This window comes from Canis lupus, chromosome 17 (assembly GCF_048164855.1).
Source record: "Canis lupus baileyi chromosome 17, mCanLup2.hap1, whole genome shotgun sequence".
NCBI lineage: Eukaryota > Metazoa > Chordata > Mammalia > Carnivora > Canidae > Canis > Canis lupus.
This window is the reverse complement of record NC_132854.1, coordinates 53696422-54667274: the sequence shown is the minus strand read 5'-3', so window position 1 is coordinate 54667274 and position 970853 is coordinate 53696422. Positions and strand designations below refer to the sequence as shown.

Genomic DNA, 970853 nt, shown 5'->3' with positions numbered 1-970853 from the left:
GGAGGAAGGTTGGTAGTGTAATTTTGGCTTGGCAAGGCCACCCAGCCAGGTTGATGCTCTGCATCCTGTGTAGTGCATGCAGCAGGAAGAAGGAGGAACTTCTAATTGGTCAGCCCAGGAGGGCTTTCTTCCTGATTGGTGGACCTAAATGGGTACCATTTTAGAAGGAGGAGGAGCCTGGGATGCAGTCCTGCATCTGTCCCCTATAGGGACCTTTCCTCTGCTCATCTCTATTGATGTAGGACACTGTCCCTCCCTCCCCCAATTGCCTATCTTCTTTTTTCCCTGTCTTTACATAGGAAACCTTTGGGAACCATGTCTTTTCTTGTATGTCTCCATTTCATCCCACCTCCAATTCCAGAGCAGAATTGAAAAATTTCACTGTTCACTTAGGGATGAAAGGTGGGAACACTGTTTATGAGTCACCAAAACCTAGTCCCTATCCCAAGGCTTGGTGTCTAGGAGGAGGTTAATAAACACTTGTTCAGAAAAGGAACTGCAGAATATTGGTATCTCTTTTGGCCCTTTTGCATTTTTGTCTTTCTGTTATTCTTTGCTATTCTGATTATCAGTGTGGTACAGTGAAAAAAGAGCAAGTATCAGAGTTAGATCCCATGCCAGAATCTTGATAGTCACTTGTCACTTGTTAAACCCTGGTCAAGTTGCTTATCTCCAGTTCCAGTTTCCTCAACTAAAATAGAGATGATACTATCTTCCTTGCAAGGGTCTGGGGAGAATTATATAAACAAAATGTATGTGGCTCCTAGAACAATATTTGCACATAGCATTGAACATTCATGCATTTCTCCATTCATGCACTTGATAAACAGAATCCTGGGGAGGGATGTATTTGTAATCCATAAATGTAAAAAAAGCTTTTACTTATAGAATTGTAATAGAAATATAAGCAGGGATATCTATGTATTCATCATTTAGCTGTTCAGGCATCCATTCTTCTGTCTTCACATGTATGTGATTCTTCTATCTGCATCTGTTGTAATAATATCAACGACTATGTGTGTTTGCTATTATTATTAATGATAACATTACAACTGCACATAAAGAAAAATGCTATGAAAGTTATAATTATATACACCGAGGTGTTTATATTATAATTACTTCTGGGACATAAGATTTGAAGTGGGTTTTTCCATTTCTTCTTTCAACTTTTCTATATTGTTTGAAATATTTAGCAGTAGGTAACGTTTTCAAAAAATTAAAACACAAAGGGTTTTATGAACTAAAAATTTGAAAACCTAGACAAAATGGAAAATATAGTCAGTGCCGAAACTGACATAAGAAATAGGGAACTGGAAGAGATCAATAAGTTTTAAAGAAATTAAATTACAACTGATAACTTCCCCTCTCAAAAAACTGAATGCCCAAATAGTTTTCCAGGTGAGTTCTATCAAAGTCTTGAGGAAAAATAAATTTTTATCTGCATTATAAATTATTCCAGAAGAGATAAAACCGAAAGCTGCAAGCTCATTTCATAAAATTGGTATGATGATATGAACACAGCATAAAAAGAAAGAATGAAAGAAGACTATATCCTATTCTCTTATGCAAGTAGATGAAAAATCTTCTCAAATATGAGCTAATTGATCCCAACAGTTTGTTTTAAAATAATACAGCTTGGCTAATTGATGGTTGATCATTAGGAATTCTGCCAACATAATACAGAAAATTAATAGATTAAAATTTTAAAACTCATGATAGAAAGAGCATTTGATAAATTCTTTACTTATTTATGATAAAACTCTTAGCAAACTAAGAGTAAAAAAAGGATTTCTTTAATTCCCTTAAATGGATGATGGTTATATTCCAAAACCATTTTTACTTAATGGAAAAGCTTTAAGGGCATTCCTGCTAAGATTGGAACAGGAGAAATATTGTAATATATTACAACCAACACTATAATATTGGAAGCCCTGGCCAACACTGAAGAAAAGAAAGAAAGAAAAGAATTGGAAAGAAAGAAACATAACTATCAGTTTTTGCAGGTAATATACTTACCTACTCAGAATAACCAACAGCATCAACAGGTAAACAGTAAGAACTTGATGGGTATATGGTCAAATTATGAAAGCATTTCCAACAGCAAACAAGTAGAAAATATTATTTTAAAAAGGCAAGATACCATTCACATAGCAACAACTGAAAAATGTTGGGTAATTAACCAGGAATACATAAGGCCTCCTTGAGAAAACTTAAACACTCTAATAAAGGACATAGAAAAACCTCAGTGAACAAGGCACATTCCTTGTTCTTGAATCAGAAGACTTAAAATTATAAAGATATCAACTCCCCCACATTTACCTAGTAAATATAATGTAATTGCACCAAATTCCAGTTCGATCTTTGAGATACATGATAAATTTATTTAAAAATGTGTCCGATGTTGATGCAGTAGAGGACCTTTTAAGAAAAAACTTCCAAAAAACATATAGGATAAAATTGATTAGAGAGTACATCAAAGTTAAGGATTTCTGTTATACAAAGGGAGCAGGGATAATGTTAGAAACACTTCAATATGGGAGAAGAGCTTTTACAAAGTTCCAACTGGATAAAGGGTTCCTATCTAGAATATAGAAGAAGATAAATCAAATAAGGAAGCAAATCAAACAAATCAACAAGAAAAAGAGACCTCAATAAAAAAAAAATGGGCAAAGTACATCAACAGGCAATTTACAAAGCGATACACTCAGAAAGCTAACTTAACATGAAAAACTCAGCAGATTGACATAACAATGAGCTATAATTTTGTACCCGTTTGGCTGCAAAAATTTCAAAAACTGAATTACACTCTGTGTGGGCTGGATATGGACCTATGTCCTGCTGATTACTCAAGTAAGGACCAGCATGGCCATGAGGAAGCACAGTCAATACTATTCAGGCAAAGTAAGAATACCCATGTCTTATAGTCAGCAAGACTGAAAGGAGGCATGGTAAAGAAATGAGAATAAACAACAAGGTTTCTGGCATACTTGACAGAGTAGATTCAGGTAACAGCACCTGATATAGAGAAAGAAGAAGGAATGAAGAGCTGGTTTGGGGATAAAGATGTTTTCCAATTTGGATCTGTTAAGAATTATGAACTTGTGGGACACCTGATGGGATTAGTAGGCGTTCATTCAGTCAATATTAACATTCCCCCATCAAATAAATTCCATTTTCCTCTGTGTTTAGGAAAAATGGAATCTTATTTTGTAATTTTTTCCAACTTAAATTCTGTTAGTTTTTATACTTTGTAGTGTAAGGACCAATATTTCTATTCACCCCTTGTCAATAATAAAAGAATGAATAGATAACAGCTGATTTTTAAGGTCATGGAAACTTTGAAGCTATCATTAGGAACTGACTGGGAAGATATGCCTATTTTTTCCAAGTCACCGAATGTCCATGTTCTTGGACATATTTTTTATTTTATTTTTATTTATTTGTTAAAGATTTTATTCATTTTATTTTATCTGAGAGAGAGAGAGAGGGGAGGGGAAGGAGTAGATGGAGAGAGAAAGAATCTGAAGTAGACTCTATGCCCAGCAAGGAGCCTGGCACAGGGCTCAATCTCATGACCCGGACTCAGGACCTGAGCCAAAATCAGGAGTCAGATGCTCAACTGACTGCACCACCCCAGGGCCCCTCTTGGGCATATTTTTAAAAGTGGGGTAAAGAATGCTTAAGAGACATAATTTTAGACTGGAAAGCTCATGTGTTTTGGTGCCAGAAAACCTGAATTCAAAATCCAGCTCTACCATTAGCAAGTCATGCACTTCTGGGGAAGATAATGGAGCTAATAAAAATTACCTCTTTGTAATGTTATTAAGGTTAAATAAAATCATATAAATCAAATATCAGACACAGAGTACATGCGTCATGAAGGCTATTATTATTATTTTATCATACTGTTGTCTTCAATTCTTATTCTGTTTTTGTTTTTAAGTAGGCACCATGCCCAGTGGGGAGCCCAACATGGGGCTTGAATTTACAACCTGAGATTAAGATCTGAGCTGAGATCAAGAGTCAGACACTTAACCAACTGAGCCACCCGGGTGCCCCTCAATTATCTTATTAATTTGAAATGTCACAGAATAGTCTATATTAGCACTGTCCAATAGGAACATAATGTAAGCCACACATGTCATTTAAAATTTTTAGTAGCCATATTAAGAAAGTAAACAGAAACAAGCCAAATTGATTTTAATAATCCACTTTAACGCAATATATATAAAATATAATTCCAACATGTGACCAATATGAAAGTTATTAATGAGATATTTTACATTTCTGTTTTTGCATAGTTTTCAAAATCTGGTTTGTATTTTATACATCAAACCTACCTCAGTTCCAATGAGCCACATCTCAAGTGCTTAAAAATCACATGTGACTAGTGGCTCCTGCATTAAGCAGATCTAGATGCAATGTTTTAGATCTTGCATAATTTAGACGTTCTCTTTAAAATCCATAAGTTCCTCTGTATTGTTCTCAGACGATAAGAATTTGTCTAACACACAGCATGTCATGTTTTCCCACCTCTGTCATTAGAAATGGAGATTCTTTGGAACAATCATTAGGCAGTTAGTACTTCTGGCAAGAGGTCTTTGCAAATTCTCCCTCCTTCAGCCAGACTGACTGGGGCCTCGGAAGGATTCCCTGAACCTGTCCATGAAGCAATTTTGGCTGCACTTTGAGGGGCTGCAGGTTTTCTCCTCCGGGTTCAGAATATGAATTCTAAAACAGATCTTATTCCCTTCCAGACCTGGGAAGATCCAAACCGCAGTAGCCATGAAACAAATGGGAAGGAGGGAGGCAACTTTTTCCATTTGGGGCTTACTCACGTTCCAGTGCAATCAAGCAGACCATTTGTTCTGTTTGGAATTAGTTTGGAATGAGACAGAGAAGAAAGAAATACATATTATATAAACTTACGGTAACCACAGTTTGTGGTTATTAACAATACTCGAAACAAATGAAAATATATGAAATTACTATCTTTTTCTGCAATATCTAACGGAATATCCTGTTTTGGGAGGGAGGGTGACTGGGTGACTTCTCTCAGACCCATTTTAAGTCTATTTATTCTCTTGTTTTTGAAGTAATTATGTAGAGAACATTTTTTTGAACTTGTGGTAAAAACACATAACATGAAATTTCCCATCTTAACCACTTTGAAGTGTACAGTTCAGTAGCATTAAGTATATTCACATTATTATGAAACAAATCTACAGAACTTTTTCATCTTGTAAGTCTGAAACTCTGTCCACATTAAATGACAACTCCCTTCCTCTCCACACCCTAGCCCCTGACAACCACCACTCTACTTTCTGTTTCTAGGAGTTTGCTGCTCTAGACATCTCATATACATGGAATCAAACAGTATTTGTCTTCTTCTGACTGGTTTATTTCACCTAATATAATGTCCTCAAGGTTCATCCATGCCGTGGGAACATTCTTTTTAAGTTTAGTTTCCCAGATTTATCATTTTTAAAAAAGGCATTTGACTTGATCCACCAAACTTTAAGCAACCACTATATGCTACATGCTATACCTATTTTTTTTTCTCTCTCTCTCTCTTTAAAGCAGGTTTCACACCCAGCATGGAGCCCAATGCACAGCTTGAACTCACACCCTGAAATCAAGATCTGAGCTTAGATCAAGAGTCAGATGGTTAACCCACTGAGCCATCCAGGAGTCCCTATACCTATTTTCATGTGTAGTGGCTGGAAAGCTGGAATCTTCATTCTCAAGTTAATGTAGCCATGGTTGGGACTTCCTTGACTTATTCCCAGAAGCTCTGAAGAATATGTAGGGAACACATAGCAGTGTATCCAACTTAAAATTTGTCCATGCTCCTCAGCTAGGCACTTCATTTATCTGTGTTTTCTCACTCTCCTAGGGGACGATTTGGGTCCACAGGCTATGGGGAATATGGGATTATGGGGAATATGGATAAAAGTCAGCACAAAATGTGTGTGTAGCCATGAATGAAGATCAATTCATAAGCTCATTATTTCATGCTCAGTGATTTGGGTGGTTCACAGGCTGGCCATAGAGAGGCTGGCCAATGGCAAAGAATCCCACATCACCAGACTCTGTCCCCACCCTCTGTCTTTTCCACTCCTCACACTTGACATCTCCAGAGCAGTGGGAATACAGCCCTGCCATGTATATCTTTGCTCAAACAAAAAAAAGCACAGAGCTCCAATGTGTGATTCCCAGCCTGAAAGGAACCAAGTGTCTTCTGATAAACAACATTGAGAATTTTTTTTTTTTATGAAGGCATTAAACTGACCTTCTTTTGAAATGCGCTAGACGGGGCAAATAGGAGAGATCTTGTTTTCCCTTCATCCTGGAAAAATAACATTTCTCCCTTTCCAGCTCAGTACAGTTGACTGAATTGGAAAGGAATCTATTTTCTCTGGAAAGATTTATTTGCCCAACAGTCGTGTTTTTGTATATGTGTGTGTGTTGGCAAGAGGCGAGAGATTTTCAGAACAAGGGTCGTCTTGTTCACAGTTTAAAGGGGCCCAGAACTTGACTAAGGAATTTAACGTGAGGGAAAGCTTCTGCAGCCTTCATTAATGCTATGTACAAAATCCAACGCCTCTCAAGTTGGCCCCTGTTAGGACAGGGAGGTAGGGTAGGGAGTCTGTGGTCCTACTGTACTCATCTGAGAACTGACAGAAACATCTCTACTTTCTTCACCTCGATCTCAAGACATGTGACAATCAGTCTGTGAGAAAGCATCTGCATTTCCAGTTGTTTCCAAAATAGTTAAACAATATTTGAATAAAGTCATATGGAAAAACTAAGAGTAGAATTCCTTTCTCTCTCCACAACCAGACTTCTTTTCACAGCTGAGGACACGTGTCCCAGGATCGAGCAAAGAAGGTATAAATTTCTGTCTGGCCAAATTAGAGACAAGACTTACAGGAATCCCTAGCTGTCTCCATCTCCTGTCTCCTCCCCTACTCAGCTACCCAGAGGACTGGTATCACACTGAAAATTTTAGAGCAAATATGTTCTACTTTATGAAGAATGGATTTTGCTACTTTTGATTTTCTCATACTGTGTGCCAGGCATTAATATCATAGAAAATAAACTTGTATACTTTGGGATATTTTCTTGAGAACGTTTCTTTGAAGGTGGATGACTTCTTGTCAATTCAAAAAAAAAAAAGTTGAACATCTGTATATATTTTAGCCCTAGAAATGTACTGTCTCTTAAGCGGCTGCTCCTTCCCCTGATTTTTATTTGTTTGTTTCCAAGTCACTGCTTGCTGGACTCAACTGACAGCTCAGCTGGATTTTGCACAAATGACTTTTCACTCAGCTGGTCTTTGCCTTGCCAGGTGTGGCTGGCCAACATAAAGGAAAGAAAAGGTGTTTTTCCTTTCAGCAGGAACGTTAAAACTTTTACCACATTTTCCATCACCCAGTGTCTGTTTTCAAGGAAGCACAGATCAGCAGAAAACAGGAGTCTGAGATTTCTCCTTTATAGATGTTGGCTCTCAGCCTCCTAGCGCATTTAATTTAGCAGAAGTCCACATCATTAAACGAGGGGAAAATGTAATTTTTCTTTGATGGCAAAATGGTTTCCATCAGGAGAAACTGGCTGATGGCATTGAGTCTGGTGTTGCTGGAAGACTTCACTGTCCCCCGGCACCCGGGCTCTCAGCGTTCCCAGGGGCAGGCAGCACTCGCAGGGCTGAGCAGCTTTCCACTTAGCAAGTGTACACATTCTTGAGGCATTTTTAATTTTTACCAATACGTTCCCATTGTGTGCCAAAGTCCGCGTACCTGGGAGAATTGGAGATTTCACTAATTCCTAGTGTGTTCATTAGCATGGTTTGAAGGTAGTGGGGACCAAATCTGAGCTAAATGAGTTTTGTACTTGTTTTTAAATGGCCCAGCACACAGGTTCCTGAAGAATCAGTAGGCTTCTTTGGGAAAGACCCCGGAAGTTTTCCAGAGTAGGGTCCAGCTTTTCTTCTTAATCTCCTCTCCAGACATCTCCCCCATGCTTGGTGTTAAATAAATTTTAATTGGAAATGTTGACCACGAGGTAACAGAAATAGAAAAGAGGAGAGAAAAATCTCAGTTCGCTACAGCTTAGTCAAGATAAAACAGAGGTGATCATCTAAGAGACCTGGACCCGATTCCCAATCTCTAGGTTATTCTTGTAGGGCTCACTGCTACCAGAAGCTTCCATGATCCCTTTTGATTTGCTTCCAGTGGTGCCCCCTCAACTTTGCCTATTCATTCTCCAACAGCACCCTTCCTTTCTCACCCCAAAGTGCTGAGTAGCATCCACGGCACGCCTCTCCTGTCTCCCATCATCTCTCTTCCCCTCCAGCCAGTGGCCTCAGGAGAGAGGGCAATTAGAAACAGCTTCTTCACCAAGAAGCAGTGAAATCTCTGGGATGGAATATTATGTGGCTAGAAGAATCCTGCCCCCGAGGTTTCCACAAGTAGAACAAGAGGCAGCTGCCTGAACAGGTAAGAAGGAGACTTAACGTGGAATGTTGGCACTTGCTACCAATTAGTCAAGGTGGGTTGTCCACAGAAATGCATTCCCTCCCTTGGTCTGTGGACAAGCTTACTGTAACAGAATAGGGTGAAAATGGGCTATCTCAGCAGCTGGCTTTAAAATTTCACCTATTTTGATGAGCCAGCCTGATGTGAAGGGATGAGCTGGAAGGTTAGGCCTCAGAAAAGTTATGGAAGGAAAAAATAGAATGGTGAAAGGGAATAAAGGGGAAAGGAGAGAAAATGAGTGGGAAATATCAGTGAGGGTGACGGAACATGAGAGACTCCTAACTCTGGGAAACGAACGAGGGGTGGTGGAAGGGGAGGTAGGCAGGGGGTGGGGTGACTGGGTAACAAGCACTGAGGTGGGCACTTAATGGGATGAGCACTGGGTGTTATTCTATATGTTGGCAAATTGAACACCAATAAAAAATAAATTTATAAAAAAAAAAGAGAGAGAGGGCTGAATTGGTCTATGCAAAACAATGAACCTGTAATGCTTTTTGCTGGTGAGGATGGGAGTAGAGGGGAGAGTAGTAGGTCTCAGTTGATGGAAAGAATATTTATGTCATATCATTTTAAATTATTTGTTTGCATCAGTATAATGTAAACGTGATTTATCCAACTAAAGGGTATAAAGTACATATAAATTACAATAAAGTATATATAAAGACTGTGTGTGTGTGTATGTGTGTGCATGTGTGTGCATGTGTGTCTGTGAAAATCAAGGGATCCTTCTGGATTTTCTACATCCAGACCCACATATTAGAGAAAACCCACAGTGGGCAATGAGGTGATACACATATTGAAACATAAAGTCAATAAATCCATGGGAGGAGCTATTGATATCAATATCAAAATGCACACCTTCTTTATGCAACCAGAATCCAGGATGAAGAGGATGTACAAGCTCCCTCAGGTGGGAATGAAAAGCAATTCATTTGAGACTCAAGACACAGATTTTGTTTTTCTCTGATACCTTGGTCAAGTGAAGAGCAAATTTGGCAAAGTAGGGGGTGGGGGATGAGCAGCCATTACTGACTTGATTTGGGTCTAGCAGTATTACCTGGGAAAAGAGACAAATGAAAAGAAAATTTAAACTTCTATCTAGTACTTTGATGCTATTGATAGAGATTCTTACCTTCCTTCATAAAAACATAAGGATCATAGATATATAGAATCATCCAAAAATGTTGTCATGAGCCCAAATTTAACAAAAGCCATAGAACATATGAATCCAATCTCTGGAACCAGTTACTTGGACTTGATCCCCTTCCCTTTACTTGTAAGTGATCTTATGCAAATTTCTTAACCTCTCTGTGCCTCAGTTTTCTGTTCTCTAAAATGGGGATAATCATAGTTCCCAGCTTATAGGGTCCTTGAGAAGATGAAGTGAGTTAGTTAGGGTGTAGAAAGCACTTAGAATAGCTGTGGCACATTCAGAACTTTAAAAATTTAGAATTGAGTTAATATTATCTTGTCTTATCACAGGAAGCTTGGAAGGAGATTATACCAGAAAATTTGCATACACATTTCATTCCTCCCAACAATTAATTTTCATAACAATGGAACATTATTTTCTCAGCTGAAGACCTGAGACCAAGGATGATAAGTAGATTTTCTAAGGTCACACAACTGGTTAGAAACCCATGCCAATATTGTGAAAATGTCAATGCTACCCAGGGTAATTTACACATTTAACGCAATTCCTATCAAAATACCATGGATTTTCTTCAAACTGTTGGAACAAATCATCTTAAGATTTGTGTGGAATCAGAAAAGACCTCGAATAGCCAGGGGAATAGTGAAAAAAGCAGAGCCGGGGGCATCACAATGCCAGATTTCAGGTTGTACTACAAAGCTGTGATCACCAAGACAGTGTGGTACTGGCACAAAAACAGACACATAGATCAACGGAACAAAATAAAGAACCCAGAAATGGGCTCTCAACTCTATGGTCAACTAATATTCGACAAAGCAGAAAAGACTATCCACTGGAAAAAGGACAGTCTCTTCAATAAATGGTGCTGGGAAAATTGGCTGCACTTCAGCCACGTGCAGAAGAATGAAACTAGATTATTCTCTTACACCAGACACAAAGACAAACTCAAAATGGATGAAAGATCTAAATGTGAGACAAGAATCCATCAAAATCCTAGAGGAGAACACAGGCAACACCCTTTTTGAACTTGGCCACACCAACTTCTTGCAAGATACATCTATGAAGGCAAGGGAAACAAAAACAAAAATGAGTTATTGGGACTTAATCAAGATAAAAAGCTTCTGCACAGCAAAGGATACAGTCAGCAAAACTAAAAGACAACCTACAGAATGGGAGAAGATATTTGCAAATGACATATCAGATAAAGGACTAGTATCCAAGATCTAGAAAGAACTTATTAAACTCAACAGCAAAGAAACAAACAATCCAATCATGAAATGGGCAAAAGACATGAACAGAAATTTTACAGAGGAAGACATAGACATGGCCAACAAACACATGAGAAAATGCTCTGCATCACTTGCTGTCAGGGAAACAAATCAAAACCACAATGAAATCCCACCTCACACCAGTGAGAATGGGGAAAATTAACAAGACAGGAAACAACACATGTTGGCAAGGATGTGGAGAAAGGGGAACCCTCTTGCACAGTTGGTGGGAATGTGAACTGGTGCAGCCACTCTGGAAAACTGTGTGGAGGTTCCTCAAAGAGGTAAAAATAGACCTGCCCTACGACCCAGCAATTGCACTGCTGGGGATTTACCCCAAAGATACAGATGCAATGAAATGCCAGGACCCCAATGTTTATAGCAGCAATGTCCACAATAGCCACACTGGAAGGAGCCTCGATGTCCATCAAAAGATGATGGATAAAGAAGCTGTGGTCTCTGTATACAATGGAATATTCCTCAGCCATTAGAAACAACAAATACCCACCATTTGTTTCGACGTGGAGGGACCTGGAGGGTATTATGCTGAGTGAAATAAGTCAATCGGAGAAGGACAAACATTATATGGTCTCATTCATTTGGGGAATATAAAAATTAGTGAAAGGGAATAAAGGGAAAGGAGAGAGGATGAGTGAAAATATCAGTGAAGGTGATAAAACATGAGAGACGCCTAACTCTGGGAACGAACAAGGGGTAGTGGAAGGGGAGGTGGGTGAGGGGTTGGGGTGACTGGGTGATGGGCACTGAGGGGGGCACTTGATGGGATGAGCACTGGTGTTATGCTAAATGTTGGCAAATTGAACTCCAAAAAAAAATTTAAAAAAATAAAATAGTAAGTGGGGGGGGGGGGGGGAAAGAAGCTGTGTTCTATGTATACAATGGGATATTCCTCAGCCATTAGAAACAACAAATACCCACCATGTGCTTTGACGTGGATGGAGCTGGAGGATATTATGCTGAGTGAAGTAAGTCAATCAGAGAAGGGCAAACATTATAGGGTCTCATTCATTTGGGGAATATAAAAAATAGTGAAAGGGATTATAGGGGAAAGGAGAGAAAATGAGTGGGAAATATCAGTGAGGGAGACAGAACATGAGAGACTCCTAACTCTGGGAAACGAACAAGGGGTAGTGGAAGAGGAGGTGGCTGGATGTTGGGGTGACTGGGTGACGGGCACTGAGGGGGGCACTTGATGGGATGAGCACAGGGTGTTATGTTATATGTTGGCAAATTGAACTCCAATAAAAAAATAAACAAAAATAAAAAATGAAAAAAAAAAAAGAAACCCATGCCTTTGTGGGTCATTTGTTTTGTAAATTTACACAGCAAGATTATAATTATTGATTATAGCTCACACAGGAAATAGTCCAATATCTTCTATGGCATTCAACTAGAAATGGAAATCAAAATAGGGAATAGCTATATGTTAAGTGCACGAGCTCAGCTACACGCCATTTTAAATGGGAAAGTGCGAAATGTAGTGAAACCGTTACAGTTAATCTCTGAGCAGAAAGCATCATGGGATAGGCAGTGCAGCTGAGCTAGCATGTCTGCAGAGGTCTGCATTTCTCAATTTCTGGTCTGCTGTTGCTTGAAGTTTTTAAAACAATAGTAAGAGTAGATTTAGCTAACGCTTCACACACTAAATATATATGTATTGGCTGAAAGAAAAATAATTTTTCTCCTGAAAGCTGTGTCTAAAGTAAAAGTCCCTTTTCCTCTTAGTAAGCAGTTTGGCCAAGCCTGGTTTACTGGCAGTTGGCTTTCCCATCCGCCTTATGGCTTCGAGCCTGATCTTGACCTGGGCTCTGGGGCTGGGCTGGGACTGGACAGAAGCCTTTTTCATGGAGCACCTCCTACTGCTGGTGCCATGCTAGACCCTGGGCAACCACCATCCCTTCTAGTTCGCACGTACTTCCATCTTCTGAGAGCGGTACTCTCATCTTTTTAGAGTTGAGGAATCTGAGGCACAGAGAGGTTAGGTGACTGATTTATTTTCTAGAAGCTATTAAGAGGGGACACCAAGCTTCAAACCAAGGACTGACCCTACAGCCCATGCTCCTGTTACTCATAATTTGCCCCCATTAGTTAAAGATGGCTCCGCATCAAATCAAATGCCAGGCCAGGCTGAGTTGTAAAACTCGAATCATGCGTGTATGCGTACGTAGAACAGAAGTGAAGTTTAGGTACTTCCAAGCGATTGCTGGATGGACAAACAGAGCACAAAGGGCCCTCAGATCTGAACAGTTGAAGAAGGGCTGTGATTTGGTCAGATCATTTCTTACGTGGTTACTCAACAATCCTTGACACCGTGCAAAGAAATTCATAGGCTTTAATCTCTTAAGCCAGTGGTTCTCTTTTCACATACGAAATAAATGGCATATTTTGTTCTAGTGAACGATACGCTCCCCCGGGTGTACTCGGGGCTGTGATAAATTTGCTACATCTACATTACTTTCTCCTCCGCTTATGAAAACCTGTCAGAATGCAAGTGAAGTGAACACTGTGTGGCTATTAGAGCCATAACTTTGGATCCATGCTCATTTATATAAAATAGCACATCATTTGCAAACCTCAGCACTTTCATCATTTTTTTTTTTTTTTGGTAATAAACTACATTAAAGGTACCAAAGATCTGTTATTCAGATGTGCTTAAAATCTAAACAAAGCAGATATGGTGGGTGCCTATTTCAAAGCATCTCCAAAGGAAAAATTCTGCATGTTCCTCCCTTTTTTTATCTTTTCTTTTTTTTTCTGGGATGCTCTGTTCTGTGCTCTGTTTCCATCAGTAGAACTAACTTCCCTAGAGTTGTCCAGACTCAGGATCTCAGGGCCCTTTTAGTGCCAGCCTCACAATCCAATACTTCTCTCAGGCCTGGTCCCTCTTCTCCATCTTTTGTTCAGGTAATTACTTCTGGACTAGCCTCTGTCAACTTGATTCCTTGCCTCTTTTCTCTATAAAACTCTTTTCATTTAATTGCTGCCAGGTGAGTATCTCCAAAATACAGTTTAAATACTATCATTTTATTGTAACAGAACCTTAAAAAGTTACCAGATCCAGTGTGAATGCCTCGTTTGAGCCCCTGATAAACCTTACTGTTTGACCCCAGCAAGCTTTCTACTATCTGAACCCAGTGCCTTAGCTGATATATAACTGAAGCCTGTGTTTCTCTTTGATCATCTATTTTGTTTTTTATTAAAATGCTATCAAAAAAAAAAAAAAGCTATCTATCCTGGGACACCTGGGTGGCTCAGCAGTTGAGCATTTGTCTTTGGCTCAGGGCATGATCCCAGAATCCAGGGATCGAGTTCCACATTGGGCTTCCTGCATGGAGCCTGCATCTCCTTCTGCCTATGTCTCTGCCTCTCTCTCTCTCTCTCTCTCTCTCTCTCTCTCTGCATCTCTCATGAATAAATAAATAAAATCTTTAAAAAATATTTTTAAAAAATGCTACCAATCCTTCAAAATCCTTTTCAACCTTCTCCAAAAACTTCTCTACTGAATCTCTCAATCAAATGGAATTTTTCTTCCTTTGAATCTTCTGTCATAAAATGAGCAGAAATTGCTGTATCTCACTAATTTCTCTTATTATCTCCAGTTCTCTGGTCTTTTGCCCCTGTCCTCCCCCACCTCCCACCTCCCAGTAAATTATCATTTCCTTGGCAGTTGAGACTTTGTATCCCCTATAGTTCTGGTATGGTCTTTCCCACCCAGTGGTAATTGCAATCATAATGTTGGTGTTGCTAATGAAGGAGGAGGAGGGAGAGGAAAAGATGGTTAGAGAGCTCTTTTGTTTCTTTAGTCATCATGGTTGGACAGCTCTAATTGTTGAAAAGTTTTTCCCCATATTCTTCTGAAATCTGTCCCATTGAAATTTGCTTCCATAAATATTTATTGAGTGACTACTGTGGAAAAATTGCACCATGTTAGGCACAAATCTCACTCACTGATTCCAGTATAGCCTGTAGGCTCACCTTCCCATGACCCATCATCAGGGACCTTCTTCTCATACATGGAGAAGGAAAAATGTTGTTCCTGATTCCACACGTTTAGTAGCTTCTCCAAGCTTCTCTCACCTCACCCTGTTCTCCAAGTCAGTTTCTTGAAAATATCTTTCTACACTCATCTGAGCTATAACATTGTATAAGGGTGCTTATCATCTTGCTGATTTACTGGATTTATTATCGCAATATATAGCAAATCCCTTGGGGTCAGAGGCAGAAAGATTTGTCCTTCCATTTATGAAAAAAAATGCATCTCATCCTCATGGTTGAGTCTTAAAATATTTGAAGATCACTACCCTATTTCCCATAAATTTTTGGAAAGATTTATTTACTTTGGAAACAAGGAGCAGAGGGATAGGTAAAGGTTCATAGTTAAAATAACTCCTCATAGTTAAAATGAGGAGTCATTTATGTAGGGCTGAGTAGATAAATGACAGTGCATAATTACCAAGATGGGGATAGTTTTGTGAGTGTCTGATTAAATTAGACTTTGGTGGTATTCTTGCATAGCTGGTAGAGAAATAACTTTGGTCTTAAAGGTTAATTGCATGACTCAGACTTTGCAGTAGGTAGCTGCTATGCAATGCACTCTCTGATTTGACACTGGGAGCAGCCAAATCCACTGATGTCCATCTTTCCAATACCACTGCCTTTACTCTCATTGTCTCTCTCCCAGAACATGCAGTAGCCCCCCAACCAAGATCTTTTTTTTTTTCCAACCAAGATCTTTATCTCTGATTGCTCCTTCCACCAAACCATACCACCTGATTGGCCAGTGAGGCCAATCTTGCTAAAATGTAGCTGTAATCATGTTCCTGGCTCAGAAGCCCAGTTTCTTAAATCTTAAATCTTAAACTCAATGCCCCTTCCTCCCTTGTCCATGGAGCTGTTCTTAAGCTCCATAAAGAGTTTACTATTTCTACGTTTTTCCTATTATTTCTAATGTGGATTCTAGTCATAGTACTGTAACACTATTTCTTTACATCTCTCTCTTACTTCCAAGACTGTAATTTCACATTTGTATCTCCCGTGCATACCGTAGTGTCTCACATCCAATGAATGTCTAATATCTTGTCTTAGGAATGAATGTAGGAGAAAACCTAGCTCCCTGGTGGAGCACCGTAGGCATTCCATAATCTTGGCTCACCCTATCTGTCCCATATGCCTACTCATGGCTGCTGTTTCTTTGCAAAACACAAGGCAAAATTTTCCCTTAACAAGGCTTGAATCTTCCCACTTCGATGGGGAAATTCTCTGTCCAGTCTGTTGCTTTCACTTTGATGGCCATTTTTTCCCCTCTGCTTATTGAAACCCTACTCATTTCCTAAGATGGTCCAGATGTCCCTTCTTTATGAGGCCTCTCTGTGCTCTGATCACAACTGGTTGATCTTTGACAGCATTGATCAGACACTTATTTAATGACCTCATTCACTTTCATGTTCACCACAGCCTTTAGAATTGGCAGTTGTCCAAATAGGTGCTAAGAAAATTGTGTGGAGTGGAAATAATATGGCTCTGTGCCTTACTAGAATAAGGCTCTGCTGACTTTGCTGATTAGGCAGCCCTGTCCCACATGCCTAGATCTTGTTACTGAAAAAATGTTAGAAAATGGCACTGAAGGCATAATTAGAACATGATCAGGTCAAAGTCTTTTTTTCTTTATTAATTTTCTCCAGAAGAGTAGCCAGCTGGGCTGTAGAGCCTAGAGCTTCCCAGCCTGTGAACCCACAGTGATGGGTTACATACAGGTGTATGGAGAGAGGGATTCTTCTCACCCCTTAGGGTATCTGGACCAGGTTCCAAACACCCAAGCCCCTGAGTGTTAATCCAGTGTGCTCACAGACACTGTATGTGTGTCCTGTTTAAAAAAAAAAAAGTTTGGGGAGCACTGAACTTAGTCAAGTAGGGCAAAACCCCCAACAGGTGGGCATTCACACACTGCAATGGCCGATGCCTCTGTTTGGGTTTGGTGTCCCCTGTGCGGGCACAACAGGAAAAGTCAGGAACCCGGAGTCAGGAGCTGTATTCTAAACCCATCCCTTGGGTATGTGTGACTCCGAGCAAATCATGCACACTTTCTACACTTCTATTTCCTGGAAAACGTTTTGTTCTTCACGGATCTTTTTCTTCTTAAGCTGGCTTCCTTTGAGGTTAGGGGAAAGCCATGGACTAAGTGATGGCCACACTCTCTTTCAATGCTCATGTCCTTGGAGTCTGTGAAAACCTATTTCCTGGGATCCCTGGGTGGCGCAGCGGTTTAGCGCCTGCCTTTGGCCCAGGGCGCGATCCTGGAGACCCGGGATCGAATCCCACATCAGGCTCCCGGTGCATGGAGCCTGCTTCTCCCTCTGCCTGTGTCTCTGCCTCTCTCTCTCTCTCTCTCTCTGTGTGACTATCATAAATAAATAAAAAATATGTTTAAAAAAAAAAAACCTATTTCCTGTCACTATTGAATGTAATTAAATTAATACCCATTAGGCCACAACTATTTCATTCTTAAATAAGGTAGACTGTTTTAGTGGTCTGGTCACTGGATCATGTGATTTTCTGAGAAAGTAGAGTCTTTTGTGATATGGGTGTTAAATCTATACAGTTAAAAGCAAAAAGTATGACTCCTCTTGGCAAAGAAATATGAATGTCCTTTGGGGCATCAAATGACATAGATATCATTTTCAGGTGGCTTAATTCTCCACAACCCCCCCCAATTAAATATAACACAACCGTGAACTAACTTTAGAAAAATACAACCTGTAGGTTTTGTGTTCTTCATTTATTACTTCAACAGATAATTGCTTGCAGTAACCATACCACTGTTTACCTCAAAACAGTTCAGGTTGGATTTTTTGTGCATTAGGTGATCTCTGCTAGTTATCTTTAACACTTCCTTTCACTTCACATACTGAGCACCTTCTCTATGCCAACAATCTGCCCCTCAAGGCTGGGTCGGTATAAATTCACACATGACTCAGCTCATTCAAAACAGAAAACTGGGCCAAAATAACCTCTTGAAATCTCTGCTTCTGAACTTGATCACTTGAAGGTGATTAGTAGTAAATCAAGGATGGTGGACTCTGAATGCATTACAGAATTTGGAATCAAACCCTCTAATCAAGCCCTGATTCCATCTTGGATATGAATTTTTAGAATATTCTGAATTCACGCTTTCTCCCCCTGTGTTTGCATAATTATGGTTTATAAAAGTTTGGTTTTCCACATAAGGAATTTTGTCCTTGGTGTGGACACTCATCAGAGCTTGACAACAGAAGCCTCCTGGTGCATCAGAAGCCAGTCCTTGAGGCAAGAATCACTTGGTGAATGAATACACCTTATAGGTGCAAGGTGTCTTCTTCACCATTCCCAAGCATGATTTATTCACTCTTTTCCACACATTGGCTTCTGTCTTCACCCACAGAGCTAAAAAAAAGGGTCTTGTTTATATAAAGGTGTTGTACAATGAATCCATCCCCCCAAGGCCTCCTCCTTTGCCACAGGAAGGACTCTCCTTATGCCCTGCACTGTATAAACACACACTTTCATCAACATGTGGCGTGCTTTATCCACTTAGAGCCTGTGGATTCCCTTCCTTTATTCTGATCTAGTAATGCTTCTTTCTTTACCTAGAAGTGTGATTGGGCTTCTGGGATCTTCTCTTTACTAATGTTCTATGATGCCAGAGTGTGGTAGGTCCTGTTTAAGTACAACCTTGTCTAAAGCCTTCACTGACCCCCACACCCTCTACCGTGGAAATAAGCTCTTCTTCCTCTCATTTCCTATAACATTTCTCCATAATCTTTCTTCTTGCATTTATCACTGCTTAAAATGATCAAAGATCTTCATCTTCCCATCAGGGCTGGGACTGTGTAAGATAAGGGACTTGTGTCTGATGCAAAATTAAGGGGAGGGGCTAAAAACCCAGTCAAAATAAATAACAATGTAATGTAACATTTAAAAAAATAAGTATTGGTGAAAAAAATCCATGATTTTGCCATGAACAAAACATCAAAACTTCCCATAAAGGTGGGATCAGTATTTTCCTTATTTTCCCTCTTCCTTTGAGTATTTTTCTTTTGACTCAGGCTCTGATATGGCCCAGCACTGTTACTGATTCTGCTTTTATTGGAAATTTTGGTATTTTTGTCATCAGAGATTTTTGCATTCATTTTGAGTTTTTAAAATGTATTGCATTAAAGTGTTACTTATCTTGATTCCAAAGTTTTTGGCATCCCCTTAAATGTTGCGCTTTGGGCCAGTGCCTCAGTTGCCTTACCATGACCCTAGCTCTGATTACCATAACAACTGGCATAGGCCTTTGCCCCTTCTTATGAACTCAATATTTCATGAATGAATGAATGAATGAATGAATACTAGAGGAGATACCTTAGGTGATTTTTTCTAAAGGCAAAATGACACCTACACACAATTTATCATCTACCATGACATCTAGATGGGCAATGATACAGGGAAGTAGCAGTGGTCTCAAGTAGTTGCCTGTAGTAGCTGTCAGTGTTGCTCCTGCCGAACAAAATAATTGATCCTAGACCTCTTTCACTGTCACAAGCAAACTCCCCTCCTGTCTTGTTTTATTTCATAAACAAATAATTCTCAAGAAGCAAAATAGTTGCAGAGATACAGAATTATCTTTCACCTTCTTCTAGTGAACTCTGAGCCACTGAAAATAAAAGTAACTTCTCTGGAAATCCAGAATATTGGGAGCAGGGGTTCTGTGGATGGGTTTCTGTCAGGAGCCTCAGCACCTCTAGGGAGAGGAAGGCAGAGGGTTAGAAGACCAGACATGGTGGAGTCTGCCCCTCCAACTCTACTACCCAGCATGGCAGAAAGTAGAATTTTGTTTCATTACAATAGCACAGATACATAGAAGAGGTTCTCATTTCTTGGGGGAGAAAGGCACAGATCACAGGGGTGTCAAGTCTGAGTCTCACACAGGTCCCAAAGAGTATAATTGACTCCTCAGTGTATTCATCAACATTTATCTTTAAAAGACAAAAATGATCATTTGCAAATCCTCTCACAAAATCATCTCTAGAAAGTTGAGCCTGTAATAACAAAATTATTTCTATGCCCTGGTAGATCGCCCATGAAAATATGTTTTTGATTTAGTTACAGGAATTCTATTCAGCAAACAATGCTGTTAAAGTGTTTTCTCTGGGTTCTGTCCATGTAATAGTCACTGTCCCTGGGAGAGTGGATTTTATTCTGTAATAGTTACAATGATTTACACTTTGGCCTAGTTATCAAATGATCGTTAGTCTCTATTATCCCCACTGCTCTAACCTTAAGTGGTCCAACAGTAAAAACATTAACTAAATTAACTTTGAGAAAACAAGAATAGCCTACCTTCCCCCCAATCCAGGAAGGAAAGAAAGAAATCTAGGAGAAAGAAAATGGTTCTTAGAGACAGCTTTTTTGTTTCTCGGACCGTCTTCAAATTATTTTTTCCATATCATATTTTGGCTGTTCTATGCAGTGACTGAAACTTCACTTCTGCTCTACCTCCGGAAATTTGGGGATCTGAGACCCAGCGATGCAATCATTTTAACAAAGCATCTTACTGGAAGAATGTTTAGATACTTCCTGGAGTCTCAAGAGAGCCTCACTAACACGTTGGGTTTCTATTTCACATTTCCTGAGGGCCTAGTGTGTGGTAGCCACCGTGCTCGGCAGCTTTCCCCTGTTAATTTATTTGACACTTTGAAGAGTCTAGAGGGAGAACAGGTATGGTCAAGCTCATGCTAAAGAAAAAAAAACAAGGCTGTAAGAGGTTGTAATGTGCCCAGGGCTGCAAGACTAGTAAGGGGCGAGGCTGAAGCTTGGCGCAGGCTCCCTGCTTGTCATAGTACATACAACTGCCTGGTTATTGTCACAGAAGGGAAATATCATGCTGCTTCTTCTCCGAGAGATGTGGAGAATATGTTTATCCAACCCAATTTGTCATGTGGTTAGTTTCCATGGTGAAATGAAATAATCCTAAGAGGCGTCAGACATTATTTTAACCTATTTGAAGAGACAAGCACCATCTGTCCAGCCCTCTAGACCTTGTATATACCTTCCCTGGAATTCTAGGTTTATCAGAGAAACTTCTCCCTTTTCAAAAAAGTCACTGTAACTTCCAAAGAGGCTTACAAATAATAGTTTCTAGATAACCCTGGAAGAATTGGTAAGGTGATTGTGCATGAGAAAGAACAATTTGATCCTATGGAAAGGAAAATGCACCAAAGTTTATATACACCTGAATTTTGGGAATGTATGTGGGCATAGTTGATGTAAGCTAAGGGTTGGGGGAGAACATATACAACAGAAATTGAATGATGCTGAAAAATAACCTCCTAATCACTTGGGACCATATTTTTGATAAACAAGTAGTCAAGTATTCATGGCTACAACAATAATGGATAAAATGACTCAAGTTAAAAACAGTACAGGAGAAGTAAGAATAGCATGGCACGGTGGTTAAACATGTGGGCTCTTAAAGTCGCATGAGTTTGTATGCCAGTTCTGCTGCTTACTGGTTGTGTGACATTGAAACATCACATAGGGGCACCTGGGTGGCTCAGTCAGTAGGTGTCCGCCTTCAGCTCAGGCCATGATCCTGGGGTCCTGGGCATGGAGCCCTGCGTTGGGGGGGTCCCTGCTCAGCGGGGAGTCTGCTTCTCCCTCTGCTCCTCTCCACTGCTTGTGCTCTCTCTCTCTCTCAAATAAGTTAAAAATCTTAAAAAAAAAAGAATAGTGAATATGAATCTAAGTTAAAAAACAAAACAAAACAAAAGCCACATAAAAACAAACAAACAAACCCTGTGTGTTCCGTATTCCTACCTATACAATGTACACAATAACAGTAAATATGCATAAGGATGTTGTGGAGGTTAAATGAGTGTATATAATATGTCTAACACGCCACAAAAGTGTGGTATTGTCAAAAGGAGGATATATATATATATATATATATATATATATATATATATATAATTTTTGAGCTCCTTGTGGAAGAATAATGTATTTCTCAGGTTCAAGACATTGGGAAAGTTTTAATTACAACAGGAATTGTCATCAGACTTAGAGATAGAGGATATGATTTTATTAGTGGAAGTCAATATGACCCCAGTAAATTGGGAGCACAAGACCTACAAAGCAAGGGGAAGAGGACATCCAACTAATAAATAGTAATAATTGCAGTATTATTGGCAGCTGAACCCTTGGAGCATCTACATGCCTTTAACAATTAATAGGCAAATAACAATTCAGTGGCAGTGGATCTGCACTGACCATACAAGAGGCGCCAGCAAAACTAGAAAAAAATCCAGCAGATGCCCCTTGTAGGAAATTTAATTAGAGTGGAAAGGACTATAATAACATTCCCATTGTGCTCTTGACTCAAATTGGAGAGGCAGAGCATTGTGTGAATTCTCCAGACCAGGAGGCTGGCATGGAAACAGCTAAATACTGCAGGGCCTCCTCAGATCCTGCCAAGGGGACCCTGTGGCTGTGTCAATTGATCATCATCTCCCCAAAGTCACAGGGCACTTGCAGATCAACAACAATTCTAGGTCTCGAAACGGGTGGGAAGCCACAGAGCTCTGAGCCCTATAAATGAAGTTAAAGATGATATCATCTGTAATGAAACACCTTCATATCTCCTCATGGCCACTATTACTTAGTCACTGATAATACAGTAAACTCTTCAGAAATATTTCAAGGAGCTAAGAAATCAAGCCCCTCCCTTTTATGTTCTAGGGCATGAGCAATGGCTCCAATTCTTGAAAGAGGATGTAAAATCTATTACACACCCTCAGCCCATGATATTTTCCTGCAAATGGGTGAGACCTAAAATCTGGGAAGGTGGTAGGTAGTTCCAAGGGAGACGGTGCAATAGGTGCTTGCCCTTGAATGGAAGAACCTGGTTTCAAATGTGGTCTTCACAGCACTGGGCAAATTATTTCATTCTTGGTTTGCTTATCCTCAAGATTGAGTAATAATTGCGTCTACCACATACGGCTCCTGTGCCTTGTCAGCTATGATGCCCATTCTTGCAAGCAGTTAACAGTGGCCTCACTTATTGACAATCTAGCAAATAATTTTTTGAAAAAAGATACATACCTATAAAATGTGTATTTCTTATAAGTAAAATATCTAATAGGATATATCCTTAGAAGTGTGATTGCTGGGATCATAGGGTAGTTCTGTTTTTAATATTTTGAGTAACGTCCATATTGTTTTCCATAGTGGCTGCACCATTTTACATTCCCACCAACAGTGCAAGGGTTCCTTTTTCTCCACATTCTTGCCAGCACTTGTTGTCTTTTGTTTTTTGTTTCTCAATAATAGCTATTCAAACTGGTATGAAGTGATAAATATCATTGTGGTTTGGTTTCACTTTTTGTATATTAATTATATCTTAATAAAGTTGTTAAAAATATCTTATATTGTTTCTTACACATTATAGGTAGCTTTTGACATTTTGATCGCTGTGCAAAAAGATAACATGTCTTGCTTATTCTCTGGATGATACCCTCCTCCTTTGGTAACTCTACTGCTTTGACCTTTCCCAGTAGACCTTTTGAAAGGATGACAAATATCTGCCTTTGGCAAGTACTTACAGGGTTCATTCTAAATGACATACACCCAGTAGGTGCTAAGAATAGAGTTGGGGGGGCACAGGGAGGGTATGGATGAGGTCCCTCCTTTGTGGAACTTTAACTCTGGTTAGACAAATGGTAACAGCAAAGCCTGAGAAGCGTTAGCATTGGAAACTCTGAGCGTGAGGGAGTCATGTGGCAGGGACTCCTAGAAGGAGGAAGAAAAGGTTTCCCTCATGAAGTACAATTAAAGCTGAAAAATGAAGGCTTCTAGGGTTAGTTACACTTGAGAAAGTGCTCCAGGCAGGTTGAAGAATAAGGCTCCACGACCCTGGAAGGAAAAGAAGTCTGGAGCTGAGAGGAGCCATATCCCCCTACCTGTAGCTACAGGAGATGGCAAGGTAGATAGATGGTGGCTAGACTCCGGTGACCTTGTCAAAGGGTGAGACTTAATAGTTCTCAAGTAGGGGAGTGAAATGATCTGATCTGAGATTAGGAAGCATCATTCTGGCTGCTCCATGAGGCAAGAGGGAATGTGGGAATCCTGGCAGGAGGCATAGATACCTCATGTCTGGATGATTCTGGCCCAGACTTGAGTGGTTTAGAAACAAAGTAATGAATAGATTTGAGGGAAATTTAAATATTTGGCTTCAAACCAAAGCTACCACCTCCCACCACCACCCAGATAGGGATGAGGTATGTAGAAACCTTAATCTTTAGCCTGCCCCTCTGCAAACAACACCCAGAACATATTTAGTTTGGAAAAAAGAAGGGAACCGATATCCAAAGTGGAACTAGAGGGTTGTCCGTGTCAATTATCTGAGCTAATCTGCTTGACCCACTGCTTCAGCTAATGAAGGGCTGCTTGCCCTCCTTCTATCCCAATTACGCTTATCATCATGCTTATCATTGCAGGGCCCCAAAGAAGCCAGGAATAACTCAACACCAGTCCCTCTAGCCAAACAATCAGAAAACAAAGATAACTTTAAAGAGTGTCAAGCCCAACTTTATGACTCCCTCATAGGCACCAAGGGCATTGTCTCAACAGCCTAAGCCACCAGACAAGATAGCCCAGGACTATTTGTGAGTTGACTTGCTAGGACCAATCATGACTCAACTGTTTACAGCAGAGCAAAGGTAACTCGGGATGCGAAAATTGACAGCTGCCTCCCGGGAGACCATTGCACCTGGAAACAAGGCACTTGGTTTCAAAGGGAAATGTTTGTATTGGCACAGACCCAGGCTGGATAAAGTGTGCCCGATGAGAGGTCACGCCATGGGGAGGTGAGTGAGCACATGCACATATTTTAAAGAACTGGAGTCTTCACAGCAGACTGTTTCAAGGCACTCTCATGGTTACCCTGAGCAGCTCAGAGGCCAGCAATCATCACTCATATGTGCTCTGCTGTTTACATTTGGATATAAGCAGATCTTCTCAGAATCAGATTTCATTTCTTGGCAGAAGTAAGATTCAGGGCAGCAATAATAAGAGTAATAATAGCAATGCTAGTATCATTTATTAATGGCATATTACATTCTGGAGGCATTATGTCATTCGGGTCATATACATTACCTCTACTGTCATCACAGCCTGGTGCACATACGAATCACTTGAGGAACTTTAAAATACTGATGCCTGGGCCCATCCCGCAAAGGCTGTGATTTCATTAATCTGGATGGAGCCCAGGCATTGGCATTTTAGGGCTCCCCAGGGAATTCTGATGTACAGCCAGGGTTGAGAACCACAGCTTAATCATCACGACAACCTGCAATGTAGGGCTCTTTTGCTTTATTTTACAGATGAGAAGAAAAAAAAAAAAAAGAGCCCAGAGAGCCCAAGTAATTTGCCTAAGTGCAACCTGGAGTCTGTCTGGCTACCAACCCTCCCTCTGAAGTATTGCTCCACACACTGTGTAGGGAATCCTTGGATGAAGAGTAGCAGAGAGAGCACACGGAGGAGAAAGGGCAGCCGAGGGCAGCACCCCACGGGTACCTGGGAACTCTGAGCAGGAGGCTCCACCCCCCCCCCCACTCTGAGCCAGCTGTGCACCCCGCAGGGGGAGGATCTGTGAAGGAGAGGAGCTGAGTGGGCAAATAACCCACCTTCGTGGTTGCAGCAGCCCTTGGCCGCCCTCCAAGCCCCAGGGGATGGCACAGAGGAGAAAGCTGAGCAGGGCATGGCCGGGCTGGGCAAGCAACCCCATGCGCACTCATTCACCCCTTGCTTTGTCATACTGCTTCAGGGACATGAACTTCCTTCCCCAGCTTCTGCCTTCCCACCCTGGGCCATGCCAGGGTGTCTGCTCAGGGCTGTGCCAGGTTCCCCAGCTGCCTCTTACCTGTACTTTTGAAACCTGTTATCAACCAAAGGAGGTCGCTCTGACGGATACATTATTGAATGGAAAGGAAGCATCCTCTGATTCTTGTTTCTCAATCATGAGCACCCTTAGCCATACATAACTGCCTGAAACAAATATAATCAAACAGGAACGTGAAGCTTCCTTTTTCTTCTTCCCCTGCAGGGAAGAGCAGGCCTGGCCCTTCTGCTCTCCCCCTTCTAGAGTGAAGCATGGATACAAAGCAAGGAGCTGGGCTCCTCTGTACTGTCCCACTCCCTAGATGAAGGCAGATCTTCCAAAATATTTCTGATACTGCAGGGAGTGGCTGAGAAAGGATCACACCCCGGTGGGAAGAAGTTTCTGGAACCTGTGGTGGGCAGTGTCTGACCCTCTCTGTACTTCAGGTCTGAACTCTGCTCTTATATTCCCCATAAAGGCTTGGACTAGCCAGCTTCATTTGTTTATTTACTAATAGTTATTAAGGGTTTGTAGCACTGGGGTTTCTTAGAGGAGGAAGACCCGTCTCTGGCCTTAAGCAACTCACGGTTTTAGCAGAGGAGTCATACAAACAGCAATATCACAGTGGGGGAAGCAGTAATGTGGTGGGGGACACCAAGAGAGGCCCTAGGCCCAGTCAGAAGAGGGCATCAGTGTTCTAGAGGGGTGACCCTTTTCTGGAGACTTCCTGCAAGCCTTGTTGGAGTTAGCTAGGAAGGGGGGAATTGTTTTTCTAAGTGAAGCTGGCAGCTTCAGCAGGGGAGCTGAAGAGTCTGTCCCTGGCTTCACTAAGGGACATTCCTTGCTGGAAAGTCACTTAGCTGCTGGAATGCTTCCCTCTCTAGGTTGCAGAGATTTGGAGTTCCTGCTCTAGATTCAGGTCAAAGGGCCGAGTCCAAAGTGCAGCTGAATTCCTCACTCAGGTTTTTTTTTTTTTTTTTTTTTTTTCTCAACAGAAGCAGATAGTGCTGAAGGCCTGCCAGCCACACCAAAGAGCTTCTCACAAGAAGGCACGAGCCAGGTTGAGGCAGCTTCACAAGGGGAGGAATGACCTGTTTTGGACCAGAAGCCATGACTCGAATGAGGCTAACAATACACAAAGCACAGGCACCGTATAGAAGAGTCATTTTCCTCCTCTCAGGTTTCATCATAGTAACTGTCATTACAAGGCAGACAGAGATCCATGGATGGAGGTGTACCTGCGTTTCCAGTCCTGGCTCTGCTATGTAGGGTCTTGGATGACCTATGACAGGTCGGATTTGGTCACAAATCCAGAAACGACTTCATGTCACTGAGGTATTACTCTGCTGCTCTCTATGTCCAAGCCCATTTTTATATAGTTTTATAGTCTTGTCTCTCATACTACGCACCTACCAGCCAGACACACCTGGGCAGGCAAGGAGAGCGGGAGTACTGGTGTTTGCTGCATATCTACTGTGTGGTGAGCATGGACACTTTAAGGTACGTTTAAATTTACCTACAAATTTGTCTGGAAGTGTTTTGATCCACACTTTCAAATGAGGGAACTGAAGCTCAGAGGGAGTTAATGACTTTCTCAAGGGCAGTTTGATACCAGATACAGTGACAAAGAGAAAAAAAAAATTGTGGGATGGAGCCTATTAAGCCAGGCTTCATGGATCTGATAGGATCCAAGCCAGAGCCTGGTCTGGTGGGCAGGATGGGAGAGCACTGTGAGCACAGCATCACAAAAGTTTCAGACTCAACATGACAGTGTAATCATTTATGACTTTCAGAGGTTGTACCTGATTTCCTTTAAGAATGAGGTATTCGAGTTAATTGCCTGGTTTTGAGCATGCAAACACTGAAATGTGCTAGAAGGGCCAAAGTTCAGGGGTAAGTGAACTGTACTGCAGCATGTTAGGAATAGAATAAATGCTGACAAAGCAGCAGAGATTTTTACATTTTAACTGCAGGTCAAAAGAGGACTCTTCATACAAGATGGCTGAAATTGAGCAAACACACAATCCCAGATGGTTTCAGACAGCAGGATAAAAATGAGTAAACCAATATGGGTTCATTGAAGATAACGAGTGTACCACTCTGTGTTGAGTGTGTGTATATGGGGCGGGGGGGGGGGGGGGGCGGAGGGTATGTAGGAACTCTGTATTTTCTCTTCAGTTTTGCATGGACCTGAAACTCTTCTAAAATAAAATCTACTTTAAAACAATGAAATGAAACAACTTAAAAAAATTGTTTTAAACAAATGAGGCCAGGTCCCAAAGCTGTCCCCTGAGGCATGAGGGGAGGAGAGTGTGTTCCCTCTCTTGGTAAACTGGAGCAGACACCTTGCCCAGCTGTGGTGAGTTTTGTCATCTTTAATTTTTCTAGTTCACTTGCTAATGAAATGCTGATGAGCATCAAAGGCTTTAAAAAGCAAGATACGGAATACGAAAAAGTAGAAAAAGGAAAATGAAGAGGAGGAATTGAAGGATGCTTTAACAGCCTGCATATTAAAAAATAATAAGCTGGCTGCATGTGCAGGTTGCAAAAATTTAATGATTTAAACGTCTACGAAGAGGAGTTTTACAGAACATCCAATATTTGGTAACACTGGGAGTGGTGCACTTGTCTCTTTTTCCTTTATCTATTCTCTAAAATAGAGATAACAATACCTGCCTCCCATGCTTATGGTGAGGATTGAATGACATAATGTTTATAAAATTCTTAGCCCATGGGCGCCTGGGTGGCACAGTCCATTGGGCTGCTGACTCTTGGTTTCAGCTCATGTCATGATCTCAGCCATGAAATTGAGCCCCAGGTTGGGCTCTGAGCTCAGTGCAGAGTCCGCTTGTGTTTCTCTCTCCCTCTGCCTCTGCCCCTCCCCCCACTCACTCATGTGTGCTTGTGTGTGCATGTGTGCATACACACGCTTTCTCTCTCTCAAATAAATAAATCTTTAAAAAAATAAAAGTCTTTGCCCAAAAGTCTGCACTCATTCATTAAAAATAGTTATTGAGTTGCTGATTATGAGCTAGATAACAAGTTGAACAAAACAGATGTGAGGCCTCCTGACTCATGACTGAAAAGGGAGAGCCAGATGTTAAATAAAGAAACATAAGATAATTAGTTATAAATTGTGAAGAGTACCACAGAGGAAAACTTCAGAACATTGTGAGAAAATGACGGGGCCTCAGAGTCCATACTCAATAAATAGTAGTCATTTCAAGACACATTTCTTTGCAACTATGATAGATTAGTTTCTATCAGACTAGATCCTTCCACAAGGGATAACTGGGAACCCTTGGATTAAGAGAATAAAAAAGGAAATCTGTTTGAAGGAATACAAATGCTGCCAAGGCGATAAGGGCATTAGTAGACAAGATTCCAGAGCAAAGGTAAATGAGAAGAGGTCAGATTCACATGCTGCTCTACTTTCTCCAGGAAGCATGGGTAAGATAATAAGTGGCTGCAGAGAGGTTTCAGCAATCTCATGGGACAAAATTGGAGTTCATGGCTTCTAAGGAGGAGGGGCACTGAGAAACACAAAGGAAATACACAAAAGAGGTCTTTAGGCAGAAAAAAAGTGAAGCTAAATGACAGCAAAAATTCTAGGAAAGAAAAAATAGTAAGGAAAAGATATATATGTAGGGAAATCTAAGTAAATATTAACTATATAGAAATAATACTAATAATGTCATGGGGATTTAAATATATGTAGAATTAAAATAAATGGCAATGATAGCATAAAATTCAAAATGAAGAAAAGTCAAAGTGTTTAAATGTCCTTTCATTGTACAGGAATTGATAAAAATATACTGTTGTATATTATGCTTTAATAGAGTCAAGATTCTTGCTGAATCTCTAAACTAGCCTCTGAAAGAAGGCCAAAAGTTTTCGTAACTGCCAAGATGTGAAAAAAGTAGAGTAGTAAAACCTACTTGATTTACCTAAAAGAAGGTAAGGGGAAAAAAAGGAACGTAGAATGAGTGGGATTATTTGGAAGAAAAAAATAGTAAGATGGCAAATTTAAACCCAAATGTTTCAGCAATTATATTTGTTTAAATATAATAGACAATTGTAAATAATTTTTTAAAATGTATATTGTCAGACTGCATTAAAGATAACAAGACTCAATAGTATAAAACTTACAGGAGAAGCATCTTAAATACAAGGATACAGAAAGAATAAGAGTAAAGAATAAGGAAAGACACACTCTACAAATCCTAACCAAAAAAAGTGGCATTGGCATAGTAGTATCAAACGAAGTAAAATGTATGGCATAAAGGGACCATTTAAAAGTAATAAGGGGCACTGGGGTGGCTCAGATGGTTGAGTGTCTGCCTTTGGCTCAGGTCATGATCTCCAGGTCCTGGGATCAAACCCACATTGGCTCCCAGCTCATCAGGGAGTCTGCTTCTCCCTCTCCCCCTGCCTCTCTCCCCTGCCTGTTCTTCCTGTCAAATGAATAAATATGAAATCTTTTTTTAAAAAGTTATAAAAAGATAAAAGGATTAATCCGCTAGGAGAATAGAATAGTCGAATAGTCGAATAGTCTTAAAGTTGTAGTATTTAATAACATAGGTTCAGAATATGTAAAGAAAAAATGATAGAATTAAAAGAGAAATAAGCAAATCTACAACCACTGGAAGCTTTTAAGCATATTTCTCACCAAAACTGATAGAACAACAACAACAAAAAATACAATAGTGAGAAAAACCAGACATGGTCCCTGTTGGACTGAACTTGCATTAGAGTAAGAGACACAAATAATAATCAAATAAGAAGGTGAATGAATGTAAAATCGCACATTGGCTGAGTGCTCTGCTCAAAGGAAGGAAAGGAAGTGCTCTGCTCAAAGGAAAGGAAGACAATTCTAGAACATTGAACATGACTTGAACTGAGGGAATAGAAGTCTTTCCTAAAAGACGGGACACTTGATTTCAGATCTAAAAGATGTAGAAGGATTAATTAGGCGAGTGAAAGTGGAAGGGTGAGGCAAACATCTGACACAGCAGACATCAAGGTACCTGCAGAGATTTCAGTAGGAGGGAGCATTGTGAGTTTGAGGAGCTGAAAGGAGGCCTGAGAGTGACTGAGGCACAGTGAATGAAGGAAAGTAGCTCAAAGTCAAGCTGGCAAGGTAGGCAAAGCTGGAACACTGAGTACTTTGTAGGCCACATTACAGATCTTGGACTTTATCCAGAGAGTAACTGGAAAGCAATCAAGAATGTTAAAGTAGTTGTTTTTTTTTTAAGTTTTTATTTATTTATTCATGAGAGACACACGGAGAGAAAGAGAGAAGCAGAGACGCAGGCAGAGGGAGAAACAGGCTCCCTGCAGGAAGCCTGATGTGGGACTCGATCCCAGGACTCCAGGATCACGCCCTGGGCCGAAGGCATACACTCCACTGCTTAGCCACCCAGGCGTCCCTTAAAGCAGGTTTATATTGTCATTGGACTTAAGTTTGGAAAAGATTATTCTCTCTGTGGCACGAGAATGGATTGTAGAAGGTCAGAGTCAACAGAGGAGGCTAAACAATTCAGCATTCCTCAGATGAGCATGATGGTGGAGACACAGAGGTGGAGAGGAGTGAAATGCAAGAGACATTTAAGAGGTAAAAAGCAACAAGTCTCAGTGAAGGATTCTACATGGTGACTGAGAGCAAGGGAGACATCAAGAATGTCTTCTTGGGATCCCTGGGTGGCGCAGCGGTTTGGCACCTGCCTTTGGCCCAGGGCGCGATCCTGGAGACCCGGGATCGAATCCCACGTCGGGCTCCCAGTGCATGGGGCCTGCTTCTCCCTCTGCCTATGTCTCTGCCTCTCTCTCTCTCTCTCTGTGACTATCATAAATAAATAAATAAATAAATAAATAAATAAATAAATAAATAAATAAATGTCTTCTTGGGTTCTTGCTTGTGCAAATGTGTCCAACAGTGATGCCATTCTCAAGATAAGAATCAGGAAGAAGGCCAAGTTTTGGAGGGAAGACCATAAATCCAGTTTTGAACATATTGAGGTTGAAGTGTTTTTTCTGTTACAGATTATCTCTAGAACGTCCTCCTCAAGGCTCTTAATTGATTTTTCTTTGTGGTGTTCAGTTTGTTTTATTTGCTTCTCTTACCCCCTGCAGTCTAACATTTCAAAAATGCAATTGCAAGTCTTAACTGTGGATATTTATCGTGTCACTGCATCAAAATATTGACATTTGCCTAATTTGAACCTTCCCAGGAAGTAATGCAAACAAGAGAGAAGATGGAAACTTTGTTGTGATCCCCAGGAGTGCTTGCAGGATGTTGGACACTGACCCCAGTTAGAGTCCAAATGTGCCAGAGAACTTTCCTGGCTCTGGTTGTCAAAGGCCATTTAATATGGCAAGATCACTTTTCTTAAAGATGCTGCACAAGGATGAGCAAGCCAAGGTCAGGGGAATTGGCTCTCAATATACAGGGAAATTTCAGAGAAACATTAATGAGCTCCCTCTTCGTTGAAAATTAAATCTGTCAAGGATATGAATCAGGTGTCATGTGAAAGAGCCTGATCAACTCTTTCAAAGCAATTTCCTATTAGAACTCCAATCCTGGAAGATGCCATTTCCCTTGCTCCAAGGTAGTTGAGATCCTGTTGGCAAGTTGTTTTGCAATCCTTCCCATGAGAAAGAATACAGTAAAGATGACAGCCCAGTTAATTCACATCCAGAAAAATGAAATGTATATTCATGGTCATTTCTCTTTTTCTCGGCATTGATCAGTAACCTTGGGAGAGCATATCAAGCCCTTTTTTCAACACATTTTTCCTCTCCTTCTTCCTCATGTCGTTTAATTCTTTTGTGGCCTCACTTAAAAGAAGAAATTGAATTTCTATCTATTAAGATAGAAATTTTGATAAGAAGTTTGGTTACGTAGGTTCATAGATTATATGAGCTTTAAATTATGTATTCTTCTTTAAGGCAAGTTCAATTTTAAGGTTTTGTCCTAAATCTTTATAATTGAGTCTGCCTGCAATTTCAACAGTTGTCATACTAGGGGGGAAGATCTGCTTCCTTACATGGAGTAGAATCTTGAGTTTTGTAATTCTATGAAGAAGATAAGAGACAGATGATTTACAGCTGTTTCACAAGCTATGAACATAAGCCAATTATTGAAGGAGGAAAGGTAGTAGATATTCAGGAACTTGTTATTTCATGTGGTTTTCTGTATTTTGGATTTGCTTGAGGATCATCGTTTTAGGGATTTATAAAATAAAAGGCTAATTACATGTAGCCTGGAACCAAGTCAAAGTATCATGACCTTTACCAAAGCTGCTCAAACAAAAAGCACCACAGAATTTTGAAGCATAGGGGCATGTTAAACCATCAGGTAGTCCAGGGCTTTCTGGGTGGGGGAGGGGAGGCCCTGTGATTTGGGATCCTGTTTTTAATCCTCCCTACCTCCTATTACCATAAAAGGAACAAATTCCAAGAGGGAATGTCCTGGTAAAAGTCACATGACTTGTATCTCAGAATTCACCTTCTTATGAATTTTCTTCAGGGAAAAGCAGCAAGAACTTGAGCCAGTCCTTATTCCAACAGACTGATTAGGTATATCATAAATGGAAAGTCTCAAATGATAGGATTAGGAAGAATTATCCTACATAAGGTCCCTTTCTGGAGACTCTGGGCTTTGGTTGTGTTTAGGCTATTTTATTTCCATTTTGTATTCCTATAGACTCTGTGATTTAGAAGAAGCCATCAAGTTCTTGGATGATTGCTGAGTGGAATTGAGAGAAATGAGAGGAGGGGAGCATCTTAGAGCGTGTCTGAACTTGCTCCTTGCTTTGGCCCTGTCCTACACACTGACAACTGAGAATAGAGTTGATGAGCTAATATGTAAGGTGTTGGACTTGAATGTTTTGCTTTCTTGTTTGCGAGCTTTGTGCTTGTTTCCTTTCCTTGAAGAGAACATTACCTCCTTTCCTTGTGGCCCCCAACCACATATGGGGAAATATGGGCCAAGTCTACCTTTTAATAATTTATCATGGTGTTGCTTATTCTTGAATTTGATGGATGAAACAAATGACCCAGAGTTTGTGATTAATGGAACCCCATCTCTATTCCAACCCCAACTCATGAACCAATGACTTCTACTTGCGCCTGTCATATTAACAAATTTGTCAGAGGCCCTAATTTAAATCTGGAGCTAAGCTGGTGATCTCAGTTGAAATACTCTGATTTATTCTGAACAATCATTTGATAGAATAGACTTAGTTTTTCCATCCGTAAAATGAATTCCATGTTGGTAATACTGGTGTTATAGTAAATAACTTTAAGAGAATTGCTGAAGGCTGTGACATATGACCCACTGTATTATTATTTTATAACGGAGAGTTTTACCTTCCAAAGAGAAGTGCTATCGGCTTCTCTTGGCATCGCTAGTAATTTATTATTAATGATATCTAAAAATTCCAGCATCCCAGGAAGCTTCAAGCATCATTACTGCATTACATTTTGCTTTTGTGTTAATGGACAGCCATTTTTCACTGTCATTTTCACGGGTAGCAAGAGAGCACAGATGAAAAGTTTTCACGAATGTAGGACAGTACAGACATATTCCAGGCTCTGTTCCTTGTTATTAATCGAATGATCAAATTCAGCTTTATCAGAAGTGAGAATTTTCTAGATGTGGACAGTAACCTATGTACCTCCTTCTTCTTGGTGCCCTCAATACATCACACCCACTTAGGGGCAAGGGTTAGGAAACACTGAATTTATTTAGTACTTTCATGTTTGAAGAATTAAGAAATCCACATCATTGATTTTTTTGCTTTTTCATAATGGAGAAGAAAAAAGTCATGGTTTAATTTCAGGCAGTGAAGAAGCTTCCATTCAATTCAACTTCTCTATGTTGAGTAAGGAATTCCCTTTGATGCCACCAAAGAATTTATCCCTCTAGAAGGAGGAGAGGGTTTTCTGCTTTGAAGACAGTTCTTGTAGATAAGGACTCCTTGCTTCCACAATCTGGAATAATCTAAGTCAAGCCCAGCTGACATACTATACAAGCCAAACTATGCTAACCCTTGATGTTACAAATGAAAGCAGTTCTTTTCTCTCTAAATCACATTGCACATCTCCAGCTTGTAATTCGCCTTTCTTCAAATGTTTGTGGTCTTGGGATGGCTGTATCAGAAGATGCTAACAGTCAGCAAGAACAAGGGTATCAGGGGTCTTGTTCTGTCTCCTTTCTTGTACCTGCCCTTTGGTTAGTTGGCACTATGTGAACAAACTTACAAATTTGAATGGCAGGGCATTTGGGTGGCTTAGCTGATTCAGTGTCTTCCTTTGGAGCCTGTGTTGGGTTCCCTGCTCATCAGGCAGTCTGCTTCTCCCTCTGCTCCTCCCATGCTCATGCTCTCTCTCTCTCTTTCTCAAATAAATAAAATTTAAAAAAATTTTTGAATGGCATATTTTCAAAGGGATGAAGAATACCAAGACAATAGCTCTCTGCAAATGTAGTATAATTGGCAGACATAAAAAGTAGAGGAAGGAGATACTTAGCAGGTATATACTCATTATTAATAGCTTACAGCTAAGCAATTTCACATTTTGTTTTGATTTCTTCTGACTTCATAGAGTTTTCCTTTATACAGTCCAAGCATGTACAGCAAATACTTTTTCATCCAATTACAGATGGCAGTGTATTTTTCCCAATTAGCAGGGTGCTTGGGTGTGTGGTAACAGGAGAAATAAGGACATCAGGGGTCTCATTCTTCTCTCTTATTTTCCATGCCTGCCCTTTGTTGTTTAGTTTTGGGTTATTTTGCCAGGAAACAGCTCTAGATGCGTCATATTTCCACCCATTAATCAATGCTAATCCAAAGAAGCATGAGGCATAGACAGGGAAAGTCTCTGCCTTCACTTACAAAACAAGTCAGTGTTTATACTTGGAATCTGTTCTAGACAAATTAAAGGATGAAAGAGAATGCCCTGTCCATTAAGCATCATGACAACCTGGCTGTAAAAACTCATAATTTGTTCAGAGCCAGTAAATGGATATTCTGATATTTGTAATCTGTATTATGGTCTAGTGAAGTATTTCCTAAAAGGCATTTCAGGGAAGAGAAATCCCTGGAGATGCTTCACAGAAGGGATCTGGAATTCAGTAAGTTTGGGGGAACATGTCACACAAGATTTCCCTTTTTGAGACTCACAATGCATAACAGAATTTTACAGCTCTGACAACTCCTCCTGTTAAAAACAAAGAAACAAAACTATTGTATTTTGTATAACCTAGCATTTTAAAAACTCATTTGGTCTTAGACCACATTTTTTAAACTTACTTTTTGGAATAATACTTATTCATATTAGTTTTTTTTTTATTTTTTATTTTATTTTTTTTTTTATGATAGGCACACAGTGAGAGAGACAGGCAGAGACACAGGCAGAGGAAGAAGCAGGCTCCGTGCACCAGGAGCCTGACGTGGGATTCGATCCTGGGTCTCCAGGATCACGCCCTGGGCCAAAGGCAGGCGCTAAACCGCTGCGCCACCCAGGGATCCCTACTTATTCATATCTGAAAGTAGCAAGTGAAGTAAGTGATCTGTAAGCTATAGTTTGGGAGCTGATCAGTACTTTTAATCAAAAGATAAAGTTTCAAAGCCAAGGTCTGCTCTTGATTTGTAGTACAACACAAATCACTATTATATCCTGCTACACCCCAACAATACTTCCCACTTTTAAATGAAAATAATAAGTGAAAAAATTTTAAATTCTTATGATGTGTTAGGCACTGTACTAAGTGCTTGAGATGCCTTATCTAATTTATTCCTTTAAACTTGTATTTATTTTTAAATAAACCAAAGTAATGAAAGAATATATTCTCACTTATTAAAAGTAGAAAAAAAACCTACAAAAAAATTCCTTTTGTTTTAGCATGTAAACATCTGTATCTTTTTCTGTGCATTTAAATAAAAATGTTTATTTTTTTAAACATGTATATGTTTAAATACATATGAATACATATACATAAGAAATATATATGTACACATTTCTTATTTTATCATACATTTCTTACTTTATCATAATCAGAATTATATTATGCATTCTGCTGTGCCCTAGCTTTTTTTAAAATTCAAAGTATGTGTTACAGATATTTCTATGTCAGTATATGCACATCAACCACATTCCATTTAGTGGCTTCATAACATTTATGGCGTATCACACTTCCAATTTTTAAATGTTAGATATTCAGCTGATTTGCAAATTGTTCAACAATGTAAACAATTATTTTTGTTTCTATTTCCAGTAATATGGCAGATAGGTAACTTGAATGATGCCCTACTTGAGACAATCAGAATGCTGGAGAAAATACAAGCTGTATCAGCTTGTATGTAAAGAAGGACTACTCAGAGCTCAAAAGATAAAGTGAAAGCATGGACCCTGTGGAGCAAGAGATGGCCAAGCTTGTCTTTCTGAATTTTTTTTCCACAGAACCCTGGAAAATTTGACCAAATTCATGGTGAGATGCAGAAGCCAGGAAGTAAAACATACTCAGCTCATAAAAGGAGCTGAACCAATAGACAACACCCAACATAAAGCCTGCATCAAAAGCACTATACCTTCAGTGTGACAGTGTCCCCAGAAGGGACAATTTACCTGGCTAAGTCTGGGTGCTATAGGTAAGCGATGAGGATAATCTCTTCCAAGAGTTTAAAACCACAAACCTGACTTTATGTGGCTTTGAAATCTAGCTCATGGTATCTTTGTTTTTCAAAAACACCAAGTTGAAAATATATAGTTGATCCTTGAACAACCCGGGTTGCATGAGTCCACTTATATATGGATTTTTTTCAATAAATATACATACATTACTGTGAAAGTATTTTCTCTTCCTTATGATTTTAACATTTTATTTTCTCTAGCTTACTTAATTGCAAGAATACAGTATACAGTACATATAGTATACAATATATGTGTATTACCAGTAATTCTTCTAGTCGGCAGTAGGCTATTAATAGTTAAGTTTGGTGGGGAGAGGGGAGTCAAAAGTTATACACAGATTTTCAACCATGCTAGGAGGTCAGCTCCCCTAACCTCTGCATTGTTCAAGGGTCAACTATAATGTGCATGCAGGTTAATGATGCCCCTAAGCATATGATGTAAGTAAAACAAATCCAAATCCTCTTAGAGAAATTTCAACCCAGGCTTCCAAGAATTCCCAATAGCATTATAAGAAAAATTACCAGTGTACAAAGTTCACAAGACACACAGAAACCAAGATACCATGAGGGAAAAACCAGCAGAACAATACACAGGAGACTCAGACTTCATATATTGGAATTATCAGACACTAAAATACAGTTAAAAAACTGTATTTAATGCTTAGAGAAATAAAAAAAGTTTGAGGATATGAACAAGAATAAGAAATTTTAAAAGAAGAACTAAATATATTTGCAAAAGAATTACTAAAAACAAGAATTCTAGAAGTCGTAAATATACAGATTGAAATTAATAAGGCAATATAAACAGCAGATGAGACAGACACAGATAAAGAAGTAGTCAATTAGAAGATATAGCTAAAGAAGCTATACAGAATACAGCTCAGAGAGATGACGAGATAGACAATGTGAAAGAGTGGCTAAAGACATAGAGGATAGAGCAGGAATGCTTGACATACATTAATTAAAATTTCAGAGGCCAATAATCAAGATAATGGGGGAAAAAAGTAATTCTAATTACTGAAAGACTTTAATCCTGATTTTAAAGAAGGCCAATGAGTTACAAGTATGATAAACAAGAGAAATGGGTTTTGTTAAGCCTTTATTTATTTATTTATTTATTTATTTATTTATTTATTTATTTATGAGAAAGGAGAGAGAGAGAGAGAGAGAGAGAGAGAGAGAAAGCACACAGGGGGAGAAACAGAAGGAGAAGGACAAGCTGACTCCATGCTGAGCATGGAGCCTGATGTGGGGCTCAATCCAACGACCCTGAGATCATGACCTGAGCCAAAATCAAGAGTCAGATGCTTTACTAATTGAGCTACCCAGGCACCTCAACAAGAGAAATGTTTATATCAAACACATCTAATGAAGCAAAACACCAAAAATGAAGAGTTTAAAAAAAAAAGCAGTAAGCAAGGTGGCACTACAAAGTAAAAGCAATTAGAATGGTGGGTAACTACGTAAAAGCAGCAATGGCAACAGTTATCTGTTCAAGTTGGGAATATAAATGTTAACTTAGAATCTTATACTAAGAAAACATCTTTCAAGATTGAGGTGAAGTGAAGATATTTTCTATCTTTTTGCTTAGCCATTCTTACTCTGTGCTATTTACCTTGTCACAGAATGGTTGCTTCACCTCCAAGCATTGCCCCTGTGTTCTGGTAGGAAAGAGGGAAACAGAAAAAGGGGGGAAAAAGGCCAATTATTCTGCTCCTCTTCTTCTAGAAGCCCCGTCCAACTTCACTTACATCTTGGCCAAAGATCTATCACATGTACTCACTTATCTGCAAGGAAGCCCGAGATGCATTGCCTCTCCCAACAAAATTTAGTTTCTGTTTGTGAAATGGAGGAGTAGGTTGGATATAAGATAAGCTACTAATTAGTGATTTCTATTACAATAAAAAAATAAAACATGATTCCTGTCCTCAAAGAATTCAATCTTGTGAGAAAGAGGGACCTATAAGAAAGGTACCTCCAGACATCCATTTCTACAGTTTTTTCTATACATTAAAAGGGGAGGCTATTTACTACTTTCATTTTGAGTCTTTATTTATTATCCCATCAGCAAACCAAGCAGCTGACTTTAGTAAGTAGGCTCTTGTGCTAGGAATTATAGTAGGTCAGGGGTACAGAGAAAAATCAAAGGTGGTTCCCACTCTGTAAAGGCTTATGACCTTGTGAGTGATTTCAGGTAGAAAAAAATACACTAGTGGGCAGCCTGAGTGGCTCAGCGGTTTAGTGCCACCTTTGGCCTAGGGTGTGATCCTGAAGACCCGGGATCAAGTCCCACATCGGGCTCCAGCCCTGTGTCTCTGCTTCTCTCTCTGTCTCTGTGTCTCTCATGAATAAATAAATAAAATCTTAAAAAATATACACTAGTGCAAGAAATTATTACAACATAAACAGGAGAAAAGGATTATAAGAGGATATTATAGATTGAATTGTGTTCCCCAAAATTTATATGTTGAAGTCCTAACCCCAAGTATCTTTGAATATGACCTTATTTGGAGTTAGAGTCTTGACTGAGGTAATCAAGTTAAAATGAGGACATTAGGATAGACCCTAATCCAATAGGATTGGTGACCTTACAAGCAGGAGAAATTAGACAGAGACCAGCTTAGAGGGAAGGCAGTGTGGTGAGATGGAGGAAAAGACAGCCATTTATAAACCAAGGAGAGCATCTAGGACAGATCTATGCCTCACAGAACTCAGAGGGAGCCAACCCTGCCAACACCTTGATTCTGGACTTCTGCCTCCAGAACTGTGAGACAATCAGTTACAGTTGTTTAAGCCCCCATGGCTGTGATACTTTTTGTCATGGCAGCCCCAGCAGACAACTACTGAGGGAGTGGCACATTGTCCTCATGGCATAGAGAGTACAAATGTTCCAGAAAGGCTTCCATGGCTTACCTAAATGTTGAGTTGCAGGATGAATAGACATTTGCCAGGCAGAACTGGAGAAGGAGAAGCCATAGGAATTTCATTCCAAAAGGACATCATGAATGAGCAGTGTGACGAAGCATGACAAAACTGACAAAACACTAGAGTAGGGACATAGGTTTGGGGTAAGATACTGTGAGGGAGAGGGCTGGAGTAGCAGGATGCTCACATTATGAAGGACCTTTGATTCACGCACACGAAAATATCTCTTTGAAAAATAAATAGGAAGCAGAGAAGCCTTTGTAGCTAGTTTTGTACTGGATTGAGTCTGTTTCTGATTTCTTTGATGCCATTTAAATGAGCCTTCTTCATGAGTTAAAACTCATGCTCTGATGAAATTTGCACCCTCCAGCGCACATCTCCAGTGCATTATGCACAGTACCCCATACGCTTCCAGGCACAAGTTAAACAAATAACTCCTGATGGAAATAGGGGTACTCAGTACTGTATACTCAGTGAGCAATGAAGCTACACAGCTTGACATACTTTCAGGAAGTCAAGGTCTTATTCTTAATACAAATATGTTCTTTTGATTCCTTTAAAGATAGCTTAAAGTTGCACCTTTGCTTAAAAATATGAAATCGTTTAATGTAGAAGATTGGGATGTCTAAAGATAGGTTGATATAACACTGCTATAATTATGTGTCTCTTCAAATAATTGTGATATCCTCATGCCTTTCTAATTTGAAATCTCTGATCCTGTTATACTAAATTTAATAAAATCAAGTATATGCAGGAAACATTAGAGGAGCATCAGATACTAAGACTTGCATGTTCAAAACCAGAGAACAGAAACTCTTGCATGTTTTAAAACAAATTTTTTCTTCTTCTTCTTCTTCTTCTTCTTCTTCTTCTTCTTCTTCTTCTTCTTCTTCTTCTTCTTCTTCTTCTTTCTTCTTCTTCTTCTCCTTCTCCTTCTCCTTCTTCTCCTCCTCCTCCTCTTCCTCCTTCTCCACCTTCTTCTTCTTTTTTAGAGAGAGAGAGAATTCAAGTGTAGCAGGGGTGGGCGGGGAGAGGGAGAGAGACAGAATCTTAAGCAGGCACCAGGCTCAGTATGGAGCCCAATACAGGGCTCAATTTCATGACCCTGAAATCATGACCTGAGCAGAAATCAAGAGTTGGATGCTTAACTGACTGAGTCACCCAGGCACCCCTTAAAATAGAATTTTTTTCAATTAAACCAACTCCCTCCTGCGCAATAAAATTCATATAAATCAAATTTGATGCCAAGACTTTCTCTCTTTTTTTAAGATTTTATTTATTTACTCATGAGAGACACAGAAAGAGGCAGAGACACAGGCAGAAGGAGAAGCAGGCTCCATGCAGGGAGCCTGATGTGGGACTCAATCCTGGGTCTTCAGGATCACACCTGGAGCTGAAGGCGGCGCTAAACCACTGAGCCACCTGGGCTGCCCCAATGCCAGAACTTTCTACTTGTAACAAATGACTGTTAGTCAGCATAATCTTTATTATAATACTTGTCACACCTTGAATCAAGGTTATCAAAAAAACTGTTTTATAATAGACATAACCTTTCATTACTGACTTTTGTTATGCCTAAATTCTAAACGAATAGTCCATCTTCAATAGAGTAATTAAATTTTAAAAGCAATAAAATAAAATAATATATCACAAATCCTGTGAAAGGTATTATACATCAGGAAAGTCTAAATAACATAGCAACTGGGTTCCATTTGAGAAATCTGTTATCTACTCATTATGAAGCTTTGGTAAACCCTTCATCACCAGAGTACTTCTGCTTTTTTTTGTTTGTAATATTAAAACAGGAGAAACAGATGCCTGTTCATCCAAGGAAGTACATTGGGATCAAAGTACTAATATTCCAGTAGTACTTGCTTAAATGTATCCAAAAAATATTACAGAAAAATAAGTATTTTTGCTTGAAAAGACTAAAGTAATGTATAGTTAATGTTGGAAGACAGTGCTCAGACAGAAAGATAGGTTAACACCAATTTTGCTTATGCAGAGATTAATTTTTTATTCAGAGAAATTTACAAAAAAGGAGAAATAGTCAAGTAAATAAAAGTTCTTTAGAAAAATAGAGTTATTAATTGAATATGAAAATTGGTATCACTGGAGTTGAGCACTCTTGCTGTTTTGGGAACCGAATTTGAAAAAGTTATAGTTCATACAAAGGACTTCATACCAATTATTTGGAATGGAAATAATTTGCTGGGTCTCCAGACTCCCTTGTTATCAGCACAGGTTGTTGGTATGGCTCTTCCCTGATATCAGTCCATTTTCATCACAAATTGAAAAGGTGCTACACTTTTTATTTGTTAAAACACGGGTTTGAAAATCTGTAGCAATCTAAAAGATTTTTAAATATTAGAAAATTGTCTATTTTTATAATAGTGCAGATCAATGTTTTAAAAATAGGTTGTCTATACAATTTTTGGCATCAAGATTATATAACTAGGGAGCATTTTCAAGCAACTTTTTCAAACTTTCTCTCTACAGCTCATAATCCCCTCAAAAGCAATTAATTTGTCATTCTTCATTAAAATAAGTGTGTTCATGTTTTTAAATACCAGTCACTTAATGATCAGCCTCTTGTCATGGTTGAAATGGTAATCAATTTTGGTTCATTCATCTTTAATAGTAGAAAGTAAGTCATCTTAAAATTTAACAGATCTTTTAAATACCTTGCATGAGAGAACCAGGGAGCCTCTGCATTAGTAAAGAACACTACAGTCATGGGCACTGACACATGTCAATTGCAAAACATCAGAATATGCTGAAAATGAACAAAAGCCAAAGAATAAACTACAAGAGAAAAACAAGACAGTTGGGTTTTGTGAGTTGTTTGGCATTAACAATTTCTCTTAAAATTAAAGAAATAAAGAAGAAAGGGAAAAGTATAAGAGGTAAAAGGAGAAAATCTATCCTTTTCATTCAAATTTTAAAGATTTATTTGAGAGAGAGAGGGAGGGAGAGAGAAAGAGAGAGCTAGCAGGGGCAGGGAAGAGGGAGAGGGAGAGAGAATCTCATGTAGACTCCCTACTGAGTGCAGATCCCAAAGCCTGACTTTGGGCTTGAACTCACAACCCTGAGATCATGACCTGAGCCAAAATCAAGAAGTCAGATGTTTAGCCAATGGAGCCACCTAGATGTCCCTGTGTTAAGATTTTAGTGTTTGGTATTTGAATCTAGTGTCTCCAGTGCAAAGCCAAATAGTGTCCTGAAACTTCATTCAAGTGGCTACTGGCTCTTAATTCAGATTTTAAATATGCAGAGTCCATAGAAGTTTAATTTTTCATCTGTATAGTTAATGCCATTAAATTGATACCAGCTATATCTTAGACAAAAATACAAACTTTAACACTTTCATTTGTAACAAAAGTAAAATGTACAAATTTTGACTTTATTACTTTGTAACATTTAATCATTCTATGTTCATCACCTCTAGCCTAGTAATTATACTTTTGGCATTCAATACTGAGAATGTGTTAATAAAAACTTAATGTAACTTAAAATAGCATAATATTTTATGCAACCTAAAATAACCACTAGTAGGAGATAGTTATGTAGCCAATGTTAGCTGTTGATAAAATATTATGCAGATATGAAAGGTTATACTTATAAAGCATTTTATAACATGAAAAACATCCTATAAAACTAAGTTTTTAAAGCTCTGTTCTGAATTACATATAAAGTATAAATACAACCAAGCCAAACCTCATGTGTAGAAAAATTACTGGAAAGAAATATTATTTCATTGTGTGTGGGTGCTACAGTTATGGGATTTTCTTTCCTTTTCATGTTTTTCCCCCTAAATTATCTTTATTGTAGTGCATATTCTAAGCTGCCATCATCTCCTGCCTGGACCATCACAAGAACCGCCCCTCCCAGGCAACCTCCCCATTTTCATTATAAATGTTTTTTTTCTTTATCCATATATTAGCCAAGAGTGATCTTCTTAAATAAGCTGGACCCTTCTTAAAGTAAGTTAGCTTTCTATTACAATTAGAGTACAATCCAAAATCTTTAACCTGTTGACAATAAACTGCTTGATCAGTCCTGCTATATAGGTCCTGTTTTATTTGGTACATTTTTAAAGGATTTCTCATTTCTCCTGAAATCCATCATTATCTTCCTGAAATAAAACTTACATCTTAAACAAACAAACAAACAAACAACAACAAAAAAAAACTTACATCTTATTTATGCTCTTCAGTTCAGTAAATCTCACTTAAATCACTGACTATGAATTATATTTCACACTCACAGCTTGGACAACTTGATAATTTCAGCAACTTTTACTAAGAGAACATGTGTATTTCACATTCTACCCATAGGTGCAAATAACACAAATAACCTAAAAATGCTGCTAGTAATAGACACTGAAGCAAGGGAGTATGAATGAATGATTGACAAGATGAATTCATATTAAGCAGCTTTTTCCTTACTGAATATATAGGAAGGGTGTGCTTTCAGTAGCAAAATCTGATTGTTCAAGAGAGATTAGATCATTTGCTCTAGGAAAAGAGAACTGCATTAACATTTATTGAGTTCCTACCTGTGGTAGATAATTAATATTTGTCATCTCACTTAAGACTGGAAGTGTTAGTAAATACCTGATGCAATGAAAACAAAGATTGCCAAATAGCAGTCTGAAATAAGCTTAATCTTCTTTTTTGTTCCAGTTCAGTGGATCTCCCCGAGTAGAAATTAAAAGAGCTAGATCAGTGTTGTCTAATAGAAAATTAATGCAAGCCACACAGGTAATTTTAAATTTTATAGTATCTATATTACAAAATTAAAAATGAAACAGGTGAAATTAATGTTAATAATGTATTTTATGTAACCTAATTTACTTAAAATATCAATATTTCAATATGTAATCAATATCAAATTATTAATGAGATATTTTACCTTTTTTGTACTAAGTCCCCAAATTCCACTGTGCATTTTGTATTTAGAACCATCCCAGTTTGAACTAGCCCATTTCAAGCACTCAACAGCCATCTCTGGCTAGGGGCCATCAGGCTGAATGGCATAGGATTCAATAATGATCCAAGAGGAGAAAATAAACAAATAACAGAGAGCCTAAGTTTAGTTTTCTGGGTGGCTTATGAGGCAAACCGTAAATACTTCTCTGGGATTGGTTGCCTTCAGTTTTTGAGACACCAAAGCTGGGAAGTCTGGATCTAAACAGTCTGAACTGGATCGTCCAAGATCCCAGACAAAGGTCAATCAGTATATGCGCTTGGTTGCACACCATTGAAACTTGGCAAAATTTCTTTTTGCCATCCAAACAAGTCTGCAATCCACCACAGATGAGAACAAGAGTCTTTTATTGTTTCATCAACCACATTGATCTTTAGTTAGGATGACATTATGATTGATTATTTAAACAGGGATACTTTTGAGAGAGAAAAGAGGTGCTCTTAATAATTACCTTGGGGCAACAGGCATAATAGGAGACTATCCCTGCTGGCAGATCAGGACACATGGTCACTTTACCTTAACTTCACATTTTCACCTCTCAGACAACCTGAGTTACTGCCAGTAGGTCTTCAGAATCTATGTAACTCTATAAAGAAGAGCCAGTTCCCGTAGGAGCCCTGCACACAAGGCCCTAAAGTCCCCCTATAGAATTCTAGATCTCATCCCAAGGATTGGCACCATAAAGGGGTCTTTTACTCACATGTCTAATAGCATTGCTTTGATGCAATTTGCAAGCTTCCTGTTTTGCAATATCCCACTCTGGATCTTGCTAAAATTGGGGGTTCAATGAGAAATGGCTGTTATCAGTTAAATGGAGCTTCTTGGCAGTGTCTCCCAAGGAAACTAGAGGACCAGTAAACAAAGCTGTGCGTGCGGGTAGCCAGGAGAGGGTGGATTTTGTGTGTGTGTGTGTGTGTGTGTGTGTGTGCGTGCGCACACGTATGTGTCTGTGTGTTTGGTGCTTTGCTTTGCTTTGCTTTTTTTTTCCTTTCATTTTCTCCTATATAAAAAAAAGAAATAGAACAATCAGCAATGACAGATGAAGGAAATATTCCACGCAAAGTAACAGATGGCTCAAAGCCACCTTCATTTCTGAGTGAGAGGGAGAAGGCCCATGGACCTGGAAAATTGAAGGTTTGGGAACTAATTTTGTTTGACTCTTTAATCCATTTCAAACATGGGCCCCAAAATGAAAGATTAAAGGATTTTACTTTTGCTGCTGAGTATATTCAGCTCAGAAGGGTAAAACACACAAAAATAAGATGTCTGCGAATGGAACAGCAGGAGATTGAACAGGAGAAACTTACTGTGATTAGTCTCATGGTAGTTGAACAAAACTCTCAAATTAGAATTTTGTTGTTGTTTACATTAAGACTAAAGTATTTTACACTCATTACCATATGAGGCTATGTTTTATGTAGAAACTACAGGCCAGATTACTCAGATCAAAAAGTCATAAAGGAAGATTTAGAGGTTGGTTAGGATAAGCATCATAGCAAAAGTAATGAAAAGCACAAAAGATTCAAGTTTATTCATTCGTTCATCAAATATTTATTGAGTGGCGGGCAGTGTTCTAGTTCAGGTTTGGGGATCAGCTGTGAACAAAGTGAAGTACTCTGTTCTCTACATTACAACAGCAAGAATTTGACAATAGAGAAGTAAACAAACAGTAAGATAATTTTGGATATCCGTAAACATGTGAAGAAAATGTAAAAGGGTGTTATTGGGAGAAAAATTAGTAGGATGAAATGGGGGTACTTTAACAGTATGGCCAGGGAAGACCTCTCTGAGAAGGTTGTATTTAACCTGAAACCTAAATGGTAAGAAGGAGCTTTCCAGATGGCAAGAGTAGTGCAAAGACAGCTTGACCTACTGCATGCTGGGTATCATTCTAGGTACTAGAGATGTAGTGCTCAATTTACAAATCAGGCTCAATTCTTGCCCTTCTAGAGCTTACCTTCTTATAGGGGTAGAAAATTAAGTTAGGGCTAAATAGAAGAACTTAACTAGAGGGTGGAAGGTGGTAGGTAGAAAAGTCAGTCACAGAAGGCAATAGGTAATGGCCCAGAGAAGGTTTCACTGGGAAGTTGACATTTGAGCAAGGACTTACTTAGGCAAGAAAATGAGCCCTGCAAATGTATGGAGGAAGGCAAATGTTCTAGACAGAGGAAACAGCCAGTGCTGTTTAGACCTTAGGCAAGAATCTGTGCAGCTTATTTGAGTAACAACAAGGAAGCCAATATAGCTAGAGTTTACCCCTGAAAAGGACAAGAGCAATTTTTACTTAATAGTTAATATCAGATGGATGCCTGGCACATGGAGAGAGTCTTTATCGCCCAGAACTATCATACCTCCTGTACAGGGAAGCTCTTTCTCTGACAGCGGAAGGCCTATATCTAGCTCTGGGGAGATAACACTCACTTTAAGTAACATCCTTTCATTGTCATATCTCCCTCACATTCCTCAAGTTCCACAGTTATTTCCAGACATTGTAAACTCTACAATTTAAAATGTGTATTCAGAGGTAGTTTGCTTCAATATTTTCTTTTTTATTTTTTTAAAGATTTTATTTATTTATTCATGAGAGACACACACACACACACACACAGAGGCAGAGACACAGGCCGAGGGATATAAGCAGGCTCCATGCAGGGAGCCTGACGTGGGACTCAATCCTGGGTCTCCAGGATCATGCCCTGGGCTGAAGGCGGCGCTAAACCGCTGAGCCACCCAGGCTACCCACTTCAGTATTTTCTAACTTGATTGTTGACAGGAAAGACTAAAGATTCCTTGGCCAAAATGCAAATCAAAACCACAATGAAATATCACCTCAATCTGTCAGAATGACGAAAGTTAACAACACAAGAAACAACAGGCGTTGGCAAGGTGGCAGAGAAAGGGGAACTCTCCTACATTGTTGATGGGAATGCAAACTGGTGCAGCCACTCTGGAGAAGAGTATGGGGGTTCCTCCAAAAGTTAAAAATGAAACTACCTACCCTACAATCCAGCAATTGCACTACTAGGTATTTACCCAGATGATTCAAAAATATTGATTCGAAGGGGTACATGCACCTCAATATTTATAGCAACATTATCAACAAAAGCCAAACTATGGAGAGAGCCCAAATGTCTATCAATTGATGAATGAATAAAGAAGATGAGGTGCATATACACAATGGAAAATTACTCAGCCATCCAAAAATGAAATCTTGCCATTTGCAGTGAGCTAGAGTGTTTTATGCTAAGCAAAACAAGTCAGTCATCGAAAGACAATTATCATATGATCTCACTCATATGTGGAATTTAAGAAACAAAACAGATGAAAATGTGGAAGGGGGGAAAGAAAAAAGAGAGAGGGAAACAAATCATAAGAGACTCTTAATGATTGAAAACAAACTAAAGGATTGCTGGAGAGGAGGTGGGGGAGATGGGCTAGATGGTTGATGGGCATTAAGGTGTGCACTTGCTGTGATGAGCACTGGGTGTTGGATGTAAGTGATGAATCACTGAATTCTACTCCTGAAACCAATATTGCGCTGTTAACTAAATAGAATTTAAATAAAAATTTGAAATAAAAAAAAAAGTTTCCCCAGCCAAAAATATCAAACTTCAGGATTTCATCAACTCTTAGTATGTTTTATAATCTTCAGTTTAAGGGCACCTTATAGATATCTTTCTGTTATTAATTTTTACTTTAATTCATTATGGGCAGAGAACATACTTTATATGATGTAGACTATTTTACAAATATTGAGATTTGTTTAATAGTGCTCAATGTGGTCGTAGTGATTGTTCACGTACTTTTGGAAAGAGTATGTATTATTCTGCTGTTGGGTAGAAATCCTACAAATGTCAATTATATCAGTTGGTTGTTCAATGTCCTATATTCTTAAAAATTTTCTATCTAGTTTTAGCCCACCAGTTAGTGAAGGAAGTATGTTGAAATACCCAATTATAATAGTGGATATGTTCATTTCTCCTTCAGTTCTCTTAGATATTTGCTTGTGTGTTTTGAAGCTTTATGACAGAGATAGACACATTTTTAATTGTTATTCCCTCTTAATTTGTTCATGATTATGAAATACACTATTTTATTGCAGATAATATTTCTTGAAATAAACCTTATCTGATGTTAATATAATTGGATTTGCTTTTTTGTCCAACCTAACAATCTCTGCCTTCCAACTAGATCATTTAAACAATTTGAATTTAACGTGACTTTTTATACAGTTTAATTTAAATCTACCACTTAGATATTTAATTTATATTTTTTGGTTGTTTGTTTTCTTTTACTCTTTTCCTGGTATTTTTTGGAATGAACACTTCTTGTGATTCCATGTTCCATCCACTAATGTCTTTTTAACTATACCTCTTTTTATATTTTTTAGCAATTATTCTTAGAGTTATCATATTCATTTCTAAATTATCACTGTCGACTTTTAAATAATAGAGTGCTTCTTAATGTATAGTATAAAAACCTTGCAATAGAGTATTTCCTCTTTCCATCTTCTGTGTTATTGCTATGGCCATTTTTTTCTTCTATATATTGTAAACACCACAATACACTGTTATTAATCAATGCTTTAGTCAATTATTCTTAAATAGAAAAAACATGAGAAAAATATTTCATATTTACCCACATAATAACATTTCTGACACTTTTCATTTTTTAATGGAGATCCAAATTTTCAACTAATACTAGTTCTTTTACTTCTCTTTCTTATATCATAGATCCTCTGGTACTGAAATCTCTCAACTTTTCCCTTAAAAAAAAAAGTCTTTATTTTCCCTTATTTTTCAAAGACTTTTTCCTAGGTATGAAAATCTAGTTGGACAGGTTTTTACATTTTTTTCTTTTGGTGTGTCTATCCATTGTCTACTACTGTCTATAGATACTAAAAAGAATTCTACTATAATTCTTATATCTGACCTTCTGTACATAATGTCTCTTTCCTCTTGCTGCTTTTAAGATTTTCTCTGGGGATCCCTGGGTGGGTCAGTGGTTTGGTGCCTGCCTTTGGCCCAGGGTGTGATCCTGGAGTCCCGGGATCAAGTCCCATGTCAGGCTTCCAGCATGGAGCCTGCTTCTCCCTCTGCCTGTGTCTCTGCCTCTCTCTCTCTCTCTCATGAATAAATTAAAAAAAAAAGATTTTCTCTGATTATTGATGTTCTGAAATTTAATAACAATATGACTTTGTGTGATCTTTTTTTATGTTTATTTCTTATAGTCACTGAGCTTCTTTTACCATCATATTATTTCTTAATTTCTCATATCTTACCTTTTTTTGAGTAATCAATATTTTTATTATTTTATTTCTCCCATTAGTTTGTTAATTATCATTCTAGTGATTAAAGATTACAATATGCACACTAAATTATTACTGTCTTCTTATTAAACTTATTACTAAACTATGTTACTTATAAAATTAGCATTTTTAACACTTCCCATAATAATGCAAAGAACTTAGAATACTTTAAACTCATTTACTCTCTACTGTCTTTTGTACTGTTGTCGTGTGTATTAATTCTGCATGTATTTTCAACCTCAGAAGATATCTTTATATTATTACTTTATTTTATTGTTTTATACAAGTCAATATATTTACTCACATATTCACCTTTCTGTGACTCTTCCTATCTTTGTGCACTTCTGTGATTTCATTTAAAATCAATTTTTTAACAAAAATCATTTTTCTTCTTCCTGAAAAATGATTTTAAATATTTGTTATTGTGTAGTTTTGCTGGTACTTAATTCTCCAAGTTTTTATTTATATGAAAACATCTTTATTTCCCTTCATTTCTGAATTATATTTTCATTCAATATAGTGTTCTGGGTTGCCAGTCTTCTATTTCAGCACTTTTTAGATGCTACCAAATCATCTTCTGACTTCTGTTATTTTCTGTTGAGAAGCAATCAATTTGTAATTGTTACTTTGAAAATAATGTCTTTTTTTCCCCAGAGACTTTTAAATTATTTTAGCTTCTGCTTTTATTTACAGCAGTTTGACTACATTGTTTTTCAAATGGTTTTCTTTGTATTTAATAATTTTAGGGTTCTTTGAGATTTTTGAATGTGGGCTGATATGTTTCATCAGGTTTTGGAACTTCTCAGTCATGATCTCTTCAAATACTGCTCCTGTCCTATTTCTCTCTCCTCTATTTTTGTAAACCCTATCACAAATGTTAGCCTTTTGGTTTTTTTTTTCTTCTTCTTACTAGATTTTGGTACATATATACACCCTTATACACTCTCTGTATTTTTGGTCTTCTTTTCTCTCTGTGGTTTAATCTGAATTTTCCTTCACTTACCTATTTTCCAGTTCACTAATTCCTTCTTTTGCTTTAATTTTCTATTCAACCTATCTATTGGGTTATTAATCGAAGATACTTTCTTTTTTTTTTTCTAAGATACTTTCTTTTTCAATTGTACTTTCTATTGGATTCTTTAAGATTTCAGTTTCCTATTCTTCAGCCTATATCAGTTTTCTCAAAACTACTAATATCATTAATTTGAGGTCTCCTTCAAATAACTCCAATATCTTAATTGCTTATGGATCCATTTCTATTACTTTATTTATATCTTGTGATTTCCAGTTATTTGATCTCCAGGCATGCCCAGTAATTTTCAACTGAGTAATGAGTAATACCTATGAAAAATTGTAGAAGATCTTGTGGTATTATTTTTCCACAAAATGTTGACTTTTCTTCTGGCAGGCAATTAGAGTAGGAGCATGTAACTGTGATTCAAGGGGCTATTGGGAGAAATCAGGTTGAATTTCAATAGTTTGTGAGGGTTTGTCTGTTTCCAGTTTGCCTTTACTTTTCACATGTAGTTCTTCATGGGTCCCAGCTAAGAGTCGAATGTTTACCATTGCCGCTCATCCTTGGTTGGGATGCGAACTCTCATTTGTATCTCCCCATGATATCAACAAAAGTTTGCGAGGCTATAAACCTCTTTTGTGCATCATTATGTTTGTCGTCTAATCTTTTCAGCTTTGCAATGGCAGCATGTTTCTAGGGGAAAAGCAACAGAAAATGTTAAACTGTCTCATTGCATTTCTTCCTTTTCTGAAAATTTATCCCCTACTCCTTTCCCCCTTCATAGTTCTTTAGTGCCTTCACATTGCTACATTTTAGCATTTGTCTGGGTTTCACTGAGGTTATCAGAGTGAGAGTTGATTTGGTAGAAGCTATTCTGATTCTCAAGTATGTAGATTAATGTAGTTTAAATTTTTTCCACTTCTAAATATCATTTTGATGAAAAAAATATTTAGGTATCAAATAATCATTATATTTCTGCCAAGTAAAATAACAACGTGAGGTAATAGGACACTTATTACTTGACAACCACATTTTTAAAGGATGACTACATTGTGATTATGCTGGAGACCGAGGGATAGGAGGAAAGAAAGAAACCATGAGATCATATTACCAGAAAGATGTTATTTGAAACCAAAGGAAAAGACACTGGAAAACAAGTTCTGCAATGTCAGTGTGGGTGGATGTAGGAGGACGAGAACCATTAATAGCCTATTTATTTTTAGAATATCTTTTTCATTCTAAAAATATTATCATTTATCAGGTAGCACTATGATCTTTCAATGTAATTTGATAAAAGATGTTGATTGAAAGGTGATATTAATTATTCTGTATCTACTGAAATTTTGAAAATAAGATGGCAGAACTAAGTGTCCCCCTTTCCTCAGCTATTAAAAATCCAACTGCATCAGTTAAATTAGAGACAGCATCACATGGTAGCATTTGTGGAAAAGTGTTATTCTGGGCCCAATCTATTGTAAAAGCAGTTATGGAAATGAGCAAATGAGGGAAAAAATTAACAAACACAACTTCCAGACCATTTATTTGGGTTATCAACATCCAGCAAACTATTGACCTGCCCTCACAGAACAAAAAGGCGCAACCACTGGAGAGTGATGTTACAGTTCACCAAACAGGTGAAAGGTGAAGTGTATGAAAGAAATCCAGAAAGAGAGTAGAGGAATGAGAAGGGATCGTAGAGTCACAATATCAAGGTTCAAATTCCTGGTTTTGTCACTTCTTAACTATGTGGTCTTAGTCATGTTGCCTGAGTTTCTGATTTTTTTTGTTTGTAAAATGAGGATCATGATACCCACTTGCAATGCTGTTACACAGGTTAAAAATATCCTAGCAATGGGTACCTGGGTGGCTTAATCGGTTAAGAATCTGCCTTTGGCTCATGTTGTGATCCCTTCCCCCATGCTCTCTCTTGTGCCATCTCTCTCTCAAATAAATAAATAAAATATTTTATCTTTTTTGTATATTTTTATTGGAGTTAGATTTGCCAACATATAGTATAGCACCCAGTGCTCATCCCATTAAGTGCCCCCCTCAGTGTCTGTCACCCAGTCACGCCATCCCCCTGCCCAACTCCCCTCCCACTACCCCCTGTTTGTTTCCCAGAATTAGGAGTCTCTCATGTTTTGTCACCCTCTCTGATTTTTCCCACTCATTTTTCTCTCCTTTCCCCTATAACCTCTCTACCTAGCAAAATGACAGACATAAATAGGGTCTCAGTAAGTCATTGGTATTTTTGTGATCTCTTTCTCAAAATCACCAGGATAATAATGTCTATTTAGTTTACTTATTGTCGTATAATCTTTACGTGCAAGACAATTTGCCTTAGAGGTGCCTTCTGAATGAACTTTCAATTTTTATATTAAAAGAGTTGGGGATCCCTGGGTGGCGCAGCGGTTTAGCGCCTGCCTTTGGCCCAGGACGCGATCCTGGAGACCCGGGATCGAGTCCCACGTCAGGCTCCCGGTGCATGGAGCCTGCTTCTCCCTCTGCCTGTGTCTCTGCCTCTCTCTCTCTCTCTCTCTCTCTCTCTCTGTGTGTGACTATTATAAATAAATAAAAAAAAAATTAAAAAGAGTTGTGCAAAATTTGCAAAAGGTTAGGTGATGATTTCATTAAAAGAGTTCATAATCATTATCCCAGGAGCTATTAGTAATTTCTCATGGAGAAAAGAAACAAATACCATAAGGTCGGGAAAAAAAGGAAATCAAACAAATGCTTTTGTAATTATGATTTGTATTACATTTATCATTTGAATACAATGAGATTTCAATACAGGCTTCCTTGTCCTCAGTGATTGGAAACACAATATTAATTTGTGGCACAATGACCTCAACACTGATCAGTGTACTCTTTCTGTACCACAACTTTGATGATTGTTCATAAACAAGAACATCTACTTCATTGATCTCACCATTGCTGTTCATCACCTTGTTCATGTTCATGTACATGTCCTCAACTTACCGTCTCACTAGGTTGAAGATCCCTGATCCATAATTATAACCACTCTATCTCCCACTTAATTTTCTCACTCCTTCCCCTTCCATTATGAAAGCACTGCAAAACATCCACTTTCTCACTGTGACTCATTCCTCTTTATAGAAAAACTTGCATGCTGTATGTTGTCCTCCCTATGTTCCCTCTGCACTCTTTCTCTCTTAAGCCCACCCCAGCCAATCAGACTTGTGCATACCATTCCTCTCAAATTGTCCTTATCAAAGGCAGCAAATCCAGTAGTCAACACCACATCTCCCCCTCACTCAGCAGCATTTGATGCTGATGATAATTCCCTACTTTTTAAAAAACTTTAATTGGCTACAGGAACACATAATCGTCTACTTTGTCTCAGACTTCACAGGTTGTTACTCCTCTGAAACTCCTCCTCCTCTTCTTCTCCTTTTCTTGATTTTGCAGTCCACTGGGGCAACTTCTCTGACTCCTCTTTATCCACATTCTCTCTCTTGATCATCTTGTCCAGACTGTGGCTTTAAATAGTATCTGCCTATTTCATCAAGTCTGAGATTCTGTGATAGGCTGAATCGTGGCTCTCAAAGATATCCAGGCCCAAATCCTTGGTTTCCATAAATATTACTTTATATGGCAGAAAGGGTTTTGCAAATGTGATTAAGGTTTGAATCTTCATATGGGAAGGTGGATCAGGGTATTCAGGTGGGCCCTAAATGTAATTAATCACTAGTGTCCTCATAGGAGTGAGGCAAAGGGAGATTTGACTACAGAGATAGAAGGTGATGTGATGACAGAGGGAGATGCTATGCTGCTGGCTTTGAAGATGGAGGAGAGGGCCGCAAGCTGATGAATGCAAGGACTGCAGCTCTCAGAGCTGGAAAATGCAAGGAAATGAATTTTCCCCTAGAGTCTCTGAAGGAATGAGGCTTTCATTTCAACCCAGCAAGATCATTGGACTTCTGGCCCTCAGAACTCTACAGAGTAGAAACTTATGTGGTTTTAATCCATCAAGTTGTTTGGTTTGTTTTTAATTTTATTTATTTATTCATGAGAGACACACACAGAGAGACAGAGACTTAGGTAGAGGGAGAAGCAGGCTCCCTGTGGGTAGCCTGATGTGGGACTTGATCCCAGGATTTTGGGATCACAACCTGAGCCAAGGTAGACGCTCAACCACTGAGCCACCCAGGCACCCCAAACCCTCAAGTTTATGACAATTTCCTACAGCAGCCTTAGGGAACTAATGCCGTTACAATTTTTTCTTTGCATTTTAATTTCTTTGAGATCAGGATGCACGTAACAATCATGCACCATGCAGGAGAACTGCTGTCAGCCAGACAGAAGTTGTGACCTAGTTCGAACATTTGGTAGTGCTAAGTATGTTTACATTGTTGTGCAACCAATCTCCAGAGCTCTTTTCATCTTGCAAAACTGAATCTGTGTATTTATTAAACAACAACAACCTGTTCTCTCCTCCCAGCCCCTGGCAACTGCCCCTCTACTTTCTATCTCTATGAACTTGACCTCATGTAAGGGGAATCACACTGTATTTGTCTTCTCATGAGTGGCTTGTTTCACTTAGTATAATATCATCAAGTTTCATCCATGTGGTAGCATGTTCCTAAGTTTCCTTTCTCTTTAAGACTAATAATTCATTGCAGATATACCATATTTTGCTTATAATGTATTTACCACATTTTGTTTGTACATTGGTCTATCAATGGACATTTGGTTTGCTCTCCCTATGGCTTTTCATCATGCTTGGGATAAAATTGGAAGTCCTTATGATGGCTTACAAGGCCCTCTATGATCTGGCCCTTAGCCATCTCCTTGGCCTCATTGCCTATTGAGCTTCTCCTCACTATACTCCAGCCACCCCAGTCTCCATCACACCCATGCTGTTTCCTCTTTTCTCAAGACTCCTCTGTGCATAGACCACATGGCTCCTCCCTCTCTTCCCTAGGGCCCCCCTCAAATGTCCCTTCTGAGAGATGATACCCTGACCACCTCATCTGACACAGTGCTGCTTCTCCCTGCCCTGCCATTGTGTTGTGCTGACTCATGTTCCTCCATACCTCTTACTGCCTGACATTATTTGTGTTTTTATGAGTTTATTTATGGCCTGTCTCCCAACGAGAATAATATACCAAGAGGGCAGGGATTTCGTGTCATTAAATGTTGACTCCTGAGTGCCTAAAATAGGAAATAGCACATACTAGAAATTCAATAAATGTCCTAGCATATTGAATGAAATAAAAGAGATCAGCTTCAGCGATTCATTTTCAGAGTCTTTTAAATTTTTCAATGAAAAGACTTTATTTCTTGGGGTACCTGGGTAGCTCAGTCGGTTAAGCATCTGACTTTTGATTTTAGCTCAGGTCATGATCTCAGGGTCATGAGATCAAGCCCCACAATGGACTTGGCAGTGGGCATAGAGCCTGCTTAAGGTTCTCTCTCTCCCTTTTCCTCTGACCCTTCCCTCCCAAAAAAGACATGACTTAAAAAAAAAAAAAAAAAGACATGACTTATTTCTTAAAAGAGGCTTAAGCTTTCCAAAAAGAAATGCACAAACAGTACAGAGTGTTCCAATATACCCCTTCTAGTTTCCACTGTGATTAACATTTTGCTTTACTGTGATGTGTGTGTTGCAGTTGACAAACAAATATTAATACATTAGTATTAACTAAACTTCATGGCTCACATTAGGGTTCAGTCTTTGTATTATACATTCTATGGATTTTGACAAATGCATAGTGTCATGTATCTACCATTGTGGTATCACACGGAATAGTTTCACTCCCCTAAAATTTTCGTGTTCTCCACCTTTTCACCTCTCTTTCCTTCTCCCCAGCCTCTGACAGTGCCTGGAGTGTTTTAATTTTATATGACTAGGTGACTAGACACTTCCCAGGACAGATATTAGAAGTCCATGTGTGAGTTTTCTGCTGCTCCAACACACTGTCTTCAGGCTGAATGTTCTTGCCTTTCAAAGCTATTAAGGAACCACAACACATTTCTTGGGTTAAAAAAAGAAAGGAAGGAAAAAAAAAAAAAACACTTCACCTAATAATGTTCCATCTTGTTCTCCTTTCTGAAAGATTGGTTGGTTCCTAATTATCACCCAGCTGTGGTCCCAGAGGCTGACGTCTGAAAGCTGTGATGAATAGGGAGACTCACCGGGAAATCATTTCTCACATAGATTCATTTCCTCCTCCTAGGACTCTCCCCACTCCCACTTTTTTTTTCTCATCTTCATTTTCTAACAAGTTGGAGTTATTGAGATTTCTAAATCTGTTTTTATGCAATGTCACTTTAATTAAGAAACAGACACAAGCAAATTGATTTTTCCAGTCAGTTATGGGTGGAAGCTGTGCCTGAAAGTTTCCAAATCAACCAAGGCTCTACTATGGGTATTGGGGGTGGGGGTAGGGAATACGGAGAGCCATCAAAGGCCAGGGTGTCTTTCTGTGGGGATAGAGACAGAGGAACCGCTAAGTGAACGACTTGTCTTTCCTGATAAGGAGAGAGTCTCTATCCTATTTACTACCTGTGAAGATGACTGAAATGTGGCAAGGGGGAATAAGGCTTTGTGGTCTTCAGCTTGGCTCCTGGAGGTTCTTCCTTCCTTTACTCTGATCACTAGCACTGGACCATTTCATTAGCCTTCAGTACGAGGCTCTGTCCCGGGAGAAACTTGCCAGTTATAAAATCACAGCTTTGCTAAATGCAGAGAAGTCTCCTGAGTGCTAAAGAAGAAGACAATGTATTCAAGAGAGGAAATTATTTATGTTCGTTGTATAAATCAAGTTCTTAAGAATGGTTTGTTTCCCCAAATTGCTTGCCATCTCCTCAGCACATAATTCGTTCATTCACACATGTTTTCCATGTGCTCACCCGATGTCAGTGCTCCCTTTTCTTTCCATTTCTTTCTTTCTTCCTCTTCTCCCTTGGTGACATCTTCTCTGTGGCCCCAGGGAGCAACTCCTTGTTCAATCTCCCCTTCATTCCTTACGTAACACTTTTTGCTCCCCTATTAAGTGAGAAGTTCTTTCTTAAAGGCAAGAAGTTCATCTAGTGCTCCACAATCCATAGTTAGGAGCTCTGGAAATTATTGATTGCAAGAATGAGCTTAGATCTTTCAACTAGAGTGTAGCCGGAATCCTGGGTTGGGTGCAAGTCATGGGGACCCTGTGGCCACTCCAGGATGTCTGGAGGATAGGTGGAACCGGGTCACTGCAGGCTGTTTTCATGAGGACAGAGAATCTCTGGGGAAAGAATCAGTACTACAAGACTCTTTCCTGGAAAGCCCTAATCTCTCCTGCCTCCAGGCCTCTCTACACATGCTCCGCACATGTTCTGCCTGAAATTCCTCCTCCACCTCTGTGCCGAGCTAATTTCATTTATGTTACAGAGCTGAGTTTAAATCTCATTTCCTTAGGAAGCCTTTGCTAGCCACCCAGACTGTCAGCTTTCCTCGTCTTCACTCTCAAAGCCTGGGGATTCCTGCATCAGTGCCTAAATCATGCTTAGGTATTGTCCGGTGTCTGTCCTGCTCGCTCGTAAATTTCGTAAGGTCAGGATGTCCCTGTTTTGTTTACTGTTTTACTCCAGAATCTGGCTCAGTTCCTGTGCACAACAGTGACTCAAAAATATTTGTCAAATAAACAAATGAGTATATGCAAATGCTCCACTTCAGTGACTCATAAGCACATCAAACTGAATATGTTACAGGCTGCTGATTCTTTTTCTCAAGTCTGTTCTTCATCTTCCTCATTTTAAAAAACGCATCCATATTTATCCAGTTGCTTAGCCCAGAAACTTGGTGGTTGGTCTTCATTCTTCTTCTCTTTTACCACACCTCCACATTTAACACATCCGCAAATCCTTCCAGAATACCTCTTCCGTTTACTTCTCCAGTGTTACTGTCCTCCTTCAAGTCACCATCATCTCTCACCTGGATGACTGCAAATCACGGCCTGTCTGCTCTGCCTGCTGGCACTCTGTTCCCTTCTACTTGCTATTTAAACTGCTAAATGACTAATTCCCCCACAGAGCAGTCAAGATGATCTTTGCAAAATGTAAAGAAAACTATCGCATTTTTCTGTTCTTTAATGCCTATCCCACTACAACCCACAAACCCAAACATAGCCCGACCATTCCCCTCTGCTCCAATCCCACCTTTTGCTACTCTGCCTCTCTCACTCAGCTCTAGCCATGCTTGCTCCAAGCTTGTTTTAGGTCATTGAATGTACCTTACTTCTTTCTTCCTTATGGTCTTTTCAATTCCCTTTGCCTGGAAAACTCTTCGCTCACCTCCTTGTTTCCTTCTCATCCTTTGGGTTCAAGTTACATGTCATTTCCTGAATGAGGTTTTCTGACAACTTCATCAACTCTTGTTCCTTATTACAATGTCTCAACTATTTCCTTCTTAGCATTTCATATCAATAGCTTTTCATTTATGAATTTGTCATAATGCTTGTTTTGCATGTAATTGTGTACCATAAGCCATGTGCTCAGCATATAATAGAGGTTCAATAAACATTTGTTGACTGAAAGAGCATGAACAAAGCTCAAGGGCAGTGGCATGGGGATAGAGTAGAAGGGCAATTATGAGGAAGATGCAGGATCTGCAATGGCCCAGATATCACTTTCCTCTGCCTTGGCCACCATTAGCCTTGGTGTAGACATCTGCAACAATCAGCCTTCCTGTGGTTCAGTGGAGGCTAACCTCTCACCTAAAGCACAGGAGAGATAGATGCAGCATCACTGAAGGCTAGACATACTGCAGTCCCATCAGGGTCAAGAAGTTTAGTTGTTTGAACCCTTGGGTGGTGCCATATGGAAAGAAATTGGGCCTTGCTAGGACCAATAGGGAAGAATTTCAGGGGGCTAAAGATTCTACAGAGTGAGTGAGGGTAGAGCTAGAAAAAATGCCATTTTGTGAGCACTGTGGCCAATCACATAGAAGTTTTGATTCTTTGAAGCCTTGTCTCTCAATCAGTAATTTATTTGGGGTTTGATTTTTATCTTCAAGACACTTAGCATAAGTAGCATTAATAATCACTGACATTGATAGTGATGGAAGATGAGGTCTCAGGGAGTTGAACAAAACCTCAGTCCCACTGGTAGGAGTGCTTGCAATTTTATGAAGTCACTCTGGAAGTACATTAAAAAGCAGACACAAAAGGTCTTTGAGCCATGTTCCAGCTGCTGTAGAAACCCTTCAGGTATTTATGTCAATGAGTACATTAACAGTCTTAATAGGTCACAGGTGGCTGCATTTTATTTTTTAAAGCATTCTTACAAGGCGATCCAATTTAAGTATACATTCGGGCCAAATTCTCATCCTTTTATGGCTCTGTGGGGACATGAATTCATTAGTGAAAGGCATAGAGTTCTTTAAAAGGAAGAATTGTCTACCAGTTAGTGAGCTGGCCTAAAATATTAGGAACTCTATATCCTGTTTCCACTCCATTTGTTGTCGCATTATTTCCTTCAATGTGAGCTAGTTTTCCTCAGGGCTGATGTTTCTTGTTGTCCTGCCCAATATGGGTTTTACATCAGGAAGGTGAGATCACAGCAAACCAACATGAACTAGTCTTTCTCAATATCCAGCTTCTTCAGGCTTCCTCTCCCTCTGTAAATGAGGCTACATAAACCCAGTTTCAGGCTCACCCATTCCCCAGTGAGATGTTCCAGAACACACCCTGGATCTCTGCACAGCGTCATATGTGCTGCCAGTCCAGCTCTGACCTTCTGCAGAGGCCTTTCTGTCTAGAACTAGTCTCCACCTCTTGGGCCAGTTCTAAGAAATGGATTTCTCCCTCTTCCCTATGCCCAAGTTTCTGCACTGGAAACCTGTTGCTACCATTGTCTCTCTTTATCTAGTTTACTTTTTTTTTTCTTAAAAAATCATTTAGTGGTAAAATATGCCTAACATGAAATTTCCCATTTTAACCATTTTGAAGAGAACAATCCATTCACATTGTAAATTCATTTATATTGTTGTAGAAACATCACTACTATCCTTCTCCAGAACTTGTTCATCATCCCAAACTGAAACTCTGTACCCATGAAACATTAATTCCCCATTCTTCTACTCTTGTGGCCCCTAGTAACCCCCCTTTGACTTTCTGGTCAGTGTCTCTCATACTGAACCTTGCCTCAATCTTGCCTCATCTCTTCATTTCATAGCCACAAGGACTACTCAGAAACTAGAATGTTATTTTTGAACTTTGATATCAGAGATGAATCCTGCTATTTGCTAACAAAATTTTTATATTTTCTGCCTGTGTGGACTTCTGAGTATCCCTTCCTACTCAGTCTTCCCTGCCTTTCTCTGCTGGTCTCTCAGGTTCCCTACTATTTTGCTTTGAGTTCCTTACCCTTTGACACACTCTTCCTACTTCCAATCTTCCTTTCTCCACGTCATGTGACTTATTTCCATACTCTCTGAAGGAGTGCTCTATCTGCCAGACTACACTTCTCAGCACCTGTAGCAGGATGCTTTCCCTACCATCTTTGTTCTAAATCTACGTCCCTCCCAGCATATTCTTCCAAGGTTACCTGGCAGCCTCTTAAGGCAACAGAACATTTCTATTCAGTGATGGTCACATGGAGACAAAACCACTGGCTGTGAAAACTCTTGTATATAAAGTTCTATGTCCTTTTGGAGGACATAGATTCAAGTTCAGAATTAGTGGGAAACAGCAATGAGAATTGACAAAGTACTGCACAAGGAGAAGAGTTAGCACTCAGGCAACACAAATGAAATGAGTTTTAATGTACTGGAATGATCCAATATGAAATCTCATTTTCTATATAGATTTAAAAGACTGACTTCAAATGTCATTAACTCCATTTCCCTAGGCCCTTTACACCAACTGTGTGGAATGTGAATCTCTTTGCCATACCCCTCAAAAGGACAAGAACTAACTACACCTCCTAGTGTCCCATTGTGTCAGAACAGGTTAGAATACTAAAGTCTAAGATCCTATTCTGAAGAAAAGCCTGCTCTTCCAATGTAGAGTATTATTCCTCTCTTCTATTAAAGATTGAATCCACTAAAGAATTAGTTTCTATACCATTTTAATAGTAGGTATTTTTAGAGGTCAGTGAAATATTACTGTGAGATTGAAAATAATGACCCAATTCCTCATCTCCTTCAAGAGAAATGACACATATTAAGACCTATCTCCCTGAGAAGACAGATGAAGTAGAATTAGATATTCATAATAGCTCCGTGAAATCTCAAGTACTTCATTTTTCAGTGAACCTTTAAAAATAGTTCAGAGGGCCTATTTAAAATAGCATTTGGGTCGTCTATAACAGTCTAATACTCTTTGCTGTGTGTTACTCCTGGTCAGGACCAAGGCAAAACAGGGACAGGGACAGGGACCAGGGTCTCACCATGAGGCAGGTAAGTAAAATGTTTAAAGCAGAATTTTCAGCTAGAAGATGAATAGGTCTGAAGATCTAATGTAAAACATGGTAACAATAGTTGATAACACGTTCGCTAAGAGAGTAGAACTTAAATATTATCACACACAAAAAAGATAATTTTTAAAAAAGTCTGAATTACAGTGTGGAAACAACTGAAGACAGAAGAGCAACTTCTCATCAGCTGAGCAGGAATCAGAGATGTAAAAGTTGATCAGTGATTAGACTCAAATAGGAAGCAGAGACAGTGAAAGCATTTGCAGGGCAAATAGAAAATAAATGACTGAAATTGAGATTTGGTGATGCTCAGAAGAATTTCCTAGTTCTTTGTACCAGTGGCCAAAGCCCACTTTTGGTGCTTTCACTCAATAGGTGACATCTTGTTCTAGATGGCTGCTATCTGCTGACATGTGCCAAAGAACAGGACCAAGGCTTTTTCAAGACACATTTAGTGGTAGAAAGGGTGTTAGATTTTAATTTGCAAGAGCAGGTTTAAATTCCAATTCCATTACTTTTTAAATATGTATTTGGAGCAAATCACTTACTATCTCTGACCCTGTTTCTTTCTCTAGATGATAACAACTAAACTCATTTTACAGAGTCCTTTTGGGTATCTAAATGAGTTAAGGAGGCTTTGAGCATTGGAAAGCATTGTATAGTTATAAAGGCTAGATTTTCCTAAAAGAAACAAGTCTTGCAGGCTCTAAAAAGAAAAATCCGGCTCTTTGTTCCATAAAAGAGTCAGCTGTATACAGAAAACAAGGTTGAGAGAATTTGTATTTTCCTCTTCAGTTTTGTTCAAGAGTTCCAAGTCATGTTTTCTCAGCTGTTAATAATGAATATTTCTGCCAAATATGTAACAGTGATAATACTAACTCTAAACCTTTTCTGGCTGCCACTTTAGCACTAAGCCAACACAGAGCCAATGGTACACATTTTTTCTGGAATGTATCTGTGTGATATCAGTTAATTTTATCCCAGACTTTCTATATAGATCTTCTCTGATCAGTCTGGTTGTACTGCAGAAAAGAGAAAGAATTTTCATCTTTTTAGGAAACTTTATTTTTTAGGACAGGTTTAGACTTATAGGACACTTGTAAAGGTAGTTCAGAGGGTTCCCCTATATTCCACACCCAGTTGCCTCTGTCATTAACTTCTTTTTTTTTAAATTTTTTTTTAATTTTATTTATTTATGATAGTCACAGAGAGAGACAGAGAGAGAGAGGCAGAGACATAGGCAGAGGGAGAAGCAGGCTCCATGCAGGGAGCCTGACATGGGATTCGATCCCGGGTCTCCAGGATCGTGCCCTGGGCCAAAGGCAGGCGCTAAACCGCTGCGCCACCCAGGGATCCCTGTCATTAACTTCTTACATATTTTTTTACAATTAATGAGCCAATATTGAAACATTATTATTAAATGAAGTCTAGAATTTAGTTCACTTTCCTTCGTTTTTACCTAATGTCCTTTTTATGTTCCAGGATACCACATTACATTTACTCATTATGTCTCCTTAGGCCTCTTTTAGCTGTGAGTTTTTCAGATTGTCCTTGGTTTTGGTGACCTTGACAGTTTTGAGGAATACCGGTCAGATCCTTTGTAAGATGGGCTTTAGTTAGAATTTGTCTGATTTTTCTCATGGTGAGACTGGGTTTTAAAGAGAAAGACCATAAAGTACCATTTTCATCATATCATATTAGGGTGCATTCTATCAACATGACTTATCACTGCTGCTGTTCACCTTGATCACCTGAATGATGTACTGTTTGTTAGGCTTCTGTACTAGGAAGTTATTATTTTTATTCCTCCTTTTCACATTGCACTTTTCTGAAGGAAGGCACTGTGCAAGGACTATATGACCACTCTTAAGGAATGAGGAGTTATGCCCCACTTCCTTTAGGATGTAGTATCTACATAAATTATTTGGGATTCTTATGTGGGATATTATTTCTTCTCCATCCTAATTGTTATTTATTCAATTATTTATATCATTTGGACACATGGACATTTATTTCATACTTTGGATTATAATCCAATACTACTTTGAGTTCTTGCCCAAGTTGTTCCAACTTTGGACACTAGGAACTCTTTCAGTTGGCTCCTGTATCTCTTTGTATTATCTTCCTCATTATGGGATTTTGTTTACTTTGTTTTTCCAGTTTTTGAGCACTTCCTGGAACTATAAGATGCTCCATGCTAATTTCCTGTCTCAGCCCTAGAATCTGCCATTTCCCCCAAGGAGTCCTGGCTCCTCTTATTGGAGAATGATATTTAAGAAACCAAGATCTGGGTGGTAGGTGTGTTTGCTGCTATGGAGTGTTGATGCTTCTGGGACCTCCCAGCTGATAGAGCAAGGGGATATATGTATATGTATGAACCCATGTATTTCACATATCTAAAAATATTTTGATGTGTAATCATCTTTATCTATATTAAGCTAAACATGGGTTCATATTGATATCTCCAACCCTAATCCATTATTGCATGGATCACGTGGCTCTCTTCTCTTGCTTATTTGTAAACTTCTACTCTAACAGTGAGAAACTTGGCTCTCGCCATCCGCTATCCATTTACTTGATTGTTCAATTCCAGTATACGTGTATAGTAATTTCAGAATTATTTAGCCACACCCTTATGGGGAAAAAACTTTGTCAAGTAGAGTACAGTGCTGACGCACAGTTTTTTTTTGCCTTTAATTCTTATGAATTCCAGTCATTCCCTAAATTACTTAAGTCAGCACCTTTTCCCCACCTCCCTTAGTGAGGTTGTTCCATACACTGTAGCACAGTTCAGTTCTCTTGTGATAGGCTACATTCCTCCCCAGTATCCCTTGACATTCTAAATAGTTTCTTAAACTAGTAAACTAAGTTTTGCTCTTGTGTTATAAACTTCAAAATACATATAGTGCTATATCCACAATTATAGCATCATACAGAATAGTTTCACCATCCTAAAATATCCCTGGTACTTCACATATCAACACTACCCCCCACCACACCCCTGAACCCTTGGTGACTACTGACCTTTTACTGTCTCTATAATGTTGCCTCTTCCAGAATGTTACATCGTTGGAATTTTATGGTATATAGCACTTTCAGACTGGCTGTTTTTATAAAGCCACATGCATTTCAGACACATCCATGTCTTTTTGTGCTTTGTTGGCACATTTCTTATTATGGCTGAATAATATTCCTCTGTATTGATGTACAATAGTTTGTTTATCCATTCACCTACTGAGGAATATCTTGGTTGTTTCCAGGTTTGGGTGATTATGAGAAAAGATGCTATAAGATTTCAGAAACAATCCAGTTTTAGCACATTTCCATCAATAGAAAAAGTTTCATTCAACTACTGGCAGTCAATCTCTGCTCTCTCCCTAATCCCAGGCAGTATTGTCTTTTTCAGAAATTATTTATAAATGTAATCATCATGGTCTAATATGTCTGGCTTTTTTCATTTAGCATTATGTTTTTGATGTTCAGCTGTGTTGCTGCATGTCAGTAATCCATTTCTTTTTATTATTGTGCAATATTCCATTGTCAGGATTTACTGTTTTTTATAGATTCATCAGTTGATGTACATTGCCTTTTGCGGCTTTTGTGAGTAATACTACTATGACCATTCACATGCAAGTTTATGTGGACATAAAACTCATGTGGACATATGTTCTTATTTCTCTTGGGTAGGTAATTAGGAGTGTAATTGCTGGCTGTTTGGTAAGTTTATATTTAACTCTTTAAGAAACTAACAGTTGCCCAAAGTAGTCACACCATTTTGTTTCTACCTGCAACATATGAGGGTTCTCCTTCCTCTCCACCCTTACCAACACTCAGAATTTTCAGTCTTGAGTTGAGACACTCTAGTGGATATGAGGTGGTATCTTGTGGTTTCAATTTGCATTCCTTAATGACTAATGACATTAAGCATATTTTCATGTTTATTAGCCACTTGTGTATCTTTGGAGAAATGTATATTCAAATCGTTTGCTCATATTTTTTTCTTTCCAGTTTGCTCATTTTGAAGGGAGTTATTTGTCTTCTTAATGAATTGTAAAAGTTATTTATTCTATATGAAAGTCCGCTATCTGATAATGTTTTGTAAGTATTTTCTCCCAATCTCTGTCTTGTCTTTTTATTTTCTTAGTGATATTTTGAGAAGACCAAAAATGTTTTATTTTGATGAAGTCCAATTTATCAATTTTTTAATGGATGTGCTTCTGATGTCATATCCAAGAAATATTTACTAGCCCAAAATTACAAACATTTTTCTCTTATGTATTCTTTGAGACATAGTTTCAGCTCTTACATTCACATCTATAACTGATTTAAAGTTTGGGGAGGTGTTTTTTGGCGAGGGGAGTGTTTTGTTTTGTTTTTTATTTTTTTGCAAATAGATGGAGCCCCATTTATTGAAAAATTATCTCTCTCCATTGAATTACCTTGGTACATTTGTTGAAAATAAAATGATCATATATATGTAGGATTTATTTCTGTACTATTCTGCACTGTTGATCTTTATGTCTATCATTATGCCAGTATCACACTGTCTTACCAACTATTACTTTGTGTTGACTTTTGAAATCAGGCTGTGTGAGTCAACTTTGTTCCTTTTTCTTAAAATTGTTTTGAATATTCTATGTTGTTTGTATTTACATACGCATCCTAAGATCAACTTATTGATTTTTTTAGCTTATTGATATTTAATAAAGGAGGCCAGCTGAGATTTTGGCAGGGACTACTTTAAATTTCCAGACCAGTTAGGAAAAAATCAACATCTTATCAATGTCAAATTTTATGATCCATGAACATAATATATTTCTCACTTATTTAGGCCTTCTTTCATTTTGTTCAGTAATATAATGTAATTTTCAATGTATAGAACAGTATTACTTTTAAAACTTATTCCTAAGTATTTTCTTTTTTTATGTTACTGTGAATGGCATTTTTAAATTACATTTTTAGATTGCTTGTTGCTAATATATAGGAATACAATGCTGTTTGTTATTCATTTTGTATCCTAGACCTTGCTAAGCTCTATTAATAGTTTTATTAGTCTTTTTCTTAGAGTCCTTAGACTTTTCTGCACAAAAGATCATTTCATCTATAACTAAAATTTTTTATTTCTTCCTTTCTAATCTATATGCATTTAGTTTCTTTTCCTTGCCTTAACTCACTGGCTAGAACCTCCCATACAATAAATTTCTCCAATCTAAGGAAGAAAGAATTTAGTTTGTCACCAGTAAGTGTGATATGAACTTCAAGTTTTTTATAGATTCCCTTTATTAAGTTAAGGAATTTCTCTTTCCTTCCTAGTTTACTGGGAGTTTTTTTGTTTTTGTTTTTTTTAACATGAATGGGTGTTGGTTTTTTTTCTTTTACCATTTTTTTCTTTCTCTATTGAGTCGGGTTGTGCCCTTTATCCTCTTAATATTGTGTATTACATTGAATGATTTTTCAACTTTACTCTTGCAAATCCCACTTTTTCATTGTTTATAATATTTTCCACACATTGATGAATTTGATTTGCCAATGTTCTGCTAAGGATTTTTATGTCTGTATTCATGGGGGATATTATTCCATTGTTTTTTTTATTTATTCTTTTTGAGATATGTGTCTTGCTTTGACATCAGGCTAGTACTGGCCTCTTTATATCAGTAGAAAAAGTATTCCTTCCCCTATTGTCTGCGTTTGTGTAGAATTAGTGTTACTTTTTCCTTTAAATGCTTGATAGATTTTATAAGTAAAATCATTTGGGACTTCGCTTTCCTATGTGGAGAGATTTTTGTGTATTAATTTATTTACTTGATATACATCTATTCAGAGTTACTGAATAAAAACTGAAGTTGTTTTATGAGTCCATTTCAGTAATTTGTGTCCTTCTAGGAATTTGTCTATTAATTTGTCAATCAGTTTCATTTAAATCATATAAACTTTTAGCATAATGTTTTTTATAATATTCCCTTATAACTATTTTAATCTCTTTATGGCCTGTGTTAATGTGCTCTTTCATTCTTGATTTTGGAAATTTCTGTCTGCTTCTACCTTTCCTTGGTCAGGCTAGGTAGAGATTTATCAATTTTGTTATTTATTTATTTTTTATTTTATTTTTTTGTATATTTTTTATTGGAGTTCGATTTGCCAACGTATAGTATAACACCCAGTGCTTATCCCGATAAGTGCCCTCCTTAGTGCCCGTCATTCAGTCACCCCATCCCCCTGCCCACCTCCCCTTCCACTGCCCCTTGTTCATTTCCCAGAGTTAGGAGTCTCTCATGTTCTGTCTCCCTCACTGATATTTCCCACTCATTTTCTCTCCTTTACCCTGTAATCCCTTTCACTATTTTTTATATTTCCCAAATGAATTAGACCATACAATATTTGTACTTATCCGATTGACTTACTTCACTCAGCATAACACCCTCCAGTTCCATCCATGTCGAAACAAATGGGTATTTGTCGTTTCTAATGGCTGAGGAATATTCCACTGTATACATAGACCACATCTTCTTTATCCATTCGTCTTTCGATGGACACCGAGGCTCCTTCCACAGTTTGGCTATTGTGGACATTGCTGCTGTGAACATTGGGGTGCAGGTGTCCTGCCGTTTCACTGCATCTGTATCTTTGGGGTAAATCCCCAGCAGTGCAATTGCTGGGTTGTAGGGCAGATCTATTTTTAACTCTTTGAGGAAAATCCGCACAGTTTTCCAGAGTGGCTGCACCAGGTCACATTCCCACCAACAGTGCAAGAGGGTTCCCCTTTCTCCACATCCTCGCCAACACGTGTTGTTTATTGTCTTGTTAATTTTCCCCATTCTCACTGGTGTGAGGTGGGATCTCATTGTGGTTTTGATTTGTATTTCCCTGATGGCCAGTGGTGCGGAGCATTTTCTCATGTGCTTGTTGGCCATGTCTGCGTCTTCCTCTGTGAAATTTCTGTTCATGTCTTTTGCCCATTTCATGACTGGATTGTTTCCTGGGTGTTGAGTTTAATAAGTTCTTTCTAGATCTTGGACACTAGCCCTTTATCTGATATGTCATTTGCAAATATCTTCTCCCATTCTGTAAGTTGTCTTTGAGTTTTGTTGACTGTTTCTTTTGCTGCGCGGAAGCTTTTTATCTTGATTAAGTCCCAATAACTCATTTTTGCTTTTGTTTCCCTTGCCTTCCTAGATGTATCTTGCAAGAAGTTGCTGTGGCCAAGTTCAAAAAGGGTGCTGCCTGTGTTCTCCTCTAGGATTTTGATGGATTCTTGTCTCACATTTAGATCTTTCATCCATTTTGAGTTTATCTTTGTGTCTGGTGTAAGAGAATGGTCTAGTTTCATTCTTCTGCATGTGGCTGAAGTGCAGCCAATTTTCCCAGCACCATTTATTGAAGAGACTGTCCTTTTTCCAGTGGATAGTCTTTTCTGCTTTGTCAAATATTAGTTGACCCTAGTTTGTTGTTTATAAGGAACCAAATTTTAATGTAATTGAAATTCTTTACTGCTTTGAATTTTCTATTTTACTTATTCCCATCCATTTTTTATTATTTAATTCCTTCTACTCCCTTTGAATTTGATTTGCTCTTCTTTTCCTAGCTTATTGTGATAGAAACTTAGATTACTGACTTTAGATATTTCTTCTTTTTTAATAGAAGCACTTATAGCTATAAGCTCCCCTTCTAAACACTATTTTAGCTGTGTTCCATAACTTAGATAGTTTGTTCTCATTTTTTAATTAATTCACAATACTTTCAAATTTCTCTTGTGATTTTTTTCTGACTTATGGATTATTTAAGAGCATGCTGTTAAATTTTTAAATATTTGAGGATTTTCCAGATTTTTTTTGTTACTGATTTTTAATTTAGGTCCATTAGAATCAAAGAATATATTTTGTATCACTTCAGTCCTATCAAATTCAATATTATTTGTTTTATGAACTTAGCCTAAGATCTATACTGGGAAATTTTCTGTATACACCTAAAAAGATGTGCACCCTACAGTTAATGATAGTGTGCTTATGTAGGTCAACTAGGTCAAGTTGGTTGTTATTGTTCAAATCTTCCTTACTGATTTTCTTTCCCATTCTATCAATATGGAGATAGGCGTATTTGAATCTCCAACTGTAATTATTGATCTGTCTATTTCTACTATTATCTTGTCAGTTTTTGTTGTTTGTATTTTGTGGTTTGGTTGTGAGGAGTTTCACATTTATAATTCTGATATCTCCTTGTTTCCCTCTTATCATTACTACGATTACTATCATTACTGCTATCATTACCTTTTTCTAAGAATATTCCTTGTCTTAAAGCCTATTTTGTCTGATACTAGTACAGCCATTCCAGCTCTCTATGATTACTGTTTGCATGGTATATCTAAAAGTGTCTCTTATAGCATAAACCTGCTATACTTTACTTTTTTCTTTCTCTGTTGTTGGGCATTTATGTTACACAATGTTCTATAGATAATTATCCTCCAGATGTTCATTTTTTTTTAGAATAAGAAATTATTTTAGTTACCATCCCTCAAACAAGAAATATTTCAAACTTTTTTCATGATTATATGGACATAATCGTTATGATTGGATGATATGCTTTGTACTTACAATTTAACATAATCCTTAAAACAATCCAATCATGTAGAAATTTTAGTCTTTTTCCAGGTGAATAACCTGAGGATCATAGAGATGAAATAAGTGACTCAGGCATATAAAACAAGCATTCAGTGAAGGAGTCCATTCTGTTAGACTCCATATGATACCATAAAGTTTTTTTAAAATTTTTATTTATTTATGATAGTCACATACAGAGAGAGAGAGAGAGAAAGAGGCAGAGACACAGGCAGAGACACAGGCAGAGGGAGAAGCAAGCTCCATGCACCGGGAGCCTGACGTGGGATTCGATCCCGGGTCTCCAGGATCGCGCCCTGGGCCAAAGGCAGGCGCCAAACCACTGCGTCACCCAGGGATCCCCCCCTTTTTTTTCCATAAAGTTTTTCTTCAACCCCTTCCCTCTCTTCCATCTGGCCAGGTCCCCCTCACTCACAATGTTTTCTCCTAACATTCCCCATGTCCTTTTCAGGTATAAGGTAGTTCAGAACAAGTTATCTGTCTTTTTTTTTTTTTTTTTTTTTGGTCAGAACCAGAGACTATGGTAAACTCATTCAAAGTTGTTCATAATTGATGATGGGCTGCTTTATATAAGAATATGACCAAGAATGGGAATTTTCTCCCATTCTTATTTTATCTTATTCTCTTACATTACCTCTAATTGCATTGGTGGCAGATTAGGAAGAGCAACACAAGATGAGGACTGAAGAGAGGGGAGCTGTTTTTGCTGTTGCTGTTAACGTGCTCTGTGTGTGTGTATTGTGGTGGCAGTCTCCTAAGTATTCTCAACCAGATCTCCCCAAAGTGTCTGATCCTGTCTGTTTTGGCTGAGATATGAAATATCATATCCTTTTCAGATATGAATTAACATCCCTCACATAACATTTCACAACAGTTTCTAGAAAAAGAACTAAAACTGATATGGAGATTATATAAAGAATTAGAAAATAGATTGATGGTGGTAACATTCTTGTGTAAGTAATTGGAGAAAATGGGGAAGGCAAAGAGGAATTTTGTCAGAATTGGGATTTATATATATAATATTAATATATAATAATACAAGTATACATAATCATATATATATATATATATACACATAGATATAGCTCCTGTTTTATGCCAGAATAGCAATCACCTACCTACCTCTTCAGCATGAAATACCTCACTCAGCAATGATTTCCTTCAATGAATCCAAATGTTATTGTATCACCAAAGAGTTAAAATGAAATTTGCCTTTTCTGTGCCAATAGAAAGAAACACACAAGGAAAAGATTGAGTTTTAAACTTAGCATATTTGAAATACTTAGGAATTTCATAAATGTTACAATTTTAGATATATACAGTGTTATTCCATTTTAATAATTTCCCAGAGCTACCATCCTTTTTGATCTTTTAAAAGGATTTAATTTTGATCTTTTAGAAATGTTCTTTTCTCCTGAAAAGAAAAATCTGTCATGGAAATAGTAGCAAATGTAAAAAGCAAATTTCTCAAACTAGTTAGAATTCTCAAGTTCTGTCCTTCCCTCTTGTAGTGGTGGGCCCTAGAGCAGAGCGCAGGGTAAAGGGCGTGTTTACAGCAGGAAGATCCATCTAAAAAAGAGTTCTGCGCATTTCAAATCTGTGTATTTTACCAGGTTTATGCATTATGGTGAAAGACAAACAAGATATAGAAGGTCAGAGTAAGAGCCAGAGGCCACCAGGCCTTTGTGGGATTCTTATATGGGATATGATGGGTAAATGTGTATACATGTGCATATATGTACACTTCTTTTTTTTTTTTTAACTGAAAAGTCTTGTGAATGTTAAAAGTCTTAAAAGCCAAACCTGAGTAACCTATAGTAATGCCTATCCTTTCCATTCAATACCAAAGAAATTCTATTTACTGTGGGCCCAGAAAAACCTGTTTTCTTTTTGCCTTTTTCCATCTCCATGCTCTTTTCACACCTGGCTATTTGGTTACTGGCTATCTCACATGGTTCATTTGGAGAGATGTGTGTGGCCAGGGCAGGTCAAGAGCAGAGATACAGTAGACATTTTCTGTATATCAATTTTTCTGCCTCTCCTTCTCACCCTAGGGCTATGTTTCTGGGCATGTAAAATGTATCAGCTTTTATTCCAATTTCTCAAACCTAAATGGAAAATTTGAGTATTTTCAAGATATCTAGAGGGCTACCTAAGGAAGTCAGAAGTAAAACTGACCCGGGGTCTCAATCCCTATTTTAATGCTCTCTAGAATAATAAAATGTTAGCTAGATGATCTTCTGGACCAGCCTATTAATTTTGCCATTGAAACAACTGAACACCAGAAGGGCTGAGAAGCTTTGTCAGGTCTCACAGCTGGTTCCTGCCCAGCTGGAACTTGGATTTGCTTCTTTGGCTACCCAGGCCAACATTCTTTCCACTCAGCCTTGCCACTTCCTTGATGATGCTTGCAGGAGAAGGTTCTGATGAAAACAATCTTAAAATTTTACAGTGGTTGTGTAAAATATTCTCTTTAGCATCATACAGCTTTATGACTTAGACCTTGTACACAAATGTTATTACTTATTATTCATTTATTTTTATCTTCATTTTAGACATCAGAGAACTGAGGTGCTGAGTTGCAGCAGCCCCCACAGAATCTCAAAAATACATCCAAGACTACTCTTCACAGGACAAGTGCGCAATACAGGCTTCCTATAGAGGAATGTGGCTCAAGCAAGAAGGGTCACTGCTCATTCACATAGAGCCCAAAGGAATGGCACCTCTTTGGACAGTCCAATTTCCCCAAATAAACCAAGATTTAGACTGCTGAAGGCATTCGTAGGCTATGGTGTTAAGGCTGCTTGAGACTAACACCACACTTTGATCATTCAGTCAAATCAAAAAGCATTTATTAAGCATCAGTTCAAGGCTCCCTGCAGGGGCTTCTCTTTGTGTCTCTGGCATTCATACTTCCGTGCTTCTCTTATGTGGCTCTTCACCCTTACCCAAAAAAAACTCCCTAATACACTAATAATACACTCCCTAATAATCTCACTGCTGATATTATCCTTTTCTGCTTATTTCCAAGACTTTGAATAGAAAGTCAGGACAGAACTTATTCCATTGAAAATCTATGCACCCATCCCTGCTTTCACAGGATTCTGTGACAAGCACCCTAGCCAGTAGTCAAAGCTTACAGGGGTGAAATTTCAGCATCTGTTTTCTTCGTTCAGAATGCAGACTAAATATTTTAGAAGGGTTTTTAGGGAAGCAATTTACAGCCAGTAATTGGAAGTGCAGTGTTTTTGCAAGACCAATGTCTCAGATTACAGGTCTATGATTTGCCTAAAAATAACTCATTTATTTTAGGCTTGGATTTTGAAAAGGGGAAAAATTAAGTCTTAGGATGATTTTCTTCAAATTTCCCATTGCATTCTTTACATCAGAAAAGGAGATGTGGGAAGGCAAGATGGAGTTTCTAGAGAGGAGAAATCCAACACTGTTTTTCCTTGGTTCATTTATGAGACTACATTTTCCTAGCTATGTACACTATTTCCAGTTTATGACTCACTCAAACAATTTACTATATTTAAAATTACATTAAATTCTCTTTACACTGCTTAGGTCAAATATTCATACTATGTATACAGTTGGAAATTCTTCCTCATAGATCCAGTGCATGGTATGGATGTATTTGTGTCCTTGTTGCCATGGTAACTAGGAAAGGTTAAAGCCAGAACCTCAGAAAACAGAGTGGCTGAACAATAAAATATCATAAATATGTGTGTGCTTCTTAAAATACTCTTCTCACATATGGATTTAAAAATTTTAGAACCACTGCCTTGAAGTTAATTTTCCATTTCTAGCATACACATTATTATCTAAAAAGAATATTCTCAAAACAATCTCTTTCAATCACTCCTTTTCTCTCTAAACTGTAATATAATGTCCATTTATTTCAAAAGATGGACTAAGTAAAACATGAGCAATGCTTTGGTTTTTCAAATATGGATGAGACATGCCAATGAAAATGGAGGTCAATAAAGTTGTTTTCTGGTTGAAACACGCTGTCTTTTACAAATCGCCCCTTTATATACACCTATATAGGGATAATAAAATATTTTCCCCATTTAAGAACTGGTAAACAAACATGGGCAACACTTGGAAGTCCCAAGATATTAAACATGGATCATCTGTACAAAGTTTCAAACCCTTGGTCCTTGACTAATCTTTTTTATTTCCCCCAAAGATTAATGCTCAACAAAAGTAGAGAATGTAATTCCTTAAATAAGAGTAGAGGATGTAATTCCTGTAAGGCCAAGAGCCATTGCAGCAATGGGTAAGAGAGCATATCTTATATCTTTCCCACTTACATTTCCAAGTACAGAGGGAAGATGGTTGAAAGACCTTCCCTGATTAATTTTCTTGTCCACATTGCCCACTTTATAAGGATATCAGAAAGAATATTAATATGTTCCTTGGTCCATAATCCCTCACTTAATTTTTTTTAAGATTTTATTTATTTATTCATGAGAGAGAGAGAGAGAGAGAGAGAGAGGCAGAGACACAGGCAGAGGGAGAAGCAGGCTCCATGCTGGGAGCCCGACCAGGGGGACTCAATCCCAGAGGCTCCATCCCAGGGGCTCCAGGATCACACCCTGGGCCAAAGGCAGGTGCTAAAACGCTGAGCCACCCAGGGTTCCCCATAATCCCTCACTTCATTTTTAACCTCCAATCTAGCACCTAAGTTCCTCACAATCCTTTCTTTATTTCAAGATAGTTCAATGTAGGGAGCATAATAAAAATAAAATTATATCAAAACACTTCATCATTTTTTTCCTACCTCTGAATATGAGCATCTCATATTTAATGTCTAAGAATCAAAGAGATCTCAAACTCAATAATCTGACCGTTCTGCCATCTGCTGGAGAAATAGGGAAGTAGTGAAGTTAAGTAATGACCCCAGAGTGACTTCACTGAATCCATAAACACATTAGTCAACAAATGTTTATGTGGTTATTATTATTATTCATCATGTTTAGTCAAATCAAGGCACTTGGCACCATTAAGGCCCATACTCTTAGAATTAGCCAAACCTAGTCCCTGTCCTCAGAAGAGCTGTGAATTATTACATAATTAATAGCTCTCCTACAGAATAGTCATTTTCCAACAATCGATTCAACATACAGGACAAGGCAGGGACCTTTTAAGACCATGAGGTTACCACTTAGCTGGTTTTAGTAGCAATTTGCTTTATAATGATATTCTGACCCTAAGATGCTTGAGCTTTTCTGAGCATTTTCTAAAGAGAAAAAAGAGGATAGGAGGGTGAGGGAAAAGAAACTGTCTTATGCTTTACGAAGCCAAAAATAAAGTTTTGGGAACATTTTTTTCAGTTAACTGCTTAAGAGTGCCTAAAACATCTTGATATGAGAAAAAATAACATCTTTATAATCTGTCTGGATTTTTATCCATTCCTAATTTATAGCCTATCGAGAGTAGGAATGTGATAGTAAAGATGTGATAGTAATCATGCTAACTGCCACAGATTTGAGGAAAGTGACAGCCTCCTCAAATTAGCTTGAACAAAATGATGCTACAAGCCTATTGAATTGGCCATATATAGCCAAATCTGAATTCCCTTCTTCTTGCCAAAACCTACAGAGAAGAGGCAGCCATAAACCATGTAGGAGATACTGTGGTTGTTATTAAATATCATGTACATTTCAAGGAAACATGACTCTTTATGCCAGTGGATTCTGGTTGAAAGTACTTGATACAGAAGGACCATGCTCTTTTATGTTGAAAGGGGCTATGGGCTTGCCCTATTGCCATATGCGCTTTGATTTTTAAAGGACATAAAAATCTAAGAAAAGCCCTTCATAGTGTTCTAGAATCATTACTATGGCACAGAGAAAAAGTAGTGCCAACATATGTAACCAACATATTCAACTCTAACAGGGCCCTAGACTGAGATGTGGAGCACAGTAAGCTCCCATCCCTACTTCCTGCCATCTCCATTCAAATCTTCTTGCCCAAATCTAGGATGAACTGTCTGCCAGAAATAATCCTCATATTAAAGAAAGGATAGAAGCACCATCTTGAACATCCTTGATTGCAATCATCAATGGGTACATTTTGAATAGACAACTGCATGCGTGATGTTTTTCTAAATAAAATGAGAATTTCTATAGTCTTAACAATAGGCTTTAAAAATATGCCCTCTGGGGTATTTGTAGCTGCTTCTCCACTCCAACTTTCCCCCCAAAATTCTGATCTGCTGCAGCAACCTGAAAGGTCAATGCAGTTTCACAATTGACTCTTACAAATTCTAACTCTTATAAATTCCACAAGAGGACTCACAGGACATTCTGCCAACACAGGGAGGATGAGGAAGAACCAGCAATCACCAGAAGTCAGTATAGGTTCCTTAATATCAAGCAATGTCAGTCTAAACTCATTGTCCATTGAAATTGTTCCTACAGTGTAATTGCTGTGTACCTTAGTGACAGCAAAACATCCTGCAACTTTCTTCATGACAAAAGCAAGGTGAAAAATGAGCTGAATCTAGATATATTTGGACTAATACACATTGAGAGATACATACAAAAAGAAGGATGTTTCTGGAAGAAAGCTAAAATATCTGTCCTCTCTTACATTTTAATTAAAACTTGAGAAATAGAGAAGGTATGTCTTTGAGTTTGTCCAGTAAACATTTAACTGAGTATGCTCAGGACACGAGGCTATATGCTAGGATTTGGAGACAGCACTGGAGATTATGGAGAAAGCCTGACCTCTGGGAGCTTAGAGTCATACTCATTAATTATACTGATGATAGAAAGCCTGGAGACTAAAGACTGGACAAAAGAATCACAAGCAAACACCATGCAAACATTCATTGGGCTAAATTTTAGCAGGGATATATGTGAAGTTCTCAACTAAGACCAAAAAATATAACAATGTAGCGATACCACAGAATAGAAAGATATGGCTTTCTGTTTCATTAAAAGGACTCAATGGTTTTAGATAACCAATACAGGATAATGATATAATGTAGTTCCCCCAAAGCCCGCGCAGTGTTGGGGTGCATCATATGCATATATGGATCTAGATAAAATTGGCAACCATCCCTTTCCATTCTGTGTTGTGTCTACTGATACCAGGGTATTGTACTGTGCACTGGACACTACATATTAGTTGAGCCATAGACAAACAAGAGATCCATTGATGAACTAGAAACTATTGACCAGGAAATGTTATTAGTGCCTACTTTGTTTAAGTCACTGAGTTCTAGAGATGAATGACGGATAAGATATGGAGATGAATGTTCAATGAAAACAGAAGATAAACAGTTGATAAGATAACTCTACATACTGATAAGTACTACTTTAAAATCCACCCAACCATGTCCCATGAAGCACAATGGAAGGCAACTAGAGACTGGATGTCTAGAGTGGAAAGATGAAAGAGACGTGCAAATGTATTACTAAAATATAAGACGAATTTTCTTTTTTTTAATAATAAACTTATTTTTTATTGGTGTTCAATTTGCCAACATACAGAATAATACCCAGAATAACGCTCATCCCGTCAAGTGCCCCCCTCAGTGCCCGTCACCCATTCACCCCCACCCCCCGCCCTCCTCCCCTTCCACCACTCCTAGTTCGTTTCCCAGAGTTAGGAGTCTTCATGTTCTGTCTCCCTTTCTGATATTTCCTACCCATTTCTTCTCCCTTCCCTTCTATTCCCTTTCACTATTATTTATATTCCCCAAATGAATGAGGCCATATAATGTTTGTCCTTCTCCGATTGACTTATTTCACTCAGCATAATACCCTCCAGTTCCATCCACGTTGAAGCAAATGGTGGGTTATTTTAAGACGAATTTTCTATAGGAGACACTGTATTCTGTAAGGACCTGGAGAATAGAACCACGATGGCCAGTGAGAGACATGAAGACAGAATCAACTCAACATTAAGATCAAACTTCCTATAAATCTGGCCACTACAAAGAAGACAGTCTCCATCAAAAGAAGAAATGTTATTTACCAACCCACTTACCAAAGCGGAAGCTTCAAAATCCTGGAGGTCCATGGCTAAAGGGTTCAACCTCTGTGTCCCTGGGACTTTGTGGGTGCCTCTGTTATCACTTCTTACTTAGCCCACCTCTCCAATCCTTGAATTAACTTCATTGAAGTTAATTTCACTGAAACTACCCTCTCTAGTCTCCAGCTTCTATTCAGCTTCTCCTCATTTTTACCTGGTTCCTTAAGAAACATTCAGCTACAAGTGACAAGAAACTAACTCAAGTTTGCTCTAGCATAACAGAATCTACTGGTATGTGTAACTGGAAAGTCCATTGCTATACTGACTTCAGACACAGCTGGATCTCTGGCCTAGATTCTAGGGGCTCAAACAATGTCAACAAATCTTTTTCTCCATCATTTAGTGCATTTTCCTTTAACTATTGGCCTAATGATCAGAAAGCCCTCTCCATGTAGCAGGAAAGATGGCCTCTAGAATCCGAAAGCTACATCCTTTCATCTTGAGGAAAAAAAGAAAGAAAAATAATCCTATGTCGAGGAGTCCATATGTGAAGTTTCAGGGGAGGAATCTGATTGGTGTTGCTTGGATTATGTACAACCCCTGGACCAATCATGGTGAATAGTGATAGGGCACTAAAATAGTCTGAGTTTTGGTCATATATCCACTTCTTCTGTGAGGGTGGGCCAGGGCCTGAGGGCAGGGCACTTTTCTTCCAAAAGGCAGACGCTAGACAGACGCAACAGATATCTTCTATGTCTTGCGATTTCAGTAACTTCCTAAATGCTCCATGTTTCCCCCAGTTCATGCTTTTCTTTTCTGGAAAAATAGTTTTCCAAAATGGCAATTATAATTCTCTGTCTTCTCTTCCTAAAACCTTAGATAGCTCCTATTTGCCTGCAAGATAAAGTCACAACTTATTAGAATTTGGACTTTATCTACCTCTCAGTCTTATTTATCCCTCACTGCTCTCGTGGCCAAAGCTCTCAACATTCTGAATTGCTTGCAATTCCCTGAACATCCAAGATTGTTCTGTGCCTTCAACTCGTTTCTCACCTTCTACTTCACTCTCTTAATCCCACTAATTCCCTTTCAAAGTTAACCCAAGCATCATCTCATCTTCCAGCCCGTCCTGCTCTCCCTCAGGTAGATTTATCCATTTGGGCTGTGTGAATACCTCTGTCTCTAGCTTATGTATCCCCTTATGTGCCATCTCTCTGTCTAATACCTGGGAGTTCCTAGAGGGCAGGGGTTGAACCTTATTCATCCTTGTGTTTCTGGTAATTTACTGGCAGATAACAGGCACCTAAAAACAGTTTTAAGAGAGAGCAAAAGGGAGAGAGGGAAGGGAAGGAAAAAGGTTCCTGAGGGCCTTTCTTTTCCTCCTAGATAAAAAATAAATGTTGAGAATTATATTCTGGGTAAAAGGGCCTGTCTTGGTGGTCTAAGTCAAAGTAATGAGTAATAGAATTTCAGGCTCAGTCATGGTGGAAGGTAGATGCAGGGAACATGGGAAGAAGGGAAAAAATGGTCTTCATAATGTCTTTTTTTGTGTGTGAACCAGGTGGACCAACCACTCGCCCACCCATGCAAAGTGTGAGCCTGGCCACAGGCATGTGAAGCATCATCTTCAGTGATGTGCTGTGGCCACTCTGTTTCTGGCTCACTTCCAACTGGGCAAGCATGTGAAGAAATGAAAATGAATAGAGAATGTAAAAGGTGACCTAATTCTCTGCTGAAAGCATTTCCAATCATAGGTCTGGATGTATTTTAATTATACCTGGACACAGGAGCCCTCACCCAGACATAACTGAAGTCCCGCGTGGACTGTCACTGTGGCTGTAAAGATTTGTCTAAGCTTGTGGTTATCTCAAGAGCCTGACATCACACTGATCATTAAGCAACAGTGTGGAGGCGCAGCTGGGCGTTTCCATGGCAACCTGCACTGGGTTCGCCTGCAGAGCTTGGTAACAAGAGCATTTTATTATGGGTCATTAAGGGCAAAAGGCTTCATTTACATTATTTCCTGTAAAATCCTATTATTTCAGGTGTTACACTCCATCAATGCAGCTCTTCCAGAAGAAATCATAAATGCGGATTATTAAGTAGAGAAACAATAACAAGCTTTAGATAAACTGTAAACCACATTGTTCAATAGATGAGAAAAGCATTTCTCAATAGGGATGTGGGCTAAAGAGGCACCCAGCATTCTCTGAAGGCAGAGAATTCCTGTTTGGTTCGTTTGTTTGTTTGTTTGGGTTTTTTTTTTTTTTTTTTTGAGAATTCTTATTCTAAAAAGTGAACCATCTTTCTTTTTATCATCTGTGCCCCAGGTCTGAGTCATACTTTAAGACTGGTAGATAAGGATTCTTAAGGATACTAAATAAGTATTGACAAATCTGGCTCTGCTGTTTTATACTTTAAATATTATTTTTTTGCGGTAACAACACTTAATACAAGATCAACCTTCGTAACAAATGTTTAAATGTATAGTATGGTAATGTAAGGCACAATGTTATATAGCTCTCTAGAGCTTATTCATTTTGCTTCAGTGAAACTTTATGCTTGCTGATTAGCAACACACCACTTACCCCTCCACCTGCCCCTGGCAACCACCATTCCACTCTTTGATTCTGCGAATTTGACTATTTTAGATACTTCACATTAGTGGAGTCATGCAGTATTTGTCTTCCTGTGACTTGGCCGGTTTCTTATCCTCACCAGGTACTGAGTCTTCAGTGTCTTATATTCCAGAGTAGCCTTCCTTTCCCAGCTCTGCCAAATCCAGGAAATGGTAGCTTCTGTCCGTGATCAAGTACTTAACACCCTCTCCCTTGTGTATCTGTGCTTGGGAATAAGGAAATTAGGCCTTCAAGCTGACCCAGCATCTTTCTAATAGCCCAGGCCCCTGGCCAGCATTGTAGGCTGACTTGGAGCTGATGGACAGTGATTGCCTTGGAGCTGTGATAACACCAAGTCAGCTTGAAGACAGGACCCCAAAAGGGCATTCATTCACTCTCAGCTCCACCTGCTGCCTATAATTAAGGATATCAATTCTACAGAGGCAATATCACAAATGCCACTAATATGCTCTAGCTTCCAAATCCCTGTGACCTAACAATAGTTAATTTAGCCTCTTCTGAATGGTCACAAGTTCTCTTACGATCAAAAAGACTCTGGGGGGTCTTGTATCCCAGAATGACAGCTGAGATGTAGAGATAAACAACAAAGGGTCTAATCCTTACATTTCCTGAGTTAATTTAGTATGGTCAGGAATACATAAAATGCTTCCCTTTTCAGAAACCCACTTGCCTAAATGAGTGGAACAATGAGCATGTCATTGAATTAGTTCACGATTTCACTGGCATTTTACACCACCCTCCAAGGATGGCGGTAATCAACTTCAGATGACCCAAAGTGGAGCATTGGCAGAGAATGGCTAATTGTCAATGGCTCACTTATAGAGAATAGCCAGATCATATTCAAAAAACAAAATACAAAACTATTCCTCTCTCAATGTCCACCAGAACTATTAAAACTAGAAAAAGTAATTTTTTTGTGTGTCAAATTCCACCTCCTAACTGTAGAATTAAGGAATGCTTATTCTGAACAGTATGAACTCTTCTTAGAGTTAAATGATACAAGGTAGGAGACAGGTGAATGAAGACAATCTGATGAATGTTCTGGGATGTATTTCCTGATGTACCAGAAGGACTATGGAGGTAAATTCAGCGCAGGCTTCCTGTCGAGCTGTGTGAGCCAATACACAGGACCTCCCATATACTTTCAAGCCCAGAAGATACTCTTTGCGGGTTATGATGGAGAGATTATTCTACAAGTTCCTTTTTTTGCCCCAGAAAAGAGGATCAGGTTAGCTTAGATTTGGAAAATGAGGTTATACTGCAGATAAACGATAGTGGACATGTAAACACATGGTGTATGTGGAACAGAGGTGAATATCAGGTTTAACTGGTGCTTTTATACCAGTGATTACCTGCTACTAAAAGAGTTGGGGCTATGTGAGTTATCAAATAACCCTTTAAGAGGATTCTAATTCAGGAAGTGCCTTATATGGGGAGGTGAATCTTCCAGCTCCCTAAATCAATAAGCATATAATTAATTAGAGTTAAAGGGAAGCAAAGTTCTGAGGACAGGGGTTTCACAAGCAACTCCCAACAGCTGGATTAAAAGATTGGTTTAACCACAAATTATTGTCCCAAGTCCCCTCCCTCACCTCCGGTATATGTACAGTTAACTTTCATAAAGGGTTTGCAAGTGAAGAAGAGCATTCCTTGGATAAAGATAACTGAGTAAGAATGATATTTATAGGGGATCCCTGGGTGGCTTAGTGGTTTGGCGCCTGCCTTTGGCCCAGGGCGCGATCCTAGAGACTCAGGATCGAGTCCCACGTCGGGCTCCCTGCGTGGAGCCTGCTTCTCCCTCTGCCTATGTCTCTGCCTCTCTCTCTCTATGTCTATCATGAATAAATAAATAAAATCTTAAAAAAATAAAAAAAGAATGATATTTATAGATAAAATTAACCCTTTGTAAACTACATTTTAAATTTCCTTTATCGGATTGGGGCAAGATGGCGGGAGAGTAGGGTCCCCAAATCACCTGTCTCCACCAAATTACCTAGAAAACCTTCAAATCATCCTGAAAATCTATGAATTCGGCCTGAGATTTAAAGAGAGACCAGCTGGAATGCTGCAGTGAGAAGAGTTCGCGCTTCCATCAAGGTAGGAAGACGGGGAAAAAGAAGTAAAGAAACAAAGGCCTCCGAGGGGGAGGGGCCCAGGAGGAGCCGGGCTGAGGCCGGGGCGAGTGTCCCCAGGACAGGAGAGCCCCGTCCCGGAGGAGCAGGAGCTGCACCGACCTTCCCGGGCGGAAAGGGGCTCGCGGGGAGGTGGAGCAGGACCCAGGGGGGCGGGGATGCCCTCGGGCTCCCGGGGACACTAACAGACACCTGCGCCCCGGGAGAGCCCCACACCCCGCGGCCGAGCTCCCTAAGGGCTGCAGCGCGCACGGCGGGACCCGGAGCAGCTCGGGGGGCTCGGGGGCGGCTCCGCGGAGGGGGCTGCGGGGCGGGAGCAGCTCGGGGGGGGGGGGGGGCTCGGGCGGCGGCTCCGCGGAGGGGGCTGCGCGGCCCGGGAGCGCGAATCCAACAGCGCAGGCCCCGGAGCACAGGGCGCCGGGACACAGCCCAGGATCCGGCCTCCCCCGGGACAGGCAGAGGCCGGGAGGGCCCAGGACAGCGAGGACGCTCCTGCCCCGAGCTGAGCAGATCAGCGGCCCCGCCCCGGAGCCTCCAGGCCCTGCAGACAGAGAGCTCCGGAGTTCCTGCGGGGGCTGAATTCAGGTTTCCAGAGCTGGGCCCGCCACTAGGGCTGTTGCTCCTGGGGCCTCACGGGGTAAACAACCCCCACTGAGCCCTGCACCAGGCAGGGGCACAGCAGCTCCCCCAACTGCTAACACCTGAAAATCAGCACAGCAGGCCCCTCCCCCAGAACACCAGCTAGACGGACAACTTCCAGGAGAAGCCAAGGGACTTAAAGTACACAGAATCAGAAGATACTCCCCCGTGGTTCTTTGTTTTGTTTTGTTTTGTTTTGTTTTGCTTTTTGATTTGTTTCCTTCCCCCACCCCCTTTTTTTCTCCTTTCTTTTTCTTTCTCTTTTTCTTCTTTTTTTTTTCTTTTTTTCTTCCTTTTTTTTTCTCTTTCTCTTTTCTTTCCTTCTTTCTCTCCTCTCTTTTTCTCCTTTTCCCAATACAACTTGCTTTTGGCCACTCTGCACTGAGCAAAATGACTAGAAGGAAAACCTCACCTCAAAAGAAAGAATCAGAAACAGTCCTCTCTCCCACAGAGTTACAAAATCTGGATTACAATTCAATGTCAGAAAGCCAATTCAGAAGCACTATTATACAGCTACTGGTGGCTCTAGAAAAAAGCATAAAGGACTCAAGAGACTTCATGACTGCAGAATTTAGAGCTAATCAGGCAGAAATTAAAAATCAATTGAATGAGATGCAATCCAAACTAGAAGTCCTAACGACGAGGGTTAACGAGGTGGAAGAACGAGTGAGTGACATAGAAGACAAGTTGATAGCAAAGAGGGAAACTGAGGAAAAAAGAGACAAACAATTAAAAGACCATGAAGATAGATTAAGGGAAATAAACGACAGCCTGAGGAAGAAAAACCTACGTTTAATTGGGGTTCCCGAGGGCGCCGAAAGGGACAGAGGGCCAGAATATGTATTTGAACAAATTCTAGCTGAAAACTTCCCTAATCTGGGAAGGGAAACAGGCATTCAGATCCAGGAAATAGAGAGATCCCGCCCTAAAATCAATAAAAACCGTTCAACACCTCGACATTTAATAGTGAAGCTTGCAAATTCCAAAGATAAAGAGAAGATCCTTAAAGCAGCAAGAGACAAGAAATCCCTGACTTTTATGGGGAGGAGTATTAGGGTAACAGCAGACCTCTCCACAGAGACCTGGCAGGCCAGAAAGGGCTGGCAGGATATATTCAGGGTCCTAAATGAGAAGAACATGCAACCAAGAATACTTTATCCAGCAAGGCTCTCATTCAAAATGGAAGGAGAGATAAAGAGCTTCCAAGACAGGCAGCAACTAAAAGAATATGTGACCTCCAAACCAGCTCTGCAAGAAATTTTAAGGGGGACTCTTAAAATTCCCCTTTAAGAAGAAGTTCAGTGGAACAGTCCACAAAAACAAGGACTGAATAGATATCATGATGACACTAAACTCATATCTCTCAATAGTAACTCTGAATGTGAACGGGCTTAATGACCCCATCAAAAGGCGCAGGGTTTCAGACTGGATAAAAAAGCAGGACCCATCTATTTGCTGTCTACAAGAGACTCATTTTAGACAGAAGGACACCTACAGCCTGAAAATAAAAGGTTGGAGAACCATTTACCATTCGAACGGTCCTCAAAAGAAAGCAGGGGTAGCCATCCTTATATCAAATAAACTAAAATTTACCCCAAAGACTGTAGTGAGAGATGAAGAGGGACACTATATCATACTTAAAGAATCTATTCAACAAGAGGACTTAACAATCCTCAATATATATGCCCCGAATGTGGGAGCTGCCAAATATATAAATCAATTATTAACCAAAGTGAAGAAATAGATAATAATACACTTATACTTGGTGACTTCAATCTAGCTCTTTCTATACTCGATAGGTCTTCTAAGCACAACATCTCCAAAGAAACGAGAGCTTTAAATGATACACTGGACCAGATGGATTTCACAGATATCTACAGAACTTTACATCCAAACTCAACTGAATACACATTCTTCTCAAGTGCACATGGAACTTTCTCCAGAATAGACCACATATTGGGTCACAAATCGGGTCTGAACCAATACCAAAAGATTGGGATCGTCCCCTGCATATTCTCAGACCATAATGCCTTGAAATTAGAACTAAATCACAACAAGAAGTTTGGAAGGACCTCAGACACGTGGAGGTTAAGGACCATCCTGCTAAAAGATGAAAGGGTCAACCAGGAAATTAAGTAAGAATTAAAAAGATTCATGGAAACTAATGAGAATGAAGATACAACCGTCCAAAATCTTTGGGATGCAGCAAAAGCAGTCCTAAGGGGGAAATACATCGCAATACAAGCATCCATTCAAAAACTGGAAAGAACTCAAGTACAAAAGCTAACCTTACACATAAAGGAGCTAGAGAAAATACAGCAAATAGATCCTACACCCAAGAGAAGAAGGGAGTTAATAAAGATTCGAGCAGAACTCAATGAAATCGAGACCAGAAGAACTGTGGAACAGATCAACAGAACCAGGAGTTGGTTCTTTGAAAGAATTAATAAGACAGATAAACCATTAGCCAGCCTTATTAAAAAGAAGAGAGAGAAGACTCAAATTAATAAAATCATGAATGAGAAAGGAGAGATCACTACCAACACCAAGGAAATACAAACGATTTTAAAAACATATTATGAACAGCTATACGCCAATAAATTAGGCAATCTAGAAGAAATGGACGCATTCCTGGAAAGCCACAAACTACCAAAACTGGAACAGGAAGAAATAGAAAACCTTAACAGACCAATAACCAGGGAGGAAATTGAAGCAGTCATCAAAAACCTCCCAAGACACAAGAGTCCAGGGCCAGATGGCTTCCCAGGGGAATTTTATCAAACGTTTAAAGAAGAAATCATACCTATTCTCCTAAAGCTGTTTGGAAAGATAGAAAGAGATGGAGTACTTCCAAATTCGTTCTATGAGGCCAGCATCACCTTAATTCCAAAACCAGACAAAGACCCCACCAAAAAGGAGAATTACAGACCAATAGCCCTGATGAACATGGATGCAAAAATTCTCAACAAGATACTGGCCAATAGGATCCAACAGTACATTAAGAAAATTATTCACCATGACCAAGTAGGATTTATCCCTGGGACACAAGGCTGGTTCAACACCCGTAAAACAATCAATGTGATTCATCATATCAGCAAGAGAAAAACCCAAGAACCGTATGATCCTCTCATTGGATGCAGAGAAAGCATTTGACAAAATACAGCATCCATTTCTGATCAAAACTCTTCAGAGTGTAGGGATAGAGGGAACTTTCCTCAACATCTTAAAAGCCATCTACGAAAAGCCCACAGCAAATATCATTCTTAATGGGGAAGCACTGGGAGCCTTTCCCCTAAGATCAGGAACAAGACAGGGATGTCCACTCTCACCACTGCTATTCAACATAGTACTGGAAGTCCTAGCCTCAGCAATCAGACAACAAAAAGACATTAAAGGCATTCAAATTGGCAAAGAAGAAGTCAAACTCTCCCTCTTCGCCGATGACATGATACTCTACATAGAAAACCCAAAAGTCTCCACCCCAAGATTGTTAGAACTCATACAGCAATTCGGTAGCGTGGCAGGATACAAAATCAATGCCCAGAAATCAGTGGCATTTCTATACACTAACAATGAGACTGAAGAAAGAGAAATTAAGGAGTCAATCCCATTTACAATTGCACCCAAAAGCATAAGATACCTAGGAATAAACCTAACCAAAGCTGTAAAGGATCTATACCCTCAAAACTATAGAACACTTCTGAAAGAAATTGAGGAAGACACAAAGAGATGGAAAAATATTCCATGCTCATGCATTGGCAGAATTAATATTGTGAAAATGTCAATGTTACCCAGGGCAATATACACGTTTAATGCAATCCCTATCAAAATACCATGGACTTTCTTCAGAGAGTTAGAACAAATTATTTTAAGATTTGTGTGGAATCAGAAAAGACCCCGAATAGCCAGGGGAATTTTAAAAAAGAAAACCATATCTGGGGGCATCACAATGCCAGATTTCAGGTTGTACTACAAAGCTGTGGTCATCAAGACAGTGTGGTACTGGCACAAAAACAGACACATAGATCAGTGGAACAGAATAGAGAATCCAGAAGTGGACCCTGAACTTTATGGGCAACTAATATTCGATAAAGGAGGAAAGACTATCCATTGGAAGAAAGACAGTCTCTTCAATAAATGGTGCTGGGAAAATTGGACATCCACATGCAGACGAATGAAACTAGACCACTCTCTTTCACCATACACAAAGATAAACTCAAAATGGATGAAAGATCTAAATGTGAGACAAGATTCCATCAAAATCCTAGAGAAGAACACAGGCAACACCCTTTTTGAACTCGGCCACAGTAACTTCTTGCAAGATACATCCACGAAGGCAAAAGAAACAAAAGCAAAAATGAACTATTGGGACTTTATCAAGATAAGAAGCTTTTGCACAGCAAAGGATACAGTCAACAAAACTCAAAGACAACCTACAGAATGGGAGAAGATATTTGCAAATGACATATCAGATAAAGGGCTAGTTTCCAAGATCTATAAAGAACTTATTAAACTCAACACCAAAGAAACAAACAATCCAATCATGAAATGGGCAAAAGACATGAACAGAAATCTCACAGAGGAAGACATAGACATGGCCAACATGCATATGAGAAAATGCTCTGCATCACTTGCCATCAGGGAAGTACAAATCAAAACCACAATGAGATACCACCTCACACCAGTGAGAATGGGGAAAACTAACAAGACAGGAAACAACACATGTTGGAGAGGATGCGGAGAAAAGGGAACCCTCTTGCACTGTTGGTGGGAATGTGAACTGGTGCAGCCACTCTGGAAAACTGTGTGGAGGTTCCTCAAAGGGTTAAAAATAGACCTGCCCTACGACCTAGCAATTGCACTGCTGGGGATTTACCCCAAAGATTCAGATGCAATGAAACGCCGGGACACCTGCACCCCGATGTTTCTAGCAGCAATGGCCACGATAGCCAAACTGTGGAAGGAGCCTCGGTGTCCAACGAAAGATGAATGGATAAAGAAGATGTGGTTTATGTATACAATGGAATATTACTCAGCTATTAGAAATGACAAATACCCACCATTTGCTTCAACGTGGATGGAACTGGAGGGTACTATGCTGAGTGAAGTAAGTCAGTCGGAGAAGGACAAACATTATATGTTCTCATTCATTTGGGGAATATAAATAATAGTGTAAGGGAATATAAGGGAAGGGAGAAGAAATGTGTGGGAAATATCAGAAAGGGAGACAGAACGTAAAGACTGCTAACTCTGGGAAACGAACTAGGGGTGATAGAAGGGGAGGGGGGCGGGGGGTGGGAGTGAATGGGTGACGGGCACTGGGGGTTATTCTGTATGTTAGTAAATTGAACACCAATAAAAAATAAATTAAAAATAAATAAATAAATAAATAAATAAATTTCCTTTATCTAGGATACATGGTATACTTTTTGTGTGGACTACTAAAATAAAGTTTGTATGTTTAAATATTATAAACAGAACAGAACATATACAAACCAGATTGGAGGAATATAGATATTTTAGACACAATAATGACAAACATAAAAGGAGAGAAAATTTTTAAATAAAACTCAATTCAATAAAATGAAAAGATTTTTTAAAATTTAGTGGTAGTGTTTACTTCTAAATGTGCTGTTCCATTGTGAACTCTTGGTTTCTGAATTGTAAAAAAAGTTGTAGTGATATGCTTTACTGAAAATAACAATGGATTAATATTATAATAGTTTGAGCAAGGTGAGCTAATCTAATTAACTTGTCTATTATGTCCTAAAATATTAAAAATTAAAATAATCCTGCTCTGAATTAAAGGGCTGAGCTGCCTGTGGACACGTATCAGAGAAGATTCATCTCTTTCACTTACTTCTCTTACGATTAGTTCTGAAGAATATCATTATGACCACTTTGCCAGGTCTGTCTATCCTCAGTTTCTGAAGAAATAATCACCTCATCCAGACATGAAAGGCCGTCATATTGCCATTTGGCAGTACTGGACCTATGAAAAACTAAAAAGTGCTATTGAAAATGAAAGGCCCTATTATTTCAATTTTTTGGCAGGGGCAGTTACTTGAATGATCTTCCATTCCTTTTTTTAATGTTTAGCCATTTGTGTATGTAATTTTTTAAAAATTTAATTAAAGTGTAGTTGACATATTATATTAGTGGCAGATGTGCAACATAGTGATACCATAATTATATACGTTACAAAATGTTCTGCCACCATACAAAGTTATAATATTATTGACTATATTCCCTATGCTGTACTTTTCATCCCCATGATTTATTTATTTTATAACTTAATCCCCTTCCAATCTTGGATTGGATGAAATGGTCAAAACAGTATACTTATAAACATCTTTATAGGCTAACTGGGAACAATTATCTTCAATGTTGATTAACAAAGAGATCTATAATTAAAATTCTGAGAGCTATCTATGCAGAGGAACAATTTTATATTGTTCATATAGAGCCTGAGTCTCAAGAGGTTTAAGGACCTCACAAATATATCTAATGATTTTCTGCAGCATCTTAATAAGGTAGTAGGAAACTGGCATTCTGGCTCTGTAGCACAGAGGAGGATGCTAAGCCATAGTAGTAGGTGTTGCATTTATACTGATAATCCACTGGGTGGGTCATATTTCATTTTTAATTTTATTTTTTATAAATTTTATTTCATTTTTAAGGACCTCAGATTCACAGAACTGAATTGCTTATGCTCACTAGTCCAAAGCCCACTATTAGCATCCATCCAAAGAAAGTCCTTGATTTGCCCTATTACTTTTCCCTTCATCTGTATCTTCAATCCCATCCCCCCTTCCTACTCTCCTAGAAAAATATATAAAAATATGTGCTGTCTTAAGAATACCTAATGGGAAAAGAGATAGTCTCTTTCACAAATGGTATTGGGAAAATTGGACAGCTACACGCAAAAGAATGAAACTGGGCCACTTTCTTATATCATACTGAAAAATAAATTTAAAATGGATTAATGACCTAAATGTGAGCCTGAAACTATAAAAATACTAAAAGAGAGCACAGGCACTAATATCTCTGACACTGGCCATAGCAACATTTTTCTAGATATGTCTTCTGAGGCAAGGGAAATAAAAACAAAAACAAACTATTGGGACTACAGCAAAATAAAAAGCTCCTTCACAGCAAAGGAAACAATCAAGAAAACTAAAAGACAACCTACTAAATGGGAGAAGATATTTGCAAATGACATCTCTGATAATGGGTTAGTATCCAAAATATATAAAGAACTTATACAACTCAACACTCAAAAAACATATAATCCAATTAGAAAATGGGCAGAAGATATTAATAGACATTTCTCCAAAGAAGACATATGGATGTCTGACATTTTTAAAAATGCTCAACAACACTGATCATCAGGGAAATGTAAATCAAAACGACAATGAGATAGCACTTCACACCTGTCAGAATGGCTAAAATAAAATTAAAAAAAAACAAGAAACAAGCATTGGCAAGGATGTGGAGGAAAAGAAACTCTTGTACACTGTTGGTAGAAAGGCAAATGGGTATAGCCACTGTGGAAAACATTATGGAGGTTCCCAAAAAAATTAAAAGTAGAACTACCCTACCCTATGATCCAGTAATCATACTACAGGATATTTACCCAAAGAATACAAAACATTAATTCAAAAGGATACATGTACCCCTATGTTTATAGCAGCATTATTCACAATAGCCAAATTATGGAAGTAGCCCAAGTGTCCATTGATAAATGAATGGATAAAGAAGATGTAATGTGAAATATATGTATTTTACTCAGCCATAAAAAAAGATGAAATGTTGCTATTTGTAACAACATGGATAGAGTTAGAGAGTAGAATGCTAAATGAAATAAGTCAGGCAAAGAAAGACAAATATCATATGATTTCACTCATGTGTGGAATTTAAGAAACAAAACAAATGAGCAAAGGGAGAAAAAAAAGAGGGGCAAACCAAGAAACAGACTCTTAACTATAGAAAACAAACTGGTGATTATTAGGGGGTATGTGGGTGGGGGATGAGTGAAATAGGTGGAATAAACAGTACACTTGACATGACAAGCATTTAGTAATGTACAGAATTGAATCACTATATCGTACACCTGAAACTAATATAACACTGTATGGTAACTATACCGGAATTAAAATTAAAAACTTAAAAAAAAAATGTGTCCTTTCTGGTCGACCATCTATAAGCATATGCATTTATGGCCGAGCAATTTTGCCCTGGAAATGTACCTCAGAAAAAAAGTTTGTGCACATTCATAAAGAATTACATAGTTATTTGTTTATCACAGAGTTGTTTGGGAGTAGCAAGGGAATGGAAGCCAGCAGTATGTATCACTAAGTGAATACATACATAAAATATGGTTTATAGATATGACTGCATACTATGTAACAGAGGTAATGAATTAAATTCTAATACAGTAGCATGAGACATGTATTAAACAGAATGATATCTAGGCACAATGTCATCTAGGTAAAATTTTCAGACCACGTGTATAAAACAATGCTAAATATTTCTCAGATACATGTTTATCTCTCATTTTAAGAGAAAACTTATAGTTTATCAAGAATGAAGGGAAGAAAGGAAAGAAAAATGTAAGGGAAAGTGGGGAAAAAAATCAGTCAAAGGGTCTATGGATGTAATTTACTAACTTTGTACCAACACAATGCTAAGTTATTATAATCATTATCTTATTTCAAACTTATGAAGTAGATACTGTTGTTCCCCTACTAAAAGTTGAGCCAAATGAAGCTCAAAAAGGCTAAAAATATCACCTAAGAGTTCACTGCAAGAAAGTGGCAGATCCAGTTTACAAAAGCAGATCTGGCCCACTAGTCACCAAGTCAATTTTAAACCACTCACCTCTGAGAGCTGTTTTTGGTAGAGGCAAGATTGTCCATTTTCCTATAGCCAGTTTCCTCTGTTCTATACTCTACAATTTTACACTCTGCTTTCAACTGTTAGTTGTTTTTGTTTCCCAAATTCCTGGAAGTGAATATAAAAAGTAGTAGACAGAAGTTTAATAGACCTTGTTATGCTTCTGACCAAAAAAATAAATACACTTGCATCTGATTTATACTTTAATGTCTCAATAATTAGGTTAGCATGAGTTGATATGGAAGAAACCAATATGCCTAGATACACTGTTAAAATTTAGTTTCTGGACAAGACAATAGAGTGATTCCAGAGTGGTGGCTCATCTGCTATCCTAACATACCTAAAAATCCTACTTGACCATATATATCATCTCTCTTTAAACTTTATAGATTGTTCTTAGGAGATTACTAAGGTTCTGAGAGTGGATGCTGTGTTTCTTAGTAATATAAGCTATTGCATATTTTGTCTTTAAAATATTAAGGAAAATATTAATTAAGCTGAATAATCAATTAAGTTATTTTCTTTGAAGTTTTATGTGATGCTTCCAGGTTGTTAGAAATTAAATTTAACAATGACAAAATCTCTTAGATATTAAAAAGAGGGTGCAAAATGTCAGGTCATACACTCATAGTTGAGTTGATTCTTTCTATTCTCTATAATTGCCAAATGGAAAAAGCTTTTGGAGAGCTCTAGCAGAGATAACATAAAACCTGCTTCTGATCACTGAAACAACAAGAAAGATGAGAATGGTGACATTGATGACATCACCAAATAATATAATGCTTGAGATTTTTACTTTTCAATTAATTATGTTCAGTATGCAACCAGAGAAAGAAATAGAAAACTTAATTAGGAAGCCACAATAAAAAGTACTACTTATTGATAATCTCATATGAATGCTCAAAAGCTAGGAGGAAAAAAAAAAGAGACGTGGATGGAACTAGAGGGTTTTTTTTTTTTTTTTTTTTTTGGAACTAGAGGGTTTAATGCCAAGTGAAATAAGTCAGTTCGAGAAAGACATACTATATGATTTCACTCATATGTGGAATTTAAGAAACAAAACATGTACATACATAGGGGAAGGTAAGTAAAAATAAAATAAGATGAAAATAGAGAGGGAGGCAAACCATAAGAGACTCTGAACTCTAGGAAACAATGTGAGGGTTGCTAGAGGGAGGTGGTATAGGGTAACTGGGTGATGGGCATTAAAGAGAACACTTGATGTAATGAGCACTGGGTGTTATACGCAACTGATGAATCATTAGATTCTACCCTGAAACTAATAATACGGTGTATGTTAACTGAATTGAATTTAAATAAAGAATTTAAAAATTAAATACATATATACATACATAAATAGAATGCCTACTTACCATTAAAAAAAAAACCTAGAAAAAAAAGAAATTTGGGGGCTGAGGTGAGAGAGGACATGAAATGATGTGAAAAATGTTATAAATGAATTTTGAGATTCATAGTTCCAGAAATATGAAAGAACTGAATAATAATGAGAGGACATAATTAATATTATCTCTTGAAAATTTACTGATACCTATTTTAAAAATTCTATATTTCCACCAAGAAGAGTCTAATTAAAGAATTCCACATGGACTTCATTTCTTTAGGTAAAAGAATGATTATGTTTTGAGGGTTATGAACCTCTTTTACAATTTTGGCAAAAGTTCTGTAACATCTTTTTCCAAAACACACATTCATGCCCATTTTGCATAAAATTCCAAAGGCTAATAAACCTAATACCCAAGGACTTAGACTACAGAGGTCAAATTGATAGGATACATAGCAACTCAGTCTAAATTTTTCCTACAAATTCTTTTTATAAAGTTTTCTAAGAAACAACTTGACATTTACCATCTTTCTGGGTGCACATATAGAATGAAAACCAATCATCTTACTTCAGGCAAGGTCCAATTTTGACATAATTAGATTTTGTTTATTTTACCGGAGCTGCCACTGAGTTTTGCAAATTGCAGACATCATAATGACACTTCCAGGAACTAGTGCTGAAGGAAACGAGGTATCTGGTTACCAAGAAGGCTAGTGAAGCCTTGCACTGTGGAAGGAGGCAGTATTATCAGGGGTTCTATCAAACTAATAGAAAGAACTGAGAGTTCATCAAACCTTAGTTCAAGCTTTTTGAAAAAGGAAGTCTAGATGAGTGCTCCAATAGCATAGTTGACACTCAATTAAAATATTCTTGTCCAACCCCACGTCTGGTACATCATTAGGATTTAATGCAATCATGTCTTGAGAGCAAATAGAAATGTTATTTCCCACGAGCACTGAATCAAATTAAGAACATTCGTAAAGCTATGAAATCCATTCCTTGTGTCTTGGGATGCTCTAATGAGAAGCATTTATCTGTTAGGAAAAGCTTTAGACCCACCTGAATTTTCATCTCTGTTCCTTGGGATGTCACCAAACCAAAGATGCAAATGAGACCTAAGATAACATTAGATTCTGTTCAGTAGGCTCAGACACGACTAATGAAGGATGTAATTTTGTATATTCAGGGTTTTTTTTAGTTGCTACTGTGTGGGTGATACTTAAAGCAGTGTGGCAAATGTAAGGTAAAAGATAATGAGAAGCAGGAAGATATTGTGAAGCTTGAATATGAAATCAGAATGACTGGGTTTAGTCCCTGGCTCTGTCATTTGGTAACTATGTCAGCTTGCACAATTTCTCTGGGCCTCAATTTCTTCATAGGTAAAGTGAAGATATATTGTTTATCTGTTAGGGATTTTCTGGGTTTTTGCAGCTGTCGTCACAGCAAGGTATGGTTTTCTCTACATTGCAAATATACTTTAAATTTATTTTTTAAAATTGAACACCAATAAAAATTAATTTATTAAATAAAAAAAATAAAAAAATTTATTTTTTATATTCATTATAGTGATCGATACATACAGTTTTAAAACTCAAATATTACTATGAGGTTTAAAACAATAACTATGAAAAAAGTGGCATTTTTTTCCCAGATTCCTGATCCTCAGGGGTAGCCATATTAACCTTATTAAGCCTTATTAATAAGAGTTATTAACTCTTTTAACTCTGTTTATTTGGTCCTTCAAGTTCACTTTTATAATATGCTTCTATCTATTTTTTGGTTGTTTTCCAACATTTTGTTACTACATATTGAATTTCCAAATTGGTATATGAGAATTTACTCTCCTAAGCTACTCTCAACACATACCTTCCTATTCATTCCCCCCCAGTCATATCACAATTTGTGATTAAATAAGTATTTAATGCTTATATTGTTATGACAATAAAAATGTTCAGAGCTGAGCTATGTAATTTAGTATGATTCTATTTTCTTAGGCAACTTTCCCTCTCTCATTTGTTATTTTTATGTTTTACATATATATTCCATCTTCTATTTACTTTTTATTAATTCCTTTTCCAAATCTCCACCTGAAATAGCCACTCAACATCATCAGATGCATCAAGTGATACCAGTTTCAGTTTCTCCCTTCCCACAACCTTCCTATAGTCCTTTGTCTTCTGGTTCCAATCTTCACTTTTTCTAGGATCCTTGAGGACTTACCCTCACCGGCAGGCTGGTAATTCCCTTTGCTTCTCTCAAGCCATGTTTCCAAAATCAATTTCTTTCTTTCTTTCTTTCCTTCCTTCCTTCTTTCCTTCCTCCCTCCCATCCTCCTTCCTTCCTTTTTTCTTAATAAAGTAGAACACATCAACTTGTTGCTTCCCAAGAAATTGTGTGTAAAAAGTGAATGTTTGAGACAGACTACATCTAAAAATGCTCAATTGAATGTTTGTTTGGGTATACAATCTAGGTCAGAAAATAGTCTCTTGCAGATGAAAAGGCATTGTTGTAATATCTTCCAGCTTTCAATGTCATCCTTGAAAGATTGATGCCATTCTAATTCCCAGTCTATCATGTGACCTGATTTTTCCTCTTGGAAACTTAAATATGTTTTATTGTTCATGAATGTAATGACATTTCAGGATGTTGTGAGTTGTGCTGTCTCTTTCATTTTATCATGTTGCTGTGCATTTGAAGAACTCTTTTGTCCAAATACTCATGTTCCTCACTTCAGGGAAGTTTCTTTCAATTATTTCTGCAATAACTTCCTCCCCTCTGTTTTCCATTTCCTTTTCTAAGATGGTTGGTTTCAGTTTTCCTTTTACCCATCTGATCCCACGTTAAATAAACTTGGTATCTCCACATCCAAATTCTTGGAAAGGAAAGGCACAACCATGCTGACTTCACAAGGACTCTTCAGACTGGCTGGTTGGCCACTGTTAGTCCCAACACTGAGCTCTCAGTAAGGTTATAAGGATCCAGCTATTCCTAATCATTTACATAACCAAGCAGAACAGATATTCTTACTCCACCCTCTTTTTTATTTTTTTCCTTCCACTTTCCTTCCTCTTCTCCCTCTTTTTTTCCCCCTTTGTCTTCTTCATCCCTCATAGGGATGACCATTTGATTCTCCTCTTCTTTTACCCTTTTTTTTTATCTTTCTTAAACTTTACTATCTACCTGTATCCTAACCCTGCTGGCCATCTGTCCTCATTTCAGTTCTATGGCCTCCCACCTGTCCTCTCTATAGGCTCACCTGTCATATTAGTTATAGCTACAAACCTAGCATTCTGGAACTAGAATTTACTGATGAGGAATTGGGCCCAAAGAAGTTGGGCTGATTTGTTAGTGGCAGTAGGACTCCAATGCAGATTTGCTAACTTTGGAGTTTTTGAACTTCCCATTACATAACAGTTCAGGGAACCTCAACACAAACCTTTAGGCAATGCTCCTATGCATTTTGTAGTACAAATCCCACTGAAAAGATGGATTTTTACATTGTGCTTGAGTTAATAACTAAGTCTTTAAAGAGTAGCCCCTATATATTCCAGAAGTAAAATAAAACAAATAAGAGTTTCTAGTAAATGCTAACATTTATTGAACACTTACTATGTGCCATTCATTTTTCATATGTTATCTTATTTAAGCCATATATTAACTTTATGTAATAGTCTCATAAGCTCTGATTTCAATATGATAAAAGGCAGAGAAATTAATTTCTTGTCATAGAGACATAGGAGGAACTTATTCATAAGTCTGTCTGTTTCTCAAGTCCATGCTGTTAACTAATCTATGGTGCTTCCTGACAAACATTGTTTATGGCATTATTGTAGCCTGCTAGACAAGCTCAATAATCCAAGAGCATGCACAATTATAAAATAGGCTTCAAAGTATTCATATCCCCTGAGGCCTATTTAGCAATACCTGCTTCTCCCATTTCTTTGTAAATCTTTAGATTCAGGGAGGGACAGATCTCCCCAGGCCCATGTATATCCTTATTCTGAGCCTTCCCATTCTTATGGAAAAAGGTAAATATAGCAAAAGTAGAGTGTTCCAGATTGTTTCCAGTCTGGCTTACTTCTTTTCAGATTAAAAAAAAACATTTGGTGAAGTGATATTTTTAAGGTTATTATAATAATTATATCCAGCAAGCTTCTTAAGGTTTATTTGAAGTGATTTGCATCAGTCCAAGCTCCTGGTCTGCTCTCCAGGTTTTTGTGATTGCTGTTTTGAGCTATAAATCTAGCTTGGCTAATGGAGGATAATAAGCAAAGTGTCCTTGCTTTCTCTCCAATATAACTCAGCTGTATATTACAAAACCTTGATTCTGCCTTTAGACATGTGTTGACCAGCTTGTCAGAATTTCCATTGGCATTGTATATGAGGGTGGGCGGAACTGCTACAATTTAGATGTAAGTGAATTAAAAAAAAAATCTTTCAAGTGACTTCAACCCCCTGATTCATTTTCAACTTGGAAAAAATACCATATACATGGTGGTCTATGAGAGCTATACTTTGGCAAGCACAATTTATAATTCATTATCCTTTTTTTTTTTGTCAAGGCAATTTTTAAAAAGCTATTTCTGTCCTCTTTCAAATTGACATCTTTCTTCTTTGACTGCCATATGAGCTTTATGCCTTATTTTCAACATCTTTAGGGTATTTTTTTCTATTGCTTTAAAGTGTAATGAACTATGTATCAGATATTGTAAAATATGTTCTAGACTTCCAAGCAAGTTAAATCTATCACCTGTTTCATAACAACTAAGGAACCCAGTGAATGTTCTGTTGTAATCTCCACAATAAGAAATAGTACTTTATGTTAATAGGCTCCCAGGGTATTTCAGAGCCAGTTTGGAATCCAGGACAAACAATAGCTTTACTGTCAGCCTTGACACCCCCCACCTTGACACCACCAGGCAAACCACAGGATCTGTGCAGAGTGAGGGTTAGTAAGGTCCCTGAGTATAGTAGGTTGTAAAGTGCCTCCCAATTATATTTGTCTAGAACCTCAGAATGTGACTTTATGTGAAAATAAGGTCTTTGTAGAAGTACTTATTTGAGATCAAGTCATACTGGATTAGACTGGGCACTAAATCCAATGACTGATGTCCTTATAAGAGGAAAGACAGGGACACAGAAACACAGGGAAGAATCAGGGATTAGAGTGATGCAGCTGCAAACCAAGGATTGCCAGAAACTAGGAAGAGGTAAGGAAGGCCCTTCTCTAGTGCCTTCAGAGAGAACATGACTCCATTAATACCTTGATTTTTAACTTCTTGCCTACAGAACTTTGAAAGAATAAATTTCTATTATTTTAAGTCATCCAGGTTAGGGTAATCTGTTACAACAAATCTAGAAATGAATACAATAAGGAACTCCTGAATGATGATATTGAAAAGGCTTGATCACAAATAAGAGTGTCCAAACACTGGGCAGCCTGGGTGGCTCAGTGGTTTAGTGCCACCTTCAGCCCAGGGCGTGATCCTGGAGACCCAGGATCGAGTCCCATGTCAGGTTTCCTGCATGAAGCCTGCTTCTCCCTCTGCCTGTGTCTCTCCCTCTCTCTCTCTGTTTCTCTCATGAATAAATAAACAAAATCTTTAAAAAAAGACTGTCCAAACACTTAGGATTCCTGGGTATATGCCTTTAAACAACTATGCATTGCTGTGGGTAATAAGAATGACTAGAGATGTCGCATACAGTGACCAGAACTGGGATCATCTCACTTCAAGCAAAGGGTGGCTGCTAAGGCAGTGACGAAAACCTAAGGTTGGTCTGAACCTTGGAATGTAGGATTTGAGCTGCAAAGGAAGGAACAGACTTCACAAATATTCCAGGATGGAAGAACCTCAGCAACCTGTTTATCTTCTCAGCTGCATCAGCACATGTATACATAGGACAGTTGAATCCAGTCTGATAATTTTGTAAATAGTTCAACTACAGTAAGTGGAAAGACTTTTACTATGAATTACAGGAAGGTGTTCATTGCTGTGGGAAATCCAAGCTCAGGAATGCAGCCAGATTCCACTCCGTTTGAGGAGTACCATTTCACACTGGAAAGCACATGGACTTTGGTATTGATGAGACATGTGTCAACATCCTGGCCCCTTCACTTTCTGATTGTAGTATTTTAACAAAATGCTGTGAGCCATGATATCCTCACTTAAAATGGAAATAAAATGTATCTACCTTATAAAGTAGTTGTAAGGATAAATTGAGATAACATATGCGAAACAGGTGGCATACAGCAGGTGCTCATTAAATGTTACTTCAGTCCCTTCTGTTCCTGGAATCCAGGGAACTAAACAATAATTGCTCTCTTCCTTTCTTGCACACTTGGATCCTTAAGAAACTAGACGGGATGTGATTTCTAAAGAAATAATGAGGCTATGTTTGGTTACTTATGCTTGTATGATAATGAAATTCATATATTGTTTCCCTATTTTATGGTCAAGGATAAATTATTTTTAATAGTCATGCTTCACAGTTATTTATAAGGGGTGTTCCAGAAGGCAGTGATTTAACTCAGAAGCAGACCTCAATGCCTCTATGGTGAGGAGTTAAATTTCCTTGGCAGCTTTGAGCTCCTCTTCTAGAATTGAAGTGCTGGTAAGGCAAGAAATTACAAACGCTATTCTTGTAAGCAGCTTATTGGTCTTAAGACTATGATAGAACAAAGATATCCTAAGGTAAGAGAGAAAAGGTAGTAGTTGAAACTTTACTCTTTACTTCTGGAAAATCATAAATTCTTCCCAAATTAGTAACTCCTTGCATAGACTTTTGCAGCCCAAACACTCAAGGCTTTTAGAAAAGAATGGTTTTCAAGTCTGGATTCAACCTATGACCCAACACCAGAGCGTCTGTCAGGCTCAACCACATAGTGCCTCCCAGTGTCTCTTCTGCATGAGTCTCCTCCTGTCCCTCTCTTGATAACAATGAAATTAGACCAAACCTTTGCCTCTGAATTCTCATGTGTGTGTGGTGGTGGTGTTGTGTGTGTGTGTTTTTTTTTCCAGAGGAGGAGGTTACATTCTGATCCTACAATAATTAAATCAGAAAGGAACGATGGAGGACGTTTGCTTTACTGAATCAGGTGAGATAATGGTTATCAAGTCTGGAATTCAGCTTGCTGGAAAGGGAAAGGGGGGCAGAAGAGTGGGGAAGGATGAGGGAGAGGGGAAAGGAGAGAAGGGACAGACAGAGGTGAGGAGCGCAGGCAAAGAAGAAAAAACTATAATACTGAAGAAAGAGAATGTGGAAGGAGCACTTTAGGGGGTTGTTTGGCAAACACAGCTCACCTTTCCTATGCCCTCCCTGGTCTAAACTTGTTACCTCATTTCTTCCTATCTACCACAGAGTGAAATACTGCAAGCAATGACCTCTCAGAGCTTAAATCAGGTCCTGTAATTAGTTCATTATGTGCTTGCTAGAGGCTTTGCTTAGAAGAAATTATGTCCAGGACAATAGCTGACTAACATACAAAATACATACTAAGTATTAGTCACTGTCCTCACAACCACCCCTGAGGAGATAACTATTTTTGTTTTTGACTTAGAAAAATGAGGTTTAGAGAGATTAAGAAACTTGCTTAAGGCCTTATAACTAGTAGAACCAGCATTCAAACCCAGCTCAGTGATTCAATACCCCATGCCTTTAACCATCAAGCCACACTGCCAGCCCTAGAATAGAGAAGAGACTGGAATGTTCTCCCTGGGCACAATTCAGTAGCAGTGCATGGGCCTCAGTCCCTGGAAAGAGTGTGGTGAGGGGTTTGCTTGAAGAAGCAACAATGTTTTCTCATTCCTCACGTTTCCTTGGACAAGAGATTTTTACTCACTTTCTTTTATTTATTTGACAGAGAGAGAGAACAAGCAGGTGGAACTGCAGGCAGAGAGTGAGGGAGAAGCAGACTCCCTGCTGAGCAGGGAGCCCAACTCAGGGCTTGATCCCAGGACCCTGGGATCATGACCTGAGCCGAAGACAGATCCTTCACTGACTGACCCACCCGGGCACCCCTTCCACCCACTTTCTAGGAGGGAAAGGGTGGGAGGAGCATCCTTGCTTCTTTCTACCTCCTTCACTGGCCTCCTCAGAGGAAGAGGAACAAATTCTCTGACGTGGAAACGGAGCAAGAAAGAACCCAGTGCATTTGGCCCCACAATTTGATTTCTCCTTCCCTCAGCCTGTTTCCAGTTTACTCACTGGCTCCTCACTTTTGTGGTAAGCTTTCCAGAGCAGTCTCTGTCCCTGGAGGGGAAGTTCTCCAGGATGGTCCTGCTGAGTCAGGAAACAGGAAGGCAAGAATTCCTAATTGTGGACTGAAGCAAGCCCATTTGGCCGCACATGTGGAGCTGTGCTTTGCAGCCATTTTTATCAGTAAGAAAACTGATGGTTTTATCTCCATCTCTCTGGCTCTTCGGTCTCAGTTCCCAACTTCCTTAATTCACAATTACCTCAATTCAAAGTGGGAACATTAATACCACTACGGGATTGGCCTAACAGTTAAATGAGGTAAAGTATTTAAATCTCTTTCCTCCTAGCAAGCATTTAACAATTGCTTCCCCCCCCCTTTTCTCCTTCTCTTAGTCACAATCTAACTTTATGACTTGTTTTCACTATAAATATATTTCTTCCATCTTGTAATCTCTCATTGGAAAGATTTAATTCTATTCTTATTATATCTCATAGGTTTTGGCAATAAAACTATATTTGACCAAATAAGAAGTCTTACAGAGTTGGTATCTTCTGTAAATTTGGTCTTCACATCTTAAATCTTTGAGCATATTTATCCCATTGGAAGCATCTAATGTAATTGTTTTTAGCAGCATGTAATTTTTTAATCACGCAATTGGATTATAATAATTAGGCTCTTGAAAGGAGCTGCAAAGTAAAAATTTGAACACATAAAATAATTTAAACCTTTTAGACTTCAAAGTTATTATTTTGGGCTTCATTCTGTGTACCATATTACTTAAAGACAGTGAGAAAGGGCTAAAGTATCTTTAGATTTGAAGCAACTCAGTATCATTTGAATTTTATTATTCAATTCTTTCACATTTGCTCTGATAAGAGAGCTAAAAATCTCAGCCTTCAGAGGCCAGACAATGCTGTTTTCCCAGTGGGTCCATGATTAAATGTCTTCTCATGTAGAAAGAGAGCAAAAACAAACAAGCAAACAACAGATGACAGATGAGAGCTGAACATTTGTCACTGATATGCAGCATGATTCTCTTTTGCTCTATAACTAAAAGTAATAAACTGGTGTGTGACATTGGAGTCAATAAGTAGTTAGCCCCAGCAAGTAGATCTTGGCAGTTTTGCTTTTAGGTCCTGTGCTTAGACCAAGTCAGAAGATACACCTTACAGGGCCCCTTGATCACAGAGCTTACAAAGACTGTACCTCAGGATGGGACCAAGCCTTGAATGGAGCTTTATGGAGGAAAATGCTCCATAAGTATTAAGGAGATTTATTAAGACAGATACAGGGAGGGTTCTTTTTGATTCCTGGCTCAGAGCTGGAGCTTAGCTATGCTAACAATGATAGGAAATGATGATGGTTCTAGCTGAGCATCACGTAAGGCATTTTTGGGCCCTTTTCTTGGAAATAGATGATGGTGAGGCCACACCTCCCAGCATGAACTTGCTTGAATTCTCTGGTTTTTCTTCACCTTTCACCTTTTGATTTCTTCTTGCATTGATCCCAGATCAAAGAAAAGAGAAATAACAGAAAAACAACTTTATTTCCTTGAATTCTGGAGTGTTGTGCACCCTGAGCCAATGATGGAGAAGAGTCTTGTAGTTAGGAGAGGGAGTCTATCTTTCTGTCCAAAAATCAACCCTATTCTTTAGGAAGAGTCACAAAGGTATGGCCCTTCCCTCTCTCCCACTGATTTGAAAGTTGAGAAAAGCAGAATTAAACAGAAACCGGGAATGGTGATAAAGACCCAAATTCCACCCTCTATATTCATACCTCCTAGTTTTAAAGGTGAATAATTCCATGTTTACCTATCCTTCCTAAAACGACATAGGGATTATGTCTGCCATAACTTTCAAACCACCACCAGGGTTGAGGATTTGAAACAAAGTAAAGATGCTATTTTCCAATTTTTGGAATAACAAGTTGTGGGTATCTCTAATCTGTAGTGTTTGTAGTATGGTTTACTTATTATATTGTGAAGAAACTCCAATATCTCTTTTTCTTTACTAACTAATGGAAAATACCATGGAGACTGTAGGAAGGTTACCCACTATGTATTTAATGATTGCCTCTGAGATTACTAATGTAACTGACTTGCTGGAACAGTAATGACATTAACAAAGTGCCTACTTGGAACACAGCTTAGCTCACCAGAATCAAACAGGAAGACCTACAAATCCTAGGTAGGTATAGAACTGATGATACCGTATTTATGAGTCAAATATTTCCAACATTTCAATGGAGCATAATAGAAAAGACATATGTTTTCAACTGAGACAAAGGCTAGCAGGACTTCCGCAGCAACTTTGGCATTTCCCTTCCTTGGGTTTAGCAAGAAAAAGACTGATCTCTAGGACTTCACAGTAGGATGAGGGAAGAAGGTAGAGTTTGAGGGAGCCACGGTCAATTTCATCTCTGGTCAGAGAGATCAGCTTTCTTAGGAAAGAAGGACATGGTTAGACCTCAGATGGGAAGAAAAATTAGGATCTGTGGCAAATTTCATGATATGTACTTATGTCATATTTTTATGCAAAAAACAAGGCAATCAATGAAAAATAATCCAGTCATATCACCTGGGTCATTAGCTAACAGTCCCATTTGCTTCCTGTCCCATTGGAATAGTGGTGACAACTAAAGTTTAAAGACTTTCCACTAGTTCTGCTAATCATTTACAATCATCATAATGATATTAATCGGCTATTTGTTTTACCTTTCCCCATTCCCCACAGAAAGAGGTAGCCCTTCACTGAGAAAACTCTGTAAGCTACTAAGCAGCTTGTTATGAAGATTCCAGTATTATGGGCATAAAGGGAATTGTTGCACAATCTTGTTCTAGACATTCAAATACTTAAAGTCATACGATGGAGGATTATGCAAATACCCCTGATTGCTTTGCAAAAGTAACCTGAGCCTTCCTGAGGAACTGATTTGTGTGGTTGCTGGAGAGACTAAAATTAGTTTGAGAGGCTCTTGGGTGTTTGGAAGCCTCTTGGAAGGCTTCCAGAGATACTATTTAGTCCTACCCACACTCTTCCTGCCCTAACCCCACTCCTGGATACTGACTGAGTGATATCTTGCAAAAATAGGGGTTATAGGTGACTATAACCTGTATTTTAGTTTGCGTAGTTCCACCCTCCTTAGCAAACTTCCTTCAAAAGGTTGCAACCTTTAACAAGATACAACTTACTTCCTGAGCTGAACTGTTATGCTAGTTGTACCTTGTTTTCTTGCTCATTCCTTATTCCTCAGGGAACTCGGAAAATTTTAATAACAGGGACTACCAGCTATGAAAATTTTGACTCATATGTCTGAAACAAATGGAAATAGGCTTAATATATTGCTTCTTTCTAGTCTTCCCTATAAAATGTCTTAATCTGGGATAAGTGACATATTATAGAAAAATGTTTCTCAAACCTTAGCATACCACATGTATCAAAGTCACCTAGAGGACTTATATAAACACAGACTACTGGGCTCTATCCCAGGACTTTCTGATTCAGTACGTCTGAGTTGGTTCCCAAGGATTTGCATTTCTAATAAGTTTCTAGGTGAGGCTACTGGTGCAAGGACCCCACTTTGAGAACCGTTGTAGTATAAAAGCCAAATACCTGCAAGCTGGGGCTAGGGTGACTAATTCATGATGCTTCACCTGTAATTTTAGTACTAAAGGTTCCACATCCCAGTGACTCCTTCAATTCAGGACAAACCAGGACAATTGGTCAGCCTAGGTGAGGCCAAAAATATTTCTAGCTTAAATAGAAATTTTGTACCTTTTACTATTTCTAAAAACCATTTTTGAGAAAGCTGTGTTATGATTTTATGATTTAGGTGATCAAAGGGTTTTTAAAATCACTAGATTTAAAAAATACTCAACATATATAGCTAGTATCCATAGTTCTAAAATATGGTCTTAGAGTATCCTGTAATAACAGTAATGAGCTCCAAGTGAGGTCCTAAAGCTCTGTGTGTCACTATGTTAGTACTTTGAATATATTACACCTAATTCCTACAACAGTACAGCTTACTAGGAATTATAGTCAATACAGATGGTGAACTAAGCTTGCGGAGGTTACAGGGACACAGCTGGTTACTCTGTATCTGGGATTTGAGCCCAGATCTCTCTTGCTCCCAAATTTGTATTCTTTCCCTTATGATGATCCAAGTGGGTATTTGTTTTGCCTAAGTTTTAACATTTGCCATCACTTAATAGGTGTAGATGTGCAAGGCCAGTTTTATGAGGGCTTATTATTTGTATGTTCAATCTGAGATTATAGGACATGCCACCACATAAAAACTGATGCCTCCTCTGGAGAGAGAGGGTTTGCAGACAGGCTTTCCTTAATTAAGAAAAAGTGACAGAAGAAGAAAAATAGCTAGTTAATGCTTTTTAAAATAAAAAAAATACATTATAGAAAGCAATTTCATTTTTTATTAAATTATTTCCCAAATATAAAGCACAATATAATACAGAATGAAATTTAAAGGCATACCCTTAAATACAACATAATATCTTTATGAGATTTCTATGATAATTAGTCATCACTTATTCCTTCTCCCTTCTGGGGCACCTCTGTTACGTCACAAAGACTTGCTGATCATGTCTCAGATCCTGATCCTGTCTTGGGACCTCCAGTAGCTGGAAACGAAATTCTTTCTACTGTTTCCCTTTCTGTCCTCCTACTAGAAAGCTATTGCAGGTTTCATTTCTTCCCCTATTCACCATTTTTCACCTTTTCTGAAAGAGCTATTTACCCATCTCTCTCTCTCCCTCTCTCCCTCCCTCCCTCCCTCCCTCCCTCCTACTCTATGATCTGTCTTTTCAAGGCCAGATCATAGAAGAAGAACAAGAAACCTGGTCAAAATATATAACGTTCCCCCTAAGCCTCTCACCTTGATAATTTCCTCCCAGTCAGGAAAATTATCTTGTCAACTCCTTAAACTCAATGAATTCTCTGACCGTTCCCCCTACCCCACTGAACAACACCTTACAGGAAGTATAGAATCCATTTTTTTTATTAATCTGTCAATTTTGTGATTCCAAAGGGAATTCTTCTTATTTTTGTTACTTTAAATATATTTGGGTCTATCAGGAATGTTTTAGAGGACTCGTTTTTATTTTTTCCTCGTACAGGATGTTCTTATTTCCTAGCTCTCAAGTTTATGTGAATATTATGTTCCACACCTGGTATGAAACCCTTCATAGTCACCCTTTTTTCCTTCCTAATTTCCATTAAACAGAATTACTTGCATGTTTCTAACCATAAGAAAATAAAAGTTATGAGGGTAAAAACTCTCAAAGATTCCTAGCACCTGTTTGACTCCAGTCAGTGACAGAGAACACATGTGGCGCTTTACTCCCACTAGGATTGTTCATGTGGGGTGGGCCAACGACACCTGCTTATAGCAGAAAATCCAAGACAGGATGAAAAAACGTCCCGACCCTGGAGCGGGGTCTATGGGTGCTAACTCACAACTTACTTCACCACATCAAGCCTATGGGTTAGCCTTTTTGGCTCTGAGCCTGGATTTGCACCTACCTCAATTTTTTGTTTTGGTCTCAAACATGGTCTGTATCTCCAGGCTTAGACCAGTCAATCTTTGCCAATGGTTCATGGAAAAAAAAAAAAAAAACTTTTATTTTACCCAAAATTTTGGATAAAAGAGAAAGATGAAACTATGCATATCATCATGCCCATAATGAGGTACAGGTTGGTGAAGTTTTCAAAGAATGGGAAAGTGGCTGGGAAGAAGAATGGGTAATAAGTAGGCAGCAGTACCAATGAATTCAGCAAACATATAGCAAATTCCATAGTTCCAAGTTCAGCAAATAGCAACTTCATTCTCTTTTCTTCAGGCCAACATTTAAAAGTCAAATATCCTGAACCAGACACCAGGCAGGGGCAACATTTATTTTCTTTCATTTTTCATAATCAAATAAGATTATTAACAGAAAACAGATGAAGCATAAAGGCCCAACATCATAAAAGATTTTTACTTAATACATGCCTCAGAAACAAAGTAAAAATGTCCTGACATTTAGCATTTCAAATTAAGATAATTGTGAAATAGTAATACTGAAACCAACAACAAACAGGGTTTCTTGTGTGTGTATGTTTTTGAATATAAAATGCCTTTCGCTGTTTGCTCATAAGATCAGATTGCCCCTTTTGGGCAAAGATAGGGGAATGATATTTTAAACTCTGAACTGAACCTGATAAAAGCTGCTGATGGTTTCTTCCTTTTTAGGGTGTAGGCCAGGAGAGGCCCTGCCAGGCCTTGGTCTTCCTCAGGCCATTTCCTGACCATGGAGCAAGCACTGTGGTGGGACATGGGCCTACTTTTTTGTTTTGTTTTGTTTTGTTTTGTTTTTTTGTATATGTTTTCATTGGATTTCAATTTGCTAACATATAGCATAACACCCAGTGCTCATTCCCTCAAGTGCCCCCCTCAGTGCCTGTCACCCAGTCACCCCATCCCCAGCCCACCTCCCCTCTCACCCTCTCACTACCCCTTGTTCGTTTCCCAGAGTTAGGAGTCTCTCATGTTCTGTCTCCCTCACTGATATTTCCCACTCATTTTCTCTCCTTTTTCCTATAATCCCTTTCACTATTTCTTATATTCCCCGTATGAATGAGACCATATAATGTTTGTCCTTCTCCGATTGACTTACTTCACTCAGCATAATACCCTCCGGGTCCATCCACATCAAAGCAAATGGTAGGTATTTGTTGTTTCTAATGGCTGAGGAATATTCCATTGTATACATAGACCACATCTTCTTTATTTATTCATCTTTCGATGGACACCGAGGCTCCTTCCACAGTGTGGCTATTGTGGACATTGCTGCTATAAACATCAGGGTGCAGGTATCCTGCCATTTCACTGCATCTGTATCTTTGGGGTAAATCCCCAGCAGTGCAATTGCTGGGTCGTAGGGCAGATCTATTTTTAACACTTTGAGGCCCCTCCACACAGTTTTCCAGAGTGGCTACACCAGGTCATATTTCCACCAATAGGGCAAGAGGGTTCCCCTTTCTCCACATCCTCTCCAACATGTATTGTTTCCTGTCTTACTAATTTTCCCCATTCTCACTGGTGTGAGGTGGTACCTCATTGTGGTTTTGATTTATTTTTTAAAAATTTTTATTTATTTTTAACAGTCACACAGAGAGAGAGAGAAAGGCAGAGACACAGGCAGAGGGAGAAGCAGGCTCCATGCACCGGGAGCCCAACGTGGGACTAGATCTCGGGACTCCAGGATCGTGCCCTGGGCCAAAGGCAGGCGCTAAACCGCTGCGCCACCCAGGGATCCCCTGTGGTTTTGATTTATATTTCCCTGACGGCAAGTGATGCGGAGCATTTTCTCATGTGCTTGTTGGCCATGTCTATGTCTTCCTCTGTGAAATTTCTGTTCATGTCTTTTGCCCATTTCATGATTGGATTGTCTGTGGGACTCGATCCCGGGACTCCAGGATCACCCCCTGGGCCGAAGGCAGGCGCTAAACCGCTGAGCCAAAGAACAATCCTGGGTGGCTCAGCGGTTTAGCGCCTGCCTTCGGCCCAGGGGGTGATCCTGGAGTCCCGGGATCGAGTCCCACATCCGGCTCCCCGCATGGAGCCTGCTTCTCCTTTTGCCTGTGTCTCTGCCTCTCTCTCTGTGTCTCTCATGAATAAATAAATAAAATCTTAAAAAAAAAATAAGTTCTTTCTAGATCTTGGATACTAGCCCTTTATCTGATAGGTCATTTGTAAATATCTTCTCCCATTCTGTAGGTTGTCTTTTAATTTTGTTGATTGTTTCTTGTGCTTTGCAGAAGCTTTTTATCTTGATTAAGTCCCAATAACTCATTTTTGCGTTTGATTCCCTTGCCTTCTTAGATGTATCTTGCAAGAAGTTGCTGTGGCCAAGTTCAAAAAGGATGTTGCCTGTGTTCTCCTCTAGGATTTTGATGGATTCTTGTCTCACATTTAGATCTTTCATCCATTTTGAGTTTATCTTTGTGTCTGGTTTAAGAGAATGGTCTAGTTTCATTCTTCTGCACGTGGCTGTCCACTTTTCCCAGCACCATTTACTGAAGAGACTGTCCTTTTTCCAGTGGATAGTCTTTCCTGCTTTGCCGAATAGTAGTTGACCATAGAGTTGAGGGCCCATTTCTGGATTCTCTATTCTGTTCTGTTGATTTATGTGTCTGTTTTTGTGCCAGTACCACACTGTCTTGATGATCACAGCTTTGTAGTACAACTTGAAATCTGGCATTGTGATGCCCCCGGCTCCAGTTTTCTTTTTCAATATTCCCCTGGCTATTTGGGGTCTTTTCAGATTCCACACAAATCTTAGGATGATTTGTTCCAACTCTCTGAAGAAAGTCCATGGTATTTTGATAGGGATTGCATTAAATGTGTACATTGCCCTGGGTAGCATTGACATTTTCACAATATTAATTCTTCCAATCCATGAGCATGGAATATTTTTCCATCTCTTTGTGTCTTCCTCAATTTCCTTCAGGAGTGTTCTGTAGTTTTTAGGGTATAGATCCTTTACCTCTTTGGTTAGGTTTATTCCTAGGTATCTTATGCTTTTGGGTGCAATTATAAATGGGATTGATTCCTTAATTTCTCTTTCTTCAGTGTCATTGTTAGTGTATAGAAATGCCCTGATTTCTGGGCATTGATTTTGTATCCTGCCACACTGCCGAATTGCTGCATGAGTTCTAGCAATCTTGGGGTGGAGTCTTTTGGGTTTTCTAGGTTTCAGAGCATCAACACAGACTTCCATTTAAGTTTCTGACTGGCAAGTTCCAAGGAATACAATCTTTTAACCAGTAACCCATCTTGACATTGTCCCAAAAGGTTGTAATAGCAGACACAAGTTAGTTGATTGGGCTTGCAACCAGTTCAAGTTCTCTCCAATGCTTCTTTCTGAACTACAGGTCTTTCCAGAAAACAAGCATTTTTCCATTCCAGAAAACATTGCTACAGAGAGCTGTTTATTTTGAACCCGTGAGCAACATAAAAACACAGTGTTTCTATTAGGATACCAGTTTGGTGATGTTTGTTTAATCATTAACATATTCTATTTTCTGGGTTGAATAGCTGAAAGTTACCCAGAAATTTAGAAAAGAAGAGTTTGAACCAGAACACAGATTAAAGAGTTAAAATAATCGATGATATAATTTTCCATACTATATTCAGAAAGTTTAGGGTTATTTAATATGGCCTACACTGAAGTTTGTATTTCACTATGCAGGAAGAAATGCTTCGCTAAGCAATAGTGTATATAGTAAAATTACATAGTGTATTTTAACCCGCTAAACAGAAAAAGAAAAAGAATAAGGTTTAAGTATTTTATTTTCTCTTTTATGTTTTATTTCTATAGAATTTGGGTAAAGGAGAATATAATGTTTTGTTTAAAAGTGAAGATTTTTGCATTGTGATTCATGCAACTTATGTTAGAACAAGAAAATGAAACAGTACATTTAGAAAGACTCAAGACTTTCAGAAGTTTTTGTCTCAACCTTTTCCTTCTCTATCTAGCTTTTTAAATGCTATCATTTTCAATTAATTTGTGTTATACTCAATCAACATTCATATAATTATATTACAATTGTAAGTAACTTGATTTTTTAAAAAAGGCATCAAATCTAAGAGGACAAGGAATAGTTGTATTGTGACATACTATGACCTTGAGTTGGCAGTATTATATCAAATTATTTTTTCTCTATATTAAAGATTTCTTTTACACAGTTCAATTGACATAATTGTGTGGAGGGGTGGGGACCAAAAAGTGAAACAGAATTTTTCCCGGCTTAGGCAACAGGACACTTCATATTTAAGACCCAAGGTATGAGGAAAGAGCCAGGTTAGATGGACCAGGAACCTGGCAGCAAGTGGGAGCCAAGTAAGTCAATAACCAGATACTGAGAATCTCTTATATCTGGATGAAGACCAGCTGGATGGAGGCCCAGCTGGTCTCCACTAAGGCAAGGGCAGTGACTGTCCTGCGTCTGACCCAGCCAAGAAAGCACAAGGAACAAACACTGGTTAAGCACAAGACAGTTGTACAACTGATGCTGTTAATAATATACCAGGACCAAAGGTATAAAACAAGCCTATTCCAGACAAAAGAGGACTTACAGTTATCTAGTTAAAAGCCATCCTGAGCTGTGTAGTTTTAATATAATAAAAACTAAAAGCAGGGCAGCCCCGGTGGCGTAGCAGTTTGGTGCCACTTGCAGCCTGGGGTGTGATCCTGGAGACCTGGGATTGAGTCTCATGTCGGGCTCCCTGCATGGAGCATGCTTCTCCCTCTGCCTGTGTCTCTGACTCTCTCTCTCTGTGTCTATGAATAAATAAATAAATTCTGTAAAAAAAAACTAAGAGCAGCGGGAATTGTCCACCAACATTTTCATTTTGCAGGTGGGGCAGCAAAGGTGTAAAGCTACAGAGACGACTTTCTTAAGGCCTGACCGCAAATTCCTGGCAGAATTAGGAGTAAGACTAGAACTTTCTGCTTCTAGCTCAGTGTTTTCCTAACGTGCCACATATTTCTATAATGTTTCACTCTCTTCAAAGTGTAGCCTCAAGTTTCCCCCAGGCCATAACATTCGGGAATATAAACTAAGGTCATAGTAACAATAACAAATAATGATTTCCTGGTTCTTTGTCTACTTGTGATTTCAGAAATTCCAGTTTTACTTTAAATTCCCATTAAACAGTTTCTAGGAGACTCCTGGGGTTGGTTTATGTTTGGTCACGGATAAAATCCTCCCTACGTTGTGTACAATCCTACACTTCCCTCAGCTTCCACCTTCACACCAGAGTAGCACAATTTCCATGAGTTGGAGATAGAGTCAGAGCTGGGTTCTACTTCCTTGCCAGTATTATGGCTTTTAATGCAGTATTTAACCTTTCTAGGACTACGATTCCCCTAGGCCTGAATTTTTATGAAATGTGGCCTTTATAGCATTGCTTTCTAGAGCTATGACTATAAGTGAAATAATAATGTCCAATCACTTCTTTTTATTTGTGGTATTTCTATTCTATAAAGTCACCCACAAACATTTAAACAGCAAATTCTGGGCCACCGCTCCTTAGGGAAAAGAGTTAGATTCCTGTGAGCCTCTGGTCACATTTTTGTCAACTGAACAATTTATACCCTGGTTTTATGTGTGTTTCTATTTAAAGACACCTTATTTCATATATATATTGTTGATTCCTTAACATTAAACTCATGGCCAACAGCACCATAACTCATGCCTGAATGAAGCTTATCTAACATACCTATATTTCCCTAAGGCAGATCACAGCTTTCTCATGCTGAGGAACAATGGACAGCACTTTGGCATTACACTTGTGGGCCATTGCCAAACAGCAGAATCACCAACAAAAAGCACACAAAAATGTGAAATCATGCCACCAGACAGCAAAATGACAGTTGATAGCTTACCCTATTTGACCTCAGCTAGGAACACATGTGCATGCCAGGGGACTCAAATTTTTCTTTACATTTCTCTATGAATGACTGAAAAGCCTGTGATTTTGGAGTCACAAATAAATTTTAGTGAGTAGGCAAACATAGAATCTGCAAATAATGAGGATCTACTATCTATAAAGAGTTTAGCACAGTGCATGACATGGAACCCAAAGTAAATGTTAACTATTATTCTTGTGTGATCGTTGTTAAGAAAAGCCTGCCAAGGCTTAAGATGGGGGCAGGGGAGTACCCCCAACAATTGCTGAATACCCCAGTGCCACCTACTCCAGATGTGAAACAAAGGAGATGACTTTTCACCAAGACAAACAGTAAGCTAGTTTAGCCCTGGTAATCAGGCTTTATATCCCAGATAGGAAAAGTGTTAGGAATTTTTCCCAAAAGGCTCCAATGTCCACCAGGTAATGGACTCCAGAGAGCCTACTTTCCAGGTTCTCTGTGTTCAAATACTAATTCAGACATCCTTTCCCCTTCCTAGATACCACCTCTCTTCATTTGACCCTCACAAGGTATTTATATATTGCATATGCAAATGCACATGGCACACCAGAATGAAGTAATGAGTTATCAAACAAATTCCACATACACTTTAACACTTTCCAGTTTCTCATACAGAAAGTACTCAGATTTTCTGCTCCCTTCCTTTTATTTATTTTTGTTTTATTTCTCCAGTTCCTCCCTTAGCTCTCTCCGTGGCCTTGCATAGTCACCTATTCTTAGAGCAAGTTCTTGAAATGGCTTTAATTCCTCCTTTGGCTGCCCTCAGGGTTTTCTTTTTCCCCATTCTCTTTGACTCCTTGATTTCTGGCTTATTCACTGTCTCAAGTTCCAAATACTCCCTCCTCCAACAGATCCTCTTCCTGAAGATCTTCCTATAATTGAGTTTGTTGTTCCCCTCTGGCTGTCTTAAGTTCCGAGAATGGCCTCCTCCCTGTGCCCTCTCCTCCCCTGTCCCCCTTGGACAGGGTTGTTTTCTCTGGGGCAGGCCCAGACTGTCGCCTCCCCTCAGCAGGGGGTGTCTTTTCCCTACTATCTTCTTCCTGTGCTTTGTGTTGAGCCCTAGCTGCATTCCTCATTTCCTGCTTCCCCTTCCTCTCTTATCTCTATCTGAAATCCATCACCCTTAATGCATGTGATGTGTAGGTTTGGATTTTGCAAAAATTGAATTGTCTTAAAATAGGTCATGTTGAACACTCTGTGTACGTCCTTTAGAGAACAGCTCATTATCGCATGGATTTAGAAACATCGCAGGTCACATCCCACCCTCTAAATTGCAACTAAACACAGGCCAGCCCATTGTGATTTCCAACCAAGTGTGTGCCTTAGATTTGTCTTTTAATACCAGTATCAGAAAGAGCTAATAGTTGCTTACAATTCTAGCGTTTTAAATATTATGCCCAAATATTAATTTGCTCTATGATCCTTGCTTCTTCCATTTCTACTACACATTTCCACTTAACCAGCCCTCAATTACTCTACTGAAACTACTGTCACTAGGGCTGTGAAGGACTTCCAAAAACATCAATCTAGCGACCTTGCCCATTCTTCCTGCCTTCCCAGCACTATCCAACACTATTTATTCTTTATTATTCTATTTATTATTCAACAGTCTCTGAGTATTTCTTTATACCAAGCACTGTTCCAGCCACGTAGGATAGGTTAATAAAACAAAGATTCCTGCCTTTGTGAAGGTTATGCTTTATTAGACTGTAGAGGCAGACATCAAAAAGATAAATAACAAATTATTATTATTTTTAGGTAAACAAATTGTAAGTAAATTATTTGGTATATTAAGTAGTCCTATAGTAAAAAAGGGAAGATAGAGGAGGATAAGGCAGTCAGGGAGGTGCAGGTATTGGGAGGTTTCAGTGTTCAAAGAGTGGTCAATTAGAGATCACTAAGAAGGTGACAATTTAGCAGACTTGAAGGACATGAGAGAGGAAGCCATGTAGACACCTAAGGGAGCATGTTCCAGGCAGAGGCGATAGCCAGACCTGTGGCCCTAAGGTGAAGGATGTCTGAGTGTCCAAGAACTGGCAAGGAGGCCAGTGCCCTGGAGACAGCTGACGAGACTGTCCTAGGAGATGACGCTAGAGAGCTAATAGACCTCCACCATCTTGGGCTTGTAAGCCCTATCTCCACATTCCTCCCTTGGCCTCCATAAATGCATTTTGTTCTCTTTTCAGTTCCTTCTTTTGCTTCCTCTTCCAGGGCCTTTGTCTTCAGTGGATCCCCTCAGAGTTGGGTTTTCCAGATGCTCTTTTCTCATCCTCCTCTGCTTCCTCATCATCTCTTCCTTTTTTATCTCATCTACTTCCTTTGCTTTTGTCATATGACTAATTCCAAACTTTTCTTCAGGTAACACCACTTCCAAGATACTGTTTCTAATTGGTGTTTTACCAACATCTCACACTCGAAATGTAATAAATCAGCTTTCTCTCAAGCCAGTGATCCCTGGGGTCTTTTCTATTTCCATAAATGAGAACTATTTCTTTGGCAATTTGTATTTAAAATCGCATAGTTACCATCATCCTTCGTATTGAATCAGTTCCTAAGTGCTCTTAAACCTATCTTCAGGCAAGAAACTTCATGTGGGGATCATATGTCCAAGAAAACCATAATCTTAACTACATTTCACTTTTAGACTTTTATAATATTGTCATATGTACCTACAAGAACTATGATTACCAATTTTTGATAATGAATTTAACAAATTAAGAATTAATCTTAGATTTTAAATGATTAGAATCACTTGAAAGTTTATAATAAAGGGAAATTTCAAGGTGTCATCTAGGCAAGGGTTTGTAAAAACAGAAAAATAGGATCTGGGGGCAAGCTCTACTTTTGGTGCCAGAAAATTCACATCCTGCCCTTTTCTGTGTCTTCTCTCATGTTCATTTGTCATCACTTAGGCTACTTTGCAGCTCCTGCCTGGCACTATATTTCAGCAGTTTATCACAGATCCATTAAGAATTCAAGGATGGAGTGAAATCCCTGGGAGTAACCTATTCACCCTCCAGCCTATTGAAAGATTACATGACTTAGAAGCCTGTAACTCTCTACCAGGCAATTTTTAAACAAGAACCCCATCATTCGCCCCCATTCCCACCTTGAGCCATAGGGTATAAGCTGCCTTATTTGCAGTTTTCCAGGCACTGTCATTTTCTGTGACACTTTTGCAATAACAAGATAACAAGATGAGGGGTTATCTTCTGCCCTGCCTGTTGTCCCATTCTTTCCCTGCTTCCCTCCCTCTCTTCTCCCTTCCTTCTGAGAAGCTCTTACACCTGCCTTTAGTTAGATGGGGAAAGATAGTTGAATCACAGCTGTTCCGTATAAGTGAATGCTATTTCTCCTCAGGGTTGAACCCTAATTGGGGCACATAATATGGTCTCCATTCCTGTTTGCATAACTGTCCACTTGTCTCCCTTTGAGGAGGAGGAGGCAGCCTCCAGGGAGGGGCTGTGCTTGCTGCACATGGTATAAGCTCTGGCTCTGGAGTGTTGGCAAAGATTTACAAATGACATTGCAACAAGGTGGTGTCAGCAGCAGGGTCTTTATGCAGGGACTGGTAAGGGTGGATAGGGCAAGAGTGGCCCCAAACCCTAACAGGCAAGCAATGGCCTCACTTGGAGAGACAGGCCACTCAGCAGACATCCTAAAGGATTCCTATAGGTCTTAACGTTGAGGCTCAGGAGCTGAAAGAGTCTGATAACAGATTCCTGGGTCAAAGTGATGAGAGCAGAGAAAAGGTTCACAAAGAAGTAAGGCAAAAAGGTTTTGCTCCCTTCCTATGGAGCTGCCAGTCAGCTTACAAAGGATCTCTGGACCTCACAAAGGCTTTTCACAGCTCACTGACCATCTGATCTAAACCTAATGGTGAGACCAGGAATAGGTAGAGTTATTGGTGCTACCAATGCATCCTAAAGGCTGCAGACCTACAACATTCCTTGCATATCTGCATGCAGAGTTTGTTTTATTCAGACTGGGGCCTATAGGTTGGAAACTCTTAGTAAAATTTTATTAGGGGCTCTGATTCTAAAGCCTAGTGCCTTCAACAGCTGTGCCTGCTTTGTGTCCACTCTTTATATGCCCTTTCCACACCTATGTCTGAGGCTTATGATGCTGCCATAAAGCTGTTGTGAATTCTGGGCTCAGTGACTTCTCTTGAAGCCTCATGGTCTAACCTCTGAACCTCATCACACATCATTCTATGCAGCTTCTACTCCAGTATATTTCTCAATGTGGTATCCCTTTCCTGTGCTGTCCCACTTGGAACTGGGAATTGGGTTCAGAATAGGCATTGTTGGCCTGCAATCTCTGTGGAAAGCTAGCTCACATAATTTTTCCCAGGCTCTATTGTCTGTTCTCATGGGTAGGAGGTACCTAACACACCAAGAGCCAGGCAGGGAGTGTAGGCAAATAGTATGTTTCCTTAATATAATGGGATCTGGTGATTGGCTGTGGGGTGGGAAAATATTTGAGAGGAGGAGAAGCTCACACATAAAACAGAAACTCTAGGGGTAAACATCTAATAGTGGCAAAAACCTTGAGAATGCGTAGCCTAAATATTCTTCATTGGCCTGAAAAATAGTGATACTGATTAAAATTAGGGAAAGCACATCAAGCAATGCAATTAGCCAATATTAATTAACAAATTCAATAAAAAAACATTCTACTCCAATGAACCACAAATGTATGTTTTATTGTAGACTTTATTAAAAATTACCCGGTTGAACTTCAAAAAAAAATTTACCTGGTTGATTTGGCCAACATATACATAAATTCATTATGCATATGACATATTCTAGAAAATACATTTGGTTCTTCTGTTTACTCTCTCTCCTGAGGACTGTCCTGGGTTGTTCAGCTTGTGTAATTCATCATTAACTAGTTAGCCTTTAACTGCTCCCATCTTATGAAGGAGAATTACGGGAAGAGTATAAAGGGAGAAGTTTCTGGAAATGATATAAAACTAACATAACTTCCTGAACCATCCTCTTGTTCTTTGGTGACCTGGATTGGAGAGTCAAGTGCACAGATGTGCTTAGGAGGCCAACAGTGCCAAGTGGCCCTGGGGCCTTAAAGGTGGAAGTATGGGTGCACCCAATTCCCACAGAGTTGAGTATGAGCTCACTGCCCAGATGGTTGCAATAAAACCCTTCTTTCACATAAAAGAAAAACATTTTAAAAGATCCCTCTCATGTACAGTATTATCTGAGGCAAGCATAGGAAATCAAGTCTGAGTCATTCATTTAAATCCAAAGCACTATTTTTAGTTGACAGAGTCAGCTGTTACTTAACACTCTGTCCTGATCTCTGGGCCTCTTGGCCAGAGTTCTAATCATTTGCTGATCATTAATGAAATAGAAGAGACATGATTTATTAGCAAGTTTCAGTTTGAGGCCATGAATTGGTGGCATAATGGTCTTGTCCCTTCTCCCTCGATCAAAGTTCAGTAGCTAAGAAGCTGTGACCAAACATGGTTCCCACCCACATCTTTCTCATCTCCGCTCTTCCAGAAATAGGCAGAATTTTATCAAAGAGCTTTCTTGTTTGATGCCACTATGTAAGTGTAATTTGGAAAAGGCAGCATTTTGAAAACCAAGACATTTTTAAAAGGGGCTTTTGTTAAAAAATATAAAGCTGGATTTCCCCCAGTGATGTATTTGTATTCATGGATTTCCCAGGCTTTCTGTGGCCCAAGCTTCTTACATATACCCAGAAATTTGACAAAACCTTTCCAGAGAGGAAGCCTCTGGAAATGTCTCTTTGTAGCATCTCACTTGTCCTCAGGCTATTCAGCAAGATCCTAGAACTTGGGGACCAGGGGATGACCAGGAAGGGGTCAGGATTCAGGACCTCCTGGGGTGCTAGGCAGGAGGTAGGTCTTTTAGCCTCTCCCTGAGGTTAGGTTTATTGTTCTGGGCTGGCTGCCACTTATGCATCTCCCATCCCACTTTGTTTATTTCATGGACAAAGCCTTCCTCTTGTTGCTTCTCATGTTTCTAGATCCCAGCATAATGTGCCTGCCGACTGCCAGGAAGTGTTTTTCACCCCAGGCTGACCAGTCAGGGCAGTAACCACAGTCTGGAAACCAGAGAAATCCAATGGCAAGTTTGAAGCAATTTATTTGAATCTTAATAAATTTTCACAATAAGTGGAAAATATGGAAGTCAATTCTCCATTACTGAGTAAATTCAAAATATGAACAAAAACAATCAAAACTCCAATTTTTACCCAAATGTTTCACATGACTGCTTCAGGCTTTCCATATTATTGTGTTATTCAAATATGTTTCACCAAATGCAAATGCTATGGTCTCTCAGTGCTTCATTACCATCAAACATTTGAGAAGCCAGGAAAGCATTTTGGCAATATGTAACAAAAGCCATAAAAACATGCATATCTTTGTACAAATGATTCCATTTCTTGGAGTTTTTTGAAATTTATCCTCAAAAAATAAGTAAATACTGTACACAGAAATTGAGATAACTGAGCAATCATCTTGAAAGAACCTGAATGTCCAACAAGAGATTTAGGATAAGTAATGGCTAATTCATGCTACAGAACACATCTCAAAGCTATATCTTTAAAGAAGGGTAATGGCATGGGAAATGTTTCATATTAAAAAAAGAAGGGGTGTAGAGAGAGAGACAGAGAAGACTGGGAAAAGAGGCAAGATCAGACAATTGCAGAGCTGAGAACAGAATATGAACAGCAGTACCTTCAACATGTGGGATTATGAGACAAGGCTGAGATGTGGTTTACCACCTGGAATGTTGAGGTGAGCACATATGGACTCCTCTGAGGACTTGCCTATTTGCCCACTTACTCAGTTGGTTTGATGTTGGTAAGCTATTCTAGAGAATTGTAGAGTCCTGGGAAGTAGGTGGATGAAATTATGAACAGATGGAGTCCACATGCCCTCTGCTCAGATCAAGGAAAATACTTTCTACTTACTAACTGCCAAAATACTTTCTACTTACTAACTGCCATACATGACTTTTTTCTTTTAGAGAGAGAGAGAGAGAGAGAGAGAATTGGGGAGAGGGATGGGCAGAGGGAGAGAGAAAATCTTAAGCAGGTCCCATACCCAGCTCAGAGCCTGACGTGGGACTTGATCTCATGACTCTGAGATCATGAGTCTGACACAACTTCACAACAGCCAAACTGTGGAAAGAGCCCAGATGTCCATCAACAGATGAATGGATAAAGAACATATGGTATACATATATATAATGGAATACTACTCAGCCATCAAAAAATGAACTCTTGCCACTTGCAACGACATGGATGGAATTAGAGGGTATTATGCTAAGCAAAATAAGTCAGAGAAACAATTATTATATAATCTCACTCATATGTGGAATTTAAGAAACAAAACAGAATATCTTATGAGAAGGGAGGGAAAAATAAAACAAGATGAAATCAGAGAGGGAGAAAAACCATAAGAGACTGTTAATTTTAGAAAACAAACTGAGGGTTGCTGGAGGGGAGGGAGTGGGGAGATGGGGTAAATGGGTGATGGACATTAAGATGATGTAATGAGCACTGGGTGTTATATAAGACTGACGAATCACTGAACTCTACCTCTGAAACTAATAATACACTATATGTTAATTAATTGAATTTAAGTTAAAAAAAAAATTCACACAACTGACTGAGCTACCAAGGTACCCCTGCCTTACATGACATTTTTAACATGCTTGGTCACAATCTTCTTTAATTAAAAAATAACACTATTAAAGATTCCCTCATCTCTAAGTTTTCTTATAACTACACATGGTCTCTTCTTCCCTTTTCAGATACACTTCTTAAAGGAATAGAATCAAGATGTCTGCTTTCTCATTGTCTATTCACTTCTTAGCCCCTGAAATCAAGCCTTAACTCCCACCATATCATTGAGACTACTGTGGCAAAGGTCACTACATGGCTTCTAATTGCCAAATCCAATAGACTCCCTCATGTTCTCATCTTCTTGGACCCAATATAGCATTTAATCATCCCTTATTGAAATTTTCTCTAAAACTCTTCAAAGGAACCATTCTCACCTTATTTTCCTTCTTTCACTGTTTCCATCACCTCTTTGTCTTTTTTGCTGGCACCTCCTACTAGACCTGGCCATTCCCACTGACCTGAAAAAGGTCTTCTAATCTTTCAAGAGTCAGCTCCAAGCTTGATACCACTGTGAAGTCTTTGTTCACCCACTCAAGTTAGCTACCTGCTTCTTCAGAGGTGGATTTACATGGAGGTTAATAAAACTTAAGCACTTAAGTGCCCAGGGCACTTTATTTGCAAAAGCCCTGGGCCTCATGTGTTCATGAGGACATATGTCCTTATAAATTTGCTGATGAAATCTATTTTCATTATAATAAGTTAACTGTCTCTTGCCACTCTGCTCCCACCCTACTCACTTTGCATGTTCAGTAGTTTGGAGCAGCTGAGGGTATTTGAGGAACCTAGGTCAGAGAGTTAAGTTAGAGAGACATTTATTTGGATTTAATCAGGTGTATTTATGTTTCATAAACACTTACATGTAGAGTTAAGTGACACTAGCTATCCTGCTGTAGGAATGGTTTCCAGAAAAACTCCTACTGCCCACAGGGCTGACTCATCCTGCACCATGCCATTTAGGAGCAAGGAGGCCAGAGGCTGAATCATAGTAAAAACATTTTGCCATGCTGGGCACAGGGACTATGAAGGCAAATGAAACAAGGTATGAGATATACCAAACTTTCTCCCAATTTTTAAATATATACTATTGTAAGTGAATTATTCAGCCTTCAAGTGCATCTTGTCAAAATGACCAATAATAAAAAACAAAGTTCAATAAACTATGCTAGAGGAAAGACTGAATTACATTTTTGTCTCTCTATTAAAAGTAGTTTTAGAAATTACTGTCATATGAGAAGGCAATCAAAGAGTATACAGTCAAAACATATAGGAGAAAATATACTCAAAATTTCTTATCAGTTAGTGAATAAAAATACTATGTTGGTTTTTTTTCCCCCTGGATTGTATGATATTTGAGGTATTTGTCAGATTTTTCAAAACTTGGAATTTGCTGGAATTTGTTTTCTCACTCTGATTAAAATTTCTCTTTTATGCTCAAATTTATATTTGTAACATAATCTATTTTTTTCTTAAAGAAAGCCTCCAAATTACATTGACTTCAGGCTCTATCAGCCTCCCCTGCAGATGTGCTCAGGTCTTCATTTTGTAGCTCCATTACTTAACCCAGGTTCAAATGCCTCATGTAGCCTCAGAAAATGTTTGTTGAAAAATATATCAACTAAAAATGGTGTTACCCTCGGGGTTTACTTTATCTTACTATAACCAAGAACTAAGGGCATTCGGGCATCCTAGAAAACCAATCCCAATTCAGATAGGGCATATACAACTTTTGTGCTTCTCTGCTCACATAGTGCTTCTAAATACTATATGTCATTTAATCTTTACAGTGTCCCCATTCCTAACAAGTGGGAGAAAGAAGAAAAATGCAAGAATTCCTCTAATTATTATAGGTGATTCAGGGCAGCAAATGCAGCAAAATGAAGAAGAAATTAAAGAATAATGAACAATATCTGCCTAGGGCCCCTTGAAACACTGAGCTCCCCAAATTCCCTTTTCTGCAAAGACTACTCAGCTGTTAAGAGCACAATCAAGGGCTTAAAACTCAACTTCAAACATCAACTCTTTTACATTGTTACTTTACTTTCTCCTACAGGCCTTGCTCTTTCAGGCTGAACTCTAGCTGGAGGCTTAAATTATAGGTATGCAGCTGGTTGCTGAGTCTGCAGAGCATACCCCCAAGCCTGGCTTTCTCCTGTTTCAACCTCCCTCTTGCTCCTATTCTAGAGACACTCTTCTCTGTGGGACTCCAAATCACTCTCCTTTGTGTGAGTCTAATGTTAATCCCTTTCTGTATCACTAGTACCAGTTTGCTCCATCTTCCAGGTTTTATGATCACAATACTATCACCACCTCACCTCACCCTTGACCTCCCCTCTAGTTCAAGTTCTTTCTCTGATGACTAGTCTTTTCCCCTCTAGATTTTTATAACCAAGGAATACGATCTTTTTCTTTTATCCTCTGTAGGTGTTCATCTAGCATCTTCATCATAAGTCCCTTTACCACAGCAGACCCCTTTCTATAGACATTACAAGCAAAATTCCTAGAAAGAATTCATACTCGCCTGATATATAACACCTGTGATTTAATCCAGCAGTTCCCCCCCACTCTCATCCTCTCAATCAATTTCTTAATAAATATAAATCTGTCATCCCCAATCCCGTGTCTACAGGCTACTCATCCATCTACTTGCTATGAGAAAGAGACAGAAGGCACCAAATCAGGATTCATAAATAAAGTCATTGGCCTGGACAATCCAGTTTAAGAAGGCAATAAAAGTATATGTAAGACAACCAGGATAAACAAAAGAAAGAGAAGGACATGGAGAGACTAGCCATGAGGAAGACAGAACTCTCTCTCTCTCTTTTTTTTTTTAAGATTTTATTTATTCATTCATGAAAGACACACACACACACACACACACACACACACACACAGAAGCAGAGATACAGACAGAGGGAGAAGCAGGCTCTATGCAGGGAGCCCAATGTGGGACTCAATCCCAGGACTCCAGGATCATGTCCTGGGCTGGAGGCAGGCACTAAACCACTGAGCCACCCAGGGATCCCTAAGATAGAACTTTCATACAGTGTTCTAGATAAAATGAAAAGGAAGATTTGGAAAGCAAAGTAAGGAGTGGTTCTCCAGAGAAAATTAAAAAAAAAAAAAAGTGTAAAGCTTCAAAGCATAGCACAAATATTTGAAACAAGAGGTGAAACAAAGAAAATGTAGACGTTTATGTCCCAGTGAGAAGAATGATCAACTTACTTGAAGATGTAACTTCTGGATCTTATGTGTCCATATTAACACAGTGAAAAAGAAAACCCAGTGACCAAGCCAACAGGTGTCATAAACTAATTGCAGTCATGGTTTACAAAACAGTAATAAAACAAATCTGATATTTAAAATAATAATAGCAGATTAAAAGAGAAATACATTAGCATAAGAAATGTACAAGGTTAAAAGCAGATACAATAAATTCATTTATATAAGAAATCTTTAGAGGTATATTCAAAGTATATTCAAGTTTGAAGATACAGGGACAATATGTTTCAAAGGTAATAATATCTGCTTCTTGTTTTTTAATAAATTTGGTATGACTTCAAGAACCAGTTACTCATAATTACAGGTTTTTTAGGCTTCTTAAAAAACAATTAACAATGGCCTTAACCTAGATTTTTGCCAGTTCCCTTAACAAACTGGCTGTGGATGTTTCTTGAAAAGGAGCTATACCAAAGCTGTATTCTACCATTTCAGAGGTAGAACATTCCATCACCATCACACAAGGGAGCAAACAGGTTTTTTTCTAGGAATGTTGGCATAAATTTGTGCTCAAAGAATAGAACACCCCAGGGGAATGTCAAACCACGAGAAAAGGGTAGATAGGAAATCAAAATCTGTATTATCTGATCTTGGCCAAATTTGGGAGATTGCAGTTTGTACATACTGAGAGGGCTTTCCTGTATATGCATAGAACACTTTACCTACTCAGTGTTCAGAGTAACATATCTCTGACAAATGAAAGTTCCATTTGTGAAACGCGTCTCCAGGATTTCACTCCTCCCTAGTTGTATAAATATACAAAGAATATATATAAATAGACAAAGACAAGAGTCTTTGATAGCCAGTGACAAGAATCACACTGTTCTTCATCCCTCTTCCCATCCCCCACTACGACCACAGTATTTTCAGGATCTGGATACCATGTGCTAACCAAGCACAGTGACCAGAATAGCCTTCTGCCAACATGAGGAGGTCCATAAAGGGAATCTTCACAGTAGAAGAGTAAAATAATAAGGTACATTCCTTTCTGTTATATCCTAGATCATACTGGGTCTCAAGAAATCCATTGCACACCTTTCCCTGGTAGATGAACATACACATACCAGGAAAACATGTTAAACTTTTCTGGTTGTTACAAAGGAATATATACCCTCATTCTCTCCTACCCCTATGTCTCATTCTTATGTCTGTTTGGTATTCCTGACTTTGGCATAATTCCCTGGCAGGTGAAACACAGATTATATGACCTCTGAAGTCTTTTCCCAGGAAGCAATCCAACATTCCAAAAAAGGTTATGTTTCCTGGGAATGTTCTGAATAGCCCCACTGTTTTTTCTCAGGAAGCTGTTTGTGTGTTCACTCTATGCTTGCCCAACCACACCCCATATATAACTCAAGCAAAGAAATACCATAAAGAGTCACGTTTGAATTATTTTGAACAATTTTCTGGCAAGAATTGAAGTGTTCTAAGTTAAGGGCTATTTCTCATATAAGAAGAGTAGGCACCACTTGGCTGACAAGTCTCTCTGTAAACTGAGCTCTCACATTAGTTACAGTGAATGGTATTGTAGCCATGAGCCAAATTCCAGCTGAGTATAGTGATCAGGGCCACCTTGACCTATGGGCATTAATCAACACAGGCCCCAAAGGGAAATGTATGCATCTTGGGAATTGTTTCCTTGAAGAACTAGAGTCAGATTTCTTGAATCAAAGGGAGATGTTTCATATTCTAAGAAGCTGAACTAGTTCTGATAGTCTTACCAAATTGATATTATTATAATTCAACATATCTGTGAAGCTTTATTTATATGGGTAAGAGTCAACATTCAGATCACTGAGGCATTTATAAAACATGGCCATAAAATTTTTTGACATTCCTCCTATGGAAAGATAGGTTTATATCTTCTCTCTGTAAGTCTGGAGCTTTATGACTGCATAACTAACAGAATTCAGAGAAAGAGGTACTATGTTAGTTTCAAACCTAGGTCTTAAAGATGCTGGGCTTTCACTTCTCATCTGTCAGGATGCTTATACATGAGACCCCCCCCCCAAAAAAAAAACATTACAAGGAAGCCCAAGCAGCAAATAAAGAGACCCATGTGAGAGGAACTGAGATCCCTGCCCCATAGTCTTGGCTAACCTTCTAGCTAATAGGTAGCACCAATTTGCCAGCCATGTGAATGAGCTATCATGAAAGTAGATTCACCAGCCCCCAGTTAAGCTACCCAAGCTGACCTCCATCTGAGCAGATGAGCTGTCCCTGCTGAGCCCTGACAAAATTGCAGATTTATGATCAAAATAAATTATTTTTGTTTTAAGCAACTAGATCTTAGGACAGATTATTATGCAGCAATATATAACTGATACAGTCAACTTACTACAGGATATATTTAGGCAATCTGAAAACTAAAAGAGAGGCAAACCATAAGAGATGCTGAACTCTAGGAAACAAAATGAGGGTTGCCAGAAGGGAGAGAAAGTCCTATATCTCAGGAAAGGCAATACACTGGCCCAGGTTCCTTCATATGTTAGCCAGTATAGTGGCATCTGTTTTTTTTTTTTTTTTTTTTTTTTTTTTTTTGAGACACACACAGAGAGAAAGAGAATAGTAGGCAGAGGGAGAAGGAGAAGCAGGTTCTCTGCTGAGCAAAGAACCAGATTCAGGGCTGGTCCTGGGATCATGACCTGAGCCAAAGGCAGAGGCTTAACTCAGCCATCTAGGTGCCCTTGTTTTATTTATTTATTTATTTATTTATTTATTTATTTATTTATTTATTTATTTCCAGAGAGAGAGAGAGAGAGAGTGCCAGAGGGGAGGGGCAAAGGGAGAGGGAGAGAGAAACTCAAGCAGACTCAAGCAGACTCTATGCTGAGTGCACAGAACCTGACTTGGGGCTCAATCTCACAACCGTGAAATCATGACCTGAGCCCAAACCAAGAGTCCAACACTCAACTGACTGTGCCACTCAGGCATACTCCCACCCTCCCTTTTTTTTTTTTAAATTTTTTTTTTTTTTTTTTTTTTAATTTATGATAGTCACACAGAGAGAGAGAGAGGCAGAGACACAGGCAGAGGGAGAAGCAGGCTCCATGCACCGGGAGCCCGACGTGGGATTCGATCCCGGGTCTCCAGGATCGCGCCCCGGGCCAAAGGCAGGCGCCAAACCGCTGCGCCACCCAGGGATCCCCACCACCCTCCCTTTTTTAAACAATCTATTGCCACCTGTTATTTTTGCCTGCTTGATGTTCATCCCCCACAGCAGCTTGATTTTCCTTTCAGGACTCTCTGTCAGTGCATACATTGCTGCTACTTCAGGCTAGCCAAAGCATCACATTCCATTTTGTTTCCTAGCCATAATAATTGGCTTAGACTTGGGCAGGAGACACACACCAGGAAAATGTGGACATTCTTTGTAACTGTCAGGAGTAAGAACCCCCTTTCACTTGGGGTTACAAGCCTGGGAGCTGTAAGTGTGGATGGAATGTGTCAGGGCACCTACAAGGAGGGTGTCTGACCTGTAGGGAAGCAGAATAGGGGTGTGGACAGATTAGTTGGGCACAGGGTAGGATGGGTGTTGGGGAAACAGGCTACAGGAACCAGTAATTCCTGACCTTTTGCTGAAGCTCATTTGAATAGGGTTTCTGTTGTTTGTAACCACAGATTACTAAAATAGCTGATCTACTGGATGAACCTATTTTTGGCCAAGAAATGGCCATTAGACCATTATCAGACAGGTAATTATTATCTAAAAGAAGAAGTTAAGAAGAGCTGAGAATATGGGGCCTCTCCAGTGAGGGTGTTCCAGGCAGTTAAAGACAGACATGAGGGTCCTGAAGATGCCTGTGGTTTGGCACCAGAAAGCTGATACCGAACAATAAAAACCAAGACATAGGGTGACTCCAAGAAATTCTCTTTACTTGTACCTATAGACTCGATACTTTACAACCATACATACACTAGGACTTAATTTTTTTATTATTTAAAAAATCATCTATAACATGATTTAAAGTTTTCAAAGAATATCCACACCACCATTTCAAATAATTCTCACAACTGCCCCCAAAAGGTTCCTCATTATCCCAAAACAGAGATGTTATAACTGAAGCCCAGAAGTTGAAGGACATGGATTTGGGCCCAAGATATATCTAGCTCCACATTTAGTGTTCTTTTCACTACTCCACCCCTGTTGAAAAAAACTCAGATCATCTTATTTTTTATTTTTTATTTTTTTTCAGATCATCTTTATTGTGATCTCACATTTAAAATATGTTCTTTGGGGAGGGAAAAAAAAGGAAATATTAAAGAATCGACATCAAAGTATCTCAGAAACTGATATCATTGAGATCATGGGAACCAAAAGTTGCCTGCTGGAGATGGCAAACTGAAAAGAAAAACTTATTTTTTTATTCCATCAGGATAGTTAGATAGTATTTTTAAACAGTTACCAGATTTTTCTGGCTATATGACCCTCCCCTTTTCAGGCCAGACTAGGTCCCCCAGGGCACAGATAGAACTGGTGAGATTGTAACAGAAAAGTTGACAAATTCCCCTGATAGTCCAGTTAGGATTTTTGCAGGTAGACAATCAGCTGGAGAAGTTGGCATTGTCAAAGGGAAAGGATTTCCTAAATTAATTTTGCCCCATTTAATTAAGATGCTGACTGGGAGGAGAAAATCATTGACTTTGTATAAGCAAAGGCCTGAGAAAGCAGGAGGAAGAAGGCAGAAAATCCATACACTTGCTGCCCTGAGAGAGTGTACGGGTAGAAGGGGTGTAGGAAGGCCTATGGGAGATAGGGGGAAGTCATAACTTGATATTCCCACCTTGGGAATTCAGTATAGAGCCAAATGGTTCCCTGGACAGGCTAAGAGAAACACCAGGGGTAAAGGGGCTTTTGGTCCCTCCCCCTTTCTCTCCTGGAGGCCCATCATGGTGAAGAGGATGGAGAGCATGGCCAGGCAGAATATGGGTTTTGATGACGTTCCTAAACCTCCTACAGCTTCTGTGTAATAAAGACAGTAGGTTGAGAACTGTAGGGCCTGGACATGATGGGGCTGGGGTAAAGGCAGGAGAAATAATCCTACAGAAGCTATAGTGAACAAATGTGGAGAGACTCAGAGTGATTTATGTGTCAGGTGAAGCCAAGAGGAGGAGGGTCAGCAAGGAGAGGCCCTGGGCCAGAACAAATCAAGAAAGGAAAATCAGGGGCTCCTGGGTGGCTCAATCGGTTAAGCATCTGCCTTCAGCTTAGGTCATGAACCCAGGGTCCTGGGATCAAGACCTGGGTCAGGCTCCCTGCTTAGTGGGAAATTTGCTTCTCCCTCTTCCTCTGCCTCTGCCCCTCCCCCTGCCCATGTTCTTGCTCTCTCTCACAAATAAATAACATCTTGGGGGGAAAAAAGGAAAGAAAAATCAAGAAGTCATTGGCCACAGACAACAACAAAATGGGCCCAACTCCCTTCAGCAGAGGACAGCCAGTGCCCATTTAAGACCCGGCACCAGGCCAGTGGTCCCCTTCTCCCCATGCCCTGAGGTTATATGAGCCACCACCGCTCCCCCCCACCCCCACCACCAATTACAAAACACCACCTTAGAGACAGTTCCAGGAAAGGGAAAGAATCCAAAAGTCTGAGTGATTATCCCAGAGCTTTGACTTAAGTCTAAAGAGACTTAAAATTCTTGGACCAAACTGGGCTGAAACTAGTGGGAGCCTCCTTGGACCAAATTGGGCTAAAATTAGTGTGTGGTGAGGGGTTACCACTCAGGAAGTGGGAGCCTCCTGAGGATTTTGCACCTTCTAATCAGTATCTGTGCTAAAGCCCTCCCTGGGTCTTGATGTGTTCTTATTCTTTCCACCACAGAGTAATTCAGTTTCTGTCTTTGGAACACTATTCCCCCAGGCTTGCTTGATCATAAGAATCACCCAGAGATTTTATTAGAAATACATATTTTTATATTTTATATCCAGCCCCACTAGGTCCCCTGAATTAGAATTGCTAAGGGAGGATCTGGAAATCTATACTTCTCATGAGCACCTATGACCCTTGCAGTCAATTTGACAAATGCTGCTCTAGATTTTAGTGGAGCTTCAACAAAATATAATACCATAAGGCCTCTAAATTGTGTGGCCTGGCAGGCTGATTCTGGCTGTTTGCCACTACCATGGAAATGAATGGTTACTCTTGAACCAACTGTATTTCTTTCTGTTTAAATATTTAGAGGCCCAAATGTTATCACTTTATTACCATGCTTACACAAAAACAATTAAATTCTGTCAGTTTGGTTAAGGAAGTTCAGCCTTTTGTTTTGAGTTATGCAGACAAATTAACGGCTTGGATGGCTACGTCCCACACATCACCCTGGCCATCAGGATTGGTTTAGGAGTGAGCAGTGCCAATCAGAGTAAAGTTAATGATGTGGGTTTTCTGGTGAAGTAAAGGATAGATGCCCTTTCTCTACTCCAGATGTGAATGGGAAAGCATCACAATATTTGGAGGCAAGCCACAGAAATCTGCACTTTCAACAAGCTGACCCAGAAAGTCTTCAAATTGCAATACCAGACAGGGAGCAAGAACCTATGCTTATATCAGACACAGGACAGATTCTGGAGCAAATAAGGGTGTTTTAGACAGGAGTCATGTAATTTCTAGTAAAGAAACAATATGGCAACAGAAACAGCTTGGGGTCTACAAGGAAGGACCTGGGTCTCAGACAAGAAAATGTGTCCCTCTTCCAGGCACCAAGGAGGCAGGCTGAGCCTCCAGACAGCAGAGATGACTGTGTCAAATGGAGGCCACCCTGGACACAGCAGGACCTGCCCACCATGGACTTGTGAACCATGGTTAAGAAAAGAAGGACAGAAGGGTGGGTGAGACATAGTCCCTGTCCTGCCACAATCAACAGACTTCTAAGCCCATGAATGAAGCAGCCAATATCTGACAGTCTTGTCGAGGCAGCAGGAAGAAAGTGCCTACTATGTCCCACAGGATCAGCAGGACTCCAAGAAAGCAGCGTTGGAACTGAATTCTGAAGAACGAATAGACTTCTGTTCTTGGGTTGTTTGTACTGATTGCTTTATTTCATTTCCTATCTTGCCATATCCCAAAAAGGATTTGAAGCAGTTTTGAATTGGGATATGTGCAGCTGAGAAGTATATTGAGGACAGAGAAAACAGCAGAGGTATGGCACAAAATAATAATAAATGAACAGAACCAGAGTCCCAAGGAGGCAGAAGTGGGGTGGTTGGCAAGACAGCCTGAAAGGGTACCATCAGCAGGTGGCTCCACTTGTCCAGGTAAAGGTGATAAGGGCCTGGACCAAGGCAGGATCAGTGACTTGGGAAAGGGCAACCTACATGGAGATATATTTTTTTTTTTTTTTTTTTTTAGAGAGGGAGGCATAAGGGAGGGCAAAGGGAGAGAGAAATCTTAAGCAGGCTTCATGCCCAGCACAGAGCCTGATGCGGGGCTCAATCTCACAACCCTGAGATCATAATCTGAGCTGAAATCAAGAGTTGGATGCTTAATCAACTGAGCTACCCAGGTGCCCCCACGGAGACATTTTAAAAGCAAAATCTGTAGGACTGGCCACAAATGGAATGTGGCAGCTTAAAGAAAAAGGGAATAGTTGAAAATAACACTGACATTTCTAGTTTGGTGCAAGCCAGATGAAAACATTATTAGCCAAAATGGAAAATATAGGATAAGCATCAGGCATAGAGACCCCTGTGAAGGGATGAAGTGGTCAGTTTGGAACCAGTCTGGAATATATATATATATTTTAAAATATAGACAATGAACAAAATGGGTGAAGGGGGTCAAAAGGTACAAATTTCAATTATAAAATAAATAAGTTCTGGAGCCTCATGCAGAGCATGTGGCTATAGTTGATAATAACTATATTGCATATTTGAATATTTCTAAGAAAAACTTTTTTTTAAGATTTTATTTATTTATTTATTCATGAGAGATACAGAGAGAGCAAGGCAGAGATGTAGGCAGAGGGAGAAGCAGGATCCATTGCAGGGAGCCCAATGTGGGACTCGATCCCAGGACCACGGGATCAAGACCTGAGCCAAAAGCAGATGCTCAACTGAGCCACCCAGTTGTCCCAAAGCAGCATTTTATACAAGAAATTGGGCAAACCCATAGTGTTGACAACATGCTGAGAGAGCCAGTTGATCTCACCAAGACTCAACCTACTTGCATTTCCAGCCCCTCTGAAGCCTGATAATGAAAACATATCACTGAGGCCTCTGATAATGGAAACCTTTGCTCTGCTATGTTCTCCAGCTGTCACCTGAACTTACTGGTAATGTTTCAGCAGACAATAGTGAGACTGTCAAGTCAAACAGTAACTCTTTTAGTGATTCCAGCCAGGTCTCTGGATTTACTTGGATGTAGGGGTCCAGGCTTGGCGGAGAGAATGCAGAGGAGGAATGACAATGACTGGAGCAAGACGTGTCATCAGAAAGAAATTCTGTTTTCTGGAAGAAAAGGGTGAGTGCCTTCTTGCTGAAAAAAGAATTAAGTCATGGGTCAAATCTGTATGACTCCGTTACTTCACAAACTTGGTTGATAGTATATCAACAAATTGGAATCCTAGAGCAAGGTCTTGAACGCACAAAAAATGAGAAGAAATGCAGAAATGTTGAAAACAGCAGAATAATGGGAAATGAAGAGGCTATGGAACACTTTGATGAAAAAAAGACACAGTATAAGATTTCTGTGATCACAGAGCAGCCACTCCAGATGAGGGTATCAGCCTTGAAAGAGGAACTAAGTTGGGAAGAGTTAGACAAAGCCCTGGTCAAAGGGGGTTTTATTCTTTCCATCCACCATCTCTGCCAATCCCAAACTTTCACTTGCTGTTAGTGAAACAGGCAAGGGGGAAATGTAAAATATTTAATAAATAAAATGGTAAAGTCTGGCCAATAAGAATGGATGTAGACTAGAGTGTTGAAACAGATGCTGAAGACCTACTGTCAGGCTGGATCCTGGAGAGACCCCAGAAATGGGGCCTGGCAGCTGGGGCATCAGAGCAACTGATGGTCTATCCTGTTACCAAGTCTTCTCTGAAGTCCCACTTTTCTTCCCATGTCCTCTCCACCAGCCTGAGACCAGATGGCCTTCAGGCAGCACGGAAGCATCTAATTTCATTTCACTCCAGATTGAGTTGTCTATTTCCTTGTCTGTCTCCCCACTGTTGTAAAAAGCTTAAGAAGACTTCCCCCTTTTCTCTGTGTTTTTGGCATCCAGCACTTTACGTCTACCTCAGGTAGCAGTGTTGGAATCCTGAAAGAGGGAATCTGAGAAATGCTTGTGGGGGACAAAATTCAGACATGCAGAAAAGAGGAGACCTGATTCTACATGCTATGGACATGGAATAAAAGAAGGTGGGAAAGCAAGCAGTAAAAGGCTATTGCAGAAAGAGAAGATACTGAAGTCAGACTGCATGAAAGAAGGGAAGTAGCAGGGACCAAGTCTGAAAAGGTACTCTGAGACCAAACTGTAAAGTGCCATCAGTGACTAGCTAAGGAAGTTAAATTTTATCCTGTAGACCAGGGAGAGAAATGGGAAATTTTAGAGCACAGGCAAATTGTGACTGCAGAGGTGTGATGTATTAAGTGGGAGCAAGTCTAAGCATTTGGGGCCAGGGTAAAGGCTGCTTTCCTAGTCATAAGCAGGAGGAGGTCATAATAACTTGGCCTTGGCAGGTAATGACAGTGGGAATGGAGAGGACAGTTTGGGTATGAAAGATACTATGGAGTATAATTAACAGTCCTGGTAACTGATTGGAAGCACAAATGGGGGATCAGGATCAAAGATGATGTAAAAGCTGCGAGCCTCAATTCCAGGGAGAATGGTATTATCCTTAACAGCACAATTAACTCAGAGAAGGCCCAGGTTGGGATCCAGTTGGGAAGGGGAAAGGAAGGGCTACACTAAGAGCATGTGAATCCAATGGACTTGGAAGAAAACCAAGGGCGAGTTTTAGAACAAATAATAGCAAATATGGGATCAGGGCTTAGGAGAGATAGCAGAGGTGGAGGTAGAGAATGAGCTCAAACTGACTCAGTTGTACTGAGCTTAAGAAAACAAAGCTTAACAGCTGCTCCAGATGAATTGGGGTGCCAGCTGTGGTGCTCACTTCCTCACTTCCTGAGGCTCTTTGGTCTCAGAGTAAGGTGAGGGAGGTATGCAGCAGGTGATTCCTGAGCCGTCTAGCTTGGGTGCCCTTGTGCCAAGCTGAAGTCCAAGAGGCCCAGCAAAAGAACAGGCAGGCTTCACTCAGAGCACTCCTCAATCTCTAATGAATTATATCTTTAAAACTCTTCTAACAGTGTATGTATAAATGAGTGGAAATGGAGAGAATATTTTATAGAGCACAACTTTATACATGAGTAAAAATATGTTAGTCATGGTTATGTTAGTCATGGTTAGGAAAAGCTAGATGGTTCACAAAAGTTTTAGCCTGGCTCAGGAAACCAAAAACCTCCAAGAAACATCATTTTTTTGGTCTCTAAGTACATGAGACAATATTGATCCAAAACTGACAACTTCAGCTCACCAGGTAGAAAGTTCTTGCATTCTGCTTTTACTAGGTTTACTTGTTAGTGACTTTGCTTAGTGTTAATACACTATGTCTTCATTTTGAAAGTTATTTTAATTTTAATTTTTTAAGATTTATTTTAGACTACTTTTGGACCAGACATTTTCAAAAACTAAAAGTCCCCACAAGCTCCATGCCCACATAGCAATGATTTTAACATCTCAGTTTGTACAAGGGTACAATTAACCATTTCTTTCCCCCAAAACACCTGTATCACATCCGATTGGATAATTTCCTTCCTTCCTTAATTTACTTACATTAAAAAGAAAATAAAATAATCAAATGCTCATGTTCTGGAATCAGGTTCCCACTGTCTTAATCTTGGGGCATTGTTAATAGTTTCCGGCACCTGCCATAACAATTATCACAAACTGGAGGCTTTAAAATGACAGAAATGTACCATTTCATAGTTCTGGACACTGCAAGTCCTAATTAAGGTGTCATCAGGGCCATGCTCCTTCTGAAGGCACTAGGGAAGAAATCCTTCCTCTTCCAGCGTCCGGTGGCCCCAGACATTTCTAGACTTGTGGCTGCATCACTCCAATCTCTGCCTCCAAGTTCATATGGTCCCTCCTCCCTCTATGTATCTGTGTGTCCATCCTATCTCTTGCAAAGACACTCACATTGGATTTAGGGCCCACCCTAATCCAGAGTTACCTTGTTTCAAGATCCTCAACTTAACAGAAAGACCCCTTTTTAAAAACTAGGGCCACTATCTGCAAAGACTCTTTTCCATAGGTCACTTGCATAAGTACCAGGGAGTAGGACTTGGAGATATGTTTTTAGGGGACAAATGCAACCCATTGCAGGCCCCCATTACCAGGTCTGTGACCGTAGGCAACTTGTTTTGCCTCTCTGTCCTCATTTCCTCATCTGTAAATGGAGATGGTAATGTTACCCAATAATTGTAAAAACACATACATGCAAACCACTTAGCACAGTGCTTGAAACAAATACTGGCTATTATTATTTTTTTGGTAAGTGGAAGAAATAAACCAACACATAAACAATAAACAAAAACACAAGATCAAGTTATGACACTACTCTTTACCATGCACTGTACTTTGCATTTCTGCATATCTTTTTTGTTAATTTTTAAGTACAGTTGAAACACAGTGTTATATAGTATGTGTTTCCATGTTAAATTTTATACAGTGTTTATCTCACTTTAGCCTCACAAAGTGTTTGTGAGATAGGATTTTAAGTATCATGTTATACCAATTTTGGAATTGAATAAACTGTGGCTAAGTTATTGGCAGTAGCAAAGAGAGACCTTGAACACAGGTGGCCTATCCATCCAGTACTCTTTCTATTACAATGATGTAGCCAGGCAAGTTATTTTAGGTTTTTATGACAAACCATCACTCCATATCCAACATTTTGTTTAAATATGAGGAAGGGATTGTGATAGAGATCTTAAAAGATTTTATTTATTTATTCATGAGAGACACACAGAGGCAGAGACATAGGTAGAGGGAGAAGCAGGGAGCCTGGTGCAGGACTCAATCCCAGAACCCCGGGATCATGACCTGAGCCAAAGGCAGAAGTTCAGTCACTGAGCCACTCAGGTGCCCTTGTGATAGAGTTCTGGATTTGAAATATACCTATGATGATTGATGTAGTAGAGAGGTGAGAAAGCAAGACAAATTAGAAAAAAGAGAGAAGAAAATATGTTTATGAACTGATTAAAAGTGATTTAAATGGGAAAATTAACAAGGCAGGAAACCACAAATGTTGGAGAGGATGTGGAGAAAGGGGAACCCTCTTGCACTGTTGGTGGGAATGTGACCTGGTGCAGCCACTCTGGAAAACTGTATGGAGGGTCCTCAAAGAGTTAAAAATAGACCTGCCCTACGACCCAGCAATTGCACTGTTGGGGATTTACCCCAAAGATACAGATGCAGTGAAACGCCGGGACACCTGCACCCCGGTGTTTATAGCAGCAATGTCCACAATAGCCACACTGTGGAAGGAGCCTCGGTGTCCATCGAAAGATTAATGGATAAAGAAGATGTGGTCTATGTATACAATGGAATATTCCTCAGCCATTAGAAACGACAAATACCCACCATTTGCTTCGACATGGATAGAACTGCAGGGTATTGTGCTGAGTGAAATAAGTCAATTGGAGAAGGACAAACATTATATGGTCTCATTCATTTGGAGAATATAAAAAATAGTGAAAGGGAATAAAGGGGAAAGGAGAAAAAATAAGTGGGAAATATCGGAAAGGGAGACAGAACATGAAAGACTCCTAACTCTGGGAAATGAACTAGGGGTGGTGGGCGGGGGGTGCGGGTGACTGGGTGGTGGGCACTGAGGTGGGCACTTGATGGGATGAGCACTGGGTGTTATTCTGTATGTTGGCAAATTGAACACAAATAAATAATAAATTTACTTTAAAAAAGTGATTTAAAATGTCCTTTTCTTTCAAATTTTATATTTAATACTATAGTATGTTAGGTCTGAAACAGGTTACCAGGCAACCTCTTCAGGCAAGTCACTTCAGATCTGCTACTGTACCCCCAGGGTCACGGTAGGTTGGAACCAGATGCAAATGTCCACAGGGGAGCTGTTTCTCACTTCAACCCTTTCTAACCATGCCCAGTGGCAGTTACAAGAGGTTCCAGCCCAACTTCTAATGCATCAGGAACATGGGGGCAGAAACAGGCAATAAAAGAGCTGTAGGAAGAAATCTCTAATTTAATCCTTTGCCAACCACGGTGAGAACAAACCCACTCTCTTTTCTTCAAAAGGTATTCCTTGATGCGAAAAGAATTAGATATATTGAAAGGAAAGCACATGTGAAGGAGTGGTTATGGTATTTCTAGATCACTCAGCCTCTAGTTCTTAAGTTCCCTGGTGGGCTTTTGCTAGAAGCCAGAAAGTTGCTTCATAAAGAAAGAAAGAACAGGAGAAAAACAAGGGGTGGGGGAGTAAGAAGAGGGTAAGATATTAGGTGGGGACACATTTTTGTAAATTTTGTCCTCAAAATATGGAGTGTGAATAATCATATGAGTGGATGAAATATAAGTAAACATGGGTATTACAACCTCTGCTGAAAATTGGGCTCACACTGTTTAAAGTCATTTTAATAAACTTGTGGTTTATTTGATAATGTATTTTCCAAATTGTTCTAGGAAGCCTCAAGGCACATGTACAATGAAATCATTCAGCAGAGTTCTTTAAACAATTGATAATAGTAATAAAATGAAAACTGCCTGTATCTAACTGGAACCCACATTAAGATAATTCTTTGCCCTTCTATGGTATTTGTCTTGAAGTAACTGACCTCTGGGTAAGGATTAATTAAATCCCCCAACAGGAATGAGGGGCAAGATTCCAGACAAGTACAATTAAATCCTGTTATAAGGCCCCTTTTTTATTCACAGGTTGGGTTACACCTGGGTCAGATTATGCCCCTGGTGTACATGAGAATGTAGAATGAACACATCTTTCACTTATAACTCTGAATGCTTGTAACACAAGGTTGTCCTTTATCCAAGAGGACTGATTAAATACCTAACTCAAGAATATTATGCTTTCATTTCTCCTCTAGCCATGCTGCCTATCAGCTCCTCATCCCCAGATGATATCCATTTAATCCTACAGTTAAACATCACAGCATTTAACAAATACGATAATTAATTTCTCAAACTCAAACGCTTCTCATTTCTCCTATCTGTCCTCCATATAAGAACTAAACAAAATGTGTCCCACATGCTCAAGGAGATATTTCAACTAAGCATCAGGAGACTGGCCTTTCTTCATACCATCAGTACTGGATTTTATTTAGTTATATTATATTTCTGGAAACCATATTTTTGTAAAGATGTAATTCCCCTCTAGCTGAAACTTGAAGTCTGCAGGGCATATGTCCTCCAGGAGCTGGACAGAGAGCCCAAAGCAGGAAATGGCCAAATATCCATCAGATGGGAGAATGCTAATGCATCGAATCACCACTGTTCTCTATTACGTTTGAACAAGGAACTTTAAAAGGAATATAGTCCATTCTGGTAACTCTGCCTTTTTTTCACACACTTTTTAGGCCTCATTATCTCATTTTTTTTCTCTGCCAACTTAAATCTGCCCCCCTATCTTGTTGATCAGTTAGATTACATTAACATCATCTGCCATGTACAGAACACGGTTCTCAGATCATGAGAAAATCAAAGAAACTTCTTTGCCTAACTGGGGCAGAAACAGAAGTTAGCCTAAATGGAGAGACATGACAGTGTGCAAATAAGAAACAGAGATCTCATATATGGTTTATTATGGGTTCAAACAAGCTTTGGCAAAGCCAACCAAAGTAAAAAGATATAGAAAGGAGCTTGCTGAAAACATTTCAAGGAGTGTAGAAGCTTTAGGACAAGTTTTTATTGCTAAGATTTAATTTTAAAATTTAAATTTAAAACTTACATGTGCACAAGGGGGTGAGCTACTCTAAGTATGCAAAAATGTGTCTAGATGGAGACGATGGAAATCCAAAACAGAGATTTTACCCAGAGCCCCTCCAGAGAGTTGATAAGCAAATATATTCTTGATAGACAAATTGCTCCTCTGTTGTTATATTTTGTGTAGCCTATTATTAAGTCTCAGATGCCTCTTCAGACTGAAATAGTAAAAGTAATACATAGCATTTCCACATTGCTAACCTCTAAAGAACAGTGAGTTGCTATTGTCATATTGCTCATGTATTTCCTACAGAAATTACAGAAGCAACTTCGTGCCCATGGGAGTTTGCAAGTATGCAAGGAATTACTAGACAGATGATTCCTGAAGCTCCCTACCTTCAATGAGACAGAACAGGTGAGGGAAGATCCCAGCAGCAGTGTCCAAAGGTTAGATGTTAGAACACTGCATGCTGTTATTACAAGACTTGAATTCATGATTCTGCAAATGAAACCTTTGTCCAGCCCTGGCACTGCTATTTCCATATCCAGAGTGCAAATCCATTTCTTCAGTCAAAGACAGAGTAACAACCATTCTTTACGTTTCACTATTTAAAGAAGTCTCTTCCATAAACCACATAGTCAAATCCTGAGTGGAACTGAGAATTTCTTCTCCTTTGACCCACTACCCACTTGACCACTAATTCTGCTGTTAAGGATTTCCAAACTAATGGACTGAGGAGCCCTGGGTGCCAAGAAGCCTCCCTTCTCAGGGCTCTGGACCACTGACCTTACCTCTAACCATCATCATTATCAGTGCCCTAAGAGCTCAGGGGCTTGGCATGAGGGTTCTGCCTCAGATTCCCTTGTTTATTCTCTACGATATAAAAAAAAGTGCCTGCTAGTTTCCATCTACTGTCAGAGCATGTTCTCCTGGCTCATCTTTACTCCCGATTGAAAATAGTAGAGCAGAGGCACTATAAACAATTAATTTTTCATCCATTTTCTCATTCATTCAACAAACACTGTTCAGTTCTTACTCTGCACAGGATGTAATACTAGGTTTCATTGGGAGTGGGGAGCAGAGTTAGTGATCTCTGGGAGTGTAGGCTGGGAGGTACTCCAAAGTTTGGTACATGCACAGATACCATGCAACTCCTCTGTTGCCTGCTCTGATCTGAGAGTTTACTGGTTCAGGCATGTATAGAAAATGGAAGGTACAGTGTCTGATGGGGCTAAAACTAAAAGAGGAAAGGACTGAGATATAAGCCATTTATTACATCGGTTCCCAAACAGGTGACTTCCTCTCCTGGCTTCAGACACAACTAACTCCAGATGACAGTCTTGGAGCAGACAACAGTAAGCCAAATCCACACTGGGCATGCACACTACCAACTACAGGTATGCAAAAATTTCCCTACTCAGACATTAGTTTTAACTGTTGAATAAATAGATAAAGGAGATGAGAATACTTGACTTTTGTTAGAGTATGAAATAAGCAAAAAGGAGAAACCAGAAAATAGAAAAGCAGATGATTATGTTCATTTGTTCTAGCCTCTTTTTTTCTTTTTCAAAAAAGGGAGAATGCACTACTCTCTCCATTTTCTGAGAAAAATAAAAGCTTAGTGGATAAGTGAAGTGCCTTCTAAAAACAATGCCAACCCTGAAAAGAACACAGACCTCCCTACTTTGAAGTTTTCATTTACATGAATTCTTCAGTACCACCTTGAGAAGGGTTCTTTCCCATCTAACCCCCAGGGTAGCTCTGATTCCTACATAGCATCTGGTCCTATGTGAGAATGGACTTTGGAGTTTGGAGACCAGAAAGCAAGAGAAATTTCAAGGGTTCCCTCAAGGGACACAGAACTTAACCATAGGAGAAAGAAAAGTCACCAAATACCCACCCCTCCCCCTCCACTCTCCCTCACACACACAGATGCCCGATATTGGCAATGTTGGTACATCTTCTGAGGAGACAGAAATGAGTAAATCTAACAGGATCCATCTTTCCAAGGGAAAACAGATGGCTATATAACATGCTTTGTGAGTCAGAAGAATTCCTAGAAAGAAAAAAAAAATAATTATCAATTGATAATGAAAATTAATTATTGTCACTTACTGCCTTCTTTCTCCCTTTGCACAGAAGGTAATTAAAATGACACTAAGAAAAACTGCCTTGACTATTCAGAAATCAGACCTAGCCAGTCAAACAGATTCTTCCCAGTAAATCCAGTGTTATTCCCTCTTCTGTCTTCCTTCACTTCCTCCAGCAGCCTTTCCTGCCAGGCGATGCTAAGTTTTTTGTTGAATCAGCCTGGCATGTCTTCCATCTGAAGATGCTTGGCAGGTGTTTGACAAGTAGGGTTGATGGACTTTTGAGATTCGTTTCCATCCATCAGCCTGACAGGCTCCACAGGGTTTGATTTCAATACCTTTAACAGTACTTCCCAATGGCCTCTGCACACCAGCCAGGCTAATATCAGAGAAAAGAACATACGGCAATTTGCCAGCCATTGCCCTGCATCCTTATGCATGCACTTGCCAGAATAAATAGGGAATGCTCCTGACCTCTCATCATAACCTGCAGGGTGCTAACCTGAGTTTAGTTCATGTTTGTGGGTATGCACATATGAATATGCATGCACACTTATGCACATGTGTGCTCATGAAGCAGACTTAAAAAATTCATTTCACATATTTCTCTTGTTTTTCCTTATTTCTTCAGCTGAAAAAAAAAAAAAAAAGGATGCAGTCTCCTTAAATGAAAGTACCTATGGCACTTGGCATACTTTTTCTCTTTCAATCAACAGCCCAGAAATGAAGTCTATTCTCTGGGTTCAGACTTTCGGCACAAGATGGGTAAATGATATTCATACAAAAATCATAATACTTTTTTCTAGTTTAACCTTAGTGAAGAGTAAGAAGAAACACTATAAATGTGAGTTAGCATGCCAATTCTTATCTGCTACACGCTATGAAATCGCCTCCCTCTCACTTCATCCCTTCCTTCAGATTTCAGATTTTTATTCCCACAAATATCTTTTGGCTAAACTAGATGATGGAAGAATAACATTAAGGTGCAATCAAAATTTCGATGGTTTGCTAATTGGATTGATATTTAGTAAACTTGTTTTCATGGAGGAAGACTTCAAATTTAATTTTATTCCAGATCTGTGCAAGATAGAAAGCAAACTAATCCCGGCATTGATTGCCAGAAGAAAAACATTTGCCATTTATTAAAGAGATCACTGCAAGAAAATGCCATTTGTATTACCTAGTTGTTCACCAAAGGAAGCAAAATCAAAGTTGACTCCTCGGTGCCTAGTTATTTTAAGTGCAGTGATTTCTGATGATTTTCTTTAGGAAGGTGAACACATCCCCCTACCAGAATGTACTTACTGAATCCAGTGATCTTTTGATAGTGAAAATCATCGAGTATTTGTTCAAAATACAAATGTTCAATATACAGTGCTCTTCAATGACATTTCTGATTCAAAAAGCATGTGCCTGATATTCTAGGCACCTAAATTTTTAAAAAGCTCTTCAGGTGGCATTAATAATTTGCTGGCATCCTATTGCTGACTAGAGGTAAAACTAAGGCTAAATCCAAATATTTTCACTTTTAGACCAACAATGATGGGTAGTTCTGCACTGCAGACAATTTTATTGAGGCAAATAGCAGCAGTTGAAGTCATCAGGCAAAGAAATACAGGACAACATATTTTTAAGGCCTTTATATTCTCATGAAGCTTAGGTGGCAATGAAAGTTGAGAGTGTTACTGAGTTATCATTTAAGGCTCTAGTTTGAAGGACCATGTGCTGTCCTTCTCATTTTAATAAGTATTTTCAACTTTAGATGTTTTCTATAAAACTAGGATATTCTTCTACTCAACTTAGTATATAAATCTCTAGAGTGCAAAGGTTAAGACTTTATGGTCCAACACCAGAAAGTTCAGAAATCTAGTCTATCCTACTTCAGACTTCCAGTCCCTTCTTTGCTCCATGTTCTGGGATCTCTGACAGCTCACATGTCTCTCAAGTTTGTCTTATGTGAATGCAGGAGGCATATCCATGTCCCCTGTCCCTGTAATATCCACAAGTCCAGAATTGGATCTTGCCTTGGCTGTAACAAAATTCAGGGGGAAGGTGGGCTATTTCCCTAATGTTACCCACAGTTAAAGGGCTCACAGACACTTTGGCTAGGACCCTTTGTATTGAAGTCCATGTAATTTCCTCTCTCAAAGCCTAGGCTTCCTCAGATTGGGTTTGGATGTGCCTCTCACAAGGCTTCTGACCAGTTTGCTACAGATATACCTAGAGTGAGTCTGACACAATTCGGTAGGACAGCCTGCACCAGGCAACATGAATCAGACCAGGGTTTAGGCAAGGCATTCGATTCTTTATACCATGGACATCTTGGGCTGTTTGATGAAATCTATGAACCTTATGATAGATGTCCTCATCTAATTCTTAGAACCTGGGAATATGTTGTTACATGACAAAGGACAAAATTGCTAATCAGCTGATCTTAAAATAAATAGATTATTCTGGATCATTCAAATGGGTCTGATGTAATCATAAAAGTCTTTACAAGTGGGAAAGGGAAGTGGAATGGAAGGTTGGAGTGATATGATTTGAGAAGGACTCAAACATGCCTTTGAAGAAAGAGAAGCAAGTCCTGAGCCAAGGAATGCAAGCAGCCTCTAGGAGCTGGGAAGGGCAAAGAATGGATTTTCCCCAGCCACTTTACAAGGGCACAGCCCAACTGACACTTTGATTTCCACCCAGATTTCTGATCTATAGAACAATATGACATCAATTTGTGTTGTTTTAAATCACTAAGTTTGTGGTAACTTCTCACAGTAGCAATAGAAAACTAATACAGACCTTTTTTTGAAATGTTTGCAAACGTATAAATAAAATTGATAGTGTCAGGGCAACCCTGGTGGTGCAGCGGTTTAGTGCCGCCTGCAGCCCGGGGTGTGATCCTGGAGACCCGGGATCGAGTCCTACATCAGGCTGCTTGCATGGAGCCTGCTTCTCCCTCTGCCTGTGTCTCTGCCTCTCTCTCTGTCTGTGTTTCAATAAATAAATAAAATCTTAAATAAATAAATAAATAAATAAATAAATAAATAAATAAATAAAATGCATAGTGTCACAATGGAAAGCAACTACACTGAAATTGTTATCTAAGTATTTTCAAGCGATATAGAGATATATAGAGATATCTTTCTTAATTCACTAAATAAGAAGATTTTGTGGCAAGTATAATTACCATAATTTTGAAATAGTGATGGTCATTAATGATATTTTGAGATATCTGCACAGCTATAACATAACATAAACTGCCTGTGATTTTTAATCATGATGTTCACAGGTACTGTTAATATTATTATAGCTTGCTGCTTACATTCATAATGGAAATGCAAATTTTTATCACAGATTAGTAAAAATGAAGATGCAATTTTCCCTTTCAAACTCTGGAATTCTACCCAGAGATCCATTAGACGTCAGACTCAGGTAAAGACCTCCTGATTTAGAAAGGAGCTTGGCTGTGATTCAAGCAAACTATTTCAGGATAAACTTGGTGAATCTTAAGAAGAATCCTAGAAGAGCTAAACACAGGAACAGGCTGCTGAAGAGAGCATCACAACCCAGAAACAAGCCAGGGAGATGAGAGCCAACAGAACCCCATTCTCAAGTCCAGGCCACAACTGTGGGGATATTATGAGCATAAGCTGGGGGTAGAAAGGGACTCAGAAGCTGTGATCACTACTATGCATTTTCTTGCTGAGAAATTCTCTTAGTAGCCAACACAATAGGGAGATCCTCCTGAACCTAAAGGAGTGGTTATTGGTCATTCTTCCATACATGAATTCTTGGGTTGGTGTCGGCAGGCAGAGCTCTTTCATCTACCAGACTGAAGTCACAGGTGGAAATAGGTCATAAAACTATTCTATTTGGCCCACATGTTATTATTAATGTTATTATTTGAGATTTTTGTTTTTTATTGAGATACAATTTTACAAAGGGAAATGCATATACTGTAAGCACACCAAACACTGACAATTCCATTACTCCAGAAAGTGTTCTTACGTCCTTCTCTGGTCAAAAACTGACCTTTCCTTGTAAAAGAAACCATTATTACTATTTCTGTCATCATACATTAGTTTTTGGTGTTCTTGAACTTCATTTAAATGAAATTTGTAAGTATGCACTATTTCATGTCTGGCTTCTTTCACTCAATATAATGTTTTATTTATTTTTTTAAAGAATTTTTTTAAAGATTTTATTTATTTATTCATGAGACACACACAGAGAGAAAGAGGCAGAGACACAGGCAGAGAGAGAAGCAGGTTCCCTGCGGGGAGCCCGATGAGGGACTCCATCCTGGGACTCCAGGGTCACACCCTGGGTCGAAGGCATGTGCTCAACCTCTGAGCCACCCAGGCGTCCCTCAATATAATGTTTTAGAGATTCTTTGGTATTGTTGGTGCATGTCAGTACTTTGCTCCTTTTATTGTTAAATAGTATTCCACTGGGTGTATATCACAAATTATTTGTGTATTCTTTTGTAGGTGGGATTTGATGGAAATAATGGCTGCTATTTTCAGGAATATTTTAGGCTACTATTAATAAAGTTGCTATGGATAACAGTGTTGAATAAGGCTTTGGGAGGACATAGTCTTTTTTCTCTTAAGTATATGCATAGGAACAGAACTGCTTTTTTATTTTTATTTTTTTAGAACTGCTTTTTCATAGATAGGTATACATGTCACAATGAGAAACAGTGTTGTACAATTCTTTTGGAGGACCTAATTTTCTTTTCTCCTAAGTATATGCATAGGAACATAACTGCTTTTTCATAGATAGGTATACATGTCACAATGAGAAACTGTCCAAAGTAGGTATTCCATTTTACACTCCCACCAGCAGTGTGTAAGACTTCCAGCTGTTTCACATCCTTGCCAACATTTGATGTCATACTTTTAATTTTAGCCATTTTAGGGGTATGAAATGGCATTTTGTTCATTGTAATTTCAATTTGCATTCCTTTAATGAAAACTGATGTTGACCACAACTGAATCTTCCTTGTCACTGCCTTTTGATCTTTTCAATATTTGAGCTATGAGAAAGGTTGGCCACAGTTGAAGGTATTTTGTTTTGTTTTGTTTTTAAAAAGATATTATTTATTTATTCACGAGAGAGAGAGAGAGAGAGAGAGAGAGAGAGGCAGAGACACAGGCAGAAGAAGTAGGCTCCATGCAGGGAGCCCAACGTGGGACTCAATCCCAGGTCTCCAGGATCAGGCCCTGGGCTGAAGGCTGAGCTAAACTGCTGAGCCACCTGGACTGCCCGAAGGTATTTTGGATTCACCTTTATTTTCTTATTTCTTTTATTTGGGGGGAGGGGTTCATCTTCAGATTCAACTCAGGGTTCTGGAATCCAATTATCACAGGAACATAAGGTAATATGTTATATATTATAATATGTTATATATATTATATATATGTTATATATATATGTTATATATATATGTTATATGTAATATGTTTTTTCTTTCTGTAATATGTTATTATCCTTTAATTTACTGTTGCCTTCTCAGCCAAATCTGGGTTTGGAGAGAGAATTGTTGACCCAGTTCTGCTCATCAAGGCTTCCCTGTGTCCTCTCTGCTTTTTTGCTAGCCCCCTAGAAAAGTATGACTTAATTTTGTATGAGTTTTTCTTTTTGTTACCATGAGAGCAAAGAGTTTTCATAGTCTTCCATAGAGTAGCTGGAAGCATACGTCTTTTCCTTTTCTTTTTTCTGGTTTTTGCGTTAACTGACAATGATTACAAATTAGGAAAAAAACCCCAAATTGCAGATTTCCAGCTTCCCTTTAGAGTAGGTTCTCTTGAATGTATTAGGCTTATATTTCCATATGCAGAGATTGGTTGCAGCTAAGCAGAGGCTACCCCTGAACTCAGGGTGGGCACCCTCCACTTCAAACTCATTGCCTGCACTCCCATCATCTGGCCCAAGTCACATTACTTGTGATCCCTGGTCTTCTGAACATTCATCACCAGATTTTTCTATCAGGGCTGAAGGAGAATCACGTAGCAAAGTTTTTAACCAAATACTGACTCATTTAAACCCATGAGCAATAAAAATTAGGTCAAAGATATCTTGAGTGATTAATATTCTTTTCTGGTTTAAGTCTCTGATCACATTTGGCAGTAATTTATCTCGCGAACAACAAAACAGGAATAACTGCAAGTAGATATCTCTTGTTTTGAGATTGAATTTCTCTGTTCTGGGAAGATATAGAAACTCACAGTCTAGAAAAGCTACTCTTAAGTTTCCATGCTCTAAGCTGTTTGCCTTGAAGTATTGTCTAATGATAGATAGGTGACAAACATAGTCGACATTATCTTTGGCCTTTCTTTCAACACATCACATGTCTTAGAAACTTCTCAAACTCAGTTTACAAGTTACTATTATAGAAGTTTTTTGCCACAAAATTCCCTACTACCAAGACTTCTAATCAGTATCAAATTTAAGCAAGAAATCTCAGCCTGTTTCCAATAGGTATATTCTTCTCACCATCTGAACTTGAAATGCCCCATATTATGCCTATATTTAGTACACTTAAATGAACTCAAGCAGGATGAATTTTCAAAATAACTTTTAATCCAAAATAACAGTGAGCCTCATATTGGAAAGTGACCAGCAAAGAGCTATCAAGAAAATAAATTTAAAACTCATAGTTAGAACTTAAATGATATGTTTTAACCAGTACCAAAATTCATTCCTGTACCTAAACTTCTATTTTGTATGACTGTTTTGCAACTAATCATGAATTTCTTGGGGGCAGAGATTGCATCTTATTTATCATGTGATCTCAGTATCTAGCCCAATGCCAGGTGTATCATAGAAGTTCAACAAATACATGTTGAACAAATAGATTATGAGAAGTAGTCTTTTCTGAATTGTACTGGATGCAAGCTTAGAAAACTCTATCTTTCTCATCCTTTGTTAACTATGAAATTCCTGGCTTTCTGGGAAGTAGCCCTCCCTTGGTGAAACGCCTGCAATACAGGGTTCATTTGGTGGGCATTTATAGGTTAGCCCATATTCTCAGGGCAAGAATGGCAAGGAAATTAACACTGGGTACATTAGGCCTTAGGAATCCCAAGCTTTAAGAGATGATTATCTAGATGGCAAAAAGGTAGAAAAAGCTGTGAGAAATGGATGAATGGACAAATTAGTATGAGTTTTCAAGCAGTATCCAATTTACTTTTCTTGGTGACATTTTACACTATGTGTTTTTTGCTTGATTTAGAGCCACATCCAATTCACAATGGTCCATTGTGAAGCAGCGTCTCTCCCTTCTACTCCTAAATTTTAAATACCTTGGCAAGATTGGCACATTCTTTACCAATGTTACCCATAGACCTTTTCCCTGGACTTACATTTTTAAAGTAATGCCTGAGATGACAAATCAGCTTGGAATAATTCCTCTTATCTATTTTTATGTAAAGTTGATCCCTATTTGACTGTATTAGCGAAAACAAAATGAGGAAAAATTATCAGGAAAACCTGATTTTTAAAAATTCTCACATTAAACCAGAATATAAATGGATAGAAAATTGGACTTGAAGGCAGACTTTGGGCAGGTCATTGGGTTTTTCCTGCCTCAGTTGTATCAAAGAGTAAGACCGGACTCAATGATTACATTGTCATTTGAGGAATGACATTAAAAACCAAAATTTCCTATCAGCCTTAAAGTTTTAGATAATTTTTAAATTTAAGTTTAATGTTTCCAAAGGATATGTACAAATTATTATTATTCTGCTCAAGAATTATTATAAAGAAGAATTCAACCAACTAAGCACACTGTGATGAAGAAATCAAACCTTACCAGCATCCCAAGCCTTCCTCACAGATCACCCAAACACCATCCACTGTCCTTTTTTTTAAGATTTGTATTTATTTATTTGAAAGTGAGGGAGAGAGAGAAAGCACAAGCAGCAGGGAAGGGCAGAGGGAGAGGGAGAAGCAGACTCACTGCTGAGCAGGGAGCCCAATGTGAGACTCGATCCCAGGACCTTGGGATCATGACCTGAACTGAAGGCAGGGGTTTAACCAACTGAGCCACCCAGGTGCCCCGCTATCCTTACTACTTAATACCACAAATCAGTCTGCTTTTGAACATCATTAAGATGAAATTATACCGTATGTATTTTTTATGTCTGTAAGCCATATATTGATCTATAATTTGGTGCTAATCAAAATTCAGATTTATCAACATAGATGACCAAAGTATTGGGCCTCTGTGTATACGCCTTTGCATCATTCAGGATTATTCAGGGAGGAAAAAGTGACTCTACAAATTTTGAATGGAGAGATATTTAATTATTTTTTATTATTATTATTATAATTATTTATTAATTATATTTAATATAGAAAATTCAAATTTCATATGCCACTGGAAGAACTGAGGGAGCAAAGGTCAAGAGGCCACTTTAAGAGATCTTCAGTGATCACAGGGAAGTCCCTGCTGATGTCCTCAGCTGCCTGCCTAAAGGAACTCGAGAGCTGAGGAAACTATAAGTGATCGCAGCTCCCTTCCCCTGGCTATCCCAAGACAAAACTACCTTCTCTTCTTCTGCCTTCCAAATCTCACTTAAGTTCCTATCATTGGCACGGTTAATCCAGAATTCTACTGGAAAGGGATTTCTAAATGTCTCTCCTGTGATGCAGGACAGAATACAGAAAAAGGGAATGATATTGTTGAGCTAAGAACATCATTTGGCAAAAGCTTAGACAGTTTTAAATTAGCTGATGGAAGAGAACTGGCGCCTGTCTACATTTCTGACCTGCTAGTCACTCTTGGTCTTTAGATCCCTTTCCAATATAAATCCTACAGTGCCCTCCTTAGGGATACTTGAGAGCCTGCTTCTATTTTACCTCTTTCAAGACCAATGAGCTATAAGACCCTCTTTTCTTATTTTGCAGTTTGCATAAGGCAACTTTTGAAGAAAAGTAGGCCTGTGTATAATCATCTGAAGTTCCCAGAATTAAGCAATATGAAATTAATCATATTGTATATAGACACTTTCCACTGACCATGTCTCAGATGGTGGGACTACTTTTTGGGGAAGACATAGTTGAAAATAATTACTCTTATCATCCTCTGCTAACAGAAATCTCTCCCCCCCACCAACCTTACATAGGTTTGCAACATTAGAAGCTGTCCTGTCCTCACAGGGGTAGTACCAGACAGGTAGGAGTTTTGTTTATTTGCTTTTCTGGGTATCTGAATATCCTGACAATCTAATCTCCAGAGTCCCAATAACCAAGCAACACAAGACATGCTCCAATTGCAAGGTCCACAATTCATTTTTTCTGTGCTATTCTATTTCAGAATAGAAGGCAGAGCTGCAAAGTTAGATTTGGATCTTTATTACTATAAGCAGATAACTGTTCCCCCTTCTTATTGTTGATCAGAAATTCTGAGATAAGTGCTTTTAAAAAGATTAGAACAACAAATCTCATCTAAGGATAAGATCGACGCCAGTTCAGAAAAAAAGAAAATGGAAGGAGAAAGCTTTTGTCTGGTGACAGTTTATTTTAAACCAAACACTTTTTCCATTTGTAATTTAGTGTCACTTGTGTTATGAGAAGCACTGCCAATTCAGATGGGTTTCTTGAGCGGGGACTAACAGACGAGGTTAAACACAGCTGTTCTGGTGTCTGAAATCCTTTAGAGTTCAGCAGGACCTAAGCTGGTAAAATAAACTCAGAGAAGGCTGTCTGAACCAGCTTTGCTAGAGACAAAATGAACATAAATAAGCATGGAGTCAGCGGGCTGCTGGGCCAAGGTCAGAGGCAACCTGGGGACATGGATTTACAGAGAAAGATACTGTCTAGAGCACATTTGCTATAAGACAGTACAGAATTGGACATTCTGTCTTCTAATCATCAGGGTATCACAAGGAAAAGTAGTCCAGATTGGCACTGACCCTGTCAGCACTTTTTGTCATAAATGCTTCATTTACTGGGAATTTTGCTATCAGTTTGCAGAAGATAAAAATGTCACTGAAATGCAAGGTCAAACCACAAGGTTTATAATTCCTTTCTATTCATGAAACACACACAGTCCTAACTATCCAGATAAAGGGATTAGTTGTTTTCTCAAATGGTATCTCAATTTCTAGTGATTTAAAGTACTCTTATACACATCATCTCAACATCGTGGTGTATGTGTGCCCCTGTTACACAGATGAATGAAACTGGAACTAGCTTCACTTGTCAGTTTTAAGTATCTTCCTTTCCCCTCTGGGCAGCATTAGTTTCCATATGGCCTCAGAGACATTGTCACTTGGCTCTCTGAGGTCCTTGAGAGAGGCCAACAGTCTGAACTATCTCAGTTCTCACACATTAAATGAGAGTCTCTTAAACTCCCTGGGTTTCAGCTTCTTCATATACATCCCTTAGATATTGTAGTCATCTTCACCAACTAATAAATGATAAGAATAAGATTGTGTGTGACTATGAGATTTTACATTCGGTGGCAGGAATATAAATTCTATTGACGCTATGTGGTTAAACTCAAAATGTGTATATCATTTTATACAGAAAATTTTATAGTTAATAATCTATCCCAATGAGACAGCCACATCAATATGCAAAGATATATAAAGATGTTTGCTGCAATAACTCTGGGAAACGAACAAGGGGTAGTGGAAGGGGAGGTGGGCAGGTGGATGGGGTGACTGGGTGACGGGCACTGAGAGGGGCACTTGATGGGATGGCACTGGGTGTTATACTATATGTTGGCAAATAGAACTCCAAAAAAAAAATATACAAAAAAAAAAAAAAAGAAGAAAGAAACAAAATCAACATCTACCAACACAGGACTAGTGAAAAAAGATATGGTAAGCATATTCATATAAGAGAACCTATACATCTACTAAAAAGAAACATGGAGATTTATACTTGTCAACTTGAGTAGACATATTTTTTTAACAAAAAGGAATTAGAAGCAGTGTCGCTGATATAATCCCATTTATGTGTAAAGCATGTAAATCCCAGATCCTGATGTGATTCACCTCAGCAGTGTTACCCCCACAGAAACAGCCCAGCTATCAAAAGGCATTACAAAGTAATTCTAGTCTTTGCTCTCAACTTCCAGAAAACATCAAGGAACATATAATTCCTAACCCACAGCACCACATCTTAAAATACCCTCTGTCCCCCACCTTTCCCATCTTTTTTTATCTCTAACACATTTTAGTGTTAGAGAGCCTTCAGCAGTTGAGGGCTCTCTGTCCTCAACAGCCTTTTCCTATTCTCAACCAGAAACTATGCCTGCAAATTGACCAACCACTTGTCTTTTTGTCCTTTTCTCTTCCTCAGTGCTTACCATAATCTGAATAATAAGGTAAGGAAAGAAGAAAATGGTCAGTGAACAGAATTTCCTTCCCAGGGAGTAGGAGGAAAAGAGATAGACTACACATATGCTACGATGTCTTAACCTTGCAGCAAATGCAAAATTATTACACTGCTACCTACTGATATTTGCATAAAAGTGGCTGCAAGGATGTTGACAAAATTCTTAGCAATAATGATCTCAGTTGGGGTTTCTCTGTGAATTTCTTTTACGTCTCTTCTTCTATCTCTTCGAATTACTCATGGTAAACATATTTTTTATAATCAGAAAGGAGAAATAAACTTGTATCAACATATAAAAAAGGGATCGTAATGATGCTCACAATGAATAACAGATATAAAAATTAATACACAATTTAAGTATAAAATATATGTTTTAAATAAATACAGTTGGACTGTTTCTTCCTGGTTTCAACATTAATAAGCTCCATTATTTCGGGATTATCTTTAATTACCCCTACATGTTAGAATCGGTCAGTTTCTTCACAACATTAGTTAAACACTCCCTTATATTGCTTAATTTTTTATTTTACTCCCAGTTAATCCTATTAATTTGTGAGTCCACTGCATTGTGACTTTTACACAGTATCTCATGACTTACAAAAACTGTTAACATTTCAAACTAATCGTAATCCTTTTCATCCATTTGCCCTGAAAGTTTTCATTTGTATGTGTGTCTTTAGTGAACAGAGAGTTACTGTATGTACATTTGTATCCATTTCAATCTTTCCACACCTACACATCCCTCTACCTCTTTCTAAATAGATAACATTTATTTATTTTCATGGTTTCTGAGTCAGACAAATTTTCCTGAAAATCAAGGTGCCTGACTACTTAGTTCCCAGCACTGTGACTCATTAGTCTTCTCTTAGCTGGGGGAATTTTAAAGAGAAGTTTGCAACACAGCACTGTTGGGGCACAGCTCCACAGCTGCTAATAACTAGTGCCAGGTAACAGGCACTTCTGATTCCTGAGAAGGGAGCTTGTTAGTCAGACTCTCTGTCCAGAAATGCCAATTAGCACCCTTGCTTATGGCTGAAATTCCAACCTGGGAATTCCAGAAAGCATAATTTGTCATGTGACAACTATATTTACCACTCAAAGCTCCTTCAGCATTATAATTAAATAACTGAATCAGTTCTAGTTGTAGACAACTTACAGCATGTCTCTATGAGGAGAAAAGTAATAATTACTGATCAAAATCCTGAAGGACCTTGAAAAATTAGAAACAAACTTTAATAGGCTGGATACTGAACAGACCATTCAGAGGGGAAAAAAAAAAATGCCCAAACGAGGTGGAAAACGGTTGACTTTTTAGTCTCACTGATTCAGATGTCAGGAAGGGACTATGCCCTTCAGTGACGTTGTATAATTAAAAGTCATTTTAATAAATATATCAGGATACATCTGTTTGATTTCTATTCATTCTTTTTGTCCTTCATTGTCACTTGAGTAGCCCTCAGGTATATTAATACGGCTGAGTAAGCCCCCATTGAACTAGAACTATGGTATAACAGGACTCCTTTATTTCTCTCTCTCTTTTTTTTAGAACGACTTGGGAGATGTTGCTTCACCTTCTGGTAGGAAATAGATCAACTTGGCCAGAAGCCAGGCTTTTCTACCCCTGAAGGAAGAGCTCAGCAGAGTCACTCCCCCAGGGAAGCCTTCCAAGACTTTCCTGACCAGATGGTTCTATTATACAACCTCTACTATACCATTCCATCACTGCCTTATCACAGTTGTGACTTCATGTTTATATCATTACTCTGTTTAATCTCAATATTCCTCTAGGTTTTAAGCAATATTAGGGCAAAGATCATTTGCTCATATTTATATTTCTAAGGACTCACATATGCCCGACCCACATTAGCACTCAATAAATATAGTACTTGTTGAAAAGATGAATGAATGAATGAATGAATTCAATGATCTGTTTAGGGTGGTGCCTGTCAAGGTAAGTGGGCAGAGAGGATAACAAAATGTCCAAAATAGAGTTATCACAAAGGTAGAAAGAGATAGGGTCATTAGATTGGTCCGGGATTTGAGTTAGAAACATAGAAAGGGATAATTGTTTAATTTCTCTGATGCGAAAGACACTAGAACTGGTCTTGACTCATTCTTCCTGGAAAGGCCAGTCCTTTAAAATGCCTGGATATATAATCAAAGAAACAATCTGTATGAATACTATCAATGTGGGTCTCAGACTTACTATAGACTGATGCTTTCTCAACTGAGCAATGGACAGGAAGTGATCTTCCATCAAAGGCTTATTGAAGTTAGGACAGGGCTCTGCCAACAAAGATCTCACCCAGCTCCATTGCATGTTCCTGGATAGCACACGGTGTTTGTCCACAAGAATAGGCAAAATTCTGGAGTCAAATTAATACACAAAAGATTCTTCACTTCCCTGCCTGACTCCTCTTTTTTTGGAGGTTTTCTGGGTTACCTCACTCCACATGAGGCGTGCTTCAAAACCAATGGTTGGTACCCCACTGGGCTTTCATCCACCTTATATTCACATAATGTTTTTCATCTGAACATGCCCTAAAGGAGATTAGTACCACATGAATGTTACCAGGTGAAGGAATTAAAATCATTATAACTAAAAAGGGACCTGATCTGGAAATCATTGACACTGAGTACAACCCAGACCATCCACAAATGACATCTTCCAAATGGCTCCCTAACATTCTTAACTACATTAAGAACAGGAAGCTTCCATCTCTGTATTTCCATCCAAGCTGACCTCTACTAGGAGCTTTCTACCCTTAACCACTATTGGTCCACCCATATGACTCAGAAGCAGACTGAAGTATCTGCTTCCTGAGACACTTGTGAACATTTAAGGGCTGGTAGGATACAAGATGGGGATGGCATTAGAGCTGAAAGTACAGACTCAATGTCTGGAGTATCTGTCTGTTTGTATAGACATGCAAAGACTTGAGTACCATACCCTATAAACTCTTAGCACAAGTTATTTCTACCCAAAACCAGGTAAATACTTTTGTTATATAAAGACCAGAAGAGAACTAATTCAATAAACTCAGTCTACCTCTCACCAGTGCCACTTATAGTTCTCAATCCTATATGTTATCTTCCCAAAAATACAGATTGAATCACATTACCCTTCAGGTTAAAAATCTCCATGTGATTCTCATTATTTACAGGATCAAACCCAAATTCTAGTTTCATGCCCCTTCATGCCCCTTCAGGGCCCTTTCATGCCCCTACATCCTTGAATTTGTGTTAACCATACCAATTTTAAAAATTTCATTTTAGATATTTTAAGTATAAAATGATATATACTCAAAATTCAAACAATATAAATGGCACAAAGAAAAAATATTCTCGTCTTCTATCTCCATCTCTTTCCCTTCAGAATAAACTGTTAACGCTTTGGTGGGTAGCCCTTTAGATCTTCTTCAAAGTATGAATGTTTGTGTATTGGGGTTGCATTATAACTTACTCATGCACACATAAAAAATACATTGAAACAGACAGAAACATACAAAAAGAAAGCAGTGTAAACAGAGAAGTTTAGGCCACTGACCTCAATGAGTACAAGGTCCTGAGGGAGGTCGGGACATGAGGCACAATTTTGCCATCTGTTGGGAGAGCTAAGTTTCCAGTACTGTGGAGGATGAACATCTCATGGAGCTGAGTGTTGCTCTAGTGCTCACAAGTGCAGGTTTGACCATAGTTGCTATGAATTTGCTTCAGGATCATATCTCTCATATAACTCCACTGCATATATGAATACATTTTGTTATTATAATGAGAGGATATTATACTGCTTTGCAACCATGAGCATTTTTTCAAGTTTTTATTTATTTCATAAATTTTTACCACTGCCTCATATGCCATTGCTTAGATGTACTATGATTTACATAGTCTCTCCTGTTGATGGTCATTTTACCCCAGGTTTTCATTAGTATAGGTGATGCTCCAAACATCCTTTTACATAAGCCTTTGTGCTCTTGTTTGGGAATATTGCTAGGATACACACTTGGTAGACAAAATACTGGAACAAAAGGGAGGTTCTTTCTTTCTTTCTTTCTTTCTTTCTTTCTTTCTTTCTTTCTTTCTTTCTTTCTTTCTTTCTTTCTTTCTTTTATGATAGGCACACAGTGAGAGAGAGAGCGGCAGAGACACAGGCAGAGGGAGAAGCAGGCTCCATGCACCGGGAGCCTGACGTGGGATTCGATCCCGGGTCTTCAGGATCATGCCCTGGGCCAAAGGCAGATGCCAAACCGCTACGCCACCCAGGGATCCCGAGGTGCTTTTTTTAATAAATATATTTGATAAATTTTTGATAAATATTACCAACTGATTACACAAACTGAAACACATACTAAGAGTGTCCCTCACTTTTTTCTAAAGAATATTTAGGAGAGTTGCTTACTGTAGGAAAGTATGAAGAAGAAAGCAAAAATGTCCCATAGTCTCCATTGAAATTTACAATATAGAATTAAAATATATAAACATAAAAACAAAAATACAAAAAATCTACCTCTCCACAACCTCTTCCAAAGGTAAGTTTGTTGAGTTTCCTTTAACAAATTTTTGTATGCATAAAATAGTATTCTTATGTACATACAAATATATATGTCCTTTTAATAAAAAAGATTATTATATACATGCAAATTTTCATTGTGCTTTTCTTTCCTTTGAAAAATATATCTTTGAGATTCTTACCATACTATTCCATTTTATTGTATTTCATAATTTATTGAATTAGTCCCTTATTGATTAATATTTATGTTTCAAGTTTTAGGTTATTGCAAACAATCCTGAATACATGTACAAACACACTCATACTCTAACACGCTCATTCTTAAAACATAACATTGCTATCTTCATTCATACTTTATTATTAACACAAGTATTTTCCACTTTTCAAAAGTTTGCATTAGCCAATTCTCTTTCATAAAAGACCTACCTCAGTACCTATTTTCGATACCTCCAAAAAAAATTAAGAGGATTTGCACTGTTGGGAATAGAGGCAAAAAGTGAAAATAGTACTCAGCATCTGTTTTTCAGCAAGCCCTTATGGAGGCAGTGCTCACACCAAGCAGGCTGGAGAGTGGCCCTGCCCAAGCTCCTTCCCCAGGAGCTACACTCAGCATCTCAGCATTAAGTTGTTATAGCTTTAAAGTGTGTCTGTGAGCATCTGCGCTATATATCAATTTCTTTTGTGCATCCATTAGCAAGATGTGTCCTAAGGTATCAGAAAAGCCTAAAAGGGGTAATTTATTGGAAATGAGAATGCTCAAAAATGGTTCCAAATAAATTAATGGCAATTGCTTATTGCTTTATGCCATTTCAGCTTAGGAAAGGTTTGATAGGAAGGCTTTATTTTCAGATAGTAAGGAAATTTGTCCATAGATGTAAGGGTAGTGTGATTATTTGGATATGTCCTCCCCAGAAAATTATGAGTTTCTGAAGAATGGGAGCATGCCCTACTATTTAGTAAATCCCACAGGGCAGAGTACATTGTTATCTGATAGGTGCTTATTAAGCATTAAAAAGTGAGATAAGGAATGAAAAAAATGCAGCTGGTGAAATATATCTTTTCTCAGTTTTAATGTGAGTGTGAAAATTATGCCTTTTATGGGTCTCCTGATACAACAGACATTTATTAAGCATCTACTCTATGCTAGATATTATGGCCCATGTGGCCAGAAATTGAAGCAGGCACATAAATAATGATAACTGGAGATAAGGGCCAAAGTGCCACAAGCAATCAGGGGAATCCAGAGAACAAATCTGAAAAATAGTATAAGTTTAAAACCAGTGTCATATTGGTAAACCATCTCTTGGTGGGTGAGGTGAGGGAGCTTATTTGTAGCATATACCAATTTATACGGCCATATTCAAGTTACGAGGATACTGAACAATCTTCTCTCTTAAGCCAATATAAGTCTTCTCCACATCACACCGAATCAGGGCATACCAGCTGACCTTTTCAAAACCCCTTTCTCCTCCTACCACCATGACCTACCAATACCACATCATTTCAGCTATTGCCCCCAACCCATGATTCTACAGGAGAAACGATGTGGTTTTTGGAAGTTGTTAGCAAGCATAAATTGAGAGCTAGAAAATAACTTCCAGAAGTGGCTAGGCTTGCAGAAAACTGCTCTGTCCAGTTTTATATGCTTCATGTCCAATCTTGCTGGCCCTTAATGGATCCCTACTCAAAGGCTTCTTTTCCCCATTACATTGTCTGCACTGCGGGGTTCCTCACTAATACTTCCAACCCAGTTTTGTTGAATGATCCAGAAATCTCTCAGAAATATAAGGAAAACAAATGGGGATTGCATATTATAAGTAGGGCTCACCTCTAACCCAATTCATATCCCCTGAGTCTTCAATTTGTATTTAGACACAAATTTATAGCAGGGATATGGGGCTTGGAGTTTGGGGGATGAGTCAGAGCATATTTGAAGAGGTACTGGACACATGTTAAGATTATAGTTTACTTTAGAGCCAGGAAACAGAGTGTAGTGTCTCAGCTATACCATGAGAAGGTATAATTTCAAGATCCTGTCTTGGTTGCCCAAGTAAGAATATCATACAAGTTTGTAGAAGAAGAGCTTTACTGGAATTAGTCAATCTTAGCCCAAAGTGTTTTTAGTAGGATTATTTGGCTTTGGGCTCTACTGTTAATCAGAAATCTTGAAAACAAAATAAAAATAACCAAGTGAAAACAATCATATCCACCTCTTTGGGAGTTTGAAATGTATTTTTCCAAGTAGACCTTCAACCTACAATGTTCTCATTCATCAGATCCAGACTTGCAAACCAGTATGAGATTCTAATTTTCCACTCAAAATAAACCATGAAAACTAGTATGTCGGAAGAGGGCTCTTGGAGAATGAAATACTGCCTTTGATGATCAAAATAAAGAAAGGATGGGGAATCATAGACACAAAAATTAACCCAACCCAGTTAAAATCAACAAAAATGTTTTTTGTTGTTGCTGCTGTTTAAATTGAGAATACCAATGCACTATCCCTGAAAATTAATAGTACATTCATTCCATTTTTTTCTATGGAATACTGCAGACATGGGGAACTGTTAAAGCTAATCACTAGCAAGAAAAAGAATTCTGTGTTTAAGATGGAAGTAGAATGCATCAAAAACCACAGGCTGAAGCAGAAAAGAACTTGGTGTAAAAGAAGGACAGAAACAACAGATGGTGGCTGGACTCCATGACCTTCAACACATTTCCAAACAGGGCAGCTTCATGATCTTGCCACCAATGCAGTCTCACAGAGCCATACAATCACACAAGCCCTGTGCTTGGGACTTAATGTTCTGTGGCTGTCATCTTGAAATTCTTCATTTTACCTCTGAATTTGTGTTTTTAAAATGAAGTCTCATGAGACAATGGGGCATGTACTTATGGCTTGGAGCTTTGGCCCATAAGAAGCTCCATCCATCTCATCTCAACTCATCTGTCTCAGATGGGCTTTCAGCCATCCACTCCTACACCCCCTGGTCCCTCAGGCTACCCCCATCCTTCCCTTCCTGCCCTTTTCCAGGACTCTGGCTGCTTCTGGCCCCTTCTAGAGCCTAGATGCCAGAAGAATTAATCATCTTGGGACAGGGTGTGATGGTGGCATTCCCATCTTGGGATGGCAGTACCACAGTGCCCTAGGCAGTCATCTTGGATGGGGCCGGGGGGGGGGGTGCTTCTCATCCACCTCCCAAGCCACATACTGAGTGCATCCTAGTGCAGAGGTTACAATCCCTTGTAGGTTACCTATTAGCAGTGGGTTGGGAGAGTTAAGTAATCCTGTGGGAAGAGGAGATTGATTTCTCTGCCCAGGGCAGAACACACATGTCAGTACCATGGCTGAATATTAATCTATAATTAGTGACTTGTATGTGCCTCTGTTTCACTTTTTCATCACATAGTTATCTCTCCACATTTATATTTCCCCTAAGAGTTACTATTTCTAGTTATTTAATCATCTGCCTCTTGGCTGCAACTCTTTGCCCAGATTCTCATCTCTTGCTCCACACTAAGAATCAGCAAACACTCAAGGATAAAAGTAGACACTGAAGTCAATTCCTCCCTCTGCTGTTCTCTTTTCTCTGGGATCTTAGCACCTTAAGCCATGGTTGCTTTTGCAAGAATTCAAAAATAATTTTTAATGGCTTTTAATTTTTCATTGGGAGCATAGGTATCCCACAAGCTATCCCATCACAGCTGGAAACTGATGACATAGTTTAGTGTCATAAACCACACAACTGATTCGACTAACAGAAAGAACAAATTAACATCAACTATTCCAAATTCCATCACTTTGAGTTCAGAAACTCTAAATTTTAGTTAGTTTATATTAAATAATGCTTCATATTCTTTAAATTAGACTATCTTTGTTTTTTTAATGCATACTTCAGATAATACCACCTAATTGTAACATTTTCCATGATGCTAAAATTTCTGTGGGTATGTATTATCCCATAATACTTCTAGATTGTCTGCCTGCATGGTGAAGTGAAACAATTAGTTAATTAAATTATTTAAACTACTTAGACAATTAGTTAATTTTCTGGGGAAAATTTTGGCCCTACCTACCTACTAATCCCTGTGTGAAGTTGAGGCTGCCACCCAGGCAGCCACACTCCCTGGTTAGACCCCTTAATATTCATTAAATTTCAAACAGAAAAGTCAAAACTGTCCTTCTCTCAGTTTATTCCATAAATATATTTAGGAAACTTTCTCTTATCAGTAACCTGGAGATTGGGTTCTAAACAGACAATACACTGTGAATTCTTTATGGAACATTTTTTTTTAAATAAAAGGTTAGCTTTAAGAAATATAGCTCAAAGGACATTACTGTAAAGCTAGAGAGTCCACTCTGTCCTCCTCTATCTAAAAGTTTCAAAGGAAAAAAATTGCCTTAAATTTCATTGCTTTTTGGTTCCTCATAAACAAACTATGCTTCTGCATTGTGCCTTTGGCTTGCACACAGGGAGGTAATAAGAGGAGGTCATTCTAAGCTTGCCATTTTTTTAATTGCAGAAATACTGTTAAAGATGTTGATCTCTTTGAGAAGTCACAAGAGATGTTTCTGCCAGCTGTCAGTATTGGGAAGAGCTATGCATCTCTCAAAAAATTACTTGTTTTCATTTTTAGACACCATAAACATTATAATCAATTATGTTTCATTTTGTTTGACAGCTAGGAAGCTCAGAGCCAAATCTGAATCCCACTTCAGGCTGTTATTTCAAGTATTTTGTGTATTAATCTTGTCTCTGGTTTTACTTTATTTTCCTTTCCTCTGATTTCTGTACAGTTATCCTGCAGCATTATATGTATGTTTTCAGAGACAACCTGAAATAATTTTTGGAATAAAACAAGGGATAAATAATATGTAAATAAAAGACCTTAAGAATGGGGATGGGCTATCCTTAGGGTTCTAGTGTTTTCAACTTTTGGATCTACCCTCAGACATGGGTGGAACAGGCTGCTGCAGGACTCCACTGCTCCATCCGTTAAAATAGTGATTCGCTGGAAACTTCCAGGCTGGCAGTGCCAGGAAAGCAAGGTGAGAGGAACATGGTAGCCCATTAAGAAGGTCAATCAGTAATTTATTACAATTGATAGGCTGAAGATCTGTTGTAAATATTTGTGACAGTCCTTTTCAGCTCTAAAGTTTTTATTTTATAAGTAGTCACTAAACTAACAGGTTAATTCTAGTTTTGTAAGTCCTTGATGCTCTTGTGACCACTCTTCACTATGTTTCTTGAAGCCCTTATCTGTAAGAATTCCTGTGCTCAGATTCTTCCAGAAGGTTCCATTCAACATTAAAATCTGAATGAGGACTCACAGTCCCTGTTCCCACGCCTCCACAGAACAACAAAAATGAGATTAGCAGCATACTTGCATCAGCCACCCTACAGAAGGGATTCTTAAAGGAGGTAGTGGGGGGCGCATGTGGAATATTAAATGTATTTGTCCAAAGAACTGGGATTCTTTAGAAAAAGTATAATCAACTTCAGAATCATCTGCCTCCCTCTCATCCACTTTGTTTTCCGTGACTCTTTGCTTAGACCTGTTGCCTGGGGCAGGGTATACATAAATGAAAACATTTTCTTCTTCTATGAAACACATCTTATAATTCCTATGATGAATTGCATATACAGATTGCCAGGAGGATATACCAACCTTAGCAGATTTCAGAAAGCATCCTTGGCAGTCTCTCATCCACTCAATCAATATCAACCATGGGTCAGACATAATGAAAAGCCACTGAAGGTAACTTCCAAAAAGGAGTTTAAGGTCTGAGAAAATAAAATGAAAAAGAAGAAAGAATGTCAACATAGCACTAGAGCTGAGAAATAGGAAAGGTACAGTAATGCCTCTATGAAGAAAGTGATGTACCCTGGGGGACTTAGAGAAAGTTCAGAGAAATTAACCTTGGTGGCGAAGGGTAAGTGCTGGTTTGCCAGGCATAGAAGTGGGGGGGATGGCTTGGGTGGAATGGATAGTAAGTACAAGATGTGGCAGGAAAATCTGCAACATATGCCTGGGGAATTTCCCAGGAATGTGCATTATTTTCCATAAAGACTGAGAAGAGACCAGAAAAAAAGTAAGAAAGCCAAAAAAGAAAGTAAAAAGTAAAAAAGGTGAGAGAAAGAAGAGAGGGAAAAAAGAAGGGAAAGGGGAAGGAGGAAGGGAGGAAGAAAGGAAAGGAAGGGTTAAAAGGAAAAGGAAAAGAAAGGAGGGAAGGAAGGAAGAAAGGGAGGAGAATTCAAAAGGAATCAGAATTGCTACTTATCTGGAGTTTTAATGTGGAACTTGAGTTCAAGAGAAAATTGGGAGCTACATTTAAAAACTGGAAATCTGCAATACACACATAGTGAGAGAAGCTGGGGGTAAAACTTCACTTTTATTCTCCTTCCTAATTCTTTGGAAAATTGTTATTCCCCATGGTGCAAAGTTTTGGTGGGGTAAGATGGGAGACTGAAACTTAACTATTTTCTCTCCCCGATGTCTTGGCATTTCAGAGCTCCCTTGGTTTCTGACCATTGCTAAACCCTTGTTCTCAAGCTTAAAATCAAATCTGCGAGAACTATGTGGTTCTCGTAATGCCCTCATATACTCATTTAAGTTCAATCAGTGGCTTTCAACCAAGAATGACATTTTGACAAAGTATATTCATTTTCAATTGCCGCTGTAACAAATTACCACAAACTTGGTGGCTTAAAGAATACTAATGTATTATCTTTACAATTCTGTAGGTCAGAAGTCTGACAGAGATGTCACTGGGCTAAAATCAAGATTTTATTGGGATGTGTTCCTTTCTGGAGGCGCCAGGAGACAATCCATTTCTTTGTCTTTTCAGCTTTTACAGGCTGCCTGCATTCTTTGGCTTAGAGCCTCTTTCCTCCAATTTCATAGCCAACACTGGTGGATTGAGTTTCTCTCACACTGCTGCCTCCCTGGTTGTCTCTAGTCTTAATAAAAGCTCTGGTCTTTATGAAGAACTCATGATTAGAATGGACCCACATGTGTCATCCACCAGAATAATTTTCCCATCTCAAAGTCTTTAACCTTAAATACACCTGCAAAGTCTTTTTTGCCATTTAAGGCAACACATGCACAGGTTCCTAAAATTAGGGCTAGGATATCTTTGGGAGCCAGTAGTCTGCCTGAGTCACATGAGGTGATGAAGGTTTACATCACTGTGGTGGGATGGGTCAACATCACACTGTCTCCTGTGGGATGCCCTGTGAGGAGCACTGTTAGGAGCATTCCTGGAGTATCACTGTCAAGAATGGATGGCCTGACTCTAGGCAGGAGGAATCACTGAACAGACTCAGGTTGAGAGACATTATACATAATGAATACATAATTAAATACAGATACGTAATTTAAAATGTCAAGGCCACAGAATATAGGAAAAGAGTGAGGAAATGTTCCAGGGAGAAGGAAATTAAAGAGATATAACAACTAAATGCCACACATAATTCTAGATTGGGTCTTGCATCAGAAGAAAAAAATAGAGATTTTTGGGAATAGTCGAGGAAATGTGACTGGGGTCTATGATTTGAGGAGTTGTGTTGCACCAATATTAATTTCCTAATTCAGCAGCTTCTATGGTGGAAACATAGGAAAGCTTCCTTTTCTGAGGGTGGAGGTGGAAAATACACTGGAGGGTCTAGAAATGATGAAGCATCATGTTTGCAACTTTCTCTCAAATGATTCAGAAAAAGACTAAGGATGATGGAGATATATATGTATGTGAGTGTGCATATGTGTGTGTATAGATAGAGATAGAAATGGAGTAGTCAAAGTGGCAGAATGTTAATACAGGGGGATCTGGACAAAGAAAATATGTGGACTTTAGGTTTGAAATTACTTCAAAATAAATTATAAAAAATTATGATGTAGGGTTTATGTTTATTAAAATGGAAAAATGCCCATGATTTGTTTTATACATTATTCCATATGTTTATGTGTTAATAGGAGTAATCTCTTTACTATAGAATTATAGATGACTGTTAATCTTCTCTGTACACTTGTCTGAATTACTGGACATTTTTAAAAGCCTTTAAATTTTTCTAATTAGAAGAAAATATAAGGTATTTATTTCCATTTCGAAGTCAGTCTCTTAAAAACTCCATGATTGCAATTTTTTTATTTGCAAAGCTTTTCAAGTCCCTTTGCTCTTCACGAATAGCAAGATTAAAATTATACTATATATACAAATATGTCCCTACATATGAGGTACTCATACTTACAAAGGGCTCAAATATATAAAGATGTGAAATCATCACTTAAAGTATACATTGCAATCATTTCTAAGCAATGACCTTAAGTTGTCATTATATGTACTCTATTACATAATTAAGTGCTCAATTACATTAACAGTCCTAAGTCTTGTGAACCAGCAGCTCAGAAAATTAAAATTAAATCCAGTGACATTTACATAACACTCTACTGTTAACAAAGTGATTTGTTTAAATCTTCAGAATCACACTGTTTGGCTGTATTGCAAGAATCCATCTGTGCCTCACCTCAGACCCCTCCTCTTCATGAGACAGAAGCCAGCAAAGGCTTCCTCTCACTTGATGGAGCTCCTAAGAGTGTATGAGTGACCAAGCCAGTCAAGGACGGGGAAGATCAGGAATATGCTTCCACACATTAAAGAAAACTAACTCTTGTTCTCACTTCTCACCCTGAACTACTGACTCAGGCAGTCAGCTTGTGGTCATGCTCAGAGCCCAGCCTGTTTTCTGAATCATCCTTAGAGAAAGAAAAGAATCTGCTCAGAGATCTGTAGGCATCCTGATCGCCTTTAAGCTCTTATCTTCATTTATTAATCCTAGGAGACCTGAAATTAAAGTCTCCTAAACAGAGTAAATAGTGAAAGTGGTTTTCCCAAATCAAAAATCATTAGCAGATCAATACCCATAAGTGATTACATATAAAGGTCAACCTCATTAATAATGAAGCATCTGCATCTCCAATTCTAGCTGTTGAAATTAAATCTGAGCAGTGCCTACTCTTGTAGAGAGTCTCATTGGTCATTTAGCTTGCAGAAAGAATGTTGTCTTTTGAGCATCCCATTAGTCCCTTATTTCTGAGTGACTCTCGGTGGCCTTTACCTCTTGGTCTCTCTTTCCACATCATGCTTTTTCATTAGTCCTGGCTGATCTGCACCATCACTGAGAGAATCCCATCTTACTCCTTTCTTAGGAATCTGTGGTTGTCATCAAGGGGTAAAGGAAGGACACACCATAGCATTTGAATAGAATGGCAAGAGGAGCAAAAGTTATTCTGGATCATACCCTAGCATCCGGCCTGCTTACTAAACCAATCACACAGGTTATAACTTGCCTGCAGATAGTAGGACAGGAGTGAAACTTCTCTACATAAGAAAGGAGTGAAGAAAAAAAAAAAAAAAAAGAAAGGAGTGAAGACAGACACAGAGGGAGAGAGGTGGGCAAATATTCAGGAAAGGGTAGGCAGGAGGCAAAAAGGTGAAGCACCAAGAAGGAAGAGAGGCAATCAAAATCAAGTAGAGAGATGTGAGAGAAGAAAAATGTTCCCTGAAATATTTAATTAGAAATGGTCTGAAAAAATAAAAAAAAAAAAAAGAAATGGTCTTCTGAGTATGCCCATAACCCATTTTCTTCTATCCTCCCCATTCCCTCCAAAAAATCCTCTGTGCTAAATGTATTACTAATGATCTTAGGCAAATGGAGTTTTGTTTGCTCACCTCCTTTCTTCAACTCTGTTCCTTCTCATTCATTCTTTACACAGCCACCAATAGGCTATTTTTAAGATATAAAATGAGAGGAGTGCTAGGTGGCCCAGTCAGTTAAGCCTCTGGCTTTGGCTCAGGTCATGAACCTTGGGTCCTGGGATCTAGTTCCATGTCAGGACTCCCTGCTCATCAAGGTATCTGCTTCTCCGTCTCCCTCTCTCTTTTTCTCAAATAAAAATCTTTTTAAAAAAGATAACAACTAAGACCACTGACTCCCCTATTTAAAATACTTCATTTGTTTCTCACTGTACTGAAAATAAAGACTAAATTTCTGACTGTGATCCCAAAAGCCCTGTATGATCTGGTCCCTACATATCCCCTAATCCCAAGTCATATCCCCTCTCCCCAATTCACTCTCCTCCAGCCAGAAATACTCATAGTGTCTTAAAAACGCCTGGTCCTAAAAGTGCTATTCTAAATCAGATAAACTGTGTTTACAGGGAAGCCATCTACAAATCTCAGGTCTTCCAGAAGCCCATGGAACGGCTGAAATGTCAGCCAATGAGGAAAGTTCTATTCTAACATCAGACCAACATTTGTTATTCTATTGTCAATATATAAGAAAACTAAATGGGCAGCTGCCTAATTCTTCCCTGAGTGCCAGGATATCCCATTCATCACTCAAGTGAGGCTGCAGAGCCAGCACCAGGCTTCTGTAGTGACAGGATGTCATGGTTCATAATATAAATTTGATTTATACAAAACTAGGTTTAAAACCGGGCTTTACCACTGTGGCTGTATTACTTAAGTGAGTTGTTTAATCTTACTGAGCCTCAACTTTCTACTGTAAAAGGTGGTAATTAGTTGACTTTGTGAAAGTGAAATTAGAAAAAGCATAGAAAGCTCATTGTCATAGTAAGCACTCAAGCACTGCTAAATCCTGAAGAGTAACTAAACAGAATTGCAGTTTTGGCTTTTATTTTTGCCTTTACAAACCTCCTAAGTCCAGAAGTTAAAAAATGGGTTAGGCAAGGAAAGAGCCAGCAAAGTAGTCAATTTGTCATTGATTGGGATTGTGTTAGACTTTGCCTGAAGCTTTGGTAATATCTGGTGCAGTACCAGGCACACAGTGCAGCAATGTTTCTCAAGTGAGGCATGTCAACCCCTGCATCAGAAACATTGTCTTGAGGCATATTCCTGAGATCTACCCAAGACCTTTTATCCAGAATCCCTGGGATTGAAGGCAGTAATGGACATTTTAAACAAGTTTTCTAGATGATTCTTACCGCACACACATTGACAATTTGTAACTGGCACTCAAAACAAAATTGATTTATTGAACAACAGAATCTACAGTTCTGATCTCAGATGTACACAATCTCCACTTAGCTTTGCATCTTTTAAAAAAAATCTTTCTCTAAAACATAAGTAATCTGTTAGATATTTTTTTTAAATGCAATGAACAAAAGGTCAAGGGTTGCTGGGATATTTATTTCAAAGCTCCAGAGACCTCCTCGACATTCCAAAACTCTCAATTGGCCTGTAAATTGAATATTATATAACCACATGCTTATTAAAATCCATTCTCAAAAAAAATAAAAAATAAAATAAAATAAAATCCATTCTCCCAGAGACTTGCCTTCACAATGCCAGTTCTATCAGGTGGAGGCTTATAGTTCATTTATAATATTTATAATATTAACAGCATCCTCATTCAGAACTTTAACACTCTTACCATTCTATAATAAAAAGTCTGACTCTATTTTTGATTTCTGATTGCTGACATCTGTCAAGCCACATCATTCTTCTCCTCCTTCTGCTCTATACCTTAACAAACTGATAAGAAAGTCTAGATGCTTTCTCCTTTGGCACCAGTAGGAAATTCAAACCATGCAAGCCTCGGCACTTGGGAGAGAATACCCACTCCAGTCATATACTCCAACCGTTATAAAAAACCAAGTGGTCACCCCTCTCTGTTCTCTCAAGCCACTTGTGGCTTGCTCTCTCCAGAAAACCTCATTATGTGAGTAGTAAACCTTTTCATACCCTCTTGGTGTGTGTGTGGCATCATCAATCTAGACATTCAAATCAAATTTTGCATGGTGGGAGGTTCATCTTATATCCAAAGAGTGACCTAAACAGTCTGCAAAAAGGGAGTATCTTTTTAGTCCATCTCAGTGTCTGAAGTTTCTCTGCTCAGTCTGCATATAATTGAGATATTCATCTCCCCAACATGCTGCTTGATTTTGTCATTTCTGCACTTGAGGTTAAAATTAAACTTTTCAATTATTTCCCTATAAAATCAAGTTCTAAAACCTTAGCCTGGCATCTACAGCTCATAATTTTAACCCAACTTATCTTTCTAGGCTTGTCTCCTGTACATTTTTTAAAAATCCTGTTCTTTAGTCAAATAGTTGAATTATTGATTCCAAAGGAATTTTAATGTCTGAGTTATATTGATAATTGGCCTTGTTTGTTCTTTTCCACTGCTGACTTAAGTATTACTTATGTCTTATGATGTTATTTAAACTTTCAGTCCATACAATTTTCCTGTACAAGATTTTAAGAAGCCAGACCTTCTTTATTCCTCCCGTAGGACTTAAGGCAAAGCCTGGTACATCATTTGCCCTTAATGAATATTTATTCTTCTAATTTTTATAGAGTCATAAATCTACTCTAAAATTTCTCAAGGGTGAAAAATCAAAATAAAGGACAGTTTTTGATGTGGACTTCTCATCCAAATTTATGTTTTAATCATGTATGACTTTATGGGATTGGATTTGGGAAAATATTTTTCAATGAAATGGATCTGTCCTTTAGTTTGTTGTGATAAGCAAACTTAAACTTTTCTCACAATTATTACTTATTAAGGATAATATTTAGTTAGGCTCAATTATTAAATCAATTGATTTGTTTCAAATGTACTTATTTTTACAGAAATATTTCTAATCACATGCTTCTAGAAGAGATTTGAATGATTCAACTAGTAGTAGTAGGCATCTTATTGATAAAAAAAAGTACAATTTGATCTTTTTTTCCCAGTGCATTGGGGTTTATATGGGCATACACAACAGGGACTTATGGCTCCTTCAAAAACTATTTCTCTTCTTTAATTCCTTCATCTAGTCTCCCTCTTGAGAAGATAATAATTCAAGAAGAAGGACTTGGGTGAAAACAGCTCTCTTAGTAACAACCTAGTCATGTCAATAAAGCTTCTATCCAAAGATATAGGATATGGCATAACAACCAATAGAATTCTGAATTATGCATGAGAAGGTCAAGAAACATAGGTGGCTCACTCTTCCTTAAAGTTGGTTAGATACAAAGCAAAGGATGTCCAGGCTTCTACAATGTAGAAGCTACTTGAACAATATTTATATCAATATCATTCTCAAAATCCTACTAGTAATGTCCCCAAACAGGTTCTATTCTTGTTTATTAGATACCTTGCTCAATACAAACATGGGTCTATTGACCTGCATACATAACCACCTGGGAGCTGGGTGCTGCAAATTAGAAAAGAAAAGGACTTTAGTAAGAAATGCTTTGAATCACACACTTGGACTTCCTCAAATATTTTTGAGAGACACATTACAGTGTGGATTGCCTATTTGTTCTGTGCTTTTGAAAATGTTATAGTACTTAGGAATACAACTACATGGGTCATAGGTTTGTAAGTATTATATTAGCTCCACACTCTAAATTCTATAGCACTTTTTCAGTTTTTCTGCTACAACTTTGGTTGTCATCCACTAAAAAGTTCACTATACATACACAACACCCAAAACATTCTTCAGGGTCCAGGTATTTCCCCAATTCACTCAACATTTTTCATCTATCTCCTTCTGTCTAATTAAGTGTAATTCCATTCTCTTTCTTTCTTTCTTTCTTTCTTTCTTTCTTTCTTTCTTTTTTTACTCACAAACTCCTACAAACAGGGTCATATATCTGAAATAATTCCCATTTAGCTACTCTCCACATTCCATACTTTTAAAAGCTCCATGTATTTGGATAGCCTGAAACATCTCAAGTTTCTGAAGTCTCCTTATAGGAGTTTTATGACTGTCCTTATTAGTTTACTATTCTCAAACATACTTTTCCACATTTTCTTCCTATCTTTTCATTTTTCTTCCTATCTTTTCATTTTTCTTCCTATCTTTTCATTTTTCTGGCAGTGTAATACTGATCATAGCAGTACCTAAACCTGGCAATGAAAGTCTACCCTCTATTGATGGGAAATAAATCTTCATTAATGATGATGGAAGGTAATAAAACAGTTATCTAAGACAAGGCTGTGCAAGTCACAAATGATGGCATGTGAGCCACATGTTACTAAGCCAAGATTTATTTCACTTCTTAAAAAAAAAATGCAGCCTAATTTCCCAGCCACACAAAGCAAAGTGGAAAAAAAAAAAACATTACCACAAATTAGTGTTAAGTTTCTCAAGAATGTGTATTTTTTGGAATCTAGCATCATCACCTATGACTTGTTGTAACACAAGTTACATTTATCAGTAAAATATGGAAATAATTCTGCAAAGACTCCAATTGAAAGTAGAGAATAAAGTACACTCATATGCTTGAAGAATTTCCTATAAATAAAATCTGAATGTTCAATTGATATTCCAAATTAGGTTTCTCATCTTTGCAACAAATGAATAAAATAATCATTCCTAAATAAAGACCATGTGTTCAATACTTATTATATTCTGTTATTTCTTTTGTATTCACCCTGTAATAATCAAGCTAACAAATCCAGAACAGCAGTTTTACATTATAATGTTGCCACTTTCTTGTGGGGATTTGATCCTCAATATCCAGAGAAGCCAGCCCCCAAATGTCTCATTGGCAATGATCTATCTTGGATCCCATTCCATTCTATCACATCCACCAAAGAGACATGCTCAATAGGGGCATTTTTCATCATCAGTTAGCTATTAGAACAACAGTAGGAGAGTGCAGTTCTTACTTCTCTTTCAGAGACACCAAAAACTGGTCACCCAATTTTCAGGCAAGTGTTGACTTTCAATTTTTGAATACTGACTAACTCATTTCCAGTTAAAATGTAGGTTGAACAAGTATTTACTATTTTCCCTCTAGAAATCTCACTAAGAAGGCAATAAAGGTTTTAAAATATATACACCCACAAGTGTAAAAATAATGGAAAAAGAGATGACAATAAAATTTTTTGAAAGCTGAAAATCTGATGGATGAGTAGTTACTAACTTAGGAGACTCGAAAAAGCCCAGAAGTGGTTTGGGGTGGAGAAACTTCAAGGTAACTTCGAAACAAGTAGATCCATGGTCTAAAGCCATAGAAATTCACAGTATTTGGAGTATCAATCACCTCTGAAAGTGGGGGTTTGAGTGAAGAAGAAAGCCAGAATCTTAGTTGATAATCCATATAAGAAACAACCTTATAGATATCCCCCAGCCTTTTCAGCTAAACGACCAAACTCTTCCTCCACCATGAAAGAAAACAAAAGGTTCACTCCCTGGAAAATCAAACCAGAGAGACTCCAGCCTCACCTTGCCATGAAATACAAAAGAACTGTACTAAAACCAGGGAGAATAGATTAACTGTGAAACTTCTGAGATGTAAGCTTCCTCTACATCTGCCTTAGCCTCTTCTCCCACTTAGTCCCAGAAGCTGTCAGGAATTCATAACCTTCAGGCATAAAAATGGAGGATTCATCTCTAGGGAACCTGCCAACAGATAGACATATTGATATTAACCCGTGGGATCCTCTAAGAAAACACCTCAGCCAAATTATTTTAGAGTGAAGCCCACTACTCAACAAGGCCCATCCACTCATTCAGAGTTTATAAGCAACCTTTTTTGGAACCTAAAATATGAGCACACACACACAGCCAATAATAACCCTGGATATGAAAAACAAACAAACAAACAAACAACAACAACAACAAAAAAAAAACAACTATGATACTGGGTTTTTGACCCAAGGGCATTGACCAAAACAAAGAAACAAAAAAAGAATCAGAAAAGAGATACTGAATGAAACAGAAGAAAACTTCAAACAACTTAATTAATCCTCATAATCCTCATAGAAATGAAAAAGATATAGCATCTACCAAACAAGAACAGAAGGCCATAAAAAAGCATCATTTACTGAGCAAAAACAAATTCTTGGGAATAGGAGAACACAGCAGAAACAAACATTTCAATTGAAGGAATAGAAGATAAAATTTACTAAGTCAAGTGGAAAGTATGACATATCTGTTTAGGAGATAGAAAATAGGAAGAAATATAACAAAATTAGAGGATCAGTCCAGAGGTCCAATATCATTTTAATGGAATATTCTTAAACAGAAAAAAAAATAAAACAAAGGGGTAGAAATTATTACAGAAATAATCTGAAAGGGTGTCAGCACTAAAAAAAATTATCTCACAAAAGGAGAGACCCACACAATGCCCAGCACAATATATGAGCAAAGATCCATATCAATTCCTTTAGGCAGGAAATTTTAGGAGCTGAAGAACAAAAAGGAAATCCTAAAACCTTCCAAGAGTGAAAAACATGTAAGAATCAGGAATCAAACTAACATTTATTACATCATGTTATTACAGCAACTGCAATATAAAGTGCAACATCAAAATCTAGAAAATGGAGTGATATTTCAAACTCTTGAGGGAAATTAATTTACTCCAACCTGGTCAAATGATCCATTAATTATACGACTAGAATAAAGACAGCAAATTCTCAAAAAAAAAAAATGTTCTATGAACTCTTTCCTAGAAAGTTATTACAAGATATGCTCTGTCAAAACAAGGGAGGAAACCAAGAAAGACATGGGATCTAGAAAACAATATGGTCCAACATAGGAGAGAGGCAAAGGAAATCTCAAAAATAGTAATGAAAGAAGATACTTTGGCAACATCTGTGTGGCAGGACTAGAGATAAGCCAGTCCAGACTTGGGGGAGGATAGGATACATGAGATGTGTATTCAAAAAAAGAGGGACACCTGGGTGGTTCAGTGGTTGAGCGTCTGCCTTTGGCTCAGAGCATGATCCTGGGGTCTGGGATTGAGTCCTGCAATGGGCTCCTGCGAAGAGCCTGCTTCTCCCTCTGCCTACGTCTCTGTCTCTGTGTGTGTCTCTCATGAATAAAAAAGAAAGAAAGAAAGAAATATAATGTGATAGGTTACCTGATGTAACTGAATATATTCAGAGAAGATCTGGATTTCTAGCAAGGAGTTCAAGAATGAATTAATGGTAGTAAACAGTACATAAAAGTTAAAATTGAAGAAAAGGAGGTGATTGTTCTAGGGAAAACAAAAAAAGGTATTAAAATGTTGTGAATAATATTTATAAGATAATAATTATGTAATTCATGAATACTTATCTAAAAAATTATGTTGGGAAAATGTGAGAGCAAAATTATCTTCCATAGAAAGAAGTTAATGGATAATATCTAATGCTGAAAATCAAGTAATAACACCAAAAGTATATTATTGAGAAATATGAAATTAAATACCAGAAGAAAACTAAAAGTTGAGAAGGATTGCTTCTTGAAATGGGATTGAAATGGGGTAGAAAGAGGCAAAGTAAAAACCACTGATTTTTACTGAAAGCCTTATAGAACAATTTGAGATTTAAAGAGCTATTTAAACTGTGTATGTAATTTTGATTAAAAGTAAAATTAAATACAAAAAATTAGAAATTATAAAGAAAGACTAAATTAGAACTGATTCTAAAATGTGTATAAGAAAAGGCAATGTATTGAGAATAGCCAAAGACAAGATAGAAATACTTTTTTTTTTTTAACGTAGGCTCAGCATACAGCCCAATGACCTGGAGATCAAGACATGAGCTGAGATTGAGTTAGACACTTAATGGACTGAGCCACCCAGGCACCCCATGATATAAATACTTCTTTATTTTTTTTTTATTTTATTTTTTATTTTTTTTTTAATTTTTATTTATTTATGATAGTCACACACAGAGAGAGAGAGAGAGAGAGGGAGGCAGAGACATAGGCAGAGGGAGAAGCAGGCTCCATGCACCGGGAGCCCGATGTGGGATTCGATCCCGGGTCTCCAGGATCGCGCCCTGGGCCAAAGGCAGGCGCCAAACCGCTGCGCCACCCAGGGATCCCGATATAAATACTTCTTATAAAGCTTCATAATTGGGAAGGCCAGATGGTTCAGTGGTTTAGCGCTGCTTTCAGCCCAGGGCCTGATCCTGGAGACCTGGGATCGAGTCCCACATCAGTCTCCCTGTATGGGGCCTGCTTCACCCTCTGCCTGTGTATATGTCTGTGTCTGTGTCTCTGTCTCTCTCCCTCTCCCCCCCCCCAATGTCTCTCATAAATAAATAAATAAATAAATAAATAAATAAATAAATAAATAAATAAATCTTTTTAAAAAAGCTTCATAATTAAGGTAGTGTACTACTGGCATAAGGATAGACAAAGCAATGAAACAAAGTCAAATAAAGAAAAAGATCTATACATGTACAATCATCTGATTTACAACAGAAGCAGTAATATAATTTAGGGGAAAAGGATGGAAATTTTCAACAAATATTGCTGAATTCATTGAATATCCATTTGCATGGTATGAACTATGGCCCTTACCTCACAGAATATACAAAAGTTAATTAGATATGGATTATAGAGCTAAAAGTAAAAAATAAACCTTTCAGAAGAGAACATAATAATGGATTTGTAAACTTGGTGTTAGATTTAAGTAGTATAAAAAGCACTAATTGTAAAACAAAAGATTGATAAATTAAATTTTATCACAATTAAGAACTTCTATTAACCAAAGACTTAAAAGGCAAGTCACAGACTGAAAGAAGATATTTACAACACAAATATCTGACAAAGGGATTGAACTTAGAAATATAAGTAACTACGAATCAATTGTAAAGGTAGACAGTCTAAACTTTATGGGAAAAAGACTTCAGCAAAAACTTATTAATGTGGGTATCCAAATGTGCAATAATTATTTTGGGGAAAATACTCAATTTCATTACTCATTAGGCAAATACAAATTAAAACCAGAATACCACTGTGCACTCCCCAGAATGTCTGACATTGGAAAGACAGGTATTAGCAAAAGCTGGTGATGAAGGGGGGGCAACTGGAACCTTCATATGTCTCTAGTATAAATTTTTTTTTAATTTTTATTTATTTATGATAGTCACAGAGAGAGAGAGAGAGAGGCAGAGACACAGGCAGAGGGAGAAGCAGGCTCCATGCACCGGGAGCCCGACATGGGATTCGATCCCGGGTCTCCAGGATCGTGCCCTGGGCCAAAGGCGGGCTCCAAACCGCTGCACCACCCAGGGATCCCTCTAGTATAAATTTTAATTGTATAACCACTTTGGAAAATTGTTTCAGTATCTATAACACAGTCATACCACACCTAGGTATACATGTACTCAAGAGAAATGGATGCATACATTCACTAAAAGATGCATATGAGAATGTTCATAGCAAATTTATTCACTAAAGAAAAACAGTGGGAACAACCCAAATCTTCATCAGCAATCACATAGATAAACTATGGTATTTTCCCATAATGGTATCCTAAGTAGCATTTTAGGTAGGCTCCATGTCCAATGTGGGACTCGAACTCATGACTCTGGGATCAGGAGTCACACACTCTAACAACTGAGCCAACCAAGTGCTCTTTATAGTTTTGACATATGCATAAGGTCATATATCCATCATTGCAATATCACACAGAATAGTTTGCCATTTGCCACCTCTTTACCTCCTCCCTTCTTCCCCCACCTCAAACTTCTGGCAGTCTCTGATGTTTTTTATTCTCTCTATAGTTTTGCCTTTTTCAGAATGTCATATAATTTGAATCATATAATATATATATATATATAGCTTTTCAGACTGGCTTGTTTCACTTGCACTATGTGCTAAATTCCTTCCATGTATTTTCATGTCTTGATAGCCTTTTAAAAAATTATTGTTAAATAATAATTCATCATTTGGATATACCACAATTTGTTTACCCATTCCATCTGTCAAATCATCTATATCTTGGGTGTTTCTAATTTTGGCAATCAAGTCTGCTGTAAACATTTGTGTGCACGATTTTTGTGGACATAAGTTTTCAATTCATCAAATACTTAGGGGTGCAGGACATATGATAAGATATGTTCAACTTTCTGATAATTTTTTAAACATTCTAAAAATAAAGAAATGAGGTACTTCTTCAGAACAGAACGTTGGAAATGGCCTTTTTTTTCCATCACTACCTTAGTCCCTCTTAGAATAGATCTCATAATAGTCAATGTTTTCACATTTTACTCTACATTTCTCCTCTTGAAGGAGCCTCTAAACTCCTCTATAAAGTAAGTCAGAATCAAGTAGCTCTGGGTGGTGAGGAAGAGAACCAAAATGCTATAGAATAAATTCCATGGGTAAGATTCCTCTTTTTCTTGGGTTACTGGGCTTTGAAATGAGGTAGGTCAAGCTTGACTCCAAGATCTTCTACTTACTAGCTCCTCATTACAGTTCCTTAACCTTCCATAGCCTCAGCTTCCCATCCATAAAATGATGATTAATGGCATAACGGCATTGAAGAAAGATTTGATGAAATGGCATATTCTAAACACATAGAACAGAGCCCAGTATATGGGAGACATTCAACAAAAGTTTATTTCCCTTTTTTAATTAAGACCACACTATACTTTCCCTCTCCACCTCACTGGAGCAATAACAGTGAAACCTCCTCTCAGGAGACCAGGAAATCTCTGATAAGACTTCCAAGTGAGTTCTTGAAAAGATTTCTAAGAATGAGTGACATTCTGTGGAAGTCATTAGAAGTAGGACAGTAATAGGCCTTAACAGCTCTCTTGATAGCTTTACTCCCTAATGCCTTTTAATGTATTACCCTCCCTGGAGTATTTGCATTTTAAATTAGGATTTCCGAAAATAATATGAAGAACTTAGTGCCCAGCTGAATTTTAATCAATCTTGTGGTTGACTTCCCTTAACCTGCCCCAGGAAATATGAGTCTTTTTGCAATATAGCCTAACTGGTCTACGGAATTCAACTTGGACTCTTCAAACAATAATGGAATGTGGGATCATTGTTCCTACAAGGACTACAAAGTTCAAATGAAAGGAACACAGTGTTGAGACTGCTTGGAGCCTTATGAAAATGAGACTGCTATTTTCTATAGATGTGAGTGTAAAAATCACTTTTCATGGAAATATATATCTATCTTTAGATGTGTTAGCTCTACCTACCACAGGGAGTATCCAATCAAAGTTAAGTGACTTCACAGAGATCCAAAGTGCTGAGATTTGCTGATCACAGCTGGGATATGTCAGACTTCTTAGAGCCAGCTCTGTGCTTTCAGGATCATAATAAATGATATCTCCCTTTTTTCTCCCTGGATGATTACCAGGGGATTAATAGCTATTTAAATGCACCAATATTATGGCTTTCTGCCAGTCTTAGATCCCAACATTCTTTCCCAAGATAATTTACCCTCCCAATTCTCAGGGTTATATTTGCATCACAGAGTCAGGACCCATGTCTTATTTGTCTGTGTATTTGGTAGCATGAACCTTTGTGTACATGGTGCTGACCATCTATTGGCAAATGCCATAGCCTTAGTGTAAAATAGGAAATTAAGGATGCAAATTCTCTCTTTACAATGTGATTTGATTACCATCCTGGTAGTTAACAATTTGCATTTTACAATTTACCCGAACTATGTGGTAGTAGTAAAAATAATCACAGCAGATCCTGACTCTTAATATATATGTCCTGAGATATTTACAAACTCCTCAAATCACAGATTCCATTTATAGTATAGAATTTCTCCTGTAAAGTTCAGTCAAGTATCACTAAAAACTTTTAATTGATCCGTTAAGATGTTTATTCTTCTATAAATAGAAGACTAGACTCATTTATAAAGCTAACAGTATTAATTCTGTCTGGAAAATTCATTGAAATAGTTTGTGAATTGCTTTTTCTTATTTCTTTATAGAGCACATGGTAAAAATACTCATATCATGGATCCCAGCCACTGCCAATGTAGCACTCCCTCTTCATAATTTATCCCAAACATCTAGTTCTTTGTGTAAGCATCATCTATTTCCTAGATTGGTTAACTTTCTCTTCACACCATGCCAACACTGTTTTTTAAAGATTGATTGATTCATTGACTGATTGATTTATGAAAGAGAGAGCATAAGTGAGCAAAGGGAGAAGCAGAGGGGGGGAGAGAATCTCAAGCAACCTCAGCACTTGCACAGAGACAGACACAGGCTCAATCCCACAACTGTGAGATCATGACCTGAGCTGAAATAGAGTCAGAATTTTAATCAACTGAGCTACCCAGGTGCTCCACTAACACTTCCTATTCACTGGTTGGTTTTAATTGTCCATTTTTGTTTTCCGTTTCTTTGTTTAGCATGGGCACTCTCCATAAAATACAGACTTTCTTGCTTCACAGAAGGTGCATCGATGTGGGGATAAGCTAAGAACCGTTGAGTCAAGCTGAGATGCGGATGTTTGTCACTGGATAGGCTCCATCTGAGGAATGTGACTCACTCCTGCCAACTAGCCCCATCTCAGTGTGTAGGACTCAATTGTGTACCTCAACAAAATTCAAACTATTACATTCTGTGGACCATTGGAATTATTTAGCAATAGTCAAAACTGCACATTAATTCTCCGAATGCCAAAGATCTTATAGCAATTTTTAAAATTCTAATATAATTTGTGAATATACAGCCTTTTTGAGAGAGAGGGGGTAGTAGACTAAATTAGTGAGTCCTATTGTTAGTAAGGAACTAGTTACTTGCCTTATACTCTAGAGACATGAAATCATTTACTTATCCCAGAAGCTTTATGAGGCAGGTAAATTATTCCTGGTTTTACAAGAAACTAAAGCTCTGAAAAGATTTCTACTTGCCCAGTGTTATACAACTAATAATTCGCTGGGAAATCATTCAAAGCTGGGTCTGTCTGACACAACAATGTTATTTTCACTGGAACCTCGCTGTTCAAAATGTCCACAGCATTAGTGTCACCTGGGAGGTTGTTGAAAATGCAGGATATCTGATAAATATAAACCAGTTTACAGATAATTCAGATTGAGGTCTGCCAAAACTCATAGGTGCCTAGAAAAGAATGGAAAATAAAGAAACTGAGGCATACAGGGACTGAAAGTGTTGACAGAGTTTAATTCCCTACTTAGTTACAATATAACCTTTGAATCTGTTCCCTTTATCCAGGAACTCTGTATCCATGTGTTTTGTTTCAGGGGCAAATTTATGTCCCTGCATGTTTCACCAGCAATTTTTTTTTCACCAGCAATTTATTTAACACAGTTTAGTTGCGGGAGTTCCACAAGCCAAGCATACAGGATAGTATCTCTTAATAAGCTAATAAAGAAATAATACGCTTCAAGCCAATGATAGATTAACCATACTATTTTTCCAGGCAAGGGGAGATGAAAGGAATAAAGCCCAAGTTCAGTTAAGTTATATCATTTAGAGGAGAGCTGATGTCCAGCTGTTGGCACAAGAATCCCTTGTTTCTAAAACATGTTGCTAGGGAACGTGGGCCATGGTGTTGGTGTTGCCCAGAGAGGTCTGTGAGGGCCAATCCATGTCCTCACCACTGCAGAGAAGAGTCACCTTTACTGGCAGAAGCTAATGAACACCTCTTGGATAGTCCTCACAAACCCTCAGTATTTATAGTCTAAATGTCCCCTTGCCATAGTTGCTTCTTCATGTTTTTATTCAGCTGCTGAGTGTTTATCACCAGCAACAGATGGAGATGACAACACTCTGCCACAGTGGACTTCACTATCACAGCAAAAACAACTTTACTCTTAACAACTTTAGTTTTATGGGATCCCTGGGTTGCTCAGTGGTTAGCAGCTGCCTTCAGCCCAGGGCGTGATCCTGGAGACCCGGGATCAAGTCCCACATCAGGCTCCCTGCATGGAGGCTGCTTCTCCCTCAGACTGTGTCTCTGTCTCTCTCTCGGTGTGTGTGTTTCTCAGGAATAAATAAAGAAATAAAATCTCTTTAAAAAACAATTTTATTTTTATCATAAACAAGTGGATTTGAAACCATATCAAACCCATATACAACCTTAGGTTACTATAAATTCCTTCTTCCAAAAGTATTCCTCTAACTGGTCTTTCCTAGTAGTGACACTGCCCCCATTGTTCAGAACAGTCCTAAGGATCATCGTTATTCTCATTTCATTGTCCTACATATAATTTATCACAACTTCTTTTGGATTCCCCTGCAAAATATATACTAAAAGTCAACCATACTTCACCATCACCACCTCCTCCAAAACACCCCATCTTTTTCCTGAGTAACTATATGGCCTCATAATTCACTTTTCTTTCTTTTTTTTTTAATTTTTTTTTATTTATTTATGATAGTCATACAGAGAGAGAGAGAGAGAGGCAGAGACACAGGCAGAGGGAGAAGCAGGCTCCATGCACCGGGAGCCCGATGTGGGATTCGATCCCGGGTCTCCAGGAACGCGGCGCCCTGGGCCAAAGGCAGGCGCCAAACCGCTGCGCCACCCAGGGATCCCTCACTTTTCTTTCTTATTTTACTCTTTAACGCCTACCAGTCATTCACTACACAGAAGTCAGAGTGATGTTTTTAATTACCTCTCATATTTTCTCATTGAATTCAGAATAAAATTCAAATTCCATGATCCAGCCGCTCTTTCTACTAGCCTTTTCCTTACTAACCATGCTTGAGTTAACACTGGCCTTCCTTCTTTTTCTGAAACATGCCAAACTCATTCTCACCTCACAGTCTTCATGTGTCCCCATCTGGAATGCTACTCCCTCAATTCTTTCTATGCCCTTTCTCACATTCACACATCAGTTCAAACATCAACAGCTCAGAAGAGCCTTACCTGACCATCTTAACTAGAGCAGCCCCTCCTGGTACTGAAATTTATTTCACCACAGTTTTATTTTTTTCATAGCACTGTTGCAGGTTGGGTTCCCTAGGAACCAGGGCAGTGGTTTTGCTTGTAGGAAGCTTATTAGAGATTCTCTTGATCAACATCTGATGAAAGAAAGGAAAATAAGAAGCTTGGACAAAGGGAGAAGTTGGGCTACTACAAGTTCAGTCTCAACAAAGGCCTCAGCCAACCCCACAGGGAGCTCTGAAGCTGCAACGGCCCTTTAGAGATAGATCAAGTTTCAGCAAGAGGGAACACATTTTTATATCCCCACATCAACCAGTTACTGGCTGCCAGCTGCCCCAAGGAGACATAAGGGCTTTCTTCAGTTGAGACAGTTCTCAAAGAAAGCTGACAGCTAACGCTATCTTTTTGTAACATTCCAAAGAGCTTCAGAAGCATGTTTTTTTGTACTAAATGAAGATCTGGTTAGCACCTCACAGAGTTCACCAGTCTCGCTTTAAATCCACTGTTCCATATGCAATCTGAAAGCAGCTTTGTTAGGATGTTTTTTCTCAGGTAAAACTTAGAGAGGTTTAGTGGAATGAAATACAGCCCCAGCCACTGCAGTCAATCTTAGGATCACATGTGAAACTCACCGTCTTACTTACTATCCTTACTTAGTTTTCCCCCCAACCTCATCTAGCATCTCTGTAAGTCTAGATGTCTTACCTGGTGGCATGACAAGCCCCTTATCCCTGGGGGGTCTAGGCACTATGTTTTGCTCTGACTATGGCTTCTGATATCAAAATTGGGCAAAGGAGTACTGAGAGGCACCTAAATAAATCACTTGGGTGCCAAATATATTCTTCCCTATCTTAATTATATAACTGTCATCCAATTTCCTGATACCAAAAGGCACCCCTTTCTTGACTCTTGGTCTCTGAACACTTTGGGTTCCTTGTGCCAAATTCTAATTTAGTGTCTGTTTTCTTGATCCTGTGATGGTACTAACTATTGCAGGTCAGGGCTCTCAAGAAGCAGACTGAGGCAGAGATTAGTAAGCAGAAGTTTATTAGGGAGTTCTCTTGGGTCCTTATCTATAGAAGAGAAGGAAACAGGATTGGGCAGAGGAAGAAGATAGGCCATGATGGATTAGCAAAACCCCCAGATAACCCTACAGAAAGCTGGTATAGACCTTTAGAGTTGTTCTGAGCTAACATGAGGGTGTCATTCATTATATCTCTATGTTGACCAGTAATTGGATATGGACTACCCCAGAAAAGGAATGTGACCTTGAGCAAGATGACTCTCTTTAGGTAAAGTAATTCTCAAAGGGGGCTGAGAAGTGAGGGCCATCTGCTGATTGCATTTCCAGTGGAAATGTCTAAGAACATTAGACCTAAAGAGGTATCTGGAAAGGTCATCATAGAATTAATTATAAGCTTATGTCATTATCTGAAATTATTTTGCTTTTAGAATGTTCTCTCATTTATTCAACATCTCCCTCAATTAAAACTAAACATCATAAGGCCAGATAACTTACCCATCTGGCATATACTATGTGTTTCTCAACAAATAGCGTTGAATCGTGAACAAATGAGTTAAAAACTGATTATAATGGGGGTGCCTGGGTGGCTAAGTCAGTTAAGCATCTGCCTTCAGCTCAGGTCATGAGCCTGGGGTCCTGAGATCAAGTTCTGCATCTGTGGTGAGTCTGCTTCTCCCTCTCCCTCTGCCCCTCCCTCCACTTGTGCTCACTTGCTCTCAAGCATGCACAGTCTCTCTCTCCCTCTCATGCTTGGGCGTGTGCTCTCTCTCTCAAATAAATACATAAATAATTTTTTAAAGACTTTATTTATTTATTCATGAAAGGCAGAGAGAGAGAGAGGCAGAGACACAGGCAGAGGGAGAAGCAGGCTCCATGCAGGGAGCCTGACATGGGACTCGATCCCTGACATCCAGGATCACACCCTGGGCCGGAGGCAGCACTAAACTGCTGAGCCACCCGGGCTGCCCTAAATAAAATTTTTGAAAATAAAATAAAACTATTATAATGCCTATCAAAATACCCAAAGATAATCTATAGAGTGTTATTTGATGGAGCAATTTCACTGTTAAATTGGGAGTTTTGGGGTTTTTTTTCTTTTTTCTTTCTTTCTTTTTTTTTTCTTTTTTTTTTTTTTTTGTAACTCAAAGACAATATAAAGGCCTAGAGAAATAATAACCCAATATTTCAAGGTCATTCTTTTTTTGTATGCCAGCTTCAGAATAACAGATATTTGAGGAAAAAAAGAAAGAAGAAAAAAAAAAGAGGAAAAAAAAAAAGGACCTCCATTGATATATACTGTTTTACTCCAATCTCAAATCATATTTTAAAGAAAACAAAAGGAAAAATTATATTCCTTAAATTCATTTATTATGTGGATTTGCTAATTAGATAAAAAGCTCAATGCCAGCCTGTTGCCCAAGCCAAGTGGAATTGAGAGGTTAGATTTTACATATAGTTATGTAAAGAAAAACACATATAAATATGCTTAATAGTTTGTGTGTAGAACTAGCTATATATCTAGGTACAGTGACATATATAGATATATAAGGATATATCAGAGGTCAGCTGATTTCCAGATACTGAAGTTTATGAGACCCAATTGAAAATAATACTCTGCAGAGCCATAAATGTTTACTCAATTGCTAGGACCAGTCTATCCAAACACACTTTTAATAATGGCATGAGGTATGTGGGACATGGAAGGAAGAAAAATCTTGCAAACAGCAAATGCCAAAATCAAACTGAAAACTCAAGGCATGCCAAACTCTAAAAGGCTTTATATATGTATGGAAGAAAGCTGAAGTGGTCAGCCAGGCTCCATGAAATAGCTCTCAGCTCAGCTGTAAAGTCCAGGATAGGATTTTCCCATCTCTGTTCTTTATTCTTTGGTTTCTGCATGAACCTAAATAAATACATTCTTTTTCTGGATGGGTGTGTCTCTGCCTTCTGGTGTGGGTCTAGTTACTGGTTTTAGAGAGGAACTGAATATTGAAATTGGCCATGGAAATCTTGGTTCACATTGCCTCTGAGCCACAGTTTTGTTTGCTCAGGGAGAGGAGCTGGCTGCAGGGAGAAGGCACCTTCTTCCTCTGCTGCTGAATTTCAATGAGCAGAATCAATCAACAAAGTCAGGACACTGTAAACCCTGACAGGCTCTGGGCCTCCTCTGGGATAAGGCCAGACTGGGGATTTAAACCTGACACAGAACTTGTTACATTTAATATTAAAGAAACATGAAGCAATAGCATGTCCCCAGGAGGCTCTTTCTCCCTGACACAAGAGAAGACGTTATGGCCACATGGCCTTTTCTTTTCTGCCCTGTTGTCTGAGGCTACTCAAAAATAAGACACCTTCTTTTGAAGAGAGTTATGGAAACAATATACAATAGTTGCTAGTTATACGTTTTACCAATATAATTAGCAAACAAATGCCATAGGTTATAAATTGGGAATGTGTGAATTTAGAATTTCATTTTACCATAGCTTTCCCTTCCTTGAAACCTGAAAGCCAGTATATTCAGCTGCCAAAATAAATCAACTCCACATTTTGGAGGGTTAACTTCAGCACAGTCACCAGGCAAGTGAAATTCAAGGGTTTGCCATAGATCCTGGTATGTTTCTGGTTTCCCACTTGTGCATTGCTGGGATAAAGTTTAATAGTAACTCCTTCAGTGTTACTTCTCCCAGGTGTCTCTGATTCCTCTAGATTTATTTCACTGACAAAAACCATGTTTTTAATCTGTCTGTATCTATGAGCCAATTGAGAAAAGACGGAACACAAAATGGCCCCCATTTTTTGTGAATTACTGAAACACATTGTCAGCAACTCTAAATCCTACCTCAGAAGCAGGGGAGACAACCCAATCTGTGGATCCCAGTGGAAAAAAAGAAAAAAAAATCATTTCTTGAATGGAAAATTGAAGAAACCCCTATTTAGATTTAGAATATGGATTTGGGGGAGCTATTCATAACCCAAAGTAAAATTAACCAAGAAGTCCTTTTTTAAATGGTTGGATATAGTTTCACACTACTTGTTTCTCTTGTTCTTTCCCTCACCTCTTACCTGGTTGGGATCAGAGTCAACTAAAGTGATTTAAATAATGTTTCAGAGGAAAAGCTTGTGGGCCCTTAATACAGATACCTCTTACACCTTCTGTGAAAAGGTGTAGAAAAAAATAGTGTACAAAATTTTTTTAAAAGTGTATAAAATAAAACAAACTCGCTATTTTAGCTACCAGATGGAACTAAAATAAATGGTACTGAGTATTTTCATGGAGTTCATTTGAATCTCATTCTCCCTGTCATCAGATCCAATTTATCATCTATGCATCCAACAAGCATTTGTTGGGGCCTCTCAGTAATTTCCTCTCCATTCTTTTTGAAGCACATATTCCTGGGAAGGTATTTAGAACTTTCTGGCCAGCAAGAGGATAAGAGAAAAAGGTGTTCAATATGGTGTTAACTAACATTTTTCTGTTGCATTAATTTAGGAGTTTGTTTTCATCTACCCTATACTATTAAATACCAGGGGGTAGCTAAATATTAATCATGTATTTTGTTTCAAGAAACAGCATGAGCTCCACAGATTGATTCAGATTGGACTCGTGGTCCATTGTCTTCAGGTGTGAGATCTAATACTTCTAGGCCTTGTGTAGGAGAGGCCATTCCCCTCTCTGAGCCTCAGTGACCTGAGTTTGTATGACCCTAAGAGTGAATGCCTCCTTAAGGCTGACACCCCAAGCATCTCACTCACAGACCCTAGATCAGGCTCTGCTTTGGTGATACTACTTTGATGAGCTTTGTGATTCCAGAGACATCCTGGGTAGAAAGAGTTTGTCTTTATTCTGTCTCCTCATAGTGAAAGAATGGTGAAAATTTAAACAGACTCACCTTGATTTCAAGATTCATCATGTCCCCAAAGCCCACACCTAGTAAATGTTTTTCAAAGGGGCTGCCCCAAGTTAGGGGTAAGGCAATCACACCAATAGTGGTCATGAGAGTAGCTTCTGAATGCTGATAATGGACATTCTTGCTCAATATTGATTATTCTTTTGGCTTCTTCTTGTGCTTTAGCCCTAAGCTTTGCTAAGCTTTTGGCTGTGGTTCCGTTTGGGTTTCTTCCTCCTGGCTTTTAACTTGTCTCAGCAGCAAACTTCCAGCTCTGACCATTAGCTGTGTCCCTGATCTGGTTTGTTGCATATCCTTAACATCTCTTGTTCTCTTTCCCCATAGACCTGAGCTTAGGTGCTAGGGTCATTTCAAAATTCATGGCCTGGTTCTGACAGCATGTTCTGGAAAAGAGAAAGGAGACCAGAAAACCTTGTCTTATAATGCTCTTTCCCTAACCTGAAAAACAGATTAAAAAATGCATTTTGTACTTCTGGACTGCATAGGTGTGTTATAAAGATTAATATCCATGGAGCCTATGTGGATTAATGTGAAAAGCAGCCATGTAGAAGACTGCCAGGCTATTGCCTTGGCAATATCTCCACATTAGGAAGAAACCTTTAACACAAGCTGTAATTATAAACTATGGAGATTGTTTTTGTTTTTATTAAGCACACCAAACTCTGCATTTCCAGGTGCCTCTTGGCTCCTTCAAATTAGCCATTGTGCAAAACTGCCACTTGTTTCACTGATTTAAGCAATTAATCTTTGCTCAAAAAATTGTTTGGAACAACCTTTTGGTATTTCCACTAGGCCTGGTAGATATAAGTCTTCGCCCTATTAGGGTGGCCCTGAAAAGGCCAAATGTAAATGGAAAGTTAGCCATTAATCTAGGAAATATGAGAGAGAGAGAGAGAGAAAATAGACCCTATCAATAACTATAACCATATACAGAGAGAGACCTGATTCTAAAGTATTAGGGTGGATGTATGTGTACAAATGCATGCATGTAAGAGATGGGAGTGAGTGTATATATGAAAGAGAGAGAGAATATCCTAGGTATTCTAGTTTGTTGGTAGAGTAGTGACTTTATGTTTCACTGAACAAAGAAAGCAAATCTAACAGACCATGAATTCTACAACTTCCACCCCATCAGGAAAATTTCTCAGTCTAGATTGGAAGCACACACACAAAATTATTTTTGGAAATAGGTGATGCTTTCAGCTAGAAGGCAAAAGGTCCCAAGGGGCACACCATGGGAACAACTTTCCTGCACCTAGGATTCATATAACCTTGTCATCATCTCCTATCTGCTGCTACAGAATGATCAGCCAAGAGAACTGGATGTACAGACTTATGAATGCTTTCACAGTTGGATTTTTGAAGAAAATGTTACTTTGCAAACTGTCAGCCAGCCCCTAAAATGCAAGTTCTCCTCCTCCCCATCCACTCTCCCCTTTTTCCACTGCTGCTAGTCCCTATTCCCATTATTCTTTCCCTCAGGCCTCTTTCTGCCTTTATAAAGATAAGCAATTATTTTCAGCTTCAAGAAGGATGCTGCCCCTTAGGGTCTTTCCAAATGTAATAAATCTGGGAAAGGTGGATGATTTACAGATCAACAACTACCAGGCAGCTACTGCATGATATTTTACTGTCAACACCAAGGGACTGATAAGGATACTTTTGCTAGCCATAGAAAATTTGTAAGAAAAAAAAAAGAAGAATCAAAGCTTTTTCTCTCCTTTTAAAAAGTCTGGTTGCTTCTTTCCTTCCCACTGGCAGATAATTTCATTTTTAGATGTCTACAAAAGAGACAGAAACATCCTTTCTTTGTAAATTCTGGTATTCTTAATTCATTCTGTATGTGATTGCTGATCAATATTAACAACAGACAGGATTCCTGGATTTGTAATGTTTCCTGGATCCCCAGGTCAGTGTGTCTATACATGCGGAGGTGGGGAGCCTGACTATCAGATTCTACTGAGCACCACTTGAGGCCAAGTCAGGACATGGGAGCTCAGTTTATGTTGTTGCTTCTCATTCTCAGCAGTGCTAGTCACTTCTCACCCTGTAATTAATATACCTACCTTCTCACTTTGCCAGTACTGACAATTTGCCACATTTCAGGAAATGTTTTCATGTATGCCACAGTATATTCAGGCCCCATGTTCATAGCTTTTTTTTTTCTATTTTAATCCCTCTGGTAGATTATTGCAATATTTAGAGTGGATTAGTTGTATCTGTTTTACTCTGTTGTCTAAATTCAATTCAGCTTAACAATCATTTATGGAATCCTTACTAAGGACAGATATAAATACTGCAGAAGATAAATAAAAAGTGAAGACATAATTCACAATCTAATTAGATATATAATTCAACCATAGAAGGGAACATAACATAAGGAAGAGTAAAACAACAACAACAACAAAAAAAAACAAACAAACAAACAAAAAAAAGGAAGAGTAAAACAAGTGTCTTAGGATACATATGACATCATCCCTTTACTATTATCTTCTTGAATGTTGGCCATCAGGAAAAGGGTGGTGATGAGAAAAAAAAAAAAAGAACAACAGAGATCAGGAAAGGAGGCTCTAGAAAACACTTCTCCAATAAGTAAGTTCAAATCTGAATTCTGAAAAGGGCCCGTGTTCCTCTGGCTATATTGGAACCCTCTGAATAGTGAGTTGCTATATTGGTAAATCTGTGTTTAGAATGTTAAGTGTAGAGAAGCTATTATTTATTAAGAATTTTTTAAGGATAGTTTTAGATTTATAATGAAATTGAGAGGAAGCCACGGAGATTTCCCATATGTCTCCTGAATTCACATATACATAACCTACTCTATTATCAACTTCACTCAGTAGAGTAGTACATTTTGTAACAAGGATGAACCTACACTGACACATCATAATCCCCCAAAGTCGATAGTTTACCTTAGGGTTCACTCTTGGTATTGCAAATTCTGTAGATTTGGACAAATGTATAATGATATGTATCCATCACTATAATATCACACAGAGTATTTTCACTGTGCTCTGCTTATTCATTTTCTAACCTTGGCAACCATTGATCTTTTTATGTTTTCCATAATTTTCTCTTTTTAACAATGTCAAATAGCTGGAATTATATAATTTGTAGACTTTTTGGGTTGGGTTTTTTTTAGTAATATGCATCTAAGGTTCCTCCGTATCTTTTCATGGATTGATAGCTTATTTTCTTTGTAGTGCCAATAATATTCTGTTGTATGGGTATTCCACAGTTTATCCATTTACCTACTAAAAGAAATCTTGGTTGCTTTCAAGTCTGGACAATAATGAATAAAGCGGGATGCCCGGGTGGCTCGGCGGTTGAGAGTCTGCCTTCAACTCAGGTTATGATCCCAGGGTCCTGGAATCAAGTCCTGTATTGGGCTCTCCACAGGGAGCCTGCTTCTCCCTCTGCCTAAGTCTCTGCCTCTCTCTCTCTCTCTGTTTCTCATGAATAAATAAATAAAACCTTTTAAAAAATAATGAATAAAGCTACTATTAATACCCATGTGCAGGAATTTGTATGCACATAAATTTGCATCTCATTTCAGTGAATATCAAGAAGCACTATGCTGAAATATATGGTAAAACTATGTACATTATATAAGAAGCCATCAAACTGTCTTGCAAAGTAGTTGTACTGTTTTGCATTCCAATCAGCAATATATGAGAATTTCTGTTGCTCCAAATCCTTGCCAGAATTTGGTGTTGCCAGTGCTCAGAATTTTGGCCAGTCTAATAGATGTGTAGTGGTATCTTGTTGTTTCAAGAGAAGCTGTTTTGTATGTGCATTTGTTTAGAAAATAATGGTGGAATTCACAAGTTAGAAGAGACCTCACAGGCCATCTTACCCAACCCTCCAGAAGAAGAAGCTGAATTTCTTCCCCTAAGAGAAAGATTACTCTATCAAAGACAGACAGTACAACATTTCTCTAAATAGACCCAGAAGTGATTCATTTACTTCCTCCTGACCCAGTAACCTATTCTTTCTTCAGACAAATCTGTTCATCTTTCTTACATCAAGAGGAAATCTACTTCCTTGCAATCTCCACCAGATGAACACCAAAACCTTTCACCTTGAACGGCCTGGGATTTAGGTATCACGACACATCATCCGTCAGTTGCTCACTGTACTCCTCCAGGCCATTCTCTTCTGCAGCTCAACTCACCTATCCTCTCAATAAATATTACCTCATAATTCTTTTATTTTGTTTGAATGCAAAAATAATCGATAACTATAGTAGAAAATAGTATTAAGGCTTATAGGAATAACTCTAGAAGCTTGTGATCTCGTTAGAAAGTTAATGTATGATATGGATACTATAAGAGGACAAAAGAAGGACATCTGAATGAAACTGGGTGACGATGACACTGAACTGATTGCTAATGGATGAGTAGAAGGATAAGAAGCAGATCTATAGAAGATGTTTCAGAGAACATCTTGTGATGTCCACAGCTTGTGCCATAGCCCAGAGGTTGGAAAGTGGGCATATTTAAAGAATGGCAGAAGGACAATTTGGCAAATGATTTGTAAAACGAAGTCATAAAAGATAAAACTATGAAAAAAAAAGTATGGAGATTTCTCAAAAATTAAAAAATAGAGCTGCCATATAAGCCAGCAATCCCACTCCTGGGTATGTACCCAAAATAATTAAAATCAAGACCTTAAAGACACATCTGCATTCCCATGTTCATTGCAGCAATATTTATGACAGCCAAGATATAGAAATAACTCAAATGTTCATTAACAGACTAATGAATTTAAAAAGTGTGGTATATACATACAGTGGAATATTATTCAGCCTTAAAAAAAGAAGGAATTCCTACCATTTGCAACAACATAGATAGACCCAGAAGTCACTATGCTAAATGAAATAAGATATACAATGTTTGGAGCCAGAGGCTAGTCTATGGAAAATTCCTCCAAATTTTACAAATTATACATGAAAGAAACTTTACTGAGGTTTTCAAAAATTTGATAATATTAAAAATGCATGTGATCATTCCTATAATGAGTTGTAAAACTAAAATAAACTATGCTTAAACACTATCAATAATAAAAACAATTTTAATTAACCACACTAGAAGACAAAATTATCTTTCTATTATTTTTATAGAAAATATTACAAAAGTTATTATTCTAGGAAGAATCAAATGGTAAAAGGATATGCAACCCAAATATATTTAGGCAGTCATTTAATTAAAAACATATTACTTATTTCTGGATTTCCTGATGTTTGTGGTATTTGTCAACTTTCTAAAATTTGCAATTTAGTATGATCTTAAATAAAAAGTAAATAGAAAAAAACATAGATTTAAATTAAACAATAGCACTAATTATATCAAATGTAATTGGTCTAGCCACATCAAATAGAAAGCAGACATTGTCAGATCAGATATCAAAAAAAAACCTAAACGCTCTCTATAAGAAACTCACTTTAAATATGAAAAAGCCGATAGGTTAAAAGTGAAAGGATTAAAAAGACAGTTCATGTTAACACTAATTAAAAGAAACTGGAGTAGTTGTATTAATATCATACAATGTAGATTTCAAAAGAAAAAATATAAGCAGGGATAAAGAGGGTCATTTTATAATGACAGAGAAGGAATTCATCAAGAGGGCTAATAATTCAAATGTGTTCATACCTCTTAACAGAACTTCAAAACACATGAAGCAAAAACTGGTAATACTGGAAAAAGAAGCACAATTCCACTGTGGGAGCCAGAGATTTCAATACTGATCTCTCAATAATTGACAGAGGCAGACAGAAAATCATTAAATATGTACAATACTTGAAACAGCACTGTCAACATACCTGATCCAATTAATATTTATAAAAGACTTGATCCAAAATCAGCTGAATATATATTTATTTTACAAATGTACATGGATTATTTACGAGATGTATTAGTTTCCTAGGGCTACCAAAAAAAAAAAAAAATATATATATATATATATATATATATATATACATACATACCACAAAACTAGGTCACTTAAAACAACAGAAATTTATTCTCTCACAGTCACTGAGAGATAGGCACCCTAATGCAGTATGACCTCACTAGATCCACAAAGACCCTGTTTCCAAATAAGGTCACATTCACGGGGACCAGGTTAGGACTCAAACTATCTTTTTTGGGGACACAAGTCAACTCACAACACCAGATTAGAACACATTCTGGACCAATAAGCAAGTCTTAATAAATTTAAATAGTATAATGTGTGTTTTCTAACTCCAGCTGAATTAAATTAAAAATCAATAACAAAATATATTCAGAAAATCTCCAAATATTTGGAAGCTAACAACACACTTTTAAATGACCCATAGGTCAGAGAAGAAATCATAAGTGAAATTATAAATTAAGCTGAATGAAAATGAAAATACAGTATTTAAAAATCTGTTGGGGGGATCCCTGGGTGGCACAGCGGTTTGGCACCTGCCTTTGGCCCAGGGCGTGATCCTGGAGACCCGGGATCGAATCCCACATCGGGCTCCTGGTGCATGGAGCCTGCTTCTCCCTCTGCCTATGTCTCTGCCTCTCTCTCTTTCTCTCTCTGTGACTATCATAAATAAATAAAAATTTAAAAAAATTTAAAAAATAAAAATAATAAAAATCTGTTAGATCCAGCTAAAGAGTGCTTAGGAGCATCATATATTCATATTAAGTACTTGTAGCATAATATGCTTATATTAGGAAAGTAGAAGGGCTGAAAATGCATGACTAAAGTATACACCTCAAGAAGCTAGAAAGGAAGAGCAAATTAACCCCAAAATAAGGATAAAAAGGGAATTAAAATGGATACAAACAGAAATCAATAAAATAGAAAACAGAAAAGCAATAGAGAAAAATCAGTGAAAACCAAAAAATATATTTTAAAAATATTAATAAACTTAATAAACTCTGGATAGACTGATCAGGTAAAGAAAATACATAAGTTACCAGTATCAGGAATGAAAGAACCTTGCTAAAGATCCTACAGTCATTAAAAGAAAAATTAGGGGACACTTGGGTGGCTCAGCGGTTTAGCATCTGCCTTCGGCTCAGGATGTGATCCTGGAGTCCCAGGATTGAGCCTCACATCGGGCTTCCTGCATGGAGCCTGCTTCTCCCTCTGCCTATGTCTCTGCCTCTTTCTCTCTCTCTCTCATGAATAAATAAATAAAGCCTTAAAAAGAAAGAAAAAGAAAAATTAGGAACAAGCTTATGTCAAGAAATTCTTAACCTGGATGAAATGAAAAAATTCCTTCAAACACACAAATGACCAAAGCTCACATAAGAATTAGCTAGCCTAGATTACTTGTATATCTTTTAAAGAAATTGAATTCATAGTTAAAATTCTAAACACATACAGCTTTTTAAGAGTTATGTTTTATAACTGATTTACATATTTTATTTTTTTTGCCCCTAGTTGCTTTTAAAAATCTCTATCTTTGGTGTTCTGTGGCCTCACTATAACGTTGTCTACTGTGTTTTTTGGTATGGGACCCACTATGTTTCCTAAATCTGAGGATTTGTAGCCTCCATGAATTCTGGAAAATTCTCAGCCATACTGCTAGAAGTGGAATCTTCACCATTCACTACTTACTTAAGTAGTGTTAGGCTGTTTTTTTCTCTACAACTGCAGACCATATTTAGGCATGCAGCTCTTACCTTGTTCAAATTCCAGTTCTCCTAGGCACTCAATTATTATGACTCTTTCAAATTTAGATAGACTCTTTCATAAATCACCAATGCTCTTTCTCTAATTATTGTATTATTGAAAACTCCAATCCTGGAGTTCTTTCTTTGTGATTGGTCTTTCACGCTCAACGCCTACTGCTCTATTTGTACCGCATTAACTCTTCTCCATTAACTAAGCAAGTCGAAACAAAGATGGGTGAAGGTCCAAACTGAGTTCCTTTCTTAGAATTTAGAATGAAGGGGCAGCCCGGGTGGCTCAGCAGTTTAGCGCTGCCTTCAGCCCAGGGTGTGATCCTGCAGACCCAGGAAGGAGTCCCACATCAGGCTCCTTGCATGGAGCCTGCTTCTCCCTCTGCTTGTGTCTCTGCCTCTCTCTCTCTCTCTCTCAAATAAATAAATAAATAAATAAATAAATAAATAAATAAAATCTTTAAGAAAAAAATAATTAAAAAAAAAAAGACTTTAGAATGAGAACACGGGAGAGAGAGTCACTTAATGGAAGGAAAGGAGAAAGAAACCAAAACAAATGAAGCTGAGGCTTTTTGAAGGAAGTCACTACAGGTAGGACCAGAAAGTCCAACTAGTAGCATCCCCAGAGCTGACATTCTCTTCCTAAAAGGGTTAAATTCTACTAGATTTGAAGCCTCAAAAAACGACCCAATTTACTTATGTGGTGTGGGGATATTCTGGTTAAGCCAGAAAAATCAGTATCCTCACAGAGGACTCCAGGATCATGACCTGAGCCAAAGGCAGACACTAAACCGAGGGAGCCACCGAGGCTCCCCTCTCATATTTTTATAACAAATCTGACTCCATCTCTTAGCAGAAATGTCCCTGGAAAAGTCTTAGATAAGACTAGTACTTGTAGTTGTAAATATGGGATTAGCAGGGCGTATTAGAAAATTTCATTCCGAGAATCCACTGGAAGGATAATAATGATACATGGTCCTATTGCCTCCTTTAGATACTAAATGGTAGGGTGTCCTATAGCACTACCGAGGATCATTCCTGGCTCCCAGGTTGATTTGCTCAGTGACCACCAGAATTATTTCACTTCCTGTTCTTCAGTCTCAATAAGTAGAAATAATAATTTCACTTCCTGTAAGGGCAAGAGTTTTAATAAGGATGTGCTGGTGAGGCAATTTGAGGGCTCAAATGATTGAGCGGTGAGGGAGAGGTCAATCTATTAGTCCTGAAAGGAAAGGAAGGTTATTATAAGAGATTGAGGAATATCTGCTTTGCCTTCTCAGCAGTGTTGCTGAAGTATCAGAAAGCAGTGCCTACACATCGCTGCCAATTTCTGATTATTTCACCAATGCAGGAGCAGTTAGGCCAAGATATGCACTGATTTTAGAATTAGAGAAAATGAACCAGTTTATAAATGTAAGCAAAACTCATACTAAATTCATGTAATCTAACTACAGATGAGCACTGCATACCAGGACCATAGTAGGGAGGAAAAAGAAGGCAAACTAAAGACCTTGGTACAGGTACTAATAGCTTCACAGAATTCTCTTAGCTAAAGAAAATTACAGTGAATGCATGCTGGTATTATTCCTGCACATATCTGATTCATCACCCCTTCTACTCGAGTCTATCATCCTCATAAATGGTTACACATAAAAGTATCTTAATTGCTTTGCTTTCTCAGAAAGAAAAATATGAAAAGTTTAATTCGTCACATTTTAATTGAACAATAAATAATATTAAATCATAGTCATATACAAAATTTGTTCTAAGTTACCTTTAAAAATTCCCCTTTAGTCCCAAGTACGGTCCATTAAGGAGGGAAAAGGAGAAAAGGGAGTGAGGAGGAGGCAAAAGCGAGAGAGAGAGGAAGTAATAAATAGAGAAGAGAAATAAAAAGGAGAAAGATAAAAAATGAGGGAGCTAAAATGTGACAAACAGGGAGTCAGATATACCAATAAAAATAAAAGAGGAACAAGTGAAATGAATCTGGATAACAAACTCAATTTTTTTTTGTTAAAAACTGAACTAATTATAAAATAACTCTCCTTCCTATTCCTTTTATCTAATTCTTTACTGAATTTGTGATGACCTTCTTATATAAATGTTGACAACAGGAAACATAAAAATTTTAATTCTTTAGCTTTAATTTTTAAGTTTGAAAGACATAAAAATATAGTTATCTAGAAAAGTTATCTAGAAATTTTCAAATTTTAACAAGGTCTCTTTTGACAAAATACACTAACATTGCTTTTTGCATTATTTTGAAAGGCATCATACACAACAACTTTGCAGAATTGAAACATAGAAGGACATAGGGTAAAAATTTGTGGGGTTTTTTTGTTGTTTTTTACTTCCAAAGTTCCTATATCCTTTTGACCAGAAAATAAATCCTGAGCTTGTATTCAAGGTCATGACAATTGTCTCTCCGAAGCAAAGAAAGGAAAAAGGATTACTACTTCCCAATTCCTGTTAGTTAAAATACCATGAAGCTCTTCTTTTTCCTTCCATTCTTTCCTTCCCCTCCCTCCTACCCTTCCTCTTCTTTCTTCCTTCCTTCCTTTCTTCCTTTTTTTCTTCTTGTAGAAGGCTTAAATGATCAGCCAATCTGTTTTTGTCAAATGAGTCTGTCAAAATGTTAAATCAAGTGAATAGACAAGGAGGAGAAGTTGCTGGATATTTGGCCATTAATTCCCTATGTTACCCATAGCAGTGATTAGAGCAATATTACATCTGAAGAAAGTTTGAAGTCATCAAATAAAATCTGTATCAAAGGGCCCATCCTACATTAAGATCATGCCTAGTACTACTCCAAATGGTTCAACTATCTAAACTTTCATTTCTTAATAGGTCAGATTTTCCTCCTCTTAAGTTTATATAACAAACTATAATATTCTTATTTTGTTACTCTGTAAAAACTTTAATGTAGCTGTGGTGTTGAGATTTAAGCACAGTTTCTCAGCACTACAGAACAGGACACCAAGAGGAGTGTCCCTTATACAGAGTGGGGCTCCCCAGGTCAAGTTTGGAAGAGGCATTGATTAATATTCTATCTCCTAGACTAATATTTCTCACTTATTTAAGTTAGGAATTCCTTTCCATGGAAATTTTTAAAAATCCATATTATTTTATCTAATAAAAGCATACAACTAGACATAAATTCCTTACACTTTAAATACTATACAATTATGAAACCAAAAGAAATTTATACTTATATATTGTACATATTAAAACAAAATTAGGAAAATTCAAATTTGCTGCATTTAGTTTAATGTATAGTACTGATTTGCTGAAAGTAGAACTCTGATTTAGAAAAATGTCAACTCAGATCCAGGTTTAAAATATACTCTCTCTAGAATGGTGTTACCAGGGTTTTGGAGGTAGAGGAGATGAGGAGATGCTGGTCAAAGGGTACAAGCCTTCAGATATGAGATGAATAAGTTTGGGCATCTAAGTACAGCACAGTGCCTATAGTTAATAATACTGCCTTATGCACTTGAAATTTGCTAAGAGAATAGACTTTAAGCATTTTTACTACACACAAACAAAAAATGGCCACTATGTGAAGTGATGGATGTGCGGTAATCATTTCACATAGTACACGTATGTCAAAACATTATTACTTTCTACACTATAAATACATGAAATGTTGTCAATTATACCCAATAAGCTGAAATTTTTTATTTATTTATTTATTTATTTATTTATTTATTTATTTATTTGAGAGTGAGAGCGTATGCCCATGAGCAGGAGAGAAGAGCAAAAGGAGAAGGAAAGAGAGAATCTTAAGTAGGCTCCAAACCCAGCACAGAGCCTTATGCAGGACTCTATCTCATCACCCTGAGATCATGACCTGAGCCAAAATCAAGACTTTGACAGTCAACCAATGGAGCCACCCAGGTGCCCCAAAATTAAAATATATGTATATACTCTTTCCTACCATGAAAAATATTATGTACAGCATAAAGCCTAACTCCTTAACATGGCATTCAAGACCTTCCAAACAGACTCCTTTCTAACCTCTTTTCTTTCCATATTCCCCACTCAAAATTCACCAACTTCCGATTGGATGACTTGCCACAATTTGCCATTTTCCCAGAAAAAATGGGAGTCCTTGCACCTGCCTGTGACTTTGCGCATGCTATCTTCTCAACCTCTACTCTACACTGTCTATGACATTCTAATTCTGCTCTCAGATTCAGCTCCAATGCCTGTACTTTATAAATGCCATCTTCCAGCCCTCTTGGACTTATCAACTGCACCTTCCCCTGGGTTTCCAGAGTGCATTGTTCATATCTATTTCACATTGCCCAGTATCATGTTAGCTGTTTATATGTCTGTCTTCTTCACCATATTGTTAATCTTATAAAAAGTAATAACGTTATTGAGATTAATTCACATATAATACAATTCACCCATTTGACATATGCAATTGAATGACTTTTAATATAGTCACAGAGTTGTGCAACTATCACCACAAAGAGTTTTAGAACATTTTCATTACTGCAAAAAGAAATCTTGTACCATCAGTGGTCAGTCTGTACCCCCCTTTACCCCAGCCCTAAGCAAACCTTAATTTTCCTCTTTGTCTCTGTATATTTCCCTCTTATGCACATTTTATATAAATGGAACCATCCAATATATGGCCTTATATGTGCTTGTAAATCTTTTAAAGGTAGAGACAACGTTCTATTCATGGAAGGAGGAGTTAATGAGCAAGATATGTGATATAAGAGGAGAATGAGTATGGACTCAGGCAGATCTGAGTTAAAATCTCAATTCAGCCATTTACTAATTATGTAACTTTCACTTCATCTCTCTGAGAATCAGTTTACACATCTATAAAGTGGGGATAACAATTGCTCTCTTGAAAGATGGTTGTGAGGATTAGAAAGAGGATATGAAAAGTTCTTAGAAAAGATTTTGCTCAATAAATGGAAGCTGTTACTTGTATTTATCCCTGCATATCCACAGTACCTGGCATAGTAAACAGTAATGCATATTAATATATTAATTAATGGATTAATGATGAAAAATTCTAATGCATTTCCTATAGAGTGCCAATGAACTTTCAACAACTTAGGTAAGGACATAGAGTTTCTAGGGCCAAATCTGACCTGGAAGATCTAAACTTGCTTCTTTTTTATTCTTAATCATTGTCTGGCTCAGAGACTGGTCAGTAAAGAGAGACAACAGAGTCAATAAACAAATCTAGGATCTGAAATCAGAGAAAAGAAGTTACTTTCTGGCTCTGGTACTGGCATCTGAAGGTACTCTGAAAGACAGCTCATCCATCTCAACCCCTAGTTTTCATTTGTATACACTTCTCCATTAAATAATCATTTCTGCTTTCCCTATTACAGGACAAAAGAAATGTGACTCACACCTGAAAATGGCTGAACTTCTACTAAAAATAGACAAGCAATACCATCTGAATCATGAGTAGATAAAAGTACAGAGAGAAAAAGCAGAGAATAGGTGTTGCTCCAAAAACAAGAGAAGTCCAACCACGATAAAGTGATTAAATTATATCTAGAGATGCCCAAATAAATTTGGAACCAACATAACAGCAACAAAGCTTCTTCACAGGAAAGAAAGGCACTAGGATACCAAACTAATTCTCAAAATAAAAGAGATTTCTTTTAAAAAGTCATAATAAATTTAGCTGAGTCATACTTATAATGGAGAATATAATGATTGAATCAATGGCCTGAAAGAAATCAAATAGTCTGCCTTAAAACAAAAAGGGTACACAAGTAATTCAATCTCTATGGGAGAGAAAAATGGCAGGATTTTTTTTTTTTTAAAGAAAGAATCTAATTTCTAAAAGATGTTAGAGTAAGTTACATGAGTTGTCTATAAGACTTAATTTTTAAAACCATAATCCTGCAAATCATGGGGATAATTAAGGATATAATCATTTAATTAGGCAACTGACTATTGAAGCAATGCAGTTTTACCAAACAAAGACACTTAAAAAAAAGGTAGAAATGATCTTGGAAACTATTGCCATTTTAACCCTTTTTAAAAAAAATACATAAAGAGCCAGAAAAATTACCTTCCAGCTAGAAGCAACTATGTGAAAATCAGACGGAGACATATCAAATTGGTGTCATGGAAATGCTTGACTTGATAAATTCCAGCCCTTACAAATGGGCAGAGGAAAATCTCAAGCACTGACATGAATATCCATTACTGGCATAAAAATAGGCTAAAGTGTTCCCATCTCAAATTGTTCTAACTCTTTAATCTATCCTTTTCCCAATAATTTATCCCAAGATGAGAGAATGTTTACCTTCCGATCCAAATAAAGGGGGCCAATGGGTTTTCTATCCACTTATCTTTTTAAAAATAAGACAAAAAGAGAAAATAACAGAAAGAAACTATATTGATTCTTAATGGGTTTAGTTCTTTATACGAGTGACCTGCTCACATACGTTCATGGAAAAATCATTCTAAAATCTCATACTATCACTTCACCTCCCTTTTATGTAAAAAAATATTCTCCCCAGGAGATACAAGCAACTTTGTTTCTATTTCATATATACACAGGTGAGAACAGTTCCTAAAACTCTCCAAGGATATTTGTCCACTATAAATAAAAATGTATTTGAGTATCTAGATCTAAAGTTAAGAGTGATGTATATTTTTTTTCTTGTCATTATTTTCCAGATTCTATCAGAGGTCCATTGAAAGTGAAAGGAATGGAGACACTCTATAGGAACAGCAACTTTACAAGTAATACAATGGCACTAATTTTGTATCTATCAAAAATTCTCTGAATATAAATGGATTAAATGCTCCAATAAAAAGACAAAGGGTATCAGAAAGGATTAAAAAAAAAAAAGACCCATCAATATGCTGCTTACAAGAGACTCATTTTAAACCCAAAGACAGATGGAAAGTGAGGGAATGGAGAACCATCCATCATGCTAATGGACATCAAAAGAAAGCTGGAGTAACCATACTCATATTCAACAAACTAGATTTCAAACCAAAGAGTGTAATAAGAGATGAAGAAGGACACTATATCATAATAAAGGGGTCTATCCAATAAGTAGATCTAACAATTGTAAATATTTATGCCCCGAACTTGGAAACAGCCAAATATATAAATCAATTAATGACAAACTTACAGAAGCTCATTAATAATAATACAATAATAGTAGAGGACCTTAACACCTCACTCAGAGCAATGGACAGATCATCCAAGCAGAAGATCAACAAGGAAACTATGGCTTTGAATGACATGCTGGACCAGATGGGCTTAACAGATATATTCAGAACATTTCATCCTAAAGTAGCAGAATACACATTCTTTTCAAGTATACATAGAACATTTTCCAGAATAGATCAGGTGTCAATAGATCAGGGTCACAAATCAGGCCTCAACCAGTACAAAAAGACTGAAATCATACCATGCATATATTTTCTACCAAATTTAATAGTTGGGAACTCCCTGAAGAACAGGCCCAACTCAGCTCTAATACTCAGCCATCAAGAAGGGGAATAATGTGTGCAGCTTTGATTGTGCTTCTGTTTGTATAAGAAACTCTCAGTACTAAGCACCATGGAAGGGATCCCTTTAGTACTGACAAGCTTGGGAATTGGGAAAGAAGAGGGAAAATTGAAGTAATAAAGTGTTGGCATCTAGTGTTACATTAACTATAACTGAAGTGAACCAAAATCCAGACCCTAAATAACCAACATGAAAGTCACTGCAAGAAAAGAACACAAACATCCTCCAGTGTAAATGATGGCAAAGAAAAAGTCTTCTGATTCACCAAACTTCCTTATCCTTTCTAATACTCATAATTATCCTGGTTCTTGCCCAAGCATTAAGTGTGCTCATTAGTTTCTGACAGGCCATATAAACTTAAGCCTTAGTGGTTGGATTTATTTTTGTGTCCTTAACACTCCCCAAAAGTTTTGTTTCAAGAGCCAAAAGTCTACTATCCAAGCTAGTAGTCACTAAACTCATATGCTCCAGTGGACTCTTCCAAAGACTTTTTACTTCACCCTAGTGAAGTTCTGGTTTCTCTCTCTTTTTTTTTTTTTAACATGGGAACAATAATATGGTATCTATAATATGCTTTAACAGGATTGTGGTGAATGTTCTGCAAACATTAGCTCATGGATATTCTTCTGAACAAATATGAAAAGCTATTTCATATTGAAACTGTTACTACACACTATTAAATATTGATATAGAACATTATAGTAATAGCTTCATAGTGGCTAACAGGGCTGAAAGTCATCATTATACATACCCTTCAGTCCTCAGGATACTTTATTACTGCCCATCATTCTTTTTACTTCTCAGGAATGGAAGCCCCAATGGTCCATTTAGTTTTTCCCTTTATCATTAAAATAATTTTTATTAACAAAAATTCAATCCACTAAAAGACTATGGCTTGTGACTCAGATATTTTAAAAACTGACCCAAGTATTCTCAAGCATCTCTGATCTCTATTAGCCCAGGATGGATATACAAATCCGGCTTAATGGCTTAAATACTGTAAAGGTTAGTTTGATGGGGAATCTAAGTCAAATAGTAAAAGGGGCAGATTTACATAGTAGCAGAAAACATATGTGATCCATTCTGCATCCACTATCATGGTGTTCAATTCACTTAGATGTTGGTTTTTTGCTGCCTTAAGGATACAAGGATTCAGCTTCAAGTGTAGTATTAGATTGAATCACTTTTGTGTTCATTTTCTGAGGAAGGATGTATAGAACCACAGGAAGTCCTAGGTTTTTAATGCTCGGCCCTAAAAAGGGGTGGGATTTCAATTTTGTCTGTTATGTAATATTACACAAATCATTTAATCCTTCTTAGTCTCAGTTTCTTATGTATAAAATGAATAATAACACTAACTCTAGAGAGTTGTAAATGCTTTTGCTGCATTCATCACATGAAATTTTGATTTGCCTATAGGTTGGTCTCTGAGCTTCTTTTTGTTTTAAAGATTTATTTGAGAGAGAGAGCACATGCAAGTGGGAGGGGCAGAGGGAGAGACTGTTAAGCAGATCCTGTACTCAGCGCAGAGCCTGATGCAAGGCTAGAACTCATGACCCTGAGATCATGACCTGAGCCAAAATCAAGAGTTGGACGGTTAACCACCTTAGCCACCCAGGTGCCCTAGTCTCTGAGTTTCTGAGAGTAGGGACTGTCTTATCCGTCTATATATCTTGAATACCTAACACACACCAACAAATAAAAGTCACTCAATAAATATTTGTTAAATGGTATTGAGTCAAATACTTGTGCTGCTTTGATAACAACATTCTGAATATTATTGGAAGAAAATACCAATTTTAAACTCAGATGGTAGATTAGATCACTGTTTACCAAATATTCACCCTTGAGCAGCTCAGCGGTTTAGCGCCACCTTCAGCCCAGGGTGTGATCCTGGAGATCTGGGATGGAGTCCCATGTCGGGCTCCCAGCATGGGGCCTGATTCTCCCTCTGCTTGTGTCTCTGCCTCTCTCTCTCTCTCTCTCTCCCTGATGAATAAATAAAATAAAATAAAATAAAATATAAAATAAAATAAAATAAACAAATATTCACCCTCATCCCTCTCCTTAATGAGACTATATTTTCTCACTCCTTAAATTTAGGCTTGGCCATTTGCTTTCCTTTGGCTAATAGGGTGTTAGTGGACATGACAAGAGCAAAGATTCTCTTGCCTTTCACCATAAGATAAATATGACTTGGGAAGCCACTAGCCCAAGGAGCATGAAAGACACTTGGGATAAGCCTTGGAGTCTGGGGGTGGTTTGATAATCACAATTTTTAAAAAGTTCTCAGGTGATACTGATACCAATATATATTGTGCCTGCAGATTACACGTTAGACAAATGGAAAGAAGTGTTTGAAAAAACTTACCAGCCTAAAGTATTCATCATGGTACTACATCAGTCAGTTTTTTAAAGAGAAGGTAATGAGATAGAAGTAGTGAACCTGGTGAGTCAATTAAGTAGCAGTTTGGTTAAGAAACCTCCTACTTTCCAGTTCATATAGTTGCTGTAAATTTTCATTAAGGTTATGACTGTAAAATAGCATGGTGCCCGACATATGAAAGTACTCAATAAATGTTATCATCATCATCATCATCATCATCATCATCATCATCATCATCATCACTATTCTAGTTTTCTTTGTATTAATTTTAAAACTCACCCAACACAGGCAAATATTCACCTCCGAATCTTCATGTAAGTTATTTAATCACATGGTCGCTGAGTTTATTCATCTGTAAAACAAAGTGGTTGGAATAAATGATCTTTATTGTCTTTCTCTAGATCTAAAAGTCTCTGGTTTTACATTACCAGGAATTCATCATACCTGTCTTAATTAAGGTTTTATATTCATTGCGGATGCTCCCTCTTTCTGATCACAACTGTGATGTCCCGATAATCTTGTTTCTTACTTAACGGAATTTCTCATCCTGTAGAACACTTTTTTTTTTTTTTTTAAGTACATTGGACTTTAGGTCAGTTTCAACCCCTATCTATGCCTGAGAACTGAGAACTGAAGTATTATAAAGAGAAAAACCCAAACAGGAAGGGTTGTATTTTCTGTTCATAGGGTCATACTTTTCTACCCATTTGGGTTTTCTCTGAGGGTTTCCTCAAGAAAACTAAAGCACTATTAGCAGACATGCTACAAAAAGAAAGCTGCTATTGCTTTAACGACATCAGTCTAATTAAAATAATGTGATAGTTTATTTACCATACACCCATGAGGAGTGTACATTTCAAGTTTTTCTAGGATTAGAGTCTACAAATAATTCACTAAGATACCATTGACTTCACTGAAGGGGGCATTGTCTAAAATTCTGTATATTACCATTCTCACTATCAGTATAACTTCACTTATATTATGAATAGTAACTTAATGATAAGCAAAACAGAACAGAAATGAAATGCACACTTGCCAAAAATGATTAATTTACCATTTCCTATTTGCCTTCTTTTGCAATGCCCTAAGTCTTTGGCTGAAAGCTGTGTTTTTACTGGAAGAAATGTGGTCTGTCTACACACACAATGAATCTCGCTGCCTCTTGCCTATATGATAACCCCTCTCTCTTGCATCGCCAGTTTTCTCTCTGCTGCATCTTTGTTCTTTGCTCACAAAAATGGAGTCTTCTTTCTCCCATTTTAGAAAAATCAAAGCTTTTCTTCATCACAGCCCTTTCTAGGTACTGCTCATTTTCTGTTTCCTTTTGTTAGCAAAGTACTGCAAAGGCATTGTGCACATTTACTCTCCCTTTCTTCTCCCAATCTCTCAAGTGGACTCCTATCAGGGTCCCCTCCATTTCAACAAAACTAGTATTTCCTTGGTCACCAATTAACTTCTAATTGCCAAATTCAAGAGTTGATTCTTGGTCTAAGCTGACTGTCCTCCTTTTTGAAATACTCTCTCAATTCGACTTCTAGAACACTACACTCTCCTGCTGTATTGTCCTTCTACCTCAGTGACTATTCCTTCTTGATCTTTTCTGAATCCTCCTCAGTTCCCTACCTCTAATGCTGGGATGTCCCAGGGCTGAGTTCTCAGACATTTCTTCACCAAGTACATTTTATTCTCTACATGATCTCACTCGTCTGTCCTATGGGTTTCAGTACCACCTATATGCAGATGATTCCAAAATGTCTCTAGTCCAGGCCTTCCCTGCCCATTCTTTCTAAAATAGCACTCTCTCCTGTTATTTTTTTAAATTATTTTTAAAATCTATTCTCTTAATAACTTTCAAATATATAATAGACGTTACAAACGATAGTCACCATAATGTACCTTAAATCCTTGGGACTTATTTATTTTATAACAAGTTTGTACCTTTTGACTATCTTCACTCATTTGGCACTCACTATCTTCACCCACTTCTGGCTATCACTGATATGTTCTCTGTGTCTATGAGCTTGTTATGGGTTTCTTTTTGGCAGGGAGAGGTTTGGGTTTTTTGTTTTTGTTTTTTTGTTTTTTTTTTTTAGATTTCACATATAAGTGAGATCATATAATATTTGTCTTTTTCTTATTTCACTTAGCAAAATGCCCTTGAGGTCCATCCATGTTGTTGCAAATGGCAAGATTTCCTTCTTTTTATGGTTGAGTAATATTCCATTGTGTTTGTGGATCCTCTTTATCCAGTCATATGCTGATAGACACTGAGGTAGTTTCCACACCTTGGCTATCATAAGTAATGCTGCAATCAACATAGGGGTACATTTATCTTTTCAAATTAATGTTTTTGTTTTCTTGATATAAATACTCAAAAGTAGAATTGCTGGATCATATGGTGGCACTATTTTTTTTCAACCACTCAAAGACTTTTATTATAGCACATGAGCTGGGACTGATGGGGAAGGGTAGTTGTAGTGGGCAACCACTGCTCTGATTAGCATCAGATGTCCATTCTGATGGCCATGAATGTGCCAAAGGTACCACTACTCTATATCATGGTATTCCCAATGTCACACATCAGTTCCCAATCCTCCCAATTTGGACCCTGAGACAGGAAAAAGTGCCAAAGAGCAACCCAGTCACTATGCCCATTGCTCAGCCCATCATAAAGCCCATCTTCATGTGATAGAAGCAGCTTGGCTGGAACTGCCCTTAGGGCTCCATGGCTACTGGCATCTCACTAGAGGCTCCAGTTGCTCAGTTTTGGTGGCTGTATTTTTAATTTTTTGAAGAAACTCTATAGTGTTCTCCACAGTGGCTGCACCATTTTACATTCCTACCAACAGTACACAAGGCTCCCTTTTTTCACATCCTTGCCAACACTTGTTATCTCTTGTCTTTTTGATAATAGCCATTGTAACAGGCATGAGGTGATGTCTCTTTGTGGTTTTGATTTGCATTTCCTTCGTGTTAGTGATTTTGATTAATGATGTCATTTTCTATTCTCTTTCTCTACTTTGTTTCTTCACAGGACTTGCTTTTTAGCAGTGATTTTATTTTATATATCTATTTTTGTATTTGTTTATCATCTTCCTTCTAGACTAGGAAGTAAACTCCATGGAGAGCAGGGACTTGGTCTTGTTCCTTGTTGTATCTCTAGCACCTGAACAGCATGTGGTAAGGTGTACATTAGGTACTCAACAAATATTTGTCAAGTGAATAATGACAAAATTCATTTTTTCAAATTGTTCAACACCAATCTCTTTTATGTAACAGTGAAACGCAAACAATAGCTTTAGCTCTCAGAGTGGGGTTACAGCAGGATGCCTGAGTTATACACAGCCTGCTAGGATGAAAGGTGATGAGCTGAGGTGCACAAGTAAGGGGCATCAAGTACAGTACCCCCTGTACAGGGGTAGCAATTCTAATTGTGTCCAAATCAGGGATGACAAATCCAGTCCAGTCCAATGCTGGTGTTAGTTTTAGGGTGGAGAAACAATGGGATGGGAAGGCCTGAACTGTGTAGGGAGACAGCTTTATAACTATCAGGTAAACAGTGTAGACTGTAGGTCTCTAAATAGAAGAAAAGGTTATCCAGGAAAACTATCAGATGTTCTGAAGCAAAAGAAAATGTGCTAATCCCACAGGAGACCTACCACCTTAATGCCTGTTTAATTTCATGCTGGATCATGGCTGCCTGCAGATGGCTTCATGCTCAATCCAGTATCAGATGTGAGATGAACTGGGGCAGATATTGTGGAAAATATAAAGATAAATAAAATTTCTACCTTCAAAGTACCTGTAGACTTACAGAAGATGATAAGAAACACCTAATAAAAATAAGAGCATTATATAACATGTAACCTGCTCAGCAGAGTCATGGAATCATAGCAAATTATATCTGTAAAGAGGCTATTTCTGGATTGTGTTTAAATATAGAACTAGTCTCTTGAGTATGAGAAAAAAGAACAATTTACCAGTCACAAATCTCTTCATCTGTAAAATGTAAGCTTTAAACAGTATTCTTTATGTTTCCCTCCAGATCCAAATTGCTATCATTCTTAACTCACATCCATGTAACTCTATATGCATATGCATATTTAGATAGATAACAAAATCTCATTAATTTGGACTTTGCTAATCTGGAATTTATGATCAACCATCAGAGTGAGCCTAGTTGAATTTTAATTTTGTTCTAATAGAGACATCAGCAGCTTGTTCAACAAACAGTATAAACAAATTATAAAAGGAATGCTCACAAAGTTTAAAGAACAAACTGTTTTCAAAGCATTCAGAACTCCTATTTGTGAACAAATAACTGAAGTGGACATCAGCCATTTGGACTAGTTTTTTGATATACTTCATACATATCCCTGGGCCAGGACCTAATGGACAGAAGGGGGGTAACAGCAGTTCCCTGACTCTCACCTCCATTCAGAGCATAGAAGTCAGCTTGATTTGACTGAAGGAGAAAACAGAGGAAATTATACCCAGGACTATGGCCTTGCTGCTTATCCCTTGAGCCTCCTATGTATTTCTTGTTCTGATAGTAAAAAGTGCTATCCAAAGTGTACATCAGAAAGGATGTATTATTTTTTAATTTACAGGTCATTATGTAAAATCCATTCACTTGGAAAGATTTATCAAATGTCTACTGTGCAGGAGGCACTAATACATATCCCTGTCATATGACGGATTTTTCAGTGCCACATGTCTATTTGTCCATAGCTCTTGAAAATATGCTAGAAGATTATCTCATTATTATACAGTTAATTCTAATGGAAATTTCAATTATATTGCCTCAAAAGGCTGCATGTGGACCTCACAGGCAAGTGGGATTGTTACCAAAAATAGTAACTAAGGTGATTAGGAATATAAAATTTAGCAACACTTTTAGGTTGAAGGTCAGAAAAGCAGAAATTCAGAATGAGATGCAAATTGAAAAAAAGGAATGGAATAGAAAAAGAGATTATGGAAACCATATAACTAGAAATCTTCATTATAACTCAGAAAAATAATAACAAAGTGAATCATGAAGAGGAGGTGGATATGGGAAAGCAGGAATAGGAGTCATACAACTTATCAACCACTCTCTGTGGCTGAGTCAAAAGACAAATCAAGATAGGGCATGATCTTCAATCTCCTTTGAACACATTGACGTCGTTTCCAACTCAGTCAGTGTCTTTCCTAATGCTGCTCTCCTCATCCGCTGCCTGACTTTTCAGATACCGGTTATTCTTTAGAGCACTGCTGTAATTCCAGTTTTACCTTAGTATAGCCCTCTCTAATTCCTCCTTCTAAAAATGATAGCCACTCTCTGAATACCCCATATAAAGCTTTATAACATTGAAGTTTACTACTAAATGGTTCTTTAATAAATGTTGAGTTCTTCTGGGTTAGACTACAGTTTTCTTATTTGCAGGACTCATGCCTTAAACCTTTTAATAACTTATGAACTTATGGAAAAAAGTCTTACAAGATATAAAACTTAAATCACATTAACTATACATTTAATGAATTGCCTTTATCGGAAGTAATAGTGAAGGAAAATGAAACTATTGTGGAAAATTTGGGATGTGTGGTCCATATACACAATGTGCTTAACTCCTTAGAAGACATCAAAGAAGCACTAAAATTTTTTTGACTGACGTATTGATTGATGAACGCTTTTATATACACTTTTTCTTTACTGTGATCTTTCATTCTAGTCTATATGGTTGGCTTCTCTTTTTTAAAGAATGAATGAATGAGGGCAGCCTGGGTGGCTCAGTGGTTTGGCGCCTGCCTTTGGCCCAGGGTGTGAACCTGGAGACCCGGGATGGAGTCCCGCATCAGGCCCTGCATGGAGCCTGCTTCTACCTCTGCCTGTGTCTCTGCCTGTCTCTCTCTCTCATGAATGAATAAATAAAATCTTTTAAAAAATGAATGAATGAATTTATTTATTTATTTATGACACACAGAGAGAAGCAGAGACATAGGCAGAGGGAGAAGCAGGACTCTATCCTGAAACCCCAGGATCATCCTCTGAGCCAAAGGCAGACACTCAACCATTGAGTCCCCCAGGCATCCCATTCTAGCCTATATGTTAATAACACATGAGGCTGATTAGTGCAAATAATCAGATAAGACGTCCTTAAGTAAACTCAAGACATTCATCACCCCCCAACCCCCCAAAAAACCTGCGTGGCTTCCTGTATTCTCTTACTTAATAACATCACATTCACCCAGTGACCTAAGCCAGGAACCTGGTGGCCACTTAGCATTTTCTCCTTACTCTCATATTTTATTCTTCACCTAAAGGTTCTGGAACTAATTCCAATTTGTACAGAGAGCAATTTTCCCACACACCACCAAGCAATTCTCAGACACCAGCTAGGTGTCCTATAACTCAACTCAGTCTGACACTACCTGGATAGAGTGTCACTTCTCATACCAGTCCCAAGTCCAGGTCGTTGCAGTTAGCTATAGATTGCAGGGTCCCACGACCTCTCTCCTCAAGTTTGATTAATTTGCTAGATGGCTCACAAAACTCACAGAAACATTTTACCTAGTAGATTAGCGGTTTATTATAAAAGAATATGACTTAGGAACAGCCAAATGGAAGAGATGCATAGGGCAAGGTATGGAGAAAGGGCAGGGAGCTTCCATACTCTGGGTATGCCACTGTTCCCAAATCTCCATGTGTTCACCCATCTGGAAGTTCTCAGAACCCCATCCTTTGGGGTTTTTACAGAGGCTTTATTACATAGCACAACTGATTAAATCATTGGTCATTGACCATTGGTGATTGATTCAACCTCCAGCCCCTAGCCTCTCCCCCTTCTGCTGAGGTCAGGGGTAGGAACATAAATTCTAACCCTCTAATCTTTCTTTGTTTCTCCTGGCAACCAATCCCATCCTTTGGTTACAGTTTTCCAAAAGCCACCTAATTTACATAACAAAAGACACCTTTATGACTCTCATCACTTAGAAAATTCCATGGGTTTTAGGAGCTCTCTGCCAGGAAAAGGGACAAAGACCAAATATATTATTTCTTATTATAAATCACAATATCATATTATCAAATTCTGTTTGTGCTTTCAGATCCAGCCCTGCCTCTCCTTCAGCACAGTTTTTACCTTGGTTCAGGCCTTAATATTCCCACTCAGGTTCCATAGTCATTTCCTCACTGGTTGCCTTGCATCTGGTCTTACCTTTTCCTAAGCCTTACCGCATACAGCTTGGGGTGATCTTTCTAAAATGCAAATCTATTTGTGTCATCTCCCTTCCTAAATATTGTAATGACTTTTAATGTTTTGAGGATAAACTCCTAACTTCTTTGCATGTCATTCAAGGACCCTCAAAATCTGGTCCCTATCCTTTTTAACATCATTTACCTATGTACATCATACCTTCTAACCATGCTAAAATTGTCAGACTTGGAAATGCCATGCCATTTCATCTCACTCTATAAAACCATCTTTGACTGTATCCATTTAAACTATTTGAATTACATCCAGACCTAACTCAAGAGCCAATTTCTTTCTTGACCACCCTGCAAGGCTGATACTTTGGTCACCACTTGGCCTAGTAATTGCCTTCAATTTGTTTACATACCTATTTTACCAACTAGATCTTTACTCTCAGGATAGAAAGAGACATAGCAGATTCTGGTATGGAAATAGAATACATAGTTTGGTATTTCATATTTAGCATCATCATAATAATCACTCAAATGTTTGCTGAACACAAGTAAGTCAATGATGAGTTTATAAGAGAAGGAATTTCAGGGATGAGAACAGCAGGAACAAAGGGACAGAAGTAGCAGTGAACCTGCAGTAGAGGGATCCCTGGGTGGCTCAGTGGTTTGGCGCCTGCTTTGGCCCAGGGCGTGATCCTGGAGTCCCGGGATCAAGTCCTGTGTCGGGCTCTCGGCATGGAGCCTGCTTCTCCCTCTGCCTGTGTCTCTGCCTCTCATTCTCTCTCTGTGTGCGTCTATCATAAATAAATAAATAAATAAATAAATAAATAAATAAATAAATACATAAATAAATAAATAAATAAATATTAAAAAAAAAAAAAGAACTTGCAGTAGGCTGAGACCAGGCCAAAGTGTTGTTTTCCTGACATTGTGAAATTTCAGGTTTTTATAAAGGAGCTAAACGTGAGGGAAGGAACCAGTTTGAAGAAACATTGACTCACTAAGTAAAACATGAAATGAAACAGAAAATAAATCTGATTGCATATTCAAACCAGTTCTCAACATCTGAGTTTGAAAAAAAATGTCTAAGAAGGAAAACTGAATGGTTACCTACAAACTACCTAGAAATGTCCTTGCCAACCTGAGGGCTTATGCCACCTGGTGGCAGTTTAGGCAGTTTACCCAATTTTAGATTCAACTCTTTAAAGTAGTATGAACTATTCAGAATTGTACCTGCAAACCATAGCACAGTGCCAGGAATAGAGCAGCTACTTAAGCATTTTTTGTTGACTTGATGAAGGAATTGAATGTATAAGTCGATGATTAAACAAGGCAAAGCTCTGTGGTGAAAAGAGCTCAGACTTGAGGATCAAGAAAATAAACATAAAGCTCCTAAGAAAGTCACTAGGTCTCTGGGTCTTAACACTGGTGTCTGTAGAATCTCTAAGTAGATTCTCAGATAGTATCATTATTGACTTTATATTGGCACTTTAGTATGCTCATCTGGAAAAAAAATCACGTGGTTAAAGTTGATGATATGTAAAAATCCCTTAACATTATACTATTTGATTTTTTTAATAAGTATAAATGGGAAAGGGGAAAAGTCCATTGTCAGGCAAGAGCCACAGAAGAGATAGGATACTAAGTGTATTGGAATTAAAAAACAGGTTGGGGGAATTTAGAAAGGGCATGTGTGTGTTTAAGGAGATATGAATAACTCTAAAATGGTGAAGGATGAGAAGACCATGAAGATCATCTATTTTGCAAATGAGTGTGTGAACATACTGGGAGGAGAGAATGTGTTGAGAGTAAATGGCAGGAAGCATTAACATTATTAAAATCTCTGTAGTCACTTTTAGGTAGGAGCTTGAATTCAGACAAAATTGTTTCTTATGATTTGATACCATGGCTATTTTCCAGATTAAAAAGTTTGACATATCTTAAATTTAGTTGGGGGGGGGGGCGCTGCGGGGCGGGGGGGGGGGGGGAGCAGTAGACAGCGGCAGTAGACAAGAGACTAGAAACAGTATACATTCTTGAGTACATATTGCCACCCAGTGGATGAATGTGGATGACACACAAAACATTTATAAGGAGAGACAAAGGAAGACATTAAGAGGTTGTGACCATGATGCTAGTGTTAAAGCTTTGTTTACGCTCAGTCAAGGCCAGATATCATAGGTGATCCAAACCTGAATCACCACTCTTTTAGAACGCCAGACTAGATTTTGAAAGCATTAAAAACTTTAATATATATTTTAAAAGTATTCTGATAAACATTCAGAGGCTTTCAGCAATGAGAAATATATTATGAGTACTCTTACCTCTGCCTTAGACACTAAAGTCTCATTAATGCTGATGAAACATGTCCATGAATTTCCAATAAAACAGGTCAGAGATACTTAACTTACAATAAGGCAGAAAGAAGGTTCTCAAGGCAGAGATTAGAGATTCAAATCTTGATTTCCCAGGGTGCTAACAGCTTTGTTACAAAGTCTAGAATCAATTACATTTTTGGCATAATAATCTTGACTTTCCTTTCATCCGAAAGGAGATAAAGATTTATTAGAATAGGAATATAGAGAGATAATGGGTGGAAGTTGGGTCATTTATGTATTGAGGGATTTCCTAGTGGTTCAACTTGGAGGGGCACAAAAATATCCTTCTCATCAGACAACTCCATAAGAATCTTATGGTATTCTGTTGACAAGTCTAAACCTATGTACTATGTTTTCTAAAAGGAATAATCGTGTTATCGTGTTTTGGTTTTTTTTAGATTTTATTTAAGAGAAAGAGAGAGAGTATGAGCAGGGGGAAGGGCAGAGGAAGAGGGAAAGAAAATCCTCCAGCATACTCCCCACTGAACCAGGAGCCAACACAGGGCTTGATAGCAGGACCCAGAGATCATGACCTGAGCCAAAGGCAGATACTTAACTGACTGCGCCACTCAGGTGCTCCAAAATTCATGCCATCATCATGACTTTAGAAGTCCAAGGAAAACTAATCTGGGGCTTCATTTCTTGCTGCTTATGCGGTATCCACATCAAGAGATTTATCCATCCACTTAGAACACCTCTAGATAGGGAGCCCAGTTACAAATGTGCTTCTTCTTTGTCTGGGATTTATTTATCTAACTCTGCTTATAAGCTAATAAATTAACCTATTACTGTTTCATGGATGTTGGCAGAAGACATGAGATGCCTGAGTCAGTGACAAAAGACTTCATTATTCATAATTAGCAGGTAGTATGAACACTACATTTTAGTATTCCCTAGCTGCCCAAGTCCCGTGGCGGCACCACAGAGGAACTCATGTGCATTCTTATGTACACAGGTTCATGTCCTAAGAAAGAATACTGAATTTGGGCAATCTACCACTTTTAATAAGTGGTAAGGAAATATGCCTTTTCCGATGGGATCAAGTAATGCCCATCTGGTCCAAGTTGGGAGGAGAAGCAGCTTTAAATTTTGATTAGATTGGACTCAATATTCTCAAATTTATTATAAGTTGGAAACAGGAAAGTCTAATGATGGGTTAAAAAAAACATGACTGAAAACTCTAAGACAGATTTCTATTGCAAATGTTCTTTCTTTACACTGCATTAATATACCATTATTTAAACATTCAATTAAATGAAGATATAAAAGTACCCGTATCTTTATAAAAGATATAAAAGTCCTCGAAATTGGCTTTGAAATGCACTGAAGCCTGGTCCTAACACTCCCACCTGTTATTCTAATGAATTGGTTTGGGTTTTTTTTTTTTTTTTTTATAAATTTTTATTTATTTATGATAGTCACAGAGAGAGAGAGAGAGGCAGAGACACAGGCAGAGGGAGAAGCAGGCTCCATGCACCGGGAGCCCGACGTGGGATTCAATCCTGGGTCTTCAGGATCGCGCCCTGGGCCAAAGGCAGGCGCCAAACCGCTGCGCCACCTAGGGATCCCGGTTTGGGGGTTTTTTAAAGATTTTATTTATTTATTTTAGAGAGATAGTGCACAAGCAGGGAGAAAGAGGGGCAGAGAGAGAATCTCAAGCGGACTCTACCACATCGACCACAGAGCCCAAAGTGAGGCCTGATCCCACAACCCTGGGATCGTGACCTGAGCTGAAATCAAGAGTCGGATACTTAATCAACGAGCCACCCAGGCACCCTTGGTTTTGGGTGTTTTTAAGACTTACCAGGTATTCTATTAATATACCAAGCTTGATACTGCTCTAGATATAGTGTCCACCAAAACAAAACAATTTTGCTACTTTACTTTTAAATATGAACAGAGCTATTGAAAAGCTATTTAATTTTCATGGAAAAGACCTTCCTGTTTGATCTTTACCATCATAGTGATTTGATTAAACGGTGTAGTCATTTCATTAACAAGATGTAAATTAGTAAGTTCCATGAGGTGAGGCACCAGAACTCTTATATAAAATATTAAAATATACTATTACAGAAGTGGAAAAAAAGCAACAGTTTTGCAAAATACATACTGGTCTCTAAAATATAGCATTCCTGTAAAAGACATGAATTTTGGTGATAATTAGAAGTTTATATTGTTACACAAGTTGGAAATTGGAAATTCTAATATTTTTAAAGAAACATGACTGAACACTTCAAAATATGTTTTTTTTGTTTTGTTTTTTAAAGATTTTATTTATTTATTCATGAGAGACACAGGCAGAGGGAGAAGCAGGCACCATGCAGGGAGCCCAATGTGGGACTGAATCCCTGGCCTCCAGAATCACACCCTGGGCCAAAGGCGGCGCTAAACCGCTGAGCTACCCGGGCTGCCCCAAACAGATGTTTTTAAAAATGGCATTAATGTATCACTATTTAAATTCAACTAAATATTGAAGATAGAAAACTATTTAGCAAAAAATGACAACACACACACTCCTGCCCAAATGGTTTATTATCTTTATCCTTTGACTTTGTATTGGATCATGAAAAGATTCCTTCCCTTCTCCCTTTTTCTTTCCTTTTATAGATGTTAAGTGATTTCAATTGTTAATCTTTGCTAGATGTTAAAAATATGAAGATGAGTAAGACCTGGCCCTTACTCTGATGCAGCTTACATTTACTAGTAGACAAGTAAACAGACCAACATTTAAAAATCAGTACACTGAGGACGCCAAGAAATGATGCACAGGACCTAGTGAGGAAAATGATCAAGGAAAATGTTCTGGAAGAGATGACCACTTTGCCTGAGTCTTAAAGAATGGTCAAAAGTTATTCAAAAAAAAAACGAGTTTGAGAATTATGCATACAGAGCCAGCAATAGGTACAAAGCCAGGAGGCAAGAGAAAACATTACTATGGAAGATAGTAAGACCTGCTGTGAACCCAATGATACACCAAAAAAGAAAAATTGTTTTTAGATATAGCAAAATTTTGTTAGATGGTAGATGGTAGACCTTTGAACATTAACATGGCCCCTCACCTTGCCTAATAGAACAAAATCTGAGCTTCTATATATGACCTGTCATAGTACTCACTGAGTATATACTACACCTTGATAACTGAATTTTGGTCATATCTCCCTAAGGAACAAAGGAGACACTGGAATGCTAGCTATATTCATTCACTTAGATGTTTATATGTCTTTGGTGCTACTTGTTTTCTAATTTAGTAGAAAGCTTAAATGAAGGTAACCTTAAACCTAATTTTACTTCTAGTCAGTCTTTGAATGCAAATCAGCCTTTGTGGTCTGACCTAGCTTAATGGTATATTCTAGGAAATGAAAGAAAAAAAAAAAAAGAATGGCTAGAATATGTGATACAGAGTGAGGAGTGGTAGAAATTGAAAGGTAAGCAGGAGTGAGATCATAATAGTACTTATAAACGTGAGTAGGCCTTTATCTTGGAGACAGTGGATAAGCCATCAGAGTGATGTAAAATGATCAGACTTGCATTTTAGATCAATAATAGCAGTAAAAGAAGGGATTCAATGAAGGACTACTTAGAAGGTTGCTCAAATGATGCATGTGAGACATGATGATCTGAATATCTGGCAGTTGAGATAGAGACATAGGAACAGAGGATAGATTTACAAAGTCAGAAACGTTGGAAAAAGAAGAGGTGAAGGAAAGGGAGACATTCAGAAACATTCTAAGATTTTTGGATGGGCAACTTCATGATAAATGACTTCATTATCTGAGATATGACATGAGAGGGGAATAAATTTTGGAGGGAAAATGGGAAGTTGGAGGATATTGTTTTGAGGGGCCCACAGAGTATGTCCAGTAAGGAACTTTATATCCAAGTCTAAATATGTACTTGAAAGTATAAAACTCAAAGAAGTTACCTTATGAATATGAAACATCAATCATGAAAACAAGGATGATGGGTGGGGGGATAAGAAACAACTCTAAAACGTGCTTAATGAAAATAAGGAATAGAAAAGTATGTGTAAGATATAAACTGAAGCAATGTGCAATGCAAGACTAAGAATTAAGAAAATGTAGGATATTAAAAACTCAAAACTCGTTACCATGAACAAATCTATTTTCTACAAATGTTTCTCATGAAATGAGAGTACTCTTGTTGTTAGAAAGGAATTTGACATTTTGAGCTTAAGAGTCTGCTGGAAATTTTAGTTGTTTAATAAAATACAGTAACAGGACACCCAGCCTTCTGAAAATAAAACAAAAAGCCTGCTCCAGATATAGAAAAGGACATAACCGACCACTGGCACTTGGCACAAGGACATGGGAAACACGATGTAAGCATTTATTTCTCCCTAAGAAAAATGCATCTAAGGAGAGCATGAAAAGTTTGTCTCCACAATATTGACATGTGATCATCATGAGTCCAAACTAAATGTGTTAATCTAGTAGTACTGGCAGATTTTATGTCCTTCACTAAGCAAAGATCTAGTACAGAATAATGCATTACTTGCAATAGCTGCCCCATCTATGAAATTACAAGCTTAAAAACACCGCCTACGATGGAAATGTAGGTGCTCTAGACCACAGTTCCCATAAACATACACAGGAAGTGTATAAACCACGATTCTCATTATTTAATGCACAATTTACAAAAACTTCATTAAAAAATCTATAATCCCACAGCATCCAATGTGTTTTGTGTGATTTACATTTGGGGCAAAGAAGCTATGTATCATATATAACACATATACATTTCTTGCTTGCCATTGACCATGAACACTGAGATCCACACATACACACACACAAACACATAGATAACTGAGCAGTACTTCCTTGAAAGTGCTGGACTTCTGCAGACTGGTGGCATTCTTTAAGAGTTTACATAAAAAGTAGGATGGATATATTCTAACTTTAGGACAACCAAGTGAAAACCATATCAAATCCACTTTGGTATATAAAACGATGTGCTTTATTTGCAATTGACATCTTACCCTCTAGCTTCTGAATCCATGGCTAATGTTTGTTTTTGTCATGTGTCATAGAATAAGCTTCTGTGAATTTCTCCCCAAAAAATCTACTTATAGAAAAAGAGTTACTAGAGATTCTGTAGAAGTAAGGTAGTTTTAGGTGGGTGAGGGTTCCTAAATGCTTTTATATACTTGAACATTATATTGAATATAAAGTAAGAGTAATACATTCATTAACTTTAAATGCCCCTTTTTTTCTTTTTTTTTTTTCCTTCAGTACAAGTAAATATAGAGAATAAATTGGTTCAACTTTACATCAAGAAACAGAACAAAGCTATTTGTAGACATACTGACTCCTACTGGAAAGATCACTTTTTTATTTGTTTTATAAAGCACCAGAGTATACCATATGTAGTCACTATGCTATTATTGACAATTTTTTTTTAATTTTATTTATTTATGATAGTCAGAGAGAGAGAGAGAGAGAGAGGCAGAGACATAGGCAGAGGGAGAAGCAGGCTCCATGCACCGGGAGCCCGACGTGGGATTCGATCCCGGGTCTCCAGGATCGCGCCCTGGGCCAAAGGCAGGTGCTAAACCGCTGCGCCACCCAGGGATCCCCTATTATTGACAATTTAAAATTACAATTAAAGTTTAGTTTGATACTCAGTACCTCCAAAAGAATGTCATGAACTCTCACCTGACTTACACACTTAATTCCTCTTCTTAATAAAATGACAACCATTATTTCCTATATGCAGTTAGTAGCAGTGCTTAGATTGAAACAAAACTTACTAAAAATAAAAATCATCATTGTGGTTGTACCCCCAAAGTCCCAGAAACCTACATATAATAAAGACTGGGAGAGAGAGATCTTACAGAGATGATAACATATGATTACTTAATAACCTAGTCATTCTGTTACTGAGTTACTGAATCAATATTTTCTTATTTTTTTTTAACATTTATTTGAGAGAGAGAGATCACGAGCAGGGGGGAAGGGCAGAGAGAGAAGCAGACTCCTCACTGAGCAGGGAGCCTGACAGGCGACTCAATCCCAGAACCTTGGGATCATGATCTGAGCCAAAGGCAGACGCTTAACCGACTGAGCCACCCAGGTGTCCTGAATCAATATTTTTCACTCAGTAAAACAGCAAGGAGATTTTTCATTAAATATTCCAGAGCAGATAATCCAAAATCACAGATAATCAAATATAATTTTTATTTGGTTTTAGAATGTTTTGGTTCATAAAGTGAAATACAGCCACCTAATACTTTTTTTTTAAGATTTTATTTTTTTGAAAGAGAGAGAGTGAGAGACTGAGAGCAGGAGGAGGGAGAGGGAAGAGGCAGGGGCAGAGGGAGAAGCAGACCCCCTACTCAACAGGGAGCCAGATGCAGGGCTGCAACCCAGGATCCTGGGATCATGACCTGAGCTGAAGGCAGAGGCTTAACTGACTGAGCCACCCAGGGGCCCCTGTCACCTAATATTCTCATAAATTTATAAATTTCAAACAAAATAATGCACAGTGAAGAACTGGAAAATGATCAGCCTTTGTTAATGTGTGAAGTTATCCTTAATCTTTATAATTAACACTAAACAGAAAGATTTTTTGTACAAGTTTGAAATTGTTGTCCTATGCTTTGTGTTTAATGTCTTCCCTCAACTGGAAGAAATTAGGTATTTTATTTAAATTTTATACTGAGCTACAAGTTGCATAAAAGAATTCAACTAAACAAAGTATCAGGTTGTGGCAACCTTAGAACACAAATCACAGTATTGAAATTGCTGTTTGCCACCTTTCACTAGATATTAAACATCTGAAAGGCTACAAACTGTATTTTTTAAACCTATCTTAGTATTTCAACAATATTTTGGCTGAAGGTATGAGTGGATGATACTAACAGAAACTTGAAAATAAAATTTAACTTAGATAGCTTTAATTAACTACAAAATCTGAAATGAGATTTTAGGTCACAAGATACAGGTTCAAATCTTACCTTACCACAAATTGTATGATTTTAAGCTCTACCTCAATCAGACTGTTTTCTCATCTGAATAAAGAGTAACAACTCTTTTGACTGACCTATGTATTTCATACCCCATGTATTTCAGAGTGGCTAAAAGGTAAAATGAGGTAATGTATATAAAAGTCCTTTGTAAATAACCATCAAATGTAATTTTCCACTATTCTACTACATGTTCATGTAAGAAATATATGTATAAGATGTTTTAAGATGCAATGTAATTACATTAAAAATACACGTCACATATACCATTTTCTCCCAAGTGAAAATAACTTGACTCCTCTCTTCAGCCTACAAATTTACTTAGAAGCACCAATGAAAAACAAAACAAAACCCTCCTTTTAGAGCCCCCAGTGCTTTATTTTCTCTAGTAAGTATTATCAAAGATGAATGGACACTTATGCATCCTCCTCCTCCTCAATGCACTGAAATCAGACTCTGCCACCATTGCCTATAGAACAGTTTTGATATGGTTAATTCACTGGTTTCTTCTCAGTATTCATTTTATTTTATCTCAGAAAATTTCTTGTACCTTGTATCTCTGGAAATTCTGAGTATCTCTCACATCCATATTGGCTCATTTCTTCAAATTAAGTATATTCTGTTTTTTCCCTTATTTCTAATGATTCACCCTGTTGTATGTATGTGTGTGTGTTTACTGATTCAGCTCATTTTTCAAACGCAGGTATCATACAAGGTTTCACCCTTGAACCTCTTTCTCACCCTGTAGGTTTGTCTAGATGATTCAGCTTGTTACAATGGAATCAGGGCTCATCTCCATATAGCCAACTTCTAAATCTCTTTCTCCCAGTTCCCACCAAGATGCCAGGTCTGTATTTCTAGTCATTGACCAAATACTTCCTTCTTGATATATACTTTAGTCTGCATGTCAAACTCATTATCCTTCTCCCTTTTCCCAAACATCTTTCTTCCCCTTGTTGCTGTTCTTAGTAGCCAAGCAAGCAGAAATCTTCGGGTCATCAGTGACTTCTCCACTCTTCTTCACCCGTCATCTTCATTATCTATTAAGAGGATCTAACTGATTACAAGTCTGAAATATCTCTCCATCCACTCTCTTCCATCTTAATTTCGACTTTCTTCATTTAGGCCTCATTTTTTCTTTTTTAAAGTATTTTGCCTCTTAAAGAAGTCTCTGCTTTGGTCTCTCACAATTCAAATCCATCCTGTTACATATGACGCTAAGGAAATAAAAACACTCCCCTACGTTTTATGCCTACCCTTTGCCTGGAAAATCAACTCTAAACTCTTTGACATGGCATTTGAGACTAACTAATCTCTTTCCAACCTGTTTTTCTAGTAACTTCTGCTTACACCCTTCTCTCTCTAGAACATGTTACACACTTTAAATTTCATGCTCTAGTTCATGGTGTTGTTCCCTCTACCTGTTACGGTTGTTCTTCATTTGTCAAAAGCCTGTATATCTTTTGGGCTCAGTGATCTATCACTTTCTCTACAGCACTTTCCCTACCCTGCCTTCCAAATACAATTAACCCTTCATTCTTCTGTACTCTTCCACTTCTATCAAAATTAAAGCATTATAAGTATTTATCTCCTCCACTGCATTAGACTCAAGGGGAAAAGGTCTTTTGCATTTTGATTCACTTATGTTTCACACAGTGCCTGACACATAGTGGGTACCCAGTAGGTACTGAACAGACCTATTCCTGATTTATGTAGTAAACAGAACAAACTTTAAGAATAATCCTCATTTAGGTTTTGCTAGAATCAAATAAAAGTCATTTGGCTTTGGATAATAGTGAAAATATACCTAAAGATGAATTATCCATTGCAATCCTTTCAGTTTTAAGTAAATCATATAGCTAATTTCTTTCTTGTCAGTTTAGAAGGAGGCAGGAAACAGTTGTATAAAAATCCAGTCAAGTATCTGTAAAAATACATAGAAAACAAATGTAAGACCCTTACTAATACTATTACAATATCAAGGTAAGGATCATTAAGTCTACTAAAGTCTTTTATATATTGAGTCAAAGACATTGTGAAGATTAAAAATAATATTAATTCAGTTAAGAGTAAACTTAAGGAAAACTAGATGTATGCTAAAGGGTCAGTACTAAATCACTGTTCATTGGATGTCTTTGCATAAGTCTAACAAAAATCATATGAAATACTAATTTAATGAAATTATACTCAATCTTACTCTGTGACTATAGATTAGGTATCAGTAAATTACGGCGTGTGGGCCAAACTTCCCTGGAGCCTTACCTGTTTTTGTAAATAAAGTTTTATTGAAACAGTCATACTCATTTGTTTGTGTTGTTACTGTCTGCTTTTGCTCTACAATGGCAAAGCTAAGTAGTTGAGATAGAAACTGTAGGTACCACAAAGCCTAAAATATTTACTATCTACCCTTTAAAGAAAATTGGCCAACCCCTGTTATGGATAATCAGTTAGAAATTTAGTTGAAAACCAAGCCAGTTTGGATATGTAAGGACTTTTTATTATCCTAGATTTAGAATCTTTATACAAAGATTTCTTCTCAAAAATCGAAAGAATAAAAAAAGAAAGGTATAAAGATGTTATGATGGAAATATACTGATGTCAAGTACATAGGAGATAAATGGTATACATACAAGATTTTTTAAAGAAAACATAATTTTATTTTTATACATATATACTGGCCTGATTATTCTTCATTAGTTAGGAAAAGGAGTGGCTATTCTTTATATTACAGCATGGTCATAAAAATTAAGTTTTCTAGGGACACCTGGGTGGCTCAGTGGTTGGGCGTCTGCCTTCTGGCCCAGGGTGTGATCCTGGGGTCTCAGGATCGAGTCCCACATCGGGCTCTCTGCATGGAGCCTGCTTCTCCCTCTGCCTGTGTCTCTCTCTCTCTGTGTGTCTCTCATAATAAATAAAAAAATATTTTTAAAAATTAACTTTTCTATCTCTATTACTCCACTGAAAAGTAGAAACTTAATTCTTCCTACAAGAATAAAGGGGTAAAGTTAAATATAATTAATTATTTTTAAAAATAAGGGGAGGGAAAGTTGGGAAAAGGGGAGAGCTAAAAGGAGAGAAAGAGCCTACTGACCTCATTCTCTAATTGATATGAAGCCAATCTGTGTACCAAAATTAAGGCCATCTCGGACATGGGAGAAAAACTTGTCAGGATGGCAAGATGTACAGAGGTTAAGATCTTGGTTCAGGTCCTGAATATTCTGTGGTAGAATTCCTCCTCGTTCTAGAAGAATCCTTAGGATAAAGATTTTTCAAAAGACACTAAGAGTTTATTTTACCAATAGCCAAAGCAGTTAAAAAAAATATATGGATATTGGCATAAAAGAATTCTGGGAGAGATCTGCTTGAAACAATGCAAACTGGTTTTCAGATATAAAACATGAACAAGTCAGGAAATCGTAGATTTTATCACTTTAATCACCTAAGTTCATTTATGAACTGTAAAACCTTCCATATTGTCTGGCAGACATGACCTGGGTCTAGAATTTTATAATCAAACTCAAGCACTTATTTAGAAGAAAATTCTAAAGTTACCAGAGTATTTGCAGATAAGATTCATTTGATTCAGATAGAGCATGCTTTTTATCATTTGGCCCTCCCATCTCTTGTCCTATTAACAGATTTTTCACAGATAAGTTGCTTCTCCATAAACACTTTACAAACATGAAGTATGACTATAAATTAATGATACTAATTCCACAAGTCACATTTAATAATCAATTTCAATCCTTTCTACTTATGTGCTAAGTGAGGCAGAATCTGGGCAAGGTTTTGTTGACTGGAATCGAAATACAATTCAAATCAGGCAATTTTCTTTTGTAGAAATGACAAGTAACAGCTATTAATAGCAAAACTTCATAATTCAAAATTGCAAGGGAGCACTGAAAGTTGAAAGTGACTACATACTTATATTGTCTAACATTTTTGCTAAAAGAATATATTCCTCTAATTAATTACAGAAGAAAAATACTATCTTCCGGATAGTTTATTATATTTAGATTTTAGCTGAGGAAGGGCTACGAAGCACATGGCAACTTTTCTATATGAAGTTTAAGTAGATCTCTCAAAACCAAATGCCAAATATTATCTTCCTTCACTTTTAAGTCAATAAGAGATAACAGAAAAATTTCTGTTATTTAAAATTCAATGAAAATAGGTTTCCTAATCAAAATAAGTTTTTGTATATATGTGTACATCAGCTACTTATTTATGTACCACTTCAATTTTTCTTGGAGTTACTAATTATTGTCTACAATAATTTTCATTTTAGAAACAATAAGCAATATCCAAACTTTCAGTTCTGGAATAAAATCAAACATACCTGGTGGCTTTACGAATGTCAACATAGGGATCTGGTGAATCAAATAACCGTACACATTCAGGATCAAGATTATGAAATTCCTTTGCTGATTCCCTTGGCAAAGTAAAACAGCAAGGTCCTACTGAAGGTCCCAGTACAACAATGATGTCTTCCAGACTACAGCCATATTCTGTGACCATAGCATTCACTGTAGCCATTGCAACACCTAACAAAGTACCCTTCCAACCTGGTAAATAGAAAGAAAAAGAGGTAAGGGAAGTTAAAATATAACATTTCACAGTAATTTATTTTCTAACTTAAAAAATGAGCAACTTATATATTTTTCAAACCCCAGGAATAGCAAATAAATCACCGAATCAATTAATTAAGCTATATAATCAATTAAATAAAATACTCCTTTTTTTTTTAAAGATTTTATTTACTTATTCATGAGAAACACACAGAGAGAGAGGCAGAGACACAGGCAGAGAGAGAGAGAAGCAGGCTCTCTGCAGGGAGCCTGATCTGGGACTCGATCCCAGGACCCTGGGATCATGACCTGAGCCAAAGGCAGATGCTCAACCACTGAGCCACCCAGGAGTCCCAAAATACTCGTTTTTAAATGAGGTACACTATGCAAAGCACCTGATATGGGAAAGACATTTAATGGGAGGTCCTTCCACTTTCTTTAAAAATATTCTACTCTTCCAGTTTCCACTGAGATTATACCTTTGTAGTGTTCTCTCTCTCCTTCACTTTATTTTCACATTTTTAAAAATGGGGTGGGGGAATAAATAACATAAAATTTGCCATTCTAACTATCTTCAGTAGTGTTAAATATATTCACATTTTGTGCAACCAAGCTCTAGAACTTTTTCATCTTGTAAAACTGAAACTCTATACCCATTAAGTAACAACTCCCCCTTACCACTACCCCCTCAGGCCCCTGGCACCCACCATTCTACTTTGTTTCTATAAATTTAACTACCTGAGATATTTTATGTAAGTGGAATCTTACAGTTTCTTGTGACTGACTTATTACATTTAGCGTAATGTCCTCAAGGTCCTTATTTAAATAGGTGTCAAGATTTCCTTCCTTCCTAATGCTAAATAATATTTATATCACATTTTGCTTATATATTCATTCATCTATGGACACCTGGTTTGCTTCCACCTCTCTGCTATTATGAATAAACCTGCTATAAGCACAGGTGTGCAAGTATCTTGTCGCAATCCTGCTTTTAATTTTTTTGGATATATACCCAAAAGTAGAACTGCTGGATCATATGGTAATTCTATGTTAAAATTTTTGAAGAACCACCATACTATTTTCTATAGCAGCTGCACCATTTTACATTTCCACCAATTGTGCATCAGGGTTCCAATTTCTCCACATCCTCACCAACATTTGTTATTTTCTTTTTTTTTTTTTTAATATGAGCTATCCTAATACGTGTGAGGTTATATCTCATTGTAGTTTTGATGTGCATTTCCCTAATTAGTGACATTAAGCATCTTTTCACAAGGTTGTTGGCCATTTGCTTATCATGTTTGGAGAAATGTCTATTCAAGCTCTTCATCCATTTTTATTTGGGTTATTGCTTTTTTGTTGTTGTTGAGTTGTAGGAGTCTTTTATATAATCTAAACATTAACCCTTTATCCGATATATGAACTGCAAGAATTTTCTCCCTCTCTATGGGTTGCCTTTTAGCTCTGTTGACTGTGTCCTTTGATGTACAGTTTTTAAATTTTGATGAATTCCAATTGATCTGTCTTAACACAGCATCTAAAAATCCCTATCTTTGGAGAATAAAGGCACTAGACCATAACATATTAAACTAAATGCTGTGTTGCTTTGCTTGCTTTTTCTTACCTCCATACCTTTACTCAGGATGCTGCCCCTTCATCTTCATGAATACCTTTCTCCAGCATGTCTTATCTTCCTATTCCCCATTGCTTAGACTTCAAAGGTTTTCAATCAGAGGCAGTAACACACTCTTTGGAGTGTTTTGAAAAGCATCAAGGGTTTTTTGTTTTTGTTTTGTTTTTGGTTATTATAACTGGAGGAGCTACTGGTATTAGAAATTTTGAAAGCCAAGCAAACTGCAATATAAGATTATCTTGTCCAAAATGTTACAGAAAATGCTGAGAAACACTGGCACCTAGTCAAGTCCTACAACAAACTCCTCAGGAATCATCCTGGGTACTGCTTCCTTTGGGAATTCTACTTTGATTCATATAACTCAGGTACTGCTTGTATCTGCTCCTGTAATAAAAATATGCTGGCTCTACTCCTATTTTTATACTTAATACCATGTAAAGTAATTACCTGTCATGCCCACCAGAAATAAACTATAATTTTTCTTGTACTATAAAACTGGTAAAATCCTAAATGCGTAATTAAATATACTTACCAGAATGGGCAACCCCACATGCTTTTTTGACAGGATCAGCAAAAACAATTGGCATACAGTCAGCACCAAGAGCTGCTATTGTGACTCCTCTCTGATTTGTGGTGATTCCATCGTAAGATTCAGGTTCCTTCCTTCCCATAATCCAGACGTCATTGGCATGATCAGTCTAATACCAAAGATGTTTGAGAAAAATATTTTGAAAGTAGAATTTCTCATACCATAAGCTTTTTCTGAAGATGTTCTTTTGTACAAAATTATATATCCAGTATAATATTACTAGCAAGCATTAAAAATATTACTTCTATATATGGTAAAACATCAAATTTACTTGTCATTTAACTTCTGATATTGTAATCTCTGCATATTTTACTCCAAGGAAAGCAAACTTTAACACTTAAAAATTTAATACAGTCCATCATGAATATCTCCTACTAGAGATGAAGAAATCTTCACCTGTAGCACTTTCCATATAGTACTATTTATGGAAAGAAATTAATTACCAAATTAAAGATATTTTTTATTTTTCCTGACCCAAATAATGCTAGGACTCTCTACGAAACAAGGCATCAGTAATGATCCTAGTTCTTCCTAATGTTGATTTAGAAAATAATGGCCTTTTTCTCTCACCATTCTGGAATCTTCCTTCTAAATCAAAAAGGGTAGTGCTACTATACTCTGAGAATTAACTGTACTTTTAGACACAAGGAGATTCAGGTAAAAGATGTCTGTCATAGGATTGATTTTTAGACCATTATTGTACAGATCTAGGAAAAACAACCATAAGCATTATCCTAAAAATTTGGGATAAAACACCAGATGCAAAAGTTAAATAGCTTGTTTCAAGTCCATGTAGTCATTAGCACAGTCAAGAATATACTTTAGATCTTCTAAAACGTGAAACAAAATTTTACCTTTATTCGGTAAAATTTCTCCACGTTAAATCCAGCAGCATTCCCCAACCTACGCAGATTTTCTTGAACCACCACCTTGGGATCTCTCCGTTTGGAACTACTGAAGAGATTGAATGAACTAAGAGTTGGGATGTAAGATATTCCACCTGTTCTTGTAGTAAATCCATGTAAAAAAATATCTGCTGAATAGAAGTAGTAAAGATTAAAAATAAACCATGCAAAAGACTATAAAATGTTACAAACCCTCTGATTTCTACAGCTCCCTGTACCTCCATGTGTTCTTGTTACATATGACTTTGTGTTTGCTTTACCTTCCCCATGGGATTATTGCTCTTCAAAGAGTATCCTCTGTCCCACTTGTCTTTGTTCCTAACAGCATATAGCCCACGGTAAATATTGTTTAACCAAAGAGTAACACTGACTATTTAAAATTTCATTCTTGGGGATCCCTGGGTGGCTCAGCGGTTTGGCGCCTGCCTTTGGCCCAGGGCATGATCCTGGAGTCCCGGGATTGAGTTCCACGTCGGGCTCCCTGCATGGAGCCTGCTTCTCCCTCTGCCTGTGTCTCTGCTTCTCTCTCCCTCTCTGTATCTCTCATGAATAAATAAAATCTTAAAAAAATAATAAATAAATAAAATAAATAAAATTTCATTCTTCTGTGAAGGTGCCAATGAGTTAAAGTATCAGAATTTTTAAATAAGAGATGCTTAGTGTCATAAATCTCTTTTTAAAGGAAGGCCGGGGGGGTTGTCGTAAAGCTGAATTTGCATAAAGAAAATTTATTTATCTAGGGGGGCTTTGAAGGGACCATCCCTTGATATCCCTGACCTCTCATATTAGTGAACTCAAAAATCTTATAGTTGGGATGCGGGGGTGGGGTGGGGTGGGGTGGAGTGGGGGGGACTTAGCAGTTGAGCGTCTACCTTTGGCTCAGGGCATGATCTCAGATTCTGGGGGGGCGAAGGGGGGATTGTGGGGGTGGGAATCAAGTCCCACATCAGGCTCCTTCCACCTGGAGCCTGTTTCTCCTCCCTCTGGCTGTGGTGTCTCTGCCTCTCTTTCTGTGTCTCTCATGAATAAATAAATAAAATCTTAAAAAAAAATTCCTATAGTCTACAAGAGAAAGGTGGGAAAAAAGGTGAACAACCTCTAAAGAAAGACTGTTTCTTCATGTATATAGTAAAAACAGCATGGTGTTCAACATACCTGAGATCAACGGAGATGTGATAATGGTTAACTCTCCTTTCAGTGCTGGCAGAGTTCTCAAATACGTTTGTATTTCATTCTGGATTGCTTCTACTTCTTGAGCTGTGATCATGCTTACTTCAGTGGATTGTTTCAAAAGACCTCCCCTCGAAGTCACCTGTAAGTCTTCAAATTCAAAATTGTAAACACTGGTGAAGAGTTGATCAATAAAAGCCTTCAGTAACGTCTTCCGGTGCATGGATACAATTACCTTAATGCTGCTCAAATTTTTTTCATCAATTTTTTGCTTAATAGTATACAAAGAGGCAGCCATACTAGGATTGCTAACAGTCTCAAATTCTCTCAAGAGAGTTGATAATCCATTGCTTCCTTCTAATTCACAGTTATTATGCGCACCATCCCTTTCACAGCTGATGTTATTGTAACACATTATGCAAAGAAACTTAGCCTTGGCAGCATGGTGGAATCGGACAGCGTCCAGTGTCTTCAGCAAGGCTTGATGACTATTTTTCTGAGAGTTAAACTGCAAACCAAAGAAATCAACCAACACTGCCTCTGCCATCCTTCCACGAAGGTGCAAAGCTCTTCAAAAATGATTTCTGCGCCTCCCAGGAAATCACCTGTAAAGAAAAATTAGCCGAAGAACGCAAGGTCGTATCAATCTTCTTATAGTTACAACAGAAATTTGTACCTACGTTTAAAAGAAAAAGTTTCACTGATCTAAAAAAACATAACCTGGGTGGCTGGGGAATCCCTGGGTGGCTCAGTGGTTTAGCACCTGCCTTTGGCCCAGGGTGTGATCCTGGAGTTCCCCGGATCGAGTCCCACGTCGGGCTCCCTGCATGGAGCCTGCTTCTCCCTCTGCCTCCCTCTCTCTCTCTGTCTCTCATGAATAAATAAATCTTTAAAAACATTAAAAAACAAAAAAATAAAACCATAACAAAATAGTCCATTATTTGCCTTAAGAGAACCATGAGACCTGAACCATCTCTTAATTCACTTCTCAGGAAAGTGATTTTGTGCATCTTTCCAGCAGAACAACAGTTCCAGTTTCTGTGTGGAAATTCTTTTTTTTTTTTTTCCCCTTTTTTTACACAGCAAATTCTAAGTAGGGAATTACTGGACTTAGACAAAGTCCTCTTTCTAATTACAGGGTGTCAACTTATGTTACAAGACATCATTAATCCCGACGTGACTGGCATGTTGGGTCCCACCTCTTCCTAAGAAATAGGTTCAATGGAGCTGCACCGAGAATGCGCGCTTTTAAGCGGGTAAAGGCTGAGACGACCCCGCAGTCACAGGGCACTCCGGGTCGGCGCCGGCCCGGACGCGCGGCCCCCGCGGCTCCCGCCACAGGGGGCGCCCCCGCCCCGCCCGGCCGCGACCCGCTGACCCGCGGACACGCCGCCCAGGCGGTTTCCGCCCGCCCCCCGCCCGCCGCCCGCCGCCCGCCGCCCGCCGGCCCGCGCCCGCCTCGCCGAGGACCCCCGCCTCGGGCCCCGAGGGAACCCGGAAGCGACGAGCGCCGCGCTCGGAGCCCTGAGTCCGACCCCGCGACGCCCGCCCCGCCCGCCCCGCCCGCCTCACCCGCCTCACCGCCGACCGGCCACGGGCGCCCCGCCCGGCGGGAGCTCGACGGCCGCGGCCCCGCGGCTTCGGAAGGCCGGGCCGGCCGGCGCCCCGCAGGGAGGCGCGGGCGAGTTCGGGGCCCGGCGAGGCCGCCCTCCGCCGCCCGAGGGAGGGAAGAGAAACAGGAACAGAGGCTCGTAGCCCGAGCGAGCCCCGTCAGCTAGTGGGGGCCGGGGGGCGGGCGGAGCGGGCCGGCGGGCGGCGAGCCCGGGCGGGGGCGGGGCGGGGCCGCGAGGGGGCGGGGCCGCGAGGGGGCGGGGCCGCGAGGGGGCGGGGCCGCGAGGGGGCGGGGCCGCGAGGGGGCGGGGCGGCCCACACGCCCGCGGGGCTTCTGACGTGCTGGCGGGCAGGTGAGGGCGCCGGGCGGCTGGAAGGCGGGCCCGTGAGGGAGGGGAAGGGGGCGGGGAAGGGGGCGGCGGGCTGACAGGCCAGCGGGGCTTCCGACGGGCTGGCGGGCGGACCCCTGAGGGGACCGGGCTGCGGGAGGGCGGGCAGACCCTCGAGAGTAGCCGGGCGGGCGGCGGGGCGGCTGACAGGCTGGCGGGGGGCCCCTGAGGGGGTGGGGGGAGCCGGGCGGGAGCGGGACGGCGGGAGGGCGGGCCCGTGAGGGAGCGGGGCTTCTGACAGGCCGGCGCGTGGGTAAGGAGAACCGGGCGGCGGGAAGGCGGGCTCGACCCCGAGGGGAGCAGGGCGGGCGGCGGGCGGCGGGCGGGCCCGCGAGGGGGCGGGGCGAGGGGCGGGCCGGCGAGGAGGTGGGCGGGGCCGGCGAGGGGAGAGCCCGGCGGCCTGAGGGCGGGCCGGTGACCCGGAGGCGCCGGCGGCTGACAGGTTGGCGGGCTGGTGAGGGGAGCGGGGCGGTGGGAGCGACGCGGAGGCCAAATCGCAGACGACCGTTTGCGGATGGGAGTCCTCCCCGCAAGCGCGCTGCCCAGCCCTCGAGCGCCAGCAGTGCGGGCCGGCCCCTTGGTTTAACCACCGGAGCCCATCCATCCCTGAGAACCGGCTCGTGTTAGCGCTTGGCGACTCGCCCCATCCAGGTTCCAGTAATCGGCCTCGGGGTGGAGTTCGTTTGTAGTTCTTGGGGTTTGTTTTTTTTTAAGTGCGGTTTTTGTCGTTGTTGTTCCCAGAAACACTTGGTTGAACCTTCCTTGCTGACCGGACCAACACTCCTTACAGCTCCTTTCCTTGTACTGACCAGGTCTTACGTGCCCATTTAAAAATATGGACCCCTCGTAGAAAGCTAGAAGGCAGTGACTCTTAGAATTGTGATAAATTAGCACCCTCGGCTAACCTCGAAGAGTACAGGTGTAGCATACATTTAGAAGTATTGAACATCTACTACGTGGAAGGCAGATGCTAAGGTAAAGGGGAGATGTGTCCAGCCCTCAAGAGTAGGGGAGAGGGGATCCCTGGGTGGCGCAGCGGTTTGGCGCCTGCCTTTGGCCCAGGGCGCGATCCTGGAGACCCGGGATCGAATCCCACATCGGGCTCCCCGGCGCATGGAGCCTGCTTCTCCCTCTGCCTGTGTCTCTGCCTCTCTCTCTCTCTCTCTCTCTCTGTGTGTGACTATCATAAATAAAGAAAAAAGAAAAAAAGTAGGAGAGAGAGTGCTTCCTGTGCAACTGGTTGTGATGGAAAGAGAGACCCCTTTTGTCTTCATTGTTGCTCAGGTGATAAATGCTGAAGAAATTTCTCCTGCAAGAGAAAAAGTCCTAGGTACCTGGGAGTTTAGAAAAGCACTTGGAGATGGGCAAGTGCTCCATTCTATTTGACGAGGGGTAATGGGATCACAAACCCAGGATAGGAATATGCTGTTCATATCCCTGGCAGATATTTTTGTCAAAATTTGTGTTTTCATGATTTTTGTAGGGCATTTGTCAAGAACCCTAGCAGTAGATGGTACACCTGATCAGAAGGTGCACACTGCACTCTCTGAGTCTGTTTTATGTTAAATATTACCTTGAGCAAAATAGAGGTCTTTTGAGTTACAACGCTGGATTAAAATATTTATCCCTGTTTTTATAGACAATGGTGGGAATTCTTTTTTTTTTTTTTTATGAAACAGTAGGGGCAGTAAAAATTTTTAAAATATTTCAAAGTGGGAAAGCTGCCAGGGAAGAGATTGTTATTGTGTTATATTTACATACTGTTTCCTAGACTATCTAGCCTCATCTCCTAACTCTTCCCTCATCCTCATTCACCCCACTCCAGTGGTTCTCCTGGCTGCACATCAGAACTACAAGTAGAACTTAAAAACAAATCTAGGGACTCCACTTGATATACATTTGAAATAGAATCTCTGGGAGTCAAGTCTGGGCATGTTTTTCTTTGCTGTTTATTTTGTTTTTAATCTATACAGATGATTCAGATGCATAATTAGGTTTGAAAAAACAACTGCCTGACTCCCAAGCCACTCAAACTAAAAAAGGCTGTTACTTGGATGAGCTACAAGATTTTAGCCTTTACATATGCTATTCCTTGTACTTAGAACACTCTTCTCTTTTTACGCTTACTTAACTGCTACTTGTTTAACATCTTTCAAGCTCAATCATAACTTTCCTTGAATCCCCATTCTCTCACCAGAATTAATTGCTTCTTCCTTAGCATTTTGTCCATGCAGATGAAGGCCTCTCATTGATGCAGTCTGGACCCATAGCCTAATAATAAATTGAAAAAGTCAATTAATCATTGAAGTGTATGCTTTATAAGGATGAACTTGATAGTACATAAATTTTTTCTAAGTTTTTTTTTTTAGAAGTCATTTTAACCAGCACAATAACAGGTACAACTGGCATAAACAGGTTTGGGAACAAACACAGGTAACTCACTGTCAAACTGTACAATTCAACTGATAGGAGCAGAAGTAGGCAGATTCACTGGAGAGTGGTTTCCTAACCGTTCAGCATGATGTGGAAATTAGCAGCTTATGATTTACAAAGAAGATAGAATGAGTTAATTGATTAGAGGTTAAGTGCAGGTAGACTAACAGAGTGACTACTATACATCTACATTTGAATTATTTGACATGGTATCTATCTCCCTTAAAGAGACCTAGAGCATTTTGAGGACAGAGTTGATACCTGGCTGTTCAGGAAACCGTTGGAGAAATCCCCAGAAGTTCTTTAATTTTTATTTTTATTTATTTGAGAGAGAGAGCATGTGCACATGCAAGAGGGGACAGGCAGGGAGAGGGAATCTTAAGCAGACCAAGCTGAGAGTGGAGCCTGGGGCAGGGCTTCATCCGATGATCCTGAGATCATTACCTGAGCCAAAACCAAGAATCAGATGGTTAACCAACTGTGCCACCAGGCACTCTGAAATCTCCAGAAGTTGTTATGTCACCATATAAATCTTAAAAGAACAAGTGGAATTTTCAAAAACTGTAAACAGTTGTTTTTAAGCCATTCACACTAAGATTCATGGGTCTTTCCAGAAAAGTAAATATAATATTGCAAATTTCCTTGTTAAAAACCTTGTGTTAACTTCCTAAGGCTTCCATAGCAAATTACCACAAACCAGATGGCTTAAAGCAACAAAAATGTGTTCTCTCATAGAAACAGAAGTCTCAAATCTAAGTGTTGTCAGGGCCATGTTCCCTTCAAAGTGTCTCATTTTCCTTGCCTCTTCCAGTTTCTGGTGGCTCCAGGTGTTTGTTCCTTAGCTTGGAGCTGTGTGACTTGGGACTCTTATATCTTCATCCTCATATGGTTTTAATGTGTGTCAGAGTTTCAAATCTCCCTCTACCTTTCTGCTATAAGAACACCTGTGGAAATAATGACCAACCATATGAGAACAAGCAAAGGTTATTTATTCAGAGTTTGCTATGGCAGGAGAATCAGCCATCACTTTTGTGTTGGCAGAGTAGCAAAGTTTCATAGTGGAGAGAAGGAAAATCTTCAATGATACCCCAACTTGGGGCTCTTGGCATGGGAAAGCTGTAGGTAGGTTAACTAAAGCAGGACATCCTATGTGATTGGTTAAGAGTGTGCATTTTGGCTTTCTCTGATTGGTCCCAAGTTGGAAGTGGGGACAGAAATTAGGGAAGCTGTTAGTTATTCATCAAACACTGGTTATTTGGGGCCAGTTGTTATAAGACTTATTGTTTAGCTTCTGGAATTGTTATTAGAGATAGTGGTCTGGCTTCCTATGAGTCTGATATAGATAGCTGGATGGCTTCCTGCTCTGGTGACTTTAGATAGCAGGATGGTTTTCTGAGTTGGTTGCTGCAGGTTGTGGGTGAAAGTGCTATATATATATATATGTCCGGCCACTGTTTGCATAGTCAGTCTCTTAGCTGTCACTGGATTTAGGGCCCACCCTAAATCCAGGATGATCTCATCTCAAGACTCTTAACTTATTTACATCTGCAAAGATCATTTTTCCAAATAAGACCATATCACAACTTCTGGAGGTTAGGAATGGACATCTTGGCAGGACAAAGGGACACCATTCAACCTACTACAAGCTCCTTGTGGTTTAGAAATCATACTTACAGACTAAAAGAAGACCTTCCTTCTTACTGTTTCTGAATAAAACAAGCAGGTAGGTTATGACTGGATTTCATCATAGCCTATCATTTCTATTTGAAACAGTGGCCTAGCTATCCCTTAAAGCTTGGATTCAAGCTGCTGATCAGTCTCTATGTTTATACTTTAAAACGAGACATTTGGTAGTCCAGTCCTATTACAACATCCAGAGAAATCTCACTTTGGGTAGAAAGCTAGAAGCAATGTGGATAATGTATTGTCTTTGATAGGAGGTTGCCTATATCTTTGATAGAAGTTAAGGAACAGATCCTTTGAGTTTTTTGTTTTGTTTTTGTTTTCAGCATCTTGAAACTTTAATCTTATTGCCTAGTCAAAGAAGAGAATAATGCCTAATTTTAGCAGATCCTAAGACACAAGTATATAATAGGTATTAATAAATTTTTAATGATTCAATAATTAATTCCTTTGGAAGACTCTGCTAATGTTGTAACTATGGTCTTTTTTTACCTGAAGTATGTATCATTCTTACTCATTTATACAATGTATCACGTTTTTCCCACTATTATCTTTACTTGTTGGAATTGAACCACTCAAATTTGATTTCATCATGTTTGTGACAAATATAGGCCATAATTTAAAATTTGCTTGATTCCAGGAACTCTTTTATCTTATCTTTCTCCAGGCTAATTTTTTTTAGCTTTCTCAGTTAAATATCAGCTTTAGAAATTAAGGTACCCTGCCCACTTAGAAAACAAAAACAATTTCACACAAAGAAAAATTATCTGTTTTTTGATTTCTATTCTAAAAGGGTAGAATGAAATTATAAACTTAATTACTTTAACTACCTAGCAGGTTCACATGACAGCTTTTCCCATTCAGAATGAAAAACAGTGCTTATGTGATGTGGGTGCACATATACAATTGCTTCCTCTTAATTCTTCTAAGCTAAAAGCTCTCAAAAGCCCCAGAGGAGTTTGACAGCCTTGCTTTATTTTGCTCATTAACTTAGACGAGGTACCAGATGATGAGTTTCCAAAAGCTGGAACCATGGCCTTTTTAAATTCTCCCAAGAGTCAAATAGAGGGGCTTGCCTCTTCAAAGCAAAAGAGATAATGTACAAATCTAAGTGCTTAATAAATGTTAATTTGGATACTAATTGTTTCAAATTCCATCTTTCCCACTTGTTGGATGTAAGGCCTTTGGCTAATTTCTTAATTTCTCCAACTCTTAGTTTACTCATCTACAAAATATATGTAAAAATAATATCCAGCTTATAGGATTGCTTTGAGGGAAAATAAAGATAATTAATGTAAAAACACTTACAAAAAATGCTAATTATTTGTAAGTACTCAATAAATGTTGACTATAGTTATAGAAGAATGGTATTTTATTATAGTATTATTATAGTATTTGCATTACATTGTTTTCTGTAAGCTAACCTTTTTTTAGTTGAAAGTATTTTTTCTAAATGATTGTGTTTTATACGTAAGTTGGACATTTACCATTAAATACTGTAGATACTGTTTTTTTCATTAGACATTTAATTCATCTTTTTTTAATATTTATTTATTCATGACAGACACAGAGAGAGAGAAAAAGAGAGAGAGGCAGAGACACAGGCAGAGGGAGAAGCAGGCTCTGTGCAGGGAGCCTGATGTGGGACTCGATCCCTGGTCTCCAGGATCACACCCTGGGCTGAAGGCAGTGCTAAACCGCTGGGCCACAGGGGCTGCCCTTAATTCATCTTTATATTCCTCACAATACTTTGCACATTACATGTATCCACATATGTGGTTTGAATGAAAGAGTAATTAATACTGTCTAGTCTCTAAACTCTGATTTTCATTGATTTACACATTTTTAATGAATTATCAGTAGATGGCAGTAGTTTGTTTTCATTTTTATCTTTTGTCCATTCTCCAGTAGAGATCCAGAAGAAACTTAAACTTTGCCAATTTTTTTTAGATTTTATTTATTTAAGAATGAGAGAGCACAGGGGAGGTAAGGGGAAAGGAACAGAGAAAGAGGGAGAAGTAGATTCCTCTCTGAGCAGGAAGCCTCACTTGGTGCTCAATCCCACACAAGACTAGATCATGACCTGAGCCAAAGGCAGATGCTTAACTGACTGAGCCACCCAGGTGCCCCTAAAACTTTCCCACTTTAAAGCAAATATCCTTTCACAAACAGCTTAAATAAATGTCACTCAAGAGTTGCTTCAGAAATAGAGATCAAGAAGTGCTAGTTATATTTTTATTATTAAATCTAATTTTTTTATTTTTATTTTTTAAGATTTAATTTATTTATTCATGAGACACAGGGAGAGAGAGGTAGAGACACAGGCAGAGGGAGAAGTAGGTTCCATGCAGGTAGCCCAATGTGGGACTTGATCCTGGGTCTCCAGGATCATGCCCTGAGCCAAAGGGAGATGCTCAACTGCTGAGGCACCCAGGCATCCCTTTCTTTGTTTTTTAGATTTCTTCACCAAATTTTTTAGGGAATCCAAAAACAAGACCTTATATTTGTCTTCCTGGAGCTTACAGTTTAACGAACGAAGCAATGTAGTATAAAATAATGGAAATAATAAGATAAAAAACTGTCGAGTAGCAAGAATTTGCTAAATGCTGTCATGTAATTTTTTTAAGATTTTATTTATTCAGGAGAAACACACACACACACACACACACACACACACACAGAAGCAGAGACACAGGCAGAGGGAGAAGCAGGCTTCCTGCAAGGAGCCTGATGTGAGACTCAATCCTGGATCCCGGAATCACGCCCTTGAGCTGAAGGCAGATGCTCAACCGCTGAGCCACCCAGGTAACCTGATGCTGTCATAAATAATTTTATTTTAGTCCTCACAGTTATTCTAATGAGTTAGGTACTACTATTATTTCTGTTTTATAAAGAATCTGAGGCCCTGCTTGGTAAGAATTTACCTAATAAATTAGTAAGTTGTACAACCTGAGTTCAAAGCTAGCTCTATCTTATTCTATGACCTAAATTGTTATCATGGTATAATAGAGATATAGAAACAATTGTACTAAAGAGAGGGAAGGATCATATCTAGCAAGAAAGATTAAAAAAAAAAGACTTCTTAAAGAAGATGCCATCTGTGATAGAGTTAAAGATTGGCTGGAATGTTGACATGGTAGGAACAGTATTTTAGGAGCATAAGTCTATCATTAGAACAGGGTTAATTGGAGTGGAGACAGACTACAAATAGACATCTATTAAGTAAGTGCCAGATACTGTTCTAGGTCTCTGCCCTCATAGAACTTACATTAATAAAAGGAGATAGAAAAGAAACAAGTGTATATAAAATACCAGTAGTGACAAATGCTATTAAGAAAGATGAGGCAGGACACCTGGGTGGATCAGTGATTGAGCTTTTGCCTTTGCCTCAGGGTGTGATCCTAGAGCCCTGGGATCGAGTCCCGCATCGGGCTCCCCACATGGAGCCTGCTTCTCCCTCTGCCTGTGTCTCTGCCTCTCTCTGTGTGTCTCTCATGAATAAAGAAATAAAATCTTAAAAAAAAAAAAAAAGAAATATGAGGCAGAGTAAGAAAGTGGAGAATGAAGAAGGGGAGGTCAGGTCATGTTTTAGAGAAAATTAATCTGGGAAGACTTCTCTACTAAGATACTATTTAGAAATGGTAAGCAGTGACTGGATTCCAATATAATTTAAAGATAGAACCAATAAATTTTGCTAAGAGAATTACATGCAGCATATAAAAGTCAAGATTCTGGCTTGTCCTTTGGGTAAACAATTAGGGCAGAAGTCCAGGGCCACATACTTGGAAAATGTCTTACAGACGCCTTGAAACATCAATAATGAGCTCTTGTTTATGATTATCTTGGGCAATTCTTGTTGAATTGCCATGGGCTCTACACTCTTCTAGAGACCTCTTTGCTAATGTCTCCAGGGTTTGGGGGCCTGAATAAGAAAAACCTGTAATTTATTGAAAGGAGGAGACTGAAGGAGGAGATTTAGTGATCGTGATGCAGTGAACAGATATCAAGAGTTCAGTGTGGAATATATTAAGTTGAAATTCCTGTAAAAATCTAAGTGAAGATATCACATAGGCAATTTGGAATCAGTCTGGAGCTCAAGAAGGATGTTCAGGTTAGATATATAAATAGGATAAAACCTGTAAGTAGATTTTAAAGCTATGCAACTAGATGACATCACCTGAAGAATGACTATAGAGAACAGGCCTCAGGACTTAGCACTGGGACATTGACATAGATGAGAAAGCTGAGGAGGAACTAGCAAAGGAAACCCTAGACAGAGTCCATAATAACTAATGACTCACTATATATGTAGTATATATGGTAACATACTATGTAATATATATATATGTATATATTATATACACACACACTATTCTAAGCATGCTACATGTATTACTTTAATTACTTAATTTTACATTACTTGCTACATATATATCTTTAATTCTTTAATTTTATATTACTTTAATTATTATGACAGCCCTGTGAGGTTTTGCAGATGAGGACCCTGATCAAAGAAGTTTAAAAACTAAAAAAAAAAAAAAAAGAAGTTTAAAAACTTGCTCAAGATCATAACAGCTAAAAATCAGGAGAACCAAGATTCAAATAGAGTGCTATTTTCCTCCTAAACTTTCTTACTTAACCATTGTGTTTTAATTCTTGGAACTAATGATGAAATATCATTGCCATCCCTGTGAGATATTAGACAATTAATTTGTTTTCAGGATCACCAGGTTATATGACAGGGGAATAAACAAAACTGAAAAATTATCAAAATTTTTTATTTTTGTAGGCATAAAAGAGGTGAACCAGAAAGGGAGAAAGACAGTAGAATGTCAGGCAACAAAGAAAGGAAGAGTCAAGGAGTTCCTGAAGAAGGTAATGAAGCAATCTCAAGAAATAAATAATTGAAAAATAAGCAGCAACAAAAAAGTAGTATGATAGAATAATTGTGTTAAAATATTTAGCCAAATAGAATAGAAGGAAGCCTTTAAATTTCTCCAGGAAGAAACTTACATGGTGTTTAGAAAAGGCATAACAACCTGAAAATGCAGGCCTATAATGAAAATTCATCAACTATAATTGCTATATAGTTGTTACGGTAGCACTGTAATTATGCATATGTGTAAGTGGTCTGGGTAAAAAAAAATGAGGATAATCAAAATATTTATACTGTTCCACACAGGAACAGGTTTAACATTACAGTAGGGATTTCTAAATTGTGTATTGTTAAAGCTTTTGATTTCGGTTTTGTTTATAGTCAGGGAATATTACTAACCCTAAGTCTACTTTATTAATGAGAAACATCATATTTTTCATGACTTTGAGTGAAGAAATAATATCTTTCTTAGAATGTTTGCACTTAAATTTTTATTATGTACTTTATTCTTTTGTTCAGCTCTGGCTAACCAAGGCACATCTTCATTAACTGATGCAGTAGAACAAGTTGCAAAGCAACAACAATCACAAACATCAGAAATAGAAAAAAACAAAAAAGTTCTATTACATTTGCAGGTAATCCACCTTATATAGTCCTTTAAACGAGTTATTACTTTCTTCAAAACGATATTAAATTGTTAACAGGAAAGTTATTAAGGATACTTAATTTTGAGAGGCTTTTTGAAACTCCTGTTTTTCATGTTTACTCCTTAATTATTCTGTTATCCCAAAGTAAAGTCTATGTAAGTAATTCAGTTTCCTGGAACATTTTACACACCCAATATATAAGGATTCAGCAATGTCCTTACAACTGTAGTATGTACATATAAAACCCAATGTATCACCTAGAATTATTTTAAACTCACTTCTACTGATAGTTTTTCCTAAAATACTAAATTGAAGGAAGGTTAAGTTTTTAAGCCAATGTTTTTAAAGCCATGGCTTGTGAGTTATAGTTGTCAGTGTACATTTCAAGTTGATAGGAAACATTTTTGTGTTCCTTACATTTCATAATATATTCATAATTACACTGCAGGGAATCTGGAAGCCATGCTTGTTTTTTTGTATGCAGCACAATTAGATGTAACTATACTCTGTTAATGTAGCTAAAGAAGCAAAAATGGGAATGGTATCTTTACTATGTGCTTTGTAAAGGTTATTATTAAATATATTATAGAAGTAACAAATAGGCTCTAGAGCCCAGCTGCCTAGTTTGAAAGAAGATTTGCTACTTTTGCTCCATGGTTTAATTTCTCTACCCTTCTTTTTTCATATTTGTAAAGTGGAGATAATTTATGACCTGCCTTCAAGGTTTTCATGAGGATTAAATGAATTAATATTTGTAAATATATGTAAAGTATCCTGCTGGGGCTCTGGTGGACAGTATAGAGCTGGATTTTGATGTTGGCTTTAGGTATTAATGCATCAGCAGATATATGATAATAATTATACTATCATGGTAATATGGTTCTCTTATAAATATTTGCATTGCATTTATCACTTTTAGAAAAGAATACTTTTTTGCAAGAATATAATACAAAAATAATAATGTCTTAGCTTTTATAAAGACATTTTATGTAAAACTTCTGTCTTCAATGAGTCTCACAGATGTTATTTCACTTATATTGAGGGCCTACTTTCTATTAAGCATTTTGCTATTGTCCTGACTTGTCTATTGAAGAGGTCAGAAAAAAATAATCATACTCAAGGTAGAAAAGTGAACAATAGAGGCATGAACACAGATTTAACACTGAAGGAGGAATGATCACAAAGTGATGTTTCAGTTGAGCTTAAAAGAAGACACTGGAGTTTACTTGAATAATTGGGTATCTAGGACAGGTTTAAGGGTTAGGGGATGAGGAGGATGGTATCCTAGACAAGATCCTGAGAAAATTCACAGAGGCCTGAAGTAGCATCTGATACATTCATAGAACTACAGTTGATCCTTGAATAATGTGGGTATTAGGGGCACCAACCTCTGACCCAATTAAACCCACATATAACTTTGTCTCCCCAAAAACTTAATTACTAATAGCCTACTATTGACTAGAATACTTACCAATAACATAACAGTCACTTAAGACATATTTTGTAAGTTATATGTATTATATACTGTATTTTTATAATAAAGTAAGCTAGAGAAAAAAATGTTAAGAAACCCACAAGGAAGAGAAAATAGATTTACAGTAACTGTACTATCTTTATATATATATATATATAAATATATGTATAAATTTGCCTATAAATGGACCCATGCAGTACAAATCTATGTTGCTCAAGGGTCAACTATATATATAGTTTGTTGGCAGTATAGCATAAAGTATATTTTGAGAAGTGGTGGGAGATACATACTTTGATAAGAACCCTGGACGTTATTCTAAAGGCGATAGGAAGGTTTCGATGGGCTTTAAGCAAGAGAGAAAATGATTACATTTATATTTTGGAAAGAGAATTAAAGAAGCACAAAACAATACTTTTAATAATCTAACATTCATTCATGATAAAAACTCTAGCAGGAGTAGAACTTCCTTAATCTGAAAAAGGGTATATATATCCCTTTATGAATCCCACAGCCAACTTCAAACCTCATAGTGAAAGACTAAATGTTTCTCTCCTAAGATCAGGAACAAGGCAAGGATATGTGGTTTTATCACTTCTATTCTTTCTATGGTACTAGTGGTTCAAGCAAGTGCAATCATGAAAGAAAAATAAATAAAAGGCATCCATACTGAAAGGAGGAAGTAAAACTGTTATTATTCACAGAAGTAAGTACAACCACTTAGGAAACAGTTTAGTTTCTTAAAATATTAAAATATATTTACTGTATAATCTAGCCATTAAACTTCTAGATATTTGTTTACCCAAGAGAAATGAAGGTATATGCTTAATGGAAAACTGCATACAACCCAAATACCCATCAGAACAAAGTGTGGTATATCCATACAATAGAATGCTACTCAGTGATATATCAGCACTGATATATACAACAATGCAGATGTATCCAGAAATAATTATGCTGAATGAAATATGTGAGACTAAAAAAGTATATATGATAAAATTCTACTTATGTAAAATTCTTGAAAATGCAAGCTTTAGTGACAGACAGCAAATGAATGGTTGTCTGGGAATGGAGAGATGGAGAGGGAAGGATGGATTGCAAAGTAGCAGGAGGAAACTTGTGGGTAAGGGATATGGTTATTATCTTTATTGTGATATCTCATGAGCATAAAAGTAAGTCAAAACTCATCAATTGTAAAGCTTAAATATATGCAGTTCATGTAAATTCTACCTCAATAAATCTATAAACAAGGAGAAGGAGGAGAGGGAAAGAAGAAGGGGAGGAAAAAGAAGGAAGCAAGAGGAGGGGTTAGGCATGAGGAAGAAGTAGAGGAGGAGGAGGAAAACAATATCAATGAATTCCAGGGAAAGCATAGAAATGAATTGAAGAAGGAATTGACTAAAGCCAGGGAAAAATATTAATAGTCTATTACATTATTCCAGGAGAGAGAAGAGATGATGACCAAATCAGTAGAAATACCATCTTTCACCAGAATGATCAATAGTGTCAATAACCTGATCTAGCTGGCACTGGATATATCCCTGTGCTTCATTCATTCAATCATTTAATATTTATTGAGCATCTTCATTGTACCAAGTACTATTTTAAGTACTGAGAAGATAATGGTAAAGAAGATAGACAAAGTTACTGCACTCATGGGGCTGACTTTCTAATCAGGGGAGGCAGGCAATAAAGAAATAAACAAAAAAGGTAATTCCATTAATTGATGTGTTACAAAGGAAATGCAATAATGTGTAGAGAGTAACTCAAGGGGGAGGATAGATGGTTAATTTATATTTTAATTCAGGGAAAACTATTTGAAGAATAATAATAAAGCTGAATTGTAAAAGACAAAGACCCCAAAAGGTAATAACTAGAGGTAGAAAAGTCTTAATGTTGAGAGAAAAATTACAAATACCCTCAAGATGGGAAGGCACTGGGCATATTTAATAAACAGAAAAGAGGCTGGAAGAGGGGAGACTAAAACATGGGAGGGAAGGCACAATAAATGGTGACTAGAGGATATATGACCTTGTAAGCCACATTAAGGAATTTGAATTTCATTATTACCACAATAAGAAATCATTGGAAGGTCTTGAGCAGGGAAGTAATATGATATGACTATGTGCTTGAAAGATTCTTCAGTCTGATGTGTGGAACATGATTGTGGGAGAGGGGGAAAAACAGAAATAGGAAGACAAGTCAGGAATCAGGCCACACTACAAAAATTGGTCAGAAGTGAATTTGGGATTTTACTTTAAAGGCCCAACCATCAAGCTTTGCTAGTAAATAGGTTGTGTGGTAGGGGCTTAGATAAAGGGAAGAATCAAGATGACTTGTAGGTCTTGAGTATTAGGTGTAAAGTGGTGCAATTTATTGAAATCAGGAAGACTAGGGGAGGAATGTGTTGGGTGTATATATTATTCTTTTCTGATCACATATAGTTTTATTTTTATTTTTTTTTAAAGATTTTATTTATTTATGATAGTCACACAGAGAGAGAGAGAGGCAGAGACACAGGCAGAGGGAGAAGCAGGCTCCATGCAGGGAGCCCGATGTGGGATTCGATCCCGGGTCTCCAGGATCGCGCCCTGGGCCAAAGGCAGGCGCCAAACCGCTGCGCCACCCAGGGATCCCTCACATATAGTTTTAGATGTCTGTTGGGTATCCAAAGAGGAATGTCAAGTGGGCATTTGGAATATCAGAGCTGGAGATAAAAATTGAAGTTCATCTGCATGTTGTATTTTTCTCTCTCATCTCTGCCAGGAAAAGGATAGCTGGGTGTGTCTTTTTAATACACTGACCTATCCCAAAATTATATATTTATTTAAAGATAATGATGATGTTAGGTAGAAGAGAAAAAAAACGAATGGATGATGGTCTGTGGAGTTGTTGTTTTTTTTTTTTTTTAAAGATTTTATTTATTATTTATTCATGATAGAGAGAGAGAGAGAGAGAGAGAGAGAGAAACGGGCAGAAGGAGAAGCGGGCTCCATGCAGGGAGCCCAACGTGGGACTCGATCCCGGGACTCCAGGATTGCGCCCTGGGCTGAAGGCAGGCGCCAAACCGCTGAGCCACCCAGGGATCCCCTGTGGAGTTGTTTTGATGGGAGGATCTATAAAATTTTATAAACAGATAGTAAAGAGAAGGAAGGAATTAAGGCTGGTTCCCAAAGTAGTACCATTAATTAATTAGTTTGGGAAACTAGGGGTGTGGTAATTTGCATTTTTGGTCCCAATTCTTCATCTATATTTATGTCTATATGACTGTGTCTGTACACCCTTGCCACATATTATTACAGTGAGTGGGTACTTCTACCCCTTGACTGAGTTTCATCATGTGGCTAGCTGAGATGTTAACAGATATTATAAATAGAAGCTTGAACAATCTCTTCCATAATTGTACTTCCATCTGCTATCATCATGAGGACATGCCTAGCTTAGCCCACCATATTTAAGATACATATGAAGCAAAGCCAAGACACCTAAGCCAGCCTTGTCAGCCAAACCAAACCATCTTACTGCCAAGCGACCCCAGACATTTGAGCATATCTAACCAATGTCAACAGCTAGCCAATTCCAGTTGCTCCCATTCATGTGAGCAATAAACATTTATTGTTGTATGTTACTGAGTTTTTGTGGTTCTGACAATAGATAAGTAATGCAAGGAAGAACAGGACGGGAAGGGGAGTAGGATTAGTCTGATTTGGGGTACATGATGAATATGAGATTAGCCAGTGACACCTAGGTATAGGACTCAACAGCCACTTAGGTTCTGTGAATCATCGGCATATATGTAGCTCAAGATGTAAGTATGGATAAGATTACCCAAGGAGTATACATAGAATAAGCAGAGGAAATTATGATTGTGACCTGAAGAAGACCTGTATTTGAAGGAACAATGGAGATTGAGAAGGAATGCTCAGACATCTGAGGAGAACCAGAGAAGAATGGTGGTGTGAAAAGTAGGTTTTAAAAAGGAGGTGCTGTGAGAAATGCTGCCCCAGAGAGGTAAGACAGACATCTTTATATACATTTACAAATAAGAAAGTAAGCTTTGGATAGGGCAATTAAGTTTGCTATGTATGATCATACCAACTAGTAAATGGCAGTAAGGGCCCTAGAGTCTAGATCTTTTGATTTTTACTAGGGCTTTATCATATTATCTTTCTTCAGTGTATACTTCTGATGTCCATAAATATATTATTTAAATGATTGTAAAGTAACTTTTATATATGAAATGTTACCACAAGGGATGAAACTTTAATATTTTAGATGAACATTAAAAAGTAAGAAACAGAGGGACGTCTGAGTGGCTCAGTGGTTGAGTGCATTCGGCTCAGGGCGTGATCCTGGGGTCCTGGGATGAAGTCTGGTGTCGGGCTCCCCAGAGGGAGCTTGCTTCGCCTTCTATGTCTCTGCCTCTCTCTCTGTGTCTCTCATGAATAAATAAATAAAATCTAAAAAAAAAAGTAAGAAATCATTCTAGGCTACCTCTAACATTATAAAATAATTTTGTTACTTATTGAATGGTTACTTTTATTGTATATCAATTTTTCTATATATGATAAATATGTTTTTGTTGTGATTTTACTACAGACTTATGGATCAAAACAATAACATTTTTATGTTGAATATCATGAGTTAGTACTAATAGTACTGAAATATTTTACAGAGTGAACTCCGTGAGCTTAAAAACCAAATAGCATCTGTCTCTGCAGAAACTAAAGAAACAGAAAGGCAAATTTATCAGCAGGATGCTGCCATAGAGAATGCCAAACTTCAGTGTGGGAATCTGGAAACTCAAATCAAATCCTTACATACAGAAAATGTAAAGCTTCAATTTGACATAGAAGCAGCCCAGGAACACTTTGAGGAATATATGATAAAATATAATGAATATTATACAAAAATAAAAGCGCATAAAGATAGTTTGGTGGAGGTAGAAAGCAAATGGTCACTGATGACTGCACTCCATGAAAAACGAGAGCTTGTTAAAAAACTAAAAACAATGAAAGAGGAACTTATGCAAAATCTCCAAAATCCAGAAGGAAATCACATAAAACAAGTACAGGTTTGAAAAATCACTTATCAGAACTTTTTTTTCTATTACTCCTTTTTTGCAAGTACACTTATTAAGTGATGAATGTATCATTAACTTAATAAAATACCAATGATTGCCATAACTAGATTCAGAAATTATTTTCACAACTTTTAAAAACTTAAATATGTGAGTTATGTAACAACTACACCAGATGTACAAATGAATAAAGGAATTTCTCAAATCCCCTGTGGATTAATAAAAAAAAATGTAGTCAAAATTGCAGTGAATAATTAATCCATTTGTTTTAGAAAGTGTGACTCACAAAAATGTTGAAGCCCTAGCTTTTTAAGCTAATGAATCCAATCAATTCAAATAAATTTTATGTGCTTAATGCTGTTATACAAACAATATCAATAATTGTACCTTAAGAATTTTTCTATTTTTAATATTATTTTTTGAAGACAATAGGAGATATCCACTTAAATGGATATCTGTCATTTCTTACTAGAGAATTTAAAAATATCCTTCGTACTGTTGCTAGGCAATTGCTACTATGACTACCACTTTTCTCATGTCTTATTTACCTTTAATTTTTATTTTAAGTTCTTATTTTTTATTATTTTTTTCTTTAAATTCAATTTAGTTAACATATACTATATTATTAGTTATTGTTGCTAGGCAATGGACACTATGACTTTTAATATCTTATTTGCATTTAGTTTTAGTTTTAAGTTTTTAAAACAAAGATTTATTTGAATAATAGTTCTTTATTCTTTGTATCAAAGTAATATTCTAATACTGTTTACCAAAATTAAATGCGATGGCTAGATTTTTAAAAAAATTATAGAAATGCTGAAAATATTTAACTTATATTGACCATTCATTGTTTGACTTGTATATTTTAAACTTTATAAACATATAGGAAGATATTACAAAGCTAAAGGATACAATTATCACTGTAAAAGAATCTATCATTGAAAAAACTTATTTTCTTGAGGAAGAAAAAAAGACACATGAAAAATTAAGAAAAGAAATAGAGGTAAGACTTAATTATATGATTTCAAAGTTTTATGGTATCATTTCTTGAGCTTATACTATATAATTTCCATAGTTTACTCTCAATTTCTAAAATAGAGAACAAAAACTATAAAAAGTAGTAAAGTTAAATCATTAACAGATAGAGACAACTCCCTCATTCAGATACTTAAATATGTGAAATGTATTCAAATAAAACAAGTACTCATTTCTATTAAAATGTGGCCTAGAATTACTACAGTCTCATTCTACCAGCACCTTGGTTCTTGATTGATGGCCAGAAAGCTATCAAGGGCTATAAAGGGCTATCAAGGGCTATCAAGTCAAAAAGGATAACTATTACTAAAGAGATATTAGAAACTCCTTAAAATAAAGAGACAATGGAAGTCATTAGTATTCTAAACCTCTCTGACTTCATATTTTCAATTGTTAAGAATCAAAAAACATATGCAAAACTGAAAGATTAAATTTGGGGTACCACTAGTAGACTTTTATGGTCATTATTGTTTAAAGGAATGGAGAACAAAAATGAAAAAGAATATGTTGTTGAGGGCAAATAAATAATTTTCACTCTTAAGACAATTTGAAAACTAAAAGATGCGTTTGCTTGTGGCTAATTTGAAATAATAAAAAAGCATCTGAGAAATTTGAAGATAAAAATTCTCATTTTTATAAAACATTTATCTAAGAAACATCATTACTTATATTTTTCTAGTAATTCAATTTTTTTTACCCTCTAGATAAAGATTTATTATAAAACTAAAAAAAGTAAGACACTATCAGTGGCATCAAAATAAAATTAAAATGATTAATGAAATAGAAAAAAGAATCCAGATATAATTCATTATAAATGGTACAAACAAAATAGGTTAGCCACATGGAAAAATAAACCAAATTTAAAAATAAAAGTGTATTCCTATATTATAACACATGTATAATCACTTACAGGAAGATTAAAGACAATTTAGGAGACAAACTTATCCACTTGTGTTAGAGAAGTATTTCTTTTAAAATATACACACACAAAAAAGTAATATTTAATCATGAACTGCATGTTTAAATATTACTTTTGACAAGATCATAAATTTCTAGATTATTAATAATAAAAGCACCATAACAATAGAGAATACAAGACTCATTTGAGAGAAGGTATTTATGATTCTATAAGTAATTAAGAGATAAGAAGATGTCAAACAAGCCAATAGAACATTGAGTAAATGATATGAAAAGTCTTATTTTTGGAACATACTAAAAACAATGGGAAAAATGACTAACCTAATTAACAATAACAGATCGATAATTAAAACCACAATGGGGTCCCATATTTAGTCCCTCATATTATCAATACTATAGTTGTTAAGGAGCACTAGAATTTTAATATACTATTGGTAAAAAGCATTTCAGAAAAGAATTTGAGATTACCTATTAATTTTTTACTCTAATATTCTTTACTGAGGTATAATTGTTATAAGAGTAAGTATATAAATTAAAACATTTAGCTTGATTAATTTTGACTAAAATATATATTTACACCTGTGTTGCCATCACCTACTAAATCAAGATATAAAACCATTCATGCTCAGGAAATTATTTTGTGCCCCTTTCCTTAGGCTACCACTATTCTGATATTTAAAAACAACTTTATTGAGATACAACTCACATACTATATGAGTCATCCATAGAAAGTGCATAATTCAATGGTTTTTAGTATATTCACAGATAATTTGTAACTATTACCACAATTTTAGAAATTTTCATCATCTCAAAAAAGAAATTCCATAATCATTAGCTATGACCTCTCCATTTGTCTATTGTATTTACCTGTGTTTTGTCCTACCATATTATTCCTGATGCTCTGAAATTCCTTTTACCATTTCCTTTCTCTCTAGAAAACTTCTAAAATCCTTATTTTAGGATAAGTCTATTAGGGGCAAAGTCTTTTAGTTTTTTGCATCTGGGAAGATCTTGATTTCCCTTTAACGCCTGAGGGATATTTTTGCTTCACATAGAATTCTGAGTTGACAGTTCTTTCCACAGTTGAAAAATTCCATGCCACTTCTTTCTGATCTCCATGACCTGATGAAAAATCGTGTGTCACTCAAATTGTTTTTCTCCCTATAGATAATGGGTTTGATTCTTTTCCTTTTTTAAAAAAAATTGAAGTAGGATTAACGTACAGTGTTAAATTCATTTCAAGTTTACAATATGTCAGTTTTATACATTACTTAGTACTCATCACAATAAGTATACTCTTAATTCCCTTCACCTATTTTACCCATGCCCCCACTTCCCTCAGGCACATACCAGTTTGTTCTCTGTATTTAAGAGTCTGATTTTTGGTTTGTCTCTTTCTTTTGTTGTTTGTTGTTTTGCTTTTTATTTTTTTTATTTTTATTTTTTTAAGATTTTCTTTATTTATTCATGAGAGACACAGAGATAGAGGCAGAGACACAGGTGGAGGGAGAAGTAGGCCCCATGCAGGGAGCCCGATGTGGGACTTGATCCCAGGTCTCCAGGATCACAACCTGAGCCAAAGGCAGAAGCTCAACCACTGAGCCACCCAGGCTCAGGATTGTTTTGCTTTTTAGATTGTACATATGCGGGCAGCCCGGGTGGCTCAGCGGTTGAGTGACTGCCTTTGACCCAGGGCCTGATCCTGGAGACCCGGGATCGAGTCCCACGTCAGGCTCTCTGCATGGGGCCTGTTCCTCCCTCTGCCTGTGTCTCTGCCTCTCTCTGCCTCTCTCTGTCTCTGTGTCTCTCATGAATAAATAAATAAAATCTTTTAAAAAAAAAAAAAAGATTGTACATATGCATGAGATCATATGGTGTTTGTCTTTCTCTGATTGACCTATTTCACTTAGCGTTATACTCTCTAGATCCATCCATGTTGTTGCAAATGGCAAGATCTCATCTTTTTTATGTCTCAATAATACTCCATTGTGTGTGTGTGTATACATATATATATATAAAGCTTCTTTATCCATTCATTTATCAATGGACACTTGGGCTGCTTCCATAATTTGGCTATTGTAAATAATGCTTTAATAAAATAGTGGTGCATATATCCTTTTGAATTATTGCTTTGAGTAGACACCCAATAGTGGAATTACTAGATCATATATAGTAGTTCTATTTTTAATTTTTTGAGGAACCTCCCTATATTGTTTTCCACAGGGGCTATACCAGTTTTCATTCCCCAAACAATGCATGGGAGCTCCTTTTTCTCCACATCTTCGCTAACACTTACTTCTGTTGTTTTGCTTTTAGCCACTCTGATAGGTGACATCTCATTGTGGTTTTGATTTGCATTTCCCTGATGATTAGTGATGTCCCCAGAAGGAGCCAGTATCACTCCAAGATGTTTGATTCTTGCTGCTTTCAAGATTTCCTCTGTCTTTAGTTTTCAGAAGTTACTGTGATGTGTTTTGGCATGAATTTCTTTGGATTTATCCCATTTAGATCCTCTTAGGTACTTGATTTTATAGGTTTATGTCTTTTGCCAAATTTGAGAATTTTCAGTTATTTTTTTAAAGATTTTATTTATTTATTCATGAGAGACACAGAAAATCAGAGACTAGACAGAGGGAGAAGCAGGCTCCTTGCAGGGACCCCAATGTGGACTCGATCTCCAGACCCAGGATCACACCCTGAGCTAAAGGTAGATGCTCAACTACTGAGCCACCCAGGCATCCCAAGAATTTTCAGTTATTTATTTGAATACTTTTTCCAGTGCTGCCCCTTTTCTTTTTTCCTTCCAGAACTTTGATGACACAAATGATCTTTTTTATAATTCCACAGACCCCTCAGACTCTTTATTTCTTTTTTTCTGTCTCTCCTCTCTGTTGTTCAGATTGAGCAATTTACCGCGTTCTGTCTTCCTTTCATTGATTCTTTCCTCAGTTCCTTTTATTCATATTGGTTATTGTATCTTTTCCACTTGGTTCTTTATATATTCCTTTGCTGAGACTTTATGTATTTTTGTTTCAGGCATGCTTATTGAAGAATTTTTATGATGACTGCTTTAAAAGGCTTGTCAGATAATTCTAACTTCTGTGTTTTCTTTGTATTAGCACATGTTGATTACTTCTTACTCAGTTTGATGAGTGATTTTCTATTGAAATATGGACATGCTGGGTATTACATTTTAAGCCTCTGGATCATTGTTAGCTCCAGATAGTGGTGAAAGTTCAGATTCTCCAGTCTGTCTCCATTGACACTCAGGGAGGAAAGAGAGGATTACTGATACTGGTGGCCATAAGTGGTAGTTCTTACTATCCACTAGGCCTCTACTGATAACCTTCTGGTTGGGACGGGCAGGGACAATACAATTGAGCTTCTTATGTGGCCTATATTGACAACAGGTGAACATGGCATTGTTACTACTGAGTAACAGTAGGTGGCGAAAGTCCTAACTCTCTAGTAGGCCTTGTCTGACATTATGTGAGAAGCGGGAGGGATGCCTTGTTACCCTTAGATTGGAGTAGAAGTCCAGGATCCCCAAATGGGAGTCACTGATACCAGAGGGTGTGATTTGTTACTTTCCAGGGTAGATGAAAAGCCCTGGCTTCCCAATTAGCATCTTCTGACACCACCCCATCAGGAGTCTACTTGTCCCTCTCCCTCTGCTCGTCCCACCACACTCTCTTTCTCAAATAAATAAATAAAATCGTAAAAAAAAAAAAAAGTAATGTACACACACCCTTTGAATCAGGAGGTAGAGCCATTGGATCATAAGGTAAGGTCCATGATCTTTCTAATTCTTAATGTGTTGTTCTAACAATTATCACCACCACCACCACAACTACTTCTACTACTACTACTACTACTACTACTACTACTACTATCTTAATTTATAATCACTTCATACTGTTTCATGGATCTTTACCCTCTGCTCATGAGGCTGATTGAGTAAATATTAAATTTGGTCTTATTGGGACCCTCTAGGTTCATTGTTAGCTCCTTTCAAATCCATGGCTTTAACTTAAGCTGAACATGGCATGGGGGATAAAATTCCAAGGAGCTAGAATGCTAGAATTTCAGCATCAGCCCACTACAGCATCTGTCAACAGCTCACTATTGCCACACCTTATGAATAGAGACCACACTCACAACTAAGACAAAACCAGACTAAGGACAAGGCCTAGACTCAAGAACAAAACTGAAATAGACACTCTAACAAAAATATAAAATAAGGTCTCACAAGATCAACATGCTCTACCAATCACTTACCTGATTATTTGAACAAAACTCAACACTTTGGAGGAAAATAATGGAATCCAGAGTTTATAATATATATACAACATTAAGTTAATAATGAAACATTCTTAGACATGTGAATAAATAGAATATTACCATAACAAAGAGAATAATCAAAACAGAATCACAGTTGACTCAGAAGTTGTTAGAAAAGGGCTGAACATTATGGTACATATGTTAAATATTCTATAGAAAAGTGGATAGTTGGATAAAGAGAGAGAATTTTAATCTTATAAGACAACCAAATGGAAATCTTAGAATTGAAAAAGTTGAAAGAAATTTATTGGGTGAAATTAACAGCAGGTTATACACAACAGAAGGCAAGATCTTTCTTGTACTTGAAGACATCAGTAGAAATCATCAAACATATAGAGAAAAATTTAAAAATTGAAGATATGAATAGAGCTTAAATAACCAGTGGGACCAGGTTAAGAAATGTGACATATTGGTAATTAAAGTCCCAGAAGGAGAAGAGAAAGAGAAAGGGAACAGAAAAAAATGTTGGCCAAAATTCAGAAATATTGGCCAAAAATGTCCCAACCTTGACTAAAAATAATGCATAGATTCAAGAAACTTAGCAAACTCTGAGTAGAAAAGAAAATCATAGTCAAGCTACTGAAAATCAAATATAAAGAAAAAAAGCCTTAAAAGCAGCCAGGAAAAAAAAAGTCACATTAAATACATAAAAACAATGATGAAAATGATAATGGATTTTTAAAATAGACTTTATTTTCTGGAGCAGTTTTAGGTTCATAGCAAAATTAAGCAGAAAGTATGGACAGTTCCCTTACCTCTTACTCTTGCCCACAGCCTCTCATATTACCAATATCCTTAACTAGAAACTGTGGACCTACATTGAAGCATCCTTATCACCCAGAGTCTATAGTTTACATTAGGATTCACTGTTGTCATTGTACTTATTATGGATTTTGACAAATGTAATGACATGTACCCATAATTTTTAAAAGATTTTATTCATTATTTGAGAGACAGAGAGGGCATGAGTGGGCAGGAGAGAGAGAAGTGGGCTCCCTGCTGAGAAGGGAGCACGATGAGGGCTGGATCCCAGGACCCTGAGATCATGAGCTGAGCCAAAGGCAGACACTTAGTCGACTGAACTACCTAGGTACCCCATGTACCCATAATTTTAGAATCATACAGAAGAATTTCCCTGCCCTAAAAATCCTCAGTGCCCTGTCTTTTCATCCTTCCCTCCCTACTAACCCCTGTCAACCACTGAGTTTTTTATTATCTCCATAATTTTGCTTTTTTACAAAATATCATGTAGTTGGAATCATACATTTTGTAGACTTTTTTTTTATATTAGCTTCTTTCACTTAGTAAAGTACACTTAAGGTTTCTCCCTGTCTTTTCATGCCTTGATAGAAGTTTTGGGGTGTGCGTGTGTGTGTGTGTGCGCGCTCACTAAATAATATTCCCTTGTCTGGAAATACCACAGTTTATTTATCCATTCACCTACTAAAAGATATCTTGGTTGCTTCCAAGTTTTGACAATTATGGATAAAGCTTCTATAAACATCTGTGTATAGGTTTTTATATGGACATAAGTTTGCAACTCCTTTGGCTAAATACCAAGGAGTGAAATTCTTAGGTTTATATGGTAAGCGTGTATTTAGTTTCCTTAGAAATCACTGAACTGTTTTCCAAAGTGGCTGCACCATTTTGCATTTTCACCAGCAATGAATTAAATTTCCTGTTGCTTCATATCCTTACCAGCATTTGGTGTTGTAAGGTTCCAGATTTAGTCCATTGAAATAGGTATGTGGTGGTATCTTTTATTTTAATTTTCATTGCCCTGGTGACATACGATTTGGAACCTCTTTTCATATGCTATTTACCATCTGTCTATCATTTTAGTGAGGTGTCCAATAAGGTCTTTGCCCCATTTTTAAATCTGATTTTTGTTGTGGAGTTTTAAGAGTTATTTGTATATTTGAATAATAGTCATTCATCAGATCTGGCTTTTTAAAATCTTTTCTCCTGATCTGTGGCTTCTCTTATCATTCTCTTGTGATAGTGTCTTTTATAGAGCTAGTTTTTAATTTTAATGAAGTCCAGCCTATCAATTATTTATATCATGGATTGTGCCTTGGTGTTACACCTAAAAAGTTATCACCTATATCCAAGATCATTTGGGTTTTCTCCTAAGTTATCTTCTAAGAGTCTTTGCATTTTATATTTAGGTCTGTGATTTACTTAAGTTACTTTTTGTGAAGGGTATAAAAAACGTCTTTATCTAGATTTATGTTTTTGCATGTGAAAGTCCAATTGTTTCAATACCACTTCTTAAAAAAAACTGTCTTTGCTTAATTGTATTACCTTTGCTTCTTTGTCAAAGATCAGTTGACTGTTTTTATGTGGGTCTCTTTCTGGCTCTGTATTTCTGTTACATTGATCTGTCTATTCTTTTACCAGTACCATGCTATCTTGATTACCACAACTTTACAGTAAGGTTTGAAGATGGATCGCATCAGTTTTCCAACTCTGTTCTTCTTTAATATTGTGTTGGCTATTCTAGGTCTTTTTCCTTGCCATGTAAACATTAGAATCAATTTATTGATACCTATAAAATAACTTGCTGAGGTTTTGATTGGGTTTGCATTGAATCTATAGGTCAAGTTGGAAAGAACTGACATGTTGGTTATATTGAGACTTTCTATACATGAACATGGAATATCTCTTCATTTGCTTAATTATTCTTTCATTTCTTTCATCAGAGTCTTACAGCTTAACTTATATAAATCCTATGCATATTTTGTTAGGCTTATATCTAAGTATTTCATTTGGGCCAATGCTAATGTAAATGGTATTGTGTTTTTCATTTCAAATTTTATTTGTTCACCATATAGGAAAATGATTGACTTTTGTAACATTACTTTTGTATCTTGCAACCTTGCTATAATTGATTATTAAGTTTTTAAAATTAGAAACAATAGAGGCCAATACAAATGAAAGGCATCATTAAATTGCTAATAGAAGAAAAATGTCAAGCAAGAATTCCATATTAATTCTATTATCTAATGAAAATATTTTTTTTAAATGAGGCTGAGACAATTTTCAGATAAAGCAAAGCTGATAGATTTTGCTTTCAGTTGACTTATACTACAAGAAAAACTAAAGAAAGTTCTTAAAGCTGAAATGAAATGTGAACAGACTGATTACCAGCAATGAAATGGAATCAGAAATCAAAAACTCCCAAAAAAACAAAAGTCCATGACCAGGTGGCTTCACAGGTGAATTCCACCAAACATTTAAAGAAAAGTTAGTATCTATTTGTCTCATACTTTTTCAAAGAATAGAAGAGGAAGGGGAACTTCTAAATTCATTCTGTGAGGTCAGAATTACCCTGATACCAAAACCAAATAAAGACACAGCAAAAAGAAAAAGAGAGAGAACTGCAGTTCTGATGACATAGATGCAAAAATCCTCAGCAAAATATTAGCAAACTGAATCCAACAATACGTTAAAAAATATTCACCACAATCAAGTGGGATTTATTTTCAGGATGCAGGTAGTCCAATATTTGAAAATCAATCAACATGATATATCACATCAATAAGAGAAAGGATAAAACCATATTATCATTTCAATAGATGAAGAAAAATCATCAACAAAGTACAACATCCATTCATTGATAAAAACCCTCAACAAAGTAGGTTTAGAGGGTAAATACCTCAACATAATAAAGGCCATAAATAAAAAACCCAGAGTTAACATCATACTCAATGATGAAAAATGGAGAGCTTTTCTCCTGAGGTCAAGAACAAGACAAGGATGTCTACTCTCACCATTTTCATTCAACATGTTCTCGAAGTCCTAGCCACAGCAATCAGACAAGATAAAGGAATAAAAGGCATCCAAATTGGTAGAGAAGAAGTAAACCTTTCACTATTTGCAGATGACATGATACTATATACACTATGTATAGAAAATCCTAAAAAAAAAAAAAAAGAAAGAAAACCCTAAAGACCACTAAAAAACTGCTAGAACTGATAAATGAATTCAGTAAGGTCACAGGATAAGAATCAATATATACAAATCTGTTGCATTTCTGTACACTAATAATGAAGCAATAGGAAGAGAAATTAAGAAAATAATCCCATTTATAATTGCACCAAAAATAATAAAATACCTAGGAATAAACTTAACCAAAGAGGTGAAAGACCTGTACTCTAAAAACTATAAAACACTGATGAAAGAAAGTGAAGATGACACAAAGAAATGGAAAGATATTCCATGCTCAAGGATGAAAGAACAAATATCATTACAATGTCTGTACTACCCAAATCAATCTACAGATTTAATGTAATCTCTATCAAAATACCAACAGCATTTTTCATAGAACTAGAACAAACAATCCTAAAATTTCTGTGGAACCACAAAAGACCTTAAATAGCCAAAGCAATCTTGAAAGCAAAAAAACAAAAGTGGACGTAGCATAATCCAGACTTCAAGTTATATTACAAAGCAGTAGTGTAGTACTGGCACAAAAATAGATGCATAAATCAATAGAGCAGAATAGAAAGTCCAGAGAATAAATCCACAATTGAAAGGTCAATTTATCTTTAACAAAGGAGGCAAGATTATGCAATGGGTAAAAGACAGTCTTTTCAACAAATGGTGCTAGGAAAACTGGATAGCTACATGCAAAAGAATGAAACAGGACCACTTTCTTTCACCATACACAAAAATAAACTTGAAATGGATTAAGGATTTCAATTGAGACCTGAAACCATAAAAATATTAGTAGAGAACACAGGCAGTACTTTCTTTGACATTGGCCTTAGCAACACTTTTCTAGGTATGTCTCCTGAGGCAAGTGAATCAAAAGAAAATACATGGGACTACATGAAAATAAAAGTCTTCTGCACAGCAAAGGAAATAACAAAACTAAAAGGCAACCTATAGAATGGGAGGAGATATTTTCAAATGACATATCTGCTAAAGGGTTAGTACCCAAAATATATAAAGAACTTATAAAACTTAACACCCAAAAACTAAATAATCCAATTAAAAAATGGGCAGAAGATGTGAACAGACATTTCTCCAAAGAAGACCTATAGATAGCGAACAGACACACAAAAAGATGCTCATCATCACTTATTTATCATTGGGGAAATGCAAATCAAAACTATGATCAGATATCACCTCACACCTGTCAGAATGGCTAAAATCAACAATACAAGAAACAACAGGTGTTGGCAAGAATGTACAGAAAAAGGAACCCTTGTGTACTATTGGTGGGAATGCAAACTGGTGCAACCTCATGGAAAACAGTATGGAGGTTCCTCAAAAGGTTGAAAATAGAACCACCCTATGATCCAGCAATCACACTACTGGATGTTTACCCCAAGAATACAAGAACACTAATTCAAAGAGTTACATGCCCCTATGTTTATAGCAGCATTATTTATAATAACCATATGGAAGCAGCCCAAGTGCCCATCAGTTGATGAATAGATAAAGAAGAATTGCATACAATTTATAATGGAATATTATTCAGCTGTAAAAAAGAATGAAATCTTGCTATTTGCAATAATATGGATAGAGCTAGAGAGTATTATTCTAAGCAAAATAGAGAAAGACAAATACCGTATGATTTCATTTATATGTGGAATTTAAGAAACAAAACAAGGAAGGGGAAAGAAAGGAAGAGAGATGGAGGGGAAGAGAAATCAAGAAACATATTCTTAATTACAGAGAACAAACTAATGGTTACCAGATGGGGAAGTGGGTGGGAGGAGGGGTGAGATAGTTGATGAGGATGAAGGAAGGCACTTGTGATGAGCACAGGATGATATATGGTAGTACTGAATCACTGTGTTGTACACCAGAAACTAATACAACACTGCATAGTAACTAACTGGAATTAAAATAAAAAATAAAAAAAGAAAGCTGGTTGTGGCTGTATTAATATCAAGTAGATTTCAGAATATGGACTCCTAAGTTGAAAAGAGTCAGTCAATTAATAAAAAAGGAATAATAATACTAAATGTGAATTTACCTTATCAGAGTTTCAAAATACGTAAGTAGAAACTGACAGAACTAAAAAGAAAAAGAGACAAATCTACAATCACATTGGAGATTTTAACAACTTTTTTGAATTATTGATAGAACAATAGAGAAAATCAGTAAACATATAGAAAATTTGAACAACTTGCCTACTAACTTAATTAATATTTATAAAATGCAACTATTGATTGTACTTTATTTTCAGGTGCACATGGAACATTCAACAAGATAATATACTAGGTAATAAGTTTCAAAGAATTTTTTTTAATTTATTTTTTATTGGTGTTCAATTTACTAACATACAGAATAACCCCCAGTGCCCGTCACCCATTCACTCCCACCCCCCGCCCTCCTTCCCTTCCACCACCCCTAGTTCGTTTCCCAGAGTTAGCAGTCTTTACGTTCTGTCTCCCTTTCTGATATTTCCCACACATTTCTTCCCCCTTCCCTTATATTCCCTTTCACTATTATTTATATTCCCCAAATTAATGAGAACATATAATGTTTGTCCTTCTCCGACTGGCTTAATTCACTCAGCATAATACCCTCCAGTTCCATCCACATTGAAGCAAATGGTGGGTATTTGTCATTTCTAATAGCTGAGTAATATTCCATTGTATACATAAACCACATCTTCTTTATCCATTCATCTTTCGATGGACACCGAGGCTCCTTCCACAGTTTGGCTATCGTGGCCATTGCTGCTATAAACATCGCGGTGCAGGTGTCCCGGCATTTCATTGCATTTGTATCTTTGGGGTAAATCCCCAACAGTGCAATTGCTGGGTCGTAGGGCAGGTATATTTTTAACTGATTGAGGAACCTCCACACAGTTTTCCAGAGTGGCTGCACCAGTTCACATTCCCACCAACAGTGTATGAGGGTTCCCTTTTCTCCACATCCTCTCCAACATTTGTGGTTTCCTGCCTTGTTAATTTTCCCCATTCTCACTGGTGTGAGGTGGTATCTCATTGTGGTTTTGATTTGTATTTCCCTGATGGCAAGTGATGCAGAGCATTTTCTCATGTGCATGTTGGCCATGTCTATGTCTTCCTCTGTGAGATTTCTGTTCATGTCTTTTGCCCATTTCATGATTGGATTGTTTGTTTCTTTGGTGTTGAGTTTAAGAAGTTCTTTATAGATCTTGGAAACTAGCCCTTTATCTGATATGTCATTTGCAAATATCTTCTCCCATTCTGTAGGTTGTCTTTGAGTTTTGTTGACTGTATCCTTTGCTGTGCAAAAGCTTCTTATCTTGATGAAGTCCCAATAGTTCATTTTTGCTTTTGTTTCTTTTGCCTTCGTGGATGTATCTTGCAAGAAGTTACTGTGGCCGAGTTCAAAAAGGGTGTTGCCTGTGTTCTTCTCTAGGATTTTGATGGAATCTTGTCTCACATTTAGATCTTTCATCCATTTTGAGTTTATCTTTGTGTATGGTGAAAGAGAGTGGTCTAGTTTCATTCTTCTGCATGTGGATGTCCAATTTTCCCAGCACCATTTATTGAAGAGACTGTCTTTCTTCCAGTGGATAGTCTTTCCTCCTTTATCGAATATTAGTTGCCCATAAAGTTCAGGGTCCACTTCTGGATTCTCTATTCTGTTCCACTGATCTATGTGTCTGTTTTTGTGCCAGTACCACACTGTCTTGATGACCACAGCTTTGTAGTACAACCTGAAATCTGGCATTGTGATGCCCCCAGATATGGTTTTCTTTTTTAAAATTCCCCTGGTTATTCGGGGTCTTTTCTGATTCCACACAAATCTTAAAATAATTTGTTCTAACTCTCTGAAGAAAGTCCATGGTATTTTGATAGGGATTGCATTAAACGTGTATATTGCCCTGGGTAACATTGACATTTTCACAATATTAATTCTGCCAATCCATGAGCATGGAATATTTTTCCATCTCTTTGTGTCTTCCTCAATTTCTTTCAGAAGTGTTCTATAGTTTTGAGGGTATAGATCCTTTATATCTTTGGTTAGGTTTATTCCTAGGTATCTTATGCTTTTGGGTGCAATTATAAATGGGATTGACTCCTTAATTTCTCTTTCTTCAGTCTCATTGTTAGTGTATAGAAATGCCACTGACTTCTGGGCATTGATTTTGTATCCTGCCATGCTACCGAATTGCTGTATGAGTTCTAGCAATCTTGGGGTGGAGACTTTTGGGTTTTCTATGTAGAGTATCATGTCATCGGCGAAGAGGGAGAGTTTGACTTCTTCTTTGCCAATTTGAATGCCTTTAATGTCTTTTTGTTGTCTGATTGCTGAGGCTAGGACTTCCAGTACTATGTTGAACAGCAGTGGTGAGAGTGGACATCCCTGTCTTGTTCCTGATCTTAGGGGAAAGGCTCCCAGTGCTTCCCCATTGAGAATGATATTTGCTGTGGGCTTTTCATAGATGGCTTTTAAGATGTCGAGGAATGTTCCCTCTATCCCTACACTCTGAAGAGTTTTGATCAGGAATGGATGCTGTATTTTGTCAAATGCTTTCTCTGCATCCAATGAGAGGATCATATGGTTCTTGGTTTTTCTCTTGCTGATATGATGAATCACATTGATTGTTTTACGGGTATTGAACCAGCCTTGTGTCCCAGGGATAAATCCTACTTGGTCATGGTGAATAATTTTCTTAATGTACTGTTGGATCCTATTGGCCAGTATCTTGTTGAGAATTTTTGCATCCATGTTCATCAGGGATATTGGTCTGTAATTCTCCTTTTTGGTGGGGTCTTTGTCTGGTTTTGGAATTAAGGTGATGCTGGCCTCATAGAACGAATTTGGAAGTACTCCATCTCTTTCTATCTTTCCAAACAGCTTTAGGAGAATAGGTATGGTTTCTTCTTTAAACGTTTGATAAAATTCCCCTGGGAAGCCATCTGGCCCTGGACTCTTGTGTCTTGGGAGGTTTTTGATGACTGCTTCAATTTCCTCCCTGGTTATTGGCCTGTTCAGGTTTTCTATTTCTTCCTGTTCCAGTTTTGGTAGTTTGTGGCTTTCCAGGAATGCGTCCATTTCTTCTAGATTGCCTAATTTATTGGCGTATAGCTGTTCATAATATGTTTTTAAAATCGTTTGTATTTCCTTGGTGTTGGTAGTGATCTCTCCTTTCTCATTCATGATTTTATTAATTTGAGTCTTCTCTCTCTTCTTTTTAGTAAGGCTGGCTAATGGTTTATCTATCTTGTTAATTATTTCAAAGAACCAACTCCTGGTTTTGTTGATCTGTTCCACAGTTCTTCTGGTCTCGATTTCGTTGAGTTCTGCTCGAATCTTTATTAACTCCCTTCTTCTCTTGGGTGTAGGATCTATTTGCTGTTTTTTCTCTAGCTCCTTTATGTGTAAGGTTAGCTTTTGTATTTGAGTTCTTTCCAGTTTTTGAATGGATGCTTGTATTGCGATGTATTTCCCCCTTAGGACTGCTTTTGCTGCATCCCAAAGATTTTGAACGGTTGTATCTTCATTCTCATTAGTTTCCATGAATCTTTTTAATTCTTCCTTAATTTCCTGGTTGACCCTTTTATCTTTTAGCAGGATGGTCCTTAACCTCCACGTGTTTGAGGTCCTTCCAAACTTCTTGTTGTGATTTAGTTCTAATTTCAAGGCATTATGGTCTGAGAATATGCAGGGGACAATCCCAATCTTTTGGTATCGGTTCAGACCCGATTTGTGACCCAATATGTGGTCTATTCTGGAGAAAGTTCCATGTGCGCTTGAGAAGAATGTGTATTCAGTTGAGTTTGGATGTAAAGTTATGTAGATATCTGTGAAATCCATCTGGTCCAGTGTATCATTTAAAGCTCTCGTTTCTTTGGAGATGTTGTGCTTAGAAGACCTATCGAGTATAGAAAGAGCTAGATTGAAGTCACCAAGTATAAGTGTATTATTATCTAAGTATTTCTTCACTTTGGTTAATAATTGATTGATATATTTGGCAGCTCCCACATTCGGGGCATATATATTGAGGATTGTTAAGTCCTCTTGTTGAATAGATCCTTTAAGTATGATATAGTGTCCCTCTTCATCTCTCACTACAGTCTTTGGGGTAAATTTTAGTTTATCTGATATAAGGATGGCTACCCCTGCTTCCTTTTGAGGACCTTTCGAATGGTAAATGGTTCTCCAACCTTTTATTTTCAGGCTGTAGGTGTCCTTCTGTCTAAAATGAGTCTCTTGTAGACAGCAAATAGATGGGTCCTGCTTTTTTATCCAGTCTGAAACCCTGCGCCTTTTGATGGGGTCATTAAGCCCGTTCACATTCAGAGTTACTATTGAGAGATATGAGTTTAGTGTCATCATGATATGTATTCAGTCCTTGTTTTTGTGGACTGTTCCACTGAACTTCTTCTTAAAGGGGAATTTTAAGAGTCCCCCTTAAAATTTCTTGCAGAGCTGGTTTGGAGGTCACATATTCTTTTAGTTGCTGCCTGTCTTGGAAGCTCTTTATCTCTCCTTCCATTTTGAATGAGAGCCTTGCTGGATAAAGTATTCTTGGTTGCATGTTCTTTTCATTTAGGACCCTGAATATATCCTGCCAGCCCTTTCTGGCCTGCCAGGTCTCTGTGGAGAGGTCTGCTGTTACCCTAATACTCCTCCCCATAAAAGTCAGGGATTTCTTGTCTCTTGCTGCTTTAAGGATCTTCTCTTTATCTTTGGAATTTGCAAGCTTCACTATTAAATGTCGAGGTGTTGAACGGTTTTTATTGATTTTAGGGGGGGGATCTCTCTATTTCCTGGATCTGAATGCCTGTTTCCCTTCCCAGGTTAGGAAAGTTTTCAGCTAGAATTTGTTCAAATACATATTCTGGCCCTCTGTCCCTTTCGGCGCCCTCGGGAACCCCAATTAAATGTAGGTTTTTCTTTCTCAGGCTGTCGTTTATTTCCCTTAATCTATCCTCATGGTCTTTTAATTGTTTGTCTCTTTTTTCCTCAGTTTCCCTCTTTGCTATCAACTTGTCTTCTATGTCACTCACTCGTTCTTCCACCTCGTTAACCCTCGTCGTTAGGACTTCTAGTTTGGATTGCATCTCATTCAATTGATTTTTAATTTCTGCCTGATTAGCTCTAAATTCTGCAGTCATGAAGTCTCTTGAGTCCTTTATACTTTTTTCTAGAGCCACCAGTAGCTGTATAATAGTGCTTCTGAATTGGCTTTCTGACATTGAATTGTAATCCAGATTTTGTAACTCTGTGGGAGAGAGGACTGTTTCTGATTCTTTCTTTTGAGGTGAGGTTTTCCTTCTAGTCATTTTGCTCAGCGCAGAGTGGCCAAAAGCAAGTTGTATTGGGAATAAGAGAAAAAGAGAGGAAAGAAAGAAGGAAAGAAAAGAGAAAGAGAAAAAAAAGGGAAGAAAAAAAAACGAAAAAAAAAAGAGAAGAAAAAGAGAAAGAAAAAGAAAGGAGAAAAAAAAAGGTGGGGGAAGGAAACAAATCAAAAAGCAAAACAAAACAGAACAAAACAAAACAAAACAAAAAAAGAACCACCGGGGAGTATCTTCTGATTCTGTATACTTTAAGTCCCTTTGCTTCTCCTGGAAGTTGTCAGTCTAGCTGGTGTTCTCGGGGAGGGGCCTGTTGTGCTGATTTTCAGGTGTTAGCACTTGGGGGAGCTGCTGTGCCCCTGCCTGGTGCAGGGCTCAGTGGGGGTTGTTTACCCCGTGAGGCCGCAGGAGGAACAGCCCCAGTGGCGGGGCAGCTCTGGAAACCTGGATTCAGCTCCGGCAGGAACTCCGTCTGCAGGGCCTGGAGGCTCCGGGCCGGTCCGCTGATCTGCTCAGCTGGGGCAGGAGCGTCCTCGCTGTCCTGGGCCCTCCCGGCCTCTGCCTGTCCCGGGGGAGGCGGGATCCTGGGCTGTGTCCCGGCGCCCTGTGCTCCGGGTCCTGCGCTGTTGGATTCGCGCTCCCGGGCCGCGCAGCCCCCTCCGCGGAGCTGCCGCCCGAGCCCCCTGAGCTGCTCCTGGAACCGCGCAGGCCCCTCTGCACGGAGCCTCTTCCTCTGCCCGAGCCCCTCCGAGCTACTCCCGTCCCGCAGCCCCCTCTGTGGAGCCGCCGCCCGAGCTCCTCCGAGCTGCTCCGGGTCCCGCTGTGCGCGCTGCAGCCCTTAGGGAGCTCGGCGCACTCTCCTGGGCGCGCAGTTGCTCTGTTACTGTTCCAGGGAGCCCGCGGGCATCCCCTTCCTCCTGGGTCCTGCTCCACCTCCCCGGGAGCCCCTTTCCGCCCGGGAAGGTCGGTGCAGCTCCTGCTCCTCCGGGACGGGGCTCTCCTGTCCTGGGGACACTTGCCCCGGCCTCAGCCCGGCTCCTCACGGGGCCCCTCCCCCTTGGAGGCCTTTGTTTCTTTACTTCTTTTTCCCCGTCTTCCTACCTTGATAGAAGCGTGAACTCTTCTCACTGTTGCATTCCAGCTGGTCTCTCTTTAAATCTCAGGCCGAATTCATAGATTTTCAGGATGATTGGAAGGTTTTCTAGGTAATTTGGTGGAGACAGGTGATTTGGAGACCCTACTCTTCCGCCATCTTGCTCCTCCCCCTTTCAAAGAATTTGATACTCTTAAAAACAGAAGAATTCAATTAGAAATCAATAGCCATAAAATGGCTACAAAATACTAAATATTTCAAAATTGAGCATTATAATTCTAAATAACCCATGAGTCAAGAAATCACAAGAGTTGGAAAATATTTGAAATTCAATGATAATGAAAACACATTTGAAAAATTGTGAGTTGTAATTAAAGCAGTGTTTAGAGGAAACTTTACATATTTAAATGCCTATATTAGAAAAGAAAATAAGCTTTAAAAGTAATTATTTAGGTTTCTACTGTAAGACACTAGGAATATAAAAATAAATTCAGCCAAAATCAACTGGAAAAAATGAAATAATAAATAGCAGAAATCATTAGAAAACAGAAAACAACAGGAGAGAAAGTTAAAAAAACTAAAACTGAAATGACTAATACAATTGATAAACCATAGCAATATGGATCAAGAAAAGAAAGAAAACAGTAGAGACACTACTTCAGGTCCTGTAGACTAATAAAGGTGATAAAAACCTATTATGAACAATTATATGTCAATAAATTTGACAACTTAAATGAAATGGACAAATTTTTAGAAAAACACATATATAACCAACAGAAGAAATTATATGTTTAGGCCTATGATCCATTTCAAGTTAAGCTTTGTAAATAGTTGAAGTAAGAATCAATGAAATTGAATTTATTAGGGCACCTGGGTGGCTCAGTGGTTGAGCATCTGCCTTTGGCTCAGGGCGTGATCCTGGAGTCCTGGGACATCAGGCTCCCCGCAGAAAGCCTGCTTCTCCCCTCTGCCTGTGTCTCTGCCTCTCTCTGTGTCTCTCTTATGAATAAATAAATAAAATCTTTAAAAAAAGAAATAAGAAATTGAATTTATCAGTAAAACCTTCCCCATAAGAAAAACTTCAGACTGACATGTCATTACTGGTGAATTCTATCAAATATTCAAAGAAGAATTAACACTCAGTCTATACAAACTCAGACAATGGAAGAGGGAACTCTTCCCAACTCATTTGAGGAGGCCAGAATAACCCTGATATAAAAAAAACAAACAAAAGTGACATTACCAGAAAAGAAATTAGAGACCAATGTCCTTTATGAGCATAGATGCAAAAGTCCCTCATGAAATATTTTCAAATTGAGTTCAAATATGTGTGTGTGTGTGTGTGTGTGTATAGAGAGAAAGTTTTGATTTTTACCGTTCAAAAGTAAATAATGTAATTCAGTACATTTACAAAATCAAACGAGTTAAAAAGAAATAATCAACTATTTAATAGTTGCAGGAATAGCATTTAGACAAAATTCAACATCCATTCATAATAACAACTCTCAGCAAATTAAGAATAGAAGGAAATTTTCTCAACCTGATTAAGGGCATCTATAACACAACTTACAGCTATCAACATATTTACTGTAAAACGTTGAATGGTTTTCCCCTGAAGATTGGAAACAAGGCAAAGGTATATTACCCTACCTCTTCTATGTAACATTATATTAGAGGTCCTAATTATTGCTATAAGACCAGAGAAAATAGGGTATAATGATTGAAAGACATAAAATTATGTTTACAGACAGCATGATTGCTTATGTAGAAAATCCTAAGGAATCTACAAAAAGACTAATAAGTCAAATTAGTAAGGTCACAGGATAAGAGGTTAAGATAAAAAATCATTTGTATTTCTATATAGATTTCATGTAGTAGCAACAAACAACTGGAAGGTGAGATGAGTAAAAGATATGAGAGACTCCTAACTCTGGGAAATGAACAAGGGGTAGTGGAAAGGGAGGTGGGTGGGGGGTTGGGGGTGACTGGGTGACAAGCACTGAGGGGGGACCTTGACGGAAGGAGCACTGGGTGATATGCTATATGTTGGCAAATTGAACTCCAATAAAACAAACAAATAAGTCAATAAATAAATAAGAAAACTCTTCATTGATGCTAAAAAAACCAAAATATTTGCTAAAAAATTTTATGAAAAATCTATAAAACGTCTACAATAATAATATTAATAAATAAAAGACCACTAAACAGATGGAATGATACATTATGTTCATGATCTATAAAACTCAGTAACTTATCTATAAAACTCAATCAACTTTTCCAAAAAATGATCTATAGGTTACATACCATTTTATAAAAAAATCTCAGTAGGTATTTTTTGTAGAAATTGACAAGCTTTTCTAAAATTTATATGCATATGCAAAGGATTTAGTTAGCCAAAACAAACTTGAAAAAGAAGAATAAAGTTATAATATTTGCTCAGATATTAAAATTTATTATGAATCTACAATTATTAAGAAGGAATAAATAAATGGCCCAATGGAACCAAATACAGTTCAAAAATCAATCACACTTGATCAATTTGACAAAGATGTTAAGATAATTCTATGAAGAAACAAAAGCCTTACCATAAATGATGCTGGAACAACTGGATATCTGTCTGGAAATGATGAACCCCTATGCCTACTTCACAACATGTAACACTGCATTTGAAATAGAAATCTAAACATAAAAGCTAAAACTGTAAAGCTTCTTAAAAAAAAATAGGAGAATATCTTCATTAAGATTTGGGTTAAGCAAAGATTTCTTAGAATTCAATGGAAAAAAATAATACATTGAATCTTAACTTTGAAACCTCATTCTAAAAAACACTATCAAAAAATGAAAAGACAGAGGTGCCTGGGTGGCTCAATCAGGCATCCAATTCTTGATTTTGGCTCAGGTCATGCATGATCTTAGAGTTGTGAGCCCCATGCCCAATGCGGAGCCTGCTTAGGATTCTACTTATGCCCCCCACCTACCTGCCTAAAAAAACAAAACAAAACAAAATGAAAAGACAAAATCATAGAAGTAAAAATATTTGCAATACAATAGAGCTGAGACAAGACTTATATCAAGGGCCTATATAAAGAACTCTTGTAATACATTTTAAAAATGGGTAAAAGATGTAAATAGAAACTTTACAGAAGACATAGGATGGCCAGTAAGTACATGAAAAGATGCTCAGCATCTTTAACCACCAAGGAAACGAAAATTAAAATCACAATAGGATATCATTTCATACAATAGAAAGGTTAAAACTACAATGAATAATACCAAATGTTATCAAGGGTGTGGAGCAACTGGAAATCCTTTGCTCTTTTGGTGAGATTATAAAATGGTATAACTGCTTTAGAAAATGATCCGTCAGTTTATTAGAAAGTTAGCATATACCTATTCTATGTCTCAGCAATTCCATCCCTAGGTGTTTACTTAAGAAAAAAGAAAATGTATGTCTTTAAGACAAAACTTGCATATGAATATTCATAGAAGCTTTATTCATAATAGCCCCCAAAGAGAAACACTACAAATGTCCCTCAAAAGTGGAATGGATAAACAAATTGAATATCCATATAATTGAATACTATTCAGTGATAAAAAGAATAAACTACTGACACACAGAACATGGCTGTATATATTTGTCAAAGTCTTTTAACCAGCCTTAAAAATCTATGTATTTATATTTCTGTAAATATATTTATCCATTCTTTTTAGATTAAACAACTAAAGCAAAGAGAAGTTACACAACATGTTCAAACCAGTGAGCTCCAAGTCTTTTAAGTGCAGCATATTCTCCATGGCAAAACAATGAAATTTTCTAAGTCTTTGTTACATTCTGAACAATACAGAATTTAGCAATACATTTTATATAACGGGGCTTCTTCTGCCTGTAAGGAAACTACATTCAGTAGCAGTCATTTGATTTCCAAAAGCTGTCATTTTATTCATGTATTTATTCAGTAACTTATTCAATGCATTTATTGAGCTCCTACTATGTGCTAGTTACTCTTTTAGGTTCTGACAATGGAGTGGTGAATAAAATAGCATATAGCTCCTTCACTTTCCTATCTGTGTGCTACATTTTTCACAAAACTCCTTCTAATAATATATGTCTTCCTGAACTTGCATTCTAGTTAGAGAGACAGACATAAGGTATGTAAAACATACAGCATGTTAGCTAAGGATAGGATTAAGGACAAAAAAATGGAGCAGAGAAGGGAATAATGTAATATATGTATTGCAGGGAGAGAGAAGGTGAAATATTAGATCTTGCAGCCATCAAAAGCTTTACTGAGCTCTTTTTCAGCAAAATCCTAAAAGAAATGAGGGAGCAAGGCATGCAGATCTGAGGAAGAGCTTTCCAGAAAAAGAAAAAGCAAGTGCAAAGAACTTAAGAGGAGAACATAACTGGGCTCAGAGAATGGAACAGTGTAGTTAGAATGGAGGGAGGGAACAAAGAAAAAAAGTAGGGAATGAGGTCAGATTTGGCTTACATAGGGCCTTGCTTTCTTTTTGCCACTGTGTTTTGTGGGTACCACTCCTTCACTATTACTCTTATTATTGGTTAGCCAGCAACAGGAACTAATGAAGAGAGTAGTAGCCCATCCACTTCCTAGAGGCAAAAAGCTTTGTTCTCTAAAGAACCATTTACATCTTTCGTGCCTATAGATATTCAGGTTTGAATATTAAGACACATAATGTCTGAATGTTACCAGTAGAAGCTGAACAAATGGCTGGCTTTCAAGAAGGCTCATATTGCAACCTTTGCTTTTATAAAAGTCACTTCTTGTCTCTCTCTCTCTCTCTTTTTCCTTTACTCATTTGTTGTGTGTGTGTGTGTCTGCTTTATTTGTTTTTTGTGTGTGTTTGGGTTTGTTTTGTTTCAAGTTTTTATTTAAATTTCAGTTAGTTACCACGGGGGAGGTACATGGGGAGATGGGTGAAATAGGTGATGGGGATTAAGGAATGCACCTGTGGTGATGAGCACTAGTGATGTATAGAATTGTTGAATCAGTATATTGTACGCATGAAACTAACATAACACTATATGTTAACTAACTGGAATTAAAATAAAATAAGGTAAATGAAATATTGGCATGTGAAAAAAATAAAGTCACTTCTTGGCCAAAACTGCACTTAGCCTTGTGAACTTAGAAACTTAATCTTGTTAGTATCCCAGAGTTAGGTAGACATGGAGAAATGCCAGTAGAATTTACAAGAAACTGATGTATAAAATTCAAATACCAGCTTATTAATTTATAATAAAACTTTCAGGGAAGCCACATAACCATGTCAGTCATTAGGGCTTCTTCTGCCTGTAAGGAAACTACATTGGAAGCCAAATAATCACAAGTTTAATTAGTGAGCATGGAAATCAAGCCGGTCATCTGAGTTTGAATGTTCTTGGTCTCTGGCCCTGGGTGCTCAAGGAGCCAATCTCTATATCAGAGTTATACATGTCAGGTAAATAGTCCCTGCCAGCACATGACTCCTTCACCTTCCTATGTATGGACTGCATTCTTCACAAAACCTCTTTTAATGATATATTTTTTCTTGAGATGTATTACTCTCTTCTGTGACATCTAGCTATGACTGATGATCTGGAGCCTCCCTAACCGGACTTTGAACATCTCCACTCTGATCCACTGTGCATTAATTTCATAGTCTAACTACTGAAGAATAATTTTAGAAACATACTACTATGCAACTGACCAAATTTACTGATTAACCAAAAATCTGTTTTAGTTATTTATTTTATTTCTATGTATATATTCTACGAATAGGAGTATGGACATATTTTGAGACTATACTCTCCCTATGAATATATTCTATTGGATATACCAATGAATATATATATTATATAAATGTATATAGTGGATATACATTTTATATGGAAATATATTCAATATTTTAAACATCTTTTGAATATAGTTTCATATCTAGTATTAGCTTATACTAATTTATTTCTAATCCATTTCAAGTCACTATTTTGCCAACGTATCAGCAGGCCTAGTTCACCAGTTTCAGTGAATTACCTGAATTTACAGAATTAACAAAAACTGGAGACTTAAGAAGACATAAGATCTATGGGAATTTATGTGAATTTTTAGTTGACAAGTTTTCACTTTGTTTTTGTAGGAATACTTTGAAATACTTAGAGTGTCTTGGTCCCTTTTCCCCTGCTTTTGCTGCTGCTGCTGCTGCTACTGCTACTGCTGCATAATTGTGTTTCAATATAATTGATTTACTTTGTAATTGTGTATGTTTTATTTTATGCATTAAAAACATTATTCTAAAGTGTCCACAGCCTTCACCATACTACCCATGGCATAATAAAGAACCCATGGCATAATAAAGGCAAAGAAGCTGTGAGCTAAGGGAGGAACTTAGAAAGGTAATAACCTTTGCTGAGGGAAAAGCAGAGAGATGTGAAGAGATTTGAACCCTTACACAGCAATCATGGGACTGTAAAAATGGTGCAGTCACTATGGAAAACAGTCTGACAATTCCTCGAATGGTTGAACATAGAGTTACCATATGATCCCTCCTTAGGTATAGACCCTAGAGTGGAATATTATTTGGCAAGAAAAAGGAATGAGATTCGAATACTTGTTACAACATGGAAGGCCCTTATAAAGGTTATGCTTTCTTTGCCACATCTATTGCGAGAATGAAAACCATTCTCAGCAATCAGACTGTTGACATTCCAGAAAATGTTGACATCACCCTGAAGGGACACACTGTGATCATGAAGGGCCCCAGAGGAACCCTGCAAAGGGACTTCAATCACATCAATGTAGAACTCTGTCTTCTTGTAAAGAAGAAGAGGCTCCGAATTGACAAATAGTGGGGAAATAGAAAACAACTGGCTACCGTTTACACGATCTGTAGTCACGTACAGAACATGATCAAGGGCATTACACTGGGCTTCCATTACAAGATGAGGTCGTTGTATGCTCACTTTCCCATCAACATTGTTATTCAGAATGGTTCTCGTGTTGAAATCCGAAATTTCTTAGGTGAAAAATATATTCGCAGGGTTCGGATGAGGCCAGGTGTTGCTTGTTCTGTATCTCAAGCCCCAAAATAGTTAATTCTTGAAGGAAATGACATTGAACTTGTTTCGAACTCAGCTGCTTTGATTTAGCAAATGATAACTGTTAAAAACAAGGATATCAGAAAATTTTTGCATGGTACCTTTGTTTCTGAAAAAGGAACAGTTCAGCAGGCTGATGAATAAGATCTAAGATGTCCAGCAACAGAAACAGCAAGATGCCAGATGATTTTTCAGACTTATTTGTGATACCTTAAGAATGCAATAAAAATTATACTGAAAAAAGATTATGCTAAGTTGAAGAAGCCAGTCACAAAATGTATTGTATGATTCCACTTATAAGAAATATCCAGAATAAACAAATTTCTATATAAAGAGAAAAATCAGTAATTGCCTAGTGCCAAGAGTTGAAGTGTGGGAATGGAAAGTCACTGCTAATGGGTAGTAGGCTTATTTCTGAGGTAATGAAAATGTTCTAAAAATTTATTGTGACAACTCTGTAAATATACTGGAACCCATTGAATTGTCCACTTTAAAGGAAGGATTTTATAGTATGTGAATTATATCTCAATAAAGCTATTTTTAAAAGGATGATTGGGTATTTTTTGTATAGCCAACACTAATGTCACTTTTACTTTCTTGTGACCTAACACCAAAACCCTTGCTCTTTCTACCGTGCTTCATTGCCTTCAGTGTAGTATCGTCTGGCTTAACATAAATATACTGCTCTACCTATTGTCATGACTATATAATCTTCTGGATCTTTGAGATGGATGGGTCTATGTTTCAGTGAATGAACGTTATAGGGAATGAGGCCATTTCTCTTAACTGGTAACTGCTTTGATAACTAGGAGGCACTCCACCACAGATGCTTTGCTTGGATTCAGATCTCAAACACCATCACTTGTTAGCTGTGAAACCTTGGTTTAATTACTTAAACTCTTTTATCTTCAGGGGTTTTATTTTGTACAAAAATGGAGATAATATCCATCCACATCATATGGTGTTACGAGAATTTAATTATACCTAAAAAGCTCTCAGTATGGTTACTAACCTGTATTAAGTGTTGAATAGTTCTTATTACCATTTATTTTTATTACTATTATTATTTACAATGAGTAATTTCTAATCAAGTGTTTTCTTCTTTAGAGTAGTTAAAAATCCTTTATGGCTATTTACTACTTAACCTACTCAAGCCCTGTTCATGTGTACTCTTCTTTTAATAGGTGCAACATAAGAGATACAGTGCAATTCTTAAGCGTTTGCATTGTCAGGTGAACAAGCTTCAGTCAAATAGAAGACAATGGCAATGGAACATTCACCAACTAGAAAAAACTGCAGCTGAACTAAGGAAACGCATTGGAATGAAAGATTAACATGGCCAAAGGGCAATGTAGAACACAGACTATTTAAAAAAAAAAAAAAAGATAGGACAAAAGGTTGAGAAAATTCTTTTGATTCTTAACCAGCATCCACTACCAGAGGTCTGTCTTAATAACAGACTCTCTTTTTTTGAATCTGTTAATGTGTTTGCTAAAGTGCCTTCCAAGCCTACAACTGATAGCAGTAGGTAGACGATAGAAATACTTATAGAAAAAAAAAAAAGAAATACTTATAGAAAAATAGTGGAAGACCCTATAAATATTTGAGTATGTAAGATATTTTGTACTGATGAATGCCTGTTTATAAACATATTGCCTTCACTATCATGTGAAGGAAAAATGTAGAAGAAAAGAAGTATATAAAGTTACAAGATTTAAATTGTTAAGGTATTTTAAATGATTGTTTCAAACTTTTTATTAAAACTTGCTTTTTCACCACTGCCTTCACAGTGGTCCATAAGTATTGACATTTATAATAATGTTGTTGTATGTTCAATGCTTCAGGTATTTAAATGTTTTCTTTTATCCAGAAAGTAACAATCCTTTTTTCTTTGTTATTAGATAATACAATTTTAGAGTGTTGCAAGGCATAACACTTTTCGTCCTTAAATTCTTTCATACTATTCTGTGACAAAATTGAAGTTATAACATCATGTAAGGCAAATACCAGCTCTTAAAAAAAGTGTTAACTAGTATAGACAATCGTGTATTTTTTTCTCACTGAAAATCATATACTATGTCCATGGCAACATTTCAAAATTTAGCTTCTTCATATGAAGATAAAAGTGCTCCTTCTTGTGGCTCCACTGAATCAAATTTTAGGAACAGAAAAAATATTATTGAAGATAATGGTTTGTAAATATTTACTTTTAGGATTTAATGCTTTCAAAGCAACATCAAAAAGGTATCTCAAGTCCATTTTCTCCTCACCTTTCTTCGTGCCTAAGAGGATAGCTGATATAAAACCTGATATTAATAATCTTGTTATGTCTAACATTAACAATCCTATTATGAATTAGCATGGCTCATTATGGCTAACACTTCAAATGGCTTTGCTGTAACACAATCAGCTGTGGTGCATGACTCAGAAATACACTTACAAATAAAAATGGTTAAACCTGCATAGAGAGTTCCCACTATGCTCAGCTGAAGACAAGACTGAAAGTTTTAAAGGCTGATCATATAAAAATACTTCAATTTACTTTGCATACTTAAAAGGCTGTTCTTATAACTATGCTTCATAATTTTATAGTTTATAAAAGAAAAATTCTACTTTTCTAAACTCTCGATAAGTTTATAACAGTTTTCAAAACATTTGTATGTGATAGCTAACACCTTGAGTTATATTCGTAAAAGTTATTTAAGATATAATGAAAATAGGTTTAATCTGCTTAAGATAATATGCTCTATTTGAGAAAGTAAATTTCAGTGCAGTTTTCTGAAATACCCATGACAATAATACATGTACCTATTTTAAATTTTGTGACAAATGAAAGATTTGAACAAGAACATTTTTATTTTCCTTGCTCCTTCTAATCTTGAAAATCATTTCAGATGATGGAGCTTTCAGATTAACCAAGAACTAAAACTTGAGGTATCCTCAAGCCTGATCATGTAGTTAAGTGGATATAGTATCTCAACGTGGTCACAAACTCTAAAGTTAGAAAATGAATTAATTCTAAAAATCTCCATATAACTGAACCTAGCTTAGAATATGAGTTCTTCTGCTTAGTGGCCTTTGTCACATCCTATTTGGCCTTAGAACTCAGTTTTTTTTTTGGGGGGGGGGGAGGTTATCATTCAATTCAGAATTCTCCTTATTTTCTTCCTGGCAGTAAATTGAACTCCTGGGGCAAGGATTAGGGGAACACACTTAATATTGTTTTGTCATGGGGGAAGTGCCCTGGTGCAAGTGCCATTCTCATTGGCCTCTGCAGAAGTGTAATCCATCTTCTTGATCTTTAGCATTACCTTTTGTTTATGCTATACCTGCAGTTTTTTTCTCTAGGAAATGTGGTCAATCTCCTTACTGAATCACAAGGCCTCTTCTGGCCATATTTAATTCTTTTCTTTCTATATGCAGGCCAAATTTTACCTCTGGCACTTGCAATTCTACCCATGCATTCTTTTTTACCCTGATTCCCAGTATAAGATACATCTTTCAAGTCTCTCAGTGCGTTGGGGCTCAACAAATTCTTCTCTCAAAATGCCCCTTTTCTGCAAAGGAAAGCTATGATTTCAACAATTGTTTCTATTACAGACTTTAAAAAGCATAATGTGAAGCTCAAAGCTGATAAATGACTTCTTAATTCTGAGTAGTGTCTGTCTTGACTCCAGCCTTCTAGGTTCTATTTCCTAAATGATCAGGAAAAGGTAACTAGTGCAGGAAGAAGTGGGAGGAAAAAAGCCTATATTAATATATAAAAATATTACTTACTTCATGTGCAATCTATGGGCAAATTTTAGTTGCCCAATGTGAAGAAATTGATATCTACTTTTAAGCCATATATTAACAGTGGTGATTTCCATTGTCAAAGCAGCCATCATGGACACTGTCATGGCTAATATAAATGATCTATATGTTATCTGTTAGGCCATGTTCTTCCAGTCAATTGATTAATCATGCTATTTTCCAAAGCACTGCAGATATGAAATAGCAATACTAATAACATACTAAGCCACTATGCTGTGTCCTATTTGGCAATTTGTATACATTAATTCATTTACAGAATAATAAATGGCTTAAAGTATATATTATTATCCTTAATTTACAGATGGGGAAACTGAGGCTTAGTAACTCGCTTAAGATCTTATCACACAGGTCATCAGGGACAGAGTTGAAATTCATTGCCCTATTTTTTTAGTTACATAAAATACCCTGCAAGAAATGATTCCAAGGTAAGCCTCAATTTTACTATGAATAAATAATTATTTGTATATTTAATCAATCCTTTTAAGAGATTACAAAGCATAAGATGAATTTAACTAAAGAGAGAAATCTTATAGTTAAAAAGAGTTCCGGGGTGCCTGGGTAGCTCAGTCGGTTAAGTATCTGACTCTTGGTCTCAGCTCATGTCATGATCTTGAGGTTGTAGGATTGAGCCCTGGGTGGGGCTCCACAGTCAGTGCAGAGTCTGCTTGGGATTCTCTGTCTCTCCCTCTCCCTCTACCCCTTCCCTTTCTTCCTCTCTCTCTCTCTCAAAAATAATCTTTCTTTAAAAAGGGGGGTTCTACACTGGTGAACAGAGTCCTAACAAGTGAAAAGCTGACAAGCTGAAAGATCAATAACTCCATTTGGATCCCTAAGAGAGGTAAGGACACAGGGAAAACCACTGTTTATGAAATTAGGGAGACAGGTGAGCAAATACAGGGAGTCACAAGACTGGAGCAGAGACTCACAAACCACCATAGGAAACAGGTCAGGACAGGAAAACCTAACTGCAATTGATACATTTCTGAAGTCTTGGTATGGACAACTCTGTGTGACAAACTTTAGGGAAACCCAGGCAGAGAGGTCCCCACAATATTGTGAGATTTATCTCCAGATAAGAATTACATCTGATTTATCCTCAGAAACCATGCAAGCAAGAAGAAAGTGATGTGAGATATTTAAAGTGTTGAGAGACAAAACAAAACAAAACTCACCAACCTAGAATTCTGTACCCTGTGAAATTATCCTAGAAGTGAAGGAGAAGAAAAGACTTTCTCAAACAAATTGAGGGTATTTGTTGCCAGTAGACCTGCCTTACAGGAAATGTTAAAGAAGTTCTCTAGAGAAAAAAATATTATGTCAGAAACTTAAACCTACATGAAGTAAGGAAAAGCATCAAGGAATAATTGTATTTTGAACAAACTGTTACCTGTTAGATTAAGTATATTAGCAACAAAGTATTCAAATATACATGTAATTTATGTATATGCAAATATTTATTAATACTTTTATATTTAAAATGAATGATAGCAATGACACAAGGTATGGGAGGAAAGAAGATCATTTTGTTATTATAAGGTATTTATACTATGAGTGAAATAGTATAGTGTTATTTGAAAGTAGACTTGGATTTGTTGTAATGTATATTACAAACTCAAGAGCAAACACTAAAAAAAAATTAAAAAGAAGTATGACATTCTCCAAGAAGAGAAAATGAAATCATATAAAATGCTTGATTAAAACCACAAAAGGCAGAAAAAGAATGAGAGACAAAAAATTAGGAACCAAAAACAAGAGCAACAAACAGAAAATATTAACAAATAGGGGAGGTATGAATCCAACTATATCAATTATCACTATGAATGTCAATGTAAATGCAGAAATCAAAGAGATTATCAGAGTGGATCAAAAAACAAATTATATATCTATATGAAACCACTTTAAATATAAAGACACATACAGATGTAAAGTAAATGGATAGAGAAATATACCATGCTGACAGTAAAAGAACAGCAGTAGCTATATTAATTTCATAACTCAGCAGACTTCAGTATTAGGAAAGTTATCAGAGAAAGAAGGACATTGTGTAGTAATAAAGGGGCCTCGAAAAAGATGCAACAATCCTTAATGTGGATGCATCTAACAACAGAGCATCAAACTATGTAAGGCAAAAACTGATAGAACTGCCAAGGAGAAATAGATAACTCCACTATCATAGTCACAGACTTCAACATCACTTTATCAGAAATGGACAGATTCATCAGACAAATTCAGTAAGGACCCAGATGAATTCAACAACATCATCAATCAACTAGATACAACTCACACCTATGCATTACTTCATCCAACAACAGTAGAATACACATATTTTTCACAACATTCACTAAAATATTCTGAGCCATAAAACATACTTTAACAAATTTAAAAGAATAGAAATTGGGGCATCTGAGTGACTCAGTCTGTTAAGCGTCTGCCTTCAGCTCAGGTTAAGATCTCAGGGTCCTGCAATCAAGCCTGAGTCAAGCTCTCTGCTCAGCAGGGAGTCTGCTTCTCCCCTTCCCTCTGTGCACTCTCTCTGTCATGTACATGTGTGTACTCTCTCTCTCAAATAATAAAATCTTTTTAAAAAGAATAGAAATAATAAAATATCTGCTCTCAGACCACAGTGGAATCAAACTAGAAATCAATAACAAAAAATAACTGGAAAAAATCTCCAAATAGGAAGAGATTAAATTACATACTTCTAAATAAATAGGTCAAAGATCTAAAGAAATTTTAAAATATTTTGAACTGAGTGAAAATGAAAGCATAATTTATCTAAATTTGTGGAATGCAGTAAAAGCAGTGCTTAGATGAAAATTTGTGACACTGAATGCATATATTAGAAAAGAAGAAAGACCTAAAACTAATCATCTAAATTTCCACATTAGGAAACTAGAAAAAAAAGAGTAAACTATTTCTAAAGTAAGTAGAAGAAAATAAATAATAAGAATTAGAGCAGTAATCAATGAAATTGAAAGCAGGAAATCAGTAGAGGAAATAGATGAAACCAAAAGAAATTTACTGATTTCTTTAAGGAAATCAGTAAATTCACTGAACATCTAGCTAGATTAACTAAGACAAAAAGGACAAGACACAAATTTCTGATATCAAAAATGAAAGGATAATCATTATAGATCTCATGGAAATTAAAAGGATAATAATACTATGAACAACTCTATGCCCACAAATCTGATACCCTAGATGAAATGGACTAATTCCTTGAATGATACAGCTGCCAAAACTCACACAAGAAGAAACAGATTATCCGATATAGGCCTATAATATATAGGCCTATGTTTATTTAAGGAATTGAATCAATAATTCATCACATTCCAAAACAGAAGCCCAGTGGGTTCACTGGTAAATTCTACCAAACATTTAAGAGCTACACCTATTCTCTATAATATTTTTCAGAGGATAGAAGCAAAGGGAATTCTTTCTAACTCATTCTATGAAGTCAGCATTACCCTAATACTAAAACCAGAAAATACATTACGAAAAAAAGAAAATGACAGATCAATACCTCTCATGAACATAAATGCAAAAATCCTCAACAAAAATATGAGCAAACCAAATCCAAAAATGTGTGAAAGAAATTATATGTTATGACTAGGATTTGTCATAGGAATACAGTGTTGGCTCAAAACATCCAAAAAATAAATTAACATAAACCACATCAACCGATTTAAAAAAGTAAAATCATGTGATCATATCAATAGATGCATAAAAATCATTTGACAAAATCCAAGTCCTACTTATGATAAAAACACTAATAAACTAAGAATATGGAGAACTTTCTTAACTTGATAAAGACTAACCACAAAAAAAAAAAAAAAAAAAAACTAAAGCCAACATCATACTTAATGGTAAGAAGAAACTCAAAGCTTTCCCACTAAGGTCAGATACAAGGCAGGGATGCTCTCTCTCACCATTCCTTTTCAACATCGTAAGTCTTTGGTAATGCAATAAGGCAAGAAAAAGAGATAAAATGTATACAGATTGGGAGGGAAGATATAAAACTGTCTTCACAGATGACATGATCATCTAGGTATAAAATCCAAAATAATTGGGGAAAAAGCCTCTCTGGAACCAATAATCAATTATAGCTAAGTTGCAGTACAATATAAAAAAGTCAATGCTTTCTTACATACCAATAGTGAACAAGTGGAATATGAAATTTAAAACACAATACCATTTACATTAGACCCCCTCCCTGCAAATGAAATACTTAGGTACAAATCTAGCAAAATCTATATAAGAAAAACTACAAAACTCTGATGAAGGTAATCAAAAAAGAGCTACATAAATAGAGATATATTCCATGTTCATTGGTAGGAAGATTCAATATAGCCAACGTGTCAATTCTTCCCAAGCTGATCTATATTTCAATGCAATCCCAATCCAATTCCCAGCAAGTTATCTTGTGGCTATTGACAAACTGATTATAAAGTTTATAGAGAGAAGCAAAAGACCAAAGACTAGCCAACCCAATGTTGAAGAGAAGAACAAAGCTGGAGGACTGACACTATCTGATGTCAAGATGTACTATGGGGCAGCCCCGGTGGCGCAGCGGTTTAGTGCCGCCTGCAGCCCTGGAGACCCTGGATCGAGTCCCATATCAGGCTCTCTGCATGGAGCCTGCTTCTACCTCTGCCTGTGTCTCTGCCTCTCATTATCTCTCTGTGTCTCTATGAATAAATAAATAAATAATCTTAAAAAAAAAAGATGTACTATGAAGTTGTAGTAATCAAGATAGTGTGGTACTGGTGAAATGATAGGTCAATGTAACAGAATAAAGAGCCCAGAAATAGACCCACATAAATATATCAACTGACCTTTGACAAAGGAGCAAAGGTAATACAATTGAGTAAAGATAGTTCCATCAACAAATGGTGCTGAAACAACTGGACATCCACATGCAAAACAATGACAAAACAGACCTTACACCTTTCACAAAAACTGATTCAAACTAGATCATAGACCTAAACTTAAAATGCAAAACTATAAACTCCTAGAAGCTAACAAGAGAAAATCCAGATAACCTTGCATATGGTGTATCTTTTTAGATACAACATCAAAGGCACAGTCCATGGAATAAATAATTGACAAACTGGACTTCATTAAAATTAAAAACATCTGTCCTATAAAAGACACTGTCACAAGAGAATGATAAGATAAGCTGCAGACTGGGAGAAATACTTGCAAAAGATCCATCTGATAAGAGATCTCTGGGTGGCTCAGCGGTTTAGCTCCTGCCTTTGACTCAGGGCGTGATCCTAGAGTCCCGGGATTGAGTCCCATATCAGGCTCTCTGCATAGAGCCTGCTTCTCCCTCTGCCTGTGTCTCTGCCTCTTTCTGCCTTCTTTCATGAATAAATAAATAAAATCTAAAAAAAATCCATCTGATAAAGGACTGTTATTCAAAATAAAGAACTCTTAAAACTCACCAACAAGAAAACAAACAAGTAGATTTTAAAAATCGGTCAAAGACCCTAACAGACATCTCACCAAAGAAGATAGGCTGATGGCAAATAGCATATGGAAAGGTTTTCCACCATTACATGCTACCAGGGAAATTTGAATTAAACAATAATGAGATACTACCACACACTTACTAGGATGGCCAAAGTCAGAAACACTGATAACACCAAATGCTAATGAGGTTGTGGAGCAATAGGAACCCTCATTCATTGCTGGTAGATATGCAAAAATTGTGCAGCTATTTTAGAAGATAGTTTGATGATTTCTTATAAAACTAAACATACTTTTACCATACAATCCAGCAAATGTGCTCATTGATATTTAGCCAAAGGAGTCAAAAAACTAATATCCACACAAAAACACAGATGTTTATAGCAGCTTTATCGATAATTGTCGAAGTTTGGAAGCAACCAAAATATCCTTCAATAGATGAGTGGCTATATAAGCTGTGGTACTTCCAGACAATGGAATATTTAGTGCTAAAAAGAAATTAGTTATCAAGATATGGAAAGACATGAGGAACCTTAAATGAATGTTACTAAGTGAAAGACGGCAATCTGACAAGGCGGCAATACTGCAGGATTCCAGCTATATGATACTCTGTAAAAGGTAAAGCTATGGAGACAGTAAAAAGATCAGAGATTGCTAGGGTTGGGAGGGAGGTTGGGAGAGATGCATTGGCAGAGAACAGAGGAGTTTTAGGGCAACAAAAATACTCTGTATGATATTATAATGATGGATATATGTCATTGTACATTTATCCAAGTCCATAGATAGTAAAACACCAAGAGTGAACCCTATGGTAAACGATGGACTTTGGGTAATTATGACATGAAGGTATCATTCTGGTGAGTGAAATTGATAATGAGGGAGACTATGCATGTGTATGGACAAGGAGATTATGAGAAATCTCTGTTCTTTCCTCTCAATTTTGAAGTAAACCTAAAACTTGTCTAAAAAAAGAAGAGTTTTTTTTTTTTTTTTTTTTTTTTTTAGCATTCAAATGCATAGTTAACATTACCAGGACGGTCAGTATCAGTAAACATTTTGGCTAAGGAAAATGGAATCCTGCAAATATTACTTTGGAAACTTTTAAAGTTCACACAGGTGTTTGCAATGGAAATCCTAAATTCCCACATCACCTAATATTGAATATGGAATCCATTGTTCATATAAAAATCATTAAGAGGGCACGTGGGTAGCTCTGTTGGTTAAGGGTCTGCCTTCATTCAGCTCAGGTCATGATCCCAGGGCACTAGGATCTAGCCCCATGTCAGGCTCCTTGTTAGCTGAGAGAGAGCCTGCTTCTCATTCTCCCTCTTCTGCTCCCCCTGCTTATGCTCTCTTTTTCTCTGTCAAGTAAATAAATAAAATGTTTTTTTAAAAATCATTAAGGTCTATATTAATGCTATGGATATTTGGAACTATTTTTTGGCAGGAGGAGTCAGTAGATTCAGAAGAACTTACAGTTTTGCAACTATTTGATTTGTGGCTTATATTTCCAATATTATAAATATTTTATTTTTCATTAAGCTAATGATTACTAAAGCTAATGATCAGGAGCTAAAAATTATATGCCTGTCAAAAATAACCTAAGCTATATTTGTTTATTTGAATTTATAATGTATTTCTAAGGAAAGGTTTTTTTTTTTCTTTTCTGATAAATTTGGCAGTGTGAGTAATGGGTTTTCTATGTCACATTAGTTATCATATAACTTTCTCCTGAATGTTACTGAACTATGACCAAAGCCAAGAAAAATAAATTGAAAAAGATACTAAGAGCAGGACAGCTTTATTTAATACATAGCTAAGAATGGGATGCTCCAAATAGCTTTTTCTCTTCTATAATTTTCCATTTAAATTATGGCTTTGGGATCTAAATCTTTAGAAAAATAAAAATAGTACATGATTTGGTAATAACAGAGCTATTTACATAATCTAGTAGATAGACATGAAGTAATGTAACTTGAATCTCTTAATTAATGAAATGATATATTCCAAGAGCAAAATCAAGAGTTCATGCAGTAAATAGTTTTAAAAGTCTACCCAAAAAGCTTTCTGGCATAACAATCATGTCAAAATTGGAATAAAACACATAAATTACACATGTTTTCCAGTATTGCTCAGTCCACACAGCACAAGGTAATTTAGAGACAGTAATAATACACTGACAATCTAAGAACACATTCAAATAATTTTGTCAAAAATGTTTAGGTCAAGACATATCATCCACCTCATCTATTATTTATTACTCTCTCTGACATTATTTGACACAGTAAGACAAATGTAACCCCTGTACTTGTATTGAAGAAGCTTCAACAAGGTGTTCTTTAGACTATGCCCCCTTGAGTCTGCAGCGCTTCTTTGTGTATATGACATGGCAAAAAAAATAGCACACCTGCAATCTGCATGAGTTGTTTTGTCTTCAGTGACTAATGTTAAATAGAATTAGTTATGTGCAGTGATTCAGTCAGATGTCATCACGTCTACTTGGCTGAAAATATCACATAGTTTTCTCTTCATCCGGCTTTTCCACAGAGTCTGTGTAGAGACATCTTCAAGTGTCTGTCATTCTTTAGAGTAAGATCTCTTTAGGGACACTTCCCCCCCTTCGATGTAACATTAACTTTGCTGCGCTGTTAGATAATGTTGATAATATTTTAATTTGTGGTTTATACAGATTTCTATAAAGCACTCACTTTTCCAGAAAGATCCAATCTTTTTCTAATCTTTCAGTAATTTGGATTATTCATCTTCTAAGCCTTTCAGTTTCAACCTGTCAATGTAATTTACCCCTGTACAGTTTTCTAAGACTAGTGTAATTCTCTCATTTCTCTTAAATTTCTTCCCATTAAAAATGCCATGTCCTCATTCAGAGCTCACCCGTTTCAGTTTCTGCAGGGCTATAGCTAGCTGTATCATCTTCGGGCTCCAGTTCTCATTTTTTGTTGTAACTTCAAAGTTTAATCTATGATCTAAAGTTAGATCCTGAACATTGAAAACAATTTCTTCATTTATAACTGCTTATGCAAGAGAATCTATCTTTACTTTGAGACGCCTCACAGAGATCAGCTTTCTCAAAAACATAGTGTAGTGGACATAGGTCAGATCCTCTCAGATATTTTTTTTTATCTTTTTTGAGCACCCCTTGCCTAACTGAGGCATGCTTTTGCCTCCAATAGCTCTCACCTAAGACATCCTGTGGGAGGTTTGCTTCCCTCAAAAAGACTTTACCTAATATTGCAGCCTTGCTTGACTTCTTTCTCCTTACCAGTCTTGCTTCCCATACCAATTTCACCTGGGAGGGCTTCAGTAATAAATCACTTGCTCAGAGTCTGCTTCTGGGAATCCCAAAGTAAGTCCCCTTGTAAAAATAATCACACACTGAAATCTATTTTCAAGAGATGACAATTACTTTACTCTTGCTGCTCATTCCAGATCAATTTTAGTACCAGTAACAGCAGCAGCAGAGAAAAAAAGATGGGGGGTGGGGGTGGGGAGAAACTTAGGCCTTTGAAATTTAATCACTGTCTCAGGATAATTTTAACATTATTTATTTGCTTAAATTTAAAAAGCAAGCCAAAAGGCACAAACTTTATCCCACATATTTAATGCAAATATAAAAGTACACTATTAGCCTTCAAATATAGGAAATCAATCACTATTTTGCATTTATCTCTTATGATGTTAGTATTCTTAGGAACTACCATGTTGCTGCATATAATAATTTATTAAATAAATCTTGGTTGGGATCCCTGGGTGGCGCAGCGGTTTGGCGCCTGCCTTTGGCCCAGGGCGCGTTCCTGGAGACCCGGGATCAAATCCCACATCGGGCTCCTGGTGCATGGAGCCTGCTTCTCCCTCTGCCTGTGTCTCTGCCTCTCTCTCTCTCTCTCTGTGACTATCATAAATAAATAAAAATTAAAAAAAAATTAAATCTTGGGACTCCTGGGTGGCTCAGTGGTTGAGCATCTGTCTTTGGCTCAGGGTGTGATCCCAGGATTCTGGGATTGAGTCCCGCATCGGGCTCCCTGTGAGGAGCCTGCTTCTCCCTCTGCCTATGTCTCTGCCTCTCTCTGTGTATCTCTCATGAATAAATAAAATCTTAAGAAATATTTATTAAATAAATCTTGATTCTAAAGTGTCAATTTAAATGTTTAAGATATTTCTTCAACTGTGTTAAGATCACATCACTTTATACGGATTTATTAGAAGACTCATGCAACCAGACAAAACAGATGATATTTAGGGAAAACATCTTTGTTGCTCTCATCCCAAGCAGATGACAAGATATGGATAGGAATAAATCATGTGTGTTCATTCACATGACCCTATGTCTTTATATAATCATTCTGATTCTTCCAAGTCTTTCTTTACCATCTTTCCAATTTTTTTAAATAAGCAATTCTAGCTTCTAATCATTCATTATTCTATCTATAGCTTAAGAACACTAGAATAATAGTCTATTCTGATCAAGAGTATTTCACTCATTGGGATGCCTGGGTGGCTCAGTTGGTTAAGCATCCAACTCATGATTTCCACTCAGGTCATGATCTCAGGGTTATGGTGATGGAGACCTGGATTAAGCTTTGCACTGGGGGTGGGGCCTGCTTAAAATTCTCTCTCTCTCCCTGTGTTCCCATCTCCCTCTTTCCCTCTTAAAAAAAAAAAGAGTAATTAACTCAGAAAACCACATGGAAATATGGATCTACAAGACAGAACTTAAAAATATGAAAGAGCAACTGTCATCGTGGTTTTTAAATTTTATAATAACTTAAAGAGTATTTATTGATAATATCTTATAATATCTTTGTGGTATTTTTTTACCATAGCAACATTTAAAATATAAAATTAATAATTATCAAAACAATTATTGCTGTTGTGAAAATCATTTTATCCTAAGCTAAATATAACCCTTTTTTTTAAATCTGAATCTCAAAATACTTTGAAGTTAATGTTCCTGGTCCTCAAAACTTGTACCTAATATATGAATAATTTAAAACTGCTAAATGTCATACACTTAGGGAAGCGGAGTCCAGTAATAGTAAGCAAAAGTTGATTATAGACTTTCATTTTTGTGATGTAGTCTGAAAAAAGAAGCTAACTAGTATGGGTTATAGCTCAAAACACTGAACTGATGGCAAGGAAAAAATTTTAAAGTTCTATCTTTTCTGTGTTATGTACCTGTAAAAATAAATATGACATGATTATTTCCATCCAGGGCATCAATTCAGTTGGCAAGAGAGACACATATATAATAGGATCAAATACAATATAAAACATAGTGTAACAGAACAATAAGCCAAACCTTGTGGAAACACAAAATAAGGAGCATTTAATTCTAAATGGAGGCAGAGGGCTTAAAAGAAGAGGTTATACTTGAGGTGAGCTGCAAACATTTTAAGTTCTTGTGATTGTTTCCATGCATCAGACCCTGAACGTTTCTACTTTATTCCTATTTGCATTTCTACAAGCTAGCAGATGACTGGCACACATAAGAGGTACTTTGATGTACATTGAATGTATTAGTGAATAAGATGATCAACTATTATTCTTGTTATCAATATCTCCCAACATTCCTATTTTAAGTCTCTCTTTGCTCTAGTCTTTTTTTTTTTTTTTTTTAGATTTTATTTATTTATTCATGAGACAGAGAGAGAGAGAGAGAGAGAGGCAGAGGCACAGGCAGAGGGAGAAGCAGGCTCCATGCAGGGAGCCCAATGTGGGACTCAATCCCGGGTCTCCAGGATCAGGCCCCAGACTGAAGGCGGCGCTAAACTGCTAAGCCACCGGGGCTGCCCTCTTTGCTCTAGTCTTACTGTTACTGCTATTGCTTCACTTATCTTTGAGTAAACACTGAGCATGTAATATTGCTTATTAAAAAAAGAAAAGCTTTCCATGGACACAAAATCCATTTCATCACTGAATAGTAAACATCTAAAAATCTGTCCTGACCTGCTTGTTCACTCTCATTTTTTCCTGTTCAACCTAACAATCCTATACTACAGCCAAAACAAAATTCTAACTCTTCCGTAAGCATGTATTTTCATGTACTTTTCTCTCTGCCTTAAAGTTCTCACTCCTATATTCAGGATTCAGCTCCAACTCAGCCTTCAGCCTCACTTTCTCTTTAATACTACAGCTTAGAAGTACTAAAAAATCTACATCGATTTCTGAATCAAAATAAAATATTTGCTTACAACTTAGAGAACTTAGGCAGAGCTCCTTGTTTAAAATAGTTTAAAATAATTTTAGACTTCTAAATAGTTAAAAATATTTTAAATATTTATTATGAACAGTCTCTCATGGAATTATTTGGATGATACCAAATAACAGATCATTCATTTATCATTTATAAAAGAACATGATATTTGTTCCATGACTATTCCAAAATCTACTTTCATGATTTTAAATCAAAGTGTGAATATTTATAAAGACCAAAACTTTTTTTAAATGCTTTTCTAGAAAATGAAATATTTTAAGGTTAGTTCTAATGAAAGTAAATATACTTTTTTTTTTTTTTATGATAGTCGCACAGAGAGAGAGAGAGAGGCAGAGACACAGGCAGAGGGAGAAGCAGGCTCCATGCACCGGGAGCCTGACGTGGGATTAGATCCCAGGTCTCCAGGATCGCGCCCTGGGCCAAAGGCAGGCGCTAAACCGCTGTGCCACCCAGGGATCCCCGAAAGTAAACATACTTAACAAGCCACAAGAAATATGTTTTTGTCTTCCTCAATTATAAATACTTTGAACAGTGCTTTTTAAAGTGTTTTATATACTGAAAAATTAGGTAGAATGTTCTATCCTTTAAAAAAGAAAGCTATAATAAGCTTTATGAAAATACAACTCAATAAATGAGACTGTAGTATGGGAATAGAAAGAAAAAGGTATTAAAACTGGAAATCATAACATTTCTCTTAATAGAATATTGTATATTAATCATAAATTTAATGCATATTTAGGATAATTTGGGGAAATTCACTTTGTTTTTATTGTTTCCATATGGGTTATGCATAATTACAAGGTTTAACTATAATTTTAATATAATTTTCCCAATGACACACTTTATATCTTTCCTAATTACATTTGTAGCAAAATCATTTTCAGGAAACCAACTTCCTATGTCTATTATATTACTCTTTACACCACGGAATACAGCCTCTCTTTTAAACACTTTCAAAAATTCTTTACTTTTTTCTCTTAGAATTACAATATTACATTAGCTGATGGCACAGGGGTTTTGAGCACTTTTCAGAGTTTTGGCATTAGAGGTATCCTTAACCATGCTTATTAAGGTCTTACAGAGTGCTAATTTTTTCATACTAAGGGAGTTTTGAGCTTTCATTAGGATGTTTCCCAGATGCTTTAATTTTCAGATACAGTTTCGTACAATTATGGCTGCTTTATCCAGGGTTATTTGAAAAATAATCTACATAGAGAAATGGAAAAGCACCAAGTAGCTGATAAGCAACCATAGTAACATGATTTAATATCCCATGTACCAAAGGGAAAATGTGTATTCTGTGATATTAACTATTGTAATTGCTAATACATCATGATTTCAATAAATAAGTTCGATATTGTCCCCAGTACTTGAAATTGTAAACATTCTTTGAATCTGAATTAAAATGTAGCACTATTTAAAATGGTGTGCAGTAGGGAAGAGTGAATAAAAAAATGAAAGGCCAAATATACCTTATTAAATACTGGAAAAAAGTATTTATTAATATGCATATTACCAAGAGTAGGAATTCATTGACTGAGTTAAGAGAAAATATAAATTACAAAACATTATAAACAATATATTCTAATTACATTTTTAAAAAAGTGACTATTAGTTGTGTTTCAAGAAGCTAGGAATAGTTCGTTCATGTCCAGCCCAAGTACTGTTTCTCTGGGCTAAATATCCCCAGTTCTTTTTTTTTTTTTAATTTTTTTAAATTTTTATTTATTTATGATAGTCACAGAGAGAGAGAGAGAGAGGCAGAGACACAGGCAGAGGGAGAAGCAGGCTCCATGCAGGGAGCCCAAAGTGGGACTCGATCCCAGGACTCCAGGATCATGCCCTGAGCCAAAGGCAGACACTTAACTGCTGAGCCATCTAGGCATCCCTATACTGTATTTTTAACTCAAAGATTACATGTAGTTTTACTTAAAACACTTTGAATTTCATGGGTATATTTTTTCCCTGATGCTGAAAATCTTAGTAGCTAAATCACAATAACATGGGTATTTATTGTTTCAAAATAACAATGATTATGTTATTTTTAACAAAATTATTTCAGATCAATTTTTTATATAGACTCTAATTTCTTTTTTATATCTACATAGCTTTCCATTCTAAAGGATATCCGTAACTTACTCAATTCTTTTTTTTTTACCCTCCCCTGTCCCCATATAGCTTATTCAACTCTTAATGAACATTTGAATTGTTTCTAATCTTTTGCTTCTAAAAACAGTACTGTAATGAATGCTTCCTTGTGAAAATGTCATTTTTTAAAAAAGATTTTACTTATTTATTTTAGAGAGAGAGAAAATATGAGTGGAGGGAATGGCAGAGAGGAATAGAGAGAATCTCAAGCAGACTCCCCACTGAGTATGGAGCCCAACACTGTGCTCAATCCCAGGACCCAATCCCAGGACCCCAAGATCCCATGACTTGAAGTGAAATTGGATGCTCCATGCTCAACCAACAGAGCCACCCAGGTACCCCTGTCATTTTTTTTTAAGAGAGAGATATGGAGGGGGATGGTCGCAGAGGGAGAAGGAAAGAGAGAACCTTAGCCAGGCTCCACACCCAGCATAAAAGGCGATGTGGAGTTGGACCTCACAACCCTGAGATCATGATCTGAACTGAAATCAAGTGTCAGACACTTAACTGACTGAGCTATCCAGGCTCCCTGAAAATGTCATTTTCTATTTTAGCCAGTATATCTTTGGAATAGATTCCTATTCCTAGAAATAGAATTGCTAAGCTGAATTTTATATATAATTTATATATATGTATCTGTTTAAAGTATATACATAATTTTGCTTGATATTACCAGATTTTTCTCTGTGGTATTGAATCATTTTGTATTCTCACCAACAACATACGAGAATGCTTGCTTCTCCAAAATCTTGCCATCAGAGTACATTATCAAGCTTTTGGACTTTTGCCCACATGATAGGAGAGTGAACTTTTATATAAATGCATTTTAAGTGACATTTCCCTAATAATTGAATTTGTTCATCTTTCATACATTTAAAGGCCATAAGCATTTCTTTTTCTATGAATTCCTTTTATGTCCCCCCCTCCTTTTCTTTAAAGATTTTATTTTTTTATTCATGAAAGACACAGAGAGAGAGAGAGAGAGAGAGAGAGAGAGAGAGAGGCAGAGACACAGCCAGAGGGAGAGGTAGGTTCCATGCCGGGAGCTTGACGAGGGACTCGATCCCGGGTCTCCAGGCTCACGCCCTGGGTTGAAGGTGGTGCCAAACCGCTGAGCCACCCGGCCGCCCTCTGTTTACCCTTTTATAAAAATTGAGTTGATGTTTGTCCTCTCCGACTGACTTACTTCACTCAGAAAGGGAGACAGAACGTAAAGACTGCTAACTCTGGGAAACAAACTAGGGGTGGTAGAAGGGGAGGAGGGCGGGGGGTGGGAGTGCATGGGTGACGGGCACTGGGGGTTATTCTGTATGTTGGTAAATTGAACACCAATAAAAAATAAATTAAAAAAATTGAGTTGATGTTTTTCCTTCTCAATTTTTTTGGACCTCATATAAGCAATAATAAACCTTTGTGGTTGTTGTTTATTGTGGTAGAAAATATATGTAACATAAAATTTATCATTTTAACAATTTTTTATGAGTACAGTTCAGTAGCATTAAGTACATTCACATTACTGTATTGTTATCATCAACTCTCAGTCCCAGCCACATCCAGAACTTTTTCATCTTCTCAAACTGAAATTCTGTAGTAATTAAATGGTAACTCTCCATTCGTCCTCCTCCTAGTCCCTGGCAACTACTATTCTGTCTCCATGAATTTGACTACCCTAGGTACCTCACATAAGTGGAATTGTATGCCATTTGTCCTTTTGCGTCAGGCTTATTAATTCACTTAGCATAGGGTCATGTTTATCCATGTTGTAGCATGTTGTAGCATGTGTCAGGATTCCTTCCTTTTAAGCTGAATAATATTCCATTGTGTGTGTGTATATATGTATATATATATATATATATATATATATACTATATTTTGTTTACTCAGTCATCCCTTCATAGACATTTGAGTTTTTTCTACCATTTTGCTATTTATGAGTAATGCTGCTATGAACATTCATGTACAAATGTCTGTTTGAGTCCCTCCTTTTAATTCTTTTTGAGTATATACCTAAAAGTGGAACTGCTGGATCATATGGTAATTCTGTTTAGTTTTTCTGAAAAACAACCATACCTTTTCTACAAAAGCTGTACCATTTTATATTCCCACCAGAGCAGTATACAAGGTTTTTCAACTTCTCAACCTCTTCCAGCACTTATTTTATAATAGTCATCCTTATGAATATAAAACTGTATCTCATTTGGTTTTTATCTGCATTCCCCTAATGTTTAGTGATGTAGAGCATTTTTCATGTGCTTATTGGCCATTTGTATATCTTCTTTGGAGAAATGTCTGTTAAAGTCCTTTGTCCATTTTTCAATTTAGTTGTTTTTGTTGGTGGTGGTGAGTTGTAGTTCTTTATATATTCTAGATTATTAATCCTTTATCAGATATATAGTTCAAAAATGTTTTCTCCCACTCCATGAATTGATTTTCACTCTGTCCTTTGATGTGCAGAATTAATTTTGATAAAATCCAATTTATCTATTTTTTTTGCCTCTGCTTTTGATTTCTTTTTTTGTTTTTTAAAGATTTTTTATTTATTTATTCATGATAGTCACAGAGAGAGAGAGAGAGGCAGAGACACAGGCAAAGGGAGAAGCAGGCTCCATGCACCGGGAGCCCGATGTGGGATTCGATCCCGGGTCTCGAGGATCGCGCCCTGGGCCAAAGGCAGGCGCCAAACCGCTGTGCCACCCAGGGATCCCTGCTTTTGGTTTCTTATCCATGAGATCCTTGCCAAATCCGATGTCATGAAGATTTTCCTCTATGTTTTTTCTAAAAGTTTTATTGTTTTGGTTCTTACAGTTAGGTCTTTGATCCATTTCTCTCAATTATTGTATTTGATGGAAGGTAAAGGTCCAACTTCATTCTTTTGCATGGGAATATCCAGTTTCCAGCCCTCTTTGTTGAAAAGATTCTCCTCTCTCCATAGAATGATCTTCACACACTTGTCAGAAATCATTTGCCATATATATGAAGGTTTGTTTCTGGGTTCTGTATTCCATTTCATTTGTCAGTATGTCTGTCTTGATCTCAGAATAATCTTTTGTTTGTGATGCAAGTAGCAAATATTTATTTCAGTTTGTCATTAATCTTTTTACTTTGTTTAGGGTACTTATTTTTTGCCACGCAAAAGTTGTTTAATTTTGTATGTAAAGTTATCAATGTTTTTCTTTATTGCTTCTGTATTTCATGTCATAGGAAACTTTTCCCTGTGCTTAACTTATAAAGGAATGTGCCATGTTTTTTCCTAGTATATGAACAACACTATAAAGTTCAGAGAAAAAGAGTTGAGCCCTTTCAGCAGAAACATGATAATAAATTGATAAAAGACTACACGAGGACTTCTGGTCAAGTTAGAATGTGATCTTTTGTTTAATAGGAATGGCGATAACCCTACTGCTGCTGAGGATAATAATGATAATTGCTAGCTGTCAAGTGACTTTATAATCTGTACAAGGAACTGTACAGGTAAGTATAAACAGTCTTTGTACACAGTAAGTAGAAAGAAGGAAGGAAAACTCAATTGTGAATAGCTTTAACTTCGAAGTTATATAAGCCTGAGTTCTAATACATGTTTTACTAGTTTAGTTCCAAACCATCACTTACTGGTGGTGTGACTGGGCAAATCTCTTACATCATTAGGTCTCAATTTTAAATCTGTAGAGTGGGAATAATAATAGGATTTACATCATGGACTTAAAGAGTTAAATAAGATAATGTATATAAAGTCTTTAGACATTAACATTAAGTATTTGGTATATATTAACTACTATTAATAAAATTAGTACTAATTATTTTATAAATTTCTCAATTTGTGAATAAAATTACTGGAGCAATGAGAAATTAGGTAAAGTCATATAACTAATAAGTGTCAGAATTGGTATTTAAACACAACCTCAGATCTGTTTTTAATCCAAAGTTCTTATCCCTCCATTATATCAGTTGCAAGTCATTTTTACATGAATGTCGACTTTTAGAAAAAGCCTATAATAGATGGACTTGGTTATTAAGGGAATTCTCTTCTGATTAGACACAACGGCAATTACCCAAGAAACTTAGTGTATAGAAGCATTATGCATGACTCCATGATCTTCGCCTCTTTTTCCACAAATGGAAATAATCAAAATTTTAAAGCTGAGAAGTCAGAGAAAGATAAGGACTGAAAAGGTGTGACCAGATTGAGTAATTGAGATCTTATGGTTGATTTCTGAGGCAGAAATCACATGTGTAGAGTTAAGGACTGAGTTTATTTGGTAGGCTGGTCCAGGGGCTAAGATTAGACAAGCTTTCTGGGGCATAGTAGGGAGTTAGGAGAAACCCCAGCAGGGAGGCAGAAGATGGATGGTGTGAAACATTTACTGCCTATGACTCATATTTCCATAAAGGGAAGAGAATGTCCAATCTACTCTCCAGGAATGGAAAATTATGGGAGGAACATTTCTAGCTTATCTTCCATCCCAACAGATAAGTGATTTTTTTAAAAAAAATTAATTTGGAAGAAGGCTTAGCCCCTGACTCTTTCCTATAAGCTAGCTTGCAAACCCAGTTGAGCAACAGTAATTCTAGGCTGCCGTAATAGGACAAAATTCCATTTAATAAAGCTTTTGGCCCAAACATCTACAGACACATCTCCCAATCAGCTTTACCAATAATGCAGTTAACATTTTGATGTCTATTTGTCCAAACATGAAAGGAGGAGAAAGGAGTGTAACAGGGGTCAGCAGTAGGCTGAAACAGAAGATAACAGGTGATTGGCTTCAGCAAGTTCTAGTAGTAGTGATATAAGCAGAATCTGTTTCTAGGTTGGAGCACTTGACACAGAGATTCAGAACTGGGAATCTAAAGGGTGATCATTGCTTCCTTATGACTAGATTTAACGTAGAATCTAAGCACAAGCTCACCACTTAGGACTGGAATCTGTGGCCTCAGGTGTGAGGACTGGAGGAATGCCATGCATCAAAATAAGAAAGCAGATAGATGAAGGTAACATATGTTGATTGTGTCTTTGAGAAATAAGATAGTAAATGAAAAGCCAGAAATACAACAATAATTTATAAGTAGCAAGAATGGTTAAGAAGAGGGTTTTCTAGGGTCTGGGAAATCTGACTATGCTTGCAGAGCTCTTGAAAAGGGCAAACATTGAAGATGCAAGACAGTAATCCATGGAGTGGATCCTGGAAGGCCAGGTGGGAAGAGGCTCCAGGGTAGAGAGGAAAGGAGTAACCTTGAGGAGAAAGATCACATCTGAGAAAGAATGGGGAAAAAAAGAGAGTGACTTTAAGAAAAAGAATTATTTTCTTTAAGTTTTTATTTAAATTTCAGTTAGGGGATCCCTGGGTGGCGCAGCGGTTTGGCGCCTGCCTTTGGCCCAGGGCGCGATCCTGGAGACCCGGGATCGAATCCCACATCGGGCTCCCGGTGCATGGAGCCTGCTTCTCCCTCTGCCTGTGTCTCTGCCTCTCTCTCTCTCTCTCTCTCTCTCTCTGTGACTATCATAAATAAATTTAAAAAAAAATAAATTTCAGTTAGTTAACATACAGTATAATATTAGTTTCAGGTGTACAATATATTGATTCAACACTTCCATACATCACCCTGTCTGTGCTCATCACAAGTGCCTTCCTTCATCCTCACCACCTAGTTCACTCATCCCCCCACTCATCTCCCCTCAAGCAACCATCAGCTTCTCTATAATTAAGAGTCTTGTTTTTTTGTTTTTGTTTTTTTTTTTACTCTTTTCCCCTTTGTTTTATTTGTTCTTTTTCTTAAATCCCACATATGAGTGAATGCCATTTGCAATGATTTAGGAGCTAGAGAATATTATGCTAAAGGAAATGAGCCAGTCAGAGAAGGAAAAGGAAATCTAGGGAAGGAAGGATGTGGAAAGAGTTCTTGTTTAGATGAAGAGGAGAGATAACAGCCAAGGGTGATGGTGAAGAGTTAGCACATTTGAGGAGAAAGAAATGGTGTATAAATCTATGAAAAAGGGAATTGGAATTAATGATCTAAGTGATATGGATTAGGGTAAATCCATGGTGAGCCTACTAAAATCAGTTTTGCCATTTTTATTCTGCTATGTTCTGTTGTCTATGATTAGGAGGCACAGCAAAAGATGGGTTGGGAATTGGATTAAGTAAATTCAGTACATTGAACACATTTTAACTTTTCTCTCTTAATAATTAATTTTTACCTCAGGGTCACATTTTAAATAGCTGTTCTCTAAATATGGTAGTATCCTGCTAAATATATACGTTTCTGAAGATAAAGCTGACCTCAAAACATAGCTGGGAAGTAGTTTGTTTGGTTTGTTGGTTTATATTAAAACTCAATTCAGTATCTCAGAGTACAAGTAGAATGTTAATGCTTATTGAACACCTAAGAAATACTAGACATTTGCTTGGGTACCACAAAGAAATGTAACTTGATTTAATTAACTATTCCAAGGTTCTGGACCATTTATTCAAAAATTCGGGATCACTTATTCAACAATTGTATACATCTACTAACTGCATCTCTCTGCAACAGAATATCATGTGCAGTGTACATAGTTCTCTCTCTCTTTTATCTCACACTGTGCCAGTAAGACATGAAACAGATGAATCACTTGAGCAACACTGAAAGGGTAAGCATAATGAAGTATCACTATGTTTCAGAGAAATGAAAAGCATGAGCTATCTTTGGAATGATGGATAGGATTTGGATGAAGAGGAAAGGAAAAGATTAGATATTTCAAACCACAGCTGTTGTATGCAGGAACAACCACAGTACATAGGTCTGAATACTTTGGGGGAAGAGGTAAAAGAACATGTTTGAATCAGAGATACTGAGATTCAGAGGGTGGGTGGGTGAGTGTGGGAGGACTGTTTGGTGCAAGGAGAGAAGAGAACATATCCCTGAGAATCTACAGTATTCTTCATCTGCTAGTTGTCGCTCCCCTTGGTTATTTTGGGCATGAAATCATAATTGTGCCATCCTTCTTTATAGAGTGTTCTATGAATATTATTCTATCATAAAGATTTTCAAAACATGAAGTACGTAAGAATCAGTGTTGTCTGTAATCATTAATATAATTCTCTCTTCTTCAAGTAATCCTCAGCTGATCTACCCATTAGTCCAAGTTAAACTGAAACTACTATCTTCGGAGCAAGCCACAAGGCCTACAGGCAACCTAGACTTTTTTCTTTCTTAAGTTTTAAAATATATTAAATAAATATGAAGAGATAGCAATAGAAAAATTTAAGTTTCTCTTTTAGAGCCCAGAACTTGAGTTCAGATATTTTTATTGTTTTTAGCTCTTAAAGTAGCTAATGGGTTGATGCTTGAAAGTCAAAAGAAATAACCTGATAAATTTTATTTTGACAAATGCTTGAATAAAACCTGCCAGAACATATCTTATAATCCCTAAACCTACAGCAGGTCAGATATAACACCATGCTGACTCTGACAGTTGCATGAGCTGTAAGGGGTCTCAGGAGTTAATGTAATTTAGACCTACTCATCCCACCCACCCAAATTCCTGACTTTTCATACAGAGCAGCTAGATAGGTGGTCTGGTGCATGTTGCCACACCTTTTGGCCCATTCTTCCCATCTTACCTTTTATTTTATTTTATTTTATTTTATTTTTTAAAAACTTTATTTATTCATGAGAGACAGAGAGAGAGGCAGAGACAGGCAGAGGGAGAAGCAGGCTCCATGCAGGGAGCCCGATGTGGGACTTGATCCCGGGACTCCAGGATCACGCCCTAGGGCAAAGGCTAGCACTAAACCGCTGAGCCACCCAGGTTGCCCTTACCTAACATTTTAACATGTTGATTCATTTAACAAAAATACTTGCAGTCGCTCTCTGCAAACTAGTAGAATGCAGTATAGAAAAACACATGTGGTTTCTGAAGTTCTAGAGTTTATAACTGAGCACAGAAGGCAGATGTTAAATAATTATAAGATTAATTATTGAATAATAAAGTTGGCAAGTGCTCTGAAGAAGTCAGGAACCCCTATGAGAATGACCAAGTTGGGGAACTCAACCAAGTTTTGAGTTGTCCGACTAAGGATTGCTGCACATGTAGCAATTCACTGCCCCATAGAGATTCTAGAATGTAAAGAACAAGCAAATTACCATCAAAAAACACTTATTTTTGCATTTACAATGTCTCATCACTCTCAAAAGCACTTTATAAACACTAACTCTATCTTCATAACTTCCCTATGAAGTAAATCCTATTAATATAATCATTCTCATTTCATATGTGGGGAAACTGAGGCACAGAGACTCCAGGTAACTTGTGTATGGTCACACAGTGATATAATGGCTTAGCCAGAATTTGGACCCAGGTGCTTTCAACCACCATGCTCTGATGTTTTGATTACACAGTCTATATAAAGCATAAGGGAAGAAATCATCCATGTTCTAATGGGTGTCTCCTCCCTACATCATCTCAAAGAGACCTTATAGTATTTCTTTTTTTTAAAGATTTTATTTATTTATTCATGAGACACACACACAAACAGAGGCAGAGACATAGGCAGAAGTAGAAGCAGGCTCCTCCCAGGCAGCCTGATGCAGGACCCGATCCTGGACCCCGGGATCATGCCCTGAATCGAAGGCAGATGCTCAACCACTGAGCCACCCAGGTGTACCACCTTATAGCAATTCTGGATGATCTCAACTATAGCTACAGTCTCATCATTAGGTAAGCATAAGTCTAACTTTAAGTTCCTGTTTTGACTAAAGCTTCTCTTCTGTCAACTGAGGTCTGACTCCAGCCTTTGATTGGGTACCAGGAGTAGGACATGTAGGCTGTTTCTACTGCTGTCTTTTAATTCCAACTGCCGACACTGCCATCTCTCCTCCTCATCCCAGTGTGGAGGAGGAGGGCCTAGTAGAAAGAACAAAGACCTATTTACTCAGAGGTTGCTCTTTGTAGTTCTTTCAAATGTAGACTCTCCCCCTTAGGTTATATTACAGATTATTTAAAAAACCCCCATTCAACTAACTCTAGCCTATACCATTCTGTGTAGATACCTTCCAAATGACTTCTTACCATCCCCTGCAGCTGCTACTCTATAGTGGCACACCCACAGCCCCTCTCTGCTGGGGTCCTGTCACTTGAGCTGGCTCAAACCTGGCTTCCCTGTAGAGTTCACTTGGAGATGCACAAAATCTCAGAACAGTGACACATTTGGAGCCGGGGAGGTTTCCAAGAGAGGCAGAGGTTAATTTTTTTCTCCAAGCAGGAATGATAGAAAGTCTAGAGTCAGAAATTGTTAAGATATAGAAAATAAATGGATATTCATTACATTTCTGTGTTTATAGTTTGAGAGTCACACCTACTAAAACAATAAGTCCCTTATATGAATGTTGCCTCTGGAATTGTGTAACATATGGCCCTAAACATCTTTTAATGTATGCCAGATTATTGCCCATTATAAATTTCCTTGGACTTTCTTGAAAGAATTGCAAAGAAGGATACGTCGATCACCATTTTCCTGTAAGGAGGCTGAATGAACAATTTACTTTCCAATTTCTAACCATGGAAATTATAGTATCCAATGAAGAGTACCTTCTGGTTTCTCATTCAAGGCTTAAAAAAGTCTTTTTTTTTTTTTTAATTATTCATTCAATAAACATTTATTCTGCTCCTACTGAATACAAGGGCTATGAGGATTCAAAGAAGACTACATGGTTTAACAAGTAGGGGAGATATAAGACATGTCACAGATACTGAAACTGAAGCAAAAATATGATAAATGGCACTTGAGAGGCAGGAACAGAAAGCACAGCAGTTCCCAACCAGAATCTATTTCAACTTCAAAAAATCGTGTGCCCCTCATAACAAGAATAAAGAACCGTCTTCTTTATTAGACCAATATGGAGAAAGAGATTTCTTTTCCTCCTCTCCTCCCACTGTGTTCTTTCTTCTTTTGTCAATTGATCAGTAGTAGCTCAAAATCCTCAAGTCATTGTTAATCACTAATTGTCACAAAATTGTCTTCTGTTCACCCTCCACTTTCTAGATTTTATCTTGTCCTTATTATGGCAGCAGGGGATCATCATGTTTTGATAATTTTTCTGTTCCATTGATCTTCTTGGATAATTCTTAAGATAGTTAGCAAGAAAGCCTTGTACTCCGTGTTGGGGATGAAAAACTGTTAGTTGGGCATTTTTACCCAATATTAACAGTTTTAAAAGAACAAAATTTAATACTTAAAAGTATATGATGCTGTTGTGTCACTAGATTCCTCTTTATCTCTAAAGAGCTATTAAATGCTGCTAGGTCAGCTTTGACATGTTAGTTAATGGGAAAGAGAGAACAAAGAAGATAAACCTACGTAATGGGTCTGCAAATTAAAAACAAGCCAGCATGGCTGGGAGTCTCTCAAGAATCACACATCTGTGTGTTTTGCCTCTCACTCTGGCTTTCGGACTTGTCAAATCTTTTTGATTTTTCTATTACACATCTCTGAATTCTTAGAAAGGTAACAGAACCTAAACCTAGAAAAATCTGTTAAAATTTTCAAAAAAGAAACAAAAAGCAAGGAAGGTGGAACAGAAACAGAAATGGTTGTTCTTGGCTCCCAGCACAGACATTTTGGGAGGATGACACAGTTTCACGACAATTTCAGGTCAATAGTTCATACTACTCTTCTCAGGCTCATCCCTCAATTGGTTATGAGTTCCTTTATAATTGTTTTCCAAGTTCCCTATATACCAATAAGTGCCTATTTAGTGAAATTGGCAGATAAAAACTCTCATTCTTTAAATGTGTTCAAAAACACATTTTATAAAGTAATTATATATTTCAGATATGCTAATTTTTCTGGATAAAATAAATGTCAGGCATGCAGATTTTAAGCCATCATCATTCCCATTGATTACTGACAGAAATAGTGTAGAATAAAATTAAATAAAACAACTTCAAATGAATGGAGGAGGGCATTTTGTCCCAATATGAATCATTTTATTTTAGTGAAGCCTATTATACACATATATTTATTAGCCATTCATATATCTCCTAGACACTTATGTGCCCGGCAAAACATAGTGATGGGCTGAGAAATATCCCATGCTATTGTACTAGATTATAATTAACATCTGAAATCCTGGAAACAGTGCACTGAGTGGGCAGTAAACTGGGTTAGATGTGATAGCTGGCAACATCACCCACTGGGCAGCATATTTGAGTGGGAGTCATGTCTCTAAATTCCACCCAAGGCAACCCTCTACTCACAGAAAATTACATCTCTTGGCTCCTTAATTTCGCCAGCATTAAATATTGGGAGAAATGCTTGGGAAGAGAGGATTGGTGAAGATTCTTGAGGTCTTACTTTTTTGCCAGAGCTTTCCATGTCATAGCATTTTATAATTAATGCATTAACTAAGTAGTTCTTAAACCCATTTGGGACATCCCTTGCCTTGAAACCTTTAAAATATCTGAGGATTCTACCTGCCTCCTTAAGGTAATGGAAGTAGGGTAGAGATACTCTATATCACTATCTGCCTACTTTTTGTAAATGTCTATACTTGTTTTTATTAATCTTCAATAGTTAAACCTGAAGCCAAGAATTTTGACCTAAATTTGGGGATAAAGGCAAAATAGGAACTTCTTAGCTGAGCATAAGAAAAGTGGAGTGTTCTCAATTCTGGCTGCATATTAGAATAACCTGAGAGACTTAAAAAAAATACTGAATCCCTGGCTCCACTCCAAACCAATTATATCAAACTTGTTAGGAAGCTTGGGAATCAGCATTTTACAAAATTACCCAATGTTTCCTATGTGTAGCTAGAGTTGTGACCTACTGGAAATAGTAAACCAACGATGGTTGAGAAGGGAATGTGTCTTCTGCTATGGAAGACTCTAGGTAACAGGACAAAAGTTCTGCTTAGATAATAATGGAATCGCCTCCTCCAGAGCAGTTCTGTATAAAGAGGGTAGTGTAGAGAACCAATGACAGCTTGATCAAATGAAGTACATAGGTTTCTGAGACCACTAAGCAAGAAGAACCTAGTCTGGGATGGGGCTGAATTTGAATGAAAAGATAATGTCCAGAGATTCTCTTAATCTGAGACTCATCCTACTCTTGTAATCATCAATCTGCAGAACAGTCAACAAACTCTACAGTAAAAGAAACTTTGAATACTCAAAAATTTGTTATTTGTGTCTTATTCCTGAGGAGAGATACAAGAGAAAAAGTTACATCAAATAAACAACTATTTAGTAAGCATATGGGCTTTGTAAGATACTATGGAAGATATAAATAAATATAAGACATGGTCCCTGCCTCCAATGAACGTATTTTCAGCGAGCTAGAAAGATCATTGTAATAATAATAATACTCATTACTAATCATTGCAAATTTTCACCTTTCTTTTTTTTGTTTGTTTGCAGATTTTCACTTTTAAATCATTCTTCTTTCTATCCCTTTCCTTCACCACAACTTAAGAGCTATTTAAAAACAGTCTGTAACTAGTTCCATGTAGCGACTCAGACCATGAGTACCATGGTTTCAGAGAAAGAAGAGAGCACTATGGAGAGGGCTGACCTAGGAAAAGGCTTCAGAGGAGCTTAGACCCAGGCTGGGTGTGAAAGAGGGAGTTCTTGGTCCTGGGGATGCTCTCCCTTGGTGTCATTGTTGTTTGTTGGGGAAGTAAGAGACAGAAATGGTTTGCTGATGCTCAGGCCTCAATGCCTTCATGGTATCACCAGCATTGCCAGGACAGGCAATACCTCACATGAGCATACCTCCACAAAAGGCTGGGTAACCAAACTTCTGTCCACACAGCCACACCATTCACAGGGTGCTCTGTGAGCCACACATGTTCATCACCATAAAAACCTGGAAGTTTTTAGCAAGTCAAAGCAATCGACATTTTAACTAAAGGAATGCACCAAGTCTGAAAACATAGTTAGATATAAAATAAGTAGTTTATGGTTATTACATCACAATATCTGACAAAATAATATTTGTTCCTAGACTTTATGGATGCCCTGTGTGCATGTAAGTTCATTAAAAACTAGTGTTCTGGTTAGTTGCCATCAACAAGCTTTATCAAGAATGGGAGGCAGGGGTGCACTCAAAAGGCCTTGGGGAGATAGCCAACAAATGCTTTTTTCCTGAGGACTATCTTTGTACAGTTGGGCCCAGAGTTTCCCTAGAGAATATTGTGTACATTGGTATTGCCTAGGGCCTAGGGAGCTGCCTGTGAATCAGAACCACTGAGAGGAGACTCAGGAATGTACAACTTTTTAAAGTACCACAGATAGTGCTGATGTACAGACACATACTGTTCCAGAACAGTCCTCCCAGAAAAGGCCTGGAATGGATCATTGGAGGCTTACTGACCTACAGTTTGTTTGTTTTTTTTCTGACCTACAGTTTGATCTTAAGCACCACAGAAGTTACAGAGTAAGAATTCCAAGGTCTTAGACAGCCGTCATTAAACTCCAATGAAATGAAATGAAACGAAAATATCTGGGTGCCAGATCAGAGCTTTAGAATTCAGCATATTTTAGGACTAGGCTGAGAACCTGTGTCTTTCACAAGCTCCCTAGATGATCCTGATACAGGCAGTTTGAGGACCACAGTTTGAGAAACACTGTGCTGGCATGTTGCCAGGGCGTGCATCACAAGCCGTCTTGTGCACAATTGAATGCACACTGGCTGGTAGAGAACCCAGATGACCCAGCACACTGAGTCCCCCCGGGGAAGTGTTGGGGACAACACATACAACCCCTTCCTCTCCATCATGTGGGTAGCATAAGATGAGCATTTGTACATACCTCTGAGCCCCCTCACTGGGAAAAATGTTCCTCTTTTCCTTTTTTTCTTGGTAAAGAAGGTAATACTCTAGCTTCTGAGGTAGATCAGATTGAGGATGGACAGGAGAGATGTCAGTTTAGCGGAAGAGATGGATTATTTCACAAATCTGAGGAGGTCTTCCTCAGTTTCTATCTGATTATGCCTCTATGTAAGGTAATTCAACTTTCCTTCTACAAAGTTTTCTTCAAAAATCAAAGTAGATTTCTGTGACGGCAATTATTTTTTATTGAATATTTCTTTTAATACCAATATGAAAATGACTTAGAATATATTAATAAAGAAACAAACACAGCCATTTAAAAAATCTTGCAATCTTCATGACAGATAACAAAGGGCTTTTTTTTTTTTTAAGATTGTATTTATTTATTCATGAGAGATACAGAGAGAGAGGCAGAGACACAGGCAGAGGGAGAAGCAGGCTCCATGCAGGGAGCCCGACGTGGGACTCGATCCCAGGACTCCAGGATCATGCCCAGGGCCGAAGGTAGGCACTAAACTGCTGAGCCACCCAGGGATCCCAACAAAGGGCTTTTTATATTTATGTCTTATTTATGTTGTGTGTATGTATTCAATGTGCACAACAATCACATGATCATCTGCAAAACCTCCAACAAAGAGAAAATTAAAGCCCAGTAGATGGCACTGTTTGCTACTTTTTTACAAGTTAATTCAGTAAGGAAACATTCCCCTCACCCCAAAACCTATTTATTTTTACAATAATATAAATCCAACCTCCATTTTTAAAAAGCATTACTTACAAGGAGCCCAATCATTATGTCCTTTTCCAGACTCACATTGAGTAACTCTGTCACAGTTTATTAAAAACAAAACTGTACTTAAGGATTATTCATCATGTCTGAGAGTAGAAAGCATTTAACTTGTTCCTTATCATTCAGTGCTGCTAAGACAGCTGTATTTCTCCTCCCCCACCAGCCCCCATATACATTACAGATACTGTCCCTTCAAAAAAGATGTAGGTTAAAAATCAATTTCAGGCCAGAACTGCACCTGTGTTTAAATGACATTATGTTTGTATTAGGATTGTACCTAGCTGTCCTTTCATATCTTTCTTTCCCCAAACGCTATGATACATATATGAACAAATGCTTTATTGTATTTTTTGACTTGAGAAAGACTAATGTGCAATTGACGTAGGTAGGTCACTGACATCAGAACGGTCACTGGTATGGTGCCCTAATCGTACTTTGTCTAATCATATGACCCCGGGGTACAGAATTAACTTCTTTTTGAGCATCATTTAAATCACATGTATAGTCATGAGAACAATCCCTACTCCACAGGGATATCACGAAAATGAAACTAGATAATGTCAGCATCCAGTACAACGCCTGGTCCACAGTAAATACTCAAGCAGTGCTGTTGTTTATGTCATCACATCAAACTCAATTTCCTAGAGTCAGGCAGGCCTTATGAAAAACTTTCTTCAAGAACTTCAGAAAAATAAATTCCATAATCTCCATTAGCAATATGTTTAGTCTTAACTCTCCCCACCCCCAACACCTAGGTGATGCTAATTTACTGTGTTTTCTCATCTTCAGCATCAAACGTATATTTTTAAGCTTCTTGGGCTTTAGAGGCACATGGAAGCAATTCAGCAAGCACCATTTACTGTTGAAGGTGAAAGCAGCTGTACTCTGTAATCTCCTACTCAGCTGCCAATACTAATTTAATACAGAAAGGTGAACACATGGCTGGAACATTTAGCACAGTATCTATTTTTCCCATCTTGGTTTAAGATTATGAAAATTATATATTATCTACAAAAGCTAGTATTTCTAGTTAGCGATAGTTTCCCAACATCAGGGCACTAAATACATCAAAGTGCCAAGGTACCCTATGAATTAAAATTTTGTATCTGTAAGCATTCAATTTGATTAAAATTCAGAAGCCAAGCAGAAAAAGATTAACAAAATGAACTGGAATATTCAGAAGAAAGAAAAATACCACCTAGTAAAGAGAAAAGGCAGAGGGGAGGGGAACAACCCTCACAACAACTTGAATTTTCTATATTTATTCATGTGTATTTGCTTCACTTGGTCGTCAATTTTAATTGGTCTACAACATGCTGTGGTTCTAATGTATTCAGAATTTCAATTGTTGTTTCTGCCATCTATTAAAGTATCCCCAAATGCAATCTATTCCTAGTGAATAATAAGGGTCTCTCTCATTATAGAAATAAATAGCTTATTAAATCTACTGGTAGTTTTTATACATGGTGACACAACTGTTTAAAAGTGCAGAGAATGGGAAACTGTCTCTTTCACAAATCATATTTATCTTACTACAAGCAAGGATGATTCATCAGGGTTGGCCTAATGCTAATTAAGATTTTGCAAAGGTTAAGCCAAGGCAGGTATATACCAAAATGTCAGAAGTTCACCACTAATGCTCATGTCTTTCCAATGCAATTGTGTTTTGGATGCCAAGACTATTTTTAAAAAGGAAAGACTCCTACTTTGCTTGTGTGTATGTGTGCCAGTACGTACATCTAGAGCCCACAGGATGTACTGACAAAGGCATAGGTCTTAGAGAAAGACAAAGAATTATTTAATCTTTCTGGATCAGAGATTTGTTATCTCTAAAAAATGAGAATAATAATACTTGCCCTACAGGAAGTGACTGGTATATTTCATCATAACGCCGGAAATGTAGGAGATTCTCAATACTCAATTAAAAATTAGAGCAGAAGTGAGCCCTTAAACAACTTCATATGCAAAAATCTGGATTTACAATACCAAAAAAAATAAGTTGTTAATAATTATTTTTAAACACAATTTTAAGAAGAAATAATAATAGATTCACTTTTAAAAGCATCTATTAGTACATTTGAAATGTAACAAAAGCAATACTGTACAGAGCATATTAAGTACAGTGAAACATACTGTAGAATTAACAGAACACCAAAGGGCAAAGCATTATTATGTTGCTTCTAGGCTGGTCATTTGTTCATTCCTAGTAATAAAAATGAATTCCCCTACTTAAGTAATACCTAACAAGTATTTTTCTATGCTTTACTTTAAATAGGGCAGGTTAATAGTTGGATATTTAGGCTTGTTAATTTAGCTAGTGTCAATACATTCATGTGTATGTATGCATTCTTTTGCCCTGTTCAGAGATATTAGCTAATATGTGCCTAATGAGTATATGGAAAATAAAGGTCAAGCACAATAAACATAAAGAAGACTCAAGGAGTTGAGACCCACTTTCCTCTGTCATTTTATTGGACGTCTCTCAGATCCCTCACTTGATAGGAAAAGTTGGGAACATACCTAAAATCTCAGATGGCTTTAATGAGGGGTTAATAAAATTGAACTACCACATGTTGATACTGGATGCATTACTGGATCCAGAGTTGTATATTCTATAATTATTCAAAATGTCATCAGAATATGTTATCATAAGGTATTCATTTTAAATAAGATTTTCTTCTAAGAGAAATAGTTTGATATTTTGTGGCTTTTTCTGGAAAATGAAAAACTGAACTGAGGACATGACGTTAGCTGTAATTCAACAATACATGTGTTTAAAAAAGGCTGTGTGGGTGAGAAAGGGTTGGTAGTCTGTTGAATTGATTGTGATTCTAAGAAATAAAACTTAGTAAGTTCAACCACTGACTTCCTTGATGAACCATTTTGAAAAGATAATTAGCCAAAATGCTACTAAATGACTAAGATACATCTGTAAAGCAATAGCATATATAGAACGGATGTTGAGGATGATGATTTGATCCATAAGCTAGAACACATCATATCAAACGCTTACGATTTCATTGGATTCTAGCACCTTTCAGGGTTGTAGGACACTCTAGCAACTACTATGTGAACAATTCCTTTAGCTCAAATCTGGTCTTGCTAATTGGATTACTGAACGTTTCCTGCCCCATCTAAGAAAAGCAGCCGTTAAGTGCACGGCCATTTTCACACCCTTCCCTTCATTACTACTATTCCTCAACTCACTTATTGACAATCCAGCCTGTGTGTTCAACACTTTTCCAAACCTCAATATAGCACACAAACGTCTTAGAACTTCTGTATGCCATTAGCATGAACTAGAGGGCATTAATAACAGACTCTAAGTTGTAAGTCGTGTGTGTCCTGGTATCAGTTTCTGATTTCTGGACGGCCTAGAAAATTTTAGGAGTAAGCTCATTTTATTAACAAAACAAAAGGTTAAACTTACTCTTTTTAAGGGCCTTTCATTTGTTGCATTTTGCAAGTCATAGTTGAGTCTGCTGGAGAAGTGGCTATGTGCTTGAGCTGCTGAAGAGAGGTAGGGAGTTGGCAAAAGAATGATAGGACTGGAAAGTAGTCGTGAAAACTGGCATCACAAGGATCACTAAATGAAACAGAAAATGAGCAATACAGAATGGTTTTTGTGGGTTGAGCAGCAGTCTAGACTGTAAAGATGTCACAATTCAATAATTAACCCTTGAGTCCTGCTGATAGGATATCCATAATAACAACTAATTAATTAAACAATTTTTTAAGCACTTGTGGGACAGAGTCAGAGTTAAGTGCTGAGATGCAAAGGGAAGAAAATAGGTAAGCTTCTTGATGCTTCTTGACATGTTCACAGACCCGTTACGGTTACTGCTATGAAGTTCCTGCAGCATCAGTTGAAAAGAACACCTGGCAGAGATGCTGCAGGTTTAGATTCCCCTCCTGCTGTGCTGCTCACTTGCCAAGGGGCCTCGGACAAGGCATTTAACCTCTTAGTCTCACTCTCTGTCTTCATACAAGAAGGCTAACAGTAAAACTGCCCTCTCTAGCTTCCTTACAATGTTGGTGTGATGGACAAACAAGATAATCGATAGGAGAATGCTTTGAAAATTGTAAAGTACCCATTTTATTTTCACTTCACTATACACAGAAATAATAATTTCCACCTATTCACCTCACATGGATGCTGTCGCTTCTTGGCATTTATTGAACAACAATGCTCTCTCCATGATTTACAAATAGAATTAGACAGAGTTCCTGCCCTGTGATTTTAAACTAGGCAGACACGCATGATAAAAAGATGCGAAAAATTCTAGGTAGACAATGTTATGTGATGATCATTAATGTGTTTATAAAGGGTCTATTTGGTTCTTAGATGTAAGGTACTATGGGCATTTTTCATAGTCTTTAGGATATTTGCTTATTGCAAAAAAAAAAATCTCCGTAACATAAAACAAGAAGAAAGGTACAGGAGGATTGAGAAGAAATAAAGTTGATTTAAAAGAAGGGAGTGAAAAACACGATGTACTGAATACCTTACTACATTCTGAGCCCTAAATTTGGATAAAACAGGGGCATGAGATGAATAGCAACTCACTTTGCAAGTGGGTTGTTTTATTTTGTTCCAGCGACTATGCCAAGTAAATTAGTTCATGGTTGACTGTGTTACTATATTTAGCTTTGAAAATACATTTTAAAATAGTAACAACTGTAGTGATACCCCCCAGATATTTTAGCATTTACACGATGCCTTAGATTTTACAAAATTTTTATATGAAAAATTTAATTTAATCTTCTTCATAATAACTTTGTGAGATGGGCATTGCTATTATGTCTAATTTAGAGATGAAAAAACTGAGCAGAAGTTGGTAAAATCATTTACTCAAAGTTAAGACTGTAAGTGGGAGACACATAGCTTGAACCCAGGCTTTCTGACACGAGGGTGTATTTTTCCATCTTCACTCCTCATAAATAAATCAACCAGTCTACAATAAAGTACTATTAAAACAGGCTAAAAAAAAAAAGAGAAAGAAACCTGGAAAATAAATTTAATAGCAAATTCTAAGCATGGACTGAATTTGGAAGCATTGTCCCTCATACTGCTTATCTTATTCCAGTTTAAGTATTTACAAGTCGATTGCATTGGTTTCCAGAATGATGCAGTCATTAGAAGGATTTTGTGAAATGGTAGTTCTGGGCAAACACTGCTTAAGGGATGTTGATTAAACTGTGAAGGTTTAATTGTGATTGTGGTTCTGCATACATATAGTATGTATTTCTTTCATACGTTTAGGATGCTCCAAAAAAGAGCCTTGAGTTAGATTTACTAAAAAGTTTAAAGCATCTATTTTATTTGCATCTAGCTATAGGTAATCATGTACAACATGAAATCTGAAGAGAGAGTGAAAATGGCTTTAGAAAAATATAAGCCAAACCCAAAGTCATAATTGACATTTCCACTTTAGAAGAATGAAACGAGATTCTAGTTAACTCAATTAATGACAAGGCTATGCCAGTAAAACACATATACATTCGCATAATTATGCATGGTTGTTAGCAAGACGTTAATGATTCCCTGGAAATTCTAACAGTCTTCCAGTCCAAGAACAGATTACTACATGGCAGTTAAGGTAAAACAACTACTACAATAATTCTTGGGGTAGCCTTGGTTCAGGCTGCTATAACAGAATACCATAGACTGGGTGGCTTAAATAACCAACGTTTATTTCTCACAGTTCTGAAGGCTAGACTTCCAAGATCAGAGTGCTAGCAGATCCTGGGGTTGGCCAAGTCTCTCTTCCCGGCTTGCAGATGACCATCTTTTCCTCATACCCTTACAGAGTGAAAAGCAAGCTCTCCTATTTTTTTCTTGTAAGGACACTAATCCCATTCATGAGGGGTCTACCCTTGTGACCTAATAGGTGTGACCTCTCCAAAGCCCCACATCCTTATACTGATACCAACACTTTAGGGGGTAGGATCATGTGAATTTGTGGGGGCACAAACATTCAGCCCATAGCAGGTAGCCTAGGATATCATTCTCTCTCTCTCCATACAAGAAGATCAAGATCTTATTAATACAAGATGTTTTACCACAATAAGAACAAAATCTTACTTGTTTTCTCTCGGACTACTGTCTCCATTCTAGAAATCTAAAATGGATATTATCTCACTAAAACAGCTGCTAAAGGCCAATTTCCATTTCTTTTCATTTTTCCTTCTATAATTGTCATGGAATAAAACTATTAAAATACATCAAAATGGGGATCCCTGGGTGGCTCAGCGGTTTGGTGCCTGCCTTTGGCCCAGGGCGCGATCCTGGAGACCCGGGATCGAATCCCACTTCAGGCTCCTGGTGCATGGAGCCTGCTTCTCCCTCTGCCTTTGTCTCTGCCTCTCTCTCTGTGTGACTATCATAAATAAATAAAAATTAAAAACAACAACAACAACAAAATACATCAAAATAACATCCTAGTCTGGATTTTTCTATTCTGTAGCATCAGAGAATCATCTGACTAAAATTGATCATCAGTGTCTGGCTTTAGAAAGTACTATGTATAAATGCTTTTATTTAGACCTATTTATAAAGAAAGATATATATATATATGTATATAAATACACATATAAAGACTGTATATATGTGTATATATATATAAGGACATATATATGTGTGTGTGTGTATATATGAGGACATATATAAAGAGGATAATTCCACTGTATTTCTTAACTCAATTTGGATAGAATAATTTTCTTTGTCAGGAAATGCTTCTTTATACTTCGATTAAATCCCTTATATACCATAGATAAAGAAGTATAAATATACACACTTTGCATGAGGAAGCTTAACTCTTGGAGTATCTTAAATGTGAAAAAGAAATGGAGTTCATTAATTTTCAAAAACTTGTGTTGTAATTTTTATGATATGAAACACTGAATGTTTCAGTTTGGGTCACACATGATGTAACCCTTAATGAACCCTCCACAGCCTAGGGCTTGAGCCACAGTTTTGCAGTTGCAAAAACTGAATAGTGGTCTGGTCCTGAGAAACTGATTCATGCTAGCTGAAATCACAAGAAACTTATTTACAAGGGTGAACATGTGGTATGAGATGGGGGTGCAGAGTTAAGCAGGAAGGAGGGAGGGCAGATATATGTTTTTTTCTGCTGGGTTGTTCTTTTTCAGATATCAGTGTTCTGAGAAACTGAATTCCAATAAAACTTTATGTATTCCGAATACAGCCTAGACATGGGAAGTAAGTAAAAAGATACTATTTTGTAGTGAAAAATAGATGTATCTAAGTCTGTGCAATGGAATTCTCTTTGGAGCAGAGGAGAGGCTATGATTAGTGTAAGTGATGGCAATATGAAGAGACAGCTGACATCTTGACGAAAGATCAGAAAGCAGACATGGGAACTCAAAGGTCCATTTGGTGGTGGAGAAGGTATGTTAGTCTGGCTTCTGCAGAGCAATAGAATCAATATTTCTATTTAAAGAGATTTATTAGAAGGAATTGGGTCACATGATTATGATGATTATGAAGGCTGAGAAGTCCCATGATCTGATTGTCTACAGGCTGGAGACCTAGGAAATCCAATGGTGTATTTCTGGTTGGAGTCTGAAGGCCTGCAAATCAGGAGAACCAATGGTGTCAACAGACAGCAAATTCTCCCCTCTGCCTTTTGATTCCATTCGAGTCCTCAGCAGTTGGGATGATGCCCACCCACACTGAGGTGGGCAATCTACTTCCCTCAGTCTACTGATTCAAATATAATCTCATCCAGAAACAATCTCATAGACACACCCAGAAATAATGTTTAGCCAAATATCTGGATATCCCATGGTGCAGTCAGACATGTAAAATTAACCATCAGAGAGTAAACTCTATGTACCCTTAGTATCCCCCAGGGACATGTCAACATTAGGAAAGGAAATGCTTAGCATTATCTCATTCATCTTTACAAAACATCTTAACAGTTAGGTATTCTCATTATTTTCCCATGAAGAAACGGAGGCCTAGAGAGGTTAAGAAACTTGCCCAATTTCACCCAGAGAGTGACAGACCTATGATTTAAATCTAGCTTAATCTAATATTAAAATGAATATTTTTACTTTTCTATGCTAACTGTAAAAACTAGTGATTCTAATTTGTGAAGTTTAGGATAAAGGATATGAAGCATACTATATTTTAGTATTTTAAATAATTTAACTATTTTATATGTACTTATTTCAGTTTTTCTTAATTATTCTGGTCAAATATATTTTATTTTATTATTATTATAATAATTTAAAGGCTGATTTTTTGAGAATGGAGTCAAGTGAATGGAAAGTGCACAGAATCCATCTCTTTGAGCTTCAACCAAGCTGTGTATCACATATGAGGACCATTCCATGACTACTCAACTCTCAAGGACTTGGTTATAGATCACTGGCCTCATCCTGCCTCCCAGTCTCAGATTTTCTTTTTCTGCCCTCACCTTACCTTTCAGATTTAGTGGTGTGAACATGCTACGTTATGGCATCTAGCACAGGAAAGAATCAAGGTAAATGATCCCATGCAAGAAGAATACACACTTCTGTGGCTGAAACTCTCTAATTTGCTAAATCTGATGGCTCTCTCCTTTGATTAATGCTGGAGACATGCTATCAATTCTTGAAAACTTTTTAATACATATTGTTATTCCCTGTATACAATTTCTAAGATTATAGCTTGTCTCATATGTTGCATTTTATTATCTCATTATTTTCTTTTATGAGTTGCATATACAACATTATAACTTATTTACTTAAAACTTTCATAATTCACAATGCAGGGCATATATTCCTCAGAGAACTTCTGTATGTAATTAATCTCACCTTGATTTCTTTTTTTCCTTCCTTCCTACTGTCAGTTCTTTAGCTCTCATTTTAAGAGTGGCATCAGAGGTCTTGGTCTCTTGGATTTGCAGGAGGATAGTTTGGGTTGTGGTTGTTTTACTTTGGGAACTTGCAGCTCTCTGTACAACTAGCAAATTGGCAAAATTATAAACAAACACTGAGAAACTGATTCATGCTAGCTGAAATCACAAAAAACTTATTTCATTAATAAGTGTTTCATTAATAATGATAGCTTCTGGGTGAAATAGTGAACATGCTCAATTGCAAAAGTTGGAGATTTTGTTGGAATTATAGCCAGCATTTGCATTGTGAAGGACTGTTTATAGATACTTAAAAGCAGAGTAAAACAAACTTCCCAAATTTTTTGCCTGCAGCAATTGACATAAAACATGAACTCAAATAATTCACCACTACACCAACCTTCTGCAGAACCAGTAGATGGTCACACCAATTAACACTCTGGTTACTTATTGAAATCAAGAATCTTTTTTGCTCCATCAGGGAATGCAATACCAGATCCAAGGTCAGTACTGGACCTCATCTTGGGGGTGGAGGCTAAGTAATGCAAAGCACCCACAGAATGGCTAGAGGCCAAGGAGCAGGGCTTGTGACTCCAGATCACGTCAGCTCAAGGTGAGATTAAGTTTTTAAAGGGTCATTAAAAAGTACTCATTTCTAGAAGTGGTAAAAGTGGGGAAATTGGAAGGGAAGTTTCCAAAGATGACTAGTTAAAATCCTGTTTAAAGGATGTGCTAAGCAAAGAGCCCATCTTGGAAAGAAAGAGCATGAAAGAGAAAAAAGACTCCACATTTGAAACTTTCTGTCAAACTGTTTAACTGTTTTTACACTAAAATGCTAGTATGCATTTAAATGGCTGAACATTGACTCGAATGGCTTTTAAAAGAATAAAGCTATGCAAATAAAATGTTTGGAAGGGTATATACTGAAATAGTAATGGTGGTTAGTGCATGAGAGGTGATGTTACAGCAATTTTTCTCTTCTTTATACATTTCTGTATTGCCTATTTTTTTTTCTCCTAGTGAGCATGCACACTGCTTTAACAATTAAGGGGGAGAAAACAGTGAATAATTCTTGTTTAAAAAAATTACCGTTGGTATTAATCTGTAAAATAAATGTTCACATAGCTAAATTAGCAGGGCAAAGCAGCACCAGGGAGGCAGAAACTGTGTGACAGAAAAAACAGAGACTAATTAAAAACAAATGAACACAAAAGCTTGGGTTTTGCAATAGCAGTAGAATTTATAGAATTACAGCACCTCTAGAATTATGGAACCCACAATTTCCTGTATGTGTCTGTTTCTGCCAACTTTTGGTTGTCTGTGGTTTTCCTAAAATATCTTTGGAAGGGACTCCCAGGAATCATCAAATTGGTTCAACATTATTTAAGTTATAATCTAACAAAAGCTTCCAGAATTTCTGCGGGAGCCTCCCATTCATGTACGTGTTCCAATTTTCTGCCACATATATGTTTTTTTTTATTATTTAGATCCAAGATTGTACAGAGTTACTTAGCTCCTACAATGTGAGGGAAGCTTTCTCGTATTATTTCATGTAATCGTCTCAACCAATGAGGCAGTTATTAATCTCTACACTACACAGAAGGGCCACCTGATGCTCAGAAGGTGAGTTGCCCCAAATCTCACAATAAGTTGCTGGCCATGCTAAGATTGAACTTCGATCTCATGACTTGGTGCCCAGTATTATTTTTATATGACACCGAGCCTCTGGAAAAGTAGAAAGATATGACTGACAGTCTTGGTTTCCCCACATGAAGCGTCTAGGGGTCTTGAGGAGGCAGGCTATGTAAAGTGTTCAATACATGCATGGTTGGGCTTTCAAAAGCTCTAATTTTGTGACTGGCTTTATATCTGTGCCACCCTATGAGTGGGAGGGGAGATTCATGGTAATACTGCCTTAACCATTGAGAACTTCTAGTTTCCTTGGGTTGTTGCTTTTCTACTCTTCATAATTTTGTTATAAATAGAGTGATGTGGTTATATTTTTAAAAGTTATATTAACCAGGGTGCCTGGGTAGCTTAGTTGGTTAAGCATCTGTCTTCAGCTCAGGTCACGATCCCAGGGTTCTGGAATCAAGAAATTTTAAGAAGAGTACTTAATAAAATATTATATTAATATACTATGTTAAATAATATTGTAATATTTATTTTAGAATTTTAATTTATAATAAAGTATTATATAAAATTCTCCAAGAGTAGACTGCTGGGTTTTTGTGAATCTAGAAGTTTCAAAATAGATGGGTGCCCCTACTAATTCTTTGATGAATGGAAATATGAACTCTAGTGTATTCTGATCAATTCCACTTTGCCCAGGGATCCTGTGATAGGTAATCCATAGCTACCATTGCCAACATAGTCCATTTTTTCTTGTCAGTAATTTTCTTATCTCCAATCTGAAATTCAGAATGCAGCAATAAACTAGCTTTTTACAGTATACACCATGCAATATCTAAGTGATTACTACTAGGGAATATTAATATGAAAATATGCATATAGACATTGGCCACTAAAACTCAATTTTCAATATGGTTTATTTAATAAATGGCTTGGTAAGTTGTTTTGGTAATTCAAATTGAGGTTTGTTGTACCTGGTTAAGTCCTAAATTATGCTTATGCTTACTTTTTTGTTCCTAAGACTAATGATAGCTAGACTGTAGGCTCTTTAAGAGCAGAGATAGATTGCATGTTATACTTTATTGGTAACAACCACAGCATGAGAACAAGAATTGATTATAAAGTAGGTACTCAATAAATACTTGTTTGGCTTACTATTTTGCTTAGGCATATTTCTAGTGTTGACAATCAAATAAATTACCAGGTTAAAAATAGAAATGAGGATATTAGTATACCTACTAATTCATCTCTCTGTTGTAGCTATAAATGTCAATGTGCAAAGGATGCATATTAGACAGAGGTTCTTAGCTGCAGCTTCGGACGGGATTTCCTTAACTCCTGAAATTTTATGCAAATATTTTTTTATATCTTCATATGTTCACTCTCTTGAGGAGAGCATACACAGCTTGTTTTGAAATTCCTAACTCTATCATAAACTATTAAAAACCAGCGGTATTTCATATATTCACCCTCACCCTCAATATCAGCACCAATAATGACAAAAACCTACCTACTTTGCTTTTTTCTCTGATTTTTGACTTTCCTAAAGATGCCTGATCAGAATTAAGCTGCCTTAAGTAATACCTGGAATAAAGCAATGTATAAAAGCATGGACGCAAACAGGATAGTGTGAGCCATCTCTTGGTTCCCATGCTATACTCTATACTGAGCTCGCACTTTGTGTCCAGGTGCAGGTCAAGGTTTTTTATCATATAAAACTCTAATGGAGTAAGTGATCTGGGACCTAATTATGGAGAAATTACCTGTCTCCTTATGCATGCTCACAACCACGAAAAATCAACAGCACCATTCATCTAACGGTTCCTGCCTCCTCACTTCAAAGATTTTGGGGCAAGCTGCTCCCAGCATGAGGAGTTGACTTTGGAATTCATGGTACCTCTCACCAAAGTCTAAATTTGCCAGTTCAGAGGTAGAAAGAAAGCACTTGCTTTTTTTACTTAGACTGACAGATTAGTTAGTTAAATCAGGTTAAAGTGTTTCTCTACATACCCCACCTTTCCCCAATACCGTGTTTTTAAGAAAGTTAATGTTTGACTAGTTTATTGCACTGCTGCAAATTGAAAAAAAAAATAGTTAGGTTAAGGGTCAAGGCCTTTTTAGGAAGAAAAAAAAAGGACCTTTATGATTATGCCATTCTCAGTCCAACTATAATAACACGTGACAGTGAATCTCTTAGTAGCACATTTTATTATTTAATGTTTAAGTAGCTTGAGGACCAATGGTTTATAGCATTTTAATTCTAGCTGTTCCTCTACACTTTTATTTTTAAGTGGGTCATAAACACTATATATCTAACATTGCTTTATCCTTTCTATGTTTATCTTTTAAGCTAACATAAATTAAGATTGCTATAAACCTACATTCTTATTAAACCTATATTCTTATTTTTAAATATTGGCTTCTTATAAATGTATTTATTTTTACAAAGACAAGACTGCCCCCTTTGGTGGTCATCACAGAAATTAAAACTTTGTTACATTCTTCATCCCAGTCAGTAAGACAAGCATTTGGGAAGACTAAAAGCAACTTTCTAAGGAAAACAAAGCTGTAAAATCATTTTGGAAGATTTTGACTCAATCTATTTTAAATGTTGGCTGTCAATAGTCCATTTGGGGGTGTCAGAGTTTTCTATTCCTCCTGCAAGTTCTAAAGCTTCCTTTCAGTAAAAAGTTTAAATATGTAGGGGTTCAACATAACAAAAAAAACGCATTAATTCTGGATCACAATAAATGGCTCCTAAGAAGACTGTAAATTGAGGGACAGAAGAGAAGTCATTTAAAAGGACCCCCACTAGAGAACACACTGGCAGCCCCAAAATAAATCCACTTTAATTTACACTTTATTTCAGTTATATTTCAAAGCTGTGATATCATGAGTGGAGAGAGAGGCAGCTCATGGAAGATCCTGAGTTCAAAGGAATTGAAATTTAGCATGGAATTTAAAATTGAAGACTTTTACTTCTAAGATGATGATTGTAGAAATACCAAGGTTGAAGGATGTGGGCTTGGAGCTGCAGTAGAAATAGCAGTCTGGGGTGACCCTGCATACATTGGCCAGTGTCCATGAGGTAAATCTCTTTACAAAAGAAAAGCTTGTAACTGATAAGTTAGTAGAAACATGCATTTCTCTGAAAACTTTTTTTTCCTGTCCCTCTGTTCTAAAACGGACATTATAAATTGCTAATGAACAGACTCACATTTTAGGAGATCAGAATCACCCAGGACTGAAATAAGTCATGCTTTAGCCTTCTTACACCCAGGATATCCCACGCTGCACTCCTTGCAGAGTGTTCCCTTCTGGCACCCTTCAGTAAGGCTGCACAATGGGTCAGTATTCCCTGTGTCTTTTTTTATGCCGGGGCTCTGGCGGCCAGAGGGGAAATAGCCACACACAGGGAAATGGTGCAAGTTAAAATCAAGCAAGCCTAGTGGGTTGGTAATGACTTTCCCAGCATCCAAGTCTTTGCCTTCAGGATACGTGAAGCTAGGAAACAAATGTCATTCATTCAACATTTATAGAAAACACACAACGGTGGTGGTCCGTGGTACTGTGCTAAGTACTGGAGGGTATGCAAAGGTATGCAAAACATAATCCCTGCTCTAAAGAATTTTGCCAGAAAGGGTTTTTTCAAGTCTTACTCAGACCTTATGATCCTTCAAGAAATTCTTGGGTGAATAAAAATCTGCACTCGCAATTTGAATCAACATGGGAAGGAATACTGCTAGGGCCAGATGTCTTTTAGGAGGCAGGGCGTGTGAATGTGTTTAACATGTTTATTTCTAAGGCGTACACAGTGTAGCTTGGATGCACCAAGGAGTGTGGGGGTTTCACAGGCCCAGAGCCGCCCCAGGGTGGCCGCCCGGGGCCGCGTCCTGGCGGAGGAGCCTGACTTCCAAGAGGCACTGCTCTGCGCTGCCTGCCTGCACAGTTAGCTGAATCCGGACAAAGAAGAGACCCGCACTTTTACCTGGGAAGTGGATTAACTTTGAGGAAAAGTGGCCTCCGCGGAGGAAAAGGGGAGTGAGAAGCGCCTTCCCTTCCTCGGGACCGTGCACGCTCAGCTCACCCTTGCTCCCCGCCCCGCACCCCTACACGGGCGAGGCGGTGGGCCGCGCCGCCCCCTGCACTCCCGCGGCGCTTGCACACGCCGACTCCAGCCGGTAGTCGGCCGCGTGCGCCCGGGGCCTCCGCTCCGCGCCTCGGCGGGCCGAGGACCCCAAGGTGGCAGCGGCAACCCCGTGGAGTCCCGATTTCGCCGCCTGCGCTCAGCCGGGAAGTCTGGACAGCGGCGGCGGTGGCGGGAGCGAGCGGCCCGGCCCCTCCCTGCAGGGGGCAGCGCGACCCAGGGCTGCGGGCACCGCCTCGGCTGCATCCGTGGCCGCGCGCTCCGACCCGCTCGGATCCGGAGCCCGCGCTCGGTGCCGCCTTCCCTTCCCGCCTCTGCCGCCGCCCCGCGGGGAGCTCCCCGCGGCCGGACGCGTGTTCGAGCCTCCTGCTCCGGCTCTACGGCTTTCCGGAAGCGAAGAATTTTGCCCCGGTCCCTACGAGCATCCCTCGGCCTCTCTCCCCCTCCCCTCGCGGCTCCCCCACCCCGGGGGCGCGCGCGCGCACACTCACACACACTCACACTCGCAGGCGCGCGTGCGCACGCCCGCGCGCCCCGAGCCGCGGAGTCTCCAGCAGATCCCACTCTCTCGGGCGCCGCTACTCACACAGGCTTCCCGTCGCCACGGGGCGTCCTCTGTCTGCGGCAGCGGCGGCGGAGGCAGCGGAGGGACCCGCAGCTGCAGCCCGGCCGCGTCCTGCAGCTCCGCGCCCGGGACGGAGTCCGGGAGAAGCGGAGGAGGAGGAGGACGCCGAGGCCGGGAGGAGCCGCGCCGCGCCCAGCGCCCAGCGCCCCGCGCCCGCCTCCCGGCTCCCGGCTCCCGGCGCCCGGCTCCGCGCGGCGGGCTGCCCGCGCTCCCCGGTGCAGCGGCTCCGGGTAAGCAGGCGGCTCCGGAGCCCGCAGCATCCCTGGGGCGTCCGCGCTTGGAGCCGGGGGTTCCCCGGCCCCGCCCCCGCCACGGCCCCGGGACGGAGGCTTGCAGGGGAGTGGGCTCCGGGGAGGGGGAGGGGACGGGAGCTAGAGGGGAGCCGGTGGGGAGGGGTGCGTGGAAGCGTGGGGGGCCCTTCCCCGCTCTATCCCAGCTCCAGCCCTGTCACTTTTACAAGCCTGGGGATGGCGGGGGGGGGGGGTTGCCCGGCGCCCCGGACTGCTGTTCCCCGCTCTCCCCGCCGCCGCCAGCCGGTGTTTGGCTCCGGGCTCCGCGCCTCCCCTGCACCTTGGACAGCGCACCCGGCCTCCCGCCGCCCCCTGCTCTGCACCCGGGACGGCGTCCTGCTCGCGCAGCCCTCCCGATGCGCCCTTCTCTCCAGTTGTCACCCTCCCGCCCTGCATCCCTCGTCCTGTCTTGGGGGACTCCGCTGGGGTGCGGGCCGGAAACTTTCCTCCCCTTCTGCCCTGCGCCAGGTATTCGGTTGTTGTTTGTGACCGTCCCCTTGCCCGGGGAGCCCAGACACCTCGGACGTGTCTTCCCCGGCGGCGGCGGCATGCCCTGGCCCGGCGAGCCCCAGGCTGGGGAGGCATCGGGCAGCGGGACTCGCCGGCTGCCAGGGTGCAGAGCCCGCGCCTCGGGGGCTGGACGCCTGCCGCCTGCCGCCTGCCGCCGCCCTGCCTCCCCGGACTCGACACGTGCGCGCCTCCCACGGACGCGGCCCCTCCCGGCCCTCCCCACGCCCTCCCCCTGCACGGCCACCGCCACCCCATAGGTTGGACACCCGGAGTTCGCGGATGCCGATTGGCTGGAGGCATGACCCCGCCTCCTCCCGGAGGGGGTGGTTCTGGAGTGTTGTGGTTGTCATCCCGCGGCGCGCACATGGGGGAAGCGGGGTCGACAGGTGGGGGAGCCCGGGGCTGCAGGGTCCCCGCGGCCCGCCCTGTGCAGCCACTCACCCGCCCTCCTTCCTCCAGGCACGCTCCTGCTTTTCTCCTCCTTTTCTGTCTCTCAACATTTTTACTGCTGTAAGTAAAACAAAACAAAACAACAACAACAAAAACTTGCTCTTGTAACCCTTTTATTAATATTGCATTTATTTGTTGGGTGGTAGAGATTTTTAAAGCGTCTCTAAAGAATGAGGGAAGCAATCGCGCATGGGGAGATCCGTGGCGAACCGGGCTGCAGATTTGAGTTCAGTAGTTCAGAGAAAGTCATGGGTGGCTAAGAGACCTGAAGATGATGGAGAAAGTGGAGAGGACATTGTTTCCCCGTGAGAAGGAAGGACACAGGTGGGCGAGCTTTGCAAGCGCAGGGAGACAAGGTGGGCCACTTACGGGGTGGAACGTGATGGAGAGACCCAGACGGGCGCTCCCGGGGAGGTGGGCGGGTCCTGCTGAAGAAGGCTTTGTCCCAGAAAGGGGTAGTTTTGGAGGATGTTTCGTTCCTACCAGCACACTTTGTTTCTGTTTTGCTGGCGCTGTCCTTTTGATACGAGACTTTATAATAATAGTGAAATAATGTCAACCCATGTAACGGGGTTTTTGCTTATGCCGGTGTGCTGTGATATATAGATTTGCAAGTGGCAATGAATTTCAAAAAGTGAATTTTAAAAGTTCCTTTAGAGGGATGCGCTAAATAGTTAAGGCAAAGTGCTTTTGAAATATTGTGAAAGAAGACGGATGAGCATTGCATAAAATCCAAAGATTGTTCTGGCGTTATTTAGGTCCTTTGCAGAAATATATATGTATGCATAAATGATACTGATTTCTCTTCATTTCAAAACGTGATTGCCTCTAGCATTTTCAAGCTTTAATTCCTTCAGGCTGTTTTGATGTTGTGTCTGTACATCTAAGAATATTGTAATTTTTATCTTTAGAAGCCTTGTCAATGCAAAACAAACAGCAACTGATGCAAGTTAATGTTGACAACTTTATATTGAGTACACTGTGTGTTATTTTATTTGCAAGCTAGTGAAATATGCAAAAGCAACATAGCATGACTGTTATTCCCCAGGGACCCTATCAAAACAAAGTGGGAATCACAGGAGGCTATTCCAGGGAGAACAATTCAATTATTTATTTTTTTAAATGAATGTATTTTAAGATTCTTGGGTGTAAACAACAACAGAATTTTCCCATTTCAATTATTATCTTTGTACACAGTGGTAGCACATGGTAAGTCAGATAGCATGTTAAATATGTTAGGTAATTCCGAAGTAGTTAGATAGTAAAGTCTTTACATTTATTATTATTTTTTAATAGTGGTAGAATTGCTCTCTGACTGTGGGACTTTCTATTCAAGGGACAGATTTGATACATCTGGTAAATTGGAAATTATTGCTATTGTTGAAAAATAATTCCTACTATGTTTTCACATCCCTAGGTCATGCCTTGATTTACCTTCAAGGGATTTAGATTCTAGTTCTTAGCCTTTCAAATTTAGATGGGTTTTGAGCTAGGGAGAATAAGACTGTATATATAGTCACACATAACATATGCATATATGCAAAATATATGTATGTGTATCCACACACAGCTATATATGTATACACATGATTTTGGGGGTACATTCAGTGTATTTATTTATATATATGTTACTGTCATTCTGAAAATTTTTTCTCATTTCTTCTCGTCCAAAAGGTGGCCCTGTTTTAAACTGTAGAAAGCATTATCACCAGTAGAATTGGCCAATAGATCATGGAAACAGACAATAGTATTTTGTTGCTTGGCAACCACCTACTGTGAATGAAAAACAAAGCGGTGACAGCTGCTTCCACATCCTGATACCCATACTGTAGCTGGAGCATTGAAACCCTCCAAGTGAGACAGATCTAAGTTTCATTTGAGTTAGGTGAAGCTGTTTCTTTTTTGGGATGTTTTTAAAAAGAGTATTTAAAATTTTTATTGTCATAAGAATTATATTGTTATTGTGGGATGAAATGAAGCATCTAATTTCAATTGCCCTCTTAAGCCTAGTATAAACTGAAAAATGCAAGATTGGGAGGATTGTTTAGACCCTCCTCATTCTTCCCTTTGTAGTCATTAAACACCGTAAGCACTTTTTCTGCTGCGGTCAGGTGCTCTTAGGATTTTACAAGAACTCAAGTTCTCTATGATACCTAAATAGATAGCTGGATTTTACTGCTAGTAGGGAATTAGAGATTCATGTTCTGGCCTCTTTATTTTTATGGGACACTCAGGCACAGTGAGGTGATGTGGCTTGACCCTGGTGGCTGAGCCATCTCCAGAATCTCTTCCTTTGGGTCACACTTAGGAATTTTTCCCCCATTTCCGCCCTGGAATTTTTCTTGTTCTTTGGTTACATAAAATTTATTAAAAAATATTTTTATGCTAGTAAAGATACTTAGAAAATACAGTAAGATTTGGGAGTAAAGATTTGGTATTGACACCAGGGTGGATTATGGTGTTAGGGGCATTGTATTTCATGTATTTTGTCTTCAATCTATAGAGTCCTGTGACTCCCACCTCCTGCTCCAGAAGCGCTGTCCCTTGCTTTGGAAATTATTTACACCTTTCAACAATCTTTAATGATCTATTATTCTCTATGAATTTTATTTTTTTTCTCTCTGAATTTTAAACAGGGGTGAGATTGAAGATTGTGTTGGTCAGCTTGTATACCAGCAAGAATTTAAACATTAAAGCTTATTTATCACCCGTTCCAGTCTTCTGTCTGCAATGTGGTAGACATACTGTGGGTGTAGTCATTTGGACTCTTTGAAGTACATGGGACAGACTGTGTCTCTGCATAATATTCATTTCAGTGTTTTATCAAAGCCGTCTTGCCAAAGGTGCTACCTGAAGCATGTTGGTGGAAGACTATTCATCTCTCTGTGAGAGATGGTAATAGTGCTGATTGTTTCTTAACTCGGTGAAATGATACTGAATAAATTATTGGGTGGCAAACTTGGATCACATATGCATTATTAAACATTTATTCTATACTTAGGAAATATATTGCCTGTGTGATATATTTTTGAGGTTCCTTATGGTATTTTAAGCAATGTGGATTTCATTGTTTATTATTTATGTCAAAGATAGGCATTTAACTTTAATGTAACAACTTAGAAAAACTTGGACTGGTTGGAGAAACAATAAAGTGACAGTATTAAGTACCATTGAAGAACCATTTTCACCAGAAAAGCATACACTTTAACAGATTTGTAGGGGGGAATAAATTGATTTACAGCATGTTTAACCTAGTTTTAGAAGCCTGCTATTAACTTGTTCTAGCTAGGAGGATTTCCAAGCAGAATAATAATTTGGCAGATTTCAAGTGAACTTCACTGATTTTTTAAACCATTTTCCACAGTATTGTTATAGTTTGTCCAGAGAAAGTACTTGCTTTGGATCCTCTAGGATTAATCTGAATTTTAAGGTTGTTACTATTTAAAAAAAAATTTCTGAACCATTTCTCTTTGGAAGGTGTAATGTGAAATATTCTATTGTTCATCCATTTAATTTAACCCACTGGCATTTTGATATTTAACTTCCCTGTCCTATCTTCATGTATAAGTAATATGTGTGTATGTGAATGTGCAAATACACAATACTTTTTTCCCCTTTTGTTGTTTTCATCCTTGTAGTAGAACACTAAAAGACTGGATTTATGCTTTTTTCATTTAGTAAAGAGAACCTTTAAATAAGAGATATTTATGTTTTCAATTTCCCCACATTTGCTTCTGCTATTATAACCTGTAAACTTTCACCCACACAAGTAGGATGATATCTAAAAACCAAGCAAATAAATAAGTATATATCTAAGCAGCATCCCATTTGTTCCCCGCCAAGCTAGCCAAGAAAGCATATTTTCTCATTCTTAGACCTATCCTTCCACATGCACCTACATACACATTGAGTTTAAGGTCCTGTAGACCCTTTTTTTGGGGGGGGGGGGAAGAGCAAGAGTGCGTGATTGGGAGTGGTGGGAGAATCAGAAGAGGGGAGAGAATCCCAAACAGGTTCTGTGCCCAGTATGGAGCCAATCCCTGGCTCAATCTCATGACCCTGAGATGATGATCTGAGCCAAAATCAAGGGTGGACACCATGGTGCCCCAGTCCTGTAGGTCCTTTTAAAAGTGGACAAAAATAGTGTTTTTATTGGGAGCTCTGTGCATGGTAATGCTGATATATTACATAAAGTAGATTCAGATGTTCAGAAATGCAGTAGCATAGGAAGAATTAAATTGAATTATTCCCTTTGGAAAATTCCCCAATTACGCTGAGAACATAGCCCACGGCCCTTACAACAATACACAGTACCTACAGTAGAGCCTGGCATGTGGCGTCAGACATTCAGTGTGTATTTTGTGGAATATGCACCTGCCCTCCTTCTTTATATAATGCTGCAAACATTTCAATCTGTATCTGTATGAATAGTAAAAGTTGAGAAGATGGAGAAGAAATTACTGTAGTTTTCTAATTGTTTCTGGCACTATATTAAAAAAAATAACTTAGCCAGTGAGATATTGTGGAATATACTTCTTGTCAGTGCAGGATGTTATACCAGGGGTATTGATTTTTCACAAATACAGCCATCCTAAGTACAGAATAGCTCTTTAATAGCCCACAGCAGCAGAACAAAGGTTATGGCAGCTAGTCCAAAGGAATACTTTATTTAGTTGGAGCTGGAGGGTGAAGTTTGCTAGCCCCAACGTAATTATCCAGACTGGAATGTGGCCAAGGGGCTGTGGTTAACATCCCAAACGGTGGGAAAAAAGTCATGGATGAGGTCTTTAGTGACTATGAGTGGCTACACCTCTGCTTTGGCCTCATTTGTAAGAGAGTACCTTTAGTAGCATAAAAACCACAGCAAATCTTCTGCAGTTAAGGGGTAGGGCCCAGAGTTACCACCTAGATCCCAGGTACCAAATTTTTGATTACTGGAAGAAGTCATAAATCCCAAGAGTTCAATGGCATCGAAATAAGACTTTCTTCTTTATCCTGCTCCATCTTTGTGAAGCAGGTAGAGTGATAGTGTCTCTAGGGACAACCCTGGAAGAATCACAAGGTAGGCAAAGTTTAACATGCTTCCAATTAGTCTTAAACATCCTTCACCTTTCCACCACTACCTAGCTGTTTATCTCCTTTGTAGAGCTTAATTAATAGTTTCATATCAGCAGAGCTCCAGCAGACTGCTTCCCTGTGTTCTCTTTTTCTGTGAAAATGAACAGTTAGTCCTGCCATGTTTTTTTTTTTTTTTTTTTAATGCCTCTCCCATATCCAACCTGGCTGGGGACAGGGAGCTACCACATTTCTTGGCCCAGGACCGAATTGTGTCCCAACCCTGTTTGCCCATCTCTATTAAAGGACTCCCTTATGGGGGCAAAAAAGGCGTTAAGGTGTATACTTTCCTGGAAAGATTTTTGAATGTCTTGCATACATTAGGTACTCAAATATATTTGTTTAATTTCACTAGTAGACTTGTACCTATTATTTTGATACATGGAGTAGGTAGTTTTGTCCAGTGAACACTTAAATAATATCATCCTATTTTCTTTCAGGATTATTTCTTTAACAATGAATTATTTATTGAGCATTTTCTATATGACTGGTACAGTATTTGGCCCTGGGGATGGCAAAGATTCTTAAAGCACAGTTCCTGCTCGTGGAAGAGAATATGCCACTTGCAGGGAAGTGTACAACTTTGATTTAAGGATGACTCTGCAGAAGAGTTAGTAGGTCTGGAGAACAGAACAGCAGACAATGGAGGACCTAGTAGAACCCAGAAAAGCTTTTGAGATTAATGGTATTAGTCAGTGTTTCACAACATGCCTCAGCATGATCCCATGAAATGCTTGCTACGCTGCTAATTTCCTGGCTCCCACCCCAGACCACTGTCGTCAGGGACATGGCCTTTGGGAGCAGACTTGGTCAGTTTTTATACATATACATATACATATTTGCTCAATGGCCCAGTGTCCAGTATATGTCTACGGAATTCTTCTGCAAGTATGTCCTTGCTGCCTGAAGGCTTTCTCTCCCAGATGTAGGGCAGTTTGGTAGGGCAGTGAAGTTAATGGCCTCATGAGTGGACCTCAGCCAATGATAGAAGGGAGCTGGAGGTAATACACTAGTATCTTGGACTCTCCAGTGCACTGGCTGATACATGTTCTATGCTATGTCCCCAAATTCCCTGGTGAAATGGAGCCTCAGTTACCCATAACATCAATCTGCTAGATACCTGTGCTTTGTAGGCTGTCTCTCGTCTACCGGTGCTTCCTTGGACCCTTTTCTAAATAAATAATTCACACTTAAATGATGTCTGAAGGTCTATTTCTGGAGGAAACCAACGTAAGACACAGAAGAATCTATTTTATTTAATTTTATTTTTTATTAATGCCCCCAGTGGTTTTTATAATGAGGCATATTTGGAGATCTGGTCTCCACCTGGTCATCACGATAGAGGGCTACTGAAGGATTGAGATGTAGGCATTGTCATTTTTGATTTTCATCTTGGGAAGGTCATGCTGGCAGGTATGTGGTGAGTGGATTGATGGAGGAAGAGTCAGGAGCACGGAGAGCAGCGAGGAGGTGGCATTGCCAGGGCAAGCAATGATGCCTACCAAAGTGAAGGTAGCAACTGTGGGGATGCAAGATGGATTTTGATGGAAAGCTGTCTGGAAAGTCAGCACAACACGGAGGAGGCCTGTAGTGTGTGGTCACTTAGCTGGCTGCCTTTCCAAAAATGAGATTTCATTGCTCTGCTGTGCACCATGGTCCTGCTCCTTGCGTTAGGCTCGGCACCCTTGAAGGACAGAGACTCCTGTGCCTTGCCTGTAACCTTAGGCTTTCTAGAGTTAAAATAGCACAAGTCTGGGAATAAATAAAAGAAGACAGGAAGATAAATTGGAGAATATAAATAATTCACTACTAGATCATTAAAGGAAGAAAGTTATATTTTACAGGAAGGATTTGTGGACTTAAAGAGCCAGGAGAGTTACAGAGATGCCTGTGACGCATGTCCATTTTGCGATGAATAGTGATTTTCCCCCATACTCTTCACTAAGAGGTGATTTTCATCCACCATCGGTTTCTGGAAGACCTAGCATGTACTTATGTCTATTGTTTCCCTGGCTTCTCTGATAGCCTGTAGTTTAGCTAAGTGAATGAGTGGTAGCTGGGGGTGGGGCTGGTTCTTTTCTCTTGCTCTGTCAAAATGCCGGGCTTTTCTTTGCAGTTTCTCCTGCTGGTTCTTAGGCCACCAGCTCCCAAAGGAGATCAAAGGGTACAGAGGGTGAGAGGAGGAAAGAATAAATCCATAAAGAGAGCTGTTTTGAATTAAATGCTTAATCATGAAATGAACAGGTTAAAGCTTGTTAGATGATATGAAATAAGATTAGGCAGTCTTCTAATTGTCCCATATATAAATTCTAACACTCTGGCTCTGCCTGTAGTCAGAAATGCAAAGGCTGAATAATCAAACAAGAGCTACCTGACACCATCGTATTTCTGCAAAAGTAGCATTGAGCCAATGACAAGGAGAAGACTGAATTATAAGAGGTAGAATGGGTCAGCAAAGAGATCACTGGGCCTTGCTTAACAGAACAGAGTCATGGCAGTGGGAATACTGGGAATGTGAGCATACGGAGCTGGAGACACTATGGGTGAAACACAATGGAAGGGAAGCAGCCTTATTAATTGAGACTATAATGCACATATTATTTTTTTAATTAAACTGTTTACTTGGAGATCATTCTAGATTCCTACGGAACTGTGGTAAGTAACACAGAGAGATTCTGTGTACACTCTACCCATTCTCCCCCCACCCCGCCGGTGATAATATCTTCCAGACCTATAGCACAATATTATAACTAGGATATTGGTGGATAGAGTCCATCAGTCTTGTTCAGATTTTCCCGATTTTACTTGTATCATTTGCAACATGCACATGTGTATACAAGTTTTTTTTTCTATTCAATGCTTAGCATATTTTTTACTTTTAAATATAAGAGTTTTTTTTTTTCATTTGAAAATTTTGAAAATAAATTAACTTGTTTGGACTAGTCCTGGCTTCCTTCTTACTGACAAAAGGATAATATAGAATAAATTCCCTAATCTCCTTCTAACTCTGGGATTCCGCAGAGTGGCATCAGGGGCCACCTAACATGGCAGGAAGGTCAATAGGCCGTGGTATAGCTCCTACTTTATTACTGGGTGACCACTTGATTATATGGCAAGAAGCAAACCTTTTAAAAGTATGTCTGTTGCAAAAGAAGCTTGCTTATTAAATCTCACTGTAACTCGTCTTCCTTGTACTGGAGTTTCTCTGCTTTTCTTCTAGCCTTCCTTGCCCACCCCTCTTCCTCTCTGTTGGTTGGGGCTCACCCCTTCAGGCTGCTCTCCCAGATTTCTGAGTCAGCTGGCATGCTGTGTTCAGCCTGTGGGAGGGGAGACACTGGGAAGAGAGGAAAGGGAGAAGAGCAAAGCCAGGGTATTTTTTTCTTTCCTTGAGCTTCGTGTGGCTTCCTTGGCAGTGGGAATCCCTCTTCCTGTAGCATCACTCATGCTTGACAGACTGGCTCTGGTTCTAGTTGCTCACAAGTGACCTTGGCCCATGGACTCCAGAGACATAACCTCCTGCTATTGTCTCTTCAGCCTTGGGGAGGTAGCAGCTTCCAGCTCTTGCCGATCTTTGGATTACCTCACTATCCTGTTAGGCTTTCTGCTCCACCATCACCTGAGTAACCAATTTTCTATATTAAATTTCCCTCATAAAAAAATACTTGAAGAGATTTCTGTTTTCCTAGTTATTCATTCTGCAGTTCCTTAAAGCATGGAAATGGTATAAATCTGATGAGGTTTTCTCCTTCTGTCATTCTGGCTTCTTCCACTTCCACTTTTTCCACTGGAAAAATCTCACTAGCTCCAGTCAGGGTAGAAAGCACCTGCATTTGTAATCTCACCTCTCCCACCTAAATTGTCAGTCTCCTTACCAATTATTCACCTGCTCCTCGTCTCTAGTTTTCCAACATTGATTTCCCTTTGTCTGATGTATTTGGGATTTTGGCGACCTCTCCTAGTGTGTCTGTTATTCTGTCCTTGGGCACCTCTTTTACTAACCTTCCCTATTATTTTCTGCTAGCAGTTCTTACTGACCCCATCTCAATGCATAATACCTTGCCCATGCTAACATATTGGTCGCGTGACTCGCTCGTGAGTGTACTTTGGTTTATGGGACATATGTCTGCGATATTAGGATTTGGTTTTGCTGGCACTTCACTTTCCTGCACAAGGATGCTGTTTATTTGTATTATCAGGCTCCTCCAGTTCATCTCATATAGAAGTATGTGTGATTCTGTAACAACAACAATGGTAACAATGTGAATAAGAGTGCTTTTGTGAGAAGGGAACAAGACTCAGTAGAACCTGAGTCTAGGGCACATTTAGAAGCCATGTCATTGGAAGCAAAGCTGGGGCCATCAGGATGGCCACACATGTTACCTTAAGGATAGGATATGAGAGAGAAACTTAGTGTGCTTAGGAAAAAGTGTTAGGAACGTGCAGAGACCACTCAGGTTCCTCCCCCTGTTGGAGAGCGGTCTTGTTGGTTGCTACCATGTTGGTCTCATGGTTGGCTGCATTGGCAGCTTTGTCTTTTCTCCAGGAGGTCCCCAACTGAGTATGCTCAGAGAGCTAGAAGTTGGAGCAAGGAAAAAGCTTTCTAGCTATCTCCAAGTGAGATGTCCAAAATGTCACACAACGCAATTGTAGGTGCCCTAATTTACAAGGCCGAGAACAGTACTTTTAGGCATTGCAGCACACATGGGGATACTCTTTAAATGGACAGCCATGCAAATCACTACTGGGACAGTGGACTAGGGCCTGGGAAGATCCAAAGCTTTGGCTAAAGAAGAATTTAAATATTGAAAAGTAGCCTGTGGCACGGGCTATATATGTGTTCAGGTCATGGTGTTCTCCTGTCCTTGCAGTGGACACAAGGCTGGGAGGTGTTTTGTGGGCTAGTGCACAGAGTTATGAACAGATGGATCTCTCTGGAAGCTGCCTGTAAGACTACTTGCTTGCCTCTGCTCTCCGAAATGATCAGAAGTGGTGAGTGCTGGGCAGGAGAACTGTAGATTAGGCGGCTCTGGGCAAGCTGACAATGGAAAAAGAAATAAGCTTATTTTAAATGGGCCTAAGCTTTGAAGGCAAGTAATTAAGACATACTTCAGTTTCATGGATAAATTAGGGTTCTAGTTAATACAAGTGCAAGACTGGAAAAAATGAATCACTTGCTCACCTATAATCACTAAAGAACAGTTTGTTTAGTAACAAAACACCAATCACACCTGCTCTTATGTGTGTTTCTCCTCTGTTTCCCTTTTTTCCTTCATGGCTCAGAAGTAGCTGGGTTCAGGGTCCTTTTCCCCGGGTAGTACTCTATATACTTTGATTCTGGGAAGTGGTACGTACCTATGTGAGAGCAGCCAATAGTTTCCCATGACACCCTTCTGAATCCTGGTCTTTTACTCACCTCAGTTGCATCTTTCTGCAAAGAAATTGTCCCTGTTTCTCTCCTCATTACTCAGTAATTGGCAGTGGCATGAGGAGAAAGGTTTTAAATGGAATTTTCTTGGGTGTTAGGGACTTGATTCTCTCAAGAAGCACAAAGTAGACACTGTAGAAGTGAGAAGAATTGTTTTCTGTGCATTGGTTGGTGTATTCTATTGAGTTGAGTTGGCCCTGAGTAATTTCTGATTTTTCTCATTTAGCTAATAAAAGAATAATGGCATATGTAATTAAAATCTCATGGAATATTGTGACCTTGCTGGTACTCATTCTCTAGTAAAGATTTAATACTTTTGGAGGAAATCATACTAATATTCCTTGTGCCCAACAAATAGGTATCTACTGTGCCAAGTTCTTGTTAGGTGCTGGGAATACAGCAGTGAACAAAATGGTCACTGTTCCTGTCCTACAGTCTACCAGAAAGGCTATCAAGTAATCCCAAAATAATTCTGTAGTTGAGGCTCTTGATAAGAACTTAGGAAAGACCCAGTTTCTGTAAAAGGGTGCAGAAAAGATGAAATAATCAGAGAATGATTGGGGCTATTTGGGTGGGGAGCCCCATTTGTGAAGCCCATGCATGAGAAAGCACTTGGGTTTTAGCGCCATTGAAAGATAGTCGGTGTGGGTGGAGTGCAGAGGGCGAGGGTGGACAATAGCTGGGAATGGGACTACTGAGATGTGGCTTAGGGCCTGATTATGCCAGACTTCCTGGGACATGCTGAGGACTTTGGATTTTATCCTATGTGCAACAGGAACCTGTTGAAAGGTTTTTGGCTTTTTTTGTTTTTTGTTTTGTTTTTTTCTTTTTTTTCAATCGAGATAAAATTCACACGGCATGAACCATTTTAAAGTGAATAATTCTGTGGTATTTAATACATTTGTGATGTTGTACAACCACCGTTGCTATCTGTTCTAAAATATTTCATCACCCCAAATAAAAACCCCATCCCCCTTAAGCGGTTATTGAGGAGTTTTAAGGGGAGTGATGTTGTGTGACTTGTTGTACGTAATATATTTTTGGGAAGTGTCTGGAGAAGGGGTTGGAGAGGGCAGGAGTGGAAGTAAGACAACAGACTTGGAAATGGTGGTCAAGTCCAGAGACAGATGGTGGTGGTGGCTTCCTGGACAAGGGGCAAGAATAGAGACCATAGATATGGAGAAGAGTGGAATGATCCAAGATGGAGTTATATAATCAAATTGATTATTTGTATCAGTGACTTAGTCGCCTTGTAATTATCTACATCACTGTTTTCCAGAGTAGTTGATCCACTATTTAGATCTAGGTAGTCTGCGTGTTAAAAGTATAGGTACTGAAGCCCACCTCAAGGTACTGATGCAAATGGACCAGAGAGGGACCCTAAGGGATTCTTCTTGGAACTGAGGTTTGAGAACTACTTACTGTTGTCTTCTTTCTCATGCTGATGCCATTTAAGAGTATAGGCTACCAAAGGTCCATCAAGGGGAGATGAATTAGAATGAGAAGCAGAAAAGTGAATAACCTAAAAATTTTGAGTGGGACCTTAAACCTTAAAATTTGGAGTGGGAGGGATGCTTTTTGGAGATGCGACTCTAACTTGATCCTAAAGACAAATATGTAATATAGACAGTTTTATAGGGTGGTGTTTATTTTTGACTCTTTTCTTTCTTGGAATATTGTGACTCTCTAAGAATTAAGTAGTGACTGAGAACAATGGTGTTCTTATGAAATATAATGTAGGTACAGTGTAGTGATTTATTGTAAAGGAAATATATAACTGCTGTAAATGAACTTAGAAAAACAAACCATCCTAGTATTTTTGTAGTTACCTTGTATATACTGGATTCCTATTAGAGAGAGATTTACTTTGATTAACTGATATTAGAAGCCAGAGTTTTTTGAGGTTTTATAATCAGAAAATCCTACAAACTGTAGTAAAAATTATTAAACAACAAATCACGATTTTGTCTTTGACATTTGGTTTCTGTTTGCTTTTGGGAGGTTTTTCTAACCCAGTGCTACCTCTTAGAGGTATTACTTCTAGCCAGAGTCTGCACCACACGGATATTTCCATCCCATTCAAATAATTCCCTCCCCCATCATAATTGATGTAGTATGTTTGGTTAAACTATAGTTTTAAAGCTGAAAGAGGTCACAGAATTTAGTTTTCTGTTATTGTTGTTTTTGAAACTATTGCCTTTGGAGATTTTAAAGTAACTGAAAGAAGGCTCCTACTCAGGATTGGTGTTAAGTCCTTGGGGATTTATCTCTGTGAGAAAAGAGTGTGAATATCCAATAGCAGTCAAGAGTTAAGCCCTCTACTCTACCCAGCATAATAGCACCCCAAACCAGCCACCCTTGGGTAGCTCTTAACTGGCCTCAATGGCACCTGCCCATCCTGCAAGCAGCTGTGCATGTTGTTCTCTCTGCACCTTCTGTCCTCCTCCACTAGGATGTTTTTTGACTATGAAGTGCTCAGCTTTTACAAGAGGTTTTATTTTGTTTAATATTATTTCCACTATTCTAGAAAGACACTTGGGCACCTCTGGCTGTGTTTCTTTTTTAGCATGTACAAATTCAGATCTTAAAGTGGTTTCATTGCTTCATCACAGAATTTTATAATGAAATAATATTTTGAGTGCCTGACTGGCTTTGATCTTTTTCCCTAGACCACTTAAGTTTGGAGAGGGATCTGAGGCAAAGCTGTCCATTTATTTTACACTAAAGACAAACAGAATCAGTAAATAGCCATCTTTTTTTTAAAAAGCTTAATTTTTCTGTTCCATAAAAATGCATATTGTTGTACAAGAGCATATGCTATAGAATACAGAAAGGAAAGTAAAATTCCTCAGAAATATTAGAGTTAGCCATTATTTACATTTTCATAAAATTCTTCCAAATATAACCCTCTGTCTTTCTTTCTTTTTATATGTATATGTGTCTATGTTTATTCACGTACACCATGTATAAATGAAGTTCTCAATAATGGGGTTTTACTGCATGTGGTACTCTGGAACTTGCTGTGTTTTCCTAATAGCATGTGGTAGGCAACTGTCCATTTCAATAAATGTATATCCTCTTTTTAATGACTGAATACTTTTTTGGATGCTTTTTGTGTATAATTAATACAAATCCCAGAACAAACTAATAATAAGAATTAAAACTAAATAATAAGAATATTTTGAAAAATCCAGTGGAGAGGGGCTTCAGATATGATTTAATCAAGATTTAGGATCTCTTTCTTTATGATTTTCTTTTTCATGCTCCTCATGGTAGCAAAATAGCTGCAGCTCTAGGGGCTCATTATCCAGAGAAAGAGAGCCTTTGTCAATCATTGAACTAAAATCCTAGGCTTCTTCTACTTGCACCGTCTTAGTTAATGTGACCAAGGGAATGCCATTATTCTGACTGCTTCAAATTTGGGTAGAAGTTTATGCCAATCTCATCCAAAGTTCATGAATAAGAGACTCCGAGTTCTGTTAGAAAAGAGAGGCAAACAGCTTATCGAGGAGGCAGCTAATGGTTTCTGTAGGAGTTTACTTTGGGCTTACTGATAGACATTTAAATTGTTTCCAGTTTTTCAGTCTAAAAATTATTGCTGCTCTAAGCATACTTGCCTATATGCCATTTTATTCTTGTACAGTAATCTCATTTGGATGAATTCTTATTAGAAGAATTGCTGGATCAAAAGAAATGCCCATTTTACATTTTAATTGCCGTAAGCCACCTAGGCTATAAAACCACACTTTTGCCAATTATATTTTGAAATCCCTCAACTGCCTGTTGTGAGGTGTTTGTTTTTGTTTTTAGCTGCTGAATCTTTAAGTAGAGACTTCAGAATTGAAGCAGAATTTCAGGTGTCACGATTTCTCTGAGCAAGGCAAATTTGACATGATGTAATTCGAGGTTAATCAAAGCTGCTGTGTATAAAATGTTTCACTGGGAAGGCAGAGAGGATAGAGAGGAATGTATTGTACCAGCTGCAGGCCTCCTGTTTGGTTGGTGATGGCTCAGGGATAGATTGGGTGCCCCTGGATGCCAACCTGTATCTTCCCATAGACATGTGCTGTGCAGTCACTCTGTATTGTCTACTTTCTCCTTCCCGTGTATGTTGTAAAGACCAGCCAAACATAATTGAAAGTGCTGGGAGATGGTGGCCACTCATGCATTTAGTCTGCACTTTTGACTATAGTACTTCTGAAATTCTTACAGTTGAATTTGGAAGAAAAAGCTAACTTAGAAATCAGTGATCTCTGGGATGGCAGGACCTTGATCATCCTTTTGAGGAAGTAAATGGGGAAGTTCATGGTCTGTACACCTTCAGGGAACCAATGGCAGAGAGATGCTATTTGCCAGGATGGCTTTTATTAATGTGAATGAGAAGGGCATTTGAATGGAAACATAGCAGGTCTCAGTGTTTTAGTGAATGGCTTCTGAGTATTTTCTGTCACAATGTAGATGCCATCCCATTTAATCCTCATTAACTTTTTTTTAAAGATTATATTTATTTAATTTATTTATTCATGAGAGACACAGAGACAGGCAGAGACATAGGTAGAGGGAGAAGCAGGCTCCATGAGGGGAGCCCAATGTGGGATTCCATCCCAGGACCCTGGGACCATGACCTGAGCTGAAGGTAGATGCTCAACCACCAAGCCACCCCAAGTGCCCCCTTATAATGACTTTTTTATGTCAATAGTAAGAGGAAACCAAAACTCAGAAAGATTAGTTCACTGCATAGCTAGTATGTAGAAGAATTTTTAACCCTTTCTCCCACCACATTTTGTTCTACTATGTTCCTTCTCTCCCATATAGAAATTATTAACAAAAACTCACTTTGTTTTGACTGATGGGACAAAAGAAGGAATGTAGTGTCTATTATTACAATTAAGGTGGCATTGAAGAGATTCACCTGAAAATTGTAAATGATAAAAATGAACCCAAAGTACAAATGACGCAAATGAGGTGTGTGACCTAGAAAACAAGGAGGTTGGATGAATAGCGACAAAGGGAACAGGCTAACCTATGGGTGCTGCAAGTAGGGACTTCCATATGCTCGAGGCATGAGGAAAGGGGCCAAATGGTAAAAAGAGGTAAGATAAAGTATGTGGCACATGTGAGCAAGTTCTAAAGCTATGAATAGGCTAAAGAAATAGGGGTTATTATTGTTAATTAGAAATGTTTATCATGGAAGCCTATTTCTATGACAGAATTTTATTACAAAGTAGAAAGTGGTAGAGTTTTGGAGATGTGTGAACTTGGCTACTCTGTTTATTTGGGTTCAGAATACTAGACTGAAAGGGCTCAATTAAGTCAAACAATGTCCTGATCAAGAAGAAGAAAGGGCAACTTAGAAATAAAAAGCAAAAATACATTTCTATTAAAAAAAAAAAAAGGAACTGTAAGGGTGTAGCATATTTAGTGAAGAGAAGTAATGGCCTGAACTCACTGGAATGAAATGATATACACGGGGTCAGTTCTTCTCCCGGTTAGAATAAGGACAGATTCTTTGTGGGCAGGGGCTGAAAGGAGAGCTCCAGTTCTCTCAGCCTTTCACCACCCTCTCCCTCCAAATTGCCAAATGCCAGGTGGAGCTGGAGGGCACTGACAGATTGAGGGGTCCTAGTGAGTCTTGTATTGCATCTGGCAGCAAGTGTATTGCTCTCCTTGGGCTCATGCCTGCTGCCATGCACTGCCTGTTGTTTGTGGTGTCTGCCAGTGGACAATGATTAAGAGCCATGGGGGAAGAGTACAGGGCTTTGGCAAATGGCCAGCTGTTCGTGGCCGACCCTGTTCACTGTAGGTGCCTTAGTGGGAACCAAGTGGGTTCTTCCTCACTGATGCGGTAATGAACCCATTACAGAGTATTTGCTCTCGTGTCTTCTTCGTCACCTTTACTGGAGTTGACTCCATTGCCCAGTGTGCAGTCTCAACTTTTCTTTCCTTGGCTCAAGGCAATTGCTACTTGCCCTATTTGGCAGTGGTGAGAGTAGCTGTGAGCACTAGTGATGTTATTGGCTGAGGAGTTAAACAGAAGCTGAATAAAGTTTGGCTCCCTGCATAGTCAGGGCAGAGCTTCTCGTCCCAGGGTTAAAACAATACACAAACAGCAACTGAAAATGTCATTGAGCAGTGTGACGTGAATAGACTTCGATGCCCAATGGGGGCATCTGTGACTCAGTGTTGAAGATGCTGCTGCAGACTTCCAAAGCTCCAAATTTGTGCTCAAGTTTCTTTAGTCTCAAAATCTTAGCGTGAAATATTTAGTACCCTAGGAAAGCTAAATTAATGGTGAGTCAAAGTAATTAAGGCAAAGTAAATAATCTCCAAGGTTCTCATTCCCCGTGAAACTAATTTCATATCTTATCCTTCATGTGTTAAAAATAGTTCTCTGCTAATTCAAGATGCCCATGCTCTGTGTTGGTGAAGTGCACTTCAGTTCTATTGAAAGGATGCAGATTAGAGAGTTATTTTCAATTGGGCATTTTTTTTTTTTTAGGCGAGACACTCATTTTGGCACTACAAGAGTGTGAATCTCTTTGGGTGAGCTGAGTTGGATACAGCTGTAGCCGTGCAGATGATGGGCCAACTAGCTTATGATAACTTGCAGCTGGGACAAGCCTTTTCATCCTCTTAGTGAGAACTCTCAGTTCCCATCCTTCTATCTGATGATGAGAGATTAGTTTAAGTGTCTTGGAGGACTTGGACTGGCCAGAGCTTGAGCTTGTCTGTGTCTACACGTATAGGAACCAGGTCTGTTTAGAACTTGTACATAATGGAAACGTTGGATCTTGAACATAATTTTAGAGCTATTTGTCACTTTAAAATAATTGTGACATAGAAATAGGGAAGAGTTGTGAGATTATGAGTTTTTAGACTTTAGTGTACCAAAAGCTGATCTGTCTGCAGTTGAGCTATTTCCAGTGATGATGTCCCATTGTCCTAGGGCCTGAGAAGACATGACACTTTGGAATGAGTGCATGACTAGGACAGATATGGTGCTTCCTCAAGCTAATGTGACTGCTTTAGAATTTATTATTGATACACAGCGAGATCTTGATTAAATGTGAGACTTCTTTCCCTATGGTAAGAGAGTATTTTGGTTAGAAAGAACGGAGGTATTTGAAGGGAAATGTTTAACATACAGTCCTCAGTTACCTAGAGCTGAAATATGAGATCATTATCTTGCTGTTGCTCACTTTCAAAATCCCTCAGTTATCTTTCTCTCTTTAAAGAGATGCCCCCACCCTTCAGTGTATCAAGGGCCTGTTCTTCCAGAGAAATGCAGTTTTGCTTTTAAAGTGTTTTGAGATGGTGACATGGGAGTGGAATATGAAGTATTCAGTTTACATCACAGAGTGGAATCTGTGCAGTGCACTCATACATCCATCCATGCAGAAAAATGTGCATAATTAATAGAAGTAGAATCCTATGTAAAGTGATTCTCTCATTTTTAATATTTGGCTGTAGTTCATTAGAACATTTTTTTTTGGACAGTGAAGTGTCCTTTTGCTAAATTTTAAATTTTTTATTTGGAAATAAAATCACAATTGAGTTGAGCATAGGTATGATATATATGGATAATAATTTTTTTTACTGTATATGAAGCCGTCGTACTATATTTATACATTATGGCTTTTTAATATTGCCATCTTTATCATAATCACCAAATTTATACGGCACCTAACAAAGTGTAAAGCACTTGCTCATCTTTTGGTAATCATGACTTCTGAATGACCTGGGTAACCATTATTATTCCTGTTTTAAAGGTGATGAAATTTGATGTGGTTTGTTTTTCATCCCTTCATCAATTCATCCTTTACTTCACAATCTTTTCCTGAGTGCTTCTCAATGTTTGACGGTTCCGAATGTACAAAGATGAGAGGATCCCTGCCCTTGAGGAGTAGAGACAGGATAGAGGAAGTGGATAGGCACAAATAATGCTGTGTGGTCAGCATTTTGTTACAGATAGTGTTCAAGGTTTCCATAGTGAAGTGGGATTCATTTTGACAAGGGAATTGAAAGTACCATTTGTAGAGAAAAGGCATTAAACTAGGCTTCAGAGGGGGTTCTCCAGGCGGGGAAGGTCATCCAGAGCAGAGACGCAGAGGCACAGAAGACCCCAGTGTGCCTGGGAACAGTGGTGTGAAGCGGCTGGAGCATTGAGAACAAGCAAAGGAGAGGAGGCTTGGAAAGGTCATGTAACTCGTAAATAACAGAGCCAGGAGGGGACAGTTTTCTGCTTCCTAGTGTGATGTTTCTCCTTTACGTTAGGCTCTTTGTTGCCTATTTAGCTTTTCTTTTCTTTTTTTCTAAATACATCACTGACACCCTCTACACAGGCCATGTTGACACCTAGGGATTTCATGTGACAAGGTTATCTCACATAGCTTAAGAGGTGTAGCTTAGCTTGTCTTTTGGCCACTGTATGAATATGTGTGTCCTCCTATGTATTAAGGTGAACTGACTGGGAACTGAGGCCCAGATGGTCTCAGTTAAATGTTCTGACAGGAGAAGCGAATGCCATTTTATCAACCACAGGTAGGTGCCTTTTGACTGCATGACCCCAGGCCTAGTTTGGAGGTCTCCTGGGTTATGTGTATTTGGCACATGGAAATCTAAAGGTTTTAGTCGTTATTTGGAAGGAGTTGGTTTTTTGAAGTTGTTTCTCTCACTGAAAATGACTTTTTGTTCACAGAGCTGAGTAAGTAGTAGAAATAATTGAAAATGACCTGAAGAAGGAGGGTAAAGTGGAGGTAAGGCATATTAGCTGCTAGCTGATGTTATTGCTTGAAAGCAGGCGGTTTTGTTAGATTTTGTACACTGTATGTGGTGTAAAGAACAAACCTTTCCATTTTTTTTTTCTGAGAGCCATGATGTTATCTCAGTAATTGAAAATAATCTTCTAAAGTTGCTCTTTAACTAGATTTACACAATCCCCTTTCAAATCAGCTGTTATCTGCCCTTACATTTCACAGTAAATGTTGCTGTCTGCACAGCCCCTGCTAACAAGAAGATCAAGTGTAACTCTTTTCATGATTTGAAATAAAGTGTTTCTATTGTAATTATCCTGGCTCCTGGTTGTGGTGTTACAAGGGAGCTCCTTTTTTCAGCCAGGTTTATGAGGAATACGGGCTTTCCGTTCTGGTAGTGTTCTTTTTCACAAACATCTAAGGATGCGTCATTTTCAATCATTTTAATTTTTTATGTTTAAAAATGTTTTCATAGATAGTGCACGGTGTGGGCTGGGATTAAAGAGAGGTGGGTTTGAGGAATTTTTTTCTTCTATACTGAGTGATACTTGAGAGGCATGTGTTTCTATCTTCACTGACCTCATTTTGGCAAAATTAGAATAAACACTATGCCTATTAAGCTGCAGTAGGTAGGTTTTAAATGGAGATGGTGACAGAGGTAAACATTAAAATGTGCTGCTAGACAATGTTGTGAAAAGCTGTGGAATCTTCTCTGAAATTCTTCGAGAACAGGGTAAATTCTCATATGTGTAGGACACAAATTCTCTGAGTCTTATATACCGTGATAATGCATGTAGCCCTCTACTAGATTGTGTTCACATTTTATTTTTATTTTTATTTTTTTTATATTTTTTTAAATTTTTATTTATTTATGATAGTCACACAGAGAGAGAGAGAGAGGCAGAGATACAGGCAGAGGGAGAAGCAGGCTCCATGCACCAGGAGCCCGACGTGGGATTCAATCCCGGGTCTCCAGGATCGCGCCCTGGGCCAAAGGCAGGCGCCAAACCGCTGCGCCACCCAGGGATCCCCACATTTTATTTTTAAGTTATTATGTTATCCCCCTTGCGTTGACTTATAAAAGCATTTTGCTTATTGTAGGCTAGCAATTTTCAATAAAGTTTTCTTTAAATCATATTTCTAATTACTTCCTCATGGAAGATAACAATCAACAACCATGAAAGAATAAAAGGACATTAAGTCCTATTTAAATTTGGAATATCAATTAAATCTGAGATTATACATAGGAAGGTCTCGGTAGGTATTTTTCTGCTGGTATTTTGGGAAGGAAGTCCTGAGGGATGGAGTGAGGAAGGGAAGGCACTAACTAAGGCAGCTAATTGGTTTTCCGACTTCTCTTGAATATGGCCTCATGGCTCTTCTTCATGATGTCAGTTGGAGTAGTTAGATTAAGGCCTGGCTCTTCCATTTAACTGTGTACATTAACTGTGTAAGTCCCTTAAACATTTTAAGCCTAATAACTTCACTTGAGTGCAAAATGAGACGGCTAAAATGACCCTTTAAGATTCTCAACTTCTCTGAAATGATGAACTCTTCAATTTAAAAACTATTCAGTATACCTAGAGATAATAATAAAGAGTGGACTTGTGAGCCATAGTTTAAAAACTACATGGTCTGCCATTTTAGGCTACTTATTGTATTGACCAATCCCATTAGTAGAGATAATTGAGAATTGACTGAATCACTTTGACACCTTAATTACATCAACAAAAATATAAATATTGCATAACTATTTCATGTAATGCTCCACAGGCTTCATATTAGTATGTGACATCTTTTTCCTAAAAATTCTTCTGATTCCAGGTATAGTAATTATTGTTTTATATTGTAAATAGTAAGAGAGTAAATATCCTGCCTAATCCCCATTGTCAGCTACCCACAGTGCCTTTTTTTTGGGACTGAGGGATTCCAAGTTAGTGCTTGCCCCAGATTATTACCTTCCATTTGGTGAAAATAGGCACCACTGGCTTACTCTTGTTGGAGGCAAGAGACTGCAGGTTGTGCTCCCACTTTTTTGGAAAGATTTTTAAAATTAATTTAGGGAGCACAAGCAGGGGGAGGGGCAGAGGTAGAGGGAGAATCTCAAGCAGACTCCATGCTGAGTGTGGAGCCCAACACGGGCCTTGATCTCATGACCCTGAGCTCATGACCTGAGCCCAAATCAAGAGTTGGACTTTTGACCCATTGAGCTTCCCAGGTGCTCCCTCTATTTTTCTTTCTAGATCGTGTCTTATCTAGTTCAGTACTTACTAAAGCTACCACTGCTCCAAAGACATTGGAGTATTCAGAGAGAGTTACACTCAAATTTTAGCCCATGGTTCATGAAGCAGATGAGGAAATTGAGAAGGAAGAAAACCGAGACTCTAACAGTTAAAAGAAAGCCAACTTGGCACCCCAGATTATCACAGAACACTGAGACTTGGATGACCTGTAGAATGAGTAATAGCTGCCACCCGGCCACCTTCCCTTCATTCTTCTCAACAGTAGGCTGTCGACAGTACAGGGAATCCAGTGGAAACCGGAGGGGAGGTATGTGTGGAAGAAAAGCAGATGGCTGCAGGGGTAGCTGACATCTCTCCCAGAGCTGTAGGCACACTTGTAAGATGGAGAGACGGAAGTGGTAGTGAAGTTTAAGTTGTCCCAGGGCCACTTTATTTTATGAGTGTCTCACCTAACAGATGTTGCTGGATGAATTCTTGATACATTTGTGGACACTGAGCTATCCCTCAGAATGTATCCCAGCAGTCCTCTCCATCCCAGACACACCCAGGCACCTTAAACATTATTCTTCTACTTGCACCAGCAAGTCCAGCTTTCCTTGACATTAGGTGCACAACCAGGGAAGGGGGGGAGGATGTGCAGTAATTGGATGTGCAGGAGGAGGCAGCATGACCTAGAGAAGGGCAGAGACACATGCTTTCATTTTATTATTTCTGCTTTTCTTCCTCTTCCACTGACCACTTGGAACACTGTTTCCAATTCCTCTTTTGTAAAAGTTTGTAGTATTTTACTAATTGAGGCTGGAAAGTGACACAGACTTGGCTTAAAGCAATGAGAACATTGTGAACGCTTAAAAATGTTATATGGCAGGAATCCTGGGTGATTTAGCAGACACAAATGAGGAGGAAGAGGAGGCGCCACCGTCCCTCTAGTTGAAAAGCAACTAAAGGCGGGTCCTAATAGAGTGAAATTCATCTGAAAACAATCCAGTTTAATCCCCTAAAGTGAGGAGACTTTCTGAAGCTGGTGGGCAGGGGGTTGATATTTGTGACATGCTAATGCAGTCATTTCTGCCAAAGATAGTTTTATATATTGTTAAAGAATTTTTTTTTCTCACTGTATGAAATGTGCTTTGAGAGTTACTGCATTTACCTGAAGTAATTTCAAGGTGTTTGGAAAGGTGACAAGTTCATGTGGTGGTATAGAAAGATGGGAGTACTATCTTTTAGGTACTTTCCATTAGTTTTCGTATGAAATAAGGTGGTTTTCTTCAGACTGAAAGCTTTTATTAAATTTTTTTTTTTTTTTTTACTGATCTTAGTTCTGAGGAACTTGATTTTTTTTTTTTCTTTTTTTAAACCTCAATTTCTCTATCTCAGACGAAAATCAGGTACCTGTGGTCATTTCTGATCTGAAAGTGTTCTTTCCTGGAAAGAAAATGAAGACAGGGAGGCAGAAAGACAGACCCTCAGGCCTCTTTCTGTGACTTTGGGCAGCTCACTTAGAATCTTGGTGGTCAAGATTCTCAATGTATTAATTATGCTTGCGTTTTTCTGTATTTCAGGAATTTGGGGAAAATAAATGAGATAATAGTAAAAATATTTGAACTCTAGGTAAGAAAAATGCTATATAATCATAATTGACACAACATTCTCTGCCAGACAGGTAGTGTTTGTTTTCTTTGCTTTTTTCTACAGTAATGCTCTAGAAAATGTGTGATCCTGAATTTAAAAAAAAAGGAAAACACAGTACCCCCTTTGGTCCCCTAGAAAATATTTTCCCACAAATCTAGTGCATTTGAACTCTGTTTTGGGCAAAGGGTCTTTTTACTTTCAGTTTATATAGCGTAGCTGTTGTTTGGGTTCCTTTTGAAATTTCCATTTTTGATCTAGCTTATGAAATACAAGCAGGGGAACAGTTTAGCCAAGAGAGTAGGTTAGAGGGAAGGAATGATGGCAGAGGCAGGCAATATGGATAGAACCAGTGAAGTTACCAGGCCCTAAAGGAAACAAAGCACTGGGGAGGTGTAGTGTGAGGCGAACATGCCGATATGCTCTCTAGCTATGGGGAGGCTTTTACGGGTAGCAGGCCGCAGTATACGGTGGGACTTCCAGTCCTCTGTACCCCTCAGGAGAGTTCAAAGTGAGTACCTGGTACTGACATTCATAATGGTCACTAGGGGCCATTGAAAGTAAATGACAGTCATTTTGTCTGTTTTAGTGATGTAGAGCCGTGCACCATGGCTCATTTCAGGATTTCGTTTTTAGAAGTTTTAAATAGAATTTTAGTCCCAGGTGACAGTTTTCTGCTCTCTACAAAGTACACTTAAACAGACTGGAATACTCTTTGATGATGACAGATAAATTAGGTGTTTATTTTCATTATCCAAATGGCAAAAATGAATAAATGAATAAACTAATACATAATCGAACTATGTTTTCACAGTGCATCATTGTATGGATGGAAGAGAGTCCTACTGTTGAAAGCCTTTCAGATGAGTAGATGCTTCTGCATCCTGTGAGGTATTCCCCCAAGGCCCTCTGTCATCCCTATCATTGTATATTTTATGAATGATTAAGCAATTATGTTACTCTCCTGATAGAGTATAAGTTTCATGAAGGCAGAGACCATGTCACTCTTACTTCTAATTGTAGTTCCAGACTCTAATATGATATCCATTACATAGGAGATGGTCTGTGACTATCTGATGGATGGATGGATGGATGGATGGATGGATGGACAGACCAACCTAAATATAGTGCAGCTTGATTATCCTGTACTGTGGCTGGATCCAGACACCACCAAAGAAGTAGTTATCTTAAAGTGTTTATATCTACACACTGCAGAGATATTCCTCTTTATCCTTCCAAGGTGATGTAAAATGCCGTGTCTGTGGAAACCTTTAGTTCTTACTTTCAATGCTTATTAGATGTGCAGCTTGGAATGTCCACCTCTGATTTAGAGTTTTGTGATTATTGTGATCGATAGTGGCTTCTCCATCATAATCTCCATTGCTTTCTATTTTTAAGTGAGACATTTTCCTTATTAGGCATTATTCAGCATAGCTGGAGAGATTTAGGAGTTAGGTGGGGGATAAGTTTAACTTAACTCCAAGATTCTGTGACTATTGGGATATATGTTTAATTATGTATCTTTAGGCATGTTATTGAAACTAATCAATTTCCAGCCCATGTTTTCATTTATTTAATTTTCTGACACATGTTTTCTTTGATCCATTCTGTAGCTTTTTCTATAATAGAGCTACCTTTCTGTTTTCTGGCCCTTGAGCAAGAACCACCTCTTTTTTCTTGTGCTAGGTCTGTTTTCTAGTTAGCACTTTGACAACATGACTTGCTACTGTTTGCCTCGCTTTCATACCCCCAAAATCTGAATGGACTTAAAACAAACAAAAACATCTTTATTTGTGTCCATGTTTATTATTTTTGTTACTGTTTGTTACTGTTGCTACTAATATTATCAATAACAACACTCATCAAATACTAATCATCCTATGAGTATTATAAATATCATTTCTTTTAATCATCTAATTTAAGCTCTATTACCTAAATACTATTGTATCCCTGTTTTACAGGTAACAGAACCAGGGCTTACAAGTTAGTTCAGTAACTTGCCCAAAGCCATTCGAGTAGTTAGCTTTAAAGATTTTATTTATTTGAGAGAATGAGAGAGGAGGGAAGAGGAGCAGGTGGTAAGGGAGAGAGAATCTGAAGCCAACTCTATGCTGAGCACAGAGCCTGACATGGGGCTTGAACTCAAAGCTGTGAGATCATGACCTGAGCTGAAAGCAAGTCGTACACTTAATAGACTGAGTCACCAGGCGCCCCTCAAATAGTTAGCTTTAAATTAAACTTTTTATTTTGAGATAATTATAGATTCATAAGTGGTTATAAGAAATAACAGACATCTCTTAAATCTTCTACAGAGTTTTTCCACATGGTAATATCTTGCCAAACTATAGCACAGTATCACAACTGGGGTATTCACTACTATAGTTAAGATATAGAACATTTCCATAACAGTGAGGATCCTCCACTTTACCCTCTTTTTTTTATGCCCACACCCACTTCCCCTCTTGCTTTTCCTCATAGTGACCACAGCAAGCATCGGTCTGTTTTTCAGATTCTATAATTTTGTCATTTCATGAATGTTATTTAAATACAGTACATGGGGACACCTGGGTGGCTCAGTGGTTGAGCGTCTTCCTTTGGCTCAGGTCGTGATCCCAGCGTCCTAGGATTGAGTTCCACATCGGGCTCCCTGCATGGAGCCTGCTTCTCTCTCTGCCTGTGTCTCTGCCTCTCTCTCTCTCTCTCTCTCTCTCCCTCTCCCTCCCTCTCTCTCTCTCAGTGTCTCTTACAAATAAATAAATAAATAAATAAAGTCTTTTAAAAAAATACAGTACATGGACTTTTGGGTCTGGCTTTTTTTTCCCCACACAACATAATTCCCTGGAGATTCATCCAAGATGTGTTTACCAAAACTTTCTTCCATTTTATTGTTGAGGAGTAGTTCAGCTTTTTTTTTTTTTAAGATTTTATTTATTTATTCATGAGAGACACAGAGGGAGGCAGAGACATAGGCAGAGGGAGAAGCAGGCTCCCTACAGGGAGCTCGAGGTGGGACTTGATTCTGGGAATCCAGGATCACGCCCTGGGCCGAAGGCAGGTGCTAAACCGCTGAGCCACCCAGGCTGCCCAGTAGTCCAGCTTTTTAACTATTATCCTGTCAAAGAACTTCTGGGTTGTTTCTATTTTTTGATACTCTGAATAAAGTTCTTATGGATGTTCATGTATAGGTTTTTAGTTTGAACATGTCTCAGACTCTTATTTCTCTGGGGTAAATGCACAAGAGTATAATTGGTGGATAGTTTTATGTTTAGTATTAAAAGAAACTGCCAAGCAATTTTCCACAGTGGCAGTACCTTGTACATTCTCACCACCAATGTATGAGTGATGTGGTTTCTCTGCATCCTTGGGCAGCATTGGGTGTTGTCATTTTTTTTAATTTAGCCACCTGACAGGTATCTAGTGATATCTCATTGTGGTTTTAATTTGGATTTTCCAAATTCTTTGGTGAAATGTCATGCCTTTGTTCAGATGTCGGCATGGTTCAGGGCTGGATAGTCACATGACTGGTGGTTAGCTGTCAGTTGGAGTAATGGGGATGGCAGGCCACATGACCTCGTGCAGGCCAGCTTGGTGACTTTTCAGAGTTCTGAGAGAGAAGTAGCACAAAAGGCCCTTTGACACCTTGGAACTGGCACACTTTCACTTCCCCTGTGTTTTGTTCCTCAAAACAAGTCACAAGGCCAAGCTAGATTCAAGGAGTGGGGAAATAGAGTCTGTCTACCTCTCGATGAGTGAAGCTACAAAGTCAAATATCAAAGGGCATGGGTACAGAGAGAAACGGAGAACTGGGGGCCATTTCACAATTAATATACCACATCAGGCAACTTGTATAATCATCTTTCACCCATTTTTCCCCTTCATAACCCACATTAACCTTGGAAACAGTGTGCCTTAGTGAAAATATATTTGACTGGGATTTGGAAAATGACATGTGTGTTTAAGAAATTGAATTAAAGATGCCTAGAGCCCTAATACTTTCCAGCTTATGTACCAACATTTGCCTATGACATATACTGGATTTGCTTCCATTGAAATGAGAATAAGGGGATGGCTGGGTAGCTCAGCTGTTGAGCATCTGCCTTTGGCCCAGGGTGTGATCCCGGAGTCCTAGGATTGAATCCCACATCAGGCTTCCTGCATGGAGCCTGCTTCTCTCTCTGCCTATGTTTCTGCCTCTCTTTCTCTCTGTGACTCATGAATAAATAAATAAAATCTTTTTTTAAATTCTTTTTAAAGATTTTTTAAAAAGATTTTATTTATTTATTTATTTATTGAGAGAAAGATAGAGAGAGAGAGAGAGGCAGAGACACAGGCAGAGAGAGAAGCAGGCTCCATGCAGGGAACCCGAAATGGGACTCGATCCTGGGTCTCCAGGATCACACACCCCAGGCTGCAGGCGGCACTAAACCGCTGCACCATTGGGGCTGCCCAGTAAATAAAATCTTTAAGAAAAAGAAATGAAAATAGGACAGTTAGAGATGATATTTTCATCTTTTTTTGTACTGTGTTACATAGGCTAATTTCTGCTCAATCATTTTCAACTCATCTGCTTCTGGGACAGCCCCTACATTCATTTAGCAAATCCTTACTAAGTGGCAGGGACTAGGGATAAAAAGGAGGAAAAAGATACGTGCTGAGAACTTCTAGTCCAGTGAAAGACACGATGTGCATAACTGTGGCAAGTGGTATGTTGTATCTCCCACCTCATACACGTTTTTCTCTGGACATTTGGCACTTTTCTTTTCCTTACCAGTAATGACATGGCCTCAACTCTTTTCACTCCCAGCCCTAAGTATGCAACCACATGTACCTATAGACTGCTTAAAACTTTGTCTGTGGACAAGTGTTTCATGTGACCTGGCTGAGTGACAGTGTTCTGGCTATGGTTTTCTAATTAGTAGGAGATTTCTCCATTTGCTGGGTAATTCTGCTTGGTCTGGCTGGAGGTAGTTCAGATTCCACACCTTAATTATTTTATAGCTTCGGTGGAAGGTCTAATATTATCTGTAGTGTGTTACTTCTTTTGCCAAGATCGCACCAAAAAGTAATCAACATGACGTGCTGCCATATTACCTACCTGACAACTTAGAAAACAGTAGTGGTTAACCTTATGATTTCATTTTTGTTGAAAATGTTGTAACTGAGGAAAAAAGTCTGGGAGGATATATATCAAATGTTAGGAGTCATAATTTATGGCTAGTAAGCTTAATGATGATTTGTTTTCTTATTTAGGCTTAATTGTGTTTTCTATTCTTATGCTGAAAAAATGTATTATGTTGTAAATTTTTTTTTTAGTTTATATGAAAAGAAAATAGGGCCCACAGGTAATGATTTATAACCAGAGAGGAAGCGTGAATGTAAGAGGCATTAGAGCCTCACAGGTGTACAAGGTCCTGATTAAAGTGGTGACAAAGGCCTCCTGAATGACTGTTACGTCAGCATAGAGAGAGAGAGAAAGCAGATTTAGGGAATTCTGACCAGACTTCATTCTTTGATGTTAATTCTGTATTCAGTCCCCCCGGCGTCTCTATTTCTCTCTTCCCTTCATTCAGTGTGTCATTCATACTCAAAGATGATGCTTCTGACAGTGATGGTCATCTGGAGACATGGATGTAGCTGAAAATGCTCATATTCAACCAAAAATCCTTTCAATTAGGAACATGCTTTGAAGTTTTCTGTGCAGTGTAGAATAGAGAAGTGGTTTGTGTTCTGGGGTTTGTAACAATAGAATCCTTTCTTTTATGTGCAGAGCAGATAGAGTTCTGGTGATGTGAAGGATGGAGAAACATGTGACCTCCGAGTTTTCTAGTGTGGAAAATGAGTGCAGCAAACAGGATATGCTGCATTGTGAAGCAAGCATCCTATTTATGGATGTAAGGTCAACAGGATATAAGCAGATTTAGTTACACAGGCAGTCAACATGAATTAATATGTACAATTTAGAGTCAGGAGCCCAAGACTAATCATTCAAAATACAAGTAAATACATAGAGGAAATACTACAGTTCAAGTTCCAGTTCTGAAATGTAAGGACTAGCTTCCTATTAAGGAAACTTGGTCATAATAGGATGAGAAAGAGAAGGAAAAACCAGCCTAAAAGATTCAAGACAGAAAGGTGAAGCATTACTGCTGCTGCTGGTCCCCTGGGATTCCCCTTTGATGGCAAGGATTTATACTGTCTCACATTTCAGAAACCATTGTAGGAAGGACCATATGCACTGAGTAGTAGAATTTTTCCTATGCTACTTCACTAATGAGCTCAAAGACTCATTCAAGCCAACTAGGCCAAAAACAGAAACAGAAATGTTGAAGATGTATCTTAACTTGTCCTCTCTCCCCTAACAAATGTAAATATCTCCACAGCACAACTTTTTCTATATGTAGCTGTGATCAACCTCCTTTGTCCCCCTAGGCATTGAGATGCTAATCTTAATTCTTAATTCCAGTGTCTTCTGGCAAGATTCTAGGATGGCATATCAATATATAACAGACAATTATATTACTATATACTAACAGTGAACAATAAGAAATTGAAATTAAAATGCCATTTGCAATAGCACCAAAAATATGAAATACTTAGGGGTAAATCTAATAGAAGATGTGCAAAACTTTTTCAGTGAAAAACCATACAATATTGTTGAGAAAAAGAAGACCTAAATAAATGGAGAGCTATAATTGACGTCTCAATATTGTTATAATGTCAGTTCTTTCCAAATTGATCTATAGATTCAGTGCAACCCCAATAAAAATGCCAACAGTTTTCAAAATTACAAGATGAATCTAAAAAATCACAATGATATGCAAAGAACCTCGAATAGCCAAAACAACTTTGAAAAGAGAAGAACAAAGTTAAAGGACTAAAACTACCTGCTTTCAAGCTCAGTAATCAAGAGCGAGGCTCTGGTGTTACAATAGACAAATAGATTACTGGAACAACAGAGGGAGTCAGAAATGGATCCATGTGTGTAGAGACCATTGATTTTAGGCAAGGGTACAATGGCATTTCAGTGGATAAAGGATTGTTTCTTTAACAAATGGCTCTGGGAAAAAACAAACAAACAAATGGCTCTGGAATACGTAGATATCTATAAGGGGAAAATAAATATTGAACCATACCTTATAGTATATTTTTTAAATGAATATAAAATAGATTGTAGACATACATGTAAAACCTAAAACTATAAATCTTGTAGGAAAAAAACATGGAGGGGGCACCTGGGTAGTTCAGTGGGTTAGCATCTGACCCTTGATTTTGGCTCAGGTAATGATCTCAGGGTCATGGGATGGAGCCATGCAGGAGGGCTTCTCACTCAGAGGAGAGTCTGCTTGCCTTCTTTTCCCCCTGCGTCTCCCCCTGCTCATGCATGCACACACTTTCTCCCTCTCTAAAATAAATATATCTTAACACAAAGAAAAACATAGGAAAAAAATCTTTGTGACATTGAGTTGGACAAATATTTCTTAGATGTGATATCAAAACCACAGTCCATAAAAGAACAAATTGATAAATTGGACTTTCCCGAAATTAAATTTTTCTGCTCTTCAAAAGATATTAAGAAAACACAAACATAAACCACATATTGGGAAAAAACATTTGCAGATTTATCTGATAATGGATTTGCATCCAGAATTTATAAATTACTTTCAAAACTTAATAAGAAAACAAGAAACCCTCCAAAATAACAAACAAACAATTTGAACAGATATTCCACCCAAGAAGAAATATGGGTGGCAAAATCATGAAAAGATGTCAACATCATTAATCATTAGGAAAATGCAAATTAAAACCCCAATGAGATAGCATAATACACATATTAGAATGGCTATAATTAAAACAACTATATAAAATGTTGATGAGGATATGGAGGAAATGGAGCTTTCATACTCTGTTAGTGGGAATGTAAAATGGCACAGTCACTTCGGAAAGTAGTTAGGCAGTTTCTTAAAAATTAAACATACACCTACCACATGATTCATGCATCCTAACCTTTAAATATTTACCAAAGAGGAAAGAAAACATGTGCCTGTACAAAGACTTACATATGAATGTTGATAGCATCATACTTTGTAATACTCAGAAAGTTGAAACAACTCAACTATTCATCCACAGAGGAAAGGACAGATTCACTGCAGCACGTCCATGTCTATGCTGAAACTACTCAGGAGTAAAATCAAATGAACTATCGATTCATGCAACAACATGGATGAATCTCAATATAATTATGCTGAGCAAAAGAAACAAAGCAAAAAAAAAAAAAGAGTCCATAGTGTACAATTCCATATATTTAAAACTATAGCAAATGCTGGTAAGTTTATAGTTTCAAACAGCGAATCAGTGTTTGCGTTGGGATAGAGAAAGGCAGAGAAGGGTGGGAGGGAAAGATGAAAAACTTCAGAAATAGTGTATATATATGTTCATTATCTTGATTGTGATGATGATTTCACAGGTATAACCATAGATTAAAACTTATGAAATAATACACTTTAAAATGTACAGTATATTGAATTATTTCTCTATATGGCTATTAAAAACAGCATAGTAAAATGCTATGGTAGGTAGGAGGGCAGGGAAGGACAACATTTTACAGACATAAAAGAGTGGGTCAGTCTTTTCCTAGCAGAGGAGAGTTGGCAAAGACTTTACAGAGGAGGTGATCTTTTCTAAGCTGAGAAAGAAAAATAAGCATTTGTCAGAACTGCTATAAAAACAACACAATGCAGGTACAGAGGTAGTGTTGGTGAGGTCTGAGTGGTGTGAAGGAGTATGGCGAAAAAATTTGAGGACTTTACGAGAGGTTGAGAATCCTGGCAGCTGTAGAGGTAAACGAAACTAGACAAGTAGGTAGGATTCAGACCATCAGGTCTTGCTTGTCATCCTAAGTATTAGGATTTTGGATTATAGGCACAGGGGAGCCACTTAAGGCATTTAATCTGGGCAGTGAAAGCCATATTTATCTTAAGATTATTGTCATACTAGAATGAACTATGATAACTATGATATGTAAGAGTTTTGTTAAATAAGAAGAGAATTTTCCATTGTTAAAGGTTCTATATGAATACTTCCTATGAAAGTATTTTGTTTTGAATGGACTTGAAAGAAATTTGGTCACATGGAAATTTGGTACTATTTCTAAATTCACACATTCATCAATCTATTCCAAGGCTTTCATTGACCAAAGATTCCAGACCAGTTATATTGCCTTAATCTATTTTTAATATATTTTTAATTGAAGTTCAATTTGCCAACATATAGTATGACACCCAGTGCTCATCTCGTCAATGCCATCCTCAGTGGCCATCAGCCAGTCACCCCCAACCCCCGCCCACCTCCCCTTCCACTACCCCTTGTTCGTTTCCCAGAGTTAGGAGTCTTTCATGTTTTGTCTCTAATTTTTCTTTTTTTTTTGTCTCTAATTTTTCCCACTCATTTTCCCTTCTTTCCCTTATAATCCCTTTCACTATTTCTTATATTACCTGTATGATTGAAACCCATATAATGATTGTCCTCCAATTGACTTCCTTCATTCAGCATAATACTCTATAGTTCCATCCACGTCGAAGCAAATGGTGGGTATTCATCATTTCTAATGGCTGAGGAATATTCCATTGTATACATAGACCACAGCTTCTTTATCCATTCAGCTTTCGATGGACACTGAGGCTCCTTCCACAGCTTGGCTATTGTGGACATTGCTGCTGTGAACATTGGGGTGTAGGTGTCCCGGCATTGCACAGCATCTGTATCTTTGGGGTAAATCCCCAGCAGTGCAATTGCTGGGTCGTAGGGCAGATCTATTTTTAACTCTTTGAGGACCCTCCACACAGTTTTCCAGAGTGGCTGCACCAGGTCACATTCCCACCAACAGTGCAAGAGGGTTCTCCTTTCTCCACATCCTCTCCAACATGTGTTGTTTCGTGTCTTGTTAATTGTCATCATTCTCACTGGGGTGAGGTGGGATCTCATTGTGGTTTTGAGTTGTATTTCTCTGATGACAAGTGATCTGGAGCATTTTTTCATGTGCTTGTTGGCCACATGTATGTCTTCTTTGGTGAAATTTCTGTTCATGTCTTTTGCTCATTTCATGATTGTATTGTTTGTTTCTTGGGTGTTCAGTTTAATAAGTTCTTTATAGATCTTGGATACTAGCCCTTTATCTGATATGTCATTTGCAAATATCTTCTCCCTTTCTGTAGATTGTCTTTTAGTTTTGTTGACTGTATTTTTTGCTGTGCAGAAGCTTTTTATCTTGATGAAGTCCTAATAATTCATTTTTGCTTTTGTTTCCCTTGCCTTCATAGATGTATCTTGCAAGAAGTTACTATGGCCATATCTTGCCTTAATCTAAATTGTCAGAGTGCTCCAATGCAGAGACACAAGAATGGAAATGAGAACTAAGCTCAGCAGCCTGGATATTTGGAAGGCATCTCAGTATGGTTGAGCTCCAGTGGTCCAACCACTAAAGACCAGGCCCACCTCTCCCTAGGGTGCTTTGAAAAGCCCCCTGTGGTATTTAAAAACCAGTATTGCAAGGGCAACTGTTAATCTCTCAGCTAGAATGTTTTACTTTGGACACCATTAAGGGATGTTGGAAATAATGATACTGGCATGAGTGGAACATTGAAGAGGAAAGCCCCCTAATTACCAATCTGCCTTGATTCCACTGTAAATATTTCTACTACCTGATAATCTTTGGTCACTAAATCCAGAATATGCCAAAATTTGCTTTTCTGGTAGGAAAAACTTACTATTTTTTCTTCCTCCTGGGAACAGATCTTTAGCCATATGTGTTGGAGAACTAAATCTCCAAGGAATACCTCTGTGTGCATCTGGGGAAAACCTAAAGATTTTTTTGCCTCTGACTTTTTTTTTTAAGATTTTATTTACTTGTTTGAGAGAGAGAGAGAGCAAGAGAGGAGAGAGCATAAACCGGGAGAGGGGCAGATGGAGAGAGAGGAGCAGACTTCCCGCTGAGCAGAGAGCTGGATGCAGGGCTCCAACCTAGGACCCTGTGATCATGACCTGAGCTGAAGGTAGATGCCTAACCAACTGAGCCACCCAGGTATCCCTGCCTCTAACTTTGAACGCTAGTGGCTTAGAAATCTTTTGATCATTGTTTAAAAAAAAATAGGGATCCCTGGGTGGTGCAGCGGTTTGGCGACTGCCTTTGGCCCAGGGTGCAATCCTGGAGACCCGGGATCGAATCCCACATCGGGCTCCCGGTGCATGGAGCCTGCTTCTCCCTCTGCCTGTGTCTCTGCCTCTCTCTCTCTCTGTGACTATCATAAATAAATAAAAATTAAAAAAAAATAAAAAATAAAAAAAAATAAGATCTAGCACTTAAATTTTTGTTGAGTACTGGGGATGATGATGAGCATTAATTTTGCCATATGTTAGAATTATTGGGCTATGTACCATAGCTTGTTTTTAGTATTCTTTTAAAAAATATTTTATTTATTTATTCATGACACACACACACACACACACACACACACACACACACACAGAGGCAGAGACACAGGCAGAGGGAGAAGCAGGCTCCATGCAGGGACCCGACATGGGACTCAATCACAGGTCTCCAGGGTCACATGCTGGACTGAAGGTCCCACTAAACCACTGAGCCACCCAGGCTGCCCTGTTTTTAGTATTCTTATCTTACATGCTGGGAGGAGTTAGTATTACATTCAGCAAAGAACCCTGAATTCTTAAAGCTCCTAAGTAAAAAACAGTGAAATAGAATGATGGTGAGAATAATTTCACTTGCTTCATAATTTTGCTATGATGATTAATTGTTGAGTTACTCAACTACCTTAAAAGATGGGGAGAAGTGAATGTGTTTGTTAATATCATCATTGTTCTTTTTACTGTTATTCTTAGTTCAGAAAATAACATCAGTCACATTCTCAGATCAGTGGTATGTGTGGGTTTTAAATTAAGTCAGAGCCTACTAATTGCCAGGTGAGGAGCAAGGCCAGTCCCCTGCTGGGAAACAGGTGCATCTCTGTTCCCATGTTGCTGACGTGGTCCTTGCTGTTGTCACTGAGCCCAGCATTTCCATGGCTCCTTTCTCCAAGGTGAACTCCAGCCTGGGCCACTGAGGCCCCTCTCTCCACCTGTTTAAAGGTACAGGAGCAAGTTATGTTTGTCCCTATGTAATATAGATTGTTGCTCTAAAAGAAGCCTTTCAAACTTTAAAGAATCTTTCCTGTGTAAGCTCTGACTTGGTTACAAAACCATGGTAAGTGGGGTCTTTCTTATCCCTCTAGTACATAATTGTAACTGAATTTGATCCTTGCCTTGTTCTTATTAACATCAAAATACATCCATGTAAATACATTCCTTTGAATGGGACTAATTCTACTTCATTTATAATAAATCTTCATTGAAGTTCAGATGAGAGGATGAGTTCTTGACCATAACTTGATGAGAAACCATTATAACTATTGATGATGACAATAATATCTGATAATTACAAAGTATTTACTGTGTGCCAGGCACTGTGCTTCACCTATGGTTACTAATTTGATCCTTGTAACAGTTATCTTAGATACTCTTATTTTTCTTATTTTGCAGATCTGAAAACTGAATCTCAGAAATTAAGTAACTTAGAGTTATACAGCTTGTAAAGGGTGGGGGAAGGTTCAAACCCAGGCAGTCTGTTACTGGAGTCTGTGTTCTGAAGCAGTGCGTATTATATTGCCTCTTAATTATATAATCTTTTAAAGAAATCATCTTAAAGACTCCATGTAAATTATGACTTAAATGACATTAATATCTAAAATAAAACAGTACCATTACTACAATTTATTGAGTGCTTACTATGTCAGGTACTGTGCTAGGCACTTTGCATGTATTATTTAGTGTTTTGCTGTACTATTTAATCCTTTTAATAATGCTTTGAGGCAGGTATTATCATTCACATTTTGTAGATGAGAAAAATGAGGCTTAGAGAGGTTTACTGGCCTGCCCAAGGCGAGAGAATAAATTTGAGATAGGATTCAAAGCCAAGACTTTGACTCAAATACTTGTGTTTTTAACCCTATGCTTAAAGATAATAAAAAGAATTCAAATGGGATTGTTCCATTCATAAGCTGCTCTATTAAGTAAGTCATGCCATTAATTTTGAACATTTTAGTCAGTATAAATAACTGATACATAACAGAATGGCAGCAGGTTCTCAAATGTTTTTGTCTTCACATTTAAAAGTGTTTCAAGCAGTGGGATTGGTGCTTATGTAATGCTTTTAATTGTTGGATAATTGAAAACCTAGAACTGAGTTTTCTTAGCCTTTTTAGTGCCATGGATATTTTTCATGCTTTGGTGGAGCTTATATCCTGCTTCTCAGGACATAGTAAAGTATGTGAATGCTTGAAATAAAATACATAAAATGAGAAGGAACCAATTCTATTGATTACAATTATAGTTATTAAATTATTAAAAAAGATTTGTAGTAACACATATGCTTTTTAAAATTAACACAGTGTATTAGGTCTGGCAATGGGCATAATGACCACTGTAATTTCAAACTGGTTATTAGTGACGATATAGGTGATATTTTGAAATATCAGCAACAATCACAGTGTGATATGAAAATATCTATTGCTTCTGTTGCAACAAACATAGAAGTACCATTAATGCTACCAGGATTTGTTACTGAAATTCATAATGGAGCCAAATGCTAAATTTTAGCTAGATGTTGGTGAAAATACAGATCTAATGTTTTCCAATCTAAGTTTAAGTACCTTCATGAATTATATCATGAACCTCCTTGGGATCCACGCACCTAGGTTAACAAACTCTAGTCTAGAGATATGCTTAATCTTATGCCTTTCAAGTAAAAGGTATCCTTTTTTGATGTACTGTTCACAACCAGGCCCTCAAATTTGTTTGGCCTCAACATTGCCAGATGATCTGGGATCCCCTTAACTGCCACAACATATAAGGTGGCACCAGCGGGTTCTCCCTGGATCTGAGGAAGGCCTAGAAATACTTTCTGCTCTTCATGGCTTTATAGTATTAGTTGGTTATTCGTCTGCTTTTGAAGTATGAGACACAGCCATCACCATTTCAGATTTTATAGTTCTAAATAAAGAAGGCAAAAAGCATAGAAATATACTTTCAAAATTGAGAATGGATTACATGTGCCCAGGAAATTTGCTCTGGAAGGGCAATAACAGTAGTAGAGGCAGTGAATGGGAGGCTTTACTGTTAAAAGGAAGCGACTGGACCTTATTGCAGTGATAGAATCCACAGGATTTTACCATTCCCATATCTTCTTTCTGTGCACAGTAATAGTATTGTATGGTACCCACTACACTGGGTTCATTCAGAAATATTTATTACATTTCTGCTCTGTCCCAGGCACTGAGTTAGCATTTGTCTATCATTTGGATCTCACAATTCTTTGAAATTATACCCATTTTTTAGACTAAGAATAATGCCTGTAGTCATTTTGATGTGCTTGTAAATAGTAGAGTCAATCATTTTACTTTTTGTAGCGAGTGGTACCACATACGCTTGTCAGCTCTCCCAGCCTGAACAAATTAGCTGCCCCAATTCCCAGGAACATCTGAGACTTGGTGACACAGACTAAAGTGATATATAGGAACGGTGATTTTCAACTGAAATTTGCTGAACTTGTTAAGGGCAGACAAACTGCATTTTGAAGTTCAGATTGCTATGTGGAGGCAAGAAAGCAGGTTTCAGGTTAATGGGTTTGAAGCCAGATTACTTTGTGCTTGACTGGCTTTTGGTAAATCAGCCATATGTTACAAGTCCCGTCATAAATTGTTTGCTCTCCTCCCGTTTTTCTTCTGTGCTGTTTTATTTGCTGTCGCCCATTCATTCTTCTCTTTTCCATGTTTTTGCCGCCTTTTCCCTTCTACTTTTCTGAAATTCCCCATCACTTTTCCTCAGGATCCGAAGGAATAGTGAATCCTTTGTACCCTATCAAAAACCTTCTAACTTTCTGTTCAGATGGTTTTCTCATTCCTGCTATCCCTCAACGTAGGGTCATTGGGTAAATCCTGCGTTAGTTATACTCAGCATGACCACTGTTTTTATTCCAGTAGTTACACTGTCTTTCTGTATACTGCTCTATCCCTAACCTCCCTCTGCTCTTTAAAACTACTTTAGATTTTATCTCTTATTACCCAAAGATAAACTAAAGTTTGTCCTCATATGCTAGTTGTTTCAGAAATTTTTAAGTCAAGTTTTACTCTTTAAATTTTTTTTTCCAATGACATGTGATACAAGGTTACACAAATGCGGACATTACGGAAATAGATTAATGTAGGAAATAAAAATGTGTGATCCCATAATTTTCTCTGCATTTAGGATCTATTATTCCAAACTCTTTCCTGAGTATATACCCACATATATTAATATAGTTACTTATTTTTTATGAATATGATTATAACATGCATATTTTCCTACAAGTTGGCTTTTAAAAATATTACTCAGCTATAATTCATAGACATATCTTCATGTCAAAAGGAATTGATATACCTCAACTTTTAAAGGGGTTTAGGAGATCTTTTCTTTTAAGGATTTTTTAAATTTTTAAATAATTTCTACATTCAACATGAGGCCTAAACTCATAATCCCAGAATCAAGAGTTGTGTGCTCTACTGACTGAGCCAGCCAGGCACCCCTAAAGTGGTATAGGAGATCATTTTATGTCTATACCAGGATTTATAAAATCTGTCCCTTATAGATGGATATTTGAGTCGTGTATCATTTTTTTAACCATCACAGAGTTGCAGTGAATATTCACATATATTCTAAGTGCCTGTGAAAATACAGTGTATATGTGTAGATATGTATTTTGACAATAAAATTAAAGGAGATTTCAAAAGCAAACTGATATGTCTATAATTCACCTCTCATCTAGTGGTTTTGAGTTTTCTCTATTCCCTTCCAAACTTCAGCATTTTGTATACGTGATTTTAATCATAGTGTATTTATCATTTTATATCTTGCTTTTTTCATTTAGCATAATTTTATAAACACTTCTCCATGTTAATAAATTTCCTTGGTGGTTCTAATGGAAATGTCATTTTCCATTATATTGATATATTCTGACGGATGTTTTTGTCTTCTCTTTGTGTTACCTGTCTCGTGATGCTTTACCAGTTCAGGCTAGTTTCTACTACAGTTGCTTCTCTTCTTGCATACCCTTTGTTAAACAGCTTCTTCTCTCTCCACTCTTGTGAAACCTTCTGACCAGAGGTATCTTCAGCCTTGCTACCTCCTTTGTGAAGCTCAGGACCCAGCATGCTCAATAAATACATGATCATAATTTTCTAAGGAGTGCCTTCCTAATTATCTCCCTAAGCGTTTTCTTCATGTTGCAGTGCCCTCTACAAATACTACCTTCTGGAAAAACATGTACTCTGTTGGTAATCCATAAATGCTGAGAAACATGGTAGGTATAATTTATATTATATTTATGCAACTGCTTTATTTAGGCAGTTCAGCACCAAGGAGAGTGACTATTTGCTTTAGCTTGGGTTCAAGGTCAGTGGAGGATTTACTGTGTTTCGGCCTCTATAGTGCTGTTGGCAAGATGTAATTTTTCCATAATAGATGAAAAGCCAAACCCTGTATAAACACACTTTAATAATGGTGAAAGCACTGGCAGTGCTGTACACTGAGGAAATATTAAAGTTCACACTTCTGTAGCTTAGACTTAATTGAAGCAAATAGTCTTCATATTTACATTTGGGTTGTTTGTTTTATTATCAGTTCTTGGAGTGGTTTGTCACATGCCTTCCATTCCCCTACACATAACTGCTTAGCAGCCTATTCTAGGATTCCATTTGGTCTTTGTCTTGTCTCCAGGCCTGGGGACAGATTTACATTTTCCTTTGTGTGTTTTGGAAATCCTTGACATGGTACCCTGGCCTCCTTTCCTCTGAATATCTCCAGTGCTGAGAGGCACTGCTTCCTCATTAGCTGTGGTTCACTGAAAAAAAATGACTTCAGGGGCTTATTAGGATCTTGAACCGAGCTCTTTTCGTCTGTTTGTATAACAGGTTCTCAGAACTAGTTCAGGGTTGCCTAGAACCTGTTTTCAGAGAAGCCTCGAAGTCTCATGCTTTCTTTTGAAAGGAATACTAGCTATTCCATGTGCTCTGTGGACACAGTAGATTTTCACTGAAACGGAAATCTTGTCTAGGATAGAAGAGAATGGAAATCTGCTAAATCCAGAAGAAAATCACCCTGTTTTTATGCAGAAAGAGACAGCTTAAATGCTTCTTTTTCCTCCCTGTGTGTTGCCATATTTATCCTGCTTCACCTGCCTCTTCTGAGGCCAGGGGAGGAAGATTAAGTCTCTTCAAGAGCTGCATTCCTTTTCTTTCTAGTGCAGTGGTATGAGCTATTTGAGTTGTGCCTTGACCATCTTTTCAAGAGGCTTTAATAGAACTTGAGGATTTATGCCCGAGAACCCCCTGAGCTGGACCTATTACAAAGTCTACTACAAAAGCTGCTTGAAAGAATTTCTGAGTTAATAGGAAATGAGTCTTTCTTGTCTTCCAGTGAAAATGTCCTGGAGGAGTGTGATTTGAAGGGTGCCTAAAATCCCATTAGGCCTATAATATCTTATCCACCGACCTTTGTTGCGATTTGTAGTCATCACAATTAATTATTTGAGTTTTGTCATTGTGTCTCTTAAGAAGTACTAATGACAATTCAAATAAATCCCAAAGAGGATTTATCATAGTAGCCTTCTCACTGGTCCCTCTGCTTCTGTTTGCATCCCTTTACTATCTAATTTCAATACAGCCATCTGGTTGATCAAGTCAGTCTTCCTCAAACCAAGATTGTAGTCTGTCTCACTTCAAAACCAAAAATAATCAGCATCAACACTGAGTCCTATCTTTCTCACATCCACATTCAATCTCTAAGCAGATTCCATCAGCTCAACTATCAAAACATACCCAGAATTTCACCACATCTTACCACTTCTGCTTTCATTCTCACGGTTGAACCACCATTATCTTTTACCCGGTTTATGACAGTCGCCTCCTAATTGCTCTCTGTTTTTACCCTTGCTCATTTAGTGTATTTTGAATACATCAGCTAGAATACTACATTTCATTTAGTTCAACAAAGGTGCCAAGATAATTCAGCGGGGAAATCTTAGTCTTTTCAAAAAATGGTGCTGGGACAAGTGGATTTCTACACACAAAAGAATAAAGTTCACCTCTTTCTTTCGCACCATATATGCATATTAATTCAAAATGGATTAGAAACCTAAATATAGGAACTAAAACTATAGAATGCTTAGAAGAAGACACACATGTAAATCCTCATGATCTTGGGTTAGGCACTAAGGAGGGCCCTTGATGGGATGAGCACTGGGTGTTACATGTTGGCAAATTGAATTTAAATAAAATATTTTTAAAAATATATGACACCAAAAGCACAAGTGTCAGAAGAATAAAGATAGATAATTTGGATTTCATCAAAGTTAAAAATGTTTGTGTTTCAAAGCACATCGCAAAGAAGCCAAAAGGCAATCCATGATATGGTAGAAAATATTTGCAAATCATGTATCTGATAAGGGACTTGCATCTAGGATATATAAAGAACTCGTACAAACTCAATAATAAAAAGACATAACTTAAATAAAACATAAGCAAAGGATCTGAATAGGTAGTTCTCTGAAGAAGATATACAGGTGGTCAATGCGCACATAGAAAGATGCTCAATATTATTAGTCATCTATGAGATGCAAATCAAAACCACAGTGAGATGTCACTTCAACTTAGATGGCTGTGATCAAAAAGACACATAATTACAAGCGTTGAGGATATGGAGTAGTTGAAACCCTCATATACTACTGGTGGAGTATAAAAAGTTTCAGCTACTTTGGAAAAGAGTTGAGCAGTTCCTCAAAAGGTTAGGCATAGAATTATCTTATGACCCAACAATTCTATTCGTAAGTATTTACCCAAGAGAAATGAGGATACATGTCTGCATAAAAACTAGTATACAAATGTTCATAAAAGCATTAATAATAATAGCTAATCAGTAGAAACAACCCAAATGCCTATCACCTGGTGAATGGATAAGCAACATAGAGTATATCCATACAATGGAAGTTTTTTTTTAGCTATATAAAGAAATGAAATACTGACATACGCTGTAACAGGGATGACCTTTTGGGTTCAGGGATACACTAAATGAAAGAAGCCAGTCACAAAAGACCATATACTGCATAATGCCATTTATATGAAATATCCAGAATAGGAAAATCTATAGAGACAGAGAATGTGTTAGTGGTTACCGAGTGCTGGGAGTTTGGAGGATGGGGAGTGACTGCTGAGGGGTGTGGGGCTTCTTTTTGGAGAGCTGAAAATATTCTAAAGTTGACTATGGTATTGGTTTCACAATTCTGTGAATACACTAAAAAGCATTGAATTGTAAATGAATTAATGTATGTCAAAAATGTCCCAATATGGATGTTTTAGAAATAAGAGATTTTACTGCTCAAAGCCCTCTTACATCTTCTCTGCTCATTCAGAGTGAAAGCAAAGCCCTTATGGTGGTCCTAGTAGCTGTGTGGCTTGAATACCTGATACACTTTGCCTCATTTTACCCCATTCTAGGGTCATCGGCCTTACTTCTGTTCCTCAGAAATGTCAGACTTCTAACTTGGTACTTAAAAATCTACTGCTCTCTCTGCCTGGAGCACTTTCCCCTGCATCTATCCACATGACTTTTGCACCTTTGTCAACTCTTCATCCAGCTATCACCTTATCAAACCATCTCTTACAATGCAACTCCACCACAGCAGCTCTTCTATTATTTTTTCTTTATTCCTTTCAGAGTCGTTGAACTGAATATATATGTGCACATATATGCATACATATATATTTATTATTAGTCAATTAATTTGCATATGTATTGTATTGATAGTCTCTCATGACGGCAAGAATTTTGGCCTGGTACCATTCACCAGTATGTCCCCAGCACCTGCAAGGGTGTTGTCACATAGTAGGTGCTCAATGGATATTTGTTGAATGACTGAATCAAAATATGACTGCTAGTGAACAATTGTTAATCAACTAAGCTGAGTAGCTGGTTGGAACCTAAGAAACAGTAGGAGGCAGAAGAGATGGAAGATAGGATAGATTTTTTAAAAATGTGCTTTTGAAGATTGGTTAAAGTTCAGAATGGTGACTACTGCTCATAAAAGGGCAACTCACTATATCATGGATATGGAAGGAGAGCGTCTTTGGGTCTTTAAAGAAGGTTCAGAAGGGGAATAGGAGGGAAGGACTACTAATGCACTCAAGGTCTACGTTAAAGTCAATGTTTCTTGCTTTTTCAAAAGCTTCAGTAAGGGTGAGTGTGGACCTTCTTAAGAATTGAACTACTGATTAGCAAAACTAGTATGATTAAATGAGATGTTTTCCGAGTTTTTGAGGCAAACAGTAATCAAGATATACTTGTTTTCATCAGATATTATGAAAAGGAACTGAGCAGACATAACCTGACAAGAATCAATTGCCATCTTGGTATATCTGTTGGACATTAAACATTTTTTTAAACACCTTTAATGGTATGTAATTAAATGATTATTGTTTGGAAGGCATTTCTCTGAAATGTAGTAAATGAAAGCATTATTTCTATTTAAACGTGGAGGAGAGAGGAGTCATTTAATAGAGTGGTTTAATATTATCCTAATCGAATAACCTTTTTAATTGATAACTTAAGAATTAGTTCCATTATTATTCTGTATATGGCACTAGGGAAATGCAGTTAACAACAGAACAGATGCTTTTGGTGTAAGATATTTTTTCTTTCACATTTAATGTCACAGAGCTTTTGCTTAAATTACCAGATTGTTTGACTAGGTACTTGACTGTATAACTATATATTGTAGTGTTGAAAGACTGTTAGAAGACTCATATTTAGAATACTCTGACCTAATGTATAGGATTATTTTTCTCTAGGCTAATATCATATGCTGTGTGCTCTCTGAGCTTGGGTAAAAAGGCTTTTGAAAGTATTCATAATATAAAATAAAGAATATAGCATTCCCAGTTCTTTAAAATAATATTTGGAAAACACCATCTTATTAATAACATTTCCTGCACATTTTTATTTAAAAAACACAGAATTATCAGGGAAACTAATTAGGAGATGCATTCAGGTTTAAGGTAAAGTAAATATTCAATAGAAGGAAGAGAAAAATTATTTAAAATCATGGCTCTAGTTCTCCAATCAAAATTAGTTCAAGTGAGGCTGATGCCCTGTGTGGGTGTAGAGCAGAAGAATTAGTCATGTTTGCTGTATAAGGATCCATTGTATTTTCAGTGCAATTGGCAAATTAGCTATACATGAGTTTCAACTAATAAAAGTCAAAGTATTTTCATGACATTCACAAATTATGATTTCTGTGGTCACACTGATATTCATGGCTACCAGACTTTTATTTTTTTATTTTTTTTATTTTTAATTTATTTTTTATTGGTGTTCAATTTACTAACATACAGAATAACACCCAGTGCCCGTCACCCATTCACTCCCACCCCCCGCCCTCCTCCCCTTCTACCACCCCTAGTTCGTTTCCCAGAGTTAGCAGTCTTTACGTTCTGTCTCCCTTTCTGATATTTCCCACACATTTCTTCTCCCTTCCCTTATATTCCCTTTCACTATTATTTATATTCCCCAAATGAATGAGAACATATAATGTTTGTCCTTCTCCGACTGACTTACTTCACTCAGCATAATACCCTCCAGTTCCATCCACGTTGAAGCAAATGGCTACCAGACTTTTAATCAAGTGATCCTTTCTGGAATATCAAGTATCATCTTTCTTATGGAATATATCATCCTACTTTTCACTTATGGTATATGAATATATTAGGTATGTGTTTTGGGTAATTTATACAACTTATGCAAATGGATGGTGTCCTTGGTCAGGAGATTAGTTCTGAGGAATGGCTCCAATTCAGAATAGTTTAGGAAAGGTCTGGAGTCAAATGGAAGGAGCATTCCATGCTCAGAACAGTGAAGCTCAGAAGAGGTAGAACCCATCAGACATTCAGGCATCGATTGCCACTGCCAAGCAGTGCAGGGATTTCCCACAGGTCTAGACCAACTTTTGCTTGAGGAAATCTGCATCAGTTGCTAGTCCAGTGTCCAGGCTTTCTGGTAATTACTGTAAATACTCCAAGATATGTAGCCCTTTCATTAATCTTCAGGACCATTAGGCCAAAAGTGGCAGATCTTCCTGCTGTTTTCTAGGACTGGGGAAACCTAAAGGAGATATAGAGATAGACATAGACACAGACATCATAGAAATAGAAATCAATAAAAATTTAAATTATTTTTTCACATTGCATCCATGATTCTGGAGGTGTGTCTTAGGGTTATACTCAATTTTAATACACACATCATTGCCATAATGTTGGCAAGTCCAGAGTGCAAGGGAAAAATATTTGCTGCTGAACATTTGGAAAAAGAAAAAATTCTAAGTCTAAGGCTGTCTTCCACCAGAAATCTATGGCAGAGTGAAATTATATGTGGCCTGCATTAGGATCAGATATTTTGGTTCACTTGATTCATCCAAGTTTAAGTTGACATGTAAAACTACCTGAAGTGGGATTTGAGGGAGAGGTGACGATTTGGGTAGGTAGGAAAGGATGACAAGCCAGTGTTCATTTCTTTTTCACCTTGAACTTTTGCTGCTTCCCATGGTCTTCAGTATGTGCTCTGTACTATCCTTTCCATTCCTGCTAAAGGCCCCAGAAACCACATTTCATTATAGCCTTGTGGTTGGTTCTGCAGAGTTTCCTATTTAGTCCCCTTAATGTTTGTTTTTAAGCCAGTACCAAGTATCTGAGTGAAAATGAGTCTTTCCCTGGGAGTAGAGGGCCATACTATGGATTAGAGACAAAATGTTCAGAAGGAAGCCAAATGTGTTCAAGTAGTTCACCAGACAATACATGCCACTTTAAAGCTTGTTTACAACTGTTAGCACGGGATCTTAACCTTGTGGCAATTTTGCCTGAAAAACCATGCTCCTGTGATGAGCTCTGTGTCTTCTGAATATGGCTACACTGAAATGGAACACTTGCTTGCCATACCAAGGGCCAAATAATGGACATGTCAGTAATATTTCTAGAAATTAAAGACAACAGCAACAACAATATATTTTCATCTAATGAGTTACTTAGTCTTGGGTAATTCTGACTTTGAGAAAAAAGTTCTTATTAACAGCACTTCTGAAACATAACCCATTGGCCAGCACTTTTAAAGGAAATGAGCAAACTACCAATGATTCGTTTGCTGAAAATTTTTCATAATGCTCTTGCCATAATTTGGGAGATAAAAAATATTTACAATAAAGCTCTTTAGGTTTCCTGGCCTACATTAATAATTAAAAGATCAATAAATGCACTGTACCAAAAGTTTCTACGCAAGTATAAATGTGTATGATTGAATCAATAAGGTACATTAAGTGATGTTCCCTGCAACCAAGCTGACTGAGAGAGTGCAAAGTGGGTTTAAAAAAATCAATAAAACGAGGAAAATGGAAAGAGTTAGCCCTGAAAATGGGTTTTGATCATCATTCTCTATTGCTCACTTTACCTTCTATAATGTTGTACTTTTATGGGAAGGCTGAGGAAGCAAGGATTCTTTCCATCATTATCTGGTGGTGTGGTCAGTACTAAACGGAAGCTTTATGCTGTTTTAAGCCTTCACCTTGAATGACCTTCTGTTTGATTAGATATTTGTGTATTAGCCGTCCCTTCTAATTGGGAGGTTGTGAGAATTTCTCTGTGGCCTTTCATCTTTTATGTTTTATTTTTTCTTCAAGTTTGCCTTTTTCTTTCATGCCTCTCAACTGGATAAGTATTTATATTATTTAAAATGACTGGTAGTAAATTTTACTGTTTGTTTCAGTTTAGTAAATACTGTAATGTGTTTTATTGATTATATAACTGTTGTGTTATATATAGCAGGGAGGGATATTTTATGTCTGTTCAGAAAAGCCAAGTTGTAATTGTGGTCTTTAGAGGCTCAGTTACTAGATTGTCACCTTAAATGTCATGCTTTCTGATACATTTCAACAATGAGTATTTTGATTAATTTTTATAGCATAGGAATATGTTCTCTATTTTCCTAAACCCATTTTCCACTTTAAAATGGTAGGCCTTGCTTGCTTGCTTGCTTTCTGACACAAAATTGGCTTTAGCTGGGATATCTAAAAGCATATTATGAACAAATAACTATTGTGCTCTTTGGAGATAGAGAAGCAGACTGATTACAGTCTGGTAGAAAGTCTGTCTAGCCCAGGGTTGGCGATGGTGTCCTAAAGATATACCTTGAACATCATTTTTCTCATCTACAGAATCATGATATGAGATTTCTAAAAAATAACTAGCTCTAACGACAAATTCTCTGATTATTCCAGAGCTGTCCTCTGTCCTTGTGAATGTATATCCTGTATCTTTGTTCCAAGCAGAGCAAATTGGAATCTCCTTTGCCTCACATTTTTATTATAGTCTTTTCAACAGGAATGCTCTTTTCCCAGTTGCTGGTGACGCATGCCATGATTGCATTAAATGATATAAAGCTGCCTTCATCTGTGTGCTCATATGCACAGATGTTCGAACATCCGTTACTAAAGGTTCTTTAGATCTGGGCATTGTGAAAAGCAAATAACAAGGGTTAAAAGTTGATGCCTGGTGCTTCTGGATTTGCCTCATCACCCTCTCTAGGATGACTCCCATAGGAGAGAAGGGCAGAGTGGCCTCAGCAGTTTCCAAAGATACGTTCACATTTGAAGGTGGCAAGTTGCAGTGATGTGTTTTCATTCCTTTTTGGGTTACAGATAATTATTTCCAGTTTCAGGGAATACTATCCATTGGGATAGGTTATAGAAGGGTTCTATGTCTTCAACTTAGTCTACCCATAAGGATTAATTTTCATGAAATCCAGTTGGAAGGTAAAAGAATGGAAGAGATGACCTTTGTTTTAGTTTCCTAGGGCTGCTGTAACAAAGAACCACAAACCAAGTTGCTTAAAATGACAATTAACTATCTCATAGTTCTGGAGCCAGAAGGCTGAAATTAAGTTATTGGTTGGCCATGCTCCCTCTGACACCTGTAGTAGAGAATCCTTCCTTGCCTCTTGCTAGCTTCTGATGGTTTGCTGGCAGTACTGAGCCCTCCTCAGCATGTACCGCAGCACTCCAGCCTCTTCCTGTGTTGTCACGTGGCGTGCTGCCATCTCTGTTCCCTTCTTATGAAGGTATCCGTCATATTGGGTTAGAGCCCACCTGAATGACCTCATTCCTAACTTGATCACATCTTCAAGGACCCTGTTTCCAATTAAGATTAGGATCACAGGTACTATATATTTTGGGAGACACTGGACATTTGGACATACCATTTTGGAGGACATAATTCCACCTATAATAACCCTGAAGCTTTTTTTCATGTCTAACATGCAGAGTGCCTCCTGGTGAGGGGTCAGCCTGAAGATCAGTAATCCCAACAATTGAAGTTGGAAAACAAGTCTCTGGTACAAGGAAAGATGAGAATGCTTTTTTTTTTTTTTTTTTTAAAGGACAGTGCTTTTGGTGCATTGAAAAACTGGGTCTCTGTGTTTCTTTGGAGCATTCAGACAAAGTCGAGGATAAATCACCACATTGGATGTGGCTTACTCTAATGCCTTTTGATGCTTTTGACATGTTTGCAAAGCCCAAGACTCGTTTGTGCATAGAGGTTATTATCTTTCCGTCCTTTGTGTGGAAAATAACTGAGCTGATGGTGTTTTCCAATCACAGTTACCGGACCTTCCACATTGCAGTTGCTATCTAGTCTTTGTTCTTTTCTTGCTACAAAAGGTATTTTATATACATACTATTTGTTGTATTTTGTTGTTATTATTGCTCCTTTCTGTAGACAGCATACTGTTATTTAGGGTGTATGAAATTCTTATATTTTTAGTCCCTATCCCCCACACTACATAAAATTTTAGTGCAGAATGGGGTCTGGTCATCCAGGTACAAATGGCCGCTTGGAGAGAGATTTACCCTTTACCAGGTACAGAAGGACGGTTTCAGGAAGAGACTAGTTAATAGTGAGGTGTGTCTTGTGACTGGCCCAGCCTGTGGGGTATTGGGCTGTCTTTTACCCTATGTCCCTGTGCAATTAGATCTAATTTGTGTCAGTGATGTGAGCTGTCACTGTGAGCAGCCTGGCTGCTGATTTGTCGCATCCAGAGCCTGATGGACAGGTGGGGAACTTGTTTTGTCTTGCCTTCCTGGGCAGAGTAAAGGCCTAGAGGATCCAGTAAATGCTGAGGGCCAGTAAACCAAAAACAAAATAAAACAAAACATAAAAAAAAGGCAATGCTGCTCAAACCTATGCTTCACCCTCTGAGCTTTTGAATCCACCAACTTAATTCTTTTGGAGATTCTAATTTATGAAAATCTTGGAGCAATATTTAAGGTGAATACATCTTCATATTCTTTCATCTAATAGCACTTTGCCTTTTTCTTTTTAAGGGTACCTGTTTGGTATTGGTCTTTGGTGCCTAGCTGTGGAAGCTAATTGACTTTTTTTTTTTTTTTAAATAGTAGGGTGCTGATTGGGCATGCATCCTTATTTGCTGCATGTCTTCCAGTGATTTGGTAGAAAATGAAACTAACTTTATGAAAATGGATGTAAATTCTAGAGGCTTAAATTGTTATGAATCCATTTGAATAGTCTTTATGTAACAAGGACTTGAGGTTGCATACTTAGGAATAAACACAGTATGAGGTAGATACAGATTCAGTGTGTTTTCTGTTACTGGACGCTTAGTCACAAGGAGAGGGGGAAGACAAAAAACTAAGAGAACTTTATTGAGTCATAAAACAGGAGTGGGTCCCAGGAGTTTATCTTATCTGTCCTGTGTCACTAGGCAGGTCTGCCCTTGGCTGTGAGAGGCAGTGCAAGCACCAGCCTTGCAAATATGCTGTTTTTATAAGGGTTAGCTGTAGAAGCAAGTGAGTATCAGGCTGGGCTTGGTAGTGTTGTAAGCCTCTTAAATTATATTCACATTACAGATGACTGCTATAAGGTTTGAAGTGAATTCTGATGCTGTTAATATTGATTTTAATTTTCTTTCCCTTTTCCTTCTCTGCTTGGGATAAAATGTTAATGAACTCTTACCTGTGAAACTTGTGTGACTCATATTGCTTGTTTAATTTAGACTACAAGCCCATGGGGTAAGCTCCTTTTCTTTTCTCTGTAGCATAAAGGACCCCAATGGCAGAAATGTTTATTATTATTATGTCTTATAATAATCATGATGTTCTGCTAAAATATTATGCTAATTGCATTTTCTCAGGAGTGATAGCTTTAGTCCTTTTTAGCTTAAAAATATTTTATTTTGCTTTAAGCTGGTTAGACAGTGATTTTTATAAGGAAGACTAAGGTAGGTACTAAATTGAAATGTAGTTTGTATGCATTTTTGAATTATGTTGGTTATTCTGAGCCAAAAGCAGTTACACCTTTGATGTAAAGTACGTTTTAATCATTTTCAATCTCCTCTCACTCCAGAATGGCTAAGTGGATTTTTTTTCCCTCAAATTATTCCCAAAGAAAGAAAAAATAGGACTGGAACCAAGCTTAAAAATGTTTGGCTAAGCAAGGGAGTTATGATTGAGTGTAAACAGGTGGCTATAATATTCTGCCTAGAAATATCTTCAACAGGAACTTTTAAAAAATTGTAAACTCTGTCATTTACCATCCATGGAAAGTGACAGAAAAACGAGGCATGTATCGGAATAATTCAGTCCAAAAAACACTCTGTGAAATATCTCAACAGAAAAAAAACTCATTAATTAAAACTGACTTGGAAAGGCCAGCCAAATTAGTGAAGTTTAAATTAGAGTAATCTCTAGTGTATGGCAAATTGATGTGATTACGCAGGACCATTGCCTGGAGAAGTTGGCAGGGATTCTGAGATGTGGGGAGGAACTCAGACACAAGGTGGGCTTGGTGGGTCTGTGTTTGTCATCATTGATTGCTTGTTTTATTTATTCAGTAGGCATTCACTGGTCACCTTTATATAACTGGCATTGTCCTGGGATTGGGCAGACATGGATGAATAAGGATGAGACACACCAGAGAGAGTTAGACTCCATTGTTAAAGAGTGGTGGCAGGATACAGGGGATCGTAGAAGTACTGAGAATGGAGAGCTGTGAGCCAGGGAATGCTTCCTGGAGGAGCTGGTGCCTGAGCTGAGTCCTGCAACATGAAGGTGGGGATGAGGGTAAAACACTGAGTAGAAACACTGAGGTCAGAAATAGCCTTTAATATGTTAACTTTTATTTTAAAAAAATATTTTATTTATTTGTTCATGAGAGACACAAGGAGAGAGAGAGGCAGAGACACAGGCAGAGGGAGAAGTAGGCTCCATGCAGGGAGCCCGACATGGAACTCGATCCTGGGACTCCAGGATCACGCCCTGGGCCAAAGGCAGATGCTCAACCTCTGAGCCACCCAGACATCCCCAATATGCTAACTTTTAAAGATTGATTGCATTTTCTAGGGCTCCTGGTTGGCTTAGTCAGTTAACTGTCTGACTCTTGATTTTGGCTCAAGTCATGATCTCAGGGTTGAGAGATTGAGCTCCATGTCAGTCTCTGTGCTGAATGTGGAGTCTGCTTAAGATCCTCTCTCTGTCTCTCTCTCACCCCCTCTGCCCCTCCCCTGCCCTCCTACCCAGCTGGCACTCTCAAAAAATTTTTGATTGTACTTTGATCAAAGTAATGACTTCTGGAAGGTGATGGGGGAGAGACAGAGAATGTACATGCTTATCTAAGACTGTCCTCAGAATATTTTTAGTGTCAATTTATCCATCAAGATAAAAACAACACAAACAATGTTACAAAAATGTTTTAACAAATAGATGTGAAAACATGAGTTTTTTGTGGATTACTGTTAAGATGTTTGAATAGTCATCTTTTGTCTATCATATATTAATTAAATGTTTCCAGTGCTGATCGTATTTACATTAGACACGTGTCTTCTTCATAAATAATGGAAGGGAAATATTTACCTAGGCCTATCCCAAATGCCATATCTGCAGAGTAAAGTTAGGAGGTTTTTTACTATAATTCAATAAAAGAGTAGCATTTTAATCTGAGTTAGGTATTTATTTATATTGTCTACTTTAAGCATATATGATTATATTTATAGTATCTGTTAAGTAAATACAATTTTGGGGAATGTTGGATATTGTGGAATATTGGATTTTCTCTTCCATGTTCTGCTGCTTTCTCCCTGAATGACCTTAGGCAAAGTAGATCATTTCTTAGGTCCTGAGTCTTTTCATGTGTAAAACAAAAGGACTGGACTGTCAGTGGCTTTTACAGTTATTGTGATTATTATTCTTGATTGAATAAATAAAGCTGAAAGAGGGGCCCAAGTTGAGTTGGAAGGTAACTGTGTGCCAAGGATCTCAGTAGGAGCTCACTTGGCCAAAGAAAGGGAAGAAAATTTCCCTCTAGCTTTCCTTCCTAGTCACTAAGACTCTTGATGATGCTTCTCACACCTCCGTTTGCCATTTAAAATAATATAGACAGGAATGCCTGGGTGGCTCATAGTTGAGCAACTCCGCCTTGGGCTCAGGATGTGATTCCTGGGGTCCTGGGACGGAGTGCTGCATCAGGCTCCCCACAGGAAGCCTACTTCTGTTTCTTCCTCTCTGTGTCTCTCATGAATAAATAAATAAAATCTTTAAAAAATAAAATAATGTAGACAAAATATTTCACAAATGTGTACGATTGGATTGTAAATATATGGCCCATTTTGTCTTCAACATGTATTCTGTAAAACATCAATGAGTGACATATAACCTCAAAAGAATTAGTGGTCAGATAAGTTAAACTTATACGCCAGAAACTACTTGCTATTTTCCTCTTTCAGAAACACCTAATGCACCCCACATTCTCCAAGAAGTGCTCCTGTAAGGAAATACATTTTTTTTAACCTAGTAGTTCTCAAGTGAATTTATTAGTTCCAATTTTACTCAGAATCTGTTACCTTCTCAGAGAGCCACAGATCTCAGTACACTTTATGGGAGGCAATGATGTCTTTGCCCAAGCTCTCCAGATGTTCACTGAAGGGATAGAGCATTAAATGCCAGAGAAATGAGCGCCATGCTAGATTCAAATGCATCTCACCATCCTGTGAATTCTTACAGTCGAAAGAGGCTTGAAAAATAGATATGAAAAGAAGTAAACTAAATGCCTTTTTCTCCCTCAAAGTCTTTAAACTGACAAGTGCTGCTCTTTTGTTCAAATAGTCTTTAAATTCCATAGGCAAGAAAATTGAACTACAACTTAGGAATTTGAGGTTTTCACTTTTTTCTTTTATTCTGAGGACATTCCTAGGGGGAAAAAAAAGCGCTCTGACTTGTGAAAGTCCAACCTGGCTTGATTCCCATGTCACTTGCCCTTATCCCCATCTCATTCATGTCCCTTTCACCCCTCAAGGGAAGAAGGAAAAGAAAAGAAAAAAAGGAAAATAAGAGCAGGGGAGATTGGATTTATAAAAGCCCAAGGAGTATTAAATTCTGGTAGCTGGTGTCATGGCCTTTAGTACATTAATTAGACTATTGTATATATTCTGTGATAGAAACCAGTGTTGGGGTAGCTTTTGTTTTAAATATAGAATGATATCTTTTTCTGTATTGGTGGTATTCATATTTATACCAGATATGCTAACACAGTTATTTTGCATCTACAGCTAACCTTAAGATTTGATTTCTTTAAAATGAAAGCAGTACTAAGCAAATGCCTAATAACAATGGCAATAATTTTAGCAGCCAAAGTCTTAAAGAAACTCAAAGTTGGTAATATCTTCCAAATGGTACCATACATTTCATTGAAGGTGAGGGCAATAGAGAGGGGGTAGGATGGGAAGGAGAGTCGAGAGAGGCTGCCTAATGTTGTCCTCACTTGGCCATCGAGCATAAGATTGAGTTCACACCACCTCCTTCCCCTTCTTCTGTCTTTCCTCTCTCGCCTGTTCCTCCTCAGCAGCCATATATGGACTTCAGTACCATCTCTTGCCATCCTTGTCCTCCTGGTGGTAAGCCCCCTGACCCCAGGGAGCCCCCATACCTAGAACAAACTTTCTAGAACAACTTTGTAATGACAGCCCAGTTATATCGTCTGCCAGTCGAGTAGAAAAGAACACAGGTTGAATTCCTTTTAATCCACGTCTAGATTGTTTAATCGGTTGTGTACTGAGAGTGAAGGCTGGCACAGTCCTGGGTGTCCTTGCAAAGCAGAGCTTTCCCTGGGGGTGCGTGTGGTGGGGGAGAACTACCCATTATTGCTGGGTCTGCAAGAAGGTGTTGCTGTTTCACTCCTATCTGGTTTAACACAGGTAATGAGGAGTTAGCCACAGGGTGATCATAAAAAGGGATGTAACTTGAGTTCATTAAAATGATCAGGGGGCATTTGCCTTTGCTCTGGAGTCTGAGATAGTGAAAATGCTCCAGGAAAAAGCTAGAATGTCAGGACTGACACCTGCACAAGCATTGGTCAGGGTGTGTCTTGCAAACATTTGTGCTTAAAAGAAGCAGTGTGTATCTTCAGTCTCTTAAGGGCCAAATTCTTTTTTTTTTAATAAATTTATTTTTTATTGGTGTTCAATTTGTCAACATACAGAATAACACCCAGTGCTCATCCCGTCAAGTGAAGGGCCAGATTCTGATGAGAGGACAGTTTCTACTTCACCATGAAGCCAGTTCTTATTGTTTTTGATGGTTTAGAGCATGTTTATTAATTTGTTGGGTGATTCAGATGTTCTCCGACATCTACTTCTTAAACTCATGCAGAGCATGGAATGGCCACTGAATAAAATTGAAACGTGTGAAAAGTTGCACAACAATAGAATTGAAACCTTTAGGATTTTTTTGTCCTTTGATGTGTGCTTTTCTGTGGGTTTACATTTTTTTTCCCATTGCATGACCGTACCTTGTTTCATTGCTTTGTTGTGTAACTGTGTTTACTTCGAAAACTATGTTTTCTTTGAAAAGTAATATTGTCATCATTGGACTGTATCTGGTTACCAAAAATGTTGAGAGCCTCAAAACTAACTTTAAGTGGTTTGTAGCTGGTCAGAAATAAAAGGTGCCTATGGAAAAAAACAGCAGCAGAGAGCAGCAGTCACTCTCTTGCAGAGATTTCTGCAAGATAAATTTGACTCCGGAGACAAAAGATATGCTCTTATTTGTAAAATTCTTCCTGCTGAATTCCTGCCCTGGTCTCAGGGAGAGGAGCATGACTCTGGCTGACACTTTTTTTTTAGCTCTTCCGAGTTCTCTGTCTGGGACACCTCAGAGTACCAGAATAACATCACTATATGTGATTCCTGAAGTCCATATATTTTAGATCGGTGGTGATTAGAAAGGTGCAGTTAGCCAGAGTCTGATCCCTTAATGTTCAAGCATTTCAGGGAAGCAGGGTCCTTTACAGTCATTGTACCAGGCTCAGGGTGATTGGCTGCTCATTATTTAACCAGTGGGAAAGGAGATCCTATTTGGCTTCCTTATTAAAAAAAAAAAAAAAAAAAAGAATTAAAGAATAAAATGCTTCCATCACGCTTTCTAAATACCAGTTGGAAAAGTCTTAGCTTATCTTTTCCTGCCAAAGTCAAAGGCTTTAGAATTACAACTTAATAATCAAGGAAGTTGGGACATGCATCTTGTGGAATAATGTTTGAATTCCTGGTATGCAAGGGAGTGTTACCTTAGCTTTGTTGTGTCAAACAGCAGAATATTCAGTGGTGGCAATCATGCTGTCTCTTTCCCCTTGTCCCAGTGGGTCTGGGCTCTCATGGGGAGAATAATAGAGGCAGATCACTATTCTTTTGTGATTATCTCATATGAGCTGCATTCATAGCAAGATGAAGCAGGGTAACTAAATAACTGATGTAAAAGTGTATTTCTTGGATAGAATTAAATAGAAGCTGTGTATATAACAAGAGACAGGGAAGAAGAAGAAGAAGAGAGAAGGGGAGGCAGAAAAAGAGAGGAGGGTTGTTTGTGTGTGTTTTTTTTTTTTTTTTTTTGAGGAAGGATGAATTAGATAAATATGAATTAAAAACAACCTAGAATCTTCAAGTTCATTTTTTTTAGTTGAATTTCCTCCAAAATCTTTTACCAGGGTTGCAATGCAAAGGTCCACTTGACTGGCTTTGTTTAATCTTTGCACGTGTATTTGGCATTTGTTGAGTTTATACTATTGTGTCCGTCAGAGGAGATACACAAGTGAATAAAACAGTCCTCGTGCTCAGGTACAGACAAATAGATGATTTCATCAGTGTGGTAGCTAGTGCTGCCAAGGGGGGGGGTGGTGCGGAAGCGTACAGGCTATGAGGATTCCCTCCCCTGTCCTTTCCGTCCATGGGTTGGGGGTAGTGATGAAACAGAGATGTCAAAAGGAGGACAGAAGGAGAAACAAGGTATCAGACATATACAGGGCTCAGTAGTAGAGGATAGATCAGGCCTGAACTCAGCATGCTGGGTCCTGGGGAAGATAGATATGCCATTCCTATTTGTACAGAAGCATGTGTTACCTTTCATGCATGAAAAGTCCTTTGTATACATTTGATTTATGTAATTTAAAGGAGAGGCAAAGTAGGCACTTCCATTTGGGCAGTAGCAAAAAAGAACATGAAAAATGGATCCCTAGAATCTTTTCCCGGTGTTCACAGCATTATTTAAAAGACCTAATGTGATGTCATGTATGATTTATGCTGTGTAGGTGTTTTTCTACTGTGTTCAAAGCAGATAGGTATTAGAGTGTAATATATTATGGAGTTTCAAATATAAAAACTGCCTAGTGATGTGAAGAGATAAGGTGTTGTACTGCTGATCAGATAGCCCAGAATAACTGTTTTTGGTGGCAAAGCTTATATTTGGACATTTTTATCCTAATGAAACATTCAGGAGTCTAATTTCCTTTTTTCCTACTTGTACCTTGAAGATTTGGTCCGATTCTTCTTTCTTTCACACACACACACACACATATATTTTATTCTTTCTTTTTTGTCTTTTTTTTTTCTTTCCTCTGTACATTTGTATAGATGCTTTAAGAGCCACCACCAATTGGAAGGAGAATCACACTTGGGTCCCACTTATAGTTGTGGTATCAACTTACTTTAACTTTGAATACCCTCAGTGACTCCCACTTTGTCTTGGGCTTTCACTTTTGCCAAAGTATGTTAAAAATGCATTTGTACTTACAGAGTGCTTTGTTACCTACTTGAAATGAATATAAGCAGATTATGAGTTTGAAGTGCTTTTAGGAATAGCAGAGTGGGCTGTCTTCCAGTTCTTAATTTTCAGTTGGAATTTGTGGTGATGTCATTTCAAAACAATCCTAACAGGTAGAGTACAGAGCAGTAACATGGCTCCTGAGTAATTTTTAGAAAATGGAAGCATTTAAATGAGAATCCCAGTTTTTGCTTATATAGATGTTGGTTTCAGTCATGTTCTGGGCCTAAATGGTAGGAGATGAGCTAGAGACAGTGAACAGTATCCCACCCAGAGAGAATTTCACACCTGCTAGACTTCCAAGTACCAAGTATGGCTTCCCTAGAGTGGTTTTCAAGATGTTTAAGTATAAAAAGCTACAAAACCTGTCTTAAAATGGGACAAAGCTGCTGTCTGGCAGGCCCAGACTCTCACTCCCTCTGCCAAGGCGGAGGCTGAGGCCTTGTTTAGGGATCTTCTGCATCGTGATCGAACTCCAGAACCTCTCCTTTCTTCAGATAGAGGAACAGTTTAGGAAAGGCTGGAAACTCAGTCACTGTGGTAATGCCCTAGGAAAGAGAACCATTTTTGGTACTTGATTTTTCAGAGCCCTGTTTAATAATAATAATAATGATAAACCTCTCTAACAGGTTTAGTCTTTTAGGTTGCCTGGTCATGATTCAGATGAATATTCTCATGTTTGTGTGAGGTTAAAGGGACCATTCTAGGAATCCTCCATATAGACATGGGATTTGTAATGACTCTTACCTCCTTTAGCATTTGGGCAAATGTTGCCCCAAATTTTGGAATCTCGGAGTTTGGAAGAGAATTCAGTGAAAGGTGGCTGGTTTCGTAATATACTAGCTTTGTGACCTTAAATACATTACTTAAGAATAAGTCAGAATAAGAGCTGTAAGAGGAGTATCACCGACCTCATAGATTGGCTGTTGTGATTTAATAAGATAATACGTGTAAGTTGCCCCTCATAGTGTCTGGCATTTAGCATGCACCAACAAACAGTACCTACCACCATCATTATCATCATCATTTCATAAAATAATGATAATGGCCAGTCTTTATCTGGCACTCCATGTTCCTTAAAGTTTTTTTTCAAATACTCCTTCTACTCTCTTAAGGGACAGGAAGCTTATTGTATCCCTAGACAGGTCCATGTTTGCTTCCTTTAGAAACTCTTCCTCATATTGGCTTTCTGTATTCTTGTACATTTCTCTTCCATGGTCCTGTCTGTGCTCTTACCTGTGATTCCTTTTTTTTTTTTTTTAAGATTTTATTTATTTAATCATGAGAGACAGAGAGAGAGAGGCAGAGACATAGGCAGAGGGAGAAGCAGGCTTCCTGTGGGGAGCCGAATGCAGGACTCAATCCCAGGACCCTAGGATCATTACCTGAGCCAAAGGCAGATGCTCAACCACTGAGCCACCTGGGTGCCCCTCTCTCACCTGTGACTCTTAAACCTTCTTCTATTTCCTCTGTCATAGACATTCAGCTGTTAGAAGTTAGTAGCTGTATTCCTCCTGGGTATTGTTTAACACCTTATTATCCATATTTTGCAAAAGAGAAAACTGAGGGTCACAGAGTTTAATTAATTTCCCTTTGGTTATATAGCTAATAAGATGTCAAATTAATATGAACCCAGTACCTTTTGATGAGTTCTTCTCTAAATGCCTTTTCCGATGTAGTCTCTAGTACTGAGCTTAGTACCCCAGGTATTGTCTGTGCAGCACAGAGTAGGGAATGGGATTATTGTTTTCCTAGTTTGGGACCCTCTGGTCTTTTGTTGTTTGTTATACCCACCACATTCTGTATCTAACAAATGTTTGCTAAATACTGAATGAACCCAACCAGTAGCTGGTACCTAAGGAACTTTTGTCTTAGTGGCAGACCTGGGTATGGATGGGGTCCAGGGCAATGGAACATGTGGAGCTTCGTGTTCAGAAAAGCAGGGGGAACAGGGGCCTTTAAAGGTGTAAAATATACAGGTTTTTATTCTTTCTTCTGTTGTCTCTTATGTTGTTTTTTTTTTCTTGCTATTTAATGTTCTGAATAAAGATTAATTAAACATTTAAATTATTAGCATGAACTTTGGCATTCATCTTTGTATTGTGCAATGCTGGTTTTAAATGCAAATATATGGGCAAATATATGGAATTCCTACGTATTCCATTTTTACCAGAACACTCAGACATTGCAAAACTGCCTTGTTTGTTTTTATTTTATTTCTCTCTCTCTCTCTCTTTTTAGAGATTTATTTATTTATTTTATAGGGAGAGAGAGAGAGTGAGTATGAGTGAGCACATGAGCAGGGGGAAGGACAGAGGGAGAGGAACAGAGAGAGAATCTCAAGCAGACTCCACTCTGAGTGTGGAGCCCGATGTGGGGCTCTATCCCATGACCCTGAGGTCATGACCTGAGCTGAAACCAAGAGTTAGTCGCTCAATGGACTGTGCCACCCAGGGGCCCCTATTTCATTTCTTGATATGTGCATATTCTACCTACAGTCTCTACTTTAGTTCATTGATAAATAAGAGAGAACTGGAAGGAAAACAAACTGTGGATTACCCTCTTTTTCCCTTTCTTTCTATGGCGTTATTTTCAGCATAAATAGTTGGCTAACATTTGGAACACTGTCACCTTCTTTCTGTAATCAAATCAAGTTCTGGTTCAAATGGAAAGCATGGACATTCGGGGCTGTCCGTGGCTCTGCTTACTTACTATTCAGTCATAAACATAACACAGTTACCTTGTACTTGTTTGGAGTCTTGGTAAACTCCCACACATTGTGGGTCCCCTGAAATTCTGTCTTCATGGGGCACTGAGAAAGCTACCTACAGTGAGGTAGAAAGGAACTGTGGGTGTATATATTGTGTATACTCCTTTGCTCATGAACATGGTCTACTGTCTCATCAGATTTCACTTAGAACACGCAGTTTCAAAGATAAAATGATTGAGAATTGAAAGTGTTGACAGATGGGCGTTAAACCAAGTATGGGCCCTTCTGAGAGTAGGGCTGTGTGTGACTTCACAGGTCACACATCCATTATGCTGGCCCTGCCTACTGGAGAAACAGATAAACCTAATCCAAGGCAGGGGAAGCTGAGCTAGAGCTGAGACAGCTCTACAGGCTTGGGCTCCTGGCAAGACTGGAGAGTTTCAAGAAGGTGATGTTTGAGTAACCATCGAGAGAATGCTGTGACAAAGAGAGGCACTGACTAATGTTAACAACAATACTGTGTTGTATATTTGAACGTTGCTAAGAGAGTGGATCTTACAAGTTCTCATCACAAGAAAAAAAATTTGTAACTGCGTGGTGATGGTTGTTAACTAGACCTATTGTGGTGATCATTTTGCAATAGACACACGCATCAAGTCATTATGTACCTGAAACTAGAGTAATGTTATATGTCAATTATAACTCCGCAAAAAAGAGAGGCATCAAAGAGGTTTCTACACGAGGGAAAACTCGTGCTAAGGCATGGATGGATGGATGGGAGTGGAGTGCAGGACTCAGATTCAGAGAGCAGCTATATTCCGGAGTGGCCTGAGCAAAGTGAACATGGTAGGTTAATAGAACATTTACTCTATGTGGCATGAGAATAATTGAATAAGATCCTTGCTTCTTTATCCTCATTTATATTGCATAGGGTCTATAAATCTGCATAGTCCTAAGAGAAACATCAGATTTATATATGTGATTTTTCAATAATACTGTAAGTAATTTATATTAACTTTAGACAATTTCCCCCCAAAATGAAACACCATTAATTCTCTGTCTTGCTTTTAGAGTGATTACAGTTAGAGATATAAATCTTGATTTTTTTTTCAAACATATCTGCTTGAAGAAAGGATTAGGTGAACATGACGTAGGTTTCTTTCTTTATATGTGAAAATTCCAGTGAGTTTTAAAATGTTGCCTTTATCTTGTCTCAGAGATAGCATGTGAGTTCTGACACTTTCTCCAGCAGCCTGAGACCGGAGCTCAGAATTGGGCAGGAGGTTTACTCATCTAAGATAGACTAAGGATTAGGGTATGAGATGGTACATTTGGGTCCATGGCCAAAGGGCGTGGGAAGCCCTTTTAGGATTCTAACTTGTCTTTCAGAGTTTTGGCTTCACCAGCATTTTTTGAGGTTGTCCATCCTTGGTAAGCTGCATTTGGATTCTCTGGTGGTGACTGCTTTGAAGTCGTGGTGGGGGCTTAAATCAGATGTCCTGTCTATGAATGCCTTAGGATTTAGTGTATTTCTAGTTTCCACTCTTTTCACTTGTGATTTTCTCTCTAGCTCACATCTTCCCAACCATTGTATCATTACCGTTGGTTTGGGGAGGATTCAGATGGAGCCTGAATGCTCAGGTGCTACATTGAACACCTCTCAGCTCCCTAGGCTGAGAGGCTGGCTAGAGCAAGACAGAGTCATAGAAACCAAAGCCCAGACCTGCCCCTGAACATATGAGTGCTGATGTGTGTGTGTGTGTGTGTGTGTGTGTGAATGAGTCCATGCTTCTTGTGTGCATCCATGGGTAAGTGTGGAGCACTACAACTCAGTGGGAAGTATAATACGGTTGTATCACAGCTGATGGACACCTGACTTCCAACAGGCAGTGTAAGAGGCTTAGGAATCTTGGTGAAAGCCAGTATCTGGAAGGTGAAAGCCAGATCCTCATGGGAGGGTGGCCGTTTCAGGGGAACTGAAACACTAACTGTCTTAATCTAGATCAGCTTGGAACCTGAGCCTCTAGGAGGAGGTGAAGGAGGAAAGGGGTAGGAAAAAAAAATCAGAAGCTAACAACAATTTTCCTATGCATGGAATATTTTTCTTAATTAATTCACTGTATCCATTATAGAGGATCTCAACATAGTTTTACAGTTTCTCCATAAAGGTCTTGTGCATTCTTTTTTTTTTTTTTTTTTTTGGTCTTGTGCATTCTGAGGTTAATTGAAAGATATTTTATTCTCTTGCGTGTATCTTATTTTCTTTTATATTATCAACTTGGTTATTATTTTCTAGAACAATGTTGTGGATTTTTATAAGCCAATCTTGAATTTAACCACCTTGCTCTCATTTCTTACTATTTTTTTTTATTTTTAATCTACTTACATATTGATTGTTATTTCTTATCTATTGAGGTTTTTATGTTTATGCTCATATTTTCTACTTATCTATTGATTGTGGTAATTTTTCTATGTTGATAGTCATAAATTCTATGAGTCAATTTTTTTCCCTGTCCTTCAGTCATACAACTCTGATGTCTCCTTGTCTTAACTAAGTTTGCCAGAAGTAGTGATAGCAGGTAGCATTCTGTGTCTAAAAGTTTTTCAGTCATGGCGCTTGTTATAAATTTTGGTATATAATCTTAAGAAGTTACCCTCATTCTTAGTAGTCTGAGAATTTTTAATACCATTACTAAGATTTTTCAGATTTTTTCTGCATTTATTGAGTGTGTGATTTTATCATTTAATCTGTTAATGTTATAGATTACTTTCACAGACTTTTTGATGTCAAACTATCCTTGAGTTATCAGGATATTTATTTTCCAGACATATGATATGTGTGGATATCAGAATAAATACTATCTGACCGTGATTACCCCTCCTTATTTATTTAATACTCTGTTGGATTTGATTGACTAATATTTGCTCTAGGATATTTGTATCTGTGTTGATTAGTTAATTTTCTTGCATCATCCTTATCAGGTTTGATATTTAAGATACCACTGTTCTCATACATTGGGCAGATTTTCCTCAATTCCTATATACTTTAAGACAACTTCTGTGGGGGGATCCCTGGGTGGCTCAGTGATTTAGAGCCTGCCTTCAGCCCAGGGCATGATCCCCGAGTCCCACATCAGGCTCCCTGCATGGGGTCTGCTTCTCCCTCTGTCTGTGTCTGCCTCTCTCTCTCTGTGTCTCTCATTAATAAATAAATAAAATCTTTTTAAAAAAGAAAAACTTCTGTAAGAGTTTTCTGTTCCTTGAAAGCAGAGTTCATTGGTGAAATGATCTGTTCATTTGTGTTATGGAAGAGATTTTTTTTAATCATTGTTATTTCTATTTTTAAATGGTTATTGTTTAAATCAAGGTTTCTACTTCATCTAAAATTTTTTTGATATTTAATATTTTCAAGAATGTTTGACAAATATTCTTTTCTCATTAAAATTTTTGTTTGTAGTTGTATTTTTGTATAGGTATGTATTTTTTTGTTTGAGATAAAATTGGCATATGACATATTAGTTTCAAGTGTATAACATAATGATTTGATGTCTGTATATACTGCAAAGTGATTACCATAATAAGTCTACTAACACCTGTTATCCTACAGAGTTACAGATTTTTTTCTTGTGCTGAGAACTTTGAGGATCTACTGTCTTAGCAACTATGGAATATATAGTACAGTGTTAACTACAGTCCCCATGCTGAACGTTGCATCCCAAGGGCCTATTTATTTGTAACTGAAAGTTTGTACCTTTTGACTCATTTCACCCATTTTGTCTACCTCCATTGCTATTTTTTTGTTCATTTTATGATTTCTCTTTTTTTAATTTAAATTCAATTAGCCAACATTTTATCTTATTCAGATTTGCCTAAGATATATTTAACTTAGGCATTTTTTCAAACAACTAGCTTTGGTTTTGTTAACCATCTTTTCCATTTTCTTCTTCCATTTCCTTCTCTTCCTTTTATAGATGTTTTTTGCATTAATTTTTGCCCTTATTCTTATTTTCTCTTTTGTGTTCTTCATTTTGTTGATTGCTCTTTTTAGATTCTTGTGTGGAATGTTTAACCTGTTTGCTTTCAGTATTTCTTGTTGGCTTAAAAACATATTTAAAATTAAAATTTTTCTTAAGATTTCCCCTATCATGGTTATTCAATGGTATATTATTTTCCAGACATAGATTGTTTTGTTTTATTACCAGTTCCTGGTTTACTTACATATTATGGTCACAGAACATTTTCTCTATGATGTCTATCCTTTGGAATTTATTGTTTCTTGTGACCTATTACAAAATCAATTTTTGAGAAGTTTCTAATGCACATTTCTCTTTTTCATGTAGCATCTTATCTAAATCTACTAATTTCAGTTTGTTCATTGTGTTATTCTCTTCTATTGTTTTGCCACCTTGTTGTCTGCTTGATCCATCAGTTTCTGAGAATGTGTGTTAATATCACAGCTACAATTTTAAATTTATCCACTTCTCTCTATGTTTTCCATCTATTATTTTATATATTCTGAGGCAAAATTGTTAGGTGCATTTATGTACATGATGGATTTGTAGTCTTAACCTACTGTTCCTTTTACTAATATGTAATTTTTTGTCCCTTGTGATTTTTCCTTGAGTTCTATTTCTGTCAGATACTAAGATTGGTATGCTGGGTTTATTTTGGTTCATACTCTTTTTGTTTCTATAACATCATATATCTTTTCTAAAAATTGTGGTTCTTATAGACAAGATATTGCTTGCTTTTTAAAAGTCATTTAGGCAATATTTGTGGTTTTGATGAGGAGGATAAAACTAACAGATATAAACTGCACTGGTTTTGTGGATGGTTTGGTGAATTTGATAACTGTATATACTTATGTAACTACTACTTCAATCAGAGTATAGAAAATTCCAATCACCCAGAATGACCCTTCATGCTTTTTTCCAGTCACTTTTCACACCTTGCTATGAGGCACAAATACAGTCTACCTTAGTTTGACCTGTTGTAGAACTGCCTGTAAATGTAATTATGCATTATGTATTAACTTTTTAAAAGATTTTATTTATTTGAGAGAGAGGGAGAGAGAGAGGGAGCTAGAGCAAGCATGAGTGGGAGAAGGGGCAGAGAAAGAGGGAGAAGCAGACTTCCCATTGACTGGAAAGCCTGATTCCAGGATCCCCGAGATCATGACCTGAGCTGAAGTCAGAAGCTTAACCTACTGAACCACCCACGTGCCCCTACATTATGTACTCATGTCTGGTTTCTTTTGAGACATCTCCAGATTGTTGTCGGAATCAGCAGCTCATTTCTTTCATTGCTGTGCAGTATTTGTTTACACGGATATTCCACACTTTGTTCATCCATCAACCTACTGATGGAATTTTTAGTTGTTTTGATTAATTGGCTTTATAAATACAGCTGTTATAAAGATATGTGTACAATCCCTTTTTGTGGGAAGGAAGGGGAGGAATGTGTAAATACTTAGGAATGGATTTCTGAATATGACGTAGGTATATAAGAAACTGCCAAATGGTTTTCTAAAGTAGTCATACCATTTTATGTTCCCATCAGTGATGTCTGAGTTCTAATTGATCACATGCTCAGTCATTTTTAGTTACCATTCTAATAGGTAGATATCATTGTGGTTTTAATTTGTATTTCCTGAATAACTAATGATGTATAGTAGTACCTCATTACCAGTGCTGATTAACATTTGTATATTCTTGTGTAGGTTAATTATTTTGTTCATTTTTATTGTATTGTCCATTTCTTTATTATTATTGAACTATAGAATTTTAAAATATATTTTGGATACAAGTCCTACATCACGTATGTGTATTTTGAATGTTTTTTTCCTATCTATGGTTAACCTTTTCATTTTCTTAATGATGTCTTTTGAGAAGTAAAACTTTTAATTTGGTGAAATTTTTGCATAACCTTTGTGGGTTTGTACACAGAAAGATTTTTCGTCATTGTAAGGTCATAAAGGTATTTTCCTATATTTTCAGAAGGCAGAATTGCAGTTTTGATTTTTATATTTAGATCTGTGAAACATCTTGAATTACTTCTTTTATATATTTTGAGGCTCATTTGTTCATTACAGATTTATAGTTGTTTCAACATCATTTGTTAAAAAGATTCTACTTTCTCTGTTGAATTATTTTGGTGTCTTTATTGGAAATTAACTGGTCACTTATGTCCACACATTTTTCTCATTTATTCAAATCTATCTATCTATCTATCTATCTATCTATCTATCTATCTATCCTTATATCGGTATCTTATTTTCTTGATCACTGTAGCATTTTTTAAAATTTGAAATCAGATTCTGTAAATTCTTCAACCACATTCTTTTTAAAGGTTATTTTGATGACTATAAATTCATTATGTTTTCATACAAGTTTTAGAATCAGACATTAACTGCCACAGAAATTCTGCTGAGATTTTGATTGGGATGGCATTGAATCTATAGATCAGCTTTGGGTAATTTGACAGTTTAATGTCATTGGGACTTCCAGTTCATGAGCATGCAACATGAAATATCTCTTCATTTATGTAGGTCTTTATTTTATTCTCTGATACTTTGTGGTTTTTCAGTATGGAGGTCTTGCATATTTTTTCAGTATGTTTATTCCTGAGTATTAATGTTTTATGATGCTATTATAAGTGTTATTTCAAATTTCATCTCCAATTATTCATTGCTGGCATATACAGTTGAGTTTTATGTAGTGACTTTCTATCATCTCACCTTGCTAAATGAATTTTTGAGTTACAGTAGTTGTGTGTGTGTGTGTTTGTGTGAAGTAAAATGATTTCTTTATCTCCAGTGTGATTGTTTACAGAAGAAATCTTAAAGAACAGTGTATAGGAGTTCTCTTCTCTCCATATCCTTGCCAGCATTTGTTATCTCTTGTTGCCTTGATTATTAGCCATTCTAAGAGGTGTGAAGTGACATATCATTGTAGTTTTGATTTGCATTCCCTGACAATTAACAATGTTGAGGACCTTTTCATATACCATATAAATTTTAGGACTTTAAAAAATTTCTATGAAAATGTCATTGCAATTTTGATAAGGAGTAGAGTTTCTAGAACATATGGACATCTTAATATTAATTCTTCCAGCCTGTGAGCACAGAATTTCTTTCTATTTGTGTTGTCTTCAATTTATTTTATTAATGTCTTCTAGTTTTTAATGTATAGATCTTTCATCAACTTGGTTAAATTTATTCCTAAGTGTTTTATTCTTTTGATGCTATTGTAAATGAGGTTGTTTTTAAATTTCTTTCTGGTACTTCATTGTTCACGTATAAAAATGCACTTGAGAACATATAATGTTTTCAAGTGCATTTTTATAAATGTGTGGGAAATATCAGAAAGGGAGACAGAACGTAAAGACTGCTAACTCTGGGAAACGAACTAGAAGGGGAAGAGGTCGGGGGGTGGGAGTGAATGGGTGACGGGCACTGGGGGTTATTCTGTATGTTGGTAAATTGAACACCAATAAAAAATAAATTAAAAAAATAAAAAATGCACTTGATTTTCAAATACTGATTTTGTATCCTGGAACTTCACTGAATTGATTTATTAGTTCTAATAGTTTTATGGTGGAGTCTTTAGAGTTTTTGATATAGAGTATAATACCATTCATAGATAGAGACAGTTTCACTTATTCCTTTATTATTTATTTATTTATTTATTTATTTATTTATTTATTTATTTATCCTTTATAATTTAGATACCTTTTATTTCTTTCTCTTGCCTAATTGCCCTGGCTAGAACTTCCAGTACTATCTTAAATAGAAGTGGCGAGAGTAGGCATCCTTGTTTTGTTCCGATCTTAGAATATGTTAGTTGTGGACTTACCATTTATAGCCTTTAATATGAAGGTACATTCTGTCTATACTGTTTATTGATATTTTATCATGAGTCTTGAATTTTGTGAAATGCTTTCTATGTATCTATTGAGATATTATTTTTCATCCTTCATTTTGTTAATGTGGATTGATTGTTTTGTGGATATTGAGACATCCTTCCATTCCTGGAATAAATCCCACTTGATCAGGGTATATGATTCTTTCAGTGTACTGTTGAATTCAGTTTGCTAATATTTTTTGAGGATTTTTGCATCTATGTTCAAGGATATTGGCCTGTATTTTCTTTGGTATCAGGGTAACGCTGGCCTTGTTAAATGAACTTGGAAATGTTCCTTCCTCTTCCATTTTTTGCAAGAATTTAAGAACTAATATTAATTCTTTTTTAAATGTTTGGTAAAATATATCAGTGAAACCATCTGATCCTGGACTTTTGTTTGCTGGGGAGTTTTAAATTACTGATTCAATCTCCTTATTAGTAATTGGTCTGTTCAGATTTTCTGTTTCTTCATGATTCAGTTTTACTAGGTTGTATGTTTATAGGAATTTATCCCTTTCTTTTAGGTTATCCTCATTTGTTCAGATAATTGTACATAGTAGTCTTTTACAATCCTTTGTAGTTGTATGGTATCAGTTGTAATGTCTCCTCTTTCATTTCTAATTTCATTTATTTAAGTACTTTTTCTTTTTTTTTCTTGGTGAGTCTAGCTCAATTTTGTCCATTTTGTTTATCTTTTCAAAACTCCAGCTCTTTATTTCTGTTACTTTTTAGTCTCAGCTTATTTCCACTATGATCTTTGTTAAATGTTTTCTTTTACTAATTTTGGGCTTAATTGTTCTTCTTTTTAATTCCATGAAGTGCAAAGTTAGATTGTTTCTTGAAATTTTTTTTTCTTAATGAAGGTGTTTATTGCTAAAAACTTATCTCTTAGAACTGTTTCTGCTGCATCTTATAAGTTTTAGTATGTTGTATCTCAATTTTCATTTGTCTTAAATTTTTTTTCATTTCTTCTTTGATTTCTTCTTTGATCTATTGGTTGTTCACTAGTATGTAGTTTAGTCTCCACATATTTATTTCATTTTTTTTTTCCTGTAATTGATTTCTAGCTTCATACCACTGTGGTTGGAAAAGATGCATGATATGATTTCAGACTTCTTGAATTTATTAAGACTTGCTTTGGGGCCTAATATATGATCTGTCTTAGAGAATGTGCTTGAATGTATTTTGCCACTGTTGGGTAGATGGAATGTTCTGTAAGTGTTAGGTCCATCCGATCTAATGTTCAGTTTAATTCCAGAATTTCCCTATTGATTTTCTGTCTGGTTGATCTATCTATTGTTGAAAGAGGGGTTTTGAAGTCCCCTACTATTATCGTGTTGCTGTCTATTTCTCCCAATAGATCTGTTAATGCTTGCTTTATATAACTAGATGCTCCTATATTGGGTGCATAAATATTTACCAATGTCTTATCTTCTTGATGAGCTGACCTTTTTATCATTATATAATGACTTTCTTTGTCTCTTTTTACAACTTTTGGCTTAAAATCTATTTTGTCTGATATAAATATAGCTATCTCAAGCTTTCTTCTGGTTTTCATTTGCATGGAATATCTTTTTCTATCATTTGACTTTCAGCTTTTGTGTCCTTAAAACTAAAATAGGTGTCTCATAGGCAGCATATAGTTGATTCTTTTTTTGGGGGGAGCGGGGGGCAGTCACTCTGTCTTTTAATTGGAGAATTTAGTCCATTTTTATTTAAAGTAATTATTGATAGGTATAGACTTATTATTGCCATTTTGTTAATTATTTTCTGTTTGCTTTGTGATTCCTTTCTTTCTCTTGTTCCTTTTCTGCTTTCTTCCTTTGTGATTTGATGATTTTCTATAATGGTATGCTTTGATTCTCTTCTCTTTATTTATTAATTTTTTGTATCTATTGTAAGTATTTGTTTTGTGGTTGCCAGAGGCTTACATAAAACGTGTCATATTTAAAACAATCTACCTTAAGCTAATGAGTACTTAACTTCAAATGGATGCCAATGCTCTACATTTTTCAACTCCTCCACATTTTGTGCTTTTGATATCATAATTTATATCTTTTTATCTTGTGTATCCATAAGATACAGTTTATATCTTTTTGTGTTTTATCATGTATAGCCTTGTCTTTGAGTTCACTGATCCTTTCTTCTACTTGATCTAGTCTACTGTTGAACCCCTCAATTGAAATTTTCAGTTTAATTATTTTATCTTTCAGTTCTGTGATTTCTGTTTGGTAGTTTTTACTATTTCATATATTTGTTGAAACTCTCACTTTGTTCATGCATTACTTTATTTATTTATTTTAATTTTTTTTTAAAGATTTTATTTATTCATGAGAGACACACAGAGAGAAAGAGGCAGAGACACAGGCAGAGGGAGAAGCAGGCTCCATTCAGGGAGCCCAATGTGGGACTCAATCCTGGGTTTCTAGGATCACGCCCCAGGCTGAAGGCAGCACTAAACCGCTGAGCCACCTGGGCTTCCCTACTTTCTTGATTTAGGTTAGCATATTTATGACCACTATTTTGAACTCTATCAGGTAAATCACTTATTTCTGTTTCATTAAGATCTGTTTCTTGAAATTTGTCTTACTGTTTTGTTTGGAACATATTTTTATGTTTATTCAGTTTACTTGGCTCCTGTGTTGGTTTCTGCACACTAATTAAGAGTATGTATGTATGTATATATGTATTTATTGATAGAGAGAGAGAGAGAGAGAGAGCATTGAGTGGGGTTGGTGGTATGGGGCACCATACCCCATACCATGGGGTATGGGGGAGAGAGAGAGAGAGAGAGAGAGAGAGACGATCTTAAACAGGCTCCACATTCAGCACAGAGCTTCATGAGGAGCTCAGTCTAATGACCCTGGGATTGTGATCTGAGCCAAAACCAGGAGCCAAATGCTTTAACCAACTGAGCCCCCAGGTATCCCTAAGATTTTATTTTAAATAGTCTCTACACCCAGCATGGAGCTTGAACTTACAACCCAGAGATCATGAGTCACATGATCTTACTGAGCCTGCTGAATGTCCTGTTTTCTGCACATTAAATGAAGCATCCACTTCTAGTCTTAACAGAGTGGTCTTGTGTAAGAGGTCCATGAGCCTGGCCCAAGCTCCTTAAAACTTATGTCTTAAATCTTTCTGATTGTGCAAGCTGCCTTCTTTGTTCCTTATCATTCCCAGCAGTTAAGAGTGTACCAAGACTTGTCAGTGCCCCAAAGGGAAAGACACCATTCAGTACTTAGATGGAGGCTGATAGAAAACTGGACCCTTGGGTAGCAGCTAGGAAAGTATATAGTAAGCTCTTTCTAGGGACAAATTGGGAGATGAGTGTTTTTGCCTGTTCCTGTGCACTGGATCCAATACAAGGAATAGGGGTGTTTCTGTTGCCCATTAATAATTACTGTTTTGTTTGCTACAGTCCTGTAGGACTCATTAATGCAAGCCCCACTAGCTCCCAGAGTCAGGTGATCCAGGTTCTGACCCCTGGCAGTAGCCACAAAAGTAAAATATTAGGGTTCCAGACTTGGGTACAAGACCTTTTAGGGAGATACAGGTGACTTGGAGCTGGCTACAGGGATAAGGCAAAGGATGTATCTGCCAGCTTCCCCAGTTTCTAGATAGGGTAGCCAGTTCCTTAGCATCTAAAAATTATTTTCTGGTTATTTATTTATTTATTTATTTATTTATTTATTTATTTTAGCATAGATTGTTCATTTCAAACCATTATTATTTTTGAAGGTAAGCTTCTCTTAAAGCTATAGATTTTCCTCTAAGCACTCTTTTAGTTAATTTCACAAATTTTTATATGTTGTGTTTTATAACTTATTATAAAGTTATAAATATTTTCTAATTTCTCTTAGGATTTCTTCCTTGGACTTATAAACTATTTAAAAGGATGTTGCTTAACTTCCAAATAATTGGATCAGAATTCCTAGACCTCTTAAAATTGAGTTCTAATTTAAATTCTTTTAAATATTTGTCTGTAGGTATCATACATATTTTGTATATTTCAAAATTTATTGAGATTTATGTTCTAAAATGTGGCATATTTCATTGAATATCTTTTTTAAAAAAAGATTTTATTTATTTGAGAGAGAGAGTGTGAGAAAGAGTTCGCAGGAGCAGTGGGGGAGGGGCAGAGGGAGAGGGAGAAGCAGGCTCCCTGCTGAGCAGAGAGCCTGGCAGTAGGCTTGATTTCAGGACCCCAGGGTCATGACCTGTCCTCCAGGCATAGTTAATGGACTGAGCCACCCAGGTACCCCTTATTGAATATTCTTTAAAGTACTTGACAAGCATGTATATAATGTGTGAATTCTGCATTGTTGACTTTAGTATTCTATGCATATTTTAAGTTAAATTTGGTAAATAATGTTCAATATATACATATATAATACATATATATAAATAATGTTCAATATATACATATTATTTTTTCTCTCTTTTTAACACTTTTTGATAGATTTTATAAATCTCCACTTATGTGTGAATTTTTCCATTTCTCCCATAATTTCTATCAATTTTTTACTTCATGTATATTAAAGTTCTTAAGTGCATATATATTTGCATTGTTATTTTTTTATTAATCAAATGGTCCTCTAAGTCATACCCCTTTATTATTTTATTTATTTTATTTTATTTTATTTTATTTTATTTTATTTTATTTTATTTTATTAAGATTTTATTTATTTATTCATGAGAGACACACAGAGAGAGAGGCAGAGACACAGGCAGAGGGAGAAGCAGGCTCCATGCAGGGAGCCTGATGTGGGACTCCATCTTGGGACTTGATCCGGGGACTCCAGGATCATGCCCTGGGCTGAAGGCAGGCGCTAAACCTCTGAGCCACCAGGATGCCCCCTTTATTATTTTAAAATAGCTCAATTGATCTGGTAATATCCATTGATTGGCTTGAAGTACTTTGATATTTATATAGCCACATCAGCTTTCTTATGTGTCATATGACATGATATATATTTTTTCCACCTGTGTATTTATATCTAAAGTGCATCTCTTTTATAGAGCATGTAATTATTTGCTTTCTTATTTAATCTGTGCCTTGTAATTTGATGATTTATTTTATGTATATTTAATGTAATAATTGATAATCGTGTTTGTGCAACCTTACTATTTGATTTTTATTTCTTCCCTTTATTTTATGTTTTTTGTTACTTTCCTCTTGTCTTGTTTTAGTTAATTGAATATTTTTGATATCCCATTTTATATCTTCACCTTTTAAAATTTTTTTTTCTAAGTGATGGAAAACTTATAATTAGAAATCCAACCTATTCCACAGCTGTCTCTAGTTCCTCAAAGTGAATGTTTCAGTAAATAATCAATGAAAATGAAACATTTGCTGCTAAAGAGGTATGAGATTTGGAGAAACAAATTTGGAGAATACCTATAAATTAAATAATCAGATCACTTCCTGATAAAACATAAATAGCTTTTTATTTTCTTTTCAAATCTGTTTAACATCTGTCCATCCATCTTTCATCTATCACCTCCATTCTCTCTCTTTTTTTAAAAAGATATTTATTTATTTATTCATGAGAGATACATAGAGAGAGGCAGAGACATAGGCAGAGGGAGAAGCAGGCTCCCCATGGGCAGCCCAGTGTAGGACTGGATTCCAGGACCCCAGGATCTCGACCCGAGCCAAAGGCAGACACTCAACCCCTGAGCCACCAAGGCACCCCTCCATTCTCTTTTAATAGCTTTTCTTTTATTTATAGCTCTTGAATTATTTTTTAATAATTGCTCTAGAGATTATTTAGTTTTATCTTATTATAGACTACCATCAATTAATATTATAAAATGTATATAGAATGGAAGAACCTTGTAACAGTACATTTCTATTTTCACCCTTCTTTGCCTTGTGCTATTGATGTCTCATATTTTTCTTCTGTATGTTTTAAGACAGAGTGTGTGTTGCTATCATTATTATTGGATAATACTATTGCTTTGCATTAGTGAACTGACTTAAAAATTGAGCTAAAAAGGTAGTATTTTGTATGTTTCCATATATTAATTATTTCAATCTTTTTGTTCTTTCCTATGGATCTCAGTGTCCAATATGTAATATTTCAAATGATGTCAGTACCATTTCTATTTAGCCAGAAGACTTCCTTTAGTCTTCATTGTTAGGCAGATCTGCTGTAATGACTTTTGCTTATCTGAAAGTATTTTCATTTTGCCTTCATTTTTGAGATGAAATGTACTGAAAGCTATTTTTCCCAAATACAGAATTTTAGTTGCTTTTCTATCATCATTCTAAAAATGCCATTCCATTGTCTCCTGGCTTTCATTATTTCTAACACTAGATCTGTTATTCTCTCCTCTTCCTCTTCCTCCTCCTCTGTGTGTGTCTAAACTGTTTTTAATTTTATTTACTTTTTTATAGTGTAAATATGATTTTTTTCAAGCTATGGCTTTATTTTTATTTAAACTGGATTAGCCATTGTTGTTTTTGATAAACTTTGTAAAATTCTCAGTCTTTCTGTAGATAATTTTCTTATTTTCAGTGTGTTTGCTCATCTGAGGTTTCCAATTACAGGTGTGTTAGACGACTTTGTGATTATCCTCAGTCTGTTGAGACTCTGTAATAGTAATAAATGTATTTATTTCTGATTTCTGTGCTTCAGTTTGGATGATTTCTGTTGACTTCATTTCAAGTTTATTAATTTCTTTTTTGTGGCCCATTTGCTGTCGATTCTATTACAATTTTTAATTTGAGATACTGTGTTTTTCATTTTAGGATTTCTGTGTGTCCTGTTTTTACAGTTTTTATTCCTTTCCTATTATTCCCCACCTAGTCATCCCTTAGACTTCAATTCTCTTACAGCTCTTATGACATCTTTATCATACTTATTTTGAAGTTTTTTATTTAGTAATTCCAACATCAAAGTTGTTTCTGTTGCCTGACTTTTCTCTTGACTGTCACATATTCTTATGTATCTTTATGTCCAGTGGATTTTTGTTATATACTAATATTGTGAATCTTTTATAGATACACTGTATTATGTTATTTTCCTCTAAATACTTCCAAATTGTTTTGGAGAAGGCAGTTATGTTTCATAATAATAACATTAAACTTTTGGAGGTTTGGTATTAGGCTTTGTTAGGTTAGTTCTATTTTGGTTTTGCCTTTAGTCCTAGAACAAATTGGACAAAAAGTCCTAGGACGATAGTTTTTTCTTCTAAGTTGTGGCCTTTCTGTGGTGTCACTGGAAAGCCCAAGTTGTTTCCCAAGCCTCAGCTAAGTTAGCAGGACTCGAATTAGAAATTTTGTTTCCCTTGAGATAAGCAGCTATCAAAATCTATATTTTGTTCTTTCTGTGTTCCATTGGTTGGTTTTCTCCTTGAAGTCTTGCCCTGTGCATGCACAATTAAGTAATCAGCCAAGGATTTATATGCAGGTTGTAGATTTCATGTTTTCTTTTATGGATTTCTTGTTTCCTGGATCTCCATCCTCACCCTGGGCACTTTTTGAAGTGCTCTATCAGCCTCAGACTCTGTCCTCTAATTCCTTGGATTAATAAGACTATGGATTTCTGTTTGAATTCCATCTACACTTCCCTAGGGGAAAGGATGTGTAAAAGTAGATCTTGCCTGGTGTGGTTTCTTTCTTTCAAAGGTCAGCTCTCTTCTTTGTTTGGTTTCTCTTCAATGCCTTCAAATAGTTGTTTTTATATTTTGTGTAGTTTGTACTTGTTTTCAGCAGGAGATTTCGTCTGAAAAATGCTACTCCACCATCATTAGAAGTCAGAACTCTTCTGGTGTTCTTGATTGCTGAGTTTAAACCATTTATAATGATTTTAATTACTGTTATATCAGGACTTATTTCTGCCATTATGTTCACATTTTATATTTATTGTTTTTATTTTTGTTTTTTCCCCCTCTTCTTTTCTAATTTCCTTTGAATATATCAAATTTTCTTTTGTTTAAAAAATATTTGCTCGATTTTTATTCTTTGGGTGATTTTCTCTAACTTGTTAAGATATAATTTTCTTTTTCATTTTTTCCTATCAATATCTTAAGTGTTATCCATGATCTTCTCTATCAAGAAAAGTACAGCAGTACATATATTTTTGGTATTTTTCTCCATCCCTGTCATTTTGGTATTTTAGAATTTCAGTCCTTTGTTCTCAAGGATATTTTCTGCAGGTTTGAGCATGAGGACGGGATAACAGCCTGTTATAGTTTACCATTTTGCAGATAGCTTTTTAAAAATAAAATATATTCTATTAGATACAGGTCATTTTTTAAAATGTAAAACTGAGAAACTAATAAAGAAACAGCTTCTAAAGAAAGGCTGATACAGAATTGTAAACAGTGTATTTTTTATAGTCAGTAATTCCTTTTTGAACAAACATTAGGGGAGAACAAAACAGAATCTTCATTTTGAATTTAAGATAAATTCTCTTAACTCCTAGCATATCACCTGTTTACTATAAGTTTTCCTTTGAGTGTCTTAGCTACTGAGTAAAACTCTATTGAGAAATAATGTTGAGATATCCTATAGATCTCAGTTAAGAATAGGCTCATCACTGGGCTTTTTGACAATAGAAGAAATATGTGTAACATTCCCAGAGAAGCCCAAAAGAGGTAACTGATAATACCATCTAAAGCTGCTTGGATCTATGGTCCTGATAAGTGGTCTCTACTCAGGGGAACAACCATATTTCTGGTTACCCATAAATGAAGGGGATAAGTAAAAAGAAAGTGAATGGAACAAGAGAAAGAAGTTAAATTGTTGAGTGCGAACAATTACTCCAGACTCTTTGTGTTTCTATAGAGGAGTGTAAATTTGTACACTTGCTCAAGGAAGGAAGAATATGGGAGGAGTGCTACCCATTTCACTGTGTTTTCTTACTTATTCATCTGCTGAGTTTGAGGTTCTCTGAGAGGTTTGTTAGGGAGTAAGAACTGGGCATGCCCCTGACTCTGAGATCTCTCACAGTATTTTTCTAGCTACGCCAGTGGATAAATTTAATCCTTCAGTAGAATGTTAGTCAGCCCTTTTGACAGCAAATGTAAATAACGCCATGTGCTCCCCAATCAGAATGAACAGTAAAACACTGATATCTTTATCCCCCATTTATCTGCTTCATTTGCCTTCTTATTTTGTTTGGAACTTTAGAATGTTATTTGTCAATCCTTGAGAATCCAACATTATATTTTTGTACCCAGTCAGTCTGTATTATGATGAAAATGATAACAGTATTTTAAAGCACTAAAAAATAGTGTAAACTATTCATACATGCCATAATTTAGATGGATCTAAAGGGAATTATACTGAGTGAGAAACAAGCCAATCTTAAGGGGTTATGTAGTGCATGATTCTATTTATATAACATTCTTGAAATGGCAGATTTATAGAGTTGGAGAGCACATTAATGGTGCCCAGGGGATAGGAATGGGGTAGAGAGGAGCAGCATAGGGGAGTTCCTTGGTGGGGATAGAATTCTGTATCTTGATTGGAATGGAGGTTAATGAATCTGTACAGGGGAGAAAATTATATGCAAACATACACACACACACACACACACACAAAAGCGCATCTTAAAGCTGGTAAAATCTTAATCAGGCCTGAGTAAGAGCATTATACCAATATGGTTGTCTGGATTTGATATTGTGCTATAAATCTTACTATTTGGGGGAAGCTGAGCTAAAGGTACACATCTCTACTATTTTTATAATTTTCTGTGGGTTGATAATTATTTCAAATAAAAAGTAAAAAAAAAAAAAGTGCAAATACTGTCAATTAATCTAAGTTCCCCCTCACCTAAAAGATAACAAGCAGAGGAATGAGCTAGGACTTAGAAGACTGGACATGCTCTAAGAGCCTTTGCTTAATATATTTTGTCTCAGCTAAAGACACGACACAAATAATCTTAAAAACCCAAGACAATATCCTAGTAGAGAATGAATTTTTAAAGTTCATTTATCTCTTCCTGAAGATTTTAATTTTTTTTTTAACTCAAAAGCAGATTTTATTTCTACCCTTACTGGATGAGATTGTTGGCTGCTTTGCGGCCTGGTTTAAAATCTAAGACTTTACTTGCACTCATTTGTGAATATAAAAATATATTTTCATTTACCATTGGCTCTAAAAAAACCAAGTGCTTTTTAAAAACAAGTGATTGTTGTAAAGGAAAGAAGTTCAGACTTAGGAATAATTAATGGTTTTGGTAATTATTATTCACTGCACAGGTATTAACCAGCGTTCGCTCTTTAGCAGTAATATATACTTCAAACCCCTAAATATTCAAAACATGAACTAATTTTTCTTCATTATTGAAATCTCTGTATGCAAACCTAGTAGCATTTGAAAGCTAATCTCCCTATGTGCCAGAGTAATTACAGCAAAGTAAATAATCTCCAGTGTTCTTATTCCCTATAGAAATGGTTTAATATCTTATCTTTCAAAACTGGTTTTCAGCTCATTCAAAAAGCCTGAGAAAAGTTCTTTAGTATTCAGAAAAGGAGTAACTTTAAGAAAGCTCTGGAGCATATCTCCCCTCTAGCTATTGCTCTTGTACTGGGGCACTTTTTCCATCAGAGAAGGAGTAAACAAATCTCTTTGCTTCTATTCCCCAGGGTGTGTGTGTGTGTGTGTGTGTGTGTGTGTGTGTGTTCTCCACTGTAGAGCCTCAAATCAAAACTCTGAACCAGAAGCCACTGTGTGTAAGCATGAAGTGATTTGTTTGGCTTGATGATCATTCTATAGGCGGCATCCTGCCATCAACTCATTTCTAAGCCAATGCCCCTGTGCGATGTGAGAGGTCACCAAGCTTTTCCGTGAGACCTTACATAGATGTCCTGAGTGACCATGTTGATTTATTATCCACTGGGATTTTTTTTCTCCAAGTTTTGTGGTATTTGTCCCAGTGTCTGTACAGGTTCCAGAATGAGTCATTATGCAATTGCTTCCCAAGTTATAAGGCAGTAATGAGTTCTTTGCTTCTGTATCTGAAATGTTGGATATCAGGCCTCAAAGTGCCAAAGTGATTCTTGCTTTTTAAAACTGTGAAATTGTTTTTCACAGGTCTCTTTACTAGTGTATGGATTGGAAGCTCTGCATTTTCTCCCCAAAAGGTTAAAACTGTGAGGAGAGCTTCTCAGCATAGATGACTCATGTTCCTTCTAGAGAAGGATTATTGGGAGACATTTTGTTTTGAATAAATATATCTTTAGTGAAATGTGCAAAAGACTTGACATGTGCTACTTGCAGTTTTCAGCCTGTTATAATTTTGTGAAAAGTGCGGTGTTGATTGAAATTTTCTATTTTTGGTCTTGGTGTTAAGATAGTTTTTGTTTTACTTTTTTGCCTCAATAAAATACAAGAGGAAAAAACCCAACTATTCATTTTTATGAGTTTGGTTTTTTGTATTAAAATTATAATTTTAATTGAAAATTAAAATTTTCAAAGATGCCTTTTTATAATGGAGTTTGTCTAAAGTTTAGTTCACAATCTATGTTGTAACCACTGACTGAGTTTTACATTTTGTTACTTAATGCTGTGACTTGGAATTCTGCAGGATTTCTTCTATTTTGCTGGTTACTCTAGAAATTACAGCCTTTAGAGTTCTGTATTTCCAATTTTATATCATTATTGATCTTTTCTTGGCTTTTAAGGCAACTTCTAGGTCAAGACTGGATGTGTTTACTGAAAGTATTTATATAAGACTTCCCACTCTTAAGTATTGGTTGGTTGCCAAAAACAAAAAAAAAAAGGGGAGCTTTTAAAAATGGGCCAACCAACAAAGCATTATTTGTAATAGCACATCACTGACACGAAGTGAAAATTTTGGTGACAACCAGTGAGATCAGTAGGACTCCCTGGTGACCCATGCTTTTCTTCCAAGTCTTCTCCTCCTTTCATTTCTCTGGTCGGCTTCTCTTCTGCTTCCCTGTCACTCTAGTGCTGTACAGTGTTATCTGAATGTTTTCTCTGCCTTGTCTTTTTTCTCCCTCTTCCTTCTATGCCCTGCGAAACGTGGATGTCCTTTATGGTTCTGTCCCTCAACTCTGACTCTGGAGTGACTGAACATCTGTAGCTCAGCTTTACTTGCTTTCTGAGCCTTTTCTGAGCAGGGCAGAAAGAACAACAGAAGCTTCATTTCTGGTAGCCTATAGGGCCCCAAATGAGTCTTGCTCTGCTATGGGCCAAGTGCTGAGAGTGAGGAGATAGGGTGAGTGGTGGTTACTCACATCTGCTCCAATCTGTATCCCTACCCCAGAGGCTGCTGAATCTGTGCAGTCTGTGTGAACCACCAGAGCCTCTATTTGGATGGAACTTGGATATTTTGGATATTGTGCCCAGCTCTTGCTAGTCCCGAGAGGCTGGACTCTGCCTTTCTGCATTTCTGTCAGTGGCAGGAGATCTGCTCTGATATGGTTAAACTCTGATGCGAAATTCCTACTGTTGTGCCTGGCCTAGTAGATTAAACCTAAAGCAGTGGCCTCAGTAAACCTGAATTTGCTGTGTCCCTCAGAACATGGCAGTTGAACAACCTCAAGGTTAAGCCCTAAAATTAGGTCACTTTCCCAAACTCTGGCCCTACCCAGTCCTGGCCACCTGTGCTTCCCCAATGGACTAAGTTTCCTGTTTGGGTGTGAGTTAAAACAGGTCCTTCTCTCCCTCTTCTTCACCCACTCTGAAGGCTTTAGCAATGATCATCATTAGGAAAAATTTCCTAAATTCTAATTCTGTATTTACAACTGCACTATCTACTTATGTTCCTTTAAAAAAAAAAAAAAAAGGATTTTATTTATTTATTCATGAGACACACACACACACACACACACACACACACACACACACAGAGGCAGAGACCTAGGCAGAGGGAGAAACAGGCTCCCCATCAAGAGCCCAATGGAGGACTCCATCCCAGATCCTGGATCACGCCCTGAGCCAAAGGCAGACGCTCAACCACTGAGCCACCCAGGAGTCTCCCTCTGGTACTTTAAACTCCGTGAATTGGAGTCTGACTTCCCACTCATACCAGTTCTTCCAGTAGGCTTTTCCATTATTTCTTTAATGGCATTATCATCTATCCTGTCTTCTGTGCCAAAACCCTGGGAGTCATTTTCTTTCTTTTTTAAAAATTTTGTTTTTTAAATTTTATTTTTGAATATTTATTTACTTTTTAGTTCTAGTGTAGTTAACATAGTGTTATTTTAGTTTCAGGTGTACAATATAGTGATTCAACAGTTCCATATATTACTCTGTGCTCTTCACGATAAGTGTACTTTTAATCCCCATCACCTATTTTACCCACCCGCCCACCCACTTCCCCTCGAGTAACCATCAGTTATCTACAGTTAAGAGTCTGGTTTTTGGTTTATTTCTCTTTTTTCTCCTTTGTTTTTGTGTTTTGTTTCTCAAATTCCACATATGAATGAAGTCATATGGTTTATGTCTTTCTCTGATGTATTTCGGTTAGCATGAAACACTCTGGATTGGTTCATGCTTTTGCAAATGGCAAGATTTCATTCTTTTTCATGGCTGAATAATATTCGGGGGGAGCACTTCTTCTTTATCCATTCAGCATTCAATGGACACTTGGACTGCTTCCATACTTTGCCTATTGTAAATAATGCTGCTGTAAACATAAGGGTGCATATATCCTTTTGAATTGCTGTTTTCATAGTCTTTGAATTCCCAATAGTGGGAATTCCATATCCAATAGTGGAATTACTGGATTGTATGGTAGTTCTATTTTTAATTTTTTGTGTATCCTCCATACTGTTTTCCAGGGTGGCTACCCTAATTTGCATTCCCACCAACAGTGAACAGGGGTTCCTTTTTCTCCATGCCTCACCAACACTTGTTGTTTCTTGAGTTTTTGTTTTAGCCATTCTAACAGGTGTGAGGCGATATCTCATTATAGTTTTAATTTGCATTTCCCTAACAATGAGTGATGTTGAGCATCTTTTCGTGTGTCTGTTGGCCATCTGGATGTCTTCTTTGGAGAAATATGTGTTCAGGTCTTCTGCCCATTTTTAATTGGATTATTTGTTTATAGGGTGTTGAGTTGTTTTAAGTTCTTTATATATATTTTAGATACTAACCCTTTATCAGAGATGTCATTTGCAAATATATTCTCCAGTTCGGTAGGTTGCCTTTTACTTTTATCAATTATTCCCTTTGCTGTGCAGAAGCTTTTTATTTTTATGTAGTTCCGATAGTTTATTTTTACTTTTGTTTCCCTTGCCTCAGGAGTCTTTATCTAGAAAAGCTTTGCTGGGTAGCCACAGTGGCGTAGCGATTTAGCGCCACCTGCAGCCCAGGGTGTGATCCTGGAGACCTGGGATCGAGTCCCACATCTGGCTCCCTGCACAAAGCCTGCTTCTCCCTCTGCCTGTGTCTCTGCCCATCCCCCCACCCCTCTGTCGCTTATGAATAAATAAAATCTTTAAAAAAAATAGAAAACCTTTGCTATGAGTGATGTCAGAGAAATTGCTGCCTGTGTTTTCCTCCAGCATTTTTATGGTTTTAGGTCTCAAATTGGGATACTTAACCTGTTTTGTGTTTATTTTTGTGTATGATATAAGAAATAGTCCAGTTTCATTCTTTTGCATGTAGCTGTGCACTTTTCCCAACACCATTTGTTGAAAAGTCTGTCTTTTCATATTCTTGCCTCCTTTGTTGAAGATAATTGTCCTTATTATTATGGGTTTATTTCTGGACTTTCATTTCCATTTTATTGATTTGCCTATTTTTGTGCCAGTACCATACTGTTTTGATTACTTACAGCTTTGTGAGGTAACTTGAAGTCTGGAATTGTGATACTTCCAGTTTTGTTTTTTGTTTTCAAGATTGCTTTGGCTATTCAGGGTCTTTTGTGGTTTCATAGAAATTTTAGGAATGCTTGCTCTAGTTCTGTGAGGAATGCTGTTGATATTTTGATAGGGATTGCCAATAAATGTGCAGGTTTTTTTGTAGTATCGACATTCTAACAGTATTCTTCCAATTCATGAGCATGAAATGTCTTTCCATTTCTTCGTATCATCTTCAGTTTCTTTTACTGAAGTTTTATAGTTATCAGAGTACAAGGCTTTCCCTTCTTTGGTTAAATTTATTCCTAAGTATTTTATTATTTTTGGCATACTTGTAAGTAGGATTGTTTTCTTAATTTTTCTTTCTGCTGCTTTATTATTAGTGTATGGAAATGAAATAGACTTCTGTACATTGATTTTGTATCCTGCCACTTAACTGAATTCATTTACTAGTAATAGTAGTCTTTTGATGGAGTCTTCAGGATTTTCTATGTATAGTACCATGTCATCTGCAAATAGTGAAAGTTTTACTTCTTCCTTACCCACATGGATACGTTTTATTTCTTTTTGTTGTCTGATTGCTGTGGCTAGGACTTCCAGTACTATTTGAATGAATGTGGTGACAGTGGATGCCTCATCTTGTCCCTGACCTTAAGGAGAAAGCTCTGTTTTTCACCATTGAGTATGATGTTTGCTGTGGGTTTTTCATATATGGCCTTTATTATTATGTTGAGGTATGTCCCACTAAACCTGTTTGTTGAGAGCTCTTATCATGAATGGATATTGTACTTTGTCCTATGCTTTTTCTACATCTACTGAAATGATAATATGGTTTTCATCTTTTATTGATGTGATGTATCCCATTGATTGATTTGCAGATATTGAACCACCCTTGCATCCCAGGAATAAATCCTGCTTGATGGTGGTGAATGGTTTTTTAATGTATCATTGGGTTCAATTTGTTAATATTTTGCGGAGGTTTTTTTGCATCATTGTTCATTGGAGATATTGCCCTGTAGTTGTGTGTGTGTGTTTTTGTGTGTGTGTGTTTGTTTAGTCCTTTTATCTGGTTTTAGTATCAGGGTAATTCTGGCCTCATTGAATGTATTTGGAAGTTTTCTTACGTCTTCTATTTTTTGGAGAAATTTGAGAAGAATAGGTATTAACTGTTCTTGCAGTGTTTGTAGAATTCACCTGTGAAGCCATATGGGCCTGGACTTTTGTTTGTTGGGAGTTTTTTGATTACTGATTCAATTTCATTGCTGATAGTCTGTTAAAATTTTCTGTTTTTTCCTCTTTCAGTTTTGATCAGGTATATTTCTGAGAATGTATCCATTTCTTCTAGGTTGTCCAATTTTTTTAGCATGTAATTTTTACCAGTATTCTTACAGTCAGTTGTATTTCTGTGATGTCAGTTATTTCTCTTTCATTTCTGATTTTATTTGGTCTTCTCTTTCTTTTTTTATGAACCTGGCTAGAGTTTTATCATTTTTGTTGATCTTTTCAAAGAATCAACTGGTTTAATTGATTGGTTCTAGTTTTTGGTAGGGAGGGGCAGAGGGAGAAGGAGAGAGAGTCATAAGCAGGCTCTGCATCCAGCATGGAGCCTGACATGGAACTTGATTTCACAACCCTGAGATCATGACCTGAGTCAAAATCAAGAGTCTTAACTGACTGTACCATCCAGGCACCCCACATTGATCAGTTGCATTACGTATTGGCTTCTATATCATTTATTTCTGGTCTCATGTTTATTATTTCCTTCCTCCTGCTGGTCTTGGGTTTTGTTTGTTCTTTTCCTAATTCCTATAGGTATAAGGTTAACTTGTTTGAGAGTTTTCTTGCTTCTTGAGGTACGCCTGTATTGCTACATACTTCCCTCAGAACTGGCACCTGGGAGTCCTCTTTTACTGTACCTTCTACCTCAGTTCACATTTAGCTAATTGCCAAAACAACAGTTCTTTTCTGTTGTTTTCCTATGGTTTTCTAACTCCTCATCCTTATTCCTTCATCCTATTCTGTTTCTTCTGTTTAAAATGCAGTTTCCCCTCACTTTTGCTTTTTTAAAACATTTGTTATCCTTTAACAGCTAGTAAAGATGCTTTCCTTTCCAAAATAATCTTCCCTGATATACCCAAGTAGAATTATTCTTTCGTATGTTAGTTTTTTTTTAAAAAAAATCATATTTATCATTATTTACATTCCTATTGTATTTCCTGTTTATATTTTAAGCACCTGAGATAGAGATATGGGGGTGCTTATATTTATGTGGTTTATCATATAAGTGTAGAGCATAAAAATTTAAACCTTATCAAAACCATCTCAGAACTTCCTATGTTGGTCCCTGAACTGCAGGCATCAATGCTCCCTGCCATGGTTGTTCTATCTGTGTGCTCTGTAGCACTACCTTATGCTTTCCCCAAACTCACATCAACCACCTTGTTATGTTTGTGTTTATCCGCAATGGCTAAAAATTGCCCATTCTGTAGAAAATGTCTTTATAATCACCCCAATTATTTTCCCAGCTGAGCTCAAACAACCAGAAAGCTGACACAGAAAGAACCAAAAGAAGTCAAAAAGCAAAGCACCAAAAAGGTTCATACCTACTTACTTTGGAAAAAAGTTCGATTCCTTAAAAGTTTAAACATATAGTTACGATAGGACCCAATAATTTTTCTCTTAGGTGTACACTCAAGAGAAATGAATATATATGTTCCCACAAATACCTAAACACGAATGTTCATAACAGCATTATTCATAATAGCTAAAATAATGAAATAACCCAAAGGTCCATCTACTGATGAGAGGATAAACAAAAACTGGTATATCCACAAGGTGGATTTTTAATTCAGTTATAAAAAGGAATGAAGTACTGACACATGCTACAACAAAGATGAGCCTTCAAGACATTATTCTCAGTGAAAGAAGCCAGTCACAGAGACCACTTACTGATTCTCTTTAAATGGAATGTCCACGGTAGACAAATCCTTAGAAACAGAAAGTAATTAATGGTTGCGATGGGTTGTGATGGAGGTATGGGGAGTGACTGCTGATGGGTATGGAGTTTCTTTGGGGGATTATGAAAGTGTTCTGGGATTAGGTAGAGGTAATAGTTACATAACTGAATATACTAAAATCTACTAAATTATACATTTTAAATGGTTAAATTTTTATGGCATGTGCATTATATCTTAGTAAAGCTATTATTTAAATAAAGGAGAAGAAAAATTTAAAGAATTTAAAGGTAGGAGAAAGAGTTTGAATATATTTCATTGAACCAAGGTGGGCCCTCTGACTGGTTAGGCTGATGAGATGAGGAAATGAAGGCTCAGAGAAATTCACCTACTTAGTATTTCATAGTGTGTAGTGGAGATGACTGAAGGAATCATTGTTCAAAACACATGCTTATTCCACTAATGATGTTACCTTCTCAGAAGAGCACGCACCTCATGTGAGATATGTCTAGTGAACATATCACTCAGGGAGCCTGATGACTCTACGTTTTTTGTTTTTTTAACTTTTTTTATTGGAGTTCGGTTTGCCAACATATAGCATAACACCCAGTGCTCATCCCGCCAAGTGCCCCCCTCAGTGCCCATCACCCAGTCACCCCAACCCCCCGCTCACCTCACCTTCCATTACCCCTTGTTCATTCCCCAGAGTTAGGCGTCTCTTATGTTTTGTCACCCTCACTGATATTTTCACTCATTTTCTCTCCTTTCCCTTTATTCCCTTACACTAATTTGTATATTTCCCAAATGAATGAGACCATATAATGTTTGTCCTTTTCTTATTGACTTATTTCACTCAGCACAATACCCTCCAGCTCCCTCCATGTTGAAGCAAATGGTGGGTATTTGTCGTTTCTAATGACAGAGTAATATTCCATTGTATACATAGACCACATCTTCTTTATCCATTCTGATGACTCTACATTTGAGGTCTCCCCTGCCCTCATTGTCTACCTTCTAGTGCCTTAAATAGTGCTATAGATAGATGTATGTGCTATTAATGCTTGTGATTGGCTTACAATGTTCCTGTGTTTTCCTTTCTCGAAACAGAGTGCTTGTTGGTCATTCCTGTGAAAGAACAGTTGGGGCTTATTCTTAGGGATGCCTAAATTTCTTAAATGCACCACATGAAAGACAAAATGCACCAAACTATTCAGGAAAGGATTTTACTCAAGCTGTTGCAAAAGGGAGAACGTTCATTAATGAGGACCGTCTCAAGAGGAAGAATATGTGGGTTTCATAAAACAAGAGAGTCAATGAATAAGAGTAGAAGTGGGTCTTATCTCAGACTAGAAGGCAGGGTGGTCCTTTGCAGTTAGCCTCTGCTTCAGCCATGTCTTCCCCTACATGACAATAAGTTGAAATGATGTATACTTCTGCTGGTATTATAAAGATGGAAGCAATCTGGAAGCATCGCTTACGTTGTTCTCTTTCTACCCAGTTGAAGCAAATCTCATGTACATGATGGTAGTCAGTTTTAAAGGAAACTAGAAAATGTCAGGAGAGTTAAAGAAGGGGAAAGGGCCGGCTTGAGTGAACCAAGTCCCCTAGGTAAGTAAGTATCCTGACAGCATGTCTGCTCAGCCAGAGCCACAGCCAGCTTGGAAAGCATAAACTCAGCAGAAGAGGAACTTTGGAGTAAGGTGATTGAATGATTTTTCATAAGAGCTGACGGAGTTATTTTTGAACGTAAGAAGTGGTAAAAAATCCCACACTTAGGGTCGTTAAGACTGATTTTGTTCCAGCACAGACTAGCTCAATAACAAATTAGTCTTTCCTAGTGGGTTTTTATCCCCCCTTAGCCTAATTTCCATGATTTTACCATATGGAAACTCTGACTTTTATAAAGAACTTGCTCCACTGAGCAAGCTTGGTGCATTTTTCAAATGTTTTTTGACATTAACAGCTCTATTTCTCAATTAGCAAAGGGAATAAAGTTGATTATGCATATCCATGGGTGACAATTTACATCTGATTAGCCAGCTCTAAGGTAAACATTAAAAGGTCACTATAAATAACTTTTACTTCTTTTGTTTTCGGAAAGACCAGTCTGGAAGTCCTAGCTTTGTCCTGCTCCCCATAGTTGAAAGGCCCTATTTTAAAACGATGGGCTTAAATTAATATTGGGTAATAAAATCTGTAGAATTTAAAGTTTAGTTAGTTGGCATTTTGTTTGTTGCATTTTTGTAACCATATTCTGATTTCCATCTGCTTTGTGAGAACTATTAGCTAATCATAGACATTAAAAAAAAAAAAGAACATATGTAAAGACTTGCAACATGTTCTGGTAACCTATTCATGGGTTTATCCTTACAGCCAAAGGTCTTTCAGCTTTTTTTTTTCTGGCTAAAAATAGGTAAACTGTCAGAGGGAAAGAGGAAATTAGCCTGACTTCCTCTATTATAAAAATTGATAATTCTTCCTTTCTTTAAATATTCACTGGAATCAGAATAGCTGATGGCTCATCTTGTGTATGAGAAAGATTCAGAAAAGTGAATTTATTTAGTGTTCATTGTGTAGGCAGTCAGGTGGTCCTTTGGTATTTTGTTAATTGGGTTTGGCAGACCTGTAGCCCGTGAACTTCACCAGGGTTCCTTGTTTGTGGTTGTGATCTTTTAGTTACAGTGGCAGCACTTTTAGACACATGACCATGCTCTCTCAGTCCATTCCTAAAGTTTTTTGTCATCTCCCTCCATCTTATCCATTCTTTTTCAACAATAGAAATAGTCATGCTGTTCGCAATTATTTTTTAATTATGAGAGTACATATGCTCTTGGTAAAAAAAAAAATTAGATAATATGAAAAGGTATGAAGAAACAAAGGTATGAAGAAAGAACTTATAATCTTACTTCTCAGAGATAATGATTATTTCCATTTCAGCAAATATCCTTCCAAGTATGTGCTTTATTCCCCCTTCCGTATGTATAAATAAATATATTTTAACATGGAACAATGCTGTACATTGTTTTTAACCCAATTTTAGAAGCTTTTGTAACATGTTATGCAAGGCTTTTTGTGCAATTAAATATGCATATATCTTTCGTTTTGATGGGTATATGGCATTGTAATATAAAAAGCCACTATAATTTATTAAATGACTCCCTTTTGATGGACATATAAGTTGCTCTCTAGGATGAATTCTGGTGAAGATTCTGGGTCATAATTTTAAGATTTTATTTATTTATTCATGAGAGACACACACACAGAGGCAGAGACATAGACAAATGGAGAAACAGTCTCCCTGTGGGGAGTCCGATGCCAGGACTGGATCCCAGGACCCCGGGATCACAACCTGAGCCCAAGGCAGACACTCAACCACTGAGCCACCCAGGTGCCCCTGGGTCATAATTTTTGATGCTCACTGTTAAACTAATTTCCAGGGCTCTTATCAGTTTTATTTAACAGTGCACATACATCTCATACCTTCAGTAACATTAATTTTTACATTTTTGTCATTCTGATCTGAAAAATACTATTTAAAATGTAAATATATTTGATTTGGGAGTTTGAAAACTTTACATAAATTTAGAGGCACTTTGTGAACCTGTTCATGTTGTTTGTTTCGCTTTTTCTCATAGGAGGCTTGTGTTTTTGTATTGGTTCACTAGAGTTCTTTATATGTTTGGAAGATGAATCCTCTGTTGTATAAATCAACTTCCTCAAAATAAATTAGGTGCCAGGCAATGGGGCAAATATGCATTTTTCTCAATCTGTTGTCTTTGAGATTTATAGTATTTTTTCCCAAATAAAAAGCTACTTATTTATTTAGTCAAATATTTAATCTATATAGTTACTGGCTTTAAAATCATGCGTGGAAAAATCTCCTGCTTAGATTATAGAAATTGTCCCTTGAATTTTCTTTTAGCTCTTCTGTGACTTTTTTTTAACACTTAAATATTTAACCTATCTGGAATTAATTTGGGGTGCAGATACTTGGTAAGGATCCAAAATGATAATATCTCCATGTTTAACTCATTACCCCAGCACTGGTATTTCAGAGTCCACTGCTTTTCCACTTTCATCATACACAAAGTCCCTGTGGGTTTTTGGATCTAATTCTCTTCCCTCGGTTCTGTTCCACAGATCTATTACCATGATACTAACTCGGAGATACAAAAATATGTTATCATGGAGCAATGCTAACTTTCCCCTCACAGAGTTAGGTGGAAAGTATTTGAGGAGTATTGAGAATGATTCCTAAGGCTTCCAGGAAGTGACCTCTGAATGAACCATAAAAATGTAGCAGGAGTAAGCCAAGTGAGGGTCAGGTTGAGGTAATGAGGAAGTGGATTCCAGGCAGAGATGTTAGCATGAATGGTCTCAAAGGTGAGAAGTAGCACGGGTGTGTGTGTGTGTGTGTGTGTGTGTGTGTGTGTGTGAGTGAGATGTGATGTGAAATATGAGGCAGTTGTCATGAGAAATGAAGTTGTAGTCATGGTCAGGTGCCTAATGCATGGGGTTCTTTCAATCTAAGAAATTTAGATTTTTTTTTCAGATGGCATGTATTGTTAAAGCATTTTAAGCAGAGACTGGTTTGAATTTTAGATTTTCTTTTTCTTTTCATATGTACGACCAATTCTAGGGAAATCAGCCTATAGGTAAGGAGCTCACTAGACATTTCTGTAGTAGAAGGGGCAACAGGGACCTGAACCAAGGTGGCATAGCAGAGGGAGAGAAGACGCCTGTTTTGGTGAACTGCATGAAGGATGGTGGATAATGCAGAAGGAAAATTAAAAGGTTGGCTCCAGGGCAGCACAGGTGGCTCAGCAGTTCAGCACCTGCCCCTGGCTCAGAGCATAATCCTGTGGTCTTGGGATCGAGTCCCACATCAGGCTCCCTGCATAGAGCCTGCTTCTCCCTCTGCCTGTGTCTCTGCCTCTCTCTCTCTCGCTCTCTCTCTCTTTGTCTCTCATGAATAAATAAATAAAATCTTAAAAAAAAAAAAAAAGGTTGGCTCCAGGTTTCCCAGCATTGGTAAATGGCCTCAAGTTTCTAGACATGGAGGAGCAAGACTGTCTTGTGAAGAGAAGGAAGGAGATAGCAGGGATGGCTTTAGGAGACTGACAGGGATGAGGGAATAATCTGACTGGACAATTTGATGGGCCTCCAGCACCAGTGCCATTTGAGGGCTGTAGGTAGAGTGTTCACATGGTGAGTTTCACATTCCCATATTCTTTTTGAACAACTGCCTCTGGCTTTTCCACAGGTTAAATACACATGGTGGTGAACTCCTGCCTTTCTGCTACGACTCCCCTATGGATGAGCTGGGAGTCTAGCTTTTTTTTTTTTTAAGCTACACATTCAACATAGCCAGTGTGAGACAAGTTGCTATTTCTCAGTTTCATACATTATCTGCATCAGCAGCTAAATTGCTAGATGTGCTTTGCAGATGATATTTGAAGCTCGCTGACTTTGAATAATGACGACCCTGTAAAAGTAGCAGTAAGAAAGACTTGTTGGAGCTAACGGAAAATCTCCTCCCAGAAGCCAGGGAAGAAATGCTGCTTGCAAAGTTTTTATTTGCTTGTAGGCACTAGTTGGCTTCTCTCAGATCAAAGAAAGAATTAATTTTGCTAATTGGAAGACTATTTCTAATAGATTCACACCTGATGTGAGTTACAATGTGAAGTGCAGTAAAGGAAGAATAAAATGCATATGATTTGTGCCACTGAACTGCCAACTGTGTGTCATTAAGTAAGGAAATATGGGTAGCATTGTCACCATCCTCAATTTATATTTATTGAACGCCACGATGTTCGAGGTCAGGCTTATAAATAGTCACTTGGTCAGGTTGAGTACACTAATAATTTATGCTGAGCAAGTAGAAGAGGTTACTAATTTTGTTTTCTTTACCATCTGTGTACCTCCTGGGCAGATCATTTTTTTTAATCTGCTTGTCTTTTTTTTTTTTAACTTATTTATAAGCAAAGCTGGCTGTTCTGCCAAAAAAAGAGCATTCCAGATATAAAATCCTCAGAATCCCCTTCCTTGCCCCCAAAGAATTTACATTCTAAAGAGAGAGAAGAAGGTAGATTGGCAGATAGCTCTACAAGATCTCAGGTTCTCCTCTCCATAGCTGAAGTCCTCTTGATTCAGAATTGCCAAGAAAGGGGGCATGAATGTCCTGGCCTGGATTTATTTGTTTAAGCTACAGGCTGTGTCATATTGTGTAATAGTGAAGCAGTGCTTAAAGTGTTATCAGGGTGGAATCCAACCTGTTTTCTTGGTCTTTTTATCTAGAGCCAGGAACAGACACACCAACAGGTGGAATGGGGGTTGGAGAAGAAGCCTTGAGCTAAGCAGATAGCATGGAGAATTGCAAAAAATGCAAGCAAAACAGAAATGCACTGTGGTAATTAATCCTGTGAGTGCCGAGTGTGTATGGGTGTATATGCAAGTATATATTCATATTTATACTAATATGTTCCTGTGTGTATAAGATCATATAAAATTTTTGATGCAGAATATACATTTTACACTATCTTGGTTGATTTATGGACCCAAAAGTGAATGAAAAAAAATGAATATTGCAATGCATACCCTTAAAGCAGTCCATCTGAATGGTAGTGAAAATCTGGCTCTTCTGAGGAGCTGATTTTGCCATTTTCTCTTAAATGCAATTTGGCTCCTATTTCATCCTGTTTTTTATGGTATCAAAGGTACCAAATAAGTGTCAGCTTATCAGAGATTGGATCAACACTTAATAATTAAATTTGTGCTCCTGTCTACCTATGTTCATTAAATATCTAACACAATCTTCCAGTTTTGTTTTCATTTTGTCGCTCTTCCATTTTGCTGGATCTTCTTCCTCTCAATTCATCTTCTAATATTTGCATTCTTCAGAGTTCTGAACTTGTTCTCACTCCTTACAATTCTCTGAGTCACTTTTATTCATTTTCATGCCTTCTTGGCCTGTTCTATAATTCTGACTCTTGTGGTGGAGCCTGGTAGCTGCTCACTAAAATCCATTCTACCCTTGTCCTACACACATGGCTCTAGTGCATTTCCCAGCCTTGATTGTAGGTAGGGACCATGTGAGTGAGATCTCTCCAGGGGAATGTGAGTAGACATGGTGTGTGCCCTTTTTAGAGCTGGCCCATAGAAAGCCCTACAGGTGCTCCTCTCTGAACCTTCATCTTCTGGCTAAGTGGAATGGATGCTGCTATTGTACAGGCTCTTGGAATGATGGTCTTCCAAGCTCCTTGTCTGAGCTCCTTGTATCACCATGGGAGAAACTTCTTACTAAAGCCGCTGATTTTTGGTGGTCCATTAATAACATTTAGTCTGCCCTAACTAAGACAACTCCCAAACCTATACATCTTTACCTAGAGCCCAGGTCTTTTTCCTAACTGAGATCCAAACATCTAACTGCTTATTGGGTACATCGTGTGTAACATCTCCCAGGTATCTTTTTTTTTTTTAATTTTTTATTTATTTATGATAGTCACAGAGAGAGAGAGAGAGAGAGAGAGAGAGGCAGAGACACAGGCAGAGGGAGAAACAGGCTCCATGCACCGGGAGCCCGACGTGGGATTCGATCCCGGGTCTCCAGGATCGCGCCCTGGGCCAAAGGCAGGCGCTAAACCACTGTGCCACCCAGGGATCCCATCTCCCAGGTATCTTAAACTCAGCTTGTCTAAAACCTGACCACGACCTCCCTTTGACCTGATTCCTTTTCCAGTGTTGCTTTCTCTGTAAATAGTAAGCCCAGCGAACTGACATACTTGGGAGCCATTTTTGACCGCTCTTACTACCGAATCCTTCAGTTAGTCTAGGGGTCAGCACACTTAAGTCTCAAGCTAAATTTGGCTTGTTGGTCTGTTTTTTTATAAATAAATTTGTATTGGTATATAGCAACACTCATTCACTTACATATTGTCCATGTCCCCTTTCTCACCAAAACACCAGAGTTGAGTAGATGTGGTAACCATATGGCTGGCAAAGCCTAAACTTCATCGATCTGACCCTTTACAGAAAATTTTGCCAACGCTGGTCCAGTCTATTGCTAAAGTCAATCCTGCCTTCGTAATATTCTTTTGAACCCATACTTCTTTCCATTTCCAAAGTCTTTTCTATGCTCATGTGGACTACCATTTCTGTGTATGTAGTCTCACAGTTTTATAACCCATTCTCCATGTGGCAGCCAAAGTCATCTTGCTACAAGGAAAGTATTGAAGATCTATTTATTGTTACTCTTAGCCTACTCTACTAATACAACTCCCAAATCTCTGTGTCGTTACTTGCAACCCAAGTCTCTCTCTTTAAACTCAGCTCCAAATACCACCTTGGTTAAAAATCATTCAGTGGCTTCCCAATGCCCTTAGAATAATATAGGTGAGGCTCAGCCTTGCCTCCTGGCATAAATCCTTGACATTCTTACCTTCTTTATGTATTTCACCTGCATTGTGTTTTCCCGTGTCTCTGGGCTGCCTTCTCTTTCCCACATTCCCCTTTTACCTGATTAAGCTTCACTTGTCTGTCCAGGCCAAAATGTCCAAGATACTTGGTCTAGGAGGCCCTTCATGATCTCCAGACTAGGTTTGATCTCCTTCCTATGTGCTCCCATACCACCCTGTGTTTCCTCTGTCATTACAGTTACTATACTTTACTCACCTTATTATTATTATTATTTTAATTTTTATTTATTTATGATAGGCACACAGTGAGAGAGAGAGAGGCAGAGACAAAGGCAGAGGGAGAAGCAGGCTCCATGCACCAGGAGCCCAACGTGGGACTCGATCCTGGGTCTCCAGGATCGGGCCCTGGGCCAAAGGCAGGCGCCAAACTGCTGCGCCAAACCGCTGTGCCACCCAGGGATCCCCTACTCACATTATTTATCACTCTTCTTCCTACTGACTGTAAATTCTGCAAGAGGAGGGGCCATGTCTATATTGAGTCCTGCTGAATATCCAGCATCCATCATACCTGGCACATGGCTGGCAGGTTGTGGGCAGCAATGTGGGATAATACCAAGTCACATTTTCTGCCCTTTCCTCCCTCCAGGAACTTACAATAAGAACGTTTTTTGTTGTTGTTTTGTTTTGCTTTTTGAGAAAAGATTCTAATTGAATTAGTTAAGTTCAAACCAGTGATTAAGGGAGCAAGTTTTGAGATAGGTAGGCTTGGTAGGTGTAAAGTTGGAGAGATGAATTCTGTAGAATATAGGAGCAGAGGAGCCTACAGCACACACACACACACCCACACAACCACACACAAAACACACATTCACGAAGTGCCAAAAACATCCTAGAAACCTAATACTACAAAAAGGCATGATCCACCCCCTAGTCTAATTGCAACAGTGCCAACAATCTTCAGTCATAAAGAGTAGAGAGAAAAGAACACTTCTTTTTGCCCTAGTTAAAGAGAGTCTTTGAGCAAGTTGTCATTCATTCATTGTTACATTCAATCTTTCACTTGTTTGTTTAACAAATTTTTGTTCAGCCTGATACCAGATGCATTGGATACAGAGATTAAGGGGGAAAAGGGAGCTATTACATTAGTGGGAAGGCAGACACTTAAAATATAATTACAGGACAATATGGTAAGCACTATAATTTAGCAATTTGCACAAAGTAGTATGAGAGCACAGAGGAGGAAGCAAATTTTGTTTTTACCTGATTCTGGCGATATGAAATGGAAATGTATGTACACTTTCTGTGGTGAGGCATGAAGGGGGTGGGCAAAGCTCACCTCTCTTGTGTAGTTTTGCTTGGGGAGTTTCTTTTTTTTTTAATATTTTATTTATTTATTCGAGAGAGAGAGAGAGAGAGAGAGAGAGAGAGAGAGAGAGACACAGGCAGAGGGAGAAGCAGGCTCCATGCACCGGGAGCCCGACGTGGGATTCGATCCCGGGTCTCCAGGATCGCGCCCTGGGCCAAAGGCAGGCGCCAAACCGCTGCGCCACCCAGGGATCCCGCTTGGGGAGTTTCTTATTGCTGCCTTTCCCTCCTTTTCTTTAGGGCTGGGATGGAGATAGTATGCTGTTTTCCATGTGAATTTGCTTGGCAGATCGAATAATTCATGCATTGCAGCAGGACTAGCAGTAGCAATGATTTGACATATTCAGTTGAGTCATAGCAGAGAAGACAGATATTGTTCCCATGATGTCACTAGCCCTCCCCAGCCTCCCCAAGGAGGAGACACAGTAGGAAAAACCCGGTCCCTAGGCGTTGACCACTTGAAATAGCCAAATGGGACAAATCATACTTGAATAAGAATGATACCATGTGAGTGAAGTTTGAGTCTACGTGGGAAACTTTAACAGACGACTCGCATGGCTAAGAACAAACCTGTCTTTGTGGGCAAACGTTCATATGCTTCACCTTTAGAATCTCCTTTTGCCTTACAAAACCAGATAACAGAGAAATGAACTGACAGTGTGGTTGCAGAAAACCAGTGTTTTCCTCATGTTTCTTTCTTTCTCTCTCTCTTTTTTTTTATTCTTGTCAGAGCCCTGTGGTTGCTGTTGTTGAGGAATTCTTGTTTTTTTCGGCTCACCGAATCGTGATAGAAAAACTCCCTGGCCACTGATAGTGTTAGTAATTAATAGCATGGGTTCATATCCCATCTCTGCCACTTATTAATTGGGAAGACTTGGATGATTTACTAATTAAGCTCATTAAGCCTCGGTTTCCCCATCTTAAATGAGAATTTTGGGCACCTGAATGGCTCAGTCGGTTAAGTGTCTGCCTTTGGCTCAGGTCATGATCCCAGGGTCCTGGGATGGAGCCCTGTATCGGGCTCCCTGCTTCTCCCTTTCCCACTTCCCCTGCTTGTGCTTTCTCTCTCTCTTTCTGTCAAATAAATAAATGACATTTTTAAAATAAATAAAATATTTTTTAAAAATGAGAACATTAATGCTGCAATCTAACTCAGATGATTGTCATAAAGATTAAATGAGATTAGGCAAATACATTCCTGGTATTGTTATCCTAAGAGCTCCTTAAAGGTTTGCCATTAGGTCCCAAAAGGTAAGCCTTGCCTATTGTTTCTTCTCTGTTTAGAATGTCAGACATTTTCGTTTGTCATTCCAACCATGGCAGTGACAAGAGTCTGCTGAAAGATTGCCCTAAATTCTCATATGTGACTTTGACTCCTTGGTTGGTGTGTGTTGGCTGAGACTTCACTTAGTTTAGGAGATTTCTCAGTGTTTAAAGCCATGCGATGATAGAAGACCCCCCTGGGTCTTCTAAAGGCTGCAGCAGGTTTCTTCAATTCCGGAGGCGGGTTAATCTAATAAGTAATGGGAACGCCTCTCAGCAAGCCACGGTGTTCTCATTCCTCATAATGCCCAGGGGGCAAGACTAGCTGGGCTCAGTGTGGACCTCATAGTCCTCTGAACACTCATGATGAAAAACAGCAGAAGAATTCAGTTGTCCATAATTTATGAACCTTTATTCTACTACCAGCACCTCAAAGAGAAGAAAATCTGTCACCATTTAACAGTTCTCAGATTTCCTTTGGAATTAATACCTGATGTAATTCAGGTCTGAATTGCCAAGTACATTGACTAATTTCTTCATTCTGTAAGCCATTTACAGGTCACTGCTCAGATGTTGGAATACCTGTTTTAGGCTAACAGCAAGGTGCTCAAATGACTCTTAGCTGTGCCCTTACACTTGCATTCACCTGGGCTCCCCAGAGAACTACCACGCTGGGCTCCTCACCATTAGCTTGAAGTCCTGCATGGAGGCCTCATTAGCATCGAAGAGCTCCTCCCCTTGGCCTTCCTGGCAGCGACTTGCCCAGGGGAATGGAAGGAAACTATGCAAGAGGCAGATTGCAGTTACTGGAAAAGTGAAACTTTTTGCAGAAAATCAACTAGATCTGGTTGTAGGGAAGTATGAAGAGACTCTGTAGGAAAGGGTCATCCAAGTGAATATGAAAGCTGAGGCAGGATCTTGGCACCAAGTTGCGTTTAAAGCAAACACCGTAGAGAATGACCTTGGGGATCCTGGGAAATTGAGGACTAGCAGCATGATTTACACAATGAGGCCAAAAAGAAAGTAAGCGCTTAAGGAACAGTAATTTCTAAAGACTGTCAGCCCTAAAGAGACATTCTAAACGCTGTTTCTTTGAAAACCATTCCAAAACTCAAATATTTGTATTGATACTATTTAGTTATGATCACAAAATGTTTGGATTTGGCTGATACAATGTATGTGTTCCCATTTGGTAATTATCTAGGGGAAATATTGTTCCAAAAAGTTCGGAGAAAGACAGAGCTGGTCACTGTCTGTGATTGGCTGTGGCTGTCGTGCATAACGGAGCATTGGTTTAATTAAGTTCTTAATCCTTCCTTCTCTCCAAAGAGGTCATATCATTCAGTGCGGTAAATGCAAACAGGGGAATTCAGTTGTTTCTGAAGATTACCTGTTCTCTGCAGGGTGATGGTTCTCAGAGGAGTTCCAGGGCCTCAAAAACAAAGATACTATTATTCCCCAGTCACTGGTGTGGATTAGGAGTACTATCATGGGATTGCTGATCCCATTTTAAACGAATTTTGACTGCCCTTCATGGCCACATTGAGGGTCATCAGAACCTGCTACATTTAAATGTCTGTGCTAAGAGGCATCCCAGGACATGAGGCTTTTGCTTATTTTCTTCCTTGATATAGATAGGCTCTTTTCTCTTTGCTGATTCAACTCTAGTGTCCTATTGAGTATAGGTGGAGGAAATCTTTTCTGACTCCGGTAACTGAAGGTACATATCTCTATCATGGTTTCAAGAACTTGACATTTACTGACATGCTTTATTCTTTCCAGTCATTAAAGTAGTATCGTTTAAAGAATTTAAGGGAGCAATAAGATGGTTCCATAAACAGCTAAAATACAAAACAGCAAAAGATACAGGAGCTCAAGTAAGGGAGATGTTATTTCTGGTTAGGACATCAGAACAATCTCATGGACTAGATTATATTTAAGATAGAACTTGAAAAAGATTGGTTTTGAAAGACGAGTGATTCTTTGCACAGATACACAGACATGTACATTTTTTTGATTGAAGTACAGTTGACATGCAATGTTATATTAGTTTCAGGTGTGTGTACAGCACAGTGGTTCAACAGTTCTGTACATCATGCAGTGCTCAACACCGTAAGTGTAGTCACCTTCTGTCACCATACAACCTTATTACGATACTATTGACTATAATCCCTGTGTTGTAGTTCTCATCCCATGACTTACTTATTTTGCAACTGGAAGTCTGTACCCTTTAATCCTCTTCACCTATTTTGCCCATTCTCCCAACCCTTTCATCTCTGGCAACCACCAGTTTGTTCTCTGTATTTATGGGTCTGTTTCTGTTTCCTGTTTATAGTTATGGGTTCCATATATAAGTGAAATCATACAGTATTTGTCTTTCTCTGATTTATTTAGCCTAATATGCTCTAGGCCCATCCATGTTGTCACTTAGGGTAAGATTTCATTCTTTATTATGTTAATATTTCATTGTGTATATATAACACATCTGCTTTATCCATTCATCTGTCAGTGGACCCTTAGGTTGCTTCCATACCTTGGCTACTGTAAATAATGCTGCAGTAAGTATAGGGGTGCATATATCTTTTTAAATTAGTGTTTTTGTTTTCTTTGGGCAAATAGAAGTGTAATTTCTGGATCATAAGGTAGTTCTATTTTTAATTTTTTTGGAATGTCCATACTGTTCTCTGAGGTGACTGTATCAACTTACATCTTACCAACAGTGTGCAAGGGTTCCTTCCCTTTGCTCCACACTGTCACCAACACTTGTTTATTTCTTATCTTTCTGATACTAACTGTTCTTACTGGCATGAGGTGAGGTCTCATTGTGGTTTTGACTTGCATGGCCCTAATGATTAGTGATGTTGTATCTGTTGGCTCTCTGTATGTCTTATTTGGAAAAATGTCTGTTCAGATCCTCTGGCTATTTTTTAATTGGACTATTTGTAATTTTTTGGTGTTGAGTTACATGCATTTTTTACATATTTTGGATATTAACCCCTTATTGAATTTATCATTTGTAAATATCTTCTACCATTCTGTAGGTTGTCTTTTTGTTTTGTTGATGGTTTCCTTCTCTGTGCAAAAACGCTTTTTAGTCTGATGTAGTCCCAATGTTTAGTTTCAGTTTTGCTTCCCTGAGAAGACATATCCAGAAAAATGTTGCTAGAATTGGTGTCCAAGAGACATGTACATCTTCATTAGCTTTGAGCAGTCTCTGCAGAGTCAGAATAGGAGTTCTCTTCTCCTCCAGTCCTTCCTGACATATGGTTCAGTGCTTGACACAGACTAGGTGCCTAATCCATATTTGTCACCAGAGAAAATGAGATAAGCATCCCTTTTAGGAGGAGAAGGATTAAAATGATGTAACTGAAACATTCTACCATATCCAAGAACAAAAGCATGTCCTTGCCCAGTAACCCTGGAATGTTTTTGAAGAGGGCATCTTTCCCTTTACCTCTTTGTGGGCTTCTAAGACCCAATTACTTTGATGCTGGATTAAAGAAGTAAATAAATGAATGAGGGTCTCAGAGGTAGAGTCTGGTTTTTACAAAATCATCTTTGGAGATAGACCTGTGGCTACTTCATCCTTGAATAAAGAGAAACCATCCCAGCAACCCAACTGAAGTTGGTTATTTTTAAAGTCTTTACTGGCTTTTTGCCTGATTCTGTTGTCTTTGACACATCTGCTATGCACCTAACTAAGAAAAGTTATACCTGATTCACAAATAGCCATCACATTAGTTTAGTGAGCTCTGGAGAGACCCAGGAGTCAGAGGATGCCAGGTCCTCTGTTCCTACCAACAGCTGAAACCCATCTAAGCAGAACCCAAATGCAAAAATCACTTACCCTGAGAAGAATTGAACCAAGATGTATTAAAAGTTTCTAAGGAAGGGGGAAAAAATTGCTGCATCTTCCTACCCTGAATGCCTATTAGCAGTGATAGTTCAGTGTTTCCAGATAAGTTCTGCAACTTTAGAGACCCTTGCAATTTTTCTGAGAGCTTCTCCTCTTTCCCAGCCCCTGCCTCAGGTTATCAAAAGACCATTGAGTTTGTACTGGGGTGGGCAGGGCATGAATCTGAAAATTCCTCCTTTTCTTAACAGGTCTTCCCCTACCCTAGCTTTGCTAGACAATTGCAGGAACCTCAGGGGAATACGCAGCCAGCCATTGGAAGAGTTTCTCTGCAGTTATCTGCTATTGACCTTGGCCTAATTTGTCATGTTTTGCCTGATACTTCCAAAGATGAAGGATGAGGTACCTATTAGATTTGATGTGCCACATTCTTCCTCTGAAGCTAGGTTTGTTTCACCAGCTAATGACTTTATTCCATTATATTAAAAACCCAAGGTTTATTTTATAAGCGTGACAACTAGTCATTATATGAGTAGTATTCCACAGGCTCTAAGCAGAACACATAAAATGTCATTTCAAGTGCCAAGTTTCTTTTCTAATTCCATTTTTTTTACAGAATTTTGAAAGCAGCTTAAATCTAATTGGCTCCCCCAGGATCTTAGCTCCTGTTACATTTGTGGGTTTCTTTTTTTAAGAGACATCTGGAGAGACTGAACGGCCACTGCTAGTTGGCATGCAGGGTAGGAGGATGCAGCAACTTTCTTTCCATCCTTGGAAACTTCCAAATCTTGGTTCAGTGCTTCCTGAGCTTGAATATTTGATTTTTGCAATTGTTTTTGTAATGTTGGCTTCTGTTTTTCCTATTGTTGAATTTCGTTTGAGAACTGCAACCACAACTGTTTGTGGCCAGCCTGTATCAACTGTGAAAGAAAAATAAAGAAAAACAAAACACATAGTAATAGTATAGATCCATGTAAATAATACTTACCATACACAGTGCTGATAAATCAGCTTCATATGTGTCTAGACTACCAAAGGCAAACACCTATTTAGACAGCAGAGCTGAGTTATTTTTAGTGGCCCAGATTCAGATGTTCCTGTAGTCTAAACAGCTGTGAGAAGAATGCCTGAATCTTTCCCTTAATCATAGTGACATCATAACTTTGAAACCCCACGCAGTGAGGCAAATGAGAGAGACGATGCTACCCCCTGATAGAGGGAAAAGAGAAAGGTTATTTCTTTTCCTGGTTTCAAAGTGTTTTAGCAAGATACTTAAAGATACGAGATAAACAACAGGAGAGTATGTGTAGTATCTATTTTTAAATATGTTATTAAAAAGTATTGAAAGCTTCTGTCTTTAGAACTTCAGTGTTCCATTGTGGAGTTGAAAGCTGGGAGCGAGGAAATTGAACATTTAGGAGACTATTGACCTGGTCTGGGCAAACCATCCTGAAGACATTCAGAAGCCAGATGTGGAAATGTGTTGAAGGCTGTGGTTTGGCTGCCTTTGTTGATGGATTAGAAATAGTATATGGAGCAACAGTAAGAAATTTGTTCTTCTTTTTGGAAGATAAATTATTTTAAATTTCTGTAGTCAAAGAGCTTTATCTTATAATAATTGATATCTTCTTTACCTAAACATAGACCAGGAGAATGACAAGAATGGGCTCAAACTTTGTTTTGGTTAAGTGCCTCTTTAGACTGTGTGTGTGTGTGTGTGTGTATGTGTGTGTGTGTTTATGTGTATGCCCCAAATGGGAATATCTGTTTAATTGAAATCTGATTGTCCTGTTACTGGTTAGGCAGGACCTGCCCAAGCATAAAAAAACCTAATTTAAGCCTTAGCAGGCAATGAAGTTAATAATAAAACATGTCTATTGAATTAAAAACAGTATGATTCTTGTTAATTCATTTAAAAATATTTCTCAGGATTTTCTTCCCAAGATAAAAATTTGTGTATCTGCCAAATGGGACAAAGGCCAGCCAGATTCCTTTTCTGTAAATGTACTCCTTTTATCGTCCTAGGAGAGACAACCCATGCCTGGGGCATCGGGAGCCCCATTTTAATTTTGAGCCACTTTAGAGTTGTACCACCAGGGACAATGACTTTGTCTTATTGCCCCTCAGTTTTTCTCATGTATAAAATAAGAGGATAGGATTATGTGACTTCTAAAGTCCTTTATACATCCAATATTCTGTGAAACAAAGTGTAAACAGTGGAAAGAAACATAAAGAATAGCTAAGTGAAATAGCCCAACACTTGAGGAAGGATTTTCTGAGCAGAGAAGGAAGAGATTGGCCAAGCCTGAGCAAATGTCCTCTTCTCTCTCTCATTCTCTCTTCAGTTCAACTCCTGCCTATCTGGCGGCTTTAAAGAACTCAGAAATTTGAGACATCTGGGTGGAGGAGTCTGTTGAGCAGCTCAGATCATGATTTCAGGGTCGTGAGATTGAGCCCCAGGTAGGGCTTCCCACTCCCTACAGGGTCTGCTTTGGACTCTCTACCTCTGCCCCTCCCTGGTGCATGCACTCCCTCTCTCTCTTAAATGAAAATGAATCTTTAAGGAACTGAAAAATACAAATCCATCTGCACCCTTTCTTTCTCTCTCCTTTCCTCTCCTCTTTGTCATGTTTCTCTGTTTCTTTACTCTCTCTCCACACTCTCACTCACTGCCATCTTTACATCTCTCTGAGTGGTAGGTGTAGTTGGGATTTGTCAGGAAGACACAAGGATAATGATCAAATTTGTTGGAAATATAGTTTTCCCATTTGTTTCTCCCCCTTTCATTTCCTAAAATTTGTTGTAACTTCACCTTTATTAAATAAAAAATGAAAAATTTTAGCTTCTGGATCATTATGTTCATATTGAGACAGTTAAGACAATCACGATGGTGATGCTAACCATGAGTGCTCACTGTGTGCCAGGAACTGTTCTTAATGCCTTGAGTATAATGACTTATGTAATCCTCACCCCAGCACTGTGAAGTGGGTCCTGTTATCACTGTTATACAGATAAAGACACTGCATTAGAAAGGTAAAGACACTTGTCCAAGTTTCCCAGCTAATTATGGAAAAGTTGGGATTATGTCCTAGGCAGTTCTTTTCCAGTGTTACTGCTCTTATATGTTTGGCTTCACTGCATCTCCTCTGAGGCAGAGATAGTATGTTTTATTCATTTTTTGTGTTCTCTTGAGAATTTGGTGCAGTGCTTGAGGAAAGTATACCTTGAATTCATGTAACATTGAATTACAGGAACACCATCCTGCCCGGAAGAAAAAGCTGTCCACAGTAGCTGTGCTTACCATGCCTTCCCAAGTGGTCTTGTGAATAAATGTTTGACTTTGGCACCTACTTCCTTTCTGTGTCAAACCTATGACCTCCTTTAATTGGGAAATCTTTGTTTTAATAAAGAAAGTTAGGCTCTAGTTTAAGAAAGTTGAATTTCTGTGCAAAGAGAGAAACTGTAGTATTATTTAAGCAAATGTAGCTGGTAAGTTAATATATGAACTGAGTGGTATTTGAAGAAATAGGTTGGAACGAAGGGTCAGTGAAGCTCTAGATATAGTTGTTAGGGGAAAAAAAATCTGTTAAGGTCTTATTTGCCTGGATGCAGTTGACTTCTTTTGAGAAATACTAGGTTTTTCACTTATGAACATTTGACACACATACAAAAGTCAATATGTTTACACTCCCAAGTTCAATATTTCTACTCCTACATATGATACTAATGGTGAGAGAAATGAGGAAAACAGCTAATTCTTTTTATATTTGCTGCCATGGTGTAAGGATAGTGCCTTCTTGCTAGGGTTTCTGGATTATATGGCAAAGGATGCATTGTTTATTCACATGTCCTCCAAATCTTCACTTCTCAGATTTCCAGCATTTCTATCAAATAGAACATATATTTGTGCCTAGAAGGATAGGATCATGGGAGATTAATGTTGGGAAGAACCTTAGGATAATTTAACCCAATTGTTTTATGTTGCAGATAAAAATGTACAGCCCCAAATGAGTAAGGGACCTAGCTATGGATTAGAACAAACTCTCAAATGGAAAACAGAAATTACAAAGGTTGCATAGTGTTAACTCTGCTAATTCAATTTAGAACTATTTGTTGAGTACCTTATAATGTGTAAGACACTAGGGATAGACCAATCCATCTTAGACCAGGAATTATATGGGTCTTCCTTGAAGCTCTTACCAAATATGTGTTCATGAGGCCACAGATGAGAAATATCTGAGAATGATTCCTGGTGAACTCTTTGAAGATGACAAAGACTTTGTTCTGTAAATTCCAGTGTCTCGTACCTTCCAGGAGATGAAACTGCTGACCACAGGAAGAAATAAAAGGAAGGATCACAGTGTAGGAATCTGGGAATATTTAATATGAGCAAATCTATGAACTTGAAAAGGCTTCAGAAGATTAAAACTTTTCATTCCAGTGCTATGTCTTAAGTCTGTGTCCATAAATCCTAAGTCAAAAAAAAAAAAGAAAAAAAAAAGGTTAGAGTTCTTTCAGCCTGCTTGTTTCGCAACATGGGTAAGTGTACAATACATTTTAGAAAACTTTCAAATATGGGGTATTGGTGTATAAAAGGTGAGCTTCACATCTCTGGGACATTTACTCAAAAGGCATCAAAATTTGTTGAATGCCAACTGGGCACAACTTCTCTCTAGACCATAAATAGAAAAGTTAAATGTTCGTGGAGAGGAAATTGACCCATCATTGTAAATAAAGTTGATGTTTAGCCATTAGCTTTACGGGAGGGTTTTATATATGGAAATACTATTATGAAGGCTGGATCACACAATGTGGGATAAAGAGAGAGGGGAGAGTAGGTAAGCTCTTGGAATTTCTACAGCCCAGGCAGTGGCCAAATCTGTGACTTCATTTAACTTGCACACCAGTTCTACATGGTGCTCAGTGTTCTCCCCATCTTGATTGTGAGGAAGCCTGGAATTAAGAGGTGAGTTAATTTGCTCACAGTGATATAGTTGGCAAACAGCGTGATTTGAGTCTGGATCCCTGTGATTGCAAATCCTAGGTTTGGTCTGTTGTGTCTGAGTCAAGTGACATTTCATTCTTCACCTGACCTGGAGGGTAGCTTGATGGACATATGAATTCTTTCATTTATATGTCCTTCCATCCCTCCATTCAACAAACACTTTAGAAGCAGCTTTATGCTGGACTCAAGAAGAGGCAGATATGAATTAAGAGAAAATTTGAACTACAGAATAATATATGATAAAATCATATGAGGGAGTTTGTTTTCTATTTTAGCCTATAGATTCAGTGCTATTACTTTAAGATCATACCTCTTATATTTGAGGGATTTTTTTAATTAAAAAAACATTGATTAGTCATGAACATAGACTTATATTATTTGTAATTAGCAGATGCTTTTTTTTTTTTTTTTTTTTTTAAGAGAAAGCATGTGCAAGCAGGATGGGGGTGTGGAGGAAGGAAGAGGGAGAGAGAAAATCTCAAGCAGGCTTCACACCCAGCATGGAGCCCAAAGGGGAGCTCAATCTCACAACTCAGATGACCATGACCTGAGCTGAAATCAAAAGTCAATGCTTAACAGACTGAGCCACACAGGCACCCCCATTTTTTAAAATTGCATGTTGGTGCCAAGTTGGTGATGCTGGCTCAGATTGACTAAACAAAGCAGACTCTTTTTTTCCTCTGTACCTTCAGGGTGCAGGATAGCTTCCCGGTCCAGCATTCTGTATACCTATATTATAGGCACAACACTTATTGTAGCATATCCCAGATTTCCAAGTAAGTGGGGAATCAAATGTTGATTTTTTTTGCCTCACCATTTTTTTACTTTTCTGAATGCTTGAAAGTCTAGATTAATGAAATTTAAGGCATATAGAGTTAGAGAAAGATAAATACAAGAAATATACCACCAGCATATTCTAAAAGCACAGGAGTTCAAGTCAAGATCTGGATTTGGCGGCACCTGGGTGGCTCAGTCAGTTGAGTGTCTCACTCTTGGTTGTGGCTCATGTCATGATCTCACAGTGGTAGGATCGAGCCCCGTGTTGGCTTTACACTCAGTATAAAGTCTGCTTCATATTCTTTCTCCCTCCCCCATACCCCTACCTGCTTGTGCTCTCTCTCTCTCTCAAATAAATAAATAAAATCTTAAAAAAGAGAGATGATCTGGGTTTGAATGAAAGTTATTTCTCTTGTACAAGATTAATCTCTTTGGGCCTAGATTTATTTATTTAAGTGCGTATGTCACATAATGTTGTGGAGATTAAATGACACAACAGATGTGAAAAGTGCTTTGCAAAGACAGTTACAGTGTGTGCTTGTGCACAGATCTTCATAGGATGCTCACTATGATAATTGGCAGGCCAAAGTTTCAGGTGTCATGTGAAGATAATAGGCTATTTAATATTGGGCTCAGGCTGTGAAGGAAGGAAAAATATAGAAAAATAAATGGAAAGAGATGGTTTTGACTATGAAGGGGTAAGAGTATCAATATTTACCTGATTTTTGCCTGCTTGATTCCTCACCATTTCCTATAACAGGTACCATTGGCATCCTTGCAACCTCTGCTCCTGGCCTATGGAGTTGCCTCATAGTGGTGTTAGAATGCCACCACCTTGAATTTCTCCTTGGTTTCTAATCCACTGCTTTTTTCCCCAGTCAGTCCTAGTATTGTATTTGTCTACACACCCCAGGCCTCTATCTTGATCACAGGCTTAGGCTCTTTGTAGGAGCAGGCTCTCCGAGTTAGGTTCCTATGAATTACCCCCATTTTGCCTTGACTCTTGCCATCTGTCTTTTCTGAACTCACTTGGTAATCTCAATTACCCTCCTACCCAAAAAGAAAAAAAAATCTAATGGTATGAGAAGATGGTGTGTCCATGCAGTAAAAAGCGTTCCCTAGGACAGAATGGACAGGAATAGATAAGGCCTGGGTGGAGGATCTTGATGTGAATGAAACCTTGCTGAGAGCCTGCAGAGACTTTCAGAGTGAGCCACCTGAGTGTTCTCCGTGTCAACTGTCCTTCTGTGCGTGCTGAGAGCATATCCCTTATATATCTTCATGAAAGCACTTAGTAAGAAAACCAGTGGCAGAGGAGAGTGGTTCCCATTATCATACATGATTTTAGCCCAGAAAAATGATTTTATCAATCTCCAGGTTGAAGGATGGGGTGTAACTGACCAAGCATCTTAACCTCTTTCTTCCGAACCCAGGCATTCTCAGTCTAGTTATTGTGAGAACCACTGACTGTGGCCATGTTGTCCATTAATGGGGCTGTGCTGGCTCTGGAGGGGTCCTTTGGAGAAACATTATTAGAGAAAAGCAGTAGAGAGGAAGTCTGCAAATCAACAAGAAAACAAACAACCCACATTCAGAAAGAACAGAGAATGTATGACTCACAGGGACAAACACAGAGGCAGACACCCCCTCACTGTTTCCCTTTCAGACTTCTAAATGTTGTGAGGTGGGAGTCCTCACAGCTTCTGAGGGAGAGCCTGGCAGAATGAAGTCTATTTTTAAAACTTGTATAGGTAGTACACAGACTAAACAGCATGTCCAGGCCTCCCAGTCCTGTCCCCAGTGTTTGTCTTCCTGAAGTATGATCTGACTTATTTCAGTGCTAATTGCACCTGGCTGAATTTTACCCTCTTTAAGTGATGTTGCAAAAACCAAACCTGTTAGCTTTTTGATTCTAGAGTTTTTGTTTTCCCTTTTCCTAAAATTTGTTCAGGCTTTTGGTGCTCTTTGAGAAACCTGAGGAACAGAAGAGGAATTCCAGATGAAGTGTATAAGGAGATAATGTTATGCCAGTGAGTCACGGGCACATGCGTTCCTTCCGTTGATGAGGAAGCTCCATCTGTATAACCCCTAGGAGGGTTTCTGGAGAGTTTGTGCATGGGGACCATGTTGCTTGTAGTTAAAACGTCCACTTAAAAATCTGTGTCACATTCACTTTAGTGTTTGATTTGCTCTGTGTAAGGTTTGCTTCAGTGTTACTGATTTTTTTAGTTTTGTCAACCACATCTTCTAGATTATTTAAATAGCATCCAGACAGGATGAGCTACAGGCAAGGTGGCAGCAGCAGCCCACCCTCATCCAGAATGTGTGTTCTCAACATTGAGAGCAGCGCTTGCAGGGCTCCCTGTGCATTCTGGATGATACACAGGAGTGTGTGATGTATGTATGGTGTGATCTCCTACAAGGACCCCTGTTTCCCAGCTTCAGCTCTGCTGGTCACTTGCTGTGTGATCTTCAACAAGACCCTTCACCTTATTTTCCCTCAGCTCCCTTACAAGTGAATGAAAATAACAATATCTTTCTCTTTAGTCCTTGAAAGATTACTGAGGTGATATTATATTTGCTTTAAAATTGCAAAAACCACTTCCTATATGTTATATATATTCACATATATCCACTTGGATATAGATGAGTGTATGAATGTCCATGACTTGCACACACATGCATTTGTTATTCACTTGAGGGCGGGGATCACACAAGCAGAACTTGACTTCTTTGGTGGATGCAGACACCCCTACAGCTTCTGTAGGTCCGCCACATGATACATGGCACCTTGCGTGATCCTCATTGGTGGTTCCCCGGGGATCTTCTCCATCTCCGGAAGTACTGTCTCCTCCCATTCAGAAATCATCTTTGATTCTCGTTCTCCCTCGACCCCCCCCACATCCAGTCTCCCCATCACCAGTCCTGTCAGCTCTTCTTTCAAATGTATTTTCAAACCCACCCACTTCTCCCACCCTCGACCAGACCACCGTCACCATCCTCTGTTGATTGCCTGTCTATACTCCATTTTCCACACAGTAGCCAGGGCAACGTTTCAGAATAAAACACATTGAAATGAGCCCAGCTTAAAACTAGGCAGTGACTCCTGGTGCTTTTAGGGTCACACTCAGACTTCTAACCATGACCCTTTGACTCACCTCCATGTCATTCCTCTCTGCCTTGTTCACTAAACTCCAGTAAAACTGAGCTTCTTTTAGCTCAACACACCCCACTTTTTAAAAAAGATTTTTATTTATTTATTCATGAGAGACAGAGAGAGAGAGGGAGGCTCAGACACAGGCAGAGGGAGAAGCAGGCTCCATGCAGGGAGCCCGACGTGGGACTCGATCCCGGGTCTCCAGGATCATGCCCTGGGCCGAAGGCAGCGCTAAACTGCTGAGCCACCCGGGCTGCCCCCCACTTTCTTGCCTTAAGGATTTTTAAAAAATAGACTTGATTTTTTTGGAGCAGTTTTAGGTTCACAGTAAAACACAGCAGGAAGTGCAAAGAGTTCTCCTGTGTCTCCTGTCCCCTACCCCACCACGTGCACAGTCCCTTCCGTGATGGACATCCCACCCCAGAGTGATGCATTTGTTACAATTGGTGCTCCTCCACTGATGTGTCCTTACCTGTCAGAGCCCATAGTTTACCTCAGGGTTCACGCTTAGTGTTGCACATTTTATGGCCTTTGACAACAATATAATGACGTGTATCTACCCTTGTATAATATTATACGGAATCATTTCACTGTGTGAAAATCCTCTGTGCTATGCCTCTCATCTCTTCCTCTCCCCAATCCCTGGTAACCACTGATCTTTTTACTATTTCCACCAGAGTTTTGCCTTTTCCAGGATGTCACATAGTTGGAATTATACAGATTATCTTCTTTTACTTAGTAACATGCATTTAAGGTTCCTGCAGGTCTTTTCATGACCTTAAGGATTTGTTATAGCTTTTTGCTCTGCTGAGCTTTTCCTGTCCACCCTATTTAACTAGCCTGTCTTATCACATCACCCTGTTGTATGTTCTTCAGAGCACTTAGCGACCTTCTAACATGGTGTTGGTGTTGGTGTTGTTTACTACCTGTCTCTCCAGCTAGATCTTAAACTCTGTGGGAATGGAGGTCTTGTCTGCCTTATTCCAGACCATACCCCAGAACCTGGAATAGTTCTTAGTCCACAGTAGGTGTTCGGTAAATGTCACGAATTACCTGCATATTAATTAAGCCCCTTTGGCTTTCCTCTTCTGCTCAGTTTTCAAGATGATGAACTCTTTCATGTACACTGCTTCAGGTTTTGTTCCGAAGAAGAGGCAGACATTCATGCTAAGTCACTGAGTCTGAGAATGATTTCTTGTTCACCTTTGGCTTCTGAAGCTCTCTTGGTTGTCTGCTGAATTTAATGGGTCTCCAGGCGAACAGCAGTTGGTAGCCTTGGAGAGAATCAGTCACATTGCAAGAAGAGAACAGACACAGTAGAAAATGATTAAGGGAAAATAGCAGAAAAGTATGATTGAACATTTATTGAGTCACACATTGTAGTCAAAGCTGTGTATAACATAAAAGCGAATTAGGAGACAAGTCAGATATAAAATGAGTGAGCACACACAAGCACACAAATACTGCAAACGAGGAGGGTATTTCTTCAGGTGCCTTCTCTCATTTACCAAACTGTAGTCTTATCAAAATATATAGGCTTGTTCAGGAGGGAAATAATGCAGCCAATGTTTGTGACCCAGTCATGCCCTATGGGGCACAGACAGGCCTGCAATTTCATTACTGCTTTTTAAAGAAACTTTCTCTAAGGCTAACAGACTTTCTGGGGAGGCCAAACCAAGTGAAACTGAGTTTAATGTTCTCATTAAGATGTTAAAGAGGCTTTGTTCATGAACGACTAAAGCTGTAATTGCTTTATCCTTGTAAACTATGAAAATATGTGGTGATCTCTGATAGAGGCATTCACCCAGTCTCCTCTGTCTGGAAGATCTGTTTAATGGAGGGCTTGGCTGGATCAAGGGACTGAGAAGTAGCTTTTCCAGACTACATCTTTTAGGAACATAGTGGCAGTGGTGGCAAGGGGTACTCCTTCATTGATCTGTTTTCATTCTGTAGCTCTTGGTTGGTATGTGCTGTTTGACTATTTGATCTTAAGTTCAGATTTGGAAATCGTGTAACAGATGAACACACTATATATACACATGCACACAAATATTGTGGAAGAAAGTATAGTTTTTTTTTTTTTTATCGTTCCCATAAGCACTAGCTTACTGAGATGAGAATATAAGAAATCCAAAGATGTTGAGGTACTGGAAAAAATGAACAGAAAATTGATGTTGAAAAGATAACATGTGAATCACATGGGGAGAAGGCACTTAAAACTGGCTTTGGGGGTGGGTATCAGATTCCTCCCCACTTCTCTTTGCCATTCTTAATGCCCCAGTGTAAAAACACAGCTGCAGAACTTTAGGTAGTGAGTACAGATGGCAAATATAGCTATTTTTTTTCTTTCTGGAAATGCTTATCATACTATATAGATATGACTGAAATTGTAGAGCTGGGATTCTTCCACAGCTAGGCAACTAGATTGCTGAAAACCTCAAAATGAAATTTAGAGGGTAAAAGAGTTAAGCGCTATCTTTTCTTCAATTCCTTCTTACTAGAAAACCCTGTTTGTTGAATGGTAACAAATCAGAGTCTCATGATATGCAGATATAGTAATGTAAGAAATATCTAGGGATTGTTTTAAAATATTTTTTTCTGTTTCCATTGATCTGTCATTCAGATGCTTTACTCTAGATCAGATTTAAATTAAAATACATGTGTCCTAGAGCTGTCAAAGTCTTTTCTTCAAAGGGTCAATCTTTCTTTTCAGATGTGAGTGCAGGGCATTTGTTAAAATTGATTCAAGTCTGAGGGAGCAACGGAGTTGAAAGTTAGCACGGGTAGTTCTTCCTGTGTGATAGATTAGATAGGTTTCCGAGGAGTTCTTTTCTGGAGGGGTGACCATCTCTGCCTGATGATGTTAGGGTTAAAAAGGACCTCTTAGAGTTTTTTTAACATGAAGAAAGTGAATTTCAATTTCTGGAACACTGTTGATTATACATAATAAAATACATTTTTAAAAAATTATGAAGAGATTCAGAGCAAGATAGAACAAATTACCACTGCAGGCTAGCCCTGCTCTGCCTCTAACTCCTGTTTGATTGATATGGAGTCACTGACTCCTGTTTGATTGATATGGAAGTCCCTGTTTTGCTGTTTTGGGGAACTGCTAATGTGGTCCCTGCATTCTGAGGTAAATCCAGGGAGATGGAGGCTCTTTATTTTAGGTTCTGTTTAGGCATGATCTTATCATGTCTCCTCTTCCCCTTATCCAAGGTAGGATCAGAGCCTACAGTGAATCCATTCTGGAGCTTTCTTGGTTTGCTTAGGAAATCTTGGTGGGGGTTTGGCTGTGCCCAGGTCTTCACTCCCTAGTGTGACACAGAAACTATTGAGGAAGTATAATGGTGTGATGAGACTATCAGTAATAAAGGGGTATATATCGTGGGAACAAATGGAAGGACTAATTTATCCCAAGCTAACTGTGGGTTTTTTTTTTTTTTTTTAGAACTTTTGTCCACTTTTTAGAGTTTTCTATCTGCTAGTTTCCTATTAGAATGTTGGTTGTCACATTGGACTGCTCAGTGTCCCCACCCAATCAGCCCCTCTTCTGTTTACTAGATCTTGGAGGCGAGTTACATCTAAGACCCTATTTTGACTATAGGATTAGATAACAAGGCCAAAATGTTGGAATTTTCAAAGTGCTTTAGTTGTGATAGTGTTTTCCTCCAGCTACTTCGTCTGTTGCGTCTTAGGCCTCTATCGATTGGTCAGTTGATTGTTTGGTTAATTAACTCATTCTTTCATCAAATATTTTGGAAGCATATACTATAAGCTAGGGGCATATTCTACATCTAAGGACTGGGATAAAAGACTGGGATTTGTCTACAAAGTTTTGCCGATAGTTCACAGGGGTTGAAAATAGAGTGAAATGCCTAAAGAAAACCAAATTGCTTTTCTGCAATTCAGAGAGTATGTGTGAGATTGCCATATCAACAGTCTACTCTGTAGAGTTCTCTGTAAGTGCATTTCATGTGGGAAGTGGTACCAGACATTTTCTGTATTACAATAATCTTCATATATTTATTAAGCTGTAACTTGTAAGGCTTCCTGATGGGGTGTTAAATGAGCCTTTTTGTGTGCTACATTGTGTCTTTGTCAAGAAGCACTCAGTTAACTCTGACCTGTGTCATTCATCTTCTTTGGGCTGGTAATGAGGCACATTTCAGTCGTTCCAGGAGGGTCTAGGGGATCTGCACAAAGAGGGAGAAGACTAATGAAAAGGTTGGATTCATGGTGGGTTGGAGGGAATGGCACTTAAGGAAAACTAGGGGTAAAATGAAACCCTTTTGCCTAGTATATTTTATATTTTTGTACCCATTCAGCAAAGCAGCTGGATAATCCATAATTGTTCGACATTTTAAAACTAAGAAAATGCTAAATTACTACATTTTTAAAGTTTTTTTTTCTTCTCAATTGTTTCCCAGGCAGGTTAGGAGAATCTGGAAACTCCAAGTATGACAGTGGGACAGTAGAAGAAGCCAGCAATTCTATCGTATTTCTAAGCTCTGTGCTTGGGAGAACTGGCTCTATACTGATAACGGAGATTGACTCTAGGAAAGGAAAGAGAGCGTAGAAGAGGGGAACAGAAGTGTGGGGTATTAGTGGAGCAAAGGGAAGAGAGATCAAGGGGAGAGAGTAGAAAGATGTTCAGTTGTCCTTGCTTCTGTCCCTTATCTCCTTCTCACAAAAGGAGGGTGTGGAGAAGCAGCCGGGTTGAAAAGAAAAAGAGGAGAGTTGGATTAGAGTACACCTGGAAGTACTAAGGGAGAAGGAAGATGAATGAGAGAAATCACCAGAGTAAGTGAGGGGCAAGGAGAAAGGATAAGAACTATTTAAATGCACAGAGAAGAGAGAGGCACAGAGAGGGGTGAGCACACGGTGGCCACACTGAGAGCCTTCGATTGCTCTCAGCGGTGCACCTGTCAAATAGCCAGTGTCCCTTGCCTGAGACATATTCCTGACTTCTGTATTAACTTTAATGCAATTCTCTTTATGGTCCCTGAATTGCTGGTGGTGGTTTCATTGACACTCTCTGTGATCAAATAGTAAATGTGGAGGCACGGTTCTGCTATCCCTGCCCCCTTGCCGCGCTCCACAGACTTCTGAGTTAGGGCTTCTTGCATTTGATGTTTACCATTCCTCCTTGTCTACAGGTAGGAGGATTGAAAGGGGAAAAAAAATGTCCCTAAGGGCCGCCACATTTATAGCTCATCCACACAAATATTGGAAGAAGTTTAAAAAAAAGAAAACTTATAAGGGGCACCTTCAGTTCAGGTCATGATCCGGGGTTCTGGGATCGAGTCCTGCATCTGGCTCCCCACAGGGAGCCTGCTTCTCCCTCTGCCTGTGTCTCTGACTCTCTCTTTGTGTCTCTCATGAATAAATACATAAAACTTTAAAACAAAAACCCAAAATCCTATGTGAAATCATAATCCAGTATTTTTTCTAAGTGAGATAGTTGACTCTCGTTGCTGGTCTAGGTACTTGCCTAACCTAACCCTACACTCAATGTGCCTTAGGTAGGCTACTTTTTGAAAAATCTTTCATCTTTTTATTTTTTTCAAAGCTGAGTTCAGGAAGTCTTCCTAGGATTCCAGTGTGCACTTGTACCCACCTCTGCAACCTGGTTTCCTGGGCTGACCTTTCCATGTTAGACCTACAATTCAGTTTAAAAACTCTATCCTTCCACTTTGGGCTCTTTGTGCAATGTTTGTTATTATGGATCACCTAACGAGATGTTCAATAACCGGTTATAGAATGAATGAATGAATGGCCCCCACTGCTGGTCTTTTGACTATAAAACAAAATCCTTCTAGAAGTATGATATGCTTTTAGATATCAGTTTACAATTAGCATACATGTTCTGGAAATGAAAAGTTGATTTAGGCAACAGGAAGTGGTTACTGGGGAGTTCAGTAGATTCCCAGATTCATGCAACTGTAGTAAAGGGATTGTGATTTCATTAACTCCCGGACACCAGAGGACAGTCTTAGAAGTTTCAGGCAGCTTATTTCTTGTGATTCTAGTAATCACAGGCCAGATGCATAATGCACTTCGGAACCATACTTCTCAGACTTTAAATGTGCTTCAGAATAACCTAATGGTTTTGGTAAAATGCAGATTCTATTTCAGTAGGTCTCAGGTAGGCGCTCAGGTACGATATTTCAGGCTCCCTGGTGATGCTGATGTTGCTGGTACATGGGTCTAACTTGAGTAATAAGACTTGAAAATACTTTCTAGAAAATAAAGTTGGGATTTATCCTATGAAAATGTGTAGTTGCATTTTTATGGTTTGCACAACAGCAGATTTTCTGAAAGAAAACTTGTAAGTATCTAACGGTTATTTCATCTTAGAAAATTTGCAAGAAGGCCATCTCACACTTAAAAATGGTAATCCTGTACTGGTCAGCCCCCCAAACTGCTTTGGAATGATACTTTAAGTTGTACTGCCTTTAATTAATATACAGCTTTATTTATTTGGCTTTTGTAGATTTGGGAGGCCCTCGCTCTTGCATGAGCCCTGATGGAGCTACTTTGGCAACAAGGACTACTTTAAAAGCAGAAATATTCTTTGGAAGATTGACAGTTCCTGGGGTGTGTTTATGATAAGACCTTTACATTTAGTGATTGTTACCAGGTTAGCACCATGCAGGGACGTTCTCCAGGGGCAGTCAGTTGGAATGGCTAGGAATAGGGAAAGGGCAGTGTTCAGCTCAAACTTTGCAAGTGAAACCTTGCATCTGCTTACATACGTTCAAACAGCTCTCTGAAATTGGTGTTCAGAGTTTCTTCTAACAAGATGGCCTTTATTTTACAGGTCTCTGCAGCCAGCATGATATCATCTCTATAAGACGTGGAGGAAAGAGAGCTCACCATGCTCAGGTAAAGGGATGGTGTTTCCAGGGAGCGACAAGTAGGATAATGGCATGTTGTTTGTCACTGTAGGAGAGGTGATTCAGCTTAATTATACCATTGACATCATTCTCTTATGTGTGTTTCACTCACTTATGCCTGGGGTGCAGAGGGCTTGTCATAGGTGAGCTCAGTGAACTAGCATGCATTTGGGGAGCATCTGCAAAATACCTACAACAGGGCTTCTGTAAACAGCCAGTCGGGGAACAGGACTAGTCATGGAAACTCTCTTCCCATTTTTTGCAGAGTTAATGTGGAATTATTACTTTTGTTCATCTTTATTACCCTATCAGAAGGCTTTTATCTTTTCAACATTTATGTAAATATGTGAATATTGAAACTCTTCTAATTAAAGTCTTATCTCTGTCCCCTTATCTGGAGTTGCTGTTCTAAATATTCTTTGCATTTTCTTTTTAAATAAATGCATGTCCCACAACTTTGATTTGCCCAAATAGGTCACCAAGATTAATTTTCCATTAACCTTTATTGCTTCTGTTTCTTTCTAATCATCCTTTTAGAGGATTAAACAGTTCCCATTGGGTCAGCCTTAATATAGGATATAAATCATCTTTTTCTTTGATGGCATTTATGGAACTGCTGTAGAAGGTGGTGATCGGTGGTCCAGTGTAAAAAGACTTACTCAGAGAGTTTTATTGACTGGAAATCTTGTTGGCCTCACTTCTTTCATGACTCAATTTATATTACTTTCCTCTGGTGGCTATAACAAAGTACCACGAGCTGGGTGGCTTAACCAACAGACCCTTGTCATCTTACAGTTCTGGAGGCCAGAAGTGTGAAATCAAGATGATAGCGAGGTTGGTTTCTTCTATGAGCTGTGAGGGAGAATCTCTTCCATGCCTCTCTCCTAGCTTCTGGTAGCATTCAGTGTTTCTGGTGTACAGATGGCCATCCTGCTCCCTGTGCATTCACATGGTCTTCCTTTTATGTGTGTCTATCACTGTGTTCAAAATTCCCCCACTTTTTTAAAAGATTATTTATTTATTTATTCATGAAAGGCACACACACATATACACACACACACACACAAAGAAGCAGAGACACAGGCAGAGGGAGAAGCAGGCTTCATGCAGGGAGCCTGACGTGGGACTCAATCCCGGGTCTCCAGGATCACGCCCTGGGCTGAAGGCGGCGCTAAACCGCTGAGCCACCAGGGCTGCCCCCAAATTTCCCTTTTATAAGGATACCTTTCATTTGGATTTAGGACCACTTTAATGACTTCATCATAACTTGACCATCTGAAAATAACCCTAACCCCTAAATAAGGTCACATTTACATGAATGAGAGATTAGGACCTCAACATCACATTTCAAAAGCCATCACACTATCTGAAGGAAGGAGACTTAACTCATCTTGGTACCCTAGCACAAACTGCTTAATATTGGTTGAATGAGTGATGACAAAGACCATAATGGCCCTGGTCAAACTGAAGTTGAAAAAGAAAAAGTGCAGCGATCAGAGGTAGACAGGTATCTGATCTGACCCTTGGCTTCAGTGAATTCTTCATTTCAGGATAGTCCAAGTTAAACAACATCATGAATGTGCTAAGGTTTTTCCTTTAAACGTAATAGCAAACACAGCTTTTATAAAATAGAGTCCTCTGTGTGAGCAAGCCGTGCCTTCTCATTTCAGGCTGAACTGCCAATTTACATGCCGCCTCTATCAGTACATCAAGATATCTTTCCAGCTAATTCAATACCATTTAAATCATACTTAGGCTATTCTTCCCTCCCAGCTGCATTGCCTTGCACTTATTAAATGTAACGTTCTGTTCCCTCTCACTAATCTGTGAAGACTGAGACAGATCTGCTCTTGTGTCATCTTCCCACCCCCCCTCACTCTATGGCTCCTTAGCTCAGAATTATTAAAAGTTCTCTTTCAAGTGTTTAGATTCGAGTGTTGATAAAATACGAGGATCCTGGTCTCCAGGTAGCACTTAAATTACCCATTCCTTAGAGATGTCTATTTAGAAAGCCCCTATTTCCTGTAAGGGTGGAGCTTTCTGGCCATGTCTACCTTACTTCCAGGAAAGGATTACCTTTTCGTACCAAAAGGAAGCCTCCTGCTGAGAGTAGTCTAAGGTCAGGAGGGATTCCCTTCTTCTTTAGGAGCCTGTGAGTTAGTACTACATGTTGTCAGGCCAAGGTCTACAAGTAACTGAGTGCCTCAGGCCCTGGCCTTCCTGAAAGCTGCCCAGCAGGTGGGCTGGAATAATTCATTTACAATCTTCTCAATCCCATGGAAGCTTTCATGTTCTTGAGGGTGGGGCTGCAGCCTCTCCCATGGCCAAGTGATAGCATTGGCCTCGACAGCCTGGATTTATAAGATGATGACAGGCAGTGGAAAATGAAAATGAAAATAAAATTCATTTTACCATTTTTCACACCGACATTAGTCCGAAGAAAATTGGTAAATCAAATGACAGATATTTATGGAGTGTGTGCTGCACGCAGGCACGGTTCCGCTGGATGCTATATAACGACGTATAACTTCATCCTGGTGTCTCCACTGCTTACTTTTCTTTTCCATTTTGTTCAAAAGCCTACTACCCTTGATTAGAGGCCTTCTATAACTTACGTGTGACTCTTCTTGTTTGGTTTGTGAGAGTGTCTGTAGGGCTTCATTAAAATTAAAACAACCAGGGCATCTGGGTGGCTCAGTCGATTGGGTGTCTGATGCTTGATCTCAGCTCGGGCCTTGATCTCAGGGTCATGAGTTCAGGTCCCGCCAGGTGAGGTGCCTACTTAAAAAAACATTAAAACAACCAAATTATATTGTCACACGATGCTCAAGTCAGAGTGATGATGGAATAGCCCTTTGACAATTACATGTAGAGTTCAGTGAGCAATTGCATTTTAGTCATTAAACTGTCTTTAAATATCTTGCTGTGTACCCTAAAGTATGTACTACTACCATTATAACATTCTAATCCTATTTTAATAGTTAGGTTATTTTATGTGTACCAAAAACTTCTCTACTGTTAAAGAGAAAAAATATGGGAAATAAAACCTCTGGTGCCTTGAAAACTAAAACCTAATTTATTGTTGCTTAGTCTGTTTGCCACTTCCATTTTGCATTCCCTAATTTCACTAATCTGAGATCCTTGAAAATTCAGATGTAAGACTTATATGGAATTGATAATAATATATTCACTGTTACACTCTGATTTTTATTTTTATTTTTTTATTTTTTTTCTTCTAAAGATTTTATTTATTCATGATAGACACACACACACAGAGAGAGAGAGAGGGAGAGAGAGAGAGAGGGAGGCAGAGACACAGGCAGAGGGAGAAGCAGGCTCCATGCAAGGAGCCTGATGTGGGACTCGATCCTGGGACTCCAGGATCATGCCCTGGGCTGAAGGCAGGTGCTAAACCACTGAGCCACCCAGGGATCCCCAAACTCTGATTTTTAAAAAGGGGACATGATTTTCTGTGTCCTTTTAGTTTGTCATTAACATGGTAGTTTTTTATACCTCCGAAATTAGAGTGTCTTTATGGTACATAGAAACTATTCTAATTAAAGAAATTGTACTTTAAATGAAAAATCTATCAGAGTTTCTCATAAAATGTTTGCACCTGAGTTAAAATAGGAACCTTAGTGTTTGTTCTGTCAAGGTTCTTCCCTGCCTCTATCTCCTGATGATTCCTTCTTTTAAATCCATGAGTTTATGTTCAGTGTTTTTAAGCTGATAATGTAAAAGCAATGAGGAAGAGCATTGGGCTTCTGGCAGAAAACTCAGAAACTTGGCATTCTCCTTGCTTTGCTTACCCTACATTTAGTTATTACTAAGCTCTTCAGGTTTCTATAATTCCTTCATATTTTTACTTTCCTTTTCCTTTTCATCTATGACCATCCCTTTCTAGTCTTTTTCTTTTGTTTGTCCCTACAACTATTCACTTCATTCATTCATTCATTCATTCATTCATGCATTGTCCTTCCCACATGTGCCAAAAGTTGCTCTGGGGGTAATATCAAGGGTTTTATACTTTAGTCGGGAGAGGATTCTGAGAAAATAATTGCTCTGATGGAGGTACACAGTAAGTATACCTTACACATGGCAAAAGGAGCTACTGATTTGGCTTGGGGCAGTCAGGAAGTGTTTTATAGAGAAGTTAGTATTTGAGTTGAGATTGGAAGGTGTAGAACACTGCCCAATGGACTAGTGTGGTGGAGAGAGAACATTCCAAAGGAGACAGAGGATGGGTGGCTTAGCACAGAACTATGCAGGGCAGGGTGTATGCTCCTTGACGTTTGAGTGATGGTGGGACACAAAGTGGGAAGGAGGATGTGGGGCTAGGTGGGGAGGCAGGAATCACATCTTGAAGGTCTTCTTATGTGTTGCTGAGCCTTTCTTCCTGTCTCATGTCTACGAGTTGCAGTTGCCTGCAGTTCATCATGCATGTGGTGATGAGGCTATGTTAAGAAGACCTCATCTCCTGCCAAGCTCTTCCCTGGTCTCATTGCTTCCCAGGGGAAGTCAGGCCTTCCTAACCAGTCACTTGAGGGTCTTAGCCATTTTTCTCTTGTATTTACTCTGAAAAATCCTTGACCTCAGCTAGATTTGCTGCATTACTTTTCATACACATTTTATCCCTTTCTCTTTCTAGCTTCCTTTTTCAAAATCCTCCCACCCTCCAAGATCTCACTCAAATTATATCTTTTATGAAGCTTTTCTCCACTCATATGTAATTTTACCCCCTCTGAAGTCTAGGAGAACTTCTGAGGGACACTTCACATCACAATCTCACATGCTTCTTTAAATCCCATGTTATTTTTATTACTTTCAGGGGACCACTGTGTGTTACTGGGATGGGCCACCCACCTATTAAGTATCCTGTCTGTGCGAAAAGAGCAACTTCTTGCATATAGTAGGCACTGCATTGATGTTTGTTAAAAGGAATGGAGAGGAACAGCGTTCCTTTAATTTGTAAGGCTCTTACAGAGCTGGAACTGAGGGATTGATTAATTGTCATATGGAAGAGGTAGTGGTTAATGTAATGTCCAGATGAAACTCTTGCAGGGCAGAAAAACTGTCAGTGGAAGGTAGAAGGATTACATTCAACAAAAGGCAGGAATGTGTACAGAAAAGAGATCCATTCTGAAAACTAGTTACATGACCCTAGAGCTTAGACACAGGAAGAAGACGCTTAGAAAGCCATTAAACCATATGTGAGTGGTCTTGACAGGGAATGACAAATGACCTAACAGGTAAAAGCACCTATATTGCATTAAGATGCTCTGCATCTTTATATGAGATGGCCTCTGGAAGGTCTGATTCAATTTCAGACTCCTCAATTGTAGATCTGGAGACAATCACACATTCAGAAATATATTTATGAAAGTCTGTTGCTACTGAGCTCAAAAGACCATAATCCTATTACTTGTGATTTTGAAAAGGGTAAACATGAATAACTGAAAGAAGATATTGATTAAAGAAGTAATATGAACAGGAATAATGGAATTAAAGTAATTGAGGCAATATTGGGCCTAATGGACCTTGTTCTCTTAATGCCTTTCTTCTGCTCTTTGTATTGAGTTGGCCCTAAAGTCGATTGGACCATGTGCACAGAAAGAGAAGGACATAATGGAAGAATTAGTATTGCTGTCTATAAAAAAATCAATCTGTTGTTCTTACAGAAGGACATCAATCAGTCTGTGAAATCAATTAACGGGATTTTTTTACATTCAGCTTATAAGATAATGAGACAAATGATGAGAAAAGACTGTATGCCTTGCACATAGTAGATACTCAGTAAATGTTTCTTGAATTAAAAACCAAATGATACCGTGGATTTAGTTTAAGAACACCTTCAGTGTAAGCCCTTTGGTCAGTTCTAATTCAGTCCGTTCCTTTTGCTTGACTCTGTCTGCAGGACTGTAAATGTGGATTCCTCAGTCTCATTGATCTCTGAAGTGAGTCTCTCACATTTCTACTGCCAAGCCATCCAGGCCAGCCTCACGTGACCTGGGACCTCTGCATGACTTAGGATCCGAGCTGCCTTCTGTGGCTAGACTCTCTGCCCCATAGTGTACTGGAAGATTTTTTTTTTTTTATGAAACATTGTTTTCATGTAGTTAATCCCTGTTCAGTTTCTCCTCTTTGTCTACAAAGTTATAGGCTCATTGTACTTCCTCCTTTTTCTTAATAAAAAAAAAAAGATTTATTTATTTATTTATTTTTTTTTTAGAGAGGGAAGGTAGGCACAAGTGGGAGGAGGGGCAGCAGGAGAGGGAGAGAGAGAGAGAGAATCTCAAAGCAGACTTCATGCTGAGTATGGAGCATAACATGAGGCTTGTTCTCAGAAACCCTGAGATCATGATCTGAGCCAAAACCAAGAGTCGGTTGCTTAGCCTTGACTGAGCCACCCAGGCACTGCTGGGCTCATTGTACTTCTGAGTTCATTTCCCACTTTATGGCTTTGAGAAGCTTCTGCATTCAATATCTGCACCTCTCAGCTACACTTCTCTTCCCACAGCCTCCTACCCAGATCCGATGGAGAGGACAGATTTGTCTTCGTTTTTGAACATGTGCAGTATTCTCGTTGGAGTCCTTCCTCTCATAGCTATATGCATCCAATTAAGAGTCAATTCTGCTTCAGGCAATAGTTATATTCCTTAAGATTGTGCATTATCAAAACCTGTGTTATGAAAGCAATTATTTCAGTGAGATAAATGGTGTTAGGAACTAGAGAGCTGCAAGTGCACAAAGTTGTTTTACCTGAAGTTATTCCAGTAGTAGTAGTAATAATAATAATAATAATAATAATAATAATAATTGTGTTTTCAATTTGTAGAAGACTATAACTTCAAAACCAGAACATCACTGAAAAAATACGATGTTTTACTGTATCTCTTTTCATAAAGTTGCAGTGCACTAAACTGGTATTTAAAAAAAATTATTTCAAATCTTTATGGCCAACTATGGTGAAAAATACGAATAAAGACTTAAAGGAGAAGAACTTTTTTTTTTTCTTATACCAGCAGCCTTCATCTGCATAAAATATCTCATTCTTCAATCAATTGATCACTTTATATCTAATAGGCATTATGCAGACTCCACAAAAGAAATGTTTATAATGTTTATTTTTCAAAGCTGTGTGTTAGCCCTTTTTCCTCCATTGGGCTTGCCTCTCACTATTCTACTCTTTTGCCTGGCAGTTTTTTTCCTCTGCATATTCTCATTTTAGTTAATTATCAATTCAAGGACCTCTTTAATAGTTAACCTTTTTAAGAATTTTTATAGGCTGTTCTGAAATAGGGACATAATTTTATTTCCTACAGTGCCCAACACACTGCTAGGACAATAAGATATATTTGTTTATAAGAGCATGCAATCATCAAATTCAGTTCCACCTAAACCCTGATTGCTATTTTCCCTTCTCCTCTTCTTCCTGAATATTGAACCTTACTGTCTTAATGGTGAAGAAAAATTGAGTAATGCCCATTTCAATGTGAAAAGAGGAAAAGGGATTGATAGTTTTCAGATTAAAGATGAGTACATGTTTTATTTAGTTCCTGGGCCTTCCTGAAATTCCATTAAAGTGACTTTTAAGGGAATTTTTTTTTAAAGCACACATTTATAAGAACAAAGAAACAGGCAACAGCCACAGCATTTGGAAATGTGGGATACAGATGGATGAGTGGTAGCTTATGGAACAGGCCTGAGAAAGCAGAATTTTAATCTAGCAGAAGAGAGGAAGAAGTAGCCCAGCTTCCACTAGTGAAACCTGCAAAAGCTCAGGAATTTTCAGAAAAAATAACCCGTTGGAAATGAGTGAAGACAGGGTTAAGATTAGGAATATTTGGTTAAAAGTTCAGATCTGCTCCCCAATTGTATGGAAGCAGGTAACTGACCCTCTTCTCCCCCAACAGAGGAATCGAGATTATTTTTTTCTTGTAGAAGTGATAAAATAGGCTTCTAGATTTGCAGATATCAGGAAAAGTTTAAAGTGGTATTATAAGGTTTTGAAATCAGGGAGATCGTATTGATTTACCAAATTCTGAGAGCCACAGCCACCTTCTCTATATCTCTTAGCCTGAAGGCAGCCAGGATGATACCCTACCTGAAAGGAGGCTCCAGGAGACTTCTCTGGGGTTGTGACCTAAAAATAAAATTCAAGGATGCTGACATCGAGGGTTCCCCCAAAGAAGAGGCCTAACTAGAACAAACCTAAAATAAACCCCAAACCAACCTTACTGTTGACTTTCTAGTTCCCTGCTTCTAAATATCAGCATACAGCCAAGGATCATTAGACATTTATGAAAAGTATTGTGAGAGACAGAAACTAAAACAGGCAAACATTTTAAAAAGCCTCTTGGAGGAAACTGAACCTTTGCAGGAAGAAGAAATCTTAAAAAAGAAATCATCTGTATCTTCAGAGAGGTAAAGTATGTATTAAAACCATGAAACAGGGATCCCTGGGTGGCTCAGCGGTTTGGCGCCTGCCTTCAGCCCAGGGCATGGTCCTGGAATCCCGGGATCGAGTCCCACATCGGGCTCCCTGCATGGAGCCTGCTTCTCCTTCTGCCTCTCTCTCTCTCTCATGAATAAATAAATAAAATCTTAAAATAAAATAAAATAAAATAAAATAAAATAAAATAAAATAAAACCATGAAACAGAATAGAATTTATAAGAGTTGGGAGACACATGTAAGCAAATGTCCTAGAATGTGGAGTAAAAAGAAAAAGAATAGAAAATACTATAAAAAGAGAAAATGTGTAGGATTGGTCCATGGGATCCAATGTCCAAAAATAGTAACACCAGATTGAGAGAATATAGAAAATGGAGGACAGAAAATTATCAAAGGAATAATTTAACAAAATTTCCCACAGCCAAAGATAGCAATTTCCAATTAAAATATACAACCAATACATTTTCATGGAATTGTACAAAATTATGATATGCTCCAGTGAATGACAGGATAAGCCAATAAGAAGACTCGGGATCCCAGAGACAGGACCAACACAAGAACCAGGAGGGCAACAGGACTAGATCCTCTGATCTAAGCTGGGGTAGGGAGAGGGCTTCAGGAGAGATTTGCTCATGATAGAGAAACTGATAAAACAGTTTTTGTGTTTGTGTGGAGATGAGAGTTGGAAGTCTGGGGGAAGCTTTGGGGGTAACCTCATGATATGTAGGAAACTAACCCAAATTAAATGTAACAGTGATTAAACTCTAGGAAAGACAAAAAAGTAAGAAAATGAAATGTAATCATAATTACATGATTCAGCTACTACTGGCTATAATGATCTAAAAATTGACATTTAGAGTAACCAAAATTGTGGAATTCTGAAGGGATGGGGACATGGGACATGTATATGTGTATGAAAGAATGCTAACACTCATCTTTCTCACTGGGAAGCCAATAGGCAGTACCTAAAATGGAAAAACCAAGAAATAGTACTATAAGCATGTTATTTAAATCACTTATCAATTTTGTCTCATTATGGCACACATAGAAACTAATACTTAATAATGCAGCTAGCTCAGAACATCCATTCGGAGAATGTTGAATAGATATGAAACTTCCAAATAGAATCTTTTCAGATTTTCTAATGAGAAACCTAAGCTTGCTTTTATGAACATTACTTTTTAAATATGTCTTATATGCCTAAAGTAGCTAAACATACTTCTTTTTTTTAAAACATACTTCTTTATCAAGATTCTAGTGATTCTCTGAATTTTTATTCGTTACTGTTAGATACTACACAAGTATGACTTATAAAAAAATTTCAAGCCATTTTACCACTATCCCAAATTTTACAAAAGTTAAAAATGTAAAAAATCAATAGCTTTAATTCTTTTCTTTAGTATATAAATGTAATACCCTGATAGTCTCCATTGAATTTTTTTTCCTGCAAAGTAATTAAAAATGATGAGGTTAAGATGGATGTTCGATGTATGAACAGGCATCCCATAGGTAGCCTGGTTGCCAATTAAAAAGCACATTAGCCCCAAATGGAGGGAGGTATTAGAAACCCTTAAGGAGAGAATTTGGGGAGATGTCATCTGTAGCTTTGCCCACCAGGTCCCTCTTCCCAAGCTCTTTCAGCAGCTTTACAGGCCACTTCTCCAGGAAGTGCAAGGGTACCTTTTGCATCAGCCTATTGAAGTGGGGGTTCATGGACATGTTTAATGCCTCCCAGCCAAGCAGGGAGTACTACGCCTTTGGACTCTGGCAAAGCTACTGACCAGTGTCACCTGACCAGAGGTGCCAGTGGCCCCAGGCCCCACTTGGCTCCCTGGGGTTAAGGAGTGTCATTACCTTGTGGCAAACTTGGAACCATTTCATAGCCCAGCAGTGTGTCAAGACCTGCTACCTGTTGGAAAGCACTGATTTCCAGATGTGGAAGCAGGGTCCAAAATCAGTACTTAGAGAGCTGAAAGCAGTTAACCTCTGGATCTAGTGGAACTTAACAGTTGAAGCTGTGTTATTCATACATCGGTATATGTACAAACTAATTAAAAGAAAAACATCTCTCATGTGTTACTATTAGATTGTCCAGACCTTTTGTCTTATCAAAGGCACTGGGGAGAAGTGCTTTAAACTCTGTTTTCATGAGATGAGACAATGAAATGTATGCTGTTGTGAAATACGGTCTACTTCAGAGGAGACAAAGTCTGTGGATTATCTATACGCTGTATTTTATCATTTTGTCTCAAAGTCAAGATAAGGGAAAAGACAGTACATCTGAAGATAGCAAACTTCATTTTTTAATAAAGAGGGAAGGGAAAGTTGAAATTAATAGGGAATATAGCTTGTGTTTTGAATCTTCAGTTGATTGTTTTCCTGTTGTCCCTTTAACATGATCCTGGGGAAGTTAGCAATAATGTTTTAGGAGAAGAGTTAGGAAATGGATAGTCACTCTTTCACTAAATTAGCTGGAAAAGAAGAAAGGCACTTGAGAATACATAGTGGAGAACTCTCTCCTAATGCAGAGAGGACGGAGAGCGTGGTCCATTTGGTGCCTTCCATATTCACAGCTGAAATTGGAAACAATGGCGCTTTAATTCGCTGCTCAGTTAATGGGCCTGCTGATTTATTCTCATTTTTCAGACATCTAATATGTCCTTAAAACCCTCTCAAGGGTTTTATACTTTTAGCCTGAGGTCTCTGTGCTTCATTCTTCCTTTTGTTCTTCAGACACTCTCATTGCCTCTCCCTGTTTCATCTTCTGAGATGTGCAGAATAATGCATGGTGTGCACTGAATAATTTGGATGAGGCTTGTGACATGTCTTGATGATGTTAAGCCACTCAAAATCCCAGGAAATAGTCCCAGCTTGCATTAGCAGTAGATTAATTCAGGTGAACTTTAGAGTCTTAATTTTTAAAAATTTACATTTTTACCAGTGATGATTGAAAAACATTGGCATTCTTTCTGCCCACATTACTGATTACAATTGCAAATACTTGAAAAAAGTGCTAGAATGACTTCTCACTGTTCCATAAGGAGCAGAGTATTATTTTACCCATTTAATGGTTATTAAATATTTAAAAAACAATTTTCCAAAAATATATCCATACCTGTATGTTACATGTGCATAAATCACAATGGGAAACATATTCTGATATGCTTGCCTAATAATACTTGCGTGGGTAAATTTACCTGTTTAAGGGAATTTGCCGAGAGGAAAGGTTAAATCTGGGGGAGGCTTCTCATTTAAGACCTCATTATGAGAATGGTAAAAAAAATAGGGGTGCTTTTGGATGAAGTCAAGATAATGGTTACTCAGGGAGTTATAAACTTTTTGCCCCAGGATTCCTGGGTGTGAGCTGGATGTGAGTCCAGGCCTTATGATCTGAATCAAATGGTGGAAAACCACGGTTAGTTTTTTGGGATGTGGGATCAAGGAAACCCATTAGCTCTTGAATTTGCCCAGTGAGAAATGAGCAGAGGTGTCTGTTTTGAGTGGAGATTCAAAGGAGAGCAGGAACATACTATGGGGAGGCACAGTGGAACAGAACTGTTGGTCCCACTGTCTGGACAGCAGAGGCCACAGCAGACAGGTTTAAGGCAAAGGAACAGGGCCCAGCTGGGAAGATGGAGAGTCAGAGAAAGAAGAGAGTCAGCCAGTGGACTTTTAAATCTGGGGCTGAAATTTAATTTCAGAAGAAACATTTGGAATATTTGGCAACGAGTGACATGATCAAATGACATTTGGGAGAGATGGTTCTTGCTGTGGGTTATAAAATAATTCAGAAGAGGAAAAGGCTGATGCATGATGAAGGGCTGCATCTGAGGAAGGAAAAAGGAGAAGGAGTTGGACTTGGTGACAAGATTCACAGAGAAGACAGAAGAGAAAGAGAAGTTACAGATAACTTTCATTCAAGACAGGGCTGCTGCCTTGGAGGCCTTGGAGAACCCCTCCAGTCCCTAAAGGTCCAAAAAAAAAAAAAAAGGCAGGGTATCCAGAAGAAATGTCCAAATGCTTTCTGGAATGTGTCAGTTCTCTTCTGAGCTTGCAAGTCATGGAACAGTGGAAATGGAACAGATTTCAAAAGACAGGAATTTGTTAAAAGTTGATCAGTTCTCATTTGGAGGTACTCTGACCCTACTCCTAATTCCATCAGTTCCCGGGAGACCCTACAGGCAGCAGTAAATAAAGGAGTGTGCTGAGAGTTAGTGGTCAGGGAAGGGAACACAAGCCTGCAGATCCTCTGTGCATACACAGTAACTGGATCTGGGTGTGTGGATAAGCATTCCGTGTCACAGAGAGAAGGGAAGAGCAGAGGCTTGGAAGCAAACATTGTGAATGCTTTGTGAGAAGGCCAAGGGAGAAAAGAAGCCAGAGAAGGAGCGGTCAGGGTGGCGGTAAACCCATGAAATTGTTTGATCTAAACTTGAAATAGAACTAGTTTCATTAGAGCCGACAGTATGAATTGGGCTTTTAGGTCATGAATTAGGGGACGGTGCTGTTCCCCAAGACTGAGCATCCACAGAGAATTCACAATAAAAATACAGCAAGGCAAGTCCCAAAACCGACATGGCCAAGCAGATGTTCAGCTGCCAGAGAGATTTTCATGAGCCCTTACCCTTTTACAAATCCAGTTCACTCTATTCTTCCTAGATTGAACCATGAAAATTCTTTAAGTGGGAATCAGGAATTTTTTCAAGAAAACTCTGTGCTCTACAGGGGTGGAGCTATTGAAACAGTTGGGCGAAGATGGTCAAAAGGTACAAATTTCCAGTTAAAAGACAATTAAGTCCTGGAAATGTCACGTACAGTGTGGTGACTATAGTTAACAAAACTGAATTGTGTCCTTGAAAATTGCCAAGAAAGGAGATCTTAAAAGTTCTCTTTGCGAGAAAAGAAATTTGTAATTATGTGTAATGATGTTAAATGGACTTATTATGGTGATCATTTCACAATATATACATATATTGAATGATTATGTTGTTCACCTAAAACCACTGTGTCAATTATGTATCAAATTTAAAAAAGAGAACATTCACTTTTCCATTGTAATTAAGATCAAGCAACACTCACCTATCCACCGGGATGGATTGTAATACTGTACACGTTGTTAGTTCTAAACTGGAAATGCTTTTGAACCTTGTGTCAGGCTTTTCCAGAGAAACCAAATTAATAGATACACTTATATACACGTGTGTGTGTGTGTGTGTGTGTGTGTATGTATATTATGTAAGAAAAGATTTATTTTAAAGAATTAACTCATGTAATTGTGGGAGCTGGCAAGTCTGAAACTCATAGGGAACAGCAGGAATTGATGTAGCCTTGAGTCTGGAATCTATAGGGTCAGTTGACAGGCTGGAAACTTAGTCAGAATTTCTAAGTTTATAGTCTTCAGATAGAATTCCTGCTGGAAACTAGTTTTTGCTCCTAAGGCCTTCAACTGATTAGAAGAGGCCCGCTCCGATTATGCAGGGTTACCTCCTTTACCTAAAGTCAACCGATAAATAATATTCATCACATCTACAAAATACCTTTATAGCAACATCTGTACTAATGTTGGACCACATAACTGAGCACCGTAGCCCACCAAGTTGATGCATAAAATTTTACCATCAGAAGTTTCTTATTTTTACTACACCAAGAGAGCAGAGTCAGCCATACTTTGCCTCATTTCCTCAACCTAAAATCTTTACACTGGAAAAAGATTCCCTTGAAATCTTGTGATTCTATGGTGGCAGTTTTAGGAGTACCTCTGTTATGTTGAATTATTTTAAAAATTTTGTGTGAATAGCTGGGCAATGCCAGAGCACCTTTATTCTGGTCCTACACAATGCCACATGATCCTACCTGCAGTGCTTGGTGAGTGAGGTGGGCATGGGTGTTATAGGTTATTGACTTCTCAAGCCCTGCGGCGAAACTGCTCTGCTGGCTGTGTGACAATCACGTGGGATTTGGGGAGTTAATATTTTCTGGAAAGAATTTTAATGTTAGAATTTACTGTCTTTTGCACATATAAATTTAAAGCCTTAATGTTATGCTCTTCTGGTTATTTGCATTTAATATGCATGCAAATTCACAATGTATACTATATGCCGAGAACATAATTTATAAATCGGTACTTTCCCTGGTTGTTAGCAATTTTGGCCGCTTTAAAAATTAATACTTTGAAGAAATATATGTTTTCAAATTTATATGTAGTATCTTTAGTTTCCAAGAGAAAAATATGTAGTGCATTCTCAACTGGAAAGGTAGATCTCTGCTCCAAGGTTCTCTGTGTTTAAAGAAATCCTGCATAATGCTAAAGGTTAGATTATTTTTATTTATTACCTTTCCTGTGAATAGGCTTGGATTAGGTGTTGCAGATGTTTGTTTCCATTAGGAGCCTTGGTAAAGCATGTGTTTCTGAAGCATGATTGCAACCTGCAGCGTTCTGGGACAAATGGGGGGGGAGTCATTTCAGCGGATAAACACCCCTCATATAACAGAGCAGCATATTGTACTTTTAAGTGGAAGATCAGGTCTGCACTTCATAACCAAGAGTGGAGGAATCACAGAGACTCTGTAGCCTCCCTGGCCGCCAGTTAGGCCTGTTGTCTTGGCAACCTAAACACAGCCATCAGCCCTCTCCTCAGGCGGGGAGCTCCAGTCATCCTTGACTCTACCATGACCTTTTCTTCTCCCCTTCCAATCTGTCGCGGGTTCTTCCAAGCAGCTCCCAGGCAGCTGTGGGTTTTCTCGTCATTGCCCGTCTCCAGGCAGCTACCGGGTTCTGTTCCTTCCCCTTCCCCTTCGGGGGTTGAAACCTCATCCCCGGCCCGGTGGCTTCTCAGCTGCTTCCCTCCCTCTTCTGTCTGGCTCACACAAGGCTTCACAAACCTTCCTTCCCACCATGAAAGAGCATCCGTCAGTTTAGCCCACGTGGTGGTTCAGCAGCCCTAGAGAGGAGTTGTGTACTGTCTGAGCCACACATCTTCCTGGACTCTTAGCCACCGTCCCCACACCCCCACACACATACCTTGCCGACACTGTGGGCCACTTGACCTGAGTTGTCTCCATCCCTTTCAAAACCAGCCCTCCTTAAGTGATAATGAGCAGAAACTGTAGCCGAAAAGTTTTATTGGGACTGCCACCAGCACCACCATCACAGTAAATACCATCAGTAACCCCTGTGCCAGCATAGTACCAGTAGCTGCACAAAATGGACTAGTCCAGCCTGTGGGCATGGACTCAAAATGCAAGTCAGGGCTTCTGTGTGTTATTGGGTAGCCTGGCAAAGGACACAAGATGGGATAAGACTCCATCTTGGCTCTGGTCACCAAAGTGTGTGTTCTTGGACACAGCTAAATCTGCCAGGCGAAGGGGTGACTTCTACCCCCCGCCCCCACAAAGGCAGCTTCAGCTAGCCAAATTATACAGAGACAAGAACATAAAAGGTACTATTTTCTAACCCATTTGGGGGCTGCAAGGTCATCATTTATATCATTTGCAGTTGGGTACCCTATACACTCATAGAGGCCTTGACTTATGGTATATATGGGAAAATCAAGAAGAAACAAAGTGAAGTTTTCTGTTAAGAGGGGAAAACATTAAAAGGAAGACCAACTCTACTCCCTCTCCTTTACAAACCATGAATGGTGGGGAGCTTGCTTTTGCTTTTGAATTTTATGACTGTATTTCATAAATCCGATGTAAGTGCCAAGTGAAGATAATTTTGTGATAATAAGAACATGTAGACAAAATATGCCACAGCGGCTTCTCTTTCCTTTCCTCCTCACCTGTCTCCTTCCCGCCCCCCTCCTCTTTTCCTTCCTCCTCTTCCTTTTTTGAAAATGAGCATAGCACCTAATAAATGTGTAAGATATCCTGCATGACTCGGAGATGCATTTTTACCAGGCTGGATTGTCTCTTGGGTAACTCCAACTACAAGATCTCATGTGCCCTGGGCAGAGTGGCTTCTAACTGTCATATAATGTTTAAGGACATGGAAGCTACGTGCTTGATTTACATAGAGCTCAGGAGCCCTGAGTCTAAGAACTGAACACTTTTGGAGTTCAGACATGTACTGATCCCTTCCATGGCTTACGATTCCCCAGAAGAGGCTGGGTGGAGGGAAGTGATGGGATCCCTGAGAGAAAGCCATGAGTGAAGAAATCTGCCAGAGTGGAGCAGACTGAGCCATAGATCTGGATGTTTGAGGGAGCAGTGGTTCCAGGCACCTGCTCTGACCTAACTAGCTTCCCCTTAACTCCCCTTACCAAGAATAGATCCCTCCTCACAGAGACACAAACGAGTATATTATGGCATAAATGAAGACTGTGACATAAAGCTGGGGTCAGCAAACCCTAGCCTTGGGACAGATCCAGGCTGCAGCCTCTTTTTATAAGGACAAAGGGCTAAGAATTTTTTTCAAATTTTTCAATCACATAAAGAAAGCAAAGAAAAATGTGCTACAGAGACAATATTTAGGCCTTTGAAGCCTAAGATACTTATTATCTGGCCCTTAACAGATAAAGTTTGCTGTCCCCTACAAAGAACTGATTGGCAAAATGGCTCTTTTTTGGTGGCCCCCTTTTCAAAGAGTAAGGCCCAAGAGTAGAAATTTTGGTCTCCCTGATGACTTGGGCCTTGAGGCTGATGTTCTAGAGGAAGTTATTTGCCCAGAGAGTGTTGTCAGCGGTGTTGATTATGACTTGTGGATGGCAGAGTGACAGGTCAGTGGAGCAGAAGAAAAGCAGAGAAGAGGAGGGCTGTCAAGTGGCAGGCCTTAGGTCTGTTTGTGTGGGAGACATCCACTCCCGCCACCACCAGGGCATCCCAGAGGGACTGACCGAGGAGAGGAATCATGGGTGCAGTGTAGAGAATTGGGACTCCGTCTGTTGCCTTAAGTCAACCTATTTGCAGCACCATGAGCGAGGAGACTCCGGGGGTCTTTTGGTTTATACTTATGTTCTATAGTCCACAAGGTATGTCTCATTTTGTAATTGTGAGAACCACCAGACAAGAAGGATGTTGCTTTTGACCTCAATTTATAGAGAAAAAATGCACTGATGCTTGGGCAGAGATGTGTCCTGTTCAAGGTCATATAGCTATTCTATGATGGAGATGGAAATGAAACCCAGATATTCTGGTTCTAAGACCCGGGCACCATTCTCAAGAGTCAGTGAATTATCACTGTGACCTGTTCTCTCTGCACCCCACCCCCCAACACAAAAACCTTCTCACTTAATACAAAGTCTATTTCTAAATTCATTATGTTAACATATAAAACAACAGAAATGATGGCATAGCCTTAGAAGTGGCTGATTTTGTGTACCTCAGCTCTGCCGTCTTCTCAATGGGGAGGTAGACGTAGAAGAAACCCTTCTATGACTTGAATGAGGTAATTTGCACTGGTGTATACATACACGGGGCGTATGAGGTAATTTGCACTGTTCTGGAAACTCTGGGTCGAGACAGATTACTTGGACATTCAAGTTTGACCTTCATAAAGGAACAATTGTGAGAAATAATTGATGACACTGTGACAACAAAATTTGGAGTTGTTTTCACTGTTTTGTGATACATGTCAGAGCAAGACATTATGTAATAGATAAATTGAGTGACTTGTTCTGTGTGTGGATATTTTAGATATTTTAGACCATCGTTCCTACATGATAGGACAGGAGAGAGGATTTTATGCATTTGGCCACCACCTACATACTTTGATATTTTGTCATAATGAAGAGTGCATGGGAGCCAGCTGTGATCTGCACAGGCTGTGTAGCTCTCCATCTAGATCTAAACCTGAGCGATGGATTTAGTCCTGGGGCCAGTGTCGCACATACAGGCAGCCACCAGCCCCCGGGACATCCATCACAGAATAGCAATCTAGCTGTCTCCAGGAGTCTAACCACATCCATATACACATAAGGAGAGCATTCTGTGCACTCATGGAGAATGATACCAGGGGCCCCGGGATAATGCTGCCTTTACACTGCTCATAAAATATGTTAAAAAATAAAGCCTTAGAAGTCATGCCCCTGAAGAGTGAGGACAGGAAAATGAGCGTAGCAGTTCACACAGTGCACTTTTCCTTGGAGCAAGAAGTCCTGTCAATCTCTCCAAGAGGGTATTTCATCTCTTACGGTATCCTTCAGAAGGCCAGGTCTGCCGTGGGTTACTGGCTCAGGAGCCTACTTGGATCTTTGTCTCCCTGGCTTCCTGTACTTTTTTTGGATTTCAGCTAAATTGTCATTTCTTAGAGAGCCTTCCTCCCGCCCAGCCTGCGACTTCCTTTCCCCACAGCTCTGCCTCTGGTGTTCCCTGTCATTGTGCTGTTTTATTTCCTTCATAGCACTTATCACTGTTTGAAGTTGTTTTATTTATTTATTGGCCTGTTTAGTGTCTCTCTGTCTCTTACCCCTGGAATAGAAGCTCCATGAGAACGGAAGCCAACCAGGACTCTCTAGTCTACCGTTGTTTTCTGTAGCACATAGAACTGTGCCTGGCCTACGGTAGGTGCTCTGTAAATTCACTGAGTGAATCAATAAATGAATGAATTAGTGGGTAAATATGTGCTTTCCTGTTGCTTAATCCCACAGAATAGTGCCCAGAAACTGAGTAGTGGTCTTTCCCTGATAGAATAATCCGAAGAAATTAGTTTTCTATTGATGCACTAACAGGTGGCCATAAACTTAGTGACTTAAATGTACTGATTTATTATCTTGAAGTTCTGAAAGTCAGAAGTTCTAGCACAAGGGGGGTTGGGCTAAAGTCAAGGTGTCAGCAGGGTTCCTTTCCTTCCTGGAGGCTCCAGGGAAAAATTTGTTTTATTGTCTTTTTCAGTTTCTAAAGGTCATGCGCATTCCTTGGTTTGGGACCCCTTTCCATCTTTAGAGCCAGAAAGGGTGGTCAAGTCTTTTTCATGCTGCCATCTCTCTGATTCTCTGTAGTTAAGAGTTAAGAACTCATGTGATTAACTTGAAATTACTTGTATCATCTGGGAAAACCTCTCATCTCCATGACCTTAATGTCAATCAGTCCTGTAAAGTCCCCTTTGCCATGTAAGGTAACGTATTCAGGTTCCAGGGAATAAAATGTGGACATCTTGCAGGGGGAGGAGGTATCATTATTCTGCCTACCACATGGATTTACTCACAAAAGAGTTGGAGGGATGGTCTCATTTTTCTTCTAGAATATATATTGTGAAAGAAATAATTTCCAAGTCATTTATTCATTCAACAAGTATTTCTAGAGCTTGTCACATTTTCCGTGACGGTTTTGTTTCTGGTGACAGAGTGGGCCAGGCTAGATTGCTTTTTTTGTCAGGCTGGGAGACCCTGGAGAAGTTCCCCTGAATTCAGAACCAGGCCTGATAGTTGGAAATTAGGTTGCTAACCAGAAAGAGATCAATGTGTCCAAAGGGGACTCAGAGCAGCTGTAGTAGTGGTGACAGTGATAACAGATAACACTGGTGACAGATAACATGAATTGAATACAGGCCTGTTTTGGAGTAATTTATTTAATTTATGTAATCTTTACAGCAATCCTATAATAGAGGTACTATTATTTCCTCCATTTTACAGATGATGAAACTAAAGCACCAATAGGTTAACGAAATGGTCTAAAATCACATAGCCCATAAGTGATTGAGCGAGGATTCAAAATCCCAGGCCATCTGGCTCTAGACTCTGCTCCCTAATCACTGTACTATCCTGCCTTCCATGGGGCCAATTAAAGAGTGGTCAAAGGAGCCCATGAGAGGACTAAAGTGGGTACCAGGGAGCAGAGCTTCAGTTTCTGTGTAGATATGTGTGTGTTTGGTTGTTATTTGGACCTCATGATTTCTGCCTTGGAAGCATAGGGAAGACCACACCGTGTGTCAGGCACAGCCACTTGACAGTGGGGAGACGTGAAGATGCTGTCTGTACTCAGAAGGATGCAGAACCTAGCAGCTCACAGGCATTCCCTGTTGAGGGGTTGGTGAGGGAGTCATTATGTGCTATACGACTTGCGGAACCATCTGTTGGGCTTCTGGGTTTCATGAAGTACAAAGACTCAAATGGTAGAGAAGAACAAGTCAGAAGCCCCGAGTTTATCTGTTCATGTCATCAAATCTAGGTCTGGGTCAACTCATGGAGCCTCTGTGAAGAAAAAATACAAATTCTGTTCGTCTACATCTCCAGGGTAGGAGAAAGATCAAATTATTATTGTGAAATACTCCATAAATATTGGTTATTACTGCCCATATGCCTAGACAACAAAGTGAGGAAAAGAAATCTGCATGAGTACCAAAATTTGCCTGGCTTGTGTTGCCCTGGGGGTAAACTTGGAGAATGTGAGCAAGATATGATATCTTCTTCTTCTGGCCTCTGTGAGAGAGACTGATTGATGGCAGGGATTTACAGGTCAGCCTGTAAAAGCATGCCATCAATCAGGGCGTGAGAAGGATATCTTGTTTTTAGTGTGTACAGACCCATGGTCCTGATGGCTCTAATAACCCAAAGGTGGTCATCAGAAAGAGAAGCTCCCTCCATTTGTGTCCACCTGCACCCCCCGCCCACATTTTAGTAGCTATCGTGTGGCCAGACAGTTCCAAGAATTTCTTGCATTAAAGTGGAATTCTTTAGTGGGTTTGATGCAATTGAGCACAAGTGACAACTGTTGAGTTCCAGGCTTCAGAGGGAGGTGCAAAAATTTTACCTTGGAGTTATTGAGCCTCTTAAAATACTTATTCAAATAGTATTACACAACTGTCAAGAGTTGCAAAGGCTTTTAAATTTGCCCTTACTTGGGAGCTTATAGGTTAGCTTGCCCCCATTTCATCTATGCTGGCAGAAGACATGAAACTCCTGGGTCAGATGCAAAGGACTTTATTCCTCATGGCGCAACTTCCTGTTGCCATTTGTTTCCTTTGTCCCCCAGCTCCTGGAGGGACAACACAGAGCAGGCCTATGTGGTGGGTCTGTGTCACAGCTGAGGAACACAGAGTTTAGGAAATCACCAATCTTAGAAAGAGTTACTGGGCAAGCAAACTTACCCAGCTTTTATTATCCTGGTCAGGAAAAGAATCTGTCCTGTGCCAGAGGGAGACACTGTCTTTATCCTTCCAGGCTGTTTGCTTCACGCACATCCTTAAAAAGATAGCCTGGAACAAAAGGTATTGTAAGACAAGGAGCAAAGCCCTCCCATTAGAAACTAATACGTAATCTACTGAATTCGTAATAGTGACCTATAAAAGGTATTTGTCTTTAAATGTACAGCATTGTATCAGTGAGTGGATATAATCTGAATTCCGTTTGAGAAAAGAAAAAAATCCATTTCTAATTCTCTTCGCTTGTGAGTTCTACTCAGTATTTTAGGGTGGTGATCCAGCCAAACTTGTTGCTTAAATAATTACCTTGGAATTCAGAACTTCTAATGAATTGGTAATTAAATGATATTTTAATTAAAAGTTGTTTACATGGAGTGTGCAGAGGGCATATGGTTGATTATCTCTTCGATCAGCTTTGGTTTACAGGAGTAACAAAAGTAAGAGTTTTATTCTTTGACAATGGATGATACTGTTAGGAGTTTATGGGAAGATTTTTGCTTAGAATATGACATGCTTTTTCTTTGATTTCAATGATAAATTTTCTAGGAAAATTCTGATTGGGAGAATTCTTTTTCGATGTACAAGTTTCTTTATGTTTGATTTTTTTTAATTCCCCAAATGTGTTAAATTTTATTTTTGGTCACGCTTAAAAATGATAGACCGATCATTGCCTACTTTGTATGTGGTCAGGGATAAATTGAACCCAAATGAGACCCATGAGATAATTAAACTTTGCATATTTTTAGGTTTAAACTTGATAGAAAGGACCCACATGGTGTTGTAAATATCAGGAAATTCAAGGACCCACATTCTGCTTGGCAGTTGGTGTAGTGCTATGAACATGGCTTTAAATGCAGCTGGATCTGGACTGAACTCCAGCTCTGCTAATTTCTAATTCTGTAATTTACCTAAAATATCTGAGCCTCAATTTCCTCATCTAAAAATTGTGGATAATGACTACTGCTTGGTAGGAGAGTTGTGCGGCCTAAATAAAATAAGTTATTCAAAGCTGATACATCCCTTTAAAAATTTAAAGGGAATATTGAAGTCAGTTCAGGACCAGTATGAAGGTTTTTTGTTTTTTGTTTTTTTGTTTTTTGTTTTTTTTTGATTACTTTCAGCCTGGGTGAAGCTTTAAATTCTTAGTTAAATTCCTTCTCTAAAGTACTCATTTATTGTCTATTATTTTTCCAGTTATCTAGGTGCATTGGGGAATTAAAATCATCCTTTAAAAATCATCCCATGGATATCAAAAGCTCGTAAATTGCTAGATGCTAATGGGAAAGTCAAGAATCTGCTCCAACTTATTATTGCAGGCGTACAGAAAGCTACCTAGGGAAAAGTAAGGGTTGGCTTAAATTCCCCAAATAAGATGCTTTGCAGATTTCAAAATATGTCACTCACTATAAAATTAATTCAATTATTTACCAGCCACACACATACTAATCAGGGTTGAAAGTAAGAAAGGCCACAGGGAAGAATGAATGGTTACCTTTCTATTACTAGTGCTGGTAGTAAGAAATAACGGCAGCTCACATGTGTTTGATGCCCTCAGTTTTATGGGAAATCAGGAGCTGAATATTTAAAAAACTAATTACAATTAATTAAGATGACTAGAAGAGCAGTGACAGTTTGGGATTCTATTTTTATCAATCTAATCAATCTCTCCAATGAAAAGTAGCAGAGATATTTTAGATTTGACAAACAACTTAAGAGCTTTGCAAATGGGAATGGAATGAGAAAGAACAAGCAGTGGGAGTTTTAGGTAAAATTCTATACTTTTTAAAACAAGCAGCTACTATGCTCTGAGTATAGAGGTGGCCAAGACTGAGGAGATAGGGAGCAAGAGAGGGGAAAGTTGTATGTCAGTAGATGGAATGATGGAAAATAAATGATAAGGCACTTGCTTCCTCCTAATGTGTAAATCTCTACTCACTGCTGCCATGTAGACAAAAGCACTTTATGACAAGAACAGCCTTTATACCAAAGGTATGTGTATACTATGGTCCCCCCCCCCTTATCTACAAGGGATACGTACCAAGACCCCCATGGATGTCTAAACCTCAGATGATACCAAATCCTATACATATATGCTATGTTTTTTTTCCTATTCATGCATACTTATGGTAACATTTAATTTATGAATTAGGCACAAAAGAATTTAACAACAATAATAAAATAAAACGGTTACAACAATATATTCTGTAATAAATGTTATGTGAATGTGGTTTCTCTCAAACTATTTTATTTTACTGTCCTCACCCTTTTTTTTTTTTTCTTGTGATGATGTGAGATGATGGATGCCTATGTGATGAGATTGAAGTGAGGCGAATGATGTAGGTATCGTGATGTAGTGTTAGGCACTCATGACCTTCTGGTGATACATTAGAGGGAGGACCATCTACTTCTGGACCATGTTGACCACAGGTACCTGAAACCAGAGAAAGGAAAACTGTAGATAAGGGGGAGTTGTCATATTTAGCCAGTGTGTCTTCAGATTCTATATAAAATGTTAAGGGCTCCACTTGGTAGAGATTGGGTTAAATATTGATTTCTGGCTAAGTACATACTATTACCACATGCCTACACTTTTGAGACAGTAGCTATGCTAAGGGGGAAAAGGAACAGTTTGCAAGATATATCAAAGCTAGTCTCAACTGGGTGTTAATGGGGGTAACTGATGATCATATTATTTCTGTGTAATCCAATTCATATTAAAAACAACCCCTACCATAGGTAGAAAGCTGTCCTGGGTCTGTAGTAACTAAACTCGTCATGATCATTAGCTTCTCTCCTTAGTTCATTCACAGCCAGAATGTTGGCAGTGGGGACACAAACTAGGTACCCAGCCTCAGGCCTTGGCATCCCACGTGAGATGAGGTTTTTGAATCTAACCCTTGCCCTCAAGAACATTATAATATGGTAGGGAAACATGCACATTGGTGAAATAGGGCACCTGTACATATTTAAATTTGCTTGTGACAATTTTTCTTTGTCTGCAAATAAAAAAGGGTTCGAGTTAATTTTTACAGGTATTTTTCCCTACATAATTATAACTGTTTTACTCTGAAAGACAGTGAAATTGGAGTATTTCTTCCTTTTCATATTCTACTTATATTTTTCTTTGCCTCGGACTGTTTGTAATCAAAGACACAAATATCCCACACCTTCTAGTACAAATGCAGCTGTAGCATAAATGAAGAAGTAGAATATTAGCTCAAGTGGAGGAAGTTCAAACTGGGCTCTATGAGACAGGAAAATGGATATTCCAATAAATAGAGTTGTTGAGGCTACATCAAGTTATCTGCACAAAGCTGCATGACCAGTATTTTTTAGATGGTATCATGGGTGAGTAGTTAATTAAGTAAAGACATCCTATCCCAGTGGAATCTTGGGAAAATGAGGTCGATACTTTCTTCTCCTTGAACATTGGGGCAAATTGGTCTTTGATTCTGTGGTAGCCATCTCTTGGGTGTCTCTGCCCTAAGATCTGCTTCTATTACTTTGAAAATCCTTTTTGTTGAGATGACCTTAATGTCAATGACACCCATAGGCTAAATTTAATTGCTTTTCTAAAAATACCATCTTTTTCTCCTAACAATTTCTTCAGTTCACAATTAATTAAAGTATAATGTGTTAGAAACTCTCTTGTTTAAAGTCTTCATATTCTTCACCTTATCAATTTATTTATTTACCACAAGCAGCCGATTCTGAATGCGTAGTATCTCTCTCAGCTTCCAGCTCCTTGGATTTTTTTTCTTAATATTGATTGAATTTTGAGATATTCAAAATAAATAGACCCATAGAGACAGATGAAATTGTGTGTATGTGAGAGAGAGACCTTTGTTATCCCTTAAAAAAATTTATAGGTAGTGGCAGGATCTTTTGTAATTGGAGGCTGAATTGCATAATGATTATAAGTATATGTAAATTTGGGCAAGTTATTAAGTAATGCTCTCTTCTTTTTTGTTTACTCATCTGTAAAATTAGGATAATAGTATTTAAATGGTCTAGTTGTGTATTAAAAGTTGAAAAGCATTTAAAATAGTGCCTAGTACATAGTAAGTACTCAATAATAAATGTTATTATTGTGACCACTGCAATTCTGGTCATTTTTATCTTGACTATTTATATTTTAGGGGTTTGTCAGCTTCTTTTTAATTTGAGATCTCATAAGAAGCACTTACTTAAATGTCCTACTACTGATGGTGTCTCTGATTTCAGTTGAATTGATTAAAATCACACAATGGTCACAGAGGCTCAAGGTCCTTGAGGGTGAGAATATGTTACGTCCTTACGCACAGTATCTCTGGGATAGCACTTTATTCACAGCAGGTGCTCGACAAATTTGGACAATGATCTGGGTCTGGATTTAGTTCTCGTTTCCTACTAGCTATGGGGCTACTTGGTTCACCTTTCTGGATTCAGGATCTCTGAGGTCCTAAAAGCCAGAGTTGGAGGCAGAAAGACTTGAGATTTGAGTTCCAGCTCTGCTGAGATTGGATCCAAGGAACCTGGGGTTATCTGATCAAACACCCCACCAAATCTCTAGTCTTTCAATATCTGTTCAATAGTATTTAGTGGAGGCACAAGGGAAATGATTTTCAGTGATAAAAATACAATATATTAACAGATTCACTAATTTATTCACTTTTTCTGGCCCAAGTAGGGTCAATGATCTGTGATTAAAAATATTGAAAGGCGAAAGTTTTTCTGTTTTAGTTTTTCTCGGGATTACTTTAGACTGTGTGCATGTGTGCTTTCTAGATCAAGCAAGTAATTGGGAGGCATCTTCAAAGATTTACATTTTAGATGATAAAATATCCAACTTGCTTCAGTCAAAGAACACCAGTGGTGCTTATTTGGTCTCAGAATTTCAGCGGGCAGTGAGAGTGGGTTCCTCCAACAAGACAGACAATTCTGGGCAGGTTTTCTTTGGTGGGTGGGTGAGTGGGTAGAGACAGACTTTTTCCTATTTGAGAGTGCTGTTTTTATATTTTGCGAGTTATATGAAGGGTTGCATGATGAAATTTGAGTTGCTTCATGCATATTACCCGACTAACATTTTAGCACTGTAAAGAAATTGGTTTGTAAGGAATTGGCTTACTGCCCTGAGGCTGATTTGCCTGTGGCTCTGCCGCTTACCAACTGCATGGTTTGGAGGAGTTATTTTAACCTCTCTAAGCCTTGGTACCATCATCCTTAAAAGGTAAGAGTGAGAAGGGAGGAAAGGGGGACATGCCAGCCAAGTTTCTTCTCTTTATGTTAAATGCAAGCTTTCCTAGAACTACTATGTCCCAGCTTTCTCCCTGTTGGCCAGAACAGAATCACATGACCACTGCTTGCTGAAGAGTGTGCTGGAGAAAACCTTTCACTTTCCATTCATTTTACTGTCTGCCGCTGCTACCACTTTTCCTCTCAAGGAAAAAGAGGGGGTTGACTGTGAGTCTTAGGCCATCATCAAACTGCTTCTAGGGATTGCCGTGTGTTAGAAATACTGTTATAGTAAGCATCTAGCAGAACCTTGCAGTGGAAAAATCATGGGGAAAACCCTGTGTTTTCTCATGTACCATTGTCTATGGATTGCTAGACACAATATAGAGCTTTGGAATTTAAAAAGGAGCACACCCACATTAAATCTAGATATTATTTTAAGATGGATCTCATTTTCAAAAACCTTAAAATGCAGGGGAGCCTGGGTGGCTCAGTCGGTTGAGCATGGGGCTCTTGGTTTCAGCTCAGGTTGTGATCTCATGGGTCCTAGGATCCAGCAGGCATGGGGCTCTGCCCTCAGGATGTGGGGAGTCTCCTTGAGGATTCTTTCCCTCTGCCCTTCCCCACACTGGCATGTGCACCTGCATGCTCTCTCTCCCTAGTAAATAAATCAATCTTTTAAAAAAAATGCCAAACTTTAAAATGTGAGAAAAAAACAAAAACAAAAACAAATATGCATCCTGGAATTGAGGAGCTGTGAAGTAGATGTGATTGATGATGAACCTGCAAATTTCATTTGTTTTCCTTAGAACATTTTTAAGTAGGGAATAAACATACTGCATGGTTTCAACTACTCAGAGATAAAAACAAAAAGTCTTTGTAGAGGGCATATACTCTTCTTTGAATGTAATATTTTTTTGGAAAGTATTTTAAGATTAGTTTTGCAACACTGTGAAAATATTTTTATATAAAAAAATAACAGGATTTTTATTTTATAAAGCTTTGAAACTTTTCTAAATAAACCATTTATAGATGTAAAGGACATTTTTAAAAACATTAAAAACAAAAACTATGCTGGATCAGATTCCTAAACTACCATAGGATGGGAGAGTACGGTGATCAGCTCCAAAGGCTAATGCTTGCTCCTCACTTAGACTGTCCAGATCAACACTGTTTATTTTCAGTTTAATTAATTAGTTAAAAGATAAATTAATGTGCATGAATGGAAGGAATCAAGTACTGGTGATCTAAGACTAATACTAATCTATGGTATCAGTGCAGATCTTTTCAAGAAAATACTGGGTTCTTAATTTAACAATTTTATACAATAGCCAGTTCTCTTTAATTTTACCTAATTTCTCAAACTTTTTCTCTTCATGCAAGAGTTTGTGTATGTTGCAGTTTTTGTGGTGAATGTGTTAATATTCATGCCAACTCTGTGCTTTGCATTGTTTCTAAAGAGGTATTAATATTCCTAGAATGAAGGAAACTAAAACTAAAAATCCAAATTTGTAGACAGTCGCATTCTGAGCTGAAAGCCTCAGTGAATTAACCTAATGCCAACCACTAGTGGTTTTAAAATCCAGTATTCAGATATATTACATAGCATTCCAGGAATGCCTGAGTGATTTGGTTGGTTAGGTATCCAACTCTTGATGTCAGCTCAGGTCTTGATCTTGGGGTTGTGAGTTCAAGCCCTGGATTGGGCTCCACACTGGGCATGGAGCCTACGGAAAGAAGGAAGGAAAGGAAGAAGGAAGAAAGACATAGTATTCTTTATTTATCAGTTGCTTCATTGCAGTTTGATATACAAAATACATAAAAACAGATTTTTTCATATAAAAATTTATTTTAACAGATTGTGGAACTTGGAGCATAAAATACATAACAATAAATTAACAAAGACCCAACTAAGCAGTAATGCTGGGAGACATATGGGTCAAAACCAAAAAAAATAGCCATTTGTACAACACAGATTGAAACTTTTTTGGTTAGGTTGGCAAAGAAGTTTATCAGGCTAAAGTTAGTTCCTCCAATGAGAGTCTTTGCTAAAGTGCAGTGAATTTGAAGAAACTTTCTCCGAATTAGAGGGTCAAATGTTACAGTTTTCTGAACAAAGGCCATAGATGCTCATGATGATAGTGTGAGTTAATTCTGTTTCCCCTGGTGAGGTCTCACTGTGAGAACACAATGCACCACTTTGGCTGAGATGCTGTTTCCAATAAATATGGAAATTATGGCTTCCAGTGCTGTGGCCTGGTATGAAATCTCATGGGAAATAATTTGAAACTATGTGATAGGTTTAAAATTAATTCCTACCCCCCTCTCCAAAGTAACCAACCTATATTTACAAGATGTACCATTATTTCATGGCCATCCAGAAAGATGAGCAAATGCAGTACTATTTTGTAAAATGAAACCGTGGTGATAAAAATCTCCTGGTCCACATATATCCTCGTTAGTGGGTGACTTGGATAAAGTAGCCTATGATTTCATGACTTGAACAAAGTGGCCTGTGCTTCTGTAAGTTGCGCTTTGACCCTTCTCCCTCTTCTTTCTTGGGCTTTCCCTAATGATTCTCAGCACAGAAATATGATTGGGTTTTTTCTTTTTCTTTTTCTTTTTTTTTTCTGTTTTGCCAGATGAGGACGGTTTTGTAATGACGAGTTTCAAACTGAAACCCACTTTCTCAACCTTGTGAAATCCTGGTGGGACAAAGGTGAAATGTGCCTGCCATTTTCAGATTTATTTGTTGAGCCGTTACAGGCTGATTATACCATAACTGTTGAGGGAGACTGTTATTAGGAGTGGGGAGAAACAGGAGGTGAAAATCTCTGTAGATGAAGCAGAGACCCCCAGTGAGCATTCGTTAGTGCTGTTCTTAAATGACCTGACTTCACATGTGACAACTGTCCACTGATGTCAGAAAAACCTCATCTATTCAGGCTCTGAACTTGCCTCCTGCTCCGTCGGTGTCTGAGACCAGGAAGGGCCAGGGATGTTCAGGAAGGCCCTGCGGAGCTTCGGGGGCAAAGGCGTGTGGATGTGGACCAGGACTTCTGAGCATCCTCCTTAACTTTCTGTATCGCCTGCGGTAGCTTGTTCTCTTTAAATCGTGCTACACCCGTTGAAAAAGATGTAAGAGATTAGCCCGGCTTTCCGTTCATTCTAACCAAAGGGAAAGGAGCTCTGTGAAGATTTAGTAGATTAATAAAAATGAATGCTAGCATGCAATATTTTGAGCCTGTGGGAAGCTGGTTCTGAATAAGTTTCAGGTACGAACGTCGTGCCAGGGTTGGGGTTCCCTGAACACTGAGGGGCTGGGAGCTGAGTGTCCTGGGCTTCATGCAGCAGAGCTCCCGAGCAGCCCATCGGAAGGCTTATGCTGTTCTCCACAAAAGTAGGCCATAGTTGTTTCTCCCCACGCTGCCCCTTTCTTTCCAGTCTCACTTCCTCTGGGGCCAAGACTGTGGTGAAACAATGACTGAGTCAGGCCTGGGAACTTCTTCACGTAGCCATCCTGGCCGCTGCTGGCCTGAAGAGGCTCCTGAATGTCAGGTCTTGCCTGCGTTTGAAGTCACACTGACCTGGGGGAACTGGGAGAAACCCATGCCAGGAAATGGGGGGCTTGTTGAGAAATCTTTCTGGTTGGGTTGCCTTGGCACACCTGTGGGCCCGTTGCGGCAATTAACAGGTGGGGGGGAGGGAGACGAGATGCTGTGTGTCCCGGTGCCCAGCCAGCCACCACGTTCTGGTGCGTCTAAAAGCAGCCCCTCTCCTTCCTGCCTCCTCATGAAAGCCAACACTGCTCGGCTGCCCAGCCTCACCACAGCTGCGCCCGGCAAGCAGAGGGGAGACAGGACCGATGGCCCCAAGCCGAGGGACAAAGCCAGTCCTAATATACCAACCAGCTCTTGCCCCAGGGAAGGCTGACCCAGGCACAGAGCGGCGAGAGAGACTGCACACAGCCAGGATGAACACGACCCACTTCATTATTAGTCTTACAAAGCTGTAGTCGGCTTGTTACCGTGTCTACTTTTCACAGGGCTCTGGTGAAGGAAGCTGGAATGTTCTGAACATCTGATGTGGAGTATGGTTATTTCCTTCACATTTGTTGAATAAATAGGAATGTCACAATGCAGGATGATTCTTAGTAAGAGAATATTGGTATTAGTAGCCTCAGACTAAAGACTCATGGGCTTCAACAGGAGTTCCCAAGGTGGAGACTCTGGGGTGAGAATACTGAGGCCCCAGAAGGTTAATTGATGATGCTTAAACGGTACGTGACCCGGGAGCCAGAGCTGCTGGTCTGTCTGCTTTCCCATAGTCGCCTTCCCGTGATTCCATAAAACAGTGTTAGCCACAGACTTAAATCCCAAATTTCTCCTTTGAGAAGATTCTAGCATTTGACTTCGGATGTGATGTTATGATACTATTCATAATAGGAGACTCTTTTATAGTGTTTGCTGTGTTGTCACTATGACTTGCAGGACCCTGGGCATGGTTCCCAGTGCTCCTGACCCATTGTCAGCTCATCCGATGTTAACCCTCCTTGGTGCCTCTGAGTAGCAGCAGACCTCTGTGCTTGACTTCCTTAACTTCAGGCAGGCAGCTTGCATGTGGTCCAGGTCAGAACCCTCTTCCCACTCCGTCGGTTGGTCCCCTTCATAAGACCAAGGCCCTGCCTAACTAACTCCACTGGCTACCCTAGTGGCGATGCTGGGGATGTGCTAGCCTGTAAGTGCAGTGCAGAGACAAGGCCCTGCGCCTCCCCAGTTGACAGATAAATGTCTGCCCACCATGGCAGGAGAGCTTCCAAGGATTGCCGGCCCACTTTCAGCATATTGTCCTGGATCCTGGAACCCTTCTTCCTGCCCTGTATTGAGGTCAGAGTGAACAGTACGCTTTGCCTATACCAGCACACTCACACTTGCTCCAACTGTAAGTTCAGTGCAAAATTCTCTCCTCTGCGGCCTTATCTTGCTATGACAAGATCAAACAAAACCCTGATACACATCATATTTTACTGATATTGGATAATTTTAAATATTTCTCACATGTAGAAATTATAGAAAGTATATGAGCTGAACATATTGATGATGCTTAAACAGTATGTGACCTGGGTATTTCCACATTTAAAAAAAATATTTTATTTATTTATTCATGAGAGACACAAAGAGAGAGATGCAGAGACACAGGCAGAGAAAGAAGCAGGCTCCATGCAGGGAGCTGGATGCAGGACTTGATCCTGGGACTCCAGGATCATGCCCTGGGCCAAAGGCAGGCGCCAAACTGCTGAGCCACCCAGGGATCCCCGTATTTCCACATTTAAAGTAAAAAGTGGGAGATACCCTTCTTGCACGTTTGTCTCTGTCAAAAGACAAAAAAAAAAAAATCATACATTCCTTCTTTTTACATTATAGTTTTCCTCTGTTTTTTTCTTACTGGGAACATCACTGTAAGCCGGGTTGTTAATTCAATTGCGACTTTGTTTTTTTTAGAGTGGGCATTTGTTCAAACAAAGAAATGCTTATCGGTGGAAATGATAACTGTGATAAATTGCCTCAGCTTTCATGCTTACCTACTATTTTCTGGTGGCACTAAATGCCAGTTTTAAGTCCAAAAAAAATTAAGCTGAATGTCTTTTCCAGCAGAGCTTCCATTTCCCATGGATAATTTATAGAGTTTTTCTCTTGTACCCAGTCTTGGACTCTCTCCTTTTCATGGCTTCACAGGTATTAATCCCCATTTATGCCCCACTGTCTACCTTGATTTCCACTTAGATTTCAGCCTTTCTGTGTCTCTTAAATCTCCCCTCATTCCTTTTTCTTCCCTTGCTTCTGATCTTCAGAGCAACTGCCCCAAGCCTTTCCCTGTTTTCTATGCTTGCATGCACGTGTACATGCACACACTCCCACACTCAAACACACAATAAATGAATATTTGCTTTTTGCAAGAATTAATCCCACATACACCTTTTGTACTCATGACCTCTTTTGTCCATTAGCATTGTTATGTGGTGTTTTGAGCTTTACTTTTATTTACAAAAGAACATGTTTATAGTGTCATCTGATGATAGGCCCTGAAGCAGCCTCTCCCAATGTTGCATTTAAATACCCATGTTGACACAGAAAAAGGTAAAAACATAATACCAGTGGAAAATAAGACCGATAGCCTTTTGCAGGATCCCTGGAGGAATTTCCACTAATTTCAAAGCTGATGGAGCTGAACTGAGGATAAAAACTATTGTCCAATATTGGGTTTCTGTAGCAGTCAGAAAACCTGAGCAGCTGTCTCCTGTAGGTCATGTGCTTTCTGAGAAGTACATTTTGTACTAAAGCAGATCTTCCCCTCTACATTAATTTTTTATATCGTCATAGGCTACAACTCCTTGTCAGATGGTGGTTCTGGGGGGGAAGTATAAAATCCATCCAAGGTGGTAAAATAGCCTTCCTGCTCTAACACCATTGAGACTGTAGGTGAAGGCAGAAAGAACTTGTCTAGAATTGAGTACATGGACTGTGGCTTTTTTGGTACTCTTTGATGGGGCTTTGGGGGAGAGAAATATACAATCATGGGGAAAAAATCTCACCTTGGTCACTTAAGGTAGTCCATGATGAATGCTAGCTAAGGACCCAAAGTGCCCAGACCCAGAGGGGGTTCAAAAACTACCACCCAAAGGGCATTGCCAGCCAGGAATTACATATTTTATTTGTTGGCCAGCTCCAAGTATGGATAACTTTCTCCTAGTTCAAGAGTGAATAAACACAAGGCACCCAAAATACTGGTCCAGGAAAAGGTAATGTTAATAATGAGGATTAACTTATTTTAAATTTTAATTTTTTTAAATTTAAACACAGAAGTTGTACATGAACACAAACATGTAATGGATAATTAATATAAAAATACTTAGATTAAAAATTATAATCTTTTTACTTTTTAAATAACCTCACGTATCTCCCTAGAGATAGTATATTATTACATATAAGTGTAGTTTATTCTTTTTAATAGCTGTACAATATTCTATTGTATGTATACTCTATAGTTTACTTTACCATTCCCCTATAAATAGACTTTTATGTGGATTCCAATATGGGATTATTACAAACAATGGTACAATGGACTGCCTTGTATATTTGTGTACATATGTAAGAATGTCTGTGGGACATGTTCCTAAAAGAGGAATTATTGGGTCAAATAGTATACACATTTTGCACTTTGATAGATACACATTTCCTGTAAAATAACTACCAGTTTCCTTTCTCATTAATGGTCTATGAAAATGCCCATTTTTCCCATATTTTTGCCACATTGGACATTATCAAACCTCAAAATTTTTATCTACTTGTTATCCTATGGTTAGTAATAAAATTGAATGCCTTTTTATGTGTCTACTGGTTAAACATCTTTAGTAATTACAAAATTTAAGTCTTATGTTTAAAATATGAAAATTTTTCTTTTGAACTCTTGATCCTAAAATTCATTTAGAAGAATAAATGGGTGAAATAGTTAAAATTTTGAGGTAAATAAAAGGTCAATGGCAGTAGAAAAAAGAATATTCAGGATATTCAATACACTCCCAGGAAATAGTCTGAAAACCTACAGACAGCACAGTGGCACAACTAGAAGGGCTATAAAATATCTTGTAAATGAAATAATTTAGTATATGATAAAAATGACATCCAAATCAATGATGAATCAAATGATCTCTCAAAAATATTTTGTTAAAATTCATAATAAAATAGTAAAATCTTAGTAAAACTAGAAGAAAGTATACCTTAATATACATATGATTTTGGACTTGGGAAGTTGTGAATTACAGGAAAGAAAAATGCTAAATCAAAAGACACATTAACTAAATCTAAACATCTCTGAATGGTTAAAAAAAAAAAAAAAAGCAAGCACCAAGTAAAAAACCAAGTGGCCCTGAAAACTGGAGAAAATATAAAATATTTGCAACAAATATGACAGACGTAGGGTTAAATCATCAATATTTAAAGGAATTTCTCAGATCCAGAAGGGAAAAAAAAAAAAACCCTAACACTTCAATAGAAAAATGAGCAAAGAGCATGAATAAATAAAATGTAAATTCTTCCCTGGTAGGGCTGCACCAAGAAGAGCAAACAGCTGATGGAAATTGGATGTTTCAAAGTTAGTTGACAGATGAGAGTTCCTTTTGTGTAAAGATTCTGCTATTTGTGTTGGCGGCAATAGAGAACATTCTTGTTTTAGAAAATGTAATATTAGAGGGTAGTATATGACAAGTCACATTTTTACAATTAAATAACTTACAAGATTTATTAAGGAAAAGAAAACAGCTTCAAAAGTGCCTTATTGAAAGCAAAATGTGATCAGAGATACCATTACAGTCACCTAGTGTGAAACCATAGAGTTTCTGAATTTTACTCCCACACCCCCTCCAAAAAAGAAAACTGATTAATAAAAGCCTACTTATGTTTAGTTATTATGTTTCCAATTTTGTTTTAAAGATACCATTTCTTTATAGCATGGAAACTCTTACTTATCTTGAAATAAATTAGTATATAGAACCTCCTGCAGAAAATGTCTCCCCTTTCTGCTGACTCACACTCTCATCTGGTCCCTACTGCTCTAGTGGTGGAAAGAGGCAGAATGCAAACAAGAGAAGGCACACACCTATGACTCAGTTTCCCTGGTTCCTAGCAGCTTTCCTAAGGAGCAGAGGAGGCAAATCTTTTTACAAGCTGGGGGAGCCTCAGGGCTGTCTGGTCACACTGCTGCACAAGAAAGAAGTATGTGAAATGGAACTCCAACAGTGTGTTGCTGGAAGGATGCAGAATTTGCAGTCTCTTTTCAGTGCTGTGGCCAGTAGTGAACTTGGTCCTGATCCACCGCAGTGTTTCCTGGTCCTGGAGGGAGCCTTGTGCTGCCAGTGGCTGCAGTCCAGTAATCCAAATTCTACCAGTCTATCCTAAGAAGAAAATAAATCAAAGATTTATGTAAAATAATATGCAATGCAGCATTATTAAAAATGGCAAAAATGTAGAAGCTTATTCTCAAATAGAAGAATGTTTAAATAAATTATGGCACCTTCATGAAGGTAGAATATTATTACAGCCATTAAAGACTCATGTTTTTAAAGACCATTTAACCAAATGGGAAAACACATTATTATGTTAAGTGAATAAAGCGAGGTTCAATTTATAGTATGAGCGCATTTTATAAAACGAAGGAAAAAAGAAGTGCATAGGAAGAAACTAGAGTAGAATATTCTAAAGAAAATTTAACAGTTTATAGCTAAATAATATTGTATGGAGTTACATTTTTATGCATTTCTTTTTTCCACCCAAAATATTTCACTGTGAGCAAATATTTTTTCAGAAGTTTGTGTGTACACACATACATGTACATACACACACCTTCAAATACTACATTGAGGTATACAAGGAGTTAAACTTTTTTGTGTATGTGTTTCTTTGTAGAGAAAAGCAGGAGCTTCAGCTTTTGAATTAAAAAACAACAGGCAAAACTCATTTGGAGGACTATGTATTAATGGCAATAAGCTTTAACTGAGAGAAGATGTTTTAATTGTATTCCTTGTTTTAAGTGATAAGGCTTCCCCACTTTATTGCCACCTTCTTCTTGGAATATGCTTTTCATACTAGTGTTGAAAGTAGCATTTTTATGAAGCATAAAAGTCTAGAAAATAAAGATGTGGTATAATCAAGTGTGAGGGCTAAATAAGTGAAAATGGATACTCATCTAACAAAATTGCTGTTGCCCATCCTCAATTTTCTTACCTATGTTATAATTTCTGCCTCTGAAAAAAAAGCTACTTATAAAAAGTGTCCACTTGAGGCTTCTCTGAAAGATGGCAGTTCACATACACTACTCTCCAAAATGCTGATGAAAATGGACAATAAGAGCCATACATGGAGGTAGGAGGGAATGGTGAGACTAGAGAATTATCCTGATAAAATACTACAAGCCTCAAGAAGTTTTGTCAAATATAGTTTGATTTTGAATAAATTAAAAGAAGGCACCAGCAATCAATAAAATTTCCCTCCTTGGGACTTCGTGCAATATTTATTTCTGTAGGTGGAGTGGTTTAGAAAAAGTTCACAATCTTCAAATCAGGTGAATAGGGTTGGGTAGGAGGCAAGAAAATGAAAGAAGGAGCACATCTGTGGAAAGCTGACTTCTGAATGACAGTCCCCCTGTCTTTTCTATCCTATAAGGAAGAATTTCCCTTAAGAAATTCTTAAGTTGACTCTAAAATGGCAGGCACAAATTAGATGAGAAGGCTAAAATAAATGACAGTAATTTCTGCAGTAAAAACCAATAGCAGAAAGCAAGACCAACTCGGTGGAAATGCAAATTGGCACATCTATGGAAGACAATTGGGGAATAGCAAATGCTAATCTAAATTAAAAATATAGCCCTTCAGTAATTGGAGTAGATATATTATCTCCTGTTCCACTCATAAAGTACAACTGAAAACCATGGACATTATACATAAGACAAGCACAAGATTCTGAAAGGTGGAGACATGGTTGAGGACCTCAGGACCAGAGAAGTGACCCAGTGATGAGTTTCCTAAATTTTCTTCTTGTCTCATATATCCAAGACTAGACACTGAAAAAGCCAGCAACATGGGATGCTTAAGGCTATAAACAAGAAAGAAATCCCAATGAAGTCTACTCCTTTTATCCAGAAAGATAGGAAAGAAATAGCAGGTAAGATAGAACACTTTTACCTAATAAACTCTTTACTCCTCCAAACACTACAGAAAAAAACTAACCCCACTGTCACCCTTGCCAGGAAAGGCAGAGTGGATCTAGACTTTCACCCACTAGAAGCTATAACAGTACTCCTAATGAGGTGCTGCTGTCAAAGACCAAACAGGGAGCCAGGACTTTCATCCCCACTGGCCAGAAATAAGTTGCTCCTTTCCCTTCCTTGTTGCATTGTTAATGGAGATCACCTGAGGAGTCTAGACTTCCATCTTCACCTGGAAAAAATTAACCATCTCTCCCTTTTCCTGCTCAGATTATGATAGAAGAGACCTAGCAGAGACTTACCATTGTCCAGTGGTAATGAAGCTACTCCCAGATCAGTGTCTTAGACCTTATGGAGAGCCAGAACCTTCAACTGGGACCAGCAATAATGAGAAACACCAACGGTGGTCTCAATGGAGCAATAATGAGATGTCATCTTCCCTGTCCTTATAAGATTAGTGTCAGGAAAGGCCAATTAAAATAAAAGGTTTAAATAAGACCCAGAGTTTCAGAGCAGGTTTTAAGTGAAATTTTCTCTTTATACCAAGAATCAGGAAGAATTCAAATTGTATGAAAATAGATACTCAATGGATAATAACATTGAGATGACTGTCAAAACTATCTGACAAGGATTTTAAAGCATCCATGATAAAAATGCTTCTACAAGCAACTACAAATATGCTTGAAATACATGAAAAATTAGAAAGCCCCAGCAAAGAAATAGAAAGTCTCAGTAAGGAAATGTAAAATATGGAGAAGAATCATATCAAAATTTTAGCACTAAAAAATACAAAACCTGAAATAAAAAGCTCAGTGGATGGGCTTCACAGCAGAATGGACGGGATAGAGGAAAGAATTAGTGAACTGGATTAGTGACAAAATGAGAGAAACTAACTTCATCTCAACAGCACAGAGAAAATAGAATAAGAAAAAAAAAATCAATGAACAGAGTCTCAGAGACTTGTAGGAGTATAATAGAAATTTAATATACATGCCATTGAAGTACCAGAAGGAAAGGAGAAAGAGGGCAGTACTAAAAAACATCTTGGAATTATAATGGGTGCAGCGGGGAAGATACAATGGCTGAAATTTTACTAAATTTGTTTAGAGGTATAAATCTAGATCCAAGGAGCTGAGAAAATCTCAAATACAGTAAACAAATAAATCCACACCAAGACACATTATAATTAAATTTGTGAAAACTGTTGTCAACTTTGAAAGCAGCAAGATAAATGACACCTTACTTGTAGGAGACAAATGGATGGACATCAGATTTCTCATCAGAGACAATGGAATCCAGAAGGAAATGGCACAATATTTTTGAAATACTGAAAGAACTGTGAGCCCAAAACCCAAACTCAAATACAAATATCCTTTAGTAATGAAGAAGAAATCAAGACATTTTCAGAAAAAGGAAAACCAAGAGAATTCTATATTGGCAGACTTTCCCTAAAAAAAGTGACTTGAGGAAGTTCTCTGAACAGAAAGAAAACAGAAAAAGGGTCTTTGGGAAATCAAGAAAACATGGTAAGCAAAGGTATGGGTAAATACATTAGACTTTCCTTCTCTTGAGGACTCTAAATTACAGGTACTGGTAGTCTAAAATTAAAACACTATCTGATGGAGGTTCTAAATGAATGTAGAAGAAATATTTAATACAATTATATTTTAAATAGAGAAGGGAAAGGGACATAAGGAAAGTAAGTTTCCTGTCCTTCACTTGAACTGGTAAAAATAGATAAGTTTATATATATATATATGTATGTATATATGTGTATGTGTGTAGTACCTAGGGCAGCCACTAAAACAAAGCGATATATTCCAAAACATGAGATAAACCAATTTGGAATCCTATAGTGCCATCTGATCCACTTGCAACACAATAAAAAACAGAAATGAAAAATAGAACATAAAATAAAAAATAGATGGAAGACTAAGTCCTAATATATCAATAATTACATTAATGCAGATAATCTAAAAATATCAGAGACATAAATTGTCAGGGTGGATTACATGAATCAACTCTATACTATTTATAAGAAGTTTCAAATATAACAATATAGGCACATTGAAAGTAAAAAGTATAGGACTATGTATATAAAACCATGCAATTATATATTATGCAAACATTAAAGGAAGTCAAGATAATATTATTAGATAATTTTTCTCAATATGTGTGCCTTTTTCCTTTTGCTTGCCTTATACTACTCTGTTACATAAGAGGGCTGGAAGCAGATAATCGTTGCTTTGTACTCAACCTAAAAAAGAAAGTTAAATCCTTCTCCTTTAACTATAATGTTATTTGTAGCTTTTTTTTTTTAAGATTGTAATATACTGAATTGGCAAAAAAATTACCAGAGACAGAGTAGACATTATATAAAAGAATCAGTCCACCAAGAAGACCTAGCAATCCCAAATGTAAATGCACCAAACAACAGAACTTCAAAATGTGAAGTAAAAACTGATAGAACTAAAGGGAGAAGTAGACAAATCTATAATTCTTAGGTGGACACTTCCAACACCCCTTTCTCTACAGTTGATAAGGCACCTATGCATAAAATCAGTGAGAGGAATTCATAACACCATCAACTGACATTCATAAAATACTCCTTCTAACAATGGCAAAGTACATATTCTTTTCAAATACTGACAGAACATATACCAAGAAAGACCTCATCCTGTATCAGAAAATAATCTTACAAATTTAATAGAATTGATACCATATTGAGTATATTCTCTAACCCCAATAAAATTAAGCTAGAAATCAATAACAGAAAGATAGTAGTATAATCTAATGCTTTAAAACTAACCAACATATTTCTGAGTAATCCATGGGTCAGTGAAGTGTCAAGGGAAATTAAAATATACATTGAACTAAATGAGAATGAAAATACAAAATAACAAAATTTGTGGGCAGCAGCTAGAGAAGTTGTGGGAGGGAAATGTATAGGACAAACTCATATATTAAAAATGAGGAAATGTTTTAAATCAGTAATCTAAGTTCCCACCTTAAGAACCTAGAGAAGGTATAGCAAATGAAACCTAAAGTAAGCAGAAGAAAGAAAATAATAAAAATAAAATTAGAAATCAGTGAAATTGAAAACAAAAGCAGTAGAGAAAATCAATGGAACAAAGAACTGATTCTGTGAAAAGATCAATAAAATTGACAAACCTCTAGCAAGACGGACAAAGAGAAGCACAAATTACTAATATCAGGATTGAAATGGCAGATATCTTTGCAGATCTTACAGGCATCAAAAATAAATAAAGGTGATATGAACTATTTTATCCCCATGAATTCAACAACTTAAATGGAATAAATCAATTCCTTGAAAAACACAGACCATTACAATTCACCCAATATATTGTAGATGATTTGAATATCCCTGTAACTATTAAGGAAATAGGATTTATAATTTAGAAGCTTCTCCAAGAGAAATCTCCAGGCCCAGTTTCTTCAGAGAGTTCTATTCCACACTTAAAAAAATAATAACAATTCTGCTCAAATTTTTCCAAAAAATAGAAGCCTTTTTAATCATTAGATGAAGCCAGTATTGCCCTAATACCAAAACCACACAAAAACAGTACAAAAAAACTACATATCAGTATCATTTATAAATATAGATGCAAAAATCCCTAACAAAATAGTAACAAATAAAATTCATCAATATGTAGAAGAATTCTAAATCATGACCTAGTGGGATATATTCCATGGGTGCATGGATGGTTCAATATTTGAAAGTCAACCTATGTGATCCACAAAATGAACAGGTTAAAGAAGAGAAGACACATGAGCATATCAATTGATATAGAAAAAGCATTTGACAAAATTCGACACCTGTTCACAGTAAACGTTCATAAAAAGTGAGGAATGAAGAGATTTCTTCAATTTAGTATATTACAATCTTAAAAAAAAAAAAGCTACGAATAACATTATAGTTATACATGAAGGATTTACCTTTCTTTTTCAGGTTGAGAACCAAACAAGGATTATCTGTTTTCAGCTGTCTTATGTAACAGAGTAGCATAAGGCAAGCAAAAGGAAAAAGGCACACATATTGAGAAAGAAGGAATAAAACTGTATTTATTTGTAGATGATATGATTACATACCAGAAAATATCAGAGAATTTGTAAAACAAACAAAAACCCAAAACTAATAAGTGAGACCAGCAAGGTCATAGAATACAAGCTAAACATACAAAAATCAATTTAATTTCTATGTACTAGCAATGAACATATTGACACAGAAATTTAAAAATACAATATCACAATTGCAAAAAGAATTTCTTATAAATCTAACAAAACACCTATAATATTTGTATGCTGAAAACTATACAGTTACCGTCAAAGAAAAAAAAAAGGTCTAAATAAATGGAAAGACATGCCATGTTCATGAAGTAGAAGATATCTGTTCTTCGCAAGGTGATACATGTAAGTTTTGATGGCAATTCCTATCAAAGTCCCAGAAAGATTTTTGTGGATGTTGACAAGATTATTCTAAGTTTTATGTGGAAAAGCAGAGGAACTAGGGTTATTTAAGAATTTTGAAAAATGCAAAATAAAATGGGAGGAATCAGTCTACCCAATTCCATGATTTATTATATAATCACTATAATCAAAACTATGGTATTGGTGGAGGGATAGATGGATCAATGGAAGAAGACAGAAAACCCAGATGAAGACCCACACAAATACGCACAGCTGACTCTTGACAGTTCCAAATGCAATTCGGTGGAGACAGATACCCTTTAACAAAGTGCTGGAGCAATTGAAAATTCATAGGCAAGAAAATGAACCTCAATTGCAACCTCATGTATGATACAAAAATTAATTCAAGGTGGACCATAGACTTAAATTATAAAACTATTAGAATAAAGTAGAAAATTTTGGGGATTTAGGAATAGACGAAGACTTCTTAGGCTCACACTCAAAGCATTATTCATAGAAGGAAAAATCAATAAATTAGTCTTAATTATTATTAAATTTTTTTATCCTGCAGGACTGTTGGGAAGATGAAAATGAAAGCTACAGACTGGGAAAATATTTGCAAACCACCTACCTGAGAAAAGACTAATACCTTAGAATATATGAAGAACTCTTAAAAGTCAATAATAAAAAACAATCCAGTTAAAAAATAGAGCAAAGACATGACAAGACATTTTGCCAAAGAGTATATGTAGATGGTTAATAAGCATGTGAAAAGATGTTGAACATCATTAGTCATTATGGAAATGCAAGTTAGAATTGCAAAGACATATCACTATAAACTGATGAGAGCAGCTAAAATAAAAACTAGTGAGAACATCAAATGCTGGCAAAGATGCAGATAAACTGGATCACCTACACTATCCTGGGTGGAATGTTAAAAGGTACAACCACTTTGGAAAAACCATTTGGCAATTTCTTTAAAAACTAAGCATTGCAACTGCCATTCAAACCATCGATTGCATTACTGGGCATTTATCCCAGAAAAAATGAAGATTTATGGTAACAACAAAACCCATACACAAATGTTTATAGCATGTTTATCTGTAATAGCCAAAAAATTGTAAGCCACCCAAATGTCCTTCAGTGGCCATATGGCTAAACAAACTGTGATACATACATACCATGGAATAGTACTCAGCAATAGAAAGTTGTTGATACAGGCAACAACTTTGATGAATCCCCAGAGAATTATGCTGAATGAAAAATGCCAGTCCCAAAAAGTTACATTCTGCATGGTTTCGTTTATGTAACATCCTTTATATGACAAGATTATAGGAATGGAGAATAGACAAGTAGGTTCCCAGAGGCTAAGAAAGGGATAGGGGAAAGAGATTAAGTGGATATGGCTTCTATAAGGGCCACACAAACAATTTTTTGTGATGGAAGAGTTCTGTATATTGTTTCAATGAAAATATATCTTGGTTGTAATTTTATACTGTAGTTTTGCAAGATGTTACCATTGGGGAAAACTAGGTAAAGGGTATAACATATGTCTGTATTATTTCTTAAAAAGTCATGTATCTATCATTATTTCAAAATAGTTTTAAAAATAGATGTATACTTTAATCCTGAATTGTACTTCTGAGATTTATCCATAGATATATTCATTTCAGATTTAGCTATAATAGCAAAAGACTACAAATAGTGTTTTAGTTCATCAGGGGCTATAGGTTTTAAATAAATTCATATAACGCAGGTATCACAAAGAATGAAAGAGCACAAATATATTGATTCATATGCAATAATGCAAACTCTAGTACTATGCTTTGGTATGTTATTTTTAGAACATGTTAATATAACCAAGAGTGTATATTTGCATTTTTAAAAATTTATTTATTTATTTATGAGTGATAGACACAGGCAGAGGGAGAAGCAGGCTCCATGCAGGGAGCCCGGTGCGGGGCTCGATCCCGGGTCTCCAGGATCACACCCTGGGCTGCAGGCGGTGCTAAACCGCTGCGCCACCGGGGCTACCATATATTTGCATTTTTATATACACAGATTACTTTTGGAATGGTAGACAAATGACTCAAAGCCATGGTTGAACTTGAGAAGGAGAGCTATGTGTTTGGTGGGCAGGTGTGAAAGAAGCCTTATTTACTATCTTTATACACTCTGTTTTACAACTTTTATACTTTGTACTTATATGGCCAATTGAAGAGTATATTGGCATGTTTCAAAATATGAGAGAACATCCAAAAAAAGAGACTCAAGTATGTATATGGGGATTTAATGCATAACAAAGGGAGCAGTTTATGACTGTAGGGGGGAAAGATAGGTTATTTCATAAAAGATCTTGGGAAAACTGCCTAGCTATTGAAGGAGGATGAACAGTCTTGCAACTACATAACTCTTTACATCCAAATAAATTCCAAATTACATGAAGATTTAAGTGTAAACAATGAAAAAATATTAGTAGAAAATATAGGTAAACATTTCATAATCTTGTGGTAGGAAAAGTTTTTTCAAGCCTAGCAGCCCCAATCACAAAGGAAAAAGACTGATGGATTTAATTTTTATATTAAGTATATATAAGCTTACTTATAAGTTTACTCTTTTGTACGACTAAAACAGCAGTGTCCAAATACATAAACTACATTAAATGATACAATACCCCTCAACAAGAGAGTGGCAAAATAAATTGTCATGTATTTGCATAATTGGTTACTACACAGCAACAAAAATGAGGGAACTATAGACAGAAGGAGCAGCACGGATAAACTTTGTGGATATAATGCTGAGCCAAAAACCTATTTACAAAACCACTTCCTGGTGTTAAATGTCAGGATGGTGGTTCATTTTCAAGAGGAAGGATAGAGTTGTGACTGGCAGGGACGTGACGGGGCTTCCATGATGCTGCTAATGTTCCAGATCTTAGGTGGTAGTACAGGGGTGTGTCTGCTATGTGGTAGTTCATTAAGCCGTGTATTATTCTGTATGCATATTTTACTTTAATAAAGCAGTCTTAAAAACAAACATACAAAGACATAACATTTTGTGACTTTCATAATGGCAAAGACTTTTTTTTTTTTTAATGAAGTTGTCTTTTGACGGTATGGTAAATGATAAAACTTTTCAGAAGGCAAATTGGTAATGTGTTTCAAAATTTTATTTAACAATTTCTATTAAAGGAATTTGTCCTAAGGATAGAGTGAGACAAATGTAAGAGGAAGTGTCTATAATGATTTCCATAATAGCTTTATTTATAAAAATGAAAAATCAGAAACAAACTAAATGCCCAACATTGAGAGATTGTTTAACTGATAATGATACATAAGGAGTATGTATCATTATGCTAGATATACACAGCAGGGTTATTTTTCTTTGTGTGCAAAGCAATATGAGTAGTTTGGTGAGCAAAATAGAAATTTTAGATCTATTCATCTCATGTAAACACACTCACATACACACTTAAATATACACACTCAAAACCACATTTTAAAAAGCATCTAGAGCTAAATAGTTTGAGACATTATTCATTAAAATGTTATCAGAATTTATCTGAGTTTTTGTGTGTATTTTTATTCTCTTTTCATTTTTACCTTTTGAATTTCTAAAAAAGCAAGCAAGCACAGGTAGATAGAACTTTGTAATACCTGAAGAACATAATAAAACATAAGTAAACAAAAATACCAGAACAGCATATTTGTATGTTTTTTAGAGTTATCTGCTACCCCTACCAGTATTCAGGGTTTTAGTTCAAATGTGGGAAAAAAGAAGAAGGGAAAGATAGAGAACTATGAATAAACCATATAGTTATTAAGTTTAATGGTGTTACATAATAACATTGAAAAACAATCTTACTATTGCAAAGAACTTGTCTTATGTATGAGCAGAATTATTTCCATATCATCCTTAAATAAAGTTATTTTCATTTATATATTGAATTATCATGATATAATTATAAGTATTTTCTAGTATATTGAAAGACCCTAAAAAGTGATATATTCCAAACTTAAAGAGTTTTCATAATTGATTAGACCAGGGATGGTTCCAGGTTTTTATGAAGTTTTAAAGTTATATAATTTTTGAGTCTGCCTTTAAGAAAAAGAACAAAAATTTTTTTTTAAAGATTTTATTTGTTCATGAAAGACACACACACACACACAGAGAGAGAGAGAGAGAGAGAGAGAGAGAGAGAGGCAGAGACACAGAGGGAGAAGCAGGCCCCATGCAGGGAGCCCAAAGTGGTACTCAATTCCGTGACTCCAGGATCACGCCCTGGGCCGAAGGCAGGTGACAAACCACTGAGCCACCCAAGGATCCCCCCAATTTTTAATATCTTGTTAGTTAATGGGCCATGGAAGGGCATGTGAAAATGGAGGTTCCTAGCATTCCAGTTCTTTAACTTCATGTTAAATTCACCTGTTTAGACACATAAGCTTTCTTATGTTCTGTGTTCCTTTTGGGAGGAATTATTGCTCAATATTATTAAATCTTATCAGTTACACACTTATCAGTTACTAATGCAATTTAAAGGTATCTTATGGGCAGATTCATTAAAATACAAAAAAAAGAATACATATTTAAGTCTTATTGCGGAAGGTTGTTTAAGGTTATTGATGCTTTAAGGCGCTATGCACATAATCATTGGATATATTTATTCCTCTTATTTTATTTTATTTTTAAAAAGATTTTGTTTGTATATTCATGAGAGACACAGAGAGAGAGAGAGAGGCAGAGACATAGGCAGAGGGAGAAGCAGGCTCCATGCAAGGAGCCTGACGCAGGACTTGATCCTAGGCCTCCAGGATCACACCCTGAGCTGAAGGCAGCGCTAAACCGCTGAGCCACCCAGGCTGCCCATTCCTCTTATTTTAAAGAAAGTAATTCATTCCACAAATAAGTATTTGATTAATTAATTAATTTCAGAAATAGCACCACACTTATGGGTGGAGGCGGGCTATTCAGAAGAGAATATTAGAATTTTAGAATTCTAAAATTTGGCTTCAGAATGTATTCAGATTTTACATCAGAGCTTCTTAAACTTTAACATATATTTAACATTCAGTTCATGTGAGGATCTTGTTAAAACGCAGGTTCTGATTCAGTAGGTCTGGAATAGGGTCCAGCATCCTGCATGTTTGGCACGCTCCATGTGATGGCTCTGCCGCTGGTCCGCAGACAACGCTTGGTGTAGAGTGAGGCTCCACACCTTCTCACCTGTCTGCAGCATCCCCTCATCAGAAGCAGGAAGGTGCCTCTAGGGCCTCCACACGTAAGCTGCCGGGGAATGTTCCAGTCTCCTGGTTCTTAGGGGCAGCTGATGAGTGCCTAACTGTGAATGCCAGTGTAGGACCTGGATTATTCAAAGCAACAGACCACAGTAGAGGACATTGGGTGAGTGGAGGAGGAGTAAGAGCCAGAAAGTGAGCCCGAGTGCTGAGGAAGAGTCCACCTCTTCCTGCACTACTGTGGGAAAGTGTTTATGAGTAAACAAGACAGGCAAACTGTTGTCATTTTCAGCCTGCCATCAGAAGCGCAGGTGAAACGGTGTGAACTTCCGGTAGGAATTCAAGAGTTTTAAAAAGAGACTCAAGAATTATTCAGCTCTGGTCACACATATGTGGTTGCTTCCATTTCAGGGTTTAGGGCGTGCTGTGCATAGTGACAGCCCTCCCAGCAGGCAGCCTGTCCCACCTGTGACCTCTTCTGGGAATCCTCATCCTCAGGAACTGACTGCAGCCAGTGTTTCCCAGGTCCCTCGCACCACGGTAAGGAGTCTTTTCATCGTGTTTTTGACACTGCACTCATTATGCTGTGAAGCTAACTGTAGATTCTCGGTGGGGTCAGGCAGGGGTGCAGAGCTCTGAAGAGGTGCTTTCCAGTGGACACTACTCCAGCGATCACAGAGATAGGACTGGTTACTATCCCAGCCAATTAAGAAAAGCATGAAATGCCCTGTTGCTCCTAATTTTGATACTTTTCATCCCTAAGAGGGTTGATCCATGTATTTTTGACTATAAGGAGTATATATTTTTTCAAAGAAAAAAACAAGTTAAAAAAAAACATAAAACATGATGCTTATCTTAACACGTTTTTAAGTATTCAGTACAGTTTTGTTAACTCTACGTACGATGTTGTACAGATCTCTAGAACTTTATATTCATCCTACAGGACTGAAGCTCTATTACCCATTGAAACTCCCTATTTCCTTTGCCCACTACCCCCAGGCAACCACCATTCTACTTTCTGTTCCTTTGAATCTGACTACTTTAGATACCTCATGTAAGTGGAATCACAGAGTGTTTTTCTGTGAGTGGTTTATTTCACTGAGCATTATGTCCTCAGGTTTTATTCATGTTGTAGCATGTGTCAGGATTTCCTTTTTATGGCTAAGTAATAGTCCATTGCATGTATGTACTACATTTTCTTTATTCATTCATCTATGGATGGACTTCTAGGTTGTTTTCACCTTTTGGCTATTGTGAATAATGCTGCCATGAATATGGGTGTGTAGATATCTCTTTGAGATCCTGATTTCAGTTCTTTTGCATATAGATCCAGAAGTAGGATTGTCTGGTCATATAGCCATTCTATTTTTAATCTTTTGAGGAACGTGCTTCCTGGTTTTCACATCAGCTGCACCATTTTGCATTCATTTACAGTAACACTTGCTATTTTGTTTGTTTTGTTTTGTTTTTATAATAGCCATCCTAACAGGTGTGAGGTGATGTACCTTAGATACAACACTCTCAAACTAGTAACTTGCAAGAGTATGAGTATAATCTGTTTGGGGTACATTTGTGTTATCACTTCTAACATTTTCTGCTACTGTTGACTGATTTGGTCACTGAGATTTACTTTGTTTGCCCTTCTTGGCTATAACACACGCCGTCTTATTCAAAATGAGCCTTCATGGGACATTAGTCTGTTTTCTCTGACTCCTTCACAGAGGTCAACCTTGACTAGTTGAAATGGGTTTTCTTTGGCTTTGCCTTCCTATGGTCACCCTCCCCTATGAAACAAATTACCAAGAATTCTTAAAAATAGAGTATTACCATTCATATGTGAGGATGGCTGCTGACATGATTGACTGGATATGAATGACTAAAAAAAATGCAGAATTGTCAAAAAAGGAAAAGAAAGTGTCCCCTCTGAATGTGACATCAGAATCTTGAGTATCTTTTAGGGAATCTGTTTATGAGCCCAGTGCATGAGGCTGGAAAGCAATGTGATATTGCTGGAACTCATGAAGAAGAGCAAGGTACCATGCCAGGGGCAAGCCCTGGCCTCTGGGCAGAGCTCCCAGCTGCTGAGAGGTTTACTTGTTTTGCAGACTGTACAAAGTAATTGGTTGTTAAGTCACATTCTATGGTTGCTTTACAAAGTGGCTTTACAAAAGTAGCATTGCTAGGATGCATTAGAAATTATGATTTAAGATTGAACTGGCTCTGTTGAAATAACCTAAATTACATGCTGCAACATTGTTTTCCCCAAGTGGCTAAAATCACTGACTTAAGATATTTAAAATGTCAGTAACGAATATTCTTAATAAGCTTGGAAAGTCTGCCATACTTCAGGGAGTATCATAGGTCTTCATCATCATCTAAGTAGACCTTTGAGACCACATGGGTTGTGACTTGATTTCTCTCATTATGAATAAATCCAAAATGACTGATGCATCCTGACATCCAGATAGGGCTGGACCAGATGTGTGACTGAGTCATATTTGCAAGTTCCTTGCTTCAAATCCTTCAGTGTACATTTAGCATCTAACATTTAAACATTTAGACTGAAGGATTATTCTCCTTAAGTATGGTAATTCTTGATGCCTAACAGATGGATCCATGGAAGCATGTGCGTGTCTGGGTATACAGAACTAGATTAAGGAATGACAACTTCCCTGGGCATCACTGTATACCAGTAGAATATCATTACTATAGATAGCAAATGTGGCACCTGTTAACTCAGGTTTCTACATGTAACACTTAGGCAATTGGTAAGACAGTATTATTCCAATTCCCTCATGGGGATGGGGAACAAGATTACAATAAGAATTGTTGCCATTGTTGAACTATCTCTATTGAATATTTTCATAATAATAACAAAAAATTCTTGGCATTGCTGAATGGTTTCTGTTGAATATTTTGCATAGTGTTAAGGCAAGCCGCACCACTATTCTAGTTTAGAATCACTTGATCTTTGGCAATTCAGTTAGTTGAAATTCTTATACTAAGTGTTATTTTATATAGGGCTGTTTATTGGAAATGAGTGGTTTAGTTTTTAACATTTCATTTTATTGAGACATGTAACATTATATTAGTTTCAGGTATACGACTTAATGATTTGTATATGTATTACGAAATGATCTCTGTGATTAAGTGTCGTTAACATCTATTACCACATTTAGTTACAAATTTTTTTCCTTGCAATGAAGACTTTTAAAATGCACTCTCTTTGCAACTTGCAAATATATATTACAGTATTATTCACTACAGTCACCATACCATTTGTTCATTTTTACTATCTAAAAGCTGTTAGGGTGTTTTCCGAGAATTTGTTGGATTTGGTAAATCATAAAAGAAAACTGAACTGAGAAAAGGACCATAGGAAAGTGGAAAATGTTTTGACAGCCTGAAAATAAACAAATAAAAAAATTTGAAAGCCATTTTGTAACTTTATAACTATATCTGTGCGCATTACCACTGCCCTAGTGAGCACGAATAACTAATTCTGTCCAGTAATGAGAGACCAAATAATTGTAAAATGAAAGAGGTTGAAGCCTGTGAAAGCGATGTTCATTTAGTACATGAACTATTAACCATAAAGAGATACATACTTCTGTTAATATAAAATAACTTCCCTCCAATTTCACTCGATAAATGTTCAGTAATACTTCAAAAGTCATAGTTTGAGTGGTCACCAAATCTTTAGCCTATCTGGGAACACTCACATGATTCAATCTCTGGCAGATTATGTGTGTGTGTGTGTGTGTGTGTGTGTGTGTGTGTGTTTGAGAGAGAGGGAGAGACACGAGTGAGCAAGTACAAGCATGCATAGTTGAATACAAGCAAAGCACAAGAAAAGTACTCATATGCATGTGAGATGGATTCCAGTTTGAGAAAGCTAGAATCTATTTATCACCGGCAAATTTCACAAAAACATTCCATAAATACCAAGAGCACTTTGCCTTTATAATATCACATTGGAGAAATATCTGGACTCTGTCCCGATGGCCAGGGCAGATGGTTGATATCATGTGCTAAGAACAGGCACTTTGCAGTTCTCAGTGTTTGGAACTTTGCCATATAAATTTGAAATGGGTTGAAGTGAAATGCTAGGATTTTCATAAACTTATTTGAGGGTGTGAAATTTCAAAACTGGAGGGATCATAGGAAGTTAATTCCTGAGAAAACAATACTACTATTAGAGATATGTACGGATCAGAGACTGTAATTTTTCTGGCTCTTATCTGGAAGAACAGGAGATGGAAAAAAATCCTAACATAAATGAAGTCCCTAAGAGTGTGATGAAGTAATGTTTTTCTATGTTAGTAATGGTCATCTTGAATATTTGTGTTGAAGTACCTTCCATTAATTCTTGTGCCATAATAGTGTAATAGTTATCACTTTTTAATGCTATTATAATATGTGCTAGCTTTAATGAGAGCCTGCAAAGAGATTAAGATAAAAGGATTCCATGACATTAGTTATATTACAAATAAGAGGTTTTTCTTTTTTTTTTCAGTTGCAAGTGTAGAGTTATAGGGGGAGAAATAATCAGATGCTACATGTGCCACGCTTTATGATTGCTTTGTCTTATAGACATGAACCTTAGGCTTTCATCTCTATAGGTTCGTCATTCTGAGATGAGAGGAAGCAGCATCAGAATGGTGGTAATGCTCCTTCTAGAAAGCTTGAATTGCATATCTACGCTAACATAACTGAGACCCAGTGTTATTCATTATCACCAAAATACAAACTGCTTATAAAAATATAAATGACGCCAAAGTGACTATTTTGTTAAATGAGAACCACCGGGTGGAGAAAATTTATGAAAATAATAAGGCACTTTTAAGCCATCAGGCTGTACAGCTACAAGTGAGTTATTACAAGCATAATGATTGTCTTATGCGGGGGTTAAAGAAATTAGAAAACTTTATTCACAGATACGCACATGCATAAATAAAAAGTGATGGATTGCGACCACATGGTTCGTGACCACAAAGAGGGACGGCATCTATATGTATCAACCCAGTGGCCTAAAAGACGCAGACACTGGGGGCAGTGTCAGATTAAAGATTGGCCTGTGAATGGGAAATGGGTTCCTGCATTTACTGAGTGCCCGCTCCGTGACAGCTCTCTGCTAGGCATGTAATCACGTTGTAATTTGAGAAGAACAAAGAGCAGAATGAATAGCTCCATAATGGGCAGAGATTAGAAGGGCCGGTGCAAGCCTCCTGGAAATCCAAGTGATAAAAGGGAGGTAGAGAGCTCACACGAATGTCAGAGGAGAGGCGTAGCAGTAAGAAATAACAGGCCGGTTCTGGATCCTCAGAGGGTGCGCAGCAGAAGGCTTCGGCTGCTACCTGTGCCTCTGTGGTCACTAAAGGCAGCCTTATACTTACTCAAAGCACATGTGCCAAATAGCAGGTCTTTAGTTCATATATAGGATGGAAAAAACAGGAAAAGACAAGCAAGCAAAGTGACATCAAGGGTATTTATATCCATCTATCCATCTTTCCATCCGTCAGTCCGTCCATCCATCCATCCATCCATCCATCCATCCATCCATCCATCCTATTCAGGAAGGCAGAGGGCAAGTTCTTGGTTAATTTCTATGATCCGTAGCCCTTAGCATCTGTGCCTCATTGGTTTCTAACTACAGTTGTGTGCATCATGTGACCCAGAACAGCTGATGTTCATAATGCCGACCCTGAGATACCAAAGAAATATTCAGTAATACTCAATATACCCTTTTAAAGAAGGTAGATATAAGTAAAATATATTCTAGAAAGATTTCTATTTTTTTTTTCTGTTGGACTGATGATTCCTTGAGGTAAGACATCATCTCTTATTCGTCTTTATCCTTGACACCAAGCACAATGCTTTTCACATAGAAGGTAAAATATTTGTGACTCTGAACAGAATAGTAATAATTTATGTCTTTTGGGAAGAGATTTGCATTGTTTAAAATCCAGTATTCCTATTTTCAGAGTACTCAATCAGAAATGGTATATCACCCTACCCATACTCCTACCCATTCTCAAGCCTCAAAATAAGATGATGTTTTATATGTTGAATTAAGGACTCAGTTATAGAAGTGTCTTTAGTAACGAAGACGATATGTTTCTAAAACTTTCATTTTTCAGGAGTGTCGAACAGGGCAGGGGAAGATGTTGTAAGATGGTGTCTCACAAAGGAATTATTCTCTACCTCTCTGCGTCAGATGTGCCAAGCAGGTTCTCCTACTCCTGCCTTTGCCTGCATGGTTCTTGGCTCAGTGACTTAGAAGCTGCTAGCTTAAGTCTATAACAATCCCCTAAGCTCAAGGTGGGATTTAGCCAGATAAAAATTGAGAATGAGGACATCAGACCTTTCATAAGATGCCTCTACCTGGAGTTTGGCCAGGGCATCCTCATCTCTACCCAGGCCTAACATGCATCCCAGAAGAGACCTAATTCTTCTTTAAGAGAATCCATGTTGTGGTCTAGAAAGAGCAGTAGGTTCTTGAGTCCATGGACTGAGATTTCAGTGACCACATTTTCCCGAGCTGGTGAGCTGTAACTCCTTGAGCTTCAGTTTTCCTAATTATAAAATGAGTATTAAAATATCCTCCCTACAGGATTATTGATCAGGTCATATGAAATAATGTGCATAGAGCGTTGGAGGGATTTCAAAGTGCTATGTATACATTGGACCAGAGTTCTCTCTGTGACCAGACCAACTTTTGGTAGCTTTGCTGCCAAGGGTATATTAACCTCTTACCACTGATACTGGTTGAAAAGTAAGGGAGATTATAAGGAACATTTTACTAATAAACTGTATAATTACAAAGTAGTTATTTAGAGTATATTGGTAACTGAGGTAGGGAAAAAGAAAAAGTGTTATTTGTAAGAAGGAAAGTTATTCACACAAGAAGCATAGACTGTAGACTCTTGGACCAATTAGTCGAGTACTTTGACTTTATTATCTTTTTTTTTATTTTTTATTTTTTTATTTTATATCTTTGTTACAGACTCTACCACCTTCTTAACAGAATCCTGACTGCCTCCCTGGTATTCAGTAAGCTCACTAACACTTTTGTATTTTCACTTAAATCTAGTCAAGATCCTATTAATACTTTTAAGTGGGTCAGCAGCGTTCTCTCTCTGATAGCACCATTTTACTTACCACAGAGCCAACCTTAGTGTAAGAGAGAGAATAGCATTTTTCCTCCATAGGTCCTTGTCAGCTTGGAGTTTCCTTCAGAAGTCCTGTGAAACTACTCCTGGAATCCTAAAAAAATAAATAAAAAAAAGGTTTCACATTCTAAATAATATATTTTAAAGGCACTCAAACCTTTTCCTACAATTTTGTACATAGGACACCACATCACCTACAGCTTAATATTTGTTTTAACAAGTTGCAATAAAAATAAAAACCAGCTGTGTCTTGCTTTTTGCAATTTACCATTTGCCTTCTGTCAGTTGGAAGTATTTCCGGAGACTTCACTAGCAGTCCCTGTATTTTCTGTTCATGAACCATGCAGGTGGAGAGAAGTCCTCTTTATGAACAGATGAAATAGGCTTGGGGAGATGGCCACGCTTTTTATACCACAAAATTGTGTTTATAGCAGCTCAGAAAATAGCATTTTAGAGTTTTGGTGCTCTTCCAATCTGCTTGAGTATAGGGGAGACAGTAAAATATTAATTCATTCAACAAATATTTAGCTCCTACAATGTGCCAAGCACTATAGGTCATGTGGAGAAACCACTGAGCAAAATAGACAAAAACTCTACTTTATGAAGCATACGTTTTTTGTTTGGGAAGACCATATATTTTTAGGAGGGGAATGTTACACTAGCCATTTGGCCCCCAGGGGGGAAAAAAAGGACTTAAACATTAGTGTCTGATTTCAGACCATCTGAAGTTGGGGAGAGCTAAGACAGGTAGCCAATAAACAGAGTAAGTAATAGAATATGTAACGTGTTAGATGGAGATCTGTACTAGGGAGGATGATAAAGCAGGGAGGGAAGAATAGGGAATGGTATGGGAGGGCTGCCATCGTAAATATGGTGATGAGAGAACGCATTGCGGAGATGGGAACATTGGGTAAAGGCCAGAGGAAGGGAGGGAGCACACACGCAAATGTCTTGGAAAGCGAGTTCCAGACAAAGGGAACAGCAAGTAAGAGGTCATGAAGTGAGAACATGTTGCCGGATACATTCCAGGGGGAAGCACCGAAGCGCACATGGCCAGACAAGAGTGAGCAGGGATGGTGAGGGGGCAGGAGGTGAAGTGAGAGGGACCCACCCTGGGTCAGGCCGGCAGCGCGTTAGGAAGGACTTTGCTTTTTCTCTCAGTGATGTGTGAGAGGGTCTTGGGCAGAAGAGTGACATGGTGTGATTAAACCTTTCAGCCAGACGCAGGTGGCTGTTCTCTTGAGAATTCAGTGGAGAAAGAGCTAGCCGCTGGGAGATTCTTCAGGAGCTCACGAAATAGCCAGGTCCGAGATGGCTGTGACTGGGCCCAGGGTGGTTGGATGTGATCATCTGCTGGATTTATTGTGCGCCAGAGCCAACGTGATTTGCTCGAGGATTGGATGTGTGGTGTGACAGGAAGAGGTGAGTCAAAGATGACTCCAAGGCTCTGGGTATAGAAGTCAGTCGGTTTCGTATTTTGTTTTGAGATCAAACTCAGATTCTATTTCTGCCTGTGTTCCTCCCCAGCTGTTTGTTTCCCCTTTGGGCAAGATGAGTCTTGCTTCTGGATGATGATAAGCCCCCTGAAGTAGGGAAATAATATAATACCTCCCGCCATTATATTCCTGGTGCCTACCGGAGCCTGCCATATAGTCAGCACTCGGTAAATATTTGTTGAGTGAGTGTTGTTGTACCTTTCTCCATAGTTTAGTTTTCAGAACTGTGAGGTCTAAATAGTAATACTGAGTTTACAGGTAGTTTTGAAGAATAAATGAAAACCTACTGTGTCCAACGTACATTATACATTCAATGTATAGGAAATTTCATACATGGAAACTATAATTATTATTGCCCATATTCTATGCCATTTAAAATGTTGATAAAATTTTGAACATCCACAAGGGAGGCTTCTTCATAGGAAAAAATAGCAGTGGCTAATCATCACCATTTGCCTTAAGACTCTTTCACTAGGAGCCATCTCTCAACTTAGAAATAGAAGACTTCCATGTAGAAAAGCCATAAAATCCAAATTATTTTAACTACGTTGCTGCAAATGAGAGAGGTTAGTCTCACCATAGTATTAAACTAGTGCAGAAGCAAGAGGAACATTCCCTAAGAACTTACCTTCTACACATAAATATTACTTACTGCGGTGATTATTTTATTTTTTATTTTATTTTTAACTTTTTTTTTGGTGATTATTATTTTAAAGTGGCACCTACTCCAGGCTTTCGGAACAAAAATGAACAGACTGCAGTGGTGTCAGAAGTAGATAAGCAGAGACAGAACGGTTTGAGTGAGAGACAGTGCACTTCAGTTGTCATGGTAGCCAGAAGCTCCCAAATAGATGCTTTTCCCCTGCCCAGATGTTTAATGTTTGTAATAGCATGCCCTAAATGGCGACAGAGCCAGATGTGAATGTATAATGTCATTTTTTTTTTTTTGCTCCTTAACAGTTTAGAAAATCTTTTTAAAGCTCAGAGGTTGAATTTAGCTGAGAGTAAGCAAGTGAGGATTTGGTTGAACATCTGTGTTTCTGAAGTCAGTATTTTCAAGCTATAGATGAATACTCAGTTGCCTTTCCAGATGAATTCATTAATTCCACACATTGTGAAAAAGAATGCAAAGAACCCATTAATAAGAGCATATCTGGTAATTGGGACTGCAGAGTTTAAACCTGTCAATAGGAATCTTTCATTTTCTTGTGTTATAGCCAAATGGTACCCATTTGGGCTACAGCACAGAAAAAAAAAAAAAAGACACTAATTTGCAAGTAACTCCTGAAGGTAATTGTTTTAAGAAAAAAAAAAAACTCTTTACCTTTATTATAGCTCTTTGGTAAGTGAAATTTTTTATATGCATATTTTATAAGTATATTTGATTTTCACTAGTGTTGTATTTTTATCTTATACAGGAAAGCTAACATTAGCCTATATTTTCCTATGAAAATACCTTTGATGAAAATAAAAAAGTGTAGCCTCCCCTTGCCATTGGCCCAATGACCCTATAAAGGAATGTTAACTGAAGGCTATAATACGTGTTAAAAGAGCAGTTAGCTCTCCTTGAGAAAGAAAAATTTTAATGTTCAATTAATCTGTGTGAAGAACAATGAACATAAAAGTCTAATACATGGAAGAAATAAAATATTTATGGAAGTTATATTTTTGTCTGGTGACTGGAGAGTAAAAGAAAAAGGGAGAATAAGGGTTTCTTTTTTAATAAGGAGATCAGCGTCAGATGATCAAGGAGAAAGAAGAGCATAGGAGAAACCAAAGAAGAGGAAAATGTAAATAACTCCTGGGTATTACTCTGTAAAACTCCATTCTTCCCAGACCTTTATTCATTTGGGCCCTAGTTTTCCATCTTACTCAATAGCAGCATAAAATCCTGTCTACCAAGGAATGCCACTCACCTTTCTGTGGCACCATTTTTTCCTTAGCTGTGGAAGAAGGCTGGGCATCCCTGAGGCATCTGAGATCATGCCCTCCTGCCCCTTCCTTTTCTGCTCTCTGCTCACCTTCCTGATGGACCACGTGTCCTCTTCCTCTGACGGCCTTCCTAGTGGCCATTGCTCACTGTCTCAAAAGGAAGTAGCTCTGAAATCAATCTCTTTTACCTCTCTTTTGGATCTGTGCAGAATTCACCCCCAATGATCTCCCCCAAGCAAAAGTTATCCTTTTAGGGCATTGCAGGTTAATAGAACTTTCTGCAATGGCAGAAATATTTTATGTTTGTGTTGTCCAGCATGGTAGCTAAGAGCCCCAAGTGAGCCCACTTTAGTTAAAATGAAATAAAAATAAGCATTCAGTTCCTTAGTGACACTACCCACATCCTGGGTGCCCAGCAGCCACATATGGCGAGTGGCTACCAAATTGGATATTGTAGCTTTCGGGGCAATACCAGGTATGGTGTGAATGGGCCATTTCTGGTATCCCACCATGCTCAGCCCTGGGGAACCATGCATGGTCTCAGAGGAAAGCCATGGTGCCAGCAAAGGTACAAAGGTACAGCAACTTTCCATCAACTGCGCTCCCTGCAGCAGTTTATGTTAGCTCTACTAATAGTTAGCTGTGTGACCAGGGGCAGTTATCTAAATTGTCCCAACATTTGTTTCCTCATTCACAAAGTGGACACAATGATACTTACTTCCCAAGGTTGTTGTGAAAATTCAGTGAGATAATAAACAGAAGGCTAGACAGTCCCTGACATATCCTAACCACCTAGTGTAGATGCCAAAGATTAGATACCGTGGGTCCTGTGTCAGCCTCAGCCTCCTCTTCCTACAGTGTAAACAAAATACTGATTAGCTTTGTGAACTAAAGTACTAACCAAATAATGCCGGAACTGTTGCTACATTGCCTATAATTTTCAACCCCCTCCCCATTTTATACAAATAAAAAAAAACTCTATTTATATGAAGATACTATTTTGAGGAATGTGTATGTGTCCATATACAGATTCACCTTTATTCCTACTATTAACACCAGGCAGGCACAGTCTAGCTAAGAAGCACTTGACCTCTGTTTGTAGACCCAGGCTGGTTGTTGTTTTCATGGCTACCTTCACTCTTTCACTTGCTGACAAAGTCCTCTACTTAACGAATTGTCTACACTTCCGGATAGTGCATTCCAGGTTGCAGACGGAAGAGAGATGTCTGAAGGAACAGATCATCTCTGCATCTTGGGAGAATTTCTTCTGCCTTCTTTCCTTGCAATTCCACACATTTTCATTCCCCCAAGCACAAATGGGCCATGGTGTAGATGGGGCTCAGTAATAGAGAATAGGGCACGTCGGGGCACAACTACTGGCTGGTCTTGTAGAGGACAGGAAGACTGGACTCCAATCCAAAATCCCAAGTAAATTCAACTTGCTGAAATGCCAGTTTCTGTGCACTTTCAACTCACTCAGCTTCCTCTGCACAAAATAGGTCATTGATTTGACCATAGGAAGCAGAGGAGTTAAGAAAACTAATATTTACCAAGCATCGTCACTATGAATTGAGTTTTAAATAGTCCAAGGACTTCTCCTTAGGGAAGGCTGATGAGTTGTTTCAGAAGTAGTGCCAGTGTTTGCTGGGGAGCAGTGGAGGATAACAGCAGAATTACAAATTCAAGTGGGTCCTCAGGGGTGAGGCTGCCCCCCTCACCCCTTCTGATTCCTGCTGCGTAAGGAATACTTTCCATAGCAACTCCTCATTTCCCTTCATCTCCCAGGTAAGCTTTGAAGGGCTTTTTGTTTTATTTTAAGGGTTTCACTATAGGCAGGGGAACTAAAAGAGCAAAGTTGGGGAATTTGCAGCTGCCCCAAAGATCTGGAGGGGGCCTCCTCCTGCAATCTCAAACTCTCACTTACTCCTCAAACATCCAATTACCCTATCCCCCAAAGGATTTGATTTCTGACCCCATTAGGAGGTAAGGCTATGGAACCATTTCTTCATTTTGGTCTTTCTCCCTGGATGTGTGTAGACCTGAGAATGCATTTGGTGCAACACAGTAGGCTTTCCTTGCTGCCAATGAAATAGTCCACAAAAGGTACAGGAAGATAAATAGACTCTCTGGAAGTCGCTCTGGGACACAGTCTCTATCAGACCCTAGACAGTTATTCTCCTCCAAGATAATTAGCAAAATTTTATACTAGCAATTCTTGGAATTAGTTGGCATTTATTCTGTTATTATATGCAACACTAGCCAAATACCATTACTGAATAACTGTGATGATAATTACTGATGTTCTTGAAAACTTTGATGATATAGAATATTAAATTAAGCTTTAATAATTTTTACAATTGTTTTTGTATGTTTTTGTACGTTTGTCTGCCAAAGAACTCGTTATGAGCAACTTCTACTTGAGATCGATTTTCAGAATGTTGAATAATCGTCAAACTCATCAGATCCAAATTTGACTTTAGGAGATTTTAACAAACAGTAGTGATTTTAGGACCTTTCTACTACAGAGGAGGATAGCAATCTGATATCAATGCACAAGTTGGCTTAGTTGAATCATGTAGACTGTTTTTAGCAAAAGTCTTAATTTCTTCCTTTTCCTTCCTTCCTTTCTTCCTTCCCTAACGTATTTCATTAAGACTGTATTTCCTGCATAGAAAAATCTATGCCAATAAATTTTGCATCCTGATACAAAAATGAAAAACCAACCAAAGTGATTTTGATGAATTAACGTGAATCACCTACTAATAGATACTGATATCCTATTAAATACAAAAGTTAATTAAGAATAAATCAAATGGCCCAGTCCTTAATGTTTTTCTCCCCCTAGGATTCTTTTTCCATTCTCTGTGTATTTGTTTTTAGTTTGAAAAGTACACTAATTGTATTTTAAAGCATGTGTGAATAATCTGTAAATAAAAACCACATGAATGTTCCCATAAGTTAATCATACTTTTTTTTTCACCTGTCTCAGAAAGTCAAGATTTTAAATTACTGTATATACACTAAGTTAGGTTTATAAAGACTGGACGTTTCAGGAAACATTGATTAGCTAACACACAGTAACAAAAGTCTTGAATCCAAAAGTCACTGTATTTAAATGGCAATCAAATTACACAAAGTTGGACTGGTACACTTTCCTGGAGCCCTTTCACATTTTATATCTAGTCAAAAAGATGTTCAAGTGCCTTTCTTCTCCCCTAGTAAGATAAAGAATTAGAAATTTGCTGACCATATATTATAAAAAATACATACAGAGCTTTGTGATAATTAGGAGTAATTAGTTGTCTCAGAGTGGCTCCAAGAAGCTGTTTGAAGTGGTCTGCAAGCCAATCCTCCAGTCCCCTCCACTAAGAGCCCCATGGTGGTGGGAACTGCTAAGGAAAGGGGACACCCGGCAGATGGGCAGGTGATGGGGAGCACTTCAAAGCCTAAGCTGCTCTCTTGACTTCAAAGGTTCCCTTGGAAAAGTTTCCTCAAACCTTTATAAGCACAAACCATGATTATCACATAATCCTTTGGCAGGATTTGTGGGTGGAATCTATTAGATGTACCTTTAAGGTTGAGAAAAGACACAGGTGGGAGGAAACCAAAGACATACCCAGTCAGGAACCCCAGATTTGCTCAGAGTTTGCTACTCACTCCCTTCCCAAGTGTTCTTTTTAGAATTTTAATGAAATATTTTCTACATATAATGAAAAATACATAACATATATTTACATTATAAAAAAAGAATGAAACAGCATTTGTGCATGTGCCACTCAGCTGAAGAAATGGAGCATCAGCAATAAATCAAATGCCTCCTCTGTCCCCTTCTCCACTTTGTTCTTCTCGCCTCTCTCTCCCACCAAACCACTCTGTGAGTAGTGTTCTGTTTTAACCATTTCACCACACATGCATGTACCTGTACACAATATATTGTTATAGGTTTTCAAAGCTTATATAGAGTCAATTCTATTTTGCTTTTTTAAACTCAACATTATTTTCCTGAAATGTATCCATGCTGGTTAGTGTAGCTACAATTCATTAATTTTCACTGCTGTGAGATATTCTGTTGTATGACTCTTCCAAAAGTTTTTGATGATTTGTTTGATTGACTTCATTTGTTTTCCTCATAGTTGGATGTCCTTCCTTTCCCATCCTGTCCTTTCCTTTCCAGTTCTGTCCTTCCCTTCCCCTTCTCACTTTAACAAACAATGCAGCTAAGAGCTTTGACCTTTCTCAAGTCAAATTCATATGTGTGTTTTTCTGGGAAATAGGTTTAATCAGTTGAAATGATTTGTCAGTGGATATGTGCATCTTCAAATGTAATGCCAAATTACTTTTTAAAGTAGTTGTAAAATTTGGGTCACTTGAGTGGCTCAAGTGGAGCCACTTGACTCCTGATTTCAGCTCAGGTCATGATCTCAGGGTTGTGAGATTGATCCCTGCATCAGGCTCCACACTGGGCATGGAGCCTGCTTAAGATTTTCTCTCTTTCTCATCCTCTGCCCCTCCCCCATCCAGTTGCATGCATGCTTGCTCTCTCTCTCTCTCTCTCAAAAAAAAAAAAGTAGTTGTACAAATTAAATTCACAGTGGCTCTCAATGCCCTGTATTCTTGTCAACATTTGAAAACTGCAGGTTTTCTAACCACTACCCCTTCCTCCAATCATGGGTATTAATTGGTATCTCATGGTTCACATTTATATTTCTCTGGTTATGATTTAACCATCTGTTCATAAGTTTATTGGTCATCAGTGTTTCATCTTCTTTGAGATATCTGTTTCAGACATTTGTCCACTTTTATTGTTGGGTTATCTATCTTTTGATGGAGAGGCATTCTCTATGTATCCTAACTAACATCCTTTGTGGGTTTTACCTTTACCATGTTTGTGGGTTAACTCATCACTTTCTTTATAGCACCTTTGAACAAAGAAACTTTTGGTTGTAAAGTATGTCTTGTAATTTTCCATCCATGTTTTGTAACCTCTTTCACATTTTCCATGGTCATTGTCACACTGTGCTGTAATCTGTCTTGGTCCTTCAAGTCTGTCTTCTAGCTCACTGAGTTTTTCTTTCCAGTTGTCTGCTAATTTGTGGTATTAAGTATTATGGAGTTTCAATTTCAAAGTTTTTCTTTTTAATTTCCAAAAACATTTATTTTATTATCTTTTAAGTCTGACTGAATGTTTTTGATAGTCTTATTTTTTTGCTCATGAGAAATATTTTCTTTTTAATTTCTTTATCCATTTGGAACATAACTCTTTTATAGTCTATATTAGCGCTATATTTGAGGCCACTGATCTTTTAAATCTCTGACTTATGGTGCTTCTGACTGGTACCCATGTACCCATGATGACTTGGTTTCTTCATTTTGTAAGAGTTGGATATGAGCTCATATTTGGCTGAACTTAATCTGTGGGAATTATCAGATATGATATTAATTGCTATGGAATGAATTCTATCCCCCCAATTCATATGTTGAAGTTCTAACTCCTAATATGACTGTACCTGGAGATAGGAACTTTAAGAGGTAATTAAGGTTAAATTAGGTATTAAGGATAAGGCCTAACCAGGTAGGTCTATAGCCTTATTATAAGAGGAAGGAGAGAACTCTGTCCCTCTTCCCACCATGTGCTGACACAATGAAATGGCAGCTGTCTACAAGCCAGAAAGAGAGTTCTAACTGGAACCTGACCATCCAGACACCCTGATCTCATATTTCCAGCTTTTAGACCCATGAGAACATGAATTTCAGCTATTTAAGCCACCCAGTCCATGGTATTTTGTTATGGCAGCCTGAGATGATTAAAGCATTAAAGATGCTGTTTTTTTTCTCCAGGATAGGCTTGCCTGTTCCTCACCTAGATGTCAGAGAGTGCTTAGAACAGATTTTATTTAGTTATTTGCCCTGTGGTTTTCCTGACAGCCCAGGTAATATAAATTTTAACACCATATCCATGTGAGATCTGTTCTCCTGGTGTAGATTTTTTTTATCCTGGGAATAAGCAGGGGCAAGTAGGCTTTCTATCTAATTCCTCTGCAGTAGGTTGTTAGCTTCTAGTGCTCACACACATTGAGGGTAAGATTCCTTCAAGTACAAGGTCATTTTAGGAACCTCAGGGTTAATAGCCCTCTTCTTCTCCCATTCATATCCAACTGTGGATGCCTGGTTTTAGTCACTTCTTCAGAGAAGCCTTAGCTTCAGGGTATTCTTACCATTATGATATTAGTTTGTGGGTCCCGTTTTTTTATTAGCTTCCTTTGTTTTCTGGAGACCTCAGCAATGTCTTTATATGTAAGTTAGTTATAATTTATCCAAATGTAGGTTTTTTTTTTTTTTTGACAGGATAGCTTTCCTGAATATTTGGTCCAGCAATGATTGGAAAGACAGGTCTGGCACAGTGCTCTTTGCTTTTGAAATACCACTTCCTCTTCCAATATCGGACAAGTGCACAAAGTTAAGATACATTGAGACTTTAGTAACGGAAGCAACCATATTTAAATTTCACTTGTTGGTTTTAAGGTTTTACTATGTGGATCTGAGGCTGAGTTAGACTGAGCAAGACCCTGCATCCACACATCTTTATCACTAGAGTGGCCCTGTTTTTATCGTTTATTTTTTAAGATTCTGAGTAGAATTTCCACTGTAATGTCCTGAAATGAGTGCCATCAGTTTGATGGATCAATGAAGAAACTAGGTTAGAAGCTCTCTCTAGGAGATATAAGAAATGGGGAGTAGGGCAGCCCGGGTGGCTCAGTGGTTTAGTGCTGCCTTCAGCCCATGGTGTGATCCTGGAGACCCGGAATCAAGTCCCACGTTGGGCTCCCTGCATGGAGCCTGCTTCTCCCTCTGCCTCTCTCTCTCTCTCTCTCTCTCTCTCTGTGTGTGTGTTTCTCACAAACAGATAAGTAAAATCTCAAAAAAGAAAGAAAGAAAGAAAGAAAGAAATGGGGAACAAGTAAGACTTCCAGCTTCAAATTTCAACCTCACTTCTTCCACATTGGAGTAGTAGGTCCTTTTCTACAGCCTATACTGGTCTCCATTACAGCTTCATATTTTTAAAAAATATATTATTTATTTATTCATGAGAGACACAGAGAGAGAGAAAGGCAGAGACACAGGCAGAGGGAGAAGCAGGCTCCATGCAGGGAGCCCAATGTGGGACTCAATCCCGGGACTCCAGGATCATGCCCTGAGCCGAAGGCAGGTGCTAAACTGCTGAGCCACCCGGGCGTCCCTACAGCTTCATATTTTGATCTTATTCTGCATTCCTTTAAGTGTAGTATTCCATACTCACAAGAGAAGGATAAAGGCAAGTGTAAACTTAGTGAGCGTGATTACTGATTGCCATTACTGAATAAAAGAAATGGAGATCTAGAGAGGATGATGTGACTTTTTTGACCTGATAGTGAACAAATGAGCTAAGACTGTGATTCAGATTTTTCCACTCCAAACCCACTCATTTATATATCTGTTTTAATGAGATAATATTAAATCTATCTTTAAAGTATGTTAAAAAAAATTTTAAATGTGTGTGCTTCGATTTTATCACATCAATGTGAGAAAGTAAAATGAACTAATTTACTTAAATTAATAGAAACATACTTAATCTGCATGAGATTTTTTCCCAGAAGCCAATTAGAGATGAATTTTTTTGTTTATCTTCTCCCACTTTGCTTCAGAAACATTATTTGAGCCTCCATTTCCATTGCTTTATCAGAAAGGCAGATTAACTTAAAAAGCATCCTCTGCTTTCAACTGTTTCTTTCTCATTGTACATTTAAAAGAAAAAAATGCACTGAAGTTAATGGAATCAGAGGATAACCCCTGAAACTACTTCCATATGGTCCATCTAACTCATTATTTCTGGTGTTTGTGGCTTCTAAAATGAAGTATAGCTTCTATACTAACAGTTAAAAATATAGTGTATTTGTTTTTATTTTGAACTAAAATGTTACCTACATAAATATGTAATATATATTTAAAAATGAAGAAAATGGCTGGAGAACTTAGTGAGGCTTTGATTTGAATCTAATGGTTCCAATTATAGATTGGAACATCAAGTCAAGACAAGCTATACTGTCAGTGCATTAGTTCTTTGCAACAGTGTGAGATTTTTATGTTTCTGGGGAAAAAATACTGATAGATTATCCTAGCCATCATAAAGAATGGAATTGACATGTAAGTATTCTGCAGGTAAAAAGCCATTCTCACCCTGTCACTCAGGAATATGAGTCAGCAATATAGGGCTGTTATCAAGAAGGAGGACATGATCTGGGGTTGCATTAGCCAGAATGTAACACAGAAGAATCATAAAATAATCCACTCACAGTGTTCAATGTTGATAAAGTCTGTGTTTGAGTCTAATTTTCATTTCCATATTTTAAACACAATATTAGGAAATTGGAGATGGGCCAGAGAAAAGGAATGAAATGATGTGAAAGTACAAAAACTTACTATGCCGAAAACTGAAAGTGGAATTCTTTATAACCAAGAAGGGAAAGTGAAGGGGTGGCACGAGAGGAGTTTTAAGTCAATCTTCATCTATAGCAGAATTGGGACTGACAGGTGCCTCTTGTCCTAAATCTATCTTTCAAGGTAAAGTTCTTAGCACTGAAAAAGTGGCTGCGATGCCAGGGCTGGTTGTTCTAGTACCAATTCTCAAATTCAGCACCTGCTCCTTGAAAATATAGGTGAATGGGGGCATGTTGTCTTACTGGGTTATTTCTCAAAGTAATTCTAAAGCCAAATATGGGCCAAAAACTAGGAGAAAGATAGAGCAAGCATATGCCAGAGGTCATGTGAAGGGAAGACTTGTCCCTTCGGTTTGTTCAGAGTGAGGTCTAGAGTAGGCATCTTGGGGAAAGAGACGGAGCTCCTAGCCTTCAAGGAGCTCATTCTTGAGAGCTTACTGACACAGTTTATTCAATACTAAAAGATACGTAGGAGTTTGCCAGTTAGACAAGTAGTGAGAACAGAGTGAAGATGAGGTACCAGGAATGAGTGGGATGCTGAGTGGAGTGCCAAGCTTGGACAGAGGACAGAGATTAGAATTGAATGATTAGGTGGATATCAAAATATGAAGACCCTTTTATCAGGTAAAGAAGCTCTCTGTTGGGATCCCTGGGTGGCACAGTGGTTTGGCACCTGCCTTTGGCCCAGGGCGTGATCCTGGAGACCCGGGATCGAATCCCGGGAGCACATCAGGCTCCCGGTGCATGGAGCCTGCTTCTCCCTCTGCCTGTGTCTCTGCCTCTCTCTCTCACTGTGTGCCTATCATAAAAAATTAAAAAAAGAAAAAAAGAAAAAAAAAAGAAGCTCTCTGTTGTCAAGAGTGAGTCATTTGACTTGAGACTACCAGATTTGTGTCTTCTAAAGATCTTCTGGGGTCTGTGTGAAGACTGATCTCGCCCAAGTTAGGGTTAGAGGAGACAGTGGCTTGAGTAGACATAGGAAAACCAGCAAAACCCCACAGGATGCATTTCCTTCTTGAGGAGTACCCATGGTGATAAGAACAAATGGGTGGCAGGGAACAAAGAATTTAGGAGAGAGAATCAATAGGTCTTGGCAAGTCATGTGACAGAGTGGCAATTGAAAGAATTGGTTGTGTTAGTATCTTATTGCTGTTGTGACAGATTACCACAAATTTAGTGGCTTAAAACAATACAGAATTGTTATCCTATAGTTCTGGAGGTAATAAGTCTAGAAATGGGTTTCACGGTGCTGCAATCAAGGCATCAGCATAGCATGGCTGTGCTCCCTCCGAACACTCTAGAGGAGAATCCATCCTTCCCTCTTCCAGCTCCTGTGGGCTCTTTACATTCTTTGCTTTGTGGTTCCCTTCCATCTTCAAAACCTAGCAGTGGCCAGTTAAGTATTTCTCATACTGAATCCCTCTAACACTGACTCTTGGAAGCACTTTTGTGACTACATTGATCCACCTGGATAATCTCAAAACACTTAAGTATATCTGCAAAACCCCTTTGCCATGTAAGATAACATAACAAAAAGTTCTGGAAATTAGGATGTAGACATCTTTAGAAGACCATCCTTCAGCCTCTCCCAATTTGGGTGGGGAAAGTGACTATAGTTTATGCATATGAGGCTGATAAACTGGGGACACCTAGGTATATGATTCTTACCTGGAGATAGATTTTGGTGACATAAAACTTCAATTGTCATTTAGCGTTGAAGCCATAAATAGCAGTGAGCTCTAAAATGGTAAAGTGTGTGCAGCGTGGGATGAGATGAGAGCTGAGTATGGAGGCCTGACAACCACTGAGGTATCAGGACAGGTGGAAAGGCTGCAAAGATGAAGGAACATCAGAAAAGTAGGAGGAAAACCAGGGGCAGACATCCTGAATATCTATAAAGTGCACATTTGAAAGGAGGGATGGAGGAGGGAGGAAAAAAACCTGCTAGATTTCCCTACAAAAGGAAGTCTACATAGTCCCTACAACCATGTCAACTTCTTGGTTTACATGGTCTTAGAGTGTAACTCTTGTATTCAGGATGAACCAGAAATTTGTCATTCCATTGGATTTCTTTGCTTTTGAAATTGTACCCAGAATGACAGGTTTAGATCGAAAGTCCAGTTCTCAAAAAGTGTATCAACAGTGGTTGGAATGTGGCCTTTTTGCACCATTTTAACTTAATGTCAGTTCCTCATGTTAAATCCCATAGTCTCTATTCTGTTTAATATTCTGTTCTTAGCAAACCTTCTGGTGCAATTTTGATAGGACTGTTGACCCTGCCGCGCATAACAAATTACACATACATTTTGAAACTCGACATTATGACTGTCTCACAAGCTGATACATTTTCAGTGAAATTTTAGAACACAGGTTAATATTTGGACTTCACAAAAATGAAATCTGAAGAGGGTGCATATGTGTGGTGGGGTTGGTGTGTGTGCGTGAAGTACTTGCTTCCAAACTAACAATCTAATGAAACCAATAATTCCATCCTGACTTCTTTACTCACTACCACCTCCATGCCCTGCATCGATGGTTCTAGCTGCTTTTTAGCTTCTGCAATAGCTGTTGCTGTCTGCTTACTGGCTGGCTGAGAGTAATTAGAGTTTCTCAGTCTGGAGCCGGAGTGCATTTCATGCTGCCCTGACTCTGGCTGCAGGATGATAGCGGGGCTGGCATGGCTACTGCCTTGCTGATGTTTAGATTCTAACTTTTCATTCTGTGCACATGCAGTAACATTTTCAGGAAAACCACCGCTCCTAAGTCTTCAGCTTGCTCTTGCTTTTATATCCTGGATTTTTGCGTTTGTACACCAAAACATGAAAGTATGTAAGGATCTGTGCTTGGAGTGATTGGAATACAAAGGTACAGGAGACATGGCCTTTCACTCAAGGAAGTTTCTAGTCTAATAGGAGATGTAGTGCTTTGCACAGATACCTGTAATACAGGGTTGACTGTGACAAATGCCATAAGAGAGACAGAAAAACTTTTCAGTTGTTCAGCAAAAGGAGAGAAGTTTCTGATTGTGGGGAGAATCAAGGAAGCTTTTCTTATGAGTTAAAAATTTAAACTTGTTTTTTTTTTTAAGATTGTATTTATTTATTCATGAAAGACACATAGAGAGAGAGAAAGAGAGAGGCAGAGACACAGGCAGAGGGAGAAGCAGGCTCCATGCAGGGAGCCCGATGTAGGACTCGATCCCGGGACCCCAGGATCACACCCTGGGCTGAAGGCAGGTGCTAAACCACTGAGCCACCCAGGGCTTTGGTGAGCAGATAGGATATTCAGAACTGAGAGCAAATTTGGGCTTACGACATTCTAAAAGCAGACGTAAGGTTGGCAGAGGTCAAGAAGTAGGAAATGGCCTAAGTACCTAGGAGACTGAATGGCCCTGTCATCAGCGTGATGGCATTAATGTGGAAATGAAAACTATCATGCTCTAAAAGGCATTGAATGTCCTTGTGAGGGATTTGATGCTGATATATTTTTAAGTTTTCGATCTTGTTTTATGAAACTTTTATTCTTTACACTCCTGAAATAAATTCCATTTGGCCAGGCACATTATTATTTAAATCAGATTCTATTTGTCAGTATTTAATTTGGGATTTTTGCATTGCTATTCCTGACTGACTTTGCCTTATAATTTTCTTTTTGGTGCAGTCTGTCAGGTTTTTGGTGTCAATGTGACTGTTTTATAAACTCTGAAAGAGTTTAAATAGTATTGGAATTAACCTGATTTTTAAAGATTTGGCAAATTGTGCCCTGACACCATCTAGGCTGTGTGTCTTTGTGTGTGTGTGTGTGGTGTGTGTGTGTGTGTGTGTGTGTGTGTGTGTCCTGTTTTGGTGGTAACTTTTTAACAACTTCCTTTATTTATATGGTAATTGATTAGATCTTTTCTCTCTTCTGGAAGCAGCTTCGCATACCATATGTTCTGTATATTATCTCTGTCATCCAAGTTTTGAAATTTATTTGTGTAGAGTTGAGCAAAGAAATCTGTTATGATTTTTTAAAATGTCCTCTATATTAGTATCATTTGCCTCTTATTGATTCTTATTTTGTATAATTGAATCAATCTTTGTCATCCCCCTTGATTGGATTAGCTAACAATTGAAGTACTCGCTTTCTGATTTATTAGTCCTCTACTCTCCTTTCTTCCAATTAATTTATACTCTGTACATTAATTCCTTTTTCTGCTTTCTGTAGCTTTTGTTTCCTTTAACTTCCTAACTTAGATGTTTATTTTTATTCTTCCTTGTTTATTAATAAACTGTTGAAATCTATGAATTTCCCTTTGAGCACTACTTTACCTCTCCCATGGATTTTTTTTTTTTTTTACATAATTGTTTTCTAGATGCTTTCCTTTTGTGGACCCCAGAATTTTGAGACAGGTTTAAAATTTTCAGAAGACAGAGCATATTTTTTTCTAGTTTTGTAGTTTATAATTTTATTGCATTGAGTTAAGAGAATGTTTTCTATACTTTCCTGTTCTGGGGAATGTATTGATGTTTTATTTGTGGCATAAAATATTGTTGAATTTTGTGCCATTTTGACAGGTATTGGAAAGGAAGGATATTTTCTGTGTTTCCAGGGTACAGATATGATATATACTAAGTAGATCTGGGTTTTAATTATAGTATTCTATGGTAGATCTATGGTATTTAATTATGGTATAATATTATGTATCATCATAATATTTTTTGTGTCCACTTGATTTATCATGAACAGAAGGAGATAGTTTTCTGCTCTTAATCTATTTCTATATTTTCTCCTTGTGTCTCCTAAAATGTGACATTTTAGGTAGGGCAATTCTTCATGGTGAATGGCTGTCCTGTGCACTGTAAGATGTTTAGCATTCTTGGCTCCTACAGAGTAAAGGCCAGTAGAGTCCTTTAGTTTATTGTGACAACCAAAAACACCCACTAAGATATTAGGGGCATTGTCATTTATTATTTAGAACCACTTATGGTTGGAAAATAGGCTTTTTAAACATTTTTCCTCTATTTATGTGATAGTTCTATATGATTTGTGAGAAAATTTAAAAAAATTTTTTTTAATTTTTATTTATTTATGATAGTCACACAGAGAGAGGGAGAGAGAGGCAGAGACACAGGCAGAGGCAGAAGCAGGCTCCATGCACCGGGAGCCTGATGTGGGATTCGATCCTGGGTCTCCAGGATCGTGCCCTGGGCCAAAGGCAGGCGCCAAACCGCTGCGCCACCCAGGGATCCCTAAAAATTTTTTAAAGTTGTTTTTAATTGTTCGTGAAAAAGATTGTTATTTATTTATTTTTTTTTTCCCTCTCTGGGGATTGGCTGAAACCAGTGAAAAAGTGATGCCAGAAGGAGCAATGAGGAATCAGAATTTATTAAAATTGTTTGGGACAAATCCTCCCCCTTCTGATATTTATATTTGGGTATAAGAGACTATGAGGTCTACCAAATAAACTAACCCCTGCAATAGCCTTAAAATAAATCTATATATCATATTTCAACAGTCCTAACTTTTATTACCATCTGCTGTAATTAATCTCCCAAAGGTCAAGTCATATTAAATTGGCAAGTTCTTGAATGTAAACATGACATACTAAATAACATATATACATTACATTTAAAACTTCTCAAGATTCTAAACTAAATTTCTAAAGACTCAAGAAAGTTTCTGTACATATAGCATACATACACAAAAAAATCAGCATCCCATTGATAAAAAGTAGAACCTTACCTATAAAAATAAGCTGAAGTTCTTTGAGCTGAAGATGAGCTTACTAAAAATTGCATGCAATGTGGAAGAAATAGAGTAATTTCAAAACAATTTTTGTCTAGCTCATCAGAATTTTCAAAGAAGACCCTCCCCTCTCCCCCAATGTGTATATAGGATTTGAAAGATCTTAGCTGAGGCTGACACACACTGACATCAAAGTCCTTTGTAGGGTGGTTCAAAATGACTTTCACTGCTACAGAAAGGAGAATAAGTGTGTATTTTTAGGTATTCACCTGAGCATACAGGGACTGTTCTTGGTATAGCTATTCTGGTCAGCATTTGAAAATACCTCACAGCGATGCTGCTCTAAATCTACCACTGGTGAGAATTAAGTTATACTATGTCTGTGAATGCTCATAACATTACTTGTTTGGTGCTAAAAGGGTCCCTTCTTGTTTACAAAAAACAAAAACAAGCTGAAGGTCAGCTGACTAAGCACACATAGACTACTAATTTGTAACCAATTAGTGTATGATAAAAATCCATTTCACGTTAAAATTAATGCAGAATGCCATTTAATTGGTCTTTTCTGGTATAGCAGGTGATTTAGGGTTTTCTGTATCTCAAGGATGTATCTCAGGTTATATCCAATTACCACAAATTTGGAAGAAGCCTATGGATTTATTCTTTCACTCTGAGCCTAGATTTAGATTTTTTGGGTCTCCCCTTCATTTAAGATCACCAGCCCCTTACATCTGGATGCATTCCCTGTATGCATAGCTTCTGATGCCTAACCCCCCTCTCCGTGCTAATCCTATTGGTGGCCCTCTCAAAGAACCCCTGGAAGCTACTCTTCCCCACAAGAAGGCCTCTGTGGGAAAGATCAACTTGTTCCCAGTTGACCTATCCTGCTATCTGAACTCAAGATATGGGCTTCCTTGTTGTTGGTGTTTTTTTCTTTTTTTTCAAGATTTTATTTATTTAGTCATGAGACACACAGAGAGAGGCAGAGACATGGGCAGAGGGAGAAACAGACTCCTTACAGGGAACTGTTGTGGGACTTGATCTCAGGACTCCAGGATCATGACCTGAGCCAAAGGCAGATGCTCAACCACTGAGCCACCCAGGTGCCCCATATGGGCTTCTTTGGATTTGGATACATTTACATTTTATTCTCCAGTTAAGAACTATAGTGTTTGTCTTTGTTTATATTTTGGCTTGTTTGCATTTTCTTTCCTTTAGACTTATTCTTAGTTTTCTTTAACATGAGCCTTCTGGGAAGCCAAACTTCTTGTATCTCTAGGAATACCTGAACTCCAGGTTCATGTTCATCCATCTCTAATTCCATGTGGTCTCACAAGGAGATCAGTAATGTAGATGTCAATTGTCAGAGGCCAACAGGAAGGTCCCCGTGTCTAGAGAAGAAATTGACTCTCTTGTAAACATAGTACGAATGCATCTACTAGATATGGGAGGCTGAAATGCTTCTTGTTTTTGCATTTAGTAATTGTGCTGTATACTTCTTAATTTCAGTTTATAGTGTTAGTCATGACCACAGGATCTTAGATTTGTAAAAGAAGGAGGGGCAATGTTAAGTTATCTAATAGAAATGACTTTATGATGCAGAAATCTTCTCTTTAATATCTCAATCAAGTGGATATTTATGACTCTGTTTGAACACTGCTGGGTACAGATAACTCACTCCTATAACTAAGGATAGAAAATCCTCATTTCGTTAAACCACTGTTCTTTTTCAGTGACTTCAACCCATTATAGAGTTTATATTTAGTGAGCGCTTCGTAGGTCCCAGGCACTATTCTGTGTACTTTGAATCATCAAAAAACCTTATAACATAGCTAATATTAATAACTTGACTTTACCAGTGAGGAAAGCAAGTTATAGAAAGGTTAAGTAGTTTGCCCAAGGCCACACAACTAGAAAGAACTCAGACTTCTATCCAGGCTATAGGATCTCTGGTCTTATCCTCTTAATTGATCCTACAATATTCGGTACTTGTAGTATATCCTCTAGAATAGATATAAAATGAATATTTCTGTTATGAAGTTTTATATATCATTGGGAAGAAGAGAGAAGATACAGAATTAAGTTGGGGAATGATACTTGAATTTCTTGTTTATTTATTCATTCAACAAATTTACCTCCTAAGGGTTAGCACCCTTAGAGATGCTGCACATGACCCAGGGAACGAGACATACCAACCATGCCCTAATGGAGCTTACATTCTGAAGAAGGAAGGCAGATATAAACAGATAGTTAACCAGAAAGTATCAGATAATGATCAGAGGGAAATCAAGCAAGATAATTTGATTGCAACTGTTGTGGGATTCTACTTTTGATAGGAGGTTTTCTACTTTCTGAGTAGTTAACATTTGAACAGAGAACAAATATTTGGTATTTCATTTATTATTATTAAGAATTAGAAGTAAAAGTTTTCAAATGTCTCAAAAATTTGACAATAAAGTAAAATCCTCCTACAACACAAATATAATATGTTTTTCCCAATTTACCTCGTTTCCTTTATCCAAAATACAATTGAGTTTGAGTCAGCCCTTAGTTGAGATATGTTATTGATATTCTCAGGCTATACTTAAATCTTTGTCGCCCAGAAGAGAAGCCAAGAGGTCTCATCTACCTTGATGTCTATCCTATGATTTTGATAACTTCTTAGTGTACTTCTGAAATGATGTTTAGGTCTATACACCTTGTTTGTATCAGAAGCCAGATGGTTTCAAATGACTGTCAGACAAACTCTGAGCAAAACTAGTTTTTTTTTTCCTTCTCTTTCCTGTCTCTAAATATATATTACATGTGCCTTTGATGGGACTGCCCATAGAGTCAATGAATGTTCTGGTTTCCATTTCCCTTTCCCTATAGTTTTCCATTTTAAACAGCTCTTTGCTCCATAGGTACTGCGATGGGGGGTAATTACAGCAATTGTGACTTTAAGGATTAAGGCTTTACCTTGTAAGGACTCTCAATTAGAATTAGGGACATGGAAGCAGACAGTTGTCAACTGATGGAGAATGACAGGAGTTTGAAAAGTTATCTAGACATGCTATAAATGTTGGTGCTTTCTATCTGGAATACTTCCCCTTCCATAGTTTGTATGGTTTTGTTTGTTTTAAACCCTACTCATCTTTGAAGATTTAGATAAAACAGCCCCCATTTCATGTTTTCAAGCTTTTCCTGGCTCCCATTTCCTTATCTAGGCACATCCTCCTCCTTGCCCTTGGCCTCCCTCTGAAGCAGCTGTGTCCTGGATACAGCCCTATGGCATCAGACCTCTAGAGCTTTCTGGCATGCGTGTACAGTGTAGCCCATACAACTCTGGGCTATGCTGAGATCCTTGAGGTCAGGGACCAAGGGACCATGCCATCTTCTTGTTTATTTTATTTTATTTTATTTTATTTTATTTTATTTTATTTTATTTTATTTTATTATTATTTTATTTTATTTTATTTTATTTATTTTTATTGAGGTGAAATTCACATAAACAAAAACATAACCATTTTAAAGTGAACAATTCAGCAGCATTTAGTAGACTCACAGTGTTGTGCAACCACTACTGCTATCTAGTTCCAGAATATTTTCATCATCCCCAGAGGAAACCCCATACCTGTCAAACAGTTGCTCCCTATCTCTCCTCCCTCCCAGTCCCTGGCAATGACTTCTTGTTTATTTTTGTATCCTCAGTGCCTTGCATAGTACCTGGCTCAGCGTAAGTGCTTAATAAATGTTTATTAGAATAATGAATGGATCACATGTTTCTGAAAGGAGAGGAACTGCCTTTATTTCTATAGCTTCATTCATTCCCACAATTTTGGACTGAGCAGCATGAGCTAGGCAGTGTGCTGGGAGCAGGTCATGGATAAGTGAACAAAACAGATATGGCCCTGTTCTCTTAGAGTTTAAGACTGAACCCAATGGTATCCAAGAGAAATAATATGGGATCCACATATGTAAACTTTCTAGTAGCTACACGTATTTGCTTTTTTTCTATTACTGCTGTAATAATGATGACAAATTTAGTGGCTTAAAACAACCTACATTTATTCTTTCATAGTACTAAGGTCAGAATACTAATGTAGTTCTCACTGGGCTAAAATCAAGGTGTCAGCAGGGCTACGTTCCTTCTGGAGAAATCCATATTGAGTCTTCCAAATATGATATATGTTTCACATGGAAACACATCTCAGTTTGAATTAGCCGTATTTCAAGTGCTCAATAGCCACATGTGGCCAGTGTCTACCATATTGGACAGCATAGATCACTAGGGAGATAGCAAGATGCTGAAAAATAATGACAAGTGTGATATATGTCAAGACCAAGTACAGGGTCCTACAAGATTATACCACAGGACCCTGAACTCATTGTGAGGTATGGGGACATTTCCTAAAGAAAGCAGTAACCTGAATGACAAGTGGATTGGGTTTTACAAGCAGGAGAGATTATGTACCTCTTCTCCCTCTTCTCCCAGTTTAAAACTCTTAAGTAGCTTCTATTATCCTGTGACAAAAGTCCATGGTAAGGATTTGGAACCAGCCTAAGTAGAGAAATGATGGGATTAGATATGCAATTCTTAGACAAACAATTACCCTGACCGCTTTTAAGATCGAGTTTTCTTCCTTCTTAACATTTTTCTCTGAGTTGTCTTTCAAAATGAAGAAAATATTTTGTGTTTTATTATCGTCTCTTGCAAGCTTCCCATTAGACTACAAGGTCAGTACGCTTCAGTGGGCTATAAATTATTCCATTTTTTTCTTTGTAGTCTTTAGGAACTTAAATATTACAACATATTTCTACGATGCGCTGTTTTTTTTAAAGACTTTATTTATTTAGAGAAAGAGAGCATGAGTGGGAGGAAGGGCAGAGGGGAAGACAGAAACCCAAGCAGACTCCCCACTGAGCGCAGAGCCGGAGGTGGGGCTCCGTCTCAGGCCCTGTGGGATCATGACCTGGGCTGAAATCATAAGTCAGACGCTTAACCTACTGAGCCACCCCTAGCATGTGCTACCTTCATTCTCCCCTGCTTAGGCCTTTCCCCTCTGGATTCAATCAAAGTGTAACTCCTCATCCCTTGTAACCATAGCTGACTGTCATGCTACCTCTGCGTGTTGATTTTACCCGCAGGAAGGAAGAGGAAGCTGGCATAAAATCCCAAATGGCTAGGTAGGCATCTCATTGCGCGAAGAGAACCGTAGGCGACACTTTACTAAGTTGCTGAGGAATCTGTGTTTTCTTCTTCTGGTAGCAGTCCTAGTCCTGCTGTTTTGAGCTGTTGGTGACTTGCTAGTAACCACAGTGTAAAAGCACCCTATAATGTGAGCCTCTCCAGAAGAGTTTAAAGATTGATGGTTCAACAGGAAGGCGGAGGCGCTTCTTAGGAACAGTTGAATAAAGCTGATTTTTAGATGGCTGGAAGATGTGGACTGAATATTGCCTACTGAAATCTTCTATGGCACTCGTGTCTGTCCAGAGAGTAGCTAATATATTTTTCCATTTTTGGAGGGCAGGGTCAGGGGGGGAAGAACACAGCAGTAGTGCGGTTACCCATGATTCACCTGGTTTGTTTTATGCAAACAGCCTAGGTTTGGCAAACTTTCAGTCTTGCCTCTATTTTCAGACCCTACTTCGCAGAAGGAGAAAGAACATACAGCTTTAACTGGCCCATTTCCCTTTCTATCACATTTCAATATGGTATCTAGTTTCTAGAGCATTTAAGTAGGTGAATGCATAATGCAGTTAAGTGCTTCCCAGTATGGTGGCCAGTCATTGTGGAGGAATCTTGAATAACCTAGATTTTCTACACCCTATGTCTCTGTCATGAATCTGTATAAATATCCATGCAGTGATTCTTGAGGGAGAAAGTCCCCTACTATGATGAAGTATGTTTGTGGGAAACCAGTAGTTTCTCTTTGCTGAGAACTCAACCATGACAGTGTTTAAATAGCACAGATGCCCTGGCTGGGATTACAGTTGAAAATGAAGGTGTATGTTTTAGTCAACAGGAGAAGTGTTACCACTCTTGAGTGTCCTTCCACCTCCCATGATTCTGGTTTATAGTGAATTACAAAGATTAAAAACTTTGGAAATAGCATGCATGATGCACGCATTAAATCATTTTCATGAATGTCTTCTAAGCACTGATTTTAGCCCAAAATATTAATTTTAGTAGAAAGTGATGTATTATACGTTGGAGGTCAAGTTATTAGAGTGAGAATCTGCCAGTGAGTGCTCAGGCTGAAAGGATTCTTGCATTTGCAGGACTTGGTGACAAATATTGCATGTTTTCTAATTGGATGGGAAAAGCTATTTTGTGGTTCACTGTCTTGAATGGCATCTTTATAACATTTTGAGACCCCTACCTATCTGAAAAGCCCTTCACATGCGCTCTTGTTTTCCCCTATCAGATTGTCACATGTAACATTACATTTTAAATAGCACTTAGCCTGTCATATGCAGCATTAGCCACAAAGATTTGCAGTCCATGTTCTAATTTTGAGGGGGGAAATTGGTTAAATGACAGGAGAAATATGGCAGTTCGTGAACAAAATTCTTCCTGAGTTTTGTTTTCTGTTCTAGTCATCCGTATCCTGTCACTAACTTCATTAGGTCAAGGGCTTAAAGGCATTTTGTGTAGAATTGGCATATGTTTCGGTGACAGTGGTACACTTTTTAGCCTCTCAACAGCGATTTTCTTTCTTGTTAGGGGGGAACAATAGTTTTCAAATACCTCTGATTTTTAGCTTGAAAAATTAATATTGCTCAGTGCATTTTGCTTCAGGAAAGCCTTTAAAGGAGGATAGTGAAGTTTGTCTCACTTTTCCCATAAGTCAGAGAGCTCCTCAAACTCTCAGCGGCAGCTGTAAGAACCAAGCAATCGAAGTAACTTCTGTGGCAAGACTGATTATTTTTTTTTTGGGGGGGGATGCCATTCTTTTATTTGTCCTAAAGTTATCAGGCACTTGAGACAAACAGTATGCTGTGGGTTTGAATCTTTAAGGAATGTTCCTTTATTGAAATAAAAATGGGAAAAAAAGTGAGGTTAATATGTTTTTTTTTTTAGTTTTTTTAAATTGAGGTTAATATTGAGTGTGGACCATGGAATGAAACATCTGTGACCATGGCTGTGTGGGTAACATACCTGCAGGGCCGTGTTGTGAGCTTGCATCTGGAATAGTTCATCAGTACTGAACAGATGCTGGTGTGAAATAGGTCGTCGTAGCAGCATAGCCTGAGAGCACACAAATTTCTTTATTCTTGTGGTGACAGCTATTGCATTTTATTCATGCTAATTATGAAAATGTCACACCCTCTTTGAAATATGAATACATGTATGATAGGAAGCCTTGGCAGCATCTAGAGGGAAAAACCAAACTAGCTGCAGAGGATTCATACAACACCATTTCCATGGTACAAATAATTCTCTCAATATTAAGGAGGAGTGGAACTGGAGGGAAGGGAGAGGCGTTAAGAGCGCACAGGGGTTCATGCACAGACATTCCTGAGTGCCTTCTTGGTTGCAGACACCCAGAAGGATGCTAATTCATAGGGGTACCTCAGTCTTGTGAAAGGAGAAGTCACTGAGATAAGAAAAATGAGCAGCATGAGGACATGAAGCAGTGACATTCAATGAGTCCTTGTCACCAGCACTCATTAGCATGCAAGCCTGCTGTTAGTTTTTCATGCTTTATGTGATTTCCTTGACCAAGCAGGGAGCCTTTGGATCACTAGTAGCAGTTAATATCACACAAGTTATTGTTTCTTTCTGGAATGCCTTATATTTTTTAGTACCAATGAGATCCTTCTCTGTCCCCATGTGCCTCTAAAATTTTAAAGAGAATCAAAGAATGCATAATTTATATCTGTCCCAAAGGTAATGGAGTGACTCAGTGATATCTGTGAAGGGATGATTTTAAATTTCACGTCTTATGCAAGAGGTGATTTTTATGTGAAAACTGTAAGAACTGGCCTCAGGGATAACCAGATAATTATCCCTCTAACAGCAGGGCCAGATTCCAGGGGGATTATAGCTGAAAGCTGTGGTGGATCAGCTTTGCCCTTGTGAATCCTGGTGCCACAATGGAACACATAGCAACTGATTGCACTGCATGGAACACATCTTACCTCTGCCTCTGGAGAGTGCCTGCTGGAGACCCTGGTCTCAAAAGGCAGGTGAGCAGAGATTTCCTGTGCAAGAATTCAGGACAAGGCTGAGTGAGATTTCAGTTTCAGCAGCAGAAGGGAAAAAAGAGAAAGAAACTGATAAAACAAAACAAAACAAAAAACTGCTCTCTCGACTCTGTTCCCTAAGGTGCTCACTGATGAATCCGGTAAAATCCATTAGTCCTTAAACCAGGAGTGCAGTGACCCACCCTGGATCATCATTGCTTTCATTGAGCTCAGAGCCCAGAGACCATCCTCCCCTCAGCTCCTGGTCTATGGAATGTTGCAACTGGAAAGGCCTCAGAGCTTCTGAGAGACAAGAGAGCAAAATAATATTTGACTATCTTCAGATTGGTTAGAAAGCCTCTGTTCTGTTGTTTGAACCAAATAGATAGTTTTTAGCATTTCCTTTTAAGCATTTTGTAGCTGCTTCTTATTTCTTGGGGAAAACTTAGGTGCAAAGGTTCAAAGTCTTATAATTTAGTTGAGGAAGAAACCTATATAGGCATAGAATTCCAGCTAGTGGAATTAGAATTTTCTCTAGCTTGCTTCTGTATTTTTAAATTTTTTTGTTTGTATCTTTGTATGTCTATCAGTACAGATACACTTTATTTCTATAAATACAACTTATTTAATTTATAAGTACAGATACACTTTATATAAATACAACTTATTTATTTTATTTATACATATATATCTTCATTGTAGTGATTTCTTTCTCAGAGAAGGCTCTTGATAAGGTACCCTATGTTCTCCTAACCTGTCTTCGTCCCAGGAGACTTTACTGCTGTGTTACGCTGCAGACCACGTGCTTCTACTTGAAATACTCCCCTTTTTTTTGCATTTGAGATGTTTCTGACTCATGGTTCCTCCTACTTGTCTGATATGCATATGCACAATCAAATGTTGAGAGGTTGCTGAAAGGTATTTCAGAGATGACCCGCTTCCACCCCTTCAAATCTCAAGGAGTTGAAGGCCTTGTATTTCTTATCTCTTCTTTAGTAATTCCCTTGAAAGGTGTGGATTTTCCCCCTTGAGTTCAGATCTAGTTGAGAAACAAACGTGAGTTAGATGAATGGAGCTCGCATAGAGCTCACCTACTACCAGGACTGCTGGATTGGAGAATATGGCTTACATCTAAGACCACATCGATTTCTTAATACAGCCCGTCTGATATAAACTGACCCCTCAAGTACAGGCAGAGCTAGACAGCCTCTGCCCCCCTCTGCCATGGCTGGCTATTGAAAGCATGACAAAATAGTAGGTCCCATGCCTCCTATGACTTTAAGGGAAGAGGATGATGAGCTGGACAAGCTCCATCCCTTTTCCCCAAACTAAAAAACCAGGCAAATTATTCCTTCCCAGAAAGAAATGTGTGGGAAGGCAGAGATTATATCTTCTTGTGAAGTTGATGTTCCCTCCCTTTTATGGAAACCTGAGGAAGAGGGGAGAGTAAGCATTCATCCCCAATAGGAATTATAGAACCATTGTCTTAAGGATATCTTGCCCAAAATATAAAATATATAAAATGATGCAGTGGGAAGAGTAAAATCCTTCCCACTTTGCTCATTTGCTAATTCCTTCCCTCCAGGCTTCTCCATCTCTCTTTCCCTCTGCTGCCCACCCAGGCGGCCACTGACGGCTTCCTGCTCAAGCCATCTTGCATCCAGACTCCTGGTCTCTGTAATGAGTCTGGATGAAAGACACTCATTCACTCTGACCAACTGTAGTCTGGTTTTTCCTGGTCTTTTCCCTCTGCTGAAATTACTTCCTGTGATGTCTCACTTTTCCCTGTACTCTTTCCCTCTCAGTTGTCCAACCCACCATCTGTGTTTGGTTTTCATCCTCCTCACTCATTATGAGACACTAACAAAATTGATATCCTTTCTTATTTTAATTTACCAATGCCTTTGGCTTCGTTAAGTCCTCTAGTTTCCTCGATATCTTACTCTCCAAAGCATTCCTGCAGAATTCTTTCCTTGCCTCTATGTCTTTTCTTAGGTCCTCTTTATCCATCTGTGGCTTGCACTAGCTTCAGCTCCCACACCTTTCTCCAGCTCTAGGTGCAGACTTCCTGACTCTCTAGTTCCTTCTGCAGCACATCTTATTGGGGCTTTAAAATTTAGACATCTCCAAATGAAACAAACCACGTCTCAGAAGACAATCTACTTCTGTTTTTCATCCTGTCTCTTGGTTAGTGTCATTACCATTCACTTTGCCTCCTAAACCGAAAACCTTGAAGGTATCCTCAGTTATATTCAATGTGTCCTAAACTGTGTTGGGTACTAAGAAAACAGGGATAAATTAAGACAAAGTTCCTGCTCTCAACCAGCTCTCAGATATTAATTTAAACGCATTAACAAAGCACGTGACTGGTGCAATAATGAAATATTTATGGGAGAGGTAAAGAGCTAACCTAAAGAAGGGAATGACTAGCTTTTTCCAGGGAGTGGTGTAGGATAATTTGCAAACTGGGTTTCTGGAGCCAAGCTGGAGTTTGTCAAGCAGGCAAACAAGAAAAAAACAAAACAAAACAAAACAAAAAAAAACAAAAAACACCCTGTAAAAGGACCTGGAACTATAAACATCATGATGTGGTCAGGGAGCTATGAGGGGCTCACTCTTAGGGAATGAGGATTGGCAGCAGATGAAGCTCACCCAGAGCCGCCAAGGCCAGATGGAGAAGGATGTTTTGTGCACTGCTAAGGAGCTTGCCCTTTATACCTCGTGTAAAAGATTTTCATAAAGGAAGAGGCATTGTTTCAATATGCCTCTCCATGCAGAAATGCCAGGGAACTCTTTTTTTTTTTTTTTTTTTTTTCCTGGAAGTATGTTTTACTCAAGCCTGGGGGTTATAATGAAATCAGAGCTTTTAAGAAGATCTGTAAGCCTAAGCAAAGGGAATTCAGGGAAACAGAAAACAGGGAATAATTGGTAAATTGATTAATGAAGGTCCTGGTTGACTATCTGGGGTCCTCTATATATCTATCTCTCCATGCTCCCCAACATCCCCCCCTCAGCCATCCATCCATCCACCCAATTTATTTATCTGTCTGCTATGGCTGGGTGTTTTTTTTTTTTTTTATATATGCTTGTTTGGTATACTTCATAAGAGAGCCCAATGAGAATGAAGAAGTAGGAATGAGAAGGGCAAGCATGATCTAATACTGCTATAGAAAAAGGTCATTTTAATAGCAGTGTGTCTTAGAAAGGGGTGACAATGTAGACAGGAAGACTCCTTAAGGAACTTCTGAAGTCTTCCAGATGAAAGGTTAAGTGAGTGGATGAATAAAGGAAGGAATGCATTTATACTTAAGGGCATATCGCTATTTATTGTTACCTGTGTGTGTGTGTGTGTGTGTGTGTGTTAAGCTTCTCCTACAAAGAGACCACAGCCACATTGCATAAAATCATTGTTTCACTAAACATTTATTGATTACCTGCATGTGCTGGGCATTTGACAGACCTGCATCCCTAACGGACAGCATGAAATCATTAGATTGCAACTTTCCCATCATACCAGCCTCAGAATTGCTCTCAGTTCAGACAGCCAACCACTGCTAATAGATCAAAACTGGCTTTCAAAATGAAGTCTGTTTGCCTTTCTCTGTCTAGTCTCATCCATACAATGAGTTTCAAAAACTTAATGATTGCAGAGATGAAAATAATAATTATACTAATGGACCAAAATCAACAGATTAATGGAGGAACTTGAATTTTGGCAGACCCAGAAAAACACAAGTTTTAGGACTTGCTCTGGGTGAGAGAGTGGCTATGGCTCGATTGGTAACCATCCGGGTCCATTATTTTAGGAACAAGGTTCTTTCTTATTTATGTTTCACTCTCCTTTCTCAACTTGTGATTTGACCTGACCCATCGAAGCTTAAGTAGGACGAGCAGATCTAACACAGCATTTCTGGGAGGAGGTTATCATGCTGACGTTGGTTTGGTTAAAGTGTGATTTTTCCCTTTCTTGGTGACAGAAATGGCCAGAAGAGCCTCTGACTTTCTGCCAAAGGCACCCTGACATGTTTGCTGAGGACAGCTCTTCATTGTTAAAAGTTGAGGTTTTATTTCATATATTGGGCGTTCTTCGCATATGTCATTCTCCATGGACAGTGCGCTACCTGCAGCTGTTTGGGAAGGCTTCATGCAGGTCAGGAAAGGAGGAAATGGCTTCTGGATTATCCTTTTGAGGCAAAGCCTTTATCTGACACTTCTGGTCAAAATACTGGGGCTGTAGCCATATACTATCTGATGTAACTCAAGTTTATAAATAATAGTGCCAATTGTCAAAGGTTTGGGGAAAAAAAGTGTTATTCTATCACAAAGAAAGATCTGTCACTTCGGGGTTTTCATATTATGTTTTGAAAGTACAGCAGATCAACATTTTTATAGCAGGGAAGCCTTTTCTGGGGCTTTTAGAGACCCAAAGTTTTAATGTCAGAAAGCTTTAAAGCCCCAAACAGGCTGTATTCTCATTAGAGAACAGACTGACTAGAAGTCACAAATTGAAATATCCTCCCATAAAATTTATTGTAAACAAGAAACCAGGAAAAGGCATGTAAGTAATTCAATAAGTATCAAGCTCTGGGTTTCTATCTTGTTAAATTCAATGATGTTTAAAGTTACATAATTGTACCCTGACTCATGTTATCATGATTTACAAATCTTACTGTATAAATTCTGTTTTTCTTCCTTGCAGCTCTGAATGTGGGAAGGAGGCAGAGCAGACATGTAGGTTAGGTACTCATTCCTCCTCTGCAAGGTTACTATCCCTCTATACCTGTTTCTGTGCTTTAAATTAGGGGCATTTATGATTCTCCTTTTCCTATTTTTCTTAAGTATATACAAATGGATAACTGGGCTATGTCTAGACCAGGGTAAAATTAATTCTAGGAATTATGTTTATTGTCTTAATCAACTTTAATCTTTTTTGACTTAATGGACATAATTGTGTCCATTTTGAAGCATATAAACATTTAAAACTTATATAAAGGACAGATAAAAGTGATAGAACTCTGGACTGAAGAGGACATGATTTTTAAACAATAATAGAAGTGGAAAGTGATATGGGGAAAAGCACTTGATGTTGACATTGTCTGAAGAGTTGAGTGTAAGGAATATGCCCTGGTACTGATCTTCCGGATAAAGGTTTGGTTATTATTTGGTTTTTGCTCCAGACTTTCAGGCCACTAATTATGCTATCAGGTGTTAGTTGTATTTTTCTTTCCATCCGTTCCAGTGAGTTTTAAAGAGTTCCTGGAAAGACCAATCAGAAACTGACACAGGGTACTTTGTTCAGGTTATGAAGACACAAATTGATTTATTGGATGAAATAACATTTTCCATTGGCTGTCTCGACTGTCAGGAGGGTAGACTGTCCCACATATTTTTATTTAAGAAGTTCTGAGCCTGATCACTGAACAGATAATGACCGGATTTTCATCATGATGATTGGCGTAATAAAATAACTTCAGTAATAATAATGGCATGCCCTTGCATTTTACAGTACTTGATAATTTGAAAATCATTTTTACACATGTGAACGTTTGAATTCATCTGATTTAGAACACAAGCACCGTTCAGTAAGTTATTAAGCTTTTCAGAGATCTATACCTTCTCTTCTGAGAGTGGACACAATGTCATAATCATTCTATCAAATGATGCCAGTCCAGATAATAACTAAGTTCTTAGAGTTCTTAGCTCTTTGTCTTTCAGAAATAATACTTTATTCCTCAAATAACCAATATTCCTTCTGTATTGCTTCAGATAAAAGGACTTTAACAAAGAAGCCACATTTTAAAAAAAGATTTTATTTACTTATTTGAGAAAGAGAGAGATAGTGAGAAGAGAGAGCTAGCAGGGGAGGGGAAAGGGAAAAGGAGAAGCAAGATCCCCGTTGAGCAGGGAACTCCACGCAGGGCTCAGTACCAGGACCCTGAGATCATGACCTGAGCCAAAGGCAGATGCTTTGCCAGCCGAGTCACCCAGGCACCCCTCAAAAAAATCACATTCTAGCAGAAGATGGATATCCTGTTGCCACTGAGAATAACAATTTGTATATTCCAAACCCAGAAATAAAATACATTTATTTACCCTGGGTGTTTGTCTTCCTTAGAAATAGTAATAGAATAGAATTCATGTGATGGGATAACTATAAAGTTCTTTGACCTATACACTGATGGTTGTGGTAGGTTCATTATGACTATGGAATAATCATCCATTAAAAAAAAACAGTATGATCTCATAGAGAAATTTGGTCTCATTATTTTATGAATAAAGAAATCTAGTGTCAAATATAAATTGGCTTCCTAATCCAGGCTAAAAAAATAAGAAGTGAGAAAAAAAAAGATGTAAACCTCAACATCTCCAGAGCAACTTCATTATAGTCGACATTTGTATAAGAATGCATCATTTTAGTAGCAAAAATATTTAGTTGAAACGTGGCTTCGAAAAACAATCATTTATAAAATTTCCTATTCTTAATTATCATCAGTCACAAGTTACTTTGATACTATAATATGCCTGGTGATTATAAAGATTAAGCATTTAAAAATGAGGCCAGCAAATAAAATAGAAAAACCTCTGGAAAAATTATCATGGTAGGTGAGACTCATTTTCCATCCTTCAGTGGTTTTGTTTTGCTTTTCAGAGTGATCCTAAGGGACTTTTACTAGGATGGCATAGGTTTGTTGTTTGGTTTTTCGTCTTATAACTCTCAAAAGGTCAGTGGTAAGCCAGCAATGGTCTTAGTTCCCTTGGTCACAGTTGGCATATAGCTCAGCTTTGGAAATTCTGCTGTCCCCAACTCTGTCTGAAATGCTAATTTGTAAGTTCACAGACAAAACAGGTATGCACCGGGCGGAAATCTTCCCCTAACTAAAGAAGTTACACTACAGTTCTGCTAGAGATGGACTGAGGGCCCCGACCCTCACTCCCGGGAGCGTCTTTGTCGGTACTGGAGCTACTACCCCCTGTTCCCCTTGGCTCAGCCAAGCCCTTCACTCTCCTCCCACCATGCTCTTTGGACCCCAGGGCTTTAGGCCATGGGAGCTTCCAAGGTCCCCAACCTCCTGCGTTCTCTGGCAACAGCTGAGGAGCTGCTAAACCTCTGGCAGGCTCTGCCAACAAAAACTGCAGCCCGCAGAAGGGAGGAGGAGGTGTATATTTAAAGTCTGAAGCTGGAATTCAGAATTTCTTTTTGTTAGGAAAGCATTGCCTCTGGCTTCCCAACCCCCACCCACCCCCCTCCAGGCTCACTGGCCGCCTTTTTGTTCTATGAACGCCCCAAGCTTCTCCAGCCTCAGCAGCTTCTCTTTCACTGTTCTCTTTGCCTGGAACTTCCTGCCACTTACCTCCTGTCTCATCATTTGGGTATCATCTAGATGTCACCTCCTTCCACACGGAGCGGCCCTCTGCCCCATTGACCATAGTCGCTTTCACCCTCTTTGTAGCACTTTTTCATGGTGTGAAGTAATGTCATTCATCTGTGTGTTCCTTCTTATGCTCTGTGGCCTTTGCCACCACCCTTCCCACACTGAAGGACAAGCCTCAGGAGAGTGGACCCCTGGCTTCTCTGGGCTCACGACAGTCAGCCTCTCTTAGCACGGCGAGGCCCTGGTGGTAGGCATTCGTCAGAAGTGGGATGGATGAACGAAGGAAGGAAGGAGGGAATGAGACGGGTGCTAGCGTGCCGTCTCTGCCTTGGCAGCGTTCATAGTCTGGGGCTGCAGGGACCAGCCTGGAAAGTTCTCCATCGTCTGCAACAGGGTTACTGTAGGCCAGGTGCTCTCTTTTCAGATCCCGCCTTAGGAATACATGGTTGAAACTCAACTCTCCTTTCTTAAGTTAGGGATGAGCCCTACTTCTGTTGATAACAGCGGATTCAGTTTATGAGTGGAGCACAAAGAAGAAGTAAACATTTTCTTCTTTAAATAAACAGACTGGAGATGTTTGAGAGATGGTCGATGCTTTATTGTAGTCCATGTCTTTAAAGTTATTTCCTCCCCCTGTCCAGACGCAAGCCTCTGTTATCCTCACACCAACAGGCTCGTTGTCACTGGGGTGACGTAGTGGGCTCTTACGGCCCTTCCTCACCTGTGGGGCACACGTGGTCTTTGCTCATCCTAGGCCATCCTGCTCACATCCTGCCTTTTCCTAGCTGCATTCCTGTACTGCTCCTTTAGGGCTCCCATTTCTGTAGTCACGTAGTATGTGAGTAAGGCCTACTGGACCTTCTCACACTCTCACTTATATGCTTTCTGTATTAATTATTATTTGGGGCCATGTTTATCTAAAACTGGCCACGTGCCAGGCACTGCTCTACTGAGTGACTCCTTTTACCCTCCAGCAGTCCTGCAATGTAGCTGCTCTAATTCTGACACACCGTAAACCCGTCTGTATCTTATGGGTAAGGAATGTGAGCCCTGAGAGGTTAACTGGATCTGGGTAATACAATGATCAAGTTTGAGGAGGGCTGTGGGGAAGGTGTGTCAGCATTTGCACCTTGTCGCTGGCTCCCCCGAGTACAGACGAGTTTACTGTTGGCTGGGTTCATGCCCTGATGTTCTTTGTGTGCTAGGGGTGAGTCCGGTAAAACTCCTATGTTTTACAGTTACCTGTGGATATATTGTTTAAAATGTCATCTTTTCTGGAAGACACAAAAGCAAAGTCAAGAAACAAATGAAAAATTAGAGAAAGTGTTCTTAAGCTAATTTCCTTGCTAAGACAAGTGGCTCATTTGTATCATCAATTAACCATAACACCCCAGTGGAAGAAAATAAGTAAAGAGTAGGAATAGTCAGTTCAAAGAACAATACAGTGGCTTCTTAGAAACATGGCCTCGTTAATGATGAAAGAAGAAAAAAAATAAGGTAGTACTTTTCGCTTGTGGATCGAAAACAATTTAAGCGGCTGGTTCTATCCAGTGATAGTGAGGAGCGTTCACGCTGCTAGGAGTGTAGATTGGCAAAACCTATTTTGGAGGAGTTTTAGTGCTGTCTATGCAAAGTATGTAGCTACCCCTATAGAGAAGCATACTGCATCTTCTTCTATAACATGTAAAACTTGGAAGTTGCCTAAAAATACACCAATTGGTTAACAGGTATTATAGGATCCATCCTGTTCAATAGGATGCAATGTAGCCATTTAAAAAATTTAAAAAAAAGCAAGTCAATCTGTGCCAAAGATATGGAACAGTGCTGCTGGAGTTTTATATATAGTTGAGCGCATTTGAATAAGACAGCATGTTTCCTGTAGTTTAAGCCTGTACCAGCAAATAGGCAACAGGTATAAATATGCAGCTATCCATGCTTTTACGTGCATGGGCTATGCGTTAAACTGTATGTGGTTCTTAGCTCTACGAAGTGGAACTGTGGTGGGAGGCAAGCCTACATTTCTTGCTTAGTCTTTTGAACACATTAAAACTTTTGCTTCACTCTTATATTATTTTTAGAAAAAAAAAACCCTGGAGTATAGAGAATATGTTTTGGCATTTCTATAAAGTTAGTGAACCTGGACAATTAGATAATTTTCCTTGGGGTCCCATGCTCCTAGCATGTTCTAATTCCTGTTAGAAATTAAAGTTTTCTTTGTTGTAAATTATAAACACCATACATTTTGCTGTCTTCCTCCATGATTTTCCCACCACTGTCCTGGGTGGTTCCTTTTCTGCTGTATTACCTTGAACAACTGATGTGAAGGAGAAAATTCCACACATTCTCTGCAGCTGTGGTCCTGGTACTCCTTTTCACATTTTGGCAATGTATGATTTGGGATAATTTATATACACCCCAAGAGCATTAAAGGAAACATATTTAAATAAGTCTCCTTTTCAGAAATCGCCTCCATTGCCTGAGAGACAGTGAAGCCTAAATGTATAGAATCTGCAATGGGTTTTGAGTCCATAGATTTAAAGTCCCCTTGAATCTTGTACTCTTTTCCATGTTGTGTGGAAAGTAAGGTTGTGCACAGAATACTGGATTCCAGTGCTTTTTCTAAAGAGCCAAAGGACAAAAATCGTTTTAAGGAAGAGAATTAGACACTGATAATGAGGGAGGAAGGAAAACACTATAAAAACGCCAAGTAAGGGTGCATGTGTTTGCAGGGGCTATTTTTGTGGCCTCTGACCCTTGCACATTTGAGGAATTAGCAAGCGAGAGGGCATGTCTGACTTAATGTTATCCCTGTGTCCTTGTGCAGGCACAGCTGAATTCTATTGAGACTTGCCAGTAGACCAGATGTGTGTGAGTTTGCCAGATTTAGCTGAGTGAGTGGTACAATGAACTAAGAAAGTCCCTAGGAACATATTTTTTCCCTGCTTGTGGTACCTTTTTTTGTTGTGGAAGCCAAATGGTTTACAGAAGAAAGAGGGTCAAAGGATAGAGAAACTGGAAAAGGAGATGTATTTTCTCATGTTGCTGTTGCCTTCTTTAAGCGGACAAAGTGAGTGTAGTTTGAGGCTAGAAGTAGACAATCAAGTGTCAGGAAAAAAATAGTCTTACCAGAAAGATATCTCCTTCCCCAAGACCATATTGGCAAGCTGATTTAAAAAAAAAAGTACGCTACATGAAAATATTTTTTAAAAACAAGTTCAATAGGTTTCTTATAAAAATCTACTTTCCAAAAAAATAAAAAATAAAAATAAATAAAAAATAAAAATCTACTTTCCTTTCATCTTTGTATCTTTTGTAGATTTCCCATCTATAATTTGCCATAGTGTTGCATTTTACTCTTCACCTGGAAGAGTGGGGGGGAAAAGAAAAAGAATGAAAAATAATGAATCATCTGACCTATTTGGCGTTGAAAGGTAGAAGTGTCTCCTTATCATAGAGACAAATATGGATAAATGAAAACCTAGCAGGGCAACTAAGTCATATCAGAGACTGACTTGTTGCAATCTGGGATAGAAACGCTGGACCCCCCCCCCACCTTAATGCCAACCCAAACTCGGACCCATCCTGGAAACATTCTAGCTCCTTCAGTGTTGTCCTGGAATCTTTGCCCAGCCCAGTAGCCCACCGAGCCTTGTTACACCTCAAAGGAAGTGGGCAACCAGCTAATTATTTTCAAATTAACTGCCACTTGAGCAAGGACACCCAGAAGAATAGTTCCCGGTGGAGACTGCAAAATTCTTCCAGCCAGTCAAGCCCCGTCATCAATACCACAGCTGGTGGCCTCTCTGCCGAAGAACTGACACAGGTCAGAGAGGTGCTTATGGAGAAGGGAAAGGGCAGCTGCCCACTAGCAGCCTAACCGAGAGGTTTCTTGTCCTGCCCAGAGGTGCCCACATTGGCAGATGCTGCCTTCTTGACAACTTGGCGCCATGTTGGTTCTCCCCCCACCCAATGCCAACTCTCAGAATGTACCACAGAGGCAGCCCTTCCAGGTAATATAGGCTCACGTGCAGCTCTTATGGAGGAGACACCCCCTCCCCCCCCACCGATTCCTCTCCTTGTCATGGTTTACCACTGTGGTGTACTGGGCCTAGATTTGCTTAAGCTCCAGCAGGCAGGACATGTGTGTGAGTGTGGATGACTTTCAGTTCTAGCTGGTCGTATAGGCCCCATCAGCTATGACCTTCTGAGCAACAAATCTCCCTATACTTTATGTCTCACCATTCCTGTTTTGTTTTGTTTTTCCTACTTTGAGCTATAAAACAAATCTTCTGCTTTCAGCCCAACTTCTTAAGCTGCTAGAACCTAGCAGGATTAACTGAAAGGTATCTTAGGATATTATACTTGCCAGTGACGGGTGAGGTCAGAGTACAGTGCTTTTTCTCTAGCACCCAGTGAAGCTCCTGAACCTGCATGGCACCGGATCCCACTCAGAACCAGAAGATCAGTCAAAGCCACAGGCGCTCTGCCTCTGCCATCTTTGTCCCCTCGGAACATGAAAGCCCTCCCAGACAGGAGGTCCTCTCCCATATGCTCGTTTCTATTTTTGTCAGGGAGTTTCTTCTATCAGGTCCATCTTCCCAGTGCCCCTTCCCTGAAATTGCACCTTACTCATGGTCTTCTGAAACCTATTTTCTATAGAAAGTAGATTGCCTGATAGCCAAAGATTTCTTTATAGATTCCATCTACCCCTCGCATCTTCTGGCCATGAATGGAATGTGCCTCTTACATATATGCCTCTTACATAGAGGATATTCTTTCATTATAATTTCCACACCCTGAATGTTCCTGGACTTGGAGATGGTGTGAACATTCTCCTGACTGTTCATTTCACCTCCCACTTTGAGGTTCATGCAATCTTGACACTGTCTTTCCGTGGTTGTTGACTTCTCTCCCTTACCCACCACTGATCTGTAGTGGGAATCGTCTGTTGCTCTCATGTCAGGCTATGTGTTGTCACCCCCTTGTTGCTGTTTCTCCTACTGATTGGGATATTTGTCATTTTCCTTTTCACCTATTAGAATCCTGTCTTGCCCGTGTCCCATCGCCCTTCCTCCAGTCCCTTCCCTGAAAACTCCTGCCAGTAGGGGCTTCAGATCTGAAGTGTAGCCTTTCCTTGACACATAATTATATACAGTGCTCATGACAGTCAACTTATTTTGTATTAAAATTTAAAGCTTGTAGTGCCATTTTTTTAAGTGTTGTGTACCTAATATATCCACTTCAATTGTCAAGCTCTTTGAGGGTAGAAGAACCTTCTGGGAACTTCCTTTGATATAATTATCATCAAACCTGTGTCTAACATTTAAGTGTCTGGTGTTTGTTGAATGAAAGAAAGACTCCATCAATCATGAATAAATATTTAAAGAAGTTAGAGAGACTTGCTTTCATTTGTTGCCAGTTTGCCAGCTGTGACCTTTGTAAACAAATTTCCTCATGCGACCTGTGAGTTCCTAGCTTTAACTTGCTATAAGGATTGAAAGAGTTACAGTAAAGTAATATGAACTTATAAGAAAAAAATATTTTAAATTGAACATTACAACTATAAAGTAAAAGCTGTAGTGGAGTTAAAGTGCCTATATTGACTATCACCTCTATAAATACGACAATATAGTGTTCTTTAAGGGAAAGCATCATGTTCTCTATATCAATCACTGCAAAAACGTTTCATCTTTTGCAACATATTAGAAAAGAAAAATAATGAGTTCTAGAGTTAAAGCAATTGGACAACTAAGTCTAGTAACTTTTTTAATTGCTTGCTTATTTTCCTGGAAGGATCATCAAAGAGAATGGGAGAAGTTAAGGGTTTAGAAAAAAAAATACTATTATTTACACCTCGTGATACAGTTAGAGCTCACCACAGGATGCTTTTTGCTATGCTTTGAACATCCATTGGCATTAAAGTACTTTTCATTTTAGGAAACCATCCCCAAAGGAGAGTATTTTAAGTAAGGAGAGATTTGGGAAGATTGAAAACTGTTAAATGTGGGAGGAGGTGGGTTATAACTGCTGAACCTTCCTCTACTTTGATTTCTCTGCTCTATGCTATCTCTATAAAGCAGTATGTCATCCCTAGCTGCAGTAGAACAGATTCATACATATTTACCAGTTGCAAATTATAAATGTGCATCCCAGAGAGTAGCAGTGTTCTTTGTCTTTCTTCTTTTCTTCCTGCACTAATGATTCAAAAAGTCTTAACACATCCAGAATTTGGAGACTGGTTTTGTAACTTGTCATTGCCTTTGTGTACCAATTAAGTCTTTGTAATTTAAATGGGATTTTATTTTCCATTTTGGAAGCTTCCATGGAGGTAGACTGAGATTTTCTCCATCCTGTGTCAGAGCTTTGATATAATGATTTATTAAGGTACTAGGAGAAATATTGATCCTGCTAATAGCTTCTGCCTTGCCACATAATGTTTTACACTTAACTTAGCTGAAAGACCATATTCCTTTTCTCGTCATCTGATTGACCATAAATGCTTTGGCCTTTCCTCTGCAATTATCTCACTTACCAAAGCAGTGGGTAAAAGTCAAGTATTTATAGACTAATTAGTGAAGTCAACATGTCTAAATAGAATACTATATATAATGCAAAGAAGTATTGTATAGCACTGTGAAATTAGCAAAGGTAGGTATAATGCACAGAGGCAAGGGTCGAGAACACCAGTGGTTGAAGACACATATACTACTGGTGGCAGTTGTTTTATTGTGAGTGATTATTGGGACACAACTAAGGTGATATTGTAATAATAGCACTTTCCCTCTATAGCTTCTCTCCTTGATCCTAACTTCTTTTTACTTAAGAAAGCTTTGGAATATTAGTGGGTTTCAGGTTTATTTTAGGTTCATTTTTTAGAGGTTAGTATCTGAAGACACCTATAGACCTATAGACACCTATTTTCCTATAGACAGGAAAACACCATTTTAACATTTGGGCTCTTGGGTTGAAAAATACCTTTAAAATGTATCATTTTTGTTACACATAAAGCTATTTTGCATTTTCAAAATACCTTAGAAATCGGGACGCCTAGGTGGCTCACCGGTTAAGCGTCTGCCTTAGGTTCAGGGCATGATCCTGGAGTCCCAGGATCAAGTCCCACGTCAGGCTCCCTGCATGGAGCCTGTTTCTCCCTCTGCCTATGTCTCTGCCTCTCTCTCTCTCTCTCTATGTCTCTCATGAATAAATAAATAAAATCCTTTAAAAAATACCTTAGAAATCTTAATTATTGTTCAAGGTATAGTTAGCCCAGTATTGAAAATAAGGAAAACATTGCTGGTGTAACAAAAGTGTGTTAGGCCGGGAATCAGAAGACCAGGTTTGGTTCCTGGCTTTGTAACAAGTCATTGTATATCCTTGTAGTGGTCACACAGATCTTTTAAGCGTCAATTTCATCATTTTGGAACTATAGATACAAAACAATATATATATATAGTTATATATAGTTCTAGTTATATATATAGTTATATGTATATAGTTATATATATATAAATAAAAGAATCAAAGGTGATAATGTCCAATTAGTTTGTAAGTTGTAAAACACCATAGAGATATGATTCTTTTTTTCTTCCTTCCCCAACTTTATTGAGATATTATTGACGTATAACATATGTAAATTTAAGGTACGCAACATGATTATTTGATATGCATATATCTTTTGAAGTAATTACCACAAGATTAGTTAATATTATATGCCCTCACATGATTACCAATTTTTTGTGTAGTAATGTTCTATTTTCTATTTTTAGCATTCTATTTTATATTTTTATATATTCTACTCTATTATTATATTCTATTTTGTATTTTTATATATTTATATATTAATATATAATATATATTTATTTACATATATATCACATTTTCTTTTTCTGCTTGTTTACTGATGGACATTTAGGTTGTTTCTCTCTGTCTTGGTTATTGTGAATAATGCTGCAGTGAACATGGGGGTGCAGATAGCTCTTCAAGATGATAATTGCATTTCCTTCAGATGAATGCCCATAAGTGGAATTGTGGGACCATATAGTAGTACTATTTTTAATTTCTTGAGGAATCTCCATACTCTTTTCCTTTGTGGCTATGCCAATTTACATTCCTACCAACAGTTCTCCAGGGTTCTCTTTTCTCTACATCCCTGCCAACACTTGTTGTCTCTTGTGTTTTTGATGAGAGCAATTCTAACAGGTGTAATTTTATTGTGATTTTAATTTGCATTTCCTCAATAATCGATGAATTTGAGCCCCTTTTCATGTGCCTGTTTGCCATTTGTATGTCTTCCTTAGAAAAATGTCTATTCAAGTCCTCTATTTTTTAATAAGATCTTTATTATTTTTGCTATTGAGCTTTATGAGTTCCTTATACATTATGGATACTTTCTGTTGGTTGCTTTTTTTTTTTTTAATAGAGAGGTTGCTTTTTCATTTTGCTGATTGTTTCTTTTGCTGTGCAGAAACTGTTAGCCTGATGTTGAGTTTGCTTTTGTTGCTTATGCTTTTGGGTCAATATTCAAAAAATTGTTGCTAACCAAGGTCAAGAAACTTTACACCTTGTGTGTTCATTGAGTAGTTTTATAGTTTTAGGTCTTACATTTAAGTCTTTAGTCTATTTCGAGTTAATTTCTGTGAATGTGTAACATAGGCTTCCAGTTTCATTCTTTTGCATGTGAATAACCGGTTTTCCAGCACCATTTGTGGAAGAGATCATCTTTTCCCCCCATTGTGTGGTCTAGGTACCCTTGTTGAAAATCATTCAATTGTGTATCCAAGGATTTGTTTCTATATGCCCTTCTTTGTACCAGTACCATACTATTTTGATTACAGTAGCTTAATAAAATCACTTTGAAATAGGTGAGTGTTGGACCTCTAACTTTGTTCTTTTCAAGATTGTTTTGACTAGTCAAAGTTCCTCAAGATTCTCTGTAAATTTTAAAGGGAAGTTTTCCATTTCTGCCAAAAATACTTGTTGAAATTTTGATAGGGATTGTGTTAAATCTATAGATCACTTTGAGTAGTGGTATCTTTACAATATTGCATCTTCCAATCAATGAACAAGGAATTTCTTTTCATTTATTTATGTCGTCTTCAATTTCTTTCAACAATGTCTTATAATTTTCAATTTTCCATCTCCTTGGTTAAATTTATTTCTAAATATTATTTTTGAGGCTATTGTAAATAGAATTATTTATTTCTTTTTCAGATAATTTGTTTTTTAAGTGTATAAAAATGCAACTAACTTTTGTCTGTTGAATTTGTATCCTATGACTTTACAGAATTATTTTATTAGTTCTAATAACTTTTTGATGTAACTTTTTTTTAAAGATTTTATTTAATATTTGAGAGAGAGAGAGAGGCAGAGACACAGGCAGAGGGGGAAGCAGGCTCCATGCAGGGAGCCCGACGTGGGACTCGATCCCGGGTCTCCAGGATCACGCCCTGGGCTGAAGGCGGTGCTAAACCACTGAGCCACCCAGGCTGCCCTTTGATGTAACTCTTTTTTTTTCTTTTTTTTTTTTTATTTATTTATGGTAGTCACAGAGAGAGAGAGAGAGAGAGAGAGGCAGAGACCACAGGCAGAGGGAGAAGCAGGCTCCATGCACCAGGAGCCCGACGTGGGATTTGATCCCAGGGCTCCAGGATCGCGCCCCAAGACAAAGGCAGGTGCCAAACCACTGTGCCACTCAGGGATCCCTGATGTAACTCTTATTTAAAAAATCATTTGCAATTACATAAAGACTAGGTTCCTTTTGAGATAAATATAGGCAGAAATAGTAGCACAACCCAGACTGCTATTTATTAGTAATGTTGCTTCCTATTTTGGTGTGTTGTTCCTTCTGATTAGATGTGTAAGTGGATCCTCATGTACACCTGCCTTTGTCATCCCCTATACATTTTGGAAAGGATAAAAAATCTCTTTGGAATTTCCAGAGATTATCAAATCTCTTTGGAAATAACAAAGAATGTCACGTTATTCCAGGACCCAGTTATAATTATATGTTCCCCCAAGTAACATCGACACTCTTAGAAAGATGCTTTGTGCTTTCCCACAGGATTCTGGCCTAGAGTGGAAACAGCAACAACAACAAACCAATACTTCAGTATATCTGCCTTAAGTAAATAACACTGTGTGCCTGATTTATGCCATGCTTTTTGTTTGTTCATTATCCTGCACTTCCTTTAATCCCTCTACTTGTCATTATCTACAGGAACTAGCAATTTGTAAAACCAGAAACCAGAGCAAAATTGAATCCTACAAATGACATCAAAAAGGAAGGAGGCAGATATATTTAAGTGAGCCACTAGTGACGAATCAATACGTACTCTGACCCCAGTGAAATGTAGACTTTCTCTTCAGACCTTGTCATCTGGGCAGCCATGTGTCAAGTCCATCTTGTCTTATGGGGTAACATTTTTTCTGTGTTTGTTTGTTTTGGAAAATTAAAATAGTTGTGGAATGATGGCAGTCCTACATTCACTCCTAACTTTTGTCATGACTTCTTTATAGACTGCTCAATGCAAATTTCCCCAATTTAGTACGTAGCTGTTGTAACTGCAACCATATGATCCTAAGCTAAGTAGTAACACTTGCGTTCAATTTTGTTGCCATCTCTAATTTTTATATGCCTTTCCTACCTCCTGGTGTCCCGTCTCAGCCGTCCTCAGGTACCCATCATGTCCTCAATGCAATAGTGTCCTTAGATGCAGTCCCCAGGTTACCTGTGACTGCACAGAGTTCCCATTTTGTTTTAAGACCTCTCAGCCCTCACTTTCACCCCTCCACGTGCCTACCTACAAAATATCCTAGGTTCCAACATTACCTTCTCTTCCTCAGTGTCATTATAAACTCCCATTTTTTATTCTTTTACTATGGTTGGCTACATTAGAAAAAAGTAATATGATTAAGCTAATTCACAACAAGGTGTCAGTGACTAATGAAGATGCTCCCTTAATGTTCCTACGGATGTGTTTCCATTTTAAAGGAAAATGATCTTCTTCAAATATATTATTGGATAAACAATAACTTCTTCATTCTTTAACAGAAAACTTAGTGCCTAGTCTTACTTTATGTCTTAAGACAGATGAAGGGCTATGAAGTCAGATAGATCTTGTTGGTGTGTTGGTCCTGGACCCTAAATTATGACATTAGCTAGACTCTTGTGCCAGGCTTGTCTGGGTTCTACCGTTCATACCCAGCAGTCACTATGCCTATCCTGTGGACAACAGCAATTTCAGAGCAGATGGGAGGAGGAAGCTACAGAGATGAGGGGAAACAAGCTGGAGCATGGAGATGCAACGAGAAACAAAGGGAGAAAGTACATCCACAAAAAAATGGAATTATTTAAAATTCCAGGTCTCCTCTGACCCTAAAATTCTGCATAAAGAACGAAAAAGAGAGGAAATCACACATGGAATGAAAGAAGGAGAAAGGTGCTGAGAATCTAGTAAAAAGGCTTCATTTTTTTTTTTTTTTAGCTAAAAGCCTTTCAGTTAATAAATATATTATGATGTGCTATTTACCTCCTGGAGCAGAGGTGAAACCTTTTCTGTGGCTTCTAGGAATTTAAAAAAGGGATCAGTATGTGGCTTCCCTGGCATGCCCCTTTCACGGCATCAGAGAATGCCTCCCATGGCGAAGTTGAGGCTGCCAATAAATACTTCAGCATTTTCTTTCCTGAGTCAGAACTCTCAAAGAAGGTTAGTAACAAGTCAGAAATCTCTTGGGATGGCAGCGAGAAAGGTCCCTGCTTCCTCCTACCAGAGGCTTAGACAGCTCAGGGACCAAGACATCAGGCACAGACCAGAGCAGGACAGCATGACATTCAGCTACAGGTAGGCAAAGAGCAAAACCCAGCTCCTGGTAAAAATTAATGTTTTCTAGACTGACGAAGCAATCGCAGGTGGGATGGGGTGTAGATTGGATTGTTTGTGTAGAGATTATAAACACACTGAACTTAGTGCATGCACAGTAAGTCAAAACAGTCTTATCTTGTGTGAGTTGGTGGCCAAGCACAATTGTGTTGGGTCCATCCTCTCCTGTCCTGGTGAACACCATCCTGGGAGGAGAGAAGAGGCTATGACAGCTTCACAGATAATTATGCCATTGTGGTCTTATGTGCAGTCCAAATAGTGTTCAGATACCACATGTTCTTCTGCTTTGCAGCCATCTTATTTTCAAAAGAAATCATCAGCTCTTGCAGCTTATTAAACTTATGATCATCAACTTTGACTCAATTGTAACATACCTTTAAAGATAAAAAAATAAAAATTTTTGGTGTATAAAGAATATCTATAGCTTTAAAAGTTCAGTAGCTTCCTAGAGCAGAAGACAACCCCCCAAACTTGATTTAATTGCTCCATTTTGAGGTCTCACCATGGGCAAATGTCAGCTGTGTTCTGTGTTAGGTGTGTTATGCTTGGAGGAGGATTTGAGAAAGCATTTTTGAGGAGATGGCATCTGCGATTTTTATTTTATTTTTAAAAGCCAAGAGAAACTAAATTTGAGATTGTGTGTCTTTTTTAAGAGTTATCTGAATTTTTAAAAATTCTCTTGGGTTATTAGAGTATCTGAAGGATGTTGTTGGGCTCAAACATAGTTACGCTAGAGACTTAGTCTAAATATGGGTTGTTCATGATCTACACTTTTAAACAATTTGAGACATATTTTGTGATATGAGCCCTTGCCTTAATAGGATAAAATGGTGACTTAGATTACTGTCGTAATACCTCTAAACATTCATCACCAAAATGATTAACACTTTTTTTTAACACAATACCAAATGCATCTCTTTTCATAATGCAAGTATCCTGAATATGGCTCTTAGAATCTCTGAAAGGAGAAGAATTGTGTTTTTTAAAGCACATAATTATTGGAGAGTTACTCAACTCTCTGAGGCCCTATTTTCTCATGTATAAACTGACCAGTAATGATTTAACTCTCAAGAGTTTTTGTGATGGTTGACTGAGGCTCTGAGCATTAGAGTTGCATCTTACTTCAATTAGGGATTAGATGTACCTCATCTGCAATCAGGTACAAGTTGACAAAGACATGCAGGCAAAAGTGTTCTTTCAAATGCTCCTAAATTTTCCATGAGGAGCAGCAAATGTAGTCCTCCGCCTCTCTGTGCCATCTCTTGGGAAGCCCTGCACAGCCTATTGTTCTTCTAGCACGAGCCAGTGGTTGCCAACGATGAGCTCTGGAGGAAGACACCATGTTGTATGAAACCCTGCGTATGGTGGGACTTCACATGTGTATAAGATACCCAGCATTGCATCTTTCACAGCCAGTGGTAGTTTCCTTTTCCCTTGTCCCTCGTGTCTGGGTACCAGCCCTTCCTGAACCAAGAGGACCTGAAAGTGGGATCCAGTTCAGCTTTGAGGTCTTGATCATGAGAGTTCTGCTTGAAGTGGCTGGTCTTGAAGTCTGAGGTGTTGGAACTGGGTTACTGGAAGACAGCACTCACTTTCTTCAGGTACCGAGGAGGAGACATAGGGAATTAGGTTCAGAGCACATTAACATTTGCATGAGGCAGAGGAGTATCCTCCGGAATCTACTTATGCAGTTATATTTTAAGTAATGGTGAATTTAAGTAATGTTAAAAATAACATGCATTGCTATTCCATAGGCTACTTCTACACGAAGTATCTTTCATCACAGTGAAACACAAAATTTCTGCTTTTGTGAAGTCAGAGTATGAACTGCAACTATAAACGGAGTTAGAGATGAATTAAAGTTATTTTACTAGATTTTGGATTGAGTGCAGGGACTAGTACTTCCTAATGAATTATTTTAAAGTAATTTAGCAATTAACGTGTTGCTCTTCTTGTCCCAGTTTGAACTTTAGTTACTAGGTAAAAATGTGCTTCTCACTTAATTTTCAAATTTCTGTTTACAAGATAGAGACTAAAGATGGAAGCTTTCCTAGAGACTATTTCATTGTTATTTCAGAAGAATTTAGTGTGACTGATATTACAGCAGACTGATTGATATATCAACCAATCTTCAAAAAAAGAACTGCCCAGGCAACAACAGTCTAATTCCATAAATTTTGACTCTTTCCTACCAAGGATTGTCTTAGGTGACAAAGATAAAAGGCCTTTTGGGAATGTGTTATGTTTAAGACACACACGTAAACAGAATGTTTCAAAAACTGTAGTAAATTCAGTGATAGTGGGAAGCACCAGGGTCTTGTGGAAAGACCAAAAAAGGGTCCCCTAAACTAAAGGCTAAGAGTCTAAGGAGAGATGTTGGTTGGTTGGTTGGTTGGTTGGTTGGTTGGTTGGTTGGTTTTTGGCATTTTTTGTTTCTTTGTTTTTATTGAGACATAATTGATCTATCACATTCTGTATCAGGTATACAATGTGTTTATTTGATATATTTATATATTGTGATGTGATTACCACTATAGTGTTAGCTAACATCTCTATTGTCATATAACTATTATTTCTTTTTTGTGGTGAGAACAATTAAGATCTAGTCTCTTGGCAATATTGAGATTTATAATGTAGCCTCACCATGCTGTCCATTAGATCTCCACGACTTATTATATACTAGTTGCAAGTTAGTACCCTTAAACATCTCCCCATCTCCCACCCTCCACCCCACCTCTGGTAGCTACCAGTCTACTTCCTATTTTTATGAGTTCGGCTTTTTGATTTTTGTATGTGAGTTTTATCATACAGTATTTGTCTTTGGCTTGCTTAACATAGTGCTCTCAAGGTCCATCCATGCTGTCACAAACAGCAGGATTTCCTTCTTTCTCATGGCTGAATATTCAATAGTGGTGTGTGTGTGTGTGTGTGTGTGTGTGTGTCCCATCTTCTTTAACCATTTATTCATTGGTGGACCCTCAGGTTGTTTCCATGTCTTGGCTGTTGTGAATAATGCTGCAATGACCATGGAGGTGCAATTGTCTTTTTGATACAACATTTTAATTAACCATCTTAAAGCGAACATTTTGGCAGAGTTGGGGGAGAGTGAGACCCAATCCTAAAACATTTGTTGAATTTGTGTAAAAAGGTGTTTTTGTTTTTAACTTAGGTTGCTAAGTGATAGATCAAAAATCTGGGGCTTCTGGTAGTCATTTTGCCTCTCTTAAGATAACCCCCTTAAAAATGAAGCCAATGCAAGAGGGTAGTAGAATGGAAAGATGGAGAAAGTATCTGATAATATAATTTAAGCACTTAGGTTTATCCATCTGAATCCATCATCCCTTGGACTTTTTATCTAAGTATACCAATAAATTCCCTTTTGCACATTAGCTACCTTGAGTTGGGTTTCTGCCATTTGAAACTGGAGTAGTCCTAATAAAGTGTTTTTTTTTAAGAAGATGTTTTGCTTTTAAGAAATTTTGTTAGTTTTGACTTCAAAAGAAACTGTAGCAGTTTCCAAATACGTATGATTCCTCTGAAGGGCAAATCTATTTTTCCCCTTTTAATATATGTTCAAATAATTGGAAAATTAAGCTCAATCCTAAAACTATTATTTCAGAGCAGTATTTTATATTGATTACACTCAAAAGAAGCCTCTACCAAAACTGTAGGCATTGAAAGCCATTAATTTTATGTAAAATGTTTATTTTGGTATTTATTGATTCTCTAGACACCATCTTGGCAGGGAAGACTCAGGTTTCTGGACACGGTGGCCCCAGCAAGGGGAGGTCAATCCTACACACCCACGCTGGGTCTGTCCTTGCCTTGCCTGAGTGTGTGGGGTCCCAGACCTCCCTCTCTTCCAGGATTTGCAATCTCAGCACCAGAGAGTCCCAGGTTCCAGAAATGCCTCCAAGGAGATTGTCTCTTACTTGGTTTCACTGTGGGTTTTATGAGTCACCTTAAGATACGCAGATGCATTTAGGCAAGAACATGGTTTTATACGATCTGATCATCATTGTTAAATGAGTCATTTCGAATAATAAAATTTCCTGAGTTGTTTGCTTACCATCATTTCAAAATGAAAGCATTCCCTTTCGACCTACACACCAAAGCAAACCAAAATTGTGCCTACATCTGTCTTATCTGCTGATTATTTAGCAAGTGCACTTTCAGATCTTTCTCTTTGATGTCTTTATCAGTTACCTTTTTCAATCAAAGATAACTTTTATCTTCACACATCATTAATGAATTTTTTAAAAGTTTGCTTCTCCTGTAAACATATCTTGTCATTTATCTGGCAGTACAAATTAAGTTAGCCTGTTCTTCCAGGGGCTCTCTGGCTGTCTGAAACAGCTTCATTTCCTTACTTTTGTCTCTAGTTTGTTTTCATTAAGGAAACCAAAGCATATAGAGACTTAAGAACATTAACCTGACAAAAGTAGTTGATTGTGTTAGAGAAATCTTCCCTGGTAGAAACAAAATTCAGACTTCACTAAAGGGCCTTCCTCCCCAATTGGTCTATAGACATAGGGTAAGGTCTTGGAGATGTTAACATGATTCAGTTCAGAGGCAAGAGGATGGGCCAGGCCTGCCTCTCCTATGATTGAATGGTTGGCTGAGCCAGCTTAACAAACAATGAGCTTGCATGCCTTGTTGAAACAATAATCCTTGATTGGTCCAAAGGGAGAAGTTGACAATTCATAGGGGAAGGAAAGCAGTTTAGCCCAGCCTGCATTATCCGTGCCTGAGATACTTTTGCAGAAGGCACCTCACTTCCAAAGAATCTAATGTGACAACGGGACTTGGCAAGTCAATATCAGGGCTACGGTGAGAAGGATAATTTAGATTCATTTGTACAGTTTACTCTTTTCTGGTTCCCATTTCTTGCTTTTCAAGTCATTGTGAAGTAAAGGAATGATAAGTGAAAGCATAGTGGTACGTGAGAGGTCTCCTTTTTTAAAATGATAGGTTTATTTAAACGTAAGCAATTTGTCAGCAAAATTGAGTCTCAATTGAGTCACCATTAATGATAAAGCAGAAATTGGGAATGTGGGGATTATATCTTGTGCTATTGATTCTGCGGAGGCCTGAGAGGCATGGATCCTTAGGAGGTGGTAGGCTGGAGACATGCAGCGAAGAGGCAGAGGGTATCTCTTTTGGTTTAGATTCCTTCCAGTGGTTTCCTTTTGCTATGAGAGTGACATAGGAACTCCTTCCTAGTACCCAAAGTCCTCTGTGGGATCTGGCCCTGCTGCCTTATGACCTCTGCTTGTGCCACTTGCCCCTTGGTTAGCAGGCTCTGGATCCACCAGCCTCCCCTCCAGAGCCACCACAAGCCATTTGCATCTTTGACCTCTTGGATGCTCTTGACCAGAATCAGATCCCAGAAGCTCCTTCAGATCCTTTAACTTGCAGCCTACATAGCAGCTCCTCCAAGAGGCCTTCTCCAAACCTGCCTGACATTACCTCCTATCCTTATTCAGTCACTCTATGCAGTGAACATGTTTTACCATCTTCATAGCACTTACCACTATTTGAAATTATTTTTCAGCTTATCTGTTTTCTGTCTCTTCGTACTAGAAACCTGATCCACAAGGGAGGGACCTTGGTTACCACTGTATTCCCAGCATTTAAACATCATCTGGTACAATATAGAGGCTCAATCAACAATGAACATTTGAGTTTTCTAGATCGATTTGAATTCTAATCTGTTATTATGTCCTACCAAGTGTAAACAGTTCTATTGCCCCTTGCCATTATAGGAAAAATTTCAGCCAACTGAAATGGCACCCTCTCCCATGTCCCTCTACCCCTTACCTATCAGAGGTCCCAGTAGCTGAGGCAAGGTGGTCTGTGTTATTGGGTAAAAGAGGAGAGAGAATAGTGGATACTAACAATGAAATGTGTGTTACTTGCCCGGAGGAGGACATGTCCTCCTGAAACATCTTTGGGACACAAATAGTGATTGCCCCTGCTCAACCCCCAAGGGATGTGCACATGGTTACACAGCACCTGTGTCAGTTTTTGAAAATCAAGAGGCCCTTGAATGTTTCTTGCCATTTCTCCATCTGTAACCTTTGGATCTGCTTTATGAAATGTGCACTCATGCCACCTGGCAGGAAGAGAAAAAGGTTCTGGGAAAGCTTGGCATACCTGGTGGGCCTTGCACAGTGACTTGGGGCCCACACACCAGGCCTGCTGATGGAGGCTGTCCACAGGATTCCACTTCATCCCTCCTCACCCTAGCATTCCTCCTCCCCTGGGGCCTCTTATTCATGTGTAGAAGAGAAGAAACAGAAACTTGACAAAAAGATTATTTTTATGAGGCAGTTTAATGGCAGAATGGACAGTGAATGCTACCCTAGGGTCAGCCAGAAAGGCTAGATGTATAAGAATTGCATTTTCGTTGTTACTTTGAAGATGGTAGGATGAGAAAACTCAGTAGCTTCCTACAGCTAGGAGTCCTTTAGAGACGACTCTCCCATTTACTGAAACATATATGACCTGTTTTATTCAGAGGCACAGACATTTGGTTTTAATGGTATCTCGAATTCCTTTGAGATGGCAAAGAAATGTGGAACAAGAGGCTCCCCCTCTTCTCTCAGACAGAGCTTGGTCATGAGAGACTGGGCCCCTGGTGAGGACAACTGGTCAGGTGTGCAGAGATGCACTGTCACCTCAAAGGGCTATGGACTTAGAGCACAGAACAGTTGAAGCAGGTTTGGGCTGGGAGGTGTGTTTATACAGATGGGATCAGAAGAAGGGAAGTTTTGAAAAGAAAATAAGGGCTGGTCTCTATTTAATATGTTTTTTTTTTTTTTTGTAGGCCTGTTTCAGAGCAAAATGACTGTTCATATCTTATCAGCTCGTTCTTCCCTTTTGAAGATAAGCAAAAATATCACACTCTCCTCAAGTCTAGGTGCTTTGCTTGTCTTGACTGGCAGGTGCTTTCAATTACTGGCTTCTTTCCAGAGTGGAGAGATGTGTTTAAATTCCTGTTAGGGAAGAAGAAGCCTACCTGATGAAACTTGACTTTGGTCCCCTTTGTAGTTGGACCATTTGGGAGTTGGGTGTCTCCTATTGAGATTATACTCCCAGTCTAAAAAAATCAACAAGCTAATATAGGCATAAAGATTGGCTTTTATAATTATTTTGCAATAAGTATACTCTCTTATCAAGAAAACACAACAGCACCTTTCCTAATTCAATTCTGTCAACTTTTATCAAGCATCTACTGTGTGTTGGGCCATGTGTCGCACACAGGGGATGAAAAAGAGATGAAATATGCTCTTCAGGAAGGCAGAGAACAAGATGCCTGCTTATATAGGAGAAGGATAAGAAACAGTTGTGTGCTTGGGTTCTCATTTTATTATAATTCAAAATAGTCATTTATTGAATGCCTAACTTTTGTCAGACACTTTGCGCGAATCATCTCCACTCCTTGCAACAATCTGGCTACAGAGATAGTATTAACTTTAATTTACAGCCAAAGAAACTAAGGCTGAGAAAATGAATAACTTTCCAATTTTATACAGCAAGGAAGTGATTCTGATTCATTACCCCCTTTTTTTTTCAGTTGGACAATAATTTAGATAGGAATGTATTTTTAAATGAAGCCAGCTCATATGCCAGCTTTTAAGACCATCTACGAAATAGATAAGCAAAGGAAAGAGATGATCTCCATAATCTTTTAAAGCTCAGTGATCTAGTGCAGCTGAGGGATTTGAGAACTATTTAATAGAGAATCAACATGTGACATTGAATGGAGACAAAGAAAAGATAATTCTGAAAACTTGGAAGCAAGATTTTTGCTTTGTTCCATTATTGGAAACAGAAATAAAAGGAAAACATTGTGTTTTGTTTTGAAGATGTAAAGCCCAAGTAAAAACTGAATAAATCTTTAACATAGAGGTCCTTTTTTTTTTTTCAGGAGGGGGCAGGGAGCCTTAAATAGTGCAGCTCATGACTTACTTTTTAGTGGGTTGGAAACATTTTATATGACAAATCAGATACACATATTTACTTATTCCCACAAAATATACTCGTATATATGTGAAACAGAGTCTAATGAAATACTACCTCTCTGAGAGATGGTATTCTTTGATGTCTCCTAGCTAATAAAACAAATTCTGGTCTCGATCCATTCACTGATGGCTCACAGCATGATATTTGAAAAACAAGGCTCTATCTAATCCCTCAATTTTTTCCCTCTCTTCTCTTTATCCCTCAACCCCAAGAGAAACATCCCTAGTAAAAAGAGAAACACTGACACCCTTCATCTTCCGCCCCCCGTCCCCTGCTTCCTTGTTCCACATTGCCATGTATAACACAGGTACCCCTCCTTCACCCTCTATATAGACCCTGGCTTCAAACACTGGGGACCACTGGTATCTGTCTGCCCTCCTTTCTGTAGATGGGGCGAGTGTCCCATTCGTATTTGGTGCTCTGCAAATTATGATTGCTGAGGGGATTTTTTTTTTCTCCAGTAAATGAAGCTTCTCTAACGGTGAGAAAACACTCCTAATTTCAGATGCTTTTCTTTTTTTTTCTTTTTTTTTTTCAGATGCTTTTATAACTCTTTTAACTAGAAAAAGAAAAACTTTGTCACTCAACGATCTTACAGTTCCCTTAGGACCTTATCTTCTTATTTTAGAGAGAGAGGTTGAAACTTGGAAACCTAAATGAGTGATTTGAGGGTTATCATCTCAATTACAATCATGATGGTTTTTATAATAGAAATGCTTCTTTTGAAAGTAGTGGTACTAGAGTTTTGTGTTGAGGAAAAACAAATTGTCTTCCATCAGAATTGTACTGAAATATCTTGTTTTCTCATGATAAATGCAATAGAATTTGTGGATTTTTTCTTCTTGGAGTTATAGTGTTAACCTGGTCCAAACAACTGAGGGCTTTGGCCAAACCTTATAGTATCTTTTATGAGAGGAGTAATATAGTATAGTACATAGTGCACCATTTGGTTTTATTTGAAATCATTTTTTGCACAAAAGGTGCAAAGGAAAAATATTACAAAGAGATTGGAGTTTGTGGAACTATGAGAGGTTTTCACGACCTTGCAATTTTTAAAGTTTATTAAATAAAGGAAATAAGATAATGAAGAGAAGATAATCAGTAGATTTGGTAACTAGTCTGTAAATATTAGACTTCATCGTAGATGTAAATTCACCACAAGCACTTGCCATCAGTGTGTTGCTTGAGGCAGAATCATGACGTCCTACTTAGTACCATTCTCTCTCCCTTACTTTACATGCGAGACATTAGTATGTCCTATTGATTCTCTCCTCAAAGACACCTCAAGTCCACCTGCTTCTCTTTCTCCAGTCAGAAGGCACCACCTCATTTTGCAGAGGGTGGGGGTATGTTTAGGAGACTGTCTGAAATGGCTACTTTATCTTCCATCCCACTTCCACTCTTGCCTTCTCTAATCAATAGCTGCCCAAGTAAACTATTTAAAATATAAACCAGACCATGTTGTCCTATATACTGGGAAAGACATTTCTAACATAGTCCATAACCATAAAGCTCTACAGGATCTCACTATGACCCCACCACTAGTCACCCCTTCTTCCCATAGTGGCCTGCTTTCCATCCCTTGAACTCACTGAGCCCCTCACCCTCCTCAGAGCCTTCCAAGTACTTTCCCAAGCCACATATCTTGAGCTTTGTTTCTTCCGAAGGAGTCATATTAGGAGGCTGTGGGTACATTCTTCTGACACTGCCATCACTTGAAACCTTTTTTGAGTTCCTCTGAAGCAGCATTCAAGACCCTGCATCATAGTTTTTTGGGAGAAAATCTTCAGTGGAAAAATATTTAGTCATATTTAGTTTGGTTTTAGAACGTTATAGTCTTCAAAGCACTTGTACAAGTCTTCTCATTTAAAATTTATTTAATTCTCATAAGACCCATGTTTGAAGTTGATACTGAGGTTCAGAGAAGCTAAGTAGATGGTAGGGTAGCAGACTTAGATTTAAATATATTAGCACTAGTGTTAATTGTAAACAGCCATAATTCTCTAATTAAAGGACAAAGGTTATCAGATTGAATAAGGCCCAACTTAATGCTACTTCCAAGAAATATATCAATATATAAAAATGTAGGATCCCTGGGTGGCTCAGCGGTTTGGCCCCTGCCTTCGGCCCAGGGTGTGATCCTGGAGTCCTAAGATCGAGTCCCACATCGGGCTCCCTGCATGGAACCTGCTTCTCCCTCTGCCTGTGTCTCTGCCTCTCTCTGTGTGTCTCTCATGAATAAATAAATAAAATCTTAAAAAAAAAAAAAAAAGAATGTAAAGGATTGGAAATAAAGAGGTAAAAAAAAAAAAAACGAAAAAAAAACATAAGATGCAAATCCCAATGTCTCTACTTGTACCCCCCACCCCCCCATAAAAGCAATGGGCTATGTTAATACTAAGGAGACTTTTTCTATCAAAAAACATTACCAGATATGATAAGGATATTTTACAGTGGTAAAAATTAATTCACCTGGAAGTTATAATAATCCTCAAATTTTAGATACTTAATCATGTGACCCAATTTTTAAAAATTGACAAAACTAAGAGAAGAAATAGAATAATTCATAAATAGTAAGATATTATGATATATCTCTTTCAGTAAATTGAGAGAACAAAGAGTAAGCATTTATAAGGCTTAACCTGTAAGATGACAAACTTTACTTATGGACACATAGAAAACAACACAAAGCAAGCACAGAAAACCATTTTTGCCTAGTATGTAAGAAACATTAAAAACAAACAAACAAAAAAACCCTGACCAGATAATGGATCAAAAAGCAAGTCTCAAAATATTTGAAAGGATTAAAATTTTACAAAGGATTAAAAGTTGATCACTATTCATTTAAGCCACAAATCAGCAACAGTAATCTTGAGAATAGTAAAATCTTGATTATTCTTATATTTATTTTTTTAAAAGATTATATTTATTTATCTATGAGAGACACAGAGAGAGAGGCAGAGACATAGGCAGAGGGAGAAGCAGCCTTCTCACAAGGAGCCTGATGTGGGACTTGATCCCGGACCCCGGGATCACGCCCTGAGCCAAAGGCAGATGCTCAACCACTGAGCCACCAGGCGTCCCTTGAATATTCTTATATTTAAAAATTAAGAATTATTCTTCTAGATTGATAAAGGATCAAAAAAGAAATCACAGTTGCAATTAGAAAATAATTTTGCCTGGGGATCCCTGGGTGGCGCAGCGGTTTAGCTCCTGCCTTTGGCCCAGGGCGCAATCCTGGAGACCTGGGATCGAATCCCACATCGGGCTCCCGGTGCATGGAGCCTGCTTCTCCCTCTGCCTGTGTCTCTGCCTCTCTCTCTCTCTGTGACTATCATACATAAATAAATAAAAAATTAAAAAAAAATAATTTTGCCTGAATGCTAATGTAATTTTGACATTTCAAAATGTATAAGATGCACCTAAAGTCTTATTTGAGGGAAATTTATAGCCTTAAATGCATTTAAAACTGAAAATTAATGAACTGAACATCCATCTCAAAAAGTTACAAAAAGGAAGGAAAAATACACTGAAAGAAAGTAGAAGGAAGAAAAAAGGAGAAGAGCAGAAAATAATGAAAATTTAAAAACAAAAAACAAATGCATAGCAGAGACTGTCATCAAAGCTGAAATTTTGTTCATTGAAAAATCAACTAAAGTTGGCAAGCTTGGGACACCTGCGTGGCTCAGTGGTTGAGCATCTGACTTTGGCTCAGGTCATGATCCCTGGGTCCTGGGATCGAGTCCCACATCGGGCTCCCCGAGTGGAGTGCTTCTCCCTCTGCCTCTCTCTCTCTTTCTCTCTCTGTGTCTTTCATGAATAAATAAAATCTTTTTAAAAAAATAAAGTAAAATAAAATAGGCAAGCTCAAACAAGAAAAAAAATTTTAAATAACCAGGCAATGGGAATGATAAAATGTGGTATTGTTATAGTTCCTCACGGACATTGAAAATATAGTAAGGGGATATTATCAACAACTTTAATAAGTATAAAAGTTCTGAAGAAAATAGTATCAAGTTGTCAATATATTAAAAAGAATAATACATGAGCAAATTGATTTTAAAGATTTTATTTTATTTATTTGAGAGAGAGCACAAGTGCAGGGAGGCTGAGCAGCAGTGGGGAAGACAGAAGGACAAGCAGACTTTGCACCAAGTGGGGAGCACAGGCCCCATGCAGGACTCAATCCCATGACCCTGAGATCATGACCTGAGCCGAAAACCAAGAGTCGGATGCTTAACTGACTGAGCCACCCAGGGGCCCCTACATGAGCAAATTGATTTTAAACCAGATTCAAGATTGCTTTAATGTAATTATCCACACTAATTATATAAAAAGAGAAAAATCATATGATTATCTTATACTGATACAGCATTTACTAAAATTTGACATTAGTTCATGGTAATAATTCTTAGTATGCCAGGAAGAGAAGAAAGTTTTCTTAATCCAAAAAGAGTATCTGCCCCCAAATCACAGTATAGTTTATGTATGTGTACCCCAAATCTACAATTAAAAGCCTGTGTCCTATCAAGGGTCATTCTGGCCTCATTCTGACTTGTGCTGTGCCATTCTAAACATTTAGTTGCTCACCTTCTCTACAGTTCTGTCAAAAAAATTTTTTGATGAAATAAAGGAACAATGATGAAAATACCTTATTTATTTCTGAAACCATAAAGGATGCTTTTAAAGATGGTAAAATTAGATTAAGCATATCTATAGGATTTCAAGTTAGGCATCCTCTTAAGCAAGAGAATACTAGTATCAACAGGAATATAGAATTAGCAGAACGGGCCAGGTCCAGAAGACAGGTCACGGTCAAGCCCTAGGACACACAGAGAGAAATCAGCTAATAAAAAAAAAAAAAAAAAAGAAAGAAAGAAATCAGCTAATGCTGAGAGGACGGGGAGCAGTCCTGGACCCCCAGAGGCTGAGTCCAGAGCTCAGGAAATACAAGTTCACTTAGAGACAGGGCTATTGTATGATTCAGGGACAGAGGCTAAGTCAGTTCTTCTAGTCCTTGGGGAACAAACAGTAATAAACCAGGAAATGTTCTTGTCTGCAGTGTATCATCATGAGGAGTTAGAGCAAACATTGATTCTCAGCAGTTTCCTCCACCTGGTTCAATACTTTGGGATATCGTGTCTCATATCCCAGGGACATTTATAATTTAACTTGTGTGCATATCGTAGTCCCCACTGAAATATTCTGGTGCAGTTGTCCTATTTCACAGAAACACTGTGGACAACTGTATAGAAAACAAAGTAGCCGCTATTGCAGTCATTGTTACTACTTCTGCACGTTTCCTGTGTTTCCTAGGCTGCCCCATCCTGGGAATAAAAACATAGCACAGGGATCCCTGGGTGGCGCAGCGGTTTGGCGCCTGCCATTGACCCAGGGCGCGATCCTGGAGACCCGGGATCGAGTCCCACATCGGGTTCCTGGTGCATGGAGCCTGCTTCTCCCTCTGCCTGTGTCTCTGCCTCTCTCTCTCTCTGTGACTATCATAAATAAATAAAAAAAAATTAAAAAAAAAACATAGCACAGTGAAAGTTATGCAATAGCATTTCTTTGGCTCCAACTAGCTCTCTCCCAAGATCCCTCCCAAAAAGCTTTGGAGCCTCAGTGAGTATCTCACATGTGTGTGTGAGGGAGTCCTCTTGATTACTGTGCATCACCAGCAAGTTGATTGTCCCTCCATCCTGGAGGAAGTTTCCAGTCACTGACTTCACATGTGGTCCCTATGTCATGGGTAACTGAGAGTCCTACTTACACCCATCCAAGGGTGACTGAGCCTCATGTCTAGGGTATACAGGTATCCCTCACTTTTCCTAAGCTCCCGTTATACCACTTAACTTTTAGGAATCAGCTACATTAGTCCCTGTTTTCATTAACTGAAAAAAAAAATCCAAAAGAGGATTTCTGCCTTTACATAAAAAGGTGAAAAGTGAAAATAGCATTCAGCATTTGTTCTACAGCAAGTCCTTATAGGGGCAGCGCATACCCAAGCAGAGTGGCCCCCCGCCAAGCTCCTTGCCTGGGAACTGTGCTCAGCATCTCAGCATCAAGCTTTGAACTCGGCCTGTGAGCATCTGTGCTTTATCTTGATTTATTTTGTGCATATGTTAGCAAGATGTGCCCTAAAGTATCAGAGGAGCATTCGGGTCTAGGAATGCCTTAAAAATTTCCATATATATTAATGGTGAATGCTTCTTTGCTTTACACCATTTTGGTTCACGAAAGTTTTCATGGGAATTCTTTATTTTCGTACAGTGGGGGAATTAATATAGATTAATACTGGCATTTGTGTTAATTAGGTGCAGCCCAAGAGTAAGTGTCATAAATTGAGAAATGGTACTGGAATAATGCCACTAATATCTTCTAGTTCCCCTACTGAGATTTCAGGTAAACCACTCTTGTTTTTTAGTGTTAAATTTATTACAATTTCTCTACCTGGAACCCCTGTGTGTTTGCTGGATCAGTCTCTCCATATTTAAAGAGTAGACATTTTGTGGTTCTCAGCATCACTTCTTTTTTTCTTGTATCATGGCTCCTTGTCCTGGAATAAAATTGTCTCCTTGTTACTTCCTTCCCTTCCGTCTTTATCCTAGGAGGCTCCTAGGAGCCAGGAGGTCCCTCATGTAGGTTAGTTCAAAGAGAATCCACCTCTCAGTCCTCCAGAGATAACAGATACACCTGACTCCGAGGACACATAAGGCATCAGTTCAGACAGGGGACATAAATAAGTATACTCCTAGGACTGCCCCCAACAAAAGAAAGAACACCTCAGTGCTTTTTACAGTTAGATCTTAAAAAAACATTCCTTCCTGAACGTATAAGATTGTGAGTGACCAGAATAATAGATTTATGAAAGGTAATGATATATTTTGAAAGAGGAAGCCTGTCATGCAGACACTTCTCTGCCTCCTTTATCATTCTGGTTTGGAATATGTATTTTTCTTAAAGAAGGGTTTATAGAGTTGGAACCATGGAATTTTTTTTTTTAAGTGGAACTCCATGCTTTCTAATAGTCCACAAACTAGCCATCTTCTATCTTCTTACGGTTTGAAGCCTTTCAGCAAAATAGAGGATTTTAGTATTATATGCAAGTAAACCAGCAATAAATTTCTTCAAAGGAAATAGTGTAAATGTTTTTATGCTAGAAAACCAAATTTCTGAAATGCAAGGCTAGTTGCCTATCTCATTAAGAAACATGAGTGCAAACAAATTTTGTGAAAAAATTATAGAAAGCAATTGGCTAAAGAGTGATTACAGAGGTTAATCTGTGTGCTAATTGGTGTGTTTAGGACGTACCCCCAAACCAGATTCACCAATCATTTCTAGTGTAAGTAAATGATACAGCATTGTAGCAATTAAAATATGATTCATTTTCCCACAGTGTTTCTATATTAACTTAAAAATAATCATTTGGTTTTAATCCAAATCAACAAAAAATATACAGCATCTAAATGGAGCTTTTACATTTCAAGTAATTTTCCTGCTGCTGAATGTGTAGAAGGTGCAAGAGCTTAAAGGATATTCTCGTAAGGCACATGCCCTCCTTACAACCCCCATATATTTATGCTACAGGTCGTTATTCTAGAGAATGTGACACTGCAGTCATTTGTACAGTTACAAATTATAATGTGCATGTGCAAATTATAACCTTCTTGCACAGAGCAAAGATCAGAGCTGTATCAGGTGATAAAAGAGGGATAAGTAAAAGTCACTTGTTACAATAAGGAAAATAAATTAATATGAAGTTTTTAACCAGGGGAATTTTTTTCCTTAAAAGATGTTCATTTCCGTTAAGAGTTTCTGGCTGACTCATGCCAAAAACGCCACAGGAAGCAGGTAGACTGACGGTATGTGCTGACCCCGTGCTCCTCATGGACTGAAACGTTGACCCTTGAATTTTGAACATGGTGACACTGTCCACTCTTCCGTTTTCTGAGGCCCATTGGAGGCCATTCCATTTGCATGCTACTTGCTCTTTGTTGTGACCATAACTTTTCACCTCAAAACACCTGAGGTCCCAAAGTCAGAGAATCTGGGGTTCTGATGGGCGGGAGAGGTAGCAGAGAAGCAGAGCATGAGAGGTCCTAGTGAGAACAAGCATGGCTTCTCCTGGTGCTAGTGGACAATGAAAAGATGTGTCTCACTGAGCAGTCAAGGGGTGCACAGAAGTGCCTCTTGCTTGGGGACAATTCTTTAGAATTTCGGAACTTTGAGATATGTCTTTTGATTGCGTTTTTGCTTAGCTGGGTGTGTCTACGGTCTTATTGATAAATTCCAAGTCTTTATTCATTTATATATTTTCAGATCCAAACATATTACCAGGCACCTAGTAGTTACTGTTTGATGATGATGATGATAGCAGCAGCTAACATTTATCACTAAGCATTTTTTGTGTGTTATCTAATGCAATCTTCACAACAGTTGTGTGGAGGCATTATTTTTTTAACGTTCACATATCAAGTACAGAGCTTAAGCTCCTTGTTCAAGGTCACAAAGCTAATAAGTGTTAGACCGAGGGATCGGATATCTCTAATAATGAAAATGGTACAAAAGTGCAAATAGTTGAATGAACTATTGAGTAATAAAAGCAAGGTTCCCATTTATATCCATGGACCCCAAAGCTGTGTGTTTGGCATTAGACCAGGACAGAGTTTCTTAACCCATCAACATCTGGGGTTATAATATTTTGTTATGGGGGCTATCCTTTGTATTTGAAGATGCTTTGCAACAGCCCTAACTTCTACCCACTAGATGCCAGTGGCACCCCCCACTGAAGTTGTAATAACCAAAATTGTGTCTAGAGGGCAAAACTGTTGCCAGTTTAGAAACGCTGGCCCTCGAAGGGCACCATAGGCTTCGACTGGAGAAGCACCAATTCCTGCTGTGGTCATCTGGGAATATAATGACAGCATCACCTTTAGTATCCATTCATTAGATGATCTACCTTAGGTACATTTACCATCCTCTGTGATGACACCACTATTTTCACTCTCTAGGGCTTAGGGGATGGGGTAGGGAACAGTTTTTTTGATTTTTGGGTTTTTTTCTTGTTATAGAAGATGAGAGAAGGCAAAAACATTATCCCAGGAAAATGACAAGAATGTCTCAAAAAAATTACTTTCTAATCCTGGGGGAGGAAAAGGGAGTAAGGCCATGGACTAAGGGGTCATACTGGTGCCAAGAGAGTAACCCCTTGGTTGAAGCAACACCAGGCTGAGTTTTGAGAACACAAGCCTGTGTCCTAGCCCAATAGGAGGTGGAAAGAGGGTTCAGTGGTTGGTTATCTACCACGTTCCTTGGTTTCTTTAGAATCTCCCTTTATTGAGGACCCAAGGTCTGTGATTGAGTCATAAAATAGAAAGGGTATGTTGGACAGGAGGGTATGTTTTAACTTAAAATAGGAAAAGCCAGTGCAGATTTTTGGAGACAAAATGCAGCTTAAGCATTTGAAAATCACGGATACAGATTCCCACATTCATTCTGCACTAAAATACAGGCTCTGCACCCGAGTGTTCACACTTTGAGAATCTTATGTGGCTCTACTGTCATTCCATTCTACTCGTTAGCATTCTAGCACGGAGACCTGACCACTTAAAACAGATACTCGAGAGGCTCTCTGACAATGAAAATTCCTTAGTATGGTGGAACATGTTTCAGGGAGTATAGTCTGGTTTAAAGTTATTTAGGTAAGTCCCCCAGAGACCGTTCGAGTTTAATGAGGCTAACTCTCTCTATATTTAATTCATTAAAAAAGTAATATTAATACATGAGAGAGTGGCATTTTATGGAATTTTTGTGCTTTAGGACCGGGCAGACTGTGTTGTTGTTGTTTTTAATCCTAGGTTAATTTTAAAAATCAGTTCCATTAGTGTAGATAATCCTGATTTAAGAAAATCCAGATTTACGAAATAAACTGGTCCATGAGTTCTTACTAATATAAATATGTTCTTAACGTAAAAAAATGGTAGGGGGAGGCTGATTAAATAATACTTCTAATTCATTTAGGGCTGTGCAGATCTCCAGTGATTTGACGGAGAGGCAATGAGAATGGGAAGGGCGGGGGGGAAACCCTAAGAAAACCCTAAGATGGTCAGGATCCAACCTGATTGAGCCTTGCTCAATCATTTACTCAATCATTTACTTATATACTTACTTACCCAGGAGATCTTTTACTGGGCCCTTTAGAATTTACATAGTTGTGTTTCTTTCAAGAATTGTATATCCTGGAGTTAAATAAATTAAGGCATGTCCTTTTAAAAGACCACTATACTTTTGGTAAAAGTCCTGTTATAAAACAGCATTTCCCTAACTTTTTAATCTTAAGACTTCTTAAAACTTACTGAAGTTTCCAAATAACTTCCATTCATGTGGTTTATATCTATCAATATTTACTGTATTAGAAATTATGTAGAAAACTTTAATATGTTTAGGTATCTATCCACTTAAAAGCAGCAAACACATTGCCTGTTAACATAAATAACACACTTTTTGGAAAATGTATTTATCAAAACAAAAAATATTAGTGAGAAGCTTAGTGTTCTTTTACATTTTTGCAAATCTCTTTAATGTCTTGATTGGTTTAAGAGAAGACATATGGATTCTGATACCTGCTTCACTTTTCCGTTGGTTTTGATATGTTTCAGTTGAAGAATAAAAAGAATCCAGATCCACAAATATATATGTCTCTATAAAGAAGGGACTATTGAAATAGCATTTTGGGGATAATCGTGGATATTATTCTTTGATAGTGCTATCATTCTTTAATAGTGATAGAACTCAAAAACTACCATGGTTCTTTTTAAGGCTGTAGCATTTTTACCCACCATTGCTTTTGACTCATCAGTGCAAATGTCAACATGGCAAAAAAAACAAAAAGGCAAATAACGTTTTAATATTATTATGAAAATAGATTTGACCTCCAAGATCCAAAGAAAGGATCTCAGGGACACCTAGAAGTCTGAAGTCTGTACTTTGAGAATCACTGTTATGGAAGGCCATTTTTAAATGCCAAAAAAAGTCCACAGTGTATTGTTCAGTAATAAAGGGACAGAGGTATTCCATTTTTTAAATAAAATCACAGTCCATAGAAAAACTTGAAAGTGTATATCAAACTGTTAAACGCTAATAATATCTCAGGATAGAAGAATTATGTGTAATTCATTTTTTTCTTAGTTTCATAGCATCTCCTACAGAAAATATTTTATAAGGGAACAATGTTATTTATTCAGTCTTTGACATAATAGAAATCAAATGTTTTGAAAATTTAAACAAACTACAAAGCTTCGTATAGCCCCATTACCCTAAAAATACTGTTTTTAAAAATTTTAATGTGGTATAAGAACACTTACCATAGATCTGTCCTCTCGTTTTTAAACACATAATACAGCTTCTAGACTATAGACACAATATTGTACAACAGATCTCTAGACTTATTTATTTTTACTTCTTGTTCCTTTTTTATTCATTTGTATTTATATTTTAAATAGTGTTTTTCATTTTTCCACTTATTACTGTATATGACCAAGAAGCTTTCATTATAATTATGTATAAAATATTAGCATTCTAATTACTGGTACAAATTTTGGCTCATATGGAGATGAACTGGCTAATCTCAATGGTATCCAATGATATTAGTTAATGTAATTTCTTTCTAAAAGAAAGTAACGGTGATTTTTCATTAACAAGGTTTAAAGAAATATAATCATTACATTAATACTCTAATCATTTTAGATCCTAAATTATGGTAATTTGATTTTAATGATTTAGCAAGCTTCTGTTTGCTCTTTAAAGATTTAAAAATAGCCAAAGATACTTTAATTTAGGCAGTTTTATTTAATGTTATTGTTGCTATAACTATACTCTTTTGACTTTCAATCATTCTCAACCTGGTTTATTCCACATGCAACTTAGGACTAATATGGAAAGACGATTATTTTTAAATTCTGCTGTTGTATTATGTCTAAATAGGAGAGATTTCTTCTGGTTGACATTCAGCTACAACCACTTTCTAAGCCATATAATTTTCATTTCTTAGCATCTCTTGGATGATGAGCTCTAGATGAGGGCACTTTAACACAGGTAGATTCTGCAGGGTCACTCCCAGGTGACTTCCTATCAGAAGTAATAAGTAAGAAATAATTGAATGGCAGTATCTTTCCTTTGTTCAGCTTTAGTTCTTTTGGAGAAATTTTACTCTTTCTGTCTATCACAAAGTAAATCCTCCAGACATCTTGTCTACTCTGATTATGTACTTTACTTCTTAACAATATCTATGTCAACCATGTTACCTCCATTGAAACAGATGATTTATGAAACCTGATAGGTATTGTTTGAAATGCTATGAACATAGGATGCTTTGTTTAGATATTTCCTGTCCGCTCCAGCATAGCTTTCACTCACATGCCGCGTGAAATATTAGATGAGTATTAAAACATACCATACACACAGGAGAGTCATCCCAGCTTTAATAACTGATTCAGAGGGGTCTTGAGTCAGAGGTATTCTTGGCATCAGACTATTCCAGGTTGGGCAGCTTAGTGTGATGGCTACATTGATTGTTTATTGTTTTAATAGTTGTATAAACAATTATTAGAATACTGACTTTTTAAATTGAGTGGGCACTGGAGATAGTCTACTTGGGATTAAACCTGGCTCCTCCACTTTGAATAGTATCATTTGGAAAAGTTAGCCACTTTCTGTCAGTATCTTTATTTGTAAAACAGAAATAACAGAATTTCTGTGAGGACTGAATGTGCTAATATATGTCAAATAAGACCAGCAGGAAATTTTTAGCATATATGAACTACTACTACTACTACTACTACAGTAGTAGTATAATTAGTAGTAGCAGTATAATTCTTAATGTGAGTTAGCACACAGTAATGTTAAGCAATGTTCCCAAATTTGTGTGTTAAGCATACTACTCTCAAATGCCATATTACAGTAACCATAGTTTGGGAGTCAAATTTTTCATATTCTAGCCTCATTAAAATCTGTTTCAAATGTGAGCCAACATGATCCTATGTAGGCTTAAAACTAAGGGAATGGAAATGGGAAGAATCAGAAAACAAGAAAGAGATACTGGTACATGTGTGATTTCCCAAATTAGAAGAATCAATGGGGCAGCTGACTATAGAATGAAAATACTGAATGCCAGAATGGTGATTTAGGAACCTCAGGCAGTCCTCCCAAAATACAAAGCAACAAGAGGGAAGGATGAAAACATGAGAGAAAAGTGGGGCATGGAAAATCAATCTAAGAGGTCAAACATTTATTGACTAAGAGTTCTAGATGGGAACAGAGAAAGTAGATACGAAAATATTCAAAGAAATTATCAAAGAAATAACAGAAGATAATTCTCTAAGTTGAAGATAGACTTGTGTTTTGAGATTAGATGGCTTGGCAGATTCCCAGCACAATGAAAGAAAAGTAACATGTAGCTAGGTGCATTTTGATGAAATTTCAGAATTCCTCAGATAAAAAAAAAATTGTTTCAAAAAAAAAAAAAAAGACAACCTAAGAAAGAACATTATGTTAGCAGGCTCATAACAATTTTAGAGTTCAATATTAAAATAACAATGAAGAAATTTTTATCCAAGAGAATGATAATTAATATTCAGTATTGGTGAATATGGGAAATAGGTATTCTCGTGTATGTACTTTAGGTGAAATTATATTAATTTCATGCAGTCATTTTGGAGGATAGTTTGACAGCATATATTGTTATTTAAAATACACATTCCATAGGTGCCTTGGTGTCTCAGTGGGTTAAGTATCTACCTTCAACTCAGGTCCTGATCCCAGGGTCCTGGGATCAAGCCCCCACATTGGGCTCCCCACCCAGTCAGGAGTCTGCTTCTCCCTCTTTCTCTGCCCCTCGCTTAAATAAATAAATAAAATCTTTAAAAAAATACACATTCCATTTGATCCAACTGTTCTAGGTATAGGTATCTGTAGTAAGACAATAGTCCTATTATAGTATAGAAAGGTTGTGTACTAGGGTGTATATTGTGTAAAGGGTAGGCCTGGGCAGAGAACACCATCTCATCATTATGTCATCATCTCTTGTACCATGTGCATGACTTGAATAATTATGTTAAATGCCCCAGAATTCAAAAGAAGAGTGACTCCTGAAGTCATCAATCAAAAGAAGATTAAGCCCAATCTATTTCTGTAGGAAACAAACTCATGTGATCAGTAGAGAAAGAGCTGAGTTGAATCTTCCTTTTCCAAATTCAGGTAAATCAAGACATTGTGTTTTGAGCTGAAATCAAGCTTAGAAAGTTTCAACCCCAAAGGAAACCCTTTTGGAAAATTATAACAGAGTGAAAATTGGATTATAATGGTAGTCTATCTACTCTATAATTTTATGGTTTTCCAAACAGTGTATCATCTCACTTTGCATTGTGTTTACTTAATTAGATGTTTGAAATATGGAAAACAATATTTAGAAGAAAGCGGAAACATAGACTTAATGAGACGCAGACAGTATAAACAGAAAAGATAAATTCAGGTGTCTTTATATTTTAATCATACAAATAATAATTCTGGTGTGGAAAGCTAGCTAGCTCTCTTATTGCTTTCTATCACTCATACTCTTTATCACATACGTAGTATCAGTTTTTTCTTCTTGCAAGATGCATCAGGCTGCATTCAATAACAGAAGATGAAACAAAAAATATATTATTCTTATATTTCTCCTCAGCTGGGCTGAAATTAGCCATGTAATAAACTCTTCTTGTATAAATGGGTTTAGAGATGTGAGTCCCAAAATCAATATAAAAAAAAATACAGAGTAAGTACTCCTTTCCTTAAGTAGCATATGGTAGAATTTTTAAAGGAGACAAAGCCCATAACCGGGGCCTTATGGGGAGAAACATGGAATTGAATGTAGAATAGTTTAGTGGACATGAAGTGGTAAGAATTGCCTGTGGTATTATGACATCATGGCTGTGAAGCACACAACATGAAACCTGGTACATAATACCCAACAAATCCTGGCTAATGGACTTAAATACTTAATTTATTTCACAGACTGCTATTGAGTGTCTATAGGTATCTGGCACTATGTGAGGCACTTGTGTGGGGGTCTTTGCGAGGGGAAAGGAACCAAGGTTGAGGGAGGCTATCTTGCTGTACCATTTACTGAGGGCAATAACTATCAAGTGAAGAAGAAGGTAAAGTAAGGTGAACTCTAACTGGATAATTTTCCATGTTAGGACTTTGAGCTGGTAACCCTGAACTATGGTACCTTTTAATTTAGTGTAGGTAGGGAGGTGGAAAGAAATTGTATATTAATATAGACTTATTTTAGACTACAAAAGAACTTTAAATCCAAAATGTTCTGCTAACCAAACTGCTTTTCTTCTTCTTGACCTTCTATTTCGAAGAACATTAAAATCTTATGTTTTTTTTTCAATATTGTAGAAAACTATGCCTTTCTATTATTACAGAGCATGAAAAGCTCATTTGAAAACTTTTGTGTTTTTTTTTATTATTTTGCATCCTGGTTTTTTAAAGACAGAATAAAGAATGAAAATAATGGGTAAGAAACAAAGGCTTTCAAGTGCAAGATGTGGAGGTTTTAATTAAAGGATGATGAAAAAGTGACTAGTCCTCCAAATCTTTAATAAAGCTAGTTAATTCTTCACTAATGCTATAGAAATTATGCTCTAGTGAGCTGGGAACATTTTATTCATAATCAGACAACATTATGTGCTTTTAATTAACAGTTGTACTTGCATTTGTTGGCCATTATTGAAAGAAAAGTGATACCAAATAGTATCTTATATTGTTTCATAATCATCTTCAAAAGTCTGCGTAGAGAATTGTTTGCTAAGAATTGCATGGGTCACCATTTCCTTTCTCTAGAAGGAGAGAACCACCCAAAATAAATTATGGATAGGTTAAGAGGACACCAAACAATTCAAGAAATTAAAAATATATATTATTTAGCAAGCCACTGAATGAGACAAAATATTTGTAAATCATACATCTGATAAGGGATTAATATCCACAATATACAAAGAACTCCTACAACTCCGACAACAACAAAAACCAAACAACCCAACTCCAAAAATGGGCAAAGGACTTTTCTCCAAAAAGATATACAGGGGATCCTGGATGGCACAGTTGATTAGGCATCTGACTCTTGGTTTCAGCTCAGGTCATGATCTCAGGGATGTGGGACTGAGCCCCCATGTTGTGCTCTGCCCTCAGCATGGAGTCTACCTGGGATTCTCCCTCTGCCTCTCCTTCTCTTCCCACTGCACTTACTCTCTTTCTATCAAATAAATAAATAAATCTTTAAAAAAAGATCCACAAATGGCCAACGGGTATATAAAAGATGTTTAGTATCACTATTCATGAGAGAAAAGCAAATAAAAATCAAAACCAAATGAGCTACCTCCTCACACCCCTTATGATGGCTACTATCCAAAAAACAAAATGGCAAGTATTGGTGAGGATGGGGAGAAATTGGAACACTTGTTCACTGCTGGTAGGAATATAAAATGATGCAGCTGCTATGGAAAACAGCATGGCAGATGCTCAAAAAAAGTAAAAATAGAATTACCATATGATCCAGCAATTCTACTTCTGGGTATGGATCCAAAAGAATTAAAAGCAGGGTCTCAAAGAGATATTTGTACACTCATGTTCACAGCAGCATTATTCACAATAGCCAAAAGGTGGAAGCAACCCAGTTGTCTATTGATGGGTGAATGGGTAAACAAAACATGGTCTATATATACAACGCAATATTATTCAGCTTTAAGAAGGAAGGAAGTTCTGACACATGCTACAAGGTAGATGAACCTTGAGGACATTTTGCTAAGTGAAACATGCCAGGCACAAAAAAAACAAATACTGCATGATTCCACTTATATGAGGTACCTCGTAGACAGCTTCATAGAAACACAAGGTAGAATGATGGTTTCCAGGGGCTAAAGGTGGGAGAAGTGAGGAGTTGTTCTTTAATAGCTACAAAGTTTCAGTTTTACAAACTGAGAAGAGTTTTGGAGATGGAAGATGGTGATGGTTGTACAACAGTGTGAATGTATTTAACACCACTGAACTGCACACTTAGAAAAGGTTAAGATGGTAGATTTTATATGTGCTTTACCACAATTAAAAATTTTTAGATGTATGTATATTGACATGAAGCGTGACAAGGTAGTTGATGAAATGAGGGCTTTAAGGACACAAATTTTTTCCTTCCTTCCTTTCTAATATTTATCAGACACATTCTAAGTGCCCTGTATTATTATTGACACTGGGATACTGGGTTAAAAATAAAGTTACAGTTCAGAACTCATATTGCTGAATAACTGAGGAGAGCGGAACCAGATAATAAGCATATCAACTAACACATATATAATTGAATTTCAGGTGGTAATGCTATGAAAAAAATAATGAATCAGAGCAAAGACAGAGAAATTTTAAATAGGGTGGTTAGCTAAGACCTGTCTGAAGAGATGACCTTTAAACAGAAACCTGAATGAGAAGAATGATACATCCATGCAGATACCTGGCGGGAGAGTATTCCAGGTAGAGGAACCAGCATGTACGAAGGCTGTGAAACTGGAATGTGCTTGATGTGCTTGAGCACAGCAAGGAATCCAGGAAGCTGGAGCAAAGTGAGCTGAGCAAAGGGCGGGGGGTGGGGGGGTGGCCATATTTCATGGTTATGACAGGACTCAGGCTGGACAGGACGGGAGGGAAGCAAATGTGTCTTGAATGAATCCAAAGACTTGGCATCAAAACCTCACTTGGGTTAATGTAGACTCTTCTGTCCAGCACGACGGGGACCCAGAGTGAAACACCTGTTGAAGGTGGGGAGCAAGAGGTTGGAGCCTGATTATTCAATAAGAGCGCTAGGCAAATGCACTTCCCAATAAAAGCTGCTAGGGAATGTGGGTGATTGGCAGGTGATGAGTTGTTTTTTTTTTTTAAGATTTTATTTATTTATTCATGAAAGAGAGAGAGAGAGAGAGAGAGAGGCAGAGACATAGGCAGGGGGAGAAGCAGGCTCCCAATGGGGAGTCTGATGCGGGACTCGATCCTGGAACCCCGGGAACAGGACCTGAGTCAAAGGCAAATGCTCAACTGCTGAGCAGGTGACGAGTTTTTAATGTATTTCCATGAAGGCTGTGGGGGTTAAGAACTTAAACCTGATCACAGATTTGTCATTATCAACACAATGAGTTAGAAAGAAGGCTTCTGGTTGACCTACGGAGTCTGAAGCCTGGGTCAATGTGAGGAAGGCAGCTGAGTGTCTCACATAGTTTCTAGAGATTGGTACTGTGGCTGTCACCATGGGGGATGGAAAGGAAGAGACAGATTCCTTAGGTACTATGAAGAAAGAAAGGAGGTACAATATTTGGTTAGAACCTCTGTGTTATGAATCGTAATGGGTTAAAAAAAAAAGTTGGGGTAGTATCTTTTGATTGACTATGTTTGTGGATCTGCCATGCCGCTTTGTTGCACACCTGCATCCCTTGTCAGGTGAATCTGGTGATTAAGTGGCTACATGTTCTGTGCTGATGATGGTCAAACCAACGGCATCGCTCGATGACTGGTGTTCCATGGTTAGGTTTACCTTCTCTGAAGGCAGAATGATACCTCAAAGGTCAGGTGGTTCTGTTATTGTCCAGCATGGGGGACCTCAGAGGCTTTCTGGAGGGTGGAGGGTATCTGAGAAGGGGGTGCTGAAGGGACAGGGGTTCCTGGTCACTTTTACTAGAGTAGCTCTCCGTTCCTCCAAAGATACCGCTGCCTTGAACGATATTGCTTGACAATAGCTTAGCTGCTAAGAAGGGGGTTAAAAAGTCCCCAGTCTGTTCACAATCCTTTGTCGGATGAGAGCACAGAATGTGAAAATAAGTGATTTGCCTTCTTCAAATATTCTCTCTATTCTCATCCTTTCCGGCTCTCGTTCCCCTTTTCTTATTCTCCTCTTTTCCACTGCTGCTGCAGATTCTCGAAGGAATTCTATCCTTGTAATCTTACCACCAGCCTCCATGGAGATGAGAGCAGATTTTGTCAACCATCATTTGAAAAGTAAGAACCCAGCGTCCCTGAGAACTCGACCTCATCCCTGAGAACCGCATCCAGGATAGGGTCAAGGGACTTGGGCTTTCTAACGTACCTCGCGTGATTCCGATGCAGGGAGTCCTGAGGCCACATTTTGAGAATAACCAAGCTCAATTTTTGTGTGTGTGAAGGAATAACCCTAGCAGTGGGTGGGTCAGGAATTGCTGAACTTTGTGGATAAAAGATAGACAGAGATCAAAATGACTCACCTAAGAATGCCCCGTTAACTGTGATGTGTTCGAGACCCAAATTCTACATTCTTTCTGTAAAACCACTGCTTCCCAAATTTAGGTCCACAAAAAAGTGACTTTCCATATTGGCTTTTTCTTCTGTGATCCTTAGTGGAATGGGAAAAATGTGGGATGGCTCTATGTTTTATCAAAAATTTCCATTTATTGAGATGCTGTCCTTCCAAAAGTCCTTATTCTTAAAATACCTCCTCTTTAAAATTTTCTTAATGTTTAAATAAAACATCCCTTCTTTTATGACATGATGGTAGTCATATGTAGTTTTTTTTATAGCACAAAATCCCCGAATCTGGATACCTCTGCACAATAAAGCCCAATGTGTCTACCGGAACAGAAAGCATGAGGCAAACAGTGGAACTGTGCTCTCCAAGCCCCCCGTGCCCTGTCCGGGATGCCTAGCAGGCTCTGCAGAGTACTAATTGAAAACAACTAATGTGGCAAAATGTGTTCCAGACACAGTGTTGTGAGACCTACATTCTAATCTTACCTCCATCACTAATTAGCTATGTGACTCTAGCAAATCACTTCATTTTTCTGGCCCTGTATCATCATCAAGGATTCTGTGTGCTTAAGGATGAATTTCTATTTTGAAATAAAGGAATTATTAAAAAGGATTAGGGGTATTTTCCTTCGTTATGAGTAATTCATCAGCTCTACCATGTTTGTATGAAACCACTAATACAATTTTTTATTAAGCCTAGTATACAGAAAACTCATTAAGCCAACACTGGCTTACCCAGAGAGATATTTAATTCAAAGCAATTGCTATTCCCTAGTAATCTAGATCTCTGTGGTTTAGTAGTGAAAATATTGAATTATCTGGATGTAGTTAATGCAAGACTCATTTTTTTTCAATTTCCCTATTTTTAGAGTTTTTCCTCATACGTCAGTGTATGTGTATGTCAATAAGCATCTATCTCTGTCTTACCAGAAGGTGAACCTATTTTGGGGCACCTGAGTGACTCAGTGGTTGAGCATCTGCCTTTGGGTCAGGTCGTGATCCCAGGTTCTGGGATGGAGTCCTGCATCGGGCTCCCCACAGGGAGCCTATCTCTGCCTCTATCTGTGTGTCTGCCTCTTATAAATAAATAAATAAAATCTGTTTTTAAAAAAAAAAAAAGAAGGTGGACCTATTTTGACATCCACAATTGTGCTCAAATCCTCTGGTCCACAAATCTTCAGATACTTAGGATTTGATACTATTCATGATTCTATACAAACCAGTCTTTTATGCTCTCATGAATACTTCAATCTCATATTAGCTTTAAAACTCAACTTTTCATTTGGGGCAGCTTTCCTGCCTTCGCAACATTTATGTTTTTCTCACATTCAACAAGCAGTGAGCCTACGCTATCTGCCAAATGGTGGGCAAGGCCTTGAGGACACCATCCCAGACTCCGGGAGCTCCTCACCTGATCCAGGAGTTAGGGTTACAAATGAATCATTACAATGCAGTATAAATGTGGCAGTGAAAAGTTTGTATCTTTAGTCTTTATACTCAAACTTCTATTCATGTTTGCTCCAAGCAGGGTTTTTTTTTTTTTTTAAAGATTTTATTTATGAGAAAAAGAGAGCGAGCACATGAGAGAGTGTGTGTGTGGGGAGCATCGGGAGAGGGAGAAGCAAACACCCTGCTGAGTAGGAAGCCCCACTTGGGGGCTCGATCCCAGGACTCTGGGACCATGACCTGAGCCAAAGGTGGATGCTTAAAACCAAATGAGCCATCCAGGCACCCCCAAGCAGTGGTTTTTTAGGGCAAAGCATCTTCTGGTGCAGGAAGCCCTGCTCCCTGTCCTTCCTTTTCAGGGGGGTGGGCACATAAGAGAGCTTTGTGGGCCTTGAGGACAAAGCACTATTTTGGAACCAAAGCACTTAACTTGTATGCAAGCGGGGAGGACTTAGGGAACCTTTACAGCCCTTTGTATGTGTTTGAGGGTAGTCACAGGTCTCCTGGGGAAGAGAAGTTGGGCAAAACTCCTGGTGGGAGCAGGAACACTGGCCCCAAATCAGTTATAAAGCTAAGTGAGATGAGCCTCTGGTGGCAGCATTTGGACAATCCTGATTGCTTTTCTCTACAAAACCTGTACAGTTCCACATGGCATGCATCATCTCATTGGGTTGTACCCAGGTGTGTCTTCTAAGAGTGGAAATCTCATTGTCCTAAAATCGATGCTAAATGTTTTATTATTCAATTGGTCATGTCACTAAAACACTAGTTTATCGATTGGTGTCTTTCATAATGTACCTATAAAATATGGAATTTAATTGTTCTCTTACAGAAAAAAAGCCTGTTTCCAGGCAGTTTACCTGTACCAGTCAGTGTACTTCCTATAAAAGGTCTAGGCAAAACTCAAATTATGTTTACTTTTCCACATTGCTCCAAAGAGTGGGCCAGGGCATGCTCTTCTGGGGTTTGTTTGGAAGATAGTGAATTGTTTTCATGTGTCCCCATGTTAAGGAAATCTTCTCTGGCAAAGCGTACATATATTACCAAATTCCTAGAAGTTTATACACAAGAGTTTCCTTCCCTCCTTCCCATTCTAATCAGTGAGCTACTATTCCTATAGTTGGGGGTCAGTGAGGAGCCACAGAGTGAATGAGTAAGCTCTTCTGTAGGAGACCCACCTTTTCTCCACATCTGCCAGCCTGGGTGATTGCAGAGAGCCAAATCATCTGAGCAATCATGTTTTTCTACAGCGAGATATTTGACATCAAATTCTGTTTTTAAAAATAGCATCTGGTAGGTATAATTATCGCCTTATTGCTAATCCCTGTACACACTACCTTCCTCCCCATTTCCTTTCCTACATCATCCACTAAGCGTGTCAAAGTGCTTGGCTCCTGTTCTCTTGTAAGCCAAGGACCTGAGAGGTTTGGGACCCAAGGTGAGGTGGTGCCCTAACTCCACTGCATATTAGCTCTGTGACCTTGGACAATATTACTCTTCTAGCCTCACTTCCTTCATCTGTTAAAATGAAGATAGTCAAATCTATTACAGGGTTGTAGAAATTAAATAAGGTAACCAGTATGTTGCTCTCCCCTCCCTTTCTCTCACCTAGTATGATTATAAATGAGAGAAAGGAAATGGCTGCGCTCTTTCTAAGGTGTAGTGAGTAGGTGCAGCCCTTATATTTCAATTCCTTGAATTAATATGACATTTTTTTTAAATAGGAAAGATCTTCTGTTTGATTTAGAAATGATGTGAAAACCTTATACAGATAATGAGGGGGAAAAATGTAAGTTTCTGTGTTGGAGAAAGTCACTTAATTTTGATTAAAGTCTGGATACTATGCTAATATATTATAATGTGTCTATGCAAAAAATTGTGGTAGTTTAGAATTCTTACACTAGATCTTTAAAACTGAGTCTCTAAAGAATGAGTATATGCAGTTACACATGGTCAGAGATTATCTTTGGGAAAACATGAAGCTCCGCCACGTTATACAGCTGTGGCCTTCACCTTTAAATGTGGCCCATTGTCATTTTTCATCTTCTAAGGTGTTTGCTAAAACAGTTGGCCATTTGGGGCTCATCTGTGGTGATTCTCGCCACTCTTCTTTCACCAGGTCAGTTTTTTCTTTCTTTCTTTTTTTTTTTTATCCACAAAAATGCCACACAGGAAAGTTTTCAGCAGCTTAAAATATTTATTACCTGTCTTAGTTTAAGTAAATTCTTGTTTTGTTCTGTTTGTTTCATTTTGTTTTTTTATCCCAATGTCTAAAGGGGAAATGAAAGAATTGCCTTTAAACAGTGACAGTTGGTGCCCAGGGTGAACCTGCTGCCATGATTCCGTGGATCCTGACACAGAGCCTGCCCCTGGCCTCTTCCTGACCACAGAACATCCTGCTTGCTATCACTTCCTTAACCTACAAAGCCCTGTGAAAAGAAAGATGATGTCATATCATTTTTAGATCCCACCAGCTAGTTTCTTGCATAGTTTCTTGCACATAGGAGATTAAGTCAGTATTTGCTAGTAATTATTTTAGTCTGTGCAGGCTGCTATCTGTCTCACAAATACCATACATAACACTGGCTGGCTGATAAAGAACGGAAATGTATTTCTCACAGTTCTGGAGGCTGGGCAGCCCAATATCAAGGGACTCGCAGATTCTGTGTCTAGCAAGGGCCCATTTTCTGTTGTCTTTTCATTGTAAACTCATGTGGCAAAGGGGCAATGGATCTTTCTTTTATAAGCACATTAATCTCATTCATGAGGGCTTTGCCTTTCATGACCTGGTCACCTTGCAGACCACCTCTTAATACCATCACATTGGGCAGTAGGTTCAAACTTACAAATTTTGGAGGGGCACGAACATTCTTCAGACCATGGCAGTGATAGTGGAGAACTTTACAGAATTTAAATAAAATATAGTTATGAAATTCTTTAAAATAAACTGTCTTTTACTTTAAGTAATTCACTACTAAGATAATGTGTTGATGATCATTATACTTAAGGGAATATAAAGAATAGCCAGACACAATTCCAGTGAAGAACCTTTCAGCAAAGGTTGCTGGGGAAGTAGCTCTAGGACTTGCTTCTGACCTACTATGGGGGAATTAGTAAAAGGATGGGTGTTGTGCAAGGTCATTGTGATGAAATCAGATTGCCAAGCCAGGGGAGCAGTCTGTCAGTAGGCGCTGTCATGTTTCTAAACTGGAGTTCACTTATTTGTTGAAATATTTGATGAACTTTTAAAAAAACATTTACTATGGGCTAAATGCTCTGCAAGGTTCTGAGAACACTAAGATGAATGAGGTCCCTGCTCATTCAGGAAACTCATAACCCCGTGGGGAGACAGACACATTAGTAGATGTTCAAAAAGGCAGTGTAAATGTTCAGGGATGGTGATATTGTGCATATCATTGGAGGCCTAGGAGGAACACTGAACCCACTGGAAGTTTGGACCCATTCCTCTTGTCTAAGTCAAGGGCATAGAGAGAAACGGTGGCTTGTACAGAAGACGAGGGCATTGGGTACGCGTCTGGGACTGCCAAGTGGGTGGGATATGGCACACACTAGATGATATGGGATGAAGGATTCCTTGGACTTCCTTGTGCTTGGTTCTGCTTCTTCTTGCTGACTACCTTCTCTCCCTAAAGCCTGCTCCAAGGATCTGCTTTGTGATCTGGGGTCTCCTGGTCTTTGCTATCCCAGGCCCAGTTTGTCTGACTGCCAGCCAAGTGTCTAGTGTAGACTTTCTGCCAAGTGTGATGGGGAAACTGAGATGAATTTATGACAGTCTCAAAGCTAGTTAGAGGTAGATCCTGGAGAGTGTGTGGAAAGGCATTTCAGGTGCTGGGAATAGCTGGAGCTGAGGCAAGGACAGGGGCAGGAAATAGGAAAAAATGGTCAAAATGGTGGCTACTTAGGCTGTAGAGATAGGTTGAAGTTTTGTTCTTAGGCCAGAGAATCTATTCATTTTCAGTAGGCACATAAGATTTTTTAAATTGTCATATGATTAATGCAGTATTTTAGGCTAATGGGTCAGAGGCAGATATGTAGGGTAGATGGTTAGATTGGGAGAAACACATGTTAAGTAATGTTATTTAATTTCATTTATTCTGTTGCACTTGTCTTGGTATGAATTAATATACATCTCAGTTGCTCTGACAATACGTTTTAGGGAAATTTTAGCACCAACATTCCTAACTAAAAGGAATCACATGGTTATCTGCATACATGGAACTAATACCCAGGCTTTTTGTGTTCTCCACCCAAGTTCTCTTTAGGATCCCAGTCATTTTTATTCAGTGGAAAGGAAATAAGATTTAGAAAGGAGTCTTGACTTCAGGAAGGGAGAGTTTTGTCATGTACTGCCTAGAATCACTAATGTCAATCTTAAATTTAATAAAAAAGATGTTAAAATGAATGGAGATTTCACTTGATTATGGTTTCTGTAATTTACTTTTAAATTCTTCAGTGTAGACACTGTAGGGTATGTGTATTGCATGTGAATTAATCTGCATCTCAAAGATGGCAAACTAATATCTGGAACAAGTAATTGAGAATATTTAGTTCAGGGTGTTAGCTAGTATTTGAAAGATTCATGAGATAGTTACAATAAATGCTTCAGTGATCTTTGTTTCTGATCAACAAGGGAGATTTAGGATTATTATTCCCGACAATGGTGGAAATGAATAGAGTTCAAGATTTGTGGATTCTGTACCCTTGCATAAGCAAGATGTTAGGATCTAGTTAAGTAAGTGTTGGGGAACCCTTTTGAAGATGACCATAGGTTTATAGTTCTGGGCTGTCCTGTATGCAAGAGTCCTAAGCTAACAAAAAAGATAGCAGAATGTTGGATTAGAACATCATGATATCTGCCTGCACTGAACTTTTCATCCAAAATGCTGCTGGAAGGCTGAAAAGAGCAGAGAGGAACTTCTCATGGAGCTGTTTGCATAACTGTTTTCACACCTGCTCACCAATATGTGCAGAATGTGTGTTGGGGTGTGTGGCACAACTGGGCACCAAGCTTGTGAGAGAGGAGTCTCACCTACCAGAAGGAACTTCATGTGGAGGAACCATCAGATTGGCGTAGATCAGTTCTCACAGTGCATTCCTGAGAACAAACTGAGTGAAGGGATAGGCATTTAAAGAAAAGCAAAACTTATTCATAGGATTGATGAGTTCTCCTTGGTGAGGAATGCATTGTTTCCATTGGTTTTGTTTGGGGCTCCTCTCTCTGATCACGCAGGAGGCTTTTGCCTTGTCCCACAGGATCAGTTTTGAAGGGAAATAATGCTGTATTCATTGACCAGTAGGCACTCATTCCTGAACTTTTGGTCAGAAACACTGACTGGACTTGATTTCATAAGTTATGAGTCTCACAGAACTGCATATTTCATATGAAGCTTGTAGGGCATTTTCCTTAAATCACCAGGCCAAAAGAAACCTATTTTTTTTTACCAGGACATACAATTGCGAGATGCAGCGTAGTCTGTTTTATCTGAAGCACATTGTTTATTTTTGTGGTGTAATCTGAGCACTCCATCACTGAATTAGCATAATGGGTTTAGCCTGCTTTCCTCTTAGGGTATTGTTTAGAAGGAAAAATTAATATGGTCTGTTTCTGCTAATCACAAATTTCGTTTTGTATTTTTTTGATATACTTTCTTTGATGTGAGGGAAAAAGTCTAAATCTCTTTTAAAGGAAGAAGAATGTCAGGGAGTCTGTTTAGCATGTACATAATCTCAAAAATGTAAGCTGCACAAGATGGGGAAGCTAATATTCTATGTTTGGGGCTGCTTTGCTTGTTTGAGGAATTTAATTATGACTGTGGCTTTCTGAGCATGTAAGAAATTCTTACCCTAAGACCGTAGAACATTTTGCAACTATCCTGTTTGATTTACTGGGCTACTTAGAGAGACAAGTTAGATAACACACCAGCTTGACTTTTCTAGAAGCAGGAACTGAAGGACCAAAGTATTGCATTTGCATTGTTCCTTATGTTCTTCTTGTGTGAAAGAATTTTGTTTTCCCCAGATGGCTTCAATGGTCATTGCAGAGCAGGGAAACTTGATCCTTCTTCAGTAGTCAGGAGAGCAGAGCTCTCAAAATTTCTTGCTTCTGCCAGCTGGAGAGGAAAGGACTGAATTCACAAGCCAAGCTTCACTTCCCCCATCTGCTTACACATTTACAGCACCAGAGCCAACATGCTTTTAATGTGTACACCTCCCTTTATGCAACAGGAGTGTCCCTGAAAACCTGTGTCTAATTCACATTTTCATAGATCAATAGAAGATTTCCCACTGACTTAAATTATAATTTCAGAGACATTTTATCTGAAATTTGGATTGCTTTCCAGTTGGCAATGGCTTTAACTTTCTGCCCTCCAGGCTTTCTGTCCAGAAATTAATGATATGTAAATGAACACAGGGGTTTGGAAACCTTTGGTAAATTTTATTATAAAGCGAATAACCATTCCTTGCTTTGTATACAACCATTCGTTTATGCCACAGGCATTTATAGAGCACCTTCTCATCACTAGACACCTGGAGCAGAAAATAAATACGTCCCAGTGTATGCCTTCAGGGGCTTCACAGTCTCCTGTGGAAGATGGGAACAGACCTGTGGGTACAGCTCAGTGTAATTAGAGCCATGAGGCCAGAGAGCACCGGGGTCTGGGAGTGATGAAGATGGGAATCTAACTCATCCTGGACATTCAGCAGTAGCATCTAGCTTTGTCAGATGAGGAGGAATTAGCTACATGCAGAAGGGGTGTTGGGCATGTTAGCAGAGAAAGCAGAGCATGTGAAGGACACAGATATGGAGCAGGAGGACATCTTGGAGGAAGTCTAAGCTGTTCCATAAAGCTCTAATCCGAGGGGCTGGGAAGCAGTGTGCTTCCAGCACTTCCCATGACAATTCTAAATCTTTGTTGGAAGCTGCAGGTCTTTGTTGGAAGCATAGTGTAGTGGTTGACACATGGCCTCAAGCCAGACAGCCTAGGATCACATCTTGGGACTCTTGAGGCAAGAAACTCTAGCCTCTCTGTGCATAAATTTCCTCATTTATAGCATGAGTATTATAATATTATCTAGCACATAAGGCTGTAGAGAGAATTTCAACACCAATCAATAGGGTCTGGCATGTAGTAAAAACAATATAAGTATTTGTTAAATAAAAAATGCGAGACCAGGAGGGTCATGGTTGTGGTTTGTTCATAGAAAATATTCAAATGATGAATAAAAAGGAAAAAAACCCAGGAGTGTCCCTGATGAAAAGCTAAGTCTCCAAAGTTTAGAGATAGAAGAGTTAGATTAGCAGTTTCTGACTCTCCTGTGAATAAGAACTACCTAGAAAGCTTATTGAAATGCAGATTCTTGGTCCCCCCTTCCAAGAATCTAATTCATAGCTTTTGGCTAGGATTCAGGAATATGCATTTCTTAAAATTTTCCATAGTGATTTTCAGGCAGTCCGTCCCAGAATCTTTTTGAGACATTTCCTGAGCCGTTGCCTTTCTGGAGCACGTGACCCACAGGGACTAACACCCCCCTGTGTTCTGGTTTCGGCTCTTTTCACTCCTGGTTGTGTGACTTTGGACAAGTAGATCAATGCTCTGAGCATCTATTTCTTTGTGAATAATATCATTGCACTGCTGCGAAGAGTAAATAAGATGTGTATCTGAAAGTCATCTTGTTACTGGAACCCACAGGGTCTCAACCCAGAAACTGGGCAAATAGGAAACCTCTATCCTGACGTCGAGGCTGTTTTAGATCTGGGGAGGTGGGGTGTGGTTGAAGCTGGACCTCTGGCCACATCCCTCTATAGAAACCACTGTCTCTTCTATAGCATCCTGATTGATTATCCAGCTAATAGCCTGGTGCTCAGCAGACCTAGGTTAAGGGAGTTCCTACTTTATGAAGCAAACTGTCCCAGTTATTAGACGGCTGTGGTTGTAAGAAAGTTCTGCATATTAAGCCAAAACAGGCCTGCTGGTAGATTTTGCGATGTCATTTTTAGACAACTGGGTTGTGGAAGGGTTAATTAGAACAGGCTGCTCGGATCAATTGGGCCAGAATCCAGAACTTGGGTGGGGAGAGCTCAAGACACATTGACCGACCAGCTGAAGAGGCTCCTAAGCGCCAGCTGTTTAAGTGAATATTCACTCTAAACCGATGCCTTTGGCTATAGCTACAAGTTCACTTTCCAAAATGAAAAGGAAAGGGGATTGAAAAAAACAAAAAGATGGGAGAGACTTGTTATCATTTATTAAAATTAAAATAAATCTGTTACTAGATATAAACATTTTCCTGCAATATAGTTGCTTCTGGTTTGGGAATTTAGCAGCTACCCATTGGGACTTACTGTTATGAAACGAAGCATTTAGTACTAAAAACAAACCCTCAATTGGAAATTAGGATATGTAAAATTGGTTTGAGTCACATTTTATTCTACTTTAATTTTAAAAGAATCCAACAAGAAAAAGACCTAAAATCCAAAATTGCCTCTTTGTCCCTCATAGGTGAATATGAAGTAGATATTGTTGCTCTCCTTAACCCACAGGATAAAAGCTAATTGTTACTGCTCCCCTCACTGCCTGTTAGGAAATGCACATATAAATGTGTGTATAAATATGTCTGAATATAAACAAGCATTGCATTAATATATGAATTTCATAGTTGAAGATTTTAATGTTTTCTATGAAAGCGTTTCATTGTTTATATAATAAACTAATAGTAAATTGTAGCATTGAGATCTTTATTTTTTCTTTGAAAACTAGTTTTTCAAACTGTGATCAACAACCAAGGAAGAACTTTTACCTGAAGGTAAAGGAGTACTGGTGATGCTTCTCCTTTTTTATTTATTGACATTCAAAGTATTCATTAGTTTTGTGTTATTTTTCCTCATTTTAATGTTTCAAAAAGGAAGTATAAACCACAGATGGAGACATAGCCATAATGCTTGACCTGTTACTTACAAAGCTCTCCAGAATTCCCTGGTGGAGTAGGTGGAGAGTTGCTCGTGTTTGGCTATAGACAGTTCACTGGGTTGCAAGGAGAGGTTCCTGTTAAGAATACTGGGGTAACACTTGCATTGTTTCCTGCTACTTCAGGGTGTATCCTTAGAGTCATCCTATCCAGTATTTATTAAAACAATAAATTGTCAGAGTGATTGAGGGCAAAGGATGAATCTCAGAAAAACAGCAATAGTTCCAACCTGTGCCCATCTCCCCCATCTTATTTCTTGTCACTTCTTTCCTTGTTCTCTGTATACCAGCCCTTCCTTCAATGGGTTTTTTGAATATTTTGCATTTTTTTTCTTCTGGGTAATTTAATTGTGCTATTCCTACTGGCCCCCTACTCTTTTCATTTTTTTTTTTTCTGACCCAGTACCACTTATTCTTAAAGTCTCAGGACAAATGCTATTTCTTTCAGAAAGCCTTTATGACCTTTCTCTCTACTCCCCATCTAGCAGGTTGTTCTTTCTTTATCCTAGCACGTAGCACAAAGTGAATCTTCCCAGCTGTTCTATAATCCCTGATGGTCCCTCTTGTTTGACATTATTTCTCTGGCAACCAACACAATGCTTGACACATCTTAGATACCTGACTAATACTTGTTGGAAAAATGACAGATGATGGTTAGATGGGTGCATGGGTGGGTGGATGGATGGATGGATGGACGGTTGGATGGATGGTTGATGGAAGAATATATGCTCATAAAGAAGGACAGATGCTGGCCTCGTGAATCAGGATGTCACCAACAGCAATTTGAGCCAGGAAAATTGTACTTCTTAGGTTCTCAATAATAAATACAGTTGATTGATTTGTTTGACTGTCATGCAGAAATGCAAGTGATAGACAGCAAGTAGAATATGAACATGAAAACATGAAAGCTTGATAACATCTTGGTTATTTTCTTGGCCAAAAATGGGGGGAAAACACATTGGTTTTGGAAGATCTTTAAAAATGTATTCTAACATTTAATTTTTTGTAAATGATTTTCTTTATTATATAGTATGTTAGGCATCTCTAGAATAGTGCTGGCAAGTCTTTCCGTCAATTATATGTTCATTGGCAAAGCATTTCAAAATATTTTGGTAAACTTTGGAGCTGTGTGCCATTCAGCAGCTCACATGACATTTCCATGTCAGTATGTTGCTTTTTTATTGCATTTTGTTCACTCATCACTTGAGTGCTTCTTGCCAGCTTTTGTTCTCAGGATGAAATAGGTTTGAATTTTGGGATGAAAATATGTAAAATGGTAGAAGAACCTCGTAGTGTTGTGTAATTAGTACAGTCAGAAGGAAGCAAGTTAGAAGTAGCTTCCTGGGCTCTGTTACTCAGGGAGGACTTTTGTGTAACTGTTTGTAATGGTTTAAATCTGAGTAGCCAATTGTAGACCTACTAGTAATAGAAAAGTTCAACCTGATTTTTAGAAAACAATAAATAAATAAATAAACTTTTTGTATATTATATATACATACATAAATACATAATGCAAAGAGACACATACTACTAAACTTTATAGTAGGGTATTGGCATGATCACCTATAGAAAGAAAATTTCGGATGATGTCCTCTTGGATCTCTTAGAACAAACCTGGAAGATTATTAAAGTCTGAAGCAACAGCTGCTGCTGACAGTTTTCCCTTACAAGGAGGTGAAATGATGCACACCAATGGTCTAACATTTCCCAAAGCGCTATAAAAGGACAAACAAGAATCAGTGAAATGGAATATTGCTTTATGCTTTATTTCGGGAATTTTAGAATTTGTTTGGAAAACTACTTATTTTTTCCCCCAGAAGAACCCCTTGACCTAATTTAGAAGTTATAATGGACAGGTCTTACTCACAGCACAGAGTACGGTTCAGAAATAGTGTGTTGTTTTGTTTGGGGCCTTTCCTTTTAAATGCTCAAGAAAAATTCAGGTCGATCTGATATATTTACATTGAAGTAAGCTGACATGTGGATTTCAATACTAATGGAGCAAAGAGTCAATATAAATATAACTGCACAAGCTCTGTCATGTGTACAATAATAATAAACTAAGCTCTTCTGAATGAAGCTGCTCTCTGGAAATACGTTAGCTTACCAACACCGAGAATGTTCCTAAAGCAAATCTCAATCAAAAGTAAAACTATTTCACATTTAAAGAAGCTCATCATGTCCAAGTCACATTAAGAGGCCTTCATGAAAGCGAAAACACATTTAGTAGTATGCCTTGAAAAACTCACAAAGAGTGAATTAGAGACCTTGGAGCTGCCTATGTGATTAAATGCCTCAGCTAATATCCATATTTTCCCCAAACATACAACTTACTGAACTGATGCTCTATAGGGCTCTTTAAGGAGCTAAATATGTAGAATAGTGCATTATCCTGAAACTTCAGAGGAATTCAGGAATTAAAATAAAAATCTGGTCTTTAACTTGTATGGCTTTAGTTGTTTTTTTTTTTGTTGTTGATGTTTTGTTTCTTTTGGGTTTTTTTTTTTTTTCTTTAAATCACAGTACGGCCATTACTGAATTTCCTTCTATGTTTTCTGAATCCCTCTAGTAATGGGTGTAGTAGCCTCAGCACTAGTGGCAGTACCTAGCACTTTCTGTATACCAGGCCTTGTTTTCAGTGATTACATATGGTAACCCACTTAATTCTCACAACAGCCCTATTTGGTAGGCCCTGTTACACCACCTAGTTTACAAATGCACAAACTAAGCATAGAGTTTAAATAACTTGCTCAAGGTCATTCAGCCAATAAGTGAGTCTTTGCATTTATCCTCTGAAGACTGTGGTATTCTGAGTCTCACCTGGAGGTGAGTCTAATTATGTAGCCCAGTAGTTAGGATCCAAAATGCAGGGATGACTGTCAGAGCATGCATAGGAGCTGTTCCCGTGGGGGGCTAGATGATGCTGAATAACAATGATAACTGATGTCTCAGTGTTTTAGACTTTGCAAAGCACTTTCACCTGTACTTGTTCCTTTGCTCTTTACAATAAAATTATAAGTTGTTATTCATTTAAAAATTTATGGAATACCTGTTCTATGCCAGACACTCTTCTAGATTATGGAATACAGTAGTGAATGAGACAACATCCTTGTTCTCATAGAACTTAAAAGAATTGCATAGTAATTATAATAGTAACAGCCACCATCACATGTGGAATGCATCAGAAACAACAGTACAGGCTGGTAGGGCAGCAAAATCTTGTCCTTTCTTGTTTCTGGAAGGCTTGTAAAAGCTCACATGAACTTCATGGCATGATCTGAAGTCTGCTTAAGCTCTGATTTCATCCACAGTAAAGCGATCTTAAAACATTTATAGATTATTTACTTTTTAGTTGCTATTCTATGACAAAGACTTCCCTCTTCTAGTTATATCTACATATATGTATAGATAAATTCTTTCCATGATGACTTCCAACAGAGATCTGAAGTCTATTACTACTTGGGAACTTTTCTGGGACTTAATTTTTTGCTAAAAAGGAGTATTTAGATATGGATTGTCTAACTCTGAGAACTTACATCTGGAAACTTAGCAACGGCTAGAAAACTCTCATTCAGGAAGGGGGATAAAAGCCCATATATTTTTTTTCTTTAGGAAAAGCAAGCCAGCATTCATTTTTAAAGCTCCTATAAGACGGGACATATTTAAAGTCTGCTGTTGAATTTCAGATGTTTGCCTATATCGAATGACATTGGAAAAACTCTTTATTTGAAATGTTTAAACATGGAGCAAAGGAAATTTAAAGATGAATGAGAATACCATCCACAGACTCTACAATCTTTCTTATTTTGACATTTGTCTCTTCTTAAAATTTCTGACTTCACTTTGACTTTTTTTCCAATCTATATCACAGAGTAGTTGTTATATCCAGAAAATTCAAATTCGTGTCATATCAAGTACATCCCTAATTTCAGGTGACATAAATTCTGTGGTGTCATAGTATGCCTAAAGTCATTTGAGCTATATCATGTTTGATGGTGGAGGTATTGTGTCCTAGAAATGAAAGTTGGGGATGTGGCTCACAGATCCTCATTCTGATGGGCAGTTTGTCACCTTGCTCACTGGAAATCACAGAGGGAATAAATGACAGGCTCAGGGTATTCCAGGATGGTTCCAATTTAAGCAATCTTCTGATGTTGTATTAGTGAGCTAATAAGACCAATGTGCCCCTGTCTGTAATATGTGTTAGATACCATCAGAGAGAGCCATAAAGGGTAGGCATTTACTTCATATATTTCTCACAAATATTTTAACTTCAGTTTTTAATATCTTTAACACCTGACAACCTGAAGTAGGCTACTCTGTCATAAGTTCTAAATTGTTTCTATGATATTGTCTGCCACAGAGTAGAATTTGTAGCAGACAATTCTATTTGAGGCTTAAAAATGTTGTATTTTAATTTCTGAAATACCAAGAGCTTATTTAAATGCTGAGGGCTGCACTATGTAGCATAGTCTAGTTGGATGATTTCCAAATAAATATTTCACATTTACTTTCATCAATAAAACACATATATATGCTTTTAAAAATTGAAAAATGCAGTAGGCTTATAATGAAAAACTATAGTTCTGGATTCCACCTCCAGAGTTATTGCCCAGATGAAAGCTTGTAATTCTTTTAACTCTTTCCGTGTTTATACTTTTGTTAGTGCCTTTAAAGGTCTAAATATGTTTGTAATATTGGCTAAATCAAGTGTGTTTGTGTGTTTATAACCACCATTTCCTGATTTATGAAATTTAGGTATTATCTGTCATAATATTGTGATTTATGCATTTGATCTTTGTCCACAGTTCCTGGCTCACAGTTCCCAAAACTCTTGGAATTTCCTGAGCAATAAGAGCAGTAGATTGTCTTTGGTTATAATATTTGATCTTTTCCTAAGTTTCTGAAATCTGCTTCAGATCCATGAAGGCAAAATGAGTATCTTGTTATTCTTAATAAGTCCCTTTCTACCACAATCAGATTTGTGTTAATGTGGTGAATTTTGGAAACACCTAGGAATGGAGGCTGGTTGCCAGGGGAACCAACCATAAATAGAAGATTGGAACTCTCATTTTTACCCCTTGATTTCCTGAGAGGGGGCAGAGACTGGAGGTTGAATCTATTGCCAAGGACTAATGATTTAATCACTCCTGCCTGTGTAATGAAGCCCTCATAAAAACCCAAAGAACAGGGTTCCAAGAGCTTCCTTGTTGGTGAATACATGGAGATTGGGGAGAGTACTGCTCTCAGCTTGGAATCTCCACACCAGTACTTTGCCTTCTCATCTCTTCCATCTGGCTGTTGCTGAGTTATATCCTCTTATAATAAACTGATAATCTAGTAAGTAAAATGTTTCACTGAATTCTGTGATAAGTTGTAGCAAACTAATCAAACCCAAAGAGGAGGCCTTAGGAACCTCTGATTTATAACCAATTGGTCAACAGTGCCGATAACAATCTGGACTTGTGACAGGTATCTGAAGTCTATGGAGGTGGTCGTGGGAACCTCGCGTCTGTGGGTCTGAAGCATAGGTAACGACCCAAGCTTGCAATTGTCATCTGAAGTGGGTCAGGGGAAGGCAGTCTTGTAGGATGGTTAGCCTGTAGAATCTGTTGCTATCTCCAGGTAGATGGTATCATAATTGAGTCCAATTATTAGACACTCTGCTGGTATCTGAAACTTGTTTGTTGGTGTGGGGAGAACCACCCATCCCCACTTTGGAAATTGAGTCTTAAGATGCAAAAAGATCTGTTGACTTACTACCATGGTGGATAAGAATCTAGCTTATTTGTACCATTACCTCCCTATTCTCAATATACTCCCTTTTTTTAGTTCTCTTATTACCTATATACTTTAAAATAATATACTTATTTCTATATTTCTGTCTCATTAATTTTAGACAGTATCTAATGATTTCTTACATAGTAAGATGAGAATATTGCCTCTCCATAACTTCTTTTCCCTTTAATACCTTCTAGTTTCTCTCATTTGTGCCGTTAATTCTACATTTATATTCTATTTTAACCATATTAAGATTTTAGTGTTTTGTCCGTAGGTTGATTCTAAAGCTTGTAAAACAATAAAAAATTATTATGAATATGTAAATATCACTCAACTGCTGATCTAAATAGTATACTATGATTACATTGCCTTATATTTTATAGCTTTTTGTTTTCCTACAGTTTCTAATTGCTTTTGTTTTTCTTTGTATAATCTGCCTTTATGTTATCATTAAGTGCTTTCAGCTTCTCTGAAGGTGGAATGAAATCCTTGGTGTTTCCCCTTTTCCTGGATACCTTCCTTTGACCTATGGTGGAGCAGTTGCTACCTGGGCATCTTATTGGGCACTGATCTTTCCTGGATCTATGCCTTCCTCTTACTCACTTTAAACCTATATGCTGCTGAAGCCTTCCTAGAATGCTTCCTCAAAAGGGCATGTAGGAGGTAAATATTCTGAATTTCTACATGTCTGAAAATGACTTAGTAATGTTTTGATTAGATAAAGAATTATATGTTAAATAGGTTTTTTTTTAGGAACTTGAGCAACATTGCTCTATTTTTCAGCAACCTTAGTATCCATTTAGTACTAGTGATAAGAAATTTGATTCTTGTCCTTTGAAAGTTACTTTTCCTACCTCCATTTTTAGACACTTGTATTTAGGATCTCTAACTAGTATGTAATTGGTTATAGTTCTTTCCTTGACATGCCTTCTTGATGGGCGCTTTCATTCTGAAAACTTGTGACGTTTAGTTGTGAGAGTTTCTTTTAAATTATTTAATTATTTTCTCTCCTATATTTTTCTTCCTTGAAAATCTCTTTGGAATTCTTAGTAGTTGGGGCTTCTAGTTAGATTTTTATATGTCTTTTTTTCTCTCATGTTTTCCATTTCTCATTTTTAAAAATGGTAGGCTTATTCAAAATGATTTTCTTACTTTATGGTGATTTTTAAAAATTTTTGGCTATTATACTTTAACTTTCTAGTACTCTTCCTTATCTGTTGTTCCTTATTTTTTGAAGAGTCTTGTTCTTGCTTTTTAGAGATTTTAAAGTTCTATTCCCCAAATTATTCAGGTTTCCTCAAAAGTCATTTTGTTTGTATATGTGTTTGTTGTATATATTTTCTTACATCTTTCCAACTTTTTTTCAAATGTCTGTCAATAGTCATTATCCAGCTGTATTTAAGAATGAAAATTTGGGAAGTCCATGTCCTGAGAGATTATAGTCTAGCATCCTGTTTTTTTTAAGACTGTTTATTGGAAATCTGATTATTTCTCTGTATTATTTTTCTGCAGTACTCTCCAACTTTCTGGATTATTTTGATCATCCTGTCTTCCTACATGTGTCTAGGTTATTACTTTATTAGTTCTCTGTTTGATTTCATCATCTAGAATTTTGATGAATTGTTTTACCCATTCCTATTGTTTTGGGTTTTACAGATTTATGGTCATCTGGCGGCTTGACTTTAATATTAGTAGGAACCTAGGAAGGCATGGGATGAATTGCATGATCGGTTTGTCATCTTGAGCTGGAAACCTCTAGAACCAGTATAAATTTCATTATTTATAAAGTTGCTTGAGAAATTAAAATGTAAAGTAATTTGGTACTACCTCACCACAGGAATCTATAAGTTTTCTTTTATTTATTTGTTTCCTGAGAGAATCAGTATTATATCACTGACTTTTGGAGAGGATGGTTTTAGATATTGACTTTATTATTTACTTCTCTAATGGTATCCTGTGTCTTCTTGGATATAGTTGTTATGGCTATTACTGATGATGTTACTAATAAATTACTCTTGTTTAGCCCATCTCTTAAAATTGTTTATGTGTAGTTTTAAATCCAGTCTAGACTGTATTTCACAAAAGGGAGCATAAATTCATTTATTGATATAAATACAAGGAGCACAGACTTCCTGTGAATCCAAACATAAATGTGTGGTCTGATACAATAGATATTTTTTTTAATTAAAAAAAAAACCTTTTCACTTTGAAATAATTTTAGTTTTACCAAAGAATTAGAAAGATAATACAGAGAGTTTCTGTATGTTCTTCATATAGATCCTCCTAATGGTACCTATGCCATGATTACCTAACTTTGGTACTAAGGAATTAACATTGGTACTGTACAATTGATTATACTACATACTTTATTTTTTTAAGATTTACTTATTTATTTGAGAGAGAGAGCACAAGTAAGGGGAGGGGAAAAGGAGAGGGGCCAAGCAAACTCCCTACTGACCAGGAAGCTTGACCTGGGATTCAATCTCATGACCCTGAGATCATGACCTGAACTGAAATCAAGAGTGGAACACTTAATGGACTGAGCTACCCAGGTGCTTCTATACTCCATACTTTATCTGGACTTCACAAGTTTTTCATTCCTGTCCTTTTTTCTGTTCCAGGATCACATCTAAGCTACCACAGGGATCATGTCCCCATAGTTTCTTCCGATCTGTGACAATTGTACAATTTTCCCCTATCTTTCATGACTTTGACAGTTTTGAAGAGTACTAGACAGATACTTTGTAGAATTTTCCTCATTTTCTTTCCCTGATGTGTTATCATGATTAAACTAGGGTTTTGAATTCTAGGGAACAATACCACAGAGATGAAATATCCTTCTCATTATATCAAAAGCACATGATATCAACATGAGTTTGATGTATGAACCTTGATCGCTTTTTTGAGGTAATATCTAACTGATTCCTTCACAGTTACTATTTTCTTTTTCAATATTATATTCATTTAGAGCAAGTCACTAAGTCTAGCATACAGTCAAGTGGAATAAAATTAAGTTCCATCTCCTGGATAGAAGAGTATCAAAGTATTTTGGACATATATTAAAACTATGCCAGTAGTTTTAATATTTTATGGGGGCTTCTTAGAAGCTATTTATCATGTTATTTAAGTTTATACTCACTGATTTTAGTCCTCATTATTAAATCTTGTCTGTAGAAATTACTACTGCATTCTGATTATTTTATGTTTCCCTCCTTCCTTCTACATTTGTTTTTTTTTAATTCTGTAGAAGATTTGTCTCCTTTTTCCCATTTGTTTGTTTATTCAGTTGTTTTTTATATTATCATGGACTCATGGATATTTATTTTAGTTTTGGGTTACATAGTCTGAGGTTATCATTATTTTGTTTCTGAAATTGGCCATTGGGAGCTCTTTCAAGTTGGCTCCTCTTCCTTTTGACGTGCTGAATAATAGTTTTTATTAGTATGGTTATTTTTAACATTTACATGCTTCCTGGCATTATAACATGCTCCAAGCTTATCTATAATAGATATTTAGAGTAAGCAACAGAATGGACATATCAATATTCTTGTAATATTTATTTAATGTTAAACGAGTATGTTTGGCGCAATGGAGAACAATTAAGTTGAAGAAGTAATTTCTGCCTTCAAGGATTCTATTTTCAGAGATAAAATAAACTAATGAAAGGTAATGAAAAAATAAAGGAGAACAATATTAAATCATCAAGGGCTAGAGAAGCTTACAGAAAAGAAAAAATAACATTTAGCTAAATATGTCAATAAAAACACTAGGGAGAGATGCGTATAGTTTAGTCAAGTGAAATGGAAAGGAAAAGACATTAAGTTCAGGAATTGTTATTATATATTATATGTGTGAGAAGGAGTGAGAGACAAAATCAACTTAGATGAAATGGATAAATTTCTTGTTTAGTAAGATAAAATCTAGTAACATTGATATAAGAAGAACTAGAAAGCAAGCATAGCTCTATATTTGTTAAGTAAAGTGAATTTATAATTAAAAGTCTGCTCACAAAGAAAAATTCAGATCCAGATGGTGTCACTAGTGAATTCCTTCAAATATTTAAAATGAAATAATACAAATGTGAAGCAAATACAGAAAATAGAGTTAGAGACAACACTTCTCAAATCATTTCCCATGACCTGCATAGCTTAAATACTAAGTCCTGATAAGAAATACTGTAAAAGAAAATTACACATTGAGATACCTCATGACTAGAGATACAAAAATATTTGACCTATAATTTAGGAATAGAATGCAGTCATATATTTTTAAAATGATATATCAGGACCAAAATGAATTTATTCCAAGTATGCATTAACATTAAAAAAATCGGTCCACATAGAGGATAAAAATCATATGATTATGTCAATAGATCCAGAAACAGCATTTGACAAAACTCAGCACCAAATCATAGTAAAAACTCTCAGTAAAACTACAAATAAAAAGGATCTTCCATAATCTGATAAAGGATGTCTATGAAAAATTTGCAATTAACAATGTTGAAACAATGAATGCTTTCCTCCTGAATCAGGAAGAATGTATGGGTGTCTGCTCTCACTAATTCTATTTCACACTGTACTGGATGGAGTCCTAGCCAGTGCAGTAGAATCAACAGTAAAAGAAATTTTTGAAGCTCACAGATTGGAGAGGAAGAAGTAATTAAACTGTATCTTTTTGCAAGTAGCATGATTATGTATCTAGGAAATGCTAAGGAACCCAGGAAAACCTATTTGAACTTAGCAAAAATGTATGGAATTTAGCAAGGCTTCAGGATACAAAGTCAATGTAAAATATCAATTCTATTTCTATACACCAAGAAGTGGAAAGTGGAATTTAACACAATGTCAATTATAATAGCATCAGAATCACATAATAGTAATATATTTAAATAAATAAGTACAGGACCTATACACTGAAAATTAGAAAACATTTCTGATAAAAATTAAGGAAGATGTAAATAGCAGAGAGATATATATCAGGTTCTAGAATGGAAGACTCAGCATTCTTAAACTGTTTTTACCCCAAAATAATGTACAGATGTAACATAATCCCAAAAGGTTTTGTTGTTGTTCTTGTTTTTTGGTAGAAAATGACAAGTTCTAAAATTTATATGGAAAAGACTTTAAAGAATCAAAACATTTTTTCCTTTTTTTTTTCTGAGTCACACATTTTTTTTAGAAAAGAATGGCAATGTTGGGGGACTCTCACTCCCTGATTTTTTTTTCACTCCCTGATTATAAGACTTATATAAAGCATCAATAATTAAGAAAATATGGCATTAGATAAGGTTAGACAAGTGGATCAGTGGAACAGAATCAACTGTCAGGAATGAAGCAATTATACAGTTAATTGACTTTCAACAAAGCCACCAAACCAATTTAGTGGAATAAGGGAAAGACTTATCAACAAATGGTGTTGGAGCAATTTATTAACTGTAGTGAGACACAATGAAACTTAGTACTTTCCTCACATAGAAATTAATTCAGGATATATCATAGACTTTTACATAAAAACAAAAACTATAAAGCTTCTAGAAAAAAAATGTAGGAGTATGTTTTAGAAAGATGGCAACTATATCTTAGGATACCAAAAGCACTAACACTGTAGAAAATAGTAAAGTGGACTTCACCAAAGTGAAGCTCATGAACAAACATTGTTCATAGAGAAGCCACAGACTGGAAAAATAATTTACAATACGTATATATGACAAAGGAATTGAATCCAGACTATAAAAAGAAACTTGCAACTTAATTTAAAAAGAGAAACAGCATTCTTCCCCTAAAGGGCAAATGACTTGAACAAAACCTTCACGGAAGATATTACAACACACAAAACACATTTGAAGATGCAATAATGGCATTATTAGTCATAAAGGAAATGGAAATTTAAGTACTACTTTATGCCCACTAGAATAGATAAAAATAAAAGCACTGATGACACCAAATGCTAGTGAGGACATGGGAATGCAGACACTCTCGTACGGTGCTGGTGAGGGGTAAAATAATACAGGCATTTTTGGAAAACCAGTGATTCCTTTGAAACTTAAACATGAACCTGCCTTATGCCTGGGAGATCTCACGCCTCATTATTTGCATGAGAAAATGAAAAGATGTATCCACAAAAAGCCTTGAATAAGAATGTTCATAATAGCTTTGTGTATAATGGCCAAAACTGGATCAACCTGAAATGTCCATCCATAGAAGAATGGATTGAACAAATTATGGTGTTTTCATGCAATGGAATACTACACATTTATACACTGGAGCGATTCTTATGGATTAGCTAATAGATTTAAAAACAAGAATAAATCATAATCATTATGTTAAGCAAAGGAAGCTGGACGAAAAAGAATATATACTATATGATCCTACATGCATGTAGTTCACATATAGACCGAACTATCTATAGTGACACAAATCAGAACTACTCTTTTGGGAGGACTTAACTGGAAAAGAACTTTCTAGGGTGATGGAATTGGTCTTTATCTTAACTGGCATGTAGGTTACTTGGGAGTGTATCTTTGACAAAACTCACTGAACTATATACTGAAGATCTGTGCCTTTTAGTGTATGTAAATATATATCCCAGTTGGAAAAAAAAATAAAGACCTAGTCTTTGAAATTTGGAAGTTCGGAACTGATCTTTGGGGAAAGATTAATCAAACCTTGGGTTTTTAGTATTCATAAACATAGGAAGGAATGTCACATTCCTCAAACTCCAAGTACCTCAAAGCAGAGTTCATTATTGCTTTTCACTTCTCAGGCAGGCAGACACATGCCAGGCCCCCTCTTCAATGTCCGCATTTTATCAGCATTCTTACAATTTACCCCAGGCCCAGGCTCAAAATATTCTTATAAGGTTTGACTACTTCTCTTTTATTATGAACTCCATCTAATTGATGGAATTTCTTCTATTCCCTGCTTTTTTCCTCCTGTCTAGCACTTCCTCAGTATTTTCATTGCTTCCTCTCTAGTTCACTCTTAGAGGTAGTCCTGCCCTTATCCCCCCTTATTCTGAACACTGATGCCACATTCATCTTTAGGAACACACAGTCCACGTCAACCTCCATCTGATACAAAACCCTGCCAATAGCTCTGTGCCACGCTAGAAAATTTCAGGTTTGCCACTCTGAAGTTCGGACTCTGGTCTTATTCTCCAACTCCATAAAATCTCTACTCCAGTCTCCAAACATGCGTGATTTGCCTCATGTCTTCTTCTTTGCTCAGCATTGATGGGATATACATATCCTCTTACAATCTTACAATTTTCATATTTACTTGTACTTTTTTTTGAAGGTACCTGTAACTATAGACAAGAAGTTAGTTGGGGTATTGCTTCATTGTTTTTTTTTGGCGGGGGGGAAGATTGGTTGTTTCGTGGGCTTTGGGGGCAGTGTGTAGTTACATAAAGACACTGCTGCTGAAGCTTTATCCCTTACTCATTAGTTTACTTAACAAATGTCTATTGAGTACCTGCCATATATCAGACATAATACTGGGAGCTATAAATTTGGTGGCAAGCATGATAGATGTGGTCCTTTCCTTGACAGATATTGATGGATCTGATTATAGAGGAATTTAAAAAGTAGTTATAACTCAGTGTGGTAAGTACTAGAGAGGGGGAGGAGTCTCATATTAGTTATGTATTGTTGTTATCAGGTTCTCCTGAAACTTAGCAAGTTCCTCAGAGAAACAGAACTGATAGTATGAGTGTGTGTGTGTGAGAGAGAGAGATGTATATGCTTATATGTATACATGTATACACATACATATGCACATATACATCTATAGTTCCATTTATCGAGAGAGAAAGAGAGATTACAAGGACTTAGCTCATGCTATTATGGAAGCTGGCAGGTCCAAAATCTGAAGAGCAGCCCAGCAGGCTGGAGGTCTAGCAAAGAGTTATGTTTCAACTCAAGTCCAAAGGCAGTCTACGGTCAGAATTCCCTCTTTCTTGGGATACCTCAGTCTATTTTCTTTTAAGGTCTTCAAATGATTGGAGAGTAATCTTCAACTATGGAGGGTAATCTGCTTTATTCAACATCTACTGATTTAAACATTAATTTAATCTCAAAAATACCTTCATAGCAACATCCAAATGGATATTTGACTAAACATCTGGATACTGTGGCCTACCTAGGTTGACACATAATATTAACCATCATGATTGGAAATCTGGGCATGGCTTACAGGAGTCCCCTAGCTCAGGATTTTTTACAAATCTTCAGTCCAGGTATTGGGTGAGACTCACAGTCATCCCAGCTGGGTCAGGATATACAGCCACCCTGCTCAACTGGAAGAAGATTGATTTCCGAACTCACTCAGTGGTTGGCAGGATTCAGTTCCTCCCATGTTGGACTGAAGGCCTTAGGCTGGAAATTTCCCCCAGTTCCTTGCCAGATGGGCCACCCCATTGGGCAATTCACAATTAAACAGTAACTATCATCAGTGTCATAGGACAAGAGAGATGTCAGTTCCCATCAGTTTTGCCATATTCTATTCATTAGAAGTCAGTAAATGTAGCCCACACTCAAGGTGAGGAAGAAGAAGGGATTACACAAGGGTGTGGTACTTGTATAGACTCAAACAAGAGAATCAATGGAAGATCCTTTCCAGCTTAAAATATTTTAACTCTACAGTGAGAATCTAGAAGATGTATGAAATATTGTTGAGGCCTAGGAAGATTCAATGAAGATGGTGAGGCTTCTAGTATGCTGCGAAGGTGGCTTGATACGCAGAAGAGGGGAAGGCACAGCAGTGGTTCTTAAGAAGTCATATACATCTGAGTCACCTGGGGAGCATTTTTTTACATGCCTATGGTGACACCTTTCCTCCACTGATTCCAATTCAGGTGATTGTCATACACCTCTAGTTGAGATTCACTGTAATACAATGAACAAGCCATTTCTATTTGATTCCAAGGTTCAGATCAGAAAGAGTCTGTTTTAACGTGAGAAGAGATGGTGAGAACACTGTTCTTAATGAGGAATTTAGATCCGATCCTTGAGAAGATAGGGAGCCATTATGTAGGTTCTTCGGTGGTGAATATACATAATTAGGATTGTATTTTCTTTCACTTATATAGTCATTCATTTATTTTCCTTCCAAATATTGGTTTATCACCACCATAGACCAGTCAGAGAAGATGACCGATCTCTGGACTATTTTCAGGATGAGCCACAAGAAGGAAAACCAGCTAGAAGCTTACTGGAGTACATAATGTCATAAGTTGGATGAGTGGGGAGAAGCATTGGTAGGATTTCCTAACTCAGTGGAAGGAATAAAGAATGGTGAGAAGGGAACGATGCTACCAGAGGTTTTGCAGATTCGTTCCCCTTTGCAGCCCTCCCTGGGCCTCCTTGTGCAGCCCTCCCATCACAACAGGGAGGATGTGAGAGATTTCAAGCCACTGTATGCTTTTAGCTCTTCTGTTTAGTACGATACTGTATATATCTGGCAAGGACGAAATAGCATGGCTCAGTAAGCCCTTGAAAAGAGATTTCAGAGGGACCATGGTTTAAATCTATAAATGATGAGATTTCTGCTAAGCTTCTTTTGAATTAAAGTCCAGAATATGGGGGGACATAGGGATGTTCATGAAAAGAAGACAACATTTCTAAACGAATGATGCAAAATCAAATAAAGTCTTTGTTTTCACTGCTTCGAGAGAACCAAAGTCACAATTGTTCTGTGGCTCTGTGCTTAATAACAATATAGTACATCTTTTCATTATACTTCCCAGAATAAAAGGGTGTATAGTTTCTCTGCACAGTGACAGACATGTTTTCTTGAACAATAGCCTGTAAAGGTCACATTGGAGATTTGAGTCACAAGCCCTGTGATTTAAATTTGAAGCTAAGTTTAAAACTAGTGTATCTAGAGCTTGCCAAGTTCCATTAAAAGCCATGGTGTCATTTTGGATTACAGTTGAATAAAACAGGATTCAGTGAGATACTGTATCTTTCTTAGCAGCAACACATAGATTTTCTTCTTTGTATCATTCCCTCGCTGTGTTGTTATGGTAGATATCTACTTTCACACCAAATCCTGGGAAATAAAGTCGAATTTCATGGACCTGTTTTTTTTTTTTTTCCTAAAGTAGTTCATTTTCTAGCTTTTCCATTATCTTCAGAGGGTTTCTATAAAAGCCTAATCATTTGTGCGTGTTTAGTTATGGTTGATCTTGAATGCTACCTTTTCCACTGCAGCCTTCTTGATTCCCTTCATCCCCTACAGAGAGGATCCCAACTCACTAAAGCTTTGGAGCACTTCTTGCTGACATCATCATGGTCTGCTATACACTAATAATATTCCAAGTCCTTAACATTTAATGGGTTCTTACTGTGCGCCACTCAACCTGCTAAACCCTTTATATAGGTTATCTTAGTTAATGGTCACAAAAACCTGCATGGGAAGTATATAATTTCTGCATTTTGTGGATGAGAAAGCTGAGGGTAAAGAGTTAAAATCCTTGCCCCAGGCCATATCACTGGTAAGTGATGAAACAGGAGCACCCTTAGGAACCAGACCCCATTGTTTCAAGCACTTATTAGTATGCCCTTCTTATAATTTTGACATCCTACTTATATCCTCTTCCAAGAAAGTTAACACACTTGAGGGAGGACTACCTTGCTTATTTCCGTATTCCTAGAGTTTTCTGACTTATTGATTGACTTATAAATAAATGAGCAGCCAATAGTGGCTGAGTGAGTACTTGAAAATTGCCATTTGGATTTTATGGGAAACAGGGTCTACATGTTTAGGCATAGAACCTAAAACTTTGCTTCTGAGTGATAGGAAGAAAACAGAATGCTACTCTATGAGGTTTTACGAGTTTCTATTTATTTTTATCCCTGTCATTTAGGTTAGATCCTATGGTCCAAATATTTTTTCCCCTGTTCTTTGTCAAACTCTTCTTCCTTCTTTTATGCAAAGATAAACTGGCTCTGTTCGGCTCTGTTTCTTTTTTCCCCCATGTAATAATCCCAGGCTCCAGCCCTACAGAACTCTGAAAATGCTATCAATCGTTTTCCCGTTTCTTTATTCATGACTCCAGCTTTTGTTGCCAAAAATAAAATAAATTTTTTTTTACAGTTACACATGACCTTCTTGCTCATCATTCTCCAGCTTTTCTGAGGAGCTTCCCAAATGCAATGTGGATAGGAACTAAGAGTCCCAATACTCAGAAATCAGTGGCATTAAAAGCTGGACCTTTGAGGGAGATTTTGAAGTGGTTAATTGGTGGGCAGTGACCCTGAGACACCCTGTAAGGGGCGGGAGGCCGTGTTGGCACTGGAGCATCTGGGAAATGTGTACCTAGCTGACTAACAGTGAGCATGGAAACCTAGACGGTGCCCTGTGAGCCTCGCCCCATTACCTTCAGATGGACGGTCACAAGGAGATACAGGTGCCACAGAAAGTGTGGCTTCCAGCTCCAACCATAACAGGAGCACCCTTAGGGAAAAGCAGAATCCTCTTTCACTGACTCAGGGCAGTAACAGTGGGTTAGGCTGAGGCACCAGAGAAGGAGGCTTCTCTCCTTGACATAACACAGCACACCAGCCTGCATAACCATCTCAACAAGGGGCCTACGGAGTTTCCAGCGAGCCTCCTGCCTTTGCAGAAAGAGTAGAGATGAGCGACAAACCGCCCCTGCCTAGCACCAGGGGTCTGTATTTCTGTGACTGAATTAAGATATTACTATATATAAAACTAAAGCAAATCAGGAAAGAAAACATCTGAATTTAATGATACTTGAATTAATTTAAGAAATTGCAGCATTGTCTGTTCTCCTGTCTTTAGAAACATTTCTTTAGAAATGTGTTTTCTAAATCACATAGGCCACAGAGTGAAGTGAGGGAAAGAGTCAGCCCTGAAGCCTTCGGGCTATGACAGACCCGGGTTCTAAGCCTGACCTCAGGAGTCTGTACTTGAGTTTTCTCACCTGTGAAATGGAGCCAGGACACTCCAATTGCAGCCCTGTGGTTCAGATTAAAAAGCCTGTATGTATATACGTATATATATATACACACACACACAGCCCCTTGCACAGCCTCTTGCTGTGCTAACAGGCACTCCGTGAATCCAGCATCGCTGCCTCTGTGCTCATTCTCCACGCACAGGTCTTCAGTCCCACCCTGCTTAGATGATGGGAAAAGTAGAGTTAGTAAAATACTCTTTTATTCTTCAAAGGCTTTTAGATACAGGCCTGAGAGAATACTGTCCCACCCTGCCATTTATGAATAAGATTTTGAGAGTATAAGGTAGCAGAAACTAATGCCATTATATTAATAATAGCAGTAGGTACTACTAGAGACCCCATGATGGCTGAGACTGGCAGTAATGGTACTTGGATACTTCCTAATAGTGTGCTTTCCTTTCCTTCCAGAAGCGTCTGGCATGTCAGAGCCACACTGTCTTCCTCGGGACTCCCTTTGTGAACAGCTTCGATTTAAAAGACTTTTGTGAATATATTGTTTCAACCAGATCCTCCAGAGACCATACTTGTCTTCTGATCCGCTGGAGGTCTTAAGGTTCGTGTTACTTTTTAAAATTTCTCTTAGTGACGATATTATTAATTTTGAGAGGTATTTTTAAAGTAGATAATAGTCCTATTTCTGGAATAGTTTTTGCATAGATTATAAGCCTTTTATTTCATTGGTAGCTAGATATGCTACTTCTCATACTTACTACTGTATACCCTGTAGGATGTTACAAGGATATTAAAAATGAAATAACCCCCACATTGGCTTAAGACACACTTTATTTTTGTGTTCATAAATTCTAACTGAATATTCAGTAAATTTATATTGAGTGTCTAGAATATATATCAGATTTTGTTAAGTATTATCAATTAGATGCCTGTGGATAAATTATATTTTGAAACATTAAAAAAATCAAAACTGCATTTGTCAATATCAACTAGTATTATCACTATGACAGCTTTTAAATGAGAAAGCCTCAGTGGCCAGAATGTTTTCATTTCTTTCTACCAAGGGGTACTCACCCTATGATTTATAATGATAGAACAGGGTTGTTGTTGTTGCTGTTTAATATGTGTATATTAACAGCTTGAAAAATTGCTAACAATATTGTTTCTTACTCAATAAAAAAGCATGCTAGCACAGCAAGCATCTTATTCTGGAAGTACATGTTTTGCCATTGAGATAGTACCAAGCTAAACACTTTTATTTTGGAAGTACAAAGGTCTTCCCGACAAAGACCTATCCAAAGGCTGAATTCAATCCATGCATCTTTCATCGATGGAAAATAAACGGGGGAGAGGGTAAAGCTCAGTACATTGAGTGGACGAAAACTAAATGAAGAGCAAGGGAGAAGGAACATCGTACTTTCCCTAGAATGACATGGCTTTTTCCACAGGCGTTTATTTCATTTGGTTGGACTTTTATTCTGTCCACAGTGACAAATGTTTTCTCCCCTAATGGCCCTTTTCTGTGGGTTTTCTTTTTATTTCTTTTATTTCTACTGAGAAATCAAAGTGGATTTCACTGCAGTGCTGGGCTAGATTCCAGTTTTCCCACTGCACCCTTCATTGTCGGGCCTCATGATTCACTCACTTTGAAGGGTGAGGCGCACAGGATGTACTGGGGGAGAGGGTGGTTGGGAAGTTGTGCCTCCACCTTCATCTCTCCAGTCTGTCAATTTGGTAGCAAATTGTAGCGTGTAGTAACCTAATAAGTGTATCCATAGAAACAGAAGCACTAGAAAGGACTTCAGAAGTTACCTAAATGTTCTTCCCTCCTCTATAAGCCAGATCCCACTTGAACTGTCCGAAATCAATGAGAACCTGTTTGTCTTCAAACCCTTCCTACCTGGGTATCCACTTTCCTTTTGAAACCTGATATAGATTCTCCTTTCTTAGAAACCTTGTTGCCAAGAAAGCCAAAGTAATTCCTGACCTCCCTGCATGACAATGCATCCTTCTCTCATGAAGATAGAGAATTTTCTGGTCAGAGCTGCCCATCCCCCTCCTCAATCCTGTATCATTATCATAGACTCACTTCTCAAGTCACCTTTTTTGTCTTCCAGGGAAGTGAACCTATTTTGTTGGACTTTTTTCTATGAAATTGTATAATCCAAATATTTACTTACCCTCACAAGTTCTTTTCTGAATCTCTAAAGATCTCTACAGTCCACTTAGGTTTAGGAGTCCAGACCGATTGAAGGAGCATTAAAAATCATCAGGGTTTCTCAGTGGGGGCCCATTATTGACATTTCGAGGGGTGCAGTTATTTTTGATGCAAGATTGCCCTGTGGATTTTAGAATGGGCAATAGCCCTGGTTTCCAAGAACCAAAGACAAGTAGCTCCCTCATCCCCAGTCATTGTGGTAGATAACCAGAGTCAGACCTCCTTCACATCTGCCTGCAGAGGACCAGGGAAGACCTTGGAACTGAGGATGCTGAAACTTAGCAAGAGTTGAGCGAAGGGTACCGGGCTGGGCCGGGACTCCAGTTTTTAATACTGTGTACCATTCTCTTCCCACTCGATCGTACTTCTACTCTGGGCTCACATGTATTTCTCAGCTTTCCAGGAACATAGTAACATGCATATATGAATACTCTTTTGGAGAATCAGAATTTCTGGTTTGGTGTTTAAAGGAAAACATGGTTGTTTGATATGGGAACATTGGTGATGGGAAAGATAGTATCAGAGCTCAGTGCAGGAAAACAGCAAAGAGAGGACAGCTCTAAGAATTTAGGGGAAAGAGAGGAACTAGACCCCAAAGAAAATAGTGGGGTTGATGTTGCAAATGTATTAGCTCAGTCACCCGGGGGAGAAAGAGAGAGAGAGAGAGAAAAGCTGACATCTGAGGGAAGATTGAAAAGGATAAGTAACAAAGGAATCATTTCTTCACTTGCTTTTCACCGTCCACCCTAGTTCCAGCTCCCTACTCCATGTCACGGCCTTCCTCAGAAATTCGAGGATCAGTTTTGGGGAACTTAAAGGGCTCTTGATTGCAGCTGAAACTCTCCCTCCCTTCAATCCAATATCCCTTGGCTCACCCACCCTCCATCAACGTTTCTCCCTTCTCGAACCTCCCTTAATGATGGCTCCGACTTCATGCTTCAAGCAGAGAATGGGAAAACGACTTGATGACTTTTATCTTTCTGGATCCCTCCAAGGTCCCAAGGAGAGTTGTAAATTAAAAGAATGTAAAAACAATTGAGCTTCAGGAAATTTCTCCCACAGAAGGTCTGTTAAGGCTGTGATTTCTTGGGGCCCCTGGGTGGCTCAGTTGGCCAAGCATCTGACTCTTGATTTCAGCTCAGGTCATGAACTCAGGGTGGTGAGATCGAGCCCCTCATCGGGCTCTGTGTTCGGCAGAGTCTGCTTGAGATTCTCTCTCTCCCTCTCCCTTTGCCCCTCCCCCCATTCACTCGCTCTCGCGCTCTCTCTAAAATAAATAAAATCTTAAAATAAAGAAAGCACATCCTAGAAATATATTGTAATATGTAATATGTAGAGCTCTCTTTCTCAAATTTTCTTTTAAAAGGCTCTGATTTCTTGAGACATTTACCGTAATAGAGGGACCTTTCCATAGAAAAATAAATTCTCATTCACTATGATTTTTTTTAATTTAGCATAAGAAATCATTGAATTCCCTACTACAGAGGTTACTTATTAACGAAATGAGAATTCATCACTTACAGATATAATTCTAAGTAGGAGTATCTGGGTTGTTATAATAGATGATACTTAATAAATATCTGCCTTAGCTTCTATAAAATACACGTGGGAAGTGTAGAGTTGAAAATAGGGACTGGACAAGAGGACTCTGTTTTCTAGTAAAATGAAGAATCCCACATGAGAAGATTAAAATACCTAAAGAGGCTTACATGCATGAAGAGAGAAATAATAACAGCAAAGGCTTCCCTCATTTAACTATTGAAAGCTTTATGACTGAGTTCCTCAGTCAGATTTTTTTAAACATGGTGATTTTCCTGTTCTGTCGTCTTTGTGCATGAGACACCAAGTCATATTTGACTTCTCAGAGTTTCTCATTTCCTGAAATGCACTACTAGCTCTATAAACATGGAAGAATAAATATTAGCTTTATGAGACCATGTTCCTCTACTAGCTAAAAAATAGCATATAATAAAAAAAAACAAGGATGTAATATTGAAAATTATAGGTCAATATGCCCTCTTATTGTGGGTATATATCTAATCCTCATGCATGGAGACTACTTTTTCAGAAAAATGTGTACTGTGTAATACCACTTGTGTCTGTGATATATTTTCAATATTTAACAATATATCTCGTGACTCTTGCCTCACTAGTGAAACATTTCAGGCTTATTTACCATTATGATTTAAGTAAAAAAAAACCTCTCTGGCTCCTTGCTATTAATTCTAAGAATGCAAATGGTCCAAAGTTAATGAAATGTTAGTCAGTTTCCTTCCTGCTAGAGTGCCTCAGTACCCTGTGCGCTCCTTGGAATTACATTCGAAAAATGCTTAATGGCAATTTTGAAAGGAAAGGAAGTCTTTGTGATGGGTTAAAAAAAAGAAGTCAAGTGTGGTCATGAACAGCTAATCAATACTTTAAATGTGCAAATTGTTATTCCAAAATCCAAACTCTAATTATACATTTTTAGCAGCAATGAAAATGTGGCATCCATTAACCATCCCTTAAACCTCACATCCACACCCCATAAGGAAGAAAAGAGTGACTTACATGGATAGTGTATGATTGAAATGCTCTTTTAAAGCTAGAGGATTCAATATAATTATGTTCAGATAATTCACTTCCATCTGGAAATTACCATCCATTTGCCAAAAGTGCCACTGACTTATCATATCAAGGACAGTCTTTTCTTCTACATTAACTCTCCATTGTTCCTCTTGCTAAAGATGGAAAATAATCAGCCTTGTATATTCTAGGCTCAAAAGTAAGAAAATTGGACTTACTAGAATAGTTCATTCTAATTGCCTAAATGTCTACAGCATCTTTCTTTTAAACCACAAATTTTTTTAAATACATTTTTACTATGAAATGGTTTAAACCTATAGAAAATAAAAAAGCCTATGTATCCACCCCCATATTTTAACATTTATATTATCATTTTTGCTTTGGGTCTTGGTGGTTTTTGTTGTTGTTGTCTCTGAGTTTTAAAGCTAAAATATTTTCCATCCTTCCTGTTCATCCATTCCCAGAGGTAATATTAACTCTTATAAAATTGTATATTATTCCATTTATATTATATAATATTATGTATTACTGGTTAGGAAGTACAGATGTAGACATAATAGATATATATCCATAACTAATATAAATCTGAATATGGATAAATATATGGAACATTATTTTTAAATGGGTAAGATCATACTGAATTTGTAGCTTTACAACTTGTTTTTCCTCACCATTGTTCTTTTTTTAAGGTTCTCTGTTAATATATGGACATGGGCTTATTCTTAGTAGTTGATTATTGTGTTGTCTCCTAAATAAAGTATATCTGTCTTCTCATAACAGAGCATTTACCAGTCTTCATTTTTTACCTCTTTATTATTCACAGTAGATATACAGGTTTCCTATGTGGTATGGCTGCATCCTGCCTGCCACAGAATAGGCACGTGAGAAGTATTTGTCCTTTAAATTCTACTACAAAACCTTTTCTTCCTTCTTGTCAGCAAAATTTTCTATCTTGTTCTGTGCCTTCATCCTTACCTCTTGATTATTCTGATGGGCATTTTCCAATGTGGATTCACCGGTTCCATCTCACTCAAGGATAAATTTGTAAACAGTGAGAAAACACAGAAGAAATAGAGCAAAGGCAAAGAGAGAGTGAAAGAAGGAAGAAGGGATTGCTTCCAGCCCTTAGACTCTGAGGTTCAGTTGGCATCCATGAGAGATAGTATTTAAAGTACATTTGCACAATTTTTTACACTCCACCATTCAGAGGTCATCTCGTCTTGGAGGCCTTTTCTTTTCCATTGGACCAAGCAAAAGCATTTCATTTTGTCTCTTTGTTTCATAACAACATTAGAAAAATGTGATTTAAAAAAATTTAGATATAATGTTAAAAAATAAAAACTTCAAGATCTAAAGGTAAATATTTAATGTCTGGTGCCTTTGAAAAAAGTATACTATCAAAAATCCTCAAAAGAATATATATTTGTACTTTTGTAGTAGATTTTAGGGTTGTTTTGTGAGTGTTTTCCCTAGCACATGCTAAATAAATCTTTGTTGAATGGTCGAATGAATAAACAAGGTAATAAATATTTGTAGAGGCTATAGTAATAAATATTTGTAGAGGTTATGTGGTCATTTGACTCGGAGGTATTTTAACCTTCCTAGTAATCATCTTTCATCTACTAGAACACTTAACTTCAACATTTCAACCTCCTGTGATTGAAAACTGAGGTGTAAAAACAAACGAAAGGTCGGAGTTAACTGAGAGAATGAATTTTCGAGAGTTATTAGAATTAAAGTCTCTGTTTCAGGTTCGTAGATTATTCAAGGCTGTAGAAACAAGTGTCTACTCTTAAAAGTTCAAGAACTGTATGGATTAGAGCTTAGACTGCTTTCATATTCTGTTCCATTTTGTTATTCTAAGAGGTTAAAGCTCTTTTTTTTTTTTTTTTTTTTTGGTCAATCATGTTTTTGTATGTGACTGCGGGCTGACCCAGTTGACACCACTAAAAAAAAATGCAACTTTGAAAAATTCAAGAGTAAAAGCAATTATTTCTAGAATTGACAGAACCTTTTCTGGGTTCAATTCTCACCCTTTTAATTATTTATCCCCTTCAAGATGCTGGAAATTATTATACCGTAAATTATCTTACCACTTGCCAAATGTAATTTTCTATATAAAAAGATTAATAAGTATTGAGAATTTCCTTTCGTCTCCCTGGCAAGCAATGCTGTGGTCTTTTCTGAAAGTCAAGTCTGTATGGTTTTTTTTCCCCCCTTAGCCTTTATTTTCCACTATATTTGTTGGAGCTCTACTAAGCTAAAATTTGGGCCAACTTTAGTTTTCAGCAGACTTTTATAACTGAGTCTAAGTCTTCAGGATATAGAGTTGCTGTCAGAAATTCTTTCACACATTACCTATAGTCGCTCTGCTGCTGGGCTTCACCATAACACGTAGGCTTTCCTGTATGTCTGGAACCAGCAGGGAAATGCTTTCAATCATAACTCATGTATGCTTTTAAGTAGAACTTGTTCTGATAGTACAAATATTCCCAATATGAAGTCATAGGGCTATTTTCAACATTAAAGTATGATTTTTATCAGCACCCACTGTAATGATAGATCTGCAGATGGCCCCAGGTTCTCATTTGGCATATTTGTTAATAAGTATAGTGAAATTCCAACAAATCATACACTCTTCACTTCAGCAGATTATCCTTTAGAAAATAAAATACCTACTCTGCTCATCTATCTGCCTCCGAGGTGTTGCACTGGGACTCAGCTCAAATTGCCACCAGATCTGTAGACTTCCTTGCCTTCCTCTTGAGGCTTATTCTCCCAGGAGCTGGACAGCAGGGTTCTGATACCATCCAAGACGGAACTGCAGAAGAAAATGAGGAGATCTGTCCAGTAGTAATAGGCCTGCTGTCATTCCTTTATATTTCTTTTCCTTTTCTTTAAATCAGAGTCCTTAGAATTTTTTTTAAGGAAAAGAAATAACCAGGCCACCAATCCAATGATGTTGGATTGTAAACTTTTCAAATATAATTTGAGAAAGTGTTAAAGTTTGAAATGAAATGGAGAAGAGTAAAAAAGTCTGGGTTCTGATTTAGATTCGAGGACCAGCAAGTTCATTTTGAGTAAATTGAAACCTAAATTTGGATTCTTTAGTATAGAAAAAACAATGCAAAACATAAAGATAAGTAATGCATCATTCCTGAAAGTGTTGAAAACAAAATCAGATTAACAAGTCTAGGCAGAAAACAAAACCAATAAGGGTTAGGAACCCAGAAAAATTGTAAATTTCAAGTATGCTCTTACTACTTGAGATATAGACATAAATAATTAAAGAGGACAAAGAATTTCAAGGTTGTTTGTGAAAGAGACAAAATAAACATGGGGGAAAGCTCCCTAATTTGGGTGAACCAGAGAGAGCTCACTTGTTGGAATTACGTGATGTTTAATCTCAAGGATAGTTATATTCTCTCAAACACAGTAGTAACTACAGTAGTAAAAACAACAACAAAACCCTCTCCATCCTGCTTCATGAATCCCTAACTTCTTCCTAATAATTTTATTCTAAGATGATGCACACTGGGAGGAATTACAAAAGTTTGGCCTTTTACCATCCTAAACCATGTATATTAATTTAGAAAACAGTAGATTAACCTAAAGTCAGCAGTAAATTTTGAGTATACATCTCCTAATATACTTGCCCAATAAATATATTACTATTTAAAGCAAAACGATATTTTAAAATTACAAGTGTATTGGCGGTGAAATCCAGAAAGAGGATTTCCAAGTGACTATTTTCATTTACATAGAACATTTTATTTCCCCTGAACAGTAAGGTTTCACTCGAGGGAAAGAATAATAAGACATTAAAGCACAGGGCAGCTAACTCCCAGCTCATGTCTCCACTCAAGAAAGAGGTCATAGAGTATGGACATCCCAGCCCTCCAGCCCAGGAGAGATAAGTGGGAGGAAAAGATAAGAGAGGAGAGGTGATTGCCAACCAGCTTCCTCTTCCCTATTATCCCAGAATTTGGCATGCAGCCTGTGTCTCTTTAATTTTATCTTTAGCTTCTATTGATAGCATAGGGTGTGTGTGTGTGTGTGCGCGCGCGCGCGCCCACACAACAGAGGTAGGAGAGGGAGTTCCTTTTCAAATAGACACGAGGGAACAACATATTTTTATGAGAAAGACATTTTTCTAAATTCTTCCCTGAAAGTATAAACATTTGAATAAATACTATAGGCAAAAGTTTTCCAGATTAAAAAGTCTGAGACCATTTCCATTCATTTGAAATGTTTCACACACACAAAGGAGTGCTATTTACTGAACAATGCCATCACTGTTAGAAATTCCATCCCAAATTTTAGCAGAGAAAGTATAAATCCTAAAATAAAGATGAGTTGAGGGAATGGAATGTACTTTTCCTGTCATTTAAGAGAATTTCCTTTGTTGTTTTAAAATCCTGGGTAAAAATCCATTAATCACAGTTTCTTGGAATTATCATAAGTATATATATTTGACAAACCCCGAAACAGCGGTCATAATAAGATGAAACAATTTTCAACATTCTAGAGGTCAGTTTTCTTATTAGAAACATTACTAAATTTCAGTTTAACAAAAGATATCACATTAAGAAATTCCACTTGCAGGGCACCTGGGTGGCTTAATGGTTGAGCGTCTGCCTTTGGCTCAGGTCATGATCCCGGGGTCCTGGGATCGAGTCCTGCATTCAGCTCCCCACAGGAAGCCTACTTCTCCCTCTACCTGTGTCTCTGTCCTGTCTCTGTGTCTCTCGGGAATAAAATAAAATCTTAAAAGAATATTCCACTTGCATTTATAATATGCATTTATAAAAATGATATTTATAAGCACTATAGAAAATATCATTTATAAAAACGTATCTTTGCTTATGCACTTCCCAGGAAGGTAGGATATAACCCACATAAACTATACCTTCTTTTCTGCCTGAGAATTTCTGTCACTCATGAAAACATGTGATTGCTTCATCTATTGATTAAAAATGCTAAAATTGTATTTTTAAAGCAAATACTGAAAAAGGAGGTAGTGGGGTGTAAATAGCACTATTTTCTTATTTTACTGCACTTAGAACTTTTTTTTCTAAGAGGGCAAGGCATAGAACTGTGCCGAAAGTAGGCTGTGATTTAAGTGTTTGCTGAACAAATAAATAAGAAAATTAATTAAAAGTGGCCTACAAGGGTGAATTTCCAAAAACCCCATGACTTCAGTGGGCTAAATACCAGATGGGAAGGGTTTGGGAGACATAATGCTACATTTTCTCGTTTTACGCTTCCTCTCCAAGGACTCACTCTATTTATTGCTGTGGCATCTGGCAGGCTTTCTTTTCTGGGCCCAGCATGCTTCATGCCGTGTGTTAGCATTTTCCTGGAATGAAAGTCAAGGAAATACCATTTCTAAAAATACGCTTTATGGGTTTTCAAAAATATAGTATTTCCTTTCTACTAGCTCATTCACTTTGAGGTCCTAATAAATGACATTCATGCATAAGAAAAAATCACAGTGAATCTGACTTTATCTATGCAACAAGCGTCACTATTGGTTTCATGAAATCTGCAAACATTGTCCTCCTCTTCTGTTTTTGAGACATTTTATTTTTGTGCGTTTATGGCCACAGGCACTCCATGCTCACTAAAAATAGTAGCTAAAACATTTACTCAGTGCTTATTTGTCCCAGGAACTGTTCTTTATGTATATCGGCAACTATAGTCCTTTCACAATCCTGTATAGAAAGTATTATTTATTGCTTACATTTTAGAAATAAGGAAATTTAGGCTTAGACTATTTAAATAGTTTGCCAAATTCACATGGCTAATATCTTAGAAAAAGAAGAAAGCTTGCTTTCTTCTTTTTTCTTTTGATGTTTTAATTCATTTATTATTTATTGTGAAAGACTCCAATTTTAACGATTTTTTCTTTTGCAACATTTTATTATGAAAATGTTTAACTGTAAAGAAAAGTTGAAAGAAGTTTATAAGGAACACCCATATACCCACCACTACCATTCCATCCCTCTTAGCCATCCACGAACCCATCTTATTTTGGGACAAATTTTAATAAGTTGTAGACATCGCTACCATTTTCCCTCCCAAATACTTTAGCTTATATATCATTACTCGAATTCAAAGTTTATGATTTTTTATAATTCTTTTTTTAGGCAAAATATGTATTTATATAAAACACACAGATCTCAAGTATACATTTCCATGAGTTCTGACAAATGCCGACAGATACCAGTGCTACTCAGATCTGCATCGCTCAGAAAACTCCCTCCTACCCCTTCTCGGCAACTCCCCAGCCCTCTTCAACCACCCAGAGTAAATCCCTTCTGGTTCTAGAACTTCATGTACACAGAATCATGCACCACATACCCTTCTAGGTTAGGTTTCTTTCACACAGTATTACATTTCTGAGACATCTCTCTCCCCATGTTTATCTGTGCATTTCTAATACCTGCTGACTGATCACATATTCTATACATACTCCATAGCTCGTTGATCCACTCTTCTATGGACAGACACCTTTACTCTTTGCAGGTTTTTGACTCTTATAAATGAAGTTATTATGAACATTCCCGAGCAAGTCTTTTGTAAACATAGGCTCTCATTTCCATTAGGTCAATATCAGAGAGTAGAATTTAAGTCAGAATAGATATATATTAAGTTTTACAAGAAATTTCCAGGTCTTTGTCCAAAGTCGGTTGCACCATTTTACATCCCCACAAGCAATATATGATAGTCTTAGTTGTTCCACATCCTTCATAATATTTGGTGTTGTCAGTGTTTTGAATTTTAACCACTCTGGTGGGTTTTTAGTGGTCCTTTCTTGTTAACTAATATGTATTTTTCTTGATGACTCATATATGGAAACCTTTATGTGCTTATTGGGCATTCATACATTTTCCCTTATAAAGTGTCTATTAAATTGTTTTCTCATCTCTATATTGGGTTGTTTGTATTTTTATTTTTGAGGTTTACCATATATACAAAATCAGATACATGCTTCGTAACTATTTCTTAACTCCACTCTGTGGCTTGCCTATTCGTTCTCTCAAGTGATATCTTTTGATGAGCAGAAGTTTTAATTTGGGGGGTTGTAATTTATTGGTGTTTTTCTTTCTTGGATATTGTTTTTTGGATCCTAAAATAACTTAATCCCCAAGGCAAATAAATAATAAATTCTTATGGCTTCCTTAAAGAACTTCATAGGTTTAGCTTTTATGTTAAGATTTATGATCCATATTGAATTACCTTTTGTGTATTATGTGAGGTCAGGGTTGGGTTTATTATTTTCTATATTATAGAATATTAAATTCTTCTAACCCCATTTGTTGAAAAGGCTTTCCTTTCCCTAATGAAATGAATGCCTTAATACTATTTTCAGAAATCAAGTGACCATATAAGCGTATATCTATCTCTGAGCTTTCTACTCCGTCCATTGATTTTGTTGCCCTTTATGCTAGTACCACACTGTATTGTTTACCATAGCTCTATAGTAAGTCTTCAAGGCAAATAGTGCAAGCCTTCCATCTTTATTATTCTTTTACAATATTGTAAAAGAATAATTTTACAATAGTTCTTCTAGTTCTTCTGAAATTTTACATACATCTTAGAATTAGCTTGCCAGTTTCTAAAAATAATCAGCTTCGTGGGGTTGTGATTGGGAATATGTTGAATCTAAGTCTTAATTTGGGAAGAATTAAATGTCATCAATAGTGAGCCTTCCAGTATATAAGCATACATTCTTTCTCTATTTACATAGGTCTTCTTTAATATTTCTCAGCAATATTTTATAGTTTTTAGTGTAAAATTCTTATATGCTTCTAATTTCATGCTACTAAGAATCTTATGTGTCTTTAATATTTTAGGTGAAATTTTAGTGTTTTATCTCCTAATTGCTTACTACTAATATATAAAACTAGTATTATTCTGATACCAAAATCAAACAACTAGTAGAAAGCTACAAATACTCTTTATGAATATAAGACAAAAAATCTTTGATATAGTACTATCACATAAAATAAAACAACGTGTAAGGAAAATTATACAACTATGGCCAAGTGGGGTTTATCTCACGAATGCAAAGCTAGTATAACATTCAAAAATGAATCATTGTGAGATACCATAATAATAGAAAAAAAGGCAAAAACAATGTAATCATCCCAATAGAACCAGAAAGAATATTTTACCAAATACCTTTTGTGATAAAACTATTCAATAAACTAGAAATATAAAGAAACTTTCTCAACATGATAGAGGAGATCTATGAAAAACCCACAGTGAACATCATACTTATTGGTGAAAGACTGAAAAAGTTTCCTGCCTAAGATGAGAAACAAGACAAGGATATCTGCTCTTGCTGCTTCTATTCAATAATATACTGGAGGTTTTTGCCAAGACAGGCGGAAAGAAAAGAAATAAAGAGCATCCATATTGAAAAAAAACAAATAAAAGAATTCTATATATGAATGGCACAGTCCTATATAGACAAAATCCTAAGAAATTCACATACACACAAAACAATTGGGGCTAATGAATGAGTTCAGAAGGGCTGCAAGTTAGATCACTATACAAACATCAGTTATATTTCTATATATCAGCAATAAACAATCTAAAAGTGAAATTAAGAAAACAGCTCCATTTAAAATAGCATCAAAAATAACAAAATGCTTAGGAATAACTGTAAGAAAAGAAGCATAATACATGGACAGTGAACACTAAAGTATTGTTGAAAAAAATTAAAGATGACCTAAATAAGTGGAGAGACACTACATGTTAATTGAAGACTTATGTTTTTAAGATGGCAATCTATGAATGTATGAATATAACACAAAATACAATCTACATTATATAGATAATAATCTATATTTTATAGATGATAATATAATCATATTCTCCCCAACTTTATTTACAGATTCAAAGCAATCCCTAGTCTCAGCTGGATTTTTTTTTAAAGATTTTATTTATTTATTCATGAGAGACAAAGAGAGAGAGAGAGACACAGAGACACAGGCCAGAGGAAGAAGCAGGCTCCATGCAGGGAGCCCAACGTGGAACTTGATCCCGGACGTTGGGATCATGCCCTGAGTCAAAGACAGACGCTCAACCGCTGAGCCACCCAGGTGCCCCTCAGCTGGCTTTTTAAAAGAAATTTATAAGAGGATTCTAAACTTTCTATGAAATAAGGAGATTCAGAATAGCCAAAACAATCTTGCAAAAGCATAGTGTTGGAAAACTCACTCTAATTTTAAAGCTTACTACAAAACTACAATAATCAAGACTATATGGTACCAGCAGATGGATAGACAGATGGATCAATGGAATAGAATTGAGGGTTCAGAAATAAACCCATATATCTATGGTCAATTGATTTATTGGAATGGTGCCCAGACCGTTGAATGGGGGAATAGAAGTATTTTCAACAAATAGTACTTGCTGGGACAACTAGGTTTTCACATTCAAAACAATGAACTTGGACTGTTGTTTACTCCATAAACAAAAATTAACTAAAAAATGAATCAAAGATTTAAGTGTAAAAGCTAAAACCATAAAACTTTTATAAGGATATATAAGTATAAATCTTCATGACCTTGGATTAGGCAGTAGTTTCTTAGATATAACACTAGAAGCATAAACAACAAAAGAAAAAGATAAATTGGCCTTCATCAAAATTAAAAACTTTTGCTCTTCAAAGGACACTATTAAGAAAGTGAAAAGATGGGCAGCCTGGGTGGCTCAGCGGTTTGGCGCCTGCCTTCGGCCCAGGGCGTGATCCTGGAGTCCCAGGATCAAGTCCCACGTCGGGCTCCCTGCATGGAGCCTGCTTCTCCACTGCCTGTGTCTGTGTCTCTGCCTCTCTCTGCGTCTCTCATGAATAAATAAATAAAATCTTTAAAAAAAAAAGTGAAAAGAAAAAAAAAGTGAAAAGAAAACCTGCAAGATGGGAAGAAATACTTGCAAATTCTATACATGGTAAAGGTCTAGTGTCTAGAGCATATAAAGAACTCTTACAACTCAACAATAAAAAGACAAATAATCCAACTTAAAAATGGGAAAAATTGTTGAACAGACATTTCTCCAAAGAAGATACACAAATGGCAAATAAGCAATGAAAAGATGCTCAACATCATTAGTAATTATGAAAACCACAGTAAAAAAAGCACTTGATACCCACTTGGATTACTACAACAAAAAAGACAGATGATAGTAAATGTTGGTGAGGATGTAGAGATTTGGAACCTAACTCATTTTCATGGGAATGTAAAAGGAATGCAACCACTTAGGAACAGAGTTGGCATTTCTTCAAGAAGTTATTCATAGAATTACCATTTGATCTTGTAGTTCTCCTCTCAGGTATAGATACCCAAGAGAATTGAAAATATACATTCACACAAAAGCTTGTACACAGATGTTCATAACACTATTATTCCTAATAGCCAGAAGTATAGAAAATCCAAACAGCTAATGAGTGGATAAACAAAATGTGGCATATACATGCAAGGGAATAGTATTCAGCCAAAAACGGGAATGAAATACAGACAAATGCTGCAATGTGGATGAACCTTGTAAACAGAATGCCAAGGGAAAGAAGCCAGACACAAAAGACTGCATATTATATTAATTCCCTTTATAGGAAATGTTCAGACTAGGCAACTTCATGGAGACAGGAAGTAGATGAGTGGTTATCAGGCACTTGAGGGAGTGAAGAGTGAGTGCTAATGGTACAGGTTTCCTTTTTGGGTGATGAAAATATTCTGAAATTAGTTAAGGGTAACAGATGCACAGCTTTGTAAATATACCAAAAACCATTGTACTGTACACTTTATCAGGGTGAAATATATAGCATGTGAATTATATCTCAGTATAAAAATTAAACTGTGCCCTGTGATTTAACAAACTTAATAGCCATAATTATTGTTTAGTAGATTTCATAGGATTTTTAAAATATAAACTGTGCAGACAGGGACAGTTTTGTCTCTTTCCAATGTTTATGCTCTATTTCTTTTTCTTACTTTGTTGTAGTGGTTCAAACCTCCTTGAACAGAAATGCTGAGGTTGGGCATCCTTGCCTTCCTTCTGACTTTCTGAGGCCTCTTTTATTGCATTAAAAATTGAGTAAGATCTTAGCTGTAGGATTTTTCAGAGATGCATTTTATCAGATTGGAAAAGTTCTTTTCTGTTCCCAATTGGTTAGTGTTTTATCATAAATGGGTGTTTAACTTTTTCAGGAGTTTTTTTTCTTCATCCATTAAGTGTCTCATATGGTTTTTCTCTTTTATTCTTGAATCTTTCACTTTAACTTATACCTGATACCAATGAAATAGACCCTGAAATAGTGAAATAGAGGATTCCACGGGAGATTTTCAGGACTAGAGCTACCTGTGGCAATCCACATTCCTTTGGCTAGACCTAGTGACATTTACACCTAAATGCAAAGGTTAGTGGGAATTGTAGTCCTTCTGTGTGCCTAGAAGAAACATGAAATGATTTGGTGAAAACAAAACAATTACAGTGATGATGATTAAAAAAAATAGTGCTATTATATTTATGTAGCCATATATACTATTTAATTCAAAAATCCTTTTCACTTTCTGTTCTTTGTGTTAGAATTCGGAATGTATCTGTCAATATTCAGGTAGGATAGGCTGTTGCCACTGATCTTCTATTCTTTGTTCTTCATACATTTCTGCCTTTTCATCCGGTTCCAAAGTCTGCCATTTTCCTTTTTGGGCTCAAGACCCTGAAATTCACTTCTACAGCTTCAACAACTCTCTTGAAATCCAGACCTCATTCCAGGAAGCCTTTGAATCATGTCCACATGGATATTCCACTTAAAATACCCCAGACTTAGTCATTTCCTTCCCAAACCCTTTCTTCCCAGTGTCTTTTCTAACCCAGATAAAAGCACACTGTGCACCCTATTATTTAATCCACGTTCATCTCTGACCTCTCTTTCTCACTTTCCACATCTAATCACTTCTATGCATGAATCTTCTAAAATCTCTCTCAAACTGATTCCCTCTTCTGCATTTCCATAGCTATGGCAGGTCTGCCCCCCTGACCCCCATGTGGAGAATCACGGCATCCTTCCCTCACGGCTCAGCCCCACTTTGAGCCATCTCCCACTCATCACAGGACAGTGTTTCTAAAAATACAAATATAATCATGGTACTTTTTACATTAAATAATTTAATAACTTTCTCCTACCATGCGTATTTTTGGGCCTTTTTTCCTCTTAAAGTAGTGGAAATCTGTCTTTAAAAGAAGGTTCAAATTCTGGAATTGAACAAAAAAGGAAATGGATGGTGAGAGCCAGGTTTCTCCCTGCTGGGGCTTTTGCAGATTAGGAAGGAGGGAAGGCTGGAACCAACCCCTTGGTGCTGGATCAGAGTTGGACATGTCAAGTATGAACTCATGTTTAGCCTAATATACATACAGACAGACAGATATAGGAACAGTTGGAGCTTTGTGTGTATGTCTACCTGGGCTTGAAGGTATGCATACATCTCCTAGCTCTTCCTGCTGCCAGAGTCCAGGGGCAGTGCTACCCCAGGAGTAGCTGGCACACCAGTTCCTGTGTGCCTAGAAGAAACAGGAAATTATTTAGAAAAACTGATTTCCAAACATCACCCTCTAATAAAAGGAACTAGGAATGTTTGAGGAAATGGCTGGTTCTAGGGATGAGGCAATAAAAATACAATATAAACCTGGAGCATTTGGTATTCCCTAAAGCAGTAAAAATACAATATAAACCTGGAGCATTTGGTATTCCCTAAAGCACAATTTTTTGTGCTCAAAAAAACAAAAGAATGGGGACATCTCTTTGTGCCAGATATTAAATGGACATAAGTTCCCAATGGCCAAAGCCTGAAGAATTTGAACAAGAAGATAGATAACATGGTATTGGATTACAGATGAAAGTTCAAAATGAATATATATGAGTTCATCCTAATATAAATAAGTGACTGAACAAATCAATAACTGGAAAAGAAGGGACAAACCTTCCTTATAAAATAATTGAACATGGGACGCCTGGCTCAGAGCATGATCCTGTGGTCTTGGGATCGAGTCCCACATCAGGCTCCCTGCATGGAGCCTGCTTCTCCCTCTGCCTACGTCTCTGCCTCTCTCTCTGTGTCTCTCATGAATAAATAAAATCTAAATAATAATAATAATAATTGCACATACCATAGGCAGATAGAGCTCCCTCTAGGAAGTAAAGTTTACTCTCATCTTTCGATGTGAGCTGAACTTAGTAACTGACTCCCAGGAACAGAATATGTGAAGAAGAGAAACAGTAGCTTTCCAGAGGAGAATCCTGGTAAACACTAGTGACCAAAGTGAGCGTCACAAGCAATGTCTTATTGATGTCCTATGCCTTCTGATACGACACGATGAAAAATGTACCTTATCTCTGCAGCATTGCTCCCCGAACCCAAAGCCCTAGGCTAGTCATGTGGAAAACAGTAGACAAACCCAAAGTGAAGGACTTTCTCTAAAATACCTGGCTAATATTTGCCGAGACCATCAAGGTCATGAGTAATGAGGAAAAACTGAGAAACCATTACACATCAGAAGGGATAAAGAGACATGACGACTAAATGCAATGTGGTGTCTTGGCCTGGATGCTAGAGCAGAGAAAGCACGTTAGTGGAAAACCTGGTGGGATAGGAACAAAGGCTGGAGTTTAGCTAATAGTGTAGCAGGGTTGGTTTCTCGGTTATGACAAAAGCACCACCGCAATATAAAAGGTGAGGCATTTATGGGAACTCTGTCTTATCTTTGCAACTTTTCTCTAAATCTAAAATTATTTCAAATTTTAAAAGTTACTTTAAAAATTAAGGCCTGATATAAAACAGATATGAGCAAGGCTGCTGTGGTTGAAAGCAGGACCCAGAGTCCTGACTCCCTGACCTCCCCCTCCCTCCACCCCTCCTTCCCACCTCCCTCCCTCCCTCCCTCCCTCCCTCCCCAGGACTCTAGGGTTGTCTGGCGGCTGTTCCAGGAACACCCACCTATAGATTAAACCCAAGCTCCTTGACGTGCCTTCCAGTGCCCTTTGTATTCTCACCCTTACCCACCTCTCTCTTCATCATCTGTTGACCTCTTGCCTCCTGTATTTATTTCCGTCATATATTCTGAAGGCAATTTCTTTCCTTCAAGCAGACCACGACCTTTGTGTTGATTTTGCCGGAGCTGTTCTTTCAGCTTAGAAGATTTTTCTCAAGTTTGTTCAGCTTCAGAATTTCCATTTTATGCCTTCTATGTCATCCTAGAATTCAGCTCAAGAGTCTTCTCCTCTCCAACGTCTCTAAGGGGAGGGAGGTCCTCTGGCAGTATTTCCACAATAACATGCCATCCGCTGTCCAGATGCCTACAGCTGTCTACGTGCCCACAGCTTCCCTCCAGTGCTTCACAAGCCCCCTGAGAGGATGTCATTCATTGCTTTGTGCCAAATATCAGGAACAGCCTAGGACACAGTAGGTATTCAGCACATGTCAAATAAATGGATAAGTGGATGGATGAACAGTAGCAAGGTTACTAAAACTAGGTGACTTCCTTTTTTGTGGAATTTTCATTTATTTGAATCTAGTTATCATAAAGCTACAAACTCAGCATTTCACTAGGCAAGTTGATTCTGGTTTCCCAGTGTAAAAGGCAAAGCCCTGGGTTTTGAGGGGTAAATAATAGCCTAATTCAACTAGTATGTCTATAAAAAAAATATTGAAGGAGTTTGGATTTTACTCCTTTAAATAACAACAATTCCACAAGGTGTGTATACCTTTCAGTAAATTAAATGGGTGCCATAATGTTGCTCTTTCCGTCTGCTGGTGTTTGAAGGAGTTGTCAGTAAAGCGAGCTGCGTACATTCATCTTCATTAGCCTTTTAAAGTGATACTTTTTGATGCAGGTGGGCCAGCTATTCTCAGGCACTCTAATTTGCCAATTATTGTACCCACGGATGAGGACAGATAGTGATTAGTTGCACATTTTGCTCACTGGGCAGCTTAATGTTCTTGTCACCTTACATTGAGTTTTAAACGTGCAAAGTACAAAGAACGTCAAATGCTTTTCTCAGACTTGGGGGTGGCAGAGAGGTCATAACTAGTAACTTGAGTTGCTTCAGGACACAGAAATTAAAGGGCCTGATTGATTAATAAGACAGCAAGAATATATGGCAGAAGCATATCAAGGAACACTGTGTGTGTGTGTGTGTGTGTGTGTATGCATGTGTGTGTCTATAAAGGCTTAGATGTATCTTTATTTTCTTTCACAAAAGCACTATTTGCTAGCTTATGGAATCTGAGTGCTTGTTGGTGACTTAGATTACTACCATGTAAGGAAAGGAAAAGAGAATGATAAGATCTTATTTACAAAATAGCATTCGACCTTAATAATTTCCTTCTTTGGTGTTACAGGCAACTGATGAATTATTGAAAACTACATCTGAAACTAATGATATACTACTATATGTTGGCAAATTGAATTTAAGTAAAAAAAAATTTCCTTCTTTAAGTAATCTCAGGCAACATAGGTTACCCAAAACACACAGTGAGATGCATCATTTTTTAACATAATGAATATTCACTACCTTATACTTTGGACAATTTGGCTCCAGCCATGCCTCACTACTGCCTTCTTTTAAAAAATTGCCCTAGAAAGGTAGGTAAAGTTCCCTTTGGAAAATCCAAAGCCATCCTGGCAGTTTCGTCTGCCGTTCTTTTGCTTAATTGTCTGGGAGTAAAGTTGACTTGTTTATGGGAACTAAACCTAGCACCACTATTAGCAGAAAAGATTACTTAATGGTATAAGAAGGCATGGGAAAATGTCAGGCACGTAGCATTCCAGACATAAACTTTATTTGCTACCCTCTTGAAGAATTTGTTTGCATATAATGTTGTTCACACCACTGATAACAGAAAATGTATTTAATAACTACTCAGAATTAATATGCTGTAGTATGCATGGCTGCCTAATTTAATTTATCTCTGATTAAGCCTATTATGTTTGAGATCACTTTACAGAAGAGATTTTTTTGCCAGCTGTAAGCTTATTTGAATTGTAATATAAGTTAATAATGTGTGAAATAACCAGTGGTGCCTACTTCTAAATGTTAATTTTGCCAACTGACTTCCTGAGATGATGCATACCCAGATCATTCATTGACATTTAGTTAAGATCTTGCTTGAAGACCAGATATTGGAATAAATAGGGAAAATTAGCTATTTTAGGAGGCGAAGACAAATGGAACAGGAGTGCTTTTGTTCTGAAGTCCAATGAAAAGGCCATTGCATTATTAAAGTAATTGAAAATCAGTGATTGATAATCACAGAAAGTGACAACTAATGCATAACTTTTGCATGAGTTCTGTTGTAACTGTATTCCTTCAACATTAAATAATCGTTTGATTATTTGCCATTGGGTGGATACAGTTGAAGGGTGGGAACCGCAAGAGTTTGACAATGACTGCTAGAGCATCTATTTTGATGTCTGGGCCATTAGGTCCCCTCAGTGGGCCTAGCAAGAGAGAAGGCAGGGACTTCTGCTACTGCTGTTTAGTGACGTGTTCTCCAGGCTGGTCTACGCCTGTCCCCAACCTGCCATTTCATCTGCCAGTCCAGTTCTCTTCTTCAGTGTCATGGGTGGTCATCGCCAAAAAGGTGGTTATGCCCCCACCCCCTGCTCAGCAGTTGGCCTCATATTGAGCTACGGGCATCCCTAGTATGGTTTGCACTGTGCAGGATGTGAATTATATCGTTCAAAAATATATTTGCATTATTTTATTTTATTTTTATTATATTTATATTTGCTTCTAACCTAACTCAAAAGTGTCTTTCTACCTACCAAAGGTAGGTAGAACTACTGTTTTTTTGTTTTTGTTTTTTGTTTTGTTTTTTTGCAACTTAATCTTTTTTTTCTTAAAGATTTTATTTTTTTTATTTATTCATGAAAGACACACACAGAGAGAGAGAGAGAGAGAGAGGCAAAGACACAGGCAGAGGGAGAAACAGGCTCCATGCAGGGAGCCTGACGTGGGACTCGATCCCAGGACTCCAGGATCATGCCCTGGGCTGAAGGCAGGCGCTAAACCACTGAGTGACCCAGGCTTCCCGCCTTTCCTAGTTCTAACTAAAATGCTACCAGCCCTCAAGGCCTTGTCTAAACCCTTCCTACCGCCCTGTGCAGATGTCCCAGCTGGTCCTGGCCATCGCCATTTCCTCTTTGAGCTCCTCTTGAGGTCGCTGGCTTCATCATTTAATTTTTTATGGTGCAAAATAATTTTATTTTCTTTTATTTGTAAAGATTTCTTTATTTATTTGAGAGAGAGCAGGAGCAGGGAAGGGCCAGAGGGAGAAGCAGATAGATACCCCACTGAGTATAGAGCCTCATTCAGAGCTCAATCCCAGGACCCTGAGATCATGACCTTCAGTAGCTCCATCATTTAGTCACGTTTCATGTGTCACACGGTGAGCTCCCCCATAGTGCCCAGTACAGCTTCTTGTGCACACCCACACATGCACACACAAGTCACAATTCTGATGGTCAGAATGAAAACATGACACGGCAGAAACTTAGGTATCATGATCCTCAGGGAAATAAATGTAAAGTCAGTTTGTGGGTTCTCATTTGTTTGAAATGTGAAATGGAAACTTGCATGTAGTATTTAAAAAGTCTGAGCTCATAAAGTAGATTTCCCATGCTCTTAACTAGACCTAGAGTTTGAATCTCAGAATGTATGCCAAGTAGTGTTGTTTAGCCCACGGTAACCTTAAAATCAGCAGGGGAATTTCAAATCTATATTCTAATGATTGTGACTCACCTTCAGATCAAATCAGAGAGTAATATCATTTTAAAAAGCTGAACCAGATGATTCTAGAAAGAAGCCAGAATTGAGAACCACTGGTGTAAAGGAAACTTAAAGGTCATTAAATTCATTCATCCATCTGGTGTCTGATTGCTTTCTACAGCTGTTTGGCAATGAAAGAAGAGAACTCCTAATAGGGGGATTAAAATTGCAACTTTCTGATGCAGGCATCCAAGCCTCTCTAAAGCTACAAACCAAGGTTGACCCACTGTCATGGTGTCCCAGAGACTGTCCTAGTCTTAGCCTAGAAAGCCCTACACAGTGGGGAAACCCATCAGATCCGGACAAACCAGGCTGATTGGCCACCCTACTACCAACACACTCAGTCTTTGGATTCTACAGTGTTGTTTTTTGATAAATTTCCATTTGAGAAGGAGGAAAAGTATGCTTCTGAGGCAGGGTATTTAATGAAAAGATAGAAATAATTAGAACACGTTAAAACCTTAGCAGCCTTGAGGGGAAAGAGACATATCAAGAGAAAAAAGGAAAAAAATAGCAACAGGTTATGTTAGAATTCCTGCAATTAAGATGAAGGGGGGGGGTTATTTCATGTAATTAATTAAAGAACATCAAAATATTCATTCACTTTTATCTCTGCTATGTAGATAAATTAAGAATGATTTTGTAATGTAAGAAGGCATTAATGAAAATCCCAAATTTGTAAATATAATCAACTCAGCTATAAGCTCCTTGAGGATAGTTATTTTTACAAGTAAGAAAACAAGGACTTAGTGAAGGCTACATGGAAAGTTAGCGATAAAGCATCTTGCTTCTGGACACTTTTTTCGTAGGTTCTTTGGTCTCTTTCCTGCTGTATATCCTATTTATTCCCAGCAACGTACAGCACAGCCCTTTCCTTTCGATAAAAGTAAATGTTGGTAGATAGAAGAAGTGAAAGTATTTTAGTAACAAATCATTTTAACAGTTTAATTTTTAATGGTAGCATTAAAAATTATGCCCATGAGTGCTCATTTAAATTTTATTTTGGTATCATGATGTAGTCCTGCAGCCTAAGGATTAATTTATCCCACAGTTATTTTCCATCCAGGTCATGTTGATCACTGAGCAGCCAGTCCGATCACTACACTGTTGATTCATTTCATTCACTGGTTGCCAAAATCGCCAGATGTGTCACAGTAATCTGACTATCTTCATAACCAAATCAAGTCCACTGAATTGGCAGCAGTTCAGTCGGTGCATTGGTGATCAGAGATATTGATGGTACCATGCAGATGAGATGTTAGCCTATACTTAGAAATTTCCTTGAAATCATGATAGACTTTCTCCCACTTGAAAAGTTATATGCTGCTGTAGAAGAAATCGTCAATAAATAAAACTTCTGACACATTATTTTTTCCTTTTTTCCTTAAGAACATTTGGCTGAGGTCATAACACTCAGGGAAACATTGTAGAATGGGAAGCTGCAGGTCAACTCATCATCCTTTCCAAAATATGTTAATAAGTAGCACCAGAAAAAAAATGTGGGGATGATCTGTAGGCAAATAAGTTTTTAATACGCCAGGTAGAACAAAACCAAAGTGGCACCTTAAATGGGAGAGATGAATACATATTCCCAAAATTACCTAACCATAGAACTCTTTATCATCAGTGTCTGGAGGAATTTCATCCAGCTTCTCAATTTTTCAGTTAAATAAACCGTGTCCCCAGAAGGTTTTAGAAACTGATCCAGAGTCAAGTATTTTCTTTAATTTTTTTCCAGGCCTCCTCTGTTTTCCCCCACTTTCAAATTGCTTTCCCTAATTGCCTGTAAGAATTTATCCCTATCATTCCTCAGTAATTCACAATGGACCAGTTTACGAGTGATGTGATGCCTAAGAATGGAAGTAAAAACTACTCACTTAGAAAAGATGTACTTCTTCTAGAAGTTAAAGGTTTCTTCCTATGCCCTGATTTTAAGAGCTTTTATTTATTGGGCACCTATACTATGACAGGCTCTTTATCCTCATAAAAACCTGCAAAATAGATAGTAATAGGTCTCTTTTCCTATTGGGGAGATTATGAGCTTTCTGAAGATCATACATTCAGTAAGTGGAAGAGTTCCGATTTAAAACAAGGTCAGTCTAATTACAGAGTCTTTCATCTTACCAAGCTCAAAGATATGATCACAGCTACATTAGAAGCATTGCTGTTAACAACATACTTACTTCCTTAAAAAAGTTATTGGCCCATAATTGAGTATGGCACGGTATAGACAGAATTACATAATTTCAGGTAGACAAATTTGAAAGAAATGTACTCAGAAAAAATAAAAATATATTAAAAGGATAACCAGTAAGCTGATATAAATTTATTCTGGGACTGAGGTAAGGAATATATATACAGTATACATTGGTATATACACATAAATATGCATTCTTAAGGCAAAAATAGATACTTTTTGGGGCAGTAAAAGGACAAGAACATAATTGGAAGATAATCTGGGCATATTATAGTGAGAATTTCTTATGTGGATTTTTTTGCTGGATATTCGTGGTTTTTATATGAATTTTGGGTACATGTTGTTGAAGGAATGAATGAATGGATGGAGTTTCACAGTAACATTTAGTGATTTCATTACTTGAATGCCTTCCAAGTGAGCGATCTGAGTGATCATTGTTTAGAGTTATCTTAATGGCAGATGACTTTCTGCAGTCTCTTCTGTTACTTAATGATCTTATGTAGCTTTTCTTAAAATAGTTATTTGGGCCAGTCATGTTACTATTTTTTTTAATTCTTTTCTTAATGTCTGTTCCTTTTAATAAGGCTGGCTGATGGTTTATCTATCTTATTAATTCTTTCAAAGAACCAACTCCTGGTTCTGTTGATCTGTTCCACAGTTCTTCTGGTCTCGATTTCGTTGAGTTCTGCTCGAATCTTTATTAACTCCCTTCTTCTCCTGGGTGTAGGATCTATTTGCTGTTTTTTCTCTAGCTCCTTTATGTGTAAGGTTAGTTTTTGTATTTGAGTTCTTTCCAGTTTTTGAATGGATGCTTGTATTGCGATGTATTTCCCCCTTAGGACTGCTTTTGCTGCATCCCAAAGATTTTGAACGGTTGTATCTTCATTCTCAAATGTCTGTTCCTTTCTCTTATTTTCTTCACCACTCTATCCGTCCATCTCTCCCTCCCTTCTTCCCTTCCTCCCTCTCTCCTGCCATTCCTTCTTCCCTCCCTTCTATCCTTCCTTCCTGTGTACTGAGAAATTGATGTGGCATCTGCCTCAAATTGATTATTGGTCCAAACTTCTGGAGCCAAGATAACAATGAGACTCTATAAAGATAAGTTCATAGAGGAGTTCAACTCACTTTGCATGACACTCCCTTGAAAATAATGGAGAGTTGAAATGATTTTGGCAACATCCTCCCTGAAAGTAGTTGTCAGTAGTTAGTAGTTCATTTGGGGTAACCTAAAATTACCTGGATAAATAAACTAGACCGCAGTAGAAATAACATAATAAGCACATAAAACCCAAGAAGAATTTATAAGACTGGACACTTGTGTTCTGTCAGATTGAACACACGCATTCATATTTTCTTATTCCAAAATCTCCCTGAAATTGTAGTAAAGAATTCCCCCAAAACTACAAAAAGATAAACAGAGAATTGGAGCAAGAGAGAGCAAGCCAAGGAGGATATGCTGCTAAGTAAGAGATGTCAGCAGATTTTGGGAAGATGGGACAGTGGTGGAGGAGGAGGAGCTGAGGTATACTGAGAGAAGCCTGCAGATTCATTCTGCAGGATCCTGGGGAGGCTTGGAAGGGCGTGAAGGTGAGACAAAAAAACACACACACACACAAAAACAAAACAAAACAAAACAAAAAGCAGGGATTAGTCAAGGTGTTACAGAATAGTTGGTGGAACATAGTATATGGAGTAATTAGACATTCTTTTTCTCCCTGCATCACACTTTCCCTACCAGTTCTCCAGCCATGCTGGATGCTAGAGGCATAGTCTTGGGCTAAAGTGAATCAGAGATGCTCTGAACTGAAGGAAATTAGGCCCAGGATGGAGACATGAAGCCAGGAGAATTAAATGAAACTCCATAGAGAGCGGGTTAGACCCTCCTGAACTATTCCATAGCATAGCTCCAGAGCACCCAGTACCAGGGACAGGCTCTTTAGGCAAGGGGTGAAAGGGTTTTCTAATCTAGAGAAAATTAACAACTCAAAAAAATGACCTTAATGGAGTTTGGAATTCCCAGAAAAATGGCTGGATTCTCCACCCAGTTACCCCACAATGATGCTTGCTAGACAATAAAAATACCCTGCCTGTCCCCCACACAGTGCTTCCAGTTAGTCTTGTAGGGACTCACTGCTCCAAAGTATGTATGTATGCATATGTGTGTGTGTGTGTGTATACACACACATGTGTCTTAAATATAAGTGAATATAAATGAAGAGGAAGAGGTATATTTGAATACAGCCCCAACATAAAAACTAGAATAAAATACAGAGATCAAAAGAGAGAAGTTGAGGGAGGGTGCTCAATATAAATATAGGTATCTCAGAAGTAGAAGAAAAACTATTAAAAATCTAAATATCTTTAGATAGATGAGAAGACAGTATTACATCCACTAAATAAAAAGAGAATCCTATTTAAAAAAAGGAGCAATTCAAAAATAAGAGCTCCTGATAATTAAACATACAGTGTGTGTGTATATATATATATATATATGGTATAGAAAATACCTTATAGGTATAGAAAATAAAGTCAAGTGAACTTTTAGGAAGTAGATTAATAGGCAGAGATAGACAGTAGAGGAAGAGGGAAAAGAAAGTAAGAAATGCAGTGGTTCAGTCCATGAGGTTCAGCATTTTACAATAGTAATTCCAGAAAGAGAAAACGGGGGAAAAAGGTGAGGAGACAAGTATTAGAAAATAATACAAATAATACAAGAAAAAATTTCAAAATGGAACAATAATAGGAATCTCAAGATATATGAAGGCTCCAGAACAACGGATTAAAAAAGATCCTCATTGAGATTCTTTAGTATGAGGTTTCAGAATACTCAGGATTACAGAGAAGATTCCAAAACCTTCCAGAGAAATAAAACAGGTCACACATAAAAGATCAGGAATGCCAATGACACCAGACTCCTCAAGCGCCACACTGGAAGCTAGAAGACAGCTTGGCCCTCAGAATGCTGAGGGAAATGACTCTTTGCTTAGAATTTAGTGACAAGCTTAACTAGCAAGCACAAGAGTAGAATTAAGACATTTTCAGACGCTGAAGGAAGGTCTCAATGAATTTACTTCCCATGTACCTTTTCTCAGGAAGCTACTAGAGAATGTGCTCTACAAAAATGAGGATGTAAACCAAGAAAGAGGAAGCCATGGGATCCAGGAAACGGGGGACCCAACACAGGCGAGAGGCGCAGGGATTTCGCAAGATGGTGTTAAAAAGAAGCCCCAGGACAACAGGTGGGCAGCTGGCCTGGGAAACCGCTAGACCAGATGGACTCGATGGGAGGCTCCTTGAGGGAAGAATAGATATGACAGGTTGACTGATGGCATTTATCATGAAAAAAATAATGGTCTTAATAGGACTTTTATAGTTCCTTTGGAAAGTTCAGGAGCAGTTGGTAATAGATGCACAAAAGGAAAAAAAAGACCACCAGGAAAAACTAAATATTGAACAAGATAAGAAGTGTTTTTCTTACATTATGTAGCTTGATAGTAAGCAATTATTATATGGTCATAACAATCTAAACCCAGAATTTTGATTTAACCCCAAATTGCTACTTTAACATACTGGAGAGAGAGGGGAGGAAGCTTGTCGGGAGGTGGTGATGGTATAAGGTTACCAAATTTTTCTTTGCCCACTAGTGAGACATAACATAATCTCTAAAAATGATAACGTGAAATATATCAGTATGTACACATTACTTAAATATATGGAATCAAATATCAGAATTGGAAGTTCAAAGTAGTTTTCTCTCCCATGGCAGGATTCAATCTCTTTGTGGGGAGGGATGGGTTAGTTACTGGTGAGTCTCTCTCCTCTGGACACGCCCATAGATTTATCAAACTGAGAGTAACTAACCGGGTGGGACAAGTGACATAGGGGATTGCTGTGTTGAGTGATAGGCCTTATAGCACTATAATAGTACTATTTGCTGTTTTAAACTATAGGTGTATGTTATTTTGAGAAGCGTTAAGTTGGTTTTAAAAATTACTGGAATTAGAAATAGAGGTTGTAAAACCAAAGTGTATACAACGCTCCCCCGCTCTCATACACCAAAACAAAACAAAACAGAAACAGAGATAGAAGCTGATGGTGCTTTTTTGGATATCTTTCAGGACTGATTTATTTATCCCACACCCTATAACAAAGTAGGGGCTTAGGCCCCTCTGCTGGTCTCACTCCGACTGACATTGCCTGGCATCTCCAGCCACACCCCACATTCAGTGTTTAAGCTCTACTGCACATTCCTCTATAACACCCGTACTTCCCCTCACCTGGGCCTTTGCTCACCTTCCACTCATATGTTATTCGCACACACACATACACACAATCACCCAGTCCCAGAGTCCCCTTGTTCCACTTTACCTGTTTTGTATTTTGCCTCAGATTCCTCTCTGAAGGGTCTTCGAGGGACCCTGGATCATAGCATTCTCTCTTTTGTTTTAATTCTTGTTGTATTGCTTTTGGTGCCACTTAACCACAATTGTGGTGTGTTTTTTGTTTTGTTGTGTGTTGTGGTGTTTGTACTCGTCCTGTCTTTGCTGAAAGGCTAGAAGGTGACAAGGGCAGGAGCCATATTGCACTGACATTTATTCCTCCTACAGAGCTTGCGGATTGCTGACATAATCCAGGTACTGCCTCAGATAATAATTGAATGAATAAATTAATCTTTCATTAAATGCGAAATCTGTTCAGTCATATGGCCCAGAGTTAAACATCTGCATCCACATAAATAAATATTACTGGAAGGTAAGGATTTTGTTTGTTTCTGTTTGAAGGAGGCTCATGTGCTTTCTCCTCAAGGGGAAGATCAGGTTCAGAGCCCAGAGGGTTAACTCCTCCCTAAAATTTTTGCTTATGCTTCCTTTGTGGAAGATGTATAAAGCTTGTCACCTGGAGGGTCAAAGTTTTTCCTTGACTCTGCAAGGATTACAAGTAGCCTGTCACTGAGGAAAACTGCAAACGGGATGTGGCCTTAACCCTCCCACTAGAGAGGCGCTTCTGGACATCACCCTGTGCCTGGTGGACAGTAGCAGAGGCTCAGATGAGGCAGGAAAGGGGAGGACCTCTCTTGAGGCCAGACCACTAAAAAAGACATTCCAGAAATACTCTGAGTATTTCATGAGCACTCGGGGCCAGTGGCACACTGGGACTTACTTCCATGGCTTCTCACACGTAACGTAAGTCCCCTTCTACTTCATCAGGTTTTACACCCCTTTCCCCAGATTTTTTTATAGCCACCTGTACAATCGCATTAACAAATTACAGAACAGGATTGATCTAAGGCATCCTTATATTCAAACAGCAGCATAGTATGGAGCCATGCAAGAGAAGGAGGTGGACCTGTTCCCATCTGATAGGGTGAGGGCTGTAACCTATACCACTGACTGGGGAAGTCAGCGTGGGACAGGATGAGCCCCTTCATGTCTTTACTGCAATGCCATCCTTTCAATGAGGTCTTCCTCAACCACTGCATTTATGATTGTGAGCATCCCCCCTCCCACTTTTTCTCCATTAGCATTTATCTCTATTTGACATACCATATATTTACTTAACTCATTTGTTTGCGATCTATATTCCCTACTGGAATGTGAGGTACATGAGGGCTTTTGTGTGTTTTATTTACTGCTTTTCCCCCAGTGCCTTAAAATGACTGTATGAATGAATTTGTATTAAAAAAAAAGTACATGATTTGCATAGAACATTATTATTCGTACAGAATTTCTAGAAGGCGACACAGACCTAACAATAGTCATCTCTGAGCAGTAGAACCAAAGGCACGTGGGAGGAAGACTAACTTCTGTTGTCTGCATCTTACCATGTACATGCATCACTTCTTAAAATAAAAGCACTAGTTTAATAGAGAGTCCCACTTGCAGTGTTTCTTGAATGGCTATAATAAAATATAAGTTATTTAGTCAGCACCATTTCTTTCCGAGATAATGAGCACCGTTTAGACTTCCCTTTCTTTTCCGAAGTCAAGTTGTAAATGCCCCATGATCCAAATCCATGGACTTTATACTTTATGAAGCCTTTATCAACAGAGACTTTTCATTTTCCGTCAGAGTGGTACCATCTGTACTTACGTTGTAGTGGGGCCGAAAAGAAAAAAGAAAAGAAAGGAAAATAGGTTTTTAGGTCGCACAGATTCATATCTTCTTACTTATAGCTAAGTGACCTAAGGCAGGTGACTTAATCACCCGGAACCTCAGTTCTCTTACCTATAAAATTGGGATAATTTTTGCCACGAGCAGAGGCTGTTGTCCACATGAAACAAGATAAAGTGTAAATACTCAGTGCCTAGTAGTATCTTGTTCACAGCAGGGTTCAGTGAATGTTAAGTTCTTCCCCTTTCTCTGCAGAAGATGACCTAGAGAGCAGACTTTTAGTCCTATCCCTAAGTTCTCAAAGTGCGGTCCCAGCACACCAGGGAGTTTAGTGGAAATGCAGAGTCTCAAACCCCACCTGATCTAATCAATCAGCATTTAGTTTAACAAAATACCCTGGTGATTTCTCTGCATACTAGAGTCTGAGAAACTCTATTTTTATGCTTCTTAAGAAGCAGTGTTTCAGACAGGGTCGCATTAATCATGTTTTTTTATTTTCTGTATTTTATGATACTTGGACACATCTGAGGGCCTTGCAGATCCTGGTGGAGGCACTGTTCTTGCAGGGTCAGCTAATTCTTGGAGACATCAAACAATTGGTCTAGGAACGTCCTGTTGGTATGCAGATGAAGCAGTCCTGAGTCCATGCTCCCACCTGCCTCCTTTTATCAGGCTCTTACAGTCCAGAATATTATCCCCCTGCCCTGTATTGCCTCAGGGCCAGGTACTGAACAGTTAGGAACCAACCCTATAGTTGGTTATATAGTTTAGTGCGGGATTTAGTGCTGAATCCACTCAGCTATTCAAACCAGCCAATCCTTTTTTTTTTAATAATAAATTTATTTTTTATTGGTGTTCAATTTGCCAACATACAGAATAACACCCAGTGCTCATCCCATCAAGTGTCCCCGTCAGTGTCCGCCAGCCAATCCTGAACCTCTTACCTAACCTTGCTTTACATTTCCTGCAGAAACCACAAAAAAAGTTTGTTGCCCACATTTCCCCCTTATGCCCTCTGATTCCAACTGACCCTGGGGGCTCCAGAAGTGACCCATCTCGGCACTGCGTGCCTCCTTCCTCTTGAGAACTGGAAATAGCAAACTGTCTTTTTATTGGCGACCATCTCCTTAAAATCCTGGCCTCACCACACCTGAATACAACCAAAATACCAGGTACATTTTAAAACAAGGCTGCCCTTTCTAAACGTGTTTCCTAGTCTAGCACCACTGACCACTATTCCCCCGTTCATCTGTCCGGTCGTAGTTTCATGTGAAGGGTGTGAGGGTGCCCAGCAGAGCCAGATGTTCTGGAGTGAGGGTGGGGGGATTCTGACCATCAAACTGAAACATCAGAGGATGCTTAAGCCACCTCATGAGCCTGAACTTACTTTTAAATAAAGATGATCAAGGATAACCATGAACCAGGTCGTAAATCTGCTTAAGGCAGTATGACTACGTTGAATGCCAATAATACTCCTTAAGCACCAGCTTTGAACACTTCAGAAGCTGCTATTACAAATGATTAAGACCTCCAAGATAATGGAACCGTTTGAATTGAAACACACAAACTTATTTACAGAATGTCAGGGAAACAAATGAAAACCTGCCATCCACATCCATTCATTTTTCCCTGTGGCTTCGTAATATGGTATATGTGTTTTAGGTCGAAATAACTCCTGCCATGGAGCAGCTATTATGTTACCGAGCTGCTTCCCTTCCCACCTTTGCATTTGCCTCCTGTCTCTCCTGTTCTGAAAAGCATCTTGACATACGGAAGTAAGCTAACTGAAGCTGAAGTTAATAAACGCCAATACTAAAAGAACACAAAACGGACATTCCTCCCCATGACTCAAAGGAAAAAAAAATGTATATATATAATGAGTGTTTAGTTCAGATACATCCCACACTAGTTAGAACAGATGATGAGAACAGAAGATGGCAATTTATTGGTAACTTTTCCCTTGTAAAAGTTTCACTACAGTTTAATTAAGAAATCGGAATTTGGGCAGCCCGGGTGGCTCAGCGGTTTAGCGCTGCTTTCAGCCCAGGGTGTGATCCTGGAGACCCGGGATCGAGTCCCACGTTAGACTCCCTGCATGGAGCCTGCTTCTCCCTCTGCCTGTGTCTCTGCTTCTCTCTCTGTGTGTGTCTCTCATGAATAAATACATAAAATCTTAAAAAAAAAAAGAAATCGGAATTTCATTAGCAGCATTTAATTAGAAATAGCAGACAAGGAAATTTTTCCATCGTCTTATGACTATCAGTTTTTTTTCCATAGGACATAACCCCTAACTTTATTAAAGTTAACTAACTTTATTGTGATAATCATTGCACTGTATATAGATATGTGTGTGTGTGTGTGTGTGTGTGTGTATAAAAACCACTGTATGCACACGTTAAGTTTATACAATTGTTTCTGTCCATTCTACTTCAATAAAGCTGGGGGGGGAAATAAACCTATTGGTTATGACCATAAAAAGAAACTTTGGCTGCAGATACCAGGAGTGTGCTCCGCATTGCTGGCCCTATCAAATTCAATATTGCGGCTCAAGCAGTGTCTAAAATCCAACTCGTGGCCTGCGTGACTGACGGCATCCCTGGAACCACATGCTTGTTTCTCAGGAGGTATTTTGTTTGATTGCTCCTTGACCCTTTTCCAAGAAATTTAATTTGCCCAAGGGAGTCTCACACAGGAAAAGAGTGTTTGCATCTGCTTAGGGAAATGTGCCTGAAATAATGACTTATTTAGAACGGAGAACAGAATGGAATGGGATGGATTGATAAGCCAGTTTGAGCAGGCGGAGAGCAACCTGGGCCTCATAACTCTTATAAAAGGAACTCCAGAGCAAAGCACTTGGCCCGGGCTGGGTCTGGCAAGAGCCACCTCCGTGCCACAAATGCTGCCTCCCTAAGCTCCATACAAAATTCCGACCCTGGCCAGTGCCTCAGAGGCGTGCGGTCCCATCTGCAGTCTCACCGACGCTCCCACGATGGTGCGGATTTCTCGATTCAGTCCTGCAGACCCCAGTGTAGACATTGCCCTCCGAGGTATGTGACCCGCTTGAACCTTGGCGGGGTCCCGTGGGTGACCACGGAGCACTGGGTGGAGGTGCTGGGGGCTGAAGCACTTGCTCGGTTGCCGGGGGACTTGGCCAGTGGGCTGGTGTGTGGGATGCCCAGGGAGAACTTGACTCCGCTTCTTTCCTCACTTGCTGAACTTAAAATGAACCAGCAGTCAGAAGCAGGAGCCGACATCTCTTCTAGCAGGATGAAGGATGAGTTGAGGCAAATACAAGAAAAAAGAAAGAAAGAAAGAAAGAAAGAAAGAAAGAAAGAAAGAAAGAAAGAAAGAAAGAGAGAGAGAGAGAGAGAGAGAGAGAGAGGGAGGGAGGGAACATTGCCACTGCCTGGCTCTTTGGTGCTGTTCTATTTTCTTTGTCTTCTCTCTCTCTTTTTTTTCTTTTTTTTTCTTTTTTTTTTTTTGCCAAGAAAATGTAGTTGATTTGTTTAGGACTATAACCTCAAGGCTAGCAACTCTTTTGAAAATGGGAAAGGAGACAACAAAAAGTTTCTTAAAGTAAATTTAAAAACCTGCAATGACTTTTTTTCCTGTCTTAATCTCTCTCTGCTATTCAGTGAAAAATGAAAACATACCTGCAACCATGGATCGCATTTAAGTGAGCAGGGTTAACCTTAAAGTCGCATTTATGCACAGTGGTAATGGGAGCTTGCCTTTCTTTTTAAATTTAAATCTATCTTTGCACAATTAGCAAGTTATTAAGTGACCTTTCCTTCAAAGTCTGCAAGCAGTTGCTTGTTTCCACTAATAAGAGAACATGTTTTACAAGGTTCATGTTGATTAATTGACAAATGCTGATAAAATCAAAGCAGGGCTAAAATGCCGCGCACCAGCTGCAGTATAAATTACTTTTGTTCAATAATGTTTCAAGCGGCTATGCATTTATGGTTTACCTTTCGATAAATATTACTGTCTTAATTGAAACATCCATTGTAGAAATTTATCTCTGAAGATAACTGTCAGGAGCCACAGCCAGGACCAGACATTTCTATATCTGTATATGTTTTCTGCTCAATCAGAAGTATTAATTGCTATGAATATTTTAGAAATGGATGTTTTGTATTTCATGTGAAATAAGCACTAACACATTCTAATATACTTTGAAAATCTAGCACCCTTGAATGACCTAAGTATAGGGTTCTCTCCATTTCTGGTTAGGTTCAAAAAAAATTAAATGTTCTAAACCACTAGCCTTCCATCATTCACTAAGAGCATTACATTTTTGGCCCTTTGGCATCCAGCTGTTTTTTTGGCAACTATGTTGGGCTCCATTAGAGGGCCCATAGCTGGCTGTTTCAAGCTCATCCCCGTTTCAGAGATGCATGGCCATCCCCAGCTTCCTGAGTGAGTAGCTATCCAGAAGCATGTCTTGCATCCCAGACCAAACCTGAAGGTACAGATGGTCCCAGCAGAAGAGGAATGTACATTAGGTCACCAAAGAGTTTCTGTTCCTCTCTTGTTGTGGTTCATATCCATGAGCTAGATTCACAGACTCTAGGGCCCCACGAATACTGTAGCTTATAGATTTAGGGGTCCAACCGATCTGATAGTTTTTTCTGGACATCTGAGGATGTCCTACTGCATCTAGACTCCTAGGAAATTAGACTTCTTCCAGACGTGACTTTGCACACTTGTCTCAACAAAGTCATTTTAATTCAACAAATATTTATCAACCCCACCATACACCAGGCACAGTGCGGGGCCCTGCACATACCAAAATGAATCAGATAGATTCTTTAACCTGAAGAAGCTGACACAATCCAATCATAACTCCAAACATTTACAATTTGCTATTAAAAGATATCGTTACATAACTTGCCAAAAAATTTTTGAATCCCCCTCATACACACCAGGCACCATCCTAGTTGTTCAGTAAATATTCCAGATGTCTTCTTTCTTCACTGTTTACCAAAGATCACTGTGTTCTGGTGGCAAATGTCTTTTGCCAGTTTCCTGTTTGAGCCTTCTGAGTTGCTGGCTGCCAGGTAATAGTTGTACTCAAGAATACCACGGCCCACCAGACCTGAGTCAAGACCAGCAGGACTGAGCAGAGATCAGCACTCTGAAGTCAGTCAGAGGGCACATTGCCTTCAGGATGGGCACGAAGATCATGGAGCAGGAATATAGAGTGTGTGATGAGGGAGTTAAGGACCATTTGGGCGCCCTAGAATCAAGTGATTTTTTTGGAATCTGGATCCCAGTAGAGGCAGATTAAACCAGCAAAGCCGAAGTTCAGGGATGAGCAGAAGTTGCACTGGGCTAGAAAATCATAGAATTCCAAGTGATTGACTGGAAGGTAAGGACAGAAGGCAGACTAGTGAGGGAGGTCACAGAGAAGCAACCAGTTTGGGATCCCTGGGTGGCTCAGCGGTTTAGCGCCTGCCTTTGGCCCAGGACATGATCCTGGAGTCCTGGATCGAGTCCCGCGTCGGGCTCCCTGCATGGAGCCTGCTTCTCCCTCTGCCTGTGTCTCTGCCTCTCTCTCTCTCTCTCTCTCTCTCTCTCATAAATAAATAAATAAATAAATAAATAAATCTTAAAAAAAAATAAGAAGAAGCAACCAGTTTAGTAAGAAGAGATCAAAGCAGGTCAACAGGCAGGTGAGTTGTTACTGGGCCGTCAACCCCGTCAGCATCGCAGCATTCTGCAAGGTAGGCAGCTGCTGGGATGGGTTCAACCATCAAGAGAATCAGGCCTACGTATAATAAACAAGGAGAAAAAGCTCGGCCGCTGAGAACTTGATCACAAGAAGCGAAACGTGCTTCCAGTAATCTAGGTCACAGGGCTGTGGGCGGGATGGGCAGCGTGACGAAGACTGTGAGCGTGGGCTCGCTCGGTTCCATCAGGCCAGACGTCAGTTAAGACAGTGTCTGGCTTGCTGTAGCCACGGCACAGGGATTCCGCGGAACTGACCTGGCTCCGAGGGGGAGGCAGGTCCCAGAATACAGCGATTCTTACACGACAATATCACAAATTGCTCCTGCACTTCGTGGAGAAAAAGCACAGGAGAGTCAAACACGTGAGGGGGCGGCTCGTCTGTTTAAGTGATGGTGCATTGCCCTCGTATCTGTGCTCATTCCCTCCTGTGCTTTCCCTACTGGGGGGGGGGGGGGGCAGGTGACATTAAGCCCGAAGAGGCCCAAGTGGCAGGGAACCCGGGAAGTTCTAAGAGCATGTGGCTAGCTATTAACGATCGGACGCATTTTCCTCGTGAGAGCATTCGGAAGGAAGGAAATGAAAAGGGAAAGGTGAAGGAATTGAAACCCGGCCAAGCCTCCCCGGTTTTGTCTGCAGAAATTTCAGTGAGATACCAGAATGGGGGGGGAGGGGGGGATTGCTGGCGACACACCCAGAATCCCTTCTCCTCTTCCATCAGCAAGGTCACCTGCCCTGCGACCTCCGTCCCCCTGGGGTTCCTCTGTGTCTGTGGCCCTAGTGTGCCAGTGAAAATACTAGGGAAGATTATTCTGTGCAACCGCAATAAAAGCCCTTTGTGCTATAGTGTCATGCGTCACCTTTAAAAGTTGTAAAACCCGAGCAGCCCGGGTGGCTCAGCAGCTTAGCACCTGCCTTCAGCCCAGGGCATGATCCTGGAGACCCGGGATTGAGTCCCACGTCGGGCTCCCTGCATGCAGCCTGCTTCTCCCTCTGCCTCTCTCTCTCTCTCTCTCTCTCTGTCTCTCATGAATCAGTAAATAAAATCTTTAAAAAAAAAAAGTTGCAAAACCCAGGCTTTTCAAAAAAGTCCTGTGTCACCAAGTTGGGTCACTGGGATATAAAGACCACCTGGCAGCCTTTTCCGCCAGCTGCCGTGCCAGGCCCTGGTGCCATGGAAGGCCAAGACCATTCCCCAGTCTGCTCCTGGTCTAATATTCCCCGTTTGGACACTAGATGGGGCATTGTTATTATTACGGTGGCTCTAAAACGTGAGTGTGTAAAACCCACAAGGATGAAAACATTTCTTTAGAGTGTAGCACTATGCTACCCAATCGGACAACACCAAAGGAGGAAACAGTCGTGAAGAGTATCTAAAATCCCAAGTCCTTGTCTTTGTGTTTTTAGCTGAGAAAACTGTGCGCAGCCCAAGTTCGTGCACCGAGTCAGCAGCAGACCCCAAAACTAGAAGCCAGCATCCAAGGCAGGAGAGCCTAAAGCAGGCCTCACAGCCTGTGCCTGCACACTCTGGGAGGAGGCAGGGAGGGCCCCATGGGCTCAGGGGCCTGTGACTCAGCTCTCAGACGCCACCTGCTTTTATATGCGAACGATAATAGACGGCATCTCTGAGGCCTCCTAAATACATTCTTCCTACCACTTGCCTCCACTTATGGATTAGCCCAAAGAAAAATAAACCACGAACACAATCCAGTCAGTTTATTTTTTTTCACCTCTCTCTTACACTCACAGACACGCGCACACGTACACTCACACGTCCATGCGCCCCTTTGCAAATAATACCAATGTGAATGAATTAACTTCATTTTGTAAAATAGGAATAAACAAAATATTACCTGTTGTATGTAGGTTCTAGCTAACTAAATTTCCCCTAGGTTTGTATGTATGTATTTATTTATTTATTTATTTATTTATTTAGATTTTATTTATTTATTCATGAGAAATACAGAGAGGAGAGAGAGAGAGGCAGAGGGAGAGAAGCAGGCTCCATGCAGGGAGACTGACGTGGGACTCAATCCCAGGTCTCCAGGATCACACCCTGGGCTGAAGGCAGCACTAAACTGCTGAGCCAGCCGGGCTGCCCTCCCCTAGGTTTTTAAAGTCTGGTTTGGTCAGCTTCTGGACACTGTGAAAGCCCATCAGAGTCCTGTCCTCCTCTTCATCCTTCAGCCACTAACCGGCCATCCTCCCTCGAGTGCTAGATCCTCAGGGCTGAGAGCCGTCGCCTAGAACCCAGCCGAAGACAGGGACTTCCCAGAACCCCTTTCCTCCTCCAGGCCTACCTACCGGGCTTAAGTACCGAGCGTGAGTCTGCAGCCCACCCTTCACCTCTACGCAAGGTACCAAGAGTGACCAAATCACTGAAAGGAAATTCTTCATTTCTCCTCACTCTCCTCCCTTCTGACACATAGGTCCTTGCACAGAGCAGAATTCTTGGAGACTTTGGTGCCTTGCAGGCTTTGTTTCTTGGCAGACCCTCGCTAAGAAAGAAACTTGCATTTGGGGAGACCGAAAAGGCCTGGTCATCGCAGTGCCTTTTCTCATTTTGGCAGGAGCATCTCTCCTCACAGGCCTGTGATGCTGGTTCCAAGTCTTATTCCAGGCCCGGAAGGGTCCTCACTTTCTCTGCTCCTACCAAGGCACCTCTCAGGCCTCTGCTGCTCCCTTATCACATGCACCTGTTAAGCATCTAACGTGCTTGGGGGATGGGCAGGCTGGCAATTAAGAAACCGTTCAGTTTGGGATCTTATCTCATGTTAGGTTTTGAAAACTTTTATCTTTACTTTTGAAAAAGTAAAACACTTTTTAAAATAGATTTTATTTATTTATTTGAGAAAGAGAGAGAGAGCATGAACGGGGGGTGGGGGAGGGTAGAGGGCAGAAGGAGAGGGAGAAGCAGACCCTCCACTGAGCAGGGAGCCCAATGGGGGGCTCGATCCCGGGACCCCGATATCATGACCTGAGCCAAAGGCAGACGCTTAACTAACTAAGCCACCAGGAGCCCCTGAAGCCAAACACTCTTAAAAGTCTCATTTTTAAAACTTGGCGTGTATGGGCCGATTTCTTTCCTTTCCTTTTCTTTCTTTCTTTCTTTCTTTCTTTCTTTCTTTCTTTCTTTCTTTCTTTCGTTCGTTCGTTCGTTCTTTCTTTCTTTCTTTCTTCTTTCTTTCCTTCTTTATTTCTTTCCTTCTTTCTTTCCTTCTTTCTTTCCTTTTTCTTTCTCTCTCTCTCTCTCTTCCTTCCTTCCTTCCTTCCGTCCATCCGTCCTCTCTTCCTTCCTTCCTCCCTCCCTCTCTCTCTCCCTCTTCTTCCTTCCTTCCTTCCTTCCTTCCTTCCTTCCTTCCTTCCTTCCTTCCTTCCTTTCTTTCTTTCTAAAGATTTTATTTATTCATGAGAGACAGAGAGAGAGAGAGAGAGAGAGAGGCAGAGACACAAGCAGACTCCACACAAGGAGCCTGATATGGGACCTGATCCCGAGTCTCCAGGATCATGACCTGGGCCGAAAGCAGCGCCAAACCGCTGAGCCACCCAGGCTGCCCTCTTTCTTTCCTTTCCTTTCCTTTCCTTTCCTTTCCTTTCCTTTCCTTTCCTTTCCTTTCCTTTCCTTTTTCTTTTCTTTTCTTTTCTTTTCTTTTCTTTTCTTTTCTTTTCCTTTCCTTTTCTTTTCTTTTCTTCTTTCTTTCTTTTCTTTTCTTTTTTCTTTTCTTTTTCTTTCTTTCTTTCTTCTTTCTTTTCTTCTTTCTTTTTCTTGGAATGCTCTCATATGCCTGGTCTTATTCATCCTTGAGGACCCAGCTCAAATGTCATCTCCTCTGCTGAGCCTCTGACCTCCCTAACCCCATGGCCCCTTCCCAAATCCTCGCTCCTTATTCTGCGCTGCCAGAGCATTGTACTAATTTTATTCAGAACTGGAATATAGTTCCAGCCCATTACAACCAGTTATCTATCTGGCTGTCCTGCTAGCCCAGGCTCTTGGAAGGCAGGAACCGTGCACTATGCCCGATTCATCTTGAGTCACCTGCACCGAGCATAGTGGATGATGTGCCCTGGGAGGTTGTTTTTTTTTAAATAATAAATTTATTTTTTATTGGTGTTCAATTTACCAACATACAGAATAACACCCAGTGCTCATTCCGTCAAGTGCCCCCCTCAGTGCCCGTCACCCATTCACCCCCAACCCCCTCCTCCCCTTCCACCACCCCTAGTTCGTTTCCCAGAGTTAGGAGTCTTTATGTTCTGTCTCCCTTTCTGATATTTCCCACACATTTCTTCTCCCTTCCCTTATATTCCCTTTCACTATTATGCCCTGGGAGTTTTATACATATGTATGGGGCTGGGCCAAATCATGTCAGCATCATCAGCTCTTTCAATATAAGAATTCGATGGTTTAGGAACATAGATCCAATCAAAGTGTGATATAAAAAAACCCATAGTCTTCTGAAATGTCCTAAAGCAAGTTCCCCAAGACTTAAGTGTTTTTGCATTCTTATTTTTAAGAGGAAAGAATTATATAACACTAGGCATGTAGTAGCATGCACATGGGGACACGGGTCATTAATTTGCTCCCTACACTGGAACACGGTAGGAATTTTTGTCACAGATTCATTTTGCTTTACGTAGAAGAAGATGTATTTTGGAAAAGTTGTATGTAAATCTAATATCTATACATGAAATTATGTATAAAAATGCACTAAGGGAATAGCTTAAAGAAAACGTTTTTCCAAGTGAAAAAATATTTATGTAAAAAGGATAATTTCTGAATTTATCAGGGAATTTGCCTTATTGCAGAGAAGTATTTCTCCTAGAATGATAAAGGCTCGCCTGTGTTCCAGTCAAAACCCACCTGGGATTAATCTCATGCTTTTCCATAGTCTATTTAAAACGCTGGAGTTACTCCTAAGATGATTTTTAATTTATACAACAGATACTCCTGCCTAACTACAGTGCATAACTCTCTTTACTGTCATAAAATTGGTATGTATTATGTATTATTTTGGGTCGGGTTAATAAAAGATTACTTGCGTGGGCATTTCATGATGTCAACACAAATCTTGTCGAAGGAGTCAGTAGATTATACTTTTGATCTGCAGGAAGAATTGAGGACTGATACAAATGTTCACGCAGATCCAGAATATGGGAAAGGACACCAGGCACAAACCTCCATGAGACACTTGTCCAAAGAACTAAAGATGATGTGCTTGGCACTGAAGTTTTATATGAATTTTTATTTAAATGTTCTCATTTTTTTTTCCCTAGCATGGCCAAAAGGGAACTGGAGAGGGGCGGAGTCATGTGGGTTTGGTGCTGTGTCTGTGAATTTATAGTGAGTGACTCAGTCAGTGTCCCTTTGCATTCAGAAGGCAGGGTCACCTCTGCTTCTCCTCCTGTCTCCCCGAGAGGACACAGTAGTCATAGTCCTTTGATAATGCATTCACTTAAGTTGAAAAATAATATTCACGCTCCTGGAACCATGCATTTAACACATTCTCAGCAAATGCCATGTGGCAAACCTGGTGCTTCTAGACCGAGCTTCTGTCTCACATAAATAAGACATGGGAGTGTTGACCTTTTTCAGTAAACAATGCAGAAATGTTGAGTACCTTTAAAATTCAAATGCAGCTTTTAAAATGTGTTCTCATTTCCATGGACAGCTGAGACCTGCTGCTCTAATACCCGGCTAATCGGAGGTCTGTGAGGAGCTTGGGAATTGGTCAGAGTCTATTCATCTTTGCTTGTTTTAGCTCCATGTCTGGACACTCTGGGGACCGCTCTGTTCAGTGCCCCCTACATTTAGACATTTGATTCCCCCAGGAGATCTTTCCTATGTCAGAGGATTTGTCTGTGTGGATATCATGTTTGGACCAACATATATGCCTCTACCCAATTTTAATTATGTAGTAAAGTTGATCTTTATTAGAGTTTTATTTCAAACATAGATCTCACCACTCCTACTTCTGCTTTAAAAAAAAAAATGTGGGCTTTTGGCTATGTCCTTTCTCACTCCTTAAAAGTATCTAAGGAGAAAACCCTCCACCCCACTGTGAGATCTCATCCAACTATTATTACCGGTCCTTGGGATGGGAGCACCCAGAGCCACGCCACTGCCTGGAGATTGCATTTACCCAAAGGTGACCATTACTAGCAGACCTGCAGTACTGCCTTGGGGCAGGTAGGTTCTGAGCCAGAGCCTCCAGGTAGGAGAGCTGCATCTGACCTATTCCACTGGATTAAAAATTAAAATCTGGTTAGAAGCAAGCTGCTCACTTCTAGCCTGGAGCATCTAGTAGTATTCCCAGGTTAATGAATGTGTTTTAAGGGAATAGTGTTTCCTTCCTCCTTGCTTCGGTCCTCTCCCCCTTCTCCCGCCACCCAACCTTTCTTTGTTCTGTTTTGTTTTACTCTCTTATGTGTCTGCTTTCCTGTTAGGACGATGGAAATAGCTACCATGATTCTAATAGCCTGAGCTCAGATACTGATTTGGGAATCAGTCATACAGCCTTGGTAAGAAATGACGTGTATATTGAGCTTAGTGTAAAGTAATTTTCAATCCATTAACTGGAGCTTCTAGTTAACAGAGAATCCTCTTTTGATTAGAAGTGTTCAGGGAAGATTGCAAATAATATAAAAACAAGTTTGCATCATCAAGTTTAGCAAATATCCTGAATGTGATATGGAACTATTCCAATTTCTTAACCCCATATTTATACTTCCGATATTGTGTTTTGACAACTGGTCTTCAGGCTGATGATCTGAATACACCAAAAATACCAAAAATGGAGAGGACAATTCTGCATCCTTTCTTTTTCTTTCATACCCGTTACATTTTTTTCGAGGGTACTGGTTAGTTATTTGCAGGATGTCTTTGATATGGGTTTGTCTGATGTTCTCTTCTGATTAAATTGAGGTTATACAATCTTAGCAATACCACAGAGGTGATATACCATTCCCAGTGTCTCAGGTCAAAAGGGATATGAGGTCAGTATATCTTAGTAGTGATTTTAACATCTTTTTGGTACCGTCAGTTGAAACAGTATTCTTTTCTTAGTAAGCCAGATTGTATCATTAGAATATAGTACTTTATTGCTCTCATAATTGAGGCTTATATTTAGTATTTTAATAAAACTGTGCTTTTATACATATAATACACATTTTCACCAGGCTCGAAATGATGCTTCAGTGATTTTTTTTTATTATGATGGACACATTTTATTGTATTCCAGTTTCAGGCATACATCAGGGCACTCTGATCTCTAGTTTCCTCGTCTGTAGAGCTGCTGTGACAATTAGATGAGCTGACATGTGTGCAGGTGGCAGCAGGTTGTAGGTGTGGGGCAAATGGTAGGGAAAGTAGAATTCTGATTTTGATCATTTTTGTCCTCCCCCCCCCCCAAAAAAAAAGAAAGAAAGAAAACAAGTCATACTCAGTCCCAGGACAGTAAAATGTCAAAATATGTCATGAGTTAGTTGAATACTGTAGTAAGTACTCTCAGCCAGTGATTAACTGTTCAAATGTATAGAAGCATATTGATGACAACTAGTATAGGGATTTATAACATTTCTGGATCTTCACATTAGCCACCTGTTTCTACTTCTTTTACTGCTCTGCTAATATGAACCTTGAGCTTTCCATCCTTTCATTCATATATTTGTTTTGTAACTAATTGTGAGATCTGATCATTGACACATAATGGATATGAAAGCCTCAGGTCAGGGGATCCCTGGGTGGCTCAGCGGTTTAGCACCTGCCTTTGGCCCAGGGCATGATCCTGGAGTCCTGGGATCGAGTCCCACGTCGGGCTCCCTGCATGGAGCCTGCTTCTCCCTCTGCCTGTGTCTCTGCCTCTCTCTCCCTATGTCTATCATGAATAAATAAAAAATCTTAAAAAAAAAAAAAAGAAATTCAAAAATAAATAAATAAATAAAGCTGATAAATGTAATTTAAAAAAAGAAAGAAAGAAAGAAAGAAAGCCTCAGATCAGTCAGACTTCGAGGCTAAAACTTCTTAGATCTAGACAAGGGATAGGCCCACGGTTTAAATGTTTCTCGGTTAAACACCTGGGCTTGTTTCATCCTTTTAGATATTTATTCCCTATTTTCAATTTGATTCATTTTCTACAAGGAGCTGTATTATGTAACATCAAAGTTTTGGAGGCAGAGTGTTTTCTTGAGGTAAAAAAAAAAAAACATACATATATAAAAATGTTTCGTCCATAGCTATATGTGTTTTATTATTTCTGAAACTATTTTCTGAGTCTATAATACATTCATGAGTAGGTCGGCAGGCAAACTGAAAGTGGTACAGTATAGCCTAAAAATTTTCACCAGACAAATCTGGCTCATTTCTCATTCACTCACTGAACACCGATGTTTTGCTGGGTAAGTGTCGGACGTACAACCGGGAGCAAAAGAAAGAGCATGCCTGCCTTCATGGAAGTCCAGTCTAGGAGAGGAGACAGGCATTGGGACAAATAAATAAAATATCACAAAGTTAAGGAATGCATTGCTGTAAGACAGGATGGCCATTAGTAATGCCAGAGATGTGAAAGAGATTCACTGAGGCAGACCAGCGACCACTCAGCCAATGTCCTGTCTTTGAGAGTCGAAACCAGGGATACGGTAGCATCACATTTTTATGAATCCTTAAGATTGGAAAATATGAAAGGTCATGGTGCATACTTTCCAACCAAGAATGTACAGTTGAGTATAGGTCAACCAGCTGCTGCTTTGAAAACCTCAGGGAGCCTTCTCTCCTTCCCTTCCTTCTTTTAATTAATAAATCGGTGATTAATTGACTGTCCTACAGTGGCTGTCAAATTTTGATGCACATCAGAGTCTCCTTTGGAGCTGTTTTTAAAAAATGCCTGGAGCCTCACATCAGATCTACTGAGGGTTTAGAAATCTGAGGGTGGAGACCAGATATAGTTACAAAAACCTCCTCAAGTGATTCCAATGTCTGTCAAAGGCTAAGAATCACTGTGTGCCAAGCACAGAGGCCAGCTCTGTAGCTGTCAGGAGAATCAGATATCTGCCTGGGGGACAACATGCTTGCATATATTATAGAAGTTCAATAATGGAAGCAATTGATTGCTCTGTAGAAAGCTCACATTTTCCTCCTTCCACACTAAACTCATATTTTTAACCGTTCTTGTGCCTTGGAAATCCCCTATTTTTATCCACCAGTCTCCTGAGCCAGAAACTTGAGAATTATTTTTTGAATATAACCTTCTTGCACCATTACCCCCATATTCCAATTGCTCACCAAGTCCTATCTCTCTGTCTGCAGAAATCTCTCTAATCTACTCCCACACTCTATCTCCTCTGCCACTGCCATATCTTGCCCAGCTCCCAGTAATTATATCAGAATAGGTTAACCTCTTCAGGCTTTTCTCCCTGTGAACCTACCCTCTATATCACTTTAAGAATTATTTTAAATTACAAATTTGATCCTGTCACTCCCAATTTAAAACACTCTATTAGGGCCCCATTGCCTATGGAACTCAAACTCCCTAGCATTCCCCTGCCTGTATTTTCAACATCATTCCCCACCATTTTCCCCTTAAGCTACAGCCAAACAAAAACACTCATTTCTGTCTTTGCTGTGTACTTTTCACCCGAGGGTCTTTGCTCATAATATTGTTGATGACTGGAATCCTTTTCATTCTGATTAATACCCCTCCAATTTTCACCTTCAACCATCTATTATAAAGAAAATCTAAAAAAAAAAAGAAAATCTAAGATCACTTCATTGAGTTGATTGATTCTTCCTCTCTGTCCTTTATATTAACCTGTGTTTTATTTTTTTTTATTTTTTTTTCTTTTTTATTTTTTTTTTCTTTTTCATTTTTTTTTTATTGGTGTTCAATTTACTAACATACAGAATAATACCCAGTGCCCGTCACCCATTCACTCCCACCCCCCGCCCTCCTCCCCTTCTACCACCCCTAGTTCGTTTCCCAGAGTTAGCAGTCTTTACGTTCTGTCTCCCTTTCTGATATTTCCCACACATTTCTTCTCCCTTCCCTTATTTTCCCTTTCACTATTATTTATATTCCCCAAATGAATGAGAACATAAAGTACCCATGTATGTATGTGTACACACACACACACACACACACACACACACACTCTTGTATATTGATTTCCCTATCTATCCGGGCCAGTCTTCTTTAGAGTGAGTTTTTTGTTTGCCTAGAACTTAAATCAGTGCTACACAATAGGAGTTCACTAAATATCCACTGAGTCAAAGGGGAAAAGAATGAATGAACCTGAAACGAGTTCTCCATATCCACTCCCGTTGGTCCTTGTACCATTCTTTGGTGTATCACTTAACCAGTCTGATCCGTCTTCTATATTTGGTTTCCTTCTAATATGTGAAGATTATCTTCACCCTTTCTCTTTTTTTCCCCAAGTTACCAAGCTAGTAAGTTGTCACTCCAAAACTAACACCAGCTCTTTGGAATTCCGGTAGTTGTTACAAGCAGTTTCGATGTTGTACTGAGTTCTCAAGGTCAAATGACCTAATCTTAATAAACTTGCTACAGACTCAGATGTGCAGGAGGAACAGGAAAGTGGGTAGTATTTAATCCCATCACATTGGTTCTCTGGTTCAGTCTCCTACTTGTTTCTTGTTCTGAGACAGTTCTACTGTCTTCCTTCTCTGCACTCCTACTGCCACTGAGGCTGAAATTTCATGCCCAGGAGAGTTTATTATACCCTTCCCAGTTAATGAGTTATTTTGCTTGCAGAAGAAAAACGACAAAATGAGAATCAAATAATTATTTCATGTTTGTTGTCCATTGTTAATGGCCTTGCCCAAAAGTATTTCTATTTGCCCTTGTCCCTCCTCTTCAGATATGTTTAAATATATTCTATGTATTACCTTTGGTAGTTTTTCAAAATGTTCAATTCCAGTCCTTCTGAGTTTAGGCCTCTCTAATATTCTAAGAATTCTTCTTTACTTTACTTACTTTACTTTACTTTACTTCTGTGTCATTGTTGCTATTTACTTCTCATTTTTGTAGAACCAGAATTCACCAGAGCAGTTCTTGTAAAGACTTAGCAGCTTCTACAGTGGTGTCCCCTTTTCTTTCACTAAGATTATGACTATAGAGTTATATGATCAAAATTTTATTTTTCAGAATCTCTTTTCTATTAGAGTTGATGTCTCTATCTTCATAGCATACTTACCTTTTCACTGAACCTTTAAAATGTTTTTCACAAGTCAATGGCATGGATCCGATTAGAATTAATGCTCTCTGTCCTCGTTATTATGAACACCAGTCTGGTACAGTAACTTTCTTCTAAGAGTCCAGTCATCTTCATGTTGCTATTGACTTTTTTTCCTTTTTTTTCACAACAGGTCAATATTAAGACTATTACATGATACTTTCCTGTCCTCGAAGGTTGTGAACAGACCCCTGCCACTCCTAACCTGGTTAATTAAACCATTATAAATCTACTCTCCATGAATTTATTTAAAACTCTCTTAAAGTATATATTTTGTGTACATTTTGGTCTCTCGGTTAATGAATTCTGAAATTACTTCCTGTGCTGTAAAAATGTGCTTTATTTTCTTTCTACTAAAATGCTTCCTTTTACACTTTGAACAGTAAAACCCTAGTTTTAGTGTTGCATGAGTTGGTGAGTAAATTCATGTTTATATTCCCAAGACATTCCTAATCTTTTCAGTCTGTCTTTTTATTTAAAAAAAAAAAAGCTTACTTTAGTTTTTTAGTTGATAAACTAGCATCTTTATGTAGGAAAACATTTTACTTAGGAAGCATGAATTTAAATTCCTTGACATCTTCCTCAAAGCAACATTTGAGAGAATACAAACTACCATTGTCATTCCATAGATACAGAGACCAATATAATCTGAATAACTGCACTTAAGTGTAAAGACGTGAAGAGAGACACAACTCTGTCCTTTCAGTGGCCTCCATCTCTCTGGATTTCATATACTGGGATTTACCATTTCCTTCTTGAGCTGCCACTTTTCCCCTCTCTCTTCCTATTGAGATATTTTTTATCCCTCAAGACTCATAGTTGCCTTCTCTGTGCTACTTCCCTGACACCACAGATCAAAGTCATCTTCCCTCTCCCCTCACCATACGTTTTTACAATAATTTCTTAAAAATATTATTGGTTGCAAGATCTAGTGACTGACTTCCTAGGTAAGGTGGAGACACAGCATTCTGCGAATGGCAGTAAGACTGGTTAGTAGCCATAATTTTTTTCCTAACCTCTGTATCTAAAAGAAGCATATGTTACAAGGCCTTTCAGAATACCATGTATGTAATATTTTGTGTTTTTATTTATTTTTTTAAAGATTTTATTATTTATTCATGAGAGACACAGAGAGAGAAGCATAGGCAAAGGGACAAGCAGGCTCCCTGTGGGGAGCCCAATGCAGGACTGGATCCCAGGACCCGCGGGATCACGCCCTGAGCCAAAGGCAGACACTCAGTCACTGAGCCATCCAGGTGTCCCAATATTTTGTGTTTTTAAAAGAGAAGTGATATATATATATAATATATATATGATATATATTACCATATATATCATATATATATTATGAACCATATATATCATATATCATATGATATATATATAATGAGTGATATAGTTAATGCTTTAAAACATGTGAGCTGGGCAGCCCAGGTGGCTCAGCGGTTTAGTGCTGCCTTCAGACCAGGGTATGATCCTGGAGACCCAGGATTGAGTCCCATGTCGGGCTCCCTGCATGGAGCCTGCTTCTCCCTCTGCCTGTATCTCTGCCTCTCTCTCTCTCTCTCTCTGTGTCTTCATGAATAAATAAATAAAATTTTTTTTAAAATAAAAATAAATAAAATAGCTAATTAGCCCCACACATTTCAAAAAGCTCAAGCATCATTTTTTAAAGGACAGTACTTAGGGATTCAGTTCAGTATTTAAGTGAACTAGATGCCAGCTACGGTGGTCAGTAGCTGAACAGAGAGGACAGGTGCCAAGAGCAGGTCGTAGGAGGAGCTGACTTCCCACAGTCTCTCCTCTCCTACCTGTTTGTGGCATTGTCTGTTGGGATTGGGAAGCAGAGGAAACTATGTATATTATGCTGCTAAATGGAGTAAGTCCAGATGGTCAGCCCACGTTCTGTATAACAGACCACACTGCCTCTCAACGCTTCATGACAGTTTCTAACATGAGATTATGATAAAAGTCCTCAGTTTTAAATTGCTGCAGGTCTAAGCTCCCTGGCCACAATAGCATGACCAATCAGTTAAAATAACAAGGACAACAGGGCACCCGGCTGGCTCAGTCAGTGGAGTATATGACTCTTGATCTCAGAGTCATGAGTTCAAGCTACACATTGGGCGTAGCACCTACTTAAAAGAAAAAAAGAAGAAAAATGAATGGTGTTTCCTGATGAGACCATTCTAAGTGACCAGAGAAATCCATAACATAGGTCTGTCTGCTATCCACAAGGTATTGTGCTAAGAGGTTGATCATTCAGATACTCTCTGCTGCTGAGCATCTAGGAAACTAGTTGGAGAGAAAACACAAACACCTAGACACATAGAAAATAACCAGAAAAAAAATGGGGCATGTAAAATGGCCAAAGGGGCATATGGAACATTGGTTGTCAAAATGTAGTTGTTTGCTGTTCGATGGTGGATACCAGCTTAACACGTTTTCCATCTCTGTACCGTCAGAACATTTTTTACTTATTTATACACAACTCAATAAAGTATCTGTTTTAGTCTCTTCGTGAGCAATAATATCAGGAAAAATCATACAGTTTTCTTCTAACACATTTTTTTCCTGACACGTTAGGTTGAACTATGTGGAACCTCCAATATCTGACCACTTTTTGAATCCACAAAAACATCAATTTCACATGGCTAATAGTAAACATGACCATTAAAAATTAAAACAGTGGTTTCATATCTCACATTAAATCCCCCGACCTACCACCCCTGAGTTGGAGGGAGCAAGCAGCCATAAAGAGTTGATCTGGCCAGGTTCCCCAGAGGAGGTGGGCCTCGAGGTTTGCCTGAAAGGGAGGATGTGCTGGGAAGAGAAGAAAGCAGAGTGCTCTGAGGACAGCAGCCCGGAGTGACAGCATGTAGGGGGCAGCGGGCCTCACCAGTGAGAAAGGAAAACTGATGCTGGAGAGAGAACACTCCTGTTTCCTCTGATGTAAATTCTTAATCCTTGAATATATCGGAAAGCATGTTTTCAGAGCATGTGAACACAGTTATAAGACCTTCTTGAAGTTTTCTGAAAATTATTCTCTTATTATTACTAATGCCTTAAGCAGGGCACAATATTCCTATTAGGAAGGCTGTGGGTGTCAGCAGGGTGACCGTGGCAATGTAGAGCTATGCAAAGTGGAGGAGGCATGAGCTTGACCAGGTGAAGATAGCTGCATAGTAGGATGGAAGGTCCAGTGGCAGTTCCCCCATTAGATAGACAGTCTTCCTGGCTATCAAATCCCACAGCAGGCTCTCCTGCCAAAGACAGCCACTGACAGGTCTAGGCTCCCTCCAGTTCATTCTAGAAGCTCCTTTTGCCATTCCTGTGACCATCTTGATAGCTCTCTGGCCCATCTCTACTGTGCTGAAGACTCCAGTCTCAGGCTTTCCTCCTTGCCAGGTGCAAGGGACGGGTAACCACCCAGCACATTCCTCTGAGCTTACTGTGAGGGTGAACCAAAGGTCACTTTCCCAGGATTGGTTTCTAGGGCTGCCACGCCTGCCAGGCCCAGGCTTCACCCTGCCTGAGGTGTGTGCCAGCAGAGAACATCGAGGCATCTGACCAGTGGGCCAAGGAACAAAGTGAACTATATTTTTTTGGAATGAAAAGAGAACAACTGTGTTCTAATGTTCGTTGAAAACCTCACTGAGTGCTTCAAGTCATGCAAATGTGTCCTCATGATCTTTGAAGCTTACTATAATTTAGAAAATTATGGGTACGACTTATTATTTCCTTAAATTTAGACAGAATAAACTTGTACACACAAATTTACTTTATTGACAATTTATTGGTTTTTGGCATCTAGTGTTAATTATTTGTGTCTGGCAAAAAAAAAAAAAAAAAAAAGAACAAGGCAGGGGCGCCTGGGCGGCTCCATCGGTTAAGTATCTGCCTTCAGCTCAGGTCATGAACTTGGGGGTCCTGGGATCGAGCCCCGCATCAGGCTCCCTGCTCAGCGGCAGCCTGCTTCTCCCTCTGCCTCTGCCCTCCCTCACCCCTTCTTGTACTCTCTCTCTGTCTCTCAAGTAAATAAATAAGATCTATTTAAAAAAGAACAAGGCAGGGATGCTCCATTAAGTTAATGCTATTTAGATTTAAAAAAAAAGCCTGAGGATGAAAGTAGAAGCAGACAAGAATGACCACAAAAACAATTCATAAATTAATCTCAGATCCAAGATGAGGGGCCAAATTACATAAAAATCTTTAAAACATCACAGACACTTTATTTCTCATGAGTCAAGGGCAACCATGATTCCCGGTGATGGTTATGTCCTCTTCCTTGATGATACAGTGAACTTCATTTGTCTGAGCCATTCAGCGAGTTTGTATGCGTATATTTTAAAATACAGGTTTGATTATTATTTAGGTCTAGCAAAGCCAAGGGATCAAGAGAAGATTACGCTGAAAAGATATTTTGTCACTCACAGTTCCTCAGAGGGCAAAGCATGCACAGCCGTGGGCTGGGCTGGGAGGCACCCGGGTCAGTCAGGATGCAGAGTGAGCTGGATGCAGGGGAAAACATGGGCAAGAGGCTTTATGGTCGTTTCTGGGGAGGGGAGGAATGAGGGAAACAGTAAGCAGGGTTAGGATTGACTAGTGTGAATGATTTGAGCAGGTGCTGAGGTGTAGGGGTTCCCTCCAGCTGCCTGGTGTCTGGCCCTGGGGCGATAGGGCAGAGGAGTCGTGGTTTGGAGTGTGAGCCCCCACAACAGAGATAACTGAGAGGATGAGCTCTGGGTTGGTAGGTTTGCCTTTGTGAAGTCTGTGCTCTCAGGAGAGTCATTTACTGTCTCTAGGAATTGGCTAGCCCCTGAAGGGGCAGTCAGTCCCTCCAGTGCCAGCACGGTGACAGGTGTCAAGGCATCAGGAAATACAGAAAATAAAAGACATGATTAATACAGTGTGCGTGGTGTGTGTGTGTGTGTGTGTGTACACAAACACATTCATAACATTTATGCAGTGAATTTGTGTTGGAGGAGAGGACGATGCATGTCTACATCAGACACTGATGGAGATTTCGCAGGAAAAACACAATTTTTTTTAAGTCATAAGCCCTTATGGGAGATCAGCATATCAAAGTTATGTAATATAACCTCAGATACTAGGAAATCCTAAGGAGAAAAATAAGGCTGGTAGATGGACAGAGGAACTGGCTGTAAGTAGGTCAGGGAAGGCCTGTCTGCAGAGGGTGACATTTCAGCAAAGGGATGGGGGAAACTGAGAGGAGAGAGCAGGTGGTGGTGCAGGTGTCTGGGGGAAGCACAAGTGCACAGTCACTGAGAGAAGGTCCTGCCTGGCAGGCTCAAGGAAGAGTAACAAGGCCTGTGTCTAAAGGGCTCCGGGAGAGGGGACACCTTAGGGAACCAGGTTGCAGAGGTGACCAGAAAGCAGATTCCAGAGGACCTTGAAAGCCATCCAAGAGTCATGGAAGCTGTTCGTGTATGATTCTGCGGTGCTAGAAACTTGGGCCAAATGAAGACAAGAGTTTAGCCTCAAAATGCAAATTAAGTAGCCATAACCCCAGTCTATTATCTTATCTTCTTCACTCTTAATTTTGTAATATTACAAAATTTTGTAATATTCATTTGTGATGGAGTTGGGAAAGCTTAATATCTTTCTCCTCAAGTTGTACATTGGGAATTTTGTTTTTTACATTTAAAATATATCATATAGGGGGCACTCGGTGGCTCAGTGGTTGAGCATCTGCCTTCGGCTCAGTTCATGATCCTGGGGTCCTGGTATTGAAATCCCACGTCAGGCTGCCATAGGGAGCCTGCTTCTCCTCTGCCTATGTCTCTGCCTCTCCCTCTGTGTCTCTCATGAATAAATAAACAAAAATCTTAAAAGATTTTTTAAAATAATAAAATATATCGTACAAATAAAAACTTCTCCATATAATAACAAAAGGATAGCTTTTAAGGTCATGACTTTTGGAAAATGACTTTCTGTACCATTGAGTTCCTTGGCATACATGTGGCGCTCAAATAAAGTAAAACACAATTTTAAAAACTGCCACACTTCTGTAAGTCTAGGAGAAGAAAAAAAGATCTGTGAACAATCAACAGTTTATTTTTATTTTCTATTAAATCGTGGTGTTTTTTTTGCCCTTGGTATCGTTTACTGAATATAAAGTAAAATTCACTCACACTCCACTTACCATAAGCGTGCCTACAAAGAAAACCTCATTTCAAATCTAATTGTGGACATTGTTCCTTCGTTAAAAATTCATAGGGTTTGTGAATGTGCCATAGAAGTACTGGAGTACCATTATTTCCCTAGCTCTTTTCCCACTGCCAATTCTGATCGGAATTTTAAAACACCCATATCTCTGAGGGAAAAGAAGAAAATAAAGAAAGAAAATATGAATATAAATAGGAAGACCTCCTGACCAAATATGCTACAGTTTCCTGGTTTAGTTCCAGTGTATGCAGGTGAAGGAACAGGGGGCAAACAATCTTCTTTTCGCCTCAATATCTTGTTACAGCCACTAACTTCTCCCTCTCAGCAAACTTTAAATTTTCTATTAACTAAGAGCTGGCCAGTTGTTTCAGGTAAAGGGAGGAAACCAAAGAATCGCCAGCTTGCCATAGGTTGGCACCCATCCACCCACAGTAGTGAGACCTAAGTCACACACAGCTTGTTAGTACACCACACGCTGTTGGTGGCGATGGACAAGCAACGCTTTCTGTTAGCCTCCAGGATGAGCCCCTGTTGTTTATACTTTATAAGCTTTCACTGATTTGGGTCAAGAATATTCACATACGTAGGGTCCCTGGGTGGCTCCATCATCGTTAAGCGTCTGACTCTTGATTTCAGCTCAGGTCATGATCTCAGGGTCATAAGATAGAGCCCCTCTCTAGATGTGGGGCCTACTTAAGATTCTCTTTCTCCTTCTCCCTCTGCCCCTTCCCTCACTCTCTCCTCTGTTTCCCTTGCTCTATAAAATAAAATAAAATAAAATAAAATAAAATAAAATAAAATAAAATAAAATAATAAAATAAAATAAAATAAAATAAAGGAAGAAAGAGTATGCAAAACTGGTGTAGCCACTCTGGAAAACAGTATGGAGTTCCCTCAAAAAGTGACCAACTTTTGCACTACAAGGTATTTATCCAAAAGATACACAGCGATTCAAAGGAGCACATGTACCCCCAATGTTTATAGCAGCAATGTCCACAATAGCCAAATTATGGAAAGAGCCCGGATGTCCATTGACAGATGAATGAATAAAGACACACACACACAAACACACACACACGCAATGGAATATTACTCAGCCATCAAAAAAGAATGCAGTCTTGCCATTTGCAATGACATGGATGGAGCTAGAGTATTATGCTAAGCAAAATAAGTCAGTCAGAGAATGACAAATACCACATGATCTCACTCCTATGTGGGATTTAAGACACAAAACAGATGAACATAGCAGAAGGGAAGGAAAAATAAAATAAGATGAAAATAGATACGAAGGAAAACCATAAGGGACTCCTAACTGTAGGAAACACACTCAGGGTTGCTGGAGCGGGGGTGGGAGGGTGGGGTAACTGGGTGATGAGCATTAGGGAGGGCACTTGATACAATGAGCACTGGATGTTATAGGCAAATGATAAATCACTAGCATCTACCCCTGAAATTAATAATACAGCCTATATTAACTAAATTGATTTTAAATTTTAAAAAATTTGAAGAATATACAAATATAAGAAAACTAGTACATAAGAGTACAATACTGCATATAACAAAACTGATCACATGGCATGGAGGAAATGTACTTCGCCCCATCTCATTTATATTTACCATCATTGTGTTACAGTTAGTATATTTTAGAAGTCACCTTTCTCCTCATGTAAACTTATTTTGGCAATTTGTGTGCAAGGAGCTTGCAGATTCAGAAATAATTTGAGTTCCATACGACTCTGATTAGAATACAACCATAACCTTTTTTAAATCCTGCATCGTATTTTCAGTCTTAACTCACATTTTCTCTTTAACTTTCTGCCCTTCTTTTTTTTTTTTTTTTTACATTTTATTTATTTATTCATGAGAGACACAGGGAGAGAGAGAGGTAGAGACAGAGGCAGAGGGAGAAGCAGGCTCCATGCAGGGAGCCCGATGCAGGACTCGATCCCAGGTCTCCAGGATCACGCCCTGGGCCGAAGGCGGTGCTAAAGCACTGAGCCACCCGGGCTGCCCATTTTCTGCCCTTCTTAAAATGACCTGCTCATCGCCTTGGTTCCCAAGAGTGATGTAACAACAAATAACATATCCGAAGGGTCCCTGCCATTGTCAGCCGTTGTTTTGAATTTCCTTTGCTGGATTAGGGACATCACGATTCCACTACAAGTTTTTCCTGCTGTTTGACCTACCAGAGCACAGACAGGAGTTTACAGACCAAAAGAGTGATGCTACTGCCAAACCCCTACCACATATAGACTCAAGCCACCTAATCTATTATTCTGGTGTCATGTGAACTAGCAATGAATCAAATCAAAATACTGGTAGAAAAATTAGAGAGATCTGAATATGTATTTTTCAGGGGGGGATAGTTGGTGTGAAGATGTGCTCACAAAGTCTTCCTTGTTGGAGCTGATGCTGCTCTTTTGAGATCAAGAGAATTCCTTTATGAGAACCTACCTAAAGGCATCTGGATTTTAACTATCAAAATATCTGACAGCGTTGCCAGTAATGTCTCATTTCTTTCGGTGCCTCCAAAAGACATTATGTGTCAGCCCGTGAACTAACTTGGGAGATGAGGATTGAAGGCATAAAGTGGAGCAGCTCAGGAAACTGGGCCCCCGGGAACGTGTGGCAGGAGCTGTCCTATGATATGGAAATCGTGCTGCCAAACTGTCCCGCAAGGTTTTGTAGGAGAGGGAGGGCCCCAGCTCCACACTCGAGCTCCGGGTTGCAGTTGGTCTTTGCTGAGTGTGAAGGTAGCTGCCGCAGTGATGATGATTCTGATACGTGCACGGTGGGACTCTGACTCGAGTGGACGTCCCACAGGAACAGGGGTCTTTGTGCCCCTAGCACCTCCGTTACATCAGCGATCCCTTGGGCCGGACATTAGAAGTTGGGATTTCTGGGGGCACCTGGGTGGCTCAGTGGTTGAGCATCTGTCTTCAGCTTAGGTCATGATCCTGGGGTCCTGGGATCGAGTCCCACATCGGGCTCCCCGCAGGAAGCCCGCTTCTCCCTCTGCCTGTGTCTCTGCCTCTCTCTCTCTCTCTCTCTCTCTGTGTGTGTCTCTCATGAATAAATAGATAAAATCTTAAGAAAAAAAAAGAAGTAGTAGTAGTAGTTGGGATTTCTGGTTTACTCAGCTCATGGTTTTACCCAGCACAGGACCTCCACCTCCTGCTTTTCTGCAGCTCTTGTTCCTGGTGGCAGCCAGACAGGAGAATTGAGCCCCTGACCTGCCTTGGAGCCAGCTGCTGGGGGAACAGGATAGCCTGTGTTAGAGACACCACCTCAGGTAGAAGTGAGAGAAGCAAGTAGAATGAGGGGGGCAGTGTTAGCACAAAGCGGGTAAGGAAAGGGATAGTAACCCGACCTTCCCTGCCAGCCGTCCCACTCATATGGCCCTGAGCAGCCTTTCCATCTTGCCATGCTTATCCCTCAGCATTGTATTTCATTAGGTAGTGGAAGCACGGTGTGGGGAGCTGGTGAAGCGGGCACGTCACGCAGGGGCTGCCACACTGGGGGTAACAGTTCTGGCCATCTTTGGTGGTGACGATGCTTACACCAAGTTCTCAGCTCCGATCACAGACTTACCTCCACTATAGGTATATGGACAAGGTTAAGTGCAGTTTGGGCCAAGACATCTGGGAGACTTTCTGAGAAAACCTAACCTATGAGGCTACAGGTCAACTGTAGGAAGAGATCTTCGGCTTCTGTTCGCCACTCTCCTTTTCTCTAAAGGCACAGTTACTCTTTAGAGAATGAATCTCACAGTGACTCTTAAAAACATGTGCATCTCAATGAAGCAATGGTCTTGAGATGTCTTCCAGCAGTGATGTGTGATTTGCTCAAATTCTTCCCCTTGCCTACTCTGATAACTGAAGTACCAGGGTCAACATGGATGACTGCAAACCGAGGGAAGGGCCGTGCGAAGACCACAATGCTTCCAGGTCCTGGTTACCTTGGGATCCTCTGACTATGGCTCTACCCTGCCTCGGTGGGCCATCTGCTGACACAGAATTTTCCCTCTGAACAACTCTGGCTCCATGTGTACTTAATGCTCACAGCAATTCCTGGCTTTGGCCTACTTTGTCTTTTTTGGAAGGGTAGGGTGGGGGTGAAGGGAGGAATCTTAGTGAGTAAGCCTAGCACTACACTAATGAAGAGTTATGTCCAGAATCTGGTTGTTGTTTTCTCATGATAGGCAAACTCCTACGAGTATCTAGTCGGCCACACTGCAGCAAGCTGAAGTCCGATAAGGCTCTTTTAATCTGCAAACTCGTTCACAACTGGGTCTGTGTCTCATTGGCCATTACATTGCAGATCTCAAGCACATTGCCTGCTCACAATATGTATTTAATAAAGATCTGCCAAGTGAACGTGTCTCCCGGGGGATGGATTAACCCTTTCCTCTGTCTTTAGAGCCTGTTGAACCAAGAAGGGCTTCCTAGTCTGGCTCCTTGTGAGAGAAAAGCCTAAGTTCCCCAAATCTGCAAGAACAGAGGCCCTGGCTCAAACAAAGGGAGCCTTGGGGTTCTGCTGTTCATTAGCTTGGTGACCCCGCGGAAACGAGCCCAAGTCTTAAGTTTCCAAACCTTTCATCTTTTGTACAAAGTCGCTAATAACATCTATCTCATAGGTGGTTGTTGATATTTCATAAGATCAAAGATGTGGGACTGTTACATAAGACGCTGTCTTCCCAGCAGGGGCCTCTGGGAGAAGGGTTGAGGGAATGGCATTCGCCCTTCACTTTACAGACTTCAGCTTTTTGAACTCATTACAAGTATTAACAATAATACCTTGAGAATAAAAATGTCCTTATGAGAGCAGTCATTTCCATCTACCTAACCTACATTGACGTTTATCCTCAGATTGGAAAGAACGGTGTCCCCACTTTCCACCACTGCAAAATTCACTACCGGAAAAGAAGGGCCATTGCATTGGCTGGTAGGATGGCAGCAAGGGTTGTCTCCTGTTCGTGAGAGTTTAGTATTCAGAGAGTGTAGTGCGAAAAGTCTGGAAAGGATGCTGCATTTCATTTTACGTTGGTTGTGTGTCTCCCAGTTACGTCTGCCTACTTCGTAGGTTATCAATAAGATGCTTTGTGTTGTAGCAACTGTGTCAGGTGGATACTTTGGATAAGTACGTGAACACGTGTCTACTTGATCATGCAAGTAATAAGATCGTTATTTGGATCGCATTAATGGCCAAGGCCTGGCGAATATGTGCAGTTGGCAGCCACTGCCAACTCCCAGACGCCCTCACACACACACCGCACCGTTTTCACCACCCCTGGGTGCCGGTCATTTTCTTAGTCATTATTTTACAATAAATGTTATCTTGTAATAAACCATAACATTTAGAGCTGCATAAGAATAAGAACATCAAAAAAAAAAAAAAAAAGAATAAGAACATCAGAGGACTCGAAGAGCAGAATATCTTTTTTCATTAAGACTAAAAAGAAAAAAAAATATGATAGTGCTAGTGGGGATCCATTTAAAATATTTGTTTAGATTGAGTCTAAGCCATCTTGCTGTGAAAATAGTAAACCACGGTAGCAATAGCAATGTCCTGTGATTCACACAAAGCACATTCAGCCGAATTTCTTTTTTATGAATAATAAAACCATAAATCCACACGATCACTTTAAAGCTAACATGAAATTACATTCACGACCACAGGCCAGACGTTTTCCTCCCCTATCTGTTTCCGAGGGTCAGCACTTTGCTCCCTCCCCTCCACCCCCCCACCCCCCCCACCCCCCGCTTTCCCTGATAATACGTAAGTCGTCTGTGAAGAAATGACTGGGGGTGGCATCTGATCCTGAACTGAGGTTGGCAAATTTAAGGGGAAAGCATAGCTTTGTTTATCCCACACGTCGTAGGCAGGCCAGGGACAGTGTCTCAGAGCAGCCGTTGAAAACTTCTGCAGACTTCCAATGGTGACAGCTTTGCTTTGCTTTTTAGAGGCCCCACCCCACACGGCACTTAACATACAAAATGCACTCACATCCGACACGCAATGTAATTGTGTTTCTAGGACTTTCGCACAGGACTTCTGTGATTCTGCTTTTGAAATGATTTGCCGACGAGTGACCTGTCTCTCATTTAAAACCAGCTCTGAGTTTTCCATCATTGTGCAGACTCAGGTTTTTTTTTGTTGTTGCCACGTGAGAAAGCCCCACTTACTAGTGATTTTCCACTATACCGATGTCTATATGACTATTAAATGTGATAATTAGAGAAATTGTCATAATACAAAATTTCTAGGTGCTTCATCAAATCCGTATTTGGCTTTGATGACGCATGTTTCCCTGTCTGTTGACATAAAACGTTCTCCGCTCCCCAACCTTACGGTAGACTCTGTGCCCTCAGTACCTAACTGATAACACAGCCACAGCTAGAAAAATAGGCTCCTTTCCCAGGGCAGATGCGTTGTTGATCTGGAAGATTGAAGTAGAAAAAGAGCTTCTATTTGAGGAGCTTAGTCCTCCAAATGCCATTCCCTTGTATGGAAGGAAGGATTTCTGTGTGACATGCTTAAGAGGCACATATCTCCTCCCACTGACAGGGAGAACGAGTGTTAATGGGAGAAGGTAGGGTTGAGGGGAGCACGTTTACACCCTTGTATGGAAATCTGTAACCGAGATAGAGAGCAGAGACGGAGCTACAGCTGGGGCAGCAGCCTTCGCCAGTGACCTTCAGACCTCCACGGAGGTTTTCTGGGTCATAAAGGCCTCGCTGAGACCGCTCTGTGCGGCCGGTCCTGAACTCTGATGGTGATCCTGACCTCCAAGAACAGCTAGAACATGAAGCCTTCCCCATGGAAGAACCAAGACAATCTTTCTCTTAGCTTCTGAATCTCAAACGTCCCTACAGGCTAAAACCACCTTGCTGTACACCCTCCAACCTCCAGTCTCAGGAACCTGAATATTTCCAGGCCCCGAAGGCCTTCCTCTTGTCTGAGCACCTCCACTTGAACCTTGATGAACACAGCCAATGACACCCAGGGTTTGACCCACTTCCTCAGAATACTCCTTGCCAGCCCAGACAGAACTTTCCAGTTGGATATCTTGCTGTACATCCCTTTGCCCCAGGAACAAGCCCTTCTCCAACTAGCCCACCCCCCAGGAGGTAACCACGTCATCTGTGACTCCCCATAGAGTGAAAAGGACTCTCCCTGGGAACCCAAGGCCCCCACCATCCTGCTCACTGGTTTCAGACCATAACCAAGGGCTGTGGGTGGTCATTTAGGGAAAAAGAAAACAAGGTCTCTGGCCAGGGCACCCCACTGGAGGTGAGCTGTCCTGCTAAATCGGTAAATCCTGGGGCGATCATGGCTGCAGGGCTAATACTTCATCCACCGTGTTGCAAAGGCATCATTAAGAGCACATTAGTTTAAAGAATAACTAACACGTTGTGTGTTGACTCTCCTAGGAGAAATGTTAATCAGGATGAGCAACTGGCTCAGGCTGGTCAGGGTCTGAACTGGGTTTTATTGCAGGTAGATTTCCACAGATTAGAGAGCTCTAATCAGGGTGGTTTTTTTTTTGGAAAACAGATAATTCATTTACCAGAGTTTACAGCCATGTCAGGGTCAGTTAGTCACCCGCTACAATTAAAATGTTCCACTTTGTAGCTTAATACGTTTTTCATGGTTTTTCATGGTCGGGGCAAGGTGTCAAATGAGCACACAATGAAAAACCTGAGTTCAAAACAGCACAAATTGTAGAACGATACTGTCCTCCATTCCTTATAGAATGAGATAATGTTTACAGAAATTGCCTTCTGTACGTAAGTGTGGCCGTTCAGGCCAGCCTGTGACCGGGATGCCTTGTCCTCCACCATACACCCATAAAAGATTGCTCTTTATTTTTTTAAAAATTTTTAAAGATTTTTTTATTCACGAGAGACACAGAGGCAGAGGGAGAAGCAGGCTCCATGCAGGGAGCCCGACATGGGACTCGATCCGGGTCTCCAGGATCACACCCGGGCTAAGGCGGTGCTAAATACCTGAGCCACCAAGGCTGCCCCAAGATTGCTCTTTAATTGGTGGCAGTGTCCATGGCCTATTGACCTCACACCTTGAGGGCTGATTTCTTTGAGGCCTGAAATCCACCTAAAGTCTGTTTCGGAGGGGTTCCCCCCCGCTCTGCCCAAAGGACTCCTTCTTCTGGTCTCTCCATTACTCTTTCTCCATAGCCCATGGCTCTGTGTAGTGTCAGCACTGCATTGACTTGGTCTCTCCCACAGAACCTTTGAATGGGAATGTGAGGAGGACAGAGAACATGCAAACAGGAAACCAGCCTATTGGGTGAGGGGAAGCACAGATTATCTGATCTGTCCTTATTTACCTCCATAAACTTGCCTGTGACTTATCGGTGGGCAGTTATGCCTCAATATTCCCTCCTCAGGGGATAGGAGAGTCCTCCCTTCCCCGGAGCCTCACATGGCCGCAGAAGCAGGGTTCAAGAGCAGAGCTCCGAGCCTTTATTTTCCAGGTAAGAGCTCTGCCAGAGGAAGAACATGCCATCTGTTGCCTGCCAAGAAACAATGGCCTGCCAGAAACATTTGAGGGACTTCCACATCCAGGAGAAGTTGGAATTCATGAAATCTTGGGTTCGAACCTTGATGTTCTCTGAACCTGGGTGTGTCTGTCCTGAGTCCTCAGGGACTTAGAAAAAGCTTTGCTTAAAGTGAGACTCTTCTGGTTCTAATGGGCCCAGGCTTCTGTTTATGGATGAAATTGCTTCCTCTAATAACTCGCTCACCAGCAGAGTCAGCAATGGGAGCTTTCCCCATGCTAGGTATATTTGGGAAGGTAGAAAACAACTTACGACAACACCTGGTGTATGTGGTTGATGGGTATCCACTAACAAGAGGTTCTGAGTTGACCCATTACATGTTTCATAAACAACCTTCAGCTGTAATACTGCCCTTCTCAGAAAATCTGAAATAATCTGAGTGGGGAAGCTCCTGTATTTTAAAACTTGCGTATACAAAGGCTTTAAAATTATATATTGTCACAGTAGCATTGAGTTGTATTTTCTTTTCCGTTTTTTAATGGAAAGAGAAATACTTTTTCCCTAAGGTCTCAAGCTTTCTCTTTTATTATTTTGTTCAATTTAGAAATATAAGATGTAATATTTTTTAAAGCATAGGTTTCCTGAAAACAAAATAATTTTACCTTTGTCATTTCTCTACATTTATAAATGTAATGCCAAATTGTATTTTTCTTTGTGTCAGAAGATAATCGGCTTTATCTACTCATGCCTGTGCTGGTGGAGCTGTCTCTGACAAATTTGGTAATTTTATTTGATTTCATGACTTCAGAGAAAAACCTTATAGGTCTGTCTCATTCATATGCTCTCTCTTTCTTTCTCTCTTTCTCTCTCTTTTTTTCTCTCTCTCTCTCAACATTATGTTCTTTGAAGACAGACATGTCACAGGTAAAACTTTATCATCCATTCAGTAACCATGTCCTCCCTAAGATGGAAGGAAATGATTTGTAGTTTAAAACTGGCTGCTAGACAGAGTGGAAAAATGGAGGATGTAATCACAAGTCCTTAACAACATTTTGTGTTTGAGAAATGGCCAGATCTGCTTTTTTTGTCGCCTGTGGCGCACATGCCAAATGGAAATTTTTCCTTTCTTCCAATGATTTCACTTCTTTAGCATAGATGTTCATATATGCCCTTATTACACTAATGTCCTGCTAATGGGTCTGGAGATGCTGCTATTTATAGATTTCAGCCCATTCAAAGAACAGCTGCAAGAAGTCTTACAAAAGGGGAGCATCTCTGTAACCTGATTATGACCTTACACTGGTTGCCAGGGAGGTGTGGGATCTTAGATCTTGGAGAATGACTTGTTAACTGTACCAAAAGCTTATCTGGAAGGATCTAACATTTTTTAAAAATTGTCTTTCTTTGACACATTAAATTTGTCTGTGTTCTAGTTTCTAAAAGCAATTACCCCTTTTTTGTTCTTTAGCTTTCAGACCTCCAGCCTTTCAGGATCTCCATGAGATCCTGAAACTGAAGTGTATCCCTTTACTCCTTTATTATTTCCTCCTCTCTCTTTTTATTTTCCTTTTTAACTCCCTTCCTTCCTTCCTTCCTTCCTTCCTTCCTTCCTTCCGTGACTGAATTCACTTGAAAAACGTATATGTATGTGTATACACACACATATAACTTCTATATTATTTTAAATGTATTTTATAAATTTACAAACATTGTAATTCTATATGTAATAATTTGTCTATTGCATATAAATTATGTATTACATACAACTATTATATATAATCTACCTAATTATATATTACACAGGACAAAAATAATTACATACAATGGGTCAATTCATCCCCTCATTCATGGATATCTATAAGTAGAGATATAAAGGGAGAGAGGGTACACACATGCACATCTGCCACATTTTGGGTACTGTGCTTGCTAGCTGCAGGGTATGCAAAGATGACTAGTCTCCTTAATCACTGTAAGCTTGTTGTTTATTAGAGACATAGACATAAACAACTAATTAGAATATGAAGTTACAAATGTTGGTATAAAGGTCCAGGGAGATAGGGGAGCACAGCAGAGGGAGTATATGTCCCCTTTGTCTTCTTAAAGAATAGACTAAAGGAATGCCTGCTCCTTGATTGAGCATCTGCCTTCAGCTCAGGTCATGATCCTGGGGTCCTGGTATCAATTTCCGAATCGAGCTCCTCGCAGGGAGCCTGCTTCTCCCTCTGCCTATGTCTCTGCCTCTCTCTCTCTGTCTCTCATGAATAAATAAATAAAATCTTTAAAAAATAGTTCATACTTTACAAAAAAAAAGAATAAACTAAAAACACAAACAGCAGGAATGGCATCATTCCTCAGGTACACTGTGCCACATGTGTGTGTCAAATTTGTGACACTTTTTTGAAAAGAGTTCACTAATCTTACAAATACATGAGTGACAGATTAGATATTATAGAAGACCTGTTGATTTCATGGCTTTGCTAGAATGTGCTGTAAGGTTCAGCCGTGCCTGAATTGCTCTTTGCCCAGCGCCAACCTCTGCCCACGACCGTCTCCAAGAGGTGACTTTTCTCTCCACCACTGAGAAGGATCCTTTTATCTTTCTTTGATGTAATATTCCTACTTTACAATTCTCTCATCAGAAATTCCCCCATAAAATCTAATTCTTCATAAAATCTAGTTAAATCTAAATCTCTTCTTCAAAACCTTAATCTTTTTATTCCCATTAATCAGGAGATACTGATCATTCATAACCAACATCCTATATACTTAATAGACTTGAAAATGTTATCATGCCTTATCAGGCGGTACCTTAGGTAATCTTCATTATCAGCTGCTCCCCTAAAGCACATCCAGCACTGCAGAAATTATTCCTATCTAAGAATTAAGGAGTCACGTAGACTTTATAGACATTTCAGTAGAGGGGGGAAAGAAAATGCTCGTATACGTTGTATGCTTCCCAACAAACCACCTGAAAATCTGCTTCAGTCATTTCTCTTTTCCAAAGTGCCTATTTGCCTTGGGTGGCCACCAAGACCCCCTGTTTCTTTCCCTTCAGAGTGCTCAGCCTTGGTGTCCTCTTTTACCACATTTTGCAAAACAATTCCACTCTGCCTCAAAACTTGCAGATTCTACTCATATCCTAGATCAGTAAGTCTTAAGGCCTAGTTCATGGCAGGACCCATCCTCCTTAGAAGCCTAGTATTCCTCTACAGTAATTAGACTCTGTCCTTTGGGATCCTTTTGTATCCGAAGAAATAGTAGAATTCTATAAAACAGATGAAAGACATTAAGCTTTTCTAGTTGTTTCTCAGTGGGAAAATTGGCCTGAATTACTTAGTTTACCATTAGAGGAAGCAGAAATGTCTCCCTTATTATTCATAGACAGCTGCTTAAAAATCATGTAGTCAATACATAAGTAACATCTCTTAAACAATATTCTGTATTTTTTAAACATTTCTATAACCTTAAGAATATGCTACTGATTACATGAACATCAAAGCAAATTATTTTCTTAGTACTAAAAAAGAAAAGTAGAACTTTGGATGGGAATGCATTTCTCTTTTTGCCATAAGTATAAGCCATGATAATGCTAATGAATAATCCCTACCAAATAAGATTCAGATGTCATATTAAATAAATTTCCTTTGGAATCAACTCTTAATAAAGTTAATAAATATGATTTTCTCACTATAATTATTTTTCTGTTGAAGTAGGCTTGAACCTGAGGACGTAACATCAAACAAAATCATTCTTCTAAATTAAAAAGAAAGAGAATTTTCAAAACTTAACTCATCTCCACCCCATCTTATAGCAATTCTATCCATTGTGGACAGTTACAGATGGGCCTATTATTCATAGCATGTGTATGCCCTTGGGACCCGTAAAAGCTGGACAGGGTTAGCAAGAGTTGTGTTATTTACAGTGAGAGAAGCCTGTGCCATTTGTTTGCTTGGTTGGTTGTTTCATGTGGGGGGAAGAGGGGGAAATGGTATTTTCTTAGGCTTGGTGAGTTTCAGAAATTATTTACCCCATTGACATAGACCAGTGAAATTTTGGGCATAAATAGATCTTTTTGAACAGTTATGAAATGGAGTATGAAGTTTTGTACTTGAGTATAACTTAACAAAGAATAAGTTAGATTTCAGTTGAACCCTGGATAAAGCTGCATTTATCTTTGGCATTTGGTACATCTGATTATTTTGTGATGATCTTACTCCACTAAAAGCTGTAAATTCAAGCTGCCAGTTTCATAATTGATCATCAGGCTCTTGAAAGCTTTTGTAGTTGTATAGACAAAAAAATCTAGAGGAAAAAATTTATGCATCTTTTAAATCACATTGTATTATTTTATAAAGGATTTGTAGAAGATGAAGAAATATTCTGCTACAATTTAGGTGTGGCATAGAAAACTAGGGCAATGCTTGCTTTTAGAAATATCAAGTGTTACTCACTCTTTTAGAATTAATTGCATAATTATCCAGTAGAACAGTAAGATCCCAGGGTACCTTAATAGAAACACTACACTTCCAAATAAAATAATAATAATTAGCACCTACTATATTCCAAGTACTTTATTAGCTATAATTTTTAACTCCCCACATCTCTGTGTGTAAATAAACACCATTAACAATATTAATCTTTTCTATAGTTCAGAAATAAGAAAACTTAAAGCAGAGAAATTGATTTGAATGATAAATTAGGCATTATGGCTCTGAGTCATCTAAGAGGCAGGTTTTCAATAGGAACGATAGATGTTAGGAGAGTATGAAAATCACTCTTGCCACTATTCATAAATTACTAGGCAGTAATTAATTTAAAATATCATCTTTCATCCGAGCATCAGGGAAATTTACATTTTTTTAAAGAATTACATGGCATCTTGAGACTCTTGGATAAGCCTAAGATGTTATAGAATTTAACTTTAGAGTTACCATTCTAGGTACATGGTAGCTACATGAAGTTGTATGCCATTAAAACCATCGGGTTGGTAGACCAAAGACCATGTAATAAATTAAATGTCACAGAGTCTCATTAGGGGATAAATTCAGGTTTGCAAACCACATCTTGCCAGCAAAGCAATGGGGTTTTGTTTGTTTTTGTTCCACTGCTGCTGTCAATGAAACAGCATCAGTTTAGGATGGGCATCAAAGTGTGGATAGGTGCTATGGGCCCCAAGGACATCTAATGCCCCCTTATAACACCATAATCGCTAAAAAAAAAAAATGCCATTGGAACAGACAGTTATAGAGCCATGGAAAGCTGACACCACCCCTGAAATACTGTTGCAAAAAAACCAAGGTGAAATATGGCTGGTCAGGTACAAGTTGTAAAAAGCCTACAAAGTAAAGGGATGTTCTCTGCTATAATGATCCAGAAACAGCAGACTCATTGGACAGAAAGGTGTGATTAATGCCCATTTGGGGAGAACCCTAGCTGGAAGGAAGCCAGCCAACTAAACTTCATTTGGGCAGATAAGTAGGATAAATAGTGACCTTGCAGTGATCTGAAATGACTCTACTACGTGGCCATTCGAGCAAAAGAATGAACAGTGTAGCCAGACTCTGCTGTGATCTGAACTGGTTGGAGGTGGAAAGAGGAAAGTGAAGCTTTGAAGTTTCATCATAGAAATATAGCTGGTGCGTGGGTAGCCGAACGGCAGACATTTAGGTTAGTCACATATTTGTGTTCCTGTGTTGATTTTCTGTGGTGAGACTTGCCGTCTGATGGTCTCCATTGCCTAAGACAATTGATTCACCATAGATAAGCAAGTCCTCAATTCACTTGGATAGTAGGGTTTAATTGCAAGGTATAAAACATTTGTCCTGAGTGCATTTCACTCCTGAAGTTGAAGTGTTTTTTTCCTGCATGGTGGTGTTTCATCTCGCCAACAAATCATTGGAAAAAATTCCCCATATGTCACTTGCCCCTCTGGTCTCAGACTAGGTATTTGTGGAGACCATGGAAACAATTTGCTCATTTTTACCCACCTACCCTTGAAATATTAAAACCTGAGCTTCCATTTGAACTTAACTTATACTCAACAGGCAGTGAGCTTTCTTTGACAGTATAATGTTCAAGGGGATTACTAATTCTCATACCTAAGAATCAAAGAAATAAAAGAGCACACCATAAAAGGGCCAAACTTTGCACTAGACACACACAAACAGACGATAGCCCCTAATTCTAAAATATCCATTGGCAGAAACATGGATTTGAAAAATTTCTAATTTTGTACCTAAGTAAAAAGAAATAATTAAATCCAATCATTATATCAAATCCACTTAAAATTCACACTTCTCAGCTCACACATCTAAGCGGTGTGTTTTTTTGTCTTTGTCTTTTGAACTGGTTAAAGTGCACTTGACACATGTATGTGTGAAAAAATAATGTATGTAGGAATGCTGCGTTTTGCCTTTTTAAGGATGGAGAGAAGGTCTTTTATAAATAGTGTGCTCTAAGGGGACCCTTTCCTTTGCAGCTTTATTCGATGTTTTATTGTTATTTGTTTTTATTAGAAACGTGTCCCGAAAAGTTTAATAAAAATACACGCATACGTGTGTGTGTGTATGCTGTGAGACTTCAGGGAGAATTCAGACCAAACAAATTGTGACCTGTTCAATATATCTACATAGAACTGAAAGAAACCACTGCATTTCCTTTGCCGCTCCAACATCCTCTCAATCTTCTTTTCTGAGCAGCATGCCATTCTTTCCTTTTGCCTTTCCCCACTATTGTAATTTGGGTGCACTCCTTTACCAGCCTCACGGCCAATAGATTCTTGCTTTTCTCTTCCCCTCCTCTACTTTTTTTTTTTTTTTTGCCTCTCTGAATACATTTCACAGACGACCGTCTTCCAAAATAACAACATCAATTAATTTTTTAACTTAAAAAAAATCATATTTAGCCCTGAATCTGGCCTCTCCATTGATGTGTAGTGTGTGGAAGAGGCTGTGCAGGGGCTGATAAGCCCCGTCTGTGATGTGTCTTCAGAAGGAGGCAAGGCGAATGGGGCTGCTTATTCAGGCAGCTCGGCTCTAGGTGAGTTGACAGCGGACCCGCCAGGCACCCAGAGCTGCGAACCCACGCAGGTGCTCTGGGCCTGTGCCTAGGACTCTGTGGCTGGAACTCATCCCTTGTCGTTGGTCTGGTTTTGCACCCAAGGCAGTCTTGTCCTCGAGGGCTCCCTGGGCCAACCGTCATGATCGCTCACCACACTTGCTTTCCCCTCTTGCAGAATCCGATGACCTCCGTGGGGACCCTGCACTCAGCCATCAGAGCGCTCCTGCCCCCCAGGATGCTCCTAATTCAGGAGTAGATGCAGGCGGTGTTGAAAGCATCTCCCGGTGCCCCCAGCAGCTTCCTCCAATGATGGCTGCAGGTAAATGTCAACACGGGACACAAGCAAGGCACTTCGAGCAATTAGTGGAAAAGCCTGCCCGGCCTGGCCATGAAAAGAGGCATCGAGCAGGGAACCCGGGGTCCTCTTAAGAAATCAGGCCGTGGACCCAGTGTGCCTCAAGGAGCATGAAGTCAAATTTCACATATTTTGCTGAGCTTTTGTTTTTCTTGCTCTGCACTTTTTTTGTGTTTTTAATGTTATTTATTTGCTTATTTTGTTTTGGTGAAAGGCCGAACCCGGGAAGAAATATTTTGTAAGAGTCCTTTTAGGCAGACACCTGCACTTCCTTAACGTAAGGACACAAAAAGCTTAGAAAGGAAGGAATGCGTTACAAGGTAACACGAATGAATTCAGTCAGGACCCGTTTGGCTACTTGACAACTGTTTTTAAAGATTCTATTAATTAGTTAGAAGGTGTGCGTGCTCCAGAATTCCACTCAGAAGCAGATGGATGTCCTTATTTTCAGTGTACCAGGCCAATTGACTTGTTTTACCAAAGTCCTGCTTTGCGTCTCAACCTTGGAGCTTAAACGAACGTTTTTGCCACTGAGACAGAGAAGCAGTTCTTCAGTTTTTTGTTTTTCTTTTCTAGGCCTACTTCCTTAATGGCAGGCTGGGCGCCATACAAGCTACATGTCATTAACTTTCCTCTCAGAACGTACTTGGAAACCCTTTATGTTTACGTCTGGGGCAAACATGGCCGTTGATCACAGTGCTTTATTTTTGTGTGGTTTGGGAATGTGCTAAATGAAGCCTCACCTCTCCAGAAATGTGATCTCCTTTACAACAAACACTCTTGCCTGTTGACTGGAAGTCATGGTTCGTTTCTCCCCACAGCAGCCGACGGTTTGGGGAGTATAGCGATAGACACAACGCAGCTCAACATGTCTGTGACGGATCCCACAGCCTGGGCCACCGCCATGAATAACTTGGGCATGGTTCCCGTGGGGCTGCCTGGACAGCAGCTTGTGTCCGGTAAGCTTGGGTTTGAAGGGACTTCGCAGCAGTGCCAGAGGGTGTGGGGGACAGGTGCACCCGGTAATCCCCCCATGCCCAAGTGTTGGGCGTAGTCTGGGACTTACGCCCGGGCCGTGCTTGGCAGGTTGTGCTGGAGGTTCTTTTCCTCATCACCTTGCTCCCTCCTGCCTAGTAGCTCTTCTCAGAAAAAGCCAAAGGGGAGGTGGGCGGGGGGTGGGGGTGACTGGGTGACGGGCACTGAGGGGGCACTTGATGGGATGAGCACTGGGTGTTATTCTATATGTTGGCAAATTGAACACCAATAAAAAATAAATTTATAATTAAGAAGAAAGAAAGGAAAGAAAGAAAGAGAGAGAGAGAGAGAGAGAGAGAGAAAGAAAGAAAGAAAGAAAGAAAGAAAGAAAGAAAGAAAGAAAGAAAGAAAGAAAGGAAAAGAAAGAAAGAAAAAGAAAAAGAAAAGCCAAAGGCCGTATGGAGCCTCTGAAGCTCTGCAATAGCAGTGTCATATTTTAAATTGCTAAATAGAAGAGCTGACATTTGCGTTCTGATTTGCAGAACTCCTCCACATACATTATGCCATTTGATTCCACAGTCATTTGCTCGAGGCAGGTAGAGATTGTTGTTTGTGTGTTTGTTTGTGTTCCCATTTTAGAGACAGGGAAACAGAGGACAAGCCTTTTTTTTCCGGCACCGAAGTGGCGGAACTAGAAACCCAACTTAACTGACACCATCTCCTACATTTTTTCCATCACACTTTGGAATTATAATACAATGCATTTAATAGGGAAAATGTCTAGAAATGTCACAAAGTAGGAGGCCAGTTAAAAGATTTCCTCATTTAATTTGATACATATTTACTGAGGACGTTCCATGTACCCTGTGATAAATACTTTGGGGAACAGAGTAAATATGTTCTTATATCAGTGTCTTTAAGGACTACGTCTCCTAAATTGCAAAACCCAGCAACAAAAAACAGCCATGAAAATAATGTGTAGAATCAGGTGTGAAGTAGTGGTGCAGGCTCATAATGTAGTAATTGCCAGAAGGGTGAACCACTGGGGCTCTAGGAGAAGATATTTTCAGGGAGGTAGGACTTGAGCTGCCTTGGAAGATAAGTAAGATTTGCAGTGTTCACTCACTAATTCACTCGTTGGTTCATTCAGCAAATATTTATTGAGTTACCGTCCTGGTGCGGGGGCTCCAGCTGTAAACAAAGCAGGCATGATCCCTGCCCTCTCCAGAATTTACAATGGAAAGGTGACAGTTATTATGTTATGGTCATTGTGGTTTTTTAAAGATTTTATTTATTTATTCATGAGAGACAGAGAGAAAGAGAGAAAGGGAGGGTGAGGCAGAGACACAGGCAGAGGGAGAAGCAGGCTCCATGCAGGGACCCTGATATGGGACTTGATCCTGGGACTCTAGGATCACACCCTGGGCCGAAGGCAGATGCTTAACCACTGAGCCACCCAGGCGTTTTAATGTCAGAAGAACAATTCCCTTTTGCCCATGAAGCTAGATGAGGGTAGATGGTATGCACCAAGTAGCAACCAATAGCTTTTGGAGAGGTCGTTTCTGCACCCACAGACGTGTGTATTTTGTGCTGAGTTGACCAAGCATTTGTTGGGGTTTTTTTGTTGTTGTTGTTGATGTTGTTGTTGTGGCCTTTCAATAGGAGCCATAGATATAAAATTCTAAATTCGTTACAGTAAATTACATGTAAGCCTACCTATACACATATGTATATACATGCACATATACATATATATATAAGGATGTACGTATGGTTTATTTTTCATATAATAAGAAAGAACATGAGAAGGCAGGAAACGGGAAAGTGGGAGACAGAAAAAGGAAAGCTAAAGATTAAAGTTACAGGGGTGTCTGGCTCAGTGAGTTAAGTGTCAGACTCATGGTTTCTGCTCAGATCATGATCTCAGGATCATGAGATCGAGCCCCGAGTTGATCTCCATGCTCAGCGGGGAGTCTGCTTAAAGATTCTCTCCCACTGTCCCTCTCCCAACTCATGCATGTGTGCACTCTCTCTCACTCGCTCTCTCTCTCTGTAAAATAAATAAATCCTAAAAAAAAAAAAGGATTGAGCTACAAAACATTATACTTAGGTATTTATAAAATTCCCCCCAAAGTTATAAAACTCACGTGGAACTGAGGATTAGTGTGGTGCACTAATATGGTGCATCCATATGTGGTACACATATGGATGTACACAGTGACATTTTCTACAGTTCAAACATGTGTTTATCCAGACCCCTTTTCCCTAAAGCTTACCCTCAGATACTTCCTGCTAATAACTTGAGAGCAAAGACTCGTTATTTCTCCACCCAAATTTTCCCAGCTGCCTAACTGAAATATTCACCTCGCAGAAATTACTCTTGTGCCCACCTCCCGCTTCTCTCAGGGAATGTTGTATAACTTCCAGAGTAAGGCACAACCTCAATAATTCACTATTTTTTGTGCGTATGATTTTGAGTCTTCTGACATTTTAACCATGACCAATTTATGATTTTCCCAGCAACTTACCATGAAAAGAATTACAGCCCTGCTCGTTATAGAAGATTCGCCGTATCTGCCCTGAATTACGTTCTCTATCTCCTGTATTAGCCGAGCTGCTTAAACTGTTTTTGAGCCTTTCAGGGTCTTCCCGGGTGTCCCTTCATCACTTCTGCATTCCACCACTGGAACTGCACTTTGCTTTGACTCCGTTTGCTGACACTGTCTCAAGGCCAAGTTGGGTTCTTTTCACTCACGTATGTGTGTTTTCTTCCAGTCTTTTCTCCATCCAAATAGTTCAGTCATGTGAAATGCAAAATATTCTATGATGCATTTTTATTAACCCCTTGCGCTAAATTATTTTTCCATTTTATTGCTTTAGATAAAGTTAAGATATTTAAGATATTTAAATAATCCACTAAAAGAATCTCCAATTTAAAAAAAAGAATCTCCAATTTTGTCAACCACGCTAGTGTTTACATTTAGTCTGTTTCCATTGCTTCACTCTTCCAGCCAAGTTCTTTGGAGAACTTAATCTCTTCAAGCATGTAGAAGCGTTTTACCTTTCTTGCGAAATGATGATTATGTCTCTTTCATGGGACTGTTGTGAGATTTTAATATGATAACTTAGGTGCAATAACCGCATGGTACCTCCACGTAGTAAGCATTCATTAAATATTAGCTCCTATTCCTTTCTTCTGTCTTGCTCATTTTTTTAAACATAATATTACATGAACATGCAATGTTACGCGTAGAGCTTTTCAGCAATTAGAATTTTTGTCCTTGGAGAGATTCCTATGTGTTGAACTAATAGGTCACAAGAAATAAACACTTTAAAGTGAAATACTGGGCAATTAATTTCCAAAATATACGTGTGTATTGAATATTTATTTACTAATTTGATATGTAAAGATGGCATCCTATTATTTTGCCTTAAATTCTTTTATGACTACCCTTTGTAAATTATTTACTTTCCCTGCCTATTTTCTATTCATGTTTCCTCTTTTGTAAATAGATTACTTTCATACTATATCTATTTATCACACAGAGTTCTTGGTGGAGTTTGTTTATTTTTGGCTTATATTTGGTCGTTAATTATTAAGCATTTTAATCTTTGGAATTCATATTTCCTAAAAATACTTATATAGTCTGTTTTTGCCTCTTAATGTTGTTTGTTGTTTTTTTTTAATATTAAAACATGTGTTTAAACTTTCCTTTATGAGTTCTTTATCCCATTTCCAAATAAGGACAGGCTTGGCTCACACTAGAGGCTGATAGGTATTCCCAATTTTCAGTGCCTCCATTGGCTTCTTACTTCCTTCTTTTATCAAGCATTCCATTCTTGTGTATATTTTAATCTACTTCTTAAATACCTGTTCTGTACTACTGATGTATTTTTGTTCCAGCACACATCCTGTCAGTTCTTGTAGCCCTATCGAGTATTTCTCTGACCTGGCTTGTGCTCTTTCCCCTGTCCCCCATGGGTAGTGCTGCTTATTCGACACAACCACAGACGGCCGCTTCTAGAACTCCTCAGTGTGTCTGTGGAATGTGAGATGCTGTCCTGACCCTCTCAGAAGGGGCTTAAGGATTATTTAGTGTAGCCTGCCTTCCAAGAAATCTCAGCTAAAAGGTCTCCGATGGGGATTATGGAGAGGCTGGATTTTACAAGCCCTTGGCCTTCTCCCAAAGTTTCTGATCTTTCTGAACAACCGACTATTTTACTACTAATATTGGTGAAAATTATATTGATACCCAGCCTCACTCCTTATGACTCCTTGCATTTGTTGAGAGATTAAAATTATCAGCAAAGGAAGGCACACATTTCTCATATCCTCTGATTTTATCAAAAGGATTTCCCAGGAAATCAGATCACTGATCACTGTCACAGTGCGCTTTCTCACAGCTACACTGTTTCCATTGTCCTCCCTCTGTCATTCCCCACATGTTCCCACCGTGACTCCATCCCCACTCTCACCAACTTCCCCGGTTACCTTCTTCCTGTCAAGTGCTGCTTAAGATCATTACATGGAATTGGTTTCTTTTATCCAAAACTTGTATTATTTTACTCCAGCCCTAAATCTCACACTTCAATGTCTTGGTTTATGTATAACATAACATTTACCTCTTTGTGTTATTATTTGATATTTATTTTATTCCTCCTACTTTTAGTTTCATGAAATTTTTAATTTTTGTGCATCGTTAATACTTTGTGCACTGAGATAGATTCGGATCTTCTAAAGTGGTCTTTTAGAACATCAGTGCTACACGGTTATTAGGTAGAGTGGACGTCATCTAAGTATTCACATGGCCTAACAGCTGTGGCCAATTCAGAATTTAAATCAGATAGGTTGCTTTCTTTGTGAGTTTCCTCAAAGCCTTTACTATGCTAATGTGCAATGTACAGTTTCAAAGAGTAGTACCTAATATGTAGGCTTCCCCAAACTTAATTTAGCTTTAAAAAAAAAATCATTAGCATCTCATGAGACCCTAGAATAGCCACTAACCCAGATGTTTCTCATCACCTGGGGAGATCCTTTTCTACTCCCATGCGTCTTTCTATGCCATTTATGATATCCTGTGTATGATCTAGTTTAGTTTTATGTTTTCATTGAACATCGTTACTACCTAATCTAAAGTTTCAAATTAATTCACTTGTGGTCCGGAGTTTGCCTGAAGCCTTCTTCCCCGTTTTCTATGATACATGTTGTCACTTTCCAGAAGCCCCCACCACGGGTGTCATCAGCCGAAATCCAGAACATCAGATCATGAGCTTTGACACCATCTGTGTGACCAGCTGCTCCCTTCCCATCCACCCTGGCTTCCTCTCCAAAGTTATAATCATCAATTGGAAGAGTTGAAAAAGCAGCAGCCGAGTTCCCAAGTTTCAAGTTTCTTGCCTGGGCCTGCGTGGGAATGGGTCATGCTTCCTGGATACTCTGGCCATGAGATTACCTTGCTTTTCTCGAAACTTTGTGAAATTTTCTTTCCTAATTTCAAAATCTTTCAGCGAGATGGAAAATGAAAACAAAAGAAGACTGTGAGCAGCATCTTTTAGAGAGCCTGGCTACTAAATGCCAGGCTCTCTGGATCCCTTTAATCACACCTGTGTCCGGGAGCATCACTGCTACTATGTGAAAGGACTGAAGAAAGGAAGTTTGCTGGTTTGAGTGTTACCTTTGTTTTAAAAAAACAAGTATGAGGGACAGTTTGTCAATAGATGGCCCATCTGAATGCCTCTCCTTAGCTGTTATTAACTGTGATCGCCAGATAGCTTTTGCCCCAAATTTCTTGGCATGCCATTTGTTGTATTTCAAATACATGCTCCCAAAAGGCATCACATGTCCCTATTAGCTACAGAAAGACTATATACAAGATAGTGCCACAGGCTTTATCAGGGATTAACTTGGAGCCAGTAAAAGATTTCTTCCCTCTTACAAGTATTTGTGAACACTGAATTGTCCCTCAGCTCACACCTCGCTGTTTCTTCTTCAGAAGCTCTGAGTTCCCTATTGCTGCTTCGGTTCCTGCCACTCTGAGAAGAGATCAGCTTTAAGACCCATGAGGAGCCCAGGATGGGCTCCGGCTCCCTCTCTGTCCTCTCTTTCCCCTATTCCATTCACTGATGCTTCCACTCGTTTTAATCCCTCTCTGCTTGCTCAAAATACTTTTTCTAGTTTCCTTCTTGGGTTGCTTCATCCTCCCAGGAACACCTTGATCCTCTTTAATATGCCCAGATATGAAGAGGCCTGTATTAAATCCTTTCATCTCCCGGAGCATCACTCTTCACTGGGATTTACTGAGCCAGACATTGTGCCGAATGCTGGGGATATGAGACCTAGACCTTTCGGAGCCTAGCAGGAGAAGCAGAGAAGAGTAAATAAGCTAATACAAATCAACACGATGAGTGCTCCTGCCACTAGCAGGTAAAGGGTGCTATCAGATGTCACTGAAGAGTGTGAAGCAGGGAGTAGCGTGATTAGAGTTGCATTTTTACGGAGAACTTTGCTAAGTCCTAGAGGGAATGGATGAAGACTGGAAAGGTAGGTGGCAGGAAGGTCAGATGGAGAACTGTAGCAGTTGCTCAGATAAGAGATAATCATGGCAATAATAATCATGGCGGTGGAGGGGGAAGGACGTGAAGGGACCCGGGGGACATTTAATTCTAGAAACAACAAGAATTGATGACTGAGTCCTATAGGACGGAAGAGGGGAGCGAAGAGTCAGCAGTGACTCCTGAGAGTCTAGCTTCAGAAATTGTGTGAATGGTGGGGGTCATTTGCTATGATGGAGAAGGCTGGAAAAGAAATGGTGAGGGAAGACGGGGGGTTCTCTTTGCATGTGTTGAGTCTGAAGAACAGTCAGATCTAAGGGTCTGGAGCTCATGAGAGAAGGAGCGGTGGGGTTGTGCCTTTGGCAGGTCCTAGCCCACGGACGGGCACTGACTCCTTTCTGCCCCAGTCATGCTTTTGCTGTGAAATTATAAATCAGCCCTGGGCGGCTCACACAGGCGTCTGTCTGACCCCCCCAAAATGAGTCTCCGAATATCTGCTTCATCTATTTCCTCTCCTGACCCACTAGATCCCTGCCCACCGGTGGGCTCCAAGGTCTGGAATGAGAGAAGCAGTCAGAGATTTTTAAAAAATGTAATCTGGAATGACAGGATGGCTCAGTGGTTGAGCAGATGTCTGCCTTTGGCTCAGGGCATGATCCTGGAGTCCCGGGATCAAGTCCCACATCGGGCTCCCTGCATGGAGCCTGCTTCTCCCTCTGCCTGTGTCTCTGCCTCTCTCTCTGTGTCTCTCATGAATAAATAAGTAAAATATTTCAATCAATCAATTAATCAATATAATCTAAGAATCTATACCTGAGGCCATCTCATCAGCTTGCAGAGTCACTCAGATGGGCTTTCGGCTGATAAACTATCCCACATTGTTTTTAAGATGAAAGTAATACTCAAGCCAGCAAGCTTCCTTTCTTTAGGCCTTCCACCTGTTAATGGTGGCACTCTCCGACCACAGGCACGGTTAAGGGGCTACAGACAGCCTGATGCAGAGTAGCCAGGCTCTCAAAAAGATGATGCTCAGTCTTCTTTTGTTTTTATTTTCCATCTTGCTGAAGGATTTTTCATTATCAAATGTCAGAAAACAAATAGGCCCTTGACTTAGGTTTCACAATTTATGCACCTGATTTCATGTATTCTTGACAGCTCAGTTACACATCCCACAGTTACGTACCCTTTTCTCTCCGGGACATTAGGACGGTACATCGGTATATTCATTTACTCTCCACGGTTCTACAGAAGGTTCAACATGTGCAACGTATTTTACAGGACCCTAGAGAAACAGCAGTTTGCACGAAGACAGGTGACACTCCTGTGGAGCATTCATATTTCTAAAGAAGCGGATGTCATTCAGAAACAACTGTGTCAATGATTGTTTCATTACAACAGTGAGACGTTACAAAAGAGGAAGCCCAACTTGGCTTGGAGGTATTGGAGGGTATTTAGAAAAGGTCCTCTGAAGAAGTAATATTTAGGCTAAGTGCCCAAGGATGAATTAGTTTACCAGGTAACAGAAGGGAAGAAGAGGAAGAGAAGGGAGATCTAGGTAGGCGAAAAAATTCTAAAAAGTATAAAGTGCCCCATGCCAAGGCCCAAGGCAGTAGGAGCTTGGCTATTGCAAGGAAACTAACCTGGGGGTGTGAGGGGGCAGGAGGGGTGCTTGAGATGGGATGGGATTGGCAGGGTGGGTGGCAAGAGAGGTGTCTGGCATACACCCAGAAGGCTGCTGGGAGCCCAGAAAGAGATTAGCGAGGTAGATGGCCTGGATATACACCCACATGGGGCTGGAGTACTGAGCACCTCCCACGTGTCAGGCACTTCTGTAGGCATTGGGTGCACATGGGTGCCCTCCTGGAGCTCTCCCCCCAGTGCTTGGTACATGACGTGTATGTCTACAGTATTTCTGGAGATGAGAGAATTTGTAGAAAGTTGTTTCCAAAAAATATTTGCTTCTTCCTGTGCTGTGTGCTATATAAGGTAATTGGCATCGCTTAAAACGAATCAAGGCTTGTCCTCAAATAACTCTCCACAAGTAGCAACAACCTGTATCTCTGTTGGCGAGAGATGCTATAAAATGAAAATCCTTTTCAAATGCTTGCCTACCGTGATCTAGCCATTTGAAATACAGTCATTTTTCTCTTCCATGCAAGGAAGCACATAAATTTACTTGCTCTGTAGATTGACTTCTTCTGAATTATGAATGTGTAATTTTGTTCTTCCTGAGTATGCCACAACAAATGTATTTTTAAAACTTTTTTTACTGGTTTCCATCTCTTGATGAGCTTAGGCTTTATTTAGTCAGTCCTCCTCTGGTATATGTGCTACTGAACTTACCCAACTAGCCTTTTGAACTACGCTAGTCACTTTCTCACTCACTAGACTAAAATTAGAGGAAATATCTTTAAATAACTGTATATAGGGATGCCTATGTGGCTCAGCAGTTGAGCATCTGCCTTTGGCTCAGGGCATGATCCCAGAGTCCCAGGAACGAGTCCCACATCACGTTCCCTTCATGGAGCCTGCTTCTCCTTCTGGCTATGTCTCTGCCTTTCTCTCTGTGTTTAAAAAAATAACTGTATATACTTACCTATATATACATATATTAAATATATGCATATTGCATAAAAATACATAATGTGTATATATGCATACACATCACAGACACACAGATTCCCAAATTTTCTTGGTTTCTCTTTTTTCCCTTTGATATTTTTAGCAGCAACATGAGCTAAAGGGAAATATTTGCATTCCATAATGGAAAATTGATTGTATCCTGCCCCCTTAGTAGGCACCCTAATTCAACTAGAAACAGGAAGAAAAATCAAACAGTTCAATTCCTATATTAAAATTAATTTGTATGTTCCCATCCAGTGCACGCACCCACACCTGCACATGCAGGCACATTCACCATATGTTGGATTTTTGTTTTGAGTTAATGTCAAGGCCTTTTATGTATAAATATTGAATAATTGTGTAGTGACTTCTCCTCAGCTTTATCTTGTTTCTTTCTATTTCCTTTTATTGTTCCGCAGCCTAATCATTTGCTATGTGTTACGTACCACATTGTTGAGTGGTAGATATATTGCACTGTGCACTTATGTAATTAGGCTATCATTTATCTAATGGACTGTGCTAGGCCATACATTTATAGGGACAAGAATCACACCTAATTCGTCTTTGTATTTGCTCTATCCTCAAACACAGAGCTGGGTGCTCAATAACCATACTGTGGAATGAATGTATGGTTTTCATTTATATAAATAACTCTATAAAGATGTATAAATTTTGGAAAAGTCACTTTTACCTGGTCCTTGGACTGTTCTAAAGTATAACTTTCATGTTTTAATCACGGTTAGATATGAAGGGTAGCCACAACCATCAGCTCCCCTATTTGACATCTGTGATTTATTTTTCCCATAATTGAGCATTATCTTTACAGATTACTTCTTTTTTCTTTTTTAAAATAATGTATCTTCCCCATCTCTCCTTATCATGCTTATGCTTCCATTTATCTTCTTGTACAAATGCAGTTTAGGACAGCTGTTTTAGTGCACTTATCTACTAATTATGGTATCAACGATATTTCTAAGTGTCTTTCTATTGGTCCTCATGATGGTCGTATTTTTCTGCTTCTTTGAATGCCTAGTAATTTTTTGTTGGATGCCAGACATTGTGAATTTTACAATGTTAGGTGCCAGATTTTTTTTTTTGGTATCCCTTTATTTTTGATATTTGTTCTGGAATGCCGTTAAGGTCCTTAGAAACAGTTTTATTCTTTCAAGGCATGCTTCTACGCCTGGGTAGATGGATCCAGAACAGCCTTTAGATAGACTAGAGATAATTTTTTCCCACTTCTGAGGCAAGATACTTATGGAAACACTACCCTGGTATACTACAAGGTTTCTTCTCTCTGGCTCCTGGAAACTTGATCTGTTCTCACTCCTTTTGTGAGCTTCAGAAACAGTTCCACCTGCCTCCTTCCCATGGTTGTTGCCTCAGTCTTGGTACTTCCTTCACACGCCTGATCAATACTCAGCCAAACACTTGAAGAAAACCCTCTAAAGATTTTCAGAGCTAGCTCTCTGGTTAGCACCTTCCTCTGCAATGCTCTTCCCTGTAATTTGCAGGTGCTTTGGCCTCCCAAACACTGACCTAAGAAATATCTCAGGCTCTGTTTGGGCTTCTATGTCTTGAGTTAAATCCAGGAAACTTTCTAGACAGTAGACTGGGACAATCATAGCCTTTACTTTACCTGTCTCCCTTCTCTCAATAATCATTGTTCTGTACTTGCTCTTGTCCAGTGCCCAAAAACTGTCATTTCATATATTTTGTCTGACTTTTAAGTTGCTTGAAGCAGGAGGATAAATTCTATCCCTATTACTTCCTCATAGCTAAAAGCAGAAATTTTCGAAGTGTTTAAAAAAAAAAATGTGTGTATTCCCTAGGGATGTAAACAGTGTAAATCTGAGGCTAAGATGTGAATGACTTTTCTAGGGATGCCAAAAAAGGTGGTAATAAACCCATCAATTACTGAGCACCTAATATGTACCTAATACTCTAAATATCTTGCTTCATTTAATCCTCTGCTAGCTAAATATTATTAACCCCATTTCATAGATAAGGGAACTGAGCTTGGGTGATGTTAATTAACTTACCCAAAGTTATTCGGGTAAAAGGCAGTGCTGGAATTGAAATCCAGATCTGTGCACCTAAGTCGTTTCTACTATATCAGCACTTAGAGGAAAATGACTAAAGAAAAACCCTCCTAGATTTTTGCCTCAGGCCTGCTGTATCTTTACACTTTTATTTTTTTTTTTTGAGATTTATTTATTTATTTTAGAGAGAGCAAGAGAGTGTGTGAGCAGTGAGGAGGTGCAGAGGGAGAGGGAGAGAATCTCAAAGAGACTCTCTGTTGAGCATGGAGTCTGAGCAGAGGCTCAATCTCACAACTCTGAGATCATGACCTGAGCTGAAATCAAGAATCAGACACTTGACCGACTGAGCCACTCAGGTGCCCCTACTTAGATAGAAAGATATCACTTGGGAGGAAGAGGAGGAGTAATCATAGACATTTTTTATATCACATTGAAATTAAAAAGATGTCAATTATTTAATTTTTATGCATATCATTTTTATTGTACTTAAAATCTGGAGATTTCTATTAAGCCCATGAGTTTAGGACTTAGGGTCCAGTGGTGGAGAATCTGTACTAAAGTTCAACCAGGAATAATTTAGTAACATGAAGTAGACTGCTATGAATAAAACCAGGTGGATGCCCTGCCTCTAGCTAATGTCAGTAACCAAAAATTATCATAAATATGGGGAGAATATATAATAATTTCAGCCTAAAAATAAGTAAAAAAGTTTTCCCAAAGGACAAAAAAAAAAAAAAAAAAGACTGAAATTATCAATGATTAATACAGATAAGATGGACCTGGGCAACTTAAATATTCATTCTTTGGAAAGTAGAGAATCCAGAGCAGGTGAGAGCTGGGCCACACGGTCCACAAAATTGGGATAGAGCATTGAAATCGGGGTGGATCACAGGATGGAAAAAGGTGATGAGGGCAAGAAGGGAGCAGGAAGGGTTGGGAAGTGTGAAGGACAAAAAGTCATTAGTCAGTAACAGCAGAAAATAGGGACCCTTTCCATGGTATCTGTAAAAGAAAAATTCTTTCCCCCAGAAACTGATGAACTGTCTCTGCAAGAGGCAGATGGTTGCTTTAGAGCTGAGCTCTTGGGTTTGAGTCCAGGCTCTCTCCCTTGGCCACATCACCTACAGCAAATCACTTTTAACTTCCCTGAGTTTGTTTGTCTATAAAGATTATAGTAGCCACATCAGAGAATTTTTGCAGCTTCCAGAATCTGGTGATACAAAGTGCAGGACATATTGTAGGGATTCAAACATGTTAGTTTCCTTGCCTCTGACTGGACACCAGTTAGGGAAGAGCAGGGAAGGGGAGAAGAGTGCCTTTGGATTACTCCGTATTTGAATGGATTGAAAAAGGAAGACTTGGCCCCCATGAACAAAAATTGTCCCCTTGTTCTGACTTTTCTCCTGTCTCAAGGGCAGTGACAACCCTTCTCCTCTACAAGTCATGTGGAAGCACCAACACACACCCAGGACACACCCATAAAGTGTAGCTCTAAAATAGTATTACTCAAAATATTTTCTACTGATCACCTGTGTCAGTATTCCCTGGACTGTAGATTTTAGGCTGATTTCAGGCCTTCTGGTACATGAGGCCCTGGAGACTACTAATGAAAATTTGAGAACACAACTACATGAAGCAATTAGGGCTTAGACTGGTGGGAAAAGAAAAAAACAAAACAAACAAAAAAAAAAAGCCCACTCCATTGGGCCTGGAAATGGGCAGGGAAACTTGTTTGATGCTACATTTCTGTGGTCTTAACTACAATGCATTTTACAACTGAAAATTTTTTGTGAAAGTCGCTGAGATTAAAAAGTACCTACATGGTAGCCACAGATGCAAATTTAAAAATCATCTATTGAGTATCTACTACGGTCAAGTACTGCGTATCACCTCATTTAATGAGGCTTTATCTTACAAAGGATATCTTGGGCATTGAGACACACATCCTTAAACTATAATAAATTGCATTTTCCTCTTTGTCCAGGACCTTTGCTTGTTATCATAGAAATCACAGTTTTGACCTTGAAATTTTACTTTGGAAAGTTTATGCCTGTGGGGCAAAGGGATACTTTATTCTAAAGGGGAAAGAGAAATACTACAGTCTTCAAGTTCACTATGTCTTCCAACCACGAGGGCATCTTTAAAGAAATATCCCTCCCCTGCCCAGATGGGACTCTTGTGACCTCCATCAGTTAATGCCTCCTAGTCATTTATTCTATCTCAGCAGAAGAAATAGGCCTCAATGCTCTAATGTGAGGCAACTAAAGTCTCCACAGGGGACTCTCACACAGAGTGAATCATTGCTGACGAGGTTCTAACCAGAGACATTTTTATGAGCTGTGCAATCACTCAAAAATGCTCATTTTATATTTTCAAAACTTAGTGGCCTCTATCTTGGAAACCATGTATTTGAGAGCATCTTTTTGAATTTGTTCATCCCCAGCTGTGAGAAAATACTGCCTAGTCATGGGTAGGAAAAAAGCAATTTAGAGAAATAATAGAGGAAGACGATGATTTCATCCTTGTCTGGATTTCTGTGTCATCCTTGCTGAGACTTAGCCAGGCGAGAGGCCGGCTGGAGGTTCCACTGGGGCAAGGAAAGGAGCCCAGTGGGCAGCAGGCCCTTGACTGGCCAGAGGAGATGAGCAAGAGCATAAAGGGGCAGAAAAAGCAACCAGTATCATATGGGAAATAGGATGCCAGGGCCCCAGAGACTTGGTGTTACTCTTCTTCTGTCACATGATGACTAAGTGACCATGGGCCAGTTGCGCAGATTTCAAGGGCCTTGCTATGCCCACCTGTCAAAAGAGAGCATTGGGACTTCCTTAATGCTCAGAAATTCCATAATTTAGGAAAATACTAAAAAATCAAAAGCGTAAGATACTAATATGCACAATGCTAGAGGGACAAGCGCCCAGTTAGTATCTCGAGGAAATAAACCAAGATAATCACTTTTACCAGAAACCACAGGAAGAGAATCTCTATAATCAAGGTCATCTTTTTGGTGGCTCTGGTGTTTTTGTTTGTTTGTTTGTTTGTGTATTCCTTAATGGATCCAGAGAGCACCTGCAGAGTTAATCACACATAGAGCCACTTGAGTAACGTAGGGGAATCATTTTAAGGAACTTTCATCTTTCTAGGCTTAGAAGAAGCGAGTTGAAAGAGAGGGAAGGACATACCCCTCCCGGTTTCAAGGCCTGCAACCTAGCAGTGGTACCCTCGGAGTAGCCACTAACACATAAGGCGAACATGAAGATGAGCAGGAACATAGATGCTATGCAGCTGCACAGTCTCAGTCCACGCGGGCTTAGTGTGAGACATCTCAAGGTCTCAAAGCTGCTTTTCCTGTCGGTGTAAGGGCATAGCTACAGACCATCTATCGGAAATCCTAAATGAGTGGGTCTGATTCATCTTTGTCATTCCAAATCTGAATTCCGAATTCATAGTTCCTTAAAGAAAACGAGGGGACTTTGTAAAAATAGGAGTTAGGAAGGCATCAGAAATGTGCATTTTTCTCACCTACCTTTCTCTTTGCAAAGCTGTTGCTGTTCTCTGGAGCGTGTACTCAGACCAAGGAAAAGAGCCAGAGTAGCATCTGTGCCGTGCTTTGCTCAGGCTGTGTGTGATGGATCCTCCTTTGAATGAGTAAACCAAGTGTTCTGTTATAAGCAGCCTCCCGCTGGGCTCCATGCTTAGGAAGGAAAAGTAAATAAGGCCAAGCCTGTTCCAGTCGTGTTAATGAGAACCTGAAAACAAGACTTGGGGCAAAATAACTGAAATGAGGGTAATTAAAAATGTATTGTAGTATGGCGCCCACTGTATGGAAAGATGACAGCACCAACTCAGTGGGAATAAGACCTGGGAGTTAGAAAGGACTTAAATAGTCCTTTTTTAAGTCAGTCTGGTATTTAGTGTTTGATTTTTCTGAGAGATTTTAGATATGGTATTTCATTTAAGCCTCAATGATTTGCTCTGCTGTGGCAGATGTATCTTCTACATCTACATGAGTCCCGCACTCATGGCAGACGTTGCTAGTGTGATTCCCAGGGTCCTCTTTCCTACTGAAATACCCCAGCATCGCACTCCCAGCAGCCAGCACCAGTATAAATGTGAAGGAGTCTTTCTGCCAACACGGGATCCTTTATTTTGTGCATGGGGAGATAGAGGTCCAGAGAAGGTCTAGTTAACTTCTACAGGATGAATGTCTTGACTATTTTTTCCATCGTTGATAGGCTTGAGAGGAACACCCCAGGGACTCTTGCCTGTTCCCTTCCATGCATGATGAAGAGCTTGCCAGGTTTGAGAGTGCCCCCATGCTTTTCATGGAACGAAATTGGTTATAAGGGAAAACAAGGAAACCCTAACCCTGGCTGCTTATGTGGAAGATTTAACAGGAAGATTTAACAGTTTTCTTCATTTACTAGAAGAATTGTGTATACTTTAAAGGAAAAGCCTATTAATAATTTCACACGGCAACCAAGATACGGATAAAATTAATGAAGCATGCTCATTTCTTCGCGTTTATAATCCGTCTCCTTAACTTTTCCTTGCTTCATTTCTCATTCTTGTTACTTTCTTTTCCTTGTGAGACCATGCTCAGTCATCCATCCTTTATGCTCTGTCCATTCATCCATCCATCTGTCCATCGATCCAACCCTGCTTCCCTCTCCTCCTTCCCCTCCTCTCTCCCTCTCTTTTCTCTGCCCTCCCTTCTTCCTTTCCTTTCTTCCTTTCATACTTGTTGATCACCTTTCACTGTGAGAACTAAAGTTGCCTCTGCCTCATGGAGCTCATACTGACAGTGGAGATAGATAATAGACACGTTAATATGGATATAATTTGCAGACTGTAACAATTACTATGAGGAAAGGGTAGGATACCACAATGATAGAGCACAAAGGGGGAATCCACCATAGATGTTAATACAACCAGAAGTTTCTCTGTGGAGACAAAACTCAAGCTGAGATGCCGAGGATGAATGGGAGCCAGCTCTGAAAAAGAGTAGAAGGAAGAGTGTCCAAGAGGATGCAAAAGGCAGATTTGCTTGAAGAACTATGTTTGAGCCAGTTTAGTGGAAGAGATGGACACTGTTGTGAGAGCTGTGTAAAGATGTGGTTCGAGGCCGTGTGAGTCCTGAGAAAGAGTTTAGACTTAATTCTAAGATTAACTCTAGCTCATTCATTCATTCACTTACTCCACAGAATTTGATTGAATTTGAGTATTAAAAGAGAAAGGATCAGGGCCCCTTGGTGGCTCAGTCCCTTAAGCAGCTGCCTTTAGCTCAGGTCATGATCCCAGGATCTAATCTTGAATCTCGCTCCCTGTTCAATAGGGAGTTTGGTTCTCCCTTTCCCTCTGCCCCTCCCCTCCTCTTATTCTCTCTCTCTCTCTCTCTCTCAAATAAATGAATAGAATTTTAAAAAAAAGAGAGAGAGAAAGGATCTGTGATGGAATGGAAGTGGAGCAAGGGAATCAGCAAAAAGGCAGTGCCAAGTCCTTGCACAGATTTGTGTGGCTTTGAGCAGGGGGATTGGTAGTGAGATTGGAGAGTTGAGGACAGATTTGTGATATATTTTTGAGGTCAAGGCTGTAGGACTTTGTGATTCGATGAGAGAGGTGGGAGGGAGAGAGGGGAATCGAGATGAATCACGTGTTTCTAACTTGAGCAGCCGGGCAAATTTCATGAAATGAGAAACACAGGAGGAACAAATACAGGGAATTGGGCACTCGGAATTATGCATTTCAGGGTTGTGCTCCTGTGAGGAATCTAAGTGGTGATATGAAGGAGGCAAATGGGGCATAGGGACATATCTGTGTGTGTCCCAGACATACACAGGTATTTGTGTTCGTCAGCATGTAGAACATGATCCATGTTCCACACCATGGATATGAGGGAAATGGCATGGAGAGAATGGAAGGAGGGGGGTGCAGGAGCTGGCTTGAAAGTTTCTAGTGTTTACAGTTTGAGAAGAAGAGGATAAGTCAGGAAAAGGGGTTGAAAAGGAGCAACCAGAAAATTAGAAGGAAAACAGAAATATGCAATATCATATGAGCCTATATCTCGGGCACATCATAGCCAACAGGATTGATTGCTTCTGAGAGGTCAAGTAAAAAGGCTGCAGTGAGGGAGGTCATTTGGGAAGAGTTGTGGAGATGGAAACCAGGTTCGCAAGATTGAATGATACTTTACGGATCAAGTGTGGTGGCACTTAGAGAGGCCCTATGACAGCCAAACAGGGCCACACAAAGAAAATAGATTATTATGAGTCATAGTACCTTCGTGGTATTAACGGATTCACTATTTGTCATTTTTGTTACATATTTAAATATATATGTGTGTTTGCGCGCGTGTATATATATATATAAAGAGGTGAGGGGAAGGAAGAAAGAATAATGATAAATGAAAGGTAGAAACATCTTACAGGGTCAACTCTTTGAAGACGTCTGTCTAGAAAGGGAGCAGGTAAACTGAGAGATACGGAGGGGAGAGGGGGTAGCTATGGGCTCAAGAGAAAATGAAAACAAACTGGGACACGACGACACACTTTTGGAAATAGTCCCTCAGATAGGAAGAAGCATGTAGAGATGTAATGTAAATGTGAAGAAAGAATCCCAAATGTGATTTGGGTCAAGCTTTCTTGTTCATGTTACACGCAGTAAGGCTGAGGTGTAGAAAGATAGGGAACCTTGGTCTGGGATCAAATAAGGAGCCACCAAGAGGGAAGGTTTTAAAATTCAAAATGAAATACCTTATTGATCAGTACAGCCTTGTACTTGCCAAAATTCTATACATAACTGTTGAATTTTTGCAGACATTTTCCTCGATAAATAAGAGAACAATTATACAGAAGATAGTATAGGACACAGTCATCTGGTGCAACACCAGTGCTCCCTTCTGAGTAATCTCTCCCCCGAAGAGTTAAGTTTCCACGACTAAAGCTCACTTATTTGCCTTGATTTCATCTCTTTGTGCTGTAACTCATTCTAAATATTTACTTTGGTTAATTAAGTGATTATCGTGAAACCCATTGAAGTCCACATGGCTTTTGGAAAGGAGGAGAGTTATTATTTCTCCTGCTGTGAAATAATAATGCCTCCCCTCCCTGTTGGAACCTGCTGTCCAAGAACACGCCATACTCATGAATAATACAGCACTCAGAGGCCTCACCTCCTTTTAAGCATTCACGCTGCATCTTATATTTGCATATAAGTTATTTTTGCTTGTTCTTGCCAGGTCACAGGCTGGGTCAAAGGACCAACAAATCACTTCTCCCTCTCCCCTCGCTCCCCATCCCACTTCCAAATGTAGGCATAAATGTAGTAGGAGCAGTGTGTTTTGTTATTCTGCAGGAAAGAATAGGCCAGCCCCATCATTATTTCCCCAGGCCCCAGTGGTTTGCCTCCATGAAATGCAGTTCTACTCCTGAACAAAGAGATATTTTCACATAAACAAGATGATTGCATGTAGCCTTGTGAAATTCCTACCGTGGGCATTGTGGAAAACTTTTACTTGCTAGGCGTATGAACTTAGGTCCAGTAAGGCTAAGTCCCTTAATCTCTGTGACCCTCACGTTTCCTGTTAGAAAATGGGCCCATTGATAATACCTATTGCCCTATCCTTTCTTTCAAGGATCAGGTGTGCTGCGTCTTATGAAATTTAAGTGGGAAATTAGAAGATCCTCAAGATCAATAAAGTCCTCTGTACACTTTCAGTATTTTAACCATCTGATCATTTGCACTTTCTTAAGTGTCTAGAACTGACTCAGAGGAATGTATATGGAATATTTTTATATTGCTAAATTGTCTTCTACAAAAGCTGAACCCGTATTACCCTCGCACCGATAGTAGATATTTTTAAATTGGTTTAATCTTTCTACCTCCATGGGTGAAAAATGACTTCATACATCTCTTTGCATTGCTTTGACTACCGTGTTGGTAGTCTTTGAGCTGGCGGTTCCCAATTTTCAAATTGTATGAATAACTCTGCAGTTGAGTATCTTCGAATCTTTATTTCCCATTTGGAATATTTCTTTAAGATCGGTTTCCAGTGAACAGATGATATGGCCATTTCAGTTGCTCTCGAGACATCACAAAATTACTTTCCAAAGATTCTTACAATTTATACTCAGTATATATTTATATACACAATATATATTCAGAGATGCCTAAATGTTTTGATTTTAGCATCCCTGCTCACTCTGGGTGTTATTGAAATTATTTTTGCTAATTTAGTAAAAGCGAAAGACGTTGCCTTTTTATTGCCCAGGAGCCATAATTTAAAGGGCCTCCTGATGGTCCTGTAGCCAGATGGAAGCCTGGCAGTGACACCAGAGGTTTATTTTCTGTTCTTTCACCTGCTGGTTAATAATTAGGCAATATTTCCATGCCCACAGTTGGATCAGATTGAACTGTTCTTGCTGAGCTGTTAATGATTCAGAAACACCTTCCCCTATCTCCCCACCTCTTCTAAAATGTACCAGCTTCTTTGAGGGCACCTCAAATTGCACGTCATTCCAGTTGGCTTCCGTGATAGCTCTGGCCAGCGTCAGTGATGCCCTTTGCCACCCACCCCCAGGCAATCATTGTTCTTACCATAAAAGTTTGACCCTAAACTGTAGTCCATTTGTTTGCATTATTTGCTCTGCTTTTAAGATTTTGAAAAATGGATACCCAACCCTCCCCCTTTCCAAGGTGTTGTTCACACCATGCCTTTTCTCTTCAGTAGGTTTTGTTTGGTAAGAAAACACTGCCTAGAACAGTGCTAGCCACAAATAGGTGCCTGATGAGTACTACCAGTCATTATTGAACTGAAGCCCTTGTCAAACAGATTTTGCTCCAAAAGTAACGGAGTATAAAAAAAAAAAAAAAGTAACAAAGTATAAGAAGCGCTGTAATCTCCCCACATGAGCCATTCCTAGAACTCTGAACAGGCAGACCAAATTCATCATTATACTTTGCTTCTGGACTTTCCTGCCTTTTTACCATTCTGGTTTGCTTTTTCGGTACCTTTCCCTAATGGTCTCTTCTCTTCTTCCCTAATGGTCTTCTAGCATATTCCAGCAAACAAGATTAATTTCCCCTCAAACAAAATACCGTAAGCTATGCTCACACCGTGGGTTGAATTTCTTCTCTATTTAGATCATGTCTCTTAAGCGACACCCATCCACTTGATCCTGGCAGCCTTCATTGTTATTATTGACTCCGTCTCTAATGTTAGCATTTTCCAGCTCTGCTATTTTCAGGATATACCTGTTCATGTCATTCATGTGTCTTTTGTCAGTAATCTCTGGTTTCACTGACATACTGAGCTTCCCCAGCTATGGAAAAGCTTCCACCTACCGATGACTAACTTTGTGTCCCCAGCTTAAAGTACCTCCAAATCATGAATGTTCAATTTTACCCCTGGACCCCTGACTTCTAAGCCCCTGATTGTCTGGTATGAATCCTCATCAAATGTTCAAAAGCACCTGTATGTATGCGTCTGTCTGTATGTGTACGTGTATACATGTTTATATATACATGTGTGTTTTTTATAGTATATATGTTTATAAATGTGTTTATATATAGTTATGTATATAGATGCACATACATAAGTATATATAAGAATACTTGTCTGTGTATCTTCTAGCTATGAGAATAGAATTAAAACTATTTACAGAGGTTTTCAAATCTTCCTTTTTAACCTTAAAACACTTCTGAGTGATCACTCAAGCAGAAAGTCAATAGGCATAAAAGATAGTGATTATCTAGTTGAATAGTAGGGATGAGGAGGCCCTTAGAACATTGTTCAAAAACATGATTTGTCCCCTGCTGTTGATCACATCTCTTCACCATAATCCTTGCCCACCAGGTTCCACCCACACTGGCCTCTTATATCTGGATCTTGCTAAGCCTGTTCTTGAGCCTGGAGCTTTACTCTACCCATCCTCTTGTCCACAACCTCCCCACCTTTCCCACTTCTCACAACCTGGCTTCTTGTTTTTAGAAGCTCAAATCGAAAGTGACATTTTCAGAGAGACCTTCCTTGACCTGCCAAGTGACTTCCTCCCTCCTCTCCTACCCTCAGGTAACCCTTACATCGTTACCCTGGCATTTACCACTCCTAGGAAGTAACTCCTGTCCTTATGGTTTGTTTATGTTCCATTGATTCCTGTTAGGAGGCGAGCTTCTGGGAAAGTAGGCAGCAAATCTGTCTTGCTCCAAGTCGTCTCTGGTTCTTAAAACGATGCCTGGCACAAAGAAGACACTAAATAATATATGCCGGGGTGGGGAAAGCATCAGTGGAGCTAGCTTTCAAGGACTCTCAGACTTTCATATGATTTTCTTCTCCTTTCTCCTAAATTCATTGGGGTTTACTTTTTAACATTCCAGTTTTTAAAAGGTGTTGCCCATGCTTTTTCTAGAGGTAATGTTATCAGGGCAAGTTTTGATATCTGAACTCTAATGCCTAGTAGGAATTTGAAAGCTTACGGTGAAAAACTACTGCAAAGAATAAACTAAAATGTCTTAAAATCAGTTCTAAACATTTTAAAGGAACACTATGGAGAATTTCTATTTCTTAAAATAAGTGATGATGAATCACTAAATTCTACTCCTACCAATATTACATTGTATGTTAACTAACTGGAATTTAAATTAGAAAAATAAAAATAGAAATAGAAATAAAATGAAGTGAAATTTCAAAGTTCATTTCCCAAAGCAAATCACCAAAATACCATGTTCTTGTGCCATTTAATTTATGCCGACAAGTAGTTTCTTTCTAATTTTTTTAACTATCCAAACAAGAAGCTGAGAATTTTACTTCAAGTCAACAATGGGTTTGTTAATATTATTAATATTAATAAAATGGTTTATTAAAAATGGTTATTTTAAAATAAATGGTTTATTAATATTATTCTTTGGTGAACATTGTTTTAATCAGTTTTCCCCTGTTAATAGATTTTTTGAATGGGAAGCCTCTAGTAAACATATCATTTGCTTGGGAAAAATGATATTGTAATATAATAATGTAATTTGTGTTCTCTTCATTCTTTTATCATAGGATAGTCTGCCAATGGTGAACTAGACTTAGAGTTCTAAAAATTACTTTATATTAAGTTAAATTTCCCAGTAGGCCTACCTATCCAGTCTTAAATAGTGCTCTTGGGAAAATAACAACAACATTGCTATGAAGAAATTTTATGCAAGGTCAGCATGTCTTGGTAATGACAAGGAGGGATGTGTAATGCGAATCCTGACTCATCCATTTCCTATCAAAGATAGAGTTAAAAGGAAAAAAAAGGAACTTGGAAAATACACAGAAAAAGTTTAATAGCATAATTTAATTTAAATAATTTTAATGCATAACAGCTTAAAGATGAAAAAAATTATTGTAATTTGAAGGCACAGAAATAACCACAACTTCTATCAATGTATTTCCTTCAAGTCACTTTTCTGCAAATGCAAAAACAAATGTTTAATTCTAAAAATTTGGCTTACCACTTTTTCTTATGGGGTGGGGGGAAGGACACAATTTTCTCATGTCAGTAAGCTTTGGGTGTAAAATAATTGACTTAGCCATACATAGTGTTGGTTCTTTCCTCAAATCCTTGCTAAAATGGCTATTATTATGTATTGGATCTTTGCTAATGAGATGGGTAAAAAGTATCTGGCTTTTATCTGAACATTTTCCAATCTTTTTTTTTTTTTAGTATAATTGACACACTGTGTTACATTAGTTTCAGGTGTACAACTTAGTGATTTGACAAGTTTATATATTATGGTATGTTCACAAGTATAGCTACCATCTGTTCTATTACATTATTATTAAAATATCATTGACCATATTCTTTATGATCTGTTTTTTATTCCCATGGCTTCTTTATTCCAAAACTGGAAGCCTGTATTTCCCACTTCCCTTCACCCATTTTACTCACTCCCCATTCCTCTCTCCTCTGAACGGTCTGTATTTACAGTTCTAATGTTGCATTTTGTTGGTTTATTCATTTTTTTAAGATTCCATTTATGAGTGGAATCATATGGTATTTGTCTTTCTCAGTCTGACTTATTTCACTTAACATAATACCTTCTAGGTCCATCCATGCTATCTCAAATGGCATGATCTCATCCTTTTTATGGCCATGTAATATTCCATTGTATATATGTACCACATTTTCTTTATCCATTTGTTTATTCATGGATACTTAGGTTGTTCCCATATCTTGGCTATTGTAAATAATGCTGCAATAAATATAGGGGTACATATATCTTTTTAAATTAGTGTTTTCCCTGGGTAAATATGCAATAGTAGAATTATCAGATCATACGGTATTTTTATTTTAATTTCTTGAGGAACTTCCATACTGTTTTCCACAGTGGCTGCGCCAATTTACATTCCCACTAATGGTGCATGAGGGTTCCTTTTTCTCCACATCCTAGCCAACACTTACTTTTTTCTTATCTTCTTGATTTTAGCCATTCTAAGAGGTGTGAGGTGATATCTCATTGTGGTTTTGATTTGCATTTCCTTGATGATTAATAATGTTGAACATCTTATCACATGTCTGTTGGCCATTTATATGTCTCCTTTGGAAAAATGTCTATTCAGCTCCTCTATTTTTTTTTAATCAGATTGTTTGGGTTTTTTTGTTGTTATTGAGTTATATAAGTTATATGTTCATGTATAAGTTGTATATATAATTTTGGATATTAACCCCTTATTAGATATATAATTTGCAAATATTTTCTCCCATTTAGTAGGTTGTCTCTTCGTTTTCTTGATGGTTTCCTCTGCTATGCAAAAGCTTTTTATTTTGATGCAGTCCCAATCATTTATTTTGCTTTCCCTTACCATAGAAGACGTATCTAGAAAAATGTTGCTTTGGCTGATGTCAGAGAAATTACTGCCTAGGTTCCCTTCTAGTATTTTTATGGTTTCAGATACTACATTTAGATTTCTAATCCATTTTGAGTTTATTTTTGTTAAAAAGTGTTAGTGTTAGAAAGTAGTACAAAAAAAAAAAAAGAAAGTAGTACAGTTTCATTATTTTACATATAGCTGTCCAGTTTTCCCAGCACCATTTACTGAAAAAACTATTACCCATTATATATTCTTACCTTCTTTGTAATTGATATATTAATTGACCATATAAATGTGGGTTTGTTTCTGGGCTTTCTATTCTGTTCCATTTATGTGTCTGTTTTTATGCCAGTACCATACTGTTTTGATTACTCCAGCTTTGTAGTATAACTTGAAATCTGGAATTGTGATGCCCCCAGCTATGTTCTTTCTCAAGATTGCTTTGGTTCTTTGGGATCTTTTGCAGTTCCATGCAAATTTTAGAATTATTTGTTTTGTGAAAAATGCTGTTGGTATTTTGATAGAGATTGCATTGAATCTGTAGATTGCTTTGGGTAGTAAGAACATTGTACCAATATTTGTTCTTCCAATTTGAGCATGGAATATCTTTCCATCTGTTTGTGTCTTCAGTTTCTTTCATCAATGTTTTATAGTTTTCAGAGTACAGGTCTTACAATTCCTTGCTTAAGTTTATTCCTAGGTATTTTATTATTTTATTCTCCCCTCCCCTCCCCTCCCCTCCCCTCCCCTCCCCTCCCCTCCCCTCCCTTCCCTTCCCTTCCCTTCCCTTCCCTTCCCTTCCCTTCCCTTCCCTTCCCTTCCCTCCTCTCCTCTTCTTAAGTAGCTCCATGCCCAGTATGGAGCCCAGTGTGGAGCCCAGTGTGGAGCTTTAACCCACCACCCTGAAATCAAGACCTGAGCTAAGATATGAAGAGTTGGACACTTAACTGACTGAGCCACCCAGGCACCCTTCCCCCTCAATTTTCTATTGAAACATTCTTTTTTTGTTCTTTCTGACTTATTAAGGTACTTTATATTTTGAAGATTTTGTCCTTTATATGTTGAATACGTTGCAAATATTCTTAACAGTTATGATTTGAGTTTAATTTAGGTTACTGTGCTCTTACAGAATTGTTACTTAACCTAACAGTTAATTACAAGTTTTCTTTCAAAATTGATCTTGAAGATATTCTGATAGTTATGAGCCTATCAATATTATAAGATGAAATTTTCTCCTGCTTATAATTACTTTCTAATTTTTATTCATGAAATATTACAAATAATTGCAAGAGTGTACTCAGAAGCAGCCACCAAGGAATCTCTCCCTCCCATTTGGGAAGCAGGGACACCTTCCTGTAGCTATTCGTGCCTCAGGCCCCTTCCAGTGCCCATGATGCTGTGGAGCTAACAGGCCACACATTTCTTTTCTCTGTGCTTCCTGCATAATATCCTTTTCTGAGGAAGTGAGCACTGAACAGCCTAACTTGAATTATGGTACCAGGTAGGGACCACGGAAAAACCCAGGAAAAACCCGATTATCATCTCAAGTATATTCTCCTGACACGCGGAGACAACCCAGCTATGATGATTGGTATCTCCGTGTTCAGGTATGACAAGGAAACTCTCTTTCTCCCAGCAGTACTTAAGACTGTCCTCCTTTTAATGATTTCAAAAAGCCTGGGCACTGTTGGAAACTCTACCTCCTGACAAACGTGTTTTCCTCCTGAATGCCTTTGTTCAGAGTACACCACCACGCTTTGGATTTGAGAAGTTAAGCTGCACAAAACAGTGGAAAACCCACAGGCTCAGAGCCAGACAGTTCTGTGCAGAAATGTTCTCACCAAGTCATGTGAACAGGAGCCAGTTGTTTGACTTCTGGGACCTCAGTTTTCTTGTTTGGAAAATGGAAATTCTATCGTCCAGGTCACGGGGTTGTCGTTGGAATTAATAAGATAATGTATGTGATGTCCTTTCTACACTGCTGTCTCTGCTGAAGGCACTCAATAAGTGGTGGTATTAGATAATTATTATTTGATATTCTGGTCTTGTCCAGTCCTCTTTCCCAGATTTTGCTGCATCAGTGGAGGAAGCACTTCTATTTCTTATTCCTCCTATGTTTGCCATGAACAGGCAGCTTGGAGGTGCTGCTGTTGTGTCAGCAAAGCTGTGTTAATAATAATAATTGCTTACCTTTATTGTGTATGTGCCAGGCCTTTTCCTGAGGATCTTATAGTTATTATCTCATCTATCCTTATCCAATGAAATAAGTGCTGTTGTTAACCTCATTTTTACAAATAAGCGCACCAAGGCATGGAGAGGCTGAGGAATCTATCCTGAGACATACTGGTGCTGAGTGGCACAGCCAGGATGTGATACTGGTGGCCTGGCTCCCTTGCCCATCAAGCTCCCACATTTTGTTGTGCCGCCTCCCTAGAGCGAGCAGCAACCTTCACGTTCTGGGACATTTAACTGAGAAATGAGAACACCTGCTAGAAGGAGAGAGGGAAGATGCTCAGAGTTGAGTGTGGTTAACCCGCAGGGTGGTGTCCGGAAGGGGCAAAGCCACTGCCAAACAAAATCCATGCATTCTGTGAACAACAAAAACTAGCTTTGTATTTCTTTCAATAAAGAATCTCCACGGTTCCAAGAGAATTCCTGTCAATGGTAATGGTGTCATTTCTTGTTTTGCCGAGAATGCTCCTCTGTAATTGCAGCCCTATAAACACGAGCTGCAGGAAACCAGGAGGGAAGCCTTTGTTGATAGTACCATAGGGTCTGTCGCCTTTGAGTAAATAAATAGACCTTATTTATTAAGCATGTGGAATTTATTTAAAATACTAGTTCTAATGGAAGCAATAGAAGGATCTATGGCTTTCCCATGGATTGTAAACCTAAAAGAGTAATATTACAATATTAGCAATCTAAACGAGCTTTGTCTTAATACTCCTTTTAGCACCCGAGATAATGATGTTTCTCTCCTAAATTCTATTTTAATCTGAAATACAAACAGCTTAGGCTTTGCTTGCCTTGAATCATTATTATGATGAGGTTGAGCCATCTGTGTTTTTCTTATTCTGCTCATAGCTCCAAGGAGTAGTCCTGAAATTGAACAAGTTGGGAGAATTTCTGTGGAGTAAATTCAAACATACAGTGACATGTAAAACCCCACAAGATTTTATGTTGCCTGGGAACCTTTTTCTCTCTTGGATTGAGTTGGGAGTGAGAATTAATCTCACCCTGCCAAATCATCTACAATTTTCACAACCTTTTGAGGTCTGGAGCCATGTTTCATGCCAGATTTTGCTCACTTCATGTATAATCCCCAATCCGCTTCTTGTTGACTTCTGAGATTATAAAATTGACTATGTTTGTTTAAATCAGGATCTATTAAGCATCTCTCTTGTTGGAAGACTAAAAAGCTTTACATACGCAAAACTGATATTTTTACATTCACATCAGGAAGGATGGTCATGCCCTCCTATAATGCATTCCCTGGTTGAGACCAAGACTTTGGATAGATTCACCTTAGCAGTGCTTACATTGACCTAAAAGTCTTTTGTATTTTATAGCTTTAATAAAGTATAATTAACATACAATAAACCGTACATGAATAAACTGTGTAATTTGATAAGGTTGGACATTTCTATGCACTTGTGAAATACTTATCGCAAAATAATGAGCATGTCTAGTATACCAAAAAATTTTCTTGTTCTTTTTGTCATCTCTCCCTCCACCTACTCAACTCCCCAGGCAAATCCTGGATCCTTCTACCTGTCTCTGTAAATTATTTTTGCATTTTCCAGGATTTCATATAAGTGGAATCATATGGAATATACTCAATATCTCACTACTTTCACTTAGTATAATTATTCTGAAAGCCATCCATGTTGTCAAGTGTATGGAAAGCTGAACAAAACTAGTGAAGGGGGGGATACCTTTGGCCCATTCCTGATCTAATAAGGAAATACAGTTAAATATGAGGATACCTGTAGGTTTTAAGTATATCATCTTTATTAGGTTGAGGAAGTTTCCTTCAAATTTTAGTTTTTTTTTAAATGATTGATAGTGTTATTTAACTTTTCTGGATATTGGATTTTTAAAAATGCTTTATCTGTGTCTGTGGAGATGACTGTGGGTGTTTCTATCTTTCTCAGTCTGCCAGTTTGGCAAATTTACAAATTTTTTATGTTAAACCAATCTTGCATTCCTGGGATAAATCCTACTTGGTCATGATGTATCACCCTTTATGTAGATCATTAGATTCAATTTGCTAAAATTTTACATGGAAATTCAAGACAGATATTGTCTGTAATTTTTTTCTAATGTCTCTGTCTGGTTTTGGTATTAGGGTAATGCGGGCCTCATAAAATAAATTGGGACGTGTTCCCTCCTCCTCAGTGTTCTAGAAGAGTTTGTAAAACAGAATAACTATTATTTTTTTCTCTAATATGTACTTTCTACTAGAGTAAAATTCCACAGATAAGTCACCTGGGATTGAAGTTTCTTTGTGGGAATGATTTGAATTGCAAATACTCTTTCTTTAATAAGAGCTATATACAGATTATTTTTCCTTTAGTGATCTTTGGCAATTTGTGTCTTTCCAGGAATCTCTTCCATCTAAGTTGTCAAATTTACTGACATAAATGTGTTCCCAGCATTTCTTTATACCTGTAATTGGTATAGGACAGGACCTGTAGTTACATTCCCCTCTATCTTGCCTACTGTCAGTATTTTGTGTCTTCTCTTTTCTCCTTCAGAGGGCTGATTGGAGGTTGTAGGATCTTTTCAGTCTTCTCAAATAACTGGCATGTGGTTTCATTGATTTTCTCTATAATGTTTCTATTTTATATTTCATCAACTCTTGCTCTGTGTAAAGTTTCCCTTTCTGGGTAAAGTAGGCTTAATTTGCCCTTCCTTTTTCCAGTTTTTTAAAGTGGGGGCTAGAGTCATTGATTTGAGACTCTTCTAAAACGAGCATTTAGTGCCATAAATTTCCCTCCTACTACTACTTTAGCCACATCCCTTGAGTTGTGGCATGCTGTTTTTATTTTCATTTAATTAAAAATATTATCTATTCTTAATTCGCTTTCTTTCTTTTACTTACAAGGTATTCAGAAATATGTTATTTAGTTTCCAAATATTTGGTGATTTTTCCAGGTGTCCTCCTGCCATTAATTTCTAATTTAGCTCCACTGTGGTCCAAGAATATATTCCACACTTTTTGTGATTTGTACCTTTGTAATTTTATAGACATTTGCTTCAGGCCTGGAATATGGCCTGTCTTGGTAAGTGTACCTTGTACACTTGAAAAGAATGTGTTTTCTGCTATAGCTGGGTGAAGTGTTCCCGAAGTGTTAGTTAGGTTAAAATGGTTGATAGTGTTATTTAACTTTTCTGTATCCTGATTGATTTTCTTGTCCACTTGTCATAGCAATTATTGAGAAAGGGTTATTGAAATCTCTGTTATTGTGGATTTGTCTCTTTTCCCTTTCTGTGCCCTCAGTTTTTACTTCATGTATTTTGAAGTCTTACTCAGTGCATAAATGTTTGGGATTGTTTTGTTCTCTTGGTGAAAGAAGTCGGTCAAGAGTAGACAAACGCCATATTGATTTCACTCATCTGTGGAATGATGTGGAATTTAAGAAATAAAACAAATGAACAAAGGAAAAAAGAGAGAGAGAGATGAACTAAGGAACAGACTCTTAACTCCAGAGAACAAGTGGTTAGGTTACCAGAAGGGAGGTGGGAATGGGGATGGGGGAACGAGGTGATGGGGACCTTGATGAGCACTGAGTAATAATATATAGAATTGCTGAATTACTATATTGTACACCTGAGACTAATATAACACTAATTCCAGTATGTTAACTGTATCAGAATTAATATTTAAAAAATAAATAGGTATCTTGTAGGCAGCAGGTAGTTTGGTCTTACTTTTTTAATCCAATCTAGCAAGTTCTGCCTTTTAATTAGGGTATTCCTTACATTTAATATGACTGTCCATATGATTGCGCTAAAATAAATCTTATTACCTGATTTTGTCTCTTCTGTTCTTTACTCCATCTTTTCTACTTTAGTGACTTATTTTGAATTATCTTGTAGGATTATGATTCAATTTCTTCTGTTGGCTTTACTACTTTATATATATATATGAACCATAAACAGTATAATTTTATTTCCCCCCTTCTTGTCCTATGTTATTTGCTGTCATACATTTTATTTCTACATGTTATAAACCCAAAATACATTGTTAGAATCTTTGCTTTTTTTGTCAATTATCTTTTAAACAAACAACAGTCTTTTATGTTGAACAACACATTTACTATTCCCATTGTTCCTTTGTATAGATTAAGATTTCCATTTCAAATCATTTTTCTCTGCCTAAAGGACTGCCTTTAATATTTCTTATAGTGTGGATCTGCTGCTGATCAATCTTTTCAGTTCTTATGTCTGAAAAATTCTTTATGTCATTTGCACTTTTGGACATTTTCACTGGATATAAAACTCTAAGTTGACATATTTTTAGATTTCAGTAGTTTATAAGTGTCACTCTGGTGTCTTTTGGCTTATATTGTTCTCAACAAGAAATCTGCTTTCGTTGTTATCTTTTTTCCTCTGCACATAATACATCTTTTTTCCTCTGGATACTTTTAAGAACTGGTCTTAAGTAACTGGTTTAAGTAACTTTTATGATATGTCGTGGTATAGTTCTCTTCATGTTTCTTGTGCCTTATATCCTTGAGCTTCTTGTATCTGTGAGTTAATAGTTTTATCAAATTTGGAGAACTCCACCATTATTTTTTCAAATATTTTTCTGACCCTATCTCCTTTCTTCAGGGAGCTTGACTACAAGTGTATTAGGCTGCTTATAGCTTTCCTACAGCTCTTTTTATTGCTCTTTTTGCTGTTGTTGCTGCCATTTCTTATCCTTGTGTTTCATTTTGAACAGTTTCTATTGCAGTTTCTACAGGATCACTTAATTTTTAATTTATTGCCTAATCTGCTGTTAATATCATGCAGTGTACTTTCATCTCATACATTGCAGCTCTCATCTCCAGATGTCCATTCAGTTTGAGTCTTCCATGTATCTCTTTAACATGTTCGCTCTTTCTTCCACATTCTTGAATATATGGAACACACGACTGTCTCAATACATTCATCTACTAAATCTGTCATCTGTGTCCTTTATGTTTTGTTTCTGTTGACTTACTTTTTTCCTTATTATGGATCATTTTTTACTGCTTTTTTGTATGCCTGGTAGTTTTGTTTGTTTGTTTGTTTGTTTGTTTGTTTTACTGCCGCTGTAACTAGTAACCACAAATGTGGTGACTAAAAACAAATTTCTTATCTCACAGCTCTGTAGGTTAGAAAGCCTCACTGGTCTCAGTCAAGGTGTTATCAGGGCCATATTCCTTTCTGGAGGCGCCAGGCTCTGTATTCCTGTCTGCTTCCTGGCCTTTTCTAACTGTTGTTTTGTTTTATTTTTGAGATTTATTTATTTTTGAGAGAGAAAGAGAGAGAGTGTGTGGGAGTGAGGAGGGGCAAGGGAGGGGCAGAGGGAGAAAATCTTCAAGCTGACTCCCTGCTGAGCACAGAGCATGGGCTCGATCCCACAACCCATGAGATCCTGACCTGAGACCAAAAGTCGAACACTTAACCATCTGAGCCACCCAGGTGCCCTGGCCTTTTCTAACTTCTAGAGACTGCCAGCATCCTGTGGCTTGTGGTCACCTTGCATCTTCAAAGCCAGCAGTGGCTCTCACATTAAATCACTATCTCTTCTGCTTCCCTCCTCCCCTTTTAAGGACTCCTGTGATTATACGAGGCTCCCTGGAATAATCCAGCATAATCTCTTTATCTTTATCTTATATTCAGCCGATTAGCAGCCTTAGTGCTACCTTGGCCCTAATTCCCCTTTGCCATATAAATAACAGATCACCTGTTCAGGATTAGCCTACCACACCACCTGGTAACTTTTCAGTGGCTGCCAGACATCATGAATTTCCCCTTGTTAGGTGCTGGATGTTTTTGCATTCCTGAAAAATCTTTGAGGCCTGTTACAGGACAGATTTAAATTTATTGGAGACAGTTTGAACATTCTGAAGCTTGCTTTTAAGTTGTGTTATGAGAGACCAGAGCAGCCTTCAGGGCTAATTTCGCCCCACTATTGAGGCAGCACCATTCTGAATATTCTACATAATACCTCATGAATGATGAGACTTTTCTTCTCTAGCTGAAGGGGACATGAACTCTTCCTAGGTTTGTGATCTCTGGATGGTTCCTGTAAGCCCTTTGGGCGGTTCTTCTCGCAGCCTTGAGTAGTTTACTCACATGCATACCCTGGTCAGTTCTCAACTGCAGATTCAAGATGTCCCTGCTTTAAATCTCTGAGCTGGGATCCCTGGGTGGCGCAGCGGTTTGGCGCCTGCCTTTGGCCCGGGGCGCGATCCTGGAGACCCGGGATCGAATCCCACGTCGGGCTCCTGGTGCATGGAGCCTGCTTCTCCCTCTGCCTGTGTCTCTGCCTCTCTCTCTCTCTCTCTGTGACTATCATAAATAAATAAAAAATTTAAAAAAAAAAATAAATAAATAAATCTCTGAGCTGTGTGTATATGCATTTGTGCCCACGTGTGTACGTATGAATGTGTGTGTGCAGTTTTCTCAGGTACTCTGCCCTGCAAACTCTGGTGACCTTGGCCTTGCCAGTCCCCTCCAAGATTCCTCTCCTCCCTGAGGCATAGCATGGAAACTCTCTTCTGGCGGTAATCTCTCTAGACTGGGCAATCCTATGGCTCGCCTTGTTTGCTTCTCTTCTCTCGAGAATCGTTGTCTGGCATTGCCTGAGATCCAATATCTGAAAGCCATGTCTCATGCATTTTATCTGGGTTTTTGGTTGTTTCAGGTGAGAGAGTATATCCTGTGTCCGTTACTCTTTCCTTGCCAGAAGTAGAAGTCAAACATTTGCTATTTGCCACCTATTTCATTTTGATAAGGGCAACAGTGATACCCAAATATTTAACAATGGCTAGGTCTTGGGCACTGACCAAACAGAATAGGTAGACGCCAGCTTTCATCAGCGATATGTCCACTCTGGTGTTTACCAGCTGAAGGTCAGTCCCGGGTAGTGGTGAGACCCACAATCGAGCCAGCTCGGGGCTTGTTGTCACCACCAGCCCTGCTGGGACAAATATGCCTTTGCAGTAAAACTCCCCTGGAGTTAATTCGACTTAAATTCCTTCCATTCCTTAATTTTCCCTGTACTGTTGTGGTAAAGGTAACGTGGGATGATGTATGTGAAGGTGCCCAGCATTCTGCCCGGCACCCAGAATACTCAGTAACAGAGAGAACCCTTCCCTTTCCCAGACCTTCCTCTGGGACCCATTTGGATTCCTCAGTGCCCTGCCAACAGTCCACTCAGGAGAAAGAAAGGACCATACCCAGAGCTCTGCTTGTGGGGGGCAGGAGCCCAAAGACTCCACCGTGAGGCACCAGGGAAAGGAGATGGGGTATTGTGATCATCACAGCGAAAGAAGCCTCTCCAGCGGGCTGGTGAGAAGTGGGTCCTTGGCACTGGTACCCACAGCCTCAGGAGGATCCCATGCAAGGCATGCCAGCCCCACCCAGGTGTGGAGAGGGTAAGGCAGGGGCACAGGTACCCCGATTCAGAAGGGTGTGGCAGGAGCGATGGGACCTGCATCCTCCAGCCCCTACCTCTCTACTCCTTAAGGAGATGACAACTCAGAGCTAGCCTGCCACAGTTCCTTGACAAATGGTGGCAAAGGGGACAGTGTGAGGGACACTTTGTAGGACCAGATTTCTCTGACATCACACCGGGAGTGTGTCAGGCATGAGCCCTGCCTATACCATCCGCCCTTTCATTTCATTTTAGGATGCTTTTCACCAAATTAAGCAATTTTTTTTAATTTGTCACTTTTGTTCTCTCTAGAAGCATAAAGCTCAGCCATTTGTCTTCAAACTCCCTGTGTCCCCAGCACCTACCACACACCCCAAGCACAAGTGCCTGTTGACGACAGATAGTACTTGATGAAGGTGTCATAGAGTTCTTTGTCCAAAACATGGAATAAAGATATTGTGCAGAAAAGGCCCCAAGATAAATCCTCCTGATACACACTCGATCCATCCTGCCAGTTTATCCGATTTTATTTTATTTAAACTTAGCTCTGTTTGTTCAACAAACATTTTACGCTTGAAATTATTCACGTCCCTCATGCCTCTGTCCCATCACCCTGTGATGGGAGAAAGTTAACTCCCTGTGATAGGGATTTTAAATTCTTTCGACTGACTTCCCGAATGTAATGGGGGGGGGGTGCAGGGAAGCGATGATCTGTCATTGTCATAGTAAAAAATAACATTAATTGACTAAGGATGTGAAGGCCCAAGGTGGTAGTAAGTACACTTCCATTCTGGCGTTTCTGGCAAATGTAAATCTGCGACACGCAGCTCTAGGTTAGAGAGGCCTTGCGCTCTGTCTCTGAATATCCCTCCTTTGTCCTCCTCCGTACCACGGGCACTTTTGATGTAAACTCAGCCTGAAGCAAGGCTGCTGATCCACAATGCCCTCAGTGTTAAGGAGGGGAGAAAACTATATAATGGTATAGCTAAAGGAAGATAAATAAAACACCCCACTGTCCTCTGCCCTCGAAACGTCCTTTGATAAATGCCATGAAAACAACGGCTCTTGGAAATGTGGCCCGAGCCCCGAGGGGCAGCTGATCTCCGACTCGGGTCTGTATTGACAGAGTGCCCCTTGCTTGGGTTGGAGGACACACTGGTGGCTCAGCGGGAGGGGTACTGTCAATGAGGAGGCCACTGGTCATTCAGAGCGCGGACGGGCTCTCTTCAGGAGGTTGGCACAGGTGCTGCGTGCACCTCCCTAATTTTGCTGTCACTTCCTAATGCAGCTGGGTGGCCCCCGTGTCACAGCGCACTGTGTGCCTTGGGCCAGGGGCTCTGACTTCCTTCGGTGCCCCCCGCATCTTGCCCCCTGCTTAGCAGCCTTGTAGACGACTGATCATGTAAAATGACCAGATACCTCCGAGGGACCGAGGGCAGCATTCCACTCAGCTCCCCCGTTTTCTCAGCTCTGAAGCTTAGCGGATGACCCTGACCTGGAGAATGGCATAGTTCTATCGAGATCATGGGGTACATGAGAACCGGGGTACACCGCACACACACACACATGCATACACACAGCTCCCCACCCTCCCTTGCTCTCCACCTTCCCCCCTTCCCCCTCTTCCCCCCTGCCATGTTCACGTATCCTCCAAATCCCAATAATATACAGAATAACACATTGAATTCTCTCTCCGCACGAAATAAGCACTTAGCACCATTGCGGAACCCCGGAGGCCTTTGCAATGGGAAGAATCCAAACTATAATTTACATTTGCATATTGGTTTTCCTGGTTTGTAAATTGCTGGCACCGAAACGCCCCTCAGGTAACTGAGCATCCGTAATAGCAATGCGAAGTGGGCGTGGAAGATGTTGGCCCCACAGGTGAGATGAGGAGGAACCTCAGGTGCATGGGACGAAAGCCCAGACAGCATCCTGGCCCTCTCCCTGCGAGCTGTGTGTGCCTGCAGACCACAGGCAGGTGAATTATCGTCACAGCCAGGATAGCAGGGACCATAGTTTCCTCCCCTTCTTTTGTCACCCCAACCTCCACCGCCGCCTCGTTCACTTGTAAAGCAGATGGAGGGGGGAACCTTGGAGGGATGTAATGAAAAAATAGCTTATTGAATGATTGAACAAGGGTTTTGGAAAGCATAATATTGCATAAAGGTAGCAGTTCAAGACTAGACGCCTCTGGGGACGGGAATGAGACGTAGAGCCCTGAACGAAGAACAAAAGGAGTCTTTGCATTGACAACCAGATGGGAAATCATGAACTTCAAATGAAAACCTGGGTAATCGTTTCTGTCTTTAACCTTGCACTCTCCAGGAACACAACAACGTTTTGGGGTATGTTTTTCATGCGGGAAATGAGTTCTCTTGAGTTTTGAATACTGAGGGGTCAAGCCCCTGTAGGAAGACGCTACCAATCCTAGCTGCTGAGAAAGGCTTCTCAAAGTCAGCTGCGCTCAGCCCTCAAGGCTGAATTTGGTCCTTGAACCATTCCACCTTGGTTTACATCTCTGAAAAATTATCTATCGGAATGACTCAGGGTGTTTGCGGAAATGACAGGCCACCAGAGACTATGACTTGGCGTTGATGCTTTCCAAAATAAAATGCATATCAACATGTAAAGAACTGAATCTACCAGGACCTCAGATGTAAGAAGGTATTTTTAAAGTCTGGTGCTGCTCACGTTTAGTTTATTAAAAAAAAATAATAATAATAAGTGTGTGTGTGTGTGTGTGTGCATAAAGAAGCTTAATACTGGGACGCCTGGGTGGCTCAGTGGTTGGGTGTCTGCCCTCAGCTCAAGACATGATCCCGGGGTCCTGGGATCGAGTTCTGCATGAGGTTCCCTGCAGGGAACCTGCTTCTCCCTCTGCCTGTGTCTCTGCCTCTCTCTCTCTCTCTCTCTCTCTCTCTCTGTGTGTGTGTGTGTGTCTCTCATAAATGAATAAATGAAATCTTAAAAAATAAGAAGCTTAATCCCATAGATACATTCATTGAAATTAATAAAGTAGGATTGCAATGGAAAAACTAAGTTTAGGGGGAAAGCAGATATGCCGGACATATGAATGAGCCCAGTTGGTGAATCTGGGTATAAGACCTCATCTTCTTGGCAGAAAAAGCAGAGAGGAAACAGCTCTGAACTCTGTAATTCTCATTTCCAGGCACTGAAAAACATCTTGGGCCCTTGGGGTTAGAGGAAGTTGTTTCTTTTTTTGTTTTTTCTCTTTTTTTCCTGATACTAAACTATCAGAGAAATGTCTCCTGTGGCAAAACTATATGGCACTGCCTCCTTAGTTATTTTCCTAGAAGACCCTCCTGATTTCCACCTAAAGAATTACTTTTTAAAGTTAGAATAAATAATACAACTTTAATTTAGGGATACCTGGGTGGCTCTGCGGTTGAGCGCCTACCTTTGGCCCAGGGCTTCATCCTGGGGTCCTGGGGTCCTGGGATCGTCCCACGTCGGGTTCCCTGCAGGGAGCCTGCTTCTCCCTCTGCCTGTCTCTGCCTCTCTCTCTGTGTCTCTCATGAATAAATAAATAAAATCTTTAAACACACACATACACAACTTTAATTTAGAAAGCAGCTGAAGATTGAGATATGCCTTTTTTAAAAAGGAAGGACAGTAAGGCAGTATTGTATCATGTACGCTCTGTAGCGCAGACATGCACATACGCACGTGCACAAATATAATATCTGCGATTAAAATGAAATGACAGCTAATATGTGCTGAGTGCTTTCTCTACTGGGCACTCTTTTAAGCCCTTTATATATTTTAACCCACTTAATCCTCACAACAAGCCTATCAACCTAAATATATTTTTAATCCTCTTTTTTACAGTTTGAGACCCGAGGCATAAAGAGGCTAGGACACTGGGCAGGAGAGTGAGCTTGCCCTTGAGCCCCAGACTCAGATGGTCTCTCTCTCTGTGTTTACTGCCTGTCTCTTGGATTTCTCTTCCGCTCTTATTTCTTCCCAGCCAGTTGTCCTTGCCCACACAGTCGAGTGGAAAAATTAAATTAATATTAGATCAGTCTGTGATCTGAAAACAACACACGACTTGAAGTTTCCTTTAGGAGCACGCATGATGTGTTTGCTTTTAAAAGAGGCTCTATTTTCTCCCCCAGCCGATGGCTATATGCTGATCTTATATAAAGAGACCAACTCTGTGTTGCTTCAACCCCTTCAAGCAGTAAGTTTAAATTGAAACTTACATAAATTGTTTAAAATAATACGATGTGAATGTTTTCTTTGAAGCTAAATATTGAATAAGTTTTCCTTTGTTCTTGTTTAAATTTATGAGATGTTACCTATCTCCCTGCTGCCTTTGTAAACTAAAACGAAGGTGGGTAAATAAAATCAAAAGGTTAGCCCTTGCATATTATCTCGGAAAGACGCAGGTTGGAAAGGGAAGATCCCTGTGAAGACACCGACACCGTGTGAATGAAGTACCACCTCTGCCGTCACCCCCGCAGAGTGCAGTGGGCTCTAGATCAATATGACACTGGCCTATTACCCTGACTTCAGAGAAGAAGGACAGCTCTACAGAACGAGGAGGCATTGAATGCCAGAAAGAAATGTGTTGCCATAAATTAAAGCCAGTCTATATGCTCAGAAGGTCTCCATCCTTAAGAAGATAGATAGATGGATAGATAGATATATCAGGATTACAGTGCGCTTCTTATATGCTTGACTGGATGTTCAAAAACATCTCTCAAGATTCCACAGTGTTTCGCCTCTCCGTTCTGCCCCAGTGCCAGAAGGCTGTCAGCCAGTTCAAAGGAGAGAACAGCAACAGCCTATGCAGTCCCCTTTTTTCCTACCATTATGTAACAGTCCTGCCATACAAAGTCACATAACATTGTACAGAGAGAAAATTAATCATCGGCTAATGAGATGGGGATGTGAAAAGAAGTTTGAAAGAAGTAATTTAGAGGCCCCAATTAGGGCCTATGCTCGTGGGTCTCCCGTGGGCACGGTTGGCAGATCCCAGGTTCAGGGGTGTAAGAAGGGCATGGGGGGAGGGAAGGAGATACAGAAGCCGCTGCCCCTGGGCATACAGAGCGGCTTTTGCAATCCTCCAGATGCGAGCTAATAAGAACCCATCTAGCAGTGGGAACCAACACTGTGATGCAGAGAACTTTCCTGAAAGGTTTCAGCGGGTGACTGGATGTGGTTGCCTACAGAGGTTTTAAGCTAGGAAATGAAAGGAAGGAGAAAGGGCCATTAAAAGAAATAGGCAAGCCTTGCGGTTACTTACTGTGTCCTCGTGTGTGTGACAGAGATGGGGTAGGGCGGGTGACCCGGATACCGAGCGGTTGGCTACAGAGTGCATTCAAATAGGTAAACACAAGTGCGAAGGGGCCAGCAGGCCAGGGAGCAGAGCAAAGAACTTCTCATGAGCCTCCAAACCGAGGAATTAAGAGTGACCCTACATGCGGTGAGAATTCGGCAATGGCCCTCAGAACCAGAAATCAGCAAGAGTTGAGAAGTAAATGTTAGGGGGAAGGAATCTGTCTACATTTGTCTAAGACGGTCTTCTCTTTTTCTGTGGCTGAGTCTGTCTGACCTGCAAGGAGCAATCAGAAGGGGTGCAAACTCTGAGAAAGAGTTGTCTTGCCATTGTATAGATATTGAGGGCTGGGGAGGGAAAACTCAAGACAGAAAGAGACCCTAAGAAAAAAGATTTTGGAAAATCCAATGGGAAACGCAAACTCTTTTATTTAGTTTTAGAACACCAACCACAAAGTTGCATGACAACATCCTGCAGAGACACGACGTGTGTATTTTAGTCGAATGAGGTCATTTGATGGGCGCGCCACCTCCACGATGGGACTGCCAGAGGGACTCATGTAATGAGCTGATGTGAGGTGCTCTGTGCAGGCCTGGCACAAAGCAACCATGTGAACGTGACCCCTATTTTTTAATCCTCATATACCAGGTCAGCCAAAATGATGGAGTTCGAAACCAAGAAAGGTCAAAAGCACTGCTGATCCCATCAGTCAGATTCTGTAGGCCCTAGTTCTGGGGCTTACCCTAGGCTGTGGAAAAGGTGAACTTTAAAGGAAGTCACTTGTGGAAAGGCTAAGGGGAAGCAAGGCCACTGAGGCCAGGCTGGAGAAGATTCAGGTGCTCCTGTGAGCTTTCTTCGTGAGCTTGACCAGCAGCACTAGGACCGAGAAGCAGACTTCTGACAATAGCCCAGGAGAGCAGAATAAGGACAGTGGGTTTACTACAGGGTTTCAGGTCCTGAGGCAACGTACGAGGGGGGAGTTTCTCCCTGTGAAACCATTAGAAAAAGGAATGGACTGTCTGGGGGAGTAGGGAATAACCTGTCATTAGACGTGCCTTAAGGCTGAATGGGCAGACATTGGAGGACTCAAATGCACAACGGGGAAGCAAGCAGGACTCCTGACCCCAATTTCAGCTCCGTTCTTAACTAGCTGGGTCACTTTGGACACGTTACGTAACCACCCCGAGCCTCGATTTTCTCATGGCTCAATCAAGGGGGTAGGACTAGGAAATACTCAACCTCTTTCAGCTTTAAGATTTCATAATCTGGGGTGAGGCCCAGTGTCCTTTGCTTCCTTGTCAAGGTGAACCCCTCCACACCTGCCTGGCATGTGCCAGCCTGGTGTTCATGCCCCAGCTGTGAGGCCCACTGGGTCTGAAGCGTGTATTTCAGCAGGTCCGGAAAACAGAGCGGCTTGCTTTGAGTGTGACGCTTCAGGCCTCTGTACCGAGCTCTCTCTGGCATCACATTCAAACCACTGCCCCTGCCCTGGCATGAGGGAATTTCACAGAACCTTTGAGGGGCTTTTACTTCCTGTTCACTCCAAATAAATTTGGTTTTAAAGCACATGCTCCATGCACAGGTTGCTGGAAAGGCCCGACAGACTTCTTTTAGCAGTCACTGCTTCTCTGCACCAATTTTAGTAAGAAGTTCTGAAATCCTCTTCACTTGGTGTCATGTCATAGTTTCAAACATGGACACAAATCTCCTGAGTCAAGTCAACAGTACTTAAAATAGCTGTTGACGGCTGCATTCCTCTGCTCTGCCAGCATTATATCCCCAGTCCAAGGAGACAGAGGGTTTTATTTATGGAATGAGGTCTTTGTTTACAACGTGAGCACAGCCAGGCTCCAGGAGCTCACTTCGGGTATACATCTTGGATTTATGTAGAAAACATACCTCGCCACCCTTGGATCTCTTTGGAAAGATCACAAGAAGCATTACTAATGTGACTTTCTTAGATTTCTGCTTGTAGGCATTCACGTATCTTACGAGGTACCCTATAACATTAACTTACAATCTGTGGGGTTGATTTAGTCTTAATAAATATGTAGCCCACTTCAAGGTTGGGCTTTTGCACAAAGGGAAAACGTAAGAGCAATCCCGCCTCCTGGGAACTGGTTTCGAACATTTCGTCTAAGAGGACACATAGAAATATCTTTTGTAAAAAAAAAAAAAAAAGAAAAAGAAATATCTTTTGTATTTATGATCCCAATAAATATATTTTGAGAGTGCTTTTTCTTTTTTAAAAAAAAGATAATCCTAAAAAGAAAAAAAGGTAATCTTTTATTTATTCGAGAGAGAGAGAGAGATAACGAATGGGAGAGAGGCAGAAGGAGAGAGAGCGAAAATCCCAAGCAGACTCTACGCTGAGCACAGAGCTGGACTTGGGGCTCGATCTCACGACCCTGAGATCACAACCTGAGCCAAAACTAAGAGTCAGATGCTTAACCGACTAAGCCACCCAGGTGCCCCGAGAATATCTTCTCTACACACCCATAGGAGTCATCCTTTCGAACACTCAGGTCAGCTGTCACCCCCTCCAGCATTCGTTCTATGACACTGCCCACCCTTCCCCAATTAGTTTCCCAGACCTGCCATAACAGAGTACCGCAAGCTCTGGGAGGGCTTAACACAGAAACCTTAATCTCTCTGGGTCCTGGAGGCCAGAAGTCCAAAATCAAGGTGCTGGCAGGGCCATCTTCCCTCCAGGAAGGAACTAGGGAAGAATCTGTTGCGTGTCTCTCCCTTCGTCTCTGGGTTTTGTTAGCAGTTCCTGGTGCTCTCTGGCTTGCAGCTACGTAGCCAAATCTCTGCTGCGCTGACACATGGCATTCACTGTGTGGACCCATCTTCTGCGTCTCTTCTGTCCTTATGAGAACACCAGTCATATTCGATAGAGCCTGCTGTAATCGAGTATGCCATTGTCCTAACCTGATTGCATCTGCAAAGACCCCGTGTCTGAATAAAGTTATCAGGGGAGTCATGACTTCGACATCTCTGTTCAGAGAGACCCAATTCAAACCATAAGGCCCATATCCCACCCTGGGTTCTGGGCTCCTCTGCGTTTAGCACCTCTTACTGAAGTGTCTCCCAACAGTCGTCCTACTGTATTGGCATTGTCTGTTTAGTCTCGTTGACCACCAGACTGTCGCTTCATTGAAGGGAGGACTCAGATAATATCTTTACGGCCAAAGTACCTTTGAGAACGTCCCAACACCTGGTAGGCGCTCAAATATTTGTCAAAAGATATGCTTCGTGGTCACCATCATGATCCTTTATGTGTATAGAGTAGTAATAACCTATTTTATGTAAGGTTACACGAATGTTATTCTACATAAAATACGTGTTTCTCAACATCGCATATAAGTGCTGCCATTTGTTGCGTACTTGCCGTGTGCCGAACGTGATGTTAAAACACTTCCGATTTTTTTTAATCCTGTGCAATCCTCACAAGAATATTCACACTTAAATCTGATGGTCCCCATTTTGCAGATGTTAGAAATGAGGCTTAGGAAGAGTCAGTGTCCCGAGGCCGCACAGCCAGCGCATGGGAGACCCAGGAGCTGATCGCAGGCACACGTGATGGCAGATGTGGGGTCCTCACGCGTGGGTATGCTGCTTTCCCACGGACCGTCCCCTTGGAGGCTCCCAGCCTGGGGAGGGAGTATGTCTGGTGATCATGTTCACACGTGCCTGAAGAAGACCCTGAAGCCCAGAGAGGTTAAGGGACCAGCCGGTCATAGGGTCCCTCAGCTGTTGCCCGGGTCAAGTTCACCGTTTTAGAAACTGCTTTCCTTCGTTGATCATGAAATGATCCTTAACAATACTAGAGCAAAGGAGGACAGGGAATGGGAAAAAGAAAAGCATTTCCTGTAATAGTCCATGAGCCTCACCTTCTGCGTTGTAGAAGAGCAGGGCTTGCCACCTGCAATGGCAAACTACTGTGAGAAACCGTGTCTCCGTCCCAAATGTCCACTGAACAGAATGTCCTCACGTATCATGTGGTTTCTCTGTCCGGTGATGATGGATCATGTTCTGAGGCAGCAGTTCCTCCGGAGAGAGGAGAGGAGCTTGGACGTGTTTGTCAGAGCCCCTGCAGCCCGTCGGTGGGCCCCAGCCCCCGCAGGCTTGGCATCTCCTGGCTCTGAGGTCCCATGTGGGCCTCAGGGACAAGGAAGGGGGCCCTGGGACCCTGCCAAATAAGACTCAGCCTCCTGACACAGGCCAGGCTGTGACCCAGACCCCACGCCTCATAACTGGGGTGTCTGCCTCCCTCCACTAACCCTTTGCCTTGGTCCTGCCGCCGGGACCCTGTCTTGCTCCTTCAGCCCGAGGGCCAGCTCAGGGAACCTCCCTGGCTGTGCCTTTCTCTCCGCCTCTGACCCTGTCACACTGTGGCCACACTCACTTCCACCTGCCCCGAGTCAGAACCCGGCTCAGGCCCGATGACCTGGCCATGGCGCCCCCCCAAGAAGCCGACCCGCCCGCTCTTGGGTGACATGTGACCAGGTAAGGCCAGTGCAATATAAGAGGCAGTCTTACAGGGGCTTCTGGGAAAGTTTATGCTTTTCTGATAAAAGAGGCAGACATGGGTAACACCTCTCTGCCCCTCCATTCTTCCTGCCTTGATTGAGGATGTGATGCCTGGAGCCCAACAGCCACCTTGCTACAATGAGAAAAAGGCCAAGAGAATCTCACAGACACTGACCTACCCTACCATCATTTGACCAAGCTGATGCCAGCAGCCATACTCCTTCAGAATTCTTGTAAATAAAGTGAAAATCCCCTTTGTGTAAAGCCATTGTTGGTCAGTCTCTGTTACTTGCACCCAGAGTATTTCTGAATACCAGCCCTGATGCCCAGAATTACCAGCAGACTATACTGAAAATCCAGATTCCTCTTTCCCATTAGAGACCAAATGGAGGGGCACCTGGGTGGCTTAGTTGGTTAAGCATCCAACTCTTGATTCAGCTCCGGTCATGATCTCAAGGCTGTGGGATGGAGTAGACTCACACACGCATGCACATCCTCTCTCTCTCTCAAATAAAAAAAATAAATAAAAATAAACTATTGGGTGATGCCTGCCGCTCGTGATCGCTGCCCGGGAGCAGCCCCACCGCTCGCCTTGGGCCCGAGAAGGGCCTCTTTCCTCCTGTCATTCCCTGGGAGCCCTACGCCCTGCCCTCTGGGCTGCACCCGTTCCCAACGCTCACAGATGACCTCTGTGCCCGAGGCTCAGCCCAGCAGAGCAGCCGCACGCACACCGAACCCAGTTGCCCTGGACGGGCCTCTGTTGACTCTTCCAAGTGAGGTCGAGTTCTTATTTCAAATAATTGGCCTTCAGTGAGGCATTGATGGGAAAGGGCGGGAAGGGGGCCAGCCACCCCCTAGGGGCAGTGGACAAATAGAGAAGGCCCCCAGGACACTGGTCACAGTGTCACATGCTCAGCCGATTGGAGTCCCCCAGGCCCATCAGGCTTCCCCCTGGCAGGTCTCCTCAGGGGCCCTCCTGTGAGCCTTGGTTTACACTTCTCAACTCTTCTGCTGAGTCTTGTGCCCATCCTTCGTGTTCTCCTTAAACACAGCGATTTTTCCCCAAATAGGGAGCATATCACAGTTCCTGACACCAGGTCCTGGCAGCAGCAGGTGCCCAGGAAATGCCACATGAATGGATGGAAAGAAACTGTCATGCCTCTAGACTCCTGAACACAAAACCCCGACCTGCCCCTGGAAACATGCTCGTCTAATTGATAAAACATTGGACTACGTCTGAGTCAGTTAAGCAGGATTTTTGTTTCTGGCTTTGTCGTTTGCAGTTGGGAGCAGACAGCGAGGAAGAAATGTTAGCTGAGCTCTGGCCTTGGCGCCTCTGTGCTTGCTGGCTGCGGTACAGGGGACAGCGGGACGGGGCTGCGGGCTTCGAAATAAATAACCCTTTCTCTTGCTCGAGTACAATTTCTGAAAGTTCTACTCTACACTTAATTGGATTCTTTCTTGCTGCAACTTAAGCCTTCTTCCTCCTTTCCCTGAGTGGAATTATAACTCATTATCTCTGAAGTTCACAGGGGCAGCTTTTCTAAGCAAGACAAGGAACTGACTCTTAGAGCTTCACACTCTCTTCTTCACCTTTGTCTTCCTGAGCCTGTGTCTTTCTCAGACTCTCAAAAATTGTGCATTTGCTTTAATGAGTTAGTACATAGCAGGTTCCTGTGCTATTTGGGAAAACAATTTCCATCTGTTCATATATTGTTAAAAAGTAATGGGTTCTTATTTAAAAAAAAAAAAAAGAAAAGTCTAATCCTTCCCTCCTTCCTCCTCTCTAATACTGAATCTCAGATCCTTTGAGGTCCAACATAATTTAAGTGTTAATTCTTTTCTAAGCTCTTTTCAAGCTACTGCACTCACCATGCAGATTTCATTAAACCTCAGCGTCTCTTCATATTGATGTCTCAGAAAAAAGCAAAGTAACTCTTGCTCTCCATGAAAATATTTTGCTCAAGAGTAGTGTCTTTTGTCCCATTTCTAAAGATGTACTTATCTGGCCTCCAAAAAAGAAAACAGAAGTCTGTTACAACTAAAAGAGAATGCAAGCGCTGGGCTCCTCATCTCATTTTGCGAGGAAACATCTGGTTATTGTAGGTTCACAGGGTTCGCTGTCCGGAGTGGTCGCAGCCTTCAATCACCCTGTGTCTGCAAACAACCGGGAGGGCCCGGCCAAGCAAGAAACAGACGAATCTTATGCACAGAATGAGATTAAAGGCATGCGCATGCCAATATTTCTATCTCTAATCTATTCACCTTGGAAGCCTATTTGTTGCTTCAGGGATAAGGACACCAAAAAACAGTCTGTTCTGGAACTTCCCCTTTAGACTTGGCACCTGGAACAGAAGGCTACATCTTGAGGCGTCTGGGTGACTCAGTGGGTTAAGCGTCTGCCTTCCATTCAGGTTGTGATCCCAGGGTCTTGGGATGAGCCCCTCATACTGGCTCATTGAGCATCTGCCTTTGGCTCAGGTATCATCCCAGAGTTCTGGGGTCAAGCCCGCATGGGGCTCTCTGCTTGGAGCCTGCCTATGCCTCTGCCTCTCTCTGTGTGTCTCTCATGAATAAATAAACAAAATCTTTTAAAAAATTAAAGTAAAAAAAAATAGTCAAAAGACACATATCTACATTTGGAGCCAGAGACCCAGGCCCTGGTGCTGACTGTGCCATTTATTTGTGATGTTGAGGATTCCATTCAACTGCTTTATGCCTCAATCTCTTTATCTGTCAAATGAGGATAAGACCTGTGAAACTTTATGAGGATTTTAAATGAATAACCAAAGTGTGAATCTTGTCTCTGTCACTTCCCAGCTTTTTATGGCTTCTGTATATCACTTGTTTTGAGCACTGTCAGCACAGAATCCTGGAATACTAGTGCCCCGAGAGATTATCCCATGTTACAAATGAAGAAACTGAGAACCATAATTACAGAGGAAGTACCTAGAATGTCAAGGTGACTCCTTTGAATAAGAATGCTTATTTGGCATTTATATTTACGTGTTTTTTTTTTAAAAACAAAACCAAAACTGGGGAGAAAAAAAACACCTCATTTTATTGAAGTCATGCTGGTACACTCTCAATTAGATGGATTTCCTAAGAAATGGGACAGCCGTCCTCTTGGGGTTATAGATCTAGGATCACCCTGCTTATTCTGTTCAACCCAGAGGAAGAGTGGAAACATCCAGGATATAGAGGAAGGCTATCCCTAAGCCTTTTCCCAGAACTGGGAAGTTTTTGCCCGTGCTTCCTGTGCTCTGGAGTGTCTTAGTAAACAAAGGGTGTCTCTGCCTCTGGCTTCTCCCACCTTTCAGCACAGGTAAGCAGAGTGAGGCCATGCCTGGGCAGAGGCTGACCTTGGGAGCCACAGATCAGAGGGGCCGGGAGGGAGGATTGGGAGTGATGGAGGAAGAGGAGGAGGTGGAGGAGGAGGAGGAGGGAGAAAAGATAAGAGAGTGAGAAAAGAAAAGGGAGTTCACTGCTGAGGAGTAGCAGAGGGCTCACCGTGACTACTCCTGGTGGCATCTGTGCTACGGTGTGTCTACTGAGAACCAGGGAGAGTGTCTGCTTTCTGCAAACAGAAACGCTCCTTAGACACTCAGTACAATCTTCTAAAAGTCCCTGCTTGCAAATAAATCTTACTTATTCAGGAAAAGAAAATCCTCATATATCACCATTGAAATCACTTGTTTCATTACCACACTAAAAAACAAAAAACAAAAAACAAAACAAAAAAAACAATGCATTGGTTATATTGGAAAACCCATTCTTTTTGCCCCCCTCCCTTTTTTTTATACAGAGCGTAAATTTGTTGTGTGTGTTTTTTTTTTTTTTTTTATAGCAGGGCATAAAGATTTCAGGAAGGTTGGTCAATTATTTATTTGTTGATTGAATTATAGGAAGAAAGTGTGATTATCCAGTGGAATGCAGAAATGTATGCAATTAATTCTGTGCCTGCGTGTACTTAACCCGGCCATCGTAATCACTCTGTTTTTTTTTTATTTCCCGGGGGAAATAGGTGAGGTTGGACCTGAATGCATCATTATAAAGTATGCACATATAAATTGAACTTTTCCAAATCTAGGTCACTTGAATAAGAAGGCTCTTTTGATAAAAACAGACTGACAATTAGATTCACAGGGTACTTCAATGTTAAATGATATTCTTCCCATATTCTGGGTCATAAGGCAGCCTAAACACCACACCAATGTTAAGAAACAGAAAATCATATTTGCAACAATAGCAAAGCTTCATGGTGCATGGTTTCCACTTCAATGTGCTGTGTTCCATTATGCCACGTTAATGTTTTAAGTAATATAATTTCCCTTTCATGTAGTTTTAAGTTCATCTTTTATTTTCTCTTTACCTTTCTGGAATAGCTTTCTATAATGCTACATCTTATGGCGGGAGAAATTCCTTAAAAAAAAAAAAAAAGTATAAAGTCGAACAAGCCTTGCAGGAAAACAGCAAAAATAACAATGAAAATTGATTTTAGATCCTCCAACCAAAATGTTATCTTGTGTACTTCACAGACTCAATCTGTGTCCCAGGCTTTGATCCAGGCCTCAACATGATGACTGGGATCACCCCCATTAACCCAATGATACCAGGCCTGGGGCTGGTGCCACCCCCGCCGCCAACAGAAGTGGCTGTCGTCAAAGAAATAATCCACTGCAAAAGTTGTACTCTTTTCCCTCAAAATCCAAGTAAGTGATACCTGTGGAAAATATCTGCTCGTCCATTTAAATTTATTTCTTTTCTCTCTCTCTCTTTTTTTAATGTAGCATTGCATGCGCTTTCAAAATTCTTCCGCATGGATGCACAAGTGGGGATCCATTCTACATAAGGCTTCTGTCTCTAGATTAGCACAAATGTCTGGGGATGTGTCCATGTGTTCTATCCAGGAGCTGAATTGACACCATGAAGGCAATATGTGTGATGTGGGGATATATAATCCAGCATTAAGAATCTTTCTGCATGCAACAAAGTCTAGCATTTGCTGCAAAACATAGTGTGAAACACGTGAGCATTTCCATCCATCTTCACAAATGTGGGAGAAAAGCTCTGAAATGTGCTTTGCTAGATGGAAAATTGAATTAATTTGGCAGTTAGCAATTTTGGGGGGAGCCCGCATCTCAGAGTTTCTGGGCCAAATTGCATTTGCTTGAAGGAAACGTACATTTGATAAAATAAATGAGCCAGAATTTTTTTTTTAATTTAGTCTCAGATACTAAGTTTATGGGCTTAAATAGCTAGAATTTTTTTTTTATTCATATTAATCAGTGTTGCCTTTTTGAAGTGGACTTTTCAGGAGATTGCTTTAGTAATCTACATATAAACTAGGTAAAATGTTGTGACAGTGTACGTTTTATCTTTTCCTACAGCCTCCCCCAAATGTAATCGTTGGCTCATTTAAATGTGAATTTTTGAAAAAAGTGTTGTTTTCAGGCCCAGTGTTTCCCAGCCGAGCAAGTACTGCGCGCGCTTGTGGGTTGTGTTCCCTGCCTCTGCCTTGCGGATCCATTATCCCGCAGCAAGACAAAGCAGATAACAAGCCCAAGTTTTCCATCATGTTGTCATTTCATCATGCTTTGTACTTTGTGAAGTCTCCCCCCACACACACACACACCCCATTTTCTGGGGTGCTGTAATATGAAGGAGAAATGAAATTATGCTAACATTTGCTTTATCTTTGCTCATGGACAAGCATAGCCACTCTGTGTAGAAAGGCACCCAGAAAGTAAGGGTTGGGAGGAGGAGGGGAGAGGAGGGGAAAACAAGACAGCCGCCATCAGTGGAAGTGGGTGTAGAAATTTCTCGTGACTCCAAGTGGAAAGTTCCTCTGTCAGCTGCACTTCCATGGGGGGAACCCGGAGGAGCACAGAGAAATAAAAGGCACACCCCTCTGTTTTGTTGTGATTATTAGATCTTCCACCTCCTTCCACACGAGAACGACCTCCTGGGTGTAAGACCGTGTTTGTCGGAGGATTACCAGAAAATGCTACTGAGGAAATTATTCAAGAAGTCTTTGAGCAGTGCGGTGATATTACAGCAATTCGGAAAAGCAAGAAGAATTTTTGTCACATTCGCTTTGCAGAGGAATTCATGGTTGATAAAGCCATTTACCTTTCTGGTACTTTGCATTACATAAGGGGTTTTCTAGGCATTTTGTGATGTTTTGTGATGTTAATACGAGCTTATTCCCTTTCGCCTCAACTGGCACAATGAAGTCCTCACAGTTGGGGCTGGAAAAGGAGGAACTCTGGTCTTTTCCCTTGGCTTCCAGAAGCTCTAATGTTAAGTCTGTGAGTGTACGTTGTGGCAGGAAGGGTTTCCCACCACCAGCCTTCAGGAATTCTGTCGAGGTTCTAATTAATGTTCTCAAGTGCTTATTAGATGAAAACCAATATTATGAATACTGAGGGCCATTATTATTATTGGATGTAATTCCCTGGGGGAATAAAGTACTCTCTCAGCATGATTTCAGTTTTTCAGAAGTGGTTCACTTTCTAGACCCCAGGGTATCGAATCAAGATCGGTTCCGTGCAGAAAGTAGCCGGTGGGCCTCAGGGGAAGGCCTGCTATCACTGCCCAAGGAAGGCCTAGTACGTTTGCAGTGGTAATGCCTGCCCTGTGATACCTGCTTCTTTGGTGCCAATTTATAGGGGGGGATTTTTGCAGATGTTAAAATTAGACCCCGTGCTGCCGGCGGGTGTCCGAGCGAGTGTCCAGAGGCTATCATCGAGGCCTCTGCCAGATCTAAGAACTATGGATCTGGTATTGGGATGTGGTTTTAGGGAGATGCGTGCTTAGATTCAACACCTTGCCATCCCCTCACGAGGCTCTCCTTCTGTGTGCCTCAGTCTATCACTCTGCACACTGCCTTTCTATTCCTGAGGCCAAGCCAATGAGGGGAGGGGAGAAAAAAAGAGGGGAAAAAACAATATAGATAGATAGATAGATAGATAGATAGATAGATAGATAGATAGATCGATCGATCTGAATCCTACTGCCAGGCTTACTTAATTTCTGCAGGCCACTCCTCCTGCCATGGAATTTCTTTGCAAACCTCAGGAGCTGGGGTTATTCCAACACCAATCACTGCAACTTTCATGAGCCTGGGTAGTGACATGGAGAACCTTAAAACCCTTATTCCAATAATACCTTACAAAGTGGGTGGGCCAGTGGAATCTGAAAGCATTCTAAAATAGAGAAGGAAGACGAAACATAGAAGAAAGACTTTACGACACACAAATAGCTCTGTGTTTTACTTTTCATGTGTTCCTGGGCCTTAGCATCAGAGGAATCTGTAACACAGCCGGGGACTCAGTGGAGTGGTGGCAATGGGTCTCACGTGCCTTGGCAAGATAACCTCTCTCTGGCCTCCATTTTCTCATCTGCAAAACTGAGGGAGTAACAGTAGCAACTCATAGGATTATTACGAGGAATGAATCAAAATAATGGATATTAAGTGCTTGGCAGGGCACCTGAAACAATAGGAACCATTCAGCAAATGGTTGTTTTTAACACAAATATCCTGAAGATGGTAAAAGAAGGACTGATTCTTGTGTCTCCCAGACCTGCCCGGGGAACGTGGGCTGTATCCACAGCTCTACCCGTAAACAATTGCTTTGTTCCACCTGGGTTAGAGGAGATCCAAAGTGCCTTTCAACTCCAACATAACCCAGCGTTTAGACCCAATCAGGAACCCCATGAGACACTGGCCAAAGATGAACAGGCCCAAATTTAGGCACGTGGAAGGTACTCCTCTATTTTTATCCCTTGATGCTCCGCTTTTCCCAGCTTGGGTCCTGCTTGTGAGCCAGGCACCTGCTTGCCCCTTGCTCTGCCCCTGGGCAGCAGGAGGAGCCCGCACCAGAGGCCTCACCCCCAGCCTCCCTGCCTAGAGGCACAGGGGTCCGCCGAGCTCCGTCTCAGCCACCCTAGGGAGGTTGCACACCAGTCCGGGGAAGATCTGAAAGGCTGATTAACTAGAGGGGCAGGAGGGAAGGGAGGCTGCCCCTCCTGTGTGTGAGCTCCTGCAAACCGAGGCCCAGCTGGAAGGCCTAATTTAGGACTGCGTTCACATTTGAAGGCCAAGCTAACTTTAGATTTAGCCTCATCAGGATCTCTTTTAAGGCCTTAATGATGATGTTTTGGTGAAAGAGAGGGTACTTTTTGGAACCAGAAATATCTGAAAAGTGATGCTCTGGACGTGAGCAGAAGAAAGACACTGGGCCAGTTTAGGGCCACAGTGGCCAGTCTTAGGCACTGTTGCCTCCTCAGCTATTAAGTATGTATATCTTGGCCTGCTGACTCGTTAAGTTTTTAGGGCCCAGAACCAAGATACACTCTGCTTTAGCCTGAATTCCACTCATATGCGATCCAGTGTTTGCGGTTTGGGTAGGTATTGTTCTACCTTCCATTCTTAGAGAACACCATTTAAACCCAGGAGTGAGAAGGGAGAAACAGGAATCAGATGTGAGATCTGCTTTGTATTTGTACCTTCCCAAAGGTGTGAGGCGCCCTACAGGGAAGAAGTCAGCCTCTGCGGGGGTTTTCAGTGGAGTTTCAACCCAAATGCCAAGATAATCCATTGAAATGTACCACGGAGATCTTGAACATCAGTGTAGTACAGCCTAGCATTTCACCCTGGTACCTCATTTGCAAAGCCCCTACACAGCAAAAGTGCTCATTTTGCTCTTTCCTCTGGCAGCCCCAACAGCTGTGATCCTGCTGGGACCTGAATTTATGTTTTTAAAATCTGAGTACCCCAAACTAAAGAGCAGCCTCAAAGCCAAGTCTTCTCCATTTGAAGTTAGGCTGGCTGTCTGGTTTCAGTTGTGTTCGGGTTGATTTCTCAGATCCAGTTTCTGCACATCATCGTTATAAGTTGGGTACCTCGCAGTAAATCCCCCAAAGATTTCCAGGCCCATTTTTTTTTTGGTCTAGCTCTGCGCTCTTGCACAGGCTCCTGTGGCCTTCAAAGATTGCGTGGACAATTTGTGCGGTGCTGCATGCCAGATGAGGTGCTGCAGGGCTATGAGGAAGGCAGCAGTGAGGCCTCTTGATTGAAGGTAAAATATTCTCCTGTGTGCCCCAGAGGATAAGTGGAAATAAAACAGCATTGCAAAATTGCCTCAGTAATTGTGGCTTTTGCAGCTGCCAAGAGAGAATTGAGCAGCATTTTCTAGGGGAATGAAGCAATAATCTGCGAGTGAGGTGTTATGGAATTTACTTTGTAGATCCTTTTAAATATCATAGATATTCTTTATTTACTCCTACCTAACTTTTTTCTACAAAGAATTTAAGAGCACTTCTACAACAGAGTTCCTGTAAATTGAAAATCTAACACCAAGGCCATAGAAACGCAGAGAGGGGAAGAGGGGGTCGGGGGAGGAAGCGACATACCACATGCCGAATTTGTTCCTGAGCTTCCTGGAAGCCAGAGGGAAGAAGGAAAGAGTGACAATAAGTGACCTGGCTCTTGAGGTCCCCCTCTTAGTCACGCTGGCTTGCAAGGTGGGTAGGTGACGGGCTGAGACACCTCCCAGAAGCACGTTTATCTCCAAAGCCCCTAATAAGCTGAAGTTGGCAGTAGTTCCACATCCCTGGGAAGGAGGGTAATCGCTTCCCACCTCCTCTGGAGACAATGCAGTGCCCTTCATCTGGGAAAAAAAAAAATGGAATTAAGCGAAAGCTCCCCCAGTGTGGCTTGAGGGTCCCGGACGATGCTGGTGAGGTTGTGACAGGTCAGGCCTTTCCGTGGCTTTCAGGTTACCGGATGCGGCTAGGGTCCAGCACGGACAAGAAGGACTCGGGCCGCCTGCACGTGGACTTCGCGCAGGCCAGGGACGACTTCTACGAGTGGGAGTGCAAGCAGCGGATGCGTGCGCGCGAGGAGCGGCACCGGCGCAAGCTGGAGGAGGACCGGCTGCGGCCGCCCTCGCCACCTGCCATCATGCACTACTCGGAGCACGAGGCGGCGCTGCTGGCCGACAAGCTGAAAGGTAAGGGGGGGTCGGGGGGGCTCAGCGGTTCAGGCCGCCTGCGGCCCGGGGCGTGACCCTGGAGACCCGGGATCGAGTCCCGCGTGAGGCTCCCTGCATGGGGCCTGCTTCTCCCTCTGCCTGTGTCTCTGCCTCTCTCTCTCTCTCTCTCTCTCTCTCTCTCTCTCTCTCTGTGTGTGTGTGTATCTCATGCATAAATAAATAAAATTTAAAAATAAAAAAAAAGCTAAGGGGCCTCCCCTCGCCACCCCCGTGCACCCCTGGCGGACTTCGTGCAGGCGGCAGCACCTGCCGGCCGTGGACGCCGGGGCTGCTCGCGATGCAGCCCCCACTCTCACCCTCACCCCCACCCCACCCCCGGAGGTGCTCCCGGGTGCACGCGCGCCTGCTGTCCACACGGTTCGTGGACCACGGGGTGGAGGAGTCCCAGCCGCAGCAGCCCCGGAGCAGGTGCCTGTCTGCGCGCGCATGCGCGTTGAAGGGGCGAGGCTCGCGCGTCCCGCGGGCGGGCAGGTGCAGGTGCACCCCCCGCCGCTGGACTTCACACCTCTCCACCAAGCCTCGCATCACGCACGTGGGAAGCGGCGCTGGGCTCGTCTGTGCACGGTGCGAGAGGAATGTGGACAAAGCATCCCAAAGCATCCCTGCCTCCAGAATAGTTAGGAACCAAAATGAGAATAGTTCAGGTCTTTAAAGGTGGCTGTGGGCCTCTTGCATGTTTGATGCTGGGGAGGGAGGGAATAGGGCCGTAGGGGGGCTTCAATACCTGCCCCAGTGAACTGCAGCTGATTGCAAAGGGGCCCAGCTTGAACTCAGGATCACGCATAGGTGTGAACTCTTCTCCCATTGTTGATCAGTTGTGTCATCTGAGCAGCCTCTGCATTTCCAGGCAAATGACGGTCAGGCCTTCCTCAGGTCGTTGGGCGTGGCAGGTTTTACTATTTTTTTAAAAAAGGATTTTATTTATTCATCCATGAGAAACACAGAGAGAGAGACAGAGACATAGGCAGAGGGAGAAGCGGGCTCCATGCAAGGATCCGATCTTAGAACTCCGGGATCACGTCCTGAGCCAAAGGCAGACACTCAACCAATGAGCCACCCAGGGCACTGGCAGGTTTTAATGAGAGGACATGGGTTACAGTAGCTGGTCTCACCCAGGGGTCTTGGGTCAGTGATTAAGTGTAGTACAAAGCCAGTGGCATGAGTGTCCCCCAACAGAGGAGCAACATGCTTTGGGACCACAGGGGCAAGTGTTGATGATGGTATCAAGAAAATCTTCACAGAGGAGAACTGTGCACGTTAAACAAGATTTTTCTTTCCCAGGAGAAGAAGGGCCTAAAGACATTGGGGTCAGAGGCAGGAGCCCCAGGAAAAAGAACACAAGGAAGCAGAGGGGGAACTTGGCAAAAGTGGAGAAATGCAAGTGGCCTGCTCCACAGCCCATGTGAGAGCTGCATGCATGGAGCTTTATAGAGCAAGGTGGAGCTGGAAAAGCAGTCCAGGGCCAGATAGTAGAGCCCTGAAGGCTGCCTCTGGATTTGGGGTTTATTCCATAAGCAGTGGAGAAGCCATTAAAGATTTCTTATCAGAAGAGGGATGTGATTGATCTTGGAGTGTTTTAGAGCATAGCTAGTATATATTGCTGGCAGTGTGTAAAGCGGATTGGATGTTTTCACTAAATGAAATGTGTGAAAAAAAAAAAAAAAAAAAAAAAAAAAAAAAAAAAAAAAAAAAAAAAAAAGAAATGTGTGAAAGCTGCCCAAAACCTATTTTAGGAGGATAGGAGGTCGGCATTCTGTTTCTTTAAAAGAGAATTCTTTAAAAGAGAATTCTTTTCAGAAGGACTTCTGCTTCTAACCCTCATCCCCTGTTCAGGCGTTGGGAGTCCCTAATGACCTGCTGCTGTGGCTGAAATGCCCCCCTGTGACTACTGAGGGCTTGCCTTTTTTTTTTTTTTTTTTTTTTTTTTGCCAATGGTGTGTGTTCCGCTGCTCAGGGAAGGCCTGTCTTACAGGCATAAATATATAGGCCATGGGTGTTCCTCTAACAAAAAGCCCACAAAAGGCAAATACAGGCATCATCTCCCTTTTCCACTCAGGCTACAAATCATAAGGAGTGGCCAGAATGAGAACGAGCAACACCCTCAACCAGGATTGTTGGTTTTGGAACAAATAGCTTTTTCTTTAATATCCTGTACATTGTGCATTATCCACTTGTGTGCTACGCTTAGATGTGACAAAAACTAGCGTCTTGGTTCTGTGACCTCTTGGAGGGATTTCAAAAAAGTTTGGCACCTTCCTATTCTTTTTTGAAGAAGCCAGCACAGAAATGTCTTTGCACGTCAGAGGAACATGGCATTGCCTTTCCCGTTAGAGGATCACAGATTGGGATGTCAATTGGGTGAAGTAATTTGCAAGCTCTGCCATTTCAAAAATATATATTTATATAGATGAGTATAATTTGCAGAATTTAGGAGCTGCACCTTTGCCAAGTACTGTGTGATCCCTTGAGAGAACAGATTGGAAAATTTAATAGATGGCAGTTACAGTAGAATGAACTAGCTGGGGATACATCTCAGGCAACCAGTCAGGTAATATCAAGCTTGACAATTTCAACCCAAGCACAGAGTTTGGAATATAAACAGCATTTAATTGCTTGGGAAATTGGCTGCCTCAGAGAGGAAATCCAGTCCGTGCTCCTTATAACGCTGCAAAGCCAGACAGGAGGGGCCGAGGAAACTGCTCCCCTGAAAATGATTTCATTGATGTGGAGATTTAAAAAAAAAATGGAATCAAAAACCCAAGGTAAGGAAGCCTGGGTAAAAGAGAAGATGGAAATATGATCCGAAAATACCTAAATGGATTTGATTTTTTTCCCCCTCCCCTGAGAGATCATGCTATCTTAGGTTTCTTACAAACGTTTTCCCCCATTTTACATTGCACTTGTGTATTCTTGAAGTTTTCTTACTGACAATCAGCTCTGTCTAGCAAAATCTGCACAAGCTAACTCTTCATCACGACCCACAAGGCCCTCGACATCCTGCCCGGTGTTAAAAGTGTGCACATAGTACGTGCTTAATTCTTTTCTCTCTTCCTCAGTGATTTGGATCTTTGAGCACGTTGCATTTCTGGCCACTGGTGCCACCAGATGTGATCGGAGATCCAGGGGTGTAGTGATGCACGTGGCCATCATTCCACAAATATTTGGGGAGCCCTTTACCATATATCTGAGACTGTGCTAATAAGCACTGTGTGGGGAGATGACAGCATGAGAGCCTCTGCCTCATGGAGTTTAGGCTTCTGGAGTGGTAGAGGCAATTAGAAAGCACCACGTACTTCCCACCACCAGGAGAACCCAGCTGGCCAGCGACAGGGTCAGGGGGCAGATCTTCTGAGACCAGGTGACTCCAGGCCCAGTGGCCACTGGGCCTTCTCGAAGGCAGAGGAAACGTCAAGTTGTAATTGTGTAGTGTCTAAGGCAGCGTCTGTTACGTTACTACAAATTCTAAAAAAGAAAATTAGCAGGCACCCTGCTGATTAAATAGACATTGTTCTGAGACAATTCAACTTAATGAAGACTGACTGGGAAGTAACTGCTCACAGACCCAAAGTTTATAGCATGGCTTTGAGAAAGTGAGAAGGAGCTCAATAACACCATAATTACACTTTATTGGAAACAGTAGCACCAGGCAGATGAGATAATGAATTTCAGTGTGTCTAACACAGACCATCCACCCCTGGAGGAACCCTGTGTTTGGACTGTGGAAGGAAGAGATTGATTAGACGGTGAGAAAGATTATATCCTAATTCACTGGAGATTTCTCCTGGCAAGAGCATTTAAAAGTTTTTTGTGTACTTTTTCCCCCTTTGGAAAGCTGCACATAATCTTTCATTATGTGATGAATGAAGAGTTTCTCTCTGCATCAGGTGAAGTTTTGACAGAGCTTTGAAGCAGTGCCCTTGGGATCCCCTGGTGTGTCATCATGAATTCAGTTCTCCTGGGATCCGCATTCATAATTTCCGGAGGGCTAGACTCTGATTTGCATACAGAGTGGCCCAGTGTCAGCCTGCCAGAGGGAGAAAGGGGTGGAAGTGGTGCTGGCATTTTGCTGAGACGGTTGTCAATATTTATGGTTCCCAGAAAGTAAAAATCAATAATGCTGTAAGCCAAGTGGAAGTTCCATTAGCTAAAAGCCCGGCTTCCTTCTTAGGGCAAGGGAAATGAGAAGCACAGGAGCCTGTTCGAGAATCACTTTCCTAGGCGTAACTGACCTTCACAGAGGCAAGATGGGCCATTTCATCCAGAAACATTTTGTTTGACCCCAAAGAGGAATAATCAGTGCATTTTTCATATTGCCAACCCCCCCTTAATTTTTTCATTTTTACAGGTACTATATAGTTGGGGGAGATAGTGTGTGTTAACCATTTGTATCTCCTTTCCTGCTCTCTGTGATTTGGAGGATAAATAAGGTTACGCCCCTTTTAATGGTTAATTAAGCAGCTAAAAAATGGAGACTTCTTTAAGGATGTCCAATGTTTAGAGACACATGGTGAAATTTTAGGAATGTTGTAGTAGTAATGCTTGGGCCACCCTGGAATCCCCATTCTGCTTGGGTCAATCTGTGACCTACACTGTAAGCGATTTCCAGCCATCACAGAAGCCAGAAATCAGTGACAGCTAGGTAGACACACCATTCACATGATTCATTGTGTGGATGTGTACATGTGTGTGTATCCCCATTTTTGGGGGAAAAAAATGTGCTGTAGAGCATCTTCCTTTTATCTCATTCCAGGGACATTTTTTTCAAACATTAATCTCCTCTGCTATTATTTCTTTATAGATCCAGCTGCAAGTAAGGATACTACAGCCCCCTCCCCCCAACCCCCCCGTACCACCTACCCTCGCCCAAGTTCTCGTATTCAGTGTCCCTGGCTTGGCTATCTTCCCCACCTATTGTTCTGAAAATCAAAGCCAGATCTCCCTGTGTGGACACAAAGGGAGAGAAAAAAACTGCTTACCGATTTGAGTCCCTTTCCCCTTATTTATCTCTTCATCAATCTGGTTGACGTCCACCCCATGTCCACCTGCTGAGTCCCAGGCTCTGCGTCCTGGCCCTGGGCCTGGCCTTTGAGGAGCTTGCAGGTCATGGTTGCTAAAGGATGCTCTGGCAGTGGAAGCATGACTTATAGATATCAAATGAACACGTGCCAGTGATTTTAACTCAGCTAATTAATGAGAGAATCAGTAAGACGTTAACTTGATTCAAAAGAGAGTTTGCTCTATAACAATTCATATTTTCTACGGGACAAAATTCATCTGCATTGTTACGGGGAATTATTTGCATTGTGACCAGCTCTCCACAATTTATGTTCTGTCCCTGAAGAGTTATAAGATAGTCTGGTCAAAAGCAGTGAAAGATTCACAACCCTATAGAATCAGATACTTCCAGGGGCTAGGGGGCAATGGAGAGGGTCTGCTAGGCCATGGCCGGCATTCCACAGAAAGGATCTGCAGTAGTCTGTACACCTGTTTCCAATTCTTGGACTTTTTTTTTTCACTTTTTTTAGGAAGGGGGGATTGGGGTGCCTAGTGTTAAAGCAGCTATTTTTTAAGTGGGGGTGGGGGAGGTTAGGGACTCACAAAGTTCATAAGGATCACATCAAATCCTTTTCAGTATTCTCTACTATCTCAGCTGCTACTTTCCATTTCAGGGTTTTGTCATCTTTTAACTTAAGATGAGCTCCCAGCCAGTTTCCCTGGTTTTCATTGACTGATTTCTTCCAGTGCTTCCAAAACTTTAATGTGCATATGAATCACTTGGAGTAGGATGCAGATTCTGAGTCAGGAAGCCTGAGTAAGGGTGAGTCTGCATTTTCAAGGAGCTCCCAAATGAGACTCAAGCTTAAAGTCTTTGAAGAGCAAAGATTTATCCCAAGTGCAGGTTTTTTAAATGCCTACGATGTGCCAGGTGCTCAGTATACGTGGAAGAGAGGGAGAGAGGTTGAAAAAATCTGAAGTAACCACAAATGAAATGAGATGGGTATGGATTCAGGTAGTGACATTGAGGGATGATAGCCATTATAATATTACTTATGCCTCACAAAACTGAAGCCAGTCATTATTTTCCCGGAATTAAAAATACTTTCCAAAAGATTTTGGAGTCACGTGATAGGCTGGTTGGTGAGTGCCTTCCTGGAGAAGGTTCTGCTTCTCTGTGATCATCTGACGTCATTCTTAACTTTCATTGCCAGTGGCAATGACCTCAGGGGCCTGCAGGGTAAAGGACCAGCTCGCTTCACTGCCAGGAGAACATTTATCTCTGGAAGACACTGTGAAAATACCCTTTAACACAAAACTAAAATGTTTATTACCAACCAATGTGTCCCAACTTCTGACCAACCACTGAATTTGTGGCTTTCTAGCACTAATGACTGCAAGTCTATTAGAAATAGTGCAATCAAATATAGATGAAGCACAAAGAGAAAAACTCGCAGTGACCAAAAGACTGAAATATGTGGGATCCCTGGGTGGCTCAGCGGTTTAGTGCCTGCCTTCGGCCCAGGGCGTGATCCTGGAGTCCCAGGGTCGAGTCCCGCATCGGGCTCCCTGCATGGAGCTTGCTTCTCTCTCTGCCCCTGTCTCTGCCCCTCTGTCTGTGTGTCTCTCATGAATAAATAAATAATTAAAAAAAAAAAGATTCTTTAAAAAAAAAAAGACAAATATGTTTTGGAAGCTTTATTCTCATGTTAGCCCTTCAAAAGTAGAGGCAGTCCAACAATTACTGTATAGAGTGACGGTTTAGTAGCAGGATATGTAGGGAATTGTGGAAACATAGCAAATGGGCACCTAATTCATGTCAGGGTTACATGAATGACGTCCACCAGAAAAGCTGCCTCCATGAAAGAAGCTGAAGCTGAATCTTGAGGAAAACAGAACAGTTAGGCAGGTGGACCAGAGCCATGAGAGCTCCTAGGATGAGTGCACAGAACATGCAAAGGCTGGCGAGGGATGGCCATGGTGTTTAACAAAGAGAAGAGTGATAAGGGAATGAGGGATGGATTGAAGAGGAAAATGCGAATCAAGAAAAGCCATGGAGCAAACATGTGCAGTAACCTGGGTGTGACATTGTGAAGACCCTGATTAGAATAGCACTGCCCAAGGGGTGCCTGGGTGGCTCAGTGGGTTCGGCGTCTGGGATGGAGCCCTGCGTCAAACCCCTCATCGGGCTCTCTGTTCAGCAAGGGGTCTGTTTCTCCCTCTCCCTCTGGCCCTCAGCCCCCACCCCTGCTTATACTTTCTATCTCTCTCTCTCTCAAATAAAATCTTAAAAAAAAAAGAAAAGAAAAGAAAACACTGCTCAATTTTTAATGAGCAAATGGTCCATATTTACTCCGATTAATGCACCGATTTTCCCAATTCTTACCACGGAAGAAGCACGCCTGCGCGTTCTAAGTTTCTAAACTGCACCCGTGTTCAGAGTTATGCCGAAGCATGTTCGCAGAAAGTATTTGGAATTTTTATAACTGCATCTTTGACGTGATTTTTATGAGCAGTGTTAATTTCTTTTCACATGACTAGCTTTAATAATGCCACAATCTAAATCCTGTTTAAATTAGTTTATATTGTTTTCTGTTTTCTCGGTGATCTTTCCACCGAATACAAAATCGAATTTGCGGTTGGCTATTGTAAATGACCGCTCCCAATACGCGCCTGTAGCCATTCAGAGTGAGTTGCTCAGTTAGTCTTAATTAATACAAAGTCACTTCTTTACGTAGCAACGGACACTGACCATACTTAGCAGTCGTGCCTCAACTAACGTTTTCACATTTAATTTGCATGTCAGTACAGCAATCATACAGTGGCCTGGCAGTTTTCGAAAGTTCAGAAAAATGAGGATGAAATGGGGAGTTTGCAAAAGTATAAACGTCCTTTAAGCTAATGGAATTCTGCATACAATTGGCGTTACGTATTTTTTAACACTTGTTAAAATGGGAGCAAGTCTCTTGCCTGCTTACTTTATAGATTGCGTTTTTTCAGTCGCTTAATCCTAAAACTGCTGTTTCTCTTTCTGAAAACTATCAATTAACTCTGATCTGCCTGTGAACCTACACTCTCTGTCTGGGAGTGAAGAACAATAAAAAATTTGGTTTTTCAGATCATTTGAACAAAGCTACATTTTTAAAATGACAGCGTGTTCCCCCTGGCAGTGGATTAGTGTATTTATGGACCCGGTGACCACAAGCAAGAGAAGGAAAAGCAACCAGTAATACGAGGGAAAGATAGCTAGGCCAGCAGTGTTCTCTCTCCTAGTAAGCTCGACAACAAAATCGTGGAGGGTTTTCTTTGCTCTGTTATGCAGAGATGAAAGTCCCAGCAAAGGGGAAAAATGGTACACGGAGTCAGTGTTTTCTTTTTTGTTGTTGTTATTTTTTAAGAGGGGGGGAAAAAGATTTCTTAGAAGCATTAGGTTTATTCGTGCTGTCTTTTGGGAGGTCCATTCTCCTAACATATATTGGCAGGGAGTGAGGTAGCGAGCGCGCGCGGGAGGCAAAATTTATTCTGACTGTAACGGTCACAGTGGGCCTCTCACAAACATAATGCTAAATTATGGGCCTCTCCATGGGCTGAACGTAATGTTAAGTTGTATGATGGATTTTATCTTACACAAGCCGCTCCGGTCCATGAAATGAGATAAGAAACCACTGCAGCTGGAGTTCACAGAGGGTTGAGCTCAGACTAAAATTCCAGAGTTAGCAAAATTGGATGAGCCAGCTGTGGGACCGCAGGCGTGTGTTCTGTGCCTGTGCGTTGAGATTTTCGAGGACAGGCATCCTTCCTTTGCGGGGTGCCCCGTTATCTCCTCTGGGGAAGGTGTGAGGCTGGATGGGGCAGGTTTGCACTGAGAAAAGGCTATGATCCCCAACCACAGCCCCTGCCACCGAGGGAGAGGGCCTGGGTGGGTGCCGATCTGTAGCACGTGTTTGATAGGTACCTCCAGCCTGGAGAAGGCGGAGCACACTCCATACACACTGGGTCAGGGTGGTCCTGCCTTCATTGAGCGCATGTACTCTGGGCAAGCGACAGCCCCAGCAAGGAAGTTGTGTGCCACCTGGGAGGGGGCCTCTGGCAGAAAAAGGACTAAGGGTGTTTCTATGATGTGTAACGTGCCAGCAACAGTGGTTGATTAAAAAACATCTGATGAGTGAGAGAAAATAAAACTCCTTTACCAAAGATGAATCACGCTCTATCCAGTCTTTTAGGGTGTATATCTGTGTATGTATAAACAATGTATAATACGTAAGTATAGAAAATATATGCACGTACAAACTTATACACACAATACATAAGGATGTTTCTGATGGTCCTCCAGTGGAGAGAACATAATAGGCACTCAGTATTTACCAAATAAATAAGAATCTGAATCTTACATTTTAATTTTGCTCTTGATTTTTAGAATTCAGAGCCTACCAAGTTTCTTGAAAAAAATGTAGGACATTTTTCCCTAAGTCACATTTTCCAAGGGTAGAAAAATATAACTGGAAGACTTCTCCCCTCAGATCTGCCTGGGAAGGTCTGCGGTGAGCCTTCGGCCATAGGATCGATAAATGTTGTGATAATTGACATACAACTTCCAGTTCTAATTAACTTAATTACCTTCAAACTTGCTTCCCCCCCCCCCCCCCCCCACTCCTAAGCCATAAGAACACAGGTCTGTTCCAGTAACCATTCCCAGACAGGCAAGTTTATTTGTTTTCTTTCAAATGAACCTTATCGTTTATTTACAGGTGGATCCTCATTCCCCACTCCATCCCTCCACCCCCGTACATACCTCAAACCCAGTTTAAATGGGTTTCAGTAGGCTTCCAAATGGCTTTCGGAGAAAACACTGACCACCCAGATAATAGGTCCTCTTTTGTTGAAAACAAAGAAATACTCTATTTTTCAGCCTAATTAAATATATTATATTTAACCTAAAATGAAATTAGTTTGGAACTATAGTAGAAAAAGAATTGGCTAATGCCCACTACCACCTTGGGAACAATATCTCTCATTACATCCAGCTTTAAACTAGTTTAATCTGTCATCCATATTTTGACACTAACTCAGTTGATTGGAAGTCAGGAAACTAGTATCCATATAGAATATGTCTGAAGAAAAAAAAAAAGAATATGTCTGAAGAAGGAATAAAGAAGTGGAGACCGGATCGGTTAATGACAATATTCTTTTTTAAGCCAGTCTTGAGAAAGAGAAATCAGGATTTGGCATAGATCTTGAATTAGATTTGTTGCCTAGAACACCCAGAACTGATCTAAAACTGAAATCACTGGGTTCGTAGGTGAGAGAACGAACAACCATTTGTTTCCTGGGTGGCTCTGTGACACCATGGAGTCAGAGGCGAAAGGGCAAGCGAGGCAATGCTAGAGCAGTTAGTCTTAGGAAAGCTAACTTGTCAAGGCCTGAAAATATATCTGGTAAGATGGCCCACGTTCCGTCCCTTGAGAAGAACCCAAAGTGAAGTTACATTTTCCTACCTTGGCATGATGTGTACCTGGTGGTTTTCCATTTCCAGATGATAGCAAGTTTTCAGAGGCTATCACAGTGCTACTCTCCTGGATTGACCGAGGGGAAGTGAATCGGCGTTCTGCAAACCAGTTCTATTCCATGGTGCAGTCGGCCAATAGCCACATCCGCCGGCTGATGAATGAAAAAGCCACCCACGAACAAGAAATGGAAGAAGCCAAGGAAAATTTTAAAAATGCCTTAACCGGAATTCTCACTCAATGTAAGTAAAATTTTGGGGGCCATCTGTTTGGTTGTGATTTTTGCTTTGGCTTTTGTGTTCCTTTCATTTTTGTTCTCATTTGGGGGTAAGTAGTTCAATAATTTCCCATCCTGCTCCATATCGAATGGCAAACCTCATAACCTATTTCATGTTCTGTGGCAACTTGGAGGAACACGGACCCTGCCCTGAGAGCTTACTTCTCAAGGTGAGCAACGTTTCTGTAGCTTTTCCTCAGAACACCAAACCCGGCCACCAGGGCAGGGTGGCCAGATGCTTCTGTGCCTGCTGGACCCGCCACAGGTCACACCACACCTGCAGCATGGCCCCCCTCTCCCTGCGGGCTGTCCCCACGTGCAGGACATGACCTCCGTGGCCTCCTAGGGCCAACAGTAGGAAGCAGGCCCCGAACACAGTGTCCTTGAGCTCTGTTTAGGATGAAGGCACCATCAGAAAAACTCCTCCACAGGATCCTTTATTTGAGGTGAGCTTTGGCTGTCAACATGGGCAACTAAGTAGAGGTGTTTCTCCAGTATTATTATTTTTTTTTTGTCCTTTCTTCATCTGGAAAGCAAATTGCCTTAACTGCTTAATGCTGGTGATTTTTCATGTCCAGATCCTAAATTGATGAAGGGGTGTAAATGGGCTTTCTCATAGAACAATAGTCAGGGTAATTACCCAGGGCTCTATTCAAAAAAAGGGCGTATATTTTTTTTACGGGCACTCTGTCTGTGTCTGTAGTTAACGTCACAGCAGCATAATGCATTACAGTCGCTGACGTTCCCTTGGTTGGCAAAAGCCATTGAATGACACTGTAACAATACCATGCTCCATTCCGTACCAGGTGCAGGGTGCCACGTTGGGACGGTGACATATGCAATTTACGTATTCATTCTGAGAATGAGCATTATTTTCCACGGTACGGCGTGCCAAAGTGTCAATCGCCTCTTTCAACAGTGTAAACCCAAGGGATGAATGTATGTATCTGTTAGGATGGGAAGTGAGAGAGACATGACAAACCAGCTTCTCAAGTGGGAATGGTGTTTTATGGGACTTTGTTGTCAACAGACCATTTTTTTGCAGCAGCACAAAATATATAAGAAACTCTCAAACATGAACTCTGATAAGTGACCAAATATTCAGCCTGGGACACCCGTCTTTATAGAAAAGGAATAGGAAAAACACATATGCTATCTCATCAGACCATTATCAGACCACTTTCCCTCAATTCCCAGTCATGACGAATGGCCCTTCACCCAACCATATATGACCAGCGGTTCTGAGATTAGGGTTACTGGGGATAGGATAGAGGACACTAATTCTGATCCTCCCTTTAAAAGGAGGGAAGCTTGGAGTGGACCAGCGGGTGGAGGGGAAGTAAGGCTGGCTTGGTAATGGAGAGAAGGAAGAGTGGGGAATGCTCAACTCTACTAATACAGTTCCTACAAAGTGATGGCAAGCCAAGTGCCTGAACATTGGGATATTACCGGGTACCTTTTGCTCACTAGCATCAATTTTAAATACATTTTCATTCCCACGACTTCACCACATCACCTGGCAGGGAAGACTCGACTCTTGGGTCTAAGGATGAAGGTAGGAAGGCAACCACCCATTAGAATAAGGGGGCAATTGGGTGTTCTTTGGCCACACCCATTGAAAGGAGAGCCTGTTAAAAAGAGGCCCAGATCCTGTGGCTGAGAATGCAAGGTGCCTCATATCATACAGTGCTGCTGCACTGGCCTTGGTTTGAAACCACGAGGAAGACAGACAAGTCTAACGTGGTGGGATCCAAACATCAGCATTTTATCATGGGTAAAGCTTGAATCGGAACGTGTGGTTGAGGGCTGCTGTAACAGCGGGCTTTCTACTGCAAGGCCTCCAGGCTGAGCATCTGGCCGCAAGCAGCTCCGAAGCCCTGGGCCCCAGTGCTCAGCGAGAGGGAGCAGTGGGGAACGGGCAGGGGTAACAGGCAGAGAAGGAGAGAGTACAGGGCCGGAGCAGGACTGGGAATTTTGGAAGGAGATCAACCTCATGGAAACCCAGGAGTGGAGATCACTGTCGTGGATACCTCTCTGGCACCTCTACTATGAAATGCCAAACCCAGAACTCTTGCTTTTAAGCTTCAACCCCATTCCGTGTTAGGTTTTTCCTTCCCATTTTAAGAAATTCTCAGACCAAAATCCTAGAAGTGATTTTTACCCTCATTTTACCCTCATCCCTCCACCAAAGCCCATATTCAGGCTGTCAGGAAATCCCTCGGTTTCAGCCTTCAGAAATGACCCACTTTTCTTCATTTTAACTGCCTGCATTCAAAAGTGCAGGCTGCCTGAACTACGGCAGCGGCCTGGTGTGTCAGTTCGACGTAGTGTCTACCTGTGAGCGACAGAAAACCCTACCCAATGCTAATCTTAAACATGTGAAGTTTTTTCCTTTCATATCTGGTAAAATCCCAATTTAGGTGGTTGTTGGCATGGGTTCAGGGGTGCAGGGCTGTGAGGCCCGAGGCTTCTGTGATGCTATTAGCTTCTCCTAGGCGATGGTCGAAAATGACTGCTCTTGCTCCTGCCATCACAGCTTTTTTTTTACACACTCAAACCACATTAAGAGAAAGAGGAGAGGACAGGGTTGTGCCTTTCGAGCAAGAAAGCAAAACTTGCCCAAAAATCCCCAACAGGCTCCCATTGATGTCTCATTGTGCAGAATTATTACACGTGTCCATGCTTAGCTACAAGGAAAACAGGAAATATCCTTTATCGACTGGTCCCCAGAATAAAATTGGAAATCTTATCGTAGGGAAGGAGGGGAGGATGGCTGCCAGGAGGCATTTTGCAGTTTTTGCCATGCCCAGTCTCTCCCTTTCCACTTGTATTCCTGTTCAATCTATTTTTCACACATCGTCTAATATAATTCACATCATATCTTCCCTGCTTAAATCCCTCGAGTAGCTTCCCATTGCACTTATAATATTCACTCTCCCCAGGCTACAAGCTCCCCATACCTGCCTCTTTGATGTCAGTTTTCCCTTGACTTGCTGTGCGTATCCCCACTGGCCTCCCTCCGGTGGAGCCTGTCAGAACTGCCTCCCACCCCCAGGCCTTTGCACCTCTGTCCTCTCTGATGTGCACTGCCCCTCCCACTCTGCACACGTGAGTCCTTCCCATCCTGGAGGCCTTGACTGAAAGCCCACCCTTCAGAGAGGCCTTTCGGCTTCACGCTCCCCCAGGAGGTTCACCACCACTGCAAGGCGGGGAGGGGGGGGAATAGAGGGGGGGGTCCTTCAGAGCACTTACCAAACTGTGCAGTGATGCAATGATCTGTCTGCTTTCGAGTATTAGTCATGCACACATACCAAGCATCTGGGACATAGAATCAGGATGGCGAGTGAGCGAGTGAATGAGCACATGGGAAGGATGGCAGGAAGGAAGGCTGAAACCGTTCAGATGTTCCCAGGGCCCTGCAAGAGTAGTTAGACAGTAGTTGGTGGCAGCAGAGGCTGGGGTGGCAGGGCTTCAGCTCTGCTGGCAGGATCAAGCGGATCCAAAGGCTCGCCAGCTGTGCTTTTGCTGGCAATTGCAGTGCTTCACCAGACCCCTGGGAGCAGGCCAAGGGGAGGCTGGGGGGTCAGCATGGAAGGGTCAACAGAAAAGTTCACATTGGCGTTCCTCCATCGTAACCTCATTTCCCATCTACCCGTTGCTGTGTGAGACCCCCACGCCACCCCCAGCCCTGTGCTTGGATCCTGGGGAGGTGTCTTGATGGCCAGCAGAGACGGTGAAAAGTCCCAGCTGCCAGTAGCAGCCCACAGTGCCAGCCAAGTGGTCCATGTCCCAGCGGCGGAGGGCGTGAGGGGCCTTCGTGGGCCTTCACAGGCAAGCCCCTGCAGGACAGCTTGAAGGTGGGAGAGATCTTAAGCGTGAACATGACTTGCAGTTAAGCCTTTGAGGAGGAATGGGAAGACTGCATGTCCTACTGAGCAAGCTCAGAATGTTCCATTCTTTGCTATGTGCGTTTACCACGACGACCACCCCCTGGATGTGAAGGGGAACCAAAGCCTACCAATGCGTCATGACAACAGTAGCAGTACCCTGGCTAAGCTGCTAGGTGTGTGCGCGTTTCATCATCCTTTGGATTTTAAAGACATCTCGTTTCAGGTCTGGTGCAGTTCGGTCTGCTGGTCCCAGCCACGTTTCCCACTTACCCCAGCTCAGTGTAGTGGGATGGGGTGCATTTGGTGTTGGTACTGGCGGGGCTGCTTTGTCCACAGCGATTGGCACACTCGCCGCATTCTCCAAAAGCAGAGCCAGTCACACACCCCCATCTGTCTGCGTTAAGACTCCTGGAATCACATTCCAGCTTTCTCATTTAGAATCGAATCACGATTGTTTAAGCACGCAAATTCAGGACTGGCCTCTCAGTTCTCTTTCTCCTTAAGTGGGGCTGGAAATCTGGTTGTCTGGCAGTACCCTGAGCGCCCCCTCCCACATAAGAGACCTCCACAGCACCAGTGATGGCCCTCGAATTCCCTGGTGGCCTCCTTGTTGGGAAGCCATGGGTGTCAGGCAACTGTTGGGGTCATTCGAGAGCAGGTATATGGATGAGCTAGGTTAGTACCGCAGGTGGGACTGGTCTGGTGTCCTGAAGGGAGGGCTCAGTTAACAACTTCCAGGGAAGTGCAGGCCCATTTTTGACAAAGCTCCAAGCATGGTAAAAGTTTGGGTCCCTAGATAGACTTTACTGGAAAGAGGAGAAGGGAAATTTCATTAAGTGTCAATCCATTAAATTGGATTAGATGCACCCATCCTTGCGTTGCTTGTCACAGTTGTCCTTGCTTTCATATTTGAGCAGATAGCATTTGCTCAAAGGGGGAGGGGGGATCAAGAGCTATGAGTAATAACATAAAAAAGAAGTTGTGATTTATTTCAAGGCTTACTTCAGGGTCCAGTAAGCTACCTTCTAGCCTTGTTGGTGTTCAATCCTACAAACTTTGGTTTTAAGTTCTAACCTTTCTCATACCTCTGGCTTTCACCCCAGGACCAGCTATTAAACATAATCAAGTAGGCACCGTTTCCATCTGAGCTTTGGCTCTAAGCATCAAGGGGCAGCACTGGACCCAACCAAGAATTTGGGGTGTTCAGCATCCATTCAATTCTGTTTGGGGATCATTTCTTACTTCTGACCACAGATAGGCAGTTATGAAAGATGTTAGTTGAGGACGCCGTCTATCCCGGTGTGGCAGCTGGGGCTCTCTCCTCTTATTTTCCAGCCAGCTGGGTAGATCTCATCTGCTAGATATAGAAGAAAGAGAAAAAACATGTCCATACAGGTGAATCATCTCACTCTTTCATCATCCTATCCTTGTGTCATCCTTGACTCGTGCTTATGTCATTTCTTGACCTGTCCGTCTGGCGGACAGCTTCCCCAGTTTTCCCGACTCTGAGACTTCCAGGTTTTGATCTTTGCTTTTTAAAAATATGGACTTCATGGGCACTCCCCACCGGCCTACCACTCCCAGTTTTTCGGTTACGAGCAACGCTTGTCATTTCAGAGCTCAGAGAGGAGCTGTTTATAAAGTTCAGGAAGCATGTACCACAGCACTCAATTATTAATATGCACGCCAAGATGATCAATTGTGCATGCCTTGTTGCAACACACACTCGTCTAATGAAAATTTAAACGCCCCATGATATCCCCACATCAGTACTTCCCCAACATGCTTCCCAGTAAGGGAGCCGAGAAGGAAGGGAGTGACGTGGGGGAAAGGCACCTGGGAAAAGCAGACGGCAGTGGAGAAGGCTTTATTAATATTAATTTAGGGATACGTGCCACAAATACAATGAGCAGGACTGGAAAGTGGAAATTGGAGGATGTCAGAGCTGGAGGGGGACCTCAGAGACCCGTTGGCTCAACCCCTCTCATTTCAGGGGGCAGCGGAGCTTCTGGAGGAGACATGATGGGCCTTTGGTCATGTAGCAATTTCCGGGCAGATCAGAACCCAAGACTCTTGGCCCGCCGTACCGTTGGCTCCGTGCCGCTGGGCCTCTGGGTGTTTTTTATGAACAGTGAAAATGAGCGGAGGACAATATTATAGCTGTAAATTTATAGCATACAGGTGGAGTTGAAGAAGTGTTTAGTGATAATCCCACGCTGGCTTCCCACGGAATATAAATGCCGCTGTCTGGTTAGAAAATGAAGCCTTTGCTCCCAGCCCTACCCTCTCCCCGCCCCCTGCACACAGGGGCCCACGTTACATCCCTCGCCTCAAGGACTGCCCTCCGCTCTGTGCCACCCCTGGAGCCCGGCCTCTGTCACACGTGCCCCTGGTACAGCCCAGGCCCCCGCCCCCCTCTGCACCTGTTAACACTGTCACTATCCCCTTGAGCATATATTCCTTTCCTAATTGTTTTATGTGCATCAGGCTTGGGGGCAGGGGGTTCTTTTTTTGGTCCTCTAGCAAGATTTTAGGCGAAACAGAGACAAAGACCACACACTGTCCTCCTTCCCCACCTCCCTGCACCACTCCCAGGTCTGGCACAATTCAGTAGTACAACTCCTGGCTGTTGATCAAAGATCAGAGATGGCAACGAAGGTGGTATTGGAAATTGGGCTGGAGCCTAAAAACCGCAAGACATATTCTAAATGTTGGGTTTTGCATAAACCATGATCTCAGCTGACTTTGCTCCAATAGGCCCTCTTCTTCGGGTGCGTACACAGAATGTACTTCAGCTGAGAACCTTGCAGTAGTGCCGTGACGGTCCTGTTGTTAATATTTGGACCCGGAGCTCGGAAGGATTAGGACTACTGTGCAGGTTTGCTTTATGTGTTTATGATCGGAAACAGCATCACCCTCATCTGAGATCTTGAAACGGAGGAGAGGCCGTTGACTAGGCCTGAAGAGATCCTGGTTCTAATCCCAGCTCAACCCCTTAACCAGGTTCCCCCAGGACAGTCTGCTGAGCATCCGGAGTCTCGGTTTGCCTATCGGTCCTATAGAGGAAGGGTTTGACCAGATAGTCCCCGCTTGGGCCCATTCCCATCCCAAAAATTCTGCGGTCCTTATCATGTCAATGACTTCGATCCCTTTTTGTTCCCCCTGAATATCCGAAACAGAGCAAGGGACCCAGCCAGGATGCTGAAAGCTCCTTAACCGATCATAGGACAGTGGATCAGAGATCCCTCCAGGTGTGTGGCCTGTTTCTGCCTCGCTGTGGACTTTGTGTCTACAGGGCAGTGCTGCAAATCTCAAGCCACATTCCCACTCCCCACCCCCCGGGTGTGTGCCTGGCACCCTGCTGGTGCTGCAGGCTGCACCTTCCCTGACCGGTCTCCTCTGTCACAGCCTCATCTGTTCCCTTGACTAAAATCCTAAAAGCCTCAGGTGTTTGAATGAGCAATGAGATTCATCTGCAAATAGTTGCTGGGCCCCTGTTCAGTACCCGGTGGTACACAGCGCCGGAGTGACAGACGAGGGGTCCCTGATCGTGGACCATGACCCGCCCCCTTTCAGGCAGATGGGTGTCATCATCCACACTTCTTCTGGCTGAAAAGCTCTTTCTGAAACCATTTACTTCTTAGGAACATCTCAGCTAAACATGCTTTTTTTTTTTTATTTCTGCCAAGGGAAATTTGGCTTCTGTGTTCGTGCTGTCGAAAAAGAATTTTATGAAGTGTTAAAATGTTTTCCGTGTCTGTGGCCGTCATTGCTGTCGTTCATCCGCGGGAAAAGAATTCCCAGTAACTGCTTTAGCAACTCGGCAGATTTTTCCCTTTCTCCTCCAAATCGTGCTGATGGCTCTATTTGCCGGTGTTTTAAGTGCTGGCAGCATTATTTTCATTAAAAATAAATAAATAAAATAGAATACCTATTTGCTCTCAGGGAATAAACGTCCGGAGAAAATATGTTTTATAAAAACTTTCCCCAAAAAATTAAAAATAAATAAATAAACAAACAAAAATAAATAAAAGCTTTCAAATCAAGACTGAGCACAATTTCCTATTTCACAGGATACCAGCACCAATAGGAGAAGATACTGGAAGTCTGCCAGATACGAGCTGAGCCTCTCTTGGTCTCTCTCCTTTCAGCCTCACTGAAAATATATGTACTGGGCCAAGTCATAGCACTACAATAATAACTTGAGAAAAAAAATCTTTTACTAAAGATAACAAAATAAGAGACAGAAACTAATAAGCCTTCTGCTCTGGAACAATAAGGAACTGTGGAAGGCTACGTTTCCAGGGCTAACATAGTATGTGTTGAGGGAAGCTCAGCAATTCAGGAAAATTAGAACTCTTGACAGCTGGAGGTGAAACCCCGCCAACCCTGATGTGAGCCCTGGTAGGGACTGGAAGAGAAGCCACCCACCGCCAAGTGTGGGGAGGAGCTGTTTTGGGGGGGGGAGGTGGAGAGGAGGGGGTAGGCTCTGAGGAAGCATCTCCCAGCTGCTTTGGAAAGCATCTGCGTGCAGATGTTTTTGTGTGTGTGCGTGTGTGTGTTTTTCTCACAAAAACTTTTTGAAGCCAAGACGCTTTCAAACTACATCTGAGGAAAAGGGAGGCATCAGTACAGTTACTTAAGGCGGAGATGATGTGTTCTGGACTCTTCTGTGCAACTGAAAAAGAAGTACAAGTTGGTGGCCATGCTCAGGCATGAAGAACTGTGCCCAGGGAGGATCATGAAAGAGTAGCCACAAAGTGAGAGGACTTTGATGTAAGGACATAACCTGCTAGGGTTTGTAGACACCTTCTCTAGCAGGGGAGTCGTATGACCCGTAAAGCCAAAAGTATTTACTGTTTCTTTGTGGAAAAAACTTGCTGACCCATCTTCTGTAGGATCACAGAGCTGGGGAGGATTGATGATTGATTGATTGATGGATTGATTTTTATTTAAATTCAGTTAATTATGACATAATGTGTTATTGGTTTCAGAGGTAGATGGCAGTGATTCATCAGTCTTACATAATAACCCAGTGCTCATTACATCACGTGCCCTCCTAAATGCCCATCACCCAGTCACCTCATACCCACCCTCCCACCCCACCCCACCCCACTCCACTCCACTCCCTCAACCCAGCGACCCTCAGTTTGTTTCCTATGACGAAGAGTCTCTTCCGGTTTGCCTTGGGGAGGACATTTAGAGATGACTAGTCCAACTCGCTTTGCTTTAGGCCTCAAACACAGAGGCTTTCTTCAGGCCACAGGACTGCCTGGTGGGGGAGCTAAGGCTTTCCCAACAACATGGGCTTCCTGGCTTTCCCTCCCACTTAGGTGCAGCCCCACAGTGTGGCATTCCTAAAAGCACTCCCTGAGCGGGGTGGGGGTGGGGGGCCACCACCTCAGGTTTCCCTGCTGAGGTTTATTGTCCAACAACAATGATGAACAAAAGTGGGGCAGAGTGGATTTTAGATGACTGTGTGCTGAGGGCACATGCTAAGGGAAGTCGGCTCCAGTCAGGTAGACACACAAGAAGTAGGGGCCCTTTTGGAGACAGTGTTTCTTCTTCTACTGCCTTCCAGAGTCCTCAGTCCACTTGTGGAGAGGGGTCAGTCAGCTTCCTGCCCCATAACAACCTCAACTATTTGGCCTCTTCGTTTTGAGAATACTACTCACCTTAAAGTTTTGGCCCAGGGGGTCCTTAAAGCCTCTCCTGCCTCCTTCTTTGGTGCTCTCTGCAAGCTTCTTCTCCGCCTGTGACTCAGTCCTGTCTATGGCTGTCTCCCCGCAGGGCTGCAAGAACCAGCAGCATCATGGGATCTCTTTATCCCCAGCACCTAGTGCAGTGCCTGGCATGATACACTCCACAGTGCTCATGAGACTTTAGCCCATCGTAGAAATACATATATGAATGTTTATAAAGACGGTTGATCCTTGAACAAACATGGGTTTGAACTGTGCTGGTCCACAGATTTTGTCGACACAGTATAGTAGTCCTGTAAACATATTTTCTCCTATGATTTTCTTAACATCTTCCCTAGGCCCCTTTATTTTAAGAATACAGTATGTTATACATATGACATGCAAAAATATGTCTTAATCAGCTATTTTGCAAACTGTAAACAGGAGGCTATTAAGCTTTGGGGGAGGGTCACAGATACATGATTTGGGTCCAGGGTCAGAGATACATGATTTGAGGTTGAGCAGATACAATTCCATTCCCAGTTTCAGCACCTGCTAAGTATAAGACCTTGGACGAGTAATTATACCTCTCTGTGAAACCTGTTTCTTCATCTATGAAATGGGCAAGACAGAAGCACCAGGGATCACTGGGAAATTTAAATGAGATAATGTTTTAAATCAGAGTTTCTCAAAACTTCAGTATTCATTGGGATGACCTAGAAAGCTTGATAAAACAGTCTGCTGGATTGGTAGTTGCCAGAGATAGAGGGTAGGGGTACAGGAAGTGGGTGAAGGGCATCAAAAGGTACAGACTTCCAGTTAATCTGAAAAATACTTAGTGGGCATGAAATTGGAGTGTAATTTGGCAGTAGCTCTCAAAAATTTAAAATTTAGATATTCTTTTATCTGTTCCATTGCTAAGAAGTTCTTAAAAAGACACTTATATGAAAATGTCAAAAGATATGTCTGAGGATGTTCATTGCAGCCTTATGAATACAGGAATACTCCAAAGATATTGCAAGCTCAGTTCCGGGCCACCACAATAAAGGGAGTAGCACGATAAAGTGAGTCAAATGAATTTTTTATATTTTTTTTGGTTTTCCAGTGCATATAAAAGGTTTATTTATGCTGTTGTAGTCTATTAAGTGTGCAATAATATTAGGTCTAAAAAAACAATGTATATACCTTAATTTTAAGATATTTTGTGGCTGGGGCACTTGGGTGGCTCAGTGGTTAAGCATCCGACTCTTCATTTCGCCTCAGGCCATGATCTCAGGGTCATGAGATCAGTCTTATGCCAAGCTCTTCACTGGGCAAGAAGCTTGTTTAAGATCATCTGTCTCTCTCCCTCTCTAAAGATGGATAAGATAAGATAAGATAAGATAAGATAAGATAAGATAAGATAAGATAAGAAATAAAAATACTTTGTAGTTAGAAAATGCTAACCATCTGAGTGTTCAACAAGTTGTGATTTTTTTTGACAGTAGAGGGTTTTGCTTGGTTGTTGATGCCTGCTGACTGATGAGGTTGGTGCTTGCTGAAGCCTGGAGTGGTTGTGGTAGTTTCTTAAAATAAGACAACAATGAGGCCTGCCACACCAGTTGACTCTTCTTTTCACTTGAATACCTAGAGGCCATTATAGGGTCATTAACTGGCCTAATCTCAATATTGTCGTGTCTCAGGGACCAGGGAGGCCCAAGGAGAGGGAGAGAGATGGGGGAACCACCAGTCAGTGGAGCAGTTGAGCACACACATCTATTAAGTTTGCCGTCTTACGTGGGTGTGGTTTACAGCACCCCAACACAATTGCAATAGTAACATTAAAGGTTGCGGATTCAGGGGCTCCGGGGTGGCTCAGCCGCTTAAACATCTGCCTTCGGCTCGGGTCATAATCCCAAAGTCCTGGGATCAAGCCCTGCCTCTGGCTGTCTGCTCAAGAGAGGGCCTGCTTCTCCCTCTCCCTCTGCCTGCCACTCTGCCTACTTGTGCATGCATGCGTGCTCGCTCTGTCAAATAAAGAGAAAAAAAAAAAAGATCACTGATCAGTATCATCATAACAAAGATAATGATGAAAACTTTGAGATATTGCAAGAATTACTAAAACACGGCACAGAGACATGCAGTGAACAAATGCTATTGGAAAAATGATGTTGCTAGACTTGCTGGACGTAGAGTTGCCACAAACCTTCAATTTATAAAAAGCAGAGTATCTGTGAAGTGTAATAAAGGAAAGTGCAATGAAATGAAGTAGGCCTTTAACATGCATATTGATGGATTTCCAAGATATGTTAAGTGAAAAAGAGCAAGTTTTAGAATATGCTCAGAGCGGTCACCTTTAAAGAAAAGAACTGGATGAGAGGCAGCTGATGGGAAGGTAGCCTTTTACATTTTGTTTTGTTCCTTTTTCTTTTCTTTTTTAAGATTTCATTTATTTATTCATGAGAGACACACAGAGAGAATCAGAGAAGCAAGCTCCTCACAGGGAGCCGGATGCAGAACTCCATCCCAGGACCCCGGGATCACGCCCTGAGCCACCCAGGAGTCCCTGTTCCTTTTTCCTCGTTTACATCTCTTACTTTTATTTAGTCCCTAGGGATAGGCTAGGCAGGGGGATTTACTGGATTTTAAAAGCCTAACAAATGCTGCGTATTGTAAAGGAACCATTAAAATTATAATATTCCTCTTAGATTTTTGTTTTGATACCTCTCAACATGTTTGAATATATGCATTGATAAGGGGATCTACAGTTCCTGAAATGCATAGGGCTTTATACAAAACTTAAGAAGCCACCATCCACCTAATATCTTACCATTTATTTGAATCGTGTCACTATTCTTTGCTTACTCGAAATTTGCTAAAAGCATCCTATTTCTTTTTTTAAAAATATATATAATTTTTTTTCTCTACTGTGTCACCATGTTTCTCTTCCTGTCCATTTCCCAAAAGAACCAAATACCTCCTCCAGCCAGGAAGTTAAGAGATGTGATGCCTTGCCCGTTGGTGTCCTGACCTCAGGTTTAACACGGCCGTGATGGATTCACGGTGTCACGCAACAATGCTCTTTTTTACTCATCTCAAGAGAAAACCCCAGAATGCCCTTTTTTTCCTCCTCCACTTGAAATTCTAGTCCATGCCTCCCTAATGTATGGGTCTGACCGTGTTAATTCTCTATTTCCTGGGCTTCCTGCCAGGCTGACTGGCAGGCTCTTCTGAGCTCGGGACCCAGAGTGAGTAGTCAGGAATCTCTCTGGGAACCTCTTCTAGCAGCTTCCCCTGTCCGCTCCTCCCTCTGGCTTTGTCTTGCTCCTCTGGGTGTCCTGAGAGCCTGAATCACTCCCTACATTTCCTCCGTTATAATTCTTCAGTCTGGGAGCCAAGACTCATCAAGTCTACCCTAGCTTTTCGTATTTAAAAACAACAGTAACAGCACTGGGTGTTATACTCTATTTTGGCAAATTGAATTTAAATAAAATATATATATATTTCTTAAAAGTAACAAGCCAGGGTGGGGGAGGTCAGCAATTTCATGAGTTATGTGTTTTTCTTTGGACATCATTTCTGAGCTATTCATGGAGGTTGTGGAAAAATGTTTTCCCTTAGAGGAAACCCAAAGGTCCTCTGAGTTCTACAGGGTTAGGCTCTTGGATGAGCCCAGATGACATCAAAAACAGAAATTGAGCTCGGAAGATTTGTTTGAGGTGCTCTCTTTGGGCAAGCCTTCTGCCTGTAAGGACTTAGCTTCCCCAGATACTTGGGACACTAAAGGGATGGAGGCTCTTTCACAGCTGTTTAGCTGGAGCATGAGATGTGGGAAGTGCAGGGACTCTAAGGAAGAATTCAGTCCTGAGGACAAAGAAGAGAAAGGTCTGGGTTTATGTTCGGAGGAGGAGCCTAACCTTCCTCTTCACTGCTTCCAAGGCTCTCCTGCTCAGAGCTCAGAAGTCAGGAGCCTTGTGCAGCCTGAAATTGGAGGTTTTGAACTCGGTGGTGCTCTGCTCCTTCCCAGGGAGCTTGTTTAAATGTGGCCTGTTACCGGGTAAGTGGGTGTCCTGTTCTGAGCTCTCCTTCCCTTAGACTGAAGACAAGTGCTCCTGAAGAGAATTTATAAACTTTTCTCTCAAGTGAGAAGTATGTTCTGAACTCAGCAGATGTCCAAACAGTTTGAGGTGAGGGAAAGTACTCAAAAAAGTTATTAAATTATTTAGTCTTGGGGCACCTGGGTGGCTTAGTGGTTGAGGGGCTGCCTTAGGCTCAGGTCATGATCCCAGGGTCCTGGGATCGAGTCCCATATCAGGTTCCCTGCAGGAAGCCTGCTTCATCCTCTGCCTATGTTTCTGTCCCTCTCTGTGTCTCTCATGAGTAAATAAATAAAATCTAAAAAAAAAAAGTAAAAATCAATTAAAAAATAAATTATTCAGTCATAGGGATTTTTTTTAATTCTGAAGGCTACATACATAGATGCATGAGTTATGTGTATGTATATGGGTATGCATGTGGACAGGATCATTAATAACAATTAGTGAAGTGGTAAATTAATTAAACAAGGGGAACACCAGACAGAGGTGGCCCTAATGTGGTGGAGGTACACATAAAGCAAACAAAAATCCAAGTCTATGAATGCCTAAAAGTTACCACAATCAAAACCTAAGGACAATAATCACAAGCAGTCAACTGAACTTTAAGCTGTGACCAACCCATGATTTCCTTGTTGTGCTTCTGCTGATTCTCTGTAAAAGACTATTTCCAGCTCCTGTTCTCCTAACCACTTCCAGTTAGGCACTGCCTGATTCTATCCACTTTTGCTCAAACACTTCAGATTTTTAACAGACCTCATTTTATCTTTTAACAAGGGGTTTGCAGTTATAAAAAGTGATTAGCAATTTCATCAAAGCTCTATTTATCCTTCCCTTACATTCACTTATAGGGTCTGGATATAAGGGACTCTATTTTGACATCTAAGACTGACATTCAAACATACGGGGGGGGGGGGGGGGGCGGGATTCACTTTTAATTTTTTCCTGATTCTCAAATAACCTAATTTAGGCAACAAACTTAAAGCATAGAATTTGGTGGTGGGCTGGGGGAGGATTTGCAAGGTGTGAAGGGTAGATTTGAATTTTCTGACTCAACTCCTGTTGATAATACTTCCAAAATGTTTAAGTTTATAACTGATCCAGGCTCAAGCGGGGCCTTGGGCCAGTAGTCTCTAGCCCACTAGGGGCAGTCAAGGCACTGGTTGGGGTTGGTCGATCTGAATTTGTTCTTCTATAAGCTACTTTTTTGAACAAATACCCATACCATCTTGTTTACTATTTATGTCTTCTCTGAGCTTTTAGGTAGAATTTTAAACATTCAATTTAGTCAGTAACTGCTTATAGTTTTATTGTATAGAGGACAAGTATTGTGAATTATACCAGGGAAGTAGTGAGTGGCACTCAAATTCAGGGACTTGCTCCTTGGTGTTCCCTGCTGGAGACAAAGAAGAGTGGGGGCTGGGGCATCTGGGTGGCACTGTCCCTACTCTTGGTTTTGGCTCAGGTCGTGTTGTCAGGGTCGTGAGATCGACCCTCAAGTCCAGAGCCCACTTCAGATTCTCTCTCCCTCTCCTTCTGCCCCTCCCCACTTCTCTCTCTCTTTCCCTCTCTCAAATAAATAAATAAAATCTTAAAGAAAAAACTGTATGGTCCTTACCTGTGACATCACTACCAGTGGTCATCCTGATTTATGATTTTGAAGATCTGATATCTTCGAATCACATTCATTAAGGCATATTCTTTGAGGTGGCTTTACCCTAATGATGATGAATTTATGCTGATCCAAGCACTCTTTCTGAGTCCTTTTGTGTGCCCAAGAACTTTCATTTGCAAGACAAATGGCTGGTTCAGGGGCAGTCTGCAGAAATGAGAGAAGTAAACTGGGCCTTGGAAACACCGTGAGACTATTTTTTTAAACCTAAGCTGGAGTTCCACAGTGTTTGCTTTGGGGAGGAGTTCTTTATTATTTGTTAATATATGCGGAGAAAGCATAAAACTTAATAAGTATAAAGCTAATGACATTTAGTTTTGCTTTTAAATAATTACCCTATTGAAAAGAACACGATTGCCCAAAATTGAGAATGACCCAGAAAATTTAAGAGCTGTCTCTTTCTGAACCACCCTTATGTATCTTACCTTCACCTAGATGACCTTCAGATATGTCAAATTCAGCATGTTCAAAACCAAACTCTTTACCAGTCTCTCTCAGCCCTCCCCCTGTGCTTATCCTCACAATCTCTGGTGCACCTCTCAAGCTTGAGACTCCTCTTCTACCCCTCTTCTTCCTCTTAGCAAGTCAGCCACCGTCCTGTCAACTCACCCTGTCACATGACTCCTGGATCCTGCCTCTATTTCAGTGCTCTGCCTTACCTCAAGCCATCACGTTTCCCGAAAGAATCCAACTCAGATGTGCGTCCTCTGGCTCTAATGTATAGAGTTCACCATCTGGTGTAACATCCACTGTCCTTCCTTCCTGATCCATCCTCCATCCTCCAACCTTGCAGAGTCCTTTCATGACTCCATACAAGCCTTTGTACTGGGGAGCAAGCATTGATTCATCACCCAAGACCTAGCAACAATGCTGCCTTCTTTGGGGGTATTTCCTGACCCCGCCTACTGATTTAGTCACTGTGTCATCCATACTTCTCTTGCATAGGATAATTAACTGCTCATCTTTCTCCCTAGAGACTGTGATTCTCCTCAGCAAATGCTGGGTGAAGAGTGGATGCTAAGCCAGATGGTGAACTCTACGTTATAGCCAGAGGACACACATCAGAGCGCTTAATCATATATTTCTAGCAGTCAGTCAAGTGCTTGGTAACTAGAGGATCTGGGATGTTTGCTGTATGAAGGAATGGATGGATGGACGGATGGATGGATGGATGGATGGATGAGTGGATGGTTGGATAGATGGATGGATGAATTGAAAGTTTACCTTGGGATATGGTAACAACATGTTCTAAATAACTGAGGCACTTTGCTTCAAACAGGAAACATCTGCAGTGGTACATGGCTTGAGTAGATAGTAGAGGATCTATTTTTACCCTTGACCCTGTGCAGTGTTTGGCCACTGGGCCTTTCTTCCTATGTGCTTTCCCTTCTGAATGCTTCCAAGTGTATTACTGGCCTCTCTGACCTTCCCCCTATTCCACAGACAAGCATATGAACAGGTAATTTCCTTTCTAATGTATCCCCTCTATTAACAGCCTCTCTTGACTGATGGCAGAATTTTTACTATCGTCACCACCCAAATACTCAGCCTCAGTACTTACTGCCCCTTCCCCTCTGGATAGCACAGTTGTCACTCTTCTAAATGATGCCTATTTTTTAAAAAGCTCTACTCTGAAAGCAATGGGGTCTGTTACTCTTTAACAGTCTCATGATTATAGGTAATCTCATCTGACAGTGGATCTCACCACTGCAATATTGGGTTGACTGCCCTGTGTTGCCCATGTGGAAGGTAGCTTAAAATCCCCGGTGACCCTGCCCGTGTACAGACAAAACAACAGGAAGCCCAGGCAGTGGGGCAGAACCAGTTCTCCTCCACCAGCCATGCTGCAGTGGAGCGAAGCAGAGCCCTGGGAGTTGGTGGTCAGGTAAATGTCAGCACTTAGAGCAGCACGATGAGGCTAGTCTGGCAGTGTGACTTCCTCTAGATGAAGTCGGGGAAGGTTGGCGCAGGTACCCATGGAGAGTGTGAGCGAAGGTGACAGTACATCCTCCTCTTCAAAATGGAGTGTAACAAGTACATCATGTGACCTGGATGATAAAGTTTGATAAATAAGGAGATTCAGAGTTGGGATTCTCTCAAGGTAGAAAAGAGTAAACACAGAAGCCTCCGAAAATTACCCATTGGTTGGGAAAAGGTTGCTCATTAGCATTATAAGATATTTATAGTGTGGTAAGTGAACGGAATCTACTTTCTTCCTCTGCTCCATCATACACTTGTTTATGTTGTGTGCTAATTTTTAAAATTGTGGCACCAGGTGCTGTTGTTCTGTGGGGATTATTCTATTACTCTTTGCCATACTTTGGACACCTGGAAGATTTGGAAGAGCTTTGATGCCCTTTTTTATAATAGAGCCTTGGGAATCACTCAAGAAGGATTTATGTTAGATAGAATATCAGCATCCAGGAGAAGCTAATTCTAACTGTGCCTTCCTAACTAAATATTCAGAAATTCAGGTTTAATCATATGGTTAATTCAGGGCTATAATTTCCTTAATCCCATGCTTACTAGATCAATAACTGTTTAAGCAAGATTGGATCTGCAGTTGGTTGGCTCCACCCCCAACATCCACTACTAAGAGCTCATCCCTTTCTCTATATAACCTTGTCCACACCCCCCACAACACTTACCATTCCAATAGCACTTTGCCTTGGAGCCACAAAAGTGCTAAATGAAGTCAAAGTGAGAGAGTTAGGACTCCAAGGGGTTTGGGAGGGCAGCCCTGTGAAAGTGAAAATGGCCAAACTGAATGGTATGTGGTCGTGATGAACTACAGAGAGCGCCACGTGGTCTTGAAATGCGATCTGCATGCTTGTGAGGCTGGTTGGGTGAGCCTCGGTCTGTCTTGAAGTGGAGGCGGTGGCTCCTGTCCCCCTGTCAGAGGGCTGGAGGGCTGACTGCAGTGGGCGCAAAGGGCTGGGAGGGACGGGCGGGAAGGAGAAAGGAGCCAAAGAGTAAAAATGGCCCTTGACATTGAGGGGCAATATGAGACAACTACTCATTGCCCCACCTCAGAACTTGGAAATGGTAATGTCTTCAGAGGCCTGCAACTGAGTCCTTGAGATGGAGACCCAAAAAGCAAAAGATTTATGTTTGGCTCTTCCTCATTCAGCCACTCCACCCCGGCTTCACTTCTCAGCCTCCAACCCAGGCGCTACTTTGTCCATATATCTGTATCTGTATGCCAACACCAGATCTATAGCTATAGATCTAGGTATATAGACATCCCAAGTCACATTTTTAAACAAGAGCTGCAGAATGCTTGGAAGCAGATGCCCATGAACTCTTCCCACTCGAATTTAGAATGTGTCTTAACTTAAAGTTATGGAGACAGACTTGAAGGGAGCCATCCCCAACCTTGCTAACATGTAAGTACAAAAAAGGCACAAATTGGATGGATATTGATGATGTTATTTCTACTGTGACATCATCCATAGACTCCTAGTGTCTTTGCTTTGCTTCCCTATAGTGATCACAACATAAATTACTTGTCTTGTTTGACTTCCTTGTTCACCAAAGTTGAGCAGATTGTGGCCGTTTTCAACGCTTCTACCAGACAAAAAGCTTGGGACCATTTCTCGAAAGCTCAGCGCAAGAACATAGACATTTGGCGAAAGCATTCTGAGGTTGGTGATTTTATTATTACTTTTTAACCACCATCACACAGCCGGATTGGCAGAGAATAGTGTGGCTGCCGTCGTTTCGGTTTTTGTTGCAGTGGGCAGCTGTCCTGCCTTTGTCCCATCGCATTGTCAGCTCCAAATCCAGCTCAGATCTGTGCCTTATCCAGAAGAGCAGCTGACTTCATGCTTAGGAAACAGAGTGCTTTTCTCTCCTGCGAAGGAGAAGAGCATCTCTCCCATTCATAGCAAAGAGCTCGGAAATAAGCCAAGACACTTTGCCTGCTGATTCTGAAGAAAAGTGTAATATAAAATAGAGAGCTGGCTTTTAAGTAAATACGGAGGGTTTGGGTTTTTTTTTTTTTTTTTTCAGTGTTCTGTAACAGGACGATGATGATTTACTCTTTGGGCTAGAAATGGCAAGTATGCCTTTCTTCTGTGCCTTCCCATAGTAAACAATGCCTTAGTCCCCTGTGCTAGCCAGCCGGTCATATAGCAACTCTCCCCAGAGCCCCTCTTCCACAGGGGAGTGAATGTCCAGGCTAGCCAGGGTCCACCCTTCTCCATCAATGCATGTGCAAAGTGTGAGTATCCACTCCAAGGAAAGAGGCCAGAACTTGACCTTTCTTGCCACCTAGAAGGACCAGAATGTGTCACTAGTCATTGGTCGTGCAGCTGTTATTTTTAATTCCACAGTGTAGTGTACGCTTTGAACCTGTAATTTCAAAGTAAGTATACTATCTTTGTTTGCTTATTCGTTTTTTTGTTTTTGTTTTTGTTTTAACGAGAGAATGTTTCTCATTTGGATGCCTCTCCATCTCTAGCATGTTAATATTAAAGTTCTCCAAATGATAGTCCCCTCTTTCAAAATCCCAAAACTTATAGAAGGTAAGGTTTGCTTATTTAACGATTTTGGCTCACCCTTGTAAAATAAGTGTTTTATATGGAGTTTGAGGAACCACAGAGTACTATAATATCAATCATTTGGGTAGCATTTTAAGTGCCCATTAACTAATGCTAAATTAGAGCTGAATACCAATGGCACTAGATGTAACATCCACATGAATACCAAATGAATTCTTTATTATCACTGTTATTATGGCGAATACTGAATGACTTCACAATAATGGGACACTTAAAATGCTAGTGCAATTTATTGTTCAGAAGGACATTTTTTTTATTTTGTTCACAAATACTTAAGAAGGTGGCTGGCAACTGCTGTAGTTCTCTTCCTCTGTTCAGGCTTATGAGGAAGGAGGAAGTGGGATTTCTCTTTAATTTTTCAGGAGCCAGAAAACACAAAGGGTGCTTACCTGCTGCTCTTTCAGACACTGAATCGAGACCCGAGTCAAGGTTGCTTTTCGGGAGGAGAGAGTCCTCGTTGACAATAAAATACACGAATCGAGGGTTATGAAAACACAAATCGAAATCCATAAACTGTGGTTCAGATTTGGGAACGATGGGTCTATGAATTGTTTAATTATATGATTTTTTCTTCCTTCACATAAACACCAAACCTGATTAAAAGAAATGACAAAAGAAAGGCAAGCGGCATTCAGGCATAAAAAGGCCATCATTAGTAGCGAGTGGTAGGAACTATGGGTTATTGATCTAAATCACGCCTCCCACCTGCCGGGCCCCCCTGCCCCTAGCCCTGCGGCCCCGAAGGAACAGGGGGGGCTGTGGTCCCCGCTGCTGAGCAGGGCACACCAGGGCTTCCAGCTTTGTTCCAAGGAAGCCTGCTTGCTTTGCTCGGTACACAGGGTGAGGCAGAGACGGATGATGCATGCAGTCCTGAAAGGGGCTCCTGCAAAGGCCCTGTGCCTCCCTGCCACTCCCACCACCTCTTTTGATATTCTGGGAAATAGAATTCTAAATTACCTTTGATTTTCTCTCCTACATGTCGCTTAATTGATTAAATACCAGTTGGTAATTTAACATTGTGGATGATTTCTCTGTTGCGTATAAGCTTGATAATTGGCTTGATTTTTCCTGCATTCCCATGTACAGCATCTGTTAATTATCTGCAACACCTTTACAGATTTATGAGAGTGTACGAGCGATTTACTGCTGAACCAGAGACACCCTGTGGAAACACCCTCGGCTTTTTTTTTCCTCCTCCAATTTTTTTTTTCTTTTCAACACCCTTCCCCACGAGAACAGCTACAGTATGACAGTTTGTCATTAATCGTGGGGACGAAACAACAGGCCCTTTCAGCCTCATTTATTCTTTCCACCTGACTTTTCCTTGTTTCAAGTATTTTCAGGCCACCTCTTTGGGAACTGGGTTCTTTGTCAGTAGAAAAATTAGCTGTACACAAGCTAAAGACGTCCTCACTAATCACATGTGGCATCCGCCTCCAAGACCCACTGGTGTTATTTAAGGCAGAATTGGCACCTCTTTTACTGGGTGGCATGGTCGAGTAGGGCAGGGCATTGCCCATAATCCTGGTGGCCTCTCAAGACTCCCTGTGATGGGCATCCCTCCCCCAGGGACCCTGACCTCTGCCCTCCCTCCCCTTTCCCTGCCCTCTGCAGTGGTGATTCCCAGGGTTCAGAGCTGACCATGCAAATACTATTAGCAATAATTCTATTTCTGTCCTATCACAGTCAAAAATCTGTGAGTTAAGGAGAGAGGAGAATTCTGAGAACCTGCAACACAGTAAAATAGGCACATCCATCCAATGGGGACTAGAACTATGTTTAAAATCACACCATTAATACATTAGATGTCATAATTTAGTTTTATTGTTATTCATAGATTTATTATAAAGTAGAATTATTTTAACTATTTGACTTTAATTTATAGAGTCTTCAATTTCAGAGGGGAGAAAAAGAATAATGTAGTCCTTTCCCTGTCTTGTTTTTGTTTTGTTTTTGAAGATCATACATGTAAAAGAACAGGATTGATAAGAATTCACAAATACACAATATTCAGCTTAATACAAAGTAATGTAGGGACGCCTGGGGGGTGCTCAGTGGTTGAGCGCCTGCCTTTGGCTCAGGGCATGATCCAGGAGTCCTGGGATTGAGTCCCACATCGGGCTCCCTGCAGGGAGTCTGCTTCTCCCTCTGCCGGTGTCTCTGCCTCTCTCTCTCTCTCTCTCTCTCTCTCTCTGTGTCTCATGAATAAATAAATAAAATCTGTAAAAAAAAAAAGTAATGTAATTACTTACCATGAACAATTATAGCATCCTGGTTATTAGGCAAGGAAGTAAACAATTTATTGTGATTCTTTACTTCTTACAGTGCGTTTTCACATATACTCTTTGACTGTGGTCAATCCTCTCTTAAGTAGGGAAAGTAAGATATGATCCTAAGATCTTTAAGTGATGTCAAAACAACTATCACGACAAAAACACTAACCCCTACATGATGATGTGAAACATCAAAAGGAAGGCATCTGTTTTATTTTGTCCTCAGCATCTTTTGCATTTTACCACTTGGATGTCTGAATGGTGTGTGCATGGGATCACACACGGGCATGCACACACATGCAGGGGCACTTTTTTTTTTTTAAGATGTTATTTGAGAGAGAAAAAAAAATCATGAACAGGGAGAGGGGCAGAGGGAGAGAGAGAGAGAGCTCATGCTCACTTCATTCCAGGACCCTGAGCCAAAGGAGACGCTTAACCGACTGAGCCACCCAGGTGCCTCTCAGGGGCACCATTTTGCATGAAGAATTGTAGTGATCCACATTATCAACTTAAAAAGCCAAGTGTCCAGCATAATACTGAGGATCTTTGCATGCATTAGCTTATTTTATCCTCAAAACTATTATTATCACGGTATTCCAATGAGTAAATCGAGGTTAAGAAGAAACATTCCTGAATTTACACAGTGGGTCAGTGGTCGACAAGGCCTTATATAAATGCCATCGTGCATATTTATCACAAGCTCTGAGTCCCTTCCGTGTGTGCGAGTCATCATGGCAAGAGGCATTTCTGAGTAATCCTACCAAGTGATGTTATTATCCTCTTCTTGGCAAATGAGGAAATTGAGACTCAAGAGATTAAGTGATTTTCTGAAGACCCCTTGCCTAGTCATTGGCCAGCAAGGATTTATCCTGGGTTCTCTCCACTGCCCACACCGTCAGAGCTTCCTTCTAGATTAATGCAGGGCAGTGGCTGGGAGGGAAACACTCCAGATTCTAAGCGTTCATCTGTCAGTCGTAATAAACCAAAAGACCATTGGGAAAAGGTATGTTGACATGTGTCTGTGACTCTGACATCCTCATATCTTCTGTTTTCAGGAGCTCCGGAACGCTCAAAGTGAGCAGCTCATGGGCATCCGCCGCGAAGAAGAAATGGAAATGTCAGATGATGAGAATTGTGACAGCCCTACTAAAAAAATGCGAGTCGATGAATCAGGTAATTCTGGTAACTGCCACGCACACACCTGTGAGGCATCATAATGCTCTTCCAGGTCTCAGATGGGGCGTATGTTTTGGGAAATGGCCACATAACTCACTTTTATTTGAGTTATACTAAACTTTTCATCTTTGAGTGACTCTGCCTTTTATTAATAGAACTTTCAGCTCCTTCTCGGGAACATGGTGATTTAAATTGCTCCAGTTGTTTCTCCATCCGTAGATCTGGGGCTGTTGTACTTTTCTCAGGGATATTTGCCTGTTCCCATAAAAATCCTTTTCCAGAGCGTGGCAGCCACTGCTGATGCTGAAATACACATAAAATTTGGTTGCAGTCGGTGTACTTCTTACGTGGGAATTGTGTAATCCCTAAAGAAGCTTTCCAGCCTCTGAGCCAATGTGCTGGGGAATTAGACGTTTTTTTCCAGTAAACTTTACCGAACCTATAATCAGAGGGGTGGCCCCATTCGGTACCAAGAAAGGAGTATCAGTCCTTGAGTCATAAAAAGGAGAGAAGCTTAGAGAGAACCTTGCTTTATGTGCTCTGCCTAAAACCGAGAGGCTGATTGAAATCTCTCTCCTCCAATTAGATGTAAATCTCTAGTATTGCAGGCAAGAGAAGTGCTCACTCAAATGTGGGAGACACCAGGGAGACCGCATGTCTGAGTGGAAGAGTGTTGTGTAAAGGGCCTGGGAAGGATCACGATTGCCACCATTTCCAAAAAATGAAAATCAGGGGGATCGCATAGATTTGACCTGTCTCTTCATATGAACCAGTGACCAAAATACTCCCCCGTCTCAGGCTCTTTAACAGAATCAAGAACAGGAACAGAGGATCTCTGCTAATGTGTTGGCAGAAGCCAAAATCAAGATGCCAACATGCTCAGGTCAGCAAGATGGCAACGTGGTCAGAGCGCTCAGTTTCTCCAGGGTTTAGCGAGGGCCAGGGGCATAAATAATGATCCCAAGAAAATGCTCCACATCCAGGCAGATACAGAAGGGAGTTTAATTTCTTTAGAGTAGTGGTTCTTGAAAATGTGGTCCCCAGTCCAGCAGCATCAGCATTACCTAGGAACCTGTTAGACATGTAAATCCTCGGGCCCCACTCAGTACCCGAGGGATCAGAAACTCCAGGGGAGCCGGAGGTGGGGCTGTGGGATCCAGCAATTCGTGATATAAATCCTCCTGGGAATTCTGATGCATGCTGAAGTTTCAGGACCAGTGCCTTAGAAAATTTCCCTTTCATCCTCAAATTCCACTCGTTTAAATCGTTCAGAAGCTTAGCATAAAAGCAGGCACCGTGCCACTATTTTTTGAAGCCATATATCCTTTGTCTGAAAACCGAACCTAGCATTTATGTGTCAATGTATGTCTCTTATTAAGTGGATATGAGATTTCTCAGGACGGCTTGATTATTGGGCTTGGACTTGTTTATTTGAGGATGGCGATTTCTAGTCTGCAGACCTTCATTTATCAAAAGAAAAGAGCGAGTTTTAGTGTGCATTTCTTAAATTTAATGAGCTCTTGTGCTAAATAAATAAATAATTTTCACCCCTCAAGAAAGAAAGCTTTCATCATTTTTGAAGTATCTAGATGAGGGGCAAGTTTACATGAAAACTTGGACTTTTAATGCTCTTAGAAGTTAGGTGTAGAAGAAAAGAACTGAGTCCATCAGAAATTCTTATGGGGGGTGGTGGTGGTGACATTTCTTTTTAAACAAATTGTCATTTTCCCAAGGAAGGAATGTGTGTAATTTCATAGTTTGCTCGGAATAGGATGAGAATAATAATGGCTCACAACGGTAGGCTCTTATGGTTTCACTCATTTGTGGAATTATAAGAAGTAGTGAAAGGGACTCTAAGGGAAAGGAGGGAAATGGAGTGAGGTAAAATTGGAGAGGGAGCAAACCATGAGAGACTCCTGACTCTGGGAAACGAACAAAGGGGGGTGGATGGGGTAACTGGGTGATGGGTGCTAAGGAGGGCACTTGATGGGATGAGCACTGGGTGTTATACTATATGTTGGCAAATTGAATTTAAATAAAATATTTTTAAAAACAAACAAAAAAAGAACAGTAGGCTCCAATGGGAAGCCCTATAGACTGTGGCAGCAAGCATGGCCCTGCGAGATCAGCCCCTGAGCAATGCTGCAGAAGATCCCAGAGACCCCTTTGCTCATCGAGGACACGAGATCCTCTCTGGAAGCTTTAGTGACCAGACTTCCTCCCAGATCTCTGTTGGATTTGTCCCCAGGCATCTGCTAAGAGCCTGAAGCAGAACATGAGCTTGTGGTTCTCTAGGCTTGTTCCTTGGTCAGCGGAATGAACGAACACAGCACACAGCGTGTTCTACACCGCGTGCTTGGGGAAGAGATGGCATAACTGGAGTTCAAATGCCAGGTCCCCAGCAGCTCAAAGTCTTTGTCTGTGCTTTCCAGAAATGAGATGCACCAGAGAACGTGGCGTGTGGCTTATGGGGAAAGCTCAGGACTAATTAGGAGGAAGGGAAAGCAGCTAACCTTTCTCACTCCCCTGGGCCCTGAAGATCCTGCCGAAAGGCTGGCAGCTGGTTTTGCTCCAGCCCTGCATATTTGGGGACCTCACCTGACAGCAGGGATGTCCATCTGGTCCTTCGACCAAGCATCAGCTGCATCCCTGCAAGCCACTGCAGGGAGGGGAGGGTCGGAGGCCCTGCAGCCTGCAGGAAGCGCACCTTTCCGTGGTATCATCAGGCCCCTCCACTGTCACGTCAGGTGCAGGTTTGCATCGCAGAACACGGATCTCATTCACTGATGGGAACTGCCCAGGGCTGACCCACAAGTAAATGCCTCTGTTCTTTTAAGAACCCCTTGCCCTCCTCCTCTCTGCTAAAACAGTGAGCTTTTTGCCCCCAACCTGCCAAGACATCTTGGGAATTCCAGGGGGGAACATCCTTCAAGGAGCCTCCTGCCCCAGAAGACCAGGGACAGGCCCCCCTCCTGCAGGTGCGTGAGCTGGGGCCACCAACGCCTCCGTGGCTCTTCCCCTCCTCCTAGAGCCGAGCCCAACCTGCATGGGTTTTATTTCTGAGGGGGAGGCGGAGAGAGAATCAACTTTGTTTGGTTTTAGAAAGGACAGGATTTATTACGTGAGGACTTCAGGTGATAGCTTGGGTTTCTTTTTTACTTTACTTTTTTCAATCCATATTCTTCGGCCTACCTCTGTTCTTCTGGTCGTGAGGAAGGTGTCTCTGTACTTTTGCCTTTTCCCACTCGGAATCACATAGTGTGTCTTTGGCCAGACTTGCCCCATACTGCCTTAACGACCATATAATTCCGGGCAGGCAGCTCACTCTTCCTTATCAGTTGACTCTAAAAGGGGAAACGGGAGTGTGCTAGAGCAAAACTGAGATGCCGATAAAAGTGAAAATGAGTTTTGTTAATAAATTTGAAAATCAAGACAGATTTATCGAAGCATTCATTCAAGAAGATTGGCATCCTGCTCCAAGGTCTACGAAGATAATTTTTGATAAAAATTCAAATTTACTGCCACAGAGTCAGCCTTGTACTGGAATTAAGCCCAACTTTGAAAGCCAAATCTACTGCTCCTTCTTTCCCTCCCTCCTCCAGGTGGGCGTGGGGAGGGGAGGCAGGGAGAGCACAGGGTAAAAAGGGAAGAGAAGAGGACGTCTGTCCAGAGCGTAAGGCCTCACTCGTGTGGCAGAACCCGATTGGTGGTAGCTCTGTGGAGTCCCTGCAGGTAAAGGCTTCCCCACAGTACTTACAGTGTCACCATGAACTCCACTGTCTTGGTCACCCTCTGGCCCCTGGCCCTGGGCCTTCCACCAAGTAAGTGAATTTTGTTGAGACTTCAATTGCATATTCCCCTTCTTCTGGTCTTCTTGATGCCTTTGTCCCATTAGTTGATGGGAAGGCGGTAACCCTGAGAACATTTGCTCTAAATTTAAGTGGCAAGCATTAAGAAGCCTGCTCAAACGAGAATGATTCATTTCTCCAAAGCGTGCAAAGCTTTTATGCATTCAGAATCCAGTGCCGCGTGCCGAAGAGGCTATGGCCCAGGGAGCTGACACTCAGCATCATTCTAATTACCAACAAACATTTGTCAAGCCCTTCTTGCGCTCAAAGCACTGGGACCCAAGGGATACGGAGAGGGCTAGACACAGTCTACCCTGTTCTCAAGAGTGTGAGATGTTTTTTGAAGAGAAGAAATACACATTTTAAGTCAATGAAGGTACAGTAAGTAAAAGCATAATGCCAAATATGTTCCAAAGCCATTGCTTGAAATTTAATATAAACCAAAATGAATATCAGTGTCCAGCATTTGCACCTTATCCAGTATATGGTAAGTAGAGATTGTACATTGAACACAAATTTTAGAAGAGTAAAACTGAAATCTCTTTCCATAATAGACAACCCTTAAAACATTTCCTAATGCACAAACAAATGTTCTCCGGTTTTAATTACACCTCATTTAAACTCTGAGCTCTTCATAGGAGCAAATACTCTTTTAATTATGAAAAGTGTTTTCTGGGTTGTTGATTTGCCATGGAAACTCACCACATGTAGGTACAGATTTATTTTTGTTTTAATTTCGGTAAGACGTCCAGCAAGGATTTTCTGCATCTTTCGGCTAACTGAATCAAATTAGGGACTCACAATCAAGTTCAGTTGGAATTAGCAGTATTTGGTCTGAAGAGTCCTACGGGTGGCTGGAAGCTTGAGGTTTAAAAAAAAAAAAAAACTAATAGTAATCCTTGAGCTCTTCGGTTTTTTTTGTTTGTTTGTTTGTTTGTTTGTTTAATAATTTATTTATTGGGGCACCTGGGTGGCTCAGTTCAGTTAAATGTCTGCCCTTGGCTCAGGTCATGATCCCAGGGTCCTGGGACCAAGCCCCTCATTGGGCTCCCTGCTCCATGGGGAGTGTGCTTCTCCCTCTCCCTCTGCCCCTCCCCTGCTTGTGCTCTCTCGCATGCTCTCCCTCTCTCAAATCAATCTTTTTAAAAAAATTTTTTTTAAAGATATTTATTTATTTATTTATTTATTTATTTATTTATTTATTTATTTATTTATTTTAAGGGTGAGGAGGGTCAGAGGGAGAGGAAGGGAAGCAGACTCCCCACTGAGATCATGACCTGAGCACAAACCAGGAGTCAGGAAGTTCAACCCTACTGAGCCACCCAGGCGCCCCTCCCCTTCCTTGATCTCCCTGAGTAGCAGGACTCCCATCGTTTTTTTCTGATCCAGTTTATTTCCTGTACATGAGTGCTTTTGAAAGACGTAAAGGATACCCAACAGATTACAGCTTGGTACAAGCCTGGGAAGACGATCACCTGGCCCCACGCACCAGCCTGGGCACAGAAGGAAGGAGCCTCTGGACACCTGCGTCGGGTCCTGCAGCCAAAGGGGCCCATGGCCCTCGCAGCTGGTCGGAGCTTTTAGGAGACCCTGCATGTGACCTAAGCAGCCTTTGCTCTGGCAGTGGCTGGGAACCCGGCAGAGGGACAAGAGCACTAGGACATGCAAAGTGAGACGGTGAGGCCACAGCCGTGCTGAGCACCCCACAGACCCCCCAAGGCAGGGGCACCAGTGGTGGGAGGCAGCGAGGAAGGATAATCTGTTAGCAGACGTCTGTCCTCACATGTGGTGACAACCCTCAGGAGAAACAGAGCTGCGGCATGTGGCCATCAGCGACCACTGACTTGAAGACGAGCATTTTATTTTCAACCACAGCAGAATGTCTTCTGGGACTGCGAGTGCCAAACAAAGAAATGTGATTAATTAAAACGAATGTGGCTGAAAGATGATGAAATAAACCTTCTGATGTGGACTGAGCAGCCTGCCTCATTCCCAAACTCTTGAAATGGAGCTTCATCCTCAAGGAGCCAAGGCTTTGGCTCCCCAGGCCCAAGCCCCTTCCCTTTCAAACCTTGCTAATCTTACCAAAGGAAATCAAACAAATACGTATTTCAGGTAGATTTTCCAGTTGCTTGATTTCATGCGTAGTTCCCGTTTCTTTTTTCATAAAGGACATGTTTTTGAAGAGTGTAGAAATATTTTTTTTTTTTTTTTGTAAATTGCTTTATCTTTTGAATGCAAGAGACAGAAGCTATTAAACTGATTCTCAAGCATAGGAGTCCTTTGTAGTGGAAGCACTCCGGTCCCACCAGACTGTTTGTCTGTTTTGTAAAGTCACATTTGAAGCCTAAGCTCGCTTCAAGCTTAGCCCCCTTATAATCTCATTTTTATATCAGTACCTGACAGTGCCACATTCCTCACATCTCTCACGTGTGCACAAATTCTCCATAAACACGTGTTTCCTGTAAAATGGATTTGTTCTGCCGAAGTTGTGTTGTGTCTAGGAGCCCGCAGGTTTTGCCCAATGCTCTCACCATGCAACCGTGCGGTGGCTCCGCAAAACCCCGTAGAGTCCTCGCTGAGCATGTCAGATAGTGCACACCTGGTCCGTGCTGGCTTGGAGCTGGGGGTGGGTCTCCTAACGGTTTCCTGTGTGACAGCCCAGCACGTGGTCCCAGCTGCATTTATGGAGCAGGTTGCGACTCTGCTAAGCTCTGGCTTCTCGCCTAGTGACATGAGACCCTGGGGCCTGGGAGAGGGCTTGGGCTGATGGGCAGTTGGCAGGCAGAGGAGCAGAGTGAGGAAGTTAACAGCCCATCCTCACAAAGGCAGGACTGCAGAGACCAAATCCCGGGAGGAGTGCAGACAGGCCAGGGTGCAGCACAAGCCGCTCAGACCCAGCGCACGGCGCCCTGACGTCTCTCACCTGCCAAAACACCATGATCCAAATCACGGCTTATTATGTTTTCTGGGCATTTCATTCTGATAAGGTTTGCTGCAGGATCATTACATAGGAGAGTAGATTTAATCCTGTTTTCTTAGTGGGCTGTAAGGACACCGAGGGAATATTTATGTAATAAGATGCAAAGTTGCTATGGAAAATACTATAGCAACCCAACATCTTCCCAGAGTCAGGCAGCCACTTGTAACTGCAATCTAAATTTACATTTATTTTAGTGTCATTTTATCGACACTCTTAGTATCTCATTCTGACAGGATGTTAAAATATGTTTTCAGCTTGCATTTGAGCAAAATTAACACAGTGTTGTTGAAATTTAAGTGTGGCTTGCACAACTTCTGGAAAAAATCAGAATATTTTCGAGGGAGTTTAGATGACACAATCTGGGTAAGTTTTTAAGTTTCTTTTTTTTCTTTCCTAAATGTAAGAAAGAATTCCTTAGTAGTGTTAATTCCTAAGTTGTTCCTTTTCACTTGTAAATAGTAGGAATTTCTGATCCTGAAACAGGGATTATCCTTTTCAACACTGACATCATTTGTCAGGTGTCTGTTAGAATCAACTGATTCTAGTTGGTGCTTATACAAAATACTTTTAGTAGGTCAGCTCATTGCCCTCCAGCAGCCTGTAACATTTGAAAACTAAAGTCTATTTTTCGTATAAAAACTATGCTTGGGAAAAAAACTATACTTGGTCATTTTAGAAAATCTAGTGATTAAGAGTAGTGAAAAAAAGAAAACTGTTAGTTATCATACTACAGAAGATGGTTTCTAATCTTTTTTCTTCTGCACAGCTTACCTCTAGAAGCACTTATCTATGCATTTTTTAAGGCTCAGAAACAATTCTATATGATTTTGTTTTCAGACAGCTCTCCTGTAACAGTGGATGTTTTTTTAAAAGCTTCCTTTTTATATGTTAATGAAATAGAAATATAGAGAAAATGAGTGTGTATCTTTTCTGGATCATAGGCTCTTTTGCGTGAATCTTTGGGAATTGAAGCTATAATCTTTGAGGTGGTCAGAGTGGATACTCCAGGTTATTAAAACCCTGATAACTGGACCAGCCATCCCCAAAGCATCTTTTAGGTCCCTTAAATGTGAGTGTGGCAGAGAGGCTATAGATATGCGCTGCTTGGTAGTGGGAAGATAGTACCTATTGATTTTTCTTCTATACCTCTCCATCTAAAATCTTAAAGTGTGACTATAACACTGTTAAAGTGGGACATTGGCCAAAGGAATCAATACCAGACTACATTAAAACATATGCTGTTACCAACTTCTTAGCACTGATATACTGTTTATGAACGTCACTGTCCTAATTCTCCTATGTTTCCATATTGCTTTGTTCATCAAAGCACAGCTGGTGACATAGTTATTATACCTTGACTCCTAACACTGTTGCCTATAAGCTTCGTTAATCAAAGACCTGACGATGCTCGGGCTTCTGTATGAATACAGCAAGTCAGGACAAGAGGACATCCTCTAGAATTCCAGGTAGCCACACACAGCGGAGTGCCTCGTGGCTAATAAAAAAAAAAAGTAATCAAAAGGAGTAATTACTTTCTTCCCTTTCTTGGAAATTCTACCTATATGATATGATACTTCTACTTAGAAGCCCTAGACTTTGAAGTTTATAACAGTTCTCAAATTATTATTATAGTAAGCGCTCCGTGTCTAAATGGCTTAGAGACTCTTCTCTTCCTCGGGTAAATGCCCTTGATACCAGGGAGGGACTAAGGACTCAGCCCCTCCCCTCCAGCTCCTGGACACAATGTGTGAAGCCTCCTGGGAAGTGGTTAAGGAAAGGAGATTTTATTTTAGACTCCCCGTCAGCAGCAGAGAAGTAGGGAGAAACACTTCAAGAGCAGAAGTTGCAAGACGGAGTGTATTCATTCTTGTGCTTCACATTGGGTGCTGGAGATTTTTTTTTTTATGGGTGCTGGAGATTCTTTAAAGAGCCCACTGTAGCTTCGAAAGCTGCTGTGTCCCAGAGGCCCTTGCTTTTCCACATGAGGCACATGGGTCATTGCCACTTGAGGCAGTTACCTCAATTTTCAGTTAGCAGAACTACTTTAGAAACACATAAATATCTAACACTGGGATACTGGTTAATTAATTATATATCCATAAGCAGCCTGGAAAAAAATCTTACTCTGGAAGACGATATAATGGCATGAGAGGTTCTCAGTTTATTTGCTAAGTGATAAAATCAGTTACAAATCAATGTATGTATGGTTCATATATGTGTTGTATTTGCAATTTGTATGTTCAGGGAAAATATATAAGGATATAGGTCAAAATATTCATTCAGAGTGATTATTTCTAGATGGTGTGACTACAGGTGATTCTTGTTTTCTTCTCTGAGCATCTCAGAAATTTCCACAAAATATACATGTATTATTTTAATAATTAAACCGCAACAGATATTAATTTTAAAGTTACCTAGGGGGGATCCCTGGGTGGCGCAGTGGTTTAGCGCCTGCCTTTGGCCCAGGGCGCGATCCTGGAGACCCGGGATCGAATCCCACGTCAGGCTCCCGGTGCATGGAGCCTGCTTCTCCCTCTGCCTGTGTCTCTGCCTCTCTCTCTCTCTCTCTGTGACTATCATAAATAAATAAAAATTAAAAAAAAAATAAATAAAAAAAAATAAAGTTACCTAGGAGAATCTGTGATAAAATTCACATCAATTGGGGAATGCCCAGCCATTACCAATCATACAGGAAAATTAAAAGTAGTAACAAATCGTAACCAGTATCAGGTGATGACAGTTTATTGGACTGCCTTCTTTTGCTTTACTTTAGGGAACTTCTACATTTAATTTCCAGACCACAGTGTCTTACAATTTCCTATTCTAAGGGCTAATCATATTTGTAGAACTATTAAATTAAAAGTCAGGGCGCCTGGGTGGCTCAGTCAGTTAAGCAGATGCCTTCAGCTCAGGTCATGATTCTGGTCCCAGGATTGAGCCCCACATCAGGCTCCCTGCTCTGTGACTCCCTCTACTCCTTCTCTCTCTTTCTCAAATAAATAAATAAATAAATAAATAAATAAATAAATAAATAAATAAATAAAATTGTTAAAACAACAACATATATTAAGAGTCAAGAAACAATTCAAGTTCTAAACTAGGCAGATGTGTTGAATTCTACCCGTGGGGAGTGGCAATGATGAGTCTCTTCAGAAATGGAGGAGACCCTCAGAAATCATCCTATACAACCACCTCCTTTTTTCACAGATAGGAATGTGCAGTCACATGTTGAGAACTTATGTTATTTCCCCTAGGTAGCAAGTGGAAAGTCTAGAACTTGGTACTAGTTTCCTTCTTTCCAGGCTAGTGACCTTCATATGCCAACACTAAATTTAATGGGGGAAGAAAAAAGCTCCTCAAATGCCTAAGTGACATCATCAGAGTCAGTAACCAAATAAAATCAATCAAGGATTTTGAACATCTGCGATGTGCTTAACACCATGATGCCATTTGGGAGGCAAAGGTAGACTGGAGAGTTTATTACCTTAAAATGTTACTCCAGACAAAGCTGACAGGGGCTTATGTTTAGTCTTCCCATTATTTTCTGTATTTTCTACTAACTTAGAAAGAGATTGGCTTCAACATAGGCAGTACATCCAGCAAACTATTCTTAAGCCCATTCCAACAGAAATGCCAGCTTTTAAAAATATTCAGGAAATTGGCACAATCTCTTTTCTAGTTAAGTGATACTTATTTCCTCAAAAGCAATCTGTTCTGTGGCTTCAGGCAAGAAGAAGAAAAAATGCTTTGAACAGGTGAAGTACATTGGGCAGGAGCCGTGCCATGTCATGCATTTCCTTTGGTGAACCACACACCCTGTCACAACTCATGTTTTCCATTCCTGAACTCTTCAAGAAAATAAAGAGAAAAATCAAGATACTTCTCAAAACACAGGCACAGACTTGATAGTTGATCTGGAATGATCTAAGCTACAATATTAGCCCTTTTATATCCCATCTCAGCCCATATTTCCTTTGCATCGCCAGGGACTGGGAGAGCCTATGAGAAGATCACCCGTTTATTGACTCTCTATCTAATTTCAGGACTTATTGAAGTGCTGTCCCTGCTTCCTTGTTCCTGGGGCTTTTTTTCCCTTTTTTTATGAGATGTACTGCTCAATAAATCTCAAAGTCTGAGGGACAGCATCTACAATAATATCAATCCTATTGAGATGCCTAGACTCAGGGATGTTTTGATCTGGAAGAGATCTTACAAGTAATATGTCCTCTCCCTCCCCATCCGATGGTTTAATGTAATGAGAAAAATGTGGGTGTTTTTTTTACCCCCAACAATAATTCGTTGAAATGCCAAATAAATTCTGCAAAGTTTATATTGTGTAGTTTTTGTAATTACAAGTTTTCAGGCACAACGTCAGTGACAATTTGGCAAATTTTGTGGAGGTAGGTTAAGATTTTATTCTTCTTTTGGTGATTTATCAGTCAGTTTTTTTTTTAAGAATTGTCTCTACTGCCATATCAGACTTTTGTAGTATAGTTTGTATAATCTGAGTATCCTAGCCATCCATTTCTTTATTCTTGTTAGCTCTTTGCCTCCATGAATTATCTCAAGCAATGTCATAATACAAAGCAGTGATAAAATTAAAGTGAATATTCAGTGAATTCCTACAATGTATATGGGACTGTGATATCATTTGTCTTACAGTGCCAGAATTAGGAGAAAAATTAGCCAAGTCTTATAAGACTTTCTTATAAGACTTTCTTTCTTTTAAGTAATTGACACTCAGTCTTTGATATGAGAGTGTTGTTGATCTACTCTGAAGAATCCTCAGAGCACATGATCAGAGTTCCTTTTCCTGGAATAGTCCTGGGTCATGGGTCCATGCAGTGTCTGCCCCCTGTGCCCTCAGCAGTTACAGCCCAAGTAAGCAGATACACTCTGACATAAAGAACTATGAGAGCAGGGCTTCTGGGTGGCTCAGTGGTTGAGCACTTGCCTTCGGCTCAGGGCGTGATCCGAGGCTCCTGGGATCAAGTCCCACATCAGGCTCCCCCGCAGGGAGTCTGCTTCTCCCTCTGCCTATGTCTCTGCCTCTCTCTCTGTGTCTCTTATGAATAGATAAATAATCTTTAAAAAAAAGAACTATGAGAACAGAGATGATCTGAGAAGAGATTGTGTAAATCTGTTCATCTGAACTCTATCTTATCCCTGGTTTATGTTTTGTTTCAAGCAAACAAGAGTGAAAACATGATGATATGGGAGGGTCCTGCACCCCATATGTTCTTGAGACCTTTTCCTTTCTGAATGGCCTGCATATGGCATTGTACATAGTAGGTGGACAAGAATGTGTGAAATGACAGGATAGGAAATTAAAACTAGGAGGGACTAATTTTTAATTTGTTAAAGGACTTTGTTTCTCAGTTTAGGACACCCCCATCCTCACCCCCCCCCCAAAAAAAATCACGACTAGTATCCGTCTAATCCTCATAGTACTGACCATGTATTTCAGATGAGGACCTTGAGGTTTACTAACTTGCTCCAAGTCTCATAAGAAGAACTTGGCTTTAAAGTCCCTTCTCGTTCTTTGTCATACACCCTTTGCCTCCCTCATGTGTATTATCTATGTCTACACAACTCTCTGAAGTTGACCGGAGCAGGGACACAAAAGAGCATAGCCAGTGTTCTTCTCAAGATTACTGCTCCTCAGAAACAATATCCTGTAGTCCCCAAATCACTACACATGTCCGCTTTTCATACTCTGTGGAATCCTGCTTCCTTGCTTCAGGGACTCTATGTGTTACTTTTTTTTTTTAAGATTTTATTTATTTATTCATGAGAGATGTGGAGAAAGAGGCAGAGACACAGGCAGAGGGAAAAGCAGGCTCCCTGCAGGGACCCTGATGTAGGACTCGATCCCAGGACCCCAGGATCACGACCTGAGCCAAAGGCAGACGCCCAATCACTGAGCCACCCAGGTGCCCTCTATGTATTACTTTTTAGAGCAGGAAAAATGACATGTCCTTTCAGGTCGTTAGAAGAGCGGGGGGGGCGGGGGCTATGGCAAGGTGAGGGATGAAGCTAAGGAACAGCAAAGAAGTCATGCAATATTTGAAGCCTTTCTCCCTACAACTACATTGAAATTACTGCAGATGGAAAATGTATCTTGATTTTTTTTTTTTTTACTGATTGAAAATTGTTGGGTCTTTGGGCTTTTGAAATAGAAATTAAAACTTAAATTGGACTCTTTACCCCTTCGATACAACATTTATGACTCTTAGGAATGGTATAATTGATGCTGGATCATCAGCACCATGTTAACAGAGCACTTTATATAACACTATCCATGGCGTCTTCTCTCTCATGTTCAATAAAGAGCTAGCAAACAAGAGAGCTAGTTTCTCAGAGGAATTCTTTTAACCTTTCAGAAACAAAATATTTCATGCTAATTCCTGCTTAATTGGAGGGAAGTCATTTCTTTAAAATTATTGAATACGAGTTTGAAGTCTGTTCTATCCCTGACCTCTTTAATTCAATCAAGGTCACCTCATAAACTTGCCCAAACAGCTCTATTTCTCAATTAGAAAAAGGGGTAGAGCTGTTTAAAAGCATTTAGTGTTTGATTAATAGTGCTTAACTGGGGCTTCAGCGCTCGCAGAGGGTTTTTAAGGAGTTGCTGGTAAGAATAAAACATTGCTACCTGAAAAATTACACTCATCAAAAACCAAAAACAAATCATTTTAATGAGCAAAGCAAAAACTGCTTTTCGTGGGGATGTGAGAAAGATTATCATACTCAATACATAGAGAGTTTTAATATCTGAACAACTCTCTCCCAGGGAAAAATTGCTATAATTTAGCCATCTAGACAGTTTTTAAAATACGTGCACTTTTCCCTGCCCAAGGACTCAGGGAAGATGGATGCGGAGTTCGTCGAAGCAGGATTCTGTAGCATTCAAGTTCTGGGGATGAAAGAAGTAATGAGACGATGTGTCCAGTTGAAGAATGTGAACTGGAGCCATCTGAATGGATGAGAAATCAAGAGTTCTGAAAATAAGTTTTTGGAAGGCCTCTTTTTACATTTCCATCCTATTTTCTGGGCCTAAGGAAGGCCAAGCTTACCTTGACACTCTTGACGATGGGGGTCTTTGGGTGGTAAAATCATCAGAAAGACTCTGAGGAAATGGATACATGTGTGAGAATTGGAGTCCCTGGAAGAGAGAGAGTTTGGAGACACTGAATATAGTAAAGAAATAACTTGGAACCAGATGAGGTCAGAGGCCCCTCGAGGTATCTGAGTTTTGTTTCTCTCCTACCTTGGCAAACGATGGGTCTCTTCCAAGCCTTAGCCTTCTCGATAGTAACATGAGGCTCATCCTAAGAGAATTCACTAGAGGTTGCAAGAAATAACCAAGTAAGGGATTCCATGGCATTTTGCAAATACCTGGTAGTGTGGCAATGTGGAGAATTGGTGCTGGTGAGCGATCGCAGAAGGTATAAATGAGTGGATTACAGCCCTGGCTCCACATGACAAAGAGCTGGGAACTTCTACCCGGCAATGCCTGGGAGTTCGTGCCCACTCACGTAAGTTATAAAATACTGCTCAGGTATTTCTGCTGCGCAGAGGCTTGAGAACCACAGGTATATAACACGAAGATTGATGTCTGTCAATAATAGGTGAGAGAGAAAGGGGGGGAAACAGGTTGAGGTGAGGTAATAAAGTATGAGATGACAATAAAAAGGAAGTGAAAGACAAAAATGTTTAGTGGAAAGCAAGTGAGTGTCACAGGCAATAATAAAGGACCAAAGAAAGAAGAAATGAAAGGGAGCTCATTTATTAGTGTAAGTGTGGCGTGCATGACACAGGTGGAGAACTCCCCTCCTCATAGAGGAACGCATGAGGTATCCTCTGGCTAATGGGAAAAAAGGCAAGTTGGGAGAGGAGAAAGAATCTGAAGGTAGTCTGGTGCAGAAAAATGTGCTGAACAGGCCAAGAGCAGAGTGTCAGCTTTTCTGAGACTCCACGAGAATAGCCAGGGACCGTGTTCTCATCCATCAGTGGTGAGAGAAGCGAGCCGTGATGCCTGGCCACGTGCCCAAGAGAAGAGCCTCTGAGGGTCCAGCGGTGGGTCTGGGGAGAGCGCGCACACCCAGGAGGGCCCCCACCCCGACTCCTCAGTAAGAAGCTGGTCTGAGGGCCCTGGGTCAAGGGTCATTACTCCCCACCAACCCAGAGCACAGAGCTTGAGCTGGGCCTCTCCTGGGCGCAAGCCACAGACCCATGGCAGCTGGAACGTCCTCCAGAAATATGGCTGCAAAGAAAAGTAATACACAACAACATCCAGTAGATCAGAAAAATGTGTTTTGGAGACACTGCCTGGAGGATTTATGAAAGCATTCCGTCACACTATCATCGCGGGAGAGGCCATAAGTAGCATTCGGAGAGGAACAGGTGACTGAAATGTGAGAAGGCAAAGGCAGGTGGCAGAAAGGTCTAGACGACCATGGTGGATGATAAAAGCTGGAGCGGAGAAGGGCCTCTTAATAGCAGAAAAGCTGTTAGAGAAGGCAGGTGTCCAAAAAAAAAAAAAAAACAATGAAGGAAATAGAAGACTGGAAGAAAGGGAAGAACAAAGCATAAAGAGATGGGGATCCGGTCCCTAAAAAGCCGGGGAAGTGCTCCTAAACCTTTGGCTCCTAAACCACCCACCCCAAAGTTACTGAAGCGCGCACCCGCAGGCCCCATTCCAGACACCCAGATTCAGAGGGCCTGGGATGAGTCCAAGAATTGTCATTTGACAGCTGCCAACGTGGGACAGATGAAAACTGTGTGGGGAACGAACCCTGAGGACGACTGGCCTTGGTGACCCTACCAGCGTCACCCGACCTCGGTGATACATGTAGAGAGGACGGGGCTCCTTTCTGGCCTCCTGTCAGGCACAAGCAGGCGCGCACAAATGGATCTCAACCCTGGGGACCAGACGGCGGAGAGGACGTGCCCTCACGGGCAGCCCGGGCGAGGCCACTGCCCGCCACTTCCCCTCAGGCTGAAAGAGCCAAGTGTCGGTTCTCTCTTAGTGCCCTGGAGAAAGCCCACATGAAAGCATGGAAACTGGGGGGGGAGGAGGTTTCTTGGCGACTCATCTTTGTTATCCTAAGTGTTTGATCCTAAGTGTTATCCTAAGTGTTTGATGTTGTAGAATAAAAACTCTGTGGGAGAAGCTGCTGCTGTTCCTTGCCAGGGACGGGTGCCTACCTCTGAGACCGTGGTTTAAGTTAGGGCTGACCTTCATTTCACCTTTCAGGGTGTGGATGTGTTTTGTGTGTCTGTCTGTCTGTCTGAGGGGGAGGCCGTGGGGAGGAGCAGGAATGGTCACTCCTTAAGGGGAAGCTTTCTGGAAGACAATCAGAAATGGCCATTTGTTAAAAGGGTAAGGAATCTGCAAGTTGGGGGGGGACAGAGGTGACGGGCCTCACACCGCCAGTCCTTCAGGGGAAGGGTTCCTGTTTCAAGCGTCTCTCTGGACAAGAGCAACTGCTAGTTAGAGGCAAAACAGGGCGCGGCGTTGTATACACGTGGGAGGCGCCCTGTCCGTAAGGATGGGGGCCACAGTCAAGGGAGGGGCGCCTACCCCCGGAACCCCTGTGTCGTCATGTGATTCATCTTGGTCTGAGTCTACCCCCCCAAAAAAAAGAATCTTTAAAGCCTTGAGAAGGTGGGGTGCCTGGGCGGCCCAGTCGGTTGAGCATCTGATCTTGGTTTGGCTCAGGTCACGATCTCAGGGCTCTGGGATGGAGCCCCGCGCTGGGTCTCCACGCTCAGCACGGAGTCCGCTTGAGATTCTCTCTCTCTCTTCCTCTCCCACTCATGCTGGTTTTTTTTTTCTCTCTCTCTCTCAAATACATAAGTAAAATCTTAACAAAATAAAGCCTTCAGAGGATTTAAAGAAAGAAAAATGTAGCCCTGAATCTTAAAAATCAGCATAGAAAAATCAATCAATCAATCAATCAATCAATCAGCATAGAGATTGAAAGTGAAAAAGAAACCTAAAATCTAATCCAAAGAAAAGGGAGAGTCGGGGTGGGGCGGATACCCCTCTGCACCCGCCTGCTGCCTGGATGCGGGGCCCAGACAACCCAGCCCCCTCTTCCTCCCTGCCTCCTGGTCTCACCCTGGCGGCCTGGGCGTCTTCTCCTACAGCCCACTGGGTCCTTTGTGGAAGAGGCCCCCACTCAGGCTCCCCAGCAGCTTGGCAAGGCCTGAGCCTGATGCTAAGGCCCTGCACCCGCCTTCTCCCTGCAAGGGGCCCTCTCGGCAGCCCTTCCCAGCCAGAAGCCTTCACTCCCCTTGGATCTCCTACCACAACACACGGTAGGGAGGGCCCCTCCTGGCTTCCACCGGGTCCACACCGGTGGCTAGTTCTCCCCGCAGGTGGCTGGGGAGCTTCTGAGGTCAGGCGGGAGGTGCACGGGGCTCACCGATTGGGGCCTTGAAGGGCATCCCTCAGCCCCCAGAGCATCCTTCTACAGCATTTTATTTTATTTTATTTTATTTTTCAATATTCTATTAGGGTTTTTTTATAAATTTATTTTTTATTTGTGTTCAACTTGCCAACATATAGAATAACACCCAGTGCTCATCCGGTCAGTGCCCATCTCAGTGCCCGTCACCCCCACCCCCCCGCCCACCTCCCCTTCCACCACCCCTACTTCGTTTCCCAGAGTCTTCTATAGCATTTTAAATGGCAGATTTGTCCTGAGACTGAGAGAAAGAACCGAGCAAGCCTCCTTCCTTTGCTTATTTCCCCCTGAGGACCCGGGGTGGGGGTGGGGGACAGCTGGGGGCGGTGTCAGAGGATAATAAGGTCAGAGGCCAAGACAGGATGGGAATTCTCAGCAGTGTCTGCACCGGTGGCTCCTGGTGGCCGCTGCTGCTGACACAGACCCTTCGTTAGGAAGAGCTGTGCGGAGGGAGAGACAGAGGGTGTGTGTGTGTGTGTGTGTGTGTGTGTGTGTGTGTGTGTGTGTGTTTTCTCCCTGAGTCACCTGCTGCCGGCTGTGCCTCCAGACTCACATTTAAGCCATTATAATAACAGGATCTAGCTTACCTGCACTCTCCAAATTACCCTTATTCCACCGGCCTCACACAAAGATGGAAATAGACACCGCATTGTGCTTCTGTTTAGCTCTCCCTAATAATAGCTAATGTGCAGACTATAATGCACACCGCAAACACAAAATGTTATGTCAATGCTAAGTTGTAATAATAATAATCCTGCAAAAATGTAGCAGAAGGAATTTCCGTGAGCAATTTGAGGAAGATTGCTGCTTCCGCGGTGATACAGGTGCTCCTGAGAAACAGATCGATTACGGTGGGTCGGGCCAGGCGGAGGCCGCGTGGAGGAGCCTGGCTGGGCTGCGGGCGATCGCGGGGCCTTTCAGCCCCGGGCCGGGGACACTGGGGGCCCCCGAGGCAAGAGCAGCCCGAGGACCCCTGGTCAGCCGGGGTGAGGGGGGCCGCAGCCTTGTCTTGGGGCTTCCTCTGCCCATTCAGAGGAGGCCTTGTGGACAGGACTCTGTGGGAAGGGAGGTTTCCCACCACCTTTATTCTAACCAACCGCGCTGGACACGGTAACAACACAGGTGAGGCCAGGATGGGGGTGGGGGGGGGCATGTCACTCTGGTCCTTAAGGACCATCCCAAGACGAGCATGAGCAGGTTTGGACACGACTCTCTTAATGGGGCCTTGGAACCAGGCTGAGGCTCAGGAGCTCAGCACTCAGCGACTATCTGCGGGGCCCTTGCAGGGGAGGGGGACACGGGGCAGAAAGAGAATCCCTACATGGTCTCAGTCACCCCGAGACTGCCCGAAGGTTACCAGGTGGGTCCCTCCATAGGGCTCACTCCCAGGAGCCTCCTGCAGAAGACACGTGTGTCTATTTTAAAAGAGCGCCGCAAGTGGAATGCTTTTTTTTCTCTCTTAGCAGCAAATGGGCCGCTATGGTGGTGTGCGTGGTTTCCCCCCTCTCCAGCTCCAGCACGGACCTGCACCAGGGCCACCCCAGTGGCATCACGTCCGGGGCTCGAGGTTCTGGAGTCGCGCTTGCAGAGTGTAAACCCTGCACCTCCGACCAACTGCATAACGCCCCATGTCTCTCAAACCCGCTCCATCCCTGTAAAATAGCAACAGTAATCGTACTATATCTGCGTTCGTGAGGCTGAAAGGAGACCGTGCAGGTAATAGCCCATCGCCTGGCACGTTGGGACTGGTAGCTGTTACCACTGCCGTTGCCACTGCCGTGCTGGTGCTACTTATATTACTTGCTAACTCCGGCCCTGATTCCAGAAGAGGTGCTCCGGGCCCCGGGGTGGGGCGGGGGCAGGACTGCCCTCCCCCGTGCAGAGCACGGAGCAGGGGCTCAGACAAGCGAAGGTCAAGAGATGAAACCAGAATGACTAGCCAAGCACACAGTTGCTTTGGAATCTGTCTACACAAGCCACCCACAGCCCCAGTTCGGGAACCAGGTGGGAGCAAGTACCTGTCCGGGCAGTGGTTCTCCAGGTGTGCTCTCAGCCCCAGCAAACCCAGCAGCACCTGGGAAGTGGAGCAGTGCAGATTCTCGGGCTCCGGGCCAGACACCCCAAATTGCAAACTCAGGGGTGGTGGTTAGGGTCTGGAAGTCCCACCAGGAGATCCTGATGCAGGCCGTTACTGGGATGAGAGGAGCACAAGCTATTTTATAAATGAGCGTCCCACCCATTCAGCGGCTTAACAACAAGTTTACTCTTGAGCACAGAGGAGTTCAAAGCAGATATTGCTGGTCTCTGGGCACCTTTCCTCCACGTGGAAATTCAGAGGCCCAGGTCCATTCCAACCGCAGGAAGACACTGAGTATTCAGAAGACACACACCACTCCCTCGGGCCCCCATTGGGGAGCCCTGTGGTGGCCTCTGCGGCAGGCATCTCAGGAACCGTGCTGCACCGAGCAAAGCATTGAGTTCAGATACACAGTGTGAAGTTCCTACCACAGAAAAGCAAGCTCCCCACCCCCCAACCCTCTGGCCCTGCCCTGTAGGCGGCCTGCAAAAAAAAAAGTGGCCTGATGGAGCCTAAGGAGGAGCTAAGTCACCAGCCCAGGGGGGGCTGGTAGGCCACAGACACCCTGGGGATGTCTCCTGGGTCTTGGATCCATCCCCATCATCCTGTGTTCTGGACCTTTCAGCACAACTGCCTATCTGGGCAGCAGCTGATGAAATCCTTGGACAAGACTCCGGCTGTGGGAAAGGAGCACACACTGGAGTGGCACCCTCCCCACATTCCAGGAGGACATCTGACGGTGGGGGTGTGGGGGGACTGTTAAAACACAGGGTTCCCCCAAAGACGTGACGATGAGTAGTTCTTGAGAAATCCAGATGGTGTTAGAAATAATATGTGGAAGTGTTTTATTATTTAGTTACATCTTGCCTGAGCATGAAAAAGATATTAACATACCGTCAGCTTATTGGGACATAACCCAAAATAACTTACATTCTTCATATAGTGCTAATTATTTTTCCGAGGCTGGCTCAGGCCGGTAAGAGAGAGATTTCAAGGCTTTCACCAGATTATTTACTTAAAGAAGTTAAGCGTGCCACTATCTGTTCCCATGGAAACCCAGTAAGTTAATACGGGAGACATGAAGAGGTCACTTCGGCCATAATTAATATAAAGAATAATGGTTAATGTAGAATCTAGTAAAGGGTACAGCAAGCTGCTGCTAATACCTTTAAACCTCATCTTTCAGCTGAGCAATTTCGTCTCTGGATCAATTTTCCTGCACTAATGTCACTTTGGTAATTTTAGCAGTCCAGTGCTAATTTTTGAAATGCAATTTAATCTTGGTTAGCAAAGTTTTTCTTATGCTGTTATTTCATTTTAAATCCAACCAGAAAATCCCAGTAACAGAAGTTTTCCGAGGTCTCGAGCAAGTATAAATGAACGACTGCACTGGCCTTCCCCTTGTGTATGCCACAGCTTCTTTCTTTCTTTCTTTTTTCTTTTCTTTTTTTTTTTTTAATAGGCAGGTTTCTTTTTTTTTTTTTTTTTTTTTTAATTTATGATAGTCACACACACACAGAGAGAGAGAGAGAGAGGCAGAGACACAGGCAGAGGGAGACGCAGGCTCCATGCACCGGGAGCCCGACGTGAGATTCGATCCCGGGTCTCCAGGATCGCGCCCTGGGCCAAAGGCAGGCGCCAAACCGCTGCGCCACCCAGGGATCCCTTCTTTTTTCTTTTAAAGATTAATTTATTTAAAGGAGTTCTCGTCCGCAGGGGAGAGGGGTGGAGGGAGAGGGAGAGAATTTCAAGCAGACTCCCTGCTGAGTGCAGAGCCTGACAAAGAGGGCTCTGGGCTTGATCCCAGGATCCTAAGATCATGACTTGAGCCGAAATCAAGAGTCAGAAGCTTAACTGACTGGGCCAGCCAAGTGCTCCATGCCACAGCTTCTTGTCCAGAGCTTCACAATAATCTGTTGGTTGGTGAATGAACCAATGATAATCCAGAGGTACCACTAGATTTGGGAGCACCCATAGAATCACTGAAGGAAGATTTCATTATATTCAGAAGCGTCATTTGCATTTGAAGTCTTATTGTATTCTTTATTATTATTATTATTATTATTGAAAATTGGTAATCCACATGTGGCTCTTAGCTAAATATTCCATTTATTGGAACATGGTGCACTCCTCAGGGATTCTTACAAAAAGATGCATACTGTAGTTTTTTAATCCCTACGCTTATTTGAATAGTGAATTTGTTATGCGGTCTCTCAAGGGTAAATTTTATCATGGAAGCTTGATTATACATTTTTCAAAACTGTTTAATACAGTGTCCCAGAAAGAGCTAAAGAGTAAAAAAAAGGGAGAGAGAGAGAGAGAGAGAGAGAGAGAAACAGAAGAGTGGAACTTTCAAGTTTCTGAATTTTTAATATACTGAAAAAGTGATATTAAGTTAGGAATTATCAGGATTTTGTTTCTTTTAGAAACATGATGTAGATGTAGCATGTTCCAGGAAGCCTCATCTGAAGGGTGCATTCAGGGCTGCAGCATGATATTGAATAATGTTTACAAACAGGTGGCCTGAAGTTAAGTGGAGTCAATATACAATTTCTCACCCTTTAGAAATAACCACTTTGCTGCCACATGAGTAACCATTTTTTTTCCCCACAAATATCAAGCTTGAAATCATTTAATCGGGAATGTAAATTAGTTATATGCCTCAGTTATAAAAACGTTGATGAGATTGGCTATGGTATTGATTTGGGGGGTGGATAGAGTTATAGATGCTGGGGTGGGGTTTTTTGTGGGGGTTTTTTGTGTTTTTTTCAATATAATATCACATTCCTATTTCAGAAATGCAAACAGCATTGTCTCTTACTTGGCAGAAACAGTGGTCACTCGGCTCAGCCAAGAATAAGAACTGTCAGCAGTACCATTCCATAGGCTTCTAAGAGAGCCCATGAAATAATAGATGGTGCACTTTCCTATATGTATTTATGTTCAGATAATTTATTTAAATAATGTTGCTGGCACATGCTTTATAGCTGCTTGCATTTTGCTACACAGATTTCAGCGTATCTTGCAGACTATGCAATTCATTTGGAAAATGTAATTTCCATCCCTGCATACTAATCGATTTCTTCACAAACACCTGCTATCAGTTATGATAATAAAAATGCCACTCTAAATTGAAAAAGGGCCAAATAGAGCTTCCTAAGGAAATGACTTAAGTGTCTTTGAATGCTACTAAATGTAGTAATGTGCTTCTGTAGTGCCAACACTTTTTCCATCATTTGCATTTTCTGTAATTTTGCCCTATTACAGCATCCTTCTCAAACGATGCCTCGTAACCATTTGCTTGTGGATTGGTAAACTGAGTTGTCAGGAGTTGGTGTCTCGGGGTGTGGACATGATGTTGGGATGTGCAGCGTTAGAAAGCACTAGCTCATGCTCCTGGCTATATACCCTGGGTCATTTCTGAGTTTATGAGTAAGTCCCCGAAAACTGTAAAATTGGCTGCTCCTTGGTTTTGCACACACATTCACACCAAATAAAATCTCCTTCGTTCATTCTCTCCAGCCTCCAGTTCATTCCACGCACCATTGCCAAACTAATCTGAAATGGTAAATCACCAATTTCATTGTGTGGCCCCACTGCCCAGGCACCTGGGGTGGTTCTCCTCTGGCTGCCGTGCTGACTCTGACCCTCTAGCCTGACTTCTGAGCCTCCATCGCCTCACCTGACATGGCTCACCTTTCTCTCACTGCCTCCAGACTCCAATCTGCCTATTTGGTCCAGCTTCTCTCCTTCCTGCCCCAAATAGTCTCCCTTTCAATTCTCCTCCCTGGGTGTTTGCTTATGCTCTTGCTCCAGACAGAGGACAGAGACATCCTTCCCCAATTCTTGGGCTTCCAGCCTCTGAAGCCCTCTTTTATTATTCGTTTTCCTTGCTCTTCTCAGAGCTCCTACAGGATGTATTCCCTCGACACCGAGCTGCTCATTTATTTGCTCATTCAGCCAACATCCACTAAGCGCCTACTACATGCCAGGCACCAGGCTGTTCCCCCTTCCCTGGAATGCGTTCGTTTCTCTTCCAAAGTGTCGGCTTCTGTGATATATTCTGAGCTGCTTGAGAGAAGAGACATATTCTGGCTTCTTCTTTTATGATCCAAGATGCCCAGACAGGCCTGGGCACAGACCACATGTGCAGTAACGGCCTGTTGACTAATTGATCCCTAATGGTTCAAGGTAGGGAATTTTCTGGCTAATTGCATGTTCTATTTGATTAGTATTTCCGTGTGTACTACACGTAATCATTTTGCAAAGCGGAATACCACAAACCGCTCAACTATAAAACTATTATTAACATAATTTGATGTTTGATATTTGAGGATGGAATTCGCTGGGGGCACCTCTGTAAAGGTTTGTTATCAGCGAGCTGTAACGTGAAGGGAAAACCTCCAGGAGGCTGACCTCCAGTGCTCTCTGATTGGCTCCCAGGGTGGGGTGGGGTGAGAGGTGGAAGCGAGCGCGTACTGAGCACCTGCTGAACAGTAGGGCCTCACATCCCGCCCTGACTAACCGGAAGCCACTTCCTTGAAGATGTTTCTGATGAGTCTTGAAATGCTCTTCCGGTTTCATCTCACTTAATCAAAGTAGAGTATAAATTTGCCATTGGGGCAGGGGAGTTGCAGAAAGTGCGGGAAACTGGTAGGAGAGGGGAAGAGAGAATCTGAGCGTAGCTTCAAATGGTCTGGTGAGAACTAAGTAGCATCTGGACTAGCAGGACGGCCCAGAAGACTAGGTTTGAAGACTGTTCATCCTACTTTAAAAAAAAAAAAAAGGATTGATTTATTTATTTTAAAGAGAATGAGGGTAGGGGCAGAGGGAGAGAATCTGCAAGCAGACTCCCTGCTGAGCAAGGAGCCTGACATAGGGCTCGATCCCACAACCCAGGAAATCCTGACCTGAGCCGAAACCAAGAGTCAGATGCTTAGCCGACTGAGCCACCCAGGGCGCCCCAAGACCGTTCATACTACTTTGTGGGATGCAAGAAGGCCTCTAACTTCTCTGTGCATCACTCCTGTCATCTGTAAAGAGGGGGGTTAGGAGCAGCACCCACACCCCAGGCTTGCAGGGGGACGAAGTGACTTGGCCCACACGAAGCTCTGGGATCAGGGCCTGTCACATGCGGGGTGCCCAGCAGGCCACTATCATCAGGGCGGAAGCCCCGATGCGGTGGGCCAGAAGGCATCCTCAGCGGGGTCCCGTGCCAGTCCCTCTCCTCTTTCATTCAGTCTCTGCTGTTCTCGAAGCTTTGAGACGTAGAAGACCCAGAGGTAACGGTCCCAGCATCCCGGTAAGATGGAGATGTGAGTGAGGCCTGAACCCGCACGTAGAGTTTTAGGTTTCAGGAAGGAGAATTAGAGGAACCAGTCGGCCCTGTAGGGAAGCAGACTTTTCATCTGTTGCTGAAACAGATGGAACCGAATTCACTGTTCTGATAGGAGGGAGCGCCCAAGCTGTGCGATTTGTCCCAGCAGCTGGGGGCAGGGGGGTGGGTGCCTGTCGAGCCCTCTCTCCCTTGGGACTCGGCTGCAGGCCTCAGCCTGTGGCACGGCTGGTTATTTGAGAGAAAGTGGGCCCCCCGGGCGGCCGAACAAGCCTGCGGAAAGAGGCAGGACGGTAGCAGTGGTGGCTACGGCTGCTGCCTGGAATGATCAGTGCTGTCACCGCCTAGCGACTTCTGAGAGGGTGCCCGGGACTGGGGCAGAGTTGTCAAGAGACAGGATTCTGGAAGGAATCACTCCTGTGCTCAACGAGCAACATTCCTCCAGGATAAACAGAATAGACAAAAAAAAAAAAAAATTGCAAAAGCCACTGATGCTCAGCAACTGCAGACTAAAGAGCCCCGGGGCCCGGTGTTGGGGTTTCGTTCCCAGGCCCACACGGACAGTAAGGGCTTGGGTGAGAGACTCCCCTTCCCATGAAGGGTTTCCCCCCCCACTCTCCACCCCATCTGTCTAAGCAGGAAAGTGACTGAGGTGACCCTGTCCCGTTTGCCTTCCAGCCCTGGCCGCCCAGGCCTACGCTCTCAAGGAGGAGAATGACAGTCTCCGTTGGCAGCTGGATGCCTACAGGAATGAGGTGGAGCTGCTGAAACAAGAGAAAGAACAGCTTTTTCGAACGGAGGAAACCGTCACCAAGGACCAGCAGCTCCAGTTCCTGCAGCAAACCATGCAAGGCATGCAGCAGGTACCTGGGCCCGGATCTTTCTTCTCTTTCTTTCTTTCTTTCTTTCTTTCTTTCTTTCTTTCTTTCTTTCTTTCTTTCTTTCTCTTTGGTCTGAGGGAAATGGACACGTATATTAAGTGGAAGTGAAATGGCAGCTATTTTGCCAGGAAAAGGTGAAGGAGAAGAGAGGACGACCAGATGCTAGGTCTTAAGGACAGGGAAGGGCTAATGGCTGCAGAAGGGCACATTCTGGAGAAACATCAAGCTAAAGAAATATGTCGAAGAAATACACCCTCGAGGCAGGAAGCCGAGGGAGAGAATCGAGGTGCTTGAGAGGTTTGTGCATGGAATTTAGCCTCATGGCAAAGGGCCAGAAAATACTTGCGGATCATGAAGCAAGTGTATTTTGCCCTCTGAGGACTTTTAAGGTTCAAAGCACGCCAGCGGGTTTTACAAAAGCGCAGGGAGCTTGTTTCCAAGCTCAGGGTAAACGTAAGCTCTATTGCTTTGGCTTCTGGATTATGCTTAGGGTCTCGTCGGGTTTCATGGACACTCTAGGTGCCTGTTTAAGACACGGCGCTGGTGGACTGGATGGACCAAGGCCAGGATTGGGGAAGGGGGGGCGACTTTAGAAACAAGGTGGTGTCTCTGCCCTCGTGGAGGAGGGCCAGACTTCAGCCTCAGCCTCACACACTGAAGTTAGAGACGTGCCTGTGGAAACTGTCAGGAAGGGACGGGAGCTGCAGGGCATCGGAGGAAGGAGAGGGAGCACGGTGGCGGGGATGATGCCTGAGCACAGCAGGTGGGAATAGAATCCGACTCGACTCGTAGCAGGATGGAGATCTGAAAACATCAAGCGGTGTGCGACAGATTTGAGGGGTCTGAGGGCCCGAGTCACCCTAGAACGACACAGCATAAATCATCGTCACACGTAGGTATTTTATATTACCCCTGCGAATGTACGAACCTAAGCACTCTTTTCTGGGGTGGGAAAAATTTCATTTTTATTGAAACAAGGGCAATGTAAATAGAACGATGGACGGCTATATAGTAAGTTAGGATGTCGTTTTAATTCGCCCATCCATTTCGGCTGCCCTCTAAGATCGGGAGCATGAATTGCCTGCAAAAGTGTCTTAATGATTAGAGGTAACCGCTACAGAAACATTAGCCAAGCAGGGAAAAATAATTGAGAGGAAAGGATGCTTAAAACAAAAAAAAGGGCACACACTGGGTTATAAACAAGTTAATGACCAAGTCGCCGAAATTATGTCTTAGCCATCTCCTGCCATTTTAAAGCAATTTTTGAGTCTTGGCTTGGAATCCTAACTGGTTGATGTTCGCAGTGTGTGTGAGACAAATCAGTGTGATTCAGGGGTCAGAGCCAGCCAGGAAGACGTCATCACAGCCGCCGCGCGGGTCCCTGCGCTGGGAAATCAGTATAACAGCTGCTGTGCGAGGCCCCCTGGGGGTGTCCAGATGCCCCGACATTGGGTGCGCGTCGGCGTCCCTGCCAGGAGGCCAGTCTATCTGTCTGTGTCCCCCAGAGTCCGTGATGCCAGACCCGGGCTGCGGCTTCTGTCTCACACCACGTGCAGTGGTCCCTCTTTTCCTCTTGCCTGGAAAGATCACCAGCACCCCCCCTGGCCCCCTTCTCCCCCCTTGCTTTAAAAGGTGGTAAAACTGCTACAGGGGTCGAAGCTCCAAATGGGAAAGAAGTCTGGGGAGGTGAGGGTGGGCTCAGCAGGCAGGAGGGAGCATGCTAGGGGCCCAGGCCGGGGTCCCGGTGAGCGGGGTGACCTCCCCCCTGCAGGAGCAGTACCCTGAATCCTGGCAGAGCTGCAGCCCCTCGGAGGAGGTGTGCATTTGCAAAATCTCCTTGCCAGTTGGAAACACACTTTTGTCCTGTGAGATTCGGTTTCCACGTGCGGTTTGGTTGGAGCAACGGGAGTTCCCCGTCTCCATTCTGAAGGGGAGACGTGCAAGACAAAGAAGGTGGCACCTGTCCCGCGTTCCGTCCCCGGGCTCCCGGCGGGTCGCTGGCAGTCTCTGCGTTCTTTGGCTTGTCCACACGTCACCCTGCTTTCGGCTCTCGTCTTCACATAGCCCTGGTGCTGGTTGTGTCCCCACAGATTTTTGCTTTTTACAAGGACATGGCTTGTCTAGGACTGAGGGGCCCATGCCCTTCCATTACGACCTCATCAGAACTAACCAGACCTGTAGAGACTCTGTTTCCAAATAACATCACAGTCTGAGGTCCAAGGGGCTAGGATTTCAACATTTAAATTCAATCACTAAACAGATGCATGGTAGGTAAGTACATTTGTTGAACATAGAAATGATGGCCAGAAGCAGAGAGGCAAGAACTAGCGTGGAGCCTGTGGGGAGCTCTGGGTTCCTGGACCGCAAAGAGCAAGGGGACATCCCAGAGGCATGTGTAGCCCCTCCCAGGATGTGGGAAGCACTCACTCAGCGGCAGGGGCTATGATTTTAATTTTTTTTAAAGATTTTATTTATTTATTCATGAGAATACACAGAGAGGAGAGAGAGAGAAAGGCAGAGACACAGGCAGAGGGAGAAGCAGGCTCCCTGCAGGGAGCCCGACATGGGACTCGATCCGATCCCTGGTCTCCAGGATCACGCCCTGGGCCGAAGGCAGCACTAAACCGCTGAGCCACCTGGGCTGCCCCCTACTTATCTTTCTTTTTAATATTTGACTTCCCGGCATAATCTCCCATGCCACCAAGTCTCACATTCACTTAGCCAACGTGGCCTAAAGAAGTAAGATTGCTCTTTAGAAAGAAATGGACGTGTTCAGTATAAATTGACATCTATTATGTTCTCATCTCCCTGTCTTTTTTTTTTTAAGATTTTATTTATTTATTCATGAGAATACACAGAGAGGAGAGAGAGAGAGAGGCAGAGACACAGGCAGAGGGAGAAGCAGGCTCCATGCAGGGAGCCCGACGTGGGACTCGATCCCCGGTCTCCAGGATCATGCCCTGGGCTGAAGGCGGCGCTAAACCGCTGAGCCACCCGGGCTGCCCTATGATTTTAATTTTTAATGGTTATTAGGTGGATGCACGACAGTCTCTGTGACCAACCATCTTTAACAGAATTCTAAAACATGTGCTCTTGAAGAGTCCACTCCTACCTTAAAGAATCATTTGGAATAAATCACCACCCCTTGCTCATTTGAGGCCTACCACAAAAAAATTTTGCTGATTTTTAAAATTTACTCTCAATCTGCCCCCTGTCCACTTTATTAATTAGAAAATCACCATCTCACAGGAAAGTCAACAGCCAGAGGAGAGGTCAGCCTCCCACATGTTGTTGTTTTAGCAGCTGATCTGCAGGAAATTATTTCTGTAACAAACAAAAGAAAATACAGTCTTAGCAGTCTTGAATCCAGTGTACCGTGTTCAGGATCGCCCTCACGTTTAGCCCGAAAGTTTTCACCCTTTCATCTTCTTAATCCCTGGAAGATATTTTCACTGACATCAGAGTTTTCTCTTGTGTCCATGAGGAAAACATTACGGGCAGGGGTCCTAAGGCTGAAAAAGCCTTGGGTGACTTTGTCCGGTTGTTTCTGAGTCTACCCCTACAGTATGTGTGGGTCACCATTTAATATTAGAGATTTCACACAAAAGGAAATAATAGCTTGTATCCATGGTTACACCGTAGCCTTTACCTGATCTTAAGCTGGCAGTGAAGTTAACCTGTCTCCGCCACCAGGAGAGTGAGGTTGTTGGCTTTCATTTGTATCCTTCCATATACAAGGAAGGGATATACAGATCTTAAACTCTCATTTATCTTCTGATTATTGCACTGAACTCATTGAGGCAAAATCTACGCATAACAAAAATATTCTTTGTAGGGCTGCAGTTCTATGAATTTTGACAAATTGATACCCTCACGAAAACCACGACCACAATTGTTCTATCACCACCAACCTCCCCCTCCCTCTGGAAATTCCCTTATGCCCCTTTATAGCCAACCTGACTCCCAGCAACCACGGATTTGTTTTCCTACCCCTCACAGTTTTGCCTTTTCCAGAATGTCCTATAAGTGGAATGATACAGGGTGAGCCTTTGTGTCTGGCTTCTTTCAGCTAGCATAATGATTTTGCAAGGTCACCTTGCCATATGTATCAGGACTTCATTCCTCTTTATATTGAGTAGTATCCCAATGTAAGGAAAAGCCATAATTTGTTTACCGAAGTCACCACTTCATGGACATTTGGGTGGTTTCCTCTTTGGGGCTAACATGAAATAAATGTGCTTATGGATTTTTTGTTTGGACATAATTTTTCACTTCGCTTGGGTAAATAGCTAGGACTAAAATGGCTGGGTCCTATGGTAAGTATGTTTACTTTTTAAAGAAACTGCTAGACTATTTCCCAAAGTGCCTGTACCACCGTGCATTCCCATGGGATGCAGGGAAATCACAGTTCTGTGTCCTGGTCAGTCAGCACTTATGTAAGGTCTGTCTATTTTGTTTTATCTTTTTTAGCCACTATAGTAGGTGTAGAGTGGCGTCTCATTATGGTTCTGACCACACCTAAATTTCAACAATACTTGTATTTTTGTGTATGAGGAGGGGTCAATATATCATATTTTTAAATCACCAATTTAAAAATCAATTCCTTTTGAAGCCTTTTGTAAATCATATTGACAGGACTGGTAAATATTCGCATAACAACAGGATCCCATCATAAGCTGCTGATCATAAAACTGTGTGTGACTGATGATGATTATGTCAGAAGGGTCCCTCATAAATACTTGGAGCCAATGCTTTTTAATAGTGTTAGCAAATGTCATCTGAAGACCAGCTGTCTTTAGGCCAGTAAACCGTTGGCCCATGTAGAGCAGTGGCTTTCTAACACTCTTGGCTTGACATTAGTAAAAACCAGAGCTAGTCTGTTCTCTTGACAACTTTTAGCAAGATCAGGACAGAACCGGGGAAAAGAGGATTATTGTAATCGACAGCATTTTAGAAATTAACGGACAAATGTTTCTCCCCTTATGCTTAAAAAGACATAAATGTATGATTTTTCTGTACATGTTTTATAAACTTCACTATTCTAGACTAATTTTACAGAAGGAGACAGAGATATACAATACCATTCTTTTCCTAAAATATATAGTATCCCTGGGGCGCCTGGGTGTCTAGTGATTAAGCGTCTGCCTTTGGCTCAGGGCGTGATCCTGGGGTCCCAAGATTGAGTCCCACATCAGGCTCCCCAGGGGGAGCCTGCTTCTCCCTCTGCCTGTGTCTCTGCCTCTCTCTCTGTGTCTCTTATGAATAAATAAAATCTTTAAATATATATAAATATCAATGTATATATTTATATATAAATGTTTATAAATATTTAATTAATTTTTACTATATGAATATATATGTTTTTTATAGTAGCCCCAGCTAGTTTTGCCCAATGTTGCTCAAGAAAACTGGGACAGATATTAAGAAATAAATGCAAGTGTGTGGAATTGATGTCAATGAGTGTATCTGACCGCTTAAGTAAAGCTTCTCTTCTGAAATCCTCTCTAAGCTATTCAGTTGCTTACTAAGTCCTTTTTAAAAGAGATAACGAGGGGCACCTGGATGGCTCAGTCAAACGGCCAACTCTTGTTTCCGGCTCAGGTTGTGATCCCAGGGTCCTGGGATCAAGCGACTCTGTGGGTTCCAGGCTCTGTACTCAGTGGGAAGCCTGCACCATGACTCTTGCTCTCCCTCTGCCCCTCCTCTGCCTCGCTCCCTCTCTCTGTCTCTAAAATAAACAAACAAATCTAAAAATAAAGAAATAAATAAAAGAGATCATGAAAAGTTTACGCCCATTTCCTCTCCCAAGTTGCCATGCACCAAAGCCTCGTGCATACATGTCAGAGCCGGGGTGATGATCATGGCAGCAGGAGAGGTGCCCTAAGGTGGTGGCGATGGTGGCGTGGGGGCAGGAGGTGGCTGTGGTGGGGACAGCAGTATCTTGGACCATTAGAAAACTTTAAGGAAAGACGGATACAGTGAGTACCTCCAAGGTAATTTTAGAGGATTTAAAACAAAATTTTTCCCGAAAAATAAAAAGCCCGTCCCTTAAAAATTGCAAAAATCCTCAAAAGCCCAGCAGGCCCACTGCTCCCAGCAGGCTTCAAGAGGTGGTGCTGTGAAGAACTTGGCAAAGTTCTCCAGGCAAAGAACACAGACAGATGTAGCAGGAGTTTGCAACAGGAGTGTCTCTGTTGCCTTGATAATTTTTCACTTTTGTTTTCTGTTTTTATTTTCTGTCTGAAATGCCCACCAGTCAGATAAGGGACCTTACGAGGCTAATGCTATGTGCCTATTACCGTTTTTTCCTCCTGTTATCCGTTTAAACTGTATCTTTTATCCTTTCCACTGAAGTTTCTATTTGATCGTCGTGTTATGTTATTTCCCAGCATTCTTTCCTTCTTCGATTATCGTCTCTTTGTACAATCTTTATTTATTTTTTTCGTTTCAGTGTTTTCTCAAATCTTTCTGAGAATACTAATTAGAATACTTAAAATTCTGTTTGCTCCCGAGTCATTTCTATTTATTCCAGGACTGTGTGTTTGGTTTTGTGTCTCCATCTGTCTCTTTGCTGCTACAGGTTTCTTTTCCTGGGGTGATGTTGGCTGGGGTGCTTCTATTTGGCAGTGAAGGGATTATTCCCCAGGGGTGGGGGTGCTGGCCGCTGGGTCCTGCTCTCGTTCCCCGGCCACATATCCTCCTCCCATGCAGACTCCTCCCATGCAGACTGCCAGGCTTCACTTTGGGGACAGTTGGGGATCCCACAAAGGCCAGAACCTGTCATACATGAAAACTCCCTGGAACTCCTTTCCCATTCTCTGCTCTTTTAAGCTTATTCACTGACAGCCAACTTACACTTGACTTTCTGGAGGAAGGACAACCAAAGAGCAGACATACATGTTCTGTGTCTGACATGTTGAACAAGAACCTGTTTCAGGGACTTTTAACTTTAATCCAGTCCTCTGATGAATTCTTGGTTAACGTGTGGGCCGGTGAGGAGGACAGAAGAAGGGTATTGCAAACTATCCCAGCTGTCCAGAAATATACAGCGAAAGGAAGAACGGCAAGCACATTTTACAGATGTCTGAGAGGAATGGACACGGGGACTTAGGCAGCATGTTTTGGAGTAAAGATAGCTGCTTCAGAAAAAAAAAAAAGATAGCTGCTTCAGGATGAGGAGGGGCCTAGGGTGAAAGGAAGGAAGACAAATAGGAAAAGGCTGAAATCTGGAATAATGATGGGAGAAATGGCAAACATTGTATCTACTCTGTTTTGGTTTTTTGTTCTAGAAGAATAAAATAAGCAGGGAATTGAGGAAAAAAGACCTGATGGTATGGAGGGGGCAAGCCTCGGCTCAAACAAATGTGCAGAGAGTAGAGGAATAGAAGCTTTTCTAGATGGAAAGAGGAGAGGGATGTGTAGACATCATGGGAGACACAGTGGGAAGAACAGTTCTTCTGTAGTTAAAAAAAAATTAAGGAAAATGACACAAAGATAAACACAGAAGAACAAGAGAAAGGGAAAGAGACATTTTTTCTAAAAGAAGAAATTCAACATTTTTATAATGATAAATTATATTTTAAGAGCTTTTATGAAATATTTAGACAGATGAACTACGCGCTGATTAGTTTGGAATTTAAGCTACACTTTAAGCTACAGTGTATAATAGGGATTCTTTCTAAGTAGGGTTTATGAACCTCAAAAACATTCAGTTAGAAGGAAGAAATAGCACATACATCATGATCTGGCTGTTTATTCATTCAGGAAGAAGCCTATAACAACATTATCATAATATCTTTAATATACGAAAACATCAGTACAGAAAATAATTCGGCATCACTGGACAAGGCAAGAAAATCACATTATTAAAAAAAATCACATTACAGCGCAGAGAAAGAGGCTTTCTTTTAGACTTTCATGTGTAAGTAGTAAAACCTTCCATCTTAAAAATTTCAAAAAAAATATGCATCTACGTAAACACACACACACACAAATCTGGAATGTAGACAAGTGACGACTGTAAAGACACACCCTGTGTTGATCTGATTCTATTTCAACTTCCTAACTGACATCTTTTTCTTTCTGAGTAGAAGACAACTCATAAGACATTGCCCACATTCATATTAAAAGTCTTAGACATTTTACTAGAATCAAAAAGCGTATAAAACATACACATCTCTCAGATGATGTGGCTTTTAAAGGTTTGAGGACTGGACATTGAGGTTCACAATCATTGAATTTGGGGTCTTGCTAGTGTCTTCCTCTTAAAAAAAAAAAAGAAAGAAAGAAATTCGGTACCCCAGAGTGTTTACTTCCATTCTCTACCCATTCTTTAGCCAGGTGTCTTGGGGTGATGCATTGTAATAGCCCATGAGACAGTGATGATAATCCTCATTTATAGTTCAGTGGCACCTTCCATGAGGTGCTTAAAGAGTCACATGTAGAGTCCCTGCTGGCAACACGTGCATTTTCTCCCATTTGCAGATCACAGTCCCCGGCACGTCTGAAGAGGGTGTGCATCCCACTTCCGGTGTGAGACTCTTGGGAGGTCGTTAGGTGCATTTGGAACCAGAAATAGAAACCGATTCTCTGATTCTCAGTCTGGCACTTTCCATCACAAAGCCCTACCTGTTCGAAATGATCATACCTGACATCCACTTGGGGGTCGGGAAATTTTAAAAGCACATTCCCATTCGACCCAGGACAAGATACAAAAACAGAAAGGGAAGATAAGGGAAGGGACACCTCCCTAGAGTTTTTTTGTTTTTTGTTTCTTTGGGGTTTTTTTTAGCAGTTTCGAATAAGGAAGGGCCACGGGGTATTTTGCTCTTTTCACCGGAGAGAGACCATAAGATAAGGAAGGAAGGAGATAAGCTAGCTAGCTGCCTTAGTGCCAGCAGAGGGGTGCCAAGCTTCTGCACACGGAAATGAAAACATCAAACCAATAGAAGGAGAAGTTGGCTCCAGCCTATTTTCTGTACAACTTTGTGAAAGTCACCCCATCTGAACTTCAGGTTCTTCATGTGGACAACAGGTGCCACCACCCTCCTTCGGGGTGAGGGGGTGGGGGCGTTGCAATCAAATGAGATCGTGTATTTTGTCAATGCATTTTGGACAGTTGTCCTACAAAGTGTGACTGCCCCATTTCACGTAAAAGTAGGGAGACATGTAGAGATTTAAGAGAAGATCTGGGGCAGCCCCGGTGGCTCAGCGGGTTAGCGCCACCTTCAGCCCAGGGCGTGATCCTGGAGATTCAGGATCGAGTCCCACATCAGGCTCCTTGTATGGAGACTGCCTCTCCCTCTGCCTGTGTCTCTGCCTCTCTCTCTCTGTTCTCATGAATAAATAAATAAAAATCTTTTAAAAAAAGAAACATAAGAGAAGACCCGGGATTCGCAGAGCAAGTCTAGACAAGTGGAAGTATGAGTTCCCTGAGAGTGGGGTGGCCCGAGCTATTGCTCCTACACCCCTACCCCCCACCCCCCAAGGGCCCAGCCCCACAGTCAGTTCTCATCACCTTACCCAGAGCTAACAGTTCAGGAGCACTTGAACTGCGTGTGCTTGTTTCCGTTTCTCAGGTAGGAAATTGAGACCCAGAGCTGTCAAGTGACTTGCCCAGGGTACAGCATGTTCCTGGCTGACGCAGGGTGCGAACCCCGGTCTGTCTGACCATAGGCCCCGCACCATGTCTGTTACTCCAGAACTTTCTACAGTGCACTCTAGAAGGGGTGCCCCCAAACTGCAGTGGTCAGGAGAGCAGAAGACCACACAGCTCTGCCCTTCCTGCGTTTGTTTGTTGCTTGCTAGAACGATTATTGGCAAGGGCCCACTGCCTGTTTTCTGATCGTCCCAGGCCCTAATGGAAGAGGTCTTTACATCAGCAGCCTAAGAGCTAGCAAAAAGGAAAATAACAGACTTGTGGCTTTTATTTATGAAATTTGAACTTTGAAAATAAATCTCTTGGCTTCGGGGAAGGGAAAAAAGAAGCCCTAATAAAATTTAACCATGGGAGGCGTCATCTCGTAATTAGTTACCCTGCTCTCCCATTAATTAATGTGATCATCAAATGCATCCTCATTAGTAATCATCCCTTCTAAAAATAATGAGGCTAGCAGAGGAATCAATGTAGGAGCCAGGGCTAGAAATAATGACATTGGCCTGCAGACCATTAAAATCGTTTGGCTTCTACTTTTCCCTGCTTTTCCCAACACCTGCCACGGGAAATAACCGACTCTCCCCAGTAGACCCACAGCCTGTTCCCGGGGATAAAGCGACTCGGCTTCCCCCCCCCCCCCCCCCCCCCCCCCCGCTGCTGTCAGCTGCAGGCCTCGGGGTGACCTTTGAACGACCCTCCTTTTCCACCACCTGCTCTGGAAATTGCCTCCTGACTTCAAGGCCTGATCACACCAAGAGTACCCGATTTATAGCGAAATGGAACTTTTCTTTAAATGCAGTAAATCAAAATGGGCTTTTGCAGCAGACACGCCCTGGCCCCTTCACCCTGAGGGCTCGCTTGCTGTCGCCTGTCCCTCCAGCCACAGACGGACGCTAAGATGAATCCTTGCGGCCTGGCCTCGATTCCTCCTCCCCTCCGTGGTCTGCCAGACGCAAAGCAGCAGCCCCACGCCCGGGGCACCCCAACCCCGGATCCCAGCAGGTGCGCACTGCCACCTGCACGCAGCAGGTGCCCCGCCCGCGGCCAGACTGCTGCCATCCGGCGGCTTCTCCCCGACTGGGCCGCGCTGGGAGGGGCCTGCGCCCCAGGGCTCCCCCCAACAGCTGGTCTCTGCCCCCCAACACCAGGGCGGAAGGCCAGCCAACCCCCTCCTTCCCCGCAGAAAGGAGCGCCGTGGAGGGAAAGTGGGGAGAACCGTGGTGCAGGCAACACCACAACAGGGACAGAGAGGAACGAGTCAGAAGAGGGAAAAAAAAAATCCTCTTTATCTGAGGCGGGAATAATGCCGAGCCAGGGAGACAGACGTGGGCGGGAGTTGCAGTTTTTCTGGGTCTAGGTTTGTCATTTTAATTTTTGTTTTATTTTCCTTCCCACAAAAGAATATACACTCAGTGCAGAAAACTTGGAAACCTAAAGGAAGCATCTAAAAGAGACAGAAACTGCTCCCAGTATCACCACCCAGAAACATTTGCATATGTCAACCTCAGCCTCCCTCCCTGAGGCCGCACTCCCACGGCCAGGGCTCCCGGGCAAGAGCGGCATTCAGCCGGTTAACAGTTCCCAGGAATTGTCACCAAAGTGTGGATTGGGAATTCAGCTCGGAGGAGAGGTGTTAGATGGTTAGTTAAAGACTATGTTTTCTCCTCTGTTTAACAAAGCACCCTGAATGGTCCTCCAGGGAAACGTAAACAAAGGTAGTGCCCAATCTGGCCCTCACTTTACAGACCACCCACTTCATTCATTGATCACTGGGAAGACCCTGCCTCCTCGGGCTCTGAATTTGGTGCAGAGTCCTCAGTGTGGTGGTCACCTCCCCCGGTGTGGTGCTTTCTCTGTGTGCAGCCCCCACCCCCACGCACACACACACACACACACACACACATACACACTGGCAGTACTGGGAAGATAGAAAAGGAGAGAGTAAATTTGAACTCGGGTTGTAGTTTCCCAAGGAAGGGGTGTTACAAGTAGTGCTTATATGTGAAAGATGAGCAGAGTGACTTTTCAGAGCTTTATTATCACTTTTCCGCTTCTTCTTCCTTTTGCTCTCTTATTTTACGCTGCTGTACCACCTGCCCCACCCCCCACCATGCATACCCATTCCATCCATCTCACGTCCTCCACCACCACCACCACCACCACCTTCAGTCATTTAAACCAGGTATTACTCAGGTGTTCCAGTTGGAGGACTTGCATTAGCAAGTGTGTGTGTGGGGGGGGGGGGGGGGAGTCTCACGCACCGTGTTAGAGGTGTGTATTTTGCCCCAGGATTCACATTTTATTTTCAGTGAGTCCTTTCCCGAGCCCAGTGCATTATACACTTCTCAGTCGTCTAAACACGCAGTGCTGCTCTGCAATTTCGTCCTTCACGGATTCACTCTGTACCTTGTCTTGTCTTCTCCTGGGCTGATGTGTCTTCCCCCCGTGCTGTGTATTTCTTAAATTGTGCTACTCACAACTTATTTCAGGAAGGTTTTGGTAATGACCTAACTGTAAAGTCCATTTAAAAAGCTGAGGTGCTGAGTTTCTCTTTACAACATGATCCCCCAGTAACCCTCTTATTTATCATTTGGGGAGAAGGAAAGACGGAGGGGGGCAGGCATGACATAGTTCTGCTACTCTACATCTGATGATAGGAGCTCAGATTGATTTCAGAGAATCTCCAGGTCATTGAATGGGCGCTCCCAGGTCCAACCCGGCCTCGGCTCTTAGGGGACTAGGCTGGTCTTTCTAGTCAGCTTTTCAGCCCCACTGGTGACTGACTGGCTTGCCTTTAAGTCCACAACTTGCTGGCCATTTCTCATGCGAAACCTTTGCTTTGCTTTGGCTACGGAGTCCACTCACAGTAAAAAAAAAAAAAAAAATCAAGATAGAATAAGATGATATGAGATTTCTGTTTTATATACAAAATCTGGTTTGGATATGGGCTCAGTGTTACCACGATTGTCACAACAAGAGAACCACAAAATACAACATAGTAAAACCAGGAAGAGCACTGGTGAGCCCCTAATCCAGCATTACTTCCCCAAATGGAGAGGTTAAGTGACTGAGCTAAGGGCCCCCCCTGTCCCCGGGTCACCTCACTGCCCAGGGCTCCCAGTTCCTGGTCCTCGGGCTTCACTCTGCCTCCCCCTACTTGCTGGCTTGCATTCGGAGAACCTTTTCCTTTTACATTCATTTGTATCTGTCTATCTCCCATGGCCCCTGAAAAATGAGTTGAGGCACAGGGGCTATCTTCCCCCAAAAGGTTAAATGAGTGTTCATTTCTTTTTCTTCTTCTGACATCACAGCTGAAACTAATGCTAGCACCTAAGACCAGTGTCTTAGGGCTAAGGTCGTAGCTGGTATCCTACAACCAGCTGAATAAAGGAATGAAGATAAGAACAAATTGTTGAGTCACTGCACACAACTTACTGTGTGGAGGGAACTCTCAGCCAGCTTCCCTGATTCTTAATCCCTGCCGTCTTCCCTACTCATCCCCAAACAAGTAATAATCTCAGCGCGCTGACTGAAGAGAACTGGCCTCCTGAGAAGTCTTGGTTGAAATACAAGGATTGATCAAGTCCTTCTGTCTTTAGAGGTCATGAGTGCTCCCTGCAGATCCCAGGGAGCTGACTAGTCCCCGACTCTCTCAGTGGGGCTCTGGGCTCCCAGAGAATGGCCACAACCTCCAGCAATAAGTGTGGAGTTCCCATTCATGCTCTGTGTGTGTGTGTGTGTGTGTGTGCAGTCACAAATTTTTCTGTGCAGACAACATCTTTCTACCACCCAAAAGCACTACCAGCCTTAATGGTTCCTAGGAGATGACATTTTTATTTGTACCATGCTTATTAAGCAACCAGGTATTAGGAACTGTAGGGAAGAAGCCTACAAAAACCAAGCACTATAGTGCCTACAATTTCTCCCTGATGGTTTTTCCTAATGTCAAAAGTGACATTATGTGACAAAGCAAGACTGAAAGGACAGTGGGGAACATGCCCACCCCACTCTTTAGTGAAAGGCCCTAAAATATGTCAGGAAATAAGGACATTTTTCTAAGCAGCTCTGCTGTCCCCTCCCTCTTGCTGTTGCTGCCAGTGTTTGCAGTCTATGAAGCATTTCCATACCACTCGGCCCCTAGAAGCGTGACAGGTAGGACATAAATGGAAAACTGTCCTTTTCAAAAGTATCTGGAACATTTACAAAAATTAATCTTATGCTACCTCCTAAAGCAAATCTCAACAAATTTCAGAGGAGTGCTATCGATATTTTCTGACTGCAACAAAACTGTTAAGCAATCAACATCACTAAAGATCACTAAAATAAATCCTGTGTATTTGGAAATTTAAAAGCACACACCTAAGCCCCCAAGTGCAAAGAAATCAGAAATGTAATTTTAAAATACTTACAAGTGATTGCGAATTAAAATACAACATAGCAAAACTTGTGGGATGCAGCTAAAACAGAACCTAGAGGGAAAATTAACATTTTCAAATGCATGTTTTAGGAAAAACAGAAAAGTATAAACAGGAGTAAGCATCCAACTCTTTCTAAAAAATGACAAACCCAAATATATAGAGTAAAAATATAAATAAAAAAATAAAAAATGATAAACCCAAAGAAGGAAGGATAAAAACAAGGATGGCAGTGACTAAAGCAGCAAACAGTCATGCAGTACAGAAGATCAACAAACTAAATGCTGTTTATTTGAAAAGACAAATAAAATGAAAAATCTTTGGTAATACCCATCGCAAAAAGAGGACTGAAAAAACAATATTAAAAATTAAAATGAGGTATAACTACACATGTGAAAGATTACAGAGATATGGGAAAATCAGAAATAGCTTTCTGACAAATTCTTAAACTTCAGTGACATGGGTAAATTCCTATAGGAAAAAAAAGTCTTATCAAAATTAAATCAGGAGGAAGTTGAAAGCCTGACCCATATAATTAAAAATCAATACAATCTTGAAACTCTTGTGTGGTATGGTCGGCTGAGCCTCCAACTCTTGATTTTGATGCAGGTTGTGATCTCAGGATCCTGGGATCAAGCTCCATGTTGGGCTCTACACCCAATGGGAAGTCTGCTTGAGATTCTCTCTCTCTCTCTCTTTCCCTATGTCTCCTCCCACCCCACCACTTGCACATGTTCTCTCTCTAAAATAAATAAATATTTTTTAAAATATCATTAATTTTAAATATATCTTAATCTTAAATTATCTTAAATATCATTAAATCTTTTTTAAAGATTTTATTTATTTATTCATGAGAGACACACAGAGAGAGAGAGAGAGAGAGAGAGAGAATGAGGCACAGACACAGGCGGTGGGAGAAGCAGGCTCCACGCAGGGAGCCTGAGGTGGGACTCAATCCCGGGACTCCAGGATCACGCCCTGGGCCAAAGGCAGGTGCTAAACCACCAAGCCACCCAGGCATCCCTAAATATCATTAAATCTTAACATCAGAGCAGCAGACCCAAAATGGCTTTATGGTCAAATTCTACCAAACATTCAAGGAGGATTACGCCAATCTTTTACAAACTCATTCAGAGAATGGAAAAGAAGGAAATGTGTCCCAACTAATTCTATAAGGCTAAAATGCTTGATACCAAAAAAGGGCAAGGACAATTAAAAAAAAAAAAAGACGAGGGCAGGGTTATAAGTCAATCTCACTTAAGAACATAGATTTAAAATTGCTTTTAAAAAGCTAACTTAATCTGGTATTTTATCACTCTATAGGATTTATCCCAAGAATGCAAGGTTAGTTCAATATTATAAAAGTCTATTAATGTAATATATCCCATTAACAGAGTGATCAGTTTAATAGCTAGAGAATATCCATTTGTGACTTAAAACTAAAGCAACCAAAGGAGAAAAGAAAAGAAGATTGAACAACTCGGATTAAAAGAGAACTCTCTTATCTGGTTGAAGATTATCCACAGTGAACTCAGTGGCAAAACAAGCGATTATTTGTTTGACCTTCCCAGAGTAATCCTGGTACAATCTTTCTTAATCCTGATATAATTACTTGGACCAGAATGTGACTGCTTTGTACGACTCCCTTTGCATCATGATTTCCATCGTCAGATTTTGATCTGGAAGCAGAAAAGTGATGACGGCACAGAGCCTACCAGCAGACCCTGGAGATGTGATTTCCCTCTTCTTTCCTTCCAAAAAATTAAAAGTCATTAACACTCACCTTGGTATTATCCCCTGTTTCTAGGATACACACTCAACTAGCTATTTATCGTGGATGACGATCTGTTCTGTGCCACCACTGTCAGGAGGGGTCTTTGAGCTGGCTTCAGCAAACCCGTGATGGAAATTTTCGTAGCAAGGACACGGGCAGACTGACTTCCACGTGTAACGTTAAAGGGCGTGCAGTCATCAATCCTGAGTGAGAGGATCGCTGAGGCTGGAGGAGCCCTTCGTGGGGCAGACTGATGATATTAAGTGTAAAGCCAACAACCCTAATTTCTGTTAATTTTTATACCTTGGGAGCCTTTCTTGCTGTTATCATTCATGACCGACCGTGCTGATACCATTTATTGTAAAAGGGTCTGAGTAATCCAACTCGCCTCTTTAATGCTTCCTATATTTAATGTTTCCAAAGCGGAGAGGATGGATTTAAAATGGTAATTTTCTATCTGCACTTCTGAGATCCATGCAAGATGGGTGGTGCTGTATTTTATTTCATCAGATAGAATTCAGCTCCAGGTATTGAGAATATGTGCCCCCCTCCACAGTAACAGGATTTCTTGAGGCTTTCTGTTGTTGCTGCTGCCTCTGTTGCCTTTTCCTTAAATACAGCCTGCAGTTCAGAGACAGAGAAAACCTGAGCTGGTCCAGGACTGAGCTGCCTTCAGGGACCACCTGTGGTGGTTAAAGCCCCTCGGGGAAGCTGCTCTTCTCTGCAGCCCCCGGCCGCACCTGTCTACCTAGAGCTCAGCCCTGCAGTAGGGAACAAGGGCAAACGGGAGGCCTCCAAAGGTCCCAGTTACAAGACTCCTGTAACATAGGCTTCCAGACCAGGCTAAATGCATTAAAATAACTTGGAGACTTTGGGGAAGCGAGCAGACTTCCTCTGCCTCACGCCTTTTTTGTGATAGGTGAATGTACCTGTTTGTTTGCAGAGCTTATCCCAGTGGCACCTAAAGGTCCAAGGTGCTAATAAGTTTGAGGGTGGGGGGTGCTACCCTTCATGCTCATCCTGCCCCCAGATGTCCTCGTCTCCTGGTTGTAAAGAAACAATAACCTGTGTTAACAGAGGAGACACAGGAACATTGTAATCATTGAATAAATTGGCTCCATTAAAGTTCAGTGGTCAGTCAGGGGGTAAGTAATGTAGGTGGCGGAGGTCTTCTAGACCCGCAGCAGAGAAAGTTTCCCGTCCTAGGTCATCTATGGCTGATGCAGAGATAGGACTATACTCTCCTGCTTCATTTTTCTGTAGGACATGTTAGACCATTACAACTTCCTCACCATTTAGGATTTGAATAAAAGCTCTTAAGACCCCAACACACGTTCTTATCCCATAACCATTAAGTCAAAAGCTGCTTTCCTGAAACTGCCATCAAGGAGGTCAGTGATGGTGGTAACATCTGACGTTAATGAATCTAGAATGAGCATGGTTTGGCTCTCCAGGAGCTAAACTGAATGAGGCCCAGTTCACGTTGTATAAGCCACCTCCAAAGATGGCCATGGAACTTCGGTCAAAAGTCACCCATAAAGGGTTTTCTGGCTATAAGCTCTCATCACGACTGGGTTATAAACCCTGCAAAGACAGAACAAATCTCTATTGGCCTTTGGAGCACAGTGCAAGACCCAGCTGTTCAATCAAGTTCTTGTCTGAAGTAAATGGGCCAACCTGGCTGGGAAGCATGTTAATATTTTAAATTTCTGCATTAACAGCGGTACATGTACCCAGAGGCCAGGGTGATGACCATCTCATATAATTGCAAAAAAAAGTGATAGGCATAAATAAGTCCCAGCAAATTGGATTATCATTTGCAGTGGAATTGCCAGCAAAGGCAACGGAGAGAATTATCGCTGATATATACTCCTACTTCAGCAAAGCATTTGACGCCTTCCCTCGTGAATTGCTTGAATGGTGTTAATTCAAGTTGGCTGGCCCTGTGTTTTGAAAATTGGCTGAAGGAGGGCAACCAGCCTGGCTGGGGTGGGATGGAATCACAGCCCTTTCTCTCTGAATACTAATCCCCAGGACTGCCCACTCGGTAAGTTAAAAGTCACTTGACCTTGCTAGGTCTTCGTCTCTCCATTCTTGCAAAGAAGATAATAGCAGCACTTTGATTTAACTTGGTACCCCTTGCCATTCAAGGAGCCTCACACACTTAATGGACGTTCTTTAGTCTCCTGGTATCCTACTGGTGAGTATTGTTATCTTTATTTAACATGTGAAGAAAGTGAAAACTAGAAAACCGAAATGACCCTGCACATCACACTATTAAAAAAGGAAAATCGGGGCGCCTGGGTGGCTCAGTCGGTTAAGTGTCTGCCTTGGGCTTAGGTCATGATCCTGGGGTCCTGGGATCCAGCCCTGTGTCAGGCTCCCCGCTCAGTGGGGAGCCTGCTTCTCCCTCACCCTCTGCTCCTGCTCTCGCTGGCTCTCTCTCAAGTGAATAGATTTAAAAAAATCTTTATAAAAAAAAAATGAAAGAAAAATCATGTGAAGAAAGGGGAATAGGTTTTTTAGAGCCTTCCGAACCACGTTTGCATCTGCTTTTCCTGTAGTCAGTAGTCAAGAAATTAATTGACGTATTGCTTTTCAAATGTTAAATTATTCTTCAGGAGACAGTTGTGAGAGGAAAGGAGATGTGGTCTGCAGGTCACACAGCAAGGGAGCTAACCATGCTAGCCTTTGAAATGCTGACCAGTGGTTTCTTTTTTGCCTTTTCACCAATGCTTGTCTATATATATATATTTTTTTCATAATAATGTTCCCTTATCTCAGGATATAGGGCATTTTGACCAGTAACTCCATGGGATTATAAAATGCCAAAACGTATCTGTTTTTAATACAAGTCCCCTCCTAGAAGGATATTCAAGTGAAAGAAATGGTCTCTAAAAACCATGTCTGATGAAACCTGTTCTCCCCTCCCCCGCCCAGCAGGCCAGGGTCATGATCTCCTTCTCCTGCCCGGATACTGGGCTGCTGGCCAGCGAGGTGCCTCGTGTAATTTGAACTCAGAAAGGATCCTTTTTTTAAACATCCTCTTCTCTAAAGGACAAAATTATTTTCCATAATAATCATGAAATAAAGTGAGTAACAATCAGGAAAGAAACGCAGACAGTGACAGTTTCCTATTGATTTTCATATATAATTATGCCTGTGAAACAAAAACTTAAATGGTACGATGAAAGGGGAGAAAAAAAATCACAACCATCTATTCGGTAGTTTGTTTTTTTTGTTTTTTTGTTTTTTTTTTTAATTCAGCTAACAGTCTGAACTTTGATCCTTTGATTACAGTACACGGTATGTACATAACTGTCCAGTAAATAAGTGAATTTTAATACCACCAAGTGAAAAAGATACAGTTCAGGCAACTCTTAATTGTACCACTGATGCAACATTTTCTTTATTCGTCCTTTAGTTTTAAAGCAAACCATTCATTTAAAAAGAATGCGTCTCAATTTTTAAACTACCGTAATTCGGTAATACTTAACATCTGAAGTTTGCACTTACGAAAAATAAGTCCACTCATGGTTCACACCAAGTTCTGTTGTCTAAATCTTAAACGTGGTGATTCTTTCACGGATCCTGTGGAATGAATTGAAGTAGCTCAGGTTCTAGCTCTGAGGCTTTGCAATAATTGTGCTATCTTTATTTCAAATCTACTGTATAAATGTAGGAATACATGTATTGCTAATGGGATTGGGGACGCTGTGCCTGAAGCGAGCTCCAGTGATTCTAAAGCCAAGGCGTGTAGCCGAGCCCCGTGGGTGAGACGTGGGGAGGGCAGGGACGGTTGGCAGTGGGAGCAGAAACTGGACATCTTCCAAATTAGTTTCTACACGGAGTACGTTTGTGAAAGGGAGAGTAATGAAAATGTGCTAATTTGAAGATTACGTATATATTAAATCTTAGCAGCAGCAATTTTAGATCAAAGGATTTTTGTCTGGAAAGGAGTATTTTATCATTGATTTTGTGTAGAATTGCTGGTACATAGTGATAATAAATGGCTGGACTTTAGTTCGGTTTTTTTATTGTTAAATTTTGTACAGATGCCCCTGTTTAGTCCCTGCTGGGGCAGACAGCTCCCGGGGCTTGGCCCTTGACTTGGGCCCCCCAAATCTGCATCTCCGAGCTTCCCTGTGTTTCCTGGCCTCTGTGTTTCCTGGCCTTCAAGAAGACTCTTGAAGCCTTCTATTTATCACTGCTTCTTCCCTTTGGAAAGTTTGCAAGACTCACAGATTTGTGGGTTTTCCCCTCTCGCTAACCGCAGGGGGGATCCCCACTGTTAGGGGCCAGCCCCTGGGAACCTGGAAACCCCCGTACTCCCCAGGGTTAGGCACTGCCTCTCCTCCAGAGAATCCACAGCCTGTGACCTCCCTTCACCCAGCCCTGGGAGATCCCGCTCAGACACAGGCGCCCTGTCAGAGCCTTCCTCATACATTCAGGGAAGGGAACCCTTGCCGGAACCCCCTGCCCCGTGGGGGTGGCTGGGTGCCCCATGTCTCCAAGTCTCCTAGGCCCTTGGAAGCACCCACTTTCTCGCCAGTCTCCCAGAACTGCCTCAGGCTCCCAGGACCCTGGTGGTCATGACCCCAGGGTTCATGGTCTTGAGCGAGGAGAGGGCGGTAAGCCCACTGAGGCCTGGGCTTGGGCTGTTTGGCTCTGGCCGACCTTAGGATCCTGGCAGTGGGGTCAGGGAATAGGGCCACACTGCAGGCGTCCCTTGGCTGTAAATGAAGCCTGATCCCATCACGAGCGAGCCCTTGCCTTTCTGCCTGGCAATGAGAATGGCATTTAAAATTCAATATCAGAAAAGATATTGACGAGATTAAGGGCCTGAAGGAATTGATTTATGAGGAAAGACCCAAGGAATTAAATATGTATAGCCTGGTGTAATAGGATATTAGGCTCAGAGCACAATTTCATTTCTATGATCCAGTGTTCCCGTTATCAGTCATCTGAACCGTGGAGCTCTCTCCTGGAGACGCTTCTCCCCCAGGGGTCACGGCGGCCAAGGCGGAGAGGGGGGCCTCCGTTGATAAAAGGGGCCACGGGCTTGGTCACCCTCCTACTTTGCCGTCAATTGAAGTGCAGTTTCATCCCCAGGTGGAAGCAGATGACATTTTAAACTAGAAGAGATTTTGAGTAGTCTTACCACCTTGTGTGACAAGAAAATTCAGGCTAGTTCAATTCCATCTTTTTCTTTTTTTCCTCCCCCGCCCCCCACCTCCCAAGGAGAAAAGTGAACGTTGTTGCTACCAGGTGGTAAATGACTGTCCTTCCCCTGAGCCAGCTTTCTCTCCTCTGTCAGGAATGCTGTTAGATACCTTTGCCTTCAGGCACAGCCTTGCTCCTAATGGTATGATGATATGCACTTGGTTTCCTGTGTCTCGAACTTTCCCTTGCCATCAGGGGGTTGGCTCAGGCTTCACAGGGCTAGAGGCAAAGCAGGCCCAGGCGACTTCATCCGCTGGACCAATGGCTAGGACGTTCCCTAAGTGGGGCTGAAATCAGGGAGAATGAAAACAGGATCGGGAGGGCAGGGGTGTGGAGGGTACCTGTGTGGGGGAAGAAGCAGCAGTAGGCTGTGTTGAGGTAGCAGGATCTCCCCAAGGGAGAACGGGTTGATGGATGCATCCTGTCTCCTTAGGGCAGGACAAGGAGACAAGGATCTAGCAGAGCAGGCCCGGGGTGGGGTTCAGATCGCAGGCTAAAGTAGAGAAATCAGGGCGCCTGGGGTCAGTTGGTTAAGCACCTGCCTTCGGCTCAGGTCTTGATCCCAGGGTCCTGGGATCAAATTCCACGTTGGACTCCCTGCTCAGTGGGGAGTCTGTTTCTCCCCCTCATATTCATGTTCTCTCTCTCTCTCTTTCAAAAAAAAAATAAATAAAATCTTTTTAAAAAATAGAGAAATCAGACTGGAGACCAGCTGCACAGACAGGGTGATGCGGGATGCTCGCAGGCTTTGCCATGTAGCTTATGTAGTAAAACAATCGCTGGGATTGGTGGATGCAGAGACAGTCCCATCTGCCACGGCCTTGGGAAGTCCCCAGACCTCATTTCCTTAGGTGATACTTTACTGGCCCCAAAGGCATATCCCCGCGGAGGATCTGAGCATCTCATTTACAGGAAATTGATGGAGATGGAATATACATTTATTAAAACTGAATCAAAAGTGCAAAAACACATTTAAATTTAAATTGATGACCCTCTATGGATTCCAGTATTTCCAGATTTTTTATGCATGAATATTCAGTGGCTCATTTCTAATAAATAGAACAAATCCTGATTCAAAATGGAATCCCCTATGCCTGTATTTTCCTAATACCTAGGGAGACTCTACTGGTCATAGCCATTATTGGAGTGTTTTGTGCTGTCCTAAAATCAGTGCGCTATTTACGGGTCCTCCCAATTTGATGCTGACCCTCACCTCAGCCCAGCTGCTCACCAATCCTGCCAGAGATCCCTGGGCTATCACTAATTCTGTGAGTGTCAGCTCCTAATGGGATGTTGCTGGTACACTTCATATAGAGAGTATCTGCTCTATTGTCTGTGACTTTTATGGAATCTAACCTTCTAACCTGCTAGCTATATCAAAACTTCACCTTGATAGCAAAATTTAAGGAAAAAGGACAAGGAAGGGGCTGCAGTTTGAAAAGCGAAGTTAAGTCCACCATGGGGTTCACAGAAGTACACACAAAAGCATGTCTCCACCAGCCTAGCTTTTAAGTGGAGGTGAATGCCTTAGGTAGACGTTGTTGCTAGGACGATTCCAAGTTTGGCATGTCTTGATTTCCATTTTAAACTGATAGTGCGGTGTGGCTGTCAGGGTAGGAACCATGGTTTAAGACAGGAAAATTGAGATGTGCAAGTGGTAGGTCTCTCCCAGACAGTGTGGCCTTGGCTTCGTGACTTAACCTTTGTACGCACATAGTTCGCCCATCTGTAAAAATGGAAATGTGACCTCACTTATTCTGGGGCTCCAAGTAACATTTGTAATGCTCTTTGGGTTTGTCAGACAGAAAGACCCATTACACACTGAAGTCTGCATCCCCAAAGAGCATTACAAACGATCCTATTAAATCGGTGGCCTGGAAATACCAAGATGCGTCAGGTACGGCACGTATTTACCTGCTATTGTCTGCCAGAGTGTGCGCACTTGATTGGCATACGGATAATTGTCTAATTGGAACACACTCAATTGTAACCACCAAAAAATGTAATAGTGCATCTGTTTAATGTCATACTCTCCAATGTTAAATTAAAATTATGCTGCAGTCAGCCAATCCAACCGAGAGACTCTCCTGATTAAGTTCTAGCTGCCTGTGAACTTCTGTAATTGAGGTATTTTCGTATTTAAACATTCAGACTAGAGAAGAGATGATACAGTCTCATACATTTCAAGTGAAGAAGAACCGGAAAGGCTGACTTAAATTATCTAGCTTCAGACTACCTCATTGTTTTTACAGGACATCGAGGCAAATGAAGAACAGCAGTTTTGACTCACCACCACTGTTTTGCATACATAAATATTAGATTCATGAGTTTATGCTTTGTAAACAAAAGAAAACATTAATCTGGAAGAATGTAGAAGACAGTCTAGGGGGTGTTGATTTTCTTTTTCCTCTAGTGGTGGTTTGGGTTTTTTGTTTTGTTTTTTATTGTTGTTGGTTTTTTGTTTTTTTGTTTTTTATTGTTGTTGGTTTTTTGTTTTTTTGTTTTTTGTTTTTTTTTTGTTTTTTTTTTTTGTTGTTGTTGTTTTTTTGGTGGAACATGGAGAAGAAATTACAGAATTACACATTCATTGAGTGGATTGCCTTAGCCTTTTAAGAAATAGTCCCCATTAGATTAAGAAGGATAATGGGTCTGCCGGAGTAATGAATGAAAATGTCTTCCATGGAACTGCTGTTCTCTGAAAGCTCCATATATCCTAATGTGTCCCCATATGTCCGTATGTGTCCCTATGTGTCCCTATCTCTACAACAATGAATCACCCAGTGACAGACCCACAGGTAGTTTTTGTTATTGTAGTTGTTTTGGTTTTTGTCCCTGTGTATGGAGTTTTTTGTTTTGTTTTTCTACTAGATCATGGCTTAATCCCATAGAAGTGGGGAAACCAGAGCAAGCATTCATTCCTTTCTTCACTCATTCATTCAACATCTCCTATGTGTTAGGCACGCCCTAATTACTGGCCCTACCACTGGTGGATATAGTCTAGTTGGGGAGATATGTAGGACAGGTAGTATTGTATACTACGTGCTTTGGGAGCAAAGACGTTAGGACAATTAACTTTGCTTGGGTGATTGAGGGAGGTCTTTATTGCAGAAGAACCCAAGGATACTGCATATGGTTTTGCAGGTTCTGCCCTAGACAAAGGCACCAGGCCAAATGGGCAAATGGGAATCAAATCAAGCCCCGACTCCCCTGCCTAACCGTGTGCCCTGGTGAGGAGTATCGGCTCCCTATTGGATCCAGCTGTTTTTTATTGTATACAGTCATCACATGGGTGGTGCTCATCTGAAATGAATAGCCTAAAAATGAATAGGAATCTGCCTAGCAGAATTCTGGGAAGTGAGCTTGTCACAGAGTCATGAAAGGACCTGGCACAACTAGGGAAGGATGAGGTCAGTGGTTTGGATTTTGTCTAATAGAAGCTGAGGAACCAAAAGAATCTTTAAATTATTATTATCAAAGTATAGTTAACACACATTAGTTTTAGCCATACAACATTTTTTGGTGTCGAATTAGGTAAGTTCTTTGTATTTTGGACACAAACCCCTTATCAGCCATATCACTTGCAAATATCTTCTTCCACTCAGTAGGTTGCTTTTTGGTTTTGTTGATGATTTCCTTCACTGTGCAAGAGATTTTTATTTTGGGATAGACCCAGTAGTTTATGTTTGCTTTTATTTCTCTTGCCTTAGGAGACCTATCTAGAAAAATGTTGCTATGGCCAATGACAGAGAAATTACTGACTACCTTTTTCTTTTCTTTTTTTTTTTAGGAGTTTTATGGTTTCAGGTCTCCTATTAAGGTCTTTATTTTTTTTTAAATATTAAGGTCTTTAAATCATTTTGAGTTTATATTTGTGGATGGTATAAGAAAGTGATACAGTCTCATTCTTTGCATGTGGCTGGCTGTTCAGCTTTCCCAACACCATTCACTAAAGAGATTGTCTTTTCCCCATTGGGTATTCTTGCCTCCTTTGTTGTAGATTAACTGACCATATATGTATGGGTTTATTTCTGGGCTCTCTGTTCTATACCATTGATCCCTGTGTCTATTTTTGGGTTGGTACCATACTGTTTTGATTACTATGGCTTTGTAGTAGATCTTGAAATCTGGAATCCTGGTCCCTGCAGCTTTGTTATTCTTTCCTAATACAACTGTAGCTATTTGGGGTCTTTTGTGATTCCATTCACACTTTAGTATTATTATTTGAGTTCTGTGAAAAATGCCAAACCAATAATATTTTTTTAAGTATGGGAGCACTTTTATTTTTAGATGGCCAGCTCTCTGAGGAGCATAGGGCGAATGACAGGGGAACAAACAGATCCAGAGGGGAGGAAAGGGTTGCCTTAACTATCACCATGAGGATGGGAGAAAAGGCAGAGGAATGGGCAGGGAGATTATGAAGGTGATGAAAGGGCTGGGGTGGATTTCAGGCTTTTAACTCTGGGTTCCAGGGGAGCAGACTCAGGCAGGGGAAGAGAGGTGTGATAATAGGGTTTGAAACACTGTAAGTTAAGGATCTAATGAGTAGTAGGAGTGAGGCAGAGGCTGTAGAGTCAGCCTTCTAAAGTATAAGCACATGAGATGTGCAGTTGAAGCCATGGGTGTGAACGGATCACCTGGAAAAGGCATGGAGCAAGAAGAAAAGAACCTGGCATGCTGGTCGGCCAGGAGAAAAGCAACGGAGATTTCAGCGAACACAGTGTGAGTAGGGTAGTCTGGATGGAAGTCACGCTGTAGTAGAATGGAGTTTAAATGAGCGTTAAAGGAAAGAGTGGTTTTCATCCCAGTTGCACACTAGAATTATCTCTTAAGGTTGTTGCTGTTTTCTCTTAAGGTATCATTGCCTAGATATTCTGAGTTCATTGCTCTTCTTGAGGACCCAGGAATCAGGATTGTTGTGAAAAGTTTCCCATACTTGGGGCGAGCTCAGCTGGTTAAATGTCTGCCTCTTAGTTTCAGCTCAGGTCATGATCTCAGGGAGGTGAGATCGAGCCCGTGTTGGGCTCCATGCTCAGCGGGGGTCTGCTTAAGATTCTCTCCCCCTGCCCGTCCCCCAGCTCACACACACACTCTCTTTCTCTAAAATAAATAAATCATTTTTTTAAAGTTTCCCATATTTAAGAACCACTACCCTTGAGTAGTCTTTTTAGAAGTGTAAATAAACCTCAGCAGCTAGCAGGCATATGATGCGATGTTTAAAATCACAAGGAGTTAGAGAAGTACAAAAAAATTTTTAATGAAGAATCTGTGTATTACTAGATACATATTAGAACTCTCTGACAAATATTAGAAAGCTGAGTGGGTAACACTAAGTGTTAGTGTGACTGTGGGACACAGGGGCTCTTGCACACTGCTGTGGGTGGGTTATAGAGCCATTCGGTAGAGCAGCTTTGGCAAATTGACATCCTAGGCACACCCTATGAAGCAGTGGTGCCACTGCTGTGTATGCATGCCAGGGAAATCCTCCTGCAGGTGCATAAGGTAATGCACACCGGCATGATCCACTGCAACCTTGCATGGGGTGAGAGCTAGAGGTAATCTGAGTGGCTCTCCCTGGGAGAGTGAATTAGGGATAACTGGGTGGGTGCACTCCAGAGGATATTATGCAGCTCTCAGAAGCAACAGGGTAGATACGTACACATTAACATGGACGGATCTTAAAAAAAAAAAAAAAGAGGCTTAGTAAAAGCATAAATAACAAATACGACGGCATCACATAAAAAATGCATACTGCCCAAACAACAATATATATTTTAGAAAAACACATGCAAATAAAGAAGATAGAAACCAGTGAAAGTGGTTGCCTATGTGTGAGAAGGAAGTGGGGATGACAGAGAAGACATTTTATTTTAAAAAGTGTGAGCCCACAGAGATGAAAAGTATGGCATAGGGAGCATAGCCAGTCGTGTCATAATAACACTGCCTAGTGGCAGATGGCGACCACACTTCCATGTTGGGCACGGAACAGTGCATACAGTTGTCAAGTCACGGTGTCATGCACCTGAAAGTAACCTACCTATGCGTCAACTATTCTTAAGTAAGATAGTTTTAAAAAATAAATAAATAAAATTTAAAATAACGAAAAGTGTGATCCCGGGATGCCTGGGGGGCTCAGTGGTTGAGCGTCTGCCTTCGGCTCAGGGTGTGACCCTGGGGTCCTGGGATCAAGTCCCGCAGGAGACTTCAGGCGGCACTAAACCACTGAGCCCCCCGGGCTGCCCAATTTGGCTTATTTTTAAAGGCAGTTTACGGATTGGATCTGAAACCTGCCCACTATGCTATCCCATGGGAGTCCCAGCATCAGGAACCCCCCCGACACTCTCCGGGAGCTGCTGGGGGGCTGGGCAGAGGCACTCCCTGCTCTTCGGAAGCAGTCATTTTAGGAACTTGTCATGGTGCCCAAGTACTGCACTGGCTCCCTGGTTTCTGTACCTCAATCCACTGATGCGCTTACAGCACTAGGGGAGCCGGGGGGGGGGGGGCGTGTATCCCCTGCGTGTGATTCTCACGTGTGCAGGCACTGCGTTTTTAGGAAACGGCAAGGAAATCATTGTTTATGCCAGGAGTGTGGTGGGGGAGATCCAAAGTAGGTCCCTAAATCTAAATCCAGGGCCAGAGGAGGGAACAGAACCAGCAAGCCCCAGGGAAAGCGCAATGTGTTTTTCTGAGTGCTGCGTACTCCCCACAATATACCCCCCTAAGTTTTGGGGGGGTGGTTTGGGGGGGTTTAAGATTTTATTTATTTATTCATGAGACACACACACACACACACACACACACACACACACAGGCAGAGGCAGAGGGAGAAGCAGGGCCCCATGCAAGGAGCCTGATGCGGGACTCGATCCCGGGTCTCCAGGATCACACCCTGGGCTAAAGGCAGGCGCTGAACCTCTGAGTCACTCCCAGACTAGGTTTTAAAGGTTTAACTTCATCCTCCCAGCTGGTGGGTTGACGCATGGGCCCTCCGGCGCCAGCGTTTGCTGGGGCCTTGCTAGTGAGGCCTGGCCAGGCGGCTGTGCGGCCAGCTTGCCCAGGCCCCAGAGAAGCGGCCTGGACGTGGGACACAAGCCACCTGCTCTGTGGCGGGAACGTGCAAAGGTTCTGTGTCATCAGCGTGGCGCTCTCGAGTGGCTGACACCCAGCAGGGCCGCAGGGACTCGGGCAGGCGGGGTCAGCCTCACCCTGAGCTGCAGTGGCCAGGGCACGGGAAGCTCAAGGCAAGGCTTACAAAAATCCCTTCAGTGGCCCTGCTTAAAAATAGCAGTGCAGGCCATAGCTTAGTGTTTTGACAGCTTATATCAGCAGTTTTCTCGGCTGATATATTGATTGCAGTTTGGACTTCAGTCCTGCTGATCTAATAAAACATCACCGTCATAACAGAGAGAGTAAAAGGATCCTTTGTGGTCCGAGCCACCTGGGGAAGTAGCTTTGCAGAGCTACTCCTACCGTAAGGCTGGCTTTCCCGTCTTAACGCAAAACGATGCGGCCTTGGCCAGGTTGACTAATCACATCGAGCTTGTCTTTTCTTTTATTTTTTTGTTTAAGTTCTTTAGCTACCAAACATGTTGTCTGTTGACATTATTCTGCATATATAGATTTTTTTACAAATATGCATTTGTTTGAAGGGATAGGATGGGGCGTCTTCACAAGTACCTACCACCAGGGCACCTGGGTGGCTCAGAGGGTGAGCATCGGCCTTTGGCTCAGGGCGTGACCCCGGAGTCCTGGGATCGAGTTCCGCATCGGGCTCCCTGCAGGGAGCCTGCTTCTCCCTCTGCCTGTGTCTCTGCCTCTCTCTGTGTGTCTCTTATGAATAAACACACACACACACACCTAGCACAAACTTGTTCTTGTGCCGTGGGGTCCCAACAGCCTAGTAACAGGTCAGAACCTGCTAAGTGATTGGGGGTCGCGGGGGCAGGGGGGGCAGGCAAAGGTTCACTGCTGAAGTCCGGATGGAGCTGCTAAGACACGCGAGAACCTTCTCATGTGTTTGAATGGATCTTTCTAAGATCCTGCAGTCACCTGGCCTTCCCATCCCACTTACCTTACGTTTTCTCCCGTTGACAGCAATTGCTGACCATCCAGGAGGAGTTAAACAACAAAAAGTCAGAACTGGAACAAGCCAAGGAAGAGCAGTCGCACACGCAGGCGTTGCTCAAAGTCCTCCAGGAACAAGTAAGTGAAAGCAGTAGCTCCGGCCTGGGCAGCACCCCCAGCCCTGACACGCACACACGCACACACGCGCCTGCAGCCCGCCTGCCGTGCGCCCAGCCCGTTCCCTCTCACATCTCCCGCAGCCCCGCTCCATGGGATTCGTCGGCCCTGCTCACTCCCAACCCCCACCCGAGCCTGCCCCAGCGACACATGAAAGTTTATTCCAAACGACAAATGAATTTTGATGAGGTTTTAAGGTATTGGAGATGCAGATGTATTTCCGAGGCAGCAGCTGGGTTCCTCTGAAGTGTGATGCGTTTGGCCCCCCACCTCCCCCCCACCCAGGCCACTCACGCAGGCATATGAGTAAGAACGGCTGCTCCACGGGGACGTTCAAAGGAAAAAAAAAAAATCTTCCCCATGCATCAGGGCACTTATCTGACCACACTGAGCAACAAACCTTTTATATGAAGTTTGTAAATCTGACCGTTTCATCCTGGCTTTCTTTGATACTGAAGTGTGGCCTGACATTGATAAGTGGATTTGAAAGTATTGTCTTACAGCAGGTAAGATGGATTGCTCGGCGGTGGAGAGAAACCTAAGCCTGGTGTCTACACAGGAGAGCTCTTGAAATGCTTTCCTATTACCGGCCTGCCCCTGCTGCCAACAGGGTCACGGATGGTAATTGGGAGGGGGAGAAACAACCCCCCCCAAAAAAAATCACATACAGTAACCCCAACCCTTAGGGGTAATCAAATTTAGCTTGTTTTACATTTTTTCACCCGCGGGGGCTTACGAGAAGGCTTGTTCGTACAGTAGAAATAACTTCAAAAGTGCTATTTCTACGAGCACGACGTTGGGAGGCCACAGGCAGCTGTGTGCTCAGTCACTTGACGAGTGGTGTTTAGATTTTCGTGGCTTGGGAGCAGGAAAATAAGGTCTCAGTTCCTCGCCCCTAAAAAGCGTTAAGTGACTTACTGGCAAGTGAAAAGGGAAGATGTTGGCTACTTCGGAGGCTTTGGAGGAAGATGCTGCAGGAGCCCAGGGATGATAGGCCCAGTACAGCTTCAGTGATACAGACTGAGCTGGAATCTGTAGGGTTTGGGGGGGAAACTCGTTCTAACTCAGACTGTGCCGTGACTAGCATCTCTAGGAGGCCCCACATCACTGCAGTGGCTTTCCTCCTCTACCTTCTCGAGACTTCCAGAAGACTAGGCCTGAGGTGGTCCACGTTTGCTCCTGATCGGACACAGCTCCAAGCTTTGCTCTTCTGTCCTGTGCCCAGTGCCACCGCCTCCTGGATTTGCTGGGCCGGGGAGGGGAGGGTTTCTCCTCTCTCCACACGACTCGAGTCCTTTCTGCATGTTGTCTCTTTCGACATCATGCTGTCGCATGTGTGACAGACAACAGCACAGGGAGAACGTGACTTTTACCTGCCCAGATGGACTCGCTTTATCGCGGCCGTCCAGACCCAAACCTGCAGTGCCCCTGGGCCATGCCTGTATCTTGATTTAAAGTCCAAACCCCAGTCCCAAAAACAGATTCCGGGTTTTGCAAGAAGCAGCAGGACATTCCTGTTCTGGGTTCTTGGGGAGTGAAAAGCGCACACACCGGCAGCAGTGAAACAGCCCAATCTCTGCTACTTAAAAAAAAGAAAAAAAAATGGGGAGCATGAGAGAAGACCCAAAACAACTAACTAAAACCATTAAGGAAGTAGAAAATATGACTTGGAAGGCCTCATGTTTAAGTCTGCTGGGCCGACTTTAACGGGGTGGCTCTTTTCAAAGACATCAATCAGTACGTTCCTGCGAGGCCAGTGACACGCTGCGACCGGGTGCATGTGGCTGCATGTTGCCGGCACCAGGCTGTTTCCCCAAGAGCCCCGAGCCAGGTGCCCCTGTCATCCTTGCGGTTGGGAGCACACAGGGGACACATTCATTCCATCTCCTTGGCAGCCAAGCACCCACACCCGGACCTACATTTGAAAATGCACCTCTATCCCTCCAGGAGCGTTGCCCCGGGGAGGCTTTCTTGGGACTGGTGTAGGGTCACTACATGGTGTAAATGCTTTCTGGGCGCCTGCATAGACAGGGCCTAGACGGATAGCATCACTCCAGGAGAACGTGACTGCACGCGCCTAGAGCCTTGCTATCCTGCACACACACACACACACACACACACACACACACACATGCACACGGGAGAAGATACACCTGGTACTTTGCTTTTCAAAATGATGCCATTTTATGGGAATTCTAGAAAGGAAGATGAGGTCAGGAGGACAGACCCTTACCATCAGTAGGCCCTGCTCCATCCCGTCAGGGGAGACAGGATTATTCCCCAGGCTCTCCAGAAGATTCCCAGCCTTCCCTGTTTGCTAGGATGAGGCTTCCCCAGCCCCTTCAGGCCCCACCGGCTCCTGATTTCACCCCTTTCCCAAAGGTGGCGGCATCTGACATCTGGAGCTTGTGCACAAGCCCGGGTGTCATCAGATGAGACCTGGTCCTCTGCTGGGGCGGGGGGAGGACGGGCAGAGGCCAGGGAGGGCCCAGCCTGCAGGTGGCAGAGGGAGGAGGGAGCGGCAGCCTGGGGCAGGAGGAGACGGGGGGATCAGTCCCGGTGGATGGGGGGGCACGAGGGGAGCCGGTGGGCAGCATCCAGAGCCAGGGCGACGTGGAGTGGCGCAATGGAATGTGCTTGGGGGGGGGGTGAACCCGGGAAAGTGGCACCGGCCCCCCCAACACGGTCCCTTCCTCCCACAGCAAAATAGCAAAGCCTCGCCTGCTGAGGCCGCTCTATGTCCCCAGGAGCACGGGCTGCGGGACCTAAGGGGGCGGAGAGGGTTGAAGAGCTAAAAAGGAGGAGCACCTTGGAGAAGAAGGAAGAGTTGACCTTCAGCCAGGAGCGCACGGCGGGTTTCGTTAGGTGCCCCTGCGCCCTCCGATCACGGCCGGTGTCGCCCGCGCTGCGCTGGCCGCTTTCTGTTCGTGCCGGTGACCCGCTGTGTTTGCTGTGTGCAGAAACATCAGGGGGCAGCCCTGAAGACCGGGGGGCAGAGTTGTTTTTTCCTATAAGTGGCAGTGACGTGGAAATGAGCCAAGGAGCCCCTGGCCCCACAGCTCAGCTGCCCCAGCCTCAGTTTCTTCACGTTACCCCTCCTGGGGCGAAGCTCCCCTCTGGGCCTGGAGAGCCCCCGACTTCCTCGCAGAGAACCAGACACCGCCTCAGAAACAAGCCACAAAGTAGCTTTCCTGCCAACACGTCCTGATAACCAGGCCCAATACTCCTGCTCAGACACCTTGTCAGCATACGTGCATTTATTTTCTTTCTTTCCACCTTGAAGCATTTATTTCCTGCCACTGAATACTTTATGCACAGCACAAAAAAAAAAAAAAAAAAAAGATGATAATGAAGATGCTGCTTCTGAAGCATTCATAAGCCAGGAAGAAATACTGGCAAGCAGCTACGAGGTCTGCTCCCCGCTTTGCCCCTGCTCTCTGCTTCCAAGCGCCTTCCTTGAGCCCGGCAAGGATAAAATGCCAATTAAAGGTTCCCAGAAACCTCCTGATAACTGATCACTCCTAAGCCTGCTGCAAGAGAGTAAAGAGAGTTGAGTTTTCAAATGTTCACCGCTAAAAATCTCATTTGAGAAATAGCTTTTCTTCTAATGCCTCAGTGACCAAGGAAATGTCTTTCCAACTCTTCCTTTACAAAAAGAAGAAAATCGTTTTCCTTTTTTTTTTTTTAGACCCCCAGAAACAATGCCAGTCATTCAAATAAGTTCTCAAGGAGGACATGTACAAGTAGCACTGCGGCGTGTTAAAACAACCGAAAATGCATCATTCACAAGCAATCGTTAGTATAACATCATTTAGCTGGTGGCAACTTGCAAACACTGCAGGGTTGAAATTAATAGCAATACAACTAGGAAATGAAATCATTTATTATTCTTAAGAACCAATTTTATACATTTTATGCCTATGGAACTGCTTTCTAATCTTATTATTTAAAAAATAATGACCAAGACCCATTTATATTTTTTTTTACCAGCCATCAGGTTTCATAAAATATTGGTCTCAAACCGGTTTCAATAAGACTCGTTAGAATTATGTGCTCCATCTGTTTTTTTCTCTTGGAAGCTTTATAAAGTGCAACCTCAAGATGAATCTGAATTAACAGGATGATATATACGTAACAGATATGCTTTGCTTACTCATTTGGGTTTTTTTTTTCTTGAAATTTGCAGTTAAAAGGCACCAAGGAATTGGTCGAGACCAACGGCCACAGCCACGAGGACACAAATGTAGGTACCACCAACCTGATACTTGCTCTTGTTGCTTGATGTTGGTTGAATGCCCACAGGTATGTGGCACTTTAGGTAGGACTCCAAGGGAATCCGAAGCCCTGCCTCCCAGTGGCTACGATAACTATGAATGGTTTGGCAGTAAAATATGGTAGACAGGCACTGCCACGGTCGGCGTAGACTACCAAACGTCAATTTCGAGGTACTCGAGCTCGTGTCTATTGGAAAAATTCTCATCTCAATGAATTTCTTTGAGCCCTTTCTATTTTCAAAGCTATCCAGTAATGATAGGTTGGGAGGGCAGATGGAACGAGACCAAAGAGGGCAAGAAGTTGTATATCACGTGCATATTTATTAGGTCTGCTTGTCATTGGCGATGGTATGAGATGATTGCTATGCTGGAGAGGGTTCAGAGCGAACCCCTTGTCTCAGAAAAGCCCTTGAACGTGTTGCCTCTCTAGTGCCGACCTGGAACCGTAGCATGGTGCGCTCCATCCTCTCGATACAAGACCCCAGTGAGCACCCAGACTTCCTCTGTCAGGAGTCCTCACATGCCCAGTTGCCCCAAATCAGCCAAGTGCTCTCTTTGCCTGGGAAGTTCCTCAGTCCTAGGTGGAAGATTATGGCACGCAGATCATTGTCCCTCCCTCCATTGGGTGGTTTTGCTCTTGTCTTTTAAAAACTCTCTCTGGTGTCTGTATGTGTTTGATTATCCTCATCACAGAAAATGCTTACTAAGCAGTTCTTTTCACGTAACACAGAATCAGACATGGTAATGAGCGCCTGATTAAGCCAGAGCTAGGAGAAATTACACACTTCGTGTTCACTCTTGTTTTAATTATAGACTGAGGAAAGCCTGACATCCAAAGGACCCCCCCCAAAAAATCCCTCTTAATAACTACTGTTCCTACCGAACAGATATTTAATGTCTGACATTTATTGAGAACCTACTGTGTACGTGGAGCGCCACTAAGGGCCGGCAGTGGGGGTGGTTACCAAGAAGCCCAAGGCTTGCTGTCTGCCCTCAAAGAACTTAAAGCTGAGCTGAGGAATAAGGGGACACACGGGTGACATACCAGATGTGATAAGTATACAGGAAGGTGAGGCAGCTGAGACCCGATGTAGTTTGAAATCTGGACTCTGCGACTCACTAACCGTGTCAGCTGGCGACAGGCTAGCCCTTCTGAGCTTCATTGTCCTGTTCGTACAACAGATGGCAAAGCCGACCGCAAAAATGTGTCCTGCTGTTGCAATGAGCTAAGGAAGGCATGGGGGAACCTTAAGGTGGTGGTATTATGGTTTCTTTGTGGTGGATAATTAAGAATAGCTTCCCAGGGGGACGCCTGGGGAGGTCAGTCAGCTTGGTGTCTGCCTTCAGCTCAGGTCATGACCCCGGGGCCCTGGGATCGAGTCCCTTATCGGGCTCCCTGCTCAGCGGGGAGCCTGCTTCTCCCTCTCCCTCTGCTGCTCCCCCTGCTTGTGCGCGCTCTCTCTCTCTCTCTCTCTGTCAAATAAACAAAATCTTGGGGAAAAAAAAAAGAATGACTTCCTGGATCTGTGGGATTTGGGTTGGCTCTGAAGAATGGAAAGGAGTCCGTCCCTCTGTGACTTCTAAGGAAGCCACCATCAAATCCAATAAGCCAGACGAAATGGCAGTATGCCTCAGTTTCCTGGTCTGTAACATGGGGATGGCGTTACCTACCTTTCTTTCCGTAAGGCTTATGGTGAGAAGCAAATGAATGGATGTGGAATTACCTTGTGACTGTGAGGCCCCGAGCAGAATGTTGTTATGATTCTGAGCTCATCTGTTGGTTGAATTAAACCGACAATGCGTGTGAAGGTAGGCCTAACGCGACGTCTAGTCCCTAGGCTCTCATTTTGAGAAATGTCAAAAGGCATTCACTATTAAACGAGAAAAAAAAAAAATGAAAGATCACCTCTGAGGCCTTTTGTCCTTTTCTGGAGGAAAGTTTTTAGCTTTGAAAAATTCTTCTCTGGAGTCCAGGATGTGGGCTTTGTAATCAACTGAAGAAATGACCGTTGAGACGTAGGGTTTGGGCCCAGCAGGAGGGAGGAGCTGCACCGTGGCCAGGGGTGGATGAGATATTTGTGGAAGATCGAGCCCAGCCACACTTGCTGGTCACCGCAGGTGGCCACCCCTCTCCCTGGCACCAAGGCCAGACTAGTCTTTGTAATCCCTGCCTGTTCTTTCAGGGGTTTCCCAGTAGGTGGGTTCCCCACTTGTCTTTCTCTTTTCTGACTGTAATGTCATCTCCTTTGGGCAGTTTCCCTACTACCTTCACTGGGGTGATGTGAATGAAAAGAAACCAAAACTAGTTATTTTGGCCACCTGTGAGAAGCTCTTGCATGGTATCCTGTGAAGATATTTTTAAATGTCTGCAATGAAGTCTGTGTCTCATCTCAAGTTTCCATCAGCTCCGTGGTGCTAGAAGGAATCAAGGCTTTCAAACCAGACTGAGGGGTTTGGAGCGCATTCGATCCCTGAATAGCCATGTGACCGGGGCCAGTTATTTGACATTTTTGAACTTTACCTTCCCCAACCCTAAGCGTGCTCAGGGGAACCATGGACATAAGCATCTGGCTCAGACCACACACTCAACATGCCAATTCCCTCTCTTCATATAACAACATACATAGTATATTTAATATACTATGAATTTTGACAGGATGGATGTTAATGCAGATCACGATAGGTTTAAAGCCTCTGGCCCAAGAAAAAAATAGAAAAATAAAGCCCCTGGCCCATGTTATTGACGATGACATAGATTTTTTTTTTTTACTATAATTATTCACATGGGCAGAAATCTTATGGGTTATTATTTATCAATAACAATTATACAGGACTGGTCCTGGCTTCGCTTTTTTTAATATATATTTAAATATCTATTTAAGTTTAAAAATAATTTTCATGGCACCAATGATTTTATGCTAACTATACATACTGCATATATAGAAAAAAGTACATTGCTTTGAAGGAAAATGTAACTTAGAATTTTTGGCACACAAAAGGTTAACAACTATACTAAGAAATTCACATTTGCAGGTAGTTTACCTTCTACTGCTTAAAGATGCAGTACACTATTCTTTAGTAAGAGTTTCATTTCCTCTGATGGATGAAGCTATGGAAACCGTTTTTTTTTTTCCTACAGTGAGATTAAACTAATTTTGAGAGAAAAATCATATTTTTCTTGTGATATTCTTGGATATTCTTGTAAGAATTGACAAGTGCTTTTTAGAGACAGTAACATTTTACTGAAAAAGAAGTAACTGTCCAAAACTGGAAAAATATGGGAAAAAAATACAGAGGGTAAAGAAAAATAACTTGGTATCTCATTACTCATGATAACCACTATTAATATTTAATTTTAGTTCTTTCCAGTCATATGCATATATATAACCAGAGGGGAAAAACCCATAAATAAATATTATCATGTTGTCTTCAGTTTTGTACCTTTTTGATTTCTCATTATTTCCTATTTTTCTTGTCACCCAATGTTCCTCAAAGACGTGACTCTTAATGGCTGTGTAACGTAGATATGAAATAATTGAACTGCAGACCTATGTGTTAGGTGTTTAACTTCCCATTTTTTTTTACTATTATGAATAATGCTGTAATTAACGTGCCTGTAAATCTTGTTCTGCATCTTTCATATTTGTTTCTGGGGGATACTGTATATTAATGGCCGTATCATGAAGTCTGGCAGGGAGCTTCAGACTCACAGAATCATTGAGCCTTTAGAATGTGCTGGGGCAGGTGCACACTTATGGTACCCACTAGTAGTCCTGAAGGGACCCATAAAAAAATATGTGTCGTCTTGCAATTTACTGACTGCAGTGCTTCGGCCCCAAGAGTTGTTGGGCTTATGGGAGGTTGACCACACCCAGATCTGGTCTGTTGCTATTACTTTTCTACTGTTTTTTACATTTTGTTGAGCAATGACAGTCTCTGATCGACAACACTTTTTCTGGTATTCCCGAGGTCCCCAAACCGAGGCACCTTACAAAGCCTACCCCGTCCCCTATCATAAGATCTGCAAGCTCCCACTCATGAGAAAGGTTTTCTGAGGTCTGATTTGAAGCCATCAGAGCCAACAACTGAGATCACCCGCAAAGGCCTTGCTCTCCAAGAGTACAGCACTTACTGATTTTAAATAGGTTTTTTCCTTCTGTTTGGAACCGGACGCATTAATGACAGCCGGGCAGTCCCAGCCTTTTAACTGTACCCGAGTTTACAACAAGCCTTTATCGCAGTTCACTTAGAGATTTCAGTTATTCCAGACCCAATTCCCTTTCCTAAAAAAGCAAACTATGAGTTTTCTCTTTGTCTCTGTCTCTGAGCTATCACCTAATCTCCCAAACTGCTAAACTAGCCTGGTCCCTAGTAATTATGCAGAACAGATACCAGAATTTGAAAAAAAAAAAAAAAAAAAAAAGATCATCCATCCTTGTCTTGCATCTCTTTTGATGGCCTCCCTCCCAGAGCTATCCCCACCTCTGATCTTTATGTGTGGATGGAAGGGAGGAGATGCAAGAAATGTAGGAAGAAGTTGGAGGAATCAAGTAAAGTGGCAGCTGGAGCCTGCAGCGTAGAAACCATTGGGCCGCAAAGTTTTCCATGACTTTCCACTGCTACCACCCTCGCATCTGCTATACGAGACCCGCACACACCGGGGTCAGAGAAATCCTTTGCAACCTGTAAAGAGGCCTAATTCCCGACATGGAAGGTACCACTGAGCAGCCCAACCCCCTCCCCACCCAGCAGTCAAACAAAAGCACAGAAGAGAAAAGACTTTACAGGTTGTCAGGCTGGCTCTATAAGAACATAAACCCTGGGGTGGTCTTTAAATCCGTTGGAGTAGGGGATCCCTGGGTGGCTCAGCGGTTTAGTGCCTGCCTTTGGCCCAGGGCATGATCCTGGAGACCCGGGATCGAGTCCCACGTCAGGCTCCCTGCACGGAGCCTGCTTCTCCCTCCTCCTGTGTCTCTGCCTCTTTCTCTCTCTCTCTCTCTCTCTCTCTCTCTCTCAAATAAATAAATAAATAAATAAATAAATAAATAAAAATAAACTTCTAAAAAAATAAATAAATCTGTCGGAGTAAAGAAGTTAGGAGCGGAGGGACAACTTGCCCCCTGCTCTTGCCGCCCCCACCACCCGCCCCCGACCTGGAACTGGAAGGAGAGAGACCAGACAGAAAGGCCTGGCTCTTGCCAAGCCTCACCCCACAGGCTCGGTGGGGGCAGCACGAGCCCAAGCTGGGAGCAGGTTGGGGGACACTCCCCATACTACAGCTCCTCCCTCCCTGGGTACTGTGTCCCATCGTGTCCTGTATGGACCACAGAGCCCTGGCTTTGTCCCACCCAGTCAAGCAGTCCTTGGGGGGGTAGGGTGCAGGCGGCGCAATGTGGGGGTCTGGAACAGACCTGGGCACCAAGTGGCCTGGCCTCCATCCTGGCCCTGCCCCTCACTGTCCAGGGGACCTTGAGTGATACCTGCACCCTTGCGCCAACATTTTTTGACTTCTAAAATGAAGGCAGTAGGGACCCCTGGGTGGCTCAGTGCTTGAGCACCTGCCTTCGGCCCGGGGCGTGACCCTGGAGACCCAGGATTGAGTCTTGCATCAGGCTCCCTGCATGGGGCCTGCTCCCTCCCTCTGCCTGTGTCTCTGCCCCTCTCTCTCGGTCTCTCATGAATAAATAAAACCTTTTAAAAATAAAAATAAATAAATAAAATGAAGGTAATAATCACACCTGCCTCGCAGGGTCACTGTGAGCAGGGCCTAGCGGCGAGGTGGTGTGATGACCCCGGCCTTCCACATGCTGGGGGCTGCGCTAGTGGATAATGCCGAGACCCTGAGCCTGTGCCCCACCCCCCTTACCAACTTGTCCTGTCTCCTTCCATCCAGGCTCACTCTCCACCATCAAGTTAGTGTCACAGCAGGCATCACGGGCCTGAGGTGACTGACTTGCGTGTTTCCAGTAACTCTGGAGAGGAGTCCTTTACCGGAAGGACTGGCTCCATGGAGAGGAGAGTCTCATAGGAATGGGATGTGATAGGTAGATACATAGGGAGCTTTGGGATGCCTGAAAAGCTCAACTGGAAGACCAGCAGCCACTTTGTCTCTCTTCATGGACCCACATATGTAGGTCCCCGAGGTCACCCTTGCTCGGCAGCTGTTCAAAATCCAGAAGGTGGGCTTGTCATGGATGCAAGTTTCCCTTACCCTGTAATACATCATCGCTCTCCTCCCGTACTAAATGCTGACGTCGACAACTTGGCCTCCTCCTCAAATTACAGCTCCTATAGCACCACTGCATTTCTCCGGCTGATGCTCCCTCCCCCAGCCTCTGTCCCTACCACCCCCCTCACACCCTCCTGCCACCACTCAGCTGCCCTACCACGTTTGCTGCTGGGAGTTAACCACATGTTCTGCTAGTACCATGAAATCCCTAATTCCATCTTAAAAAAACAAAACAAAACAAAAAAACAACCCTACACATCCCAACCCTGTACCCTTGAAAAGGACCAATGCCCGGAAGAGGCCCTGTACCACCTTCGGGCTCACTCAGAGCCCCAGGGAAGGACAGGAGGGAGCTGCTATCAAAAACAGGCTGGCTGCATGGTCAGTGCTTTCGCGTCCAGGAAACCCTCGAGAAGTTTTTGTAGCAGGCTCCTCACTGCCAACCGACAGTGTGTTTCCTCGGCTGGCGCTGGGAGCTGTCGTTCTGTCCTTTGTGTTGGGATAGGAGTCGACTCGGTCGTAGCTGTTTTGCCATCAGTAGATTTGGGGCAGATGGCAGGATGAGCACGTTAGTCTAATAAAGCTGACGGGTTGGGTTGAGAGAAGTGGAAACACCTTCTTCCCCCAGGCCAGGTCGGAGAAGACGAGGCAAGAGAGCCCTAAGTCTCAGCTCTGTGTGACATGGTCTGACACAGACAAGGATACCTATAGCCAAAGCCACGATGCAAAGCAGAAGTCTCTGATTTGGGAGACCCGATGTACTTTCCCCCAAAAAGCTGTACGATCCTACCTGATGTGGAAGCAAAAGCAATCATGTAAAATGGAAAAACAGGCAACATACAGATCCAATATACGTACATATGGATGTTTCTTATTTTAAAAGCTCTATTTCGTTTTTGTGGGAAATTTGGAAAATGCAGAGAAATATAAAGAAAACCACCTGCCATCTCGCCACTCAGAAATGAGTGTTTCCACCTCTTCAAATGTCCCTTGTCTTTGCGTGCACATGCATACATTTTTACCACACTTGAAGCATATCATGTGGGAAGTTTTACAGTCTCCACTTTTCTCCTTATAAATCAGTAGCTTTTCCCCCATGTTCTTAAGTACTTTTTAATATGACTTTTAATGACCGCCTAATACTTCATGCCACAGATGTGCTCTTGTTTATGTAATCAGTTCCTGCCATGGGACTTCAAAATATTTGTTTTTGCTGTCACAGGCAGTATGCAGTGAGTATTCTCTAACAATTCTCTAACAATTCATCTACCATGTTAGCACTCTTTTTTAAAAAAAGATTTTTATTTATTTATTCATAAGAGACAGAGAGGCGGAGACATAGGCAGAGGAAGAAGCAGGCTCCTCGCAGGGAACCCGATGTGGGATTCGATCCCGGGACCCCAGGATCATGACCTGAGCCGAAGGCAGGCACTGAACCGCTGAGCCACCCAAGTGCCCCCGTTTTAGCACTTTTTAAACATGGAAGATTTCCATTTGATCCGGACTTAGGGATGGTGAGAGATCCACGGATTCTTTAAAAATGTTCAAGCTCAACACCTTCGTGGTAAGTGGCGAAATGCACAGCCAATAATAATGTTTGGTGGTTACCACATAGAGAGGATGCTGAGTCCCTTAACAGAAGGAAAACAACTCCCAAGAATGTTTGCATCCTGAAGAGAGAGGCAGACTGTATAGACTTCATAAATAATTTAGAAAAATAATACCAAGACGTGTTATTTGGGGTTTTGTGCTATGAGCTGAAGGTCAGACTTCTTGGTGGTCGGAGGGTCTCTGGGTGGACCCCAGACCCAGGCTCACAGAAGCAGGCCTCCCCCACCCCCCTGAGGCTTGTCCACCCTCTGGAGAAAAACGCATGAGACTGAGAAGAGGGATCAATCAAAAACAAAATGAGTCCGAACCTCAAATAGAAAATTATTTCTTTCTAGTGTGGCCAAGACACCTGTAAGCCCCAGACCGTTAACAGCAGATGCACGTAAGCATACACAGACATGGCTTGAGTGCAAGCAGCATCATTTTAAAGTCAAGTAAACCCAGAGAGCTTCATCACAGTTCGGCAGCTTAGGGCTACCCGAGATGCTGATGATCAAAAACGAAGAGGAAGAAAGTTGGAGAACGTTTGTGGGAAAAGCCAGGGGTCCAAAAGGTGGGCAGAAGCAGAGGTTGGTTCTGATGCCTCGGGAAGAGCATAAGGGAGAGCCTGGGGAGCCTCCTTTGCTCAAACAACTTCGGTTCCTGCTGGCACAGCAGCAAGGTCAGGGGTCTGAAAAGAGCGGGGGACGCACCAGGGACTCGTCGGTGGGTAAAGGCCCCCCGAGTCCTGTGTTACCCGGGAGCCCCAAGGCTCCTGATCCTATTGCTGGAATACGGCACGTCCTTCGGGGACTCCCACACTCCTGGTGGGGCCGTGGGCGCAGGAGACCAGGCAGGGGAGAGGTGTGGGGTGCAGCAGCCAGGGTGGGGGCCAGCTCCCCTCTGTGATGCTGACCGCCCCCAGGGCTCCCCGGCCCCCCCGGGGGGGGTCCCGTAAGGCTGTGAAGGGCAGCCGGTCCCCTGTGGCGCACACACCGCGCATCCCCGGGCCTCCTCCATCGAAGTGCCACATAACTCACCGGACTGTGGCATTTCTTTGGGGAAACATGTAGGCGGATGACAAAGAAGAAAAGTGGGTGGAAAGAGGGGGAGAAGGGGCAGGGAAGACCGCGACAGGGAGTTTTCCTCTTCTGTCACCTGCTGCTGCCCCCCAGCACCTGTGGATCGACCCCGGCTGGGCCCGAGGGGGGCCCTTCGCGGTCACACGCACCCCTGCCAGCACCAGGGTGTGGCTGTGGCCGCACAGATCTGCACGCTTCTGAAAACGTCATCCAAAGAGAAGGTCCTTGAATGTGGAACAAAAAGCTCAGAGGTTCATCTGCAAATAAAATACTGGTGGGTTTCCTGGAGGTGACTACAGAAAAATTTGGACTTGGAAAGAAGTGGGTTCGAACTCCCACAGTCAGGCGAAGTGTGTTGTCGCCCCTCAACCTCCAAACTCTCCCCGGCCTTGATGGCAATGCCTCTCTCTATTCCCTTCCTCCGTCCCTAGGGCCCGACAGGTGGGAATCCACGGGCTGTGAGGCCACGCTGGCCAGGTGTGCCCCACGTCCCCATCTCGGCCCCTGCACGCGGCCAGGGGGCCACCTCAGGGCACCAGAGGACCTGTTCGTAGCCACCTGTACCTGCACATCATATTCAAACTTCCGAGCAGGCCGCAACCCCCACCCTTTGGGCGTTAGCTCTAACCCAGGGTGCCAGAGAGTCTCAGAATTTCAGCAGAGCAAACCCCCTCCGCGTGTTCCTAACCCCGGCAGAGCGCAGGTGGAAGTGGGGAGGAGGGTGCCCACAGGAAGAGACCCTCGGGGGTCAGGTTCATTACAGAGAGACCCGGGGGACTTCTGCTGAAGGAACAAGCGAGTAGTTCTGAGCCGTACAGGTGGCCGAGCCACGGAGGTCTTTGCCCGTCGCCCGCCCAGGCGGCAGGTGCTTGTCAACATGCCCAGTCACCTGGAGACTCGTGAGCAGCGCCTTATCAGGTATATGGCAGCCGTTCTCCAAAAACTCTGCAGGTTCCCCTGAAAAGACTCACCAGCCTTGGAACACTTAATGTTTTGTTTTGTTTTTTTTTTTCAGATCTCTGTTCATTTGATTTTTTTTTTTCAAGAAAATCCTATAAGCCTCAGCCTTCCCAGCCCTGAAATTGCCCTTGTAGGGGAGATTTGTGGCTGCGATGCTCAGCATCACCGTCATTTTTATTGTTATGTCAGCTTCCCCCATGAGATTAGAGTGCCTTTCTTTGTCTGGACAATTTCCAGACTGTTCAATGTATACTGATGAGCGACTTTTTGCCTGCCATGCAAATGCCACCTGTTTTTAAGCCTAGGTCAGTTCCTGTTTCTCAGGGCCTTATCCTAAGATCAGCCCAAATCAATTAGCACCTTCCCCATATTTCCAAGGTATTTCTCAGCATTCCAGACATTCTGAACAACCCGGTTATGATAGGCCTATGGCCTCAACTCAGGCATAAGCGCCTCAATGGCAGGTGATGTGTGTATGCCTTACAGAACCCATCATAATCACGAGCCTGTGTTGGTGGGTATATTTGTAGGTACACTTAAAAATTAATGACTGATGATTTAATTGACATAGAATTTCTAGCAGCCTAGGACAGCTCTGTGAATCTGCTCAGCCTGGTTAGGCGAGAGATGCAATGCACATACTTCCTTGTGTACATTCTCAGCAGGTGATCTTCAAGGTGAACATACTCCATTCCGCTTCACTGTAAGATGTGTCCTGGAGGGATGGCTGGGTGGCTCAGTGGGTTAAACATCTGACTCTTGATTTCAGCTCAGGTCCTGATCTCAGGGTTGTGAGGTCGAGCCCTGCATCAGGCTCCCTGCTCAGTGTGGAGTCTACTTGAGGTTCTCTCTCTCTCTCCCTCTGGCCCTCCCCCTGCTCATGTGTGCTAAGTAAATAAATTGTTTATTTTTTTTAAATGTTCAGTATATATGAATAGACTTTTTTTAAATTTTTATTTATGATAGTCACAGAGAGAGAGAGAGAGAGAGAGAGAGGCAGAGACACAGGCAGAGGGAGAAGCAGGCTCCATGCACCGGGAGCCCGACGTGGGATTCGATCCCAGGTCTCCAGGATCGCGCCCTGGGCCAAAGGCAGGCGCCAAACCACTGCGCCACTCAGGGATCCCGATTAATTTGTTTAAAAAAGATGTGTACACGCATCTTGTAGATTGAGAAAGTTAGAGCTGAGATGGTCGGTATCACCTCACCTAACTTTTCTTTTATGGATTTTAATTTGGTACGTGTTTTCTTGCCTGAATGTTGCATGCCTGTGACTCTTACATTCTGGAAGGCAGTGTTTCTCAAACTTCAGCAAGCAACAAAATCGAATGGAGAGCTGCTTAAAACACAAATCGCTGGGCTCCAACCTAGAGTTTCAGATTGGATTAAATCTGGGCTGGAGCCTGCAAACCTGCATTTCTCACAAGCTCCCACATGATGCCCAACTCCACTTTGCATAACTGCCACCTGCTTTCCACCCTCATCCAGGTCAAATGCAGCACTGGGCTTCCATAGCACCCAAGGCCAACCCCCGTCATGGCTTATATCACACTGTATTTTGCTGTCTTTTACATGCCTGCCATCCCCTGGACACTTAACATTCTTTGAGAGTAGGAACTACTATTATTCATCTGTGAATCTTGTCTAGCACAAAGCCCACCACATAGTCGATGCTCAAGAAATATTTGATGAATGTAAGAAAGGTGGAGGCCCAATAAATTCCAATCAAACTGTGCTGAACTGAGGTGTCTAGGGACTTTATTTAGTCCAAATGTTGAACTCTTCTGCCATTCGACACCCCCCCCCCAAAAAAAAAGACTGTACGAGGAGTAATTTAAGAAAGCACGTCCAGACCACAGACTCAGAGCTAGCCTTGTCCGTACACATCTGGGTGCTGGGCCATGTGATGTTGCAGGCACAGTGCTGCATAGGGACCGTTTGCCATCAAAACCCCATTGCTGTCCCCAAGGGGGACATGGCCCACCAAGGAGATGACGTGTGCCAAAAAAGGGAAATCAGCAAAGACTGGCTCTCAGTAAGGAAGCTCTCGTCCTGGGGCAGGACGAGGGGCTTGAATGAAGTGGAGAAGTTGTGATTCCCTGAGAGGTGACTCAGCCAGAAGGCAGTACAGACTCCTAGCTCCAGAGTCTGCCTGCGGGGCTCCTGTCTTAGAGCCGCTACTTTCCAGGTATCTGAACTTAGGAAGCTACTCACCTTATTTGTGCCTCGATGTCTTCATCTGTAAACAGGAATAACAGTAGTACCAGCATCTGGCATCTACCAAGTATTTGGCAAGGGCTAAATATTAGTATTCCCATCATGACCATTATTCATATTATTTTTTATCCAGAGAACTTCCTACTGTACACGCACCGTGCACCAGCAATCAAGACACTTAGTCCTTGGAATATCTCTCATGTTGCATATGCAAGAACACAGAGGAGGGAACTAGACTCTGGTGTGTTGGGAGGGGAGACTGTTGAATGTTTACTGAGATCTCAGAGTGTGCCTGGCCAACCTTGTGAAATTTGATTTTCCTTTAATAATAATTAAATGTCTTTTTCATTTATCAGATTGCATCCCATCTATTCTCATGACCTAATTTACCACTATAAAGGTCAAAAAAAAACCCTCTGAATTTTAATATTATCATTAGTAACGTAAACTCCAGCAGGTGAAAATTATGATAGTGGGTGCTTTGTAGCGGAGAAAAATAAGAAACGTCACACTGAGAAATGGACTGGGAAAATAACATGCCAAGAGCACCATAATACAATTAATCTTTACCAGCAATAGAGTCAGTATCATACAAGATAAATCAAACCAACTAATTCTGGATGCACATACATACATTTAAAAGTAGTTCACTTTAGTTTCTTCTGTTTGCTGCTCTGTTTTTATTGGTTAAGGAGATTTTTCATGTCAGTACTTCTGCAGGCTATGAAGGGTATACACTTGCGTAGGTAGAGCCATGTGGGTTCCATTTTTTTATGTCCTGAAGAGAAACACACAGCTGTGTTTGAGATCGAATGTGTTTGGTAACATCTACAAATGGCATATAGGATAACTAAAAATACTACGACATACGCTTTAAATAATGAATGGAATTATTTGAATACAAAGGAATTTTTTCTCTCACTTTTAGACCATTTGTATTTAATATGACTGTCACAAGACTACGCCAAAAGAAAGTCATTCGTCTGCCAGCTTGAGAGCACAGTTTAAGCATGGTGTGAACTGTCATAGCCGTAATTAAGTTATGATCCAGGCAGCCGTGATGCTCTTACTATTTAATGGGAAACATTACAAAATTGGAATTAGTCTTCCCTGTCAAAGTCCTGTTCTCTTTTAAAAGTACATGTGAAAAAAAAAAAAAAAAAAAAAAAAAAAAAATAAAAGTACATGTGGTAAAATCCCTATTTTTCAAATAAGAACCAAAGCAATAATAATATACATGTGTATAGGTGTGTATATTATTATGTTCTATATACGCGGGAAGGAGGGTTCTACATAAAATATAAAAGACAAATAACTGAAAGTTAAGAGTGCTTCCACCTGGATAGGCAAGTTTCAGTTAATATCTATTTTCTTTTTATATTTTATGATTTTTCTACACTGAAAAAATATATTACATTTTGTAATGAGAAAACCAAGAAAGGCTCTTACTAAGAATTAAAGTGAACTGGAGAACGGTCTTAAATTTTGGAAAGGAAAGGAAAAGAACAGAGTTATAAGCTTAGAATGGGCTCCGCAAAAGCTAATATTTAAATTAAAAACATATTGAAAGCATTAATAATGGATAAATTTTTACCGTCTTCAACCTAAGATAATAAAAAAGTGATTTTACTTGAAAAGGATGCTTCAGCAAATGCATTTAGGAACCGAAAGAATGCAGAACAGCCAAAGCTTTTTATGCTGGCTTTTTCACTGTCCACTGTATACACTCCTCACGGTCTTCTTGTAAATCACTCCAGGCCAAGGGTCCTGACCAAACCCTATGACCGCCACTCAGTCTCACGTGTGATTATCCTCTCTGTGTAGCAACAGACCCATTTGATTGATTTAATTCAACAAATATTACTGAGAGTCTACTATTTAGTCTTTCAAAAATGTTGGGTACAGATGTGCTACTTGCAGGGGACTCTGCTGGGTACCGAGGACGCCATCCTGTGTAGACAAATGCTTACTGGTATAGCCATCCCACAAAGTCCAGGCAACTCTTGAGGTGACAGGGAGCACTGGTGACACTTCTGGGATGACAGGTGGGCGGTGGGGCTGTGCAGGAGGGAGAGAGACAGAAGATGGGCTGGAAGGTCATTCCCAGCCCAGCCACCCTCCTGAGCTCGTGCACCATATTCCCCCTGCCTTTGAAAGACCCCACACCTGGCATTTCTAAATTATTGGAGCCTGCACTTCCCCTTCTCTGTGCTCTCTGATTCTAGTATCATTGTCCTGCTAGTCATCCAGATTTGATTTGTTTAAAAAAATTTTTGAGGTCTCCTCTTTGTTTTTTACACACAGAATCTGTCCATTCTTTCTTTAGAATGGCTTTTGTGTCCCCCCCACCACCACTTTTCTCTCTTTTCCTGCCACCTCACTGGCTCTGCCTTATGATCACGTAGCTGGGGTGCAGCTGGAGCTCCATCATGGGTCCCCCTGCCTGAGCCTCTTCACCTGTTAGCCAGCCATTCCTGCATGGGGCCCACACTTGGTCTTAGGGAGCGCTGCTCTGACCTTGCCCCCTGCCCCCTACATCTTCCAAACCAGGAGAGCATGTGTGCTGTATCTTCTTCTCTACTGGCCCTGGCACTCCGCCTTTGAAATTATTCCTACCTGTTACACAGGCCATGGGTACAAGCCACACTTGTCCAAAGGAAGTCGGTCACCATCTAACCAGAGCAGGCAGCCAGGCCCTGTCCCTGCTAACGCTGTTCCTCGGCCAGTCCCCTGCTGGCTTTCTACCTTGCTCCTCTTTGCCTTAATGCCTGTGCTGAAAAAAAAAAAAAATGCCTGTGCTGGCTCTGAATGCATGAGGACAGTAGGCAGCCCTCAGAAGAGGATTTGATCCCCATGCTCAACAGGCATTTTTTAATTGACAAGGATCATAATAGGTGCCAGGAAGGCATTCAAGAGAGGCAGCCTAGCACTGTAGTTAAGACTCTGGAGTGAGACTGCGTTGGTTCAAACATGGCATCTGCTTCTTACTAGTTGTGTGACCTGAAGCAAGTCATTAGTCTCTGTATGCCTCACTTTCCTCAGCTGTAAAATGGGAATGCAGTATTACCTCATTGGGCTGTTAAAAGGATTAAATGAGTTCATATTCATAAAGTTCTTTATAATGCTACTTATACATAGAGATGCCTGGGTGGCTCAATGGTTGAACATCTGCCTTCAGCCCACGTTGTGATCCCAGGGTCCTGGGATTGAGTCCTGCATCTGACTCCCTATGGGGAACCTGCTTTTCCCTCTGCCTGTGTCTCTGCCTCTCTCTCTCTGTCTCTCTCATGAATAAATAAATAAAATCTTTTTTAAAAATACTACTTGCACATACTAAGCACTATCTAAGTATTTAATAAATAAACAAAACCAAGAATAATCTGAAAAGGCTACCAAGAGAACTACTGTGTCTGGATGCCTCTGGCACCTAAACAGTATCTTCTATAATCACTAAAACACCACACTGTATCTAGTCAGTCCTGAGAATAATGAAAGTGAATTATGATGATAAAAATGATGGTACAATATATTCCCTGAAGGTCATGGTTTTCAAAAGCATGGTCTCACATAGGACATTTGGCCTTCACGACAACCTTGGGTTCTTTAGCCATGTTTTACCTAAGAGAAAGCTAAGTTGACCCTAAAGTTAACATAAATAATGGTGACAGAAAGAGAATAAGGGTTCCATTGGCCACGCTGCCTCACTGGCTTGGAAATGGTGACTACCCTAAAGGAGTCTGTGGTTTTGCTGAAGAAACAAACACAGATGACTCAGTTCTATCCAGTTGTGTAAGTGATCAACTGCCACATAAGTAACATAGGAAATGTGTGAAGATAAGGAAAACTTGCAAATAGCCTGGAAGAAAGGCCTCTGCGAGATATGGGACTTGTATATAATGTGTGTATAATGTGAGCTGGAAGTGGTAAGGAAAAGAGACGAGGCTGGCTGAGAACATATCTGGACATATCGGCCATTTTGGTAGGATCGAGCCAGAAATGCCAGGCTTGGTGTGGCATTTTCCTGTGGGTTATCACAAAGCATCCAAGTTTTAAACTGGAGATTGACAGGATGAAAGTGGCATTTGAGAAAACTGGTCTGGTAATCTCCTATCAGGGAAAGGAAGAGACCAGAGGAGGAGACAAAACAGGGGGTTCTTTTAGCGGTCAAAACAAGAAACTAGCAGAACTGTAGCAGAGCGCCAGTAGTGGAAATGGGGAAGGGCCATGAGAGACATTTCACAGGAACCTGATAGAATTCGGATCTAGAGAGGTCTTAGAAGCACTTAGGGAGTAGGTGACAATAAATCAAAATAAGATGAATATTTCAAGCCCCCTACAATTGCATGAAGGATGGTGCTACTAACAGAAATGGGAAAGTTAGAGGAGGCTGTGGTCAGAGATGAATTAGGTTTTAGAGAATTTTAGAAGCACACGTTAGGTAGGGCTGAGTTCAGACTTTCTTTTTTAATTAGGAAATTTCCTTAAATGAAGCTTTACACAGAAGTCCTGGTATTCTAAAACAGAAGAAAGCAGTAAAGGAGTGGGAAATCTAGAGATCTGCTCTTTGAACCTTCCACACCACCTCTGTAGAGCTGATGGGGCTCCATGGGACATTATCCAGAGGTGACTGGCTCCACCCAGTACCCTCCTTTGTAGACAAGTTATCTAAGACTTGAGGTTGAGTAACTTCCCCCAAAGTCAAACAGTTGTTGGTTGAAGAATCAAGGCTAAAACTCATGTATGTGGTGTGTCTTGCACCACCTCATGGTCACCTCTCACTTTGAACTCAAACTGGGCAGTGGTAAATCCAAGCAGACAACCCCAGTGGTCAGCTGATGACAAGGAACAGAAAGTAAAGAGTTAAGTGCGATGATGGTTGAACCCATGAGAATGAAGGACCTCTGGTAAAAGGGACTACAGAAGAAAGAGTGGTGAGTGAACTCTGGCAAGTACCAAAGTTAGACTATAAGCGGAAGAACAAAGTAACCTCCTTCCCCTTCTTCTCCATGTGTCGTGGGCCAGCAGAGGGAATTAAAAGCCAGTGGAAACTAAACAAAATTTAGGAGGAAAAAGACCAGGACCTTTTAGGTAACAGGAGTAAGTGAGACAGATGATTTAAGAGACGCTGATGTCAACGTTGTCAAATATCACATGGTAAGAGACTGAGAAAACAGAGTCACTGAAAATCTTTCAAAGGACAGCTAATGGGGTGATTGATGGGAAAGCTGAGATTTCAGATGGGAAGGCAGTAAACACAGTGCCCTCAAATATTCAAGAAGCTTTGTAGTAGAAAGGAAATAGCACTGAAGTTACAGAGGTCATGGGAATAGTGAAATGAAAGGAATAACCAGAGGAGTCTAGGAAGCTGGGAAGCCACGTTCTCGGTTCTTAGGGGCTTGGCGGATGGATGGGAACAAAAACAAAACAACAAAGGCAATTCTAGGTCGCAGTAAATTATTGAGGAAGAGCTTTGCTAAATGGGTAAATTACCTTGGTCATCTCTCAAGGTAACTGATAAGGACTCTCAGAGGGGAAATTTCTGCCTTCAAGTAGCTGACTCTTGAAGAAGTCTTTGAAAAAGTCCATGATATCTAGTTTCCAGTTATTGAAACCTCTTCTTCCAACTCTTTAATGATTCCTTCTAGAGTTAAAAGGTGGGCTAAGAAAAGATTTCTCAGATAATCTTGTCCATCCTCTTGCCAAGGGCAGAACGGTCACCGCTCAAGCATTTTCTAGTCTGGAGTGCTTTTTACCGTGTCAAGTGAATGGTGTTCCCGCCACTTCCCTTGGAATACTATGTCATAATCCTATTGATCTCACTATGAAGAAACTTTTGATCCCCATCCTAATGTTCCTTCCTCCTGTACACTTGATATGCCATTAACAGTTTGGCCTTGCAATCCCATCCCCTCTTATCCACATCCAGTTTGCAGTCTCCGGGCATCTAACCCACCTTCTCCAGAACATCTAGTAGACACACAACTCTCCAGGGTTTTATCACATCATCAGGGTAAAGGATTTTAATGTAATAAAATAAAAAGAGTCTTCATATTTTTATGTTTCTAACGATGAAACTTTCCCATTTGGATTAAAGTTCCTTGCATTTTCCAGAAATTTGAGATGAGGACTCATAAGGGCAGTGTTGTTTTTAAGAAAGGGACAAAAAGCCTTTCTAACTTAGGATCTGGAGTCTCAGCAACAAAAAAAAAACAAAAAAAAAAAAAAAAAGTGTGTGTCCCTGATAACGAAATAGATAAGTTGGAACATCCTACAGAGAAAATATGAAATTCCCAAGCTAAGACAGAGACTTCCTGTTTTCTCCAGAGTTAGAGATGAAGCATCCACTGCTTATATCCTCTGACATCCTTGAAATCATATTCTTGAAATGCGCTCTCTTTGTGTTTAATATTATGGTCAGTTTGTCCCTAATGTACTAGGTCATTCTGAGAGTAGGTTCTGGTGAGTGCCTGTTGGAGGTTTTATCGGGTGCTTCCAAACAGCCATCCCAGCTTCACCAGATCATCCCCCAACAGAGGTGCCCAGATGGAAGCACATGAGATGGGTAATGTGACCGGAGAGAAACACTGAGCTTTGGGGGAATCCACTTCTTTTATATCAAGTAGTAAGCAAGCCTTTTCTTTGTCCCGGAAGCAGATATCAGGGTTGCTGGCTGTAAACACAAACCTGAGAACTGGCCCATAAAAAGCATGGTCAGGGCCTTGCTTCTAAGTTCAAAAACCTTTATATCCTACTTTCTCTGAAATATCGTGACAAGATGTCATAGAAAGCTTAAGTTCAGGGGCAGCCCAGGTGGCTCAGCAGTTTAGCGCCGCCTTCAGCCCAGGGCCTGATCCTGGAGACCCGGGATCAAGTCCCACATCGGGCTCCCTGCATGGAGCCTGCTTCTCCCTCTGCCTGTGTCTCTGCCTCTTTCTCTCTCTCTCTGTGCCGCTCATGAATAAATAAATAAAATCTTAAAAAAAAAAAGAAGAAAGCTTAAGTTCAACATTTCCAAAGCTGGATGCATCATCTCTCATACTTGCTTCTTTATTTCCCTATTTGCCAAGGCACTTACTTACTCATCCTCAACATTTACCTCATCCACCAGGTCACCAGATGGTTTTTGGTATTTTTTTTTTTAGTTCTGCCTCTTAAATATCTCTTACATTTGCACTCTTTGACTGACTTTTGAACCCTTATCATAAATAATAATAGACTATTTGCAGTAGACTCCAGCCTGGCATCCCTGACTCTAATTTCATTTGCCTCCAAACCGATATCCTAATATGTGGAACCACTCATGTAACTCTTGTGCTGAACACTCCTCAATACTTGAGCTTTCCAAATAAAATCCAAACTCCTACTTCTCCAGCTTCATCTACTGGCATTGCCTGCAAACTTTCTTACAGATCTTTCATAAAAGAATTGCTTGTTGACCCCAGGGCAAGCCACTCTGGACTCCGTATCCTTTTTTTTTTTTTTTTTTTTTTTTTGCTTGGACTCTGTATCCTTAACAAGTTAGCATTACTTGGCATACAGTAGGCATGTAGTATATGTATGCAGCATAAATATTTATCAGATGGCTGAAAAGAAAAATAGGCTTAGCAGAAATGCAGCAAAGGTGTGGCTTGGGAAATTAGTTAGGTCCACATTCTCTCTGTATTCCCTTCACCTTAACCAGTCATGAGGATGGAGCTCTTGTGACAAACATTGGATAATTTTGACTTGAAGGCACATGGAGTGAGGGAACAGATGCTACGTATATACTACTTTGTTTTTGTTTTAATTAATTGATTTATATTTTATCTCACTTTTTAAATTTTAATTCCAGTGTTCTATCAGTTTAAGGTGTACAATATAGTGATTCAGCACTTCCATATGTCACCCTGCGCTCGTCATGACAAGTGCCCTCCTTAATCCTCATTAACCTATTTCACCCATCCCCCACCTACCTCCCCTCTGGTAACCATCAGTTTGTTCTCTGTAGTTAAGAGTCTATTTCTTGGCTGGTTTGTCTCTCTCTTTTCCTTTGCTCCTTTCTTTTGTTTCTTGAATTCCACAGAGTGAAATCATACGGTGTTTGTCTTTGTCTGACTTATGTTGCTTAGTATGATACTGTCTAGTTTCATCCATGTTGCTGCAAATGGCAAGATTTCATTCTTCTTATGGCTGAATAATATTCCATTATATATATATACACATATCATTATATATATTACATGTATCACTTTATATATATATATATATATATATATATATACACATATATATATATACACACACACATACATATCACTTGTTCATTATCCATTCATCTATTGATGGACACCTGGGCAGTTTCCATATCTTGGCTATTGTAAATAATGCTGCAATAAACACAGGGCTTCATTAATTCATTTGAATTAGTGTTTTTCTGGGTTTTGGGGGTAAATACTCAGTAGCATGATTTCTGGATCATAGGGTAGTTCCTTTTTAACTTTTGAGAAACCTCCATACTGTTTTCCATAGTGCCTGCACCAGTTTGCATTTGGGTCATCAGTGCAAGAGGGTCCCTTTATCTCCACATCCTCACCAACATTTGTTGTTTCTTGTGTTTTTTTATTTTAGTCATTCTGACAGGTGTGAGGTAATCTCATTGTAGTTTTGATTTGCATTTCCCTGATGCTGAGTGATGTTGAGCAACTTTTCATGTGTCTATTGGCTATCTGGATGTCTTCTTTGGAGAAGTGTCTATTCATGTCTTCTGCCCATTTTTTAATTGGATTAATTGTCTTTTTAGTGTTGAGTTGTAGAAGTTCTTTATATATTTTGGGTACTAACCCTTTTTTGGGGGGGGGTACTAACCCTTTATCAGATACATTCTTGGCAAATATCTTCTCCCTTCAGTATGTTGCCTTTTAGTTTTGTTGTTTCTCTTTGCTATGCAGAAGCATTTAATTTTGATGTGGTCCCACATTTTTCCTTTTGTTTCCCTTGCCTCAGGAGACATATCTAGGAAAATGTTGCTATGGTCAATGTCAGAGGCATTACTATATGTTCTCCTAGGATTTTTATGGTATCAGGTTCAGTTAGGTCTTTAATTCATTTAGCGTTTAATTTTGTGTGTGGTGTTAGAAAGTGGTCCAGTTTCATTCTTTTGCATGTAGCTGACCAGTTTTCCCAGTACCATTTGTTGAAGAGAATTTTTCCCATTGGATATTCGTTCCTACTTTATCAAAGAAAAGATATTCGTTCCTGCTTTATCAAAGAAAGACCATATAACTGGGTTTATTGTGCCAGTACCATACTGCTTTGATTACTATAGCTTTGTAGTATATGTTAAAATCTGGGATCGTGATACCTCTAGTTTTGTTCCTTTTTTTCAAGTTGCTATCACTATTCAGGGTCTTTCATGGTTCTATACAAATTTTAGGATTCTTTTAGTTCTATGAAAAATGCTGTTGGTATTTTGGTAGAGATTGCATTAAATCTGTAGATTGCTTTGTGTAGTATGGACATTTTAGCAATATGTGTTATTCCAACCCATGAGCATGGGATGTACATTTATATCATCTTCAATTACTTTCATCAGTGTTTTTTTTCTTAAGATTTTATTTATTTATTCATGAGAGACACCGAGAGAGAAGCAGAGACATAGGCAGACGGAGAAGCAGGCTCCATGCAGGGAGCTCAATGTGGGACTCGATCCAGGGACTCCGGGATCACGCCCTGAGCCAAAGGCAGGCACTCAACCACTAAGCCACCCAGGCGTCCCTCATCGGTGTTTTATACTTTTCTGATTACAAGTCTTTCACCTCTTTCATTAAGCTTATTTCTAGGTATTTTATTCTTTTTGGCACAATTGTAAATGGGACTGTTTTCTTAATTTCTCTTTCTGCTGCTTCATTATTAGTGTATAGAAATGCAAGGTATTTCTACATATAGATTTGGTATCTTGCGATCTTATTTCATTTATCACTTCTGGTAGTTTTTTTTTTTTTTAAGTCTTTAGTATTTCCTGTATAAACTACCATGTTATCTGCAAATAGTATAAGTTTTACTTCTTCCTTACTCCATTTGGATGCCTTTTCTTTCTTTTTTCTTATGTGATTGCTGTGGCTAGAACTTCCCAATACTATGTTTAATAAAAGCAGTGAAAGTGGACATTCTTTTCCTGTTCCTGATCTTTGGGGAAAAGCTCTGTTTTTCACCATTGAATATGATGTTAGCTGTGGGCTTTTCATATGTGGCCTTTATTATATTGAGGTATGTTCCCTCTGAACCCGCTAGTTGAAGGCTTTTATCATGAATGGATGTTGTACTTTGTCAAGTGCTTTTTTTGCATCTATTGAAAATGACACTAGATTTCTATCTTTCTCTGACTGATTTATCACATTTATTTGTGAATATTGAGCCACAGGAATAAGTCCACTTGATCTTGGTGAATGATTTTTTTAATGTATCACTGGATTCGCTTTGCTAATATTTTGTTGAGGATTTTGCATCTATGTTCAACAGGGATACTGGCCTGTAGTTCTTTTTGTCTTTACCTGGTTTTGGTATCACGGCAATTCTGCCCTCCCAAAGTAAATTTGGAAGCTCTCCATCCTTTTTTTTTTTTTTTTGAAATAGTTTGATAAGAATAGATATTAACTCTTCTTTAAATATTTGCTAGAATTCATCTGTGAAGCTGTCTAGTCCTAGATTTTTGTCTCTTTGACTCCTGGATCTGGATTTTTGTTTCCTTCTCCAGATTTGAGAAGTTTTCAGCTATTATTTCTTCAAATAAATTTTTTTAAAAGATTTTATTTATTTATTCATGAGAGGCACACATACACACAGAGAGAGAGAGAGAGAGAGAGAGAGAGAGAGAGAGGCAGAGGCAGAGACACAGGCACAGGGAGAAGCAGGCTCCATGTAGGGAGCCTGATGTGGGACTCAATCCCAGGTCTCCAGGATCACACCCTCGGCTGATGGTGGTGCTAAACCGCTGAGTCACCCTGGCTGCCCTCAAATAAATTTTCTGCCCCCTTTTCTTTCTTTTCTTCTTTTGGGATCCCTCTATTGAGAATGTTATTATGCTTGATGGTGTTGCTGGGTTCCCTTAGTCCATTTGCATTTATTTATTTCTCTCTCTCCCATTCAACTTGTTTTCTATGACTCTGTCCTCCAGGTTGCTGATCCATTTTTCAGTTTCTTCTATTATACTACCTACTCCATCTATTGTATTTTGGGAGTTGGGGTACAGAGGAAGGAGTGAGAACCTTAAGCAGGCTCTCACCCAGCATGGAGCCCAAATGGGGCTCAATCTCATGACCCTGAAATCATGATCTAAGCCAAAATCAAATCAGGCGCTTAACTGACTGAGCCACCCAGGCACTCCCCAAATAGAGTATTTTTAATTTCAGTTATTGAGTTCCTCATCTCTAGTTGGTTCTTTTTAATATTTACTGTCTCTTTGGTAAGGGTCTCACTGAGGTCCCTCCACTCATTCCTCCAGTCTATGACCTTTAGTTTAAATTCTCTATGGGGCATGTTACTTCATTTAGCTCTCCTGATGTCATGCTGTTTTCATTTGGGACATATTCCTCTGTTTTCTCATTTCTTCTGACTCTCTGTTTCTGTGTGCTAGGAATGTCATCTACAACTACTACTCTTGAAAGTAGTGGCCTTATGAAGATGTCCTGTAGTGCCTTGAAGGCAATGCCCCTTCTTCACCAGAACCTCGAGTTTCAGGGGTATTTCCTATGTGTGTTGTGCACACTCCACTGTTGTGCCAGCGCTGCATTCTGCCTTCAGTCTCGTCACCCGCAATGGCTGTCTTTGCCTGTTGTGAGCAGGGTTTGGTCCCTATGTTGTTACCTGTTGTGAGCAGGGTTGGTCCCTATGTTATTTATTCTTCAAATAAATTTTCTTTTTTTTTTTTTAAAGATTTTATCTGGACCTGCCCTGGATGTGATTTGAATCAGACCAGCATTTGCTAGAGATACAGTAGCACTGCAGGGTGCTTTCCCTGAGAAGCTTTCATTGGTGGGTGGCGCCTGGAGCCTGCAGTCATACCCAACTACTGCTGGGGCTGTAGTTGGACTGCTTTATGTAGTTATCCTCCACTCACCCCCTGGGCAGGAGTCACTTTGGAGTGGTGCTGGCCCCTGCTAGGAGTGCTTGCACACTGCACTTTGAATGGACTCTGACCAAGGGTATATTGTGAAGGGCATGTCTGCAGGATAATTTAGGGGTGGGGCATGTAGTATTAGCAAATGTGTGGGTCTACTGTGAGATGTAAAGTGGACCTGCTTTATAAAACTCCTGCTGCAGGGCTGAGACCTGCAGCTGCCTGGATGGATGCAGGCAGGTTGGAAGAGGCAGATGGGCAGAAAGCAGCAGGTGCAGGGAAGGCAGTATTTATAAGGTATGCCCAGGTCTGCTTGTCGGAGGAGACCTGGAGCAGAGGCCTGGATAGAGGGGGCATGTCCACAGGAGAACATGAGGTGGGGCTCACTGTTAATAAGTTAGGTGGAGAGTTTGGAATGCTGCTGGTTCCCACAGGTGTCTGTGTTGGGGGGAGAGGAGGGGCAATGGTACTTTACAGCTCCTTTATTCCTGGAGAAGTCTCCCAACAATCCCTGGCCCTCCAACACATGCTCTGAGATTATTAAATAAATCTCTTTCTCTGATATACCCCAGGCAGTTTGCAAAATGCTGCTTCTGTGCAGGATTTCATGCTGATGGGCTGTGTTTGTGTTTGTGCTGTCTCTTTTAGGGCTTGGGCTCCATTTCCTCTAACCTTCCTCTCTCAGAGAAGAACCTGCTGACTTTTACAGTTCCAAGTGTTAGGTCCTTCTGATTGTAAGAACTCCTGAAATTACATCCCTCTGGTTTCCAAAGCCATATTGCAAGGATTTATCTTTCCTGTGTGAGTTCCCTGTGCCTGAGGTACCTGGTGTAATAGTCTTCTTCTCTCCCTCTTCACACCCACAGTGTCCCTCCATCCCTCCTGCATACAGTCTTGTGGGTCCATGTAACTCCCAACCATGTCTCTGTCTTTTCTTGCCTCTTCAATCAGCCTCCTCTTTACATTTAGTGGTGGAGAGTCTGTCCTGCCAGTCTTCAGGTCATTTTTCAGGTTATTTATACCGATGTGTTACCTAGTTGTTCAGTGGGACAAGATGAGCTTAGGATTGTCCTATTCCACCATCTTCTGTGGATATCCTTCTATTTTTAATTATTTGAGGAATCTCTGTATTGTTTTCCACAGTGACTGTACCAATTTGCCTTTCCACCAATGGTACATGAGGGTTCCTTTTTCTCCATATCCTCACCAACACTTGTTGCTTCTTGTGTTTTTGATCTTAGCCATTCTCACAGGTGTGAGGCGATATCTCATTGTGGTTTTAATTTGCATTTCTCTGATGATAAGTGATACTGAGCATCCTTTCATGTGTATTGACCATCTGTATGTCTTCTTTGGAAAGATATCTGAGGCATCTATTCAGATCCTCTGCTAATTTTTAAATATGATTCTTTAGAAGGTTTTTGGCATTGAGTTGTATAAGTTCTTTACATATTTGGGATATTAGGCCTTTACTGGATATATAATTTGCAAGTATCTTCTCCCATTCAGTAGGTTACCTGTTTTGTTTTGTTGATGGTTTCCTTCACTGTGCAGTGAAGCATTTTTATTTTGACATAGTCCCAATAGTTTATTTTTGCTTTTGCTTCACTTGCCATGAGAGACATAGCTATAAAAATGTTGCTAAGGCTGATGTCTGAGAAATTATTGCCTGTGTTTTCTTCTAGAATTTTTACATTTTAGATTTCAGGTCTCACGTTTAGGTCTTTAGTTCATTGTGAGTTTATTTTTTGTGTGTTGTGTTAGAAAGTGGTTCAGTTTTCCCAACACCATTTATTGAAGAGACTTTTTTTCTCCACTGTATATTCATGCCTCCTTTGTCATAGATTAATTTACCATGTAAATATGGGTTTATTTGGGGGCTCTGTATTCTGTTCCCTTGATCTCTATGTGTTTTTGTGCCAGTACAATTTTGAAAACTGTAGGTTTGTTGTATAGTCTGAAATCTGGAATTATAAAGTGTCTAGCTTTTTCCTTCTTAAGACTGACTTGGCTATTCCAGATCTTCTTGGTTCCATACACGTTATGAGTATTTGTTCTAGTTTTGTAAAAAAAAAAAAAAATGCTGTTGGATATTGCACTAAGTCTGTAGAGTGCATTGGGTAATATGGACATTTAAAAAATATTCTTCTAAATCAAAAACATGGAATATATTTCCATTTGTTTATGTCATCTTCAATTTTTTTCGTCAATATTTTAGTTTTCAGAGGATAGGTCTTTCACCTTCTTGGTTAAGTTTTTTATTAGGTATTTTATTCTTTTTGGCACAATTGTAAATGGAGTTGTTTTCTTATTTCTTCTTCTGCTACTTTGTTAGTATATAGAGATGCTACTGATTTGGGGGTATTATTTTTGTATTCTCTCAGTTAACTGAATTCGTTTATTACTTCTAGCAGTGTTTCAGTAGAATCTTAAAGATTTTCTGTGTAGTAGTACATCATCTGCAGTAACAGTTTAACTTCTTTACCAATATGGATGCCTATTTCTATTTCTTCACTGACTCCTGTGGCTAGAACTGTGTTGAATAAAAGTGGAGAAAGTGGACATACATGTCTTGTTCCTGATCTTAAAGGAAAAACTCTGTTTCTCCCCGAGTATGACTTTAGCTATGGGTTTGTTTGTTTGTTTGTTTGTTTGTTTGAGAGAGAGAGAGAGAGAAAGAGCATGTGCACAGGGGAAGGGATAGAAGGAAAGGGAGAAGCTCAAGCGTACTCCCTACTGAGCACAGAATCTGACTCAGGGCTCCATCTCCTGATCCTGAGATCACACCTGAGCTGAAGAGTTGGATGCTTAACCAAATGAGCCACCCAAATGCCCCAACTATGGGTTTTTCATAAATGCTCTTTACTTTATTGAGGTATGTTCCCTCTAAACCCACTTTGTTGAGAATTTTTATCATGAAATTTGAAGCTTGTCAAATGCTTTTTTGCTTTTACTAGGATACTGTAATTTTTATCTTTTGTTAATGTGGCTGATTTGTGAATATTGAACCATCCTTGCATCCCCAAAGTAAACCCCATTTGACTGTTATTAGTGATTTTTTAAATGTATTTTTGAGCATGGTACTTTCTTGAGGATTTTGCGTCTATGTCCATCAAGTACTAGTCTGTAGCTTTCTTTTCTGCGGTATCCTTGTTTGGTTTGGATACCAGGGTAATGCTGGCCTCAGAGAATACATTTGGAAGCTTTCCTTCCTCTTTTGATTTTATGGAATAGTTTCAGGAGAATATATATTAACTCTTACTTAAATGTTTGGTAGAATTCATCTATGAGTCCATCTGCTGCTAGTCCTCTACTTTTTGGTAGTTTCTTGATTCCCAATTCAATTTTGTTACTAGTAATTGGTCTGTTCACATTTTCTATTTCTTCTTGGTTCGGTCTTAAAAGATATTGTTTCTAGAAATTATCCATTTTTTCTAGGTTGTCCAATTTGTTGGCATATAATTTTTCACAGTATTCTCTTCATTGCCTTTTTATCTCTGTGATGGAAGATCTTTCTTCTCTCTCATGGATTTTACTTATTTGGGTCCTTTTTATCTCTTTTTTAAAAGATTTTATTTATTTGAGAAGGAGAGTGAGTGAAGGAGGCAGTACAGAGAGAGAAAGCAGCAAACTCTCCTGCTGAGCAGGGAGTCCAATGTGGGGCTCAATTCCCGGACACTGGGATCATGATCTGAGCTGAAGGCAGACATTTAACCAACTGAGACACCCAGAAGCCCCTCTTTTTTTTCTTGATGAGTCTGGCTAAGGGTTTATCAATTTTATCTTTTCAAAAAAAAAAAACAGCTCTTGGTTTCATTCATTCATTAAGTTTAGTCTCTGTGTTATTTATTTCTGCCCTGATCTTTATTATGTCCTTACCTCTACTCACGTTGGGCTTTGTTCTTTTTTCTAATTTCTTTAGACATAAGGTCAGATTGTTTGAGTTTTTTCTTGTTTCTAGAGGCCAGCCTGTACACTGTTTCCTTCTTAGAACTGTTTTTCAATGCATCCCAAAGATTTTAGACTACTGTGTTTTCATTTTTACTTGTCTCTATGTAATTTTTTATTTCTTCTTTGATTGCTTCACTGACCCATTGGTTGTTTATTACCCTGTTGTTTAGCTTCCATGTGTTTATGTTTTCCCCAGGGTTTTTCTTGTGATTTATTTCCAATTGCATACTATTGTTGTCAGAAAAGATTCAGAGTATGACTTTAATCTTAAATTTGTTGAGACTTGTTTGTGACCTAACAAAATCTATTTTGGAGAATACTGCTTGTGCACTTAAGGAAAAGAATGTGTTCTCTTGTTTTTGAATTTTTAAGATTGTATTTGAGAAAAAAAATATTGTATTTGAGAGGGAATGAGAAAAAGAGAGAGAGAGAGAGAGAAAGCAAGCATGAGCTATGCAGAGAAGCAGAGGGAGGGGAGAAGCAGGTTGAGCTTTTCCCTGCTGAGCAGGGAGCCCAACACAGGGCTCAATCCTGGAACTCCAAGATCATGACCCAAGCCAAAGGCAGACACTTAACTGAGCCACCCAGGTGCCCCAAAAATGCATATTCTCTTGTTTTTGGATGATATTCTGTATATATTATTATGTCCATCTGGTCTTAGGTAACATTCAATGACACTGATCTTTATTGGTTTTTCTGCCTGGATAATATCCATTGATGTGAGTGGGGTGTTAAAGTCCCCTACTATTATTGTATTACCATCAGTGTCTCTCTTTATGTTCACTAACATTGCTTTATGTATTTAGGTGCCCCAGTGTTGGGTGTGTAGATATTTACAACTGTTATAGTCTCTTGTTGCATGGATCTCTTTATCATTATGGAATGCCCTTGTCTCTTGTGAAAAGTCTTTGTTTTAAAGTCTATTGTCTATTGTTGCCCCAGTTCTGTTGGGGGTTTTTTGCTTTGATTTGCATGGTAAATGTTTTTCTATCCCCTTCACTTCCATTCTATATGTGTTCCTATCTTCTGTAGGTAGGAGGTAAGTCTCTTATAGACAGCATATAGGTGGTCTTGATTTTTTTATACATTGTACCACGCTGTGCTTTTTATTGGAACATTTAGGCCATTGACATTAATTGACAGATACGTACTTGTCACCTTGTTGTTTGTTTTCTGGTTGTTTTTGTAGCTCTTCTGTTTCTTCTCTTGGTCTTTTTGTGATTGATTAGTTTCTATAGTGTTGTTTGGCTTCTCTCTATTTTTTGTATATCTCTTACAGGTTTTGGGCTTGTGGTAACCAAGAGGTTTATATATAATGTCCTAAGTAACTAGCAGTCTATATTAATCTGATGGTCATTTAAGTTCAGGCCCATTCTTAAAGAAAAGAAAAAAATTTTTTCCCACTTTGCTTCCTGTTTTACTCCCTTCTCCATATTTTATGTATATCTTGTCATATATCTTTTTATTTGTATTTTATTACATCTCATATGACCATTTCTTTTCCACTTAAAGAAGTCCCTTTAATATTTCTTGTAAGGTTCACTTAGTGGTGATAAATTCCCTTATCTTTTGTCTAGGAAACTCTATTTCTCTTTCTCTCTCTCTCTCTCTCTCTCTCTCTCTCTTTCAAATCTGAATCATAATCTTGCCAGGTAGAGTATTTTTAGTTGCAGGTTTTTCCCTTTCAGCACTTTCAATATACCACACCCCTGCATTCGGGCCTGCAAAGTCTGCAAAAAACAAACAAACAAACAAAAAAATTTAGCTGACAGTCTTTGCATGTTTTCCTTTGTAGGTAACTTTTGCTTTTCTCTTGCTGTTTTAAAATTCTCTTTACCTTTGACATTATGTGTCAGGGTGTGGAGCTCCTGGAGTTCATCTTATTTGAAATGCACTATGCTTCTTGGACCTAGATGTCTGTTTCCTTCCCTAGGTTAGGGAAATTTTTGGCTATTATTTCTACCCCCTTCTCTCTCTCTCTCCTGCAGGGACTCCTAGAATGCAAATGTTTGTTTGCTCCATGTTGTGATCCCTTAACCTACTGGATTTTTTAAATTTTTATCCTCTTTTGCTCTTCAGCTTGTGTGCTTTCCATTACCCTTTCAAATCACTGATACATTCTCCTGCATCTGATAATCTACTGTTGATTCCATCTACCATTTTATTAGTTATTGTGTTCTTCGATTCTGATTGGTTCTTTGTTATAGTTTCATTTCTATCTCTTTATTGAAGGCCTCACTGGATTTTTCTACTCTTCTCTCTAGCCCAGTGACCATTTTTATGTTCATTACTTTAAACTCCTTATCAGGCATATTGCTTATCTCCATTTCAGTTAGTTCTTTTTGTGAGGCTTTGTACTGTTATCTTGGAGCACATTCCTCCATCTCCCCATTTTGCTTAACTTTCTGTTTCTGTGGATTAGATGAACAGTTACTTCTCCTAAACTTGAAGGAATCATCTTGTATATGGTTATCCTCTGTGTCCTTGGTGATGTTTGCTGGTTGGCTTGAGCTGTGGCTGGCACAGGCTATGGGTTCGAGGGCTTTCCACATAGGGGGCACCCTGACTGGACAGCTTAAGCTGAAATGAGCACAATCTAAGGTATTCAGGGAACTCTGTGCAAGTGGTATCCTGGCAGGGTGGCTGGAGCCAAAGCAGTGTGCTTGCTGGGAGTTCTCTGAGTTGTCTACACAGAGAATGCCCAGATAGAATAGCTGAAACTAAAGTGCAGGTGCAGGCCAGGGGGACCTGGCACAGAGGGCACATTGGCAGGCTAGCTGAAGCTCAAGTGAATGTAAACTGGGATGTTCCAGGACTCTCAGCACAGAAGATGTGCTGAAGGAGTAGATGGAGTTGAGGCAGGGTATAGGCCAATAGGTTTTCCAGGCATTCTGTGCAGGGGGCACCCTGACAGGACAGCAAAAGCTAAACTGGACACAGGATAGTGTGGTCCCTGAACTGACTACACAAAATATCCCCTGGCAGGCCGGCTGAAGCAGGTGCGAGCCAGTTTGTCCTGGAGCTCTCCACACTGAGGGCAACCCCAGGATGACGGCTGTACCTAAATTAGGTGCCAACTGGGATGTCTCTGGGGACTTATTGCAGGGGGCTCCCTGGCCAGGCAACTGGAGCCAAAGCCAGTTTGGGTAGCAGTGTTTTGTGGTGCTCTGTACAGGGGTGCCCTGATGTGATGACTGGAACAGATACAGGCATGGGCTGAGGGCCCTGGCAGGGCAGTTGTCGCTCAAGCAGATGTCAGACGAAAGGTTCTATAACACTCTACATCGGAGGTGCCCTAGCAAGCCATCTGAAGCCAAAGTGGTGGGGGTTTTGAATGTTCTGGTGCTTTCTGTTGCAGCCTTGGCATGAAGGCTAGGGCTGTGGTGAATGCTAACTAAACGTGTTCTAGTGTGCAGCGCCCTGTGGCTGCCTTGGTGGGCTGGCTGGTACTGGTGTGGGCTCGGGATCCAGAGCTCACGGAGGTAGTAGGCCAGTGAGGCCACTTGGACTTTGCATCATTCAGTGCTTTCAAGGTGTGTGGGATGGGTAGTGAGACTAGATGGTGTTTATCAGCCCCTCCTACCCACAGAGCACTCCAGCAACTACCCCTACCATTTGGCAGAGTTCTAGAGCTGGATTTTCTATAGGCTAGTTGCTATTTTTAAACCATGGCTTTTGGGATCCCTGGGTGGCACAGCGGTTTAGCGCCTGCCTTTGGCCCAGGGCGTGATCCTGGAGACCCGGGATCGAATCCCACGTCAGGCTCCCGGTGCATGGAGCCTGCTTCTTCCTCTGCCTGTGTCTCTCGCTGTGTGCCTATCATAAATAAATTTTAAAAAAATTAAAATAAAAATAAAATAAAAAAATAAACCATGGCTTTTTTCTGTGCCCCAGTGCATCTGAGGCTGGTGTTTGCCCAGGGGTCCTGGGACTTGCTGAGGTGGCCAGCCAGCTATGGTGACTGGACTAGATTCTGGTCTCTGCTTTTAAGGTGGAGGGGGGAGCGGAAACCATCTTGTTCTCCAGTCTCTGGGACCCAGAGAGTGTTCCCATAGCTCTTCCACCATTTGGTGGAGTTCAAGGGCTGGCTCTTTTATATGCTAGTCACTCTTTTTAAGCAATGGCTTTTTTTCTGTGTCCAATTTGTGAGGAATCAGTTCCAGGTCCTTCAGTTCTTTCCCTACCCACTGCCAGTCACAGCGTGGGGGTAGGCGCTCCCTTCTTTACCCTCTCACTGCTCTCTCTTCCCATTCTCTCTCTTGTTATGTAGAAGCTGTTCAGTCAGGCCTTAGTTGTTCTTCAGGAGGAATTGTTCTATCAATAAGTATAATGTGGGGTGTTCCCTGGAGGAGGGAAGTTCAGAGTCTTCCTATGTTGCCATCTTGCCAGAACCTCCAAGTCTGCACCTTGGTATCACCAAGCCTGCGACTGGCTTAGGATCCAGGGCACTTGGTCAGTAGTAATGCTTTTGAGTGGACACAGGTTGGCCCATGTCACTAATGACCTGGTGGACCCAGGTCTCCCGGTGCACTTGGACACACCTTGCACTATAATGGAAACGAGAATTTTCTTACAACCTTCCAACACTACTTGGAGCCTGCCTGACTGCCTTCTTTAGGCCCTGTACCACTTCCCAAGATAGTTCTGGGCCCTGGGGAAGGAGGCAGAAAAGCACCACCATATCCACCCCGGGCAGAACCCACAGTTACCACTGGGGCCCTGGCCTCGTGGACTGCTGTTAAAGCCTTAAAGAGAGGGGTGTCTGCTTCACAGTCACTGACAGTGACCATGTAGGAGAACATCACTTGTGGTCAGCAGAGCACATGCTGCAATAGTCGATTTCTAAGATATTTTCCAGGACTCATCTCTCTTTCCGTCCCCATTTACCCAACCCTAAGTCGTTATCAAAGTAAGAGTCAGTGGTAAGCCCTTTCTGGCTCCCTGGAGAATTTGTTGTGACCTGCTCAATGTCCCCTTCCAGCTTTGAATATGGGACAAGTGCCTGATAAGACCCTTGAGCCGTCTCTGTCTATTCTTCCCCTGTGACTGTTCCTCACATACTAACAGCCTTCCCTCCATGGTCCTTCTCCCTTACTAAACCTGGATCCTCAACTGGGTGATGGCTCCAGGACACCACTCAGTTTTGTCAGTTAATGTGGGCCTGATGTCTGATAAACTCTTCTCAGTAATTTCATTTGGCTCCAATTACCATCCAGACTGTGAACAGATCACCTTTTCTTGGGAGGTACTGTTTCCATTCGCCCCTCAGGTTCATTATCTCTTAAATGATACTATCATCATTCTAGGTAATATCTTCCATCTCTTTCCTCCTAGACCTCTTCTAGCTCTTAAAACACATCCCTATTTTATTTAATTACAGTGGGAATTCCTATACCTTTCCTCTAACTCCTCTTCTGAGCTCCTCTACATAAATCACTGTTTGTTTGGTTTTAAACTTCTGAATTGTGTTTTTCCTTCTGGGGTGGTTCCCAAGAATCTGCCCTTTTTAAAAAAACATTTTATTTACTTATTTATGAGAGGCATAGAGAGAGGCAGAGACACAGGAAGAGGACGAAGCAGGCTCGCTGCAGGGAGCCTGATCTGGGACTCAACCCCAGGATCACACCCTGAGCCAAAAGCAGACGTTCAACCAACAACACTCCCCAAGATCCCTTTTTAGATATATAAGAACATCTTTCATCTCTAATGGTCTTTTATGTCCAGCTGTCTCCAGCCTCACTATATGGACCATTCCTTAAACCCTTCCTGACAACTGTCTCATGGGTATATGCCCACTATCAGCCTCAGGCCTCACTAGTACCCTCTTAGCCAACCAGCATCTTCCTCTGATCTATCTTTATCTTACACCCATCTTCATTTCTTACTCCAACTTCAGCAGGTAAGTCTGACCTTTAGACAAACCTCCAAAATGCTCACCAAATACTGCCGATTGCAATTTCTTAGAAGAGTGTTCATTCCTGGCAATTTTTAATTACCCCAGATTTACAAAGTAGCAGCTCAGAGGTTAAATTCAGCTCATAGAACTTTTGTGATTGACACACACTGAAGTTATTTTTTTCTTTTATTTGAATGCCTTCAGATGGAGTTTGTGCTTTTTATTTCCTAGATGTCCTTTATCTGACCAATTTTTATTTGTATTAACTGGATCAATATCTATCCCTATAATCAGTTCTAGTCCTGATAACAACTGCCAAACCTTTTGCCCAGACCTTCTAAGTTCTCCTTCGCCCCACCCTACTACTAATCTCTAGAACATCTAGCCTTGTGGTATCATCTGATAGAGTATCCTCAACTGTTTGCTCAATATGCTCATCCTTCTTTGATAACTTTCAGTGAGAAATCTTCCTCTGAAACTCAACTACCCTAATGATTCTATCCCAAATATGTATGTCTCTGATCATTACATTTGATTTTCTATTATCTCATTCTCCATTTTGAGCCCTAATACCAGGTCTGGGAGAATAGGAGTCAAATATTTTTCTTTGACTCTAAATAAAAAAAGACCATAGAACTAAAAATAGTTCAACTTCAGTGTTCCACATATTATTGGTTTGTTGTATAATTCTTCATTTTTAGTTTCCAAAGAAAAGAATTTCTCAACCTTCGCTTTATCTACCTTTCACAGTTGTGTATAAGGACATATACTTATTCAACGTAAACACTTCTAATAACAATCCTATCTCACCTTCCCAATAGGCCCTATTTCCGCCAAACACTCATACAAGTTACTAGCATAGTATTATAAATCAGTTTTGTGCATGTTTTGGGAGAAGTTTTTTATATTTGAAATAAAAACATGTTAAAGTAGCTATAATCAAATATTTTTTGCTAACAGAGTTTAATCAAAACATGAACAAAAGATAATTTATGCCAAATTTGCCACTTTTGCATAGTTACTTGGTTTTCTGGGAGTAACAGCCAGGAGGCTAAATTTTAGTATTACTTTCTATTTTTGGGCACATAGATCAATTACTTATAAAAGCTGATGTTCAGTTATAAATGGAAGTGATGACCTTTTTTTTTTTAGAGTTGAAAAGACCTGGTGGCTTTTATTGAAATGTACAAAATCTACATGCATTCCTATATGGTTTCTGTTTTTAACTTCATAGGAAATCAATGTGTTGACAGTCGCACTGGTCAACCAAGACCGAGAAAACAATATTGAAAAAAGAAGCCAAGGCTTAAAATCAGAGAAAGAAGCTCTGCTCATCGGTAAGGAAATTGTTTTCCTCATCTATTTATCTTAAATAATATTTAACGTTGTCAAGAACATATTATACTTAAACTTCAAATTAGGGACATAAAAACCAAAGGGTTTTGCTATACTGTAATCATGTAAAGTAGTTGGTTGTACAACATAAAACTCATTACAAGAAGACAGATTATTTTGCATCTCAGATGTTACAAATCTGAATTCCAAACTTTGGACACACCACTTCCAACTGATGGCCACGTTGTGTCCAGTCCAAAAGTTCCAAATCAAGCCAGATCCCCAGACTCAAGAGAAGCTTCATCCTGAGGTCAGCCCTGTAATGTTGATGATATAGGGACATCTGGACTACCACTGCTATGCTAATCCAGGCTTCCCTGCCCAAGCTTGGATTCATTTAACCAAGATAAATAAAACAACCTGGCCACTAAGGAAGGGGAAAGAAAGGAAAAATTTATTCTTTATTTGCCCCACAAAATACATCTAGGTTGGTTGTTTTGTTTTGTTTTTTTTGGTCTGGACCAAAAACAAAGCTCTAAATGGTCTCTTTTGAGAGTCCTCATGAGCAGATTGAGAACGAGTACTTATTCTCACAAGGAAGAGTTCTTGATGAGGATAGGCTGATGATGTGTCTGGGAACCCACTTTAGAAGTATGTTTAAGAGTTATCTCCAAAGTCCTCGCTCTTGAGAAGGAGAAGCTGTCCTCCTCAGTCTGTAATGCACAGCATTGATACAAGCTGCGCCTTGGCACTGACCCTGGCGTGGGGTTCCAAGTTTAAACTGGCTCTTCCTTGGCACAGTTAAGAGTGAAGAATGAGGCTGTTGTACATGTGAGACAAATTGTTCTTCTATAGTTGATATTCTGGCAGAAGTAGCACCTGGTTGCATTTTTTAAATAATGCATGCACTCACCTCAAAATGACAGTATGCCAGGGCCTGTAGAAGCTGGCACAGGAGGAATTAAATTGAAGATAGTCCAAACTTCATCCATCATATATAGATTTTTCAACTACAGGGTTATTGAATATGACATCAACTTAGAGATACTCTAAGGAAAACCAATTATTTTTTCTCTCTGATGATATACAGCTGTAATAACATGCCATGCACAAGTTTCATAAGACATGTTGATGTGTTATCAGTTCCAGGAACCCAAAATGAACCCATATGTAGTTGGCAACCAGATTTTTCTTCTTTTGGAAAACATGTCAAACTCTGACAACTGTTTCTGTTTTGCTCAGTGTGACAAAGTTGTGAGGTCCCCCATGATTTTAGGGTATGAACAAAAGCACATGATGATCAGCAGTAAACGTCCCCTCTTTAAGCATGAGTAATACCATTTGAAGCTTTAAAAAATGGGAATGAATCTCACTAAAGATTGCTTCTCCTTGTATGTTCTACTTGGAGAACACAGTTCACTTACAGTGTCTCCTAAATAGTTACTACACACACACACTTTTTTTCAGCTATTTCAAAATTTAAGAAATGACCTACTTTACACACCACAGGTTAATAGGAGTAGATAGGAGGTTACCTTTATAACATGAGGTCCTTTAGTATTAAAAAATTCAAGTGTACTAGAAAAAATTTAGTAAGTTAGAATCTTTAATAAAAAGTAGGCACAACCAATTCTGAATTTTCCAAGATTTTCCCTCTCATTTTTGGTCTTTTGAACTGGTTTACCTATATTAGCATTTGACACTCCTTTTGATCAGTATATGACAAAGTTTAGGTAGAATGGAAGCTAGAAACTCAAGTCTTTTATTGAAATAAACTTGGGAGGTTTTTTCCCCCTTCATTACCTCTATACCTTGGTATTTTATCTTATTCAACCTTAATGGAGGTTTTATTTTTTTTAATACATTTATTTTTTATTGGTGTTCAATTTACCAACATACAGAATAACATCCTTAATGGAAGTTTTAAATGAGATGTGATTTCCTATCCAGACCCTCCCCACAAATACCGAGGTACTTACCCTTTGGTAGTCACAGAGAGAATTATCATTCAGAGGAACTCTGAGGTTGAAAAGAGTTTCCAAGACTGGCAAATGGATCCTGCCATTCGGTATGCCTCTCTGCTAATTGCGTTTGGCCATTCGTCCTTTGTAGAACGCTGAATGTTGGGACCAAAAAGACTTCTCATGCAGCTTCTGGAATCTAGATGAGGGCTGTCACAAGGACAGAATGACAGAATATGGGTCCCAACCTGCTTTGGACCAGGCCAGACAGAGAAAGGAGTTTCTGGTGCTGGGGCTACTCTTTTCTGAAGAATACTTGTAAGCAGAATGACACTGTGAGTTCCCCTGGACTTCTGATATATCTAGAGAGGTCAGGAATACTCTTTGCAATGTCCCCGGAATCTTCCCTCAGAATAATTAAGCACATAGAGGGTAGAGAGGGCCTGCTGTAAGTCAGCCTCGAAGGCCAGCAACCCAGCAGAAATCTCCCTTGAACTGGAAATAATTAGCAAAACTTTCATCCCCTCTGGGTACCTATAGTATATGCCATATGCAAATATATTCAGATAACACCCTCTTGGGACACACAAATGTTATATAAAAATGCACAGTGGCATAAATCTTGACTTCCCGGAAGAGAAGCCAGGAGTGAGAAATAAGCTATCCAAATCTGGAATACAGAGAACATAAAACTGAGGCTAGAACTTTCTAAACCACAAGCAATCCCAATTATTTGTGATTACTGTTATACTAATCTATCTGGGCAAGAGTAGGTATTCTTCTACACATTCTATTGTCCCTTTTTAAAGAACTGGAGTCTGTAAGATATAAGGCAGGTAAACCTAACAGAAGATTGGTGGGATTCCATAGATACTATTGGGGTTTTGTAGATTTGGATCCTGAGTCCCTTGAGAGGTCAGCCATTCTGCCAAACTTTCTGCTTGAGATTAATGGGCACCAAGTACTATCTTCCAACTCGGCCCTTAGAAAGCACTTTATTATTGTGATTTCTGGATTATTTTATAACCAATGCTTGGAAAGAGAGGTTAACATATTTTTTACAGAGGGCAATGCAGGGTACTATTTTACAGCTCACAGCTCTGTAGTAATTACACATTAGGTCAGTGATGTTGCCTAGTGTCTAGGCCAAAGCTCCTTGTCCACTTCACATATGGCCTACACATTGGATTTGGCAGGCACTGAACCTGTATGGAACAGAAACTTTGGAAACCACTGGCTACTGTTATGAAGAATGGATAAAAAAAAATTTCTATTGATAGCATCTCTTCTGAGTTTTTTCCTAACACTTTAACTCTGGGTCTGTATCACTCACTCCATGTTCTCTTTCTTTTTCAGTAATTCTAATACAGTAGATTTCCAATCCTAGCAGCCCTGACTGGCACACTGTCAATGCTAGTCATCACTGTAAATCCCATCCAGATATAGTCCAAACCTTCTCAACAACTTTATTTATAAAAAGTATCTGTTCTTCAAAATTCCCCCAGGCCCCGTTACTCTTAATGATAAGTCAAACTACAGATCACCCTGATTCCTCTACAGATCAGGACATACATATTACAGATACATATTACTAGGAACCAGCTGCTTCCTGTCAAACCCCCCCACTTCTATCACTATCACCCGTTCATGCATCTGTGCACAACTAGTCTCTATCTGAGCGAGAATGTTCCCCCCTAATACATGGGTATTAGGAAGCAAATGAAAGGAACGTGGAGAAATGCACTTAAAGAAGGTTAAATGGTGATGTTTTGGTGTTTTTCAGTGAATGGAGTTGAGGCTACATTTAGGCTGCACCTGAGAAAAGTAATCTGGAAAGTGTGTGCTTCTCTGAAAGCTACTGACCATAAAGAATGAGTCATTGACCTAAATCTTGTTTCCAAGACACAAATGTCCATATCAATAAATCAACAAACATTTGTCAAGAGCCTGCTATAAAAATTACCAGGCTTCATTCTGGGAAAGAATCGTCTGGGCAGCCTGTTTAAAAGGCGGACTCTCTGGCCCCACATACACAGATTGTGTTTATTGTAAAACTAACATCCAGGGTGATGCTTGAACAGGCAGTAATGGGACCAGGCTCTACGAACTACTGGCCTGCCATAGGTCCAAACCCGTGTTCACCGATGCTAGTGATCAGATCGTCTCTTCCCTCAAGAAGTTCATAGACTAGTGAGAAAGACAGCACCTAATGACAATGAAATATGGTTTGTACTAAAATCAGAAACACAAAGAAAGGACTACTTACGCTAAAGATGCCTTGTTGGAAGAAAGGACGGTTGAACGAGTCCTAAAGGATGCACAGAATTTCTCCAGATAGATAAGGGAGTTGTCAAGGCCCATTCAGACACAAGGAACAATGTACTGAAAGGACCAGATGTAGTGTTAAGGGTTTAGTTAAAGTAAGACCAACAGACAGACATTTTTTATTTTTTCTTTAAATTAAAAAAAAAAAAACTAAACAAGATCAGTATCATACTCACCAGATTAGCAGAACAAGCTGCTTTTCTGGACAATTAAAGCGTTTTAGAATCCCAATGCACTGAGAAGCGTAAGACCAATCCCAGTGTTTGATCCATCTTCCACCGCTTACTCACAGCCTCTCCCCAATTCCCATGAACGCTTTAGCACTGTGCAGACTCCTGGCTTAGGGGGAAGCCCAGATTTCACACGGCATCGCCCCTGCTGTCTCTCCAGTTCAGTGTCCAGGAAGCCTTGTAGGCTGCAACATGAAACAAGAACAATTCAGGCTGCCTCTGGCCAGGCCTCTGTTGGTTACCAGCAAGACACAACTGTCTAGAGGGACAGCTGCTCCTCTGCAGAGCCAAGGTTCCCAGGACTCCCTGGGAGGCCCGCTTGCCCAGTAAGCTGCCAGGCCTCAGGGTTTTCTAAACTTCCTGGGAGACAATCAGCCACTGTGGATGTAGTGATAAGCTCATCTCGGCCAGAACTTTCCAAGCTGACAGTCTGGAGTGAAACTGCACATAGCCTGAGGAAGGGGGGTATATTCTGCTGGGATTCCATCTGACCAAAATGAATATACAAACTGGTATTTTATTCGTAACAGATAACCAATAAAATGTTTTAAATAGGAGGCCACCAGAGAAAAAAAGACGGGAGAGGGGTGGGTTGGCCCTGTGACGAACCACAGTGCCTGATAATCTCTAAACAGCCTTCAGCAAGGGAGGCCCATTCTGAGCACTGGCGGATGCAGGCATTGGATTCACGACAAATCACATATCCACTGTGGATCTAATTTCTCGTGTCATATAAAGTTAGGAGGTCTGATCAGACGGTCCTTTTCAACTCACTATTCTGTAATCTAGGAGGGCTGTTACGAAAGCTGCGCTGCCCCTTACGTGGTGATATTACACGTAAGCAGGTGCTCATACCCTGAGCATATTAACACGAACTCTGCTATCTCACACCTTTAAAACAAAAGAGAAGGAAAACTTGTCTTGACTCCAACAGCTATTTCCCTGCTCCCCATGCAAACCTAACTTCTCCAAAGACCTGTCTACACTCACAGCCTCCACTCCAGTATGGCTCGCACCCTCACACGGAAGCAGTTCTGTTAGTGTGATCAGAGACCTTCACACTGCCAATCTCAACCCTTCCATTTGTCATCTGCACTTTACACAGTTGACTCCTCACACCTTCTGAGCAGAAATACTTTCTTCTCTTAGCTATCATGACACCATTCTTTCTTATGGATCACGCCCATTGATGAGTTTTCCTCAGCTTAACCTCTAACTTTTGTGCTGCTTCAGGGTTCAGTCTTGAGGACGCTCCTCTACCTACGTAATCTCACTGAGCATTTTTATTCAAATCCCTTTTTATTGCCACTGACTCACAAATTTGTACCCTCTCCAATTGCCATTTGGTATCCTCATTTAGATCCAAATGGACATCTCCAATGTAATAGGGCCAAAACCAAACTCTTGATTCCCCCTTTTCTCTGCCCGAATATGATCCTCCCCTCATAGTCCTGTCTGAGAAAATGGTCCCACCCAGTTGCTCAGGCCAAATACTGAGGACTCCTCCCCGCCAACACTCACATGCATTCCATCAGCCCTACCTTCAATGCCCTCTCCTCTTTGGTTGAAATCACTACTTAGCACTTCAGGTCCTGTGCAGACACTTCTAAATGGTCTCCCAGTTTCCTTTTCACCTACTCACCAAACAGTAGCTGGAATAAAAATTTTAAAATGTAATTCAGATATATCACGCCCCTACTTAGAACTCTTCTGTTGGTTTCCTGCTATGTTTAGGATTTAATCCATACCCCTTACTCTGCCATAATACATGGCCCTACATGATCTGGCTCCCCACCTACCTCTAGACGCATGCTGTACCACTCTCCAGCCATGGTGGTTCCTGCCAGTTCATTTCCACCTCAGGTCTCCTGCACATTCTGTTGACTGTACCTGAAATCACCTGTCCCCGGGCTGACTGTGGCTGGCTCCTTCCCATCTGACACAGGAAAATGTACCTTGACTCCCCTTCTCAGCGTAAAGTAGCACTCCACCAAGCTCAAGCCTGTTAGGTTTCCTTCGCTATGTTTACCGCTATCTAGCTGAAAATATTTCCTTTATTTTTAATCTTTGTGTTTATCCCCTGTAACTCACCTAGAATATAAATTCCCCAAGAGCAAGAGCCTTGTCTGTCTTGTGCAGTGCTGTGTCCCTAGCACTCTGGCACCTAATTGCTGCTAAGGAAACGCTTAAAGAAGAGTGAATGAAGCAGTGAAAATCTAGCACCATTTGGCTAATTTTAATGCTGCTACTTCCTCGATCTTAGTCAGGTCTAAAAATGGGAATAAACTCAATGATTTTCATGGAAAAACCTCAAAATGCTTTTTTATGTGCCCGTTTAAATGGGCCTTCCTAATGAGGGGTCTACCACAGGCCGTACAGAGCTGGTCTGTAGGTCTTTCTAAAGCGGTTTTTAAGGCCCTGCAATATGCAGAAAGCCCAAGAGTAGGGACAGCCTCCTCTATTCCTTTTTTGTTGTTGTTTTCTTAAATCAGTGACTTACACTTAGTTGTATCTTCCTGGCTGGGAAACTCATCCTTAAATATGGAGACTTCTGCTTCTCCATGAAAACAGCCAAGAACAGTGATGGAGTGACTGTCCCTTTGGAGATCCACCAGTTCAGTAATGGTAGTTCAGTTGGTAGTGTATTTTTCTCCAAGCTTTTAGGTCCCTCCCAGAGGACCATAACACAGTCTCCAGTTTCTGGGTTTGCAGCATTAATCGTTAGATCATAAGTTCCACCTGCCCTTTTTCATCCTCCGAAATTATACCAGTTCTTTTTAAAGGAGCTACAAAGAGGCTTTAGTTAATTATTCAGGAAGCCCCACCTCACCCCACCCATGAATGCAATCCAAAACCAGAGCTTAGGAACTACATTTTCTCAGATGGCATGACTAATGCTTCTGCAGTGATGACACTGTGATGGGCAGCGGTAGGCAGGGTGGGAGTAGGGAATAGGAGGGGCGCAGTACTCGGGAGGATATGACTAATGTTTCCTATTTCTGCTGTAGCGCAAGCAGTACTGAATAGCTTAGTTGCCATCCATAGGAAAAGCTTGGGAAGGCTTTATTTCATTACCTACTTTGGCCCCAAATGAATCTAATGGCAGTTGCTCAGTTTTTATAAAGAAAAACGAATGGCTTATTAATATCAGCTACCACAGTGACAGTTCTGAATACCGTCCAGGGGAAGATATTCATGTCTGGGTCAGGATTCCTAGTCTGATTTTACAAAGATATAGAGAAATCATATAAGCATTTTCTCCTTACGTTTATGAGCAAAAGAATTTCAATAAAAAGTTTCCATGCCTGGGGCACCTGGGTTGCACAGTAGGTTAAGAGTCTGCCTCTGGCTTAGGTCATGATCTCAGGGTCCTGGGATTGAGCCCTGCATTGAGCTCCCTGCTCAGTGAGGAGTCTGCTTCCCCCTCTTCCTCGGCCCCTACCCCTTGCTCATGCTTTCTCTCTCTCTCAAATAAATAAATAAAATCTTTAAAAAAAAAAAAAAAAAGGTTTCCATGTCTAAAACATTCAGGTTGCTCTGTCCTGAATCCATAATAGGATAAGGGTAGGAATCACTAGTGGATAATGCCTCAAAGTTACCTGATTTTTGAAAGACTGCTAAACATCACCAGTTAGTACGGTAGCAATTTTTAAGGTTCTTATTTATCCCCATTTATCAATAAGAGAACAGTAGAAATTTTAAACAAGTATACTGGCAAATCTTAGTTCTAGAGGATCAATTCATTCAAAATACATTTATTGTAAATGTATACTATATTCCCAATACTGAACCAGAACACCCAAAGACTGTCTAAGGGCAGAGTTCCCTGGGGGTACACACCCAGGATGAGGGAGCATGTCCACAGAGACAACAAAAGCAGCCGCTCCAGGTCCTCCCATTACTGGTATCCCTAAATGTTCTTTTTCAGCACTTCATCTCCTAGGCCAAGTTATCAACTTCTTCCCCATACCCCACCCCAATCCTCATCTGACTCATTCTACTTATTCTACTGAAGACACTTAACTTCACGTCACGCTCCCATGGATATTTATAGAAGAGGCTGTGGGTTATCTAGGAGATGGTGATGAGTCCCTGTCCAGTAGAGAGATTAATACAAAAAAATGCCTTTCTCTATTTGCTGGTGCCCTTGGGGTGGTTTATGCACCACAAGACTGTTCAAAACTCTGCCTTCTAAGATGCCCCCATACCCAGTGGGAAATACACATATCCTTGTCACCCCAAAGGCTGATCGGTCTGCTGCCTAAGCAGATCTCCCACCAAGAAAGGGGCTACTGCCCCTATCCTGAAGCACCCCTCATGGCTCTATGAGCCACTCTCTTGGAGCACCCCCCTCCCTGCCTCAGAGAGTCCGTGGGCCAGGAGAAAGGAACACCCTCACCTTCTCACAAGGCCAGAGGTCTTGCCCTCTAATAGAGGTGGGAAGGGAGGGCCCACCTACCAATTTGTTGGGGACTCCCTGTGATCCTAGTGACCATAGCGCCACTTGTCCTCCGCCTGGGACAGCAGGGAGACCCCCATTCACCAGCCTGCAACTGGAGTTTCCCCTTAAGGATGCCGCCCCCTTCCTCCCACGTAACAAATGCAAATAAGTGTTATTTTTTAAAAATACTTCTCACTTATTTTTTTTAAGTAAGTCCTGCATGAGCTTCTATATTTTTAACTCATTAGTAAGAGAACTACTTACAGTGCCCCCCGCCCCACCAGATCCGAGAACCCAAAGACACAGAGGAGTGGTTGCCAGGTCTATGAAATTAAAATATAAATTAACAAATAAAGTGGTAGGAGGGGGACAAGGCAGTTAGTTCCACTTGAGATTAAAATAGCTGTTTGCCACTTCAAGATAATAAAACTACCATTATTACCTTCTACTATGGCCATTATTTCATAAAAGGATAGTTTGGCAAAAAAAAAAAAGGGGGGGGGGACATGATCTCAGAATAAAATGGTAGTTCTTCATATCTCAAGAAAAACAAGTCAGTCCCTGAAAACTGAGGTCTTAGCGTTATAGAGAAATAATGAATTCTTTCCATCTTCCTCATTTCTCTGTTAACCAGTATAAACCTCATACGAGTGGTGTTCTCAGGACACGTCTTCTTTGAGAGCGTGGTCTAGACCCTTCAGTTCTCTGTCCTCAGATGAAGGCTCAACTGGGAACTTTTCTTCAAATGCTGATACTCATCCCGGGGCATCTCAGCACCACACAGGAGATCGGGAGGCCACGAGACCCTATCCCAGATCAATCCAAGGTCACCCTGCAGTTCCCAGGATGACCCTGGGCAAGAACGATGTGCTCCTCTAGGGCTCATCCTGCCTGCATGTCAGACAAGCGTGTGTCTTTCTTTCGACCTCTGGCTCTCAAACATCAGAGTTTGCCAGTAAAGAATGTGAGGGCTTATCCTCAGACTTAATTCATCTCAAAGCCTGCTTAAAAAGAGAACTAAAAAATGTCAGTCTGAACACAGTTTCATAACAAACAGCAGCATTCAGTCTATGGAGTCTTGAGTTTGGATAGAGGAGCAAGGAGGACAGAAAAGTAATGCCTTTATTTACCTCAGCCCTGACACCAACACCCAGCCTTTCATTTGTCAGTACAATGGTGACAGCTGATTTTCACAATGGAAAAGACTTCTGACTTATATCAGACTCCAGCCACACCATCCATTCCTGGGCCTCTTACAATGATCTTGTAAATTAGAGCAGCAAGGAGAGAGTGAGCTGGCTCTGTTGAAACAACAGAAACAACCAGGGGGAAATAAAGGATTTGGGTTTCCTTCAGTGGCAGTTAGAGGGAATAGGGATTAAATACTTTTTGTAACTAGCAGCTGTAATTATCAGGAAACTCTGAGGCTGTGTGATCTCTGACACAGCTGTATGAGCCATTTTCATTCCGCAAAGGCCACTGAGGGAAAGAGCAGAGAATTTTATCCTCCCAATAACTACAATTTTATATTGGTAAATCAAGCATAAAATTGGTAGTTGAAATGCTTCCAGGAGTCTTTGTTTAGAAATACCTTTATTCATCTATAAATTATCTCCAAGTCTAGCTTTTCTAACTAGTGTCATTCCAGGAGAGAGAGTGTTCTGTGTGCCACATTACTATGACTGTCGTCTTCAAAACGACTGTTACTGAATGCTTGTTGAGTGCTATTAAAAATGGTGAGACCATAACTTAGCCTGACAAAACCATCCCTGGGATAGGATGACATGATTTGACTCAGACTCTTATTTGCCTTTCAGTAATGTCCACTGTTTGTCTTTTTAATTCAGGCATCATCTCGACATTTCTTCACGTCCATCCTTTTGGAGCCAATATAGAGTATCTTTGGTCATACATGCAGCAGCTGGACTCCAAGGTAAATTCTTTTTCTCCAGTGGCCTTGCATTGCTAAGATTTAGCGTGTTGATTGCTGGCTGCAGGTGGACGCTGCATGAGCTGCATCAGGGATAGAATAGCATTTGGAGATTTATCAGTACTTCTCCACAAGGACCTCCATTTTTGGCAGATCGCTGTCGTCTTTTCATTTGCTTTTGTCTTTATAGAAAGAAAAGCAGTTATCTCAAATGACAATGACTTTCAGCAGATGCCAAATTACTCTGAAAAGCATATGAGGGACTTAAAATTATAGGTTGGCCTGAAAGTTCCCAAAACAGGGAGAAATCAGGTCAGGCTGGCTAATGGGGCATTATCCTTAGACCATATTCTCACAGGATTCTGTGGTAAGGACTCTAGACAATGGAGGGAAAATCACCTCAAATAACATAAAGATCTGCTATGACTCTCAAGAAAACTGTATCATCAGGTGTTTTTCAGCATTATTCTCTAAAGGGAAAAAGTGACCGCAGAGTTATTCTCAGCGGTGCCCCACAAGGGTCGCACCCAGAGTCAGGACAGCACTCTTCATCTCTCTGAGGCTCAGTGTGGCTCCTCTGCGAATTTGCTGTGCTCCTAACTCATTGTGGTATTTGTGTTCTGAAAGAGAAAGGACAAAAAAAAAAAAAAAAAGAGCTCAACACGTGTATCAATGTATGTCTCAAATTCCAGTGAACAATGAGAGGGGCCCCTGTTGAAATAAAGTGGTGTCATTAACCAGCATTGCTGAGGGGGCAGCCGTTGGAAGGGGATGGACACAGTAGCAGAGAACTGAAGCCTGCCACTGAGTAGCTTGTTAAATGTCCTGCTGGGAGGGAAAATGGAAATAAGCTCTTGCGTAGAGTGCAGCAAAGTGCATGGAATTTGTAGGACCAGGCCCCCAGCCCGCAGTTCTGTGACCCTGACTACACACATACAAGTCGTTCTAAATCTTCGGTGGCTGGTATCAATTAAATTACTACATTGTGTTCTCATTCGGAGTCAAATGATCTTTACCAATTCATGATCCCACCAACTGCTTGACCTTTCTAATGGATCTTATACTACCCCTCTGAGAGACTCATCTGGAACAAAACGTATTTTTCAGTCACGGAGATTCATGCCCTTTTATTGTCTCACAGCTGGTAACAGGGTAGACCAAAACAGAGTGAATGGGGATGAGGAGATTATAAGATTTTTGAGGTTCACACTCGTGTTCTTGTCTTCTTTGTGGCCTCCCCTCATATGGATAGGGAGGAACAGAAAATGCTTATGTTAACTCAGAAAAAATGAGAAGGATGAGCTATACAATGTGACTTTGTTGAAATAAAGCTTTCCGAAGGGGCTTCTTTGCTCTTTTAGCTTCCCCAGTATCATTCTTATAATCAACCCTACATTTGCCTGAAAGAGTAAATGAAATACTGCTTTCACCTGTATAGCTTGGCATAGAATAAGCCCTCAAGAAATTATTCCTGTTGTTGCTATTACCCTTCCCTTGAGTTTTGACATTGCTTCCCTTCCCCTCTTGGAAATCCCAAGCGGGAGGCCTTTGTTGGGAAGCAGTTGTGTTAGTATATATGTGAGTTTGGCGTCAGGGTGGAGGGGGTAAAAATCACCTGGTGGGGGTGATAAATAATGAATTTTCTTGTTCTAACCTTCAGTATAGTGTGTCCATCATCCATTTGTTCAGGTAGAATTTATGTGGTCTCCCTCAGTAGTCTCTCAGGAGAGAATTCACAACACTTGTTCTCTGGCCCTTAGATGATCGGCTTCTCTGGGAAGGGATTCATTCAGGTAGAGGGAATTCCATTTTATCTCGGCCTGGTACTTTTATTTTAGGAGATAATGAAGAAAGTATTTCCTTCACGGAGGAAATGCACAGGGTCTTCCCCAGACAGCCCCCCATCTCCTGAATGAAATGCTCGGTAGAGCTGCCGAATTGTTTCCTCGTGCCTGAAGTAAAAATTATAATAGAAAAAGTGCTCTAAAACTCCTAGGTGCCAGCGATTAGACCCAACATTGTGTCTCTCCCAGTGAGGCTGAAAGGATATTTAGACTTTTTAAATCCAGAGACCAAACTACTGCTATATACTGGAATTCCATATCCTCAGGGCTTTAAAGCAGAAAACAAAATAATGAGAGGTTTGCCCTTTAAGTGACCACCAGGGCCTTGTCCTTCTATCAGCTGCCGGAAGACTCAGAATCCTGGAGCCACCACCAGCCCAGGGCAGCAGCCTGGTGCATCTGCCTCTGGGTAATCAGAATGAGTTGGGTGTCACCAGGTCCCCACCAAGCTTCAGCCTGGCCTCCACGACATGGAGGTTTTGCTGACTCTAGTACGATGAGTGGTGGTGGTGGTTGGGTTTGTTGTTGTTGTTTAATTCCAGTTAGAACGCCACAGTCTGACATCAGACAGTATCACCATTACGACAATTGTAAAATAACATTTAGGTTCTGCATACCCCAGGGCTGACACGAGCAAGGAAAGCAGGCTCAATCAATCCAGCCTGTAATGGAGCTGATTTTATTAGGATTTCCCCAAAGGCCACATATGAGTATAAGAATGATTAGAAATGGAAGGAGAGCCAGGAATTAATTTAAATTATGCTGGGCATGTGAATTGCACATGGCTCCTAAAACTGTATAGCCCAGTAAATGGCCATTTTCCAGTTAAATATTATTCCTGCTCTTGATAATGATATCTGCATATTTTTCCTCTTCTCTCAGCCTCTTCTAAACCACCCACTCTTATTCCCTCAGCCCTCTTGTATCGGAATGTGATCGTATGACCACGTCATAAAGATTCACTCAGAGGAAGGCAGAAGGAGGGTGGTAGGTGGTGGGGGGAGATGGCTTACTAAAACTTTGCCGAGTCAAAAATTGTGTCGTGGATGCAGGCAGGTAAGCTCTTCAAGGTAGCACTATGCTGAAAAGGTTTCTGATCCCCACGTTCAGCCCAGAGCCCTTCGAGTCCACTCAGCGATCCTAAGGAAGCAAGAAAGTCACACTGAGTTGAGCATTAGCAGATGAATACTTCCGGTCTTACAGTCAAGAGGAGGGATTCTTCTGCTCTTCCCCCATTTTATGTATTCTTTGGGACTTAAGTTCTCCCAAGCATGTCTGGCTGCCCCCTCTACATATGTATAGCCTCCTCCCAAGGCCCACCAGGTAGATCTGACTATGAAAACCAGACTCAACATGGCAGAAGATACTGGAGGATTTACAAAGACCCACCATCTTGACACGATACCACCGTTCATCGACAGTGCTCACAGGCTGTGTACATCTCCCACCGGAGGAGCAGGCCATTCGCAGTCCGTACTAGGAGCATACCTCTGAAACACAAAACTAAAATACTTCGTTCAGTTCAGTCCCAAGAAGATTCAAGTTGACCTTAATCGGAGAGCATTCCTTCCTGGACTACAGCCAGGCAGTAAGGGTAGATGAAATATTCTCAGTGGTGTCTGTAAGGTTCCCCCACTCTGAAAATAATCTTCAGTATTATGTAGATTCTAGTGTTCTCCTAAACAGTCACCTGTCATAGTACGTTAATGAGTGAGTGAGTCTTCCACTGCTCAGGTGACAATGACTGTTTTTAAATATCACACCACCTCTGGAAAGCACATGATAAGTGAAGCGTTGGAGGTGACACTACTCCCATGTGGCCACGTAAAGAATAAAAAGGAAGGTGCACACTTAGAGCAAGAGAAACTGACACGGTTGCCAGGGGTCCAGTGAACACTGGGGACAATTCACCGTGTTCCAGGAACCCAGTGCTGTCGTAGGGACCTGGGAAGAACAAGGGACGACCAGAGCACAAAAGATATCCAAGAAAAAGCACTGCTCTCAAAAAGTTGGTAGTCTAATTGAGGTAATGGTTATAAAATGACTGGACAATCAGACATGAACTAATGAAGTGCCACATCGGGCAGGCAGATGTTCAGTGGCACAGAAGTCAGAGAGAGGCCAAGTCCAAGTGAGCCGCGGTCACCAGGCAGTTATCCCTGAGTGTGGGCTCACTCCCACACCTCCCTCTGGGCTACTGTCGCCAGCACCTCTCCCCTTCCTCCCCTCCCTTCCTTCTTTCTTTCTCTTATTTTCCATCCAGATCCTTCCTTCTCTCACTCACTCTTTGCTTCCATTTATCTTCCTCCTTTCCTATCTCTTCCTCCTTCCCTCCCTCCCTGTTGTTCCTCTTCCTTCTAGTTCCTTTCTTCCGTCTAGTTCTTTTCTTCCATCTTCCTAATTCCTCACTTATGTTAATCTTTCCTTATTTCTCCCTCCTGTCCTCTCCCTTCTTTCCCATCCATATTCTGTATTTCTCTCCACAAAAGTGTATTGCAAGGGGTCTGTGTGCTGATGCCATGTGCTGCCCAGGGATATGAAGAATGAACAAGATTTAAATGGGCACTAAAAGCCAACAGTCAGTTTATCCTATGGAAGGAAATGTGGTTTTGCAATTGGCTTCTCTGCCTCTCCAGCCTTGACAAAGCTTATGCCAGTGTCTTTTCAGTGCCTCAAACAAGGACCCCTCATCCCTCGGCTTCTCTCGCCTGACTGATGTGGGACATGGAGCCAGCCATCCCCATAATAAAATTGATTTATGTCTGCTTGTGTCAATTTATATACATGCTTAGAGGCCTGGCAAGGAGGCAGTGGGCTTGGGCTGGAGTCAGCAAATCAGAAAATAAATCAAGCAGATCTTACAAATTACCTCTGCAGTGTTACCACCACACAAGCCCCTTGGTTACAGAGAGCCTTTATTCCTTCTCATCTTTTCTTTCCTTTTTTTTTTAAATTAATTAGAACAAATCAATCCTCCTAAAAGAACAGATGCCAGACTTAGAAAATTTTAAACAAAACAGAGGTGGCAGGGATCTACCGACAACATCAAAGACTGAAAATACACAGACCACCAATTTCTTGGAACCAAAGCCAGCTGAGTAAGCGGGTAATAAAAGCATCACATCTCTGACCATCTTCCCTACTTTCTAGAGCACCACAAACACAGTGTTTGGGTGAATGAGATTTTACAAGCACAGCACTGGTCTCTAGCCTCTACGGCAATGCCACACAGAAGCCCCTTCACCACGGGTACTTGAGAGGAACATGGTGCCATGAAAGCAGGGCTGGATTGGGCATCTGTAGCCCCGCACGGAGTTCTAGCCTCACCATTCAGCAGCTGGGCCAGCACACCCCTACCCCCCGGCCCCCAGTGGGTTCCATCAAGGACAAACAGGCGCTCAGAGAGAAGCCTTGACCTCAGAATGGATTTGGGGAAGGGAATCCTCCGCACCAATGGGGAAATGGGTACACTTCACCCTGAGCCTGGCCAGTGAGGTCTGAGTGCTTTGTTTTGGGTGATGGCTCCAGGACTCTTTCAGTTCTCAAAACCAAGAAATTATCAGGGGGAAGATTAAGGGATGCTGCAAAGGCAAAATTACAAGAGCAGACAAATGATTTAGGAAGAGGAGAAAACAGAATTAAAGCAAACGAAATATTTGTAACATCAAAATTCTTTGGCCAGAGGGGGGAAAAAAATTTAAATTTTCACTTTGTCTTGAAGACCCCAAAACGTAATACATCTTAAAAGTTATTTTGTCAGGGTAGAGAAAGTTTTAAAAACCATCAAATTAAGCAGTTAAAAGTAGTTTCTCCTTGATCTTTCTTCTAGCATGAGATACAAAACATCTTTACAGAGATTGCCCTAGAATTTATCTGAGAGCCTTATTAAATGGAGATTTTCGGTAGGAGTTCATTTGAGGTGGTGTGTTCCGTAATTGTGACACATCCCTGACTATGGTATTTACATCTTTACCACAGAATGAGGCGGTCACCTTGCACTACCAAAGACAACTTAGCATTAACTACTTTTGAAGAAGCTTATTCCATTACACTAACTTCCAGCTCTGTCAAGATCCGAGGAATGGCTAATTGATCACTTGAACTAAGTAATCATAAAAATTTCAAATCCCAGTTTCACTACTTATCTGTGTGACCTTGCGTGACTCATTTAATGTCTTTATGCCTGAATGTTACCCTCTGTAAAATGGGTTTTTATGGGTTACCATGTGTATTAAATGACTTACTACATGAAAAACCCAACAGTATCTGGCACCCAGCAAGTGCTACTAAGTATTGGTTGCCTTTTGTGCTTTAAAGTGCACAAGAAGGACACCTGGGTGGCTCAGCAGTTGAGTGCCTGCCTTTGGCTCAGGTCGTGATCCTGGGGTCCTGGGATGAGTCCCACATCAGGCTCCCTGCATGGAACCTGCTTCTCCCTCTGCCTGTGTCTCTGCCTCTCTGTCTCACAAATAAATAAATAAAATCTTTGAAAAATAAAGTGCACAGGAGATCTATCATGTTCTCTCAGTTTGAGAGCTTTGCCACAACCTAGTGGTCAGATGAATTTCAGATAGCTTGCCCAAAGACCAGTGCTAACAGATGGTGGGGCCAGCACTCAAATCCGAGCCCTCAGAGCATTCAGTGAGTTTCTTTCCAATTCCCTTGTCTTACAAATGAGGGAACACCCAAAGAGATTAAGTGATTTAGACAAGATGATGAAGCTGGTTAATGGTCATTCCATGACTGGATTCCAAATGTTTTCCCTCAACATTTCTTTCTTCCAGCAAGTGAGGAGTTTGTTGGCTGGTTTAAAGAGCTTTCTGATGAGATAATGCCCATAAAGCACACACTCTTGTGTCTGGCCATGAGGCCTCAGGAAGGGAAGACTACCTTCTCTCCTCCTGCTGGCTTCTCCTGCTTCCTCTGTGGTTCAAGTCTAGCCTCGGGTCAGAAGACCACACAGAAAACAAGACTCCCCATGATTTGCTTGCTGTTCTGGTGAAGGTTTTATGTAGGGGCACCTAAGCATGAACACTGGAATGTGTATGAGCTGGTCCAGTTGGGAACTGTTTCTTGTTACGGAAGCTGATAGCACCCTCGAGTCTTACCACAGACCTGCCCTCCAGGACACAGACCCCGTCCCTGAGAGGCCCCTGCCACCAACAGAGAGACAGTGACCAAGAGGACTGTCTCCAGTGCTCCAGTGCTCACACCACAGTCCCTGTGGCAGCTGGCATCAGTGTTCAAGAACAAGGCCAAGAAGTCTCTGGATCTGCACCCAGCTCTACACTCAGTGCTGGGTTACCCTGCATAAGGGACCTAATCTGTCTGGACGTCAGTTGCTCCCTATGTTTTGAGATTATAGTGAGAATTAACAAAAGTGTTTTAAAAAGTCTGGCGAAGACAAGGCTTTCAGGAATTAGGAGCGGTCACTTTTTTTTTTCCCCAATCAGTGCAGGGCTGCTGGGTGGCAGGGCCTGCCCTGACCTTGGCTGGCGGCCTACACAGGTGTTATCTTTAGATCAGATATTTTATTTTTTACCCTCAAGAACTCAGCTTTTTCTCTCCTTCCTAATGAATCATACAAAGCGCCTTCCCTACTTTTCCAAGAGATGTATAGTTATCCTGAAAACAAACCTGTGCCTGGGTGGCTGCTGCCTGGATCTGTGAGCGTCTCTGTGGAAGGATGGCTCATCTCAGGGGTATCCCTTGAATGGAGATGGGAGCCTACTGTAGATGCCCTGTGCTGTCCTCCTCCAAAGGACAGAAAGGAGGTTAAGAGGACAGCTTGGCTTCAGGAAACTGCCTTGTGGACCAAGCAAAAACTGGGTTTGACCACACACTTCTCTGTACTTGTTTGCTTTGGCTTAGAAACACAGAACTTGACCCACTTATCACAAAACCTTTGGTAACAGAGGGTCGTATTTTATCGTCACTGCCTACTATATACAGAGAGAGAAAGCATCTGTGCCAGGCACCATGGTACATTTTATGTATCATCCTCACGATTAGATGGAGAGAGTATTTCTCTTATACACATGAAGAAACAGAGAATTAGAGCTATTAGATGGCCTGCCCATGGTTACACAGGTTGTCCTAACCCAGATTAAAATCCAAGCCTGGGGATGCCCGGGTGGCTCAGTGGTTGAGCGTCTGCCTTTGGCTCAGGGCATGATCCTGGAGTCCCAGAATCAAGTCTCACATCAGCCTTCCTGCGTGGAGCCTGCTTCTCCCTCTGCCTCTCTCTGTCTCTCATGAATAAGTAAGTAAAATATTGAAAAATAAAATAAAATCCAAGCCTGTTTGATTTAAAGCCCCATTCTTAACCCAAATATTCCTGATCTTAAGAATTAGCCGGGGTGATTCTTAAAAATAGAGTAGATGAACTACACCCCTGATCAGCTGAATCAGAATCTCCAGAAAAGAGGCTGGGGGATCTGAGTTTTTTAACAAGAACCCCAGGTGATTGATATTTTGAAAGACAGCACTACACTCCTGGCTCTTCACCCACAGTTTGCTGAAATCACACAGGGCACATAAAGCATACCAATGCTTACTTCCCAGGCACAAGCCGTGGGTTTTTTCCCAGTTTTTTGTTGTTGTTGTTGTTGTTTTAAGATTTTATTTATTCTTGAGAGACACAGAGAGAGAGAGACATAGGAAGAGGGAAAAGCAGGTTCTCTGCGGGGAGCCTGATGCGGGACTCGATCCCACAACCCTGGGATCATGGCCTGAGCTGAAGGCAGATGCTCAACCACTGAACCAACTCAGGCGTCCCCCCAGTTCTGTCTTTGAAGAAGCACTTAACTCTCTGCAGCTCACTCCATTTTCTTGGCTATAAAAATGAAGATAGATCCTGACATTTTTGCCCCACGTACCTCATAGGAGTGTGGTGACAGTGGAACGGGGATGCTGGTGAAGGCATTCTGCTCAGTGCTCACTGAAATGAAATGTTTCAAAATCATATGAACCTTTTAATCACCTGCTCAGTAGGCCTTTGTGGGTTGACACGACAATCTAATAATCCCTTTAACCTGGCTTTGTGGGAAAATGCATTCAGATTTCAAAATAATTCACACACAAATTTTAGAATGCGATTTATTTTAACTTTCAGGACTGCCTCGAAAGGTATTTTTGTTATAGGCCTAGGAATATTGAATATATCCTGTGAAATCTTTTCCATGTGAACATTAAATGAACAGTTGATTTGACTTCCTGGTCTATTTGGTCTCTCTTTAAAATAAACGTTAAATTTATTCAACATTTAAATGTTAAATGCAAAGTGTAGACTAAGATGATATCTATTCAGTTGACTGCACCATGAAAAATAATAATAGGTCTGATTCAATAAACACTTCTATGTGCCAAATCTATGCTAAGCCAGTAGTCTTCATACTTCCCTGTTGCATGTTATTATTCCCATTTGCTGAGGCTCAGAGAGACTAATTATCTTGGAGTCATTTAGCTCATAACAATAGTAGATACAGGATTCAAACAAATGTTAGCTGCCCTGGTTCCAGGGTCTTAGCCATCCAGCTATATGAATATGAGATCGCCAGGCAAGTGCATGGACTGGGAAGCAAAGACAGGAAAACAAGAGCACTGGCTGTGTTGGAGCAGAAGGATTATGGTTGATAGGTCCTTTTTTTTTTTTTTTTAAGATTTTATTTATTCATGAGAGATACAGAGAGAAAGAGAGAGAGAAGCAGAGACACAGGCAGAGGGAGAAGCAGGCTCCATGCAGGGAGCCCAATGTGGGACTCAATCCCAGAACTCCAGGATCACACCCCAGGCTGAAGGCAAGCACCAAACTGCTGAGCCACCCAGGGATTCTTGATATGTCCTTTTTTTTTTTTTTTTTTTAAGGTAAAATGAATTACGGTATAAAAATGTATGTAATACAGAAAAACTGGTAGTAGAAAAAAAAGTTGCATTAAAAAGCTACCTGGGAACACCTGTGTAGCTGAGTTGGTTAAGCATCTACCTTCAGCTCGGGTCATGGTCTTGGGGTCCTGAGATGGAGCCCACGTTGGGCTCTCTGTTCAGTGGAGAAACTGCTTCTCCCTCTCCCCCTTGCTCATGCTCTCTCTCGCTATCTCTGTCTCTCTCTCAAACAGATAAAATATTTTTTAAATTTTTTTTTACTGTGAAAAAAGAAATAAAGAAGTTGCATTAAAAAACTACATGGAAGGGCACCTGACTACCTCAGTCAGAAGAATGTGCAACTCTTGATATCGGGGTCATGAGTTTGAGCCCCATATGGTGTGTAGAGATGACTTAAATAAATAAAACTTTAAAAGAATAAAATAAAAAACTACCTGGATTTTAAGAATGGATGTTGCAACTTTCATGGTTGTAGGTTCTGGGTTTTCATTTCTCTCTAAACCTTTGTGATTTTCTCGTCTCTGTGAAAATTAAAGAGAAAGAAGTTAGGGTGGCCAGACATCTACCCTATACCCGTTGGCCCCGACTTTGTAGAAGAGGGTGAGGGCACCAGGAAAACTCACTCTCAGCCCTCTTCAATCCCACTCTCATCTTTCATATCAAGGTGGGGGGTGCTGTTCCCGCATGGCCCCACCGGGTAAGCCAGCCAACCCCAAGAAGGGGGAGAGCCTGGAACTCTCACCCCGTCTCCTGCCCACCCCCAGCTGTTGCTCCAGACCAGGACAGTCACATCCAGCACTTTACCAGCATGTGTCTCCTAAGCACATGACTTGACAGCCAAGTGATGTCATTTGTGTCACTGGGGCAGTGCATCCTTAATCCAACCCTCCCTTGCCTCCTTTCAGAGGAGTCTTGTTTCCAAAAGTGACTTTTATTCCTTTCTAACAGATCTCTGCAAACGAAATTGAAATGCTTCTGATGAGGCTGCCACGCATGTTCAAACAGGAATTCACAGGCGTGGGAGCGACGCTGGAGAAAAGGTGGAAGCTGTGTGCCTTCGAAGGGATTAAAACGACCTAACTGTGAAGAGCGAACACGTGTCTCTGGAAATGAAGCTGCCTGAACTCGGCGAGGGCTGTGTGGCGTGAGCACTGGAGGCTGAGCCCAGGCCCACGTGGGGCCCCTGCGGAGCCAGCGGGGCCTCCCTTCACTTACATCTGTGGCGTTCTCCTGTGAGTGGCAACGTGATTGTGTACCAGTTCCCTAACACAAAGCTTCATACTGTGACAGATCTGTTTCCTATGAAAACCAACAATTCCACGGTCATAATGATGGCAAAAATCTTAAAATATGCTATGTTTGAGAATAGCTCACCAAGCAAAATATTTAAAGTTAATGACGGTGTAGCAATGGTTGTCGCTAGGCTACAGAGTTGTATAGGTAATGTATAGCTGAAATCATTCAATGACATTTTCCTGAAAGTCTTTGTTTTAGTAAAAAAAATAAAATAAAAACAAAAATAAAAATAAAAAGTAATTTTACAGTGAAGAAAAAAATCATACCAAAAGAAAACTTGAATATGTGTCTGAACATTTACTGTATTTTGTAAATTAAGTTATATGCTATTCCAGGGACTTTTGCCTTATTGAAGAGGCAGAAAATGTGACTGGACTCCTTGAGAATGCTTTATCAAGAATATTATTTTTCTAATGTAACAATTCTCCATCATAAGTTCTTTTAACATGGACTGCATAACAATTTTCATAAAATGTAAATAAAGGAAAAGCTAGTGCTACTGTCTTGTACTTGGTATGTAATATTCAGGTTTATGCATCAAAATAAACATTCGGTAAATATTCCTGTTACAAATTTTATAGCAAAGATATTAATTTTTTTCAATAAATATGACTTCTGCCGTAAAGGTTTTGCAAATTATTCTTCGATATACCTTAATTCACCTTTAAGAAGTCTTTTTCACACTATTCAGTCCCATCTCATATCCCACTATTTTTCGATGACTATCTACATGAATGACTGAGACAAAACATCATTTTTGATGTTTTATAAGAACTAAAATGGGAAGTACCAAGAAAAGGAGATTATATAGCATTAGGGTAGGTACTGTTTTAAAATACCAATGCCTTGATCCAAACACAATCAACATAAATATTACCATTATTTTTTGTCTGCATAGGCAAGTACAAAATAACCAACTAGTTAATATTAATTCCTGGATTTATTTATTTGTATGTTTGTTAGAAACAGAGAAGTTAGAAAAGGAATTAAAGAAATCACACTTGGGCCAACAATTTGGTTAGAATTTGGGCTTTCACGATTTATTTTAATTACAGATAGAACAGAGCTTTAAGATGTATCTCCCTTCTGCTTGTGTAAAAATCACAAAAAAAATGACAAGTATTCAAGATATCACTTTTAAATGAAACATTTTTTAGGAAGACAGCTCAACAGTGAATCTTCAAAATTCTGAAAAGATGTTCACAATTTCCTATTAGGAAGTTACTGTCTTCAGGATCTTTTTATTGAGCCCTGATACATTAAGGTACTTATTCAGGCCTCCCATAAACATCTGTAGGTTATGTTCAGACTCAGTGCTAATCCTGCAAATATGGAGATGAGGAAGAAAAGACCTTGTCCTTAATGACCTCAGAGTTCCATAGGAAAAAGACATTTTTTTCCAAAAGTTGCTATATAATGTGAGCCAGGTGACAGGAAAGATATAACAAGGGTGCTATGGGATTCAAACTAAATGTCAGTATCATATTAAATACTGAAACACTAGAGGTCTTTCTAATACCATCTATTGGTTCCCACCACTATCATCATACTGACATACTTATCTCTAGGTCAGGACATGCAAATAAGGATAAAACCGTGAAAGGAGATGACCTCATTTACAAATAATGTCATCATCAAACAGAAAACCTAAGAGGTTTGCCTGAGGAATAATTAGAAGAAAGAGATTTCCATAAACCGGCTAGTTAAAGACAAAAAGTCTGGTAGGGACACAAGGTACCACAATCTAGACTATTTCTGATGGAAACCATGGGAGAGATTTTCAAATGTGCATTCACATTTTCAAGTATTGCCGGTAGTCACCTTAGTGGAAGGATACACAGCACAGAGTAAAACCCTAACTTAGGGCTCCAATCAGGAAAAGGAATTGGACAGACCTTAGGTTGGACAAGAAAACACCACTGCCTAAACACACTGTTCTGAGCCTGAAATGGCAAGTAGAGGACTGAAATGGTTAACATGGCTTCCAAAATATTTGACTAATTCCCGGAGATAAGTTTTTATACCAGGAGAATCTATTTTGGCTGTGGTGTTTTCATTGATACTTGAAATTCATTATACTAATTGTCTAGAAATACATGAGTTACATATGTGAATAACTTATCTTTGCAGGAAAAATTTGTAAATTATTTCACATTCAGATTCAGAAGAGACCATAGGGATCAGCTGGGGCCATCTGGATTCTACATATGTGTGTCACCCCATTCTTTTTAATCAGGATAATCCTACATAAAGACACTATCGTCCTCGTTTGTCACACAAGGAGAATGAGGCTCAGAAGTTCTAAGAATTTTGGCCAAGTCTACACAGAAAATGTTGATTACAGGATTTGAATCAAGAGCCAACTCCAAAATATGTTCTTCACACTAGGTCACATTTCTAGTTCAACGTATTCCCACCCCTCCCAGGTTTCCAGTGCCCACCCAGTGCTTCTGGATCACCGCTTTTGCTCTCCTTTTTCTCCACCATCCCATAAACATGGGTATGAGTATGAAGACTCTAGCCCTTCTCTTGCAAATCTACCGGTAACAAATCATGGTTCCTGGACTTCTAGAATAAGCAGAAAATCAAAAGTTTGGAGATCCTCATAACCTGGCCTCAATGGATCTTTTGGGCTTGCTTTTATACTGCGCCCCTGAATAGGACTAAGTATTTGCTGCCTTTCTGCTTTTGTTCATACCTTTCTATCCAAATAAAATGACCTTATTCACATCTAGTTACCACAGTTTTACAAAATTCACTTAAGGGGAAAGTGCAAAGCCCCCCACCCATGAAGTTCTGCTCCATCCCCCAGCAGAAGTCACTTCTCCAGTCTCTCCATGGCCATCCCATATTGACTCTTTCTTAAGACACTTACTGCCCAGCTGTCTTTATTCTCTCCCTATTAGATTACAAGCTCTTTGTGAGAGCTGAATGTGTCTCATTTACTTTGAATTATTTCTCAAAGTCGTTTTCCTTATAAATTTTTAGAAAACAGAACAGGAAAAAAAAAAAAGAAAGAAAACAGAACAGAGAACAAACCAACATGTCTTGATGCCTCCAGGAACCAGTTTTCTCATAGCCTTAGAGGAAACAATTTACAAAATATCTGAAAAGCCTGCAGATATCTTAGATCCAAGATTCCAAGGCATAAAAATGTAAGTGATCATGTACTACGTATTACTGAAATACAGAAAGCAACCAATTCCCTCACAAAGTTCAAACCCAAATAAATTATCAACTCTTCTGTGAAGCCCTGATGCCCTCAGGAACCTCCTCTCCAGTGTTCCCATCACTATTCATTGTATTTCTACTGCAGCCTTTCTACCATATTTTAATTATTTGTGAATACAGCTATCTTATCCCAGTCCCACAGTCTCCTTTACTCATATTTCCAGTCCTCAGTCTAATATGACATGCCACGACTTCTCTATTTTTAAATAAATATTTACCAACAGAATGAACCAAATGAATGAAAGAAGGAGCCACCCAGGAACTTAACAAATTTGCTGAACCAGAACATACTCAGGCATCAGGTTCAGTAATCCAGGCTAGAACTTTCTGCTCCTTAGTTATAAGATGTTGGTGGAATTCTTACCTTCTTTTTCAAGATATTTTTCCTTGTTGCAAACTATACATAATATTTATCACTTAAACCATTTGTAATCTACAATTCAGCGACATTAAATACATTTACGAAGTTACACTACCAATCACTACTATAATTTTTCATCATCGTCCTCACCAAAAATACTTTAAGGTACCCATTAAAAACTAACTCCCTTCACCCCCACCTTCCAGCCCCTGATGCCTATTTACCTTGTGTCTCCTTGAATTTGCCTATAACAGCTTTCTAGAATAGAGATGGAGACACCTGGTATTTGTCCTTCTGTGTCTCACTTCTTTCACGGGGTTGATGTCTTCAGTGCTCACCCATGTTGCAGCATGAGTCAGAGTGTCATTCGTTTTTTAAGGCTAATATTCTACTGTGCGAACTCTTCTTGCTGGATTAGATATCCTTTACCTATTGCAGCAAGGAAAAATCAGTTGTCTGTGTTTAAAAATACTTAAGTACTTTTATTAAACCACATCAAAAACAATATGTGAAAGTGTAAAGAAGCTTGTTTCCATCTGGGTAAATCTCTCATTTTCACCAAGGGTGATAAAAATGAAATGATAAAAGTAGAAAAAGCTGGTAGTGATTGCATAGAAAACAAGACTGTTTGAACAAATGTCCACGCAACAATGTGATATGCAACAAGTTGGTTTTTCTTGGTGTGGGTTGGGGATGTTTTACTTGAAATTTGTTTTTAATCCTTTTACTAAAAATGGCTGCTCTGTTTATTGCACTCAATAAAAGATGTTTTAGCCTGAAAACAGAACTATTTTACCATAATACTCAGTTTCTTTTCATAAACTGAGAAAATAAAGAGATGTCAGAGATGCCTAAAATTCTACAGCTTGGTTTACTTTCTATCAAAATGGTAAAAGGTTAACATGAATATTCAGTCAGTCTGTCATTAGTATCTGAATAAACTATACAGGCACACCTCATTTTATTGTGCTTCACAGATATTGTGGGTTTTACAAATTGAAGGTGTGTGGCAACCCTGCACCAAGCAAGTCTCTTGGCACCGTTTTTCCAACAGCATTTGCTCATTCATTTCTCGGTGATACATTTTGGTAATACTCACAATATTTCACACTTTTCATTATTATTAGGTCTGTTATCAGTGACCTTTGATGTTACTATTGTAATTGTTTTGGGGCGCCACAAACCACATCCATTTAAGATGGCAAACTTAAAGGATAGATGTTACATGTGGTCTGACTGCTTCACCAACTGGCCATTCTCCCCATCTCCCTATTCCCTGAGATTCAGTAAGACTGAAATTTGGCCAACTAATAATCCTACAATGGCCTCTAAGTGTTCAAGTGAAAGGAAGAGTTGCGTATCTCTTACTTCAAAGCAAAAGCTAGAAAGGACTCATGAGGAAGGTATGTCAAAAGCCAAGACAAGCCAAAAGCTAGGTCTCTTGTGCCAAATAGCTAAATTGTTTCTTCTGCATTTGTGAATGTAAAAGAAAAGTTCTCAAAGAAAATTAAAACCAGCAGACGCATGAATGGTAAAGCCAAACAGTCTTATTGCTGGTATGAAGAAAGTTTGAGTGGTCTGGATAGAGAATCAAGCCAACCACAACATTCCCTTAAGCCAAAGCCTAATCTAGAGCAAGACCCTAACTCTCCAATTCTCCAAAGGCTGAAAAAGGTGAGGAAGCTGCAGAATTGGTTTAAAGCTGGCAGAGGTTGGTCTCCACAACATAAAAATATGAGGTGAAGCAGCAAGTGCTGATGTAGAAGCTACAGCAAGTTATCCAGAAGAACTGGCTAAGATAATTAATGAAGGTGGCTACACTAAACAACATATTTTCAACGTAGACAAAATAGCCATCAATTGGAAGAAGATGCCACCGAGGGCTTTCATAAGAGAAAGAGAGAAGTCAATGCCTGGTTTCAAAGTTTCAAAGACAGAGTGACTCTTGTTAGGGGCTAATGAAGCTGGTGACTTGAAGTTAAAGCCAATGCTCCTTTAGCATTCTGAAAATCCTAGGACCCTCATGAATTAAGCTAAGTCTATTCTGCCTACAATCTATAAATGGAAGAACAAAGCCTGGATGACAACATCTCAGCTTACAACATGGTTTACTAAATATTCTAACCTCTCTGTTAAGACCTACTGCTCAGAAAAACAGACTCATTTCAAGATATGACTGCTCACTAACAATGCACATGAACACCCAAGAGCTCTGATGAAGAATGTACAGCCAAGATTAATTTTATTTTCATTCCTGCTAACACAACATCCATTCATCAGCCCATGGATCAAGGCATAATTCTGACTTTCACAGTTTATTATTTAAGAAAAACACTTTGTGGAGATAACCAAGATCAGAGTAGAAATAAACAAAATATAAACCAAAAAAAAAAAAAAAAAAACAATAGAACTGATCAATGAAACCAGGGGCTGGTTGTTTGAAAAGATCAACAAAATCAATAAACCTTTAACCAGACTCATGAAAAAAAAAAAAAAAAGGAAAACAAAGGAAAGAGGACTCAAATAAACAGAATCAGAAATAAAACGGGAGAAACAGGGATGCCTGGGTGGCTCAGTGGTTTAGCGCCTGCCTTCAGCCCAGGGTGTGATCCTGGAGACCCGGGATCGAGTCCTGCGTCGGGCTCCCTGGGTGGAGCCTGCTTCTCCTTCTGCCTGTGTCTCTGCCTCTCTCTGTCTCTCTCATGAATAAATAAAATCTTTAAATAAAAAAGGGGGAGAGAAATAACAACCAACAACACAGAAATACAAAAGACTATAAGAGGTTAGTAGGAAAAATTACATGCCAACAAACTGGATAACCTAGAAGAAATGGATAAATTACTAGAAACATATAACATCCCAAAACTGAATTCAGAAAAAAATAGAAAATTTGAAAGGACTGATTACCAGCACTGAAATTCAATCAGTAAAAAAAAAAAAAAAAAAAAAAAAAAAAAAAATCCCAGTAAACAAAAGTCGGGCCAGACGGTTTCACAGGTGAATTCTATCAAGCATTTAAAGAAAGTTGGTAACTATTCTTCTCAAACTATTCCAAAAACTAGAAGAGGAAGAAAAGCTTTCAAATTCATTCATTACCCTGATACCAAAACCAAATAAAGACATAACAAAAGGAGAGAATAATAGGCCAGTATTTCTGATGAACCAAATGCAAAAGTCCTCAACAAAATATTAGCAAACTGAATCCATTGATACATTTAAAAAATCATTCCCTATGATCAACTGGGATTTATCCCTGGGATATAAGGGTAGTTCAATATTTGCAAGTCAATCAATGTGATACATCATCAACAAGATGAGGTAAAAACCTTATGATCATTTTAACAGATGTAGAAAATGCATTTGACAAAGTAAAACATCCATTCATGATAAAAAAACCCAAAGTAGTTTCAGAGGGAACATATTTAACATAATAAAGTCCATATATGAAAATCCCAAAGCTTACATCACATTCAATGGGGAAAAACTAAGTGTATCCCCTAAGGTCAAGAACAGACAGGGATATCCACTCCCACCACTATTATTTAACATAGTTTGTTATTTAACTATATTTAACATTTATTGGGAGTCCTAGCCATAGCAATCAGACAACAAAAAGAAATAAAAGGCATCCAAATTGGTAAGAAAGAAATAAAACTATTTACAAGTGACATGATATTCTATCTATATAGAAAACCATAAAGACCCCACCAAAAAACTACTAGAACTAATAAATGAATTTAGTAAACCTGCATAATACAAATCAATGTATAGAAATCTATTGCATTTAAATACACTAATAATGAAGCAGCAGAAAAGAAATTAAGAAAACAATCACATTTATAATTGCACCAAAAATAAGATACCTAGGAATATAAACTTAACCAAGGAGTTAAAAGATTTGTACTCTGAAGACTATAAAACTATATATCCATCTGTATGGATTAGAAGAGCAAATACTGCTAAAATGTCCATAACTACCCAAAGCAATCTACAGCTTTAATGCAATCCCTACCAAAATACGACATTTTTCACAGAACTAGAACAAACAATTCCAAAATTTATATGGAACCACAGAAAACTTCAAATAGCCAAAACCATCTTGAAAAAGGAAAACAAATCTAGTGGTATCACAATTCCAGATTTCAAGTTATACTACAAAGCTATAGTAATCAACTGTATGGTACTGAACAAAAGGCACACAGCTTAACAGAATAGAAAACCCACAAATAAACCTATGTTTATATGGTCAATCTTTGACCAGGGAGAAAAGAAAACGCAACCGGAGAAAGCCTCTTCAACAAACAGTGCTGGGAGAACTAAATAGCTACATGCAAAGGAATGAAACTGGACCCCAAAGATAAATTCAAAATGTTTCAAGGACCTAAATGTGAGACCTGAAACTATAAAAAACCTAGAGGAGAGCACAGGCAGTAATTTCTTCAATATCAGCTACAACAACACCTTTCTAGATGTATCTTTTTGTGAGGCAAGGGAAATAAAAGCAAAAATAAGTCATTGGGATTCTATCAAAATAAAAAGTTTATGCACAGCAAAGAAAACAATCAAGAAAACTAAAAGACAACCTACTTAATGGGAGATAAAATTTGTAAATGACATCTTTGATAAAGGGTTAGTATCCAAAATATATAAAGAACTGATACAACTCAACACCCCAAAACAAGTAATCCAATTACAAAATGGGCCAAAGACATGAACAGATATTCCTTCAAAGAAGAAACACAGATGGCCAACAAACACATGAAAAGATGCTCAACATCACTGATTATCAGGGAAATGCAAATCAAACTACATAAAGATAACACTTCACACATTTTAGAATGGCTAAAATAAAAAACATGAGAAATAACAAGTGTTGCAGAAGATGTGGACAAATGGGTACTTTCATGCACTGTTGGTGGGAATGCAAACTGGTACAGCCACTCTGGAAAACAGTATGGAGCTTCCCCAAAAAGTTAAAAATAGAACTATCCTATGATCCAGTAATTGCACTACTGGGTATTTACCCACCCAAAATATAAAAACACTAATTCAAAAGGATACATGCACCCCTATTTATTACAGCATTATTTATAATGGCCAAACTATGGAAGCAGCCAAGTGTCCCTCAACTGATGAACAGATAAAGATGATATGGTATATATACATAATGGAATATTATTCGACCAAAAATAGAATGAGATTGTGCCAGGTGCAACATGAATGAAGCCAGAGAGTACAATCCCAAGCAAAATAAGTCAGAGAAAGACAAAGATCAAATGATTTCACTTATATGTGGAACTTAAGAAACAAACAACCAAAACAAAAGAGAGAGACAAACCAAGAAACGGACTCCGAACTACAGAGAACACACTGATGGTTACCAGAGAGGAGGGGGGGGGATGGGTGATGATGGTGAATTAGGTGATATGGATTAAGGTACACCTGTCATGAGGAGCACTGAGTAAGGTAGAGAATTGCTGAACCACTATATTGTATACCTGAAATGAATATAACGTTGTATGTTAACTATACTAGAGTTAAAATTTCAAAAATTCCCTTCCCTATCGTCGCCCTCTTCACCTTGGATCATGTTCAAGAAATCTGATGAAAAAGAAAATGTGTCCCACAGCATCCAGTTGAAAACCTCAGTTATAAAGGGTATTAAGAATCAATTGATAGAACAATTTCCAGGGATTCAACCGTGGCTTAATCAAATCATGCCTAAGAAAGATCCTGTCAAAATAGTGTGATGCTGTGAACATAGAGAAATCCTTACAGTAAATGGAGAATTACTATTTTTTAGAGAAAGAGATGGGCCTTTTTATTCAACCCTAAGGTTACTTCACAAATATCCTTTTATCCTGCCACACCAGCAAGTTGATAAAGGAGCCATCAATTTGTACTCAGTGGAGCAACTACCATGTGTCCAGGCTTAACGTCTCCTAGAGCTAAACTTCACCCTGTTGTAGTAGGGTCAATTGTTGCAATCATGGCAGAAGGAAAACAGCATGCTCTGTGTATTGGAGTCATGAAGATGTCTGCAGAAGATACTGAGAAAGTCAAAAGAGGAATTGGCATTGAAAACATCCATTATTTAAATGATGGGCTGTGGCCTATGAAGACATCAGCAAGCCTCGGAAGGAATGCTCTGGGCTAAATATGGATATCATGCTGTATCTGTGTCTGTGTGTGACGCATGAAGACAATATCTCTGTGGTTATGCTGAATAAATTCAACAGATGCTAAAATTCAAAAATAAATAAAATTTCCAAAATTAATCTAAAAATCTATATACTTCATAAGGCGATCACTGCCATAAATAGTGATTCCTCCGATGGACCTGGGCAAAGTAAACTGAAAATGCTAGATGTCATTAAGAACATTTGGGATTCTGGGGAAGAGGTCAAAATAACAACATTAACAAGAGTTTGGAGGAAGTGATACCAGCCTTCATAGGTGTCTTGAAAGGGGTTCAAGACTTCAGTGGATCAAGTAACTGCCGACGTGGTGGCAAGAGCAAGAGATGAGTGTTAGAAATGGAGCCTGAAGATGGGGCTGCATTGAGGCAACCTCGTGATGAAAAGAACAAAAGAAAGTTGCTTCTTATGGATGAGCAAAAAAAACGGTTTCTTAAATGGAACCTACTGCTAGTGCAGATGCCGTGAATATTGTTGAAAAGACAACAAAGGCTTTAGCATATTACATAAACTGAGTTGATAAAGTTGTAGCAGGGTTTGAGAGGACTGATGCCAACTCTGGAAGAAATCCTAGAATCAAACAGCATTACCTGCTATAGAGGAATCATTTACGAAAGGAAGAGTCCATGGATGCAGTTAACTTCTTTGTCTTATTTTGAGAAATTGCCACAGTCATCCCCACCTCCGGCGACCACCACCCTGATCAGCTATCAGTTTCAATACCCTCCTGCCAGCAAAAAGATTATGACTCACTGGAGGCTCAGGTGATGGTTAGCACGTTTTTAGCAATAAAGTATTTTTAATTAAGGTATGTGCATTGTGTTTTAAACATAATCCTATCACACATTTAATAGACTACAGTATAGTGTGTGTATATGTATTTTATGTGCACTGGGAAGCCAAAAATTCACTTGACTCACTTTATTGCGATACTCACTTTATCACAGCGGTCTGGCACTGAACCTACCGTATCCGCAAGATATGCCTATATTTTTAAGTACAGCACATCACACATGAACATTTCAGAGTTAAACAAATTATAGTGAATTATATATTAGATCACTAGAAATATTGTGTCTCCAGTTCCACCACTTCAGAATTTCTTCTTTTGCTTCCACATGGATTTTATTTTCATTTCTGGGCTTCAGAGATTTAGAAATTGCTCAAACTATATCGGAGAATATCCAGGCTGTGCTGGAGTCCAGTCCCAGAGCCAACATTCCCTGGGCTTGTGACCACACTGAGGCGCTAGTCCCAGATTCACGATGTGTCCTGTGAAAGCCTACATCACAGGGTTGCTGTGATGAATAAATAAGACAGCATGCATGGAGCACTTAATGCAGAGCCAGGCCGACTGAAGCCACTGGTTTCTGCAAAAATCGTTCTTTAGATACACCATCCCAAAGCAGCAAAGTAGGCAAGCCTTTTTCCCTGTTATCTTGTCCTTAGGGATAAACAATGTTTCTTCTTCTTCTTTTTTTTTTTTTTTTAATAGAATTTATTTATTCATGAGAGACCCAGAGAGAGGCAGAGACACAGGCAGAGGGAGAAGCAGGCTCCTCATGGGGAGACTGATATGGGACTTGATCCCAGGACCCCAGGATCACGCCCTGAGCCGAAGGCAGACACTCAACCACTAAGCCACCCAGCTGCCCCTGTTTATGTTTCTAAATGTAAGAATAAAATAAGTTTAAGGCAAGCATCATCCCCACAAATAGTCCATTACATATGTGCAAGTGTTAAGACTGACATAAACAAAATAATTGTTAATTCTCTAATCTGCAAGGACTTTCGTAACTCGTATAGGTCACCAGACACAAGACAGTGACCCTCACGACAGAGAAAATAGAGAGTAGGAATTCTTTATTACAGGTTTTTTTTTTTTTAATGTATTTGGTATATTTCCAGTAAACAGTAATCAGGGTCAAATACCTTCAACTGTGAAGAAACTATGGCTCTGGGCAAGTGCCACTTTGAATGATAGTCAACTACATATACAGTATGCAAGGATTAAATAAAGTATTAATTATGTTTTTTTTAACCCAGTGGAGATATTATCAGGAAAAATTATGGCTGTAGCTGAAGTATGCAGTAGTATTATTTTAGAGAACATACATATCCATTATGGTTGCTGAGAGTATCAAAGTAAATGACTCCAGTAAACCTAGTAATTACAGACTGGTTGTTAATAAAATTAGCTATTCTGGCCCACAATTTTAACTGTCTGCTCTCAGAACTGTACAGATACCCAAACAATAAAAACTCAGATGTTTGTACTGCATATTTCACCTCTTATATAATGTACATTTATCAGTACGAGGTTATGTAATGGAATGTTCTTACTTCATAGGAAAAACAGACTCATAAAAATAAATTGCAGACATTTTACAGTAGAAATGGTACTTTTCCACACAAAGCAAAAAAGTGGTTAATGTACAATAGAAAGTGCATTGCATGTAATGAAATGCATTTTTTTGTCTAGCAAATATATTTATTGTGTGTTGAAAATTGTAATATCTTCCCCTGCACAAAGAAATTTCTATTATAAAGCCCATTTGCTATTGTAGGGAGTGAAACCCTTTTCCTTGTTTACTAAAGTCGTCTATCTTAATATCAGCCCACAACACTGTCAAGTTCACTTAAGAAGAGCTATGTGTAGATAAGAATAAGGCTGAATCAGAAACCAGAATATTCCATTTCATCTGCTTTTCATATCTAAGCAAGTGCTGTGTAATCCACTACATCTGGTAGCAATCTCTTTTTTGGAAAGCTTTCTTCTTTTCAGAAGAAAAAGCTAAAAATTGGTCAATTTGAAGCTCTCATCAATAAATAAATCTTTTGCCTTTGAATATGTTTATGCATAAGTGAGGATTTGTTTCTCAAGCACTTTTTGAGCTACAATGTGACGTATAGGCTGGAAAATCAAACACTGTCTTCAGGTATGAAAACCACTGTGAGCCGTTTATTAACTAGACATTGATTGTTACATCAAATCAACATATCATGCATCATTTTTATGACTTACATTCACAGTAAATCAAGTTTCACATAGGAAGTGCTATAAGGCCTTAGGATATCTGTCACTTTCTTAGCTGAGCAGTGACTAAGGTTCTGCACCTCATTATCTGTTCTTTGAGCAGAGAAAGGTAACTGGTTCAAAGCATGCCAAAGGAAGGGCTCTGTGGTGCTGGGCCTGGTAACTGTAGGTAGCAAAGGCAAGACAGTGAAATCTAGACTCTGCCGGTCTAGGGCCATGTATTTTGCATTGCTGCTTACTACTAGGGGCTGGTAAATGAAGCTTCCAGACTTTTGGTCACAACAGGTCGTAGAGACAGTATAGGGAGGTATTCAAGAGCATTTTCCTGGAATTATCCCAAGTCAGTGAGCATACCCCTTAATCTCGGAAATGGGGACAGTAGCAATACCTATCTCATTGAGTCTGTAATTCTCTCCATTGACTAAGTCTTACTAGGTCATCTAAGATTATAAAATTCTAAGCAAGTTTCCAATCTCACAGCCTCACACAGGCCCCTGCCAGCTTAAGAGTATTTCCTCTCAGAGGTTACCACTAACATCAAAGAGAGCCAGCTTCCTGAGTCCTACCTAGGAAAACAAATATTTTAATACATTACAACATGAAATCTCCCACGGTCCCAAGAGCCCAGCGCATTGTGGAGAACTAGAACTCAGGCTTCCAGAGAACGCCAGATTTCTGTGACTTCACTGGGAGGCTTGAGGGACTCGTGAAATGGATGAATAACCAGTCAAGTTCCTAACCCAAACCAGGCCTCCTGGAAGACAGTCTTGGCAAAGACAAACCTGATGTGTGTTCTCAAATATAAAATATTTCAGAGGAAACAGAATACCCCACTCTTGAGACAGAGAAAGGGCTAGATATCTTACCCCTAGTCTTCTATCTCCAATAAGGATGTGACATCTTAGTGAGAAAATCAAAGAGATAAAATCTATCTGGCACTACTCTGTTTCATTTTACAGGAGGGCAACAACATAGATGTATTGCCCTTTTTCCCTAGCATCCAGGTTTAACAAAGGACATAGGGGTAGAAGCAGTGACAAACTGCTCATAACTGCCATCTCCAATTTCTCAAATCTGAAAGTGTCGACTGGGGTATAGGAGCTCCCAACTCCTATTTTGTCCTTATAACCCTTTTGATTCCTATTTCATTATTTCCTTCTTCTCCCACTGGGCTTTGCCCTATGAGTACTCATCTCACTGTCTTATTAATTGACCAGATCAGGTACAGTGGCATTTTTTTTAATGAAAAAAAAAACACCCACTCCATGCATATATACATGCACTGATGCACATGTGTACAAAAATGTATATATTCACAAACATTTGTGTACACACACAATGTAAAGGTATACACGCACATGTAGCCATATTTACACACATTCACTTCATTGACACTCAAACACCTCTGCTTTTGGAAATCATTCCTTCCCCTCACATTCTTCCCTCACATTTTTTTTAATCTGTTATTTACTCTTCTAATGAGAATGATTAACTTATGACAAATAAGAAAAGGTACCACTCAACCCTATAGGTAATAAACATATGGAACTTACTTTGAAAAGATAATACTGGCAAGAAATGTAGGTGGATTTGAAAATATTCCAAACAAATTTATGAAAGAGCCAGAAAAGCCAAAGAACCTGAGATAGCTAACCAATGAGGACATCAGTGAGCCCTGTTCCAAGAAGGCGCTGGAGCAAGGTTATAACTCAAGAGATTCTAATACTTTCACAGAAACAATTCCTATAGTAGATGGAGATTATTAACAGGCCCCACTTAGTGGCCAATCTGTACTCACACCTCTTTCCCTCCAACTATGTAATCTCCCCCCACTCCAACTCTGGACTTGGTCATTTGCCCTGCTTTGGCCAAAGAAATGTTGGCAGAAGCTTGACAAGAGCCTGCAAGTTTCTGCATGCCCCTTGCATGACTGGGTTTGGACACTCTTGCACTATGACACAGCTACGAGAACACACTGGACTAGCCCATGGGAGGATGCACAATCTATGCAGTTGAGGCAAGTGGCTCAAGCGAAGGCCACCCTAGATCAGCTGATCTTTCAAGAAAACATGTCAAAGACAAGAAGCACAATTCATTCTCAACTGTTGATTGTAGACTTGTGAGTTAAATAAATGGTTGTGTAAGCTACTGAATTTTGGGATGACTTGTTATGTAGCATTATTTGAGGCAACAGATAATTGATACAGCAGTTATTTAGAATAAGGGTACTGCAACAACCAAAACTAAAAAATGTGGCATTGGCTTTGAGACCAGGCATTGGACAGAGGCTAGAAAAATGGTAAGAAAACTTCTCTAGAAGGATATAAAAAATGACATGGGTTATGTAGCAGCAGAGAAAAAGACTGTAGAACCACCACATGTGATTATTCAGAAAACAGAAGATGTACTAATGAGGTTTGGAATTTAAGCAGTAACGTTTCTGGGGGCGGGGGGGTGTTCACGGTGTCAGTTCGGTTCAGTAAGTTCACGGCTCTTACTGCATATTGATAAGGTTCTATAGCAAGGAAGAGGGTTAGAAAAATAACTGACCAGTGTGTAAGGAAATTTAGAGGGACTATAATGGGACCAGAGCTTCTTAGCTGGAAAACAAAATTGTTGCTCATCTCTAATCCTCCGGTTAGCAAAAATTCTCAAAATAAAATGTATCCTAGGGCAAGTATCCAATCAAATATTTAAGACTTTTTATTATGACCCCTGAAAGAAAGAAAGAAAAACCTAGCAGATCCTGTATGCTAGACAAGGCTACTAGAAATCTTGAGCATTGTCCCACAGCAACCTGACTTGCCCAAGTAAGTGCTTAAGCTCTGAGAGAGATCTAGCTCTAAAAGTATGGTACGAGTTGCTTTTGGCTCATCACATTTATAAGAAACCCACAAAAAGTTTGAGGGTACTGTACTAAGAAATCCACAAAACGTTTGAGGGTACCATACTGTCAAAAGTCTCACCAATTTATACTAAAAGAAACAGAGACAGTCAAAAAAGTGTCTAGAAAACCTCCGAGCTCTCCATTTCTACAAACGGGGAGCGGACTGAGAATACTGTGCAAAGCACAGAGACGGCCAAGCATGGTAACAAAGTAAAGATATCCCACATGTTAGAGCACAGAGCTACATAAAACAATGGACTGGAAAGTCACTCTCAGGGAGAAATGAGGCCTAATCAAGAACATTCCACTCCTCTGAATCGGCAGTCCTGGAAGCATTTGCAAGGCTAGACTTCAGAGTTGCTATAAACTAGTACCTCTTTAAGTGTTTCCCATTCTTCCTCTTTTTAAATGGGGTAGTGTACTACAATTATCCTATTCTTACCTGGTTTCATTAGGTTTGGGGACAAATCACTTTTTTTTTTTTTTCCATTCATAGATCTTCAACTCAAAGGAACTGTATCCAAGAAGTCACATTTGGATCTGTTAATACATGTTGACATCCTGAACCTTGAGCATGATGCTGTGATTAGATGGGATTTTTTTTTTTTTAGGAATCTTGGGAGGAGGGAGCAAATATATTTTGCATATGGGGGTAAAATGAATAATTAGGACCAAAGTGTGGACATTTCATTTCTGTATCAGCTTCCATTCCAATTTCTGTATTAGTGTCCTACTGCCACACATAACAATAGATGACCCAAAAACTGAATGGCCTGAAACAACAATCATTTACTTAGCTCACAGATTTGCGGGTTCGTGATTTAAGTAGGGAATTTCTCCTGATCTTGGTTGGGCTCACTTGCATGTTTTCTAGGTCAGGTAGTAACTGGCTGGGATCATGTTTCTGGTGGTGGTTGGCTTGGGACATGCATGTCTCAAATGACCTCAGCCATGAAAAGTCTGCCCTCCACAAGTTTTTCTCATCCTTCCAGGAGATTAGACCTAGCGTAAACTCTAACTATGATGGAGCAAGAAGAGAGTGTGATTAAGATCATGATTATGAAGAGCAGCAAGAAAGTAAGCCTCATGGCATTTCCCAACCCTCTGTTTGCATCATACCTGCTAACAACTGACTGACCAAAACAAGTGAATGAATGAGTCCAGAAACAAGGGACGGGTCCATCAATACAATTAACTTACCATAATTCCCAAACGGTCTTCTTTGGAAACCAGTGTCCCCCAGATGCTTCACTGAAAAAAAGAGTTCTGTGGTCACACAAATTTGTACAATGCTGATTATATCCTCTGGGTGAGTAACAGTCCTGATTAAGTTATTAAAGACTCTGAGAATTCCTACGTCTGTTTACCCTGGTTTAATTGTTCTCTATCACGCTCGTTTAGTCATGAAACACAATCACAAAAAAACTCTCAAACACAGCTTACAGAACAACTATTCCGTGAATCAGTCTGAGAAGCACTCGTCTAAGTTATGAAAACTTATAATAACTGCTTTACAAAGGGATTTAGGAGACCCAGAAGCTTTCATGACAGAGATAAATAAACTGCTCATGGTAATTATTTTCTCTATTCCTAGATGAGAAAACCAAAATCAGAAAAGTTAAGCAAGCCCCACAGGAAGAGAGCAGAGCAGCAAAGCTGGGATGCATATCCATATGCCTGATTCCAAACACCCATCACCTTATTATCTCCCTACCTGTCAATGGTGGAATGTCAAGACACCATAACAAATGGCAGGTGAAGCAGAACATGATAACAGTCTAATACTTGAAAAAATGTGTATTAGTGCTGGCTTTGCCACTAAGTGATCTTGAGCGGGTTACAACCTTCATAACAGAGTATATTGGAAATACCTTTAAAGAATCTGGAAAATATTTTGATGAAAAGCTCTTTGGGACACAAGAATCCTCTGAGGCTTTCCCATCTGCCACCATAAAGACGACCTAAAACTTACTGCCTTGTCATTCATCGGGTCCTGAACATAACAAATTCATTTTTTAATTTGTTTATTTCAATCCCTTAAGATATTCAAAATATCCTTTCAGCCTGAAACTCTTCCCTTGCCCTTTCTAATTTTCCAGTAAAATCTCGATGATGTATTCCACTGAGGGCATATTAATATTCTGAGGAGATACAATACCTGTACTGCAGACACTAATTTTAGAACATTCATCACTGAGGATGGTTTTCTTCTTCCTGTCCTAATTTTTTTTTTCCAGGTTGTCAGCCTGTTGGACTACATTAAGCTGGGTGGTGACTTTCCTTTATTAAACATTTCTTTCCTGAGGGCTTGCCCTTTGTTAGGAATGGCAGGAGGCCCAGGAAAGGGAGAATCCAGAGCCCTTAGATGCCCTGAGCTCGCCCCCTAACTGGGGAGATAAAACTTGGAGCAACAGGAGACCACACAGAGAACACCAACTGAACGGCAGAAACAAGGTCACTGTCAGGGAAGCTCTTTTACTGTTGCGGAATCCATCTTGGCTTTACCTCACCATTGTGATGAGGCAATGAGGTGAACTGGTCTCAATATCATTTCCAACTCTATGATCTAATGTCTGGTTTTGGTACAGCAGCAGCCACAACACCACACTATTCATTCAATGAAATACTTTGTTGTGCAGGAAGTATTCAAAATACATTCAAGTCTCCTGTTCTCCTGAAAAGGCAATCGGACTACTATCCTTTTTTATGGCCACCAGTCTAACAGTATATACTAGGATTGCTTCTCCTTCCTTTAGGAGGGAAGGCCTCCAGAGTAGGATTTCTCTACCTGGGCATTACTGACATTTTGAGCTGGATACTTTGTTGTGGGGTGCTCTGTGTACTGCAGGATGTTCAGCAGTTCTAGATGCCCAGTGGATGATAATAGCAACCCCCCACCCCTGATGTACAAATAAAAAATGACTCCAGACATTTCCAAATGTCACCTGGGGAACAAAATCTCTACTGGGTAAGAATCATTGCTCTGAAGTATAACGGAAAAGAAAAATCTTAATTTTTGAGTGAAAAGTGGATACCACTACTTAGTAACATCCTGAGATTCCTTCCAAGCCCCTGTGTGCAGTTGGGACTTCCCACAGTTATTCACATCAAAGACCCTAATCTGGCAGCTGGTCTGTATCTTTTCCATTTGTCCTCCATCCCCTATTACCTTTTGCTACTCTACACACCAGGTTTTTGAGCTCTTTATCAGACTTCCAATAGGGACCCCATTCTCTGGATTTTAATGACAACCAATCTTGAGCAATTTGGGACACATTTAGTGGCAAAACTAGGGAAGACTCCCATGGTATGTCATGGCATCATCTTCGAAAGTCTTGCTTCCTGGATGGTGAGCCAGGGAGATGCATCAAAACATGCATCCTCCAGTTCCCTCACACTGCAGGGTGAATCTCTATAGACTCAGCAGAGCCCACTCCTCAAGACCTCTACTCCTACTGAGCTAGGGTCAAACTAACAGTCTTACATCCAGAGCCTCAAAAAAGAGTATCAGTTGTTTTAAATCATAAAGCTAGCAGATGGAAGAGCCAGGATGTGAAGGTGGCCTTATCTACCTCCAAATGCTCAAGTTCTTTCCTTCACCACCACAGAAATGCATTACTTCAGGAAAAATAGAAAGAACTGGGAACACCATGAAGGTCATTCCATATTTTCCCCCACAGACGCGGTTGCATGCCTACACACATCAACAGACCATGATATACATCTAAAAAACATATAATGCTTGCTATGTGGCAAGTACACCCTCATTTAATCCTTATAATAATCTTAACAGCAAATATTCTCTTTATTCCTTTTAATTAGATTTCAGAAGTGGTTTTCTTGTCCACCAAACTTAGTTCCCCTTTCTGTTTTAAGTCTGTGGAAGATAGAGCTTCCTACTGGTCAGTAGTTGTCCCTGCACTCAGGCCTGCACAGTGGGAGCTGCACCAGCAGGGAACCACCAGGCCCAGAGAGCACAGGGCACCTCCAGACCCCACCACCACCTTGGGGTGAGTAGCAGTGAACTCTGGAACTGGGGCTATGCATTTGGCCTGAAATTCCTTTGCTCACAGCCTTTCCAGCAGCAGGATGCTCCTCCTCGTCAGTCTCTTCAGAACCTCTGTGAGGAGGGGATCAGATGAGACTTCCCTCAAGAGTTCAAGGGAGCCAGGACTGCACATGTGGAGAACGTCCCAGCCAGCTTCGGCCTCCTCTGACCTTGGGACTGAGTTCCCTGGGGTTGCACAGGATGGCCCCACCCACATGGGTAGAGAAGTGTGTCACACAGAGTGATGTTGGGCCAGTTAACATGAGATGCGTCTCACGAGGTTGGTGGTCAGTCCTGGAGCAGGAGCCACCAGAAGTCTCAGCTCTGGAAGACTGCCTGGATCTGGTCATGGAAGGTTCCAGGAGTGGCTCCCAGCCAATCACAGGAGTGGCTCCAGGGGCAGCAGCAAACTTCACAGCCCAGTGGCTGGTATTCCTGGAGGATGTGACGTGACCTCAGCCAGGTTTTCTCAGGCTGTCTTCACACAGAGCATAGATGCCATCACTTGTCCTTTTGTAGATGTACCGATCCACTTGGAAGTCAAGGTTGGCCCCATCTAAGTGAGTTCCTGCTGCAAGCAATTTGAGGACACCCTCCTCCTTCATCTGTAGGATATCCAGGGCCCCAGACATTGTTGAAAATTTCCCTCTAAGTCACAACGAAAACTCAAAACACCACAGTATGGACTCTGCTCTGGGTAATGCAGAAGGGCTCTTTATTCCTATTTAAAGTAAACAGAAAGGATCCCTGAGTGGCTCAGTGGTTTAGTGCCTGTTTTTGGCCCAGGATGCGATCCTGGAGTCCCAGGATCAAGTCCTGCGTTGGGCTCCCTGCATGGAGCCTGCTTCTCCCTCTGCCTGTGTCTCTGCCTCTCTCCCTCTCTCTCTCTCTCTCTCTACATCTATCATGAATAAATAAATAAATAAATATTCAAAATAAACAGAGACACAGAGGTGTTTGTAACTTGACCAACATCACACGACTATTATGAGGCAGGACTGGACAAGTTCCAGAATGCTCCAATTACCTGTTTGTCCTTTGGAGGGAAAGAAATGTGTTTGGTATTAACCAAGTACAGTGATCCAGAGTTGTCCAAAGTAACAGAACCAACAGATAAGAGATACACATATGGAGAGAGAAAAGAGGAAGGCAGATTTATTTTAAGGTATGGTCCAAGCAATTACAGAGGCTAGCAAATTCAAAATTCACAGGGCATGTCAATGGGCTGGAAATTCAGGGTGATGCTGCAGTCTTGCCACTGACAACTGCAGGACAGGCCAGCAGGCTGGAAACTAAGGCAGAATTTCTATGTTGGAATCTTGACTCAAATTTCTTTTTCTTCAGGAAACCCATCTTTGTCCTGAAGGCCTTCAGATTAGATGGAGAATAATCTGCTTTTATTGAAAATCCGATTTAAACATTATTACATCTAAATAATACCTTCACGGCAATACTTAGGCTAGCATTTCATCAGACTCTAGCGCACTAGTCTAGACAGGGCACAACAACCTATTCAAGTTGACACCTAAAATTAACCATCACCCCAAGAAACAAGAATAAGGCACAAGTGTTGTTCTTAGCACCCACTGAATGATCAAGGGGAAGCTGGCGCTTTCAGTTCCAGCAGGAAGGAGGCACTGTGCTCAACACAGCAAAAACAAGAACAAAGTAGTGGGAAAGGCACAAAGAGGATTAAGCACGAAGACTACAAGAAATGTGTTGAAAGCCAAGTACATAAACCACATCTTCTTTATCCATTCATCTTTCGTTGGACACCGAGGCTCCTTCCACAGTTTGGCCATGTATACAATGGAATATTACTCAGCTATTAGAAATGACAAATACCCACCATTTGCTTCAACGTGGATGGAACTGGAGGGTATTATGCTGAGTGAAGTAAGTCAGTCGGAGAAGGACAAACATTATATGTTCTCATTCATTTGGGGAATATAAATAATAGTGAAAGGGAAAATAAGGGAAGGGAGAAGAAATGTGTGGGAAATATCAGAAAGGGAGACAGAACGTAAAGACTGCTAACTCTGGGAAACGAACTAGGGGTGGTAGAAGGGGAGGAGGGCGGGGGGTGGGAGTGAATGGGTGACGGGCACTGGGTGTTATTCTGTATGTTAGTAAATTGAACACCAATAAAAAAAATTAAAAAAATAAATAAATAAATAAAATAAAATGGTACAATTGCTGTGTAAAAAAAAAAAAAAAAAAAAAAAAAGAAAGCCAAGTACATTTGGAGAAGGCAGAGACAGGGGAACAATGCCCCTGGGCAGTGACAGTCCATGATGCTACAGGAATGAGCAAAACAGGATGGCTTCCTTCCTTGAAACCCGCGCTTGCAAATGAGAGCTCACTTGTTTCAGATAAGCGTCCACGTTAGCAGACCAGTGTGGCACAGTCATGGAAATCATGTGGTTTTAAATAGCTCTGAAAACCTTCTTCCCACCTAAAACTCTCCTATCATCCCAAATGGCTTTTAAGGGTGTTCTCTGATGGTAAGCACATGAAAATACACGCCGAGCTCTTGCAAATGTTCCATCTAGAGGGAGGCATGAGGGACTGAGCATAAGTTAACAAGCTTCCTTTGCAAGAGGGATTTCCACTGCCCACAGTCCCTTCTAGTGCTGTCTGCATCCCTTGGCTTGGTTTCAGAGATTTTATGTTGTTGAGGTTTTTTTGGTTTTGTTTAATAGGTTTTCTCCCTAATAAAAATGATTAGTGGAGAGAGGTCCCGAGTGCTGCAAAAATACATGGTAGATGTTATGTATTAAAAACTGGGTTGGGATCCAGGTGTCAGCTTCTTCTTAAAACTCAGCTCAGAGCTAGTTCCAGTTCTCCTTGCTATGTTCAGACTGGCCTCTGGAGAGGAAAATGTCCATGTGTAGTGGTTTTGTGAAATGCTTAAGTGGTACAAAAACAAAACAAACAAACAGATAACAGGAGATGACTCAGTTGTTCAAGAGAGAGATCACAGTTCCAAAATACATTCCCATTTCTTTTCCTTTGATAGCTGATTTTGGGCAATTAACTACTCTATGCCTCAGTTTATCCATCAGCAATACTCAACCGGTAATAACATTTGTCTGCCTTTTTCCTAACTAATAAGTAATAAATCAGGAAGCTGGAACACTCTATAATCTTAAAGAATATAAATCAAGCACAGAAAAATAGAGAAACCATCAATATCATCACCTTAGGTCAAAATCAGGATTTAAATTCCAGGCTCCACTGATGAAAGGCTAGTGGGTGGAAATGCTGTCAGTTGGCCCATAGCTCTTGTCTCCATGTTTAACACATTCGCCTTGAGATCAAGGAGTCTTTAGTGAAAGACAACCTCACAGTACAGTAGCATTGTTATAATAGCAGATTGACAAAAATGGAGACAGATGGCTGCTCAGTGGCAGGTTTTTAAAATGAATTTATTGTTTATGAAATGTGCTAGATTGATGGCGCCAGTGACTGAGTCTGCCACTTAAAAGGAGAGATCAAGGGGGGACAATGACAATGACCTGGGCAGCCTCTCCATAATCCCCCCTACCCAGGCCCAGGCAGGAGGCTTGGGCTAGCTGCCAAGTCTCCAAAAGGGAAACAGTATTTGGACTCATGGCGACACTCACTGTGGAACAAGAGAACAGATGCAGCCCTGTTGTATTCCTCACACTGGCAGAGAAAATGAGAGAAAATGCCAGTGAGTGCCAGTTGTGTGAGGATGGAAGAGAGATCAGGACTCTTCTCCTGGCTATTGTCTTGTGTGTTCATTTCTTGGGGAAATAGCAAGGCGCACAGGTTGAGCTAACGCATTCCCCCAAACGGGAGCACCAACCGAACCAGTGATGTACACAGTCATCACAGCATTAATGCTTAAAGAGGTCACGACTGTGCTCATCAAATCTCCTGAGGTCTGACAGGTTCCAACCACCATTTCTTCCAATTCCACACAGTCTTTTAGTTAGCCCTCCCAGGCTTCAGTGAGTTTTATGATGTCCTTCTTTCATCACATCAAAGGATTTCTGCCAATCCCAAATGGTCCAATTGTTTTCTGAGCTATTTTCTTGAAGGAGGCTCAAATTTCAGTAAAACACACCAGTGTGGTACTCTCCCCTGGCACTTTTGAGCCACCTCTAGCACCTTTTTGTCAGGCACTGTGAGTCAGCGACATAAAGAAAAATCACATCCTAGTAAGAGGGACTGTAAACCAAGGAACGCTAGGCCCTACAGAGTACCAACTGGCTGAGAGCTTCCATGATGTGCCCTCTACTGGCTGACCTGTTCTACTGTCTTTACTGTCTACACACAAGGTTCAGAGCCATTACTGGACCTGTATGTGGTACCATAAAAGTATTCCTGGGATAAGCTGCACTCGATGGGTCAGCGTTGAATACTCTGTGATCGTAACCTTAAAAAACATTCTGGCTTGCCACTCAAGAGACAAGGGCAATCCCTGTGAGGCATGTAGGCCATGCATTCTGAACACTTCTGGGTAGCCTCAAATATATGCCCCCTTAATCCCTATCTGAGGGGACTGCTCATATACGGGGCACCGTCCCTGATTCAGCCTAGCACAACATCTCTGCAGCTGAGCTGGGGCTCTGCTGGATGTGGCTAGCCAATCCAGTTAGAGCCCTTCTTGGATAGCTGCACAGTGGGATCTACACAGCCATCAGAAAGGAAGGACTCCAGAAGCTGAGAGATACCCTAAGACCAGGCAGGCCAAGCAGAAGCTGTGAAGTTAGAGGAGGGCAAGATGTCAGTCAATGGGACAGCCGAGGTGGGCCAAAATTGCTGTCACCACAGTGATGGAGCAGAACCAAGAAACAATCTCTTCTTGTTCCCATGAGTGACCTGGTATGAGCTTTGCTCCATGGCTAAGAGCTGGTTCCTAGGCTCCCTGCCTTTCCCCATGTACTATTTCTTAACTGACTCAACCTCAGTATGTTCCTGTTGCTCACATCTCACCAGTCCCTGTGCCTAACACGGGTATCACTTCACCATAACTTGGGTCAACTAAATGTGAGGGTCAGTGTAACTGCCGTGGCGTCAATTTATAACAGCTACATTTAGTGCCAGGGTGAATCTCCAAGGTGGCCTGTGGTTAGAGGAGGATTTACTTATGCACTTCTTTACCCAGGCATACATAGTCCTGAATGCCTACTATGTGCCAAGCAATGCACCAGGCATTACAGATATGAAGGAAAATTAGAAATGGACCTCAAGCTCGACAGCGTTCACAGAACTTGAACTACATCCATGGTTTTCTGATTGTTTGGCAGCATGCAGAAGCAAAAGGCACCCCATCTTCATCTCTCTGGTCAGAGATTATGTAACAAACTCTGCCATTGAAGAAACACCACCGCTGCCAATGAGATGACACGAACGTAAAAGGGTCTAGCTGTATAGACAGCTAAGAAGAGAAAATTAGAGTTATACATCTAAAGCAAATGAGCGAAAGGTTAGCTCTTCGACTCAAGTCCCAACAAAAATAAAGAATCAACTGAAAAAAGATGAAAGCACTAAAATAGTGCAGGGAAACTTTTTAATGGTATGTTTGTGATACAAATGCAATTCCAACCTGCCCAGGTTTGGTCAGCAGGCGGGAGAAGGGCAACATAAGTTCCTATTGAGAATCAGAGGAAGCCTGGGTCAAGAGAAAAATACAAAAATGACTATTTTCCCCTGGGATCATTCTAAGGGAGGAAAGAGCTGCTGTTAGCCCTCCAAAAATGCTTTTGTGTAAATTAGAACAAGATGCCTCCTCTGGGCCGACAAAGCCCCATGCCAGCACATATACCTTGGCAATTAGAGTATAGGATGCATTTCCACCTTCATTTCTCCTCTTGGCAAGGTGTCTTTGTGCAGTTAACAACCTACAAGCCCTTACATGGCAGAGAGAAAGTGGGAAGCAGAGAAAGAAACACAGAGGGGCAACAGAGTTGTGCAGAGAGAAACAGAAACTGAGAGAGAAAGAAGAAAACTGAGAGATGGGATGAAAAAAAGAAGGGAAGAGAAGGAAAGGCAGAGAAGGGAGGGAAAAGAAGAGGAAGGGACACTCCCGAGAAAAAGACAAAGGACGCCACGTGCTTTATAGCTGTTTGTCATGGCCAGTCAATGCTTGGTAACAATGGGGGAAGCAGGCCTTCCAATTCAATTTAAATCAACACACCTGTCTTGAGGACTGACTTGTGAAAACAAATCTGAGTGACCAGCTTCCTGTCTTGAGTGGCCTATTGCCTGCTCAGGAGAGCATAGAATAAAAGAAAATGTCTACCAGCCATTCTGGGAGCACCAAGGCACACATGATTAATTTTGACCAAAAAGACCCATTTCAGTCAAGGTAATGGAGGTCTCATGCCTTTCTTAGGCAACTGAAAAATCGAGCATTGACCGGAAGAAAATCAACTAACCAACCAGCCACCCACCAGTCAACCAACAGAACCCTTGCCTGTAAGGCACATATTATTGAGACAAATATTTGCTGGAGCTTAATAAAAATGCCAGATGTCTGGTCAGGCATCTCTGAGTATCAAGGTTTTCTGTTAAAAACAGAAACCGTTGAGGTGATCCACCCCCCCCCCCCCATTAACACCACCACAAAAAAAAAAAAATTCTCTCTCACCTACCCCCATCTGCCATGTGACCTGATTTTGGCGATTTCTTTAGCAGTTTGAGGACAATCTCCTTATAGCACATGGCATTTCCTAGCTCAGCACCTCAATTACCAATTTAGAATCTCCCAAGCAGCTGCAACTTAGAAACATTTTTGTTTTAAACTCTCCAAAAACACCTGAAAATAGCCCTGGTCATTATCAGTTCAGTTCCAAAACTGAGGAATACCCAACAGCTGAGAACCAAGCTCTATACATATGAGCCCAGAATTCATAGATGTTTGCAGGAAGAGAGACACTGAGAAAGGGAAAAGGTGTGCTAAAAATAAGACCCACTTGCATGCTTTCATCAGAAAGGTCATGTCCTCATTTGTTGGTTCTTTCGAGCATTCATTCAACACAAATTTACTAAGTCCCTGCCTGAGTATTAAAGACTGAGTCAGACTCTGCAGATAGTGCAGTGATGGAGAAAGAGGTAAATCCTGCCCTCCAGGAACTTACAGTCCCGTTATACAAAGAATGACACAACTAATTAATGATCTAGTAAGCACTATTACATAGTGACCATGAGTGTAACTGAGCCCAAGTACAGGGCTCTAGACAGGTAACTGAGGTATCTGAGATATGAGAACAGGAGTTTGCCAAAGAGTTAGGAGACAGCAGACGACGGAGACAGAACAGCCATGCAGAATGCCCTGTAGCCAGCTGGCTCCCACCCAGATCAAGAGAAGTACTGGGGTGGACGTAGGCTTTCAGTCATTGGACTCTGGAAGACCAAGTTAAGGGTAAGCTCTGTTTACTGCCTTTTAGACTGAATCATGGTTTTTCTCTTTGTCTCAGTTGTCTGAATCTAAAAATACTGAAAAGAAACACCTGATCTCTAGCCTGTGAGCTGGCTGCAATGATCCATTCTAGAGATGCCAATATAAAGAAGTAAACTCTTGAAATCCAAACCACAGGATGACACAGGGCTCCAGTAGCCCTCTCTACTTCCCAGCTCCAAATAAAGCCACCGCACCACCCAAGGGACCTCTCTGCTTCTCTTGGCAACAGATTACATAGCTCCCAGTATCTTCCATTAGCTGGAGCTTCCTGAGAGCTCTCCGAAGGCTGCCCTGCTTCTCTGTGGGAACAGAGTACAATCTCTTGACTTTAACATCGTCCGTTCCCTTCTAAGAAGGTTAAATAGCACAAATGGCTTTATTATATCCTTTTTGGGTCTATACTCCTGCCATTTAATCATTTTAATTCCTTTTCCATTCATTAGAAAAAAGGAATGCCAGGAGAGGAGAATCCCAGAATTCATATAAGTTTGAGTAATAGCCCTTAAAAAAAAAATAAAAAAAAATAAAAAGGCATTTCAATTCTTTTCACTTCCCTTTCACTAGTCAGATTCAGCTAATGGCATACAATAGAGGGAGACACGGTGTTCTTCTAACATTTACAATATGCAATTTTGCAGCCAGCATAAGAACTAGGTGGAAGTCTTTCTGTTTCTGAGATTGCTGGAATTTCAAGTACAGTGTAGTCCAGAGATGGGAGATGAGTTTCTGCCCTGGATTTCAATTCTTTAATTGGCAGTGGTGATCAGGAGCAGATTCTTGATGATTCTGAGACTGCGCAGGTCTCACCAGGCAGGTCTGTGTGGTTAGCCAACGACACAACATGGTAGTAGTGTAGTCACAGCAAATGTGCCACACATTTTCCATCCCTGGCAGTGCTTAAGAGAATTCATTGGCTTTTGAGCTTGACAGCCTTAGTTGAATTCTGGCTTAGCAGTTATCAGGTTATGATCTTGAAATTAAAACAAGGCCATAGAAGGTCATATATTAGATCTTCAAGATCTCATCAGATTAAGTTACTACCATCTGCTCTGACCAGGGGAAAATTGTCACAATCTTCACTATCCTACGCACACAAACATAGTCACCCAAACAGTAATAACCCATATTTGATTAGTCTGTGGCCCCCATCTGCTGCTGCAGGATCACCTGCCCTTGGGAAATTCTTCACATCTCCTGTCTTTCCATAGGTTTCTACAGGGTAGGTCTGTTCCCGCTAGTGGCACTGGTATGCCAGGCCCAAGGGATAACACCACTCCCAGAAGTATCCCATTTCCCTCCACAATCTACCAAGACTAAACAGTCCCCACCACTCCCACTATTTGTCTTACAAGTGCAGGGGGTACCATTGCTCCTCTATCAGGTAGCACTTCTCAGTACTAAGCCGTGCTGAGAGATGCAGTGAAATGAGAATAGGTAGAATTTTAAGAATGACCCACCATGACCATCATCTTTGCATCCTTTCCCTTTTGAATGTGTGTGGGATCTGTGGACATGATGAGACATCATTCCTGTGATTGTTACCTCCAATGGCAAAGGAAAGATTATCCAAATGGGCCTATTTTAACTGAATGAACCCTTTATTTTTTTTTTTTAAGATTTTTGTTATTTATTCATGAGAGACACAGAGAGAGGCAGAGACAGAGGCAGAGGGAGAAGCAGGCTCCCCGCAGGAGTCTGAAGAGGGACTCAATCCCAGAATTCCAGGATCACACCCTGAGCCAAAGGCCGACACTCAACTACTGAGCCACCCAGGTGTCCCCCTAACAAACCCTTTAAAAGCAGATTTCCCCAGCTCATGGCACAGGGAGAAGTCAGACGGAGAGGAAGCTAATATACAAGAAGGATCTAATATACTACTGCTTGCTTGAAGGTGGAGGGGCAACATGGGAGAAATGCAGGCGCCCTCTAGAAACTAAAAGAGCCTCCTCTTTAATGGTCAGAAAGAAAACAAAGATCTCAGACCATCAACCACAAGGAACTGAATTCTGTCAACAATGTGAATGAACTTGGAAGAAGATTCTTTCCCAGAGCCTCCAGGTAAAGAGCCCAGACTGGCCAGCCTTGGGAGACACTAAGCACAGAACCCAGCCACACCTGCCTGGACTTCTGACCTACGGAGCTCAGAGATTATAAATGAGTGTTGTTTTAAGCTGCTAAGTTTTAGTAGTATATTAAAAAGAAATATGAAACTAATACATGTCAAAAGGGAAGAAACAATTCTATTCAATGGCCCCACAGCAGTGTTCTTTGGCAGCCATAATTTACAGTTCAGGGAAATGGATCTTTCTGATTTCCAAGGATACATGGATCCAACGGGTAATGGGTCTAAAGATAGTCATTACTGTCTTCAGAGTTACCCTTTTTAGCTACTGGTTAAAACTCTGCAGGTCTTATTTCTTTATAACAAGTTCTTGTAGGAGGCTTCCCAACTCCACGCTGAAGAGACATAGAGGTCATTTCTATTCATTCACTCATTCATTCATTAAACAGTGGATGTCTACCACCGGCTGAGCTCTGTTCTAGGCTCTGGTATACAAAAGAAATGCATCAAAGTCCTATATCTCACAGAGCTTATGTTTTCATAAGGAGTAAAGAGACAAATACATATCTATGTCAAGTGATGCCAACTGCTACGAGGTTAAATAGAGGAGAGTAGGAATTAAGAGAAACCCCAGGCGTGGAGAAAGCATTTTATACACAGTGGTCAGCAATGAGCTGACAGGGGAGCCATTTAGGCAACTAAAGAGTGAGCCACACAGCTATGCAAGGGAAGAGCACTGCAGCCAGAGGGGATTCTAAGTGTGCAGGTGCTGAGGTGGGAGAGGGCTTGGTATATCTAAGGACTGACACTGCTGAAGAGGAATGAGCAAGGAAGAAAGAAAAAGGCAATGAGGTCAGTGAAGTATCAGGGGCTAGATCATGGAGGGCCCTAGAGACCACTGAAGAACTTTGAATTTGCCCTGGATGAGATGGAAAACGTTAGAGGGATTTAAACAGAAAAGTCACCATCTGATTTGCACTTCTGTGGCAGAGGTGCCAAAGGAGGCAGGGGAGAGTATATTGTGGGCTGGTAAACAGAGAAAAGGGGGTGGGGGCCTGCTGGTGAGGCAGCGTTGGGAGACACTGAAAAAGAGTGCTAGATTTTGCGTTTATTAGAAGGGGGTTTGGCAAGATTGGTGGAGGAGTTAGATATGGAATGTGAAGGAAAGAGAAGAGTCACGAAAAACACATGCCTATGCCTGAACTCCAGCAGTGGAGGTGGCCTCAGTTCTTTCCCAGAAGATACTTCCTGCTATCACTTCTGTTTTTTCAGTTCTCAGGTACCACCACACATTCTGGAAGCCCAGTGGTTGTGATGTCCAGGCTTAACCTGAGATCCTTGCCTTGGGAAATAAATAAAATTCTGGACACAGCCAAGTTTGTGTCGGGAGGCAACCCAGGAGAGGCAAAATCTTCCAAGCAATAAAGATTCCTGACCTAGCAACCAGCCTGTATGTATCCTTGTTTAACGTGAAAGGGCAGAAAATACGGCAGTGGTTCCCCAGCCCCTAATTCCAACTGACTTACACAGTTTTGTCCAGCTCACGAGCATGATGTTAAACATCAGTATGAGTATGAAATCTGGAACCCAGTTCTAAGACATCTGGAGTCCCAGTTAAAGAACTGGTCCCAGCAATTATTTCCTGGGTTCTATAGCATTTCAACCCAATCACTGCTTTTATATACGAGCAGAGAACAAGTCCTGGAGTTTTCCTGACATGAAAATCACGTAAGGGCTCTGCATGTAGGGTGCCATTTTATAAATGAGAAATGTGAATAAAAGTAAATCTTTATACAGCTAGAAACAGTTCAGGGGCAGTTTAATGGGTGATCAGCCCATTAAACAGCCAATACTTTATGATGGCTCAGATCATGATCTCAGGGTCCTGGGATTGAGTCCCATGGTGGTGGGCTCAGCACACATCAGGGAATCTGTTTTAGGATTCTCTCTCTCCTTCTGCCCCTCCCCTTGCTCTCTCTCACTCTCTCTCTAAAATAAATAAATCTTAAAAAAAAAAAAAAAGTCAGTTCAGACAAGATGGTATATACCCATTCTCTAGACACCTCCCTACTAAGCACATGTATAAAATAGGAAAATGGTGCTAGGGGCACCAAAGGAGACCAAAATATGGCAAGGAGGTGGCCAGCTGATTTGGGAACCCAGGACCTGAGGAACAAGACAGTGGTGAGGCATCTTGCATCCCCCTGCTCAAAAGAAAAAGGCCACCCAGAATCTCCGATCTCCAATTTAGCAATAGAAGGCCTCCCAGGACATTCCTCCCTGGAAAAGACCGGAGACTCTCTGACAACAAAGGAGGATCATTGGAGGCCCACCAGAGATGGCCAGGAGGCACTCTCCTTCCTAGCAGGCCTCACTCTCCTTTTCTACCAAGATATACCCAAGGGCTGGCAGGAGAGAGCCAGCTACAGTAGGCAGCCAGTCCTGTAGCCTCTTACAGTCTAAGACCCTCTTTCTCCACCCAGAGACAAAGGTGGTGGGAGAGGGAAGAGAGAAAGGGCAGTCCCAGCAACCAAGCTGATGGAAATAACATGAAAAAAGCTGATAAAAACTAAAGAGCTAAAACAAACTTTAGTTCATAAATGATTCTGGTATTTTTGCAGCTAAGGATTAATAGGATGATATGGTAGGATTGAGCTGTGGAGCCAATAAAAAAGGTCTCCATAAAAGATTTTATCTAGAAATTGAGATGCCCGGGTAGGGTTGCCAGCAGTGAAAGCCCTTAACCTTAGCTTTATATTTTAAACACAGGCAGATTGAGGTTAAAATGAAATACACAATTTTATTGGAATACAGGAGCAAGAAAGAGACATTGGTCTGTACAAAGCTCTAAACTGAAATTTGATTTTCAGCTAAGGTGCTTTGGGGGAATACACATAAAAAAAGCTTTCAAATAAAACTGAAATATGCTTTTGAGTGACAGCTCAGGATAGGAGACCCCCTAGCTGCATCGAGAAGGCCTTACTATTACAAGCCAAATTTAAATATGAAAACAGACCATTTCATTAATTAGGGCAGAATTCAGGGTCCTGGGGATATCAGAAAATTTTTAACCAAGATGATCACTGAAAAGCTTAGGAAAGTTCCCAAATCATCCATATCTGCAGCAATAAACAAAACAAGTTCTGCAGTCTTCTAAAACAAAGCTAGAGAAACAAGAAGGGTGAGAGGGTAATTCATCAACATTTGGAAGATAACAAAAGCTAGATGCTACCGACTGAATGTTAGTGCCCCTCACCCCCAAATTCCTATGTTGAAATCCTAACCCCCAATTTGAAGGTAAGGCCTTTGGAAGGTGATCAGGTCATGAAAGTAAAGCCTTCATGAATGGGATTAATGTCTTCTACCTCATGAGGTTATAGCAAGAAGACAGCCACCTATGAACCAAAGAAGTGAGTTCTCATCAGACATAATATCTGTCAACACCTTAGTCTTAGCCTTTCCAGCCTCCAGAACTATGAAAAATAAATTCTTTTTTTTTTAAGATTTTATTTATTCATTCATGAGAGACACACAGAGAGAGAGAGAGAGAGGCAGAGACACAGGCAGAGGGAGAAGCAGGCTCCATGCAGGGAGCCCGATGTGGGACTCAATCCCAGGACCCTGGGATTACACCCTGAGCCAAAGCCAGACACTCAAACATTGAGCCACTCAGGCATCCCAAGAAATAAATTCTTGTTCAAGCCACTCAGTCTCTGGTATTTTTGTTATAGCAACCCAAATAGACTAAGGCATCAGATATGAGAAACTGGTTAAAGATTAATTCAAAAATGTGAAATATAACATCCCATATGGAGATGCTGTACAATCAGTTCCTCACTGAAGGTCCCTCCACAAATGACCTATTCAATAAATAATGGGGGGAAATTGGTTCTTATGAGAGCTTTCAAGAAGAGAATTCCCCTAATAATACTCAGATGATTTTATTTTTTTTATACTTTTGCATTTTTCCTTTGAGTACCCCATAAGATGCTTTTAAAACAAAAATTTTAACTAACATAATCTTGTTGGATACATTCCCTTCATAACAAAAGACTTACAAAAATCCATCAAACTACTGAAAAGACAATGAGGGCCAGGAAGCAGACTGCTCCCTGGAACATCATGAAGATGCTCAGTTATCACCTCTCCAACAACCTCCTACGTGGATTCCTCCAAGTGTCTTGTCTTAATTCCTTAGTGTGAGGCATAGGAACTAAATCTTTAAACTGTAAAGAATCTCTAGCTTGTTAAAGACATTGTGCTAAGGAAACAGTTTAGGTAATCTACTAGATTAAAGATGAGCTTTAGGCTTATTTTTTTTTTTTGCAACTCTTTCTTGATTATAAAAATAGTACATACTCAATATTAAAAACCTTTGAAAATGCAAAAAAGTATAGAGAAAAAATAAACAATCCTTCACATATAATGTACATGATGTCTACAGCTAACAATGCTATATATTTGAAAGTTAAGAGTTGATCCTAAGAATTATCATAAGGAAAAAACACGTTTTTTCCTTATTTGTATGTACATGAGATTATGGATCTTAACTATATTTACTGTGGTAACCAATTCACAATATATAAAAGTCATTATGCTGTAACACCTTAAACTTACACAGTTCTGTATGTCAATTATATCTCAAAAATGGAAGAAAATCGGTTAAAAAAAAAAACCTTAATCTTCCCATTCAGAGTTAAATACATTCAAAACTGCTTTTCATTTCTCTAGCATTTTATCTCTGAAGACATGCCTTCTTTCATTTTCATATATTTTTAAAAGATTTATTTATTTGACAGAGAAAGCACAGCCAGGGGGAGTAGCAGAAGGAGAGGGAGAAGCAGGCTGTCCACTTTGGGAGCCTGATGCAGGGCTTGATCCCAGGCCCCTGGGATCTTGATGTGAGCTGAAGGCAGACAATAAACCGACTGAGCCACCCAGGTGCCCCAAAGACACACCTTTTTTTAAATTAAAATCATGTCATTTGAAAATAAAATATCCTGTTTTCTCTTTTATTTGCATTTTATTTTCCCATATCAGTAAATACTTTTCAAAACATGATTTTGAATCATCACATATTATTTTATCTTATAGATGTACCATAATTATTGTCCTTATCACTGAATCGTTAGTTTACAATCAATTTTCTCTATTAAATGTTGTACTGAACATCCTTATATACAAATCTCTTTTCTACATCTCTAATAATTTCTTTCTGATTTATTCACAAAATTGAAATTGCTGGGTCAAAGAGTATAATTTGTTTAAGGCCATGGATTAACTGACACACTACTTTTTCACACTACTTTTTAGAAAGATGTACTAAATTATACTCTACTCAATCATGTGTAGGAATACTTGCTTCACCAGATGCTTAAAAGAACAGATTCTTAACAAATTTGTGGGTAAGCTTCTGCTTCCACAATTAGCTGACTAGACTATAAAACCTCCTACCTGAGAATAACCAGTAAATATATTAAAAGAAATATTCTTAAAGACATGAGACTTAGGGTACCTGGGTCGCTCAGTTAGTTGAGCGTCCAGCTCTTGATTTCAGCTCAGGTTGTGATCTCTGGGTTCTGGGATCGAGTCTCACATCAGGCTCCACAGGGAGTCTGCTTGTCTCCCTCTGCCCCTCCTCTTCCCTGCCCTCTCTGTCTCTCTCACTGTTGCAAATAAATAAATCTTTAAGGAAAAAAAAAAAGACATATGAGACCTATCAAGAAAAATGAAACTTGCAAGGAAAAAGATATGGAAGAGGAGAATAATTTTAAAAACGTAAATTTAGGGTCACACTCAGAGTTATGGCTATTACTGACATTGAAAATGAAAGTGTCTGAGAAACAGCTCAGAGCCTGACAGAGTAGAGCTTCAGCAGTCTCAAGCTGAGGGGTCAAACTTGGAAATAGCTAAGGAGGCTGGACTCCAGTAAACACCCTAGGCTTTCAGGATTGGAAACCTAAAAGGCCCAAGGTTTAAGGGTGAACCAGAAATAGACTACACCTCACAAACACTTAAATCCAGCTTGATTGGATTAAGGTGATCAGTTCCCTAGCCTAAATGCCTTACAGAAGCAAAATAAATCCTCTCTGGAAGAAGACCACATAATCCAGAGTCACAAATCACCTCCACCATTTTTCATACAAAATGTCTGACGCTTAATAAAAATATTACTAAGTATGTAAAACTAGAGAGGAAAACATGAGGAACAAACCATTAAAGCAGATCAACAACAAAACAATCCAGAAATTATAGATGTCATAGACTGATATGTTCATGAAACAAGAGAAAAGTTAAAACTAGAAAATATTAAAAAGGAATTAAATTAATATCCTAGACTGAAAATATAATTAGTGAAATTTGAAACTCAATAAACAAACAACCTAAAAAAAAACCAAACATCTACTAACAGATGCATGATAAAATGTGGTACATTGGCACAACGTATTACTCACAAATAAAAAGGAATAAAGTGGAATATGGATGAATCTTGAAAACACTGTGCTAAGTGAAATAAGACAGCCACAAAAGACCACATATTGTATGAAAAGTCCAGAACAGGCAACTTTAGAGACAGAAGGTAGACTAGTGGTTGCCTGGGGGTAGGCAAGATGGGAGATTGTGAGAGGATAGCTAAGGAACACAGGGTTTCTTTAGGGGTTATATAAGTGACCTAAAAATAACTGCAGTATTATTTATGAATCTCAGAGCATGTACTAGAGAAGCAGGGATCATTGGGAGACTTTTCCAAAAACAAAAAAGATGTTAGGCCCCATCTCCTTCCCCCACCTCCCAACCTATATACCTAGACAACAGCAGCACCCAGCACAGCACTGACACCCTCCACCTGAGGCACACCCTGCGCCTGACTTCTTTGCAGACACGGCTCCTCCAGCTAGGCCTCAGCTCTAGGTCTCCTCTGACAAAACACTCAGCAAATCTTTTTTCTTTTTCTTTTTTTTTTTTAAGATTTATTTATTAATTCATGAGAGAGAGAGGGAGAAGCAGGCTCCTTGCAGGAGCCAGATGCAGGACTCGACCTCGGATCTGGGGATCATGACCTGAACTGAGGGCAGATGCCCAACTGCTGAGCCACCCAGGTGTCCCAAGACTCAGCAAATCTTGTCAACGCAGTATGCCCCACCCCAGAGCTCCTCTGTGGATCTACCCACTCCAGCCTTGAAGCAGCAATTTTCTAAAGCAGCTCAGAGTCCCCTCTCACAGAAGACCTGCACAAACCTTGCAAATACTGTAGGCCCCAGCATCCACCTACAGACCTGCCCCCTCCAAAATGGCCATGGCCAGAGCCCATCCAAAGTGGCACCACAAGCCTGATACTGTGTAAGCAGCCCTTACAGGGACCAGCACCGCTCCAAAATGACTCCTGGCCCAGGGAGAGGAAAAGATAACCACATACACACCAGTCCAACAGTAGACCCAATAGTAGGCTGAGGGCAGACACCTGGTAAGACTGAGACCCCACCCACCAACGAAAGTTTCTAAAGGGACAACAAAGGGAAAGTGCCCTGAAGTTCTAACTAGGGCATCTCTAGCAAATGCTTGGTCTGACTCAACTAAGGCTCAAAGCAGAGACACTTTCTTAATTGGCAACTAAGTGGTCAATTCTTAGTTTTAGCTCAGGTCCTGGGATCAGACCCCATGTCAGGCTCTGTGCTCAGTCCAGACTCTGCTTGTCCCTCTCCCTCTCTCCTCCCCCCACTTGTGCTTGCATGTTCTCTCACCTGCACACTCTCTCTAATAAATAAATATTTTTTAATAAATAAAATTTATTTTAAAATTTTAGTCGGCAGCCCCAGACTGGCCTACTAACAACAACCAAGAACAAACCCTGCATGCAACATGCAAAGAGAGCCATTACAGATGACTAAAGACAGAACATGGGCTTAGCCACAATAGTAAGATCAGATAACACGTCCAGGAGACACTCTTGATGAACAGGGAGTGAACAGGGAACCTGGCACTCCTGAGCACTACAGGGCCTCTTTTTCATAAGGCCACAACTTTCAGGGATGCTGGGTGGCTCAGTGGTTAAGTGTCTGCCTTCAGCTCAGGGCGTGATCCCAGGGTCCTAGGATCGAGTCCTGCATCAGGCTTCCCACTGGAAGCCTGCTTCTCCCTCTACTTGTGTCTCTGCCTTTCTCAGTGTCTCTCATGAATAAATAAATAAAAATCTTAAAAAAAAAAAAAAAAAGGTCACTACCTTCAAGAGCCAGAGACCTAACTGACTTTCCTAATGAGCAGAAGCAGGAACAGAAAGTTAGACAAAATGAGAAGACTGAGGAATATGTCCCAAATAAAAGAACAGGATGAAATGACACCAATAGTCATAACAAAACAGATAGGTAATATGCCCATAGGGAATTTAAAGTAATGGTCATAAAAAAAAAATAAAGTAATGGTCATAAAGATACTCATTGGACTTGAGAAAAGAGTGAAAGACCGCAGTGAGATTCTTACCAAAGAAAGAGAAAATATGATAGTCAATCAGAGATGAAGAACTCAGTAACTGAAATTAAAAAATACACTAGGGGGAATCCCTGGGTGGCTCAGCAGTTTAGTGCCTGCCTTTGGCCCAGGGTGTGATCCTAGAGACCCGGGATCGAGTCCCACATTGGGCTCCCTGCATGGAGCCTGCTTCTCCCTCTGCCTGTGTCTCTGCTAATCTCTCTCTCACTCTCTCTCTCTCGGTCTCTCATGAATAAATAAATAAAATCTTTAAAAAAATACACTAATGCAAAAATGGATTGATGAATGGATTTTAAAAATGTTGTATATAATGGAATATTATTCAGCCATACGACAGAATGAAATTGTGCAAGTTGCAACAACATGAACAGAGCTAGAAAGTATGCTAAGTGAAATAAACCAGAGAAAGACAAATACCATATGATCTCACTCATAAATGGAATTTAGAAACAAATAAAACAAATGAATAAAGAAAGAAATAGTGAGAAAGGGAAACCACAAAACAGACTCTTAACTATAGAGAACAAACTGATAGCTACCAGAGGGGAGGTGGGTGGGGAAATAGAAGAAATAGGGGGAATACTTTTTATTAAAGTAAATTAATTTAAAAAGGGTACACTTTAAAAGATTAAAGAGTACACTTACCATGGTGAGAAATACAATAAAACGAAAAAAAAGGTAGAATAAGATGTATTGACTAAACAAAAAGGGGTAAGAACATGGAAAATACAGAAATACACAGAAAGATATCTAAAGAATTATATGGAATTGATGAAAAGTCTACCACACCTATAACTGGAATTTCAGAGCAAAATAGAGCAAAAGTAATAACATGAGGAAATAATGATCTTGAACGTCCAAAATTGAAAACTCATCACCATGAATGTTGATTCAAAACAAAGACAAATATTATGCCACAAATTTGAAGGGATTTGGGACAGGTCCAACAAGAATGTGCCACTTTGGCAAGCATATTATTTTAAGCTGAAGGCAACTGAAATCCTGTGGGCTCAAGAGAAACTTCCGCCTCTCCCTTAACTACATAGAAGAATCTAAAGTAAAAGGTCTTTAGAGAATAAGGGTAATCACAAAGATAAATTTTATCTGAGTGACCCATTTGTACGGCAGGGCAAACAGCTAATTGCCAAACATCTGCTCCTCTTATCAATAAAGTGAATTCTATTTCTTTCCTCTGAAGTCTCAGGCCCCTATTCCCTTCTTTTTAGAGTTCAGAATGATATATATGTCTCATTTTGCCTGACTCTCTTTGGAATTTCCATGTTTGTGTGGATTCCCCACAGGTATACTACTAAACTCGGTTTTTCTCTTATCTGTCTCTGTCAATTTGATTCTTAGTCCAGCTAGAAGGGCCATTGAGGGGACAGCGTTCTTGATCCCCAACACATTCAAGAAGTTCTATTAACCACAAGAAAGATACATGGAAGGAAGTCCTACATAGATATACCACACTAAAACTTCTGAAACTAAAAATCAAAGAGGAAATTATAAAAGCAGAAACAGAAATTCTCCTTATAAATGAAAACAGCAGATTCACTCTACAGGAAATACCAAAAAGTATTCTTTAGGCTCAATGAAGTCAAGGGATGCCAAAAGTTAAACGACCAAGAAAACTAGCGAATATATCGGTAAATGTAAAAGAATATTGATTCTATGGAATAATATCTTTTAGGATTTCAAATTTATAAAGAATTAAAATACATGACAACAATATCATGTAAGCTAGTAGAGAGGATAAGTGGATTCAAAGTATGTTAAAGCCCTTATATTATCTGAGGGGGATATAAAGGCATTAAGTTTCTTTTACTTTTTAATATGTCAAGAATTTAAGACAATCACTAAATGAATAGAATATATAAATATTAAGGAAATTTTGAATTATCAGAAACAATTCAAAGGAATCAGTAAAGGTTAGAAAAAGAAACATACCAAGTAAGAAAACAGCTTTCACTAAGATGTACCAGTAACTACATTACATCTATACTGAACCTCAATTAAAATACAAAGATTTGTAAAATACATAAATCAAATGCAGCAATATACTGCTTATAAAAAGCAGTTATTAACTATAAGACCATTTAAATATTGAAAGAATAGAAAAGTCAGACCATTTGAAGTCTAAACAAAGGAACCTGCTGTAGCTTATTGCCCATCAGACAGGTGAGCAATGAGGCAAGAGGCATCACCAGAAACAAACAAGGATGTTTCCTTTTTTTTTTTTTTCTTAAGATTTTATTTATTCATGAGAGACACAGAGAGAGAGGCATAGACCTAGGCAGAGGGAGAAGCAGGCTCCATGCAGGGAGCCCGATGCGGGACTTGATCCTCCAATCCAGGATCACGCCCTGAGCTGAAGACAGACACTCAACCACTGAGCTACCCAGGCATCCCAACAAGGATGTTTCTAAGATTCACTGGGAATCTTAGAAACAATATATACAATCCTAAAACTGTATGTACCTAATCTACATTTGTATGCAAATTATATGTAAAGCAATAAAGACAGAAGTAAAAGGACATGTAAAAAAACCTCATAGTTATAGAGGTGACTGGCTGGCTCAGTCAGTAGAGCATGTGACTCTTGATCTCAGGGTTGTGAGTTCAAGCACCAAAGTGGATGTAGAGATTACTAAAAAATAATCTTTTAAAAAAATTCAGTCATAATGAGACTGCAACACACCTCTCCCAATAACTGAAGAACAAGCAGACAATAAATCAGTAAGAATAGAGATATAAACAAAAGGATTACAAGATTTGGCCCAATTGACAGAATGAACATTTTTTTCAAGTATACACATATTATTTACCAAAACTAATGATATGCTAGGCCATAGAAAGGATCTCAAAATTTCAAAGAAATAAAACCATACAAACTACGTTGCCAGACCACTGGGAAATTAATCTAGATATGATTAACAAAAATAACTGGAAAATATGTTTGGAAATTAGGAAATCCAATTCTAAATAACCCATTGATCAAATAAGAAATTACAATAGAAATTAGAAAATATTTTGAACTAAATGGTATTGGAAACATATCAAAGTTTCTGAACTGCAGTTAAAGCTTGTGTAGAGGGAAATTTGTCCTTTAATAGTAAAGAAAGACTGACAATTTATGTGAGCAAACACTCAGGAAATTATATATATATATATATATTTTAAAAAAGCAAATGAATAATAAAAGAAAATAAATTATTGAAATAAACATCCACACAAAGGAGAAACAAAGACAAACTTTCTTTCACTAAACTAATAGCGTAGCTCAGGAGTAAGAAAACCTTTTCTGTGAAGAGCCAGATGATTCTTTTCTTAGTCTTTGCAAGTCTTATGATCTTTGCTCAACTTTTTATCTGGCGTTGTGGTGTGAAAGCAGCCAAAGATAATATATGAATTGGTGTGGTTGTGTCACAATAAAACTTTATGAACAAAAACAGGCACAAGGCTAGATTTGCCCCCCACAACTGTAGATGAGCCCAGAGGAAGAGTACAGGGTGTGTGTGTGTGTGTGTGTGTGTGAGAGAGAGAGAGAGAGAGAGAGAAACACAAACAAGAATTAGAAATTAAAAAGGAGACCTCATTACAGGTCCTACATTAGAAAAATTGTAACAGGAGTAACAGCTTACTATGAATAAGTTTGGGCTAATTAATTTAAAATTTTAGATGAAATGGACCCTAAGGGAAGCTCAACTTTCTAAAACCAAATACGAACTACAAATAGTTCCTTATCTATTAAAGGAATAAATCCATAATTAAAGGCCCTCCTTCAATGAAAATCCTAGATCCAGAAGAACTCACCAGCCACTACCATCAAATATTTAAGAAATAAATTCTAACAAATTCCGTAGAGCATTAAAGAATACCTTCCAACTCATTTCACGAGGAAAGCTTAACACGGACACCAAAACTTGCCAAGGATGTTACAATAAAGGAAAATTAGAGGGCCATCTCTCACATTTACATAAAAGCAAAAACGTGGGGATCCCGGGGTGGCTCCGCGGTTCAGCGTCTGCCTTCAGCCCAGGGCCTGATCCTGGAGACCCGGGATCCAGTCCCATGTCGGGCTCCCTGCATGGAGCCTGCTTCTCCCTCTGCCTGTGTCTCTGCCTCTCTCTCATTCTGTCTCAAATAAATAATCTTTAAAAAAAAAAAAAAGAGTAAAAGCAAAACCTTACACAAAATTTTAGCAAATCAAATCCAGCAATATACTGAAAAGATGACACAGCATGAACAATTTACGTCTAAGCGCGAAAATAATGTTTTAACGTTCGAGGAAAAAAAATCGATGTTTTAATAAAGAAAGCGTAAAATAACCAATTGGAATAAAAACCACCTTGCTCCCAGGTGCAGGATCAGCAGCTCAGCTACTTCCAGGCAAAGGGCTCCTGGCTGAAGGAACTAAAGGACTTAACAAGCAGCTTTGATTAACAAGCTCATCATGAGGCCACAGGAGCAAGAGTCTCCATGAAAACAGGTCCTCTTCCCCATGGTCAAAGCTGGATCCATCAGGCACACCTGAGACGCGCTCACAGCCAATCATCTACCCTCCCAGGCTGCTCTTCCTGACATTTCCCGTGGCTGTTTGTTACTTGCAGGCTTGCAGTCTTCCAAGCAACCCCCCCCCCCTTTAGACTGTCCACATTTTGGGACTTGCTAGCTAACAGGAGGGGAATATTATCAGACAATAATTCTGCTTTCCATCCAATATCCCGGTTCTCACTGGACACCTGCGGTTGGAGGTTACTTGGATAAGGGGGTATCATACCTGTGCTTTTACCATTACGGTCCTGAAAATGTGCGGAAGTAACTGTGCAGAAGGGCACAGAAGCGTCCCCTCATCTTCTAGCCCTAAAATCAGTATCTTTCTTATTCTTTCTACATGACCTTTTTTTTGTACGCTGAAGAATATTTTGATTACATTAATTATAACCATGTATATGCAATATATAATATATAATATATATAACAAAGTAGCTGCTCATTTTGCTACTTTTTTTAAAAAGTATTCAAGGGCAGCCCGGGTGGCTCAGCGGTTTAGCATCTGCCTTTGACCCAGGGTGTGACCCTAGAGACTCAGGATCGAGTCCCACGTCAGGCTCCCTGCATGAAGCCTGCTCCTCCCTCCGCCTGTGTCTCTGCCCCCCCCTCTCTCTCTCTCTCTCTCTCTGTGTGTTTCTCATGAAAAAATAAATAAAATCTTAAAAAAAAAAAAAAAGTGACACTTTGGAGGACAGAGGGTGCTCCGAATTTAGGGTACGCTGGGCAAGGCCTCTGAAGCATACCATAAATTTTCCAATGTTACACCTAAGACACGAGCTACTGTCACCAAAAATAAAAAAATAAAAATAAGAAAAAAACCACAAAAATACATGTGTAGGACTTACTGTACTCCGTACTCAAGCCATTTGCTAGTTTTCAAGGTCCTGCTACTCTCACTCTGAAAAGTGATGTGCCCTGGCAGCAGCGTATCAGTTCATCCGCATAATCTAAGAAAAAAAGAAAGAAAGAAAGAAAGAAAAAAAAATCCGAGTAGGGAGAACTCCCAGAAAAGGCAGCCGCGGCTGCCAGGGCGGAAGTACTCACCTCGCAGCCAGAAGCCGGAAGTCTCCCCACGCGAGGAGGGCACTAAGCACCCGGAAGCAGAAGACCCTGGAGGCTCCTTTAGCAGAGCTGCGGCAGCGCCGCGAGCCGGAGGCGGGGGGAGGGGGGGGCGGAGCCAATGCGCGAGAGAATCTGCTTCCGGTGTCACCGGAAGGAAGAGGCCTCCCTCCGGAGGGAGACTCCGAGCTAGGCCTGCAGTGCACGCGCGCGTTGCCTGAGCTGAGCATGCGCGATGTCCAGTCCTGCAACCGCTGATGTGGGCTGGGCTACCTGCCGGTTGGGTTCCTGGGAATTGGCCTGGCGGGTCCAGGCTGATGGAGGGCTGCGCAGGGAGGCCTTCTCGGCCCCTGCGTCACCTTGGCCTCCAGGTGCGTGCCCTGTGCGCAGGCCCTTACGCCGACCCCGCTCCAGGCCGGGTCATTTCTAGCACCTGCCGACCGAGTGTTCACTTGCCATCTGGTTGATGAGCCACAGGTGCCCGCCAGGGTGCCACCCGCCCACATCAGCCAGCGCCCGGCACCTCCGGGTCTACCTCCTAGCCCACCAGCTGGCCGGGCTATGTCGGAGTCTCATCCTCCGTGCGGTTGCTGAGCTCCCAGGAGCAGGCGTCAGCACCGGCAGTAAATTTCTGGATTCTGGGCCTGCACCTGTTGCTAGATGTCAAGCCTCAGGTGGATGGAGGTGGCCATCTGTTGGTTGCCTCGTGCCCTACCCAGCCCTTCGTGGCATGTTGGATTGGAGGGATGCAAAAAAGCTGGAAACTCCTGGAAGACCTCATCCGGGAAGGGAAGCTGGCACATAGGAAGTGGTGGCTCTTCCCCATTTATATAATTTGTAAACTGGGTGATGACTTCCCCAAGAATCATAAACATCCTATAATCCTTTTTGTTTGTTTGTTTTTGTTTAATGGACTGCAATCCTTAATTAGTAACCCAAGACTTGGGCTTTAACAGTTCAGGATGTTGTGAGGGCCTCATGGACTGGGCTGCTGAAATCAAACAGGTGCAGTACTGAGGTCTGACCTGAGAAAGCTATGAATTACCTCATTTTATCTCAAACATACATTTATTTTCATTCTTCAGTAATGTAGAGAAGAACTTGGGATTCTACAATATCTATAAATACACGAACTCCCTTTTTATGGAGCTTTTTTACTGCAATTTATTGGATGGCTTATTAACCTGTTAGGATATGGTTTCTGAGTATCTTCTTATTTTTAACACTTGGAGGGTGTCTTGAGTGTGAGACCTGTAAAGCAAATGAAATCTTTTTTGTCTGTTTTAAGCTGTCATGTCATATACTCATCTTGCTCTATTTCCACCTCCCCCAATAAAAAAAAAAAAAAAAATTCTGTAAAGTGTCCATTTCATGCCTGGAGTTGAGGTGTAATAAACCGAATCACCAAACTGATCATAGATAGATACACTTAAGGGCAGCTTATTATTTAGTAATGTATCATTTGCATCTGATTTGAAATGATAGCCTATATCCTACATTAATAATGTTTTAATATATAAATTGTCTTAATTATCTGGGAAGCGGTCTTTGCATTAAACATTTTGAATTTATAGCAGCGTGAGATCTTTATAGTTTAGCAAGATAAAGGAAACCACCTTTATAGTCTGTCAGTTTCCCTTGCAAACTGCTGATATTTTCTTCAAGATAACTTCAGGGTCCACCTTGTGTTGTACACATAAAACATTTTCTGAACTACATATAATATTTTCTATGGTTTGGTTTAGAATCTTAAAAGTTCAAGTTCCAACCTTCTCTCCCTGCCCTTTAACATACCTTTTTCATTTTGATATATTCTAGCATTTTAGAACAGTGTAAAATGTAAATGCTTTTATGTTGCTTACTTACTAAGCAGCATTTTCATGAAATTGTCAGTAGTCTGCCAAAAATGCAATATGTACAAAAAATTAGCAGTAGAAATTTGGTATGTCAGTATGCACCAAGAGCAAATTAAAAAATACATGCTTTGCCTTGTCAAAAGGGGCTACTCTCCCACTGATTGTTACACCCAGGCCCATTATTATAGATAGATAGATAGATAGATAGATAGATAGATAGATAGATAGATAGATAATTTAAGAGAAAGCAGAAACCACAAATGTAAATGTAAAATCTCTGTATTTCTAGTAAACAAACTGTGTTTGTTGGGAGATGGGGGTGGCTTAAAACTACCATAGGCCAAACAAAACCACTACAGGCTATATTTTCTCTGCAGGTCACCAGTTTGCAACCTCTGGTATGGACTCTTAATTTATTATAAAAGACTAGTAGTTTAACAGTCAACTTCAAAATTAAGATATAATTTTTCAGTTGTGGAATTCATTGTAACTTTTTGCAGTTCTCTAAACAGGTATGCTTAAAGTATGATATACCCTTCTCTGTTATGAGATGTAACAGGCCTCATTGCTGTTTTCCTCAAGGGGTAATGGAAATAAATGTCTGAGACCTGGAGGGAAGAACAAAACAACAACAACAAAAATCAGTGTATTTTACCACATTAACAAAAAAAGACAAAATACGATCATCTCAACAGATGCAGAAATTTAACATTCTTTGATGGAAAAATTAAAGAAACCTTTTGTTAACAAAAAATAAAAGAGAATATCCTTTATCTGTTAATATAAGTACTAGGGATGTGATATACAACCTGATGACTCGAGCTAACACTGCTATAGGATATGTGGAGAAGCTGCTAAGAGAGCAGATCCTAAGAGTTCTCAGCACGAGAATAATTTATATATAACAGGAGGCTTCCTGAATGGGAAAGGGTGAATGAACCTCGCAGCCTTACTCTTCTCCCCTTAGGATCTGCCTTCCTTTGGGGCTCTTTCATTTGCATTACTGCCATCACCACCACGACATCAGGAGCTGCGGCCACCCCGAAAATATGCCCACCAAAAAGAGATTCGCTTTCCACCAACCCTAACAACACGGAAAAGATGCGATCACCAATTTAGTCAGATGAAATAGGACAGCTTGTTCCTTCCACAGTCAAAAGGGATTTGGTGATGACTCCCCCAGTTCACGAGTTCTCTCTGCTGTGGATTCTTGTCCCCTCCAGGCAGCAAGACAATATTGATCCCATATTGACTCTCTCTTGCAGGTGGTCCCACATCTGTTCTAAGCAGAAACACTCCAGGATATCTTGCCCCAAAGAGCTATGAGAATTCTTCCGGATAAATCACCTCTTTTCCAAAAAATTAATACCTGAGAAGCCCTTCTCTTCTAGGGAGGCATGCCAATCCCGGTTTTAGAGGAAAGGTAGTCTCATCTCCATGGTCTTAACAGGACAATCATATGAGTACCGCATGTTCCACTTAGGGGGAGGTGGGATGATTCCAGGAAGATTCTTTGTTACGTGGAACTATCCTAATAACTAACATGACACGCACTAAACAACCCCTAGCCACTGCATCTAACAAAGATGACTCCCCAATTTGCATATGTCTCCTAGGATCCACAACTGAGAAGCACTGAGGATTTATATGTAAACTTATCCAAACCCAACCCTTCAAAGAGGTGGATAAGTTTTTCCAGTTTTTTTTTCTTTGAGAAATAATTGATATATATCACTGCATACATTTAAGGTATATAGCATGATGGTTGGTTTACGTATCTTGTGCAATGGTTACCTCAGTAAGTTTTGTTAATATCTAGCATCTCATATAGATACCATAAAACGAAAAGATAAGAAAAGTGTTCTCGTGCTGAGAACCCTTAGGATCTGCTCTCTTAGCAGCTTCTCCACATATCCTACCGCAGTGTTAGCTCGAGTCATCAGGTTGTATATCACATCCCTAGTACTTATTTGCCTTATAACTGAAAGTTTGTGCCTTTCAACCACCTACCTTGGATTCCCCCTCCCCAACCTCCTGCTACTGGTAAACACAAATCTGATCTCTTTTTCTACGAGTTTGTTAGGATTTGTTTCCAGAGTCCACATATAAGTGAGATCACACTGTATTTGAAAGACATGGATACTTTTGCCTTCAATACCATGCACTTTAAAAAGAAAAAGAGGCTATTTATTTGGTTTCATGTGCAAAGAAGGAAATAGCACCATCAAATACCTTCCTCCTACTCCTCTGCCTCTGCCTTCAACACAAGATAGATTTGCCAGCTGATGGATGTGGTGTTAAGTGACCATTCTTGAACTATGATATGACGCTTCTAGAATCCTATTTTCAGTTGCTTATTCCTTTTTTTTTTTTAAGATTTTATGTATTTATTCATTGGAGACACAGAGGGAGAGAGGCAGAGACATAGGCAGAGGGAGAAGCAGCCTCCTCTCAGTGAGGCGATTCAGGACTTGATCCCAGGACCCGGGATCATGACCTGAGCCAAAGGTGGATGCTCAACCACTACCAGGGGCCTTTTCAGTTGCTTATTCTATAGGCAAGATAAAGGGGTCAAGTCATGACATCATCTGAACAAACAGCCCAAAGGAGCCTTCTGAATCAGGAGCACCCCAAAACTGAGCCATCTTCCAGAGCCCTCCTTCCTGCCCGGCTCTCCACGGCCAGCTCCCCACTGGCCCATATCCCCCAAGGTCCTCACTGAAGATTTGGGCCCTTGCTCCCAGGCCTTTTCAGAGAACAAAACTTCACTGTTATTAAATCAATTGATTAAGTGATTGTAACATTTAGTAATTAGTTTATTAACAGTGAGAATTAAAACACTCTTGTCACCAGAGTATAGTAACACGTCTGATTTAGGTATGTATAAAAGCTTTCCTAAGGCAGGACATTTTCAATATAACTTTCACTTTTCTTCTTCTTTTGATGTGAGATAGTTCATGACAATCCTAACAATATTAAGATACCAGAGCATGAAGTACTATGAGGACTGTTTTTTATCTTGCATCACTTTACTAATCCATGTGACTGTACCAACATGTGTTATTCCTCCAGACTATCATGAACGACTTTGTCAAATGTCAGGCTAATATCCACAAGTACCCGTGTGGCATTCCCCTAATCTAGCTAATATATTAACTTTTTCAAGAACAAATGAACACAAAGACCATATCATACAAGTTTAAGGCTCTTTCAAATTTAAAAGCACACAGAAAAAACAACAACAACAACCAGGTATGGCTTCCTTATGACCTTAGAAAACTCTTTATATGACCTTTTCACTGCTATTATCTCTACGGGAGGCAGCGCAGGCAGTGGATTTGGACTCAGGAGACACGCCTGAGCTTTGCGTCAAGTACCTAGTTGACCTTGGGAGAGTCATTTAATTCTTCTTTCCTTATCTCTAAAGATTAAAAAATAGTGCTTTCCTTCTAATTAGAACCTAACTAGGAAGACGCAATCCCCCTCAAATATTTATAGCCAAGGGATTTTAGTGCAAAGAATTGCTTCCTCAGATGCTGGAGGCTCTGAGACCCAAGTGGTGGTAAGGTAAACCATGAATTTGCAACAGAAAGAAGAGAAAAAGAGAACACAGAATTCTGAAGTCCAGACACAGAAGGCTCACCTGGTGGAGGTGGAGCCCCAGAGTAGAAATAGCGACTCACTGCTTAAATAGAGAAGCCCCCACCTCCCACCAGTGTTTCCCATCAGCCAAACCCCATTGGAAGCCTGCTGACAAGGGAGAGGGCATGGCCAGTAGGGTCAGGGTCCTGGCATTACAGAGCACAGCAGAGAACCAATGAGGAATAAATCTGAGGGCAAACTAACCCTACCTTTATAAGGTTATTGTGAGGATTAATAAAACCAGAAAAATATATAGGAGAGACCTCTATAAACCGTAATGCTTTATACAATATGATCAGATATTGAATTACAACACACATTTCACTGGAAACAGCAGGCGCATCTCTTCCGACCTCCTGTAACACTTTCCCTTTACTTGCTTTCCAGTTACGGCTTTCTGCCTAGTTCTCTTGTTTTTTGAGCACATGTCATGTCTTCCTCGCATGGCTGTGCTCCCTGAGGCCACGTCCCTGGCTGATTCATCTTCACAATGCTCACCATACTTTTCCTGTAGTAGATGTTCAATAAGTTTTGGAAGGAGGAAAAGACGGCAGGTGGGAAGGAAGGAAAGGGTGGAGGAAGGAAAGAAACAGCATATCCAGAAATTAAATTAACTTGCAATATAAAAGATGACTCCCACCTTGGGCATTAATAGCATTTGGGCAGAAAATTATTCATCAGAGGGATTGACCTGAGTGTTACAGGATGTTTAACATCCTTGACCCCACCCATTAAGGGCCCCTAATTCTGAGACCCACCCTCAGCTAAAGATGCGTAGACATCTCCATCAAGCCTGGCCTCAGAACGGGCGTAGGCATCCCTTCTCCCATGCTCCCAAACCATCATTCCTCTCTTTGATCTTTTATTTTTTTAATGACAGGATTTTTCATTGTCTCCAGTTGCCAGAGAGAGTAAATAAATAAAGTGTAAATTCTCAATATTCATTATCTACATGTAACACAAGAGTCATGAAGTGACTCAAAGGAAATTGGGGGAGTTGAGCATTGTCATAAGAGAATCATTAGTCCAGAAAAAAACAAATTCCTTTGTCCTGTTGGCACAAGGCCATTCATTTTTTTCAATCAACAACCCTATTAATTAATTAATTACTATATGGCAGACATTGTGTTAGATGCTGGATATATGGAGATAAATAGGGCAGTCTCTGATCTCCCTGGAGTTTTTGATCTAATGATGGAGACTGAGAAGCAATCAGCCAATTACAATGTTAAATTTGTGTTTAAAAGCTTTGACGGTGGTGAAGGCCTTAGGGACAGACCTGACAAATCATGGTGCTTCAGTTCCAATCAGGACACTTTGAAAAGTCCTAGGCAGTGACCGGCCCACATTATCGGCTTCCAGCAACTTCCCATCCCAGTAGTGGCAGGGATCCTGGAGGACAGAAGGAAGCTGGTAAGCTGCCCGAGGTCACGGTGATACCTTATGTTATAGCCACAGGTTAAATTCAAGTCCTTGAACTACAGAGCACAGAAACAGCAGGCAGCTCGTGCCAAAGCACAATCCATTTCATGACTTGACAAGATGATCCTTGTTTGTCTTTCCCACTAGGCCAGCTGACACATTAGCCTCTCTGTTGCTTAATGATGCAGTTGTTATTGTTGTTTTCCAGAATGAAGCATCACGCAGATACAGACACATGTGTGGAAAATATTTATGGCCTCTCCCGATGAAATACATGCCAAGGCAAGCTCTTCCACTGAATGCATTCACTTATAAGTGTCACTCCATCCCCCATTTGCTAAGAAATAAGGGTCCAGGAATGGCAACATAACCCTATAAAGATGTATAAAATGCACACTGTGAATTAGTCCTTAAAGATGAAAGGCTGTGTACTTGGAAGTACTTAAATCTTTGTTCAAACTTCAGATTTCTCCTGCTTGAACTGTAGATGCTGAGTGTGATTCATCAGAGCCTCACTCTTGTTCAGGCTGCAGGCATGCTGAGAAATGACCCAATAATCTCAGAGGAAGATGAGCCTATTCGTTCTCTGAATTTTCAGAAACTCAATACGTGTATCCACTAATAGAGCAGAGTTATAATAGCTCCTTTGTGGTGGCCCACGGTGTCAGGGGTTTCCAGCCTCGGACTTGGGATCAATAGACACTGCACCAATGGCTTTGTCTATATATTGACCTGGGGCCTTGTCCCTCGTGGAGCTTTATGTGAGCATAACAGAGCACACGCACACACAAAAGGAGCTATGTGCACGTATGCATGTGTTTATGGGGACTTGTGCGTGTTCTTCATCTGGTATGGAGCCCTTATTCGTAAACCCTCCAGGCATAAACAGAATAGGACATTTATTCAAATGAGACAATAAAGAATTCGAAAGTGCTTTGTAAACTGTAAAACACATGCTAACGATAGTTTTGAGTTGCCATTTTGTTATGAGTGCCCTGATTAAATCTTTGCTTGTCATTGTTACTTATCATCATCAACATATGAAGAGGGGATGTTTTGATATCTAAGGAGCTGCAACTTGAGTTCTTCTTAGGACAACAGAACCATCTTCATTCATGAAAATACTGGGAATTTTTGGTGCATACGGTGAAACCCAAGGACTTTGCCCTAAGTACACAGAGAAACAAAGTTAAGGAAAGAGGAGATCAGCAAAGAGATGGGGAGAGGGCTGGAGGCTGGGGACCGTGGAGCTTAAAGAACTTTTAAGAACTAGATATCTTATATTTACATCTAGGTTGTGTGGCACTGCATTATAAATTGCCCTCACTGCCCAAATGCTTCAGGAAGCCCTCGGCATATGCAGCCTTGGAGATCAGAGGTTATTGGGCAGTAAAGAAATCAGGGTGGCATGCAGCATTAAGTGGCAGTGTAGAAAACAATCGGAGCGCATGAGATGACAGGATGGTCCCTGGAACTGGCCTCTCATAGCTACAGCAGGAATTTGGAGCCATAGTTACTAGAAGAAATATAAACTCACCCACAAGGTCTTTCCTTCTCATGAGGGAGAGCTAATGGTAACACTGTGTGTCTGGCCTTGTCCTTAATGCTTTACTTGTAATAGGTTACTGAATTATCATTCCGAGTATTTTACAGATTAAAAAAAGAGAGAGAGGGCAGCCCAGGTGGCTTAGTGGTTTAGCGCCTGCCTTCATTCCAGGGCCTGATCCTGCAGACCCAGGATTGAGTCCCACATCGGGCTCCCTGCATAGAGCCTGCTTCTCCCTCTGCCTGTGTCTCTGCCTCTTTCTCTCTTTGTGTCTCTCATGAATAAATAAATAAATAAAATCTTTTTAAAAAGAGAGAGAGAGAGAGTTTACATCATCTGCACAAGATCACATAGTAACATAGTAAATAAAAAAAGTACCCAGTTATGGGATCTGGGCTTTAGATTCCCTATTTTTCCACTGTGCCTTAAAGCTTACATCATTTGAATATCAAAGGCACAAGGGTTCTAGTTGCTATCTGGGCTGCAAATTCCTTATTATTAACCAGTTGAAACTACTGGATTCAGGGCTGTGCCATTTTGATGGTATTGCGAGTCTATTGGCACTGTTGGAAACCAGATACCAACTCAGGGCTCACAAACAAGCCCGAGCAGCCCATGATGGTGAGAACCTACTGGGATGGACTTGGCATGAAGGGCATGCAGGATTTCTGTTTCTGGGATCCAGAACAGCACTGGCTAGAGTATGAGTGGGGAGCAGAGAAATTGACCGTGGCTCAGGAAAGATGTAGACCAAATCCAGTAAACTCCTGAGGAAGCCAGCTCAAGTTCTAAGATCTAGGAAGTGTTCACAATTAGGATCCCTTTCTTTAGTTTGGAATGATGGACTTGGGGAGGCTGATAGGCCAACCAGAGCAGATCCCTAGGAGCCTGGAGTAGTCACTTGGTGGGGGGCCCTGTATGCCCTACCCGAAGCACCAGAGAGCAAGAAACACATTGTGTTTCAGAAAGATATAGTCGAGCCAGGTCAGCAAAGCAATCAGGAGCTGAGGAGGAAAGCGGAAAACAAGAGTGGTAGGTGGGCCATGTGAGAGAGCCATACAGGGGGTGCAGAGGTACAAGCGGTTGTCTGTGCAGTCCCAGCCCTTTGGCATAGGAAGTCCGGGCCAACTGCAAGGACTCAGGCCAGAAGTTGACAGTAATGATTACGTGACTGCATTTGATGCTTCAAGGCACCTCTGAAGGCCTCTTGCACGTTCAAGCTTTCTAGTTTAGCCCTGCAGGTCCACAGTCAGCCATCAACCGGACCTGCTCCCAAAGGAAGTATCTTCTGAAAAAGAAAGGAATTTTTTTTTTTGAAGGAGTTACCTTTATTTTATCCTAATTGAGTTGGGAATAGGAAGGCAGTGCAGGGGCGTCTGGTGTTGGGCCCTCTGCTGCCCTCCTGAAATAAAACAGATTGAGATTGGTCCCGGAAGAGCCAGCGTGATGGCTAGAGATTGCACCCTGGATAAGAAGAGCCAATTCTCTAAGTAAGAGATGACAAGGCAAAACAAAACAAACCACAAGTTAAATATATAACAGTGTGAGATCACCTTGATAAGAAGACAACATAAGGATATTTTAAAATATAAATAAATACATTTAGTCATTTTCATTCAAGAAAGGCAGAGAACTTCTTTCAAACTCTTAAGAATCCTGGGATTAAAAAGAAGAAGACTAAGATTAAGAACATTGGGAAGATGAAATTCAAGTGAGTTGAGAATAAGGTTGTGGGCAGGAAGGCGGATGGGCCGCTCTATAAAGGTGTCATTTCAGGGACACGTAATGGCACAGCGCTTCCTGATACTCCATCTTTGTCACTGGTGGCTAAATTCACTCCATCAATAGTGTATCCCTCTCCAATAACCTTCTCAGGACTCTAGCACAGAGGTTTCTGGGACATGTCAATCCCCTGCCGTGAATTGGTAGCCTTAATTTGCTGGCTACACAGAAATGACTGGAGGATGTGTGGGGTCCCATGATTATTCAGCACTGGGGTGGGGTGGGGTGGCGTAGATCTGAGGTAATTTCTCCTTTCTCCTATACTGCCAATACTTCCCATCCTAGGGAACCATCAGATGCCATCAAATGAGCAATAGAAACTAATATGGGTTTAATGAAATGAGGGCCTTGGATTGACAGTACTTTGTTTTAAGGACTCTCTGGGGCTCTGGCAGCATAATTTATTCATAACTTGCGACTCCCCAGGAAGGGAAAACAGATGGTTCATCTCTGTTTTCAAATTGGAGGTTGAAGGACTAAGATCAATAGGCCTGATCCCATGGCAAACACTACTATCTGGCTCTCCTCCAACTCCCCCTTTCCTTCTGCCCTTCTCCCACTCCAAAGAGAGAAAATGCCAAAGACTTGTGTTCTAAACCTCCTTTGCCACTGAATTAGTTAGCGCTAGCAGAACCACGCTGGGAGGTCTCTGTGAAGGAGTTTTCCTCCCTGATGAAAGGTGGAGGCACACGAGGAGAACATTTTTATGTGACCCGCCTTTCTGCTTTTCGGACATGGTTAGATGAAGATATAGTGCCTGGAGCTGTGGCAACCATCTTGCGATCATGAGGAAGAGGCCAAAAACTGAATGAGATGACAATCTGGTGTCTCGATGTCATAGAAATGCTAAATTTACCCACCTACAGACTTCTTGTTGAGTCAATAAAAATATATTTATTATTTAAGTCCCTGCATTTCAGGGTTTCTGCTACTTGTAGCTAAACACATTCTTTTTAAATTTATTTGGAATAAAACAGAGTGGCACAAATAATATAGTTGCAGATGCAGAAGGACGGAGTCAAGGGGGCAGAGTGGACTTCTATCAGAGACTGTGATGTTGGTAACATCTATTAGGTGGTGACAAGACATTTGCTTTGGACTCTTGATTTTCATGCCTTGAGATTCAAACTGAAACAGGGAAACTAAAGGGACCCCATGAAAAACTGCTTTCTTCCCTCCTTTTCCTGCTTCCACTCTTGCTAGGACCTCCACCCACCTTACACATGCCTTATAGAACAGAGAAGTAGGTTCACCTTGTAAAGGTCAAGGAATTAATGATTTCTTTGAAGTCTTCCAGCACAATAGATAACATCTAAGAAGTGACCAGGCAGGGTCACCACGAACATTTTTCAAGACGACTGGCTCATCAAGATCCCTGGCTCCAGGGCTTAAATGACTAATGGAAAACACCTGAACGCTTATCTTTGTTCCTGGATGCCTGAGAGGACACGCGTGCCAGACCACCATCCTCAATAAAAACCTCTGGCCATGCTTTCCTTTCTGAGTCTCTCGAATGCTCTGTCTGTATCTATACCCTCTTGCTATGTGTTCAGTAAACTCTGCTCTCACTTCCTTTTGGCTCATGTTTGGTTTCCATCCTGCGTGAGGCCAAGGACCCTCTTGGCTGGTCCTGCAGGACCCTCTCTGGGTTCTCGGACCCAGCCAGCCTACAAAATAAGCACATGCCTACTGAGGCTACAGTGTTCATGGAAATGGTGAGAAACATTTAAGATACCGGTTATATTGGCTACTTCTTACAGCTTTTGGCAAGGTCCTACAAGAAAAAAGATAAATATAACTCAGAGAAGATCTGTCACTAGAGGGGGGAAGAAAAAGATCTCTTCTGGGATGCTCTCTGCTGGTAACCAGCAATCCACATTGACTGAGAATCTCATAATTCGGAGACTTGCTGGAGTCCAAAGCAGGGGAAGTGTAGACAGAACAAGAGATAAGACCAGCAAAATTTGAGCCCAACCTCTCAAACTCTTCCCAGTTTTCTTTGTCAGGCAAAGAAGACAAGCTTGCCAGCAAAGTCTGATGAAAATGAAGCCTCCCCATCCAACCCTCTTGTTTTGAACTGCTTCACAGCAGCCACCATTAAACTAATAACAAGAGGACACAAAGCCAGTCAACCACATCCTTGGCCGGGACTGCTGTGGAGGTGCCCCTACCTGGGTCTCCCTTCAAGAAAGAGGGCACAGTGAAGGTAGTTAGCTGATAGCCTCCAGCTGTTAGCCTCTTTGGGCTCCTGCTCAGCTTTAGATGGGAAGCCTCACTCTTTCTGAGAAGCCTCTAGTCAATGACTAAGCATAGCAGCAGGAAATAAGGCCGGCTACTTCCGCCCAAGGTGAGGATCTGTCTTCACTCTGAAGCTGTCTGTTGAGTTAGCAAAGACTTTGATCAGATCTGCAGCCAAGTGAGAGGCTTCTCCTGCCCAATCCTACTTCACCACCTTCTCTCCCAGGTGTTAGATCTACAACATAGGCTTTCCTGGCCTCATGTCTTATTTTCCCTGCCTCGTGTCGTATCTCTTGCTCTGTATCATGGGCTGCCAGATGGACGAACAAAAAAATTGAATCCTCTCTCATTCTTACCGTTAAAGATCAACAGGACTGGGTATGTGCTAAAAATCAGGGACTGTTGTATGTTTCCCATTATGCCTTTTCCCAAATGCAGGATTTTAGTGAAGGCATCTTCTTCCTTCTATGTCACTTTAAGTAAGAATCTACACTGAGACAGGGTGGAGAAGATTACCAGCCACCCAGAGATTCAATATTTGGTGCTAGCTGCAGTAACTGGGGGGTTCAGTACATTTATTCTCCCATCAAAAAAGGGTGACAGCATTCCACCCACAGTGGCTATTGGGGAGGAATGATGTTCAGAGTTGGTGAGTGGCTAAGGAGACGGATTCTGGTAAACACTCTGGCAGGCTGTCCACAGACATGCCCAGCCTTCTTTTCCCTTGTATACCTTCCAAAGTAGAAGAATGGAACAACAATGGATATTTTCTTTGTCAGCTTCTTTCACTGCTGAGATAAAAAGGAAGTCTGTGGGGAAGGCTTCGGGGAAGATGATTTTCTTTCTAATTAAAGGAGAGAGGTATATAAGGCAAGGTCTATTTTGTTTGTTGTTTTTTGTTGTTGTTTTTTTTTTAATTTTTTTATTGGAGTTCAAATTGCCAACATATAGCATAACACCCAGTGCTCATCCCGCCAAGTGCCCCCCTCAGTGCCCGTCACCCAGTCACCCCCACCCCCTGCCCACCTCCCTTTCTACCACCCCTTGTTCGTTTCCCAGAGTTAGGAGTCTCTCATGTTCTGTCTCCCTTTCTGATATTTCCCATTTATTTTTTCTCCTTTCCCCTTTATTCCCTTTCACTATTTTTTATATTCCCCAAATGAATGAGACCATATAATGTTTGTCCTTCTCTGATTGACTTATTTCACTCAGCATAATACCCTCCAGGCCCATCCACCTCGAAGCAAATGGTGGGTATTTGTCGTTTCTAATGGCTGAGGAATATTCAAGGCAAGGTCTATTTTGCTTCCCTGCTTCCTTCTTGTGGTTACAGTCATGTGGGGAGTTGATAATCTAGAGCTCTGGTGGCCACTTTACGACTAAGAAAGCAAGAAAATGGCACAGATAGAAAGCCAGGCCCTGACACCTGGAATCACCCACCTCCAGACATCTAGTTGAGTGAGGAACAAACGTTCTCATGATTTCAGCCATTGGGTTTTCAGTTGCCTGGAAGTGATCTAATCGCAGACTTCTTTGAAAGAAACATCTATGGTGTCACCAGTGGTTTGGTTACTTATCTTCATCCAACTAAAATTTAAAAAAAAAATTAAATCTATATCTTCATACAGACTATATAAAATACAAGAAAGTAAATAAAATTTATAAGATTGTGAGCTTTATTTCCTTAAAGCTTCATAATTACTGGTTGAGAAATATATCATCATTCTCGTCAAACTCCAAATTGCTGGTTCAGTTGAAAATGCTAATAAAATAAATATACAGTCTTATGCATTAGATTTAAGATAGTGTGCCAAGCCTTAAGATGTTTTCCCAGCCTTATAGATGATAGAGGCTGCCGAAGCATGGCAGCAGGACAAAGCCTATGGTTTGGGGAAACGACCTCCTGTTTTAACTTTGCACTGGATTCATCCACTATTTGCATATGAGAAGGGATGGGGCTCTCTATAGGTACAAAACAAAAACAAAAAAATTGGTATTTTGTCTTCCTGCCAAGCAGCTCTAGTTACTGGTGAGAGCCATCTGGCTCAATGACTTTCTAATCCCTACTATTTAGACATCAATCTGCTGCCCTAATTTTACAGTTAACAAACTAAGGTCCTGAGCTGTGGGGGTGATTTACTAAGTTCACTTTGCTTCTTAGTGGCATAACAGGGGTGGGAATTAATCCCAGGACTCTTGCTCTCTGCCAGGTGCCTTATCTATCGAACTTTTCTTTCCAAGGGCAAGGACAGGTGTGATCTCTTCTTTTGTCTCATTCCTTCCAAAATATCTAACCCAGAGCTGTTATAACCATATCTAAAAGATGTCCAACAAAGTCTCGTGGAAGGAAGGAAGGAGGGGAGGGCCAGGGGAGGGCTACAGTGTAAACATGGCAATTGCTCTGTGACTGACTGCTCAGGTCAGACATGGGAGCCCCAAATTGTCCATATATATATATATATATATATATATATATATATATATATATATATTTTATCCCAAATCATCCCACTGAAATGAAACGTTATACTCTCACACCATGAGCCTCAGACATCGTAGGCACTTAATTAACACTTACTCAGTTGAATGGAATGAATAAAATCGACTCTTTATAAGGTCAAAAGTAGCACAGACATACATATTTAGATAAACTTCTTTGCTTTTGAATTATATTAATAACAGGGCCATTGGAAATGAAGTTTACTAAAAATATTGTTGATGGAAGAAAAAAAAGATTCTTATATTTCTCAGAAATACACAAGAAAAGAAAATGCTTTTTTTTTTTAAAAAGTATTTATTTATTTATTCATGAGAGACAGAGAGAGAGAGAGAGAGAGGCAGAGAGAGAAGCAGGCTCCATGCAGGAAGCCCAATGTGGGGCTCGATCCTGGAACCCCAGGATCACACCCTGGGCTAAACCGCTGAGCCACGCAGGGATCCCAGAAAATGCTTTTAATAATCATTTGAATATGACTTAATTCAATAAACTTTATAGAGCACCTACTATCTATAAGTGTATGATTAGGCATTGTGGGGTCCTCCAGGGTGAAATAGATACAGTACCTTCCTGACCTCAAAGGGCTTATAATCTAGAAATATGGATAAGACATTGATATCTATATCTAACAGATAATTGTGTGGCAAGAGCTATAAAGAACCATAAAGGACATATATGTGGGTTCCTAAGAGAAGACAGGGTCCTCGGAAGCTTTGTTAATGATTGATCTTCATCAGAAGAGAGACAGAAAGTCATTGAAGAGTTTTCATTAAGTGGTGTTTGTTGTTTGAGATTTTTTACTTATTTATTCACGATAGAGAGAGAGGCGGAGACACAAGCAGGCTCCATGCAGGGTGCCCAACACGGGACTTGATCCCGGGACTCCAGGATCGTGTCCAGGGTCGTGCCCAGGGTCAAAGGCAGGTGCTAAACCACTGAGCCACCCAGGGATCCCCCATTAGGTGGTGTTTTGATGTGTATCCTAAAACGCATGTTAGCGATTTAAGGCTGAGATGATTTCTTTCACTACCTTGGCAAGCTAGTAAGAGCACCAGGACACTGGTGATAGACTTTGCAAACTGTTCTCAGGTGGGATTCCTTCTCCAGATTTGATGGCTGTGAAAAACCACAGGTCCCCTTCACTGTTCATCATCAGCAAACACTTGAGGAGCATCGACAGTGATCTGGTTGCTGATCTGGGCTGGATAAAAGTCTAGTGCTGTGTTTGTATAATGATAGATTTAATATATGCTGGCTCACGGCATCAACGCTTTATCAGAGGAATAAATGGAAAGTTATTCTGGGCTGAGAGGGTAAAGAGATCAGTTTATGGAAAAGAGAGCCTCCTTATGCACATATTCTGTAAACTACAGATCAAAAGCCAGAAGGGGAGCGCCAGCCATGAATAATGAAATCATACATCCAAAGGTCTGGATGGAGTCAGACATCCTGATTTCTTTTTAAGGAAAAATCAAGACTTTTGCCCAGTGTTGAATGCTTTGAAGACAAGTACTCTGAAGGCAGAGCAAGATAGCTATCATATGCAGGAGAGATAGGCAAACTTTCAAAATTGGGTTCATTTAAATAGCATGCCCTAGAGTATCCTGCCAGACTAGAAAGGTCAGAGTGGCTTTCACTGCATCTGAGGAAACACTCTGATCTCCACTAATTTGGATGTTTCGTAATATCAGGTGGTTAGAGACCGAGCTGACCTTACGTGAAGACTTACCTTTGGACTAAAAACCCAAGCCTTACTTAACCAATGAAATTCTCACTGTAGTAAAATTATCAGAAAAACGCAACACAACCACAAGAGCCACAATCACACCCCCAGTGCATGTCTTAACTCCCACTCACTTCCCAACCCGTTAAACTTCATTCCTGTCTTCTCTCCACCCTCAGGGCCAAATAACTGGGGATACTAAGGATGGGAAACCAACCATCCGGTGGGCTTGGCACTGTCCTGAGAGCCCTGTGTCTGAGGCAGCCTGCCCCCCACTGCATCTGTAGGCAAACAGGGGTGATGGGTCACCCTACTGGGGTTACCAGTACTCTGCAACGGATGCAAGCAGTGATCTGTGTGTACCCCTCACACTTGATCTCTTAACAGCTGTGGATGTGAGTTGGTCTTGTGCTTCGAGAAGACTCTTTACTCCCCTGGCTTCTTTGCCTCCTCCCTCTCTCATTTTAACATCCTCTATCTCTCCTTACATTTCTTTGCTGACACCTCCCTTCTAACCTCCAGAATGTTAGTGCTTCTCAGGATTTTGTCCTTAGCTGTCTTTCATGCTTTCTTCACCTTTTTACTGCATTGAATAGTGACACCACCATCAAGTGTAATATAAAGACATAATGGTGAAGAGGTAACTCTTCTTCAGCTGTACCCTCATCAATAAATGATGATAGTTCAAAAAAAAAAAATAGTGACACCACCGCCCCCCCCCACACACATTCATGTTCACTCAGAACTTCAGAATGTAAGCTTATTTGGAACTGGGGTCTTGGCACGTGCAATGAACTAAGTTGAGGTCATTCCGGATTAGGTTGGGTCCAAATCCAGCATGACTGATGTCCTTATAAGAAAAGGACAGGACTCACTGAGATAGATGCAGAGGGAAGGCCACATGACAATAGCGGCAGAGACTGGATGGATGCAGTTGTAACCCAAGGAACACCAACAATTGCCAGCAGCTATCAGAAAGTAGGAAGAGGCAAGGGAGGATTCTTTTCTAGAGCCTTCCAAGGGAGCGTGGCCCTGGTGACAGCCTGATTTCAGGTATCTAGCCTCCTGCACTGTGAGAATACATTCCTGCTCTTCTATGCCACCCACTTTGTGATAACTTTCCCCACAGCCCTAGGAAACTAGTACAGGCATCTTAAATATTTTATTTAGTCCTCATGGTCTCAATTCCATCTAAGAGACTGTGACATCTAGCTCTTTCCTCAGGTCTAGATCTGTCTTTCCAAGATCTGCTACAACAGCAGGAACAGTGGACCACAGTGTCTTTCATAGTGTCCAACTGTGAATTTATCTTTTGTATACCTGCTGCCCCCTCAATAATGCTTTATCTGGGCTACGGGCATCACCAAACACCTGCCTCCTCAACCATAAATCTTGACGTTACCCTTGATTATTTTTCCTCCTTCTCCTTTTCCTCCTCCTTTTACATTTATCTGACCATTAAAACCTCACAAATCTCCCTCAGAAACTTCTCTCTACGGAGTACAGACGGTATATCCAGCCAGAGCCCAAGTGACCTCCACTGCTAGGTTTTGGACCTGGGTCTGTGCTTATGTGATGCACTTGGGCACCGGGCATGTGTGGGGAGATCCAGCCAGGAGCCAGTTTGGATAAGATATTTGCATGAATTTGTGAGAGTATAACCTACATATTTTCTGGCTTCGATAGCCTATGATTACAAAACAAGGTCATACTTCCCTTTTATAATCCAAATTATTATGGCAGGAGACCTCATCCTGCTTGCCTGCAGGAAATGAGCCTTCCTCAAAGTGTCCTCATGTTATTTCTAGAAGTCCCTAGAGGGATGTCTCATCTGTATTCACAAATCAAACTGGCACCTGCCGGCATCAGAAAGTGCATTAGTCAGGGCCATTTTGCCACGTGTGTCAGAGGCCATCATAAACTAGCTTATGCAAGACGTGAGAATAATTGGCTCCCATTGTTAAGAAAAATGCTGAAGATTTTCATGTAATTGAAGGAGCAGTAGAGGGGACCAGGGCCTACGACCAGAACCAGTACTCGGCGCCTCCACAATACTTCTCCTCTCCTGTTTCTCATTTCTGGTGTCTTTGCTCTTCTTTATGTCTTGGCTACATTTTCTGTACTTACCCACATGCCACAGACTATGGCATTGATGTTAATCAATCCCAGGGACAGACTTGATTAACTCTGTATGGGTCTCATGCCCATGCCTGGATTCATCACCATGTCCAGGAAAAGAGAGGTCCGGATCACTGGCCCATTTCTGCAGCTGGGGGACAAAGTCTTGTTACAAGGAGAAAGAGAGTGTTGGACAAAAAGCAAAGACTACCCCAGGCCACTATACATGTCTTCCTTTGTCATCTGTTCCTGAATGTCCGTGTCTACTGCTTCTTAAGCCTCATGGTAAAACCACATCACTGCCAACACCATCACGAGACCCAGAACACAAGCCACACAATTTAAGGCTCAAGTGACAAAATGCATCACCAAGAAGAGAAGAAGCTCTTCTTGCGAAAGTTCATAGTCTGATACCCAAGGTCCCCCAGTAAAATCAGCAATCATACCTAGCACAGGATGAGGGAGGAAGGAGGATGAAGACAGTGACAATACCCATGGTGTGATTATACATGAAGACAGGTGAAAGTTGTAGAATCACGGTCAGTGTCCCGGGGCTGTTCAGTTAGCACCAAATGAGATAGAGATCTGGGAACTCAGAGATCAAACCAGCAGGTGGAGACTTACTGGCCCAGGGGTTTCTTTTAATGGGGTGTGTGTGTGTGTGTATCTGTCCTTACAGGGCCCAATAACCCAAGTGAAAAAGCCAGTTGTCCTAGACAAGCTTGAGATTCAGTAACGTTAGCAACCCTGACTATGTCTTTCTCAAAACATGAGGTCACGGAGGCTCCTCTACTACTGGACCCCCGTCGCCAGTGGTCGCCTTCGCTTTCAGGCCCCATTGCCCCTTCTCCTCTGTAACAACAGGGCAGCACAGTGCCCCATTTGGCTTAGGGACAGCAGAGAGCCAGATGGGGTAGAGGGGAGACGTGTGAGCAGCACCGCCTGCTGCTGGAGTGGGGGCCCTGACATGACCTTGAGCCTGGGTCAATTGCCACAGAATGTGAGGCTGGTAGTTGTGCTGCAGCCCATTCTGGTCTGATACAGGCCGAGCCCTGGCGGTAGACAAGTCAGTGGAGCCAAAGTTAGCAGCTGAGGCTGATGTAAAGGTACCATTTCGACTGATTCTCACTCTCGGTGTGAAACACAAATGATTGTGCTTACCGAGAGAGGCTTGGGGAATAGAAGTTTGTGGGTTGACAGTGTATAATTAACACATCATCTACACAAAGCCCAAAGATGGACTCCATAGCACCACCGTGATTACTCCCAGGAAACACACTGTAATTGTATCATCCCTTCCAAATACACTGGGACAAGCATTTTGTGTCTGGATGAAAGTCAAGGCAGATTAAGAAGCGCTTATGCCAGAAGCAGCTTCCCTGACCAGCATGACAGGCAAGAGGTGAGAGGAGCTAGGGCTGGTTAAGTAAATAATTCCACCGCCGTACAATAGAATATGCTGCATAATTAGGAATTACATCGCAGAAGAACATATAAGAACGTGGAAATTTTCCACAGTAGGGTACGAAAAGAGAAGAATATGAAACTCAAAGAAACCGTAGAATTGCAAGGTCATCAAATGTTTATTATTTTTGTGTGCTTTTTAAGGTATCTCTAAAATTTTTCATTGAACGGAGTTATTTGTATAAGGAGAAAATCTCAATTGGCATTATTTGAAACAAGAACAACAACAACAGAAAAAAAACCTTTCTCAAACTAGGAAATTTATGATGATGATTATTATTCCTGACCTTCCTTTTCTATTCCCCAGCCTGAATCATACCCAGGAGCCTTGCATGAGACGTCAAGACCTCCTGTCCCCGTTTCTGCCCCTACTAATAGTTGGAGCCACCAGGGAGCAGAAAGTCTCAGGGTGTCATCTGATATGGGACACACACACACACACACACACACACACACACCCAGTAAAGAGCCATTCAGATGGGAACTTGAAAAAAAAAACTCTTTAAGTTAATGACGTTCTATAAAAACCAATTGCTAGAGAATATAAATTATAACAAAAGCAACACCACAAAGGATGGCCATCTGCTGAGAATGTCGTAAAGAGGATTTCTGCATGGGGAAGGAGGTTGAACCAAATTGTCTCTAAGGCCTCCTCCGAATCTCAAAGTCTATGAAATAAATGGTGAGCCTTTAATAAAAGGAAGTACAGGGGGAAAAAAGGAGGAAACACCCCACTCTGCTTTGACATACGTCCTGTGACTTCTGGCACCACGGCCCGCTCAGCCTGAGATGGCAAACTGGCCCCTGTTCCCTGTTCCTCAAAAACTCACCCCATAGGTGGTCTGTTTCCTCTTGAAGGAAACCTGGGGATCACCGTGCTCTAGTCTGCTTCTGTCCCTTGGACAAGTCCGACGACAACCTCGCTTTTCCCTCTGCCAGTGTCCACGGCCTGAACCGTGATGGGAAGGGAGCTTCTGTTAACCCCCAGGTGTTAGGGCATCCTCTCTGGAAGGGCCCAACTTCAATCCTTCTCATGCCTCTTCCCTAATCCCTCTGATTAGGGAGGGCATCAGTTCCCAGGATGCAGCTGCGGGGGCGGGGGGGGGGGTCTCACTGCTCAAAGCAATGGGAAAAGAAACAAGCCCAGCTCCCACTGGAAGGGTTAGTGCTTCATGCCATATATTTTAGGCCAACCTGTTTATGTATAGGATGTGCGGGTTTGTGGAGTTAACAGACCTAAAGTGGACTCCCCCCCCCACCCTGCATGTCTGTGAGAATAGAAGGAGAAAGGGGGAGCTATTACCTGCCGACCGCCGAGAGGCACACGTGAGGTGCTTATCTGAACTCCTCTTGCTCTTCTCGAGAATTCCATTTTATGGAGTGGGAGCCGCGCATCCTAGAGTACTCAGCTATCTCGCCTGGGGTTACGCAGCCAACAAGTGGCAAAGCAAGGGTTAGAACTAGGTTTATCCATTTCTTACAGCTTATTTAGCTGGTTGAAAAACGTAAGATTTTGTTAACTTTTTCTGAGTGTCACGTCATTTGGAAAAAAAAATAGTAATGAGTGGATGTAAAGGTCATGCTTGCACCTCAACAGTATTTCAGTTTAAATTTCAAGTTACATGTAATTAAATTGTGTAATTTAGAATATAATGATGCCACTGTATTAGCAAGATAGACACACTTAGTGATGCTTACTACTGAACACAAAAGAGCCATTTAATTTAAACAAGATAATTCAAACATTTGCTTTGCCTAAAGCTCATAAAATGCCATTTCATTAAATCATGTTTTCATTTGTGTAAGACGACTGTCGTATCAAAGCTATTTTATTGATATGGAAGTTCGAACAGTATGGCGCATTGTTATTAAATTATGAACGTATAATGAAAAATACTTTTTAGAATAAAATACACTCGGCTAGATTAATTTATTTAGTCACTTGAGGTAAATACCAGCAGAGCATCCGCTCTGCTGTGGGCACAGTTCTAAGGTGCCTGGGGTGTAGCAGATTTCCTCTCCTGAGCAATTGAGGGAGACGGAAATTGCAGGAGGCGGGATGATGGTCCCCAAAAGATATTAGGCCCAAATCCCTGGAACCTTGCACGGAAACAGGTTCTTTGTAGATGTGATTAAGTTAAGGGTCTTGTCAGTAAACAACACATGTTGGAGAGGATGTGGAGAAAGGGCAACCCTCTTGCACTGTTGGTGGGAATGTGACCTGGTGCAGCCACTCTGGAAAACTGTGTGGAGGGTCCTCAAAGAGGTAAAAATAGACCTGCCCTACGACCCAGCAATTGCACTGTTGGGGATTTACCCCAAAGATACAGATGCAGTGAAACGCCGGGACACCTGCACCCCAATGTTCACAGCGGCAATGTCCACGATAGCCAAACTGTGGAAGGAGCCTCGGTGTCCATCGACAGATGATGGATAAAGAAGATGTGGTCTATGTATATGATGGAATATTCCTCAGCCATTAGAAACAACAAATACCCACCATGTGCTTCGACGTGGATGGACTTGGAGGGTATTATGCTGAGTGAAATAAGTCAATCGGAGAAGGACAAACATTATATGGTCTCATTCATTTGGGGAATATAAAAATTAGTGAAAGGGAATAAAGGGGAAGAAAGAAAATGAGTGAAAATATCAGTGAGGGTGACAAAACATGAGAGATACCTAACTCTGGGAAGTGAACAAGGGGTGGTGGAAAGGGAGGTGGGTGGGGGGTTGAGGTGACTGGGCGACGGGCACTGAGGGGGGCACTTGGCAGGATGAGCACTGGGTGTTATGCTATATGTTGGCAAACTGAACTCCAATTAAAAAAAAAAAAAAAAGCGACGCCTGAGTGGCCCAGCGGTTTAGCGCCTCCCTTCGGCCCAGGCTGTGACCCTGGAGACCCGGGATCGAGTCCCGCCTCTGGCTCCCTGCATGGAGCCTGCTTCTCCCTCTGCCTGCATCTCTGCTTCTTTCTCTCTCTCTCTCTGTGTCTCTCATGAATAAATGAATAAAATATATTTTAAAAAAAAAAGTTAAGGGTATTGGTTCGGGAGATGATGCTCCATGATCAGAGCGGGCCTCCAATGCATTGCATGTGTTCTAGAGGGAAGCAGAGGGAGGTTTTGCCCCAGACGGACAGAGAAGAAAAGATGCTGGCCTTGGGGCTGGAGGGACGCAGCCACCAGCCAAGGACTGCTGCCAGCCCCCCGAAGATGGAAGACGCCAGAAGGGACTCTCCTGTAGAGCCCCCCCGGGGGAGCAGCCCCGCTGCCTGCGCCTCTGCTGTAGGCCCGGGGATGCTGGCTTCAGGCTTCGGGCCTGCATCTCTGTGGGATGCAGCAGGGCCAGGCAGGGGGTGCAGGGGGTGCAGGGGGTGTGGCCGGCCGGGCAGACGGCTGCGAGGCAGGTGGCAGGTTGCAGGTGGCAGGTGGCCGGCAGGACCGGGTCTGGCACCTGTGCCGCAGGTGTGCCAGAGGACATCCAGGGCTGTCGGGGGGCTGACGGGATCTGCCGTGGGTGATGTCGAGCTTGCTGTGCCAACAGGGCCTGGGAGGGACAGGAGAAGCAGGGGCCATGGGAAAAGTGTCCCCGCAGGCTGGTGGCAGCTCAGAGCAGAGACGCTGGGGCCTGACCCCGGGGCTCCACCGGGCTGTGCACACCAGGTGCTGCTATTGCCCCGAGACCTACTGCGGCAAGTCGGCCCCTCCTTTTCACTTTTTCTCCACCCCCACCCGCCACCTCCCTCCTGCCATCACATAGGACCAGGTGGCCTCTGATTGCACATCACAGCCTGCTCAGGCCTTCGTTGTGTTTTGCCTAAACAAACAGATGAGAGCACCTGCTGTGCCCTGGGCCTTTGGCCTACTAGCTGGGTGACCCCAGACAGGTGACTGAACCTCTCTGTCCCTTGGTTTCATGAAGTGGCCTCCCTCACAGTAGGGTGGCGGGGATGGCATGGGATGGGAGAAGCGCCCGAAGCAGGGAAGGCTGGTACGAGGCTTGTGGGCCATCACCACCTTCCTCCTCAGCCTCCTGTCCTCATGCTCCCCGCCCCAGCTGCTCCCTGCCCTCCTGGCCGGCCCCCCCCAGCCCCCCAAGCCCCCACCACCATGGGAATCATGTCCTGGAGTGCTGCTCGCATCCGATGGCTCTCTTCAGCAGCCCTCAGTGCCTGCGGGGTGCCTGCGGGGTGCCTGGGGGGTGCCTGCGGGGTGCCTGCAGGGTGCCTCCCGTGCAGAGCCTGAGCTCCGCAGCCTGGCCTGCAGCCTGCTGCACCTGCCCACCTTCGTGGGTGCCGGGGGCGCAGCAGATTTCCCCTCCTGAGCAACTGAGGGAGACAGAAATTGCAGGAGGTGGGATGATGGCCCCCAAATATATTAGGCCCGAATAGCTGAGCGTCCTACTTAACTTCCTACACCACCGCCAAACACTCAGCCTCATTTTTCCTGCGCACACGGTGGACCTGCTTTCCCACCTCCAGGCCGCTGCTCGCAGTTTCCTCTGCCGGCGCCCCCCCTTCCCGAGGGCTGCCTCCAGGGTGCATCCTCTGGTGCCGGCCTGCATTTAAGGGTTTTAATCTTTGAAACCTTCAAAAGTTTCTCAGCATTCCCCATGGAGCCCTTACCCCCTCTTCCCTGAATAAGCTCATTTATCTCCATGTCTGTCTGGGGGGTGAACTAGAGACCCTGCTTCCAGCCTGCTTTTATCAGGAAAAGACCTGGATCAAGACAATTTAATCCAAGGAAGGGCACCAGGCCCGGTGCCACGTCTCGCTCTGCACCAATGAGCCCCTCCTGATGGCCTCAGAAAGGCACAGGACCTGCGAGGGCAGGGCAGGGAGGCCCCCACTATTCCTAAGAGACGAGACCAAAAAAGCAGGCAAATTGGAAGCATGCCCCTTTCTCCGTGTAGGTTCTAGGATCAGGCTGTGTGGTCTCTGAGGAAAGTCTGTGCTAGTCTTGATGGTGCAGCTTCATGGATGACCCAGTAAGGCAGTCAGCCCACTCCCAGGTCCCCCTGGGCCAGTCAGCAGTCCTCAGCCCACCCTGTCCAGCAGCTGGGGTGACTGAGCGGGAAACATCGCTGCACATGGAGGCAAAGCTCTAGGTTACAGGATTCTTGAAGAAACCCTTCAGAGAGGCATGACATTTTCCCAGTGCAGGTGTAGGGTCTCTGCATTGAGATCTAGGGAGGCAGCTGTGGGGTGGATGACCAGAGGGAAGAAATTAAAGACCAGAGTTGGGGAGGGGGTGATGTGAGGGGACAGCCTCCATGTACAGGCCCAAGTCTGGAACGTGTGGCACAAGGAAATGTCTACCTAGAATTTTAATCCTAATTCTCCCTACTTATTTGCAAATACTCTTCAGAGATTTTTGTCTGGCAGTTGTTTGTCTCGTCTCGGTGCCAGGAACATTCCCAGCTGCCTCTTCCACCCAATGCACGTACACATTTTCAGGGAGGACAGGGGATTTCCACCCCCAGATCAGAGAGAAGTATCAGAATGCATATTTTGGGCCTCTTTCTCACCCTCTCTTCACTCTTCCCAAAGGAGGGAGGTTTGGCCTGCTTGGTGAGTTGACAGGGGAAGAAATTTCTGGGATCACATCCCGCATACCAGCAGGGAGGGGTACTTGGCCTTAAAAGTGGTGAACAGGCTCAGCCCCTCTGTCGCTCTCATGGCCCGTCTGTGCTTCCGCCGAGGCCTCCCTAGTATTCCCAGCTGTGTGGGGAGGAGCCACAAACCCAACAGGCCTGCGGTCGGGAGGCCGGCCAGGTGTCCGCCCTCTTAGTTCCTTTCCTTCATCTGGGACTCAAGGGGAGGTCAGCTGGCCTTCACGGAGGCCTCATAACTTCAATTCTGGGGAAGGGAGTAAAAAAGCACAATTTGGCCCTGGGTGCCCCGCAACGCTAGATTCCAGAGGTGCCCAGGAGACCTATACTCTCAAGGTCATTTGGCGTTTTCTGGGCCCACAAGACGTTGGACCTGGTAGAGGCTGAAGCACAGGGTGGCCCAGGGAGAGACAGACCGGCCCAGCCCCCTGAGTGGGAGCCTTCCGAGATAATCTGTAGAGCCAGCTGCAGAGGAGAGACTCATGACCCAGGAGGTGCTAGGTAAGACTCGAGATTTTGGAGACATGACTTAACCTCTTGACTGTCTTCCAAGGATTGGCAAAAATCACCTTTATGAACAGAAAAATGAAGGGATCCTATCATACCCATGCAGTGCGTCTAATCCCCCCACCCCCCGGCAGATTATAACCTCCTCTAATCTACGGCTCTGTTTTACTTACCTTTGTAGTCTGCAGTCAAGCACTGAATCGGGCATAAGGTTGGAAATCACTCAGATTTATTGGACCGAGTTAAAGCCAGGTTGAGGAAAACGTGCCTCTGGGTGATAGATTCGGGATGAGGTTGAGGGGCATGGGCCCCATCAGGGTCAAAACAAGAAGTCCCCCAAGATGTCACCGTTTATCTCATTTTCAGTAAGAAGTAAACCAACACCACCCAACGGAAGCAGCAGCTTTACATACAAAGGACAAGCGGTTGTGAAAAGAGAAACAAAAATCCTTAGAGGAACTGAGAACCTAATTAGTTCCATTTTTCTTTCACTTGCCTTCCGTATATTTTCTTCCACATTCTCCGTAAGACTGCCGTGTGGGTCCTCCCTGGTCCTTTAGCTCTGCTGGCTCTGGTTCACGCATGAACACACACACAATACACAAGTGCGGTTGTCCCTGTCAATTGAATATCCGCTAAATTGCTATTCAGAAACGAATCCATGAAGAAGTAAAGACCCAATGGGATGAACATCGCAAATCTCCAAGGCGCCAAGTCCCTCCTGCCATGGCCTCCTAGGTACACAGCAGCCATCCAGATGCCAGCTATTTCCTAGCGATTAAGAACCAGGTAAGTTAAATTGATGATCTGCGATTCTGCCTTGGGGCATTAACTTCAGTCAATTATTGAAGTTACTGCTAGTTCTGAAATAGTGTTTGCTTTAAATCTCCAATAATGTAAATCTCACAGGCAGGAGGAGTCCCCCAGCAGCCATTCCAGCTCCAGTGAGAAAGCGGAAAGGATGCTGAGAAGTTAAGAGGTGGTAAAGACCAGGGTCTGTCATTTGACTAACACAACAATCATCTTTAACACCCAGAGGGGAGATGAAGACTCCTGTCTTCTTTCATTCACGCTGCAGAGAGGAGCCACTGATGGGGGTTTCAAATTACAGCATCATAATTCACTTCTGCAAATCAGGAGATTATATAATATTGTTACGAATAAAACATACCCACCAATCCAATCTAGGCAGGCATCTCTCCCTTGCTAATTCTTACATTGTAGTTGTATTAAATATACCATTAAGATCTAAACTCCTGAAATGTGTTCATTCAACCAATATTTACTAGCAAGCACTATGATCTGTGGTAGGAAGTGGGCTGTAGGGTATCTTAGGAGCTTCAAGTCTACTGAGTAAGATCACAATTCAATGCAATTACAGTCCTGCCCTGAGGCCCATGAGAGGGGGGGGACCGGTTTCCTAGGGCTGCAACAACAGAGTATCACAACCTGGGTGGCTTAAAACAACAGGAATCTTTTTTTTTTCTCCTACAATTCTGGAGGCTAGAAGTCTGAAATCAAGGTGTCAGTAGGGACCTGGCTTTCTCTGAAGACTCCGGGGGAGGATCCTTCTTTTTCTCTTCCTAGTTTCTGTTGTCAACGAGCTTTGGGACTCCCAGCTCATAAGATGCATCAGTCCAACATCTACCTTTGTGGTCATGTGGGGTGCTCCCTGTGTGTTTCTGTGTAATACACAGCCTTCATCTTGTGAGGACCCTAATCGTATCAGGTTAGGGGCCCATCCTCTTCTAGGAGGACCTTAGCTGAACTGATGGTATCCGTAATGACCCTATTTCCTCATAAGGTCATATCTGAGGTAGGGGGGTTAGGACTTCAACTCCCATCTTTTCTGGGGGAGGGGCCATAATCCAACCCATAATGGAGGGATCTTTAAACCTGGATGCTTTGTGAGTGACAGCAAAGCATTAAGGTTTACCTCTTACTCCGTATGCAGGACTGAAGCAAGAACATAATCTGGTTTATCTGACCAGAGGGTCAGCACTTGGCACTGGTTCCAGTCCGGCCTTCTCCTTCGGGTGTCGGGGCTGCCCTGCCAGGAGAGGGCTGACCTACTCAGTCCCCTTGAAGTCTAGCCACTGGGAAGCATGGGTCCCCTTTTCTCTCTCTTCCTTTTTTCTCATCCCATGGCATATTATTCTGAATCCTAGAATGTACTTTTTAGACATTATCCAACCAATTCTTATGGGGGCAGAGGAGGGAAGCTTGAAATTTTTCAATTCCAATCACTTCGCATTGTCTTTGTATTTTTTTTAATTTATTTTTTATTGGTGTTCAATTTACTAACATACAGAATAACCCCCAGTGCCCGTCACCCATTCACTCCCACCCCCCGCCCTCCTCCCCTTCTACCACCCCTAGTTCGTTTCCCAGAGTTAGCAGTCTTTACGTTCTGTCTCCCTTTCTGATATTTCCCACACATTTCTTCTCCCTTCCCTTATATTCCCTTTCACTATTATTTATATTCCCCAAATGAATGAGAACATATAATGTTTGTCCTTCTCCGACTTACTTCACTCAGCATAATACCCTCCAGTTCCATCCATGTTGAAGCAAATGGTGGGTATTTGTCATTTCTAATAGCTGAGTAATATTCCATTGTATACATAGACCACATCTTCTTTATCCATCATCTTTCGATGGACACCGAGGCTCCTTCCACAGTTTGGCTATTGTGGACATTGCTGCTAGAAACATCGGGGTGCAGGTGTCCCGGCGTTTCATTGCATCTGTATCTTTGGGGTAAATCCCCAGCAGTGCAATTGCTGGGTCGTAGGGCAGGTATATTTTTACCTCTTTGAGGAACCTCCACACAGTTTTCCAGAGTGGCTGCACCAGTTCACATTCCCACCAACAGTGTAAGAGGGTTCCCTTTTCTCCGCATCCTCTCCAACATTTGTTGTTTCCTGCCTTGTTAATTTGCCCCATTCTCACTGGTGTGAGGTGGGATCTCATTGTGGTTTTGATTTGTATTTCTCTGATGGCAAGTGATGCAGAGCATTTTCTCATGTGCATGTTGGCCATGTCTATGTCTTCCTCTGTGAGATTTCTCTTCATGTCTTTTGCCCATTTCATGATTGGATTGTTTGTTTCTTTGGTGTTGAGTTTAATAAGTTCTTTATAGATCTTGGAAACTAGCCCTTTATCTGATACGTCATTTGCAAATATCTTCTCCCATTCTGTAGGTTGTCTTTTAGTTTTGTTGACTGTATCCTTTGCTGTGCAAAAGCTTCTTATCTTGATAAAGTCCCAATAGTTCATTTTTGCTTTTGTTTCTTTTGCCTTCGTGGATGTATCTTGCAAGAAGTTACTGTGGCCGAGTTCAAAAAGGGTGTTGCCTGTGTTCTCCTCTAGGATTTTGATGGAATCTTGTCACAAATGTGAGACAAAATGTGAGAAATGTGTCTTTGTATTTTGAGGAAGAGTGTGTGGGGAAGCCTATCCTGAGCAGATTTCTTGGCCAGGTGACTGCAAGACAAAGGATTTCCTTGTGAATTGAAGGGCCATCTGGACATGGTTCACCCAGGGAACGAAATGCCTCAGGCCTGCATACTGGTCTCCTAAGTGAGGCCCACTTGTAGGCTTGAAACTAGAGCTTGCCTTGAGGGAAAAGAGAAGGAGAAAAGCACTTTGCAAACCCTGAATAACAACAGTGGGTTATTTTGATGATGTTCCTTTCCCACAGCATCAAAAGTCATCATTACTGAGTCAATGCTCCTGTTGAAATTACTGTCCGGGAACAAACAGCTCAATTAGGCCCAGGCCATGCAGAGGGTCCTAACGGAAGATTCCAAGGGCTCAGGTGGAAAATATCTTTACCTCCCTTTGCTGCTACTCTCCCTAACCCCCATCCAGCTGGAACCCAAAGCACCAGAGCAGGAGGAAAGGGAGGAAATTGTTTACATCTTCTTTCCCTGTAGGCTTCGGAATCTGGCTTGAGCTCAGTGCAGGGGAACAGCTTCAATAAAGTGAGAGAGAACAATTTTGACATCAGATTGGTTGGGAGTTTTAAATGTATGCTAATAAGAATGGGCATCATCACCTGGAAATAACCAAAAGAGCTATGCACTCTGCCCTAGGTATTGTCCAAGGGCAGGGAAGAGCAGGATTGAAAGAGCATGGTAAGGAAAAATTAAGTGGAACCCCATTGTGTGCAGCTGAAACACGTGTGGTAGTAAGAGGATTATGATGGAACTAGTAAAAAGGCCTTTTTTGTTTTTAAGTAGGCTCCTCGCCCAGTGTGGAGCCCAATGCGGGGCTTGAACTCATGACCCTGAGATCAAGACCTGAGCTGAGATCAAGAGTTGGAGGCTTAACTGACTGAGCCAACCAGGTGCCCCGAACTAGTAAAAAGATCTTTATTGAAGGGTCCAGTATAGTTTGCAGTAGGGTTACCATGATAGAGAAACAGAATTCTTTGTGGAGCACTGACTTGTCAAAGAAGGAACGACCGGACTTGAGTGCATCAAAGGTGCTGGTGGTACAGGTACTTCCCATGGACACCCTCCACCCGGCCTTCCTTCCTCTCCTGCTCCTCACTCTGCCTTTCTAGCTCCCCAGTGTCCACCCTCTCCCCTATCCTACCTGGGAACACCCTATCACTCCCCAAAGGGGTTTCAGCCCCTTGGTTTCTTCCCTAGTGTTGCAAACTTGAGTAGCCAAGGTTCAGCCAGACCCTAGAGGAGCTGCCCATCTCAGTCCTGTTGATGCCAAAAAGAAAGACTGTGTTTCTCTTTCTAAGCGTGAGCGAGAAGAAGGTGGGTCCTTGACGTGCAGCTTGAGCACCACCTGGGAGCTTGCTGGGAGGGAAGAATCTCGGGTCTCACCTAAATCTACTGAACCAAAATCTGCATTTTAATAAGCTCCCGTGGGATTCATATGCAAATTAGCATTGGAGAAGCAAAAAATCGAAAAGGTGCTGAAATCCGGGTTTAACACATACCCTGGATGGTGTCCATGACATTAGGGGAGGAGTAGTAAGGCCAGACACCACTTCCTACATTTCATATGCTAAGTGTGAGCCGGTGCATTCAAAAGAGTCTTGCCCTCTGGGTTATTCTCTGAAGAGCAGCTTCTCAAAACCCATGTCATGATGATGATGATGATGACGACGATGATAATATATACACATATATATATACATATCTTTTTTATTTAAATTTCTAAGGTTTCTGTAGTCATGTGCCCTCATCCATCGTTGGCAAAGTTCATGGCTGCAGCAGATGTGTAACCCAGTCCCTAGCAGGGCTCACAGCCTGTATTACCTCACAATGGGCTGTTGAAATCCATTCTCTAGTAAAGTGCTCAAATACCACTCAGCTGCCTTCCGAGCTCAGTCATTTGGAAGTGGCAGGTTGTAAGGGAGAAAGTTCTGGGCATGGTTGGTGCCCCCAAAGCAGTAGAAACTGAAAATATTGATTGGACGTTTCTCCAACATCCCTCAGAGAATGCATTTGGCAGAGTGACGAGTTTAAGAAACAAAACAGAACCTCTGGAGGCCAATGTAACATTCTCCCAAATTCATAATGTGTACAAACTACAAATCTGACTTTAATTTTTGGAGGTTGACTTTTTTTTTTTCCCTCAGTAAATATCCACAAAGCCCTCAAGATAGGAATTGAGAACTATTCTCCATTTCCTTCCAGCATATTTTAACACTTTATTTTAAAATTCTGAACTTTGTTGGGGCCTCCTTCCTAGCGACATACAGTATTAAATCAACAGTATCAGAAGTCCCAGTCTCGAACCCCTCATCCAGGATGGGGAGCAAAATCCAACCAAAATCGATTCCCAGATAGATGATACCCAAGCACCCCGTGAATAGTCTATGGTCTCCCTCTCAGGATAGCCTCTAACAAAATGTATGCCCAGACATAACGAGCTCATTTTTTCTTATCCAAATTGCAATTCAAGTCTAAGAAGTGTATTCGTTTTGCATGAAATATTCTTTCCAAGAAGTTCCTCCCAGGTGAGGAATTTTAAATGTGCTTGCCTCGACAGGGAAGGCAGACAAATGGCTTTGGCTGGTCAAGGGTTATATTTCTCACAGCCAGGATATTCCAAATGGTTTCTTATTCCATGGGATCAATAAACGGCCAGGCTCATATGCATAAAACTGTCTTAGCCTCACCAGTGCTAACACAGACCATTTCTTGAGCTTCTCCCAAGGTGGAGCCTTAAAAAATCCTGACATCACTGAAATATGTGCAGTAACAAAAACAATAAAAGGTTGAAGATGAGAGGGACAAACTCAGCTCTGGACATGCCCTCAAGACAGTTGTTCAGTGCAATTCAGGCTTTCTTCTTGTGCAGAGAAGAAACACAGGCCAAATTTAACTATGTCAGCAAGAACAAGTCCAGATTTCTGTCACAGTCATCTTCGCCCCAGATAGGACCTATAAAAAAAAACCAGCCAGTGTGAAATGAATTAATGTGACAGGGCAATCGCTGTTAGTCATAAAACCCCTTGAAGGACCTCAGACCTGCGGAAGATGACAAAGATGGAAAATGTTTAAATGCCACGATCTCCATTTATAGACCTCCTTAGTGCTTGAGCATCGGAGGGCTAAGCTGGAAATCCATTCCGCCCCCTCAGCCACAGCCTGTCTGTGAACATCAACTTCCAGTTCCACAGCCTGTTCATCCCTCAAGGGCCAGGGTACACATGGGGATCACACACTCCTTGTTATATCCATGTTTCCTTCCAGAAGCAGAACCATGAGGAAATCTGTCCATCTACTTCCTGGAAGGTTTTGTGAGAACATGTGCTCTTTTCAAAACTAGGTCGAGTGACTCTTCCTAAGAAGCTTTTGCAAGGAGGTAGGATAAGAACTAATCTGTCATCCTCTTTCATTGGTGTTTTTGATTCCCTTCTCTTGATACCCCATCCCTACTGAAAATGCACTGGCCTTAAGACCCTAAGTCCAGGAAGTTAGGCTTCCCATTGGGTTTGCTTCCTTCCAAACCTTCCCACCAAATGGCGGAGAAGAACAACCAAGAAGACTAGTTTGGGCTTCTGCAAATAGAGCCATCTGGCAACCATGCTTGTCCCATCGTTCAGTCACGGAAGAACCTTCCATCAGTATTGGTGTTGACCAGTCAGTTGAGTCCTCAGTGAGGACAGGACAATATAAAACTCACAATAAAAAAAGTAGATAAGAACGCAGAAGACCAGCAGTCACGAATGAAACACATCAACCTGACAGCAGTCTTGGAGAGCCCTAAACAAATGGGAAAAGAGAATTAGAAATAATTTATCCAGGGGCACCTGGGTGGCTGAGTCGGTTAAACGTCTGCCTTCAGGTCAGGTCATGATCCTGGGGTCCTGGGATGGAGCCCCGCCTTGGGCTCCCTGCTCAGTGGAAAGCCTGCTTCTCCCTCTCCTTCTCCCCCCTCCCCCGTTCGTGCTCTCTCACTCTTAAATAAATAAAATCTTAAAAAAAAAGGAAGAAAGAAATAATAGTGTGCAATAGCAGATATTTATTGAGAGTCTACTCTGTGCCAAGCAATATTCTAGGCCCTGCAAGGTAGAAAGGGACACACCTGATAGAAAAAGACTGATGCTGACCTCGAGGACCTCAGGGATAAGTGGGGGTGCAGAAAGACGAATGTGTTTATGGCACCATGGGGTCGGGGCGGGGTTGTTTAACAACGCAAGTGGGAAGGAAATCCCCTGAGAGCAGAGAGGTACCTTATCTTTTAAAAAGCAACCAGGAAAAAAAATAAAATTAAATTAAAATTAAAAAATTAAAAAAATAGAAAGCAACCAGGATTAAAAAATAAATAAATAAATAAATAAATAAAAATAGATAGCTAGATAAATAAATAAATAGAAATAAATAAATAAATAAATAGAAATAGATAAATAAATAAATAAATAAATAATTTTTTTTAAAAAGCCACCAGGAATAGTTTCTCAGACGAGGTTTATCATTTAGGAATGTTAGCGGACACGCCAGCCTAGCAAACCAGGGGTGTATGCAGCATACCTGACTCCAGGAGCAGGCCGTAGGGTCAAGTCAAATTGACCTGAGTTTGAACCCAGGCTCTCACCTCCTAGCAGGATGCCCTGAGCTAATCACTCAGCCTTGCTGAGCCTCTATTTCTGAATCTCTGAAATGGGGAGAGTACAACCTAACTCCTAGAATTCCTATAGGAATAAGACACCATGATACATACCAAATGCTCACTACAGGGCTCGGCACCTTCTAGACGTTCAAAGCAACTTCTGTTCGTTTTTCTATTTTTTGTTTGGTTGCCTAAACTGAATGAGGGAACCACATTTAAGAGCCAGAGTCCTAAAGGAGGGAAGAGTGGTGTGAGGTTTTTTTTCCCCCTCAACTTTGTATTTAAAAAAAGAAAGGGGGGGGAAAGAGAGACTATAATGCGGCTCCCCCAGGCATTGCCTTAGTGAGTGGAAAGAAGTTGCTGGTTCTCTGCTCGAGCCTGTCAGGCTTTGAGGGATATCTGAAGAGTCATGCCCATGAAAGTAAAGGCTGCTGACGCCACCCCATTTCAGCGTGCCTGCTTGGTTTATGGACAGCCTGCCTGCACAGTCAATACTGGCTCGGGTAGCCGGTCGTATTCCAGCTCACGCCACCTGTCGGGGCTGCCTATTGATTCCCAGGGCTGCTACTGCTCTGTAGGCCGAAGTCAGCAACTCCAGGCACGCAGATCTGGGGAGCTGCAGCTGACCCTCGGGGAGACGGCTGGGTGTCCTGCTGTTCTCATGGGTAATTCACAGCCTCGAGTCATCAGAGAGCTGGGCCAGCACCCAGGGTGGCCAGGAAAGGAGCTCCCTGGTGGGAGAGCTCTCCAGGCCAGTTGGTGTAACAGAAGGGCACTCTTTCCTGGAGTCCACAGTGTCAAAAAGCAGCACTTTCTAGCACAACCTACCAGGGTTGCCAAACCTCGCACCTAAAAATACCCCTTTGTCCATTCATCTTTCGAGGGACACCGAGGCTCCTTCCACAGTTTCTTTGGTGTTGTGGGAAATATCAGAAAGGGAGACAGAACATAAAGACTCCTAACTCTGGGAAACGAACTAGAGGTGGTGGAAGGGAGGTGGGCGGAGGGTGGGGGTGACTGGGTGACGGGCACTGAGGGGGGCACGTGACAGGATGAGCACTGGGTGTTATTCTGTATGTTGGTAAATTGAACACCAATGAAAAATAAAAAAAATAAAAATACCCCTTTGTCCAGTTAAACTTCATAAAAATCATGGATTTTTTTTCAGTATTAATATGTCCCAGGTACATGGGACATACTTCTACTAAAAAATATTCCTTGTTTACATGAGATTCAAATTTACCTGGGTATCTTGTGTGTGTGTCCCAAATATTTCACCGGACATCCTTACATTGAAAAATTACCTGTTCTTTGTCTGAAATCCAAATGCAGAAGGACAAACATTATACGGTCTCATTCACTTGGGGAATATAAAAAGTAGTGAAAGGGAATAAAGGGGAAAGGAGAAAAAATGAGTGGGAAATATCAGAGAGGGAGACAGAACATGAGAGACTCCTAACTCTGGGAAATGAATTAGGGGTGGTAGAAGGGGAGGTGGGCGGGGGCTGGGGGTGACTGGGTGACGGGCACTGAGGGGGGCACTTGATGGGATGAGCACTGGGTGTTATGCTATATGTTGGCAAATTGAACACCAATAAAAAATTAATTAATTAATTAATTAAAAAAGAAAGAAACAAACCAATGCAACCGGGCCTCCTGTACCTTGTAGCGGGCAAGGCTATAACGTACATGTACACACGCCTGAGGGAGACAGACGTGGTTCTGTCCGCTATAACCCTGCCGTCCAGAGCAGGGGATCGCCCTTAGAAATAAGCCCAAGCTCCCCTGCCTGGCACGCCAGGACTTCTGCTCTCTGCCCTACTCTCTGCCCTCTCTTTTGTCTCCCAGTCCAGACATCCCATTCTAGCCTGGGCAGTCTCCCCCAGCCCCAAACACGTCCAAAATAGCCTTCTGTCCCTCACACAGGGACCTAAGTTTGGAGTGTTCTCACTCCTGTTCATGGATCCGCACCTCAGCCATGCTTCACGACCTACTCAAATCCCCCGTCCTCTACGTGTTCCACAGTGGCCCCTTATCAACACCACCCCCCCCCCCGCAGTCACCCCGAGGTCACCCTCTCTTGCTTGGAACTCAGGGAGCATCTGCTTTCTACCCTTAGCGGTTTGGCCTGGAGTTCCCTTGTGAGGTAACTTTCGTGTTTCTTGGTCGGGTACGAATGGATGACTGACTCACAGGGCAAGAAAGGACTCACCCCTTTATTCGTCTACGTCTGATCTGAACCCCCTGCTCGCCCAGTGACTGGATAGGTTCCCACCATAGAACTACACGTCAAGTGCAGGCTTGTGGCATGGAGGCAGCTGGGGACAGGGCGGGTGAGGCATAGGGCAGGGAGTAGACGCTAACTCCAGTCAGTCTTCACGTTGGGAAACACACCCCGGTACCCACAGACGTCCCCCCCCAATTACATGGCAGGTCTGCCAACACTCCTTTCCGTAGGGGAATGCACCTACACCACTCGGCCTTTGCCGTCCAGCTCCCAAGTGACAACTTTGATGAAGCGTTTTCTGATTTCTCCAGAAAGAAGCCGACTCCCTTACAAGGGCCTGTAGACCCCCCTATACTTCATCCTCCCTTCCTTCTTGCTCCATCTCCCTCTGCTTCCCCCTTTTGCTCACTCTGCTCCAGCCACACTGGCCTCGTTGCTCCTCCTCAAAGGTGCTGCGCGTGCTCCCTCCTCACGACCTCTGCCTTGGCTGTTCCCTCTGACTGGAATGTTCTCCAGCCTCTTAGTCACCCAGCTGTCCCTCCCTTGTCAGGTCCTTGCTGCAATGTCACTCTTCAGGGAGCCCGGGGCCGGGCGCCATATTTATAATCGTCCTTCCCGGCGACCCCCACCCATGCCTCTTCCTGCTTTAATTGTCTCCTTAGCACTTATCATCAGGTAACACACGTATTTTTTTACTAACTTTCCCCCATTTTTTGTTCACGGCCCCCCACGCTGTACCTGCTGTAGCTCTAGGCCCAAAATGTTATACAAAATCCTAGTTTACCTTCTGACGTCCCACAGACTGTACTCCCCGCCTCCCCCCAGGGCCCTCAGCCTACTCTAGCGGGTGAACAACAGATGTGCCAGGGAATTGAGGCAAAAGGAGTGTGTAACCGTCCTTTGTGTGTAGCAGGTAACTGGCAAATACTTGCTGATCTGATGAAAAGGAAAACTCGAAAAAACACACGCACAATCCCCTTGGAGAGGCTCAAGCGGGTGGTGACCTTGGCAGGGGGTAAAGGCACGATGGGGCCTAGGCGTTACTCCAGTAGAGGTGGACGTGGGGTGTTGGAACCGTCAATCCCCTGCCACTCCCTCCTCTCTGTTGGCGTGCCTTCACCCCGTGTCTCTCTCTCTCTCTCTCTCTCTCACACACACACACACACACACACACACACACGCACGCTGCAACCAGAGTAGCTGGGTGCAGCCCCTGGCAGTGGAATGGAGCAAAGTTAACTGGCCCCCGCGGGGATTGAACCCAGGCTTTGGCCTCATTAGCACCAGCTGCAGCCCGCCAGTCACACGCGGCCTCGACAAAACAAAGAGAGATCACAGGATGGCCGGGGCAGGCACATGAATAAACCAACACACCCGTAAATAATGAAATATTTACGTGAGCCACAGGATTGGGCAAGGCTTCGTGAGGAGAGCACCGAGTGGGAAAGCGAGAGCCTGGGCGCTCCTTCCCTCGGTTGCATTTCTAGGGTAGGCCTTAGGTCTCCTGAGCCTGATAACGCCGGTTATTTGGGTTGGGGGTTTGGCTGCTGTTGCTCCTGTCCTTCCGATTAGGAAAATAAATTTATTTTCTGTTTTAAGAGAAGCTAATTGCAAACGCCTTGGATGCAAAGAGGCTTAATTTTCTCCCACGTCAGTACCTTTGTTGGTGAATGAGAAAGGCCCAGTATAGCACCACCCCCTGAAAGCAAATAACGCTCTCCTGCTCACTCCTCAGCCTTCAGGAAACTTGGGGCTTCCAGGGTCGCTGCAGAGTCAGGAATCACTTAACCGATTAAGGGGAGGGTCTTTGGACTCCCTCAGAGCGAAGGACCATACTTTCCACCACCCATTCATTTGCCTAAAAGCCGCTTAGAGAGCCCGGCCACGGCCCTGAGCGAGCGTGACTCCTACAGGTGGTTTTCTCAGCTACGTGCTCCCTGCAGGGCCTAGGGCGAGGATACAGCAGAGCTACTCTATTTGGGAAGTAAGACCCCAGAGGGGTGAGGAGGGTGAGAAAAACAAGGAAAGGCAGGCAGGGAAGGCCAGAAGCAATGTGATGTGACCGTGGACACTGCTTCTCGGTGGGTGGCCAAAGACATGGGGTGTCCTGTGGGGTGTCCCCTAGGCCTGAGGAAGCGCTGCAGGTTGGCCTGGAGAAACCACACCCCGGGGTAGAGACAGAATAGACTCTCTATCTCCTGAGAGAGTCCAGGTTCACTCCCTGGGAGGCAGCATCCCGCTCTTCTGGGTGTCATGTAGTCCCTCAGCAGCCACTCAGGAAACCAGGTCCCATTTCCATGGCTGTGGCATCACATCTACGTCCAGAGCGGAGAGCGGGTTGGGATGAACGTGCCGGGCGGTGAGGCTGTGAGGCTTGGGGCCTCAGCTTGGCATGGGGGCAACTCCAGAGCTGGGCCGGGCCAACAGTGCTGTTGGCGGGGGATGTGGGTTGGGGCGGCAGCTGCGGAAGTTAGGAGGTCACACGGGGCGTCTGAGGAGGTCTTCAGGGTTGGTGTCCAGCACAACGGGGCTCTCCAGGGGCTTCTTCCAACTTCTGAACTTAGCACAAAGCCGCTTCACAGAGCATTTTCCACAACCCGTCGTCAACCCTTCTGGCTCATTCGTTTGCTTAAATCCCAGTCAGGCCAGAGCTTAACCCAGAACCATTCTGCTGTCTCCCCCCAACTCTTAGGCCCACGTTGTTTTGCTCTTTTTCAAACCAGATTCCCAGATTCCTGTTGCTTTAGCCCAGGTGACTCCTTTTTCCCTTTCCCCACCTAGGCCCCTTCCTCAGCAGAGGACTGAAACTCTCCGAGATGACCGCTGGGGACTTCAGTTGCGAGACTGGGACGTTGACGGATACACAAGCTCAAGAAAGGCTGCTCAACCTGCCCAGGTGGCAACTGCAATGAAGTTGACCCCGTGGGAAAGGAGTCCTAGGGGATGGGGAGAAGGAGACTGGGGGGCGGCCCACCCAGCTTTAGGGCCTGTCTTCCCTCGTCGCCATCCAGGTGTTCCCTCAGGCCTGAGCCTGGTGTGACAAGCAGGGCCCCCAGCAGCAGCACAACGTCTACTGAGGCGCTGGTGACACGCTGCAGGGACACGTCCCTACACGGGCGTCATATGCTTCCATACACTTCCACGGGACTCAAGATGTAAGATGAGAAGGGCTTTGGATCCATTTAGCAATTTCTTTCAAGAAGGTGATACAATATGCGCATTTTTCCAGATAGAACATGCATTTTTCCACCATTTCCATGAACCATTTCTTATTTCGTACTTGAACACAGCTAAGTAGGGGTGTGTGCGTGTGTGTGTGTGCACACTCATGCATGCATGCAGTAGGGGTTACGAGGCCAAAGAATGAGTCAGGAATAAAATCTCCCAAAAAAAACCCTCCAGCCTAGCCCCACAACAGCACAGAGCAAATCGATACAACGCAGGAGGCTACTTCAGAGGCGGCCGATGAATAGAAACCTCTCCGCCACCGTCCTGTGCTCCTCCGGGGAGACAGGGGCCCTTGCTGCCCTTTAACTGTTCTGCCCACAAGACCCATTGTCATGCTTTTCAGGAGGAATTTAAAATTAATTTCGTTTCCCTGCATCCTGTCCTATTTTTATCTGAGTGCTAACTGTTCACTCGATAATAAAAATAAAGGATCATGAAAGATGCATGCAACTGCCTCCCATACTTAAGGATGAAAAACTGGTTGTGAAGGAGGTTAATGTTGTTATTCCAGAGAGATAACCCCGGTTGCTATGGCGAGGAATCTTCTGTCAATCTCACCGATGAAGTTGGATCCTCTTGTGAGAACAGCCTCTATTACAGCTGCAGTTTGAATGCATTTGCCACTGAGCTTTGACTCGAACGTGTGACTTAGTGGACAGGCCTGTGTTTTATCAATTGGAATATTGTAGACTTTACAGGTGGTACCTACAGAATGTAGCTGCGCGAAACTGCACGCTCTCGGAGTGGGCCAAGTTATACCCACCAGGCTGGATATGCTCCAGGCTCTGAAAAGGTGTGTACGGATTTGGGCAAGAGTAAAGCTAACCGTGACCATCGAACGAAGAGATCCAAAGACCCTGTGACAATATCTATGTCGTGCGATTTGGTTTGTAAAATGGGAGTTCTTCCCCATGGATTACTTCATTGATTGATTGATTTTTTTTTTTTTTTAATTTCCATGGTTTTGATCCGTGGTGTTCACGGCTTAATGATCTGCAGTTCCTGCTGAAATTTATTCAGGCAATAATCCACAAGAAATTGGTTGTTTTCAGCAGTTTATGACTTGTTATTTAACATTTAACAGAATGGCTATTTATTTTGGAAACAACCAATTGTGAGAGGTTTATTGCTATTGTAAACCATAATCAACTGCTTGTATCATTACTAGTTTTGCAAGAGATAAAATGGGCAGCTGCAAGGGGAAAATTGTTGAGTAGCTTTAAACATTTGCATTTGCCATCAAACAGGGGACCTACTTCACCTTGAAGTTCGCCTTCCGTTTACGGCAACGGTGCACTTGCCTTCGGTATGAAATATTCGGCGTTCTGGTTAAAAATCGAATCCAAGTAAGATGATGCTCCAGGACGCCTCTGCAATTTTTTTTTTTTCAATTACTTACATGGGAAAAGAAGATGCGGTTTGGATGAGCTAGGACAATGCTGTAGATTACATTTTGTTTATCCCAGTACCGTACCAGAAATTAAGTTTCCTCGCTTTCAGAGAAACCCAAGCATTTGAGTAATTTATTCCACCAAACCCTCCGAGAGCTCCTCTGTCACCGGGGTTTCTGCTTTGGCTCCTGCGGCTCCGCCGTAAGATTCACGGCGGTGACTAACACCCAGAACGTGATTAGATCTCTGAGCGGCGCCCAGCCTGGAGCCCCGGCCAGCTCGTGTGAGAAGGGGGGCCAGGATTTAGAGGGGGCACCACGTGCATCCAAGCCACTCGGATTCCCTGGGGCAAGTTTGGTCGGAAATGTGAGTCCCGAGCTGGGGGGCGTGGAGAGGGGTGCGGGCCTCAAGGTCCCCAGCAGAGGGAGAGGCCTGGGACAATGAAACTTTGTGACAGTGTGCAAATCACTGTGTCTCTCTGAGCCTCAGTTCCCACTCTTTTTTTTTTTTAGATTTTATTTATTTATTCATGAGAGAGACAGAAGAGACACAGGCAGAGGGAGAAGCAGGCTCCATGCAGGGAGCCCGACGTGGGACTCAATCCTGGGTCCCCAGGATCAGGCCCTGGGCTGAAGGCAGGCGCTAAACCGCTGCACCACTCAGGCTGCCCATCAGTTCCCACTCTTAAAAATGGAGATAATACCACCACCTCAGGGCGCCTAGGTGGCTCCGACAGTTGGGCGTCTGACTCTGGGTTTCAGCTCAGGCCATGATCTCAAGGTCATGGGATGCAGCCTGGCAGCAGGCTGGCAGGCTCCGTGCTCAGCAGAGTGTGTTTGAGACTCTCTCTCTCCCTCTCCCCCCACTCTCTCTCTCAAAAACATATAAATAAATCTCAAAAAAAAAAAATACCACCTCTCCTACTATAAAAAGGTTATCCTGGGGCACCTGGGTGGCTCAGTCAGTTAAGCATTTGCTTTTGGTTCAGGTCATGATCCCAGAGTCCTGGGATCAAGCCCCACATCAGGCTCCCTGCTCAGTGGTGAGTCTGCTTCTGATTATCCCTCTACCCCCCCCCCCCAATAAACTGTTCTCTCTCACTCACTCTCTCAAAGAGATAAAAATCTTTTTTTCCTCTTTTTTAAAAGATTTTATTTATTTATTCATGAGAGACACAGAGAGAGAGGGAGAGACACAGGTAGAGGGAGAAGCAGGCTCTATGCAGGGAACCCGACATGGGACTTGATCCCGGATCCAGGGGTCATGCCCTGGGTTGAAGGCAGACGCTCAACTGCTGAGCCACCCAGGTGCCCCTAAATAAAAATCTTTTTTTTTTTTTTTAATGAAAAGGTTGGGATCCCATAAAAATCTCTTTAAAAAAATGAAAAGGTTGGGATCCCTGGGTGGCTCAGTGGTTGAGCATCTGCCTTTGGCCCAGGGCACAATCCTGGGGTCTTGGGATCCAGCCCTTCATTGGGCTTCCCTGCATGGAGCCTGCTTCTCCCTCTGTCTGTGTCTCTGCCTCTCTCTCTGTGTCTCTCATGAATAAATAAATAAATTTTTTTTTAATGAAAAGGTTATCCTAAGAAACAAAGAATGGGATAATACATAATAAAGGAGATTATGAAAGGGCTGGGAGACAGCACAATGCTATAATTATGAACATTTTATTTTAGGTGTTCTGCATGTCTCCAAGTAGACCACACCAGTTAAACAGCCACAAAGATTTTGTTTCAATACATATGATATTTAAAAGCTTGTTTTGCGACAGGACATCCCCAACCAGAAGTTTTTCCGGGCAGGAACCCATGTGTAGTCATTTCTTTTGCAGACAAAGGGCTGTAAGGAGGGGGGGTGCATTTTGATCTCCTGCCTAGGAGATCATGCCATTTTCTGGTGGGCGGCCCCCTTCCTGCTCCTCCAACACATGTCTGCTCAGGGTGAGCTGGAGGCTGAGGGAGGCACGGTTTTTATTAGTAGTACCTGCATGCCAAACCACAGCCCCCAGAGGGCCTTTGAAGATGGGAGGGACACAAAGAGCAGGAGAGTGACAGGCAAGGGAGGAGGGACAGAAGCAGGTGCATGGGGAAGAGACACAAATGCCCCAGAGACAGAGAGAGGGAGGGAGGAGGGGGCGGCTCTTTGAGTCCTCCCAGGTTGCTGACTGAGGTCCTCTTAACAGCTGCAGGCTGTGAACAGAAGGGAGGAGACGGGGCAACAGAAAGAAAACTGGAGAGTGTGTTTGTTTTGGGTGGAATTGCTGCAAAGAGCAAAATCATTTGCAAAAATAACAGACTTGTAATTAAAAAAAAAAAAAATCCCTCCAAACCTCCATGGCTTAAACCAAGAAGTGTAAAACGGCGGAAGAAAAAAATAAATAAGTAAATAAAATAAAATGGTGTAAGAAGGTTGGCAGCAACCTCCTCCTGGACGGAGCTCGCAAGGGAGACTTAGCATCTCTGCCCTGTGGGCAGGGGGCTGGGGCTGACGGGATCCAGAAACTACCCCTGCCTCAGCCCCTTCCATCCCTGTCCCACAGGAGAGGGGACCAAAGAGATAACATGAAAAGGATGCCAAGGATCCTTGACCTTGTATTGTCCTGCAGATTTCTAGAGCAAAAGACAGTGATTGCCATCTTGTGCTTAGCATTTATCACGCGCCACGGACTGTCCTACATGTTCTCCATGCATTATCTCATTGATTCCTCATATAACCCAAAGAGTAGGCACTATTACTGCTCTCATTTCACAAAAGGGATCACATCTGTCTGAACATATTCTTAACCATATATATGGTATATATTTTTCCATAATTCCAATGATAATAAACTTACACCCTATACTTCCATTTTTTTTCATACACCATCATGTCATCATTATTATACTGTCTCTATCATCCCTTGAATGAAAGATAATATTTGGCATGAAAATGATCTGACTGTCCTACATCAGGTCCCTGGGGGGGTCTGCATTAGATCTGTGTCACCCCCAGTGGATGCTTGCTGGATACTCACACTATGCCAAGCACTGTGTCAGGTCCTGGGTAAGCACAGAGCCGCCACCATTGACACATGTCTCTGCATGAGGCAGCCTCCGTCCCTTGCAGAGCACGGTTCAGGTGCCAGAACAATGAGGAGGATGGAGAGGACTAGATTCTAAGTTGCCTTTACTTTTTGTTTCCCCCGGAGGCAGCTAACAACAAGCAGTATAAGGAACATAAGCGATACAGAGACGCAGAAGGGTAATCGGGGTTCCCCACACCTCCACCATTTCTCACAGGGCACACCCAGTGTTTCCTGGACTTGCCAGCTGGTATGGATTTGGGGTCCACCAAGATGGAGAAGCACAGAACTGCTGCCCCACTGCCTTTGTACTCCTAGCTTCCACAGCCACCAGGAAGATGGATGGGACCAGACAAAGGCATTAATCCTGTCACTCAACCTGGAATCTCAAGGTTCGAGGCCAGCAGGGTCCAATGGAACTTTCTGCAGTGAGGAAACTATTCTGTATCTTTGCTGTGCAAAACGGTAGCCACTAGGAGCAGGTGGCTACTGAATACTTGATATGCAGCTAGCGCACCTGAGAAAATAAGTTTTTGATTGTATTGGATTTTAAATAAATTCATATTTTAGCCTCATGTGCTCACTGGCTACCCTATTGTACAAATCTAGGCTTTGAGATTCCAGTTGGGTCAGCCCTGGAACAGTCTCCTCTTGTCTGTTCGATTCTTCCATCCATGTTTCTCAGGGACTCTCCGTGGACCCACCTGGATTGTGTCCTTATGTCCTTTCATAGCCCTGATTTTCATAGTAGTTTGACTTCCCTTTGCTCTGTGTGCAAGTAGCAGGAGGCAGAGTAGAGGAGCTGTGTGAATCAGACGGGCTCTTTCTTGCAAGCAACTGGAACTAACGCAGGCTGATTTTAGCAGAAAATAAACTCATTACAAGGATATTGAGAGGTACACAGAATCACCAGGCAGGCAGGGGAACCAGGTTCGGGGTCCTGCAGCCAGGACAGTGGTGTGGGTCAAATGGGGAGGTCACAGTCTACACTACGGATAACTGCTGAATCGGTCGCTGAGAGCCAGCAGTCAGGGGGGTTGCTGGAGCCCCTCATAAGGTCATCCTTCTGCAGCTACTGCCACTACCTATGCCGTCATCATAACTCTGGGGCAAGTTGGTGGTGCCTGGGTCATCTGCTGGCTTCCCAGTTGCAAAGGGGGCTGACGGAGCAAGCAGCTGTCGCTTTGAGCTTCCACAATGGTAGAGAGGCTCTGTCTTAGCTCAGGGAATTCCACAAAGCGAGGAAGGGAGCTCAGATGCTCAGTAATGACGAGCATGAACATCCTTCATGACCACTACCTAACACGGACCCAAATCTCCACTGAGGCCAGCAAGACCTGCAGTTCCTGTGATTCAGGAGAGCCTGTCTGTGAATCTGGCCAGGCCAACAGGAAACTGTGTGGCTAGATCTCATCCAATGGGCCACCCTGCAGAATTGCTTACCCTTAAGGGCACTTAGGTGTGATGCCATAGGTGGACAGTAAAGTCTGTTTCATAACACAGCCTCATGAAATGTATTACTCCATTCCGAGGATATTGCTGAGGAATATTAATGTTGGGTGTTAATGACCCGTCAAAGGTTGGGTTGGCTACTGTAAAGCTTAGGGCAGAAGCCATGACCCACCTGAAGCCTGAGTAGAAGACCCCAGAATATGCATTCTATACATAGACCTCATTCTTTGTTTTTTCTTACGTTTCTAACCCTTATTTCCCTATGCCCCGATTTTGTCACCTATTTTAAAGTATGTGACTTATTTTATATTTTAATTGTATATTTACAATCTGCCTTACCTCCCTCTTGGAGCAGGTCAAAATTAAAAATATACAATAATGTGAACCCACATTTATGCCAAGAGGTCATTTCAATATGCTAAGGATGCACAAAAGCAGCACCAGCAGGCTCTGCTTGAGGAGGGGGGTAGAGGAGGCAGTGCTGGGAAAAGCTCCTGAGAGGGGATGACCTTTAGGATGGAGAGGTAGACATTTATTTACAAAGAGGACACGGCAAGGGAGAGCCTTCCAGGCAGCACGAGTAAAACCAATATTTAATTTTGGTTTTCAGCCTTTTTTTTTTTTTTTTCTAAAGAATTACTGTTGTGGTCTGGAGGTGAGTTTTTAGTGCACAGTCTCCTGGATATTTTTCTCAGACTCATGTTCTTGCCTTCCACGGTTTTCCTACGTCCAGAGGCACTCAGAACTGAATGGGAAAGGACTCTGAGGCTAAATTAAGAGGTGATCCGCTCAGATCCCATCTGCCCCATTTGGCTGCCATCCTTTGACAGGTGGGCCTGGCACGGCAGCTCAGGCCTTTTGGCTAATTGCGGGCAGCTCTGAAAAGGCCTGTTCACTCACTTCGGAGAGAAACACCCAAATAAATCCACCCTTTTTGGTAGATTTAGCAGCCAAAGTAGCTTTCTGGAAAGCAAATGGTGCCAGACCTATTTAATTTCCTTGTCTGATAGAATGAAAGAACACACAGATAAGGAAGTCGCAATAGATGCAATCTCCTAGGGCTGCAGGAGAGCTTTCAGCTCGGCCCCATGTAATATTCTCATCAGCGGAGCAAAATGGCAGGGACGCAGCGGAGCGAAATACGGAATAGGGTCAAGTGGACCTTGATGACCAACATGCCCGAGGCCCAGAGGGTCCAGGGTGAGCCCAAGCTCTGCACCAAGATCAAAGTGAGATGTTTCAGACTGCGGAGGCTCGGAGGCTCCTTTCTTTGACAACGTGGTGATCTTGGTGGGCTTCCAGAGGGTGCAGAGTAATCTCACATGAGGGGCTGGTGTGGCTGCAGGGGCCCTTTGGTGGTAGGAGGCTCCTTTCGGGGGAAGCATCACCTATGTTTGAAAGAGCCTGGCCTTGATTGTGTTGGGTGTCAGGCAGACAGACTGAGGTTTGGATGCCAACTCTGAGCCTTCTTGCTAGCTGGGTGATTGCAGGAACGTCATCTGTCCTCTGTACACTTCAGTTATCTTCTCTGTAAAATGGATAGAATTCTTTTTTTTTTTTTGACATACTAATAATTAGAGATCCTGGAGACCTGGGATCGAGTCCCATGTGGAGCCTGCTTCTCCCTCTGGCTGTGTCTCTGCCTCTCTCTCTCTCTCTCTACGTCTATCATGAATAAATAAATAAAATCTTAAAAAAAAACCCTCAGAAGCACTGTTCACCTCTAAAAGTTGTTTTATTTTCACTTCAGTAGTGCTTCTCAGTCTTTAATGAGCATAAGACTCACTTGAGTGTAAAATGCACAGCGCCAAGAACTCAATAAATGTTATTTCCTTTCCCTCCTAACCCCAGGCTTCTCAGTGCTCCCTAAATGGTCTGTGCCCATAAGCCAGCACAGTTTACATGAGCCTAGGTATCTAGGAAATATGAGTTTCCATTAGAAACATATTTCTAATGGAAACTCTTATTTCCATTGTTGGAAAGGGTCTGTAACGATATAAAATCTCTCAGGGGCCCAGAACCCCTGAGCCCCAGGCCAAGAGCCCTATAATGAGATATAACCAAACAAAAAGTAAAACACATGGGTGCATAATCACAAATGGATTGAGCCAATTGAACTTAACAGGGATTTTTGTTGTTATTTTTTCTTATTTAATTTTCTTCCAGCTTTATTGAGATATAATTGACATATAACATTGTATACATTTAAGGTATACAAACTGATAAGTTGGTCCTCCTATATATAATTGTTGCAAAATGATTACAAGAAGTTTAGTTAACACTTCATCATCTCATAGAATTACTATTTTTTTTTTTTTTTTGTGGTAAGAACATTGAAGATCAACTCTCTTAGCAACTTTCCTGTATATAATATGGTACTGCTGGACAGCCCAGGTGGCTCTGTGGTTTAGCACCACCTTTAGCTCAGGGCCTGATCCTGGAGTCCCAGGATCAAGTCCCACGTCGGGCTCCCTGCATGGAGCCTGCTTCTCCCTCTGCCTGTGTCTCTATGGCTCTCTCTCTCTCTGTATGTGTTTCTCATGAATAAATAAATAAAATCTTTTTTAAAAAAATAATAATATGGTACAGCTAACTATGGTCACTGTGCTGCATATTGGTTATCCAGAAGTAAAAACTAAGAGTTTGCGCCCTTTGACCTACGTCTCCCTATTTATCCCATGCCCCAGCTCGTGGCAACCATTCTGCTCTCTGTTGCTATGAGTTTGGCTTTTTTAGATTCTACATATAAGTAAGATCGTGCAGTATTTGTCTTTCTCTGACTTAGTTCACTTAGTGTAATGCCTCAAGGTCCATCCATCCACGTTGTTGCATATGACAGGATTTCCTTCTTCGCTGATAGTTGAATGATATTCCATTATATATATATATGTACCACATCTTCTTAATCTTTCATCTGTTGTAGACACTAAGGTTGTTTCTGTATCTTGCTTGTTGTGAATCATGCTACCCTGAACACAGGAGCGCAGATAACTCTTCAATATCCTTATTTCATTTCCTTTGGACCCAGAAATGGGACTGCTGGATCATATAGTAATTCTATTTTCAATTTTTTGAGGAGCCTCCATATTGTTTTCCTTCATTGCTGCATTAATTTACCCTCCCACCAACAGTACACAAGGATTTCCTTTTTTCCGCACCCCACCAACACTTTCTCTCTCTTATCCTTTTGAGGATAGTCTTTCTATAACAGGTGTGAGGTGATACCTCATTGTAGTTTTGATGTGTTTGATATGATGTGATTTGCACTCCCTTGTAGAATCTGTTGGGCATCTGTATGTCCTTTTTGGAAGAACGTCTATTCAGATCCTTGGCCCCTTTTTTAATCAAATTATTTGTTTTTTCGCTATGGAGTTATACATAGACATTAAGCTCTTATTGGATATAGGCTTTGCAAATATTTTCTCCAATTTGGTAGGTGGCCTTTCCTTCTGTTGGTTGTTTCCTTTGTTGTACAGAAGCTCTTTAGTTTATGTAGTCCCACTTGTTGATTTTTTTTGCTTTTGTTGACTGTGCTTTTGGTATCAAATCCAAAAAATCATTGACAAGACCACTGTCAAGGAACTTTCTCCCTATGTGTTCTTCTATAAATGTCTGTTGAATGTACAATAACTTGAGATTGTAGGTGTTTAGTAAGCCAACTGATATCACCTACGTTGCCTTCTTGAACCCGGAGAAAGCAGAAGCCCTTGATCTATTCCCCTACATCTAGATGTAGGAGTATACAGAGCAATGTGAAGGTTGAATGCCTGCTTTCCTGTCAGTAGCTAGTGTGGTTCTAGGCAGCTTACCTCACCCCTCTCGTACAGAGCAGACACCCAATAAGGAAAATTTTCATTCCATAAAACTAGAACTAACCAGAAAAATGCCTACACTGAACGTTGACTAGACACAGTACACGTGGAAAGGCTGAAGGATCCTTTGGTCCAGGTTTAGGACAAAGCATGATGATGTTGAGAGCAATCAGGGTGCTGATATTTGCATCTCTGCTAAGCAATAGACACATTGGATTCCCTTGTTTAATCATCACAACTTGTAAGGCAGGAGAGGAATTTCTTAAATTTTTTTGAGCCCTGAGCCACTGAATCTCTCTTCAGAATGAAGTTGTCAAATGCATACATAAAAAAAAATTTAATAAAATTACAAAGAAAACCAATTAGTTTAAAAGACAATTTCATAAAGATTTAAAACATTTACGATGGAGTAATGTAAGTGCCTCATTACTACTACATTAGATATTGAGATCCAGCAGCAAGTCTAAAACTGTAATTTTGAAGGAGATGAATACAAATATGTAAAGGTATCTGCAACAACTGTAATGTGATATGCAAACTTTTGTGATTTCCACTGCTGACCAAGCCATAGGTTGCTAAAACTACCATGATTTGTTGCAGACATTCACAATTAAATAGCATGCTAAATTTCAGTTAGAGATTAGCAAGAATGAAAATGCTTTAGTTCCTATCCAAGTCTATAGACTCCCTGGATTCCACCCACAATTCTCTTGGCAGTCCGTTATTAAGGCAAATGTTTGTATCCCCAATTTTCAGATGAGGAAACCCGGGTTCAGAGAAGTTAACTTTTCCAAGATCACACAGGGAGTGAGTAAGGGTTCAAACTCAGAAGCAGGGGATGGTGCAGCGGTTTAGTGCCTGCCTTTGGCCCAGGGCGCGATCCTGGAGACCTGGGATCGAGTCCCATGTGGGGTTCCCTGTGTGGAGCCTGCTTCTCCCGGCTGTGTCTCTGCCTCTCTCTCTCTCTCTCTCTCTCTACGTCTATCATGAATAAATAAATAAAATCTTTAAAAAAAAACCCTCAGAAGCACTGTTCACCTCTAAAAGTTGTTTTATTTTCACTTCAGTAGTGCTTCTCAGTCTTTAATGAGCATAAGACTCACTTGGGAACTCTGTTCAATTATATAATCCTAGGCCCCATCCCTGGGGATTCTGAGTCAGGTTTGTGGAGGGGTGGGGGTCTGAGATTCCACATTTCTCACTAGCTCCCCGGTGATACTGCTGGTGCCGAAACTGACCACATTGAATTTCCCAATAAGGATTCAGGGAGGCCTCGTTCAAAGTAATGAGTTCATCCGTCCTTGACTCTGGAGGGAGAACAAGAGAGTTAGTAACCCTGGGCACCTTGCACTGAAGGGCACTGAAGGGTCTTGGTCAGGACCTGCCAGTATAGGCACTACCTCCTCCTCTGCCGCTTCTCCCCCTTGGCAAGCCATCTCCCCTTAAGCGAGAGATGCTTTGGCCATGGTTCTTTCCCAAGATGCCCTCAAATTCCATTTTAAGCTGGTTTCACTTGGATACAAATGTAGAGGGAAAAGAGAGGCCCCAGGTTAATTAACCTGGGTCAGGCCCTGGAGGCAGCTCTGCCCACAACTCCCACAGAGAGCTGAGAGTCCCCCCCACACTGCTCTGGGGCCCTCAGTCCCCGATGCCTGCTCTAGCTGTGCTCTTGCAGAGCCTGTGCAGACAGGCCCGTCCTGTGTATGTGCTGGGTCACTCACACTATCCAGTCCTGGGATGCCCAACCGTGGCCAGGCATGGAAATTCCAGAGGGGCTTTGAAAAAAAAAAAAAAAAAACATTGCCTGGCTCCCACCCCAGAAACTCTGGTGGTCTGGGGAGCTGCCTGGATATTAAGGGTTGTAAAAGCTACACAGGTGATTCCAAGGAAGAGCCAAAGTAGAGAAGCCCTGGCTCCGTGAAAGGAAACCAATTATGTGCACAGCTGGGAATGCCAGCTAAGCGCCAGGCACACATTTGACCACATCACTTTATTTCATCCTCATGGCAATTCTGTGAAGTGGTGATATAATCCCCATTTTACAGACAGGGAAACTGAGGGCTCATAGAAGTTAAGTAACCTCTTAACATGATGAGTACTGAGTAATATACAGAATTGCTGAATCACTATATACAGTACACCAGAAACTGCTACAACACTGCATGTCAACTCTATGAAAATAAACATTTTATTTGTAGATAAATAAATACAAGTCAATAAAACAAGAGTGATATAATGATAACTGTATCTAGGAAAGGAGTAATCTGTGACTCATTCTTACTTTAAAAGAAGTAATTCCTTAAGAATAAATCTAGATCCACACCTCTAAAAAAAACAAGAAAGCAGCAGTTAAGTAACTTGTCTAAAGCCACACAGCAAGCCAGTCTATGAGCCAGAATTTAAACCCACATTAGTCTGTCTCCAAAGCCTGAGTTCTTGGAAGCCTGCTGTTTCCCAATGGAGGGGGAATATAAAAGTGGTAACATTCTTTTTTGCCCCCAGGCCTGATGCTATCCCTTTTAACTCTGAAGTGTTTATCCTCTTTGCTGTGATCAAACACTCAGAAAATGCCATGGATCTGGAAATCCATCAGACAGTGCCTGAAGGAGGCCTGCAGATAGATCTACAAGGTCTTTTCCAGCTCCAGCTCTGGTTTAAGTCTATTTGTCACAAAAGGGCCTCCATTCATTTTGGTGGATGCCTCCTCTGGCATCCTGAATACAACATGACAGGTGACAAATGTCTTCAGAGGTAGGGAGGTCCTTGGACAGTGATCATGTTGGAATGAATGACCACCCCGAGGAGACTTAATAAAATCCCCAGCATCCACTCTAAGCCAGGAGTGAAGTTTTCAGGACCTTAGGCTAAAAATCTCACGGGCGAGTTTTGTACTTGGCTGGGGACACTTCCTGGGAGGCAGCACAATAAGGGAAAGTGGATGGACATCAGGGTTAGTCGACCTGGGAGCAGATCTAACTCTACTCTTTCCTAGTTTGGATTCTGAGCGAGGTGTTTAAGATCTTAAACCTCCTCTTTGGGCAGCCCGGGTGGCTCGGCGGTTTAGCGCCACCTTCAGCCCAGGGCCTGATTCTGGAGGCCTAGGATTGAGTCCCCCATCCGCCTCCCTGCATGGAGCCTGCTTCTCCCTCTGTCTGTGTCTCTGCCTCTCTCTATCTCTCTGTGCCTCTCATAAATGAATAAATAAAATCTTTAAAAAAAAACACCTCTTCTTTGTGGATGAAATGGGAATGAAAATACCTAGCTAAGTGAGTTGTTTTGAGGATTAAAGATAGCATGTATATAAAGAATGTCAGGCACGCAATAATTGACAGTTGTCATACCTTGCTTTGCCGTAAAGTTGGCCAAAGGACTGTCTTTTCTCTAAATTCTCTTGAATGATCTTTCAGCTATTAAATAAATAAGAACAATTATTCTTATTTAGTCACTGTTATTGATAATCAGTTATTCATTTTACTAAAAACATTCTAATTTTATATGTCATTGTAAAATATTATAGTTTGATTTCCAATCTAGAGATCTGTGTATTTGTTCACAGGCATTTTCTGTAAGAGAAATTCCTCAGATCTATATTAAGATGCACAGGAGTGGGTCTCAGAAAAAAGGAAAATGGTTGATGCTTGGATGTTGGAATTACTGGCAATTTGTTATGCATTCTTTTAACAATCCTTTAATTGTTGTTATATTTGTGTAGCACCTGAAATAAAAAAATCAGTAAAGCCAAAGAGTTAAGCAGGAAAAATGAACATTTGTGGAGAAGCTACCGGGTACAGGCACATCCGTATCTATGAAATCATCAAACTCCTGAAATAACCCTCTGAGGTACCTATTATTATACCCATTTTATGGGTCAGGAAACCCAGAGAAGCTCAGAAATTTCCACAAGATCACTCTGCTAATAGAAAGTAGATCAGAGATTTAAACTTAGGTCTGTGTGACTTGAGAACAAGTGCTTCTTCTACAGATTGCTTGCCTCTTAGAAAGCAGCTAATTCAAGTGGCTCAGAGAAGGCTGTGTCCTGCCCAGAGTCACACGGCTCCTTAGCTGAAGAGCCAGGGGATTAGAACCCAAATGTTCAGTCCTCAGAGTTACAGGAACTCAGGTGTGTTCTTTCTTTGAGGAAAACTGCCATCTTTAAACATACTGTTAAAAAAGAAACACAGAATCCTCAAATCTTTATTCGATAATTTAGGTTAGGCATGCAGGATTATCAGAAAATGCCCTGATAATAACATAAAGATTTGTTGTCCCTTCCCCTCGGAAAGCACTTTGGATGGGTAGCTTTCCGAGGCATCTGCATAAATATTAGCATCAGCAAGAGAAACTCAAAGCACCATCCTCTGAAAGCATATCAAATTGGTAACATGTGTAGGTGTGTCTGCTTAATGGAGTGGGTGGAGAACAAGACCAAAGATGACTCTGTGTCAAGTGAAAAACATCTTCATATAGGGCTGAACATATGCAGACCCCACTAGAGCAATGCAAGTCACTTACAGATGTTACCTAGCAGCTCTGCACCTGGTTCTCTGAAAAATACTAATTGGCTTCAAGGTATAGTCGGACACCTGATTGGCTGGGTTGCAAAGCAAAATTTTAAATCCATCACTGCAAGTAGGTTTTGCAGCAGAGAGCCCATCCAGAGCATTCTCCGCATGATGGAGCATGTGCTCAACATTGGCTAACTCATACACCAAATTCCAGGTAGAAAACTTAAAATAATGCAGCATTATCTACCGGCCATCCATGAAATGGAGCAAACATGCATGCGTGGAGCTGGAAATAAGAAATGCCAACTTCAAAGTCTGTGCTATTAGGCTGAGGGTGAGACACTTCCCGCATTTACAGGAGAAAGGTTCAACGTTCCAACTCTGTACACATGCAGAATAGTTCTCAGATGAAAAAAAAATCAATGTTGCTGTTTCTTGCAAAAATATGAATAGTGCCTTGAGCAAACAGCTCTCTTCAAGGTGTCCAGAACAGTTGGTGCGGTTCTCATTATTTCATTATTCCCCACTCCTTTCTCATTAGTCTGTCTCACTCTGTGGGCAGGTAGGTGGATGGTATTCCCGGGAGCAAACGTGGTGAGGCAGGTTGGGATGCTGGGCTGTAGGCCCAGAGCTCACCAATGGCCCAACAGGAATCACGCCCCAGCGCGCGGATACTGCGGAGTCTCCCAGCCTGATGCTGGTGTGGCTGGTATGCGAGTGAAAAGGAGGCCAAGAGTAGGAGAGGACAAAAGCAGATGGGATTATTGAGAGAAAGAAAAACTCTGACTGCAACACTGTGGACTTATAACTCCCAGACAGCCAAGACCAAAAGCTCAGCTCAAGCCATGCAGCCATAAGAACAAGAAATGGTTGCTGTTGAGGTTCAGAAGGGGGATGCAAAACCTAAAGGTAAGCAGTCAACGGCTGTGCATTTCCTCATCGGATTCAGAAAGTTGGAATCCTTGTTGTAACCCCAACACTAAAAATCTTTAAACCTCTTTCGGTTGAACAAATTGTCCCCTAAAGTCACATTACATTATGGTAATCCCACCACCAGCAATGAGGGAGGCTCTGAACAATTCCTGCCTGACCTCCTGCTAACTGTGAATGTGCGGCTCCTAGATAGTTCTTTTAGATTGGTGATAAATTAGTCAAATTCTTCTTCCTTCCCCAGGAGTAACTTTCAGCCCGGCTTTGGGCGAAAACACACACGATTTCTGTGATATTAAGAAGTACACCAGACACCTTATTCAGAGTCCCGAGGGCAGAAGCTATTGACAGAGTCACTGAGCCATCCACCAGACCCGAGTAACTGCCTGCCTGTTAGGCATTCTTGCTCTGTTAATAAATTCAATCCAAAGAGGAAGATGGTAACACATCAAAATATTTTGTCTTTGTATTTCTACAAAGAGTGTATGTACTTCATATATATTTTGGGGAAAAAATTCAAGTTCACAATCTCATCAGTTGCGTTCGCAGGTTTCTGATTTTCCTCTTTGTTACGTTTCTTAAAATCTAACATTCTACACAACCATATGTATCCTTGCAGTGTTCAGATCATGGTAATATGTACTCAATTATGTCTGTACAGAAAATTGATGTTCCATACATAAATCCTATCAGCAGAGTCAAATCTAACACGTTCACCGTATGACTCGGCATATTGTTCTCAATTCACCAGACTGCTGTAGAAAACATATTCCTCCCCTGACAAAACGAAATTCCAGCTTGTATTTTATGACAGACACACCCTTGATGTTATGTTGGCTCAACACTGTCAGTCCTCCTCTACCGATCTGAAAACAGATCACAGGATGGCGCCTCATGACAACATGGGACCCTCGTGGGCCAGTTAAGTGACTGCAGCACCAGCATGCATTGTGCCCACTAACTGGTCTTGGGATGATTGAGATGTGACCACTTCATGAGGTGTGGTGTGTCACGGCGGCCAGATGATGAAGGGCGAGAGAAGAGAAATGGAGGGCACACCACCTATCTGTACCCCCCTCCTGTTAAAAGTTGGAAACTGAACAGGGGCCTATCCTTCACTTCCACTAAGTATGGGATCCAGGCATTTGTGCAGACATGTTCAGTAATACATTCTAAGGGTAACAGTTTGGTTGTGTCAGCATTTTGATTATTACCAGTACCTATCTTTAGAGTTCTTTACGCAGTCCCAAAAGTGCTGCAGGCCAAAAACTGCTACGGATACACCTGAGGCAAGAAATAAGGAAACCAAGGAAACTGGCACTTTCTTTGGTACTTGCATTACAAGATAAGCACAAAAATCAATTCTAAAGTATTATTGGGCTGATTTCTATTTTTTCCCCTTGCTTATTTTGGTATGAAGGGTAAAAACCCAAGTGTCACCAATGGTTTTTAAGAAAATCCATATGTCCACAATTTTGGTTTCTGTTAGTTGCT

At 40.0% G+C, this 970853-nt stretch overlaps 3 protein-coding genes, 5 long non-coding RNA genes and 2 pseudogenes across 57 annotated transcripts; 7 read left to right on the top strand and 3 right to left on the bottom strand.

Annotated features, from left to right (window-relative positions):
* Positions 1–26873: 26873 nt before the first annotated feature.
* Positions 26874–75961, top strand: LOC140608125 (uncharacterized). The gene is made up of 3 exons (XR_012010120.1): positions 26874–27372; positions 45176–45253; positions 74388–75961. It is a non-coding gene; the product is annotated as an uncharacterized lncRNA (long non-coding RNA).
* On the bottom strand, positions 51602–233296 carry LACC1 (laccase domain containing 1). 14 transcript variants are annotated; one of them, XR_012010112.1, is made up of 15 exons: positions 232285–232440; positions 231550–232169; positions 230344–230525; positions 229433–229598; positions 227039–227264; positions 225791–225951; positions 224507–224623; positions 206436–206508; positions 188576–188976; positions 183644–183798; positions 164699–164814; positions 94112–94234; positions 72955–73049; positions 71809–71874; positions 51602–52495 (listed from the first exon to the last, which is right to left on the bottom strand). XR_012010112.1 is itself a non-coding variant. In XM_072782971.1 (7 exons), exons 2-6 carry the CDS (start codon positions 232109–232111, stop codon positions 225792–225794), a joined length of 1296 nt encoding a protein of 431 aa, XP_072639072.1. In that variant the 5' UTR covers positions 232112–232169; positions 233146–233296; the 3' UTR covers positions 221888–224623; position 225791. The 14 variants fall into 14 exon arrangements, 9 of the variants coding, with proteins under 9 accessions (XP_072639072.1, XP_072639073.1, XP_072639074.1 ...); XR_012010115.1 differs by lacking the exon at positions 225791–225951 and having other exon boundaries at positions 232285–232443; XR_012010113.1 differs by lacking the exons at positions 183644–183798; positions 188576–188976.
* On the top strand, positions 179779–203164 carry LOC140608124 (uncharacterized). Its single transcript, XR_012010119.1, has 2 exons — positions 179779–179917; positions 202924–203164. It is a non-coding gene; the product is annotated as an uncharacterized lncRNA (long non-coding RNA).
* A 161-nt stretch (positions 233297–233457) lies between the features above and the next one.
* CCDC122 (coiled-coil domain containing 122) lies at positions 233458–277127 on the top strand. Of its 15 annotated transcripts, none has more exons than XM_072782979.1 (7): positions 234041–234215; positions 234377–234539; positions 242470–242555; positions 243076–243191; positions 249350–249748; positions 250641–250757; positions 276677–277127. In XM_072782979.1, the coding sequence occupies exons 2-7, from the start codon at positions 234532–234534 to the stop codon at positions 276824–276826; spliced, it is 876 nt and encodes a 291-aa protein (XP_072639080.1). In that variant the 5' UTR covers positions 234041–234215; positions 234377–234531; the 3' UTR covers positions 276827–277127. The 15 variants fall into 15 exon arrangements, with proteins under 15 accessions (XP_072639083.1, XP_072639082.1, XP_072639085.1 ...); XM_072782986.1 differs by lacking the exon at positions 234041–234215 and adding an exon at positions 262251–262285 and having other exon boundaries at positions 234222–234539; positions 276677–276808; XM_072782987.1 differs by lacking the exons at positions 234041–234215; positions 276677–277127 and adding exons at positions 262251–262285; positions 274535–274646 and having other exon boundaries at positions 234222–234539.
* On the top strand, positions 275016–275636 carry LOC140608123 (large ribosomal subunit protein uL6 pseudogene; annotated as a pseudogene).
* A 16056-nt stretch (positions 277128–293183) lies between the features above and the next one.
* Positions 293184–309707, top strand: LOC140608428 (uncharacterized). The gene is made up of 3 exons (XR_012010460.1): positions 293184–293492; positions 296540–296628; positions 307333–309707. It is a non-coding gene; the product is annotated as an uncharacterized lncRNA (long non-coding RNA).
* Positions 309708–322915: 13208 nt separating this feature from the next.
* ENOX1 (ecto-NOX disulfide-thiol exchanger 1) lies at positions 322916–871527 on the top strand. Of its 10 annotated transcripts, XM_072782959.1 has the most exons (20): positions 326104–326148; positions 348248–348324; positions 440770–440834; positions 488422–488550; positions 596221–596365; positions 623676–623822; positions 665615–665758; positions 666616–666753; positions 714837–715010; positions 716231–716437; positions 720081–720314; positions 730885–731097; positions 749986–750092; positions 754339–754456; positions 779856–780040; positions 809217–809324; positions 813550–813606; positions 848891–848993; positions 859796–859881; positions 870555–871527. In XM_072782959.1, exons 6-20 carry the CDS (start codon positions 623735–623737, stop codon positions 870684–870686), a joined length of 2094 nt encoding a protein of 697 aa, XP_072639060.1. In that variant the 5' UTR covers positions 326104–326148; positions 348248–348324; positions 440770–440834; positions 488422–488550; positions 596221–596365; positions 623676–623734; the 3' UTR covers positions 870687–871527. The 10 variants fall into 10 exon arrangements, with proteins under 10 accessions (XP_072639061.1, XP_072639068.1, XP_072639059.1 ...); XM_072782960.1 differs by lacking the exons at positions 326104–326148; positions 348248–348324 and adding an exon at positions 322916–323248; XM_072782958.1 differs by lacking the exons at positions 326104–326148; positions 348248–348324 and adding an exon at positions 324182–324328.
* On the bottom strand, positions 740175–747298 carry LOC140608427 (uncharacterized). The gene is made up of 3 exons (XR_012010459.1): positions 747108–747298; positions 746395–746595; positions 740175–742055 (listed from the first exon to the last, which is right to left on the bottom strand). It is a non-coding gene; the product is annotated as an uncharacterized lncRNA (long non-coding RNA).
* On the bottom strand, positions 826232–914367 carry LOC140608117 (uncharacterized). 14 transcript variants are annotated; one of them, XR_012010110.1, is made up of 16 exons: positions 914246–914367; positions 914047–914148; positions 874719–874923; positions 870041–870127; positions 868601–868662; positions 862736–863225; positions 861533–861830; positions 860278–860498; positions 856008–859961; positions 855049–855159; positions 853454–853692; positions 853219–853334; positions 850971–851162; positions 828332–828488; positions 827686–827773; positions 826232–826493 (listed from the first exon to the last, which is right to left on the bottom strand). It is a non-coding gene; the product is annotated as an uncharacterized lncRNA (long non-coding RNA). The 14 variants fall into 14 exon arrangements; XR_012010108.1 differs by having other exon boundaries at positions 826235–826493; positions 856008–860060; XR_012010105.1 differs by having other exon boundaries at positions 826239–826493; positions 856008–860498; positions 862736–862862; positions 863112–863212.
* LOC140607744 (malignant T-cell-amplified sequence 1-like) lies at positions 880083–880651 on the top strand (annotated as a pseudogene).
* Positions 914368–970853: the final 56486 nt, after the last annotated feature.

Coding starts and splice junctions, on each gene's coding strand:
- LACC1 (XM_072782971.1), bottom strand. CDS start 232,111: ATGGCAGAGGCAGTGTTGGTTGATTTCTTTGGTTTGCAGTTTAACTCT. Junction 227,265..229,432: donor ATGTGGGGTTGCCCATTCTG/GTAAGTATATTT, acceptor TCTATTTACCAG/GTTGGAAGGGTACTTTGTTA. Junction 225,952..227,038: donor GACATTCGTAAAGCCACCAG/GTATGTTTGATT, acceptor CTTTATCCTAAG/GATTCTTCTAGAACGAGGAG.
- CCDC122 (XM_072782979.1), top strand. Junction 249,749..250,640: donor ATCACATAAAACAAGTACAG/GTTTGAAAAATC, acceptor ATAAACATATAG/GAAGATATTACAAAGCTAAA. Junction 250,758..276,676: donor AATTAAGAAAAGAAATAGAG/GTAAGACTTAAT, acceptor TTCTTTTAATAG/GTGCAACATAAGAGATACAG.
- ENOX1 (XM_072782960.1), top strand. CDS start 623,735: ATGGGATCCAGGAAACGGGGGACCCAACACAGGCGAGAGGCGCAGGGA. Junction 665,759..666,615: donor TCCTCCAATGATGGCTGCAG/GTAAATGTCAAC, acceptor TTCTCCCCACAG/CAGCCGACGGTTTGGGGAGT. Junction 859,882..870,554: donor TGCAGCAGCTGGACTCCAAG/GTAAATTCTTTT, acceptor CCTTTCTAACAG/ATCTCTGCAAACGAAATTGA.